General features: G+C 40.8%; 5 protein-coding genes, 1 long non-coding RNA gene and 2 other non-coding genes across 24 annotated transcripts; 4 read left to right on the forward strand and 4 right to left on the reverse strand.

Annotated features, from left to right (window-relative positions):
* Positions 1-32688: 32688 nt before the first annotated feature.
* Positions 32689-408551, reverse strand: SAMD12 (sterile alpha motif domain containing 12). 3 transcript variants are annotated; one of them, XM_045508474.2, is made up of 5 exons: positions 408376-408547; positions 372299-372477; positions 262224-262353; positions 212464-212604; positions 32689-32941 (listed from the first exon to the last, which is right to left on the reverse strand). In XM_045508474.2, exons 1-5 carry the CDS (start codon positions 408386-408388, stop codon positions 32937-32939), a joined length of 468 nt encoding a protein of 155 aa, XP_045364430.1. In that variant the 5' UTR covers positions 408389-408547; the 3' UTR covers positions 32689-32936. The 3 variants fall into 3 exon arrangements, with proteins under 3 accessions (XP_045364430.1, XP_010970884.1, XP_045364429.1); XM_010972582.3 differs by lacking the exon at positions 32689-32941 and adding an exon at positions 62823-65420 and having other exon boundaries at positions 408376-408546; XM_045508473.2 differs by lacking the exons at positions 32689-32941; positions 212464-212604 and adding an exon at positions 253531-256257 and having other exon boundaries at positions 408376-408551.
* A 285-nt stretch (positions 408552-408836) lies between these two features.
* COLEC10 (collectin subfamily member 10) lies at positions 408837-810609 on the forward strand. 15 transcript variants are annotated; one of them, XM_045508463.2, is made up of 17 exons: positions 408837-408990; positions 420313-420414; positions 472970-473169; positions 538370-538508; positions 603055-603155; positions 645217-645294; positions 656258-656379; positions 657670-657808; positions 664945-665031; positions 670252-670415; positions 742890-742966; positions 770054-770135; positions 792404-792475; positions 793847-793918; positions 800979-801032; positions 802393-802488; positions 804385-810609. In XM_045508463.2, exons 11-17 carry the CDS (start codon positions 742964-742966, stop codon positions 804774-804776), a joined length of 771 nt encoding a protein of 256 aa, XP_045364419.1. In that variant the 5' UTR covers positions 408837-408990; positions 420313-420414; positions 472970-473169; positions 538370-538508; positions 603055-603155; positions 645217-645294; positions 656258-656379; positions 657670-657808; positions 664945-665031; positions 670252-670415; positions 742890-742963; the 3' UTR covers positions 804777-810609. The 15 variants fall into 15 exon arrangements, with proteins under 15 accessions (XP_045364419.1, XP_045364421.1, XP_074209058.1 ...); XM_045508465.2 differs by lacking the exon at positions 645217-645294; XM_074352957.1 differs by lacking the exon at positions 603055-603155.
* On the reverse strand, positions 642287-669730 carry TNFRSF11B (TNF receptor superfamily member 11b). Its single transcript, XM_010972588.3, has 5 exons — positions 668849-669730; positions 651034-651403; positions 647053-647244; positions 645227-645451; positions 642287-643503 (listed from the first exon to the last, which is right to left on the reverse strand). Exons 1-5 carry the CDS (start codon positions 668876-668878, stop codon positions 643115-643117), a joined length of 1206 nt encoding a protein of 401 aa, XP_010970890.2. The 5' UTR covers positions 668879-669730; the 3' UTR covers positions 642287-643114.
* Positions 741955-742061, reverse strand: LOC123613576 (U6 spliceosomal RNA). The gene has a single exon (XR_006720945.1). It is a non-coding gene; the product is annotated as a U6 spliceosomal RNA (small nuclear RNA).
* Positions 810610-834385: 23776 nt separating the features above from the next.
* Positions 834386-846043, reverse strand: LOC123613556 (uncharacterized). The gene is made up of 4 exons (XR_006720923.2): positions 845882-846043; positions 845355-845453; positions 835246-835297; positions 834386-835132 (listed from the first exon to the last, which is right to left on the reverse strand). It is a non-coding gene; the product is annotated as an uncharacterized LOC123613556 (long non-coding RNA).
* An 8485-nt stretch (positions 846044-854528) lies between these two features.
* TRNAS-GGA (transfer RNA serine (anticodon GGA)) lies at positions 854529-854602 on the forward strand. Its single transcript has one exon. It is a non-coding gene; the product is annotated as a tRNA-Ser (tRNA).
* Positions 854603-864502: 9900 nt separating this feature from the next.
* MAL2 (mal, T cell differentiation protein 2) lies at positions 864503-886242 on the forward strand. Its single transcript, XM_074352964.1, has 4 exons — positions 864503-864754; positions 877424-877594; positions 882357-882512; positions 883885-886242. Exons 1-4 carry the CDS (start codon positions 864623-864625, stop codon positions 883954-883956), a joined length of 531 nt encoding a protein of 176 aa, XP_074209065.1. The 5' UTR covers positions 864503-864622; the 3' UTR covers positions 883957-886242.
* An 85269-nt stretch (positions 886243-971511) lies between these two features.
* On the forward strand, positions 971512-979084 carry CCN3 (cellular communication network factor 3). Its single transcript, XM_010972589.3, has 5 exons — positions 971512-971734; positions 971870-972095; positions 973181-973435; positions 974577-974791; positions 977584-979084. Exons 1-5 carry the CDS (start codon positions 971651-971653, stop codon positions 977878-977880), a joined length of 1077 nt encoding a protein of 358 aa, XP_010970891.1. The 5' UTR covers positions 971512-971650; the 3' UTR covers positions 977881-979084.
* Positions 979085-1000883: the final 21799 nt, after the last annotated feature.

Below are 1000883 nucleotides of genomic sequence, written 5' to 3' on the forward strand. Positions count from 1 at the left end.
AGGCAAATCAGGCCATCATAAATCCTTTAACAACAACTGTCAGATCATGTAGTTCTCTGGAATTACAAAGCCCTCAAGGGATCCCTGTCTTAGAATATGAGCCAAAGCCCTTACAAGGACCTATAAGGTCCTGCAGGATCTTCCCTAACTGCCCCCACCTCTCCTGGCCAGGCCCTTTTCCCCTCATTCTCTGCCAATAACTCTCTTGCTGCATCCTAGTCTACTCAATCTTCTCTAGCTAGGCTGGTTTCCTTGCTGTTTCTCGTACATGCCAAACATGGCCCTGCCTCAGGGCCTTTGCACATGCTTGGCTAGTCTGCCTTTGGTATTCACACCACACACTCCCTCACTTCCTTCAAGCCTCTTCTCAAATGCCACCTTACTATTGAGGCTACCTTTGTCCTCCCTAAATAAAATAGCAGCCCCTCCCCAGTTTTCCTATCCCTTCAACTGCTTTATTTTTCCTTAACACTGATTGACGTCTGCATAGTAAATATTGATTTGTCAGTTTATCATTTATCTGTTGCATCTAAAACGTGATCTCCATGAGGCAAGGACACGGTCTTTTAGTTCACTGCTGTATCACCAGCACCTGCAACAGTGCCCATCACTAAATAAGTATTTTTTGAGCTAATTGATTAATTTGATCCCATTGTCTGTAGGGCAAATAGAGAACATTCAAGGCTAGAGTTCTAGTATCACATACAGACACAAAGCTAAAGCTATCCCAGTAACTCAAGCCTTGCTTAATTTCCTCTTTTGGGAGTAACTTTCCCCCGGGCTGACTAAAGTCCTGAAAACAGCATGGCACCCATGGAACCCAGAAGCTGTGGATTCTCATCTTGGCTCTGCCACTTACTTTATAACCCTGAGCAAGTCACTTCTCCCTAAGCTTCAGATTCTCAATGGGAATCAGGAGTAACTGTAATATATGTTGTGCTCAGCCCACTGGGTTACTGTGAGAATCAAATAAGAACAAACGGAGAATATATGAGAAAGTGTTTCACAGTCCAGAATGCATGTGGCAAATGTAAGATTTGATCATCACACTCTTGGAGAAATAGGGACACCGTGCAAGAGCTCGTGTTTGCAAGTCGACAGCACTGCACACATGCAGTATCAGCCACCAAAGACACAACAGTTTCCAGATGCTTTACAGGAATAGTTATTGACTATTGTGAGCAAACAGGAGAAGGGAAGAGGGAAAACTCACCGAGGGGCAAAAGGCAAAGAAGACTGTTTTGTAATGTATAAAGCACCAAAGGTACAAATGCCTTTCAAGGGTCTGTAATTATATTTGCTGTAGGAGAATAATGATTGAGTCCAAAATGTGAATACAAACTCAAATATTGAAATTAATAGATGCTTAAATTCTCTAAAATGTACCTTTAGATTGACTGTCAAGGCAATCCAATCTTCGTAAAGTCATCCATAATTTTTATTTGATGTGGGCACATTTTAATGTTTTCATGACATGTGATGGGCTGTCTAACAGTAAGCATTCTGGGCTCCCAGAAAGGTTGGGAAACTCTGCTGAGGGTGCGCTGATTGGTTGTAGAAGGTGGGACAAGAGAAGGGAAAGAAAACTGGAGTGGAAGAGAGAGGCTCTCCCAGGCTCCTCCCAGCAGGGCAACCAACCAGGAAACCTGACTACAGGCAACTGTGGCACAGATGTGCCCTGTCCTGAGCCAGCTGCTTTCTGCACATCGTCTCTATGAGCCTCCCAAGGTTCCTAGGACTTCAGTACCACCCTTATTCCCCGTGTCAAATGAGGAAACAGAAACTCAGTCCTGGGAAGGGGCTTCCTGCAACTCATTCATTCATTCCTTGAACAAATATTTACTGAGAAGCTACTCTGCATAAGGCCTGGTGCCAGACACCAAGGGTATTTGTCTGTAGTCCTTTGTCATTTACAAAATGCTTTCATGAGAAGAATTTTGCTTGAGCATCATCAAACCCTGAGTTCAGAGGAGAACATTATCCCTGTTTTACTAGTGAGAATTTAAGACTAGCTCAGGCGTTCTTAGCCGGCTACAGCTGAGATCTCGCTCAGCGTGATTCTTTATTGCAGGGGGCTGGCCTGTGCACTGTAGGATGTTTGGCCACATCCCAATAGTGCCTATACTGCTCCTCACTCCCGCCTGCATCCCCCATCAACACCTAAAATATCTTCAGATATTGCTAAGTGCCTCTATGAGACAACATCACCCCTTGTCATAATCCATTAATCCAGTTAAATGACTTACCCAAGGTCAGCTGATTTCCAAGTGGGGAATTTAGAATTTGACCCTCATCTTCTGACTCCATGCCAGGGCTTTGCCACAACCCTGCAGCTTCCTTTAGAGAATCTAGCTGATCTCCCTTCTGCAAGACAGACTGATCAAAAAATCTCATAGACATTAATTTAAGAAACTTTCACTAAGAACTTTGTATGTTCAAGGCCCTATTCTAGGCACTGGGGACACACAGTGTTAAAAATAGACAGGGTGTCTGCTCTCATTCTAATAGGGGAGACATCAAACAGCAATGAATAAGTAAGCAAGGTAATTTGAGATAGTTCCATGGAGGAAGTAAAAGGATAATGGCATAGACTGAGATGAGGAAGAGCAAAGAGGCTCCCTTTAAAAAGGATGACCAGTGAGGAGGTAACCTTTCAGCTGATATCCAGTTGTGACAAGAGAGTCCTTCGGAAGATTGTACCAGGCAAAGGGTCTGGCCAGAACAAAGGTCCTGAGGCAGAAGTGAATCCAAAGAATTAGACCAGTGGTTTTCAAAGTTCGGCAGGCATGGGGATCACTAGATGGGTTGGTTCAAAGGCAAACCATTGGGGCCCAACTCCAGAGTTTCAGATTCAGTAGATCTAGGGTGTGACCCAAGAATTTGCATTTCTAGCAACTTCTTGGGTGATGCTGATGTTGCAGATCCAGGGACCACACTTTGAGAACCACCGAGTTAGAGCATCAACAGAAAGGCTTTCTGGAGTGTGCTGAGGGCAGGGAAGGGGAGCAGGAGGGAGATCAGAGAAGTTGCAGGCACTTTAGCATGTCCTGGCACTGCAGGCGGGGCTAAGTGTTGGGATGTTATTTTCCGTGGGGTGGATAAGCCTTGGAGGATTTTAAGCAGGGTAATGGTATGATCTGATTTCCATTTTTAACAGCTCCCTCTAGCTGATGGTAGGGCAAAAGTAGAAGCAAGGAGTCAAGTTTATGTATCTACTATATATTTCAAAAGTCTTTATTCCTTACAGTAACAATGGTTGTAAGCCAGGAGAGCAAGCCAGGAGAGAAGGGAAACTTTTAAGTCCTGTTTTTGTGATACAGAAACAATGACACTCAAAGTCAAGCCAATGAACCACTGGACAATTAGCCGGTGACTTCTAATCAGGTAAGATAGCTTGCCTTAGTATTTATTAAAACTGCACATTTAAATGGAGAAGTTTCTCTACGGTCTTAACTTTAATGTTTGATATAGTCCAAGTCATATATATTTATATTTAGTTGCGTCTTCCACGTGTGTTTCGCGGGAACTAGCTGCTATTTTCAGTGACAGGACATCCTCTTGTTAGTGAGTGTTTTCTGAGAGACAAAGGGTGACAAAGAAGTTGCCCTTATCTCAGTCTGGATGCCATCCTAGGAGCCTTATAAAAGTTTTACTGACCCCTGGTGGAAGACACAGACGCTCTACCCTGCTTGCTTGTCTTGGTAGCTTCTGTTCTCTCCAGAGACTTCCATCTCTATAACCATGCATGCGCCACACAGCCTAAGCTCCACATGGAAAGAAATGATCACCAGAAAACTGGCTCCATGGTGTAATTTACTAGGGGAGGAAGAAGCTAAATGTGTGCGGGTCCCTGTTAACATTTGTACATCCATTTATGGATAAGCAACAGAGAGAAGATGAGAAATGCAAATGTCAACTATTGAAGGTAATGAAATCAGGAAAACACCCACAATTCAAGCCAATTTTCCCCATTAGATTGTAACATTTTTTTGTTACACAATAGTCTGTCAATGCTCCCTTCACTTAAAAAAAAACTAACTTCTGATGCCTGGTAGAATCAAGTTTGTCTTATATTCTATCCACTGAAAATTTTGTATCACCCGGCACTTCTGTGCTACTGTGGTACCGTCTTTATTGACGTCCACCCTGATAAACAAGAAACCCTGCAAGATCCTGCGATACCTACCAGCTCGCTCGCGGGAGGTTAAATCATGTCCAGCCCTATCTATTTCAGTGATATAAGTGTGCTTCATGATTGTCAAAATCATTTCAGGTTGGTGACCCATGTCTCGTATATGGGGTAACTTGTTATTAGCAAGGTGATAATATGGTCCGTAGCGCTAGTTATTTGAATGATGCTCCAAGGTTGTTCTTTGGTCAAATTTCCTCTATATCTAGGAATCCTGGATTCCTGAAGTCTTAAGAGGAAGTCTCCAAGTCAGTTTCCGGGAGCCGGTAGACTTTCTAAGTCGGTAAAAATGAACACATAAATCTACCAGAGTCTGCATAACTGGGATTGCCCTCTGGCCGAGATAAACCTTCATTCTGAAAACTTGCAATAGAAACAAACAAAACCATTGCTTGAATTATAAACTCCACATAACTGTAGGTGTACTGCAGTACATTAACCTCCCAGCAAGTCTAGCTCTACCTCTGTCTCTTCAGACACATTTATTCTTCATTTCCCACAGACTGATCCTGTTATGGAAGTGTAGACAGCTCAGGAACTCCAAGAAACAAGGTATGAAGAAGGCTCATATTTAAATATATTTCAATATATTTATATGTAAATTTCAGCATAGGCTTTGTCTCTTTGAAAATCTGAATATTTAAATGTCACAAAAGCAAAAAGCAGACTAAAAATACACGTTCTGGCTTTCATGGAGCCTTGAGAAGGGAATTGCCCACAGAGATATATTCTCATTTTCCCTAATTGTTCTCTTCTGCCAGGAAGGAACCTACCCTTGCTACTGGCCCAATAATTCTTCATCACAGGGGAAAAATGCAGACTTTAGTGCTGTTTAAGACTGGATAAGCCTGGTTCCTTTCTTGTTCTTTTAGGCCTGTGGAGGCTTGTTGTTAATGGGAGCCCCCAGTCAAAGATCGCTCCAGGCACAAAGCAGACGGCTCCTCCTTCCTACTTCTTGTACCGTTACCCTCCTCCCACAAGTCAACAACTTCTCCATCTAAGCTCAGATCTGACCTGTCACCTCCCCTTGGCTTGTCTGATCTTGGAATCCCTTGCAACAGGAACTGCGATTGCTGTAAATTACAAGCTGCCTTGACGAGAAGAATGCTAGTCCTTTGGGGGTTTAGGAAGAGACCACCAAACCTGTTTCCGAGGGTGAGAACACTCACATCACTTGGAGGTGGTGGGACGTTCTACTGCACAACGTGGGGTCCCTGGGTGGGGGGCGGGGCCACGGTGAATGACCCACCGCTTGTCCATAGCCCAGCTCCTATTTGGTGGATATCGTCTCCCGAGAAACCTTTCTAACATTTCCCTGTCTGGTCTGGTGTTCTAATGTCATATAGCTGTTCAGCTGTGTACACTTCTATTTGTGCAGAATATTTGCTCAATGAGCTGCATTCCACTGGGGGCAGGAGAGTAGCGTGGTTAAACCTAAGAGCTTTGGGGCCCAACCTCCCCTGGGTTCAGTCATGATTCTGCACCAACCTGGCAGGTTAATTAAGGGCTCTCAGCCTCAGTTTCCCCATCTTCTCTCCCAGATGATAATTACTTTGGCTGTGTGTGAAATAACGCATATAAAACACTTAATACAGCGCCCAGCACCTAGGAGGAGGTACTTTGTAAATGTTAAATACTGTAATGGCCTCCCACTCTCCATCCCTTCCCAGCTCTCTCACAGTCCCTTGGAATTAAAGCGACTTGGTTTCACGTTCTGTTTTTCATTGGTTCCATCTTCCAGAATTTGAATCCTGATTAAGTTTGGCATTTCAGCAAATCATGCTGAAGCGCTATGGTGGCTGTGAAGGGACATATCCATTCATTCATTTATCCATCCATGACAAATACTTATTGCATGCCTACTATGTCCCAGGGAGGGCACTGGGCACTGGGCATGTTCCAGGTGAGAACAGCAGACCGAGTGTTAGCCCGGAAAGGCTGCAAAGTCTACCCAGGGAGACATACGGGTAAGTAAACCAGTTAAGTAAGTGCCAGATTCCAGTGCTGTGGGGGACGTGACAAGTGGACTGAAAGGGAGGCATTATTTAAACAGAGTGGCCAGGAAGACTTCCCTGGGGAAGCAGGTAAACAGAGATGTAAAGGGTGAGAAGGATCCTGTGTTGCAAAGGGGGAAATGGGGAGGGAAATTTCAGAGAGAAGGCAGAGCAGATGCCGACAACCGACGGCCGGACGGACTACGGGCTGCCCAAGTAGGAGCAGAAAACAGGACCAAGGGGCCGGAGCCTTGTGAATAAGACACCAAGCCCCGCATGCTGTCTAAGGAGGCTGTCTGTGATGACAGGTCTGCCGGTTTTCTATATAAAAAGGAAGCTGCAGAGACTCAGAAAAACTGAGGTGAAGCTTTGGGGACAACTTCCAATTCCCCCATTTACTATGGCTCACCCTAATGCCTTCATCCACCATAGAACTGACATCTTCTGGGCTCCAGAAGTCATCCCCAGCATTTTAACCTTTGCTTGTGTTTATTCTTTTACATGCCCATCTCCTAGGACAAGAGTCCCAGGAGAAGTGAACTATGTCTTACTAATCTTCGTAACTCCAACAGCCAGTACAATGCCTCACCCTCAGTTGGTACCTTACAAATGTTTGTTGAATGAATGAATCATCACTAAGTTACCACACTCATTGTGGCCGGGCAATACACTCAGTGTTTTAAGTATATTAATTAATTCAACTAATCTTGACATACCTAAAGGTATGTACTCTTGTTACTAACATTTTATAGAAGAAATGACAGCCCAGAGAGGTTAAGAGCCTCAAGCTGTTACAGCTGGGACACGGCTGAGCTAGGATTTGAACTCAGACATTCTGGCTCCAAAGCCCCCACTCTTAATTTAGTCACAAGCAGTGCTTCTCAAACCACCTTGTATGACCGTCGCCTAGGAAACATGTTAAAATACGCATTCCAGGGCCCCATGTGCAGAGTTTCCCATTCAGTAGTTCTGTTAGTTATCTACCACTGCACAACGAATTCACCAAAAATTAGAGGCTGAAAACAATGAACATTTCTCATCTCCCAGTTTCTGGGAGTCAGTAATCTGGGCACAGCTTAGTCAGGTTCTCTGGCTCAGAGTCTTTCCAGTCAAATGTCAGGGGCGGGTGTTATTTCAGGGCTTGACTAGTGGGGTATGGGATCCAGTTCCCTGCTCACTCAAGGGGCTGTGGGTGGACCTCGGGTCTTTGTGGCCTCTGGACCTGAGACATCAGTTTCCTGGCACAGAGGCCTCCCGCAAAGGGTGTTCACAACATGGCAGCAGGCTTCCTTCACAGCAAGTGAGTGAGTGACAGAGAACATCCAAGCCTCTAGCCAAGTCTTTGAGTGACCTCAGCTAGGACGTGACGTCACGTTGCCTAGTCCTAGCGACTGCCCATCCCAGGGTGCGACGTGAGAACTTGTATTCCTACCAAATTCTCAAGTGGTGATGGTGCTGCCCCTAGAAGACCAGACCGTGAGCAGCACCAGGACACTGCAGTGGGGGAAGGGAGGGACGCAAGGAGGGAGGAAGGAAGGAAGAAGGAAACAAAGGAACCAGTGAACGCCATCCCTGACTGGATCATGTATTTCATTTACTTAGGGCCTTTCTCTACCCTGGCCAGGCCTCACTGCCACCTGTACATCCTAGGCACCTGTCAAAAATTGTCAGGAAGGTGACTGTGAACCTAGGAAACCAGATGTCCACCCTATCACTCCTTGGAAAAGGGTGGCTGGACTCAAAGTGGGTACATCCTGTTTTTCACTTCCCATAAGTCTCACCTCCAGGGGACAGAAAACATTTCCCTGACAGCCCCAATCCCTGCCTGGGGAGTTACAGTCTCACAAAGCAAAGAGGGAGACTTCTGGGAGATGCTCTTTCCTGCTCCCTGCTTTTAAGAAGGCGTAGTCAGAGGACAGCACTTCAGGTGCTCTGCCTGTCTAAATTAGACAGGACTCTCCAGTAGGGCTTCCCCTGGAGTGATTTCCCTGCCTTTGCTTCCCGACCACTGGCTGTGTCCGACACCCTGCTGCCTGGCCAGGGAGCAGCGGAGGGACGGTTCTGGAGTCCTGGCCCCAGGGCTCACTCTCACTGGCGACTGGAGAAACTTCGTGCAGCACACTTCCCCTTCCCTGCCTGGAAGGAGGAGTGCTTGCTGCAGCTGAACAGCTGCTCAGGGTGCAGGGAGGCGAACGTTACCAAATATATGTTCTTCTTGTACATTGGTGTGTCAAGAAAAATTCTATCTCCGTGCTCTCCGCTTGGGTGCTCTTTAAAAAACAAAAACAAAAAGAGTCCTTACAGGAGCCCAGTGCACCCCTCAACTCCTGCCCCACCACCCCCGCTCCAAATGAAGAATCCAGTTGCAGCCTAATTCATTTTTCTCCCCACACCCTTAAGATAAATGCCCCCTTATCACATTCTGACAGCTTCTGGTGCATTCTACTGGTCCCACTACACCCACCACTTGGGTCTCTGGGTCTCTTAGCCTTCCAGGCTTGTTTCCAAGACCGGCTTTCCTCAGTGTGGAACTCAGGGTAACATGCTTGAGACAGCCAGGGCAGAAGGTTGCCTCTTTAAAATGCAGGCAAGTTATTACCATGGCGTTCCTGCCGTCTGTCCTTTCTGTCTGAATCATAAATCAACTTCCAGAAAACTATAAGCATATTGTATGTGTTCTATGCATGTGTGTGTAGCCTATGTATGGCCTTAAATCAGATCATTCCTATTATGGTGATCGACGTGTTTCTATGAGGAAGCTCAGTTGCTGATTTGGGAGCACTGAGATCCTTCCCTTAATTGAAAAGTAAGTGATGTGCACCAGTTGGTCTTTTAACGTAAGGTGGGAAATTGATTTTTAAATATATGAAGCCCAGCCTCCTAAATGTTCTCTTAGCTGCCAACACGGGATTAACCTGGCCCCACAATTATTCCCATTATTCCCTGCAAACCAATCCTTACCTCTTCTTTCCTTTACTCACTTTGGAAGCCAGAATTCCCTACCTATCCCAGCACATAATTGTGTGCAATAAATGTTTGTTGAGAGAGTGGCTAAATGGAGAAATCCATATCTCAGCAAAGCTAATTAAAATGAAATGTCTCTAAAAACTCAATAAAAATGTTTATTAAAAAAATAATAATAAAATAAAATAAAATGAAGTTGATAGATGGTTTAAGACAAGTCTTGCTTTAAGACCAACTGGTTTACTGAAATGTGACCCAAAATGGATCACTTGAGCAATGTTGACTAATGCTGAAGAAGAAATCTGTATCCAGTGAAAGTCTCCCATCATTGAATCCTCTCCATGTGAAGTTGATCATTACGTCTGGTATCACTCACTCCTTGTCCATGCCTCTGTAGTAATGCTGCTCCCGTCTTATTTCTACTGTTGACTTGGACACTAGGAGACTCAGGTGGACAGTTAACTTCATAAGGACAAGGATGATCTATTTTTCACCTCTGTTTCCTGGTCACCTAGCACGGTGCCTGACACATTGATAAGTGTTCACTAAACTCCTGTTGAATGAATGGATAAAGGAATGAGTGAATCCCTAACTTAATGTCATGTACATTTGCCAAGAGGTTTGGGAAGAGAAAGGAAAATTTTTAAGTTAAAGTGTTGGGGAAAAAAAACCATCTTGAAAATCTGTCAGCCTGTTAAATCATCTTCGAAATGCTACAGGCCAACAGGAGAATGGAATTTTCTTTACAATCAGTTGATTTTGATTTACTTTTTAATGCTGCTTATGATCAATAAAAAGAGGGATACATTTAGAATTGCTATCTTATTTCTGTAAGCCCATTTGTCTTATTCTCAATAGGTTTACTGCTTTCTAGGTCTCTTTTTCAAGACTAAATCCTTCAACCAAGTATTCAATTTATTTGGCTCTGGGGAGAGTTCTTTAACTGTCCCTGAATGAGTGTCCCTGCAGTAATGAGGTGGCCCTATGGCCAAGCAGCCAACATGAAGTTCTGCAACCTGGCCATCTTCTTGGCTCTTTCCCAAGTCTCCTGATGGGGTAGGGCTCGGAGGCAAGCTGCCAAGGCCTAAGGCTGTGGGTATGTGTGTGCCTCTTCTGGCTTCATGGCCAGTATCACCAATAAACTGTTTCCCACTTTAACCCTTTTAAAATAAAGGTTTCTCTTGTTGGAGAAGTGAAGAGATGACATTCACTATAAAACTATACTGCCAGAGAACACTAGTTTTACCCTTTAGAACGCAGAATGATTGTTTCCTCCAACAACTCTGAAGTCTGAGAGAAATTCAGCAGCACTGACATCAACCAGGGTCAACAGAGAAGAGGAGTCTTGTCCTCTCTTCCTCTTTCTCTTCCAACTACGGGTATGTGTCTAGCCACCCACAATGTGACCACAACTTCACTGGCAGAAGGGATCTACAATTCTATATATTCCTTATCCTCCTTCAGGGACTACTGTCAGTGTCCTACAGGCAAACAACAGACTACATATATTTTTAAAGTTTCTAATTTTGTATGCAAATAAGCAGAAAAAGCTTTAGACAAAATTCAACATCCATGTATGATAAAAAACTTTCAACAAAATGGGCATAGCAGGAAAATACCTCAACAAAATAAAGGCCACATATGACAACCCCACAGCTAACATCGTACTCAATGGTGAAAAGGTGGAAGCTTTTCCTCCAAGATCAGGAACAAGACAAGGATACCCACTCTCGTCACTTCTATCCAACATAATATTGGAAGTCCTGGGCACAGCAATTAGGCAAGAAAAGGAAATAAAAGACATCCAGATTGGAAAGAAAGAAGTAAAATTTGTAGATTGTATGATCCTATTACAGAAAACCTCAAAGACTCCACCAAAAAACTATTAGAACTAATAAATTAATTCAGTAAAGTAACAGAGTACAAAATTAATATCTAGAAGTCTGTTGCATTTCCATGCACTAACAACAATCTATTAGAGAGAGAAATTAAGAAAACTAGAAAACCATCTCATTTACAATTTCATCAAAAAGAATAAAATATCTAGGAATGAATTTAAGCAAGGAAGTGAAAGACGTGTACTCTGAAAACAGTAAGACATTGAGGAAAGTAATTGGAAGTGACACAAATAAATGGAAAGATATACTGTGCTCAGGGATTGGAAGAACTGATACTGTTAAAATGTCCATAGTACCGAAATCAATCTACATATTCAGTGCAATCCCTATCAAAATGCCAATGGCATTTTTTTCACAGAACTAGAAAAAAGAATCATAAAATTTGTATGGAACCACAAAAGGCGTCACATAGCCAAAGCAATCTTGTGAAAGAAGAACAAAGCTGGAAGTATCACACTACCAGACTTGAAACTATACTACAAAGCTGTAGTAATCAAAACAGTATGATATGGGCACAAAAACAGACACATAGATCAATGGAACAGAATAGAGAGCCCATAAATAAAGCCATACACCTATGCTCAATTAATGTATGACAGAAGAGGCAAAAATATACAATGAGGAAAAGACAGTCTCTTCAACAAATAGTGTTTGGAAAACTGGACAACTGCATGCAAAAGAATGAAACTGGACCACTTTCTTACATCATATACAAAAATCTCAAAATGAGTTAAAGACATAAATGTAAGACCTGAAACCATAAAACCCCTAGAAGAAAACAAAGGTAGTACGCTCTTTGACATCAGTGTTAACATTTTTTCTTGGATATGTCTCCTCAGACAAATGCTACAAAAGCAAAAATAAACAAATGAGATTACATCAGAGTAAAAAGCTTTTGCATAATGAAAGAAACTATCAACAAAATGAAAAAGCAACATACTGAATGGAAGAGAATATTTGCAAACAGTATATCTGATGAGGAGTTGATATCCAAAATATACATAGAACTCATATAATGCAGTACCATAAATAAACAAACAACCTGATTTAAAAATGGGCAGAGGATCTGAAGAGATATTTTCCCAAGAAGACAAATGCATAGCCAAGAGGCCCTTGAGGATGTACTCAGCATTACTAGTCACCAAGGAAATGCAAATCAAAACCACAATGAGATATCTCCTCACACCTGTCAGAATGACTATCATCAAAAAGACACAAAACAATGAGTGTTGGTGAGGATGTGGAGGAATAGGGAACCCTTGTGCACTGTTGATGGAAATGTAAATTGGTGCAGCCACTATGGAAAATACTATGGAGGTTCCTAAAAAACCTGAAGATAGAACTAACATTATGACCCAGCAATTTCACATCTTAAGTATTTATTCAAAGAAAAAGAAAGCACTAACTTGGAAAGATATATGCACCACTATGTTCATTGCAGCCCTGTTTACAATAGCTCATACATGGAAGCAACCTAAGTGTCCATTAAAAGATGAATGGATAAAGAAGATATGTCATATGTATATATATATATATATATATATATATATATAATGGAACATTACTCAGCCATTAAAAAGAATGAAATATTGCCATTTGGGGAAATGTGGATGGACCTGGAGAGTATTATGCCATGTCAAATAAGTCAGAGAAAAGCAAATACTATATGATTTCACTTACATGTGGAGTGTAAAAAAACAACCAAACAAACAAACATAATAGAAACAGACTCATAGATACAGAGGACAAACTGGTAGTTGCCATGGGACAGGAGGGTGGAGGGACAGATGAAATAAGTGAAGGGGATTAAGAGGTACAAACTTCCAGCTACTAAAATAAATAAGTCATGGGGATGTAATGTGCACATATAGAATATATTCAGTATTGTGGTGATCTTTTCATAATGCATAAAAATATTGAATGTTGTACGCCTGAAACTAATATAATACTGTATGTTAACTGTAACTCAATTTAAAAAAAAAAAAGAGGAACCCAGGTTTCTCCAGCTTCCCATTTTGCCATCTTTAATGTGTCAGTAAAATCTGCAGTAATGCTACAACATGGATACACCAGCTCCAGGCATTTTGTCATCACATGACCCAGCCAAAAGCAAGAAGAAAGAGGAGCCATAACAGCTTCTGTCTGTGCCACTCTCTTTCTTATTAATAAGGAAAATTGTCCCAGAACATCCCACACTGCCAGCATTCTCTTTACATTTGACCAGAAGTGGGTTAATGGCTACCAGTCACCAGCAAAAGAGGATACCATGACCATGACTGGCTATTCTCCAGAGAAACAGAATCAACAGAGAAAAGAAAAATATATGTAATTATATATATTTATTTCTAATTTTTACAGATAGAGAGATTTATTATAAGGAGTTGGCTCACATGACTATGGAAGCTGACAAATCCCAAGATCTGCAGTCAGCAACTGGAGACCCAGGAGAGCCAATGGTGTAAGATCCAGTCTGAGTTCTCATCTGAATCTCAGGGTAGAAGGCCAATGTCTCAGCTCTAAAACAGTCAGGCAGAGAGAGAGAACTTCCTCTTACTCTGCCTCTTTGATCTAGGCAGGCCATCAATGGATTGAATGAGGCCCATCCACATTGGGGAGGGCCATCTGCTTAACTAAATCAACTCATTCAAATGCTAAATCATCTCATTCAGAAACACCTTCATAGATACATCCAGTTCAACAAAATATCTGGGCACTCTGTGACCAAGTCAAGTTGACACAGAATTAACCATCACATTGGCTTAGACTAAGAAAAATCCATCAAAGCTGATATTTTCAAAGCCTACTTTTCTTAGCATGTCATTGCTCAATACACAAACAGAATCTGGATTGCGTTAGCAAGAAAGAAAGGTGGGATATTGGGTAGGCCATGCAAAAGGTAGTATCTTTTACAGTTGTTTTTGTGTTTATGAAAATTAAGCTTTTAAAAGTGGGTTAACAAATTTGGATGATAGCCGTATGTTTATCTCTTTGGGTTATCATAAAACAAGAATAAACGGCATTTTGGGGGGATCATTTGGGTATGGACATGCTTGGGTCTCTCGGAAAATCTGTTGGTCTGGGTCTGATTGCTTTTCAGGTCTAGAGGGTATCTAGCTTTTCGAGCACACCCTCCCTCATCCCTCTTTACATATTTAAAATACAATAAAGGTTATTTCTTTAAAAGCGATTTCAGTGTTATCCATGTATCTTCCATTTACCTTCGCTCAGAAAAAGTTTCTTTTTGCCAAGGTAACTTGGACTCTGCAGCAGGCTTGAGTCTATACCTGTATCTGTTTCTAGAATCGTCTCCCTTTCTGTGCCAGTATCCTCCTTTCCAAAGCATCCTCTTCCAATTTTATCGCCTGTTTCCAAAATGAAGGCTGGAGGTAAAAGTCAAGAAGAGCTGAATTTCCAGACCACTTAGGAATAGTAGAAAGAAATAAAATTCTACAATTAACGTTGATTTGTTTGCTTTGTTGGGGTAGCACCTCCTCCCACTGAAGAACAACCTTAAAATTCCATCGTGAGGAGAAAACAAAGGCAAAAACACAGTACAGAGTCGTAACGTCAGTAACTGCTACTTGTTATGTCTTACTATTATCCTGATAATAAGAAAAACACTATTTTTACAAATTATATGTTATTATAGAAAAATACATAACGTAAAATGCATGATAAGGAAAGAAAGAAAATGCAGATAAGGAAAGAGATGATAAAAATAACCCGAAATTCCATTATCAAGTGAAAACCCGTGTTAACATTTCCTTATATACACTTCCAGTATTTTCCCATTCATATGCATACATTTTAAAATAAGAATGAGATCATATTGGACCATTCTATTTTGCAATTGAAATTCTCTCCTACAATATCCTTCACGCATTATTCCGTGTTGAATATACAGTTTTACTGCATGATTTTTTGTTTATAAAGTTGTTTCACATTTTGCTCAAGCAATCCCCTATTGGATGTTTAACTTATAAAGACATTCCTACATAAAGAGGAATCCTCTAGTTCAGAACTTTGCAATATTCAGAGTTTTCCATACGCCGGTGCTCCCCGTTTATAGCCGTATCCCTGGTTCCAGCAACAGGGGAACTCACCATCCCAGAGCATTCTCCTGATTTCTTGGAACCCCTTCTTCCTTAGGGTGATATTATTAGTTGTGTATGAACTGCTCTTATCCTCAACTAAATTTTCCAGAGGGTCAGGAGGATTGAAGACCCATCCCCTGCCAGCTGCTCCATAGTAACTCTGAAGGCAAAGTCAGGGGAGCCTGGCAAAATGCAACACTGTTAGCAGTGTTCATAGAGTTTCTAGAACAAGTGCTTCTAGAAACCTGGATGGCGTCCTCTAAGCCCCAAATTACAAATGGCTAGTCCAAAGCCATAGCAACCCTTGCTACATTCAACAGCTCTTCCAAGCTACCCTCTAGAACCACCCTAAATTCTCCTCTTCCATCATACCATTGGAGCCAAATGCAGTTTTTAATCCTAGGAGCCTTAGTGGATAGATTTACGTAGATATATTTTCACTAACAAAACTGTTGTATGTGTCTGGGTGGTTTCATAATATGGCCGCCTATCAATCAGTACGTATTTATTGTGTATCTGGGGGTGCAAAGGTTACCTGTTATGCATAGTATATATCATGTTAATTAATCAGAATTACACAGTTTTATCTAAATAATTTCCACATTGACAAAACTGGCATTTTCATCACCTATTTATAGCCTCCTCTCCTTTTAATGGTCTTATTTCTCTTTCTAAGATTTCTTATGAGTATTAAAATAGGATAATAGAAGTCAAGCCCCTAGCTCAGTGTCTCATATAGAAGGCACTCAATAAATATTTCCTTTTTCGCTTCTGCTTTTCTATGATGTTATGTCTTACAAAGCATTTTGATGTACCTCATTCATTTGGTCTTTTTGACCCTGAGAGGGAGGTGACATACTCTATGTCCATTCTATATACGAGAACACATTGAAATCTAGCTGTTAGTCCTGCCTCCTATTTTAGATTACAAATGATTTCAAGACCAATACTTTCCCTGTGTTTCTTTCTCTCAAATAGCTCAACGAGTCAGGTTTCAATGAAGGACACGTGGCAACAGTGAGAATGTTTTTTTCTATCAGAATCCACCTTAAAAGGAGGTGGTCGTTGTTTCTCACCTCCAGAAGTCCTGCTGCTGATAGAAAAAGACAAAGTACCCTTTCTAATGTGAACTTATGGAATGATTGTCTGCCCATAAAAAATTATTCACCAGCTTGGAGCAATTAAAGTGGTCTCTCTCCTCTCCAAATTAATGTAATTAATACTACAGTCTTGGTTGTTTATCATGTCTTGATAATATCACAAGGGAATGAAAATATTGGCTCTCTTATCCCTTTAAATAGCTGAGATGAAACTGTTTGAGCTCTAATGTTACAACAGCTGTTTCTCATGTCCCGGAATATAATTGGTTGGTACTGAGGTTTCGAAATTGTAAGAAATTGACTTTTGGTTTTATGCTTGCCTACTTTTGGTGAAGAGAGAGATGGGAAATGTTAGCTTTCCCTTGAAATGAAAAGACAAAACCTTCCCCCAGTGAAATGGCAGCTTCCGGGTCTCATCTGTATAATTTTCCTTCCCAGCCCACTGTCTCTGGGTTTGCAGGATAACACGGCTGGGAAAGCAGGACCATTCGAGCTTTCCTCCTAATTAGCTCCCAACCCAGCACAGCTGGTCAAAATGCATCGGGGCTTTCCCACGAGGGCCTCTTTCTGGAAGTAATTGTGAAGTGGTCTGGTCTCCAATGGCAAATTCAATAGGGATTGGAGACCATAACGATCCCAGATAATTTGTAGAAAGGAGATTCTATTATCTGAATGTGTTTATTGCTTAGGGAAGTTGTTCTCAAAGCGTTGTCCCTGGATCAGCACAGCAGTATCACCGAGGAACTGGTTGTGCGTGCAGATGCCCAGGTCCACCCTAGACCTGAATCAGAAACTCTGGAAGGGGCTCATCCGGAGGTCTGTGGTTTAACAAGCTTTCCATGAGATTCTGATACAGCCTAAACTTTGAGAGCCACTGGCTTAAAGTATAACCAGGCTTTCCTGGTTTGTGACGGCCCACTACCAGCTTATCTACTGTTTAACCTCCGTTAGTGTCTCAAGGAATAAAGCCTCTGGCAAGTGCACACTCCTTTATACCAGCCTCCTGAGAGCAAGCTCACTCCCTCACTCGCTGTCTCTGGCTTTCTCTTGCTCATTTCTGGAGTTGTAGGGCCCTGCCTCTCCGTCTGTAATGGACACACGAATCACATGGAGGTCTGGTTAAAATGTAGATTCTGATTCAACATGTTAAGGGTGGGGCCTGAGAGTCTGCATTTCTAACAAGCTCTCTGGCTGGTGCAGAGATCACAGAGAAATGGCTGGAGAAGTGACTGGAGGAGCTGGCCGTCTATGTGTGAAACCAAGTAAACACAAGATAAAACTACAAGCAATCCTAGAGGACGTGCCAGTTGATCAGCAAGAGGTGAGAGACGTAAAAAATGAATGTTGTGAGAGTTTATCAGGTTGGGCTTTGAAGACGCTTGGACAAGGATCTCTCTTTCCAGTGCACAAAGGTTCTTAGTATCTGCTTTCTTCCTCCTTGTGTCCCCAGGACCCTTGCTCCTCCTTCCCCCTCCCCTCCCACACAACACCCTCCTCTTTCCTTTCTGTCCCCTTCCCCACCCCCACTTTGTTCACCGGCCTGGTCCTTTCAATCTGAAGCTGGCTTCTTTGTTGATGCTTGCATCAATTCTCAATAACTGAAAGGCTGGAACCAGTACCACAGCTATGGAACGGACCCAGTGGGAAGTCACAGGGTGGAATTTAATGGGAAGACCTAACTTCACCACCAAGAGAAGTTTTTCCCATTGCAAATCCAGATGCTCACCAATGAGTTCTGATTTCCCTGGTGTTCTCTAGCCAATGAGCTATAGCTTCTCCATCCTTTAAGAGCTTTCCTTAGGTTGGAAAGAAATCAACTGTGCGTTGGATTTTCCCAGCAGCTTCCAGACTGGCAAGGTTCCTTTAACCTTTGGAAATGGCTTCAAAGTTCCCTTTGGGAAGACCTGGCGGTACGCACAGCTGATCATCTTTGCTCTTGCGTCCGACTCCCCTAGCCCAGCTGCAGGCACGTAAATTGAGGGAGGGACAGTCACACTGATGCCTGTTGTGGAATGATGGCAGGAGACTTCAGGAGACGTGAAAAATAAAGCAAAAGTGTGATCAGTGAGCAGAAAGAAAACCTAGGGCTTCCTGTGTGGCCAAATTCCTAGACAGTTTCTTTGTGTCTCCTCTACCTGCCCCATTTCTTTGGTAACAAGGGTTCTTCCTCCACCAGAATGTGTGTCCCCATCTCCCAGTAGTGCTTGTCACTGCCCTACAGACATTGAGTTATACAGATGGTAGAAGAAATATCAATTTAATGGAAGAACTGAGGTTTTCCTCCTGGGCTGTGTTCTTATGCTCTACAAGTTCACACAACAGATATTAAGAATACACATGAGGGGTGGTTGCAGAAGCAGCAGAAAGCATTTCTCTTGCCCTTAAGAGCTAACTTCTTTCCTTCTTGTGGAGCAAAGATTCGAGAGGAAAATTAAGTATCAATATTAGGCAGGACGGGTCAACAAGAAGAGGTGTGGGACAGACACCTGCTTGGAATGGAGGAATCAGGAACAGGGTGAGAATGGCATCATGATGAGAGCATGGGCCTTAGGATGTGTGTCCCGTGTACCCAACAGTGAATGAGTGACTTGGGCCAGCCGCAGTGTGTAGCAGCACCGCACAGGTCAGGAAATACAGGCAAAAATAGAAACCACTCAAGGTATTTCAAGCAGAATAGGATTTGAAGTAGGGAAATAAGTGGCTACAAAATTGGAGGAATGTCAGCAGGAACTGAAGACGGGGCCACCCCCTAGGCTTCAAGGCTTCTCTGGCACCTGCCACCTCCAGTCAAGGAGATGTAGGAGAGGACTTCCCCCACCACAGCTGCTCTGCAGCCTCACATACATCTCATCCCAGACCAGCTTCCCTGGTCACTGCTCCAGTTTGATGAGAGTGTGCGTCAGCCAACGCCAGCCCTGAAGAGGATAGTCCCCCTCCCTTCCACTTTCTAATCGCACGAGAGTACATCCCACTGGCAGATCCTACATTGCACCTAGATTTAACAGCAAGGAGAGACTGGGGAATGCAGTTTTTAGCTTTCTGCCCATGTGATAGAAGGCAAACTGGAGGTAGAGGTTGTAGAAATGGATGCTAACAGATCTAGTGTAAGCATCAAGTGCAGTGCAGAAAATGAAGAAATGCGTCTGTGGCTGAGGAACAAGTCACATTGGGCGGGTGAAGTCAGTCCAGAGATTGGTGTCAGGGTTTTGGCAGATAATAAAAAAGTGTTTCCTTTAATTTAAAGGGAACTCCAGTGACAGAGGAAGATGACTGTCACATGAAACTAGCAGAGAAGGAAAAGTAACTGCATATTTCTCCCATTCATCCAATGAAAACGAACCACAGTTTTCCTTTCTGCCTGGCTTGGAGAGTGCAAATCATATCACATCTTGTTCATTCCCTGAAAGTGGACCCCCTAGCTTCCTCCTGCTTACCCACCAAAAGGCTGAAGCCCATTTTCTGTTAGCAATCTTTCAGACTCTATCAGCTGGACCTTCCCCTTCCTGCTCAGCCCCCGAGGGTGATAAGCACATTTTCCAGCAGCTCTGGAGTCACGGCTGCTTACAAAGCCTCTGCCAAACTAAACAAGTCCAGCTGGAAGGAGCTGCCTCCGAGCCCTCCTTCCTCCTTCCCTCCTCCCAGCTGAAACCACAGGAGCTTTTGAACCTCATGACCAGCAGACATGAGCTGAAGCAAGAGAAGCAAGTCTCAGTTCCCTAGGGAGGAGCACAGAGCTATCAGAAATGGCCCCAGTTCTCTTCTTTCACAAACCTGGACATCCTTGAAAATGGCCCAAGTGAAGCAGAAGAATAGACGATATGTGACGTGGAAGAATGATACATGATACTGTAAAATGAGAGTGCAGCCAGAAGTTCTCACTCTTAACCTCAGCATACCCTCCAAAAGCCGGGAATTTGTCTGCCTTATGTATGGCCTTTTCCTGGTGGCCAGAACAGTATCTGGAATGTAATAGGCAAGACTCTTGTTGAGATGGAGGGCACTGTGATGCAGAGAAGTTAGCACTCAGCAAACATTGTGGCCCTTAGTATTTGCACCCCCTGCTTTCTGTAGCCTCTTTTGCAGCTTGGTTGATCTGTATGATTAGTTCTGGCCAATAGGCTGTGAGTGGAAATGACATCTGTCATGCCTAGGCCAGAGCAGTGAAAAGCTCTGAGCTTTCTCCATCTTTCTTTTCTTCCCTGCAGCAATGTTGGAAACCGTGTCTGGATTAACAAATTCAGAGAAACGCTCTGAACCTCTGAGTCACTGGAGGCTTCCCACTGCCTCACAGAGCTGCATCAGATTTTATATGAGAGAGAAATAAAGTTTTGTTGGGCTAACTCATTGAGGTTTCAGGGCTTATCTGTTATTGCAGCATATCCTAGACTATCCTGACTAATACACATTGAGTCATTCATACATTAATTCAACAGATATTTATCGAGCACTCCAGAGAGTTAGTCACAGGGGCATGAGTGAATTTAGAGATTGGCATAAAAGATAAGAAGCCATAGAAGCAAATTCTAAGAGATTGTGAAATTCAAGAGACATTGTTAACACTTAACTGACTCAGGTTTTATGAAGAAGGGATTCCAGTAGTTCTTTGTACAGTGGAGCAGAAATCCTGGGCAATTTGACTGCCATGTGCTTAGAGAAGACTCAAAACTGAAAGCAACTCTTTACGTCTTTATGTGCCTTACATTTCACCAAGGCCGCCACATGCATGAGCCCGTTAGAGTCTTCTCCACAGTCCTGTGAGGATAGCAGGTACGACTTGCTATTTTACCATCATGGAAAATAAAGCGTACGCAAGGGAGGGCCAGATAGCATGTTAGTGACAGAATCTGGCCTCACACCAACGTCTTCAGTTTGAAGTCAATCATCTATATAGCAAGCTGCCTCCCAATACACAGTCTGATGTCTAACTTTCCATGATGCAAAAATACAAGTGCAAGCACTGAGATGTAGGTTAAGGAGACAGGAATGAGGTCCAAAGAACTCTGGTGAATAAATTTGACATAAAGAGCAAGAACATTAGTTCTGATTTAGTGAGTAATGGGACCCGTAGGGACCTTAAATAGAACATCATCATACATACTTTATCTTTGCCATGCCACCTGACTCCATGACAACTATTAAAGACGCGAGCAAGAAAAATAAAGACCAGATTTGGACATTCTGATGTAAAGAACCAAGCCCAAGGAGAAGAATGAAGAAGGGCTAGTTCGAGTCATGGTCCTGAACATGGTCCTGGTTATCCTTAATAACTGTTTCTGGAAAATAGCCCCTCCCTGGGGCAACTCTCAGTGGTATATGTCCTTGGATGACAACTCCAGCTCATCACACCATGAAACAATACCTCTTTAGGCTCAGCAGCTGATAGCCACGTAAATGTTGGACCCCCAACTAAAGAGTCTCACTATATGGAAGTTTTAGAAACACATAAAAACTTTGGCACCCGATTAGGAAAGTTCTTGCAAGTCAGCTGCAGAGGCCATGCATCTCTCACAGGTCCTTAAACCTCTTGTTTCCACTGCCAGAGTTAACAAATGTTAGAAGCAGGCTCTGACTAGCCAACGATGCATAAGCCATGACCTGAAATGACATTAACCTTTTAAGAATCAATCTCGGCATTAATTTTGCATCCAAATCCAACTTTTATCTCCATGCAGAGTCTATTTCAGCAACTTTGCTTATATTCCTCTAGAAGTTTCCTCTTGCAGATTCCAGACCAGAGTGTCTGCTTCCTGATCTCTGTTTCTACAACAAATTCAAATACTCCTATATTGGCCCTTACCGCTGACATGAATGCTTGGCTATCTTTGCCAATATTTTCGTAAATTCGTTGAAGACATCAGACCACTGATGTCTTCTATATTTCTGATTCCTGCAGGGCCAGGCAAAGAAGTGGGCTGCCTGATGAATGTATCTATTATGTATATAAGTGACTAATATCCTGTGTCATATAGCTTCTAGGGGAGAGACAGAGAGAGCGAGGAAAGTGAGGGAAGAGGATGCATGTTTCAACTTGGTCCGCCTAGAGCACAGATCCAGAGATTTGACAGAAGGATGAACAATCCATCACAGGCATGGCCCAGCACCTGTTTATTGCCAATCTCTTTAAGGAAGTATGACGGGGAACCTTTTCTGGTTGAATAACTTACCTTATACTACTTGTATAAGCTTTCCTATGAACATGACACCGTGAAACTCATGACATTTTTAAAAAGTGAATTCCCAAAAGTTGACTTGAATTATGTGATTTGGGAGCACAGTCAAGACCTGTGATTACCTGTACACCCGACACTGAAAATTACCTGTGCTGGGCAAAGCCAACAGACACACGGTACCTAAGAGTTCAAATCCTCTTCCTTTTAGATAATGTGCTTTGCAGAACTTCTTATTTACAGAATTAGTTATACAGGATTCCAAATCAATTTACATAAACATTTTGTTCACAAATGTAATAAACACTTGACTGTGGAATGAGGACTATTTTTAAAGCCAAAAGAGTACAAGAGGGTTAAGTGCATGCCAAACTCTTATTTCACATATAAGGAAACAGAAGCAGAAATAACCTAAATGACTCACCAAAGATCACACTGTCTATGGGTATCGGAGGCTGAATTAAAATGTGGAACTTATGATGCTGACTTGCGCCCTTCCTGCCACATCACAGGGTCCTGTGTGAGGGAGGCCCACCTGCTGGTGAATTGCACCATAGCCACCTTCTTCTATCTGTAATTATCAAGACCCGGGCTGAGGAAGGACAGTGGTGTTTTTCTAGAAATGTGGAAGGTAGACCTCAGAGGATCTACAGCAAGGAGGGGTCAAATTGAACCTGTAAGAATTAATCTCCAACTTTCTTGGCAAGGTAAAGGGGCGAGTGGGCCACGCAGAGAGGAAAGGGTGTAGAGTCCAGAAGATGAGACAATATTCTAAAGTGCTGTGGAACACATAAGGCAGGAAAACCTGGGGACGACCGAGGTCTCTGCACAGTCATTTCCTGGATCCTCTGGCCTAGATTACAGCCCCTTGTTTATAGGTCCTCTTGTGTTTCTGTCCTGCGGCTGCTATAAAAAATTATCATAAACATGTTGGCTTAAAACAACAGCAATGCATTCTCACAGTTCTGGAAGCCAGGAATCCCAATCAAACTGTTGGCGGGGTCCATTTAGGGGCCCACCCAGATAACCCAGACTAGTCTCTTCATTTTGAGTTTCTTAGCTTAATTATATCTACAAAGACACTTTTTTTTTCCAAATAAAGTTACATTCATAGACACCAGGGATTTGATGCAGATGACTTTGGGAGAGGGGGCAGTTTTTTGGCTCACCACATCCCTTGACTTCTAACTTTATCGCACGCATTCATTATTTGATTAGTTATTTTTGATAACCTCCACCCGCATTGTGAGGGTCCAGGAGGACAGCGCCTAGCCTGCTTTAGTCATCCCTGCATCCAAAGCCCCTGGGATAATGGACATTTACTAAATGTTTGGGGAATAAAAGGACAGAGGGAAGGAAGGAAACAAGGAGGGGTAGAAGGTGGATCAGAAGAGGAAGGGGTGAGCAACAAAGATAGGGAGGCACGAAGGAAGGTGGGGGGAGGGAAGGAGAGAGTGAGAGTGAGAGCAGAGAGAGAGAGAAAGGAGAGGAGAGGAAATAATCACCAAATCTCACTACTAATTCTCATGAGGTCGAGTTAAAGGTGAGGAAAACAAGGATGAGTTTTAGAAAGTGAAGGTCAAAATTAGTAAGTGATGAAGCTTGCATTTCAATTCAGGTATTTGAAATCCACTGCTTTCCAGCACAAAGCAGCCCTTGTGGATGCTGGGGTTAGGTTAGGGTGGGAGGGACTGGATACAAAGAAGTGCATGGTGTGCGGGCCCACAGCCCTTCCCAGCCTGCTGGGTGAGCTAGGTCCTTCATGCAGGTGGTCGTGTGACAGGTACCAAATCAATGGGAACCAGGTTTTGAAATTTTTTTAATGCCTTTGGATTTCATTTTATAAAGCAACATGTAGATGAGATTTCTAGGCATAAGCAGTAATATTTAAAATTTGCTATTTTGATAGTAAATAATAATTTTATAGCTATTGTGTCATTTCAAGTACAAAAATCTATTATGACTCACATGCAACTGCATTAGCCCATGGGATTATCTTAAGGGGTAAATTATATATTTGGCATATATCCAACCATTGGAAAATACCCACTTCAAAATGCACAATTATGTCGTTCCTACAATGCATTTCATGCATGAATCTGAGTCTTGAAGTCAGAATGTTCTTGAATATTGGCTGGCATCTGTGAATTATGTAAGGGCAATACACCATTCAATGTTAACCGCACTATCTTGTGCATTCATTCCTTGATTCGGTCATTCATTCCATAATTATTCATTGAAACCCTACTGTGAGTTGCTCTGGGAGCTGGAGATACAATTTGAATAAGAATATGGCCCTTACCTTAAAAAAGCTCATAGTCTGGGTTCGTCAGGTTCTCCAGAAAGCAGATGCAGTGGCAAATTTAGGAATGCAGGAGGTTTACCGGAGAGTAATACCATGAAAGTGAAAGGGTGAGGAAGCAGGATTGGGCAGGGGAATCTGTCATACGGAAAGCAGATATGGCAAGTGAGAAAGGAAAGAGGGAAGAAGTTTGATGAGGCAGAGAGCCCCTCAGACCACCATGCAGATCTGACAAAGGGGGCCAACTCAGAGATTTCGCACGAAAGGAGGTGCACGTTGGCCCTTGCACCGCTGTTATGCTCTGTCATTGGCTGGGGCTGCCGGGAAAGATCACAGCCTGAGCTTGAAAGCTGGGGCAGAGCTTGAAGGCATTAACAGCTGGAGGCCGTCAGCTAACTGCACTCCTTGCAGTTAAATAGCAAGTTCTTTCTCGAAGGGAGAGCAAAGTGACGCAACCCCATGGCTGTCACATAATGTGATCTGGGAGAGGGCAAATAAACATGCAATTTAAATCCAGGAAGGGTAATGACAGGGTGCACCAAACACGGACCTGGGGAGAGGAAAACTTCCAGGAAGATGTAGTATTTAAGATGATGCCAGGATTATAGGTGAGAGTCAGCCAAGTAACTGGAGTAGGAATAGGTCCAGAATGGTCAAGGCAGAGACATGAGATGGACAAAGCCTTCCGGGAGAGAACGCATGGCACGTTTCCGGAGTGGCAAGACCTACAGTATGATTTTAGTACCCTGTTGGAGGGAGAGTGTAGTAAGAGATGAAGCTGGAGAAGTGAATAGCAGGGAAACAATGAAGGTCCTTGTACACCATCCTGAGGAATTCAGGCAGCACAACCACCTGCCAAGTGGTCTGTGATTTGAACACGCAATGACCAACAATTTTCCCCATCGACCTTCCTAGAGAATCTTGAAGACCCCAAGTTCCAATCTCTGGATTTAGGTACCAGTGATACTTACGAAAAGGTAACTCTGTTACCTATGAGGAAGAATATAATTCATTATCACCCACGGAAACATATTTTTGTTCAGTATGTTTATCCAAGGCCACCTAGTCCATTCGCCACTGGGGGAGAAATCACAGGACTGATGGGCTGTGGTTGGCAAAAGAAAATGTTTAGACCCATGAAACTATCTGCAGCATCAGAGCAAGAATCCAAGGAACCACTTTGGGTTCCCAGTGTCAGAAAGGGGAACGGAGAAGAGCCAAGAATGTGTCTTGCCTATTTCTAATGTAAACAGTTTAAAAAAAAAAAAAAACAAAACCCTGAGATTTTACTGCTATGATTCTATTCTGAGGAATAATCAGAATAATTAAATTTAAATAAATTTAAAGTTTTTTAATGTTTGCTGATGATGATGGCTGACATCTAGAAGGTTTTTTCATTACCATGCTAAGTGTTTCACACTTGATTTTATATAATGCTCAGAACAGCCATATTGTCCTAAGAAGCAGGAACTGTTCATTATGCCCATTTTCCTATCGGAAAAGTAGAGCTCAGGGAGGTTAACATGTCTGAGGTCACACAGTTAATGTCCACAAAGAGGTTAAACAAAACATTATTTTAAAAACTGATAAACAATCTACAGGAAACTAGTTAATCAATCTTGGGTATGCGTATGTAAACAAATAGTAAAATAGTTATTAGAAAGATGTTTTCAAATTGTCTTTAATGGCATGAACAAATATTTACGGTGTGGTTTTAGTGAAAAAAGTGGAATGCAGAATTATACATGCAATATGATCTTCTTTTGAAAAAACAGCTTCACTTTTAAGTGTGCAATTTAATAATTTTTGGAAGATCTTCAGAGTTGTGCGATCATTACCAAAACTCAGTTTTAGAATATTTCTATCATTCCCTTCAACCCCTCACCAAAAATAAAAATTCTCATGCCCATTTGCAGTTAATCCCCGTTCCTACCCCCAGTCATTGTCAAATCTAATATACTTTCCTTTTCTATAGATTTGCCTTCTTTTTGACGTTTCATATAGATGGAATCATATAATACATGACCATTGCATCTGGCTTCTTTTAATTAGCATAATATTTTTGAGGTTTATCCATGTTGTATCATGAACCAGAATTTCTTACTTTTATGCCCTGAATAGTATCCCATTATATGGTTATAACACATTTCATTTATTCACTCACCCATAGGTGGACACTTAGATTGTTTTCACTCTTTGGCAATTATGAATAATGCTGCTATGAACATTTGTGTGCAATGTTTTTTTGTGTAGACATATGTTTTCTCTCTTTTCTTTGTTTTGTTTTGTTTTCTGAGTAGATATCTCAGCATGAAATTGCTGGGTAGTATGGTAAATACATGTTTAAATTTTCAAGAAAGCACAAACTAGTTTTTGAAGTGGGTGTTCCATTTTACATTCCCCTTGTCAGTTAAAGAGGATTCCAGTTTCTCCGCCTCCTCACCCACACTTGTAATTGTGTGTACTTTTGTTATAGCCTTCCTGGTAGATGGGAAATGATAGCTCCTTGTGGTTTTATTTGCATTTACCGAAAGACTAATGATACTGAACATTGTAACACAAGTATTTGCCATCTACATAGCTTCAAAATTTTTGCTAATTTTTATTGGGTTGTTTGTTTCCTTATAAGTGAATTTTGACTGTTTGGTGTATCTTATGGATAAAAGTCCTTTATCAGATATGTGATTTGCACATATTTTCTCTCAGTTTGTGGCTTGATTTTCCCTTCGTTAGCAGAGTCTTTCAAGGGGCAGAAGTTCTTAATTTTGATGAAGTATAATATAACACTTTTTTCTTCTATGGGTTGTACTTTTTGTGATATGTAAGAAATCTCTGTCAAACCATGGTTCCAAAGATCTTTTTTTCTTATGTTTTCTTTTAGAAGTCTCATAGTTTTAAGTTTTACATTTAGGCCCCTGATCTATTTTAAGTTAATTTATTTTTGTATATAATGTGAGATGTGGACTGAAGTTCATTTTTCACTTACTTTTTTTTTTTTTTTTTTTTTGCATATTGACAGCCAATTGTTCTGGTGTCATTTGTTAAAAAGACTATCACTCTGAATGGAATTGCCTTTCCCCCTTTGGTGCAAATCAATTGACCATACACATATGGGTCTATTTCTGGACTCTCGATTCTGAACCACTGACCTGTGTGTCCATTTTGCCACCAATACACACTGTCTTGATGACTTATCCCAGTAATTCTCAACTGGAAGTGGTTTTGCTCCTCCAGAGGCAAACTGCACACCTGAAATTATACTCTTGCTTCTTCCTTTTCCCGTTCTACTTTCTCCACTCCCTTCCTGGTTTGTCTTGGGAATGCAACTTAATAAATCATTCACGTGAATTCCTTATCTATGAGTCTTCTTGTGGGGCGCCTAACCTAAGACAGGAAAACAGTACAGTGCCTAAAGCATTGTTAGTACTCAGCAAACATTAGCTCCTATGACTATTGTTAGTTTTCCTCACTTCATTTTTTTTGGAAGGGAGACCTTTTACAAAAGTGAGAAATTATGCCAGTTTGCAGCATTCCTTTGGACAGGCTATAACCTTCTAGTAGTATTTAACTATCTTAGTATAATACTTATACTTAGTAACTAGGTATAATACAATCTTTGATTGGTATTACAAGAATGGTGTGTGTTCATTCTAATTACCTAATGTGGCTGTCTTTTCTTTAACTTCTGAAATCTCAAATCTAGATTACACAGATCACAGTGTCAGCAGAAGGACTACAAAAATAAATGAAGAATAGCCATTGACAATCATGGCAAGGACTAAATACAGATTAAGACTTTGAGGTATCAAAAATCAATGCCAAAGATTCAAGATGTGTAGTCCCAGGGGAGGCTGGGAAATCCCAGGAGAGCAGACCCTCTATAGCATGCAATGGAAGCTAATCCAGTCTTGAGGTGTCTGACCTGGCCCCTTTCCAAAGACCCAAGAATAAAGGGATTACATGTAGCACCAGTTCAGATGTAAAGACTATTCCAATTTTGGTCTTTACAACCTAGAAGAGATGTAACAAAGTAGAAAAGGGTACAAAAGAGAGCAGAGAGACAGTCACATAATTGGCAAATTGAACCTCTGAGGAAAGGTTAAATGAGTTTGGTTTGTTTACCCAGGGAAAGAAAGGCCAAAGGTCTACTTAATACTTGTCTTCAAGGATTTAAAGTTGGTATCTGACCAGATAGGCTATGTGTGCAGGAAACAAAATGAACTCCCCAAGCCCGCCGCATAAATAATTGAAGAGTTAGGATGGAATGTGAAATTGAGATTCAAAATAGGAAGAATTTCTTGATTCAGGAGTAATTAAAGTTCGCAAAAGTCCACACCTGGTAGTGAAATTTCTGTTCCCAAGGGTCTGTGAAACATAAACACAGTGCCAACCGTGAGCAGAAGTGGACGTTTGTTGAGTGGTGTCTGAAAATCCAAGAAGGGTCCCATCATTAATGTGCCTAGATCTGTCTGACCTCAGCTGTCGCTGCACCAGCTGCTGTTCAGATCAGCATTTGAGAAGCTGGAGGCTATGCCCGCCTTTCTCAACACTCAGCTGGCTGAAGAGCAGCTGAGAGGATCACCACCCATAACTGTGTTTTTCATTTACTGGATGTATCAGTTAGTTTCCACTCCATAACAAAAAACACCGAAACTCAGTGGCATAAAATAATTATTTTTTTTTCAGGTGAGTTTGGGCATCTCGGCTTCAAGCTGTGGCTGCTGGATTGGCTCTGCTTCGTAAATGTTCGTGGTAGAGCCTGAGTGAAGGGGAAACAGCGACCCAGGGGAACGCACTCCTGATGGTGGTGGGTGAAGTACAAAAGAGAGAGCAAGCAATCCCCACTGCACAGGCGCCTTTCAGGCCCTGGCTTGCATCACTTTACTAACATCTCACTGGTCAAACTCGAAGGCAAGACAAAGGAAAGTACACTCGGTCTTTTGCGGGAGGCACTGCAAAGATACAGGACAAAGGCTGTGGATATAGAAAGGAGGAAAGGATTGGGGACTATAATTCTAGCTACCTCCTGCAGAGAGAGGACAGGTCAATTTATACAGGTGGCTTAGATCTGGAAGACTTGGCATTTAGGTGCCAGTTGTTACCAGAGTGGGACATACTCAGGTGTGTTCTTCCTTGCATTGGCTGAACTAAGCTTCATTCCTCATATTGGCCATAGAAATGACCTTGCCCCTTGACCCTGTTTTAGAAGGGGGAGGACCAGAGGCCAGGCCATGAGCCAAGGATTACTCCAGGCTAGAGTGTCATCTCTACCTTTCCCCATCCTCCAAATCCCTTCAAAGCGGAAGCCTACCTCCTATATTTTAATCTGAATTAATGGTATCACAATGTACCCAGTCATCCAATTCAGAAATCTGCACTTCACCCTGACTTCTTCTTTTTTCTTCGTCCCTTCATACAATTTAAGTCCCTTGAATCTACAACTGAAATGACATACTCTCCCACTCTCTCTGTTACCTTCCTCATTGAGATATTCATTGTCTCTCACTTGGGTAACTGCCATGACCCTAGTTCATCCGCCTGCCACTGTCCTTCACCTCCTTGGTCCACCTGCTACATTGCAGTCCATTTCCTTCGGAAAAAAACAAACTAGATCATGTCAAGACCTGCTTTAGCAAAAGCCAAAAGATAAGTTTTTTTTTTTAAAAGGACAAACTCCATAATCTCTATCATGGCGTTCAGGGACCTCCAAAATCTTGCTTCCTCTCCAGCTTCATCTCATCTCAACCCACCTGGACTCCAGTCACACTGGGGGCCACACATTCTTTAAACATGCCACTCACATCAACAAATTATTGTATTTGTCTCTGCTAGTCCCTATGTTTGGAATACCCTTCCATACATCCTCTGCCAGACAAAAATTTCTAGCCATTATCATCAAACATCGTTGTCGTTTTAGAATTCATCATTCTCTTTTCTGTGTTCCCTGGAGAATAGTGAGTAGCCTACAGTCCAGCACTGCACACATTTGTGCAACAGCAAATTAGGAACAACAATAGCTTGGAGTGTAGTGAAATATAACGAAATAAAGTGAAGAACTTCAGTGAAGAACTAAAGCTTGACCCTTGAGAGCAATGACAGAAAAAGAGAATGATAACTCTCTGTAACAGTGTGTCAGCCTTGGAATAAAACACTAAGCAAATGGCCTAGCATGGGACCAGTCTTGGACACCAAAAGGACTGAGCAGGCAGATACAGAACCAGGACATAAGCCGAGAAGAACTAGACCCCACCAAGATGGCGCCATCCCCTTGGGCAACACTGTTAGCAAGACTGCTCACATTATGATTAAATTTTAGTTAGCTCTGCGTATTAGTTATGGCTTAGTTATTAAACTTTAATACTGAGTACGCATGTATAATCAATATGCATATATGTATTACTATCTATTTAGTATATTACATCTAAACTGTTTTGTGGTGGGTCCAACCTGGCTATTTAATCCTTTTTGTTGTTTTTTATTAAGTCCTGGTCAGAAAACTGTTTAATTTTACCAATGTTAGAATGGACCCAACTCTAAATTAAAATAAGAACCTAATGGTCAGAGCACACAGGCCAGACACATCATTACAGAATGGGATGGCTGAACAACGTGTTTCCTTTTTGGGTGAGCCACATATAATGATAGTTTCTAACACAGTATCTTAAGGTTCCTTACAGTTCTACTTAGTCATGAAAGCTGCAAGACCAGACATCACCTTGCGTCCACTATAGAACCCAGTGCTGTGTCTGGCACACCATAGGTACTTACTCAGCAGATGCCCACTGATCTGAATTGCACTGGTACCAGAAGGATGCCCACTGACACAGCTTGGTCTGGGCTGAAGATGGATGTGCTTCCAGAAGGGTGATGCTAGGCTCCTCCTTGGACCAGAGCCTCAGGGAGTTGCTGTAGCTACAGCTAGTGAATGGAGCAGAGGGTGGGGAGCGTGCGTATGGCAGAGAATTCATTATTTCCCACAACACACCTTAGCACATTTCTAGTCTGTCCAGCTTCTGGGAGGATGAATAATTAAAAGGCAATGGTACATGTCCAAATCAGGTGTACATGTCCAAATCAGGTGTCCATGCCCACAGTGTTGAATAAGGTGAAGCAGCCTGGAATTTTTATTCTGGGTTTTAGATTTTTTTTTTTCTCTTCTCATTCTTTAGTTAATCCACCTAGCTGGGTGCAATTATCTGCCACAAATTGTAGAAGTAAATTCAAGCCTTTCTATCCAGCACCAATACTTTTCATGCCTTAGAGCATACATTTTTTTTTCACAATATGTAGCATTAATACATGATTTTTCTTCTGCCTGATGCAATGAATAATCTCAAAGTCACTATCCTGTGTTAGTTGAAGGTAGGGGGAGCTATAAAATGGGACTAAACTCACATGGAATTAGCCGATGAATCCACTGTATCCATCATTCTAGCTCAAGTAGGGCTGCTCTGCAGCTCAGGAAACATAAAAAGACCCACGAACAGCAATTCCTTTCATGGTAGTGGTACTTTACGTGGCAATAATAATAACATACAATCAGTCACACCACCCCCAAACAACACATTTATGGGGTAAGATAACATCAAACTGGATCAGTGTGAAAATTTGGCCTAATATCACTTGCTTAGACCCAAATGTCTTTCAGACAACATACTTTAAGATGTTAATGCCATTTTCTGTGGGTAGGAGGACAGATGTGAGATGTCCTTTTGTGTTTCAGGGGTTTGTTGGAGGAACGCTGGATAGCAAGACTCCGCGTGGGCCAGAGCACTGGACGTTTTGAAGGGGCTCTAGGTATGAACTAGAAAAGGAAACTCTTGCCCCCCGTATTTTTCAAGTAGCTGAAAGTAAATTAAAAACAAATACTCCTATATTTATCAATTCCTACATTTTCCAAGATATCCAGGTTTTGAGTGGATAATTCAGTTTAATAAGCTTGTAGTTGGAAACCCCTTTTGTATACAAGCACTGTGCTAGGCATTCACGGTAAAGCAGAGATGAAATTACATTTAGAAGAGGGAGATCATGTAGACAAAATGCTGGGGTAAGAGATGAAAAATGCTTTGCTCTAGGGTTCTGAGGAGAGGGGCAGAATACCCAGGTGGAGGGAAGGAGCAGAGACTCACGCAGCCACCGGTCATCTCCTCTTTGCAGGCACCAATGTCTGGCATGAATCAGTGAATGAATCCATGATGTGTTTTGTCTGGGCGAGATCAACCTGGTTTTTAATCTACAGAAAGAGGGAGAAGAGGACATTTCAGATGGAGGAAAAAAATACGGGCAATGACACAGCAGGAAGAAAATTCCCTGTAATACTGGAACAAAGCGTGGTTCTGTATGATTGGAAGAGGTTTCACAGAATAGGAGTGCCCTGAAGTCACGCTTTGTCAGGACTATAAAGTCGAGATGAGGAACTTATATTTAATTCAGGGAGAGCAATCAAAATTGGCAAATGATGTGATTTGAATAGGGCTTCGGGAAGATGGATGTATTCTTGTAGTGAAGCACGTGGCTTTGGGCCGAGAGTCTTGGCCTCCAGTCTTAGTGATCCCATACATGTTACTTAATCTCTCTAAGCCTCAGATTCTTTATTAGTAAAAGGGAGATAGTAAGTCCACCTTGAAAGTACAAACCCATGGACCTGAAAAATACCAACTCCAGAATAAGGTTACCTTCAGGGAGAGAAGGTTGGGAACAGGTCTGGGGAGAAAGACATAAAGAGAATTTTAGCTTTTGCCAAAACAAATACAGCACAAGATGAGCATTATCAATTCTAGATTTTGAGAACATTTATATGACTTTCAACTGTTCTAAATGTTTGAAATATTTTATAAATAAATAAGTCCAACTTATAGCCATGGTTGCTAGACATTCTGTTTATCAAGTGTGTGCCACAGGCCCTGGCATACAGTGAAGGTTTCATAAATTAAAGCTATTTCATTGTTGTTTTTACAATGTTGTTTGTGCAATGAGCTCAGTGGAATAGAAAGCATGGAACGGACGAGAAATGGCAGAATACAATCATGGGGGTTCGGAGGGCTTCCACTTACAGCCAAGATAGAATAATAGGGAATAGATTCGTCTTCCCACCTAAAATAACTGAAAAAATGGACAAACACATGAAACAGTCTTTCAAGACAGTGGACATCAGACAATGAAGGACAGTGCTCTCAGAAAGATGGGAAACAAATGAGGTGAGTCCTATGATTACCCCCCGTTATTTCTTGGAGAAAGTTTCCAGGCCTTGGAGCAGGAAAGGAAAAAGAACTCTGGTGGACCCCAGTGGCCTTCCTGTGTTGAGACAAAAATGGGGGTGTAGGGAGGTCAAGCTCCCAAGCCCCTGGCATCTGCAGGGGAGAATACAAAAGAAGACAGGACTCGGGGGCGGGGGTGCTGTAGAGGATGTCTCTCTCACATTCAGCTGAATAATGAGCAGGGGCTGCATGTAAGGAAACCACTCAAGGCCAAGAAAAGAGTCATCCAAGAGGATTAGAGGGAACAGCCCTTAAGACCTTACACAGGGCCAGGAAGACTGCAAGCTCGCTCCAGCAAGAACAGAAAACGTCGTAATTCACAAGGCATAAGGCAGAGTGCTCGGAAGGGTTTTACTTCACTACTGGAGAAAAATTAATCCTGGACTAAGTACTGCTCTGGTTCTGCCTAACAAAGCTTTATAGCAAGACCCCAAAGAATCAAACCATTTCTAATTTCCAAGTAACTTAACTGTATTCCAGAACAAAGCTCACAGATATTTATAGGAATATAAAAGTACACAGAATCCATACAAGGTAAAACTCAGGATATTCAGGGATTAATCTAACAAAAGATGAATACCACTTGTATATGGAAAACTACAAAACATCGCTGTGGTTAATTTAAGCAGACTTGATAAATGGAGAGACATAGTCTGCCCATGGATCTGAAGGCTTGTTATTCTAATACACCTGTTTTCTCCAAGGTGATCTACAGATACAGTGCAATCCCAGTCAAAATCCACAAAATTTGTATGAAAATGCAACAGACCTAGAATAGCCAGTTCTTTCAAAATGAAGAACAAACCTTACACTTCTTGGTCTCCAGGCTTATTATGAAGATACAGTAATCAATGTTATATTGACACCCTCGTAGACAAACTGATCAATGGTACAAAAGTAGAGGGTAGAGTGACTCACAGATACATGGTTGATTGAGTTCAACAGAGCAGAGAGAGTTTCATTAGAGTTTCCAAGAAATGGTGTAGGACATTGTGCTATCCACGTGAAAAGAGAAAAAAAGGAATTTTGATCTATACCCCAAGCTACATACAAGAATTGACTGAAGATACACCAGAGACCTAAATGTGAAGCCTGTAACTATAAAACGTTGGGAAGGAAACATAGAAGAAAATCTTCATCATCTTGAATTAAGAAAAAATGTATTAGACACAACACCACAAGTGTGATCTATAAAAGAAAAAAAATAAATTGGACTCCATCAGAATTATGAGCTTCTGTTCAAAAGCACCATGATGAGAATCAAAAGATAAGTCATGGGCAGGGAGAAAATATTTGCAGATCATATATCTGGCAAAGAGCTCATATCCAGGATACATACAAAGAGCCCTCAAATGTAGTAGTAATAATAACAATAACAACAACAATAATAGCAATAATAATAATAATAAATTTGTTTAATAAGTAAATTAACATTTTAGCAAAAGAAAACATTTTGCTTCACAAAAGAGCACAATAGCAAATAATCACAGGAAAAGATCAGTATCATTCTAAAATGTGCCAAATAACCTTTGGTAACAGGAAGCAGTTGGTGGTTGACTGGGATGGGGAGGACATCCCAGCTGGGAAGGAGAGCCTGAGGCAGTCTCTCAGGGTTATGGTTATGTTCACTATCTTGCGTGTTTCATGGATATAGTCAAAATTGATCAAATTAAAGAGTTTATTGTATGTCAGTTGTATCTCAATAAAGCTATTGGCACAATTACAGAGAATGTGCTCTTGAGGGCAGGAAAGAAAAGGAAGAAAACAAAGATGACTCCAAGATAATGTCAAGGTTTCAACTCTGAGTGGCTGATGAAGATGGTGAGTCCATCTAAGAGAAGCGAGAGGGGAAGAGACACTGGTAGAAGACGATGATAAGTTCTTTTTGGGACACGCTGACTTTGAGATCTGTTGGGGATATACAGGTAGAATCCGGTCTAGACTTTCTGAGGGTCACGGGCTGCAGATAAGGATGTTGAGACCCCATTACCTACTTTATAATAAAGTGATTATTGGATTCCTGCAAATGGGTGAGATTACTAAGGTGAAATGGAAGTGCATGAAACTTGGAGGAATTCCTACAATACAGGGTAGAGGATGAGGAAAGACTTAAAGTGACATGGAGGCAAAGATTGGTAAGGTAGGAAATGCAGTATTAATTGAAGTCACAAATTCAAGTCTTGAAAGGGGCTCAAAGATTAGTCACTAGCATCAACTGCATCATCATCATTAAAGTTGAGGAGGAGGAGAACTGAGAAAAAGGTCATAGATTATTAGTATCTGAATTGAAAAAAACAAACAAAGAACAAAAGCAGAGAACCCTGCTTTGATAGGATTTTTAGAGACCAAAGCCTGCTTTTGTGGGGTTAGATACAGTGGTCTTAAATAGACAGGCATACATAACCTTTATTATTTTTTAAGAATATAGATGGCAAGTAGTTTGTGGAGATCCAGGGTCAATGAAAGTATTTTCTCCTAGAGTTTGGATAACGTGAGCATGCTTTTAGAGGGGAGAAAGTAGCAGGAGGAGAGATTGTAGATGTAAGCCAACAAGATCCCACACAGTGTTTCTCATACGTGGCGACACATTAGAACCACCTCAAGAGCTTTGAAGAAACACTGATGCCTTGGTGAGTCAAACTGGAATACCTGGTTGGAACAAAACCTGTGGGGCTTCAGTCATCTCAAAGTAGGGAGCAAGAGCCTGGGTAGATATGCTGAGGGGAAAAGGTTTCCCCTTCCAGTGTGACATGGCCACTTGGCTCAGGAAAAAAAGGCTCCTCTCCATGGAAAGAGGAGGCGGAGGAGGGAGACAAGACGCTTTCTATAGCTCTTACCCCTCAGCTTCCACTTACAATTATCCTTGGGGTCACGGTCAACAGGGGAAATTGAGCCCTTCAAAGAGAAGATGTAATTGTAAAGCATCTCCTCTGGTCCTTTCTCTGGATGTTGAAGGTCACGCCAGCCAGTTTCTGCTTCAGCCATAACCAAGTTAGAGCTGTCAGGGAAAGCCCAGCCACCCTCATCACTGCCAAGGGTCACCCCAAGCAATAAAACCGTGCAGCTCAAAGCCAGTCCATTCTCTGCAACCTGCAGAGCGCCAGGCTATGTCATCTTGTCTTAAAGACCCCAGGCTTCTGTGCCTTTTTTTTTTTGTTCTTCTTTCTGGTTTTGGTGGATTTTTAAGCACTTTCAACACCATGAAGCTGGTATTGTTTGCTGTTGGTAGGTGACTGGTACCTTGCAGAGATGCAGAATAGAATCGGGGCGGGTTCCTCCTCTTACATGCTACGGGCAAGTGTTTTAATTTCTCTGAGCCTACTTCTAGGTCTTTATTTATAAAATAGAAATAAATGATGCCTATTTTTGTGTTTGTGCATATGTGAAAAATAGACTTTCTATTGTCCATCTGTCCATCTATCTGTCTGTCTATCTGTCGCCCTGTCACCTATGGGAGGATGGGAGGCATAGTGACACTGTGGGCACACAGTGAATTCTAGCTGTTATTAGTATCCCCTTTCATGCTTTTAAATGTCCTTACAATCTTTGAGACCGGCAGTTCTCAACATGTGCTCCCCAAATCAGCAGCATCACTATCACCTGGGGACACCTTAGAGATACAAATTATCTTACTCAGAACTACTGGCTCAGAAACTCTGTGGGTGGGCCCCCGTGACCTGTGATCTGTCTACCAAGTTCTCCAGGTGACGCTAACGCACGCTGGAGTATGAGCCCCACTGCTCTAGGTTATCGGGCTGGCTAAAGAAAGCGGGGAACGAGGGCAGGCTTTTTCTTGCGCCACGGGGTTCTCAGCCTTGTCTTAGACAGCTGAGGTTCCCACCGTATAGGACCAGCAGCAGGTGCCCCTTGCAGCGCCCACCACACCGCACACTTTGTTATGGTTAACCTGGCATTGACTGAGGGCTTGTTTTAGGCCAGGCATTGGTTCTAACTAATGGTTTTTAATGCCTTTTGTGACTCTCTGATGATTTCATTTGCATTACCTACCTTCCCAAATGAATTTCCATGTTCTCATAGGGCAGGAACACAGGGTCTCACATAGCGTTTGCATACACCATTGAGCGAAATACATTATTGCCACATGTTAACTAGTTGATAGGATTTGCTAGAATTTCCTTTTTTTATCAGAAATGCGAAAGTTCTGAATAATGAATCAATATTTTTTCCTTGTGCCTTTTATGGTTTGAAACAGTAAGGGACACAGTCGAGTCCAGCTTATTTTTAACCTTCATCGTCTCCATCCTCCTCCTCCTAAATCCTTGCTCTCTATTTACCTTTGGGTTTGTCCTTGAAAGATGTCCGCTGGTGTAGCATCTGGGCTTCTGAGTTGGTACACTGGGTTTCTCAACTTCATCCGATTTCAGTTCCGTGCAATAAATAATAGCCATTTTAGCCAGAGTTTTAGCTATGAATAGCTTCTCTCCTCATAACTTCATCTTGTATTTATTGCTTAAAATGATAGATTGAAAGTCATCACCTAGCAACTGGCACATTTTTCTCTTGCGGTCCAGTTACTTGTAATGATTGACTATTGCTATTGCTCCACTGGCTCGTCCTGGTCAAAAACGGATATAATGCGTCTATAAATAGAGGTGCATTTACATACTCTTAGGATTATCAGTGCAACTTACTGAAATGAGTTCATTTGTACAAAATACCTTGTCTATCAATTTACTTCTCACATCTTCCAAAGGAGTAGCCGATTCCAGCCTATCCAGGATTTTATACTTATAGTACTTGATTAGTTCTGTTATCTCAAACCCCAGATCTCCTGTTGGAGACTGGCTTTTGTGTCTCTGTGAAGAAAGCAACCGAAAACCGAAAGCAAGAAAGAACACAAAAATTTTTATATCGCTTCATGCTCGTTTCTCGTATAGTGCTCCGTCACAAAAAATTAATGCTTTGTACTTTTAAAGAGCCCTTCATCCCCAAACCTCAAAGAACCTTATAAATAAGTAAGCATGATTATCTACATTTACAGGTTGGGAATGATGCACAAAGCTGTTAAAAGTGCATTGTGCATCATTGCCAAACTGAGCTCGTTTTAATTAAATGCATATAGAATTAGTTGATTTGGTGTTTTAAATATGTATACTAAGTTCCTCTAAGCCTCAGCAGACCATGGAGATTAACAAAGCTACCATAACGGTAAGCCCAAATTACTCTGGTCCTTTCTTCTTTCTACATAATTCAAGATCTCAGCTTTCTGCAGAGACCCTTATGTGTTTCTGGGGGTCCCCCAGAGGGTATCCCTTCTGTGTTCATGGACAAATGGCCTCTTCTGCTTCACTGAGCATCACTTCCCATTAGGTGCTGGGATGCAGTTTTTCCCCATTACCTTGCCAGACACCTTCCCAGAGTTAACCCGGCCTCCGAGATGCCCAAGGTGCAGTGTCCAGCGACCTTCAGGACCCTTCATGTCTACCCTTAGTGTCTACCCTTCATGTCATGTTCTGTTAGGAGGCAGCCCAAGGCAGGGCATCTGGAGCGCTAGTGCTTTGTAAGTGGCTTTTCTTTTCAAGGAATAAACAGTTGCATCACTTCTTACTCCTCCCCTTGGGGAGCTGGGCTCAGAGATGAGGCCTGATGACAAACATCACATTGGACTCAGATTTTGCATCTTCTGTGGTCTTGCCTGATGTTGAGGCTTGTGAAATATTTATGTTCAACAGGAGAATCCCAAGGCCTGATTGTATCAGGCCAGGTCCTGGGGAGTAGGAACTGCTCATCTCTTGCCCACAGATCAGCCTCCTCGCATGCACAGCAGGGTGTATGTGGAGAGACAGAGCTTGGTATCTGACACACAACCTCAGCATCAGATGGGCCAGCCTCTGACCTACGTGGATCAAGACAGCAAAACCACTCTCCCCTTACGTCGGCATAGACAAAAAGCTGAACACTATCCAAGCCACAAACACAGCTAACCATTTTAGCTAGAGGAGGGGGATGCTGTCAGGAAGCGGGGCAACACTATGGCTGAATATCTGAATAACTCTCATCTGGAATGAGGAAGCAATGGGGGGAGGCTGTAGCTATAACTGGGAAGAGGCTTTTGCCTCACTTCCCTGCAGCATCCAACCTAGAGCAAAGCCTCTCCCTTCTTTACCCCTTCCTCAAATTACGTACCACCAACCCGAAATCCTAGGAATAAATCCTTTGTGACATCTCCTTACTAAGACTGCCCAAGCTTTTCTAGTGTGTACATTCTTGTCCACTGTAATGAACAATAAACTCAACTGATCAACTGCCACCGTGTTCCTGGAAGTCTTTGGCTGGAGGACATTGACACCCAAGTGGGCACAATGGGCTGCCTTGCCCTTTGGGGTTTGGTTGGGTTGGGCCAATGAGGAACATGAGGTCAGGGTATTTCTTCCTCCACACCCTCCTTCTGCAGCCTGTGCCCTCTCTTTCTATATTCCAGGGACCACACAGTCTCGCCCTAAGACATTGTACCAGATCTTGTTGTATATAAATTCTGGTCACGCCTTTGTATATAGATAGAATCTTTATTAAAAGCTCTTCAACTATTCAATTTGAGAGTGCTGTCAATCTTTTGCTGGAACCAAAGCTTTCTTACTGGATTCTCTTCGTTACACTGTGATCCTTTTATCTCAGGACATGTGCTTCCTGAGATACCTCACGGTCCTCTTGCAAATAGACATCTGGCTTGCCTGCCTCCTCAGTTTGCCTGGGACATCCCGGGTAGGGCAGGATCCTGCTCTGACAACTTGTCCCTTTTGCTACTCCCTCAAGATTAATTAATAGGTTTAAGAAAGACCTTCAGATATTATTAAAATTCAAGATCAGCTGACTGGCAGGTCTTTCCTTTCCTTTTCTGACTGCTAAGTCAGAAAACTACACGTCAATTGTGAATATCAAGTCCTAGAAGTAAAAATTAGGATTATGATGACATATGCAGAATAAACCCATTTCCACTATTGAAAAAATACAAAGAATATTAAGCAAAACCAACAATGGGTCTAATCGCGGATTACCTAAGAGAATAATTGACCTCAACTGACACATTCAAAGATGTTAAGCATTTTACCACCTTTTTTTCTTTTAAAACCACTAATAGACTGATTACAAAGCCCAGAGTACACAGCAGACAAATTTCCTTTCCAGTAAGCTACCCAACAAGGAAATGCAGATCCTGGCACAGTATTTAAAGTTTTAGCGTGATATTGACTTGGTTTGGCTTTATTATTGTTTTATCAAAAATGATGCACTTTCTTTTTAAATACCTAATTTTGAAAACCCTTCCTACAGATGCAATTGTTTCAAAATTACATGTTGGAGCTACATTTCTTTGTTCCTGTGGGAATATATCTTCGCTCCTAGAATGTAAGTCAGTATGAAAATAAGATTTGCCTAAAGGAAATTGTTTTATAGCCAAGCTTCAGGAACACGTGGAGTCCATCAGTCAGACACAGCGACGTTATCAGCGGAATCCTGTGACTCCCCTCAGGCTCTTTCAGGGAGACCTTAAGGATGGTTCTGGGTGGCTTTAGAAGAGGAAATATGTACAGTTCCTGAAAAGGCTTAATTGTAATTTAAAAAGGATGAGGAAGACAAAAAAGGAATTCCCTACTTCTGTGCATCACCTTTAGGAACCACCTTCATTTTAACTAAACACATATATTTTCTAGCTAAAACAAATGCATATATCATGGAGATGAAATATTTTGCATGAATTTAAAATGAAACATGGGGCCGTCAAGGAAATTTCAGGTCTGTAATGGGCTGCTTTGGGTCATCAGACCCTGAGGAAACATTGAGGCTTTTATGTCTGCTAATAGGCAATATCTGCAGTTTATACCTGTTTTACAGAGGGGGCTCAGTTCATCTGAGATTTGGAAATGTGCAAGGGACTTACTAGCTGTGTGAGACAATTTACATAAAGTCCTCCAAGCCTCAGTTTCCTCATCTGGAGAAACAAACATACACTGAGCTCATAATCCTCTTGGGGAAATTAAATGCCCTCCATACTGAGAGGGCTTAGCGCAGTTCCGGGCCTCATAGATCCCACTATTGCAGATGCATTAATTTAATATTTTGATTTGAAAACTGATATCCCTTATAAAACGTGGAGGGGGCTTAAAGTCATCTTTAAGATACCATATTTTATGAGTCGATGTATACTTGGCAAATTCTCTTTTTTTTTTAGGAATACATCAGGTATTTCCCAAACAATAAAACCAATCAATTTAATTAGCTGTAACTTTTGGAGAAGTATGTAAGGCATACTAATGTAAAACTAAACCCAACCCTTACATTTCTGGTTAATTGATTTCGACAAGGATGCTGAGACAATTCAATGGGAGAAAGCAGACTTTTTAACAGATGGTTTTGAGGCAACCAAATATCCACATGCAAGACAATGTCGTTCGACTCCTACCTTCACATCACACACAAAAATGACTCAGAATGGATCATGGACCTAAAAGTAAGTGGTAAAACTATTAAAGTCTTTGAAGATAACATAGGAGTAAGTCTTCATGACCTCAGGTTAGGCAACAGTTTCTTGGACAGGACAGCTATGAAATAATTGAAAAAAATATATATTGGTTTCTGCCTCCTGTTTCTGGCACAGAGCTTCTAAAACTCTTGTCATCTCCCAGGTGATAAGAGCACTAGCAGCATCTTTAGTTCTAATGTCTGATCTTTGGCGGTGATTCTGACGTCAGAACACAGCTCCTAAACCCCTTGGAATTTCCTGGGTGGTAGGAGTATCTTTTGTTCTAATGAGACAATGCTTGGTGGATTTCTGGGCGGAAAGTGGTCTCCAAAAGACGAAGCCATGATTACAAGCTTGGAACTTTCAGCCCCACCCCTACCTTCCAGGAAGAGGAGATGGGGCTGAGAACTGAACTAATGATCAATCATGCCTACGTGATGAAACCTTGACAAAAATCCCCAAAGCACGGGGTTTAGAGAGCTTCCCGGTTGGTGAACACCTCTGTATGCAGGGAGGGTCACCCATGCCAGCTCTATGGGGACAGAAGCTCCCTTGCTCAGGGCTCTCCCAGACCTCGCCCTATGTATTTCCTCATCTGGCTATTCATCCATCTCTTTGATCATATCCTTTAATAATAAATCAGCAAATATAAGTAAGTGAGTTTTTTCTGAGTTCTGTGAGCTTCTGTAGCAAATTAATTGAACATAAGGAGGGGATTGTGGGAACCTCCAATTACAGCCAGTTGAGCAGAAGCATAGGTGACCACCTAGACTTGAGACAGACATCTGCAGTGGGGGGAGAGGCCTTGCTTGTGGAATCTGACACTGTCTCCAGGTAGATAATGTCAGAATTGAGTTGACTTGTAGGACACTCAGCTGGTGTTGGAAAATTGGTGCAGAGGGAAAAAAAAACCCCACACATCTGGTGTTAGAAGTTGAGAGTATGGTAGTAGTGTGAAAAACACACAGAAGGAAGAGTGAGTATTTCCAGCTCAACAATGAAGTGCAAGTGACAAAAAAAAAAAAAAAAAAAAAAAGAGCAATTAGACTGTATACCAAAACCGAAAACTTTTGTGCTGCAAATGATACTATCAAGAAAGTGAAAAGGCAACAGGCAGAAAGAGAGAAAATATTTGGAATCATATATCTGACAAGGGACTTGTCAACCAAGATACATAAATAACTCACAGCTCAATGAGAAGACCAATTACCAAATTAAAAATGGCCTAAGGATGCAAGGAGACATTGCTCCTGATAAGATATGCATGAGACCAACAAGCACGTGTGAAGATGCTCAACGTGATTAACCATTATGGAAATGCAAATCAGAACCACAATGCATTACTGCTTCATACCCACTAGGATGACTATCATAAAAAATTCACACAATGTTGGTGAGGACATGGAGAGGTTGCAACTCTCATACACTGCTGATGGGGATGTAAAATGGTTCAGCCACTTTGGAAAACAGTCTGGCAGGTCCTCAAAAAATTAAACATATAGTTACTATATGACCCAGCAATGTCAGTCCTTGGTATATACCCAAGAGAAACAAGAATGCATATCCACGCAAAAACTTGTAGATGAATGTTTATAACAGCGTTATTCATAATAGTCAAAAGTGGGGGAGGGTATAGCTCAATTGGTAGAGTGGGTGCTTAGCATGCACAAGGTCCTGGGTTCAATCTTCCACGGACCTCCATTAAGTAAATAAATTAATAAAAATAAATAAATAAACCTAATTATCTCCCCCCTCAAAAAAATAGAAAGAAAATGTGAAAAGTGGAAACAATCCAAATGTCCATCAGCTGATTCATGGATAAACAAAATGTTGTGTATTCATATAAGGAAATATTATTTGGCAATAAAAATGAATGAAATACTGATACGTGCTACAACACGAACTTTGAAAACATTACGCTATGTGAAAGAAGTCAGTTACAAAAGATCACAATTGCATAATTTCATTCACATGAACTGTCCAGGACAAGCTAATCTATAGAGACAGAAAGTAGATCAGTGGTTGTAAGGGGCTGGGGGAGGAGGAGGGTTGGAGGGAACCGGGAGTGACTGCTAATGAGTACAGAGTTCCTTTTTTGGGTGATGAAAATGTTCTAAAATTAGATTGTGGTAGATGGTTGCACAGCCCTGTGACTATATTTAAAAACATTGAATTGTGTACTTAAATAGGTAAGTTACGGTATATTAACTGTATCTTAATAAGGCTTTTTTAAAAAGAAAGAAAAAACCCCCCACAAAGACTTATATGTAGACTTTCTAGTCAGTTTCCTCAGCATAGGTTTCTAAAATATAAAATGTATATTTGATCATTGCATTGGTTTAACTTAACACTGAATTTATTGTACAGAAAGTCTGTAAGCCCGTTTGAGCAAATTGGAGACCACTGAAAATTTGGATGGGAATGTAATTACCTGAGTTAAGCCTTGATCAAAAGGCATTCTAGTCTAACTAGAGATACTGTTGGATTTTTAAATCAGTGCCAGCTCCTAGGAATTAAGCTTTCTGTTTCTTACATAAGATAGGAATGATGCTTTTCAACCTGCCTCTTCCTATCTGGCAAGTGGTATAGTATTGACTCATGGTATTCCTTGCAACGCTCGAAATTTTTTTTAGTTTTCACTTTCCATTCAAGTATTGATTGAAACAGGCCTCTGTGCAGCTTGCAAGGTGTTAGGCATTGTCAGGGTGCAGCGTCAGAGCTCTGGGGCCACCCGCTGTAATGGGTTTATTCTCTTTCTGGAGGTGGAAGTTCAGAAGGGCAGGCTAGTGGATTACGGAACAGAAGCACTGGCCTTAAAGGCCCTAGAGGCTTAGCTCAAAACCAGCGCCTCTAGAACCTCCATCTCAATGACAAAATAAGTCGCTGTCATTGTACATTACAAGGCTCCATCTTTTCAAGAAGTAAGCTCTGTTTTCTTTTATGTGACTATTTTGGGATGTGATTTTAACATATAGATATGTATATGCATACATATGAATATGGAACTCATTTGGCAATTAAAAATGCTGCCTGTTAGTAATTGTAATATTTTTAGATGGTTTGATGTATAGTGAAAAGGGCAAATTATTCTGAGTCAGGAAAACTGGGTTTAAATCTTAGCTCTGCCAGTTAAATTTGCTGGACTTTGGGGAAGTCACGTGAGCCTTTCTGGGTTTTGGCCCCCTCCTCTGTCAACAGGCTAATCATTTTACCTGTCTTGTGGGAGTCACCCGAAGGTTTCAATGGGGCAACGTTTGCCAAAGTGACTTTACGAAATGGAAAGAGTCTTCACAGTCATCTTCATTGCCTGTGGACTGTCTGATGTCCCCAGTGAGACTGAAATCTCCACGTTTTTGTAGCTCCACAGAGCTGATGGTGGACAGTCAAGTTAGATTTGCTGATTTGCTGGTTGTTTGGGGGGCCCTTTTTTTGTTGGGGGGTTGGAGGTGTTGAAGGCATCTTCCCCTGACTCATCCTTAAGGAGGCTGGGATGTGGTGTGACTTGAGGGCATGTGACGGGTCCTTCATTTAAAAGCTATGAATTGAGCGCTGCTTTGGTCTAGGTGCTTGGGGTAAGGAGGTTTACCAGTCTGCCAAAACTGCTCCAGGAGCTTACGTCCTAATGGAAAAAGAAGGTCCAATAATCTGTTAAATAAATAAGTACATAGTTTCAGAGAATGGGAGGTGCTCGTAGAAAAGAAAGCTAAAAATAAAGATAAAAGGATAGAAAGAAGGAATGAAGACTGTTTGTTCCCTTTTCATTTTGAACAATTTCAGATCTCTAGAAAACCTGACACGGCGGTATTCAATGAGCACCCATTTCTTCATTGCCTAAATGCCCCGTTATTAACCTTTGACCACACGTGCTTTCTGTCCGTCCTCTCCCTGTGCATGTCTTTATGTGCACGTGTATGCACACACGTGGGTTCTTGTTGCTGAACCACTCAGAGTAAGTGATAGATACCATGAAAGCATCCCTCAATCGTCCAGCAAGTATTTCCCAAGAATAGGATCTTTGCCTGTCTAACCACAGCACCGTTACGACTCTCAAAAAATTTAATAGGATACAGTAACATTATTTTATATGGAGTGAAATTCAAAATTTCCTCAACTGTTCCCCCTCACCAAAATCCATTATCACTGTTTTTGTTTTGTTGTTTGTGTGTGTGGGAGAATGGTTACCTGTGTAATGAAAAAAGACTTTCCTACCCATGTGGCATTTGAGGAAAACACAGAATGCTGAGAAAGACACAGTTATGTGATCTGGTACATGAGCCTTCCAGGCATGGGGAAAAGCAAGGTGGGAGGCCCTTTCAGAAGCCCAGGTAGGAGACACGCACGCAGGCTTCTGTGCTCCCATCTGGTGTGACCAAACTGCCATAAACCCATCTCAAAGCCTCTCATCCACCTGTTCCCAAGCTCAACTCAAACTGTCATAAATCTAAAAACTTGAAACCATCACACAGAAGCACTTCCTGCCAACCCGCCATCCAGTTTTGACCATCCAGGTGTGTTCAGGCAATTCCAGGGATCCTTTTCTTTTCTTTTCTTTTCTTTTTCTTTTCTTTTCTTTTCTTTTCTTTTCTTTTCTTTTCTTTTCTTTTCTTGTCTTTTCTTGTCTTTTCTTGTCTTTTCTTGTCTTTTCTTTTCTTCTCTTTTCTTTTCTTTATCTTCTTATTTTGTAAAAATAATTGGGAAATGTAACAATCAATATTTTGAGACTAGAGTGAAGACGTGGAAGTACCCTCAGTATGATGTAGGTATGACTTGAAATGATATTATTAATGTCAAAAGTGGTAACTCTTATTTCAAACTAAACAACTCCATACTCAACTGAGAATGAAAAGAAGAAAATGTAAGCTCATGTACACAATTTTGGAAACATCTCCTGGAAAAGTGAAGGGCGATTAAGAGTTACATACTATGTTTTAGATCTTTTGGAATGAAGCATCATCTAATAAAGCCTACCGTATGATTTTTCAAACATTTAAGGTTTTTTTTTTTTTTATTACACATTTCTCATATTAAATTAAGGTAAATAATGCTCACTGCTGCAGCAGACAAATCCTGAAATCTCAGTTTAGGCAACATGGTTCTATTTCTTGCTCATGTAATGTCTGAGGCAGGCGAGCATCTCTCCTTAGAGCCTCACCATCTGGGATGTGTGGCCTCCAAAGTGGCCTTGGATGCTCAGAAGAGGAGGACAGAAGGAGACATTCTGGCTGCTCATTGCTTCTGCCAGGGATGGGGGAGTGTCATCACTTCTGTTGACAGTTCAGAGGTGCCTGCCAGTCCCATGACTGGGCAACGTAGAGAAGTCCTTGGAATAATTAGTCAAAATCAGCGGTATCTCCATGGATATTATATGCTAAAGCAGGAAGTCTGCAGGGACACCTGATGTGGTGGCCATCGGACTAGGGGCAGTGTCTGGAGTAGGAGAAGAAAAGCATTGTCTTCTCTTTGCTAAGAGAAGCTTCGCCCTTCTAGAAAGCTTCCTTTTTTCCTTCCTCTTGGCCTCAGGTCTCGTCCCCTGCCTGTTGAAGACCAACTCCTTACTACAGAGTGGGGCCCAGGTGAGAGGCCTTCTGCTGATGGCTCAAGTCAAATTCTGGTTTAAGCCAGAAGAGGCAAGAGAGGGTGTGTGTGGGCCACAGTCTGGCTCGTGCAGATATGGGTCAGGTAGGAGTCTGGGATCAAAACGGTGGGTACAAATAAGGTATGGATTGTCCTGGATGATTCCAAGTGCTCTCAGATTCCCGCAACAGCACAAGGCCAGGGGGGCTTTTGGAGAGCCCAGACCGACGTCTACCCTCACCGCCTGCTCTTGTCATCCAAGATGGACTACAACTCATGTGAAGAGCTGACTTTGGAAATACAATTCGGGGCTTCAGAGTACAGTTACTTTTGGAGGGTTTAGCCCAGTGCCTGGCAGCCTGGGGGAGGCTCTGTCCACTGGGCTCCGCTCTGGGCAGCCCCCCATGCCGGGCAGCGGCAATCAGCTTGCACGTCAGCCCCCTTCTCCGCGGCTCCGGTGGGGAAGCTGGTGCTGAAACGGCCCTTTGAACAGGATGCGGGCCAGCTTCGTCAGCCTGCTGTGTCCTGAATCTACTGCTCTGTCCCTCTGTCACTCAGAGCTGGCTGGAAATTCTGACTGCTTTCATTTGATTTTGTGGCACTTGAGAAATCTGTGACTGAGGCCCACGAAGTAAGAGACAAAGGTTTGGAATCATACAGACTTAGTGGCCGAGACTCAGAAATCTTCATGAGCACTTACATCTCCCGGGCACTCCCTGACCACGGGCAGATGGGACTCGCTCTACGAGGGAGCGATGGCTGGGAGCGTTTCTTATTTCTCTTCCTCTGCTCTGTGGGCCTTGCATCCAGGTCTTTCTGGTGCTAGAAACTTCACTGTCAGCCTGGGCCCCTGGGTCCTGTCAGGAGGACTATGGGGAGCCACCACCCCCAAACCTGAGTAAGGCATGTACAGGAAGGAAAAATGAATGTTTTGGTGCGCTAAGCTATCAGCATTTCAGATTTTATGACTAATGTAGGACTTATAATTGCATCTGGGCTCTGCCACTCGCTATTTTGGCCTCCATTTCCTCATCTGGAAAGTGGGGATCGTAACACCTACGGCAGAGACTGGTATTTTGTCTGCTGCGCGTCCATTCCTTCTGGGCAATGCTCCTCATACTCTAACTCCACAGGGTTCTTGTGGTGTCACTTCAGGCCAGCCAATCAGAGGGCTGCCATCTCTTGGACACACGGACTGGGTCAAGGGGTAGGCAAGTGACCCCCAGATGGCTAATGAGCGTCTACGTTCAGGGCAGGCTTGGATGTTGTAAGACAGGGCCTCTTCCTGTGAAGGCCTGGAGCTGTGAGACGTCACCTTTCCCATGCAGAGAAGACAGCAGATGGAAACTGGATACTGAGAGAAACAAGTTCCATCTAGCCCTGGACTTTCCAATACATCATCCAAGAAATCAATTTCTCTCTCACTCTCTCTCCCTTCTTTTTCCTTAAGGGAGTTTAAGTTGCACTTTAATCACTTGCAACTGAGAGTCCTGTTCAATGTCCCTACCTTTGACAGTTGTTATAAGGATGAAATAAAATGATGCATTAAAGCGCCTGCCCTGCAACAGGGATGTACCTGGAGATCGTCATACTAAGTGAAGTAAGCTAGAAAGAGACAGACAAATGCCATAGGATATCACTTATACGTGGAATCTTACAAAATGACACAAATGAACTTATTTACAAAACAGAAACAGACTCACAGACATAGACAACAAGCTTATGGTTACCAGCGGGGAAAGGGGATGGTGGAGGGATAAATTTGGGAGTTCAGGGTTTGCAGATAATAACTACTATATGTAAAACAGATAAACAACAAGGTCCTACTGTATAGCACAGGGGACTCTATTCAGTACGTTGTAATAGCCTATAATGAAAAAGAATAGGAAAAGGAATATATATATGTATATATATGTGTGTGTAACTGAATCACTATGCTGCACACCAGAAACTAATACGATATGGTAAACCAACTATACTTCAATAAAAAAATAAAACAAAACAAAACAAAACAAATAAATAAATAAAGTGCCTGCCGTCTTACAAGCGCTCCCAACATGATTGCTGTCGTGATGGAGGCTGGTTGCTAGGGAGCTCTGGTCGTGAGCACATTATCTTGCTTATTCCTTATTCTCGACCCTCTAGGCAGCCTGAAGATCTGGCTGAGCTCACAAGCTGAGATCACATGGCCGGGGTCCCCTGGAGCCCTTTCCGCCTGGTTGCACACAGTTGCTGCGCCCTTTGCTGCCTCTGGGGGCTGTGCTGAGACGCAGCTCTGTGAAGACTTTTACTGCATATGCTCTAGTGACATTGCCTCTGGCTTCACTCAGGGTCCCACCTAAAAAGATGCCGTAAGAAATTTTTCTCAAACGCATGTAGGAAGGAAAGCTTGACTCCCCTCAAGGTGGCCAGCTTTTTCACTCTTTTCGTCAGAGAAGACTGAATTCACACTCCCAGGGGTTGGAGGCATAGCCCTCAGCACAATGAGCACAGTTTCTTCTGTTTTATGTTAAAAATTCACGTGACTTTTTGTAGTCTTTTCTGCTAGACATCAATGTTTATTTTTATGGATGCTGTAAATCCTGTATCAGATTACTTTGATCGCCTCCGATGCTGACATGAAATTTATGGCTCCTCTTTAAAAACGATGGCCAGAGCAGCTAGGCTACACCCGGCATCCTTGTCTTGATTTTCTAATTGCTGCACAATTTCTCTGGTTCTGATTTTAGTTTATTTATAGCTTTCTACTTTATGGTATATTTTCTTGTGAATTGCCTCAGCTACTTTGTGGAAATAGATGGGTTATGAATAAGTAAAAGCATTCATATAAACATAAAAAAAAGAATTGGCAGGCTTGAAAACGATACCATATGAGTACACAGGATGTGTACTTGGTTTCCTTCGAATAGACATCTTACCCCTCCAACCTCAGCTGAATTGAAGGCGATACATTGAACAACAAAAAAAGGTGTTTAAATTTCAACAGAAACAGCGCCAAAAAAACAATAGCTAATATTCTTGTTATCCACAGAAAATCAAAAGTCCTAATTTGAAGAGCATACCGATTTGGGAGGACAGATGTTGGAATCAGCATTTGAAAGAGTGGGTCTATTTGCTTCCTTTTTTACCAAAGGCAATAAAGAAAAATATTTTTAACAGAAGTACTCATTATATTTTCGACTTCACACGTTGGGACAGAAACTATGTAATAGCAATCTTTACGACGTAGATCTAAAACCAAGTTATCTGGTCCTTCAGACACCCTTAGAAGCACTGAGAAGCTCAAAAATGCAGCCTGAGGCTACAAATCTAACGCCTGTTTATTTACCTGTCTCCCCTCCTGAGCAACATTCTCCAGGAGGACTGGACCTTGTCTGCACGATTTCCTGTTTTACTCCCAGGGCTGGCATGGTCCTCCCCATGGGAGGCACCCAGTAACTACTTGTGCAATGAATCACGACTATCTCCCCTCGTCCTGTGAGAGGAAATTTGCTGTGTACCGAGGGCCAAGCCGTTGCTGGTTGCATTCCTTCTGCTATCGTTTCTTCTTCACCAGTTGGATTCTGTACCATTACTTAAGGCAAGAATTCTTAAAATGGGATGAGATTCAGAAGGTCCTTGGACCCATTGCAAATGTATGGAAAGATTTGTATGTTGGGTACATTTTGTGACAAGAGCATCTGTAGCTTTCAGGAGGGTTTCAAAAGTGCTTGTGACTTTGAAGGTGTTAGTTGTTTAGTATAGTGCCATGTCCAGAGTCCATGCTTGGTTAATATATGTAGTCTGCTGGTTGAGATTTTGTGTTTCCCAGTCAGAAATACCTAAGTCAGCTGGGCGATCTGGCCTAAGAATTTAATCCCTTTAAATTCCCTTAATTTCTTCACCTGTGAAATGGGAATAATAATACCTAACAGAATATTGTGAGGATTAAACGAGATGACATTAAAGAATGCTTGACCCATGGCAAGCACTTAATTAATGGAGCTATTGTTTTTGTTAGAGTCAGTCAATTACATCATATTTCAGAGACCATTATCACATCCTCGTCAGGACCAATTCTCATGATAATAATTTTTGTTCTCCAAAATGAAATGAAATATATAAGAAACTTTAAAAAGACTATTCTATTTTCATGCAGCAGCATGATGGAATGATTTTGGAATGCAACGGAGACAAATACAAGGGGAAACAAAGGCAAAGGTTCATCCATCTTGTTTTGGATCAGAGAGGAAGTCAAGGTGGTCAAAGGGGAATCCGGTCTTTGTTAGAAACTTTTCCAGTCTCTTTCTCCCTCCCTCCAATCTCATCTTTGTCACTGTGCACACACACATGCACACACAACAACACATTTTCAGAAAGATCATCTCCTGGGAGTTAGTGTTCATCTCTATGAATCCTTCTTTAAAATAGATTTACCCTATGATCCAGCAATCCCACTCCTGGGCATATATCCAGAGAGAACTCTAATTCAAAAGATGCATGCATCCCAATGTTCATAGCAGCACTATTTACAATAGCCAAGACTTGAAAGCAACCTAAATGTCCATTGACAGATGACTGCATAAAGAAGTTGTGGTATATTTATACAATGGACTACTACTCAGCCATAAAAAAAGACTAAAATAATGCCATTGGCAGCAACATGGATGGATCTGGAGATTGTCATTCTAAGTGAAATAAGCCAGAAAGAGAAAGAAAAATCCATATGATATCACTCATATGTGAAATCTTAAAAAAACAACAACATACTAATGAACTACAAAACAGAAACAGACTCACAGACATAAGAAACTTATGGTTACTAGGGGGAAAAGGGGGTAGGAAGGGATAAATCAGGAGTTCAATATGTGCAAATACTAGCTACTGTATATAAAATAAATAAAAAACAAATTTCTTCTGTATAGCACAGGGAACTATATTCAATATCTTATAGTAACCTATAATGAAAAAGAATATGAAAACTATTATACGTGTGTGTGTGTATGACTGAAATATTATGCTGTATACCAGAAATGGACTCATTGTAACTGACTATACCTCAATTAAAAAATATGATTCTGGATTCAGCCTCTGACTCCCCTAATTTTTGAACAGGGTGTCATCAAAGGAAGAATACCCAAAGTGTGAAGTTTGATACCCCTTGTGCTTTTTCCCCCCACATTCTTTGAATGACTTTTTTTCCTAGTTCCATTGTGTCTAAGAATAATTTTTTTAGAAGATTTTTGGCTTAACCAATAAAAACCAACACCTGCTTGTGTCAGGGACGTCACCAGCTGTGGTCTGTGTGCTCATGTGATTACTCAGATTGTGGTCCAAGTTCTCCTTTCCTTTGAAAATCTCCTGTAACACTTGTGAGACAAAAACGTGTAATATAAAAAAGTCTTCCTTAGTTTTAAGAAGGAACATAAGGCACAGTGGAGTGATGCTTCTAGATTTTTTAATGTGTGCTTATTTCTCTTTAAAAGCAAAATTGGAGATGAGGTGTTACATGGTTATAATTGGACTTAAAATTTTGTGCTACAAAGGCATATTGGAGCCCATCTATTCCCAATCCCTAATATTTCAAAGGAGAAAATCAGAATCCAGAGATAATGTGAGACTCGGCCAAAGCCGCATGACTGTTTTCCCTTCTCCCATCCCTGGCTAGTGGCAGGGCTAGGCTGTGATAGGCTCATAGGGTTGACTATGTAGCACCAGCTTCATAATTAATTAAATGAAATTAGCAAACTAGTTTTTGGACCATTTTCTGGCCCTTGGGCCTCCATCACCTTCCAGGGGGGCCTGTCTTTTGTACCACTTCTTTCCTGTGGGGCTTTATACTCATCTGGTTGAGATAATATATTGCCACCAAACTAATGATTGGTTTAGAACAGCATTTCCAAAAGTGCTTGTTCTGTGGGCCATTAGTTGGTATTCTCTGGGGGGAAACAGTTGATGCTTGAATGAATTTTGAAAACGCTGTACTTAATAAATATATATAATTATTACCTACAGAGCTTCTCAGAGCCTTTAATGTGTTATTGTGCATCATGTGCACCTAGGAGTGGGGTAAGGACATCATATTTTCAGAGCTTAAGTTGACATGGAACATTCTCTCATCTCTCCTGAATCCCAGCATCTGAGAATGAATGAGGCTTAAGGTATTATCCTTCCAGAGACATTTGCATTTTAATAAGGGATTCTTATTCCTTATTTTTTTTTGTCAAGCTCCTTATTTCTATATCTTAGGATATAAAATCTTTAAGGCAGGGAAACTGTCACTCACCTCTAAGTCACCAACACTTAACCTAATACCATGCACAGTTCCTGGCATACAGAACAAATAGCACAAGATCCACCTGTAATTGTTAAACGAATAAAAGAAAAAGATTTCAAGCCCCATAAGGCTTACTTGCTGGACGTAGAATTTGAGCCATCAGTGGCAACCGCATTAACCTTCTGTTACTCTTCATTTCTGAATCATCTATTCCATAGTTCTGGGGCAAGAGTTATTAAAAACTTGATAAAGAAAATGATTAAGAAAAAATATGGTATGATTACATCCTTTTCTCTCCCTTGCTCACTAAAGGAAAGCTAATTCTTACTAGCTTGTGACGTATACTTAGAGTAATAGGTAGAGAAGAACAGAGCCAGAAAAGCAAAAGTGGGAAAATGACATAGAGAGGGACTGAGATTTAGAAGAATGGAAATGGAAAGAAACAGGGTGGAGAGGGAGACAGGAACCAGAAACATGTGGTAGCTGGGAGAGTTCTTGGTTGGGGGGCAGAGCGGGAAAGATTTGGTCTAAGGAAGGGAAGCAGCTCTCTTTGGATGGGTGGTGAGGATGGCACAGGTGGGAAGAAGGACTTCCAAGGTATTTTCTGTGTAACACATACCCTCACTCACACTTTCTGCTTGGGAAGTTTCATGAATGGTAATCTGGAAATGTTTTTGTATTTTTTTTATTCCCGTCTTGGACTTCCCTCTAGAGATTGGGCAATGGGAGACATAAAATTAGGGTTACACTGCCAGCAGGACAGAGACAGGAGAGAGAAACAGAACCTTATCACGCTTTCTGTTTCCCGTGAGATGGGAGACATTTTCGCTCGTGAAACAACTGTATACAGTTCTCATCATCCACTCCCACCTTGTGTCCCCCCAGTTGCATACCAAAACAGAAGTGAATGGTTGCCTTTATTAAAGCTTATTCTTTTAGTTGATTTGATCAATCTGTAGACAAAATCATGACTGGTAAAGAAAAGCTGTTTTACAATGTGCATATATCTATATGCCATAGAAATAGATTTATGTGAAACCGCCTCACCTGTGGACAGTTTTCTCTGGAACAAAATATCTAGCACTGCAGAGTCCTTTACCAGGTCTCGTGGAGGGTTTATATGATTCTGAATAATCTTACGTCAACCCAAAATTTTGATGGTGAGCTTCTCGTGACATCACTATCCTTGATGCAAATACGACCACCATGTTTACCCAGGCAAGTGTGAGTTCCCCAAACACTGAGATGGCAGGAAAGACTTCCTTGTACTGGCAAGGTGGTATCTGGGGGAACCTGCCTACTTCTGGCTTGGGTTATCTAAAGCTACCTAGGTAACCTGCTACAGAAATCTTCCGTCTACCTCGGAAAACACACATGGCTTTAATAGTATGAGTTCCTTTTCTTAACAAAGTGTTAGTAGCAGTTGCTGGGCTCAGTAGAAAGGAGGGGAATAAATTGGGAAGAATGTGGCACCAAGTTTAACTCAGTTCACCTAACATTTGTTGAGCAAGAATTATGTGCCAAGATACAAATACAAATGGGTATCCTACCCTACAGAGAGGGAAAAGAAGGAAGGAGAAGGGTAAAATGGGTAAGAAAAGAGAGACTGAGAAGGGAAAAGGGAGAGAGAAGGAGGTGAAATAGAGGGAGAGGAAGGTAAGGCAGAGAAAGGTATTAATAGAAGTGCACAGAAAGGGAGCAGTAAGTTAAAGGAGAGAACTGTCAGAGGAAAAGGAAGGAAATGATGAAAGAAAAAAAAGAGAGAGAGGGAGATGGAGTGGTCAGAAACGATCCAAGAAAAGTCAAGACAAAGAGAATGGGCGGTTTGTAGAGCACCAGTTTTACATCTACTAAAGAGGTTAATCGACAAAGACTCGCCCTGCTGTCTGTGTTCTTAATCTGTATGAACAGAAAGTGGAAGAAACTCGCGCTGTTAGAGTTACAGGGTGTGTAAACAGATTTAGAAGGTTTATACGTTGAGTCAGTACACTAAACTAAAAGGTTATCACAGGTTTTGCTTTTGGAAACTTTTTCTGGGGGAAAAAAAAAAACCCAACCCAACCCAAACCACAAAAACTAGATTCACAGTAAACACGTAATAAAAAGGCAGTGGGTGTTTCCTTTCTTTTTCATGTGATTTACACGTGCCTTTTCTTTTCTGGGAAGGAAGTGTTTCTCAACTACAAGTTGAGGCAATTCATCATATTCAGTAAAGTCACAGTGGCTGTAAGTCCTCATTATGACTGAGAAAGGAAAGGGTGAAAATGGTAGTTGAGGGCGGATAAAAGTGGTCTATTGTTTATAGCTGGTACATTGTACTACTCAGTGGATATTTTTGAGAAAAAAATTTGCTGTCTTTTAAATATGTGGTTAAGAGTGGAGTAAATCCAGGTGTTTGCTAAACTAGAGAACTGGTTTCTAATCCCAGATCTCTCGGGCAGGTGTTACTTGAAGGTATCTCAAGTGATAAAATACAGACAGCTGACAATTGGTCATCACCCGAGAGGGATGGCAATGGAGGTGCTGGGAAGTGCCATCAATCATGCTTTTATAAACACTTACGACTCTCTGGGGTGAGAGTAAATTGGTGAGCTGAGATCTGTTGTCCCATCTCTTTCCAGGGTGTTAGCCTATCCGTGGATGCAGAGAACTGTGTCTTTTGTCCAGCTGTGCTCAACACTAAAGCGTTCAACAGTAATAGCAATCATGCTGGTGGGATTTGGTGCTGGGGGAATTCTCTGTGCTGGGAGCTGGAGGGAGGCCACCAATTCATTTCACATATATTATTTCTCCAGGAAACACAGCATAATTGAGGACAATTTTCCACCATGAATTGCATCATTAGCTAACACAGGGAAAGTGAAATGCTGTTAAGTTTCCTTTTTCTTCTGCAAAGCTGATGAGCTGAAGAAAATAGAAATGGAAAGTTTAATGTAATTTTTTCCCAAGGATATATGTTGAAAATCAGAATCAAAACACTTTTACACGGTAATAGAAATCCCACATTTTAATATATTGCCATGCACATAAGGAATCAAGTAATGCCGAATACAAAATAGTCAAGATACACAAAATGATAGAGCAGGTTTTCAAGCTGGAGAGAGAGAGAGATCATGCTCAAATACAAGGGAGCAGAAATCTGTATGGTTTCATTTCTATCAATTGAAAAAAGACTCATGTCCCCTCCCAAACTCTTTTCTGAGGACAACCCAAGACACAAGGAACCATTATAAGAAAATGTAAAGGAGACCCAAAGGGAACTGGCAAGTGGAAAGCTGCTTAAGATACGGAAATCGGTAGTTCAAAATTGTGCTGCAAATCATTCCTATGTTTAGAGAAAAACATTTCTAAACATCGTATGCCCTGGGAACACAGGGAACTAAAACGAACACCCAACAGAAAAGGCACTCTGATTTCACCGCCAAACTGGCTGTGTCCTCCAAAGTCTAGTCTTGGGAATTTTTCTAGGGTGCATAGAGAAAAAAAAAACACCCACAGTTGTGGGCAATGAATAAGGAAAATATTTCATTAACCACTCTTAGGGGACTAAGAGAATTCAGACTGCTGGTTTAACGACTCACTTAAGGAAGCTATAAAAATATCTACCGTCTATGTAGGCTTTTGTGTTATGAAATGTGCTTTTATAGCCATGTTTGCTAGTGCCTGTAAAGCAGCGAACCAGTTTTAAGGTTTTTTTGGTCAGATTTCCCCTCATGTGTGATGGAGAGCACTGATCTTACGTTCAGGCACATTGTGTGAGTTTCCTTCCTCTTTCTTTCCTAGAACAAAGAGTCTTCAAGGAAGTTTGCTGGGGCTCTTCGCTCTCTACCACCCTCGGTCTGTTGGTTTCATTGGTCTTCTTCAGCCCAGGGACTGGCAAGCTTCGCCAGCACGAAGCCCAGCCTGAGGCTTTCCCCGTCGGCTAGGGCTCAGTGCTGGAAACCCTGGGGTGGTGAAGTAGAGATACATGGACACCTTGGCCGTGGGCTCTGCACTCCAGCCCCCATACCCTACGCGTGCATACCAAATGTTGACTGATCATTTCTCATCATTTTCTTTTACTTTTTTAAAATCCCAGAACAGAGTCTCAGTAATAACAGTTAGGAAAGGACAGCATAAACTAAGGAAAAGGGCTCACTGACAAACACCCAGAGCCCGCTCACCATGATAAACACACGGATATTGGTGGTGTAGGGCAGCTTCTCTCCTTAGCTCATTTTGGTCTTCAAACTGCTCTCTCTGCTAAGGTGGGACAGGTGAGCAGAGGCCCAAAGAAATGGACGGTTTCTCTTGAGTTCAATTATTCTTGAATTCAAAACACCTTCTCCCTCTTTATCAGAGCAGTGCCAGTCTCCACAAAGTCCCAAGAATAACTCAAACACAGAAACCACAACAGATCAATATTTTCTTTTCTCAGGTCCTTTTTACTGCTAACCTTTAATTTTGTTACCATATTGATCTTTTCTAAAATTTTGTGTACAGCTATTTCATTTGGTGCCTCATGATATTAAATAGTTGGCTTAATTGGAACTACAGCAAGTAGGGTTTAGTGACACAAGCGTTGTGGTGGAATTTGTTTCAAAACATTTGTGCTGGCTTGGTTTTTCAGCAGACTAGTTGCTTCCGTGCCAGTCACGGCTGGGACTTACAGGGCAAAGCCGAGAACCTGGCATCATTCAGCTCTCTGCAATGTGAACGTGACTAGCTGAACCGCGGTCTCCTGCAACATGGCCTTGTAAGGATAGCATTTTTCCACTGGTGAAGGAAAGGTAGTGGTGGAGAAATCATTCAGAGCCCCCAGAGAGCCTTCCAACAGACTCCTTGTGAGCTGCAGCAAGTGGAACCCCAACAGCCCCCAGTAGAGGCCAACACTCACGGAAGAGGTTACTGCTTCTAGAAAGAGAAGGGGATTTGAGGTGACAGTTGAATTCCAATGACAAAGACAAAGGCTCCAGTGTTCAACTATGAACACTGCCCCCTCCCGATTCTCTTTAAGGTTTCCTCCCGGAAACAGGGGCCTATTGATGTGAAAACCTGGTGATGTGCTTCCAAACCTTTGTAGCTGGTATGTAGGGAACCACTGGTCTTGGTTTTCTCTCCAATGCATTGTATGGGAGCTGGGCGTGGGAACTGCGAGACACTGCCAGAGCTAGCGGCTCCCAATGCAAACACATGAATGCAGTTGATTGTGGTTAAAAAAAAAACAAACCCCAAAACTGGAAATATAAATAAAGAAGGAGAACTGATTTAGGGATCACATAATCAAGAACCAAGGCAGAACGCAATTCAAACCACATTTTTGGAATTACGCTTGAATAGGGAGTCTACTCAGAGCTTCAGAAGTTGTCTTCACAGTGTTGGTGCTATTTTAGAGGGAGCCCAGGAGGACTTCCGGGGAGACAGGAGAAGACCAGTGTCGGTTTGCAGAATGGGACAGGAGCAACCACCAGATCACCAAACACTCAAGGCATTTAATGGCCAGCAATTCTTCCTCAAGGTTATGTCACAAAATCAGTTGGCCCACCCTGAGAGAAGTAATGATCTCATTAATAAGACTTTCGTTTTAGAATTTTTTTAGCATTAAGTATTTGAATACATTTTCATAGGATATGGGGTGGGGGTGGGGTGGGGTGGTAGTGATTAAATACGATCGCGTGAAACAGATCTGTGTGCTCTGACACACCAGCCCAGCTTAGAGTTCCGCAGAGTAGCTGTGTGTGTACTAATGTGACGAGACCACGTGCGAGCAGCCTGTTTATTTCCTTTGATCCAAAAGATTAAAATTTAAAAGGGCATAAACAATGCAGAAGGCAACCAGCAGAGTCTTCAGTGTCAAACGTTTTAGGTGTTAGTATCTCCCCCGTTGGATTCCTTTAACCATCTCCTTGTTCACGTCAGAGGGCTGTTCCCATCACTGCATTTCAGGCAAAGAGGCCTGGCTTTCAGAGCCTTTCTAAGGCTTCTGTAAACGCGTGAGGTTTGGAAAACAACAACAAAACAAGCAATGAAACAATGAAACGCCCAAACCATTGGCTCCAAAATATGAAAAGGGTGTCATGTCATGGGAATTAACATCTGAGTATCCCTAACACCCAACATCACCCAGTCAACCGCAGCTCTAGGCCGGTCATCTGGCTACTTTGAAATTTTATTTGGTGTATGTTGTTGGCGCCTTCCAGCGCCTGATGTAGTTAGGGAAGGGAGGCTCTGAAGTCAGAATGCTGGGGGCTCTGCAAGATTTTAAAATAGCCTTCCGTGGCATGGAAACTCCAGATTTACAAAGCCTTTTACACTCCTTCTCTGCTGTTCTGGGGAAGTTACTCCTCCATCCGTGCTGTTGGGCAGGCGGTCTCCAAAACTGGCCCCCTCCTCAGTGGCACTCCCCCTCCCTGTCATGGGTAAATCTCACTCTACAAATGTCAGATCTTAGTGCTTGTCCCCCTTGCCCAGAACTTCCCCTGCGGAGCCAAAATGATGGCCAGAAGAAAACCAGTCCTGATACCACCCTCCTGGCCCCCTTCCCCAGTGAGGCTCTCCAGGGAAGGGTCTATTTTGTTCTTTCTATTAAGAGGGTGGTGGAACCTCCCTGGGCACTTGGTCAATTTTTCCTCTAGTTTCCCACAGGTGGTTCACTTTCAAAAGAAGCCTCCTTGTCCCCTTACTAGAGTAAGATACCAGAGCAAAATAATGCAAACGCAGCCCTCTTTGACCTTGAAGCTGTACAGTGAAGCCAGGAAGTACTCACACTGATTAAGCAGAATTCATAAGCTAGTTCTCTGGCTCCAGGATAGACGCACATCTAAGGACACTAAGGGGGCAGGACCCACTTGTTTTTGAAACAGGGTCCCCAGCTGTGCCCTGAGCAGATGCATCTCCTGGGCTGTCCCCCGTCATGATCTCACGGGTCTTATTTTGATTAGCGGCACTGACCGAACACCTCTGGGAGAAGAGAACCTCTGTTCCACTGTCCTTTGGGCACCAGGCTTTCCCCAAGGTCAAGCTTAAGAAGGAATTATTAGTCAGTACTGGGGAAATAAAGGCGACGACTATGTTTTTCTGTTTGTGTTCTTTATACAATACTTGAGATCTACCCAAGGAACTGTGTTAGAAGAAAGAGATTAAAAAGGGGGAAAAAAACACCACCACCACCACACACACACACACACACACACACACACACACACACACACACACACACACACCCCCCAAAGCAAAAAACTGAAGAGGGGGCCAGAGGAGAGGTGAATAAAAACAGCCTTTAAGGCAGAAAGGAATTGCTGTCATTTTCAAAGATTAGATTTTTAAAAAGAGACTACGGCAGCTTTAAGTCTAGTTGTCAAGTAACAAAATTACTCTAAAGAATATAGAGGAAAACATCACAAAGAACGAAGCTGCTAATGCACCGGAAGAGGAGGTTTTCGAGAAACGAAAATGCTAAGGGGTCTTCAAAACTTTTCTTCCAGGAGACTTTTATTGTTCCCATCCAAAATCAATTACGTGACATTTGCAGACAAAGAAAGCATTTGCAAGTAACAAGGGGGTACATGCATTAGAGGTTTTAATCCTTCATTTGTATTCTCAGGTAAGGTTGATTTTCCTTTTCCCCTGAAGGTTAAAAACGAGGCAGACTTCCCTTAGAAGGAAGGACTATTAGCCTCTGTCTGGGCAACAGAGAAAGTGACGCTGGAGGGAACCGGGTAATTTCCCTGTGTTCTGGAGGTAGAAGTCAACTGTGCGGTTACACACCTCACAGAGCCCCGGCAGGGATGTGAAGACACGCCATTACCCACAAGAAAGCTGACCGGGTCTCGGTCCCCCTAGGTACGTCTTAAACTACTGAAGCGATTTGCTTTTTACCCTAGCAGAACCACTGATGCTCTGCATATTTAAATTCAGTTCTGGAGCCAGAACAAGCTTATCCCCTTGGCACCCCAGACAGTCTGGTAATTATTCATTCCCAAGAGTGCCTTTCCCACACACGTGTGGGGGCCAGCCTTTTAATCAAAGGTGCAGCACAGGTTTAAGGAAAAGTAAAGCATCAACAGTTTACAGCCCTTAGACATCAAAATACTTATCCCTTACCTCCCCGTCTTCTGCTTCCTACTAAACAAAACTCATCACAGCCATCTCTGAAGTTCTGGGAGATAAAATATCCTACATACATCTTGGGAAGATGTAACAGTGCAGCAGGAAGTAACCACGGGTAACCGTGGGTCAATGCACAACAAAGAACCCCAAGGCTGTCGAAGGAGGTCATTTCTCCATTTTGCTGGTTTAGCACGTGACTGCTCAGATTTTATGTTACCACGTTTCCAAAACTATGGCCTCAAATGATTTCAAACAGAGGTCAACAGCTTGGAAAACGGTAGCAGTTCATATGCAAATATGTGGTATGTGCCAGGAAGTAAGGCAGTTTTAGAGAAGCCATCCTCAACAGGGCTCATTCATTGTCTTCCTCTTTGCCTTCACCCATCTCCATCTTAACCCATCATCTTTTAATAAATGTCCAGCATTCTTTTGACTCAAAAAAAAAAAAAAAAATAACAGCTAGGAAACTCTACTTATTTAATTGTTCAGAATACATTTTGCAAAAGCCAAAGTAAAGAAGGGTGAACCACCATCACGTAAAGAACATTTGTACCACAAAGCAAGTCCCGTTCCCCACAGGCGTAGCAGTAGTCTCTGAATGTCCCCAGCTAAACCAGTTCATTCCAGCTAGAATATCTCAGCATTGGGCAATAGCTCTTTTGACTTTATGTGGCCCAATTCTGTGTCCCCAGGACCAGTTATAGAATTGAGGCTTCAGAGAATCCAGCATCACGATGAATGGCTGTCTCTATATAAAGAATGGGACTATAGGTGACCCGGGTGGATATCAAGGGAAGCAACTGAAAGTTGCTTTGGGAGGCTCTTGCCAGCTAAATCTGGGTGTGGGAGGGCTGGCTGTATGTGACGGGTGCAAATATACAGCCTGTCGCTGTCCACTGCCTCACGGCAAAGGAAGTGCTTGCTGCCATATGCATTTGCCCACGTTACTTCAGCAGGTGATGAATGCTGTCTGAATTCAGTTTTCATTGTGGAAAAGGTGGAGTGGGGATAGCGTTTTGGAGGAGGAGATACCATAAGGGCAGGGAGAATCTGCCTTGTACACTGTTGTCACCGCAGCTCAAAGCTAGGCACATAGTAGATGCTCAATAAAAGCTTGCTGAATAAAGGAAGACATAGAAGCTTGGAGGAAACTCTGCTATTGGGATTGAACCTCAGGAGATGGGCAGTGGAGACTGAGATGGCCAGAGGTGTTGGTAGCCAGGGCTGGGCCTCCTCAATCTGGATTTGTAAAGAATTATGGTCTCTGGGCCCCAAGAGTCCTGATGCTCACCCACCAAAGGGCCAGATCCTGGTGGTGACTGCAGCTCCTCTGAGTTCCCCGGATGAAGCCCCGTTCTCTGGCATTACAGCCTGCCGACTTGTGGTGAGTCGTTCTGCTGGGTGACTCACCCGAAGCACATTTGGATCTCTCTTTCCTTCCCTGTCCAGTTTCCAAATCTCAGGCGGGGGTGTTTTCCAATGGGCTGTGCATTTCCTGATACCCCCAGGGGAGACAAGATGTGGGGAACAGACAATGAGCGTGTGTCTGGCGACCCTTTAAAGTGCCAAGCCTGCTTGCACTGGCCAGGTCCCAGAGCTGTTACACACACTTAAAAAAGTCTCCGATGTCTGCCCGTCACAAGCAGGGACTATGGGCTCCCAGAGCACACTCTGCTGAGTTTTTGATTCAGTCAACTTTATATTTTCAGGAAAAAAAAAAAAAAAAAAAGCTCCAGCATGATGTAGGGTCAGTCAATATGGACATTTCTCTAATTCTTAAGTAATGACTGGGTTGACCAGTTTCCCAGGACTGTGCTTTGTTGTAAGACATAGTAAAAAAAAAAATTAGTTGTGGGTAGAATCCCGGAAAGAATGAAAAGAGACTAGTAGGTCCTCTCCTGAGGAAGAAACCTAGGGTGGGACTGGAATCTTTTCCTTCTCTAGACATGCAGGGGGTCACTTGCTGTTTTTCCTCCTCAGAGAGTTGTGATTGAACTTGACCTAGAAAGTTCTCCAAATTAAAGTCAGACCACACAGGAAAGCTGCATTCTGCTGCCCTTACCATCAACCCATCCTAGTCTAAGATTAAAAGGTGGCCACTCACGTCCCATCGCCCCACTTTATTTTTTAAAGAACTCTTCTGTAGAATGAGAGACTCTATATATTGGCCAAATAGAAGCTCCCTGTGTTTGAGCGCTTTTATGTGCGGTGGTAAGTTGTGCCCAGGTGAGAGGAGACAAGAGCTAAGAGACCACATCACCAGGTCCACCTCGACTTCCCTTTGGGGCTATAAGACATCCCGTTGCTCAGTAAAGTGTCAAGAGGCCGAGGCTAACAGTATCGTGGCCACATTTACCGACTGGGGATGTGCTAGGAGTGGGTTCTTGTCATGGACAGTCTGAGCCAGAAATAGGACGAGATTTATAAAAGAACAAAAAAAAGTAAAGACTTGTTTTCTCACATGTGCTGAACGTGCTGATTGGTTTCAGTGTAGTGTCCTCATGTAAAGTGCTTAAGGGTCGGACAGAATACCTTTAGATGTCATAACTAACACAATAGAGACATGTTTACATTCCGACCAGGGCATAACACTGTGAACACTTCCACTGAGACTGCAAAACTGCTGTAATTTTTTTTTTCCTAACACATCATGCCACCTGCACACATAATAAAATAATCCAGTAGTTGCCATGCTAAAACAGGACTTCTAGTGAAGGGCACAGACAGCTCCCCGAAGGGAGCTCGAGTTATGCACAGTGATGAAAACTGGAAGCAATTTTCCAGCTAACGGTCTGCCAATGACCACTTGGAACAAATTGGCACTCTATATTATGCACCTCATTTTAAAATTCATAGCAAACTAAGATTTTCCAAAGCCCATCATCTTGACTGAATGGCTGTTTTTTCAGTTTATCTGGTTAATCTGTCAATGCTCCAAGGATATCTTCTGGCAGTGCCATGAGTTAGTCTTTCTGTGAGGAACAGGCCATGTTCTTATCAACTGGCAGGACAGCAGCTTGGAAGGCTAACCACGTTTATGGAGAACCCTCGGTTGAGGCTGCAAGAGGAAAAAGAAGAAAACATGATAAGCTATTTCTGTACATTCCCACATACTGGTGTTTAGCAGTGATCCTATTCAAACAAACCTTAGCATCCTCAGGGCAAAGAGAAAGCTCGAGTGGAGATAACGGATACTCAACTCCAGGATGAATTTATGGTGGCTTGTGCTCTTGGAATGTCTTTCCATTTTCATTTTTTGCAGAGCGTGGAAGATATCCATCTCCAAGATCGGTGAAATTGCACGGGAGGAAGGGGACAACCAGATCTCTGGAACTGGCATTCAGCCCTATGACAGGGCTGTGGTTAGGGAAACCATTTCATACGTTATGGGATTTCATGCATTTACTTGATCTGGAGCAAGATCAGATTGGGAATGGCGTGGAAGCATTTTTTTGGGGGGGGTATGGTAGGGGGACGTTCATTCTTCACTGAGACGCTTTCCCAAGATAAAACCTAAAAGGAAATACTGGAAGAAGCATGGAGGTCCTGAGTTTGTTAGTTGTAAAGTCTGACTGGCTGAACAGGCTAGTGACTCGCCGGACAAAGTCATTAAAATCTCACCAACCTGAACTACTTGAATGGCAACCCTGCTTTTGACCTTGGGAATGCTCGTACAAATACATTTGCCTAATTTTCCCAACTTTCTCATTTTATAATTTTTCCATTATTTTATCTGGGTACTCCTTACAGATCCTTATACACAGGTCCTCATTAATTAGTTAATAAGAGAGCACAACTGAATATTTTGCTGAGAAAAATATCAATATTAGCTTTATGTAATATACAAAACTATTGCACATTGGAGAGAAAGCAAAAGCTATTGATGTTAAAAAAAAAAAAAAGACCTAGTTTTAAAATTGGCTTTTCAAAAAAATGAGAGAATGTACAATTTAAAAGCAAATGTTTGATTAAAATTCATGATTTTTGTGACAGTGCAAAACCAAAAGTAAAGTACTATTTAAGTGTATTCAATATAAAATAATAGTACACGCGACTGATAAGGTTGTGATGGAGGTGGAATACCAGTATGTTGCTGATGGCGTTGTAAACCAGAAAACTAATGTCAATTTATTTAAAAACTATTAAACATTGACATTCATTGACTCAGTGTTTCCATTCTAAGAGTGTATCCTAAGGATGTAGTCTAAAAACATGGAAGCAGCTATTTGCACAAATATGCAACCCAGATGTTGTTTATAAGTGGAAAAATCAGAAAACACGCAGTCTCCTACTGAAAATTTAAGTTAAGTAAATTATAGTACATTAACAAGATGGATGATTACATGATCATTAACATAATAATTACGATGATTATGTAGTAACATGGTGAACAGTTACGATATACTACAATATAAAACTTACACATATCTATAGAAAAGAAATGTAAAGGAAGTGATGAAGGGTTTTTACTAATTTTGTTATAGTATTTTACATGAGAACAACAAAAATTAGGTTCACGAGGGTGCAGATTTGACCCAGGAGCACTGATTAACTAAAGCATCCACAGTTATTTTCATTCACTAATACTACTCAGAAAATAAATATTTACAATTTTCTTAAGGGAGAACACTCCAATATTATTGAAAGGGTTAAAAACTGACAAGAGTAGCAATCCTTTGTCCAAGCCAAGGGAGCAGTACAGCTGGAATAACAGATTTCTAGGAATCGGACACTGTACACCATCGCTGAAATGTTTGCTCAAATCAGCTCTGGAAAATGTGTGACCTTGGTAAAGAATGATTAAGAATAACCTAAATTTAAAAAGAAACATTAAAAAGTGAATAAAGATAATAAGGAGGAAACTCCAATTAGTCTACTTTGGATCCTGAGTCAGGAGTTGATAACTAGGTTTAGCACAGTTGCTACTTCTGCAAATAACCGTGTTTTCCACGTGCGCCTCTAATAGCTGGTGCAAAGCAGATGTGTCTGATTTTAGCCTATGATAACACTTACAACCATGGACATTTAAAGGTCTTTCACCTGTGGTTCCCCAATATGGTTCTTAGGATAGACAGAATTATCCCCATTTTATGGATGAAGAAATTGAGGCCCAGGGCTATTATTTGCCCAAGGTCACACTGCTACTGAAGGTCAAATCTGTACTCAGACTTGGGTGTGTCCAATTCTAGTGACATGTAGGAATGACAGGGACAAATATATCAGGTGTAGGTATTCAGAGTCTTTCCATCTTCTAAGTAGGATTCTGTGGTCATCCATAAGCCCAGTCAGCACAACGAGGGACCCAAGTGGGCACAGAAGAATACTGGTGGCTGAATTAATTTATTTTACAAAGATGGAGATATTAGAAAGAACAGAGAGATACTCTTATAAGACATGAATACACACAGAAGTAGAGGCCACAGAGAGACCAACTGGGGGTTTGGGGAGTGGCATAGGAGATGTGGGGTGGTGGCTTCCATATGAGTGGGTCCTCTGGAAGAAGGATGGCCAAAGAGAAGAGTGCGTATGGTAAAACGCCACCTTGACCATCTTTCATTGGAATCAGTCTTTATTGCTCTTTGATGCTTTTGCAGTTAGTTGTGTTTCCTTTGAAGGTGTCAGCATGCTGAGCTGGGCTTCATATGGGAGCCCATGTTTCTTCAGGTTGTATGTGCAAGGGATGTGCCTAGTGCAAGGCCTGAACCATTGTCTTCCTATCACAGAGGTACGGTGATGGGCTCTTTGCTAGAAACTTCTGTCATCTGCAATAGGAATCATGCCTTCAGGTATGTAAAAGCTACATGAGGTCAGAATGCAAAGGTATGTAAAAGCTACATGAGGTCAGAATGCAAAGGTATGTAAAAGGTACATGAGGTCAGAATGGCACTCTGTATTAAGTGAATGGCCCTGGCTCTTTATATTTTTGTTTTTCTGTGTTTATTTATTTATTTATAATATATTTTTATTAAAGTATAGTCAGTTGGCAATGTGTCAATTTCTGGTGTACAGTACAATATTTCAGTCATATAGGAACATACATATATTCATTTTCATATTCTTTTTAACCATAAGTTACCGTAAGATATTAAACATAGTTGCCTGTGCTATACAGTATAAACTTGCTATTTATCTATTTTACATATAGTAGTTAGTATCTGCAAATCTCGAACTCCTAATTTATCCCTTCCCACACACTTCCCCCGCTGGTAACCATAAGTTTGTTTTCTATGTCTGTGAGTCTGTTTCTGTTTTGTAAATAAATTCATCTATTTTTTTAGATTCCACATATAAGTGATATCATATGGTATTTTTCTTTCTCTTTCTGGCTTACTTCACTTAGAATGACATTTTTCTGTTTTTTAACTGAAGTACAGTTGATGTATAATATTGTGTTAGTTTCAGGTATATAGCATAGTGATTTGTTTTTGCAGATTATATTCCATTATAGGTTATTACAAGATATTGGGTAGAGTTCTCTGTGCTATATAGTAAATCCTTGTTGCTTATCTATTTTATGTATAGTAGTTTGTATTTATTAATCTCATATTCCTAATTTGTCCCTCCTCTGCCCTTTGGTTACCATAAGTTTGTTTTGTATGTCTGTGAATCTGCTTCTGTTTTGTTTATACATTCATTTGTATTATTTTTTAGATTCCACACATAAGTAATATCATATAATATTTGTCTTTTTCTGTCTGACCTATTTCACTAAGCATTAGATTCTCTAGGTCCACCCATGTTGCTGCAAATGGCAATATTTCATTCTTTTTTACAGCTAAGTAATATTCCACTGTATATATATATAGACCACATCTTCTTAAGCCAATCATCAGTTGATAGGCACTAGGGTTGCTTCCAAGTCTTCACTATTGCAAACAGTGCTGCTATGAACATGTATCTTTTCAAATTAGAATTTTTGTATTTTTTTCCAGATATATACTGGATCATATAGTAGTTCTATTTTTAGTTTTTTGAGGAAATTCCATACTAATTTCCATAGTAGCTGCACCAATTTACATTCTTACCAACATTGTACAAGTGTTCCCTTTTCTCCAAGTCTTTGTTATTTGTGGTCTTTTTGATAACAGCCTTTCTGACCAGTGTAAGGTGAAATCTCATTGTGGTTTTGACTTGTATTTCTCTGATGATTAGGAATACTGAACATCTTTTCCTGTGCCTGTTGGCCACCTGTATGTCCTCTTTGGAAAAATGTCTATTCAGATCTTCCACCCATTTAAAACATCAAGTTGGTTGTTTTCTTGATATGGAATGGTATGAGCTGTTTATACACTTTGGATATTAACCCCTTATCGGTAATATCATTTGCAAATATTTTCTCCCATTCAGTAGGTTGTCTTTTCATTTTGTAGATGGTTTCCTTTGCTGTCCAAAAGCTTTAAGTTTGATTAGGTCCCATTTGTTTATTTTTGCTTTTATTTCTTTTGCCTGGGCAGGTTGATCTAAGAAAATATTGTTCTGATTTACGTCAAAGAATATTTTGCGTATGTTCTTATCTAGGAGTTTCATGGTATCATGTCTTACATTTAAGTCTTTAACTCATTTTGAGTTTGCTTTTGTATATGCTGTGAGGGAAGGTTCCAATTTCACTGTTTTACATGCCACCGTCCAGTTTTCCCATCATCACTTGTTGAAGTGACTGTCTTTCCTCCAGTGTATATTCTTGCCTTCTTTAATTGACCATAGGTGATGGGTATATCTCTGGGCTGTCTTTTCTATTCCATTGATTTATGTCTGTTTTTGTGCCAAATACTATAGCTTTCTAGTACAGTCTGAAGTCTGGAAGGGTTACACCTCCAGCTTTGTTCTTTTTTAATCAGGATTGCTTTGGCAATTCTGAGTCTTCTGTGGTTCTATATAAAGTTTAGGATTATTTGTTCTAGTTCTGTGAAGTCATGGGTATTTTGATAGGGATTGCATTCAATCTGTAGATTGCTTGGGGTAGTATGACCATTTAACAATATTAATTATTCTAATCCAAAAGCATGAGATGTCTTTCCATTTCTTTGTATCATCTTCAGTTTCCTTCATCAATATTCTATAGTTTTCAATGTATAGGCCTTCACTTCCTTGGTTAAGCTCATACCTAGGTATTTTATTCTTTTTGATGTGATTTTAAATGGGATTTTTTTAAACTTTCTCTTTCTGGTATTTCATTATTAGTGTATAGAAATGCCACAGATTTCTGTGTATTCATCTTGTATCCTGCTACCTGGCGGAAATAATTTATTGGTCCAATTTTCATGCGGAGGCTTTAGGGTTCTCTTCAGAGTATCATGTCATCTGTTCATAGGGATAGTTTTACATCTTCCCTTCCAAGTTGGATGCATTTTCTTTCTTTTTCTTATCTTACTGCTCTGCCTAGGACTTCCAATACTATGTTAAATAGAAGTGGCAAGAGTGGGCATTTTTGTCTTGTCCCTGAGTTTAGTGGGAAGGATTTCAACTTTTCACCATTGAGTACTATGTTGGCTGTGGCTCTGTTGTAAATGGTAGGTGGTTCTGGCTCTTTAAAGGGGGAGAAGTGTGATATTCGAGATGGTACAATTTTGGGCTGCATCCTCTGGGCTTTGCCATCCCGGACTCCCTCCAGCTCCTCACATGTACTAGGTTATTTACAGCCTTTGCTAAACCTTTCCTCCTGCCTAGGATGCTTTCTTGTACACCCTCAAACAGTAGTAAACACCTACTTCTCTATTTTTCAAGAGCACTTCAAGTGTCACATTCCTTATGAAGCCTTCCTTCCCACTAGAAACAGCTGACAACATCCCCCTGGATGCCAGCATGGCATCTTAAATGTTTACCACCCAACCCACCATGAACACTTTATTTTAATGTATCCATCTCTCCTCCTAAATTTTTTGAGGGTGGTACCATGTCTTACTGTTGTGTATCTTTCTAACTGTATAATACGGGTGCAGAGCCAGGTATACAGAAAATGCTTAATAAATAGTCTTGAAATTAATGGAGAAAGGAATGAGGTTGGAGAAGAGGAGTTTTTTCTTTTTCAGGGCTTGATTCAGTACCTAATTTTACTTGAGATTTAATCCTGTAGCTTGGGTCGGCATACAGAGAGGGGGTTGCTCCTGTTTCTTCCTCTGTATCTAAGGACTACTCCAGGGACATGTGCATCGGAGCCGGCCAGGTACGGATTGGCAGCTAACCAACAGTAAAGGGCTTCTTCTCAAATCTTTTATCAGTGGGCCAGCATTCCTAGTTTAGGCATTCTGGGAACCAATCATCTCTTTACTCCAATAGCTTCAGAGTCCAGGGTGAGTAGGGAGATATTAGAGCCCAATGTTTAAAGAGCATGAGTTCTGGAATCAGGCAGATCTGGTTGATATCCCAGGCTCACCTCTTACCAGCTATATGATGTTGAAAACATGAATTTCTCCAGACCTCAATGTCTTCACCTTTAAAATGGTCATGATAATCCCCACCTCACTGGGTTGCTGTAATGATGAAATGGGCTCATAGAAAAAGTACTTTGCATGGTGTTTGGCAAATAGTTGATATCTGCGAAATGATGACTACTAATTATTATTATTATTACTGCCGAAACTTCCCAAAATTCCCTAGAGAAACTTTAGATACAAATAGGTCAATGTATGCCACAATGCCACAGCTAGGGGCCAGGAAACAAACAACATGGACTGGAGGTCAAGCCTTCGCTCCCTCCAGCAACAGATAACCCTCTTCTTGCCTGCCAAGGCCACAGTCAACACATCCTGGCTTCCACTCTCGCCCAGATTAGCACAGTCCCCGTCAGACAATCTCATGATAAGGAGAGTTCACAGCAGACACTTCAAAGGCAGGAAGAAGCTGGCCCAGGAGGCCAAGGCCAGCTTGGCAGAGGATCCAAGAACAGATCTGGGAATGAGAGTGCACAGGGCCACCTCTCCTCACTCCAGCAGCCAGGGTGTGTTGGGGAAAGAGGAAAAAACACTGTGTGCAGGCAGCCCCATCTCTCATGGGCTGAAGAAATAGGACCCCATCTCCTAGAAGGGTTGTTTAATGTCTTCCATTCTAAAAGAAGTGCCCCTAGCTCCCGCCTGAAAGCATCTTTCCCGTGCCTCAAGCCTGAACCATCCTTTGACGTGGAACAATTTATAGCCAGTGTGAGATGCACATTCCAAAGGAGTGAGCTCCACTGTCTTCCTCCACAAAATAGTCAATAATAAGCAGAACTAACATTTACGGAGCAGCTACAATGGCCAACTGACGTTTTAGAGGAAGTCTCCTCATTGACTCCTCACCACCATCTTTGAGGCCTGAATTGCATTATCCTCATAACCCACCTGGGAAAAATGAGGCCAAGTTCATGAACTTGTCACAACCACCCTGCTGGAACATCTACAGCTGAGACTGGAACACAGATCTGTTCTCACCATGATGCTTTCCTGACTCAGTACAAAATGAGGTAGGAAAGCAAGTTCCTAAACTCCAATAGGAGACCAGGAGACAAAGCCAGTAATGTGTTTGTATAAAGGAAAGCTCATCAAAGGTCAACCCAGTGCAATAAAGTGCCCGAAATAAGAGGTGTGACCTACAGAAATGTAGGTGGACCTACACTCCCATCTAACAGTCTGAAAACTGTGCTAAGTTTAGAGTCGTGGTTCTCAACTGGGTGCAGTTTTGCCCCATCTGGCAATGCTAGGAGATATTTTTGAAAGTCACAGCTTGGGGGCAGGGGGTGGTTACCCCTGTTATCTAATGGGTAGAGGCCAGGGACTCTGGTAAACATCCTGGAATGCATAGGACAGACCCGCACTTCAAAGAATTATCCAGCTCAGAATGTCAATAATGCTGAGGTTGGTTTAGAGGATACAGGTCCTTGTTTATCTTCTATTCCTGGTTGTGAGCCAAATATATCTCTCCCAAAATAGGCCACGATAAAAACCGACATAAATGTGCCTCTTGTGTGTACAGGAAATAAGGCTAATTTCAAACCTCACTCCCCTCTTCTCTTCATCACTTGCTTGTGTTACTTGATTTTTACATTCAATGCAGTCAAAACCTCTAGTACTAAATCATTTCTAACTTTTAGAACCCTCACAGGCATGCCATTGTAAGAATCAAGGTGGGATGATTTAAACAGGTGTGCTCAATTAATTAATTAGTATGTATGGAAGACGTTAGGAGATAAAAGGACAATGGAAGATTTATGTGGCAATAAAACTCAACTCCGCTAACCAGCTCTCTGGTGGGGGAAGTCACATGCATACTCAGCTGCACTGGTGTCAACTCTGCCACTACCTGCCCCGCTAAGAGTTTGGGGGTGGTCATTTGCCCCCTGAGAATGTGATTGAGAAGTCAATGCTACCCTGACAGCACGAAGATGGGGGACAGAATTCCTGGGAGGATGGTCTTCAGGACGGTAGAGGACTCCGGTTGAGGGCAGTAAAGCCGATGATGGACACAAACTAGTCTGTGACTTCTCATAGCCCCTAGTAAACTGGGAACTGCAGTGACTCTGTCTGTGATGGTTAAATTATGTGTCCACGTGACTGGGCCATGAGGGGGCCAGATACATGATTAAACATTATTCTGGGTGTGTCTGGGAGGATGTTTCTGAATGAGATGAACATTTGAATCAGTAGCCTGAGTAAAGCAAACTGCTTTCCGTAATGTGAGTGGTCCCCATCCCGTCAACTGAAGGCCTGAGTAGAAACAAAAGGCTGAGTAAGGGAGAGTTCACTCTCTCTGCCTGTCTTTGAGTTGGGACATCAGTCTTCTCCTGCATTTGGACTCAGATTTGTACTGGAACTAAGACCATCAGCTCTCCTGGGGCTCCAGACAGCAGATCTTGGACCTTCTCGGCCTCCTAATTGTGTGAGTCTTGCCTTAAAATTTTCTTTTTTCTTTTCTTTTCTATCTTTTCTTTTCTTTTCTTTTCTTTTCTTTTCTTTTCTTTTCTTTTCCTTCCTTTTCTTCCTTTTCCTTCCCTTCCCTACCCTTCCTTCCTTTCTTTTCTTTCTTTCTTTCTCTTTTTCTTCTTTCTTTCTCTTTTTCTTCCTTTCTTTCTCTTTTCTTTCGTTTCTTTCTTTCTTTCTTTCTTTCTTTCTTTCTTTCTTTCTTTCTTTCTTTCTTTCTTTCTTTCTTTCTTTCTTTCTTTCTTTCTTTCTTTTCTCTTTCTTTCCCTTTCTTTCTCTCTCGCCCCCCTCTCCCCTCCCCCCATTATCTCTCTCTAGATAGATAGGGCTCTATTGGAGACCAGTGGTTCCTATTGGCTCTGTTCCTTTGGGTAACACTAACACAGAGTCTACAGATCACGATGACCATAACAGTAAGTACCATCATTAACCGAGTACTTACTATGCACTAAGCATCACGCTAAGAACCTGCATCCGTTTTGCAGCAACTGAAGGAGGTAGATATCATGACCTGACTCCACAGATGAAGAAAGTCAGGCTCGGGGAGATAAGTGACATAAGACCTTCAGGCCAGGCTGTGACCCTTGATCTGATTATGACATGTCAGGGGCCTGTTGATGCCACAAGTACTAAGGAGACATGGGAGGTCTCAAGGCCCCACAGGAATATTTTCAGGCAGTCGTTTATACCCATGTGGGGTAGGCAGGCTTGGCTTCCATCTCCCACCCTCTCAGCCCCTGATTTTATTCTTTCAATTAGAGAGGGATTGGTTCCTGATATGAAGAGGAGTCTTTCTCCTGCTAGCTTTACTCTCCTCCTTGGCTTGCCGCCCCTCTGCAGGGAGTCTGAGGGTTTGTAGGATGAGCGAAACTGGACCAACACACACACGTGTGTGCACACGCGCGCACACATACACACACAGAGAAAGAGAGACAGAGAAGAGTGCACTTGTGCGCCAGCTGCCTCTCTCCTTTTCCTCAGCCCTAGAGGGGAAAGAAAAAACCCAGCTCACGCTGTATTTGTTCCTCATGGTTCTACTACAAATAAACTGCTAGTCTACGCTAGGAGGCTAAGAAACCTCAGAAATGGACTCTGGTTACAGTGGGTGAGTTTGAATCTCTAGATTCCAGGGTTTTTAGAACTCTGTCCTTTTGGCCTGAGGTTCTGAAACTTGACTGCATCAGACTCACCTCAAGGAGCTTCTTAAAATTTGTACTGTGTCCAGCCTCCCTCTGTCGCCGCCGATTCAGAGTACAGGGGGAGGTCTAGAAATCTGTGTGTTTACCCAGTGGCTCAGTGATTCTCCTGAAGCCAGCTTGGCACTCACCCGCTGGCGGCCTGTGTCTTTTCCCCAGTACTTAAGTAGTAGCTATTTGTCCTTCAGACAGAGAACAGTGTGCAGACCGTGGGGGAAATTTGGTTTATAGTCTGGTTCACTTCATATAATAAAACATGAAGAATCCTGGATATGACAGAATGCGATGATCCAAATACTGGGTTTTAGAGTGAGGCAAGCAGGAGTGGCAAGACTCAAGCAAGCCATCCAACCCATTCGTAGCCCCAGGGAATCAGGTGGTCCCACTATTGTTCAGATTCTACAGGCTGATTCATGGATCAATCAACCAAGCCAGCAAACAACATTTATTCCATTGAGTATTTCCTAAGATGCCCCGCATTGCCCTGGGGGCTGCAGGGCTTGGAGAGCTTCTTATCTGACTCGCCGTACTTATCATACTGTGTTAGCATCACCTGATGATGCCTGTCTCGTGACTAATGCTCCTCCAACTTTACTGTGCCTGGAAATCCCCTGGAAAGGCTGGTAAAACCCAGATTTTGGGGCCCCAAATGGAAAGAATCTGAGGTCTGGAGTGGGTCTGTGACTCTGCATTTCTAACAAGCTTGCTGCAAGTCTGAGGACCACTCTAAGCACCACTGCTCCTAACCACAAGCTTCTTCAGTCCATGAGTATGTCTTATTCTTCTCTTTATGCAGTTTGTGGTAGGATACCTATATTAGCAAAGGGGTTCTCAAAATGTTTGTTTCATGGATGGATGGGTGAATGGATGGTGAAGTACATGTATGAGATTAGCAGTTTCTTAAAGTAAGATTAGAATTTCTTGGGGTTCATAGTATTTTTCTTGAATGAGAATGGATTCACGAATTTTCAGTGTATGCAAGCATATGAGCTCTATATATTCTCTGTGAAAATTCAGGAGGCTTATCACCTTCAGTCTCCGGGCATGATTTCCCCAGGAAAATGGCAAAACCTCACCCAGCTTTAGGGCCATCTTGAGCTAGAAGCCTGCTGACAACAGTGGTTACCATCTTGCACCGCATGAATATGAGATGATGCATTTCTGGGAGGCAGTATCATCAGGCCAGATGCTCTCAGCAGGGACGGGTTCCTACCGCCAATTAGTCAGAGGTAACCCCAATGATTCCATTCTCTGCACTAGACAGAGGCAAGATTCTCAAGTCATTAAATTCCAATAGCCACTCTAAAAGCTCTTAGGACCTTCCAGCAGAAAACTCTGTCCACTGGCACAGACAACAATGAATCTCACGAGGGAACATGGAAACCCTGAAGTTTAATTCAAGTTGCCAGTGAAAGACCCCTCCACCTGCACACTGTCAGACCGGCTGGCAGATTACATTCTGAGGGATGCTTTCCTAATTTCTCTCATGGCTTCTGGACCCCACTTCATTCGGTCACAGAGCCTGGCGCCTTTCATGTTTGTCAACTGAATGAATAAATCAAGTCCTTTTTCATTTTTATCCCCCCTTTAAGTTCATCTATACCCCTCTTTGTCTTTCTCTCTACTTAATCTTATTTTAATCTCAAGAGCCTCTCTGTTGACCAATCCAATAGCTTCTTCATTGGAAAAATGTTCTCTAAGATTCACCTTTTCAGAAAAAGTATGTTCTAAGAAAATTCTCCAGATCCTGCAGCTTTGCCAAGAGAAAAGCACACTTTTTAAGGAGTACACAGGGTATACTCAGTGCTTCTCCTTTTGTGAGCCAAGTCTCAAGGGGCTACAGTGCCTCTTTTTGAAATAATGCTACAAAGCTACATAAATACAAGCAAATAACACTGCGAGCCATGATAGATTTCACCAGCCAGAACCTTAGAGTATAAGGTATTTTAGAATAAGCCTTCCCAAATTTTAACGTGCCTATGGGCCACATACCGTAGGCATGTAGGCAAAGGTATCTTCTTAAAATGCGGGTTTTGAAGGTCTGACAAGCTCTCAGGCACTACCAGTGCTGCTGGTGTGCGGACCACACTTTGAAAAGCAAGGCTGTAGATTTCCCAGAGCGGCGCCGTCCAATGGAGCCTTCCGCAGGGATGGAAATGTTCTATATCTGCTGTCTAATATGGCAGCGGGGAGCCCCTGTGGCGGGGCACTTGACATGTGGCTAGTGTCCTGAAGAAATCAATGTTACATTTTGTTCAGTTTTGAAGCGTTTAAATTTAAATGGTCACATGTACCTAGTGGCTGCCATACTAGACAGCTGCTTTAGAGTGCTGCAGACAGAGCAAGGAGAAGCCACAAATCCTTTCAACCATATTGTCAATTTATTCTGATTCCCACCCTCCTCCTTTTCTTCTTTCTGCAGGGAGAGCTCAAGGCTTCCCCTCTGGTCTCCATCATGTTCCCAGAATTACTCTCTAAACAAAACAGTAATTAGGAAAGACTTTATAAACGTTCTAAAGTGCAGAAGATTATCTCGTTTACAGAAACCCTTTTAAGCTGGGAAAACCAAGCAAGAAGCCTTATGAGAAACAGTTCTTTTGTTATGGGCCCCTTCACCCTGGGGTATGTCTAGCAGGATTTTGAAGACAGGCTCCAGGGTTATTTCTTTGCTGCAGGTTTTGGCCCTTTGGCCTGGAACCAGGAGTGAATGCAGACAGTCCAGGCATCCTAGAATACGTAAGTTCAGAAAAGAAACAGAGCTCAGTTCAAGCTGAGTTCTCCCAAATGAGAAAATGCTGAAGGTGGGGAAAGGGGAGGGTTTAGTTTCATCAAAACGGGACTCAGCTCTCAGCATGTTACAGTCTACATCACAGTTAATGAGGTTTGGGGGTCTTCCCTGGGCTGGTGAGTATTAATTTCCATTGAGGAAAAAGTTATGAGGCTTGGATGTCTTAACGATAACAGATAATTTCTCAGTGTTGGCGGAGCTACAAAGCACGTTGCTATGAAACTGTGTGGATTGGGCTATTTCTTTTGTGTACAGCGTTCCCCCTTAAAGAATCCACTTGGCCTGAGTTGCAAACCTACTTGGGGACCCTTGTGATTAATTGCTTGAACTGGCTGGTGGCCATCAGCAGGGTCCTGCAGTTCACCAAGTGCTACACAGAATTATGAAGCTGAAGATTTAATGGGATTTCAGGTAATAGAGCCCAGATGTCCAAGACTATGATGTTTGAAATTGCGCTGCTCGCAAGGCTGCAGAGCTTAAACCTTATTTATTTCTTGCTTAGTAAATTTCCCTGTTTCCATCTTGATGTCATCTTGGACCAGTCAAATGCTCAGGCCCTCACCTTGACATACGGCATCGAGAGGAGCCATTCACGTACATGCACCTGAAGCCAACAGCCTGGAGATACGTGGGCGCCCTACCTTCCTGCCCAGGCTCTTGGGATTACCTTTCAGCCAAGGACAGGGTAATTAACAGCCCTACCTCCACCTTGCCGCTATGCAGTGCTTAAATTCCAAATTGCTTTCACGTGTTTAATTGCATTTTATTCCATCAGGGTCCAGGAGAAGTGGGCTGGGACAGGTATTATCATTTTCATTTGGATGAAGAAACCAAGGTACAAGGAATAATAATAGTTAACATTTGTGGAACCCTTATGTGCCAAGAAGCACTGTTCCTGTGGGGTTTCTGTGCATTGTTTCCTTTAAGCCGCATAACAGCCTTGAGGTTGATATGATTATTGGCTCCACTTTGAAACCCAGAAAACTAAGGCACAGAGAGGCTGGGTCACATTGCTAATAACCGATGGAGCCGGGATGGAAGCTGGTACTCTGGCTCTTAGTTGCGATGCACTGCCACCTCCCTAAGGAAGTACCATCAGCATCCCAGACAAGATGTGGAGTCTGTTGGTGCTAACGTAGCATTCATTTCACATCCTTTGCAAGATGGAAGACAGTTCCCAGCCACGCTTTCCTAACAAGAAGCCCCCTAGACCCCTATCCCCTATTCTTAGAGCAATGCCACCCCTTGAATGCCCTAAGGAGAGGAGAGGGATTCTGTTTAATGGTACCCTGTTTGAGAAGAACACTTGGCCGAATATTCCAGGCCTTTTTATGATCACATTTCAGCCTCTCCTTCCAGACTTATCCACCCTGTGTTTCAGTCACAGTAACTGATGGAATTTGTCCCCTCCTGCCCTTCCTTGGTTTACACGGTCCCTACTTCCGGCCTCATCCTCCTGCCCCAGCTCTCCCCTTCCTACCTGGCCAGCTCCCCCACCCGCCTCAAGGAGGCTTCACACGTTCCCTTTAAGCATCCCTCTCCCTGTTCAGCACTTCCGCATGGCTTAGTTGAATGAATGACCCAGTGGAATAAACATCACTTTCTGATCGCTCTACCAGGCACTATGCGAGTCCACGGGGACATAAAGATGAACAACAAACAGCCCTTGTCACTGCCCTCAGGAATCTTCTGGTCTACTGAGAGATCCACCCACGAGAAAACCACCATCACATAGTGTCCCGCACGTCACTGCAGAAGGAAGGCTGCTTGCCACTGTTTACAGATATGGCTGGGAACTGTGCCTAAGTCCCAGGCCTCCCCCTGGTGAGGGAGACTTTACGGGCGGAGGGCTTGTATTTTATGTGTCTTTGTTCGGCAGTCTCTAAGCTGCGCAACTATATGCTAACTAATGAAGGGCTGTCTTCCACGTGATGGGGTCTCTCACTCTGGTAGGAGCAGTCTAGAACCTCCCCCTCCTCTCCTGTCTTTTCAGTGGAAATGGTGCGGCCCAGCCAGGGACGGGGAGAGGAAGCTCTGGGGGTTTCCTTGGGTTCAGTGAGCAGCAATGGCCCAAACCATAGCTCTCTGTTCTGTAAGGGGCCAGAGAATGTTTAACGTACTGTCTTAAAATTAAGAGTTTGGGTGAGTCTTCCTAAAACTTACATCTGTCTTCAAGGGTTGGGAAACCGTTTTTTAAAATCACTCTGATTTGAGAGCAGTTACTCTGATTACTTGGGATTAGGTGACCCCTTATAAACCTCTCTGCACAAATACACTTTTTCATTAGTTACTCTTCTCAACAGGATTGGGGAGGAATCCTGGGCAGTGGCCCAGCCCCATGAAAAGCTCTCTCTCTGGAGAGTCTGGGTTTGGTTCGGGGGGCCCGCACCGCAGCACTCCATTCATATTTGGGGAAGTTTGCTGGAGATGGGAGGTGGAACGGCTGTCACCGATCTTCCCAGAGCCACCAACCCGTGTTGCCCTGCAAGTTTAAGGCATCAGCATGGGACAAGGAAAACGCGATTCTTCCGCTTGCTAGTTCTCAGACTGGTCAAGTTATTTAACCTCTCTGAGCCACAGCCTCCTCATCTGTGAGAGGATCCATGTGTGGCTTGCAGATGTTTTTGTGAGAACTACTACATTGAACCCAAGATGTAATTTTTAAAATGTGCTACTGAGAAAGGAAAAAAAAAAAAAAAACAAAACCCACTGCTAATGGAACTATGACGCAATGCTTTTTTGGACCATTCTGCACCAGGCATGATGTTAACCTTTTGTTTCTTTGAGATTCCTTTCATTTGCTCTGAAGAATCTGGTGATTTCTATGCCTTCAGGTACAAGCTTCACATATAATTTAGGCAACTTATTTGCATGCATCCTGGTAATAAAATCAACATATCTTCATCTCCTTATGATATCTTCCTATAGGTAATATAAACATCATGACTGCTGCTTGGCAAAAATATATGAAATTGAGGTCAATCCTCCAATGCCCAACATTTGCCTCGCTAATGGCGCTCTTTCTGTGACTTTTAGCATTCAGAATAAATTTTTGCTTCAATGCCAAATTATAGTGTAATATTTCTGAAGACATTTTGAAACAGCAATTAAACTCTACAGGTGAAGTCCTAATAGTATACATAGCTTGAGTGAAGTGATGAAAATATGAACAGTCACGGCCAAAGTCATGCACCCAAGACTGCCACATGACCTACAGTGGGTATAAGACTGCCTCAATCATAAAATGTATAATTCAGAAATGTTAAAATATGAAAAAAGTACATCTCAGAAGCAATGAAATGCAGTAAACAAAAGAGCAGATATTATGGGTCTTATCCCTAATGCTCAACAAACCTCAAATCCTTCTCCATTTAATAAAGGAGAATGGTAAAACTCAAAAGAGTGCAGGGAGGCTGGATATCATACTGTTGCAAAGAGATAAAATACTGGATTTAAATCTGACTCTTTTTGTATAAAACTTACATTTCAGAAACTACAAAACCATGAACGATCTCCATAGAAATCAAAGTATTTTCCCACGCAGTATTTGAAAGATGGCTGCAAATTTTTGTCACAGCCCCTCTTCCTACCTCCTATAGGGGCCTTTTTTCCTTCTTTCTTGAGTCTAGGCCAAGTGTATGACTGCTTTGTCTAACAGAATATGGCAGAAATGGCACTGGACCAGTTCTGGTCTTAATCTTGAGGAGGACTGAGAACTTCTGCTTCCTTCTCCTTAGAACCCAGTCACCATGCTATGAGTAAGCCCAGCAACTACATGGAGAGACCCACATAGTGGAGAATTGAGGCTCCCAGCTGACACCCCAGCTGAGGAACCAGCCAGCCGCCTCCACTAACTTGCTAGCCATTTGAGTGCGCCATCTTGGATGTGGATCTCCGAGCCTCAGCTGACAACATGTGGGGGAGAAAAGAAGAGGTCCTTGCTGAGCCTTGCCCATATTGCAAAATCACAGTCAAATAATAACTAGTGTTGTTTTGATTCTCTAAAATATGGGGCAGTTTTTTATGCAGCAATAGATAATCGAAACTCAGTACCTTGTTAATTTTCACAGATGCTCTGAGCAACATCTATTCAAGAACCTTGAAGAAGCAGGACCTGGAAGATCTTCTGACTCCAGGACTGAGGCCCTTGCACAATTATTCCACACACTGGAGTTACTGGGGCTAAGCAGGGCTGGCAGGGCTCCTACTGTCTTACTCCTTAGTTCTCACCTGACTCTATGATGAGAGGGGTTTAGAGCTTAAAACTCACTTCAATGTCTTTATTCTTGAAATCTGTAGATCATAAATAAAATTGTTAAGAAAGTCCTTTCTCCACCTCTCAAGGAGTGTTTCTTGCATCACTGGAAATCTTTAAAAGAGTTGAGTTCCAGGGGGTTCAGGAAAGAAATAGTGAAGAATTAAAAAACACTCGAGAGGGGGAAAGTTTCAGTATCTCTCTCACACACACAATCTTAAACCTTACTTGGAATTTGAGAGTGGAGTTCATGAATTAGATGCAAATGTGCCTGTGATACTCCCAAGCTTTTTTAGGTATCTGGGGGTGGCCTCAAGGAATAATATCCTAGTGGAAACAAGCAGGAGTCGCTGGGGACTCATTTATCTCGGTCATGGATTATTCAGAATGGAATCCCAAGAAGATTACTTTGTTGACAGACTGAAACACGCATGAAGTGGAGTCAGTCACGTCCTTGTGACAGAAAGGCTCCACATAGAGACAGAAGCCTGGATGACCACAATGTCACTTTAGACAGCAACCAAGTAAGTTTCACACGGTTGCTCACTTTCCATGCCAGGATGTCAAAATCTTTTGTTTCAACATCTAGCAGCCTGTACGCCGTGGCGACGGTTTCCGTAACATGTTAGAACTGACGGTAGGCGTGTGTGCCCTTGGTGGAGACATTCACATCTCAAGAGGCAACACAGTCAAGCATGTCACCTTGCAGTGCAATGTGCAGCTAAAGAGGCTTAAGGAGGCAGCTCTTCTTTGTCTCAGGGAAATGCCAAATATCACTGAAGCAGGAAGCCTTTTAATAGCTGTCTATGCAGGATGCTGTCTGTGTTGGGTATGGATGTTAGAAACTTGGTATTTATTTTGGAAACCAAGAAGGGGAGGTAAAATAAACTTAGCATTTAATTCAATACAAATAGCTGGTGTTTATCTTTGCTTTAAAGCTATAGCGCTCATGAAATTGTAACGCTTTCCCGTGACTTGCTAGCTGATGACAAAGCCACCATTTCTTAATGAAATCGGTTGTGTGGGAGACAGTGCCTTACAGCATATGGACAGAATAAATCAGAGAGGAGGCGACAGTGCAAGAGGTAAGAGGTGGAGGCGGAGGTTGGGTAGGACCACGACTCAGCTCAGATGAGAGCTCAAACAAGAGGTCAGGCTGTTACTGCAGTTGTTAGATGTAAGGAGAATTTATTTGAAACACTACAAAAAAATCTGACTAAGAATATCCAGCTAGTGAAATATAACTTCTCTACAAGTGAAAAAATCTATTTCTGCTATTTTTTTATATAAACCAAGTTATAGTCAAATTCCTCTATTTCAAAAGTTAGACTCTGGCAATTTCAATAATCTAGAACAGGCGTTGGAAAACTGTAGCACCTCTAAGTCCAGTCCAGCCCACCACCTGTTTTTACAAATCAAGTTTCATTGGAACACAGCCACACCCCTTCATTTATGTGTTGCCCATGTCTGCTTTCAGATTACAATGGAAGAGTGACTTGTTGCTACAGGGATCATGTAGCTCACAAAGCCTAAAACATTTATGATGGGTCTTCACACACACAAGTCTGCTGACTCCTGACGTAGAATACCAAACTAAATTTCGTGTTCGTGAAAAGGCTTTATGAAGACTATACATTGCAAGGAAAATAGCTGTTACCAAGCTCTCTCTGCTCCGTGGATGTAAATGAAGCATCCTTTCATCCTCACTCAGAACAAGTTCCATGAAGCGAGATAGCAGGATAGAAGGCAACAAGGACCCTCAGATGGTACCATTTAGTAATAGTTGGCAGGGGATTGAGGAAACAGAAAAAGTACTGAATTGCAGCAGCCTGGGGCCATTTAGCATCGGGCATATGTACCGTAGTGTAATAAACTTACGTGCAAAACGAGACATTAAAAAAAATCTATAAAGTGCTTCAAAGAGTAAGTTTCAATGATCCCCCAAACTTTTAAGTACTGGAGCTTATTCTGAATGTTCCTTGATAAATAAAATATCAGCCAAGCATGAAGGTGGTGCGAGACTTCAGGAAAGCAGTGATATGACTTTATGTGCGTAACATGTAGTATATATTAATATTCCTTCACTGTACACATCTCCTACACTAGTTTCTCCTTTCCAGTCCCGATCTCAGCATTCATCTCTTAGGTCCTTGCAATAGTTTTATTCTTCTGCTCTACCCTATTCCACATGCTCTTATCACATGAGATCCCTCCCACTCTGCAAAATTCCCTGTCTTGTTCATCAGCACACACTGAATGAGTATCCACTTTGGGAGAGGCATTGTGCTAGGTTCTGAAGGAGACTCAGAGATGAATAGGGGAATTTTTACCCACGAAGTGCTTAAAATATTAGGGAGGAAAGACGATACACTTATACAGTTGACCCTTGAACAACATGGGTTTGAACTTCGTGCATCCACTTATATGTGGCTTTTTTCCAATCAATAACATAGTTGGACCTTCATATCCACGGGTTCTGCATCTGAGAATATGCAGGACCAACTATGGAACTTGAGCATCTGAGGATTTTGGTATCCATGGCAGGTCCTGGAACCAATCCTCTACAGATACCGAGGAATGGCTATGGAAAAATAATTAACAGTAGTATAAGGTATTAGTTGATGCAAAAAAAAAAAAAGTGATCACTGTTGCATAGATTGGTCCTGAATGAGTAGAATTTGAACCAGGCCTTGAAGGAAAAGAGAGAAGAGTTTTGGAAACGGGCATTCTAGAAAGTTAGTGATGGCCAACTGCATTCAAAGGCAGCCTAGGGCTCCAAATTCCACACAAGAAAAATTCCAGGGTACGAGGCTGTATCCGGGGCTTTCTAGAATCACTACATCCTGTCTGTACCTTTTACAACATTTCTCATAAATACATTCTCCTCTGATTGCTCTCAGTGTTCTCCTGGCTCTGATTTTCGGGCACGCTATTCCTAGCGCCTACAGAAGCTTTCTTTCCGCTCATGCTTATCTCAACTCTATTTATAATTTGAGGTCCAGATTCTCCATGGGGCCTCACCATGGGGCTCTATTCCCGGGGACCTGGTTACATGTGGTCCTACTGTGCAAGACTAGCACGCAGCTCAGACCAAAGACAGCTCACAGCCCAAGTTCTGCAACATCAAAGTTGGTCTGTAGTCAACAGGACAAGTGCACCAACTACCGGCTTGGAGGTTAAAGTGCTATGAGAGCCTCAATGCTTATTCTCAAGTTATTTACTGATTCCATCCTGGATCAGTAATAAACAGCTCACAGTCTGGCACTGGTCTGCCGTCCACACTTCAAATAGCTCTGCTCTGGTCTAACTTCATCTCTTCTCATGAATCTTTAAAAGCACTTATTGTCCATTTCAGGGGCTGAAAACTGGTGGTATGTAGAACAAATTTTAATTAATTGCCAACATGTAAAAAAATGGGGAGATTTGTATTTCTCTGAAAAATTGGTAGTCATGGCATCACTGTCCCATAGTCTCAAATGACAATAAGTGGCTGGAGCTGAGCCGAGCTGCCTCTTTAGATTCGGCAGGAACTCCCCAGTTCTCCACAGTCCCCACCATGCTTCCTGCCATCCTCAGGACAGCACAGCTCTCTCTTCTTTGTGCTTGCCTGAGCTCCTTGGGCATCTGTGTTGGCCACGCTGGTCCATGATGTGCATTTTGCCACTTGAATTACAGTATTTCATGCTCTAACCACTTGTTGCGTGTTTGTCTTGTGTTCATATCTAGATGCAAAATCCTGGAAGGAAGAGACTGTGCCCTGTGTTTCTTCTCAGTCTCTCTCTGTAGACAGTGCAGTGCCATGGACACAACAAGCATGAGCTTAATAGTTGTAAAATAACGGAATGAACACACCATCTATTCTGTCTGGGTTATAAATCTAAAGTACAAATCTTAAGTCAAATACACAAGGTCATTTTGTTGACACTCTCTGATGGATGAAAGGCAGCTACATATTCTTTGACACCTCCTTCCAGTAAGAGATGGGCACCTATTTCTCCTTCCCTTGAATCCAGCTTGGCCTCTGACTGCTTTGACCAGTGGAGAATGGGGCAATGATGCTAGGCTAGTTCTAGGACTGGCCCATACAAGACGGGCAGCTTCCACTTGGTCTGTTGGATGTCTGACTACCACGCAGAAGAGATCAGGTGGAAAAGCCTTGAGAGCAGAGGGCTCAGCTGAACCAAGTTTTCCAGCTCTCCCTGCCAAAGTGCCAGGAATGCAAGTAAAGCTATCCTGGACCAGCCCTGCCACCGGCTGAACATCCTGTATGAACCACACTCAATGCCACGTGAAGCTGAAGGGTTTCCTGAGCCCTGTCCCAATTCCCAACCCTCAAAATTGTGAGGTATAACGAAGTGGTTGTTTAAGCCACTAAGTTTTGCGGGTAGCTGGTTACACAGCAAGAGAGAAGTACAACAGAATTATCCGTGTTTCTATGGTTTACCCAAATGGCATCCTTATAATCAGAATTCAAGTCCTTATATTTTTATAGTTACGGCATACTTGAAAAGTGCTAATGCTGCCTAGCGTTCTGGGTAAATGGTTGAGGCTACTCAGGGCTGGAGGGGCGGATATGGGAGTCCTGCCTCTGAATCAGTGTCTCTTGGCGCACACACTCCTTTGAGTGAGCACTTGGTTATGCGTAATTCCGCTGCCACACCCTTCAATAATGGACATGGTGAATAATATTTTCTCTACAGCAATTCTGCTGGCCTATTAATTTTTTATTTGATTTTTTAGAAACATATCTATTATTTTGATTTATATAAATAATCTGGCTATGATTCTCTACTTTATGACTTTGTCTAATAGTCTAAACAGCCTGTGACTCTCTGGTTGTGAAATATGAAATTTGATAGTCCCTAAGAAATGTTTCCTTTCAGTCGCCAAATCCTAGAAATCTTTTAAGTCCTTAAGAAGTGTACATTTTAAATAAAATCTTACCTTCTTCTCAAGAGTCTGTTTTTAGTTAATCACTACATTTTTCTTCTACTATTCTTATCATGTTGTAAAATCAGTTTCTCAAAGAACTGTTCTCAATATTCTCATGTGTTTCTCAATTTCCTGTTGCAAACCCTGGGAACCAATTGGCAATCATGATTCAAGCACAGAGAGAGACAAGATCTAGGCTTGGCCGAGGTTGGAAAGGTAATGGAAACAGAATTGACAGTTACTTCATCCGTTCCTGGTAACTTACCCCATTAAACAAACAGATAAACAGATCAAAGCCTTCCCAAAGAACACCTTTACCCTGTTTGGCTATGGTCACTTTGTCATCATTTAACCAGCGATTATGCAAATATGCAAAACCTGTTCTTGTACCAGAGGTTTAAAAAGCAGGAGGGGAGGGGACATACTGCACACAAGAGATGACAGGCGGTAGAATATGATGATACGAAGATCTTTAGAATTATTTGCACACAATTTCTTTAAAGAAAAAACCCCAAACCAAGAGGGAAAACCTCCTGAGGTTAAATTAAGAAGTGCTCATGAGAAATTAGAGACTCATGGGGAAAAGAAAGAAATGAACAAAATATTTTTGTCTCCCTTAGAATGTGTTTATGGTCTGGCTTATGCAATAACAGAAACATACATTCAAACCTATATTAACTAAAACAATCTCTGCCCGCAAGTGGTTCACAGTCTAGTGGGGAGGGAAGTAGAAAGAGAAAGCAACGAACTATATTCCAGTGAGAGAAGCGCCACACGAGCGGCGTGGAAAACAGGTTAGAAAACATACAGGCTAATGAATTACAGCCAGGGAGAGGAAGGGGCATTTAGGCTGAGTCCGAAGAGTGAGGAGGACATCTCCTTATATAGCTGGAGGAATAGCACTGCTGGAGTTTTGCTCAAGCCAAGACACGGAAGAATGAAGGAACAGAGTTGTTTCTAGAATGGCAAGATGTGAAAGGGTATCAGATGTGGCTTAGTCACAGGATGAGTTAATTGAGTGAGGGGTGGGGTGAAGTGAGGTTGCAGTGACTTGCAGCCTAATCTAATGTTTGGAGGCGGATCACGAAGAGACATGCGTACCAGGCTAATGTGTTTGGATTTTATCACATAGGCAATGTGTAGTTAGGAACTTTTCTAAAGCAGAGGGTGTGCCATGATCATATTTATGGCTTAGAGATAGCACCTTGTACCGGCACTGCCTGTAGGGTGATCCCGTTTTTGCCTTTGTAGCAATTGTCATAGGCGCCCTTTTACATTTGTTGGAGTGATTATTTGCTTCCTACTAATTAGAGAACAAGAGCGCCACGCAAACAAGGTCCATGTTGGCTTTTGCTCAGAACAGTCTCCCAAGCACCAAGCATTGCTCCTGGCACACGGCAGAGGTTCAATGGTGATTCGTTGAATGAATCCAACTCCTGACTGTTAGTGCAGGCCCAGCAAGAGATGCTGAAGGCCTGAATCAGGGCAGTGCTGGTGGCAACAGGGAAGAGAGAAGAGCTTTGATAGACATTCAAAAAACAAAAGTCCCGCGTTAACTCTAAGAAATTGGGCAGGAGAAAAGAAGTGAGATTCCGAAGTATCTAGGATGGGTGACTGAGGTAGAGCAGTTGCTCAGGTTTCTAACTGATAAAGTGGAGGTGATGAGAATCTCTGCCATAACTAACTCAGGGTGATCTTATAATCATCTAAGATTTAAAAATATATGAGAAAGTGAATTTTCAAAAATATATTTGTAGAGTATAGAGAGCTTTATGAGAACTCATAATTATTATCATCATCTCCCCAAAAGACTGTAGTGCTCCCCTTAACAGAGCCTGGTACTAGTCAATCCAAGGTTATAGCTGTACTGTCCACGGGCCACGTGACTTGTTAAAACTACAGATAATCCCCTTTTCCTGCCAACCTCGTGAATGGGTGTGCCAGCAGAGCAGTCCAGGCCCATTGTCAGAAGTGGAAAAGTACCCCTCCCTGTGTCTTCCACTGACAGTGACATATTCCACTCGAAACAGAACGAAGAATGTTACTGTGAAGACTAGGAGGTGTCCTCTGTTGCTGGCGATGAGAAAACAGCTCATGCTCAAATAAATGGATTCTTCTGACAGGCTCCAGAGTCCTTCCTCTTTTTCAGAAAGGCAAACACACATCTCTTATTTTAACACATTCTTACTTCTAAAGTTGCCATCATCGAGAACCTCACCCCTGCATATCAGATCCATGGATTCAATGCCTGATTCAGGTAGGCGTGACCCCTCCCATGCTACTTCCTGGGGCTATTGGATATCCCCTAGAAGAGAAACACCTGCTGAGTATCTGAGAGCTGAAAACATCTCAGCATCCTGACTTTACGTCACCTAAGGTTCTGTAAAGACCTGGTGGAGAGGAACAGAAAAGGGTCTTCAGTTCAGATGATTCCTAAAACCAGACACTCTTGCAACCCTGCCCTGGCATGGAGGCAGATTTGTTGGCAACCGTCTTCTATCAGAGACTGGCTTCTGTCTCCGAAATGAACCTTAAGCGTGGATACCTTGCGGGATGGAAAAGTTGAGTTTCTGAGAAAAATCAATAGGGCTATATCTTTGGCCTGTCTCAAGTTCTTTGATGTGATATAAAAACAATAATGTGCCTGGGAATGAACTCATAAACAGTTCCTCATTTTATAGCATAATAAAAGTACGGTAAGATTGAGTTAGGATTTAAGCGAAGAATTGGGCTGGCAGTCAGGACATCTGGCTTTTCTTGCCCACTTGCTCACTGTGTCATCTTTAGTAAATCACAGGTGGCTCCTGACCTCAGTTTCTCCACCAGTGAAGCCTGACCAGCATTGGCATAGCACAGTAGGTAAACAGGTAGCAATAACAATTGCAGTATATAGTGAAAGATGACTGCGCGCTAGGCTCTCTTCTTGACCTTGGGCTACATCAATGAGCAGAACAGAAAAAAAAAAATAATTTTTGCATTCATGGAACTCATATTGTCATGAGGTAGAAGATAATAAACAATACACAAAATAGGGAAATTATTTTGTACGTCAGAAATTGAGAGGTGCTACATTAATTGGAAAACACAGAGCAGTTAAGGTGGATTTGGAGCAAGAGAATGGGTAGGAGCAGGTACAAGCTCTGGGGAGGTCTGGATTCCAGCTTTGGCTAGTGATTCTTCACATTCATAACATGTAAATAACAATGTACTCAGGTCACAGGTTGCTGTGATGACTCAATGAAGCAAGGGAAGAAAAAGCACTTAGCGTCCAAATGTTACTATGACTGTCTTCATTTTCTAATCTCAAACACTTTAACTCCAGAATCATGATTCTCAGGTCACAAGCGCTGTAGAGACAGGGGGCCATATTTTAAACTCACAAAGAAACCAAGGCTATGGTTTAGTCCAGGTGGTTTGCTTCAAGACATGGCCAATTACAGGAATAAAAGCGACGCTTGCTAAAACTGGAGTGTCTCTTAAGATTCACACAGGACCGACATCTGCAGGCTACGCTTTTAGTTCCAGGCGTAAAAACAAAACAAACCAAAAAGAAAAAAAAAAACATAAAAAGGATTTATCAATTTTAAAACAAAGCTTTTATATTTTATAACAGGCCTAACGAGCCCCCAGAGGCTGGCTCTTCTGCGAATGACACACCTGAACAATAATCAGAAAAGGTAAAATTGCCTCCTCTGGGTACTGACGTTAACAGATCTGACTTTTTCTTTGTCGTGCCAGGAACAGAGCACTTCTGGCAGAGGTGTGAATTGCAGTGCATCACTTGCAGAACTGCTGACCTCTGTGGGAAATGTTTAAATCCTTTGATGTTACTTATTGTTGAGCAAACAGTATCGCTGGCACTAAAACCATTTTGGGTTTATACCTGTTTCCATCAATCTTTATTCAATGGCATTATCATCGCTCACCTATTACAGGTATTTCTCACAGAGGTTTCCCGAAAGGGCAGAGGACTGGAGGGAGTCTACATTGAAATGACCAAAAGATTTTGTTGCTTCTCCCCTGCCCTTTGCTTATAGAGGTCATAAAATCACTCATGGGAAATGACTTTTTTTTATTAGAAAACAGTAAAAGTAGCTCTTCCTGGTCTTCCCTCTGGATTAGGTAAATGCCACACATCTTGAAGCTGGTTACCAAAAAAACCCAGGCCATATTCATTCATTCATTCATTCATTCATTCATCATATGTTGAGTGTTTGTATGTTCCAGGTGCTGTGTGGGTGGGCACAGACATAAAACCTAAGAGCTCACAAATGCAGGGAGAGTCTTCTGCCTCTAAATGTGATGCTGGGTTGTCCAGAACCTAAAAGAAGTTCACTCCATTAACTTGGCAGAGAACTTGGCCCAGCTTCCCAAATGCTGCTGGGAAAGCTGTGCGGCCAGGACTTTCAAAGGCCACCAGCTCCCAGAGAGGATCGGGGAGCAATCTGGGAGGGAGTGGGCTGGGTGCCACGCTGGGCGCAGCAGGATCATTAAGTTCACTGACTGCTCGCAGGGGAACAGGCTTAATGGGCCAGAATCTTCCTGGAGCTCAACTAAGTCCCCCAAAGAGCATGTTAATTGGTTTAGGCAAGTTTATTTCAACTCAGCAAAACTTTCTGAAGGGACTCTGGAGAAGCAAGTTGGGCCCATCTGTGCAAGAATGAGGACTAAATGTTCTCCATCTTCAAGGAGCTTACAGTCCAAGTCATACGAGCCAAGTGCCAAGTTCGGAGCGGGGGCAGTCAGAGCTTGACCTCTAGCTCACTGAAACATTGAAGCAGCTCTGTGAGAATGGACAATGAGACTGAGGGTCAGAGAAAGGAAGTACCTTGGCTAAGGAGGCAGCAAATTATAGCCTGTTTAGTCTCCAGATCACCTCTTCAGGCTCTCTCGGAACTGGGTCTCCAGATACAGGCTTGACTCAGCCTAATTTCTGGGTCACAGGATTCATGCGTATGTAGTAAGAAGACAGAAGAGTTCATGTATAATGAATGCTTACTTTGTGCCCAGCACTGTCCAAAGTGCTGTGTGTACCAAGTATTTTGTATTTATTATTTCATTTAATCCTCACAAACCATCTGTATAGGAGGCACCATTATCACCCTCATTTAACACATGAGGGAACTGAGGAATAAGGAGATTAAGTTTCTAGCCAGATTTCATACACTCAACAACTTGATGAACCAGGGTTCAAATCCTGGCAATCTGAAGACTGCTGTTCTTGCTACACGGCTGCCTGGGAAGAGTTCTTCCAATTTTGGGAATATTGACGATTGATACCAAATAAATAGTTCAGCAATGGAAATTCTAGCAGAATATGGGTAAGTCATTATGGTAGCAGATCTAAACCCAAAGCATCAGACAGACTCTATCCTTACCAGAAACTCAGGAAAGCCTTCTGTTGTCTGCAAGCCGGCTTCTTGCATGTTTCTTTAAATCTCAGCCTTGAAAGGCCTTCTATCCACCCATCTGTCCATCCATTCAACCATTCAACAAATATTTATGGAGGGTCCGTTATATGCTTTGCACTGTAAAAGTTGCTGGGAATATAAAGTTAAGTATGTACATAGTCCTTGCCCTCAAGAAAGTCATCATGGGGGTTGTGGTGGGGAAGAAGTCTGGTAAAAAAGTAATTCCAATCCAGTAGTTTCCATGTTGTAAATGACATAGAAGCAACATTCTAGGGGCACAGAGAGGATGAAGATAGGAGGGCCAGCTTGGGGAAGTCAAGACCATTTAGAGGGGGTGATGTGTAAGCTGAGGATGAGAGCTGCTTAGAGGAACATGGCAGCTTTGGGGCTGTGTGTGTGTGTGGGTGTGTGTGTAAAAACTGAGGAATAGTGAGAGGGTGAATGAGTGGAACATTCCAGAAACCCCTGGCAGCATTAGGAGTGGAGGACACTGGAGTCGAAATTAGAAGAACTTGGGTTTTCCTCCTGGGCCTGGCATACACGGAAGTATGACACTGGGTGAGTCACTCTGCCTTTCCAAGACTTACTTTCCTCTTCTATTAGCCAAGAATATTGATAGGAGGTTTACCTCTCACTCACAGGGATGTGACTGAACGTTTATGAAGCTTTAAGAACATCTTATTAATACAAATTATTATGATTATAAACAAATTTATCCTCTCCATTCCCCAACTGTCCCTCAGCATATAAGTTCAGGTCTCAACCTTAAGGGAAAGAAAGGTGACCCATGACTAAGAAGTAGGACTTAAGAAAAATGTATCTCCTGCACTAGGAGATGTCCAGATTGTTTCCCCCCCTGGCTTCTTTATGTCTTCCCAAAGTCCATTCCACACTTTATCATTAACTGGTGCTCCTTTTGCCTTTTACCTTTCGCCTTTTCTCCCCATCCTAACTTCACACTGGATTTTTAGACCTGCCCTTCCCACTTCCCCAGGCACCATTTTCATTCTTTTTGCTCCTGAGGCATTGACTATGACGACTAAAGGCTGAAAATCTACAGCAAGCTCTGGGAACTTCACGAGTTAACTTGGGGTAGGCTCTGACTCTCCACTAAGCATCTTAGGATGAAAGCATTCAGAAAACAAACTCCTATATCCTCTCTCTGGTTTCCCCCTTCATTACAGACACTAGTACATCCAGGGTTCCCCTACGGGGAGACATCCGTGGGATAAGACACTATGCACAGCTGCCCGACTACGACCAGTAACGACTGCCATCTGAGGTTCAGAGCCGAAGCCCAATTATCTACATTTATGGCATCAGATGCTTCACTCCCTCCTAGTTATGGGTACAGAAACACTGCACCTCCTCCTGGGATGAAATCTGTATGTGAGAGGAGAAATAGAAATCTGCCACATAGGAAAGGGATTTAAAAAAGAAAAAGAAAACAGAGAGTAACTGGCCTGGAAAAGAAGTGTTTTACAATGGCTGCCTCAGCATAGCTGAAAAGCTGCTAGAGAGGTAGAGGAAGACAAGTTAGAGGAATAGGGGGTAACAGTGATAATGACAGCCCACGTTTACTGAGCGTCCACGTGGGCCAGGCGCTACGCTGAGCACTTTACTTGAAATGATCATGCAGTCCTCACAACAGCCCTATGACACAGACACTATTCTTGTCACAGCTTTAGAAATATGGAATAAAGAGGCTAAATGACTTACGTGAGGGACTGCGGCTAGTCAGCGATGGAAGCAGGATTCTGGCCCAGACAGAAATATCAGACACATGGCTGCCTAGACCAACTACCCATCAGGATCATTTTGGGGAGCTATTCAAACTCCTGATTCCTGACCATTCCAGAGAATATGTGGGATCAGAATTTCTGGGCATGCCATTTGGAGCAATGTAGTTTCTTAAAAGCTTCTCCTGTACTTCTGATGTCCAGCCAGGTTTGAGCACCTCAGGAAGACACACGCTCTGTATGACCTGAAGGGACACATCCAGTAGCAATAGCGGGATGGTGCAAGGGGCCAGGCTTCAGCTCAGGGGAAGGCAGGGGCTTCTAACAGTCAGGGATGCCCTGAGATGGCAGGTGCTGCTGTGGGAGTGAGGGTGCTTTCTCAGCAGTGGGGCTGGAAGATCACTTAGTCAGCACAATATAAACATGGTGGTGTTTAAGTCATTTCCAATCTCAATAGTCTATGATTTCCAATCATTCATTCATTCAACTGATATTCACTGAACATAGACTACAATCCTCCCTTGGTATATCCATGGGGAATTGGTTCTAGGACCCCTGCAGATACCAAAGTCCATGGATGCTCAAGTCCCTTATAGGAAATGGTGCAGTATCGTTGGCCCTCCACATCCACAGTTGGTAGAATTCACAGGTGTGGAACCTGTGGCTATGGTGGGCCTACTGCGCATGGCGGGTCCTGTACCAAGCACTGCCATTCTACTAGTGAATATAGAAGATGAGCTCAGTTTTCATCTGCCTCTCTGACTCCTGGTACTTTGTAGTTTTTTTTAATTTGAAGTAGCTGTGAAAAGGTGGTCCTGTACCACAGCTCAGAATACACTAAGGAGATGTTTTTTGTCCTAAGTTTTTTCACTATTGATTCATCCCTCTATTTAGCAACTACTTATTGACTGGCTACTTGCATTATTAGACGATGCTACTTACCCACCCAAACTTGTGCTCTCCGCTCCATATACATCTTACCAGGAGTAGCTGCCCAGCCAGGGACTACATATCGTAGCATCTCTTGCAATTACATGACCATGTGACTGAGTTCTTGCCACCAGACCATGACCAACAATGCTGCACACACCTCTAGACCAGGTCCATAAAAGCCTCCCCTGAGGCACTCCTTCATGCTCTTCTTCCTCTTGGCTGAGTTGAATGGAGAAAACCCCTAGGGAGCCTTTGAAAGCCAGTTATTAATGATGGTGGAACCTCTGCTGGCCTGGGTTGCTGAATGAGTGCGTGGATGAGGGCCATCCTGCCTACCTGACAGACCTGCCTAGGACCACTACCCATGCAAGAATAAGAATCTATAGTGTTAAAGCTTTCATACATTTCTTTGGCTGATGTGTTATAGCAATTAGCCCACATTTATATAGGACTGTTAGCAAGACTGACTTGGTTCTGTGTCTCAGAATTTCTGTGTCTCAGAATTTGCAGCTGCTTTGGGGAGGCAGATTACAATCAAGGTGTGACAGGTGAGCTCCCCAATAGTAGCACATAACAGGGGTATCTAAACCATCTTCCTAGGAGATCAGAGAAATGCCATCCCAGTGGAGACCTAGAGGGTAAACCAGAGTTCATCAGAAGGGGAGAGAGGAAGGTTAGTCCCATCAGAGCAAAGCCTGGGGCAAGAAAGAACATAGGATGTTTGAGGAAATGGAATAGGTTCAGTAGGGCTAGAGAGGGTCAGAGGGCAAAGCTGGGGAGTGGTAAGGGATTGCTGGAGGGTTCAGATCATCTGCCTTTTGGGCAGAGGGAAAGAAGACTTTTTGCGTTCAGAGGATGCAACTTCACGGGAGGAACACCTTCCGAGACAGACTGTGCTGTAGACTTCCCCTTTCTTGTTCCTGCTGACCCTGAAAGCTCGAAGTGTGTGCCTGCGTGAAGGTGTGTACGTGTGTGTGTGAATGCAGGTTGGGGGGTGAAAAGGGGAGGCAAAGGGAAAGAGGAGGAATAAAGTTGATTCAGTCATTTTTGAACTGAGTCATATCAGAGACCCATCAGAGGGGAGGGTGTTGCCTCTCTGGGCGGCGCCCGCCGATGCTGGATGAAGGCCATGGCGCCGGGAGATTTGTGCGGTGGGATCACCAGCTCTGGCAGGCTCAACAGAAATGAAGAGGACCAGCCCAATTCCAGTTGAAACAGACAATACTGAAACCCTGCCAGGAAGAGTTGGAGCAATATTTTGCAAACTTTAATAACGGCTCAGAGAACCGATCAGAGCGTTTGGCTTTGCCATGCATTATTCCCTAGCAGGACCATGCAATAGCAGAGAGGAATAAATCTATTTTTTTCCCTCCATTTGCAGAGCATAATATTTTTCTTCCTTCCAAACAGAGAGGAATTCGGTAGAGTCTAAATGTGTTTGTTTTGTTCCTTATTTCAACTTCTCTATAAATCACCCGTGGGGGTTCTGGCACCCACTGTTAAGGTAGTCGGTTTACTGCCTGCAATATATTCTCTTATTGGAAACTGTATGTTCTAAAAACTGGAACTTTCTCTAGTTGGAACCTTAATCTGTAGCTCTGATGTCCCACTTGCCCGGCACTGACCATGAGAATTAGGTAGAAGTTTTCTGGATTGCCCTGAAGTGGGAGAATTCTGTACATTATTCCCTTCTGGGACGAGAGAGACAGCCTCCTGGATCTATGTGGCAGAAAGAGCATGAGATGGTTTTGGAATCTGAAATGAGGTCAAATCCAGATTTATCATGCAGGACTTTGAAGAAGTGGCTTAAGCACTCTGGGCCTCAGTTTTCTCTCACTTGTAGAATGAAGACGTCCCTAAACTCCCAGGTAAGTTAGAAAGATGATATAAGGCAAAGTGTGCCAAGTGCTTGGGATGGTTTCTGTCTTTTAGGAGAATTCTCTCAAATAGCTAGTCCCATTGTCTTCTTCCTCCTGCAAAAAGCAGAGAGAAGAAGTTGTGAAGCCCTGGACAGCCCCACAAAGACTTGTTTCCAGGTTAGCACAGGGACAGGGGGGGATGTGGGTTTGTTAGATGTTACGGGGCTTCCTGTAGGGAGAGGGGCAGCTAAAGAGTTCAAAGGACAAGGCAGATCCAAGCAAATACGAACCTCCTAGAGACTGCAAGCTCGTTATTAATAGAACCGGGTTCCTCGGCAGTGTTGCTCAAATTTGGCTCAACTTCAGGACAAATTTGGCCTCCCTTTGGGAATAATGTTAAAGACAGACGGACTGAGATCTTTTTATCTTAAATATTTTACAAAGGAAACAGAACTAGGAAAAAGTTGTGGGGGAGAAGAACAGAGAGAATATTTTCCTTGAGGTGGGACTGGTGATTCCCTGGTTGTTTTTGGTGAGGAGTCTGTACATGAAACGGATTGGAACATTCTTTTTTATTCATTAGTCTTTACTAGGATTCTGTTTCCTTAAAAGGCCTTCCGTGGCTTCCCTCTCTCCCCAAAGAAAGCACTGTCTACTTCCTTATTTTGCTTTATGTTTGCCATAATATGTATCATCATCTGAAATTACACATATAGATTTGGTTTTGTGTTCATAACGTGTCTTTTGTGGACCTGTGATGGCAGATTTTGCATCTCTCTTGCTACAGTGCACAATGCCTGATTCAGAAATATTTATTGAATGAAATAATGAATAATATAACACATATTGTATGTACTGGATTGTGGCTTTTATTTTTAGGAGTTAGGAGGATGATTAAGTGAAAACAAAATTTAATTATTGCTATAAAATAAAACATGAAAAATAGATAAATATGGCCATTTTTTTCTTGATTTATAAGAACTTTGGAAGCAGAATGGATTTTTATCCACTTTTTCTTATATAAGTATCCTCAAAAAGTTCAATGTTCAGCCAATGAATTCCAAGTTACGTTTAGATAAATATGCTTACGTTTTCGATTCATCCCATTTCCTAGTAATCAGGAGGTATTATCCAAATAAGCTGTCATTTCTACCATCATTTATCTTAAACCCTGTTCAACTGTCTCAGATGTATAAACCTTACATTTTAAGGTCCATCAGATGTCATTCTCAGCCTATTAACAAATAACGTATATATTATAAACACTCGAAATAAACATGATTACCATAAATCTATTTTTTCACATGTGTCTTAGTGTCTACAGGGTTGAAACCTTTTGATAAAAGAATAGTGATTTCTCGTCAGGCAATCAAACGTGCTCACTACAAAGTGAAAGGGACCTCAGCAGTGGGAACGGTACAGCTTCACAAGATACTTTATACTTCAGAGTGAAATTCATCCCACCCTCAGCTGTTGGGTCATATTTGAAGAGTGGATGGTGGGTGGGGGGGGTGCTGGCACAGCTACAGGGGCAACCCCGACTTCAGTTAGTGCCATGACAGCTCACCTGGGAAACAGACAAATAAACGTCCAGAATTCACAACTCATTTGGGACTTCCTCCATCTCTCGTAAAGTGGGATGTGTTGAGTGCTGTCTACAACGTTCCCTCCTTTATGCTCTGCCAAAAACAAACAAACAAAACAAAACAAAACAAACCCAGAGGAGCCTGTGCTGGGAAGACAAGGTAAAAGGAATCGCAGACCTTTGACTCTGGAGGAGGCATCCTCTGCTGTGGACGATGTGACCACCACAAACAAATCCCTTTGAGCCTCTGCATGCTCAATCAGGGTTGCTGGGACAGGAGCTAAGTTGACGACACAGTTCTGGGCACTTGGTTTAAGTCCTCAATCAAGGAATGCTAGCAATTATGAAGAAAGCTCTATTTGGTGACTACTTCCTACCCTTCACCGATTCCTCCACAAATTCCTCACCGCAATGAAATCTGTTTTATGAAAAAGTTGAAGAAGAAAAGCTCCACTGAGCAGTAGCGTCCCGCTTGCAAGAGAGTCCTGGCAAAGACTGGGGAAGCCGGCAGTCATGCTCCTTCACAGCATTACAGCAATTACACCCTGCGTTATTAAACTCCGTGGTATCCAGTTCAACTGGCGAAATAGTAAGAATTAAATACAGCCCAAATAGTAGCATTTTCCCTCATCCGTGGAAGAGTGGCACTCAACAATGAAGCTCTCCAGCTAAATTGCCAAGTGCGAGACATAAATTTAGGATGGGGCAATTCTGAAACAGCTGATTACTGCATCTAAGATTATGTGTGTTCTTGTGAACTGTTGAAACTGATGAAATAAATATACAATGGTAGATTATTACAGACACAATTATGGGAAAAAAACCTTGCCTGGGCTGTCCTAGAATGGTTCTGCATTGCTATATGAAAAGATTATTGAAAAGTGATTGCAATTCATGCCTACAAAAGGCACCACAAACAATATCCAACATCCACAAAAGATTTGATATAGGAACTGAATGGAACAACTTAGTTCATTATCAAGTTTGATCCTGAAGATGGAAAGACAAGTTTTAGGAGACTGGGAACCTCTCCTCTGTTTCACTTGGTCAAAAAACAAAAACAACAGAAAAATAGCAACAGTGGTTCACAGCACAGAACTAACAGGGAGACCACACAAAGTGATAATGCAACAGTCAGAAATGTGTCGTCTTGGTTTCTCATCAGTTCCTGAGAAGATCAGAAGGCAGAACAGATTAGCATTTGTGTTTTGGCATAAGATGGACCCACAGCTTTGTCACTTTTGAGCTGTGTATATTCAGACAGTCTCTTATCTTCCCTAAGCCATATTTCCCCATCAGTAAATTTAGAAAGGCAGTCACAGAACCTTCTTCATAGGGTTGGGATGAACCTCAGGGTTAAATGCTTATATGAATGATTCCATTCAACCCCTCCACTAACTCCACTGTAAGTGCTCTGTAAATGGTAGCCACTTCCTATAATTCCATTCTGCTTCTGCAACTTAAAAACTTTGTGAATTTTGGGCAAATTACTCAACTTTTAGATAGAGCTGTCTCCTCATATGAAAAAAAAAAAAAAGAATGATGATTAATGATTATATCTTCCGAACTGAATGGTTGGAAGAAATGAATAATTTATGTGCAGTGTGCTTATCAGACGTACAGTAAGCCTTCTGTGTGTTAGATGCTATTATTACTATTACTATGAACACTGCAACTATTTAATGAATCAATCAAGTCCACGAGAGGGGACTGGGGGGAGCAATTCATCCTGGGTTGTGGCCCAAATAGCTGTGTCTTATCAGACTGATGGAATGATGGAAACCGTGGACTAGCTGCTCCCTTCTCCAGCCCCATCCGTGATCTTTGGATGTGCCAAGGGGAGCCAGCTGAAGACTTATCACAAAGCCGCTCAGAGCCTCTTTCCACTGGAGGACCCAGAGGGTGGGAAGGAAGAGGCAGAGGCCAGAATCTCTTAGCTCAGGCCTCCTAGTTTTGTAGGGCCTTGATCGGAACTTTTGATGTTACTGCTCAATATAGTATTATTTTGTAATTATTAAAGTCACACAAATATAACAATTAAATATCAATATTTAAAAAACAGCAAAATATTGGTAATGGTGTCTTGGTTTTTGTTTTTTCTTTGCTCTGCCTGTTTCTCTCTTCCTCCTTTGCCTCCTTCCTTCTCTTCCTCTGTTCCAATACACCGGGAGCTTCAAAGAAAAGAAGTAGCCATGGCCTTTCTCAAACTCTGACATGAGGCTCAAGACAGCCAACTTTTTTTTTTTTAAATCAAAGTTCTCCTTGACCAGCACTGAAGCTGCCCACATCTGTGATTTGGGGATTTGTCAAAAAAAAAAAAAAAATCAGAAAACTAAGCAGTGAACACATGAGCTCTCTTGTGAGACACACACGGGTTCAGATCCCAGCTTTGGAAACACTGGTGTGGGCTGTTTCCTCACTTGTAAAAGGGTGGTAATAATAATACTTCACTCACAGGACCACTGAGAAAGTTACATGAGATCATGCATCTGACACTTTAGCAGCTCCTGGCACATAGTAAGGGATCATACTTGCTGGCCAATATTTTTTGTCTCAGGCTTAAGCATTTCAGTATCAGAGAGTCAGTAACCTAGCCAGCTAGAATTTCCCTTTATTTTCTTTTATTTTTTCATTGTGGTAAAATATGCATCACATAAAATGTATCATTTTAACTATTTTTAAATGTATTGCTCAGCAGCATTAAGGACATTCACATTGTTGTGCGGCCATCATTTCCTCTTATTTTGTGGGTAAGGCCCCTGAGACTCTGAATCACAACTTATGACTTGCCCAAAGTCACACTGAGTCCTGGAACCTGTATCTTTCATCTCTTCAGAGTTCCCTAGATTTTGGAAAGATTTCTTCACGTGGAACCAAGAATGAGCAGCAAAGTTGGGGATAGAATCACAGCACTCATTAAGCCAAAATATTTATTCAAGCATCCATCAATAAAAGGACACAAACAAGACATCTGGCAAGGGAATCTCAGTTATTCCTTATTACAGTCGTATTGGTGTTTGGTTGGTATTAAGTTCTCATTTTATAAATGAGGCCATGGAGGTTTAGAGAGGGTTAGCAATGTACTCAAGGCCACACAGTAAACAGTGAAGAGGAAATTTAGCACCAGGGGAATACGACTCCAAGATATTGAGTGAATCTGGTGACAGGGCTTGCTAAGGTTTTTCAGGGGTAAGAATTTTTTTCCTTGAGCCAAAACAACATACTATCAATATAGTGGAGCACATTTTTTGTTACCATGGGAAGAAGAAAGAGACTCTTCTGTGAAATAAGGGTACCTGAAGTGAAAATGGAATTAAGTCTCATGTTCATAGGCTGAACACATTCTTGATTTATCACAGCAAGGTATTCTTATGCCTTGGGGATGGGACTGTTAATGTTGGTGATGATGATGACGGCATTGGTGATGAGGATGATGACGCTGGGAATCATGACAGTGCTGGTAACTATTAGCCACGGGGAACCTGCTACATACCACTTTAGTATTAGGTATATTCAGTCACGTAATATTTGCTAGGAAGCTTCTCTGTTTTAGGTACTGGAAATACGGGAGTAAGAAAGACAGATACATAAGATTCCCATACTCATGGAACTTACAATTTAATGAGCAATAAGGATATGTTATTTTAATCCTCAAAATAACCACATGAGGTTAGAAATGGTGATAGTACTAACAAAAACTACCACTTCTGTTTGCTGAGCACCTGCTATGTGCCACTCTTCCAGGTACTTTACACACAAAGAATGTCATTCTTCAGATTACAGACCCTCATGAACATTAGTTTCCTCATAACAAATGTGGGCACAGATAGGTTTATTTTACATCAAAGACTTTCTACCATATTCTGCTCTCTGAGGCTAAGCTCAGGCTTCATTTTCTTTCCAGACCATCTGTTACCACCATCCTGGCTTTAGACTCCAATATCTGGGGCTAGACACAAAAGGGTTCATGTGCTCACTTTCTAGCAGACGCCAAGTCTCTGTAGAGGTGCTAACAGCTTTTTTCCCCTTCTATCCAGCATAAGGGGGAGCAGAGAATCCCAGCTGAACCACTCGCTATGAACTGCCTCGTGGGGACTACGTGCAGAAACCAGGTTTCCTCATCTTCTTCCTCTAAGATGTCACCTTTACAGGGGCTGGGCTTTCCTAAGGCATGGAGGTAATCAGGCACGATCTCGGTCATTCTTTTGTAGGAGTCAGAGATACCCGCATTTCCCTGAATATCCTATGCAAGATGGCGATAAACTCATATAACTGTAATATCTAAAATGTGTACAGCTATTTCCCCTTATACAGCACCTTCTCATAGACTGTCTCTGCTGACCCTCATGAAAAGCCCTGTAGGATCTTTATTCTACAGATGAAACTCCAGCAGCCCTTAGAGAGGCCCACAAGGTGAGGAGCTGAGACCTGCCAACGGCCACATGAGTGATGCTGGAAGCGAATCTTCCTGTTCTGGTCAAGCCTTCAGATGACTACAGCCCTGCTCGACACCTTGACTGCAACTTCATGAGCGACTCTGAGTCAGAATCGCCCAACTAAGTCATTCTTGGATTTGTGACCCTCAGAAGAGATAACAACATTTGTTGTTTTCAACAGCTAAACTTTGGGGTAATTTGTTACACAGGAATGGATAACTCATGGAAAATTTGAGAGCACAGAAATTCATCTTTGGAGTCAGGCAGCTCTAGAGTTGCATTCCAGTTTGGCCAGTTAGTTTTGTAGCCTTAAGCAACTGACTCCACATCTCTCAGCTGCCATTTCCTCATCCACAAAATGGAGATAATAACAGTACTTCTGCCCAAGTTTTTCCCCCGAGAGTAAATAAAATGATGCTGGTTAAACCCAGTGCTCGGCACACAGTAAGCAGTCAGTATTTAGGAGTTACAATTATCATTGCTACTATGATTTTTTGGAGCTCATTTGGGCAAATATTTGAAACACTGATTCTCCTTAAAGTGTAGACTATAAGCCTTTGTCAATTGGATGATGCAAGAGGAATCTTTTTATGAGGAAGGCACGCTCAGAGAACACAGGTTTTGCCTGCCATTGCCCGTGGTGCTGAAGGACATGCCAAGATTAAAAAGCCCTAACTAACCAGCAGCCAACTGAGCTTTTCTCTCCTTGTCCACAAAATGCTGATGAACAGCATTTTGTAATGCAATTAAGACTACACTGAAGGATGAGTCCTCCATCACCCCATCATTCAATCACCTTTCCCTGCGCCAGCGGGAGCTGGGAGCTTCACCTTCCCCTACGAACAATCACCTGACCTTCAGCTCATTAGTCCCATCCCTGGGAAGCATTCATTGATTTTAGGGGCCAGAGTCCAATATTTCTCTCAAAGAGGTCTTTTCATGATTTACCCTGCAGTCAACATGAACTACATACTCATTTTCTAAAGGGATATTTTCTGATGTGAGAATGTTTAGAAACTTTTGCCTACTTTCCATTCTTCATATCCAAGTTTCTCTTCTTCTTGGCCCAATGGTTCACTGCACTGCTAACCTGAGGGCACATTTAGATGACTCACCTTGAAGACCATAATTTGTCTGCAGTCACCACCTTCAGAACAAGGCTCATTAAGAAAACATCTCCCACAACAGGGTTCAAAGAGATGAGTGACCCCTTCCCACACTGATGTCTCTGCCTTTTTTTTTTTTTTTTTTTTTGAGAAGGAAACCTTTTTTGGCTCACTTAGACCAAAATGATAGGTCAATCTAGATTTATTAAAATATACATTTTGATGTGACCTTTCATCAGGAGGTGAATGACTTTCTCAGGGAGAAGTTTAAGATGATTGCACTTGGTTGGAAACAACCTTGACTCTTAATAAGCCCCAGGGAGAGACACTGCTAGGGAATAAGAGACTTGACTGTTGACCTGGGCTATGTGAACCCGGGCAGGTCACTACATCTCTTTGATTCAGGTCGGTTTCTTCATTCATAAAACGGGGAAAATAATACCTACTTCCCCTAGATTTCAGGGGTTTTATAAAGATCAAATGAGATGATATCAACCAATGCAGTTTGTGTGCGTGTGCGTGTGTGTGCGTGTGTGTGTTCACGGCAACACAAACATTTCAAAAACAGTGTTAAATGAAAAAAAGAAATTATGGGGTCTATAACAAGATATCATTTGTACGAATTGCAAACATTCACACTCAAAACAACAGTATATATTAAAATAATATGTCAAACACACTACAGTTTTTGCTTAAGTGAGTGGGGATTGAAAAGAAAATTGAAAACAAGAGAAAAGAAAACCCCACAAGAGTCCCTTGAAAGAACTGAAAAAATTCTGTGTCACGAACTAAGTTGTACAGTTAACCCTGTCCTGTGCAGCTGAGGTCCAGAAAGAAAACCTGCAAGCAAAACTCTGATTCGTTTTTTGTAAAAAAAAAAAAAAATGTACATATATGCCTGAAAGATCAAAAGCATTTACAATGAAATATTCACAATGGTTATTTCTGGGTGCTGGAATGGGGTGTGACTTTCTTCTCTTGCTTGTCTGTATATTCTAGATTTCCTAGACAATGGACCTACATTCCTTCTGTACAAAGGAAAACAACTTTACTCGAAAATCCTAAAGGTATGTGTTATGTTTTCCTAGCTTAGCAGCCTGTCCACATGCCCACCGTGTAGAGCTTTGAAGGCTTGTGTCCCTGAAAGATGACTTGAAGTTCTTATTTCTGGTTGTGCTCTCATGAAAACGCAGAGGTGTAAAACTTTAAAGAGCTGAGCAGTTGGCAGTCATGTCTACCAAGAGAAAGAATTCCGTATGAAGAGAGAGAGGAGCACACTGGGGCAATGATCTCTTCTGTTGGCTCCCCCAAAAAACTCAAGAGTACATGGTTAAAAAACACTGTCTCTAAGAGCTACCAGCTCTTTTCCCCCCTGTTAGAAAACCACTGGCAAGGAACACATAAAATATCCTCCCTTCTCCCATTCAGGTATCAAATGAAGCCATTGTCTTTTGCTGGGGTTTCAGAAAATTTGCATGGGGTGGCCCTTTCTGTACCTTTTGCATGGAAAAGAAATTCACTCACACTTATATATAAGATGAATGTGTTATCAGCAATGATTATTAATAGCTGACATCAGTATTCCTCCGAGGGAGGGAGCTATCCTTGCTCGATAAACATTTTTGGTGAGCTCCACAGGGGAGATGGAGACTAGTAGTCAAAACCACAAAAGTTGATGATAAAATGAGAGAAATAAAGGTCTGAAGAAATAGCCAGATAATAGCCTGCTGTGGGGCTTTCTAAACAGGGATGCCCAGTGATAAATCTGCAGTTGTTTGAGGTCTGCGAACATCTTCTCCTCCCTGCCACACATTTTAAGTGAGATTTATTTCTGGAAACTGGAGATGAGGCTGAGTTTTATATCAGGGAGGCAGCATGTGTGAAAGCAAGAGCCCCAAGTTAGAAGAACCCCAAGGACACCTGAAGCTCCTTAGACTCCACAGCAGCCCTGGCTTTCACACCCATCCTATCTGGGTCTCAGAGTGACCACAGATGGCAAGCGGTTTATTTTCTGCTTCACCAGGAAAACAAATCCAGGGCATGCCAAAGTAGGCAGGCAGACAGCTTCCTTTTGGGGGAAATTGGACAAACTACCAAGGATGGCTAAAGAGTCTCAATGTTCCTGTTCTTAGACACCATGAGACTAGAGTAGCATTCAGAAGAGCTTCTCCAGTAGCAGTGAGCTTCTTCAATAGCCTGGACTCCCTGTAGGCTGGAATTATGGAACTTTAAATATTAGTCATCCCAATAGCATCTAAGGGAGAGAGGGGGAAGTGACATCAACTGTCCCCGCCATGTTACAGAGTTCATCTTATTTAACCCTTACTGTGATCCTGGGAGGGGAGCATTATTATCCCTCATTTAACACAGGAGGGAGCTGAGCTCAGAGAGGTTAAATCACTTGCCCAATATATCATAGAGTTAAGAAGTGATGGGACCAGGATTTGACCCAGACCTGTTTGCAAAGTCTAGTCTCTTTCTACTCTGTTATACTCTTCCTTTTGAAGGAATAATCAAAAGATATATAGCAGCTGCCTTTGGGGAATATCTAATAAAAAAGGACTGACTGACAAACCATTCTCTTTTGATGTTTCCATCATTTCTGGTGATACGTTCCTGCATTTATCACAGAATCTTCAACTTGTAAAGGAAGCCTTAGAGAGCCTCTAAACAAAAAGGAAGATCTTTTTGGGATTGGGGTGGGTGTGAGTGGAGTTGAAGCTGAATTTTAACTAAGAAAAAATAACCCAGAATAAGGGAAATGGGAATCCACTTTAGGCAGGGGAATTCACACAGTGGAAGGGTGAGAAGTTGCTGTAGGAGGCAGCCAGCGTGGAGGTGGAATCTGCAGATGGATAAAGGCAGCGTGGATAAAGTGGGCATGGATACAGATGTGCTTTCAGTTCCAGACAGGCTCAGTTCCCTTCAGCTAAGCAAAGGAGTGTTCATTATCTGCATGTATCAGGCAGGCACTGGCTAAATGCTGGGAACCCAAAGATGAATATGGCAGGGGATGAATGAATGACCATTAGAAGCTTGGTCTAATTGAAAAGTAGAGCAGCACCTGTTGGTGGCCTCCAAAGTATCCTTTATCCCTTCCCCCTTCCAACAAGGACCTGAACATTTCAGTCATGGAGTCTCATCCAGTCATCACATTCCCATCTCCTTTGTACTCATGATTGGTTCACAGAAGGGCACCAGTCTTTCAATGACTGAATCAGGGAAAGCTCAGAGCTTTTTTCTCCTCATGAGGGAAGGAGAAGTTCCTTCTTCTAGTCTGGATATCAATGAGGAAAATTGTACTAGGAGCTGCAGCAATCATTCTGATACCATGAGTGACTAGTCTGAGGGTAAAGCCAGGAAGACAGGGTCAAGAGAAAGAGAAAAACAAAGCCCAAGGACCCTGTGAACCCCTGGATCAAACTATACCTGAAGCCTGTGTACCTCTTGGTGATACTATAATACAAATATAACAAAGTAATACGGGAATTTAGAGGAGAGGCACTGACCCCAACTCTGGGATACTGGGAAGGATTTCTAAGGAAATGATAATTTAACTGAGCTTTGCAGGATGAACTAGAGTTAGGTGGGGAAGGAGTTTCAGGTAGAGGGAACATGAGAGCAGGCACAAAGGCATGAACTATATGATGCCTGTGGGGAACTTCAAAGAGTTTGGTATTATTAGATAATGAAGTGCGAAGCTTGGCTGGCTGGCTGGCAGTGTGACTGGGGAGAACTTTGGGTTTCACTCAGTAGGTGAAAAGGAGACAAAGTTTTAGGCAGGGGAGTGATGTGTCCAGACTTACATATGGCTATAGAATGAAGGATACAGTGAAAGGAGGTAAGGAACTCAGTTAGAGGGGATTAATTCATTCATTCTCGCTGACTCTGCCAAATGGTGTTAGGCACTCACATAAAATGAATAATAATTATGGGAAACAGACATGGTCCCTGTCTGCCAGGAGCTTACTGTTGGCTGAAATTATTGCAGAAGTTCAGGTCAGAGATGGTAAGAGGCAGGATGGGACAGTGTCTCTGGGGATAGACATGTCACCAGTGGAAGACATGAAATTTATGTCCAGTAGGAACTGTGCTTTACAACCCTAAATATAACACGGAAAATTCGCATTCCTTCTGCTCATAACACAGGGCTCACATGGTGTGATTTCCACAGTGACTACCATTCCACATGGAATTCTGCTCTCACTCTTGGCTGCTCTTGTATGAACACTGGCTCCGACTACGGAGAACTGTTGGCCCAGGAACAGATTGGTGGCCAGTCCTAATGGATTGGTGGTGCCTGCGGGGAAGGTGGTGTTGAGAAGAATGTTAAGATCACTCAGACTGATTTTTGGTGCCTGCCCTGGGCCTGGGCAGGATCTAACAGCAATCATGCCTGTTTATTTGCTAACTTGGTCCTAGCCTACTCTTTGCTTTGGCCACTCTCTGATAAAATGGTTAGTGAGTAGGATGACTTTTCTTTCAACATCAGAAGGTATGGACACCCTCCTCTGAAAACCTAAGTGCAAAGAATGGAGGCCAATTAAAATAGGATCGGTGCTAAATGACAAAAATCCCTAGAAAGCTTTCGTCTTAAAACACTCATTTAACTTAATACATACTTCTCCTTAAAATCCTCAACTCACTGAAACAAATCTATTTTAAGATAAATACAGCAACAAGCACCTCTTTATTCACGAGACTCTGTTCATCCTCAAGGACCATCTGCTGAATGGAATTGCTCCTATAGTCAAAATACTACTTGAACTGACAATTATTTCATTTTCTTAAATAAAGAGGACTAGACATGCATGAATACACACACACACACATAATTTTCTTCAGCTGCAGTTTCTGTTCTCATAAATCACGTTAGATATCCTATACAATAGTACCTTGTAAAAGATTTTGTATTTTAGAAAGAAAGATAATTCTAACAGCACTCTGGGTAGCTTCTCACTAGCAGAAGACACGCAGCAATCCCAGAATTTCTGTGTATTGTCTGCAAGATACGAGGTTCCCTCTGCTCTTACTTTAAGCAGCAGCTTAGTCCCTTAGAATGATCTGAGATGAAGTGTAAACTTTAAATAGGATTATTTTTCAATGATATCACGAACTTCTGATGGAGCCACAGGTGGAAGGTGTTAGGGGCCCAGCGTGCTGCTGGTCTCATCATTAATTGGGTGACCGGGAGCAGGCAGTGGCCCCTAGGCGACAAGGGTGATTCCACACTCCCGGTTTTGGTGTGGGGGCTTGATGAGAGGCTGGAGGATAAGCTGAGAAACGGCTCCCTCCCCCTGTCTCTTAACTTAGGCTGTTTCTGGCCTTTGGGACCAGAGGGACAGCCAGTGTGTCTGATGAGGAATTTCCTGGATCATGGCGAGGAGGGTGGTCTGTGTGGGTGGACGGAGCACGCCAGAGCGTGTCAGCACACGCCTGAACCGTCCGATCCCTGGTACGTGTAGGAGGCTGAGGGACACGGAGACAGCGTGGAGTTGGCAGGTGCTGTGTTTGGACATACAGCTTTTGTTTTTGTTTTCAGTGGAGGTACTAGGGATTGGACCCAGGACCTTTCTGCATGCTAAGCACGCACTCTACCACTGAGCAATACCCATCCTAGCATGCGCTGTGTTTGAATCCTGGCTCATCAAATACCCACTGAAGCAAGTTATTTAAACTCTCTGAGCCTTACTTTCCTAATATGTAGAATGGGAAAAAAATCAGAGGATTCCGTAAGGATGAGATAGACCATTTTACATCAAGTACCTGAAACAATATTTGCCATATAATGAGCACTCAATCAATGGGAACAACTTAAAACTTACTCAGTTTGGTGGCTGAACCACCCCACCCCCCAAATAGCCCAAGACTTAGAGCATGAAATGCTGAGCAGGTAAAACACAGAGATCAGAAGTCAGTCCACAAACTGTTTTTTCCTTCCTAAGCTAAGCTAGAGAGTCAAAGACAGGATCTGTCCTCTTCTGCCCCATAATATTTATCTATAACATTACCATGTACCCAAGTACTGATTTAACACATCTCACTTGATCTTCACAATCTTATTATTACGGTCATCATTTAAAATGCATAAAACAAGATGCACAGAGGGTAAGTTACTTGTCTGAGGTTGCAGAGCTTAACCCCAAGGTAACACTATCTCCTCTTACAGCTGCTGTCACAAATACATGCATGGGGTCTGACTGCGTGAGGTGCAGGATGGTGGTCAGGTGGTGGTGGGTGAGTGGCAGAAATCAGGAAAGGCTTCATGGAGGAAGTGACCTAGGATTATTCTTTAAAGCCTTTGAGTTTGGTTTTAAAATTACACCTTATTCAGGTGCATTTTGTAGTAATGGTTAAGAAGGTGGGCAGCCACGTACAACACAGAGGGGCACCGGGTGTTCTGAATGACAGCTGGGTCCCTGCTGCGGCAATTGGGGCATCAAAGCCAGCCCCACTTTGATTATAAATAAGGAGATTATCTGCCTTGAAATAAGGTGGCAGAAGTAATCTCTCACCTGAAGGCTTCTTGTCTGTCTAGTGTTCGCTAGATCTTTCTACTCTCCTCTCCTCCCCCGCCTCCCACCTTCTCTGTGAGCACTGAAAACCTTTTGCTCTTTGGTTACTCCTGCTTTAGAAGTTCTATCCCCGACTACTTTCTCGGAATGGAAATTTAATCTTCAAAACTGTTCTGCACTGCTGGCCCCAGAATTAAAAGCAAGCACCTTCAATGGGGAAATTAAATTTATTTGATATACCTGTACATGTATAAAATTGGATCCAGCATCCATTTGGTGTGCAGGCTGACACCAAATGCTTTTGGCTATATTCTGAACCTAATACCTAATTCACAGCTGAAAGGGGGCCGACCTCCAAGACCTTGTCTTGTACTGATCCCGAGAGCAAGGCGATCATTAGCCAAGAGCAGGCATCATTTTCTGGGAGAGCTTCTCCCCATGTGCACGGTGTAATCGACAGTGGAGGAGGCTTCCTTAGGGAACTAAATATTCAATTGACTGAATTTTCATTTAAAAAAAAAAAAAAGAAAGTGATACCCAGGGGGAAAGATATTTCAATTATAAATATCTGTATTTCATTTCACACTCTCCTCTCTGAAGATTCCGAGTCAGGCGCTACCTGGGTGCGGGAGAGGGCAGAACCTGAGGTCTGTGCTTGCATGGATCTTGGCTTTAAGAAGAGGCTAAATGAAATAAGGTTTGTCCTCCTCAAATCTTCTCCATGTTCTGTGATTTAGCTGCTCCGGAAACTGTTGCTGTGTTTTCCTCCCTAAGTCCATTTAGGACACTGAGGTACCTACCGAGATGAAGATGGAGGGAAATGAACAGCCAATGGGACGGGGTCAGTGCTGGTGGCTGGGTGGCTTAGGCTGATCCTTAGAGGACCAGAATGGAGACAGGGGCTCTCCCAGATGATCTGGTCTGATTCCCTCCTGTTACAAATGAGGCCTCCCCTCCATGGTCCACAAAGGCTGGGTGGCTTGTGCGAGGTCCCACAGCTTGGTACGGGCAGAGCCAGGAGAAGCCTGTCTTTCCTTTTAGGCCGGGGCAGTGATCCTCTACCTGGACCAGTCAGCATCCAAGCCCGCTGTCCAGTTGCAGGACCCTTCTTGCTGCCTGTTTGCTCTTTCTGTTCCTTCTCTTTTCTTCTCTCTTGATTTTCTCATTTTTCTTTCTCCTTCCCTCCCTTCTTTCTCTCATTTTCTTTTCCTTTCACTTTTTCCTCTTTCTTTTTCTCCATCTTCCTCCTCTTTCTACATCCTCTCTCCACCCCATCTTGCCCTTCCTTCCTTTCTTTTATTGAATTCTGATGAACTGCCCATTCTGGGTTAGAGACTGTACAGGGCACTAGGAACACACTGCTGGCCCAAGCAGCTCCCAGGCCCCCTCACCCCCGGAGCCGGAATCCGAGCCTTCAGAGGCACATGCAAGTTCCGCCTTTGTCCTTGGTGGGGCCCTGGCTGAAGCAGCCTCAGGCCTGTGGGAATTCCTTGAAGGATGTGGCAACGGGGTGAGGCAACTGCGTCAGCACCGATGAGAAGTGAAGGGGGATGCCACGTAGTGAGAAGCTGAGCTGAGCACAGGTGTGTCACGGGCAGCTGTGACGGCGCCGAGCTGGCAGCCTGGAAGGGAGGCAGGAGAGCCCTCTGGCCAAAGCAGCTGCTCTGGTGAGAGATGCGATACTGTCCGGACATTTCTTTGTGAGCCAACTACAGATAACACACATCCAAACACACCCCATCTCCTGGGATTGCCTAAACTAAGTAGAGTTGGGTGTGGCTGGTATTTCGATGAGAAACCTTCTAGAAAGGTGCGATTAGCTCTCCCTCTTCGTGGATGCACAATCTCAGGTAAGTCACAGGTGACAGGTAATCTTGTGTCAGCTTGATTGGGCCGCCCGAGGTATCCAGATATTTGGTTACAGATTACCTCTGGGTGTGTCGCCGAGGGTGTTTCTGGATGAGACGAACATCTAACTCAGCAGGCTGAGGAGAGCAGACCACCCTCCCCAGTGTGAGTGGGCGTCCTCTAGTCCGCTGAAGCCTGAGCAGCACGAAAGGCTGCATAGGAAAGAATTCTCTCTCTTCCTGACTGTCTTTGAGCTGGGACATCAGTTTCCTGCTTTTGGATTAGAGACTTGGACCGAATCAGCTCTCCCGGTTCTTAGGCTTTGGGGCTTGGTCTAGAACCACCCCATAGGCTCTCCTGGGTCTCCAGTTCACAGACAACAGACTGTGAACTTTTCAGCCTCCATAACTGTGTGACTCAGTTCCTTATATAGTTACTATGTATGTATGTTGTATGTTGTATGTATCTATCATTCATGATCTCTGTTGCTGTGCTTCTCCAGAGAACCTAGACTAACAGATCATGTGTCTAAGTTTTGAGATACAAAACTCAGTTTTCTCAATGTCAAAATGGGAATAGTGGCAAGACATATTCTGTACCATTTCTGTGCAATGGTTAAGTCAGTTATCTATAGTAAATTATAAACTATAATGTTCTGTATTATTATTTTTAAATAGAATGTCCTATTTGTTTTTGTATTTATGAGGATATACTATATATTATATACATATATATATATACATACACCTATCTATCTATCTATCTATCTATCTATCTATCTATCTATCTATCTATCTATCTTCGTATCTTATGGCCTAGGCAGTTGCCTTGTAAACAGCTGGTCCCCAATTTGTCCTCGGTGCCACTGCTGGTGACAGCAGGTATCTGGAGAAGTTTATGCTCCTGATACTGCCGCTGCTGAGATGAAGACACGTAGCAGTGATGTATTCTCTGTGCTTCACATAATCTCTGACACTTAGCATGTGTTCAGTTAGTTAATGAACAAATGAATTAACCAACTACCCTATCCCCCAAACAAAGCCAGGTCCCAGAAAAGGAAGATAAGCTGACCAATGCACATAACACTAATAAGCAACAGAGAGATGATTTATATGGAATCAAAACTCACTTATTCTTAATTCCAAAATATTCATCAAGTATCTTCTATGGACTGGGAAGAAAATGCCCAGAATGGGAACTATAACCCTTGAGCTACAGTGTACAACTATCTTTTCTGTTTACAAAGTTCTTACATTGCAATCTTATTGTAAGCTTCTATTGTAGCCAAGAAAATTGTCTCGAACACTTTTTAGAAATAGGTGAATTTTAAATGACAATGACAGCCACCATCATAACAATAATAATGCTTAAACCATAGTCTCCTGCAAATAAAATAGATTCCATCTAGGTGAAAATTGGCCACATCTGTTGTGGATAAAAGATGAAAGATGTAGAGGAGGGTGGTGGGCATGGGGGCCAGAAATTACTCATTTGAGAATATAACTTAAGTTTTGAAAAATCATTCTAGAGTCAACCCCCTGTATGTCAAGTATGAGGTTGCAGTGACTATTTCCACCCTGGGGTCCGTCAGGCCAGCGTTGACAGGAGGGTGAAGAATAGTTGTGAAAATGGCAGTGATGTAACACTCAATCTTCCCAATAGCCTTTATCAGTGCTGCAGCCTCCTTGTTGGAAACAAGAAAGTTCCAGAGATTATGACTCATGCCGCATGGGAAGAGACAGTGAGCTATGCTAGAAAGGATATAAGTTAATACCCTCTACGCCATCATCCATCTTGCCACGCCAAGCCCTTTGGAGACAGTAATTAATAACATGTATCTAAATTGTTTCCCTTCCCTCTGTCCTGGGGGCCTGCTCCTTCCTCCCCACCTCATTTCTTCCCATGACAAATAAGTCACAAGAGTCCCTCTGCTTCCTCCATGATCACACCACATGACAGCCTTTCAAACACAGGGGTGCCCACTGCAGGGCTGTGCTGTTCCTCAGACTTTCCAGCACACGGCTCGGGGTTTGTCTTTTCTTAGTCTCCTTGGCCTGTGTTTTTCTATCTTTCTAGGGCCTGTCTCATGCTCTGAGGTTTTCCTTTGTTCCCCTCCCAAATTGATGTCAGAGGCCGTGATTGACAATGGGTGGTTAGTTTCCCCTGCACCTGCTCATTCCCTCCCCCAAACTGATGTCTCCTGGTGAAGGTCCCAGAGATCAGGTATCTCTGTGCCTTCCCTTTGGTTTCTCCTATTTCTTCCCAATGCCTTCCCTGAATGCTTTCTCAACCCTAAGTATTAAGATGTGGCTCAATTTTGTTGAGCCGATGCCTTTGGAATCTTGACACTCCCCTACAAACCTTACATTAATAAGCTCACAGAATCACCTTCAAATCGATCACTTGAACAACATCACTGTGATGAAACCAATGCAGATGGAGAATGGGCTACAGGAGGAGGAAAAACCAAATACGCCTGAATCTTTAAAGAGCCAGGTGTGTGCCATCTCTTTTATTCTTTTCTTCCTAAGAAATAAAATTTGTGCTCCATTCCCATGGTTAAAAAAAATAGTAAAAAAAAAAAAAAAAAAAAAATGAAGTTACCCTAAATTTTATCTTCCAAAAATAGCTATTGTTAACCATTTGGGATTTACACATTCAGAATTTTTCTCAGCAGAGTGGATATAAGATAAAATATATATATATACACACACACACACACACACACACGTGTATACATATATTTACTTATTATACCCAGAACTTATTCTTCATAATTAGCATACACACATGTGGTTACAAGTTTTAAATGTGTTATATTTGAACAACTTTTCACACTTGCTCTGAGAGGAACAGTGCTATTCCTGATATTCCATTCTCTAGGCTAGACCTCAGAAGTTAATTTAACTTTATCTAGTATAAAATGGGCAAAACAGAAAACCTGTCTTCCTATTTTAGATTCGTCAGTCCCAAATAAAGCCCGGTCACAGGTCAAGTTTCAGTCCAAAGCATGTAAGACTAATAGGCATGAACCCCAATTTCCCCATCTTTAAAATAAAGATAATGATTCAGATCTCAAAAACTTGTAATAATCCTCCTACATCACATGTCTGAAAATGGCCAGGTCCCCATTTTCCCATCTTTAAAATAAAAAGAATAATTCAATATTCCAAAGGCTTGTAAAAATTCTCTTAAATCACATATATAAAAGTGGCCAGCAAGTGCTCAATAAATAATTACAAAACAGGCAGCAGGCTCTCCTGAACTCAATATATTTGCATAGGAGACATGCGTTTTAGCCACAAAACCCACTGCTCAATGAGCCTTTTAGGTTACCTTGGATTCAAGCAGATTGCAAGAATTCAACCCAGAATTCAGCAATGGCACAGTTCCCACCTTTGCCTAAACTACCTCCTCTCTCGTTTCCTAACACGTTATGAATCCTGAGCCCCCTGCCTGAGCTGAACGCATCTCCTACCACCCTCCTGTTTGCTCAGACCCCAGACACACTGGCCTCAAGAAATTGCCGCACGTCCTGTATAATCATCTCATTAGAAAAGGCTCTTTGCTGCTCTTTGTTGTGAATGTCGACAAAACAAAGCTAAGTACCCACCATGTTCCAAAGTCACCCATGTAATTCCTGCTCTGTTCTGGGGAGGCTAAATGCCAGGGAAGCGATATCTTTCACCCGCTGAGGCCCGCGATTTAATCAGGCACCTTCTGCCAGAAATATGGCCGAAAGTCACCATAATAAAAAGAACCATTAACCCAGCCCAATTAACCAGTGACCTATCTGAAATACCAAGACTGCAGAACCCAAGAGACACACAGAGATCTTTTCTGACTAATGCTGCCTTTCTGAAAATACAAATAGGCTGTTACTATGTTCTAAGAATTTCTTTATCTTTTAAGGACTGGCTATGTCTGGTCCCTGGCCAGGTCAGATTGTCTTGACTTCTTCGATGGGACGCCTCAGTGAAATGAGCAGATGAAATCTGCAAGGACAAAACACAGCATCCCTGGGTTCATTCTGTTCAGAGGACACTCAGGGGTTAGCATGGATTCCAGGCAAAGCCCTGAGGCTAATCTTGCTACCAGCATGATCTCAGGTTTCATCGTCCCAGGTGGAAACTGGTCAGTCTTGGCCTCCTTTCTCAAGGGTCTGGCTTGTCCAGAATCACCATCTGGAAACCTGTCTCCCATGGAGACTGTTAAGACCAGTCATGACCTTGAGAGAATTCAGCGAGTCTAATGCCATTTTCCTCCTGGTGTTTAGAGTTCTCTTGAACACCGATCCCCACACCTTTTTTTTCTTAAATGTACAGAGCCATTTTTAAATGAAATGCTTCCCTCTGCCCTTGTACACCACTTAGAGATCCTCTGCAGATTGCTTTATTCTGGAGTAAGGGATTATTCCTTGCGACAGTGGACAGAAACAGCATGATAACCTGGGCCAGCAGCTGTCAGAGATCACTGAGGCCCTACCCACTGGCGTCAGGTGGGCACCGGGAGTCTGAACCTTTCTTCCTGTCCCGTGAAAAACACAAACATTTGCAAGGGAGGAAATGAATGGAGGCGAATTCGCCCCATGAGCTGGAATCTGCGGGGCCGATCCCAGTCTGTGAACTTAAAATTGAGAACTATGGCAGGACAGGACAAGGAATGGTGTCGAGTCATTTTATTTTTCCCTCTCTGGGACTACAGCATTCTCTCTTTCTCTGAGGCGTGAAAGATTAGCCTGTGCGTTCACTGCAAACTGCTCTCCTCATCTGGAGTTTTGAAGTCCTTATCTTTGGCTTGTCACACCTTAACGTGGGTTTTCTTCATACTGACAACTGGGAAGTGAGGGTACGTTCTTGTTATTCATCTGTGTCTCCTTCCACAAACATCTTTTGAGCACCTACTATGTGCCTGGCACCACGTCCTTATATTAGGGGCAAACCCATTAGACTTACTTCATTTAAAATGTTAAAGAACATCTTACTGGCTGATGTTATTCCAGGCTCTGTGCAGCCTCCTGGATGATATAAATGATCTATTACCCCCTCATATAATTTCTACATGGAAGCAAGAGTGAGGAGGGTGGTGAGAAAATAAAAGACTAATTGTCCTCTGCAGTGTTTGTACCCAGTTAGACAGGAAACTCTGAGCTATCATCAGACACCTCATCCCTCTCTTATTTCATCCTAAAATCAGGGTATGTGCAAGCTGATGTGGGCAATACCACAGCCATATTAGTAACAGTCATGATGACACCTTGTTGACCTGGCAGGTGTCCCTAAGAGGAGGAGCATTGAGACATGAGGAACAGGAAGGCCCCCGCATGCCTAAAAATGAACCAAGTTCATCTGCCAGGCTCCTGCACACCCAAACTCAGGGACTGAGTTGATTCTCATCTTAGATGCATTCTACGAAATCTGGCTAGCTGCTTTAAAAACCCTCACCAGATTAGAAATACCAAATTAGTACACTTCAATGCTTATAGAAAAATGACAGCTGTCAGCCTCACAGGGAGAGAGGGAGGGAAAATTAAAAGCCTAAGATGCAGACACAAGGTCTACAAAATTACAGTAGACTAAGGAGGCAGGCATGTAATTCTAACATGTCTTAAAGGTGTTACGATTATTACAGCCGGTACTCCAGCAGAGCAACCAGGAGCTCACGTCTAACAGGCCAGGGCTGTGACCAACGTACTTGAGGAAGATTTCCATCTGGAATGCTTATGATGGAAAAAGAATGTCTAATGCAGTGGTTCTCAACCAGGGGATGATTTAGTCCTCTAGGGGACACCAGGGAAAGTCTAGGGACATTTTTGGTTGTTGCAAATGGTTGTGGGGGTGGTGCAGAGGGGAGTGCCAGGGGCCAACGATAGAGGCCAGAGGACAGGCCACCACCCACCCACTTCCCCTGAACACACGCAGAGAAGTTCTGGCCCCAAATGTACATAGTGCTGAGATTAAGAAACCTGTGTTCAATGGTATAAATTTAATTATCTGGAAAATGCACTTAGGTGGCCCATCTTAGTAATGCAGAAGAAGGCATCACTACATGTTATCTGTCTAGTTCTTTATACCTGTCAAGGCACCTCTGATCTTCACAGTAATCTTATAAGATAGCTGAGGGAACCAGCACAATTTCCACGTTAGAGACGACAGAGCGGAGAGAAAGAAAGCTAAATGATGTTTCCAGTGATGGATAGATGTCCAGACTCCTCATCTTGCACTTGTTCCACAAAAATCACTGTTCTTTAGATCTACTTATTTCTAGAACAGAAAGGAAGGATCCCAATAGTACCTCTTGCTAAAGTATCACATTTAATTAAAAAAAATTAAAACAAAGTCATGGGACTTCGGTTCACATACAACGGTCCTTTTGTTCCCTTGTTCGTTCAATCTCCAAAGAGCTTTTGGGCGTGGAACAGGTGCCAAACCCTGTTCAAGGTGCTGCACACACAGCGGTGAACAAAGTAGACCTTTCTCACGAAGCTGGCAGGTCAGAAGCCTCTTACACGTACTCACGAAACACACTGTGGTGAGTCTGGATAACACTCTCCAACAATCCAAACAAAGCCTCACAAAAGCCAAAACCCCTTCCCTGTGTCCCACGCACCTTGTGCTGGAGTCACACTGATGATTTCCAAACAAGCTTTGCATTTTTGTGTGATTTAGACACTTGCCTTTCCCCCTTCCACCTCCCTCCCCTATCATCCAGCAAACTCATACTCATTCTCAGAGATCCAGAATAAATGCTCCCCAATACCAGAGCTGGTCGCTTTGTCCTCTGGGCTCTCATTATTTTGTAAGTGTCAGCGTCATGTTAATTACTATGGGTACTGAAATTCATCTGCTTGTGTGTCAGCCTTCCACCGTCAGACTGAGGATCTGGAGGGAGGTCACAGCCCTGCTGCACCTTCCCTTTGCCCTTTCTGGCTCCTTCTCCATTCTGCTCCTTGCCCCAGAAGACTGACCTCTGTGAACGGCACCAACGGGCTCCCTTCCCCTCTGGCTTCCAGGAGGGCTCTGCCAAGGGGCAGCAGCACCCGAAGGAGTTTCAGAGGGCAGGAGAGGAGTGACCTTGGAGTTTATCTTCTTCAGTTGCCCCCACAGCAGGCCATTCTGAGTTGGCCATAGCTCACGGCACCTCCCAGAGGCAGCCCTCTCTCCAGGTTCCAGGACTCAGTCCTTCCCCTTGTTCGCTGGGGCCAAGGGGTGGTAATGGCTTCCCACTGTCACGATGCCCCAGGGTACTGCACCATCCCTTGCGACTTCATCTAAACCCAGGCCATACATTTGCAAGTAGCCCCTTTTCAAAACTTTCCTAAAATTATAGAACTTAATTGAGTTATTTCTCTCCTTTTATAATAGTCTTGCTCATCTTAGATCCTAGTGCCTAACAAGTACGTGGCTTAAAGACGATGCTCAATAGATGTTTGCTAGAAGTATAAATGAATGAATACAGATGTTACCAGAAATTTTACTGTCTTAGAATTTTCCATTTATCAAAAAAGCTGCCCTCATCAAAGGCTTCGGCTTCTTCAGAAGTAGCAAATTATTTTTTTGAACTTGACTAGACACAGTAACCCTTTTTAGCACTGTTGTTCCTTGCCATTTTCAACTTTACAGGAAACAGAAATAAGGTGATGTCTATACACGCCCTAGAGCATCCAGCAATTCTTCCCCTGAATTCTTCATTACTACCCTCAAACACACAATAAAATCAAAGCATGACACTTCTATCCTAACCAACAAGCCCTGGTCAGAAAGTTTGTACCTCTGAGGATACACAAAATCACAGGTAGACAAGAGAGGGGGAAAAAAAAATTCAAGGAGCCTCTCACGTTTCAGCAAAAGTTTTTACCCAAAGTGAATACGGCACATTAAATGAGCATCAGCCTCAAAGCCCTTCTCTCGGAGCCTTGTTGGTAGCTGTGTTTTCTAAGTTAGCAAGTGCCTGCTGTTAATGTGAAAACGGGTTTCAACTTAATTTGGCAACTCAGAAAACACATTAATTTTTTTTTGTAGCTATTGCTGTCCAGAGTTAGCACTTCCCCATGCTGTCAGTGACTTGCAGAGTTAATAGTAATTATAGCTTTTGACCATTTATAAAGTTTTTGCAGTAAGTGACAAGTTCCATATGGGAAATTTTTCAAGGTTATCTTCTCAGGTATTATTCTGCCATTGGATGGATGGCAAAGCTGAGTCTGGGGGAGGCTGTTTGCAGAGGTGGGCTTTAAATCTAAGCAGGTGGACTCAGAAGACACAGAGTGGAAACTGCTCTTCTCTGAATAACAGCCACACATCCCTAGTATCAAAGAGAGACATGTAGATATGCAGGTACTTCTGAATTTTCAATCCACCTACCTGTTCAGGGAGACCACATCCCTTAGCTCTGAGAGTGGGTTTGGGATGATGACAAGGAAGAGGTAAGGTGACAAATAATTAATAAAAAACTTTTTAAAAATTGTTTTTACAAATTTTCAAAGTAAAGTGACTTCTCCATGGTAGTAGAACACTGTTTATATTCTGTTAATAGTCTAAGAAACTTTCCCTCTAAGAGAAAGCAAGCCCAGGGCCCACACTAACTTGACTGTCTCTTTAAATGTTACCCAGCACCTAATATATTATAAAGACTACAACGCAGAACAGATGGAAGAGCATAAAGCAGATGCAGATCTGAAGTCTAAACAGAGATGAACAATTCTTCAGTTAACAACAAGGAAATGAGGTGGCTGCACAGACGACAGGGGAAAGGAGCAGGCGACACTGGAGAGAAGTTACTGGGTAACGCACGCATTCTCGCCACCGAACAGAGCAAACAGATGATCTCCTGGCATTTGAAATGACATCCCCTTATGTCTTCCTGGTGTGCAAAACAGGCTTCTGTGGGATATTCAGGAAGAAAGCTAACGGAAATCTGAAGACTTTAAAGCCACGGGTAGGGAAAATGGTTGGAAACAAACTATCCAGGGTTTCAGCAGACTTCTAGAATAGAACTCAGGTATTCTGAGTATTTTCCACACCAGGGTCGAAGCAACCCAAATCATCTTAACCACAGGCTAGATGAAAAAGAGATGTTATTTCTCCTGACCGGTTTTTTATTTAATTAGTTTTATTTTAATAATTGTAAAACGTTTACTTTATGGACATTTCCAAACATAGACAAAAGTAGTGAGAATAGTTAATATAAACCCATATCAACCAGTATCAACGCCTGTCACACGCTTGTTCATCTCTTATTCCTTCTCCACTTATTTCCCTTGGCATTGCAAAGCATTCTTGATAAAGTGCTTTTCTCTTGTTTCCCTATGAAAGGTGCCTACTTCCTGGAGTTGATTCTGGGAAGAAGAGTTGCCCAGTGTTAAGGAAAGAATCCTTCAGAAGGGAAGTTCTATTCAACCAAGGATCATTTTAATTCTCACATACGGACACACAAAAACAATGGCAAAGGGTGTGGAAAGATGAGACTTTCACGTCAAATGTGGAATGGAACAAAACAGGACAGGAAAATTGGTGCTTTTTAGGCCTCTGGTATTGTTTTAAGTTTCAGCTATTGAGAAATGTTAAACCCTTCAGGCACACATTTAACTGAAGTCACAGAATTCTGTTCCAAGACACAGAGACCTGTATTCTAGGGGGAAAAAAAAATTATTAGTGAATCGACACACATGGTTCACGGCTGGCTTTCTATTGCAGTGTTATTCTAAATGCAACGAAAAGATAGGGAGGGGAAAAGACATGGCAGCTAGCTTCTAGCAAGTTCAGACGTCCATGGGGAGGGCAGAGCAACTGCAGGAGAAAAAAATCCCAGCGAGGAAAAAGAGGAGCATATGTGGAAATACAATGGAAGAATTTTACATGTAAATGCTTGGGAGCTGCTGAATAATTGGTCCCGCTCGCTCGCCTCGGCGCGGTGGAGAGTTGCTGGCCTGCCCGTGAGGCGGGGGAGATGGAAATGGAGCTGGTGCTCTCAGTGGAGGTGCTGACAGTGAACGCATAAACAATCCTTAAAAGGCTCGCAGCAAGTGAAAATGCACCGACCACTCCTCCCCTAAGTCCCGAGGAGATGGTTTTCATCATGTAATTTGGGACTTCCTGGACTTTGTGCAAGCTAAAGTCATATCCCCTTGCAATGGAAAGAATGCTGCATTCTGTTGTTTCCTGACACAAGTTTTAGTTTTATTTTCGGTTTAAGTCCAACTTTCCTGTTCCGTTTCTTAAGAACACCTGCAAAAATCAACACAACCTTCCAGTTTGCTCTCTGTCCACAAGCCAAATGGTTCCTGGGTAACCACCCTCGTAGCTTTTGTTCTGTTGGCATCTCTGCCCCCTTTTGAGGTGCCTTTGTAATACAGACACTGCCACGTCCTCCTCTGCCTCCTGTTCCTCCCAAGTTCCACTAAAGGGTACGCTCAAATCCTGGACTCCTGGCCATCTGTTATAAAATTTTCCTTATGTTTCAATTTAATCACATAAATAATCACGTTGGAGTAGTCCTTTGGTTTCAAAAGTCAAAAAGGGAAGACAAAATTGGTTTTAGAGAAAACATTCTGCAAGCCCTGGTGAGCCACCACAAAGTCTTCAAGATACTCCCAGCTGGTGGTTTTCTAAAGCTGGTTAGGATATGCACTAGAGGGAAGACAATACTGTTACCACATGACCAGGAGTGAAACAGGTGAGGGCAGAAGGCCAGGGGAAGACAGAAAATGAAGTAAGTGTCCAAGAGTGAGAACTGGGAAGTCTCGTTCCGTGACCTGGGCGTCTGCATTGCTTTATGTACGTTCCCAGAGTGATTCTGAGACACATCAGTGCTCACTTTCCCCTTAGCTTTTCCTGTCTGGTTGGAGAATTGATGGAGAAGAGGATGATGGCAAACTTTTGTAGACCTGATGGCATCGCAAGGTGAGGACTTAAGTTGAGACATAATTGTCCTTTGTAGAAAGAAAAGGGCCACCACCAGAATAAGGTTAATTCCGAAGGAATTCCTATGACCTCTTCTATACTGCTCTTCCCTTGGCCACTGAAAGTTTTATTATCCTGCAAAGGGCAGGGCTTAGGTAATGTGGCTCAGTTACTTCTAATGGTGATTACCTGAGGGAGTGGAAATGGACTGCAAGGAGGCATTTTCATAATGAGAACATCCTGAATTTAGTTATCCTGGCACTATCATCACCACTAAACTTGCTAAGTGTCCCAACTCTCCTTCAGACTTGTACATCTTCAAATGTCCACAACTGGCTAACTGATTAGGACTTGGCCAGACAGCTCCAGGTGGCTAATTGGTAAAGCAGTATCTCAAAAAAGATTCATCTAAAGATGTCAGATGCCCATAATTAGATAGGCATCTGACATCTTTATGCAGGTTTTAAGAGATATTAAATACATTTTCACTAGACATCCATTGAAGCCATATGGCAGCCTTGAATATGTAGAACAAATTGGGCATAGCAGAGCATCATTTATTTATTTATTTTAGAACAGCAGGACGTACTATTGAGGGCACATTTTACAAGCTGGGGTGAGAAATTCAGGAGTCTAGGTAGTAGAGAAGACATTCTTTAAGGAGGGATGGAAGATAATACAAGGTAGACAGAATCCAAAGAGCAGGGAGAGAAAGAGATCCACAACCAATTCTCCAGATTCCAAGAGGAAAATCAAAGACAGAAGAGAGTGCAATGATTGGGTGCCCTTGTTTTCACCCAGTGAGTCAGCTGGAACCAGAGTCCCTCTCTTTGGGTCCATTCAGTCATTTAATTGAAGACTTATTTAGAATCTATTAGTAGAGCAAGTGATATGGATCAGACTCATAACATGTTCACAGACACTTAAGTGGTCCATGAATGGGCACTGGGGACTCTCTGATTCTCCTAAAGTGTATGTAAAATCTGTACATAGGAAATTTTCTAAAGAGCGAGCCCACAGCTTTAACGAGATTAAAAGCCTTTGTGACTGGAAAAAGGTTAAGAACCATAGAGCTTCCTATCCAAGACTGTAGGACACCATCCAATGCAAGGCACTAAGGTCAGTGAGAGTGACCGCCTCCTCCCCGACCCCAGCCTTTTTAAGTAAAAGGCATACATCCTATTTATTCTGAAGAAGGTGGGTAAGGAAATTCCATAAACCCCAGAGAATTCTTCAAGTCTTGCAAGGCCTTGATTCTCAGAAAACCATTTTTACTATCTGTAAGATCAAAAAATGTCCTAAAGAAATACAACCAAAAGTGGAAAATCCATAAAAGCAGTTAAAAATGAGATGTTCTGAGAAGGCTGAGGCCATCTGGTTCCTGTAATTCCTGAGCTGGGGCACAGCGTTTCATCAGCTTGGTATGGAGGCATCGCTGCTCGTGGACAGAGGGGCTGGCGGGGACACATGCAGACATGGGGAGAGGAACGTTCTCTGTTCCTCCCCACCTCGGGCTGTTGAGACGCACTCTCACTCACGTGGCTTTTCAGCACAAATTTCCATCTTATTTTTGTTAATCAGTTTGAAATCTATATATAATATATAGATTTTAAATCAAAGTTATCTAAGCCTAATTTTAAAGAACTTTAGAGCTCTCCGAGATTGGCTATAAACAAGCATCCTACAATAGCCCTCTTCCCGCTCCCTAACTGCCCCCTCCCCCAACTGATTATTTCAGCATTTACATGGACACCTCTAAATGATATATTTACACTGCTACCTACATTTTTTTTTTCTAACTTCAGAAAAGTCCATTTCCCACTCTGAAGGCAGAGGACTGAACTCTCCTCCCTCCCTCCCCTTCCACCACTCCTGTTATCCTTCCTCCCCACCTCCCCGTGGTCCCTGTATAGTAATTCTCACTCAATCAATATTCAGTGTTTACATTATTAGGCTCTTTAAGTGCTATTCAAAATTGAGGATGGAGTCGACTACTATTTCAGTTCCTTTGTGCACGGCTATTGTCTTCCCAGAAGGTAGTCATTATCTCGCTTTTCAAACTTGTTTGGCTATTTAAATACTTATCACTACCTCAGTCCCAAACTCTTCACCATGATTCTAAATACCCTCTCAAGATGCCTCAGACTTCAGGGGGGTCTATCAGTTTCATCTTCCTGGAGAAGCTGCTCCTGGATCCGTGCTCTCACCTGTGTCGTGTACCCCATTCCCAGGGACTGTTCTACCCTCTTCGGGAATAAAGCCATTGGTCAGGGTGGGGGCACGACAGTCTCCTGCAGAGAAGCCGTGGGAGAAGGGACCTGAGGTTCTGAGTATTTCTCAAACTTTCCAACGATCTTTATTTATCTCAGATATTAATGTCTTGGGTCTGCTAATGTATTTACCACATGCCCTCTGCTTTCCAGCTCCCAGAATTTGTGTCCTGTCATCTTCCCTTTTGTTTTCCACGTCTTGATGGATGTATGCCCTTAATATTTTTCTTCACTATTGTTTTTCTGTTTTTTTTTTTTCAAACCAGGAAAACAAATGGAGAAGTGTGCATCCAATCTGCTTTCCCTGTTTTTGAGAGTGTTTTTGAAATCAGTATTACCGAAAACCCAGGCAAATACTTTAGGCATTTTATCAACAGCTACTTATTAGACAATAACCAACATAGGCTGACCTATAACTTACAGGTGAAGAGAATGAGGCCATTCTGCTTGAGGTGAGTCATTTGCTGGACTGATATAAATATTGAGCACCTTATGCCCCAGTCCCCTTTCACTTAACCTCCCTAATTTTAGGCTTCTGTAGTGCACTGCCTCCTTGATAGTCTGTGGCTGCTGTCAGGTCCCAAATACCTGAGAACTACCTCCAGCAAGCGAAACCTCTGTCATGCTCTATTACAGCTCATCAATATGGATGAGGATGCAGTGAGGTGGAAGCAAGATGTTTTATTCAATCAAGTTTTTGATTTCTTTTATTGACCCCAATACTTTGATAGTGTTTACCAAACTTCTTTACTTCTCTCGCCTACTTTGTTTTATTCCAGCTGGCATAAGTTTGTCCATAAAAACACATGTATATCCCTTCCTTCAAAGTTTTGGATTAAGTTCATCAGCAGGTACAGATCTGGCTCTGAGACTCATCTCGGCCCTTTTGTGTGATTTGGGGTAAATACCGCCATCATAGGCATCTCTTACCTGTGCATCTATTACAGCTCACAAACTGCTATTCCAATGGTCAGCTGGGGTCAGAAGACATATTGAGCATGGTTGGCACAATAAAGGATATTTTCTGGAATGTGATTGCCTTTAGTAATGGGGGGAGGGGAAAGAACTCCACAGTTTTCTGCAGTAAACACTGCTTCCTGCCATGATAACATCACCGGGCTGCTTCACAAATTCCTATGAATTTTCCACTTCCTAAATATATTTGAGGGTTTTTTTGCACAAGATTATTCTCTCATATCCCCTTTAGCACTAATCTCCTTTGAGTTTATGGACACTGCAAATAACATTAGACAAAATATCCCAGAATCCTGGGGTTAGTGGAGGTAGAGCAGTCTTGTAACCACCTAAAATCAGCAGAAGTATGTTCTGAAATACAGTTGACCTTCCTCTCCTTCTATATGTTTGTGGGTTTTTCTTTGATCAATGCCCAAGAACTAGCTGACTCCTCTTTCTGTATATTTCCATTTCCTGAATGGACTTTAGTGTCAGCAATATCATTACCACTCACTTTCTTTTCTCCACTCTCACTCGATGTGTTTGCCATATTTAGATTAAGAATACCCAGAGGGTAGGACTGTCTTGTTTAAGTTTTTTCATATTTCTTTTCCAAATGTTTATTTGGATTACAATTTTTGCATTGTACACACAGCACATTAAATGGAAACATTCCTCATTTTTATTTGGTCTTTTTTTTTTCAAGAGGTTAGGGAGTCACAGAACACACTGTGTACTGAATTTGTACTTTTTGAAGCCTGGCCATTAAGAGGAAAATTAATGACACAGATATGAGACAGTTCTTAACAGTGTCCTCTGCACATCCTTGAACATCTTCTAGATTATACACTTGATCTTATAATCCAAAAGACAACAACAGTGACGTACATCTTGGATTACAGAGAGAAAGAACACGTTGCAAAAGAACAGAGAACAAACAAGGATAAAGAAGAGATAAGATAAATTATTTATACAGTGAGCAGGCCAAAGGGCCATTGCATCAGCTGAATATAATTATTAGGCAAGTAGGGATCACAGGGGTTCAAAGTTTAAATCAAATGGAACAGGGGTAAGCTATCACAACTCTAATTATCAGACTAAGAAACCATGATGCACTGGATGGAATTCTGAGAATTGTCTGAATGCAAGGAACGAGTGTGAAGGGCAGAAGGAGTGCAATAAAAATAATTTTTGAAGATCTCATACGTTATCTTTGTAGTCGCAGCTCTTACACATTACCTCGCTGGACTTTATTTTAGGGGAAGAACTTGCGATGACTGACTGGACAAAGAAGATGGTCAACTAATTAGCCTGAGAGAGGAGGAGGTTTGCAGCTCAGAGTTAAGGAGACCTGGAGGGTGAAGTACTCCAGGAAAGTCCTGTGGTTATTGTGAAACAGATGGCAATACCTGGCCTTTAAAGGAATCCAGGAAGCATTCAGGATTTCCCACCTAGTAGGCAATGCAGATACACAAATGGGAAAATAGAGAACCTGCCTGAAGAGATTTGTTCTATTGAATTAGGGCTGAGCATCATGGAAGTGGGTACAGTCTTGGAAGGAGATAACAATTGTCTCCAGAAAGTCATCACCAAAGTGAAATGAACAAGACCTGGATCTGTTACACTAAGAGTGGCTGTGATGTATTCAGTGCTTACTTTGTGCCTAACATTTTCCTGGTATTTTATACAAGCTATTTTATTTCATAACAACAATCAATAATAGTTAACATTTACTCATTACTTACTAAATTCCAGGCTGGTGTCACTTTGCTTAAATCTTACCCCCATGGTATGGGGCAGGTGTTATATTTTCCGATTTGCAGACGAGGAAGTGCTTTAGGGAAGTTAAAGAATTTGCAAATGACCAAGTGAGCGTGTAGTTCTGAATACTGCATGACACGGATCTATGGTTATAAGGAATGAAAGCGTGGATTTAGAGGAATGTGAAGAAAAATAAAGTAGGAGAATTTGGCCACAGATCAAATAAACACAAAGGACAACAGTTAAATGAGAGGTTTCTTGTGCATGAAGTTGGCCATTTTCCTCAATAGATGACTTTGATGGGGGTACCGGGACAATACAACAAAGAAGTCTGTGTTTTCCATCCACATTCATAATGACTTCTTATTTTGTTTTAGACATTATGAAATATACAGACAATACAAAATGTAGTCTTATAATAATAATAAACACCAATATCTCTCTGAGCAGCTTAAAAGACAGAAAACCGCACAAGCCCTTCCCTGATCTCACATCCTTTGCTCCCCTCGGATGTAACCAAGATTCTGAATTCTGTGTTCTTTCCTTATTTTTCTTTACAGTTTGTATATGTATGTATTTTTAAACACACATGAAACGTCGCCTGTTTATGAACTTTACGTAAACTTCATCTAACTGGAATGATACTATACACACGTTCTTCTGTGATTAGCTTTTTTGTTCGACACTATGCATCCATGTGGACACACACAGATAAGGCCCGTTGGTTTTCCTGCTGTGATAGGAGGCCATTATATGAAGATGCCACGATTGATTTATCTGTTCTAAGTCAAAGGATAATTGGGTAATTTCCAGTTTTATGCTATTAAAATCAAAGCTGCTATAAACATTCTGGTGCATGTCTCCTGGTATACAAATGATTCACTAGGCCATATTTCTCTAGACTAGAACCTACAAAACTATTTTGAATAGATATGGTGATAGTTAGCATCCTCATTCTGTTTCTGATTTTAAAGGGGCTTCCAAAAACATTTCATCACTGGATATGATGTTCGTTATAAGGTTTTTGTATATACACTTTATCAGGTTAAGAAAGCTCCATTCTATTCCTAGTTTGTTGAGAGTTTTTATCATGAATGGTTGTAGAATTTTACTGAATAATTTTTTGCATAAGTCTTGAGATGACATATGATTTCCTCTAATCAATTGATATGATGAATTACACCAAATAATTTTCTAATAATGGACTAACCTTGCTTCCTGGCACATACCAAACTTACAATACATCATTTTAAGATGCATTGCTTAATTTGGTTTGCTAATTTTTTTTTCACTTGCTAGCATCCTAGATATTTGAATTGTGTGTAACTTTATTTTCTTATACTATCTTTGTCATGGTTTGGATCTAAGGTTATTATTAGCCTTGTAGAATAAGTTTGGGATTATTCCTTCTTTTACTGTTGTCTAAAAGAGTTTATGTATTTTGGAACTGAATGTTTGGCATAACTCATAGGCAAAACTTTCTGGTCTAGTGTTTTCCAGTAGAAAAAATTTAACTACTGATTTCATTTCTCTCATGATAGGAACATTCAGATTTTCCAATTTTTCTTAAATTAGTTTTGGTTATTTATAGGGATTTTTAGATTGGCCTTTTTTACCTGAATTTTCAAATTTATCTGCATAAAGTAGTTGACAGTTTTGCCTTATTACCTCATTAACTTCTTGTGCGTTTGTAATTATAGACTTTATATCCTTTATGTTGCCTATTTGTGCATTTTTTTGTGTGTGATCAATCTCATTAATTCACTATTCTTTTCAAAGAATCATGGTGATCTCTATTTGTGTTTTCTATTTCATTCATTTCTGTTATCTTAATTTCTACCAACAGCATCTCTAGGTTTACTCTGCTGTTCTTTAAATTTTTCAGTTGATTTGCTTACTACATTTTTTTCTAATATAAGCATTCAAGATTATACATTTCTCAAGTATTACTTTAGCTTCATGTCACACATTTTGTGAAGTATGACTTATCACTTAATTTACATAGTTTCCATTTTGATTGATTCTTTGGTCTACAGGTAATTTAAATGTGGATTTTAAAATCACCATATGTGTGCATTTATCTTTTTATGACTGATTTGTTTATAGTCTGTGTGATCAAATGGATTCTTTAATGTTTGTTGAGACTTGCCCTAAGCTATAGAACATGATAATTTTTATGAATTTTCTGTGTCTCCCTCAAAGGAATTTCTACTCTTCAACTGTTAGAACACTGATCTGTGTATGTCCTTGAGGTCAAGTTTATTCATTGTGCTGTTCTAGTTTTCTACATTCTACTACAAAACATAAGTGAAACTTCCTCCTATGATGTAGAGCTGTGTATTTCTTATTGTAATTCTGTTGATTTGTCTTTACAATTTGAAGCTATACTGTTCATTACATATAAATTCAACATTATTACAGTTTCCTGAGGAATGTTAACTTTTATGAAAGCTCAGTAACCTCCTTATTTATCTCTAGAATATTATTTTTTGGCTTTAATTCTGTTTTTGTTTGATATTATTACTATACTAGTGAAAGCTTCCTTTAGGTTCATGTTTGCCTAGAATACCTTTTTTTTCTCACCTTTATTTTCAACCTTTCAGTGTGTCTTCTACACAACATACAGCTAGATTTTGTCTGACAGTGTGTATATGTGTGTTAATTTAGTTTGACAATTACTGTCTTTTAACAGGGAAGGATAATACAGTTGAATTTATTTTGGTTACTGAAATGATTGGATTCATTTCCACAATTTTATTTTGTGGTATCTGTTCTTCTATGACCACGTTTCTTTCTTGACTTCTGGAGGACTTTTGAAGTTTTTCTCTCTCTTTGCAGTTTTTCTGCCCCAAGCTTAGAAATTAGACTACAAGTGCTCTCCATCACTTGGAGTCATGAAAAGCAAGTCTTCTAGGGTGTGGGTTTTATTTTTCCTAATTCGCCTCCCGAGAATGTCACCCTTTGGACTCCTGGGTTTTTGGCTTTTTGTGAAGGACATCAGACTCAATCTCCCATCCTGCTCAGAGTCCAGGTTTTAACCCCTGTCCACCTCTCTTCCACACTGTGCATACCTCTAAAACTTAGACCGCACATGCTAGCTCCAGGATTTGTTTACCCCTGTGAAGCAGAGCTTTCGGGATGTTTCTTGACTTTGTATCTTATGTCTGTCTGCCTATCTATCAATCTATTGATCATCTAGCATGCTTAGGTGCAAACTGGGAGCGTTTTCTCTACATATTTGGTCATTCATCTTGCTAGAAATGGAAGAGCATGCTTTGGTTCTGATGCACTCATTTCCTTATGTTGTTTTGACAGGTTTATGCAGGCCTGGGACAAAGGGGAAAAAGTAATATATCTGACTTGTCTGTCTCCTACAAAATTTATAGAATTCTACTCTCAGATGAAATTCTTTAAGGGATCAAGAAAACAAAAGGAACTGACCCTAATAAAATGCTTCTCTTCCGCATGTATATTATTTTCATACACTCACTTTATTTAATCCTTATAATGAACCCTTGGGATAGCTATTATTACTCTCATTTTATAGATGAGGTACCCGAGACCACATTTTGAGATTATTAAATTACTGAATTGGGACTCAAACTCTTGCCTCCTGAATTCCATAGTCCATTCCCTTTATACTGACTTATGCTGCTTTTCTCCAAATAAAGAGCTCTGAGGGATTCTTTCCAGAGCTGGTGAAAAACAATTCTGGTTAGTTTTTTACTAGTAATTTTCATAGCAAACAATGCAGCTATTTGCCCAGCATTGGTTAGAACTCTGCTAATTGCTAGCACTCATTCTGTTAGCAAACACGGTATTTATTGACTCCAGAAAGAGTCCAGATTGTGGGAAAACATAAACAGTGATAACATAAACAAATGCTTTCAAACAAATCTTTGTTTGGGTCCTAATGTCAAGCAATTTTTATTTTTAATTACCATTTTTCCTTTTGACCAAATATCTCATATTTCACACTCTTTAAACCTCTGAGAGTAATTAAGCCGTTCGTCAAAATCTCCTGATGTTGCTTCATATCCTAATTCTCATAAAATAAATGTATCTGTTTATGCAAGAGCCTAGGTTGCCCTCCAGACTGAACCTTAAACTGTTATTGGAGGCTGCCTTGCCAAATCCAATGGATGACTCAAGAGTGCCATAGATAAGCTAATCTTATTTTATCTCTGTGCTTTATCACCTTGGAACTCACCACAGGCAAAGGGCTGAGGAAAAGGCTCTCTCTCCCTGTCTTTCCACATGTGCCTCTTTCCCTAGCTGAACTTGGATGTCTAAAGTGGATCCAAAAGAGCGCCAGCATGTGGGCAGCATAGTAAGCAAATCATAAAGGTGCTACATGGCCCATTTTCATTGGTCATTGGCTGCCTCACCAGTGGAACAGAACCATTTCTGCTCAAAACCAGGGTAAAAGCAACATCCAGAAATAGCTCACTCTCAAGCCATATGGGAAGGGGTTTGAATTTGGATCAGTACTATTCAGAGGTCAGTGATCACAAATACAAAACTAAGTCAGGCAAGCTTTCTACTCTGAGGCTTAAGACATGATCAAATGGACCAATACGGCAGTATAAAGTGAAGGGATGCAAAGATGCACTGTTTGCACTATATGTAGCCACGGGTACATGCAAAGTGGCTCATAAGATGTTGTCATACCCCATGTTATAAAAGGCTCTAAATCTTTCCTTGTGCAAGGTTAGCCCCCAAATACAATTTGGAGAAAAAAGATGTTAGCATGCTCTCCCAGCGGGTGTCTCCAGCTCTCTTATGAAAATGAAATGGGTGTGTTTACATAATCTGGGCATTCAGGAAAAAAAATTATGCAATTCTGTGTAATTTTCCCTGAAGGACTGAAATTGAACAAAAATCAACTGCACATCTGGGTCTGGGGCTGTTTCAGTCTCCAATGTGAAAATAAAGATGAATTCCAAGTGATCAAAAAGCTCAAAAGTACTCACCCCTGACAATTTTTTTCCTCCTTGGAATGGAAAGCATAACAACAATTATTCTGAAATATAAATTACAATCAGCTTGTGTTGTTGGTTTTCTTATTTTTAAGACCTTCTACTGATCAGGCCAGTAGTCTTTTATTACTAATTGAATACACATGAAAAGAAAAATGTCCTAACACCTTCCCATGCTTTTAACTGGAATGGAAATCTAGATCAAACAGGGGTGTGCCCTCGTGTTAGGCAATAATCATAGTTAAGTATCTTCTCATTAATGTTTATGATTAACAGTAATAAGAAATGGTTACACGAGAAATGATGCAAACACTATCTTTTTAAATGATTTTAATCACCCATTTGTGGTTCACGTCTGAATTCTGCTTTGAATCATAGCCAAGACTATGCTGTCACATACAAAACTAAAACAGTTCTTCCTTGTTTTGACATTGTGGGGTGCACTGTCAGTTCTTTACATACGTAAGAGGGAGTAAGTAAAAAGTCTATTTTAACACCATAACCTGGACATGCATCTTTGATGCATTTTGCTGATCTCCACGCAGCACAATCCTGTTCTCCCTGCAGGTCTGAGATTTCTGTTTCTTTTTTGGGGCAGCTAAGGGGAGATGGACAGCTTGGTCCTGTGGGATTCACTTTACCAAAGAGGTGTAATTGGTTAAGCGGACAGCCTGAGCACAGACAACAACACATTTAAACACACAGACACACACGACTTAACCTTGGCAAATTTGTCTGCAAAGGATTCCCTTCTAAATGACACTACTGAGATTCCGAGTTGACCTTGGTACTTTCTACTTGCACATGGGACTGGGCCATCTTGTTGTTCAATGATGGTGATGGGAGTGGGGGAGCACAACGAATGCCTGGAGGCTTTATTCTGGTTCAAGTGCCCAGATCAACCACAAGATCAATAGCCTTAACGTTTTCTTTAGCTAAACAGGGAATTCCAAACGCAAATCCCTGTGTAAGGGATAGCACAGTGTCGTCATTCCTAGTCAAAATACACCTTTCAGTCTACTTGTTGTGGTGTCGCAATAAATACGAAGCATTTTCCCACTGCCATTTTGTAGCCAAGCAACTGAGAGACGAGCACGGGCACTCAGAGTGCATGGAGCTCCTCTCCAGTTAGCTGCACTGTCCACTCTGAGCGACAAACTTGAGTTGGAGATAGAGTCAAGGACAAAGTTATCATCACTGATACCTCCAGCTGACTTTGAATTACAGCCCTTAGTAGAAACATGGTGAAGGGAGCCAGGAGGCTGCTGACAGTATTTAACGACCCGGAGGGGACTATGACTCTAGACTACCCAGTTTAGGAGAAAGAGAAAATTGTAGGTCTGCTTTCAAAAGCCAGCTCCAAGCAGCATCAAAAGGGGAAGGAAAGGCTTAGGCACTCTTCAGAAATGAGAAGAAACCAGCTGGAACCTAGCTCCTAGGGAACACACGTAAATGGTGACAGGAAGTTATTTTCTCATTAGGTAACTGAGACTTATCTCGACTGTATTTCTATATATGTACCGTGCCCCACGTGCTTTGGTGATGGAGGTTCTCTAGAAATCAGAGCTGTCAGTAACTGCAGGCTGTGTCAGCCACCTGCACAGAGGCAGGGGTCCCCGTGCTTTTAGTTTCAGCAGCAGAGGTGTACATTCTGAGTCCCCACGTGGAAACTGCAAGGCTGCCCTCCTTGGTCCTCTGTTAGTGATCACATCCTAAGCGTAGTCTTAGCAGCACCTTATGTTTACCTGGATACCCTATATTGTTAAAACTCAACCTATTACCTACATTCAATTTCAAAAACAGGTGGTGATGGCAGTAGGGCAAATATCATCATTTCAAATACGGAAATGGAGGCACAGGTTTTTTTTAAAGCCACGGAATTAGGTTATTCCAGAATTGAAAGGGTCCCAAGAGAACTCAGTTCAGCCTCTAATTTCACAGATTAGGAAACAGAGAATGAGAATGATCACAGGGTGAGTTAGTAAGAGAAAAAGAACTGAGATTCCAGGAAGACTCGGAATCCAGTGCTCTTTTAAAGTGTAGCATCACATATGCCTACAGGGAGGTCTCCTTCCTTCAAGGGCTCTCCTGTGTGCAGGGGCTGTGGGGCTAGTGATGCAAATGCTGCGTGGCAGTGACTCCATCTTGCTCACCATTTTCTTGTCAATTCCTAGCACAGAACCCACTCTGTGATACATGTGAGGTGAATGAATAAGTGTCTTCTAATAGATATTAGGCATTTTTAGGAAGAGATTGCTGATATTTGGCACAAAGCGACAATCTCTAGACCAGAGAGAAAAGAAGGAATGTCATCTACATGCCAGTCATCTCCGTAAACATAATACATATAGAAAGAGTTTAGAAACCTTCGTTGGGTGGCCAGGGGTTCTGCATCAGGCCCCGAGACAAGCTGGCAGAATTCTGAGTGGCTTCAGTCACGGTAGCCTTAAATACAGACTCCCTCAGTAGGACTCAGTGGACCCCTTACGGAGTATGATTCCAGGGATGGTGAAAAACCCTTCCCCAATTTCTAAACCCACATCTCCCCTACTTTCCCTAAACTCTGCTCATCACCCATTTTTCCACATTAAAAGTGATGGTTCTCACAAGGGGGTCATTTCAAACTCTGTCTCCTCTCACCATCTAGTAGAGAAAGCCACTGTTACATGCAGGAGTTGTATCCTTCGGGTGATTTTGGCAGAAACAAGGTCAATGCCACTGAAGAAGGACTTTAATGACTCCGTTTCAAGGCAAGTTATTTGGAGATGGGGGTAAGAAATTGGAAGCTGAATGACACTGGATGGTAACAGCTTCATTTGCCTTGATTATAGTTCGTCAGGTCCTTTCATGCCCATCTTCTCACCTGACCACTTTGACCCTATGATGTCAGTAAAAACATTTCCTTCTTCCTTTCAGAGAGGAAATCAAGGTTTGGAGCAGCTACATCACAGCTAAGGTCAAACATCTGGGGGAAACTTGAACTCAGCGCCTCTCAGTCCATTGTGCTTCCCACTTCCCTAAGACATGAGGTCTAAGGCAGGAAAAGCTCTTTTTAACCCTTATCTCTCCCATATAGGTTAGTGCAGGTTGTCTGCTGAGCAGAATAAAGGCTGGGCTCCAGCACCTACCTATTTCTTCTATCAGCCTGAGAACTTTCATCCAAAGGAAGGGAAACTTCTGGGTAAACCCAACCTGTCAACCTCCTACAATTTATTTCTCTTGCTTTCGCACATACAATATTTTGCTTGAAGCCTACGGAAATTGCTGAAGTTGAAATTCCAGTTAACCCTGGCAGTAAGTGCTGTAAAGATAGGGGAGACTTTATTCTCTACGAAGTGGGAAGGAACCTCAAATGTCATTGGAATCTGTGGAAACCGGACAGAAAGCAGGATTTGGATGCTTCCGTGGATACCACCCAGCTGTTCGCTCTAGAAATTCAAGGAAGAGGTGCAGTTTTCAAAGCAAATATGACTATTTTTTTTTATCATGCAGGCTATTTTAATTAGCTGTGGTTCATCTTATTTGTACATCAGCCAGATACATATTTTTCTTTTTTTTCTTTTTCCTTTTGGCATATCATTTAAGCCCAAATTAGGCATTAGGCAGAATGAGCTGGACACGTGCTCTCACGGATTAAATATACCAACAATAAAAATTCCAACAGGCCTGGAGTATCACAAAATCTAGTCCTAAGTGTGGTTGCACGTGGAATTTCACTGTATCTTGATACTTGGCTAGGAGTCATGGAGAAAAGCACACAGGACACTTTCTTCTCTGGTGCTTTACTTTCAGAGACAATGTCATCTCTTGGTAAAAGCAAGATAATTGCTTTCCAGACTCATTTAAAACAAATGAACGGCACCTTTTGGGACATGGATCAACTAATATGGTTTGAGCCCCTACCACGAGGTCAGAACGTGCAGAGGTTATAAAATCCAAAGTAAGAGATTCCACTTCTCTAGGTATTTATGAGCTAGTTCATGGGGTAGATACAGAGCCCAAATGTTCTGGCCCCACTTCCATACTCACGAAAGATGCTGCTAATCCTCCCCAGCATTCTCCTCACAGACTCCGTAAGCCGCCTCGTAATCTGTCTCATCAGCCACACCCAATCCGAATTGGCATATGAGATGAAGCCCACTGAACTAACTGGTGAGACAAAGCTCAAGACAAAAGTAAGAGCAACTAAGAACCGAACTCTTGGGAAGACTCCAGTGATGAGCATTCTGGAAAGAGAAAGGGTTTCCACCGGGTCTTGTTAGTATGGCTAGAATTTGGAGAGATGGGGGGAAACGGAATGAATAATGACTTCAAGTGGCAAATGTACAGAGGAGATGAATACAGAATATGAACATAAATACGGAACAGGGCTTGCCCTGCGGTTGGAGAGTAGGGTTCTAGTCTCATTACCTGGGTGTTTCATTCAGGAACTTCCCCTATTACAGAATGTTTCCATTCATCAATCTAAGCATGGAGACATAGTGGTTTCTGGTCTGCAGATGCCCGCAGGCACCCTAAAGTAAAATGGATCACATTCTGGAAGGTGTGTGAGCTCATTTTCAAAGAACAAAGATGACTATGAGTCATAGCTTTCATGTCAAGAAAATGGGTGAAAGAAAGGAGATTTTAAAAGACAGCCAAGTCTTCTATCCACCACACTTATTACATGAAGCCTTTTCAAATACTCCTTCCAAATATATTCATTCTGGGCAACCTGATGGTCACTCTTTGCCCCCCTTTATGATACAATGAACAAAGCTCTAGGTTTCTTGCACATCTTAAAGACAAAGGAAACTGTAAGCTGATCTCTGTGTTTTACAGTTGGGGTGTGTACCTGGCTTGAGGCAGAACCAGATAGGACGACCTCATAACTTCCCTCTCCGCGATATGATTCTACAAAACTTCATTCTGAATTGGACAAGAATCAGCATATCCTTCTTTGAACATCTGCACAATTAGATTGACAAGTGAGTGATTCTGATTCCCTGATGTATCCCTGTCCCCTCCAATCTTTATCCAGAAGGAGTCTGAAATAGCCCCTCTGCCTCTTTCTATCCAGACAAAAATGGAATACAAAGACTGACTGGACATGATGATGTAAAATTCATATTAAATTCTCCTACAATTGCCAGAGGTGACATACGTATACTCACATCATTGTTTTCTAGAAAATGGGCTATAGGAGAATCTCGGAAAAGCAGTGGCTAAAAAACTACATGATGCCGGACAGGGAGAAATGATCTGGCCAGAGTTGCCTCTGACTGCAGTATGAGTGCAGAAGTCTGTGTTAAGTGGTACCATAGCTTGCTACATTCAGGCTGGCTCCTCCTAATTTCCTATTCAATTTCTCTGCACTTAGCCATGTTTGCTCAGGAATGGTCACAAGAAAGAGCCTGGAATGTCAGTCGCATGGGTGGACTTCTGGTCTGGATCTCTTAACTCTAAGTGGTTTGTAAATAAAACCATTTTGCCCAAATTGCGCTGTGGGCACTTATAAGTCTTCAATCAACCTTCCATGAGAGATTTGACAGTCCCCATGTTACTGGGATCATACAAACTTTGGGGAGGACACAGAATTTTTTAAAAAAGAAGCAGGTAAGGAGAAAAACCCAAATAATCCATAGAGCAGCATGAAGGTTTGCTGTATTTCATGAACTCTGAATGCTGCCATTAAAAATGTAAGAAACCAATGCTATTTTCTCAGGCCACTATGGCATCAACGGATTTTCCTAAAACCCTTTTTCTCTATTCTGTGGCCATCCTTCTAAAAAGGACCCATTAATTTGGAATGGCATGCTTGAAAAGGATAGAAATGGCCAGTCTTGGGAGACAACAGGGCTTAGTTTCTGTAGCAGATCTGCCTCTTTCTAACTACGTGACAGTAGACAGTTTGCTTAAACTTGTTGCTTAAAAAGCCTGGGCTTTCTTATACGCTGGGCATAATAATGTACCAATTTCACAGAGTTACTGCAGAGACTGAATGGGACCCAGTCCCATATATGGCACAGGATGGGCGTACAATAACTGATAGCTATTACTCTTATAAAAATCTGATCCTGTGAGAACCCTTGTTTGATATTTGGAGGAAGACCCAGCATGGCTGGTTGTATAACTGTGGGGCTCATGTTCAGTGGGTGGGGGAAGCATATGTTAGAAAGCTGTGTTGGGCTCTTTGAATGAATGCAGTTAGGGAGGGCAATTTTCTTCTTTTTGGGGGACTGTTCATCTCTGAATGTGGTCTGTCTCCTGTTTCTCATCAATCCTTCTCCCTCCCCTCTTCTGAAAACCATCTAACATTCTTTTTCATTCTAGTTATCTTCAAGAAAAGTAACAAAGGCTACCATGCCCTTATCCCATTGAGATGAGAGTATTTTCTTCCATTATCCCTGAGGTGATGTGTCATAAGTTGGCAGGGTTCTCCTGCTCCTTTTAACTGATGGGAACAGAAAGCTGTGACTAAGAAGGGGATGGATCCATGGAGGAAGGAGAAAGCATGAGAGTCAGCTGCCTTTGTGGCTCTTTATCAATATCTCTGCCCTGAAAGAATTGGGTAGATTACACTGAAAGGTAAGGGAGGTTTGAGATCAAGTCCGATTAAGGATCCATAGTCTAGGTGCCCATCATAGCATCTGTATTTAGAATCAAAATTTGGTTTCTTTGGTGGATATTCCATCTGGAATTACCAATCTGTATCCACCATGATGAATGCTCCTAGGAAGGTAGCCTGGTCTCATTTATCTTCAGATACCTGAGCTCACTCAAGCCCTTGCTCCAGCATTTACTATCTATGATCCAACACATTCCCCACCCCTCAGCTAGAATATTGAGTTGTTTTTATAAAATTTTTAATTTGTATGTTTTTAATTGAAGTATAGTCAGTTTACAATGTTGTATCAATTTCTGGCATACAGCATGTTTCATACATGTACATACATATATTCCTTTTCAAATTCTTTTTCATTATAGGTTACTACAAGATACTGAATACAGTTCCCTATGCTATACAGTAGAAATTATAGTTTATTTATTTTATATGTAGTAGTTAGTATCTGCAAATCTCGAACTCCCTATTTATCCCTTCCCACCCCCTTTCCCTCCTGGTGACCATAAGTTTGTTTTCGATGTCTCAGTCTGTTTCTGTTTTATAAATAAGTTCATTTGTGTCATTTTCCTTTGATTCCACATATAAGCGATATCATATGGTATTTTTCTTTCTCTTTCTGGCTTACTTCACTTAGAATGACAATCTCCAGGTCCATCCATCTTGCTGCAAATGGCATTATTTTGTTATTTTTATGGCTGAGTAGTATTCCATCATATATACCACAACTTCTTTATCCAGTCATCAGTCGATGGACATTTAGGTTGTTTCCATGTCTTGGCTATTGTAAATAGTGCTGCTATGAACATTGGGGTGCATGTATCTTTTCGAATTAGAGCTCCCTCTGGATATATGCCCAGGATTGGGATTGCTAGATCATATGATAAATCTATTTTTAGTTTTTTGAGGAATCTCCATACTGTTTTTCATAGTGGCTGCACCAAACTGCATTCCCACCAGCAGTGTAGGAGGGTTCCCTTTTCTCCACACCTTCTCCAGCATTTATTATTTGTGGACTTTTTAATGATGGCCATTCTGACTGACGTGAGGTGATACTTCACTGCAGTTTTGATTTGCATTACATATTGAGTTGTTTTGAGGATTAATTAGGATAATACATGTAAAGCATTTCAGTGCCTAGAATACAAGGAACAACCAGCAAACTTAGACCTGGTGCCAAGAAACTAGGAAGAACGTTCTCCAAACCAACAACCAAATGAAAAATGAGAAGTCAGAGCAAAGAGCTAAGGTCAGTAAAAGAAAAGAGCTTACTGATGAAGACAGGATAGAGTTGGAAGTTAGAGGGAAACCCCAAAGGTGACATCCATCACCTCTACTTCCTGACCGAGACACCAGGTATCCTGGTACCCAGGTTTTATCAGCCTGTTTAACTTAAGATATTCATTTGTAATAAAGAATAAAGGAATAAAGACTGGGGAAAAGGGACACTTCGAGGCACATCTGTAGGGGTTTTTCTTGTTTGATGGCTTGGTTTTTGGTTCTTGTTGTTTACTTTTTGTTTGTGTTCCTTGTTGTCCTAGGGAGATATTAAGGAAGTGTGGATTTTCATGAAAAATTATCAAAGGGTGGGCTTTCAAAAACTTGCTAGTTCATGGGGAAGCCCTGAATAAATCCTATGTCTGGTACAGTTACTCTTTCTACCCATGCTTAATCTGGCTTTGGGCCATAAGAGTAGAAGAATAACATGGAAAATTGGCGCTTTTCTAGATTGTGTAACTTAAACACAGTGTTCTTGGTAGAAACAAGTTTGCCATTGAAAACAACATTGTCACAAGAAGCCATGGACTGACTGTCCTGAAGACTAAGTCTGGGCCTCTGAGCAGCAGTAAAATTTTCTATCATGAAAATAATGGTAAGTGATGCTAATAATGATCGCTGTGAATTATGATGCCAGCTCCTGGGCTAACAATTTTATAGGTGTTATCTTTAGTCCTCAAAATAATGCTACAAGGTGGATGTTATTATCTTCATTTAAAAAAATGCAAAAATTAAGGCTTAGAGACATTAATTAACATGCAAAGTTCACAGTTAGCTTCTAGTAGCACTGGAATGGAACTTAGGTCTACAAAACAATAAAGTTTTTTTATGCCATCTGTCTGTGATGACCTTCAGAAAAACAGATATTTTCAAAGTTATGAAAATTCAGATTTTGATTCCTTTGGACCTTCTTTCCTATCAATTTTTTTTTCCTTCTGAGATTGAAACTTGCAACCACTGGGGACTAGGGTTCTAACACAGTGATTTAAGATTTCTTGAAGACCATCATAAACTACAATTAGTTCACAGTAATTAGCAAGAAACAAATGCCTCTTAAAAAGGCATCCATTCACTTAAAATGATTTTTAATTTTATAATGACTAGTATATAATTAGAGCAGAACAGTTATTTAGTTAGAAAAAATAACTTCAAAGATAAGAGCCCATTTAGTGTTTATTTGCTCTGGGGTTCTAATTACTTTGAAAACTACCAAAACTTTTTATATGATTGCTAACAGCATTCAATAGCAGCTTTGAGGGAAGCCGAACCAATCTCTCTCTTTTTTTTAAGCACCATTAACATGGGGGAAATAAGTAATAAATGACAAATACCAGAGGCACGTATATAATACGTCATTATTATTTTCCTGCTCTGTTGCCAGTTCAGGTCTCTCACGCTGGAAAAATGAAACCTAACACCAAACATGTCTTCCTGGTCATTTCTGAAATGAAGCCAACAAAACAGGGCCAGTGAGGAACACTAAACATGGTATTGTTTTTCTGTACTATATTAGCAAATCCTGGTAGCTTCAATTTGGTCTCATTACATTTCCAATCTAGGCATGCATCAATTCATCTTCCTTTTTTCCCATAGTTAAGATTTATGCACTTTATTAATCACTTGGCGACAGTCATCTCAGCAGTTTCATTTAGCAGAGTAAACCAGTCAAACCCGGTCAGACTTCTGCGGATGTCACATGGCAAACTTTGGATTCCTGGCAACTTGAATTACTCTTGCCAATATGAGATTTTTTTTGGAGTGATCCATCTTAGGGCCATCTAATATATCACATCTGCCTCTGCTCTTTGCCTAATTGATAGGTTGAAAGAGGGAGACACCCGCTAGATCCTGCAAATGTCTCCCTGAAGCAGCCTCGGGATAGTGGTTCCTCGGCAGCGACAGCTTTAAGTGGCAGGCAGTTAAATGTTCTGTTTTGCAAATGTAATTTGGACACTATGAGGGGACCTGTGTGGCATTCAGGGAGCCTACATTTTCCCAAGAGCTTCGACAGGCAGCAACAACCTCTCATCCAACCACTGCATGCCCAGGTGGTCAAAATGATGCTGCTGCCAGGGGTGACGGACCAGTCAGTCACCATGGCTCCTTAGCTGACAGCGGCGCTAACCAGATCGAGGGGTTACTGATGTTTTGTAAGCTGCTGTCACCGATTCTAATTCTTGGTCATGCTGTATTTTTTATGTGTTACCAGTTTTCTGATGCCAACTCCACTCTCCCTAAAGTTCTGAAAGGACACAGTTCTAAACATACTTAGTACGGACTCAAATAATATTCACATACTCTTTACGAAGTCCCTAACAACACATGTGAGTTACTGGCCGCTTGCTCTGAGATACAGAGAGGATAGAGGTGGATTCCAAATGTAGCGATAATGAGACAGAAGTAATTGTAACACAACTATTCACTGAAGAGAGATGTCATCTGAGCTTTTCGAGGTCTTGCCTGTTCATCTGATCAAACAGAAGTGTTTGTAGGGGGCACTTTTTTATACTAAAGGACTCAAATAAGGGAGATTCAATGACTTGAAAGCTCTTCCAATGGATCAGCTAAGTAGAAATTATGGCCCTTATATAAAAGCATGCCCCATGAGACCCAAAATAAAAAGCAACCAATTTTGAGAAGGCAAGATGAAAAATTGAGAGACCTGTATTTTAGCCTTGACCATACAGTAAACTATACAGTCTTAGGCTGAGCCATTAAACCTGCCATACAGCGGAGGGGCTGGAACAGACAGAAGGTTCCAATCAGTGGCCCTCAAAAGTGGCAGTGGCTTCCTTATTCTGTTTTTGCTTTTTAGAAAAAAGTCTAACAGAGATCATACATTACCCATGAAAAGAGTACGTGGGAAAATCAAAACGTCACATTTATTTGCTTTTTGTTCAAAGTATATTAACTGAAAGAGGCAATACTCGTCATTCCATGCTAACATAATACTCTAATTGGAAGTTGGTTTTTACTCCGTGGGAAATCAAGTTAGTTGCTCCTTAAGAAGTGCAAATGGTAAAGGGAATCTTTCAAAACATAAAATGCAGAGGGGAAAATTAGTTTTAAATGGGAACTTGGTGGTGGCCAGTTTAGAAATGGTTTCACAAAAATCCCTTCCCGCTCAGGATTTCTATTGCTACAAATCTGCAGCAAATTAAAAAAAAAAATTTTTTTTTTTTTTTTTTTTTTTTTAGTTCTTTCCTGGTGTCTTTCAAGTTTCAGCACAGAAGAATTTTTATTTACTAACTCTGTGGCTTTATAACTCCTTTCCCCTTCCATTCTGTGTATACCTGCGGTGGGAGCCTTTTAACCAAACCTCACAATTTTCTTGGCTTACACACTCCTCGCTTCACTGGCCTAATTATTTTAATAAGCAGCTTAACTGAAATGCTAGCTTACATTTATATTTCAATTTAATTGCATACAGCTCCTAGTACCATGAAAACCTTGGAAGTCTTTTCTATTCATGACTATTTCACTGTATCTAGCTGTTAGGGACACTAACACATAAACTTTATGCGTACATATTTTCTTTCTTTTCTCTCTCTCTCTCTCTCTCTTTTTCAGATTAACAATGCAAAGAAAAGACCCCAAAGTTCTCTCATTCTGGCTGTCTAGATGAAGAGAGAGTTCCCATCCAGGCCGGCAGGAGAGCCTAGAGCTGGCCGGTGGAAATAAACAGCCAGCAGCATTCCTTGGGTCAGCCACGCAGCTCGGGGCGCTTGGGTTTTCCCACTCTATTTATTCCAGTCAGTTAGCAGTTTTCTTAAACACGGACAAAACAGGAAGTGGAAAAAAGAATGACATGGAAAGTCACTTACTAATCATAGCCCCTGGGGGATGGAAAACAGAATCCCTGTCATGGTCGAATTATTCTTTGGTATCTTTAATGAAACCAAATCAGGAGAGTTTCCAGAGTCTAGCTGATTTTTCAGAGGCCTGATTTCCACGTGTCTTTGGCTCTGAAAGGAAATATTCGCTAACTTCCTGAAGTCTCCTGATTATTATCCATTATCATTTAGTTCCCGGAAAAATTTTTTGTCATTTTTCTAACGTGGTAGGACAAATCTAGAGGAAAACAAAATCTATATAAACTGTCATGCGTTTTGCTTGTTTGAAACCACAATGGCGTGACTTGAGAATTTGGTTTCGGGAGAACACAGAGCAGCTGGTTCTTTGGTGACAACTTGGTGGGCACATAGCAACAGATTCTAAGCATGATCCTCCTTTAGCGGGCAAACGTGAACAGACGCATCTCTTTGCATCCGTGCTCCTGCATGTGGGTCCATAAAAGAAGAAAAATGCTACGGAGTGATGCTTCAGAAACCGAATTCTATTGCCTACTATAAACTGCAGCCAACCAGAATCGGGAGATTTTGGTAATGCTAATAAAACACATTCTGGAATCCTTGGCTCAAAAGCTGTATTTACAGATTCACAGAAAAAAAAAAAAAACCAGCAAGAAAACAATAATTGCTAATTCTGTTCTGTACTACGAGGAGGCCAGGCTAGACTTTAATCTTCACTCCAGTAAGAAAACACAAACAACAAACCCTTGCAAATTTGGCATTATTTCACTTTAATTCTGCAGGGTTTGAAACTCAGAAACGTTATGCAGTTTCCCAGCTGAATGTTTTCCAGGTACTTTACGGGTTTTTCCAGACCCGTTCCCCTCACTTTACACAGGAGATGCTGCAATTCAGCCACAAGGTATTTAGACAAGGTGAAATAGTGAGTCTGCAATGTTAAGGCTAAGGATTTGTATACAGTCAACTCTGATGACTCATGGTAACCGAAGAGGATGTTACTTGGACGGTTAGCTTCTTGTGGGCCAGAAAAATGTCTGCGTCGCTCACCTTAGTGGTGGCACAGACTAGGCATTTAATCAATGCTTGTGAATGAAAGGGCAATATATAAAACTGAAAACAGAAAATATATAAGTCAATTTTATATTTGGTTTTGAAATATGTGTTCTCCTTAGCAGATTTATCTTCTTCTTTAGGATTGCCATAGCCTGTTTGCTTTTTTCCTTTCCTTTCCTTTCTTTTTTTTTTATTATTTATTTTATCACTTTGGTGAAAATCAGAGCCAGATGTGTGCTGCTAGAAGCCAGATGAAGATGTGAAATGCAAAACACCCCCAATGTGTAGTCAGATCATAGGTCCCAACTCTGTGTGTGTGTGTGTGTGTGTGTGTGTGTGTGTGTGTGTGTGTAATTAGGTTTATTTATGTATTTATGTATATTATTTATTTATGTTAATGGCAGTACTGGGGATTGAACCTAGGACCCTGTGCATGCTAAGCACGCGTTATACCAACTGAGCTATATCCTCCCCCTCCAGCTGTGATATTTTCTACCTATGGGGCTCAAAGCCTGTTCCTCCAAGCAATCCCAGCCCCCTTCACACCCACTTTGAGCACACTCGGGTTTCCACGCTGGGTGGGATGCGGGAGAGGGGAAGGGGCATGGGATGCCAGTGGGAGAAATGATGTGCCCCTCGCTCCATCTTCAGACACAAGCCAGCACTATGGACTATTCTCTCAGTCGATCTCCTTGGCGTTGAAGGCGCATCTCAAAGCTGGTAATAAACCACACCGAAGCAAGAGCCGGCACAGCCGACGCTGCTGAACAGAACTGGCCCCCACTGTGGGGCATCCGTGCTGCTCAGTCTGCTGTCGTGTCAGACACGTCTGCCTGCCAGGTTTAGGTGGGGGAGACGCTCGCTCGGCAACGAGGCGTGAGCTGACTCTCGGGGACACGAGCAGAGCCTGCTGTGCAACGTCGGAGAGAAAAGCTCTTCCTTCCAGACTGACAGCCAGCAATGCCATTTTCTTGTTCGATGAGTGCAAATCTTTTCATTTCTACCCCAAAGCGCGGGAGCCTGGCTATACATTTTGACTCTCCCCTGAGCTGAGCAGGCTGAAAAGACTGACACGGGTTTAAACAGTCACCATCAACTTCGGCAGGCGCTGTCGTCGGCAAATGGAACATAAAGTTAATTATTTCCCTAGCGGAAAAAGAGATTCAGGGGCTTTCTTTGCTGGTAGAGCTGGGCATGCTTCAGGCACCCTGAAGCTTGGCTGAAATTACCAGTAGTTACATGTCAGGAGGGCCTGTTTCTGAAAGGTTTTTTTCCAATGTGACATTAATAATTTATGACTAGGCCAGTACACAAAACCGCATTTGTAAGAGGGACCAAGAGGTAAGATAAACAGGAACTTAAACTCTTAATAAAAGCAGGATAAAAAAAAGCCCCCCTCCAAATCACTTGTGGGTAATATGTGGAGTATAAATATCATCTTGTATCTAGCAGCAATAATCAGAAAAAAAAGAATCATTTAGGATCATGAAATAAAAGGGGACATTTTGTCTTTCTCCTCTGATCTGCTCTACGAGCATCTGGTTGGGCCTGAGTACATTAAATCTCATTAAAGATCGCTGTTATAATTGTTGACACTCATCTAGATAAGGAAGGCTGGGATGCATTCTACTCTATCTTGTGTGTTGTCAACAGAACTGTCAGTAAAGTCTGGAATGCAGGAACTTTGTTATATAATTACGAGAGAGAGAAAGAAGGAGAACCCAGTTTTAGTTTGTAGTTTTGGCAGCTGGAGGAGAGAAAACAGACTTTTCCCTCCTTTACTTGAAAATTGGGAAAACTGGGCATACAAGTCATCTAGACCCAAAAGAAATGGAGTTTGTCTAGGTCAATTTTTGGCATATTGATTCACTTCAACTTCACCATCATTTACATACAACATAACATGAAATAAAAAGAGAACTGGATTCCTCTGATCAGGTGAATTACAAGGTTAGAGATCTAAATGATTGCTTTATTGTTGGAGCGCAAATTACTAGTGAAAGGGTATTTTTATTTTTGCATTCATTTAATCTCTGTATACACTTTTCTAATAGCTATCAGAAAAAATGCTGTGATGTAAATATATGTTGTAATTCATTATATACAGATTACATTTTTCATCACGCTAAATCTTAGAGATGCTCTGAAGCTCTGAAATAACCAACACTCCACTTGTTGGAGAATAAAACCATGTCCGAACTGCACAATTAAATCCCAAATATCAATGGCTAACAAAGATAGCATAATCCCATATATGGAAATATCAGATGCTAGAAACTCAATTTAATATTGTAAATCCACGGCAATTTTTATTAAGTAAAAACCTAAGTAAGAAAATATCTGTAGAATCTTAGCATTCAAAGGACTGCTTACTACTAATAATGGTAACCCCAGCTGTCATTTATGGAGCATTTACCAAGAAGTTCACACTGGAATGGGCACCAAGGGGGTCCTATCGAAATGGAAGACCAAGTCCTGGCTCTTATTGAATTCAAAATACAGGTAATAAAAGGAAAGAAAAGGGAAAAAAATGACCATAACTGAGCATTTCTTATGAGCCAGAAATTAAGCAAACAGTTTACACATGTACGTTTTATACACACAATAAACCGACCAGGTAGGTGCTACCAAGCCCTTATTGCTGGTAAGGGTCAGTGTGTCTCTTCCTCATCACACAGCAAAGAGCTGCAAAGAGCTTATCTCCAGCTTCATCTCTCAACACTGCCCCCTCCCCCAACAGTCTGGCACTCGTTTTTTTCTCTGTTTTTCCAATGCACGGCGCTCTTATTTTCTGTCTTTGAACTTGTGTTCAAAATGTTCTCTCAGCCTTCATACATAGTTGAAATACTCCTTCCTCAGAGAAGGAAGCCACCCTTGAACACTCAGGCCACATAAGCCTGTTACATGGCTGGCACTTAACAAAAATCTCTAATTCCCTATTTACTTGTAGGCACAGCCTTCGTGTTACACTTCTCTTGTATCTCCAGCATTCATCCAAGTGCAAAGCAGGACTGATATCAGCAAGATGGCAGGCATGGAGGTCCCAATGCTCCTCTCCCCAACAAAAACAATACATAAACAACCAGAAACTGATGAAAACAGTCCTGGGAAATATAAGGACAATAACAAAGAAGAAGAAAAGCCCCTGCAGAGCTCAAAAACCAAGGAAGGCTGCAGAGAAAAGCACACAACATCTTTTACCTGCATCATCCCATTCCCCAGTTCAGAGCAGCCTGGCACTAGGAGGGATCCTCTTGGAGAGATTTCACGCAACAAGGAAAAGAACAGGAGAACCACAGGAATTCTACCACCACAGTGGACATCTGAAGTCTTTGTGACCGAGGACCACCACAGTCTTCACCAATGCTGACACAGCTAATGGAGCTGCCCGGGGTCCCTGCTGCCACATCTCCTCCCCAGGGCTGGAGCTATCACTGAGGGAAGATCTGCCCTAAGGGCTTGAGTCACTGTTGTCCCTGTCCTATCCATGATTGGGATACTTGAGTACCTCACCATCTATGAGGACCAGAGCTTCTGCTGCACGGTGCCTTGCCCCTGGGATCTGGCACTGGGGCTTTGACCTGCTGTCACCTGGCTGTGCTGCTGTGGCTCCAAGTCCCATTTCCTGGGGCCTGAGTCAGGACTTTGACCTGCCATCCCTGAGGGGCTTAGGCTACCACTGTGTCCTGTCATCTCCGGGTTTGTGCTGCTGCTGTGTACCATGCCACCTGTCCTGGGCCCAAGTCACTGTATGAGCCCCAAAACTCAGACCTCAGTTCTGTGGGTAACATGCACATGCCCACAACGCAGACACCAACATCGCCACTGCAGCAAGGACACCTGTGCTTCAGGCCCCAGGAACCATGGTAGTTCCACGTGCCCCTGAACTCAGGACCCCAGCTATGCTGCCATTCTGAGTGCCAGACTTATGCCAAGGGGGATTTCCTCAGTTAGAACTTCCTCCCATGGGGAAAAAGGAGAACAGGAGGACCCTAGCAGCCTTTGACACTGAGGGCCTCAGGAGCCACACCTCCCACTGCAAACACATATACCTGAAGGGTGCCTACAGCCTCAGACACAAAGGACCCCCATAGTCTTTGCCAAAATTAACTTCAGTTGACGAAGCTTCATGGAGACTATACCTCTGCATCTTCCCTGGAAGCAGAGACACCATACCCTACCTGGCCAGTGCCCTCATGGCCACCTTCAGTTGAAATCTTCCTGTACTGAAGACAGTCTAAACAGTCTGGAAGAGGTGATGGCTTCTTCAAATGGCCAGTCATCAATGAAAAGCCACAGGAGACATGAAACAGCAGGGAAACATAACACCACCAGAGGAACACAACAATTATCTAGAAACTGACCTCAAAGAAATGGAGATTTGTGAGTTACCTCAAAAAGAATTTAAAATGATTATTTAAAGGAAGCTCAATTAGATTCAAGAGAACCCAGACGATTCAATGAACTCAGGAAAACAATGCACGAACAAAATGAGAAACTCAACAAAGAGAAAGAAATCATAAAAAAGAGCCAAACAAATTCTGACGCTGAAAAACATGATGAATGAATTTTTTAAAAATTCAATAGAGAGCTTCAAGAATAGGCTGTGTCACTCAGAAGAAAGAATGTGTGAACTTCAAGACAGATCTCTGAAAATTATCCAATTAGAAGAAAAGAAAGAAATAAAAATGATAAAGAATGAAGGAAGCCTGCATGAATTATGTGACACCATCAAGTACAACAGTATTCATATTATGGGAGTCTCAGAAAGAGAAGATAGAGAGAAAGGGGCAGAAAGCTTATTTTTAAAAAAATAATGCCTTAACATTTCCTAAATCTGGGAAGAGATATGAACATACAGGTACATAAAGTTCAAAGTTCCCCAAACAGATTCATCACAAAGAAATTTTCACCAAAACACACTATCATCAAACTTCCAAAAAAAGACAAAGGTAATTTTGAAAGCAGCAAAAAAATGAAAAAGACTCATCATATAAGGGAAAAGCAATATTTTCAGCAGATTTTTCAGTAGAAACTGCAGATCAGAAGAGAGTGGGATAATATATTCAAAGTACTCAAAGAAAAAAAAAAAGCAACTAAGTTTACATGGCCTGGAAAAGTCCTTCAGAAACAAATGAGAGATTAAAAAAAAAAAAAAAAGGAAAAGATAAAGAAAAGCTGAGAGAAGTCAACACTAGACCTGCCTTACAAAAAATGCTTAAGGGAGCTTCTCAAGCTGAAAGGATGCTAATTAGTAATAAGAAAACATGTGAAAAAAGTATACGATTCATCAGTAAAGGGAAATAGTCAAATTCAAAACACTTTAGTACCATAAGGGTGGTGTATAAGTCACTTTGGACTTTAATATAAAGGTTAAAAGGCAAATGGTGTTGGGAAAACTGGCTATCCACATGCAAAACATGAAATTGGACCCCTATCTTACACCACTCACAAAAATGCATGTGAAATAGATAAAGCACTTAAACATAAGATCAAAAATCATAAACTCCTAAAAGAAAACATAGGGAAAAAGTTCCTTCATATTGGTCTTGTCGATGATTTTTTGGGATAAGACTCAAAAGGCAAAAACAACAAAAGCTAAAATAAAAAAGTAGGACTACATCAAACTACAAAGTTTCTGCACAACACAGAAAACAATCAATGAATTGAAAAGAAAACCTATGGAATGGTAGAAAATATCTGCTAATTATATATCTGATAAGGGGTTAATATCCAAAATATATAAAGAACTCATACAATTCAACAGCAAAAAACAAAGAGGCTAATTAAAAAATGCACAATGGACCTGAATAGATATTTTTTGCAAAGAAGACATATAAATGGTCAAAAGTACATTAAAATTGTGCTTGATATCACTAATAATCAGGGAAATGCAAATCAAAACCACAATGAGGTATCATCTTCCACCTGTCAGAATAGCTATTATCAAAAAGACAAGAGATCCCAAGTGTTGGCAAGAATATGCGGGAAAGGGAACCCAGGGCACTGTTGGTGAGAATGTAAATTAGGACACCTGTTATGCAAAACAGTCTGGAGAGGGGTTCCTCAAAAAATTTCAAATAGAACTAGCAAATGATCCAGCAATCCCACTCTTGGGAATACATCTGAAAGAAATAAAATCAGTATTTTGAAGAGATATCTGTACTCCATGTTCATTTCAGCATAATTCACAACAGCCAAGACACAGACGCAACCCAAGTGTCTGCTAATGGATGCATGGATAAAGAAAACATTTTATATATATATGTTAAGCAGACAAATGAATTAAACATCAGATCAAAAATCATAAGTTCCTAAAAGAAAACATAAGGAAAAAGTTCCTTCACGTTGTATACACACACACACACAGACACAAATACAAAGGGATATTATTCAACCGTAAGAAAGAAGGAAATCTTGCTAGTTGTGACAACATGGGTAAACCTGAAGGGCATAATACTAAGAGAAATAAGATAGACAGAGAAAAATAAGTACTACATGGTATCACTTATGTGGAATCTAAAACAAAGTCGAACTCATACAAACAGGGAGTAGACAAGTGGTTGCCAGGGGTTGGGACATGGGGAGATGTAGATCAAAGGGTACAAACTTTCAGCTGTAACTTGAATAATTTCTGAGGATCACAGCATGGTGATTATAGTTAATAATACTGTACTATATAGTTGAAATTTGCTGAGACTAGATCTTAAGCATTCTCACCACACACACAAACACACACACAGTTAACCATGAGAGATGGAATGGATGTGCTAATTATCTTGATCTTGGTAATCACTTCACAATGTATATCAAATCATCAGGTACACTTTAAATATATACAACTATATTTATAATTATTTCTCAAGTAAGCTGGAGGAAAAAAGTGCAGAGTACATAGTAGGTACTTAATAAAAACTGATGGAGTGAATGACATAACAGTGACTCCCTGTCAGAGCCAAGGTTAGAACTGAAGCTTGTCCTTTTTGTCAATGCCATTTGACCTCTACGGTGTATCTGTCACCTGTATTATTCAAAAGCATTTGCCGTGTTGTGTTATTTTACAAAACAAAGCTTGGGTCTTGATGCCCAATTGTGAAGTGTTGGTTTGTTCATTCATTCATTTATATTTTCATCATGTATTCATGTACTCAATGTTTGTTGACTGCCTAGTCTGTGTAAGGAACTCTTCTAGGTGTCTGCAATACAACAGTGAATAAAACAGACAAAAATCCTTTGGATGAATGACATTCCAGTAAAAAATTATGCTTCGTCCACAATCTTGATCCAATTTCTAAGTGTCTGCTACGTATAAGGCTGTGTGTAGAGGGCTGCATGACAGATTGACATGCAGGCTAATGGACAACTTATAATTTATATAAATATATTGAATATGAAGTCTATGAAATAATGAGGTGGATGCAGTGAGGAGCCTTCCACAACAGATACAGTCAAATGACTGGTGCTTTTCAACTACCACGTATTTATTCTGCTCACGTTCTCATGGCTTCTCAGGTAACTGGAACGCCTTTTGACAGTTCCTGTCATGGATGGTTTAGGAACCACAAAAGAAAACTGAGGTTATCACCATGCAGTTGCTCTGAAATTTGTCCCTAACTTGATATAACTGATCCTAAGAATATCTAAAAAAAATGTAACTTGGACTCTGATGGTCATTTTAAAAAGAAGAGCTACCCAAACGTCTAAGCCATGGCCATGTCACTGGTGTAAGGAAATCATCTTCTGAAGCTACAGAACAGCATCCGTTGAAAGTACAGGCTTTGGCACGTTCATTTAAAAAGCCAAAAGAAGAAATATAAATGACCAGTAAATCAGATAGGAAAGCAATTCAACCTTATCAGTAAAATAAATGCAACTTAAAACTGCATGTCATTTTCAAGCTAATTTGAAAATATTTAAAAGGAAAAAGAAGTACCTAGTTTGTAGAGGCATTTACAGGAAGGGAAATGTGTTAAATTCTTGATGGGAGGGTAAATTTTCATAAATTTTCAGAAGGGATGTTCAATCTGTTAGTATTTATAACAACAAAAACATCAGAAGCAACATTTGTTTGGATTGTTTGAATAAATGATGACCTAAAGGTACAATAGAATATTAAGTAGCCAGGTATATTTAAATGACACAGCAATAAGTAAATAACTTAGGGGGGAGGGTAGAGCTCAGTGGTAGAGTGTGTGCCTAGCATGCACAAGATCCTGGGTTCAATCCCCAGTACCTCTGTTAAAAAAATACATAAGTAAGCCTAATTTTCTCCCCCTCCCCCTAAAAAAAGTAAGTAACTTATACATTACATAAATACAGAAGAAGTTATCTTTGGATAGAGGCTGGTATCAAAGATAAATTTTTCTTTGTGTATGCTTTTGAATTTCAAAATTCTCTTCAATAAATGTATGTTTACTTATCATCAGAAAAATGAACACCATTTTAAAATGTGAATCTTTTATATACTATAATCTTGATGTTTTGATTTCAGGTGAGGTAGCGTGGGGTAGTATGTGAAAAAAATGTTGAGGGAAGTGCATGATTTCATAAGGTCTATTTGGGGAAAACGTTTGCTTTTGGTTCAGTTCTGTGTGTGAGAGACATTAATAAGGGCAGTGACACAAAATGTGCAACAAAAAGGAAGAGAGTTTGACTACAGTCTATTTTAGTCACGGAGTGCACTGTGTGTGGAGGTCTGGGCAGGAGAACCGACCAATAAATGGGGTATCAGAGCCTAGCAGACACCCGAGTAGGCAAGTGGTCAAATTCTTCAAGGTTGGTGGGGCAGGAAGGCGGGCGTGCACATCCAAGCAGAGTACAAGGAACAGGGTGGGTCAGATTACAGAAAAAGTAGTACCAGCAGCAGAGTGAAGGAACGGTGATCTTCTGGGAGGCTCTCGAGACTTATGACTGTGATGAAGGATGTGGGTCAGTCTGGGCCAATTGGCTTTAACTCTGAAGACACCTAAGGGGAAATTCTGCTCTAATCAAGGCAGGGTCAGAAATTCTAGGATGACCTCACTGGGAGAACCAGGTAGAGGAGGAACAGAGGTGAGCAAGGAAGAGCTGTCCAGTAATGGGCTTTGAATGAGAGAAAAAGGGCCTTGGTCTTACTCAACATGGAGCAGAGAATGTGGGTTGAACCATTCTCAGAGTATAAGAATATTAGGAGTCCAAGGAGCAGGCAGTTAGAAAAGTTCAGATGAAAGATCATCACCCCAGAACATACCAAGGTGGCTTAAGGAGATGTTCTGAAGGATTGGCAACAATCTCTTTGTGGCTACAGACATGCGGCTCTAGGCCAAGTACATGTAAATCAGTTTAAATAGACTGTTTTTTGGATGGGCAGAGTGGACGGTAGATTGATTGAATCTCTCAAATTTACATAGTAAAAGTTGCCTCAGAGCTGGGCACCTGGTCCACCGCATGATCACAAGAAGCTCACGTGAATCAGGGTGAGTTAGGCAATGCTGCCCCCAACCTCAGTGACTGGATATAACAAAGGCTAATTCCTCTTTCCAAAGGACAGTTTTACGTGAGTAAGGCAGCCTTCCTCCAGGCACAAGCTCACGGATCTAGGTACCTTCCACCTTGCCAGGACACCTTCTTCAATGCACGGTCTCCACTGTTGCCCAGGAAAGGGGAGGGAGAGTGGAGGATCCTTCAAGGAATTATGTGGCCAGATCCGAAAGTGGCACACACGTACACGTGCCCAGGGCCCAGACCCAGCCATTTGGGAAACGCAGTGTTTTTGTGTGCTCAGGAGGAGAGATGGGGTGGCCATGGTTCTCAACATGTGGTCCCAGGTCAGTGGACTCAGAATCAGCTGGGATGCTGTTAGAAAAGCAAATTCACAGGCCCCACTGCAGACCCACTGAATGAGGAGCTCAGCCATCAGGGCTTCAAGCAGCTCTTCAGCTGATTCTGATCCACATGGAAGACGAGGGCCTCTGCGGGAGGGGATTCTAGCCAGTCTACTTCACATCTTTTTTTTTTTTTTGGTAATTTTTAAATGTTACAGATTACAGATAGACAGTGCATCTTCATAAAATAGTATATGCCTCTGGGCATTTATACACTCACTCTGCTGGGAGTTACAGTTCCCACAATGCAAATTGAGACGTATCTTACCAATTGCGAACTTCATACAATACATTAAGATGTTAATTAAGAACTGCATGTGATTTTGAGCATTCATTTAGGAAGCCAAATAATTTAATGCACTTTGTAAGTATTTATTTACTTAAAGGTTTAAAGATGTCTAACAATGGTCGAACCATTTGCAGGAACTCACACCCAACAAGCCAGAGCAGAAATGCTAATGACAAATCAGACACAGGATCGAACAGACTGACATGGGAATGAAACCCTGGCGCAAAAATGACATAAGAACCCTAAAGAGACAGAGAAATTTCGGCAAAGCAAAAAGTAAAACGTGGTAGGGCCATGGGATACGAAGAATTAGCAAGCTGTAACCAAGGTGGAGGACCCTTAGCATGTGAAATGTGTAATAAGTGTGGACACTGCCAAGAGTGAAAACATGAATAAAAATATGAAAAAGCTGTGATGGACGTGGTTCTCCTGACCCACTGACTGAAACGCTTTCTATATTATTAAAATGCTCACAGGGGTGTGTGTGATTCAAAGCTGAAAACTACAGGCACAAAAGCAGCTCAGCCACCTTGTGCCTGTAAATGGACCCGAACATGAATCACTGACCAGTATTTCATCTTGGACACCTGCAAGATGCTTCAGAAGGTGGAACACTCGATTCATTAAGTGCTGTTTCCTAAAACAAGGAGACTGTTCAGCTGTTTATAATACACATATGCAGAAACAAACTGCATTCATATTCCATTAAAATTTTTAAGACCTGCTAGAATTGCCATGATAAGTATATTTTACTTTTTAAACCAGTTTTTGAATTATAAAAGCAATGCAGGCTCATGGACAGAAATGACCCATACAGACGGTTATGGAATGAAAAGAAGCCTTCTCCTGTCTCCACGTTTCTGCACTTCCTAGACGTAACCACTGTCAGTTCCTGACGCTATTCATAGAGAATTTTTCTACAGGCAGAGAGTCCTTGACCTGTATTTTAGGAACATCTCACTTAAAACAGGTACCTTAGCTGTCAGAAAGAAGGCAAAGACAATACACGTAGAAAATGACAGCGGAAACTGAGAAAATTAAAAAAAAAAAAAAAAAAACTTAAGTGAAGGCAAGAAGAAAATAAGTAGAAATACCTAAATGCTGGAATATGGTAAAGCTCTTCACAGTATTTTCTAGTGCCATAGAGGTGAGCGTTTTTGCTGGGGTGGATTAAAAGGGCAAAGGACCAGAGGGAGAAAAATTGAACCCATATATTATTCATAGAAGTCAGAGGAGGAGAAAATGAACGCCTTCCAGGGAAGGAAGGCAAACCTCCTCGGTTGTTCTTAAATTTCTCAGGTCACATCTTGTAATGTAAGTGGTGGTATCTTGAATCTGTAGCCACGTTCACCTAGTCCTTCACTCCTTAATTTATTTCTAATGGTATTTATTGAGTATCTACTGTGTGACGTTAGTTCTGATCTCAAAGAGCTTACAACAGAACTGGAGAAAACACGACAAGCACAGAGAAAACATTTGGAGAATAAGAGATGGTCTATGAAAGGAGATAAACTGAATATAATTAAGTGGCAGCCTGCATGGTGCCATGAGCAATGCTTAATTAAATTCAAGCCATAATCCGCATTCTGATTCTAAAAGTCTCCTACAATTTCTCACTTTCTACTGTAACTATACCTGGCGTTGAGTCCAGTAATTTAGCAGTGACTGTATTTCCATTCTCAAAGAGAACTCAGTTGTTTTTGAAATGTGTGTATGTGTATATGGTTGTGTATTTAAAAATACCTACTTGGTTTTGGGGGAAGGAGGGTGGATTTGATTGCATTTAGTGATTGAGTCTTCAAATTCAATGCCTCTGGGAAACTACGCCACAGGATCATAAAATCCAGAGAGAGAAGCCTGAGAAATCAGCAAGGTCAGTCCCTTGCCTCCACGTGGGATGAAGCTTCTGACCGATTTGCCTGGCCAAAATGTCATGGTGACATTCTTAAACTTCTTTTTTTTTTTTCCTGTATATATTGAATCAAAGAACAACCAGGCATCTGGTATTGAAGCATTATAAAGCCATATGTGATGCTCACTAATTCAAAATGCCTGGAAGGAAACGAATACATATGGCACTAAACTGACAAACAAAGACTCATCCATCATGAAGACCCGGAATTCTCACTGCCATGACATAAAAAAGAATTCAGGAGGGAGGTCTGTTTTCATTTGTCTCTCATCCCCCTCAACGCAAGCACCTGACAGAAAGACACGTGTGCATTTCCCGTACTTGATCTGGCGCATGCAGTGCGTTCTACGCAGGGATTAAAGGGCTCGAGGTGTTTCAGACAAGACTATGTGATGCCAGTTTCACATCAGACAACGTACATCGTGGAGTCTTCAAAAGAATAATACTTATGCACTATGCCAAAGCCATAAACATTATTGGAGGTTCTCTTAAAAAATAATTACATTTAAGAGACAAAAGAGAAGAGAGCTCTGGAATGGAATCTTGTGGCTCTGCTCCAAACACTGTACAGGTCCCTTTTCCAGGACAAAGAACATGCAGCTCATACTCCGTCACCTCACATATCTGATGAGAGGAGACACTAACAAGAGAGTTTTCACAAGAGTTCTACGATTAACAAACGTGAAGAAACAGAATCTCCCCATATCTTCAACGTTGGCAGTACCTTCTTAGGATCTCAAAAAGAAAGTTTCTTTTCCCTTCCAACTTTCACCTTTTCTGTTTGGCAGATGTTGATTTTTACTTCCTGCCTGTGTTTCTAATGGAGCTTGAAATTAACATGGCTTTTTGTCTACCTCCTAATTTGTGGGCCGCCATCATCAGTGTTGTCAGCATAGTTCTGGGAATAGGGTTTGTTTACTGCTTCTGTTGAGCCAGCAAATGGAGAAATGCAGAGAAGACAGTTCTGCTCATCACATTGCAGTGTAGAGTCCCCTTCCATTCACAGAAACAGCCTTCGCTAAGCAGCCAATTGCCTTCCTGGGTGCAAAAGCCAACAACCACCTTCAGGGCTCGTCCTCGATGGCGTTTCTGAGCGGCTTTAGACATAGCTGAGTATATCCTGACCCCTGCCACTCCTTGTTAACAGGTGACCCAGAAACAAACTTTCCCCCATTATCTCCCTTCTAAGGATCCCTTGAAGGCTTTCTGGGTTCTCGCCTCTTCTCCTGCTCCTTTGTAAGATGATCTATTTCCAGGTCTTCAGATGCTCCCTACACATACAGAGGTGACATCCATTTCTACCTGTAAACCTCTGATTTTGCTTTTGCCTTTTCATTCGCACTTATGCTTATGCTTCATGACCATTTCAAGTTCAGTTTGGGCAAGGGGGGAATAACATTTCTCCTTCCAAGAAAGTGTCATGGCAACCTCACCACGAATCTTTGAAACACAGTTTTGGTTTTGGTTTTGAAGTCTTCTTGGTGTTTTGATTCTGCTATTCTGTCCATCAGTCAGCTTCTACCGCTTCATTACTAACATTTACCCTCCACATAAAGAGTTCTGCAATCAGTAAGTGCACTTGGTATATTTTCAAGGTTCAAGCAAGTGATAGCATGTGTCAGAATTTCATATTATGGCTAAGTAATACTCAGTTATATGTATACACCACATTCTGTTCATGCATTCATCTATTGATGCACATTTGGGTTGTTTCCACCTTTTGGCTATTGTGAACACTGATGTACAAAGATCTGTTTGAGTCCCTGCTTTCAACAGAAGGACACTCTTTTGCTTTGCAAAATTTTCATCCAGAAATAAATGTCAAGCAAGGTCCCAACTATTAGTAATTAGTAATTATTAATTAATTTATTCTGGTCCACAACCTGGGTTTGGTGCTGCTCCAGTTGCCTCTTGGCTTTCAGAACTGTACTCACTCTTCTCTGCCTGTTCTGTTTGCATGAAACTACATTTCCCAGATGTCCCTGCCCTCTGGCTTCCAGGTAGTTTTAGGCAACGTGAGGCACCAGAAGGAGACTGAGGGACAGAAGAGGAGGGTGGCCAGCAATCTTCTTCCTGGATCACTTTGCTTCTGGTGGCATCTTGAGCAGGAACTGCATCTCCTGGCTCCGGCTCCCACTGGAATGGCCCACTGGAGTTCTGAGTTCTGCCAGGCATCCCTGACTTGTAAACGCTGCCTCCGCCTTTGTCCCTCCAGCCCCAGGGAACGTAGAAGCTTCTACTGTGGATGACCTCTGGGTTGCCTCATTTCTGGACTTGTGCCGCCAGTGCTCTTCATTAGGTTCCCTCTTCCAAATATACCTGGAGTGGTTTCCAGGTTCCTAACTGACTGACAACCATTCCACTGGGAAAAGAAGGTCCAAAGTTTCTCAGGATGCTGAACTGAAGGCAGTGACTCCTAGCTGTCCTCACTGTACGACCCATTTAATAGAATACTTAGCTGTGATGCTGTTTCCAAGCCGGCCATGTGCAGCCATGTGAATGAGTTCTGGCCAAAGAGATGTAATCGGAGGTGTGGTGTGGCAGATTCTAAGCCTCCTTGAAGAGTTAGCTGTTCTGTACTCTCTGCACATTTTCCCCCTCTTCTTCCCGTGGTTGGAGCATGGATGTGGGAACAGGAGTTCCATCCTGGAACACGAGCCTGAGGCCATATTCAGAGGAGAGCAGGACCAAAAGCCATAGGAGCCTGAGTCCTTGAAACTTCGTGGCGTAAAACTGCCATCTCAGCCCTGCTCTGCCTACCTCTGCAGTTTTACATGAGAAGCAAATAAAATTCTCTTCTGTCTCTTCTCTTGCTATTTCCAGTCTCCTTATTGCAGCCAATCTGAGTTCTAACAAATACAGGACTCAAATCATGAGCTAAGTGTCTGTCCCAGACTGCCGATTAACTTCCTTATACCTCTCCTCATTAAATTAAAGCAAGGTCCTTCATCGTCTGCTCTAATTCTAAGTTTTGGCTTCCTCCTGTTTATACTCAGAATTGACCTATTCTCGTCTACAAAGCTTTTAAAAGGCTTTATTCCCTTTAACAGCTTCTGCTTTGCTTATGAAGTTTTCTCTGGATGGTGGGGGGGGGGAGGGCTCAAATTCAACTACTCACCAAGCCTTTATCCAACCTAGAAAATGATTAGAATCTGGATGTTAGAGAATTTTTAATTAAAATCTTGGGAACATTGTTCCTCAGGTATTAATAAAGCCAACAAAATGGAGACTCAGCATGGCCTGACACCACAAGACAGACGTTAGTGTCCTGGTCTCATATTCCCCTCTTCACAGGACTGATGGGCTGGAACTCAGTACCTAACGTCTGCCAAGTACAGATAAATCACACCGATACTCTACCCAAGTGGGCGTCAATTAGAAATATGGACTTCTAGGATGGCGGTTCCCAAACTTTATTGTGCATGAAAATCACTTGGGAGAACTTGTCCGAAATGAAGATTTGTGCCCTTCTGCTCATGATTTAGTTGGACTAGGGTGGGGGCCACGCACCTGCCTGTTGAAAAGGATCCCAGGTGTCTGTCTCTAAAGCACATGGTCTACGGAGCACACTAGGAGAGGGCCCTCCTGGGGAACTCAGGAAGGCTGTAAAAGAGCCACAAGTGCAGAGAAGTGTCATCACTGGGGGGTGGGGCTGGAGCGCATTAAATGCTGCTGACCACAGGGGCTCGGCTGGGTGGCTTCCAGACATCACCTATGCTTTTGACAACCTGCATGACTCTCATTATTACACTTGTTCTGCAGTGAGCAACCTGAGGTGCAGAGAAATTAAGCAACTTGCCTGGAGTTCAAGGTGGCTTCAAAGCTCTGTGTGTGTGTGTGTGTGTGTGTGTGTGTGTGTGTGTCTGTGTGTGCTTGATAAAGTCTATTTAATCCTCTAGGCTTGTTCGGCACCCATCTCCATCATGCTCCGTACTCCTAGACACTGACCTGTTCCACACCGCCTAGCCCCATCCCCAGGTGATGATGATGATGATGATGGTGCTGGTGATGGAGACGTCAGTAACGACAACTGCGATGACACTGGCTGAGCACTTGTTACATGCAAGGTATTGTGTGCAGGGCTCTACCCAGGCATTCTTACTTAACTTCCACCACTACCATGTTCAGACACTGTTTAGTATCTGTTAGACACTGTTTCACCTCCATTTTACAGAGGACAAAACATGAGGCTCGGTGGCATGAAGTAACTGAACCCAGCAGAGCCAGCAGAGGGTGGTGCCAAGATATACAAGCAGTACTCACTTCTATCAGGTGTCAGTGTCATCACACATTCATTCCCCAGCTAAATGTGTGTGAATAAAATTCGTAAAAATAAAGATGTTGAAAAGTCTATGCCACTTATTCTTCAGAATAGAATTTGAAGAAACGCATTTCATTTCCACAGGGAATATGTCACCAGGTGATGGTGTTCTTTCCACTTTCTCCAGCACAACTCAGTTCAGAGCCTTCCACTGCACGTGCATTGAGCTGCAAACGCTGCCCAACACACCACTAGCCTTTTCTGGTTTTCCTCTGCATCCTGCTTATCACAGCGTCAGATTAATGCTCCTAAAATTCATTCTGCTTATGGTCACCTTTCTGGAAATTATCAGTATAATTCAAGGATTACTGCTAGAATAAACCAACATTCTAGGTGATGCTAAGACTTCAAGGATAAGATCTTTCCTGATACCCCAATTATTTTTCTAGCCTTGAATGCAACTGCTCCCTGATATAATCAGAAGCCTATAAAATCAAACTGTATTCATGACTAAGCCATAATCTTTGAATACGTCTTACACTTATGACCTACAGGCCTTTGCTTATGGAATTCTCTTTGCTTAGAACTCTATTCTCTCAAAAAATTCCATAAAGGCATATCTTATCATCAACACTTTGCTCCTGGGTCTCTGATGAGATTACTTCCATATTTAATTATCTTGCTTTATTACAATTTATGTTCATGCTTAAGGAAATTAATTCTACTCTTATTGAATCCCAGCTATAGTCCTGATGCTCAGAATAGCCCTGCATCCATGGAACAGAACAGACCTGTTCCCTGCACTCATGGAATTTAGTTGCTGGTGGCAGGGACCATTGAAGGTACTTATAAAATAATTACTGAAGGAAAAAAAGGTCTGTGAAAGAAAACCTTTGAAAGGTGTTTCTCCTACTTTCCTTAAAGAAAAGCGAACCTTCACACCCAAGGTGTTTCTTGTCACTTTTAGGAAAGAGAGTGGGAAGAGGCACTCTTTCCCCTTCCTGTTTCTTCTGCTCAGAATGTTTTTCTTCCAACTAAATGCCTTGTTAGCTTCTTCTCATCCTTCAACCCCAGCCACTTCCTCTTGGGTTAGGAAAAAATCATGCTCTCCTCTGTGCTTTCTGGTCACTTTGTCTAGGCTCCTTCTGTTCCACGTATGCCTCAGTCCTAACATTCTTGGTTTATCTGCTCATCTCTCTATAGTGATGGATACATGATGTTCAATATCTATTCCACTCTGCTTCTAGTATGCTTCACTGTCCTACTGAGGCTGCAAAGCTTTACTCTGTTTTCCAGACTCCCTTGCAGCTAGATTGTAAGTTTGGCAAATTACTCTTTGGGTGGAAGACATGATCTGGAGGCTGCACGTCCCAGGCTGTGGAGGCACTGGGGTTTCTGTGCCAGCCATCACTCCAAGGGTGGCCAGAGGCAGCTGCAATGATGGGGCTCCCGAATCCCCAGATGACAGCTAAAACTGATGTGCTCCTGACTTCAATGACTTCCCTGGTATTCTCCTGAGTCTCCACCTTCCACACTGAGGCAGAGAGTACAACTGTCCTCAGAAGGTCAGATGGGTGGTTTTGTCTGAGAGTCATTTCTGGAATTCCACCAGAGAACTTGGACTCCTTCTAGCCCTTTCCACTATTTTGTAAGAATCTAATTCCCCACATTAAATACTTCCTACTTAAAATAGCTAGAGTGGTTTCTACTTCCCTTATTTGAACCCTGATTGATATCCCCTACCAGAGAGTGAATTTGTTGAGGGCAGGGTCTGTATCTTTTTATCTTTGGACCCTCTGTGTCCAGAATAGTGCCTGTTAACAGAGCAGAAAAATTTCAGCGCATGCTGATGTGAATAAGCACTTTACGAGTCCAACAATGTGCTGAATATTCTCTAACTATTAACTCATTTAATTCTCACAATAAAGTGGGAACGATTTGCCTCATTTTACAAACAGGTTCAGGGAGGTCTAGCAAATTGTTCAAAGAATCTGGTGAAGGACCTGGCATCTATTCAACCAGCCAGATTCAAACCCAGCTTTTTAGTCTTCAAAATTCTTGCTCTTTCTACTATTCCATTGCCTCCTTATAAGATAAAGGTATTTTGGAAGAAAGGACAAAATATATGATTGTCTTATTGATTTCATTGAAAACATCATAGAACTGAAAAGGTTGACTCTTGAAGGCAAGTGAGGATTATATCCTTAAAATTGTCTGCTTCCTACTGTGTGTAAAATATTGTAGTAAGTGGTCTCGAGTGTTCCTTGGAATATTAACACACCCTCATGCCTTTGCAATTACAGTCACAAAGTAGTCAACAGAATGTGGACAAACTAAGATGTCACTGAAGCTCTTGTGTTAGCAACTGCTTATAGTACAAACTAAAGGAATTCAAGGCCTTTCAGCGTCTCCCAGTTCCCAGCAGAAGGATAACTGATATGGACCAACACAGAGATTTCTTAAGGCACTGAATGGGAGGGCCCAAAGTGACATGCTTAAAGTAATAAAAAGTCTTCTGAATTTGGACTATTTCTTAACTTTCATTGCAGTAATTGTTAAGTAAGCAGACTGAGCACATTTGTCTGTTCTCAGTTAAGGTTTTGCCACCAGACTGATGTGTCAGAATTTTAATACCACGTAACTGTATATTCTATAAATTAAATCAGCATGGCACTCTGGTTAGGAATAGATGCATTTGCTTCCATCAAAAGAAATGCAGGTGAGCCATCTCCAGCAATGGGGATGGTGGTGTCACCTGAGATCTTAGGTTAAGAACCTTTTACTAAGGGCAGAGAAAAATTGTTTATGGGTAGAGTGGAGGGTTCTGAGACTTGCTCTGCCATGACGACAGTATAATGCAGTGAAGTAGGGGCAGACCCTGGAACTAGACTCCCTGAGTTTAAATCTTGGCCCCCCTGTTAATTAGCTGTGTGACATTAAGCTAGTTATTTAACCACTTAATTTCTTTTTTCTTTTTGGCAGGGGGAGGTAATTAAGGTTACTTATTTATTTTTTGGAGGACGTGCCAGGGATTGAACCCAGGACCTCGTGCATGCTAAGCACGTGCTCTACTGCTTGAGCTACACCCTCCCCCACAAACATTTAACTTCTTGATACCTCAGCCTCCTTATCTGTAAAATGGGGCTGATAAATAGTAACCCACCTCCCAGGTGGTTGTGGGGCTTACCTGAGAACACTTTAGCCAGTATCATCTTGGCCACTTTCCACCCACTCAACATCCCTAGGCACAAGGGTCACCTTCTTCCTTGCTCAGAACCACTGTGTGTCTGTCTGGAAGACTCTCCCCACTGTTCTCAGCCTGATCGACTCCTTCTCATCCTTTGGGACCCAGCTTAAGTATTACCTCCTTAGAAGTGCTTTCCCGGAAGCCATCTCTGAAATAGGTCTCCCACTGTTATTCTCTGTCCCTCAGCATCCTCTGTCCCCATCTGTGATCGGCTGGTCAGTTGCTGTCTGTGATGAGCTCCATAATGGCTGGGGTTGTGTCTCTCGTGATTTTTTCTGTAGCCCTGTGCTGACCACAAAACAAGCTTCCCATAAATAGTCATTAAGTGAGCCACGAGATAGGGAGCAACTGAAGACACAAGGGAGATCGCCGGCTATATTCATGCCTGTGGACAGGCCTTCAATTTTCTGTGTGGGTATGAACTTTATTAGTCTGTTCTCAGTCTTGTCCTGGAGCTGGTGGAAAGCCAAACATACTGCTCAGATTAAAATGTGTATAAAGCATCATTCAGCTTCTCTTCAAGCACTAGGAGGATCACCTCTCTGATCTAGGTTGAACCAAGTAGAGCAAGACAAGAACATCACATTGTGGGCTGGGTGCTGACAGTGCACGCTGGTGCAGCCAGCGCACAGGACGGACACGGGGGATGCTTCCACCAAGCCAGCCTTCCGCTGTCACTTCATTTCTAAGCTATGAGACGTGATGAAAGAGACACTGGCCTGGCATTCAGGAGCCAGACTTCTAGTTCTGAGACTTCATGTTTAACTGGGTGATCTTAAGCACTTGAACCTCTTTTGAGCCTTAGTTTTTTCATCTAACAAATGGTAATTCAAAAATATCTGCCGCGGCAGAGACTGCTAGCTATGCTCCCGAATCCATTCTTCCCTTCACCCTTGGTACGAAGCGAGACCACATTTCCACACTCTCCTTGAGGCTGGTGTGGTTATGTGATTAAGCTCTTGCCTACAGCTCTTCCCAGTTGGAATGGCAAGGACCGGAGCTGTATCACACACGGTACATTAAAGATGGTGGAGCTGCTGCCAGCCTCGACCCCCTCAATGACCATGTGAAACAGTCACCCCTGACCTGCAACCTTCAGTGAGACTGCCAAATAAGAGAGAACTAAGCCACTAACTATTTGGGATATATTTGTTATAGCAGCTACTATTTCTCTAATACACACGTCCTATCTCCTGTACAGAATTGTGAGAGAAAGCACTTCTCACGTATAACAAAGAGCTCTGGCAGGTAGAAAGTGCTATAAAAATTTGTCATCATTATTTTTTGCCAGCTTTTTATTTGTCTTTTTTTTTTTTTTTTTTAGATTCCACATATAAGTGATATTATATAGTATTTTTCTTTCTCTTTCTGGAGCTTTTAAAAAAATATAGATGACATATAATATTGTGTAGGTTCAAGGTGTTCAATGTGATGATCTGATACATGCATATACTGGGAGTCATTTTATGAATACAGAGAAAACAAGAGCATATTAGAGTGCCTGACACATAGTAGATATTTAATATTTATCTGTTGAACGAGTGAATGAACATCTTGCTGATAAAAAGCCCACGATTAAAAAAAAAATCTATACAACACAAAAGCAAGATATTTGTTTGCCCAGGGAAAACTTTAAAATTGATTCACTTGAGTTCATACAAGTAAAGCTAAAACCTCCTGGATATTAGCTTTTTTCAAGAAGACTATTTTTCTTTTTAATATTTTTCCATCAAAAATAAATTATAAAATATTAAAGGACATTTTGAAACAAGGAAAATATACCCCTAATCACACCACCCAAACACACTGTTTCATTTTCACCTGTTGCCTTAGAACTTTTATCTACATGCATGTCTATTTTTCATAGTTGTAAATCTGTTTCTTCTTCTTCTTCTTTTTAAAATAAATTTTAATTTGTACCCAGTAAGGAAAGTGCGGGCTTGGTAATTCTCCAGAAGTGATTCCAACAAAGAACCACCTAATATTTCTAACAATTTCAATTTAATTTTGCCGAGGGGCTCCATTCTTATTAAAAAGCATACCAGGGAGCGGAGGTGATTTTCAGAAGAAAGTAGATAGGGGGTGTTAATTCTCACTACAGTTAGTGTGATAAGGTTACAAATGTCACAATCTCTCTACTTTCAATTTAAGAGCTGATCTTGTGGGTCTTACAAAAATTACATGAAGGGCAAATGAGTACATATGGAACTTACTTAAGGATAGCAATGAATTCAATGATTAATTCTGCAAGTATTTTTTGAGTGCCCACTATGTGTCAGGCAGAATGGGGACCATACCGAGTAAGACACCGTCTCTACCCTTGAAAAGGGTGAAGCAGGGATGCAAGACAAGAAGACATATTTCGGTGAGCTCAGAGGAAGGGTGAGGCCATTACCGGGAGGAAATGAGACCTGATGTTTGGCCAGAAGGTCGGCAGCACATGGGTAGAAGGGGGTCCAGGCTTGCTAGCCACGTAGACCAGAATGAATGACTCTCATCAGACTGCAAGTTATTCTACCTGACTGGATGTTAATAGAGCGCCCAGGGGTGAATGGATGAGAAAAGACAAGTAAGCAGAGGTCAGATCACGAAGAGGAGATGAGCTTGGCCACAGCAGCGATGGGGTTTGTTCAGCACTGCCTAGGACAGCACCCAGCCCACACATACACTCACACTTTCCATCTGTATTTGTGGAATGAATTAAGCTACACCATGCCATGCAGTTAACCGTTACTGGCCACGGTGATTGGACTCCGGCTGCAAACGAAGAGCACACACGGCTGGCAAGGGACAACTACTCCCCTTTCTCCAAGACTGTATCTGTGATGCCCTTATTGCCAAGGCGGGTCTGCCACATGGCCACCGCTTGCTTCCCAGTGCAGGGACACTGCTTTACTTCTGTTGGTCCTGAACTCCTTGATGCTAAACAGAAGGCGTCAGGCACAGTGAACCCTAACCTGAGAAATGCCCCCTTATTTCATCATTTTCAGTGGCATCATTTTCAATGGCATTCATTTTCAACTACATACAAATGCAGCTTCTTAGGACATCCTTGCAAAACAAATGTATAAATGCAAATTCTAACTCCTATTCTTAGAAGCAGAGAATCAAGGTGGGTGGGGAGAGATACCGGGAAGTTTAGGAAGAAACGAGGGAAGGTGGAGGGGAAAGGCTGTGAAAACATCTCCTAATTGTTTCTCTGTCCTTGACTCTAGTCTTTATTTCTTGAAACTACTTATAGTTGAAACTGAGCATGAATGATGTACATTTACCAGAAGCCTTACTCTCTAGGGAGATGAATGGATTAATAAACCAGATCTAGCAATACCGAATTATTTGGAGGCAAAAGTGGATTTGACTCCCAAGAGCCCAGCAGGGTGGCTTACTGTGGTAACATTCTGCTACTGCTCTGCTGGGCCTGCTAAGAATGCATGGCGTTGGCTGACTCTATGGGGGGGTGGGGGTGGACGAAGCGCAAGAATTCAGCTGCAGAAGAGTGATGTGAAATTAAAGACAGAATGAAATGTGTGATCTTATTTAATCACATCTGGTGCTTCAATTTCTCAATAACAGCACCCTGCTCCACTGTGTCAAATTGGAGAATGAAAAAAAATATATATATATAAGAATTATAGCTAGAGGATGGATTAACTCTCTAATGCCTGCCAATCCATTTCAGGGATCTAAAATGCAAATGATAAGGGAGTTTTTCCTATCAAGAATTTGGGAGCAATTATCCCTGGACCTGGATCAGCATAAAATTACCATCAACTGAGGAGTAAGCAGTGAAATGTCACCTCCTAAAAGAGACCAAAATCTCAGGGTTCTAGGTTAGGGCGTGGCTTGGGGAAGATGCCATATTTTCATACCCAAAGTATATTCCGGGTCATCCTCTACTTCTATTCTGATCACTGAATGCATGCTTTGTGCTGCTTCAGATTTCTAGGACGGTGACAGCCACCAAGAGAAAGTAAAAGAACCATTTCAGCCTCTTTAGGAATGAATGTCTGTGAGTAGTTTAAAAGTTACAAATCTGTACTGGAACTGGTATTTAGCGGAAATCATCTCCCCATCCCTGTCTTGCCCCCTTGCAGAGGAGCTGCTACTTCACAGCATCTGAGGGTTTCTACTGGGTGTCAAACACGACACATAATGTAATTCTGCAGGACCTGCATGTTTCCCTGGCTAGTCAGATACTTTATGGCAGCGAGGTCCAAAAGGACGGTAAGGTGATTCATCTAACGTAAAAATGGTTACTGTGGGGAAACGCTCCATTCTTCTGGGGTTGGGGGCAGGCATGGGGGACGCCTTCTACGTCATTCCATTTAGCAGCAGAAAATAAAAGCTTATGTATAATTAGCTTAACATAGCCAGCTTTACCTCCCATTTACCGTGAAGCAAATCCAAGATGAAAACAAGTAGACAATGGCTATTTTGGTCCCTTCCATAGAGTAACCATGCAGTGGTCTGCAAATACGTGCACAAGTAGTCCCCAAAGATGCACAGCTGATTCAGGGACTTGTTTCAAGAGACTGACTCGGTGAAGGGCATCATGCAGGGAATACATGAATGGACTGTCTGGAAGTCTGATGTAATCAATTTCTCAGGAACACAGTCTGTCTGTCTGTCTGTCTTTCTATCTATTATACATACACACACAATATAAGCAATAACATTAAAAAATATATATAAACAACCTCCTAAAAATAATTTCTACTCCCTGAGATCTGAGTAACCGAAAGTGTTCCAGATTCTTCTCTTGCTTCTGAAAATCCAGAGTATGTTAGCCACCTCGGTAGCACCTACATCACAGTCCACTGTAACCCCCTGATCTCTTAAGGCTGGAGGCCTCTTGAGGGCAGAGAACCTGGCTTGTTCATCTTTGCTGTCCATTTCCAAAGCACATGACATAGTTCCTCCATGCCACAGGTACTTAACAGACAGGTGTGAACTGAGCCATCCATCACTCCAGGTAGCATTACTCCTGAGAGCAATCAGTTATTTCCCAATTTAGGGAAGAACAACGGATAAATGCCACTGGAAAGTGGGGGGTGGGGGGGGAGGTTGGCAAGCAATCAAGTGAAGATATATTAAAATTAATATTCTGATATTAAAAAAGATCTACAGAATGGGTCCTTTTAGTCAGTGAATGAGAGTTTATGAAAATAAAATGTTGCTTTAAAACAAAGGCCCATTCACTTTTGCCATGTGGTACATTTCTTTAGCTCCTTGAAGAGCTTAAGTGGTCTTTGGAATTCCTGGCGCCACCCTTGTGTTGGTGAGTCTGGCTGGCGAGGGTGGGCTGTGGCAGGACCCGTGGGGGCTGCATCAGATCCTGGCAGCTCCTGTTCAGAAAAAGAATCCTCACCTTGAAAAGTTGTGAAAGCCAGACATGTCTTTGAAGATTTCCCAGATCTATTTCCAATGTCCAATGTGCAGAGTGAGAGCGACATATTTCCCCCCATTTAAAGAGTCTTGTTCATACTATATATGTATAAACATACTGATAATAATGTAGGAGGAAATTAGTATATATATATAATCATTCCTCACTATATTTTGGCTGAAAATAAGCTGCTCTGCCCTCTTTACTGTCTTTTTAGTAGACAAAGCAATGGATGTGACCACGTCTTACCTCTACTTTAAACCCTGGGGAGACTTGCCCTTACTTTTAGGATAAAACCAGAATCCTGACCACGACTTACACGGCCCTGCAAAGTGTGTTGCTCCCCATCTTGGGGCACTATCCACCTGCCTCACTGGCCCTTCTGCTAACTTCTTCAGTTTACAAGTTCTTCCCAGCCTCTGGGCTCTTCACGCAGGCTCTTCCTCTGTGGTATTGCTATCCTCCCTGCTTCTTTGCTTGAATAACATACTTGTCAATTGGGGTTCAGATTACTGGCCACTCCCTTAAGAACTTCGTTCCTGACCCTAAAGTCTAGGTCCCCCCTTGTACACAATCACACGGTAACTTCTCCACAACTGTCACTTAATAAGTTATTTATGCAATTCTTTCTTTAATGCCTATGCTTCATCCTATATTTTAAGCATCATGGAAGCATTGAAAAGGTATGCCTTGTTCAGTGCTGTGTCCTTAGCACCTGGTCCAGCACAGAATAGGCACTCAATAAATATTTACAGAATGACTGAAAGTATCTCGCAACTAGAGTTGACTAGAGACTTGAGGCATCAGGTATTGGGATGTAATGGACAGTGGGTGGACTTTGGACTCTGAATTCAGCTTCAGCAAGAGGGACAAGTCACTTCAACATCCTGAGCCTCGCTGTCCTCATCTGTAAGCATAAAGGTGTGAACCCTACCTCTGCAGAAGATGGATACATGGAGTGCTGCTTTGCTGCTTGAAAATGATGCTCTGCATTGTTCGTAGTCATACTACCGGTAATACCGCCCTGTGTATGACTCTAGGCGTTCTTCCTGGGTTTCTGGGGAAAAGTCTCACATGAAAGAAAGCTGCCCACCTTCCTCTTTTCAGAAATCCAAAGAAAAGCAAGAATCAGGAAAAGCCTCATCTCAGTGCTGAACCAGGTTGCCAATCAAAGAAAGCCATTTATCAGCATTTAGAACCTGCATCAGACATCATACAGGTGGCCTCAAACTGAGGGAAGACATACAAATTCTCATTCTGAGAGTGGAGCACAGTTCTTTGGTGACAACTAAGTGGAAGATATTTTGAGAAAGTCAAATAATGTCACTAACTTAGGAAGCCTGGCAACACAGGTAGGCAGGTTGGTGGCAGGAACATGGCACCGCACTGAGCCCCCGTCCCGACAGCGCCCTCTAGGACCACAAGGGAGGGAAAGCAGGGACAGCTGAATAATCATCCTTAGCAATTTTTTTTTCTTACATGGCTTAATTTTACTTTTAATCTTTTTTTAATTGTGAAATGTCTCATATAAAAAGGACGTATGGAAACTATGGTGATTCGATTTAAAATATTATTTTTGAAGTTATTAAGTTACATCAAAACTTTAAATGCACAATTATTTAAAATCTTTGCCATTAAAAATGAGTATTACTATTAAAAACAACAGTAAAACAAATGCCTACGCATTAGCTACTATCCTTAGCAAGTAGACTGTCAGCAGTACCTTGAATGCCTGGCAGGCCTTTTCCTGGTCCCCCCCACCCCAACCGCCCCGTGATAATCACAATCCTGTACTGGAGTTCATCATTTACTTGCTTAAAAAAAAATCCCTCTACCACCCACGTACACCTCTCTAGTGTAAGCAGTGTATTGCTTAGCTTTGCCTGTTTGGAAATACATGTGAAAAGATCATACTGAATGACTTCCATCTGAGTTTTGCTCAATTTTGTCTCCAGCATTTGTCTATATTGATGCATGTGGCTAATTAAGAGTTACCTTCCATTGTACAAACATACCACCATTTATTAACCGCAACTGTAGATGGATATTGGGCTTATTTCCAGTTCGGGGCTATGACTTGCCTTTTATGCAGACTGACTCCCACATTCTAGAGGGGGAGGCTCTGGAGTCAGGGAAGCCAGTGGGAAGTAGAGAGACTCACCATTATGGTACGATGTGGAAAGGGCAGTGTGGGAAGACAACGCACGTGGCCCATCTGCACAGAACTATGAAGGCAGGATTTTCTCTAACTCAACTGTCACCAGATGTGGTCGTTTCTAAAGAAATAGGGTGAACATTCTGGAACTAGACAGGATACTGCCCAACTCATGTGAGTTTTATCCAGCTTACATGGAGAGACAATTCATGAGATGCCAGATGTAGGCACACCAGGTACGCAGGATCAATACTCTGTGTGTGCGGCGTGAAGTGTTCCCAAGACATGGAGAGCTGGCTCTTGATTTAAGACGTCCCAGATACGTAGAAAGTGCTCAGTAAGGCAAAGATCTACTGCTGGGGCTACTCATGAAACTGGCTCCTCTCCACCCTCCTCAGGCTGCTGAAGGACAAAACTTACTGCGTAAATGCATATCGTGCAGCCCTTGAATGAAGAGTGCCTGGGAATGCAGGAAGTCACTCAAGGCACCAAAGAAGAGAAAGTTATCAAACAGGCTTCCAAAAAGGAATAAAAGAACGTTCCACAACAAAGACCAAAAACATCATATAAACTCAAGGACATAAACATAACATATAAGAGAATAGTGTACCTTGGAAAAGATCTGCCGCAAAAGAAAGATAAAAGTTTAAGAGAGTAGCTACTCCTGTATTCTCAAGGTAATTACTCAAAATACAAACTTGCTAAAAGAGAGGTGATGGGGCAACAAACAGAGGTAAAGAAATCAATCTGGTTTAGAAACTATCAAAGTGAGTACAAACTTGAGAGACTCATTCAGAACTCAGAGAGGGGGAAATAAAAAAGCAGGTGAAAATGATTAAAGAGAAAAAGATGGACTGCAATCATGGACATAGTACATATAGCATATGCATAAAGGGAGTGAATGAGGAAGCAATTGGAACCAATGCAACAGAACCAATTTCAAAAACGTATATTGCTGTAAAGAAAGTAAAAAAACACAACTTATGGAATGGGAAAAATATTTGCAAACCATATACCTGATAAGCTTTAATATCCAAAACATAAAGATACTATACAATTCAATAGCAGAAAGGCAATAACCCAATTAAAAATGGACAAAGGACCCGAATAGATATTTCTCCAAGGAAGATATATGAATGACCAACAGGTACATGAGAAGACGCTCAACATCACTAGGCATCACGGAAATGCAAATGCAAACCACAATGAGACACCACCTCACACCTGTCAGAGTGGCCATCATCAAAAAGGCAAGAGGTAAAAATGTTGGCAGGGAGATGAAGAAAAGGGAACTCTGCACACTACGAGTGGGACTGTAATTTGGTACAGGTGCTATGGAAAACAGTATTGAGGATCCTCAAAAAGTTAAAAAATACAACTGCCATATAATCCAGAAATTCTCTGACCTAAAACTATGGAAAAATTAAATATTTACAGACCTTTTCTAAAAAAAAAAAAAAAATCCTGAAATTCTACTTCTGAGAAAATATCCAAAAGTAACAAAAATACTAAATCAAAAAGATATTTGCAACTCCATGATAGCAGTATTATTTATAATAGCCAAGACATGGAAACAACATAAGTATCCATCAATGGATGAATGGATCAAGAAGTTGTGGTATATATAAACAATGGAACATTATTCAGCCATAAAATGAGGAAATCTTACCATCTGGGACAACACAGATGACTTTGAAGGCATTATGCTACGTGAACTAGTCAGAGAAAGATAAATACTGTATGATCTTGCTTATATGTAGAATCAAAAGAAGATCAAAGAAAAAGAGATCAGACTTATGGTTGTCAGAGGTGGAGAGTTGGGGGAAGGGGAATTGGAGGATGGCAGTAAGACGTACAAACTTCCAGTTATAAGATAAATAAATACTAGGGATGGAATGTACACCATGGTGATTATAGCTGACACCGCTGTATGATATACAAGCAAGTTGTTCAGAGAATAAATCCTAAGCGTGCGCATCACAATGAGAATTTTTTCCCTTTCTTCTCTCTTTTCTTTTTATTGTATCTTTATGAGAAGATGGATGTTTGCTGAACTTATTGTGGTAATCATGTATGATATATATAAATCAAACCATTATGTTATGTGCCTTAAACTTACACAGTGATGCATGTCGATTATTTCTCAACAAAACGAGGAAAAAATGATAAACCAAGAAAAAAAAGGCTAATAAAAGAGACAAATGCAAACAAACAAACAAAAAGTATACTAAAGAAAAATCTCTGAAATGAAAAAAAAAATCTCAAAGTTTTACTGTGGACTTTCTGCAAATTGATAAACAATTAGATCCACTGAATATTAAGTCTAAAAAAAGGAAACTTCCCCAAATCCAGGAAAAAGAAATAGATCTTGTATAAAAAAGATGTCAGTCCAATCAGTCTATGTGGTTTTCAGGGAGGATGGTTATGCTATGCTTCCCAAATTCTGTTATCAGTCGTGAGTGAAGGCAATGAGAAGACATTTTCAGCTGGAAACGGGCTCCAGAATGCTGGTGTGTCCTGTATGGTAACTGAGATTAACCAGCCACGGGAAATTGAGGAATGCAAACATTGTTCAACGGCATTGTTTCTTAGGAGAAGGTAGACGCTATCTCATTCTTGAAACAAGAGATCCGATTACACGGGAATCAACAATTTAACTATTACAAGCTGGGACAAAAATCTTAAGGTAGAATAGCAAAATCTGGCAGGAAAGGGTGGTGTGCGGGGGGAGCAGGAGGAAGGAAAGCGTGGGCATTTTTCACTTGGACACAGGGGTGAGTCAATTGACAGTACTTTATTCTTGACATTAATGGTTTCAGAAATAGAATTAATGGTTTAGAATGCAGGTTTAAATATGTATCAATATTATTTAAAAATCTGATAGCAATGATCAGAAGAACTTTAAACAAGTACCATAGTTTCCAAATTGCTGGAGTGGGATGCGGGGAGGGGAAGGAATTAAAAAAAAACTCGTATCGTAAAGCAAAACTAGTTCCCCATCTCCACTTAAAAAAATAAAAGAGGAACAAAAGAAACCTCCAAATTTGAAATGTCAGATGCAAGCTAAGAGAACAGAAGAAATAACAAAATAATCAGCTTTCATAAATATACATATTTATGAAAGTCTGCAAGTATATGCACCCAAATGTTACCAGTTGTCCCTGCATGCTGGGTTTAGTGGGTTTAGCGTACCTTAACTTTTTGATTTTTGACTAAATTAAAAAAAAAAATTTTCTGGCAGCGATTACATATTATGTATGTGACTAAAAATCAAACATACACCGAAAATGCCTCTTCACTCATCTGAATGAACGCTGATCAGGAAGCCACTCATTAAAACTAGAGGTGACCAGCCTGGCTGCGGCGGCTGAGATTGGCATTTGCTGTGATTATGCAACTTGTTTCGCTAATTTGACTCATTTCCCCAAACAGGATGCACAGGTGGCGTTCATTTATGCAGTCACAACGCTAATTACTCTTTACAATTGTGCTCTTCTCTGGTTTTCTCCACGTAACCGTTGCCACGGTAGGAAAGCACCCTTGGGTGCTGGCTCGTGTGCCTGTGTATGCGCAGAAGGTGCGGGACCTTTGCTTATAGCCAAACGAGTCTGGGTCCTCAGCGGTGGGCTCAGTTCCTGAAAGAAAATGAGGGCTCACTGGCCACCCTGCAGCCCCTCAGCACCACACGCTTTTATCTACACTCCAGTCTCAGCCCTCATAACTGCCCCCACCACAAGCCTCAAACTCCAGCCACACTGAGCAAGTCATTTCTTGAACCTTACTGCCATGCCTGGAATGCTTTGTCACATTAGGGGAACACTCAGGGCCACTCCTAGGGTCTGCGGCATCCTCTGCCTGTCCTCTTATTTATCACGTGTATTATGACTGCTTAATAACCTGTCTGGCTGAGGACATGTCTGTCTCACCAAATGGCATGCTTGCTGGTAGGGAGCGTCTGGTATTTGCCTTCCAGCATTTGCACAGAGCCTAAAAGGCAGAAGGTGCTCAACAGACATTATGCCTGGAGAGCCTCTCTGAGCCAGCTCCCTTCAGCTCCCGGCCCCCTTCCCCTGCTCACATGTCTTGTCTCAGTTCCCTTCCCCAAACCGAGTTCCCCTACCAAGTTCCCCTACCGAGTTTATGATTAACCTCACTGCCTAAAACTTTATTCCCTTTCTTGTCCCGGCCCTGGCCTCCTCAGGACTGAGGAGTATCAAAGAAAAGGGGGGGCACTGGAACCAAGCAGGACCCTGTGGGGCCTTCCTGGGTACAAGGCCCTCCATGTGCCCGGCTTCCTGTTCGGCATTCTTCGAGTTCCAAAGAGCAGACTCAAGCAGTTAATGATTAGGACAGAGGAGTCACCTCCTGAAGGGGTACTGATAACAATCTGACACGTATCTATGAGTTGTTCTACAGAAACTAAGACCCCCGCCCACCCACGCAGTGGAGGATGCTGACTCCACAAACACGCAGACCCCAGACTGGCTGGAACTAGAGGGTGAATGTCTGAGATTCCAGAAACATGACCGTGTTACCACCAACCACTCAGAAGAACATCCACGAGCTAAGCATGCACCTGCATCCCTCACCTCTAACGTGGCCTTAAAACACCCGTGCCTGAAAGTCGCTGGGGAACCGGGGCTTTTGAGCACAGGCTGCCTGCTTTCCTTGCTTGGCAAATAAACACTGTACTTTCCTTCACCACAACCCGGTGTCAGGAGGTTGGCGAGGGGACCCAAGTTTGGTTTGATAACTGTTTTAGTGTCTAAGAGGCAGCGTTTGGCAAAGCTTGTTCCCTGAGCTTCTGAGCTCCACAGAGCCATTCTCTCCCCTGTGTACAGATGAGATTTTTATGCAACAAAGCAAGCTGGAAAGAGTTCGATGGCATGGCCGCTGGGTTCCGTGGGCTGGCTCCACCCTCACTGAAGAGCCTAGCCGTCTTGTGCTTTCTTCGCATCTCTCTCCTACATGAAGTCCCACCGCCCTCTGGAAAGAAGCTGATACCATGCTTGTTCAGCTTTCTGTATCCTGATCTCAAGTGGGTCTCCCTCCTGAAAGAGGAGGGGTGTTCAAGGAGGCCTGATGTTGAACTTGAATGTTCCCAAGTTGAAGAATTATCTCACCCACACCTCTCTTTTAGGATATGAACAAGCAGTAAATTCTCTTGCTTTACAAAGTTACAAATGAGGGACAAAAAGGAGTGTCTTATTTTCAGGATGGGTCAGGAGAGTATTGAATACAATAGGACCTCACTTATTGTTTTTTAAAAATAGCCTTTAGGTATTGAAAGCACTACATATGCGTGGGAGAAAATTAGAAAATACAGAAAAGCAAAAATAAAATATAAAAGCCATACATTCTTACTACTCCAAGGACATCATTTTAACATCTCAATTCTTACAGTAGGACCTCACTTATAAAGCATTAGACTCACCAGGAGCTCCAGGAACTCTCAGGTACTGGGGTTAACATATTTTACTTCCCCTCCATCTCTTCTCTGACCACTGGCCCCCTCAGCCGTTACTTCATCCCTTCTACCCCAGCCACACTTTACTCAGTGTCAAAGTACCCGTCCCCAAGTACCTGTCCCCTTGCCTCTTGTATGTGTGCGCCCCATCCCTTCGTGTCCACCCTGCAAACCAATAATCATCTTCCAAGATGCTGCCCAAACCCACCTCTTCTGCAAGGCACTCTTGAATTACTTTGCCCATAGTTAGACAAATACACACAGGTCCCGGTAGCTGTACTATGTCATTGTATTCAGATTTATCTGTTTCTTTATCTCCATTGATGTTTTTATTCAACAACTAGATACTGAGTAAGCAGGCACAAGTGGAGTGAGCTCCTTGAGGGTGGGGACTGTGTCTGTCATCCCTGTGACCTCAGCTCGGCTTTTGCATAAGTTAGAAACACAGTATCTCTTCGGTGCTTAAAGAATGATGGAATGATAAAGCCCAGCTCTTTGATATTCAGGAATGACTTTGCTCATTTTATAGCAGAGAGGCCCTTACCTTTGTATCTAAGACACGTAAGGAAGATACCACAGTTCCTTCTTTTTTTTTTTTTTTTACAGCTTACTCTTACTGTCAGGAATTTCTTCTCAAGTCTAATCTGAACCGCACCTCCCACAAGGCAAGCCTCCCCTTGATTCTCCCTTGCTTGGAAAATTACAAATGTTGCTCTTCATTGCAATTCTGACATTTGAAAATTATTCTAACAATTTCTCAGCTAGTCCCAACTTCCAAAAAATGTGCTGCTGAGAGTCTCAATTAACTTTATTCTCACAGAGGCCAGTTTCCAAGGCTAGATATCTTTTAACACATATTTTCTCCTGGGGACTGTTGAAGGCCTTTGCATCACACATCACAGTCGTGGGGCCAGAAGCTTCCCAGCTTTGGCTCAAGGAAGAGAGCCTTCCCAGATGTAAGAAGAGTGTACCTACGTCCACTGTCCACCCACTGTGAGATACTCTTGATGTGGCTCGGCTAGGACCCCTGCTGTTGTCTCATCCATTTCCATCCAAGATTTCTGGTCCCTTCCATTTGTGCATGTGACTCTGGGGTCCTCCACTGTGACCATGTCCCCCATTCGCTCTCCTAATACCAACGAGTCTGAGGTTGGTTTTCCAAGAGATTGTCTTTCTGTGCTATCTGGGGGGGCTGGCCACAAATTACTTTCCTCCTGAATCTCAAGTATAATGTCAAATAGTGCCTGGCCAAAGATTTTCAGGATCTGCTAACGATCCCACAACTGAGTGTATTAATGGGTTGAAAAGGTCTCCCCCCCACCCCCAGATTCACATATAGAAGTCCTAACGCCCATCAAGTCAGAGTGTGACCTGATTCAGTGTGGATGTCATGATGTAAGATGAGGTCAAACTCGAGTAGCGTGGTCCCCTAATTCAATATGACTGGTGTCCTTATAAAGGGGGATATTTGGGCACAGAGACATACACAAAGGGAGAGTATCATGCGAAGACAGGAGTTACGCTGCCACGCGGAAACTGCTAGGAGGTAGAAGAGGGGCCCGGAACAGACCTTCCCCTAATGCCTTCCCATGGAAATTTCTGTTGTTCTAAGCTACCCAGTTTTTGGCCCTTTGTAACTTCAGCCCTAGTAAACCAACACATAAAGTGACACTCGGATCACTTTTTTTTTTACTGTATCTTGCTATTCTGAAGGTGGCAAGCAAGTTTCCCTTCAAAGTTTATACCTAGTCTTCAAGTGACATCATGCTGTCTCCCGCCGCAGGGGATGGTTAGACAGCCGGCATTGTCCTCGGCACTGAGGCGGAGAACACTAAGAACGCGGGGGAGGGTATTGGGCGAGGGAGAAAAGGAAGAGGGAAGGAATGAGTCTTTCTGTGCCAGGCACACATGTATCTCTACTCCCCAAAACCACCTCCTGATGCAAGCAGACTGCGGTTTATTCGCATATTACACATCAGGTAAGGTTTGGCAAGATCAGTCATCTGATTATCACACAACCAGAGAGTAACAGCACGGATACTGGAATCCAGCTCTGTCCGGCTCCAAAGCCAAACCGGGATTTTCCTCCTGGGGAGAGTAATGAGGCAACAGGACAGGTTACCAAAGAATGCTGGCAACTACCGTTTTCTTGAAGGCTTAAAAAAAGGGCACACAGTTATCTTTTAAGGATAGGCTACGCATCATTTTAGCTGAAGTCAGGTGCATGGGCATATGATCTTTCAAAGTTTCTTTTGGGTCTATGATCTTTATGACTATAGAACAGTCCTCATGAATGGAGGAAGGAACAGCCTTACACTTCAGGGATTTCAGCCATGTGGTCCCCATTTCAGAGTCGGCTCTCTAGATTAAGGGACAAGACTATGCAACCAAGTGGGTCCCAAGTCCCAGTAACCCATGTCCCACGCCAGTTCTGCTTCAACACACCAGTGTCTCTTCCATGCTTTGAGTCCCAAGATATTGAGTGATTTCAGATCCCTCAGAAGCAGGGAGACCAAGCATGCTATCTTGACATGCCTTCTTTACCCCTATTTCACCTTCTAGTCGCCTCCTACAGATGAAGCAATACCACTTTTTATTCACTTAATAACACACTGCCTGTTTGAAGACAGGGATCTGGAGCCATGAGAATCTAACTTTAAAGGTACGGAAATCACCAGGAAGAGCGGATCACACAGGAAACACTCATAACTGTTCGGAGCAATGCACACTAAATTATAGCACGAAGGAAGGTGGCGAAACTTAACAGAAACAAAAATAAGCAAGCGGGTTCTACTTTCAGGAAGATATGAAATTCTTCCTCTGAACGTGGATCCCATCAACCAGAATTGGATGAGACGCACAGTCATGGACACCGTGTGCATAAACTAATCACCGCTTACTATCAACAGCCTCTGTAGTGGCTGTTTAATTACAAACAAACCTTTATTTTTATAATTGTGCCTAATTATCAAGACGGGAGGGGGATGTTTACTTTGGATTACAATGTTGAAACGATGAAAAAGCTACTTTTTGAGAAAGAAAATGACCCTTGATACAGACATTTTCTTCTCCAAGCGGTAAGACACTGACAGTTGTAAACTGAGGACGGGGAGAGAAGTTGGGTTGTCACTGTTGCTGCTTTTCCCTTTTCTGATAGGGTTTCTACTTGAAGGAGCTCAGTCTATTGAAAGCAGTAAATTAACTCCTGGTTGGGCATTTCACCGGGTTCTCCTTCACCAACAGAAGGTCATTTCCACTTGTGGGGCTCCGCCTCCCTGGGCAGGAACACCGCACTCCTGCTCGGAAATTGACAAGACCCCAGTACTGCTCACTAACAATTCCCCAACATCCTCGTGGTATTGCTACTTAACACAAACGAAAGGAAATCTTTCAAAACCCCAAAGCATGGGAATCAACACCCTGTACCACGTGGATCGTATCAGTCTGCTGGCGCTGATACTCCCATCTCACCGGGAGAATAAAGAACCAGAAACCACTATCTTTAAGATGAAACAAAAGTCTTCGCTTCCTCCCTGCCCGGATTCACAAAGTCCTCAACTATAAAGAAAGAAAGGGGAAAAAATGCACAAGCTGATACTTGGCCAAAGTTACTTGGGGCAGGAAAAAAAAAAACAACATAATTCCTTAAAGCCCCTATGGACCAGGCTGATGAAAATCGGGGGCTACCTCACTTCTCTTAAAAAAAAAAAAAAACTAACACAGAACTCTGGGGTTTGCTTTGATTCTTTCCGCTCTGGCTGCAGCTCTGAGGAGTGGTGCTGATGGAGCAGCTTGCCGCCTTTTCTGCAGACTGTGCAGGCACAGCCTGATGGAACGATGCGTCAGGGATCCCGTTCCTGCTCCTCTGATGGGTCCCTGAGGGGGCTTCTGAGTAACGGTGCCTCACTTCCCACAGCTCTGATGGGACGTACCTCCCAACCTCATGTGGGGAGGCTGCCTCTTCAGGGCGGGCGGTTTGCACCCCTCCTGCCCCACTCTGGGCCCCTCTGAGGCGTGTTTTTACGAGGTTTATCGTTCCACCCGGGTCTGGGTGTGAACGGCGGCTCGACACAGACAAAATGATGTTTCCAAATAAAAGAATGTGCTACCCAGGAGGCATGACCAGTATTTAATTTGCTGCCTGTGTTCGATAGACTGTGAGCTCCTCGAGGGCAGGGACCACGTCTCATCTGTCTTGTAGTCTCGGTGACTAACACACGCTCGTTCGTTCGTTCATTTATTCAGCAGATGCTTACTGAGAGCCAGAGGCACGAGACGAGCAAGGCACAGCCTTCAACAAGGAATCAGACATTTCTTTTGCCCCACAGGCTGGCTGGCCATGGAGTAAACATACTTTCTAATATGTGATGAGACAGACACATGCACTCACATAAATGATACAAAAGCTGCACTATCTTACTCCCAGGCTCATCGAATGTCAAAGATGAATGGGACCCTCTCTTACAGAAAAGAAAGGCAATTCTCAGAAAGAGCTGACCAGCCCTTGATCATGTGCTCTCTTCACCTTGAGCAAGGTGGTCCATGGCAGATAAAGCACCTCAAGTAGAAATTTCCATTGCTTTCTGCAGCGCTCCTGCCCTCAGAACCTAATTCTGCCACATATATATATATTTATTTTTAATATATTAATTTCCAAAAGTGCACATAATTCAAGGGTCTGCAGGCCATGGTTTAAATAAGGATTGTGAATCCAAATTCCTACAGGAGCCAAAATGTAAAACAATTTCAGAAAGTAAAGCAGGGGAAAGAACGGAGGTCAGCATAGAGCAAACTGGAAACACACACTCTTGTCTCAGCTATCTACGGCGAATTTACAGCTTCAAGCAACGGTTTTCATTTTCTTATGCTTTTGTTGGTTAGGAATTCATGAAGGGCTGAGCTGGGTGGTCCATCTTTGATCCATGTGATGTCCCCTCAACGGGACGGGGGATCTATTTCCAAAGTGGCTTCCTCAGTCAAGTAACCTGCACCTTGGTGCTGCTTGACCTTCTGTCTTTCTGCACATGATGTGTCTTCTTCTAGGGTGTCTTCTCTGGCTTGGGCTTCTCACACATGGTGACCTCAGGGTTGTCACCTTGTTACATGGTTGAGCACTTCCATGAACAAGTGTCTCGAGACCGGAAGTAGATGCGGCCAGTTTCTGCCATATTGGGCTGGTCAGAGCAGTCACTGAGCCTTCACGGGGAGGATACTCACACATCGCCGCTCAATAGGAAGAATGTTAAAAGAACTTACCAACATCTTTAATATGCCTTAGCCTGTTTCAAAGAGCAGCAACGAGGCACCAGGTTGCTGTACTGTGGGACTGTGGTCCAGTATAAAATATTAAGAAAATTTTAAATAGGAAGTGGAAATTTGTATTTAAAAATATACATATTTTAAAATGTTGTCAACCAATTCAAATTTTCTGAAAAGCTCTGTATGTCAAACATGCACATTTGCAGATTCTGCCATGCCCACCAATATATACCCTGGGCTTCATGCACCAAACAAAAGTCTTAAAGAGGAGTTTTAAAAAAATACTGACATGTGTTTGAATATATTTTGCCCACAACGGAAATGTGAAGATCTTAAGAGTGTTCTATCATTTCTGACAATAGATTTTTACTAAAAACACACCAGTAGGTAAGTGAGGGATCTTTCTAGAGAACCCTGTCATGACCCACAAGAGAAAACTAAATGTCTGCTCTTCTGAGAATTCCCTTCTCCCATTTCTATCTTGTCCAAATCACAGTTTGATGAAACGAAGAGTGATTTTCGCTTCTTGTTGAATTTGACTGAGTACTAGAAATACAAGATGATTACTTAATGCCCCAAAGGAAGGAAAAACAGACACGCCCAGAAACTAGATAAGAGATCGCTGATATACACAGCCTAAATTCCACATCAGTACTTTTTAAACTTTAGGGACTGAATCACCTTCTGAGTCAGGAGAATTAGGAGATGTCCCAAGACTCAGCATTCTGAATCAAAACTCCAGATGATTCTGACGTGGGTGGTCCCTCAGCCACATGGCTGATAATTAAAGGGGCAGGTTTTTGAGAGAGAGCAAGACTGGGCCCCGTTAAAGTAGGAAGCATGCCTTTTGTGAGTTGGTGGCCATGGTGGTAACGGAGCCAAGAGAAGACTGTGTCCAGTGGCTCCATTTCCCTGACTCAGTGAAGAAAATGTGCCAGGGTAGGAGACAGGGTTTCTAACCCTGGTTTTGCATTAACTAGCTAGTTGAGCTCAGAGAAGTCATTTCCCATCTCATGGCCTCAGTTTTCTCTTCCGTACTACGAGGAGGGCTGGCCTGAGTTGTAACAATGGCACAACGGACCATATCCCGTGCTGAGGTGGAGCCTGCTCACCCAGACGCCCCTGCTCTCCGCTAAGCCCTGGCCTGGCCTCACGGTCCTCCTCTACCCGGCTACGTCCAGCAGACCGGAGGTAGCACCTGGTTGAGACCAATTCTGTAGCCCTGACAGAGGATCTCTGTGGTCTCATCCTGCTTGCGTGGCACATGATGGTTTTGGAGGGAAAGTCTGGTGGAAAGAAATCACAATAGGTAGCTTAGGGGGAGGATGACAGTTTCAGGGCAGGAGTTGTCCAGGAATAGAAAAGTGCCATCTGAGAGGGGTGGGGGTGCCAAACAGCCTGCCAGCCAATCTCAGGCCCACCCCGACGACCACCGTGATGACGTCTTTAGTGAATCCCAGATGCTCTACTCTACTGCAGGACAGTCAGCTTCAGGAAGGGCAGGACTGGGACTGGGGTGAGCAAAATCATGGGTCCACACATACATGAACCTGGGAGCGAGTGCCTCCCCTACACTTTGCACCAGGCACCTCCTTTGTCCTACCCCAGTCCCAGCCTTGAAGAGGCGATATTAGGATGATGGAGTTGCAAGTTTGCTGAGAAGTGTCATCTCTACCACGGACCCTCTAGGACACAGTGGGAGTGGGTCTTTTAAAAGTGGAAGTGAGGACAGGCCAGCTTAGACTAGGCCAGGAGTTCCATGGATCTGATTTACTGAAGGCTGTTGGCATTCAGGGAAAAGGCTCCGGATGAATGTTGGGTTAGCTGTGCAACTCCGGTCAACTTACTTAACTCTTTAAAGTCTCAGTTTTAAAATATTCAAGATGAGAGTAAGGTCACCTTCTCAGCAAGGATGCTGTGGATGGACAATGGCGCCAGACACACAGCATTCCATCATCACACGGAAAGTCTTTCTTTCTTTCCAGCCCCTATTCCGCCTTGAGTGATTGTCAGGAAATGAAGCAAACGAGGGAGAGCACCTTTATGCCAAAAATGGATGTGGAAATCCACGTCCTTGGGCAAAGGAAGGCTGGCAGGTCTTTACCCGCATTGTTGACTTTCTGACTCACAACTGCTTTCTCTTTTAACTTCTCCCTTCCCGCTCAGTTTGGACCGAATGTGGGAGGTGGACAGTACAATGCCAGGATCTCACCCACCAGGAAAAATCTCCTAGTGCTGCTCTGAGGCCAAAGTTCCAGGAAAAACATTACAAACTGTTGTGTCATAGGCCTGCTTGAATGATAGCTACCATTTACTTAGGTGGGTGGCATGTGCTTGGCCCACTGTTAAACACCTATGAATATTACCCACATCAGCCCTTGCCACACCATCAGAGGTAGATGGAAATATTCTCCGTTTACAGATGAGGACACCGAGGCTCAGATGGCTCATACCTGTAGAAGTGGGATAGAAACCGAGTCTTTTCCTGAGTTCCTCACCACTGTTTACTGTTGAAGAGTCATCACTCTGGAAATGCAAAAAACCCAAGAAGAGTTCATTGCTTTAAGAGAGTTCAGTAACACGGAGAGGCATCAGCACTAGTATGTAAAACAGAGAACAGCAGTGCGAGGCAGCTCAACCCTTCAGGAAGCAGCTCGGGGCAGGGACGCTGCGTTATTCCTTTACGCCTCTATGTTCTAGTGCAACGCATGGCTCTTTGTAGGTCACCAGTCGCTGTGACTCTGGATGTATGAGCCAACAAAACAACAAAACAGTAAGTGCTAAGGTACATGCTACAGACAGAGGTAACTGGTGGGAATTCAAGGTCCAGGGAGGTCCACAGGGGTACGACGGAGAAGGCCAGCTTCAGGGAGGACAGAGTGGGACCCGAGCTGGGATTGGAGAGGTCACAAAGAGCAGAGAGAAGAAACACATAAATGGAGGCGAGATCGAGCGTAAGCACGGGGCGCTGAGACAATGAGGAGGATGACCTGCTTAGTCCGCCAGGCAGGCAGCCAGCTAAACCAACTAATAACTGGCGGGTTCTTGGTGTCAAACTTCATGTTATTTGGGAACAGGGCAACCTCTGAGAACAAGGTCAGAAGAAAACTGTGGGCTGGTCTAGACATACAATGCAGGGAAGTGAGCTGGAGCAGACTGGACTGCAGGAAGGGCAGTTCCCCACCCATGGCGGGGGAGATGCAGAGAATTCTGGCAGCTGTGAAAAACATAAGAGGAGGACGAGTCAGCCACGAAGAATGTGGAGGAGGAGGGGACCAGGGAAGGTGCTTGGAGGAACACACGCTGGAGCCTATCACCCTCTTCATCTGGTTTTCCAAGGAGCATAGCGCCTGTCTGCTCTCAGGAGACCCTTGGCACATGTGTCTATTCTGTAAAATGAACTTGAGGAGATCATATTTACTAAGGGCTAAGCCACAGGCTCAGCCATGAGGCTCCAAAAGCCACAAAGTCCCTTTAGTAGGGTTGTCTAACCAGATATATATAATATTTCCTACACACATATATGATTTTATATAAGCATTTTATACAAATGCTAATACCATATAAATTTACATAATTTTGTCCTGGGCTTAAAAACTAAGTCTAAAAATGGAAGAACATGAAAGATGGTTCTATTGAGGCTACTGGTTCCATCCTCACCCTTCCCACCCAATTGTACCAAAAGTACTATGAAATCGTACCAGCCAGTTCCGCTCTGTCACTGTTCAGTTAGTCTGTGTGTCCCAGCCAGGAAGAAAATCATTACATGGTCATGACCTCCTCATGGGCCTCAGGAACCCTCACACTTCCCACCAAGCAGCCCAGAGTAGGGATGGGGGTGATCTCTGCCTCTGCCTTGGGGGACGATCAGTGCATCCTTGCCCACCCTGTATGCCATGGACCCCAGTGAGCTGCGGGATGCTGAAAGGCCTCATGAAGAAAAGGACTTTCTGGTTGGGACAGGGTAGGCCTTAAAACATCCCAGGTTTGGTGGTGACTCACTAGGGGGATCAGCAGGACTCAGCACATAATTATGCTCATGGCTAAGGTTTATTTCAGCAAAAGGATGCAGAGCAAGATCTGCAAAGGGCACGGCCCCTGGGGCGAAGTCCGGGCGAAGTCTGGACGAAGCCAGGCACGAGCTCCCAGGCACCCATCCTCTCCCTGTGGAGTCACACAGGATGCATGTCATCCCTCCAGCCACGAGCTGTGACACACTGTGAAGCGCTGTCCACCAGGGAAGTGTGTGAGAGATTCACTGCGCAGGGGCTTTACTGGGGGCTGGTCACATAGGCAGACTGGGCCTGGCAAGTACCCAAATTCCAGACTCAGACTCCCAGAAGGGAAGCAGTGTTCAGCATAAACGACGCTGTTTGGACAGTCTGGGCACGTGGCCCTTCTGATCAGGGGTGGAGGGACCCCTCCTGAAATCTGGTAGGGGCCAACCTTGCAAGCAGGACAGCAGTCTCAGCCCTGCTATGTTAACTTTTTGTCATACGATAGTCTATTAAGTCCAGAAAACTGTGTCTGGCACGGCCACCTTGGGGAGCCTAATAATACACATTAGCACATGAAAGGCTTTGAGAAGTACTACAGTATAGAAGCCTGCTTTAAAATTTTAACCAACATTTCCCAAACCTTTTTGATCATTACCCTTGAAAAAAAACACAAGACTTATTACACCCTTTTGGACAGCAGCATTCTAGGGAATACAGTTTAGGAAATTCTGGACTAAGCGGACGAACCTGCATCCTTCTCTGCCTCAGCTTTTACTGCTCAGTCAACACACTAGTAACAACAGCCGACACCTAGACTGTTCTTACTGTGTGTTAAGAGCTTTTTATACAAGAAGTCATGTAATCAAACAAGAGGTTGGCCGAGGTGACCTCTACGCCTGGGAGAGCAGCCCAGGAGGGGACAGCAGCTGCACGACAACTTTCCTAACCCTGGTCCGCCTTGGTTTCCTGACCTGTAGAATGAGAACACTGCCATACACAGTAAGTGCCACACATGTGCTTGCTGATTTTCTTCAGGGTAAATAAAATTCTTCCCCGCTTAAGCAGTTTTGATCCCTTGCTCTATGCCATGAACCAAGGAGGGACACAGACATGGACTCCTGTGGCTTCAGGGACTGAGGGATGGGGTGGTCCAATGAGGGTGGCCCAAGGGAACCAGAACGGCCCCGGGTGGAGCTGGTTCTAGGTCCCAGGATGCTGTGACACCCGAGGCCGGGCAGCCAGGCCGATACCAGGGAGTAAACGCAGATCGTCACCGGCCAAGAGGCGCTGTTAATTCCCTGGCAGTCTAGGACTGAGGCCAACCACATAAGTGATCTGTTTTTGATTGCAAATAGGGCAAGACTCTAAACAGCCTTCAGTTAAACCTGGCGATTTTATCCATACGGCTGAAGAAAGGCACCTCGCGAGAAAATCCCCTCTGAATCAAGACTCATACACATCTACGTGGTGGGAAAACGAACAGGGAAAGATGCCAAATTGAAAAATGACAAACTGCCATCAAGCAAAGAGCCAATTTTTAATATGCCTTAGCACTTTTTCTTTATCCCCTTTCAAGCTACCTCCAGGTGAGGAATGTTCTACATAGCCGAATAATCCTTCATCGAGATATATGAAGAGTCAGCAGTGTCATTCTGGAATGTGAAGGACAGTGATATATTTTGTAGGGGTCGATAGACACAGGTAGGTGTAAAGACCGTGTGTGGGGGAGGCCCCTCTGTGCTCGGGTGTGCTCACACCATTGCCCGAACAGGGAATTTTGCTGGGGCTTTGTGAAGAAGTGAGTGTGTTCTCTCCTTGAGGCAATCCTAGGTTTCTGACATCCCTAATTGTTCTCACCGATAATTCTTTGTCACTACTTTCTAAGCAGTCATCTCTTTTTTGAAGTCACGATCCAGAGCATTCCGTATACTTTCCCAGGGCCATCCATGCCTATCCATCCCTAACACTGAGCTGTGTGCTTGGCTTACCGTATAGGCTCCAAAAAAAACATGTATTGAATAAATGCAGTCATTCGTTCACAGATCCTCCTGTTTTAAATATCCAACACCTGCCTCCTTACCGAGCAACATCTGACGCATCAAAGCCTGTTTCCTCTCTGCATCCTGCCTGCCTCCCTCGGGTGGTACCGTTCTCACAGAACACTGCACTTTGTCGATAAGAAGAGTGGCCACAGGAGGAGCCTTTACTTTGTTTCAGTGCGGCAGTGCTCCGGCACCTTGACACGTATCAGCTCTTCTTTCTACACAATCACCTACAAGGTAGGTCCTTTTGCTCTGACATTTTCAGGCGCAGGGCAATGAAGCCCAGAGAAGAAAGGATTTGCCCAGACTTCCATAGCCTCAGTCACAGACCCACAGTCTTCCTCCTCATGTTGTGGCTATGGTCTAACCACTCACGGGCCTACGTCAGTGCTGGTCTGGGAGATGTCTGTGATGGGGCAGGGCTGTTCCTCGAGGAAGTCCTTCGACAATCAACAGAACAGGTTGGATAACCCACAACCACGCAACTCAAAACACGGAAAAAATAAAGCCAGGGGTTTTGCGGTCAGACAGATCTGGGTCAAGTTCCAGCCTCTCCAAATTTTAACCTTGTCCCCTTGGCCATGTCATTTCCATCTCTCAGGGCATCAGTTTTCTCCCTAGAAAATGGGAATTAGGGGACCTACGTCATGGTGCTTGTTGTGAGAATGAAACGAGTTAAAGATCGTGACGTGTTCACTCGAGTGCCTAGTGCAGAGCTTAGTTAACACTAACACCCATTTAAAGGTGCATTTGATAACCACACTGCCTGAGATCTGCCTGAGGACTAGCAGGTGTTCTATAAACGTCCATTAGATGAGTGAATACATACACATCTCAATTTGCAGAGCCAGTGCAATGAGACCCACACAGAAAGGTTCATTGTATTCTGGTTGCCTCACAATGGATCTTCTTATTTCCAGGATTGCAAGCTTTGTAAAATATGCATAGGTTGGTGTCTAGATTTTTAGACATGGTACCAAAATAGCCAAATTCACGATGGGAAACCTGCCTGCCTCTCACGAGCTAGTCCTTCCCCGTTTTACTTTTCTTGGTGTCATTCCTGGCTCTGCTATTGGACTTCAGTTTCTTTAATCGCATCCCATCATCTCCCTGACATAACTCAGTGACAACTTCTTGTGTTAAAGCCACAAACTGTTCTTTCTTGCCATGTAGAAGTCTTCAAAGCTCACTTTTTCCATGGCTCCATCTTTATGAGCTATATGCTTCTGCCTCTAAATACTAATGCAAAAAATGATGTTAATTTGGTAAATGTATATCCCTATCATTGATCAAGTGCAATGAGGGCACCAACCCCATAACAACTATGCTCAACGCCTTTTAGGGTGTCTGCCTGACTCACAAGGACCACAGGGGATGCCTCTGGACAGTGAAGAAGATACATTACAACCCTATGCTGGGCTGCTGTTGACTGGATCAAAACTGGGCCAATCAGAGATCCTGTCCAGGGAATAGAGAATTGAGTTGGGGGAGGGGCAGAAAATAATTGGGAGCAGAAAGATGAGAAACGAGAGAGCACCTGGGAGAGTTCTGAGGGCTGTGGCCAGAGTCAGTGACCTCAGAAGGGGTGAGATGTCATCTGCCATCTTATGACTTGTGTTGCAGAGATCCCATGCAGAGAGAATGAAGTAGATGGAAAAGGAGAAACAAAGGAGAGAGAGAGAGAAGACTGTGGTCTGGATTCTTGCTGGCTTTCCAGTTCACAGTTGAACCTCTTCCTGAGGTCCTGCTGCCTCTTTGCTCTGAAGCCCCGTCAAAGACCTTCTCTCTGTGTGTCTCAGGACCACCCCACCAAGCTTCGCTGTCTTGCTGAAGCCACCTCCAGCTTTCTGTTCTTCACAACCACAAGAATTCTAACTCTCCTAATGGCAAAACTACGATTACAATTAGTGTTATCAGCCATAATCCTTATGTGCACTTAACGCTGTGCACATTTACAAACTGCTTATTATTATTAATATCTACTACAAGCAAGTACTGGAGCAGAGCTGCTGAAGCAGCCAGCCAGAGAACTAATAATTGGGTGGCAGCTGGAGGTTAAAAAGCAAGCCAGGCAGAGGGGGTGGATTCGCTGAAATGATAACTAATGCAAGAACTCATCAAATCACTGGTGATGATTCCGTTCACAAGAGTCCATCAAGGTCGGGTGATCACAGATTGAGAGGACAGGAGGGAGAAGTGTTTTCTTATCAGGAGAGAATAAAACAATGAAACAGATGGATTGCTGTTTCTAAGATGAAAATTACAAGAGCACAGAATACTGGCTATGCTCAGGTGGTTCCGGAAAAAGAAACGACTGCTGTTTCCGTGGTTCTTAAGAAATATGCTTCACTCTTACAGATGCCAATAAAGCATTAGGCAACTGTCCATTTAATCATGGAAGTGCCAGTGGAGATTCATATTTAACAGAGACCAAACATAAACAGACAATGGGGAAAGGTGTATCTGAATTAACTAACCATGTTCGAGGAAATAATTGAGGCAATAAAAAGATCAATAGGGAATCAGGCCACTCTCCAGGATCTAAGGGTTTCTCAGTGGGATATTTTAAAAGAAGAGCGTTTTATGAACTCATACCATTTTTAATGCACTAAGAAATGTCACTCAGGTGCCTATCATCTCTGCAGAAATGGGTACACAAAGAGACTCAAGTTAACTGCAGAGCTAGTGGGTGACTGATAAAAGGGAACTTGGCAACACGCCTCTCTCTACTCAATGCAGTCCCACAGATATATCAAGAAAAACAGAAACATTCTTCCAGATCAGGAAAATCACAGTAATCATGTTGCTTTAGAAAATCTGGAAAACCCAGGAGAGTGCAAAGAAGAAAATAAAAAGCACCCTGAAGCCACCACCCAGAGAAACCACTGTTAAAATTCTGGTGCATTTCTTTCCAGTTTTCTTTTCTTCTGTGAATGTGAATAAGATACACATATATTGACCGTACAAACACTGAAAAGAACATTTTAATCTTTCCTGTATATGTTATTTTCATATTCTTCTTTTCACTTAGTATCTAGTGAGGATTTTCTCTTGTCATTGCATATAATTTCAATGCTGCACCACATTCAATTGTATTGTTTTGTCATAATTTAACCAACATACTAGATATTTATACAGTTTCCACTTGACCATTTTCTATAGACTAAATGTTTGCATTGTCTTAAAATTCATATGAAGCTCTAATTCAGTGTGAAGCTATTAGGAAGTGGGGCTTTTTGGAAGGAAATTTGGTCCTGAGGGTGGAGCCCTCAGAAATGGGGTTAGTGCCCTTATAAACATGAGACACGAGAGAGCTTGCCTTCTTCGTCTTCCTCTTCTGTCTACCCTCCCATCATGTCAGGACGCAGCAAGGAGGCAACTGTCTGCAAATCAGGAAGAGAGTTCTCACTAGGAACCCAATCAGCACCTTGGTCTTGGATTTCCCAGTCTCCAGGATTATGAGAAACACATTTCTCTTGTTTAAGTCACCCAGCCTATGATATTTTTGTTATAGAAGCCCAAACTAAGATGCTATTTTTTTAAACATTGAAAAAAAGAGAGTTGTTTATTTTCACTTCCTTTCTCTACCCCTTCCTTGTGATCCATTCTCACTTTTTCTGTCCAGCTCTGCTATGGGACGCTGCCCCCTGAAGACTGCATTATCTGTGATCTTGTGCCATCTTTCTTCCAGCTGTGTTCATCTAGTGAGAGGCACCAGCAGGGGGCAGTAGGCAAGAGGTTTGGCTATTCTCTCATTCCCTCCCTGCTTGGGCCCGATGGTTCTGCACTGGCTACACCTCTCTGCTATGGTCCCTCGGGTCAGCTTTCCCCTCTCCCATGGCACCAGCTCTCTGCAGACTCTGTTGACCCAGTCCCTCCCTTTGTTTCCCTCTGGCTTCTGCTGCTAATAGTCCCTGGGTGACTCAACAATCTTTAAACTCTGCTAACTAACTGCTTCTTCATTATCTTTAGCTTCTCATCTGATTTGTATTGAAAGTTTCAATGAACACCTTGCACCTTACGTGGTATGACTTGTGGAATTCATTTATTTATAAAAAGTGTGGTGAAATCAACACCATGTAACCTCTACTCCAAATCATGAGAGGCTTTAATGCAGGTAAAATGCTCATGACCAAACTTGTGAAACAAGGGGGTAGTCTAGACTCTAGAAACTTCTTCCCTGACATTTTCAGAAAGGCTCACTCATCTAGTTTCCCTCAATTCCTCTCCCTCTGTAATGTTCGCAAAGCACATACTTTCCCCTTCCTCACAGCCTTTGCTCATGCTGTTACCCTGGACGGAGGGGTCCTCCAGTTTCCTCCCTACTTCTAAGCACAGGCTGGAATCCTACTTCCTTCCTGAATTCTTAGAGCCCACGACCATCTCTCCTTAGAACTGCTGGAGCTGTGATGTTCAATATAGTAGCCAGTAGCCACCTATGGCTGCTTCAATGCAAATTAAAATTATAAATTCTCTCTCAGCACTTTAGTCACACTAAACATATTTCGGTTGCTCAATAGCCAAGGTAGTCAGTGGCCACTATACTGAACAGTGCAGATCTAGAATATTTCCATCATTTCAGAAAGTTCTGTTGGACAGTGCTGTTCTAGAACACTATGACTAGACTCCAATGAGTATTATGTATGACTCCAATGAGTATTAAATCATAAATACTCCTGTATTATTATTCTCCCATTTTGGAGTCAAGGAATAACAGAGAAGAGTCTGCTTTTTGTTCTGAGTCCAAACAGTGCTGAGCACACAGGAGATACTTAGTAGATGCACTTGCTGACTTGGGTAATGACCATGACTGTTTCTCAGTAGAACACTAAAATGCACGGAACTATAAATCATGGAAGCAAGGGGATAGCAATGGTAAGAACGGACAGTTTGGTGGTAGTTGTGGTAGGGATCCATGTAGTCCCCCAGTAACAAAGGCAAAAACTCCGTGTCCTAGAAAATGTCTTCCTTACGTACTCATAAAGAACCTCTAAACATTAGGAATGATTCTTTAACAGGTTATAGATCCTCATCAAAAGAAATCATTCAAGGGACCCAAATGCACAACTATCTATAGAAGCTTCTATACAACCCTCCAGACTTTCTCACAGACAATGAAAACCTGTCTTTAAGTATTGGTACATTTATGACTGTGATTCTGGTTGACAAAGAAACTGGCCTATGTCAGAAGCAATTTAATGGACATGATAAAGCTATGTATCCCATACAATGCCCTCTCTTTCATCTCGCTGGCTTGAGATGATTGCAGAATTTGAACAAAAAAATTCAGTGAACAAAAAATTATAAAATACTGCATCCTTTTCCTAATCTTGGGAAAGAATGTGTCCTTAGATGTGGATCCACTTCCTGTCTACCATTTATTCATATCTGTGATAAATCTTTGCAAAAATCTCTCTTTTAATCCTCATAGCAACTCTGTGAACTAGGTATTTTGGTTCTCATTTGACAGTGGAGAAAACTTACTTTCAGAAAAGACATAACGTTTGCCTAAGGTTCAGTAAGTGGTGAGAGGACAGAGCTAGGGTGACCACTTAGATACTTTGACTCTTAGGATCACACTTTGGGTCACTTGGTGATAATTTATCCCAATATCCACAGAAGCAAGGCTGGTAATGGGGAGAAGGCAGGGGACAGGGCATGGTGCATGGCCTCACCATGTGGTTTTGTGACCTCTCTCTCAGTATAGCTCTTGTTCCTCTCTAAGTCTTTTCTCATACTCATTTGAACAAGCCTGCTTCAGGAGAGACTCGGGATGTGCACAAATGCTGACGGGCGACCCTGGAGGAGAGCACGCACAGGACGCTTGGAGCCTGTCCCTGTAGCTCTCTTATCTGACATAAAACAAGACCTAAAGTAAGTCAAGGTCAGGAATGCTCATGGGTCAAGTGACCGCACCACCCCCCTCAGCACACTTGACACATATGTTCTGGTGATTCCTAAGTTTACACGTCCTGTGCTAACCCTTCCCTGGCACTTCACAGTCAGACATCCAGTGGCTTTCCTACACGTTTCAAAGCACCTCCAACTTAACATGTTACAAACCGACCTCTTCGTTTTCCAGTCCAGCCTGTGCCTCACACCCCCCCTTCCAGACTCCTCAGCACAGCCTCCTCGAGCTGTGCAGCAGCTCAGGCCCGGAACCCACACTCACTCTGGATTCTCCCTCTCCCAGCCACATGCAATCCATCACCAGGCCCTGCTGGTCCTGCCTGCAAACGCATCCAGCCCCGCTGTCCCTGTTCAGCTCTGTGGCCACCACCCCAGTAGCAACCATCGCGCGTTCTCACCTGGATTTCCACACAAGTCACTGACCCTCCCAGTTTCATCCCTGCCCTCGTCCAGTCCATTTTCCACACAGCTGCCAGTGTGATCTTTTGAAAATGAAAATGAGATCTCATCGCTCCTCTGCTTAAAATCTTTTTGTGCTTCACATGACACTTACTGAGACCCTATTCCAAATCCTTACTGTGGCTTCGAGGCCCGGCAGATCTGGCCGCATGACTGTGCTATGTTCAGGCCACGTGACTTTCCCTTGAGCTCTGTGGTCCAACCTGAGGTCTGTGAGCAGCAGTTCCTGGGTAACATTAACCTCTTTCTGTCCTGGAGTCCCTAGAGTTTAGCACATGCTTTTCTGTCTGCCTGCTAGCTGCTCTTCCCCTACGCTTTACCTAGCATCCCTCATTTGTCCTTCTTGTCACCACTTAAATGTCACTGTTATTCCCCACTCTAAAACAGAACTCTGGGCATTTTATATTTTTCCTTCATTACTTTTGACACTATTTTATGGTATACACAGACTCCCCTCACCTTTGGTGGGTAGGACCCCAGAGAGGGACATGTTAACTGAACAAAGCCATAGGGGGCAGTGCAGTACAGCTCCTTTGGAGAGACCTCCCTGGCACTGGATAATGGTGGCCACTCTTCCAAATCTCACCAAGTCTCACATACCTCTCACCATAGATTTTTTTTCCAACAACCAGTGGCCAATTTTGTGATATTCATGTTGGCTTTCCTTAGGTCCAGATAATTCCTCATTTCCTACTTATCTTTATCCTTTGCTTCCATTAAAGTAAATTTGAATCTATACAGAAAGCAAATTTGAAATCTTGAGAGCAAATTTCATCTCTGTAGAGCTTGAATTTTACACCTGTATGTACTTTTTTTGGTTCCTTGTGGCATTTCCAAAACTCTGCCTTCCATGCCTTTTCTTTCTGCCATTAGAGTCAAGACTGGTCACCGGATGACATAATAAATGGCAGGAATAGAGGCAGAAACAGAATAAATATAAACAATAGAGCACAAAGATTGCTGCTTGTTGGAGTGCTCCAGAGCAGTGTCCTGATGCTCAGGTACTGCGCGTGTACGCTGAGGTGTGCTCTACCAGCCCACTGGACGACAGGGTAGGGAAGTGTTCAGAGAATGGGTATAAAATACAGGTTAGCAATACTCGTTGGATAGTTAAAGGTCTAAGTAATTTTTTTAAGGAAAAATTAAGAAATAAGTAGGTATAATGAATCAGTACTATAGGGGGTGACCTTAAATGAGATGGGACTATATGTAGATGCAGGCTTCTTTCTTTCTTAATGCCCACCTCCCCTCTAGGTTCTAAAATCACCTAGGACAGGGACCATCTCTACTCTGTTCCCAGCTGTAACTCTAGCACCTGGCATGGAACTCAGCACAAAGGAATAAGGAAATAAATTCACAGGGTAGCCAGAGTTATAGCGTGTGTGATGAGCCCGAGACCCTGCTAAGGAATTCCAGCCCGGAGAACTAGATAAATAAGTATAATTGAATTCATCTGACTGAGTGACATGTTCACTTAATTAAAGCAGAGAATCAGCTCTAAAACACATGATTATCCCTGACAAAGAAGCAGAAACTGGTTGGGAGAAAGGGAGAGTGAAAGAGAGAGAGGAAGCAGAAAAGATAATGCATATTTAAACTTTCAGAAAGAGGAAGAAAATTAGAGACCATTAATTTATACCTAAATACATGTCAAATCCTAGACCAAGATTATTCTAGTAAAACTTCTTGTGTAACAAAACAAATATCCATGCCTCAGGAGAGGATCGATTAATTAAAAAAAATACAAAATAATTTTAGGCCAATGAAATTAATTCTGCTATTATCTCTTCCTCCCTTCCATGGTGTGGTCTGAGTTTCAGGGACACAATGACAAAAATCAAATTTCCCAATACTTAAAGGAGTAAATACGCACATAGGTAGTTTATAGTAAACATAAATCATGACAACCAGCCAACGTGATAGAAATGAGATGAACTGAAAAGTAGAGTCACATGCTTCTTATATATTTTCAGACTCTCGTATACTGTCCTCGTCAATGTTCAATGGTTTTTAGTGCTGAACATCCGTTTCCCTTCTCTTATATAACTTGGAAAGAGTGAGCCTCCAGATGCATAAATCAAAGTCACATCACCTCTTTCATAGCAGACACTTGAAACCTTTGAGGTCACTGCTAATAATTTTCTGTGCACTCATTTATGCCGAATCAATTTCAATTAAATCAATTAAAATAGCAACTAGTATAATTTCATGTCATTGATCTGACAAGATTAAGATTACTCAGGATATTTGGGGGCATCAGGAACTGCTGGGCTGGCATCTCTGCTTCATTATGATGTCAAGTTGGGAGATAAACAAATTTGATTTCATAGTGCCCCCAAATCTCCGGTATGCAGAATGCGACTCAGCAAAGTCACACACCTCCCATTCCTGGTGGCCCCAGAAAATGGAAAATGGGGGACGGAGGGTCATCAAGCTATTAAGAGAAATCTTTTATTTGAACAGACTCAAGCATTAACATTTAAAAGTGCATCAGCATCAAGAATTTTTTTATAAAAGCAAAAAACTGCATCTTTGAAAGAAGAGCTACTTCACAGCAGACAGGTAGCCTAGAAGGAAAGTGCACTGGTTTTGGAGACAACTAGTTATCTTACCTACTGTGATGATTAATTTTATGTGTCAACTTGACTGAGCCACAGGGTGCTCTGATATTTCTCAAATGTTATTTTGAATGTGCCTGTGAGGGTGTTTTTGGATGAGATTAACATTTGAATAGGCAGACGAGTAAAGCAGATTGCTCTCTCCCACGTGGGTGGGCCTCAACTAATCAGTCAAAGGCTTGAACAGAACAAAAAGGCTGATCCTCCCTCAGGTAAAAGGGAACCCCTCCTGTCCGACTGTCTTAAGCTGGGACATTGGTTTTTCTCCTGCCTTTGGACTTGAACTGAAACACTGGCTCTTCTTGGGTTTTCAGACTGCCAGTCTTTGTACTGGAACTACACGGTCAGTTCTCCTGGCTCTCCAGCTTGCTGATCTTGGGATTTCTTAGCTCCCATAATCATGTGAGCAAATTCCTTATCATCCATCCATCCATCTCTCTTAGTATCCTTCCATCCCTCTCTCCTTTCTCCTGCCTACATATATCTCCTATATAATATTATGTATCTATCTCCTATTGGTTCTGTTTCTCTGAAGAACCCTGTACACCCACTTTTTAATTGTGTGACTTTGAGCGGGCACTGCAGGTCTCTGGGTCTCAGTTCCTTCATCTGTAGAAGGGAGTTCATGATATCTATCCTGCAAAATTATTGTATGGACTAATTTTGGAAATTAGAATGTCAGATGTGCAAACGAGCACAATCAATATTAGCTCCAGACTTCCCCTTTGTGATAAATTGGAGAAGATCTGGCAACCTGTGCTTCTGCACAGAAATAAAAACAGTATCTAACGCTAATGTTAGGTATGAATGATTTTGAAAATGGCAGCCAAACTTCATGACTCCTCCATGGTTTCAAATATGAACCATAACTGTTCCTTGTGGAGATGAAGGAACTATTTTTCTTTCTCTCTTCCCTTCTTCTATCTTTACAGGAGGTCCTGCCACAGCAACTTTGCCATGATGCCTGGGACACGGGAAATGGTGGAGACTCTGTGTAAAGTACCTTCTTTATTGCCCTGTGGGACTGCCTAAGAGAACGTCTTTCATTTTGCCTCGGGAAACAGGAGTGGTGGGATTTCAGTGGCATTGCCTTCTGAGAGCTGTGGAGGGAGGGCCACGTTTTTAGATCTTGGGTGAATCACCTGCAAGATTAGGTGAGAGTCTTAGGCTCCAATCCATTTGGGCTTTAAGATGAGATAGCCTTGAGCACTCGAAGGGCTGAAGCTTCCCTCTGAGTTCAACTGGTTGTGACAAGCAAACTCATGAAGCCCAAGGGGAGTTTTCCTCTGATGCTACAAAAGAGTGGAGTGCCTGGTGTACTGTGTGTGCTGAATCTACACAGGGCTGGGTGGTGGCCCTTAAGCTTTCATAAGCATAAGAGTCATTAGGGGATGAAGCTATGAAAAATACGATGCCTGGGCTGGAGAGCCTACCATGACATTTCCAGAGTAAGGTCCAGAAAGCTACACTTTGAAGAAGCATGCCCAGAGAATTCTGCTGCAGGGAGGTCACAGATCTGGGGGAGGAGAATGTGGTGCAGAGGAGGGAAGGATGGTACTCGACAATTCTCTCACTTGCTGTTTCTCAAGCTACCACTCCAGGTGGCCTCGTCTCTTGAGTTGACTCCTCTCCATCCCCACTTGCCACTGCCCTCCTTCAGACTGTCACCCTCTCCTGCACAGATTAATGCCACAGCTTCCTGACTGGATGTCTGGTCCCCTGTCTTGTCCTTCACCAGTGCATCTTCTCATATTTCAATATACAAATCTGATCAGGATGGTCTCTGGTTCAAAACCCTTCAGTGGCTCCCCACTGCCTCTAAATTCCTTAAGGAGACCAAACAAATGAGGCATTCACATCACCACTGGGTCCCTTTCCAGTCTCACTTCCCACTGTCTTGCCTCCTTTCTTACTCACTCTCCACCCTCTAACCATACTAGCCGTCCTCGTGTTCCTAGATGCATCACACTTCCTCTTTAACCTTGACCTCAGAACAGCCTGCTCCTCCCACTGGGACATCCTCCCCAGCCCCACTTGCCCTAGTTAATGTCTCTTCCTCTTTTAGATCTCAGCTTCCTGAGGGAGGTTTTCCTGATCCCTCGGGGTCAGGAAATTTCCTCTGCTCACTCACCCTCCAAAGCATAATTAACGTCCCCTCTCACGTCACCCACTGCATTGCTGTAAGTTTTTCTTTGATGAGTGCCTTCCCCATTAAAACATGAAACCCATGTATGTGAGAATCATGTCTGTCTTGCTTACTGAATATCACTAACACCCAGTAAAGGCTGACACATAGCAGGCACTCAGTAGTAAATGTATGATATTTTAATAAATATACTTTTATGCCATGGTGAAACTCTCCAAGGTTCTTATCACCTTGGCAATTTTATATTTGCTTGATGATTAAAGAGAAACTTAACACACCCTGCTAACTGTAACAGCTGGCTCACTTACTCTTAGAAACTTCCCTAATACATTCCTTTTAAATTGGCTGCCCTTCCTACATGGTCCTAGAATTCTACATTTGCCTCTGTAACTCCTCATGTCTCTTTCAGCTGACTTCAAAGCCAGGAACTGTCATATTCATCCCCGTGCCCCTAACACACAGCATGTAGTGCTAGGCACATGGTAGGATCTCAGTGAACTTTTTTTTTAGATGAATTACTGAATGATTGTGTAATTCCTATCTTAAAGGGCTAAACAAACAAAAGGGGTACTAAGAATGCAGAGGTTATGTCAGAGAAGGACAGATTTTAATTCTTGGCTGGGGTACAAGTCTGGCCATTCACAGTACAGTATATACATGTGGTGCCTTCTAGAATTGGTATGTAGAAACTTAAATGGAAGGAGAACCTTGAATATCTCCACTGTGTAGAACTTTACTTCAGGCCCTGAGAATTGGTGGCCCCAAAGAAAAAGGCCATGGAGAAAGTGTATCATATACAATACTAGGGACTGAAATTCTAAAGCACATAATGGCATATTTCTCTATTTCTTCTTAGAAAAGCCAAAATAGCTCAGCGCACTGTTGAAAATAGCTTTGATTTTCTTTCATCGGGTCCATATGCCACTGTCTTACTACAATTGTCTTCCTAAAAGTCTGCAGGAGATTTGAATACCATAGAGCGCAGATGGCAGGGTCTAGACTTACCTTGAAGAAATGAACCCATGTCAGTTGTGAAAAACCCACATATCATTTTTTTTCAATGCAATAACAGTCATTCAAGATTCTCCAAATCCAGAGTCAACACACAAGGTGACATAATGATGCAATTTCATGGGCATCTTGAATTGTTCAAGGCACATCTAATATATTTTAAAATTTCACTTAGAACATTTAATGAAAAGGGGGTCAATGGTAAGGAATTTTGAGGTTGGTGATTTCTGCAGAGGCTGGTAGGAAGCATTTGGAGTCTTTGGGCTTTAGGAGGAAAGGTTCATTCTACAGTTACTTGACGGTCTCACTCAGGAGAACACTGAAGAGCTACAAATATTAGGGAAAAGGCAGGTGGGTGGCTCATGTATCGAAGAGCTCTTGCTACAGGTATTGGTATTTAAGAGCTGCTGCCATGGTCTTTACTAGTCAAGCCAGGACAAAAAGACCACAAAGGAATAAAAGATTCTGGGCAATTTTGCTCATGGGTGATGTAAAATGGCTCTGTAGCTACTCTTATTATTATTTTTTTAAATTACAAATCCATAAAAAATTGATATTGCATTCATTGTTTTGAGATTATGCTGAAGATGAAATAGAGTTGGTAAATAAGAGAAAAGGGCAACAATTACATTTAAAGCAGCCAAAATAAACTGAAGATCCATTCTCTAGTGGACACTGTACTAGGAGGTGGGAGAGCTCAGCAAAATCAGAGGACAACTGAGGCTGCCCATGACCTGCAGGGGAGACAGAGACACCATGCACAAGCTCCTTTCCCTGCCTCCTGCCAGTCCGTGTCCATCTGCCAAAACTTCAACCTTCAAGATCGAGTTCAAGTATTACACCTTTGGCAAGTTTTCCCTTAACCCTCCTCTATTCCTGGATGAGGTTAAGTTCTAGTTCTGGGCCGACACTGTGCACCCAGGCATCTCCATAATACTGTACGTATCCTATCCTCAGTGCCAGACTGGGTGCTTCATTTCATCCCTAGTACCTACCACAGAGCCTGTTGCTCACTGGATGCAAGAACAAATAGGTATTAGATGGTCACTGTGTAATGAGTAGATTATTAGTATGACCTAAGTGCTTAGTGATGCAGAAGAGGGAATGCTTCGTTCTGCCTGAGAGACAGGTAAGGCTTCTCAGAAGGGGTGGTCTCTCTGGAAATAGACTCACAGAGATAGAAAAACCATGGTTACCAAAGGGGAAAGGGATAGAGGGGGAAAGGATAAATTAGGAGTCTGGGACTAACATATACACACTTTTATATATAAAACAGATAAACAACAAGGACCTACTGTATAGCACAGGGAACTATATTCAATATCTTGTAATAACCTATAATGGAAAAGACTCTGAAAAAGAATACACACACACACACACGTATATGTATAACTGAATCACTCTGCTGTACACCTGAAACTAACACAACATTGTAAATCAACTATGCTTCAAGAAAAGAAGAGGTGATGATACCTCATCACGGCTCGGTCATTTCACGAGTTTTATTACACCACACTCATAACAAGTCTCTGAAATAGATCCTATCCCCATTTTTACAACTAAAGAATCTTAATCTCTGACAAGTAACTTGTCCAAAGTTAATACATCTATGAAATGTCTTAGAATGGCTTTCTATGGAATGCTAAAGAGCTTGGATTTTATTCTGTAGGCAATTGGGAGCCATCAAATGTTTTAAGGAGGGAAAAAAATGTTGTCAGAAATATATTTAAATTAACTCTGGCAATAGAAGTAGGAAGTTAATTACAGGAGAATGAATGGGGCAGGGCAGAGACTAGAGATCAAATAATAACTAGTGGATTATTCTAATGGCCTGGGAAGGTGCTAAAGAGAGATGATTTAACACAGTGGCAAGGGTAGGGAAGAGGCAGGGAAAGACTGAAAGGCCATTTTAAAGCAGAATTCAGAGGATTTGGTCACTGACTGCATGTGAGTGGGGAGAGGAAAGGACTCTAAACCTTCGTCATCAGGTGATGGAGTGAGAAAGCATTAATAACCTTAAGAATAAATACAGGGAGAACAGGCTGGGGAGATGGTGAGTAAGACAACGGGGTGGACTTTGGATGTTTTTTAATTGGAGATATCAGTGCAATCTTCAGAGAGTCACATCTTTGACGGATATTAAAGTAAGGACCCGAAGCTTCATATAGGTCTAAGATGTATTTGAAAATAGCTTTGAAGTAGGGGATGGTTAAAGCAATGGGAGTAGGCGAGATTTTCCCGAGAGCACGCAAAACAAGATGAGGTAAGAGGGCCCGTCCCCAGGAGGAATCAACATCTGGGGAGTGGTGGGGGAAGCAGCATGCCACCAGCCTGAGAAGGAGCCACCAGAAAGAGGGGAGGAGAACCAGGAGCATCATTATCATGCTCATGAAACAGAGGAGCAGTAAGGCGGGAAAGCTTCACACTATCCAATGATAAAGCAGAAGAGCCGAGAAGGATGAGAACCGATATGTGAGAATCAGATTTGCAACCCCAGTGGCACAACTGCATAAAAGATATGGAAGAGCCTGGACTTTTAAATACTGTGATTTGAGAGATACCAGAAAAGGCCAGCAGACAAACCTCACGTATGCATCAAAGGGGATCTGACTGGCTCATGTTTTCTCTCCCAGGAGCTGGAAATATTTTTAGATTTTTTTCTTCCCGAGAAAAGAGACAAAGGAAGCATTTCTCAATGACATCTGGGGAAAACCATATCATATTGCCTGCGCCTAGATGCTAAAAACATTTTTTTTATTGACTCAGCGAGTGAACTATAAACACGTTTGACCTGAACTTACTTTGCGGCAGTTTACTAGAAACTTCCAGGAAAGCAGGGCCCTCTGAAAATAATGGTGGCTCCAAGGAGTGCTAGGAAGGACATCTCCAAAGATGCAGTGATTTTCAGAAAACCTCCAATATTTTTATACGTATTAAAGCCAGTTTCTAACGCTGTTATTCTGTTTCTACTATCATAAGAATAACGGCCTGGCAGTTTCTTATGAAGCTAAATGTATACTTAACGATACAACCCAGCAATTTCACTGCTAGGTACTTATCTAATGAATGAAAACTGATGTTTCTCTAAAAACCTGTATGTGAATGCTTTTAGTAGCTTTATTAGCATTTGCCAAAATTGGAAACCACCCAGATGTCCCTCAACTGGGGAATGGATACACAAACTGTGGTATATCCATCCAATTCAACACTAAACAGTGAGGATGAATGAACCAGTGACAGACACCCTCAGCTTCGATAAGTCTCAATGCATTATACAGTAAGTGAAAGAAGCCAGACTTCATGATTCCCTCTCTGTGACATTCTGGAAAGGGCAAAACTAAAGGGACAGAAAACACATCAGTAGCTTCCAGCGGCTTGGAGGTAATGAGAGGGGTTGACAACAAAGGGGTACCAGGGAGAATATTTTCTGAAGTTACGGAACTTTATTATAGTTTGACTATGGGGGTGGTTCTACAACTGTCTGCATTTGGTACACTTTGCAGTTGTACATTAAAAATGATGAATTTTACTGTACATAAATTATACCTTAATAAAAACAATGAGGGAAGAGAATACCAGCCTCGGAATTAAGAGAACTGGGGTCTAGTTTTAGTTATGCCACTGACTCACTGCGTAACCATGGACTGTCCTCTGATCCTCTTTGGGTCTTAGTGTCCAAATCTGTAAATGAGATTGCAAGTGTGCTCACCGAGTCTATTGCTGTGTTCTACAAAGACTTCCTTCTCCAAGCAAGGTGGTGGACCAGATGGCCTATTCCAATTCAGATGGCCTACTTCAGCTGCTGAAGTATCATTGTGGGGGTGACAGGACTAAAATATTCAGTCTGTACACATGGTTCTGAAAACTTCTTGGATTAGAAAGTAGTGTTTCTAATTTGTGTTGTTTCAAAAGATGGAGCTTTGGGAGAGTCCATCTGGTCATGCAATTCTCAAGTAAAATTTAACACCTATCTTTGGACAATGTGGAAAAAGTCCTTTGGGAAACACGAATGTTTAATGAGCTATAACTGGCCTTGGTAAACAATCACACTCTTCTTTTTTCACTTTGTAGGCACTAAATAGAAAGGCTTTGAAGATGGTGACATTTACTATCTTCATGTGCCTCATCCTCCAGTTGGAACATTGCTTTCTACTGCGTGCATTTACCCAACCCTCATAGATGCTGTTACATTTTTACATTATCCATGGATTTGTAGCCAAGACAGACATTGAAAAGGACACCCCAGGAGTAGCTCCATACTACAGAGTCCCTTGGGTTGAGGGAAGCATTTGCAGCTCAAAAAGGAAGATATTAAGAATAAAACAATAATCTTGATGATGATGTCAAAAGTCTACATTTTTGACCTTGTGAACCACAGGTCTACAAACTATGGCCAAGAAATTGCATTTGTAAATAAAGTTTTATTGCTACACTGCTACACCCAATTCAATGAAGATTGTCTGTGGTTGCTCTCCCATGATGGAGTGGTTACAACAGACACCACGTGGCCTGCAGAGATTAAAATACTTACTATTTAGCCCTTCATGGATTAAGTTGGCCAGCCCACTTTCACAGAATATGCCTTGAACTGTCCTACATAGTTTCCACGTAAAATCTCCTGAAATCACATCACTGCCCTGAAGAGGGAATTACTATCCCTACTGACAGATCAGAGGTCCTGTGCTTTTTACTAGGTGTCTGATGTTGGGTCTGTTACTTAAATTCTTCATCCTCAGTTTCCCCATATGTAAATTGAGGCTAACACAGTAATGATTATTGTGAAGCAAATGTCAGGAGTTGATATGGTAATTAGTGTATTGCTTTGCATATAGTAAACATTTAATACTCATTAGCTATACAAAAAAATAGTCAGTTTTCAGTATCCCTGAGTTGTTTTTCTTCCTAGAAATATCATACATTATTAAAAAGCTAAGGGTGCCCTTCATATGCTTGATTACGGATAAATTTGATGGATCCCAAAATAAGTTGTACTGCTTCTGTGTGTTACATAAGGCTCCTTTTCCCCCCACCTCTCATGAACCAAGCAGAAGGAAAGTATAATAATGGTGTTCCCAGCTGTGCACTGCACTTCCCGAAAGACAGCTGGACGTGCCCTGACATGGCTGAGTTTCTTGCAGGAACATGCAAGCAAGCAAGAGCGCAGATCGACATCCTCGCCATTCCACAGACATCACACAGAAGACCAGAGGGCTGCAGGGAGGAAGAAACTACCACAAAGGCACCAGAGGGGACAATAGTAAAGCAGGGCCAAACACTGGATGGATCTAATTTGGAGGTCTGATCACAAACTGATGTCACTGATCTGATGTGTGTATAATTTCTACATCCAAAAGAATGTTATTTCCTTGAGAGAAAAATCTGCAGAGTCCCTTCATTTGTTTCATTTTGGAGTTGATTTCCAAGTTTGTGGCAGGTTTTGTTGAATGTCTCCAGTGGGGAAAAGACCTCATCCTTTGATGAGGATGAGGTTCATCTTTGGAAATGGCAGCTCAATATTTAGCTTTAGATCTTGTAAATAAAGTGGGTAATCAAGCATGGTGAAACACAGTGGGTCCAAGATAAAGCTTGGAAAAAAACAACCCAATTAAAAAATGAGTAAAGGCTCTGAATAAATATTTACCCAGAGGAAATGCACAAATGGCCAAGAAGCACTTGACATAGTGTTCAACACCATTAGCCATCGAGGAAATGCAAATCAAAATCACAGTGACATACCACTTTACACGTATCAGAATTGTTATAATCAAAAAGATAGACAATAATAAGTGTTGACAAGGATGTGGAGAAATTAAGACCCTCATACACCGCTTGTGGGAATGTAAAATGGTACGGCTGCTTTGGAAAACAGTCTGGCAGCTTACACATGGAGTTACCCTATATGACTCAGAAATGCCATGCCCATATATACACTCAAGAGAAATGAAAATAGGTCTGCACAAAAACTTGTACAAGAATGTCCAAATCAGCATTATTAATGGTAATCAAGATTCAGAAACAATCCAAATGGCCATCCACTAATGAATGGATAAATAAAATGTGGTACATTCATACAATGAAATATTACTTGGCAATAAAAATGAATGAAATACTGATACATGCTTACAACATGAGTGAATCTTAGAAACATTATTCTAAGTGAAAGTAGTCAACCACAAAAGACCACATATTGAGTGATTCCACTCACAGGAATTGTCTAGAGCAGGCAAAAAGACAGAAAGTAGATAAGTGGTTTCCAAGGGCTGGTGGCTGGGGTGGAGGGGGGCATTGGGAGGAAATGGAGAATGACTGTCAATGGACACCAGATTTCTCTTTGGGGTGATGAAAATGTTTTAAAATGAATTGTGGTGATGGTTGCCTAACTCTGAAACTATACTAATTATCATTGAATTTACACTTTAATTGGGTGAAGTGTATGTCATGTGAATTTATAAAAATAAGGTTTTGTTATAAATTAATGAGGTTGATTTAATTTTGTGGCTTCTGTTACTGATAACCAACTATGTTCTGTACTTACTGTCACACTGCACTGAGTGATTTATAAATTTTAGCTTATTTAATTTTGATAATGTCCCTATGAAGTAAGTAGATTTATTGATCTCACTTTTCAGAGATTATGAAATTGGAACACAGAGAGATTAAGTAACTTCCCTGAAACAGCACAGCAGTAAGTGCTGGGGCCAAGAATTAAAATTCAGGCCAGCCTGATGCTAAAATTCACTCTTTATCCTTGTTTTTTCTAAAAAGTTTTTATTCTTTTAAATGGTTAATACATATTTCAAGACACAAAGTGACATAAAAAGTGTACATCCTCTCTCCATTCGCCTTCTTCCCTGTCCCATAGGTACAGCTTGTGTTAGCTCCTGGTGCATCATTCACTATTTCCTTATATAAACAAAGCACATACGGATATACCTTAATATTTTTCTTTCATTTGCAAATGCAGCATACTCTATCCCTTGTTCTGCACCTTGCTTTTTTCACTTTACCTGGCATCTCAGGAGATAATTACTATTTCTCACTCTTGCATTTATAATATCTTCAGAGTATACACCAGTGCCTGGATGTACTATCATTTATTTAGCTGATCTCTTAAAGATCGATACTGAGGTTCTTCCTGAACTTTTGCTATTTAAACAATTAAAGCTTCTATTTTGAAATTCCCTCCAAAAGCAAGAAGGAAACACATAAGAAATTTAATCATTTGTGAAATAAATCCTTTTCCTCAAAAATTGGCTACTACTTTGAAGGCAACAACCCCCACTGAAATGTGTTAGTTGGAAAATATTTCTTAAAAACAAACAAAAATTAATTGCATTATACCAGAGGCACAGTCTCATGTGGGCTGGGAAAGATATTGTATCTCTAAGAGACCAGAGATGTGAGTTATGCTCTTTAAGAGGAAAGCTCAGGGATTTCCAAATCTAAGTAATGTTCTAAGACACTTGTTTGTGCTTATTTGGCATATTATTTCCACTAATTAATATTTTCAGAGATGAGAAATCAAATATTCAATACTGAATCACATATCACCCCCCATGCGCATTTCCATATAATACATATGATAAGCCATTCAGTACACTTGGGTGGAATGGAGTTACAATTCTTATTACAGCCAACCTAGATTCAAAATATTTTAAGGTGACTTGAGCTGTCTTTAGAACTTCTACTGCCAGTCGTAAAACCGACTTGTCAATTTTTGTTTCACTTTTTGAAAAAAAAGAAACCATCACTTCAATAGGGCTATGGATTTTCAAAGCCTACCTGACATGAAATGAGTTTGAACATTAACATGGAAAGGACAAGCAATAAAAAAAGGTAATATGAGTGCAGACAAAATATCTAAGAGCTAGAGAACGTGATCTCTTCTAAAGGGAATGGAATGAAAGAATTCAAAAGGCACAGCTTTTCAAAGCTAAAGAAAATGACAACAACTGAATTGAAAAGGCTGAACTTAGCATTACCTTCCCAGAACACAAACATATATTTAGCTTAATAGACTTGAGTACTATCTCAGGAAAAATCTTATATATTATGCATCTAGGGCAATGAAAGCTGTAGAAAATGATTTTGCAAAGCAAACACACTGCAGGCTGACAGTAGCGGAAGAAAAAAAAAAGTCAAAGGCACACGTGATGAGTTCAGGTCTCATTCTATATATCATCACAGGAGGAAGACAGAAGAGCAGAGGAAACTCCAGACGCTGAACAGAACTGGGCAGAACGATGCTTGATTGAAGCTTAAAAAATGTGCATGTATTTTCTGATTAAGACTGTAATATGACTTTATACTGGATTTAGAAAATTTAGAAAAATACAAAGAAAACAATTAAAATCACCCACAATCTTACCACCCAAGGAGAATCATTATCAAAATACTGGCAAAATTCATTTACATCCCTTTTTCTATGTACATATAAAACTATATTCTTTTTACAAAATTGGGCTCATAAATAAAATTTCATACATGGCCTTCTCCCTACTTCCTATTATTTACTGAGTACTTGCCAATACTGTCATATATTCCTTGAAGATACAATTTCAATGACTGCATTATATTGTATCTTCTGAATTTAAACAGAATTATCTGATTCTTTCCATATTGCTGAACCTCTAGGTTGTTTCTAATTTTTTAGTTTTATAAATAGCACTGCAGTGGACTTTTTTGGTGATAAATCTTTGAAACTATTTTTACTTCTTAAAAGACACATAAAACTTTATCAGTAGGTCAGATTCACATTTAAGTCACTCGGTGTACCTGTGCCTGTAAATGTCCCATTGGAAGTCTCTGGGGAGCAATGCAAATAATGCATGTCCAATAAACAAAACTATTTTCATATCGCTTGAAGTCTATATTTATCCATGTAGAGCAGTCATCTTTCAGGCAGTACATTACTTCCTCTAGGCAAATAGACTATTACTGGGTTAATCTAAACTCAGTAACATGAAACTTGACTGACCCAGATTTCTCCAATATCAGTATGCATGCAATTACAATATTTTGCAGATTGAAAAATACCCAAGGCTTTCAAAAATAGATATTTTATCATCCTTTCATTTAAAACAGTATGCAATGGGCATTAAAATTAAGCAAATGAAGGGTTATACCCAATGGAGTTTGATAGCAACCAAATCTTACCTGGACTTATAACTTACGTACAGTATTACTTAAGGTTTTCCTCAAATTCCACTTTTATTCTGTCACTTCCAATTACAGTGATTTCAAGTGCTCTCAACATATTGAAATTATTAATGATTCTTGTTTAGAACTATATGGTTGGAATATTCCAGTTTAAAATTCCCTATAGTCTATTTTAAAAAATGATTCTATTTTGTTTTCAAGATGCTAAATAGGGTTCTCAGTTTCTAGAGAGAGAGAGAAAGAGAGTGCGTGTATATAGACACAGAGAGAGACACAGACAGACACATACCTCTAGAATGTTTTTCTCCCTTTAGTTAGTGAAAAGCAAAGTAAAGCAAAACACAACAAAAATCCCGCTCATATCATGGTCATATGAACTATGGAATCATTCGAATTCCAAAGCCCTCTCTGAATTGGTAGTCAGACTAAAACAGCTTGGGCTGCACTGTATGGTTGTGCAGGCTGCACACTGTACAATCTAGAGGGTACAACCATGTAATGATCTCTGTAACTGGTACCCTCTGGGACAGTACGATGCACAAGCTACAAGCTGTATGTAATGACCTTGAAATTAGCTCAGATAATTCTGTCTGCTTGTCCATGACTTCTCTGTGCATCCTTCCCCCTAGTGAGTGATGCAAAAGAGAAGTTTTAGGAGGGAAGTGGCCTTTGTATCTCTACATCTTCTTTTTAAGGAAGAAAATTGTGCAAATAAACAAACCAGTAACAATTCTTCCCTGGCTCCCATCTGTCATGATGGTAAGGGTATCTCTTCTCCCGTCTCCCCTTCCATCCACCCACTAGGTAGCAGCAGGATACCTTGTGTGAGTAACTGTAGGTTTCTGACTTCTTCCCGCACCTTCAGCTGGAGCACCTGTTGTAGGATGTGCTGCCGGAGGTTCTCCTGGGCAATTCCCATTCGCTCAAGCTTTTTGTCAGTAAGTCTCAGCAGGGCTCGCCCTGTAGGGTTTCAAGAAATAAAAGGAAAAGCAAATGAACAATGGCTGGAAAAGGATTTCCATCTTCCTCTTGGCTGATCCTGCCAAAACAGAAGTTTCCGTCTAAACACAGACACTTTAAAATAGAGGGTCCTCCATTATGCCTGCTGACAGGAATGGATAAGCAGGATGAAAAAAGTCCACAAATTTAAAAAAAAGAAAAAAAAAGAAAAAAAGAAAAAAAAGATGAAAAAGAAAAAAAAAAGAACATCCATTTTATCTAATAATATTGGCAATTCCCAGTTGACCCACACATTGAGTTAAATAAAACAGCAAAATTTTAACCTGGGTATTTGGGTCACAGATTGCAGGTTTCCATAGAAACGATGCTCTTTGCTGGATGATGGGTTCTGAGGCTCGCCCGTAGAAGTCCATGTCACTGACAAACCAGCTGAAAACCTAGATGCTCTAACTGTGGTTACAGAGAAACTCCGGCAATGTTTAACCCAGGTTACAATAATGTTTCTGTGAAACATGCATTTAAAGTTTCAGTTTTAATCAGTAGGCATCCACCTTCCCTGCTGGATCCCTGGTGCCTGGTTGGAGTTCCATCTCCAGCTGGTGGGATGTGTTAATATCAATCACTGGCCTAAGGTAAGAGTTCCAGCAGGGCTGAGTGTGAGAGGAGCAGGGTGAGCGAGGGCATCTAAAGACTGCAAAACAAGGAGCCTCAAGGGTGAGTGCCCCCAGAACAGGACACCCTGGGCTCTGGGCAGCCTCGCATAGTTTCCTTTCAATCCTTTATTTCCTTGTAGGGGGCGGTGTCCCGTGTGCTTCCCTTGCTACTATGGTTTCCATCCAGTTCCCCAGTTCATCCCACTCTGTGCTTGGCCTGAAAGAAGCATACTTCTGCTGTGAGAGTTTAGCACAGAAATGAAAAGAATGCTTGTTGTCAAATGCCCAGAGCACCACCCTGTACTCTCTCCCCCAGCACCCCCAGGCATCACACTTGCAGGGCTTTTCTCATTTTCACTGATGAAGAATAGACAGTGTCCACTCCGTGTGATCAACGATCTTTGGGTATACAATTATACATGCCTCAGAAACTAAATTCTCTACCTCCTCCAAAAAGAAACCCAACAGCCAGAAGGTGGGGTTAATGGGCATTTTCCTCTGAGGAAGAGGGACACCTATGTGACCCGTGAGTAGAGACAGGTGAATGGGGAGAACCAGTTAGGAGCAACTCATACTGTTCACACCTCCCTTTTACCTCCTTTGAACCTTTGCTAAATGCATCGGTCAGGATAAATTAGGTTACATGCTGCAGTAACAAGCACCCCCAAAATATCAGCCACTACAAAGAGTTTATTTCCTGCTTAATCTATATGGCTTTTATATTCCTGCCTTTTCCCACCAGTGTCTTGACCACCTTGCTCTGTAGTCAGCTGCCTACACGTGGAGGGATCAAGGAGAGAAAAGTCAACTCAATCTCAAAAAAAGAAGCACTAACTAAATTTCCTGATACTCCAAATTGGTTCTATATGGCATTTCAGTGACCCAGGCTACTGGGCCCTTCACATACTCATAGATTTTTGAAGTTGGAAGAAGCTAAAAGTCCTTCATGTTGATCATACTCCAGTCTTTTACTTCTTTCCTTTACTTTGTATTTCCTGAGCACCATTCTATGCCTGGCCCTATTCTGGGTACTGGAGCTACTGAGATCTTCTGTATCTTCTGCCTCTGTGGAGCTTACCATTAGTGTGAGAGGCAGATCACATAACAAATAAATGGATATATTGGGGTAGACAGGGACTCCTACTGGAAGGATGGTGCTAGTGTAGTTTGGGTGGTGAGAAGAGGCCTCTCTGAAGAGGTGACACCAGAACACCTAGAAGCGTCAAAGCAATTAGAGTGGCAGGAAGGCCAGCGTCACTAGGACAGAGTAGGCAAGATAAGTGAATGCAGCAAAGGAGGTCTGAAGGAAGGCAGGGGCCAGACCACAGGGCCTCCTAGGCCTTGGTGAGGACTTTGGATTTTATTCCAAATATGGAAGGCTTAAGCAAGGGATGAACTGGGCATCATCTCATGTCACTATGTGGGGAACGAACTGGGGGTGGGGAGTATGTGCAGGAGCAATGGGAGAAGTCAGCACGTGGCCATGGCAGTCAGAACAGAAGTGGGGGCGCCTTGTACCAGGGTGCAGGGGAAGACAGCAAAAAGAAAGATGTAGTTGAATTTCAGTTAGGGCACCTAGAAGTGAGGAATGAGAGAAAGGCAGACATCAGAGATAACTCAGGTTTTCAACCTGAGCCACCATTTCAGGCACTGCCTCCAAGAGAAGATGTACTGGAGGGACGAAATCATGGAAGCATTAGTGCTATTCTTCCCCCCTTTTGAGAGCACTTGGGGTACAGAGAGATAGTGAGAACTAAGGAAATAAACAAAGGAGGACAGTTAAAATAGTCTTCTTCCCCAGAAGGCTTTCACTCATTCAATACTCTCCTCAAATCCCAAAGCTCTGAGCTGACCGGAGCAAGCTGAGCACGGGCACATCCTGGTGGAAATTAGAGAAACAAGGGGGCCCTCTCATGACCCGAGGTCTGTGCCGCTCACTCCAACAGTTGCCTTGGGTGCTAAAACTGCTTCCCAGGACCCCTTGTAGAAGTTCAAGCCAGGGAATATTCCGAGGGGATGTTCACACAACAGAAATAAGGATCTCATGCTCTGCTAACGATTTTGGAAAATTAGAATTTTGCCTCAATTGACGCTTGCGCACGTCTGTACAAGCTTTACTGTGTGTGACCTAATACAATGCTGGCTCCATGGGAATAAGTGTCTTCTCTGTCATATGTGCCCTGTGGTTGCCCAGCTGCTGCTCAAGAAATATTTATTGAATGAATGTACTTAAGAGCCACTAAACAAATGTTGTCTTCTTGCATACTGATAATCTCAAGGCTGTTAAATTATTGTCTTCTCTGGTGCAAGAGACTTGGCTGGACACTGACTCTCAGGTAAGAGAGCATCAACACTGAGAAACTGAATGTTGCAGAGGGAGGAGGTAGCATGCTGGTGGTGGTGACCACTGAAACACCTGCAAAGAGGAGAGCAACAGACAGCTTGAGACTAAATGACCACCTCTCCCTCCAGCAGGCTTAAAGAAAGACAAGCATCTCGTTCTGCTTTCGAACAAGCACCGAGTGAGACTACGAGCTTTGCTGGGCAGCAAGAACGGGTAACTGACAGTAGAGTGAGTGGTGGATTCGTTTCCTGCAGTTGCCTTTAGCACACTACAAATATAGGGGCTCCAAACAACAGAAAGGTATTCCTCATGGTTCCGGAAGCCAGAGTTCAACATTAGTGTCACTGGGCTGAAATCAAGTTATGGGCAGGACCACACCCACTCTGGAGGCTGTAGGGGAGAATTTGTTCTTTGATACTTCTAGCTTCTGTTGGCTGCCAGCAATCCTTTGCTTGTGGCCACATAACTCTCATCTCTGCCTCTGTTTCCACGTCACCTTCTCCTCTCCTGTGCATGTAATCTCATCCTGCCTCTCTCTTGTAAGGACATGAGATCTGATTTAGGGCCCATTTAAATAATCCTGGAAAATCTCCTCCTGTGAACATCCTTAATTAAGGACATCTGCAAAGATCCTTTTTCCTTATAAGGTAACATTTATAGGTTCCAGGGATGAGGACCTGGTATCTCTGAATGGCCATTATTCAGTCTGCTATAAATTGGAAGGAAAACCTTTCAGATTTCTGAGTATGGCACGGGGCTCATGTTCCATGTGGAGAGGTGACGCTCAGAGAAAGTATTTGACTAAAACCACACAGGAAATGGTGGGAAGATGTGGGTCTAGACTCATGTCTCTGACCTTCAGGCCTAGTCTGGTCTTTGGTCTCTACTTCAGGTGGCCCCCATCTTCTGCTTGGAGACTGGTAACAGGAGCCCTGTCACAGCTTTCCAAGATAAGTGACCACACACCATAGGGCCCAACGGGAAATTTCAGACAGAGCTGGAGGAGGGCAAAGGATGTGGCCTCGGCTCCCACCCTACTGGAAAGTCTCGGTGTCACTGTAAGTGGTTGGGGGAATGCCACTTTTCCCAAAGAATCTGAATTGCAGGGCCTCTTTTCTTCTAGAAATAGAGGTCGCTGAACAGTTCCCCAAACAAATGGCCACCAGTGTACTGGGTTAGCTCTAAACCTGCTCCCAGGTAAAGGCCTGTGTCACACACCAGGGAGATGTCCCTGGCTCTACCCCAGTCCCGGCTGGGCCAGAGCAACAGCATGAACAGAGTGACAGGTGCTGGACATACAACCAGGGTGCCACAGCCCAAACCCCTGTTTCTTCAATGTCATCATTACTCCAAAATTAGAATTTCTGGAACAGAGATACAAGCAGAGGAGCATAATCACAAAAGCATGGGCTCTTCAGCTAAAGGGTATAAAGGCCCAGGGAAGTCCATCTGAGTCTTACTTTCCTCACCTCTACAGCTGGGAGAAAAATGACACTATTTCACAGGGTGACTGTGATGGTCAAATGACATCATACAAATACACGCCCTTTGCAAACTGGAACCACTACGATGATGCAGTTCGGGTACCACAGTCGTCTGGCTGGCTGAGGATGCTTCCCCCTCCTCCCTCCTCTCCCCCTCCTGTTCCTCATCATCACCACAATAATAATCGCAAACATGTATTGAGCCGTTACTAAGTGTTAAACACTGTTCTAAGAGCTTTACATGGATTACCTCATTTTCAACAATTCTCTGAAGATACTATTATTATCTGTAATCGATTGAGAGCTACTAAACATAGCTAAAGGTCATGTACTCACTAAGCAGCAGATCCAGGAGACAAATACACCTAGAGGCCATGCTCTTCACCACCTCCCTAAATTGCCGCCCAGGAATTCTTCACACAGACCCCACGTGCTCCCCAGCCAGGCTTCTGCCAGGTCTCGGGTAGGGAGCACGAGGGTCAGGAAAAGTCACGGTCTCTGAGGACCTAAAGGCACGCAACGCAGACATGAGAATGACTTCACGATGGACCGGCTGTAATGGCCTTCACCTTTCGGTCTTCCCACAGCGAGGGGTGACAGGGGACTGAGGGCTCTCTGAGAGGAGCCGTGAAACAGATTCACCCCTCCTTTATCACAGAGTGTCCACATCTGTACCACGGACCGAACACCTCTCATGGCAAAGAACCAGGAGGAGAAAAGATAATTTCCCAGCCAATGGGACAAGCGCAGATTCTTCCAGAGCCCGGAGGAGGGGCACCTCACTTAGCTCAGGTCCTTGAACAAGGGACAGAAGTCAGGAAGGTGAATAGGAGGGGGAAGGGCGTTGGAGGCACAGGGAACAGCTTAGGCAGAGGACGGCTACGATTACATGGTACACTCCAAGAAGCGTGGTATCGCCGGGGGCGGAGCAGGGCAGGAGGGGTCTCAGGTGCCATTTCCGGAGGCCTATCTCACAGGGAAGCCAGTTTTTGTCTGTTTTTCCTTCCTCTGCCCAACCTGAAGCAGCACAAATGAGGCAGAGATGATGTTCATGGTCATAAAACACTCGCACTTGTAAGAGACCTCATTTTTGCCTGCACTCCATCCCCGCCCTTCTCTGGTAGAAGGATCTCTCTTTTGTCTTTATTTTTTTGTTGCTGGGGGGGCTGCTGCTTGTCACCTAGTGGGCTTTGACTCAGTAAAAACGCCCCTGTGCACTTTCATTTCTCAAGTCCTATATAATTTTCTTGATTATTTTCCTTTTTATTTGCTGATTCCCTCCCATCTCCGATAATGTAGTGATTATTTCCAACTAGAGTCTGACTCAATGGAGGCACTGAATAAATATTTCTTAAATTAACGCTGGGTGTGTGACCCAGGCAGGGCAAATCATATTTACTTGACTTGCTATGGCTTGTTAAGAGGGAAGTTCTCTTTCTTTCTTAGATCATGTCCCAAGGGACACAAGCAGCTTAGACTTGCCATTAGTGGCTGTCTTTGCCACTTTATGGAGAGAATTTGCTAGAGAATTAAGCCACCAGGGAGAGCAGAGCTGAGAAAGAGAAGGGCAGGGGGCAGTGACAGGAAGAGGCAGGGAGGCAGGGAGGCAGGGAGGCAGGGAGGCAGGGAGGGAGGGAGGGAGGCAGGGAGGTAGATAAGATAACATTATTTGATTTCCTGAATGCAGCCTTGCCTGAGCCAGATACCCCTGGGCTTCTCATTTATGTAAGTCAATATTGAGGGCGAGGGGGCGGGGAGCCAGGTGAGCTCATTGGTACCACGTGCACCCAAGAGAATCTTGACTTTCAGACCCAAGCTGATCTGGGATTCTCAGCGGAGCTGCTGTACTGTCCTGCTTATCGCCATTTCAAGAAAGCCCATCACGGTGCTGGTGAGGAAGCGTAACAAGAACCTATTGTAACTTATTTTCAAAAAGTTAACCAGTGGCAAATTTTGCTGTTTTAATTACCATTCTTTACAAATTATTTGGAATACATCGTAAACCCAGCTGCACACTTCTGTGTTTGATGCACCTGGGGCAACCTCCTTATCCAATTACACCGGAGGTTACAAACTCAAGTGCTGTCGGGATAACGTAACTGTGTGAAGAGGACCGCTCTAAGGGATAAATGAGATTAGGTGGATGACAGTGGACAGGATAGTTTGGCTTTTTTTTCCCCTAAAATGTACAATTCCAACCCATTTTTGCTATGTGAGAATATAGGCTGACTGTTGCTCCATCTCCTATTTTTAAGTTAAGAACAACTGAAAATCCAGAAGTTTTATGAAATCTCCTAATTTAAAACATGCTCATTTCCCCCCAGATTATGAGAGCCAAACAAAGCATGGATGCAGGTCATATTTGTCTCACAAGGTGCTACATTCAACACCTGACTTTTAACCTTTCCTCCCCTACGACCCTCCCCCTTGCCATGGGAAGGGATTTAGGCAGCCTTGCCTTCAGAATTTCAACTGACTTTATGGATGGACTCCAAGTTCTGAGATTCCATTCTGTGCTGCCTGTTCTGGATTAACAGCTAATGGGACCGAGGGTGGGTGATGACTAGTTGGAAATGGCCCTTTGGTTTTTACAACCTAACGTGCAGTGCAAACCCATTGTCTTAAGTGACCCCAACCCAGTCCCCCAACTTGGTGCCTGATTTCCTAAAGGTGACTGCAAATCACTGACACCAGGGCTCACAGCACTCTGAGGTTGGCCAACCCATTGCCTCATTTTCTGGCAAGAATGTGCACAAAATCTTCCAAGACCAATAAGTCTCCTCACATTTCTACCCGCAGCCCAGCCTGGTCACTTGCTTGGCTACATTCAGAATGATTAGCAGTAAATTAAAAGCCCCCTCTCCGTGTTGAGAAAGGGAAGGGTTAATGGACATTTGCAATGCGGTCACTGTAAGTCATTTACCACACCGATGGGAACTGTATATTAATTTTTTTCACCAGTCTTACATAAAAAGACTGTTTTAGACAATCTAGTTTTTTGGTTGGATATATTCAGGTGCTAATGATGTTAATAGGAAAAAACTGGAATAATGCTAATTCCCACCTGAAATATAAAGTCAGAAAGACATTATATTACAGTGCTTTCAAACAGAGGGAAATGTAGCCATGCGCCATTTTCCAGCCCTCCAAGAAGGAGTACACAGCTTCCAAGCAGTACATTAAAGGTAAATTCCTTGTACGTTGCTGGCAGCACACAGAGTTACCAAATCCCTCCAAAAATTAATTTAAGGAAACTTTAAAACGTTCTGTTTGGGGATTCTGTGTTGGTCCCTGGGAAGACTCAGTAATTACTTCCCTTGTACCTCAGAGCAGATTTTTCAAGCAAATAAGTGTAGTATCAACATAACGGAGACTATGGTTGAAGATTTATGACACCATAAACAACCTTCAAGGTCTCTCCTGTTTTTGATAGGTAGACCAGTCCTCTTGGTCTGTGTGCTTTTGTTGGTCAGCATTTCTATGCATTGTTTTGGGATTTCCTCTTAATCGAGTGTCACTAGGCAAGCAACTCACCGTGCATCAGGCGTCTTTTAAAATTAATTACCAAGAAGCACGTGAGATGTTTGTTGGAGGCCTCCTCCTCCCCCTTGATATTCCACTCATGGCAACAGCCAAACACATACACTGCTCATATGTTGAAGAGGCAGGCGCTGGGCTTGCTGGCCTCTGTGCATGAGCTAATCTGAACCAGTGACCCACTGCCAAAGTAATGTTTAGAAAAGTTTCAAAGCTACTTTGACTTTCTCTTCCTGATACCCAGTGACCTGGTTTCTTCTTGAACTTTTAAGTGTTGAATTTTATTAATACCAGGGGTTTCTGTGGTAGAAAAATTAACAAGTGGGTACTGTCCCAGGTCCAGAAACATTCAATGGAAGAGATGGAAACTGTGTTCCTGCCTTCGGGGAGCTGAAAAATTACCCACAGATGTTAAGATCCGCGGGCATTAAACAGCCTAGAAGCAATTATGTGATAAAACCTGCAGCAATGACCAGGAGGACCATGAGATCTATTAGGAAAGCTTTGGGGAAAAAGGGAGAGGTCTCGGGTTTGGAGTGGAACATCAGGACTGGATGAAGCAGCTGTTTGCTCCACGGTTACTGGTGTGATGATTCACCCCTCCAGGCTTCAGTACCTTCACTTGTAAATTGGGGATGAAATGAGACCCTCTCTCCCATGTTGTGCCGATTAAGTACTCAGTGATGGAGGCAGAACAGAAAGGGTCACGGCCATTTTTAGAAAACACAGCTAGGGAAAGGTAAGGGGCCCACCCAAGATCCTACAGGGGGCGGGGTAGTTCACTCCTAAACGACAATGGGGGCACCTGAAAGGACGGCGCCCCGATGTGGACAGTGGGAATCCTGTCTCAGGAGGCAGGGGTAAAAAGGAAAAGAAAATTTGATTTAGTATAGCCCAAATTTCATCAACATGATATGCAAGTAGAGTGGACCTTATCTGCTTGACTTTGTCCATTCGGGTGTTACTGACATTTGGGCTGGGTATCTCCTTGTCGTGGGGGGCTGTCCTGCGCACTGTAGGGTGCTTTGCAGCATCCCTGGCCTCTCCCCACTAGATTTCAGTTGCAGCTACTCCCAGTTGTGCCAGTTAAAAATGTCTTTGGATTTTTGCCAAATGTCCACTGGAGGGCAAAGTTGCCCCTGGCTGAGAACCGGTGATGTAGATGTTTGCTTTCGACTGATTCTCAGAATGCTGATCCAAGAGACAAACTCATCCTCAGCACTGATAGTTCATGGGACTCAGGTGGGTGAGGGGGCAACCCAACATGACACATACTTTTGGGAAAAGCACCTACTATGTGCCAGGCCCTTTCCCATCCATTGTCCCATTTAATCCACAAATCACCTTGGGAAGCATTTTTTCTCCCCATTTTAAGCATGAGGAAACTGCTGTTCATGGAGCTAAAACACCAAGGCACACAAGCAGAAGAACAGGGATCTTAATTCTGCAAGTAAAACTTTCCATGCGTTGGGTCTTGAAATGCCTCAAAGCCCATAACCACAACACTTCAACCGAGGTTTTACTTAAGGGTCCTCATGAATAAAAGAGAATGAAAGTGAAATAAGGTTCCCCTGTTTAATCAGTGACAAAAAATGTGAGGAAACCAAGACCATAAAAATTGATGGTATTTGGCATTGCTTCCATGCTGAAGAGACAGTAGAAACCCACACCTGCAATATGTTCCCTTCTGTCCTCCAAGAGGGGGTTAAAAATAAGCTTGTCAAGCTTAAGGTCCAAAATCTGATGTCAATAGGTTACATCACTAAAATTTCTGTTGGAATAAGATCAGCAATCTGAATAGATTCTCCTTAGCGCACTCTTTACCCGTGCCTCCCTACGCGTTCTGCCTTCGCCTGTCTTCCCTCCCTGCTTACCTGATGGGATTCCAGGGTTGGCTCTGGTCTTACTTTCTCCCAACTCTCTGTGGAATCTCCTGGTAAACTATAAGGTGCTAAGTGTTACAGTGAAGACATCTATCCCTCACTTAGATTAAAGGTCCTTACGGCAAGAGTGTATCTTTTCATTTTTATGCTGCCAATGCTCATAATACTGCTTAATATACCAAATGAACTTTGTCAAGGGAAACGCAAGCTAGAGAATGTGGCAGACGCTAAGGGTAACAGCCCCGCATTGCATTTTCATGTACATGTGAACCGACTAGCTTTATCATGTCTGGAGTGCCAATACCTTGACTTTGCAAAAAGACTTGCAGGCTTGCAACAGCCGCCTGGTTGTCCAAGCTAGCGATGGTGCTAATGACTGTGGAACTTGAGACGTGGACGGATGACAGCTTCAGTCTTTTCCTTCCCTCACCCCAGGGATTATAATGCTGGAGCAGGAGGAAGGTGGGAAGAACAGAATGAGAGAAGGGAGGGAGCTCATGCTGTGATGAGTTAGATCCCCCCTGAAGATTGGCGGCACAGGGGAAGAGGGGACTGGATGGCCCTGATGGCATGGACGAACAGCTTTATGATGGTTGAGGGCACGCCCTTGGAGTCAGATGCTTGGGTGCGAAACATATCTCCACCAATTACACGTCATGCTGCCTTAAACAAGTTACTCAACCTGATTTTAAGTCTTCATTTACCCACCTTACTAATAGGTGTGATAACATTATCTCTGTCATAGGAATATTTATGAAGATTAAATGAGATAATACACAGAAAGCACAGTGCCTGGCATGTAATAAGTTTTCAATAGAAGTTAGCAATGGATGATGATGATGCCAGTCCTAAGACTGAGGATTTACAACCGGTGAGTCTCTGATGAGCAACGTGGTGCCTTTGTTCCCACAGGTGAAACGTACCACACCCGCTTTACACAGCGCAGCCAAGTTGTAATTACCTCCACCAACTCCTATGTCCTACACGCCTTCACTCGCTGTTACTCTCAACCACAGCTTGAGGGCTCAGGTCACTTAGATGCCCTTCTGTTTTTTAGAATTCCATCATGGCAGGATGGGTATCTCATATATTTAAACTGATCTCACATTGAGATCTTTCTAAAGAACTTTAAGTTGCAATGAGACATTTCAAGAATTACTTGGAAAGAAAGCAGAGCAACGTCCACTTGGGTTTTCTCCAACAAGCACACCCTAGGGCCAGTGTTTTGGGACCAAAATGCGACGTACAAGGGTTCTCTAACCACAAAACATTTCAAATCACTGTTGTAGGAAACACTTTGTTCACTATGGGTTCAATTAAAGACACATTAAAATCAAAAATAGACTCTTTCTATAATCAATTATAAATGATAATAAAAATGGACCCAGGAAAGCTGGGGAAAAAAGAGGAAGTTGAAGGAAAAAGTGAGATTTTTGCTACGATGCTCTCTTCTGACTTAGATTTGGCTATAAAATACTTCAGTTCAACATCAGTTAATTCATACTTCTAGTAATAATGTAATAACAGCTTAGTTTAATTATATACATATATTTGGAAAGCAACCTGAACTTGGAATAGAAAGCTTGGGCTAGAAGCTTGGTGCTTCCACTTACTAGCACTATAAGCTGAAGCAGCTTACTTAAGGCCACTGGGTCACAGTTTTCTCATCTGCAAAATGGGAATCCTGATTTTAGTCACTTTGAACTTCTTATGTGAAAGTTAAATTAGGCAGTGCATTTGAAAGTGCCTAGCACGGTACCCAACTCAATACATTTCTTTCTGATTAAAATAGAGATTACATAACAGTGTGCCCTGTTTCTATCATTACACTTACTGTACTAGAGTATAATCATGAATTTGTTCACATGCCTGTCCTCCCTTCCAAATTCTGGCCTCTTTATAAAGAGAACGTGGATTTCATTTAACTGGGTAACTCAAACACTGGATTGCTGTTCATTGCAGTTTTGCTGAAGGAGTGGCCCTGCGAGAAAGGGAGAAGAGATGGTATGGTCCTCATTCTGAAGGTAAGAAAACAGGCCCAGGAAAGTGGAGGGACCTGCCTAAAGTCACATGGCTAGGACACAGCAGGGGCTAGGACCAGGACACCTGACTCTAATTCACGCTGCATCTGGCCACTTTGGTTCAGCCTTCATCTAATCAGCAGTGATCTTCTAATGCGGCCATTAGGCTCGGTGCTGGGTATCAGCCGTGTGGTCTGTGCACTCACAGAGCTGCAGTGTAGTGAGGGAAGTACTCACAAAAAGGAAACACCCAAATAAATGATTCCAACCCCCAAATAAACCAGTTCAAGAAAGGAGAAGAACAAAAGCCTCTTCATGAGAAAAACAGGGGAAGCCCAGGTTAGATGGAGGTGCGGGGAGAGCAAATTTGAAAGATCCTTCCGGCTGAGATCTGAATGGTGAGAAAGACTGGTGAAGGGTAAAGGGAAGGAGGTTTGAGGCCGAAGAAAAATAAGATGTGCAAATGTTCTGTGTGGAATATTACTTTTCAGTGAAGGCAAGGGGGCCAGGGAGGGGGTGCTTGTGGGGAGGGTGGAGGCCATTGGCTTGAGATAAGGATGGAAGGGCAGACAAGGGCAAGGTCATTCTTGGTCTTGGATGCAAGATCAAGGATCCCATTACTCCAAGTGTGATTGTGAAGTCAAAACAGTTTCAAGCAGGGCGGTGCCATGCTGCAATTTATATTTAAACACTCTCTCTCTGGCTGTAAGAAGAAGAAATGTCTCAGCTGAGGGTTTATCTGAAAGTAGAGAAATTAGTGGGGACACCAGAGCTTTTGCTGAGCCCATGGATGATGGTGGCTTCTACTACAAGGTGGTGATAGAAGGATGTGAAGAGAGAAGATATTTTGAATGTAGAATTAAAGGGATTTAGTGGTAAATTAGGTATCTGAAGCAAGAGAGAAACAGATGACAAAGATGATCTGTGTGTTTCTGGCTTGAGCAATGAAAGAAAAGAAATGGCCATTGCTGACATGGAGAATACTGAGTGAGCAGGTTTGAAGGAAAAGATCAACACTTCTGGTTAGAACATGGGATAAACCTGAACTGTATGCCTGTGAGATATTCAATAGAATTGGAAAGTAGGCAAGGAGGTATATAAGCTGGAGCTCCAAACAGAAGTCAGGTTTGGAGTCCAGCTTGGGAGCCACCATCACGGAGCTGACATATAAACCCATGGTCAAAGAGAAAGACATGAACAGAGGAGAGGACCTAGGGCTGATGCTCTGAGGACCTGTAGCATTGAATGGATACATCAGTGAGACAGGCCAAAGGGGACACATTGCTAGTTGATGGCTGGAGACATGGAAAGAAATCTGGGAGAATGAGGTGCCAGAAGGAGTGTGGTTCAAGAAAGAGACTATTTGTGAGGAACACTGAGAAGCCCAGAAAGGTGTAGTCACTAGGGCACACCTTGCAGTGGAAGGCCCTTGAGGCACAGACTGTGTGAAGGGTAGAGTCTAACACATCAGGTCATCCCATCACTGAGCTCTTCTCCTAGGTTAAATTATCTTTTGATTGACCTAATACATAAAGGGGTCACATGGAAATGGATCCCTAAAACTTTGACATCATTAGTACCAACAGTAAAGACATCGTCAACAATTTTACTGGACAACTACGATGAGCTAGGCATGAATGAAAACTTCTCTTTAATTTATTCTTTGGGACAGTCCTCTCAGTAGGTTTAATTGGTAACCCTATTTTAAAAGGGAGGAAAATGGGGCTCGAGAATTTTAGGGACTATGATCACATAGATGGTAAGGGACAACAGAATTGTCAATTACTATTTTTCCAACCCCTAGTCCATCTTCTCTGCCCGTTTTTCTGCCTGGCTTCTCTCTGCATTTGAACAGAAGCTTTGGAAAAGAATCTTTCTTTAAAAAAGGTATTTTAATTTCTAGCCCTCATTAGAGCACCTGCTATGTAGTGAGCCATCAATAAATGGTTGACAGAGGGTGGGAGAGAAGGAAAAGAATAGAGGGAGAAAGACTAGAGAAAAGTAGAGACCAGATAACTTAGGCCAAACCAATTTCCAACAATAATTGATTCTACTGAACCATTGTAGACTGCGCCATGCCACTTAGATCCCCCTTGAAGACTAGAGAACGCCCCAGTTGCTGTGAGTGAGACAACTTTCAGCTGTCAGCCCTTCTGGGCAATGCCGTGGGGTGAAAAGAGCCACTTTGCCCAAAGTCCTGCCCCTCTTCCTGAGAGCAGCCGATATCCAATGACTGGTGGATGGGTGGGAGGGAGAAGGCATAAAAACCCAGCTCCAGGTAGCCCAGCCCCAGTTTGGATCAACTCCCCAGGTCAACCCCAGCTCCAGAGCCTCGTCATGACTGAATCACAGCCCATCTGGCTTCTCTCACTTTCCCAGCAGGTATGGACCATGAGGACACCACCCAACAAACTCCCAACACCCAGATCTCTTTCTCGGAGCCTGCTTCCTGGGGAACCCAAACTTCGACAGGGATTCACTGGGCAAAGGGGTTCCCAATCGATTCTCTGTCGTGAACAGGGGCATGTTGCCTGTGGTGATTTTAAAACAGCCCAGGTGACTTCATTGTACCATCTGGCACACCTCTAGGTTGCCTGCCTCTATGGTTAGTAAGTGTGTTTGTGCAGGGAATGAAAATGTTTAATAGTGGCCTCCACGATACATCACTAGCAAGATAAATCTGCTGCTAAAAATTGTACGTGTACATCATCTATTGATTTTATCAGGGTGTCTCATTCTCCATAAAGCACTGTGAGCACTGTGTAATAATAGCACACTGTATCTGAGCCCTATGTAGATCATAAATACATATGTACATACATACATATATTTTCATCCACACACAAATATCTATGTATAATCTATCTCACTGTTATATGCTTGACATGAATTATCTCATCAGATTCTCACATATAAGCACAATTACTTCTCTCATTCTTCAGATGAGAAAATTAAGCCCAGAGGGATTAAAGATCCTGACAAAGACTTCCCAGTAAGAAGAGCTGATGTTTTGGGTCAAATCAGGCACTACCAGACTTCAAGCCCTTTATATTAATTTGAGCAAATTTCTCACAAAAAGCTGTGAATTTAATAAGAGAATAGTAAGAACAAACAGAGTCTTATGGAGCCCTCATTTTGCAAATTTAGATTTTGTTTACTGGGTTTCCTTAAATCAGGAGATACCTGGATACACAAGTACATCAAATTCCCAAACAACAAAGCCACAGGGAAATGTAGCATTGTCCTTTGCCCCTTGCAGAAGCTACATCTTCTCAACCATTCAAGTCAGCTTGCTTTTGCAGTCGAAATTGTTTCCTTTGTATGCAAAGTAATGGAGCATAGCAGAATACAAGCCTTCAGCTACAAATATCTGTAAATCAACACACACACTCCACCATGTTGCGATCATGAGAACACACACCCTCACAAGCCAGGAGACAGCCTGTGTCAAAGGAAGAGCTGATTCCAATGAATACTGATCAGCCACTAAAAACAGAACTGAGATTGGAAAAAAAAACATAACTGATAAATGCATTGCTGTCATAACACCAACAGCTTGGATTCAACAAAAACTATATTGGTTAAATTAAGTCTTCTACATAAAGATGTCAAATGTTACAACTTCACTATTACGGTGAAGAATAGCTTCAAAATGTGCCTAAACTGAAGAACTGGATGATGCCTTCCTAGAAATGACTTTACAGACTTGTCAGTTCTAAAATCATAAATCTCTACTCAAGCATCAAATTTCTACTGGTTCGAGTTGCATCTTCCCAGTCCCGGCCATCTGAACCATTTCTGTATCTTGCTTCTAACCTTATAAAGAACACACGTGTTTGTAGCGAATGTCCCTAGATTTATCCCTTAATTATAAAGTGCTATGAAAACTGGACAGAGCTCAAAATTTGAATTTATAACCTTTCCTTCAGATTTTCCTTGATAGAAGAACAACAGTCTTCCAGGCTTCTTTTTTGCCTCGAGTCCTGTATATTTTCTGGATTGGGTTATTACAGCTCTAGGCTTTCTCTAAAACATGGAAATGTTAAAAACTCATGAGGACACTGAAAGCAGACCTTATGAGAATTCACCTTTTAAATGAATGAAGTCATGAGATGCATCGCTGAGATCACACACAACCCCACCCCAAAACTTTTGAAGATGCTGGGATTGCTCAAATACCTATTAAATGTGCTTCTACATTTAACCTTGAGATTTTATTTTCAGAATGTCCTTTCATCACTTACAAATGTAGCCACATGATTTTCAATCCAACTTGTAAGATGAAAGTAAGCCTTTCTTGAGCATGATTTACATTTCCTGTATTTGTTCCTTATAAATTACATTTTAAGCCCAATAGTCTGATTTATGAAGCTCCACTTCCTTGTCTTTCCATAAGAAAAAAGGCACATGTGTCCAAGATTAGATTCTAAACAATCCACTGCATTTAATTAGGAAAGCCTACTCAACACAGGGAAGTTTGGGGAGAAGGAGAAAATCATATGCCTAAGAGAGGAAATAATTCAGTTTTACAAAATCACTGAAATTAGACATGGGAGAGGCTTATCAGGTCATCTATCAAAGCATGCATTTGACACCCAGATTTAATATGCCAGAGATGTTGGGTCACCAGAGGTACCTCCAATCTTTTGATAAAGTGGAGAAACTGAAAAAGAACATTTAAGGAGCAGAGCCCTTAATCAAAGGCAAGTCCTCATAGATCAAAATATCAGACAGAAATATGTAAGATGCAGAGGAAAGGCAAATGGAGAAACGACACAGGAACATCAAAGAGATAAAACTTTATTTGAAAGCTTTCTAGATAGAGATGCAAGTCCTGTATGATGTCCACGCTGACAGCGTCCAGAGATTGGGGTTTATAAGGGAACTGTGACAGCTAGAAAAGCCAGAGGGGTCAAAGGCTGAAGGATATTATTGTGTGTAAAATCCCAACCTTTCATCTATGGAATGTAACCTAATCCTCAGAAATCTGCCCTGTTTTCCTTCTAGTAAAGAGCAATGGCTTGTAGTAAACATTCTTCTTAGTGTGTGCGCGTGTGCGTGTGCTGGGGAGAGAGGAGATAGGAAAGTACGGGCCCTGGGCTGATAAAGTAAGGCCAGAAGGGAGCAGATGCTGCCATTTACTCAGATAATCAGAGCAGAATTATCTAAAAATTTTAAGCATCTGTAGATTTCACCATATGACCTTTGATAAGACAAATCTTTTGTAAAGCCTGGTCTTGTTTGTCTTTTATTGTTTTCCTCTGTTTAAAAAAAAAAATCTGATACTAGTACCTAGTTGCTACAAGCCATTTGAAAAGGAGAAGCCTGCCAGAAAACAGTGAAGTGGGGTAAAAAGAACTAGCTGGTGAGCAATCTCTAGAATTTATCAGAATCCCTGTTGAGAGTCCACCCACACAGCATGCACTGTCAATGGGGTACACAGCCTCTTAACTGATTTATTGCATCTCTCCACACAAACACTGTGCGTAGCATCTGCTGCGAAGCACGCTGCGTCTTCACGCCAGCCTGCCAGTTGCTTTAACACAACTCTAAGGATTCAAGAGGATTTGTTCATTTCGACTAGGTCGCTGTTACAACGGGACTAATGAGAACAAAGTTTAAGAGATAAAGTGTACCCTGAACTGTTAAGACAATCGGGCTGTAACTCTTGGTGGAAACGGGGAATAAAGTCTACTATACCTTTATGTTATATATAATATATAATCTGTTGTGTGTCTGTATGTGTGTGGTACTGTGTTTTTTTGTTTGTTTATTTGAGTTGCAGTATAGCAGAATGGTTAAAAGTAGAAGTCAAACCCTCCCATAATACATACCCATATATATCAAGACATCAAGTCATACATTTTAAATACATAAAACTTTTATTTGCCAATTATACCTCAAAAAAGGTGAAAAGAAAAGGAGTTCTGGAGTCAGACTGCCTGGGCTTAAATCCTAGCTGTTTCACTTATTTGCCTGGTCAATTTGAACAATATTTTAAAGTTCCTTTATCCTCAGTTTCTAAACGTATTTTTAAAAAAGGATAATAATAGTATTTATTTAATAAGGTTGCCATGAAAATGAGGATTAGATGAAATGATATCACATACACTTAGTACCTGAGACACAGGTAGGGCCTAGTAAGAGCTGCTGTTATTAAATTAAAAACAACAACAACAAAATAGTTAAAAAAAAATAAGTTGTAAATACTTGAAGGAAATGACCTTAATGGGTCAACTTCAAATACCGGCACTGACAGGCCTATCATGACATAATATACGAGAGTGAAGAAATGAATCAGAGGGAACGGAGGCTCTGAGGAGGAAGGTGAACCACAGTGTCATTCTCTCACAAGACGAAACTAGAACTTGAATTCAGAAGGTGATCAATGACAAAAATGTTTTCATGCTTTTAGAATACAGATAACATACTACATTTGTTCTTCAGCAATATGATAGGCCTTGGCATGGTATTTTGTGTTTGGTTGATTGATTTTTGGTATCTGTTCTGTTTGGTGTTCTCTGAGCTTCCTCGATCTATGGTTTGGTGCCTGCATTAACTTTGGAAAATTCTCAGCCTTTTGAAGAAAATTCATATATCTCCTTGGCCTCCTCTTTCTTCTCGTTCTAGAAGTCCAATTACCCATATGCTAGGCCATCCAATATCAAGAGTGACTAAGATTTTTCTGAGGCTGTCTTGATTTCAGAGTCCTTCAATTGTTGGCCTCAAAATATAGTCAACACAGATTTAATCTAATTTCTACACTTGGTATCTCTGTTATTCATATATATGTAGTGGTGTACACACAATCTTTAATGTCCATTAAGAGTTAAGGGAGTTTGGTATATACAAAGAATTTGAAAACAGGAATTCTGGCTCAGTGGATCAGGGGTGAAGCCAGGAGTATATGCACTTATCAAGCATACCTGAATGAGGCTGAAGCAGGTGATCTGGAGGTTTATTAAGAGAAACATCAGTTCAACAAATTCCCTACTATTTTCTACTTGTGGCACTCTGATAAACTCTGTAAGATTAATGGCCTTCTGCTTGAACCTACGCTTTCATTCATTCATCTCAAAATTGTCTGGGGTTAGTTCAAGAATAAACATTTCTTATATCTCTCCCAGAGTGGCTAAAATTAAAAGCACTGACAATACCAAGTGTAGACAAGGACAGGATACGGAAAAACTTGAATTACCATAAACTACTATTCAAAGTGTGAACGAGAATAATCACTTTTGAAACGTCTGAAGTATTCATTCAGGTTAAGTGACCCAGGAACTCCATTCTTTGGTGTGGAATGAGTGCTTACTTATATTAAAAGACATGTACAAGAATGTTCACAGTAGCTTTATACAAAACAGCCCCAAATTGGGAATTATCTAATATCCCTTAGCAATGGAACAGAGAAATTCGAAGATATTCATACAAGTAGATATCATTAAACAGTGAAAAACCATAGATTACAGTTATATTCAACAATGTGGAGGAATCTCACAGAGAAAATATTAAGTAAAAAAAATGGACACAAAATAATTAAAAAAAATTAACAGATCTAATCTATGATGGTAGAGGTTAGAACAATGGTTCACTCTGAAGATAGTCAGCTGGGAGGAGGCAGAAGGGATTCTACTGGAATGATAGAAACATTGCATGTTGTGAGCGGAGTGAGGTTTACACGAGGATATGCACAGTGTAAAAACTTATTGTGCCATACATTTAAGATTTGTGTGCTTTGCTATATTTAAGTTATACCAGAAAAACAGAAAGAAAGAAAGGGAGGGGAGAGTGAGAGGAAGGGAAAGAAGAAGGAAAAGATAAACTACATTGTCCTAGAATTTGAAAATCTGGAAAACAAATCTGAAAGCCCTTTGGTCCTTGCCATTAATGATTTCACAGATTTTATTATGTTCTTTCTCAGCCATCATGTTCCCGACTATAAAGAAAGCTAGATGGGGTTCCCGTTAATAAATATTAACAATCGATGGAAGTCATATGTGCAAAGAGATAAGTCTTACTGACTTATTTTGCTTTTGTCTCTATGGTCAGTCACGAAAAATATTTTCCATGGATAAATACAAGGCTCAATGACTTCAGCCGGCTGGGGAATGTTGGTTTAACTAGGTTATATAAGCTGGATTGAGCCAGATTTAAGTATTTCCCTTCGACCGGAAAAGAGTCTTAAGGAAGAAAAATATACAAGGCTTTCCCTGAAATGCCTGGCTCCAATATTTCTTATGAAGCAATTAGGCTAAAATAAACATAAAGCATTCCTAAAGGAAAATAAATCACAAAATGATAAAATAAACTCAGAGGGGAAAATGTTGACGGTAGAGGAGGGAGGTCAGCCTTGTATTTTTTGCATCCATTAAATGAGGAAGGACAACGCATGGACAAAAACCTCAACTTTATTTAAAAATTTTTATTATGTTTAAAATAACCAACGAGGAATTTCCTCCTGGCCTCCCTGACAAACGTCACTGGAGGGACAGACAGTGAGGTGAGTCTGGGTGATGGCTGGCAACAGCTTCCTATTGCTGCTTCCAGATTATTACTCTGTTCTCATAAACGAGATCACTTCCTTTGATGTTTACACCATCCTCCATTTTCATCTTTACCTCTTGTCATTATCCACCTTCTCCATTACCCACATCCCTTGAGGAATATGGCACCTGGATTTGAGACCCATTTTTACATCAACTCCTACCCTCCACTACATAAATGAATCTATTATCCCACTATCACCCTACTTCAACCACCCACCCTTATAGCTACACGCTGGACTCTCTTATCATTGTGAATTAGTCATGCTCTTAAAGCTCAAGCTTCATCACCGACCTCCTCCCTGCCCAGCTGTTCTCTCACTCTGGCCACTCTGTTCTTCAACCTTATGCACACTCAAGTGCCTCCTACTTCCCTTTTCCCCACATTGATAAATTCCCATGAGAACACACTCTTACTCCAATTCTATACTCAATTGCATATAGACTCCCTTGACAATATCCTCAAATTCAGTATCCCTTGTACTTTTGCTGCAAAAGACCAGCTAAACATCAGTTAAAGACCATACCAACCATCTGCCTTCTCAGCCTACACATTACTGGAGAGAAGTTGCACCAGTGTGGACCCCTGCCACTACAAGCTAGGTCACGGTCTCCATCCTCACCTGGAACCTCACACTGGCACAACAGTTCTGTGAATCTATTCCACTGCGATTCCACATTCTCCAGTATCCTAACCCTCCCTATCCAACCACTACTTATCATCACTGTTAGAAGTTGGGTTTTTGTTTTTGTTTTTGTTTTTATTTTTATTTCACAGAGAAATCTGGGGGACAGCAGAAGAGAACTTCAATTTTGTAGTCTAACACCAACCAACAGACTCTGCTTTAGGATGGAGATAGACAGAGAGTCAGATTTGCACCTTCCATCTTCCTAAAAAGGATTCTAGAAGAACCACAGTCATCTGCTGTCTTTTTTCCAACTTAATAGACTGTTTTGTAGCAACTCTTTTCCATAAAATAGTATTCTTATTGAATTTTCTATGCTAACTGCTTTTAGTTTTGAAAGCTCCATTATTTGCTGATTTAAAAGAAAGTCTACTTATTTAATCATCAAGAATTCTTTTATTTCAAGTAAAGATCAAAAGGCCATAGTGGCTCAAAGGAACACAGGTAAAGTCTGTGAGTAAGAATTTTTAAAATTTAATCCCAGCATGGTTACTGATGCTCCAGCTGGCCTTAAGCAAGAAATTTCAACTCAATATGCCTTAGTTCTTTCATTTAAAGGAACAAAAAAGATATTAATACCATCAACTCAACCCTACTAATTGTTGAAGAGAATTAAATGATTTATGAGGCTGCCATGAAATGTAAAACCCAAGACATCAAGAAGATATAAATGGGAAGGGTGTGGAAAAGAGGAAAAATTGTTAATCTCCACTGATACAGAAAGTTAATTTTTCAGATCAGCCTCCAGAGGGAATGCATTTCATAGGAAAATAAGTTCTAATCTCCCACAATGTTTTGACTACATCATTGAGGAGCTGAGTTGCTGAGAGCAACAGAGCTTTCTGCAATTTACTTTTTGTTGCAGATACAGCAATTGCATTTTCGTTCAACTAAGTGACTACTTTGTGACAGACTTGTTCTTTCATTAATGCAACATATTTATTAAATGTCCTCTGTATCAATTGCTTTCATTATGGTGTGTTTGCATCCCAGGGGGGTGTGCCAGGTGACTCATTAGAGGGTGATAAGAAAAAAGCTACATATTCCTAAAAAAAAAAAATAGGACTCCGTTATTTGGAAGGTTATGGTGTATTTCAAGTATTCCCAAGAGAAAAATGAGAATTCCATAGGCTTGGGGGATAGGAGTGTTGCCTACATTCACCAGTTCCTGATCTAGGACACATCCTATGTACATGTGTCCGTATATGGCTTTGTAGCTTATAACATCGAGTTTTAACTAAACAGACATATAAAATAGACAAGAAAGTTAGAACAGTTCTTGAAATCCAAGGACATGATGAAACTTGGACTTTTTACTCCAATAAAAATTGCTTTATTAGCTGCACTATGAGGTAAAAGCAGCAGGAATATGCCATTGTGATAAGAAAATGAACTAAAAGCTATCAAGAATGACTAATTCTAGTATGTACTGGTAGTCAGTATCGTTACCTATGAATGTCATCTTAAGTATATCTTTTTGCCTTGAAATGTAAGCTAGTGATAATATAATATGAAGTCATCATAATCAGCAAGATATTTAAGAAGAGTTTATATTTGTCTTTACCAGATCCATTTTATCTTCTATTTTGTAATGAGCATAATCATGAGATTATTTTTAAAGTGTATATATAAGAGAATTTACACATATTGGGCATACATGTTAAAAAAGTGGTCTACTCATTGGGATGTGTGGTAAAATGAGATTATTTATAAAGTCTCTATATAGGGTACTTACACGTATTGGGATACATGTTCTAAAGTATTTTACATTGGGGTATGTGATCAGGAAATTGGAAATACATGAACGTCAGTATTGGGAAGTGAAGGTTAAAAGAGAGTGTTGTGCTGTATCTGAATACAAAGAAGTACGGACAGTCTAAGTATTTTCACAAGAGCTACGAAAAATTTCTCAGAGGGACTATTACTTGCATTAGTGATCCATACGGTAGTTTAAAAATACGGACTTGACTACTTCAATACTCCTCTCATTGACAGGTAGGAACCATGTCCTGTCCCCTTGGATCTAAGTAGGCTTGTATCTGTTTTGACCAATAGACTTTGTTGTCAAGAAAAATCACACATCATTTCTTGTGGCATCTGGCTTGTCTCCTATTCTATGGAGAGAGCTACCTGTCATATAAGATGTACAACTACCCTAAGACAGCCATGTGCAGAGGCCACATGGAAGTGAATGATTCAGGCTGAGCCAAATCTTCTGGGCCACCCATGTAGATGATGCCATTTTGGACCTTTTGAAACCTGTCTGTCCACCAGGTGAAGACAGAGAATGGCCTCAACTGATGCTGAGAGGTGCAGAGAATCAGCCAGCAGAGTCTTGCCTAGATTCCTTAAACATAAAATCAGATATGATAAACTGGCTCTTCTTTAAGGCCATAAAATTTGGGGCTCTTATGCAGTGATAGATAACTGTCACAGAACTGGCTACCAGCAGTGAGATGCTAACATAACAACAAAAAAAATCTAAACAGGTGGTAGTGATTTTGAAACTAGGTGGTGGACAAGACACCGACCTTGAGGAAGCTTTCAGTGAGGCAAGTGAAAAAAATGTTACGGTAAAAGTGAAGAAAACACTGTTCGAAGCTGGAAGAAAGGAGACCCTTTTTACATGGTGAGCCGTGGAAATTTTAGAAAAACTGTGGCCTGCAGTATTTGGTAAAATCTAAAATATACTAATGAACTGAAGAACCTGGCTAAGGAAATCTCCAGCAGTATATCAAGTTTCAGTTGGTTTCTCTGAACTGTATTTCTTAAGTGACAGACAAAGGGATATGAGAGAAAAAAGGAAATGTGCTGTTTCGGGCAGAATTTAGAGAAAGCGTGAAGGAGGCGGGAGTTGCTTAGTTCAAAAGTAATTTCTCTTTGTAGACACTGACAGGCATATGTAGAACAGAGAAACAAGGTTATACTGTACAGCACAGGGAAAGGTGTACAAGATCTTGTGGTGGCTCACAGTAAAAAAGAAATGTGACAATGAATGTATGTATGTTCATGTATAACTCAAAAATTGTGCTCTACATTGGAATTTGACACAACATTGTAAAATGACTATAACTCGATAAAAGAGTGTTAAAAAAAAAAGTAATTTCTCAACTCCAGCGTCTCTCAGCAGAACGTTATTTAAGTAAGAATGGGTATAAGGGCAAAGATCAAATTCAGGATGTTGTCAGGAAGACATGTCTCACAATGGTAAATATGAATCCAAGATATGTCTGCAAAACCATTTAACACCTCAGAAGATCTGAGCTGGAGTATCATAGATCATCTGAGCAAAAAAAAGCAACAACAAAGAAATCCCCAGCGTCCGAAGAATCTTAAGAATGTGCCTTACTGACTCTCTTGTGAAACAACTAGGCTTCGAAAAAGTCCCAAGGTCCCTGTCGCTTAGTGGTCTCACAGGGTACTCAGAATAGTGAAGGATGTATTTCAAAGACCTTTATGCATGAGACTTTGTTCTAACAGAGTAAATTCCAATAACATTTCTAGAAAACCCACAAAGTTTTTAAGAGAACTGTATGGACAGAACGCACTGCCAGCTTGGACTAAAACATTCAGGTCAAAAGAGAGCTTTGCACTCCCCCAAATTCTACGACCTGGAAACTGAGATAACTACTCAGCTTTAAACATCTGCTATTTCTATGGGAAGGGAAAAAATGCTCAAAGGGCAGATCACAAGTACACAGCAGGGGTTAGCAAATTATGGCTTATGGGCCAAATTCCGGTGGTGGCCTGATTTTATATGTCCAGTGAGCTAAAAATGTTTTTGCATTTTTAATAGGATTGGTTGAAAAAAAAAAAAGAATAAAATTCAACAGAGATTATGTGTGACAAGCAAAGACTGAATATTGACTATCTGGCCCTTTACAGAAAGAAGTTTACTGACTTTTACCTACAGGATGAGGCCAAGAAACACGGAGAATCATTTCCAGGGAGCAATAATGGGCCCTTCATCATGGAATTGGTAGGATGGTCCAAGCTGTATTTCAGAACTGATACTGACTTGTGTCTACTGAGGTTAACCTGGGCCTGTTTCACCATGTTATGTCAGAGGGCACATACGAATCTCTTTTGTTTAATAATCTAGCTCGAAAGGAACCACACTTAAGGAATGGCACCTGAGGTGGGAGTTTCACCTGCGCCTGATTTAGATAAGATGCTGGATCTCCCGCCCATGCTTAATACCATAATGGAATACTTTGGACGGGGTGGGGTGGGGGTGGGGTCGTAAGAGGGGGTTGGGTATAGTTCACACATGGGAAAAGGGAAATAATTTGTTGTTTGTGGAATGACCATGGTGGTTTCAAAACATGTCTGCAAATTCTTCTATACTCCTCCCATAGAGTGTGTGTCCTCACTCCCGGAATCTGGGAGGGCTTGTGTCTGCTCTGACCGATCCAGTACAGCAGAGCTTACTGCAGATCAGAAAAGACCATGCAGTTTCTGCCTAGTTCTTTCGGGAGGCTGACTCTGGGAAAAGCCTATGCCTCGTAGGAATTTTGATTATCCCTAAGACCTCAGCAAGCTGGAGTGGAAAACAGCCACAAGTCCAGCTGAGCCCAGACTTCCAGCCAAGACACCAGACGTGTGAGTGAAGTTGTCCTGGACCACCCAGACCAGTCTATCTACCAGATGAGTAGCACTGATGTCATGAGGATCAGAAGACTAGGTCAGCCCTTCCTGAGTTCTTGACCCACAGAACCTGTGTGGTGTAATAAATGGTCAGTGTTCCAAGCGACTAAATTTTGGACTAGTTCATTAAAACAAACCGGAACAGTTCACTGTGTATATGTAGGGAATATTCCATGGTGGGGTGGGGTGGTGCTGGGAACCCAGCCACGTGACTGACTGGCTTTGGTCAATGCAATGTCAGCAAATGTGACAAGCAGAAGATCGGACAGGACTTGGAAGATTGGGGTTCTCTTCTCTTGCACCTCTGTCACTGACATAAGATAATATTCCTGGGCAGGTGAGAGACATAGCAGCAGACAGAAGTCCCAGACCTTCCCATCACCCTGGTCAAGTCTGTTCTACAAATGAACAGCCAACTGGCTCACAGACAAGTGGGTAAGCTCAGCCAAGACCGGAAGGACCACCCATCAAATCTAGCCTAAATCACCAGGCTGTGAACTTGTGAACTAAATATTGTCTTAAGCCACTCATTTGTAGGGTATCTGTGTGTGTCATGAACCTTTAGTAGCAATAGAGAATCAGTAAAATGAGGATTTTTATTTCAAGGCACTTCCCTAATAAAACCCACTTCATTTCTAATCACACAGTTTTGTGCACTGTCCCTAAAAGGCTTGGCGTATTCAAACTAATTTTTTTTTTTTTTATAATTTTCCCTCTTTCTGCTTCTCCTAATGGTACTACTCTTCACAGTCTGGCTTAAATTCTGTAACCCTAGAATCAACTTGGATCACTCCATCCCACAAGAGCTCTATCTTTGGATTCCTATAGAATTCACCTTTTGCACTATCTTCTTAACAATGAACTGTATATTGCTTTGAGATGCTACTTAGCTTACAGGTAGGGAGAATGAAACACGAAAGTATTTTAGTATCTCTGAAGGGTGGCATCTTCTGTCATACCACTTCTCGCCCTTCTCGCCAGCCCTTCCAGCACACAGCCTGGTTTCATGCACATGATAGGTGTTAAATGACTACAGGGAGAAAGCACAGAATACACCAGAGCTTCTGAAAGGGTCTTAGACAGGTAGAGACAGCATAATACCCATTTTATGATGTTGCTTACAGTCGTTTCCTATTACTTCAAATTTGAGAGAATAATAGAACTCTTTATGGAAGATAATTGAGCAATTTGGTGCAGGGTCAGGGGGTGGGAGGGAAATCTGCTGAAATCTTGAATGTTTTCAGTGATTCAGAGTCTTTATGGGTAAAAAGGCATTAAACAATTGCTGTCAGGTTTGACGATCTGCCAAATGACTGATCATAACGGCATAGCTGTATTTCCCAACTTGGAGGTTTTGCATGTCATTAATAAACTGTGCAACATTTACCAGGTGTTTGGTTAAAGCAGGCTTACATAAAGAGTTTGCAAATATTTATATTCTGCATAAATCCTCCCACTGTATTTAGAGTTAAAACAGAAGAATCATTTCCCTCTGAAAGACGGTATTTCTCATGAAAGGGTGTTCTATTTCCAAGAATCATGAAGAAAAGTGTTACTCTGCACCTTCTCTTCGTCTAAACTTTCTCCCCAGAGAAATGACCTCTGAAGAAAATGGGGAGGCTGAATTAGAGCAAATAATCACCTGCCAAAAATCACATCTTAGTGACAATATATCATATCCAAATTTTTTCTTAAAAAAAAAAAGCAACAGGAAATAACCTTTCTGCATCCATTTAAAAAAAATCAATATTCTACATACCCCATCTATTTCCATTTCAACTCCAAGTAGAGGTTAAAAACACAGTTATTAAATTTATCTTTCCTCTGATTTTTGAAATAGGAGTCTAGGTAGGATTTAATCAGTCCTTACATCAGACATTAAAAATGAGGATAAATATGTATTCCACACTGAAACAGATTTGTGCTAAAGGGACAGGGTTTGGAGGTGGGGTGAGGAAATATCTCCTGAGGTCTGTTAAAGGATGAGGGTAATCCGTTTCATATTAACTGTGAAAAAAAATGGCATCGCTTATATGGCAGTATGAAATGGTAGGTCTGAGCAACCCTACAGAGAACATTCTAATTAAAAGTACACGTCTAAGGGCCAAATGCCATTGCTTTCTTGACCCGGTGGGGGACACTGCCCAGGCTGACGGCATCTGTAATGTATGTATGTTCTACATACAGAAGGACACCTAACAGTGAAGCTGATTAATCTATAACCGAGTACAATTTAACAGAATGTTTTTAAAGACTGCAACTGGCTGTCACTCCCTTCACGTCAATTAAAATAGGAAAACTTGCACATCAAAGGGAGACTCTTACCAGGACTAAGGAGGCACCCACCAAAAGTCCAAGTGGAGCCTCAGAGGTGCGTTTACTACATTAGCTTGTGTGAAAGCTCCCCCTTGAGGAGCTCCAAACAACTGCACAATTTAACTGAAAAATTACGTGGCCAACTGCAAAGTTCAATGGAAAAATTACATCACCAGCTTTCGTCCTTCAGAAGAAAAGGCTAAGCACTCCTTTAGGACAAAAGAAAAAAAGTCCTGGGATTTCAAAATTGTAGAATAGACTACACTGTATAGCACAGGGAAATATACACAAAATGTTATGATAACTCACAGAGAAAAAAATGTGACAATGAGTGTGTATATGTCCATGAATAACTGAAAAATTGTGCTGAACACTGGAATTTGACACAACATTGTAAAATGATTATAAATAAATAAAAAATGTTAAAAAAAAAAAAAAGAAAAAAAGTCCTTTCTGAAAAAGACTGTTTTACGAAAGGCTTTTTTTTTTGGAGGTGAGGGGACTCCATTCCAGGGTATTTTTATTATTTAACTGGTATCTCTAACGTGAAATAAAACACATATAACAACTGTGCCTCCGTGGGTGCCCTGTCATCAGCCAAGATCCATCTCCTTCAACAAACTTGAAGAAAAACCACTATAAGAAAAGAGAGCCCTGTTCTAAGATATTACTTTTTTATGTGTAGATTGTTACCAATAATTACTCGCTTTGTGTTCTGAGAATGACATGAGGGGAAAAAAAGGCTTCTTGACAAAAGGTTGTCATTAACTGGAAAACATTTTACTTGGCTGGATGAGAATTTGGAGATTCTGCTTTTTGTTTGAGAAGAGCATACCACGAAGCTGACTCTTATTGAGGTTTTGAAAAAAACTCAGAAAAACGAGGAGATTTCGTTGTGGTCTAGGGGCTTCAGTAACCATTCTCCTCCAGGATCAAAGGTTCCTTTTCCCAGCAAGTTTTAAGAACGTGCTAACCAGTCAACCAGTCGGCCCACAGAAGTCAAATAAGCAAACCTCCGGGGCACATTCCACATGCAGAAGTGGCAACTCACAAGTCAGGATCTGCTGGTTTTGTGCTGGAACTGAAGAGAGGGCTTCATCCGCCTCGCGGGTGCCTGAGGCCTCAGATGACTCAAAGGCATCTTCCATTAATGTGGGCCCAGTATTCTTGTTTATCTAGTGCGGCTTTCCCTTCTTTAAAGTTTTTGGAGACACCTCCCTCAGTACAATGAAACCCAGATCAACCTCAGTGTTTGTTTATAAAAGGAGACTAGGGTTTTCTTTCTATCAGATCAGGGAAGCTTGGATCCAGTAACAGTTTAATAGTTCCTACCAACGTGGAATCAGGGAGGCAGTTAGCAATACACACTGCCCATCTAAGTCACAGTAGCATGGCATTAAATGCTGGATGTAGGGAAAGACAGAGAGATGTTGTATGAAGTGATGGATTCTGTAATTATACTATTACTAACTGCATTAACTGTTCTCATTAACCATAATTATATTAATCAGATCAGGGAAAGAACTTGGGCCAAGAGGCATTCATATTTTATTCAGGGCATGCTACTCAAATTTTGGCAAAGGATACTCAATGATGCTACACTTTTACTTAGTCTGTCTCTAACATGCCCTTGGGAGTCAGCTAGAATCAGGGAAATCTTTAAACTTGGGCAGAATCAAGTAACAAAGACTTGGTTTCATCTAAAATAACATTTAGCTTTTTGAACTGAATGTTGCAGCTGCCAAAATTCCAGATCGAAGGCATTGTCCTAGGTGAAAAATCGATCCATCGCCTGGTTTACAGTTTCATTCTTTTGGGCTTGACTACCTGATTACCGGCCACCTGGGAAAATCAGCACAATGGATATTACAGGATAATCCTCAAACTTCATTTAACCCCATTAACTTTTCCACATTTGTTTTTCCCCTCAGTATCTCTGTCCAGCAATCTTCTTTCATCCCTCAAACACACTTAACATATATATTTATTTGAAGAGTAATAAATGCAAATTACTTGGGATTACACAATACACAAATCTAACTTTGATGATTCCATTAACTTCATGCATTTTCCTTTTTCAAAGTCTTCCCAGATTATCAAAAGCTGTTTTCCTCGGACTACTCTTAGAAAAAACTGCAGCAGATAAGTTTCTAAATATCATTCTTTGGGAGATTTTTTTCAATGGAGCTAAATGGAATTAGGCTAACAAAGAGATGTGAACTACTCGTTTGCACTAAAGAAGATGCAGTTTCCCGACAGTGAATTCCTTTTTAAAGGAGCCCAGCATCCTTCCCACACAGGCTTGTGTCTCCATTCTGCTAACACTAGCCATCTAGTAATTGCTCAGCAAATGTTTATTGAGTAAATTAATGAGCACTAATTTAAAGATACTTAAACAATTAGCAGGTAATGAATGATTTGTAAATTAGCAATTCATAATAAATTACAAATTATTTAGTTAATCAGTAAATAATTAAACTTCAATAGAGATAACAAAAAAATATTCAGTAAGTAAACAAACTGCCAGGAATAAAAAAGGAAGATTCCCTTAAGAATTAAAGGTTCAAACTACAGAATATTTGCGATGGAAAGAAATGTTATTATTTTCAAACACTATAAGATAGAAATGGGGACTGAAATAGAATTAGATAAATTAGTGAGCAGTGAAATTCACTACGCCATCTTGCATAATAACATGTTATTAACAAAGATTTCTTTAATATTCAACTGCTAAATGCCCAATTTATAATCTCATGGTTAAAACACACTTGAGGGGTTTTCTACTCACACTCCATTGTTTTGCAGATGAGGAATTCAAGCCCCGTTTCAGATGCATGACCTACCCAGGTTTAGTTGGCTAGTGCATAGCTGGGTTCCTTTCTAGTCAGTTCTTTTTTTCGTTTTCCTCTATCCTCCTGCCTCAATCCCTATTTCTTCAATGCCTACTATGTGTCATTTCCAGGCACAAGACCAGTTCTTGTGAATTAAGAGGTGATGGGTCTCAAATAAATGAGGGTGCACTTGTAACGGTTATCTTTTTAAACAACGAGGTTTCAAAGGCAGGCCCTACGCTATCCATTACCTTCTGAAGCTGACCTGCTTTTACCCTTAGTGGTTCACGCCACAACCGTTTCTACTGATAACTGCTTCCAAGCAGCAGAGGAGGCCTGTTTGTGGATTCAGTTCATCTCCTAGCCTTTCTTTTTCAATGTACTAAGGGAATCCAACTTAAATGTGAACAGACAGAGGTGATAAAGAGGAAAGGATACAGACTACAGAAACGTCCAAAAGAAAGCCAGCCAGTTTCTTACAAAGAAAGTAGGAAAAAATAATAAGTACAGTTTTCCAACCAGGAAACAGGCCTCGGCCACTATAGCATCCAGTATACATCAAAGAGAAACCTTAGCCAAAACACTCCTCTACAGATTTGAGTCCATCTGTCCCTGACATTATGCTAATTATCTCAAAATAGAGTTTCAGTGTAATTTTCCTTTTTTTTTCTAGTTCTAGTTAAAGGTAAGAGTATCTCCTGGTGAATAATGCCTTCAGTATTAAATGATCTTGAACAGTCATGCTTCGGAAATACAGATCATTCTAGAGCTCCAATGGGCTAAGACAGTCTTCTTCTTGGTTTCAAAAATCCTTCACTATAGTTGGCATGTTCTATGGTGCAGAATAGCATAGAATGTTCTATAGCCACCAAATATGACTATGCTCAGCTTTTAATTAACAAGGGTAAAATGAGGAGAGTAAGGATGGCGGAAGTGCCCCAGACCGGAGCCAAATAATTAGTTGTAGGTGTCAGAGGAGCCAAGTATTGCCATCTACTGGCTGTGTGGTCTGCGTCAATTTTCTTTTCTGAGTTTTAGATTCCTCATCTGAAGAGAGATTCACACTAATATATCAACAGTGTCCCAGGGTTAGATTATGTGTGTCAAATATCACTTTATAAGTTTCAAGTGTGATGTGAGTATCAGTGGGAAATTTCTTATGAGTAACAAAATCTGTAAGATTCTGGGGACATCCTCAGAATAGTTAACTGTGCACATCTAGGAAATTAGACAAACGCAGTGACCTTTTATAGTCTACAAGGGTGCTTTCCGTCTGTACCCAGCTACAACTGCATCCTTTACTCTGCAGCCTTTTCCCTTTGTTGGGAGAGAGGCTAAACTTTGACCTGAAGTTAGCAGAAGTGTATTTTGCAAAAACAGAAGTAATTATATCTTATCCCTCCTTTTCTATGTGCTCACCTGAACATCACTGTGAATTTACCATCCAATGACAGGTTTGGAGTTAAGATCCTTCCAGAATCTACAAAATGCTGTCCCAACATTTCCTCTTCTAGAAACACCTCAGCATCCCCTGAAAGATTTATAAAGGAGGACACTGTGGCAACATGTGACCTTTTGAAACTGCTCATGGTATGTCCTCTCCCTGGAAGGAATTCTAATGTCCTTCTGTCTTGTGTTACCTGCTGCATATGAACCACTGGGGAAAGGCACTAAAAAATTAATGAATTTAAGAAGAGCTGTGCAAGTTTCCCTCTTGGAGGAGCCCTCAGGAAGGGAGAAGCCGAAAGAAAGAAAACATTCGAAGAAATTATGCTGTTCCCCCAAGGGCGGCATCTACAGAGGACAATGGCAAGGATTTGGAGATGGACTGTTTTTCTGGTGCCCACTTCCCTCCAGGACAGGTTTCACTACTGTGCTGGCCACAACTGGGAGAAAGATGAAGGAATCTGATCAATATCTGAGGTACCAATGCTACAGAAAGAAAATTCTAACTCTCATGACTGTACAACTGAGGGCTGTGGAGATGGAGATGAAGGGGTTTGAGAGTGCTATGTTTGGCACGTGCCTGTGTGTGTGTGTATAAGAGTGCAAGGTAGAATTCAGAATACCACTAAGAAAATAGGACAGACATAGTCAGGGAAGGGAAGATGGGGTGTTGAAGGAGAAACATATGGGACCAGATATACAAATTATCCAGAAAGTAGAAACATATACAACATCCAGAGAGTAACTACTAACAGCCAAAGAAAATATTTTGCATTCAACAACTGACACAGAAATACATTTGCCATGTATTTTTAAGTGGAAAAGAGAAGGCTCTTCCACTCTCTGAGGTATAATGCCATTTCTTACACACGTGTGTGCAGAGACAACAGCCCAAAAGGATGCACATCAAAATGTTTGGACCAGTGATGATTTCTGGATGTTGGAATTAGAGGGAGATTTTACATATTTTTCCTTTCTGTGTTTGTGTGTATTCTCTAAATTTTCTGTATTGTATTACAAAAAGGAAAAGAGTAATAGTTATTTTTTTTAAAACCATGACTTCTAAATTTCTTTTATAACCATTACTGAGAAAATATAATTGGGCAAAGGGGGGAAGAGGGGTCTGCAGGCTACAGCCTGTGGGCCAAATCCTGCCTGCTGCTTGTTTTTGTAAATAAAGTTTTATTTTATTTAAAAAAAATTATTGTAGTAATAGTCAGTTTACAATGTGTCCACTTCTGGTTTACAACATAATGTTTCAGTTGTACATATATATATATACATGTGTTTGTTTTCACATTCTTTTTCATTATAGGTTACTACAAGATATTGAATATAGTTCCCTGTGATATATAGTAGAAACTTGTTTATCTATTTTTATATATACTAGTTAATATCTGCAAATCTCAAACTCCCAACTTATCCCTTCCTACTCCCTTTCCCCCTGGTAACCATAAGTTTGTTTACTATGTCTGTGACTCTGTTTCTGTTTTGTAGATAAGTTCATTAGTGTCTTCTTTTTTCTTTTTTTAGGTTCTACAAATGAGTGATATCATATGGTATTTTTCATTCTTTTTCTGGCTCACTCCATTTAGAATGACAGTCTCCAGGCCCATCCATGTTGCTGCAAATGGCATTACTTTATTCTTTTTCATGGCCGAATAGTATTCCATTGTAGAAATACACCACAGCTTCTTTAACCAGTCATCTGTTGATGGACATTTAGGTTGTTTCCATGCCTTGGCTATTGTAAATAGTGCTGTTATGAACATTGAGGCACATGTATCTTTTCAAATTAGAGTTCCCTCCAGATATATGCCCAGGAGTGGGATAGTAGGCTCATATGGTAAGTCTATTTTTAGTTTTTTGAGGAATCTCCATATTGTCTTCCATAATGGCTGCACCAAACTACATTCTCATCAGCAGTACAGAAGGGTTCCCTTTTCTCCACACCCTCTCCAGCAATGATTGTTTGTGGACTTTTTAATGATGACCATTCTGACTAGTGTGAGGAATAGCCAATAGGCATATGAATATATGCTCAATATTGTTATTATCAGAGAAATGTAAGTAAAATTTTATCAGAACACAGCCATCTCATTTTTTTCATTTACATATATATACACAGGCAGAGTTCAATACTTGTGACAAAGACCATATGGCCTGAAAAACCAAATGACCCTATATGGCCCTTTACAAAACAAGTTTGCCAACCCCTAGGTCAGAAGAACCCTTCCCTTGATATTGGATTACCCATTACAGCTTATGAGCTGTGTGAGCTGAGGAAGTCAGACTTCCCTGTCTCACTTTCCACATATATGAAGAGAAAGATAACTCCCCTTACAGTTGTTAACATATAAGAATTGTTTAAACACTGTTCCCTGCACATTAGGGAACTCTCAAAAACATTACCCTATTATCTACTTTCTTTACAGAAGATACACCAGTCCACCAGTCCACTAGGATGTGAAACCTAATGCAACTGCCATTTTTGTTGGTCAGAATTGCTCAATATTAGCAGCTCTGAACTTTAGCCACTCACTATTCTCATTTCTTCTGCATAAATTATAATCTCTGAGACTGTCATTAAGGTAACTTTCGGTTAGCCAACTTGCCATGAAGGGCTGGAACCTGAAATCTAGCATCGGTTGCACCCAAGTCTAGACATTTAGATGACTGAAACCATATGGCTGTATTTGTATTACAATCTGTTACTTGTGAGACACAGGCTAGTGAGCATTAAGTGTAGCTATGGGGTGACAGATTCTGTATTCCTGCCCTGCCGTCCTGAACAGAAGCTTTTCAGATAAAGGATATTCTTTCCCACCCTCCAAAATAACACCTGCCTCTTGAATTTCAGTGGGCCCACCAAGCTGCCACAACACGGTGACAATCCCTCTTGGCCCTGAGCAGAGGTCCGGACATAGCCTGCCAAAACCCACCTGAACAAAATATGGGACTCCAGACCCTGCAAAATTTCAAGTCTGTCATTCAAGTATACTTAAAGATGACATTCTGTGGGCTTGGTACAGATTCAAAATCAGAATGCTTCAAAAAAGTAAAACGGGGCTTCTCCAAGAATGAGACGGGAAGAGAGACTTGATTATCAATGGAACGTAATTATAAGAAGTTGCAGACAGGAGAGGACAGGATGAGCCTCATGAAGAGGAGGCAAATCAAGAGACTGAAGGACTAATAAGAGTATTCTTATCAACAGAAATAAAGAAAGGTTTAAGTTCAAGACTAAGCCTATTGAAGGAAGAACAAACTCAATTTAATCCAATCACCACTTATTAAATGTCTCTTTTATGCCAGGCACTGGGTTAACACAGCTAGAGATGGTGCAATACATCGGATGCTTTTGCTACCCAAGAGGAGTTTCTGGGCTGGTGGACGGGAGATAAACATGTAACCAAACAGTACGTGTTAGAATATTGATGATAGCACCTGTCACTAATTTGCTGTAAAAAATGTAAAGAAAATACAGAATGGAAAAATTAATGCAGCTTGGAAAGCCCCAGGGAAGGTAGGAAAGAGGAATAATTTGAGTCAAGCCTTGAAAATGACTAAATGTCCACCAGGTGACTATTGGGACAAGAGTGAGAGTGGTCTGCTGCAGTCTTGGGATATGATGGACACAAAGAATGGCTAAAATGAAGATGAGGAATGTTTATGCCAAGCTTAAGAATTTGGACTTTAGCCAGTGAATTTTATTTATACATATGTACACACACATATATATATATATATACACACAATTTTATTTTAAATGCAGAAAGTGACCTGGTCAAATGTGGTTTAAAATGACAAAAAAAAAAAAAAAAAAAAGGTTTCCTAGAAAACCATAAAGGAGGATATCACAGGAGATTGCTCAGGAGAAAGACTGGAAACCTAGACCACAGAGATGACAGTAAGACTCACGAGGAGGGAATGCAGACAGGATACAGCATGTTTTCAAACTGAAATGCAAAAGTGGAGACAGAAAGTCTCCAGAAGACCCAGAAGAGAGGGGAGAACAGACGAACCAAACTCTGGGGGGAGGAGGACATGTGAGCAGGAAGAAGGGCCAGGGTTAGGGTACTGGTCCTGGGAAAGAGATTTTCTCCTCAGAGACAAAGGAAACAGCTAAGGAGCGGTAAAAACACAGATAATATTGCAGGTAGGGATGTTAAAGAAATTGATCACTGCTAATCTCTACTTTTAGAGTAACAAGAGGGATGGGGGCTTTGTGGAAAGGGAGCTAGGTGTGGAACCACCTGTGGGGACCAGGAAAGGGGAAAAGCTGGAGACTGGTGAAGGAATTATCCAATAGCTTTAGGATCCACCTGGGCCAACAGCTCACGCATTGGTGATATCTCTCATCTGCACATTCGATTTTTTTCCAAAAGTGCTTTGAGCTGGTCACTTCACTCATCATTAAAGATGCTCTACCATTAATGGCTGTTGAATGACACTCAAGAGTGGAAACTCTGATTTCCTTAGCCTGAGACTCATGCCTTCTCTCATGTAGCTCTCAATCTACTCTTCTATCTCCACCTCCATTACTGTTCCCTCCTCAGGATTCAGAAACCCGAATGCTTTCAGGCTTAGGTGGGTGTTAACATGAACATAAGAAGAGGCAGGGTCTGAGGCAATAGGGAGTGGTGAGGTCTGTGGCTCAAAAGCCATTATATTTTCTTCTAAAATTCTCGCAGGGGCAAACAAAATAGATAAATACAACTTGATATTTCAGGTAACATCCCTTCTAAAATTTTACATGAAATAAATTTAGCCTCCTCCAAGCAGACTTCCTAATAAACCAGACTCACAGATACGAGTTCCTCCTCAAGTTCTCCTTGGTACTAACCCTCATATTTATTTTCTGTATCACTCACTTGTAGGATGCTATCTTTCACAGCAGAGAGGTCAAAACATGAGCTTTGGATTCAGATGACTATGAGTTAAAACCTTGACTTTGTCTCTTTTAGGCTTGAATGACATAAGACAAAGTATCTAAGTTTTCTGAGCCTTATTTTCCTCATTTGTAAAATGGAAATAATAATACTACCTTATGGGGTTATTGTGAAGTAAAATTAATATATGCAAAATATTTACTGGAGTGCCTGGCATGCAAACACTCAATAAAAAATTTTAATAATATATAGTTTTCCCCACATGATGATAATTTTCTTAATTGCAAGAATCAAATCTTCTGAATTCTTTATACTCTGAGTTACTAGAGAAATGTCTTGGGAGTATTTGATGCTAAGTGTTTGGGAGAAAAGTTGATGTTTATTTACAACAATTAGCACTACTCACAAATGCATGGGGCAAAGCAAAATTTTAGTGGGCTGGGGAAACTGAAGTTGGTAAGTTTTTAGGGCCCTAATTACAGAACTAAGATACTTTTACAAACAATGAAACAAAAATTACAAAAAATACACATTTGTATATATATCGATACACACACACACACACACACACACATATATATATACACTTTTATAATAACAACTAACACCAAGTTTGTAAGCTACATATCACTGTAATTATATTTTAGGGAAAGGGAAACTGAGGCTTAGAGAAGTTAAACAGACTTGGCCAAGGTCACCCACAGTGAATCATCAGTGGAGGGGACCCCATCACATGTCTCCACAGTCCATGCTTTCTCTAATCTTTCATAACTATCCAAGGCATACAGTTTGTCAGGAGCACTTAGCGGCCACATTACCCTAAAGTTAATATGGGAATCGAAAAATGTATCTAATGAGACTCTGAATGAGGAACATGAGAGTCCAAACACAGGTGGCTTGCAATGATGTTGGCCAAGACCTCTTGAGGACAGTGGCATTTCATCCAACGGTGCTAGAAGTTCTTAAATAAAATCAAAGCCGAGTGTGGGCTTCGGTTCCCCCCATAAATGACCTATGGCATCACGCTCATCACCATGAATAGTGCCATCTGAAGGAAGAGAGTCATCGGTCCACTAAGCAGATGGCGTCTACAAAGGCGTAGATTCTAAGCCCCTAGCAGAGCACAGCGATGAGGTCCTGCCCGTACAGCCTGGGCTTGGTGAGGATAGCAAACCTACCTTGGCAGGGAGAGAGTACACAGTATGTTAATTTTCAAACAGGGATTGGGAGCAAAACGAAGGAGAGGGGATCTCCAACTCTGTAATCTGACTTTTGCACATCCCCTAAACGCAAAAAGCAAAACAAAGACAAACTGACAGAGTTATTAACAAAGCCATCAGCCGAAAAGGAATCAAATGGATACAGAAGCTGAAGAGCAAACGGGGACTTTTCAAGACAGAACGTGCTTCATTGATTTAATTTCTCTGAAAGAGTAAAAAGCTCAGTGTTCAAACTAAAGGAGCAAAGAAAGTTAGACCTTCGATCATATTTGATTTAGCATAATGTGACCTTCTCATAGGGAACTGGGAAGGTGGAATAAAGAGGGGGAAGGGAAGGAAAAGCTGGGTCTGGCTGAAAGTAAGGAAGTATGAGACTGAGACTGAGATCGCGTTGGTGGCTGTAAAACGTTCCCTGTTCCTGGAGTTGGAGTGGAAAAACACGCTCACTGAAAGGGAGCCCGTTTCAGGTATCCACTCTGATTACTTCTAAGTGAGACACCCTGCTGGACTTTTCCTAAGAATCAGTCTCCTGTTCTGCCATATCAATGTGACCCAGCTTTGAACATTTCCTGGTAATCCAAGAAGCTGTGTGCCCTCACACAACTCAGTTCAGCTCTGGGCCTCTGTGTACTCACGTGAACAACAGGAGGCGGGAGGAGGTCCCTCCCAGTCTGACATGTCACGGAACCAATGGTCCCAGCCTCTCCCTCTCACTGTGGTTAGCACAGTGCATGGCCCGTGGTGGTGCTCATTACATGCTTCTAGCTCACTAAACACAGACAAATGGTGAGGATGACACATGACAGTATTGAGCCCCTACAAAGTGCCAGCACTGTTCTAAGTGTGCTCCACCTCCTCCCACCTCCCAGCAAGCCTGGGGGGTAGGTCCTGCTGCTGTTAAGCAGCTGAGTCACCCACTCAGCTCTGGGCTTCCTCCCCTGGAGCAGCTTGCAAGATTACCGAGGGCTACTAACCCGTTAGCACTGAACGGCTCCAGACACAGTTCCAGGGACTTGACGGGGAACAGATCTCAGCAGAGCTTCTGGCACAGAGAAGGCCTCCAAGAAATGATAGGCGTTATGCAAGATTTCAGAGGTTTTCTAAAAGCAGGACTGCTCCAGGGTTACAACTTTGGTAAGAATGTTCCTTCTGGCGGGGCACTGCCATTTCTCAGGTTCCAGAAGCCTTTGGTGTGGGTCTGGCTACCTGGTGCTGGCCGGGAAAAGGGTACCTTGCGTGTGAGAGATGCACTGGGATATGGGTTTAGGAAGCTAGCTCCTGACTCCAGCTCTCCATTTCCTGGCCTTGGGACCTAGACACACCTTTCCCTTCAGTCTCAGCTTCCCAAACTATGAAACCTATAGTGGGGAGGGTAATAGCTCAGTGGTAGAGCGCATGCTTAGCAGGCATGAGGTCCTGGGTTCAATCCCCAGTGCCTCCATTAAACCAAACCAACCAAACAAAAAACAAACCTATAAAAGTGGTGAGCTGAGGGGAGGGGCAGACCATTCAAGAGACAACAGAATCAGGTCACCATAATAATCCTCCCACCTGTGAGAGGAGTCGACTGTAATAATTCTGCAGTGGGCAGTCAGTGGGTGATAGAAGAATGGTGGGGGGTGGTATATTTAAGTCTATCCTACTAGTTAAAAAAAGGGAATATTCCTTCTGTTCTAGTTCTGATCTCTGCAACAACGAATAGTTCACTTGGTGACAACTTCTGCTCTTATCCTGCCAAATACCATCTCTAATATTAAATAAATGATGTATTTAGAATATCACTATATGTTCCCTATGAGCAGTGCTTTCCTTATGCTAGCTTACAAAGCGGCATTGCTCTGTGATGAAAATGGGAGAAATACAAACAATGTATGTTTTTCTTAAAGTAAAGCATATTCCATTTTTAAATCATGAGTTTTTTCTGTTGTTTTTTTTTTTTTTTTTGGTTAAAATTCCTTTGGTTTATAAAGTGGTGGTGAGGGTAGTTTTTAATTTAAAAAAAACTATTAGTGAGTGAAATACAGAAGTGGCAGCTACATGCTACTGCAATAATTATTTCCTGAAATTTAACTTACCTGTGCAATCCAAGTCTTGGATTGCACAGGTAAGGCGCAGACACGCAGAATCTCAATAAGACAACAGAACTGCTCTCCTTTCATCAGCAGTAAATCTTCCAGCAACTGACAAAACTACACCTTTCGTTATAAGAATGTTCTGATAACTTCAGATTATTCTTACAGCAAAGAATGCATAAAGTGGATATTCAAACCCAATCTCTTTATATATAACCATACACTATAGATAAATTCATATGAAACCATATCTATCTATTTATCCATCTATCATCTTTAATCTAAATGATCCTATAGCCATTATGGAAAGACGTGGGATGACAGTTTCATTTTTTCCCTTTAAAAAATATTATCCCCATTTTAGAAAACCTGGGAAGCACACAAGCTTTTAAAAACCAACTTTATTGAGATATAATTTACTTACTATAAATTTCACACATATGAGGTGCCAAGTAGATAACTTTGACAAAGATACAAAGCATTTTCATCACCACGGAAAGTTCCTTTGCTCCTGTTTATAATCAATCTCCCTCCTACCCACTCCCAACTCCAAGCAACCACTGATCTGACTGCGATCACTGCAGTCACTGTCGGTTAATTGTGTTTTAGAATTTCATATGATTGGGATCACACCGTGTGTATTCTTTTGTACTTCTTTCACTGAGTGCAACGTGAGGTTCATTCGTGTCGTCACATGCATCGGTAGTTGGTTCCTTTCCACTGTCCTGTATTGTTTTCAGTGTGAATATAGCACAGTTTGTTTATCCATTCTACTCTTGATGGGCCTAAAGGTTGTTCAGAATTTTTGTCTGAGTAAAGCTCTTTGAGGTATTAGCGGACGGGAATTTTTATGAACATATGTTTCCAATTCTCTTGGGTAAATACCTCAGAGTGGAACTGCAGGATCGTCTAACAAGAGTGTGATTAACTGTGTAAGAAATGTAGTTTTTGAATCAGGTGGCACTGTATTTACAAGAACGATGTAAAAGAGACCCAGTTGCTCTACCGTTAACAGTACTTGGTGTATTGCCAATCCTTTGAATTTTAGCCATTCTACTGTGTATAAACTCACTGGGGTTTTATTTGCACTTTCCTGATGATGTAATATTGCTGAGCATGATTTCATGTGCTTATTGGCCATTCTTCTGTCTTCTTTGTGACGTGTCCAAATCTTGTGTCCATTATTATTGGGTTGGTCCCTGCTCCGGCTAAGCAGGTCTTCAGGGCTGTATCTCCTGAACGTGCCCTACTCTCCAGGTTTCAGGGTGGTGACTTGCATTGTGACATCAGTTCTCTGATGGGTCCAAAACAAAACAAAACAAAACCCCACAACTCTGATTTTCAGTTTGTCCAGCTTTTTCTTGTGAGAATCAGAGTGATGACATCCATGCTCTTTACATATCAGAGCTGAAATCAGAAGCCTTCTGCATCTAGTGAGATGATGTGACGGTCTTCATTTACTCTGTTAAAGGGATCGACCACATTGACTGATTTTGAAAATGGAAACAACCTTGCATTTCTATGATGCAACACCCTTTTGTCTCCTGCTAGAGTCAACCTGCTTGTACTTTCTCAAACTTTTTTAGGTGTATGTTCATGAAGGATATTGATCTATACTGTATCATTCTTGTAATACCTTTGTCAGGTTTTGATACCAGGGTTACTCTGGTCTCATAAAATGCGTTTGGAAGTACTCTCCCCTTTCTCTATTCTCTGAAAATATTTGCGTAAGTTTGATTACTAATTCTCGACTGCTTTAGTTCACTGGAAAAAGTCTTTGGTGAAGTTTTCTTCATGGGAAGTTCTGATCAAAAGTTTAATTTATTAAGAGACACGTGGTTATTTAGGTTTTCCAGCTTTCTTAAATGAGTTTTGTTACGGTTTTTAAGGAATTAGTCCATTTCATCTAAGTATATGGGCATACACCTTCTCATAATATTTTCTTACCTTTCAATGCATGTAGAAAACTTAGTGATGTACCCAATTTCTCACTTGAACTTGTCTTTTTTTCTCTTGTTCAGTCTGGCTAGATGTTTATCAGCTTTGTTGATCTTTTCAAAGAATTAACTTTACCTTTGTTGATTTTCTTTATTGTATGTTTCCTGTCTCATTGATTCCAGCTCTTTGAGATTAGTATTCTTCCTTTTCTACTTCTTAAGGTAAAAATTTAATCCATTGATTTCAAGTCTTTCTTCTTTCTTCTCTAATACTGGCCTTTAATGCTATAATTTTCCTCTAAGTTCTACTGTAGCTGTACTGCACAAATGTCTGAAATATTAATGTTTCTATTATCATCCAGTTCAAAATATTTTCTAATTTCTCTTGAGATTTTCCCCTTTTAAGCATGTGGTTAACATGAATGTGTGTTAAGTTTCTAAATATTTGGGATTTTCTTGTTATCTTAGTAATGACTTTTTTCGGTTATTCATAGATCATTTTTTTTTTTAATGACTTCTAATTTAATTCTGTTTTGGTCAGAGGATGCACCCTGGGCTACTTCAGTTTTTTGAAATTTACAGAGGTTGACTTGTGCCCTGGCGTATAGTACATCATGGTGAATAATCCTCCTGAATTGGAAAGTGTGCATATTCTGAACTTCTTGGGTGTAGTTTTCTGCCTGGCATATGGTAGTGACTACATACATTTTAAAAAAATAAATGAATTAACTGATTTAACAAATAAATAATATAAATAGAAAGGGAGCAGTTAGAGGCTAGAATGAAACTACGGTTGACCCCTGAACAATCCGACGGGGGGCTGGGGGAGGTTAATTGGCATATAGTACATAATTAGCCTTCTACATCCATGGTTCCTCTGAATCTGCAGATTCAATGGACTGTGTAGCACTGTTGTGTTTACTACTGTTAAATACCTGCATCTAAGTGGACCTGTGCAGTTCAAATCCACTTTGTTCAAGGGTCAACTGTATTTAGAGAGAAAGGAGGGAGTCGGTGCAGCGAGACTGAAGATGAGAGGACGGCTGTAACCGAGGAAGCCAATATCCAGAAGATATACGGGTTGTCTGGTTAAAGCAGAGGCGGAAAAGGCTGTCTGCAGAAGGAAATGCGGGCATGCTTTCTGAAACAAGAAGAAGGAGAAGGCAGCTGTGACGGATGGTAAACAACTGGAGGGAAGTCCCATCGGACAGGCTGTAACGTCTCAGTGTAGCAGAAACCAGAGAGGAAGGAAGGACTTGGGAGGAGGCATTTGGGACATCAGCTCATCAGGCCACTGGCATGAAGGAAAGGATGGAGGATGCACCCTGTCTCCCTGAGGCCTGGCACCAGAATCTGGACTTGGGGACAGTCATCGAGGGTTTCCTTCAGTAAAGGCTTCTAACCCAGGAACCTAAACAAGATCTGGGTGGGGGGTTCAGCTAAACCTCAGCAGAACTTTCTAATAATTCTTTCAACTGTCGACTTAATGTGACAGGCCGTACCGTAGGGCTTTATCCTGGGAGCTACAGGCTGGGATACTCACTCCAGGTGAGGAGGAGTAAGAAAGGCTTTTGCAGGAGGTGGTATCTGAACTAAAGCCTGAAAGGAAGTTGGGATTAACCAGGTAAACGGGTGGGTCTGAGGACTGTAGGAAAGGGCATGGTGTTTGAGAGCACAGTAGCTAAGGGCAGGAGGGAGTAAGAAAAACCACAACTGTCGTCCAAAACAGACCCCCCAAAAAGCAGTTTGCTTTTAAAATTATGAATGCTCATCCCTGGGGGTGTCTGAGCAAAGGCTGGCTGGGCACCTAGCAGAGGCTTCAGAAAGGACACACGGGGAGACATCTGAGGAACTGGCAGTGGGGCACTCACCCCCCACGCTCTTTCCTCCTGGAAGAACTTCCCTGACCAGTGCTCCTGGCCTCTCTCCTCCCCTCTATACGGTGCCCTTGGAAGCAGGAAGTGGGTTTGCTCAGCCCAGACTCCTGTTCTGTCCTGCCTTGTGACCTGTGTGCCTGAGGCAGTCTGCTTTCTTTCATGAGGTTAGAGGGGCAGCTCCCAGCTGTGTCAGCGACCAGAAAGCCTAGTTTAGAAGGAGAATATTCTCAGCAAACCAATTCGTCTGAAGACCTAAATGACAATCTCCAGAAGAGCTTTATCAGGAATGAAGCTGGTGTTGTGATCTGCACTCATACTTCTCACTGAAAGGTATGTTTTTAAACTGACCCCACAAAGCCTGGGATGACTCCTGAAGTCCCTTGCAACGTTCAGAAGTCTATTACCATGAATCATTAAGACAGCCAAAGCCAGCCACCTTGGTTTAAGAACGCCGAGGAGCACAAAAGTGATGTTAGTAAGCTTTCTATCAAACGGGGTTAAAAATGAAGAATAAACGCTGCTATTGGAAAATTAACTTATGAGAAACAACTTGGGCCCAAATGATGTCAGAACTTTACTATGTAGATATAAAATGCTTGAGATTCAATTAAAGCCATAGAGCAGTTCTTGAGGAAGAGAAACATAACAAAATACAAAGGGATACAAAAGAAGAACACACTGTTCAGAGGGAAAACCAGTGAAGACCAGCAAATGCATGGACGAGGCACCGTGGTAGTTCAGTAAGCACACAGTTACTGGGCTGCACTGGACCCCACAAAGCAGTGTTCCCACAGGTGCAGCCCATAAAACAACCACGCCACTTCTTTTGACACTTGTGAACCACATGCCCCATTGGTCTCAATGGGTAACTCCAACCACAATAAAAAGACTAGGAAGACAAAAGCAGAAGGATACATGTTAGCAAATGCACAGAACCTACAATCCAGAGGTTTGGAAAAGGTAAAGAGGTTCCCCCTTTACTCAGTAGCATAAGAAGAACTGCCAAATTTCAGGGTGCTACATCTAAACAGAACATTTTGAAAAGGGGAAAGGGGTACAAATGGGCAGTGGTTGATGCACAAAAGGAACCAGACGTGGGGTGGGGGGAATAGCTCAGAATAGCTCAGTGGTAGAGCATGTGCTTAGCACGCACAAGGTCCTTGGATCAATCCACAGTATCTTCGTTAAAAAAAAAAGAAAAGAAAGAAAGAAAGGAAAAGAAAGAGAAAGAACCAGAAGTATTCAGCTACTCTGTAGACCACTGACAATCAGTACTAACCACGTGCAGGGACACTCACACGATAACTGCTTACTCCTACAGACACCTAAAAGAGCCCCACTGCTGTTCCACGATGCAGGCCACGTGGAGCCCTTTTACACATTAAAAATAGCTTTTAAAAATCCACTTTGTATTCTGGGGAGCTCTGAGTGCTTCACCCATGAAAATAAGTCTTTAAAGTTGGCCGGGAAAAGAACCTTTTGCAGACGGAGGGCAGGATGCTGAAGGAAATGAGTTGACTTTAGCAACCACCACAGGAAGAATCCCAGGCACAGCCAGGGGCTGCTAACGCCTCCAACCTGAAAGGATTCTTAACTGTGCATAAAAGAGACTCGGAGAGTTGCCTGTGAGCTTACACCTGGCCCCGGCAGAGCTACTTCATCAGCATGCCAAGTCTGGCCTCAGAAAGCTAGGGAAAGACTCCTGCAAGCACAGGAAAATAGACACATTTCTTTCCTTCAAGCCTAATCTGATGATTTAAATCTGTCTATCCTAATGCCTCTCAGGTGCTCAAGCCATCTTCCGCCTGCTAAGAGCGTGTCTGTAGGGAGTTACCACTAGTAGCTTCTCTTCTGATTAAACACATCTGCCACAAAAATAGCAGGTGCCTTCCGGACACAATGAAATTCTCGGGAATTCGAATAGGAAATCTGCAGAAGGTGCCTTTGAATGCTGGTGCCTTAAGTTTTCTTAGACTTTGGGGAAACTGGGGTGGTGGGGGGCAGTTTGTTTAGAATTTAATGTCTTTCAAACAAAAGCAGCAGAAAAATATTAATATAGTGGAATCGCTGCCTAGAGCAAATTTTAGAAAAATCGAACAACTACCGAGGTCACAGGGACATTTTCAAAAAATTTAAAAATCATGACTCTTATCGAATACAAAAACAAACACCTATTTAAGATTTTGTGAAAACCAGTAAGGTTAGTTACAACCAACTCAAAGGAGAATCCAAACAGCAGACACATTTTTAGACCAGGAAGGGTGAAAGGAAAACGTAAATGGGAGGCAAAGCGCACCTTTTCCACAGTGGCTAGGGAACTCGACTGCATCTCTGTGGGACAGAATTTACACATCGACAACAGGAATTATTTTATACTGCTATCAGTTACCTACAACTTACAGGGTTGTACGACAGCTTCGTAGAATCAGAATTAGATAACCCAAAAGTATGTGCTATTGAGGATGCACAGTTTTCTCCAGAAGCACAATTTTTTCCCCACACAGGGCACTGACCATTTTATTTATTGCTGTATTCCCCAAACCTGGTGCAGGGTAGACTCTCCATAAATACTTGCTAAAGGGATAAACGTCCACTATGTGTCAGGCATTAAGCTAAACCCTTCACATGCATCATCCCCTTTAATCTTCCCCAAAACCCTTTAAGATAAATATTATCCTGGTATCGCTAACTTGAAACCAGCTGATGCGATGTTGCACAGTTATTACCTGTCAGAGGCTGGGGGTGGAGGACAGGGATGGGGGAGGATTTACCTCAGGTTTATGATCAGAAAGCTCATTTAAAAAAAATTAATTCTTATTTTTTATTGAAGTGTAGCCAATCTTTTTTTCCCTTATCCTTCTTTCCATTCAATATACATCTTTTTTATTTATCATCACAGTACCATGTGCTTCTAAATTAAGGGACTGTTTATCTGTTACAGAGATAATATGCTTCCTCGATGAGCATGACACTGGAGATGCTTGCTTTAAGACAAATAAATGAGAGCCGTACTACAGAGAACCTAAGCATACATAAGCGAACCAGGAACATCTTTACTGCAGCCTTGCAGAAAGCACAGGCTACTTACTAGCCCAGACTTCCGCCCCTCCCCCACAACCCTTAGGTGCTTAGGTCTCAATTGTTAGGATAATAAAGGTGGATGAATTCAATACTGTTTACGTGTGTGGCTTGTTTTCGCAGAAAGAAGAGCAGCACTTAGGAAAAGAGCAGCAGCTAACACTCACGCACGCTTACTAAGACCGTGAACCCCAGCCGCACAGTGAGGCGGCTGCTATTATCATCTCCTATTTACAGGTGGAGAATGCTCAAGTGCACCAAGTCCCAGAATCCCACAGCTGAGCTCCAGGCCTGGGCTTTGACCCGGCGCTTGTAAACACCGCCCCGCCCGCACCCTGAGTCACGCTACTGTCCCCATCAGCTGTCGAGGTTGGCTCTGCCACCACGTGACACGATTTTCCACAATCCTCTTTGCCCAGTTTATCAGAGCCTACAGGGGTACTAGGATTCCCGCAGGGGCCGGCATCCCAGGGCTGGTAGTGGTGGGCTGGCTGAAGTCCTGAAAGCTGTTTGCTGGCTATCTGGCATCTGTGACCACTTGGGTAGTTTACACTGACCCTTGGAGAGGCAGAGGCCAGAGAACAGGGGACCAGGGTGGTCTTCTGAGTCCTCAAACAGATGAATGTCAGAAAGATGGGGGCCAAATCTTAATCTGAAATCACTCTCTCTGTTCTTTAAGCCCCCAAAGAATCCCGTGCTTTCTTTTCTAGACTGAAAACAGGCTGCCCTCAGAATGGAGTCAGATATTAGACACCCTCCAGGTGAGTTCTGGCATGAAGCACAGCACAATGTCGGCATGCAGAAGGCGTCAATAAATGGTTGACTTGGTGGTTTACTGACATTATTTCATTTAATCCTCATAATGCCTTCCTGAGACAGGTATTATTATTATTATTATTATCTCTATTTTGGAGATGAGGAAGTGAGGTTCAATAACTTGCCTAGGTTAAGCAGCTTACCCAAGATCCTAAAAAGGTGGTGATTCACCAACAGCAAGGAGTTTCATGGAGACCAAGGTGCCATCAGAAGCAACATGACAGCCGTCTGAAACATGTCATTTAGCAGAAAGCCTTAGGAAGTGGTGCCATTTACTACAGAAGCACTGAAGCACGAGACCTTCGTTTCTGAGGGGCGTACAGCTCATCCTCTCCAAACCATTATAAATTCTTACCCTGCTCTCAAGAGTATCGCAGAATTCCCACCCCTAATAAGAGATAAACGCTGCTTTCAAATAAGATCATGAAAAAGGTTTTGCCATTACTCTCACACAGACATTCAGAAACATTAGGCAGAAATAATCTGATGAAGGTTACCACAATCAGCCAAATGGTTGGTAACTGGTTGATAACTTTTAGAGGTGGAATAACTTACCCTGTATAGGATTTTGCTTTTGACTTAAGGGACTAAGAAAAAAAATCTAGACATTTGGAATCTAAGAGAAGTTGCGACACTGGCTTCAGGATTTCATTCAAATGGGCCATTACCTCTAGTTGGGAGGAGGAAAGAAGTGCATTAAGGACCATTTCTATGCTTAAATTAGGAGGATTTCACTCTCTGTTAACTCAGTTTGAGCTACACCTGTGTGTTTCTCACATATTTAAATATGACTAACTTGGTCGCTCTGATTCTCTACCTCAGCGTTTTTTTAAATGTTATTTGATATTAGAAACCTTTTTTCCAAATTGAGTTTTCTGTACAATTTGAGTATGTAAAACGGACACACCCATCTCAACCCAAAGCACACCCCTTGTCCCTCCGGTAGCCTCTAGTACCCCCAAGGATTCATATGTACAAGTCTTCTCTGCTTAGAACATCTACGTATGAATCCTGTAAGCAAGTCAGTTTGAAAGACTCCCTTTCTTTTCTCTAGGACTGCCGAGCTCTTAGTTTCTCTAGAACCACCCCCCTCCAACGCCTTCCCCTGAATACCACACACGTTCATGCTGGACACTCGTTGGTTCTCTGAAACAATCACCCATGCTTGTTAAGCAGCATGGCTTGCATGGATCCGGAATTTATCACCCCTTTCAAAGCAAGCCCATGCCGGAAAATTTTAGCAGGAAGATGCCTCTTTGTGTTAAGGGTATGGGAAAGGCCACTGAGACGGGGAGAGGCAGAGGGAGCAAAGTGTTCTGGATACTGCATACTTTACCAGTTATGTCATGCTGTTTGAATGACTCGCTGTAGATCTGATACTGATTCGGACAATGTTTCTTCAGCCACTTGCAGACATCCTGCTGAGTCCACAGAGCCACTGGTTTTGACAGCTTCACCGCGGCCGACTATAAACACAGAAGGAAAAGAAGGTCTGTTAACAGCAGCCCCATTCCTAGAAAGGCACCACTGGTGGAAGTCCTGTGATGCGGGAAAGGCTACAGGCTGGATTCCCTGGAGATAAATATCTGGCTCTTGTCCTCCGAACTTCAGCAGACCTCCATACCCCTGAAAACCAGAAAGAAAGGGTCCAGGTGGAGAAGGGCCTGACAATCACATTTATTCTCGAGTTGTCTCTACTGAAAAAAGTCCCTAGGAAGAAGTGTTTTCTGATGAATATTCTAACCACGAGGCAATGGGGTTGCTAAGAAACTGATTAGATTTTAGGGATGAATAGCTGCCCCCAAGTGGCCTTTCTCTGTATCCCAAGAAAGTGTCTATTTTTCATTATCCCCTGATATCCCTAGTACCTAGTATAACTGGCTTCAGCAGGTGCTAACAATTACTTTAGAAATGAATGTTACAGGGTTTTGACACCTGCATGCTGAAAACCACACGTTGGCCTGGGAGCTCTGGATTTAGGGCCGTCCTGTAAAGTCTAGGAATTAGCTACGCACAGGAGGAAAGGAAAAAGTCAATTCCACCAGCATGTGGGGAATGGTAATAACGTAATGAGGGTGGGTAGACTTCATGGAGAAGCCAGCTAGCCCAGGTCTTTTACTGCCCACTGGACCTTTCAGGGAGGTGGATGAAATAAATCCAAGGTGCAAAAGACTCAGCCTTTGGCCAATGGCAGGTTACAGATACATTCCTGAACTAACACGCACCAATTGTGCTACATGCTGGTCTTCCTCATAGACCCCAGGAGCTTGGATGAAGCTAGAGGAAAGCCTAACTAGCTAGAATTTTTATCATTCTGGATCCATTTTTACATTCTGGGTCAGGATTTTCATACAGCTAGGTCTCTAAAGGGTGCTGGGTGGTACACAGATCTGGCCTTGAGCATCACTGATCTCCCCAGGGTCATTCTCTTTCACTTCTCTTTCAATGTTTCAGATTATGCAAAGGGAGAGTCTCAATTCGTATGAGTGAGATTTAACATCTTTCTAACACGTGCTAACATGATTTCTGACAAAAAGAGGGCTTGCTTCAGCCTCAGAATTGTCATCAGAAAGTGGAACCTTCGTCTAGTATATAACTATTTTGTTTTTACTTTTTTTGTATTTAAGGTTACCTTTGTGACAAATAAATTATGACCAAAAATATATTTTATTTTCTGCAGTAATATGTAGTTTGCTTTTTAAAACTTGAGTTAAAAAAAAAAACTGGGTCATTATTTACAATTGCCCAGATATGGAAGCAACCTAAGTGTCCATCAACAGATGAATGGAGAAAGACGATGCGGTGTATATGTATATATAATGGAATACTCCAGCCATAACAAGGATGAAATTTTGCCATTTGTAGCAACATTGGTGGACTTGGAGGGCATTATGCTAAGTGAAATAAGTCAGAGAAAGACAAATACTATATGATATCACTTATAATGTGGAATCTAAAAAATACAACTAGGGAATATTAAAAAAAAAAAGCCGACTCATAGATACAGACAACTAGCGGTTGCCAGGCGGATGGGGGAATCTGGGAGGGTCAACCTAGGGGTGGGAGAATAAGAGTATAAACTATTAGGTATAAAATAAGCTAAAAGGATATATTATACAACACAGGGATTACAGCCAACACTTTATAATAACTATAAATGGAGTATAACCTTCAAAAATTGTGAATCATTATATTGCATACCTGTAACTTATATGATATTGTACACCAACTATACTTCAATAAAAAAGTCAACTTTAAGAAAAAATTAAGGAAACAGTAATGCAGATGTTAACAATAGTAAACAGTGGATGTGATATGCAGGTGATTCAAATTTAGGAAATAGTGCTCAGGTGTTATTTTTTATTAGTATATTTCCAGTGGTACGATTTTTGGGGCCATCACTTATAAAATAATCACAAACCATCCACAACACTTTTTACTTTGTGCTGTGGTAATTCTCTTTTACTCTTTTTTTTTTTGAATGTATATATATATATATATATATATATATATATATTTCTTAAGTGTGGCAGACTGCATTTCCCAAAGATGATTATTTTAAGATGATTTTATATATGCAAATATACATAGACACACACATGCAGGTATATATCTGCCTTTCATTCACTGTGGTTGTCATTCCTCCACTGCTATTTGGGGTTGATATTCCCTCCCCTTGAGTTTTGGCAGGATCCATGGTGGTCCTGGCCAACGGAGTACAGAGGCATAGATGCTATCCATGTGACTTCTGAGGTTATGTCATAAGACAGATACAGCTTCTGCCTCGCTCATCCCCTCCAGCACTCACCCTGGGAACCCAGCCATCATATTGTGAGGAAGCCCAGTTCCCATGAAGAGACCAGGTATAGGAATTTTGGCCAATCCCTCAGCTGACAGCCACCACCAACCCTATCAACCATCAGACAAACAAGCTGCAGATGCCTCCAGCCACCAGGCTTCAATTCTTTCAGCTGAGACCCCCGGATACCATGATGCAAAGACAAACCAGCCCTGCTGTGCCCTGAGTGAAGTCCTCATCCACATAATCCACAGCATCATCAACAGCTGTCTTCTGCCACTAAGTGCTGGGGTCATCTGTCTCGCAACCCCAGTGACTGGAACACTCAGTGAGGACAGAACAGTTATAACTACGCTCCCCTGAGTGCCTCGCACTCGACACATGTTCTCTACAGCCACAGTGAGTAAGGAAATGAACTAATGACGTGAAACCAATCTTGCTGAGCCTGTGCTCACATGCCTGCTCTGCGATTTAATCAGCAGGGAATTTTAAATCTAGCCTTTGCTTTTCTATGCCCACTGTGTGTTGTGCTCATGTGACTCCTATTCAAACCTGTCTGCCTCTTCCTTCAGCGCTACATCCTCTAGTCCCAGGCCCCCAGCCATGTTCCCTCTAACCACTGCGTGCAACCCTATCAATTGCTTTCCTAATTTCGATGAGCGAGAAGGGCCCCGGGCATGGATGGGGCAAATCGGGGCATGTTTTGTTATTGTTTAGTTTTATCCTTTTCTCCCGTTGTCACCTCTTTTCCTCTGCATGATTAGGAAAACAGAGTTTTGGCTCCTTTAGCTAGAAATGCACTTACCACCATGTTTCACAAGTCAGCACCTCTGAATCCAGCTCCTTCCTGCTCTAAAAATTCTCCTTCAGATTAGCTGAATGAGTTCATAGCTGACACATCATTGCCCGGAAACCCCTTGCAAGTTTCTTGCAAGTAAAGCTAATCACATCTTTTGAAAAATCCTACAAACCAGTCACGGAAGGCTGTAAATTAGGAAGGGAAAGGCGAGAGGATGAAGTCGCTTATACATCAATACACACAGCTTCTGGGAGGTCATTCTTCCACTTGCTCATTTCCTAGGAAAGAGGGCACCCTCAGCCCCAAGACAAGTCCCATCAACTGGGGATTCAGGTGGTGATTAATCCGAACACATCAAGTCAACTCAGAATACATCTGCACCCGCCCACCACGTACGCCTGTGTTGCGCATTTCCTTCTCTAATAAATCCGGGTGTTCTGAGGCTAACACTCCAGGAGCTGCTTTGCTTTTCCTTCACAATCTACTCTTACTCAGCAGAAATTTGGTGTTACTTGTCTGGATAGCAATAAACTCAAAGCTTCAGGCATAGATTTTTTAAGACCATATGAACCTATGGGGATATGTCTCCATGGAAAAAGGCATAACAAATAAAACAGGGAGGGATAAACAGTCCTGCCATTAATAAGCACTGTTTGTTTCTTCTTAATCAGATAGCGATACAAGTACTGGCCCCATTTATCAGCTGGTTCTTAGCCTTGGCTTCATTAAGAAACTGTTGTTAGTTTGTGACACTTGTGAAGGGCTGTCGGTGGTGACTCCCGTTGCCCCAGTCTGCAGCCGTTCTCACAGCAGACTTTCACAGGTTCTGCCTCACCTTCTCTTTGTGTAGCAGCCCAGGTCGACTTCTGTTAATCCTCCATCTCTCATCACGCCCCTGTCCCCGACAACAAATGAGTTTGCGGAGTGAATGCCATAACCTGATATCTTCCAAGAGCTTAAAATAATTTGGAACAACCAGCCTGTGTTAAACAGACATCAGTCTACTTATCACACTGTCCCACTGGGAGGTGCAGAGCTGTCCAATCGTAACAGCTGTTGAGTGTTCCTTCTACCGCCCTCCCTTCTTCGGCCACCCAACACGCAGGCCTCTCTTTTCACCCAACTTTAGATAATTTTCTCTAATATGCGGTGCTCCCTCCACCCACAGTAGGAGCCTAAACCAAAATAACAGTTCATAAAACAAAGAATATTTCATATTTATGAGAAACAATAAACTAATTAAAAAAAAACCCATCTTGCGCAAGGCAAACATAAAAAACCAAACCATTTGCCCCGTTTCTTTCTCCAGGCTCAGGTCTGCTACATCAGACTCTGGATTTCCAACCCTGGAGACAGTTTTGGTTTGTTCTGCTGCCCTGAAAGAGGCCAGAGGCAGTGTGTTATCTTAACCCCTGTGCAGCATGACGCCAAGCAGAACTCGAGGCATTTTCTTTCTGAATCAGTCCTGGCCCTTCCGTAGACCATCGGAAAGTGCATTTCAGATGCCTTCACTTTCTGCTTTACAGAGACCTCGCTTACTGCAAAAGACACTTTCTGGGGAGAAAAGTTGTTGACAAATAATCCCTATTTTAATTTACCCTCATACAATTGCTTCAGCTATGTTTTATAGTAATTTCTGATTTGTCTTTCATTGGAAAGAATTCTTAAGTTTTAAGTTGTTTAAGGTAAACTTGAAGCATTTCTGCCCAGCAATAAAATCAATACTTTAAGTTAGTTTAATACTGAAAGAACATATTACAAGATGCTTTTAAAGTTAAATTTTATCTTGTAATTCAATTATCCCTTGGCTTATCTGTTTTGCAATACAAATTCTTTTAATTTACTGGGGTTTGATTTACAAGAGAATGCTGAAGTTTTAGGCCCCTCATGTCTGCACAAGCTCTTAACGAGCTGAGCTTATATGAAGCCCAACGGTTTGATTGCGAAAAAGTAGAGAAAACATAAATTGTTTACTTCCACTGGCAGGACAAAGCAAGCTTTAGGCCAAGTATCGGAAAGTGGTAAACACACTTACAGCATCTCGTTAGAAGCAAGTATTCGCAAGCTCTAAAACTGCTTCTTCTCTTACCATCTTGCAATTTTTTTTTTTTTTTAAAGTTCTTGGTCTTCTCTTTGTGTAATCGTCCATCGTGTAATCTTATTAGTCAAGATTGGCGAAAGGAAGGGGAAGAGGGAGGAAGACATACACAACCAGCCAGTCTAGTTCAGCAGTTTTTATGCTCATTTACCAAAAAAGAGCCTCTAAGTATCAGGAAGGATGGGCTCGTTCACAGAATACTTGGCACCTGAATCAGACCTTCGGTACCAGTAATGCCCTCCTTCTGCCACCTTCACTCTTTCATGGGAAAACGTGGCCGGACAAAGTTTAAAACGTATCTCTTCTATTGTAGTCTGTTCCCTGTGTAGTTTGAGATCCACTTGGTCATTCTTGGGTTCAAAACGGAACATTTTATGACGAATGAAGCTCTTAAACTTCAGGCCTCCCCAAGAGAAGACGTTTCACTGCCAGAAAGCTTCCAGGTAAAAGCTGGACACCACTCCTCTTGAATGAATGAAAGATGTGTTTCATTTCCACTTCATTCACGTTTTAGTGTCACCTGGGTCACTTGATGCTTCCTGATTTGTGACACTCACCTCTTCTGAGCAGCATAGCACCTCTAAGAGGCAGCAGCGGCTACGCAAGCTCAGGAATTTTTCCAACACACAGTGTGGCTTTGATTAGTTCCTCCAGCTGTTCTTCCTGTGGCATCTGTTTGAGATCTTCTACTTTCCAGACTCCTCCACAGGGCACTGTAGCTTGCTAACATTTTCTTCAAAAGGTAGTGTCTTCAGTAATGACAACACAAATGAAACATGTTCTTGAAGCTGAAACCTTCACCATTACTGAGGGACATCACTGGCTCTTAGAGGAAAGCTCTGAAACTCTGTGTCTTCTTCAAGTGAGTTTCTTTCAAACTAGGGCTCTCGTATCCTGAGGGTAGAAATTTTAAGATGCCCACTCCTTCTTTGACCTTGAATGGTCTTCTCCCAGATACCTACATGGTATCCCTCACTTCCTTCAAGCTAATTCCCTCACTTCCTTCAAGCCTTTGCTCAAATACTACCCTTTTCAAAATAATTCCTATTTTAATCTCCCTAATTAAAAAGGTAACTCTCTTCCCTTCTGGCTTCCAATACTCATTGCCTTTGTTCCATTGTCTCCTTTTCCGTAATATACTACATAGTTAACTTATTTTGTCTGTTGTTTTATTATTGTCTTCACTGCCTTGCGGTCTCCACAAGGGCAGGGATCTTTTTTTATTTCATGAAGAATCCCAAACGTTAGAACAGGGCCTGGCACATGGCAGTAGTAATTTGTTGAAGGAATGAAAGAACTGTCTGGTCTACCATATATCACAGCTCCTGTCTCCTTGCGAGTCAGAAAACTGGTTCAAGTCCCAGCTGTGCTCTTGACGTTCCCAGGTTGGGACTAAAACAGGCTTTGCTCCGATTACATTTCTCTCCTGTTGAGCCCCAAATGCAGAGGCATTCCAGCACTGTAATTCTTAGCAAGAGAGCTCACATTTCTGATCCCCAATTTTTTTCTTTTCAAATGACTCAAAGAGTGATGTAATGAAAGAACTTGGCACTTGGAATTATGCAGACCCGGACTGAAGGCCAGCTCTGGCATTCACTAGCACTGTCACCTTGGGCGGGTCACTGAAACTTTCTAAACGTGCTCCTGCATATGGTGGAAATAACTCCGATTTTGTCTTTGGTGGAAGGATTAGAAATGGTTTATCTAAACACTTAGTGTGTGCCACAAACAATGTGTTCAGGAAGGTCTATATTTACATCACTTGAATGGCATTACTACTTTCTCCTGCTGGACTTCCAAGCCTGATTTGGGGAAGCAACAGTGCAGGGGACACAGACAGTCCTCGGAGTCCTGCTGACTTGAGCTGAGTTGCAGGCATTGTGAGACTGTGTTCAGTGTAGTGAGCTGAGACCCGAGGGACCACAGCTGATGGGAAAGGAGGAGGGTGCAAAGGCACTAAGGGAAAAGGGAGGTGTAGGAACAAGAAGAATATGCAGAAAAAGAGAAGAAAGATGGCAAAACAAAGATAACCAAATTAGGAGAGGCAAGGGGATGGTCCTCCTTAGGCTGGCTTAGCTCCAAGTACACAAACAGCACCTCATGTCTTCCAATGACAGGTTGTGCTGCTGGCTTCCCTGAGACTCAGAGTCAGCTCTTCCTTTCTCCAGGGACACTCAGTAACAAAGTGTCCTAATCCCATGGCAAAGATACAGCCCTGATTCCCCCAGCATCTGGTGAAGCCTTATAAAGGCACCCCATCCAGATGGGTAGACTCTACATCTCACCAGCTGTAAAGCGGACGCTTGCATGCAATGCTGGTTAAGATCTGCTGCGTCCCAAATGTGCACTGCTCCTATCAGGGTTTCTAACGATAAAACCTCATAGAGGGGATAAACAGACACGTGCAGGCAGTCAACAGGAAACAAGATGTCTCAGGCATCCCAGATGGCTCTGGTTATCAAGGCCTGCTCTTCCTACCAGCCCAGATTGTTGCGCCTGTCAAGAGGAATATGAAGGGAGAGGATCATGCTGTACTTGGTGTCTGCTCCATCTTAGCAGGAAAAGCCATCGCTCATCTGCCCAGATGAGCGCATCCCACGAGGGGGATGCTGTGCCTGCAAGGTGCAAAGGCACTCGTACACTCAGCATGTACCTTATGGGCAAACCCCTGTGCGAATGTTGGATGAACAAAAGCAGAAACTGAAAAAAAGAATATGGACCATAAAAAAACAGTTACTGATCATCATCATTTCATATTTATAAAAAAGTTCCTATGGAATAATGATACGGTGGACTGATAACAAAATTGGCCTCAGTGTTTAAAAAAAAATGACCCTTTGCATGATGACCTGAGGTCCTTAGGTCACAAGGTGGCACCTACTTCTCCGTCTCTTGAGTCTGAGTGTGGGGGGGGGGGGAGGGGAGGGAAGCCCTGTGGCTTACTTTGATCAACAGAACAAGGTAAAGGTGACGATGGGTCAGGTCCAGGGGCCTTTCATGCTTGTGCATTCTTTCTTGCTCCTCTGAATTTGCTATCGAACAAACGCCTGGTTATGCTGGACCACGCTGGGCTTGGGAATGTGGCAGAAGAGCTTATTAATTCCATGACAGACATAATATTAGTTACAGTTTTGTAACAGCATATGGGAAGACTTGTTTTAAGTTCTTCAGATAAATCATCTTTAGTCTTGCCAACAATCTACAGTCTTCCCAACGATCTACAAAGTTGTTATTATTTTCAGTTTACAGAGAAACAGGCTTAGAGGACATGAAGTAAGTCATCCAAGTCACACTGCTAATGAATTCAAATGCCATGCTGACTCTATGATGTCACTCTGGCCTGGTGGACATAGAGGGGGAAAAAGATGTGACTTATCTTACCGAGGTTCCCAGTGCTAGACTGCTTCCTTAATTGAATCAATTAAGATAAATCTGATCAAAACCAAACCCGCCTTTGTCCTAACCTGGGTATGCCAAGCTTAGGGCTGAGCTTGGCACCAGTCATCTGATCCCTAGTCCTTCTGCTCTCCTTATTATGGAAGGAGGCACATTTTTTTTTTTTTTTTTGCAGTGTGCAGTAGGGCAATGCTGATCTCTGTCTCTCAATTACATCACCAGTAAAATGTGAATAAAAACGCCTTCTCTGCCCATATTATGAAGTTAAGATCAAATGAAATAAACAAAAGGCTGAATGTTCACTTTGGATGATTTAAAGAAAAAGAGATGGCAGATGGGTCTTAGGCAAGTTGGGGCCATCATGCTGTTGGCATCAAGGAGAAAAGAAAAGCACCAAGAAAATGTTGCTGCAGTTGTATTTAGCAGGGGCAGGATGGAGACTTGGGTTTGGAGAGCCTAAAATCTCTAGAATCTGTTAGGGTAGGAGTCACTCTATGTAAAGCTTCTAATGCTAGTGTTATTGGGTTATTAATAGTATTTATAAATTTACAAATATGAAGAGTAGTTGATCTGTAAGCCACAAAATTAAGCTTGTATCCCAAAATCTCCTAAGCAAAGACCACAGATTCTGAGTTCTGTCTTTAATCCCATCAGCAGATTTTCATCATGTCCAGTAACTTATAGATTAAAATAAAATGGCATAAATTCTGAAAAAAAAAGAAAAGAAAAGAAAAGAAAAAAAAAGTCAAGCCTACATAAAGGTTAGCCATTTTCCAATTCCATGAGTTTTGGGGGCAAAAAAATTTGTCCACATGCTCAACTGAACCATATCGACAGCTTAATTCAATGGAGGCTCTTATGGATTAAGAGTTCAAGTCCCTCAAAAAACCTATGTTGAAGCCATAACGCTCTCTGTGACTGTATTCGGAGAAAGGGAATTTATGGAAATGATTAAGATTAAATGAAGTCCTAAGGTGGAGTTCTTTACCCCCTAGGATTACTGTCCTTATTTAAGAAGAGATACCAGAGAACTGTCTCTGTCTCTGTCTCTCTCTCCAGCGTGTGGACATAGCAAGAAGGCTGCTGTCTCCAAGCCAGAAAGACAGCTCTCACCAGAATCCACATGCTGGTACCTGGATCTTGGACTTCTTGCCTCCAGAACTGTGAGAAAATAAATTTCTGTTGTTTAAGCTACTCAGTTGGATGGTGTTTTGTTACGGAAGCCCAAGCTGACTAATATAGAGGCAAACTCTAGTTCAGATAAACTGGCCAGTTGGACAAAAGAGCCTCACAATCTAAGATTGACAGAGGTTGGGAAATTTTACTAAATACAAATAATAGGAAAGAGAATAAAATGGACGGGACATGAGTTATATGACAAAAGCAAAAACACATTTTTCTTATATATTTGTATTTACTTTTAAAATACTTTCATACAATTAAAGAAAGATTTTCCCAGGATTTAACTCATTAACACAACTGCCTGTATTTTTACAAACTATTTTTCCAGAATCCATGTCCATGCACATGTTTTTAAGGCCACATTTCCCTTTGAACAAGAATTATGCACCTTTAGTTGCTTAATAATTTAGGTAATTTTTATGCTTCTATAGTTATCCTGTCTATTTTTAATCTTCTAGCTATCAAAGAAAGCATGCATGTGGTTTTTTAAAAAGTCACACAAAAGAGCTTACAGTGAAAAACACAAGCTCCATTTCTTCTCACTGGAAAATTTGTTTCTTCGAAGCTGAACACACACAGTCTAACTCAAAAATCTCCCTTCTCCAACCCAGTTGCAATTTCCAAGGGCAACCTCTTAATGGTTTCTCTTTTCAGTCTCTTTAATTTATCGAACTTAGAGAATTATCTGTGGATCCCCTGATGAGAATGCAGAAGAATTAGCACACATGATGCTCACTTCCTCTTTCTCCTTGGTTTGCTCTTGGTATTATTACTTTTAGCTCTTAACTGGCTGTATTTGTAGCCTTACTATATTTAAATATACATGATTTTCCAAATAAACGCCTTTTAATTTTTTCTGTGGTTGTCAATTTCCCTTCTTTTGTTTTTGATACTTATCTCCTTCCAAGTCCCAGTTTCTGTCATCTACAGTATTATTTTTATATTGTCAAGGTTAATACCGTATATTTTGCCTGACACCCTCTATCTGATCTGCTGTTACGACTGCGGACTGATTCAAAGTTAAAAAAAGTCAATAAGCATCATTTACCTTATTATGGCTATGTAAGTACTGTTCAAATGTTGAGCTGATTCGTCTGGTTTGGAGTATTTTTTTTTGTATTGTATTCTCAACAGTCCAATGTCATATCTGCTGAGACTCTCAAAAGAAGTTTCCCAACATGAAAACCAAATAGACTTTTTCTTACACACCAGCAGTTGTTTAAATTCATGCCACAATTTAGTTTGCTGTTCCTACGTAACATCTATATTCAACATTAGGGGTCAATAAACTATGGCCCCGTGGACCAAATACAGCTCACTACCTATTTCTGTATGATTCATAATCTAATTAATCATGGTTTTTATATTTAAATGGTTTAAAAATCAAAAGAAAAATAACATTTTATGATGGGTAAAAATCATGTGCAACTAACTCACACTTCAGTGTTCATAAAGTTTTACTGGAATGTGGCCAAGCCCATCTGCCTTTGTGCTACAAAACTAGAGTGAATGATTTTGACAGAGACCAAATGGCTTGCAAAGCTGAAAATATTTACTATCTGGTTCTTTATAGCAAAAGTTTTCCAACCCATTTTACGTGGTGAGAGGTTTTTCTCAATTTCATCTGCCAAATCATCTATTAAATTTTAAAATTTATTTTAAAAATTGCATTTTAGTTTCCATGGGCTGCCTTATTCTCTGATGTGTTCTTTTTTCAAAGCGTCAAGGATTTTTTTTTTAATAAATGCACTTTTATATGGATGCAATATGTTTTTTGAGTATCTTTGAAGACACTAAAAGAATTTTTAAAAGGAGAATTTTTATTATTCAAAAGTTCTTTTTGTGCATATTTGACTTTATCATAGCTTTCCTGCAAATACCTGGTTTATATATTTCTCTCTTAATTTAAAAGAAAAAATGAGGCAATAGAGACCAGACAGGGATTTTTTTGTGCATTTGTACTGGGCTGGATGCCTGAGTGGCCTATTACTCAGAATGCTTCCCAAATGTCAAAATAAAGATGACATCACTCTGGATTGCTAATACCCACACAATATGCTCCAATTCATCCTAGACACTTAAAAATTAATTCTTAAGAGACAAACTATTTTTTTTTTATTGAAGCATAAACATCTGGCCATTGGGCTTTCTTTCTGCAAGCAGAAATGGGTAAGGAAATGACTGATGAACATTTCTTCACTTACTCCCCATTTTCTGTCCTGTTTCTTGTTCCTGTTCCCAAGTCTAGAACCTCTCTGGGATTTTACAGTGAAACTCATAGGTGTCTCTCCTCCCTTCCATTCTCACTGTTACTGCCATCTAATGTTTATATTCCCTTACTATTGCCTTTAAATGGTATTCAGTGGAAAAGGACGCAGACATCTGGACTCAGTCTGCCATCCTGCATGTATGATCGCCACATTCACATATTTTAAAAAACTGTTACCATGATAATTTTTTATGCATACAACAGAACATATGTCCACACAGACACACACACACACACATCATTGTATTCCACTGAAAAGCTAATAATCTCACAATTTCTCCATTAATAGACAATTTTTATTGATTTTTTGCCACAATGTATTTTGAAAACCCAACCTCTTCCTCCCCACTTCTACCTCCAGCTACTGCCCCATTTTTTTCGTCTTCACAGAAACACATCTTGAAAACTGTCTGAGGTAACAATCTGTTTCAGCACCACATGCTGTCATTCTAGTCACAGCTCTTGTCATGGCCACTGAGGCAATCAGGAGGCTAATTCCAGTACCACTTCTTCCAATATCACACTTCCCTGCACGTGGCTTCTTGGTAGCATCTGACACAATGAGATGACACTCTTTGACCTTAAAACACTTCTCCTGGTTTCTACACATCTCACTCTGATGGTTTTCCCCCCTACTTTTCTAGACTTCTCCTTTTGCTAGCTGTTTCCCCTCTGATCCACCCCCAAATGGGACTTGATCCTGGAACCCCTTCTACTCTTGATTCTCACCTGTGGTTATTTCAATTCCAATTGGCTTTAAATATTGTCAATAAGTCAGCAATGCTGAAGCTTTATACTTCTTCCATCTCTGTAACTTTAGACAAACTTTCCACTTGGTATCTCATTTGGATGTCCAATAGGACTTTCAAACTTAACATGTCCAAAATACAATTCATGATTCCCCTCAAATCTGTTCTCCTACAAGTTGTTTCTACAACTTGGGAGATACTGACCTAAAGCCCAGTAATCGCCATTTCGTTCCTTAGGGATAAGGTAAGGGAAAGCTAATACACAAATAAATAGGATCCAGGACTGTTGAAACTGCATGGAGAATATGCTTAGGATTCATACACTCACTTCTCTTTTTACTCACTCCAACCCAATTCAAAACCCATTTCTCACCTAGACACTCAGAATAATGTCCCATCTCCCCAGCTTCCACACTTGCCATCTATAATCTATTCCCCACAGCTCGAACAGGATAAACCCTTAACTGTGTAAATCTGATTGAGCCCTTCACTGCCTTCTCTTTCCACTTATCATAAAATCCAAACTCTGTCCTCCAGCCTGCAAGGCCCTTTCCCAGTGCATCTCCTGTTCTTCTTTGCCTTGGTCTTGATGCCTCGAGACCAAGACATTCTCACCTCCTTTCTGTTCCTCCAGCACATGGAGCCCATCCCTGTTTTAGGGCAGGGACTAATGCTATCTCTTCTCTCCACTGTTCTCATGACGGGCGTTGGCTTGTCATTCCAGATCTGTTTCAATGTCACTTCCTTGGGGCTGTCTTCCTTGGCCAGCAGATCATAACTAATCCCCAAGACATCTTCAATGCATTAGAGCCCTTCTTGCCATCTGATAGTTTCCCATTTACCTGTTTACTACTATATTCCCTGTACTTAGCACCTAGGCACAAAGCAAATATTCTTCAGATGAATGAACCAAACAGTAACTACAGAGCTATTCCCAGCATCCGGACTGATTCTTGATAATATGATGATGAATAAATTCTAGAGGTGAGATTACAGAATTATGCTTTATCTCCCGTGTCTTCCCATAGCTTTTAGAAAATAGACTATCTTTTAGTACAGTTTTAAGGTCACAGCAAAACTGAGTGGAAGGTGTACAGATTTCTAATATACTTCCACCCACATGTGCACAGTCTCCCCCATTATCAATATTCTCCACTAGAGAGGAACATTTGTTACATTTTATGAACCTATACTGATACATTAATATCACCCAAAGTCCATAGTCTACTTAGGGTTCACTCTAGGTGTTATACATCTGTCCAAACCCATAGAATGTGCAATGAAAGGAATTCACCATTATAGTACCATAAAGTGTAGTTTCACTGCCTTAAAAATCCTCTGTGCTTTTAGCCTGTTCATCCCTGCCTCTTCCCTAACCCCTGGCAATCACTGATCTTTTATATTATTTCCTGAATGTTGGCTTTTCCATAATGTCATATAGGTGAAATAATACAGTATGTAGCCTTTTAAATTAGCTTCTTTCACTAAGTAACATGCATTTAAGTGTCCTCTATGGCTTTTCATTGCTTGATAATTCATTTCTTTTTAGAGCTGAATGCTATTCCATTCCTTGAATGTTATTCCATTGCTTGTATATACCACAATTTTTGTTTGTTTGTTTGTTTTAGAATCTATTTGCCTACTGAAGGACACCTTGGTTCCTTCCAAGTTTTTGGCTTCCATGTTTTGGCAATTACTGCTGCTATAAACACTTGTGTGCAGGTTTTTTGTATGGACGTGTTTTCAATTCCTTTCAAAAAATACCAAGGATAGCAATTGCTGGATCATATGGTAGAAGTATCTTTAGTTTCGTAAGAAACCACCAGACGATCTTCCAAAGTGGCTGTACTATTTGGCATCTCCACCAGCAATGAATGATAGACCCTGCTGCTTCACATCCTTGTCAGAATTTGGTGTCAGTGCTCAGGATTCTGGCCATTCTAACAGGTATACAGTTTAATCTCGTTGTTGCTTTCATTTTAATTCCTCTGATAACATATGATACAGAGCACCTTTCCATGTGCTTATTTGCCGTACGTTTATCTCCTTTACTGAGCTGTCCTATAAAAGTCCTTGGCCCATTGTTTAATTGGGCTGTGTTTTCCTACTGTTGAGTCTTCAGGGTCTTTGTATATTTTGAGTAGCAGTCCTTAATTAGACGTCTTCCACAAATATTTTCTCCCAGATGGTAGCTTATCTTTTCATTCTACCAATAGTATCTTTAACAGAGGAGAAATGTTTAATTTTAATGAAACTGGCCTATGGAGTATTTTTTATGTGGATCGTACCTTTGGTGTAGTATCTCAGAAGTCACTGGCAAACCCAAGACCATCTAGATTTTCTATTGTATCTTCCGGGAGTGTCACACTTTTGCACTTACGTTCAAGTCTGTGACTCATTTTGAGTTAATTTTTGTGAACAGTGTTAAGTCTGAGTCTATGAGTTCATTTTTTTTGCATGCGGATAGCCAGTTGTTCCAGCACCATTTATTGAAAAACCTCTTTCAGCTCCACTGTATTGCCTTTGCTTCTTTTGTCAATAATCAGTTCACCATATTTACGTGTGTTTATTTCTGGGCTCACTATTCTGTCCCACTGATAGACACGTCTGTTCTTTCACCAATACCATTCTGTCTCGATTACTGTAGCTTTACAGTAAGTCTTAAAATGGGGTAGGGTCAATCCTCCAACTTTGTTCTCCTCCTTCAACACTGCATTGGCTATTCTGAATCTTCTGCCCCTCTCTATAAACTTTAGATTCTGTTCGTCAATATCCACTAAGTAACAGGCTGGGATTTTGACTGGAAATACACCGAACCTACATATCAAACTGGAAAGAACTGGTGTCTTACCAATATTGAGTTTCCCTCCGTGAACATGGAACCTCTCTCCATTTACTTAGCAGGTGACAGTTTCTCACCATAAAAGAAAGGAGGATAATATGTTTATCCCACTGGTGAGAATGATGATGATTTGAATAGAAAATAAACTCGAAGCTTGTCATTTATTCTTTGGTACTTCTGATAACTAGTAACAATTAATAAATGGCAGCCTCACCATTATTGTTACTTTCTTATTACTTCTACTGCTGCTGTAGCTGCAACCCTCACTATTGCTACTACTGATCATTACTGAAGTGTGGGTCAGGTTGAAATCAGGTTTAAAGCATGGTTTTAGAAACATTTATTAACAGCTGCATACTAAGCCAGGTTTGTTGTTTGCCAGCGGCATAATTTAGCCAGATCCACAGGAAGGCAAAAATGCAAATGATTTGATGGTTGCCACTTCATAACTCTCGTCCAGAAAACAGCATGAAAAGATAAGAAACATGGCATTATATTCTGTTGATTTCTTAGGTCCAGGCATGAAGCTGGCACTGATCATCCACAAGAGAAACCTTAGCCTTCTCTCTGATTGGCCGCAAATACCCAGTTAAACATGACTCCAAGCTCCCAATCAGTACACACACACCGTGGCTGAGAGAAGCATTTTCATTCGCTAAGTCTTTCTTCCAATATGTCTTGTCTTTTTGGTCCATGTGGTTGACAGACCTTCTTTAGGGAGGATCACTTGTGGCCATAAATAGAAATCTGGACTCTCACTGAGCAAAGCTCACTTAGCACGAGAATGTTATTTGTGGAAATGAAATCTGGGATCCGATGGGAGAGCTTAACAAATCCAAAACAAGAAAAACCCTCCCACTCGACAAGCATCACCCAGAGCCTGTAGGAGTAATGATGCTACAAAATACACCAAAAATGCAGTTTCCATTCTTAACTAAAATTGCATGTCCCCACAAATCATCAAAACTCCTCATTCACATTTTCACTTTTTCTATTGCCTGTTTATTCCCTTTTAATAAGCTCCCCTTTTCATTTTTTACTCCATTTCCTTTTTTCCCTTGAATTTATACAGGTTATTAAATTAAAAAAAAAAAACTTTCATTCTCTGCCTTTGTATGCTCATCATTTTCCATTTCTTTTTTGGGGCCTAATTCTGATCTTTTAGCCAGTTGGCATTCTGAGCAGGTGCAAAAAGAGGCTGGCAGTTCAAAGGTATCATCTGCATTTCTTGACCTCTTTGATTTGAAAGCACATTACCTTAATAATAAAAATATCTGGGCTACACGTTTGATATACAGACCAGAGAGAATTGAGTGCAGCACATTTTTTCTGATCCTTTAAAGAAAAGCCAGAAAAGGATTCCAAACTAATTTTCCACTGATTCTCTGTTCCTCCATTACATTATTTTTCTGTACCTTTTATACATCAGTGGAGCCCTTCAGAGTCATTTGGGATTATTGATTATGAAGCAGCAAAAATCCTTCATACTGCAAGCCGTGTGATTCCGGCCTCTCTCTCTGCTGCCCTTTCAATCATATTATTTCTACTCATCAGATGTATCTTACTCCGTAATTCTTTTTAGAGTCAAACTAGTTTTCAAGTTACTATTACTCATTGAAAAGTGACCATAGAAAAGTTTAAAATCTGTAGATTTAATGTGCCAGACACTTAATTTCATGCTCTGTTTGCCCCATTGTTCAAAGCAAACAGTAGTTAAGTTTTCAGCTGTGTGTGTGTGTGTGTTCAGTTCATGGCTCCAGGTTTTTACATTATTAATATATTGCTTTTAAAAAATGTGCCACACAGGAAAGGTGTCAAATAATAATTTATAATCTATCACATTGGCTTTGCAGTTCCTATTTGCAAAGAGTTCTGATTTCCATGGTTAACATATTCAGTCGCACTTCTACACTTTTCTTTACCTTCTACTTTAAACGAGTCAACTGTGCATCCAGATGACAGAGGACTGAACAGAAGGGCAGCAATGAAAGCAGGGGAAATGCCTCTGCATGGTACAGTTCAAATTATTTAAAAGCCACTTAAAACAAGCAAATGATTATTAATAACTTTGGATGACTATTTTGTGTCAGATGCATACAAAGGTTTTTAAATCTGCTGCTAAGTGGCCCCTGGTAACCCTCGAAGGCATAAAAGAAGAAAACTTCAACATGATGAATTTTTAATGTCAGGCAGAAGGCAAATGGCTAGGTAGCTTTTCTATAGAACACTTAGAAGATTCATTCATTCAAGGACTATTTAATCAAGTATCCACTACATGCAAGGCCCTTTGGGATGCGCTGGTGAGAAAGACCGAAAAGACCCCTGCCCCTTCAAGGTTTATGTTCTAGCACAAAAGACACGCTCAACAAGCCAGCAGTGAAACAGTGATGAGCGCCAGAAGGACAATCGAGCTGGGTGAGGGGAGGGTGTGGGATCAGGGCAGATCACCGAGAGATGTCTGTTTCAGACGGGAGGCCGGGGCAGGCTTATTTCCTATCACGAGTAGTCGCTAAAGTAAAAACTGACACAGGTTGGAGGTATTTGAAAAAAAAAGTTAACACATATAAACCTCAGCACGAGAACACGAAAATTAAGAATGGTGTCACAGCACTGATTTTACTGAAAAGCTTTTACTTTCCAATAGAAACGCGTTTTCTACTCATTAACATGGCTTCCAATCTGCTCTGAATTCTCATACGATATTGATCTGCACAAATGCTCCATCCCCATGAATTATGATGATTTATAGTGTCCTATAACCACATAATTACACTGTCTAGTAGGCAAACATGACAATGTACTGTTTGGTGGGCCAGGTATACAAACAGAAACTAACAATCAAGGGGAGGGAAGATTCCCTTATTCAACATTTATTAAGCACTTACTATATGCCAGGCACTGTGCTATCTTCTGGGGACACAAAGATGAAGACTAAGGGCGGGAAGCCAAGGGTTTCAAATGAGAAAGATGCATACTTGGGTGAGAGTAGTATTCAGCAGATGTACAAGGAGGGACAAGCACAGCGGATGACATGGGCACCCACACAGGTACACACACAGCCTGCCACATCTGTGAATGAAGGTGACATGGAGTCAGAGAGGAGGAAGGGTCAGCACAGGGTATTTTTAGGACAGAGGCACGTGGGGATATCAACGTGATGAAAAGAAACCAGAAGATGGAGAAAGCTGGAAGATTTTGGGAAAGGAACACTAATGATGAAGAAGTGCACGGGAGGATGGGAGAAGAACGGGGGCTGACCAGGAACGATGAAGCCACAAACAGTGATGCAGGGTGGTTCCCACATATAGTAGGGAGGCCTGTGTGCACACACTCATGTGTTCTCTCAAATGGTGCTGGGTGCTGGGTGCTGGTGAAGCCAGAGTGAATGAGACCCATCTCCATGGTCCCATCTGGCAAATCTGACATGACTGGTACCCAACATAATGTCCCAGGGTCATCACCCACCACTTCCCCAGAACTATTGCTCTAGCCACATACGCCCCTGCCCCTTTTCTGCTTTGGCACCCTTGCACATGATGTTTTACCTTGCTAAGATATCACTTCCACTTTCTTCACCTGAAAAATCCCTGCACCATTTTCAAAATCCCAGATCAAATGAAATCTCACTTGGAGGATTTCCCCAACTCCCCACCTGCCTTGTTCCTGCAGTCATTGGTAACATTCTCCCATTAGAGTCCCTTTTCCAACAGGGTTTAATTTTCTGCCTTTATGTCTGATTCCACATGCAATCATGAGCATTTCAAGGGTACTGACGGTTCTGTGCATCATTTCTACCCTTCAGAGCTCCAACACAAGGTCTGCCATAGAGTGGATGCTGATTATATAAATGTTTGCTTTTATATAATTTGTTATTCCAGTGGCCATTTAACAAAGGCTCAGATACCTGAGACAGGTGACATCAAACTACAGATGTTGCAATTAATTTTTAAAAATCATACATGTTAATTCTTGAATGCATCTTCACTGTAACAATTCAAACAATACAGAAGTATAGAGCCACACATTCTTTTCATACTGTTTTCTCAATTCCATTCTTCTAGGCAGAGTTAGCAACTACCATCACTCTGAGGGATAGCTTTGTATGGTATTTTACACCTGTATACATGCAAAATAGGAATATACAGTTTTCTGCGAGCCCTGCTCACCCTGCAGATAGGACAGTACCATATGCATTGCTTTTCACTTGCTTTTACTAAGCAATAAATCTTAGAAGTTATTTTCCACTCTAAAATATATAGACTCACATCATTATTTTCAACTAGTAAACAGAGACACATAAAGGAAAACCACAATTGAGTTCTCATCCCAGAAATATCCAAGTATTGAGAAGACTAATCATCTCCAGTGAGGAAGTGTGCTCTCCCTCTCAGACTAGTTTTGTCTTTTTCAAGTGCAAAGGAGTGTGTTCCTAAAAGTTTACAAGGTGCAATTCCACTTCAAGGTCTCTATCTTGAAGAAGCAGAGATACATATGTACAGAAGAACACACGTAAGTAGGCATATGCGTTGCTGGCATTTGTAATAGTGAAAACTTGGAAGCATCTTAAGTGCCCACAAGGGTTTCATAACTTGTGGAACACCTGCACTTTGTTTTGTCAGTCTGGGGTACGTGGCATTAAATGAATCTAACTCTGGTCTCGTGTCTGTCCCTTTCTCGGGCTGCTTTATTTCAAATTTCTCTCATTTCTAATATTCTCAAATACTGCTGGTCAGGACTCTGTGGGCATCTGACAATGGGACTTCTTTGAAGACATCATTTATTTCCAGAGCTTTTAATAGCCTTGTCTTGCTGCTTTTCTTACACAAAGTGAAGGATCTGGTTATTCTGGTAAACTTGTCTCTTCTTCATTCTGACACCAAACCTGAATTTGACAACGTAATAGTTTTTGCCTTATTACTGATAAAAGGCATGTGTTGAATGTTAACTACATTTAAGGTGTTGTGCTGGGGACAGCGATAAAAAAACACAAAGAGACACCACCCAGTTCCACACACACCAGATACTCTAACTCTGGGAATGATGGATCACTAGGAAGCAGTCTGTATTTTTTGGTCTGCCTGCCTGTCCTTTTCTTCCATTCATCCCTCTGCTGGCTGGAATGATGCAGTGAAAGACCTAAGAAACAGAATCCTCCACGAAAATCAAATAAGAAAGAAGGAAAGAGAAAACAAAAACACCAAACTTGACTCCATGGCTGGAAATGAGGACAGTGAGAACTGAAAACAAAAGCAGAGAGGCCAAACACCATGTGGAAGTACAAAAGGCGACTGCTGGCTACCCCCACGTGGCAGGATAAAAGGCTAAGGCCTATAAGAAATGAATGAAGAGTGGAGGACAGCGCTGAGTCCAAACAGAATCTTCGGCTGGTATAGGGGATGGACGGCTCCTGCCCAGACCACGAGGCTGGAACTTCGCAGGTGGTGGGACAGGACTAGGACTCTGGGAGGGAAGGCCAGGCACCAAGACTGGGCCCCCTCGTCTTGCAAGAACCGAAGGACAAATGGGAGAATCCGACCCAGGAGAAGAGAATCATGATCCTATTTATTATCAGTGCCAGGTTACACTCTGGGGCAGTGTCACAGCCATAGAGGTCAGGCCCGGAGGAGCCCCAGGGCCAGCACCACCTGACTGCTGAGGAGGATTCCTTAAATTCCCCCCTGATTAAGGATCACTCATCATCCCACGCCCTTGGCCGGGGGTAGAGCCCTTAAGTGTGGTCAAATGGCTTCAGCTGTTGGCATCAGAGGGCTTCCAGGGCAAGGGGCCAGGCGAATCATCGCACTCATTTACTGGGTTTGGTGGGAGGAGGAGGGAAAAATGTGGTTTTGGCTACATTGCTGGAATTATAAGGCTTTAATTAGATTACTGGATCAACCTCTGACTAGCAATAAATGTCCTTGGGGAGGACGTTTAATCTCTCTGTGAGACTAGGTCTGAGTTTCCACATCTAAAAAAAAGGAAAATAATATTTCAGAGGCAGCTTACAAGAGAAGCTTTAAAGAGGAGCAGTGTTACTGAAATGATTAGGATTTCAGCTGATCATACAACTGCCCTTTACCCTCTGGCCCTGCAAAAAAAAAAATAAAGGAGGGCTGGGAGGAGTCCATTACCCAAATCCGAATAACCACTGCAGAGGAATGCATTTGCATTATGTTTACCATAAAGAAGTTACCTTTGCTGACCTAAATTGGTTGTGTTGTAAAACAGTTTAATATGAGCTGTTTACCTCGAAGAAACCTGCAAATAAGAAACAGCAGGGACAAAGGGGCTTTGTATTTTCATTGGCCCGTGACAGCTGAATCAGAACCACTACAGAGAACACTTCAGAGAAAAGATGGCTCTGGAAGAAAAGGGTATCAAAGGCTGACAACAGTCAGAGCCAGGGAAATAATCAGATTTAGCAAAGAAAGCTGTTCATATTTGGTAAAGTGGTATTAATTTGGAGTCTAACCAGTGGAATGTTGACTATTAAGCTAAGAATAAAATCTTCTCCCTTAAGTTTCCAAAGGCAAGTCAAGAAGGAACAAAGAAAGCCTTGAAAGTGGAGTAAAGGATACAAGAAACAATTCTATTTGGTATTATCTGGTTTCTGTATTTTGAGCTAATACAGTGCCTGTTAAAGGCTCCCAGTGGGCTGCCCTTCTAAGCTTTGGGGGCAAGATCTGCAAATGGCATTATCTAAAAGTGGAGCTAATTCGAATCAACTGCAAATGGAGGTTGCAGCAATCCGGATGGACCTAGAGAGTGTCACACTAAGTGAAGTTAGACAGACAGAGCAAATGTATCATTTATATGTAAAATCTGAATGCAAAATACAAACGAATCTATTTACAAAACAGAGACAGACTCAGACATAGAAACAAACTTACGGTTACCAAAGGGGAAAGGGGAAAGGTGGAGGGGTAGATTAGGAGTATGGGATTAACAGATATACAGATATACACTACTATATATAAAAAATAGATAAGCAACAAGGATTTACTGTAAAACACAGGGAACTACATTCAATATCTTGTAATAACCTGTAATCGAAAATAATCTGAAAAAATAGACATATACCTGAATCACTTTACTGTACACCTGAAACTAACACAACAGTGTAAGTCAACTATATTTCAATAAAAAATAAAATTAGCAAGCAAAATAAATGGAGGATATTAGACACTCAAAGATTTATCCCACCATAAAAAATAGTTTGGAAACACTCCCCAAGTCCTGTTAAGATAACCTGGAGTTTCCTGGAGAAATTACAAACAGGAAGTAATGCATGTTATGCTTTGCTGTGTTATCTTAACAGAATGGTTTAGTCTTTATGGAGCTGAACCCAAGTGCATGGTTTCAGTGTGTCTGCTTACCACCCTGCGGAGAGGATGCTCAACATCCTTAGCTGCAACCTGGATGAAAATTAGAATAACTTGGAGAGTTTTATTTATTTATTTTTAAAAGAACAGTGTCTGAAATCCACCCCAATCAAACTTAATTGGAACCTCTGTGGGGCAGACATAGGAAGCAACGATTACACTTCACAGCCAGAGCTGAGAGTTGATATACAGTTGACCCTTGAACAACACGGGTTTGAACTGTGTGGATCCACTTACAGGTATTTTTCAGTACATACTACATGATCAGCAGCTGGTTGAATCCACAGATGTGGATCCACTGTAAAGTTTCTCCTGATTTCTGACTGTGCAGAGGGTTGCATCCCTAACTCCCATGTTGTTCAATGGTCAACTATATACTTTCAGGTGGGCAAGTGAACTCATCTCAACCTTCTTTGCTTTTAGCACCATGATTAACAAGCAAACTTCTTATGGTTATCTGATGTTCTATGTTGACTCTCTTTATAGGGGCTAAAATAAGGTAATCAGCTGACCCAAGGCATCGTCCAATTACAGTTACTTTCAATCAGTAAAAGGGACTTATCTGCCAATTATCTTGTTAGTCTGAAAAGTCCAACAGAGCCTCCAGAATCTGTTTAACTAGAAAGGAACATAGCTTCAGATACATACAAAATAGAGAGGACCTGGATCACCGAGGACTGCCAGGTGCTGCCCTCAGGAGAGCTATGTAATAGCCTTGTCAGTGTAAAGAACTTCAAAGGCAGTTACTGTATTTCAAAGGGAATAATTTTTTTATTATGGCAAAATAATCACATACAAGCAAGATGTGAGATATGCATTCCTGACTGCCTTGGTCTCCTGAATCTACCATGACCAATATCCCTGTTTGTCTGGGACCAGGGAGGTTCCTAAAAGCTGAGCTTTTCAGTTATAAAACTGAGACAGTCTTGGGAAAACTCTTGGGGGGTCCTCAGAACTTAAGACTTTCAATGTTAAATCCGGGATGAGATGGTATCCATGCACACCCCTAGTTTTCTTAGATGGATCTACTTTGCAAAAGAGGTGTCACTGACACTGAGTGGTAACTAAAGGGCAACAAGAAGATTTGAGGAGGAATTACAGATGCTCTCAATCTCACATCTCAATGCTTCACACCAACAATGAGAAACCAGCAAACACTACATTGCACAGCCTGGAGTTAACACCTAGCACAGTGTGTCTACAGATGAAACCTGGATACATGACTGAAAACAGTCATAAACAGGAGTCTTAACACAGGTCTGGGAGTTCAGAGAGCATGAGGAGGTCTCAGACCAGGGCAGCCAACTGGTTCTGTGTCATAGAATCGGAAGCCAAGACAACCTTGAGCCATGTGACCACACCAACATTTGTTGAGTACTCAGACTAAGACATTTACAAAGATTATATAATTTAATCACAACTCTCTGAAAAAAATTCAACTACCATCTTCATTTTAAATGTGAGAAAACTGAAGCTGCAGGCATGAGTTTTATTCATCCTTGTGTTTCTTCCATACCCAGCCTGTAGTAGGCACACAATAAATCCTACCAAAATATTAACCACACACACACAAATTTCAGTGTGAGAAGTATTTTTAAAAGACAATAAAAATCTTTTCCTTTTCCAAGTATTCTGCAAAATGGCTGACATCTACTTAAGCGGGTCTGTAACTGACCATCCTTTATAAATTACTTAAAATAAAGATAAGAAGGAAGAAGGTTCAGATTAATATTATTAACCCAACACTCAAGTAAAGTTTAACTACAGATGATGTATTCTGGCGAACAGTAATAGGGGGAGAGAGAGAAAGAAAAAAAACGGAGTGTCTGTGTCGGGAAGGAAAATTAAACTGAAAATTAGGTTCCCTGCCCACAATTTTTGACAAAACTTAAAGGAAATTAATCAGCCACTTTTCACTTGCTTTGCTGATCACAGAAGGTCTCTGACTCCACTTGACATAAGCAAATAAAGATGGTAACACTTGACATGTAATTCTTGGCTCACGTAATTGGATTGCTTCACAAACCATTTTCAGTAATCAATGGTTCCTAGTAGGAATCACAAAAGATACCAGGCTGTTGGGAAGAGAAAATGACAGGGCAGCATTTTCTTGAGTTATGTGTTGTTCAGAGACAATGGGCCAGTCATCAAACACTCCGGACCCCTGTCTGCAGTTCCTCGTCCCTTTGGCTACTTCTGGGCCCCTCTGGACCTTGGTAGCCAATGATAGCCTGGGGAATCCTAAAGTCGGACTGCCCAGCTCAAATCAGCACTCAACAGCCATATGGCCCGTGCTGTCATCCAAGCATGCCTCTGTCCCCTTGTCCGTAAAGTGGGAGTCACTGTATCCACCTCACAGGGTTCTTGGAGGATTAAGTGGTATAATCCATTTAGAGTCCTTGGAGTAATGTCTACTACATGGAAACATTGATATGAAGGTTTATTATTATTTTTGCCAAGGGTGTCTGAAAGCCAACCCTTCTTCACCACTTTTGCTGCTATTTTATCCCTCCAAAGCTGTACTATCTCTAAAGTTAGCATCTCTGATCCAGGCTTAGTTAGAAAAGTGGCAAAGCCATCTTGCCTGCCCCCCCCCCCCCCCCCCCCGCAGCAGGACATGTGGCCATGACCTTTGTTGCAACCTCAACTCGGTAAAAAGTAGGAAAAATTAGGCAATATCAAGACATCTAGACTGGAGCCCCTTACCTTACAGGCTTGGTGGACACCCAGTCTAGGAGGGCCTTGGGCCCAGCAGCTCCTGGTGGCTGCAAACCAGTTTGCAGCTTGGCCCAGGCCAAGTAAGCTACTTGGTGAGGATCTTGCTTGAATGCAGCACCATCAATTATGGTCTGAGGCGAAAATGCTGAGTAGATGGTTCTCTGTTTATGACCCAGGATCAATCTGTTTACGACTCCCGGTTGCTAATTAGATTACACATTCAGATCACCCAGAAGCTCTTCTACATCAAAAGCCCGAAAGGCCACGGGGAGATGACCAGACTTGCGGCTTTCTAGCCCCAGCTGGTGCACAAGGATGCAGGCCGGTATGGCACCACACTGCAGACCAGCGTATCTGGTGAGGGGGAGAATGAGACTTGCTTCAAGCCACTATCTCTTTCCCTAACCATCCCACTCCTGTAAGCCACCACAACGCTGACTTTGTGGCACGTGGTATGGCAGTGTGTCAACAGTACAGATGTGGAAACTGGTGAACAACAAACAGCAGAGACCCTCCTGCAGGAAGCGTGTATACATAGACACAGACACACACCCGCCCAGGCCAGACTCCGGACAACGTGAAGTAGTTGTGGACGGTGGGCAAAGAGCTGCAGCAATCAGACCAAAACACGTATCACCATGAGCTTTGGCAGATTCACCGGGCGGTAACAGGAACCAGCAAAGAGGGCTGGGTCTTTGCCAAGGGTCTCTGAAAACCAACCTGTCCTCACCTGCTCACAAAAAGCCCACCCCTCTTGGAGGCAGCAGCCTCTTTAAAAGCACTAGAATGTCTTTTAACGACCCAGCTATTATTTCCATTGGCTCAGAAATGCCTTTGGAAAATAGCTCACTGCAAAGGGAGATCCTATGCGGCACGTGGGGCTTCACGGGGCTTTGCGGATGTGAAACAATAGTCTATTTCTAATCTGAAAGCTTTCAGTGAGTCCAGAGTTGGTTTTATAACCTTCACTCTCCTCTCCTCACCTCCGAAGTGCCTGGCAGAACGCTGGGCGTAGACAGAGCAGGGCGTAGAAAAGAGCAGGGCAGGTGAGTTGAACCGAGATGTAGCTTCACTGCAGCAACAGACTAGATGTTTTTACTTCACTTCCAGCTGTCACTGAACGTTTCATGGGCACTCTTCCCTCGCTAGAGGGATGTGCAAGACTCTTGGTAGCCTATCCCTGAGTGTTTAATTCTTGTCACTATGCAGAGAAGTGAGGTACAAAAAGCAATGGGCAGGGGGAGGGGGGGAGGGATAAACTGGGAGTTTGGGATTTGCAGATACTAACTACTATATATAAAATCAATAAATAACAAGGTCCTAATGTATAGCACAGGGAACTATAGTCAGCACATTGTAATAACATATAATAAAAATATTAAAAGGAATATATATATATGTGTAACAATCACTATGCTGTACACCAGAAATTAACATTGTAAACTGACTATATTCAATAAAATTTTTTAAAAAAAGCAATGGGCAAGCTGAGATAAAGCAAAGAGGCTTATCTTGCTGCACGACTAATGAGACGCAAAGTGAAAATTTTCATCCAGTGAGAGGCTGCACCTCCATCGTACCATATAGGATCCTGCTGGATTTCAAGAGTTTCCCATCACACTCGTCTCCTCTCTGCCTCTGTCCACACTCTTCTGTCTGGAATGTCACAGCCTAATGGGTTTCTGCCCAACCCCTGGGCAGCCAGACTCGCTCTTCTGCCCTCCCACCCACCCCTCAGCAGCCAGAAGTCCTCGTCTTCTTCTGACCTTTTAAAACTACCCGTGTCATCCAGACGCCCTTAGAATTTACTGCCTTGATGTGTACGTTTTTGTGGCTCTATCTGATCCATGAGAGAGGGTGCAGTCCCACAGGGGGGCTACCATTACTTTGCTCTACCTCCTACTCCGCAGGACTGGCAGTAGAACCCTATGAGGTTTGTTACTTCCTCCCTTTTATGATTGAAAAAAAAAAAAAGTTGGTGGAGATTCGGTTTGTTCACAGCCACACTGCTAGTTTGGCTTCCTTTGTAGACAGTCAGACAAAAACAACTAAAAATTTAAGTGTTCCCATCCTTAACCCTCCACGTAGGGAACCAGCCCACAAGTGTGTACACCTGCACCGACAGGCATGTGCTACGATTTTTATATTTTTGTTATAGCATGAGCTGTAACTGACATTACATTTGGAAACAAGCCCAATGTCTAGTGGCAGGGAAGTGTTTTAATAAATTATGGTAAAGGCATAGAATGGACTATTCATTGGTTAAGAGAGATAGAACTACATATACTGACATGAGGATTTTCTCAGTGCTGAGAACAGTAAATATTTGTTAAATGAAAGAGAACACCTCTAAGGTATACTAGAAGTGAGAGGAGCAAATCACAGAACACTATCTATAGCATGATTTCATTTCTGCTGAAGAGCTATTTACGCATACGTAAATACTGGAAGAGAAACAGGGCGTGGAGATGTATCACTTTTTACTCCATATTTTACTCTTTTTCCCCCTTAAAATAGTGGGTTTATGTTCATGTATTACTTATGCAATTAAAAAACTAACATGGGAGAAGAGGTTGCCTAGATGTTAGAAGATAAGAAAAAAAAAGGTTTCCCAGGTGTTGGATTGCTAAGCGGGAGTTGGACTTAGACATGAGAAGCTCCTGAGAGTGGACCTGGAGGTGGGAGACCCGGGTCCTGCCTCTGGCTCTGTCAGCACTGACCTGATAATCTCAGCAGAGTCACCCAACCTTTAGAAGATTTGTATCTGACTCCTTGGCCAGAAAGTAGGAAACTGATGGCTATCTTTCAAGGTAACTCTGAGAACAAATAAGGTGACGTGTGTAATAGCCCCTTTAAGACTATAAAACACTACCCCGATGCAGAAAATACTATCTGTCATTGTGATTATTACTCCCATAAAGTACTTACAGTGTCTCACACAGATAAGGCACATAATATAAATTAGAAAAATGAATGACTGTTAGAATATGTGAATTTAATCTCCTCCATTAGTTCCCTTTGAAGAGTTCTTTTAGTCTTTCAGGGATAACTCATTGAGAAAAAATAAACAAAAAGGTCTGAATCCCTATTTCAACTGATCTAAGGTGCCACTGATTTTAAGACATCCATTTATTCTGGGTACCACTAAGACAGAAACAGAAAGAAGCTAAATGAACTATGTCACACAAAGATGCCTGCTTCTGGAAATGTGAAAATGTGAAAGAAAACGTGAAATACGGTATTGATATGAAAGGCTTTGGGCAAATTAGCTGATCAATTGTACATTGTGTCTCTCAAACGAAATTACTAATTTAATAATAAAGCACGGTTCTCGCATACCAGTGATGTGTTGCGGTGCCTTTTCCCCTTTGGATGTGCTGGCCACAGCATTTTTTTTTCATGTTTTAAAAATTATAGAGAATAGATAATTACTAGTGAATGCTGACCTTTTCTTATTATGAGTAATTATGCTATTAAAAGCACCATTTGGACCTTAATTCAGTATACAAATTATTCAATTACCTAGTCTGCAGTTGTAAGGACTTTAAGCAGTCACCATTTTGGGTGGGAGCAGAGGGACAGTCCTGGGCAATTTCATCTTGCACTATGTTGCAAAAATTTTAGTTCCATCCAAATAGCATTAAAGTAGTGGCTGAGCTGATGCTTCCATTAAAATGTTTCACGGCACCAAATTATAACCAATATGTTAACACTGAAAGCACCTGCAAGAAGAAACCTGATAAAAAATCCCTTTACAATGCCAAAACTGAAACTTGTCATTAAAAAATAAAACCAAAGGTTCAACAAAAATAAGACTTCCTTAAAGATGTTTAGGCTTAGTGTCCATATAATGTGCCTCTGGTCCTATGTATCTTGTTGCTTTTGTTGTTGGTGGTGGTGGTGATGGCAGTGATGGTGGTAGAGACAATGGTGGTGGAGGTAATGGCGGTGACAGTGGTAGGGACAATGGTGGTGGTGATGGTGGTGGTGGTGATGGTGGTGATGTTGGCAGGGACAATGGTGGTGGTGATGGTGGTGATGGTGACAGTGGTAGAGACAATGGTGGTGGAGGTGATGGCGGTGGCAGTGGTAGAGACAATGGTTGTGGTGATGGCAGTGGAGATCCAGGTACCCAGTATCTTTCCCAAACTAGAGTGGAAGACCTACCTAAAGGCCCTTTATTGCCTAAAACTGCAGGGTATAGACCAAAACCCAAAACTGATTTTGAGCCCTAGTGTCAAACCCAAAACCCTAGTGTCATTACAGCTGTAGGGTCATTGGAAAACCATTGCCTCAATTTCCTTGTGCATAAATTGCAAATAATATAAAACATTTTTCAGATTGTTGTAAGGATTGGTGATAAGTCTCAAGAGCCTGTCACACAGGTGAGTTTCATAAACAGGAAGAGGAGGGGGAAATTATTGTACTTATTCTGTGGTTTTCCATTAGAATGCCCGGACAAAAGAAAGTAGCTGATTGTAGTAAAACAGTCTTGTATACCTTTCTGACTCAGAATAGGAAGGTGATTTGAAAAGTTTCACAAATTCCAATCTTAGCTGTAGCTATTACCTTACTGTGGATTTTGACAGGTGTGAAAAAAGAAAAAAAAATCTTAAAATAGGCTCAGAATAATTGGTCCCAAGAGGAGTGGTTATTTCCCATTTTCCATCTGACTATGCTTAGTCTGGGCTCCAAGGAGGCTGACCTCCACACATTGATCTCTTGCTTCCAGTCAGGGTCAGTGGTGGGAGGTGCTGGCAGAAGATGAGAGCCTGGGGACACAGGACAGGGTCTCCTGCTCCCTGCATCTGAGCAGCCCCAGCAGGGGCTTGTCCTCTCTCAGATGGCCCCTTGTCCATGGTTTGTCCCTTGTCTTTGGCTCTAAACTAGGCTCTGTCAGTTTCCTCCACATGGTCCCTCAGTCCCTTCTGTGCTAAGCCCAGGGTCCATCACTGTGCACTGCTGGTTTCCTAAGCCCTGCCCATACCTCTGAAGAGTCTCTGAACATTTATTTTCAAAAATCGAGTATGCCATCTGTTTCCTGCCTTATTGATAGAAAATCCAAGAAGAGAATGTTCTGTCCATTTGTTCTGTACTTACAAGCACAGCAGAAATCTTAATATCCTAAAGACCAAGAGGCCCTGATTTTATAGATGAGGAAACTCAAAATGCTTTAAGAGTTACTGATGTTTTCAAGCCTTTGATTTGCTGCCTCCCTGGCTCCATCATTCTCTTACTTCAGACCTTCCAGATAAAACCCCTGTTTCTGATTAAGGCATAGGAAGCCCCTCATGATACGGCTCCCACTTCTTTCTCCAGCTTAACCCCTCATCCCTTCCTCACCTGCACCCTCCATGTTACTCACCTTGCCAAACTAACTGTGATACTCAAACTGCTCCCACCCCTTCACACACACAGGTGTTCATTCACACTGGTTCTGCTACCCAGAAGGCATTGCTCCCACCTCTCTTCCTAGCAAACCCCGGCTCATTGCTTGAGTCTCAGCTGGCATATCACACTCTCTGGAGTTTTTCCCCCACCCCCCACCAGGACTCCACTATATGCACACCCTGCTGCACACTTCTGTCCAAACACATCACAGTCTGGTGAAACTGTTGACTGCCTTGGCTGTATCCCCATCCAAGATTACTAGCCACTTGATAGTGGAACTATATTTTTTTATTGTCAGCCTAACAACAAAATCATTGTCATCACCAACATTGCTGTCATCATCATTGTCATCATCACCATTGGCCAACAGGCTCCTAAACAGTGCTTATTATGTGTCACACACTGCTCTTTGTGCTTCCAAGATATCAGTTCCTTTACTGTTTCCATCAACCCGATGACACAGATGCTAATTTCACCCCCATTTTACAAATGTGGTGGCTGAGGCATAGGATGATTACATAAACAGACCACACCGTATGACTGACTAGTAAGTTGTAGAGTCAGGGTCGAGATCGAGGCAGCCTATGTCTTAAGTCTCTACTCTTAATCTCCATCCTCTACTACCTCTCAGGAGCACTTAATGAAGGTTTGTTGGATTATTTAATAAATGCTAGTGGGCTTACTAGATGTCAAACTGGATATGAGGAAGACAGGGCTAAGCCTGGTTAGATAAGACTTTTGGGAAAATCCCATTTGAGGCCTGAGATCCACTAACACCAGCAGGTGGATTTTTCTCCCTTCTCCCGAGAAGCAGATGGGACTGTAAATTAACAAGTTATTCAGTGTTCTCCAGCAAAGGACTACTAGGATCTTCCCTTCCTAGCAGTACTTTCCCAGAAGGCTGACTTGATCTGTAACAAGGTGAGTAGAGTCAGTGTAATGCCTGAAATTTCCTGTGAAAAGTCCTTCCCTTTTGTAGAAATCATTCCTTTAAGTATAAAACATCTGCCACTCAGGACCCCAAATGGTACCAAGGCTGTGCCTGGTGCCACTATGAAAACTGACTTATCACCAGCGGTCCACCATTCTTGACCGGAGGGAGAATGAAAAGAAGAGTCAAAACACATTCCCACCAAGGGGAATGACCACCACCGGGGAAGGCAGAGTCTCAGCTGCATGTCTCAGGTGTGCCCTCTGCTATCTGCCCTGGACCAGGCAAATAAGGGAAGAATCTCGCCTTGACGCAGAGGGCAGGAGCAGTGTGGGAAATTGCTGGGCACTCTACTTTTCTAGGGAATAAAGGGAGAATACATAGGTTTGGGACGTTTTCTGTCCTTTGTTGTCTGAAATTTTCATCTTATGGTGATAAAGAATCCACGTAGAGTCTAGCCCAGAAAGTCAAGGCATCTTGAATTCTACCAAACCCTCCAACAGTTTGAAAGCCCCCAGACTGCAGTTCAGTCCTCTAGATGGCTGATCTGAGCATCATGTGAGTATGTAAGAGACAGATGGGAATCAAGTGGAGGACCTTCAACGGTAGGGAAGGCGACTGAAGATGCCTGGCATTGCTCCCATCCCAATTCAACAAAACCGAACAAGTGGCTCTAGGAACGAGAGAATACTAGGCATGTTCTTAAAATTTCTCAAAATAAATACTAAAATCATTTCATGCCTTTATTTGCATCCTGGCAGCTCCAAATATCACAGATTTCTGCTGAGAAAACTTAGTGCTCAGAAAGTGCCATTTGTGCCTCTGGCTCAGCAGTTCTCCGCCAGCTCTTGAGTGATGCTCGAAGCTTCTTCCCAACTGCTGGCAAGAGTCCTCGAGGGAACACAAGTCTTCCAGGGAACCTGCCATCATTGGTTCCCACCCAGACACATCACCTCCTGTACCTGCACACCTCAGCAGCCCTCTCACCATTTGGATGAGTTGCAGCCCCGAGGTGGAACACCGTCGGAAGCGGTGGTCCGTTTGATGCCCAATTCATGATGGCTGCTTCATAAACCTCAAGCAGCAACACCTGCTTCTCCTCTGAGACAGCCACACAGTTTGCAGCTGATGCAAGAGCCTTTGCTGTAACCCAGCCCAGAGATATGTAACTCAAATTGCTTACTTTCCTCATTTCCCTATTTTGAGCTAATGTCTCTCATTTTTCTATTCTTTCCATTTTACACGAATAAGATGATCTTTTGGTTTGAATAACAGCTGAAATTCTGTTAAGTCCCAATGAACACTGGGAACAGGATAAACACAGGGATTTGTTCCCAGGCCATCCCTACCATACTCGTTCTAGGGATCCAAAATTCTGACGGGGAAGCATTAATATTAGCTACTAGGATAGAAGAGGTCAAGTTCTTTGACTCATAATGCCCAGCAGTGACCTCCCAAAGGAGATGAGAAAGTGGAAAAAATGGAGTCTTGGGAAGCAGAAAGTTCAGAACATTGGCTGCACCACTTGTAGCTGTGTGGCCTCTTAGCTTCAGTTTCCTCAAATCATGAGTTAGAGATGAAACTGTACACCATACCGAGTGAGGATTAACGGAGACAGTTTTTATCAAGCACCTGCTATAGGATAGTACTCAGCACTTGGTTGAACTCTCTTCTCAATAATTATCCAATTCAAGAGTAAAAAAAAAAAAAAAATAAGAAAAAGACACTGTTGTAAGCATAGCATTACACAGATGCCAATTCCTCAAAAACCTAAGAACCTGTGAAGAATTAATATATTATGTTCAATAATATTGCCTGCCTGACCCTGTACCTCTAGTTCTTAGTATGCCTTCATTTTTATTCTAGTCATCATCCAATTAAATATAAATCCTTTTCTAGCACATTAATTTAATAAACTATTATTTTTTTAAAAGACAGTAAGATCAATGACTACCAGGTAATTAATTCCTTTGAGCCTGAGATAATTAGCACGATGGCCAACATACTTTCTCCTAACAGGGTGTTCCCAGTAAAGGAAGGCTGCTGTTCCATTTTCAGTCAGGACTGGAGGAGAGCCCTGAACTGTCAGGCTTACCTGCAGAGCCATCAACCAACCAAAGACAGAGAGGAAAGCACATGGACCCAGGAAAGAGCCAACGGGGTTCTGTGGAGAGCACCCTCATTTCCTTGAGCCACAAAGTAACGAATCTGGTGCGGAAACCCCAGAAGGCAGGGAGTACACGTGGACTTGGTTTAAAACATTTATAAAGCACTTTACAAGTAGTTACATCCTCCTCCAACTCTAACTGGTACCACAATTATCCCACTTCATGGTTGTGGCAACCGAGGCACAGTGAAGTTAACTAACACCACGTGCAGCTCACAAATGGCAGAACTAGATTCCAACCCAGGGCGTGTGGCCCACGAATTTCTGCTGTTGACCATCATGGTGGGCTGCCTCTCCATGGTAGTCATGAGTGAATGTCTTCTTAACAACCAGTGGCTTGGGATGGTTTCTGTCATCCTCGGTCCCTACTACACAGATCTACTTTTTATGATCCTGTCTCCAGGACCTCATTAGGGAAGAGCTGACACTCCATTATTTGATATCGAGCTAGCCAAGCAATGACAATATGTCATAGTTACTCAAGGCCAGCGTCAGTCATTTCCCATGCTACACCTGGGACACAAGTTTCAAGACAGATGGATTTGGTAGATTGAAATTCTCATTAAGTGACAGTGGGAAAACAGAGTCGATACACCTGTAATTCCTGTGGTCAACACCGTGCACTGGCTCCCTATTTCCCTCCAGTAAAAGCCAAGTCCGCACAGTGGACCATAGACTGTCCTCACTGGTTACTCCCTGCCCTTCCTCTTACTTGCCAGGCACACAGTGCCCCAGAGTTTGCACTAGCCGCTCTGCCCCAGTATCCTCAGAGCTCACTCTTCAAGTAGTTGCTCAAATGTTGCCCTCTCAGTGACGCCTTCTCTGACCATGACCTCACCCACCAGAAATCCTTCCTTCACTCTTTTCTGATCCTATGATACTCATCATCTTCTTATACAGTTGTTCCCAGAGATTAAGTTCTTGCAAAGGAAGATATTTTTATCATTTCTGTTCACTGCTGCATCCCTACACAGGATCACAGCATCTCTTACTCTGTGGTTGTGCAAAGCATCTCCTGAAAACAGTATAAAAGAGAAGGAAGGCAGAAGAGAGAAAAGTATAAACCCCATATCAGAATCCTGTTTGGATTCAACAGCAAAGTCCCTGAAGAACATAAATAATAGCAAACACACAATTCTTTTTTTTATTACATAAAATTTTTATTTTCATTATTAAACTAGTTTAGAAAACATTCAGTATATAAAATTAAATTGGGGAAAAAAACGTGTAATCTTGCCACCCAGTAATAACCACTGTAAATTTGGAATGGGGGGTATTTCTTCTTCTAATAAGTGATTATACCACATTCTGCTTTTTCCTTCCATAGTTATTAAAAGCACAGATGTTTTATGTAACTCTAATGGTTGCTAATAGTCTTTTGGGTGGATATACTGTAATACATCCCTGACTTAGAGATTTAGTTTTTTTTCACTGTTGTAGTAATGCAGTGGTTGTCTTTCCTTGACCATATTGAAGATTGTTTGTGTCAAATAGACTCCTTGAAGTAGAATTGCAGGATTAAAAGCTACTCACAAACATACAATTCTTAAAAAGAAAAAATTCAGTGTACACTTTTGGAAACTTCAGCATCAGGAAATTTAATGATTCTCTAGGCAAGGAGAAGCAAGCTTTCTCCTTCAGGCCCACTTCAGCAGGAGGGGACACTGAGCTTGACTACTGGTGCTGTGGGGCCGGGCAGCAGGCAGCCACGTGTCCTCAGTAGGGGGCAGTGGCAGGCAATCTTCATCGCGAGCAAATAAGAAGGTCACAGACAAGAGAAACAAGTCCCCCAGAGTGAAGTCAGGGTGGATTTTAATTCCGGCATCCAGTCCCCTGGCACTCTCTGACACATCTTCCTGCACATCAGGCAGTATGTTAGGACTCAGGGATGCCAGCCAATAGCCAAGGCAATCAATCATTAAATAACTCAATGGGTTAACAATAACAGAGGTGTGGACCGCTGCAGTAGCCCTCAGGTTCCCTCACACTGGCTTGGGCCTCCTCTAAAGCAGTACCCACAGAAGCAGTCGGTAATTTAAAAATGAAAATAAAAAATGTAACCCTCAGCCATCTCACGGCCTTCCATTACACTTCAGATCTAGACCCCTGACCTGGCCTGCAACCCCCCTAGGTACCACTTCGGTTCCACTCTCAGTGCTCTCCTCCCAGCTCCCAGGGCTCAGTGCCATGCAGGCCTCGACGCCTCCCTGCGTACAGCTCCCTCTACCTGTCCTTCCCTCACCTTCTTCCTCCCCTACCCATCTTGGCACAATGGTTTCTTCTCATCTTTCAAGTTCCAGTTTGAACATCGCTTCCTCAGAGCAGCCTCAACTATACAACTTAGAGTGGGTTCCGATTGCTATTCCTTCAGAGCACTCTGCTCTTTCAAGCCTTCAAGTAATCTGTAATTAAGTATTAAATTATCTGCTGACAACACACTGTAAGCTCCATGAAAACATGGGCTATCTCTAGGTTGACTGCTTCAATACTTAACACCTAGCACTGTTTTTGGCACAAAGCAAGAAGTTAAAAAACAAAAAAACTGTTGAAGAACTGGCTAGGTGGTTGACTTGACTAGAAGGAAGGAAAGAAGGAAAGGGTGGATGGAGGAAAGAGGGGAAGGAGGAAACAAATTAGTTTTAGGGGATAAAGGAATGCTCAGGAAAAAAAAAAAAACAACAAAACTGACATTCTCCTTAGGAGGACAATTAAAACCCTAACAAGTCTTGCAGAGAAGGGTTAACTTGATCTCTTTTTACTAAAGAGCTGACGTCAAAAACTTAGCTAGCCCTGTGCTCTAGGGGGCACAGGAAGGATTTATAAAAGTTGATACAAAGGGGATTAGAGGTACAAACTACTATGTATAAAATAAGCTACAGGGACACATTGTACAGCACAAGGAATATAGCCATTATTTTACAATAACCTTAAATGGAATAAAATCTATAAACATTTTGAATCACTATGTTGTACATCTGAATCAAATATTATATTGTAAATCCACTATACCTCAATGTAAAAAGCAGTTGATTATAATCTCTGCCCCTCATGATCTTACGCACGTGTGGATGAGACTACCTTACATAATGGGGGGAAACAGTTGTAGGGTTACACCAAACATAAATAAAGCTCCGCAATATACAGCTCAGACAATAAATCAAATAGGCAGTTGAAAGGAGAGAGATCCGAGAAGGCTCCATCGACAAAGCAGGATCTGCAGTGCGCCCTGGAAGACACTTGGAGGTGCGCTTACATGGAGCCAGGCAACGTTCCAAGAGTCACATACATGAACTCATTTAATTCCTCCGAAGACCCCATGAGGTGGATTACAGTTATTGTCTCCACTACAAATGAGGCAAGACCACAGAGCTAATTACTGCAAGGGCAGGGATGTCCGCCCAGGCAGTTGTGCCCCTTCTAAGAAGGATGCCCAATGACATGTGTTAAATGACCACCCATTGTTTTTGTTCCCCAAAGCGATCGTGAGCAGAGTGTCCTCTTAACTCGGTAGGTGCAGGACCCCATGGCTTCAAAGACATGAAATGAGCACTTCATGCAACAAGTCAGACCCTTGATACAAAATGATACCCATCCTCCACCAACGAGCACTGCCAGTCACTTCACTCCTCTCCCTGGAATAATGAAGACTTCCTGAGGCAAAGGTTGTTTTAACTTGTCACAACTCACTTCACTTCATACACATTCGACTGTCACTTTTCCTGAATGGCTACCCAATGAAAGATAAGGAAAACAGGCATGCTTTTTAATCGCTTGCTTTAAAGCCGGCCAAGCAGTAATTCAGGACACCCACCGAGGTCACCTTATCCTCTAATAAAAGCATTCTGATACTTTTGCAACAAAACGCTCCTAGAAAGGGTCTAGGCAGGACCCACCCGAAAGCCTGCTTTGTAGTGAACAGGGTTTTCATTGGCTTTTTGCGTATTAGTCCCAGAGAAGCCACAATGAAGAGAAAGTAAATACATTTTACATTCGGTAAAAGTGCCAATTAGAGGGCAGTGCGGCAAAGTAATTTTAAAATATCTGATCTTTGCCATCCATCTCAATCTAAAAAAAAATTTCAGGTGCAAATATAATCATGCTGGCTTTATGCAGAATATTATGAGCCTCATGAATAAATTATTACAGAGACATGGAAGAGATATAAGGGTATTAAACAAAATTATTTAATAAAGTAATAATCATGCCAGAAGGCACATCTGCTATTTGTAACAATCGAGACAATAACTGGGAGTGTCTGAGGTTAAAACACAAACCATCAGCAACATCTTAGTAATTCACTGTACTTGACATTTTAAGGAGACACTATTTTGCATTAACATGTACTTTTTATGGAGAAACATACCACTTAGATTTGTAAATCAAAAAAGACTGACGTTATAAGAACCTCGTCTTAAATCACTTTCTACACTTATTGCTCTGCTTATGTCATCTAATGTGTTCATTTACAATTTGCTTTAACAAATAAGAACTTCTGTCAATCACTCCACTCTTGCCATATTGAGATCAAGATTGCCATCTAGTGAATTTCATTATATTTTATTTAATGGTCAGTGGTCAACTCTGATTTTCTGTCTTAATGATGAGATTTGACTACTGCAACTCGTATCTAGGTCATTAACATTAACACGTTTCCTAAATACTTCATAATAAAATCTATCCTTAACAAAGAAAAATTACTTACACTCCTGAAGAACACACACAACTAAAATAGTCAACATTAAAGAAACTCGTATTTTTGAGAGACTTTGAAGGCCCACATGCTCTGCCAGGATCTTCTGCCTAATTTTTAAAACAACTCCATGTTGTAATTCTTACCCCCATTTCATAGATGAGAAAGCCGAGGCTCAAAGACATAGACCTGCAGGAGGTCACCAGATAGATTCAAAGCCAGATTCATCCATCCAGCAAATGTATGCTGAGTGCCAACTCTGTGTCAAAGATTATTCTCAGTACTGTGGACACAACAGGAAGTGAAGGAGAGCGAGTGCCTAGCTGCCTGGAAGTTCACTCTGGTGGGGATCAACAGTTCCCACGTAACATAACACCACAGCACGTGCTATGAATGTAAGGGAAGAGGGCGCTAGGGGGGTGGGGACACCAACTCTAGAAAGAAACGCGTGCAGAATCCTTAGTGACGTAAGTCATGAGGATGAAGTGGTCATGCGAACACCAAAAGAATGTTTAGGTATGTTAGCCAAGTTGACTTCCCAACTGACCTATATTTCTTTTTGTTATCATGATAAAATTGACATATAATATTCTCTAAGTTTAAGATGTGCAATGTGTTGATTTGACACATTTACATACTGATCTAACATATTTTATTACAAGTAAACTACACGTGTATTACTGGTATAGCTTTATCATTCAAATACCCCTGCCCCCTTAAAAAGGGAAACACATTAGTTGAGACAGTAGTTGAGACTCCCTCAGAAAATCAACAGCTAATCTCTCCTGGGGAGCTCTGCCTCTTTCTGGCTGTCAAGACACGTCTGTCAACCCTTGAGTGCTCTACTCTCAGAGGGACAAGAGATGGCCAGAGAAAAGCAGTCAGCCTTTGTCTTCCGAGAGGTGGTTACATACCCTGAAATGTCACTTCTTTCTCTCCTTCCCCTCGAGTCCTTCACCTCACAAATATCTATAGACCGTTTGCTCTGGGCACTGGGAATATGGAGACCAAAGAAACCAGACAACGATCCCATAGGATTTTCATGCTAATGGATCTACTCCGTGATTTTACAGTGGCCCTGCCTCCCTGCTTGGAATCTGCTCCTGGTTTGTCTGCAGTTGCATCAGCACAATCTGTAGACCCAAGCCCTGGCTTCTCATTTGGACTGTTCCTCCGCCAAGAGCTCCTGCACCAGCATGATTTCTCTGTAACGCTGGTTAACCTAGCATACAGGATCAGCAGGAAGGAGATGGAAGCAGTGGCCTCCTATCAGGTAGGACTGAATGACCCATGCGCCCAAGATATCTACTAATATTAAGTAAATGAGATGGCCTGGTTTGCAAACACCTCCTCTCTCACTGCATCAATACTCCTGGGAGAGAAAAATACATTATACTAATACACCAAAGCTGCAATGACTTATTAGATATACAGAGGGAGAGGGAGGGTTAGGGTGGAGAAGGAAGAAAAAAAACTAACGTGACTGATTGGATGAAGAACAGAGAGGACAAGGAACAGAATAAAGCTTAACCTACCTTATTCCATAGTTTTCTTAAGTTAAAAGTTCTTGATATAGATTCTCTTCCTTTCCTTCTAATCCTTTTCATTTTTTAAACTTTATTCTGGGTTACAATCTTTGTGCTGTAGAAGTCAGTAGGCAGTACACATATGTGCATATATACTTGATATATACATATTACAAACCAAATAATTTTGCCTTGAGCTAGCCAATGTTTATGGCATTTTATGGGCAGTTCCAGCAGGCATAAATAACTTTGGGTTTTCTATTTTTTTTAAACTAGTCAATATCATTAAAATGAACTAGTACTGGTATGGAAAAATCAAACTTAGTTGACTGTTTCTGTCCTCAATCTCCTTATCTATGAAATAATACCTATATTACAGTCATTAGAGGATGGAATTAACTGATCATGTATCAGTAAGTGTCCTGCCAGCAAGCAGATGACACAAAAGGATAAATGAAGAGAATTTAAGGTAGTTTCAGCAGGCAGAATAAAGACCAGCAAAGATGCTACCATTCTAACACTGGTACTCTGGAACCTGTGAATATGTCACCTTACTAGGCAAAAGGGGCTTTGCTGGTTTGATTAATGTTAAGGGCCTTGAGAGGAAGAAATTATCCTAAATCAATGAGTGGGCCCAATCTTACAAGTGGAAACAATGGCAGAAGAGGGGGTCAGACAGATGTGACAGGAGGATTCAACCTGCTGTTGCTAGCTTTGAAGATGGAGGAAGGGGCCACAAGCCAAGGAATGCAGGTAGTCTCTAGAAGCCAGAGAAGACAAGGAAACCTTCTTTCCTAGAGCCCCCAGAAAGGAATGAAGCTCTGCCAACACCTTGATGTTAGCCTGGTGATTCCTGAGACAGACTTCTAACACACATGTACATTGTTTTAAGACACAGAATCTGTGGTCATTTGTTATGGAAGCAACAGAAAATTAACACAGTAAAGCAGTATTGACAAAGGTATGGGAGGGTTTCATGGAACCCACAGGAGAGGTGAAGCCCCTCCCTGTGCCAGCAATGGTGGGAGGCAGATACCACCTCCAGGCCTGAAGGGGGAGAGAGCTGCTGCTGGAGCCTGAAGAGAGCTGTAGCCAAAGGAGAGCTGCTCCCAACAGGAGCCGTGGCCTCAGGTAGCAGAATGGAGCCACTGTCAAATCGCAGCCCAGTATGGGGAGAGGGGAGGAGTAAACATGTCAGTCTCACTTCCCCATTGCACAACTCCTCACCCTCTGCTCTCCTGCTGCTGTTTCCCAATAGGAAGTCAGAGGTCAAGGGAGCCTGGGGGATGTGGTCTTACCGGGGTCTGAGTTGGCAAAGATGGGTGAGAGTGGATCTAAAAGGGCAAAAGGAATACGCAGCACGAATGTGCCTAAAGGACCTAACACGTGGTAGGCTTTCCCACCTAGGCAACCCATTCCACCACTCTGGGGTATTCCTGGCTCTGGATTTTTGTTGTTGTTGTTTTCTAGCTATTTTATACAACTGTGCTGCAGCACAAAATATGAGACTTGAGTGCTAATATCCTCTGGGAAATATATCCAACTCAGAAGACTACAAGTTTTGTTAAAGGGAGTTTAGGGAAAGGTACACTAGGTTTAATGAATAAGCCGAGAGAAAGGTCTAGACAGGGCTGGAAACAATCCAGGCCATGTCCCAGCATGCATCAAGGATACCTTCATCTATTTCAGAGTTCACTTAGGTGCATGTGGTTTAAAGCAGTTGGGCTTCTGCTATGCAGGCTGGGAGTGGCCAGCAATGTGGTGGTTTAGTAAAAGGAAGGACTCCAAGTCTAGATGCTTCATGTGGTTTCTCGGAGAATGGAAAGGAAGAAATAAAGCTTTACTGTACTTTAATATGTATTAAGCAAAGAATTTTCACAAATATTATTTCATTCTACTTTCCCAAATGACCTTTTGAAGTAGGTATTATTGGTCCCCTTTTAGACAAGAGGAAAATGAAACTCAAAAGTGAAAAATAACTTGGTCAGAGGTAGTGTGTGATAGAACTGGGTTCTGACACCAATCTTTCCTATTCCATTCTTTTCTAAGTCCATTTTTCTGTCCATTATAACATGGTCCAGCATTGCTCCAACTCATGTTGACTATGAAGTGCAACAATGCAGCTGGTGAATTAAAATCCAAGTATGTTTACTCTTGTAAGTAACCATAGTAAAAAGGGGTTTGTGGTATCAAAGGCATCAGGTCAGTACAGAAATAAATATCAAGAAGACTAATGTGGGCTCACAAGTACTATCAGTAAAGATGATCCTTATCCAAGCACATTTTGTTCCAGAGGACACAGTTAATAAGGGATGTATTGTGTACATACTCCATTCATTCACTTTACTATCATTTTTAAGTGACAAAATACATGATTTAAAATGCTTAAAATTAAAAATAGTAAACACTTAGAAACAAATTTAATCAAGGAGGTGAAAGACCTCTATACTGAAAACTATAAGATATTAATGAAAGAAATTGAAGACAACACAAATAAATGAAAAAGTATCCAATGCTCATGGATAGGAAGAATTAATATTGTTAAGGTGTCCATACTACACAAAGCAATCTATAGATACAATGCAATCTCTATCAAGATTCCAATGATATTTTTAAAAGAAATAGAAAAAATAATTCTAAAATTTATATGGAACCACAGAAGACCCCCAAATAGTAAAAGCAATACTGAGAAAGCAGAACAAAGAGGGAGGCATCACATTTCCTGATTTCAAGCTTTATTATAAAGCTATAGTAAACAAAACAGTATGCTACTAACATAAAAAACAGACACATAGAACAATGAATAGAATCTATAGACCAGAAATAAATGCATGTATGTATAGTCAACTAATATTTGATAAGTGAGCCAAAAATCCTCAGTGGAGAAAAGATGGTCCCTTCCATAAATGGTGCTGGGAAAACTGGATATTCATAGGTAAAAAAATGTAACTAGATCCTTATCTTACACCACTAATAAAAATTTAAAATGAATTAAATACTTAAACACAAGACAAAAAACCATGAAACTCCTCGAAAAAAAAAACATAAGAAAAATGCTTCTTGACATGGGTCTTGGAAATTACTTTTTGGATATGACACCTAAAGCACAAGCAACAAAATAAAAGACAAACACGTGAAACTGCATCAAACTAAAAAGCTTCTGTACAGCAAACAAAATGAAAAGACAACCTACCAAGTGGGAAAAAGATCTGAAAATTATGTATCTGATAAGGGGTTAATATCCAAAATATATGAAGAACTCATACAACATAATATCAAAATGATCATCATCAGACTAAAAAATGGGCAAGGAACCAAACAGACATTTTTTCCCAAAGAAGATATATTAATAGCCAAAAGGTACTTGAAAAGATGCTCAACATCACTAATCTTTAGAGAAAGCAAATCAGAACTACAATGAGATATCACCTCATACCTGTTAGGATGTCTATTATCAATACAACAAGAGATAACAAATGCTGGTGAGGATGTGAAGAAAAGAGAACCCTTTTGCACTGTTGGTGGGATTGTAAAGTAGTACAGCCACTTTGTAAAAGAGTATGGAAGTTCCTCAAAAATTAAAAATGGAACTACCATATGACCCAGCAAGTCCACTACTGGGAACATACCCAAAGGAAATGAGAACATTACATAGAAGAGATGTCTGCACTTCCATTTTCACAGCAGCATCATTTACAACAGCCAAGAAATGGAAACAACCTAAGTGCCCATCAACAGATGACTGGATAAAGAAAATATGGTATACACAGACATCGAATATTACTCAACCACAAAAAAGGAGGAAATCCTGCCATTTGTGACAATGATGGATCTTGAGGGCATTATGCTAATTTAAGTCACTTCTAGTGAGGATGTCATAACATCCCATTTTTTTTAAACTTTTTTTATTGAGTTATAGTCATTTTACAATGCTGTGTCAAATTCCAGTGTAGAGCAAAATTTTTCAGTTATACATGAGCAGCCATATATTAATTGTCACATTTTTTTTTCGCTGTGAGCTACCACATCATTTTGTTTTTAATATGCATTTCTCTGATTAATAATGATGCTGAGCTTTCTCACGTGTTTAACACAATTTCAACATCCCCTTTTGTGAAGTGCCTGTTCAAAACTTTTGACCATTTTAAACTGGGGTATATCTTTTTGTTTTCTAATTTATAGAACTGTTTTATAAACTTGGGATAAAAATCCTCTTTTGATTTATGTATTGCAAACATCTTCACCAAATCTGTGGCTTACCTTTTCACTCTACTCACTATGTCTTCTGATGATCACTTCTTAATTTTAATATCATCCACTTTATTGTTTTTTTTTTTCCTTAGGGTTAGTGCTTTTTGTGTCTTGTTTCAGAAATCTTCCACTCCAGGATTATGAAGACATTCCCTTTGCACAGAATTTTTAAATACTCTAGTAGAAAGAGACAGACCCTTAAATGCCAGCAATTTCAGCCGCTTGCCTCCTACCAAGTTTCCTCTAAGCCAGTCAAGACAGATGAACTGCTTCCCTTTTCTCTGGTTTTCTCCAGAGAAACCACCTTGACAAATCTTCTTCAGCAGTCTGTTCCGGTGCTTTAAAACCCTTCCTACCAGGATGTTCTTTTCTTTATACTGACTGGAAATTACAATCCTGTTCATGTGATGGATTTATAATGACTTTAATTTTCACATTAAAAACTAATTTAAAACATTTTTAGTTCATAATGTCCTTCTGCTCTAAGTACAGTTGCAATGGCTTTTGTTTTATTGTGTTTTTTTTAATATTAGCTTCTTCTTTTGTTTGACACATTGAAAGGAAGTAACATGATTTAATTGTTCAAAACAACACACAAATTGTTAGTTATTATTAGGATACTGAGGTCCTGGTGAACACTGGGGTAGGGAGATGGGAGGGAAAGGAGGCAGCTCTATTCTCCAGAAACATCCTAGAGAAATCAGATTAATATAGGGGAAGAAAAGTCCTTTTGACTACCACCATTATGCACAGACTCTGTCTATGTTTCTTTCTTACAGATATAAAAAGGTTAGTTTTTTTTTTTTTTGAGTAAAATATTTTAAGTCCTTACTATGTGGGCATTTTAAAAATAAGGGGTCTGATATTGTTGATGTAGTAAATGACTATCATTTGATAACATTTTGCAGCTACTCAGATAGGAGAGTCATGTAACTTTCCTATTTAAGATGCTAATCACCTCTGTTCAATATGAACTGGAGTCGGGGGGGGGAACCCATTTATTGAGATTTGGTTTCCGTGTTCTTGGTAATTAGTTTATATAGTTCATGTCCATCATTTTCCTCTACCTTAAACCAGCCACTTGCAGAAACTGAAAGTAAAAACCACAAAATGTTATTTGCGTTGATAAAGGATTGCTTCATTTTCATCATCTAACTCCCCAGGGGCAGGGAAACAAAAGAGAAAGCAAAATATCAAAGGAAAGTAGATGAAACTTTGTGTCCAGGAATCCCAATGAAGCCAGGATGATCTTTTAAAAATGTAAATCTGACTGTGTTAGGATTAGGTTCACTTAGCATTAATATAAAAATTCCAAAGCTGCTTTCCTCTTTCTCTTCCCTCTCTCCCTTTTCCACTCATAAAAGTCTGGAGGTTTGCCTCTCAGGACTGCCACATAAGCTTTTCTCCTGAATGTCCTCAGGATCTGACTCGAGGGCATGGCCAGCATCCTCAAATATCCTCCAAGGCCAAAGCCAAGTTCCTGGAAGCAGCCAAGTTCCTATTTGTGTGCCCACTGACTACAAGTCCATGAGGGCGAAAACCATCTCCTTCCTTTGAGTGCTCAGCAGGTGCACATCTCACACAAAGCAGGTGCAACAGATGTCTGATGAATGAATGCCCTGCATACACCCCAAATCACCTATGGTGAGAACTGGGGTTACCCAGTTCTGCGACCTCCCATCTGTGTCATCATAAGCAAGTTACAGAAACTTCGCCGGACTGTTCCCCTGTCTCTAGGTCGGGGATATGACAGTACGTATGCTATGGAGTTGCTGTATGAATCACATGAGAAAATGTCCAGAACGTACCTGGCCCAAGTGCCTGACAGCCAGTGTTGGTTGTCATCACTCTGGTCACTAGCAGAAGACATGAAAGGATGCGGGGTGAACTTAGGCAATAAGCTACCAAACAGGAAAAGAACCAAACGTGTCAACAGATTGTCAAGGGTTATACGTGCCCCTGCAGATACTGGACCAGACTGGCTCTCGGGCATCAAGCAAAGCTGTGCAGCACAGGAGTCTCAGGACCCCAGATTCCGAAGCTCCAGGGGCAGTGTCACAGTGTGACCTTCCTGTTCTCTCCTGGTCTGAAAAGTGGTCCCAAATAAACAGACTCTGTGAAATGCATCTTTTCTTCCAACTTCAGCTGCGTGTGATTTTTCACATGACACTTCAGTTAAGAAACAAGTATGTCCATGATGACCAGTGGAAAAATGGTTAATAATTTCTGACACTGATCGAAAATGAGTAATCTTCAAAGACCAGCAGGCATTTCTGGCCAGTTATTTACCTAGTCCCTTTCTCTTTACAATGTTTAAGAGACGGGAACCTGGCGCGGCTGCCTGGTTGAACTCCACGGTTACTTATACTTATACTTATACTTATACTTATACTTATACTTATACTTATACTTATACTTATACTTTTATACTTATACTTATACTTATACTTATACTTATACTTATACTTATACTTAAAATTCTGCATCAAGTTCCTCCTGTGTAAAACGGGGCTCACAATCAGCACCAGCCTCTCAGGGTTTTAGTCAAGATTAAGCGAGGCAATGAATACTCAGGAAAATGCCTGCCACATTAGGCGCTCATTAAACATTAACTGTTATCATTATTAATTATTATGTTTTGAGATAATACGAGGTGTGAGATCAAGGGTATCCTGCAGGCCATTGACTGGAAACTTAAGAGACTAGAAACATGTTTATACGCATCACAAGCATTCGGGAATATTTATTTCCTCAAAAATAAAAGGTGACTTTTCGAGGCTCACTATACTTGAGAGTTTAAAAGTTCTCAGATGTGTGAAAATGGCTGAACGAATGTAAGAAATCTGGCAAGAAATGCTAATGAACTACGAAATGTTAGAGGAGACATCAATTATGCTGAAAAGACCAAAATGGAATTTTCAAAGACAGAAACAGATGGAGACGATGAAAGAAAGGAAGGAAGTCAGGAAGCAGGAAGAGTGAAACACGGGACTAATTAGATGGAAGAAGTGGCAGCAAATAATTAATGAGCTGCATGAAGGCGGGGCGTGCGGTGTGGCGGAGGCCAGTGCAGGGAACACGGACCCTGGCCTCCGGCCCGGCAGCTCCTGACTCGAGCCGAGATGAAGGCTCTGCAGGCACGCAGTGTTCCAAGGAGCAGCCGGTCAAAGAAACCATCTCTGCTTAAGGACCCCGTTTACACAGCTCCATGCTAGTCCCTGGAATACGGGCTCATTAGCACGGTACATCAAAGGTGGAGAAGACAGCGTCCTCAATGAAATAGGAAAAAACCGAATAACTAACCTATTTTATTCAACATCTGCTGGGCAGGCATGTTATTCCTGCATCATGTTACCTCACAACTCTGCTAGAGGCACGTTAATACCTGCAGGGGCATCACCAGCTCAAACTGGGGGAGCCCCGCTCTGAATTTCTAGTAACATCACAACTTCATCCCTTTCTTTCCTCCTCGAAAACCTATAATGCTAGCTGTTTAGTGGTAATACAGATACCCCATCCAAACTGAATTCCTGGGGAAAGGTCAGTGTGAACACCTAGGATTCCCATGACTTAACGGTGTATAACAGATAGAAATATTTCCAAAATGTAGCTTGATAGAAAGGACATACCCAAAGGGCTCTACTTGAAAATAGAAGTATGTTTACTCATTCATTCAACAGACATAGACAGAGCACCAAAGGGGTGTGAGGTGTAAGGCAGACATGGCCAATAAAACTAGGAAAGTGGTAGACACAGCACCCTACCTCTGAGAGAACAGCCCTGAGCTATGAAGTGTTTTAGGCACGTGCTCTGTCACCCTGCCAAGCTCGTTTTACACCCCTTCACTCTCCAGTGAGTATGTGCTGGCTTGTATACAGAAGGATTTGATGGAGGCTGTACCCACCAAGAGAGGTTCGGCTATACTGCAATGACTCCCAAATCTGAGTGACTTGACAATGAAAGTTTATTTCCTGACCACACCATGCAAGTCAAATACAGCAGCTAAGCTCATCACAGTGGCTCACGAACCCAAGCTGACAGAGGCCTCATCCTGACATGGTTTCCAGGATGACCACACAGAGGAAGGGACCACTTGGTCTAAAACTCGTCATTAAATGCTCCAGCCTCAAAGTGACACTTATCACTTGTATCTCCTGGGCCAGAACCACTGAACCGGGGGGAAGCTAGAGTTCACTCTTCCCCATGCCCAGAAAAAAGAGGAAGATCAAATATTGTTAACTAGAACTACTGGTTACCACAGTGGTTTACCATGAGGAATGAGAGGGAGTGTGGAAATGGAGTGGACAATTAACTTGATCCATTCCCAGCCCCAAGGTTTATTAGCCACATGCCCACAACGTCACTTAACTTCCCTAAGCTGAAGTTAGATGGCAATAATCTCTCTCTTGCCTACCTTGGACGGTAGACCTACAGCTTCAGTGAAGCAAGGGGATATAAAAACAGCTCTGAAAGCCTACAGATGCTCTAGAGACGTAAAATAGTGTTGAATGTGAGCTTCACGTGTCCAAGGAGGACATGGTCGGCCAGTTCTAGGGAAAGCTGGAGACTGCCAAAAGACCAGTGTGGATAAAAGTATAAACTACTTATGAATTTTGGCCATAGACTCCAATAGCTTTAGTAACTTTTCCTATGGGGTAATAAACAAACAAACAAAAGGATGCTGACCTCCTTGACCTCTGAGTCTCCTTAAAGCAAACAACAAGGCTGTAGCCAATGTCTAGAGAAGACTGCCCTTAACGTGGCTTCATGGTCCTCCATGATGGCACCACCAAGGACCCTTTTATGCTGTCTCACCATATGCCTCCTCCTCCACCCACAGAGCAGATGCCGATCTGGGCCCTAGGACACCACTCATGCCTCTGAATTCTGCTCTGTCCTCCAACTCCTTCCTCCAGGTTTTCCTTCCGTATCAATCTCTCTCACCTGTGATGAGAACAATGCCTAGAACCCAGGGCTGGGCTCCTTTTGGGGAAGTCATTCCTGAGTCTTTCAGCGAAGATCAGTCACTCTGTCCTTTATGGTGCAGATACAATTATTTTACCTTGTTTTCATATTTATTTTGTTCTTATTTGGATTAGAGTTACTGATACTGCTGTTTGCCCCACTCTATTAGGCAGTGCTAGAGGGCAGAGAGAGTCTGATTACTTACCTCGGTGCCCCTCGCTGTCTAGCAATGGTGACCTGTGTAAAACAGACGTGGGGTGGAACACCTCTCTAACCACTTTTCCTGTCATTTCCATTTTCTCCTGTTCTTCTCACGTGGTCCCTGACTGATTAGAATTTGGTACCTTCCAGCCAATCTTGCATGAGCATTTTTTCTTGATGTGAACTGCCCCTTTTCCCATCTTCTCTTCATCCAAACTTTAAACACTGTCAGTTTTCTACAACATTCTCCGATGTCTGAAGTTTTACAAAACCAGCTGTTCATCACAACTGCCTGGGAAGCTTTCTAAAATATACAGATTCCCCATCCCCACAGGACCTATTAAAGCATCACTGCATGGATGGGACCTGGGAAGCTGTCCAGCCTGGACACTGGCCCTCTGCGTGACATCTGCAAAGTGCCTTTACAGTACGTATTCATGGTTGATGATGGGTTACTCCTGTAGACTGCAAGTTTGTTAGCAGAAACGTATGCTGTGGAGTCCAGACTAACATGCGTATTAGTCACCTGGGGATTCCGTTAAAATGCAGATTCTGATTCAGCAGGTCTGCAGTGGGGTCCAAGCTTATGCGTTTCTAACCAGCCTCCAGGTGCGGGTGTACAGACCACACTTTGAACTATTTTGTTAGTTTGCGTCTTGGGAGGTCACTTTAAAACAGTATCTGCCAGCGACTCGTGTAACGGACAAAAGCAGTCTTTTATTAGCTTGAATATGTAAGTTCAAACGTATAACATCCCTCATTATCATGCCAGTCAATTCCAAAGGCTAGTGAGACTGTTTTGATGAATGCAAAATTTGAACTCACGGGTTATGTAAGTGCATATTAACATTCACACTTAGTTTACTTTTGCACGCTTCCTGATGAACACCTTGATTCAGAGATCATAATAATCATAATAATAATTTACAACTATTTAGTAGCGTGACTTACCATCTTAGGTGAGATGTCAGTGAAACAGATGACAGGAAAATCTTTTCTCTCCAATATCTGCCTAAAAGTCAGGGCAAGGTAAAGCACCAGTGGCCTTCAGTGCATTCAAATCTGGAATCCACTGAAGGGCATATTTTCATTACAGTTTTCAGTAAGTAAAAAAATATATGTAAAACCTAAACTAAAGCAATTATCCTTTGAACTCCTGAGCCACCTCTGCAATTTTGAGGGAGACATCTTAAAAGCCACACCTTGATCCCAGCAAGTGGATTCTGCAGGCTTTTCCAGCATTGCGTTATGGCCTATGCGGAGGAAGATTTTGAAAACAGGGGAAGGGCTAGGAATAGTGTCGTGTAAAAGTCTCTCCGATGATAAAGTGAGAGCAGCATCTTTGTCCAGTTCCCTATGGCAGGCCCAGTACATAGGTTTGGTTTCCGGGAAGTTTCACGATAAGGATCCCCCCCCACCCCCACTCAATGAAGTTTAAGCCAAAACAACACATTTGTCAGAATAAACCACGAACGTGACAAGCACTATAAACAACCATGAAGAGCAGAGAAAGCCTGTGTGTGAAGCAAAGATATTAAAAGCATCAAGGTGAAGTTTTTTGTGTACAGTGGATGATTTTGCCTCAATATTAAAGAGTTTGGTGGCTTTTAATGATGAAAAAATTATGCAAACATTAAAAAACAATTTTATATAATTATTTGGAATTTGCTTTCATCTTACAAACAACAATTTAAAATAAATCCATTAATGCTGTCTGTGGGGATTTCTCCCAAGTAAAAGGAAAGCTGTCGTGTGCTGTAGTTTGGTTAAATGCTGGAAAATAAGCTTTCCTTCCAGTAGTGCTTTATGAAAGGAAATTAAGAAACTTAAGTGATTATTTCTGTGGCCAACACTGGGTCTTCAGTGAGGAAGGTTTTTTCAAGGAAAGAGTTTAGAGTTATTAGAGTTATCTATTTACTTAACAAACATTTATGAAGAGGAGAGCTGTGCTGAGGGCACATCCTGCCAAGACCTCCTTATGACCCTCTAGAAAAATCCTCAGGGTGTAGAGTCCACAGAGAGTTGGCTATTTGTTTCAAGACGATGTTGCTTTTCACCATTTGAGAAAGTTGAGGAAGACAATGTCCTAAGGTGAAAACATTCGGTGAGATATCAAGCGCCACCTGGTGGTGGTCGTGGGAATTACAACACTGCCACCATCTCCCTCCATCTCTCATTCAAAGTCAATTCCACCTCTATAACCACCTCTTTTTCTGCCCCAGGTAAAATCAAATTAAAGTAATTGCCCAGAGCAGGACTACAAGATGAAATATAATCACAAAATGGTTGACTGAGGTGATTTTGTAGAGTCTGACACTCAGTTTGCAAGTTGGCCATACTGAGTGGAGGTCACACCTCAAACCTCCTTAATTTAACTGTATTTTGAAGGTGCCTCAAAGCCTAGGTCCTCAAAAACAGTTTCATAGATTACCCATCCCCTAGAAATAGGCTTTGCCACATGATTTCCTTGGCTTACCTCCATCCTCTGCCACTGCTGAATCATTCTCCTGTCCTTTTCTGTGCTGGCATATTTTGGAGTTCATATTTACCATGCCTTCACCTACATTCTGAGGCCACGGGTGAGTGGGAAGGAAAGGTCACTACCTACAATACAGTTCTGCACCAGCCTCTGTAACCTGCAACAAAACAATACAGTCCTGTCTGTGATCTGCCTTTCCTAGACCAAGCATTATAAAGAAACCCAGACAAGGGCAACACGGCAATAATGGATAGATTCTCTTTACTGAATACATACTGAGTGCCAGGTCCATCTAATCCTCGAAACACTATAAGGTCCACCCATAAGTGAAAGGTGACCTGTCAACCATTCTCTCTAATCTCTCCAAACATACACAGCTGCTGACACCACATGGTGGGTGTGCCTTTGACTTGCTATTTATAAAGTTTGGACTGGCCTGGGAAAACTCAGCATCTATCAAAGGGTGTAGTGGTTTGAACAGTGCTTCCTCCACCCCCAAAGCTACGCCCATGTCCCAATCCCTAGAACCTGTGAATGTGACCTTTCTTGGAGGTCTAATTAAGTTAAGGATCTTGAGATGAGGAGAGCATCCTGGATCATTCAGGTGAGTTCTAAATCCAGTGTTAGGTTCCCTTACAGGAGGAAAACACAGGGAGACATGAGACAGACAGAAACAAGAAGACACAGACACAGAGAAGAGAAGGCAACGTGACCAGGGAGCAGAGAGACACACGGCCACACGTCAAGGAATGCTAGCAGGTGCCAGAAGAAGGAGGAACAGATTCCTCCCTAAAGACTACAGAGGAAGTGCAGCCTTCTGCCAGTTCCTCTCAGATTTAGGACTTCTGGTCTCCAGAAATGTGAGTAAATTAATTTGTTCTTTTAAGCTCCCCCAAATTGTGGCAATTTGTTCCAGTAGGCACAGGACACTAATACAGAAGGTACACATGAGCTTCCTCTTTGTGAATGACTATTTCCAGGTCCAACTCCTGCCCTACCCAGCACTAGTAGGATATGCTGGCAGAGAGCTTGGGTTTTGCTGAGCAGTAACAGAGGCTGGGTAAGTCTCAGGGCCCATTTTATTCTGAAGTTATTCAGAATATTGGTCATTCAATCTCTACTCTACTCTTATGAACAGAACTAATTTTTTCAAGGCATCAATGTGGCAACTACACTTCCCAGGATTCTTTGCACCTAGCCATGTGACTGAGCTCTATTTTGAGAGAGATACATAGGTTGATCTTCAGGAAAAGATTTTTAAAGGGGCAGGGAGGTTCTTCTGGCACTCCCGTCTGGCCCTTGGGTCTTACCCTTCTTCTTACTGGCATGAAAATATGTCAAGAAGAATAAAAACTATGGAAACGGAAACTCCTTAAGTTCAGAAAGGCAGAAGAGAAAGACAGAAGGTGCCTGTGACATTGAAAATATTGTCCATCTGTATGTCAGTCATGCACTGCATACTCTGAACTTCATATCATATGAGAAAAGTCAACCACATATTTGAGTCACCGTTTAACTGAGTTTTCTGTAACTTACACTCAGATCCTACTATGTCCACCAGCTTAGAAAGACAACGTTGTTTTGGAACTCACCCAATGACTAAAGCTCTCTACATCAAGATTTGAGGTGAAACCACAGCCAAACATGAGGCATTACTGCACCTTCCATTTTGCAACTAGTGGGCTATCTTCCTGGGGCCTCTGGACAGGATAGGAGCATTCCTTGGTGGTTTGGCTGTAATATCATCCATTAGCATCCCAATCTCATTATAATCCCTGAAAAGAACTTTTCAGTAAAAGTTAGCTCTCTCCTTACTGCTCCAGTCACTAACAGAACTAGTACTATACCCTTGGTCACACCTGAAGTCTCGGTACAGAGCACTGTCGAGCAGAACACTGGTCCCTACATACTAGCAGAGGGGATCGGAGGAGACAGCAACATGAGGAGACAAAGCTCGAGCTTTGAAGGCTGTTATCTGTCTTTCCTAGAGACTCCCCGAACTTCTGCCTCTTCATCTACGCCTGACCACATCTACTCACTAATCAATGGCTTTTCTTTGTTATCTTCACTGTTTTTGTATCTCGATTACTCATGAAACTTCCTAACTTAACCATTTTTCTATGGCCCTGAGTACTTGAGAGCTTTGAATTCCGACTTTAGCTTTGGTCTCTAGCCAGTAGAGCATCTCCTGAACCTCAATTCAGGTAAGACGACAGACCTTGCTGGAGAGGGCGACTCCCCCCTGACAGTCTCTGGCTTGCCTGCCATTGTGGGTCTTCCCCATGTCAGTGTCACTGCCCAATTTTCCATGGGGAAAAAGGAAACTGGGGTAGACCAACCCTGCCACTATGTCAACGATGTTTACAAGAGCTAGAAAAAGCAACACACTCTCTTCATCTAGATTTCTTCCAACCATACATGGATGAAGAAAGTAGTTGGTAGCGACTTGGTGCATGAAGTCATGGGTACTTGACACTGTCAACAGTGTTGGCTGGAAAGCACTAGGGTCACATTCCTCTTGTGTCTGCCCAGGAAGCTATTTACAAGAAAATCAGTCACAGTCAATTTAGAAAATGTTAGCTTTAAGTTAACCAATCTCAAAAGAAGGCTTCTGTTAGTCAGTGAGCACACAGGTATGGTGGAAGGTGTGACCAGCTGGGTAATACAGAAATCCAGAGCGGTTCAGGGTGCTTCAGCCACTGGACTGTAGCCATACATCCTCTGCCCTCCATGAAGCTGTATGGGGGCAGGTGTGGTGCTTACAAATGGGCTGGCCGCGCACTCCTCCAAATGTTTAGAATAAGAATCCATTTTCTGCGACTCAGACACCAAACTGTGGAACACAAAGCATTCCTGGTCCTATATTGTCAGTCCAGCTACAACCTACCTCATTTTCCCCGTCTTCACTTGCACTGGCTGCCTTTCACAAATTCTGCGATGCAGTCACAATGAATACCTCATTGGTACCTTGTACTTTCCCACCTCCCCAGGTCTGCTTGTGGAACTCCTCCCACTAGGAAGGCTTTCCCACCTATTCAAATGTCACCCCTTTTACCCAAGGCTCAGGTCAAGTGACACATTCTCCTCTGTCTTCTGGGTTGCAGATGATCTCTCCCGCTTCTGAACTCTGCCTTGTGTTAAATTATAACCACACGAATACATCTCCCATCTTAACTACTGAAAACTCCTTACAGGTGCATGTAAAACACTGACCACATCTGCTGAAGAGCATGTATTCCTACACTGCACCAAGCGTGATGCCAAGCGTGGCACAAGCATCATCTCATTTACTCCCTAGTATTGCTACTTTGTAGATGAAAAAACCAAGGCTTAGAAAGGCTAAGTGATTTGCTCAAAGTCCCAGAGCTAATCAGAGTTTGGACTACAACACCAATAGTAAGAGGTAATTATATATTAGCTGTTGACATAGAGACCTAGACCCCCCAGAGTGGAAAACCATCTAAACTTCTAATTTCTGAGAGAAGTTCTCTCTAAGGCCAGATCTTCTTTCCTCTCAAAAGTAACTGGAAGCCTACTTGGTTAAACTAACAACCAGATTATATATAATCTTCCTCTTTTAAGAATTAATGACTAACACAGGCTTTTCCCAAAGGTGAGGGTTGTTTGTTTTGGTTTGGGTTTTTTTTTTTTTTTTGCCATCTATAAAGTCCTCATCTTCACAATAATAAACTTTGACTTGTTAATGACATTTCAATTTATCTAATTTTTCCACACACCTAAAAAGAGAAAGCATAGAAGATATCTTCATGTCATCATAAATTCTTGCTTCAACATCGCTTGTATCGTCACCACTTTTTTGTATTTTCTTTTCTTTTTTTAGGCAGAAACTACTTCTTCTCACTATTGTTAAATATGGGGCACTTTGGGGCACACAGCAAGTGCCCAATCCACACGTATCATTTTCAAACCCAGTTTCTAAATCAAAAAGGTAGGGCAGAGCATGACAGACGTGGAGACACGAAAGAGATAAATGCATTTTCTCCAAACTCATTTTCAACTTTGAACACAGTTCCAGGCTCAGGCAACATTCAAAATGGAACTTTAACGGTACCACGTGATTGAAAGTTTGGTATCATACTGTGGTGACAGATCAAATTTCTCAGGAAATCTGCTCTGTAATAACATTTCCTATTCTTAATAATGCTTTGGTCTAAATGTTGACAGTGAGTTGCCACTTGGGAAGCAACTGGATGATAAAAAACAATACCAAGAATATTAGCCTTCTTCCTTTAAGGTTCAATAATTGTCTGGTAAGAGAAAAGCCTTACTTTCTTGGGCAATTCTGAACTGATCTCCACTGAAGGTGGGAAGAGATCACAAATCTAGTGAAATGTGCACCTGTGTGTGTTTGTATTTTACGAAGGCCAAATAGTTACTTATAACTTTAAAAGTTCTCATGTGAATGGATTTGGCCAACTATCCAAAGCTTAATAATGTTGAACCCTCAGGGACTGACTCATAGCCAAAAGACTCGCCTTGTCTATTGTGATTAAACCCACAGACTAGACCAGGTAGTGGCTGAGGCAACAGGTGGGAGTGGGCCTGATTAACTGGCACCTGAACTTGAGAAAAATAGCTTGAGGGTTTCAGAAACCACTTCCCCAAGGAACAGAAACCGTATTGTGTCCTCATGAAACTAGCTTTGACTCTTGGAGGCCAAGAATGAATACATGGTCTGTTTTTGAAAAGGTTCTATTTCTGAAATGTAGAAATGTATGATTTGGCAAAAATCCTAAACGTAACTGCCCCCAAACACAAAACTGCATATTTTACACACACACACACACACACACACACACACATCCCTTCTGATACTTTTTATATCAATAAAGTCTAGATTATGCTTATTATTTTAAAACGTAACATCATGAATAGCTTTACATTAATTTATATGTAATTTAAATATTTAATTTCTCTGATTTCCTTCCTTACCATATGTCCTAAGTACCCAACAGTGACTACTGTGTATCTTAGATTGCAAATCTTGATGGAAAAGTGATGCTGGTATAGTAATGCATTATTGTACCTTAAAGTAATATCATATGTAATTAATGTGTAACAAATTACTTCAATAGTGGTGAATAATATTGATAGCTAAAGATAAAATTAAGGGAGAAAGTTACCTGTGCAAACAAAAGTAGTTATACACACGCACATGCACACACAAATATACCCTTGAACAACATGGGTCTGAATGATGCGGGTCTACTTGTGTGTGAATATTTTTCAACAGTAAATACTATAGTACTATATGGTTGGTTGAATCCATGGCTGTGGATGACCAACTATAAGTTATAGACAGATTAACCCCTGAGTTGTTCAAGGGTCAACTGTGTAAGATTCTTTCCTTTTCATACCCTGCTTATTTTAGTGGGAAAGCTACTCTCTCATACATGTGTTGGGCCAGAACTTTACAGTCACTAATTTTTATAACAGTGGTTCTCAATTTTTACTCTATGTAAGGATCTCCTGGGAGGCTTGGCCATCAGCACTCTTCCCACCAAAAAAATTCTGCTCACGTAGGTTTAGGGTGGGGCCCAGGAACCTTTGCTAACAAGAATGCCATGTGATTCTGGTGCAGATCACTCTCTAGTAAGAAAGTAGGTCACTCAATTGTTTAGTATCACAATCATTTTTTTTAAATGAGAAGGGGAACTATATACATATTTCTGGACCTTTCTTTTATAATATTCCACTACTGCCTATGAAGCATGTAATTCAGTCTTGCACTTTGAAGAAAAGGTTACACAAGAAAATTGCAGTAAGAGTCATCTGTATGATTAAATAAAGGGAAAGCATCCATTCTCTCCATTATGCAGTATACACCTTGCTTGGCCATAGTTAGTGGATAAGGGGACATATATGTTGGAGAGTGGCACCTACTGGTCAAGTTTAGATATTACAGCCTAGCTTTAGGAGGCACTCAAAGCCCCAAATCTCTCTAACCACTCACCCAAAAACAAACAAAAAACAGCAGTTGGGGCCAGGGAACACTATTTCTTCATTTAACAATTCTTCACAAAGTTCCTATCAAATGCTTGGGTCAACAGTTAAAAATGCTAATGAGTCAAAATATTCAGTAGGTAGAACACATTTCCTCCATGCAAAAAAAATGTGAATGTGATTACTTTCTGATTGTAAAACTATCAAAGGTTGAAGTTCCTCTTGAAATTCAAGTTAAAAGGTATTAACAGCACTGCTGTCATTTAAAAAATAAAGCTGACTGTGACAGTCTGGGATGTTTTTCTTCACAAAGGACCTACTGGAATTCAAACATTATCAGTGACAACTCATGTAGAATGGCAGAAGGAAACTGAACTGTTAACAAAAGGGATGTCTTAGTGCAACAGATTGACCAAATTAGGAAAGAATAAATAAATAAACACAAAAACTCAAAGCTACAGAGATTAATTTAATTTGGTTGCTTCCCTGGAAAGCACTCAGAATGATGGAAATAGGAAGGGGGAAAAAGATCGATTCTTATTTAGAGGAACTGACAGCAATTGAAATTGAAATGTTCGTATGAAAGAGAAAACCATTAAAAACTGTAGGTGATTTGACAGTTCCACTGCCCCCCACCTCCAAAGTTTACGGTGTTATTTTAAGCAATATAATATGCAGTGTCTAGCAGGTCAATTGACAAATATAGCAATCTCTCAATGGTTAAAAAAAAAAAGTGCCTGAATAGGCGCTTTGTGGATTGGAAAATCTGGGTAGATTTGATAATGCAAACTTCAGAGCAATGTTTGCTGAACCTCTGCTCTGTCAATCATCATGGCGGGGCCCTAGCAGCTCAATGGTTCTGGTTGAAGAGGCACTTTCTTTCTTAAAGCCCTACATTCAAGCTTCAATAGCAAGCTCTGAAGTAAAGGGAATAAAAGACAACTTAAAATATTTCTCAACACAAGGCAACACAAAATCCACAACAGAATGAAGGTTTGCACTGGCCTTTACAGTGTCATGAAGATCAGTCAGTAGGAAATTAAACAGAGTTTGGTTGTAGTTAAGTCATTTGCCATTGTGATGACTTTAGAAGTAACCATTTATTTTATAAAAGCACACAACAGGGACAAATCTACATCTGTACTGAACAAAGCTTTGTCCTTTTTGCAAACACTTGTTGCTACTTTTAGGACAGACAGACACATAAGTCAAACGTGCCCTTTCTGTTTTATCAATGATACCTCAGCCTCCGATCCTAATAACAAGTGAATAAATAAATCAGTAGTTGAACCTAAGAAAAGAATAGAGCATTGCAGAGGACATTTTCGCCTTCCAACTCTGCATCTATTCCCTTCATCTGGAAAGAAGATCTTTATTTTCCTTGGAGGCACCTCTTTAACACCCCCAGGTCCACATCTCAACCGGACAAGTGAATACAATCAGAATGTTTCCTTAACTTTGAAGACATTGGCAAGAACTTCCAGGAAAGAGACATTTGTCTATTGGACTTGACCTGGGGATTGCTGCATACAGAGATCTTGCTGTGGAGCCAAACAAGACAAAATAGACCTAAGAGACGGGATTCATGACAGTATAAGCCCTGGACCCACCATGCCCTAGCTATAATCAGCTTTTCAGTGTTGTGAGCCCATGAATATTTACCCCATTATTTTATTAAATAATTGCATAAACAAATCCAAGAGAATTCAAACATCTATCAGGTTGCATTGATACAGGACCATATCAGATACTCGATAATATTTTTATGAGACTACAATAAAGGGAGATAAAACCACCAGAGTGCTGGCAAAAACACTGAATTTTTCATTTCAGTGTTGAAATACTTAGCCTGGCATTGAGTTCCTTATGACCCAATCTAGATACTTTTTCCAAAGAAATAGCCCAGAACACTGTTCCTTCCTTCCTAAGATCTATCTATACTGATCTACTAACTGTATCCAAACATATCTTACCCTTTCGTGCCCCTTCGATATTGCTTATGTCATTTTCTTGGCTGGGAATATCCCCCTGTAACCTCTTCCCCATTTGTTCAGGTACAGACTATCCTTCACAGCCAAGTTCAAGTGTCACCTCCTCCATGAAGCTTCTCCCAAGTCTTCCACATAGCTACAATTATTCTTTTCTCTACAAAGCTCTTGCTTATATCAAGTAATATATGTGAAAAACATTTGGTGCACTTTTGGGAGTTATATAAAGTCAGTTATTTTTAATGGGATTGAGCATCTGTATCACTTTTTTCTTGCAATTACATTGTATATGTATATCTCCTTCACTAGACTGTAAACACCTTGAAGGCAGGAACCAGCTTAATTTCTCTGCCTTGTCAACTGTCTTGTCATAATAACTACTAAGTAAATAGCACTCACGTGGTTCAGACATGCACTAGTCATTCGATTTTTCTCTCGCAAAACTAGAGCCCACACAGTTTTAAAATCTGCCAATCCCAAATGCAGCTAGCCCAAGGAGAAGAAAATTTAAGTAACATTTTACAAGTAAAGTATAAAAATAATCTGGTAAGGATGGATAGAATTGAAAAATCTTAAAGGACTTGGAGTCCATCTATTAAGAAATATTACAAGTCAGAAGATGAAGGAAAGGCAGTGGGGATTGTAAGTGGCCCACGGAGCTCACAGAGTACATGTTAAGCTATAAAATGTTATCTTCCCTGTTAAAGAGGATACTTCCCCCAACAGCTCCCCCACCACACACACACAATGTATATGTGTATATATATACACACACATACATATTCCTATATATATTTTAGGATAAAGACCAGGTCATACTCAGCAGAACCAACTATAAAGACAGAAATCGACTACTCCAGAAAGAAAAGAAAGTGCTCCTGGGCAAATGGTTCCGGTACAGACAGCTGGGAGTTGCCAAACTTCGAAGTTTGTAGACTCCATCTTTTATAAAGTGACTGAGGCTGCTGGCTGTCATCAGTCACACTGCATTTAAAGCCAGTTTTTAAGCCCCATGTCACTTTCTAACTTTTGACCACGCAGAGCCCTAAAACGCGTGCTGTGCTGTATGTTTGCCACGTGCACAAAAGCATTTTGTGTGCATTTTTTCAATTCCTCCTCAGAGCACGTGTGGAGAGAGGCCTTGTGATGCCCGTTTTCTTTACAGGAGGCTCTGGAGAAGGCAGAAGGGAGTCCCACGAGTCCTTCACTGACATCCATTCACAGACAGGATTTATTGAGCACCACCTGTGAGCCAGGCATTCTCACAACCATCTCTCTCTTCAAGACTTCAGGACAAGGAAGGCTCACAAGTCATCAAAGATGTCTTCATACTCTTTCCATCTATAACATATTTAAAGCGGATCACAAGTTGTTCAGGCTGAGCATCTGAACCACTGTCTTCTTTTTGCACCTGAAATGCTGACTTATTCAATGTAAGATAATAAATAGGCAATTGTGGGTTATGAGAACCTCTGCTAACCACCACTCCATTACTATGAGCTTGACTTTTTTTAAAAAAGAAGTCCATATGTAAGTGAGATTGTGTGATATTCCTCTTTCTGTGGTGATTTATTTCACTTAACATCATGTTGTCCAGGTTCATTCATATGGCAGGATTTCCTCCTTTTTAAGGCTGAATACTATTCCACTTTATGTATATTTTGCCACTGACTTTTCCAGCTTTTCCTTATCCTCATCACATAGTTATTGGTTCTTGCCCTCTGTCTGATGGGTATTACTTAGACACTTTATCCTAGTATTATTTATTGGTTTAAACACCACTTTACAATTGCTTTTGGGTTGTTTCATTTATATTGGTTTGGGCTGTGGTTATGACATTTCAATTCTGTACAAATGTTTTGGACAAAAGCTTTATGTTGTTTATAACATGCTGCTCACATGAAACACGTGTAGTTGCTCAGTGCAGGGAATCCTAAGAGTTCTGGGAGTATGGAGAGCTATCCTTGGTACAGACGGACAGCTTAGTTCTTAAGTTCCCCAAAGTTTCCATTTCTCCTTCACTGGACTATAAATGTTCTGGTTCCAATTATATTTTCATGTTGACTCATTTTTCCTTAAATTTAATCCATGGCTTTTTACTATCATTGACATTTCTCTTCATTTCCTACAAGCTATCACTATTTTATCAGGATTTGTGGACAGGCTGTATTTCTACAAATTCCATATTCTAAGACAGTTCCAAGAAAATCTAGAACCTCCTTCTAAGGCTGACTTTTATTTTCTTTATATGGGTGAATATTCCTCCCCATAAATAATCAGTGGGGAAGGAACCATTCTCACTTCTGAACAGCTCCCAGCTTGGGGGACTAGACACAGCAGTCACCCAGGGGAACAAAGGAGCTGGGAAGAAAAAGGCAAGATTGTCTGATGTGAGTCCAAACAGGTATCAACCAAAACCACTTCCGGTGCACAGACAGATGCCATCACACAGTGGCTTTATCAGTGCTCAAGTCAGGTTCAAGGGTCAGTCACAGCTCTAGCAGTTACTTACCTGCTTAACTGGGAAAATTACTTAACTGCTCTACATCTCAATTTCCTCACTTATAAAATGGGGATAATAACAGTACCATCCCCTTAGGGCTAACGAGTGGATTAAAGGTTACGATAATGTCTAACAATAGTTTCTGGTCCATTGTAAGTTACTGAAAAATGTTTAAAACAACATGGAAGGGAGGTATATCACACCCATGAGTGCATCCAATAGGAATGCCAGATGATGTATCATCCAGGTGCTTACGAGCGCAAGATTATTAAACCACCAGGGGCCATCGTGTCTGCCGGTGCCTGCCCATCGGGAGGATATGCCTTCCTACGATATGTGTCATAGGAAGCATCAGAATCCGTCACACACACGTTAGGTGGTTTCCAAAGGGAATACGGCTCAGACATGTGTAGACTGTTGCAAAACCGACCAGTATTTATTGGTAACTCCTTAGCTTCTGAATGGATGAGTCTGTAAGAATTATTTTAGCTGCAACTCAATCAACTGTAAATTAGCTTATGTCCACCCACTCATCCTCAGAACAGGTCCCAGGAGGGAGGAGATTAACTCACACACAGGACTGGGAAATACCTTCATTTATGATTGAACCTCGGGCCTTGGACAATGCCATTTAGGTTTGTTTCCCTTCTTCCCCCAGGCAAAGATGGTGGTGAAGAGTAGCCCCAGTCTCACTCCCTGCCAGCTTAAGACCCCAAAGAAAAAGAGGCAGCTGTCTCCAATAGCTTTGGCAGAAAGGTCTCATATGGACTTCTGATTGACCTAGTTTGGGTCACATGCCTTTTCTGAACTAATCACTGTGGCCAAAGAGATGAGGAACTACCGTCATGGGTAGGGGACAGCAGCTCCACCAAAACACAGGGATGGGTGCCCTACAGGATTAAGGGCATGTGTTACTACAGACAGATATGCCAAGAGAAATCCTTTTCCATGGGAAAGTCTTGTTAGCTAGGGGTTAATACTTGGATCTTGATAAGGTTCAAAATAGCCCCTTCTACCCCACCCCTTTCTCCAACATGTCCCCTGTGCCTAACAGGTTATATAATGACCAAACTCATTCAGCACTGTATTGCGAGCATTTAACACAGTGCTTGCTTGACACTTCCTGTTATAAATAATCTTTTGTTGTGCTAAACTGGGGATAAGGGAAATCAGTGACACAGGAGCCTCAGTCACCCTTCTCAGCCTTTACTATGTAACACATATAGAACATTCCTTAGAATGAAGTTTTCTCATATCCCACATGGCACCGCCATCATGCTGAGCGCCTCTGACCTCTTGAAGAAAGGCTTCAGGCAGCGTGTTCCGAGCATCGTTAAGTACCCCCAGGTCTTCATCAGGCTTCCGAGCTGCGCTGTGTGCTCCCAGAATGCACAGCGTTCTCTTTTTAGCTCAGTATCCCCAGTGTCAGGCACAAGGGCCTGGTACACAGCATGTGTTCAATAATGGTTTGTGAAAGTAAAGTATGAGCTCCTGAAGGGAAACACAGAAATCAAGGGCTTAAAACGGTGGCCCCATACAACAGAGCGAGACTTCAGAGGCAGGAGAGCTGGGAATGCAGACAACTACCAGCAGAAAGGGATGAAAGCCAACAGTTGTTGGGACTGAGTTCCAGCCTCTTGGTACCAACAGACAAGCAAGCCCATCCCATGGGAGTGAAAAACCCAAGTACAGGAAGGCACTGCTCCATCTCCTCCTCGATCAGACTCCAGTAGATGAAATACCTCTTCAGGTCTGAGCATCAGGCGATCTGTGGTGCTCTGCACACCCCTAAGTTAATCTCCTCACCCCTACACCAAACCTCAGGGAACTCCTCCAGCAACACTCTGCACATAACACGAGCCACCCCTTACTGAGCACCTACTGTGTACCAGGCATTTTGCCAAGCACTTGACGACCTTAGTGATACTGGTCATTAATAAAGAAGAGCCTAAATAGCTTAAGGGTGAGCCTAAGTGATATCAGGATTTTAATTCAAATCTGGTTGACATTCTTACATTCTTTCTCCTGTATAAAAATCTAAAGCCCTCTGGGTTGTTTTCCTATCAGTGTAGTACAACATACTTAGGTCCATCCTAAAGTACATGGAGCACAGTTTTATTCTTTTTGATGCTTTATAGACATTCAGTGTCTGTACCTTTGCTTTCAAGAGTCATACACTGTTTGACGATGGTATGTGACTTGAGAGAGGCTGATGCGATTTGGGTAGGGTACACAACCTTACCATAATACGGTTCTCCCTAAAGATGATCTGCTTTACCGTATGGCCTTAATGAACATGCTGCAGTTACAAAAAAGAGAAACAGGTCCACAGACTGTCTAAAGCTATGTACTTTTAAAGTTAAGACTTGCTTTCTCTAGTCACAACCAATAAAGTGACTTAACTCGTAAGCTGTGTATTCAGGATAATCTGAACCGTTTGTGATCCAGTTATCAGTATATTTGAGTTCACAGCACCAAAAAAAGGTGCAATGATTATGTTGGTACTTCTGTGAGTTATAATTGCCTCTTGTATGATTACTGATAATTTCAGGTAGTTGTCAGCAATATGGAAAAGTCTTTCTGGGTCCACACTAGATATTCTTCTAGAGAAGACGTTAGAGAGCTGAGAGGGGAGCTGAGGAAGGGGAGGGTGAGTATTCTTAGCATGATTTGCTTGGTTTATTCTCTGAAATAAACGCACTGCCAGAATCTAATGATTTAATCACTTCATATGACAACGAGATGCTGAAACAATACCAGTTTTCAGCAAAGAAAAAGTACACATAAAAAGAATAACCTTTTCGTGTTCAGGCTCCTGACTTCTCAGAAAACGCAGTCAATTTAAATCATTTGGACGCCTACCTGAACATTTTTACATCTGACATATCTGAACAGGCAGGCGTGGTGAGAGATCCCATTGCACAGGTGTGAGATACTTCAAAACATGGCTGTTACTACTGTCAGGGAAAGAGAATGCACCGTAACACGACGCAAGCCAACTTTTCTGCATACTATTAGGATGAGAATAGAGGTGGCAAAAAAAAAAAAAAAAAGATCATTTCAAAATATAAACGCTCAGTGGAATCTATATACTGACACACTTAGTCCAGGGAACTTATATGAATTAGCTGTTTCTGAAAGCATATAACCTATTTGTGAAGATACAGGCTCTCAATGGTAAAATGTTAAGAGAGAAAGGACTAGATACCAAGGAAAAGCAAGCAGGAAGCCAGGTGGCTTATGTCTCTCTTCTGGAAGACTCGTCAATAAGATGTCTAAAGACAAATCACTTACATTTTTGCTTTATCCAAATATCAAAAGGTCAGAGTGGCTCAATTTGCTGTTTCTTAGACAAACTTTTTTTCATTGATTTAGAAAGGAGAAGAACAAAAAGATAGTAAAACTCCAATCAGCCCGAGAGAAAGGTTAAAGCCATTCTTTTTTATATCCATTCTGGGTAGTGATCCATAAAAAATCATTAGGACAAGGGTAAACCTATTAGGTGGCACAGATTCACCATTGGTCTCGTCAATCTGTATTTGCTCAGGCACTAAAGATTTGTTGGACTCCATGTATGTGTGTAATTAAAATGTATATTGAGTGTAGATGTATAAATTTCTCTTCCTTTATGTCCTCTAGTCCGTGCCTACGAGAATGCTTGCCTGATTCTTCCCCTTTTAGTGTGGACCAGTGTCGCTGTACACGCTGATCTAAAAATTGTAGTGTTTCCCCCTTCTCCGTTTTGTTTGTTTGCATTGTCCAATTTTTCACACGTTTCTAAACATCCATCATGCAGCTCTTATCTCTACGCAGCCCTCACTGCCTGTCACATTTCCCCTGATCCTTCCTTTGAGCTAAGCTCCTTTCACACTGGCTGCCATGTCTCTTTCCTTCATCCCAGTGCTGAGCAGAGGGGGCTGAGCACGGGTCCCTCATTCTCAGATGCCGGTGACGTTAGGTGAAAGATTCATATTAGAGACCTGTCAAAGCCGGCCTGAAGCAGGGCACATTTGAAATCGTTTCTCTTATTGAGAGATAAGTGTTCACTGTCATTTACTCTTCCATTCCCGCTTTTACCTTTCACACTACTTCCGTATTTATCCTCCAGCCGCCTGCATATTTGACAACGTGATTGCTGATAGTGTTATATGACCAGATATGCACACGTGTGTCTGGAGTGACTGATACGTGACCTTCAGCACTTTTTAGGTTTAATATATACATCCAGCTTCATCCAAGACCGGGCTGCACCGATGATCTCTATCCAGGGTCCTTACTTTCCTTAAGGGTACCAATAATGCTAAGTGATAAAGCCAAGAATTTATTAGCCTTCTTTCTTCCCAGGTAATTAAATTCATATCCTTGTGGCCGCCTCATTTTGTTGGCATTCAGCCAGACTCAGAAGCTACGGAGCAAATGAAGAGAAGCTTCCCACTTCACTGTGTGCCTTGGGGCAGGGGGAAGGGAGTGTTTTTGCTGAGTTTTTCAAACTCACTTTGGATTACTCAGTAGGGAATCTTGTAGTGACCTACATTACGTACTTGTCAACAGAAAATGCATTGTCCCAAGGAAGTACTGGTTAACTTACAAGCTTTATAACCTATAAGGTAACCAACATAGCACAACTGGCCCAGTATTCCCCGAATTGTGACTCTCAGGGGTGAGAATTTTCTCTTCCCCTAAGTCTGCCATATTTACAGTGTCCAGCACAGTGTAAACAGTTATTGATCTTCTGAGTGAAAGAGGCAGGAAGGTGGGGAGGGAGTGTGGGGGGGGGAGGAAGAGACAGAGAGAAAGGGGTAGTTTGGAAGAACTAGAGATGACCCAGGCACACCACCCAAATAATTGCCACTATAAAGGCCACTCCTAACAGCTTGACAGGCAGAGGGAGTTTTCCAGTAGTCTTAGGGGAGACTTGGGCGTATCAATGTTAACTTTACAGTAACTTAAAAACTCACTCACCAAGCTAAATTACAAACGATTGCCCACACCAAAAGACTGATACGAAGTTCAGCACTAAATAATCATCTTCCGTCAGCAAACCTGAGCTTTAATGGTTTCCATCGAAGAGGAACAGAAAGGAATCATTTCAAGAGACATTTTTCCACAAAATTGTTGAGAACTTTTAATCCATTTGTGGCAACCACAGATTAAGGAATTTCATATCCGGCTTAACTGTAAGCCTTTCTCGATTTGTTACATTAAGAAACAAATGTATCATTAGATAGGAAATGAATCTGAACAAAATCGACACAGCTTAATGGAATAAATGATTTTTAAAGTTTCTTTATTCATGTAAAGATTTTTCTTTACATGAATTAAAAAAAAAAAACAGTGAGTTCATCTTGAGGGTGTGTGTGTGTGTATTTATATGAGAAAGCCATCCCAAGGCAGATTTAGGTGTAAACACATTTTATACATACCCACACAATGGATTTTGCCTAGCTCTCTCTACTTAATAAAATACACAGTGTTCCTGGATGTTTTGGTCCTTAGAGGTCACTCTGATATTTGATATTTCTCTAGCTGAAAATGCAATTTTATCTGGCTTAACAAAATGTACTCTTTAGATAGATATCTAACTCATAAAATATATTTTGTACCTTAAAATAGTTGGGCCAGTTGAACCAAAAGAGTGGCACAACATGTGTGCTCTGTGCTGCACTGAAGTTTTAAAATTAGCTTTGGGAACCACAACCCTTTCAGAGACTGCTGACTCGGCGCATGGTTTATTGAAGACTTGGGGGGGGGGAGGGGGAGTGCTCCCTCACCCTCCTGTGGAAATGGAAGTTATTATTTGCCTGTGGACAAAAGATACAAGTTTACTGATAGGTCCAGACTTCGAACAGTCCATCAAACTGAAAGCAAACGTCAAGGTCAGGGTGGCTGAAATGGCAGTGATTAAGATCAGCTTTCATCATGCACTGTAACAGTGTGCAGGTTTCCCTCTGTTCATGGCCATCAGATTTATCCTCATAAAACACAAGTGTAATCAGAGACCACCCCCAGTGCTCAGGGAATAAAGCTAAACTTACTATGTGGCATATTTTGCCCCTCTCTCATTTGGTTGCTTTATCTGCCTGGCAAAACCCCAACCTTAGATAAATTCAACTCTATGCAATACTTTCAGCTGCTCAGTTGAATAAGGCTGGAGAATAAAACATGACCCTGGTGACTAGTCTCCCTCGAAATCCAAGGCCAGTCACTTAAGAGGACCTGTGAGTACCTGGGCACCTGCATCACGTGTCCCTAATCCCATCACCCATTCACTCCCTTCCAACATTCGCTGTCCATCCTCACTGTTGGACACAGCTAATTCTTATTTGTGAGAACAGAGCAGCCAGCAGAACAGAGCTCCCAAATCCTTCCCCATCACCCTTCCACCTACCTGTCTTCTCTCTGGGTCCATTTGCCTTGCCTTCTCTCCTGTAACTCTGGGAGCGCCTATTTGAAGGCAAGCCTTCTTTTTAAATACTAGGCCCTGCACTGTTGTGCCTACTTCAACATATCCACCCCTTGGCTACTCTTTTCCCACTTCAGTTCCCCATCCCCACCCACCACTAGATCATTCCCATCAGCATGTAAGAATCTTTTGATTTCTCTACCCTAAGTCCCCATATTCATCCCCTGCTCCCACTCCATTTCTCTTTCCCTCCTTCAGAGTGAAATGCCTCAAACTTGTCTGTTCCCTTGTTCTCCAAACCCTCAGGGCCCATTCTCTCCTGAGCCCACTCCCATCGGGCTTTTTACCCCCCCCCCCCGCCTCACTGAGACATCTCTTCTGGGTCACCAGTGACTGACTCCACGCTGCCAAATGCTACAGTCAATTCTCAGTCATCATACTCAACATATCAGGAACATCTGAGTCCACCGTCCCTCCTTCTAGAAGCACTTTGTTTTCACATCCCAGCCATGACTCACCTCCTCTCCTTCCTATTTCACTGCTTGCTCCTTCTGACTCCTTACCATTTCCTTCTAGTCTCCTGGTTTCTAAATACTGGATGCCCCAGCGTCCAGTCCCTGCAGCTCTTTTCTCTCTTCCTAAGAACGCTCACCCAGCCTCAAGGCTTCAAATGCCATTTACACAGTAATGACCCCTACATTTATACCTGCAGCCTGGACTTCTGCCCTGAACTTCAGACTCACCCGTCTAAGCTGCCTGCTCACCCTCTCCAACTAAACAAGTCGAGAGGAGAATTCCTGATTTCCATTCTCACCTGATATCCCTATTCCTCCTGCAGGTCTGATTCAGTTAACTGTGACCTTTCTAATTGCTCAGCTCAAAAAATCTGAAGTGCTCCTTATTGCTCGTACATACGCTCAGGTGCAATCCATCATCAAAACACGTGGCTCAATTTTCAAAACATACTAAGTTTCTGACCACTTGCCACTGCCACTGCCCCCACGCTGAGCATGGAACCGGCACATCCTCCTGTGTCCCTGCTCCAGAAACGGCAGCCCCTGCCCCCAGGCTCCTGGCCAGAACCTAGGGATTCATCTGTCACCCTTCCCTTTCCCTTCCAATCAGCTGACAGCGAATGCTTCTTTATTCCCTGAGATCGCAGATGGCTCCCTTTTCTTTCCCACCGTCACTGCCACTGCTTGAGGCCATGTTGTCTCTGCCTGGATCATTGCAGGGGCCTCATAATTGGTCTCCCTGCTTCAAACTAGTCCCTTCAAAGCTGCTGAAGCCTTCTTTTCAGAATGCAAACCTGATCCTATATCTCCCAGGCTTCAAATCCAACAGGAGCATACAGGTAAACAGCAAAATATGAAAATGAATATACATATGTATATGCAAGACTGGGACATTGTGCTGTACACCAGAAACTGACACATTGTAATTCACTGCACTTCAAAAAAAAAAATACAAAAAAAGTAAATGTCAGACTCCAACTATGAACACACTGTTTCCTGATTTCCTATTTCTTGCTCATTTTTGTTAATTGGGAGGAAAAACTATTGATTTTTGTAAATTTATTGTGGGCCAAGCCTTTGTTAGTTCCAGTACCTTATCTGTCTATCGTGGATTTTCTAAGGCATACAATTTTATAATAAGCAAAAAGAAATGATATAATTGTATTTTTTTCTACTATTTATGCCAATTTTTACATTTTCATTCCTTACCGTATTAGAATCTCCAAAACAGTGCCAAATCCTAATGGTGACAATAGCCATCCTGGTCTAGTTCCTGATTTTAACTGAAATGACTTGAGTTTTTTGTCATTTAAGACAATATTAGCACTGATTTTTTTGTAAACAGCCTGTATTACTTTAATGAAATTTCCACATATTACGACTTAAACTTAAGTTCATTTAATTAGGAATATCTGAAGTTTAGGACCTGCCTTCAGAAGCATTTTGATAATTTCTTTAGTTTGTTACAGAAATGTATTACACTGACAGATTCCTGACACAGTATCTTTCTGTTCTGGGAAAAAGCCTACTTAGTCACAGCATATTATTCAATGACACGATGCTAGATTATTTGATATTTGAAATCACCTGATACTGGTCTGCTGTTTTTGTTCCTATACTATTTCTTATCATGCTATATTATTAGTGTTAGGCTGTCTTTCCTTATAGCCTGGAATAGTGAAGTAACGTCACGATCAACTGCTTTCTGATGTGGCGAGAACTCAGCTGGACAATGGCTTGATTCTTGTGCCTTTTAAATAGGAGACCTTTCAGTCACATCTCTAGTATCTTCTAGGATACTTACGTTATGCAAACTTTCTTCTTCCCAAATGAATGAATATATAATTTTTCTGGTTTAAATTTACTTGACTTTTAATTTCTATCCAGTAAAATTCCTTCCTGCGTTTTGAAGAACGCACAGCATCATGTACTCACCATGACAGGGGTCTGTCTTCTTGTTTCCTCTGGACAGAAAGGTGGGGCTGAGTCTTAGACATCCCACCGTGCACACGTCCATGTAACTGGGGCTGCCCTTGCCAAAGTGGCGAGAGACCAGAGAGAACTAGTAACGAGGTTACCTCCCCCATCATTCTTTGAACCATTAGGTTCCGTTTTGCTGATTCTTCTGAGCAGAGACCAGCTTCTCAAGGTTTTAAGTGCCTGTGCCTCTGCTAAGGCCACCACTTGGTGCCACGATAAGGCCACCCTTGGGGTGAGGATGGGGCTGAGAGAGAAAAGGAAAAACAAGGAAACAGGGAGATTTCTCCCACACTCTGCTGTTTGCAGGGGGTCCCTTTACCTGGTCCTGTGGCCAGGAAGCGGAGGTTTCTCTCTTAACTTGTGGCCATGGACATTCTCTGCACGGTTCAGGTTCCAGCCGGAGGTGAAAGAGGGAAAACCAGACTCTTACCACTGTAGCAGCAAAGCAGCTCAAGTTCTCACCCCTCCCCGTCTGTCTGTACCGCTTACTTTTCAGAGACCTCTGGCAGTTAGTTGCTTCTGGTATCCTGTCCAGAACTTGTAGCTGTAACCACTGGGAGAAATAAGCTTGGTGGGGCTTCTGACTTGGCCAGCACCAGAAACGACCTACACTTGCATCCTAAACACTTCCTTTGCACTTTCAAATTTATTGTCACAAGGGTTTTACACGGAATCCTCTCACAGGTCTTCTCATTTATTCTCTCTGTGGTTTTGTCTCCTTTCTTGTCCCTAATTATACACATTTTGGCCATCTTTTTCTCGACCACAATCAAGAAGAAGTTATGAATTTTATTCAAAGACATTCAAAGAACCAGATTTTGGACTCATTTGACTTTTCTACAAGCTATTATTTTCTGCTGCAACAATTTCAGCCCTTATCTTTAATAATTCTTTCTCTCGGTGTTTTATTTTTCCTTCCAGTTTTTTTTTTTTAAATGGAGATATAACTGACTTACAGTGCTGTACACTTTTTGGAGGAGGGGAGAAGATTAGGTTGTATTTATTTTTTTAAATGGAGGCACTGGGAGAAAATTGGGTTGTATCTATTATTTTTAATGGAGGCACTGGGGATTGAACCCAGGACCTCGTGCTTGCTAGCCACACACTCTTCCACAGAGCTATACCTGCCCCCACAACATGTTTTATTTTTATGTTCTTTTTCTAAATCCTTAAGCTACATTTGAAGTTCCTTTATTTTACTTGGTAAATATTGATGTTTAAGGCAATATAGTTCCCTGAACTCAGTTTTTCCAATGTCCCATATGATTTTGGTATAAAATTTTTCTCCTTTTAACTGCTTTTCAGCCAGTTTGCAATCCAAGTTTGGACTTCTATTTCGATCCAAGGACAATTTAGAATTTTATTAACATAATTAAGATAGTTTTTGTCATCATTTTTGTATTTTTAAAAAATTGTTTTTAATTATTATGATTAGAGAACATGGCCTATGAACAATTCAGGCTAAGGACATAAACAATTCTTGAAAGTATTCCACAGATATACAAATATACAGTAACTTTTCCCCTTCATAGAATTCAAACTTAATATATTCACTTTTATTTATTATAACACAGAGTTTGCCTTGTCTGGGTAATGCTGAAAGATACACAGCAAGATTATACACTAAAATTACTAAGATCAAGTTCCTTTTGCATTTTAATAAATTCTTTTAATTTTTCAGTCTCATTTGATGCATTTATGCTTATGACTAATGTATCTTCTTTTATATTGTGCCTATAATTAAGTAATGTCCTTATTTGTCCTGTTCAGTGCTTTTAACCTTAAATTCCTATAAGTTTGATATTAAATTATAACCTCTATTTTTCTTGGTATCTTTTTGCACATTCCTGTAATTTAAACCATTTTTCAGCTCTAATTTAAAAGTGCCTCATGTTGCTGGATTTTATTAACTGAATCTGTATAAAACAAGGGAAGTTTTCATGTTCATCATAAGCAACTGATATACTTAATTTTATTCTTTGTATCTTCATTGTTTTCCATTTTACTTTGTTTCCTTTTTTCCCCCCCGTTTTTCTTGGTTTGATCAAGTTACCACTTCTTGCCTCCCCTCCATGCACCCCACTTCATTTGTAAGTTCTGCTTTTCTTGACACAATTAGAAAAAGTTGAACATGGACTTGTTGTTATATAACCTGAAGGCATTTTTACTAATTTTATTAGTCATAATAATGATATTGTGGCTATGTCTTTAAAAAAAAAACAAAAACAGATGTCCTCATTTATTACAGAACCACCCTAGAATATTTTCCAGTAAAATGATAGGATGTCTTTGCTTATAATACCCCAATGTCTGGGGATGGAACAGCTGGAGCAATATATAAAACTAGGTCTTTGTTGAAACTAGGTGTTGGGTACCTGGGATCCATTTTACCATTCTTTTACTATTTTGAGTATGTTTGAGAATTTCATATTTAAAAAGCAAATAATGTGTGTTTTATTTACACAAAGGCTTTTATGCTATTACCGAACCTCCTAAACGTTTGTATCACTGTTTTCATTAATGTCACTGGCATTCTTGTCATCAGCTTCCATAGGACCCGCTCAGGGGTCAGCAAACTTTCCCTGTGAAGGGCCTCAGGCTTTGTGGGCCGAGAGGAAAAATGAGGACACTGTGTAGGTACATTTGGAACAAAAGAGTAAGTCAGCTTCCATCAATTCTTCATTATTTGGCTAAATTCAAAATATAATAGTATAATTTTTGTCACACAGGTCTAAAGTCTAAACAGAATTATTTGAGGGGCGTGGGTAACATTTTGCTTAATGGGGGTTCAAAGTTAGCACCTCCTATTATCACAGTAGAAGCAGGGCCTCCCACTCCTGGGGAGCCTCTTTGCTTCCCTGAAACACAGGGACCTTCTTTCCTGGGACTCTCACCACAATAGGCTGCCTGCCGCTTCCCTCTGTCACTGGAATATCGCACTAACACTGCTGAGAACTCTTCACTTAGGGAAGCGGATGAAGAGCCTAGGCTGCAGGGGACAACTTGCTGGGTTTGAATTCCAGCCTAATGACTCATGAGCTCTGCCCATCTACTTAGCCCGTCTAGAAGGTTCAGTGGCCTCTTCTACAAAATACCTACTAGTCCCTCCTCTACAGGGTTGTCATAAAGATTAACTGAGCTGATAAAAGCAAAGACTTAGAAAAATGTATGACTCACTCTAAAGCAATTGATGTGTTATTTTTCTTTCAATTTTTTTCAGCCACTGAAAACTGAGATCATTCTCTGCTTATGGGCCACACGAAAACCAGTGTTTGGGCCGGATTTGGTCCATGAGTGTATTTTGCCGACTCCTGCAGGAGTTGCTGCCTATTTCTGCCTGTCTTTCCTGTCTGGGATCTGGGCCCCCATTAGGTTACTTTCCTTTGCCCCTTCATGGATCTCTTCACCCCCCGAGGCTCAGGTCCAGCTGCTGAGGCCCTTTAAAGAGCAATCTGGTAAGAGGTCAGAGGCACGTGGACCTGTGGACCAGCAGTGGCCAGGCTGACAGGTGTCATTCCCAAATGTGGTCGGCATTTCCACCAGTTGCCAACATATAGTTCCATCTCTGGCACTGAAAGGATTACACTTCCTTCAACCTCTGAAGTTACTTGTGCCCACGTGGCTGGTTCTGTCCAGTGAATATGAAAAAAAATGATGTGCATCACTTCTGGGTGAAAACATTTAAGGGTCAGGGCCCAATTACTCATCTCCCCCTCCTGCTGCAGTGACTACTGAGTTTCCAGACGGAGTTGCTTCAGCCAGCCCAAGTCCCTGATGCAGAGACCTCCGATGACACATGGATGACATGTGATACGAAAAAGAAATGCTCGCTGTATTTTTGTCACTGACATCTGGGGGATTTTTGATTCCACAGATTAAACTGAGCTGACAGGGACTAATGCAAATCCCGCAGTACAGTTTACAAAGTCGTTCTAACTTGGCTCCTGTCCTCCGACGCCATCTCTCTCAGCCTTCCATTCACTTCACTCTGGGCTTTCAACATCCGGCCTGCTATGCACTGTCTTCCTCACTACAGTGGCGCTACTTTCTTACTCTTTCTACCTACTCACCGCCAGTCCCTCCCACACGTCTGTCTGCATTATCCTCAGTTCCATGGTTCTTCCTAAAGGCTCCCACACAGCTGTATGTCTCCAACGTGTGAATGCTCATGCTATGCTGTAATCAACCATTTATTTCATAGCCCTGTACTTGGCATGGTGTCTAGCCTGTGCACGAACAGACATCATTGCTTTGGATCCCTTTGGAACGCCAAAATCTAATCATGAAGACATAGGTAAATAAGATTCCTAAAGCAGATATGCAGAATGCAAGAAAGGACATGGATGAAAGGGTAGATGTGTTCTGCTTGGGGAGGGCAGGGACAAAAAATGATCAGATGATGTAGCTAGCTAAAGAAAATTAACTTAATTGTAAGTGAAATAAACCACAAAGAGAAAGAAAAATACCATATGATATCACTTATATGTGAATCTAAAAAAAAAGGTAAATGAACTTATTTATAAAACAGAAACAGACTCACAGACATAGAAAACATACTTATGGTTACCAGGGGGAAGGGGGTGTGAAGGAATAAATTGGGAGTTTGAGATTTGCAGATACTAACTACTATATACAAAATAGATAAAAAACAAATTTCTTCTGTATAGCACAGGGAAATATATTCAATATCTTGTAGTAACCTATAATGAAAAAGAATATGAAAAGGCATATATGTATGTGTGTGTATATATATATATATATATATATACACACACATATATATATATAAAACTGAATTATTATGCTGTACACCAGAAATTGACACACTGTAAACTGACTATACTTCAATAAAAAAAACACCCAACAATTTAATTGTAACATACCCAACATGAAGTGATGCAGTAAAGACAGACATTTGTAGGCAAGCATAGGTAATATACATTTATTTATTGTATGCCTGTATTCTAAAAAAAAAAATCAAGGCAACTTAAACAGAAGGCACAGGTATAATAAAACTTTAAAATAGGAGTAAAAATACAAGAACCGACTCATAAAAGAGAGTGGGGAGACAAAGGACTAACTGAACCAGAAACCCCTGGTTAAGGTATGAAATAGAATCACTGAAGTAGGACAGATGATAAAGAATATTAGTCTGCATCAAGCTCCAATAGGACAATGGGAAAAGGATGCTCTGATTTAAGAAATGGTACATGGTATGGAGTCTAGGCATAAGCATTACTGGAGTGGCTAAACCAATCCAATGGCTGTTGTAAATCTCTCCTAAGATTGCCAGCAACTGTAGCCCTGAATCTGAACTCGTCATTGAATGTTTCTTAATTCATACAATACTTATCCATTCTAGCATAGGGTTGAAAGAAAAAAAAACAGTAAGAATGTATCAAGAACCTATTCTGTGCTGAGCAAGTGGTGTCAAACAATGAGCCCTTCATACACTGTTAATAGAACTATTCTTTAGTACAGCTTCTGTTTAAGGTATTTTGGCATTAGTTCCAAGATATAAAATGTGTGTGCCCTTTAAACCAGCCATTCCACTTCCAGGAGCCCATCATGAATTTGACTGTGCACAATATAAGGATTCTTATTTTAGAATATTTTATTGTAAGGGGAAAAAAATCAACCTTTATCAGTAGAGGAGTAGTTAAATTACGGTAGATCCATCAGAGCTAAAAATTGGAAATGCTTCATCTAAAATACTTAAGAAATACAGTAATAAATGAAAGTGACTATCATCCATCATTTGTAAATCTAAACATTCCACAAAGGCCCCTACTGTCAAGTTTGGTGTGGTCTTTTCTGTCCCTTTTCCATATATTTCCATATATGTTCACAAATATAAGTACCTTTTAAATAAACTGACCATACTGAATTTGTGATTCGATGATTAATTTTTTTTCATTTAACAATAGGTCTTAGAGAAGCATTTCCATAATATTTGTGGATCTACCTTATTCTTTTAAATCTCTGTCTGAGATTCCATAAGATTACTGAATGTACCATGCTCGATCTGGCTCCTCCCTTACTGATGGGCATTAGTTCCTTTCTAATTTTTCTTTATAATTTAACTATAAAGGTTTTTAATTTTTTCTGTACAGCAAAACATTCTGAAGAATGCCTTGTACCCAGCTCTATGATGCACAACTGAATTCTTGATGAATTCCTAGAAGTAGAATTGCTGAGTCAAAGGGCACACACATTTTACATCTTGGAATTAATGTCAAAATAACCAGAGGCTTCACTAAAAATACTTCCACTGACAGTGTAGGAAAGTGGTCACTCTTCCACATCGCTTGCTTTTTTAGTGTTTGCTAATCCAATGCAAAGAAATCTCATTTATAAAAAAAAGCGTTTTGATTAACGAAGTTGAGTCTTCCTGTAAGTTTACTGTGACATAAAAATTCTTCTCAGAATTGCCTATTTGTTCCTTTAGCCTATTTATTTGACTTGTTTTACTGGTTTGCTGTGGATTCTTGTTTTGCTGAACATGTTATGTGTATTAATTCAATGTCTGCTATATGTGTTACACATCTCTTCCCTACACTGTCACCTATGTTTGCTTGTATATGTAGTGACTTTTTAATTTGGAAATATTTAATTTTATGATGCTTATGAAAGCCTTTCTTCTCTACTGTCTTCTGAAGGTTTTAAAGCTTTAGCGTATTAGCTCTTTAACCCATCTGGAATTTATTTCTGTGTATACTATAAGGGAAGGTATCTATTTCTGCTTCCTTTCTTTCTCCTGAGATGTCATTGTCTCCATTTTGCAAATGACCAAACCAACTCACAGAGGTTAAGAGACTTGCCTGATATTTCGGAGGTAGCTCGTGGCCTAACTGGGATGCAAACCTACTTGAGCCTTTCTATCAAACCATCTCCCAAGAGTAAAGCATGATACAACCCACATGAAAACATTATTACACTCAGTACCAACAGCCTAAAAATGTCACTCACATCTGCTGGCTGCTTTCACAGCAAGACATGCCTTGGCACTGCTGATCATATATAGATATACCTGCCAAGATCTGCTTTGCATCTGCTCAGAGACGGGATCACGAAGTCCAGGAATAGAATTCTATTATTATTCAGCACCAAGCTAGCTGCTATCACGAAAACGAGGGTGGCTCAAGTTGATACTTTCTCAGAAGACAACTCTCTGTTCTGTTGGCTGGCATGGAACCCAAGTGGGAGTCAACATAGAAGAAGAGTGGGGTTGGCATTCTACTGAACACCAGGGAGGCTAACACTGTTCTGACTCTAGCTATAACCACCCGTCCGCAGCGAACCCTGTCCTGCTGTAGGCGACGTGGAGAGTCAGCTTGAGCGCATTTCATCTCATCTATCTAGCTGGGCCAATAGTAGACACCCCGGACCGACTTCTCAGTTTATAATAAATCCCTTTATGTCTGGGAACACTCCCCATACTGCCCAACCCAGAGCCACAGGAGCCTAGGGAAGAAGCTGATGGCCACCAAGGCTGCATCACAGCTGGTTTACCAGAGAAACCAGCTGCAGGGGGAAAAATGGCGAATGGAGTTACGTACAGAGAAGCAGAGACGAGATAGAAGGCTGCCTGGGTTTCTAATGATTTTCTGGCTGGGATCGTTCATTCAACAAATATTGACAGGGCACCTCATAGGTGCCAGCTGTCATTTTGGATGACTGTGGACTAGAAGATATACTTCATTGACACAAACGGTTTTTTTTTTTTTTTTTTACTTACACTGACTGGTAGGGATTTCTGTTTCTTGTAACCAGAGACCTTATAACTAATACAGGCCCATGAACACAAGCATCCTCTATCTGTGGGATGTTCAATACTCTCAACTGTTCCAGATGCCAGTTCCATTTATTGGGCACTCAAACGCTCTACCTTGTATCATGACTGATTTTATAAGCCTCCTCCATCACCCTGAGGTGACTCCAAGTTCTTCCAGGACAGTGCCACGTACTAGGGACACAGGTCCCTAGTGTACTGTGATCAGTAATGAGGTGTGTCGTTACCAATTTTAAAATTATAATGAAGTGCTAAAGTTGGCTAGTGCTTTATGATCGGCCCTGCCCCCTGAGCAGATTCAAGGTCATCTGTAATAATGCCAGCTCCATGTGCCTTCCCATATGCTTTCTTAGTGGAAGAGAAATTTGATAAAGCCAGCATGCAGGGAGTTGTGCATAGCCCTGGGTGTGCGCACAGAGGTATGTTAGTTATGCGAAAATCATCCCTACTGTTTGTCAAGGTAGATGGAAAGTTAAGAACCCCAGGGACCGTGTCATTCACAGAATTCCAAATGTATCACAGGTTCTCTATAAGCCGCTGTGGTCACTGCTGCTGCTGCTGCAGAAGGAACCTTTCTGATCCTCGAGCCTGCACCACCACAACTTGGTGATACAGTAGGTGTCCACGTGGGCTCTGGGCCTTAGCTATTGAAAATATTTATCTCAAGCCAGGATACATGCAAAGCTTCGGTAAAGCCAAAGAACGAGGGCAAACAACGTGCTAACACGTTACTTTTTGCTTGCATCCCTTTCTCGTGGGAAATGCTTCTCCCTCAAGCCATAGCATCCTGGTAGGACAGGGGTTGGTCCAGAGGTGGGCATGTGACTGGAGAGGTTGAAATGATAGAACAGAGGTCTTCTTAAATCTCAACTAACAGAATCCTGTAAGCCTGGAGTTATGAGGACCCGTCTTTCCCAGAGAAGGAAACCAACCCAGAGAAACTTCCACATAGTGGCATGTGAAGTGCTGTGTGTATGTGTGTGATTTCATTAAATCCTATGACCCAGGAAAGTTAAGCCCACTTTGCTGATGAACAAACTAGGACTCTAAGTAATTGTCCAAAGTCATCTCAGTTTATGTCTTTCTGGTTTGCCCTCTTCCATATAGGTGTATATAATGATTTATATGAGTTTGTAGCCAATCCGAAAACGCCTCTCCATTGACACCCTGTTTGGGCAAATTTTGGGGCATCACTGACTTATACTTAAGTGTATTTTAGCTTGAGGTCACGCAAACCCATCTGTATAGGACCTGATAGTAAGTATTTTAGATTTTGTAGGCCACACTATCTGTCAAAACTACTCAGATCTGCTAGTGTAGTGTGAAAGTAATCATAGACAATATGCAAATGAACAGGTGTGGCTGTGTTCCAATAAAACGTTACTTACAAAGCAGGCAGTGGGAGAAGGCAGGATTTGGCTTGCAGGTAAACAGTTTGCTGTTTTAAGCTCTAACTCACCAAGCAACTAGACTATCAATTGCTCATAGACAAATTCCATCCGTTAAACATTTTGTTTTTTAATTTCCCCGTGACTAAACACGCACACACATTTCAGTAACTGAAACTACCAAAAACATACAAAGAATACAAATGTACCAGTTGATTAAGTTGAAGATGAGTGTGCCAAATGTCTCATTTGCAATAAACTAAGTAAGTTAAGGTGAGCAGGCGATGCCAGAGGGTGGGTATGTGTCCTTCGAAAAGGAGCAGTCCATCTTACTCCTCGTAAGGATGAAAGAACCATTAAGCTAGTGAGACACAGGCTACTCTGGTTCCATGGATATTAAGTGTTAGGGACCTCCAGATAACAGCAAGAAAATACTATGCCGAAAAGATACTCTCTTTGAGATCTGTAAAGAAAATGAAATAATCTAATCATCAGTAGGAAAACAGGTATTTATTTCCATTAATTTTCCAAACACCATTTGTTTTAAAATTAAATTGCTTTATGAACAATTAAATGTTTTAAATATAAATTAAAATATCCCTGAGATGATAGTATTTGCTACTAATATGAATTAGTACTTAGAATATTGTACTAAAAAAAAAGTACAATCTTAGATATATCGTTTAAAGTCTGGTTTCTAGGGGAGTATGGTTCTGAGGGCATTAGGAGAAAGGCAGCACTCTGATTTCAACTTCCAACATCACTATACAGAAATACAAGGGAGTGGCCCCTAGTCTTCCACAATTAGGAAACCAGAGAACAAGGAAAGGCAATTTTAAGAAAATCACTTTTAAGAGGTTACTTATAACTAGATCCAAGTGAAAGTTAATTTCCAAGCCTATACACATTTAGGTATGTAGGTTGCCTGGACTTCCATTTAACCAAACATATTTTATTGCTATTTAACCAAACATTTTATTTCTATTGTGAGGAATAATTTGCCCTTGAAGTAGTCTTGTGTGTAATATATAAAACAGAACTGTGGACTTCAAGATTGTCTATATTTTCCTTTCTGCCTATATTCCTCTCTTGCGTCTAAGATTGTCCCTAGCCTATGTCTAAACACCCAGCCATCTAAACGCAAGATTAGGGAAGAGGAAGACAAAGTAAGAGAAAAAAGGAATGGAAGATGTGTTTGTGGGGGTGGGGGGATACATAAAAAGAGAAAGGAAAGAAAAGAGGGAAGATGATGTAATATACAGCATGGTGCCTATAGTCAGAAGATGAGTAAGTTCTGGGGAATCTATCGCATGGCATGGTGATTACAGTGAACAATACTGTATTATATACTATATACTTGAAAGCTGCTATGAGAGTAGCTTTTTAATGTTCTCAACACAGAAAAGAAATGGTAATTATGGGCTGTAACCAAGGGTGTTAGCTAACCCTAAGGTGATAATCATTTTACAATAGATCAATGTATCAAATGAATACATTGTACACCTTAAACTTACACAATGTTACATGCCAATTACATCTCAATAAGTCTACGCAAAGATACTATATGACATACCTAAAAGATTTTGAATAGATCTTAAATGTTCCCACCACACATCCAAAAAAAGAAAGGTAACTATGCCAGGTGATCGATGTGTTAACTAATCTTAGCATAGTAATGATTTGACAATGTATCACACTGTACACCTTAAACATACACAATTTATTATATGAAATATTTTCTTTAAAAGAGGGAAGGAACTTGAAAGGAAAAAGAGGAGAACAATGGAGAATTAAATCATAAAATGGGCTTATTTTGGTGGTGAGAATGCTGTAGCACATAAAAAAGTAGAAATACAATGTTACACAAATGAAACCTAAATAGTGTTATAAATCATTGTTACCTCAATTAAAAAAAAACAAACAGCCTAAGAATAAAGGAAAAAAGGCTATCTTTGTAGGCCTAGGACACACACACACAAAAGTGCATCCCTGCTTTGGGCATTCCCAGTGTCTATGCATTTAGTCCTAAGCCCACCACCTTTCCACACTCATGACACCAACTACACCTCTACATGTACGACTTCCAAATCTCTCATTTCTGTCACCCATCCATCTCCTGGTCTCTCATGCTGAGTCTCTAATTGTCAGCTGAACATCTCCCTTTAGAAGAGCAACTTTCATGTCAAATCCTAATGAGAGCAAACAACAACTCATCTTCTCCGTTAGCCATGCCCCTCTTTTAGCTCATGGTGGCAACCTCAGGGGTCTTGACTCCATGTCCCTCAACAATACTCTTCGTTCATAAGATATTTTTGCATCCACTCCTGATTTTCCATCCCTTCTGACAACATTCAAAATCTTAGTCAATTTCTAGGATAGCCTTCATACTCCTCTTTCATCACTTCACCTCCAGCATCTTTCCATTTCAAACCACTGGGGCCAAATGAATCTTCTCAAAATACCATTTCATTCCATCAGTCTCCTACTCAGAAGAATCTTTTGAGTTCCCCTCTACACACAGAACAGTCTAGGCTCTTGGGTCTGGTGTCTTAGATCTTTCACCAACATTCCCACCTCCCCAAGACAGAAACCCTCCACGACCCAAGCTAATCCACTAGTTATCCTCCAAACGGCAATGTTCCTCCCTCCCTTGCCCCAGGCCTGTATTCACATTTGTCATCAGTTACGTGCTCGACATGTTGGGGCACAAAGAAAGGGCACACTTCACTTTCATCACTAGACAGTATTTTAGGTGGAAGCTGTTAGCTATACAAAGTTTAAAGGTATGTTTGACCAGAGGTGGATTAGTTTTAAGGGTGAGGAGACCTAAGGGAAGCCAAAAATAAAGAGGAATCCTTTCCTCTCTTTGCGACGTTGGTTATGGAAGGCAGTCCTTCACAAAAACCTTCAGGAAAGGGTGGTGAAGGATGCACTGTAGGGCCAAAAGCAGCAGTAGCCTGGGCGTGGAGGGGAGCACACCAGACTTGTCTGTCTGCAGGGTTTCTGGGTAAGAGTCACACTTACTTATGCCCGAGAACAGGCAAGTTACAAGGGCTTCCTCTGCTTTGGGTTTTCCAAGCATATGATGGTTTGATTGGTCAGGACTAAAAGTCAGTCAAAGAGGGTAGTTACTCTGGAGATTTCACCCCAGGCCACATGCCATGAGCAATCACACTGAAACTAAAGTAGTTGATGTCTACTACCGAGTACCAGGGAGATGAGAACAGTGTGACAGACAGACAGCAAAAACACACAGCAGGGCTACCTGCCTCCCTCCCTCCTCCCCACTCCTCATCCCTGGCCAACAACACAGACCAGGGTCAGCCAGCCATTTCCCCCTCACGGCTCCACTGCTTCCTCAACACGTCCCGCGATGCCAACCCCCTCATTTTCCAGTCACCCGCCCCTTTTGGAAATATTAAGGAGAAAGGATGGGGAAAGAAAGAAAGCAGAAAAAGGCAGAGCAGTGACCAGAAGTAGGATGCAAGCCAACAGTAAGTAGGTGAATGAGGGTCTTGGTTCTCAAATCGTTTGATACTAGCCACAACAGAACTGCCTAGGGCAGCTGATAAAATGCAGATGCCCAAGCTCTGGATATATAGATATAAATCACTAGACTGGGATGACGCTCCAAACCACACAAATACACACACACACACAGATATGCACACATGCACAGAGATACACACGTGCACATTTTAAAGTAAGCAGCCCAGGCAATTCTAAATAACACACAGGCATCTGCTCTGTCCTCTAGATCCCAGGCTCTCTGTCCTATGAATCTTGACGCACAGTTCTTCATGTGCCACTGCCAATGAAAACGTCATATGCAAGCAACTGTAAGACGCTTCTCAATGTCAAAAATGTTAGAAGGTTTAAAAAGTGTGCATCTTAGAATTGATGAACTAAGGTTAATGTGGGTCAAGCATCCACCATGGTCAGGGTTCATCTGTGGTCATATGCCTGGCAACCAAGATTAAGTTCCCTGAGTGGCACAGCTAGTAAGGGATGGAGCTAAGATCACTCCTAACTCCAAAGCCAGGCCCTTCACTATGCCGTGTCCCTCCTCAGCCCACGTACTGCCTTCTTTGAACCCAAAAGAGTTTACACGAGCAGTCTAGCTCCAGGACTGGATCTTAACCTTCACCGTGCACCTCCCCAGGGATCACAGGGAAAGCACCTAGAACAGAGGTCAGCACGAGGCCAGCTCTTGACAAACGCCATCACCCCTGCCTCCCTGTAGCTTGAGTGCGGTGGGGGAACTGAGAAGTGGCTGCTACCAAGTGTGATGAGACAGGGAGCACAGGTTGCTGTCCGAGACAATAGCAAGGGGACCTGCTCATGCCTTAGATGGTCGGGGCAGCTCCTGGGCAAGTAATATTTAAGGTGAGACATTAACAGTGATGAGTAGGTTGCACTATTAAAGCCAGGGATGGCATGGGGGGAGGCTTCTATCAACCCCAGCCTGGACAGGAAAATTTCTCAACCAGGATAACACCGTTATCAAACAATTCTTCCTGGCAGCCCACATCTACTTTGTCCAGATGATTCCCACTGGCTCCCAAGGTGTCCAGAAGAGGCCCGCTGGGAGGGAAAGCAAACTTAAATCTGCAGGCTGTCAAGGGAACAGATGAACAGATCTGCTGATGGGAAGGCGGCAATGGAGCAATAAATCAGCCCTATAAAAGATTTCCAACTTAAATGCGTCATTTCTCTTATTTCTATAGAGAACTTTTTTTTTTAAAGGAAGGCAAATGGAATGACAATGTTGGATTAAGTGGCAGGTCCCTCTGTGCCCCTGCCCCCATCCCTCCGTTCAGGCAGCTTAACTTGTAACACATTGGGACTGGCTTCATCATCCAGGGCTATGACGTCAGCCTCCGCAGCTCTGCGATGTGGGGTGGGCCAGAAGGAATGCATCACACAGGCTCAGTGGGGACCCTGCCCAGCGGGCTCTTGGCACCAGGAACACAACAGAAGGCCTCCTCAGTTTGCTTTACTGTAGGCCCCCAGCAAACACAAAATCAAACTCAGGCATTTAATTAGGGATAAAAAAATTTCCCTCATCCGAGATCATTGAAAATCATTTTTCTTCTCTTTGCTCTTTTTAAAACGGAAAAAGCCCTATTGAATTTTTTTACTTCAGACTCGTTCAGAAGATAAAAAGAAGAAGAAGCCCTGAGCCAGGTAACGGGAAGGCACAGACGTGGCAAATATTCCAGAATCGAATCCACGAGTACTGCAAGATTAGCTCGGGCTTGCCTCCTGGAACTGTGGAGAGAGCTGGAAACCAGCATCCTCTCCTGTCACTTCCTATACGGAAAAATGTATCAGAAAACACCCAAGAATCTGCTGGAAGCCTCTGGATATCCTACTCCCTGTACCTCGAACGTCCACCCCTCATCTGCAAGCAGGTCAGGAATGTCTGCAGTGAGGCTCTCCCTTCTGTTCCCATGACAGAGGTGGTCTCCTTCCTCTGCATTATCCCAAACCTGGTCTCGAGTACATACTTTCACTATTGCAGATATGACACTGGCTTACAATTACTCATTTACACTCCTGGCGTCTCACCAGAATATAAGCTACCAAGGGCCAAAGCCACATCCATTCACCCAAGGATTGTTGCACCTGTCACAGGACTTGGCAGGTTGTCCTCTTTCAAATGGAGCAAAACATTGAACAATTCTGCACACTGCTCTCTGCTAAGAGGACTGTGGTCTTTATGGGTCTCAGGAAAAGCATCATGAGAGCACATCAAGTCAGGTTCACAGAGTAAGACAGCATACTTTATGTGGCCCAAGCTTGGGGCATCTCTAATGCCCCATCTAAGTCTGAAACATGTATTTTTAAAAATATTTGTCACTAAAATGATTCCCCTTTGTGAGTTTTCACCTTGTCCTAAGCAACAATAATCAGGAAACCATGATTGTGCAAAGCCCGTATTGTTCAAACACACAATAAAATGCTGAATTATTAAACTAAACACCGTTCATCTGTATACCACCTCCAACCCTCCAGCAGGCAGTAACAGAATGGTGCATGTGCCCATCCCCCTTAAGAAATCCTGGATTAATAAAAGACTCAAACTGAAAAGGTCATTAGAGAATGCCAAGCCCAAACAATGCATAAACAGATAAGGAACCTGAGGCTCAGGGGGGTTCTCTGTTTTCCTCATCTGATGAAGTGAGTGAGTGGCAGAGACTGAACAAACAACCAGGGCCCCAGAATGCTTCGCCTCTTTGCTCTATGACTGGGACAAATATGAGAAAGAGACAACAACTTTCCAACATCCAAAACATTTTTGCAAATATTTTCAAGATACTTAAAAATATACCCTTTAAAGACTGAGAAGAAAATGGGTTCTGATGGGATAATGGATAAGTATTTTTTTTCTTCTTCCTAGAATCCTAATACCTTATGATGCAGTCCCAGCACTTTAACAATGAAAAATTGTTAAAGTGGTGGTTAATTTTTTTATGTCTATTTGACTGAGCCGTGGGTGCCCAGATATTTGCTCAAACGTTATTCCAGGTGTTTCTGTGAGGGTGTTCTGGATGAGATTAACATTCGAATCAGTAGACTCTGAATAGCAGGTTGTCCTCCCTACTGTAAGCAATCAGTTGCATTAACCAGTCAGTTAGAGGCCTACGTAGAACAAAGCTGGCCCTCCCAGCAGTAAGAGGGATCCTTTCCACTTGACTTCTTTGAGCTGGGACATCAGTCTTTTCCTGCCTTCAGACTCAGACAGAAACACTGGCTTTTCTTGGGTGCTGAGCTTGCCAGTTTCTGCACTGGAACTATACCGTCAGCTCTCCTGGGTCTCCAGTGTGCCAACTACAGGTATTTGGAGACTTCTCAGCCTCCATAATTAGGTGAGCCAATTCCTTATGTTAATCATACACACACACACAACCTATTGGTTCTGTTTCTCTGTAGAACCCTAATACACTCCCCTTAATATAGGTGGGCCACACCGAATCAGTTGAAGGCCCCAAAAGCAAAGACGGAGGTTTCCTGAGGAAGAGTAAATTCTGCCTCAAAACTGCAATATACAAACTCTGCCAGTTTCCAGCCTGACACCTGCCCTGTGGATTCTGAACTTGCCAGACCCCACAGTCATGAGTCATTTCCTTAACTAATCAGTTTCTAGATGTGTAGGTAGGTAGGCAGGCAGGTGCCTAAGTATGTAGGTAGGTAGACAGATCTATATATGGATAGATCTATACCTATATAATCTACTGGTTCTCTGCAGACAACTCTGATGCATCATGTTCTTCCATGTTGGTGCATTTGCAAGTGGGAGAGTCAGACCTAAAGATGACTCATTAGGGATTTTGGGGGGAATCACTAATTCAACAACTACAAAAGAGTTGACATTCATCTGTTGTTTGCTAACACAGCAAATGTGAGAATAAAGCAAACTAAGCAACACATTAAATACACAAATCAAGTATAAATTAGTTTCAACTGCAACTTTCTCAGGGCACATACTGAAGAATTCCTTTCCTGATGTTGTTTATCTTTACACTTGATTTCCATTCTTAGCTCTGTTTAAACCACTAATAAAACAAAGACATTCTTACCCAAGTTTCACAGTTTGTTTACAGTACTTTTCTTTCTTTGAATGGGTGCCAGAAAAAAATATAATCAATTCACTAAAACATTTCCCTAAAACAGTATTCCTCCTCTTCATTCCCCCCACCCCAGCCCAATTTCTTTTAATGCATCACTTGTATTATTGACATACAACAAACTTGTATTCCTCCACTAAACATAAAGCCTTTTCTTAATGAATCAAACAATAATTCTATAGCCCATACTGACAACCAATGTTCAGAAACATTAACACCATGAAATGTAAATAAGATCTCTTCAGCACATTATGCATCTCCCCAGTCCGATTAAATAACATATTGTGCCAATGAAGCACAGACCAGCTCTGTTACGTGTTTCCCATTACATCTCCAGAACAGAGAAATAAACTACAAGAAAATGTTCACGCTACTGTAATTAGCTCGACCACGACCAATGCAGCCCCTCTCTGACCACCGCAAGGAACTGGGCAATCGCTCATGACCGGATCCTTGAGCACTGTGTCAACCACTACTCAGTCAAGTGGTTTTTAAATGATTTTGGGGGCACAATGACTAATTCTTGATACTTGGTGATTTCCAGTGAGTACCTTGTTATTAGTTATGTTTACTAATCTGGCTTAGAAAAACAAACGAAGAAATCACACTCTGAGAATGGGGAACTGGAGAATTCTGAGAGTAAAATAGTCCTGGACAGAGCGCTGAGCCGAAGGCAAAGAACTTACACTTGGAGTCCTCATTCCTGTGCCTCATCGGTGGGTGTCCTTATCTTTAAAATGGAGGGAACAGAAATCTGCCTCTCTCATCTTATAGGGAAATGTTAAAAGATTTAAATGGAAAACAATCCCATTTAGAGTATAATTTTTTAGTCTTAAAGATCCAACATTCATACCTTTACATTCTAGAGTTGAAAATGTCATTCGCATGCACCCAAGCAGTCTTCCAGAAATCCTTTTAACAACAAACAAAAAATTCCAAAGTCAAAAGCACCTTTGTAAAACCTGTTTTCCTCCTTTGCTCCCTCCAGTATATATACCTGTCATTTACCAGTTGGCAATGATTCATGTACCCATAATAATATATTTTTTACATTTTTGAACTTAACATTAATGTCATCATGCTGCATGAATTACTGTACACTTTGATTGTCACTCACCTTTGAGACCTAACCATTTTGAGTCAGATGACTCTAGTCCAATCATTTTAACTAACATTCAGTATTCCTTGTATGAACACAACACAGTTCATTTATTTCATCTTCTACTTCTGGATATTTAGGTTCTTATTTTTTGTATTATAAACAACCCTATAATTAACATTTATGTAAATGTCTTCCTTCACAAATCAGAGTCGCTATGCCAGGCTGTAAGAAGCAATCTCTAGGTACAGCATTACGTTATGTGCACCTTTAATTTTGTCACCTGTAGCTTCCTGGCGTCTACGTACAGATTGAATGTGTCTTTTTTGTTAGTCCAAGGTTCTAATTTTGTCTACTACATCAAGAATCTTCATTGTGTTGTTTATATTTTCTACACCCTTTCTAATACTGGTCCACCTAGGGTCTCAAGTACTAAGAAAAGGAAGTTAAAACTTTCTTTTGTGATTGTGAGTTTGTTGATTTCTCCATTCAATTTATTTATATTTTGTGAGGCTGTTTTATTAGGTACATGCTACTTTAGAATTGTTCTGTATTACCAATGAATTGTTGCTTCTATCATTATGTAGTGACAGGATGGCTGCTAGACCCCAGACCGTCTTTCGGGGATGGCTGCAGATGGCCTGCCCCACGCAGGTGATCGGCTTTCGCAAAGTGGAGCTAAGACTCCGTGAAGAAGCTGATCAGGTTTGAGAGTGAAGTGCTACAGGCTCATACTGCACGTTGTCCAACCAGACGTGTCAGGGACAGAGGTGACACTCCCATTGTCATCTGCCTGACTCTGATTTCGTTGGAGCCCAAATCAGGAGAAGGAGAGTTATTGATTCCCTAATACCTCAAAAAGACTCCCTTCAGAGTGCATTTTGGTTCTGGGACTTATCCCAAGGTTATTACTGGCACAAAACTAATCTGGGAATTCATTTCTCAGCTTCCGGCTCCTGGAACACATGGGAATTACAAATGCAAATTCCAGACTCACAGGAAGTCGAGTACATACACTCAGGTTGTTCTCGGAGGACCTTTCTTCTCCCACCCAGCACCCAGGTGAAGCCACGTGTATTTCCTTTTGCTTTCCTGTACCAGTCGGGGGGCTCTTTAGATCATTGCTGCTCAGAGAATACAGCCTCTTCAGAGGTCCTTTTAGGCAGGGGTCCCACTCCCTAACTCCACTTGAGTTTTAAAAGCCAAGTGTCCACCTTCTCCCATGGGCATCACAGTGCCCTTCCACACCCTCACTTCCTGGCTTTTAGCCCCCTGCTTGTTTCTAGCACCTGGTGATTTCCTTTACCTTCCCTATAAGCTCCGCCAGGCATTTACTGGGATTTGTCATATTTCATCCAGCATTTCTTGGTATGTGTAGTGGGAGGGCTCTCAGTTTATCTACTGTGCAATTCTGCCAGAACTCGCAGTGGTGACACGTGAAATGCACTTGAAGCAGCACGTGGCAAATGAGGACTGCTAGCCAAGTGTTTGCTGTAATTCAAAACATTCTCTCCTCTCACTTTCTTTGCCTCCAAGTTACGTAACACACATAGCCAAGTCTAGTGTGTCGTCCTCACGGAAGGATTACACAAAACTATGGCTTTCAACATGGAGTAAATTTCTGTAAAGGAAATCTAGTGGGTTTTTTAATTTTCACTCTAAATTGATTATGTGCTCTTTTTTGAGAGGAACTCCAAGAAACAATACACTTTACTTTAAAATACAAGTTGAATAAAATCTCAAAGTGGTAACAGAAGGAAATACCACACCATCAACTGTGAATTAAGGTAGATGCTATTCAGGAAGCTAGCGATTTTGAAGAATCATCCTATATATTTAAGGCAAGATAGGGGTAAACATACTATAACTTTAGCTGGGAAAGCATCCCTTAATTTGCTCAGTGTCTCACCTGTGGCATCACTTGATCATACTTTCTGTTAAAATTTGTGAAATGTGCTAAGGTCAAGTATTTCAGCCAGTCACTTAAGATAATGCTTCTTTCTACTCTCACCCCCTCTGTCACACCTTCCTCATGTTGGGCAGTGTTAGAAAGTCCACAGACATTTTGGGGACCCAGCTAAGGAGAAGCTGAGGTAGAACCAATTTCAGTTTGGGTTTAGTAAGAGGCATGTACATAGTCTTATTGTCTTATACAGTCAACTTGCTTCCGTGTAGAGTTATTACTAGCTGCCTCAGTGTGGACCGACTTCCAGGAATACTTCCATGACCCTCTCACCTGCGTGGACTCAGTCATTTAGCACCAGCAGTTCCTGTGGGGTGGAAGAAGCCAGCTTTGAAGTGTAATGAAGCAGGGGCGCTAGTCTTTGGAAAATTCTTCCAGTATTTAGACATGGAAATTTGAAAGCTGAGAACACAGTTCTCATAGACACCAAGTCAAAAGAGACCTATGTAACAGACTTGAAAGTATGAGCGATCATAAACAGAGCTTATTTCTTTTCCTTTTCATAGGAATCTTAATTTATCATGATTCCCATCTTAGGGCTCAAACCTATAGTGTTACAACCAGTAAGTATGTTTGTATGAGGGGTCACATGATAACAACTCCAGTGTCAAAAACACCAAGAAATTTTGGTCAAACATACTAAAGGCAAGATTGAATTATCTTTCTATTTTTGTTGTGGAAAATATTATAAAGTCAATGTTTTAGGGAGAGGCAGTCAATGAACAAGCAGTCAAAATATAAAAGGGAAGTAAGTAAAATATAATCAGTCACTAAAATCTTATTTTTCTGGGTTTTGTGATGTTTGTGTTGTCAGCCCCTTCAGGTTTGTAGTTTTTGTGATTATTCTAAAATGATAATCATACTGTATTAATTTGTGTTTGAAATTTTGTAGCAAAAGTTCCAAAACTATCAAAGCATCAGACCCCATAAAATCTACCTTAGAGACAAACACAAAAGCAGAAGCAACCAGAGTAAAAGTGAAATTTTAAGAACACATTAGATGAAACGATGAGGTTTGAGGCCCAATATTAAGACAATTTAAACTTTTGATAATGCATAGCAAATAAATTATTTTCTTTATTCACTAGTTAAGAACAAATTTTTAAGAAAAGCAAATTTCTACATTTTAAGTTATATTGGCATTGTTCCTCTGTAGGGTTAATTTAAAATAGAAATTAAAACCATTTATAAATATCTCATATTGTAACTTGGGTTACAATCATTGTCTTAAAACTGCCTTCTTCAATAAAAGAAGCCAAACGTTAAATTACAACCCTCAACCTGACTTGAAGGAAAAGAAATTAGTGTATTAAAGTTTATGGTTCATGGGACTATCAGATTAATAATATTTTATAGCTTTCTGAATAAAATGTAAGAATTCTTACTCAGTCTTCAAATATAGAAATTGATACTCAGTAATCGAGTAGAAAAGGCGATTTAGAAAAGTAATGTTAATCAAATCATGTGGATGTACAGCATTCCTAAAAAGAAGTACCTTTCTTAAAAATTACAAGAAGGATGAGAAACGCATTGCCATCTAATATAAAAGACATGAAATTACAAGATGGATGAGAAATGGGTTTGACTGCTGTCTAATATAAAAGACATGAGATTTTTTTTTCCTCCTTGATTTTTATGTCAAAGGCTTATAAGCTGCAAAAGAAGGGATGCAGCCTTCCCTCCACGTTCCTTTTGATGTAATTGCGGTAGGTCCCCGGGGAACTGTCCAGCAGGCAGCCGAAAATGAAGGAAGCTGCCTCAGGAGAGGAGTCAGGCCTGAGATCAGGGTCTGACTGTCATCTGCAGACACTGCCGAGGGGGACATGATAAGAAAGACCAGAAAAGGGCTGATGACAGTTTTGGAAATCACTATATTTGAGGAATAAAGTTAAAAAGTAAAAATTAAGAAAGACTGTTTCAATTGTGGCTGTTTTTTAAATATAGAAGATACTGGTACATGTGTTTAGTCAGTAACATTTAATAGAAAGACAAAATCCACCCCTCGCCAAAAAAAAAAAAAAAAAGATAATAGCGAAGGAGCCAGCCATATCCAGAGAACTCAAGAGAGGATGAGTTTAAAACTGAGCAGACTTTCCTAAGTTTGGTGGTGGATTCGCCAGGGTTAAATTTTACTATTAGTCATACATACATATTTTATATGTTACTGTATATTTATCAAATATCATTTTTTAAAAAGAGTGGAAATACATGCAGGAGTCTGGGAATCACTTTAATAGCAACAAGAGCTGCTATTCCTTTTTTAAAAAATATTTTATTAAAAAATTTTTGGGGGTCTAGTTGATTTACAATACTATATAAGTTTCAGGTATACAGCATGATTCATAATTTTTTCAAGATTATATTTCATTTGTGGTCATTATGAAATATTGGCTATATTCTCTGTGCTGTACAGTCTATCCTTTGTAGCTTACTTGATTTATACATGTTAGTTTTTATCTCTTAATCCCCTACTCCTATTGTGCCCCTCCCCACTGGTAACCACTAGTTTGTTCTCTGTGTCTGTGAGTCTGCTTTTTTGTTACAGTCACTATTTTATTTTTTAGATTCCATGTATAAGTAAGTGATAACATACTGTATTTATCTTTCTCTGTCTGACTTATTTCACTCAGTATAAGACCCTCCAAGTACATCCATGTTGTTGAAAATTTTCATTCCATTCTCATCAGTAGCCATCACCATTCATGCCCAGAGTATAAAGCTGAAGGCAATTTCCTGCCCTGCTCCGCCTAACATCTCCTAGGAGTTGATCTTCTCCACAAAGAAGGTGGAGAAACCCTTAAAATGCTGAAAGTAACCAACCACAATACAACCTGAATTTTCTCACACTTTTCTTCCCTGAGCAAAAATCTAAGAAATGCTCTGTGAACAGAGAAAGCTTCTTCCCCATAAACAGTTGGATTAAGTACTGAATAAAGTCCCAGGAAAGAAAAGCCATGATGGAGTGATAAACCGAGTGCAAAAAATCCAACTCCTACTTGCATCTCTGTAACTAACTTCTTGCAGGCTTCTGCCAAGTCACCCCTTTATCTTTGCCCATCAATTTTCTCACCATTAAAACGAGAAGGCTGGACGAGAGGATTCCTCACGCCCATGCTGATTATAACCACTCCTTCCCCCTATATTGTCTGGATTTTCCATCAGGGCACACACACCTTCTGCTTCCTGAGAAGAAGCTGCAAATCTTAGGGTTCCACTGGGGACCATCCTCCAAAAAGTGGCAGAGCTGGCTAGAAACTGCCATGACTCACAGAAGAGCAATAATAAGCACTGCTGTAAATAACTTCATGGCCCTAAACCCCAGGTGTTGCCGGTAGATATTAGCCAAGTGAGCCCAAGAGGGGAAGGGGTCATTCAAGGAGAAGCACTTGTGTCTCAGGGTCATGTGTAAATGGTAAGAGACAGAGCCCATATTTGCATTCTGGAGGGAAAAAGAGGTTGGCGTCTCCGAAACAGAATAATTGTTTAAGGGGATTAAACCACACACACTGCACTGAAAAAAAACATTCATCTCTAAGTTAAGCCCAACAATTCAGACCGGTAGCAAGTGCTGAGCATTTAGTGATACTTTCTAGGAAAGCATGATAGAAAGGAAATCACAGCACCGAGATGAGATGAAAACAGTGGCTAACTGCTGTCAGTTATTTACAAACACACACCAGGGCACTGGGGAGACGTGCCCCATATGTCCTGATACTGGTAACAATCCCTGAGACCCAAGGAAAAGCTTTAACGTCTTCCAACAGCAGTTTAATTTTAGCTCAGAATGAAAGGGGCGCTGAGAGTCTTCTGTTAAGAGGAAAGTCATGATGATCCTGACTTTAGAGTATTAACAAGGCACCCCTGCCTGTGTCAAGGGATGCACTTGGCTTGAAGTTTAACAAGATGCCTGCCCATGAAAAGCTTAGGTTTCGAGCGAACATTACTGCATCGTTTCCAGATGTCACCTGGGTTAAACTGGTTAGGCTAAGCTTATGCTGGCTGCAGTGACATTCCTGAAACTCTGGGGACACAGTGAAAGTTTATCTCTTGCTTATACAAAGTCAGCTCCAAGTCAGCTCCTGGGCAGTTGTCCCCTACATGGTGACTTGGTGATCACAGTTCCTTTGGCTGTGTGCTCTGCCATCTGAACATGCTGCACCACACTCCCCAAAAGGGAAGAGGGAGTTGCAAGTCTGTACCAGGGTGTTTGCTGCCCTAGCCCGTTAGGGAAGCTGTCTCTTTCCCTCACCGGCCATTGTCTAGAAGATGGTCCTCAGGGAGACTGGGAAGTACCAGGAGAAGTGGATGTTGGTGAACACAGGCAGTACTAATAAAAAGCAGACCCACTCTCACATCCCTACGGAAAGTTAATCAGCCTTAAAAGGTTAAAAACCATCCGCTGCTTATCCCCAACAACCCTGCTCCTCCCCTCTTCCAACTGGCCATGCAGCACTGGTCTCTTTGCACCCGATGTGTGAAACAGGAAACAGGAGGTAAGCATGATTGTGGGTGGGGGAGGTACAAAAAATTAAGCGGAAAAGAAAAATGTTAGGATGAGCTATTTCTAGTGCTTTCATGCTCTGCCATCACCCTTCAAACTGAACAGTCTAGCCTTTCCGCCTGAAGCTCAGTGATAACAAGGCAAAGATAACAGAGCAGCAGCAGAGGCAGGAGAACCAAAGAGATTTCAACTCCTGGAGGTAAGGACCATTGAAAAATCTCTTGGTTTCTACATACTTTGTCCCCACCTCCCAAAACAGACATATACGCAGTGTGTCAGATGGGATTCCCTCGTCTATAGCTGTAGCTGAAACCTCCCTTTGAAACCTGGATTTGCAAGTTTAATGGCTTACTTGACACTTCCTCTTGGATGTAACCCAGAAACCATAAAATATGGTCCTAATGAAACTTCTGATTTCACCCCAAAGCTTCTCCTATTAACATCCCTGCCTTGCCATCTTCTCCCGTCTTACTAAATAACATCAATGTCCAGTTAGCCGCTCAAACCGGAAACTTAGGAGTCATCCCTGATTCTTCCTTTTGCTTCATAGGTTACACCTGGTCACACCTTACCACTACTAACTTCAAAATCAACTTCAAGTTGGCCCACTTCTCTCCATTTCTGTTGGCATCACCCTGGTCCAAGACCCCATCTCTCAACTACAACTCCAGTAGCCACTGCCTAGTCTGCTTCTTTCTCCTCTTGCTAGCTTCTAACCAACCCTCGGAGGAGCAGCTAGCGTCTTCTTTGTCAGCCTCTCCGCATCTCAAGCTCTTCATTGGTTTCTCCGTTGCACTGGGTGTAAAGTTCAGGCAAAACCCACAGGATCTCTCCAACATCTTCCTGAGGCACTTGAGCACCTGCCACACTGGTCTGTTTCTCCTCCTCAGCACCAGACGCTCTTCCCCACTTCGGCGTCCTTGTACATGCCGACCCAGGTCCAGCAAGTGTTCTTGGTGCCATCTTTTGGCAAGGCTGCTCCTAACATTTCAGTTTTCATTTCAGAAAACACCCTTCCTCCCGTTTCCCTTCCCTCCACCTACCCCGTGTCTTTATCTTCCATCTCAGTTTCTCAGACCTCAGTTGGTTTCCTTCCAAACATGTATGAGAATATGCATCCTCGTACTTTGAGATCCAGTTCCCACTTGTGTCTTTTTCAATTTAGTGTCACCAGAGAAGGGGTCTAACAGATACTTTGAATGTAGACTATGTGCATTTTAAGGAGATAAAATGTCATCCTCACTAAACAAGAGAGGGTTAACTATACATTTCATACTAGGTCAGTGTCCTGTACACTGAGGGTCACCAACTCAACTCCCAGCAGGAGACACCGTGAGTGAAGAGGGCCGGGCCCAGACAGGACCAGAGTGGAGAGACAGCTCGACTAAACGGGGCGGCTGCTGGTAACTCCAGCTGGTATAAATTGAGGCTTATCATTTCCAGATTTTTTTTTTCCATTTTTCAAGAGAAGTGGGAAATCTGGAGCATTTAAATAAAGAACTTCAGGGTTTTTCCACCGCTGAAGATTAATTTCGACTTTAACTTCGTGTGGGCAAACAAAACTTGTTGGTAGACCCAATATGGCTTCAGACAGCCAATTTGAAACCTCTGCTGGAAAAAAAAAAAGGTGTTTTCTCTATCTTGCCAAAATATTTTCTGAGGATAATGATGATATTAAGAACAACAATAAAGGGAAACTTAACACTGTGCTGACTTTAAGCCAGGAGCAGTTTTAAGCACTTGATTCCAATGATACCAACAACCATTCAGTGAAGCAGGTACTATGAGTATCCTTACTGGACAGATACAGGCATGGAGGCAGAGAGAGGACAAGAAACCAGCCCCAGGTGATGCAGACAGTAAGAAGAAGGGTAGGAGAGGGATTCGACCCCAGGTCCCAGAGCCTGGGCTCTTCACTACACCATGTCAAAGCCATCAAAATAGTGAGATCACACATCTTCTATCAAAACGTTCTGCCCGATGACAAATTCAAGCTTTGTGCCTTTCTCTCTTCTGTTTGTTACAGTTCTGGCCACCTCTAAGAAGTTACTACTATCCCAGGCATGCATAGGGTTAACCCTTCTTGCTCTACTTAGTACAATATGAGAAAAGGTTGGTATCAGATTTCTTCCAAAAAAAAAACCAAAAACAGATTTACACAACGTGCGTTAGACATGAGAACACTTAGGAGCTAAACTGCTTAATTATATAAACAACAGGTAGGCAGTGAAGTTCAGCTCTGGTTGTGGTGTTTGGTCAAAATTCTGTTAGGATTTGGCTTCAGCCTTGGTTTGTTGGCAGGCCGAGCAGCTGAGGGCCATTTCCACTCTATTTTTGGCAATCTTGACCTTGTGAGCAATCAGTGATCGTTTGATCCTGTAGGTTACTTACCTATCTGATCATCGCTGCACTGTTGGTAACAAATGGAGATGCTCTTTGGATTTTCTATTGCTGTGTGAAAATTCCCTTTCAATAAAAGTAGGCATTTTACTTCTAACTTCGAAAATGATGTTCTCCTGGTTTATTTTTATATGAAAAGTTTATCAGCCAGGTGAAAATTAAATGCACGCTGATTACAAGAATTCATTTAAATGACAAGTAAGTGTGCCCCTATGACATCCCATGCATGGATACGAGTCCAGGAATGTATCACAAAACAAAACAGGCCCCTGCCCTCACAGAACTTACACTCTGGTAGGTGACATAAAATAATACACATAATAAATAAGGAGATGATAGACTGTTTCAGAAAGTGATGAGTACCTTGGGTGGGGGGGGGTGGGAATCACGGAAAAGAGCCAGGGCATCAGAGGCAGACGGAAAGGGGCCGTTACTTAAATAGAACAGCCCAGTATGCCTCACTGAGGAGGTTATGCTGGAGCAAAGATTTGAAGGAGATGAAGGAGTGAATCCTGTGCATCCTGAGGAAAAGAAATTGCAGGCAGGGGGAACAGCTGGTACAAGGGCTCTGAGGTGGGAAGGTAGCTGGTTTAAACCAGGAGCAGCCTGAGTGTGGAAGAGAGCAGATGACATGAGTGACTTGCCAAAGAGCAGATCGTGGTTGGGCCCCGAGAGGACTCTGGCTTTTAACTTGAGGACAATGGGGAGTGATCAGAGGAGTTTGAGCAGAGAAACAATATGATCTGACTCACACGTTAGCAAGATCATTCTGGCGGCTGAATTGAAAAATCACGTTTTACAATGAATATTGGGAAAACATCTTTACAGAAAGAAAACCACATGGACAGCAACAAAATTAAGCTTGATCTGGAGAATTTTTAAAGAGCATCTTCTTTATATATAGCCCAAAGCTTGAGTTTATGGGATTATTTCAACAAAATTGCCTCAGGAGTTTCAACCAAGATGGTGAGCCTACGAACTGACGTCTTTATTTCGGTCAGTTATCACTGGAGAGGATGAAAGCTTAATGACTCGGGAGTATCACCATCAGCACGGCCCTGCAGTGGGGGGGGGGGGGGCTTGTCAAAAACGTGTGTTACTCCTCCACTGGCCTCAGTTGAAAGAGTGTATTTTCAGTATCATAAACGTGCAATATATAAACCACAGGAGCTGACAGCTCAGAAATTACTGTACCACTGCACTATAAATGCCAATTGTAAAAAAAAAAAAATCTCCTTGGTATAATTTTAATTAAGTTGTAATAAATAGGTATTCTTAGTAATATTTCAGGTTTATTCTTGTATGCCAGACACTCATTCCACAATGATGATATTCAACTTCAGCCAAGTAGTAATTTAACACTCAGCCATTTGGCCAAAATGCGTATTTGGTATGTATTCTAGACTGAACGTTTGTGGCCCCTCCCGAAGTCATAGGCTGAAGCACTAACCCCAGCCCTCCCCCCCCACCCCCACCAATGTGATGGTATTTGGAAATAGGGCCTTTGGGAAGAAATTAGGTTTAGATGAGGTCGTGAGGGTAGGGCCCCAGGATGGGATCAGTGTCCTTTTAAGAAGGGGAAGAGATCCAGAGCTCACTTTTTCTCCCACATGTGAGGACACAGCCAGAAGGCTTCCATCGGCAAGTCAGGAAGAGGACCCTCACCAGGAACCAGACTGGCTGGCACCTTGATCTCGGACGGCAGCCTCCAGGACTGTGAGAAACACGTGTCTATCACTGAGGTTCCCTGGTCTACGGTATTTTGTTGTTAACAGCCCAAGCAGATCATACCAGTAGACGTGTAAGGTCACATGTAAAAGCAACATTGGAAAACTATTTCTAATTCATAAGCCCCTGGCCATGACGTTTTAGGTGTTACTTGGTACCTGGTGGTCTGGTTTTGAACTCAAGTCAGGAGTTCCTAATCATTTAAGGAGAAGCTTCTGCTTTCTATTTCCCTTAAGTCTTGACTTCAAGGAAATGGGGTAGAAATGAGGGGAGCTGGCTGATGCCTACACTGAGGACCCTGAAGAGAGCTGTGGGCGGGGGTGAAGGCACCTCGCTGTCTGAAATCTTGGCCAACCCTGGAGGTAGCAGAGAGATAACTAGTCCTGATCTGGAGGCTGAAGACCCTTGAACTAGGTGAAGTTCTGAATGCCTACCCCAGACTGCAGACAGGTACTTGCCTAGGCTTAGGGAAGACCTAGACTTTGAGGATGAAGGGCAACAGAGCAGCTATGGAAGTATCCCTTGCTCATCCTGTGGACAATGTCTACGTGCACCCACCATCCAGAAAAGCACTCCCTGACGCTGACAACTGTTGCAGGATCCAGAAAGATTTATCCCCCTGCTCACTGGTAGAGAGGCTAAAGAAAATGAGGTAACTATGATGCAAAAGACAGGAAGACCCAGGGGCAAGGGGATTCCAGGTTACATCAACTCAAATTTATTTCATTTACCAAAAGTATTCTTTATGATGCACTGGACACTGACTGCAGCCAGCAGGCATTGATGTCATGGCACTGAATGAGACAGACAAGATCCCTGCTCTCGAGGAGTTTAAGTTTTACTGGAGAGACAGGAAATAAACAGGACGATTTCAGTTAGGAAGAAGCTCTGTGAAGGACACAGTGATGTCAGAGAGAGTGACTGAGGGGCTAATTCAGTTAGAGTGGGCAGGCCTCTCTGCAAAGGGACATTTGAGCTGAGACCTAAGTGACAAGGAACCAGTGGTACAACGATCAAGGGGGCAAACATCATAGGCAGACAGGATGGCAAGTACCAACGCTCTCAGGAGTGACCTTGAAGTATTCAAGAAACAGAAAGACAAGGACGTCTGGAGCCCAGACAACCAGAGGAAAGCCTGATAGGAGGTAAGACTGGAGAGGCCACGCACAGCCCAAATGTCTTAGGTTCTTACCATGGGAATGAGTCTGGATTTTTACTTTAAGTGCTCGGAGAAGCCATCAAGGAAGCTACGCAGGTGTGTGGTGTCCCCTGATTCAAGACTGCTGTGTGGAGCACAGGCCACAGGAGGACAGGGGTGAAGTGGAGGCCAGTTAAGAGACGGTGAGGAAGATGCATGTGGTGGCAGTGCAGGTGGCACATGCATGGACTTCAGCGCCGGTCAGAGGGACAGAATGAGCCAACATGATGTGCTGACGACTAATCCATCTCTGAACAACAGAACTGCCTGTGCCATTTGCTTTTTTTTTTTTAATATAACGGGATACTCTATTTTTTCAAGTTAATCATTATTACAAAATCTCTTTCACAATGTATGAGTGGTATCAGGGCAGTTTTAAATGATTTATTACTTATTACAATGTTTTTTCCCTTCACAACTATTTACTTCTGGCAGCTTCTATCCAAATAGAACATAAGCTGCCGCCATTTGTGTATTTATAGAGAAGAAAGAAGAAAACACAGGATGTTTTTAAAAAATGATTAAAAGTACCCATTCCACCTCCCACCCTCTCCCAACAGCTCTCTGTAATCCCGGGTGTGCAGTATCTAAAGCTGAGCTGTCCAGCGCCTCCCATTGCCTTGGGCACACCGAGACGATGTGGAGCTGTGAAGACATACATCTAAATCACAGATGTACCAAGTAACCATCTCAATGAAACACCTGGAATTCCTCAAAGTCATGTGAGACAGCAAAACCCACCATGTAGAGCCATTGGCCATCTGGCCCTTTACAGGAGAAGTCTGTAAACCCCTGTTCTAAACCACCACCTGAGTCCAAGTAGTCCAATAGCAACTATGATATAGAATATCAGGGAAAGCCAAGATATACTTGAAAGTCTTATTAAATAATGTGCATTTTGTAAAGATGTCTCAGCATCTATGTGTGTAGGCAGTGGGAAAGAGGGTAACACTGTATCTGCTTAGAGATGATGTGTGTCTGTTGAACCACCGTGGCCCTCACCAGGCATGAGCTTCAGGCCTCTAGCTATGGGTGCAGGCAGAGGCCAAGCCCTGCTTCCTTCCACCACCTTCTGCTGTGCACCTTACTGGGCCTCAAGCTTCTCTCTCGAAGTCCTACTTTATCTGCTTCTTGAGTGCTTCACTCGGTTGAGTTGATCAGGGCTCTTAGATGCCTCTAGGCTTTTCCAACGTCACTAATCAAAAACTGGGTGTCTTCTCAACCCAACTACAGAACACGGTCACTGTTGTCATGTGTGCCACCTCTGTCTCTCACTCAGGTACGAATTATGCATTTGCCCTTATATAGATGCATAGAATTCTGCAATAGCTCAATCAATTCTGACTGTTATGACCCTTTCACTGCCGCCACAGTCAATAGGCTTACATATTGATCTCCAGAGTTTCAGGCTGGAGAAGAAAAGCATTTGGGCAGCATGCTACCAGACAAGCCATCCCTACAACTCAAATGCCCTTTTCTCGCAGAGGCCTGTCTTTGCTGCATGAAAACTGTCCATGAACTATAACTGGGCTCTGATCCACCCACTGGTAGGAGCTCCAGCTCCCCTGAATGCCAACTGCCCATTCTGAATCCTCAAATGGCAAACACTACTGTCCTGGACACAAGAAAAGTAACATTAACCAAATGGCTGCAAGCACTTGTTGTTCTGTATAGATTTGTCAGCACAACAGAATGGAAAATACTGGCCATGCGTCAGAATGACTGGGTTTCAGGATTGACCATGCCATTACCAGCCTCAAGACTTTTGGGGCTGCCATTGAATCTCATCCTGACCTATAAATTAGGTGGTCAGGTGCTCCTTAAGGTTCCTTTTTTGCTGACTATACTACAGAACTATGACTCAAATACACATTCTATTGTCACACTTTGCAGAGCTCAACGCTTTAGTAATAAAAGCTTACCCTTTCAAATATGGGCTAACTGTAGCTTCTCCTGAGCCCTTGCCAAGTGCCCAGTGTATATGTGGTGGCGCCCTGGAACTCACATAACACAGTCATTCTGGCTTGTTTCTCTTGGTCTGACTCCTGACAATGCTTAAGTAAGCACGTGCTCATTATGTTTCCCATGCATTATGTCCTTTCGTATCACTGGTGACATTATATCAGGCTGGCAGCTTCTTTTGGAGACACTCTTGCTCCCCGAGCCAAGAAATAAAGATAGCCAAGAATTAGATCATTCTCTTCCCAAATTGCTACAGACCTTCTCAGAGGCAGCTGAGCAACGAAATTTGATCAAGGTTAAGAACAATCCACCCTTCATCCTTAACCCAAGTCAACATTCTCTGAGCTTTCTGTTTCAATCCCAGATTACTGCTTCCTGCTCACTGTTAACGAATGTCCACCACACGCCCTCTAAGTCAACTCTCATTTATCCACCTGCGGCTTATCCAAAGCATCAGGATTTCTCCTCCTCCTGCCTCCAGCACCAAATTCCAGGCCAGCTCCTTTAACTCTGCCAGAGAAAGACAAACTAAATCTAATATTAGCCTAATGAGAAAAGGCTATCTGCTGCCAAAGACTCACATAACGCATCCCAAAGCCAAATGTAGGCAATTACCCACTGTTTCAGATGCTGGCACTGCTTCCCCTTTATATAATACAGCAGTCAAGATCTGCCGTGCTTCTATCCAAGGACTAAAAACTACGTGCAGCGTTTTAGCCTCTTCTTTTGCCTGGCTGGCCAGGTTCTCAGTATACCAGATTATATTTTCTTTTCAAATAAATAAATCATTCGTGCACTTAAGGGAATAAAAAAAATCCTGGTTTTAGAGTCATTACACTTAGATTTGAATTTCATCTTCCTCCAACTGTGAGCCAGAAACTAGGTTTTGGCAAGTCATTCAGATTCTTCGTTTTCTCAGCTGCAAAACAGAGGATTTTATAAATAAAAAAGATGGGGGGTGGGCAGTCATGCATATACGAGGGATACACGAGAAGAAGCCACCAAGACTCTTGATTGTTACTCTGATTCACCACTTTACAGGCTCTGGTGAATTAGCACTGTTGGCAGGAAAGAAAAATAGATATTAACCTTACGAAATCCTGATTTTATAGGCATGAAAATACAGGGTTAGTTTCCTTGTAGCACCTAGAAAAATCAAGTCTAGAACAAGTTTCCAACTTCCCAAAGCTGTGTTCAGGCCACTTGTGAGGACACATTCCAGAATTCCAAGATGCGGAGCAGCCAGGATACTGCCTGTGGATGGGCTGCTCTCAGTCCACAGCCCGAGTTGCCATGGAAACTCAAATTCCAACCATCAGAGCATTCAGGATTATCACTTTCAAAACCGACTCCTCTTTCTACATTTTTCTTATGATTGAAGCACATGTCCCCCCCAGGCCCAGGGACAAAGGTCAGAGAGAACGTTCACACAATTCCATTTTTTTCATCTTACTCCTATACCCAGAGAACTTCAATGGCTTCCACAGATCAGAGCAGCACCGCCCAACAGAACTTTTTGTGATGTTCTATGTCTGTGCTATCCAAAACAGTAGTCCCTGGACACAAGCAGACCACCTGAAATTAAGCCAATATGACCAAGGAAATGATTTTTTTTCATTTTATTCATTTTTAATAGATTTAAATCACCACATATGACTAGTGGCTACCATATTGGATGGCACAAACAGAAAATAAATCCATACTTCTAGCATTCAAGTCCCACAGGACTTGGCCCCAACCTGCTGTTTCAACCTGTTTCTACCATGCAAACTCTGACTCAAAGAGACTGTTGCTGAGGGCACCTGAGGATGTCTGCTGCTACACCTTGCCAAGACAGCCAAGACGTCATTGCTGAGGGCACCTTCCATTCTCACTGCTGAGTATTTGAATGTTACCCATATCTCACAACACAGGGGAATGTCTTCCTCTACTAGCGCACCACAGCCTCTCTGGCAGCCCATCCTTCTGTCCCGGGAAGAAAGTATTCATTAACCTCAGGTCTGTCTGCGAAGGACCTCAGTCGCTCACAGGGCTGCTTCCTTGAGGCAGGACCTGTGAGTTGGCCTTGGGCCCACATGTCTAGAATGGTGAAAAGAGTGGTGAGGCAAAGAGGCTGTGCCTTCTCTGTGTCAAGGAGACTCATCCCCACCTTGGCTCTCACCTGCGGCAGCGGTATGTGCCCCTGTGTGGCGGAGGGAGCAAAAGAAGCTGTGTACCTTCCTAACTTCCGGACCTCATGATGAGATGAAACGCTACACCTACTAGCTCTCTTGCCTAACATCCACCCGTAAAGCTAAGTCAACATGGTTTTCGCCTTCTGAACTTGTAACTGCAGCTGTGCTGTGGCATGCACGCTCTCTGGATTCCCAAGTCCTCACTGGCATTGAGGACTCATGGTGGTAAACATCTTCTGCGGATCCACAGTTCAACTGTATCTTTTTTTTTTTTTTCAACTAGACTCTATGGTACCTAATAAGGCTTAAAAGTGAGCTTCATTCTCTATTGATGTCTCTTTGATCTAAAAGAGCTGAAGGCAACTTTGGCACAGATAACCTCTTCTGGAATTAGGGCCCTAGTCTTTTGAGTAATGGTGCCAAGGGTGCCCAACTCACATTTAAGATAAAGAAGCTAAAAGGACGATTCTCTTTCCCCTAGAATATGTAGAGATAGAGATAGGTCTTAATCATGAAAGCAATATAAATGTCAGGGTCAAGATGGTAGATTAAGCTTATGCTATACAATCATCTCTCAGGCTCTAGTAACTTAAAGACACTAGAAACTTAAAGATATATTTTTAGATTTATATAAGGCCTACCTTGAAATCAAGGAAGAGAAATGTCTAGGTGCCAGAAACCCACAGCAGTGAGGAGGCATGAAGCTCACCGCGCCTGCTGGGGATCTGCAACAGGGATTGGTTTCCAAGCCCAACATGGCCAGACCCCAAAGCAGCAGAGCCCACAGGTGTGACAGCGAACTGGAACCACGTTCCTGTGTGAAGCCTGCAGACAGCCAGGTGCTCATGGGCGGGTATGATTTGCACAGTCAATCAGTAGCGAAGGGAACATCAAATTAAAACATAATTTAACACCTGGTCAAAGCCGTTACAGCCCCAAAAGTTCAGGAAGAGACCAACACAAAAGCACCTCATCAGTGCTCGATTCAGCAGCACACAGACTGAAAAAGCACCTCATCAGACAGCCTCCACAACCCAGCGCACACACAGTCCCCAAGATAACTCTCTCCTTTGGCAAATAACCAGCAAGAGTAAGAAGCCTCGGGAGGAAGGACAGCACCCTCAAAGGCAGAGTACTGACTCAACAAACAGGAAACGTCATGGCTGAGTTGCTAAAGTTAATGGGGCAATCTGAAAAGGGCTTTAAAATAAATACGCTTAAAAAAACCCAAAAAACCTCAAACAAGACAGAAGTGGAGAAAGAGAAAGTTTTCCCCATAGTCTCAACTCCATGTATAAACTGCTGCTCGGAGGGTGGAATGACCTCTTCCAGACTCGATAATGTCCTTTTTATAGAGAAAAGACATTTTTTATGAAAATGGGAACATGCTATACACACTGTGCAGGAACCTGCCCTTCTCCTCATCCTCCCTCCTCTAAAACAGCATCACACTCCTTTTCCCACATAAGGACTACTATAGACTGAATGTCTGTGTGCCCCTAAATTAGTGTCTAATTCCTAGACTTTGGAGTCTCAAGGCGATGAGGGTGGAGCCCTCATGAGTGGGATTCGTGCCCTTGTGAAAGAGACTCCAGGGAGCTCCCTGGTCCCTTTCCACCAGGGGAGGACAGTGAGATGATGACCATCTATGAACCAGGAAGCAGGTGCTCAGACACTCATCCTGGTGGCACCTTGATCTGGAACTTCCCAGCCTCCAGAACCGTGAGAAATAAATTTCTATTGTTTATAAACCACCTAGTTTCTGGTATCTTGTTTTAGCAGCCCTAACAGACTAAGACAAATACACACTGGTCTCAGTCTCCTTCACCCTTGTAAAGGGAGAATTCTATTCCGTTGCATGAATACAGTTTCTTTAGCCAGTGTCCTGTGAACGGACACTGTTTCATATTACGAACATCGCTGGAGTGACCATTCTCCTGCAGCCATCTTTGCACATCTGGAGGATTATTTCCTGAGGACTGGTTCCTAGAGAGGGAATTACTGGCTCAAAAATTATACACATTTAGAATTTTGCTAACTACTATCAGACTGTCCTCTAGAAAATCTGTACCAATTTATACTACTGAGTGGCTCTAAACGCATGTGTTTCTAGCCAGAGTTTTTTTTTTTTGTTTTTTTTTTTTTAAAAGCTAAGTTTAGAGAAAGTCAAGTTTAGAGAAAGTCAAGTTACCGGAGATTTAATTATTTACCCAAGGAAAGTGATGACTCACAACTCCGATAACCCTCTAAGTGCAGCAGAAGAGCACGTCTGAAGGTGTTTGTACACACACAGAACACGTTCACAATGTCTGTGATGCACACTCTGTGGGGCATGTGATACTGCAAGTCTGCAGTCATCACTCTGTGGTACTTATTTTTACTTTGTCCCCCCAGTAACCACCACTGTCATCCATGAAAAAACAAGTACTTTGAGTGTAACTAAAGTTTCAAGTCTCTCCACTCCTCAACATGATGTCAATGTGAAAACACTCAGAATCCCCTCCCAGCTCCATTTGTTGGCGGGTTTCAAGGTAGATGATCTGGATAAACTCAGATGAATCTGGTTTCCAACTGCCATCTATTCCCGAGGAAAGGTTCCTTCTGGACCACTACATTCCCAGTGAAGCAGGTTCTCGGCAAAGCAAATATGAAGTGATCTAGAGGCAAACGCAAGTGCTACTGATGTGAAAATTCAGGATTTACTACAATGTCACACAGTCCAAGTAACTCAGCAGTCATCAAATCATATCAGATTTGAATCAAACTTCTTATATTACCAATCTGTTTTGCAAATAAGAGAATCTGGACATATTTAAAGTTGAATTAAAATCAGGCAGATGTTAATTGTTTTCTGTTTCTCCACTCTAGTTTTGTATCTTTAAGCATCTCTCGAAAAGATTCTACCCAGACAAGCCATTTATCTTCCCAGTTAAAGAAGACCCTTAAGGCATTCTTTTCCTCACTCTTTCAAGATGCCTGTGTGGCACAACGAGCTGATGGGATTTAGGTATCATCATAGGGACCACTTATTTCCAACTCCTCTCACAAACCGAACGCCAGTGATCAACCAATTTCCTAGGAAGTGCAATTACTCTCAGCTAAAATGTCTAGCACAAGATACCTGTAATAGTTTCTCTGCTGATCATTCCCCATTCCCTACAGTGCACATGTGCGCATGTGCACGCACGCCCAAGCACACACACACTGTCTTAATGTCATCAGTTTTTAATTACCCACAGTAAAGAAGGGAAACAACCATGGTAATTATTCAAAACTGGAGATAAAGCAGAAAAATTCACATTTGATTTTGGAAGGCATTTTTTTTTTTCAGGAGTGGGAGGTGGTTATTGTATGACAGCCAAGTGACCTTTCTACTTAAGGCTTTTCTTGGGTGATGATACAGGTTTGCTTTCTAAGGCACGTATGTATCTATTCAGTTAACAAACGTTTGAAAGGGAATTCCTTTGCAAGAAACGCATGAGAGAGAAACCAAATACCACATGAAAATCAGTTTGCTCAGTTTCCAAGGGGCAAAGTAATATGAGCATCTTCGATACCGAGCCCCTGCAACATGAGCACCTACACCGATTCCAGACAAAACCCCAGGTAGTGCCAGTTCCGTTGTGGGAAACCTTTGGAAGAGGTTGCCCTTACTGAAGGATCATCTATCCTCTTAGTTTATCAGTGAATGCTTTATAACCTACATCTAGGCTAAAGACTAAAAGAACAAAGTATCCTACAACAAAATCAAGCAATTATATCTTGTATTAATTAGGGCCCTGTTTACTACTGTCTACCTCATAGAACTGTTACAGGGACACAATGAGTCAGTGTATCCAGAGTCTTTCAGGCAGTACCTGGAATGTAGGTATATAGTTAATAAAAAGTCAGTTATTATTAATTATCAGCAAAAGTTCCTCATACTCATGCAGACAACTGGGCCTTTTGGAAAATACTTCCCAATACACAGTCTTATTTCATCTGTTCAACCTGATGGGGGAGGTAGGTTTCATGATACCCATTCTACAGATGAAAAATCTGAGGCTTAGAAAGTCCCATCACTTGCCCAACATCAAAATGATAAATCTGAGACTGGCAAACACATCTTCCAGCTTTAAGACCAAGGCACTCTTCTGTGGAGCTCCTTCCACACCACCCTCAGAGCCCCACACTATGAAACTAACTACAAATGTGTCTCAGCTTCACTCTGAAGGGGATGTCGTCAATATTTTCATTTGTTACTACCCGCGATCAAGCAGCAGTGTTCCTTGAACTGAAGATACAACAGTAACTGACGAAAGCACCGTCAGTTCTTTTCTGGGGCTGGACCACAAAATATCAAAGCTGCGGCTTCAGAAGCTCCTCAGCGGACTGGATTATTACCTACCTTAGCCGTCTCAGTTTCTGCCTGCAGTCGCTTGGGGGTTCCCTTTTGGTCAAGCACCTTCTGGAAATTTTTGTTTTTAATGGATTGGGATTCAACACCTTCACCTTCAATCTGCAGTTTGATACCTTCAGCACAGGCAGGATGATCAATGCCCCGTGGATTCAAACCGCAGTGGAGAGCTAGGAAAGAGGAAAAAATATAACTCAGAAAACACATCTTATAAATAAGGCATCCATGAAAGACATCTGACCCAAGTAGGACAAAACAAGGCATCTCCAAGTTGAGAGGTGAGGGTCACAATTACGAGAAATGATTTGGTGAAAAGGGAGCATGGTATGGTGGGAAAGCCTGAGCTTTGAAGTCAGGAAGACTCAGGTACAAACCCAGGAACCATCAGTTCCAAGTTGACTGACTTTGAGCAAATGAAGAATCCCCATGTTACAGATCAGAATACCAAGTCAGGCAACGTGGTTACTGCCTCCCACATATGCAGTCATTTCAACCCTGCAGTTTAGTTTATAATCTCTGCTTCCATTTGGGAAAGTGCTCATTCCTTCCTGCTTCTGAGTCATCTCTATTCTTCAATCATCCACTTAAGTCTACCCTCTTGCAGTCAATCAGCAAGCATTTACTGAGCACTTACTATGTGCTGTTCCTGTGTCAGATCCTGGAAACATGGATTTACATACAACAGACATTAGCTTCAAAGAACTCACAGTCCAACAGAAGAGGCAGAGAAGAGACAAAAGAACTAGTAATTTTAAAACAGTTATAGCTACATGGAAGAGGGGGAAAGATCAGAGGGGAGGGTTTAAGGGAGCCAAGTTTAGTAGCTTCCTATTTTCATTTTACCCTCTACATCCTTTAATGGGGGTACCCCTCACAAATTAAATATCCTCAGAATGGGCTTCAGATTTTGTTTTTCAACATCCCATATACCCATTATCAAAGAAATAGCAGTGAATGTTGTAGGAAACATGGATTCTACCTAGATGACCTCCATGAACCACCAGGTGTATGTGTGCACACGTGCTTATGCACATGCAGCTGGTATGTGTGTTCCGAGGTCTCTGGTGGAGAATTCTCTCATCTCCCTGTGACCCCCAATCCTACTGATGTAGCTAAATTTCCATCCTTATCCCCTTCCCTTTGGCCTCAGAGGATTACTGCCAGAATCTTCAATCCCAGCTCCCTCAAGACCCCACTTCATTGATAACCTCCTTTCACTCAACATCTTCAGTTTCCCCCTTTCTTAGCATTTTTCCCGTTTGACCAACGTCTGTGATTCTAAAATTCTTTCCTTTACTGAGACCCCTTCGAGGGCAGGGTTTCCTTTCCTCTTGACCAGGCTTCTGAAAGAGTGTTTTACACCTGAGAGATGAGGGAAGGCTTCCAGAAGAAGTGAGGTAAGGTGTTTTCCCTCCAGAACAGGCACATCCATTCCCACCACTTCTGATACAATCAACCTGCTGGTGACAAACTTTAAACCCAGCCTAGGAAGGCCTCTTTACTCAACATCCCAATTTTGATGTATCACAGATCTCAAACTTAACATGTTCATACCAAACCTTGGTTGTTCTAATAAAATATTTTCACCTTTTCCAGCCTTCTCCAGACACTCACACACAAACTGAAGAGTCATGCTTGACATCGTCTCTCACTAATTCACAACGTCCCTTCCATCTGTCACCAGAGCCAACAAGCTCTACGTTCAAAATGCTGCTTAAATCCATTGACTTCACTCCATCTCCGCCACTATCACCTTGGTCCACGGTACCTACATCTTTCCCCTAGAATACTGACTTGCCCCACTGCTCTTCTGCACTGGATCCCTGCGATCCTGTTAAAAAATATTTAGGTCGGTTCATGAGACTTTTTCTAGAACTTTCTAATGGCTTCATTGTATACCTAGATCATTCAGAAATCTTTAACATGGCCAATGAGGCCATGCATTATCTGTCCCCTTTCTACCTCTGACTTCAAATCCCACTGCATCATCCCTCATTTACGCCACTTTGACCACACACCTCCCTTTCACCTCCTTGAACACTCCAAGTTCTCTCATGCCTTCTGGATTTTGTATATCATGTTTCTTTGATATATCATTTTCTGAAATTTTCTTTCCCATTCTTCACCTAATTCCTACCCGTCTTTCAGGTTTCAGTTTAAATACCAACTTCTCAGATATGCCTTCCCTCAATCCCCTTCCTCATTCTCCCCACCACCCACCCCTGCCCTCACCGCACAGCAAATCATGTGCCTGGAACTACGGGTAAGTATTAAACAAACGTTGTGCGAATGATCTTAAAAAAACTCACTGTACAAAGGTTCATATGCATGTGACCTTACTATTTATACCACTGGACATAAAAATTATCTGAATTTCTCTTACTCTTTAAGCTTCCTAAAGCAAGGACCAGCCTATTTCATGGTGCATAGGAGGCACTCAACAAGGATTAGTTCCTGCCTCCTCTCTCAGGCTTTGTGGTGGAATTCAGATAATCTTCCTGGAAAACTCTGAGACATACATTCATTTCACAGATATGGGAAATGAGGCTCAAAGGGTTATAGTCATAAGAAGTCATATGGGTGTCTGCTGAAGGTCACAAAGATCACGATTCACTTAGGCTGCAGATGATTTCAAGTTTCAGGTGGACAAGCCCAATACAGATTAAGCAGTAAGGAAAATCAGCTTTCAGGAGAGGAAGCCCACTAATCGTTTAAAAAAAAAAAAAAGAGTCAGCTTAACGGTGCCATCAAAGACCCTTTTTTCTTTTTTTCATCTCTCCATTCTGTTCTCCATAACAACACCTTTATCCTAAACCTGGGTCCCTCATGGCACTAGGGTGATAAGCTTCTGGTTCTCATCTAGCAACAAGACAGCTCATTTAAGCACGGTTCTTTTCCCCCAATCCTCCTCCAAACTGTCATCTTTTCTCCATAGCCTAAAGTGAATCACACACAACCATTGGTGAACTAAAATCCTGTCAGTGGAGAGGGGATGACCCTTAAATCAGCTGACCTCCTGCTAAGGTCAAGTCCCCAAACCACATCGCTGCTATTCAACAAGGCAGGGGCAGAACAGATGCTGGAGAGCCAGCCACAAGCCCCACTCTGGCAGTGGTAGAAAAAGACCACCACCTCTGAGAGCGTGAGACTGCTAACTACTGCTAACATCAGCTCCCTATCTCCAAAGATGAGCCTATTTACAATGAATCTCCAATGAAATATGCAATTGTGATTATTCTAAAAAGCAGTGCTTGTGTAGGGAGATGGGGGATTGGAATGGGATGGATTTAGACACTGAGGAAAAGAAAAATGTATAATTTTGATCTTGCTCCAGCATGATCCCCGGCTGCTTCCGGCCTTGAAATTCACGGCCCCTGCTGTCCTCCACCATCACCTCTCCACCCATCAGACTCTTCCACTTCCTCACCTTTGCTCAGGTTGGTCCATCCTAGAAAGAGGTTCTACTCCACCTGAATCCACCTCCTTCTTGGGGAAGTGAACTACTCAGCCCACCTGTTAGATCAGACCTCTTCTTCAGAAAGCCTACAAGGAGCCTCTGGCTCCCAGAGCAAGAACCCCTTGGCTCCCCTCCCTCCATGCACTTGGTGTCCTGGTGCTTCACCTCCTCGCTGTCTGAGGACGTCTGTCTAATAGATCCGTCTGCCTCGCCGACCACAACTGCAAACTCCGTCTCCACGCCCCAGTCCAGATTCTGGCGCATAATGGACACTCAAGAAACATTTGTTCAGCTGCTGAATGAATCAGCGATCTCTCTTTATACAATCATGCTTTACATCAAAAGGCAACTTTTCTCTGCTAGTAAATACCCGGCATTCAAACTCTTAAGATCCCTCTAAACATGAGGCTGAATATGGCATCAACTTTTATGCATGTTGACTTCCTCATACGAATATTTTAATGCTGCATAGCTGTTCCCTCCCCGCCTGCAAAGCCAGTCATTGATTTTGGTTTTTGTGCTTGGGTTTATTTACTTAAAACTGTTTCTGACAGGCTTTGCTTTGTTTTCCCTGAAATTTCATGTCCCTAATGTTTACAAATCAAGCTGCTTTCAAATGGCCTCTTACAAGCTGTGACCTCCATTTCTTTGTTCGTCGTGTAAAAGGTGCCCCTGTGAGCTTTCTCTTTTCTGTCCTCATCACTACCCTTTCTTGTTTTCACTAGTTATTTACTCAGTTTAATGGGCTCAGCAGCTCACAGGTCAGCTTTGAGACCCTCTTCTTGTTTCCTTGATCTTCACGACCAGTTATGTGCCTTGTGGATTTCCACTTACTGAACTCACACTGCAGGCTGCCTGTGGGCTTTACCTGGAGGGCTGCCACGGCCACTCGAACACTGAAGTTGCTAATATGAGGTTTTAAAATGAGGAGCTGAAGACCAGAGCAGACTTTACAAATGCTGCGCTTTTAAAAAGTCAGAGAAAACTCCTCATACAAATGCACATGGTTTAGCATTGTTTTGAGATGCCAATTCAAAGGCACCCTCTCTTTTTCATGGGCAAAAACCCACTCCCTTAGAAACTAGAATCCCTGTGCACAGCTGGTGGGAGTGTAAAACGGGACAGCTTCTGTAGAAAACGGTATGGCGAGTCCTCCTGAGAATTAAAATTGAATTACCATTTGAGCCAGCTGAAGTAGGGGTTTGGACACATATTTGTCTGTCCATGTTCATAGCAGCATTATTCACAATAGCTAGAAGGTGGAAAGAACCTAAATGTCCTTTGATGGACGAATGGATAAACACAATGTGGTATATACATACTGTAAAATATTATTCTGTCTTAAAAAAGAATGCAATTCTGATACATCCATCCTGCAATAGGCATGAACCTTGAAGACATTATGCAAAGTGAAATAGGCCAGTCCCCAAAGGACAAAAACTGTATGATTCCACTTCTGAGATACTTAAAGTAGTCAGATTCAGAGAGATAGAGAGTGGACCAGTGCTTACCGGGGGCTGGAGGAGAGGGGATGGGGTGCTATTGCCCAGTGTGGCGTTTCATTCTAGGATGATGATGGCGTGCTGGAGGTGGGTAGTGCTGATGGTTGCACAACAGTATGAATACATTTAATGCCACTGAATCACACTCTCAAAAATGGTTCAAGTGATAAATTTTGTTACATATATTGCACAATAAAATTTTAAAACAAGTAACAAAAACAAACCTCTCATTTCAACCCCCTACTGCCTCAAAGTGCAAAGTTCTAAAAATATTTTTATGCAGAGGTTTGAGAGGTCCCCCCTACCCAATAATCTTATTGTGATTTTCAGGCATAACATGTTTTTTGTTTTCTTTTTTAAAAGAGATAATGTAGCTCCATAGTATCAGATTACTTTAAAATTCTCCTGGAAAGGGCATGCTCTCCAAAAAGGGGCCCCAGCCTGACCGGCAGACGAGATGCTTCACTTGCTGGAAGTGAGCCTGGGCCCGCCTGGACCTGACCTCTGAGGGATGCCATTCTGATGGGACTGAGGTCATGGTAACAGACTATGCATCAGTGCCAGGCTTCAATTCATCTCAGAATGATGCGAGCAGAGCCAAGGGATGTGCTGGCATCACAACATTCACTTGTGAGAACAAGTGGATCTTATTTGCCAAGAAGTCACCCAGCTTCCCAGTCCTTTCAATCCCCACCCACGCCACACTCTTCCTGTAGTGAAACAAGGGATGCGGCCTCATTCAAGTTGAATGTCCCTTTATTCTGAACATTGCTGTGAACTGAGATGCTGTAAAAACACTCCCAATGGCATTGCTCTGGCTCCTGCACCAATGGTTTCTAGCATCATGCAGACGCTGCTGGCAGCTCCTGAGATGGTTTGTGCTTCTCTGCTTTGTCAGAATTTACCTTTTCCCATAATATACTCTTCCCTTCCCTTATCTGCATGGATAACCCTTCAGGAAATATTAAATGCTCTTTCTTCTTTCCAGTATGAAGCTATAACTGACTTTGCAGCCATTATATCCTTCTAAACAAAGCTCACAATTCATCTCTTTTTCTTATTAGATTTGTTGTGCGTACAGCATGCACTGTGAGTACCGACCAATGTGTCTGCCTACCCTACAACTAGGAGCCCCACAGAGCGAGTGACTTCTTAATGAGCTGTATCAGCCCAGGGCCCAGCCAAAGGACTCACCTACAGAGCTGCTGAGGCCCTGCTCACAGGATGAGCACAGGTAAGCGGACAGTGATGCAATCCGACTGACTGCCATTCCCTTCTTATGAGGAACTTACATCTTTAATTTCCAAAAGAGCAAATAAAAATAGTATAATTCAAAGATAAGTGAAATCACAGAACCATAGAGCTGTCCTGGAACGGCCGTTTCAGTCGGCTGCTTTCTGCAGAACAGAAACAGTATTCCTCTTCCGTGTAGTTACAAAGACTAAACAGTTGTACGCATGTGGCACCTAATAAATGCTGCTCAATAAGCACATGGCCTTAGCCACACATGTTCTCTAATCCCCATCATCAGCAATCAGAAGGCATTAAAAGATGACATGTCCATTCACAGCCAGTCTGGAAGGGACCAGTAACAGACGGATCCCTTATTCCAAAGGAGAGAGGGCTGGAGAGAAGGCAGGCACTCTGCCGAAGAGGAGAGAGGGGAGGAGAGAACTAAGAACGAGAAGGGCTGGACCTCCCCCATCCCCCCACCCCCGCCCAGAAAAACCAACACACACACACACACACACACACACACTCTTTGTCTGCATAAGTCTGCCTGACAACTACTGTGTGGCCTCCAGAGCTGGGCCTGGAGGACTGCCTGCCCCAGCCAGGTGTTCAGACCACGTGCGGCTGCGTCAGGTCACTGCCCTCCCTGAGCCACATGACGATCTCATTCTGGCTCACTTGTCTACTGAGACCACGTCATCTTTGTGAGATAGTTTAAGGGAACCTCATTCTCTAAAGACTACTTAAGTGTAACAACCACAGCCAAGATTCACCCTTCCTATGCATGATAGCTGGACTAGACAATCTAAACACAGCAGAAATTTAAATAATGCATGACTTACATATTTCAACAACAGGGGAGTGGGGAGAGGCTTTGGACAACCTGTAAGGCACACAAACATTAACTCTTTTTTTCCTTGAAGAGAATACAAAGGTAGACATACTCAGGAGTTCTATGAAGCTTTAGACAGAGGATCCAGGTATCAGACTGAGAAAAGGTGGCCTACAACAGTGACTAGAGTATTTTTTATCCATGAGACTATAAGAAACAGATTTCACACTATGAACCAGTGTCCAAATACATCTTTATCTACATATATGAATTGAACCAAGTTTTCATAAAACAGTATTTTCCTTTCCTGATTTACTCTGTTTTTCTCAAGTCTTTAAGTAGTACCTCGTGGAAGCGTCCAAGAAAATGGAATAGACACATTTTTCTCATTTTGTCTAAGGAAAAATAAAAACCCTGGACACTACATACAAGGCAAACATAAGACGACTTTGAAAGGTAGAAAGCAGACCATTGAGGGACCTTGGAACTCAAGGAAAGACATGAAGGGAGTTCCCAGGGCTCGCCCTCTTCCTCACAGAGTCCAGACTTGGAGCTGAAGAAGCCTGCAACCTCGAAATCCGAAGGGCACAGGCAAAAAATAAGACAAGGGCCCGCTCTTTCTAGCCAAAGGCCCACAATGGGGCAGCCTCCTAGGACAGTAACTGCTCCACTCAACCCTCACAGTGAGAGTGCAGCCCAACCACTCATCCCAGCAAAGGCTGAGTGAAGAGCCTAGACTTCTACCCTCACCCCCAGGCTGTAAGTTTCTCCAAAACCCCCAGTGGTGTGGTGTCACAGAAGCCCAAGTAGGGAGCCCAGACTTCCATCTCTGTCAGCTGGTAAGGAAGCCCCCTCCCCACCCAGCAGTGACCGCAGAGACGACGTGGGGAGGCTGGACTTCTACCCCCAGCAGCCCCTCCTCTCTGGGGTGGTGTCAGGGGAAGCCTGGTGCAGAGTCAGGACTTCCGTCACCTCCCAGGGATAAATAACAAAGAGGTCCCACTTTCCAGGTGTCATCTTAGGCAGAGTGGGGAACCTGGATTTCTAATTCCACTTGGCCAGAATGGTGTTAAAGAAAGGCAGCTAAAACAGAAGGCTTAATTAAATAAGATCCCGATTCTCATAACATAAAAATGAAAATGTCCAAGTTTTGATTTAAAAAAAAAAATCACTCATAGCCAAGAACCAGGAGGATCTCATACTGAATGAGAAAAGACAAATCAGTAGATGCCAACACCAAGATGACAGACCTCAGAATTACGTGGCAAAGATTTTAAAGCAGGCCATGTTAAAAATGCTTCAACAAGCAATCACCCCCCCACCCCACAAAACCCAGAAATCTTCAGCCAAGAAATAGAAAGTCTCAAGGGAAAAAAAAAAAAAACCAAGACAGAAGAAAAATAGAAATGTTTAAAAAATAACCAGTGGAAAGGCTCAAGAGCCAAATGGAGGAGAGAAAAGAAGATTTAATTGGAAGGGCAGAGGGAACTCCCTTGGAAACGGACGTGTTCTACATCTTGCTTTGGTTACACAAGATGATACAGGTATCAAAACTCAGTGAGCTGAACACTAAAGATATGTGCTTTCTACTGGATCATCTTTAAAATGTAACAAAATACAAGTCCTAGATATACTTCAAGGATTTACACGTGGTTTTTGAATCATGTGTTTTTATTCATATTCCTCTCCCCTACTGAACACACAGCTACACACTGATTCAAGTCCAAGCTCTACAACTTACTTGCTATATATATATATATATATATATATATATATATATATATATATATATATATATATATATATATATATATATATATATATATTTACCCATGGGCAAGTTGTATCACCTCTTTTCCATAAAATTGAAATACTAATATTACCTTACAACTTATCTACACATTGTCATTGTGTTGATAAAGTGAGATAACACAGAATACCTGACACCTACCACATGTTCAATGAACATCAATTTCCCATTCATAGCCTTCTGCCCTCCTCCATCACAATGGAGGAATATCTGGCATTAATAATTGTAACAGTTGTTATAAGAAGCAAAATGGTAGTGATGTAACTTAAAAGGGCAGATGTGATACAGACTTGAAAAGTAGCTGTCCTAAGTGGAAAGGGAAAACTAAAGGTTAAAAAAAAAAAAGTGAAGCAAAGACAGAAGGAAAAATAGATTTTCAAACATATAAACAACCTTGGTGAGGGCTGAGAAATGAGGTTAGAAATAAAGATAGAAGCAAATAGCTGCACCCTGTAATATACTCTACCGGTGAGCTGACGGCATTCTCTGTCAAACCAAACTTATGAGAAAAGTGGCTCTAAGAGGTCTTTACGTAGCACAGTCTGGTGTTTCAGGAAGGGAGGAAGAAGTAGGACAGAATGAACATACATGGAGGACTTTGCATTTTCTATCACTAAGGTATCAATTAGTAGAAGGAGGGAACTGGAAATTAGGAGGGAAAGAAGAGATACTAGGCCACTTGTTTCAGGCCACTATGAAAATGGCCAAGGGGAAAAGAAAACAAGAACTCTTTCACATCACATACAAGGTTGTTGCCACCACACCATGACACTCTGGGAAATAGGAGTTTTTTTTCTTCTTCTTCTTTCTCCATCTTGACTATTCCTTAATTGGTAAAATCATAGGCTTTGGAGTCAAATCTGCCTCTGCCATTGACTAGCTATGTGGCTTTGGGTAAGTTACTTAGCTTTAAGGTAGGGTTGTGTTACCTATAACATTGGAATGATCATGACTTCTTTACAATGCTTTAGAAGAATTAAATGAAAATATAATAAAGTGCTTAGTCAATGCGTGGCACCTTAGTGCCCCACAAATGGTAACCATTGCAACAGTTATTACTGCCATCACTCTTGTTAATATCATCTTAATGACACTGATATCCTTAAAAGCAAATACCTTAACCCTTGGATGACACATCTGCTTGGACAAGCACACAAAGCTCCCCTAAAAAGAAAGAGGTGAGTGGCCAGTGTGCTTAGGGAAGGAAGAAGAGGACAAAAGGTCAGACTAAAACAGGCTTCAAGAAGAAAATGTAGATTTAAAATTCTTTTAAAATGGTTATCCTGGTAACTAAGGGGGGGAAAAGTATTTCAGCAGAAATGGAAGTATCTATCAAATCACAGAAACACAAAAAAGGCATGATAGGTTCCGGTTTGACCTGATGAATGTGAGCATTCTCCTCCCTGGAGGGAGTGGAGAGAGAACATCTTAGCAGGCAACTTTGTTTGCTCATTCTCCCTATTCATAGTAACACTCAGCCTAAAGGAACATTCAAGTTTAACAAGCCCCCTCCCTCATCTCACCTGATCTTCACAAATGTATATATGATACTATGTGTGTGTCAATGTTTGGATTTGTGAATGAGTGTGTATATCATATACATCCAACATCATATTATCTAGATCAAAGAAGAGCCAGAACAATGGAGGAAATGGACAGATTTTAGTTTATGGATTAAGAATAGGCATTTAAAAAACTTACAGTGATCTGAGGACTACAAGCAGCTCAAGTGTCAATAGACCCTTTAACAGGTATATAATTTGCTAGTGACTAATAAAAAAATGCTCCTTTTAAAGTTTCTCAATTTTACTAAGAAAACTGATAAGATCCAATTCAAACTGGCATCATAAATTGCAGCTCAGTACCCCTCAGTCAATCCTTTGAAGCCACACTGTCCAGTAGGGGACCCAATGGCTTCATGTGGCTATTTTAATCTAATTATGTTTAAATCCAACCTGAAATTTAGTTCCTCAGTCACACCAGCCACATTTCAATTGCTCAACTATCACATGTAGCTATGGCTACCATATTGGACAGTGCAGATTACTGAACATTTCCACCATTACAGAAAGCTCTATTGGATAGCACAACTTTGAAAAATCAGTATCTTTCTTCCCAATGTTAAGTTTGTTCTGTTCTGTAAATGTTACTTGAAAAAGAACTAAGAAAACAAGAATTTGAAAATGATTTCTGGCTTTTCTATATTTGTTTTAGTGATTTAAATAACCACATCTACATTTTAGGGATAAGGAAAAGTTTAAAGATAATACCATAATTAGAGATTTTATAAAATTTTGCTTTGAGAATGAAGATTCCTTGTAACCTGTCTATTGCTCCGACTTCGATGCACATTTCACATATGGTTTTATACAAGTGATGTTCCTGTTTGGTTATTTTAGACAACTGTCAGATCTTTAATCCATCCCCCAGATTGGTTGCCTCTGTTGCTACAAATCAGGTTTGTTTGTTTGTTTGTTTCTGTTGTTGTTATAAGCTTTTAGAGACCCAGGATTATCTCCGAAAAAGACAGAGATAAATTAGGAATCAGAGATAAATAAGCTCTGGCAAAGCTCACAGTCTACTGAGATAGTGGCTCCCAAATGTCAATGCTAGAGGAGAGAGATGTGATGAAAATTTTATTGGTCCTCAATGAAATGACAACAGCTTTCTGTGAGTTTCCCACCGGCCACATGTTTTCAGTATAAAGGCCTGTCCTTCATTTTAATACTGTCTTCCCTTCCTTTCCCGGTGTCTTTTATAAAATTAATGATGGGGAGTACTTGTGTATCTGTGCATGTAAGTTCTGTCAGCCAAGAGAGTTATTGAAACTGAGTGTCTCTATTTAAAAAAAAAATTGCTTGCCTATGAAAGCTAGAGGTTTGAGTATTTCAATGCTAATGACCAGAAATAAGCAGCCAATAGTTACCAGCAGATGATATGAGGATAAGACAAGGTGGGAATAAACGCTGCTGAAAAAGCAATGAGAGGCTTCAAAAATGAGAAAGGAAATGATTACCAAAAAAAAAAAAAAAAAAAAAAATCAGGCAAGACTTCATAGGAACTTGGTATTCCACATAGGTTTTGAAGAAGAGGTGGGGTTTGCACTCATGGATCAGGGAAAAGTGTCCAAGCAGAAGAACCAATTTAAAAAGAAAGTACAGATTAGGAAAGTTTGGAACATTTACAAGGAGGAACAAGCCTTTTAAAATCCAAAGCACATGAAAAAAATCATGGAGATGAGACAGGATAATCTGGGGACAGATTATAATGAGAGTGTGGGGTCTTGGGTATCAGGGTAAGAAGTCTGTAATACTTTTTCACTAAACAATTGGAAAGTCAATGTTTTGAGCAGGAGAATGTCAGCTAATGTTGTGTTTCAGTGACATAGATTGACAATGATGAGAATATTCACAAGTTGACATGCAAGTGTCTTTTAAGATGCAGTTTAAATCTCATTAAGACTTTCTCCCTTAGTCCAACATATACCTGTATTCCTTATTCTGAACTCCCAAAGCTTTCGTTCTTACTACCCAGGGCAGTATGTTACCAGTTCTTCAAGTCACTACCAAAAAGTCAGGCATCAAATAAATCATGTTCTTGTTACTTAACATCATGACCTGTGTCCCTTTAAATACTGGGTCCATCATAAAAGCTAAATAATGCCTGCTGGTGCAAGTCAGCACATCACCCCATAGCTGTTATGTTCCCACCCATGAGTCCTACAGCTGAGTGCTGGTGGGCGGGCATGCTGTGGACATCTTAATCACATACATGCACATTGTCTTAAGGGACAACTACAGAAACAAAACCACAAGCAAAAGGCAGACAGAGTGACTGCGTATTTGAGAAAGGATTTATATCCCTATTTAGCTTTACAAATCAGATGATGCTTCTAAAATATTTTAGCAGTTTCTTCATTGGTCTAGATCTTCTTGGCTGGTATTCAAAAACAAACAAAAACAATTCTATACAATATACTCTGAAAGATTAGCAATTCACTTTATGGTGCTGTAAATTATTTCTAAAGATGCTTCTAGTCAGTTCTCAACATGACAGCCATTAAAACATTGTAAACACCAACTGTTACCATCTAAATCTCTCCTTAAGATTAGAGAGAAAGCAGGGGGGATCAAGTACATAAAGCTCAGATCAGAGAAAGTTATCAGTCCAACCATTTGCCTCCTTGGCTGCTGAGATCAAAAGCCTTGAGAAAGATGGCACTACTCTAATTTCATGTTTTCAAATTTCAGCTTAATCCTCAAGCTTTGCCCCGTCTTCCATCTTAACCAGCCTATTCACTCCTCCATATGTCTATCAACATGCTCAAATCTCACCCTATATAATAATCCTTCCCTAACTGTTCACTTATTAACTAACTTCCCCCTTTCCCCCCTCCCCTACAGTAAGACTGTTAAAAAGTACACTACTGTTTCCAGTTTAGGCAGAACTAGGGGCACTGTTCTAAGCGCTTAACATGCTAGGGTAGATCAGATTACTGTCTGTAAATATTCACTCCCATACCCTTGGAGCAGAATATGTCCTGATACGATGACTTTGGCCTTGGCCATGTTAATTTGGCCAGTGAATGTCAGTGAAGATGTGAGCAGCAGAGTTGGTTTGGTCTCTTATGCACTTGTTTTAAACAGGAAAAGAGCGTGCCCAAGGGTTACTGCCCTTTCAACCTGGACCCCAGAATGAGACACAGAGCAGAACCGACCCCAACCTGAAGTCTGGAAACAAGCTAGCCTCTCCTGGCAGAGCGGTAGTAAGGACTAGAGAGTGTGGCAGGTGCTGGACACACAGAAGTCTGCAAGCCACAGTAGGATCCTGCTCTTTATCCTAAGGCCATTGGGGGACCTATGAGGATGCAGCTTCTAGGGGAAGTCTTCTCCATCTCATCGAGATGCTGTCTGGGGTCCCTTTAGATCCTTCGGCACCCTAGCATTCTGTCACAGAAGCATGTCCTGCAATACAATGATTGTTTATGCATTCACCACACCACCAGTGCCAACTTCTCCCCCCACAATGGTTATTTTCATTCAAGCCAAAGACAATAGTGACTAAGCTCTGGTAATGTCAGTGAGAGTTTAGACAAACAGATATTTGAATTGATGGGTCTTAGCTCTTTGAACACATGACCTCAACATTTCTGAGACAGAAGAGAAAGACAACCAAAGCCAGGGGAGCAAGCCGCAGTAGCCATGCCTGTCTCAGAGCAGGGCCTGATTTCTCGCTCTGCAGGCGGCAGGACAGAATCTGGGAAGCAGCTGGTACTAGAGGCGGCGGCTCTGCCAGCTGATACTAAAATAAACCCGAGAGTAGCAGGCATTTCATCAGCCAGCAACCCTCTGCCCCCGTTTGCATGGCTGACTCCTTGTTATTCCAGCCTCCACTTAAACATCACCTCCTGGTGAAGACATTCCTGACCACATGATCCATATAGCTTCCCAGGCCAACAACACCCCATCCTTCTGTTCTGACTCTCTTACAGGGAACTTGGTGCCCTGGGATACCGAATGGCATACATGGTTACTGTCTGCCTCCTCCAACAAAAAACTGTGAGTAGTGAGACAAAGTGGCCTTGCCTGTGTTGTTGTTAAACCAGAGCCTGGAGCCTGGTACACGGGGCAGCACTGGGCAAGTCATTGTTAAACGATCTGTGAATGAGAAAACGGTGTCCGCTTTTACACACATCCTTCTTTCTGATGCTTGTTTTCCTCTGCAAGGCTGCTTCCAATGTTCCTATTTAACCGGCATCTTCAAAGCCCATCAGCATATGCAAGGTTTAATGTGTATGTGTGTGTCTGCATTTTTCTGAGTAGACAAACCATAGCTTTCAGAGAATCAAAGGATCCAAATCTGTTATGGACTGAATTATGCACCCCCCCCCATTCATATGTTGATCTTTTAAGCCCTGATGTAACTATATTTGGAGACAGGGCCTTTAAAAGGTGATTAAGGTAAAAAGAGGCCATGAGGGTGGGTCCTAATCCAATATAACTGGCGACTTTATAAAAAGAGAAGGAGACTGCAGGGATGTGTCTGCACACATGAAAGGCAATCTGCCAGCCCAGAAGAGGTCTCTCGAGAAATCAAATCTGCCTTCTAGCCTCCAGGAACTAAAAGAAAACAAACTTCCGTTGTTTAAGACACCGAGTCTGCGGTATTTTGCGATGACAGCCCTAAGAATCGAACACAATATCCCTATTATGGTAAGTACCACTGATAAGGAGCTGCCATTTATTTGAGCAACTAAGTGCCTGTGTTCCTCACATACGTATCTCATTTATTAGTCCCCTAAATACAGCTGGATGAGGAGAACAGTTCTCATTCCACAGACCAATAAATGAAGTCAGGACCTAAATCCAGGCAATAGCTCATCTTAGCTGCACATTAGAATCACCTGGAGAACTCATAAAGTCACTCCTACTTGGTTAACAAGGAGAGATCCCAAGTTAATGGGACCTCAAAGGGCCCAGGCAGCAGGTACTTCTAATGATTGGCCAGAATGAAGAACCACCAAGCAAGGTAATCATAATCCCCAAACCTCCTGATGCTCTGGTTACTAGACTCCCCAGGTACTGACGCCAACGACCAGTGCTTCTGACTGTCAAACGGCACCTGCTTTCTTGTAGTATGCTCAGTGAATCTTGGTTATTTTGTCCCAATCCGTTTCCATTCATCCTGTATCCACAATAGCCCAAGTATCTGCTTGTGGATAATGCCCTCCGTACCACCTTCCCAGTCCTTATGGCTGAGGTGGGATTTTGCCAATTCCTGGACTTAAGCATGCCAACGGGTCCTAAACCCAACAGCACAGGCCAGATCCCTGATCATATGACCTATGCTGTCCAATCAATGACTTCTGCGATAAAAGGATACGTACACAGAAGGATATGAGGTTGCACTCCTGACTTCTCAAAGGTGGAAGCCTGCCTGTGAACAGGGCTAAAACAGCAGGAGAGGAGATGACAGTAAGATGGAAAGAAATGGAATCCAGCAACACAACTAGAAACGTGGATCAAGCCACACACCCAGCCTTCTCAGTTGGGTAAGCCAACACAGAGCCTCCTTGTCCTTAAGCTTGGGTGAGATGGGGAGGGTTTTCTGAGACTGCGATTCACATCCCACGTGTCATGTCAAGCAAACGCCAAGTCTCAGAATCTTCAGATGTCAGTCAAGTAGGGTGGTCTTCTAACCTTGTGTGTTAGGTAAGGGACTTGGATTTTATCCTAAGTTCAGCAGGGTGCCCCTACAGGGTTTTAAGCAAGCAAACTGGTGTTTCAAGACTTTTCTAAAAACCATACTGTTACTCAACACATTTGGGAGGTTTAAAAGTGGAGCCAGAAAAACTAAAAGTTGAGACTCCTGGGTCCTCCAGGAAGGAGAGACGAAGACCTAAGTTAGGGAAAGGGTAGTGAAAAATGAGAGGATATGGGTTTGCAGATCATTTCAATCAGTGGTTGATGAGCTTTTTCTATAAAGGGCCCTGGTGGTCAATATTTAAAAGCTTTGCAAACCACAGTGTCACAAATGCTCAACTCTGCCACTGTAGTAAAAAAAAACAAAACAAAACAAACAAACAAAAAAAAAGCAATAAAAATGTAACCTAATGAGCAAAACTAGGTTCTAATAAAACTTTAAGAAAACAGGTGATCATTTGCCAAACCCTGACTTACACAGTAAAATGGGTCAAACTCAATAACTGACTGGATATGAGGGAGGATGGAAATGAAGAGTCAAGGTAGCTGCTGGGTTTTTAGATTTTTATGTTCTCCCTGTTTGGTCCCAGAATCATAAATTCATTGAATCACTGAATGTCAGAGGAGGATAAAAACATTAAAATTATATAGTTCAAACACCTCATTTTATTGGTTATGATACGGAGGGCAGGTGCCTCTGAGGTAGCTCCTAGTTAGCAGTGCAGGCAGGACCCAAATTTGTAACTCTGGTTGCAGTGGTGTCTCTGTGTCACTCCATCCCTCCCCTCTGTGCTTCTAGATAAAAAGATTTCCCTCTCTGCCTTGAGACCACCATGTTAGATGTAATAACAACTATGGTCTGTTTAATCACTGACACTAGACGTCTGTGATGTGTCCTAGGTCCATTGAGAGGCTGTCTCCCATCTAGAAACCCTGGAGTCTTTGTTGTACACATTTTCCCCAAGCCATTTTTGTGCTTTTTTTTTTTTTTAAAGATCTGATTTTTTTTAAGTGGTTGTGAAACATACATCATACTTCTTGGCTCTAAGGATTATTCACTTTCTAATCTGAACAATTTTTTATGTTAAAAGCATATAAAGAATTTATTCAAGCCAAGAACTAAAGCACTGCTTATTCAGCCTCATGACAAGAAAAGAATAAATCACAGACATGCATTATCAGACTATAACCACAGTCAACTCCAATTGAAGACCAAAAAGAAAAAAAAAACCCCACTAAAATGCCTTATGCCTGCTATGCAAAACTGAAAACCATACAAAGGAAAAAGGGCTAGAAGAAAATATGCCAAGTACTAACAGTGGCTGTCTTCTGAAGTTGGATCCATGGATAATTTCCTTTTTCCTACTTTCCAAACGGTATATATAATAAGTGTGTAATTGTAATTATTTTAAAAGGTTAATTTAAAAGGTAGGGAAATGTTGCTATGTTGCAATTTTTTTTAAAATTCTTGAATTTCTAGTGGTATCTTGCTCTAGGATATTAATAGAATATAGTAAATTATGTAAAAAATTAAAAAAAAACCTTTAGGTTTGCAACAAACTATGCTTTCAGGTCTAAAGAGCTGACGTTGCTTCATACCTGGGTGTATATGTTTTTTCATGCCTAGTGAATGATTCTTTAAGCATTTCTGGACATTTTACTCATCTCACTATTATCCTATTTTCCTGGACAGTTCCTTTTTATTTGTCTCATTTTCTGACAAACCCAACATGGCTGGTCGATTGACTATCATAAGTTCACGTTTTTCTGAACAATTATCCTTAAACATGGTTGCCTCGTTCTCCTCAGGAGAGAGGTCTTGCTCTCTTCTTGTTTCTTTTGGGGAATCTTGACCCTACTGATGGCTCCCTGAGACTGACCCAGATATCAAAACAGAGGACAGAAGCATTATCATAGAGCAAGTGGCCAACAGAGGAGTCCTTTTGGTTCGACAGTTGGCTCTTCCATGAAGAGCAGCTCAGTATCATCAAGATGCCCTCCAGTCCCAATCTAATGACGAGGAACGGGTGGGAGGACTTGGGGAAAAGAGGGAGAAAGCTATTCAGGATGGAAAGAGGCAGTTGTGGGTGACCCGGGGGGCATCTCTCCATTCTAAGTTCAAAAAGACCCAGTCAGCAGAAAGGAGCAGATGGGAAAGTCTCCAAGAAACAGTCAGCAGAATGTATGCCTAAATCGAGTTCCAAGATGCCACCATCTGAACGTACAAGTACCTGCAGGTTCCGAAGAGGGGCAGCTCTGAACCCCTGCCAGTACTTTTCCACTTGCCCTTTGCAGGCTGACTTACGGTTGGTGCCACTTCAGTAACAACCCCCAATCTCAATACAAAATATACTCTCACCCCAACGAACAGGATGAACCCCAAGAACAGGAAACCCTCTCTTTTGGGGCTGAACCTATGTTGGTTTGCATGACTGCCTTTGTCAAATCTGAGCACCTACACCGGCACTACAGCACCAGAACGGAAGTTGGGAAATAAGCTTTCTCCTACGCCCTATCACATACTGTTCCAAAAGCCTGATGCACTGAGTGAAAATGAGTTTATTCAACAACTGTTTTCTGAGCACTGACTATACACCAGGTATTCGTCCAGGTGCTAAACTATATCCATGAAAAAAACAAAGACTGAGTGCAGTGGAGGGAAATTTCTGGTTAAAAGAATCATCTTCAGAAATGGGAATTCCTAGAAAATCTATATTTATACTGCTAACTTTCTTGAAAATAAAATATCCAGACATTGAACCTTATCTGGAAGTTAATGAGTGACAGAGCATTACTCTGCACTTAGATTTTGGAGTTCGAATATCGAGTCTTCTGAGTAATTAAACAGCCCAATTAATAAAAAGCCCTAAACATCCTAACGGAAGATGATCCACTTCTTTGTACTGAAAAATATCCAGGCAGTTCATCTTACAATGAAAACCACAATTGACAGGCCCAGTTCATACATTGAGAACTTGCTAATTTTTAAGTGGGCCACTTGAATATGATCAGAGAGTCTAATATCTACAAACATTAGAAAATATCTAATAAAAAAGACCAAAAGGCATAGAAGAAAAGCAACTTGAGAAAACTATGGAGGATGAGGTAAACTTCAATTGAAAAAACAGACATGTTAGCATTAATATCCTCAATAAAATATGAAAAGATATTACATCCACAAAATAAAATTAGGATGCTATAAAAACTTCAGAAAGCCAAAAAAAAAAAAAAACACACACTTGAAAAGTTATAAATGCCACAGAAGCTTGAAAGATAAAATTAATCTACCAGAAAACAGAACAAAAAGAACAGAGATGAGAAATAGAAGACAGACTTCAAAAATAAAAACCAGTCCAGGAAATTTATCATCTCAAAAATAGCAGCTAGAGAAATAAAGAATAGAATGAATTGGATAAAAGGAAATCAAACAAATAATTCAAAAAATTTCCCAGAAATGAATGACATGAGTTTCCACTTTGAAAAAACCACTAAATACACAATACAATGGATAAAAATAGACTCACACCAAAGCGTATTCCATGAAATCTCTCAACACTGGGGATAGAAAGAAGATTAAATGCTTTCAAGAAAAATGTGTACTTCATACAATGACCAAGAATCAGAAGGCTTCAGATTTCTCAAAGCCAAGACTAAGAATTAGAAGATATCAGAGGCTTCAAAATTGTGAGGAAAGGTAACTTCCAACTTACTTTTTAAAAATCTAATTAAGTTATTAATTAAATACAAGGGTGGAATAAACACTTTCAGATATGCAAGTTCTCAAAAGTGTGTTTCCTGTGTACCTCTTCTCAGGAGGCTACTAGAGGATGTGCCCCCTCAGAACCATGATGAACGCAAAGTAAGAGAATCTAGGATCCTAGAGGAGGGAATGTAACACAAAGACACCAAGAAACGCAGCCCAAGAACAGTGGTGAAAGGAATTCCAAACGACAGCTCTAAAGCCAGTCTAGAGAACAGCTAGATTTATTTAAAACAAGTCAGAATTCTTTGGGGGAAACGTTCTTCAGTGAGACCGATAGACTAATACATGAATGTATTGGGAGGAGATTCAACAAACAGATTTTTGGTAAGTTTATAGGACACTAAGCAAGCGACATTATTTTAAGCATTTTTTAAAAAAGATAATGACTCATTTTAAAATTATGTTCACAAAACTGGTAAAAATAAAATCTTAAGTTTTAAGTTTGTAAAGTGCTTATGCTTCCTTGCATATAGTAAGTACTCAAAGAATTTAGACACCATTATGATGATTTTTTAACTATACATACATACATAGGTTTCATTCTCAGCTTTTATTAAGTGGCCTCAGACAAATTACTTACTCAACACCTGTTTCCTCATATGTAAAATGGGAATAAGTACACTGTAGTAGGCATTAGCGAAAATGGCTATAAGCCACATCCTGGGTATACAGTAAACATTTAATAAATGGTAAAGAATATCTACCTGTCAATACTGGTATATAAAAAATTGGGGTATGTCTTACCACTTGAAAATGGAATCTTAATTTATAAATATTTAACACCTAGAGGACATAGATACATAGCAGCTGAAGACAGGAACTGCAGTGATTCTGAATGTTTACTTAATCAAAGATTTTTTAGAACATTAAGAATAAAACGGCGGAACAGCCTCCACAGTTTAACAGTTAAAGATCAATGAGACTTAGGGAATAACCAGAGAGACTAGGAGGCTGAAATGAAACTCCAGGAGAACCGGATAGGTAGAAAACCTTGTTAAAAGAACACACTGAAATAAAGAATAAAATGCCTTGGCAATCAAATAAAAGCAGTGCACACGGATCAATAAGCTGTAACAGAAGTTGATGGGCGTGACTAAACTTGTTACAACTAACTCGGATCCTATCCTCATCTTTCACAGACCTCTCACTCCACTTAACACACACGTACAACTTCTGTCATAAAAAGTTATGTATTTCCTCTGGCTCTGACCTTGACGATGACCACCACCAAGTTACAGGACTAGAGCCGCTGGGATGTGAGAGACATGGGCACACTTATTTGTTGCCCTCTCAAGATCCCCCAACATCGCCCTCATTTGCTGTGTCTAAAGAGGATGACAAGTACATGTATGTATATGCAGTGACTGGAACATTGTGCAGAACGCCAGAAACTGACATATTGTAACTGACTGTACTTCAATAAAAAAAAAAAATTGAAAAAAATAAAGAGAATGAGATTCACCATCATGCTTACAAATATTTTTTAAAAGGGGAAGGGAGAATAAAAGGCATTAATACTTCATAAGAACTAAGCAGCTGTGAAGATTTGCTAGCATGACTTATGTTACAGCAGGCACACTGGGCTACCTACAGAAAGCCTGGGAAGAGATATGAACTTCCCCTGGGGCGATCTACTGGGTGTATCAGAATGGCCTGCTTCTTCAGTGGCAGCAGAATGGGCACTAGTTAATCAGACATCATCTGAACTCAGGTTTGAATTTCTGCTCCATCATTTAATTTACCAGCTGATGATTTGGAGGAAATTATTTAAATCTCTCTGGGCCTTAATTTTGTCATGTAGGAAATGAATATGAACAACAATCTCATAAGATTGTGAACAGGCAGGATATTCAAAACAAACGACCAGTATGGCCTGGACTCCAACCCATCAGAACAGTCGTTGGCTGTCAATAACCAGATAGCGGTACCAGGGTATGCTGGCTGAGCAGCAACCCCAGCCGCTAATATCAGCAAGTGCCAAGTTGATGTTAGCTATTGTTATTCTTAGTATTTTATCTGTTTTTATAATTTTTTCTATGGTAAATAGGAAGTTTTTTTCATATCCGAAAATATTTTTTTTAAATATCACTTTGATGTAACTATTTAGGAGATACAGTTGCAGAGAATCAACAAAATACTGGGAGAGAAAAAGAGGAACTTATCACTTGAGCCAGAGATGAGGTGCCTCCAGAGAACATGACCCCAGGCCCCATTCTGGCTGCTTCCATCCATCACTGAAGACAAATTCTTGACTCCTTTTAGAACATCCCACTCGCAAACCCCTTCAAAGCAGGCACTGGGCCATCCCTTCCAAAACAGGGCAGCAGTGACAGAAGCCATAACAAAAAGACTTGAGACACCAAGTTCTAAAAATCTCAGCTCTGCCACTAATGAGTTATGTGACCTTGGGCAAGAGAGTCTTCACATCCTTATTTATGAAATGGGAACAAGAGCACCTGTTCCAGCTGCCAATGGACCAGCTGTGGTTCAGATGAGAAGCTGTCCTTCGGAAGGCATGGAGTGCTGTGCAGAGCCAGGCCAGTATGACAGCAATGCTGATGGCCTTGGGGTGAACCCCAGCAAACAGGCGGGGGCCAACGCTATCAGCTGTTGAGTTTCAATTAAGAAACCCTGGCCAGGCAAAGCAGGTCAGAGGGAGGCAGGAGCTTCATGGGCACTCGGCAAGCAATAGACTGAACATTGGCCAGGGAAAGATCACTCTCCCTTACCATTAGGATCAGGGACAATGGCCTCCACACCCTAGAAATCTAAATCTTAGGGCCTTTAAAAGTAGAAAGGGGGCAGGAGATAGAAGGAAATGGAGATCATGTATCTGACACGGCAAAACTGTGAAGCTGGCCAAGTTTCTTTTTAGCATCATTTCACCTATCCTTTTTTTTTTTTTTTTTAATATTTTTATTGAGGTATAGTCAGTTAACAATGTTGTGTCAATTTCTGGTGTACAGCACAATGCTTCAGTCATATAGGAACATACATATATTCGTTTTTATATTCTTTTTCACCATAAGTTACTACAAGATATTGAATATGGTCCCCTGTGCAATACAGTATAAACTTGTTGTTTTCACCTTTCCTTTCTGACATCACCCCTATTTGCTGTTATTTTCCTGAAACCCCAAACCCAGGCTGTAGGATCCAAGGGCCTTTGTGGTACCTGCTGGTTGGCCTGTGCACCCAACCCCTGCTCCACAGGTAAGCACCCACCAAGGCCTAACTTCTCCAGAAGATGACTCATTATACCCTCCCCCAACATTTGAGAATTAGAAGTCCTCCGACTGCACACCTGTCCTACCTGGAGTTATTACAAAATAAACTCATATGCAAGAAATCATCAATGACCCACATGTTCTTACAGATCATCCTTTACGAAAATGTACTGAGATATAATTGACATATAACAGTGTATCAGTAGGTCATCATTTAATAGTCTCATTTTAAAAGAAAATTCTGAAGATGATAATGTTTTAATCCAGTATTCTTCAAAGTGTCCTCGAACTAGGAAACTGGATGAACATCTTTTGTTTTTACCAAATTCCGGCTCTACCAGCAGAATGACCATGAGCGAATTACTTAACATCTCTGTGCCCTGTCTGTTATTTATAAATAGGGATGATAATGGTACCTACCTGGCAAGACTGATATGAAGATTGACTTAATATATAAGTAGTTAGAACAGTGCTTATCACACAGTACAGGTATTAATATTTTTTAATAGTGATGTTTTTATCTTACAGTTACAATGCTCCTTATCTGCACCACCTACCCCTTCTAGAAAAAACTCCTTCTCCAACAGATAATACATCGAAACATCTAAACTCCTGATGGCCCTTGCTCTAACAGTTATCCCTCTGTCCTTTGTACTTTCAGAATTTCCCTCTCCACTGGGTCAATTCAAACATATAGTCAATAAACTCTCTAAAATACTTCATAGCTTACAAAAAGCTTCCTTTGAACCATTTCCCATCCAGATTATGCCCTCTGTCATCTTCTTCCAACTTCTCACCACATTTACAACTCCTTTGACCTTGATCTCTCTCTTGCCATTATGATTTCTCCCTTCTTTCCACTTCGATACATTTCCTGCTTTCCATTTCTATACATTTGAAGCAAGAATAGCTTCCTCAACACCTGTTTAATCCTCGGACTATTATAATGTGGATTTGCCTCCCTGTTTCACCAAAATGTCTTTAAATTCTTGCCAAACCCATGGGCACTTCCCAGCACATACCTTGCTTGCTGTCTGCCCATCAAATGATGTTGACCCTCCATTCTGAAATGGTCCCCCTACCTCCACTGGTGGCTTCTTCCTTTCTCCTCCCATCTCAGCCCTTCCTTTTCCCATCCCTTAAGCACTGCAGGTGCCTGGGGGTCATGCTCTTCCCACATGAGGAGATCTCCCTCTTTTGCCCACCTATTCTCTTGCCTTAGGTACGTACATAGAAGGATGTGACAAGTGCAACATGTGAACTTAGGGGAGAAAGGCATCCGATGCAGGAAGAACAGTGTATGACGGGAGAGATTCAAGGTACGTGGTGAGCCAGCACACAGCTGATGGCTGGGCTCCCCAAATTATCAGGGAAGATTCCTAAGGGGAAAAGGGTGCTCAATCAGCCTGGAGCACGAAGGCAGTGACATTCTGCTGCAGGTCCCTGACTGCTAAAGAATTTGTATTTGATTTTACTGACAGTGGAAAGCCTATGAAGAGCTGGCAGCAATTCTGTGTCTGCCACACCCTGTAACTAAATCTCAAATCCTATCTCTATATTTCCTTTTCCCTCTACTGTTTCTCCCATCTGCTCCTCTGATCCTTTCTTTTCCCTTATCTTATTATTAACATTACTTCAGCGTCCTTGTTTTTTCAGTTTTTCCAGGCTATGATCAAACTTTCCATAGCAGTTAAATCAGTCTTTAAAGAAAACCCAAAAAACAACCTACAAAACAAGGTCCTACTGTGTAGCACAGTGAATTATATTCAATATCTTGTAATACCCTATGATGAAAAATATTAAAAGCATATATAAATGTATGCTGTACACTGGAAATTGATACAACATTGTAATTCAACAATACTTTAATTAAGAAAAAAAAAAAAACCTGCAAGAACTTTTCATGTGGAGTCCAGGGCAGTGAGATGGCCACTGCTGTGGGCGTGGTGCTCCCCAGCCTGAGAGAAAGTACAACCCTCTGCACAGCCTAGCCTGCCCATGTCCATACATTTTTTTTTTTTAACTGGGATATATTTACAACCCAAGGCTTGGATCTGATGCAACTGGAAGTCCCATGAGGCAAGTTTTGTAGCCTTAGATTCTTTTATATCTTCCAGCGAATGCCGTTCACAGAGCTGAGCTTATCACAGATGCACGATGAATCTTTATTATCCAAATAGAATAGAAATGCACACTAGCTTGTGCTGGACGCACACGTGAGTTTGGAAGGCAGCATGAAGGCGACAACAACAAAACCCCAAAGGCTTGGGGCTCCTTGCAAAGAGAGAAGTGAAACTGTGGAGAGCCCAGATCTCGATAAATGCCTGATCAGAGATTTGATCCAAAAACTTGAATTCTCACTATTGTAGAACTCAAATAAGCAATGTTCTGTTTATCATAGTTCCCCAACTCCTCCCTGCCTTAAATTACAATGTTTCCAACAGATATCTAGGAAACCAGAACCAAACTACCAAATTGAAGTAAAACCAGAAAGCAACACATGACAGTGAAAAAGCATGGACTCTGGAATATGGCAAATTTGGCAACAAAGCCCGGTTCTACCATGAATTAGCTGTGTGGCCTTGGACAAACTACTTCTCTTCTCTGGATGGAAAGTCTCTCGGTTATTGACTGTGCAAACCACCTATCCCACTGCATTATGAAAACAACTGTTTGCAGAATGGACATCAAGATGCTGGCTCAGAGCAGGCACAGAAAGAGTCAGTTCTCTTGTTTACTCAACAAACGGTTGTGTGCTTTCTATGTGCCAGACATGGTTGCAGGCACTGGAGATGTATCAGAATTAAAAAGTCAAATGTGTGTCCTCACGGGGCTCATCTAACTCATCCTTAGCCCCGGGGGAACAGAATGAAAGCCCCAGTTCCCTGCCCCACGAAAAACAAACATTACGCCCACACACGTTATGTATGTAGTTGTAAGGGGGTTCAGGATCCCATGAAATCTTTAGTCCCCTTTTGTGACCTCAGATTAAGAATCCTGCCCCTATAGCAGCATCTCGGAATATATTCATTAAGAATGACTCACGGCTTGCATTAGATTCAAAGGGCCACTTCTGATTTATTAGAAAATACCATCCAAGGGAGGGGAGTAGGAATGTGGTTGTTATCAGCTGCCCCAGAAGAATCTCATTGTTAAGGAAAAACCACCTCAGCAGATCTCAGTCTTCAGAACATCTGTTTTCCTAAGCATATCTACCACATTGCAGGACTACAAATCAAACTCTGCTAAAGCCTGGCACGCATTAGGTGCTCAATAAATCTGTGAGTGTAAAATGAAGAATAAGCCACTTCTAAGCTACAGGAAATAAATGCTACACCCACCTAAATTTCCTACGTGACTTTTAAGACCTAACGTCAATCCAGGCAGAAATATTTATTAAACAATCACAATATAAAAAAGTTTGGTTTTCTAAGAGCAGAAAAGAAACAGAAAGCAAGAGGTCAGGCATCAGGAAGTACTGACACACATCTGGTGTTCATTTGGGATGGAAAAAAGGTGATGACTCAGCCAAGGCTAGAAGATGGATGTCTATTTCTTGGCTACTGTTTGCTCTCCTTGACCTATAAACCACTAGTCATCATGGGGGCAATAAAACACCAAAAAAATCAAATGCAGAGTACATCTACTAAAGCCTGGTTAATGACACATTTTCACCTTCATGTAAGGCACAGCAGGCACCTTCTCCAAAACAAACAAACAAAGCAATAAGTCCTACACTGACATTTTACAACCTCAAACAGAGTAGCATTGAGTTAAGGCAACCCTTATCACAGGAGTTCTGTAGCAAACCCAAATTCAAATATCCCATTCCACAGTCCATAGACCAGTGGGAAATCCTGATGTGTTCACACCCAAATTGTATCTCCAAGACTGTCTTTGGCATTTGGAAGCAATTCTGTTGTCAGACCCTATGTCCAACTTTTGGTTGAGCAAAATGTGGTCTTCAGGGGAACCAAGCACTGTAGCAAGGGAGAACTGATGAGACCCAATTCTAAATCAGAATGACAAAGGGCTGTAAAACAAGCCTGGCCCCTGCCATACTCAAAATTTAAATCACACTAGAAACAGAGTGAGCCAATCTTTTCTTAGGCTTCCCAAAATCGAGTCCTTGGCTCCACTGGCAACTCCTCTCAACAGGCAAGACCAATTCCTTTCACAGACAGGTACGTCTTTTCCTGTTCCAGTTAAACTCACCTTCTGTGGCCTCTCAAACATGGTTTTCCCTTTGTCTTCATGCTCTTACCCAATTTTCCTCCAAAAGTAAACCCTCCCTCCCTCCTCTGGGATGCTTTCCTTATCTGTTTTTCCACAATAACAAAAATCAGTAACTGGAAGTTGATGACAAATTATTATTTTTAAAAGTTTTCTTTCAGATGCAAAACGAGTGGCATTTCTAGGTAATATCCATCCTTGAAGTCTGGACTAGTCTGGAAACCAGGGTGTATATTTGTCACAGCTATACTGTATGCTCTTCTATAATACAGCTCAAGGAATCCACTTCTGGAAAAGTGTTTCCTTCTAATCCCATCCATTAGTCTCCATTAACATAATTCTTTTATGCTTGTGAGGTCCTTATTATCAGCATATGATGATTAATACAGAGAGAAAAAAATCCAAAATGAAAAAATATATAAAGTACAGTAACTCTAGAAAGCATTTTGGCAGTTTCCTTTAAAGTTAAAACACACTATGATTCAAAATTTCCACTCTGAGCTATTTATTTATTTATTTTAAATTGTATTATTTAATTATTTTATTTTGGCAGTGGGGAAGGTAATTAGGTTTATTTATTTTTAGAGGAGGTACTGGGGATTGAACCCAGGACCTTGAGCTATACCACTTGAGCTATATCCTCCCCCCTCCAAGCTATTTAATATGAGAAATAAACGTGTTCACACAACAACTTGAATGCAGCTGTTTACAGTGGTTACCAAGAACTGGGAACAATCCAAATGTACAACTGGTAAATAAACTGTGGCATATCCATTCAATGGAACACTACTCACCAATTAAAATGACTGAATGATTGATTCATGTAGCAACACGGATGAACCTCAAATGCATCCCACTAAGTGAAAGAATTCAGACTCAAATGGCAACATAGTATATATCATTTATTTGACCTTCTGGAAAAGGCAAAAGTATAAAGACCTAATTCAGAGCAGGGGGTGTCAGGTGCTGTGATTAAAGGGCAAGTAAAGGGCACAGGAAAACTTGTCAGAGTACAGGAATTGAACTTGATTCTCTTGGTGGTTATAAGACTGAATAATAATAAAAAAGAATGAATATATTGTATATGTTTGCCAAAACTCAACTGCAAGAGGTAAATGTTACTACATATACATTATACCTAAATAATTTGAGTTTTAATTCTTTAAAAATACTAACATAGAACAGAGAAAAAACTTGAATTAGGGACTATTCAGTTTCAAAATTAATAGTGAAATAGTTGGATACTTTATCTTGAAAAGAGAAGCTGAGAAGTTTATCTCCTATTTAATCAAACTTAGATAACTGTAAATATGTTAATTCTCAGAACAACAACAACAAAAATCAAATTTGTTATATAACTCCTGCAACAAGACTTATGTCAGCAAAACAAAACATTTTTCATTTCATTTTGGATTTTCATAGCCCATTTATAAAGGAGATCGTTTTTTCCCCAATATTTTTTAGGGCAAAAAGTCTTTTCACCAAAGACTTCTTTTAATCCTTAGATGTCCTCAATATTTTTCTTTGGTTCCTACCAAATCAGTCTTAGGCCAATTTTCTCTCTAATGGTTACCGGGCCTAACTCAGCCAAATCCTGATTGGGTCATAGCTGTGTGACTCCTTCAGTTTTCCAAAGTCACTTTCATGGAGGCCATGAAATTTTTTCCTCTTTTGCAAGATCTGACATTTCTCCTTGCCATCGATTTACATACATACTGTATGACTGGGCAATTATCAAACTACAAAAGTGTTGGTGTTAAGGGGCAAGTAAATGGTGGGAAAAAATTATTTAAGTGATAAATCTTTAGTGAATACATAAACTCCTATTACAATCACTCTTACTTCCTTCTGTTACCTAGTAACCTCAGGGAATCCTATAACAAATAAATTAAATAATCAAAAAATGTAAAAGTGATGATGGCTTTTGATGACAGCCTGTTACATTTTGCTGGTCTTATCTTAACTCCTGAGAACCTACTTTCTGTCATTAGCAACTACTGTTATACATTACACGGGGCCATAAAAGTGGCTTAGAGGCTTTCTCAAATGTGGCAGGAAGGAGGGACAGCACTGTCAACATCAACTTGTTCAACATTTACTTAGTGTTTATTTAGCAACTGCCGAACCGGGTCCAAAGAGCTTTAATGATACTGACTGAACCTCTCAACATGCCTATCATTACTGTCATTACTGCTAACATTCCCATTTGACAGGTGAGCAGAGCCATCTCAGAGCTGCTCAGTGAATGCTTCAGGCCCACACAGCAGGTCCCCAGCAGGGCTGGGGTTCACACCCAAACTGCCTGCAGAGCTTGCGTGTTTAAAGGCAGCACTGTGCGTGCTACAGTCCCCATAGTGAGGCACCAGTCGGCCTGAGCCCGTTTTGTACCCATGGCCAGTCCACAAGCATCCAATCACCGAAGACTTGGTATTTGCTGGACACACCAAACACCTTCTAAGGCAGCAAGGGCAGCTGAGGAGCAAACGAACTGAACTTGCCAGGGGGCTCCTCCCAGCCCCAGATGGCCTTGGAGAAAGGCTGGGAGAAAGAGGCAGTGAGGCGGCTGCCCCTGTCACCCGGCAACTCCACCCGTCTCCACTTGGGAGGCAAGCTATACGAGCAGCTTCTTGCACCCACACTTTAGAAAAACCTGACTAAATATAGCCAAGTTTGCTCTCAAGAGCCAGCTCTGAGCTGGGAGTGCTGCTACATCCACGTCAGGAAACTGGGGAGGAATCAGCTTGATTTACAGGAGAGCAGCTTTCCCTGCTTGCTCTTGTGGTTGCAAAAGGACCAGAGGCAAGATCCAACTGGGCAGCCGGGCGTGCTCAAGGTCTGGCCAAGCAGATAACAGAGCAGTGGGAGAGCGGATGTAGCAGACACGGCAGAGCATCTTCACTCACTCCCCTACCCGTAAAAGGTTACACAACCACAGTACCACGACTTGGGGGGAAAAGTCCATCAGGAGGCACGTTCTACATACAGCCTCTGTTTTATGCCTTTTTCCCCCACTGCCCACCCATCAGTATGGTACTCAAAAGCTCACTCAAATGCTATTCCCTTGGTTAGGCCATTGCCGTCCAGTCCAGCTCAGAACTAAATGCTCCATTTGTTCTCAGACCTCCCACGTTATGTTGCTTGTACTTTTATTTGGCGCTTACATCACGCGGCCTAATCTGGATCTCTGTCTCCAGCAAAGCGGAGGCAGTGGGGAGGCCAAGCTTCTTTACTGACTTCACCCCAGTCTAGCAGAGCACCTTGCACACAGTCAGTGCTCTCCTGCTATCAACAGCAAAGGCCAAGCCTGCCTGAATGCCAGTGAAAGAGTCTGCAATCTTCTCCTCTTTCTCCTAATTCATTCTGCCCCTCCTGCAACGTGCCACCACAGCACCTCCTGTGAGTCAGCATTACAGACACAGCGACGCCGGTAAAGGGGTAAAGGGTCTCCACCATCTCCCCCTTGCTGGCCCCAGCTCTGGTTTCTTCGGGCCTAAGAGAACAGCAAGATGGATGAGGAGGGAAGGTGGGCTGAAAGGACCTAGCAAGGGCTGGGCCAACCAAGGCAACAGTAGGCTGAGACTGAGGCCACGTCTGAATCAGCTAGAGGTCCCAAGGGAGAGCTGGGAGGGGCAGGAACCACTGCAGCCACAAGTCTAGAAGAAGGGTTTGGGGGCCTACTTATCTCATGCACGGTCACTGGACAGGAATTTTCCATGATGGGTTTCTGGTCACCACTCTGGTGTTCCACAGAGTGATGAATAGAAGCTGCTGGTGCAGGAAAGTCAGATTTCATGAGCTAGAGAACAAACCAAAAGTAAGAAAAAAGAAAAAAAGACCCTTGGTGATAAGTGACGTGGAAAAGAATCAAGTAGTCGTTAGTTGAACTCTAACACAGCGATGCTGCTTGGAGCCGGGAGGGACCCGTGTAGATGGTCCCACTGCTTTTACAGCATCCACTCTGCAGATGCACACAGCTGGGAGTTCTCCTCAGGGCTGGCTGGGGGATACCATGGAAATCAGATACACTCATAATCCTACCCATTAATTCATTCGGTCTTCCATCCATCGAGTTGTTCATTCAATAAACTTCACGCAGAGTCTGCCATGGGCCAGGCGTAAGACACAGTGCCTGCCCTCAGGAAGCACCACCAAGCAGAGGTGCACATAAAGCATGTTCTCAACCAGGAAACGCGGTTCAAAAATACTGGAGGTGGGCTAGCACCAAGAGACACCTTCCTCCTTGCTTCACGTGTCACAGAGGGAAGCGCAAGAGAACGGCACTGCTGGTCCCTCTCCACTCTCTCGGGGCTCTCCTTGGGCGAGGAGGAGACAAATATCCACATGCAAGTCTGTGAAAGGGAACCATGCACGTGGATCCCGCGGGGTCCCGCGTTCCTGCAGCAGGAGCCCATCTTCTCTCTGCTGTCCAGGCTGTCAGGGTTGCAGAGGTAGGTGCTCTATCAGTTCACTGCTGGGGTGCCACGTTAGCCAGTCCACTTTACCATCCAGCCCAGAGTCAGAAAAAATAGCCCCTGAACCCTTGCACTCAAGATGACGTCTTTATCTTCCGTTGTGACTGTGACTCAGCTCTCATTGCTAGCAGGGTTCAGTGTCATCATTTACGACCGCTGCCCTTTGCCACAAGGATCCCACTAGCTTGTTTCCCCCCTTTTCTTTCCCAGCCACTGTTGGGATTACTTACAGTACTTTGGTGATGGGCAGTTTTGTCACTCTTTCACAGGAGAAAAACTATAGAACTTGAGCACTGAATGACTAATCAGAGGGCATTTGATAAGCTAATTTGTTCATTTTGGATGGAAAATTCAGACCCCCCCTGGCACAGATGTCATTTAGAGCACATGGCCTTCTGTTTGAAATCTTTTGGAGGAGTGGTGAATACTGGAACTCATTTTTCTGCCATGGAAGAGGAGCTATTATTCTCTTAGGTCCAGGAGAGAAACACTATGCACAGTAATTATCCACTCCACTTTTCTTACACAGCTCTGAGGATGAAGCATAAAGGAGGGGAATCGGGACCACGAGTAGAGAAACCCTTCTCTTGTCCTGGGGCATTTGTATTTCATTCATAGAATAATTACTGACGTCTGCCTGGATGCCAGGCACCAATCTTGGAATACAGAGACGAGCACAATATTATGCCTGATGAATCCACTTTTCCCCTCTCCCAGCAACCATCTCTGTTAGAAAACAGCGCCTTACTGGACACCACCATCTACATAGTCTGTCTGCAGAGACCGGACTGCGCTTGGTTTCTGCAGCTGTCTGCCTCGTTCTCCAGCTATTTGGAGTAATTTCTTACAATACAATATTTTGTTTTGTTTTTTTAAAGACAATGGCTGCCAAAAGAACCCCAATATGAACGCAGACCATAATGTGTGGCTGGAGACCACAACTCTAAGCTGCTCATCTGCCCACGGCTGCAAGGCTTGGGTCACGACCAGGTTGTGGATTAGACGTCGGATGTTGTAATTCAGAGAAGAAAACCTAAACCAGGATTACCGTAAAATGAACAAAGAGCACCTCTTTTTCATCTTATACTCAAGGCTACAGGTTTAGCAAAATGAATGAGCCCCTTACTTGCTCTTAACACTTTTACAAGTTCAGGTTTACTTAAGAAAACACGTTACCCATGTAATACAAAACAAACCTTCTAATTTGGTGCTAATTACAACGACTGGCGTGAATAAGTGAAAATTCAGGATGTAAACAGGTTCCAAACAGCATAGCTTTTTTCAAGGAGAAGGATGGGAGGGAGCACAAATAACATTTAGTGAGAATTCATGTTCTAGGCACCCTTTATGAGCCCTTTCCTTTATTTAATCCTCACAACTTCAGTGGGAAGAAAACAGTGTGCCCATTTTTTTTCCAGATGCAGAAACTAAAACTCAGATGTTAAGTAACATGAATTATATTTCCTATTCCATTTCCTTTGGCAAAATTCCTTACTCTCTGAATCAGTGTTTCTCAATGAGCTTGGGGAATCAGGTCATTCCTTGGTCGTGGGTTGGGAACTTTGTATGGGTTGTCCCTGCACTGCAGGACATTCAGCATCTCTGGTCCATGGGCACAAAATGCCAACAGCAGTCCCTCCATGTCTCAAACATGCCTTAGGAAGACAATGACCCCCTCAGATGAGAGCCTCTGCTCTAGAAGAGTCTTAGAGCATCAGAAGACTGAAGAGAGGGGCACTACCTTTAAAAGTCTCCCCTACCTTCAAATGTCTCAGAAGGCCCTTACCTTACGGCATTTGGGCTTCTGTGAAAGCCCCATGTACCTTTGTGGAGTCAGTTTAAAAGCTCCATGGGTGTGTTTCCCATGCATTCCGTGAGCATTTATTGAGTAACTGTACTGGTCTGGTAATGTGCGATTGGTTGGGAGTGTAAAGTCAAAGAGTGCATGGTCCCCACTCCCAAGGGGTTGCAGTCTTAGAGTCCAGTGAGAGGCATTAAGTACGTAAGTGTCAGGACAGATGGAAGCCCAAGTGGTAAGGAGATGTCCGGCTGGAGGCAGCTCCCACAGATGGGCCAGAGCACTCAGGAGGCAGAGGGAAGGGAGGGCTGGGGCAGGTTCCCAGAGGAGGTGAAGTTTTCCCTGAGCCTAGAAAGACCCATTGAGAGTAGCCAGTGTGGACCAAGTTCAAACCGAAAAAACTAGTCAAGGCAGGGAATTGAATTAGGTAGGGGTTTAAAAGGAAAGGAAAATATATGAGACAAGTGAGAAAGAGTATTGACATTTATCGTTCTAGGTAGCGGTTTCATGGGTGTTTGTTGTATCTTTCTAATTTTCTTTGCTTTAAAGTTTTTATCATACAAAATTAGATTAAATTATAACTTAAAAAAAAAAACAAAAATGAAAAAGCTGCCTTTGCAAAGACCAGAGGTAGGAATTCTACTTTCAGCCAAAGTTTAAAATATTCCCTGCATTCAAGTTGAGACCTCATTGTGATTCAAACTCAGCATCTCCTGCTCACAAGATAGGCACTTTAACCAAAGAAGTCACTAGAAAAGAAAATAAGCTTTTCGCAGTCCATGCATACTTCCTTCCCCAGTCTTTGTTGTTGTAAGGTCTGGCTTTGCTGGTATAATAACCCATCAGACAAGAATTGTGACTAATTCTACACTTCTCCCAGTGAGTAGGAAATTGTTTAAGTACCCCATAGACTGGCAACCAGTGGGAATGCCCTTCATTGAGGACACAGAAGAGTGGGGAAGAGAAGAGATAATGTCATCTGAAGGAAGAGGTAGGGGGCATCAGTAGGTTAACTTACCACTTGGCCTCAAGTGCAAAATGAACTTCATCTTTTTCTTTTCTTTCATCTAAACTCTTGTCTCAGTTACCATCAACAGTAACGATGTGAGAAGCCAGATTCTCACCCTATTATTACATTTGCACAGAAAAGAGAGCTTTGGTTGTTTTTTTAAAGCCACATATATGAAATTTTATATACACACAAACACATAAATTAAAAGCCAAATATATTTAAGTGTATTAACAGTAAGTAGGTAAATAGACATGTCCAGCTAGGGAGCTCTGAACCTGAGATTGCCCCAAAAGCAAGTTTCCTGAGTTAATGGACACTGAGCACACGAGCGGGGTTGTTGCTTCTTCAAGTTGCTAAGGAATTATAAAGAGAGCAAGAGTCAGATTATTTCAGTTTCTCTCACCTGGGGTGGGAAGGGGAGAAGGAAACCAGTAAGCCCTTGTGGTTCCTTCTTGTCTTCAGCCTCCAAGGAGCAGGCTCATTTCCCCCTTGGCAAGGAGCCCCGCGCAGCTGGCAGGCACGCCCTTTTTTTCCAACCCCTGCTTCCCCACTGACCTGAGCCACACTCAGGAACCATAATTCTGCAGGTGAACTCAGGCTCTCCTTTAGTTCCACGGTCATTTCATTTTATCATTCAGGCACAGTTGGACTGCTTGTTTGACATCACAAATGCGTCTGGCCCACATATTTTCCCCCAGAAACTACTCTCAACAAGAAAGCCTGTGTTTCAAGGTGAGAGAATCTGAAATGAAACCTGGCGATCCCTCACAAACCGCCTGTCCCTGCTTTCAACCAGGAAGTTCAAAGGAAGCAGTCTCGTCTGTGATCCAGCCCAAACTTCAAAGCCAAAGGCCAAAACTATAGGAAGAAAGAGGAGGGTGGGTTTCAAAGAAAGGGATTCACCCCAATCTAAGGGGCTGGTTGTCCTTATCCCCAGCTGATTCCACTTCGCTTCTGCAAACTTTGCTAACCTTAGGAGGGGGGTATAAAGGTAAAGGGAGACAGGTGTAGGGACACCTCCACCCTCTCGGTACATCTGCTGCTGTCACTGCCGGGTACACACGACAAGGGGCCCTCCACTCAATAGCAGTCCATGCGTCCCGATGACGCACCTGGCGAGGGTCCTCTCCCATGTGTGGGGGGCGGGGAGCAAAGCAAGCATCCCCAGCCTCGAAGTCACCCGGCTGGCCTCGGCAGGCGGGGGCAGCGAAAAGGGCACCTCGGGGCTGAGACCTCACGCCGATCTCTCGGGTTTTCCCCCCATTTCCAGCACATTGTTTCTCATTAGGGACACTCTTCGCCTCCAACCCTAGAGTCCTGCGCATTAACGTGTCTTTCCAAAGCAAGTGAATAAAGCGCTTACTGGCCTTCCGTGGCTCAGGTGAGTGCCAAGAGGTGTAAGAGGAAAGGGCCCGCTCGCCACCACCCTCTTTCCTCTCCTCCCCACGTTCCCCAAGCCTCATCAGGGATGTGTGTGTTGGGGTGCGCGGGTTAAGAGGGAACTTAAAATGCCCAAGCGTCCCTTACCTTCCACAGCCATTCTCTCAGAGCTTCCCTAACGCATGCATAATTTTCTTGGCCGAGATACTCCTCCTGCCCCGCGCTCCCCCCTCCTCGCGCTTTCGCCTAAATATTCTGCGCTCATCTGCTCCAGGACCAACCTGCCGCGGTCACGCAAAGCGAGGCTGCCGGCTCCCGGCTCGGCGCAGGGTATCCTGGGAAATGTAGTTCCCTCTCTTCACTCCGACTAGGGAGAGCACCCCGAATCCTCAGAGGGGAGCGGCCTCCCCTCCACACTGGGATGAAAGCTTCGGCTGCAGCAGACCTAGGCAGAGCAATCCCTCTTGGGGGATCTTGTGAGCGTACCGGGGAACCCCAGGTGGTGGCGTGGACTACATTTCCCAAGATTCCCTGCGCTGGCGTTCGTTCCGCGCCAGGAGTAGCGACCCGTGATTGAGATCTTCCCTGTCGATTAGAAGAGGGTAAGCACCTGGCAGGGCTCGTGCGGGAGGCAGGAGGCGGCGGGGTGTCTGGTGTGATCTTCCGGGCTTGTCACTGGTCTCCTTGGCCACTCGTTTAGTGAGGAAGCAGAGCCACCGGCCGACTGTGTTTTTCCGCCTGGGCCAGAGAGCCGCTGCACCGGTGAGGTTGAAACTTGTTCCTCTGAGACCTGGGCTGTGGGTGAGGGAGAATCTCGCCAGGTGATAACAACTGTGTTCTGTTCCTCCAGGTGGTTCAGGTGGCTAAACACTTAGCCTAATAGGGGTGGGGGAAAGCTTAAAAAAAAAAAAAAATCACTAACCGTATCACCCCTAAGCGGTTATTAGGAACAAAATCTTGGACTCAGGATTCCACCTGAGGATGTCAGATTATGGAAACCTGTATGGCTTCCAAGGTAGGAGGCTCTCAGCTTGCCTGGCCTGGGAGCCCCTTGGCGTTCTGCTACGGGGCCTAACAGTTAACACCGCCTAAGAGTGTTTTTTCAACTTATGAACATGCGTACAAACTCCAGGTTCTGGGAGTGCTATAAGCAGACAAGAAAAAGAATCACAGGGAGGGCAGTAGAATTCGAGAGCTGGTAAATACTGATAAAACACAAATTTCCAAACTTTTTTTTTTCCTCCCTGCATGTGGAAATACAGATACACTTATCGCTGGTGGAGGTAAGGGAATGGTCTTGGGAACAAATCTCAGGACTCCAGGAAGATTTTTAAAGGCTTTGAGCTCAGAATTGCATATGGTGCCACTTCCACCCAGCCCCCAGCTCTTCTGCCCCACATTTATTATTGTTATTTTTTTCAGTTACTCTGGAAAATAACTCTTAAGGAAATACAAGGATTCAATTCTTCCCATCATCTTAGATTGACTTAGTCTCTCTTGGTCTTAGTTTTTTTTCTTTTTTTAACACTGAACAATTTTGCTTCTGAGTGTGTATGTGCACACCTGCTTTTCTAGTGGCTAAGTATGTGCTTAGTCCTCTTATTGGGTAATATGGCTATGTCTGGGTACTTAAAAAAAAAATACCAGTGTATAACCAGTAAAAGCCCTTGGTGATACTTTAACTCTGAGTTCATAGAGCTGTATGCAGTTCAAACTCACGCCTTCCATTCTTGGTACAGTAGAGAGTGTCCTATTCAGTGAGACAAAATTGCCATTTGGGTAAAATAGCTTTTCCAATGCAGATATGCAGGCCAGCATTTCAAATCTGGAAGGAACTAAAGTCCAGATGCTTCTAAGTATATAAAATCACCAAAGTGTTAAGTCTTTCCTTAGGTTGAATGAGTGGTAAAGAAAGCTGTGGGACAGGTAATATCAGCAGTTCTTAGCCTTGTCTATGCATCAGCCTTTTACAAACACACATTCCTAAGCCCCACCTTAGTCTCACAGACTCAGGATTTCTAAAGGTTTGGTAGAGACACTTAAGGTTAAAAACGCCACAGGTGATTCTAATCTGCAGCAAGGGTGAAAACCATTGGTCTGTTTTCAAGCTTTGAAGGATCTGACTTTCAGCAAGTCATTGAAATCCATTTTCAACTTGAAAACTTCATTTCAGCTCAAACCTTTAAGGTGTTTCCCAACTGATGTGCATTTCAGTTTGAGTTTCATTTTTTAGCATAAATGTAAATAAGATGTGAAGGAAATATTAGTTTAACCACAAGAAATAGCCAATTTTAACTTTAAAAAAAACCCTATAAATAGAGCATTATCATGTGGTTCAACCTGATAAAGGATAAGCAGCAGTTAAACAAGGGTTTTCAGTTCTGGCTGAATATTAGTATTATCTGGGAACTTTAAAACAATTCCCACTAGAATGACCAAAAGAAAAAGACAGAAAATACCAACTCCAGTTCAAGATTGTGGAGCAGTAAAGACCCATGTGTACTGCTGGGATTGTGCAAATTGATACACCCACTTTGGAAAAACCACTTGGCATATTAAACTGAATATATCCTTATCCAGTGACCCAGCAGTTCCCCTCCCAGGTATACACCAAACAGGTGTGCATACGTGTCATCTCCGAAAGACATTTAGGAATGTTTATGGCTGCATTGTTTGTAGTAGTTACAGACTAGAAACAATCTAAATGTTCATCAACAATAGATTGGATAAATGAATTATAACCAAACTATCCTATAAAGCAGGGACCAGCAAACTGTGGCCCATGGGCCAAACATGACCCACTGCTGGTCTTTCTATGGCTCATAACCTTTGAGTTGTTACATTTTTAAATGGTTGGGGGAAAAAAATCAAAAGAATAATATTCTGCAACATATGAAAATTGTATAGAAGTACCTACATAGTATCTTCAGTTTTGCTTTTTGGCCTACAAAGTCTAAAATATTTCCTGTCTGGCCCTTTACAGGAAAAAAAAATGTTTGCCAAATCCTACTATAAAGTAATGAGAATGAATGAATTACAGCTGCATAGAACACGATGGAGGAACTGTATGTATTAGTTATCTATTGCTGGTGACAAATCACCCCAAAATGTAGTGGGTTCAAGTAAACAGTGATTTATTATCTCAGTTTCTGTGGGACAGAAATTTGGGCACAGCTCAGCTGGGACCTCTGCTTCAGGGCCTTTTACAGGCTGCAATCAAGGTGTTGGCTGGGCTGAAGTCATCTGAAGGCCTCACTGGGGAAAGGTCAGCTTCCAAGCGCACATGGTTGTTGGGAGATTTCAGTTCCCCACAGGCTGTTGGCCAGAGGACCTCAGTTCCTTGCTGGCTGTTGGCCAGAGGCCATCCTCAGTGCTTTGCCAGAAGGGCCTCTTCAACATGGCAGTCTGCTTCATCAAAGCATGCCAGCTGCGAAGGCAGTTGAGTCTGCTAGGCAGCTGGAAGTCACAGGCTTTTGTAACCAATTGTGAGAATGCTCCCCCCTCAGTGCTGCTGCATTCTATTAGTCAGATGCCAGTTATGCAGGGAGAGGAAATTAGACAGGGCCATGAACACCCCGCCCCAAGGTGGTGGGGATCATTGGGGGTCATCTTAAGAGGCTGCTTACCACAACACACAGACAGAATATTGAACAAAAATAAGCCAGATAAAAAGAAGAACATATTGTGTGATTCCACTTATAGGAAGTTCAAAAAACAGACAAAACTAATCTACGGCATTAGGGCCCTACCCCTGAGGGCATCTGGGGTGCTGGAAGTATTCTGATTCTTGAGCTGTGTGCTGTTCACATGTGTATAATGTTTGTGAAAATGTATAGAATTGTAATCGTATGCTTTGTGGAAGAGAGAGAGAGAGAGAGAGAGAGAGAGAGTGTGTGTGTGTGTGTTTTACACTTCAATTAAAAGTTTTAAAAAGGAATATATGCTTAGATGCAATTAAATGATGTGATCAATTTATCAGTCACTCTGGTTATTTGCCTTCTGTTTCTTTGCCAGAGCAAAGTGACAGTTCCATTCCATTTAACAAGTATGTCTTGAGGACCTACTGTGTGTCAGGCACTTGTCTAGATGATGGAAGGCTGAATTTCTAGAAATAGTCCTTGAGAGTCCGTGCCATAAACCCTTGAACTGTGAAAAGACATTCCTCCTGTGACTGTGTTGATAAGGCCCAGTTGCCCTTGAAAATGGAGCATTATCCAGGAGGACTAATCTAATCATAAAAGAATTTTCCCCAGCTGGTAGCAAAGAGAAGGACAGAGGAGGAACTTAGAGAGACTCTAGGTGTGAAAAAGACTCAATATTCCGGTTACCCGTTTGAAGATAGAGAGGGCCCTGGTACACAGCCAGCAAGGAAACGTGGACCTCAGTCCTACAGTGATGAGAAACCAGATTCTGCCAAGAACCTGGATGAGCTTGGAAATGGATTCTTCCCCCAGAGACTTCAGAGCAGAATCCAGCCCACGTGACACCTTGATTTAGGTGATAAATCCTGAGCAGAGAACACAGGTGAGGCCACCCAACCTTCTGCACTTCAGAACTATGAGCTAATAAACCAGTATTGTTTTTTAAGCTGCTGAATTGGTCTATTTTTATTTGTTAATGATTCTGTTTAGTTTGTTGTGCAGCCATAGAAACTAATACAGGGCACATCCTGTTCAAAGCAGACGGTTATCCTGGCCCTACTTTTGTGGGTGGAGACAGTTTTAAAATATGATATTCATAACACCAGTGCTGACAAAGTCATCAGAATCTCTGGAGGCAGGACTCCCACCCCCAGCATGTTTTTTTCCCTCTTTTTTCAAGTCCTTCAGGAGATTCTAATCTGTAGTTTCTATTGGGTGATCTTGTTAAAGGAACAGAGACCAAAATGCTTGGGTAAGAAGTAAAGAGGAAATATATTCGGCATTCCTCTCTGCTACGGGCTCTGGTGACCCGTCACCGAGTGTTGCTGCGTTGTCCTCAACCTACCTCTTGAATGTGGGCTTCCTCTCCACTCCCTCTGCTGCTGTGCTGGAGGGGGCTAACCAGGGTTTCATTTAAATAATGTGCGTGCCTCCACTGGTTCCATGGGGACAGGGCTGGGTCCTGGTTCTGCTCCCTTTTGATGTTCCAGCCACCGGCACTGTCTGGCACATAATAAATACTTAATACATACATTCTGTGTTGATAAATAATGCCTGACTGAAGGAGTGTGTGAATAAACGACCTTATCATGATGAGGGCTCCATTTTCCCCAATGAAAGTGCAAGGTAGTATTTTGTTTTTGTTTGTTTTAATGCTTCATACTCTTAGAAGTAGAAATTTTAGTTAAAAAAAATTCAAAAGTGACTTAGAAACATGTTGATTTAAGCCCCCTCACTTTACAGTTATGGCGGAAGAGCTAAAAGACTTGCCCAGATCACAGCATGGCCAAACAGCGTCGGGAACCCAGGTCCAGGCCAAGGCATGTTTGCCAAGGATGAGGGAGGGGATGGGAGGATTTCTGTGGCTCTAGTCTTGGCTTGGTGTGGTCTGATGGCTTAGCTTTAAGTCAGAGAGGCTGGGACAGCTCTGCTCATTGCAGGTTTGGGGGTGGGTTGAGGGAGCTCTCCCAGAGCTGAAGGGGCAGCCATTCTCAGAGTAATGGCAGAGGAGCCAGTGGGCAAAAGGAAATGTTCAAGACTTTTTAAGGCCTGGCTCAGAACTGGGGCACTGTCACTTCTCCTACTGTGACGTGTCAAAGCAAGTCACGTGGCCAATCTCAAAGTCAAGGTGTGAGGATATATACTCTGGCCATGATGAAGCCCTGGCGAGGGTGTGAGTGCAGGGAAGGATGAAGAATTGGGCTGACTCCTCAATCTCCACAATGACTGTGTATTAGCCTCCTGTCGCTGCATCACGGAGTTCCTTAAGGTGGCTTAAAACAATGGAAATTTACTCTTTCACAGTCTTGGAGGCTAGAATCTGAAATCAAGGTGTTGGCAGGGCCATACCTCCTCTGTAGGCTCCAGGGGAGCATCCTCTTTTGCCTCTTCCTGGCTCCCCGTCCAGGTTGTGAGCAAGCGTTGGGGTTCCTCGACTTGTAGCTACATCCCTGCAATCCCCGCCCCATCATCACATGGTCTTCTTCCTCCTGAGTTTGTCTCTGTCTCTAAATATCTCCCGTAAGGACATCCATCATTGAACTTAAGGGCCCACTCTAGTGCACTATGATTTCATCTTAATTAGATTACATCTACAAAGACCCATTTCCAAGTAAGTTCACATTCATAGGTACCTGGGATTAGCAATCCAGCGTATCTCTTTGAGGGACACAATTCAACCCACAACAGACTGGAATCTTGTACCATCTTTTATAAACTAGAGCAGTTGTTCTTAAGGTCTGGGTCTTGGACCCATAGATGAGCATCACCTGGGAGCTGGTTAGTTAAAGTTCTTGGGCTTCAACCCAGACCTACTGAATCAGAAACTTAGAGGGATAGGACCCAGCAGTCTGTGGTGTAACAAGTCTGCCAACTGATTTTAATTTACACTAAAGTTTGAGAACTACTTCCAAAGAAGATGTTAGAACCCAGACGTAAATTTAGCATTGTTCTTAAGAGGGAGTGAGAAGTGGGACCCAGTCTCAATTGGTTGCCACTGTGTGCCTGCATGTGTGTGTTTCTGATACATGTAGGGATGTTGGGACAAGCAGTGGGGGCATCTCGTTGGTGACAGAAAGACAGGGAAAGGGAATTACTCACAAGAGGGCAGGTGCTAGAAATAGAACAAGTTTAACCAATTCACTGAGTAATAAGGGTGTAATTCTAAGAAATCCAGGTCCTACTTGCCTCGTGGAATAGCAGAGTTGATGAGGCACCGTTCTTATACCCCAAAGTCATTGTAATGAATCTTGATTTTCTGTGGGTATGAGAAAGATGGGAGGGGTCATCAGGGCTGGCTCCTGAGTCTGGCATGAGCAAAGCTGGGAAGAAAATGAGAAAATGTAGGCAAGGGGCTTTGAACAGTGTTCTGTACATTTGTGGAAATGATTATCACCAAAAACCTACCGCTGACTCCACAGTTCTGTCTTCAGCCAGTTCTGGGAAAAAAATGACCCTGGGACCCTATGGCTGTATGTACAGAGCTAAGGAAGAAACATGCCACGATTGAATCCAGCCTTTCGGGCCTGGGGCATTGGAAGTTAATTTACCACAGAAGCCATGTAATGTACAACTAAATATAACAAAGGAGAGTCAGCTTAAATGGGGTTAGATTCTCAAGTAAAAAGTGCACAGTAAAACTTTAAAAAATGAACAAATTTGTCCTTGAAGATGTCTTATGTTGCCTTTGAAGAGTAGGACATGTGATTTTATATATTACGGTCCTACAGAATGATTTCCTAGCACATCAAAATTGGAAAACATAAATAAAAGACTGGGAAAGTCTTTAAGCTAATAGCTGTATATTCAACACATTCTTCCTTTAAAATAACACGTTCTGAGTTCTGAATAGGGGGATGGGTAGACAGATCTGGACTCTTAATATCTTAATATATTGTTTGGTTTTGTGGGGATTAAATGAGAGAATTAAAGCTCCATCTTAGAGTAGAGGTAGCTCTCTAAAGACATGGGAGTTTGTTCAATAGATTTAACCTGCCTGTATGAATCAACTACTAATGGAGTGGTTATGATTTGCCAGAAATTCTCCTAAGTGCTTTAAAAACACCCTGGCATTCTGGCTTTGCAGGCCACATGCTTAACCACCATGCAATCTCACCTTTCTAATTTTTCACATACTGCGTTTCCACCATACGCAGTTTGGCAGAGTGCAGACCAAAGTCAAAATCTGGAGCTGGATACATTGATATCAGGTGTGGGGCCCAAAGGAGCTACTCCATGTGCCTCTCTTCTTGAAGGGTAGGCAAGAACATGGATAATAAACCTCTGCAGCCTTTTCTTTTTTGGAAGCTGTAGGCTTTTTTTTTTTTTTTTTTTTTTTTTTTTAATTTTCCCAGGGGCAGAAAATACAGCATATTGTGTTGTCGCAAAAGGAAAGAATGGGGTCAAAGCTTCGTGGTTAGAGATGAGAAAAGTCTATCAGTTGTCAGAAAGTAGGAGTCGGGGGAGTTCATGCAATTGGAGCTCGATAAAGGCACTGCAGGTGCTGATGACAGATTACTGTCCTCATAAACCTGAAGGCATGATCTAGGGCTCAGTCCTAATGTCTGCCAAACTCAAAGAAGTTAAAGAAAAATGGGACATAGGAGATGATTTAGATTGCACCTGGGAGAGAAAGAATGCCGTGCACCCAAGATGTGCCTTGTGAGGTAAGGCAGCAGTGAGCATAGTGCAGACCCAGGCTCTGCCTTCTGCTTGCTTTTTTCTAGCCCCTGGTTAGAGGAGAATTTGGCATTTGAAAGGTATTTCTGAGAAGTCTGGTTTCATTCAAGAATCCCTAAAGCTGGAAATGTAAATTTTATGGGGGCGGGGAAAACTGCTAATCTTTGCCCCACAGTTTTAAATGCCAACGGGTACTGTGCCTTAATTGACACAGACTATACTTAAGATGATCTTTGCCTTCCTTGTGCAACTTTTCTGTGGACGTTTGGGGGTCCTTCATTCTCATCCCCTGGGCTGGTCTCAGGCAAAAGAACAGACCTAACTCCAAATCCTCCCCAAAGCTGTTTCCTTATAGTGCTCCCCTGTGTGTGCTGTATGTGTCGTTGACTCTACCTTTGGAGGGACAGTGATGGAGTAGAAATACCCTGGACCCTGGGAACATACAGATCTGAGGGTGAACTCTGCCTCTCACTACATACCAGTTGGGTGAACTGGACAGAATGATTAACATCTCCACTTTGCTTTTCTCATCTATTAAATAGATAACAGTATATCCTTTTCAGGGCTTTTTGAGGATAAGTCATCTGTCTCTCTAACAAATTAACCCAAAAGTTAGTGGCTTAAAATAATAAACATTCATCATCTCACCCCATCTCTGTGGTTCAAGGAATCTGAAAGCAGCTTAGCTGGGTGATACTGGCTCAGGGCCTCTCATGAGGTTGCACTGAAGGTGTTGGTCAGGGCTGCAGTCATCTGAAGGCTTGACTGGGGCTAGAGGATCCACTCCTATAGTGGCTCACTCACACACTTGGCAAGTTAGTGCTGGCTGTTGGCGGGAGGCCTCTGTACCTTGCATCATTGACCTCTTCATGGGACTACAGAATTGTCCTCACAGAGTGACAGCTGGCTTCCCTCAGAGAGTGATCTGAGAGAGTGATCCAAGGAGGAGAACACATGTCTTTGGTGACCTCATCTTGGAAATCATACATCATCTCTTCTGTCTGTTCTGCTTGCTAGAAATGAGCCCCTTAGTCTAGCTAACACTCAAGGGCAGGAGAATTAGGCTCTGCTTTTTGAAGGGAGCATCTCAGAATTTGTGAACATATTTTAAATCACCTCAAGAGGTAGCGTAAGTAGAATTTCTTGGGATAAAATAAGTGTTTAGTAAATGCATGCAACTATTGTTTGAAGGTTTACAGAGTATGTTGTTCTGCTCCATCTCCCCAGGAGCTACCACAGTTTTTGGCACGTAGCAAACATTCTAAATAATGAGATGACATTTATTAAATAATGAGCTAAAGATGTTTCTTGCTTTGTGTCAGGTTTTGTGCTAAGCGTGTTCGACAGAATAACTCATTTCATCTTCACAATAACCCTGGGAAATAGATGCTGCTTTATTATTATCCCAGCTTTACAGATGGGAAAACTGAAGTGTGCACAGCAAAGTTAAGCAATTTCTTGGATGTTAACATTTGGAGGGGTGTGATAGAGCCAGGAATCAGTCTCAGACAGTCAACTCTGGGATGGAGCTTTTAGCCACATGGGTCTTCCTACAATTCAGGGTCTCTAAAACTATTCATGTGAAATATTCCCACCTTTGAAACTTACTTGTCGTGGACTATTTTGAGAGTGGGAGAAAATGATTCTTGAGTTATGAAGGCACTTCTCTCAGATCTAGAATGTCCTAAAAATTCCCAGCCAAAATGTCAGAATGTGAACAGGAATTCCTCCCCCCCTCCCCCCCGCCCCACATTCCTTTCTCCACTACTAGATAAAACACTCCTACACCTTTGCTTTCTTCTGCCCTGAACTTTAGGTTTCTCCTTGAAACTTTGATGTTTGAAGGTCCTAAGGCTAAATATAAGTTTGAAAACTACCAAACTGGATGATCTTAAAGGTCACTTCCTGCTCTCAAGTTTTATGATGTCATGAGTTCCCCTTCTTCCTGTTCCTTATTTTTATAGAAATTAGCCACCAAGGCTGGTCAGTTTGTCCTCCACAACGACCCTCTTGACTCTCCTTTCCTCATCCCTTAGCCACCGTCTTCATTCTCCACCTGATGAGGACTGGGATAGAAACGTCCCTTAATAGAATTCATATCTCCAGTCATTCTTACCTCCACACCATCTTGTGTCTAATGACCACATAAATCTCCAAGAATATCCTCCTTGGTTGTGATAACCTGTTGTGAAATAAATCCCTTCAGCTGGCTGTGTAGCGGTCCCCGTACAGAGTACCACAGATTTTAGTACGTATCAATAATTTTGGGAGAATATAGTCTGAAAAGAAATTTAAGTAGTTTTCTTTACCAGTAGAATTTCCTGAAGGCTGATATGCTAATGTGCAGTGTGAGTCTCCCCAAGGGAGAGAGAATGTAACCCAAGAGGTTTATTCTCTTGGGCTTGTTGTGAACTCAGTTCAGGAAACTCTCTTGGACTGTCTACTTGAAAGCTGTTTATTATCATAGTGCCTCTTCCTTGACACTTCTTACTTGGTGATGTACCGCACCTTCACACATGGGAGTCCAGAAAGCCATTCCTCAAGAGCTGTTGCTGTATTTCTCCTTGACTGTCCCACCTTCAGCCTCCCCAGAGTCACCACTTCAGAATATCAAGATGTGCGTGTGCTTGTGCACATATACGTAACTTTCTTTGCTGAAGGATGGGATAATCTTACGAGGGAATTGCCCTGCAATCCTGCAGAGGATTTTTAGAGTGGAGGAACGCCTCTGTATGGTGCTATAATGATGGATACATGTCATTATACAGTTGTCCAAACCCACAGAATATACAACATCAAGAGCAAACCCTCATGTAAATTACGGACTTTGGTGATAATGATGTGTCAGTATTGTTTCATCAATTATAACAAATGTACCGTTCTGATAGGGGATGTTGATAATGCGGGAGGCAGTGCATGTGGTGGGGGGGCATGGAGTATATGGAAAATCTCTGTGCTTTCTGCTAAATTTTGCTACAGCCCAAAGAATTACTGTGCTTCATCATATGAAATTTTTAGCTAGGAATTTGTGGAGTCTAACACTGCTCTAAAAATAAAGTTTATTTTTAAAAGAAAAAAAAAGCTAAGTTGTAACTTCCTCAAGGTCCAGAAGTGTGTGTGTGTGTGTGTGTGTGTGTGTGTTTGTGTTGACTAAGAAGTCAACCTCTACTAGCTGGGTCTTCTTTGAACACATCTGACTTCCCTATCCCTGGTTTTGTTCCTTCGTGCAAGAGAGCCTTATCTTCTAGACTTCTCCATTGAAATTCCATTCATGTTCTGGAAAACCCCAGTTCCTATCATCAGAAGACCCCAATTCCTGGAAGGACCCCTTGTGATTCCCTCATTAAGACATCCCCTCCACGTTCTTGAGTCTAAAGTGGCATCCTTGGGTTTTTATTTGGTCAGTCAGTGATTTCTCCCGACAACCCAAAAAGGTGCAGGACAGTGCAGGAGAAAAAGTCTTGGTGCTTCAAGTTCTATAGCATCATTCAGGTGGGAGTTGATCCTCCAAGGCATATCTCTTTGGGAGTTTTCCTAAAGATACACCTTTAAAAAAAAAAATCCTCTCAGATATATTAGAACAGCAGGTAGCTCACCCTAAATTTATTTTAATTCTCAGGGAGCGGCGCACAGTCCCTTTAAACCCTAATGAAAAGCGAAGTATTTTCTAACTGCTTTGTGGTTTGTAACATGACGTTTTCTTCCTTTGAAGGCTATCAATTTCATTATTATGCAGAGTAATAGGACATTCCTTTTATGCTTTTAGCTTGTATCCCTTTGGGCCTGGTCGATAAAGAAGTCGTATACTGCCGGAAGACCTCTCTCAGTCACACAAGGAGAACATTTGAAGGACCCACCATTCAAGCCAGTGAGTAGTCAGGCACTGTGCTGGACACCGGAAATGGAAACATGAATAATGCAAGTTTCCTGCTCTGAGTGTTGGCCTTAAAATGCATTTATCCATTCATTTATCGAATGTCAAGTATGTTCTGAGCGCCTACTATGTGCCAGGTATGATGTTGGGTAGCTGGGCGCTGTTTTAGACTGGGTTCCCTGGAAACAGATTGAGAATTGTGAATTGTGTGCAGAAGGTTTATAGGGGAATATTCTTGGGAGGTACATGTGAAAGAAAGTGCAGATGGCAGGATTGGGCAGTGCAAAAAATGGATACTCAGGGAAGTTGCAGCTGAGGCCTAGTCCAGTCCTTTCAGGAGCCCTGGAGCTGAGATAAGCCTTTAGAGTTGTCCCAAAGTGGCAAGGAGGCCAGGCCTCTGTATGCCCATGTCAGCCAGTCACTGGTGGCTCAGTGCTTGTAAGAGGGTCTGTAACTATGGGCGAGCCAGTTTTTTGCAGCCTAGGGCAATGGTCAGCAGGGGACATGGCTTTGTGCCATCAGTAATCAACAGCCCCAGGAGCTGGGAGGTGGAAGAACTCTAAGCACAGAACATCCTCTACTGGGATATAAGCAGGAACTTCGATCCATTCCTACCCTGAGGGAGTTGACAGTCTAGCTGATGAGCCAGAGAGGAAAGTAGGTGAATGCCAGCGCAAATAGGTTTGTACAAGACGAGAGTGCTCTGAAGACCTAGAGCAAGAGCATCTAGCCCCGTCTTAGCAGTCCTGAGAAGGATTCCCAAAGGAAGTGATGGCAATGATGTGATAAGGAGTTAGGCAGGAAGGCAGTGGGTGTAGAAACTCTTAAAGAGAAAGCATCTTCCCAGTAAAGGGAACAGTGTGTACAAAGTGTGAGACTGTGACTTGTGGGGGGTACCTTACCTCGTTAGCAATGGCTGGAGTGGAAGGTGCTTTAGAAGAAGAGGTGCAACGTGAGGCAAAGGGGCTGCACAAGGACGTGAACCTGAAGGTTGGACCTGAAGGAGCAGGAATGCCGGGTCCAGCGGTTGGGGATTTTGTCCTGATTATCCTGACAATCACGGTTTCCAGCTGGGAGTTCCATGGTAAAATGTGCAGTGCAGGAAGTCCATTCGGGCTGCAGTGTGGAGAAAGGAATCAAGATAAAAGAGCAACATGGGGGCTCCTATGAGTGACTGTGTAGATGGCTAATTCATTAATATCTGGTGAAAAATGATAGTGACTTAAAATAGAGGCATGTCAGTTGCAATGGAGAGAAATGGACGGATTTGAGAGATATTAAGAAGGCAGAATCCGTAAGACTTGACTGATTGGATATGGGTCTTTAGGGAAAAAGAGGAGTCAACCTCAGATTTGTCTCCGAGCCAGAGCTGGCAGCAGTGGTGTGAAGGATGCATCTAAGAGGATGTTGGACTGAAACAAGGGAGCCAGTTAGAGGCATGATAAACAATGTTTTTTTGTACAGGGACCCATTCAGGGGGGAAAAAAAAAGAAATTGTTTATAACCATACTCACTTCGTTCAAATGAAAGTAACATAATATAATTCTATGAAAATAATGTTGTATATTCTTATAATTTAAATTACCTTTGTTAGGAGAATATCAGTGGGAAAACTGGCCTTGTTTTTAGCCATTTAAATATTAATATCTGACCCAAGTTTAGGTGTAGCATCATGGAGGCAGCTTGTCATTTTTTTTTTGGTTCCTTTTTGTGTGGTGCTTTGGACCTCACAGAGAACATTCTAGAGTATATTCTTTTTCTCTCTTTGATGCCACCCTGCAGGTTGGAATTACTACATTTCTAATGTATAGAGCAGAAATGGAGGCTCAGGGAAGTGAAGCGGTTTTACTTCCCCCATGGCAAAGCTGAGTCTAGAACATTCATTCCATTCAGTGCAGGGTTTCCTGAGGGTGCAGTCATTGCTTGCCAAGCATCACACAGAGATAAAATCAACGTGCCCGCTTCCTGCTTCTTTCAGCAACCTGGGTCTCTGTCTGCTGGCTGTAGGACTGTGGATCTGCTCATGAGCAGAGAGACTGAGCAGGGCGGAGACTGCCTCATTACCAGGGGCCCCTGCCTGTACTCTTACTCCTGAAGGTGCTGGCCACCTGAGCATCCTTGCTGTCTGACTGCATTCAGGCCACTTCTAGGGGCCCTACTCTGGGTCCTCCTATCAGACAAGCTTAGACTTTTGGCTACTTGGAGCATAGAATCTAGTCAAGACAGAAGTGGTTTCTGCAGACATAGATCCCTGTGCTGTTTTGGATCCAAAACCCTTCCAACCAAGTAGAACTTGGTTTCTAGGTTGTATTTTGTAGCCAAAAGAACTAAATGTAGCCCAAAGAGCCCCACTCCTCAAATTAGTGATACTATAACCTCCAGGGTCAGACGACTCAGCCCTTAACTGGAGCAGGGATGAGGAGAGGAGGGAGGACAGGGGAGGGGTCTGTTCTGAAACAGCCCCTTCAGGCTGCACTCCCTGGCCACACCATGGCCTCCTTTTTGACAATCACTTGCAGCCTTAGGTTTTCAAATGCAATGAGAAGAGAGCTTGTTTCTTAATCTGGCAATTTAGAAATTAAAGATGTAATTAAATATAATTACAGATAAGCTTGAAATAGATTTTCTGAATATAAACACTTGTACAGATGCATGTGTTTCAAGTTTATTCATTAGTCTCTTCAGAAGCACTTTGTAGCCTTATTTTTCAGCTTCATTGAGATATAATTGACATATTGTGTAAGTTTAAGGTGTACAAAGTACAGCTTTGATACACTAACATATTGCAAAATGATTACCACCAGCGTGTTAGCTAACACCTCCATCACATCACATAATTACCATTTCGTTTTTGTGGTGAGAACATTTAAGATCTATTCTCTTTGCAACTTATAAGTATATAAATACATTATTATTAACTGTGAGCACCATGTTATGCATTAGATCCCCAAAATTTATTTGTCTTATAGCTACAAGTTTATATCCTTTGACCAACATCCCAATTTCCTCCAGCCCCCAGACTCTGGTAATCACAGGGGCTCTATTCTCTGTTTCTATGAGTTTGGCTCTTTTAGATTCCATGTATAAGTGATGTCATACAGTATTTGTTTTTCTTGGGTTTATTTTGTTTAGACAAATGCCTTCAGGGTCCATCCATGCTAAGGATGTATGGCAGTATTTCCTTCTTTCTCACAGCTGAATAGTATTATACATATATATAATATAACATATAATATAATGTGTAATATTATATTATATATATATGGAATGAGAGAGAGAAATCATATCCTCTTTATCCATTTATCCGCTGTTGGATACTTAGGTTGTTTGTTTCTTTATTTTGGCTATTGCGAATAATGGTGGCAAGGGCATGGGAAGAGCACTTTGTGGTCTTGGCTGCCATGGGTGGTTAGTGCAAAGTTTTTGTTTTGTCATCTTCCTTGTCACCATCTCTGAAGTCCACCTCTAGCCTTAATTTGCTTCCAGAGTCCCATGATGTCATTGCTGAAATGCCCATCAGACTGGGCAGGGAGGTACCTTTAGCATTATAAATACTGGTTGTAGAGCGTTGCAGAATGCCTCTAATATTAGTTGCAAAAGTAATAGTAATAATATAAACAGCTACCATTTACTGAGTATTGACTATTTTTCAGACTCTGAGCTAGGCGCTTTACACACACTAACTCAGTGATGTGCTGGGATTCAGTCATATTACTGTGCACAGATTTTGTGACCTCTATAGCAACAACTGTTACTGCAAAACCTTCTCTTTTTTCACTGCCTTTATCTAGTTTTTTGCATTGTACGCTCCATACAAGACTCAAAATGCTGATCTTGCACCATAATCTATATACTCTTTGAAGTAGGGAAGATGCTTCTTTTTACGCTTTCACACTTTTCACAGAGGGGCATCAAAGTGCTTTGCCTTCTTGTTTGTTTTTGTCCTGTGCCGCTCATGCTCTTGAAGATCCCATCTCTCTGCCTGACTCTTCCTTAAGGACATATCTAAGGTCGAGCAATCTTCCAGAGGCAGGAATTCTCAGTAATTCCCCCTCATCCCTGCCCCAGTGCATCTTATAGGTATAGGCACGTTTTGACAAAACCCTCAACCCAAAAGCTGTCTCACGTGGTTGTAGAAGAGGTGAGACGGGCTGCAGATGCCGCGTGATTCCCAGCACAGCCCACGGAATCCTCTCCCACTCTGTTCTTCAGGGATATGTGGCACTATAATTGGAATAATTCTGAGTGCATTCTCATTCACTCAATTTAAAATGAAGTTGCTGTGAATCTTATTCCACAAAAACATATGTGCAAAAAATGTCACACTTGTGTGTAGAAAATCCTAAGGAAGCCACCAGAAGCAGTTCCAGAAAAAGCAACTGGAAATAATAAATGAGTTCATCAAGGTCACAGGATACAAGATCGATTTACAAAAATCAATTGTAATTTTATGCACTGACAATGAGCTATCTGAAAATGAAATTTAGAAAGCAAGTCCATCCACAGTAACACCAAAAACAGTAAAACACTTAGAAATAAATTTAGCAAAAGGAGTGTAAGACTTGGACACTGAAAACTGCAGAACACTGTGACAGAAATTAAAGAAGATCTAAATAAATGGAGAGACATTCCGTATTCATGAATTGGAAGATGCCAGTTCTCTACAATCACCATCAAAATCCCAGCAGGTGTCCTCGCTGGGACCTCTGTTCTGCCCTCACCAGAGACCTTCTGCTGCTCCTCTCCTGGGCCACCCCAGTAGCTAGAAGCTGGGCCACCATTGGTTTTCTCCAGATGCAGATCTTTATGCTTTGAAAGGGCTGAAAAGTTTCAGATGAAATTGGCTCCCCAATCATATGTTATGACCAATGAACTAAATGTAGCTAAGTGAGGTCTCTGTACATCCTAAGTGAGAAGGTATTAAAACCATTCAAGGTCGGAGGGGCTCGAAAAACATCATTAGTCAAGTGAGAGGACAAGCCACAGGTTGGCTTGAAAAAAAATTTGCAGATCACATACCTCACAAAGAATTTATGTCTAGGGTATATTAAAAAAAAAATCCTCTTGCATCTCATTAAGACAAACAACCTGCGTGTACATGGGCACAGCACTTGAATAGGCTTTTCACTGAAGAAGATACATGAAGAGCTAATGAGTACATGAAGAGCTAATGAGTACATGAAAAGCGTTCTACACCATTAGCCATTAGGGCTATGCACATTAAAACCACTAAAACCATTAAAACCATGAGATACCGCTTTCCATGCAGAAGGTTGGCAATAATAAAATAAGGACAAAAATAAGTGTTGGGGAGGATGTGGAGAAACTGGTCCTCTTACACATTGCTGGTAAAGATGTAAAATGGTGCAACCACTTCGGAACACAGGTTTTCAGTTTCTTAAAAACAAACTACCACACCTGTGTATCCACCCAAGAAAAAATGAAAATATGTACGCAAAAAGGCTTTTAAATGAATGCTCATAGGATTTTTATAACGTAAAAGCCCCAACCTACATTCAAATATTCATCAATTTGTGAATGCATAAACAAAATATAGTCTATCCTTGCACTGAAAGACTCTTCAGTAATAAAAATAATTGAGGTACTTAAATATACTACAACACAGATGAACCTCAAAAATATTATGCTAAGTGGAAGAATCCAGAAACAAAAGATTACATATTGTATAAAGCTTTATGAAATATCCAGAGGAGGCAAATCTGTAGAACCATAGAGCAGATCAGTGATGGCCTGGAGCTCAGATTGGGAGCAGGAATTGACTATAAACAGCCATGGAAGTGGGGAAGGGGGGGTGTCCACGGGGACTTTTTGGGGTGACAAGAATATTTTAAAGCCAGATTGTGGTGATGTTTGCACATCTGTATACATTTACTAAAATAGTTGGCTTATGCTCTTACAATGAGTGAATTCTATGAACTTTACCTCAGCAAAGCTGTTAGATAAAAAAAAAAACCAGCCCAGAATGGAGAGTGGGAGGGATAGATGAAACAAGTTTGGCAACATATTGATAATTTTTTGAGGCTGGATGCTGGGTAATGAGGGCTCATTGTACTTTGCCTTTTCACTCCTTGTGTATATTTGAAACTTTCAAATAAAAAAATTAGAAAGAAATAGTTAAAAAAGGACTATCACACTTCTTGGTTTCTGTGAATGGAATGAAGTCTGACTCACAGGCTTGATATCCCAAGGCTGGAGGGGAATCCGGTCTGTCACCATAGAGGCCCTGGCCAGGGCCCCTTGTCAGGCTGGGCGGCTCGTGTGGAGCTCCAGAAGTCCTCAGGCCAGCAGGGGCATGGTGGTATGACCGCTGCCTGGTGCGAATGATCTTTACACAAGGTCAGCAATGTTGCATTTATGCCGCAGCTGGAGCAGGCATCTTTTCTGAGGTCTGTGGCATCCAGGTTGAGGGCTAGCCTCCCTGGGTCCCCTCTAGACATTGGATCCTGGTCATTCCTTTCTGAGTCCTGGGTGCATTTATTCCCAAGGAGGGTTGTGACTTTCTGACACACCTGGGAGAACCACAGACCTACATCTTCTGGGTTGTGGGAGTAACCTCTCCAGGCTCACCCCAGCTTTCTCATCATCACCTCTTCCCTGGATTTAGTCTTCCACAATGACCAGGAAAGGAGTTCATCTTGCAATCACATATTTAAAAGTTGGGCTAGTGCATCTGAAGGACGGACTAAAAAAATATTCTTTGATTAAAATGTGTGTGTGTGCCTGTGTGTGTAAAATACGGAGAATAATACACAAGTAACTCTCATCTTTTCAGAGGCATCTTCATCATGCAAGCCTTCGTGCATCCACTCGTTGAATCGTTCATGAGGCAAATGTCTACTGAGCTCCTGCAGCTCACACCAGCACTATTTGTGGCGCTGGAAGTACAATGCAGAACAAAACCGGCAAAGGCTCTGCTTTTTTGCAGCTTAGATTCCAGGGCTTCTGTCTTCAAACTTTAATGTGCATAAGAGTCACGTGCCCATCCTGTTAAAATGTAGATCCTGATTCCAAAAGTCTGGGTGCTCCTTGGGATCTGCATTTCTAACAAACTCCCAGGCGAGGTGAGTGCTGCTGGGGCACAAAACACACTCTGAGTTGGAGCGTTCTAGGGGGGTAAGCAGGAAAGCATTGGAAATACTGGAAAACATTAAGTTAATCGTTCATAGTTTCTGTACGGAGTTATTTGCAACATGTCTATGCTGAGGGATGGTCTTTGCCATGCTCTGCCTTGAGGGACCCCACACTTGTCACTTGGCCCCTAAGTGGATTATTTCTCTCTTTTGTCATGAAGGCCACCCTGGCCCAGCAGCCTGCCTGGACCGCACTCTCTAACTGTCCTGTCCTCACTATTCACCCCCAGTGGTGATTAATTAATTAATCTCTGATGAATTCCCAGTCAGGACTTGTGTGTCAAAATTCCCTTAAGGATCTGACTCTGTTTTGCACTTCAAAGGCCTGTCTGGCCAGTATCAGAGGTGTGTCTAGATCTTTGGAGCTGAACTTGAGCCTTTTCTGGACTTCTATTTTAACTCTTTCCCGCTTACCACTTTCAGCTTATGGTGTTAATAAGGAGAGAATGGGGAAAAAAAGGAAAAAAGTACCCTTGTGTTCTGCTTATATTTTCTCTCTTTGTGTTTATATGATTGTTGCACAAAATGGGTTAATTCTCTGCAGGCCCCATGGCTGAAGCTCAAAATAGCTGACTTCTAAACAGCCAGGTTGGCCAGGCGTGCTGGAAGGCGGAGCCAGCTCACAGGAGTTCTGTTTCTAAGAATACAGTCAAACGAAATCACAGGAAAGGCAGACAAAACTGTCTGTAAGAGGAAGTTCATTGCAGCATCATTGTAATAGCAAGTGCTTAGGGAAAAAACCCCTAGGTATCTTTGTTAGTTTCTGTTGTTGCTGTAACAAATTACAGTTGACCCCTGAACCACTCAGGGGTTAATCTGTGTGTAATTTATGGTTGGCCCTCTGCATCTACTATTCCTCTGCATCCGTGGATTCAGCCAGCCGGGGACCCTGTAGGACTGCATTATTTACTGTTGAAAAATATCCATGTATAATTGGACCCACACAGTTCAAACCCGTGTTGTTCAAGGGTCAACTAGGCTTACAATCTAGTGACTTTAAATAACAGAAAATGTCTTCAGTTACAGTTCTGGAGGGCAGAAGTCAGAAACCAGTTTTGCTGGACGAACATCAAGGTGTCAGGGCTGCTTTCTTCTGAGATCTCCGAGGGGATAATCATTCCTTTGCCTTTTTCAACCCTGTCGGCTGCCCACATTCTTTAGATGTGGCCCCCTTTCTCTATCTTCAAAGCCCATCACCACTTCAACCTCTGCTTCTGTCATCACGTCGCCTTCTCCTCTCACTGTGACTTCTCCACAATCCTTTTATAAGGACTTTTGTGACTGCATCTGGTCCATGTAAAAAATCCAGAATAATATCCCCATTTTTAATCTTAATCTCTTACATTTAAGATCCTTAGTCACATCTGCTGAGTCCCGTTTGCAGATACAAGGTAACATTTTGCCACATAAGGTGATGTTCACAGGGTCCTGGGATGAGGGTAGGGACGTAATTAGAGGACCATTATGCAGTTTACCACAATATCAAACCAGAGGAAATAGTCGATGGTGTCGTATTTATTCAGTGGAGTATTATGTGGCCATTAAATCTCTTGAATGACATTTAATGAAACAAAAAAGTATTGTAACTCATTCGGTGTTTGTTTGCCAAATCCAGCACTCTGTTCTAGACCTTGTTCTGAGCACTGGAGATGTGGTCAGGAGCCAAGGCCCAGCTCTTTTGCATCTTGTGTCCTAATCAAGGAGACAGAGAGTAAACAAGTGAACAAATTAATAAACAGGATAATTTCAACTGGTGACCCTGCATAAGGAATCCAAGACTCCCCGAAGAGGCTACATTTTTACTAAGACCTGAGGAAGCGAAGGAGGCAGCTTGTGTGGACCAGAGGGCAGAACCTTCCAGGAAGAAGGGAAAACACGGGCAATGGCCTTTTTTTTTGAGGCAGGCAGGAGATAGGTGTGTTTGAAGGGCTAAGGCCAGCGTGGCTAGGCACAGTGAACAAGGAGAGAGGTAGAGCAGGTGGGCACCAGGAAGGATGCTGTCTGCCAGCAGGTAGCAGCAGATACAAGTTGCTTGTCCTAACATTGCATCTCTCTTTTTTCTTATAGAGGCAGCCAGTTTAGTGTGGAGCACCTATGTGAATAATTAAAATACTGGTTTTCCTGGTGTCTCTTGCAGCTGCAGTCTGGGTTAGGCAGAGAGACTGTGAGACTGTCCAGGCCAATGACGATGTGCCATGAAGTCGAGGTGTAGCAGGGGGCTTCCTGGGACACTCTTGCAAAGAGGACAGACTCTGCGGCTTATCTCCTTGGACTTTGGACTTTGACTTGTGCTCTTTTATCCCTCTCTCCTCTTCTCTTCTCTCTGAAACATGGACAAAATCTTGGAGATGAGGTAGTGCCTTGCAATCATAAAATTGAGAGTTTTAGGCTAAGAATTTTGGAGCAGGCAGATGAAAGGCACCTGGGACCTGGGGACATCATGCAGCTGTTAAACTCATTCTGGAATTCCTACCTTCAGATTCCTGTTTGGTCTGGCTTCTCTAACCAGGATTCCACGACGTAAATTGGGATTCAATCCCTAAATGTTAAATATAGTAAGAAATGTATATTTTGTTATGTGTGTAATTAAAAATCATCAGAGGGTTTGAAATAGGAGAGCTGTATGGTCTGATTTGTATTTATAACGAATGACCCCACGTACTATATAGAAACTAGCCTGTAGGTCCTGCTGGGAACACCAGGTAGATGATCATTGCAGTCGTTCAGGAGAGACATGAAGCTACCCTAGACTAGGGTTATGAAGGTGGAGAGACAGAGTTTGGATCTATTTTATAAAGTTTTTTTTAAAAAAGGAAATAAAACAGAATATATAGTAAGACAATAGTGGCCAACATTTGTTGAGTATTGTTATGTGCAAGACAAGATTCTAAGCATATCGTATAATTCACTCATTTAATCTTTACCCTAGTCATATGAAACAGGCATTGTTTTGACCTGCGTTGTACAGATAAGGAAATTAAGGAGTAAAAATTTTAAGTAATTTTCTAGTAAGTACTGGAGGGTGCCTTCCTCCATGTGTCTTTATTGTGGGGCGGGTTCTGTGTGGATGTGGGGCTGTAGATTGGGGGATATAGGTGAAGATATCCTCGAAAAGGCTAAAAAATATATACCAAATATTTTAAACGTTTTATGTCTGAGCAATAGGATTGCATACAACTTCTTTATACTTTTTGTATCTTGTGGTATTTCCACAGTGAAATGCTTATGCTACTTTTATTACAGGAGACTAATCAGTGTACAAAACAGATTGTGGTTTGGAATTGTGGTGCTTAGCAGTCGATTTAATATCATGTCAGCTGTTTTTAAGCAAAGAGAAAAAAGTCCTTGTACAGTTATCACAGCCAAGACAGAAATCACACCAAGCTGAGCTGTGCAAATTAAGTCGGGGAGCAGTGTAAGTTCCTAGTCCTCTAGGGCATGACTGTGGCGTCTTCATCCTCGCCAATCATCTGACCACTAATTGATGGTGTCTTCTAGGAATAGTCCTATTCAAATAACCAAACTTTTCCAAACTCTGGCGTTGTAGAGAAGCAAACTTCAGCACACAGTCTGCCTATTTGTTCAAATGTGGTCCCCATGACTGGCTTCTGTATGCCAACTTGTCTGTCTTTGAAGAATTTCCCTTGTCTGACATGACACCATTTAGTTTATTTATGTTGGAGAACCCTCAGGGAAATACTACACCTGTGTTATATATGTGTGTGTGTGGATATAAATTGTGGAACAACAAATCACTAGAAGGTGCATTCACTTATCAATTTCTTAGTCCTCAGGCTGTTCAAAGGTACACTACGCACCCTGTGCCAGAGTCAGCAAATGAGGAGAGGGCAGTCAAAATTCAAATGAGGCGTGGAGGACCCCTAAACAACCTTTTAGACTCCAATCCTTAAAGTGTCAGGAATTATTTTTAAAAAATCTGTATATTAACCTCTCTGCAGGCAGTGAACATTTATTTCATTTCTTAGAAGTAGCCTAATCTCTGTCTCCTTAATTGCCTCTGTGTGTCTATTATTTGCCCTGTTTTTAGCACTAAACCTTGCACTTGAATACCATGAATATATTAGAAGGAAATAAAAAACAACTTAAATGTATCAAAAAAAGAAAATAAGAGATAGTAAAAAAAAAAATGGACTCAAAACTCAGAGTGAACAATTGCTAATTGAACATTCATATAACTATATTTTTTCTTAAGGATTTGAGAATATTGGAGTATTTGCTCCTTGTATTTACATGAAAAACTTGAAGGACATAAACCCATGATATATTAAAGAGCTTATTTTAAAAATTGAGGGTAAAAGTCTGAAAAAGCCACACTTAAAAAAAAATTTTTTTTCTGCCATCTCTAAGATTTGACCAATTGATAAGTGAAGGTTGCCATCAGATTATGTAGTCAAATTACATGGAATGTCAGTGGGGTAGAAAATGATGTTGAAGAAAAAGTATTCATTATACAATCAGGAAGCATAAAAAGGATTAGAATAAAGAGACTATGATAAAAATTGACTGAGGATCAGAGAGGGTTTTTTTTTTTTTAACTTTAAAATAGATATGGAGCTCAGCTTAAGCTCTGTGACAATACAGTGTTTGGATAAAACAAAGAGCACAGATTTCAGTTGAGCAAGGCACTCCTTCCTAAATGGACTAATTCTGATAAGTCACCAAGGCATGGGGCTGCTGGATTCTAGACAATGAATTTATACAAAGGGAAACAAAGCCGCATAGACGTTTCTATTGTAGATGTTCTCACTATGTCAGTACCAAGCTATGAAACAAGCAAAGAATTGAGCATAATTACAGCCTCTCTCAACAGAGCGAGGAGAATTGGTTTGAGAAAAGCCCCACTGTAACTCATTGACTGGGGGGGTTCTCTCATCAGGACCATAAATCAGGTTCAAGGGTAGGAACCTCATCATGCTATACAAAGCCTTGGGTCTGATTGGTAGCTAGAGGTTGGGTTATCTCATATAGGCAATTGAAGAATGATCCTAAGTCCTGAGGCCACTAGTTTGCGATTTGCTCTTAGCTCTCAGGTGATGCATGGCTGCCTTAGGGAAGGCCACCAGCTTCTCTGAGTTGGTTTTTCTTATTCATAAAATATGGTGATGTAACCATGTAAACTATAGGGATCTTTCCAACTTGAGCATTCTGATTCTTTCTCTTTCCTTTAAAACATTAACTTGTATTCTTTATTCTAAATATAAGGCAGAATTGTAAAGCTTAATTGCTGACAAATGAAAAGGAAAAATCCAAATATTAGAAAAGAGGCTTGCAGTCTGCTGATCCCTGGTGTGATGGATCACTGTCAAACTTTCCCTTCTTTGAGTGAGGTTTATGTGTCTCTGCCCTGTTGAACTCAGGAATGTCTATGTAAACTTGCTTTATTTAAAGGAATACAGGTGGAAGCAATGTACGTCACTTTCAAGATGAACATTTTAGATTTGTCATGTTTCTTCTCTCTGTTATGATGTCCCATCGGTATATTGGAGATAGAAGATGTTCTGTCAGCCTAAGTCTGGAGTGACCAATAGTTGGAGCAGTAATGATTGTGAGCAAGAAATCAACCTCTGTTTTAAGCCACTGTAATGTTGGGGATCATTTGTTACTGCATGGAAACCTAGCCTCTCCTGACCAATATACTTACATTCTAGGAATGGCCAACTATAAAAAGCAGTTCTGATTTCTTGACTATGATTCCAACAGAAAATCAAAATTCCGTACTTTTAAGAAGTATCTCTTTTCTCTGATCTTCATCTGAGTACTGTCATTCATGTAATATAATAATACATGAATTCTCTGCCAAGTCCCACGTGAGGTCCCCAAGCAGAGGCACTCGGCTCTGGAAGACTTGAACAAGTTTGTTTCCATTTAGTCTGTGATGCCTTTAATTTTCTTCCATGGACAAGGGTTGCCTCTGTGCCTTTTACCTATTTATCCAACACATACTTTTTTGAGCACCTACTAAGTTACTGGTGAGCACTGGAGATGGAAGTGTGAAAAGACAGGCCTGGTCCCTTAATTTGGCTTCCTGTATCTTCCACTAGCCTCAAGGAGACAGGTACAAGATACTGTGATAAATACCCTGCTGAGGAATGCATAGCTCTGGAAGGGGCAACCAGGGCGGCATAGGTAGTGGTGCTGGTGGGAACAAGGCAATGAAGGAGGCAATTAATCCATTTGGAGGATACCAGGTAGTCTGCATATATTATCTCCTTTGATTTCAACAACTTGCCGTGAGCATTTTAACGGATTACTTGCCGTGAGCATTTTAGGGGGTCACTTGCCGTGAGCATTTTAAATCAGAGCTTTGGCACTGAAGAAGGATTTCCTAAGGTAGTGATGTCTAAACAAAGACCTAAAGATTAATAGTAATTAAACAAGAAAATTACCTCTGTGTGTTAGTGTGTTTGTGTGTGTTGAGGGGGGTTGTGAAAAGATAAATTGGGGGATTAAGTGTGGTAGGAGTATACTGGTAAAGAATGTCCTAGGAGAGGAAACCATGCATATAGAAGACCAGTGGTGAGTCCAGATAGCAAATATTAAGGTGGGATGGGGCATTGTCTGGAAAGGAAGGAGAAGTCAGGTCACATAGGAACTTTTAAGTCATATTCAAGACTCTGGATTTTGTCGTAAGAGTCAGTGGGGAATCACAGAGGGGATTTAAGAAAGAAGTTTCCTCTCCGTCTGATAACCTCCTCACCCAACCCTCATACTCCCCATCGTATCCACTCAACAACCTCTTCCTCTTTAAAGTCAGATTGAACTCTGTGGAACCTTCCCAGACAGATCTAGCTCCTTCTTCTAATTTATAACATATGCATACACATATCACTGAGCACACTGATTTATGTTTATTCACTTTCATGCCTTTCCCAAAACTTAAGACCTAAAAATCTTAAGGGCAGAGTCTTGCCTTTTACTGACTCCGTATGGTAGGCAGAATTCCAAGATGACCCTCAGTACCCACACTTGTATAATCTCTCCACCCTGCTGCCACCTGAGTGTGGGTGGAACCTGAGAATACGACTGGCTATCGCTCCTGCAGTTAGGTTGCTGACTGTTTGACTTTGGTTAACCAAAGGGGAGATTATCTTGGTTGGGCCTGACTGGCCTGGGAGCAAATAGCTAAGTTGTGAACTGCCTGCTAGAATCTTGTGTTAAGGAAGTGTGTGACCTCTAACTAGCTGAAATGAGTTCTGCCAGTAACCAGTGAGCTTGGACGAGGACCCCAAACCCCAGATGAGAATCACAGTCCTGGGTAATACTTTGATTTAAGCTTGGTGAGACCTGAGTAAGGAATCCAGCTAACTCATACCCGGACTCCTGACCAGTAGAAACTCTGAGACAATACAACTGTGTTTTTTAAACTGCCAAGATTGGGGTAATTTTTTATATAGCATGAACACAGCAGTGGAAAATTAATACACTGTGATTGTATGATTGTATGACTTAAGGAGAGTTACCTACCTTCTCTGAACCTCATTTTTGTCATCTGTGATATGAACGTGGCAATTTATCCCCTCTGGAGCTGTTGCTGAAATCAAATGAGATAATATATGCAGACTACTTGTTATCCTCCAAATGGGTTAATTGCCTCCTTCATTGCCTTGTTCCCACCAGCACCACTACCTATGCCAATGGCTTTTCTGGAATATTCTGCCCTGGTTGCCCCTTCCAGAGCCAGCACAGGCATTCAGGCTGCCAGAAGTGTTGTTTTTCCAGGCAGCCTGTCCTAAGGGCCAGGGTTCTGATGAAAATTCCTATTGTAATGCATAACCATGAGGAGTCCAGAGTGAAATTGCTTTGGGAGCCTTTGTGTGATTAACATTTTGGCTGTTTATGGAGTCTTTGCCCTATCATTTCCTGTTTTAAAAAATTAATGTGCTGGTTTCTTTATTATTAAAAAACCAAGAAGGGGAAGTTCAGCTGGAGCACAAAGAAATGGCTCTATATAATTCAAACAAACGTTTCTGAGTAGGAAGAATATTTGGAAGACCCTTTTTTAATTCAGATATTCTTTTCAGCCCTACAGCTTTTTCTTTTGATGTTACTTCTCCCAAGTTCCTTGCCCATTGCCCATCCTGCCCCTGAATTTGGGGTAAAAGACACGAGTCAAGAGCATTGCGACTTCATAATAATGCCAGTGGAATTGTGTAGGACAATACTGTGAAACCCACTGAATCACAGTTTTTGAGTCCAAAGGGACTTTGCAGGCCATGTAGCTTGACTCTCTCCTTTTACAGATGAGGAAACTGAGATTTGGGGGTTTAACTGCCCAAGAAGACACAGCTAATTAGTGACTAAGTTTTCTCGAAGGAAACCCGATCTCCTGCACACTTCCCTCAAGCAGTCTGAATCGATCTCTTATTTTGCATATATAGACGTTTCAACCCTGTTTCTTCAATATAGGAATCAAGTGCTTGCTTCTTCATACACAGTCATCATCCTGGACCCTGACCGTCTCTAATGCTGCTCCAAACTGAGCTTCCACAGGGAACAGAAGGCTTTTTTCAACTGGATGGAAAGAGTCAGTTCAATAAGAAGGAAAGATTAGGTTAAATTTAAGGGGCAGAAATATCTCAGCTGCAGGAACTAACTCTCAAGTGGGACTGAGAAACAATGTTCTTCAGGGATCATCAATGAGACTACAGATGTATGTATCCATCGGAAGGGTTTAATCATTAGCTCCTTGGTCTCACCCTTTTTTTTTTCTCTATCTGCTATTCCCATGTATTTCTGATGACTGGAATTTATAGATTGAAACAGTCTGGGTTCCCTTTTTCCAAGATGAAAAAAGAAATTTTATTCCAGAGCCTAATCAGCCTGAGATGGTAGTAAAGCTTTCATCTGGATGAAGCATTTCCTGTGTGTGCAGAGAAGTTAACAAAGCAGACGGGAGGCTGTTACCCTTAGGAAGTCCTGCCTGCACTATTGGCCTTGGCTGGCATCTGGGAACTTGATGGCAAGCAGTTCCTTACCCTGATGTTAAATGGCCCATAACTCAGAAGAGTGGCTTGCTGTACCTAAACTGTTCGGACAAACAATTATCGCTCAGGCTGAGCACTTGCTTTCTTCCGGGATTCTGTAATTTCGATACATGCCAAGCAGGGTACCTGTGTGCCCAGCTCCCAATAAAAACGTTGGTCATTGAGTCTTCAGTGAACATCTGTGGTAGACAGTGCTTCACATGTGTTGTCGTAACCCACTGCTGGAAGAATTAAGCATGTCCTGTGTGAGTGCATTGGGATAGGCCCCTTAGGAGGTCGCATTTGGTTTCCTCCAGACTTTGCCCTGTGCACACTTACCTTTGTTGATTTTGCTTTATATTCCTTTCACTATAATAAATCTTAGCTGTGAGTATGACTATGTACCTATATATGTGTAATTCCTCCCAGCAAATCTCCTAACCTGGGCCTGGTCTGGAGACCTCTTCTCTTCCTTAGGGGGGATATATTTACAGTCGCCCCTCAGTATCCATGGGGGATTGGTTCCAGGACCCCCATGGATACCAAAATCCACATATGCTCAAATTCTTTTTATAAAGTGTTGTAGTACAGTCAGCTGTCCCTATCCCTGGGTTCCTAATTCACAGATTCAACCAAAATTCAGACAAAATTCGATCCTCAGTTTGTTAAATCCATGGTTGCTGAACCTGTGGATATGGAGAGTCAACTGCATTTCATTTTATTTTCTGAGAGGCCCTCCCTAGCACAACTAGAGCAGTAGGCTCTGACTTCAGGTTGTTCAACTTAAAAAGCCAGTATGAAAAATGACAATTCAGTCTAAAATATTCAAATGTAATATCATACCTCTTTTATACCTGTCCTTTTTCTCTGGTTTGCCCATCAGCCCCTTTGCAGATCCCATATTTTTTTCTTTCAATTTTCTACTTTACTTTTCCCTTCCTTTTCTCCATTTTATGTGGTTCTGTCTATATTATCTTATATCTTGGGCTGTGAATTTTATGATATCAGCAACTATAAAAGTGACAGGTTTAGCAGAAAAAAACAGAATAGTAGTGTGTGGAGACTCCATTTTTTTTTTTTTGGCTCAGAAATTTATTATTAGTCTTCTAGTTAAAGGAAGTCACTTAACATTTTTATTTTTCAGTTCTATAATTTAATAAATATTAGGTCTAATATTACTTGTTCACCTTGTGAAATTACACAGGGGATCAAATGAGATCATTTTTTTATGTAAGAGTTTAAAAAATTTGAGCCATATAGAAGTGTTAAGACTTGATATTCTCCTGAAGCTCTGCAGAAGTGGATTGAATGAGAAATATGTGCTCTTGAGACATGGGCATCCTCTCTCTTTATTCATAAAATGACAGAGAAGAGAATATAAAGATTCTCAATCAGGAAAGGCCATAGAAATAGCTAGCCCTGGAAAAAAGAAGATTAGAAGAAGGTTTGATTATTGACTTCAACTTTGTGAAGGATAGACGTGAAAAAGAAACCATAGAATAATTCTGTATGAATAGAATCAGGACTAATGGGGAAATAAACAGAGGAAGAAGAGGAAGGACCTGGCAGAGACACAGGGAAAGGGTTAGCCGGAGACAGTGGTCATTGGGGCTGTTAAAGATCAGGCTGAACCACAACATCTTGCATGTTGCACACAGAATTAAACATTGGATTCATGGATGAACTTTTTGTGTGAACCACTCCCACAATTTTTCCTCTAGTGTTCTCTGTACTGTTATACTTTTTCTTTACATGATTCACTCAGTTTTTAAGATGAATTTATTTTAAAACTGTATTTTGCATGTGGTATTAGAGAATGTTCTACTTTCATTGCTTTACACTGTCCAGTTTTCCCAGCACCACCTATTGAAGAGACTGTCTTTTCTCCATTGCATAATCTTGACTCCTTTGTCATAGATTAATTGACCATAAGTATGTGGGTTTCTTTCTGGGCTCTCTGTCCTGTTTTATTGATCTATCTCTGGTTTTGTGCCAATACCATACTGCTTTGATTACTGTAGCTTTGTAATAGTCTAGAGTCAGGGAGCATGATTCCTCCAGCTTCATTCTTCTTTATCAAGATTGTCTTGACTGTTCAGAGTCTTTTGTCTTTTCATGCACATTTTAGAGTTATTTGTTCCAGTTCTGTGAAAAATGCCACTGGTATTTTGATAGACATTGCATTGAATCTATAGATTGCCTTTGGTAGTATGAACATTTTAACAATGTTGATTCTTTCAATTCAAGAGCACGGTGTATGTTTCCATCTGTTTGTGTCATCTTCAATTTCTTTTATCAGTCTTATAGTTTTTGGAGTATGGGTCTTTTGCAACCTTAGATAGATTTATTCCTAGGTATCTTATTCTTTTTGATGGATGGTAGATGGAATTGTTTTCTTCATTTCTCTTTTTGATAGTTCATTATAGTGTATACAAGTGCAACAAATTTCTACATATTAACTCTGTATCCTACAACTTAACAAATTCATTGATGAGCTCTAGTAGTTTTCTGGTGGCATCTTTAGGATTTTCTATATATACAATATCATGTCATCTGCAAATAGTAACAGTTTTACTTCCTCCTTTACAATTTGGATTCCTTTTATTTCTTTTTCTCCTTTGATTGCAGAGTCTAGGACTTCCAAACCATGAATAAACGTGGCAAGAGTAGACATCTTTGTCTTGTTCCTGACCTTAGAAGAAATACTTTCAGCTTTTCGCCATTGAGTGTGATGTTAGCTGTGGGTTTATCATATATGGCCTTTACTATGTTGAGGTATGTTCCCTCTGTGCCCACTTTCTGGACAGTTTTTTCTTCATCATAAATGGATATTGAGTTTTATCAGAATTTTTTTCTGCGTCTATTGAGGTGATTGTATGGTTTTTATTCTTCAATTTGTTAATGTGGCATATCACATTGATTTGTGGATGTTGGAAAATCCATGCCTCCCTGGGATAAATCCCACTCAATTATAGTGTGTGATCCTTTTAATATATTGTTGGATTTGGTTTGCTAGTATTTTGTTGAGGATTTTTGCATCTATGTTCGTCAGTGATCTTGGCATGTAATTTTCTTTTTTTGTAATATCTTTGTCTGGTTTTGGTATCAGGAAGATGCTGACCTCATAGAATGAGTTTGGAAGTGATCCTTCTGCAATTTTTGTTGGACGAGTTTGAGAAGGTTAGGTATTAGCTCTTCTCTAAGTGTTTGGTAGAATTCACCTGTGAAGCCATCTGGTCCTGGACTTTTGTTTGTGGAGAATTTTTTTAATTACTGATTAAATTTCATTACTGGTAATTGGTCTGTTCATATTTTTCTATGAATAAACTCAAAATGGATTAAAGATCAAAATGTAACACCAGATACTATGAAACTCCTAGAGGAAAACATAGGCAGAACACTCTGACATAAATTGCAGCATAAATTTTTTTGGATCCATCTCCTAAAGCAAAGGAAGTAAAAGCAAAAATAAACAAATGATACCTAATTAAACTTCAAAGCTTTTGCACAGCAAAGGAAATCATCAACAAAGCGAAAAGAAAACCTACTGAATGGGAGAAGATATTTGCAAACGATGTGCCTGATAAGGGATTAAATCCATCATATATAAATAGCTCATACAACTCAACACCAAAAAACAAGCAAACAACCCAATAAAAAAATGGGCAGAAGACCTGAATAGACATTTTTTTCCAAAGAGGAAATTGCAGATGGCCAACAGGCACATGAAAAGATGCTCAACGTTGCCAATCACCAGGGAAAGGCAAATAAAAACCACAGTGAGATACCACTTCACACTGTCAGGATGACATCAAAAAGACACATATAACAAATGTTGGCAAAGATGTGGAGAAAAGGGAACCCTTGTACACTTTGGGTGGGAATGTAAATTGGTGCAGCCACTGTGGAAAACAGTATTGAAGTTTCTCAAAAAACTAAAAACAGAACTACCATATGACCCAAAGTTCCACCACTGGATATATCTCCAACCACCCCCCTCAAAGAAAACACCAGAAAACAAAAACACATAAACACTAATTCAAAAAGGTACACACCCCTCAATGTTCATAGCAGGTTATTTCAATTGCCAGGATGTAGGATATATATATATATATGTGTGTGCGCGCGTGTGTGTATGCATGTGTATGTGTGTGTGTACATGATACAATACTACTCAGCCACAAAAAAGAATGGAATTCTGCCATTTGCAGCAACATGGATGGACTTGGAGGGCATTATGCTAAATGAAATCAGAGGAAGATAAATACTGTATGATATCACTTATATATGTAGTGTAAAATATATAACAAGCCAGTGAATATAACAAAAAAGAAGATACAGAGAACAAACTAGTAGTTACCATTGGGGAGAGTGGAGGGGCAGGGGCAACGTAGAGGTTCAAGAGGTATTAGGTATAAAGTAAGCTGCAAGGGTCTATTGTACAATATGGGGAACATAGCCAATATTTTATAACAGCCATAAATGGAGTATAAACTTTTAAAAATTGTGAATCACTATATTGTATACCTGTAACTTATATAATATTGTACAGCAACCATACTTCAATTAAAAAGTTTTAAGTTTTTAAAAATTAAAAAATCACTTTTCAGGAAAAAAACTATTTGACACATTTAACGTCATAGACATTTTATTTAATGGACGGGGAAAGAAAAAAATTACTATAAAAAACTTACATCTGTCAGTAAACCCAAACCTAGATGCCTTCCAATACTGCTAGTTCATGAAAATTCTTAACCCAAATGAAAGGCAAGAACAAAAACAAAACTACAGCCCTGGAGTCCTGATTTTTATTCCTGTAAACCCTTTGGTCATTTGGCATCACACAGTCTTTCTGGAAAAGGACAGTGCTTGATTTGTGGAGCTGAAAGTATCACTATGCTTCTCCTCAAGGAGAAGCATTTGTGCATTTGCTTGTCACTTATCACTTGTCACTTATCACTCTCTTGCAACCCACAAGGACAACAGATACAAATCAGGACTAAAGCAAACTAGGATATATGATAGTCCCTGGTTGGGAACCTCCCAAATAAGGCACCAGAACTTAACTCTCAACTCCTGCTCTATTTCCTAGTGATGTCCCTTTGTCTCAAATGCACACTTGGTCTGCAGGAGTTATAATCCTGCCTTCATGATCACAGTTGATTAGAGCAGAGGCTGATGCCTGCCCCAAGATGAATCAATTTTCTTCTTGCTGGAATTTGGAGTTTCAACCTAGAGATAGTGTATAGTTGTTAGGGCTTTTGTAACAAAATACCACAAACTGGGTGGCCTCTGAGGAGGAGCAGTGAGTAATTCGTTTCAGGGTCTGAGCAAAAAGCAAGTTGAAACTATATACTCAGGGAAGAATAAACAGTGGCTAAAATAGAGGAAATCATACTGCAAACATCTCAGATATTATAGTCAGCAGAAACAGGTGCCTGAGGCTGCTGACCTTTATTAATTGAGGCTGTAGACAGATGTAGACATTTTATAGTACCTTTTGATATCTTAAGTGTACCTTAGGTATGCTATATAATTTATCAGAGAAATGAAGACTTTTTTAGAAATTGAAATGTAGTTGATTTACAATGTCATGTTAGTTTCTAGTCTATAGCATCATGATTCAGATATATGTATATATATATACATGCACATACATATACATATATATTCTTTTCATATTCTTTATCAGACATAGAAAGACAGATGTCATGTGATATCACTTATATGTAGAATCTGAAAAAATGGCCCAAATGAAAGCCATGTTTAATGAGCAATGCTTCAAAACAGCTTGATCAGACAGAAGCACTTCCCTAAACCCAGGGCCAATTTAAGATCTTTGCCGAACTTAGGTTCTCTTATTTTTAGAGGCCCATATCATATCAAATATATTTTAACAAGGGAAGTGGCACATTTTAACTTATATAAAATTGTCTTAGGTTTTAATTGTCATTGAATAGTTAATAAAATGATGCCTTCTGTAGATATAATAATGTCACATTAATTTCTACTTTGCAATTTTCTTTTTCTATTTTAGAGCCAATACGTTTTTGTTGCTTTTCTTTTCTTTTTTTTTTTTTTTTTTTTTGATGAGTTTTGAAACTTTTATAGGCTGGAGGCAAGGTGCTTTTGGTGCCTAGTGAAAAAAATAGATGTCTTTGTATCTTAATCTTTTATAAAAATTTAACCATTCTATAATTACGTTTTCCTTAACAATTGCAAAGCATAATTAAGAAGTAGTGTAGTATTTAAACTGCTACAGTATTTGCTCTCAAGAAGAGAAGTATCTAGAAATAAGTCTGTTTCCACAAACATGAGTGGCTCTGTATGTTTAAAAGCTACTGTTAATAGCTTCTGAAATACAAACTAACCTCTCATTTTAAAGAACATTTAATTGAAAAGTGCATCTAGACAAACCACACTTCACAATTAGCCGACTTACATGAGCATCCACGTATCTTATTCAAACTTGACACGTGTTCAGAAGCACAGTGTCCAGTCAGTCTGCTTATGTAGTTTCTACATTTTGACATAAACTAAACTGAAATGAACCACTTCCATAATCGTGAAATAAGAAGAAAATAACAGTTGTAGATATTGTTACATTTCCTGCTTAAAAATAAAAGGCAATATTTGCAAACGTTTCTACTTTTCCTAAATTAGGTTTCATCGAAAGAGTAGGCTCACCATTGCCCAGAAGGACATGCTTCACCAATTCAATAGACATTAGACATTACATTAGACAAATCTCATAGCATCTCCAGGGGTCCAGCCCAGAGCCTAGCCTTGGGGGCTCTTCTCCCCTCTCAGACCTACTGTAACGTTTGTGTCTAATGACTGGGTACCATCCTGTATTGTTATACAGCTGCTTTCTGTTGGAAAATACCTCCCATACCTTCAGGAACAGTAAGCTTCCTGAAGGAGCATCTGTTGGCCTGTGTCTCAGTTCAGAAAGGAGCCCCACGGGTCAGAAGCATTAATGCTGTGAATTTTCCTATAGACACTGTCAGATATTTGACTTGTGTTTAATAGCTCAGGTGGCCACATTGCTCTTTCAAGCCTGCTAGTCTATGTTCAAGTAAGTTGAATCAGTGCTTATTGATCTGATTTGAATTAATTATCCTCTTTCCTAAAGTCATCTATTACAAATAATATAAAGAGTGAAAACATCTGTATAGTTTAGAATAAAGGGGCTGAATTGAATAAACGCAAATTTAAAATGTAAAATTTGGGGACAGAAATTAAATACAATAATATCCTGTAGTGGTGAGTGTAAGATGATGGAAGGTGAGGTACATACTCGGCCATGTAGATATTCTATGATCTTTATAAAAACTGACAGTATTTATCGAAAGCCTTACAACTTTTCTCAGGAGGCAGCTGGGAACAGTAGTTAGGAGGATTCCCGATTCAAAGCTTGGTTCTTCCACATACTCACAGTGACTTTGGGAAATTATTTAACATTGCTGCCCGTTTTCTCATCTATAAAATAAGGACAAAAATAGTACCTACCCCTCATAAGGATAAAATAAATAAGGCAATGTTATGATTAAGTATTACACAATCACTAAAAATTAGATTTTCAAAGAATGTGGAAATGGAAAAATTCTCAGATATAATGTTATACTTTAAAAGCAGTATGAAAAAAATAATAACGGTATGTAAAGCAGCTTATACACATTATGGTCCTGATTCTGTTTGAAGGCACACAGGAAACGTGCTGGAAAGAAATATCAAAATATCAGTGGTGATGATCTCAGGGTACTGAAATTGGGAATGATTTTTAAAATTTTTTAAAATTTTGTTCTCTATGTTTTCTACAGTTTCAAAATTTTCCAAAAATATGTACTTTATTCTTGTGTTTAAAAATAACATGAAAAATGTATTTAAAAAGTAACACAGAGAAAGGATAAGTCCAAAGACACTTTTTTCCCCCTGAGCTGCTGGATAAATGTACAGAATGAGAATCTTGAATACTTTCAAAGAATAGCAACTTTTAAAGCAAAAAATAGCTTTAAGTTCTAATTAACTAGAGTGTGTGTGTGTGTGTGTGTGTATATATATATATATGTATGTATGTGTGTGTGTATATATATTTACTCCCTTCCTCCCAAAGAAAGAAGCTTAAGTGGTGATATTCCCGGTCAGGAAGAAGCAAAAGCTGATGAGTTTTGGATCAACTCAGCAATAACTCAAGTCAGTAGCCCAGTAGGAACCAAAGCCAAGTTTTAGAGAAAAAAAAAAACAAAACACAAAAACAGACAAAAAAAACTCAGACTGATGATCTTGGAAGTTGGTAAAGTAATTTGCAAAGGATGAATATTATTGCAAATCTGACAGCTGGAGGTACCAAAACTCACTCCATCACTTGCCAGCTAAGCGGCAGAATTCCCTTGCAGGCCTGAGGAGTCACTTCCTCCACCCAACAAACTTCCTTTCCTGGACGTGTGAGTTATGAGCTCAAATCCCCAAGTTTCTTAATGAAAATGTACCTTCAAATGCTTTGAAAATTTTTCTCCTTTCATTTCCTGGCTTGGAGGAAGACATATGCCTTCATGATGGGTGTCCAAGGAATATTTACTACCTAGGCAATTCCTACCTGGATTTTCTTAAAATAATAAGAAAGGAAAAGGGTGCTCTGAACACTTGTAAACCTGCGCGCCGAATCACGTATGTAGAAACAACTCAGTAGCAAACATAGTAATTACTGATGGTAATGGCTGAGAGGTAATTCTCTCATTTTTTTACAGTAGCTTTGTGCCTGTAATCCAGGGACCCTGGGGAAAGTTACACAGGAAAATGTTACCGTTAAGGACATATCCTTTATATAGGAGATAGGCACATGGTGCATGCTCAGCCACTTTTGAAAAGAAAGTGATAATTGATAATTCCTTTCATTTGAAAGGAAGCATTCTTAATTTATAACCTTTAAAAGAAACTGTCTTTATTATACTGCAGAGTATTCTAAGTGTGTATCATGGCTAATATTTTATGCATACATTTTTTCAGTTGAAGGCATTTGCCATAATTCAGCTTTAACAAACTCCGTTCTCAGCTGTAACTCAGAGCATGACATATATCTGTTGTCCAGCTATAAATCTGTGGTTGTTATTATACTTTGATGAATCTGATTCATGCAGAAAGCATTATCCCTGCAACTTTAATTAAGGAGTTAGGAATTTCCCCATTTGAATTCCTAGCACTCTGTACACTTATTGCATCTTCCCCCCAGAGCCCCAAATGAGATATTTGGATTACAGATCCTTAGAAGAATAAAATCCATAAGCTCTAAATCAGGGATGGATAAGTGGATTTGATCCAGCTTTAGAACTGACTTTGATGGTTCAAATTGCATTGGGTCTCTTAGGATTGGATCAATCATTAATATCTAACTTTTTAAAGCTGTAAGTTTTGGTATTTGCTGGTTAGGATATTAAGATGCAGTCTCTTGTTTGGTTTCTTATTTCTGGGGAGCTCTCCAGTCTGTTACTTGGGTTCTACTAAAGCCAAGATTCTGTATGACTCTAAATTAATAGGCCAAATTCAGGTATGAAGCAGAGAGAAATCTACTTATGACATTTGATGGTATTACTCTTAATATAATGAGGTTGTGAATATTTATTTGCACATATGTGCAGATGATTGTACACAGATACATAGAAATTACACATCTCTAAGTGGCATCGTGTCTTTAGTTTGGCTGCCTATTTAGACTTATTGCATTCCCACCTCAGTCCCACTTTTCCATTCTAATGCTACATACACACACAGCATAATAATGACAATACCAGCTCTTAAATACCAGCCCTGATCTTGGTTTTACATAGGGTCACCCACTGAATGCTCGTAACTAACCAGTGAGGTCATTGCTATGATCATCCCCATTTACAGATGAGAAAACTGAGGCTATGAGAGGTTATGCAACTTGCCCAAGATCACAGAGTCAGAAAATGGAAGCGCTGTGAGTATGAGCCCAGACAGATCTGGCTCTGGGATTCATGATCTTACATGTTCTGCTATGTTGTCTGAACTGCTGTAACTCTGTCAGCACACATTTGTTAAGCATTTTAAACCAGTACTGCTCTGTCCTATCAGGGAAGAGAAAATGTTTAAGACTGTGTCCTTGACCCCAAAGAGCTTGTAGTTGTGTCGTGAAACAAGTGCACATGAGGAAAACTTAGGGAGGAGTACGTGTCGTGTTCATGATAGTTATTGGATGATTGCTCTGTTTAAGCTGCCATATTGGTAACTAAATCTGTATTATCACAGAAGGGACTATTTTTATCTCTGTTTTACAAGAGAGGAAACTGGAGGTAAGTCACTGAAGTCCCACAGTCAGTAAATAGCAGAGTTGAGATTTGAACCTGGACAGCCTACATCCAGAGCCCCTGCTCTTAATGCCCCTGTCGTCTGCTGGATGGGACCGCATCCTCAAATGTATGAAATGGAGAGCAGAGAAGTGCTGTGAGAGCTTAGTGAGGGTAGGAAGGGTAGAAAGTCCAGTTAATCAGTTACTTAGCTAATTAATTCAGTACTTACTGGTTACCTTCATTATGTCAAGCCATACTGAAATGCTTTTGGCTCTCTGAACCCAGTGGGCTCTCTTTTGTTTCCAGATCCCTGCACACTCCCCGCCAAAAATGCCCTTCATGCCCTGCCCCCCTTAGGACCCACCTACATACCAACTTTATCACTGCTACTGCCTCTACCACCACCATCGTGTAGCTGATTCCTGTCCACCCTTTGAGTCTCTCAGCTTAAATCCCAAAGCCCCTGGGAAGCCCTTCTTCCCCGCTAGGACTTGGGTGGATGCAGTCACATCATCCCACCCCATCATAGCATCTACCACACTAGTGTGACCCCAGCTTTCTTTGTCTATCCATCACTTTCATACCTGGCTCTGCTGCACCTTCCCCCACCCAACCCTCCCTCTCCCATCCCCATAATAGTCTCTCAGCTTGTTGAATCCCGGAACTGGGTCTTACTTCCTCTGTTGAATTGCAAGCTCCTACCACAATGCCTGACACATCATAAATGCCTTATAAAATGTTTTTGGATGAATGGCTGGGTTCCATGTGCCAGACACTGTCCACATAAAACACGTATTATGTGACAGCTTTGACTGAACATTTATTTCCACAATCTCACTGAATTCTTGTAATAATCCTCTCAGATAAATATTATGATTTCTGTTTTACAGACAAGGGTTCTGAGGCTCAAGGACAGTAAATAGCATCCCCAAAGTCACATAGTAAATGAGTAGTTGCAATTAGAAATTAGGTCTGTCTATCCCTAATTCTGTGTTACAGATGAACCAGTAGTTGCAGTAGAGGTTCTAAAAGGTATAATGTGGTTCTGAGACACACAGAGGATGCAAAGGAGTCAGAAATCATCTCTCCTGGTGGTTGGTGGGGAAGACAGCACTGTCTTCATAGGGAGGTGATGCATGGGCTTGATCTTGAAGGATAAGTGACCTGGTTTGGATGAGAACAAAGAGAGGGATCAGCAGGTGCAAACATGAGTTGTGAGAGCTGAGTCTCTTTCTTCAGGGAGTGGTGAGGATTCTTCTATAACAAGAGCAGAAGGAGTAGGAGGGAAATAGCCAAGGGTACTTGGATCGGCGTGTAAGGCGTAGAGCCAACCCAGCGCAAAAGAAGAACTGGCAAGATTGGAAGAGTGACTGAAGAAGGTACCCACCTAATTCTAAGAGGTTGAGCATGAGTTCCTAGGGAAAGAGTGGTGCTACGATCAAACTCTGGAAGGGATGTTAAGTTTAGTGTGAAGTCAGGTGGGAAATCAGTAGGCAAATTGAGGGATATAATTCCCCCGCTCTACTGCGCGAGAAACAAGAGTCCAAAGCCTTTCACCCTGTTAGCACCTCTTCAGATCACATGCCATAGACAGTTGCGTGGAGACCTGAAAGTGTGGAAGAGTAATCACGGGCAGTTCAGACACGCCTCCTCTTCCTTTCCATTCTCTTCCTGCATTGCCTGCTGTGTTATCTATTGTTTGTGTTGTGTTTGTTACTATTTTTATGCTACACACTGCACTACCTGCGTTCTTGTGTTTGTTTATTTTGTTTAGTCCTTCCCCCATGAAAGGTATTATTATCTCCACTCTCTAGATAAGAGAATGAAAAATCAGAGAGGCTAGGTGGCTGGTCCAATGCCACAGCTAGTAAGTAGCAGCTAAGAATTAACCCTTGTGTATCTGACATCAAAATCTATGACCTTAAACAATATCACAGAGGTTAAAAACATAGGTACCAAATATTCACTGCCTCCTCTGAGCCAAGCGCTTTATGTAGATAATACATAACATATGTGATAAGATATTTGCTTTTTCTAATCACTTAGTCCATTAATTCTGAAAGAGTAAAAGGTTTGTCTAAAATTCACTCGCTGTGTTCTCTGCAGCAGTTCCTTCCCTCTGTTGTCCAATACCTCATTTCCTAATTCCACATTTAGAAGGCATGGGATATTTTAATGATTCTTCTCAGTTATTAAAAATTCTCTTTTGAAATCTTCAAGTCCACAGTTAGAGTCTATGAGAACAACCTCATGCAAGAGCTTTAAAAATAAATGTGTGGTGTCAGCCGTGCTCTCAGTCTCCTTTTAATGAGAAATGGACAGGTTATTATGCTATTACATGGTACAGCCTATTCCTGGAAGCCATCTTAAGCTGTTCAGGATAATGTATCTCTACACTGCATCGGCCTCTTTGTTCCAGAGATGCTATTTTTTAGAGTTTTATGAACAGCAAATGGCTCCTTAGGAGAACATTGTAATCGTTCAATCTGGATTTTCCAGCAGTCTTGGTATAAGAATGATAAAATGCCCATGGGCCAGTGCCAATTTGAAAAGGATGATTAACTCCAGATTTCCCATCCTTGGGACATTTTGAATGCCCGGATCAAGGTCTGATGTGTTCCAGATGATGTGCAAGGATGTACAAACATGTGGGCTTTCGTTGTGAGAAAGACTGAGAACAGAGTACATTATTCATTTGTTTAATCAACCAACAAATGTATAGTGAGTGCCTGTGTTGTATCAGGCACTGTTCAAGGTGCTGAGAATACTAAGTCCCTATCTTCAAGGTGTTGATATCTTCTGAGGGAAGGCAGGCAGCAAGTAAATAATATATTGCATTCTAATCAGGGAAGATATAGCAAGATAAGGGAATACGGAGTGATATGGGTGAGACATGCTATTTTATGTCAAATGGGCAGGAACAGGACTCCCTGAGCTCACATCTCAGCAGAGACCTTGAGGAAGTGATGGAGTGAGGCTTGCAGATGTCAGGGAAAGAGTGTTTCAGGCAATCACGGCAAAGTCCCTGGGATGGGAGTTTGTTTAAGGTGTAGCAGCATGGATGCCCCTGTGGCTGGAACAGAGTGAGTAAGGGAGAGGGTGATAGGAGATATCCTAAGAGTGTTTCAGGCAATCACGGCAAAGTCCCTGGGATGGGAGTTTGTTTAAGGTGTAGCAGCATGGATGCCCCTGTGGCTGGAACAGAGTGAGTAAGGGAGAGGGTGATAGGAGATATCATCAGGAAGATGCAAGGTTCTCACTTGCAAAGGAAGGTTGGGCTTCAGACCATCAAGCCTCACGTAAGCCTTGGTAAAGAATTTATATTTCTTGCTGTGTGAATTGAGAAACCACTGCAAGGGTTTGAGCAGAGGAGTGACATGATCTGACTCACCTTTTTAAAGGATACTTTTGCCTGTTAAGTAGATGTAGGCAGCAAAAGTAGAAGGAGGGAAGCCAGAGGTAGGAGGCTGTGCTAGTCCAGGCAAGAGATGCTGCTGCTTGGACCAAGATTGTCATGGTAGAGATGGCGAGTGGGGAGGAAATTCCAAATATTTAGAAAGAAGGGTTGACAGAACGTGCTCATAAGGTTGAATGTGAGAGAAAGAGAGGAATCAAGATTTTTGTTGCTGCATACCTAGAGGAGTGGAGGTGTTATTTAGTGAAACAGGAAAGATTTCAGGAGAAACAGACAGGAGTGGGTGCATTATCTCTGGGACACGTTCACTGTGAACTGCTTGGCTGACATCCATGTGGAGTTTAGGTAGCAATTCTGGAGATTAAGGAACATATTTGGGTTGAAAGTTTAAATTTGGGAGTCATGAGCTTGTAGGTAATCCATGAGACTAGATAAAATCATTTAGGCAAGTGTTGGCAAGAAAATAAATTCTTGATTGTTCTCTTCAAGGAGTTCAGTTATGTTATCAACTTAGTATAAAATCTCCTACATGTATTGCTTTCATCCCATCCCTTCAGAGGGCACAATGCTTCCAGGCTCTTCCTAAATGATTTAAGGTTAAGTGCCACTTAAACTAAATCCAAATTTTGTTTCTAAAGTTCTTTGAGACTTAACAGAGAACAGCAAAGCAGACAGTGTACCTTGTACAGCAGTGGGGAGTGGTTACCATCTCTAGATCTGAAGGAGTGAAGGGAGAGTTGTAAGCAAAACTTGAAGACCGAGAGGCTGTGTGGAGCAGACAACTTGGAATTAGCAATGATCATAGGTTGAGGGAGGCAGCCAGCCCATGGCACCCTAGCAGGATGGGAGCTGAGGAAATATATTTCTGACCTCATGTCATTATTCCTCCAAAGGCTGCTCCTTCTCATTGGCAAACCCAACAGGAAGCCAAGGGCAAGGGAGAGTTTTGAAAGTTGTCCATACAAGCCAGCTCAGCACAGATTAGGGTAGTGGGATGAAGATGAGATCTTCAGGGACTAAGGAACGTCATCTGACATCATCTCTGATGAGGACACACGCGGGTGCTTTGACCAGACTGTAGAGTCACATGTTATATCATTTTATCTGAGTCCTATTCCTGCTGCATTTCTTATAATGTGTTTTGAGTTAATTTTAGATATTAATTCTGTAATTTTCTTGTGACTAACACAACACTATTGTGTTGGGCTTTTTGCATGTTGAAAGCATTGGTTTGTTCAAAGTGTTTAAAGAATAGCACACTTTTAAAACTCTTTTATACAATGTTGTGTGTATGCACATACCTGCAAGTATGTTGGCATGTCTGTATTACTTTTTAAATATGTAGGAGATTCCATCTTTCTTAAGCACAAGGACAGTGTTGGGTCCCAGCCTTCAAGAGACTGGCTTCCTGACCTGGTTTCCAAGCAGATGATCAGGTGCAGAAGAACAAGGCAGGAGTTATTTTTCAGGCAGAGATGATACATAGGGGTCTTGGTCGAAAGGCCATGTATCAGAACTGCAGCAAAGGATGAAAGGCAGGCTAGATTGGCTGACTCAGTTTGTAACTGAGTCCTGAAATGGGACTCTTTAAATGCTCTCTGATGAAGGATCAGATTGGTCATAGGGGCTAGAGAATAGAGCTGAGTCTGCGGGAGGAAACTAAGTGGCTCCAAGTACTGGTGAGAGAAAGGGTGAGGACTCAGAGGAGGAAGCAATTGCTTACAGAAGCAATTGTTGTCACTGCCCTTTTCCTAAGGGTAGCTGCTTCTAACTGATGCTCACCTGTGCGTATGGTGCTACCCAACAGGAGGAGAATTAGATTTTTCTTAAACGTACACTAATTTACTTGGCCTGACTCCAAAATTACAACTTTCTAGAACAATGAAATAAATTACACACTGAGTAAGGCTGGTAGAAACTTTTTTATTTAAAAGCTGGATTATCCAATACAGTGATTTCCAGAAATTTCAAATAATTTTGAAAGTATGAAGCCTAGATTCCTTTGAAAGGCCTTCTGTGCCGTCTTTAACTTTCATAGCACTTAAATGAAGGCAGCTGTGATTTAAAAATGAAGTACACAAAGGTAGGTACACAGAAATAATATGAATTTTTTCATAAGTTCTCTTGCATGGTATTAGCAGGGAGCAGCAGAATAAATCATATTTTTCCCTTGAACTTATACCATGTGGTTATTGCCTTAATTTTGACTATTACGCTATAGCTTGGTAAAATGCTTAATCTTACCAGAATTAAATCTTGCTACTTTTTCTGCCCCCATAACCAGTATAGCTGTTGAGATTATAACTCTTAAGTAATTATTGACAATGATATAATTTTAAACTAAAATATTGTAAGATTTAAAATATTCCTTAGTACACAATCATATTGTGAAAGATACTCAGCCAATGTTCTCTCACTTTAAGTAAAAAATGTCCAGAATGCTAGTTTTATTAATTTGTATGAGCTTTCTTTCAGATGATGGAATACGTAGGCTGTTTCTGCACTATAATTAAAGTACTTAATTTTTTTTACCATATCTAGACAATTGAAGTTAAAGGGAGGCTTTGATGAAAAATTATCTAAGTATCTCAGGTTTAAACTTTATTCTGTAAATGTAGACAAAACATGCCTCTAATATTTTACTAAAATGTATTTCTCAGTTAACCATCTCCTTTTTAAGAAAACATATATTAACATAAGCAATAGGAAGAAAGTAAAAATCATCTATGACCTCAGACTCTACGGATGGCAACCAAAATCATGTGGGTGTGTAATAGTTTATAGTTTTTTGTTTTTTTTTTTCTTAACATTTTTTATTGATTTATAATCATTTTACAATGTTGTGTCAAATTCCAGTGTAGAGCACAATTTTTCAGTTATACATGAACATATATATATTCATTGTCACATTTTTTTTCTCTGTGAGCTACCATAAGATTTTGTATATATTTCCCTGTGCTATACAGTATAATCTTATTTATTTATTCTACAATTTTGAAATCCTGGTCTGTCCCTTCCCACCCCCTTCCCCCTTGGCAACCGCAAGTTTGTATTCTATGTCTATGAGTCTATTTCTGTTTTTAATGTGAAATATAAAAAGGCCACTCTTATACAGTTTTTCAAAAAATATGTTATATAGAAAAATATGACTATAGTTCTCAGATCTTTAATAAAGAATGATTTAATTACAATAATTTGTGTGTTTCTCTGTGGCTATACCTTGGGTTAAAAGTTTTATTTTAGATCAATTCTGATTTCTGATATTTCAAATGATTTATCTAAACTAAATTCCTTGATTTTTCATAATCTCTAATTAACTAATTAATTTCAGAAAATTCTAGGCTCTCAGGGTAGAAGAAGACTTTAAAATTTGACTCCTGGTTCTGATGCCAGACCTCTTCTTTCTTTCTTTTTTTTTTTTTTTTTTAATTTTTGATTGAAGTGTAATTGATTTAAAATGTTCAGGTATACAGCAAAGTGATTCCGGTATACATATACATACACATTTTTTTTTTCAGATTCTTTTCGATTATATGCTATTACAAGAAATTGAATATAGGTCCCTGTGTTTTACAGTAGGTCCTTGTTGTTTATCTATTTTATATACAGTAGTGTGTGTCTATTAATCCTCAACCTCCAATTTATCCATCCCCTCCCTTTCCCCTTTGAAAACAATAGCAGACCTCTTCTTCAATATCTCTGCTTGTATTTCATCAAGCCTAGACTTGATTGCTTTTATTAATGAAAGACTCACTTCCTTTTGGGGATTTTCCATCTTGAAATAATTTTGACTGCTTGAAAATATTTCCTTATGTTGTTTTACAACCTAACTCTATTTGGTCCCTAGCCCTCAGCAGCATCAGAGAAAGTCTAATTCCTCTTCTGTATGACAGCAGCCCAACCACAAAATTAAACATAGACATAAATTCCCAGATCCTCTCAGCTTCTTTCCCTGCATTTCCTCTTCTTTAGCATAAGCGCTACACATTCCCTTAGGCCCTCTTTTCATTTCAGTTTCAAAACACCTAACAAACTGTATTGGAAATAGCAGATAACTTTACTTCATTATTACAGAAACTTTCAGGTTCATGAAGGAGTATCATTTAAGTTGGATACAAAATTGTCATGAAAAAGAATTATAATATTTATTTTTTCCTAGAGAGATAAAATTCAGTGAATTAACTGAGCAATATAACTTGCAATGTTTATCTTTCAGGGATGTTTTATTGGGGTATTAAAACTTATACTTAATTCAATAAATTGGACTTTTCAAAGGCCTACTTAGATTCATTTGGTATGTTTATGGACCACTATCCATTGGACATGGGATAATCCTGAATTTCTTAGCTCCTTTACTATCCCAGCACATTATCGATGCAATATATAATTTCACAGATTATCTAGTACCAAGATCTGGCTCTTTGAATACACTGCATTTAAAAGCAAAAAAGCTCCAAATCTACATATCTAATTATACAGCATGATCATCTCTTCATTTCTATCCCTAATTCTTTAATCAAAACAGGCATTAGCAATACAAATAAAGGAAACTGGATTATGAAGGAAATAAAGATTAGTGACTCTAAGATCAGATAGCTGGTTTTAGCAAGTCAGGTTAAAATTGAGCTCTATTTTATTATTCAAATAAATAATGAAACTACCTTGTCATAAGCCTTTTCGATTTTAAAGATAAAGCACTGGGCATTTGTTTTCTTTGATGCAAGTTTTCATGTGTTAAAAAACAAAATCTAGTTGAGTAAATTTTAAAGATCTTGGCTTTATTCAAGTGATTCATGAGTCAGGTGGCATCTAGTCTAACAGATAAAAAGGATCTCCAAAGAGCTGTACAAAATGAAAGACCTTTATAGTCAAAAGGAAGTGGGAACAAGAAAGTTACAGTACACAAAAAAGTGAGTTTGTTATTGTCAGGTCACTTTTTTGGAGGGTCTGGCAGGTGTCTATCAGACAGGTTACCTAATGCAGATCAGGTGATTCCTGATTGACTGGTTTAAGATTCCATTTCTGGGGGAGCCAAAAGTATAATTAAGTTGTGATTTGGTGATGTAGGTCTTAGCATGAATGACTCCATTTTGGGCCTGTTGTCTTGTTTTTAAAACATGAGCTCCTTGAGTAGCTAAGGGATTAAACTGTTATACATTTCAAAAGAATGACCTGTTGACTCGCCCCAAAGCAGGGAAGGTGCTTTTGGGGATGGCATTTGTGGATTGTTTTTTTGGTAGATTCAATCCGAGGTCTTTCTTTTTCAAGGTTGTTTATGTGGCCCCAGTCCCTGGAGTTCAAGTCTTTTAATTTTAACTATTCAACTGAAAGCAGTGCTTTATGACCTCCTACGGGTTCCAAGTAACTCATTGAGAAGAAGCAAAGCAGTACTTGGGAGAACTAGAGATAAAACTAATTAAGGTTCCTACCAATGCAAAGAGTGGCAAAGAAGACTATGTCAGCTCTTTCCTCCAAGACAGTCTCACTCTGTGCTGTGGAGACTGGTTAGATTCACTGGGCCTATGTCTACATAATGCAAAAAACACCTCTGCTATTTAGCTTTTTAGATTGTACATATTAGGTATATAAATATTAATAAAAAATTTCTGCCCTTAAATATTACATGTCACAGTTAATATTCTGCACTCTCTGTCTACATATCTGCTTTTCAATATTTGCTGTTAGGACTTTATTAATAAATATGAAGCTGTGTTTTCCTTGTGTGCGAGTTTTATCTGGAACACTACGTTCAAACTAATAAGGGAAGAACATGGGCCGCTCACTTACTGATGGAAGATAGGAACGTAGCACAACCCTACAGTTTTAGCAACGTAAGATATTACTGAGATAAATGTTATCTTGGACACAATATGCTTCATCTTCTGTTTAACATAGCAAAGGAGTGTTTGTTTCACTATCTCTTGGGGGTACAGAGTTTCCCTGTTATTATGCTAGCTAGCACAACAAGATATCAAGGATGCTAAAGAAGACCTTCCTTCATTGGTGGGAGACTTACTGGCAGTGGCTGTCAACTTGGCTGCCAGTTGCAGCCCCCTCAGGAACTTTACAAACTACTGATGCCTGGGTCCTAGCTCCAGGGATTATGAATTGACTGATCTTGGGTAAGGCTTGGGCATTGGGACTTATAAATTTTTCTCAGGTGATTTTAATGTGCAGACACAATTGAGAACAGCAGTTCTAAAATTACTTCTGAGATTAGAGATCACCTTTAACATGATTCTGTATGGGAAGAGATAGACTGGGACTTCAAAATTGTAGAATAGATAAACAAGATTATACTGTAAAGCACAGGGAAATATATACAAGATCTTATGGTAGCTCACAGAGAAAAAAATGTGACAATGAATATATATATATATGTTCATGTATAACTGAAAAATTGTGCTCTACACTGGAATTTGACACAACATTGTAAAATGATTATAAATCAATAAAAAATGTTAAAAAAAACATGATTCTGTAATTGAAAATTTTAATCCAGTTCTATGGGTTTTAAGATATCCTCCCTAAGAAAGCTCTAGACTTGCAAAATAATCTACACAAAGAGATTCTGTGGTCTAATAAACTTGGGAAATGTTACATATCTCATCATACTCTAGGAGAACTTCAATTGACCTTGACACGTTAAAGGCAACGGTAGAGACACTTGTCTTACCTAGTGTTTCCCAGTATTTTTAACCAGGATCCTCATTTTTTATAACAGCTATTACCCCCTGAAACTAAGATTCTCTGGTCTACACATTGGTTATGGTGCTTTGTGTTTTGTTGATTTGTTTCTGAACTCTTGTGTTTAAAAAAGAAATTCCCACCCTAGCTGCTCATCTATACATTACACAGCAAAATTCACTAAGTTTTTTTGGTCTTTTATTGGTAATTATTATGTCTGTGTGGCTGTTGAATAAAGAACACGTTGGTATGAACCTCACTGGAGATACTTTTCCCTGGAGCTATTTCCTTTGTTAACACAAGGGGTCTCCTATTAAGGCTCTCCATCTTCCGTGCCAAGCGGGGGGGTGGGGGGGGGGCGGCTACTGGTCTTGTTTGAAAGTTACCATCTTACCAGTGACTTAAATCTCCTTTAAATGGACTCCCTCTGCTACTTAAGTCATTGATTCCTTGTCTTAAAATGCTTTTCTCTGTCTTAAAATCTTGAAAGCATTATAGAATGTATTTCTTTGGCGGGGAGGAGGGCTGGGGGATTTGGGATGTGAAAAGGGTGGGGAATGGAGTGATCCAGGTTGTGGAGCTATAGGCAAGAAAGGGGAGTTTTATTCACAAATGAGAATTAGATGGAGGGGCTGGAAAATTGGCCTTGAGGCTGGAGGAGGCAGTAGATGTGTCATTTATCATTTCTCCCTGGGTGGAAATGAAGATGTGACTAGAATACACACCAAAAAGCAAAGCTACTCGTGCTGTTCATGCCACATCTCAGGTGGTGTCCTATTTGGTTTCTTGGCAGCAAGCCAGTGTGGCCTACTCCTACCCTCCTGTTCTTTTCTTGGCGGCTGTAACTGTGTATTCTCATTGCATTTCCCCTATGACTTTAACTCCTCCTTCTCATCACCCCCAAAGAGGTTAGTGAAGACACTCTTGCTCTCTGCTTCCCTGGTGGCCAAGCTCACTTACTTCCATTATGATACTAGCTCTAGATGAAAGGTTTCATTAGTTTTCTCTTAACCGCATTATCTTTACATTAAACACCTAACTAAATGATATAGCTTTATATTTCCTGTAATACCCTCGAGAGTGGGAAATGTACTGTTCATTCCTGTCTCCCCAGATCCATGGCAGACACTTAACAGGGTGTCCACAAATGTTTGTTCCACTAAGTTGATTGCTTAATCCCATAAACCCTCAGGAGCTCCAACTGGGAAAAGAAGACAAGACCAGCAGGAAACACCACCACAAGGAACAGTGACTTATGTTTCTAATGTACACATACCTTTTGTCACTTAAAAAGTTCACTGTTTTTGATTACAGAACTGATTGATATTTATTGCAGATTTTTAAAGTAAAGGAAGAAGTAAAGAGCATAAAAACAATGCACAAACCCACCACCCAAAAGTAATTGTAAATAATTCTGAATGTTTCCTTTCAGATCTTTTTCTATGCATAGGTAAGGAAGGGTCTATCCATCTGTCTAAATTATACTTACAAGAGAATTTGGATCATGCTAAAAAAATGATTTGTATCCTCTTTCATTCAATTGTATATTCTTTCATTTGACAAATAATTAGAGGGCTTAGTATCATGTTCCAGGTAATTATTTTAAGTTCTAGGGATACACTAGTGAACGGTATCTTGAAAGTTTTCCTGAAAACTTGGTTTTTAATGACTTATTAATATTTCATATTTTAGGTTAACTATAATTCGTTTAACAAATTCCTGTTTTACCATTTAACGCTATTATTTTAATCCTGCAACAAGAATCTTTACTCATACATCTTTGTGTTTTTCTCTAATCACTCACTAAAGATAGAGGGTAGTTATCAGATCATAAGGCACGAACTTTTTAAAAAGTTGTTTGGAGGTACTTCTGTGAAAGGTTGTAATGATTTATAAAACTCTGCTCCCCTAATAGCTCATGAGAGTCCCCATCCTGCCACCCTCACTGGTGTTAACTTGTACTTTCATTGTTAAATATATTTGTCTGCCTATACATTGCATCATATTACAATGTTACTTATTCTAGTATGTCTAATTTCACATTCTTAAATGAAGACGTAATCTTTGTTTTTCGATTAATTATTGTTGATTTTCACAATACATACAAAAATACAGTGTGACCATACAAAAATACAGACTTTAAGGGAAACTCCTAAAAACCTATTTTAAAAGATTTTCTTTTGGGTATCGAAGCTGTACCTCCCTTGGTACCCCCTAGGGATTTGTTCTAGGACCCGCAACAGAGAGCAAAATGCCAGAATACTTAAATCTTATAGTGGACCCTCTGTTCTTTGTATCCAGGGTTCCACATCCCTGGATTCAACCAGCTGCAGTACAGCTGTGTTGTACTATATGTATTCAATGGAAAAAAAAAAATTGCGATTAAGTGGACCCTCGCAGTTCGAAACCATGTTGTTCAAGGGTCAACTGTATTTAGCCTCCTGGAAGAGGTACTGGGGTTTTCCAAATGGGCTCTTGCTGGCTGCCTTCCTTAGTTAACATATTCAGTTCAGGTGCTCACATTTAGTAGAGGTACATTAAGCAGAGCAGATGTTCAGTGAAAGTCAAGTGTCCTTCAAAGAGTAGTAACAGCATCCCACGGGCTCCCTTTGAGTGTGAAACCTTCTTTGAGACTCAGCTTAATAATTTTTGGGGAGAATCCCGTTGCGTCAATCTCGGCATGAAAAAGGAAAAGCCGCCTTAACCTAGATCAGCATGTCTGACAGTGCTGTCCGTTGTGGAATGCTGTCTCTGTTTTTAGAATATTAATGGAAAAGGTCCAGGTGTTGTCAGGGAAAAAAATTTTAATCTCCATCATTAATTAATAAAATGCTCAAATTTCTGAAGGCAAATTGTCAACTTATTGAAAAGAAGACACATCCGAGGACAAGGAATGTCATTCACCAAGGACTTCTAAGTGTTAATACAATGCAATGTTAAATGGAGTGCTATTTAGTTTAATTAAAGGAAAATAAAAAATGCACAGTCATTTTTTATTAATAAGGTCACCATGTCAAGGGTGCAGTAAGAAATTAAAGGGAGTTCAGCTGGTCTCAAGAGCAAAGCGTCTTTGCTTTTGGGACAAAAGGTGACTCCATGTTTGGAGTGACTAAGTCTAGCCTTACAGCTTCTTTTCATTTGTTCTTTTCTTTCCATAGTTTGCTTCTTTGCTTCTCATGAACACACACCCCTTAGAATTTGTAGAACTTGTTTTTTTCCGTTTCTTCTATCAGGCAGTCCAGAAGTCAAAGAGCAGATCTGCATGGAGTAAATCAGGGTTTCTCAACCTTGGCATCAATGGATGAGTAACTCTTTGTTGAGAAGGGCTGTCCTGTGTGTTGTAGGACTTTTAGCAGCATCCATGGCCTCTGTTCACCCGATGCCAGAAGCACCCCTCTCCCCTAGTTACAATAACCAAAAAATGTTTCTAGATATTGCCAAGTGTCTTAGGGAGGCAAAACTGCCCCTGAATGAGAACCATTAGACTAAACGTAGCCCAGTCTTCCTAAAGGATTCCCTTGGCAGGCCACATTCCGTTGTCTACCCAACAGCCATAGTGGTCTTTCCTAAAAATAAGATCTTATCACTTCCCTCCTTCTAACATCCCAGTTGTTTCTCATGGCACTGTCATAAAATCTGAATTCCTTGCAGCATCCATTAAGGCCCTGAATGATCTCACCCCAGCCCACTCTCTGACCTCATATCTCTGACCATATCCTTTACTCACTCTTCCACACTTACCCTTGTCAAAGTTACCGCCCCAAAGAAGCCTTTCCTACCCACCTACGAACATAGCCCCTCTCTCCTTCCAGTCACTCTATTACGTCATCTGGTTTATTTCCTCTGGAAGCACTTATTGTGACCTGAGATTGCCTGGTATCTTTATTCATTTACTAATTTATTGTCTCTCCGCAAGCACTGTAGAATGTAAGTTCCGTGAATGTAAAGGATGTTTCTCTTTTGTTCATGGCTCCTTGTCCAGGGCCTACAACAAACCTAGTACTTTCTAGGTGCACAAAAAATATGCTATGAATGAATGAATAGATAAATGGGTATGAATACGCAGAGCTAGTGACTACGTATATAAAATCTTTTTCCATATTCAGATTTAGCAATTCAGCAACATTTCAAATAGTCAAACAGATACAGAGAAGAAAGTAAGCACCCTCATGTGTCTGCTATCCAGACAATGTGATCCAGAGTAGCAAACGATGGAGTGTGCCATTGTGTATGTGACAGGCTCCGTGTGCTTATGGGTAAGGATATTTTGCAAAGAGTCAGAGACTTTTTCCATCTATAGAAATCAACACTTGCGGTTAAATATTCATTGAGGGTGGAATGCTGAGGAGAGTAAGATTCATTTCCCACTATCAAGGGACTCACAGTCTGGTGGATGGGCAGTCACGGACAAGGAGATCATTAAAGATAGTCTGATAAGTGTTTCAGTGTGAAATGAAGCGTTAGGGGCTGGGGGAGCCCTTAAGAGAAACTCTGGAACAGACAGGAGTTGGACTTGTTGGAAATCAGGGAAGCCTGACTGGAGTCCTTACCCTCCAGGAGCCCTCTCGTGTATTTTGGTAGAGAATCACTCCATGTGGTTAGTGAACAGAGTGTGCTTATATACCCTGCCTCAGCCAGTGAAGAGGAGTTGTTGACAATTGGCTTTGCTGCATGGCCCCAGGAGCCTCCAGATTGGGAAGACCTTCAGTTTCCTCACTTTCTTTGCTTTCCCTGTTTGCTTTGATATGTGTGGAACTCCTAGAGTTCCCTACTTTCAAAAAAACCTTCTGAGCCAGTAGGAAAAAAAAAGTATGTTTTGGAGAACTTCCAAATGTTTGTAAATTGCCATCGATTGCTTTTTCACTACGATGGCTAGGCAAATCTGTACCATCTGATAGTAAAATAATATTGATATTCTGCCCTCAGTGATGGGTTCCATTCAAATATTGTGACTGAGCATTTGCTTTCATTTTTGAGTATGGTGCTGGGAATTGGTATTTTCAGGTATTTTCCATAATTCCAAAAAATGAGACTAGGGTGTTAAGGTGTGGTTAAGTGATGGGAATTCTATAAAAATTCTTTTTTTTTTAAGTTTAGGAGAGAGAGTTTATGACTTAGTGAGTCGAACTCATTAGTTCTTCAGTTGAATAGTTGCTCAGTGTGGTTTAATCTATTGAGTATTTCATAGAACAGCAACCAGGACAGTCAAGAATCTTATAATTCTTACATCACAATTATCCAAGAACTCAAAAGGCAAATATCTCTCAGATTAATTTAATATATGAACGGCAATTCATGCTCTTCAGGATTTGGCAGAAGCTATGCACACTTTCCCCCGTTGTTTTCCATGTGATTTCAAATACGTCAAAACCATTGAGATACTGGTAATTTGGGAGGACAACCCAGAGAGGAGCTCAGGCAGAAGCAGTTGAGAGTTTTCTATTCCTCATCTGAAGATGTCTGGGTAATCATCCTGAGAATAAGATCCCTTCCTCTCCTCCTCTCCTGCTTCAAATTTTAACTATCCAAAGTGGAAAACGAGAGTGATTTGGTTTATTACTCTTTGTTTCCCTCTCCCCTGCCCCCAATTTTTTTTTCAATTTCTGTGCCTCTAGTGGTCCACTAAGGTGGTTTTGTGGTCTCTGTTTTTGTTGTTGTTAGTTAAATTTATGCAGGGTTTTCTTAAACTGTGTTTATGATACCATGCCTCCCTGGCAGGTAAAACAGTCATACACTCTGCAAGGCTGGGGTAGGGAGTCAGCAATCAGGAATTTCTTCCCCAAGGATTAAAGATACCCACTTTCTAGTCTGTTCCTACCCCTGTAGACACAAATGTTAAAATCCTTATTGCTGTTGGCATTTGAAATGGTATGTGCACAGTTCAGGAAGCATAACTGTTTACCCATTAATCATTCTGGGCCACCAGTCAAAATATTTTTCTCTGCAAAAATGCCTTTCCTATTTTGTACCAATTAATATTGGATGGAACTCAAAAGTCACAGTTAATCTGTGGCAAAGCTTTTATTTGCTGTCAGGCATGCAGACATGAAAAATGCTCAATGCAATATTTTAATTAATAAAAATATGCTGAGAAGTGTATTTTTCTGAAGTAGATTTTTATTACACTTCATTACGTTTCCAAATTTAATGGACACATATATTATGTCCTGTCACCATGGGAACCGCATCAAGACAGGCTTTTTATAGGCTGTTGGATGTAGTTATAAAACTCTCACAAAGACAAAATTGTTTCTTGTAAGTTTAAAAGAGGCTGTGCTCATTTACAGTATGTATAATTTACTGCAGTGCTTGAGGCAATAGAGAAGGTCTTTATTTGATTTAGAGACTAACACTTCTTTTTATGAAGCTCTTAAGTTTTAATTATTTCAAGTCTATGTTCATGAAGCTAGAACTCGGCTTATTATGAAAGTAAATAGAAAAACATGCAAACTTTGTAGCACATGAAAAGATGAAATTCTTTTTAAATAACTGTTTAAAAAGGAAAACACTTTTGAAAGCAAAAATTTCCAAACATACATAAAGGGGGAACTACGATGACCCCCAATATCCAGCTTCAGTAACCATCAGCATTGTCTGTACTTATTATCCATCCTCCCGCCACCATCATTTTTGTGACTGAAGTACTTTAAAGAAAATCTCAGACATTATATCATTTTACTATCAAATACTTTAGTATGCATCTCAAAAAAGGAAAGGGGCAAGAAAACTGTCCACATAGTGATCAACTTTCTATATTCAATAAAAATACCATAAAACAGTAAGACAGAACAGAGATCAAGCATATATATCATACCAACAACCATAATAGGCTTACTTCACTTATTACAAAAAAAAAAAAAAAAAGAATTTTCAGTTTGTCCCCAAAAGCAAAATCTAGCTCTCCACTGTTTAAAAGGGACATAGCTAAAATTAAATGATGTCAAAGGTTAAAAATAAAAGGCTAGGCAGTTGCAATTTAAAAAGGGGAGGTCTTGATATAGGCAAGAAAGAAGACTAAAAATATTAAAATAAATTTAAAAGGGTATTTTATAATATTAATGGCTGAAAACCACAAAAAAAAAAAAGATGCAGAAGTTATTATTACCTAGTCCTCCAATAACACAACAACTTTCAAAAAGCGGAAACTGCTGAAGATGAGAAATAGAGACCCACTAATACAGGAGGTTTTTAACACACATTTCAATCCTGGGAAAATCAGAGGACAAAACACCAAGGACAGAGAGACCTCAACTGACACAATCAATAAGGCGGAGCTCATAACTATTGAAATCTGAACCCTGATAACAGAAGTTGCGCCTTCCTTTCCTGGGAGAGTCTTTAGAACTGAAATTAGGTAAGACTGATGGGGAAAAAAAAGTCATAATAGAGTTTGTCACTTGGCTTAACATTCTGTTGCACTTTCAAAGTTAGAAAATGTGGTCACTTTTTCAACTCAATATTATTTATGCATTTTCCATCTTCCATTCACATGGCCCATCCATCCCAAACGGATTTATTCTAGGGATTTATGTTTTTCCATATTAAAAGTCAGCATTGGTGCTGACTTTTACATCAGGAAGAGTTTGAAATATTTTCCTCGAAGTTTTCCAACTTTAACCTGCAAGGGAGTATCCAGTGTAGCCTCCGATGAGCTTTCTGCCTTTCTTAAATGCTGGGAGAGCGCTGTGAGATTTCACAAACAGGTTGATTACTATCCCGTCAGTCACAGCCCTTGCCTGACAAGTGCAGGAGGCTTCTTCTTTAAGCAGAGAGGTAAATGCATGACTTTTTAAACAAAATGAAGGATTAACTGGCTTCTTAGGGGCATTACTTCCCTTCTTTGTTCAGACTCTTCCTCCCCTTAAGGGAAAAGATATCTAGGATGGAGCTTTTGTAAGCTAATTTTCCTAGGAATGCAGCATTTGTTTAAATTCACAGTTGACCCTTGATCAACGCTGGGGTTAGGCTCGCCGACCCTCGGAGCAGTCGACAATTCTTGTATAATTTGTAGTCTGCCCTTGAATCCAGGACTGTTTCCTGTCCGTGGTTCCTCCATACCTGGGGTTCCTCTGCATTGGAGGTTTCTTTCTACCTGCAGTTCCTCCGAATCTGCAGTTTCGAATCTGCGGATTTAGCCAACCCCGATCGTGTTGTAGGCAGTATTCACTCGAGAGGAGCTGGGCAGTTCAAGCCTCGTTCAAGGGTCAGCTGAACTACCTTTAGGATTTCTTCGATCTCTAAGGTACAGTAGCATCCCCTCCCTCCTCTCAGTTTTTATAAGATGAATGGAATATGAGCGAGTGGTAGGGAGCATGGTTGACATCACAGAAGTCTTGTAATGGGATCACAGTAGGGGCCAGCAGTCTATACAATGGTAAAAAGCTGGTGGGTGCATTTGGAGAAATGCATGGGAATTCAAGGTCACTTAACTCAACTGGCTGGCTGCTCTGCTGGCTTGGCATTTATTCATTTGTTTACTCTTGTGGGTGTTTTGTTTTGTTGTGTGTTAATACCTGGAGGTTGTAAGCTGCCGCAGGTGACATTTGCAAATACAGAAAAGTGCTATGAATGTTGATTTCTGGAGTCAAACGTTTTGGAAGTTAGAACCACTTACTCGCAATATGACCACAGCAATTTACTTAAGGCTTCACATTTGCTGCCAGTAACGTGGGAAGCATAGTACAGTGGACCCTTGAACAACAAGGGTTTGAACTGGGCAGGTCCACTTATATGTGGATTTTTTTCACTAAATACAGACTACAGTACTACATGGTCTGTGGTTGGTTGAATCCCAGTATGTGGATCCACGCATACTGAAGGCGGGCTGTCAAGTTACAGGCTGATTTCCACCTGTGTGGATGGTCCACGCCCCACCCCCATGTTGTTCAAAAGTCAGCTGTAATAATACCCACCTAATGGAGTTGTTGTGAGGATTCAACTGAAGTGCTTGTTTTGAAATGCTTAGCATAGCCCTTAACATCCATTAAGCATTCTATTGACACTAGAAGAGACACTAATAATAGCTATAATATTGTAATAATCAATATTTAATCAATTAAAGAGAATGAGAAACTCCTCACCACATTGCTAGATTTTGGTTTGCTCTTTTCTAGAAGCTTTATAGTTTTGCATTTTACATGTAAGGTTACAGTCCATTTTGAGTTAACTTTTTGAAAGATGTAAGATCTGTGTATATAGGGTTTTTTGTTTTGTTTTATTTTATTTGCATGTGGACATTAAATCTTTCCAGCATCACTTTTGAAAAGACTATCTTTTCTCCATTGCATTGCCTTTGCTCTTTAGTTGTGCTCATTGAGTTCAAAATACTTTTTCATTTCTCTTGTAACTTCTTCTTTGATCCATGTGTCATTTGTAAGTGTGTTGTTTAATCTTCAAATATTTTGGGAATTTTTCAGGTCCCTTTCTGTTCTTGGACTTGTATTTTAATTCCAGTGTAGGACGAGAACATACTTTATTTGATTTCTAGTCTTTTAAATTTGTTAAGACATATTTTGTGGTCCAGAATGTGATATATCTTGATGAAAATGAAAAATTTTAAAATATTTTATTTAATCACTTTATTATTTTTATCTCCCAATAGAAAAATAGACATATAGAGTACTTACTATTAAAAGTCTTGTTGGAAAATAATTTTTATCACCCTGAAACCCTCTGGTCAGTGTCTCCTTTTTTCGATTGGAACAATGGGTTTTATAATTTCTATAGTTGTGTTAGTAATTTTAGTAGAGGATGCCACTGCATTCATTGAGCACCTTCTGTGTTCCAAGTCCTGTGCTTCCCATATATAATCTCAGTTCTCATGATAGTCCTCAAGGATGGCTGTCACTAATACCTTCATGCTGCAGAGATGAGGAAGTCGAGACTTAGAGAGCCATGCAACTTGCCTGGTCACCTTTCAGATAAATGGCAGAAGCGCAATGTGACCCCTGATCAGTCTGACATCTGGGTGCACTTGTTCCACTGTTGTCCTGGCAATTTCTGTGACATTATCACTGCTTAAAATACTCTATTCAAGATTGTAAAGTCTTTTTTTTTTCAACATCATCTCTTGAAATGTCCTTTATTAACTTACTAAATAATATTTGGTAACTTAACATCTGCCAGACCCTAGAGCAAACCAGACGTGGTCCTGCTGTAAAGAAGCTTACAGTCCAATAAGGCAAGAGGCATTCATCAAAGTCCATGAAAACAAATGTGCAATTATGTGATGCTGTAGCAGTATATGAAACTGGTTAGACCTGAAGTGATGTCAACAGGAAATGACTCAGCTTTTTCTGTTTCTGCCTTTAAATACTCTTTGATAGATTTCCTTCCTTATGCAAAGAAGGTCTCCTTGGCATGTCCCAGAAGTTTTTAATTGAAATTTTTATAGAGATAACCTTAGATTTAAAGAGTTATAAGAAATAATAAAGAAATCACATGTACTCTTTCCTTAGTTTCCCCAATAGCGACATCATATAAAACTATAGCTCAATGTCACAAATAAGACATTGACACTGATGAAATCCACTGACCTCATTCATAATTCTCCATTCTTACTTGTGCTCATTTCTGTGTGTGTATTTAATTCTGTATCATTTTATCACGTGTATAGGTTCATGTATCTACCACCACAGTCAAGATACTGAACACGTTTATCACTACAGAGATCCCTTATGCCACCCTTTCATAATAAAATCCGCCTGCCTCCTGCCCTCCCGTTCTGTCTCCAACTCCTGGAAACCATTCATCTGTTTTCCATTTCTAAAATTTTTATCATTTAAAAATGTTTTATAAGAGGACTCATACAATATGTATATAACCTTTTGGGATTGGTTCTTTTTCACTTATAATTTTTTTGAGATTCCTCCAAGTCATGGCATATAACAATAGTTCATTCCTTTTTAGAACTGAGTAGTATTTCATGGTATGGATATCCCCCAATTTTATTAACCATTCCCCTAATGAAGACATGTAGCCTGTTTCCAGTTTTGGGATATCATGAATAAAACTGGTATATACATTCGTGTACTGGTTTTCGTGAGAAAATAGTTTTCATTTCTCCGGCCTAAATGCTCAAGAGTGGAATGCATGACTTATACAGTAATTACATGTTTAGGTTTTGAAGAAACAGGTTTACTGTTTCTAGAGTGACTGTATGACTTTATATTCCTATCTTCAAAGGTGGAATGATTTGGTGTCTCCTCATTCTTGCAGCATTTGGTGCAGTCATTGTTTCTTACTTTAGCCATTCTGATAGGTATGCAGTGATAGCTCTTTGTGGGCTTCATTTGCATTTTTTTCTGATGTCTAATGATGCTGAATGTGACTAGAGTTCAGAAAGTGAGGGTGTGTCAAAATGTTGATGGGTCTGAGATTTTACTCCAGACTTATCCAAACAAGTTAGCCTGCCACCAATTTATGGAGATCGACAGGAGATGAAAGATTCCATGTTCAGAGACCAAAGATTCTATTACTACTGACACAACAAATAGCAGGAGCTTCCTGTTTGCATCAGTTCACACCCACCACCAAAGTCTCATGCAGGCAATGTGGAGAGGCCCAGATGGAGCTGAACACATAGTGAGTTTGTGTCACCATTGAGGAATCCAGAGCTTTGGGAACCCAAATATTTTAAAACAGGGAATAGACCTGTCTGACCTTTGATCTGGAGGGAGATAACTGTCTTTATTACACTGGACAGTAACCTGCCTACTGCCCCCGAGGGAGACAACTTCCAGGACAGTCCCCGATACCATCACCCTTGACAAGAGAGACTGGAACAGTGGGTAGTTAATACCTCTGCTTGCAAGAAGTGCAGGAATTCTAGTGACCTATGATTATCTCCCAACAGGATACAGCAGGGAAGCAGCAGAATTAGAAATGGGCCAGACCGTGCAGGTCTTGTGGGCCCTAATAGGGACCCTCACCATTAGCCTTTGCATGATGGAGCGCTACTCAAAGTGGGAAGCTGTTGTGGCGGGGCAAGTGTTGGGTGTATAGTCAGTCAAATACCAGATTCCTGGCAGCTGCTCTGAATCTCAGGATGCACTTACTTCTGTGCCTTTACATGTCAGGGTCTCCCCGCCTGAGACAGTCTTTCCCTGCCTTCTTTCCTAAATCCCACATGACCTCCTGCTTATCCTTTAAGACCCAGTTCAAGCCTTCCTCTCTGCCTCTTTGCCCCCTTGCTTATCCATTTTCATGGTTTCTCCTACCATCTGTATCAGATTAGGTGACCTAGTTTTTAGACGTCTTACAGAATCCTACTATTTGCTCATTACTTTTGTGTCCCAGTGAGCAAATGTCCCATTCACACCCTGTAATACTGCCAGATCAAGTTTGTCCCTCACCAGCTCCTACCTGCCCTGTGAGAGAGAACTCCTAGGCTCTAATTTTCACCTGGTTTGTGTGAGCATGGCTCTTACCTTAATTGTTGCACAATTAAGGTTTAGGTAGCTTCTTAACAACTCTTTTTCTGTTGACAAGGGGGATGTTCAAGTGAGAGAGTGGGAAGGGTAGCTAGGCAGTATAAAAAGGGGTGGGGGAGGAAGTTATTCAACAATCAAGGTCTTAGATTCCAGTTATTTTAAATCCAGAAGATGTACAGATGATAACTCAACCAAGTAAAGAAAAAAAAAAAAGCCCTGTCTCTATTTGTTTACACAGATACCATCAGAAATGGCCAGCATTTTGTATTTAATGCCTTTATTAGAAATATTTCATTTCACTCTATTCCTTCATTTCCCTCTACTTCTGCATTTGTCAAATGGATGCACTACTGCTTAGTTGTCTAAAAATGTAAAGTTTAACATCTGTATATGGCTAGTGCCTGAATCTGTAACTTTACCCTCATTTCCATCAAGGTCTTGAAAAGAAGAAGGAAAATCTAGGAGTATTAAAACATACAAATACTCACCCTTGTCCGAGCCTTCTAGGCATATTCCTTCAACGAGGCAACCAATTTTCAGTCCAGGTTTGACTATTCATTTCTAAGCCAATTCAAACCAATTTAACAAGTAGAATTTTATAAGATTTTGCCACAAGCTTTACCAAAGGCCAGTTATGAAACGTCTATTTCATTTCCTTCGGTCATTGATTTTCTAATTTGTTGGCAAAAATCTATGACTTCAGCCTAATGTGATATTTTCTTTGTAAGCCCATCTTATCTTTTGCTTATGATCCCATTGTGTTCTGTTTAAAGATTTTTCATCTTATTATATTTGTTTCATTATATTGCTGAGGTAGAGTTTCTGAATTACAATAGCTAGCTCAGCCGGTCCCACCTGCTCTGTGAAACGTTACCACATCTGTTTTCCTCTAATCTTGTGGTGCGTCTTGAGTGCTTTGTTTAAAGACAATTATAAACAATTCAATAGATGTTTGCTAATTTTGTTATTATGTTAGGATGCATATCATCCAGACCAAATGTTTATGTTCGCATTTGCTCTAAGTACTCCCCACCTGCATTTTGCCAATTCTTATTTTGCAGTGTCTCCATTATTCTTATTGTGCAAGTTTATTTTTCTAATTTGACTTGGTAAACAGGAGTTGAAAAATGACTACAATCATTCAGCTAAGTTTAGAGTCATATTAATTTAGGATTCTGTCTTTTTATCAGCAGGCCTGTCTTCTGTAGAGTTTATATTTCTCCCCTGGTATATTTGTTTAATGGTTTTTTTTTTATTCCATTTTCTTTTCTTTGCATCTTGGTAGCATTAATTATTCTGGGTTTTTACTCACATGATCAATTCTGGCCATACCCCCTAACAGAGCAGGTATTTTTCCTCTCTCTTTGGCTGCCCCTCTCTGTGGGACCGTAAAGCAAATTATAGACATTAATTTTTATGATGTGGAGACCGAAGTTAAAGAAAACTGTCAACAGAAATTACACAAACGACTATAATCATTTGCCTTGATAAGAACTTATGCTGTTAAATTCTGGCACTTTTAAATTCTGTCTGCAAGGATGAAAAATCTTCACTTGGCACAAATTGGAGGTTGTAGGAAAATACTATGGCATTTACTGTGCTAAGTAATGGGAGTCAGAGAAGAGTGAAAGGGAGGAAATTAATCCACATGGAGACGGCATGACTGACACAGTTAGACGCAGATCTGAAAGTTAGAAAGTACACTGATGCAGGCCTTGAGAACTGGTTTCTAATAAAAATATGTAATAATTAAGGCACTCTCGGTGTATAGAGTCTTTGAAAAGAAAAAAATCTCACCAGTTGTACACATGGTCTCTTGCTTCTCAAAATGAGGCTGATAAAGGTGGAGGATTGCCCCACAGGACCACACAGGCTACCATACAAATAAGGTCACCATGGTTAACGGCGTACGATTGGCCGGAGTCTTTCGTCTGGTGATTGGGGCTTGGCCTTCTTCCCAGACTGTTGCATTTTGGGTATGTGACTATGGCTCTCTGGTCAGAGAGCTGCCAGCAGTTCAGCTGGGCTACAGTACAGAGTATACATGTAGGTCCAGGGGCCTTAAACACCTGGGTACTTATTGGGGCCCCATTGAGAATCATTAAACATACTGAACAGGAGTATCACATGGTCAGAGAAGCCAAACCTTTCTTGATTTATGTTCCCATCTCCCAGATAAGTGGGGTTTTCAGTTTCTGTATCCGTCAGAGTTCAGAGAAGCAGAATCACTAGTGTGTATGCACATACACACACACATACACATACCTGCTTATGTATTTATTTTAGGGACTTGGCCATTGGCATTGGGGAGAACTAGTTAAGTATTCTTTTTTTTTTTTTATTGGATATTCTTGTTTTATTGAGTTATAGTCATTTTACAATGTTGTGTCAAATTCCAGTGTAGAGCACAATTTTTCATTTATACATGAATGTACATATATTCATTGTTACATTTTGTTTTTTTGCTGTGAGCTACCACAAGATCTTGTATATATTTCCCTGTGCTATACAGCATAATCTTCTAAGATTGTTGTGTTTGTACCTGCTGCTGGAGCTTGAAGTCCACAGGTTTGGAAATCCAGAAGGGAAGATGAATATAAAGTAGGGTCAAGCAAGGTGAAACTGGAACCCACAAGCCTGAGCTGGAGTCCATGAGGAAGGAATGGAGTTGGTGTCCATTCTTGTTACCTCTGATCCTGGTGGTGTGAACACTCTATAGAAGCCAAGGCCATTTGTCATGGGGCAAAACACATATCCCTGATCCATTAGTCAATGATGCTTCTAAGAGATTGATTCTATTTTTGTTGTTACTGCTGACAGCTTCTAAGGCTCACCACTCTTCCTTCCCCTCTGCCCCACATCTGGGCAGGCCGATAAGAAAGCCTGGATACTGCGTTCTTTGGCACTTGCAGGAAGTTCAAACCACATAAGTTTCAGCCTACATATGGGAGCTATCACTCCAGCGCTACCCTCTAAGCACCATAAAACCCCAAGCAAATGTCTTTACTCCCTTAAGCCATTTTCCAGCCTTCTTGAGAGAGAGCCTTGTTCTCCCCAGAAAACGTCATTCTGTGAATAACAGACCTTTTCACACTCTGATGGTGCGTGTGTAGTCTTAATGTCTGAACCAGATGTATGTGTGGGAGGCTCCGGCCCACCTCTGAGCGATGACCACAACAAAGTTGGAGGATTCAGGGAAAGGTGGAGCAGTTTCTCATGCCAACAAGAAGATCAGCCATGATGCGCATGAGCTGTGAAGGGACTGCCCTGCAGATCACTCACAGAATCTCCCTTGTGATCTGACCTAGCCCGAAACATACAGGAAAAGGCATTTAGGGCAGTGTTCATCCCAGACACCTTAACACGTTAGCTCCCCTTTGATGTCTTCCTTTTTCTGATACCCATAACCCAATATATGATTTGTAGTTCTCAGCATCACCTATTTTCTGTCCTTAAATGAAATATTATTACAGCATTTAGCACAATGCCTTACACATGCATAACACTTAAAAGCTAGCTATTACTACTCTGTTATCACAGAAAATGATACACTTTTATTATCATTTGGCAGGTCTGACCTTTCCCGTCAATCACTAAAGAAGGCCCTTGACTTCGCTGCCCATGACGACCTCCAAAGGTAGAATTCAGAAAGCGTGGAAGGAATCTGCACCCATGACGAATCCGGCGTGCTGCTGTGGTGCTGCCCCAGAGGAAAAGGATTCTGATTGCTAACAGAAGCAGATTTCCAGTGCGAGAAGTCCAGGAGACCAGGTATCCATTTTAAGTGTGTTTTTCATTGCACGTGTAAATCTGTGTTTGTCACATTCTTCTTCATCCCTTTTGTTAGAGTTAAAACGGGTTTTATTATATGTATAGCTCTTCTGCTTGTTTTTTTTTTTTTTTAAAGTCCTTCATTGGTTTTTGCCTTGGCCCCTGGTTCTCCTTTCTGCCCTCTATTCTGGTTTCCTGGTATAAGACTTAGTGTGCTTTGGGTTTTGCTTGAAAAGATCCAGGTCTATTAATTTTCTCAAGTACATTTCAAGAGCAAAACTAGAAACTTGGAAAAGGGAAACCAATGTGCAGAGAGTCTAATGAAATACCGGCCCCAGAAGAATCCCTTTGTTTAGCTGTTTTACCGCAGACGGCACGTTGAACAATACGGAGAAATGTACTTGTTGTATTTGAGGGGCTCTCTGTGATGTGGGTTGGGTTTTAGGGAAGGAGAGTCCAAGGTGGAGATTAGAATTTAGGACTCTTCTTAGAGAGTGCTCTTGGAAGGGAAAAAAAAAGAAGCAGGATTACATAGAGAGGGAGATCAAGCTAAGATGTCATCTCACTGGGAGCCTGAGCCACTTCTAAGGGGCGGTCTGGACGTGGCCCTTCAGGACTGCCCCTATTTGGAGTGAGAGGGCTGGCCCTTTGTAGGCCTGTGTTAATTAGTCATTGGATGTGGGCTGTTCTGGGACTGAAAAGAGGTCACTGACCTTGGATGAGCATCTCTCTTCAAGCTAAGGCAATCCCTGGAGGACACTAACAGTTGAGAACTGTCTGTCAACACCATTCCCAGCAACCAGGAGACTAAGACCTTTCTTCCTAATGAGAAATCTGAACAGTGCATCACCGTGTCCTGTGTGCTCTAAAAGGGGTACTTATGGAGGGGCAATTTTCTACAAATGCCTTTTTGCTGTCCTATGATGGAATATTCTCCACTAACCCCATATCCAGTACCTATACCATTAGTGGTTAAGGGAATAAAACCATAATAAAAGGTGCCTTTAATATTTTTTATGAGTCTCATGGTCAGTATCATATTTTTCTTGTAATGTCTTTATATCATAGTCATAGAGCCATGTTATCCTTGAAAATTACTGGAAAAAAACCTGACTTTTTTAGACTGCCCAGAGGGAGAGACCATTCACCGCTCTCTCTTAGCCATACTTCTGATCCCAGTCAGGTTCCGATGAGTTGAGTGGATCTCCAGAGCCTGAATAGAGGCGATAAAAAAAACTGAAATAATCTTCCCTCTGCCCATCTGCCTGCATCTTGCCCTGCTTTCTGCTCTGTGTCCTGCAAGGCTGAGCCTTGGGGGCTCCATTTCCCCACCACCCTATCTGGCTGGCTTCTCACTGAGTTTAGCCAGTGGGAGACCAGAATAAGGAAATGAGCCTGTGAAAGGGCAGAGATGTTGGGGAATTTCTTCCTTGTTGCCTCCACGTGTCACGGCCACCTCTTCGGCTCTAAACCTGGGCCACAGCAGTGCATGGCCAAAGTGGCAATTACTTTCTTCAGTTTTTTAAAAAAACCATCACTAGCTTTGTTACATATTTCCCAGGAGGTCTGCCCCGCAGAAAGCTGGTCAATTAGATGTTGGCGTCACTCAGGATCAAAACAACACCTGTGAGTTCATACACTCTACCAGATACTCATATTTTCTAATTACGATCTGTTGTTCAAGAGTGACGGCGGTAAACCCATATGCAGTGTAGAGGGTTGGCCTTGGATCCTGAGGCAACAGTTTATCATCATTAGCAGAGTTGGAAAGGCAGGTACCAAGAGAACTTGGACGGTCTCCTGCAAAATTAGCGAGGATGCCTGCCAAGCTCAGACACTCTGACTTCTGCACACCTTTCTCCAGGCTGCCTGTGGCCAATTCTCTCCTAGTCTGTGCTGGTCATACCCTTCTTCCCCCAGCTGGCCACTTTCTTCACCACTGCTTGTCCCCTGATAACAGCTGTTACCATTTAGTGACAGGGTGAATGGCTGGGAAAGCGCACACAACAGGTGATGTTGTGACAATAGGTGATGTTGGACTCCTTTCTCCCCTCCTGACTGGCAGCAGAGGAGCCGCACTATGTTGTTGAATTTCTGAATTCTCTTGAACTGGAAGAGTTAGGAGTTATCGATTGACTGAAGTAGAGTTGATTTACAATATTGTGTTTCTTTCAGGTATATAGCATAGTGATTCAGTTTTTTTGCAGATTGTATTCCATTATAGGTTGTTACCAGACATTTGGTGTAATTCCCTGTGCTGTACAGTAAACCCTTGCTGCTTACCTACTTTATGTATAGAACGACTAGTTTGTATTTGTTAATCCCATACTCCTAATTTGTCACTCCCCTTCTCCCTCTCCCCTTTGGTCGTTTTAACTTTGTTTTCTATGTCTGCGAGTCTGTTTCTGTTTTGCATATGGATTCATTTGTATTATTTTTTAGATTCTCCATATAAGCGATATCATATAGTATTTGTCTTTCTCTGTCGGATGTATTTCACTGAGCATAATATTCTCTAGGGGCTTTTATGGTTTGGATCCGTTCAGGAAGCTTATCAGTGGGTTTCTCAGTGGAGGAGGGCGGGGCCAGGGCTTGGTTGGGCAGAGTTAGAGTGACCTCTGAGACTAAGAACACAGTCAAGGCCCTGCTCTGTCCCCATGGGGAGAGGGAGGATGTGGAATCAGAGTCTGGGGGGATAGCTCCTGGGAGATGCATCCCTGAGCTTGCCCAGGGCAGCTGTGCTTGGGAAGACAGACTGAAATATCGAGCAAGCCCAAAGCACCCCAACAGTGGTAACAGCGCTGGAGGATTTTAGAGAGCAGATGTTTATTTATTTATTTATTTTAATGCATAGAGGAAAAAATTGAATATTAAAACCATGGTTTTATTGCCATTAATTTGTAAATATTAAATAGGTTGGTTTTAAGACCAGGTCAAGAAAATAATAATATGGTTAGTCCCTAGATGTGTAAATCCCTCAATGAGGGAAATATTGAGTAGTTCAGGGGCACAATTATAGATGACAACCACCATCCAGTCCTGGACCCTCTCCCAGTATTTCTGCCACAGATTCCTAGGATTCTTCTATAATGCCAGGAGGTGAGGGGGGCCAGACATTTACTGAAATTGAATTTCTCTCCAACCAGGTAGACGGAGACTTAGAGCAGATGTTACCTGGTTTAGAAAAATAAAGCAGGTGTGCCAGGTATACTACGTGTTCTTCTGTTAATTTGCTCTGCCCAGCTGTAATCGGGTCCATCCAGGGCCAGATTTAGGGTAAAAGGAGCAAGATGGCCTCCTTAAATTTTGTGCCCAATCTGGGCCCTGTGTTTCCCAACTGGAGTCGGGAGGGAGGAGAGTGAGGCTGGGGTAGTTACTCCCTGGGCCTCCCCATGGGGTGGCTAAGGGCTGGTTGTACTCCTCCATGGAGGCAGTGGTGCCTGTCAGGCAGACCTCTCCATACAGTTCTTCTTCAGATTTCTCTAAGCATGGCCCTCTTACTCCTTTGAGTGTGTGTGTGGGGTCGGACAAGGACCTGGGGGGTGGTCTCCGGCTCTCTGCTGTGGCCGGACCCTAGCTCCTGTACCATTTGTTGTTGCTACTCTAGAGGGCTCCCCTTTCCCTCGTGGCAGCCCTGTGGTACTGCATGATTCCTGTTAAGGGACTAAACCCTTCCAACCTTATAGATTGTCCCTTTATGAAAGTCACCCATTTGTGTATGTGCCTGTTTCTTGCAAGGATGCAATATGCTACAGCATGAAACTTGTCTTGATCCCTAATGCTGTGATCCCAAATTCAGCTCTTTCACATTCAGTAAAGGAAATAATTCCCTTTGTATTCGTCTTCCCCACTAGTTTTCTGGCTCCCTTCGTAGACAGGGCCTCTATCTGGGTTGTCACCAGTGTGTCTACAGAGCCCAGCAACGTGCTCAGCATATAATAGGTGCTCAGTAAATACTTTCTGACTGATCTACCGTCTCAGCAAAATCTAGGTCACAATTTTCCCCTATAAGAAGAAAGTCAAGGATTATTGGATACCTGTCTGTTAGAATAAAAATCTTGCCATAGGGGAATAGACTGAGAACGGAGTGGTGAATTTGTCCTCTGTCCCTGCCTCTGCCATATATCATAGATTTCCCTGAGCCCTTTAATTTGTCCTCTGTCATTTCATGGCTGTAAACACCCCTGTCTGGTGGATATGGCAAAATAGCTTCCAGTAAGCAAACTTTAGGAAAAAAAATTAAAAAAGCATGATAAGTGTAGCACATGCTTATTTCTCCTTAATTGCTTGATCTTCCATCTGTTGGTCTGGGATAATATTGATAAAGGAATTAAAGACACCACACCATCTCCCCAATCAAATGAGGACAGTCATTTGCAAATCACGGTGTTTGTCATTTTTATGTTTTGCAACATGAAGAGGAAAGAGCATTTAATTTATTTTAATGCGGTTAATTTGAAGCTAGATTAGATCATCTAGTTAACTCATAGGTTCTTGACTTTTAAGACCAGACATTGTGTCGCATCTCATTTTCACAGTGGCAGCTACTGCTGTTCATCTTGGCTTACATCTAATCAACAGGGAAGTTAACCTGGAACGCCAAACACAAAATCTATAAACTAAAAACTAGAACTAACTTGATTTCGGGAAGAGAGTCACTCTTCAATAAGAGGCAGCTTTATGTTGCTTCAAAATAAACACTGCTTTGATGCTTGAATATTTTGATTCCCTTTTTTTTTGGTGCTTTTTAAAAATTATGGTCAGTTTACAGTGTTGTGTCAATTTCTGGTGTACAGTGCGATGTTTGTCATACATGTACATACATATATTCCTTTTCATATTCTTTTTCATTGTAAGTTACTACAAGATACTGAATATAATTCCCTGTGCTATACAATAGAAATTTGTTGTTTATTTTATATATAGTAGTTAGTACCTGCAAATCTTGAACTCCAAATTTATCCCCTCCCACCTCCTTCCCCTCTGGTAACCATAAGTTAGTTCTCTATGTCTGAGAGTCTGTTTCTGTTTGTAAATAAGTTCATTTGTGTCATTTTTTAATATTCCACATGTAAGTGATATCATACGGTATTTTTGTTTCTCTTCCTGGCTTCTTTACCTAGTATGGCATCAATTCATTTTTATGTGTGGAAAATGTACTTTTAAAACTTAGTTCCTTTCTCAAGGCAAAGACTAGATAGACTGGTGGAAAAGTTCAAAGATAAATAAAAGCAACCCTGGTGGCCAGTACTTGAGGCCAGGTCTGTGGTTCCCAGGGAAATGGAATAGCTATTCTCGATCTCAGAGATAAGACAAGATGATTTTTTCGGCTGGGCTTGGATGAGTTCTCAAGAGGAAGTTCTTGCTTCTCTAGGGAGGGGATTTGTTGCATGGCTGAACCAGATTTGGAGTTGATAATAAGTCATAGCAAACAATTGCAGTTTCCTCCATAGTCTAGACTGCACGATCAGAAATGAAATTGGGCAAATAAAATTTTCCATGAGCTTAGGCTTTTGACACTCCTGAAAACTTCAGTATTTGAAGACCAGGGTAGTAAGATGTGAAATCCGGTTTTCTTTTTAAGTGATTTGGGACCTCTTAAAAAATACTTTAGCCACTTACTGAGTAGACGTTGATCTTACATTTGCACACAACCACAGTTCTGTTGACCAAACTCAAATTTCACATGAAGCTCAAATATTGGCAGATAGTTTTCAGAAGTTCACCAGGTCCCTCAGACGTATGAAGTCTACATTCTCCCCCTGGTTAATTTTCACCCCCTCGATCCTTCTGCTCCCATTATTTCCATTGATCTTATTTCTCTGACTAAATTGTAAAGAGTAGCATTTAAGTGAGTTCAGACAGATTGTGGAATGAACATATAATGCATTTTAGTTCACCTTGCCTAACCTTTACGTATCTTTGGATGACTTCTCTAGATTGTGTTTCCTGCAGGCTACTTTCATGGTATTTTGATTATTGTTGATTATTCTTGTATGCTTAAAAAATGCACTGAAATGTGCCTTATTTAATTAGCTCATCTCTAAGTCTTTATTTTTTTTAAAGAAATTATTTTATTTAACTGACTTTTTATTTTCTAGCCCAATCATATGAAGTTTTTTTTTTGTCCACTTTTTATAGTTGGAAAAAAATGAGATTTTTAAGTTAGCTAGGTTGTTCATCCATACTAGGATAGGAAATACTTAAAAGAATTTAAGTATGGAAAGCCTTTTTCATCTCAACAGCAGAAATCTTAATGTGAGCATCAGTATTTGTGTTTTAAATATGGCAGGTTGTATTGGTTATATGTTTTTGAAAGTAGAGGAAAGGTCTTAAAAAGATGAACAAGATGAGATTATCCAGGAAGGCTTTTATTCTGTAGAAGTATGTGTGTATTATACTTTGCTCCTCATTTTTTGCTAAAGCCCATGGAATCAAAATCAGTTGCCCCTCCCAGAATGTTCATAGAAGACACTAGCATGTCAGGGACATCTTAAGATAAGGCTAGACCAAAGCCATTTCTGAGTCCCAAGAGTCACAATATATTGTGATAAAATGGTGATCAGGCCCACAGTATACGGTATTGAATGATATCTGTAAGTCAGCATGCTGCATCAAAGATCCCCACAATGGATGGACAAGCCCACTGAGAAGAGGGAAACTGAGCTTCCTGGATGGTGGTTATATAGTCCAGAGCACAGTTCCCTGGAGAAAAATGAAGCCTAAAACCTATTCCCAAGGAAAAATGGCCAAGGAGAAAGATTAGACTTAATAAGTAGAAGGGAATGCATTGATACAAAAGGATACTCACATTAAAATAGAATGAAAGGGATGGACCTGGAGACTGTCATCCTAAAGTGATGTAATCCAGAAAGAGAAAAAAAAATACCATGTATTACTTAAAAACTTAGTTTCTTTCTCACGACAATGACTAGATAGACACAAATGAACTTATTTACAAAACATAGACTCACAGACATAGAGAACAAACTTACGGTTACTGGGGGGAAAGGGGGTGGGAAGGGATAAATTGGGAGTTCAAGATTTGCAGATACTGACTACTAGATAAATAAAATAGATAAACAAATTTCTTCTGTATAGCACAGGGAACTGTATTTATTATCTATGTAGTAACCTATAATGAAAGAGAATGTGAGAAGGAATATGTGTATGTATATGTATGACTGAAATACTACATTGTACAGCAGAAATTGATGCAACATTGAAAACTAACTATATGCCTATAAAAAAAAATAGAATGAAAGAAACTCAGCCTAGCCGAGATTGATATATTTCAAAGTTTAGATAAAAAGGTTTGCAGTGGTTTGGATTACAAAGAGAAAAGGTAGCCTTCACTTGGCAAACACACTTAGAAAGGTAAGAGCAACAGGTAAGGGGCTGGGGGTGGAAACTGTGTTTATTTTAAGAAGAGTCAAGAAAATTGGAGGAAATCAGACAACCAGCAGGAAATCCAGTCTTTAAGACAATCATTCCAGCAAGAGAAAGAGACAGAAACAGCGAAGACAAGGATAGAGGTTTACTGGCTGAAGGGCGTTACTCATCCCTGGCAGGGATTAAACAAGAGAGTTGCGTCAGGGAAGGGTGTGGTGGTTTGTACACCTAAGGCAGGTGGCGGCCTGTGGTCTGTCCCTGGCCCACGGGCGGCTTCTACTCATCCTGCTCCGTATGTAAAAATTTATTAGTTGGTAATATTTTAAAACCAAAATATTTCACTTGACTAGAAGTAGTCAAGATTTCTAGCCTCTGGAAAATGGGAAGATCTGGCAATTGTGTGTACAAATTCCTGCAGAGCAACAGTTGCACGGAGCTGAGTAGCAGCTGTCCTCTGTAGATAAAGCCTGCCTTCACCAGTTCACCAGAATATCCCACCCCAGGCCCCGTTTACTCACCTACCTTAGCTGCTCAGCCTCTGTAGACATTTGATTTGGTGAAGGAAACCCCGGCTTAGGGTGGGTCTGACAAAGGCTGTTTGTCACTTGTCTAAGCTGATTAGTGCCCATCTTCACTTTTATACAGTGTGATCACTTACCAAGCAGCCTTTATGCACTGAGCTAAATACATCAGGAGGCCTGAAGACAGCAGACCTACACTTCAGAGTGTGTGTTCTAGTCAAACCTTACCACACACACACACACACACACACACACACACACACACACACACACACATCATGTATGTGTGAGCTGTGAGTGTGATGTAAGCTAGGGCGTATATAAATAAAGGGTCATGGGAGCTCAGAGCATGACAAGAGCACTTCAATCTGAGCAAACATCAAGGAAAGCTTTATTAAAGGGAAGACACTTTTCTAAATTAGTAGCTTTATTTTTATATACCCCAGGGATTGAAGAACTTCGTACAGGTGGTGGTGAATATAGAAGCTCCCAGTCCTGGGTAAACTCCCTTAATGTAATTATGGTAGCTAGGCAAGACCATTCTTGATTGAGTGGGTCAGAATCCTGGTTGCAGAGTGGCTCAGTTGATCCTGACTTTGGGCTACACATCTTCATACCCAAAGTGCATGTATTTAGGGTTGCTTTTACTTCACTGTATTGTTTTAAAGAATTGCCTTTAAATTTTTGTTTAGGGTCTATTTGCAACCCAGTGATACATTCTACCTTTGAGTACAGGAATTTGCTTCCTTTCCTGATCAAGTGTGAGGCCATGTTCTTTAACAATAGTAACAGTAGTCAATAAAATGTTCAACTGTTTTGCTTTGTCAGTAATTGGGAAAACAATCATGGGACTCACACTGTAGGTTTGATTCAAAGCATGCTGAAGTCACTTCCTGTATCCCCATTTCAGCTCATCTCCTAACGCAGTATTTTCTTTTGCTCTTCTCCTTTTTCATAACCAGGTGTGGGTTTGAGAAATATGTGTGGAATAGCGGGAGAGGTGATGTCTAGAATCCATAGTCGCAGATAATCTTACATCCTGTCACTGCATTTTAAAATCGTTTCGTAGTAACCGAACTGTTTTCCTGTTTTTATGTGCCCTGGGGCACTTTTAAAATAAGCTGACACTTTTGAAGATATCCGGGTTTAGGGAGAGCAAGTACCTCTTCCACTCCCTTCTCCTCTGCCCGCGGTAGAGTTTAGTCACACATAGCCCTCTGAACACTCACTTCAGCAATAATCAGAGGGACCACTCGGGTTCAGATAAAGCTGTTTGTCTTCCCTGCCCAGCTGATGGAAGGAAAGCAGATAGAGAAGAGAAGGTACTCTGGGTGGGGTCATTCCTTGACCACGCCATGACTCACCCCCTTGCTGGGCGTTCCATCCAGATTTTCCCTTAATCCTTACCCATCATCATTCTTATGTTAGAGGTTACAAACTGGTACCTAAAGCGAGCTAGATTTCTGGAGTCTGGGAGCAGGGAAAAGCATTGATCTCATTCCCAGAAGGCATTAACAGAAAACCACTGAGCTGAAGAGAACTTCAGAACCCCTCCTCCCCTTTCAGCCTTCTCACTAGGCCTGGCCCTGTTCCCCCAACCTCTCCCTGCCCCCCAGCCCCACCCCGCTCCGTGGCAGCAGCAGCAGCAGCAGCAGCACAGGTCAGCTTTGTTATTTACTGGGAGCTGCTCTGCTTTAGTAAAGTGGTGCTTCTCCAGCTTACATAGTAAGGGGATGTTTACAAGGAATCACCCTCTCCCTCTTTCTAATGCAAGTAAACTCCTTTCTTTAAAAATATGTTTATACATTTTTCTGATCCTACAATATATGGTCAGTGTAGAAGATTATAGAAAACATTATAGAAAAAATAAAATTATAAAAGAATAAAGAGATACAAAATTAAGTAAAGAATGTTAGCTTCCTGTTAAAAAAAATAACCAAAAATATCTATATGCACATTCATGGAAGATGTCCATGATACATTTTTGAGTAATAAAAAGTGAGTTTTAGAACACTGACTATGTTTTGAAAGTGACTCTAATGTGACTCTGTTTTCCTAAAATGCAGTAAAGGTGAATCTGCTGAGACAGAAAATACCTGAAAGGACGTACAGGAATACAGTCTTGGGTTGACAGTAAGTGCTGAAGAGTCGACTGTGTGAGGGGCCTTTCCTTGTTGCTCCTGGACTTTTAAAATCTGAACTATCATGCTATACTTTTATAGTTACAAAATAGTTTTTTAAATTATAATTTTATAATTAAACAAAGCAGCACTAATCTCTTATATCAGAGATAACCAGTGGTAACATTTTGTTGTCTTTTCTTTCGGACTTTTTGAAAAAATTGGATCAAACTATAAAAAATTATCGTTTCAACTTTTTTCACTTAATCTAGCTTATGTGTAATTACATATTCCTTAAAAACACTATTTTAAATTGTTTAGTGTTTCCTCATTTGAGTTTTTCATCATTTAGCTATTCCTTGGGTATAGAACTTGTTAGATTTTTTTCCAGGTTTTCTCAGTAATAAAAAGTGCTTCCATCGACATCCTTGGACAGTCTTCTTTGTTTGCATCTCTGTTTCATTAGGTCAGATTTCTAGAAATGGGATTACTGGTCAAAAAATAGGGAGACTTTTGCTAGGTGGTGCTGTGGACCTTCATGGCTGGACATACCAAGCTTAGTGGCCCAGATTTTGGATCATAGAAGACACATGAGACAGCATGTCTGCAAACTGGCCATCATTACATACTTCCTATAGGATTGGGTGTGTGAGGTCCAAACATTGCTCCATGATCTGGCCTCAGGCAGCAAAGCCCTGCTGGGCGTGGAGGAAAAATTCACATGAATGACCTGGAAGTATGTCCTTCGAGCAGTGTGGTCATGATGCTAGAATTTTTGGAGGGTTGGTAGAGCGCACAGAAACAGAAAGTCTCTACTTTGACCTTCCCCTGACCTGGCAGGACCTGCCTTTCTCAAACCCCTAACTAGTCTTCCATTAGACTGCAAATTCTTCAATTTATTTTAAAAAGTTTCTGTAACCATTTGCATATTGTCCTGCCTGTTTTTCAAAAGCTTTATCAGTATAGAACTTGTCATTTTAAAAACAAATTTGCCATTTGGTGAGAATATTATATATTATTTCAGTACTTCTTGGATTATACAAGAGGTTGAAGTTTTGTTCATATGCTTATTGCTTATTGATAACTTGTATTTGTGAGATTTGAGTATTTAGGATCTTTGTCTATTTTTTTTTCCACTGGAGGTTTTTTGTATTGATTTATAAGAATTAATTATATAGCATAAATACTTACTTTTTATCTATCTTAAACATTATAAATATTTTCTGTTAGTTATTTGTCTGTTTGTTTTATTTACAATGTTTCATGATACATGGACATTTAAATTTTTATGTAACAAATCTTACTAAAATGTTCTTTTGTGCTTTCTGCTCTTATGCTTCTAAAATCTTCCTCTACCAATATCTGCTACATAATCTGTTTTCTCTGGGTCTTGCTTAGTTTTTACATTTCATTCTTTAATCCACTTGGATTTCATTTTGATGTATGTGTGAGATAAGTCTCTAATTTGATATATGTTCTCCCAAATAATTCATCTTCTCACTTCCAGCCCACTATCACCTTTGCCCAGGGAGCTGGATCACAGGGTAGATAATCCATTGAAAATGATGAAGTAATCAAAGAAGACCCCCTCTTTTAGTGCCCACCATGCCAGAGAAGGGGTGTCTACTTTGCTTTTGTCATTCAGAGGTTCCCTGAATATACCACTGAGTTTTCTAAAATGAAAGCTTTTCAGGTGCCCTGAGTCCTCTTTAATTCTAGACCATAAGTAGTGATTCTTGTCTCCTTTATGATGCTGAATATGATTTTTCCTTGTGTAAGATGTGAGCTTTTTCTTTTGTTTTAATTTCCATCATCACCCATGATACTCTTTTCAAAAGAGTTGGATAAAATTGACTTCCAGCCTCCCCTGTGCCCTGAAATAGAAGCCATGCTTTTATGATAAATTGCACAGAAAAAAAAAAAAAAAAAAGGCAGCAGGAGTTTCTTGTACCGAAATGAGAGTTGCTTCTGACTTTGCTTCTGTGGCTTTGTTCCGCATTTCCTTCTGAACTCTCAGATGAGAGTTTAATCTCTAGACTTGTGCCATCCTCTGTTTACTTTCCTTAGACTATTTTAATTCCTACAGGGCCTCAATTTCAGCCACTAGAAACAGCACTTTCACGGTAGTTCTTCCCTGGGGTGGAAATAATCAGAGAGGGAAAAAAATCTAAGGTTTGCCGTATTGTCCAGCTGTGATCCAGTGTACTTTCACCGTTTTGAAAAGACTGAGGGTGCAAGGAAAGCTTAGTAGGAGTGAAATGAAGGATGGAAGGAAGGTATTCTTCAGTTCACTGGGACTCAGCTGCCCGTGGGTTGTAGTATTGAATATCCAGTAGCTGCTGCTCCTCTGATCTTTCCATTTCTCTGGATAGAGTCCTGCCAGGTGCATGCTGTTAGACTTAAGCAAAGTTGTGTATGTGTTGCTTACAGGTATGGAACCCATAAGATGCAGGTAAAGATTTGTGTGGCTGTAGGAAGTGGTGAGGTCCAACAATAGTGCTTTTCTAACTTTTCTTAAGCATTAAAACCATTTTTCCAAAAGTCTTATGAAAATAAAACTTTAAATTACTACCTGATGCTTGGGATATGGATCATGCCATATTTACGTTATTTGTTTAGACCAAATCAAATCTGACTCCTGGCCTCTTTTTGCCAATATTGACAGAAGGTCTACCCTTCCCTCTTCTTTCTCTGGCTCTCTTCTATTTGACAAAAATTCTAATATGATTTGGGTCATCCCTCCACAACGACCACTGATGCCTTGGCTCCCTGCCGTGGCCCCACGGTCCATTGGGGAGGGTGGCATCTGTCTCTTCTACTTCCTTTTGTTCCATCTCAGACACAAAGCATTTTTGCCAGGGTTTCCAAGACCATGTGCTTAATGTCAAGTCCTGTTAAGCATCTGCATTGCCAGCCCCTGATGGGGAATGGTTTACCTCAGAGGGACTGTGCTTTGAGAAGGGCATCTACCATCATGATTTTATTCAAGTCTAACCTGCTTTTATTCCTTCATTCCTTCAGTCAAGGTATTTGTGGAAAGCCTAATGTTTATAAAGCAGTACACTTAAAACAACATGTTATCTGCATTTCCATTGCAATGAACAGGAAGAGTACCCTTTTTATGAGTAATACATTGCATTAATCAGGATAGGCAAGTTTGTTTTGCAGGAGCAAACTAACCCCTACAACCCAGTGGCTTAACAAAACGAAGGTTACTTGCTCACACAGTTGGCTGTGGGCTCAGTGCCCTAAACAGTGACTCAGGTATCATGTCCCTTCCACCTTGTGGGCCTCATCTCAAGGTGGGACCTCTCGGTCACTACAGCAAGGGAAGGGAGTGCTTTTTGTGGCTTCAATTTAGAAGTTAAAACACTTTGTTCTTGGTACCCCGACCAGAACTAGCCATCTGGTGCCACCTAACTTCAGGAAGACTGGACATGTAGTCTCTGTGTACCTGGGGAAGATGAGAACCAGAACTTAGTGAGCTCTAGTCACATCCCCCAGGAGGACTCCACTGTGTGGATGTACTATTGTGAATGTAATGAATCCTCTCTAGATGGATATTTAGATAGTTACCTTTGTTTCTCTGTTATAAACCATGCTGGGATGAGCATACCTGCATATGCATCGTGCACTTGGACCCATTAAGTTCTCAATTGAAACTCCTAGAGGAGGAATCACTCAGTCAGTGATAGAAACATTCAAAATATTAATATGTAACAATAAATACTAGGTATTCCTCATGTAACACAGGAGCATAAAGCCCAGAAAGTATGTTTCCCAGACTCTCTTGACATAGGGATCTGTTTAGAATCCACCAATGAGAACTGCTCACATAAGAGAGAGAAGGAGAAGCCATTATTATCTGGACCTGCTGGAGTTTTGCCCGTGACCTTCGGACATCTGATGACAGCAAGGTCATCAGAGTCTCCAGGCATCCTCCTGAGAATCCCCTACTTCAGCATGGCGGAGGACTGGGATATCAGTGCTGACTTCTTTATGATCCTGCACTTCCAGGTTTCCTGAAAAGGGCCTTTCGCATCTACACTCCTCCAGACTCCCAGCCGCATTGTGAGCCTCAGTACAAGTGGCTGCTGTTCTCCTGAACACACCTGGATTGATGCCACGCCTATTGCCAAATTGCTTTTCAAGAAATATGTACCAAGGAAACTCCCAACAGCAGCAGTACATCAGAGTGGCATGTCTTCACACTTGTGCGCTAGCTACCGTCAATATTTTTCACCTTCTGCAAAGTAATAGGCAAAACAAAGAAAATTAATGGTGTTTTATATTTGCATTTCTTGGGCTGAAAATATGATATTTTGTTAGCCATTTTTTCCTTCCTTTGTGAGTCGTGTGTTAATGTCTTTGGTTGTTAGGGCTCCTCTTTTTGATTAGCACACTTTCTTAAAAGCTCTCCTCTTTAACGTAATGCTTCTGTTTGGCACTGCTTCTTTTGGACTCTAAGGAGGAATCACTTGTTTCAGTATTTTAGATTTGAAGAGGAAAAATCTAATGCATGTGAGCAGATTACTACGTCTCCAAGTTGGAGAGCAGCTGGGGTGTTTATCAGGACAAAGGTGGGGAACAAGGGTGATTCCTTCTCTGTGCCCAGGAAGCCGAGCACCTTTAAATAAGAAGAGCATATGACAGTTGGAAGTACTTTATTTTATTTATTTTTATGTGTTTTTTTTGGGGGGGGGGTTAAATAGAATTGTTTGTTTGTTTATTTAATGGAGGTACTGGGGATTGAACCCAGGACCTCCTGCACGCTAAACATGCTATACCCGCCCCCGGAAGCATTTTAAATTAAAACAACTTTTAGAGCTCTCTTAATTGCATTTGGTTATCATTGTCCTATTTGGTGTCTCCTTTCACTAGCTGTCCTATTTTGGTCCAGTTCTGTGGCACATCACATCTCTGGGAAGGAAGAAAGAAATGTTCTGTAAATGAAGGAAGTTAGAGGGAGCAGGTTGATGCTCTAATGCTTCTGACCAAAAGAAGGATCACCAAAGGATCTTTGCTGTTGACTTTATCTCAAAATCTGTCTCAATTCTGCAGGAACCATTGCCAATCCAATAGATTTATCATATAAGATATAACCTCATTTCTATTCTAGGTCTAAGCCACCCTCAGACTGTTTATCTTCACTTACAGGTTTTTAATTCTCAGCAAATTATAACCATTTGGCCATAGTTACCTGATATTTTTGCCTCATTTCCTTTGCTTAAATTCTACTTGTATATGCTCCTCTTTCCCCGGTCTCTCAGGATCAAAAGGAAAATATAACCCTTTCTGAGGGTGATCTTTCTTTCGATCACTGTGAGGGAGGTGAAAAAGATGCCACAAACTCACCATTTTCTGGTTTAGAATGTGGCTCTATTTATAGGAGCAAAGAAAGGACCTTTTCTGAGATAAATCTGAATAATATTACAGTGCCCCAGGGAAGAACAAGACTTCTAACGCAGGCTCTCCCGACCCAAGATTCCTGACATCGGCTTGGTTGGATGAAGAATAGTTGAAGATGGGGATAAAATTATTTTCATTTATCTAACATGGGAACTTACTTAGGAGCATTCTTTTCAGTCCTATAAAGACCATAGGCTGAGATCCTGTGAGTTCACACACAAAACCAGAAACACAAGCTCTTCTTCGAGGATACTTGTTTATTGATGAAAGACATTCTTGAGTAATGGATGGAGGTTTCATGGTACATAAATTACTCCCTCTTCATAAACTAAGTCCTTGGGGAATTTCACTAATCCTTTCACTTCAGTCCTATACTCTTTATTATTTCCAGATATCTCAGTAAAAGATAAACTAAGACATTAATTGTTTCATTTATTTCATACATGTTTTAGTTCCTACTGTGTGCAAACAACTGTTAATTAGCATACACCAAAAGCCATAAGACATGGTTTACATATAAGAGGAGCTTACACTCTAGTCTGGGAACAAGGGTGATACAAATGGAAACCTGCAAAATAAGCAACAATTTAGAAAAAACTACCACTTAAGTAGCACTGATAGTAAAACCTGTAGGAGTCCGTAGGGACTTGGGAGTCCAGGAGACGCTTCGCATGTTGTGTGTCTGCCGAGGTGGAGAGGAGGGTTTTAGGTGGGGAAACGGGGAGAGTTGGAAAGGTTCAGTGGTACCTTCTAGCTATTTTTAGATGCATCCAGGGCTGAGTAGACTTCACAGCTCTGTGGGACATCCTCATTCATCTGCGGCCTGAGAACTAACTCTGGCGATGTCAGTTTCACTGAAGCACATCCCTGAAGTTTGTCCTGATGGAAATTCATGTTCCAGGATTTCCCCACATCAGCATTTCTTAAACTGCTCCAAAGTACATTATTACTTTGGATGTTAGATATTCTGTTTCAAGAAATCAATCCTAGCTGTATTTTCTTTTTAACATTTGTTATAAATAAGTCAGAAAGAAAAAAAATATGTAGAGGTTTTATGTAACAATATGTATTCATGTGAAGAATGTCATTGTGTTGCAGAAGAGACCACCTAATGTGTGAATGCATGGTGTGCACTATTTTTATGGGTTGCATTTACCAATTTGAGGATCATGTTGATGTATGTTGTCTGTCCAATGCTTGCTGGACTGTGATATATCTTGTTTTAGAATGAAAATATATACTTTTGATAGTTAATATTTATTGACCATTAAACATTTATACTGCAAAAACTTGTTCCCATGCATCTGCTGCTAATAGAAGTTCTTTTTATAGGAAAATCAGAATATAATCATTCTCAAACTGTTTTAAAATGGACCAGCCAAAAGGCAGCATACATCAAGGTGAGGATAGCAATTAATATCTTCAGTGTCTTTAAAAATAGGAACGGGACTCTGAACCTAGTTAACCATTTTTGAAACAGTCTTATTCAAGAATATCAAAATATTTTAGAACATATTATTCTTCCCTTTGAAAAGGTATCTGATAGGACAAAATTTTCATACTATGTGCAAATTTAAGCAAAATATAAGAATAGACTTGGTGCTACTCCTGATGTGAGAATCTGACCTATCTATAGTTTTCTTCATATTAAAAAAAAATACATCAGCTGTAGTGTGTTGAATTGTAGCTCCCCATGTAAATTTGGAAACTGATATGAACTTCTTTTGATAAAGGATCCTTGCAGATATAATTAATCTAAGGGTCTTGCAATAAGATCACGCTGGATTTAGGACAGGCCCTAAATCCAATGACATGTGTCCTTATAAGAAGAAAGGGTGACACAGAGAAACATGTCTTATGTATGAAGGCAGAGACAGAGGCTGAAGTTATGCAAACACAAGCCAATGGACACCAAGGGTTGCCAACAGCCACCAAAAGCTAGGAGAGAGGTATGGATTCTTCATTAGAGCCTCCAGAGGGAACCAGTCCTACCAACATCTTGATTTTGGACTTCTGGTCCCAAGAGCTGTCAGAGAATAAATTTCTGTTGTCTTAGGACACCAAGTTGTGGTAACTTGTTATGCAGCCTTAGGAAACCAATGTCACTTATTCCTTCCTTTCTTCCCACCTCCCTTCTTTTCTGCCTTCTTTCTTTCCTCATCTCATTTAGTCAGTCAACAAACCTTTGAGTACCTACTGTGTGATAGGATAGACCTACTATGGAATCTGGAGAAACCAGGAATATAGCAATAATTAAAAGACATAGTGACCTTTTTTAAAAGTCTGTTTTATTATATCATTTTGACAATATACAAAAGATCTTTCTTAATTTTCTCTCATTGTGATTCCTCGTGGCGTCTTTTGCATTCACATCAGCATCTGAATACGTTCCTGCCAAATGTCAGCTAAAATGTGAATGCTACCTTATTTGCCTTGGCCTGTGCCAAGTGTTGTTCTGGAACAGTTGTTCTCAGTACTGGTCCTGCTCCTCACTGAAGGCGGCACGGCTAGTCTTGGGGGTGGGTGTCTTTGTCTGTACCTGCCCGGGTGCTCTCCAAGGGCTCTGGTGTTCCAGTACCGCTCACTGTGGCCCCATGTCAGGGTTTCCCTTCCCCCACTCTGCCCGTGTGCAGATTCCTTCCATCTCCCTTCCCCATCCTCACCAGACTTCTCCTCTTCAAGTCTCTCAGCTCTTTGTGTCTTCCACCTTACCCAGACTTCCTCTTATGGCTTACAAGTGCTCTAGGGTCTGGGTTCCATCTCCTATGACCCCTGGCTTGTTCACTAGACTTCAGAGGCACCAGTTTCCTTCATGTTCCTTTTCCAAGTTTCCCATTATGCTCCTACCTCGATGCACAATACTTGTCTGTTCTCTGCCGGAAAGGTCTTTCCTGAGATAGTCATGTGGCTCATTCTCTCACTTCATTCAAATCTGCTTGAATGTTACCTCTTCAGAGAGAACTCTGACCACCCTGCTCCCTAGGCTACTTTATTTGTCCTCATTGCACTACCGTTAATGGGGATGAGACCATTACTAACCTCGTTATTCCTGGTCTAGAATGTGGGTTTCAGGAAGAGACAGGCTTCATCCACTGCATTTCCAGTCCCGAGAGCTGCACCTGGCACATAGTAGGCATACATATTTTCCAAATCACAGTAACAAAGCAGTCTGACGTTATTTAAGGATGGATTCCTAACCATTGTTAGACTTTCAATCCCTTAGAAATAGACAGTACTGGTCACTGTAAATGCTGGCACAATATGAGTAGTCATACCAAGAGCCTCTGACAACTACAACTTCATGTTCAGTGGAAAAAATTTCCACAGCACATACCTGGACATGCATACTTCATGCTTAAATATTCATATTTCTTAAAGTTCTTACAATTGTCATTTGGGAAGCTGGACTGCAAAAAGGTAAAGCATATATCAGTTTGTAGATTAAAACTCTTATAATTTTTATCCCCATTACAAAAAAAAAAAAAGAGTCCTGTTGAGGCTGTGTGGGTTTCAGAGAACAAATTTATTTTGGCCAAAAATATATCATGGTTCAATAAGATTTGTCCAGAACAATGTTTTGATTTTAACTGTTTCTCAGACTCTGTCTGCTCAAATCAGATAAGGGACCTAAGCCATTTATAATTAGATCCCCAGTCCTGTTACTGGATCTCTTGGCAAATTTTGATGAAACAGAGAAAAATAAGTTTTTGGAGGGGAGAGGGGATGTAACAGGCTTTGCATCAGTGGGAAGAGGAGCCTGAATAAACAGAAGCTGAGAGCATCACAGTGGGTTTGACAATGAGAAGTTGGGGGTACAGCAATATACATCTTGTTTATTTGGCAATTTTTGTGTATTCCATTCCAAAAACAAAGCAACAGGAATTGAAGCTTGGCCAGCTGCCAAGTTATGTGTTCAGGGCCTACAGTCATCATTTTGGTTGCCAACCATAACCATTCTTGAGGAGCGATGCACAGATTATATGAATATCGTACCTGAGGAAGAGCAGGATTTCTTCCTCTTCCGTCATCTCTTTGTCCTCACAACCCAAGCTGGTCCACCTCTTCCCTTCTTTTTATTGAGTGGTATAAATGTTCTTAATTTTATGGAAACATTTGACTGAGTTACAGAGACTCCAAGTAAATTACCATATATTACTTGTGACTCCTGACTTAGACTTTCTATAATATTTTCACACTAAAAAATATAGCTACCCTTACAGCAATTTCTCTTTAGGCTAAATTTCATCCTGGAGCTGTGAAGTACAGGGTTCGTAGAAATGCGATACGTTCTACATGATTTCTGATGTTCTGCTTTGCTTTTTCTAGCTTGAATAACCTTGAATTTGAATCATTTTTTTGGTGTATGTTAATGTAGGTACCTTCTGCAGCTGGGACGAAAGGCATATCAAATCAACGTGACCAGAGAAGTCCAGCTCTTTGTGTTCCAGCCCCAGAGATGAACTAAGTTATGGTAGTCTGGGCTTTCTAGTTTGTTCTTTAAGATCTTGGAAATCAGGTTATTCTTCTGAAAGTATGGCTTTAGGAAATGGGTAACATTCGACTCTTTCCAGATCCAAAAGTGAAATATTTAGACCAGACCTGTCTAATAAAACTTTCTGCAGTGATGGGAATGTTCGATGTCTGTGCGCTTCCTGTATAATAGCCACTAATTGCACGTGCTTATTGAGCACTTGAAATGTGGCTGGTGTGACTGAGGAACTGACTTTTTAATTTAATGTAATTTAATTCAAATTCATTTAAGTTTAAATAGCGACATCTGTGGCTAGTAGCTACTCTTAGTGCAGATTTAGATTGTTATCACTTCCATGAGCATGTAGGCTCCAAGGCCAGTAATTGGAACTCTCCTGCCTAAATTGAGTAAAATGGTCAAACCATGAAGATTTGCAAATGAAAATACATCATGGAGGCAGTTTGTTGAAAACTCTAGGTCAAGTTCTCTGCAGGACTCGTGGATAGGTCTGTTAGTCCAGGTTGTCATCATTTTCATCTCAACTGGAGGGGAGGGGTGGTTGTGTAAGTCTCCAAGTGAGTGTGATTTCTGTGGCATTTTGCTGTTAGAAAGACTCCTAGCCTGAAATTTACTTGCACCTGAGCTTTTTAATCAATATGCTATACACTTATCTGATTTTGGAATCCTTTCACGTAACGATTATATCCTGTGACTTACCACTAAAAGTTTCCCAAAAGAAATAAGTAAACAACCTTCTCAAGGTTAACAGTTTTTCAAATAAAATAAAGATATTGCTGTTTGGAATCAAGTAGAAATTTTATGTGTTTGTTTTTAAGGTTTCCCCAGATATTTCCGCTTCACTCTGTTCTGGCTAGGTGAGGACTTCCAAGCCCCGGAATGGTTAGATGGGGCCATGTGATCCTTCTGGCCAATGAGTTATGGGAAGAAACAGTGCATGCCACTTTGGGGTCAGGTATTTAATTGCTGATGCAAGACCCTGCAGAGCTCTTTTTCCTTTGACACATCAACTGGCAATGTTCAGGATGGTGCCTGTTCCATCAATTTGGAACCCTGAGTGACTGAGATGAGCAGACTTCTTGGAAACTTCCAATGGATAGATAATATGGAAAAGAAATAAATTTTTGACATTTCCAGTCAGCAGACTGATGCATGTCTAAGTAAAGACTGAAGAGAAGATGGGAGTGGGTCAAAATAGCAATGGAATTCGGAGACAGATGATCTGTTAGAAGTTGAAATCAAATGATCTCCGGTTTGTCAAAACCTGCATGACACTGGATGAGGACATTAAGAAAGCTTGGAAACCTTTGGGAATCAGGCAATTTGTAGAGCCCTGGATAAAATGCTTAAGTGCTTTCTGAACAAGTGTCAGTGCAGTTTTTATTTGGAGAGTGAAAAAGGTGCTGACTGTCAATGATGGGGCCCAACAGCTTTGGAATAAATTATTCCCACGTTAAAGGGCCAGGCAGAAAACCCCTTGATCTGTGGCCCAGATCAGTTGAAGAGAGGAGGCTGAGCAGGTGGAGTTATGCTTTGATATCCATTTCTTAATTTCAAAGAAGAAACTGAGTGATAGAAAGAAGATAAACAGCTAGAGGTAGGATGTTGGCAAAGATATATACTTAATTGTATTCAATTACCATTTCTCATCCTGAAGCCTAGGCTTGAAATGTGTATAACGCTTCTCATACTGGGAAATCTAATGGATTCTAAGGCATATGTTGATAATATCATGTTCTTTTTATATTAAACCCTAGTTTCATTAATATGACCTCTTAAAGGAATCACACAAATTATTCTTTTCAACAGGAAAACTCATAAAAATCGTTTTGCACCACATTCAGTTCTTCAGGTCCAACATACTCTTAGTGACTAATTATGATCAACAATGCTAATTAATAAGAATTAGTTATTAATATTAATTATTATAATGCCATTACTAATAATGCCAGTTATAACAACAACAATCATAATGATAGTAATTAATGGCTTCTATGTTAATGCTCTTTCTATTCCCTAGCACTGTAGTAAATATTATATATGAATTATCTCATTTAATCCTAACAACACTCTGACTTATATTTTACAGAAAAGGAAACAGTCCCTGAAGTTTGGGGAACTTGGTGTCGGCCCAATAGCTGGCCAGTGGTAGAACTCCTATTGGAGGCTGAAGTTTTTATGAATCTAAAGACTGTTTTCTTAATGTTATATAATATACCACATTTTTGGGGATAAGGTTTAGAAAATCAGTTTTAATATAACCTGTACTTTGATTATATTTAATCAAACCTTTTACACAAGGACATCACAAATTAAAAATAATTGAGAAAGTGATCTTAAAGAAAAATTTAAATTTCTGCACCTTGTCAGATGAATTCTCTGATGGCCCGTTATCATAAAAAGAGATAATGCTTAAAGAAAATGTGAAAGCCAAAATAAAAATTATTACTAACACAGGTTATGCAATGCTTTTGTTTAATGAGAAGCCATGCCAAGGCCATAGCGTCTTGCATGTTACCACAAGCAGCCTTCAAAGGAGGCCTGGGTGTGTCAGACCAGGGAGTGGCTTTTCTGGGAATTACTGCTGCTTGATGTGCCATTCTCGGTTCACCTGTAATGGATTAGCAGACAGGTAACTTGCTTTCTTGCACTGCCTCTGGGCAATTATGAGAGCTGGGTAAGTTCATTTGACTCATTTATAAAGTGCAGGTGTTATCTGAGATGAGTCTAAGCTCATTCCAGTGCTAATGGTCTTTTATATCCCAACATCCCAGAACTTCTGTTGAACTGCTAGGTTCATGGATGGGGCAGCCAAGAGTTTTCCTGGGGTACCAATTTATAAGGGGTATGCGGTGGATTCATATTGTGTTAATTTAGCTAATCCGGAACTAGGGTTCCCAGAATTCCCTTCGTGCATAGTTGTGGGCTGGGGGTGAGCCACAAAAGGCATTTTGCACAGCATTCAGAAGGTGGAGGTGAGGCAACAGTGATACTCATTTTGTGCTCAGGCAGTCAGTGCTCGGTCTGAAGTGCTGTTGCAGCCCATGCACGTTGTCACCCATCTGCTGACAACACCTTGCTGGCATGTGGCAGCTCTAGCCTGACTCCCACTTTCAAGTTTTTTGACTCCTGGGTCAGGTATAGATTTAATGCCATGAAAATAGGGCATCAGCTTCTCCTTCAAATCATTCCCATCATCTGGGCTGGAGCTCAGTGCTGGTGACAGTCTGATGCAGATTCTTGTGCATCCTCCTGGGTCCCATTTCTGCAGGGTCTCCGTGCCTGCAGGGGTCTTTTCACGCTTGCTTCCTCCACTGCACATGTTTTTCATTCCCGAATGCCAGCCTCCCTCACTGCAGAAGCCAATCGCTCAATAGATTCTTCAACCCGCGTTTGTCTGAGGTCAAATCCCTTCTGTAAGTCTCTTATTATATAAATCTGCTATTGGTTCTGCGTCTCTGATCTAACCTGACTAACCCAGGTTGCAAACACAGCTCAGGGAAGATAATTAGATGGAGAAAAGAGAATCAAGCAGAATTCTTATTGGAGAAATAATTTACATGATTGGAAGGAATTTTTGTTTAGCCATTTGGGGGACTTGAATGGAAAAACTGGGGTAACCATCAGGATTTGCTAAGTTGTCTGTTAGGAAGAGGGGGATCTGGGTCAGTTTGGGGCTTTTGTTTGTCTTTGGGGATGCCTGTTGGGAGGGGGCAGGACTAAACTGCTTGGAAGGCAACAGAGAGTGTGGATGGTATTCCTGGTGTTCCCACCACCCCCTTTCCCCATGCACAGCTCAGAATCATCCCTAGACACATATTAAACCCTATTTTAGGCATATCGACTTGAAGAGTTTCCAAATTATTAAGCTACCTGAGGCAACTTCATGTCTTGATGTGGCTCTGAAAACCACAAGCTATTTCTGCTCCACCAATGCCCTAAGGTACGCGATGACTTTTCAAAACCAATTGGCACCTTCTGCAGCCATCAACAAAAAGAATTTCCCTCTTTTTTTTAAAATTCTTTTTGAGTGTTAGAATGAACAATTAACTAGCTCTACTCTCTAACCCAAATCAAGTTCTGTCATTTCAGACAAATTCTACACGTTTTTCTGCTAGCTCACAAAGGCACATCTGGGGCCTCACGCACAAGCAACATTTTGCTTCTTGCTTTGAGCAACCGTCATAAGTTTCAAATTCCCAGAAAATAATGTAGGAGTTGTGAGTTCAGGCATCCCTAATTGCATGGTGCTGTCTAATTCAATTTATCCTTTTGTTCTGTCACGGATAGAGTAGAAAAGAAGCTTTGAAAGATTGTGGAGGAGGAAAATTCACAAATGTCATCTCAGTAACATACATTGAAAATAAACAGAATGATGGTGAATCAGGGTAGGAATGTGGGCACTCATTTTTTTGTGTGGTTGAAGGAGCGTTGATGCTCAAGGTGCATTGAAATCCAAGACGCATAGGCTAACCTTGCAACACTTGCCAAGCGTTATGCACCAGCAGAAATTGTTTTGCCTATAAACATTGCGGGGCCCCTCTTTTCTCGTTCTCTGCGTTTCTAGTGTACCCCTTGAAACGGTCTAAGCAGCTCCCTCAGCCTGTTCATCAAATGTGGACGGAAACATAAAGGAATTGAAAAGCAAGGCAGCGTGCTGGCATTCATTGAGTGTATTGTTTAGTAATAATAAAATTCTCTCTCTCTTTTTTTTTCTAGCACTTGGCACTTTTTCACATCCCTTTGTATCTGGTATCTCATGTGGTGGTGAATCGTTACGTGTCACCTTGGATAGGCTATGGTGCCCGGCTGTTTGGCCAAACATCAGTCTAGATTGCTCTATAGGATTTTATTTTTTATTTTTTTATGTGATTAACATTTAAACCTTTAGAATGTAAGCAAAGCAAACTATACTCAGAAGGCAGGTGGGCTTCATCCAATTCGTTGAAGGCCGTAAGAGCAAAGATTGAGTTTCTGTGAAAGAAGGAACTCTGTACCCAGACTGCCTTCAGACTCAAGACTGCAGCATCAGCTCTTGTCAGGATTTTCAGCCTGTCAGCTTGCCCTGCAGATTTTGGGCTTGCCAGCCCCTGCATTTTTTTGAGCCAGTTCCTTAAAATGAATCTTTGTCTCTCTCCTCTCTCTGTCTTTCTCACTCTCTCTGTCTCTGTCTCTCTTTATATATATGTATAAATAGTATCTGGACCTGTACATTCTGTTGGCTCTCTTTCTCTGGAAACCCTGAATAATACAGCTCATTTAAACCACCCTATCAGAAAGATGGGTGAGAACATGAGTTTTTGAGTCAAAAAAGTTCTAGGCATTGAATTCTAGCTTGCAATTTATTAACATTCTTAACCTTTGGGAATTTTTTAAAGCTTTTCTAATCCTCACTTTATAACAGCCATCAAATCAGAATAACAAAAATAATAACATATTGTACTTCTACTATATGCCAGACACTCCGTTAGATGCCTCACACACGCTGTTTGTTATTCACAACAACCCTAATAAGCAGGGTGGTGATATGGCCACATTTGCATCTAATCAGGTTACTCTCTTCAGGAAAGAACAGATGTGGGGCCGGCGTGTGCACATGTGTAAAGAGAAGGTACGAGGCTCTGTGGTGGGAGAAGCAGGCCCCCTGCCTGACCGTGTGCTCTCTCCGCTGCAGCAGTTTTGGGCTTTGGTAGTTTCTTCTGATTGATCCCAGATCCAAACTCTAGCATTTATTAAAAGATGTACCCAGATTTGTTAAACAGATCTCACCATCATCAATGCAAAAATGGCAAAGGAACCTCACTCGCTTTCCTCTGAAGCTGGCAGATTGCAGAATCCCCTTAAATTAGCCAGTCGACGGGCTCTGATCACATCTGGGATTGAAGATGCTCCAGCTGCTTTTCTTTCTAAGATCAATGATATTTTTTTGACAATGCATGCTGATGAATCCAGAATGATGCCAATAACCCTTTGTAGTTTCTCTGAATGCAAGCATCAACATTTTAGATGACTGAGCCCATTTCTTGTCACTGTGGTGGTACCTGTCTCTCTTACTCTCAGCAAGCTGAAAATTGTTGGACCGTTCACCTCCTATAGGTCCGTGCATTTGTGCTTTCTTTCTGCCAATATTCCAAGATTCGAACGAATCTCAACAGAAATTTTAAACGGATAGTCTGAAGTGAAAAGTGAACACTGTGTATTCATAGAGGTGCTCTGATGCTTGCTTTTTTCTCTTAAATCTGCTGTCTAGTATTCCTCACTTCTATTTTCAATTTTTAATACATTGGGTTGGATGATATGCTGGAGGTATTGTCTAGTGTCTATTATTAAGGAAGAACGTAACTTCCTGGATATCTCTTCCAAATTTCAAATTGCCTTAAAAACCAAATCTTAAATAATAGATATTTTCCAGGTTCTCTCTGTATTTCAGGTATTGGGCTAAATGCATCATAATCTCAATCAATTCCAAAAAGAATTTCTGATGAGAAAGTTACCCATATTGGAGCTCATTTAAATTCATGCTTGGAAGTAGTACCCCATGCCCCCAGGTGAGATGCCATGGAGTGGTGGAGCTGGGTGCCCCTAGAGTTGCATTGCCCAGGAGCCGGAGAGCCCGTTGGGCCTTGGAGTTTGGCGGCCCTTAGCCAGTGGCTGCTCAGGATGGTTATGAAAGCGCAGCCCCCTTGCCTCAGGATGAGGATGACTCCAAGGCCTAGCCTCCACCCAGAGCGCCGCTTTGGAACCGGACTAAATCTCTCCTCCACAGGTCTTTTGCCTAAAGCCATACCCATTCTTGGCTTCCTTCCCTTCCCTGTCCTGCTTCTTTTCATCCCTTGTGAGTCTTTCCTGAGACCCCATCCTTAAATGACCGCTTGCACCTGCATCCTTCCTCAGGGCCTGATCCTGGGTACCCCTCACCTATGGCACTAACCAAGGGTTGTTGATAGAAGAACTCAAGCTCTGCTCCATACTCAACTATTCAGTCTGAAAAGCACCAGTTATTCTTTATAAGAGCACATTCTGATTGTGAGCAAGGACAATCAGACACAGAGTGTGGACACACATTCATTCATTTGCCACATATTTATTAAGTTCTTCATATGGGCCAGGTCTGATCTGGGTACTGAGGATACCATGGCAAACAAGACAGCAAGATCCCTGATCCCATGGGTTTACATTCTAATAGTAGAATAGCGGTAGTAAATTTAAAAAGAAGAACAACAACAAGAAAAAAGAAACAAGATAATTGTCAATAGTGGTAAGTGTCATGAAGGGGCATTGGGGTGAGGAGGTGATGTTCTCCATGAATGAACAGAAGTTGCTGATGCTGTGAAAATGTGACACCCTGCAGAAGAATAAGCAAACTGAAACTCTTAAGTGGGAGCAAGCTTTGGAGAATTGGAAAAACAGAGAGAAAGCCAGAGGGGCTGGAGTATAAAGAGTGAGGGAAAGAGAGAAAGATGAGAATGAAGACTAGGTGGAAGCCAGGTGATGGAAGGGCTTGGAAGCCGTGGTACAGAGTTCAGGTTTTGTTCTCTGGGTCATCACTTGGTGCTTTGTGTTTTAGAGGGGTCACTCCACCACACTGCTGAGAATTGAGGATGGAGGGGCAAGAGTGGAAACAAGAGCCGTTTAGCATGTGCTGGCTGTGCTTCACAAGGAAGATAATAGTGGGCTGGACTAAGATGGTTGTGGATATGGAGAGAGGTAAACAGACCTGACTTCTGAGATCAGGCTACCAAGACATGGAGATGGATGGGATGTTGTGACTGAGGGCACGGAAGTTGTAGGAGGGCTCCGTGCATCTGGGGGTGACCGACTGAGACGATGTGTAGCCATTTAGTAAGATGGGGCAGCTGGGGGAGAAACAGGCTTTGGAGGTGGGGTAAATCATGTAAGTATAAAAATACAGTATTTAGTGTATACCTTTAGTTTTATAAAATTTGAAATTTGTTTTGGTTCCCATGGCCTTTAATGAAGAAATGTATGTTGATTCATAGCAGACAGTGCTTTCAGTCTTGAATGTGTTGCTTCTATGATGAATAAGGTCCTTTCAAGAAGTTTACTTTTATTCCACCATTGGGGTGTTCTCTATGGGAAAGTCCTCCCTGTGGTTGTGGGTTCTAGTCCCCTTTCTTTGACATGGAAATAAGTGGCAACACCCACTGAAGTCAGCAGCAGGAATGTGGCTTTCTTTGCCATGAATCATGCAGTTCCACGAATCCTGATGATAAGAGTCGGAAAGAAGGAGTCAGAACTCGGCGGAAGTGTCTGACTCTGACTTCAAGGGTGAGCTTGTGTCAACATTTCTGAAGCATGATTCTTCTTCTTAAACACTGGAGAATGGCTTTTATAATGAGAAAAAAATTCCCTCATCCCCCAAACATCAACGCTTATGTTTCAGTTATTTGAGTTCTAAGAAACACATTTTTTTCCTTTAAAGGGATAGAGTTTCTAGTAATTGCCAGTATCTTAGGGAAGATTCAGCCTGTTAGTTTTTTTTTAAGTGCCTCATTTAAAAAAAAGTTATCTCATTTTGGCTGGAGGTGGTGGAGAGGTGACTGGGCTTGTTTACGTTTGGAGGAGGTACTGGGGATTGAACCCAGGACCTCATGCATGCTAAGCGTGTGCTCTACTACTTGCTCCTCCACTACCCTCCCCCTGGTAACCTGTTACTGGTCTCAATGTCAGCCCATAACAGGCTTCATGAGGTGGGATCTCATTGCCTGAGTTGATGAGGTTTGGCCTTTAGGTTTATGGGGATGGATTCTTCCTGAGTGAGGAGGTTAGCAGCCTATAATAACCCCATTTCCTCAGTCTGTCCTCCACTTGGAAGTTTGCCATAAACAAATTTTCTCTTCTTCAGCTTTTCCAATGTAAAGATTTTATTTTGGTGTTGAAGATAGACAAGGTTTATGGAAAAAAAAAAACCCCTATTTTTCATTTGTTCAGAGAAAGCTTTTGTTTTCAAACAAGTGTCACCTGATTATTTAGCCTCAGAGCACAGGGTGGTCCATCCTGAAATGTCAGCACCACGCCAGCAGATGGCAGTCACACCACGCTGCGCTTTGGCATCAGCCGAAGCTTTAGAACATCCTGAGTTTGTCCTGTTCACAGAGCGAGGGTCTGATCTTGGCGGGAGGGGTAACTTGTATGGGGACTAATTCCAGGGAATCCACTACATAAATCTATAAATGTGGCCTTGAATCTGAAGATATACTTAGTTGGAAAAGGGAACACAACTGAGTAAAAAAAAAAAAAATTCTCCTTCGATAAATCTGTCAAAATGAGCTATGAGGTTGAACATCCCAAGGTCCTGGACTTATTCTGGGCCTTGTTTTACTGTTACTTGGATCAATATCATCATAGTCGAGGAGCTGGCATGAAAACATAATGGCTAAGAGAATAAGGCTGGAAATAACTGCAAGAATATTTTATTTTCAGGAGGATTAACAGAGCTCTGGGTGGCTGGACAGGGTAAGGAAAACAGAATAAACTTGGAAATGAAATTAGAAACCTTAGAACTTTTAGAACTTTCTTCCATAGAGAAGGTATTTCCAGAAGAATTCTTTATTGGAAGAATACTGTTTTTTCTCCAGCTAGAAGGGAGACGTTACACATATAGCTATCATACAGGCTTCAAATTCATCATGCTTTCCTGAATTCCTGCCACCACAACCCAGTTGGTTTGGGTCACTCTTCCATTCCTGTTGGTTAAGTGGTTGCTTTGCTTTTTGTAGAAGGTGTGCCGGCTTTGGGATAGAGGTTACACAGCGTTAAGAGGACGTTCCTGTTTCTCTGCCCACAATATGGTTTCTGTGTCTGAGCAGAAGGCACTTTTTATCTGTGTTTATGTTTGGTTTGGTTTTTTGGGGGTGGAGGGGGGTGCTGTCTCATCAGGAATAGCGTAGGAACAGAGCTCTGTTTAAGGGAAGTGGCCACACCCATTGTGAGGGAGAAGCCTTGAATCTCTTGAAAATGGACCACATAGGTCTACATACTCCAGAATTTCTGCAAATGTTTCTTTTCCCAGAGAGCTATTGAAGCCAAGACTCTTGTTTTTCTGATACAACTTTTTAAGGAGATGCTAGGATACCCAGTAACAGAACTATTGACAAATGGTGATTGAAGTTCAACCTCAGACATCAGTAGAGGCATCAGCAGCCTCCTGGCTCTGTTGCCCTTCCTAAGTTTGTTGAGGGTTTGCTAATTTTCCATTTCAGTAAGTGGATAGTTCCATGATCATCTGCCTGTATTTGAGCAGGGATCTAGATGGCTGTCCACTTGAGCTACCGACTGTCAGCGTCATATCACCTGTAAAGAGTTTAGAAACATGGCCACGCTGACTAAAACTGATTGACTTTTAAATCACCACCAGGCCCAGCAATTCTTAAGCGCTGTCAATGGAAAAAGAATCTTTTTCTGGTTTACTTTTCAAGCATTTGCCATGATTGCTGCTGAGTTTCAATAACACATATTTATGCTTCAAATTAGCACATTCAGATCACCTCTTTAATAAAAATTGGGTTGCATATGAAAGTTAATTCGGAGAATTCCCAGCTATGCAGTTGCCTTCTGATACATGTGGACTCAGCTACCAAGTTCATTTCTAGAAGAAGTTCCTAATGGTCCATAATCCTTGAAGCTTGCTTCCGGTGCAGTTTGCATTCCCAGCTCCCATGATGCTATATATTCCTGCATTTAGACAGTACATTTGAAATAAAAAAACGTAGCTGTGTGTGATTTTTCTTTCCTGAATTGTGTATTTTCTGGTGTGAAGAAACCAGACATAAAAATATTTGCAAACAGCCAGAATCAATTTAATGATCCAGTGAAAACAGCAAGCTTCAAACTTGTTCCCTGAAGATTGGTGTGCAAAAATGGTGGGAAAGCTACTTACCATGCAAAATGTAAGGAATTTGGACATTTACATAGAAAATGAATCAAATTCGATGAAAAGTACCCAGAGAAGTAACAGAAGGTACTTATTTTACATTGTCGGGGAAATAAAAAGGCAGTATTTAAATGTCCTGATCATTTTTACCAAGACCTAGACATTAGCTCTAAAGCAGAAGAAAAGCTTAGATGTTTTTTCACTAAATGTAATAGGAAAGTAAGATGAGAGCGCGATGGAAGTATTTTAGTGGAACTTTTACGACTATGAAAAAATTTGGAATAATTTGAATTGATACCAAAGAAATCAAGACATAGACAGTATGCATTTTCTGAAATTTATTTTGAAATGGGATTTTTATGAAATGCTGCCCAGTTTTAGATTGTTTTCTTAGCTGTTTGTATGTCTCTTCCTTCATGTGAAAGAAACTTTATGACATTGAAATTGATAAAAAAAAAAGTGTTCTTCCATCAACTGTCAATGAACACAGATTGACCAAAAAAAGGCCTATATTGTCTGTTGAACACAAATATGTGAAAAAAATAATTTTGACAAAATCATTGACAGATTTCCAAGCATTAAATCTAGAAAAGTAGGAATTTTATTACTACAGTAGAAAAAGAACTATGGTTTTTTCCCTTTAAAAAATATAGCAATGCAATGATTGATCCGTTGTTTATTTTCTTAATGGTGTCATATTTATTTCATTTTTTTCTGAAGAAGATTTGAGATGCAATATAACTGTAGTATAAGCCCTGACGGTTGGCTTGTTTTCTTGTGATGCAAGTGCCTGGCTTAAGCTTTCAGTGGTGAGGCATCCACTTCAAAGGGGCATGTGCTTCAAAGCTGGCTGTCCCAAATAAACACATGGACAGCAGCCACACAACTGGACAGAGAGCCAGGCCTCCGCCCCAAACTGAGGCTCCTTTGTTTAGACATCCTGGTTGATTTCAGTAATGGACCATTGGGGCCACTTGTTTCTTCTTTTCTTGTGCTTAAATTTTCAGCTTTTATGTTTCAAATTCACCCATAGAGAGTTGCGCCCATGAAACCCTAGCCCCACCCCCCCCAGGACCTCCAATAAAAGCCGACTCCCAGACCGCATTTGCTCTCACCCTCTTCTTCTCCCTCTCCCCTCTCCCCTCCCTCCTCATTCTGTTTCTCTCTCTCTGTCTCCCCACGACCTCACTCTGTGGCCCCAGGTGTGCCATGTGGTCCAGGACCTCTGAGTAATAAACCCCCCCCTTTTTTTTTCCAGTTTCCTTATGGTTATTACTGAGGGCGTCTTGCAGTCTTAATAAGAACCGTAAGAGCTAGTCCAACCACTATATTGGTTATGGATAGGCTGAAACCGTCCCAAAACAATATAAAAAGTTCTATAAAATTAAAAAAAATTCATTCTGCTTCTATTTTTCTAATCATTACTGTTTTTATTTCATTTTGTGTTGTGTCACTCAAAATAATTTTCTTCTATCAAGGAAGAGGGTGTTAAAAATTATGCCCTCTGGATGTCAAATACGCTAGGTGGAACATGCTGGCCTTTCACCATGTTTATTGGTCACAGTGGGCTGTGCTGTAGGAACAAAGAAACTCTGAAATCTCAGTGGCTTAAGCCAATTAAAATTTGTGGCTTCCCAGCACAAAGTCAAATATGCAAGTTCCCAATGGGATGACAATTCTTAGTGGTTTTCTGCAGGCGGAGACTTAGGGATGCACCATCCTGAGCCTCTCCCATGTTGTTGCTTCAGAGTTGCTCTGGTCCCGTCCAGCTAGCTGATGGGGAAGGGGATAAGGGGCATGAGAAAATGCTGAAGATTAGTCAAGCTATTTTATGGGCAGGACTGGAAATAGCACACATCACTCCCACCCACATTCAGTTGGCCAAATCCAGCCATCTGGTACCAACCTGACTACAAAGAAGCCTGGGAAATATAGCCTTCCTGTGTGACTTGGAAGAGGGGTCAGAATTGGCGAGCCTCTAGTCAGTTCTGTCACTCCATCTGTGTTCAAGCTGGTATTTCTGCATCTTTCAGCCATTGCCATAGCTTGTTAAATGGTGTCTTTGCAATCTCTCCCCGTTCCCAACCACGCAGTAGATTACTGCTAACAATCAAGGGTTTTCAAACCAAACACGTGAACTGCTCTTTTTTCAAATAATGTGTTCTATGCAAACCAAGATATTAAAAATAGATACATAGCTGTTCCAGTTGAAGTAGGAGTAAGCAGTTAGAAACATTATTTAATTGATCTTTTTATTGGCTGACACATGCTTCCCCTCCACCCTACCCCAGCCATTCCTGGGACCCTAAGTCACCTCTGTGAAGTTCTAGGCTTGATGAAGAGAAGTGGAAAACCACTGCAACAGGCAAAGTGGGACCATTGACGTTTCAGAACTGGGAGTGTTGTTTAAAGAGGTTACAGTTCAGATTCTGGCATGTCAGGTTGCCACAGCCTACCAGATATTTGGAACTTTATCCTACTCAACTCGATTAGTGTTCCTACAAAGTTTCCTATTCATTTCAACCTTTACATCCATATGTGCAACCTTTTAACATGGTTTTTAATGTTGAACTTTCATGTATTCAACACTGAGTGCCAGGCACCGCTAAACTATGGTAGAGACTCTGATATCAAGGGAAAGAGGTCTTCTATTATAAAAGCAAATGAAAAACTCTAAATACAAAGTTGAATATATGATGTGATACTAATAATATAGAAAGAAGTTCTTTCTCTATAGGTAAAGATATATGTTGAGTCACTTGTTTATTTATTTAACCCCTGGGGTGGGCTCACGTCTTGTTAAGAGCAGTCAAGCCGAAAGGATGCCTTACTTTCCTGGAACCCAAGCCAATCTGCAAAAGCCACTGTACCAGGGGAAGGAGCTTTGTCTTAGTTCTGGAATTTCCTCCTCTGCGAGGAAGGCCACTGAATACAGCAGGCATGACCCCTGGGATGTTAGAATATGTAGTTTATTTGGGCTGGCTGACCAAGGCAGACCTCTGTACTGCACATGCAGGCTGGAAGTCTGTCTTATTTATAAGCCAAGATTAAACCTCTGTGATCTTACATTTGTGTGCCCTTCAACATCTCTCCCAAACCTCCCTCCAATACCACTGGGCAGGATCAGCTAAAGCATGGTCTGTTCCACTCAATTTACTTTCCGCTTCACGGGCATGGGGCTTTTCTCCTGACGATGCCATTGACCTCGGCAGAGGTTTGTAACCAGGCTGCTAGTTGTGGAGCAAACAGTTTCACCTTTTCAGAGACCTTCGTTCGCTCCATTTGGCCTGGACCCAAAACATTCCTATCTTATCTCATGCTTAGGATTCCAGGAATGTAAACATAGCTCCCCAAAGCATTTACAGACATCACAGTGAAAGTATTTCCAATCTTGCACTTTTATGTACTTGAAATTATTCTGCCCTGGAACGAGTCTGAACTTGCTAATTCAATTATTACATATATTTTTGATCACTTTATATACATTAAGTGCCAGCTCTCCACAGTTTTCAGAATAAGGTATGGGCAGAGCATCCTTGTGTAAACATAACTTTTATCACAAGCTTTTTTCCTACATATGATAGCATCATATAATTTTTTTCCTTTAGTCTATTAATGTGGAAAATAACATTGATTTTCAACACATTAAAGTAAGCTTACATTCCTGGAATAAACTCAACTTTTTTGTATCATCTTTATAGATATGTCATTTGAACTACTTAAATAAGTGAAATGACCAAATTTATTTATTTTTACTGTAATGTTCTGTTTGTTATCAAGTTTATGCTGTTGCATGAAATGAATTGGGAAGTGTTTTCTTGCTTTCCTGTCCTCTGCAAGATTTTTGTGTCAGATTGGTCTAATTCCCTGCTTAAATGTTTGATGTAATTCTCGATGATTCCACTCATACCTGCAGTCTTTTTGGTTTGGTGTGGAAAGATTTTAATTATGGTTTCAATTTCTTTAACAGATATAAAATTATTCTGATCTTTGTCAGATAGAAAATATTTGGGACATACTAAAAAATTATCTGTTGTTTATCTGAAATTCAGATTTAATCACATCCTGAATTTTGCTGGCAAACCTATAATGTCCTCATTATATTTTCAATGTCTGAACGAGTAATGATTGTTCGCTTTCATCCCTATTAGCAATTATTCGTTCCTTTTCTCTCTCTTTTTTCTTGGTTAGTCTCACTAGGGGTTTATCAATTTAATTTGTCTTTCCAAAGAACTAACCTTTTGGTTGTTTATTGTCTTTACTGTATGTTTTCATTTCCATTAATTTCTACTCCCATTTATTTTTTCCTTTCTCTTGTTTCGAATTTAGTTTGCACCTCTAACTTCTGGAGATGATAGTTTGATCTTTGATTTTAAGCTTTTTTTCCCCCCTTTTCTATTATAGGAATATAAATTTCCCTCTGTGTATGATTTTAAATTAGTTCCCAGAGAGTCAGTCTCAGAAGCTTGATTTTATTTTGCAGGTGATAAGGAACCACTAGCTTTATGCACAGGAATGACAATTTTATATTTGCTTTTTTGGTGCATGCCATCTGCTGTGTTCTGAAAGATGTAATTGAGGGAGACAGAAGACTAGAAGTGGAAGGGTATTGGCTGAGGATAGAATATTTAGGGGTGGCCTTCAGGAAAGGGGCAGTCAGAGGACACAGAGTCATCATCATTAGAGGGAGGGGACAGTCAGAGACACAAAGCCCCTGGTTCATCCTGGGTTACAGTGTTGAGGCCACAGAGACTAGGTAGAAGAAATTTCTCCCAAGTTCCTCATTTTACAGTCATTTCTACTTAAGATTTTCCACTAGATTTTGCATATATGCATATATGTATATATATGTGTGTGTGTGTGTATACATATATAGCGTATTAGAATATAACAAAATCTCTAAAACAAAGAACACATTTAGGAACTGTTACACAAGGTTATACAGCACGCCAGCACATTGGCTTCCCAGACATAGCTAAGCTTCACCTACAACCCTTCTGTTGACCCAGACTCTCCAGGATAGAGCTTCAACATTGGCCATTCTGCAGTTTTCCTAGGTTGGCCCTCCCCTGGCCTATCATTTTGTCTTTGCTTTCTGATTTAATCAGGCATGTGCTATGCAAAATGCTTTTAGCAACTTGGTGAAAGATAGCTTATAAGTATGTAACAGTTTTTACTTTAGTTGTAGAAGTCTGAAGATAAAGTGTCTTACCTAATTTAAAAGAGAATAGTTGCATTGAACTTAAAGCAAGTCAGATTCTGTATTGATCTTTGTCACTGGAAGAGAAAAAGATTGACTAGGAGTAAAACTTTAATGGCTTGTTTGGGGGTAAAACATTCCATTTTTACCTGGGACAGACTAACTTGTTTTTTCTCACAAAGTGCATAATGGCTAGATGTATCTTTTTTGAATAGCTGTCTTTAGAAACCAGCAGAGTTTGAGATATTAAGAGGAGTAGGACCTACTGAATCTCCAAGAATGACCTGAGATTTATAAATAAGCTGTTGTCCTACCAAATTCCACTGTCTAAAGTTCTTGCCACTGTCTCCCTTTTGGCACGTTGGAAAGAAGCCCATGATTCATTTCCTTTTTCCAGTTGGTTCTTGAGACTCGCCATGTGCAGGGTTGCTCAGCTGACATGTCTGTGGGAAGGGGGAAAGTGTCTTTTTCAAAGGAATCAATTTTTGTGGTTACAGATTTGGGGTTTGGGCAGGACATTGGCCAGTTCCTTCTGAAATGTGAAACTTCCTTGAAGTTCTCACCATCATGTTAATTCATAAGAAGTTGAGATCTTTAAAAAGCTGTGCTCCCCCCAAAATAAATAAATAACTTTTCAAGCCACATAACACCATGCTGTGTACACACACTATATGACACATAATGGTTCAAGTTTTAATGACAGGGAGTAGCTTCCTTAGATTTAACGCTAAGATGTGGGTTTGGTTGTGGTTACAGGGTAAAGAAATAGATGCTTTCCTTGTCCATAATCAGTTGCAGCTCTTTATTATGTTTAGAAACAAACCTGCGACTACCTATGTATCTCATCCAGAAACACCCCCATAGATACACCTAGAGTAATGTTCAAACAAATGCCTGGTCACCCCATGGCCCAGTCAAACTCACATATAGAATTAATCATCACAGCTGTTATAATCACTGTAATACTGGAGCTGGGTGAGAAGTCACCTTGTGTAGTTGAACTTGTGTGAGGTTTTAAGCCAATAGTCTTCCATTTAAATCCCATTACTGTCCTGTACTATCTGCAAAACCTTGGTCAAGTTGTTTAAAATCTCTGTTAACCTGTATACATCAAATCGGAACAGTTTTCTTCAAGGCTGCTTGGCAATAATGCCATCCTGCCTCTTTCAAACCCTTCTTTAAAGCCATATCCATGTTTTGTAAAATGTCCACCTCTGTCTTCACCCTCCAAGAAAGGTCATTGGTGGTATTGTCAACACACTTTAACCTGTGTAAAAATGCTACGATACGTCTTGAAAGATGGCCCTTTTCCTTCCACCCAGACCCTTTGTTTTAGATGTTTCACTATAGTAGACACAAGACCACATAGACCTACTGTAGGCTTATCACTCATCTAATATTTTTACTAGAAAAATTTTTCATATTGTAGGTCTGCTAAGGAGACGGACACTCTCAGATGTCATTAATGAGGGTGGGAATGGTGCTAACCAATATTTTCCAGAAAAATAATGTAACTATTCTTTGACCTAGGCAGTCTCACTTTGGGAAATATATCCTACAGATAGAAATAGCTACTAAAATGCAAAGCTAGTTAATGATGTTTCCTGTATTGTTATTTGTAGTGGCAACAGAACTGGAAACAGACTGAATATCAATCAATAAGAGGGAAGTTGACTAAATTGTAATACTTCATGATATAGAATATAATGACCAGAGGAATATCCATGACATAGTATTAAGAACAAAAGCAAGCAAGGAATCCATATGCATAAGATGATCCCATGTTTGGAACATAATGAAAATATTTTATTTTAATACCTGTGTGAACATATATATTTATTTTGAATATGTATTTTTTTGGATGATAGAGAAAGGGATGGAAGGATTCCTACCAAACTGGTGACATTGGTTACTTCAGGGTTGGTGGAGTAGCAATGAGGTAGAGTGAAAATTGTTAATTTCTTCCCTATATATTTGCGTTCTTAGGTTTGATGATTAGAACAAGTTTGCATTCCTTTTTCAGTTAAAAAAATAAACCCCATAAATGAAAAGAAAAATAAAGCTTTCACTATTATCTCATGAAATTATAAACCATCTACTTGGGAAAAAGCTATTATGGACACAATGAGGAATGAAACGGTAATTAGCAAGACTTGGATGAATAATCTTAACTTTGGAGTCAAAGGATGCCGACAGTGATTGGGCTCCATGACGGAAGCTGGTATTGCTCCCTGCCTTTAAATGTAGTCACTCCTAGAGGGTCTTCTGGACCCTCACCTGTGCTTTTGATCTTGGTTACCATGCAGGGTGACATATCAGAAGCTTCACACGTTGGCGGAGATTAATTTTTTAATTTTATTTAATCAACATTTATTCAGTGAAATTAATAATAATTAATATTATTAACCAGCTTAAAGAGAAGGACATGAAGGAAGGGTATTCAGACATCTAAGTTATTATAGGTTATACTAGGTGGTAGTCAAGGAGAAAAGTATTGGAAAGATCCCACAATTACAGGAACGCCCCATCCTGGTGGAATTCTTCTCTAGGGAGTGTGTTGGAGGAGGTATTGGAAGGATACAGGTGCTCTTAGAACAGAGGTAAAGGGGCAGGAGAGGCATGGAGAAGGATGATAGAGGTCCCCTAATCCTTGAGGGAGATCATCCACCTTAGGGAATGAGAACTTGAAGAGGGAAGAAGGGAAAGGGTAACAGAGGTGAGAGAGAAGTTGGTACAGGGGGTGCTTGGGCAGCCAAAAGACTGAGATGCTTTTTGGCAGGTGACAGATGAGCAAGAGCAAGATGAATGCTGGAAGGTGAGGAAAGGACAGAAGAGACATGAGTGGGGGTGTCATCCAAAACAAACAGACCGCATGTGAAGTTTGCCTGGCATTGGCCTTGCTTGTATTTAGTCTCATCCACCAGCCAAATGAATTCCTATGGGTAATTTATAAAGTGAGAAAGTATGAATTAACATCTTCATTTACATAGTCATTTTCCATAACCAAGATGTCTTCAGCATCCAAAAATTTTAATGTGTCTCCGGGTTCATAATAGCTTCAAATGATCTATTTGGACTTTTCCTTCTGCGATGTTTCATTCTCCTTTGGCAGAACAGAGCTTTTGAATGAAGGAAAAGACATACTGCTCATCAGAAAATCATAGTGAAAATATGGGGGACACAAGAAGTCTGTGTTGTAACAAGGATAAGAGACCAACAGGAGGACAAGAAAACCTAGTTGTGATTTGAGAAGTAGCTTTGGCATCTTATGTTAGCCATATAAATTCTTTAGATCTTTGTTATATCATATGTAAGATGAGGAAATCTATGATTTCTGTGGTCTTGTGATGCACAATTCTATTTAGGCAAAGGATTCTTTTGAAACTGATGAACATGGACAGAATTGTAGGGAGCCATGGGAAATGAAGTCATAGAAGGTCAGTAGCTAAGAGTTCAACTTTGGAGTCTCACTGACCTGGGTTCCAATTCTGTGTTTACCATACATTAGCAGGTGGACTTCGGAAAGTTTCTCTGTGCTTCTTCCCCCACAAATAAAACTAAGGGTAAGAACAGATCTCTAGCTATCAGCGTAGTCAGTGTTAAATGAGGTTATGTATGTTACATTGTTCACGATACCTGATAGCCTGAAAGTGCCAAGAATGTGGTAGAAAATAAAGTGAAACATTTCAGTTCATGTAAGAGCCATGCTTTCTTTTCTTTCCTTTTTTTAAGTAATGGTTTTTCCCTCAAGATGGAAAAAAAAAGAGTTGTGAGCATCTTGGCAATAAAAACATAAGTAAATATGGTAGTGATTTAGCAATACACAGTAAACAAACCATTTCGCAGCAGGAAGGAAGGAAGGAAGGAAGGAAGAATCAAGAGTTGAACAAACAGAAGAGGAATATTATTCAGACAGGGAAGTAGCCAGCTCAATGGCTAAAAATACCATGAGATTGTCAAAGAAAGTGAGTTGTTCCTTGGATCAGGAACCCTGTGATTTATAAAACCCAACACATTTCCCTTCATGTCTGTTCTGCAGTGACCTATGGTCTCTCCACTTGGTCTCAGTCCTTCCAGGACTATGCTGCTTTCCAAGTCCCATTGGGGCTACTGATTAAACTCTGTGTGAGTTTTTCTATGAGTATCATGAGTGAGAGAAATGATCTAGACCGTCATCATCACACCATCACACGAAGCCTGAAGTGCTAGCAACACCCACACCTTCATCGCCCTCTTGACCACAAGAAATTATTAAATCCTTCCATCTGCCATATTTAACTCACTGTGAGTGAAAGAAGTTTTCAGAAAGGGCAACAAACTTTGGGCATGGCAGTATGGGACCAACCACCCCATGTTTTGATCGAATCAGACAGGCAACCATTACTTACTCATTGTCTTCTCACTGTCTAATGTGCTGAAATAAGCCATGTTCCCTGCCTGAGATGAGCTTACAGTCCAGCAGTGACACACGGGAAATGGTGTTTGGAAGGAAAGAGTAACCTGTTAGTGACAAGTTGAGATTATTGGTATAAATTCCTATCTTCCAGAACTTCACAAGCTGATGAGAGGGACAGAAGTGGAAGGAGAATGATGCTATGATATACGGGTATTAAGCACTGATATAACTGGGCAGAATGGAGGAAATGGATATACAGAAGAAACCCACTGGAAAGTTACACTGCGTGTCTGTGGGAAGGTGGTTGAGGATGTCCCTCCGAGCTTGGAAATCTTATTGGAATATTGGGCAAAAAGATTGGGTACCAAGGTGCAGTTGGGGTTCTTTCTGCCTTTTCAACAATGGATTTTTATTTGCAATTAGTATGATAGGCCATGTGTTTGGTTTTTTTTTTCCTGCTTTTGCCTACTCCTGATAAAGTTTTTGGTTAAAATTAGCATGGGTGAAATTATGAAGGCATAGGACATAGCACAAAAGCATCCAAAAAATTGTCTGAGCTCAAAATATATCTCAGAGAAATCCTATTCAGACTGGTGGTTTTTATTGTGGCATTATTCTGTCATCATTAATGCAGTCTTAGAGTAGCCAGTCTGGTCTTCTACCTTGACCTGGTGTCCCCTCAATCGTCACAAAGGATCATAGGCACAGAGTGGAGGCAGCTCCATGTCAGGGGCCCCAGGAGTGGTCACGTCTGGGCCATCACGTGTGGGAACACATGAGGAGCAGGGAGGAGAGGAAGCCCTGCCTTTTCGGGGAAGGGCACATTTGATCTTTCCCAACCACAGCAGAAGACAAGGCAGGTTTCCTGGAAGAAGCTCAGGGGAGGGAAAAGGAAAATTAGAAGTCTCATCTGAAAAGTTGGGGCTAACCTTGAATTCCTAATTGCCGCAGGTCTTTTCCAAGAAGCCTGTCTGTCTGTGGTGTACCAGCCTTCAGCTGGGTGGCTCCTGGATCACGTCTCCTTAGTCAACCCAGCTGATGGCACCAACACCATCAGTTTCCTTCCAGGAAAGTAGTACCCATCCTCTCTGGTTTTCTGTTGAGTTGGCCTGGCCCTACTTAAGAGGAAAATAATTGGTATTCTTTACTCCTGAGTCGGGCAGTAATTTCCCTTTGAGCCACCCTTCACATCAGGGCCAGCCCTCTGTGAAATTACGCACTAGACAGTTTGTTTTAAGCATTTCTTTTTTTTTTTTCTCTCCTGGTGCCCATCACTCACCCTATCCATCTCCCCTTGGCCCAAATTTTTGGGACTCTCATGTTTTCCTGTGACTGTCAGGGATAACTGTGCCCTCATCACTGTGGTACCTGCACTCAGTCTGCAGACACTCCTTCCTTTTGGAATTAAGTTGCTTTGGAAGTTACCAGCCCTTTGTCTCATTCTACCGTGTGGCAGACACTATGTCAGGTGCCATGGCTACCACAATGAACAAGACATGGTTCCTGTGCTTAGAGATCACACGGTTTCATTGGATATGCAGGAATATCCAGTATCTCACTAAGATGCAAAAGCATGAGACAGCAGAAAACACTGGAAGAAATGTCACTGCGGCAGAACACAGAGGGCCCTGAATACATTCTGGGATTTGTTCTGGACGTGCCACTAAGCACGTGTACTAGCAAGACAGGGATGACAGCTTTATCCTGAGGGCCGTGGGAAACCCAAAGGAAAGTTATGCAAGAATGTGTCAAGATCAGATTGGCAATTTAGAAAAGTCTCTTTTTTAGGTGAGTCAGGGAACAGGACTACCTAGTTTATGTCAGCAACCCAGATGAGAGATGGCGCAGCCTAGATGGAAGTAGTGCAAGTGTGGGTAGAGAAGAGGGGACAGACTTGAGAGATATTTAGGAAATGAAAATTGCACATTTTGGTGATTGCTTATGCCACTGTATGGGGAGATGGTGAGGGAGATGGAGGTCTCTAGGATGGCTCTAAGGATTCTGACAAAGGCTGGGGTGACTTCCCAGAGATGTTGGCAGAGACACGTACCAAGTGGCGTTGATGGAAGACCCTTATTTTGATGGTAGTGGGTGTAAATGAGGCTTAACCGAAGCTCAGAAATTCCATAATCAGCTCATGAGTTATTTTCGTACCCAAATGGCATCAAATTGGTTTTATTAAGTTAAAATAAATATCTCTTTTATTACAGTCTTAAAGGGTTTTGTTAATGCTGGCAGTTTTAGAGACCATGGTAAAGCCATTGAAGAACTATGCTTCTTTTTGGTTGGAGGGTGTGGTGGAGCAGGGTCTGGAGCTGCCTGGAATCAATTTGTATAATCTGGGCCTCTGCTCGCTGTGTTTCCATGTGCTCTTGTCCTCCCTGCACACTTAATTTTTCTCTCACTTAAAAAAAACCCACTAATTTCTCCCCCTTCTAGCCTTTAATTCCTTCTTTTATCCCTTCCTGTTCCAGCACGGCCAAAACCCTCTCCTTTGTACAAAAAGGGTGCACTGGCTACAGCATGAGAGACCTCCCGGTTCTGTGTCTTTGCAATATAAAAGGGAGAGAATGGAGATTTATTTCCCATAGACTCAGGATTCAGAAACTCTCTAATGCTGCGACAGAAGACCTTTTGGGAGAGAGGTGATTACTGAAATAAGTAAGCATTCCCAGGTCCTTGCTAGTTCCCAGACACATAAGCTTCATGGTGTTGATAGAGCTTAAGGAAGCAAGATACTTAGGAAAGAAGAAAAATGTTTTAGTGTGTAAAAGCTCCATGTCCTCTGATTCCTTTGTTTCTATCAATGCAGCTCTTTTTTTTTTTTTTTAATGCAAATCCTTTTTTTCTCCCCTTTTTTTTTCTTAAGAGGGGAGGTAATTTTTTAAGGTTTATTTATTTGTTTATTTTTTTAAACAGGGGTACTGGGAATTGAACTCAGGACCTTGTGCTGAGCTATGCCCTCCCGCCCATCAATGCAGCTCTTAAAAATATTCTTTCCTTTTCTCTCCTTGATCTCTGAGTATCAAGTGAAAGGCTTAAATTCCCCATTCCCCTACTCCTACAGTAGTCATGTTTTGTTAGGATGTGAGGGGAGAGAAAGAGCAATAGAATCTTCCCAGGAATCAAAAAAGGAATAGCAATGGGTATGTCTAGAAAAACGCTTAATAAATAACACGGAACCAAAAGTCTTGCCATTTCTGTAGCTCAAACGTAATAGACAAATACTTTCACCATTTGTGTGGTCAGGCATCTAGCTCCCCGGTGCCCCTCCCCCTGTGGCGGGAAAGAGCACATCCCCTTGTTATGCAATATGGACCTAGGAAGTGGTTTTAGATTGGTTTTGGCTTCTTTGAGATGGTTTTGGATAAGATTTTGTTATGAAAGCTAAACACAAGTTGTGATTGCATGCTCTAAGAATGTCCCCCATTCATTGGCTGTTCAGTCTCCTAAACCCACGCTGAAATCCTGTAGTGCAATTGATGTCAGAGGCAATTTAGAAAGAAAAGAATAAGAGCTAGCTACTGAAAAATAAGAAAATGGCTTTGGGATTTGATTCTGTGGATGAGCAATGCAATTGCTATGATCATGGACAGTGCTCAGTTCTGCTTGGCAGAGGCACGTACCTCGGATGACTGTATCCAAGTGGCATGCCAGGACCCCTACAAGTTTAAGTGACATAATAGGGGGTAAGCATATAGGATTGGGAGGTCTCAAGACATTCCAACAGAGTTAAATGTAGGGGAGAGATGTCACATTTGCTAACTCCCATTTTCCATCCTAAATAGAGAAACAGTGAATCACTAGACTGTTATATAGAAATATGAAATTCATTAATGAATAATAGCTGAAAATTGAATGGAAGGAGGAGGAGGGTATATAGAGTTGAAAGAGAGATTTGTAGAAACTTTTTGTTCATCTTATATTCTACCAGAATTACCACAACAGTAAAATAATAAGACTGTGATTTTCCAGAGAACAATGACCGTATATTTTCAACTTTGTATCCTCAGCAACCAGCACAGTTCCTGGTATATAGTAGGTGCTCAATAAATGTCCGTTCACTGAATGGATATGCGATCAAATGCTTGTGTTCATGGAGAGAAGTCACATATCACATTCATAATATTCACATTATGATATGCACAGTAATATAATTTTCGTCAACTCATTATCTGTGACAAAAGATCAGTGAAGTTTTTCTCTAAAGGGCTAGATAGCCAAGCTTTTAACTTTTTCAGGCCAAGAGGTGAAATTGAGAATATTACATAGGTACTTCTATAACATGAGGGAGAACAAATTTTCACTACATTTACTAATGAAATGTAAAATGTAATAATAACTGAGTATACTTTTTTGTAATGGAGTGAGAAAAAAGGAATTCTTTGGGGGGATAAGATTTTATTTAATTGGATTTGATGTCCCCTATCATCAGAATATTTTGCAAATGTTCATCTGTTACTGATGTGTAATGAGATTTTAATTATTTCATTTAGGATTTGAATTTTACATAATTTTTGCCCATCACTAAATATTATTTGTCTTTGATTTTTTTTTCTGCTATTGAAAAGGGTAAAGGGCATTCTTAGCAATCCAGCCAGAGAAACACAAGTGGCCCGTGGGCTGCACTTTGCTGACCCCGGATCTTTACCTACTTGCTTTGAAAAGCGTACAATGTGTGTATTTATTTGTTTTCAAACCTGTCATTGAAAGTTGAATTTGAAATTGTGCATCTAATTACATTATTTGCATTCTCTCATAGAGTAGAAAAGTACCTCCATGTGAGAGTTTTTCTTTGTTTTTTAGAAAAATACTTTCATGTGAGTACTGGTCTGAGAACCATACCAGAAACATTCACTTTGATATCCTTTTGGTTAACCTGAGAGCTTCCCTCCTAAACTGAGCACAATTCTTAACTAGACTGGGCTAGAGGACAAGGACTTCGCAAGAACTTCCTCTTCTGGGATAAAAATACAGTGACAAGGACAGAACCCTAAGGAACTGCCAAGTCCTCTGAATGCCCAAATTTGAAGCTATTTTTTCATGTTGTCATTTTGGTCGGAAATGTTTGAAATGCTTCTGTGCCTTGTCCGCCTTGCTCCCCACTGTCACTTCCAGGCTGTCTGTCCTCCTTCCTCTCTCAAAACCCCAGATTCTTTGAAGTGCACATCATTGACTTCATTATCCATCACCGTTCCTTGTCACTCTCATGTCTGTATGTTCAAATGTCTTCTTCTCCTTCACTGTGTCCTCACCTCCTGGCCTCGTCTGTTTCCCTGTAAATCACCACCTAGGATGGTGGTGAAGGGCAGAGAATCTAGAATCAGACTGATTTGGTTCAAAGCCTGGCTCTATCACTTACTAGCTCTTCTCTGTCTCTTAAACTATGAAATGGGTGTGAAAATCGTACCTACCTTGTAAGGACATTATGAGGATTAAATGAGATTTTTAAAAATGATAAATACTAAGAACAGTGCTTGTCATATAGTGAACACTCAATATATTCAGAAGCTTTACCATCACTGGAAGGTATCTGGTGCTTGTTAGTATCGTTGACCCTCTGAATTAAGGACCTTTGGAGCAGCCCAGGGTCTAGACCTATTGATATCTGAGATAACTAGTCCCAAACTGTTTGAAGTAATCTCAGTTGGGTCTCCGTGGCTTGCAGCAGGAAGAATAATGATCCAGACTTCTCTGTCCTTATTTATTTGATCTCTTGTATTTGGTGGCATTTATCATTGTCGACCTCTTTCTCCTTCCTGAAACACATTTTTCTTTAGGATTCTGTGACTCACAATCCTTCTGTTTTCCTGCTACCTAACACACTATACTTTGAGTGACTCACCGCCTACTCTTTCTTCACCATCATTCTAAATTTCAGTGTGACACAGGGCCCTACCTTTATCTTTCTTGGTGTCATGATCTACACTGTCTCCCTAGAGAATATACTCAATGCAATGGTGTCTATAAACTAAAGACTCTCACTTTTATATCTCCAGTCCCAATCCCCTTTCTGACTTGCAAATTCATATACCTAACTTCCTACATGACCTCTCCATTTGGGTGTCTAATAGACATACTGCTCATAACATGGACAAAACAGAAACATCTCCCCATCCACCTGCTATATCTGCTCTCCCGAAAGATTTTGCTGTTTCAGTAAATGTCATTACAGTGTAACTTGCCATACAGGCCCAAACTCTAGAATTTGGGAGTTGGATTATTTTATTTTCTTCACACTTTACATAAAAACATGTATGCTTTCTTGCCAAAACATGTCCTGAGTTCAGCCACTATTCACAAATCTTGCTGCTAAAACTTGAGTCTGAGCCTCCATTCCCTCTGGTCTGTTCTTCTACAGTGGTGTCCAGCCTCATGGGTCTCCAGGCCTTCACGTGGGCCCTTCCCTCCCATAATCCTTCCTCTAGAGTCATCATTCTAAAATGCAAACAAGATTGCATCACTTCCCAGGAAAAGCTATCCAATGAATTCCCATTAAAAATGCCAAACTCCTGGCTTTGCCTGCTAAGCCCTACAGGATCCAGATGGCACTCACCTCTCCAACCTCTTCTCCTAGTTCTCAGCTACTGAGATCCAGCTACCCTTGCTTTCCTTCTGCCCTGTGAACAGGTCAGCCTTGTTCCCTTCTCAGAGTCTTTGCACTTGATCTTCTTCTCTTTGGAACAATCTTCCCATCCTTTTTCCCACTTCTCAACTCCTGCCGCACCCAGATTTCTGCATGGCTGCCTTTGACTTGTAGTTCAAGACCAAGTACACACATCTCCTCCTAAGAGAGATCTCCGATGACATTAAATAACCCAGCATCCACATTCAATCCCTGCTACCATTTTCCTATTTTAACTCCTCCATGGTATATAATAAAACATAAATTAACTGTCTATTTGTGTTACATAACATTTTGGCCTATTTTCCCAATGAAGATGAAGCTCTTCAGGTGGGGGACTCGCTTGTTTAACTGTATCCCTGGTGCCAGTTAATATCTGGAGTCTTGATGTCAGATTCAAGCCCTCACTCTTAGTTGCCAGGGCTCCAGCTCTACTGAGACCATGAGTGTCCCTTGTTCCCTTTGCTTCCAGAGATCACTCATCCTGTTGAGATCAAGGTAGATATAGGTGCCAGTGTTCTCTACCATTTTTATTTTGGAGAATCTTTATACATCCTTTCCCACCTTCTTCTTTTGGAAGTAGAAGACACTTGGAAATCACACAGATGTTGAAGCTGCTTAGATACAGGTTTGACTGTCAACCCCAGTGTTAGGCAAATATCTTCACCTCTCCTAGTTTCAGTTTCCTCTTACATGAAATGGTGATAATCTTTCCTACTTTTCAAAGTTTTGTTTTATGTGATAAATAAGCATATTTCACTGCATAAAGAGAGTGATCAATCAACATCATTGCTATTATTCTTTTTTTTAATTTTTACAATTTTTATTTATTTATTTTTTGGAGGGGGGTAATTATATTTATTTACTTATTTTAATGGAGGTACTGGGGATTGAACCCAGGACCTCACACATACTAAGTGCACATTCTACCACTGAGCTATACCCTCCCCATTGCTATTATTCATTATTGACTTGTGTATCTCTTATTATCTTAAGAGTGTGGCTGCCAGAAGGATTTAGCTTTGATCCAGTCTGTGAACTTCAGCTTCCTTTGGCATCAGCGTGGTCCTGTGAAACGCTGTACGTCACTGTTCCCTCTAGCGATAGCTTCCTCTGAGCCACCTTCTTTTCTCACGGCTGGAAACAGCTGCAGACAAACACCAGTGAATCAGAGAGAACTGAGTGCCATCCCAGCTACTTGTTTACTGGGTTGTGTTGAGCAACTTAACACTTTAATTTCTTTTAGTTACTTAACTCTTGTTCTCCTCATCCGCATAATGAGAATAATCCTTGCAAGCCTTACATCACGGTTTGCACAGTGAACATCTCTGAGTTTGCCCTATGAGAATTGTCTCCGGTCTTCCTGGATCTTCCTCCCAATCCCACTCCCATTTCTGGGCATCCGCATGGTTTCTTTAGGAATAGAGAGAGTTCATTAGCCCAAAGGGGTAGGCAGGATGAACAGAACTTTTTTTTTTTGCCAGGAATTTTTGAATTGATAAGTGCACAGAGAGTATCTCTCTAGTGACAGACCCTTTACGATATAACCACTTTGAGCTGCTGGTAGCCCAGTTCCCTTCCAGAGAGAGAAAACTTGTCTGCAACAAGAGGGAATAAGCAACGTGCAGAGAGGACCAGAGGGGAGAGATCCAGAAAAGGACTTAGTAGCCTTTGAGTTGTTGATTCTAAGTATTCCTAAAGCTGCGCTGCACCCGTGACCTTTACTCAGTCTTCCTGTTTAAACTTCTTTGGAATTTTTTAGTCAAACTTTTCCCTTTTTTGCCTAAATGACTTGGAGTCCTATTGCTGATACTTACCAACAAAGGATCCAGAAATCAATCCAGGCTTGTGTCCTTTTGTAAGTTATGTGTCTTCTCGGAGCCTTGGTTTCTTTAACTTACTTCCATTTGAATGACATGGTTGGCGGTTCCTGTTAGGTAGCTGTTATTATTATGATTAACAATGTGATGTTGTTGGCAGTAGAATCTCTCTGACCCACTCATCATTTCTCTCCCATTCTGACTTGTGAACAGGGCTTCTGAGGAAAAGTAGACTGAACAGTATGTAAGAAGTACCGTGAAGCAGGAAGTGTTTCCTGGGGAGACTTCTGGGAAGCTCTTAGCGTATTCAGGCTAGGGAATTAATGGAGTTTGGAAACGATGAGCAAAGAGAAGAGAGATTAGCAAGGCTGATGTGGTCAGAATTTCTTAAAGAGTTCTAACCACAGCAGCCTCCAGGGTGCCAACTTAAATGATCATGGTCACTTTTGAAGTAAAATTTTTGATTGCTGCCCCAAAAGCATATTTCTTTTCTTATTTAACAGATGACATTAACAAAACTAGTAGGAGACAGAAAATGAGAGAGATGATAGAAAATAGCCAGCTGTTCTGGAGGTGAGGAATAGAAACATTGAACCACTTCCTCCTCCCCCGTAGATAAGAAGAAAGCAAGTCATGATAAAATATTAGTTTCAACGTAACATACGCAATCAGTCCATGCTTTTTAACAATTTAATTAATTTTATTTTTAGAGCAGTTTTAGGTTCATAGCAAAATGGAACAGGAAGTATAGAGAGTTCCCATATCGCTTCTGTCACCTTCCCCCACATCCGCCCTCCCCCATTATCTACCTCTGACACCAGAATGGTATATTGAATACAGTCTTCTGTCACTTGGTTGCATGCATTCAAGTTTCCTCCATGTCTCTTTGTGGCTTGATAGCTTATTTCTCTTTAGCACTAGATAACAGTCCTTTGTCTTGATATAGTACAGTTTATCCATGTGCCTACCAAAGGGCATCTTGGTTTCTTCCAAATGTTAGCAATATGAATAAAGCTACTCAGGTTTGTGTGGACATAAATTTTAGATTCATCTGAGTAAATATCAAGAAGCATGATTGCTGGATAATACGGTAATAGTATGTTTAGTTTTGTTTGAAAACCTGCCAGACTTTCCCAGGGTGATTATATAATTTTTCACTCCCATCAGCAGTGAATGAGAGTTTCTGTTGCTCCACATCCTCGCCCGCATTTGTTGCTGTCACTGTCAGTGTTCTGGAGTTTGGCCATTCTAATAGGCAGGCAGTGGTGTCTCATCGTTGATTTTAATTTGCGTTTCCCTGATGATATATGATGCGGAGCATCCTTTCATACGCTTACTTGCCATCCGTGTATCTTCTCTGATAAAGTGTCTGTTCAGGTCTTTGGGCCACTTTTTTAATCAGGTTGTTTGTTTTCTTATTGTTGAGTTTTAGGAGTTCTTTGTATATTTTGGATAACTGTCCTTTATCAGCTGTGTCTTTTGCAAATGTTTTCTCCTAGTCTGTGGCTTATCTTCTCATTTTCTTGAGGTTGTCTTTTTAACCCATGTTTTGAAATCAAAAATATAACTATTTCAGTACTCCTGCATTGATGTGCCTTGGGTTTAAGAACATCTCAAGGCCATGTGTAATCATCACTGCTCTGTCATCCATTTCTGATTTGATGGGCAATGACTATTTATGGACCAACTCGTGCAATCCAGTCAGTCACCTTGGCTATTGTGTCTTTTACTTAACATATTTGCCAAAAATTAGAATAGGCAGAAATATCCTCCTGATGAAGTACAATACAGCCTTAACTGATATCAAACAGGACTAAGTTATAGCACCTATTTTAAAATCTTCATCAACGTAGTACAAGTGTGAAATGGATTGACTTCATCTCCTCCTGCTGCAACAAAGAGAAATACGAGTGTGTTCCTTTATGCTGATAACCTTGTAATTATTCTCTGAGTGAACTTAAACAGCAGTGTGGGTCTGTTGGCATCTTACTTCCATAAGGAGCAACTCAGCATAAAATTTTGCAAAACAAAAAAATTTTGTAATTGGTAGACATTGAATTTTAAGTATCCTCAGGCAAGAAGTCAGTTTATTATGTCTTTTGTAGGAATGTAGTCTCAGCCTGTGAGTGGATTTATTTTCTTATTCAGGCATGCATTTTGCTCCTAATTCATCCTGATGGCTCCTGAGAATCTAGTTCTTAAAATGAGATGTTTGCTGTTTTATGTTCTGATGTTCTTTTATAAATGAGGCCAACAGCTGGTCACACGCATACACACACACACACACACCAAACACACATAAACACACACAGATACACACTGCTATGAGCTAAAACATGAGCAAGACTAAATCTTTTAATTTCATGTTGCCTGGTGCTGAGCTGTGGGGTTTCAGACAGATACACATGCTTGAAAAGATCAAACCTCTGCTCTGGAAAAAAAAATTAACTTTATCTTTAGACCTCCCTGCAGCTCTCTCTGCACTATTATAATTAAATTTTAATGTATGGCTTATTTCCATTTTTGCCTCAGCTGCCAGGAAACAATACCATCCACTGCCTGTGATAGGAATTGATTATTTTACTTGAGCATAGCCTGTTGACAAGCCCCAATTGCCTCCATGTCCTTTGGATAATTTTTTAAATTGCTATTTATTATTAGCAGTGTGCTTAATTTTTAATCTGTTTAAATGGTTTTTGAAGACATTCCAATACATTCAATAGCTTCTTTCAACAGAAATATATTGAGTGCTGTGCAAGTTATTGAGTTGTCTCTCAGTTTTGAATCCACCCTTTTACACTCAGCTTTTGTGATGCTGGGGCTGGGACTGGGTCTGTGTGAACCGCATTTTGGCTTGGTCAGCTGGCTCCGTGTTAGACTCCACCAGTAGGGGGCGACAGAGGGAGGCTGATTGCTTAAAGAGGAAGAAGGGACATCTTCCTCCTAGCTTCCCAGGAGCTTCCTTTCTGCTCTGTGTTCCCAGTGATGTCACCCAGGCAATACTTCTTTACCCCATAGTAGCAACTGCTCCTTTCCAAAGCAACAGCTGGATCCAACGTGCAGTTAGTCCTTTCCAGTGTGAACAGAGTCCATTTCATCACACTTGCCATCTTGCCAGCATCAGCCTTCCGCAGCCCTTCTTCAAAGATCTGGACCCCAAGCCCACCAGGTCACTCCTCAGAGACACCATCCAGGGAGACCTCCCTTCTCAGAGCCCTGAGTTTCAGCTTGTCAAGGACCCCCGTCTAGGTTACTAAATTTTAATATTTCCAACATCTTCCTTGTTCCTCCTGCCCGAGAGGTGGTAGTTGCTTCCTGCTCTTGTTACTTCTGAGACACTTGAGAGTAACTTCTTATCACTTCAGGTACCTACTTAACAACTTTATGGTAGTAACACTTCTTTATATTAAATTTCTTCTCATCAAATAACGATGTGATTTCTGATTCCCAGTTGGCTCCTCTAATGTAGGTACTTAGCACAGATCAAGCATAGCTCTATGTGCCAAGGAGCAGTCATGACCCAGATAAATACACTGTCTTCATAGAATTGATCTTCTTGTAGGGCTAGACAGGCAACACACATAAATAGTTACTAAGATAAGTACTTTTTCACTACTAGGAAAACAAATAAAGCCAAGGAAAGGGGAAGAGAGTGACCAAGGTGGTAGGAAGAGGCTAGTAATGTATGGGGATGATGGAGAAAAGGCGTCTCTGGGCAGGTGACATTTGAGCAGATCTGAAGGAAGTGTAGGATCAAATTATACAGCTATGTGGAGCAGGAGTGTTTCAGACAGAGAGACTAGGAAGTGCAAAGGCCCTGGGGGTGACACATGCTTGCTATAGTTAGGGAAGGGAAAGGCCAGTGTGTTTCTAGCAAAGGGAGCAAGTGGGAAAGTGGTAGAAGATGAAAGCAGAGGGGAGGCTGGAAGACCAAGTCCTGCAGGGCCCTGGGAGTCAGAGTAAGGATTCTGACTTTTCATCATAGTGTAATCGTAGGCCACTGGAGGAGTTCAGATACAGGAAGCACAAGATAGTCCTCAATGATCAAAGTTTGTTGAGCATCTACTTTGTGCCAGGCATTTTTCTAAAAGCAAGTAATATAGCAATAAACAAAACTGGTCTATTCCTGCCCTTCTGGTGGCAGAGACAGACAGGGAGCTTCTCAGTCAATATAGAATACATCTGATCACGTGTGCCTGTGGAGAAAAGAAGAGCAGGATCAAGGTGTAGGGAGAACCTGGAGGAGAAGAGCCTGAAGGGAGCAGAGGGAGGTAGGAAGGCCAGTTAGGGGGCAATTGCAATACTCTGAGCAGGAGTGACTTTGACCATGATGGGGATAATGTTTAAAAAGTGTGGTCAAATTCTGTATATATTTTGTATGTAGGGGATGACAGAATTTTCCAATGATTTAAGTGGCTCCACATTGCTCTTAAAGTACAGGTCTTGATCATGGCCTACAAGATTTAGCATGGTCTTGTCTCTGCTTACATTTGTAATTCCCTCTCTCCCCTGACTTCCCCGTTATACACTGTTCTTTCACTCTACAGAACGCATACCAGTTCCTCCAAAGAGCCCTGCTCCCACTGGCTGTTGGTCACTTGCACATGCCAGTCCCCCTCAAGAACTTATTTACCTGAATAGCACCTTCCCCTCCTCCTTCAAGCCATGGCTTATCTTTCCCCTATTCACAGAAGTCTTCCTGTTTTCTGGAGATGAGGTTAGCTGATTCTCCTATGAGCAAGACGCCAAGGCTGTCTTGATCTTCTACAGCTAATCAGACATCTAGAAAGCTGTGCATATTCTTACTGTAATCAAAACTCTTTGTTTAGCCATATCATTAACTCTGTTTTGGCTTCAAAGTTCTTGGTTGGAGGAAGAGTTGAGGGAGGATCTCTTTAGACCACAAACACAAAGTTATAGGACCCAAAGCGATAGAGGTGCTTGGCAGGCAGCATACCATCCACTGAATACTTGGCATAGACACTTCTCAATGTATTCATATTTAGAAACAACTTCATACTAATAAAGAATAATTGTAATTGAATTTTTAAAATTTTGGAACCTAATGCTTTGCCATCATGACCTTAAAATGTCCTTATTGTCTCAAGACTTTAATTTATTATATTCACTTTTTTCAGTGCCTTGTTTTTTACGCCTTGATTCTGAACACACAGCAGATTTTAGTCCACAGCTCACAGCACCTTGGAGAGAGAACTATTGCTTCTATTAAAACAACATGCAAAATACATCACACGCTCTCTTCCCGAAATACGGAGTGAATTTCTTTAAACCTTGGAAACACTCCATTTCCATGAAATAAATCATCCCAGACTGGTAAATTCCCTGAGATTATTGTAACAGACTTGTTAAGTCAAACTGAGAAGGGATTTCTATTTTGAGAGAACAGTGCTTTTGGCAGTCAGGAAAGCCTTCTGTAGACATCTTTTTGAGAATGGGATAACTCATCTGAATTCATCACAGCCAGAAATAAAGATTCTTGGTGCCTGATGTAGGTGCGTTACCGGAAACATGGTAAGTCTGGCTTAGTATTACTTGCAAAAATTATTTATGGCTGGCACTCTCAATGTGTTTAAAAAGAAAAAGAAACACTTCACTTTTGGTTAAATGTTTCTGTCTTGCTTTTCATCATTTATTTGAAATCTACCTTCAAAATGCCCAAAATAAGGTTGTTGTTGGACAGACCTCTATCTGAAATCCAGGAAATAGTTTTCATTTTGGCCCCAGTTAGAACCCACATCATGTATATTAATGCAATTTTCTCATTCTAAAGTACTTTTTGTTTCTCTGTTGCAGCCAGGCTTTTATTAACATGCTTAAACCAATAAATCCTCGTCTGTACAGGAGTGAGCTAATTGTGTCCTATAATGAAGAGGTCTGAATTTCATTCGTCAAATTTATGTTTACACACAGCTGCCTCATTGAATGCAGACCAGCTTAAGAAGAAGTATCTTTCCAAAGAACTATGTTGAATGAGTACATTCAAAAAACTCTTTTCTTGCTAATGACATTTTAAACAACTTAATTATGTAAATTTTATTTTTGCTGAAGGTATGCAAACTCTTCCTACTAAAATATTTACAAGTTTTCTTCATGATATGCCATTTTCTATTGGTTAGCATGCTCATCTTACCCATAAAATTCTTTCTTACATGAAAAATATATAGTCATTAACCTGTTTTGTTACTTCCCCTTAGAATGACCTCTCTGCCCTTCTTTGCTTGGCTAAATCCTCTGCCCCTTTCAATCTAGCTAAAATCTCACCTTGCAGTCTTACCTAATTTGGGCAGAATATCATGCAGATGATGGTGATTCCACTACTAAGTGTGTTCTACTCTCTTAGTGGGGTCAATACAAGCAAATATTTCCTGGATGTCAAAGATTTGTCCACCTATGAGAATGACCTTAATTTATTGTTGACTTAATGGAAATTATCGGCACTGGAATGAATGTTATTTGTTTGCTTTTACAACAACTCTGAGATGCATTGCATAGAACATTGGTTGCTTTGGCCTTTCTGGAAGACATTTACCTTCATCCAAGTAGTAGCACTCTGATGTACCTTGGGATTCCTTCCAGTGATGCCTCCAGGTGTGAACATATAACTGATCAGAATAAATGAGGTTCAATTCCTAAACTCTTGGTAGACCTGTTGGCCAAGAGAAGTCTTCATCACATTAGACTTGGGCTATGAGGTGATTACCCTTGAGTTCTAGGGGCCATCAAGATAGGAAAGTGTATTTGAAAATTAGGCCATTTCAGAAGAAAGAAGGCATATGGGAGAGATCACTTCCTGACAGTGTTGAGTACCCGAATCCAAGTGCACCAGAATCTAGAGACTCCTAGGTTTTTTAGTTATGTAGTCAATAAATTTCTCTTATTTCAGTATGTTTTTGCTTATACAAGTTTGGGTTGTTTTGATATTTGCAATTGAAAGAGCTCTGAATAAATATTTTAGTTCCAGAATCTATAGATGAGGAAATTAAGCTGAGAGAGAGTTAGAAAACTGGAGAGCTAGTAACAAATAAAACTGGAATTGTTAGTCAGGTGTATCTGCCTCCAGGGACCATTCTGTCTCTGCTCTACCATATTGCATTACAGTTTTCTAGTATGTTTCGGGTCCTTTGCTGGTATGTTTTGGTTCCTCCAAATTTTTTTTAAAATTTTTTGGTGGATAAAGGCTATAACTTCAGTTGTATCATTTTCTACTATTATTTTGGAGGAAGATAATATGAGGGACACAAAAGCTTTTGTGTTCTGAATACTTAACAATAGAAGCTCCATCAATACCCATTGGGTTTTCCAGTGTTTGACATTCATCCTGTGTGGTCTTACTCTGGGTTCAAGAACCTTGCTTGAAGTCAAAGCCATTCTTGTTCATAGAGTGATCTCCTAGTCTGTGTTACTCTGCTATCTGTTGTCCACAATCCCCATCTCCATCAATTTGCGTTATTTTCAGAAACACAGACAAGCTGAGTCGGACCATCACAAGGACACTTAAAGTGGAAATACTGGGGAAATTATGACTGTTCCTAGGCTGGATAACAGACAGCGTTGAAAGAAACATTTAAATTTCATTTCTAGAATTGTCATTGCATGTCACCTTGGCCTCGGACAAAATCATTTTTCTAGATTTCTCCAAAGGGAAGAGAATAGGGGCAGGAGAGGGCTAACCAAACAACCCCAGGTAAATACGTTTATTCTTTGCAGTGTTGAACTGCGTTCCCATTTTCCTGAAATTGCTGTGAACTCATGGGTCAGATCTCAGAAAGAGCCTTTTGATATTTCAAAAATAGTTCTTTTCATTTATAGCTAGAAGAACGAAAACAAAAACGAAGCAAATAGAAAACAGATCTGGTGCACACACAGAGCTGCAGGCAGGTGGGCCATTTGGATTGGTCAGTGTCGTTTACTGAGACCTAATTAGCTAGGCTGCCTTGGTGGCATTTTCAGAAAGGAGACTGGAATCCTCCGCTTGTAAATGTCCCCATTAGCTCAGTGTGTGTGTTTTCATTGGCCTTTGGGGAAGACTCGAGGTCTATTATGGTTTTGTTGATGGCTAACAGTGTTCTTGGCGCCGAGCGAGATAGAGAAGAAGGTACCGGATCCACCCAAAGGCGCTTGCAACCTAAGTTAGTAAAACAAATAACTCACTATTAGTCTTGACCTTGCTGGAAATTGGGCTTAAATATCAGTGGTGCTAAATTCCAGAATATTTCTATTTATGCCCCTCCGGGATGGGCAGGAATGACATTGTGGAGCAACTGTATTGCCTGGTATGTTTCCTTTCTTCCATTTTTAGCATGTCCATCTTTCTTCCATACTCCAGGGCTTTTTCCATGGCTGAGTCAACCACATATGTGGTCTCTCGGCATCCATTCTTTGGATTTAATATTCACCCTCACTTTAGTTCATTGTAGTCAAATTTCATTTATCTCCTTCTACTGTGGGTGGTAGGAAAAAAGCATTGGCCTAGACAAACCCTACAAATTATTTTATGTGGGAACAACTTTTTTTCTTATATATACTTGTGTGGACATCCATGGCACTTCAAATAAAATAGCGAATTGAGTGTGAAGACCCAGTTTAGACAGCGACTGACAATTGGCCAACATCCTCTGCCAGTGTAGTTGTTTTTCACATTGGTAGGGAAGGAAAATATTGCACCTCAGACTCCCTGACATTCATACCTTTGGGAAGGATGAGTGAAACAGGAGAGGTAGTGGAGGGAAGTGGAGAATGACTGGTGGGGCAGAGCCTGGAAAAGGGAGGCCAGAAATTCACAATTGGAAAGCTAATTTTTGTGGCAGTCTCAGGTTATTGCCAAGTAGAAGTCTTTATGAGAAAGAATGAATAGAGCTGTTTAAGAGTTAAGCAAAGTGTTGATCTTGCTTCTAGCCCATACATAACTCCTGCTTATAAGCAATCAGAAGTGTGCTAGGTTTGGAACATAAAGCTAGTTGACATCTGCTGGTGAGAACTAGTCTACATCAATGAGATGAATGGACTGTGACCACATGCAATAGGATGGGTGAATCCTATAACCATATGTTGAGCAGAAGAAGCCAGACACAAGAGACCAAAGACTGATTAATTCTATTTAAGGAAGGTTCAAGAACAGGGAAATTAGTCTATGATGTTAGAACTCTGCCTAGTGTGACTGTTGGAGAAGTGGTGACTGAAGGAAGGGATACTCTGGGATGTTTGAAACATTTCATTTCTTGGTCAGGGTGATGGTTGTATGAGTGTGCTCCCTTTGTGAAAATGTACCAAGCTGTATACTTGTAATGTGTGTATTTTCTCTGTATATTTTTCATACTTTAAAAAGATTGCTTAAAATTGTTTCTGTCTATTAGAGAGATGTTTGCATGCACATGTGCTGCTTGGAGCCATTGAAAGCTTCTGCTAAACAATTGAATTGGCTTGTTTTTCAAATTAGTAGCTGACTGACATTTGATTTCTGGGAAATATTTGTTAAGTAAATAATTTCCGGTTTAAAAAATGGAGCCAGTATGTCTTGGACAGTAGCCTGATGGATACTTAAGGATTATGGGTCGGTATGCACCCTTATCACAGCTAGAGGCAGTTAAGCCAAGAACCGAGTGCTCTTGGTGCCCTGTCCCTGAGTTCAGGAGGAGAGCAGGGAGGCTAGATTGTGGCAGCTTCATGGCAGATGCAAACTGGTTTTACTCCATTTTTCCTCAGATCCTGAGATGTGTGGCGGCCACTGTAACCAGAGCTGGTCCCCCTCCTTCACTCAGCCCACTTCTGTCTGCCCATTCCTTTCCCCAGCGGAATATTGTGTTCTCTCTCTCTCGCTCTCAGGAGGGGAGCTGGCATTTGAAAGACTGTGAAGACTGTGGTTGACCAGGTATATAAGAGACCAGAGAGAGGAGAAATAAGAGAGAGGAAGGAAAGAAAAGGGAAAAGGAGAGTAAGTCAAGAGAGGTGTGTCGAGGTAATCTGGAGGTCTTTCTTTAAAGACCAACTAATAGTGACAAAATAGTAAGATCTTCACACTATCCTATTTTTTTAAATGTTCAATATATACTTACCATATGCTAGGAGCTGCCTCCATGCTATATGCCCTGTACAACTCCACTTAATTTTAACCTTATAGACGATAAAGTTGAGGTATCAGGAGGATTTTGAGCACAGTATGTCAGACTCCAGTCTACATCCTCTTACTAAGCTAAACCCTCTTATTCAGAGCCCACTAAGTCAGAATAATAATGCAGTGTTCTTAAGTGCCTACAGCATCTCAAGGACCTTTATTTCATCTTTTATTTTTTAAAATCTTACTGTGGTAAGAACACATAACTTGAGATCTACCCTCTCAACAAATGTTTAAGTGTGGAATACACTATTGTTGACTGTAAGGACAATGTTGTACAGCAGGTTTCTAGAACTTAATCCTCTTGCTTAACCGAAGCTTTGTGCCCAGTGATTAGTAATTCCCCATTTCTCTCTTCCACCGGCCGCTGGTAACCGCCTTTCTGCTCTTTGAGTCTATGAATTTGACTATTTTAGATACCTCATATAAATGGAATGATGCAGTATTTATCTTTCTGTAACTGGCTTACGTCATTTACCCTAATGTCCTCAAGGTTCATCCATGGATCACATATTGAAGAATTTCATTTTTAAAGGCTGAATAATATTCCACTGTGTGTAAATACTACTTGTTCCTTAGCCATTCATCTGTCAGTGGACATTTAGGTTGCTTCTGTATATTAGCCTTTGTGAACAGTGCTGTGAATATTGTGTTATTATCCCTTTCAAATCTTGATTTCAGTTCTTTGGAATAAACACCCAGAAGTGAGGTTGCTGGATCATATGGTAGATCCTATTTTTAATTTTTTGAAGAACCCTCATACTGTTTTCCATAATGGCTGCACCATTTTGTGTTCCTACAACAGTGTACAAGGGTTACAGTTTCTTCTCCTCCCCACCAACATATCTCATCTGAAATAATTTGTTTTTGTTCCTTCTGATTGATATGTGCAGATGGCTAACTGTGGTTCCCTGTGCCCATTTGTATCTGCTACTTGTTACTGGCTGTGACCTTATCATTTGGGGCTGTAACCAGTGTTGGCCTGGAGTTGGGCAGAACTACGTGGAACCACTCCAGGCCTCATGGACCCTCTGGCCACTCCGGTCTGGACTCATTCCTCCTCACCATCCCTCCTCCCCACCAGGGCTTATCTGGAACTTTACCAGCTCCTCAGGGTAAAGATAGGTCACTGGGCAGATGACCATGTGCCTTTAACTGCTGACCCTGATTTGTGTGTACTGGCTTTGGGGGAGGATTCTTGTGGCTTCTTTTTACTCTGGGTTTATATTTAAGTAAAGATTAGATTAGCTACACTCTTCTTGCCCACACATGAAAGGTTGGGTGTGCACTGCTGGATATTACCCCACAGAACCAATGGGCTATAGAATGTAGAAGTCTTTTGGGCCAAGTGTCAGGGATTAACTTGAGAATTCACATTTGAATGACTAAAATGACTAAGGAAATTTGTAAAGGTCAGTTTCAGGATTATCACAAGTATTTGAGTATCAGTGAGCTGTAAGTATTATGCCAGGTAATTTGGAGGATGTAGAAGTGTGATATCAAAGGCTGGAATGAGGAAACAGCTGAGATCAGGCTGTCAAAAAATACACTGAAAAACAAACCGAGCTGAATGAAGGTAATCAGGAAAAGGGGCTACTGATGGACACATGCTGAAATGGGAGACATGGTCACTTCACCGTGTAGGTAAGATGATCTTTCCAAGGTCTGTGTGAGTGATCACTTCTATATCTCTACAAATCTGATGCAGGGATAACTGATGTTTTGTGCATTGGCCAAATAAGTTAGGACATGCTACTTTAAGAAAATGTGTACATATTTCTCTACAGTAGGATCTTTCTGAGCTTTTTGTAAAATTATAATTTCAAAGCTCCGAGACAGATGAAGTTTCTGGTTTCCCACATGTTTTGCACCTTGAAAACATTTTCATAAGCGATATCTTCTGGAACTAGTTTTTAGAAAGTTTGGAGACAATGTTTTCCAAGTCATCTGCCTGTCATTGCATGTTCTTCTTTCTTTTAAGTTTGAAGAAGAAAATCTTGGCAGCATAATGTGGTGGAAAAGTGAGCAGAGAGCAGCCCGAGATCTGGGCTCATCACTCAAGGCTGTTTTGGTTTCACCTACTGGGAAGATGAATCCACCCCAACTGTCCTCAAAAAAGTGAGCCTACTGGAGGCTCATTGACCCAGAGACTGCCCCAGCCAAAGGATTTCAGGTTTCCTAAACTTGGGAACAAATCCAGCTGTAAACCCTTTAGGTGCATCCCCAGCATGCATTTTTCTTCTCCTTTCTCAAAATCCTCAGCTCTGACTCTTCTCAGACCTGATAATACTTGACTTAAATGTAGTTGCTCTTATCTCTTGGGGAAAAAATTATTCAGTACAAGCAATTAGGGTTCGAGAACTCCATCGGTCTCTTAGGAATTTACCTAACTGTCCCAGAACTACAAACTCCCCTCCCAAACAAAAACCCTAAAACCTGTTAACAGATCTTAGATTCTATCATATCAAAGGTCCCAGGAAATGATTGAGTTTAACACATGAGGGTTTCTGAATAAGCGCTGGGGAAAATGCACGGTGTCTGTAAACCTCAAGCAATTTAACTGTGGCTGCCAAGGCATCCACAGAGAGAGTTTTTCAATTGGTATATTTATACTTTCTTTACTTAGTATTGATTCTAAATAAGGATAAAACCCATCCTTGATGGGAAGCCTATGAGTAAGAACAGATGAATTAAAGTTTGTTTTATCTTCCCACTTTCCTTTTGCTGTAGCCAAAAAAAGCCTTCCTTTTAGAGGCAAACGAGGTGTCTCCTAGAGGCGGCAGACGCTGCCTTCAGAACAACTAAAGGATGATGGGGTAGGACAGTCCAGGGCAGCAGAGGGGCTGGGTTCCAGTGCAGGCCCAGGACTTCCGAAACCTTCCGTCTGTAAAACTGGGAGAAGCAGACCATCTGGAGGGTTCGCAGTTCTCTGAACTTCCTCCTCTGTATGCCGTTTATTGATGCCCAAGCCTGTCATTTTCTAAACCCTGTATTCCTCTTAAAACACCTGCTTTGGGGCCACCGATAAAGCAAGTGCGCTCTCTCTCTCACTTAGGTCTTGCAACAGATTGATTTCACCTTATATATTTGCTCACCAATTATTTGTAGCATTGAAAATTATCTCTGGGTAATTTGCCTTTTGGCAGAAAATGAGTAGAGAGAGTGAATGCCCAAGGTATGGTTGTTTAGATATGGGCCACTCATAGTTGTGTGTGTGTGTGTGTGTGTGTGTGTGTGAGATGTACAAACATCATTAAGTCAGACCTGCTTCAGATAGGAATTGTGATGATTCTCCACAACTAAGGTAGGGTTCAGGTTCGTCCTTGCTTCTGGTATCCAACAAGTTCTTGAGCGCGCAGCGAGATTGTGTCCATGCTTTGAAGAACAGTCTTTTCCAACACAGTTCTGCCCCTACCTAGACATAATTTGTGCCTGCTTGTGACCTGTTTTCTAAGTCCGGGCACACAGCTACTCTCTCCTGCGAGGTGACACTGCTGGGGCTTTGCTGATGTGTTCTCACCTCCTGGAGTCCCCTTCCTCTTCCTCCTCTTGCCCCTCCTGATCTTAGATGGTTCATTTTAAATACCCTGAGTGAAGTCAGCCCACATTCTCCACCACCTGAATGCACTGTTTCCCTTCCCAGAGTCCCAGAGTTCAGCAGTTCCACATAGCTTACCCATACCTCCAGCAGGGTACTTACCTCATTCTGCCTGACATTGTCCTAAGATGTTAAAAGAGGGATAGTCAGAGAGTCAAAAAAGAATAGGCTTTTGGAAATGCAGAGGTGGTTTCAGCTCTGGAAAACTCCAGTTGAAAAATGTCAGGTAAGTGTTTGAGTCTGTTTGACTCTTACTTTTCTTCTCTCTAAAATGAACACGATAATCACCTTGCTGTTTTTGTGAGCATAAAATGAGCTAATATAAGTAAAGAGCCTAACACCGTGCTGACTGTGTGGTGGGTAAGAAATGTAAGCTGTTATTATCAATAAAAATAATAGAAGAACTTCATCTTTTTGTCACCTTTTTAGTGTTCTCAGTGTCTGGAAAACTGTCTGTTTCCAAGGCGTTTGTTGAATAAAGAAAGAGCTCCTTTGACATATTTAAGTTCCTGTTATCCCCGTAGAGCTGCTACAACATTTCATTTAATCCTGCTAAATTAATAAAGAATAGAATTGTTTGATAAAGGAAGCAGAGGTGTGATGATATGATGATATAGTTGTTCTAGACTATTTAATTTGTTCACCAAAGCAGCAGCTCTATGGAACAACACTTGGGATTTATTTATTAAATCGTGTCTGTCTCGAGAATTTTCTGTGCATTGGGCTCTGTACTTGGTAGACCGCAGTGTTCAGCAGTAGCAATGGATAATTATTGATCATCAGTAATTATGCCTGGGCCTGGGCTTTAGGTTTTAGATGGATGAGTTAATGGAAGCAGGACCGACAATAATTTTATGAGGCAGACAATAATACTGTCTTAACAATAATAAAAATGGAGCCCAAAAAGATGGAATAACTAGTCTGCATTTATAGAGGTACGTGTGGCAGGCATTGTACTCAAACCCCGACACCCTGACTCACCAAATCCACTGTTCCTACTGTGCCATGTGAGATTTTGTCCTCAGGCAGCTTCCACCCTAATCGAATAAAGCCCGTCAATGCAGTGGAATACATTCTCCAATCCATGAAACTCTTAGGTGATTTGGAGCACATAAGGGATGAGGTCGGAAAAGCAACGGGTTTGCTAGGCACGCCTTTTTTCCCCAGTTACTTCCTCACTTAGACTTGAAAGTTTTCTTGGTGGGTTTTTCCCTCACTTTCTCATAGAACTACTATGATTCATTTAGCTGGAGGTTTCAACTGTGAGGGAAAGTACCAGCCTTTGGTCATGTTTACCCATTGGCTGTGAATAGGAGTTACATGTGGTCATTCAAAGAAATCAAACATTTGATTGTATTCAGAACAGTGCTGCTAACTGACCTTTAAACCAGAGGCCCCTTCTGCTATCTCTGGTTCCTCTGAAACATTCTGTAAACAGTGCAGCAGCTAGTCCCACAATACTTTGTGCACGAACTTTGATTCTTTCAAGTGTAGCTTGGGAAAAACCAAAGAGAGAAGATAGAATTAGTACGGCAGCAGCAGTCTGGCCAGGCTTACTCAGATCCTACGTGTACAGCAGCATTTCCCAGAGCCACATAAAGAAACCGTTAGGGTTCCAAGGAGCAAGGATGATCAAATAGAGCTGTCTTTCTCTCACCTGTCTGAGACAGAACCTGACATTGCCCCCATCATAGTGACCCACGTTAAGTTCTTTGTAGATGAGTTTTCCTTGAATTAAGGTTTTTGATTTTCTATGACATTGATTTGTTTGTACCTAATCTTAGGGGATGCTTACCTGATTAATGAGTGCATTCACACATGATTGCCACCTGGGCAGACAGAGGGAGAGAGGAGTTAGTTCTAATACAGAGAGTTGAAGGGAAGAAGGCCAAAGCCTGGATGGAGACAAGCAAAGACATGCAGGGAGGCGTTGACAACCAAGGGAGAAGTATCTTTACAGTTGGGAAAAAAAAGGGAGTTGGGAAATAATGAGGCAAATTCCCTTTTGTCTTGGGCTGGTTCAGTTGTCTTGTTTACAAATATGACTACCATTCATTCATTCTTCCTTTAGCCTCAACCCTCCTCCACACGCAGGACAAGGCAACCGGCAAAGGAAACACAAAGAGGGAGGGAACTTGGTTCCTCCATCAAGTTTACAACCTAGCAATGGACACGTGTGTGCACAGCTAGGACTGCAGAAGGTCTGGTTTTAGAAAGTCAGTGTACACACAGTGGCAAAGAGCCCTGGGGCTGATGTCCTTTTTATCTGCATCTCCATAAAGTGAGATAGAAAATGGAGACGCAGGCATGCTTGGGACTCTGGGTGGAACTTTTCCAGTTCATCTCTCGGTTGGCGGAATTGCCTTCAGTACTGCGGTCTTGCCTACAGCCTGGGGAAACCTGCAGACAGTCCCTTGGCCATGTAGGAATTCGTGTGACCTGCTTTGCTGGCTAAATCTGGCCAAGGCAGAAGTGTGCAGTAGATAATGAGAATCTAGCAATTAGAGCTAACTTTTTAAATACCCTTTATGTGCCAGACACCATACTAATCTCTTTAAAGATCTTAGCAACCCTGTAAGTGCTTTTATTATTCCCATTTTACAGATAAAGAAACTGGTGCTGCGGGAGGTTAAATAATAAGCTCAAGGACTTAGAAGTTACGTGGCGTAGCTGGGGTTCCCTTCCGCAGTCCGGCTTTTAGTCCGAAGCCTTAATCATGATGTTCCTGTACTTCATAACAGAGGTAAGTGGACTCCCCATTGGCAACTAGTTCTAAGAGCATACCATGCCAGGGATCTGGAAAGATCAGTGGGAGTGCTGTTTGAAAGTGAAGTGTGTACCATCCTGGGATAGACGTGGTCCTTTGGTTTGGAGGGGAAACAAAATGAGACAGACCTCAGCCTAAGTAGTGGTTGGGATCAGGTGTGTGGTTAGAAGGACTGGAAATGGTGTCTTCCCAGTGATTCAGAACCTGAGTTTCTCATCCTCCTGATGAACCCGTTTTGAAGAAAGGGTGTGGTGATGTTCCCTGAGCCTAAAATTTCTTGCTCTCTGCTCAGCCGCACCAGTGTCGTTCATCATTTTAGTCTTCAACTGCAATATTGGTATCAATTGAATAGGAAAACAGCAGTCATTTTTTGCTCAATGGAAGAGTTTAAACAAATATTTTTGTTTTGTTTCTGTGGGAAACTATAAGGAAACGGAACTGGCCTTCCAAATGCAGGCTGTGCTATATAATTAGGTAGATAAACAAGGCTGTAGAAGTTAGAACTGCAGGAACCTGTAACAAGAAGCAGAGAAAAAGGATATTCTCGTTATCTATTAGTGAGGGCATAATTCTGACCATGGCAAAGGGAACAGTGTTTCCTTGATGATGGCTTTCCCTCTAGCTTTAGTAAACATGTGACTTTGTGTACTTCCCTAAAAGAGTGCATTTTTAGTGGAAGCGCATCATTATTCATTGTAACTTTTGACATCAGCACTAGAAGGCACTGATGCAGAACTGCTCACTTATTTAAGTTTTCTTAAGTAGTGCCTTGATTTCAGATGGAAAGGAGGCACAAGTTAGGGTACAAAACAGAAGCCAGGCTCTAGTGTTTTGTACACAAGGTCTGGGTCTTTCATTGAACTGAGGGGAAGTTTGAAAAAATGTCCTCCCTTTCCACGTTGCATCTCCTCCAGCTGTGGCAGTGAGCTGAGCTGTAGAGTGTTCGCTGTAGCTGGGTTTCTCCTGGGTATTTTTGCCCTATTGAGCCCTCTAGTCACCCTGTCAATCATTTTGTGTGTTTCAGTGGGTTTTATGTAGGTGGCATGTGCTTCACAGGTAACAATGATGCGATAACACCCTTGTACAAATATCTTTAAGCACTAGTGAGTAGGCCTACCAGAGGCTAAGTGCCTTAGAATGTGATGAGCCACGGAATTACACTACAGAAAGGCTCTGTCTGTTCGCTGTCTTACATGGAGTGCGTGAGAGTGTCCATTTTCCTGCACTTTTGCCATCATCAGATACTATTTTTTAATTTTCATACCTCTGATGAGTGAAAAAATGTCGTCTTGGTGTTGTTTTAATTATTTCCAGTTCCTCAGTAACCACAAGATTGAATATCTTTTAATATTTATTGGTAATTTGCTTTCTTCTTTTTTTGAGCTATCTGTTCAAGTCCTTTGTGCATTTTCCTCATGGTTTCAATGTGTTATTCCTAGACTTGTCAGAGTTATTAATATTAGGAGTATTGATTTTTTGGTGAATATTTTCCCCCACTGCTCCTTATTTTTTGAAGATCTTTATGATGTCTTTCAAAGTATCTAAGTTGAAAGATTTAGAAAAATCTACTAATGTTTGTATATATGGCCTTTGAGTTTTGTGTGTTACTTAAAAGGACTTTCATATATATTTTTCTAGTGCTTTATGCTCATAACTCAAGCCATAATTTATTAATAGTCTTATTAGCATTTGTTTCCTTCTAATACTTTTTGAAGCTTCTTTTATGCATTTAAGTCTTTCATTTGTGTATATAATGAAATATATAGCTCATTTTTTTCCAAATAGATATCTAATTTTTCCAACTGTATTTTAAGTAGCACATAATTTTACCTCTAATTTGAAGTGTTACCTTTATCACATAATAAATTCTTTTTTTTTTCAATTGAAGTACAGTCATTTTATAATGTTGTGTCAATTTCTGGCGTACAGCATAATGTGTCACTCATACATATACATACATAAATTCCTTTTCATATTCTTTTTCATTATAGGTCACTACAAGATATTGAATATAATTCCCTGTGCTATGCAATATAAATTTGTTATTTGATACAGACTCACAGACATAGAAAATAAATTCTTATCTATGTTCATTTCCAGGCTTTTATATTCTGTTCTAATTTTCTTGTCTATTCCTGACAGTTGCCACAAGATTTTAATTACTGTAACTTTATATTTTGATTCGGTGCATTGAGCTTTGTTTTTTTTGATGTAGAATTTTTTTGGCAATTCTTGGAAGGTACTCTTTTTGTGAACTGTAGAAACAGCTAGTAAATACCCTTTTGAAAAATCTCAGCGGAGGTTTGATTGAAACCACAGAGTACATGTAGTCCCACTGGAGAAAAAAGGGTCATCTTTCCAAGCAAGGGAGTCTCCTTGCACAGGATGCCTGCCAGCACATTATCGCAGACTAGTGCCTCTAAAATGTTTAAGCTCCTCAACACACTCCGAAAGTTTTAACACTGAAGACAAATGTTTCTCTTCTCTCCCTTAATGCATGTTAAGTAGAAACCCTGCCTCATTTCATCTGCAAAATGAAACTAAGATCCTAGGATGCCTGCCTGGGTGGGTTCTGGGCATATCGTTTGGGAAGCTTTGCCATCTGGCTTTAGAGGTGATTCACAGTGGGATACCTATGCCATGTCAAAGTGTGGGAAAAATTATGGAGACCCGGGGCTGGGTCATTTTGATTAGATTCATCACATTTTCAATGAAGACCAATTTTATTGGGTTGTGTAGCTTTTATCTAAGGCTGTGCCCACGTGGTTCTGAGACTGCCACCCAATTCAGTTAATTCTCACCCAGGAAGATTATCAGTAAAATTCAACAGAGCAGCTTACAAATACGTTATTTGACATCATATATACCAAATTACTAGATAAATTAATAAGCTTTTAACTTTTACTTTTCTTTCTTTCCTTCTGGCCAACAAGGCTTCATTTTATTTCTGGAAGATTGGAGAAAATAGATCCATTCTCCAAAGTGTAGTTTTTCTTTATTGTAGCATTGTGAATTTTACAAATTACAAGCGAATCTGAATGTTCAAACAGCTTGGTAACTACATTTTTGTATGTCCATATAGTAATGTTATCATACAGCGTTTTGAAACAATGAGAGTTTGTTTGTAATATATAATGGCATGAAAGGTTGAAGATATGTTATTGAACAGAACTGAGTCAATGTATAGAACAGCATATATAATATGATCCATTTTTATTTAAAATAATTTGCTTATGAAATGCACACAGATATACCTAAAGAAATATGAAAAATAAGCACTGAATCTTGGAGTTGGGAAGTATAAAATTATAATTCTACCTTATACATATTTATATCCTTTTAAAATTTTACAATGAGCATATCTAAGTTCTATAATGAAAAACAATAAAAACTTTAATTTGGAGAAATGCAATTTTTAGATTATTTATGAATGGTCCTACTTCCTACAGTAATCTTTTCTCATAATCATAGGTTGTTGAGAGTTGACTATGCCCCAGAAATTATGCTTTCTTCTATTACAACACTATCTGTAGTGTTCAAGAGTATTAGCATTGTTATAATTTTGTGAAAGGTTGTAAGTGGCAGCTACAGAACTGGATGTGGAGCATTGCTTCATTTCATCCTCAACAGAACATTCTTCTGGGCCAGGTATTATCCCAATTTTACACATAATCAAAACTGATTTTTAGAGAGTTTAAGTCACTTGCTAAAGTCTTTTAGCTAATTAATTAGCATAGTAGGGAATCAACCTTTACTTTCTGATTCTAATTATGCCTTCTCCCAATGTTCTACAAAACAATTTCCACATGGAAATTAGTAAACATGAACTAGAGAGACTTTTCAGAATTCAGGGCCACAATATTCTCATATTTCTTTTGTAGATTAATTTACTAGGGCTGCCAAACCATCAGAATGGATAAGATGCTTAGTTGACACCATGGAAAACCACTGTTTTCTTAGGTCTGTAGCCTTCAGGTCTGTCTTCTTGGTGAAAAAAGCTAAAGCCACGCATCGTCATCTTTCTTCAGGGAGTGTGTTAGTTGGCTAGGACCATAGTCACAAAGTACCACAAACTGGGCACCTTAAATAGTAGAAATGTAGGATTTGTCTCACGTTCTGGAGGCAAGAAGTCCAAGATGAAGGTCTCAGCAGGGTTGCTTCCTTCTGATAATGGTGACGGACATTCAGCTTCATGCCTCTCTCCTAGCTTTTGGTGGTTTGCTGACATTCTTTGGGATTCCTTGGCTTGTATAAGCAATACCCCTATCTCAGCCCTCATCTTCACTTGCCTCACTCCCTGTGTGCCTGTCTGTGTCCCGATCTCCTCTTTTTATAAGGAGACCAGCTACATTGCTTTAGGGCCCCACCCTACCCCAGCATGGCCTCACCTTAACTAATTACATCTGCAATGACACGATTTCCAAGTAATGTCACATTCTGAAATATGGGGATTAGGACTTCAACATACATATTTCAGGGGACACAATTAAGCCTATGGCAGAGAGTAACTTCCTTCTCCCCGGGGCCGAGGAACATGCTGCAGGACTGTCTTCAGAAGTCCCTCTACATCCGACTGTGGATGACAGCACCACAGTTCTGTGCCAGAGTCCTTCAGTGTTCTTCTCTGTTCTTCGCTGTTTAGACACTTTGGAGAAGACTTGATTTGAGCTTCTTGTTCAGATGGCAGTCTTCTCTTAGGCAACCTGATGCTGGCTTTACATGATTGCTTGAGAAGTGCTGTCCGTTTTAGATTAGTTTGCCAGGCTGTGGAGGTGAAAATAACTTCATTTTTCAGAACCATCCCATTCATACTTTAGAAGAAACGGAGACCTCTGTATGCAAAGTGTTGTACTTACATAATAAGTAAATATACTTATTTCTAAGGCAGGAGCCTCATCTTAAAAACTTACAATGTCAAACATATGTATATATTTATATATATATATATTTTTTTTTTTTTCCTGTGTTGCAACCTCCTAGAGTAACATAGAAAAGAACTAGAAGCTTTGAGTTAGAATTAGCACTAGTCAGTAATTTCTTGTGCCTAAACCAAACCCCCATGAGATTGGGATCAGGTTTTGTTCTCAGATGTAGCTCTGGGGATGTTAAAAAAAAAGTCCATGGTGGCAGACACTGCTAGTTTCCTGCATGTTTCTTTCTTACTGCTTCCAACTAATACAACCTGGTTTTTATTACAGAAGCAACACTCTCTGTTTTCCTCCATAGAATTCCTTGGAGCCAAGCCTTTCCTGGCCATATGACCCAGTTTTGGCTAATAAAGTGTAAGCAGAATCTACTGGACAGAACTTTTGGAGGAGCTACAGTTTTGTTTTGTTTTGTTTTGTCTCAAACTGTGGCGCTGTCATTCTCACGGTTGTGAGATGGCTGCTCTACCTCATCTGAGTTGTAGGTAGAAAGATGAAGGAAACATAAAGGCAACATAATATAATATGCTATATTATATATGTTTTATATATATTATATATACTTATATAATATTTTTTATATATACATATATATACATATATATATATATATATATATATATTCACAGTTAAGTTGTTATTTGAAAAACAAAGTCAAGAGTATCAACAGAACCACTGAATGGGAACTTTATAGTATGACACGGATTCCTTATATGATTCTGATTCAAATCCCAGGTTAAGAACCACCACATGTCACACCACGCTAGCCATGAGGGATGGGGCTACATACATGTACACAGATATGCACACACATATGCCAGTATAACACACAAACTGCTATGTCAGGGTTCTTTTAAATTCCTTTGCTTTCTTATCTGTTCAACTTGTAGCCTCATGTCCTTCAAATAGAATATTATAGAACATGGTCTAGGCATCATCGAATGTGGCCCATCAAAGCTTTATTTCTACTTTCCCACCATTCAGCTTCTTGATCCACTGATCATGAGAAGGTACTTTGCTTCATCAGAATTTGCCCTGAAATTAAAAATATATATATGCAGACAATGCCCAAAGGGTAAGGTTTTATTACTGTCAGGAGCTCTGTAAATTATGGGGCATTCAGAGAAAGTGCAATAACCTTGTGAGATTGACTATTAGACTACATTTTATTCATCACTGAATTCCAAATACTGCCTGACATGAGCTTGATGATCAGTAACTCTTTTGAAATGGACGATTTCTGTTTGTCATAAGGGGAAACTTCCGACACTCTCTTAACTAACCTCCCTCCATCCTCCTCCATCTCCCCAAATTAAGTGACTTGTGCAGGGTTTCTTGCCTTGTTAATTGGAAAGTTGAAGCCAGAACCAAGGTCTTGTGTCTCCAGAACTAGTGCCATCCTTTCATCTTCATTCCAATCATCAATATTTTATTTAATGGCAAAAAAGTGCTGCGGGCTTATGGCCATCCCTGGTGACAAACCAGATCTTAAGTTTGGAAGATGCTGGGAGTAAACGTTCAAGAATGGGATTATATTTTAGTAGTTTGTGGTTTAGAATTTAGTATTTTTATGTTGACTTCTTTATATTAACTGAATTTCCATGACTCTGTCCCCTTGGATTGCAGTTGTAATTATGTAGCAGTTAACATCTTCTCTGGGCCCAGCATATCCCATAATTAGCTGTGTTCTCTCCACAGCATATGACTCAACCCTATGTGGTTCTTCTGTATCAAAGGCAGGGTGACCAGATTTTTTTTAACCACAATACTTGAGCATGTAGTGGCAGATGGTTGGACAACCCAAGTGCATCGGGTCCTTTTGAAGAACAACCTCACCAAAAACAAGCAAACAAACAAACAAAACCAAACCCTGAGATTTATTTTTTAAAAAAGGAAAGAACCTTCCTGGAGATGTTTTCAAACACTCCATCATTTAAAAGGAAAAGCATGTCTCTTTCTCTCTATTTCTTTTTTTTTTTTTTTTGGAAGAACTAAAATAGAAATAAATGAGTTAGAACTTTGAGGTCAGCCTTGATCAGGAAGGAGAGTACTTCCTGGTCTCTAATCAGAAGTCTGCAGAGGTTTACTCGGTTGAGCTAGGGCATTGGGTGTAATGTAGTATGTAGTGGGAAGGGCACAGGACTAGGGTTCAAGAGACCCAATTTATTCTTTTTTCTGCCACTAATTAGATATCTGAAGCTTTCCAAGCTTTGGTGACTCCATCCTTCTACCTGAGATCACTTATGTAAAACCACTGTTGTACGTGGAAGATCTTATATTATTAGACCGGTTGAAAAACAGAGTGTCTCAATCTCCCTTCTGCGCATAGACATTAATCTGTATCTCCTTGTGAAGGACCCTAGAGAAGGAAGACTCAGGAGCTGCCCTGGTCAACTTATTACAGGCTTAGTGAAACTTACCATCAGGGAATTCTTATTATATTAGTAATAACATATCAGAACGTAGAATGTTTTATTCACCAGAATTCCATAAGGAGAAATAACTGTATTTGTTGGGAAAAGCACTTAGGATGGAAGGCTGGACCCAATAGGAATAAATATGAGCTTTCCTCCGCTGTAGTACTTCTAGGAATGGATTTTCTTACCACTCCTCAGAGAGGCGGGTATAGGAAAAGGGAAGAGGAGAATGGGGCTAGTATGATGATAGGAGTCCTATGTGATTTACAAGGTAGCACTGTTTCCAAACCCTCAAATACTGAATTTTCTCCAAAGTGCATAAATGCTGGTATATGTGTATGCAGATGGGAAGAGGTAGTTGGAGGGAGAAGTTGTGAAGGTGCTATATTTTTCACTCACATTAATTCTGAATAATGTCAAGCTTGGGTATAGGAAGGAAGCGAAAGAAGATAAGAGAAAACCAGACTTGAGGACTGGCAGGAATATTATGAGAGCTCTAGATTTCTAGTCTATGGAATGAGGCTTCAGATCGAAGTCAACAGATCTTCAAAAAGCATTTATAATTTAAACACACTAGTTAACACATAGGGTTTGTGCACTTTCCACATTCTAGGTCTTCTGCTAAATGCTTTATGTGCATTTCATATTTAATACATACATGCATGCAAAGATTAGTCCTTTTTCTCTTTACATGAACCCTGTGAGGTGTGTATTATTACCTCAATTTCACACTTGGAGAAACTAAGACTCAGAAGTTACATAGATTGTCCAAGGACACATCGGTGTGAAGTACAATTTAGATTCCAAATATGCTTGACCATTCATTTATTAATTATTCCTTACTATAAAAATGTATAAAGCAGCTTATTTACTAGACATCAAAGGGCATACAAAGATAATTCTAAAGTGAAACTTGCCACAGTGTATTTATTTTTATCCTCTAACAGGAGCTATAGAATGAGGTCAGGGCCATGCTATCAAGACAAAATAAGGCATGGGCCATGTGAGAGGTTTAAATGCTGGCAATTCCAGAGCAGTCAAAGACCTAATGCCCCCTCTCCTTGGTGCAGTCTGAGTCCTTTTCTCTGGTGGTGCTGAAGGATGGCTAACGTATTCTAGATGTGACCCTAAGTCAGACATTCTCTTGTCCAGCGTCATCGGCCGTGACAAGGATTCCAGCCCTTCATTAGTTTCAGTACTTCTAGCGGTCTCTATTGAAGATCCTTGCAATCCTGGGTGGCAGTCGCCTCAGAAAGCCTACTGTATTTCACCCTGTACGTCCCCATCCAACAGTTTTCCTCTCTTGCATCCCCTGCCCTGGGTTCTTTTCCTGTCTCTGCCACATTCTTCCTCCTTATCTCTTGCATGGCATCTCTTCCTTCTCCTCCAGAAACCACCTCCACACACTCCCTTCCCAATCCTGCCCTGAAGAGATCTCAAAGAACTATTTCCCGAGCAAAGTTGATCTCTTTAAGAGAGAGAGAGGTTCCTTGTTTTGGATGTTTTGTTTTATTGCTAATAAAACAAACTTTTCTTCATGTAGGAATTTCTTTTATGAATTTCTAGACCCACTTGAGCCTTCCTTTCCTCATTTGTCCCCTGCTTTCTGAGGCTTCTCTTGAGATTTCCATTCCCTAGCCCTCTGCCTTGATCTCAACCATCTTGATGTTCTGTTGCTCATTAGCTCAGGATTTCCCTAAACCTTGGTGTATGGATAGTATGGTAAACCCAAGTCAGCCGCATAGTTCATGTGCAACTTTCATAAAAAATTTAGAGGGAAAAGCTGGAGGTGGCCTGTGGGCAGTCTTTTATTTGATTTTTTCTATTTCATCAATTCTAAAGCGAAGTTCACTTTCCAGAGTAAAAGGGGACCCTTTCTTAATATATTGTTGTGATGTTATGAAAACAATTTTGTATGTTGGAGCTGGTACTGGCCCAGCAGTCAGAGAGGCTGTATAAATCTCAACTCCACCACTTCATAGTTCTCTGGCAAAATTATACTCAACCACTCTGAGTCTAGTCTCCTCATCTATAGATTGGGATGATAAAACTATAGATACTTCATAAAGTTATTGTAATTAAGTAAGATAAGTATGTATTTAGAATACAGTAAGTGCTCAATAAATGGAGGCAGTTGGTTAGACTGGGAATCTCAAGCATGTTTACTAAGGAAAGCAACTTGCAAAAAACATAAAAATTCTCAAATTCCCACATTCCCATTGACCTTTTCACACCAGTATTAGAAGGTAGTGCATGGGTTGGTTATCCTTTGTTTAATCCAGTTAAAATTCCATAAATATGTAATAGGAGTGTTTATAATTGAATTACAAACTTAGAGAAGCCTAGGGTTGGCCTTCATAGCTGAAAAAAAAATCCCACCCCTCAGTCTAGATTTCGTATCTCTGCAGTTCATTTCCTGAGAGGCCTTCCAGCTATGTGATTTCCCATAGCTTTAGGCTTTGTTGTTATTAGTTAAGGATCCTGTTGGGCTTATCATCAGTTCTGGCAGCTGCTGGCACAGGTGACTGTACATGGTGAGAGGTGGGTTCACTGTGTAGGTGGGGGCTTTCCGATTCCAGGGGAGAAGATTCTTTGTAACATCAAAGTAGCTGTGTATCTTATCTGGGCTATAATATCTCTGTGAGGAAGTAAGTAGGAGTTTACAAAGAGAGTGTGCTCACAGGCTGAAGAGTAATGACTGAATTTAATAAAAAAACCTTCCCTGTACAGGAAAGCTCCACATTCATCTTTGTGTTTTCATGAGAAGCTACAAGGTAAAGCCCTTTGAACCAATTTTCTAACTTTTACTGACTTGAGACACCTGGTGTCTTACATGAAAATGGTAAGAGCAAATGATCAAAGAATAACAAGTGACTGCCATCATTTGTTGAGCACTTATTATGTTCCTCCTAATTATGTAAAGTAGATATTTTAAATTTCCATTTTACAAATAAGAGTTGTGAGGTTCAGTGATTAAATGATCTGCCCAAGGTGCTTCAGGAACTAAGTTACTTCCAAGAATCCATCAGTTCAGCAATTTCCTTCCATCCAAAAATATGCACTAAGAATTGTTCAGTGATATCATTTGCCTTTATTTTGTCCCTTTTGTTTCAAAAGACTTTTTCCAGAGACGTATTTAGAAATGCTTAAACATGGAAGAATCCAGTTTTAAAGGCATGAAGATTTCTTAACATTTTCTATACAACAGGGTGGCTGGTCAAGATAGCATCTAAAATCCCTTTCTATGAAAAAAAAAAATTTTTTTTTGATTTTGTGAAACCCAATTCCTCTTAAAAGCACAAGGACAATGCTGATGAAAGATGTATATTCAATCCCAGTTCAGCAGATTCGAGAGGAGATAACATCATCCAGACAAAATGCAACCTTTCTAGAATTGAGCTTTTCTCAGGGTGTGAATTCTTGTCTCTGTATATGAGCGCCTCAAAGCACTCATCACAGTTTTAGCAAAGACTGTGCCCTCCGATGAAATTTCATTGGATGAACAGGACCGAAACATCTCAGACATCTCAGAAAGTCTTGTTTCCATGTCTCTTTATGATTAAAGCATTTTATCACAAAATAAATACATGAACAAACATGAAACAGAACATGAATAAACTCCTCTCCAAACATACAACATTGGCCAGTTAGTTAAAGAAAGTGAGATTATGATTATTTGGCATTTACTGTATTAAAAAATGGAAACTCTCGTTATTGACTGATGACCATTTAGCAAGATTTTCTATAGGTTAATTCCTTTCCCATGATGGTTATTCCCATTTTATTGGCAAAGAAATGGAGGCTGATATGTCACAGAGTGACTTAAAACACCGCAAGTGGAGTGGATGGGCAAGATTTAAATCCTTCTACTTAACCAACTAGATTGACTCGACTTCATTCCTTCTGCTGCACTGTGCTCTCTCCTAGTACTGGAACTCAGTCCTGAAGTACAGGATAACTTCATTGTATGGAAATTGCTTCTGGGTAAAGAAAATCCCCTAGAGGGTTCTGGAGCAGCAGCAACAGTCCACACGGGAGCTTTTTAGAAATTCAGAATCTTGGAACCCACTCCCTCCCTACTACATCAGAGCCTACTTTTAACATCATCTCCCAAGGACTTGCATGTAGATTCCTGTTTTAGAAGCAATGCCCCACCCACAAGCATCAAGTAAGGTGTTTCTTAAGAGGATGAAACAAGATTGTGCATTTTCAAATAAACCTCTTTCCATCCTTGGTAGTGAAAAATATTTGGACTGTTTTGATTTCTGTCAGGAATATGACAGAAGATAAAAAATGTACGCTTTAGAATCATCCACTAATTTATTCTAGTAGATTGCTTTTATGTTATCAGTGCTGAGGAAATTAAGCCTCGCCGGGACAGTTTCTCACTGGAGGCGCCGACATTCAGTCTTTCCTGTAGAAGGGGAAGCAGATGGGCCTGGGCGTAGATATTATGCATTCTGATAGCGCAACAGCAATCTTTCATGAGCTGCCCTGGAGCAAAGTGAGAAGAGTTCTGTGTTAATTTTTTAATGTCTTTTTAATTATAAGTGTCAAGCCGTAGTCCCTGAGTTTCACTGAGAGAACTGGATTTCTTCTCTGTTATCTTTGAAATGAAAGCCAATTCAAGGAGCCATTTATTATTATTTTTTTATTCATTTTTTTTTCCTGGTTGCCTTGTTCCTAGTTTTCCAATTGTGGTGCATTTCAAGATGAAAACTAGTCATCATGTGTTCACTTTGTTAACTTTGCATTTAAAGTCATCTTGGAATAGAAAACAGATACCCACCTCTATCAGTCAGCTGTGGCCACAGGAATGCAGCGTGATAGCACAAAACATTCATGGCATTTAACAATAAGTATTTATTTCTCACATCATGTCTGCAGAGATGGAGGCTTGGCTCATCTAGAAGGAACTTGGTTAGGGTGGCTGCCTGGCTCTGATCCACGGGTCTCTCATCTTCCTCCTGGGACTGGCAGGCTGGGCATGCTCTTCTCTTGGAGATGGCAGAGGACAAGAGAGCAAGCAGAACCCTACAAAGTTTCTCTTGCCTAGCATCAAGGCTGAACACTATTGTCACTAATGCTTTGTTCTGTTGACCAAAGCAAGCCACAGGGCCAAACACAAAGTCAGAGGGCAGGGAGATTTATTCTGCTTCATTTATGGGAAGAACTACACAATCACACAGTAATGGGTGTGGATGGAGGAAGGGGTGAAGGACCGCGACTGTTGCTCCAGTTTTACCATCTGCCACACTGCTTGTCTTGTTTTCCTGAAATTTCTGAAATTCAGAGATTCCTAGCCTCAGATTGCTGATATATTGTGTTCTGATCTATGTAATGTGATGCATGATGCATGGTTTCTTTCACAAATGCTGAAAGGGAATACACTCAACACTGAGCTCGAGTTAGTCCCAGCCTTTTTTATGCTCCTAGTTAATGTGATGCTATAGAAAACCATGTCATGCTAATTACAAAATCATTTCAGTTGCCCAATATTATGGATTTTTCCTTGCCTGATAATATAGCCTTTCAGAGGTAGTCAGATCACATTGGGGAGAATTGCTGAATGTAAATAGTGGTGATTAATTCAAACACTAGTCATGAATCTATAGAGAAATAAGTTCAAGATAGGGAATTCAAGGATTTCTTGTATGTATTAACAGTATTAATATTCCTACTTTTCAATAACTCTTTCAGATCATAAAACAATCTTCTTTAATTTTCTGCTTGAACTACCATATGGGGAAAATGTTTTCTATAGTTTAGGGGAAAGATTAGTTTAAAAGTAGAGCAGGACAACTGTCTTAGGTGCTATGATTTGAAGGTCTCTTATCTTAATATCAACCTCCCTGCCCCCAGTGTTTAAAATTTCACCCTTTGAAAGTTTCTCTTTGGGCTGAGATTTTATTGATTTTTAAGACATTTACCATCAATCAGTTTTTTCTCTCAAATTCAAGTGGAAAATGAAAAAGAAAATCAGTGATCAAAACATCAACATCCAAGGAGGCCATTTCTTTACATTGTTCTTCGCTCTAGCTATCTTCGTCAGTAGCTAAGTCCCAGACTTGGCTATGGTCTTCCTTTTATAACCAAGAGTCTCATGAAAAATTATGGCCACACAAAAAAGCAGTTTTTCGTCAGGATGAATTCTGTTCCTTTCCTAGAATCATACCTCATGCGATAACTGTGAAGATTAAGTGAATTAACACATGCAAACCGCTTAGGAGAGTGTTAGACACAAAGCATATGATTATTAGTAATATTTTGCCATAGTATCTGCATCACTTTATTGTATTTATTTTTGATGTTATCTGTCTTGTCTTCTTGCATGGAAGATTTTTGAGATACCCAGAAAAATCCATGGCAAATCATGTGTGCTGCATATTTATTAATGGAATGAATTTGTTGGGCATTCACTCTATGTTAGAACCATGCAAAGCATTGAGTATGCAAAAATAACAATTATCTAATACGTTGAACGAGGGCTTGGTCTATGATAAAAGACACACTTCTAGACAAAATCATAAAATCTAATATAAAGATGGGTAGAATAGAGGACTGTAGAGTAGTATGGGCGACCAGAAGTAAGAGAGACACTCAGATGACCCCACAGCTTTGTCCTGGATGGGGGAGTGTTGTCTAGGTGATTAGAAAATGAGTTGGAGCAGTGTTTGTCAAATTTAGCATGAATCACAGTCACCCGGAAGGGTTGTTGAAACACAGAGTACTGGGCCCTGTGCCCAGACTTTCTCATTTAATTGGTCTGGGGTGAGCCTGAGAATTTGCATTTCTGACAAGTTCCCGGATGATGCTGTTGCTGCTGTTCTAGGGAACACATTTGGAGAACCACGAAGAAGGAGGTGGAAATGCCCCTATCACATGAGGTGTTTCGTGTTTATTTTCGTGTATTCATCTCCTTCAGTGTGATAGGTTTACTAGTCAGGGTAGCCTAGGCTATGCTGTTAGTAACAAATTAACCATGAAGTCTCAGGGTTTCTCCCTGTCCCCCGCATGCACAAATGGTTTGTTGTCATGTATGCATGTGTCCTGTGCAGGTAGATGGGGCTCTACTCTACACAGTCACTCAGGACCTCAGTGGATGCTGTGGACCACACCCACCCACAGGGCTTAGATGCGCCATCCCCGCAGCTGCTGGGACTTCGTGCCAGCTGAAGAGAGCTGTCATGTCCCAGGGCACGTGCACCCCCATGCAGTGATAGGCCATGTGGTCCACTTGTGGGGAATGAGACAACTCTGAAGAGTCATTTCAGCTCTAGAATTTGATTGGACTGAACTTATTTAAACCTGGGGGCCCCAGTTGTAGGCTAGATTCCCCAAGAAACAGACTCTGACATTTTTGGTTCAGGAAGTTTATGGAACAGTGCTCGCAGTGTCCATATGCAGAGGGAGTGAAGAAGTTAGGATGGGGCAGAGGATATGATTGGTTTAGTATCTGGAGCTAAGGTGGGTGCCTCCAGGTGGCAGGCCTGCTTAGCTCAGAAGCGGTGGCATGGCCTCAGCAGGGGAGGCTCGTCACCATCATGGGGGAAGAACAGCATCAGTGGATGGGAATGGTGGGCTCTGCTTTGGCTGGCCGCATCTTTGGAGAGCCACACTGACATTCTTCATGGACTTCTCTGTTCTCTTCACTGATAAAAATTAACTAGAGCATGGATATCATCTGGGGGAAGGTTTTTTTTTTTTTTTGGAGTATGCAACCCAGACTCTGCTCCATAAATCAATCTGTGTCTCAGAATCACCAGATTTAAGGATTGTGCTTGAATTGAACAACATGTTGTTCCGATGACCACCGAGCAACAGAATTCCACGAAGACCACCCCTGACTGAGATGGTGAAGGGGTCTGCAAAACACTTCAAATGAAGATAAATAGCCTCTAGAAGAGAGGCTTGAGGGAACCTGGCCGTCATCTCTAATGTGGAGGCTGTCCTGTGAGAGAGGGTATTGGCTCACCCTGGCCCACTTCAAGAACAATCCTAAACAAGATGTATAGTCCCCAGGAGGTGAGGGTTAGTGTGTGTCACAGTCATCACTGTATCCCCAGGTTCTGGTGTAGTACCCGGCACAGAGTAGTTGCTCAAGAAATATTTAGTTAAATAAAAGAAACTGGATGAATGTTACCTGGGTTCATAGTTTAACTCGACAGCAGAAAGTCTGTGAAGCACACTAGGATTATCTCTAAAACTGGGATAGGCTGCCCTGCAAGCTAAGTCAAGACTTCATCTTTGAAAGGACCCAGACCTGGGTGGGATGACTTTCCCTCAGCAAGGGCTACTGTAAGATGAAATTCCTGCTCTGGAAAGGAAATTGGATTTCTAAGGTTTCTTACAATTTTAAGATTCTTAGTATTTTAAGGATAGATGGTAACTGTTCCTTGTGGAAAGAGCCGTCAGAAGGCATGGTAGCTACTGTACACAGGAGGTTTTGAATTTTTTGCTTTTACTGAATTCTCTCAAGATTCCACAAACACTTTGAAGGAAAAGGTATTTTCTCTGCGACATCCAAATTAAAATATTAATTATTAATATACCAATTATTTTCCTGCAGTCAGAGATGGTTTCTTTGTGAAGACCATGGGATCCCCAGAACCTCTGGACTTGTAGTTAGAGAGGGTTGTAGATCCAAGGATGCTTTTTGTTCTCATGCACCCTGTATCCTAAGCTTATATTAAGGAGTTAAATCCTTTATACTGTAATTCAGGATAATGGAGTAGGAGCAAAAATTATAGTGCAAGCTCTTTAGGGTAGGAGAGTATGATTTCTAAATTCAGGAACTATAGTTACCTTTGAGGATTTTAAGAAAGCTCGTATAAATTATGTGGGAAAAATGCGTACTTGTATGAAATTTTGCATACAGGACCTCTTAAAACCCATTCATGAATTAAGAACCTATGGAATAAAGATGAAGATTTTTAGAGGCCTTAGGCCTCCTGGGTATTTCTCTTTGAGCACAGAAAGCTACTCTCATTCCTGATGCCCTGTAAGGAAATAATTTGTAGAGATATAACTTATTACATTTATGAAGTCCAAGGCGATCAAGGGTCCGACAAGATGGGTAGAGAGCTGGTGTTTCAGTTATGCTGATGGATATATTAAAATAAGTCAGGCTTCAGCTTATAATCACAATGCTTCATCGTAAATGATACTGACTGGCACTTGGCCTTTGGAATACTTGTCTGCTTGAGTTGTATTTCACAGTTCTCCTGGTTGTGACACTTTGAATAAGTGGTTGAACATCATACCTACTTGACTGGGTTAATGGGCAATGATGGACCTGCTCATTGGAAGCTATGTCAAGACAAAGTGAATGTATGTCTGTAATTACTACCAGTGTGGTGAACCCATAGGAATTTCTGGATGCAGGTACTTGTTGATAGAGACAAAGCAAAATGTGACCTAGGAAGCTATATGATAAAGTGAAAAGGCCATGGCTTTGGGGACAGAAAGATCTGGGTTTGAATTCAGCTTCACCAGTTGTTAACTATATGATTTCAGGTTGGTTCTTTAGTTACCCTGAGTCTCAGCTCCTTCGTCCTTAGAATGGGGCTGAGAGTACCTGTTTCAAAGTCCTGCTGTGATAGTGTCTGTAAAGCATGTAGCTTCAGGTTTGGTACAAAGAAAATGCTGCACCTTAGTTCTCGCCCTCCTTAAAAGTCAGACATATTCTAGGTAAGTGCTGTCCAGTAATAGATTAGTTTCTTTGACTTAAAGAGCATCGGGAGGATCATATTGGACAGCCTCTGTAAAGGGAGCATCCTATCGGGAACACTGAGAGTATGAAATGCCAGGAGGAGGAAGCAACAGTATTAAAGGAACTTGGGGTCAGCCCTAGGGGACCTCCCTAGTGACTTTTTTCTCCAGCGCCAGACCTGAGTTCTTCCCGTATCTCTTCAAGATGTACCTATTCTGAACCTTTAACTATCCCAACTGGATGCTTCACATTGGTCCAGAAGGAATGCAGTTGAAACATGACTGATTTTCTCCCTGCCTTCTGAATGTCATCTGCAGTAATCCCTGCCTTAACCAGAGAATGCAAGGTTGGTTGCCTGCAAAGGATAGCTGTCTAACCCTCTCCTTGGAGGAGTTTTAGAGACTTGGGAATACAGCTGCAGGAAGGAAATCTATATTTTTCTAGGCTAGGACTTCTCAGCATCAGCAGTATTGACAACACGGGCTGGGTAATGCTTTGAGATTGTCCGGTGCATCCTATGGGAGCGTGTTCAGCCGCATCACTGTCCTCCACCCACTAGATGCCAGTAGTGACCCCTGCTCCTGATCTGTGACAACCAAAAATGTCTCCAGACATTGCCAAATGTCCCTTAGAGAGAAAAATTGCCCCCAGTTGAGAACCACTGTTATAACCCAACCTTTTATCCAATGAATGGCTATTCCTCTTCTGGTTTTTCACTCTTAAATTGACCTGTAGCTCCATTTCCAGTTATTTTCATCTTCATTTGTATTGCGTAGATAACTAGAAACACAAGCATGAGAAAACCTACATTTAAATTGTGGTCATCTGACATTTTAGTAAAGCAAGACTTTGAGCTAGAAAATGGAGGAGAACCCAGGATTTTCTCTTTATGGTGGATTTTAGAGTTAAAATCTGAATAATTAAGGACATTTTTGATGCTCTATTTGCTAAAATTTTAAGAGATTAGACAATGACTTTTAGATTCTCCTGTCCTCTTTAATATGACCTTGGACAAGCTAACTTTCAGCTTCCAGGAATGAAGATAGGCTCTGCAGAAGGATTAATGGCCTCTGAAAGGTACCTCAATGCTATTCCACAGATATTGAGAATAAAACTTTTCTTTTTTTTCTTTTTTATTGAAGTATAATTGATATACAATATTACATAAGCTACAAGTATACAGCATAATGATTCACAATTTTAAAGTTTATATTCCATTAATAGTTACTATAAAATACTGGCTGTATTTCCTGTGTTTCACAATATATCTTTGTAGCTTATTTATTTTATACATAATAGTTTGTACCTTTTGATCTCCTCCCCCTTTCCCCTTCTCTCTCTCCACGGATGACCATTAGTTTGTTCTCTATATTTGTAAGTTTGTTTTTCTTTTTATATTCTCTAGTTTGTTTTATGTTTTAGATTCCACATATAAGTGATATTGTACAGTATTTATCTTTCTCTGTTTGACTTACTTCACTTAGAATGATACCCTCCAAGGCCATCCATGTTGTTGCACATGGCAAAATTTCATTCTTTTTTATGGCTAGTATTGCACTGTATATAGATATACCACATCCTCCTTATCTGTTTTCCTGTTGATGGACACTTAGGTTGCTTCCGTATATTGACAATTGTAAATAATGCTGCTATGCACATCGGGGCGCATGTATCTTTTTGAATTTATGTTTTCATTTTTTTCAAGTATGTACCCAGGAGTGGAATTGCTGGGTCATATAGTAAATATAGTTTTCTGAATCATGCTTGCAGGAGCATTTCAGGCAGGCATGAAATGAGACAACGTGTGTAGAGCATCTTGAACTATATCTAGCATGGTACTTGCTAATGAATATTGATTCTTTTACCATTATCATTATTTTTATCAGCATCACTGCCCTGGTTAAACTCTAATCCACTTACACTTAAACTGCAAGTCTTTGTTTGCTTGTTTATTTTAGTTTTTTTTTTAAATCTCTTTGAATGATAAATTCACACCTTACATTAGGTTATAATGGTGAATTTATTTTGAGTAATTCAATGAGTAATGCAAATGTAGAAGCTTTATGTGGTTCCATCCAGTTCACAAACATTATAATACACTGAAGAAACACTTGGAAATTGAATAGTCTAGACCCAGAAGGTATTTCTTATGTCTTTTCAGTGGCCTCCAAGGACAAGTAGCAGATTTTAGCAGGAACAAAGAGATAAAAAATATAAAGTCCCTGTTGCTAATTGCTAGAATAATCCCAGGTGTCTCTGTGAACATCAAGGCAGAAATAGTTTCTTTTAAAGCAGCCCCGAGGGAAGCTAATGGGCTCTGATAGCTGGAATCTCCTCCAAACCCATGTTTTGCTTCTTAAAAAGGGCTCTATTCTCTTTGAATCCCTGGATTACTCGGTTCAGTGCTGAGGCATTGTACTGGAGAATTAGGGTGTCTGCTCAGCGGAAGAGGAACCAGGTGCTAAGAGATTGTTATAATTGGTTCTTAAATGGGGTAGAGACTATGAGCCCCCAGGCATCATTGCTGACTGGAGGGACCTGTGAGGAAATCTGGATGCTTAAGTCCTTTCCTTTGGACTTAAACAAGGGAGGAAGTAACTTGGGGTTAGGGTAACAGGGGAAGGGGGAGAAAACCACACAGAACTGGTTACATATACTTCACCAGGACACAAAGAGGGTTTACCTGAAGCCTTAGCTGTTGGTGGATTAGCAGTCCAGCCACGGCAATGTTGGGGATAAAAGTAATGTTAATGATAAAAGAGTCAATATTTCTTAGCAAACACTGTGCTACGCACAGTACCAAGGGCTCTACATCCATTCTGTCATTTCAACCCCGCAGGAGTCCTTTGAGGACTATTACTAACTTTCATTGTGCAGATGAAGAAACAGCAAGACGGGAGCGTGAAGAACCTTGTTCAGGTGGTAGAACTGAGTTTCAAATTCAAGAGTAAGCCCTGTGCTTTTAACCACTTCTCTGCTGCATGTCTCAAGATGTAGAGCATTGTTCAAGTTGATCTAGACTCAGGTCGGGGGTCGAAGGACCAGGACAGCCAGGATCAATGCCAACAAACAAGTGTCATGGAAACCCTCACCAGAGATGTGGGGGCAAGTCATTCTGAGGAAACCCAAGGCTGCCCTGTGAAATAATGTGGGGCCTCTGTATTTTCAAGAGTGGCAGAATGGAAAAAAGTATATCCTGTTTCCCACGGAGACATGTCTAGTGGACTGATATTGTAAAATTTAGCCAGTCTGGTTTGTATGGGGTAATTTAGGTTCAAACCCACTTCTTACTGAAATGCTCTGTGCTGACTTTCCTCCGTGGCTAAACATACCTCCTTTCCCTCACGTCTTCTGTCTGGAGGCGTGAGAATCGTTAGTGGGATCATGTTTGTGAGGAATTCTTTGATTCACTTTGGGAAAATTATGCAAATACAAAATGTAATAATCTGATTTCTATTACCTAGAGAGAACTCACTGAAGAGGAAAATTAAATGATTATGGGCCCAAGTAGATGATTTATGAGTAACGGCTATAAAATGTAAAGATTCTAACAACAAAAATCTCTGTAAAAGCTGATATGGGAGAAAAATGATGTGGGCTGGGACAAAGGCTTCTGGGTAAGATGAGCAGGCTGAAATTGAAAAGAAAACGGTTTTGTCCCTTATGACAAGTATCAAAACATGCAGGTTAATGATATACTGAATACTTTTATAGAGAACCTTCTACCCTCCAATCCTGGAGGGCCTGAAAACAAAATATGGCAACATACGACGCATTTGGAAGTTAGGAGGGTGGAAGTGGTGGGATATAATGATTAATGCTTGAGGAACCTTCCGAGACGAGGTCATTGACGGCTAAGGTTAATGGCAAATACCGTTTCTGTGACTTTACTGCTCAGACTACACTGAAACGTACGTTAAGAGTTTGAATGCTGCTTTCAGACCACCTGTGATTTATGGACCCTCATGTTAGCCATATATAACTTTAGACAGACGAGGTAAAATATTTCCATAATACAGGCTCTCCTGAGTGTTGAGTGACTCTGTACCAATGTCCAGAGAAAGCATAAACTGTGAAACTCTCTTCAGAGAAGTAGTAAAGCAATACTAGATAGGACCGTGTGAGCTGGGTCATGTTACAGCCAGTAGACAAGGTGCCCTATGTCTTAAATAGTATTTCAGCCATGCAAATGATTTGATGCTAAAACTTACAGGGAATTATGACTTTAGAAAAAAGGTGAGCATTGGATATGGAAGCAGTAGGTTGTCATTGTGGCAAGGTGAAAGAATGCTCATAAAATAAAAACCAGTCTCCGGACAGTCATTTCATTGCAACAACTCCCTTTTGAGAAGTTGCCCTGTGCACAGCACTATTCCAGGAACACAGAGGGAAGCAAAATAAATACCAGTGTTCACGGTCTAGTGAAAAAGATATAAAATCAAATTTTAAAATGATTCTTGAATTAAAAGCAGACTAGAACAGTGGTATAAAGGGGAGGTATAAACGGAAGGAGGAGATAAGAAAAAAATTCATCCAAAATGAGATAATTTAGGATTAGTCTTCAAATCCCTCAGGAGATGAGGAATAGCAAGCAAAAAGAGATTTACGATGAAAATTATTCCAAATTAATTTGCAAGATAAATAAAGCTGCTTTATTTTAGCAATTACCACAAAAGAATACTTTTTCTAACTTATTTTTGGCTGTGTGTCAGCATGGGTATTAAGATATGAGCCCACAAGTTTATATAAACATAAGCAATATTTTTTGTGCTAGGATAGTGACTGGTTTTAAGAATGCATCCACATATATGTGTAGACTTTGGAGTCAAAAAGACCTGGGTTTGAGCTCCAAATCTGCTGCTTTCTAGCTGTGTAACTTTGGACATTTAATATTCCTAAACATCACATTTCTTCTCCGTGAAATGAAGGCAGTCATGAAATGGATGTGAAATGTGTGTGTGTGAAATACTTAGGCAGAAGGCTAGATAAAGCATTGTATAAAAGGAATAATTTGGTAAGATTTAATGTGATGCAACCAGGACTGGAGTGTCAGCAGTCTTGTGCTGGTAAAGGTTTAACAATTAGCTCTTTGGGAGAAAACGTCCTGATACGTAATGTTTGCCAGTTCCTCTGGTGTAAATACTCCCACCATGGTCCATTTCAAACTAACAACATGATGTCACTGAATGTAGAGTTGGAAATTGATGTGCATAATTGGCTTTTATTCACTGGTGGAACCCAGGTTCAACAAACCGTTGGATGTCAGAATTTCAGTGTGATGGAATTTAAAACTAAATAAGACTGATGGGAAAATAAATTGTCGACAATTGAGACGTCTTACCTGGATCATGGTGCCGGAATATACCCTGAAGGAGCTATCAACTCTCCTGGGAAGAGAGTTATTATTATTATTGTCGTTATTAATGCAGTGATAGAAAATAAGTCAGATCAGGCACTGTGGAAAGGAAGAACTTCCTTTTCTCTGGGGCTGGCGAGTAGGTAGACTCGGCTCTAAACTGGGAAGCTGGATGGAGCATTCCAGATGGTGTGGGCAAACTAGTGTTTGCATTATGGGGGCAGGCTGGCCCAAGGTAGGGAATTGTGCCAGTTAATCACAGGTCTCTGAGACTGTTTTGTGCCCATGGACTTTTAAGAGTAGAGATTTCCTGGAAACACTTTTAAGTTATGCTATTGTAGTTCTGTTTTCTGCTCTACTAAATTGTAGTGTAAAATAATAGTTGGGTTACAATTGTGAACTGAGGAGTCAGAGAGACTAGGGTCCCCTTTCCATAGCAGGAGTAGCTTTGGCCCCTGGAAACTTCCAAATCAAATATAACTCTTAATTACTGAGTCCATCTTATCCTGTATTCAAGATATAAGGGTCATCCCTTCTTGAATATTATACTCTCTTAAACGAGATCCATGTCTTTCATTTGCTTCTCTAAGGGGCGCATGGCCCCAAAAGATTAAGAATCAATTATGTGTAGGCTGCATATCTTGTGCTTTTTTTTTTTTACTGTATTAATTTTTAAAAATAACTATTATATTGAACTTATTTTTGCTGTGAATTGTCTCAGATTCTCTTTGGCAAGAGGGTTATAAATGATGCATGAAGGTGGACAGATAGTGCTGAATGATGATTATTTAATTGACTTAAAATTGCATGCTGATTTCTCAAAAGTTAAACATAGGAATAATTAGGTGACCCAGAAATTTCACTCCTACATATATACCCAAGAGAATTGAAAGCGTATGTTCAAACAAAAATCTGCACAAAAATGTTCATAACAGCATTATTCATACTACCTTAAAGGTGAAGACAACATGAATGTTCATCAGGGCCTGAGTGGATAAACAAAGTGTGATATATATGTACCATAAAATATTATTCAGCCTTAAAAAGGGACCAAGTACCGATACATGCTATAATATGGATGAACCTAGAAAACATTACATTAAGTAAAAAAAAATCAGGCACAAAAGGCCACTTAGTATCTGCTTCCATTTATATGAAATGTCCAGAGTAGGCAAATCCATAGACAAAAAGTCGGTTAGCGGTTGCTAGGGGCTGGGGCAATCCTGAGGATAATTGTCCTCTTACTAGATATGGGATTTCTTTTGGGGTGTGATGGAAATGTTCCAGAATTAGAAGAGGTGATGGTTGCACAATAAAAACTACTCAGTTGTACATTTTGAAATGGTAAATGTTTGTTATGTAAATTATATCTCAATAAAAATGAATGTGCTAACTCAAAAAATAGAAAATTAAAAAACCCTGAAAACACACATCTTTGGTCGTATTCCGAAGCACAGTGTCTCCCAATTTCTCCCTGGAAGGGGCATGACTATGTGCTTTCCCAGTTGCTGCCTGAGGGTCTGACTTCCAATCAGCCTGCCTCTCAGCTACTGGGAGCCACCAAGACCAAGAAGACAGCTTGGACAATCACAGAGGTTTAAGAGACAGCCAGGGGCTTGGGCTGGGCTGATTGGTGAAGTTCGTCTCCTCCAGGAGACCAGTCTGTTCAGACTGGGAGAGATGGCTGTTTTATCTAACACACAGAAACAAGCACGTTCAGTCCTAAGTTTCTTTCAGCTTAATCCCCCAGGAATTTAACCAGCCTGCTAAGACCACGGGAGTTGGAAACAGATACCTTTTCATGCTGTCAGTATCATCTGGGGATGCATCCTCAGTACTGATTTATGCAGACCTGAGCAATGGACACCAATAAATTCATAATATTTCCACATGCTCTCATTGGGGTGCAGCCATAAACCAAGCCAACCAAACTCCTGGACCAGACCCTGAACTCTAATAACATAGGAACCATGTCTCTTTTGTTCAGTGATAACACTCTATCATGCATTTCATTGCTGGCTGCATAAGAGATGATCAATAATATTGGTCAAATGAATGCATGAACCAAATAAAGGAGGAGAAAGGGGGTCTATAATTCATGATTCATTGCAGTTTTTGAAAGCTGCAGTGCCAAATTAATCATCACCTTAGTCTCTAATCAAAGCTTTTTAAAATTTATTTATTTTTTTTTAGTTTTCTTCAGTAATGTGATAAAAGGAAAACGGTGCAAAAACAGAACCGAAGGACATAAATGTGAATTTCTCTCCCTTCTAACACAGACTGGTACTCCTCTTGTATTCCTAAAAGATTAAAGTCTTCTTTGAGGAAATGAGGAAAGCCAAGATAATTTAACTTTAATTTGGTCAGTGGGAACTTTGCCAGATGAAGACTCACACAGTTGGTCCCCTAACCAATTGTTGAGCAGCTGGTGACATATATGTTAATTCATTCTTATTTCAAACAGGTGTTTGTATTTTATTTTATTTTATTTTTTTAGAGAAAATCTCAGTAAGAGATGCAGATAAGAAACAAACAAATAAAATGTTTATCTTGCTGACTGAAGTATGGTCTTTGAACACTGAAACTGAAGTTTTTCTGTATCTGGAATGTTCTTCATAAATGCTCTATTTTGTTAAACTCCCACTTAGTTTGCTGTTTCCAAGGAAAAAGATTGTCAGTTTTCATCATGTCTGTCTTCTTGATCCACCTAACTGTATGAAATTTGTATTTTCCACTACTCATCTGAATGTTTCTTTTTAAGATCTAATTTCAGTTTTTTGAAACAATATGTTTACAATTCTACTTCTTGACTTTAACTCCAGACACTATCTGTTCATTCCCCAGTGTGAAAGATGAGAATGTAAATGCACGTTGTATTTGGATTTAAATTGTAGATAAGTACAGCATTTTTAAAACATAGCTGAGTGTAAAATCTTACTATTAGCTTTATGGCTATTTTTCTGGTTATAGAAGTCATTCACACTCAAGTAAGTGTTTTGGTTTCCTGCCCAGATCTCTTTTATTGGATCATTGCACCTATCCTCCAGCTGCTATGAGTGCCACTGCTAATGGCCGATGCCCTGATCACGTGGTTATCCCCACCCCCAACATTCTGGGTGTCTTCCGTGCAATGACTGATGTTGCCTCAGACCAAGGGACCAGCTGTACAGGGAAGCAGGTGTGGATACATAACCATGGGATCCCTGGTCCTACCCCGTGACTCACGAGCCGTTTGCTGCTCATCTGGTTGAGGGGTGAAACAGACAATGGAAGCAGCAGCTAAGCTGCCGGGGTGGAGCTGACACCATCCCTCTGGTGTATACATTAAAATAATGGATATTGCAAGGTTTTGATAGGTAATAACATGGAAGCAGAACTATAAGGTAGAAATAGGAATGCTCTCACTGATTCTCATTCTCAGTGTCCCTGTAGGGCAGTCTGAGCTTCTGTCCTAGCAACTTTAAGTTCTGTGGGCCTCAGGGAGCAGACACTTGCACCAGGGGCACAGGAAGGGGCCCACTAGACATACAGCTGTGCCTGCCACTTGGCACAGTGGCATTTTTATGCCAGCAGGAGTCAGCAAAAGCCAGGCTATTGACCCTGATCATTTTGGGGCTGTAGGGCTGCTGCTTGATAATAATAAGGGGCAGGAAGGAATAGTTTGGTGGTCAGATGACCCACTGAGACAACAATAAGTACTCTCATGGAAGTTTTAACTGTGAGGAAGAGGAGTGACTTTGGCCTGATAAAGACATTCCAAGAAGGGGATCACACTCTTTGGGACCAGGTCAGACCAGCGGGCGAGACACCTGTGCCACCGGAAGTACTGTCAGAGGAAGAGGATGAAGGAGATGATGGGTGTCACTTACGGTCTTGGGATCAACTACAGCGCGGGGCATGTAGTTCCCACTCTTGTGACCAGTCAGGATTCTGGAGAAACTGTGCTGGATAGAGTGAATTTTGTATGAGAAAGCAAAAGGTTCTGAGCAGTGCCAGGTACAGATTGCAGAAGATATTGCTGGTAACCCATTCAGATCTCCTTTCCAGGCTGGTACATTTGCCCCCCAGCTGCCCTGATTGTTGGCTCCTCATGGCTCCCAGCTGCTCCCCTCTTCAGTGAAATGTCTTCAGCTCATGGGAGCTACCTCACCCAGGAAGTCATACCCACTCCTAGAAGTGGTGTTCATACAGCCACGGGCTGACTCCCTGAGTACACAAAGGGCTGGGCCCTCACATCAAGATAGGATTTACTCTTTGCTGCTCTTCGTGCTTCAGAGCTCCCGTGGGATGGGGATGAGGGCATTCTGGCTTGGCTTCTTCCTTCTGAGTTCTTCCTGGGAGCTCTCGCTCAACGAGAAAGAATCCCTGTGACAAGCCATGTATCAAAAGAAGATACATGCTCACTGCAAAACTTCAAAGAAATGGAAAAATATTTTTAATATAATATTTTAATATAATATTATGCCATATAATGTTTAGCACTGATGACAGTATATATGATGATATCATGTGTCTGTATGTATTGAAACATTTACATTAAATGGAATCATACATGTGTGTGCATGCCTACACATATGTGCGTACCGTGTGTTTTTGCATGTTCATATACAGACATAGTGTATATGGTGGATGTCTTTTTAAGTAGATAAATAGAACCACATCATCCTTCCATACATATTCTCTGTATGTATGTACAGTTATTGAACCAATTCCCTGTTTGTCCTAATAGTTAGCTGTGTCAGATAAAAAGTATTTATCCATGTGTCTTTGTGCAGACATCCAGTTATTTTCCTGGGATACATTTTAGGAAATGTAGCTATTAGGTTAAAGTGTACATAATTTAAGGATTTTATTTCCTTCTCATAAATGCCTTTTAATGAGATTTGTGTGAGACTGACAGTTTCCCACAGCTTTGCCAACACCTGGGCCATGACGATTTAGTGCTCAATAAACCTATAGATTAGAATTGACAATTCAGAGCGGAAGTTTTAAAATGATTAATTAAATAGACTATTACAACTATTAATTAATATTTCAAATTAATGCTTAAAATACAAAAAAGAAAAAAGAAAAAACCCTCACAGAACTGTTAAATGCCTACATGCTTAGGACTTAAAAATAACTTCATTGAATTTTCATAACCTTAAGAGGTACGTTCTGTTATTATCCAGTATAACAGTGAACAAAACATCTGTGAGATGGACTAACTGGCTAATGTTTTCACAACTAGTTAAAGACAGTTTGGTCAGCCTGACCCCTAAGCTCTGATTTTCTACATAGCCCACCATCTCCCACAGGCTGGTTATCTTAAACCTCAAAATAGTGTAGTGTGAAAATAAAGTCAACCAAGAAGAAAGTTTGATGAATGTTGATCTGAAATATTAGGAGAACACATCCCTATGCCGTTCCCATGTGACCTGTTAAACCTTTCCGTGTATTACCTGTTACCCTTTCCCCAAAGGCCATCATTGCTTTAGCAGATGCTCACAGCCAAAAATGAAAATGCAGACCCGAAACAGATAAGGTCCAAAGAACATCACTCCCAAGGGGACATTAGGCTAGCGGGGGGGGGAGGGGGGGGGGAAGGAGATTTCTCTTTCTCTTTCTTACTTCCCTCCTTCTTCCTTTTTTTTTTTTTTTTTTTTTTCCTTTTCTTGCCCCACCCCAGTGGAGATTAAAAGGAACTTGTTGCACTTCCTTGACAGGTCTTTCCACGAAGGGAGTTTTGAAAAGTAGGAGACCATCCCATTTTTTGCTGGAGTCTGCTGAGCCGCGGTCCTCATGGCTGTGTCTGCTGAGACCTGGGTGAACAGCAGCAGAGTAGTGACACAGTGGCATGACACCTCCAGGCAGGAGATGGCAGAGATTGCCCTTTGTTCCTGTGGCCTGCATGTGCCATGGAAGAAACCCAGATGAGGCAGCTAAAAGTTGATAATAAGGCTGACCCCAGGGTGTCAACAAAGAACAGAGTTTGGGGACTGTGAGGACAGTGGGGTGGGCAGCCAAGAAGGGGGTCTACTCTCTTAGGGGAAGGAATCAATCTACCTGAAATCCAAAGAATCAGTATCAATATTTCCACGACGCTCACCTAAATTGCCTTTTTTAATCTCGTCCTGCTCCTGTCAGTCAAGGGGAGGACTTAGAGACGTGTGACTTTTCTAAATTGATGGATAAATCACTTGATAGCATTAAATTTACTGAAAGCCATGCAGATGTAGTTGCAGTAATAAGCAATACGTGCGAGTGGGCGCAGCAAAGTGAAACAGGCCCAAGAACGAATTTATTTCATTTATAGAAATAGTTTCACTGCCAAACATTAGGTCTTGTCTACCACCCTACCTGTAAAAGATCTAATCAGTTCCAGGTGCAACAGTAACTTCTCAATACTAAATTTAGTAAAAGTGAAGCAATCCCGCTTTATTTTATGCAAGACGTCGAAGTGGATGATGTGGCGAGTAATTGAAGAAACGGGTCAAATCTTGGTTATGCCATACGAATTTTCTTCAAGAATTGGCTTTATGATTCAAATGCTAGCTTGGAGGTATTCTTGTTGCAGCAGTTCAGTCAGTGTAACAATTCCTCTATTGCAGTAGACGCTTTGGAGGGAGTAACAGGGGCCCCAGATCTTACAGCTGTGATTGAGATGGCATTTTATTGAACCGTCACCTAAAACCATAGCTTTACTCACAATCCAATATTTGAAGAAAGACAGGAAGTCTCATAATCTTCTACTCCACAGCACACACAAGATTTGATTCTATTCCTAGATGAGGTAGAAAAATAGAGAGGAAGAGGTGCTATTTATGGACTCCTAACCAGGAGAGAATTCCGGCCTGAAGAGGGGCAGTTTGGTTTAGCAAATTCACAGACAAGTTTGCACATGTAATATTCGGGGTCACCTAAAGCCTCTGTGACTCGTCCCACTCACGTGGTAAGTTATGAGAACGTGTACTTATTTCCCTGCATTTTTACAGGTGTGAATTCACTGTAACATTTGCATGTGAGAGATAGCCATTTCTTTAAACATCAGGATTAAATCTAGGCCCAAATTCTTACTCATCAGGGCAGAAAGAAATTGCATCTCATTATTTTGGAAGAGAGGAGGAACAGGTGAGAGATGGATGGAGGGTATTTTCTGTCTCTGGATGATATAATCATCCGAAAACAGAACAGCTAGCTCAGAAATGGGTTAAAGGCCTGGTCTTTATTTCATGTTGCCTGGTGTGAGGGGAAGTGGTCATCGCTGGGCTCCTACAGAGCAGGCAGAATGAAGCAAACACTCTGCTATTCGTACTGTAGGGGCTTAATATTCCAGGGAGGAGAAGGAGACTCACATACTAGATAATATAAAGGTAATTAACTGAGTAACCAGAGCATAAGGCTTTCGGGGTGCCAAAGGTAACCGCCTTCTGGATGGACTGGTTAGACTGGCCTGAGCAAGACAGGTCTGTGGCGTGGGGAGAAGGTTCCTGTTGGCTTTTAAGGCAGGATGGTGTGATCTACTGTTTGTTCTCCTGAAGTGAATGAGGGGCACTTTTCCGCTTCCCTATCTCAAGAATGCAGGCTTTCCTATTCTAACAGAGGCTGGGCTTCCTTATCTCGAAAGTTTTTTTGTACCTTTGGCCCCAGGCCAGGAAAACAGTTTTCCAGACCTCCAGGAGCAATTAGCCCCCACTTCTCAGTCTTGCATTCTTTTATGAGGGGTGTGGAGGGTCACTGAAAGAGAGAGAAGGGAGGCTGGTCTTGGAGGGCCTTATGCTTAGTGAAACAAGTCAGACAGAGAAAGACGAATACTATATGATATCACTTACCTGTGGAATCTAAAAAATACAACAAACCAGTGAATATAACAAAAAAGACGCAGGCTCACAGGTATAGAGAACACACTAGTGGCTGCCGGTTGGGAGAGTGAAGGGGAGACGAACAATATAAGAAGAGGGGATTTAAGAGGTACAAACTATTAGATCTAAAACAAGCTACAAGGATATATTGTACAACACAGGAAATATAGCCAATATTTTATAATAACTTTAAATGGAAGATAACCTTTGAAAATTGTGAATCACTGTATTGTACACATGTAACTTATATAATATTGTATGTCAACTATACCTTTAAAAAAAGAAAGAAAGAAAAAAAAAAAAGAAAAGGCCCAAGGATGAAGTTAGCTTCTGAAGATCAGAAAGTTATTGGGGTTTTGAATTGAAGGCCTGAGCCTTGCTGCATTGTGTGCAGTGTGCTAGGTGACGGAGGCCTACAGATGCTGCATAGATGGCTCTGAGTCCTTTAAGGCAACAGTGAGGGTTGCTGAGGACAACGGTTAGGAAGGGCACCTCTGATCTTGGGGCAGGTTTCAGAAACAGCACACCTGAACTTATGTCCACACACATTTGGGGTAGGGCTGGAAGATGGGAAGCCCAGAGCCTGTCATCTCACACGCCTTTCCTGACAGAGTCTAGGACGGGGAGTGGACTGCTATTGCTGACAAAGAAGCAAGGAAAAAGCCCTGTGCACATCCCATTTAATCACCAATTTCAGAGAGACCCAAAAGTGGTGGGGCTGAGATCCATGACTCCTATCTGCCAACAGCTACATGGGCAGAGCCAAATGAGGTAGAGATGGATTTAAAAAGGGGAGAGAGGGAAGGTGTGAAAGTTCTCAGAACAATAAAATAAAGAGTCCATTTTATCTTGCTGAATTTTTTTTAATGGAGGTGTTTGGGAAGAGTCCATTTTAAATGGTGCCTTTGGGAATTATTCATAAAAGGCTTCAGAAATCCAGAGGACTGTAGACATAAATGGAGATTTTAGAAGGCATCGGTACTGTCCTCTTTCCATTTTCTTCAAAGCTGCCTCCATTTATAAATAGAAAACCATGAAAAGGCAGATGTCAGTGAGATGATCAGGCAATAACTAGTTTATTCACAATTGCAAGGCTCCAAAGAGAATTGCTACAACCTAAGCCATCCTTTCATTCAGGTAAAACGTTTTCAGAATGAAATGGAAAATCAAAACTCTATTTGAAAAATTAAGCTTTGAAGACTGAAAGTAAAACTGGACTAGCTATTTCTCAGAGCTAAAAGGGTGGCTTCAGTTAGAAGGCTGCGACCGAGGCCAGGGCAATAGGGAGGAATTGATCTGATATCCACAGCCCCAGGGGTGGGGACTGGCTGGTACCTCAGTTGTCACTTTTATACATCCTAACCTCAGTGGGCTCTGTGCTAAAAGAAAAACCGCAGTCTGGATGAAAGAAGCCCCTTTAACTGTATCTAATCTTCCCCACTTTGGTTGAACATGGCTCTGTCTCCTTGGTCTTAAATCTTGACATACTTCGGAGCGTCTGGATTCCTTTTAATTCTGCATTCTAGGTCTTTTAATCTCTGGCATTGGACTCAGGTATCAAAGCTGGGTAACTCCAAAGTGAGGCTACAGTTGAGACTAAATACTAACTTACCCCATCTTTCTGCAACATCATCACTCATACTTTCTAGAATCCCAGCCCAGAATGAATACCACTTATTCAAATGATAACTTTTGGCAGTATTTTTTTTTAATGAGAGAAAAAAGATAGATAAAAAGATACAACAAATTGGGAGTGATTAAAGGCAAACTTTGTACTTTCTGCTCATTTTTGCTATGGAACTAAAACTCCTCTAAAAAATAAAGTCTTTTAAATACATTCCTTAAAATCTTGAAAACTGGTTGTCAGTTTGGGCTGCTAGAACATAAATTACCACGGACTAGGTGGCTTATAGACAACAGAATGTATTTCTCACAATTCTGGAGGCTGGGAAGAACAAAATCAAGGCACTAGTATTACCAAACTCAGGTTCAGTTCTTTGCCTCTTGAAAGCCAATAATCAAGAGACAAGTGCTGATAGAAATGGAAAGGCTGCTTTATTCAGGAAGCCAGCAATCCAGGGAGTTGTCAGACGCATGTCCAAAAACCAACTTCAAGGATTATGCTGGACGATGAAAGTTTTTAAAGGAAGAATTATTTGGGGAGAGGGTCAGAGCCTTCCTTATCTTCTACTGTGTGCAGACTTCCTTCTGGCTGGTTGGTGGTGAGGTGACAGGGTGATGTTCCAGGAATCTTGTTCTCAGCCTCAAGTTACCATCTTCCACCTGCGTGGGGGCCTTAGTTCCTTCAGAAAAACTCAGAGGCATTGTTATGTATATTCCTTGAGGAGGAGCCAGGACCCTGAGCACAATTCCTCCTTTGTTTCTGTATCCCCTCCCTTCCCTGAGAAGCAGCTGTTTGAATCTGCCCTTCGGAACTCAGTGAAGGTCAAGGAGGCTGAATCAAGCCTATTTCCTACAAATAAGAAATGGGGGACATGGAAGTGACTTGCATCCGGGAAGGCCCCACAGGGTCTTGCTCCATTTCACTGGCAGATCTGGTGCCTGGTGAGGACCTGCTTCGAGACGGCCTTTTTGTTCATGTAACCCGTCACGGCAGAAGGAGCGAGGCATCTCTCTGGAGTCTCTTTCATAAGGGCGTTAGTCCCATTCCTGAGGGCTCTGCCCTCACGACCTAATCAAAGGCCTCACCTCCCAACACCATCACCTGGGGGAGTAGGATGTCAGCATATACATTGTGAGGGGACATTCAGCTCATTGATTCCACCTCCTATCTCCCCTAAATTCATATCCTTCCCACATGCAAAATACCTTCCATAGCTCCAGAAGTCTTAACTCCTTCCAGCATCCACTCTAAAGTCCAAAGTCTCATCCTGACATCATCTCAGTCAGGTACGGGTGAGACTTCAGGTGGATTCCTCCTGAAGCAATTCCCCTCCAGCTGCAAGCCTGTGAAATCAAGTTATGGGCTTCCAAAGCACAATGGTGAGACAGGTGCAGGATAGACATTCCCAGTCCTAAAGGGACAGAATAGGGAAGAAGAGAGGAGTGACAGATTCCAGAGCAAGTCTTAAAACAACAACAACAACAACAACAACAAAAGATAAGAAATAGCAATAGACAGGTTAACTAGTACTAATTTAGGCTCGATGTGTGTTAGTGGTGCAGCTCAAGAGAAAGCAGTCACTGTCTGCTAACTCACCTCAGTGACATCTCTCTGTCCTTATCATTTTTCCTGTAGTTTATTTACCAGCTCAGACTAGTTCTATGTACAGGACAAATTCAGTTTCCCTGGAGCTTGACTGATTGTAGCCTGTACCTTCTAACATCTCAAAACAGGGTCCTTTTCCCTTTTCAACATCAGTAACCCTGTCGTGGGTCACCCATTTAGTCTCCCTCTCTCGTGTCTAAATCCGCTGCCAGCCTTCATTTGCTGAGGCCGGATGACTTGCTTTGTCCTAGGCCAAAGAACCAGATCACCTTCTCTGGACCAGGTTAAGAGCTCGACTCAGTTTGAGGTAAATAGGTGCTCCAGAAGAATCCATTTCTGTCACCTATCCATGACAGTTATGAAGTGTGACGGTGATGGTGGCTGAGAAAGTTAAGAAACATGGCCCTTTTTTTGGAAATTGTTGGAAGCCATTTATGGCATATACTTTGCATAATCTCTATCTCTACACCTGAAGCTGAGAATCTTTCATCGTGGAAAGTTGCTTTTTATTTGCCTCCTTTGCTGCATTAGCAGGATGGAAACATTTACCTCCACTTTCAGAAAATTTCAACCCTAAACTCTTCTTGCCTTCAAGGCAAAGAGGATGCCAGATTTTTCAGTTGCTAATGATTCTGGCATTGGATTTAATGAGCCATAAAGGTTTAATGTGGAAAAAATAACCACAGAAGAGAATGGGTGGGGCAGGAAGAGGGGAGAGAAAGAGCCTCTAGAGAAACTGGAAAAGAGAAAAGGCTTTTCCCCAGATTAAAATATGGCTGAGTGCTGAAGGCAAGGAGACAGGGAATGGGCCAGGTTAGCCGAGGGGCCTGTCCCTGGAGCTTCATGGCACCCAGGAGCCCCTGTCCCCACAATGAAGAGGGCCCTGTTCCTTGGGTGAGGTGGTGGCGTTGATGAGTTAACCCCTGCATTCTCTACCTTGCCAGGTGGTAATACAGCTGAACTGACCCCTGAGCTGGGCCCGTGGTTGGTGACACACAATTTGGCATTTCATCAGTTCTTTTGGTGATAGGGAGTAAGGGGAACCCCAAACCTTCCCCTTTCCCACCTCCCCACCTCCCACACCTGACACTGGAACCGTTTCTCTTGGGCCTTGAGTCCAGCCGTCATCTGGACCCCTTTGGCTTTCTCATCACATCCATCAGGGCTGGAATGCTCAAGATTTTCACTGACGTTTCTTGGGCTGGGCTGGGCTGGCTAGCTGGGCGTCTCCGCCTCTCCACGTGGACACTCTGCAGGGTCAGCTGGGCTTCCTCAGGAGTCTCAGAGTGGTGAATTTCTTACATCGCGGCTGGCTTTTCCCAGAGTGAGGGTTCTAAGAGACCAAAGTGGAAATGGCAAGGCTGCTTCTGACCTAGTGTTGAAGGTGACACAGCATCCCTTCTGATGTAGTCGGTTGGTTACAGGTGAGTCACAGAGCCAGCCAAGCTTTCACAGGTAAGGGATGGTTACATGAGTTAATTCCAGGAGGTGGTAGGAGAGAGGGGTGTCTTTTTCAGAAATTAGCTACCGCAGTGCTTAAGCCATGTTCTTAAATCAGTAATTAAGGTATTCCTGGCATCTCCATCTGTCTTATTCTTTTGTTATACTTTCCATTTGATTCAAAAGGGAGGCCAGGAAAAGTGAAATGTTTTTTTGTTGATCTCCCCATACATCAGCAACAGCGATCATCTGTCCTTGCAATACGGCTTGTATCAGAAATATCCTAATTATAGGCAACATTCAAAAATGCTCTGCGGGCATTTCAAATAAGAGGATGTGAATAGATGCTTGGGGGCTGGGGTATTGTCTAACACCATGTGTCAGACACATTAGCATCACATCTTAGGTAAGGAATAAATTCTAAAGACAAAGGAATTCTGAAAATATCATTGCTAAAACATCCTTATCAAATCCGAGTTCAACTTGAATCCTTCCTCCTCATGAGCCAAATGAGCAAAATGGCTGTCAGGGCTCCAAGGCTGCCAGAGCCTGGGGGGTGTGACTGAGAGGACTCTTGCAGGGCTTTCCACGCTTTGGACATGATGAGAGCCGGGGACCAGCGCAGACAAGCCCTGGGGTAAAGATTTGAACCAGGCCCGGATCCTGGGAGGATGGGTCACTGTTGGTCTGTCATTTATGATCATCTGATGAAAAACTGAGCAGATAAGCTGAGTCCTCTCCGCTCCTGAGACTGAAAAGCTTGAAGAGACTAAGGAACAGATAGTTTTCTTCATGTAATCAGACAAGAGTCAGAAATTCTGCTGGCTACATCTCCTCCCACGGGAGCAGAGTCCACCATACCACTTAGGATAGTCCAGCAGCTGGTCCCAATTGAACAGACAAAGAAAAACTACACACTAGAAGGCTCCCCCTGCTTAAAGAGGGAACAAACAGATCAGGAGAGGGAGCCCCTGCCCATTGCAAGAGCTGGTGGGTGATGTGAATACAACTTTAATGGTGACAACTAAGAGCAGATAAGAAGATTCATGGCTGCAGACAAGAGATTCTGGCAACTCAGTGACATTATTTTTGAATTAAAATATCAGTGGATAAATTGAAGGAGAACTAGTCCTTACCGAGATTTGAATTAGAGGTTGGGAAGATCAAGTGCAGGAAACCTTCAGAGACAACCTAGTCAGACTACAAAGAGACAGAATTCAAGAGGAAAAGATGAGACTTTAGTCACCGGAGACTTAACATGTGAATTGTAAGAATTCCAGAGGGAAAGCAAGAAGATAGGGCACAAAGGCAATAATTAAACAAATAATAGAAGAAAAATCTCCTAAACTGATTAAAGGCCTGAGTGGGCAGTGAAGTATATTGAGGCAAGTCCTGATAACATTCCTAAAGCCCAAGGATAAAGGAAAAAACATGTGTGCTTCCAGGTAGAAAGAACAACTTATTCTGAAGATTAATTTAAAAAATCAGGTTGGTGTTAGACTTCTTATCTGCAGAACCATGGGTTGCCCACCAAAGAATGACATCTACAGGCAACTTAGAAAAAACAAGTGCAGCCACAGATCCAATGAGCAGCCCAAATGCTATTCCACTGGCATGATGAATTAAAAATATTTGTAGGTATGAAAGGACTCAATACATTGTCCATGTATTCTATAGGAGGAACATTCTGGAGGATGGACCACAACTAACAACAGATAAATCATAACGTAGATTAGAATGAGGTATTTGAGACTCAGCAAGGGAGAGACTGACTCTGTGAAAGAATGGGAAATCTAAAAGTCTCATCCTAAGAGGTGCAAGGGAGATGGCGGGATAAAGCACGTGGTGAGGGTTTTTTCACCTAAATTAGTATTAACAGAGAAATGATGGTCTTAATTGTAAGTGCCGGGAAAGGGAAGGGAACCAGTACATTATCAAAGTACAGTAGAGATCCCAAATTAATAAGCAGTTCTACTTGTAAATAAGTTGCAAATATAAAAAGAAAAAGAGAAAAACGTCAAAATAAATTAAAAACATAGAGTGAGATGAAAAATATAAAAAAGTATATTATATACTTTTTTATTATCTACAGCTGCATAAAAAATTAATCCAAAACTTGGATTAAATGGACTAATGCAACAAATGTGTATTATCTCATAGTTTATTTGGGGTAGGAATTTAGGGGCAGCTTAAGCTGGATGGTTATGGGTCTCTCATGAGATAAGGATATTGGCAGGAGCTGAGGCCATCTGAAGGCTTAAATGGGGCCACTTTCAAGATGGTTCATTCACATGGCTGTTGGCTGGAGCCTCAGTTTTCACCTAACATCTTCAGGGCAGCCCTCTTTCTACCTCTAGAATGTCATTTGAGCCTCTGTTCCCTACCTGATCTGATTAGACGATTAGGGGAGCCTACCATCAGAATATTTGCTTTATTTGTGAAGGGATGAGCTTTCCAGGCAAGGTGCTGTTTGGAGTTCTTAAAACTTAAAGAGAAATTGGAGCTTCATTGAACTTAGAAATAGATTATGTAACTATTTAGGTTCCTTATTGCTAATAAATGGTTGTATGATTATTTTCGTCTTAACATATAATGTGATATGAATGTGGAGAAGTAGACATTTAGTTCTTATTCACATTTAATTGTTGGAGATTATTAATATTAATTTTTAAAAACCCAGATAATTATAAATGGTAAAAATAGCTTAGTGAATGTGAAATAATTGTTTACTATCAAGCATCCCTAAAATTACAAATATCATTCTTTATGTTCAATTAAAACTTTAAATTAAAAGCAAAAACTTTGGAAAAGATTTATGAAAATATTTCTTTTCACCGATGAAAAGTTATACAGCTAAAAAATCTACAATACATTACATATAGAACATTAATAAGAATTAATAGGAAAATTAGGTAAAATGACTGGATATAAGATAAATGTTTAAAAAGCAGTGGGTTTTCTCTATAATAATGGTAACCAGAAACAAAAGTAGAAAAATATTCCATTCATAATGGTAACAAAAGTGAGAGTATTTAGGGATGGATTTAAGAAGAAAAGCATCAGAACTTAATAGGAAACTTTAATTAAAAAAAACTTATAGGAAAAAATTAATTCTTACTGAAAGACATAAGAGGATATTCATTCAGTTAGAAAGTCACACCATATTTTTAAATGGTAACATTTAATAAATAAAAGTATCAATTGTTCCAAAGTAATACAAATTCCAAATATAACTGTAAGAAGAGTTTTGGTAATTCCATAAAGGATGTTCTTATGGAAGAATAAATAACAAACACAGCAAGGAAAAGTATGAGAAAGAAATATTATGATAAGGATATTGCCTTGCCAGACATAAGAAGGTGCTATAGAATTTTGGCATTTAAATAAATGGATCATTGGAACAAAATATAGAATTAAAAAGAACAAACTAATATTTATGAATTTTGAATAATAACGTTGACATTCCTGTTCATGGGGGGAAAACATAGTTTATTTAATACAGTTGACATTCAGTTCATCTGGAAGAAAAGGAAGTGGGAGCTTCATCCCATAACCATAAATGAAAATAAATTTCAGCTGGATTAGAGCCAAATATTTTTTGTTTTAAAGAAATAAATAAGAATCTTAGAAGAAAATCTAGGAAGTTACACATACTGACTTTGTGTGAGAGAAAAATTTTTAACCAAGACAGGAAATCCAGATAGTATAAAAGACAGGCATATTTAAATATTTATAATAATGGCAGAAGATACCAAAATCAATGGATAGATGATAGATTTGTAAAATGTATTTGCAACACAAGTGCAGATAATAGTTTAAAATCTATAAACCCCAAAGGATATACAGGATTCAAACTGACATGAAAACGTAACAACAGAATTTTAAACAAAGGCTGTCAATAGGAAATTCTTAGAAACACAAAACCATATGATAAAATCCTCATGCTCACAATTAATAGAATGAATCTGAAGATAGAGAGGAAAGATGTAAAAGAATAAAAAAATGAAATTAAGAGAAATAGTAAGTACTAAACAAAACAACTTCTCAGAGTGTTTGCTATGAAACTGTGTGTGTGAAATTTTCAATGTATGTGCATATATGTATAAAATCCTTAGAAAATAGATTAAGTTAGATCTATATCTACTGGTATTGGGTATTTTACAAATATATAAATGAGTGAAAAAATCTCACGTTGCATAGTTATATGTATAGTGTAATTCTATTTTGTTAAAAACAGTAACAATAGAAGTCCCATGAGTGTGTATATATTCATAAATCAATTTGATGGCGAGAATGGTTTGAAAGGACACACAGGAAGTTAGTTACTTTGTGCATGCGTGCATGTGTGTGTGTGTGTGTGTGTGCATGCACGCACGGCAGGGGAATGTTATTAAGAGTGGTGGCAGCCAGCAGATTGGCTCATCTGTTCTTTTATAGTGTTGTTTTCACACGTTATAAGAATATATTCCTCTGGATATTTGAAAAACATCAAATACGAAAAATGTTTATATATTTATATTTAAGTTCCCTGCACTGTGTTGAAAAAACAGATAAACTTTTTATTTTATTTGAAGAATTTAATTCTAAATCATTATATAAGGTAAAAATTGGATATGGGCAGTATTATTCTAAAAATTTCTTGTATCACTCATGAAATACATAATACTTGATTTTCAGCATACAAACAAGATACTTGCAAGTTAAAGTTTACAAATGAAGCATCTAAGGAGGAACAAAGGAAAATCTGTATGCATGTGTCTGAGCAAGTTAGGACTCTTGTACTGAATAAGCATCAGAACCCTAGGGGTGAGGAGAGATGAATGTGGAATTCTCAAGTGTTCCTTGTTGCCTGTGGAGTTTACTCCATTCAGGCTTAATGTTAAGTTTCTAAACCATAACGCGTACATTTCTTGTGAGAGTAAAAATAGTCAAATTACATTTTTAGAATCTTTTAGTTTCTAAGATGACTCCAAAAGTTACGTGATCTTAATGGTTTTATATGCTTATATTAAGTGATAGCTCCAACCTAGCTAACAGTCAAATTAAATCTGACTACATATCAGGTTGTTGGAGTAAAAATCTCCATTGTACATAAAGGAAACTAGTTCAGAGGTTTTAAGTGACTTATACAAAGACGCATAGGTAATAAGGAGCAAGAGGAATTTGGATCCATACCTGCCTGGAACCTGGGCCCAGCCTGTGTGGTTGTCCACCTGCGCCAGCCTGCAGCAGAAAGTCGAGAGAAAACTGGTGAAGCAACTCACAAATCCACCAGTCAAAGAACAGATTGAGAGGCAGGGAAGGCAGAAGACTCACAGCATGTTTCTGGGGGGTGCGTGTGGATTGGAGGCGGGGTGTGGATGGGGGATAAGTATATGGAAGAGGTGAGAGGAAATTGACTTGGCCCAGGGAAATCTAATTGGCTTGGGAGAACTGTGGGTGACTTAAAAACTGCAGTGGCCTCCAACTAGTAATTTGCACTTCATCCTACCTTTATTTCTTGTCCAAAGGGAGGAAGAACGCCTTGAAGAACAGGAGTAGGAGGGAGAAGAAAGGAAGAGCTGGTGGGAGGTTAAGCCAAGGTTGGTTTCCTTCCTGACCTCACCCACGTTCTCCCACTCTTCCTGTCTGCACTCAGCCACTACCTGGGCAGAGGCTGCTAGGAAGAGCTGGGTTTCAGGGAGGCTTTGTAGGAAACTGGAGGCTTCAGACAGAAGCACAGGCTCCAGGATGACTCCTAGGGAATCTGTGGCTGGGATTCCTGGGAAGCAGTTGTCTCCTCCTTGCTATCCCACTGAGTTATAGGGAGCCAGAGCCTCCTAAGTGTTGGGTGTCCCTTAAATGGTGAGTGAATGGGTGAGTAACAATATGACCATAATCTTATTTGCCTTGAGAATATGAATGTTTGTGACTCTGCAATTCTTTGATTCTCTGAACACCACTGAGTGTCTGACAATTCAGTTCTATTCTTACACATTACCTGGCATTAACATCAGACCTCACAGATCTAAGGGCTCAGTCCCAAAGACAGTTCCCACTCCAGATGCCAGTTGCAAGTATCAGATTCCAGGGTGCCCACGCTTCTGTCTGCCTTGGCTACAAATTCTCGGCTTCCTGCAAGCCCCCTCCTCAGGTTCAACAACTCCCTCCCTAGGACAACTCACAGAACTCAGGGGGGCTCTTCACTCACTATTACCAGTTTATTATAAAGGATACAGTTGAGGAAGAGCCAGATGCACAGAGCAGGATATCAGGGAAGGGGCATGGAGATTCCTTCCCTTCCTGGGCGTGCCACACTCCCAGCACCTTGATGTGTTGGTTCATCAACCTGGACACTCTCTGAATCCCATTGTTTAGGGGTTTTTACAGAGGTTTCATCATGTAAGACATGATTGATTGAATAATCGGTCATGTGTGACTGAACTCAATCTCTAGCCCCTCTTTTTCCTTGGAGGTCAGGGGGCGGAGCTGAAAGTTCCAACCCTCTAATTATGCCTTGGTCTTTTGGGGGAGCAGTCCCCATTGTGGAGCTGTCTGGGAGCTGACAGGAGCCACCTTATTAACATAAACTCAGCTTTGGTTGAAAGAGCCTTGTTATGAATATCAAAGGAAGCTCCTATCACTGAGGAAATTCCAAGGGTTTTAGGTGCTCTGTGCCTGGAACTGGAGACAAAAGACCAAATAAATACTTCCCATTATACCACATTGACATATTTTGATATTAAAAATTGAACTTTGCAGGGAGGGTGGTATCTTGTTTTTGTTACATTGCTCAGTGAAGAACCCACCTCCAAGCACATTTACATTCTGATATACTGGGTGTTGGAACTTTAATGTATGAATCGGGGGCGGGGGGCACACAATCCAGCCCATTAATACTTCTTTGCTAGTGGTTTGGCTGTTAATGTGAGACGCACACTTTTTGGAACAGTCACTAAGGTCTATTTTATGGGGGATTTTGTGGAGGCATAAATGTAACTTGATAAGGATTAAATATTTGTGTGCACAGAGTGTGGACACTCTTAGAAGAGAACACCATAAATTATCTTTTTCGCTGGAAGTCCCTACTTGGACCCACCATTCCGCCCAGCCTTGTTATCCTATTCTTGGCTCTGTGCCCCTTTCACCAGTCTGCACAGTTTGAGATTTCATCCTCCCACGTTCCCTGTTATTCGCAGACATTGATTTGGCCCTAGTATTTTTCATCAATCCCTCCCACGTTTCCAGGCAGTGTATTTCTCAAATGCTAATATCTTCCCGTCTGGAACATGGATTGTTCTGTTCTATTTCTCTGTTGTGTTTAAAAACAATGGTCTATTTCTATCCAGTGCCCAGGCCACATTCCAGCCCAGACAGTTCAGGATTTCAGAGGTTTGGGATCCTGAATTTTTAAGCTCCCTAGATGATCCTACAAGACAAAGTTAAGAATCACTGATTGAATAAAGCAACATGAGGAATAGCAGGAGGAGGGCTAAGTTCAAGTACAAGATGTGTATACGTTTCCCAAAAGCAGATATTAAGTCTCAGAGACAGTGTAGTCTAAATGCATGTTATGACAAAGAAATATTTTCCTAATTGCAAAATAGTTTACACAATTGTTCCTGCCCACGGTGGATGTAACATCTTACCTCATTATGAAAAGTAGTTCTAATTTCTATTTGTAATTGAATTCCTGATTACAGACTGTACTTTGATAGTTTTTGGTACATGAGAAGAAAACGAAGTTCAGAAGTAGTTACCCTTCTGAACACAAAATGTTTACTGGGGTTTTAAAATTAAAATCCTTTCATCACTTTTTTTTTTTTTTTTTTGGCTGTTTGAAGTTTACTTTTGACTCAAACTGTATATTTACATAATTTAAAGGGCTAAATTATTCTAGAAATATTTAAGAAAACAGCACCTTTGTTTTGTTTTTTAGATTCTGCATATAAGTTAAAATATTTTCCTATTTTTTCCTAGTTTCTCTGTTTAGATCTTGGGCACTTCCTTTTAAAAAATAGTATTGAGGTAAAATTCACAGAACATAAAATTAACCACTTTGAAGTTTACATTTCAGTGGCATTTAGTACATTCACAGTGTTTTGTAGCCATTACCACTATCCAGTTCCAAAACATTTCATTGTCCCAAAAGGAAACTCTTTACCCACTGGGCAGTCTCATTACTTTCTGGTAAGACCAAATACTTACTGTATCTATTGCTGTGTAACAAATGACTTTGAAACTAGCAGTTTAAATCAGTCATCATTTATTACTGTACTTAAAGGAGAATGAATGCCATGGTGAGGTTTAAAAGCGTATTATTTAAGCAACAGGAGTCAGACGATATTTAACATGAAGAAGAGAAATTTTTGTGCATTTTGATAGTCATTTCAAGACCTGCCAGAAGAGGACTCTGATGAATTTGTGTTTCCCTGAGGGCAGAAGTACACCTTTAGGGTAGAAAGAACTTCTTGAAGCTCTAGCTTTTCTATCCTGGATCCTCAACTCTAACTAGCTGTGTAACTTACATCAAGTTACTTAATATTTTTAGGTCTCTACTTCCCTGTCTGTAAACTGAGAAAATAAAAGTATATATTCTGAAGAGCTGATAGAATGGTAAGCTAAATGGTTCAAAGATAGATTCTATTGTATTTGTTTTTATTTAACTAAGGCTAAGGGATGGAAACATTGAGAGAGTAGGTTTGGCTTAACACTGGAAATAATTATTACAGTTTAGAGCAGGAGCTGGCAAACTGGCAGGTGGAATTTCATCCATGGCCTGTTTTGGTATGGATTGTGTCTTACTCAGTTCAGGTTGTTAGAACAGAATACCATAGCCTGGCTTAAACGGTAACATTCATTTGTCACAATTGTGGAGTCTGGGAAGTCCAAGATCAAGGTGCCTGTAGATCGTGTGTCTGATGAGGGCCCACGTCCTGGTCTGTAGATGATGGCCCTTTTATCCTTGTATCCTCACATGGCTGAGAGTCAGACAGAAGAAACAAACTTTCTTCTGTCTCTTCTTATAAGGGCACTAACACTATTCATGAGGGCTCCACCCTCATGACCTAATCAACTCTCAAAGACCCCTTCTCCAAATACCATTCCATTGGAGGATAGGATTTCAACATATGTATTTTGGGGGGGACACAAACATTCAGTCCCTAGCAGATTGTGAGTGACGAATGGTTTTTATGCTTTCAAAAAGTTGTTGAAGAAGCAGCAGCAATGGGGACTGTATGTGGCCTACAAAGTTAAAAGTATTTACTCTCTGGCCCTTTCCCCCCCACCTCACCCCCACCAAAATTTGCCAACTCCTGGAAATCTTTCTCAAAATGGAATATCATCCTAGGGGAGTGAGTGAGTTTTCTGTGTTTAAGAGTTTCTTGGAGGCACTTAAGAAGGGAATAGTGTATCTTCCCAATGATGGTGTAGAAAGAATTCAAACCCTAAAGAACAGCTGAAGAAATAACCTCTAAAGTCCCTTCAACCATAAAGTTCTACAAATTTGGGGCTGCTCATTCCATATTTTGACAGCTCTGGTTGTTAGAAAATTCTTCCTTATGTTGAACAAACTGTTTCTCTGTAAATTCTACCATGACTGCTCTCTTTCTTGCCTTTCGTTCTTTGTTGTTCTGTGTCTTGGAGCCATGGTCAGAGGGTGTTTGGAGACTTGAGGCCATTTCTAATGTCTTCATACGAGATTAGTCTGTAGTTTACAGCAGAGCGTTGTGGAGTCATAGCATTGACAAGAGTGAAGGGGCAAAGGAAGATAAGAAGCCAGTCTTCCTATTAATAGTAAGAGAAATAAGAAAGGAAATAGTGGCTTGGACTTACTTAGATTTTCAGCCTGACAGATGGCACCAAGATATATTGTAATCATAGCAACAAACATGTGCTGACCATTGATGTGCACAACACATACATATATATACATATATGCGTGTACGTGTGTGTGTATATATATATACATAAAGTTTCATTTAATCCTCACAAAAACACTTACGATACCAATTATTATCACTACAGCAATTGAATACAGGAAATAATCCATATACAATAAGATAATCACTATTATTATCCCTAGTTTAAAAATAGGAAAGTGAAGCTTAGAAACTTCAGTGTCTGAATCAAGTGAGAAGGTGAGTAGCTGGTTCTGGATTCAAGCCTAGGTGTGCCTAGCTCCGACGTGTGTTCTCTTACCTGCCATAGCATCCAATATGTGGTACCTTGGGTTAGTTGTAAGTAGTTTGAATACCATTGGTCCAAAAATTTTCCCTTCCCTCCCCCTAACAATAATATAAAATCCAATTGTCCCATTTTACATATTCCCTCCTTTTAAGTTTTAAGAAAGAGCAGTGTCTCTTAAACTTTACCTTCTCTGGGTGCCTAAAACATGATGAGTACTTTTTAAGTATTTATTTTGGTTTTCTAGCACTATGTGCATGGGTTGGTATGCCGTCCAACATTCTTCCTCTGCTTTGTTTGGCCAAAAAGCAATGGTTTCCAGGTCTTCTGGTAAGTGTAATGAATATTTTTTAAAGAAATAGTATCCTGGAGCTACCTGAATCTGTTATGTGTGGTAAAATTCCACATTCCTTCCTGCTTGTTTTTCCACGTCTCCAAGAACTTGGCTTTTCTGCATATCTTTGTTACTCAGAAGAAAATCTGTGTCTCTCTGCTTTTGTTTCTCTCATCTTAAAACCCATCAAGATGTAAAGAAGTTGGATACCATATGCACTGGGAACAACCATTAATTCTTCTAAAAAGATGACTCTTATAGCATCATCATGTGTACAACACTGAAAATTACCCCAATGCAAGGTGTGCTTATAACGATGACTTTTCCTTTTTTTTCATTTTTTTATGGCCAGGAGATGTGAATTTGCCTAAAGAACAGTGAAATTCCTAGTTGGGGGTTAGGGCTGTGAATGGAGGTTGAGATGGAAGTGATTTCTAATTTTTGCAAGGACTGGTGGTGAAAGTAAAGCGGGCAGAAGGCTGATGCCTCAGTAGGAACTTTTCTTCAGCAGTAAATACAATCCTAGGTGTTCTCCACTGGCTTGGACTAAACTAGGATCTGAGCAGTCAAGGTGGGTTACTTGTGATCCCAAGTCAGCTGGTTACACTCACTCTCCCCATAGCTTGAATCCCGGGAAGAGGCTGTCCTTTAGTTCCTGAGGAGCTCTGGGCTCTGGATGGCAGAAACAACTGGGTTCATGTTTGCGTGCTTTGACTTGAGGATGGGAAAAGCCTTGATTGACAGAACAAGCAAAACTATAGGAAATAAAGGAAGTATGAGCAGACTGAATTTACCAAAGGAAAATGGTGTACCACACAGGCAAGAAGCCATGCAAGTCCTGAAGCGAGCATTGGTCACAATTGCTGAGTTTTGTTACTAATTCTCATCCTAGCCTAGGCTAGGGTGTATTTATTTATTTGTTGGTTGGTCGGTTGGTTGGTTGGTTGGTTGGTTGGTTTTACGTCACTTGTAATAGATGGTGACACTCCTTTACAATTCAATGTAATGTCTTCTCTGTGTCTCTGCCTTGAAGGAGATAATATCAGCTTGTGGCAACTAGAAATAAAATGTGAATAAAGAAGATAATGAGCCAGTGTATCCTCAGGTATTACAATGTGTGTGAATTAATTAAGTTGACTGAAGATTATGAGATGAGATCTGATCTGAGTGAAAGCTCTGTCCCAGCAAGAATGGGGATGAGATGCAGATTTGCTACAGCAGATTTTTCCATTTCTCTGTCTTTGCTTCTCATCCCACCTGTTCCATGGCCTGGCCTCTGAGTTACAATCCATTTAGCAGACTGTTGAGCTGTCAATTTGCTGAAAGCGCCTCCAGGTGTCTTTTTCAAGACATTTTCTCCATCTAGGGTAGCCTTCCTTTCTTTTCCCAAGATCACTTTGCTTTATTAACATTGCTTAATCCATTAATACAAAAACCTGGTATCGCCTCTATTGAATTCCTCTCAGGCTGCTCAGTTTGGGATAATTGCATTCCTCCCAAACACTGCATGCAAATATCATTGCATTTACCGTATGTTGTTATAATTCCCTTTCTATGTGTTTACCACTTCCAACTACTCTGTGGCCTAGTCTTCTTTGTGTAGAGAGGAATACATTACGTTGAAAGGCTACAGACTGAAATAAAGCCCCTCTTCTGAATGGGACTGCTTTCAGAGAAATGAGCACAGGATCACACAACTGGCTCATGTTAAACCATCTAAGAAGCCAGACACAAAGGACCACACATTGTGTGACTGCATTTATGCACAATATCCAGAATAGGAAAATCCATAGAGACAGAAAGCAGATTAGTGGTTACGGAAGACTGGGAGAAGGAAATGGGCAGTGATTGCTTAATGAGTGTGGAGTTTCCATCTGGGGTGATGAAAAACTCTGTAGCTACACAATATTGCGTATGTTCTTAATCCCACTGAATTTTCCACTTTGAAATGGTCACAATGATTATGTATATTTTCCTATGATTAAAAGATAAATAAAATGACAAAAGTAAACAAAAATACAAGTTGCCTCCCCCCCAACATAGTAAGGCCAATTCCCTTATGTCCCTGTGCATCCCTAAGACTTCTAATCAGAATGTCCTTACTTTGCTTGCTCCCCAGATTCTGAATCCTTGACCTGTGAGGATGCTATGAGGTGAAGTGAATTCATAACCTACAGGCTCTTCACTATAATTTTCTTCCACATTGAGGCCCCCATGTTGGAGGAAAAAAAGAGAGAGGATTTTCATACAAAGAAAATGGGATTAAATATTATCAGAACTGGGAAAAGTACTTACCAGGCATGGCCAGGTACTACTAGTCTCCCTTTATATACGTAACTGTTTTAATTTACAAAGTAGTAACAATTGCTTGCCAAAATAATAATAATAATAATAATAATAATAATAATAATAATAATAATAATAATAATAATAATAATAATAATAATAATAAATAATAGGACAAGTACATAAAATAAAACATAAAAATCATTTTAAAAATGCCCTCTGATGGAAACAGAACTATATATAACCAAATGGGATTTTGTTTTCCTTCTCTGGACACACAAGTCACATTCCCTAGTCTCTTCTCAGTTGGGGAAGGACTGTGTAAGTGTGTTCTGGCCAGTAGGATGTTAGTGGAATGGGTACTGTATTAGTGGCTAATGTAACCCATTTCCAGGGCTGGCTAGAAAATCCCCTTGCAGTCATCATTCTCTCTTTCCCTTCTGCAATGATTTTGGACATAATATATTTGAGATTAAGCAGAATGACACCTGTACCCCTGTGTCGCTGCTTGGAGACGCCAAGGGGATCTAGGCACCTCGTATAAGATGGTGTCATAGATGAAAGGAAACCTTTATTGCTGTATAAGTCTATGTAATTTTACTAATCTGATAAGCAAAATAACAGCTCATTATTTTACTTTGCATTTCTTTTGTCATTAATTGAGTTCAACATGTTTTATGGGCTTTGTGACTATTGTAAGTTGTCTGTTCAAATCTTTTGACCATTTTCCAGTTGACATTTGTATTTTTCTTATTAATAGGAGTTCAAAATAAAAATAGGACTATTAACCCTTGCATTGCAAATATATTCTTCTAGTCTGTGGCTATCTTTGTGCTTAGAACATCTGTTTCCACATAGGAATTTAACATCTTTATCTCATCACTTTCATCACTTTTAAATTGAACGCCTTCCAGTTTTTTTATATCTTAAAATCCCAGGTGTTGTTCTTCTCAGTGGTATTTTAAAAGACCAAGAAGTCTTTAAAGTGCAAATAACCCAAATTTTAAATGATTGAGAAGATATTTAGAGGGCTAGGTTATATGGACAAATACTTTTTAAAGTTATTTTATATAGATAATTGATTTTCCTGTGAGTACACCTGAAGCACAAGGAATATATTTTTGTCGAGTGCTTACTGTGTGCAAGGCATTTTGCTAGGGGCTTTACATGTGATTTTTTTTTTTAATTTTAGTCCTCATGACAATCCTAAATTGCTTTTAATTATTATTTTAAGAGGAGCAAGGTTAATAGCTTGCCCATGGTCACATGACCAATCAAGAGTAACTCTGTATTATGAGTCCACGTCTTATTAGCTTCTTGAAACTTCCTTTAACCAATGTGCTGTACTGTCGCTGAGAGAGACTGGATAAATACGTTAAGCAAAATTTGTATTTCCCCCTTCATACTTCTCCTTATGATAACTCTTTCTTTAATCTAGAGCCAAGAATGAAGAGAACAGACCTATGTGACTAAAAAAAGTGGGATTTTTTTTTTTTTAGTTTGTTTAGTTCAAGCACTATTTGTCTATAAAACTGAACCAGTCACCAACACAACCAGGAAGAACTTTCATGCTGTTTGTGGGTTAGATCCATATGTTTTTGGAGACGTTGATAAACTTGGAGACGGCTTTGTTTCATTTATCACCAGGCCTTATTTTTTAGGGACTTACCTTGCTGAAACCCTCCCTGTTTGAACAAGTCACTTCCTCCTGTCTCAGCTGGCAGTCTTTGAAGTCTAGTGCTGTCTGGTATTATTTTTAAGATGGGAGTGTGGGAAGAAAAGAGGAAATGTGTCTGCATATTGCACCCACCTCTGATCCAGGAGAGCTTTTCTCCTTCTAATTTTGAGATGTACTCTGCCAAGGGTTTAAGCTTCTTTGCATACCAGTTCCAATCTGAGCCCCATCTAATAGCCTTTCCTTGAGTAAACATTCACAACAGCCAAAATAAAGGAACCTTTAATTCTAAGACTAAAAGCCTTGAAAATAGGATCTGGAAAAACCCTGACCAAAATCCTAATCTTGAGAGCACCACTCTTATTTATTTATTTTTTTAAAATTTATCAAAGCAGAGGGGGTATCAGAACACCAGATGTCTAATCTTTATTCTGTCACTTACTTGCTGAATGGACTTGAGCAAGTCACTTAAATGCCCCAGGTAATGTTTTCTCTATGCAAAAAGTGAAGGGATTGAAGCAGGGTATCCCCAACGTCGCTTGTGTTGTTCAGTCTCATTCTAGAACACCAGAGCAGCCCTAGATGAAATTAGGAAGTTGCCAGAGTTGGCCTTACGAGCCTTATCTTCTCTTTCATGTTCCGTTTTCTCCTCTGAGCACTCTACCTACTAGACATATGTTTTTATCTTGCCCCATGAAGGTTTGAGAGTCTCTGATTCCGGGTTCCTTTGTCTGAGTTCTCACAAACATCTCTTGTTCTCAAACCTTTCATATTTACTTCCCTGGGGCCTTTCTCCTTGGTATGAGAATGATGCATTAATCCATGCTGAGCAGTTAATGGATTACTGCTTCTTAGTAACTTGCTTGAATTCTAACAAGGACCGTCAATAAACAAAATATATTTATTCCAAAGATGTGGCACTGAAATGGAAATTATAGGCGCTTTGGTTTGGCCAGTGGGAAAGGTGGAGCGTGAGGGTGGATCCCAGGGGTCTTCTCAGAAATCACCAGAAGACAGCCACTTGGTCTGTCTTGATGAGCAGAACATAAATGCTGTACATTCCTGCTGTCCTTGAAAAGACTAGATGACCTTGACATCCTTTTTCTCTTTGTAAAGCACAATATGATTTTTTTTTTAAATAAAGGGTTTATATACCTTTAAGGGGGAAATGAGGACCAGAGCTTCCTATTAATTCACAGAAGCCTGGAGCTCAGTCAGGTCGTCAGCTGGATCTCGGGGCCCCATTGGGAAGAAGGGAAGAAGGCACCTGGCAAAATCACTGTGACCTCTCTCCCGATTTTTAGATTCGTAAGTTTTAGTCATCGCTTAGGGAGACATATTCTTTTCCCGAAGAGAATTTTGAGTTTTCTGTGGTCAGAGCTGGGGCATTTTACTTCTTTTTATGCTCCATGGAGCCCAGCGCAGGCTGGGAACACAGAATTGCTTAATGAATGCTTGCTGACATATCATCTTTCTAGAGAAGAGACCGAAATAGCTATGTAGTTATTACCTCATTTTTCTAGGGTAAAGCAGCCTTTGAACATGTCAGTAGCATCAGTATCTCTGTTTTGCAGAGGGAGGAAAACAAAAGTTTAAATGACTTTGTCTTACGTCACAACTAGGGAATGTGACACAGTTCAGATTAGAACTAAATTTTGACAAGTAGCTAAACAGAAAGTACCAGATCTTCTGTGATTGCTCTGCTGGCCCTCGTGCTCTCACCAGCAGGTTTTGAGCAAAAGGAAAGAACAGAGGAATGCCCGAGCATGTGGACTGGTTTCATAGGAGAGTTGGAACCAGGCAGGTTCTAGATATGCTGGATGCTGGTGTGGTGGAGGAGGTAACACGGTGGGCTTTAGCGTGGTACTTCACAGTGCCACTCGGCATCTTATCTGCTTACTTAGGAAGCCCTTTGTCATGTGTCACCATGTCAGATTTTGACCTGAAAGAGGCAGAGTCATGTCCAGATTTGCCATTGCTTGTTCAGAGCTCTTTGAAAGGGTACAGGGTAAAGATTCCAGGGCTATTCCTGTTGCCTACACAGCCCTAAGTTTTGGGGCTCCTGGCCACCTCTGTTCCAGCCCCATGGTCCACTTGCCATTTCCTCATCACTCCAAGCATGTTTCTGCCTCAGGGCCTTTACGCATGCTGCTCCCTCTCCCTGGAATGCTCTTCCTTCAGAGAGCTGCAAGACTGGTCCCTTACTTCACTTGGATTTGTGCACGTTAGCAGCAGCACAGCACTGGGCTCTCCTGACAGTCCAGTCTAAAGTACTGTCTCTGTGTTATCATACGTGAAACGAGAATAATAATCCCACTTTCCTGTCCTGAGAGAGTTAATATAAGTGAAAGGTCACCGTAAACTTTAAAGTACTATATAAATATAAAGAGTTTTGGTTGTTTTTATAACTCTGAGAGACCTGCAAGGAATTTACACAGGGCTTTCAATTTAAATATGGATCAATTTGTTTTTCTAAATTGGATTGGCCTTTTGAAAATCTTTTAATTGATTGTTTTCTTCACATTTTAAAGATTACAGTCATGATATATACAGTCAGCCTTCTGTATCTGTGGGTTCCACATCCACAGATTCAATAGAGCTCAGATCAAAACCATAAAAAATAAATAAATCCAGAAATTTCCAAAAACCAAAACTTGAATTTGTGGCATGTTGGCAACTATTTACATAACATTTACATTGTAGTAGGTATTATATGTAATCTAGAGATGATTTAAAGTGTATGGGAAGATGTGTGTAGGTTGTACGCAAATGCTACAAAACACCATATTATATAAGAGACTTGAGCATTTGTGAGTTTTGGTGATTGCAGGGATCCTGGAACCAGTCCCCCATGGATACAAAGGATGACTGTAGTGATGATCAGATTTTATATTGTTGTGCTTCTCCAGGTAAATATAGACCATTACTTCTCTTTTCCAATTTCATTAGTTTTGGAACTCAAATTTATGACCCCAGCTATCTTTGAGAACAAGGGAATTTTTCCACTTTAACACAGCCGGTAAATCAGGAGGAAGAACTCTTTTTAGGTGGACGATGGTAAGCTTCACTCCAGACAAACAGCAACTATGATGTGCTGGTGTAACTTCCACTTACAAATCCCTAATGGGTTGTTCAATATTAGCAACTAGTGGAGTAGGAAGAATTGAGCAAGAGTTATTTATTGGGTGTCATCTGAACAGAGATACTAGGGTTAAATGTGAAAGCTGGCCGTTCCCCAGTGCAAGTTCAGTGCTTAAAACAGCAACTCGGAATGAAACAGTAGTGCCAAGGGCTTACTCTATCCTGCTATCTTGCTTTGTAGTTTTCATGTATTATTTCATGTAATTCTTATAACTGTGTGAATAGGTGTTGACCTTATCCTCATTTTTAATTGCAGTAACCAAAGTTTCATGAAGTAAATTAGTTTGCAAAAGCCCACAGAGCTAGTGAGAATAGGAGCTGGAATTCAAATCCAGGTTTGTCGGACTTGAAAACCAAAGCTTTTAATCGCTATATTTGATTGCATAGTGTGTAATCTATGCAGTAAAAATTACAAACATATTCTCAGCAGGAAGGCTGTCCTCTTGCAGTGCATTACACGAGGAGCCAGTTAAAGCCCCTGAAATGACACCAGTGTTTCAGTGGCAGGCCTACCTCATCTTACCGAGCTTTGCTTTACTGCGCTTTGCAGATACTGCGTTTTTCACAGTTGAGTCTAGCAAGTCTAAGGGTGCTGTTTTTCTAACAACATTTGCCTACTTTGTGTCTTTGTGTCACATTTTGGTAATTCTTGACATATTTCAAATGTTATTATTATTATATGTTATGGTGATCTGTGATCCGTGATCTTTGATGTTACCACTACGACTAGCCGAGGGCACAGACGATAGTTAGCATATTTTAGCAATAAAGTGTTCTTTAATTAAGGTGTATACATTGTTCTTTTAGACAGGGCAATTGCACACAACAGACTACAGTATAGTGTAAACATAATTTTTATATGCCCTGGCAAACCAAAAAATCTGTGTGACTCCCTTTATTGCAGTCTTTGCTTTATTGCGATGGTCTGGACTGACATAGCAGTAGCTCCAACGTAGGCCTGTACTTGGCTCTCTCAGAGTCGAGCCCAACATGACATCCAGGGGAAGATTTTTGTATTTCCTACATATACACTGGGGATTCATAACATGTTCTTTAGGAAGATGCCATCCCCGTTTCTTTAAAGTGCTGGGGCAATTGCATATGACACAGGCTTTTGTGTCGAGTTTCCTTTTATCTCTAAGTATTGGGATATATATTCTATGAGTTTTTGTATCTCCTTGAAAAGATATAATGTGCATATTATAACCAAACTGAAATAGTTCCTGGCATGACAGCAAAGAATGGTGAGTGAAATCTTGTGTGATTTGCCTGTAATTGTGCTCCTCTGTGTCTGTCTTATGTCCTTTTCTTCATTTCATTCCGCACAGGTCTAACACAGAACAAATGGCATGCTAAATCACACTGAATAATTCGGTGCCGCATCTGTGAATGTCTGGGAGGGAAGTGTATTAAAGATGACGGCATCTTCGTAGAGAGGAGAAAGATCAGAGAGCTTCTACACATTCACAAAATGTGTTTAGACATCCATTTATATTCTTTGCTTTCTTTCATTTAAAGATTTAGTTTCTTTCAAGCTTTTGTGCCTATAATGTAGGAGGAGTCAGCATACGACCTCTCTTTCAGTTTCTGTTAGATATTTAGGGGACAGATATACTGAAGAGTTTAGCAGGAAGGGAGGTAGTGTGGTTAGACAGTGGCACTGGGGGTTCAAAACACACACACACACACATACACGCATGCATCAGGAGGTAGCTGGAGGAGAGAGATTCAAGGAGTGGGGTTAGAATTCCCCCAGGCCACAGGCCAGCAGTAATAGGCAAGACAGTCATCTGGTAGCCACCTTTGTACCTGGCTAGGATTTATGGTCAAGCCTCCAATTCTTGGAAGCCAGGACTGCCAAGAATAAAGCAATTTTGAGTCACTAGGTAGATTATCATGATGGGGATGAGTCCCAGAGAGAAGCAGAAAGAGGGGTAGTTTTCAAAACCAGGACAGGAAGACAAGGTTAAATTCTCAGTATTTCGATGCAGTGGTTTAAGTGTCTCCTGTCTTCTGTCAACACTGGTGCAAAAGATCAAGCTGACCACTTCTGTAGACGGGGTGTTGAAGAGGTCCAGGCACAAAGCACCATCTTTTACTCTGGTTTGCATTCATTGCCTCTTCAGTGAACAGATCATCCCAGTGATGTTGACCCCAACTAGCAAGGCAGATGATTAATACTAGACAACAGAGCAATTCTGTGAGAGTTGCTGAGTTTAAAAAGATGTACAAATGAACAGATGTGTATCTAGTCACAATTATTTTTATCAGTTAGGGTTTTGGTAAGAAACAGATGGCACATTCAAATGGAGTAATTGAAGCAAGTCTGATAGATTATCGACAAGGATGTGGCTAGGGAAGGAAAACCAACCGCAGGATGATTGAAGCATTGGGACTGGGCTGGGCTAGGAGCAGTGGGGAGTCACTACCATCTATATATAGGCTTGAAAGGATGGCAGCTGAAAACAGAAGCCACCTCACCTATACAGCTTACAGTCTACATTAACGTGACTTGGCTATTTCAGGCGACTCTCCAGGAAGATGAAGTTTCAGATAACTTTACTGCTTGTTTTAGGAACTTCCTGAAAGTCCATTCGTCTCAATACCGTACTACTTAATGTATCCTCACTCGAGTAAATATTCCCCTTCTCAGGATCACGGCTCAACCAAGCTTATCAAGCAGTTGCTTTTCATTTAACTCACCTGAAGACCCTCATCTTACTGGATCCACCCACCCCAAACTACTGTATCATGGGTTTTGTCCAGTGCTAACCAAGTCCTCACACTGGAAAATCCACCTTAAACCAGACCTTCAAAGCCTCATGTATATTGGACTTTGTTCTCTCTCTTGCAAGTTGCTGAGACTCTGTCAAAGTGATCTGTCTTCCTGTGATAAGCAAAACACTCTGCTTTGTCAACAAATTATTTTTAGTAGTATTTTTTGGGAGCCAGGATTTGACAGAGCAATTACTAGAAACTGGGACAAATGCTGTCGATCCAGGAGACTGGCCACCCAGTAGGAGCTGTGACCTCTATGGTAGAGAAATGCAGGCTTTGTTGGCCAGGTTGGGGTAAGCCCAGGAATAAATAGTCAATGTCACTGGGCTCTGACCTTCCAGCCTCCTGCTGGTGTCTCCCCCGGTTCACATCCAACTGGGAACCCCAGGGCACAGAAAGTCTGGACACAGCTCCTAGATTCAGAAGAGGGCAGTTAGCAAAGGGTGAAACACAGATCTGGGGAGAAAAAGAATATTCAGCACACTGTGACCAGAAATGAAAATCAATGCAAACCCCAGGGTGGTGCAGACTGTATCCTTAAAAACTTAGATCTGTAAAGGTCGACCTAGAAAAACTGGACTTTCTAGAAATATGCTGAAGTAACATTTTGAAAACTGGTTTTAAGTTCTAAAATAAGTTGAAAATCACGTTTAGTGAAATTTACCCTGGAAAATCCCTAAATTGCCCATAAATACAGAGTACAGAGACTTGGTACAGTGCAGTAATACATATGTTTTACTGGGTAATATATGTAACGTGCAATTCCATAGAAGGACCCTAAACTAAACGGCCAGTGAATACTTCGTGTTTTGCAACACTTTTACAATTTTGTGAAAATTTCAAATTACTGGCTTTAGCATTATCATTGTTTTCTACATTAGATTTTAACAATTTTCCTCTAAAGTCTTTAAGTAGTTCTTAAAAAAAAAAAAGAGGACTTTATTTTGAAATAATTTCCAATTTAAGGAAAAATTTAATGAAATTACCGAGAACAAGTATATGCCCTTTACACAGATTTAGTAACTTTGAATGTTTTGCCACCGTGGCTTTTTTATTCTCTCTGCTACCCCCCTACCCACCCATCTCCACACACACAGCGTTTTGCTGAACCATTTGAGAGAGGATTGCATCCATCCTGATTTATTTTTTATTACTCAGTACTTCAGTGGCCAAGAACAAGGGTGTTTTCTTACATAACCACAGTCTAGTTATCAAATTCAGGAAACTTATTATCGTTACACTGATTTTCTATAATGTACTGTCCATTTCCAGTTTCATCAAGTATCTCAATAATATCATTCAGAGCAGTTTTTCTTCCAGCACAGAGTCTAGTCCAGGATTGCATATTATACTTTGTTATCATGTTTCTTTGTCTTATTTAATTTGGAATGGTTCCTTAGCCTTTTTTTTTTTTTTTTTTGATTCCCATTGCTGACCTTGACAGGCTTGAAGATTACAGGCCAGTAATTTTACAGACAGTCGTTCAGTTTGATTCATCTAGTGCCTCCTTATCATACGACTCTGGGTTTGTGCTTTTTTGGTGTGATTGCTAAGTAAGCAATGTCACGTGCTCCGTAGGCTTTCATACCTGTAGGCACATCGTGTCTGTCCTCTATCCCGATGTTAACTTTTATCACTTGGTTAAGGTATTGTTTTGTTTGTCCACTGCATAGTCAACTGTACTTTTGTAAATTATAGTTCGTAGGGAGATGTTTTGAGATCATGTTAATAACTGTTTCTCATTTACACCCCTTCCCCGTCACCCCAAGTTAATTCCTTAATTTCTTCTTTGAAGGATCACTACTCAATTCTATCCTCGCCATGTATAAAAATCTTTAATGTTTGGAAATCCCTTGGGGGTGGATTTGGGAAATCACTGAAACTCTTAGATTTATTTTAATTGTTGGCCAAGCTGATTGAATTCATGTAAATGAAATGTGGGCCTGTTGAAGCCTTATTATAATAACCATAAAAGAAAAGTCTACGGGTAGAGGCAATAATCCGTCACACTCGATATGGACAAAATGACTGACCAATAAATCAGATGTTCAGGGTACGGTTTGCAGAGAAGTGATTGTGATGCTCACTACCATAATTTCAGTAAAGTAAACATAAAAATGGTTTAACTGTGCTGAATAGAAAATCCAATAATAAATTAAACTGTAATAGTAAATTAAACTGGCCTAATGATATTTAGTCTGCAAAGTGCTTGCTTGACAAAATTTTTTCAGTGGTGTTATAATTCTGAATAAAAAGTTTGTAGTTATGAAGATGGAACCCAGAGGTCCATAGCAGAAAGAAATAAAACAAAACAAAATTTTAAAAAATGAGTAAAAACGGCAGAGTGAGGCAGTAGAGCTGGGTGTTTTAGCACATGGGTATTGGAGCCTGGAATCCAGGGTTTAAATTCTCCTGCCCATTACTAGGTACGACCATGGACAAGTCACATAATGCCCCATCCTCTCTCTCCTTTCATTTTCCCGTCTCATGTTGGTGCTTGCTTCCTACTGGCCAGACCCAACCAGAAGCCAGGGGGCCAGGGAGCCCCAGTGACACCGTTGGTGGAGGTCATTCTCCCTGAGCCCAGGTCAAGGCTGAAATGGGTGGAAAACAAACCTGGAGAACATGGAGACTTTCTGCCTCACTAAGCATACCTGGTGTATTTTTCCAAATTATGATTCCTGAATATAATATCAGCAAAGAAAACTGAGTGGTTCAAGAAAACGTAAAACACAAATACAGCTAACCCCTGCTTCTCAAAAATTCACTTTACGCCGCTTTGCTTTTCCAAAAGAACTACATTGGTACCTGTTTTTGCTAAATGAAAGAAATCCAAACAGGATTTTTGCTTTTACTTAAAGCGAAAAGTGAAAATAGTGTTCTGTGTCTGCGAGGCGGCGTTCGCCCAGAGCAGTGAGCGGCACCCCCAAGCTCCTTCCCTGGGGAGCTACGCTCAGCAGCTCTGCTTCCAGCCGCCATAGCTTTTAACTGTGTCTGTGAGCATCTGGGCTTTATCTCTATTTATATCGTGCATCTGTTAGCAAGATATGTCCTGAGGAAATTGCTTCTTTATACCATTTAAGTGTAGGAAGGGTTTCAGAGGAACACTTTACCTTCAGATAGTGGAGGAAACCTATTTATGTAAATGATAACGTACTCTTCTAAGTGTGTGTTGGGGGAGACTGTTTATTTAAAAAGGGCATTGAAAGTAATGCTGTTGTGTAGGTGGGTAGAATGTAAGATGTCCATATGTGATCAGGAGTCTTCTCCAAGTTTCTTGTATGTTAGACCTGTCCTTTGATCAGTAGCTATAATTGCATTTTAGAGAGTTTGGCAAACCTTGCAGGTTTGCCCTTTGGCCTTCAGATTGGCTCCCCATGTTGGTACCAATAGCGTTTACCAGGCTGAGGAGAGCTTAACTCTGGTTTCTGAGTGGTTCACAGCCCTGGGGAACCCTCGTGATGTTTCTTTGGAGACGCCATTTACTGTCATCCTTCTGCAGATCATCAGCTGAGGAATCACATTGCCATTTATTCTTCTCATGTGTCCTGTCTTGTGCTTCTGTGTAAGGACCCCCATTCCCCGAGGCTGCTTGGTAGGATTTGACTTATGTGATGGAAATTGAATATGAGTATTAACAGATTTTCTTGTGCCTTCACTGTTCTGTGGTATCTGCAACCCTTTGTTTTATTTTCGGACCTTTGTACTCCCAAAGTCCACTTCTGAATTGGGACTTTTTTTTGTTCTTGAATAATGAAACAAATGCAGCCTCGGTCATACCCTAGCAGGCCTTGAGGCTGAGCCTGATCCTGAGAAAGCCTTGCTGATAAGAGAGCTGGAAATTGAAATCCATGAATTATTTGCCAATCTCCATCTTTTCTCATTTCAAGCAAAGTGGTCTAGTTTAGGCACTATGTAAGTCCTTTACAGCAGTGCCTTCAACTTATGTCATATATCCAAGTAGGGAGGAATTCCCAGAACTAATCAACTTATGAGTTTAAGAATTGAAATAAAATGAAAAGATATTGTTAAAGCTGAGTTGTGGGAGGAAAAAATAAAAAAGGCCTGGGGCTTTCTTTCTATTATGATGTATTTTGTCAAAATTCCCCATTTTCAATTCCTCTCATTTTAATTTTTCCAACGATCGAAGTACTTTGTTTCAGGCAAAGAAATATAAAATCAATAGAGAATAACTTCACTAGGAAGTGCAAATCAATAACAGCTTCCTTATACAGGAACTTTTTGGCCTGAAATGTTTGGCAAGATGTTATTTGTTCTAAAAATGTGGCTTTAATAAGTGATTGCTTATAGTGGTGCTCTTTTCATTTCAAAGCATTGTGCAATAATAATTTTGTTTATCCCAGGGCACCACCAACTAGCACTTTTTCATGCATTCTACATCTGTGATGAAGAAGCAATAGGAAAGTCAACAAATCAAATCAGAATAGCAGTTTTAAAAAAAAAAGACAGTTTCTAGTATTGTTGATACATAATACATGGCTAACCCAAATGTCCTATATTTTCCGTTAATAAATCTTTAATCAGAATTGATGCAAATAAGGATCATTCACTTTCAGTGGCTTTTGAGTGAAAAACTAAGGTTATTTTTGTATTTGGTCTTGTTTTGGTAATTCTGGTAATTTTCTGACAATAAAACAAAAATTCTGAGCCAGGAAAATTAAATTTTTTTTTTTTTTTTTAGTTTCTGCAATAACTAATCAGAGAGAAAAATATTGTACTGGAAAAGGACCTTTAGATTAAGATCCCAAATATAGCACTTACTAGCTGTTCAGCACTGAGGACATCATTTTATGGAGAGCTTGTTTTGTCTTTCCATATTCTTCCTGGCAGAGATCCTTTCTGGTGCTGACCATGTGCCAGTGGTTACCCCCATGTTTTTATGACTCTTCTCCTCTAACAGCACTTGATTTGGACTCAACTGTACCAATTAAGATCCTTCCCTAGGATTTGGGTTGGCCCAGAGAGAGCCATCTCAGTAGTGGCTGAAGCTCTATGATAAATAACTTAAGTATCAGGAGCCATGTTTTCCTGCTTGTGAAGAGCGCCAGTCTACAGTGAGAGGAAGTCAAACCAATGTGCAAAGAGAAGACAGTGGCAGAGACGATCCTGGTGATGTTCAGGTGTCTGGTTTCCGTTGTCCCTGACATCTCTCTGCTTCTCTGCACCTCCAGAGACTGGGTTCTTCAGCCCTTCCTTGGCTTTTGCTTTTTCAAGCTGGATTTTATTTCATTCAGTTCTAATTAGATTATTAATCCCCCACTTTCGTGAGCCACATCCAAAGTCCTGTATGTAATTTTGTATTTGTAATGTCATTTTTTTTAAATGACTCTCCAAATTGTATACATTTAATGCCCGCATAAACCTAGACTCACCCATGATCCTAATTAACTTCTCTAATTTTCAGTTAACTCATTTGTAAAAGATGGGAAATCAATCTTAAATGTCACTAAAACTCTGTCCCTCTACTGCTGTCTAACGTATAACTTCCCTTCTTGTTTCATCGTTTTTACAACCATTGGGAAATGGCTCCTTTTGTTCAGACTTACACTGAGACTCTGGTGAAGTACCATTGATTAGTAACAGGAAGAGTTTTGAGGAGGAAGTGACCAGGAGTACTGGAAACTTGAGGGGATTTCAGGTAAAATCCTACCTGTCATTACCCCTCTGGAACAGACAAAAGGTCTCAATACTGAAGGGACAATTGCTGAAATGAAAATTCTAGGTTATTACACGTTGGGGATTTTTTTTTTTTCATTAAAACATCATACTTCCTTCCTGGTGATTAGATGGTACTTGGATGTTTTGTGGTCTAGTGTTTCATTCTTGCTTTTTACATTTTCCCCATTTTATTCATTTTAACATATTAAAAATGTAACACCTTTCAGATGGATTGAATATACTGTAATTAGTTTACTATGAGAAAAGTTTTATTATCAAGAGATGAACAGTTTTAAATCATTGCTTTTGCTCCTGCTCTCCAGCTGTCAGATACTGAATTTTTGTCATATGATTCTGGTGGCCGCTTACTTTTCTTTTATATAATGAATATTTTCTGGTTCTAAAGGTTATTGTAGTTTTTCCATTTTTAAGGGAGAAGTGAGAGTCATAAGGTAGAAGTCAGCAAGAAGTTTTTTTTTTTAATTTTAAAGAATCAACTATAGTTGATGTATGGGAAAATAAAATGCACCTTTCATTGGATATAATTTATTATTCTCGTTGTCATGCCCAGTATCCAAGTCACAAAATGAGTACTATATTCAGAACAAGGAGTTACTAGGGCCAATTTTAGGTACGTATGGAGTTAGCCAAGGTGAAGAGTAACCGGTAGAACTGATTACTAAGAATCCAAAGCCAGAGGAGGAAACTGCCTGCCTACCTCCAGATGCCATGGTTTGGACTCGGAGCGGTTAGATGGGGAATGGTTGGTATTCAGAAATGGAAAAGACCCCCCGGTAGCACAGGCAATAATGGAGGCCCAAGCAGTAGCATATGTGACATGTTGAGGGGGTGGGGGGAGACTTGCTGTGACTCAGATATCCAGCGGTGCATATGAGATAGAGAACCTAGTAGACAGTAGAACAAAATATCCCTTTGATGTAGGGTTCAATATATGGGGGGCCAAGAGTAGGGTCCTGACTTCCAGGAAGGTAGGAGCAGATAGGGAGGGTGGCGACCCCAGTACTAGAAGACTAAGGTTGAGTAGTCAGAAGCCACTCCACTCCTTCTAAGTCACTCCACACACTGGTGTCAGACCTGCAAGTTTGATCATGCTCTTTCCCACTTGAAACATCTTAATGACTTCCATTGCCCAAACACATGAGCATGACCCCCAAAGCCTCTTGAACTGAGTTATGCCTTTGTTGCCAGCTTCATTGCCCATTCTCTATATGCCAATCCACCAAGCTGCTATAATTCCCAAAGAGTAACTCCACCTCATGCATATACTGTCTACATATGCTATTACCTCTGACTGTAAGACTTTCACCTTGAAAAACTTTCCTTGTTCTTCAAGTCCTAACTCAAGCAGCGCTTCCTTTACGAAGCCTACTCTACTCACTCTCCCAGTGGAGCTGACGCTTACTATCCTTGTCCGTTCTCAAATTACAGTAGTGCTGTACCATGCTGAAATTGTATGGTACGCGGTTGTCTCTTGTACTAGAAATATCCCCTCATTTTGGATAGATTCCGTGTATTATTCATTAACCCTAATCTCTAATGTTGTGTCTGGCCCTTACTCCTTATTGAATAACAAGATAGGTTTTCAATCAATAAATCTGGGGCATCAGGTAGAGGTTGGAGACAAAATAAATAAAGATCTGATTATAGAATGAGGTTTGTTCTCTCCTTATATACCAAACCCTAACTACTTACTGGCTCTTTTCTGACCTCTCAGAATTATTTTGACAAAAAAATCAGTATCTAGATTAAAATATACAAAAATATATATATATATACAACAAAAGTGGTACACAAAGCAAAATCTGAAGTATTGAACACCAGTTACTAAGAATAGCAATGTCACTTAGATAATGTAAAACACTGACTATATTTGAAATATTACCCATAAATATAAATAAATATATATAAAACTCATATGTAAATATATAGTTATTGTGTATGATTTAAAAATGTGTGACTTCAATAACATGGATAAGCTTGCATGAAGATATTGAACATCAAGAACATAGTTTGTTAGTAAATTATTTTTTCCTCACCACATAACTGGAGGTCTTACCTAGAAAAGGTTTGACCTCTGTTGGACTTTCCAGAGAACTTTGCGGTGGTAATAGCTTAGTCAAAGGCATTATCTTTCTTCTGAGAAATGAAAGATGCTTCATCTAATTATCTTCCCCAATTTTTCCCCGCTCAAATAACCTTACCCTGCATTTCATCAGGGTTTGATCAGAGAAACACAGCCCTTCTGAAATATACATTAATATTTCAATGAGAGATTTATGATGGCAGCTTGGCCTTACTCAGTTGTGGGACTTGGTTAAACTGTTATGTGAGGCGATTTCTTCTGGGTCTGATGGTGGGGACAGAAATCCTCAGGATGGGCAGTTAAAAAGGAAGAGGGATGTGAATTGAGAAGAGTGAGTGCAAGTGGAAACCTGGGAAGCTGTCCGGGGCCCATGAGGACAGACTGAAATCTGTGATGCTCTGCGGTGTGATCAACATGGCCGCCTTTACACCGGTGATGAGGATGACAGGGTATCCTGCCGGGGAAGCAAGGGGCCTTCCTCGTGGAGCTAACTCTGCACTGAGCACAGGAGCCTGAGAAGCCAAATGAGGATCTGCATGAGCTGTAGGAACTGTCAGAGGGGCTTTTACCCCAAGGTGCTGAGCCAGCAACAAGCAACAGTGCGTGCAGGAGCCTCATTGCTTCCTGTGACCTTCTGAAGACAAAAAGAATGTGGCGGATACTTCATGCTAACCAGGAACTATGCAGAGAAGGCAATTATGAGAAACTTCATTCCACTTTAGCTAAATTGTCATAATATAAGTCCACCACATTCTGAATGATTGTGTAAAATTCCATCTCTATACCTTTTCTTTTTCTTAACCTAAATTGTTCTTGCCCACATCCTTGGGATAAAATCCTCTCCCCAGATATCCTGACTCTCCTTGCCAAAACTGAGCTTTATTTGCTGTTCAATAGATAAATGAATTCAACTCACTGTATCAACTTTCCAATGCAATGTTTAACTTTTATTTGTTTCATAATGGGTTCCCAGAACTAGTAATCACACTCAACCCACACTGTCTAGCAGAAACTTGTTTAAAATGAATTCTGGTTTAATATTTTTTTCCATGTTATTCTGAAATGCGATCTTTGCTTTTTCCCTCATTTTCTTGCAGCTAAGTCTTTTGTTTTACAGATGTGTACAGATCTGCACTATAGCGAAAACCTGAAATGGACTAGTGAGGTGTCTCAGATATTGGAAAAGTGAATTTATTGTTTAAGATGAAAATAATTTTTCCTGGTTCAGCTTTGGAAAGGAATATGGAAAGTCATGCCATTAGCAATCATTTACTCATTTGTATATTTTGTACAGATTAAATAAGTCTTTGCTTTAAACTTGAGTTTTATATGGAGGTTATAAAGCGCTTTGTCAGGTTTGCAAGTATAGTTTAAAAGCTTAAACTTGACTAATACACCAGCCTGCTGTTCCCCGCTTCTTTCTGTTTCCACATGATAGAAGCAAGAGCTGATGCACTAAGGGAGCAGAGGCCATGGGGGACCAAGGAGGATGTAGATCTCAAGCCCTGAAATCATCACGATGCCACTTTTCTACACCAAGTGAGTACTGTAGCTTCCTCCAGAGTTAAGAACCTCCTACAAAATAGAGCACCAAAATTGATGGCTAGCTGATGGTCGGAGGATGGGCCAGTCCTCTATAGTCTTGGCAGAAGCTCCTCTTGGAGGAGGAGAAAAGATGGAGCACCTGGAAGCTCTGGAACAAGGGGAAATGCAGTTCCGAGGCAGCTTCTGGGAAACTGGTGCTCAGAGATGGAAAGTAAGGGGCAGGCCAGCACCTGTAGAGGGGAGACGTAAGGAAGCAGCCATGGTCAGAAGTGTTCCCAAAGGACCTTTGACTCATCTACCTTCAGTCATCTTACAACACTCTCAAATCACTTCACCATCACCAAGGCACAACCTGGATCCACCATATGTACGTAATCTTCAGGCTTATCTTTATACCTCTAATTCGCCCTTGACAGGCGTTTTGTCCAGATCTCGAATGCACAAAGACCCTTCGGTTGGCCTCATGAGAAATGCAAGAGGTAGATGATATGGTGTGAGATGCTAGCAATTTCACTGAAATACTGTTAATAGAGTTTATTTCCAAAATTGTATTGTGGATATTGCCATTTATGAAATGAATACAAGAATTTCTTCTGAGGTTGCTCCTTCCACAGATATTTACTTGAGCATCTATTGTGTGTAAATGCTCAGGAGACACAAGGGAGAAAAAATTCCTTGACCTCATGGACCTGGCATTATAGTAACGTTGTCACCTGTCAGTATTCTCTCTTATTCCCCAAGATAGTGAATCCAAACACATTTAGGCTTTACAGCTCTAAGTCTCCCCATCATTGTATCACATCCTTCTCTCTTAGTAGATTACTCTGTGCACCACTTCACGAAGAAAACAGAAGACAGCAGTGCATTTTCCCCCCACCTCCCTTTAGGGTAGAACCAACCTCCTTCCCTTTCTTCCTGACTCAGAAGACTGGGCAGTGACTTGTGAGCTTCCCCCAGGGACTTGGAGGCCATGGAGCCTTGAACAGGTCTAAGTCTGCCGTGGACATCTGCTCACAACATTGAGGGTACCCAGTATTTTGCTTAATCCAAGACTGTCTTCATTTGCTGCCATACTCCAAAGCTTTAGCATGCCCTCAGTGCATCCACTGCCTTGGACTAACTCATTTTGATAAAGAGTCATTTCTTAAAGAAGACTGTACCCACTCTTGTTCAGCATACAAATGGCTTCTTACAACAGATCTTTTATTAGTTGTCAGTTAGCAAGTATGTAGCAGAAGAGTGAAGGGATTATAAATACTAGTGTCTTTAAGAAAAGGAGTGTCCATAAAAACTTCCCTTTTAGGTCCTGTGTCACAGATACCAAGATTTAAGAGCTTAGCGTAACAAAAAATAGACCCTTAGTGGAGACTAGCTCACCTGACGTAGAGCGATGAAGTCGAAAGATGACGGGCTTTGGAGCAGAAAGTCCTTGATTTAAATTCCAGCTCTACTACTTTGTAGCTGCGTGACTTTTGTAAAAGCTGCTCAATATCTGTAAAACCAAGTTTTATCACTATTAAAATGAAGATAAAGATACAGTCCTCTCATGGTTATCATAAAGAGTGGATAAGATAGCATACCTAACCTATCTAGCACCTTCCTTGGGTTTCATGGCAACTGATTCAATAGCAAAGGCCAGCTTTCTTTCGAATTCCCATCCGCCTCTCCCTGTGCCACCTTATCTCGTGTATTTGGGTCATAACTCTGTAACTGAGATGCAGCTGATGTCTGGTGGTTCCCAGAGGAGCTGACCGAATACAGATGTTCCCAAACATTTAATCCATTTCGAGACAGTATTTGAGTAATTTTGGGTTGTTGTGTTGAGAGGTGAATCTTGCCTATTGGACACAAGTTTAAGTAATAGAAACCTAATGAGCCTTTTCTCAGCAGGAGGCTCTTGCTACCTCCAAATGAGATGTATTTGTGAAGAGTCGATTATTTTTATGTTTTCTTGACCACACTTTGAGATGATCAGTTAGTAACGGGAATTCAGAGTAAGATATTGAGAGTATCATTCCATTTTCTCTCCATGGAAATCCTGCTGCTTTGTTAGTAAGACTTAGGATGGAGCAGAAACACTCATCAAGAAACATGTGCCTTCACATTCATTTAGATATATTCACATGCTTTTGATTAAGGTAGGAGTTCTTGTCCTTCTCAATATGCTTGTTAATTCATTCAGTGGAATCCTGTCTGTCTTCCTTAATGAAGAGAAATAGGATCATTTGCAAGGGATACAGTAGCGACCAGAGCCCCACGTGTGTTTTCACCTCTGGTGATAACACTGTGCTACAGTGGAAAAATGCCCCGTCTTTAGTGTCTAGAATCGGCTTGATATTTACCAGCCTAATGCTGATTTAATGTGGGAGGAGGATGCAGGTGAGGAATGGAAGGCGGTCTCAGACAAAGCTGAAAAAGAAAACAAGAAAATTTTGTTTTGATATGTGGCTATTAGCTACCATCAAGGAATCTATTCAGTTGGTGAGGTACCACTGTCTGCATTACTGTAGGGGTAGAATTTGGGGGAGGGGCTTCTTCATCCACCCGCCCCGACCCTTACTTCAGAGTTTACTGTTTACACCAACAACTCATATTCATCTGGTCTTAGAGAAACATTGGTGTTAAATGATAATGGCAACAATAATCCTTAGGCCCACCGCCGTCTTTTCCTAGGATTTATCTTTTTGGTACAAGATGAGAATAAGCAATGAGCTAAATGTACTTGCATGTTCATTTATCTTACAAACTTTTCTTTTCATCAGGCACTGAATTAAGTACTGGATATGAATGTCATCATTTCTGTTCCAATGTGATCAGAGTTTAATAGGAGAAAACATTTAATTTGTCACAGAAATCAGTGCACTTAGAGCTATGTCTTAGGTCACATTTCCTAAAGGCACAGCCTGAGATGGGGTTCTTGTGCAAGTGATTTACCAGGGCTGAAGAAAGTAAGCAGAGATGTGGGCTCAGCTAAGGCTAGCCTCAGCCTGATCCCCAGGGGAGCTCTGGGGTGTGAAGAACACCAAGACTTGTCCCACCTTCTTGTCCCATCTTGTCCCATTGAAGAGACTGGGCCTATGTACCTTCAAATCATCCAGTCATTTGATGAGATGCTCTCGTAGGTATTTCTGGGTTCCTATTGGCCAAAGACAATTCTCTGGAGAAAGGTAACAGTGGACCATTAGCAGCCAGGACTCACAGCTGGAAGACAAGTGCACTGGCTCAGTAAAGGCAGCCAGCATAAGGCAGCATCTGCTACTGGGTACAAAAACGAATACAACAAGACTTTAGACTCAGGTAAGTCGGTCTCACTGCGTAGACTGACATTAAACAAACAATTATAGTGTGTGACAGGTATAATCATAAGGGTTTGTACAGCATGACATGTATGAGAGTGATTACCCGATTATGTGTTCATTGGCACTTTATCTCATTGCACAAATTATTGGAGGGTTTTTTTTTTAAAAAAAAGCTCCGTCTTTCTGGTGGTAAAGAGTATGGTCATGGAAGTCTCTTCGGAGAAGGTGATTATCGAGGTAGATTTACAAGGAATAGGCTTTGTGAATGTGATACTGGTGAATGGGGGATTCTTAAGAGTGCAATATCTAATCCATGACCCTAAATTCAATCTCAGTGGGAACTGTTTTTCAACCTCTTGTCATTCTATTCCATAATGGTATAGTTAAGCATTTATATATAGATAATACTACAATATTATATACATTATATTAAATGAGAGCCTAAGAAAGGATAAAATGGGGTTTTCAGAAAGCTGGCCACTTGCAGTACAATGAGAAAAGCTTTTAGAATCCTCTTTTAGAACTAGGAAGAAAGCTGTCATCCTGAGTCTAACACTACCAATATTGGTCAAGATTTGTTGAAAGATATTGATACATTTTTGTTTAATAATGGGCTTGGCCAAGTTAAATAGTTAAGGTGTGTTTTCATAAAACATTTTTCCAGAAGTAGTCTACAATATCCAGTGATGTTTTCATTTAATGATACATTGTTTGATCTGATACATTTTGGAATTCATGTTGACTGTAGGCTTGTAGACCCTCCAGGGAAAACAGGCCTGACCCAGGACTGGGAACATCTCTAATTGGATCCAGGTTTTTGCTTCTTGTCTTGTACTCCTCCAGAGCTTATTTAGTTCTAGTGGTCATAAATAAAAGCTATGTTTCAGTGTATGTATCTGATGCACTGCCCACTCAAAAATTAAGTGAGATTTCTTTGCATGTGTGGCTAAGTGTCAGTTTCTGTGATTTTTTTTTTTTTTTGTATTCATTTTAAATCCTGGAATACAGTGCTTGGCTTAGAGATTGGGAAACTGGCAGACCATTTATTTAATTGTGTTCACTATTTATTACTGGAGATGTTCATGTTTCATATCCTTTTTAATGGTCTTCCCAAGATTTGCACAGAATGTTCTTTTAATCCCTAACCTAAAAATATATGTTTCATTTAAAAACAAAAGGAGAAAAGAAAAAAGTATTTTCTGTGACCTCCATAGTTACCTTCTGCTTGCTTGTTTTTCTTTTGTGTGAATATTTTGAAAAATTGCTGGTATAGCTGACATTCTATTTAAGAAACAAAGTTCCATCATCAAGTGTTGTGTTCATTCTGCCACATTCAATAGCTTGTGTGGTAGATGACCTTAGAGAGAGGAAATTTCTTATGAAGAAAAGCGTGAGGGGAGAGAAAAAGGGAAACACAAATACATACACACCCAAACACACACACACACACACACACACACACACACACACACACACACACACACACTCAATGGGTAAATGACTTCAGGATAGCATGGCCTGATTTAAGTAATATTTAAAGCTTGCCATGGATAGGAATTTTACTTTTACAAAGATTTCTGGAACAGAACTACGTTAGGAATTATTGGCAATTTATGTCTTTCTGAATTCTGTTATTCTTGCTTATTCTTTCCTGAGACAAGAGAATACATGAGGTCTTTTTCAAATGTAACAAGGACAGACAGACATAAGAAAATTTATCTTTTTATTTGCATAACTTTTGTCTTTTATTTCATTCTTCCCCTAGGGGTAAGTGAATAGTTTAAATCGGGGAGCTATGGCTTTCCAGGCTGTGCCTCTGTAGGCAAAATGGAACGTTTAAAGTAAGCATCCAAATAATTTATGAGAGAGAGTAGAAAGAATCTTTACCGAGAAATCCTCTTAGCCAAACTGGCTATTGAAGAAAACGTATTAATATCTACTGATATCCATTCCACTTAACAATGCTTAGACCCAACTTTGTGGCCTCTTGAGCAAGAAATTCCTTTGTGGTTCCAATTAAATTAAATCAGAGTTGGCCTTGAATTCACCCGTTTCTCTTTTGTATCTCCATATTTTAATTTAGGAGAAAGCAGGCATTTGGAAGTACTTTCATTTCTCTTGGTTAGTAATGTCATTCTACTTTGGTCATCCATGGTTGGTTTAGTTCTTCAGGGATGCACAGTGTAGCTTTTAAAGTTCTTCCTGGCAGCAGCACCCTGATTTTCCTTTTGTGAATATCTCCTCTTTCACTCTCAGCCTGTGTGGTTTGGGTAAAGCAGTACTCCCTTTTTTACCCCTTCACCCATCCCAGTCCCTTGAGGAGGTCATGTGATCCAGATCAATGACCAAAACACCTCATCCTCATTGCCAGGATGGGCACAATATCTCAGCTGGGCCGAACCACAGGTATGTTTGTCCCTGCAGCCAGACTATTCAGTTAATACAGTTGACCCTTGAACAATGCAGGTTTGAACTGCATGGGTCCACTGATATATAGATTTTTTTCAGTAGCAAATACTATAGTATTTCATGATCTACAGTTGGTTGAATTTGTGGGTGCAGAACTGTGGGTATGGAGGAAACGTGGATATGAAGGACAGACTGTAAGTTGTATGTCTATTTGCGACTATGTGGAGGGTCAGCGCCCCAACTCCCTTGCTGTTCAAGGGGAATAAAGAGGATTTCTCTTTTCTCTTGGTTTTAATCCCCAAGTCATTATAAACCGAATAACCAAGCGAAAAGACATTTTCTCACTCTCATTTTATTATTTAAAAGAAAAAGTCAGGAACTGTGATCACTACAGTTGGTTCTTCATCTAATATAATTCCATAAGTTGGTTCTTCATCTAATATAATTCCATAATAACTGTCTGAGGTAAGTAGTTCTGTTATCCTCATTTACCCATGAGAAGCTGACACTTAGACACATTAAGCAGGTTTTTGAAGATCACATGCCAGTAAATAAATGATAGTCTGGCTTGAACCTACTTAGTCTGACCTGAAACTCATATTCTTAGCCACTACACATTATCCCTGTGTATTCTAGGGAGCAGAAGGAAAGCTTACATTTAATATCTTTGCAACATCAAACTAAAATGTATGTTTGGAACAGGGGGATGAAGGAAAAGTCTGGGAAATACATGATAGTGAATCAGAGGGATCTTTGTCAGCTACTGAAGATCGAGATCTGAGCATCTTGAATGGTGGTGGGACAGAGGTGGTAAGACTCGGTTAACCTGAATCCTGGCTGAGTACCTGCCAGGCTGAATCTATGACTGGAGGCAACCTGAGAGCTTCACATCACCTTCAGTGTGAGGGCCATCGTCTAGAGTATTCTGAAGTTTGCTGGAGCAGAGTTTGAGTCTGGCTTGGTACCCTGCTGTTTTGTGTTTGTTGATTAATTTCTTTCTATTTAGTCAATCATGCTTTCAGTTTTTATGGAGCACCTGCTAAGTGCCAGATATTAGACGCCTAGAATATATCAAGGTCTCTGCTTTTAAGGAACTTCTAGTCTAGGGCAGGAAATAGATGAGCTGAAAAGAAATGATAATAAAGCAATAGGTGTTCAACAATTTTAGGAAAGAAAAGAAAGAAAAGGAGGAAGGAAGGAAAGGAAAAGAAAGTATAACAGAGTAGATTTGGTGACTGGTTCTATATTGGAAATATAGTTAAGCCAAGGAAGATACCTCTAGTGTTTACTCTTAATAATTAATATATTTAATTATGGATGAATTTAATTCTGGACATGTTCCCAGATGCCTTTCTCTGCTGGGGAACACTGCAGTTTTATAAATAGCAACCTCCCCTTCCTAAGGTGGCAGAGAACCATCTAAATCCTTCAGTACCTCTGCTGGAAGCTACATTTAAAGGATTTTATGCTAAAGTACTGTGATATTCTTGGGTACAACAAATCAGATGCACATGGGTTCTACTTCAGCTCAGTCGCTTACCAAGTGTATGATATTGTGCAGATTTTTAAACATTGCTCAGTCTTCGTTTCTTTAACTGTAGCGTGGTGATGAATATGCAAAGTTTAAATGAATTGATAAATATGAAGTGTGCCTCATTAGTAGTCATTGCTCAACAAACGTTAGTTTTCTTCCCACGGTTCCACAGTTGCCCTTTTCTTATTTATCAAATTGGGATAATAATGAAAGAGTGTATGGCAAAAAATGGTTGGCACATAGTAGATTCTAAGTGTCAAGTTCTCCTGTTTTCTCCCTCTTACATCCTTAAAAATATAAATGGCTTCCTGCTTTCATTGGCAAAAGTATTTCTCTGATACATTCGAAGAAGAAAATACCTGAATAATTATATTCTTGACTCAGAGTCAATTATAGCTTTTCATTTTGCCTGGAAAGATACAAGAGAAACTTGCAGACAAAGCAGGAGGCAGGCCATAAAGACATATAATGTATAATGAAACTAGTCAAGACTTCAAGTAAGATGATCTCTATGTATATCCTCAATGGCTTGATTAATACTAACCTAATCTTACCAAAAATAAGCAATGCTTTGGAACCATAGACATTTCAAGGAAAACCACTGCCTTGTTTGTATATAGAAGTAGTAATTTAGAAATAAATTTTTGATTCATTTGTCATATGTATTTTTGTAATACTGGATCCAACCTTGTGGCTAACAGTCTGGTTATGTAGAAGCCCTCTCCCTGCTGAAAGCAGTTTCTCTAAGTCCATTCTGTTTTCATTTATGGTGGAATGATGAGTAATGCAGTGTGGAATTACAATTTTTTTAACTTCATACCAGCATAGGAACTCCTCTCTGGAGTAATACCTAATTAAAATTCACTGTGGCAGATGTGGGTTGTGGACCTGGTCAAAAGGCAGAAACTGCCAGCCCACCTTGTGATTGTTTTAGTGGAGGATTTCCAGGCATTACTTCGAATGATCTCAGCCATGCATTGCATATAATGAGGAAGGCATAATTTCATACCCAGCTTCTTAACTCCTTGGCTGCTGTTGAATTTAGCTTTATTTTCCATTTGATGGGCTGGAACATCCCCTCAGGTTAGAGAGAAGGCAGCCCTCTGCAGTTTGTAAGCACAGCTCTGTTAGGAGTGAGCAATAATAGCATGGAGTCTGATTTTTTATAGTCAATTTTATTTCTACTTTAAGGAGCAAATTCCTTTTTTATTACATTTGTAAGCAGAGGCAGAATGGCTCTTGGTAAAAGTTAAACTATGAACAGTACCAGCAAGGATAATTGAAATCTACACGTTTAAATCTATTCTATTTGATTTTTTCCCCCAAATAGGTATTAGTCCCTCCTATATGCAGAAGAGTATGCTCAATGCATATGTGTTGAATTAATTTTGTCGATATCTATTATTCAGATTGACCACCAACATTAAATAGAATCTCCCAGTTTTATGCAGTTACACCATTCAACTTGTCATAGATAACTGTGATTTCCTTCTTGGCTTCTTATTGTTACCCATAAAGTTTTAGAGCCCTATTACGTTCTCAGAATATATTTGCCTAAGTAAAAGCTAATTTTATGAGGAAAATCTCCTGTTAAAATTCTAAGAGTAGATCAAAGAACCAAACAGGAATGTTTTCTGTTTATCTAGGCTCTTCCTTTCCTATCAGGAGGATTTAAAATTGACTAGTGTGGCAGGTAGATTCTAAGCTGTCGCCCAGTGGTCCCTGCCTCCTGTCATTCCCAGCCCCTTGCAGTCCCTACCTATTGAATGTGAGCTTGCCCAGCAACTTGCTTCCGACCCTTAGAATGGGAAAGACATGATGGGATGTCACCTCTATAATTGGGTTACATAAAATTATAACTTCCATCTTCCTAGCAGAATCTCTCTATTGCCTTCTCAGTTTGTATCCCACCTTGTTAGGAAAGGCACACGGCAAAGAACTGAGGTACACATCTAGCCAATAGTCAGCTGGGAGCAGAGGCCTTCCGTCTAACTTCCCTTGACAAACTAGATTTTGCCAACGAGCCTGTGACTTGGAAGTGAATCTTTTTTTAATTCAAGCCGTTAGATGAGACCACAGCCCTAGACAATGCCTTGATTGAAATTCTGAAATACTCTGAAACAGGTAACCCAGCCAAGCTGTGCCTGAACTCCTGACCTGAGAAACTGTGAGAGACACGTGTGCTATTTTAAGCTGCTGAATTTCTGATAATTTGTGATGCAGTAATAGATAACTAATGCCATGAGATAATCCTCAAACCTTTGTTTGAATTCTCATCAGCCCCACCAATAATTTAAATGATAAACTACTTAATTTGTACTTTACCTTATCTTTATTTTGCTCTTATGGGAATACTAATAAATAGTAAAATGGTCACAAGACTATAGGAACGTAAACATGACACCTAGGGTCTCTGTTGTCTTTTGTCCCAGGTCAGCTATTGGAGAAGTTTGATTGTCCAATACTATCCGTGAGTGACGTAGTAAGGGAAGACATTGCAGCTTATTTAGCACTTGACCCCTTTGAGCCTCAGTCCTTTTATTTACAAAATGAAAACAGTGAGAGTAAAAATGGTTAGCCTGTGTTGAAGTCTATACTTCATTGAGTGCTTTATAATCCCAGCACCAACTTTCATCATCAAATAAGTCTTGACTTTTTGTACTGAGAATCTCGTAAGACAAAGGAAAAAACAATAAAAAGTATATTATTGAGTGATGTCAGTAACATGACAGGATAGAAAGCTCTGGACTCTATATTTACCCACAAACATACTAATTCAACAATGAAATGTGAACAGATTCCCTTTGTGAGACATCCAGAAAGTAGTTCAAAGGCTCGCGTAACCTTGGCAAACATGAAACCAGTGACACTGAAGTCAGCAGGGAAATCTGAGACACCATCTCACTATAAGCCCTGCCCCCAGCACAGCTCTGTGTGATCAGGAGGAAATCCCCAAGGTCCCAGCCTCTCCCAGGGAAGGGAAAGAGCCGAACCAGACATCTAATCACCCAGCTTTTCTGGGGGCTTCCCAGAAGACTGGCTTCTGTCTTGCTTATCTCAGAGTGCTCTTGGGACCTAGAATACCCCAGTCAACTCCAGACCATTGAGATCAGAGATGATGGTTTAAGCTGACAATTGTCATAGCCTTCCCCACAGATCAGCACAGAGTAAGCAGAGGGAAAACACCAGCTTCCAGTTTCTCCTTGTAGAAAGGAAGAGTTGGATCACACATCCACTGCCCCAGCTTTTCTGGAGATAGCGCAAAGGACTGACTTCTCTCTTGCCTGTCTTAGAGCACTAAAAGAATCTGGCATACTCCTTCTGTCTGGGAGCAAGTGAGAACAAAGATGGCGATTTGAACTAGCAGCTGCCATAGCCCTCCACCCAGCTCAGCACAGAGCAAATGGGCAAAGAACCCCAGATCCCTGCCTCTCCTTGGGGAGGGAAAGAATTGTACAAAGCATCCAATGATACAGCTGTTCTTGAGGCTGCTTGAAGGACTGGCTTCAGTCTTTCTTGTCTTGGAGCGCTGGTGGGATTTGGCATATTCTTGATGTTTGGGGACCACTAAGGACAAAGAAAGGACATTTGACTGATGTGAAGGTTAGAAAGGCCATCAAAATTTCTAGCCAGCCTGAGAGTCAATAGATCCCAAATAAAATGAACCCAAAGAAATCCACACTGAGACACATTATAATCAAAATATCAAACGTCTAAGACAGAGAATTTTGAAAGCAGCAAGAGAAAAATAACTTACCACATAAAAAGGGACCCCCATAAGATCCTCAAGTGGCTCTCTCATCAGAAACCTTGTAGGCCAGAAGGGAGTGGGGCAATATAGTCAAAGTGCTAAAAGGAAAAACAAAAAACAAAAACCCTGCCAACCAAGAATACTGTATCCCTTTAAAAGTAAAAGAAAGATCAAGTCTTTCCCAGACAAACAAAGCTGAGAGAGTTCACCGCCACAAATGTGCCTTACAGGAACTGTTAAAGGAAATTCTTCAAGTGGAAAGAAAAGTTCACAAAAGAGTAATATAAGAGTGTTTGAAAGCATACCTACTGGTAATAGTAAATATATGGACAGGTACAAAATAATGAAATACTATGAAGGTGATGAGTAAATAATTTTTAATTTCAGCATAAAAATTAAAAGGCAAAAATAATTTTAAAAAATATAAAACTAAGTTAATGGATGCATAATTAACACACAACATATGTTAATTGTGGCATTAGTGAAGAGGAGAGGTAAAAGTATAAATGTTTGTATGTGATTGAAGTTGAGTTGTTATCAGCTAAAGACAGTATTATAAGATATTTTATATAAGCTCCAAGGTAACCACAGAGAAAATACCTATGGAAGATGCACAAAAGAAAAAGAAAAAGGAATCAAAGTCTATGAATACAAAAATCAATGAAACACAAAGAAAGACAGCAAGAGAGGAAAAGAGAGACAAAAGACTGTGAAACAATTTTAAAAATGACAGTAGTACGTCCTTCCCTATCAATAATTACTTTCATGTAAATGGGGGAAACTCCCCATCAAAAGACGCAGAGGGGGGGAATGGATAAAAACAAGGTGGGACTGGACACCTTTAGGGCATGACAAACCTAAAGACTTAATAAAAGTCTATTAGAACTAATTAGCAAGTTCTGTTACGTTGTAGGATACAAAATCAACATGCAAACATCAGTTGCATTTCTAAACACTAACAACAAGCTATCTGAAAAAGCAGTTGAGAAAACAGTCCTATTTATAATAGCATCAAAAAGAAGAAAATACTTTGGAATAAACTTAACTAAGGTAGTAAAAGACTTGTGTAATGAACACTATGAAATATTGATGAAAGAAAGTAAAGGAGACAAAAACAAATGGAAAGACATCCAGTGTTCATAGATTGAAAAACTTAATGTTGTTAAAATGTCCATACTACCCCAAACAATCTAAAGATCAATACAATCCCAATCAAAATCCCAATGGTAGTTTTTTTTTTTTACAAAAATTAAAAAGTAACTCTAAAACTCATGTAGAAACACAGAGATCCTCAAATAGCCACAATAATCTTGAGAAGAAAAAAAAAAAAACCAGACTGAAGCCATCATACTTGATTTCAAAATCTATTAAAAAGTTATAGTAATTAAAACAATATGGTACTAGCATAAAAACGACGTCTAGACCAATGAAATAAAATAGAGAGCCCAGAAATAAACACACAAATATATAGTCAGCTAATCTTTGACAGGGTTCTAAGAATACACAATGTGGAAAGAATTGTCTTTTCTACAAACGGTGTTGGGAAAACTGGATATTCATATGCAAAAGAATGACATTGGACTCCTGTCTTACACCATTCACAAGAATTAACTCGAAATGGATTAAAGATTTAAAGACTTGAAGCCATAAATTTCCCAGAAGAAAAGAAAGGGGAAAACTCCTTGACTTTAGTCTTGGCAATGACTTTTTAGATGTGATATCAAAAGGGCAAGTAACCAAAGCAAAAACAAATGGGACTACGTCAAACTGAAAAGCTTCTGCACAGCCAAAGAAACAATCAACAAGATGAAAAAGCAGCCTACAGAATGGGAGAAAGCATGTTCAAACTAAATTTCTGATAAGGAGTTAATATTCAAAATACACAAGGAACTCATACAATTCAATACCAAAAAAACTGATTTTAAAAAATGGACAGAGAATCTGAATAGACATTTCACAAGGGAGACAAGCAAATGGCCAACAGATGCTCAACACCACTAATCATAAGGGAAATGTAAATCAAAACCATAATGACACAGCACCTCATATGTGTTGGGATGGCTTTTATCAAAAAGACAAGAGATAACAAGTGTTGGCCTGGATGTAGAGAAAAGGGAACCCTAGTGTACTGTTGATGGGAAAGTAAATTAGTGCAGCCCGTGTGGAAAGACGTATGGAAGTTCCTCAAAAATTTGAAAATAGAACTATCACATGATCCAGCAATCGACACTTCCAGTTATCAGAATCTCAGAAGTGTTTGCATTCCCGTGTTCATTGCCGTTACTAGTCACAATAGGCAAGATATGGAAACAACCTAAATGTCCATTATCAGATGAATGGGTAAAGCGTATGTGGTATATACATACAATGGAATATTATTCAGCTTTAAAAAAGAAAAAATCCTGCAATATGCAACAACATAGATAAATGTGGTAGATATTATGCTAAGTGAAATAAGACAATCACAGAAGGACAAATACTTAATGGTTCTGCTTATATTGAGTATCAAAATAGCCAAGCTCATAGAAGCAGAGAGGAGAATGTTGGTTGCCAGGGGCTTAAGAAAGGGAGAAACTGGGGGTTGTGGTTCAATGGGCATCAAGTTTCAAGCATATAAGGTGAACATGTTCTCGAGATCTGCTTTACATTTTGCTGCAGTTAACAATACTGTATTGTACACTTGAAATTTTGTAAAAAGGTTAGATCTCATGTTAAATATGCTTACAAAAAACAAAGGAAAAAAAAAAAAAAAGAAAGAGAGAGAGAGTCTTTTGTCAAGGGAGTTATTCCTGAGGGTAAATGGAAGTTAATCCTGCTAGGAAAGAATGGAAGGTTGTGTAGAACAAATACTTCAGTTATTTTGCTGAGGGGATGACGTAGCTCAATGATGATCCATGCATTTCCCAGGTTTTCATCAATTGAGTGCTCTTGGAGGAAGATGGGGGACTTCCATCCTTTCCCGCCTGTGAAGAGAAGAGGGTCCTTGTCAGGGGAAACCTCAGGCAACAAGTCAAAGGTGGTAGTGGTCGGAAGTTGGGCTCAGCAGGCATGGGTGTAGTTAAGTGCTGAAGGGATGGAGGCAGGATATCGAGGGCAGCCAACATATTTTAGTTACGGCTCTTACTGCATTTTGCAAAAGAGGAAACTGAGCAAGGAGAGGTGATGTCCTTGCCAGTTCTCTCAGTTTGTCTGGAGCAGAGCTGGGATTAAAAACAATCCTGTAGGATTGTTGTAAGGATTAACTTTAAATGTACCTAACAAGCAGGGAACACTCAGTAGAAAACGGGGATTCCATGATCGTCATGCTTTCATATGCCTGGAATTTTCCAACAAGAAACTTGACAGCATGGTACATAAATGACCAGGTGTTGGGGACCTGTGTCCTCATCTCAACAATACTAGCAAATAACAATGGCTTGGAGCACTGCAGTAAATCTACCCATTTCTTTGTGCTATGACAAGAGAAAAGAGGTAGAAAATATTACTGTTCCTCTTTAAATATGATTTTGATGATGTAAGACAATAGTAACCTCACTTAAAAATTTCAAAATTAATGAAAAATTGCATTATTGTACCTTCCCTTCGAATCTCTTTCACATACACATATTTTTACCTGGTTATTGTTATAGTTCAGATACACTGCTGTAGGCAACATTTTAATTTAAGTTTGAGTAAGGTAGAAAATACACCCTTGACAATCCAGTGAGGTACCAAATTTTTAAAACCTTTTCTGACAGATGAAAACGGTACTTTAGTGTAATTTCTCTTACAAGTAAGGTTGAATATCTTTCCATTTGTTTAAGGGCCATTGTTACTGGCTTTCTCTGATAATATGCATTTCCCATTGAGTTAGGCAGAATTCTAAGATGAGAATTTAGCCCAGTTGACAACTTGATTTCAGCCTTGTGAGACCTTGAACAGAGAACCCAGCTATACCATGGACTTCTGATCTCCAGAACTATGAGGGAATAAATGATGTTTTAAACTTCCAAGTTTGCATAAATTTATCATGCAGTAATAGGAAAGTAGTACATCCATCTTTCTACATGACTTTCCTATTTGTTTCTAACATCATCGCAGAATATGTCATCATTTGCATCTGATGTAATTCACCATGTTTTCACAGGCAAACATTTTGATTGCTTTTAATTGCTATTATAAATGCTGCGGTGGTAAACATGTTCATGTACATAGCTTTATCCATTTTTATTATTTGTTGATTACTTTATTTGCTTTTGTATTGAACACATAATTTGTTTCAAAATTCAAATGTACAAAATGATGAACAGTAAAGAATTTTTTTTCTCACTTCTATGCCTTGGCTACACAGTTTCCCAATCCCTAAACAATCCAAGTATTAAGTTATTTTAAAACCTTCCAGAGATATTTTATGCCTGAATATAACATACTATATCCATTATTCTGTACCTTGCTTTTTCACTAAACAATATATTTTAAAGATTGTTCTGTATCAACACCTAAAGAATATCGTCTCTAATAATGTTCTTTGTATAAATGTACCATGATTTATTGATTGATGGGAATATTGAGTTTTTTGGAATTTTGCTCCTAATCATGATAGACAAGACAATATGGAATAAATTCCCATTAAGACAACCGGGAAGCTGTATAAATATTAAGGGAATGAAAGATGCCTGCCTGGAGACAGTAGAGGGCTAAAATGAGAGTGAGGAATTACTTGGTCAGAAGCTGAGAGGAGTGAAAACCCAGGACTATGAGCCTAGTATGCTTGAGAAGGAGGTTTTTATAGCATCGTGGAGCCAAGAGGAGTCACGGGACATCCAAAGAAGGGGACCACTGGTGACCTCCTTGGCTTTGGGCTGGGACTCCAAAGGGATGAACCCTTGGAGTAAGAATTAATCCCAAGTGATATGCCCTCAATAGGGACTGGACATATTTTCTTAATTTTGGAAATTGCATTGAGATGACTCAAGATTGCTAATAGCTCTTGGTGGAAGCAAAAGTGAATCTTCTTTGGAGAAGATAACAGCATACTTGGCTCCACATTATTTTTAGAAAGAATTTTGCAAATAAAAAGTTCCAACCACCAAACCAACCAAAACAAACAACAGGCACGTAAGGAGACATGACAACCTAAAGAAAAGTTAATAAAATAGTAGAAAATAGACACATATTCGCAGGGGTCCCAGAAATTCAGAGACCAGCATGAAAGTAAGCATGGTTACAATGCGCAAGCCGGTAATGGAAGAGAAACAAAATTACCGGAGAATTGGAAGCATTATTGTCTTCAGTCATTTGCTCTTATTTGTATTTGTAGAGGGAATATGTAGACATGGTATTTCTGTGTCAAAAATATATGCAATTGTATTTCTGCTAGTTACTGATAAACTGTCTTCCCTAGAGGCATTAAAATTTACTTTCCCACCAGCTATGTAGGAAGGTGGCTGTTTCCCTATACTTTTGATAACTCATATATTAATTGTTTTTAAAAGTATTTTCTAATATAATGGGTGAAAACAGTATCTCACGGGAATTTTATTTGCATTTATCTCCTAGTAAGGATGAACGTAATTATGTATGTTTAAGGGCTATTTTTTCCATAAATCCCCTTTAATTTTTTTATTGATTGTTAATCTTTTAATGATTTATGGGAACTCTTTATGTATTAGGGAGATTGGCCTTTGTTTTCTCAGATATAAATTGCAAATACTTTTTTCATTTTGCCCTTGAGAATTCTGACTTTTGTTATTGTGGGTTTTGCCATGCCCCAATTTTCTATTGTCATATTTCCACATTTTTTGTTTCATTACTTCAGTTTTTATGTGATGTTTAGGAAGACATTTGCCACTTAGACATTATATATCAAAAATTATTAACATGGTTTCTTATTGTACTTTTTATGGTTTCAGTTTTAAATTATATTGTTAATCTACCTAGACTTTTCTTTCAGATGGCTATCCAGTTATTCTGATACCATCAATTGAATAATCTTTTTGTTCTTCACTGATTTCAAATGTTACCTTTATTACATAATCCCCACGTGCATTTGGGAATATTTTTTGATTTTTTTTTGTTGTTGTTGTTCTTTGGGTCTGTCTATTCATGTATCTATAATATATTTTGTGAATTATTTTGCCTTATATAACATTTTAACATCTTTTGAGAATTGTCCCCTGGATATCCTTATTGATTCTATTACATCAACTTTGAAATAAGCATTTTGTTTTCCAAATAAACCAGTTGCTATTTTTAGTAAGATTACACTAAACTTATAGGTCGATTTGGAAAGAGCTGACATCTTTACACAATGTCAGTCCTTTCCATCCAAGTCACTGTATGCCTTGCCATTGTTCAAGTCTTCTTTTTGTCTCTTGGAAGTATTTACAGTTTTGTTTATCTAAACAGTAAAGAATATTGATAAGTGGCCTAAAGTTTTTTTCCATTTTGGATAGAGTCATTTTCTTTATATTAAAAAACTAGTTTGGATTCTATCTACGAAGTTATTAATTTTTAGATATAAAATTTGTGTCCAACCTTCTTGGTAAATTATTTATTTATAGTAGGAAAATTACAAAACAATTTTAAGATATTGAAAAAATTCTTTTTAAATTGATTGTCTTCAGTTTTTCATATATACAAGAAAATAATGAATGTTCCTTCTTTCTGACTTTTATACCTTTAATTTCTTTCTTTGCTTAACTATATTGGATTATACTTCCAGAATTAAAATTAAATAGCAGTGCTAACCATATTTATTTAATCCTAAATAAATGACAAAAATGGGGCCACTGGCTCAAGTAAAATAAATCTTTTATTATTTTGGTAAGTGAGGAAGTGACCTATGGGTTTAATTTACATTAATTTCATGAGCATAAAGTTTTAACATTGTTTTATTTCATTTTTTTCTTTTGTACTTCCAATATAGTGTTTTAAGTTGATCAGGTGAATCAGTTCATGAAACATTATTATCTATGGTCCATGCACACTCCCTCTTATTTTAAAAAGTTATTTATTCCCATTTATCACTATACTCCATATGCCTCTCCCCTTTCCACCGTAGGTTACCATCATCGTGTATTTAATGTGGGTTGCTTTGTTTTTGGTCTTATACATTATTGCAGAGTATGTATTGTTTTGTGGACATGTGTTATTAATTTACATAAATGGTTTTGTATCATGTGTCTCATTAAGTACTAGGTTTCTAAGGCCCATCGTATTGCTATATGAAAATCTGATCAGTAGCTCCTACTGCCATACTAAATTTCCTGGGGTTCACAAATCATTTTTTACCCAGTTATACTCTAGGTGATGGGCACTCAGGTTGCCTCTGACTACCTGCCATATTCTCTTACTTGCTTCTACGAAGACTGTGTGAGAATCTCTTTGGATTATTCACTTGGGCTCTTGGGTTCTATGGTATATTCCTCTGCAGCCAGTAATGCCAGATGGCTCCTCGGAGTGGCATCACCAGTCTGCACTCCTATCAACAGAGCTTGAGAGCTGCTTGTATGAAAGATTTTCTGTATTTCTCTTGTGTATGTTTGGTCATATATTTTTTCAAGTCTTCATTTTTAAAAATATATCTTACATATCCCTTATAAAAAGGTAACATACCAATTCCATGTTATTGCTTGGTACGATTCTTAGTATATTATTTACATTTGAAAGATCAGTAAGTTTCCTTCAAACGTTTCAATTTTGCGATTTAAAAAAATTTTTTTAAATAATTATATCAGTCGTCTCTATTTTTTGTACAATGGATTTACTTTTAAATTTTCCACAAGCCTCGTGTCTAAATACAACAGACAAGTATCTAAAAATTCTTAAAAAAAACCCCAAAACTGGCAGAGAGTTGAGCGTGAGTGGGAAGTCAGAGTAGACACAGCTATCATTTCAGAAATATATTTACTCAGTCATTTAATAAACATCTACTAAACTTATTATGTGCTGGACACAATAATGAATGTTGATGATACAGAGATGAGTAAGACAGTCACCTCCCTTAAAAAACACATGTCCAGTGGAGAAGAGAGGCATGTAAAAACCAATGAATTGCAAATATAACTACAGAAACATTAGCAGAGGACAGAGGTTTCTTCCATTTTATGACTCAGATTTTCCGCCGTTAAATTAATGTGTTTATTATAACGATGACACATTTTCAGAGTCATATTAGGGGCGAAAGAGAGAAAAAAATAGAGGTGAATCCATTGATTGTTGGATTCAGTCAACAAATATTTACTGAATGACTCATTTTGTTATTGTGCCAGGTGTCAGGGATACAAAAGTGAGCAAATGTTAAATGATAATCTTCAAAGGACAAAATGTTATTGTCTGATTTTAAAACTCCCAGGAGCGGTAGTTCACTGTGATTCTTAATCCAGAATGTTTAACACATTACTTAATCATCTATGTTGAATGTCAGAGATCATAATACGTGCATATGTATGGGAGTAAGCCCTTTAGTTTTGTAGTTGTGGTTATGTAATGCTAATTCCATCTTGTTGTACTAAGACTGAACGAAGATGCATCAAAAAGAATAAATGTTTCCATAAGGAGGTGGTTCTGCTTGTATGGATAGTGGCCTGGACCGCCTTAGGCTGTCCTCCGGCAGAGATGTGATGAATACGGCTGGTCCTCTTCAGTAATCTTCCACTGCCATTCAAGGCTGAGGGACTTCTTACATGTGAAGGAGTTGGGTGCGTGCAGATTTAATGCTATGTGACAGCAGAGCAGAGATTGGTTATGAAAAGTATGACATCATAAAAACTAAGGTGATGTAGGTTTTTGAATTAGATATAGTCACTTTATTTCTAAGGCAATAATGCAGTCCTTTGAAGCCCAGAGTTTCTAAGGAAGAGCAATTCTAGGGCATTCTTCCTTTAAATCCCCATGAAGAAATATATTGGACACTGAGGTTGCCTCCCATCCTCCATTCTACTCTTCCTTCATTATGTAGCAGCCCAAGGTTTAGATGGGACTGACTCCATCCCTAAATCAGCCAGAATAATCCCATGTTCCTTACCATGGGGCTTGGTTCATTGGCAACCAGAGAAGCCTGCCTAGAGGAGCTGAACTTTGAAAGCAGTAGACTTTAATAAGTGGAGAAGGCAATAGCGAAGAAACAGGAATATGCAAGGTGGGTTCGGGAACTGTGAGTAAACCTAGTTAACTAGAACACCATGTCATACTGTCTTTATCTCCCAGGGCCGCCTAGGTGATGAAACTCAGTTCTTCCACTCAGTGAGCGATTACCGCCTGGTGCATAGTACTGCACTAACAGACAGGCGCCAGAGGAAGTTGCCTTAAGATTGAGAAACTCCACTGTCCTGGTAAACTCATTGAGGTTAGAACTAAAAAAGACCAAGGACATAATCGAGCACAATCCGTTCATGTTCCAGTTCAGAAACTGAGCCCCGGATAGCTTAAGTGAAAGGAAGCAGCAAAACATGCAGGGAAAAGTACAAGTTGGAAGCGCCATTGAAACACGCTTTAATTTCCATCACTGGAGGAGCTGCAGGAATAGTACAAGAGGCTGTTGCTGGGATTGGGGGAGTGAACATCCACAAAGCACCAGACACAAAATAAATACTAAATAAACATTCCCTTCCGTTCTCTGTCTTCCCGTTATTGATAGTCATATAGTAGTTCTCAGGCAGAATTAGAAATAGCTCTACCTCGATTCCCAAGAGAGCTTCTCCCCACACAGTCCGGCAGTCTCTTGTTAGACACCCCATGAGAAGGAACCACAAAGGCCTCTACCTTTCTTCAGAAAGGAGCAGCTATCTTCACAAACCCTTTGTCTTCAGGTGATTCCTGAGAGAAGCCTGAGTGCAAAGGATTAGGGCACTGAGAACCTGGGACAGAGCTCACTGGTGTGTCTCAGGTGGAGGCTGTGATGCTGACCGATCGCATCACTGATTTGTAGCTGTTTGCTATGCCGTTTTAATTTCTTCCAACCACTTACTGGGTGCCTCGTGTCTATGAGACAGCCGTAAACAGAATTTGCAATGGAAATGCCCTAGAGGGGCCACACAGTCCCTCAAATTTGAAGCCAAAGAAAAGCTTCCTGAGAAAGAAGACAAGAAATTCTAAAGAGTTAAACAAAGTTGTCATAAAAAGAGGGAAGGGCAGAAAGAGGCAGAGACATTCTGCAAGCGCAAGGCATGGAAATGAGGGCCAGCTGTGCACAGTCAAGGACTGTCGAGTTCAGTGTGACTGGAACGAAGCACTGGGGAGAGATGGTGGCCATGGATCAAGCTGGGGAGGAAGGTGTACGCCAAGCTGTTAAAAGGCTTCTTCTGCTCTGCTGGAGACTAGACTTGGTCTAGTTGGCATCTGGGAGCCCTGGTCATTTCATACAGGGTCTGACTTACTTTTCTGAAAGGTCATCTGAGCATATGCATATTTGCTTTCTCCAGCGGAATCCTAAAGATGCACTTCACAGGATTCATAACTTGACTTTTTTTTTTTTTTTTTTTTTTGGTATCTCCATCAGTGCTTAGCAGAGTCGGAGATGCATGTTGAGAGGTCAATAGTTAATGGATTCCCCAACTGATTAAGAGGCACAAACTCATACTCGGGTTACTGCTGGAATGTGGACACTATCCTGTGGGGTGTCTGATATTTAAAGATCTCTAGCAATCTTAAGCTGTGCTTCTTAATTTTAACCCACATGCATATCGCCTGGGGATCTTGTTAAAATGGAGAATCTGATTCATTTTGTCTTGGGTGGGACCTGAGACGCTGCATTTCTAACAGGCTTCCAGACGCTGCCTCTGCTGATAATTTGCATGTCCACGTTTTGAGTGGCGGGGAGCTTAACGAACATTCGGTTGCCTTATTAGGAGAAGTTCTGATGGTGGCGCCATCTATGAACAGTGGAGCTTTCTCTAAAGATTGTGGAAATGGAGAGGTTTCACCATGAGAGAGTGAGACACCGTGGCTGAGACCCCCTACAGCTCCGTTGGGACTGGTTTTGAAGGCAGTGGCCTTGTTCATGAGACCCCCAGGTAGACATTGATGTGATCTGCCTTTAAGGGAATTTCTGATGCTGCCGCCAGCTTCTTCCATGCACTGCCAAGTATTGGTTTCACAAGAAAATCCATTAGTAACAGCAGAGTTGATAATGGAACAGCAGATAAAGCCAGAGGGCTCTAAAAACAGCATGCTGTCAGCGTGTAATTTGTTTGGGCCTATGTAGAATAGAGTCTTTGCTCGGGAATTTTCAAGTCTGAAATTTGATTAGGGGCCATTTTGTAATTTCTTGATATTTTCCTCTTTATTCTCTTTCACATACTCATTGTCATGTAATGGCAATCTGGATGTTGCTCAGGCCTCACCAGCTTGTGGACATAACAGACAGCCACACAGGTTAGGCTGAAGTTTGCTGCCTTGATGCCACTCATTACTATGGACAGGAGCTTGGTCTTCATTTTAAGGTCCCCTGACCTTTCTGCTGGCTCTCAGAGGAGCCCCAAGCCTCATCCACCATCAACCCCAGTGTGGATGTGGGTGGTTGCCTGCACTTCTGCCATTCAGCAATGGGTCCAAAATGATGGCTCCACCTCAAACAGCTCCCATGACACTGTCAGTATCCTTCACATCCGCTCCGTGCTGGGTGTGGCCATCGCTACCTCAGACCGAAGCTTCCACCCCATTGCGAGCCTCAGCTGGGAGGTATCCAGGGTAGCAGCAAAGGCAGGTGTCTCTGGAGACAGAAGCCCACATCTCAGCTGTGTGATTTGGGCAAGTTATTTAACCTTCGCTTTCTTATCTGTAAACTGAGACTAACTAGAATTCTGTGATCTCAAGATTGTTGACAAAATAAGGTGATCCACTTAAGCTCCTAACACTTCATTCCTGGCACATAGAGAACGTTCAGTAAATATGAACCATTATTCCCGCTGCTTCTCTCTGTCACTATGGTCCTAGCCTGGACAAGCTTCATATTTATTTCACCACAGAACAGCTGGGACACAGTTGATAAGGTTTCATGACATGGCTGATGTCTCAGGGATAATAGAAGGAATTAAAATCAGGGAGAAGCACACTGCTGTTTAGCACAAAGACTCAGCCATCATACGCCCAAGTGTATTCTGGAGTCCCTTCCAGGGGCCTCCCTGCATCCCTACAGAAATGCCTTCCTGTATCAGAAGACATCTTTCTTGCACATCCAAAGAGTGTTATTGAACTTACTGAGTCTCCTTTGAATCCAGACTTAGAGATGTTTTGCCATTCTGGGGTTCATTCCCCTTACCAGCATCTGCTCCTTCTCAGAATTAATGTAAGAATCTCCACTCCCTCGAACGGAAACCTTTATCCTGCTCAGGGATGTCACCTTACCTTGGAATGAAGACCAATGTCTCTTTCCCCTTCCCAGCCTTTCTCCAGGATTCACTCTCCTCTGTGCAGAGGATAACTGAATCCTTGGCTCAATCATCACTCAGTCTCTATTCCGGCTCCAGTGGGAGATAACCTCTCATAATAACAGTAACAACAATAACAACTAATTTTTCTCATGTTTTCCTTTCCCCACTGCCTCTAAAATGATTTTTTTCTAACAGACTTCTTATTTCACTTCCTGCTTCAGAGTAGCTGTTGTCTTCCTGGCACTTAGGAGACAAAATTCACATTAGTGTAAGAGGCTCTTTGTATATGCTGGTCTTACTTCTGAGATGCCCTTTGCTCCTTTGTTTTCTCAGAAAATGCCTGTTCCTCCTTCACGGAATTCCTCTCTGGATTCTCCCTGGAGCCTGGCTAGCCTCCCCATGTCCCCAGACATCAGCCGGGCTCCCTTCTCCAAGCCCCCATGACTCTGTACGTTTCTCCACCACATTGCGACATACAGTAATCGACTTCCAACTCTGCCTCCCCCTTTTAAAGGGAGCTCTCTGAAAGCATAGGCTCTCGTCATGTGAGTGGCTGGTGAGTAAATTAATATTTACCTTTAATTTACTGAGTTCTTTGTCATCTACTTTCCCCTGATCCTTACTGAAGCTTTGTAAGTAGGGCAAGCATTACATGATCTCTCATTTATAGATGAGAAAAGAGGGCTTCAGCTGCTGGATGACTAGTCCATAGTCAACCCCATCAGCTGAGTGAGGGAAAAGGGAAGCAAACATGGACTGAGTCCTTTGGACTTTAATTCCATTGCCCCTTTTCACTACTTTTCTATTGCTTCCTTTTAACAGAAGCTAAATCCTTGTAGGAAAGGGAAAAGATCTCAAGGAAGACTGAGGGGAGATGGCAACACATAGAGAAACCACAGCTTCAGGGTTCCGAGAACTCGAAGGTCAAGTTGTTGAGTGTGAGGAGAACGTGGGGCAGGGTTCTGTTAACTGACTTTCAGACTTGAGGGAAGATGCTCTTTGACTAAAATAAGGTAGATGGGGATGGCAGTGGGGAGAAACCAACCATCCAGATTATACCTAAAATCTGGTCTCAAGCACCCCGTCACAGAGCATCATTTCTTTTTAGCCACCCTCTGGATTGTTCTAAGTGATGACGAATAATTTTATAAAAGTCTTGAACTGCTACTTGGAGTCCTTTTTAGAGCTAAGAGCAAAACAAACAAACATGAAGTCCTACAGAGCTGAGAATAAGCTCTGGAGAGAGTGAGAGTAGTGGAAATAGTTACTGGGGTGAGGAAGGAGATCGCAGTGTATTTTGTTTCAAACCCCACGACCTTGTCTTCTCAGCCACTTGCAAGGGCAGTGGGCAGTCTAAGCTTGGTGGGAGTCGGGGGTGCAGGGGAGACGCCAGGACGGGAGGGCTCAGAACTATTTCAGACTCAAGGCCAACATCCACGGAGACCTTGACTTATGTCATCAAAACTGTCTGGACTTGAGGCCCCTGAAGCCAAATGCGGTTTCCAGAAAAAGGATCCGCCGCATATTTGGAAGCCGATCAACCAAATGTTGTCTCGTCACTTTTGTGCATGAGATCTTTTCATTTGTGAAGAGCATATTATTTTGCTTAATTATGGGCTTGGAGGAGATGGCGTAGAGCAGTGGAAAAAGCATGAGCTCGGAGTCGGAGAGACCTGGGTCTGAATCATGGCCCTGCCGTCCACCAGAGAACCGGGTGCACCTCAGTCTCCTCGTATGTGAACTGAGAACAGTCTTGTAATAATGACCGATCTTGCGGGGCAGTTGTTAGGATCAGACGGCTAATGTGTGTCAAGAATCTTGTATTGTTCTGCTAGTCAGACATTTAACAATCAGCAGCTATGATTAAGAAAGTGCCTGGTTTTTAACACAATAACATTTGGCAAATAAGATTTCATTTTCATTCCAAAAGCATGTTTTCTATATATATGACTTCCTTCTGCTTGCAAATACTGTTTACATTAAACTCCATTTCCCATTGGAAATGGCTGTTATTCAGTCTCGAAGTACTTCCCCGAACTCAAATTTCCTAGGAAGGATGAAGTCTTACTGGTGCTCTACTGATGCTCATTTTTCAGCACCTTGATAATTTGTTTTTAAATACTTGTGCTCTACTGATGCTCATTTTTCAGCACCTTGATAATTTGTTTTTAAATACTTGTAGTTTATTTTGTAATTGTCTATGCCACAGCTGATTATCCTTTTCTTTAAAAAGAGGTGCATCCAGAAAGAGCTAAGATCAGAAGCCTTTATCTCCATCACCCACTCACTCACTGCCTCAGACTTGGCTTTTCATCTCAAGAATGGGGATGATATTTGACCTATGTATCTTACAAAGTTTTTTTTTCCCCTGAAAAAATAAAAAACCAGGTGAGATCGTAAATGGGAAGGGATTTTATAAATTATAAAAGGTATGAAAATGTAAGTTATGGCGTGATTTTTGCTATAGATCCCTTTGCAGCAGATAGGAAAGTTCTCTGTGCTGCGGCCACCTGCCTGCTGCTGCTGGCTGTTCCGTGCCTGGGAGTCACCTTGAGGTTACTTAGAGCCTCTGTCCACCACCGGATGTTAGGAGATTGGGCAACTTTCTTGAGTAATTGTCTCCTGTGACTCATGTCCCTTGCAGTCCCCATAGTGACCCGTGGCCCCCCAGGGTGAGCAACGAATTTCCTCTCTAGGGTTGTTTACGGACTAGCCCCAAACTTTCAATTTAGGCTGTTTTCACACCTCTTCCAGTACTACCTACCTGAGTAGCCACAGAATAAAATCTGTACAGTGGCTGGATTCAGATTTTCTGTAATGTATTTTGAGTACCTACTCTGGGGAGGGTGAAGAATTTCCATTCCTTTAATGAGATTCTCCTTAAAGAGAGATGCCCGTCCCTTCTTAAAGACCTAATTGGGATGGAAGAGCACAGTTAATACAGGGCTCGAATGCCAATATGTGGTCAGGAGATAACCTCCTAGGTGAATTTGACCATCTTCTTTTTCTTACTTTCTCTATTTCTGGTTTCTCCTTTTTTTTTTCTCTCTTCTCTTTCCTCACTTTTTCCTTTACTACAGTCTCTCCCAGTCAATAGACCCCTCATGGCATTTCCAGGCATATCTCACTAGCTTCATTAGAAGTACAGTCAGCCTCTGCATGGAGGGTTCTGCATCCACAGGTTCAAGCAACTACAGTTTCAATTCGTAGTTGGCTGAATCCACTGTTGGTTGAATCGGGGATGCAGAACCTGCAAATGTGGAAGCCAACTCTACTGTGCCATTTTATGTAATAGACTTGAGCATCCTTCAACTTTGATATCAGTAGGAGTCCTGGAACAAGTCCCCCATGGACTCCAAGGGACAGCTGTACCCAGATTACAAGAGTTGTAGACATTTAGTCCAGGTCAGAAATTCTCATTCCTTGCTGTGTATTACAGTTACCTGGAGAATTAAAAAAAAAACAACTGATACCTGGGCCCCAATTAAGTTAATATCTCTGGGGGGTGGGCCCTGGGCCTGATATTTTTAAAAAAGCTTCCAAAATTATTCTAATGTGTATCCAGGTTACACTGGTTAAAGATACTTGGAAAGCAAAGATATGGCAAAACTATACTAAAAAGAAAATAAGATTTATGACTTAATGTTGCAATCATGTGGTTTGGCCACTCTTGCTTGTTTCCTATCCATCAAATAACAAGTGTTTTTTGAGAACCGCAGAAAGAGGGGCTGGTTATGCCTAGGTGAAGCCTGTAGGTGAATTTCAAAGATAAGGTGACCGGTCACAAAACACTCTTAGAGCTAGTATTGGTTGGGAGCACACTCTGCGCCATGTATTACACTAGATGCTTTTCTTGTATTATATCATTTAATCTTCTTAACAACTCTGTGAGGCATTATTATTCTCCCCAGTTTACAAATGAAGAAACATAGGCACCAAGTAATTGCATAAAAGGCTCAAGATCTGACCACTAGTTGGAAGTGGGACCAAAAAGTTTCAAAACAGGCAATTTGACTATCCTCTTTTAAATCATCCTGCGATACCACCTTTCTCCATTGACAGATAAGATGAAAATACAAAAATTCACTGGAGCAGTGGTTACTAATCTTGCCTGCATTTTAGAATCATTGTGGGAGTTTTATAAAAAGTCTTTTGTTCAGGTCACACCTTGGACCAGTTAATCCACATCTCTTAAGAAGGGGGCCAGGACGGCAATCTTTTTAAAATTGCCGCAGGTAACTCCAATGTGCAGACGAGATTGAAAACTACTAGATCAGAGAGAACAATACAGGTGAGAGTCATCAGGGAAAGCTTCATAGGTCGTGAACCTGAATTCAGCATGAGATGGAATAATGCCCCCCCATCCAAATATGTCCGTATCCTAATCTCTGGTGCCTCTGCATATGTTACCTTATATAACAAAAGGGAAGTAAGGATGCAGATGGAATTAAGGTTGTTAGTCAGCTGACTTTAAAATGGAGACTTAGCTTGGTTATCCAGGTGAACCCTCTGTAGTCATGTGGGTCCTTAACTGTGGACAAAGGAGGCAGAATAAAGAGAACCAGAGAGGTGGCAACTAAAAGGACTCAGTTCAATGCTGCTAGCTTTGGAGATGGAGAACAGACTCAAGGAATTAGAAGCTGGAAAAGACAAGGAAACAGATTCTACACCAGAGCATCCAGAATGAACGCACCCTTGCCAACACCTTAATTTTAGCCCAGTGAGACTCATTTTGGTTTGGACTTCTGACCTCCAGAACTATAAGAAGAAAATTAATTCGCATTGTTTAAAACCACCGTTCATGGGAATTTGTTTCAGCGGCAATAGGAAGCCTTAAAAGGAAGGGTTTAGACAAATGTGTGGTGAGAGTGAACAATATCCCTTTAACTGCAGATTAGGTTTTCTAGGTTTAATAACCTGTGTTCCACCTCTGCCCTGTGCAATGCCTCTGCAGTGGAGGTAGGTGTGGCTTGCAGTTGAGCCAGGATTCAAACCTAAGCCTTCTGAATCCTTGAATCAGTGTTCATTCCAGATACCACAGTGTGTGCTTTTCCTCAAGACTATTTAGAACTCCAGTGGCTTTTCTGTTCTTTCTTGAGCAAAAGGCAAATAAGCATGACATCACAGGGTGCCTTATGTCTGCAGTAAAGGATTCCCACACAAACTGCTTAGAGGATTCGATTACTGCTGATTACTGAGATATTTAACAAAGATTGATCTGAGAGTTATGTACAAGAAGAAATGAAGTAAATGAAACTGGGGGCCAGGCAGATCAGCCAGGAAGTTGGACGACAACTTAGGCTCCTGTGGGTTTGAATTCTGAACAGCAGTGGTAATGATGGTAGTAGAAAGTGGAAAGGAGAGGTTGAAACTACGAAACCTGGAGAAGAAAATCAACCAAGGGGAATCATCCTACCTGAGAAGGGCAAAGGAAAAGCAGAGCCAAAGACAGCTTCAGGTTTTAAGGTGGAGGCTTAAAAGGTGGTTGGTGGTGCCTCTGATGGAGTGGAGGATGCTAGGAAAGAGAAGTCTGGGAAGTGGGGTGGGGTAGGTGGTGGTATATGATAAAGACTTTTACTGACCTGTGTTCATGGGAAACTCTTAAATCCTTGAACTATTCCAACTGGTGAAGAGTGTCTTTTTTATGCTTATAAAATTACAAATGTCGGCCCCCTAGATACTTTCTAGCATGGGGGCTGGTCTTAAGAAAGACAAACCATGTTGATTAGTGTTGGGATGCTCACCTGTCTTGACTTCTGGGCTGTGGAAGAGGGCTAGATATTGAGTTCAATCAATCATGCTCATGTAATGAAACCCCAATAAAAACTCGACAGTGGAGCTTCCTGATTGGTAAACACATTATTGACATGCTAGGAGGGTTGATGCATCTGATTCCACAAGGAAAGGGCATAGATCCTCTCAGGACCCTCTAGATCTTGCTCCCAGGAGTATCATAAGTGTAGTGAATTTTGTGAGTCATTCTGGAAAATTATCAGACCTGAGGGGGTTGTAGGAACCCCTTTTTTGTAGCCAGTGTGGGTGGCCTGGGGACCCCCTGGAATTTGTGGCCGGCCTTTGAAGTCAGGGCAGTCTTATGAAGGACTTTGCCCTTGACCTATGAGATCTGTGCTAACCCTGGCTAATAGTATCAGAATTACATTTGTTCACCCACTTGGGGTGGAAACAGAATAGGTGGACACTAACATGACATAACTCAGAGTTGTGTTAAACCAGTTCCCCCTCAACACTAGGGCAAAAAGAAAATGCAGAGAACATTAAATGCAACTTGTAAATGCCCACCTCTTGATTCTTGATCGATCACTCTCTGACTTCCCCAGTGCCTTTGGGCCCATGTGATACAGTGAAATAACAAGGATTTTAAAGACAAAATAGAGTTCAAAGTCTATCCTGTTACTTACTTGCTATGAAATAGCAGGCATAGAACTTATTCTGCTTGGGCCATAGCGCTTTATCTTTAAGATGGTAATATTAAGGCTTAATTTGTAAAGCTGTTAAGAGAATGAACATAAAAAGGGAAGATCTTGGCGCATGACAGATGCTCAGTGATTGCTGTTTTCTCCTGTCCTTTAAGATTATCTCCAGTTGGAATGATTCTTTGAGAGCGTTTCTTTTATCCAGATTCATCAAAAGGAGGTCAAAGTGATTGATGTGGCTTCACTGAACACTCAGAGAACTGTCTGACTTTGAAGGGGTTGGGGTATGCTAACTCAGCCTCTCAAATGTCAGTGACTGTTAGAGTTCTGTCTTAAAGAGTGTCTTCTCATAATTGAAAAACTCACCATCTCTGGCGTGCGCGTGCACGGAGACCGTCTCTGCAATGTCTGCATCTGCTGTCTCTATGACACCTGCAGGTTCTTGGTGCCACATTTATCACAAGCCACCTGAGCTGCAGGTGCCCAGTGTCTGTACTCTGCATGACCCCACTGCCATGGGCACTCTATAAGCTTCAGTGACTTGCCCAGGGTGGCCCAGAATGTCTGGGGCCCAGAATGAAAGCCAGGCCTGCGGATCCCTCCTCATCTCCTTAACTGCCTTCTCCTGACTTGCCGCTCTTCCATTTTGTGGTGAAGTGGTTACAACTCTCAACCAAATAACCGGCATAGTTTTCTGGAGGAATGCTCCTTTCTCATGTCCCTCAAAATGATCACACAGAATGGCTGGGAGCCATCCTTCTTGTGAATTTCTCTCTTGTGAAGGAAGAGGTTTTTGAAGGCACTTGTTAACTATGCTGTGTACTATGTTAGCAACTTACATGGGATGTCCAAATGAGCTTCTGAGGTTTTAGTCTATTGATTATATGGACAGAGGGGCTGAGCCCCAAAGCAATCACACTGCTTAGGATAAGAGACAGGATTTTAAATCAGGTGTGTCTCACTTTAAAACCCTTTTCCTTTACCGAAGGTTTATTCACTCACATGGGCCTGCTTCTGAGAAAGATGGCTACTTATTTCTAAGTGGGATCTGCTCTTATTTTTTTATTCCCAGATCCCAACAAATTTTATTTTTTTCTAGAAACCTACTCTTTAAATGTGCCTTAGTCAGCAGAGGCTATTTTCAAATAATTAGGAAAAGTGCCAGCTACACCTAAGTGCAAGTCTGCTGGCTTTAAGCGTTTTTTAATACCCAGTTTCAACTTCACGGTTTGGGTTTAAACAGAAGTTTATTCTGGAGGCTTTAGCAAAGCTGCTTCTTTTGCAGCTCTTCTTTTTCTCCTCTTAGTAAGCAAATCCTTGATGCTTTCCTTGCCACGAGTGCTTAATAGCAGAATACATCTTGTCGCCATCCAAGGCAGATTCTTTGAGTGGCATAGTCTCCTGGCTGGAGGGAAAAATCTGATCCAGACACCACAAAAAAGCAGATGGAATTTTCCATCCAAAACCATTACTTTTGGAATCCTGGCTAGTGGATTCTGTTTTTCAAAAGTGTGACTTTTTCCTCTCTAGACTCTTACTGTCATCCTATTTCAGGGGTGATGTTTGGCATCTCAAGCTAAAATCCAAAGGTGTCAATCAGGATAGATCATTGGGAGGATGGCTGTGACTAGATCAGGCAAGTGTTACACCCAGTCCATGTGGTAGATAATAATAGAGGTCTCAATTTTTTTTTTTTTTTTAAGATGATGGATGTCAGCTGCTAGGGCTGTGAGGGTTTAGTAAAATGGTGATGTAGTAAGTGGGTTAGGGAGAGTCAACTAATGGGGTTGTTGAGATATAATGAGATGATGTTTATTATGGGCTTAAGTGGAGGGTTGTGTTCCTAGCAAGTTCTCAAAGGGTGTTTACTGTGAGTTCCAAGATCAGTGTAGAAGCAATGGAAAGTTGGAAGATGAATCAGGGACTTCCTGGCTTTTGGCTTTACAGAACATTGTTTTCTAAGAAACTAAATAGACCCAAATCTGGGGATAACAGGAAAGCATGTAATAAATGATAGTGATTATTATTATTGCTATTTTATTATTCCCATTACCATGAGCAACAAGAGAGACAGTTAAACTGTCATTTGATAAATGCAATGATAGATACAGGCACAGTGTGATGAAATGCACCCGAAGAGGGAGAGCTAGTTGTTCCCCATCTTCATTAAAAGAAGCACAAAGTTAAACAAGAGTCTTAGTAAGACTGAGGAGCTCTTGGGTTCTTTTATCTGCTGTGCAATTTAATTTCTCACAGCCTCATTTGGATTCTCAAGGATTAGAAACAATCATTTCCAAAACTGCTGAATAAGAATTTCTAGCATCCCATTTCTGACCCATGGAATCAAAATCATCCTGGAAGTGTTCTGGGAATGTGCATTTTGAGTAAACATCCCAAGTGATGCTTATGGCTAGGTTATGTATGTCTGATCAACACTGGGTTGGAACAATCTAGAAAGGCCCAGCTGCTCTCAGATTCCAAGTAGGGATTTTTGTTAAATCATTTTTGCCCAGTGTCAATTTCAGAGTGAGAGCTGGTTAGTCCTAGAATTGGGTTCCATTAGCTGTGTGTGTCTGTGTGTATATGTCGTGAGAGAATCACTGTAGCAACAGGACGCTTTTACAATGCTTAAATCCAAGGTCATCACTCTCCAGAATGGTTTAGGGATGACTGGATTAGGGCAGGAGAGATGAACAGATGACTTCATGTTGTCTCCCAGAAACCTGTGATTCCATGAGAATGACACGGGTTTGTGCATGATCTGCTCTGGTTACATCCCCTCGGCTGAAGTCAGTGAGTCATGAAAAACCAACGTTGTTATAGATGTGTCAACTTGGAAGATGTCTTTATTTAAGTTAGAAGGATTTTTGTGAAAATATGACTTAAGCTTCTGTGTCTCAAAAGATGAGGTGGATTTCCCTGGGAAAAGACTCAAGAAAACCCAAGGAAATGGGAAATTTATTTTGTATTAAATAGTTGGAAAAAGACAGGAATCTCAATCCATTAGTCATAACCCAATGCCAGTGATGGTGCTTCTCCTCTGATGACTCTTCTGGAAAGATTAATGCTTCTCTAATGTGACCTTTCTCTTCCACTCTGGGCTCCCATCCCCAGTCTGAGTTGTCTGTTTACTTCATGGCTGAGCTGTTCTAATAGTCAGCTCTTCTGGTTTAATTGTCTCTAGCCTATTTCTGCTCCAACCCATTCTATACTCTCCTGCCAGAATCATCTTGAAATGCTGCCTTGCAAATATCAATACCTTTCTTAAGCCCTCAGTGGTGCCTATTGTGTTTATCTGTAAATATTATTAAAATGAAAGATTCTCAGGTAGATAGGACCTCACAGTCACCACAGTTAGCTCTTCAAATCCAAACATCTTTATCTGGCATTTAGGGACCTCTTATTTATTGCACGTATTAGTCAGGATTCCTGTTTATGAACGACAGAAACTGGCTTGACTGAGTGAGAAGGGAAAGTCAGTGGTTCACAAAACTAAATACCAGGAAGAAAAGATGTGGCTTGAACTTCGTTAGGATCCTCTGCCTGTCTCTTAGTTCTCTCTACTTGCCCCCTTTCTCTGTGGCCTCTGGTAGCTTTAGGTTCACATTTTTATAGTTTTTCATTGGGCAGGAAAGTATCTTCAAGTCATTCCACATGCACAAATCCTAAAGAAGGTATCTTATTGAATGCCTTTGGGATAGCAATGGGAAAGGGCTGGGGTCAGCAGGAAGAGAGCCTGTTCCCACTGGAACTACATGTTGAGTTTGAGAGAGAGCAGTTCCCTGAAAGAAGAAGGTGCTTAGCAGACTAAAATGAAGAGCTTTGGGTAAATGAAGCAGTTTTATCTATCACTAACATGGAATGGGTTGAAATAAACTTCTAGGAGCTTGCTATATACTACTCTTTGAATTTTTATATAAACTACATGAGTCTAGACAGTATTTCTACAACATGTTATATACACTTTAGCCTCTATGGCTTTTCCAGTACAATTTCTCATATCTAAAACATCCTACTATTTCTCTCTGCCTGTATGTATCTACGAGAGCTAGCTAAAGTTACTGCCACTTGGCCTTCCCTGGGCTTCAAAGATGACATTTGATGACTGCACCATGATTATACAATTCAGTTGGCACTAAGGATATCCTGTCTCGTATTAGCAATGACTGTTCCATGGGTATATCCAGTCTTCCCAAATAGAGTAGAACCATCTTCAGAACAGATGTATTTCAACTCAGTTACAGAGATAATTGCTGCTGGATATTATTCCTATTAAATTCCTAATTTATGGTTTCCTAGAGTTGAGGAGAGAGGAAATTTGGAAAATAACAGCAAAGAAGTCAAAGAATTAGAATATAGTTGTATTCAATGTCAACAATCATAATTACACTAGTGGAACTGACAACTGCCATGGTTATGAACTTTGATCAAGGGAAGAGAACAGTAAAAGTTTAACCAGGAGTGAGTTTGGGTATCAGTTTAGGAAATATCTCCAAAGGCGGTAAGTATTTTGAAAGGCGCTACTTCCAGGGCTACCCATCTCTACATTGGTAAAGAAGAATGTAGAGTTCTCTGTTCTTAGAGTCATTTCTTTCACACTCATCTCTACACCTGAGCATAAGTACCTTTGTGTTTGACAAGGACGGTTTCACAATTAGCAAATTAAAACAACCTAAGACTACATTCTTAAGAGTAGTGATGGTTTGCCACTGTCTCTTGTTTAAAATTGGATATAAGATGCATTGTATTCAGTAGTCTAATTTAACACTAATAATACTGAATTAACAAGTTAGATTTTCATCTTATGAATAAAATACTGAAAATAGTCTATTGAATAAGATGCTTAATAAAAGTAGATAGAATAGAGAATCATAGTTATATAAATTGAAACTTCATAGAATAGTTTTCATGATAGGTCTAGAATGTGGACCAGACCCAGGGGATACAAGAGGGGACAGACAGGGGCACGGCCAGTACAGTTTACACTGTAGGGGACAGCGACCCTCCCTTGTCTTCCATCCTCACCTCCACCTGTCAAGACAGCTGAATTGGGGGGGGGGGGAGGCGGGCACCACGCAGGTGACTGGAGCGAAGGTGTGCTCATTTCTGAATTAGGGACCACAGAGCCGCAGGAGGACAAGGCGGCATGTGAAAATGGAGATGCCCAGAATTCCCACCTAGTCTTTTACATCAAGTCTTTAAACAGGGAAGGGAATATATGGGATATTTCTGCACCTTTTTCAATTTTCTGTGAACTGAAAACTGCTCTTGTAAAATAATCTTAGTTTAAAACAAGCAAACGCTCGTTGGAGACCTGAGGTCACAGAACAAATAACTGACCCCAAATCTAAGAAGAGAGAGTGATTTCAGGGAGAGTGGACATGCAAATAGCTGTTTTCCTGGGGTAGATGGAACTGGACACTAGTAATAAGAGCTCTTGCTAGTTGGAAAACATGAAGGCTGTGTGTGGGCTGGTGAAACAGTGTGACACTCCTAGGTGCTATAGAAACTGGGGGAGTCACACCCTTTTTGTTGGTTTGCAACCTCAGGGGCTTCTCTGGTTGAAATCTGAAGTTGACCCCCATTCACGGAGGGCAAGGGGAGACAGAAGGAAGAGGCAGACCACTCCTGGTTGGTGGGTGGCAGATTTAAGAAGCAAGGGAACTTGCATCGAATCTTGTCTTGGGCAATTGGAAGATGAGTAGCTCTCTCTCCCCACCCCCAAGAGTCTTAAAAGTTTGTGCAGAGGCCTTAACAGGATTCAGTCACATATTTAGTCCAAAAGGGCTCAATAATACATTCCTCTTTCAAGTCTGAGTCATTGAAAACAGGTCCCGCTCTGGGAATGGTGGGCAGAATGTATGTTCCAAGGACAGGTAGGGGTGAGGAGCCTCTGATTCCCAGGTCAAGCTTTGGGTCAACTGGTAGTCACATCCTCCAGATGACCTCCTCTCACTTTTGCAAGCTCACAAGACTCCATGAACCCCACTGAGGATTCACAGAATAGATCAGAAAGAACCATATGATCTTGGAGGGGCAGTAGCCCTGTAGGGAAGGCCAGACACCTCACCCAGAATGACAAAGGCATTCATCGGGGTTGGGGTGGAGGAGGATAAAGCTTCTGGCTTTAGGATATCAGGGAACACTCCTTGCAGCTGAGGAAAAGGAACAGGAGGAAGAAAAGGTCTATTCTTGGGACAAAGGGCAGGACTAAGTGTTGAACCCACAACTGCAGCCAGGAGAGAGGCAGGAAAACTGAGAATGCCCCACACCTCAGGGACACTGGCAGGTGTTAAGAGCCTTAATCAGAGCAACAGAGGCTGCAACTCCCACCTCCTACCAAGAAGATAAGAAACTTCAAATGACAACAGCAAAATATCACAAGGTAAGGGTTGGGAGAGGAACAAGATTGTGCAAAGAGAACTAATCGGAGTTGCAAGTCAAAGGGAACACCTAAAACTCAGAATCAAATAGCCATTGCTCTGATGCACATAAAGTGAGGCAGGAAGGAAGGGAGCAGGGCACAACCATTAAAAGAATGACACCGCCATTGAGGATACAACAAAAACTAGCTAAAAACAGTTGGCCCAAGATGGCGGAAGATTAGACTTCCAGTGGACTCGAGTCTCATTATACGCTCACTGTAATACATCAGCATGCTAAATGACACACCTGCAGGTGCCATGACAGTTCCCAGGCTGACTATCAAAGGCCTGGAAATCCCTGCCCCTTCCCCTAAAGAGTTAGAATAATCTCCCACATGTTAGCCTATGAAATGACCTAGCCCATAAAAACTAACCACCCCCTGACCTCAGGGCCACTGTTGCCTTCTGAGACCGCCACATTCTGCCTACATCAACTAATGCAGTGTTGTAGATCAACCATACTTTAAAAAGAAACACAGAAATTCTTAAAAAAGAGATCTGATTTGTGGCCACCAGGGATGGGGGTAGGTGGTGGGGGTGGAGGGAAGGGTAATTAGATAAAGGTGGTCAAAAGGTATAAACTTCCAGCTATAATATAAATATTAGAGATGTAATGTACAACATGATTAATATAATTAACACTGCTGTGTGTTACATGTGAAAGTTATTAAGATCGTAAATCCTAAGAGTTCTCATCAAGGGAAAAATATTTTATGTTTATCTATATGAGGTGATGGATGTTCACTAAACTTATTGTGATAACCATTTCATGATGTGTATAAGTCAAATCATTATACTGTACACCTTAAAATTATTCAGTGTTGATTATGTCAAAATAAAACTAGAAGAAAAAAAAAGGCAGTGTGGTATTGGTGAAAAGATAGACCTACAGATAAATGGAATAGAATAGAGAGTCCAGAAATACACCCATAGAAATATAATCAACTGAATTTGACAAAGATGCAAAGGCATTTAAATGAGAAAATGCTAGTCTTTCCAACAAATCATATGGGAACAAATAGTTGACCATATGTGAAAAAAAAAAAAGACTTTAATACATATCTCATACCTTATGTAAAAATCCACTCAATTATCAAGGTGAATAGCAACAGAGATCAGTCACATGACAACCTTTGCCCCTGATATGATGTGAGAAGGGCCATTACTTGTGTGACATTCTTTACCCAGATCCATAGCACCATCTGTTCAGGAGAAAACATCAGATAGTGCAATTGAGGCATATTTTACAAAATAGCTCACTAGGGCTATTTTATACTACCTTTTCAGTGATTCTGTAAGTCTGAAATTATTTCAAAATTAAAAGTTTAAAAAAAGAGAAAGTGACATGAATTTATATCTCCCTTGGAGGAGAAGCTTGAGGCAGACTGAACCCAAAGGAGCAGCCAGGGAGGCCAATCAAATTAGCTTTGAATGATTTATACTCGATGCTATTAATATTCAGACTTTCCTTAAACTTAGCCAATGTATGTGAGGCCATCTCATTTTCTGTGCACAGGAAGTTTGGTGGAAGAACCGGAGCTTCTGAAGGGAACGTGAAGGCTGTTAATTAACCCCTGTCCTCCTGCTCATGCCTCCAGCGCTTAATTTCCACAATATTTTCCGCTCCCCATATTGCACCACTGGGACTCTGATTCTCTAGGTTTGAGCCTCCTGACTTCGCTTCTGCTTTTTATTTCCCTAGCTTGATGAGTTCGTGTGACATTACCTGAATCCACCCTTCTGTCAAAGTGACCATAACGATCTCATTTCACATCGGTAAGGTTGATCTGTGCCAACATTCCATTCTAAGTCAAAGTAAAGTGAGAGAAACATAGATTCTGAAAGTTTGAGATATAATGTACCCTGTTCACAATGATATTCCCTTCTTGGCAAGTGCAGCTGATGAAGACAGACTCTCACTTACCATGCATTTACACCAGTCCCCTCCTAGGACAACCAGACTCTCTCTCCTAGGAATTTGAAATTTTGAACTGAAAGATACAGAAATATAAGACCAGGAGAAAGTGTAGGAACTCCTGCCACCAAGGGGCCCAGAGTTATCTTAATTCTGCTGTTTCTGAGGCATGGATGCAACCTGTATGAGTACCAGTAGCTGTTGTGGCAAATTACCACAAAGTGGGTGGATTAAAACAACAGATATTAATTCCCTCATAGTTCTGGTGGCAGAAGCAAAATCCAAACTCCAGTTGTCAGCAGGGCTGTACTCCCTCCCGCTCTAGGGAACATGCTGTTCCTTGTCCTCCAGCTATGGCTATGGCTTATTGGCTTATAGCTACATCACTCCCGTCTCTGCCTCTGCCTGCACATTGTCTTCTCGTCTGTCTTTCCCCTCTGTATGTCTCTTATAAAGATACTTGCTCTTGGACTTAGGGCCCACCTAGATAACCCAGGATGATTTTCTCATCTCAAGATTCTTAACTTAATTATCTGTACAAAAAAAAAAAAAAAAGAAGATCCTTTTTCTAAATAAAGTAATGTTCACAGGTTCTGGAGATTATGATGTAAACATATTTTGGGCAGGGGGCATCATTCAACCAAATACCCCACCCCTCCAATTAATTTTTTCTTCAATAAAGTAGTGCCAGTTTCTATTACTTGTAACAGAAAGAACTTAGGTAGTTTGATCTCTTGATGCTAGTGGCAGCAGTTATACATTGTTTGCACCATCTGTATTGTAAGCTTGACTTCAGAAGTTCTCCAACTTTAATGTAATAAAAATTACTTTGGAACTGTTAAAAATGTAAGTTTCTGCCTTTCTCCCCAGCATTTCTCAATAAATTGGTCCAGGAATCTTTATTTTTAACAATTCCCAGGTGGTCTTTATGATAAAAGGAAGGGAAAATTGTGAAAGCTCAGACCCATGAATGTCCCATTCAAATAAAAGCAAGAGGAAAAGCAATGAAAAATAATTTGAAAACTTTAATGATGTTGTTTATATAGTAAAAACATAAAATCTTTTAAATAAGGTACATTCAATTTCTCAGAGCATCTAATATTCAGATAATTTATATTTCATACACTTTCCAACATTAAACAATTGACTAAATAATGCATTTTCTACAAAATGATATTACAGCTTATACAGGTAAAAGTATATTACAAAAATACTCTACACAGGAAAAATGGCAGTACCTATTAGGAAATGCTACAAATGTTCTGTTAAAAAATATATTTTATCTCTTTCATTTGTCATAATAATAAACAGAATATATATTTTTCTTTCTAAAATTAAGTCTTACAATTTTCCTTCAGGATGGTAATATGTACAAACCTTATATATGAGTGAATATAAATAGCAAATACTATAATAGTGTTACAGATATTAGTAACTTTTACAGAAAAAAATGGCTTTCTAATAAAAGCCTCTAGTATAGCTGAAATCTCAATGCTATTTAAATTAGACATTCCCATATTTAGTAAGGCACAATGGAATCTAGTTTCTTATTTCCAGTTGAATTACTGCAAGCAGTAACAAAGGAAAATATAGTCAGTAGATTCTGGACCAGATTTGTCAGTTGGATAAACTATTTGGGTTTTATTAAACTTTTGGGGGAGATGTTAGTTAGTTCTTTCTCCACACCATAGTTTCTTTTCAGGCCCTGTGGCCAAATCTAGTCCTTGGTGATGAGAAAGAAGTCATTGTACCCCCCTCAAGTGCCTGAGAAACAGTTTACTCATTCATTCAATCTGGTCCATGGTGAGGAAACAGCCCAATGACCATTTCCGGTTATAAGCAGCTTATCTTTACTGATTGGACCTGATTCCCTATCATTTCTAAAAATAGCTTCTGATATAATCTGTACATGGTGAAGCTGTGAAGGAACCTGATGGTCTTCTTCAGACTCTGAATGACAGTTTTGGGGAAGTGGTGCGTCTTCAAGTGCTTCAGGGCGTGCATCAGGCCCTTGCGGGTGTCTTGGTCGCCATTTTTACTTCTCCACAGGCTGAGCAGCTTCAGGATCTGCTTGCTTGATTTGCACGTCTTCATTGTTTTCTCAATGTCTTCTATCGAGACTTTCTTCCCCGGCAAGCTTTCCATCAAGCTTCGAAGCTGCTCGAAGGTGAGGTTCATGTGCCCAAGGTGCTTCTGCACACTGTTTTCACAGAGGTTGATGTCTGCGTAAAGCAAAAGCCCAAAGAGACATTCACATAATCTATCTAAAGTCACCATGAAACGAACCTGAGGCAAAAGTGGTTTCTCCAGAATGTCATACATTTATTTTAAGGACCTTCTCCTTTCTTTTTTTTGGGGGGGGGGGGAGGGGGAGCTTAAGTAATGCTACTTATTTCTAATAACTAAGTTAAATATTTTGTGTTATAATAGGTAACATGCTTTCTATAGTCTAGGCATCCAACACAACTTTGTAAAAAGCCCAAATTTGGAAAATGACAGTAGAAAATTATAGACACATTGCTCTCAGTTTTCTAAGAAAATTTGGAGTAATTAAAAGCATAACCTTTCAGAAAAAAACACAAAGTCAGCTACTTTGTAATATAAGCTTTCATTACTTGATACCTGATATATGTGCCATTTGAAGAATTAGGTGCTTCAAATGGTCTTTAATAAATAGCACCAAAGGATTACCACCAAAGGAAAAGATCTGAAAACCCAATAATATGAGGCCAAAGAACAGTAGGATACCCACGGCCTAGAGAATAGTTCAGGAATGAGCTAGGACATAAACCTAAGAGGGAGTAAATAACGTTTCTCTTGATGACATGAGTCATTTAGTGTCTGTGCGCCCTAAGGCAAGTCAGTTCATCTTTCTTGGCTGAAATGTCCTCATTTATAAAATAGGGAATTCTGCCCCTTCCAATTCCAAGTCTCTGATTCGCTACTTCCCTTTCTTTTTTGCTTCGGGGCTAATTATACTTTCAAAGAATACATTTTGTTTGCCAAAAACAGAAGAAAAGTTTACTCTTTAGCACAAGTGAAAGCATTCAGCTGTCAAAGATGTTAGTCTCCTAAAATCTGTTGCCAAGTTTCAGATATTTGACGTTTCAGGACCGTGTAGGACGCCTCACTCATTTAACTGCACAAAAAGAGCAGGATGGATTTCTCGTTGACATTGTCTGCATTATGAAAACTCTCCCTTGTTTTTTCCAGGATGTCCTCCCAAAGCTAATTGAAGTCAGTACTTTTTCTCCTGTGTATCCTAAAGCTTATAGCCCACACTGGATGAAACTTACTTTTCCCCTATGGATTCTCTCCCATCATAATACACACACACACACACACACACACACACACACAGTTCCTAAAGGAGATTCTTTATAACACTCTAAAACATGAGAGTGCTTGCTTTTTACTAGCTTTAAGCTCACTTTGTAGACTATATCTCATTTATTCTCACAACACATGCTATTAAAATGGTAATTTTAAAATAGGCTGCATTGTGAAGATTAATGAGAGGATATCTGTAAGACACTTAGAGGCTCTCTGGAGAGAATTACCAAATAAATACAACACAGTTTCTTGGTGGAAATGAAATGTTAAAGCCAAAGTGGTTAAAGAACTTCTAGACAGGCCAGAGGGGACTCTGAAAAAACTGCCAAGGGGTCCGGAGTCAGATTTCCTGAGGTCCAGTCCTGCATTTGAAATGCATTGTCTCTCCTTTTAGAGGGGCCCTTTAATAAGAAATTGGGGTGTTGAGGAGGTGAGAATAAAACCTTGTATAGCTGCTCAAGGAATAACGTCTCCAATGTCACTTAGTGAAAACTTTTTCAGTCCAACAACACTTCCCAAAGGGAGGCATCCACACAACTGAACAGACAGTCTTGTTTCTGTTTTATGAGAAACACGTATTTTCATTTCTTTGTTTATTTCAGGGCACCATACCTTGGATGATCTTCTTGACCACATCTTGGTCTTTGTTTTGGTGCTTCCATAACTTCAGCAGCTGGAAGGTTTGTTCTTGGGAGCTGTGTCTTCGTTTTATCCTCTCCACGCTCTCTGCATTTACTTTGGTGCCAGGCAAATTGTCTACCAGGACACTGAGCCAGTTAGGGGTAAGCTTTGTAGGGACGGCAAACCTGAAGAATGCCTCCTCACACAGGGTCACATCTAAAGGAAGGTGGGAAGATCAAGATTTACTCAACAGCTGGATTCTTGGAAGTCTAATGGATAATAATAATGATAATAATAATCATCACCAATACAGTTGAGTTTTCCAACATACAGCATGCTAAGATGCGAAGTCTGAGTAAAGTCAACCTTCTGTTGCCTGGCCTTAGTGACAGCTTGCCAGTCCAACTGGGTTTATGTCCTTTCTAGTGTTCTTTTAGAGCACTTTGTAGGGGAGAGTTTAACAAATGTCTAATAAGAATATAATATTGCTATAAATAACTTACAGCAAAAATTCTCTGATTTAATGTATATATTAACATATTTTAATATAACTACTAAATACTTATTAAAGGTTAAACTAGTGTCTGCAGGTTACTTCAAGATGAGTGTTTTTAAGGGAGCTTGAAAAGTAATCTGAAATGGGATATTATTTTCTGCACACACACAGACACATAGTTAACTTTGGGAGCAAGGATGTTTACAGATGTGTAAGCATACATTAAGTTGGAAAACAAACACAAGAACATGTCATTTAGAAAAGAGGTACAATGACCTGAGCGTCTGGGTGAGGTCGGTATATCAGGTCTGGGTTTGAATCCTGGCTCTGCCATTCAAGTTCACATGTTAACTTGAACAACTTTCACAATGTTTTTGTAAAGATTAAAAGCCCATATAGCGAAAGTACCTGGCCTATAGTAAGTGCTCAGTGAATGACAGAAATAAAATTTAAAATGAATTAAAGTAGAGAGAATGCCAAAGTTAGAGGTCACTCCTCTTACTCTTGCTTCCCTCATTCCATTGTTTAATAAGAAAGCAGAAAGGCTGAATGACTTAGTCTAAGATTTTGACTACACAAGTGAAAAAATGTTGGAACTGGGTTTGAATCTTAAATCTCTAAGCCCACATTCTTATCTTTCAGATACTTCTGTGTTGCACAAAAAGATATTTGGGGTCAAGCTGGTAAAATGCTAAAAGGCCTGTCTTCCTTGGTGTGATGAGTCCTTGGCAGAAGGTCTGAGATTAGACTGGTAGTAGGTGAGGACGCCAATCTGATTAGTGCCATCACCTACACGGAGCGCATTCAGATAGCTCCCTGACCTGGAGCTAGTGACCTTTCCTGAGTAAAGAGGTTAAGACGAGCACAGGAACTTAGAACTTAGTAGTATGATAGGAACAAAGCCAGTTTTGTATTTCTGATTGTCATCAGTTTATGTCACTGTGCTTCTTATTTGCCAGTTTTTACTTTGGCTAATAATACAGATACTCTTAAAAGGGATAAAAATGCTTAACTTGAAATATTCTGCAATTTGGACACTGATGATTTGGCATTAAACATAATTACTACTCCACCCCTTTCTCCATAGGTAAGATTCGATTCAAGTGTGGAAGGGACAAAGTGTCAGAGATTGGAGCATGACTGAGAAGCTGGGGACTTTTTGAAAGATTTTGAGTTGTGGCTTTAGCAGTGATGTACAGAGAACAGTCTTAGTTGGTTAAAATCCAAGAAAGGGAAAATACAAGTTTGACTAAGAAGGGCTGGAGAGTCTTGTATTCAACTTAGAAGTGGTACAAAGACTGATATTTTGAAATATAATTACCTATTCCGCATTTGTGAGTCGATTCACTGTTTCCAGAACATATATTATCAAGCATTGCATTTCCTTTCTGAATTAGAAGGAGCCCCAATGCACTGCAATTTGTGTGTTTTCTACAGGGTGCTTTAGATGATGTCTCATTCGAGAAGAACCCATCTGGACATCTTTTGCAAACTGTATCTCGCTCCGGGGTTCCTAAAGAAAATACCAAGCCATTTAGCGAATTCCTTTCAAATACTTTCGCAGCCAATACCATCTTAACAGAGTTTTGGAAAGACTTTTCACTTGGTTTTTACTGCTCCTATTATGTTGCAGAAAACTTCAGGCATTTTCATTTTTCACTTCATTAGATAGAACAAAACTTCTACAGTCAGCCCCTTGGGCAGTCTCCCCTCCTTGTAATCCAACCACAAATTTATTTTGCTGTTACCTACAAAGCACACAATGTGAGAGAAAAGGAATGAAGAGAAGGCTATTCAATTAGTCCTGCCTGTGCTGAAGTGTCAGTGGGATCTTGTTGTCAACCGTGTTCTCCACACACTTACTTCTGGGAAATCCTCACAATAACAGCCGTGTAACTGCTATAATATTCTTCGAAATCAGTACCCATTGAATGCTGCATCGTTAAATTCCAATCACCTGCTGAAGTTCTTTCTTTCCTGAATCCTAATTGTGCAGCAACTCATAAGCATGCTAACCTCGAGAAGTAAAAATTTACAACATTATAATAAACTTTTGAAGGTGGCAATAAAGTTGGCTGTGGACTCAAAAGTGTAAGCCTGCAGTTCCCTGGTAAATGGAAGATAATATACCGTTTGCTTAAATGGTTGCATTTTAAAAGAACACAGTCGTTAAAATTTCAGGGAAGGGTGACTGTGAGGGCATTTTATTTCATGGTGGAAAGATACTTGGTAAATGTGGAGAAATCTTTGGCAGGAAAACTTGAACTAGTCAACAACTAAAAATGCTATTAAAAATAAACATCTTCAGACCCTTGACTCTATGCTTGGATGGCTCATATGTTACAGTGTATTTGCATATGAAAATGCCTCCATCTAGTGTAAGCTAGTTGAACAGATGTAGCCTCCACAGGCCGATTCTGGCTTATGCCAGATGCCAAACACGAAAGGGACAAATGAAAGCTACAGAAAGTTAATGAACCTCATTTATTAAAACTTTCAACCTGCCATCTTATTGTCTCCTTTACCAAAACCAGAAGGGAAAAAAAAAAAAAAGCACGACGGGTTGATTTTAGTTTCTTCTCTGACTCCCTTTCTTTTCTAAAGGGATTGATGATGCACTGACCAGTAAAAATGACAGTGTTGGCAGAAAAAAAAGAGAAGAGGGGACCACGCTTGGAACCTTCACACATTAAATGCCATCTGCAGGGATGCAGTGACATCATCTTAGGAACCACTTTACATCCCTCTCCTTAAATGGGATCCAACTCCACGCCAAATTCTACAGTATCAGAAGCAGAGATATTTAGACAGAGATTCCATGCTATTCTTTCATTGCTGCTATTCTGGAAATAAATGGTCTTGGACATCTGGATCCAAGGCTTCCTTTGCCAATTGCATTAAGAAGACTCTTATCATTCTTCACATACACATTGACGGCTTGGGTCTCCTGCGTCCCAGTGAGAAAGTCATACGTACAAGATATTCTTTCAGGTATTTGAGACTTTAAAGCTCTTTAACAAGAGGAATCCAAGAATTATAGAAGGAAAGTTTCTTAATATATTTGGAGGCTTTACATAATGACCTCTCTGAACAGGACTTCCGTCTTTTATGATTGATAGGATTTCTTATAAGAAAAGATGTATCCATCTAAGTAAATGATTTTGCCTCATTAATATCAGCAGAAACATAAAAGGTATAATCTGGCAGGTAAAGTGTGAAGTGCAGCAGCCAGAGGAGTTCTGCTTTTCAGTTGAGAATTTACCATGCTGGCCATAAGCAATTACAAAAAATTACAGGATTAACAGAATGAAGTAAGTGCAGTTGATCCGTGAACGGTGGTGGGTTAGAGGCACCAACACTTGTGCAGAGGAAAATCGCACTATTAACTTTACAGCCAGCCCTCTGTATCCAGGGTTCCATATTCACAGATTTAGTCAACCGGGACTGTGTAATACTGCAGTATTTGCTACTGAAAAAACTTTGCATATGAGAGGACCAGCGCAGTTCAAACCCGTGTTGTTCAAAGGCCCCTGTGAAATAGGGAGAGGAGACAACCTAACTTCAAAACAACAAAGAGGAATGATTACTAAATACTTCATAGAATAACACTGCAGAATCTTGCCTTCTCTTTAGACTGGAAGCCTCTTCTTTTCCATGAGGAACTACTCTGTAGGTTTTTCAGGACAGAGAGGTAAGTAAATCAGTAACTGTGTCCCTTTGTCCCAAGTCTTCAGTCTACCTGCTGACTTCATTGTACAAACAGAGTTTCATGCTTATGTGAGAAAAATCCTTACTATTTCCATTATTTTTTCAAAACTTTGTAGTTTCTGAGCAGCATAGTTCCTGCTTAATTAATTTGTGTGTATATACAACTTACTGAATTGAATTAAGTGGATTTGCTTTTGTTGGATGGGCTTTCCTCCCCTACAACTTGGCTTAGCTTTTGAGTCCCAAAGTATCATCCAATAAAAGCTAGGAAGTGTCACTGATTTGTCCCTCAAATACTCATACTAGAGGCATTTTAAGAGACTGTCATGCAATTTGCACCTTCTGTGATTAAATTTATAAAATTCTCAACTTAGTAGGTTTTAATTTTTGAATATGTTTCCTTTGTATGCCCTTAAACCTAAAATTTCTTATAGTAATTTAGGTTCTATATCACAACTGCTGAAAGTTTAAAAAGTTACAAATAATTAGCACCCTCCAAGCCAGTGGTTGTCAACCAAGGGTGACTGTGCTGTCCAGGGGACATTTGACAATGTCTAGAGACATTTTTGGTTGTCACAGCTGGGGGAAGACTGCTCTTAGTATCTAGCGGCTGAAGACCACGAATGCTACTAACCACTCTGCAATGCACAGGACAGCTGCCCACAGAAAGAATTATCCAGCCCAAAAATGTTAGTAATGCTGAGGCTGAGAAACATGGCTTCACACTGGGTAATTGGAACCTATACTGACTGCTGCTTCCTCCAGAAAAGTGAGTGAATACTCTTAATTTTCCCCAGGCCAGGAGAAGGTGCAGACCACACTGAAGCTTCGTGAATGTAGTTATAAAAAAAAAAAAAAAAAAGTGTGGGTTGCAGCAGCTTTAAAAGATTCAGTGCACACTGGCCTTAACCTATGCTGTTCAAAATGCAAAAAGGGAAAGTATTTTTTTTTGTAGACAAGTACTTACTCTTGGCTTGACAATCTGTTTTGTCTAAGATAAAGAGTAAGTTCGTTAAGAGAGGCTGCTTTGTCGTCTTTATCCTCCCAGTCACTCAAGTCCCTTGCCAAAGGAAAAACTAGCTTCATTTTTAATCATGAACTGCATTTCCCCTAGCCATTCTCATTTTTTACATAATTAATTATAAACTACTCATTGTTAGCACTCCAGAGCCTCATTAATATCAGCATAATTACTCTCTTGGTATCAATTAACATTTCTGATGTTTGTCAAAAAGCACTGCAGTTTGAAGCTGTCCACGCCGAAGCGAAACTCCGAGGTGTAGATCAACTATAAACAGTGCAACTCAGAGTGTGTCCCTTTAAAAAAGAGCAATCCATCATGCGTCTCATTAGAGAGCGATCTGCTGCATTTGAGATTTGTCACTAAATTGCCCCGTGGGGCAAAGTGTTCCTCTGAGGAATGGTTCTTTGGCAGCAATCCAGACACATAGTACATACCCAGCAGGTTCCATTACCTTTGCAGTTTTCTGTCCTGTAATGTCATCAAGACAAACGTGTTCCCTTAGACTTCCCCTACTACCTGACTTTATAGGATGCTAATTAATTTGGCTGCATGTTGGAAGCTGATACGTACCAACTTGTAGCACTCCAAACCCAGGGGGACAGCTCCTGTGCTTCAGGCAGAACTCTAGCTCCAGGTAGCGCCCCTCCACGCATTCGCACACGCGGTTATGGGTACGATTGCATTCCTGCTTGACGTACTGCAATTCCTTGCACACTGGGCTGCAGTACAGACACTCGTCGCTGGTGTGCCATCTGTCTGTGTAGTGGTGGTCAGGACAAGGGGCACACACAGTCTTCCGCCTTGCTGTGCAGTGCTGTTTTAGGAAGGTGCCGGGAGGACATTTGTCACACATCAGCTGCCGAGAGGTTTCTGGGTCATAATGAAGGTACTTTGGAGGAAAGGTTTCCTGGGTGGTCCATTTAATGGAGAGGTCCAGGAACTAGAAGAAGAAAGGGAAATTGTGGCATGTTAGCATGGAAATGGGGTGATTATTCTGTGCAAAAGCATTAACCTCAAAAAGTCCTTTACCACCTGAAGCCTTATGTCCTTCCTGCCAACTGAGCTACAACCACAGAAAATAAATTCAGAAGCCATCATTCTTCTAAGTAGCTTAATCTCAAAGACAAAGATGGTGATGGCAGCAAGACTTAAATCCAGCTCACAGATGGCTGGAGTGGAAACTCATCAGAACAGAAATGATTACACTTAGATGCACTACTAAATAACCCACGTGCCCTGAGCGACACTTCAGCTCCCTGGGCTTTAGGATTGTTGCTAGATTAGTGAGTTGGGCAGACTGGTGATTCTCAGAACAGCTATACCAGAGTCACCTAGACTCCTTGATGAAAGTGTAGATTCCTGGGATTTACATCCCTAAACATTTCTGATTCCCAGGTGTGGAGTTGTTCATACTCAATAAATATTCCTTCATTGATTCACTTGATGATAGTTGATAGTTATTGAGACCTTATTTTGTGCCAGGCTCTGTTCTAGGCAATTGGGATACAGGAGTGAATCAAATAGTCAATAAACTCTGCTCTTGAGGAGTTTACAATCCAACTGGAGGAGCAAGAAAATAAATAACAAATTACACATAAATTATATATTAGAAGGTAAATGTAGAAAATGAGCAAGTCAAAGAGATTAGAAATACAGAGGGGAAGGTGGAGAGATTACAATCTTTAAATGGGGTGATTACAGGTAGCCATATTTAGGATTAGATAATCTCTCTTTAATGTTCCCATTCTACGATGTAATGTGAATTCTGATCATTCACTTACTCATGCAACAGATATGCACTGAATGCCTACCGGAAATATACCAGGAGTATGCTAGTGAATAAGATACGATCTTTGTCTTTGTGACGTTTATAATCTACTGGAAAATTCCTAGAATTTTAAGACTGACATTTCCTCCAGAACATCATATGGCACAGTCTTGAGTCTCATTAAGGTGAATGATGTCTAGAAAATTAAATGACCACCTCTCTTCAGGTTAACTGGGAAAAACTTCAGGAAGCAGGCAGGGTTTCAGAAGTTCCCTTCTACAATGGCGGAAGAGGTCTGTGCGGAGAGAAAGATTTTGCGGGCAAGAGTGCTACTTGGGAGGGCAGCTCCAGATGGGCATTCTGTCTTGTATTCCAGATCTCAAAAGGTCTTCAAGGGAACGTTGAAGTAGTTCCTCACACTAATTAGAAGAATCAGCGCTGTTTGTGTGTAGGGGTGGTTTGCTTGGTTTTTACTGTTTGTTTTGGGTACAGGGATCAACCCTGACTATTTTCAGGCTTTGGGGAAGTGGCAGGCCAAACACAATTATTTTTTCCAAACCCTGCTTTGCAGAACTCAGGAAATCTCACAGAAACCCTTTGACCCAAGAAAAAATGTGCCAAGCTTGGGAGACAGCACTCCCTTTTGAATTTGGAGAGACAAAGGTGAAGAATGGCCTTTTTCATAAGCATTTGGGCATTTTAATAAGTAACTCCATTCACTTCTATTGGGACATGACAAGCGTCAGGGCTGTCCGGACCTAATATGAACTGATTAACCAGAGGAAAAGAATAAAACATCTCAACAAGGGCCGTGGACCCTTTAACTGAGAACAATTTTCAGAGGGCTGTGATGTCAAGGACTCTTAACCAACAAAAAGTAGACTACAGGGCAAAATCAGGGCTGCTTCTGTGGTCTTTTCAAGACACCCTCATAACCCGAGGGTTTCTGGGGAAAGTATGTTCTTGAATTTCCCTGGGGCTTTTTATTGGCTCAGAGAAAGTGGGTCAACATTAGGAGAAAGAAATGGACCAGTCGTGGGTGAAAGCTGTGGTTTGGTCTGGATCTTTCAGAAAGAGATGGAATCTATTCATTCAACACATAGATACTGAGCAACCACCGTGTACCAAGTGTTATAGAAGAACTTAGCCTACGGTGACACAGAAGACAAAGACCCTCTTTGCTTTCAAGCTGCTCACAGGCTAGTGAGAAGGCAGAGAGCAGAGAAGGGAAGAGATACATAATCACAAATAATGATCAGTGTTTTGAAGGAAATGAAGCAAGATGAAGTGGCTTTGTCGCTTGATCTTGATCACTTGACTATATCCTATTATATCTTTCAAGGCCCCTTGTGTGGGTTCAGCTCCAGTATTTTAAAAATCTTCGATGTTAGGGAATGAAGTTTTCCTGATGTCACTTGCAAAGACACATGAAAGCAATGATAAATGCCTTTTTCTCTTGATGTTCACTTTCGATTTCCTGAAAAGCTACTTTTGAGGGTTCTGTTCTTCCAAGAAGCCTGGCTCAGAGGTCCAGAGTGATGCCTTTGTTTTGCTCCCTACTGCTGAGTGAGCCCCATCCTGGGAGGGCTAGCGGTCCTGGGGCTTCCTCCTGCCTGACTTCCCGTCACGCTCCCCCTCCCCCGCGCCAACACGGCTCATTTACTTACCAGCTGACCCTTTTCTCTCCTACCAAGAAGTGATGAGGATGAGATGGGAAAACCCTACAGATGGGGCTTATGTTCCTCACTAGAAGCAGCCACACAAATAGAAGATCTGACCAAGAATACTGATGCAATTTGTATTTTTCTAGGCAGTTGGACATGACAGTGTTGGTTTCCTGAAACCATGCTTTGGAAATTAGTTGCCATTTCTTCAAAATACAGGGAAGCTGAGGTGAAAGGAATCCACAGAGAAAAAAAAAAAAACAGTAAATCAAGTTGACTTAAGGGTTAGAAAGCAATTATATTAGTGAAGGTCATTTCTCCTAGGCCACCACAAGGAATTATCATATATATTTTTAAAAATTGGAGGGCCTTAAGAAACTGCAGACTTGTTTTCAGCAAGTTCTATTGGGCCTTTGTGTTTTACTTGAAAATCTTCCACTTTGGTAAAAAAACAGAACGCTGTGTGGCCAAAATTGGATGCTTATGTCTCCGTTTCTGGTTAGCCCCAATTCCCTCACAGAATTTCTGGAACCAGTTACTGGACAGAGGATGGGCAAAATTAATACATCTCTTCATCTCTGTCCTGTCACTCATTTGCTTCTGCATTTCCTGGAAAAGCAATGAAAACAGATGCCAAAGGAGGACAGATCATCATAACATTGGCTCTCTCTCTCCTTTGCCAGCCGGTAATATTTAAAGCCTAAGAAGAGTTCAAAAGTATTTTTTGTGTGAAATGCATAACCACTGCTGAGCAGATACTCATGAAAAGCCAGGACGCGTGCGAGGGTTCCTCTGCAGAAGCATAAAGTCCTGCCGATAAAAGAGGCCACTCTGTTTGGGGGTGTTTTATGCTTGACTCTTTCAAAGAAAAAGTAAATGGAATTTTCTCACCATTTTTTCATTTCCTCTTCCCATTCCCTATCTATTGATCCTTCGGTGTAGACCTAATCCTTGAAGGAAATCCCAGAGTTCTCTAACCTAGTATTTCCCACCAGCCCAGAATCCTTGCTGAAGCCACCCTTTCCCACTGCCATGCCTCTTTTCTTGAAAAGACACTTAACTTAAGGCTCCATCTCTAATAGCTTTGTCCTTCTCTTCACCTTCCTTTTTTTTTTTTTTTTTTTTTTTTTTTTTTAATGTTGGGCAGTGTTAAAGAATATTCTATTTCAAACCCATCCATCTTTCCTCACCTATCAAACATCAGCAGGTGATGGTAGCGGGTGAAAGTGGTGAGTGGTTTGAATTAGTTGTTCTCCAAAGCGTTTTCTAGCTCCACTATTTTGATATGCTGCCACTATAATAACATCGCCGGGTTCAGTAACCACTGAACTTGGAAACAAATGGTTTGCTCTAGCCCCCTCCTACTTCTTATTCCACCCTGTTTTATTTGTAAAACACCTTTTTACAAACGTACTTTGTTGTACTCTGCTTCACTTGATTGTGCTTCGCAGAGGTGTGTTTTTTAACAGCTGAAGGTTTGTGGCAACCTGTGTTGAGCATCTGTCAGTGCCATTTTTCCAGCATCATTGCTCACTTCGTGTCTCTGTGTCACATTTAGGTAATTCTTGCAATATTTCAGACTTTTTCATTATTATTCTTTTTGTTGTGGTGATCTGTGACCAATGATCTTTAATTTATTATTGCAAAAAGATTGTGACTTGCTGAAGGCTCTGATGACAGCATTATTTGACAATAAAGTACTTTTTAATTAAGGGATAGACATTGTTTTGTAGACATAATGCTATTGCACACTTAATAGACTATGTTATACTGTAAACACAACTTTTATATACCCTGGGAAACCAAAAAGTTCGTATGATTTGCTCTGTTGTAATGGTCTGGAATAGAACTCAGGATATCTCTGAGGTATGCCTATAGTGTAGAACTCTCTTACCAGTATGCAGTTTTCAGATTCACCCATCCCTTCCATTCTCTCCGTAAAACTGGTGGATGCCCTGGCACCCTAAATTCTCAGCCATGCCTTTTCCTTTAGCATGCTGTCTCCTGTCTGTATTCACCAGTGGAGATGCATGCTTAGCAAAAGTCACTTGTATGTTTGCTGCTGAATTTGTTGATGCTCATTGTATACATGTATCTGTATATGCTGCCCTTGCAATTATAGTTAGGGGACTCAATTAACTATTATGTAAACCAGTAAAGATGGGTGTGAAAAAATTATTTTCCTATGAAAAGTAAATTGAATGGTTAGGGGATGACTTGATAAAAATGAGGCAAGAAAAAATGAAAACAAAACAAAAAATCCTGCCATAGAATCTGGAGTCACTGAAACAACTATGAAAACAAAAAGGAGAGAACATCTGGAAGGATTATGTAGTCAGTTTGTTTCATAAATGTCTTTCAGTTCCAAAACTGAAGTGGACGGCCAGTACGTTATAGATAAGGGTTTTGTAAGAAAGACAGTGTGGGACTCCAGTCCGCTAACACAGATTCCAAGAAGAGCCTTGGATATCTCTCAAAACACAGGTGAATGAATGTTTATTTAAATGTTTTGAGTCAAAATAAAATATTTAAGATATAGGTATTGATAATTTTATTATTAAATGCTTTAACTGATTTTTTCGATTAATCACATAACTCTTAGTCCCAAACATAAAGTTTCTAATGAAAAGTCCTCATATTTAAGAAGTACAGTGATGTGGTGGTATGTACCAGAAGCAAACATGGGCAGTGTGAAGATAGGATGTCTATTCCATTCTAACATGTGCACATTTAATCTCTACTCTGGGCCAGGCAGTGGACTAAAACATAATCTTTATAATATTTTGGTTTGTACCTACTTTAGGATGCATTACCATTATCATCGTTAAGCCTCGACCAGCTACAAAAATGAGCCTTAGAATGACTAACCATCCTAGGTCACGGTAATCAGTGGAGGCAGAATTAAAACCCAGAGCATGTGCCATTGAGTATGATTTTTGGCCAAATCCTTTAACATTTACCAAATGCTCTCACTTACATTACAGCCTCCATGCATAGTCCAAAAGTAAGCCTCCAGAGCATAGAGATAGGAGATCATGTGAGATGAACCAAAGCCTTCCCCAAGTCCAGATGAAGTGACAAGTTTTATTTCTTTGTGCCGACTAGTGTCCAGAGGCACTGAGATGGAAATTTCTCAGATGACAAGTGATTGGACTACAGCAGTCTACCCGTGTATGCTGCTTCTTAAAGGACACAAGAAGAGCACACTTCCTCCAGCGAGGTTATTTTTGAATGATGCAATGCAGCCAATCCCATACTACTGGGCTTACTCTCTGGTATGCAGAACCATGAGTGACCCAGTGGGTTTCCGTTTATGGAAAATTCATTAAAAGGTGCCCACGCAAAGCTTGAAATAACTACTTGGTTTGGGAGTTCCTTTTGTGATCCCTCGTCATGATCTTCGCCGCAGAGAACTATTTGAGGACTATCCAGAGTTAGCTAAACTTCTGGTCAGTTTGGAAACCATGCCATTTTATAGTTCGTCTTAGCCAAGAAAGGAAACATTCAGGATATATATCGTGGTGAATGTCCTAAAGATCTCTTGTAGTGTAAAGTACATACCTTATTTAAAAAAACAAACAAACAAAAAACTCTCTTCCTATGAAGATTAGCTTATTTGATTTTCTATAGTCTTAGAGTGAAGTAACTTCTTCCCTTTTTCCTCCAATAATTTATGTTTTCATTCAATCAGCAAACATTTATTGAAAAAACTACTAGGCTCCGGAAATATTGCTAAGCGATGGTGTTGAGTAAGTTAATGCTCCTGTTTTGTAGGCATATTCATCCAAAGGCCCAGCCTGATGTAAAATACTCCTAAATCACTGCAAAACAGTCGGAGGTAGAAGAGAGGAGAAAGAAGACCAAGAAGAGGCTCGACAGGTCAGAAATGATAAGAGGCCAAAATCAGACAATGGTAAGGAGAAGGGATAGATACGACGTTAGCCGATCGCAGGGGGAGGCTGGTACTAGAAAGAGCAAGTGAAGAACGCGCCCATGAATTCTGATTACTCGGTATGTGGCGTTGCCATTAAGTACTGACAGCAGAAGGAAACATGAAGGGAGGAAGACGGTGAATTTAGTTTGGAACATCTTCCAACTATGGGACACAAGGGGTGATGTCTAGTGGACAAGTAGATACATGTATTGGGTATTCAAGACAGAAATATAGCTGAAGACACAGATTTCACGGTGGCAAGCATGTAAATGGCTCTAGAAGCAGAGAGGTAGGGTGGCATTAACCAAGGGTATTGTATACCAGCAAAAGAGATTAAATGTTAACCTGTAGGACTTACACACATTTGCAAGATGGGATGAAAAGGAGAAGGTTAAAAAAAAAGTAGGACTATCATGGGAAGTTTCGAGAAGAACACTAAGTGGATAATGAATAATAAGTTCTAATAAGTGCACAGCATGGCCATTAGATCTGTGTGAATTAACAGGAGCACGTTCAGCTGGGAACCTGTGTACCAGGGTCCCAGACTCAGTTCGACCAGTAACCCTTGGTCAGTATCTTACCTCTGAAGTGCGAATACCTATTCCTGTCCCATTGCTGTATTTCAAGTAAGTAAAGGGACACAAGTAAACTTGGTAAGGAATACGGTTCCAGACAAGTGTCAGTCCTCACATATGCTAATTGCACAGGAGGTGGAAAATGGGGGGAAAGACTCATTTTTGGAGACACTTCGAAGTTTCTTGTTCAGTAGGAAGTAACCCACCTAAAATGTGCCACAAGTTGATTATCTATACTATTCTTAATCATTTCCCCAAAAAAGCATCTCTGACATGTTTTTAAAATCAGTTTCAGTATCTTTCCAACCTGTATAACTTTCTTGGTCTAAGTGAAATATTTCAGCTCTACAGATTAGCTTAGAGGGCCCTAGAAAAGTATTTGTTTCCATACACCTTAGATGGTGTACGGTGTCTTATACCTAGCAGGTATTCAATATATTTAATTTTATTTTATTCAATTTGATAGATAAATTGAATACCTCCGATGTGTAATTAGGATTACGCGTAATGCTATAGACGCAGATAAATACCCACCAGGTAAAGGATAAATTTTCAAGGACGACCTCAACGTCTGCATTTTTCTCATCTGTAAAATGATAGTGATGACAGAATTTGCCTAAAGGAAGATTTTTTTTTTTAAAGCAGCTTTCATTTTGCTTGGCATTTTGCATGCACGGTTCTGTTTGTATTTAGTTTCCCTTTTAAAAGTAAATGTGTGAAAAAAGCAGACAGATCATCTGAGAGGTTTATCTGCTGCTGCCAGGTTCCCACCTGAGGCTCTGCCACTGCTTAATAATTTCCACAATAGCCAGGATCAGGTCTCCAGGTAAGCAGAGCAAATGCATAAAATCTGTTCATCTATTAGGAACTGGTTTGCTGCCAACAGCTTTCACTAAGTAAACAGGGAAAAGGAAACACAAGCAATTATGATTTATTAGATGAATCCCTGGGCCAGATTTTACACTTTTGCTTCCCTTGGGGCTGAAGAACTGTCTCCAGGTAAAAGTTAATTTTAAATGTGGTTTTTTTAGTTCCTTTCAAGAAGTTTCTTTTAGTTGTTTGGAGGCTTTTAAAAATAATTAGCAGTACCTTGTGTTTAGAATCAACCAAAAACACCAGGACAGGTTTATTTATGATGTTTTTTGCTGCTTCAGAGGAGTTCTACAGACAATTAACATTTGATAGATTAACGCATAAAGGAGAACATTGCTGAGAAAAAAGAACTTGTAATGCAGGTAAACCTTCAAACTTTCCAAAGGAGATACGTAAAAATCTCTTATATTTTGGCTCTCAGAGCTGAGTATTTTTTTCTCTCGGACTTCTGTTCATCACCAGATTTAAGATATAACATCAGTTCTCAAAATTTCAACTCAACAGCAGGGCTGGTTGCAGTTTCTCTTATAATTGTGCCCCTTCAGGCCCACTTCACGAGCACAGGGCCCACATTACTACCTCAAACTTTTCCAGCTACAGTCCCTGGCAGTTTGGGCTCAGAATTGGCAATACATTTTAGTATGTTGCCATTTTTTTAACATCAGTGTTTAAATTCCGTTTTACTTCTATAGTGCCTTTCCTTGAAAATAATACATTGCTCACATTGCCTTATGAATCAATTTAGTTGCTAATGATGTAGACTGAAGCCCAATTAATCCAATATATGGTTAAGGGCAGCTGGTGAGAGAAAGTTAGAAAAGATCAGCCATGGTGGTTGTGAAATGGAATAGAAAGTAGAAATGGAAATGGACTAAAATAGGGTGTGAGTTGAACATGTAGACATTTACTGTGTGCCTACAACATGGGAAACGTCGTACTGGAAGCTCTGGGTGGTATGATAAATAAAAATAGCATATATATTATAATATTATTACATGGTCCATTCTATACTGAGCCCTTTCTTCACTGGCTATTGTTATCCATCCCCTCCAGCCACCACTGAGGTGACAGTAGGATCCCCATTTTATAGATGAAGAAACTGAGTCTCAGAGAAGTTGAGTGACTGGTCAAAAATCACAGAGCTAGTACACATCTGAGCTGGGATTCGAATCTAATCCTTTCTGAATCTAAGCCTTTAACAACTGACTCTTTCCTCTGGGGACCTGTGGAGTTACCAGGGAGACAGGCATATAAATGATCACCTGTGAAACAATGTAAACTTCAGTAAGATCTGTCTTTTGTCCATCGGTCCATCCATCCATCCATCCATGCCACCCTCTGTCTATCTATCTATCTATCAGTCATCTGTCCTGGTGAGTAAATCCTCTTCTCTGTCCTGTCCCTAAAATGCAGCCGCTCTCACACAGCCTCTCTGGAAGACGGCCCTGTGAGACTGAGCAGTCAGTCACACTTTACACGAGCAGCAGCTTCTCAGTAATGCAGCCCCTCGAATTCGCTGTCCTTCCTCTTTGGCTTACTCTTCTTTTGCTCACTCCTGCTTCCCTAGGATTGCACTTCCTAATAAGGAATTAATATATAAAGTGTTTGCCTCGTGGTCTAAATCCTAAGGGATCTGGACTTAGAACTCAAGTCTAGTAAGGAGGCCAGGACCCCCTCCAGCTGAAGGAGGAGCTAAAAAAGGGTGAAAAAATACATTGGAATCACTTTGCCCAAGGATGTGACTCTGAGCTCCATCCTGGGACATCCTTAACCCCCGCAGAGAAGAGAGCTCCAGTTGAGGGAACCCAGAGGCTTTGCTCTGCTTTATGAATGTTTTTCAGTGAACTCAGCTGCTAGATGGAAGCTCCCATAGGGCAGAAAAACCTTCTCAGCTAGGTCACCTTAGAAAAAGTTACTTAACTTCTCTGAACTTCAGTTTCCTCGTCCATAAAATAGATACCAATCTCTGCATCAGAGGATTTTTGTGCAAATGAAGGCTGTTGTCATTGCCCTTTGTCCAGGACTTAGGATGACATAGAAATTAATGTCTGGGACATGGCTGGTTGGCTGTGAAAGAGGGAAAGAGAAACAAATGTTGGGGGTCATATACAGGTTGACTAGATGCTCTAATTTGGAAGTGACTTAGATCATTTCAACTCCCAAGTCATTATCAGAACTATTCACACCCCCCAACCTCACCCCTCCCTCCCTTGCCAAAGGGGGCTGGGAAGTACAGTCTTACCATGTTTCTGGAAGGGAGGAGAATGGAGGACACTTACAAACAGCGCTAACAACTACGTCTTTGTTCAATAGACAGCACTCATACTTTCTAGTTGACCTTTATTTTAGCACAGTCTAGTTAAATTTTCCCCCTTTTTACTGGATATTAAAAGAAAAGACAGGAAACAGAGTGTGGGATCAGAGGGTTCTTTCAGCCCGTGTAGTACCCCAGTGGCGTATTTAATGGTCATGCTAGCCTACACATGGCCATACTTACTCCAGCTGAAGGTTTGACATTTATTCCAAAGAGCAGTGTGCAGTCGTCAAGTACTTCCTTGTGAATGCAAATTCAAAATTCTGCTCAAGGAGTCTAAGAAGATTGCTGGTGACCATAATTATACCTCTTTAGTAAGTCCTGAGGGAATGTCTTGAACTGGCTTCTAACTAAATAGAATATGAAAAATACACGCATTAACGACTTCTGTGAATCCTAGCTAAAGACAAAAAGGGCTTGTTTCAGAATGAAAAAATAGTTTTTCGTTTAAAAGAATAACCTGGGATCCTAAAACACAGAAGTCTTACCACTTAAAAGCAGGTAACAGTTCAAAAGCTGCTTCCTCTTGTGATCTCACTGACTTGAACAGAATTTCCTATCAGTGAAAGTAACTGGGCAGAAGAAACGTTAACAATGGCAACAGAATATGTATTTTTTAATTTCGTTAGTATATTTTTTCATAGATAAATAAGTCCATTTGATTTTTGTATGTTTGGAATATTAAGTGATATATAATCAAAAGGTTTAATTCATTTTAATGACAAAAGCTTAAAACTAAAGCAGACCTGCCACATAGCACCTGGTCCAACACCCCTAATTTAGAAATGAGCAAAGTAGGATCCAGAGAGGTGAAGTCACTGACTGGACCTCAGAGCCTAGAGCAAAACTGAGAAATAAGATCCCTTGTCTCTTGTCTGCTGTTGCAGAGAGAGGTCTTACTGTCACTATGCCCCATAACTGAAATCCTAAATTACTTCTTGTTTGTGGTGGTGGTGGTGCCAGTTGATGGTGGGGCGGGGGAACTTTCTAAAGAATAGGGTCTTGATATCCATATTTTTTCCAAGAATAAAGTAAATAGGGTTTCTTTTTTGAATAAGAAAGTAACATTACATGACAAGGGAGATTTGGGGATCAAAGATCAGAGAAGAAAATTGAATTTACCAAAGGCAGTCAGAAAGCTTAGATGAATTACTGTCTTGTTTTAAATCTAAATTCATCTTGACACCTATTTTTCTATTTTTATAGTTGATTATTTAAGAGGCTCTCACAGAAAATGCTTCCAAGGTGCAGACTAAATTGAAGTGAAAATCCTAAGGCGACTCTTTTTTAGTTTTACAGAAGATGCTTCAAAGAAAATTAAACAATGTTTTCACAGTATTAAACCTATAAGACTAAAGAGATGAATTTTTTAAAATCCCACTAAGAAAGTAATAAATCAGGGCTTTTGGGAGCACATGACTTTTTTTAGAAGGGCTTCAAAAAGAACATTTCCTTTCCTCCTTCATCCTCTGTCCATTTATGGTCCGGCTGATTCAGGTGCTTCTGAGAAATTGGGGTGAAAAAAGAGCTACCCAAGCACCTGGGAAGTTATGTCACCTTGGAGCTGGCAGGAACCATTTTAGTGTGTCTGTAGACTGTTCTGGCCTCGGGAACATTCATTTAGAGAGGCCAGGTAAAAGCGAGAGGGAGCGGGTACCACGCAGCTTCTTACCTAATGTGTTGTAACACTATTCTTATCCCTTACAACTGTCTAAAAGAATTCTTTTTTTAGACTTTCTATGCTAGTTACCCCAAAATAAATATTCTGTGGTAGTGAGTTCCAAAAACTAATTATATGTCACATAAAAATACTGTGTGTATTTCAAGTTGGCTATACCTCACTCTTTCTTCTTGCACAGATAGTTTACAGATGTTGCTAGGATTTCCGATTGACTAGTTCCTGCTCTTGTGGGTTGCTAAGTTTGATTTTGATTTTTGTTTTCTTTTCTAAACATGGCTGCTATTACTGTTTGTATCTGCATTTTGTTTACCTATCAGCATCAGAAATGCACTCTGGGGCTGCTTCCTCCCCTCCTCTCTTGCCCTGTGAAATCATCTGTCCCTATAGCTTTAAAAACCCATTCTTACGCTGATGACCTAGATTTTTTAATCTTCAGTCCAAGTTTCTCCTTCACTCTGAACTTTTTCTAAATCCAGTTGCCTGTTTGACATCTCTCTTGGTATATTTTATGAATGTATCAAATTTATTAAACCAAAAATGGACACTTGATGGGAAGGTCAGGAAGGGGGTTCACCTGACGTTAGGTAGCACCTGCAAGGGTCAGTATTATAAACCTGGCTCATTTTTTCGCCCTCTTAAAAAGGGACCCTTATGAAGGTATTGCTACATACCTTCATAGTAGAAAGGGACAAAGGAATATTTAAAATATTGGTCAGGTGGGTAGGGTGTTATATTTTTAAAAGAGATCAAAGCTCATGTTAGAATGTTAAATCTCTGACAGTGAGCTCAATTCTGTTGGCGTATCCATGGAAACCAATGGTAGATTATACAAACATCCTAGCACATCTCACCGTAGCTCCTTTGACTCAGCAAACACAAATTTAGTGTCAGGCACGGCGGAGACCTGGGGGCTATAAATATGAATCAGATGAAAACCTGTGTTTGCAAAGAGCTCATATTTTGTTGACCACAGGGGTAGTGCTATCCCCTAGAAGTTCTGGAAATTTGTGGGGGATTTCTGTTGTCACAACTGCTAGATGTCCCAAATAATCAAGAATAATCGCATGTCCCACACACTTTTAAATGTCCTATGGACGACTAATATAAGTGCTCTAAGTAAAAAAATAAAAATAAAAAACAAAAAAACCCTGTTTATTATTATATGAACCTGGATTCAAATTCCATTATATATATACATATATACATCTATATATATGTATATATATACATATATACATATATATGTATATATATACATATATATATATAGTATATATATATAAAGTGATTTTTGCATGATTTTTATACATATTGAATTTTCCAGGAATTTACAACATAAAATTTGATAGAGGGTTGTACTTTGTTTTGTGTAAAACTTTAGCGAGATTTGTGTACCATTTCAAAAAATCACAACAACAAAGCCAACACTGATCATGGTTTTGAATACCAGTGTGACACATGTGCTCCTGTCTTTGTTCCTCTTGGTCTGTTCATGGCAATTCTACATAAAGATGCTAACATATCACCACTTCATTAAGTCTTCTAGTGAAGCTTATTTTATTATAAATTACTTTCCTTTTATTTCTCCTTTTTAGTATAGTTATGCTGGTATACTGATTTTTGTTTAATTCTATATGTAGGTAAAATATATGTGCTTTAAATTTCATTTCAGGAGAGCAAGGGACTTGTTGTTGCAAAGCATATGTTTTAAAAGTGGATGGAAGAAGTCTGATCTGATTGAGAACTGCTCGTCTACCAGGTAAGACGCACGCACACACACACACACATACACACACACACACACACACACACACACTCACACACATAAATGCACTGATGATGTAGGCATCTCGGCTCGTAGTAGCAACATCAGGGGCAGCCAGGCATCATCAGGCAAGGCCTGAGTAATGCAAACATAATTTTTTATACAACGACTCTTTCTCTGCAGTATATTTCCCAGTCTTCTGTTTCTGGGCTGCAAAGGAGAAACTCAGGCTAAAGGAAATGCTACTGGCTAATGAGATGCAGAAGGAAATAATGCTTTTCACAGAAAGCTTTTAGGAAAAGGGAACATGCAGGCAGGGGGGCTGAGGGTTGCTTAGAGCAAAACCCAGCTGGCAAGTTAGCGGTTAGGAGAGCAAGAACACTGGAGTGTGTTGGTGCCCCTTTGACAGACACCGCCGCAGCTCTCCTTCTAGAACTAAGTGGATAAAGCATCTGGCACAGAATGCTCTCTTCCCCTACCAGTGGAGTTTGACAACTGTGGTTTTAACCTAAGAAGTAAAATTAAAGACCAGATTGAAATTAGGAATTGTGTGGATGGTTGATGGGTGACAGAAGCCAGCAAGGTTGCTAGGACAAAAGTTCAGGACTCTTTTGGACTGAGTGTATATACGATTCTCCTACAAACTTCAGAGGGATGATTCTCTTAAATTAAACAAACAGGAAGGCTAGACAAATACACTCAACCACTGGGAGAGGGGGAGGAAACCAAAATAAACAACAACAAAATGACAAAAAATCAGGAAGACAGATATATCAGGCAGTTGTCCTGAAAAAAAAAGCCATCTGTGACCTCCCACTCCTTCACCCCTGCCCCCTACCCCAAATCCTAGGAACATAACATTAATTCAGAGCTTAGCTTTGAGAAGGCCAATAAGTGGTTCTGGCACTCCATGACGGGCAGTTTCAGCCACCAGTTAAAAACTCAGTCTAGGCCAGGATGTTCCCAGGGTATCAGGAGGCATCTTGGGCAACATGAAAGAAATGACTAGGAGATGTGACTGCCTCCCCTTGCAGAGTCGGTCTCTAACTGCATTAGTGAGCATTCCAGAAAGCCCAGGACTCCGGCATTAGTCCTAATGACCCCCCCCCCCCACACTGCTTGCCTGCCAGCATACTCTCTGCTTTTACAGAAAGAATCTAAGATTCTACTTGGCCAAACAATTTTACCTTCTTCTACTTCTTAGATTCAGGATGCCTTGATTTTATCTCCAACAGTGAAACATTCTAGTCCTCCTTCAAAGCAGTAGTCAGTGGCCATCTTTCCCTCCTCTGAGCACCATCAACACTTTGTTTATATAATTCACTTGGGTCTAGGTCGTCCTGCAGTTATCTGTAAGCGTGAGGCTATAAGCTGGTGTTACTATGGGACAGGAACTTTATGTGGTTATCTTGCATGTGTGCATCTTATTATCTCTATTTTGTAAAGGAGGAAACTAAAACTCAAGAGAGATGTAACTTGCCCACAATCTTTTATCAAGTAGTGGTCCTGGTGTTTGAATTTTCATCCAAAGAAACCAAACTCATAGCTACTGCACAGCAACTTCCTTTATAAGATCCTGGAAGGCAGGATCTTTTCTATTCCCAAGTCACCTAGTACTTCTTTTTCTATTATTCTCACTATACATCCAATATCTGCCTTCTCCATTAGGCTCTGTGATCCATGGGGACAGAAACGGTGTCTGTGTTTTCCATTCTGTCCCTAGTGCCCAGTGGCATACCTGGTACAAAGGACCAAATACCTGTAGTGCTTCCGTTTCTTAGAACTACATCTTGATGATTACAAAAGGGCATTTGTATGATTCATGTGTCAGTACAAAGTGTCCGTTTCCAATCATTTATAAAATAAAGTCAATCTCAGAAAATATACAAAGGAAAAGGGAAATTTTCCTATTTAAAGTATTCACTGTGTTTAAGACACAATAAAAGTTTTCTCTTTTGATAATGCTGTATCATCTACAATTAGTAGGTGCTATATTACCTACATACATATCTATATCCATATACATGCCACATATCAAAACATTTGTCTGTTTAGGAACACTTATTATTAGGTACATATATAATGGCAATTCCAGAATTTAAAAACCACTGATAATATGTTTATTATTAATTAAATCTCTGACAGAATACAAAAGGCTAGGAAGAATAAAAATGTGCCCATGTTAATAGAAGAATTATTTATTCTGGCCCAAAACTAGAATAAGTAGATCAATTGTGGTGTAGCCACACAGTGGAATACTATACAGCAGTGAAAATGGGTGAGCTTTTGTACATCCAACAGTGGAGGTGATATCACGGTAAAACCATAAGTGAAAGTAGCCAGACACACACAGAAACTACATAAAGTTCATTTATATAAAGTTCAAATACAAGCAAAACTCATCTATGGCATTAGGAGTTAGAATATTGATTTCTCAGGCCTTGGCCATAGTGATGACAGGGAGGAAGCCCAGGAAGCTTCTGGGATGCTGGAAATGCAGTGTTGCTTGATCTGGGTGCTGGCTCACAAGGTTCACTTTGAGAAACTTCAGTAGGCACTTATGATTTGTGTCATTCTCTCTAAGTGTCATGCTTTAATAAAGCTTCACGTTTTAAAATGTTCTCCATTCTCTCCATATTGGTGGAATAATGATATATGAAAACACACAACATATATGTAGTGGTACATAAGATTAGCATACTTCAGTGTGGACTTGTGTTAATCTACCTCTTCTTCAGTGACGTTGCTGTTTACTTATTTCCTTATGTCTGTGTATCCCATAGATACAAGAACTGATTGGGAGACTCCCTAGCCTCCCACCCACTATTTGTGGGTTGGACATTGAAATTCAAGCAGTTACTGCAATACTTTCAAAAACATACATGTGGCTTAAATATGGATTTTCCTATCCTTTCATGAATGTCTGATTCATATCTCAGTGTACTCCACACTCTGGTGACATAAAGGAAGTAAATCATTGATCATAGACTAATCTACATACAAGTCTTTTTAACTTGATTGGTTAGAATTTAAATTTAAAAAAAAAGAGCTAAGTTATAGAAATTCCTTTCTTTTCCAAATAGTATGTTAAAAATAACTTTTAACCTATTTAGTGCTAAACCTTAATTATTTAAATATATTTTAAAATATAATTAACATTATCTCACCATATTCTCCACATTATATTGAAGTTGAGAACTGAAATAACCCATTTTAATAATAAAATGTTATTAAATTTTACATTTCACAGTAAAAAAAGTGTGTGTGTGTGAGAGAGAGAGAGACAGAGATCTTTTCTCTGGTGCCAATTATTAAAAATTCTCCATAATATTTGCTTAAATGGGGAATGAGCCTAATGATGTATCATATCATATTCACTGCATCCAAATTTTATTCTAATTATAATAGTTTTAAGAAGGCTGACATCTCCCACTCTATTCTGATCATAAGGGACCACTTTATTGCTAATAATAATAACGCCCAAGTTAACTAAGTAAAGATGGAGTAAATCATCTGAGATGAAGAAAGACAATAAATAAAATGGATAAAACTCATTCAAATAAAAAAGGTCCAGAGCTCTTCTCTCTTCCCCATAAAACCAGCAGGAACTTTCCAGTGTAAAAGGACACCCTAGGAGAAGCACAACCAGCTTGAAAAGAGATCTGTTCCAACCTGACCCAAATCTCTGCTGGAAGAGGGAGCGAGTTGAGCTTTGTCCCCATCAGTCCCCTGGGAGGTGGGGAGACCGGCAGGCAGGCAGCCTGCCCAGGCACCCGGGCATCAACGCCCGCGTCGCCGGCCAGGGACTTACCACGAGCGCGCAGCACAGCAACTTGTTCATTGTGGTCCCCGGGAAACCTCAGGCGCTCGGAGGCGGCGGCGGGGCGAGCGCTACGGTGCGACTCCGCAGCCGGTGCACTCATCACGTTATATATAGTGTCCGGGCAACAGGAAGTTTCGGCTTGGCTTTTGATCATTCATTCCCTATCTGGACCAAAGTTTACACCTTTCTTTTTTAGGAACCTTGGGCGGGAGCAGGGACGCGGGGGGAGGGTGCGAAAAACTCCGGGGTTAACGCTTTCAGAGCCAGGGCGGAAAGAAGCGGCAGGAGAGGTGGGAGTAGGGGGTGGGGCGGGGATGTCTGGCCCCCGGGAGGGAGAGAAAAAAAAGCCACCCGGCTGCGGAACAAGGCGGCTGCTGTCTCCGCGCGGCTCTGAGGTTTCCTGGCCCCTTCCCGCCAGCGGCCTGCCTCCTGGCAGCCGCGACCAGCGGTGGGAGGGCCGGGCGCACGCTGAGTAGCCGCTGTGCCGGGCTCCTCCACCCTGAGCGTCCGATTCAGCCAAGATCCGGGCGATGCCTGCAGTGTGTTCCAGACACTGTGTCCCACTTTTGTCTGACCCCCTTCCTAGCGGGTTCTGGGGGCTCAAAACACAAGCGTTCTTATTCATGCACTGCATTGTCTCAGAGCGCACAGTTAGGGGAGTTTGCAGTCATTAATCAACAAAGTTGCATAAACCATATACAAGGAACTTCTCTTAACTTACGTGTGTTTAACAGGTCACTGTTTGTTGTCTGGGGTAGACAGTCAGGGCAGGAAAAGCCTTGCAGGCTGGGAAACACCTTGGCCGCTATTTTCTTGGTCAGCACCATCATCATCAAAGGGTTATCGGTACCTTAGTGTCTTACATACTGAAATTCTGGAGTTGCCTCTTCGAGGTCTTCCCACTGCCCCCAAGCTGTTGGTGGTTCTTGCCTTCCCCACGGACTCCCACCACCAGCTTGTCTGGAAGTTGGCTCCAACCACGTCTAAAGTGTGGTCCCATTCTGAGGTCCTGCAATTCACCAGTTTATTCTCAGGTTGCAACTAGAACTCTGTCCTTACAGATGCTGAAAAAGACACTGCAGAGCCAGCCTCCCCATCAGCGCTGAGTGTTCCATTCTGTATCTCCTGAGGAGGGCAACTTCTGCTTTTCACCAGAGTTCAAGTAGAGAAAGGGGAAGAATCGGGGCGGGGTGGGGAGGGGTGACCCCCCAGGGGCCCAGTGTTACCCCCAGGGATCAGAGCATCTGCTCTTTCAAAGCAGCATCTTTCCACCAGGAGGTCAAAGTGGATCCATAGACAGAGTAGAAAGTACTTGGAAAGATTTCAGCTCTTCGGCTCTGACCGTGAATTACAGAAGACAGAGGGGCTTATTCAGCTTTCTCTTTCCCCAGCATTGTGGTTTCTTAAGTGAACTAGTGACTGAATGGAGATCAGTGAGTGGGGACGAAGTGGTATGACTCCAGACCTGCCCCTCAGCTTCTGAACTTCAGCTTTGACACCTACGACCTGAGCTATTGACTTTCAGACTGACCATGGGACTCGAGTAAATTCAAATGTGAGTAGTAAAGCACCATGTAAACGACAGTGTTATTGTCTTTACTAGGGTAATGCTTGTCTAGGGTACCATTTGAAGGCATTTTTCTTGAACTGGCATATAATGCCAGTGTGCAAGAGTCAAATATTGGAGAAAACTGACCAAGGATTGAGTCCTGCTGTGTTAGCCCTGGGACAGCTGTATGACTCTCTAAGCCTCGGTTCCTCGTGTGTAAAATATAGTACTGCTATTACAGAAATGTGGGCAGGAGAAAATAAAAGCATTTTTTAAGTGTTACATAAATTAGATTAATCACTAATTGTGAGCACTACATAAAGCATGCTGAGATAACTTAGCATAGGAAATATTTACTCATTTACAGCTGTGATTATTTTAGGGGAGTACGTAAGATACTGGTCTTTAGAGCCAGACTCCTAGACTTGAACCCCAGATCTACTACATCCTGGCTCTGTGACCTTAGGCAAGTTTTATCTAACCTATTTGTGTTTCTGTTTGATTTCGTTATCTGTACAGTGAGAATAAAAATCATGCCAACCTCAGAGGATTATAAAGGTTACTATGAGGTTTAAATTGGATAAAACATGTAAAGCACTCAACATAGTATTTAGCTCACACTAAGTACTCACTAACTGCTAGCTATTATTATTATTATGTTATTATTATTATTATCTGAGATTCTTGCAGAGACATTTATACAAATACAAGATAAGCCTGGACTGTAAGCTCCTGAGGGCAGGAATCATATATTTTCCTATGATAGTCCTTGAAGTTTTAGTTCAGCCAGCATCTGGCCTCCCTAAAATTATTCAATAAATAATAGTAATGGCAGTGGTGTGTGTATGTGTGTGTGTGCGTGTATGTGGAAAGGGGTGTAGTTAGCTGTCATCTTGAGAAAAGTCAGGCACCATTTATCCAAGAGTCACAAAATAGACTATGTATTGACTGTGCATTTCAGGGCCTGACCGTGGGCTGTTTATTACTCTCCCACTGCCAAGAAATAGACAGACAGTCTGAGTTATCGGTCACATCATTTGTTCTATTCCTGGAGCAATCTGGCCAGTTCCCCTGGGTCTTCCCATGTCATGCACGACAGTGAGCAGCAGGCCCTGAACACTTGGAGGCTGGAGTTCATCTTAAGCCTGGATTGGAATGGACCCAGGGATTCGAGACTGAATCCAAGGGGAGCTGTCGGAACACTCACTTGGCAGACCCCATTCATCTTCCTGTGACAGAGCCTTCACTGGCAGTGGCGATTGGTGACATTAAACCAAGTGTCCTGTAAATGTAACCTTCTGTTTCTGGGCACCAGAGACATGTGATGCTGACTTTCTAGGTGGCCCCTCATCAGATAGTCCTCATCTTCTCTTCCCTGAGCTCAAAATTTGAGTTTGGCCCCAGATCAAACACGTTTTCACTGCCCAGATTTCTGATTGTTCCCGCCTCCATTTCAGCCAATCCTATGTCTTAGAGAAATGGTGCCTGAATACTGGGAAGTCCCACCAGGAAAACATTTCGTCTCTTTAGCACAGCAGCAAAGCACCTGATATGGAAGGCCATTTATAATCATCATCATAATGGAAATGCCTGAAACTCAGGACAGGAGTTGATTTAGGTCATCTAGGAGACAAAGCGTACAGTGGGCTCTGAAGTGACTGATTGAATGTCTAGAACATCTTACACCTGAGCTCCCACTCCTGCCAACTGGAAGTACAGGTTCTGAGGTAATTGTATATGAAAGGTTATTAACTAGAAGAACAAGAAAATATTCCTTGTTATTTCATTGATATTAAAATGAATCTTTTTCTGATTTCATAGAAGAAACAGAAGGAAAAGAAGAGAAATATGCAACTAGCCTATTGATTTTCCTCTCTTTTCTTTTATTAATGTTTGCCAGTTTCTTCGTTAATAAACACAATTTTAACTACTAATATTCTAGACAAAAGCTATTTGACTTTTAAGGTGTTATAGACTCTGTATAAAAATGGGTGTGTGCTTGCTTTAAGAAATAATGTGCAGAAAGGCAAGGTTATATATATAGCTGAAGTGCTTTCTGCTTGAGTAAGTGACCCATCGCTTATGGGTCTGGACGTGTTGGACCAGGGCTCAGTAAGAGCTAGCTAGGGTCCCCACTCAGTGGTAGGATGACTCCAGCATTGTCACTCATTCATTAAAATGGTCCCTTCATCTAAAGCTGGCATTAATCAAACAGTCACACAAATATATAAAAACAGGACTGTGTGCTACATGGAAAGAAATAAGTTACAGTAGGAGTAACTGACCCAGTATGATTTTAAACCACATCTCTCTAAAGTGAGTATGTTAACTAGTGGTGAGAAGATGGTGTGGGAGAGAGAGCCCTTGGGCAGGGACGACAGGCTGTTAGCTGACCTTGAGGTGAGAAAAAGGTGTGATTTCAGGAATTAGGAGAAGCCTAGTATGCCTGTTACATGGAGAGCAAGTCATTGCCTGGACTGGAAGAGGCTGCAGAAGTGAGGGGACAGTGGTCAGGCTGCAAAGTGTAACTGATTCTAGTCTTTCTCCAAAACACCACAGAAAGCACAGGAGGGTTTTAAGCATAGGAATGACATGACTATTATAGCTGCTGTGGGATGGAAATTCTCTGACTTTCACCCTGCCACCCTCAGGGTCGTAGGTCCAAACATAGTCATAAAAGAGAAGACGCTCTTTCACTAAAAACCACAGCGTAACTTGAAAAGTATTTTTCCAAGTTTAAACTTCTTTTTAATACCTGCTTACGGTAAAAATTCAAATCTTAACACGGATACTATGGAGGGTAAACTTCCATTTTTCTTCAGACCTCCACTGCCCATTTACAAAAGCTTCTACTGTTAATGATTCTTGTATGATCATTCAGATCACATACAAACACATGTTTATGGACAGATATCCTGTTGTTTCATGCAAAGAGGAGCATGCTCTATAGTGTCCCAAAGGTTGCTTTGCCACTTCACATTGTTTCTGTCCCATCCCAGCATCAAGTCTGAGGTCTTTAAAAGAGAGAACTGAATACATGGAACTGATTATAGAATCCCTGAGAAGTCAGAGGATGATAATACAGCCAAGAGATGAGGGATGACATAAAGCCGTTACCCCCCTACCCTCGTGGGTCAAAGGGGAGAGATGGGGGCTTTTCTCACCAGAAGGAAGGTGGAACCACAGTGGTTCTGTCCAGTGGGATCTGAGCTCTGAAAAGACAGAGCTGCAGTCAGAAATACTGCCCCTCAAAGTTCCTGTTAGAGATTTCCATTGGCCAAGCCCAGGCAGGAACCAAGAGGCATGGGAACCTGGGAACGCAGCGTGAGCTGGTGGGCTCTCCTGTGATACAGAGAAGAACGGGGGGAACAAAGGATGGTTTGTGGGAGCAAACAGACAGAGGATGGACACAAATATATATAGAAGTATCTTCTTTTTTCACCATAGCACAACATTCTAGTGTATGACTCTGCCATCATTTATTGAACTAGTGCTCTAGTGATGGACAGTTCAGTTGCTTCCAGTATTTTTCTGTTACGAGCAACGTGGCAATGAGTATTCTTATGTGGACATCTTGGCACATTTAGGTGAGTGGACTTTTTTAAGGATAAATTCTTTGAAATCTACCTGGGGCAAAGGTATATGGATTTTGTGTTTGGATAAGTGTTGTCAAGTTGTTTCCCAAACACCTTACTATTAATATTAACCTTACCCCTTTGTTGGGGGCAGGGCGATAACTAAAATAAGTTAATACTACTCCCTGTAGCCCCTGTCACACGGCACTGAAAGGAGCCCTGCATTCTTTAAGTGGGAAGGCTGGTTTTTCACACTCTGTAAAGAAAGCTGCCTCATCGACGATTCAGGGCTGAACATCTTGTATTAGCCCACCAAGCGGAGGCTGCGAAATCTGTCTTAGTCAGCTTGCCCTGCCATATCAAAATACCATCGACTGGGTGGCTGAAACCACATACATTTATTTTCTCACCGTCTTGGAGGCTGAACGTTTGGGATCGGGGTGCAGCTTCTGGTGAGCCCTCTTTTTCTGGCTTGTAGGTGGCCACCCTCTCACTGTGGGCTAGCCTGACCTCTTCCTTGTGTGTATTCAAAGAAAGATAGCTCTCTCTTTTCTTACCAGGCTAGCAATTCTATCGAATTAGAACTCCACTCTGATGATCTCATTCAACCTTATTTACCTCCTAAAAGCTGTATCTCCAAATACAGTCGCATTGAGGGGTAGGAGTTCAACATGTGAATTTGCAGGGAACACAGTTCAATCCATAGCAGTACAGTTCTGGCCCTTCGTTCAGGACTTATCTCATGCTTAATTTTCAAGGGAATTTAGACTTTTGCAATACTTGCTAGAGTGCTCAGATAAATGTGTTGAATATGTAACTGGAAAGCCACGCCTTTTCTCTCCCTCAAATTTCTTTTTTCCTCCTTTTCGGGACTCTCTTTTCCCCTCTTCAAAGCCTCCATAGTGAAGGCAGTTTCACTTTTCATGACTACAGTACCTTCTAAAATGCATCACATGTTTGCAGATTCCAGTTGCTCTAACTGTATGAGGTTGGCAAGCTACTAGCAGCGGGGATATCTTGTACATTCTTTGATAAAGGCTTTTAAGAGAAGAGCTAAGTTACATTAAATAGCATCATATACCCTGCCCACTTGAACAAAGCAAAAAATATGTCAAGCCTTTCTGCACAGGCAACACACAGCACAATTTTCTGTTTGAAATGTCTGGCAAGGGTGGTGCCAAATTCATGATCCCTCTAAGGGGATGGGAGAGAAGTTGGGAGAAAGGAAAACAAATCTCAACAGGCCAAAACACGGTGGCTGTTGTTTTCTGCAACCAGAGGAAAAGACGTAACTCCTTGCTGATAAACACTTTGACCTTGTCTGCCAGTCATTACAGTCACTTCAGCTGGAGTTTCCTGAAATTCAGATACCCATCTGGTGTCTACTCAGTCCCAAGAAATGGCTTCCTTAATTAAACAGAGATGCATATCCCAACAATCACTCACCCAAAGGCTTTGGAACAAATAAATGTTCATATCAGAAGGATGTTAGAAAATATTGCGTGCATACTCAGATTTCCTCTTCAAAAGTCCGTCAGGAAATGCGGTCATCTCTGGTGTCAGTTCCGAGATTCTCTCCCAGATCCATCCCCTGCCATGCAATTTGTCTGCACCTGGCTAAGGAAAATATGATAGATGAGAACCCTTCGAGCTGTTTTCCTAGCAGTCAATCAGGTGCTTCTATCTGGGAAAGGCCCCTCCTTTAACTAACACAAACCTTTAGAAACAAAGATTTTGATGAAATAATTTTCAGAAAAACTACCTGCAAGAGAGAATTGCTTCCTGAAACAGGAGTTTGCCTAGGAAATGGCTTAGCCGCAAGGAGCATCTATAGGTGACTGGTAAGCTAAAGAGGGGAATGAAAGTATTTAATTTTCAGCTGAAGGGTCACTATTAACAAAACTGGGAAAGAAAGTCTGTTTCACCACAAATAAAGTAATTTTCATTCATGTATTGAACAAATACTTACTTAATACCTACTAGGTATTAGGTACTAAATAGGTACCAGACACTCTACCCCCCATAAAGACAGAAATAGTTCCCACACTTCTGAAGCTTTCAGTCAGTGGGGAGAGAGAGTGTAAAGAAATAGGTGGAGAAATAAACTCTTTGGGTGCCGGCAAGCCAGTCGCAGAGAGTGATAGGAGAGTCAAAGTCCACGGTACAAGTTAGTGTCATGGCGCATGCCTAGAAAGGGGTTACTTTTATGAGCTTCTTAGGGAAGAGCTCTCTGAAGAAGCGGCTTCTGATTGGACAAGGGAATGATGAGGACACTGCCTGTTCTAGGAGGTGGGGTCAGAGCCTTCCAGGTAGAGCGAAGAGCAAGTGTGGTAACCCAGGTGAGACGTGGCAGTGGGCTAAAGCCAAGGAAATAAGAGGGAGATTTTAACCACATGCGCCCAGAGTGGTGGGCAGGGCCAGACCAGGCAGTGTCTAGACAGTCAGGGCAAGGATTTGGCATTTGAGTTGAAGGGCAGTGGGAAGCCATCGGCATGCCTGAAGATGTGAGTGAAGTGATCTGGCACACATACAGAAGGACCATTTCGGCAATATGACTAGAGCAGAAGCAAGAGGACCACCGGAAGCAGGAAAGTAATTGTCACCGGGACAAGCATCATCAAATCCTTAAGTCCTGACAAGCAGAAGAGTGAGTCTTAGCGCCACCACTTATATCCAAGTGCTCTTGGTCAAGCCACTTCGTTTCTCTGGGCCTCTGAGTTTCATAGTCTATAAAATGAATATTCTGGTTACCTGATGACGCTATACACACTTCATAAAGATACTCGGAGAATCAGATAATGCACGTGAAAGAGTTTATTAGTCCTATGGTGCCATGTAAATTTCTCTTACTACTAATAAAGGATATTTCCTTGGAGCCTATGTGTGGAATTAGTACCCAACATGTCGAAAGGATGCAAGAGAACTAAATGGTAAAATAGGCAGCTATACAGAAAGAAGCATTTATGCTAAGTGTACGTGAACTTCCACATTTTTTTAGTTTCTGCATTTTTTTCTAGATAAATTGAGTTTTAATTGTTCCCCAGAGTAACAAAGATGATGATGACGATGATATTTTTGAATGCCTACAATTTCTAAGATACTGTTCTTAGTATTTTACATAATATAGATACAGTTACTCTTCCTGTTTTTCTAAAAAGAGGACTGGAGCTGAGGGAGGTAAGTACCTTGCATGAGATCAACAGCTAGTGAATAGATTTGAGTCCAGACAGTCTAATTCCAGAGTCTGCGCTCTTTGCAACTAGCTCTGCTGCTTATAACGAACATGAGGGCTTTCTAAAGCTGGAAGTCAATTTTGTCCTGCAGAGTGATTAGGTATCACGATAGCAACCAACAGTTGAAAGTAAATGAGGGTAATTTCTCTTCTTAGATTAAAATCTGGTATCTATAGATATTTATCAGCATGCAGACCCCAAATGGTCACACAGTTTGAACTTACACTTTGATCAAGCCCCAACTCCCGTCAAATTTTTGGTCTTGTAGAAACAATTTGCATTGTAGGTTGACATGAGGCAAATGTGACAATATGCGGTGGCAGGATGTAGTAACAACGCCTCCATCAGGCAAACGAGTGCTCCTAGGATCAGAGGTAGAATACAGGACAGTTCGGGGATCAAAGCTAGGTCACTGATACTAAAAATACTTTATTTCTGAGTAGTTTCTTCTTTTGATACTATTGTAAAGGGGATTTCTATCTTAATATCTCTTTCAGATGGTTCATTGTTAGTGTATAGAAATGCACCTGATTTTCGTGTGCCGATTTTGTATCCTGCAGCTTTACTGAACTCATTTATTAGTTCTGACAGATATTTGGTGGAGTCTTTAGGGTTTCCTGTATGTAAGATTATATCAAATGCAAACAGAGATCATTTTACTTCTTCCTTTCCAGTGTGGATGGCTTTTACTTATTTTTCTTGCCTAATTGTTGTGGTTAGGACTTCCAGTACTATGTTGAATAGAAGTGATGAGAGTGGGCCTCCTTGTCTTGTTTCTGATCTCAGAGGAAAGGCTTTTAACTTTTCACTCTTGAGTGTGACAACTGATACCAAAGAAATACAAGTGATCATAAGAGGCCACTATGAACAACTATATGCCAGGAAACTGGACAACCTTGAAGAAACGGCAGACTTCTTAGAAACATACAACCTACCAAGACTAAACTCATGAAGAAATAGAAAATCTGAACAGACTAATTACCAGTAAGGAGATGAAAATCAGTAATCAAAAATCTCCCAACAAATAAAAAGCCCGGAACCAGGTGGCTTCACAAGTGAATTCTACCAAAATTTAAAGAAAAATTACTGTCAGTCCTTCTCAAACTCTTCCAAAAAATTGAAGAGAAAGGAATACTTTGAAACTCATTTTATGAGGCCAGCATCACCCTGATATCAGAGCCAGACAAGGACATTACAAGGAAAGAAAATTACAGGCCAATATCCCTGATGAACATAGATGCAAAAATCCTCAACAAAATACTAGCAGACCGAATTCAATAGCACATTAAAAGAACCATATACTATGACTGAGTGGGATTTATCCCTGGGATGCAAGAATGGCTCAGCATATGCAAATTGGTAAGTGTGATACAGGGTGTGAACAGGACGAGGGATAAAAATTACATGATTGTTTTCAATAGCTGCAGAAAAAGCATTTGACAAAATTCAACATCCTTTCACAGTAAGAACTCTCAACAAATTAGATATAGAAGGAATTTACCTCAACATAATAAAGGTTATATATGACAAGCCCACAGCTAATATACTTACTGATCCTAAAAATAAAAAAAAAATTGGCTAAAAAAAAAAAAAAGAAGAATTGGCTACATGCTGTATTCCTCCAAGGGTATAGAGGGTGTTAAATTACTTTAGCCAGATGTTCACATTTTTTTTTTCATTATTCTCCTCAAAGGAGAAATTTTTGAGTCAATTAAACTTAACTTAAGGAGAGAAATTAAATACTAAGGCAGAAGATGTTCTCAGGTAGGGTTGTGCTTTAGAAGAACATGAAACCCCTGCAATATTTCAGGCTTCCTTTTACCTCTTCCCCCTCCAAAGAAATATTGCCCATGTGTGGAATATATCACTGCCATCGAGAAGACATGCTTTAGCCAATCCAGTGCCTTGTATACCCGTAATTTCACCAATGAGAGCCCGTTTTACTACCATTATGCTAAGTAACAAGGTCACTGATGCTGCTGGACAATGGACAGGGCTCAGTGCCTGGACTGTGGATCTTCTGATGAAATGCTCGTTCACCTCCTGGAAAGTGGGTATGCTGGTTAAGTCAACTGCCTATATGCACAGGGTAGACTAACCTGACAAATGTATATATAACATCACACTGTGCTGAAATATTTTAAAATAAATTACAGACATACTAAGAGGAATCCAGAGCAGGGGAGTGGCAGAGGAAGGAGGTGTGTACAGGGAATAGCCGAGACTACGGGAGGAGAGAAAGGATGGGGTTTGGCTCCGGAGGAATGTAAACAGTGCGTATGGGAAAAGCAGCCCAGATTGTCTCTACCATTCCTCCTCAGGTACATGAAATGGCCTTTGAAGGTTCATATTTCTGTAGGCGCCACATGGCAGTCAGTGAGAATTAGGCAGATGGAAGCAGTAGAACCTGAGGACAGCCGAGGTCACCTTTTGGGTCCTGGTACAAAGGATAGTCTCTGTGTTATTATTTCTGCTCTCAAAGACAATTGCTTCTGCGGGTAGAGTTCCAGTAGAGGCAAAGACATACTTGCACCTCTAAACCACACCATTTGGAAGGATTTTGCACAGTGGGACCAGAAGCTGGGTCTAGGCATGATGACTTAGTGGTTCTAACTCCAGCCATTGTGCAGCAGGAACACTTTCTTGGCAAGAGGAAGCCTCGTGGCTGGGCTTTCAAATTCATGAGAGCTGTGGCTCTTCCAGCCAAAAAACATAGGGAAAGTCACACAAATTTTGCATTCAGTTTCAGAAGGTTCATGGCCTGTGGCTTCTGTAGGGAAACTGATTTGGAATATGATGAAACATTTTGCTGCTCAGTTTTAAAGAGGTGTTTGTACCTTGGTTAGTAATAATATTGTTGTATCATCATTTGTCATATTTCAATATTTATGTTTCCTGGGTTCTCGTCTAGGTTACCCATCCTGAATTTTCAGTGTTATATAAACGAGGGTTGTTTTCCCCTCGCTAGTGCATCACTGAACTAACCAAGTCTATAAATGGGCTCGCCCTTTGACACTGTGTACTCGCAGAACAGCTCAGGTCTCAAGGCAGCTGATTCTGCTTGGCAGGTGTGGGATGTGTGATTGAGTCATTCTCGAATCTCAAAGAGATATTTGTTAGAGGGAGCAGCAAACAGTGACTGATTCAGGAGCTCCTTGGGCTCCAAACAGCCTGGTACTTACCACAGTTTACATTTGAAGGAAGCTCTGCTGCCTCTCTTGCGGTTGTTAAATGTTGGGGACATGAAAGGAACACAAAAGCAGAAGTCCCCAGGGGCAGGCGCAGTGGGAAGTGTGGAAGAGGGGTTTTTTGTGGCCTTTCTTTTAAATCCAAGTAAGATAAGGTTTAGGGCAGCATAGAGCAAAGATCTGGCAGTTCAGAAGCCAAAGCAGTCAAGTCCCTTAGGGCTTTTTCAGATGAGAAACAACAGAGCAGAGTGTAGCTCTGGTTCTGAGGCTGGACTCCTTGCATTTGAATCCTTACTCTGTGTCCTTTCATTCCTCTGGGCCTCAGTTTCTCCATCTGTACAATGGAGATGCTAATAACAGTATTCACTTCTTAGGGCTGTTCTGAGTATTAAATGGAAAATATACACAAGGCACTTCCAACAATGCCTGGCAAGCAGTAAGCTCTTCACAGCTGCCCGGGCCTGTCTGTGATCAAATTCACTAATTCACAAATTCACTAAGTATTACTTTAGAATGATTGTACCTTGTGCTGTGCAGGCACAGCTGTCTAGGCCATTGAGTGGAGAGATTTTATAGTTTCAAAGATATTTCATGCTACAGTTACTGCGTATGTAACAGTATAAACTAGATATTTAAAGCAGAAAATCTTCCAGAAACCATGGCAGTCAACTCAGACACAAGTGTTCAGGAATACCTGCAGTGTGTTCAGTCCTGTGCTAAGCACGGCGGAAACCTGCTGAAGGTAGATAGATGTCCACGTGTCTTTCTTGTCTTCTGGGAGTTTATCACCTGGTCACTTAATCAGAGCTTTGCCTATGCTGTTACCTAGGCTTTTAAAAAGTTACAGAAAAGAAGTGGTGGAGAAGATCAAAAGGCATAATGATGTAAGTATGATGTGAGGTCTTTCGGAGTTTAGCAGGTAGGAAGGATACATTTGAAACAGGCTTGATGGGAGTGGAGCTACCTGGACAGGCTTCCTGAAAGAGAGGGGCTTTGAAAAATAAGCAAGGCTTTGCGAAGCAGATATGAGAAAGAAATGGATTCCAGGCAGGAAAAAGAAGGCTACTGGAGGCCCAGAGGTGGGCGGAGGGTGGGATGGGGGTGTGTTGATGGTGGTGGCGGTGGAAGAAGACTTTTGGGTGTGTTGGTTGGTGCGTGACCCCAGCAGAGGGAAGGTGAGCAGCGCAGGTGACAGAGGACCTTGTCATTGTGCTAAAACAGCAGAGAAGGAAGATGCTGAAGGAAAAGTGTGGATGGATTTGAAAGCCAGATGCTACTGTTGTTCTATGGGCAGTGGAGGCTCAAAATTTTTGAGCATGATGAGAACTTTGCTTAAGGCACCATTTGTAAACCACTTTATTCTTTTCTAAGAATTTTCTCATACTTTATTTCATGAAGTCCTTAAAGCAAGGCAGTGCAAAGTGTAAAGGAGCCATTATTTGCCTCATTTTGGCCTTACGTTTGTCTCGCCACACCACACACTTTGCAAATAAAGCAGAAGGATCCAGAGATTGTCCTGTTCACGCCCAGAGGAGGATTAGGAGGAAGGGGATGGGACAGTATGGACCACCTGTGGACCACTCTGCAGAGCTGCTTGTCTGGAAACAAAAATCTGCTTTTGTTCCAAACAGTGTCAAAAGTTTAAATAAGAATGATGTCCTTATTCATAAAATATATCTACATTGTCATGCTATCTTTAACTGTACCCTCTTATTTTATCATATAAACCATAGGACACAATCCAGCATTTGTACAGTGCCTTAAGTCAGCAAAGTACCCTGAGATCTTTTAATCATTTGACCTTTGACTAATAACTGACAGGTAGATCGGTTAAAATATAATTGCTATTTCTATAAGAAAATTAGAAAAATTGGGAAAATAGCACTCAGAGAGGACCAGTGACCAGTCCAGAGTGGCACAGTTAGGAAGAAATAGTCAAAATCAAAACAAGAGCTTGAACTTTCTTTGAGTTTCTTTCAAACCTTCCATGATATTTTGCTAGCCGTTTCTGCTTAACTCAGTTCAAGCTATTATCCATCATTTGACAGTAAGCTTCTGTAGATTGAAGGGTATTTTCAACGGTTACTAGAACTCGTCCTTGTCTGCTTATTTGAGGCTGGTGGACGGGCGCCAAGATGGAAGGTTACAAGTGGCCCATCTGACAGAGGGGCTGGCGCGCTCTGCACGGTGCTGGGACAGGTCAGCAGCATGACGGGACTGCCACAGCTGACCTGGCTATGAGACATGTTGCACGTTGTTGATTTTTTGGTCTGCTGTCCTCTCCACCCATCTTCCACTCCCTTCCCTCCCGGGCTGGAGGAGCAGAGAGAGCGTGACACTGGAGCTCACCTCTCCTGGCTGGGTACCCATCTGCGTCAGCGTGGCGTCGGCTTTGGCGCCCAGGTGGCTGGACTTGAGGCCATCTTTGGGCAGCTGAGATGATTTCTTTCTAATGGTTTCTTGACCTGCAAAGCCAGGAGAAGGTCATTTTTGCTTAAAGAGACCTCAAAATTTCAATGGGGAATTTGGTTTTTAGACATTTTTCTTGCCTGCTCAGTTCTTAACTAATGAAGAAACAAAGTCATTTTCAAAAAAGTGACTTTGCAGGTTGGCATGTCAGCTCGTGGGCCTGCAGCTGAGCTTATGCTTTTCCAAGGCATACTTGTCTAAAGGAGAAAGGGAACCGATCATCCCCGTTTTGGGGGGTTTTGTTTGTTTGTTTGTTTTTTGCATTACTGAAAAGGCAACCCTCCCACAGGGCAGTGATGGATGTAAATTCTGGCACTCACACAAAAGCATTGAGAAATATTTGCGGTCTCTTTAGAACCTTGTAAAGTTAACAGCTTACCACGGGAAGGGACTGCTGGAGCCACACATTCAAATCAAACTGAAGGGAGCAGTGTAGAGATTACTAGTGTCATAGGGAAAGTCCAAAATGAGTACTGACCTACTCACTGCATGGGCTGTTCCTGTGTATTTGTATTTCAAGGAGCAGTAATCGCCTCTGAATCTATGGCCAGTTAACATGCAAACGAGGTTTTATTGAGTGAATGGATGAATGCCCAGTGCATTCATCACCAGAGCTTTTATAAAAACTTTTCCTTTAGCTGGAAGGCCCTTTGCCCAACATATTTGCTCTTACATTAAGTCAACAAATATTATAAGAACCTTCTAGGGCCCAAGCATTATATTCTAGAGAAGAGGGATATGAATAAGTCAGGGCTCACATGTTCAAGGAATTTATACTCTAGTAGGGAAGACAGATGAGGGACAAGTTGAAACAAGTTTCAAAAGATGAACCCAGAGTGCTGTGGGCGTTTATGAAGGGAAAAGAGCCCAGGACTGGAAAGTCAAAGCCAAGGTCCAGCAGTTAGACAAACAAATAGGAAATCAACTAGAATTCAGTTGAGGAGTTACTGAATAAAATGATAAAAGTAATAAAAAAAAAAAACTACCATTTATTGAGTCTTCATTAAGTTCAGGGTCTTTTCACGTATATTATTTCAAATATCACACTTTATAATACCCATTTTCCAAGTTAGGAAACTGCGATTCAAAAACTTGCTCAAGCCCACACAACAAATAAGTGCCAGGACTGGGGTCGGGATATATCTGCCACTAAAGTTACTGCGTCCCATGTAAATACAAGGTCGGTTCTTGATTAATGCATCAATTCTTGATGACTATCCACGTCTCTGATATTCCACTATCCCTCCCTACCTAGTTCCAACCTAATTCATTCATCAATTCAAGGAACTCTCTCTAGGCACATCCTGCATGCTTTTATTTTTCACTATAACACTTGTCATCATCTAACATACAGTGTGTTATATTTCATCATTTCTAAGATGCCCCTTTCTTCATATTTTTACATCTCTGAAGTTATGGCGCATTAAAACACCAGTGACCTAGCAAAGTTTGTGATGTCTTTTTCTTTGTTTACACATAAAAATAACAGTGCATCTTCAAGTTGGTGGCATCTGAAGGTCCTAAAATATGCAGTATTGTGCTTATGTTATATTGCTTATTTTCTGTCTTCCCCAAGTAGGTTATAAGTTCTGAGAGGACAAGACTTTTGTCTGTCTTCCTCATCTTTGTACCCCCATCACCTGGAATGTTGCTGAACAGATTAATGACTGATTAGACACTGAGTGTCTACTAATTATCAGGGGTTCTGTGAAGGGCTGGATAAAGAGTGAGGAATAAGATGGGCATGGCTCTTGCCCTTCTGGAGAAGATGCAAATTAAACAAACAAGCAACCAAATAAACACATAGGTAAATGTGCAGTGGTACATGGGGAGTCGAGAGAATTGAAAACATTGAAGGTGCTGTGGAGAGAATAGATGAGGTGTTTTCCAAATTTAGATGGGGAAGTCAGGGATGCCCTCTCCAAGCTGATATCGGGAGAGTGCAGGCAACAAGTCCAAGACGATTGTGCTACCTGACATGTATAATAGCCAATGTTCACCCTCCATTCTAGTCCAAAATATCTTCTCCCCTTTTGCAACAGTGTGTGATATTTATTGCATCTGCTTGCATTTTTAGTTATATTTTTGAAGATATTCTTTCTGTCCACCTAGACCACAAATGCATTCATTCTTCTGGTGGAACGAAAGACCATTGGATTAGACCTTGCTGGTGGTTCTAGCTCTGCCCCTCCTTTACAAATTGAGGAAGTTATTTAAACTCTCCAGTCCTCAATACCCTTACCTTTAAAATTAGGAGGTTATATTAGAGAATTTCTAAGGTGTCACTGAGTTTTAACACTTAAATTCTATAACTATCAGCCCATTTTAACAAACAGATAGTGAGGAGTTACTATGTGCTGCTAAACTTTCTGCAGGGCACTGGAGGAATTCAGATGAAAGATGAAAGAAACACACAATCCACTCACTTAAGGTGTTTATGATCTTGAGGAGGAGGCTGATATGTTGACAGCTTCAGTATTAAGGCAGGGAAGAATTTCCTCTGTGTCTGAACTTTCAACTACCTGTCTTTCACAGGTGTGAGCAGAGATTCTGCCTCTTAGGAAAGACGTTTAACTCTGCCCGCCACCAGCAGATGGGGCGAATGGTCACATCAACTAGACATGGTTGCATTGAATTTAAGAGAGAGTGGATTAGAGGGAGCTTTGAGAACCTCAATTGTTTATAGGAAAATAAGCATCTGTGTGGCAGGGTAACATGGGAATTGAAAGTAAGGGTCACTTTGTTCTGTTTGAATGGGGATGGGAGTGGGGATGCTGTGGGGTGGGTTAGAGGTGCTATGGAGGGAAGCTCTGTAGGGCATTGATGCCTCAGTGGAATTTTGAAGGAAGTATATTAGTTGGGATGCCTTCAACTTCAGTTGGGGATACCCAACTGAAGAGAGATGTGATAGGAAGGGCAATCATTATTCCATGTGATGTAAGCTACAGAGGCAGGGAAATTCTAGATCTAGTGCAACGGCTCAAGATGCCATTGAGAACTCAAAACTCTTACCTTTCTGCTTGGCCCTCCTCAGAATATTGATTTCTGTTCTTTAGCTTTCCGCCCTCATGATGGCAAGATGGCTGCCTAATCCCGCAGCATTTTTTAAACAAAAGTATTTAAAAGGCTGAAAAGGGGCAACTTTTCTCAAAATTCTTTTTATGAAAGAGAAGAAGCATGTTTCCCCATTTCGTACCCCAGTCTCAGCCCTTCCCTTCAGGTCGCAGTGGCCTTGGCTGGGCCCCATGCCTGGGCTCTAAACGCGCGGGAGCCTGGGAAAGCAGGAGCCTGGAGTTTTCAGCCTCCACATCGGATGGCAGATTCTGTCTGCCGGGCGGAAGTGTGTGTGTGAAGGGGGAGCAGGGAATGATGTGGCTACTGGGTAAGCCTCCAACCCGTCTTCAAAACAGGAAAAGAAGGAGTGGGGAGTTATTAATGGATCTCATGCTCTGGCCTGGCCCTTTCTGAATTGCAGGCATTCAATTGATATTTGTTGATTGAGGGATCATTGTCATAGAAATGGAAAATCAATGTCAGGTCAGGCAACTGAGTAGTAACATCAGTTATTCTTTCCAGGCCATGACTGGATGAAAAAATTTTTAATTTTGTCACTTGCCTGGGTGACTGTTGGTATTTCTACGGGGTGGCTAAACTAAAATACTAATTCAACATCAGGAGAGGCAGTGGTGGTGTTTTTTTAAAAACCATGTCTAATTTGGCAACTGTTACATAATCTAAAAGCAAATCAGGGAAAAATCTGAGTTCAATGGAAAAAGACCAGATCCTAGGAAATGAAAGTTTACTGAAAACACCATGTGTGGGGCTCTAATGACAAAAACAGAGTGTGAGGTGGTCCTCGGGCTATGGAAAAAATTCAGTATGTCCTAACGAAGTACTTAGTGTCTGTTGATTACACATGGAAACTCACAGCAAGGAAGCAGGAGAGGACACCAAATTAGTGCATTTTAAAAAGTCAACTATATATACAAGCAGACATTAACTTTTTAAAAAATTTCCTTTGCCTTTCTCACAAGTACAAACATAACAGAAAGCCAAAAAAGTTATTGTCTGACTACAACAACAGCAACAACAAGAATATTAGTGTCTTCTGAAAGGAGACACAAGTCATTGTGTTGGAGGGGTGTGGATTATTTTATAATTCGTACGAAATAATGCAGAAAGACTGCAAAATTAGTATAAGCACGTCGCTCGCAACACCCGGATCCTTTGAAATGACTCCTCGCCATGTGTTTTTAAGCCTGCTAAACCCTTCTGCAGAATTGTGAAAACTTGTCTGGAGAACAGAAAGCATTAAAGATGAATAAAAGGTATGGGGTTATTTCCCACTGCTTTTTCTTGGAAGAGATTGCTCCATTTTTAAATGACGGGGGCTATTTAACTCCAACCGCAATGTATTTACAGTACTTTTTTTTTTTTCCCATTCATCTAGAGTTTTATTCTTTTCCTCCACTCCACCCTGCCTTTCTTCTTATGAATGCAGAGGCATGTAATAACTCAGGGAAAGGGGCTACAGAGGAACATCAGGTGTTGATTCGTCTTTAAATCTTTTCAGTTTCATGGTGTTTGCTATGATGTGTCAAGCCAGGTACTGCATTTCTGCTGTAATTTTTCTTTCTACCTAGACTAGATTCACAGTCTTTTTGAAGTTGTTATGTGCTTTTGTTGACAAATTGTCTCACACCTCTTGCAGTTCTTAGATTCCTCTACGTCCTTGAAGGTAATGAAGCAATTTCTGCCCTTCTTTCAGTATCTAATAAGGCCTGATGAAGTGGTTCTTCGTAAGGAGTTCAGGTGACAGTTAAATAGGGAGGTTTCACCTGCACACAGGCGTCTACTGACCAGATCAGAGGCTCCGCGACCTTGGGCCTGGCAAATATACCTGGAAGCACTTCTTTGAGTTATTCTGATGTACAAGTCTCACTCAAACCATAAGACTGTTGGAAATCATAAATTTACTCTCAAAAAAGAAAAGGGGAAAAAAAACATGAAGAAAAGAAATGGAAAGAAATAAATAGAAAGAAAAACAAAGGCCACATAGGCAGCCCTTGCATGGGGCTCCTGTGCTAGTCAGACAGTATGGGAATACTGGGAACTGATGGAGTATAACAGTTAAGAGACCAGCTCCCTGGATTCAAATTTCTGCTCTGCTGTGTGACCTGAATCAAATTAAGTAACCACTCTGAGCCTCAGTTTACCCATCTTACAATGAGTATAATAATAATGCCCACAGTGATTTGGGGATTTAATCATCTATTACATATAAAATTAAAAACTTACAGATGTGCTGATAGCCTGGAGTAAAGTAGTTGTTCAAACTGTCAACTTTTGTTATCTCAGGCTGCTCAGAGGCTCCAACGGAAAGTTAAATAATGTTTGATTTTAAAGAAATGAAAACCTGAGTGATAGTAAATAAAGACATTTTATTTAATAAATAGAACAATTAAAAACCTGAGCTCCATAGTAGGATATCATTTTAGGCTGTACTTGTTATAAATTTCTGGTCCGTATTTTAATTTAAATAATTATATTAGCATTGATAATGTCAGAATCCCTTTTCACAGTATTAATAAAAAAAATCTAAGGTATCATAAAATGACATCTAGAAATTACTGGCTTGGATAATTAAGGATGACATTATTTCTAGTCAGCCAAGAATATTTGGGGCTGCATTATCCAGAAGATTAAAAATTCATTTAGTGCATCAACAAGAAGGCATGAGAAGAAAATGCCAATTCTTAAAATGAGATTATTCGATAGAGATATTTCAAAACAAGCATTCAGTGGTCATCAGAGATAAAGTTAGATATTTGTTGTAGTTCTTCATATTTATTTGTGCCTTAGAGTGTTTTTTTTTCCCTTTAATTACAAATAGGAGTAGACACAGTAATCTTTTCTGTGCTTGGGAGTCCCCTACAGTTCTTAGTCTGATCCCGAGTCAGACTCCTTTCTGGGGATGCGTGAATCCCGTAAGAGTGACTTCTTTAGACAGTGTCCTCTCATAGTAATGTTCCATTTGGGGATGAAGTTAGTAGAAACGCTATAACAGAAATCTTTGCTCTTATCCCCAAATGCCTGGCATGGACATTGAGCCATCTGGTTCATCCAGCAGACAGGAATCACTTGATACAGAAATTCTCTCCCAGCAGCTCTGATTTCCTGTTGGACAGCTTGCCCAACTTTGTTTGTCATAGACTGCAAGCTCCACACACAAAAGGACCAGGTGGTCTCCACGATTCCTAACATCAATACCAACAGTGAGAGCATTCCAGAATTTTACAATCCAGAAGGGTCTTGGGGGTGCTGAATAATGGTCCCCCAAAGATGCTCTCATCCTAATACCCAGAACCTGTGAATATGTTAACCTTACATGGTAGAAGAGACCTTGAAATTTCGATTAAATTAAGGAGTCTGAGATGGGGAAATTATCCTGGATTGTCAGGTGGGCTCAATCTAATCATAAGTCTCCTTTTAAAAGGAAGGCAAAAGGCCAAAGTCAGCAGAAGGAATTGTGACAATATAAGCAGAGATTGGAGTGATGGAGCCATGAGCCAAGTATACCAGCAGCTTCTAGAAGCTGGTGGAAGCAGGGAACTGATTCTCCCCTGGAGTACCTGAAAGGAACCAGCCCTGATGATACACAGATTTTAGCCCCATAAGACTCATTTTGAACTTGTGACCTCCAGAACCATATAATAATAAGTCTGTGGGGTTTTTAAGCCACTAATCTTTGGTAATCTGTTACAGCAATCATGGTCAACTAATACAGACTTCACAGATCATCAAATTCAATTTTCTTTTTTTTTTGGATTGAGTGACGAAAGGCCCAGAGAGCATGGCCATTCACTTATTAACTTATTCAGCAGCAAAGTATTGAGCTGCTAACATCTGCCAGGCACTATGAGCAAGGGGCATATGATCCATGCTATGCCTTTCGGAACCTTTCTTCCGGGACCCTGGGCATCAGAATCTGGAGTGGAGGGACCCTCCCCCTGAGAAACAGGATATTTGGAATTGACCAATACTGATGGTGGCAGGCCTGACCCCCAGAGCTGCACTGTTTCCATCCCTTCCAGGGACTCGGTAGTTCACTTTTCTTTTAATTTCTTGTAACTGTCCAGAACTTATAAATTCCTTCATTTACACAAGTTGCCTAGAGTGGGTTTATGTGGCTGTTATACCCACTCTAGTAAATTATCTAAATAAATAATCAGCTGAGAGTGTCCTCTGAGCACATCGGAGGTTTGTGGTGGTATCTTAGAGCAACAGTTTATTTTTAGCAAGCCCACTTTCTTCCACGGAAATAGTCTCCAGGTCATTAGCCAACTGATGTGTCATCACCAATGAGTTAAGTCCACATCCTCAACTCAGCATTTGAGACATATTTTTCTCTGTCTACGTGGAAAGAAAAATGTGACCCGCAGCCTGAATTTGCAATCCTATGATGTCTGAACTGCTAAAATTTGTTGTGGGAAGAATAGTGTTTCTATAAATATGAATTTCATAATAATTCCATGAATATTATCTACCACCAGCAAATGAGAAAGTTGCCTTTGCTGGATAACTTCTAAAAAAATTGCCATGTAAGGGATGATGGCGGATGTATAATGCCTTAGCTCTCATCCTGCTCAGGGAAGAGCAAGTTTTCCCAATAAAGAGAAAAGTCAGAGAGCAGAGGTACTGCCTACATGGGTACACGTCCGTGAGGTTTGGCTTAATTATTTCAAGCACAGACCCTTGATGAATCTGGTCCTAGACAACCCGAGAATTCGCTGTGTCTCCCCTTAGCGCTTGGACTGGACTCCAATGGTAGCAAGATTCAACAGGTTGGTTCAGTGACTGAAGTTGAATCCAGGCTCCACAACTGGATTTTCTTAGTCAATTCAGTTAACCTGGTTAAGCCACCAGACCCTTAACTAAAAAGTGAAACCAGTGATAGCATCTTTGTTATAGCTGAATTATAAGGTTTAAAAGAACTAGTAAGTGGATGAATGTCATAGAGATGTTCACAAATGCTCTGGTTCTTGTCTCTTCTGGGTAAGATTGAACTCTCTCATTCCTTTTAGAGTGAGGGTGGTGGCCAAGTGACCAACTTTGGCCAATGAAATATGAGCAAAGCTGACCCGTGTCACTTCTGGGAGGGGGCCTTTAAGAGCCAGTGTTAGATTCACCTTCTCACTGCTTCAGCAGCATCAGGCATCCACGTGGTGACCTCGTCATGCAGTGGGGTCCTGGAGTGAGGGTGATGTAGTGCTTATCCAGCAGCTGTCCTGAGATAAACCTCTTATTTAAAGCCACTGATCCATTTAAGGGCTATTTATCCCTACCACAAAAACTAGGCTGCTTGGAATCACATGTAAAGCACTTAACACAGGTTGGATGAGAGGTGAGGTCATAAGGGTAATTCATTACTCATTTAATGAAAGTTTGCTGATCACATCTGAACACCATGCAAGGTGATTATCATGGAGAAGGGGGAGCTAGAGTGCTTGACTTCATGGAGTTCACAATTATGCTGAGCCTGCTACCCTTCCAAAACTGAGAAAAAAACAATCAGGAATGTTTCATATTCCTGCAGGAGAGAGGGAAAAGCTTGGGAAGCTGGGCTGGCCAAAACTCCTCTTACAGGGACAGAAGGGCAAAGAACTGTTATCCCTGCTTAAGAACAAGAGCTCTGATGGGTACAATGGATATAACCTGGTTGATGTTGGTTCTAGGCACGCCTGAAGGTGTGATTCCTGCCTGGCGATGGCACCATTATCGATGCTTCTGCTCTGAGTTTCTTGACCCAATATGTTACGACTACACCCAACAAAATGGCCCTCTTTTATGGAACTCATGCCTAGTTCACTCATATGAACTCACATTCTGCCTTGCCTCTGCCATCCTACTAGACCAAAGTAAAACCAAGTGTTTCTCCTTCTGATCCACCATCCGTCTATTCTAGCTGTGTTAGACTTACCTGAGCTCTAGCCTTAGGACAGCTTTCTGAAGAAGCTGAGAAGCAACAAATCAAAAGGCTATTTATGGAGATTCCTTAAAAACCTGAAAATAGACTTGCCAGCAATCCTACTCCTGGGCATATATCCAGAAGAAACTCTTAATTCAACAAGAAAGATGCACCCCAATGTTCATAGCAGCACTATTTACAATAGCCAAGACATGGAAACAACCTAAAAGTCCATCAACAGAAGACTGGATAAAGAAGATATGAGATAGAGAGATAGATAATGGAATACTACTCAGCCACAAAAAACAATGAAGTAATGCCATTTGCAACAACATGAATGGACCTAGAAATCATCATACTGAGTGAAGTAAGCCAGAAAGATAAAGACAAATACCATATGGTATCAATTATATGTGGAATCTAAAAAAAAATGATACAAATGAACTTATTTACAAAATAGAAACAGACTCACAGACATAGAAAACAAACTTCTGGTAAGTGGGGAAAAGAGGAGGGAGGGATAAATTTACAATTCAAGATTTGCAGATACTAACTACTATACATAAAATAGAAGAACAACAAGGGCCTACTGTATAGCACAGGGAGCTATATTCAGTATCATGTAGTAACCTATAATGAAAAGGAATATGTATGCATGTGTGTGTGTGTCTAACTGAATCACTGTGCTGCACACCAGAGACTAATATGACATTGTAAATCGACTATACTTCAATTAAAAAAAAAAAGGCTACTTATTTCACTCCCTTTCTGGAAACAGACGGCACTTGGTGAATCGTGGTGATGATCCTCCCTGGGTTCCCAGCAGCGGACCTGAGCTCTATGATGTGGTGCCTCGTTCCTCTGAGGTGGGAAGGCAGAGGTCCCTGTTGCAGTCTTGCCTGTTCCCACATGAGAAGGGGTGTGGGTGGTTCTGGACTTTGGAAATCAAGAAAGAGCATCCTTTCATATTGGATTCCGCAGTCAGCAACGTGGGCTCGGCAGAGATGCCCCAGCCCAGGTGTTACCTAGCAGAGTGTTCTTGGCACCTCCCAGAAAAGGCGAGGGAAGGATGCTAAGGGAGTTGTTGATGGGCTCCTTCTTTAGACCTGAAATAGTCTGAAATGAAACACGTGGTTTTTCTGCATTCTTGGGGTAGCTTAAGCAGGCTTGATGATGTGGTGAATAAAAACATCATTGTGGGATCCATGCTGCTTCATTATGAATCCTGGCCTTGCCGCTTCCGAGATGTACGATCTCGAGTAAATGGTTTGGTCTCTCTGAGTGCCAGGTTTCTTACCTATAGGATGGTAATGTTCACGTGTTATCGGTGGTGGTCAAAGAATTAAGTGAGATACTATGTGTTAAGCAGTGTTTGGGGCATAGTGGACTCTCACTATGGGTCATGCCTTTTCCTTTTCCTTCTGAAGCAGGTGTGACTACTTCCTTTCGCTATTACATTTCCGGGAGAAAGCATCATGTGTGTTTGCAGGTTACGGGGCCCTTTCACATGCATCACCTGTTGCATCCATCATGTACTTTTTACCCCTCCAGTAATTTTATGAGTAAGTACTGTGATGATGCTCATTTTAAAGATAAAGAAAGTGAAGCTCCAAGAGATTAGGTAACTTGATCAATGATCACAAAGGCAGTACCTGTCACAGGTGTGACTTGCACTCAAGTACTGACTGCAAAGCTCCTCTTTATAGTCCTGATTTTTCTCTGAGATTTGCATGGAGTCTGACTTGGTGGTCGCCAAAGACTAAGCCATGTCAGCATTGTCTCTGTCTACTGGTCTTTCTATTTCCACGTTATTAGAAACAACTTGCTATAAGGGCAGCCCTGGGCGTAGTGAGCGTTTATCAGTGAAGGGGCAGTTGGGTAAGTGTTAGGTTGAGTGGGGCCCCCTTATTCTGTAGGACTGGGATGCCACATTTTTAATCTTGGCAGGATTTCAGGCAGGCAATCAAAATGGAAAAGAAGGTGTACCTTCTGTCTTTTCATCCCTCCCCACAAGCCCCACCCTCATCCCAGGTATGCTGATCTTCCTGGACTGTACCCCTCCTTGCAGGATCACCTGAATCACCCAGGGATGGCTGAGTTCCTCTACCAAAGGTTACAGCTTGTCTCAAGCTATCATTCTCTTCTTCTGAGTTCCACTAATCATGCCATCTCCTCATTTTCGAGGACCTAAGAGTGGTAAGCTGTCAGAGTCCTGCACACCAATATAAATAATGCCTTATTAAACCTTCCTAAATTTAGTCTGGTTTTCTGATGGGCCCCCAAGTGACCCAATAAGTAGTTCCAAATGGAACTAGGAAAATGTACTCTAGGTAGATAATGGCTGTCAAGAATCAGTTTCTTTATCCATCACCTAACCAAAGTCAATTGCACAGTGTCCTTTTGGGACTGCTTTTCTCTTTCAAGGATACCCTGGGTAGTAACTTTAATTTGGTTTCCCCTGTGTATAAAAATGTTGGGATCTGGTGATGTCCATATAGTAAGTAATTTTTTTAATAGATTGTTTTTTAATCTCAAAAAAAATAGCCTAGCTGAACTTGAGTTGTAGTAGAATGTAACTGTCTTAGTGTGTTCTGGCTGCCAGGACACATACCATAGCCTGGGTGGCTTAAACAGCAGGAATTTATTTCCCACGGCTCTGGAGACTGGAAGTCCAAGATCAAGGTGCCATCAGGGTTGGGGTTCTGGTGAGATCGCTCTCCCTGGGCTGCAGATGGTCACTGTCAGTTTCCTTTATTGCTGTCTCATCAAGCAACCCTGTCATTAACTCAGTTTTCCAATTGCCTTGCTCCTGGGACAGACTGTAAATGGAAGGCTACTGGGCATGAGCCTTCCGATCACTGGGGTTGTTCCTTCTCACGGTTCTCAGTATCTCCCTTTGTAATCAGTGAAGTGATATTCCTGTTTATAAGGTAGCATCGGAGCTAAAGTTCAGATAAACTCACAGAATCAAGTTAATGCACCTGGAGAGCCAAGGACTCAGCTCTTCACTGAGATTTTCCTCCAGTGGGTGGCAGCCATGTTGAAACACATCTGGAAAAGTTATCCAGCCTAATCCTTGGCTCTCATCTGCTATCCAGAGAGGCAGATACAGTTTGAGACTGTTTAGATTCAAGTTCCTATTAGTTTAGATGCAGCAACTGTGAATCTGCAAAATTGACCTAAATAAGCTTCAGGTTTATAGTTTGTTACAGGGAGAAAAGGGGGGCATTTCTGTGGCATTGTCCACAAAGTTTACTTTTAATGGGCAGATTTTCATTTAGTGAATTGCAGCAAAACAAAACAAAAATTTTGCAGACATTTTCCTCTCAGTAGCTACCTGATAAAGCTTAAACTGGCCAACTTCCATGCCCTTCAGGGTTCCAGAAATACAAACAGGAAGTTAACATTTCGATGGCAATAACAATTCTGTAGTAAAAGCCGATTAGAAACAATAAAACAGAAGGTCAGGACAAAAGCAATTTATATTCTGTTAACATCCTAACACTACATCAGAATAAATTTTAAATATTAAAATGAAGTCAGAGTAAAATTAGAATAACATTTGTAACCAAATCACTTTTTTTTTTTTTAGGCATGGCTTTGCATTGGTCTTGTAGCAAGGTGCAAATTTATGTAGCATTTCTAAATTCCCTCAGTTTGTAAGTTCTGCTGTGTCATCCTATGGATAATTTTGCCCAAGCAAGTCTCTATTTCAGGTGTAAATGTTCTCTTCAAAGAAAAGATGATTCTCGTGTGATTCATCTTGTTGTTCATTTGTTCATATTCACTTCATTATTGTGAGAAGCCATACATTCTAATGAGTATAATGAGAACAGTGATTTGAAGCAAATCAAATGACTTCTTCAAACATCCCCAGTAAGCCAACAGGGTGACAGGCTGTCCTTCGGGCATGGACATAGCTGGTAACTGGTAGAAGTTCCTCGATTTTTCAGTATTTGACCCTTTCTTTCCCAAATTAGTAGACAGACCTTCCTTCTAACTATGGAAGATGGGCATGGTTTTCTAAGACAGTGAGGAGATACTTCAACCTTGTGTAGAAGTAGGATGAACTGAATGCCAATGAGAACGAAAAGGGGACATGGCCAGGCTGAGATGAGTGATCAGGAGATGATAAACCAGCGTAAAGGACAAAAGAGAGAAAAGAAGGTGTTTAGTTCCATAAACCATGAATTTTAAAAACTGTAACCTTGAGATGTGCAAGTCTCTATGGCCTTCTGTCCTTGTCAGACAAGGGCTTATAAAGCAGGTAAAATTGCTAACAACTGGGATACTGATACAGAAAATCAGAATCCCTTTCATTGTAGAGAGAATCTATCTCTTATCAATTACCTTTTCTTGTTTAAAGAATATATATTCAGTTTCTTTCAATGATGTGAATGCCTTAATAGTAATTTCTAAGCCTTTAAAAATTATTGAGCACCAAATAAGATCCAGGTAAATTCTCATACAAAAATAAATTTTTATCCTCTTTTATTTTACCACTTCACCTTATTACTAAAATGTGATTTTGATGTGGGACATTGACACTAATTTTGAACTAGTTGCAACTATACGCATTGCAGTTTACACAGAATCCATAGAAAAATATGTCTTTATAAACCTACATCACAGCCCTAGAATGTCCCCACTTACTTGGGTTGACAAGTGTGTTTTAATGTGCCACAGCACTGATGAGGTAGAAGAATGATCTCCTCTGTTTAAATAAATGCAAGACTGATAGCCAGAGAAATAGTAACATGACTCTCTTTTGACTCTAGTTGTGATACATTTATGGATTCATGCTTAAACAAATTACTTTTCTTAACATAATTCTAAGGGGTTTAATACCAGCAAATATTATGCTAGTCTCAAAGTCCTGTAATTTTAGTGTACTGAGCACTGACAGGAAATTGTGTAAGAAACTGTTTAAATGGAATGCTGCCCTCTTATGGTTACACAGATCCTTCTAGGGCCAAACATAAGATCCTAGTCTCTAGTTGGGGCCATTAATAGAGGAATTAAATTACTGGAGAGATCCAAAAATCTTAACCCGCACTTTGATTTTACAGTTACAAAACCGAGTTGCATGGAGGCGACTCATTCCAAGTTCGTATCTCTGCGTAGCGCAGAGCCAAGGATATATCCAGTTCATTGCTTTTCCCACTCTAATGCAAATTTGAATATAATCTTAATTTCTGGTTTCATAATTTAGATATCTCAGGGGAAATCACTAAATATCAATTTTATCAAAGGGATGTGTCATAAGATTAATTATGCTATCAATATGATGTCAAAACTTTTCAAAAGTTAGAGGACTTCAGCATTTGATCAAAGCAGAAAATCTGAAGAGTTCTCAAATGTCAAACTAAGAAAATTCCAGTTTTGAGAACATTTTACTTATATTCTCCCAAGATCATTCTTATCCTTGCTTATCATCTGAGGAGTCACAGAACCAAATGAGCATTCACCCAACACGAGGCAGTCTGTCAAACACTGGATAAGAGCTTTTTTTTTTTCCTAAAAACTTCCATGTCTTCCAAGATAACCATTTGCATTTCTACTTGTTCCCATGCTGTTGTTTTATTTGAATGTATATATTTTAGTGTATAGTTGAATGACTCTTGATAAATGTCTGCATTCATGTAACCATCATGAGAATCAAGATACAGAACGTATACATATAGAACATATCCATGTATGTCACCCCAAAAAGTTTCCTTGTACTTGGTCTCAGTCAATCTCTCCACTCGGGCCCCAAGCAACTATTTATCTGTTTTCTGTCTAGTCTGCAAAGATTAGATTTGACGTATACAGACCTTCAGATGTAAGAGATTATAAAGTAGGCACTCTTTCATGCCTGACTTCTTTCATTCAGTAGAATGGTTTGGGATTCGTCCTTGCTGTTTTGTGTATCGATGGTTCGCTCCTGTTACGTCTGAGTTGTGTTCCATAGCAGGGATGTACAACAATACTTATCTTCTCACTAGCTATTGGATTTTTGGGTTGTTTCTAGTGTTGTGATTTTTATAAAAAAAAAAAAAATACTGCCGTGAAAATTCATGTGAAAGTCACCGTGTGGTCAGATGTTTTCAGTTCTCTTAGGTAAATACCTAGAAGTACAGCTGTCAGGATAAGTATGTGTTTAACTTTATAAGACCTGCTGAAGAGTCACCCAAAGTGGCTGTATGATTTTACGTTTCCGCCAGAAATGGACGCGAGTCCCCAGTCGCTTCCAAGTCTTGCCACCACCTGATGTCAGCAGTATTTTTAATTTTAGCTATTCTGGTAGTTGGTAGGGACGTCTCATTTTGGTAGGGGGTTTAGTTTGCATTTATCTGATGGCTAATGATTCTGAAGCTCTTTTCATGTGCCTATATTAACCATTCAAAAATCTTGTTTTAATGACATGGCTGGCCAAATCTTTTAGCCATTTAAAAAAAATTGGATTTGCACCTTGTAATTGAGTTGTAAGTGTTCTTTATATATATTCTAGATGCCAGTCTTCTGTCAGCTGTATTGTATTGTTAGTATTTTATCCAAACCTGTGGTTTGCCTTTTCATTTTCTTAATTTTAGTTAGGAAGTCACATGTGCTATAAATTGAAGGTTTATGCCTTCCCCAGATTCATAGGTTGAAACTGTAATCGTCAAAGTGATGATATGAAGAGGTAGAGCCTTTGGGAGGTGAGGGCAGAGGAACAAGAGATTAGTGCCTTATAATAAAAAAGGTCCAAGAAAGCTCTCTTGCCCCTTCCACGTGGGAGAACACAATGAGAAGATGCCATCTCTGAGGAAGCGGGTCCCCACCTGACACTGAATCTGCCAGCGCCAAGCTCTTGGGCTTCTCAGCCTGCAGGACTGTGAGAAAAAAAGATGTTTGTTGTTTATAAACCATCCAGTTTATAGCATTTTTGTTACAGCATCCCAAATGAAGTAAGACACCATGCCCTCCTGTCACTGATCAGTGTCCTATTTAAAGATACCATGTGGTTATTGAGCCTTTCAAAATATGGCTCTCATAAATGACCACAATTCTAGTAGGTATTCCTTTTTTATAAAAGTGTTGTAAGTGTATTACTTAATTACAGAAATACGTATGTAGAACTCAGTACTGACTGACTACTTAAGGGGTATTGGGTTTTCTTTGGAAGTGATGAGAATGTTTTGGAACTAGATAGAAGGCATAGATGCACAAGACAGTGATTCAGCTAAATTATACTGAATTGCATACTTTAAAATGGTTAATTTTATGTTATATGAATTTCACCTTAATTTAAAAAAAATTAAAAAGGGAGGCGAGTTGTGTACCTCATCCCATCTGTGAAGGACACATGGGACTGCTTGCAGAACTGTGTCTGGAGAGTGGAAAAGAGAAAACCCACACTTAGGTATGTTCTAAGTGGAACTTTAGAACTCCATGTATAAGGAGAAAATTCTAAATGCTTCCAGAGAGAAAAACAGATAACTTAAACAAAGAAACAAGAAAGATTGATAAGAGCCTCCTCATTTTAAAAACTGGCTCAAGAAAACATTAAGCAATATATTCAAAATGCTGAGAAAAAAAAAAGATTATGAGCCTTGAATTTTATGTCCAGACCAATTATCATTCATTTAAATGGCAAAATAAAGACGGATGAAGACATGCCTGGACTTAGGTTATTTATCACCTGAAACTCTATCCAATTAAAGTTATATTTTAATAAACTTAAAAAAAAAACTTAGAAGCTACATTTTATCAGAAACACCAGTAAGCAACAAAACCAGTAAAACTTTCTGTTAAGAATAAGCAGTGCTCTGATTTCAGCTCCAACAAGTAGAGCTTAGAAGTCAGTGTTCTTGCTCTTATAACATGAAGAAGCTGAACAAACTAAAAACCAACCAATTTTCTTGGGCCCACCAAAGAACCAGAGTCACATGGCAAACCGTCACCTCGAAATCCAGGGAGACGGGAGCATCCAGAGAGAGAGAGCTGAGATCCCCTTACCTGGAGCAGAAGCTGCTGGAGCCATAAACTGGTAATTCTGACAAACTGTTGGAGGCTGACGGTGGACTAGCATATGAAGATGAAGCCTGCTGCGTAATAAAGGCCCACCTTTAGGAGAAAGGTCTCAAAGAGAGCAAGCCTGAAACTTTATCCCCGCTGAGAGTAGGGAATTCTTTCCCATTCGAGCCCCCTCCACCTTCTTGTCTCACCTAAGGGAGAAAAACACAGTCAACAGGACCAGGCTTTAAGGAAATCAGAATGAGGCAGCAGGGAAAGGAGTAGAAGATAGGGGAGGGCGAGCAATACGACTGCAGGAACGTTTGTGATGTTTGCTGCCTGGAGACGCCCACTAAAAGACTGACATCGGTTGTCAGGTTATCGAACGCTCCTCCTCCTCCTCCCACACCTTATCACAACGCCAACAGGGCTCCAGTGTAATAGCAGTGGATTCCAGCTGAAACTGACAAGACTCAGACTCTCTCTGGGGAGGAGAACGTAGGAAAACCCCAAGTCAAGAGGGAGCACAACAGTGACACCTGAGGATCATGAAGCCTCTGATACCTGTTGTTACAACAAATATCAAGTGTACCCCAGCTCCTAGCCAGGTTGCTGAAGGCATATTTACCTCTGCTCCTGTTACCCAGTACAGCATGTCTGGCTTTCAAAACTGAATCATAGGCTGTGCCAAAAGGCAATGAAAAAACCAATCTGAAGAGATAAAGAGTCACCAGAACCAAAATCAGACACAGATCCTGAATTATCAGATGGAGAATTTTAATAACTAATATGTGAAAAGCTCTAATGGAAAAAGACAGCATGCAAGAACAGATGGGGATGCAGCAGAGAGATGGCTATTCTAAGAAAGAATCAAACAGAAATGTTAAAAATGAAAAACAAAGTAACAGAAGTGAAGAATGTGTTTGATGGGCTCTTTGGACTGGTCACGGCTGAGGAAAGGATCAGTGAACTTTAAAGTAGGTTAAATTTTCCAAACGGAAATACAAAGAGAAAGAAGAATGAACAAAACAGACCAGAATATCCAAAGCTATGAGATAATATCAAAAAGTGTAACGTACCTGTAATTGGAATATCAGAAGGAGAAGAAAGAAGTGAATGAAGCAGAAGAAGAATTTAAAGTAACAATGCTCAAGAGCTTTCCAAAATGACCTCAAATCACAGATCCAGGAAGCTTAGGACACCAAAAGCAGGATAAACACCAAAAACAAAACAAAACAAAACAAAAAAACCCCGTACATGGGCATAATATATTCAAACTGCAGAACACCAAAGACAAAGAGAGAATCTTACAAGAACATAGAAAATCATAATCTTGAAAATTCTCAGGTTTTATCAATGCGGCACTAACATGTAAGCTATGTATGTATATATTACATCTACGTGGTGGTAAATTTTATATACTGTGTCTATACAGGCATCCCTCAGAGGTATTGCCTCAGGGTTCAGTTCCAGGCCACAGCAGTAAAATGAATATCACAATAAAATAATTCACATGAATTTTTTGGTTTCCCAGTGTGTATGAATGCTATGTTTATTCTACTGTAGTTTATTGAGGATATAATAATAGCATTATGTCTCAAAAACAATGTACATACCTTAATATAAAAATAATGAAATCATGCTGTTGGGAAAATGGTGCCGATAGACGTGGTTGATGCAAGGTTGCCACAAACTTTCAATTTGTAAGATCTGTGTTATCTGTGAAGTGCAATAAAGCAAAATGCCATAAAACAAGGCATGCCTGTACATACTGTGAGACTGTAAGAGCAGCAACTTGGAAATTTGAAAGAGGGTGTATAACTTCCAAAACACTAGAGGGAAAAACAGATTAAAAAATAAAAAATGTATCAGCAAACTTACATTTATACTGAAGAATTTGAGATTATTAAAAAGGACAAGATAGATTTATACTCACTGAGATCAAAATCTTATATTGTTTTAAAAAAAGGCATATATATGTAAAAACACAGAAAAAGGCTGAGAAGAATATACTTCTAGGAAGAGGAAGGGAACTGAAATGGGAAAGGAGAAAAAAGATTTTTTTCTTGCCTATATTGTTTACATTTATATATATAAATATACACTACAGAGCTTATATAATTTGGAAAGTAATCTACTCTCTAAATAGATCCTGTCTTAATATTGAAGAATGGGAGATAGGTCTGAATTTCTCCTTTTTCACTGTAAAGGGAAGGACAAAATTAACATGGAGGAATATGTAAAAATACACATTATTTCTCTCCACAAAAACCTTCAAATGTCATGTTAGAAGATAGAGCTTCAAAGGGAAATAATTTGTTCCTGGAACACAATTTTTCATTTAAACACAATCTTCACTTTGAAGAGAAAACAAATAGACACGTTGTGACCCCACTGGCCTTAGGCCCACTCATGCCCCACAAGTGCCTTATAAAACCATGAAAGGAGCCACATCAAGGCAGATTAGACCACTGAGAACTTCAAGGAAATCACATCAGCCACGCATGGTTTATCTGTGGACCTTTGTTAGAAAAGCAAGCTGAGTGGCCCAGAGCTAATGGGAACAGTCCTCAAGCTAGAAGTCATCTTTTGAAATGACATGAAGAAGCAGGGATCTTAAAAAAAAAAAAGACAAAGTCTGGAAAGATCATCAGTTTCATACACTTGGGGCTTTCTGTCTTTTAGGGAATTCAAAAAGCATCATGCTATTCAGTGTTCTTAAAGGCATAATTTTCTCAAAAATTGGACCACCTTTTATTCTCTTCTTTCAGTCTAAGGAAGAATTGTTTAATTAGTTTCTTTTTATTTTTACACATTAATATAGTAAACAATCTATTTTTTAGCATTTTAGATATTTCTGGAACTTCACATATTTCATTTATAATCTGAAAGTCAGTGTTGTATAGTATGTTAAGAGATTGGGGTGTACAGCCACGCTACCTGGGATAACGTACCGGCAGTTGCACTTACTATCCAGATGCCATTCATTGAACATTTACCTCCCTGTGTCTTTTTTTTTTTAACATTTTTTTATTGAGTTATAGTCATTTTACAATGTTGTGTCAAATTCCAGTGTAGAGCACAATTTTTCAGTTATACATAAACACACATATATTCATTGTTACATTTTTATTCACTGTGAGCTACCACAGGATCCTGTATATATTTCCCTGTGCTATACAGTATAATCTTGTTTATCTATTCTGCATATGCCTGTCAGTATCTACAAATTTTGAAATCCCAGTCTGTTCCTCCCCCCCCCCACCCCCTTGGCAACCACAAGTTTGTATTCTATGTCTAAGAGTCTGTTTCTGTTTTATATTTATGTTCTTTTTTTTTTTTTTTTGATTCCACATATGAGCGATCTCATATGGTGTTTTTCTTTTTCTTTCTGGCTTACTTCACTTAGAATGACATTCTCTTACTTCCCTGTGTCTTGATTACCTCAACTTGAGACTAGTAAACTAGTATACATTTCATTAGGATTGAATGTAAGGATTGAATGAGATACAATAAGCAGATTTCTCACCACCCTCCCTGATACAAATTAACACCAACAAAGAGTAGCTGTTAAAATCCTCATGTCAACCCCATGAGGTAAATCCTCACTCTGTGGACAAGAATGCTGAGACCTTGAGAGGGAAAGTAACTGGCCCAAGATTTTACAAATGGTGGATGGAAATGGTGAACACAGAATGTAAATCCAGTGGAGTCTGGCTGCAAAACCCCTGCTCTAAGGTTTCATTAAAATAGATGATTTTGTAACTTTTTCATATCACAGTCTTTTGCCTTTACACTTAGATATCAACTCTGGGAAAGCAGGAGTAACTGTACCTTCTACCTGTACGTTTCCCTGTGTGTCCCAGATCAGTGCCCTGGAAATACATGGCAAAAACTGAAAAAGAGGAAATTGATTTTTTTATTTCAAAAAGTTTATATTTTTCAAAACAAGATAAATGAGAAGAGATATTATTTGACTCTTTTATAAATATCTTAATGTTCGGCTCAGTATAAGACCAATCTTACATCTGCTTTTACAGTTTATCTGTTTCAATGTGTTTTGTTTGAAGTATATGAAGACAATGTGGCCTCACATTGACATGTAGTTCAAAATGGGAGGAGAATTTTAACAGCTTTTTAAAATAACTGTCTATATTCTTTTTTGATTCAATACCAAAAGTTAACAAACAAGTGGCAGTTTTTCAAAGCTTGGTTGTAATTTGTTAAGTCAGGCTGTATCAACACTTATAAAGCACTTAAGAAATGCCTGCCAAGAACTGTGGCCAGATATTGAGATAAGTTACATTTATACTTAATTTTTACAATAATCTCAAGAGGCAGGTGTTAATATCCCTGTTTTACAGATGTTGCCAGAGGATGAATTTGTCTTTCCTCAGACTGTGCATTCTCCTTGTGGAATACACACAGTGAATGAGAGCAGGATCTTAAGGCCAAGTCAAACTTGGTAGGAAACTTGGTTCTGCTGCTTACCGAAATGTGTGATTTTGAGTTATTAAATTCCCTGAGTTTCATCTGTAAAATGCAAATAGTACCTATAACCTATGCCAATGGATAATTGTATTAAATAAGGCAACACATTTAAAGCCCTGTACTAGAATCACAGTAAGCAGTAAATAAACATTAGTTATTATAATTAGTATTATTATTATCAGTATTACTATGTTTCGATAGAGTCAGCTGAAGTAAAATGACCTTTATTAAACATTAGTCTGACTGTCAGTATCTACTTTAAAATGAGAAATATCCTCTCTAAATGGGAAAGCTTTGGAGGTCAATTATACAGGCAATGGAAGCAGTTTAAACAACTTTGCTGAAAAGTTCCTGTCCAAAATGATCATTGTTTCAGTAAAACAATTGGTAGGACTATTTTAAATAAAACAGTAAAAAATATTACTTCCTGACAAGAGTGTTGCCTGTAAGTTTATAGGAACAGGCAGCCTGTGATGTGCTGATAGAAATCTGAATTCAACGAGCATTTCCTCTCAAGCTAAAGGATCTGGACTCAAAAGGGACTGAAAAGCCAAACCGATTGAGATTTTAATCACCATTTGTTGATTGCACTTCAAAAGTTCAAAATCCCTTGCAGAGGAGAACTTCACACAGAATATTTTTATTTTAGAAACTATGATAAACTACACTTTATCCAGAATGATCAGGAAATTGAGAGTGCTAGCTATAATCAAATAATATCCGTCAAGTGTCCTAAATTAATTTACAGCTAGAATATCATGTCAAACATTATACTGTAAATAGTAGACATAGCGTGAAACATTCAGCAAGTGAAAGGTTTTCTTTGATTACTCTGAAACTGCTTTAGTATCTTAGCATGTCCTAGTGTATCTTTATGAACCTTAATTATTGTGAGAATGTGCATTTCAGCGTAAAGTGAGGAAGATTTTCTCACAGAGAGACCAGTTCCAAGATGGGTTGGGTAATGTTGGAATTCTGTGGATTCCCTCCACAGGGAAATTCAAAGGCTGCAGGATTGCTTGTCTGGAAGGCTGCAAAATAGATGTTAGCATAGGATGAGGAGTCCCAGCAGTGATGCTTCCCCAAACTGATGATATTCGTTTCCTTGGACTGCCGTGACAAAGTACCACCCACTAGGTGGCTTCAACGACAGGAATTTATTTCGTCCAGTTCCAGACAGAAATTGATTTCTTCTGTCTTTGGCTTGTAGATGGCCGTCTTCTCCCCGTGTCTTCACGTGTGTGTCTGTGTCCTCATCCCCTCCTTTCATAAGGACACCAGTCATGCTGGATCAGGGCCCACCCTAATGATTTCATTTAACCTTAAATACCTCTTTAAAGACGCCATCTCCACATACAGTCACATTCTGAAGTACAGAGTATGAGGATTTCAACGTATGAATTTGAGAAATACATCGTTCAGTCTCGAACACTGGTTTTGCAGGAGAATTACTTGGGGCTCTGGTTAAAGATTCCGAATTCCTCAGTTCCACTACTGAAGATTAATTCACCAAGTCAAAGGAACTGCATTTTTAACACACGTCTAATAGTTAGGACTTGTTTTTTGCAGACGATGTAAGATGTATCTCAATCTAGCTCAATCAAAACAGAGAATTTCTTAGCTTACAGAACTGGGCATTTCAAGAATAAGGTTTCAGGACTTCCTTGATCAAGAGTCTAAATGATGCTGTCGTATAAATGGTGCTATACCGGCCTGACTTCTCTTCCTCCATTTCTCCCATCTGTTTTCCCAGTGTTACCTCCATTTCTCTCAGTCCCCTTGTGGTTGGACGATGTCTTGATCCAGCCCTTATATCTTCAGAAGTTCTTATTTAGTAGAGGTGAGGATAAATCTGGTTAACTTTTTACCTAATAAAGTGGCAAAATGATTGTTAATTTACAAAACTGGATCCCAAGAGGCAAAACAGAGAAAGGATAAAAATAGGTGAATTTCTGTGCTTTGGGGTAAAGTTGTCAAGTGACCTAATACAAAAGGTACAAAGTGTACAATTATACAAAGCATAATTCAGAAGTTCACTTTAGTGATAGATTAATAATACTGATAATGTTGCCTTAGTGCTTATTATGTGTTAGCCTCTATGCTGAGTGTGTCCCATGTTTATTTGTATTAGGTGCCATTATGTCACCACTATACAGACAGGGAGACTGAGTTCCAGAGGCTATTGCTTGCCCAAGGTGGCAGAGTGAGTAAAGGAGGCAGAGCTGGGATTCACATCTCAGCACCTTTGACTTTCATGTCCTTGCCTCTAAATGTCACATTTTGATGCCTCATTTAAGGTACTAGCTGTTAGAGTTTGCGCTGTCTCTTTTTCCTGAAATAATTCATTTTAATTAATTTTCTTCCTTTGAGTTTTCCTGAGATGTCACTGACAGACAGGTCTGTACAAGTTTAAGGTATACAGCATAATGGCTTGACGTACTTATACTGTGAAAATGATTGCCACTATAAATTTTATCACCCATCAGCTCATATAGATCCACACACACAAAAAAAGTTTTTTTCTTTGGGACAAGAACTTTTAGGACTGATTCTCTTAGCAGCTTTCCAACATACCATCCAGCCATGTGAACTAGAGTCATCACGTTGTACGTTACGTCCCAGAGTTAGCTCTTTTAGGAGAGCTGCTCTCCCTAAAATTTCAAAAGTTTGGATATGACAGCAATGTTGGGGATAAAAGGAAAACATATTCTTTACCATAATTATCTACATATACTAGAAAAACCACGTGTCTGACTTTTGCTTGCAAAGTTGTCTTCCAGTTTCAATACACGATGGTCATTGTATCTTACAGCACTGGCTGCAGGCATCTTTACAAGGTAATGACTTATTAATTCAATTCAATGTAGGCAACAGGGAAAAAAAAAGTCCAAAAATGCTCCTTTACTCCCTGCTGCAGCTGCGAGTCCCACCTGGTGACTGGGTCACTTGACAACCTCACCAACTTGCAGACTGCAGAGCATGACAAAACCAGCCTCCGGTGTGTCGTCCTTGTTCAGCAAAGTGCCTTGTCTCCTTACTGGACGGCAGCAAAGGCTCGGGAGGTCTTCCCCTGGAATTTGGGCAGGATGCCCTCGTCCTGTTGTTGAGAAAATGCATATAAATGCCCGAGCCGGTTTAGTGGTCTTTACCAAAAATAGCTTGCTTGGCCTTTTGACTCACCCAGGCTGCCGGTAAACTGGGTTTTTTTACCCCCTCTCCACAGATATGCTAAATCTAGTAACATCGCGTCAGTGCATTCTGAATTGGAGGCAACACTGAATTTGTTCTAGTTTGGGAATCCTTATTATTGGTTCATAGGTTGTATCAGAAAACATTGGGACAGGAAGGGTCTGGCAGATACTCAATATTCAGCCCAGCTTCGTCGATTTACAGATAAGGAAACAGAAGCCCAGAAAGGTTAAGTGACCCACACAAGCACACATTGCTGGTAAGTGGCAGACCCAAAATAGCTCTGGGCTGCTGATGCATGAAGCAATCTGTTTTCTGCCAGAGTCTCGGCAGATTTCATGAGTCAGGTATGTCCCATTCCCCCGCAAAAGTAGTTTAGGAGAGTGATGGCAAGGTGTGAGTCTTGACTGCCTCTGTATCTACAGAATTTTCATTTTGCCTTGTGCTGCTTTTGCAAGAAGGAATTTGAGAATCAAATGATTCAAAACCCAGGAAAGCAAATGGATATTTTAATGCTCAAACTTGGCCATAGGTGACTTTCTTAATAGGGCCTTTGGGAGAAGCTAATTCACATTAGCAAGCTGCTCTGAGATCTTTCACTGCACCTGAGTCATTTCTGTGGCTAATGTGTCCAAGCCATCATGCCTTCCTTCGTTGGCTTTCTGCTGTTTTGTGCAAGGAGACGATCTCAGCCCCTCACCCAGCATGTGTGTTTCTCCTCATGCTTTTACAGCTGGGCAATGGTTTCATTTTCATACAGATCTTTTCTTTTCTCTCTCAGGTCTTTCTATCATCTGCTTGGATTTCAGGATAGATTTTTGTTGCATTTTGTTTTTTAACTGAGAAAGATATACATTATTCTATTTTAATTCAATTTTATAGACTTGTCTGTAATGAGAAGATGGAATTTGCAATTAAAAGATGAAATTTGGTTCCACTAAAGAAGGCAAGTAAGCCTTTGCTGAGCAGCTATTTAGTATCTTTTTAAATGAATATCCAGAATATATTAAAGCTATTTCAGTTTTAAAAAAAAAAAGAGTAAATCAGGGATGGATCACGCAGCAGCATTTATTGTATGTGCCAGTTTTACAGGTGAGGAAACCGAGCCTCAGAAAATAAGGAACTTGGGTAAGTGCAGAGCTAGGAAGTGTTAAGAAGGATTTAGACCTACATTTAGATCTGAGGTCACCAGGGGTCATGCTCTTTCCATTTTGCTGGACAGTCATCAGTTTCTTGACTGTCAAACGTTTGACTTCAGGAATAGGAAAATTAAAATCTGGTACCGAGTATCTTCAAATTCATTATAGCCTTTGCCCTTTCTAAAGCCTTGAAAGAAAACTAAATGTCACTTTCCCCATTAAAAAAAAAAGTGAGTTTTTTTTTCTGCATCAGCAAGGTGGCGTGAAGTAGAAAGACCCTGAGCTCACCTCCTATCACAAGCACCCCAAAAATCACAGCTATCTGTAGACCAGCCATCCCTCAAAAAGATGGAACCTATCAGAAAAGATCTTTTACAACTAAAGACATAAAGAAGGCGCCACAACGGGACAGTCTCCCACTATCCCTATATTGAGGTAAAATTAACAAATAAAATTGTACAATATTAACAAAAAAGTAAAATTTAAAAAAAAAATTTAAAGCTACCTGAGCTTTAGAGAAGTTAGTTGATTTACCCAAAGTTGACTGCCCATAAGTAACTAATGTGAGCCTCAAATCAAGGTGTTGTAAGTCTAAAATGAAGTAGATAGTGAAAAGGATTTCTAATGTGGGGTCAAGAGACCCAGGCTCAAGTTCTATTTATTCATTCCATTTATTTGAAGTGTATTCTAGACAGATTACTTAAATCTGTGATTCAGTTTCTAGCCATCTGCTAAATGGGAGGAAAGATGACACCCTGTGGCTGGGTTGTTTATTAAATGAGGTAAATCGAAAATGTCTTTTAAGACTAAAAAGTAATTTATAAATGCTAAAAGTTATAACTTTTACATCTTAAGAGTTAGAACTTTGAAATTATTTAAGAAGTTTTCCATTGATGATATGAATGTGAAAATTCTCTTTTGCCGATAAAGGTTGTTGACTCTTTTATCAGTTTGAGCCTCACAATAGGATACTCGTGTAAGTATTTCAGCCATCTTCTCCTCTCATGTGATCACATATAAGAGAATAAGAAACACTCAGCCTTTTTTAGGTCCAGGATATCTGTGTAAACTGTAATTATGGAGATGCATCTTAAGCAGATTTCTAGATTCTAAAAGTTAATACAGCTCATTTCTTAGTCCTTTCTCTTCTGTCCTTTCTAATAACGTAGGGGCTATTTGAAGGAGAAAACCCATGATGCGGATGAGTAAATGATGACATTTTTTAAAGGAAAAAAGAGGCAGATTCTTAAAGGAGTCTCTGCATGTGATATATGAGATTATGTTCGTTTATTGGCAAAAATCCCCTTGAAGAAACCAAAGCAATATCTGTCTAAGAGGAAATTCCTTCTTCAAACTCAAATTATTTATTAAGCATTTACTTTTAGAAAGACGCTTTTGGAGAGCTGAGGAATACAAACATTCTAATACCTTCCATACAGTTTCCCCTGCATTGAAATTTACAATTACTTTTCTAAAACAAGATGAATGCATTCAAAATAAAGAACAAAACCAGAGTACACATCTGATTTTGATTACTCTGTAGTGCACTTTTTAATGAAATGCCCCATCGGAACTGGTCTCTCTCCCCTTTCTGCAGAGCGACACCTTTAACCAAAATGAACTATTTATTCTAGTTATTGGGGCGATTGCAATGGGAACAGATCCTCACTAAGTACCAGTAATGTGTAGGCACTTTAATCCTCGTGACGATGCTGTGAATTAGATAGTAGGGTCCCCGTTTTTAGAAGAGAAAACAGATTCAAAGTAGTTACGCTTCAGATGACATAGTGAGGTGATGAGGACCCAGCCTTGTGTAATTCTGAGCCTACCTTATAAAGAACTTGCTTTGTAGGCTGGCCTTTGCCCTCGCCCTTTCTCCTGCATCGGTCGTGCTTTATAACTGGTGAATGTTTGGGTATCTTCTGCCTCATGGAAACTCTCGGCTGTTAATGGGCCACGTTTCATGGTTCGTAAAGTTATATACAGTAGACTAAAGCACACATGGGTGCAGCTTCTCAATCGAGGGATGTGAAGGAAACCTTTCAGATGGCAGTGAAAGACAGGCGTTAGTGTTAACAAGTGAGAAATAACGGGCTTCATTTCATACAAGAAAATCAGTTCAGCATAAATTCTACTAAGGCAGCAGCCTGGAGGGCTAGTACTGGAGTGTTCAGTAGACTGGCAGTCAAGAACTGCATTCCAGGTATGAACTGACCAACTATAAACCAGGTGGCCTTGGATGAGTCAATTAATGTCAGTATTTTCAACTATAAAATAAAAAAAATTGTATTCTTCCTGCTACCTCACAAGGTTGATTTAAAGATAACATGAGACATCATATATAAAAAGTTATTTGTGTCTTTATAAAATAGTATGAATTTAGACGGAATGAATCTGTTTGTCTTTTACTCATATTCCCCAAAGAGAGTAAACATTTCAGTTACATCTAGCGTGGATAGACAAACTCCACATATATATTTAATAAATATCACCTACCCTGAGGTTCTTTTCAATTGGCCCCATTCTTACATGAAATAAAGGGAATGGATTGCTTTTGGACACGTGTGGTGGAGCCATGGAACCATCACCTTGCCCAAATAAAGATGAATTATTCAAATACTGTGCTGAGAAAGCTTCATGAATAGAAGTTCCTGAAATGCCAAGTGATTTTTTTTATAATCTTGTGCATATGATCTTGGGATGAAAATTCAGGAACTTGGATTTGCTTGACTTAATTGTGTTTTTGCAAATAATGGCCCATCCGTAATATAACTAATATTTATTGTTGTGTTCGCATTTATTGAGTGCTTCCTGTTCGCCTGGCACTATGCTAAGTGCTTTGGGTACATTATTATTTAATTTTCATAAGAATTTCAGACATTAAGTAAGGTTATTGATTGAGTCATAAATGCATTAAGTAATTTTCCCAAGATTACACAGTAAAATATATACAAGGTACATACAAGTCTATCAAAATGGTTGCACTTTTGCCATTCATTTATTTATTCAGCAAGATTAATTGAAGCACTCAGAATGAGGAAGATTGGTGTTTAGATGGCATTTGAAGCCATAGGAATGGTTAAAATCGCCTCAGGATGTGTATTGCTAAAGAACAGACAAAGGCGGAGGACAGAGCCCTATGAATTTCTAACAGTTAGAGGTCTGAAAAAGAAGGAGCCAGCAAAGGAAACTGAGGAAGAATGTCCCTCAACAAGGGAGAAAAAAACTGTACTTAAATATGTTCTCAAAACCTAGAAAATGAAATCAAGAGACTGGAGTGGTCAGATTTGTTGAATCCTACTGAGATGTTGAGTGAAGTGAGAACAGAACATTTGCTCTTGACTTTGGGAAGACATAAGATGTTGGTGACCCTAATAAAGATAATTTCAGTTAATGATGCTTCAATTGCATCAAGTTAGGAAAGAATAGAATGTGAGGAAGTAGAAGCAAAGAGTACAGAGAGTTCTTTAAAGTATTCTTTAAAGCAAAAAAAAAAAAAAAGAGCAGATATTGAAATGATAAGTGGAAGGAATTATGGGGTCTTTGAAAAAGATGGATATTAAGGCATATTTGTGGGCAAATAGGAATGATCCTGTGGTGAGGAAGAAAATGATGTTGCAGTGAAGAAAGGAAATAGTGCTGGTCTCCTGAGCACCAATGGAGAGGATGGCCTTACAGGAGAGCAGGGTGCCTTTTCCATTAAAGAGGAAGAAGGGCAGCATGTTCAGAGGCAAATGGAAGGAAGTGCTGGCATCAGAGAGAAGAAGATGAAGTTTTTATTCTGATTATTTTGGGGGGAATTATCCTGAGATATTTTCAGCTGAGAATGAGACAGGAGGAAAAGGTGGCTATCTGAAAAGGGTGGCAGAGTGGAGAATGGGGAAGTAAGTTTCCTAGTGAAGTATGGTAAGATTATCAGGCATTGCAGTGTGCTAATTTAAGACTTGTGGCCGTAAATTTGAAATACAGCCCATCAGCATACTTGTGTGCTTTCTTCCAGCATCCTGTAGCCTCTTAGGTGCAAGCATACAGCAAGTGAATAGCTGAGTTTCACAGGCTTGAGTTTCACCAGGCAAAAATGGCAGAGTGAGAGAGGAGGAGGGGAAAGAGAGTTAAGAGTGTTTGCAAGGAAATGACTGCACTTCTGAACCACGGGGTCTATGCAGGAAAAGGAGCGCAATGAAGAAGAGGGTGATGGATGTTTTAAAAAGAAGTGATAGGGGAAAGTAACGGCGCTCTGGATGAGATGATGGAATTGCTTAATTGGGTACATTAAGGGTAAGTGAACTGGAATAATAGGGCATTTCCAAAATGGCCCAGTCATTAGGCAGAATGGGTGTTCATATGAGTGAGTAGTTGAGATGGAGCAGAGACCAAGGTGATAGATGAAAATGGCGAGTCCATTCAGAATGACTACAGGAAATGTGGTGGAGAGGAAAACAGTGGGTCTGCCAATAAAGTCAACCACCAACGCAGGGGGAGTGATAGAGACCACAAGGCGTTCACGGGAAATTCTCATAGGTGAGTTCACACAGGATACAAGGCGTTAACAAAAGAGTGGACGAGTCATGGCCTGCACATCATTGTGATGGTGAGGAGGACCCTGCTCTTCTTGCAAACCCAATTCATAAATACCAGTACTCAATTATATATTTGATGTGATTCTATGAATGTGCATGTGTATACTTTTTAGAGTATATATAAAATTTTAGTACTTTTTATTAAGTATATGTTATCTAAGTAGATAAATTTCATTAATGGGAAAAAAATCTTTAAAATACATTAGTAAAACATCATTAGCCTGCTATTTCTCGAAACAGTTATATCACAATAATACAATTTATTTTGATTATTTCCTAGTGAAATATCTAAAATCATTTGGTTATTAAAAATATGTTTCATATTACTAGGAGAAAGTTTTTAAATTTTAAATTCTGTGAATAAACAAATTACTCTTCCATTAAGATACTAAATATTATCTGTATGCAAAAGGAATTGAACAACCATGGGCAGGGGCTGATGTTCATGAGTTAAATACATTTGACAAATGACTTAATGGACTAGAATAAATAGGATCATGTAGACAAAATTTTCTGGGTGATGGCATTTTATTTACAATGCTTGAATGTTCTATTCCTATGACCAGATGCCTTCAAGTCTCTCCCTGGTTAATCCCATTGCTTCACAAAGGAATTGCATTAAAAAGGTGGGTGGAGTTTACCCAGGTTAGGTAGAAAACAATAGAATTAAACAGTATTCGGGAAAGCTTTGTTGAAATAGTTGTCTAAAAGGTACTACCTGACTAGTTTAGGAAAGTAAAGCCAGAAATAGATGAATGGACTTAGAGTAAAGACAGTGAGGAGACTGAGGATCTGCAAACTAAGGATATTGAAGAAAATATTTGATTACAATAGACAACAGTACGAAGTTGTAGTTGGAGAGGGAATTCAAAGAAAGGGATTTGAATCAACTCTGAGGAATTAAGTCTCATGAGGACAGGAATCCAGATGAGTGACATAAATCACTGAAGACAGCTGTGAACATCATTTCAAAGCCCTGGGCTTTTGAAATCCTCTAAACCTGACTTTAATTCCTTACTCTTCCACTTAGTAACTGAGTAGCCTTGGACAAGTTAGGGTAAGAAAGCTCTTTACCTAATCGTATTTGATTTCACTTTCTTTTCATGGACTTATTTCCAGTTGAATTTACACTTTGTAAAGAGAAATATCCTGGCTGAATATCATAACTAGTTTTAGGGACTGAAATGGATAAGTAAATATGGAGGGGAAGCTCTTTGTGTGTCCGGGTACAAGACAGAGAAGTCTAAGTCTTTACCAGATTGTGTTTTTCAGCTACTTTTTGTAAATCTTCTAAGTCAGATGATTTTAAAAGTGTGCTTGATAAGAAAGCTGTGTTTCAATGTGACTTGAAGATTCAATGTCAAGAACCATATAAATGGAAATAGTGTGCAGAATAAATTAAACTCTATATCAGGTTCTACTTCACTGGTTTTAAGGCTCCTCAGAAATACTTGGCTGGGCCCCAAATGGCACAGTTGTTTCCAAAAAGTAAGGAGAATTTTTCTTTTTGACAGAGTTTTTAAAGGTGAATACTTTCTGATATTATTGTCACAAAATGATTTCAGCATAAACAGAATGAGTCTGTTATTGCCATCCCTGAGTATAGAATAAGTTAAGTACATGTCCTTTTTTTATAGGAGGATGCTTGAAAAACAATGTGGAATCATTTAGAGAGATCTAGATTTTTATCTTCTCTCTTCCTGTTTGATCTTGGTTGTGACACTTAACCCATATCCTTGTCTCTGAAACTGGGGTAATAATACCAAGCAAGTTGCCCAGATTCTCTACCTTTTTTCACATCTTGGCACGCATAAAAAATTGTAATGTTGCCTAGCACACTAAAACAAACAGATGAGGCCAGAGGATACGAACTTGGGGTTTCCTGAGTATGGTTAGCTGTCCAGCCTCGTTGAAGGGATTAATATCTTAGCATATCTGTAACTAGGAGGACCATATAATTTATCATGTAGCTATGGATACTTCTGAGAGTGAAAGTGGGCACAATTAATAACACTGGAATTGGTACACTAGGCAGAAACTGGAATTTTACTGAGCAAACCATAACATGTATGTGCAACCAAACTGTAACCCATCCACAGCAAGCAGCATACTTTTAGGGAAGTTCTAGACTGAAATGATAGCTGATATATTAAGCACTCAAAGGTGGTTAGCTATGGTTGTTATTTACAGGAGAACTGAGTGTGGAGAACTGTTTTAACCCCTAGGATGTAGTTTCTTCCAAATGAGGTCCTGGTTCAGCAACGATGCCCACCATCTGTTCCAGCTACTCCAACTGTAGGATCAAGAAAACCAGCAACTACAATGATCCCAGGAATCTCATTGCACCTGTTCTTGCATCACAGACTAAAGCTGCTTCGGTTTCCATCTTCTCCTTTTCCCTTTTCAGCTGCTGAGAATTACCCTTGAGGGAATGCCATGAATGAGTAGCAGTCTTTCTGAGGCTGATTTTTTCTCTATGTATATCACCTGTATGCTGTTCATTCCCACTCTACCCAGCCCCGGTCTCACTTTTGAACTCCACGCTGATCTTCCCAATGATCTTTTTTTTAATTGAAGTATAGTCAGTTTACAATGTTGTGTCAGTTTCCAGTGCGCAGCATGGTGTTTCAGTCATACATATGCATACATATGTTCGTGTTCATGTTCACTTTCATTATAGATTACTACAACGTATTGAATATAGTTCCCTGTGCTCTACAGTAGGACCTCGTTGTTTATCTATTTTAGGTATAGTATTTAGTATCCGCAAATCTCAAGCTCTCAATTTATCCCTCCTTCCCCTTTCTTCTCGGTAACCGTAAGTTTGTTTCCTGTCTGTGAGTCTGTTTCTGTTTTATAAATACGTTCATTTGTATCATTTTTTTAGATTCCACATATAAGTGATATCATGTGGTATTTTTTTTTTCTCTTTCTGGCTTACTTCACTTAGAATGTAAGCTCCAGGTCCATCCATGTTGCTGCAAATGGCATTATTTTATTCTTTTTTATGGCTGAGTAGACATCCAAATTTCCAACCCATACTTCAAACTCCACATATCCACAGTGAACCCTGTAAATCCAGTGCTTCACCCACACCAGCCAGCTTTTTCCTACTCTGTTTCTAACTTGTGCGTGGCACCATTAAGTCCCCAGTTGCTCACCATGGAGGAATCCTGGATTCCCCTTTCCTACACACCTCTTGTTCAGCACAAACCCAGCCCATTGACTCTTCCTTCAAAACAGCTTTCAAGTGGACATTCCTGGATTTTAACTATCATCTCTCATCTCTCTACAGCAAATAGTCTTATTTCTTGGTTTTTATGTCACTAGTTCCAGCACCTTTCAGATTGGTTACGAACTTATCTTTATGGTTCTAACATGCAGGTGTGAGCGTATTTTTTTCATGCTCAAAATCCTTCATTTTTATCTGCTAACGAATGAAACCTGAAATAACTTTCATCACACAGAAATTTCCTTGGTCTCTAAGTGTCAAGCCTAATTTTGCTCAATCCTTTTCACATTATACTGCATCAGATACTTCTTGTGAACCGCGTCAAGTCTTCCTCAACCCTCATCTCATATTTCAGTCATGGCCATGTTATCATGACTAGTTCTATATAGAACTTGACTAGCTTCACTCAGGTGCACTTCAAAATGCGTCACTTTGCCCTCAAGCCACATAGTTCTTCCTTGTCTAGGGCATATCTTCCTTCCCTAGAGCATGGGCTCTCTGAGGAAGCCTCTTACTATCCCACTTGAGTAGCTCAGTAGTGGAGGATGTTTACACACATGGAGCCACCTTGATATGTGGGCGATAGAAGCCTGGGCCAATGGTTCAGAGTCATGTTTTATAAATCTCTACATGAAGATTTGAGTACCTGTCACATGCACCAATGGCCACCCAACAATTCATATTTATATGTTTTCTCTTCCTTTTTGCTCTTTTCATTTTTGATCTATGATATTAGGCCCCAAATAAATTACCTTTATGTAAGCCTTTGACTGAAGTTCTGTTTTCAAAGAAATATGAAAAACTGTAGTTACTGGAAGTGTTTATAGAAAACAGACCTCTGAGATGGGATTTTAAAGCTGGATTACTCATAGATCAGAAAGAACTAGAACTAAAACTCCTTTTAATGGATGTACTGGGGATTGAACCCAGGTCCTCATGCATGCTAAGCATTCAGTCTACCACTGAGCTATATTCCACCCCCCCAAAATTCTTAATACTTGTAGGAAGTGGCTGGTGGTAACCTTTGGCATGCAGTAGCAGCATAATTATTAAGGCTATCACATGTGGTGGATTGTTATGAGGAACAGATAGAAGGAAAGTTGTGTTACATGGTTGATTGACATGGGCTTTTGGTCATAAAGATTCCTCTCCATTTCATACTATATTGGATATTTCTGTGTATCTGGACTTTGTAAGCATGAAGTAGTCAGAAATATAAATATCCTTCTGTTTAAACATTTCTATATTTGGTCCAGAGCCAGAGGGTGAGAAATTAACTCTACAAAGATTGAGATTACTGCCTCATTAATGAATATTTTGATGTTGGTTCATTATATTGACAATAGTTTAAAAGGACTACTACCACACCACAGACATAGCCATCAGTATTCCTAAATGAGACTGGTGAGAAAAATCCTCCCAAAGGGCAGAGTTGTGGGTAAAACACTTCGTTTGCTCACTCTTTATGGAGAGAGACGTGGCTTGAGGTATGGTTGTGTATGGACTGATGGCTATTAGAAAATGGCTTACCTATTGGTCAGGAACTTGGAACAAGTAAGATAAGAAGGGCAAAAAGGAAGTCTGCAGAAGATCCACATGGATGGTTCTATGGTCAGAGACATAAACCATGAGGAAAGGGTGAGCCAGCGAGGAAACACTCAATAAGTGGAGAGGATGACAGCCAGCCTCACTTTCTGCAAGCCCAGTGCTGGCACAATGCGCTCGTGAATTAAGTGGCCATGGGGCAGAGACAAAGTCTAGATGCATGGATCAAATAGCATGGGATGCCTCTTTTCAAGGCTGATCTCGGTACTGCTGTGGCTCACTACCCAAACTTCAAACACTGGAGACCAATGCTGAGCCCTTGTAACGGGACCCTCCCTCGATGAAACCAGTTGCTTGGTGGCTACCTTGGAGTGAGGAGATGATGTATCCTTAGTAGGATTATTATGTGTCAGGATATGGGTTTGCCTTTTCTGCCTTCAGTGCTACAACTAGCACCGCAATCGAAGGCTTATAGAATGCTTGGAATACCGTCATGAACTTGGGATCTACTTGACTTATTATATACCTAGTCATCCAGAAGCACCTGACCTAGCAGAACAGTGGAAATGCTTATTAAAAACTCAAGTAATGAGCCAGCTCAATAATACTGCCCTTACTCTTCCAGCACCATCTTCAGAATAGAGTAAATATATTGAACCAATGTTCAGGAGATGCCACTGGGTCCCCAATAGGTAGAACACATGAATCCAGGAAGCAAGAGATTCACATAAAATTAGGCACTCTTATCATCATTATTTGAGACCCATTTGAAATATTTGTGCTCAAGCTCTGCTGGACTTAAGGTTCTATTTTCCTAAAAGGTTTACCTCCAAAGGAAAAAGGGAAGAGTTCCATTCTATGTGAAGCTAGGACTACCATTGATTGATTGATTGATTGATGATTGATTGATGATTGATTGGAGGGGGAGGTGGTAACTAGGCTTGTTTATTTTTTAATTGTTTTTTTTTAATGTAGATATGGGGATTGAGCCCAGGACTTTGTGCATTCTAAGCATACACTCTACCACCAAGCTGTACCCTCCCCCCTAGAACTACCATTTAGTCACTCTGGATTCTTCACACTGGTGAATCAGCATGCAAGGGGATGACTACAGCATGAGTGTGGGTAATTATCATGGTTTCCATGAGGAGCTAGGGTTGCTGCTGCTATACTAAGAAGGAAAGTTGGAATCTATTAACCAGAGAATTTACTTGGAGTGCTGTACCCACTGAAAATGATGTCTGAGCAAGTATAATAACCACGACCTGGCAAGGACATGAGTCTGCAGCCCTCGGGATTGAAGTTGTAGGCCACATCACTAGGCAAGCAACCTTGACCACTAGGAATGACTCCCAGACCAGCCAAAGTGCAAGCTAAGGATGAGGAAAATATTAAATGGATAGTGTATTAGTGTTCTTGGGGCACCATACAAAATACCATAGGCTGGGTCATGTAAACAACAGAAATTTATTTCTCACAGTTCTGGAAGCTGAGAAGTCCACGACTAAGGTGTTGGCCCTTGTGGTTCCCGATGAGAGCTCCCCACCTGGCCTGCAGGTGGCCTCCTCTCACTGTGTGCTCACATGACCTTTCCTTGGTGCAGGTGAGGGGGGAGGGTGAGAGAGCGAGCTACTGGATTAGGAAGCTACCTTGTAACTTAATTTGTAAAGGCCTTAACTCCAAATACAGTCACATTGGGGGTTAGGGTTTCAATGTATAAATTTTGAGGGGACACAAACATTCGGCCCATAACAAATAGTGTAGGGATGAGAGAATGAATTTAAATTATGTGCCTCAGGGCCAGCTACCGCAGCAGGGACTGGAGCTCGTTCCACTAGTCTATTTTTAATAACTGAGTACTCCTTTCAGGAGACTTTGTGATGCACTGGACTAATGGAAGGCCAAAGTGGACCTGAGTAGTGTAAGAGGTGGATGGTCCTGGAAGAAGGTGATACTGGATATCTCTTGTGCACAACTTCAAATCCTCTTAGAGCAGTTATGACACACATTTCATAAGTCTCCAACCTTCAGGCTCAAGCAACAGTTTGCTCGTATCAGTGGCCAGTTACACAACACAACTTTGAACTGGCTTGTCTTCCTTTTCTGTTTCACTTTTCCTTATCCATCACTTTTGCTTTGAGGTGTCACTTTATAAATACAGTATCGTCTCTCAGGAATTTGCCTCAGGCACTGTTTCAGGGGGAACTCTTGCTAAGACGTCTACTTTGAACAGTATTCTCAAGATAATGACCGCACTTAGCATGGGACTGACACATGATATGGACCCAATAAATATTTATGTAATGAATACTAGCCTCTGGACATGACATGCTCTTTCTGGATCTTTGGCTGTAATTGGATCTTTGGTCAGGATTTTTTTCTAACCTAAGCACCTCCATCTAGATTTATCACCTATAAAACTCCTGCTCATTTAAAAAATCTTCACTCATTTGCAGCTCTACAAGATAAACTCCCCGAGTTCCTGTAGGAAACAGAATGCAATTTGGTCACCAAGTAATTTGATTTCTGCAAATACTGGAAGAGTACATTTCCCTGTCAGCATTGCATGTGGCTAGGACCACGTGACTGAGTTCTCACCAGAGAAATGTGAGCAGAAGTGGTAAAAGTGATTTACAACCCTAGCCACAAAGCCTTATGCATGATTTTCCATTCTCTGCTTTCTATGTAGTTGTAAGTGAAGGCTCAAAGATGACAAAGCTATAAGTTAGAAGCAACCTGGTTCCTGGTTTGTCTCTTGGAAGAGAGTTGCCTAGAACTGTCACCAGAACACATTAAACTTTACTTGAGTGTAAAGTAAATTCTGTGTTCAGCCCCTGAGATGTCAGTCTTTATTTCTGCTTCACTACAGACTACCATACTATAACTAATATATTCCAGGCAGACATAAAGGGTTCCTCTGTGTTCCTCTTGGATCCCAGTGTATCTGTGTTAAGTAAGTAAATATCCATTCTAATAGTCATATTTCATTTCCACCTATTTGACTATAACCTTTTTTGATTTCCTAATGCTGATAGTAAATTACATAGTCACTGATTGGATGGATGGATGGATGGATAGAGAAGGGCATATAGAGCTACTGTGTAGGGTTCAAGGAGAAAAATATTTGGAAATTATTCGAGATATATTTAGATTGACTAGGAAAAAGGAAGTTTCTAAAAATTTTAGCCTTGGAATAAAGGGCTAAGAGCACTGCTTTTAGGTGATTAGACTTATTTATTTATTTTCTGAGGAGGTACTAGGAATTGAACCCAGGACCTTGTGCATGCTAAGCATGCACTTTTCCACTTGAGCTACATCCTTCCCCTGAGAGCTGCTTTTAGAGGTGATGAGAAATGTATCACTGAGAGGCTTAGTTGGCCTGGAATTTAAAGACCAATTGTCCAAAGTGTTCAACTTACAGTGAATTAATTAAGTCCAGGGAAGTCAAAGGACTTGCCCAAAGTGTGCTCTCAACAGAGCTGGAAGCAGAATTGAATCTCCTGTCTCTGATGCCAGTGCTCTATTACATCAATATTCGGAGAGTCTGACCAAGCAGAACATCAAATATGCACTAGATCTGAGTTCAGATCCTGACAATTGGCTAACTATGCGTCTTTAGGTGACTTACTTAATCTGCCTTAGAGAAGTTTTCTCATTTATAAAAATGGGATATGATTTCATCATAGATTTTCATGAGATTGTGTTAAATACTGAGCCTGGTACAAAGTTACAATTATTACAATCATATTTATAATAATTTTAGTAATTACAAAAAAACTTCTTATTTAAGTCTATTATTTACATTTTACTGGTGTGGTACTAAGTAAATTTCAGCTATATTAGAGGTCAGAGAGTTTTTGGTAGCTAAACTGACAGCAGGAATCCTATGGAAAAATGCAGTTCAAGACCCAAATAAATGAATTCTCAGTGAATTATAGAACACAATAATTTTTCAAACTGGGAACTGTCTGAAAAGATATTTTTATAATAAATGTAACTCCACTCAGTTACAAGCAGTGAGTGAAAGACATATGGGAAAGAGCTAATCTGGGAACTCACTGTGGAGGCTGGAAAGTCCCAGAATGCCATTCCCCTTCTTAGCTTCCAAGTTCCCATATTACTCTGAATCACTATTTTTCATTCGTGATTCTCATGAAAATGAGTAATTTAGTAAATGAAATACTATAGGGTAGGGGAAGGGCTAACTTGACTGAATCATTATCAAAATCATGCATTTTTTTTGCCATTGAGATTCAGCTTGTGCTCAAGTTCTGGGTCTACGAGAGCCCAAGGGCTTGCATTTGTTCAGGGAGACATTCCTAAGAGAGCAGCTGGGGCGAGCGGTTGGTCACTCCATGATGAACATGATGATGAACACTGGTGCGTTTCTCATGGGAGGCATAAGACAGATGTGTGAGAGATCACCTAGTCTCTGATATACCTAGTTAATGAATGCTGGCTATGTCTCTTAATATCTTTATGATCTTGAGAAAGTTACTTCAACCTTCTGAGACTCAGTGCCTTGTGTGTAAAATAGGGATAATTATACCCACCCCCATCAATCTGTCATAATCAAATAACTGGCACATAATAGGTATTCATACCAATTTCTTCCTTGCTTCCTTCCTTCCTTCCTTCCTTCCTAAATTAGCAAGAGCGAAAAGAGATACCCTTAGTTAGTACATCCAATTAGCAGAATCATTGAGCACTAGCTTGGAATCGCTGAATGCAAACACATACACTATTCCAGTTCCCTCCTTTAGGGCAGTGCCTTTTCATACCCTGATATATGCTTCTGCCAACATTCACCCATAAAATTCACCTTTTAGATTCATTTCAATAAAATGACACACACACAGACAAATGAGGGAGGGAGGAAGGGACCGCTGGCTCAGAACCACCTATGCAAATCCCCTCCCCTTAGGAATAGATTTTGTGGGAAGCTAGAGTGAAGCCTAGAGAAGTCACAGGTTCATGGGGCACAGCACACGTGGAGATCTGGATTCTGTTTCCTGCTCCATTCCTTTGGGAAGCTGGGTAAATCACCTTTGATCTGCTTTTCTGGGGATTAAGGATTAAATTCACTTCAAGAAGACTGCTTTACCTTTTGATGGTTGTAAAGCAGTTTAACAACTTACTCAAAAATGAAGCAAAGAAAGCTTAGCTTTTTAATGCTGTCTTTATTAAAGTTAATAATAAAAATGAACCCTAGGATACAAAGTTTGTGCTAGGGAGTTATCTAATCCTCATAGTTACCTTATGATATAAGCATACCATCATTCCGCCTTTCACAAACGAAGAAACTTGAGACATAAAACATCTGAGTAAGATGTCCAAAAATGCATTTCTAGGAAGTGGTAGAGTTGGAATTTGAATCAGGAAGTAGGTCTGCAGAGACTTTGAGCTTAACCACTGTGCTTTGCTGCCGAGTTTGATAAGTGGGTTTAGCAACTATTAATTAAAAGGCAATGCATCTCAAGAAAATGTGTTGCATTTCTGGAGAAATTCTTGTTGTGTATTTTACCTCTAGTAAAGTCTTCCTTAGCATGGCAGAGGGTAAAAGTTGCCAATTACCTCACAAGATGATGGCCTTATAAAAAAGAAACATTTTTCTTCATTTTGTAGTTTTATGTTTTTCTTCTACCTGTGTAAATCTCATAAAAGAGATGCCTTCTACGTAAGCTGTGAGAACCCCAGGAGTGTGCACAGGGCAATCCACTGAGGTACAAAAGAAATACTAGAGCATTAATTTATTTTATCTCACTTGTTTAAATGTTCCCTTGTTAGTGTCTTTTAATAAATAGTATCTTACTATTATTATAGTGGCTCCTCTATATAATTTATAAATTAATATCGTGCTTATATTGGAGGTGAATCCTCAAAAGTTTTTTTTCTGATAAAGAATATTAGAACAAATTTGGAGACCCCAGAATCTGGGAAGCTAACATTTAATGCTTTGTTGCAATGACTCAATTTAGTACTTTTGCAGGATCATTTAAGCTGCCTTCTAAAGAATCACTGGATTTATGGGCAATATCAAAGCTATCAGTATTTCTGAGGGATTCACCATCATACAAAATTTTGAGATTTCTAGCATAGAATCTAATGCTTAATAAACTGTCGATAAATATTATAGGAAGGAAGGAAGGAAAGAAAAAGATGACTTCTTTTTTATAGTTCATTTTCTCTTTAAGATCACTGATTTTGTAAACAGTCTTGCCCTTTTCCTTACAGCTAGAAAATTCTCTTGGTACGAAACAGAGCCTATCCTTCGGGTCATCCTATTGCAACATTCATCTTAAACTGAACAAATCTGGGCTTTGCTGAGAGTTGAAGGAGGCAGCTTCGCACTGCTGAGGATTTGGCATTTAGCAGACACTCAACACATTTCTATTTAGTGAATAAAAGCACATCTCATATTTATTGTGTGCTAGCTTTTTTAAGGGCACCGTTACGAGCTCTACACACATTATTTCCTTCGAGCCTCACAATATCATTATAAATCAGGTTCTGTTAACCTCATTTTACAGATGAAGAAATGGAAACCACAACAAGTAAATAACTTGCCCAAGGTCACACAGCTAGTGGCCAATGCAAGATTCACACCCACGTAATCTGGCTTCCAAACCTTTGCTCCTAAACTGCTGCATTACTACACAGGAACTCTCCCATCTCTGCCCTCCTTCACATTTTAAAACTTCTTTTCCCCTTTAAGGATACCTTTGATTTTCATTTGAACATACTTATCCTAGATTTTGCAAGGTGGGAAGGAGGGGTAATGCCATGGGAGAATTCCCAGAATACTGTGAAAAAATTAGTCAGAACCAATACCATGAGTAACATGAAGAACATTATCATGATAGCCTGGATCTTGTGTTGGCTTAACACTTCAGTTTTCAAAGTACTGTTATAGTGAATACTTTTACATTTAACATTTAACACTTACAGAATATTTCCCCATTTCTGACAAGGAAAGAAATTTTGATGTTAAGTTTTAGCCAGAGTCACAAAGCGAGGGCATGAATGTGGATCATCTGATATTTGGTCCCCTCACCTTTAAATAATTTATCCAACTGATACCCTTTGACAATGAACAATTTGGGTGGATAATTGCTCTCAAAACTGTACTAAAACAATTCCCTTCATTTGTAAAGAGACAGATTAGCAAGTAGGGTCCATACCCGCTTTTACTTATTGGTGGTGATCAGCCGTGTTGAGAAGGATTCTGAGGGTGAAACTCAGCTCTGTGGGAATGAGTGCAGTGATGGATTAGTCATGTCTGTCACAGGTGCATGTGCAGTGATTCGGGGAACACCTACAGCATATTCATTGAAACTCTTGAAATTTATGTTTCGGAATTTTCTCTATTGCTTCTTCCAGATAGAGTTGTCTCTATGGTGATCCTGCAATACTATAGTCATACTCCTATAATTTTATATTAATATATAATATTTTAGATTAATAACTGTGTAATACCTAATGATATTTTTCTCATTCTCACTCTTGAAATCAGAGACCTCATGTATCTGGGTATTTCTTCAGCCTGACACAAATCCTGGCATATAGTAGGACTTAATGAATAGTTACTGCACAATTTATGGCTAAAAAATAATTTTGTAAGTTGAGCGTCATTAGCTCTATGTTTGAGAAGGCTGAGAATTCCATGAACACCCTCTTGAGTTGACACAGAGTTAAGGAGATTTTCCTCTGGAGTGTCTCTTATTCTTAAAATGTAAATGACTTACCTCAAAACCACTGGGACTTTTCAAAGCCATTAGTATTTTAGGAGAGGACAAAAGATTTCTAAAGTTGCTCCCACTGACCTACCGTACTTTGTTTGGAATTCAACTGCCTGTGTTTCCTGCAAACTTCATCAGTTTTCCTCAGAGATGAAAAGAAGTCGTTTCCACCGAGCCATCTTGCTAGGAGACCTTTACTAAAATTGTCCTGAAGAAGAAATTATTCTTCACCTCTGGGGTTACTTGGTAGCTAAAACAGACTTCCTCTTTTTCTTTTAATCTGTTCTACTTCACTGCCTCCCTTTCTGTGTGTTCTTGAAGGTATTACCTTATTTACTTTGATGGTTTCTCAACTAATTGAATACAGCAGTGAGTTCTTTCTTCTTTGACTCTTTTGGATGTTTCTACTACCCCAAGGGGAAGGGTCCCCACCAGACAGCTTGACTTTGAGATACTTGCTTATTGAAATTACTTTAAAAGTTATTGTTATTTATGAAGCTGTTAAAAGTTTGCACATTTAGCTGAAACAGAGAATGGCTGGAGAGATACCAGCCTTGGTTTGTGGTGGTAGTATTCTTAATTTATGGACAGGGAAATAGTTTCTGAAAACAAAAAGACTGGTATATTTTGTGCCTTGAAATTTAGGTCTGTGTGTATTGTGATCAAAGGATACTAATATGACTTAAAAGAAAATAAAGAATTACCTGCTTATAAAGATAAGGAGTACAAGCTATGAAGTCCAGAGAGGTAGGTATAGCTCAGTGGTGGAACATATGCCTAGCATGCACGAGGTCCTGGGTTCAATCCCCAGTACCTCCATTAAAAAAATTTAAAAAAAATAATAAGTTTAAGAAGTAGATTATTTTTAAAAAAGAAAAAAAAAAAAAAGCTATCAAGTCCAAATCAGGTAGGAACATTACTGAAGAAAAAGAAGTAATTGGCTTTCTTTTGACACAGATAATGATTTGTTTCTGACCCCATAGTTACCAAATGTTTTCTGATTAATACATGTGCACATGGCATATACACACACACCATGGAAAAGAAAAATCTTCCATAATTGCTCACAGTAGTATGTATTTTGTCACTGTTTCCTCCATCCTCATCTTGATCCTCATCTGCCTAATCTGTTTTATGAAATATTCTCCAAACATTTTCATCAAGGTAAGGATTTTATTTGACAAGCTATAAAAAATTCTACCTTGTCCTTCTGCACACTGGCTCATCCACGACTCTCCAGAGCTCAGGATTTTCCAAGCGTCTATGTTTAGTAGGCTCTATGTGTAATGAATCATAGTGTCCACCTGTCAGTGTCATAAACAGATGGTATAAATATGCTTGCATAATGTGACTCAAAACACATCTCCAGTTTTAGCTGGAGTTCAAACAATATTCGCAGTTCCAAGAAACCTGTGGCTTGCAACTTCCGGGTCAGTGGGAGGAGAATACCGGAAAAGTGAAAGCGTGTTCCCCGCGGCCTGTCAGTGCAGCGCGGCGGAGATGGCCAAGTGGGGGAGGAGTGACAGGAAAACCTGCTTTCCATTTGCTCCTGAAGCCGTTCATTTTCAGGACTCCCAAGAAACTGGTCTTCGGATCCTATGGGAATGGGTGACTTCACACTTGCTCCCTCCTCTTCCTGGAAGGTCTTTTCCTCCTCGCCACCCACTCCTGTTTTTTTTTCCCTGTTTATCTCTACTCTCACTCATCAGGTCTCAGCTTCAAAGTGTTTTCCTGCAGGAGGGGAGGTCTTCCCACCTGGAAGATGTGCTCCGATGACACACAGCAGGGGGGTGGGGGGGCCAGGGGGTGGGCAGGACCCTCTAGCCAGGAGTGGTGCTGCTCCTACATCGATGAGTGCCCGACATGGGGCACAGACAGGGCTTGGCATTTAATACACAGTGGGCATTTGAAGTCCTAACCCAAGAAACAAATAATTAACAAAACTAAGCACCCCAATTAAAATTTCAGTAAGATGCTGTCTGACTTCTTAAAGAGTGATAAGAATTGACTTTTGAAAGAAAAAAAAAGGGAAGGAAAGGAAGGGAGGAAGGAAGGAAGGAAAAAGGGAACTGATTCATCATTGATTCCGTGAGGTTTCATTCATTCCTCAATGCGTCTCTCTCACAAACTTGAGATCAAGTTTCCTATCCTCTTTGAAGTTTTGTGTGACCTCCCCTGACAGGCTGTAGCTTTCTTTTCTATGATCACACATTCAGAACCTGGCTTTCTTCTTTATCTCCTCCTTTTGTCCTGCCCTACTAGGTCACTAGCTACTTAAGTTTGTGAGCTCATCTCTGGTTCCTCTACTTCATTCTATCTTTCCTAGGACCTAGCATATTACTTAGCATACGGTAAGCACTCACATTTGCTAAAATGATTCAAATATTGGTGAGAGAAATAGAACATCTATTCATTTAACCAACACTCAGTAAATATTTATTGAGAACCCAACTGTTTACCAGGTACTGTTTTCAGTGCTTAGAATATATCAATAAAAAATTCCCTGTACAAGCAAACATTGTATAAGTTTTTAACTTTTCCAGAAATTAGAGTAATGGCTTCCAGGTTTGTTTTGTAACTGTGTTTACCTAAGAGATGCACACGGATACCTATTACAAGTTGCTAAATTCTAGGTGTTTAATGCCAAGGTTGTGATTAAGAGTTAAGCTGAATAGTATCTCTCGAGTTACAGATGGACCTAGTACCCCGAAGCTGTGTATTCAATAGACAATACAAAAAGTAGCTAAGTTAGTAAATGATTTCTATGTTTACCAGTGTTGCCAAGGACACAAATATTAGTGTAATAATGAAGATTCTTTTCACTTTTTCATTATAAGCATCTTAAAATGGCCTGAAGGTTAAAATGCTAGCAACCTTGAATCAGTTCAAAAATTACACTTAATTGAATTTTATTTTTTTAAAAAGCGCTGAGTCCTCCTTAAGAAAATATCCTCTCTTTATTATGTTTTGGATCAAATTCACCTAGAAATAGACTTTTTGTATATTTGTTTTAAGCTAGAATCGTTAAAAATGTGCAAGAATGTCATGCTATGCAATCTTTACCTTTTCTAATGATGCTACCTCAGTTGAAGAGTGTTTAAACAGCTAAGAGTTGCTCATTGTCAGTCACCTTGACATTGTGGATGATATATGGAATACAGCAAATCACGTCCGTTATCATCCACTGCCGTACTTCATTTCTGAGCCAGTAAGCAAAAATTTTAGGAGCAAACTTTCGATGTTAATTGGAAAATCAGTAAACTTCCGATGGAAGGAATTTTGTGCCTTCTATTCCCCTAATTTTAGAAGCTGCCTCAATTGAAATCCATGGTGTTGAGTCCATTAATATTATTTTGGGGGAAGGCAGATGGTGACTTTTTATTCTTGTTCCTGTAAAGGAGACATGTATCAAATTATTTCCAGATTTATACTAACAGGACTTAACAGTTCTCAAGGAGCTTCGTTAGCACTGCCGACTTCGTAAACAGGCCCTCTCATTCGTCATAGAACTTTAGTCCTTGCAGATGAACTACAGCAGCAATCATATTTAAGATAAGGGCTCTCTAAAGCCATTTAGGGGCAGGGAATGAATGTCCTCTACAATCAAAGCATAGCTGCTGGGAGGAATTAACTCCTGCTAGAGCCAGTGGAGGCTGAAGGCTTTCCTCTGGAGGGAAGTGGAATAAGCAGGGTTTCAACCTGGCTGAGTCTTCTTCTCTAAGGTCAAGGCCTTAGCGCTCCTAGAAACTGGTTGAACACCACCACCTTATGTTCTTGGAAACTCATCCTTAACAAGACTGTGAAATAACAGTGTTCTCTTATGGTCTGCTTTCTCTTTCCAGATCCATTGACTGCAACATAGCAGAAATATGACTAGAATTAATTTCTGAAACCCAATTTTGAGCCCGGCCCTGTCATTTACCAGTGACATGACCTGGGGAAATCAGTACCCTTCCCTGAGACAATACACGCAGCCAACAACACATAATCCACAGGCTTTCCATGAGGATCACATACGCTGATGTATGTATAACAGCTCAGTCAACTGAGAAGCAATCATACACTCGGTAGGTAAGATCATTCTTACCCAGCAAGCTGGATTGGGGACAAAAATTGGCAAGACCAGCTCATGGTTGGTACTGCTCCCTCTGGCAATTATGTTGTTCATATGCCAAGATTCCTCTCGTGTCTCTGCCAGCAACCTCCAAATATAGTATCTTGAAATTTGGAGAAAAATAAAAGCTGTCGTTGTCAGAACTGTGATGGAATTGTCAAAAGTGAATTAGATCAGCTGCATCAATTGTGAACCAAGTAGAGGCTCTGTTTGTTCTGTGACAGTTTAAGCATGGGCTTTTATTTTTTTTTCAAAAAGAGCAAATGGAAAACAAACAAACAATGATCACCCCCTTTCAGGGAGGTGGGCCCCTCCCATAGTCAAACCATTGTGCCCCTTAAACCTTTAATTTCCCTTTTAAGTCTGTGCTGGATGAAACAGCAAGGATACAGCATTACAGAAAAACAGGTTCAGCACCCAGTGGAAGAAACTGCTCAAGGTGGGGAAAATGCAGAACTCATCATGCATGCGGTGTAATGACATTGGGAAAGAACAGCCGTTTTTTTCATACCCCACATTCAGTCTCTCAGGAAATCCTGTTGGCTCTTCAGTCAAAGTAGACCTATAGAAAGTGATCAAGTGAGAACTTCTTACCACCTCCTCTTCTTCTACCCTCGTATAAACTACAGTCACCCATTACCTGGATTGTTGCAGTAGCCTCTAAACTAGTCCTCCCCGATCTATTCTCAACTCAGCAATCAGAGTAATCTTAAAACATAAGAAGGGTTGTGACATTCTTCTGTTAAAACCCCCCCAATGGCTTAGGTCTCCCTCAGAGTAAATGCCGAAATCCTGAAAATGCCAGGAGACCCTCCTTATCCCACTTCCACCTTTTCTGACATTGTCCCCTATTAGCCTTCCCTTGCTCGCTCTGGATTCCTTGATTTTCCTCCCATTATACAGTCCCCTCCTGCTTGAGGACCTTTGCACTGGCCACCTGTTTCGAGTTGTACCGGAGGCAGCTGCAGCCATCCATGCTCTTCCCCCAGACGCCCACCTGGTTGTACTTGCACCTGCTTCCAGCCTTTGCCTACATACTGCTGTCTCAGCAAAGCCCACCCGAGTGCCCTGTTTACAACCACAAGCTGCCCACCCACTTCCTGCTTCCCAGCACTGCTGATCCTGCTGTACTTTTTCTGTAGCACTTATTGCCATGTAGTCTGCCACGTATTTAACTTACTTATTATGTTTATTTTTTATTGGCTGTCTGCCATCCATTTCCCCCAGTATAAATTCCAAGAATGCAAGGGTTTACGTCTCTTTGTTTCCTTTATGTATCCCATTTGTAGAATGAATAAATGGATGGTCTTCCTAACCAGCTAGTTTTGAAGCTGGTGTTTTCAAGGGAAACTTCAGAGAGAAGCAGAGAGCCTGGCATAGAGTACTTTTTAAATGGGAGAGGAAAGCGAGTGAGTTATAGATGGAGAAATGGTATAATAGAATTTAACGTATAGAACTAAAACTGAGTTATACATGTTCCAGAGACTGGTTTTAAACCCCAGTTTCTAAACACATTAACTGTTCAGCTAAGTTCTCCCTTTGTGATGTCTCTGAAAATTGGAAGATATCCTGGATTTAAATATTAATTCTGTTGAAAGAGTGGATAACATTTAGTGAAACAGAACAATGATGCTGTTTCTGTTAGAATGTATATCTCAATCATTAAATCCTGCAGCAAAAGCAGCATCCTGTTCCATCTTTCAGTCAATTTATTTTATGTCAATACATTTGGTGAAAGCTGCAATTATATACACTCATTTGAAGTCAGAGGAGCAGCTTTTTAATAGGCAGAAGAAGGATTTAGGTTGCTGCTTTTGTTTCAGAAGAGGCTGTGACAATCCTGGAATCCAGCTGCTTTTGTCCAGAGCTAGACACTGCAGGTCAAAACCTCACATGGACGCACAGTCCTTCTGGGAAGTCTCATTGTCAGAAACGTGTTCACATGCCAATGTGATAAGGACTGGGAGGTGAAAAATATATAGCATAACATAGATATTAAAGTAGCCTTGTTGTGAGATAACACTGTGAAGTTTTTCAGGCTTCCATTTCAAGTGTTTTGGTTTTTTTTAAATTAAAGTATAGTCAGTTACAATGTGTCAATTTCTGGTGTACAGCATAATGTCCCAGGCATACGTACACATACATATATTCATTTTCATATTCTTTTTCACTAAAGCTTACTGCAAGATATTGAATATAGTTCCCTGTGCTATATACAAGATTTTTTAAGTCTATTTTTATATGCAGTAGTTAATATTTACAAATCTCGAACTCCCAAATTTATCCCTTCCCACCCTGCTTCCCCCGGTAACCATTAGATTGTTTACTATGTCTGCAAGTCCATTTCTGTTTTGTAGATGATTTCATTAGTGTCTTCCTGTTTCTTTTTTTAGATTCCACATATGAGTGATAGCATATGGTATTTTTCTTTCTTCAAGAAAGTCTTTTAAACTTTGTGTTTCCATGCTTCTGGTTGGGCAGATTTGGTAGTGTTAGCTTTTGACAAAAGACCACATTGATGGGTTCCTAGCAGTTGTTTCTCACTTATTCCTAGAATGTTCTTTGGGACCTTTTATGAAGAAAGGCTTCAAGAATTGGGAAAGGTGGAAATGGAACAAATTAAGAAAAAAAATATTTTAAAATTATTTTTAGGGCTTCCTGGAGATTGGGGCTGATGACATTTTACTAGTTTTCCTTAATAGTGGGACCCCTTATAGGGCCTAGATTATGTGTGTGACCTCAAATGGGAATGGCCACATGGACACACACACACATACACAGATGTGCACACGGACACATCTCTAATGATGTGCCGCCACCTGCTTTTAAGAGTAGTGGGCAGAGTGTCCTTCACTGAATGTTCTAGATGGCAGGAGACCTCTGCCCTTCCTGTGTCACACTGAGGAGGAGGTGTCGTACTGAAGCCTGGTTACACTTTCTAGCTTTTTTTCAGAAAGACGGAGGGTCAAAACAGGCTGTCTGATTTACTGAAAGAGAAAAATAGGAAATTTCTTGCTTCCAATTTTTGTAAATTAAAAGTTATACCTGCTAAAATGGTTCAAAAGGGAAACTGAGGGAGGATTTATAATTTATCAATTAAGAGTTCTCGCACTCCTCTTTAAGCCGTGAGAGATCTGGGCAAGACCGTTGACGTGTAATCTCTCAACCCAGATATAGTGAGTTGCAGTGAGCTGGGAATTTACACGGATCATCATAATTAACAAAAAGATCCCAATTTCTATAAGCTGTTCATACAATTGCAGTAACACACGTTCATGTCTACATAGTACCATTTTTCAGAGCTCCGTCTCCAGATCAAAGCTACAGAGTCTCTTCCTTCCAGAATGCTGAAACTGACCGCAAGGTCACACGCTTGATCTTTGCTTTCCAAAGCTAAATGGAGAGAAAGTGATACTGAAGTATCTGGCAGTTCAGTCCACTGAGTGGAAAATCTGAACTGTTCCGGCCTTCAACATTTGCTTTCAAATTTACCACAGAGATTATTTTGTAAAGTTTTAGCTGCTGTTGCCCCTGTTACATAATGCTTGGGACTGCACGCTGCTGAGAATAAACAAGCACAAACACCAGCATTTCAAACACGGGTTCTGTGCTCTGCGGGTTCGTGGGAAACACTTTCTGTGGTTAATTCTGCTGGGCCACCCACCCCTGTGGCCTTAGGTCAGGAACTTCTTACCTGAAACAGTTCCTGGTGTTCTTTGGAGGGTAATGGCAGGGCAAGATGTGAGGGGAAACTTTGGCTTCCAAAAAATCGACAGTGTGGACACCAGGCACAAAGTGACTAAGCACGCGGCTTGACCACATCACAGTGTGGGATTTGAGAATTCGCTTTGGGGAACCTCCAGTCCTTGAGAAAGGAGAAGATGTGATGCAAATGAGTGTTCACAGAAGCGCAGATGTTTGCTTACGATTTATTATAAACCGTGTTACTCCGGGCTTCTTGTGCGTATGCAGTAGACATGGACCCAACTCACCCTTGACAGATGGGCAATGTTAGGGAACACCAAGACTCCAACCTGGCTCCCTTGAAAGCCAAGCTCCTTGACAGCCGGTTTACAACCACTCCCACCCTTACGTTCTCACCTCCCATTCTTCCTGTAACCCAGTCGTATAGTTTATGTCTGCATTGTGTCGCATAAACGGAAGTCACTCAGATTGCTCAACCTTCCTGGTGCCACAGCCACTGGGCCCTCATTGTCCTTACCCCATTTAATCTTCCTTCAATACTTGATGAGGCTAACTAGTTCCTATTTCTCGAGACGTCCTCTTGCCTTGATTTTGACCGTACCTGGTTCAATATCTTCTCAATTCTTTTCATTTCAATGCAATTTTATTAAATGACTGTTCCGCATCATGAACTCATACAAGAAATAGAAGTCATGATGTGTTCATTTATGAGCCATTTTTGTGATACTGGGCATCGCCTGGGGGTCTTTGTGGAAAAGTGTTTAAAACCGTGGGTATTACATCCACTCTACCGGAGTTCAAATGCTAGCCCTGGCGTTTGGTGACTGTTCAGAAGGGAGTCCTCAGAGAGCAGACTGAGACGAAGATAAGTTTGGAGGATGTTTACAAAGGAGTGCTCTTGAGATCAACACTATGGGAGGTAGGGAAGGAGGCAGGAGTGGGCAAAAAGGGAAGCAGAGCCGCGTGCACTCTCATCAAAGCCAAACTCCTGGGGATGTCTGAAGCTGGGTTGGGCTTTCGCCGTTATGTGAAGCTGGGGAGAGGCTTTGTAACCCTGCATCCGCCAATCGCTGGTTGCAGGCTGCCCCGCCAAACGTTGGTTGCTCTCTTCTCTTAATGGGGCTGAGAGCTGAGGGCTGTCAGGTAGCAGCACTGTCAGCCGTTAGGGGAGTATGTCCTGGTCCTAAAGGGAGTCTGGGCAGAGCTTCCCAGTTTGTATTACCATAGCACTATATCCTTGGAGAAATTACTTAAATTTTCTGTACCTCACTTTCTGCGGCTATAAAGTGGGAATAATGATAGTACATACCAGATGGGTTTCTTGTGTTGGCTTAAAATGATACCCGGCACGTAGTAAGTGCCTGGTTAGATCAGTTACTGTGTTAATTCCATAGCCACTCAAGACAGCTACAGAAATAAAGCGTGTGCGACAGGGCTAAATTGAATAGATTGCCAAATTATAAGCACGCACACATTCAATCCATAAATTCTATTGATTCTTTTAATTTTTTTTTTTTACTAGTGACCTCTTCTCTAGCCCCAGGCAATGTTACTTCTTTTGTTCTGATCCTTATTTGCTGTTGCCTAGACGATGTCTTTGCTTCCAATCTTTCTCCCTCCCAAATAATCCTTTATAGATAGCTAATGATCTTTTATACATCAAACCTAACTATCATTTTCCTGCTTAACATCCCAGTAAGACGAAGTCTAAGTTTCTTAGCAGAAGGACAGCCATGTCATCTCTTGCCTCTCCCTTACATGGAACTAGTTTTCCAGCAACACCTAATTACTCTTCTTTTAAACTGAAGTATAGTTGATTTACAGTGTTGTGCTAAGTACTTTTAGCTCATCTTATCAATCTCTTGCATTACTCTAGGACCAAAACCAATTGTTTTGTGAATTTAACTTCTCTCCACAGCTGGAATATCTTCTCTTCTGTGAAGCTTCCTCCAGCTCATATACATGAGCACAGAAATACACAAGACCTTCCTTTCTCTGTCCATGGAAACATTACTTTCTCTTTTCTCTCTGTTATCCTGCCTCCTCTATATAGCCTGGACTAAAGTACGTAACATATCGTATAATAATTTGGTATACTGAGCCCTGAGATTGGACAGCCCTAGGTTTAGATTCTAACTCAGCCCTTATTAGTGGAGTGACCTTGGACCAATTGCACCCTTGATTTTCTCACCTTGGAAGTTCCCTGTCAAAATTAAATGAGGAAAGGTGTACAAAATGCACAAAGCATGTACTCATTATTCATTAGATCAGAGTACTGTTATGTTTACCTGGATATCTCCATTTAGTACAAGCTTCTCAAGAGAAGGAGCCTTGTCTTACACATCTTAGTTTCCTTGACATTGAGGAGAGTGTCTGGTGTATTAAATGAATAATTGCAGGATACATGGCCAAGGAAAGGGTTGATACGTATCATATATCATATTGAAATTGCTCAGTAGTGTAAAGGACAGACTTTTGGAAAAAGTGAAATGTCGAGTGTGTGACACAGAAATGTAAGGAGTTATCTCTATTTTAAAATGAGAAAGCTTCATAAACTTCTTTTTGAGAAAGTGCAAGGCGTTTCAAAGGTTAACTCATAGGTGGTCATGTCATCTCAAGTAGATAAATGTTATTTTCCCCTGCCGGCAGGAATGAAAATCACAATGGCTAGTTAATGGCAGTGTGGTATTTACTCATTCTTTCATTCATTCAAAAGTTATTTGAATGTTAACCGTACTAGTTTCAAGCAATTAAAAGGTGAACAAAGACAAATTCTCTGTGCCTCCATTTCCGTCACTAAGTGGAGGGAATCATTGTAGTCACCTCACCAGGTTTGTTGGGAGAATCAAATGAGTCAATATGTGTAATAAGCTTAGGATAAGTCTTGGCACATAAACAGTACTTATTACTAGATTGTTGTATTGAAAATTTTTGAGAAAATGCAGTCCTATCCATCAATAAATTGCCATTCATTTCTGAACATGTAAAGACATGCCTGTGGAACTAGCCGTATTTCATATGACTGCCCTGTCCCTCACAATTCTGAGTTATTATGTGAATAAGTGTTTGTAATTATTCATCCTGTGTTGTACATGAAGATCTCAAAATTCCACTGATGACTCTGGGATGGAGGCATGGAAGTTGTGAGAAAGCATCACATCATGTTGGGCTCTAATCGCCCCAGCTGGAGACCATATTTAAAGGTCCAGTGTATTCTTTGGAAGGACAGACAGAGGGTGGTGCCAATGTTGCATCATATTCCAGACCAGATTAAAGGTCTCTGGAGTTGTGGTTGTGCACACCCTGTTTTATGGTTATGAGAACCCACTCCGCAACCAAGGGCCCAAGGAGCTTCCCCCGAAATTCCATCTGTGGAACGTGTAAGCCAAATGAAACATCACGTGGCAATAAGTGATTATTAGTCACAAGAGTCTGCAAAAGCCTCATTCTTTAAAACAAATCATTTGAGTATGCACTGTCTGCCAGGTATTAGGGTAGACATGAGGGTACCAATAAGGAGAAAACACTTACTCTCTAGCCAGGAAAGTTCCAATTAGTGGAGGAAAAAGACAAGTAAGAAATTCCAAAACAGTACAATAATAGAGGCATATGAAATTCACAGTTATGAGACCCGGGAAGTGAGAATAGGGTGATGTTAGATACAAAGGAAGCTGCCTTCAGGGAGGTGTAACCTGAGCTGAGCTCTGAAGGACAAATAGAAGTTAATCATCAGACAAGATAGGGTCATGGGAAGAGCATTTTCGTTAGGGAGAGTTAAGGCTAGGAATCTTGGCGTGTCTGAGCAACTGCAAGTATTTCGGTATGTTCTCGACGTACAAGTTGAGGTGGATATTAGTGGGCGCTGAGGCTGAGGAAGGCTTTTTGTCTTGTATGTCCTGGAGAGGAGTGCAAGCTTTTTTCTGTGGGTAGTTGGGGCCCCTGAGTGATTTTCGACAAAACAAAAACACAATTTCATTTTTTGTTTTAGAAAGATACCTCTGTCTGCAGTGTGGCAAATGGGGTGGGGGAAGCTATAGGAGAATCTTGCCTAAGTTAAAGTTATAAATGATGAGGGTCAACATTTATGTCATTATGGTGAAAATGGAGAGAAGGGACAGATTATACACAGGTTACAGTGATGGAACGTATAGGACTAAGTCACTGATCAGCTTGGAGTGTTGGATGAAAAAGTAGAAAAGTAGTAATGAAGATCACAATAGTTCTCACAAAAGCCAATCAATCTGTGAACAGTGATACTGATGCCTGGCGTGGGGCATGCAGGTGAAGGAGATGGTAAATTGGATGAAGGGCAAGACCATCTAATAGTGCCTTCCCATTCCCCTGTGTCATACTGCACTTCTCCTGGTTATCCAGAATTCTTTCTCCTCATTATGTGGAAGTTAACCCAGAAGAAGGGAAAATAGGAGGAAGAATTATGTATTATATACCTGTTATGTTTTACTTGAACAATTCAGCTTACAAATTGAGCAAAGATAAAATCTTAGAGAATAAAATTTTGATTCAAAAAGCATTGCATTAATAATGATGATGATAATAATAGTAACATACCAACTTGGCACTCACTGTGTATCACCTCTTCATAGTCATTGTTTTGTCTGTTAAGCCTCACAGCAAACCTATAAGGCAAGTACCATTATGCTTCTTATTCTACAGATTTGGAAATTTGAGATTTAGAGACGTTTGATCACCCACTGTTAACAATTCGTAGTGAAGTCCTCCGGTGTCGTGGAATGAACAGAGAGTTGGAAATTTGGACATTTGGTTTAGAGGACTAATTTAGCTATTTATTGGCGAGACAAGAGTCATGTTACACTTCACCTGTGAAATGTGAGTTGAGGGATGGGTGCTAGGGCAGGGAGAAATTGGGGAAGCTGAAATTAAAGACCTCTGTAGCCCTTTGAAGCTTTGGCAGTCTATGGTTTTGACTGGATGATGGATTATTCATTCTGATAATGACTCTGAGCTCAAAGGAATATGGTGACTGAGCCATACACTCTGCTAAGAGGACGGGCACATTGCCGACAGGAAGGCATACCGTTGCCCAATCCGTGTGGCCGTTGGTTTAATTCATACCTTTATTAAAGGCCCTCTCCAAGATTCTCATGGCTATGATTTCGTACTTTGCCTAAGAAATTCTTTGGATTGTTGCCCTTTTCTTTCTAGGAAAGGGAGTGAGAACAGTGTCTCTGGAAAAGGAAAACCTTGTTCTTTCAAAAACAAAGGTTTTCTTGGCCATTGTCTGTGTTTTAAAATAATTCAGAAAGGGACTTTTTGTGATGCGTTCTCTTGAGTTTTGTCATCTCTCTTTCACTTTGTAGTTATGCTGCCCAAATATGGTAGAATAAAAGCCCTTCTAACTAGAGATTTGGAGAATATGAATATTTCCAGGAAAACCCACAGAAGGGTCTTTTCAAGCTTCAGTTGGGGACAGAAAAGTATGGGGGGTTGAAAATATCAGCTGTTTCTAACTTCAGTTTTTTACGCTGGTTCATTTTGGCTGCAGGAAAGTTATTGGGGCTTTTTGGTTATTCACTTTATTTAGAGATAAAATAGTGGCCACTTTGATCATTTAAAGCTCTGTGATGTTCGTCCTACTCTTGGGACTTGAAAGACATGTACATTGAAGACAAACACTGGCTCCACCATTTATTAGTTGTGTGACCCCAGATAATGTTCCTGAACCTCCCCTTCTCATCTGTAAAATAGAAATTGAAATCTTTATTTCACAGGCTATCATGAAGTTGAAATGCAACAATACATGTAATGTGCGTAGTCCAGCAACTGCCTGAAGTTCAATAGACAGTAACTAATCACACTGTTCAAAAATAGCAAAGAATAGTGTTTTGAGCTAACAGAAGTAATGCTAAGTAATATTAACAGCATAACATTGCTGGGCAAGACCATCCACACAGACACATGAGTAATAATCACAATAGATGCTGTGTCATCTGTTTGCTTAAAAATAAACAAACAGAATGGAAAATAACTAATGCAATATGCTTGTGTGCATGGAAGTTTTATGAGAATTTACAATGCTTATGATCTGAATTCTTCTAGAAGGAAATTTAAGCCCAGAATGGCTTCATATGTGCATTAGCTATTATTTTGTACTTTCGGGAATATCTGCTGTCTATGGTTGGTGGTGATTATTTGTGGGAAGCAGAAACAGAAAGAAGAGATATGAAACTGTGCTGGATTAATAAGAGTGCCTGAAGCATGGACAGAATATTAATGTACTTTGCACAAAAATGGCTGACCCAGCTGGGCTCAGATATCAAAACTATCTATATATAGGAGAAAGTAAATTTTCAGTGAAAAATCTTGGACAGATGCCAATAAATTCTGGGAAAAGGAAATAATATTATACAGATTCCTTCTCTGAGATCTTTTGCTGTCCACAGAGAAATCCTTTCCGAAAAGACAATCATTTTCTTCTTTGGCTCGTCTTTGAGAACTGCTGGAGCTAGGTCATTCTGTACCCGAAGACCACCACAAAGTTCAGAGAGGGTAGGAGGGGCCTTCCCATTAAATCCTTGGTCAACCATTCACATTTTCCAAAAGTTAGTTGACAATTACAAGGTTTGGAGACTTTCAGTTATAATTGTATTGCAAAAATAATAAGAGAGGAAACAGGCAGAGGTTATGTTAACAGGCCCCTGGTGGCTGTCAAGGACATGTGGTTCAGCCTTTGAAGTCGGTTTCAATAGATTTTCATGTGAAGTAAGTGAAGTAAAATGCTCCCATTTCAGGTTTCACAAGTGATATTGTTTAATGTACTGATGTTTCTTGTAAATTTGTTTAAGGGAGTTATTCTAGTTCCTCTGAATTACTTCGATTTTGGAACTCCTCTATTAGGCTAAGCAAAGTAGGGGGTTGAAATTACATCTCTATTTCTATTTTTATCCTATTTAAAAAATTAATTCAAGCCCATTTTTTAAAAAATTAAACAGACACTGAAAACTAGAAGAATGTGAAGTAACAATCTCTCTTCCCTAGCCTCTCTTTGTATCCCTCTCAAAATTTCTTTTTCTGTATGTCCAGAAAAAAAAAACAAATTTTACATGTAGACCCGCTCATATAGTAGACTCACCATGTTGTATATTTTGCCCAAAAAGGTATATAAAATACTATTGAGTATTTCGATTTCTCACTTAATGCATCTTGGAAACTTTTCAAATATTATTACATACAGAGCTATTGTGTTCTTCTTAACATCTGCACATCATTCTGTTGTTTGGATGTTTCCTATAATGTATCTACCCAGTGATTTCTGTACTTTGTTATTACAAATAATGCTACAATAAACACGGTAAATTCTTTGCACGGTGTTTCTGGGTCAAAGGGTAAGAGCATTCAAAATTTTGACATTTTATCAAGTTCCTACTAAGAGTATGTAAGGGTGCTTATTTTAGGCAGATATTATATAGCGTCTGTCTGTGTGTCCTCCTCATCACGTGGTTGAGGGTGTAGTGTCAATCAATGTTAGCAGAATAAGTAAAGGATAGTAATGGGTGTAGCAAAGGTATTAGTCAAGGTCCCAACAAGGATCAGAAAACGCTCAAATTGGGATAATTTAAGGATGAGTCATTTACAAAGGGACTATTTACAATGATGCAAGCACGTAGAGGGGAAACCCAAGGAATCACGCAATAACTTTCAGATGATAAAGAGTGGCTGAGTTGCTACCACTCCTGAGTCATAACTGACAGAGAGGAGAGCAGATATTGGACCTCAAAGGGAGTCACTAAAATCAGTTCACTTTGAGAGAAGCGGTAGCCTTGCATTGAGGGCCCAGGCCCCATGCGGGTCCTCTCCCCTGCAGTGTGGTCGTGGGGGCCTCCAGTTGGCTTAGCCAAGCAGAAGCCAAAACTCATTCAGTTCTATGGGGTCCATGTTGGTCAACTTCACAAGACAAACAGGAGGGTTGAAATGGGTGAAGAGTAAATCTGAAGGGACAAAAAACTCTAATCACCTCAGCACAAAGATGATTTATATCATTATTGATTTTGAGAATGGCCCATCCCAAACCAGATAGGACCCATACAGTCTTTAGACATATTAGGAGTGAAATCTGTATCGTTTTTGGTAACGTATTATCTTGTCCACTGTCTAATTATTTTACTTCGTGAGTTGTCTGAAGCGGGGGACTGTGTCTAACTTATTCACCACACTTGCAGCAGAACCCAGAACCCAGAATAGTGCCTTACACAGATGAAGTGCTTAATAGTTAGTTGTTGGATAAATAAATGCCATAAAAATGTTTCTTATTTCTTTTTTTTAACATTTTTTATTGATTTATAATCATTTTACAATGTTGTGTCAAATTCCAGTGTAGAGCACAATTTTTCAATTATACATGAACATATATATATTCATTAAAAGTATGGAACGCTTCACGAATTTGCGTGTCATCCTTGTGCGGGGGCCATGCTAATCTTCTCTGTATCGTTCCAATTTTAGTATATGTGCTGCCGAAGCGAGCACAAATGTTTCTTATTTCTGAACTTGACATTTTAGAATGATATTTCAGCCAATTTCTTCATTATTAATGAATTATTCAGTGCTGGTGACAGGAAATTTTCTTCTGGAGAATGGCTGGGCTCTAGTGCTTTCATAAGAGGCCATAGAGCTGAAGTCATACTTAGCTTGGTTCTTCCAGGGGGCTCACGTACATGGTGAGTCCCAGGAGTAAGGGATTCTACTCATACAGAGACCATAGTTAATGGCAATATTTACAGATGTATAAGTGGAATTCGAGGTGATGGGAGGTTCACATGCCTGCTATCTCCAAAGTGCTTTTTTTTCCCCTTCAACTTTACTGAGGATAAATTGACAAATAAAATTGTATATACTTAAAAGAGTGTAGTGTGATGATTTGGTACATGGTTACCAAAGTCAATTTAATTAACACTTAACTCATCACGTCCCATGGTTACCATAGTTACTATGCTGTACATTAGATCCCCAGTCCCCAAGGTTTTCTGAACCCTAAATTGATCTTCTCAAGCATCTACACATAGTATGAACTTCCTTAGTGACAACTTCTCTTCTGTTGCTCGTGTGCGTGTAGATTATTATTCTTGGGAAGTCTTCTCTGGACCTGGTTGACACCCATTCCCTAAAAGCAATGATCACATTGAATTGCATTTTTTCTAGAATGGCTATCTTATAAAATAGTCTAGCTGCCTGAGGGTTTGGACCCTGTCTTTTTCATCATTAAATCTACAGACATGAAACTTGATAGGTAATAGTGGCTCAAGAAATAGAAGTTGAATTTATTCAGAAGTTCAGCATTCTTTTTCCCTTTTCTAGGCTCTTCTGGACACATTCGTAGACTTTGAAGAGGCAGCAAGAAAGTCGCTTCTCACTGTTTTCTGCTGCTCCGCATGGTAAGATAGAATAAAGTTGGGCTTTGATCTGAGACCAACATCACAGTTTTGCTATTTCTAGCTTGATAACCTGGAATGTTACTCAAACTTCTCTGAGGTTGCCGAGAGAATGCAATAGGATTACATACACAGCAAATTCACTGATATGATAAAATATTCGTTTCCCTTCTTCTATCACCTTCCTTCCCATTAAGGATATCAAAAACTGTGCTCTGATTAACGTCAGAGGATGGGGCAGTGGACCTAAAAGGGGGTTGATTTAAGGAGCTTCTTGTAATTTTAGAGAGAGGGCCTGGCATAATGGGAGTCAACATTCTTGCATTAAAATTTCCTTTCCAAGAGATGTAGAAACTTAATCAAGTAAACAACTGAACAAAATACCATAGGAGTTTATGTACGTTCACTCCCCCCTTTTCCATATGAGTCAGCATTGAGACTTGTTTTAGGAGTGTATTTGCTCCTTGGATGTTGGTGTCTGTAAATGGTAACCTTATATATACCTTTACTGTCATTCATTTGTGAATCTTGTGATCTCTCTTTGTGAATCTTTAGGTCAATCATCAATAGTTTGTTCTTGAGCTAACCTGTCCACACAACTTAATAAACACCCCTGGATTGTCCCCAGCCTTATCGGACCCTACCTTGAGTGGCACTGCTGTCTCACCAGCCCCTCTAATGCTGCTGTCTCTCTCTCTTCCTCACCTCCAGCCACATTCGCTTTCTTTGAGTTCTTTGTAATTTTGTTTGACCGTTTAATTAGTATTATACATAAAATTACAATATAAATGATTAAATATGTACTATAGGAACCATTTTACTAATAGTATTAAATTGTATCACCCAAATTCTGTAACTAAAGACTCCCGAGTCACAAATGGCATGTGTAACGCTGTCCCTTTGCCCCTGCTCACATTGACAGCCCCATCTCTCACCATGCTCTCCCTTAAGCCTTTGCTCCAGTCATGCAGAACTTTCTTTCGGGTCACCAAGACCTGCTGTTTTATTCTGGAACATGCTCTTCCTTCTGTTTAGATCTATCATGCCCCAACTCCCAATTCCACTCACATTCCCACGGTCAGCTCACTTCTGCTCACCCTGCAGTTTTCAACTTGAAGTCGCTTCTTCAGAAGCCTTTCCCGACTCCTCCTGTTCACTTGCCCTGCTAGGGATTCCACAGCACACTGCCCTTCCACTGAACAGTGCTTCTCCTGTGTCAGTGTTAATGCTGGTTTAACTTTCTGACTCTTCCTTTTAGACTGTAAGACCTAAGAGGGGAGGACCCATGTCTATCTTATTTCTTGTTATATATCCAGTGTCTGGCCTAGTGCATGATCTGTGGAAAATGCTCAATAAGTAATTACTGATTAAAACTCTAAGCCAGAGACATAAGGATTTTTGGGGTTAGAATGGTATTAGTTTCCTTTTGCTGCTGTAACAAATTGTCATAAATTTAATAGTTTAAGATGATATAAATTTATTATCTCACAGTTTTGGAGGTCAGAAGCCCCAAAATGGGTCTCACCAGGCTAATGTCAAGGTGTTGGTGGAGCTTTTTCATCTTGGAGGCTCTGAGGGAGATTTTGGTTTTTCCAGCTTCTAGAAGCTTTGGCTTGTGGCCCTCTCCTGCATCTTTACATCCAGCAACATTGGGCCAAGTTCTCTCACGCTTCCATCTCCCCACCTCTCTCTTCTTCCTCTCACTTCTACCTTTATTGACCCTTGTGATTACATTTGGTCTATCCAGATAATCCAGGATAATGTCTTTATTTAAACTTAGTTATTTAAACCTAAATTCCATCTGCCACCCTCATTCCCCTTTGCCATATAACGTAACTTATTCACAGGTTCTAAAAGATTAGGGCATGAGCATCCTTGAGGGTCGTCATTCTGCCTATCGTAAGAATGTTACTGTCTTACTAACCTCTATATCTGTAAAATGAGAGGTGGGGTTGGTGGACCTCTAAGGAATCTTCTAACTCTGACATGCAGTACAGATAATATTACATTATTAATAGATGGATTCTACTCCTTTCTTCTTGGTAAATTATATTTGTCTCCAACAACTTCAAATCATGAGGCATAAAATACCAGAAGGAAGAAAGCAGATACCAACCACAAAAGTGGCATCCTTAGTTAGGCTTGGCTCTTAAATTAGCTATTACTTTATTTTTGTTTTGGGGGACTTAGCATGGCTATAGTCTTAGAATCACACATTCTTGAGAGAGAGAAAAAGATGTTCTCAATTCCTTGGTATTTCGTTGGCACATCAAGGTGGGAGGCTGAAAACTGGGCTTTATTCTAAGCCATGAGAAGTGAAATTCAGGGTATGATGGAAGGGATGTATTTATCACAAAGGGAAGAGTAAAAGGCCATTCCTCCTGGTCCAGTGACATGTAGGGAGAGAAGGGACAGTCACATGGAAGCTCGTAGTGAAATAGGTATGCTGTGGCTCTCCACCTTGTTGAAATCCATATTGGGAATACCCATACAGATATGGGATCTATTGGTCCTTAGCAAGAAAATGTACATTCAGGGCTTTGAGCAAAGAAAATTCAATGAAAGGATCATTACAAAGAGAGAGGTATGGGCAGGATTAAAGGAACCAGTAAGAGATGGAGGAGCACCGAGGACTATCAACAGAATGGGAGGACACGGAGGGGGAGCTGGGCGATCGGGATGCCACAAGAGTAAGAGTTTTACCTGGACACAGGAGGGTCATTCAACAGGAGTTGTGGCCATTGATAGAAGAAAGAGTCACTGTCAAACTATGGCCCCGCAGGGGGAGCGTGAAGGGAACACCTCGATTTCTCTCTCTCCTCACCTTCTGATCTCCAGCTGGTGCTGCTCACCGATTTGGCAAGTTCAAATCTGAAAGTCATAGGGCAAGTTTAAAAAGGACAGTCCCCAGGTTAGGGGGAGGGGAAACAAGAGCAGATGGAGAGTAACTAATGCAGATTAAGCCCCAAATATATGGGACTGTAGTTTGTGTGCCTGGACACAATCCAGATGAAACTCCACATTGAGTTTGGCACCATGCCAAAGGGGCACACAGATTCTTGTCTTAGGGGAGACTTCTAGGACCTTGGCCCCAAACAGGGATGGAGCTGGGTCTCAGGCCTACTTGCCTTGCTTCAGGCCCCACGCTATCATCTTCCACAACCTGTTATGGGCTCTTGTCAGATACTCAGCAGAGTATATGCCGAAGCAGCATTTCTTTTTTTCTGATCTGGTCTCAAAAAGATGGAGTACCATTTAATTCTTTTAGAAGGTCTTTTTTCTAATGGTATTTCATCCGGTACATCAATTCAGTAACAAAACACTATTGGAATACATATTCAATATTTTTATGAAACAGATACAAGACTAAAAGAATACCACCTAACAGAATTGCTAAGTGCTGATGAGTTTGAAATCTTGGTTTTTCTAAACTGCATTGAGTTCAAATTCTTACCTTGCCTCTACTATAATATGACTCCAGCAAATGACTTGAACTCTTTGTACTGCATTTTCTGCACCTGTGAGACTGAAGTGAAATAAGACAGTTGTTAGGATTAAATGTTTTGATATTCCTAAAGTGCTTACAAGAGTGGTTGGCATATATCAACGATTAAAGACTCAGTAAATGTTATTATTACATGTGTTAGCCAAAACACCCTCTGCTTTTATTCAGCAAACTTTGTGTGAGCACCCACTCTGTGGGAAGGCCTATAAGAAATATTGTGTGTACATCACATCAGAATTTGGTAGGAGAAGCAGACTAGTCAGTATAAGATGATCCTTGACAAGACAGGGAATCATAGAGGTTTGGGTTATATTGACTACCATCATTATTGGTGTTGTCAGAAATTCAGACTGGCCAGACATTGGTTGGGATGTGAAACAGGCAAGAGGGGGAAATCAAGTTTTGTTCAGTGTTACCTCCAGCATTTGTGATTAATACGGCAATTGTTCCTTTTTTATGATTGATTCATTATGCTTTTGAATTTTTGTTTCTTTAAGGTTTTATGCCACTTTTTTAACTTAAAAGCCGAATTATTTATTTTTATTGAAGTATAGTTGATTTACAATTTTGTGTTAGTTTCTGGTGTACAGCAAAGTGATTCAGTTATGCATGTATACATATTCTTTTTCATATCTTTTCCATTATGGTTTACTGTTTAACTTTTTAAGAAAATTTTCCAGGAAATAACTTTGGTTTTATGGAATTTGCACTAGGGCAGCAGCTCAAAGACACGTGTTCAATTGCTGGCACCATGACTTGCTGTCTTTATGACCCTGGGTCATCCTCTCTGAGCATCAGTCTTTCATCTAACATCGCAGAACACGATGAGGATCAAATATGTTAAATGGATGTGCCAGTAAGAGTTCAAAACATAAGACTTCGTGCAAATGTAAAGAAGAAAGTTGTTACCCCATGATATACCCCGAGATAACACGACAGTTGTTAAGGACACAGGGTTTGGACTTCAGGCATACTTGGGTTTGAATCCTGGCTTTGCCATTTACCGCCTGTGCACACTTGATTGAATAATTGATCTTTCTGAACCTCATTTTATTCATATGTGTAATGATTATTTCAAGGAATGGTTGCAATTGTTATGTAGAAAATGCTTAGCACATTATCAAGTTCACAGTACAATAAGCTCTTTTTTTTTTTTTAACTATTCCTTATACTGCAGCTTGGGCAGGAACATATCACAGTAATCAAATAAAGAAGCAATCTTGCACCTAAAATTTACAACAAAGAGTTACAACAGAAGAGAGAAACCACCCATATTTGTATCCGTCTCCCTGGCTCAGCAAGATGACTTGAGGAAGTTTTGAAATGTTAGAATTCACACAAGCAATATGGAAAAACAAAACACAGCCCCAAACTGTGCCTTTGGCATGTGCAGAAGGTAGATAAGGCTTATCACTTATAATTTAAAAGGGGGAATTTATTAAACTAGATAAGGATCTAGAATTTATGATAAATGCCATTTCTGTTTTTTATCCACTATTTTTATGTTTTTAATAATTCACATCTCTAAAGTTACATGGGCCATGTAACACTCTTTTATCAGCCAGCCTTTCCTTTCAGAAGACACATAAAAAATTGCAAGGACTTGCAGACACTCAGAAACAATAGCAGGAAGCCAGAGAATTTGCCTAAAAATTGAAGGTGAGTCAAATAGGAAAAGTCTTCGTAACCAAGAGCAACCAGACAGCGTCTAATGTGACTTTGCCACATAAAAGACTCTGTTATAACAGAAAAAAACACACCAGGATCCTGAGCTGTAGAGTTGTGCCAAAAACACACATGAAAAAACATTTCCTGTCTGTCACTGAATTATGTGTCTGGGTGTGACTTTCAATATAGATAAACAATTTTGCTTTCTTTTCAAAGATAACATTACCAACAGTATATTCCAGACTCAAATTCTGGTTGTTTTCTTATTTAATATTTATTGAAACTTCGTATTCTTTTCATAATTGACCTCTATTTTTATATATGCGCATGTATGTGTGTCTGTATATATATGTGTATACACACATGTTAAATGGAGATTTGGAGGGCATAGAAATCCTAGACCATTAGGACTAGAAGAAAAGTTAACAGTGACTTAATCCAACTCTGTCTTTTAATAGATGCACTGACTCTAAGAGAGAATGATGATTTGCTGAAGGTCTCACAGTTAGAAGTAGGACTTGGACCACCAGATCTTCTTCTTTCTATTTCTCTTTACCTTTTCACTATATAATGCTGCCTTTCAAAATAAATAAAGTAAAATAAAATAAAATATGAAATAAAATAAAATAAACACAAAAACCTTTTAAAAAATCTACAAAATAGACAGAACAAATACCTGTACAGGGGAATTTTTACTATTATGGATACTGGAAATGCTAAAGCTTGGCAGATCACATGTCCTAGTTTGCCAAGAGTAGTTCCGTTTGCACCTGTTGTCCTGCTGTAATAACCAATAGCACCCCGTTTGCTCTCACAAATGTGTGGTTTGGAAGATAATTTATATGGTCACCTGAATGAAAACACAAGTTTCTTGCTGAATGTAAAGAGGCCCATTTTACATGCAGAGAATCTGAAAGTATTCTAAACCTTGGCCTCCCATAAGGAAATATACAAAAGCTGTCACAAGAGCTTGGGGTTAATAAAAAGGGGGTGGGGGGCAGTATACGCTTGAAAGAGAGCAAGATCACACACAGTGGCCGTGGTAGAGCTAGCTGTTGCCAAAGACCCAAGCACGTACACATGGCTCTGCAAGATGTCTTCAATGAGAAATTTGGTTCTGTTTTTATTTTTGTTTGCTTTTAACAAACAAAAATGAAAGTGCATGAAAGAGTAGCAAGGCTGTGCTGTGACCTAAAAACACAGCTGGGAGCTGAAACCCAGATTCGTGTCTCAGCAAAGTATGACTTGAGGCTTGTTGCTCTCAGTCTCTGGGTCTTATCATTTCTCTTATCTCTAAAATAAAAGGATTGAATGAGACTATCTCTGTTTCTTTCCAGCTCCAATTTTAGACTGGCATGGACTTGTTAATTAATTTCCATAATTTTATCCCTTCCCAGGAAAATGTATTTCCCCTCCACCCCCTACCCTCTCCTCCACCTTCACCAGTTTGTCCAAAGTTCTTGATGCTACAGGCATTTTCTCAGAATTTTCAGAAGGTGGGAGAAATGAGCACCACAAAGTTCTCCCCCCTGGAATTTGCCTTAGGCGTTAATACAGCCCAACAGCATAAGGTTGGAACAATGAGAGTCCATCTCTCCATCCCAGGGCCCTGACTGGACAGATGGCACTTGCATTGTCCCATGTTTTTATTGTATTTGCTCAGTGGCAAACTAAGGCTCTGTCTGTACGTGTGGAATGGACAAAATGTGCCATGGCCAATCGACGCAGCTCCACTTTTTTCCCCAATCGGTTCAGACCACAGCCCGGCAACTCATGATGACAATGGGGAAAGCTGGAACGGTAGGATTAGATATGCTGTAACCTTATCTGATGGCATGAATAGACCCAGCTTCATTTTTTCCAGGCTCCATTGCTGAGTTTTAATGAGAAGTCTAAAGGTCAATTACTTTTTGACCGACAGTATGAAAGAGAAAACTGATAGCTGGGGAAAGTTGATTGTATTATTCAGTCTGCACACACAGCAAATTGGTTTTCTATTTATGGAGAATATTTTTAATTAGAGCTTGAATTGTGCATTAAAATTGGGCAACTATAAATAGTTAACGGCTGTGATATTTTATACCTTAAAATTCAAAACTTTTCCCCCCCTTCATTTGATGAATTCTAACCCATAGCTCTCTGTTTACATGTTTGCTATTTTGGTTCTGTGTAATTCTAGAAATAACTAGTTTCAGACAGTTATGGTTTAGTGAACGCAGGGAATTGCTTTTGCTAAAATTATTGTTGCTTGTTTCTAAAACTCCTACAGAATAAATCTACGGTCTTCGGAAAAGCAGAAGTTATTTCCAATGACACATACTATTTGCTGAAAATTTACGGTAGATTGACTCATGCATCTTTGCATTGTACTTAGATTAAACTGCTATAGCTTTGGTTGAGGGGTAGATGTGTCAGTGGCCTCTCTGTGGCTTAACGGTTTGTTTTGATAGGACAGAGAAAGTTTACCTAATTATAGGAGGCTCATTATTGGTTCTGAAGGAGGAAAAAAAAGTCATCTCAACATTGATTTCTTCTGGAAATGAATCATGCAGTTGTATAACTTTTAGTACCACTGTCTGTCTCCATCTATGATCTTTTTTTTTTCTTTTAGTTAATGTGAAGTTTGTCATTTCAAATAATGTCTGATGTCTGGCCCCAGGCTATTTGTAGATTTATCCTACCAACATGTGTCACTCATCTCTGTTTAGAATCCGCAGCCTTCATCCTAGCAACCTCCTTCTATTTTATCCTGCTTTGGCTTCATTGGTGGCTCTGTACAGATTATAATGGGCTCTCTCAGAAAGAGGATGGTTAATGGTGAGCATCGTTAGGTCCACAGATGTATCGTAAATTGGAATTCTTGACATGAATTTATCATTCAGATAAATATGGGCAGCATCTTATTTCAACGGTTGCTTTACCCACATTTTGTAGTGGCCATCCCATCCTTTTAATGGCACCTCTTAAAGAAACAACAGAAAGTTAAAACAATTCACCCAACACATTCAATCTCTGAGCTGAAGCTGGAGATGTCAGAATTCTTCCCACTGTGAAAAAAAAAAAAAAAAGATGTCTTGATTTTCAAACAATTGTAATGTTTAAATTAGACTTTCATGGTTTTTATGTGGTGTTTGCTTTGTTTACCTTACAAACCACACAAATGAAAAATGGATTTCAGCATGTTCTTGCTTATTTAGGAATCAGTTTCTTTTTATTTAAATTTGTTCCTGGTTTTCTTCCTGTGGTCTTATGGGCTAGTCAGTGGCTTCAACACACATTGAACTATAGAATTTTCTACCTCACCTTTAGCTTCTGTGTGAAGTAACCAGCAAGAACTTGTACATCAAGAATTCAGTTAAAAATGTGATGAGGCCTTGGGAAGAGCATTCCCTTGGGAAACCTCTAAATGCTGATTTCGGTCTCCTAAGTAATCAAGTTCTCCTACCTTGGACTCTATTCTAAAATATATTTTTTGGGGGCAGGGGAGTGTATACTAACAGATGTTAAAAGGTACTATCTCAAAAAAGGTGGTACATCATTATCACAAAAGTCCAGCCACTTGCAAATAAAAGAGTATGTGGATCAGTGTCGAAGGTAAATATTTTGGGTACATCTGAGCCCTGGTGAAACTGGTTTACCACTTTGGCTCTCTTGCCACATGGGGAGTGGATCAGGCAGCCAGAAAAGCATGGACTCATTTCAACTGTGGAAGTTCAGGGCGCGACTCCAAGCCAGAAGCGTGGCCATGGCCAGCTGTCTCAAGCCTCTGTGTGTACTCAGTAACCAATAGTATGTTACAACATATGCTGTGTCAAATCCAGCCTTTAGCCTTCTGGATCAAGTCAGGAGAGGCTTTCTTTTATTTGGTGCACCATCAAGGACGCTCCAATTGAATTATAGGGATCAGGAAGCAGAAAGGTAAGGAGACTAAAGATCAAAATGCAATTTGGACTTTCACTTGCAGGCTCTTACTACTAGAATATCCACTTTTGTCTCCTTAGAGAACTAACATATATGTAATATGTAGATGTAGGTTTTCCAATACTCTCCCCATCAGCTGGAATGGTGAAAATTTTCTTCTCTGAAAAAATGTGCAAAACAGGATATGTTTACTCTTTTAAGCATAAACCCCCAAGAGGTATTGTTTTATTTCTGTACTGAAGCTCTCCAGTTTTTTACATTTTTCTATAGGAATGTGATTGCCTAGTATAAAGAAAAACAAAAATTAATAGGATAAAACAAATGGCTTTGAGAGTCCACTGTCAAAGGTGTCATGCTAATTACAGTAAAAATCCAATTAATAAAAACACAGCTCTCAGCAATAATGCAAAGAAATGGAAAGTCTGAATTGCCTTCTTTTATTTAAAAAGAAAAGAAATGCCAGGAAAACAAGCTTATCTCATAGATGTTAGAATAATATGGTGAAAATCTAGGTATATTCTAGAGTTTGAACAAATTGAATCCATCACTATCCATAAACCCATCAATTATAGAATGAGTCATCATTCTACATGGTAACTCCTAAGCCTTGATGCTCAATCATCAAAAATAGAGATGATTTTTTAACATCCTTCTCTACCGAGGCACAAGAAGAGCATCATAGAATTTTTAAAGTTTGGTTCCTTTTTTTAAAATTGGTTTTCTAACAAAGAGGAATTCTCAAGTTTAAAGACCAAGTCTTACTCATTGTACTGTCTCCCATGTTCAGGCAAGAACATAACACAGAGTCAGTACTCATAAATTCCTGATGAATCAAAGGAATTTTCTTTTAACACCAATTGTAGTAGCAGCTGTATAATTGGCTCTGAAGAAGAAACAAAAAGTCAGATCAGCATTTATTGCACCTGGAAAAGAACCATGCTGTCATTTCTAGCGTGTCTGTCTGTCTCCATCAATGATTGGAAAATTCAATTATCGAAAAATTCCATTTCCCTCATTTTTTTGGGAATACACTGTTGGGGTGGTGGAATTAGGTTTTGCAAGGAGAAGCAGACTGACTTTCAAGGCTAACGTTGAGACTCTGAAGCTGATTGCCTGTTTTTATGGTTCAGATGTTGATTACTAACCATGAAACCTTGGGCAAGCCACTTCTACCTGTTGCCTGATGATAATAGTGCCTGCCTACTCGGCTTCCTGTTAGAATCTACTTCATATACGTAAAACACTTGTAAAAGTGAGTTTTCCCTAGCATGTCACGAGTCTTAGTTATTTTATTTTTGATGAGATTACTAAAAGGAAAGCAGTAGATTTCAAATCTCTTGCCACTTACAATTTCTAAGAATTTCTACAGTAAGCAGAGAATAATTGATTTTCTTTTTAATATATTCCTGAATGTCAAGAAAAAAATTAAGTTTGTTTGGCCTCTAAAGTTTTAGTTTAATTATAAACCCACAGTTACCTCTTGAATTCACTTTATGGAAGCCTTAAAGTGATATGATTTCTTCAGAGGTTGGCCAATAAAGAGATTTTTCTGTCTAAGAGAAGCTTATAAATTATTAGCTCGGGGCTGCAAGAAACAGTATATATACATTTATTGTGTGATGAAATGTCTGGATGACTATTTTTCCTTAGGAAAAAAAAATTTCATCTTTTTTGGCTTGGTAATTTATTTTACTTAAAGAAAGCTGCTAACTTTTAAGACAATGCAAAATTAAATGAAATGACTGATCTAAGACTCATATGAAAGATATATTTTTGGAAGATAAAAAGGCCGATAAATCAGTCCATATTCAAGTCACTGATACGAAGGAATTCTCTGCCACCACGGAAGCATGTCTGGTGGTTCTGTCCTGGGTTTACTGACCTGTTGAAAGAATGGGAACAAGAGGACCAAAGTCATGTTCTTGCTGCCTGTGTTGCTCAGGTAGCTGTGATCTGCCCATCACTCTTACAGTGCTCCTTATTCAGTTAAGCAAATTCATTTTTCATACGTCTAAAATATTCTGAGTCTCGCCACCAACAAGAAAGGCAAAAGCATCAGTAAATACTTGAGCTAAGGATAAAAATAGAGCAAAATAAAACTAATTGCTTTTAAAAAATGAATAAATCCTTTCCTCCATCCTTTCCCCAAAGCTAAGTGCTTCAGTGAAACACATGTGTCTTTCAGAGATATTGCCTGAAATCTGTTTGCAAGTTGGGGGGGTAAGAGCTGAGAAATTCAAAAAACATTCTCATTTACTTATGGATGTTAACAATCTGTAACAAAGTCTAAAAGCTTAATTAATCAGTTGTGAAAATTGAAATAGAAATAAGAGCATTAATTATAAGTAATGTGCCCATTCACTGCTCTTCCCAGATTACTGTGTGAGGTGGTACTTGGATTACTGAAACTTCCAGTGATGCAGTTAAAAAAAAAAAAGCACCAAGGTAGAAAATTGGAAGTTTAGAATTCAGATTCCTTCCATTTCCCATCCAACTGGCTGAAGGCAGGTTGCTTGACCTTCCTGAGCCTTAATTACTATATTTATAAAATTAAGTTTTTATGAAGAAGATAGAGATCATGAACCTAATGAAAATGTTATCAGTATTTTAAAACAGCAACAAAAATATCCTACTCAGGAAGTCTGGAACTTGAGCATGAATGAGTGCCTGGCACACAGATGGAATGAAATAAATGTTCATTTGAATGTGCATCAATGCATGACTAAATAAATGAATGTATAGGAGATAAAAGATAGTGACATTTATCCCAGCCCGCGGGGGGAAAAATAAAAATAATAAAATCTGTGACATCACCCTCTTTTTGGAGGGTGATTACATTATTTAAGTTGTCAGTTTTTCAAATGCATAGCGTGCATATCGTTTACTTAATATGTCGAAGCAATCTGTCAAACTATAACGGTAAAAATTCTGAATCCAGTCACAGAGCATGGAGGTGCTCAAGCTCAGCCTAAGGACAGGTTTTGGACCTTGAATTCCATCTCTGAACCTCAACTACTGTGTGATATCAGGCAAGTCACTTATACACTCTATGCCTCAGTTTTCTCACGTGTAAAATGGGAAAGACAACAGCTGAGATCACAGATGGGATAACCGTGTTATCACAGTGCACTAAGCATCAAAAGAGATGGCTGAAGTACTCGGCACTCCCCCGAATAAAGACCTCCTGGGGTACCTTCATCAGCCCTTGGAGAACTGATAGGAAATACACCAGGATGGAAACATTGGTATAATTATTCCCACCTACAAGATTATCAAAACTACTGAGGTTTCTCATGCTTAGACAAAGTTCATTTGGCTTGGTTTTAGCTAGTGTGGTCCTGGCAACATTCCACAGTTTTAGCTAGAGCTTGCAAAATACATGCATTTTTTTTTTATAGGGGGTCAGATGCTAGACAAATTATGGAGAATAGTAGCAACACCAAGTCTCTGCATATACTGGTTTTGATTATTCAAAAAGATCATGTTAATGAAACTTAGGCATCACTCTGAGAGCTATTTACAAGTCTTCTCTGCCAGGTATTTTAAGATAAAAACAACTTCTTCCGTTATCTGAGGCATTAGTCTCATCTAATTTCTGAATCTCCACAGCTGTCATTACTGACTTTAATTTCTAAGATCTGAACTCAAGTTCTGCTTGTGGCACTTATTAGTTAGACAAATTTATTATGTCCCTTAGAGCCTCTGAATCTCTATTTCCTCCTAGAGTTAATGAGATCCTCAGATTAATAGATTATCTGTGGAAAAAAATTACAAATAGCAAAGCAAGCCCATGCTCCCTCCCAAGGTGAGTGGGTGATGTGGTTTCTGTGCCCATTCCATTTTCAGAGGAGAGGGGGAAAAAAAAGTACTTTCATATTTTAATTTAATTGAAAGAGATGTTGCTGGCAGCGATACGTATCTTAAGGAAAAAAGTTTTATTTTAGAAGTTATTGGGCAAATTTAGTGGAAGGCACACAGGGAGAAAACAAAAATATCTGCAAAATGCAACAAGAAACTATTTTGGAGTTATTTTGGAAACCCAAGAAGGAGGGAAAGTGGGCGTACATGGGATCAAGTAGAGAGGATCAGAGGTAAAGTTCTAGAGAAAATTGACAAGGAAAAGACCCGAGAGAAGACGGCAAAGGGGAATTTCCTGCTGTTACTGGCTAGAGAATTCTGAAGAAGAGGAATGCCTCATACACAGTTTTAAGTTGTTTAATGTGCTCTTGGAATAATCACCCTCTGTTATCCTCAGCACTTGGGTAGAGAGGTAATGCATAGAAATGCCTTGCATTGGTGATGCTTTGGGGAAATCAAGGAAAAGAACAATGTTCTACGTGTGGGTGAAACAGGATGGAGAGCCACGATGAGTGGGAGGAGACAGAAGCAAGATGCTTAAAGAGATGAGCAGTAACAAGTAACTGGAGTGATCAGAGACAGAATAAAAGTTCTGGGGAATTCTCAGCCATTTGAGTGAGGGCAAGGGGCTGGTAACGTTCACAGGATGGAGGCTCAAGACAATTTTATTTAGGTATTAAAGAGCCTTGTGACCCCACAAAGCAGAAAAACTCGAGGACCTTTGGGTGGCTGACTTCTGGTTTAGGTATTCCCTACTACCCGCAGTATGAAGAGTGGTATTTCAGGCTGTGTGCAGTTGTTCTTAGCAGGTGTTCTGCGGTCAACCGTCAGGATTTGAACCCTGACTCCATGACTTTCCCCAGAAACCTTAGGTGAGTTATTAAACCTTTCTAGAGTTAGCTCCCCACTTGTAAAGTGCGCATGTTATCTCCCTCTCAGGACTGCAGGCAATATAACGCGAAGTAAAACTTTCTCGTGTGATGGATTGCACGCAGTTGAACTTACAAAATGGGATCTATTGTTTCTTTCCATCTTAATTCCGTTGATCAACCTGAAATAATTTATTTTGAGGACGCAACCTGTGAATGTGATTATTCATCAGGGAAATTATTTCATATCAACAGGTTTCAAACAGGTCGTGTAACAATGTTCATATTTTAAAATATGTGTACTTAAAATATTCATAGAGGAGACATGTGACAGACAAGCAGCCACTGAACAGAGACACCATGGACCTGGGTTTGAAGAATAGAACACAAAACCAAAATTGAGTTGAGCTCAATGGTATGGCCCCCATATTCTAAAACATTAATCTATGTCCATATCCTCACGGTGCCCAGAAACACACACAGCCTAATTTCTGGGAGTCCCTAAATCTTGACTTCCATTTTCTATGATGTATTCTTGCCTCTGAAATTAACGTGTTTAAAAAATATTTTTAGCACCAAAATGCTCATTTTTAAGCAAAATTGTTCCCCCGTGTTGTATACATAGTGACATGTCCTTGTAAGCTCTTGGATTCATTGGGAGAAAAAGTAATTATAGGAGTAAAAGGCTTCAGTATCTATGCCTGTTATGAAGTAGAAGTTTTGGAGTCATTTATGGGAACTTGGAAAAAGGAAGATATTTGCTTAACTATTAAGTTTAGATCTTCCCAAAAGTATTTCATGAAAATACGTTTTGAAAACTATATATGACATAAGTGACCAAAATTCACGATGTGAAGTCTCTGAAGTATAAACAGACCATTAAAAAAGGAACATATCATTTATTAGGCACATGCTTCCCAGCAGAGCTGAAGTAAATATTTATCTCTATAATGCAGGAAATATTTTCCCAGGAATGGGTTATATTCTGTGTTTCATCAGTTCAGCAAATGCCTGATGGTCTCTCTTAACTTCTCTATGTTGAATGTCAAGCAAATACAGCCGGTCAACCACACACTCTTCAATCTGTGTGGAGACCCTACAGCTGAGGCTTCTCGGAAGCAAGGGGTAAAGGAAGAGCAGTCAGTAACAATTACCGTGAAGGACACTCATCCCTGACCTCTGTGTGCAGCGAGGAGAGAGGCAAGGATGCCCTCTAGTAACTCAGATGGTACCTAGTTAGTGCCTGTCTCCAGGGAACTCAGGTCCCACGAACCTTTGTTTGACTCATCTCCATAAGCAGAGACTGGATCTTGGTCTCCTCATTTGCAAAAGTGGAGAACAAAGATGTAGCACAAGTAAATAATCTTCCTAGAGGCAAAATCTGTGATGGAATTAAAAGTTGGGTCCAAGCCTCTTAAATGCTGAGTCATGACTATTGTTTAACATAGTTTCTATTAAACATATTTAATTTGATCATCTATTTTGTCCTATTTAAGTTGTTTTATGCAATTTGAAAGAGATCATGTATTTGAGCTGGCTGCAAAGAATAAAAATGCTTTGTCAAAAAGGGAAAAAAATGCCATGAAGTATTAATTTCCCTCTCGTGCCATCAAAAGCATCAAAGAATATCCCCGTTATAAAATCTGAACTTTCTCCCTCTATATAGATCTGACAAGTTATCAAACTGTATTGATTCTTCCTTTATGATACATTGACTATCTTTTTTTCAAATTGAAGTATAGTCAATTTACAATGTTGTGTTAATTTCTGGTGTACAGCATAGTGATTCAGTTATACATATACATATACATATATATATAATATATATATATTATATATATATTCCTTTTCATATTCTTTTTCATTATACGCCATTATAAGGTATTCAATATAATTCCCCATGCTATGCAGTAGGACTTTGTTGTTTATTTTATATATAGTAGTTAGTATCTACAAATCCCAAATGTCTTTTCGTCCTACTTTCTATTTTTTCAAGATCTCATCTCTCTGATGGTTTTAATTACAGTCTATATGTTGATGACTTTCTAATCTGTACCTCTGGTTTTGATTTCTTTTGGGCCATCAGATACCTCCCCTTGAATATTCCAGAAGGATGTTGAATTCAACATATCCAACACTTGATCTGTCATCTTTTCTCTGAAATTTGTATTTTGTGTCTCAGTAAATGGCATCACATCTAGTTGTTCAAGCCAGGGGCCTGCAGATTGCCCTGACCCCTTCCTCTCCTTTACCCTCCATTTCCAAGCAATTACTTCCACTTTCTTTTTTTTTTTTTTTAATCCATTTACTTCACTCGATATCCATTCTTGCTTCCAGAGCTGTGATTTACCTAATTAAACTATTTGATCTCTTAGCTTCCCTTGCTGCTAGCATAGGACATAATCCTGGCCAATGAGATGTAACTGGAATTGATCCCAGAAGTTTTCCAAGATGGTTCTTTGAAAAGATGACTAAGTAGCTGTCTTTGTTTCCTCAGGTTGGTCTAAAATCTTTCCCTTCATCCTGCCTAGAATGTAGATGCAATGTTTGGAATTATAGCAGCCCTTTTGTGACTATAAGGAGAGAAGCCACATGTAAAATATGATGAAGCCAAGAAAGTAGAAGTCTTGGTCCCTGGTGATGTATGGTACTACTATGGTAGGATTCTCTGCCTTCAGATTCTTTATTATTTGAAAAAAGCAAACAAATAAACAAACAAAAACACACTTCTTATTTCATTAAGCAAGTGACTGTTGCTGAGTTTCTATTATGTGAAGCTAATGAAGGCCTGTCTCTAACAAACCTCTCATATTCTGATTTTCAGGTCCAACAGCAACATCCCCTTTCTTAAAATTCTTCATCCACTCCTACTGCCCTTGGTATGTTTTCCAAACTCCTAAGTAGCACCTATGATTCCTTTCAAGATCTAATTCTTACCTTTAGCTCCAGCCTCATCTACCCCATCAAGTTCCAAACTCTAGCCTCAGTGAACTGTTTTCAGTTCCCCACACACATCATTCTCTCTCTACCAAGACTTTGCATATGCTCCTCTGTCTGTGTGGAATGTGTTCCTTTCATTCCATCTCAACTTTACTTGGCTAATTCCAATACATCTTCCAAAATCTGCTTATGAAACATCCCCTAAAAGAAACCTTTGCTGATCCACCAAGCCTAGGTCACCTACCTGTCATCTAGGTCTCCGTGACAATGGGATGCCTGGTATTTATCCCTATCAGAATGGGGAAAAGATAAAAAGAGCAATGGCAACTGTTTTCAAAGTTCTCTGTCTCCTCAAAAAGACAATAAATTCCTTAAGAAAGAGACTGTGTCTTATGGACTACTGGAACCCCAGATATTATACTACAGTACCTGATAAATAATACATACTTGCTGAATGAGTAGATGAATGAATACATTTTCATCACACATATCTATCATTCAAACTCAAACTAACATCATTATGTGCCCAAATAATTATCCATTCTAATTCACCCAATATTATTCAGGAAATTGCTAGGTATAATTAATCACAGAACAAAAATAACGAAAATCAAGAACTTGCCTCAAGATCCATTAGGACCAGAAGAGGGTATTGATCCCTTAGTAAGTAAATGTTTGGGGATACTTGTGCTCTACAGTGTAATTAATTTTTGTAATTAAGTTTATACTTAGATATATTTAAATAATACAATTTAGTAATTTATATATATATATATATATATATATACCTTTTTTTCTTTTCTCTGGTTACTTTTTTATTGATTGCTTTGATTGAAAAAGCCTCACATAAAGACACTCTTTAGGGACACTGAATCAGTACATACCAAACTGGAAACAAGATTGATGACTTGCTGAATCTGCAAGAACCGATTCCCAAAGTGGAGGCAAAACCAAATTGGGTCTAATTGATGATTTCCAGGCTTACAAACAGTTCTGAAGAATTGTAACATTCCAAAAGTTTGGAATGTAATTTTAATGTTAGTTTTTTTTGTTGTTATACAGTTTTATGGAGGTATAAATTAACCACTTCAAAGTGAGGTGTTGGAATTTTTAGTATAGTTATATAGTTGCGCAACCATCACTGTCATACACTTTCATAACACAGCTGTTGCTTCCAAAAGTTCCATTGTGCCCACGTGAACTCAATTCCTGCTTCCACCCCCAGCCTCAGGCAACCCTTCACCTGCTTTCTATCTTAAGACTCTTGCCTCTTCCAGCAATTTCATGTAAAAGGAATAATATAATATGTAGTCATTTTGTTCAGGTTTCCTCTACTTAGCATAATTTGGAGAGGAGCCATCATCCATGGTGCTGCATGTATCAGTGGTCTTTTTCTTATATCATTGATCCGTTGTGTGGATACACTACTTGATGGCCAAAATCCATTCACTGCTTGATGGACATGTGTATTGTTTCCAACTTTTGACTCTTATGAGTAATACTGCTATGAACATTCGTGTACATGTACTTGTGTGGACGTGTGTTTTCACTTCTCTTGGGTCGCTATCAAAGAGTTGAGCTGCTGGCTTATATTTTAAGTTTATATTTAACTTTTAAAGAAACTGCCAGTCTGTTTTCCAAAGTGACGGTACCATTTTACTTCCGTCCCTGTAATGAATGAGGATAATAGTATATTACATCCAAGCCAACACTTAATACTATCACTTTTTTATTTTATTGTGGCTAGTCTAATCTGTGTGTAATGATAGCTCATTGGAATTTAAGGAGTAACAACATTGGGCATCTTTTCATACGTATATTAGCTATTTGTCTTCTTTGTAGAAATGTCTATTCAAGTACTTATCTCATGTTTTTTATTTAGATACTTGTACTATTATTATTCAGTTGGTTACAAGTTCTTTATTGAATATATGATTTGCAAATATTTTCCTCCAATCTATGACTTATCTGTTTATTCTTAATGATGTGTGTGTGCTTAAGCACAAATGTTTTAAATTTGGAAGTACTATAATTTATCATTTTTTACGGACCATGGCTTTGGTGTAATATCTAAGAAATTTTTTGCCTAGCCCAATGTCACAAAGGTCTTCTTTTATGTTTTCTTCTGTAAGTTTTATAGTTTTGTCTCATATTTCAGTTGTTGATCCATTTTGAGTTAATTTTTGAGTACAGTGTAAGTTGTGGTTCTACATTCTACGTTCATTTCTTTTCATGTGGCAATCCAATTTTCCATATGGCATCATTTGTTAAGAAGACTATCGTTTTCCCCACTGAATTGCCTTAGTACTTTTGCCAACGATCAATGTGAGGATTTATTTCTGTACTCACTAGTTGGTTACATTAATCTATAAATGTGTTTTCACACACTCTACTCCATATTGAGTCTGTGTGGCAGCAAAGATGCTGGATTTTTTGGCTGTCTTTGTGCTGATAAAACTGCTATTCTCACTACCTGAGATGGGGGAGGAATGCAGTTGGCTCCACGCATGAAGGACTCATACTTTCACTATTCTTACACAAAGCATTGAAATCTTTTCAAAAATAAATGCTTCTAAACTTATTGTCTGCTTTGATCAGTTTTCAGAGCCCTGAAATGTTATTTTTAATAACTTTGTCTAGTCTCATGCACGTGATATGGAAAGGATGCTCTGATCTCTTCCCGTGGCCGTAGGTGGAACTCCTTCCCCAAGACCAATTTTAGGAGGAGGAATATGCTTGCTGAACCACATCTTAAGACACCTGCCCACAGGAGCTGTTTCAAGCTGTATCATTAGGTAATCTTTGGATATTGGAGTCGATATGGCAGATTGAATCTACTTGTTCGTGCTCTGTTCACTCCAGAATGTCACCAAAATTGCAGTGATGGAGTAAAAAATAATAATAAATACAATGACAGAGACTACAGAGAAGACGCAGCAACAGAAAAGTGACTGCAGATAACCCAGTGCAGTAAATGCAAAAAGGGCCACATTAAGGGCATTATTACTGGAATTTCTGAACATGAGATATGAAGAAATGCTCCTAAAAGCTTCTGGAGAAGGGAAAACAGTATTCTGTACAAAGTGTAGATAGCTTGAATGACATCAACCTGCTCAACAGCAACACAGGAAGCTAGAAGAAACTAGCTTGTTCACCTGAGGGTGAACATTGCTTTCAACCTGGGATCCTATACCCAATTAAAATGTCACATAATTGAGAGGTAGTGTTATTATATTTTCAGGAATGCAGTGTCTCAAAAATATATCTGCAGCTTTACTCTTTTTCGGAAAATTACTGAAGGACATTCTACAGAGAATGAGGGATAAAACCAAGGAGGGAAAAAAAAAGATGTGACTACAGGGAAAGGAGTTGTAATACAGATTCCTAGACAGCGGTGAAGACAAGCCTCAAGATAACAGCTCTGCCACAGGCTTAAATAATATTAGATTCAGATGGAACAAGAAACTGGAGGGCTCCAGAAGAGGGATTTCTAAGAAAAATAATGGAAACCAATTGAACATTTTATGGTTTCCATAGAACTGACAAATCTCCAAAAATTAGTAGTTATGGGACTGGTACATAAAAAGCTATGCAAAAGAAAACACAATTATCAAATCTTGTGAACACAAAGTTAGGTCAAGAAACAAAATGTAATCCTAATGCCTTATGTGACTCAGCTGTGAATACCTTTTAGTCATTATAATACGAACATTGAATACTATATCAAAATGATAATATTATTAAATTACAAAGAGAAAGAAATGGAATGTATGTGGAGGAAGATGTAGGGTTAGGTGGATGAAAGGGAAAGGAACTTCCATCTTCCATGTGAAGAAGTCAGTGAGTATCTTAACTGAAAAAAAATTAAAATCAAGAACATCAGTATAAATTTGTTATTGAAAAATATGGAGGGATAAAAGCAGAAGCACTGAAATTATTAAAATAGCATCATTATGGAAGTAAGAATCAGGAATGGGGCTGGAACAGCAGGGGGCTGCTGTTTTATCTCGTAGACTTGTAAAATCCACTTGATTTTTTTTTAAAAAATGCTTTTATAAATTTGAGATTTAAAATGTAAGAAATAATAAAACAATTTTATGAGTGTCTGTTACCATATTGCTTTCTATAAATGTGTCATTTTAAGAGCCATTCTATTCGTTTCCATTTTTACAAACTGCATTCAATTAACTCACAAGAGAGAACTTTAATTAAGATACTTATATGTGAGCAGACAAAGGCAAAACCAGGTCCCAAAGTTAAGTTACATCGCTTTGTCTGGATATTCCTTCAGGAGATGAGGTTGTCACTTTGTGATTATGCTGTTTTAACTAGTAAAGCACTTCAGCCTTGGGATATGCTGGTTTAATATCCTGTTTTTCATTTCCCTCCAGATATCATCTCAGCTGGATGCACAATAATTAAAATGCACAAGAACAGATGTTCCTAGGTCCCTGTCAGGCTCTGAGTAAATGTCTTGATGTGTCATTTCTTCCCAGTAACTGTGGATGAGTATCACCGGAAAGGTGTGTTCGTCTCACAGGGCTGTCCCAAACAAAATGACTGCAAACTGGGTGGCTTAAAACAACAGAAATTTACTATCTCACAGTTCTGAAGGCCAGAAGTACGAAGTCACAGTGTCCACAGGGCTGAGCTCCTTCTGAAGTCTCTAGAGGAGGATCCTTCCCTGCTTCTTCTAGTTTCTGGTGGCTCCAGGTGTTCCTTCATAACTTTGACCTCTGCTGCTGTCTTTACATGGCCTTCTCCTTTTGTCCTCATGTCCCCTTTGATTGTCTCTTTTAAGGAAACTTGTCTTTGGATTTAAGGACCACCCAGATAATCCAGATAATTCATCTTGAGAGCCTTCGCTTAATTATATCTGCAAAAACTCTTTAACTGAATAAGATCATATTCACAGGTTCTGGAGATTAGAACATGGACACATCTTTTATGGGGCCACCATCCAACCCATGAAAAATGGGTAGAAGAATGGGAGGAAAACATCACTTGTTCTTCACTTTAGTGGCATGTCATTTTAAGACAGGCATAAATCTTAAGCCTGGAATTTCAATGCTTTGGGAAATGGAAGATGAAAAATCCAGGGAAATACGGAATTACACAATTTCATAAATGAGCCACTAATTCTGGTCTTTTTAGGTTTCCCATTACCCTCTTCTAACTTTATACTGATTGATGTCTTGCTTATTTCAAAACTATGTTTTAAAGAAAAAGCAGAGTTGACTTGTACTTCTCAATGGCTCCCTTTTCTAGATAACTGAGAGTAACCTCCTAAGTCTCAATAGGAAGCTTTCTGCTGGGCATTAGGAATTTTTCACACACTAAAAAGAATACATTTAACATCATTTGGCAACTTCTTTTCATTTACTCAATCATCCCTCCCATTTAGAAATTTATGTCATTTGCTAATTCCATGTTTACTGGGTTATCAAGGAACCTCTACAAACTTTTTAAACAGGAGCATTGGGCTCATGGCTTTCATCCATTTTCACCACCCCCTTCCAACAGTGCACAGACAGGGGCCCCTTAATACTTCCTTCGCGTTGTTTTTCTTTTCTTCATCAACACATTTCATAGTAAATTGTCCTAGATTCCATCGTCTGACATGTCACACCATTCTGTTTTAATTATACTCTGGTTTAAACACTGTTTAGAACCTTTAAGATGAAATAGAGCATGTTCTTAGATGCCGAGAATAAGGAAGCAAGAGAGACATGGGTCAATGAAGGTAAGTGTTATGGTTAGTTTTCTAAAGATGGTGACTGTTCAGTAGTGAATTTCCCAGGGGTCATTGTCGCTCCTTTCCTCTCATCTTGATGAAATCTCTTCATTGAATGGCCTCTTTCATTCCTAAGATTCTATTTATAAGTTATTAGCTTTTCAATCCCATGGCTTTTTTCTCAGCTTTCATCTTATACATCCATGCATTAATTGGGACCAATTATGTCTTTGGCCTTTCTTATTCTTTGGCGTCCATGACATTTTGCTCCCTTTCTGATCTATTTGCTGACCCTTCTTTGGAGTTCTGGCCCCTGAATATGATCTCTCTTGGCATTCATTACTCTTGAGATTCTTTTCTCACTCAATATTCTACTTCTATCTATAATATGCATACTTAACAACTTTCAGATTGAAATTGCAAATTCTAGATTTTCCCCTAGAATCAGGACCTGCATTCCAAAATGCCTGTCTGTCATCTCCATCCTGTTATTTCCCTGAACCTTAAACTCGCCTAAGCCTCATTATTTTCCCCTCAATTTTTTTTTCCCTTCACCAAGGTTTCTTAGTGGCAATAATGTTTTTCCTGTCATCCAGATTGAAACTGAAAAGTGTTTTTTAAGATCACAGTTCTTGGTAAGTCCCAGCTAAAAGGAGAGCAGTCCTCTCTAGTCCATGAAAGTCCTCTTCTTTGAATATCCACTTTTATTTACAAGCTGAGAAAAGGGAACCGTAATTTATAAGCCAGATGAGAAAAAACATCAACCCTGGAGAACATAGTCTCCACAAGAAAGGAGAGCAGAGTATGATTATAATATCTGAGTTACTTTTTATTTTTTAATCTCTCTCTATATATTTTAAATTGAAGTATACTCAGTTTACGATGTGTCAATTTCTGGTGTACAGTATGATGCTTCAGTCATACATGTACATATATTTGTTTTCATATTCTTTTTCAACATAAGTTATTGTAAGATATTGAATATGGTTCCCTGTGCTATACAGTAGAAACTTGTTTACCTATTTTATATATAGTAGTTAGTATCTCAAATCTCGAACTCCCGGTTTATTCCTTCCCACCCTCATCTCCCCCAATAACCATAAGTTTGTTTTCTATGTCTGTGAGTCTGTTCCTGTTTTGTAAATAAGTAAATTTCTCCTTATCTGTTGATCTCAACAGTCAGTGAGTTCCCAAGTCATATACGTTTGTCTTTTTCAAGGTCAAAAGGAATGGGACCACAGATTGAGCTCTAGAGATGTTCATAACAGTGTTGTAACATGAGAAATTTCAAATTCCCAACAATAGAGCATTGATTGACCAAATCATATTTTACATATAAAGCTTGTGATGAATAATCTGCACTAATTTAAATTTTGGTATAGTCTATTCATTAATATAGAAAGATATTTACATGCATTGTTGAGTTTTGAAACAAAAATGCTGGAAAGAACAGGTATAGGACATCCCAAGGAAAAATACTGAGGACTATTGCTTCAAACTGTTACCAGTGGATTTCTGTACATAAATGTAAAGAATGCGTTTTCATTGTGTGCCGGACAATGCTTGGAAAAGAAATGAAAGACATAACATAGATTTTGAATAGTCTAAATGACTTAAAGAACACCTATTTTCAAAGAATCATAGAAAATTAAGAAAGTACATTAAATATCAAGTCCAAACTCACTTTATATGCCTTGTGGCAACTGAAGCTGGGTGCTTTGCTCAATGTCATATATCTGGTTATGACAGATGTGAAATTTGAGGCTTCTAACACCGTTCTATTAATTCCCACTATTTTCCTATCACTGTTAACATGACAAATGCATCCACTTTGGACATTTTAAGCATGTGTGAAAATGAATGCACCTTCAAAGCTTGAGAACATTCAGCTTTTTAAAGCAGGAATTTTTGGACATAATTTGAATTTCCTTTGTCCCCTTCTCAGTGGGTGGCTATTAGTCAGTGTCCTCCTGAGGAGCAGAACAAACAGGATATATATTTATCTACATCTATATCTATCTATATATATATATCTGTATCTAGAGAGAGAAAGATTTATTATAAGGAACCGGCTTACATGATTATGAAGGGTGAGAAGTCCCACAACCTGCCATCTGCACGCCCAGGCCCAGGAAGGCTGGGGGCATAGTTTTAGTCCAAACCCAGAGGCCTTGAGAATCAGGGGAGCCAATGGTATAAGTCCCAGTCCCAGTCCAAAGGCCCAAGAACCAGGATAAATGATGCTGTAAGCTCCAGTCCAAGTGCAGGAGAAAACTAGTCCCAGCTCAGGCGCGCAGGCAGAGAGCCAATTCTCCCTTCCCGCATCTTTCGGGTGTGCTCAGACCTCAGAGGCTTGGATGAAGCCCACTCACGTTGGGGAGGCCAACCTGCATTACTCCATTTACTGGTTCAAATACTACTCTCATCTGGAAACATCCTGACAGACATGCCCAGAAAGAATGTTTAGCCAAGTGTCTGGCACCCATGAGCCAGTCAAGTTGACACATAGACTCAACCATCACAGTGACCTTGGGCAAACTGCTTAAATCTTCTGAGCCTCAAGTGCTTTGTCTGCAAAATGAGGGGATTACTATCTATTCCACGGGGCTATTTTTATTTTGATTTAAATAAGATAAACAAGTTTAAGAGACCAGCCCTATCCTTGCACATAATAGCTGTTCAAATCATGCCAGTTCCTTGCTCTCCCTTTCGCTGTATTGCTTATGGAGAGATCAGTTTGGTCATGCTGTAAGCCTGCTGTTATGGGTGGAATTGTGTCTCCCCAGACAAAAAAAAAAAAAAAAAAAATCACATGTTGAAGTCCTAACCCCCAGTACCTCAAAATGTAACTGTGTTGAGAGGATTGTTACAGAGGTGATCAAGGTAAAATGAGATCATTAGGGTGAGTCCTAATCCATTAATAACAGCAAGCCTATAAAAAGGGAAACATTTGGACACAGACACACACACACACACACACACAAACACACACACACACACACACACACACACACGGAGAATTCCATGTGAAGATTGGAGTTACGCAGTCACAAGCCAAGACACTTCCAGAGGCTGTGAAAAGGAACTGGAACAGGTCCTTTCCTAGTGGCTTCAGAAGAGGCATGGCCTTGCCGATAATACCTTGAGCTCAGATTTCTAGCGTCTAGAATAGTGAGACAGCAAATCTTTGTTGTTTAAGCCACTCCGTTTGTGGCACTTTGTCGCAGCAGTCCTAGGACACAAATCCACCTGTGTTCCTTAGCTTGACCATGACTTGCAAGGGCATCTCTTTGGGATAATTCTTTATTAGTCCTTATCAGAATATGTAAGATTCTTCTTTTCCAATTTCAAAGAAAGTAGGTCCAAAACCCCTTCTGGCCTTACTTAACCCCTAATTAACCTCCCTCTTCAGGAATGGAGAAGGTAAGATAGCTCCTTGCTCTATGATCTGATTCTAGTTTCTCAGACTCTTACTAAGCCTATGCTATGCATACAGGTCATGGGTTGACAGAACAGCTAGGTAAGCGGATGGACAGATGGACAGATGGCTGGATAGATAGGTAAACGATAGGTAATAGATAAATGCAGAAAGACCTCTCTATTTCTGCCTTTGTATGTACATCTATATTGGCAGCTATAAAATCTCTACCTGGACTGCTTTTTTAATAAATGTGATACCACACACTTCTTTCTCCCCATTTTATCAAAAACTTGCTGCAAACAACATTTAATGAAATTGTCATGTTGAACTCTCTCATACATTTGTACTTTCTATGATTTATCAACCATTAACCATATCCTTAGGCAACAGATGCCCCTTCTTCTTTTGGTCACATCTTTTAAATAAAGCTTTGTCCACGTTTCAGGATATTTCTTTAAGATAGTGTACCAGAAGGGCAATTCCTAGGCCAGAGACTGTAAACAGGTTTAATATTCTTGATACTTATCGCCAAATTGCTCTGCAGTCAAGTTAGTGTTCTTTCCTTTGGGGTTTAATCCCAGGAGAATTCTTTGTAGAGGAAAGGGGATAAGGTCTTGGCGAGCAGTGGGAGGATGTGTTCTGCCGCCACCAGCAGGTAATGAGTATTTCCTTAGGAAAAAGCTCAAAGCCACGCACAGTGATTTCATAAAATGTAGGTAGTTCAAGAAATCTCTGGCTCAAGCTTTCAGGAACCCCAGCATTCAAATGCAATTTGGGTATGAAATTGGCTGTTCATGCACTGAGCCAAAGGCATCTCTGTCTCCTCTCATCTCTGTGGTGTTTCTACTGCCCTGCCCAGTTGAGTGTTTAGTTCAGAGATAATTTTCAATAAACTGTTGTCACTTGAAAATAAACAGACTGGACAATGTACAGCTCATTTGGAATACTGAGAAAATAAACAACCCAGGAGATGCTTCCTTCCTGTCTTCACAGCCCTTTTTGGAATGTGTGCTCCAGATACTTCCCTTGTTCCCCAAAGAAGGTTTTATTTAAAATAAAGCTGTTTGTTTGGCACTTCTGGGCAACCCTTTTCTGAAGAACCACAGCAATGGGTGGCCCTGGAGCCCGGCTTGGAAGAAACCAGTTCATCCTCCTCGTGCTCTTTCTTTTCCAGATTCAGAGTCTGGGCCTGGACCTCGATGGCCGTCCTACCGCCGAAGTCTGTGCCACACACACAATTTCACCAGGCCCCAAAGGTGAGGAGAGAAAAACGAGGTTTTCATAGATAGTAAGTAAGCTCTTCGACTTCATCTCTCAACCCCACTCTAACTCCCAATGGCTTTCTCTGCTCCCCTCCCGAGAGTCCTCCCACTCTCCTTCTATCTTGGAAAATCAATGTCTTGTTACTTATTTAAAAATCTGCCTTGATGTTGGGCGAGAGAACACTGGGAGGCGGGGAGCCCCGGGGCAGGGATGTGGTGGAATCCACCCCAGGCGAGGGAAATTCCCTCTTCCAGGCTGCTCCAGGGGTGAGGGAAGAGCAGGACCTTAATCTCCAGCAGTCTTTTCCTTCAGAGTATCTCTATTCATGGGCTGTTTTTATGGTAACTGCTTTCTCAACCTGATTCTGGTAAAGCTACTAGACAAAAGCCTAGTAAAGTAAAAATGAATTCTTTCATCTATTTCATAAACGAATGGCCTCCTGGGTTCCGATGAAAAGGAAAATTTTCATCAAGGATTGGAGGTAGTATAGAAATGAACATTTCTTTATTTGAAAGTGGAGTCTTTAGGGCCAAGTGCCTTCGGCTGAAGGATGATAGGATATTGCAAACCTTTTTTTTTTTTTTTTCAAGTAGAGCCAAGGTCCAAATGCGCTTCAAGCAACTGGTTGATAAAAACACTGCTGTTTTCCTGGTTTCAGCTCTGACCCTTTTGTTCTGAAAGTGGTCACTGCAATAGAAATTGGTGCTCCCTCATTAGTAATTCATGTTGTGTTTCTCCAGGCTAGAGGGTGGAAGAATTGCAGCTGCTTAAAATTTTAAGTAGAAGAAAAGGGTCTTTAAAAAAAAAACAAACAGAAATGCATTGCCCCATGCTTGTCAGTTATTTAAATGTGTATTGCTTAAAGTGCATTTTTCTTAATCAGTGAATTAATTTCCTCCTAAGATTGCAAGCCAAGTTTTAACCTTTGATACCATAAAACAAATGTGGGGAGGAACAATAAGACCTTGGGGCTTCCAAATACTTTCTTGGGTGAATAAATGAATAATGTGAGGGCAAATGTTCAGAAAAGAAAGTTTCAATTAGAAATAAAGTATTTACTTTAAACCATTACTGGACTTTTCACAGACTATAGGAAACTTTGTATTATTCTTAGAATTTCATGGAAAATACCCCAAATTTAAGTTACCCTTGTCCCTGCAAATGGGAGAATCGATTTGAGAATAGAACTGTTAGTTACATAATTTTCCTTGGGTAGAAACTGCAAGTTTCAAACTGAAAGAAGAATGGACAAAGTGTTGTCGAAATAATGTCCAAAATATAATGTATTTCAATTCAACAATTCTATTCATTCCTATTCAGCCAGCATACATTGAATAGCTGTTAAGTGCTAAGCACCATTTTAGGCGCAGGAGATGAATTAAATACTATATATTAGTGTCAGGAGCAGTGGAGAAATAAATAGTTTAAGAGGGAGAGCAGAGGGCAATTAATATTTGCTGGACACCAGCATGGTATCCACCCTGAGTCCTCCTACCCTCAATTTCTTACTTAACACAAAACTTCTCCCTTCCCATTAGAAACTGTTGAGATTTCAAGTAATGGAAACCTCTAACCCTCTTCCTGAGCCTGTGTGGAAATTAAGAGAGGATAACAAGCCAGAAATGTGACAGAATGAAGAAGTGAGTGCTCTTGGGGTGGGAAGATTTGGGAAGGACCCTCTAGAACCCCGGGTTCCTGAACTAAGTCTGTAACAGACTTGGTGTCATGACTTCTTCCCCTGGAGCCTGGGGAGTTGGCATCAAATGGATTCTAAGTTGCCTTCTTGTTAAAGAGAGTCCAAGATTCTGGAGGGTGCTGAATACCTACTAAGTCTCAGGTATCCTGGGGGATGCTAAAGGTGTCAAGCTAAGGGAGAACTTGCCCTAGAACTTGGACCTACATTTCCAGCGGGTGTTAGACTACACACTCTTGGGGTCAGGGCCCAGTTAACTCAGTTTTTTTCTTTGCAAATTGCCTCTATGTGCACAGCACATGTAACCAGAGCCTCTTCATGACTGCCCTTCCTCTGCCCCATGCGCTGTGCTGGATGCTATAGACACTCACCCAAAACAAGATATGATCTTTTGTCTCCTCTCAACATCTACACTGCCATCTACCTTACCTCATCCCTTCATGAACATGGGGACAGCCCTCCCGAGTCCTGAAGGAGGCAGATTTGTTTATTTATCTCTACAAAAAGAAAAAAAAAAAAGCAAGCTTGAAATTTAAGCAAACATTTTTTTTTAAAAACTCATTTATTGCTTTTGTTCAATATATTTTTCCTAAAAGCAAGCTGATCTATATTTATCTCCATGGCTAATCATCTCAGAAACTTCTAGATGCTCTGAGAAACAGACAATAAATGTTTTCCCTAAATTCATTTGGGAGACTTGGTATTAAATAAAAGTATGTAGAGCTGCAGGTGGGAAACCATTCATGGTAACCTGTCATATAATATGTTGTTTAATTCAAAGACATCATTTTCTATTGCATTATTTCCTAAGCTTGACTTAATGGGAAAAAAGACACTGGATTCAATCTGCTTGACCTTCAGTGTGGTGCTGCATCCGTGTATGCTTTAGTTTCTCTGTTTTTAAAATGAGCTTCATTATAGACCTGTTTTAAGAGTAATATCAGATAATCAATGTGAACTTTAAGCCGTGTAGACATCATAGACACTTAAATTCTGTCCATCCTTCTTCCTATTTGTTGAAGTCTATTGAGTAACACTTTTGAGAATGAGCATGGCTCTAGTTATCAATCTTTGTTGAAAGCCATTTTTATATTTCTTTCTATGCCTTAAATTTATTATTTTGTGCCGGTTAGGAGCAAAATTTTTTTTTCTCCCATGTTGGCGGTTTAGTTAAACAATTTACGTGAAATTCTGACCTCTAGTGGTTTTACTTGAAAACAGCAATGACAAGAAATGTCAAGAAGACATGTTAAAAAGAATTATATATATGTTCATGTATAACTGAAAAATTGTGCTGAACACTGGAATTTGACACAACATTGTAAAATGATTATAAATCAATAAAAATGTTTAAAAAAAACTAAACAAACAAAAAATACAGGCTCTACTAAAAGAATCCAGCTTAAAAAAAAGAATTGAAAAATCAGTAAGAAATATTTGGGTGATGTGTCACAATTCCCAGGAACTTCCAAATACGTGATCTTGTTTAATTTTCACAACCGCCTTACGTGGTAGCAATTACTTTAAACTTAAAGATGAGGAAACAGTCTTAGTGAGGCCAAGTGCAGTTCCCAAGTTCTTCCACGTAGATGGAGCCCAGACCTGCAATTTGAACTTTACTCCTGGCCTCCTGGCTCCAGGTCCACTGTTGTCCCATGGTATCTACCGGTTTCTATTAGAGTCATGTTTGGAAATACAGCCCACTGACCCATTTTTGATAAAATAGGAATAGGACAGTGTCTCAGAACATGGAGTTCGTGCATCCTCACAGCCCAGCCTTGTACTGGACCCTAATATGTGTTGAAAGTGAGGACGTGCTTCCTCTTGGATAATTAACTCCATCATTGTATTTGTCTGTTTGCAAATTAACGATCTTTCACCCCATTACTTAGTTGGGCTTCCTCCAGCTTTTTAGTTTAAGCGTTTGTTTTTTTTCTTTCAGTGGCATTTGTGTGTGTGTCTGTGTATGTGGCCTCAAAGGTCCTTTGTGATCCATTTGGCTTCTCCCAATTTCTCCCGTGTTAACCTGCTTATCCACTTGTAGTTTGCTTCAGGCACCCCTGCTCTGTCTCCCATTCCTGACCCAGGATCTCTGCACTTGACGTTCCCTCTGTCCAGCCCAGCCTTGCCCCAGATCTTCCCAGGGAGAGTTCCTTCTTCCGATTCTGGGTTTAGCTCAAATGCCATTCGCACAGTGGGGCCCTGCCTGACTACCCCTTCATTCTCTGCCATAGTTCCCAAAACATTGTATTATTTTCACAGACATTACTAAAGGAAAATCCCTTCAGTGTTTATATATTTACACTCAGTCCTGGGATGCAAGGTTCATGAAAGTTGCGCCCCCATTCATCGAGCTGAGTGTGTTTCCCTACTGCCTAGAAGAGTTCCTGACACATCGCGATTGCTCAAGAAATATTTTTGATTAAAGAAATGAACCCAAATTTTCCAAGATCCCCAGACAGTTCCTTGAAAATCCTTCCCAAGGATGTCCCACCATTCCCCCAAAGTGTTGCAATGCTTCCAAGAAAACAGCTGCCCTTGGAAGCCTCTGTCATTTCATCACTTCTTCGGTGGCCAAAGAGCTCTGTCACCCCTGGCCTTGGTGCTCCGTGAGCACAGCTGTGCCCCTGCTTCCCGGGTGCCCCGTCTCTGCCTGGCCTGGCTGCTAACTTGGTGACACTTCACTCAGTAGGAAAGGCTTTCCTTTGCTTCTGAGGGCAGTGCAACTCCGACAAGTAACCGTCGTGACTCCTTAGCGCAAGTGGCCTGTGATGAACTCATGGGGCGGAGAAGGGCTTTCTCCCCTTCAGCATGACTGTAATGACAACCTGAGTCGCGGTGCTGGGAGCAGTAATACTAACACACGCTGGATGCATGCCATTGGCCGGGCACTGCCTGAGTGCTGTACCGCCATTTTTAAATTGAACTATCTCAGTAGACTTTGAGAAAGAAAACGTGCTAATTCTCATCTGACAGACGAAGAAACTGAGGCTCAGAACTATTAAGTTACTAGCCTAAGGCCACACAGCTGGACAGTGTCAGGTTGGAACTCAATTCAATTCTAGTTGGACCCCATGCTCCAATCAGAGTGCTAAACCATCGAATCAGCTGGAAAGGCTGTATTTCTGCACCACAGGGTTTTACAGGGAAAGATGAAATAGTAACTTAAAGTTTTGCTTAAAACTCCTTTTGGAGGGGGAAGGTATAGCTCAGTGGTAGAGTGCATGCCTAGCATTTGTGAGGTCCTGGGTTCAAACCCGGTTTTTCTGTTAGAAAAATAAATAAATAAACCTAATTACCTCCCCCACCCCCCAAAAAAAAGTTAAGAAAAAAAAACTTTTGTTCCCTGTGGAACTCATGCTTGAGTAAACCAGGGCACACATCTGAGTGCCAGACACTGGGAGGTACACATGGTTTTGCCATGACATAATCCTTTATCTTCTGGGATAATTTCTTTCTCAGAAAACCCCTTACCTCTAGTAAATGGACGTCTCTCTGGCCACTCAGAATTTTACCGAACATGGCTCTGGGGCCCAGCAATTGTCACATGGGCGTTACTTCCCAAGAATGTTCTCAGCCTCCAAACAGACGGCCACATCGGCCCGACAACATCTGGATTCCTTTCACACTCAAATCTGAAGTGTCACTACCTGGAAAAATAACTGTCAGAGATAACTGAGTTCTATTTTTACCTTTTTGAAACGTTAATTTTTGCGTTTGTGAAAACCCAAGCCCAGAGAGGTGAAATCACTTGTTCTAGGTCACACAGCTGCTAATTGGTGACAGGGCTAAAACTAGACCTCATCCTCCGGATTTCCAAGCCAGTCATTGTTCCCTCCCTCCACGTTACGGCATTGTCCTCACGTTTTACCATTCTCATTAGGTGTGAAATGATCCTTTCTTCGTTTTTATAAATTAACATTAGAAAAGGAGGTCAATGTCTAAACATGGTACAGAATTGTTTTAGCGCGGTCACCTTGATCTAAATTAAGCTCCTGATTTCTTTCTGGTGACTTTATCAGAGAGGTTAAGCAAGTAGGCATTTTCCCCAAACCTTTATATTAATTGTATTAACTCACTGGATTCTTTCATTAAAAGAGTTTTAATATGCATGTTATTCTTAAGGACTGACCAAAATTTTAAGTGGCTAGGTTTTTCAACTTTATATTCCGGTGTGTGGGTGTTCTGAACCATTGTTTCCTCTCCTTTTCTCTTTGAATAGATGCCAAGAAAACATTTCAAGGTCAGGTCAGGAGGGGAAGAGTAAAACTCCAGTCAATCAAAATGTGGGCAAAGATGAGCCAGGCGGTACTGAATGATAATGACAAAAACAAATTAGTTTGTTTCATTTAATAGTTGTTTCCTTTACCCATGCCATTTCCCCCTCCCACCCCCAGCTCTCTTACATAATGCTTTGGCTATATATCAGTCGTTACTAGGGACTGGAGTGATAGGTACTTGCCTGTTGGTAAAGATCGTGAGCTTTGGAGACAAAATACGTAACTGTGAATTTAAGCTCTGACACTTACCTGTCTATGTGATCTTAAGCCTCCTTGTCCTCACTTTTGAAGTGGAGATAATAGTATTGCCTATCTCAAAACATGTTTAGCATATAGCTCAGCTATCATCTTTTTTTTTTTATTAGCTTCCATTGCTACTCCTAGTCACCATAAACCTCCTCTTTCCCCACATCCCTAAACTGCAAAGTCAACTTTTATTCATCAGACGCTCACAAACTTGAGACCGCCCTTTCTCTTCACTAACATCCCTTCTTTCTGTAGTTCCCCAACTGAGCCTGGTGCTTCTTATCAACTAGATAGGATTAATCATAGTGTAAATACCCCTGGGGATGCAATAGGATTAAAGAAATTAAAACACACAACCAAGACTCAGTCTTTTCATCCATAATGTGGGTTCATAATGGTGTGACTGCTTGCTTCATAGGCTTGTGATGAGGAGACATGAGTTAAGCCATAGAAAGCACTTAGCACCATCTTTTACCCATTGTCAAGGGCTCTTTCAATATTAGAAAACCATAGATTAGCAAAACCCAAGGGAAAATAAGAACAATTTTCCTGTTTTTTCTTTTTTTCTTTAAGAAATATTTTCATTTAGCTACTGTCTGTGCCCCAGGCAGGCAGTTTTGTTGGTCTTCGGTCACTGGCCGTATGTGAAGGCCAGACACAACTGAGATCTCTTTTTTTATTTGCATTTATGAAATTCTACTTCTGGAAACTTTCTAATTCTGTCAGAAATGACTTTATTTACATTGGCCTCTCCACATCTATTCAGGATATTCTAATCATGAACCGGTCTGTCGGGTTTTTGTGCTGGGACTATAATTCCCCAAAATTCTTTAAATTTTATTTTATAGCTTTCTCTGCTCTTTTAGTAAAAATAAATTATAAATATATGCAGTTAAAATTTGACACTCAGAGACTCAAGCAAAGTACCATCTAAATAATTTAATTGTTTCCAAATTGTTTATCATGATTGTTCTTGATTTGAAAACTCTGGAAGCATCATTTCAGGTCTCTTGACAATCCTTGTATCTGTGAAGTAAATGATATGAATATGAGCCTGCAGAGTTTACCAAGGGTTCATCCAGTATTTTGCTTTAGCTCCACTGACACTATAGGAATCATTACCCCGATTAAAAGAGAAGGAAACTAAACACAGTGTTCTCGCATGTGACCCCCTTCTGAAGGTCATTTATTTGACATATCACCCTGGGATGTGTGTATGTGCAAAGCATTACAATATTGGTTGCAGTCAAAAGTAGCTTACATGGTGTTGTCCTGCCTGGCCTGAGATGAACAAATATCTCAAAAAAGATTTTGACATGCAGAGCCAACAGCTATGACAAAGTCATCTCTCTCATCAGCCCACATGCTGAGTGGCCAAATGACAGCACGACCGAAAGGAAGAGGCCCATATGTCCACTGGGGAGTTGGGAGATGGAGCGAGGCAGCAAGAGTGACAAGATGCTCTGGACCGAAATGAAAATCCCCAAAGAGACTGGGAGACGTTAATCTACCACAGAGTCTCTGGTATAGATTTGTCAGTGTCGGTCTAGCATTGAAGCGCGAGGCTGGACGAGGCCACCAGTGATCTTGGGGCGAAGCCAGTACTAGACCATAGATGCGGACCCAATATACTGAAATAAAGCTCATATAGAGTTTACAAAGGCAAGGGATGCTTTCCTAGATTACAGTACTCCTAAGGTGACATTATATTTTTATTAAAATGGGCAATTTTTGATGAATTTTTTGTCTCCTGATGATCAAGGGAAGCCATACCTTGTTGGTATTATTCTAATGTCACCCAACCATACTCACATGGAACTTTTTTCTATTCCCTGTTCCTGACTCACATTTTAGCTCCGAACAAACGAGCATGTGCAAAACTAAAATGTCCAGCATCCATGGCTGCACAGGTGTTCCTGCATCTGCCTAAGAAGTTTTTATTCCTGGGCTCTGGGTCTACCAGAATGCATCAGCCCACTGCCTGCTCTCCTCTTCCTGTCTTACTCTTTGGAATTAGAAATGTGGGTGGAGGTGGGAGGTTAGGGCACAGTCCTTTGCCCTGTGAAAAAGCATCATGAGTGTGACCAAGCTGTTGACTCAATTTTCTCATCAGTAGAGACCTAGTTTTGGAGCAGGGGTGTCCAATGGAGGAGGAACTAAATATTATTCTACCTCCTTTTAGGTAAGTAGGATTGCTCATCTAATAAGGTAGAATACAGAATTATTTTCCCTATTCTAGCCCTAAAGGCTTCCATGTAATAAAGATGTCACCCCAAAAGGTAAAGACCCTGGTTCTTGTCCTACCTGAAAGACAAGTTTGCAGTCGGGAGATGGTGCATTGTATAGCGAAAGATTTCAAAGATTTATTTAAAAGAAAGGGTAAGTGCACTCCCAAGAATGGGAGGCTGGCTGATGCAAGGGAGAAAAAGGCGGTTTCTGTCTCCCCTTTCTCTCATACCCTTGCCTAGAGGTGGTCCCTTGATTGATTGACGGCTCTTGTCCCTGGAGTACTTAGTCATGTTTGGCCCCTTTGCACATGTCCTTGCCCATGGTGTACAAAGGAAAAACTCACTGGCGGCGGGGGTGGGGTGGGATACCTAAACCGCAGTGTTAATTATAATGCAATGAAAATTGGTCGTGTCCAGTTAAGTCCTTTCTGCTACCACGCGGTCGTGGCTGTCGGGTTTTAACCAGCGTTTTTGTTTTGTTTTGTTTTTGCTGGCACTCGTTTAGAAGAAGTAAAGCCCCTTTAAGCTGGAGGCGGGCATAACGCCATCTTCCGGACCATCCTCCGTCTCCTCCACCTGCCTGCCCGGTGCCCCAGCTTACCTAACTACCTAACGGAAAGCCATTACGCTTTGTTTCATTGTACCTTGGGTTTTCTTTTTTCTTCTTTTTCTCTCTCTTTCTTTCTTTTTCTCAGTTTTCAGTGCTATTTTGTAGAAGTTGTGATGTTTATCAAGTCTGATCAGCCAAATGATAATTTATGCCAGAGGAGCCAATGGAAGTTTTTGAGTAGGAGGATGATATGATTAAGCTTGTTTTTCAGGCAGATAAGTTTCTTGGAAAGGTTGACGTTAGATTGAAGGATGTGAGAAGCTTCTGGTGGGACATGAATTAAAAACAATACCTAAATTAGGGCTGCTGGGAGAGTGAGAAGGGGGTGTATTAGAGACATATTTCAGAAGCAAAATTGGCAGATTATAGTAAGTTCCAAACTGTGTTTGAGCCACCTGTTGACATCCAGATGGAAGAGTCCAGAAGGCACTTTAAAATAGAGATCATAAATATTTTTTAGGCATTTCTTCTCTATGAAAGCCAATCACATGACCGTTTGTTTTTATATTTCATCTTATTTAGTGATTGCCATCCAAGAGAGCTGCCTTTCTCTTAGATAGTTGGGATATCCAAGGATCAGGATGTTCATTTATATAAAAGCATGGTTATGACTAACATTTAATAACAATACTACTCTTTTTCTTTAAATTTGTCTCTGGTCCACTTTGTACTGAAAGGAATTTTTGACAGAACATTGTATGTTACATCAGTAGAGTGTGGTCAACATTTCAGAGCCAGAGCACAAATCTCTGTGCAGAAGTACATCTCAGCCAGGATGTGTCAAATCCATACAGCCAAGGTGTGAGCTACAAGAGGCATTGCTTCCCCTTGGCCTCTTTGCATCCCTCTCATTTCTAGTGGCTAGAATTTCTGTTGGATGTTACTGTCATCATGTAATATTTCTCGAGCACCCACTGCCTTCCGGGTACCGTTTGCCCTTTATATATATTATCACATTTACTCCTCTCAACAGCACTGGGGGGAAGATATTCCACTATTCTGATTGACTAATGAGGAAACTGAGGCTGAAAGAATTGAAGTGGGTTGCCAAGGGCTCACAGCTAGGGAGTGAGGGAGCCAGGACTTGAACCAAGCACTCAGATCCCAGATGCCCTGTGCTTAACCCCTGCACTGCGCCACTCAGTCCAGATAGATGGGGCTTCCCCGCCTTGCATTTGTTGCTACTGACTTGGCTGTGAACGCATTTTAATAACGAATGATATGTTCAGATAAGAGAAAACCTGCCCCCTAAGTTTAATGGGGTCTTTTTCATCAAGTGCAATGTGAGTTGTTGTTGATTTCCTCCCTGTTATTCAGACATGTGGTGACTGCAGAAGACTTGCAGGTTCCAAACAGGAATTCTTTTTAATCCAAATAGGCCTAAAAACAAAGAGTAGGTGCTTTGTAATTCAGGTAGGAAAGATTGTAGGATTCTTGAAATTCTCACTTTTCTTTGCAAGGTTGCACAGGAATGAGGTGAAGGGGGAATGAGTTTTATGAGCCCCTGGAATTGATGGGACACGATAAAGGGGTTGTTTTGACATCATAGCCATGTGTATCAACAACCTGGCTTGGGCCATAGTAAGCATTAGATGTTATCATTATAACGTGGTATTATTGTGGGGGAGGGTATGGCTCAAATGATAGAGCACATGCTTAGCATGCACGAGGTCCTGGGTTCAATCCCCAGTACTTCCATTAAAAAAGAAAATTAATAATAAATAAATAGACCTAATGACCCCTCCCATGGTATTATTATCAGATGTTAGTCACAGTATATGCATCTCTTTACATATTGTACTTCTTTGCATTTGTTTAGCATATTAATGTTGAAAAAGCACCTCCATTTATTTCCTTATTTGATATGTTATCTTGTCCTCTGAGAAGAGAGCAGTCTAGGTGAGTCAAAGCCCTGTCTTCTTTCCCTTCCATCACTGATCTTTCCAAAGGCTCAGCTTGTTTGACTCCAACAGAACACGCAGTAATTTCCCTTTGTAACACTCATGACATTTACAAGACCTTGACTGGTGCCTCCCGGACTTTCAGGCTTAGATCATGTCCTGTCTGAGATAGTGGTGTATCCCTAGGATCCAACACAGGACTTGGTAGCTGGTAGAAACTCAGTAAATATTTATTCGAGGAATGAATGAGCAAGCAAATGGTGAAGTCTTGAGCAGCTCTTGAGAACAAAGTGTGGAATGTCTGCTCTTATCACAAGGAACTTACACTCTAAAGTTAAATAACAATGCATTTTTAACTAATACTTCAAGGCAGCAATTAGAAAGTAGTAACAAGGAACCAGATGGTGAATTACCAAGGAAATAATTCTGTCAATAAATACAGACAATTAAGAATTTAATTTGAGACAAGACTCATGGGCAGGATTTATAAAAAGAGAAAGGGCCATGGTTCCTTTGTATTAATTACGATTTATTTTTTAAAGTGCATGAGTAATTCAGGTTTGTTGTAACTCATAATATGCATAAATGTGCATAAAATAAAGATGTACAGTGAGAAAGCTAATGATCTTTCTTTTCACTGTGATTCTTCCATTTCCGGATCCAATTCTCTCATGTAACCATCACTAATAACTTGGTATGAACACTTTTCTCTATATTTGCTCAGTTTCTTTGTTGCTTCTTCTAAATGGGATCATATGCAAATAATTCTCCAAGAGACATTCTTTACATAATATAACACAGAGCTCACTCCTTCTTCAGAGATCAGTCTCTAACTCATCAGTTTTAGTAGCTGCATAATATTTCTCATAATTTCATCAGTCTCACTGATGATAAACTTTCAGATTGTTTATGGTTTTTGATTTTGACACTACAAGGAGACATTATAGTGTATACATTTATTCTTAGAGTTATTCCCATAAAATAGGCTCTCTAAGGTAAAATAGAGTGTATGGATTTTTTTATTTTAATCATTATTGACAGATTATCTTCTAGACATGTTGTGGCAATTTATGTTGCCAAAAGCAATGACTGAGTGCTTTCTGTATCTTTGGCAGCTTCAGATGCAATTAACCTTTTTAAATTATTACTAAACCTGATGGCAAAATATGATACAGACATTTACACATATATATGTTTTTCTGACTAACAGTGAATCTGGGCATTTTCATCTATCATTTATTGTTTATATTTTTAGATTATCTTTTGACTTCATGTGTTTTTGTTTTTTTTTTTTTGCAAAGCAATTTGCAAAAGCTTTTTGTATGTTAAAGATATTAATTTTTTTTAGGTCTTAGTGTATGATTTTTTTTCCTTGTCTATTGTGTATTTGTTGATAAACTTCGTATATTTATATGTCATCTTTTATTATATAAACACTTCTAATTTCTCCTATGGTCATTTATGTCTTTTATTTTATAACTTTTTTTCTGAGGAGATGAATTTCAGACAGAGAGAAAACCACATGCGTTTCAATGGAGGCATGAATTGAAAGACATTTTAATAAACAGTGAATAAACCATTTGGGCAGGAATAGATGGTTATGCAGGTCAATGTCAGAAAAGAATGCCAGAAAGTTCCACTGATGCCAGACTGTGGAAGTCCAAACGCTGGACTAATTAGTTTGGACTTGGCCTATAAACACAGAGCTGAAATGTTTTGAATGGGGCAGTTTTGTAATGAGAATGTGATTTTATAAAGATTAGTTTGCAAGATGGTTTGAAAAAGTGAAGTTCAGATCAAAAGAAACCAGTTATTTCAGTAGCTCTTTACTGAAGACGCTACTCGAGGCAGCTGAAGTCACCAGGGAATAAAACACCCTGAAGCCCGTGTAGGGATCAAATACGAGGACCAGGGGCTAGTCTGTGAGGACGGGAAGAGGTCAAATAATGGCAGTAGAGATTGAAGGAAAACCAAAGGATGGACGTGAGGAAAAAATAAGAATCAAGATGGGAATTAGGAGGGAAGAAGAGTCCAAACCACTTAGGGTATTGAGCCTGGGAGACTGGAGCCTGACAGTGACACTGGGAGATGGGCAAATTAGGAGAGGAATCTAAAATATGGGGTGGAGGGAACAGCAGAGACAGAGACTTGTGGGCAGATCTTACTTGACTCCCAAGGGGGTTGCATCCTGATAAACCCTTCGTAAGTTGAAAATGCATTTAATACACCAACACTTACGTTAGCCTACAGTTGGGCAAAACCATCTTCTTAAAAATAGTGGGGAGGGGATAGCTCAGTGGTAGAGTGTGTGCTCAGTGTGCACGAGGTCCTAGGTTGAATCACCCAGTACTTCCATTAAGAAAAAATAATAATAAAGTGTTGAATAGCTCAAGTAACTTATTGAATATTGTACTGAAAGTGAACAGTGTTGTTGTTTGGCTACAGAATGGTTGTCAGTGCGCGATCGCGTGGCTGACTGGGAGCTCGCTGTTGCTGCCCAGCATCTAGAGGGAGTAACGTACTGCATATGTCTAGCCTACCAAAAGACCGAAATTCAAAACTGGAAGTACAGTTTCTGCTGAATGTGTATCACTTTTGCACCATCGTCAAAAAATTGTGAAGTCAACCCATCGTGAACTGGGGACTGTCTGTGTTAGTCCGGGTTGCCTTACTCATTTATAAGCCATCACCGCAGACATCCCAGCAGGCTGAAGTCAATTCATTAATCAGCCATTACTGAGACTGACATTTCAATCAATTCCTAATTAATTTGACCGTATTTTCATTAAGCTCACATTGATCCATCTTGTCTTTAAGGATGTTATTCCTTTTATTTTGAAGCCTTTGTTGAGAAAGTAACTACCACATCTGAGACCCTGTGCCAAAGACTAGGAACACAATGAAAATAGGATAGCTTCCCTGACCTGTCGCATCCCCTGTGACGCAATGTGGTGGATGCTATGAAGTACCATGGGACTTCGCTTCAGAGAATGAGATTAATCCTGACTGCTAAAGAGGGAGATGGGGGCAGGAAAGTCTGTGTGGAGAAGACTCTTGGGTAGAGGAGGTAGCGCAAGAGCTGGACCTATTAGGTGCATGGAGTGGGACAGAGGATAAAAATCCACATGAATTTTATTGATGAGAACATTTTAGCACTGGCCCGCCCTGATATAATGACAAATCTGTATTTTAGCTTATTTTCCTTTGCACTTACCTTGAGATATAAGTTTATTCTGTTGGAGCCCAAGGCAAGTGATCCCATTTACTTCTTCCTGAGAAGGACTAGGGGAGAGTTTCAGGTGTGGGTAGAGTTAGATGTTTTCCCCCTTGTGCTCCCATAACTGCTACTCTTTCACCATTTATTACAGTAATCACATGTTTACGTGCCCCTTCCCTTCTGAAGTCTTGATCTCCTAGTAGGAAGACCCTCCTTCTCCTGATCAGTGTCTAGTGGTTATATTAGTGCGGAAACTTGTGTTTGCAAGAGTAAGAATCCAAAAACAAACCAAACGTAAACTGGCTAATCAAACAAACAGAAAGAAGGGGAATTTATAGACTCATGTAACAGGGAGGGATTCAGGCTGAGCCATATCCAGGCTCAAGTGATGTGTTCAAAATCAAACACACCTTGGTTCTGTTTTCCTCTATAATGACTTCATTTTAAAGAAGCTTCTTCCTTCGTGATGATAAAATAGATTCAAATACTTCAACAATAGTCTGTCCTCTGTGCAACCCCTGCAGAAAGAGCAAATCTTCAATTTCTGAAATTTATAACTGCTTGAGTTATGGAGGAGACATCTACAAGGTGAGATTTACTGGCTCTTACTGGACCACATGTCCATTGCTGACCCCGTTACTGTGCAGAATGTTCAAACCACGGGGACTGAGAATAAGCAAGTGTTGTTTCCTATGAAGAGTCGTGGGGCTGTCACCAGAAGCTCAGGGAGGGGACACCAGGTGGGTGAAAGTAACAGATGCCCACTATACACTCAGTCATGTTTAGTGGATTAATGAGTGCTCACTCAGTGCACGGGGCTCCTCCATACACTTTGCCATCCTTAATATCATTTAATATTCAAGTAACTCCATGAGAACAGTATAACTATCTCAATTTTCCAGGGTAGGAAATTGAAGCAGAGAGGGTAATTATTTAGTATAAGATTAAAGAGCTGTCAGGTAGAGATTAAGGGTTTGAGCCTAGGTCTCTGTGACTATCATTTAGTTGAGGCTGCCATAACAAAATACTACAAACTAGGTGGCTTAAACAACAGAAGTGCATCGTCTTACAGTTCTGGAGACTGGAAGTCCAGGGACAAAGAGTTGGCAGATTTGGTCTCTCTTAGCCAAGACCTCTGTCCTGGGCTTGCTGATGGCTGTCTTCTTGCTGTGTCCTTACGTGGCCTTTTCAGGGATGTGTGCCCGCATCCCTCATCTCCCTTTGTGTGTTTCCAAATTTTCTCTTCTTCTAAGGGCACCAGTCACATTGGATTAAGACCATTCTAAAGGCCACAATTTAACCTAACCACCTTTCTAAAGGCCTTATCTCCAAATACAGTCGCATTCTGAGGTACTGGGGGTAGGGCTTCACCATACGGATTTTGGGGGGAAGATAACAATTCAGCTCGTAACAGACTATAAAACTCCCCTTCTATCCATTGCACCACGCTTCTGGAGGAAACTTGAATGAGGATCCTGTCGGTCATTCAGCTTGAATAGACCTATGGTTCTGAAGGCTGAATCCCTTGGTAAATTTCACCTGGTTTGAGAGCTGCTGTCTTCTGTATAAAATTCTCCCTGGGACCTCTTTTCCCCTTAAAGGCATGCAGTTTCCTGTGGACTAAGATGAATGTGGTTTTTCCGTAACCACGCCCCTACTGCAGGACAGGAATAAACAGTATTTTACGAATGCTTTCAACATGTTAGGAAAGCTCTTGATTGCTTTGCAAGAACGGTCTTCTTGCTTGCACATTCGTCGTATCTAGATGAGGGAGTGTTAGGGAAGAATCTCAGGAAAATCTCTCAGAGGACCTCTGCCCTACTGCCATGCTTTAACTAATCATGGAGAAATATACTCTTGTTTATTATTCTTAAGCAAGGTTGACCAAGGTCTGGGTTTTCTCTGTCCACAGAAACGCTGCCTTAAGGCCATGAAGATGACAAGCGTAATGTTTACAAACCATTTTTCATTTAGAAATCATGCTTGCTCAATTTTCATGCTTTCATTAAATGAAGGATGAAGAAAATTGCCCCTCAGGGTCTCAAACAAAGAAAGAGTGCTGTGATGAAATGTCACCATGGGTCTGTCACCTCTCTACACTGTTCACCCAATGCTACCTTTTGGGGGACCGGTAAGCCATGCCTGGTTTTAAATTAAAGATACTTCTCTGTTGGCACCTATTAACCAAGTGATCGGTGCCAGTTCTAGGGGATCAGACCATTTAGACAGTTAAAAGAGTCCCGCCCTCAGGCAATGGGCAGGAGCTGTGCAAGTAAGACTAGGCACACAGCTTGGCAGTGTATCTGACAAGGAGTAAGGAAGGGAGAAACCGTATTATTGTTTTTCCCCCTTTGCTTGCAATTTTCATCCCAAAGCTATTACAATGATTCAGAGTACCATGTGTCTCAGAGTAAGGAAACAGCCCTCCTCGTGGGGGGCTAAATCTGGAGGTGCTCTAGTTATTTCCAATTACAGATAAAACAGAGACTCTGAAAGGTTAAATATTCCACCGAAGTTCCCAAAGCTGGAATGTGATATAATTAGGACTCGAACGCAGGATATGTAAGAGTGGAGCCTGTGGGCTTCATCAGTATATTACCCCAGCTTCCCAGGAACTGCTGTCTTCTGTGCATGACCAATGGAAATTTGTCTTCTTCCCATCACTCCGGTCATGACAGTTTCTTGATCTATTAGTAGTCCTTTCAGAAGGTAAAATGAAATTACTTGCCGTGAATTGTCTTCAAAGAACCTCAGTTTACTCCTCTGAATTCTTTTCTTTCTAAGTAATCACCTCTTTTTTTTTGTTAGATTATGTACAACACAGCAGTATGGTCTCAAGATAAAAGAGATCAAAAAACCCTATGAAGGGTTTTAGCAAATTTGACGTAAGCAAATCCCTGCAGCCCATTAAAAAGTAAGATTGATATAATGATATTTTATTTACATAGGAGAATGCGCTTACCTTTTAGAGAAACTTGCTAAAGTATTTGAGAAATATATGTTACGATGTCTATAATTTACTTTTTTAAAAAATCAGTTAAAAGTAAGTAGATGAAGCAATGACAACTTGTTAATTGTTAAAACTCAGTAATGAGTGAATATTTACTTATCTATCTTTAATTGTGTGAAAACTTTTGTAGCAAAGAGTAAAAAATGCATAGTCAAGTAAGAAAGTAAGTGATGATGATAGGCTAAGGATTGTAGTGAATACAAAGGAAGGTTCAAAAGAGATAACCTTTCTGGTGGTGATGATGAGGATGATGGCCATCATCATGACCCTTTCTACACCTCCCTTCTACTCTCATTAAAACAAGAATAGATGACTACAAAGCACCAAAAAGGGTGCTGAACACTTCTCAGGCCTGGTCTCCTTTAGTCCACGACAATCCTATGAAGTAAGGATTTTCCCCTCCATGTTATGGATGGAACTGAGACTCAAAGAAATGATATGACTTGCTCCAGAGCTCTTTTCAGCAGTGCAGGGCACTCATTTTGCCTGAGGGAGAGCTGTGTGGATGTGACCGAGGAACGGGGATCGTATGGGGAGGCAGATGAAGGCACAGAAGGGCCATTAAACAGGGTGAACAGAGAAAAGGCAAACAATAGCAGGTCCCAGGAAGGCTCATATGTTCCAGTGAAATAATTGGAATGTGATTGGGGAAGGAAAAGTACTGGGCGGTGGTCCAGTTTATGACCTTGCTAGTGTATCTCGTATAGAGGAGAGGTTTGGGAAATAATTGATATGACTATTAAAATGTCCAATAATGAAGATGCAATCAGAAAGAAGGTGTGACTAGGGCTGGGGGGTACATTTTTAGGCAGGGTCTGGCCTCATTGATAAAGCACACCATACCACCTGTCCCACTCAACTCCAAAGCCGGCCAGGAGAAGGGATATGAACACCTTCCCCAGTCCATAAGATTATTTTGACAGTGGGAAAAGTATGGCTTCTAGTTGAATTTTCTCCAGCATTTCCAAAACCAATTCACTGATTTTTAATAATTACTTCCTTTGAGCAGGGGGTAATGACCTGGGCTCAGCTATTTCATTTCAAACTAGAATTTAATTTTAAAAGATTTTTGCTTGTTGGGGGAAAAAAAAAAAAAAAGTCGTACCTAAGAAAAATTGGTCAACTGTGTGCTCTGCTGGAGTTCTGCTGGAGAGATTATCACAGCAAGCTGGTGGCCTGGGGGGGTCTGAAACAAATCATTTTTGTAAAATTGAAATTAGTTCATTACAGTCGATAGCTTTTCATTTAACTTTGAAATGTAAGTGGCTGTTTTTAAAAGTAGGAAAGTAAGTCTAAATTGGCCTACTAATCCAATGAAAGATTGCCAAGAGGATAAAAGCAGACAACTGTAAGCCATACGGGGGTCCTTTCCAAAGCTTGCTTTTATGCCTCTCTTCTGTTCTCATTAAAGCAAGTCCCAAAGATCAAATGAAACTGGGACCCAAGCTGAAGGCAAGGGTACAAGTTGTTTACTTCATCTCTGCCAGCAGCCCTCTTACCACCAGGCTGGGACTCAGACACACACATCAGAAGAATAATAATCCTATTTTCGCCCTCCCAGGTCTCCATCAGGAGTCACCAGGGAGCAGCAGATGACTAAGTCACTCATCTGGCTGCTTCCAGTTGGATATTTGCTTGAAAATGAATGGGAAAGCTCATGAGAAGGGAGAGAGAAGAAATAATCATGGCACCAGTAACTCCCATTAGTGTGGATTTATGATTCCCTAAGTGCTTCAGATCAAGTGCCTGCATTTGCTCTTGCCTTTTGTTGAGCACGACATGCGTCTTTGGTCCCATCATGCAGAATAGCAATCCCAAAACCCAGAAATGCCCAAACAGAAATTTGTTTCCCGTCACACACCTTGTGGAGAATGTGGGCTGTGGAGGCATTTTCCCTGGCTTGAATTCTGGCTTTATTACTTACAAGCTATGTGACCTTGGGAAATTATTTAACCTCTAGCAGACCCCATGTTCTCGTCTGTTAAATGGAGTTAAGAATGGTATCCATCTCAAAGGTTGTTGTGGGGCTGGAATGGTAAGATGCATGTCAGGTACTAGGAACCCTTTTGGCACTTAGTATTCAATAAACACTATCATTATATTTGTAAAATATTTAATGGCTCATAAAATATACACAGTTCAACCATATATATTAAACACCAGAGCCAAACACTTTGCTCAGTTCCAGGGATGGGAGAATAAATCCCTGATGACCCCAGTTATCCCTCAGGTCACAGATGAGCATAAGGGATGGCCCAGATAAGGAGACTCACTCAGAAGAAAGTGGTATTTTAAACCATGAAGGTAATTAGTGGGAGAATTTAGCCCAGCCTGAGAGTATCAGAGAGCATCCTGAAGGAAATACTTTTCTTCTTTCTTTCTTTTTAAAAAAAACATGTTATCTTTTATTTATTCATTTTTTGTTGAGGGAGGTGATTTTTTTATTTATCTATTTTATTATTATTTTGTTTTTGATGGAGGCCCTGGGGATTGAACCCAGGGCCTCGTGTGTCGTAGGCATGCACTCTACCACTGAGCTCTACCCCCCCCCCCACCATGGGGAATACTTTTTTAATTTTACCTTTTCCAGAATTCTCTGAACAAAGTATTAATTTCATTCATTCTACAAATGAGTGAAACGAGGCCCAAGGTCAAGGACTTCCCAAGGCCCCTCAGCTCATGGGTGGCAAAGCCAGGTCTCAGTTATCCCAATGACCTCAAGGATATATTCCCTAGGAATTAAGTCACTGAGATATTGAGCTGATTTTTTTTTCTTCCCCACTGTCTTTCTTGTTCAAAAAGGAACAAAAACTCATTTTCCCCCTGCATTTTCCCTTTTCTCCCACAAAAATCTGGCACAGCGCCACATTCTAGAAAATCCACAATCTGCTGAGAGTCACAGAATCCTAGACTGGAGGGGACAGTTGTTTGCTGGTAGGGATCTGGAGGCGCAGAGACATACATATTGTTGAGTCCTAGTTAGACTACTCACAAGCTCTATGACAATAGGATAGCAACTTAACCTCGGAGAGTCTCAGTTTTTCCATCCATAAAATGGAGCAGTAAGTTTCCTCCTCTTTAGAGTTGCTATAGTGATGACGTTAGCTCAGTGCTGGTACACGTTACAACTGCTCAATAAACAGTCACTGATCACTCTAGCTGCAGAAATGCCACCTAGTTCATCCACTTTACCCCACTAGTCAGATCACACAAATCATCGGCACACTGTTTTGTTTTGAAAGCCATCCCCAGAGGGAGATTCTGAAGCTTCACATGTGAAGGGTTTCACTGCTTGACTAATGTCACAACCTGGAAATCCAGCTGTTCCATACTTTGCTGTGCTTGCATTTACAACATTAACATTCTGCTCTTAAAAAATAAAAAATAGAGAATGGCTGGTTGTGCTTTTTCTGGATAAATGAATGAACATGTCAGCATTCTGTCTCCCAAACTAAACTAATCCCAGGAATTGCATGTTTGTCTTTAGAAGACCACTGTTACCTACCACTTTCCACCAGTACCGAATAGGACTCCTTCACGTCCTGAGACTGCGGCGGTGATAACGCGGGTAGCTGGTCTTAATAATACTGTGTGTTGTGCTCTTTGTTTTCAAAGCACGTTCGCATACTTACCTTGTTGATCCTAATACAGCTGGGAGAGCTCGGGAGGGCGGGGATCATCTCCACGTTAAGGATGAGGAAACTGCAGTATCAATGAGAGAACAGCAGCCACGGTGGCCAAGCACTGATTACGTTCCAGGTCTTTGATGCCTGTTAATCATATTTAAACTTGTTAAGAGCCTTCTTTAGTAGGTGTTACTAGTTCAATTTACAGGAGAGGAGAATGAGACTCAGAAAGGGAAGTCACATATCCAGCTTTCTCCAGATACTGAACGGTGGAGTGGGGAAGGTCCAGAGCTATCTGACTCCAAAGCCAGTAAGCTCAATCGCTAACTTATGGAAATTTGCTTACCCCATCAGTGATTGACACGACCATAAAATCCAGGATTCCTGATTCACAGTCCAGGATACCTTCCATCAAACCACTCATTCAGTCCATCTTGACTGGGCGAGTTGCTGGAGGTCAACCCACCTATGACTAAAATATTCGCTGCTCACATAGAACTGCTTTGCCGCTGTTCCCCATCCCTAAAAAGCTTCTGGGCTTTTCTTCCAGGTCTATGCCTATGACTTTGGGGCTCCAAAGCATGCAGTCAGAGAGGAATATATATATATATAGTTTACATATTTAGATCATGTAAATTTATGTTTGTATTATATATCTCTACACGTTGTGCATGGATATACTTGTATACGGTTGCATATACATGCACACACTTCCAGAATTTGCCGGATTCTCTGGCCAGGATAAAGATTTATCAGCTCAAACAAACTTCTCAGGGATTTACCAGCAAGGATATTTCTTTAAATATAGAGTTGGATGTGTGTTGGTTCGCAATTTGGGGAATTTCCTGAGTGAAATCTGAAATCAGGCCCCATATGCAGAGGGTAAGGGGAGACTGAAGAAAGAAGCAGACCACTCCAGATTGGTAGGTGGCATGTGTCATAAGCAAGGGGAGTTTACTTACAAGGGTCTGGAGTGCCCGCCTCCAATCAAGGCAAGGAGATCTCTGCACCCGCCCACCAGAATCTTACAGGTTGGTGCAGATGCCTTAACTGAGTTTGGTAATGCACTCAGTCCAGATGGTCTCAACACCGTACTCTTTCAAGGATGCTTGAGGTTTGGGAACGGTGGATGGAACACACATTCCAAAGGCTGGGGAAGAGGTGAGGAGCCTTTAATTGCCAGGGTCTAGCTTGCTGGTCAACTGGTGGTCACATCCTTTTGATGACCTCCTCCAACAATGTGGAGAAAAGTGAAAGAGAAAAGACACTCGGAGTTTCTTCTCTTTCCCTGAGTGTCCGTCCACATAGGCCTAGGTACAGACTCACATCAGAGTTTTAAAGCAAGCATTAAGCTAAGGGGTGGGTTCCAGCCATGTTCAGCTTCTCCTGGGGAGTCTGTGCTTATGTTACTATTTGAGTTGCTCCACTCATTCATTTTCCATTTCAAAAGGAGATGACGGTGAGAAAGGAGATCCAGGAGAGGAGGGAAAGCATGGCAAAGTGGGACGCATGGGGCCCAAAGGTAGGTAACAAGATATGGCTGTGACATTGTAAGTTTCAAAATACTCTTCTGTCTCCCTACCAGACTTGCCCTGGACCTTAGCAGCTTTCGTTACAGCCTCTGTCCCCGAGATCCATGAAATGCATTTCAGTTGTGAATTTACTCACCACCAGAGAGTTCCTGTGAGATTGCCTGTCAGCAAGACTCAGACACAGTTCTCAAGCTGCATCCTTAGGGCTGGTATGAGTGGGACACCCTGGGACCTCTAGGGAACAGCAGTCTCTGGGAATATCAGAGAAACCGTGAGTTTTAGAAACGCAGCTGTGTTCATCGCTGTGTCTCCCCTCTGAAAACATGATAAGCAACTCTGGCTGGCTGACTTCAAGGTGAGGCAGAAAATAAGAAAGAACAAAAAGAGGTGTCTGATCCTTGATTTCCTCACCTTTCTCCAAGTTCTCTCGGCAAATGGTGGAGTTTACACGGGAGGAATGGGAGCAAAGAAATTGAGAATCACTCAAAGGGAATGTTTTTACTCACAAAGCCGAGACTGTGCCTCGCCAAAATATAGCTTCTGGATTACAGTGTGTAAGCATGTGTCTTCCAAGCACTAGAAATATTCCCTGCCAACTGCTACAAGGGGTGGCCTGAGAACACTGATTTTAAAACCTTTAGTAATTAAAGAGAAGAAAAGATCCACAGGCCTTTGAGACCTCAGTTTGAGAAACGCTGATTTAAACTCTTCTTATTCTTTAAATATGAACAATCAATTGCAAAATTATTCTCACAAATATATACCTTCATAACTGGTGAAATTTTTTAGATAATCATAGATTAAAAACCAAAATTTGTAACAAATTTGTGAACTCAGCGATCCCTGATTACATATATATTTTTGTATAAAAACTTGTGGTACAATCTCTGCTGTCCCTTTGATTACTAGATTTTACAATTGTATGTCCCTTCCCTTTTAAAACATGGCTAATATAGGCAAATTTTTTTTTTTTAAATAGAGAGGAAATAGAATCCCAAAGTGAAGCCAAAGTGGATCTCAAGAGGAACACAATTAGAATACAATGCAAGAATTCTTTCACTCAGCCCCTTATCTGACCTTTAGATGGAACGTCCTCTGCTAGAGTTCTTTAGGAAATAGTGCATCTGTAAGCATTTTAATATCATCAGGCCCAGGACTGTCACACTCACCCACATTTTAACTTTAATACATCCATTTAATGCTATTAAAATAGCAAATAAAGCCTAGGATGTATATTACATACCACGGATAGAAGGATGCGCTTTTTGGTATTTCCTTCAAGTGAATATTGTATGTTAGGCACATCATTACAGGGAAGACAAAACCTTAGGATTACAAAGATGATATGCTTTGTTTTTCAGGAATTAAGGGAGATCTGGGTGATATCGGAGACCAGGGCAACATTGGCAAGACTGGGCCCATTGGCAAGAAGGGTAAGCCACACTTTACTGCTCTCCAGTAGCAATTTAAAGCAAGTCGAACCTACCCTTGATTTATTTTGAGATGTTCTGTAGCATGAAAATAACCCCTTTTCCTTCTTTTAAAATACAAGTTTTCTCTTCCTTTATTTCCTGGCTGTTTCTTCCATACGTAAGCAATGTGACTTTTAAAAAAAGACCTTGAGCAAAGTTAAACTGAAATTCAGGGACAGATTCAAACATAAAGTTCAGTTAGTCTCTGTGTAGAACTCTCTCCTGGGATTTACTAGTCATAATCCTTTATACAAGGAAAATGGGTGTCATGACCGTGAAGCATGCTCAGCTGGAGGAAACCATTATTCGTAAAACTCAAGGTAGTAGAGAACAGTATAATATTCTTTTTTATTTTCAGTGGAATAATAATCATTCCGTGTCTGGGATCTATTAGCAAGGTGAGAACTTGAAGTGTATATATGCACATCGTTTTGTTTTCAGTCACATCCTGACCCTGCACATTCCTGCTTTAGTATTATGAAACAGAGGTAGCCGCCTCCATGTCTTCTTCTGTATGGTCTGGCACTGATTCGAAAGCACTCATCTCCATCAAATCATCTTCTGTTAATTCCTCTGGTGTGATATCCACTAGCTCTTTAATTTCTCCAGGATCCATAGCTTGAAACCCTTCGCCCCCTGCCCCATCTTTTTTTTTTTTTTTTTTTTTTTTTTGCCATATTCAGTCTCTTTCCTGATTTCCTTGATTGGCTCTGTTATAAATCCTATGAAGTCGTGTACAACATCTGGACAGTTTTCTCCGGCAGGAGTTTACTGTTTCAGCTTGATGGTTTTCACGGCTTTTTCTATAGCAATGATGGCATCTTCAGTGGTGTACTCCTTCCAGGCTTTCATGGTGTTTTCTCTGTCGGCTTCTCTTCCATAGCACTGACAACCTTTTCCATACAGTACCGTGTATAATGAGCCTTAAAGGTCTGTATGACCCCCGATCTAGAGGCCTAATTAGAGATGCTGTGTTTAGGGGCAAGCAGACCACTTTGATGCCTTTGGTGTTGAACTCATGGGGTTCTGGGTGGCCAGGGGCATTTGTCCAATATCAAAAGAACTTTAAAGGGCAGTCCCTTTCTGGCAAGGTACTTCCTGACTTCAGGGACAAGCATGATGGAACCAGCCCAGAAGAAGGTCTCTCACTGTCCAGGCCTCCTTTCCCTACAACCAAAACACTGATGGCTGGTGTCTACCTTTCCCCTCACGGCTTGGAGTTTAGCAGCTTTATAGGTAAGGTTAGTCCTGACCATAAGCCCGACTGCATTTGCACAAAACGGTAGAGTTGGTCCACCCCTTCCTGCCTTAAACCCTGGTGCTCACTTCTCTTCCTTACTAATCAACATCCTTTGTGGAATTTTCTTCCAGAATAGGGCACTTCTGTCTGCATTAAAATCCTGTTCAAGGGGGGAGGGTATAGCTTAAGTGGTAGAGCACATGCTTAGCGTGCATGAGGTCCTGGGTTCAATCCCCAACACCTGCTCTAAAAATAAATACATACATACATACATACATACATACATACATACATACATACATACATACATACTAAATAAACCTAATTACCTCCCCTCACCAAAAAATAAATAAACTTAAAAAAAAAGTCCTGCTCAGGCAGATACTCTTTCTCCTCAATGGTTTTTTTTAATGGCGTCTGGGAACTCATCTGCTGACTCTCCATCAGCAGAAGCTGCTTCTCTTGTTATTGAGATTTTTAAAGCCAAACCTCTCTCTAAAATTCTCAAACCGTCCTTTGCTGGCATTCAATCCTCCAGCTTTAAATCCTCACTTTTCTTTTGCTTTGTCATATGGTGACTTCACTTTTTCTCAGATCATCTTAGGATCTATGGGTGTGCCTTTCTTATACAAATCCTACACCCACATAAATTCTGCATTTTCAGTATAAGACGAAAAGGTATTCCTCAAAAACTGCAAGGTTTTCTTACCTGCCGGGATAGCTGTAGCAACAGCTTCACAAATTTCCTTTTCTGTCCTTCACTGGATTCTTTTATCTTGAAATGGTGGGCAATCCCAGCTGCAGACTTCAATCTACAGTACCTATCAAGCAATTCACATTTGTCTTGCAGTGTCCTGGCTCTTCTCTGCCTCTTGGGAGCACTGCCAGCATCACTAGTGGCACCTTGTATGGGCCACATGGTGTTTGTTACTCAAGGTTTACAGTATGGCACTAAACACGATGAAAAATATGGGAGAACTGCTAGTGATCATTTTTTACTTGGATACACAGTTTACTTGAACATACGAACTGCTCACTTGATTTATGCAAAGATGACAATTTTTGGAAATGGAAAATGATGCACCTATCAATAAACAGTGCTAGATCAATTGGATGTTCATGAATGCAGCCAGACATATGCAACACATAATATATGAAAAAAAAAAGAATTAGAGAGGCACAAAATTCAATTTTTAATTAAAATATTATCATTTTTAGTGAATTTTGTAATGTGGTACTTGACTACTTTTAAAATTTAATGATTTCGTTTTATTTCTTTTCTTATAATAAGTATTCATGTTTATAAGTACTTCTCCATCTGTTATTTGGTTTTATATTTTTTTTAAAGAAGGCGCCTCAAATTGTATAAGCTTCAGACAAAATGCATCATGGATCTTCCCCTGGCTGTATCAGACTCATTTAACAAATGGTTAAAGGTGTGGCCAGAGTAGGGGATGCTGGACTTCAAAATGTCTGGGATGCAACCATGTCATATAAGGTTAAGATCTCAAGTATTGCCCTAGCAATGAGCAGAAGTGGAAGGGCAGGCTAAGTCACTGCCATGGACACATTCAAAATTCAAGACCTTTATTTTTCAATGAGTTATTCTAGGTGTTACACTTTCCTAGATTTAGATGTGCCAAATCCAGATGAGACTCCAGCCAGGAGAGCCGGAGTTAATGATCTTGAACCAAGTCTTAATCCTTTCTTAGAATAAGACGAGGTAATTTTGGAAGGGAGAGGGGTGGATGACAGAGCCAAGGATTTTAGTGTGATTTTCTGAACCTCAAAACGGATGAACTTTCAAATATTGGAGAAGTAACAGTCTGGAAATGATAGGGTTAACTAACCTTGTCTTCTCCAGGCCAATTCCTTAGTCAAGCTCAGGTGCCTATGCACCTAGAGACACCTCCATCACTTTACTTGTTCTCATGGTTTATTAGCTTGTCTGTTTCGCCCACTAGGCTGTGAATTTCTGGAGGAAACATATGGATGAAAGGTGTATCAGGCCTATTTGTTTAAATAAATATAAGCTTTACGTGAGGACCCTACTTTTTAATCATTTTTTTTCTAATGTCTATTATACTGTGGAAACTTTCTAAACGTTTGTTGCATTAATGATGAAAAAAATAAGAGATAAAATATTTTATTTCCTATGATGTGGCCCCCTTTTCTATTCTTTATTTCTATAAATACCACTTTCTCTTAACATCAGTTTTCACCATTGGCTGAGATATTTTTTTCTGCTCCAGAGATATGCCATCGAAATTTATGAGCAAGTCCTGGAATTTCAAAAAAAAAAAAAAAAATGGAGGTTCAGTGTTCTGGCTCACCTGGATTAATTTCATTTTTAATCTGTACTTTGAAATTTATTGTTCTCATTTTGTCATTGGCCCTTCTAAATTTTTCACTGACTCAGATTAATCTCAACTTTCTGGGCTGACCTTAATGTTGTCACTTGAATGGATAAGGTAGCTTTCTGGATGTCAATATTTCATTTCAGGAATAAGAAAGAATGATTTAGTATAGGTAAATTCAATCTCATAGCAAAATAGATGCTTTTACTTAAGGTCAATAATCCTTTTACAGTGGAAGTATTATGATGTTTTGTTTGTTCGTTTAAATGCAACCTCTAATTCTTCAACCTTAAAACAGTTAATACAGAGGTATTCCCATTTATGGACCAAAAATAAGTTTTTGTGTATGGCTTTAAACCAGAATTCTTTTGGGTCAAGGGGACACCAGGAGCTCACATCCACTATGAATTGGCTGAGTACTTGGCTCTCTTCACTGTAACTCTGATTTAGGGGCAGAAGCTGACATTGGTAGAACATCCTCTAGGGGTCAAGCACAGACTGAATCCCATGATAACACATTATCTAATTTATCCTTCTTAATGATCTTATGACTTTAGGTACCATTATTCCACTTTATAAATGAAGAAATGGAAAAAAACAAAACAAAACAAAAATATGCACACCAAAAAAGTGAAGAAATGGATGCTTAAAAAATTAAGTAACTTGTCCACATTTAGTGGCACAATCAGGATTCAAGCTCTGTTTTTTCAGACTTCCATGGTTTTTCACTTGACTTTCCTAGCTGTTAAAAAAAGGAATTCAAGTTAAATTACTGGAACATAGACACAGTGCTTACATCCTGTTAGAAAAAAAAAATCCATGTATCAATTCAGGAATCTATTTCTCTCATTTGTAAGATCTAGTCAAAGGCTACCGCTTCAGTGAAGCCTTCCCTGCCCTGATCCACAGCCATCTTTCCTTCTCTGAATGCCCACCAGATACCTGCTTTATTTCACTTTTACATTAGAGGATGATAGTGCCTAGTGTCTCATCTCCTTGGTCTCTGATGTGTACTTAGTTTTCCTTAAAAACTTATCATTTTCTAAAGCAAATACACTGTGTATGCTTTTTTAATGTTCATTATTGGGCTTAGACCAGAACCAGGATCATAGTAGACCTAGAATCAATTTTCCATGTTGAATTGGAAGGGATTCACATACAAAGAAGATAAACTATTTTTTAAATTAAAACACTAAGCCATATTCATATGATCTTTCAAGTCCATACTGTTTTTGGTGATGACAGGACTGGTATTCCTTTCAATTTTTTACAACATTTTTTGAAGTCTTTGCTTCTCTTCATTAAATCATTGGTTAAGTTATTCAGAAAGCACCATGAACTGGGGAGTCAGAAATGGCTGGGTTTCAACACCAGCACCTCTTCTGAATTGCTGGATGTCCTGGAGTAATCCACTTTGCCTCTCTGATCCTCAGTTTCTTCACTTGTAGAATAAAGATAATGATAGTGTCTAGTTCATTGGATTTAGTATGATAATATCTATAAAGTATCCAAACAGTACTTGACAAATGATTGTCACTCAGCAAATGTATATTCCCTTTATTCAATCAATATATTCTCAAAATCCAGCCTTATCTTTTCCAATTTACGTATAAGGGAAATGAGGGGTTCACAGGACAGAGCTTAGGTGTGTCCAGATCAATCTTCCTTGTCAGGGTGCTCAGTGTATTTTTATGGTTTTTTCCCAACCTCGCCTCTACTGTAAATCGTCCCTGACCTTCTCCCATCTTCACCTGCGGAAGCTTTTCATAGCCAGGCTCCAATGCTGTCTCTTCAGGAGTGACCTCCTTCATTCTTCCAGCTGGAGCACCATCTCTTCTCGCCCCTTCCTACAATGGACAGAGTGTGTTCATTGCCTCTCTTACAATATTTATCACATTCCATTGTCTTGGATTTCACCATTGTCTCATTTCATCCAAGTGCAAGTTCTGAGACATCCTCCTGCTTACTCAAACTACATTCAGGGTTTCAAGGGCCCCTCCTTTTGTCTGGGGGAGCTCCCAAATGTCTGGCATCATTGTAAAGAAAAGTGTCCACATGGGTCAATTTGGAAAGGCTCAGCAAATCCTTGGGGCCCTGGCAGCCATGCCTTTCTGGATGATCAATGGCCGATAGGTACGAGGCCCTTCATGTAAAGCAGTCAGCAGACAGTGATGAAAGAATAACTACAGGGCAGGTAATATGGGTCTCCTTTTCGGTTTTAAGGTGGCTCCCACCTTTTCCCTTTCGCTGGTAAAGGAAGGGGTTAAGCAGAACCTCAATGCTGACTCCATTCCCCCTCACATTGTCCCCTTGGGTCATATACCCAATTCCAGGCCACACCAAAGTCCTACAGGAGTAAGCTCTGTCCTCTTCTCTAGCCTGGGTGACCTTCATCCTATGTTCATCCCTCCTGAATCCTTTCTTATTCTTTTTCCAGATCACCACTGAAGCATAAACTCTGTTTTACTTCTATCGGGGTCTTCTCTTTTGAGTCCCAGGAACTTCAGCCAAACATTTCCTCTTATAAATCAAAAGCTTTTGCTTTCAATTATTGTGTCTGATGTGGGCTTCAAGGGCTTATTTTGAAGTTGGGAAAAAAACAACATTTTTTTTCTCTCTGCTTTAATAAATCTGATTCTCTGAGAATTATTTTGTGGATGTCTCTGTAAGAAACATGGTCACATACAAAGAAGAACAGCAAGGAAACATCAAGGCTGATATTTCAGGATAATATATTTGACATGACTTTATATTATGGATATTTGCATGTATCACATTTCTTCCAAAAAGCAATAAACTCTTTCAAGCCAGAAGTTTAATCTTGTCTCTCTTTATATCTTTTCAAAGTACCAAGCCTTTTGTCTTGCATAGAGTAAGTAAATAGTAGATATTTGTTGAATTAAATTGAAAAAGCACAATGCATGTTATTGAAAATCCAAGGGGCAAGTCACATGAAAGAACTTAGGGGCATAGTAAATACACAGACACTATGTGTATTTATATATATGCTGATGTAGATATATCAAACAATGGCACTTTTAAAATTAAAAACATGCAAGCAAGAATTGTATTAGCCTTGCTCACTAGTTCACATCATAAAAACATGTTAGTAGGATAAGTGACACAAATTTAAATGTTTCTTATACTTCCAACTGGAATTCTGCATTCCACCTAATTAAATTGTGACTTATTTGATTAGTTGTACCTGTGCAGCCAACTCAAAATCAAATTATTTTTATAAAACCAAGGAAATTTAATTGAAGATATTACAAATGTAATTTAAAATTTTTTCCTCTTATTTTAGGTGTGTAGGACATGTCTGTCTAAAATACTTCTGTTTCATCCTATTCTATGCATTATATTCTGTTCATCAATAATACTGTTTTATTTAGTTTTTCTTTTTGTGGCTGTTGTTTTTCTTCAGGTGACAAAGGGGAAAAGGGTTTACCTGGGATACCTGGAGGAAAAGGCAAAGCAGGTATAATGCACTCATTTTTCCTCTTTCATTGCTAGCATCATTCCAAATGTAATCATTGCAAACATAAATATATTTAATAGAAAAGCAATAGACTTTTCAGTGTGATTCAGCTTATTTTTCTTGGGCTAGGGGAAAGGGAAGACGCAAAATGTCCTCTCAATCAGCTGGTGACTTTCCAACCCTGGGGACGGGGATAACGGTGCACTCCACCCCCATCAGGCTTACTGTGAGGCAGCAAACCCAGCACATCAGGAAGCAGGCTTCATTCTCCCAGACAAGTGGAAAATCCACAAAGTCCACAGCAATAGGGCCAGCAGGCCTTACATTCTACCAGCATCTCAACCAAATACTGGCATGATCCAGGGAGAGCCCATGGTTACAGAACATGCTTCATGGCCAGGGAGCTTCTTGCTGATATGAAAGAGAGCTTTACTTCCAGTGTTAAGATACATGTACAGAAAGTAGCTTGTTCTTGGTGAGCTTCCATGACTTCCACCATAAAAGTGTAGTGAAAACTAATTCTAAGAACTGTTTTAAATTCCTTATATTTAACCATGATACGAATAAATAAAGCCACAGATATTTTTATTTCCCTTTGGCTAATAGAATTCTTTTTGCTTTTCAACCACCAAAGAAAAAAGCAAACGGAGATGTTTACACGAAGCAGCTGTTAAACAGGAAAAGGGAATCATTTGAATTTTATATTGCTTTCCTTAGAATTCCTTCTCTGTCGTATTATCAGTAGATAGTTGCAAAGGTAAATGACTGAAGGGGAATTAATGGCAGAAATTAAGATCATAGTTAATCCACGACAACTGGCTCTTGAAATTGGAAGATGGGTCTATTCACAAGATTTAAACTTAAACATTAAGCTATACTCCAAATGGATGATCAGAATTAACGTTTGATTTCATCATGAAAGGTTTCTACTGTCTTGGGAGAGTCGTGTGAGCCAGTGAACAATGCAGTAAGAAAAGAAGACTAGCTAGAAATATGTTTTTAAAAAGCTGTGAAGATTTTAGTCTGAGACTGGAGAGGTACTTTCTGTGTTCAACAAAAAAGCCAAATGGTTCACAACGTGTGTGCAGTGCTTTGTCATATTTACTGTTCCTTAAAAAAAAAAATCTCACTTAGAGCTGTGTTTTAACTCATTCAAAATAATTAAAAAGACATTTTCTGTAATCCTATAGGCAGTGTATATTGGAAACCCTGTCTTAAATAAAAGATGAAAAGCATAGCCATTCACAGGGAGACACAGCCAGGCTGGAAACAGACAGGAAATACCAGGAAGAGACCAGTTGCTCTTTTCAGCTGGTCTGCAGGTGCTTCAACATGAACTCACAGTTCTGTCGTTTAAAAGGTACCGTCTGTGATTGTGGGAGATACCGGAAAGTTGTTGGACAGCTGGACATCAGTGTGGCTCGCCTTAAGACATCGATGAGATTTGTCAAGAATGGTAAGTCTACTCTTGCTTGCTTTGTGCTATGTATCCATGAATTTATCTCTTTCAACACTGCAGCTCCAATATATTAGCAGGAAGTAACTTGGTCCGGGCAAAGGCCTCCTGAGATAGTGTCACCGGTTTAAAGGTCTCTCGAAATGCTAATTACCCTACTCAGACTCTAGGCCACTTCAGGTCCTCTTCCTGTAGGCATGCGTGTGTGCCTGGCCTGTGGGTAGAAAAAGGTGCTTCAGTGAGAGAGGGGAATGGAGGGAAGGGCAGAGTTCGGCCAGCCAGGCCTTCGGAATAAAGAGGGACAGCAAAAATCAAACAGCTAGCATCTCAGAAGACAGAAGTAACAATATTGCCAATGACTACTTTCTTGAGTACTTGGAATAATAATACTTTTTGTGATTCAGGTACTATGATTAGACTGCAGCTTAGAGAGAGTACCCTGCCCGTAGGTACAGAGCTGTGAACAGTGGAGCAGGGGTTTGAATATGGGTTTCACGGGCTCCTCTACCCTCAGTGCAAATCAATAGGAACATTATGTGTTTCTTTAAATTATGCAGCTTTCTGTATTAGTCATTTCTGTTATCTCTTGTCCATTTCCTCATTCCAGTTAGCAGTAAAGCCCTGAAAGTTGGGGCTTATGTCCTCTCTTCTGAGACAGTATGAAGGAGGGAACTCTTGTAGTTACTGTCACTGTTGGGTTCATTTTGTTGTATTCTCATTTATTATAACCCAGCCATATCTACTGTCCATTCCTGGAGGCACACAGATGCCATCTCGTGTCCATCCTCATCTTGAAATACTACAGGCATAGAAAATGTTTGATATTCACTAGCCCTTAATTATAACTCTAGTTATAACCTGCTTAGAAGATGCTGCCTCTGACATGACTTGGATCCTAATGAATAAACCAGACCGCAGAGGTTCAACAGAGAGTGACAGTTCTTAACATTCAAATGGTCATAGATTTATTTGTAAATCTTAATTTATTTACCCTAAAAATATATGCAGTTTCACCCAAAGCCCAAAACATATATAGTATAGTATGAGCTTGTGATGACTGAGTCCCCCAGTCTGTCCTGAAGCTTTCTCGGTAGCTCTGTCTACTTCATGTACCTGGAGTGAAGTATAGACAATCTCAGTTGACATACACGTCCACAACCTAGGAATCTGGCCCAAAGTGGACAAACTTCCGTATTATTTCTGTATGAGTCCAATAAGCCTGTACGACCTCCTGCACTGTTGTAGGCACTGAGGCTACAGAGTGACCAAGACATAGTCATTGGCCCCAAAAGGTTCACAGGTTAGTAGAAGAGACACAAACAATTAGACTAGAATGTGTTAAGTGCTATGAAGTGAAAGGGGCAACAGAAACACAGGAGAGAACTCACAAGAGTGCCAGTGTCTGCCCTGGGGCACCGGAAAGGCTCTTAGAGGAGGAAACACCTCCACTGAGATCTAAAAGATGAGTAGGAATCTGCCAGGTAAAGCAGTGAAGAGAACTTCCAGGCATGGAAGGCATGGAAGTGGAAGGGGGAAGGGCATGCTCATGGAACTGAACTGAAATTATGGCAGAAGCATAAACGAGGATGGGAAAAATTGTCTGCGATGAGCTGGGTGACAGTTCACATAACACACCTTTCCCTGAGTAGCTCTCTGCTTCATGTTGCTGGGGGAAGTAAAGGAGGAAGGATGAGGGAGGACAAGCGATAGGAGTTTGTCCTCCATCTGAAGCTAGAGAAGTGGAGGAAAATAATAAACCAGTGCCCACCTCGTGATAAAGCTTTGCAAAATAATTGTTCGATGTTGAAGAAAGGAATGGAAATCTAGCAATATAACATACTTAGCTTTTCCCTTTTTGAGATCAGTCATCATACTCTTCTTTCCCTCGCCGCCAAGTCATAGCAGGGATTAGGGAAACCGAAGAGAAATTCTACTACATCGTGCAGGAGGAGAAGAACTACCGGGAATCCCTGACCCACTGCCGGATCCGGGGAGGGATGCTGGCCATGCCCAAGGACGAAGCTGCCAACACGCTCCTCGCTGACTACGTCTCCAAGAGTGGTTTCTTCCGGGTGTTCATCGGGGTGAATGACCTTGAGAGGGAGGGCCAGTACGTGTTCACGGACAACACGCCACTGCAGAACTACAGCAACTGGAAGGAGGGTGAGCCCAGCGACCCCTACGGTCACGAGGACTGTGTGGAAATGCTGAGCTCAGGCAGGTGGAATGACACCGAGTGCCATCTTACCATGTACTTTGTCTGTGAGTTTGTGAAAAAGAAAAGGTAACTTCCCTCCTGCTACACATTTGTCATTGCCCTGTGGCTACCAGCGCAGTTACTTTTATCCATCCTTTTCTTTCTACTGACATGCATTCATTCTGATTCAAGACAAATGAGAACTGCTAGACTGAGGTTGGGAATCTCCATCGCCATGCTCGTCCATGATGATTTTGGACATTTGCATTCATGTTTCATGTGTTACTGAGCCAATAACTCACCAGGTTCTGGGTCCCGAGAGTTCGAATTACAAGTTATGCTGGAGGTGGTCTGTCTCAGATGATACGTTCTTTTGGTATTTTGCTCTGCCACCTCTCCCTAGAGTCCTAAACCAATGTCTATCCAGGCCAGAGGATAACTGGACAGTTGGTGGGTGATGACCAGGCTAACCTGTTCTTGCTCAAGCCAGACAGATGAGAGACCCTTCTGCTTTTATCTGTCTTTGAACCCAAGATCCCCAGTTCTTTGACCAGTCACCAGCCGTAGCCACACTTGCAAGGACCTCTTGTTTGCACAGACATAGAAATACTTCAACTCTAAGCCTCTGTGTGAGGTGCTTCAGCCTAGTGACCTGTCCCAGACCGTATGGAATCATACACACAACTTCTGTGCTTCTGATTGACAGCCTGCACTGACTGAAGTGTACCAAGCCTTGGCCCCACTTCTCTTTACAAGGCCTCAACTTAAATCTCTGGCCCCCAGATGTTAACCCTTTGATCTGGGGAAAAGGGAACTCTAGAAATTGAAAAGAAAAAAGAGAAGGTTAGTTCCCAATGTTATTCATAATCCTCCTACTAAATTGCCCCCTTCTATTAATTTGGCTCCTTTTTTTTCTTTTTTTCCTCATCTTAGATTTATCCATAGCAACTTTCCTCTCCTTGGGCATGGAAAACGAGGGAAGGTGTTAGTGAAGCCTTCAGAAAACTCTAGAAGCAACACCAAGTCTCTAGGACCCTCCCCTGCCTCTAATGTATCACTCGTGGTGACATTTTGTGAGAGGCCCTTTGCTCTCCGTAACTGCATGTTGTAAAAACCCCACGGCCACGATGCTGTCAGGTACTCTGGCGTCACAGGAATGTGTCGGGTGTGGAGTTTGGAACAGGCCCAGGACTCACGTTCACGAAGCTGAGAAAGTTTTACTTTGAAGTGCCGATCCAACCTCAAGGCAGCTTCCATTTGAAATTTAAAACTAAAAGTTCAGCAAAACCCTAGATTCGCCCCTTATAAGCTGCTGCTCCAGTTATAGTTTGTGACATATAATTAGACTGCTTAAAATGCTGGCAAAACAGTTAATGAAGTGGGAGGAACAGATCAACAACATATGTTCCCCTTAAACCATCTGTCCATGATTTCAACCATGACTAACTGGTTATGAGATAGGACTTAATTAGGTTGTTTCTGTGAGTTTATCAAGGGTCACAAGCTCAGGCCCTATGGGGTCCCTACAGACGACAGAAGCAAATGAAGTGGAACAGGTGGGGTTCCTGGGACACTGAACACAGCTTGCGCTCCTAAAGGAACCAGCCGCTTCTCAGTCACTGCTGCTTTTGCCATAGAGGACCCAATGTCGCTCTGTGTACTGATATTTAAGAGAAGTCAGAAAGCTGGAACTTTTTATCTTTACATTTTTAAATGTTGGCAACTAATCAGTTTTAATCCCAATTCTAAGTCATACAAACAGTCCACTAGCCAAGATTGTGACCTTTCCATTTCTCCCTTCGGAAGGTTTTAAAGGATGTCATTAGGGTACAGTGACATCAAAGTCAACGTCTCTCATTTATAGCTCATCCAATTGTGCTCAGTAACAGGAATTTGGTCAATGTTGGCCATTCCTCAGGTTAATAAAGTAGTTACTAGTTCAGACTTTCGAGAATGTGGCATATTTTAAAGGCAGGGAGGCTTAATAAAAATTATCAAGGAAGACGCCATATCAAAGCCAGTATCCTTGTGTAGAATGCCAGCCAAGAGCTTGAGGAACAAGAATCTAGAAACACTCGGAGGAAAAGAAAGCGATAAGAAAAGAGGAGAGAGGAAACAGACAGCAGACATTGCCTGTGGGCAGCTCACGTTGGGATCCATATTCTGATTTGTCCCAAGCGCCCCCAGCACGCATACTAATTGTGTGGACTGTCAGTGCTATTTTTATTTCTATCATGATTTTTATAATAACAATGTTTCTCTCAATGACTCATCTCTGCTGCCAATGATTCCAAGAGAAGATGACAGAGTTTCAAAGAATAGGAATTCATCCTGCGACCTTGCCTGGGAGAAATTTTGAAGACACCACACACTTAGGTTTGCTATGAACCTTGCTTTGTGCTTTACAAAATAAATGCCTTCACGTACCATTTTTCATGTGATCCTGATAAACTCTGTGAAGTAGGAAGGGCAGACATTTTTACTGCCATGTTCCCAGTGGGAAAACTGAAGCCCAAGGAAGCTAAACAATTTACCAAAATTGACTCATCTGAGGGAAAAGCAGGACTCCAGCCTGCTGAGTGGAACTGTCGACCCAGGGTTCTCTCCAGCCTCTCTTTACTGCTCTTACGCTGAGTGAAATTTCATCCATGATTCCCTTGTGGTAACAAGGGCTCAAGTAATCTCTCTTAACCACTTTCCAAAGTTAACGATTAGGGTTAATTAACAGAGATACTGGAGATTCAGAAACTTGCCTGACAAATATGGCACTCACTGGATTCTTTTTTAACTCAGAAATGTCTACACATCAAGATTTACGCAAAATAAAAAATGAACAAGTAATTATTTTCCCCATAAAAGAATTCACTAGAGAATTCCCTTAAGTAATTCGCATTTAAAATCAACTTCATTCTCAAAAGTAAAATTTATACTCAAATTTTCATGGACACACCTGGGCACTTCCCAAGGATAACATAAAGTTTCTGGGGAAAGAACATTAAAAATTTATTCGCGGTTGCAGAACGCTGCCTTTTCAAAGCAACACACTCTATAACCTGGCAAGAAAAAGATAGCTTGTGTCCGGAGTTATTACCCAAACACAGTAGAAAGTTGTACATCCTGTGCTGAGCTTTGGACAGCTCAACCATAAAAGTGCGTTCTGTCCCACTTAGACGTACGTTGCCCAAGTATGAGCTGCTTTGATTATTATTAACCAATTAATTTTTAGCTCTCTGGATTACATATCCAGACATCTGTGAAAGAGGAAAAGTTAACTAAATAGTAGAACCCACTGCATCATAAACAAATTGAGGTGGGGTGTTTGCAGGTATTACCTGTGATAAGAATATCATGGTGGGATTCCATGCCTTGTAGCAGAGAATTGAGGGTATTGCTTTGAAATTAAAAAATCTAGATCTGCTGTGAAGACTGCCTTGAATTCCAGTGCCAAGTATGCCAGTTTCCTGGTCCCTGGGGAGTATTTTCCAGGCCCTTGTTTTCCCAATCTATGTAGTTCCTCCTCAGAGAGTTTGGTGACAATTAAAGGAGGTAATGAGGTATAATGTATCCCTGTATAATGAGGAAGGAAGCAGGGAAGCAGCCGCACACGTTATATGGATACAATTAAACAGCCATCACCACCAGCTACATGTTGAAAAGAAACAAACCGTATTTTAACGTATGTAAAAATTACCTAAGTTAAAAATAGATGCTATATGTGTGCATGTGCCTGTGTGTGTGTATACACAGAATTTTTTCACCCTCATTTCTAGATAAAATGTTCATCTTCAGGGCAATGAATAAATCTGCCCAAAGTTGTGCTGCTATTGGAATTAGAGCTGAGGTTCATAACGGGATATTATTGATTCTAAAATCGTGTATACCTTTTTTTAAGATGCAGTTCATCTGAACTTATGTTTATCATATAAAAAGTAACTACTTTTTTAAACTTAAAAATGAAATCATAGACCTGTATGACCTTGAGGTTGTAAAGCCCTCATCATCTAGCTTGCTTCCTGAAAATTTGAGGGTGAAAAAGTCATGACCTTTTGAATGGAGTTTAAAGGAAAAGAACCATTTGCCACAGATATTGTATGCATACATTTTTATGAATATAGGGCTCTGTTTCACTGCACCCCTAACAGATGGTCACACAGTCCGTATTTGAAGGTTTAGGGTAATTTGCTAACCCCTTTAAGAAGTTTTTCCTTACAATGAACTAAAATGCGCTTCTCTCTGATTTCCATCTGTGTCCTTGTTCTGCCTTCTACTGTTTACAGCTCTGAGAGGTCTGGCCCTGAAACAAGCCGGGGCAGGCTCTTAATGAAAGTACAAACCAAGGCAGGGAGAACTATCCTCACTGTGGCCCTGGTCACTAAGGTGGATGCCCAGTTTTAGAAATTTCTCTAAACCTGGATGGTATGGCCCACACCCAGTGAATTCACATTTTGTTGGTGAGGCATTTGAGGCACAGATAAAGAGTAGAAATGAGATTCAAAGTCACGTGGGGCATCTCAGTCATAAATAGTCTCCTTATTAGGAGAGGGTATATGGTGGACAGGGTTCAACCCCAAGGAAGGAGGCCGTTGAGAGGTGGGTGGTTTGGTAAAACCTCATGGAGAGGGTTCAGGGCAGATGTCCAGTGCCAGCAGGAGAATGAAGTCCAAATCAGAGTCCAGGTGCTTGGTGAAAAATTGGTGCAGATGGATATTAATTCATCACCTATATTTACAGAGCATTTAACATGTGCTAAGGACTGGAGACACAATGGAGAAGACAGATCAGATTTCTAGCCTCATGGATAGAATTCTCCTCAGGCTCATTGAACATCAGGCCCACCACACTGAAGCCCAAGAGTTAATCCTTTGTCAGGGATGGACTATATAAACCTGTTCCATTTTTACTCCTGCTTCCTCTTCAACATAACACCTCTTCAAAGATAGACTGAAATAAGTTGGACAAGAGAATTTTTTTGGTATAAGTACCACATTACCATTTCTTGAAGAGCAACATTGACACATCTCTTCAAACACATTTAAACATTCATGTAGGCCGACTAATTTTGATGTGAACAAAAAGTTCTCATATCAGTGTGTATACTCACCCACACCGCTTCCTCACAAGACAGAAGATATCTTGGTGGTTGTGCATGGATGAGCATTGACACCTGGTAAATGCTCCTTCACCTAATTTTTTTCTGGTGACCTACACCTGACATTCAGTGAAACCCAGATTTGCCACGAATGGTCACTTTCATAATAAAATAAAGACAGGTAGGAGGAAGGGAGGAGAAGTGAGTCGGACATTTTATAATTTATTAAAATGTGAGTACAGCAGCTTCGAATTAATCACCATGCTGGCATCTGCAGTTGGGAAATAATACAGATCGATGTGTGTCCACAGAATTTTAAAGCAATGTAACACTTTGGCACATGTGTTTTTCACTTTAGAACCCTTAAACGGACAAATCTATCAAGAGTTAAGTCTTATCAAACCTGGCAGGTGGGTTTTGCTGTCTACAATCCACCCCTCGATACGTTGTTGGAATGTCAGTCGGGAAGAGCACTCAGAAGCTCTGTCATGATATGTGAAAAGCCAGGGCAGCCACAGAAACATTTCCTAAGCCTTGATCAAATGAGGGCAGTGGAGACATGATTGCAAAACACATTCAATTTAAGTTCCATAAAATCCCATAAAATCTAGGTGAAGATTTTTACTAAGAAGTACAGGGGACATAACAGAGCCAACGTAATAGGCTTTTTCCTAGCAGGTCACAATTTCACATGGATATTTCCTGAATCAACTCGGAGCAGGTGATTCTGGAGAAGGCTTCTCGGGAGAAGCATATGTGCTTTGTTACGTGCTTTCTGGAAAGGTTTATGTTTAAAACAATAATATGTTTAAAAATAGATTTCCCCCGAATTCCCTGTTTTGTGTGATCTTATCGTCTTATCTTTGGTTCTGCTGACCTTGGTTCTTTTCAGGGACTCAACCTCCAGGAAGGATGAAGGATTTTGGTTTTTGTACTGGCACTTACAAGCACCACAGTTCCCTTTTCCACAGACTCGGGGCGTTATCTTTGCCCTAAAGGACCTGAAGACTTAAAGAATAGAGTGAACAAACACAGGAAGCTATTTCCAATAGAGCTCAAAATGTTGTTCTCCGCATTTGAGAAAAAGGAGATCCAAAATACATTTTGAGACACTGGAATGAAATATCAAAAAGCGCAGTTTTTAAAAAATCTTGAAAATATTGTTTCTGAGTTTTTAACCCTAAACACTGTTGGGTAGAGAGATTTGATAAGAAAAATAGGGCAGGTGGTAAATATGTGTGTTTGTGTCTCCGTCTTTGAAAGTGCAAAAAAACCCAAATAGCTAAACTCTTCTTTCCTCAGATAATCTATCTGAGGACAAGATGGGGCATTACACCATGGCTCCTTTGAAATTTTTATGTTATTTTTCCTCATTCTTACATTTTCAAAAATTCAGTAGTTCAATATGTATTGTATACTAATGTCCAGGCCTCACCGATTCATGCCTCTATGAATTATTGAGATAACATTTGCAGGATGAAATTATACATGAAAAAAGGATGTGTTCCTTTGATCACCACAAACCCACCCTTAGTTCCATATGGGCAGAAATAACATGATATCTGGATCCTGGTATGTAAACTCCTTACTCTGGAAATTTTTACTGTCAAATTGTCTGCACTTACTACTAAATAATTTGCATGCTTGGGATTCTGAACCATCCTTGCACTGAATGTAACCATGATGGCTCATTAATTCCTGGGAATTCCTAGCCACAGTTGTTGGAATATACCCTCCCCCTTTGCAGAAGTATAGTTATCACATAGTTCTCAGGATTATAGTTCCTTCGTTCCTTTACTCTGAACATGGCTTCTAGCATTGACACCCAATGATGAAGCGTAAAAGGCAGTTCTACCTTACTTTGTGCAAAGATCACCAGAGGCAACTCCACCCTCATTTAGGTCTATGTGTTCAATACCCATAAGGGATCTTTGATTAAGCCTTTGATCTAGAGAATCTCCTTTCCATCAAGTTCAGTGAAGTCCACTACAACTCACCAAAACCAGACAAACTGACACCCTAACTGGTATTCCAGCTTCTGGAAATACTTGTCCTAGAACACCATTTTTACAGATATACTGTAATGGTTCTCCAACACTTATCATACTCCTGCTGGACGGCCTCGGCTGGAGCTGCTGGTCGTGGTAAAGGATAATATGGAAAGCACTCAACTCAGTGGCAAGCAGCAGAGGAACCTGGGACACCCACTGGATTTTGAAATCCCAGGGGATGAATCCTTTTAGAGTTTATCATATTCGAACATTTTCTACATCCCAGCTCTTCCAGGGCTTTCCTCAGAAATCTCATATTTAATCAACTACCTCCTCCTTAAGGATGCCTGGTGGGCATTTCGCTTTCTGGCCGTGGCCCCGTCACCTGCATGGTCAGCAACATGGACCGCCTTGTTGATTTACCACGTGCTCCAGGGAGATGTAGGTTTTTCCTTTGTACTTCCATGTTCACTTTCTTACCACCCTGCCCCTCTGCTAACCTTGATCTCTCAACTTTTCTAGGGCAATAAAGAAGAGTTAGTCCTAATCAGCCTTCTTTTGAATCCATCAGCCTATATTCCCCCCCCCCCCTTTTTTTCCTCATTAATAGAATGTGCCCAATGAGAGTCTGATTCTTTTCCCACCGGGGACTAGGTTTGGCATTAGCCCACTCTGACATGAGAAGAATGCTGTGTTATCCTTGTTTCCTTTCATTTTTACCATCTACTTATGCTAAACGTCTTAGACCTGGATCAGAGAAATCAGGGTGAACTCAAAGACTGAAGAAATAAAACTCATGCATACATCATTAATTACCAAGAGTGATATCTATCAAATTATACATCTGAGCAAGTTTCCTTTCTGTTTCTCACTAAGAGTCACTCAAACAGTGGTAATACTCAGCACCGCACATGCAGTGAATGATACACTATGGCTGAGAAGTCCTAAGCAGTCAACCTTCCTTCTCTTCAAAAGAGCTTGTCAGTAACGACTTATGCTATCATATAAGACAATAATCCTGCAACTCAGCCAGCCATGTCCTATATGGCTAAAGACCAGGTTCCAGAACTTGAAATTCTGTGCTAGCAAGTTTATAATTTTTCACTTGAGTCTGTGTCATAACATATAGACATTTCCCACTCATGTTATTTTAGAGACTTTCCATGGGCAGTCCTGGCCATAAAGTCTCACAGCAGTCCTGGCCATTGAGATGGGATTTGAAGGTACAGAAATGGGCGAGTTTGCTTAGTGTAAGAATGTTGAGTGAGGAGAGCAGATATCCTGAGCCTGAGATCTGAGTTATTCTAATATTTAAAAGCTGGGAAGAAGGATAGGGGTGGGTTTCTTAAGGTACATTGATACAGAGTGGGCAGAAAATAGTAGTAGAATCAGGAAAGTTTCAACAAGGGAGCATCAACTTTATTGAATGTCCCTGAGATTTCAAGTACAAATGATTAAAAAGTATTTATTGGCTTTGTCAGCATGAATTCATAAGGAAGCTTAGCAAAGGAAGTCTCAATGGTATGAGGGAGGCAGAAGAACAGGAGAGTTGGGTTTATGGGCAAATGTGCTGCAAAGAAGCAGAGATGGGATATACATAGATAATCTTTTCAAGAAGCTTTCCTGTAGAGGAGAGTTGAAGAAATACGATCACGAATGGAGGTTGGACATTGTCAGTCAGAATAATAGTAAAGCCAGTATAATTTGAGTGCTATGTTAAGCACTTTATGAGAGGTTTCAATTTAGTCCACAGACCAGCCCCATGTGGCACATACTATTACTCTCTCCATTTTACCTGTGAGTAAATTGAGGCTGAGAGATTAAGTAGCATTCCTAAAGTCACCCTGCTGGGATTTCAGTGCAGACCGTTCAGTGCGGTGTTTTCACGGTTAAACCACTGCACTGTTCTGTCTCACCGTATGGTAATGGGCATATTTGGAAAGTCCATAGATTCTGCCCTGGATTTGCTGCTTAGGTTCTACAGGACTTCTCACAACTCAGCTTAACTTTTCTGGACATGTTATCTGTGTGTACCACACACGTATTGATGGATGCCTGGAAAAGAGGAAGAACTGTACAAAAACACTTCTGTTTCACAACACCTCCACAGTCGTGAAGAGGTTTGAAACAGGAACGCATCGTCCATGCCTCAAAAGGAACAAATAGCTATTTCAGGAATCCTGACGACTACTCTTTTCTCTGTCCCTCAGAAGGCAAGGAAAATTACTGCCTCACATAAAGGAAGTGACTTTAATAGAGATAGAGTGTTCCAGGGGGATCTGGTGGAAAACACTTGACGTCAAACATGATGAAGTTTCTGAAAAGAACCTTGAGAAGCAACTGCTCTGACTGAGAGAAGGAAAAATGACATAACCGGGGTCCCCTGGGCTGGTGTGACGTGATCTGGGTGGAGTGTGACGGGAGGATGGAGAGCACGGGGATCCTCTGGAAGGACACTGGGAGTGCCGCGGAGGGAAGCATGGCCTCATGGGTCCTCTGTAGTGAGGATGTCGAGTCCTCTGTTTGCAATTCCAAAAGCATTCAGGTCCCTCTGCTGTAGAAATATGACCTGGAAGAATGACTCTCTATCTTCCTCTTTTATTACTATGATTAATATAACAGGATATGCTGTTTTTATTTAATTTGAAGAATGAAATATCACTTATTCCCTGATGACAATAATGTTCTAGCCTTTGCAGTGATACATCACCAAAATCTTGCCTCGAATCCTGCCTCCTACTCTTATAATCCTATGGAATAAAACTAAAAATTAATGATATAACATACTGTGAAACTTAGATGCTTGATGAATGAATCTGCACTCTTTGTAATATGGCTTCTGCCCACATTTGCAGCCCCTCCTTTTTCCACCCCCTTCTAGGTACACCAAATCTACACATGTGTACCAGACGTTTCCACAGCTTGTTTCATCTCTCTGATTTGGGTGTGTTGCCTTTGTGTATTTCCCCCTGTTGTCTGCTTAGCAAACTCACTCATCCAGTGAAACTCAGCTCACACATCTCAGCTTCCTCAGACCCTCAGGGGTTACTTCCACTGCTCTCTCCCTGCACAATCCTACACGTTCCTGCCGGGACCTTTTCTGTTGAGATCAGCGATTAAACCGCATTCATCTTTGTAGCATGACAGCCAAGGAAAGTGTCCAGGATATAATAAGTAACCAGGACATGTTTGCTCAATAACTACCCTATAAATGGCGAGTTGGGGGTACAGTTCTAGGTCTCTTGGTGTCCCTTGGTCCTACCATGTTCAGAACAGCATTTTAGGAACTAGGGGGTGTTTTAATCAGGGTCCTTATGAGAAAGAGATGCACGTGTAGATGAGGTAATTGAGAAGACTGGAAAAGGGAAACTTTTCACAAAGGTGTAGGCAGAGTTAAGGGAGACCACTAAGAGGTGATGAAACATGTAGGGCCGATGTGAGGGACAGGTTTCCAGACCTGGAGAGAGCTACAGCTGAGCTACCGTGTAGGACAGGAGCTATGGCCTTGGAGGTAAGAAAGCAACCTGCTGCCAGGCAGGGAGGGAAACCAAGAGATCCTTAGCCAACTAGCTTCTCCAGCTGCTCGCTGTTCACCCACAGGTGCTCCCCAGTGGCCCATCCCAACCAGAAACCAGAGGGTAAAAGATCCAGTTGTTGTAGGCTAAAAATTTCAACCTCTTGAGGCTCTATGCTTATAAAATGAATATGTATATATACAGTCATGTTTAAGTTCTTAAGTTACCAGTAAGCTAGTCTCATGAGTCTATTTTCATTCTAATCCAAACTCAACACGTAGGGCATCACTCAGCATTTTATAGTCCATCACCATCAGCTCAATCAAGAAAAAGTCATTGTGTAGGTAATGGTTCCTCTAGAAATGTGTTTCCCCGTTCCCCCTGCACCTCCACTTCTGGGCTTGTAGCTTTCCCTTTGTACTGCATCAGGCCAGACTATTTTAATGGCAAGGAAGAGAAACTCAACAGAGACTAACAGAAGCAGGAGAGAAAAGTAGGGAACGTAGGGCTGCAGCTGGACTGTGGCTCATCGGGATCCAGAGCTCTGCCTTCCCTGGGTTCTCCTTGTCTCCTTACAGACTCTCGTCTCACCATGGAGTGATGGTCACTTGTAAGCCTCATGTAGATTCTCATTTGTCCACTTTACCAACTTCAGGGAAAATACATTGTGCCCTGCTGGCTGCGACGCATGTCCTGTTGTCCCCAAGGAGCTTGGTCTGGGCCTTACGCACACCACTGTGCCAGGAGAACAGGGGAGATGGCGGAGGAGTAAAACTCCATTAACTCTTGGAATCTCTCTTTCTCTGTGTCTGTTTTTCTTTCTGTTTTTTGATCTGTCATCTATCCTTCTATCTAGAAATTCATCTATCTTTGTATGAGGTAATAGTGCTTTGAATTACGTTGATTTGAATTAAACTGCAGGGATGAATGGGAAGAAGGGAAGGATATGAAAAGGGATAAAGGATGTAGGTGTGCCGTTGCTCCACCTTCATTTTGCCCAGGAGACACCATACAATAAGCCCCAATTACTTCCAAGGAACGCTCATCCTTAAAAGCCCTAAGCCTGACTGCTGTTCTTCTACCCCGTGACTTAAGACCAGTGGGATTTTAGACATGAATATCTAAAGGAGGCACCAGTATCCACCCCGCTAAACTGTAAAGTGCCTCCTACACCCCTTCTTTCCTTCTGTTCTCTCTCACCTCCCAGTTCCTCGGTTAACTTAGGCAGGCAGGCTGGTCCCTGCCAAGTGACTCAGCCCAGGGAAGCTGAAGTTTGCCAGTGCTGCAAAAATAAATGTATCTGCAGTTCTGTTATCTCATCTCAAAAACTCATCTAAATGTCACCATCTCATCTACAATACAGTGTGTTTATTTTAATAGAAAACGATGTGCCCACCCGGTGTTTCAGGAAAACTGGTGGCAGAGCTTTCTGCTTTGCCCTGTACTTCCTGGCACACTGCTCGGAATACCTCAGTCCAACAGGCAGGGCTGCGTTACTGCCTCACACAGGCTCCCACCTTGGGTAGGACCCTGGCGGTACAACTGCCGGCTGGAAATCCATCCTACTGTTCACAGTGTTAGTTTCCCTGAGTGTTTTGACAATTACTAAAAGTCCCCAAATGAGGAATCAGCAGTCATGCCAACACCCATGAGGTATTTCAGATTGTTATCATGTTCCTGGTGATCTCAGTATCTATTTTTTTAATCAAGTTAGCATTTTTGAAGAGAAAAAGCCTTTCCTATGATTCTGAGCAGGAGATGGCTGTTAAATGGACACACTATATCTGGCAATTTGACAGGGCCATAGGCCACTTTAAGAATCTAAAGTTGATCAGGCTGCAAGAACGAATGCACGTGGGCTCTTTTCCTCTGCTGACCTACCCCTCTTGTTTTACTCCCAGGGGGAGTGCATTGGACCACTGTTCTTTGCCACCCCTGGTTCTATCCGCAGGGAAGCTCCTCCTTGTTCATCGTTCTCCTTGGCCATATCTGATGTGGATGTTAGAATAGGTGCTGAAACTTGACTCTTTTCCTCAAAAGTTGGGGACCTAAAGATTGGTTTTGGTCTCATACAGTAGGAGGATTTTTTTTTAAGCCAGCGTGTGGTTTCTTTCGCAGTGCAATCCCTTCAAAAATTAGCAGTCTTCTGATCTTCTCACTTTAGGTTCCAAGGGCCAGCAACCACACACAACATTCTTTGCTAGGAAGAATTTTCAAACCTGATGTATTTCTCTGCTTCCTTGCTCTGTGTGTGTGCCCCAATCCCCTCTCTCAAGTCAATGGCCATCTCTTTGGGCTCTGTGGAACTGTGCATGGGACATCTACAGTCTTCATATGATCTTTGCCCAGAATACTTTACTCAGCTGAGAAGTTTTATTAGACCTGTTCCTTGAATGTCTTCTAACATCTCGTCTTTCACTGTCTGGCATCTTTGGACATAGCAAGATCCCAATCTCTGAACTCTATTTTCTTTAAAACCAATAATAGCCAATAGACACTAGTGCTCTCATCTAATTCATCCATTTCTCTTAAAACTACAAGTTAAAGGCACCTATTCTGTCTCCTGAGTTACTGGAGGCAACAGTTTTCCCAGTTACTCTTCCACAATTTAAAATGGGAAGCTAATTTCTCATATATCCTCTCCTCTCCTCTGACATGGACTGTCTTGATGCCTAACAGTGAAGCCAATGCCATGTATTGTAGCTTATTTTAAAGCAATCTGATTCAACATACCAACTTCTTTATTAGTCAGGTTACACCAAGGTATACGTAAGTGAATGTACTCTCAAATCATAGTGATTTAATGCAATTAAAGTTTATTTCTCATTCATATCTCCATTGAAAACAGGCTGGGCAGCCCTTTTCCCTCTCATATGGTCCCATGTGGAACCCCTGGCTTCCTAGGTTGCCACAGAAGAGAAAGAGAGGAGGACTGCACAATGACTGTAAAAGCCAAGCCTGGAAGGAGGTTCACATCGTTATTGCCTGCACTTCTCCAGCCAAGGACTCAGGCACTGGGCCCTATCTAGCTGCAGTGCAACCTAGGACATGTAGCCTTGCTGTGTGATCTGGAGGAGGGGATGTTGTAATAAGCACATAACATTTTCTCCACTATCTGCAACTACAAGCTAGCAGTTAAGTGTACCGATTCTGACTTGACCATGTATTGGTCATGGGACATTAAGCAAGTTACTTAACCTCCATGTGCTTCAGTTTCTTTCTCCCAGTAAAATGGGGACCATGAAATGGTAACTGCATCAGAGGGTCACAGGTTTATATGAAACACTCAGACAAGCCTGGCCCACAGAAAGTGCTGTAGAAGGTTATGTAAGTGTTACCTGGCAAATTGTTGAAATGTCAGTACAGAGCACACTGGGATCATTAGCAAATGTGCCAGTTTATATTGTCTATTTGACTAGGATGATAGATTATTTTAAAATCCTAGCCCAAGTGGCTCCAAGACTGAAATAATGTGTCCCTCTCATTCTGTGTTCCATTATTTTAACTCATTTCAATTTTGCATGATTTATTGTAGGTTGCGTGTTAAACCAAAGGGAGGAGACCCTAGTGAAAGTTCTTCAGATGGGGCTCATTCGGTACTCACTCAGGGAGTGTTCTTAATAAAGCCTGTGGAGGAATTCTCTGGTTTATGAAGGCCAAATTCACCAGGAAGTGAATCTGTATCAGAAAATCTTATCTTTCATTCATAAAACAATTTATTTGTTTACCAAAACTTTATAAGTGTTTCATGTGTGCCAGACACTGAGTTAAACAGGAAAGCTAGACATACTTTTAAAATAAATAAATAATTTTAAAAATAATTGATTTTCCCTCTGATGGCAGAAGCCTACTGTGTTCCTATGGAGTAGAATTTGTTATTATCTACATTTTTACAAATGAGAAATTAGAATTTTAAAAGCTACCATAGATGCTTCCTTCTTTCTTGTTTCCTTTCTGGTCATCCACATTTATTCCTCTTTTTTTTTTCCCCTTTACTTTCTCCAGCATAGGCAACACATAGTCACCGCAAGAAGTCAGTGATCAATGGAACAGGTGACTGTGATTTATCAGGTGATGAAGCACGTCAGTGAAACCAGCCAATGAGATTTAAAAGGCAGAGAAGAGAGCTTCTAGGGAAGTTCCATGCCGAGCATCTGATCATTTCTCCTGGTACCTTAAATGGAGAAACACTTGTCTGGCTCGAATATTTCAAGTCATTTATCCTAATCTTTTCTTATGGTATCAACTGTCTTCAGTTTCTTGTCAAAGGTGTCATTGGTTGATTTCTGTGCAGTCCTCATGTCTGAAAAGTCAGCATCTCACCCACTGCATGCTTGGTCCACTTTAACAGACCGGTTTCACAGGCAACATCAGTGATGAATGAATCCTGTGTGGCGACGGCTTGCTTGGTGCTTCTGACCTAGGTGCTTTAAAACTCATTACTGGTACCTACTGGGGCTTTTCTAATGGGTTTAAGATAGATAGCGCTACCATTAACATGATTCTGCCCTTATGTGATCTTGATTTTCATGTTCCCTGTTTGTGTGTCATTACTTGTCATTGTTAGTCACTAATAATAAACTTACTTTTTTAAAAAAAGTCAATTTACAATTTGGGAAACTATATACTATGTACCATTGAGAAAAGAAAGACATTTACTACAAAGTTACGTCTAAACAACGGACATTTGACCCAAGATAGCACTACTTTAATGTAGAATTTGTGCATTTAATATTATAAGTAAAACCAAGTCTGTACTAAAATAGTGCCCTGCAGTACTCCCTGTAGTGGGTGTCGGTTATCTGCTCAAGATTTCGTCTTCCATGTGATTCTGATGGGGCTGGCACACATGTTAGTCTGTCTCTCTCCTTCCTCAGGTGGGAACATGCTCCAGGCTAGGCAAGCAAATAAACTTCCTTCTTGTGATCAGTTCTAGAATGTGACTCAAGCTCAAGGCCAATCACTTTTTGTCAAGGTTTAATATATGGGTGATGGGAGATATGATGTACCTCTCCTCCTTGGGGATTACAAACAATAAAGGCGATGGAAACTGGAGCCGTCACAGACATCTTTCCTTCTCGAACGGAGGAAACCATCTGCACTAAGAGAGAGTGGGAATCACTCATAAAGATAATCATCTAATTTAGCACATGAAAATACTTTATTACCAATTCTTTCTCTGGTGCACAGTATAAAATCTGGACTCTCCCTGCATTCCTGTATGAATCATTTATGCTAATTTAGACTTCAGTCTTGGAGGCTTTAGATACCTCTTGGCTTAGGAAGGTCAGAGAACCCTGGTGGACAGCCCACAAAGACTGGGGCTTCAGTAAGGGACAAAAATTGGGGTTAACAGGGAAAAAAAAAGAGGAATAAATGTGGATGACCAGAAAGGAAACAAAAAAGAAGGAAAAAAGGAAATTTATAAACCATGAGCAATAAGCCACCAAATCTGGCTTGAAAACCACATTGGGATCAAACTTGGTGATTGCTTAGAGGATTAAAATAGATGAAACAGACAGTAGATTTTATGTATATAAATCTGTTTTTTGATACATAGAGCATTGAATTTGTGGGAGGAAATCTCATTATCAGAGGGAAGCAATTAAATGGAGGAGATCCAGAAAGAAAAGCATAGGATTAAACCCTCAGAAAAGTAAGTGACTGTCTTATTTACACAATTATTGGGGAATAAATTATTTCACAGAAGAATGTCTAGATTGAAGGAACTTGCCCTAGTGGGTAATCAAACTCTTAAAAAATGTTAACTCTTTTGAAGAAAAACTTTATACATCAGTGTATTTCTATATTTATGTTATGATTGCATTCCTTCTTCAAAAGAACATATGAAATGTAAAAAATAAATTTTTGATAATTGAGGTGTTATTATAAATATGAATTATGATGCTGTATTATAAAATAAGAATGCCTGGATGACTTACAAGGTGTTTGGGACTTTTTATTAAGCCAGATGTCTGTGCTTTCAGAATTTTGGTGTCTAGATTTTAATTATTATTATTATGACTATTATCACTTAGTGATAGAAAGGTTCCACTTATCTCTTTCTATTATTGCTTGAATGCCTTTGTGATGTCAGTGGCTGGTCACTACATTTTGGTGCCCTCACTTGCTACAGAAAAGGAATCGTGTGTTAAGCCAGAGACAGTAAGTATAAACTTAAAACCATTCTAAGCTGCGCTATTTGCCAGCTACTTCAGATTCTGAGCAAATCTAATTGTACCCCCTTTCTTTTGTGTGCACTCACTCATTTGTTCTTAATCATTCTTGTGCATCTCACGGTGCCCTACATATAAAGGTAGCCTCATGTTTGATGTTAAAGTAATACTCATATGTGTGATATGCACACACACACACACACACACACACACAAACACACACAGAATAAGGTATAAAGTGCCTAGTATAAAGAAGGAAAGGAGTTGTTAGTTAATGATTTAATAATAGAAAATTATAGCTATATTTATATACTTGAAGAGTAAGAAAGAAATTAAGGCAAAGACTTTGGCACAGAAATTTCAGACAGATGGCAGTCCTAAAATTCAAATTCTGAAATTCCAACTAAAAAAAGAATTTCAATGTAAAGATTGAAAATTATTTCAAGAAATATTTGGCCCACATTATATTCTATAGTACTTCCAAATCACATGAACCAAACTGTTTCAGCCAAGAACATTTAGTGCCTTTGAGCAAACAATGACCAACATAATTTATGATACTTACAGAATGACCTTTAGATAACAGTCATGACATGTTTGAAGCCAAGGACAAGTCTTGTTCATTTTTGTCTTTCCTCAATTTCTAGCCTAGAATTGTACATAGCAAATGCTTAAAAAAGGCTTACAATAAAGAAGATGTGATACACACACACGCGCACACACACATATATACAGTGAAATACTACTCAGCCATAAAAAGAATGGAATAATGCCATTTGCAGCAACGTGGATGGACCTAGAGATGATCATACTAAGTGAAGTATGTCAGACAGAGAAAGACAAACATCATATGATATCACATATATAGAATCTAAAATATGATTCAAATGAACTAATTTACAAAACAGAAACAGACTCTTAGACCTAGAAAGCAAACTTAGGGTTACCCAAGGTGAAAGGAGGGAGGGATAAATTAGGAGTTTGGAATTAGCAGATACAAACTACTACATATAAAACAGATAAACAGCAAGGTTCTACTGTACAACACAGGGAACTATATTCAGTGTCTTGTAATAACCTATAATGGAAAAGAACATGCAAGCTGACTGAGTCACTTTGCTGTACACCGGAAACTAGAGCTTTGGTGGAGCTTCATCTGACTGGAGGTGGGGTAACTCTCTCTCCCACTGTTCTATAGCCTCTTTGGAAGCCAAGCTGCATTTGATAAGGACATACCAGCAACTGGTCCAAGTGCAGTTGCTGTAAAAGTTGAGGTGGAAGCAGAGAAATAAGTGGGCGGGTTACTATTGACCTTGGCCAGACTTGAGCTACTAAGAGATCTGACTGTGGCTGTGTGTGATGGTGGGGCTGATAGGAAGAGGCAGACAGAAGAGCTGTTTATGATTGGCCAAAGCTTAGAATTAGGTGTACTGCGGCGGTAAAGGGGGAAAGAGGGGAATACTGAGGTTCCTGCCAGGTGATGAGAAAGCGTGCCCCCAAATGCATAAAGATTCAGGAAGTAGTTTGTTCGTTATTTCCAGTAGGAAAATATTGAAGTTGAGGTAACTGCCATTCAGTTGGAGATACCCAGAAGGCAGATAAACATGGAGTGAAACCCAGAGAGATTAACACTATAGAAAAAGATATTGAGAACTGTTAGCTTGAGGGGTGAGGTGGTTATTAAACGTGATTAAAGTCACTCAAAAGTGTTCATAGAGTAGAAAAAAAGATAGAGAATCAAGGAGAGGAATCCTAGAAATAAGCAGAATTTAAAGAACTCTGCTGTGCTTCCCAAGACCAAGGCTTGATTCCTTCAAGACATTCTTCAACATTTGTGCTTAATTGTTAAACAACTTTTATACTAATAAATTATGTTTGGATTCCAATAAACATTATTTGAAAAATAATAAATAACTGAATACAATAAAAAGAATAATTAAAATAATATAAACATATAAATATAAAATAAAATATAAACAAATATAACAAAATAAATAAAATTAAAATATAATGTATTATAGATATAAAAAGATAATGTAAATAAATTTACTACACATACTATCAATAAATAACACAAAAATTAAGTAAGTATAAAATCTGATATCAAAAATTACAGATATGATAACCATTAACTTGCTATTTGTGTAATTGCTCTATTTATTAAGTGATCTACTATAAAATATGAGTGGTAGAAGCCATAAAAAGTGTAAAGAAATAAAAATATCAATGATTTTATCACTTGAAGACAATTTTCACTTATAAATAGGTTTATTTACTTCCAGAAACTTGTCTATGGAAAACATGAAGTATGCTTACATTATTTAAAATAAAATTAGAATAATGCTGTATATTTATTTTGTGTTATTTTTATTTACTTATTAAGGTAAAATTAGCATACACTAAAATTCACATATTTTAAAAAAACAGTTCTGTGAATTTGGGGCCATGGATATACCCACATACCCGACACTCTCATCAAAATATGGAATGTTTCCATCACCCTTTCCTTATGTTCTTTTCCAATCAATCCCTTCAACCCCTGGAAAACCCCTGTTTTGATTTCTATGGCCGTGAATTCATTTTGCCTATTCTAGAACTTTATTAAAATGGAAGCACCCAGAATATATTCTTTATTCATCCTGCTGCTTTTGATAGCAGAATGTTTTAGAGAGCCGTCCATGTACTTACCGTGTGTCAGTGGTTTGCGTTGCTAGGGAGCATCACAGTTTGTTTGTCCACTCACCTGCTGCTGGACATTTGGGGTTTTTCAGTTTGGGCTTATTAGGAAAAAACCTCCGATCGTGTTTTTACAAATTTCATGAACATGTTTTCACTTCTGACTTTCAAAACTCTAAGATAATAAATTTATTATTATTTTTTTTATTCATGCCACTGAATTTAATTTGTTACAGCAGCATTAGCAAACATTTTCTTTTATTATTTTCAGGACTGGCTTATTCTAATAGCCTATGAGAAGACATAGCACATCAAAACCTCTCTAAGTTCTTTCCAAATTGCTCCAGAAAGTCATGTTACTTTAACTATGATTCCGAAATACAAGACACCTTAAGTCAGACATCCTTTCTAAATGCAGAGTTCTTAAATGAAAGGGAAAAAAGATGTGTATGTGCATGTATGCTGGGAGGTGGGCATGAAAAAGTACTTGGAATTATATTTTTGCCTTAAAAAGAAGCACTTGTTATTGATACCATGATTTCCAATAATCTGAGAATATCTGCCGTTATGAAATGCGTTCAATTTTGTAAAAGTTAGGATACAATTGACATGTGAGAAAATTGTCTTCTTATTCCACTGCTCTTCTGACAAATTAAACAGCACGAAAAGCTTCCCTTTCCACTGGCACCGAACACCACACCTGGCACTTGGCATCCCGCACCTAATTCTCCTGTGTGACAGATTTCATCCAGTCTCCCTCTTAATCGACGTGAAGGGGTGACCCGCAGACATTTCTGCACTGCTCCTTTTCCCATTTACACTATAACTTTACCTGTGTGCATAGGTGTAATTAGCATTTCCACTGAACCAACAGCATGGCTGATAAAAGAATGCAAGTGAGATGAAAGAGGGCGTTTTTGATCTTTGATCTCAAATGCCAACATAAGCAGTAAGGTACATGGCCTTGATCCAAGACTTCTTTACATGTATTATGTATTTTAACTTCCTGTGTCAAGAAACAGGTAATGCTTTACCAAGAATGTAGACTAACTGGTTTGATTAGCTTTATTTATTTTAAAAACATTTAATGAAAAGGAACAGAAAGCATATGATTTCTTTAATTTGGGGTTTCATGAAGACCTATGTATCTAATGCTTCAGTTAATCTTTGAAAACTACATTCAAGAACGGTTAATTCATTAAAAAGGGGGAATAAAGGGAAAAGCTGAACTTAAAATTTGACTTCATTATAGCAACACAGCAAACTAACTCTGATTAAGAATTTAATTTTCTTACCAAGCAGTTACTTTCTGGTTCATAAAACTTTGTGTTAGTCTTCTCATATTTTTCCCCCAAGATAAATTTTATAAACAATAGATTGTAGTCATTTTTCCATTTTCATGTAAATCTGAGAGTTAGAGGCCTGGAGGTAGGAAAAACAGCTCTTACATGTGGTAACACCCTCCTTTTTTATTTTCTTGACAAATCACCATCCTGTTAAATCAATGTGTACAAAGTGCCTATTGTAGGCATTATTCTGAAATGCCAAGCATATAAAGAAAGTGAGACACATTCTCAGCTTGAAACATGCCTAAAAAGAACAAATAAAATCTATCCACTATTTTTAAAGATCTATTTTTTAATCTCAAAAGCAACAGATTCAATTTTTAATTATTCTTAATGACTTTTTTTGCTGGTGAATTACAAGTTCTAAAAATATACATATGTAAAGACAACACTTCCCCCACTTGAGGGCCATAATTAAACAGACTCCTTAAAGGGCGAACAACTTGCCCAGGTTTGCCCAAGGAAGTCTCAGTTTTAAAATTGGAATCCTATATGCTGAAAACCCTCTACATCCCAAGCAAGCTGGGACAGGTGGTCACCCTACTTACGCATGACCCCATTCAAGTTAGTCAAATTTTAAAAGCATTCATGGTTTTCTCATGTATGCCTAGCCCTCTGCTAGGAATAGTATATGACCTAATTATTGCTCAAACCAAAAGTCTGATCTTTTGACAAGGCAACACATAGAGTTAAATAGAATGCTTTAGTGTTATTTATCTCTTTATTCAAAAAAGCAACAAGAAAATTCAATGCCTTCTATTATTTAAACAATGAATAAAAGCAAACGTTCAGATCATCCAGCTCTCAGTTACATCCCCTCTAACAATCACTTCACTCTCATAGTATCACATTCTGGCCTAATTGTACTGGGATTAATCAGCTGAACAGAAGCAATTTATAATTGCTGAAGGAACAATAAATTTGAGTTATTTCACTTTGGGGCCTTGTATCTATATTTTTAAGAGACAGTGTGAATAAACATCTGTTTTTTAAACTGATTTAGATTAAATGTTTCAGGACCTGAGGGAAAGGTATTACATACCATTAGCTTTTTCAAAAATGTTACTGTTAAGGTAATTTGGAACCTAAAACAAACACACTAACTGAATCCAAGAATGGTATATTTTCCTTTCATATAACTAAGATGAAGCCCCGGAAGCTATCCTTTGGCTTCAAAATTGTACAAGTTTATGGACTGATATTATTAACTGAGTGAACTGAGGTTTCCATTTCGATTTGGCCATGCAAATATTTCGTGTTCAAATTTTTTTCTACTTGTATTTTTTTAAATCATGGTTTTCCAAAGTTAACAGGTTTGACGTTATTTAGTACATTGAATTTAATCATGATGAAATTATATTAACCAAAATAGAATCTCCGAATCTTTGAACTGTCACTTATGATTATCGTAGGTTCTCAATTAAGAATTGCTAAGGAAACACTCCTTGCAAAACAATTTTATTCACTGAAGATATTAAGGTTATTATTAAAAATAAAAAGTGACACTCATTTGTTCCCACGCTGGGGTAGAGGGTATCTATATGCTTGGTCGTTTCATAGACATCTCAGATTTAACATGTCCTAAAAGGAACTGCTGACTTGATTTAGTTGTTTCCCAAATCAGTCCCCCTTCCTCCTCCTAATCTCGCCTCAGCTCTGGAAATGGCGTGACAACCCCGCCCAGTGAATTAGCCAGAATCCTAGGCTGTAATCAGGATTCCCACTTTCTCCTCTCCATTCTCTCACACCAGCTGACTCCAGGTCCTCTTTATTCTGTCATAAATATATGTGGAGTCCAAATCCTTCTCTCCATCTTCGCCTTCATCTTCAGCCGCCTTGGACCAGACCACCATTGTTTCTCACCCGGATCACTCAGCAGCCTCCTGGCCATGCACTCGCACTCTTACCGCCCCCCCCCCAACTCCATACAACATTACAAGTATGCTTTATTAAAACACACCTTGGCATCACTTAACTTACCCGTTTCAAAGCCCTGCAATAGTTTCCTGTTTCACTCGGAACAGAATCCAGATGTCTAACCTGGATGATCTGGCTTTGCCTATCATTTCAGGCTCATTTTCTGCTGCTCATTGACACACTGCTGGCTTTATCTCCGCAGATTCTGTCTTGGTCTATTTGGGCTGCTGTCACAAAAACACCATGTACTGGGTTGCATCTGAACGGCAGAAATTTGTTTCTCACAATTCTGGAGGCTGGGAAATCCAAGATCAAGTCTCCAGCAGATTTTGTGTCTGGTGAGAGCCCACTTCCTTGTTCAGATACGGCTGTCTTCTCACCTTGTCCTCACACGGCAGAAGGGGTGGGCAAGCGCTCTGGAGTCTCTTTTATTGGGGTCCAATTCCATTCACGAGGGCTCCACCCTCATGACCGGATCACCTCCAAAGGCCCCACCTCTTAATACCATCACAGTGAGGGTTAGGATTGAACACAGGAACGTGGGGAAGGACAGATTCAGTCTATAGCAGATTCCACAACGAAGACAAAACTCTTTCTGGCTTTGGGATCCTCACACAAACTTCCCCCCTCCCACCAAAGATTCCCCCTCTAAATGTCACCTCCTCAGAAGTGCCTTTCCTGACCACTCTGCCCAGAATGGGAGAGACTTACCTTCTGGCATTTACTATGACTTGTAATCATTTGTTTATTTGCTCTGCACTGTGTTGGGGTCTTCCCACCACAAAAATGTAAGCTCCCTGGAGCCAGAGGCTGGGTGTCTTGTCTACTTCCTATTTCTAGCACCTAGACCAATGTCTGTAACGAAGTGAATGTTAGATTACAAGGTAGGTAATTAGTGACTTTTGGTTAATGAAGGTTAAACACTTTAGGTCTTACATCATTTCATCCTATGAGAGAGAAATACTATTCATAGCAACATTTTACAGATAAGAAAATTGAAACTTAAAACCTTCTAGCTCTGTTTCTTCCCTGTGTGGCCACACAGCTGGAGAGTGGTGACGGAACTGAACCGCATCAGTCTGCTCAGTTGCAGACTGGCTCTGGGACTCCGGGAGAACTGCTGGCTCTGAGGGGCTGGGGCAGGTCAAACACGAGCCCCGAAGGTCCTTCTTCTGCTGAATTAGGAATTATAAAATTCTAATTCCTCTAATTTTACCAGCCTTTCTACATTTCCTAGCTGGAATCTTCTGTTACAAAGGGGGCTTAATACTGAATATGCTTCATACACATTAGACTATGAGTAATTGAAATTACTACATAACTTGGGTTCCAAAACTCAGGTAGGAATTTTGAATATACTTAACAAAAACCGTTCTGAGAGTAACAGAGGGGAAAAATGCGTACTTCTTCCGGCTTCCCTCCCTGTCATTATTGGTCAGGATTCTTGCTCTTGTCTAGTCAATAGAGCAATTAATATCATCTCACAAAGCTCAGTAACCAGAGAGATCATGCATTTTCTATTAGAACAAATCATAGTTATTAGAAATATTCCTGCAGAAGTATCATGCTGAAATATCACACATGTTCACGCGGTGGGTTTCAGGTGATTTGAGCAATCATTAGTAGAATCACCATAAGCTAAAACTTCCCAAAACACCAAAAGTGATTTCACTCACTCACCCACACAACTTTCCACTCTCTTCTTCATATCCTTTCTGGATGGTCTCAAAAAAGAAATTTGGGAACAATATTGTGGAGAAAGAAATAAGGGAGAAATTTCTTTCCTCCCTAAATCCTACCATCATATCCATAAATTAACCATAAAAAGAAACAGTGATGGCAAATGAACATAAAGACAGCTCCACCAGAGATCCAGATGAGCTGCTGGGCATCAAGCCGTGGATCAGGGAGAGTCAGTGAAAACCAGAGATCACTCAGCATAGAGAGCAAGAGGAATGATGGCCAGGAAAAAAAAAAAGGCTAAAGATTTGGAAAGAAATACATAAACATGGCTGCCACTATCGCATTGGTTTGTGATTGGTGTCTGCTTAAAGGGGATCTTCAGCAGATTTGGCTGGAAAGGACTGGACATATAAGGCAAGTGCTGACTCTCCTTGTTGCTGGGGAAATAGGAAGAGAGAATATGTAGGGGAATCCTAGATTTTTCATCATGTTATTTTTAGCATGGGGACCAATTCATTCATAAGCCTACAATGGTAGATGTCCCCAACAGGAATTTACTTGTATAATAAGGAACAGCCTGCTAGGAAACAAGTTATTCTAAGAGGAAAAGAGAATTGAGCCACAGGGGAAGCAGAGAGTGTTAACTTGGTATATCTCTAGAGCGGAGAGTTTCTCAGCATGGAACACAGAGTGAACTTTCCCATCGTGGACTATAGAGAATCCAATGAAGTTTCATTACTCTTGGAGTCGCCGCCCCTTCAGTGTCATCAGTAAGTCTGGTACCCGGAGGGGAGTCCTTGTAGTATTCAGAAACAAAGGCTATAAAGTCTGAAGGAGATAGGACTAAGGAGAAAAGGTAACATTACTTTATTGAAGAAACAGGAAGTAGCATAGTAGTATCTGCGCTTTTGTCCTTAATGGATGGCACCTGCAGCCAAAGTGCCTAAACACCCTCAGGGACTCCCAGAAATAATGGGAGAGCTCAAGGTCCTGAAAAGAGAGGAGGGCAAAAGGGAAAATCTGGTTTTTTTTTTAACAGTTAATGAGACCACATTAGCACCTCACAGACGGGTATGTTCTAGGTAAATAATAATGGACCACAGTAGTGCACATGCATATAAAATATTTAAATCCCCTGCCGTAAAGAATATTATGTTTCCATAGGAGGATGTGAAATAAGAAAAATAAAAGGAACTTGGACATTATGTCAATGTTTCATTTCACACAGAAGTACATATTGAAAGCGAACATGAAAGGAGAATAAATAACATAAAGGAGTGTGTGTGTGTGTGTGCGTTTTCTGATGGGAAATAAATCAAGTACTCCACATTCCCTAGTGTTATCTTCTTTCTTTACTTTTATTCCCATTCGTTTTGATTTTATAGTATGCCATGCTACGCTCTTAAACTCCCTTGCTCTTTTGCCCTTTATTTCTCCTCCATGACAAGTAACCAGCCAAGAGCCAAGAATCCAGCTATCCATTTCTTTTGTGACTACATCTAGTGTGATGAGTCCTGCTGGGGAAGGTCTCGTTATCCAGCCAATGGGCATCACTAGGACCGTGAGCTCAGCGTTCTCAGCTGAACCCTTAGTGCAGATCAAAAGGACTACCCTATTATGGTGGTCATTGTGCACATCTCCTTACAATAGTTCTTTTTCTACCCTTCTCGAACATTTCATTTCTCCTTATCCACACTCCCCTCAGCAGACAACCTCAAGTAATCCTCCAAATTCTCAGAAAAAATAGATTTAATAAAGGGATCTCTTGAAAATCATAATTATGATTCATGAAGTTCCTCTGTGAAACCCCTTTATTGGCTTTCTATTGTCTTTAGGATAAAGCCCCCGAACCTTAATATTCTTCTAAGACCTTGTAAGAATTGGCCTAAACTTACTTCTGGCCCCTCTCATGCAGTTGTCTTCTTTTCAGCCCACGTAAGCTTTCTTGAGACCGTCGGACACACCAAGCTCTTTACCTTGAGTCATCACCCACACAGCTGTTTCTGCCTGCCAGTGTTTCTGCTTTTTTCTGTATCAACACTCTCTTCCCATTCCAGACTAATGATCCCCTCCTCAGGACAGTTTTTTTCCCACTATCCCCACTCCCTCAGATCAGGTCTTATGTACCCCTGTACCATATCCTGGTGCTTATTCAGGGCTCAAAAATATTTGTTCCCTGACTTTTTAATCCTCTCCCAGTTCACAAAGACCTGAAAGCCATCAAAACTTGATGTGATTCAGGAGCAATGGAGGACTATTCACCTTAGCACCTGCCCACAGTCAGTCTTATTTAAAGGAGATATAGTAGGTGAAAATGAAAAACTCCCTACCGCCCAGCTGTCAGGAAAGGCTCCAGTAATTTGCTTCACGGCCAATTGCTGTCAAAATTTTCAGTTTCTCCTTCTACTGAGATGTGGTAGCTAGGCAACTTCAATAACATTTGGAATCCAACCCACAAATCTCTCATTCCAAGACAGGATAAAGTGTCAAAACTGATTGGTTTCCCTTGAGAGACACTTTCCCAACGGCCACGAATATCGGCCAAATGTCGGAGAAGAAATCTTTATAAATACGTATAGTTAAAGCATGCACAGGTATGATGTTTTATTGACTTAATTATGTGACATAGAGTGTCTGGCACAATGTGGGGAAGACTTGGATTTTCCTACTGTAAGGAGTCCATATGTAAATAATTATCCATGTTAATACGACACATTTGAAAAAAAAGGACTGCATATTGCAACACTGTAAATTAAGCAAAACAAGCAGTTATTTCAAGAGGATTTTTCCAAGCATGAAATCCTTGCTGTAACATCTGTCCTGTAAATGACAAATTTAAGTGAAGTAATAAATCAAGTGTCTTGTGCATACATACTTGGACTGAAGAAAAAGGACTTAGCAGAAAACCCTACCAGATAATGATTTTAAGGTGGAAGCTACTATTGCAGGATTAGTCAGACAAAACTTTATCTTCTCACAGATCCAAGTTAGCTGTAGATTGAACATATCCACTAAAGGACTCTCTGAATGTCACCAGTATTAATACGACTGAGTTATCACAAATTTCAAAGATGAATAATGGCTACTTAATGCTCTGCCCGCCTCAAAATTCTCTAGTGTGAAGCGACCAAGTGCTTCCTTTTATTTTTTTTAACTTGTGAATGTATATGTAAAACAGTAATAAGAAAATGTTAAGCCTAATGATATTCATTCCCTGGCACAAACAGTGTTTTAATACATAATTAAAACTTCCCATTCGGAGAGGAGAAATGATATGGTGGAACTGGAGAACTACTTTTTCTAATTGTTTATTAAGCAACGTAGCTAATCAACTATTTTTCTATTTCCCAATTTTTTTATTGCCTGAAATTAGAAGCACACTTTAACTTTCCTTAATACTTTTGATCAATCCAGAAAAGCCTTTGAGTTTTACCAAGAGTGTAGTATTTTGTTCTTTCCCACATCTATCCACCAATTAAAACAAAGCTATCCTATGGGATTATTCTTTCCCTCTAATGAGTTTTTAGCCGGGGATGTGCTCCATAAAGCAAATGCATTGCTATAAAAATAATGACTATATGTTTCTCAGATTCGCAAAAATATATGTTCATGGTGAATACATAAACCTCTAAAATGTAATAAAACTTCTTTACAATGTAATAAAATATCCAAATATTTAAATACAGATTGAATTTTTAAACATTCCTCTTCAACTTATTTATGCAAAATTACAACCAAAAATTCTACTCCACTTTAGTACACTTCAGCTGGTTGTGGGACAAGCATATTTTGCTAAACCAGTTTAACAAAGAAAAATAGTAGGAGTTAATTTGATTTACCAGTTAGAAACTGGGGCATGTCTGTCAGTTATCTGACAGCAGAATCAGAACCAAGAAAAGTTTGGTGCCAGGTAATTGAGAAACTGCTTGAATGCATTTTGGCTTTTGATTTCTGAACAATTTTCAAGAAGGCCAGTCCTGGGCCAATTATGCAATGTCACGCTCGGAAAACAGGAAACTGCCTTACGAGGAAGTTGTTACTGTCATTTATAAGCCATCTCAGACCGCTCATTCAAGGACAGTTAAGGCATTTTGCTGTGAAGCAGCTGTGTTGTACGGGAAAGCAAATCAGTCACAAGAAACAAGACACACGAACAAACAAAACAAAGTGAAAACAGACTCTAAGACAGAGAAAACAAACTGGTGGTTGCCAGAGGGGAGGGGTTCTGGGGGTTGGGTGAAATAGATAAAGGGGATCAAGAGGTACAAACTTCTAGTTATAAACTTAATAAGTCACAAGATGTAATATACAGCATGAAGCATGTGGTCGATAATACTGTAATAACTTTGTATGGGGACAAATGATTACAAGACTTACCACGGTATCATTTTTTGATGTATTTAAACATCAAATCATTACGTTGTACACCTGAAACTAACGTAATATTGTAAGTCCACTGTACTTTAATTTAAAAATAAAGAAGAGTGGATGTGTATCCTGGCTCTTCCATGTACTGCTTCCATGAATAATCTTGGGCAAGTCATTTAATGTTCTAGTTGCAATTTTATCATCCTTACAAAGGCTATAATACCCGCTTCAAAGAATTGTAATAAGGCTCCTGTAAGAATATAAATGATGAAATGCTTTCTGTTCTAAAGGACACTCACCTAAGAGATGGTGATTATTATTTTTCACAGAAAATCCTTGCCATAGTATTAATGAATCTGTGACCTTGGATCTCAAGTGCTAAAGACCCATCTAAAGATGCTACAACTTTTTCCTTTTGCTTGTAGGTATGACTCCGAGAACTGTTAAAATAGTAAAGTGCATATAATTCATTTGCAAGGAGACTGGTTCTTGTCCAGCTTTTGAACTCATAGATCATCTACAGCAAGCAAAACCTCACAAGAGTAAATACACTGGAGAATTTATTGTGCTTATGGGTTTGCCCTTCTTCATGTAAGGGATGTATCCTGAAATGTTACTTACAAGTTGACTCATATTTAACCATATTGAAAAGAGATTGTTTTTTAGATTAAAGAAATGCTGTGGTAAGTCTTTTGCAGACTAAAGAATTCCTTCAGTGTAGGAAAACGGTGGTGTTGTAAATATAAATTTTTACATGCCTAATATTCTACAAGCAGGAATATAACTTCACTGGGATTTTTCTTGACTCAGGAACTTCACTTATGATGTAGAGGTACCTATACTGAACCAAGAGAAAATACCAATGAAGAATTAAAATTCTGTCATCTGAATATTCTCTTAGAGAAATTGTTGTCTTACGTGAGATAACATTCTGTCTACATCCATATCATCCATTCAGCAGAACTCTTTCTTCTGCAGATGGAGTCACAGTCACCCTTTAATTCGAGTACTGGCCTCTCTGTATCAGTACCTGAACATCAGTGTTTGAATGACAGATATTGCCTCTCCGTTATCCATCTCAAATCTCCATTTGCTTATGTCCCATCACAGACTCTGGCTTTTGACTCTCTTTGTTTGTTGTTTATGTTTGTTATTTTTGTTGTTTCTCTGTGATTGGACTCATAGGATCAGAAGAGTCATCTGGATGGTCTTTTAGTTCCCATCTTCTCCTTTGCCCCAAACAATCCCTTGCAATTTAGTTCTTCTTAGAGCCAGGAAAGGGCAACAGCTACTCCTCAATCAGCCCCAACCTCAGGATCTCCTGTCTGGGCACATTCTCAGACCTCTTATGGGCCCTGTTGTCTTGATTTTTTTAAAAAAATTTCCTAAGGCAGATTTATTTCTAGTTGAAAGTAACAGCAAGCCAACAAAAAAACTAGTTGAGTCAAAAAAGGAAAATTTATTGGAAGACTTATAACCACAAAAAAAGCAAATATGGCCCAGGGACCAACTGGGAATAGAAACTCCAATGTCTCCAGAATGTACTACACATCATTTATTCACACATTGGCTTCATTTTCTTAGGAAAGGTTTTCCCACCATCAGGAAACAGAATCTGGCAGCAACTCCATCTTCAGTCTTCAATTAGCATCACCAAAAAATGACTGACTCCAGCTGTCTCTTGGCCTAAATCCAAAAATCAGGCGAAGACCTCTAGTTTGTCTGGTGAACGGTTCATTCCCAGACTGATCAGCTAAGGTCAGGTAGAGAGTGATGTCACTCGCGATTTGTTGACTCACCTCTGGTCTTTCTGTGTGGCTGGGAGTGGCAGCTCTCATTCCAACCGGATGGCTAAAGTGAGAGAAATATCATTTCCCAGGAGGGGATAAGGATGGAGAAACACTTTCTAGAAGAAAGAAAGACTGACTGGACAGACAAAGCAATGATTGTTCATTAGGGTAGATCTCCAGGTGGCATATTATCTAGAGATCTTTTGGTTTTCATTTATTCCACATTCCTACTCATCCACAAAGTAACTCCTGGCTTTTGTTTATATCAAAATTTTCTTAAGGTCAAGTTGACTGATGGATAGGAAAGGGAATTAATCTGAAAAGGTTTTATAGGTGAATTAACACTTTGAGTACTGGTTAAATTCCAAAAATGTCTTCTATATTCTTTCATTTTCTTACCCACCGCCCCCCAAAAAAAACCTGAAGTGAGATATCTCTATTCCCAGATAAACAAATTAATACTCAGGAAAAATATAACTGCTTCAAGATGATAAAACTAGTAAGGACTAAGCAGGACCTGAAGTCCTGTATATATTCAGTTGGAAAAGGGACAATGCAGAGGGGCTGGTGCAGACTGAATTCACGATGACAATTGTGAGGAAGTAAATTTGGTGTTCAGGGTTTATCTTTACACATCTACCCCACAAAAGTTTTGTTGCTTTACAGGGATCAAGTCCAAGAACAACTCAGGCCATATTCCTGGATTATTAGTATAAGAAACAGAAACAAATAATTGCTCTCCTTTCTTTTCTTTGGGATCTGTTTTATTCATCATCACAGTATTAAGATGGAAAGTTGAGATTAGGGTGTAGACCTAGAGAAATGAGGCCAAGGAGACCAGCTGTCCTGCTGACTATAACTCATGTTAAAGTCTTTCTCACAGCATTGTATGTTAAGAAGACTCTATTGGGATTTGGTGGAAAGCCTTTCAAAAGTAAACAATAATTTTTTTCCTAGAATATCCCTTTGTCATAATGCCTTCTTGAATCTGTGGAGGTGTTAGCCAGCTCTTGGAGGATTCCTGGATCTTTGGTTCTTGTCAAATGTCATTGCATCCAAAATAAGACTTGGTAAGAGATGACTATACATACAGAGCATGAAAGATGATAGAACTTTCACTCTATATCCACAGAATACAGCTTAAATCCTTTTCACTTGATTACATTTAACACTCACCACTATGTATAGGTCTTGTGCTTGATACCAGGCATGCAAAGATATATCCCTTCCCTCAAACTCACGGGACTGTGGATGTACTTTGGTGCATTTCTGAGTTCAAAGCTTTCAATTAACTATCAAGATAATTCTGTGATGTGAGTACCAAGTATGGTGTGTACTTGGCATAGATCACAGGCCACTCAGACAACAGATTCATAAAGTAGCTAACATCACTTCGATGTTGTAGATGGAAGTATCTGAAAGCTTGAAAGGTACATACAGTAAATAACTGATAAAGGCAGGACTTGAGTGCATCTGCCTGGCTCTGGAGCTCAAATACGTATCCCATTCCTCCATGCTCCTATGCTAAAATTTAAGTTAAAGTCTTAGCGTTTTTCTTTCCTCTCTTACACATTTGGCAGAAATGCAGGCAATGTAGGCGATAAATCTGGGAGTGTGCTCGCTGATCTGAGCACTGACACCCGGTGGAAAAAATTTGCTCTTGACGCTGCACTCCGTGTTTGTTTAAGCATATGTTTAATTTATGATAACAGTGTAAAATGGTACGGTCTGGAAAGCTGAGATGAAATTAAAGTCTTTCCCTACCTAATTTCCAAGGCTAGAATTTCAACAAAGTCCAACCAAATCTAAAGAGTCAATTTGGCTATTAAACGAGCTCTCAGATGGAAAAATACTGCTCAATTAACAGTAACATTTGAAGAAATGGCTCTGATGCGAGAACAATTTTCTAATTTTATTCTTGAACTCGGGTACATTCTATTTTAACAAAAGAACTTCTCAAATTACATTTACTAAGTTTTCATTTTACCTTCCAATGTTTTTTTATTATATATTTCCCATCTCTGACTCTCACTTAGTTAGGCAAAATGCCATCTACAACCAATATCATTTTAATTATTATCTAAACCCACATGAAGACCCTAATGAAAATAATACTTACCTAACAAACACACAGTCAAGGTATGGACTTTGAAGAAATTCTTTGATTTTATGCTAAAATTACTAAATTATCTTTTTCAATTCTAACTGAGACCACTTTAGTGGATGATATTAATATCACTATTATACAAATGAGGAAATAACGATGAAAGTGGTTGAGCTATCTGGGCCAGGATGACAGCCTTCTGAATGGTACAACAAGGATGCGAACTGAGAAGGTCTGTCCCGGCTTTCCCAGCCTTCATTGATTTTATCGTCACCCATCCTTGGTCCATTGTAATATGAAGCAATTTCTACCTTATCCTCTGTGCAGCATTTTTGAACATTCGTTGATCTCCTGGACATTCATTTAATATTCAGAAATTATTACTTGAACATCTATTTTATGAAAAGCACTATGCCAGGCATCGTTGGAGACTGAGATCAGCAAGACCCAAGCTGTGCCCTGATGGAGTTTAAACTCTAGTCTGTGAACAAAGGCAAAAGCCCCAGTCTGCAGAATTTCAGGAAATAGATCATTTAAAAACTGGCATGTGAGAGTCATGTTTTAAATGCCATGGGATTTAACAGAAAAGGGAGGTCACATCTAGGTATGGAGGGGAGAAGGCATCATAAGGAAGTGGTACCTGGGCAGCTTTCTGAGCCTTCAAGAATAGGGAGGATTCTTCAACAAATGGTGTTGGGAAAACTGGACAGCAGCATGTAAATCAGTGAAGCTAGAACACTCCCTTACACCATACACAAAGATAAACTCAAAATGGATCAAAGACTTAAACATAAGACAAGATACAATAAACCTCTTAGAAGAAAACATAGGCAAAACATTATCTGACATACATCTCAAAAATGTTCTCCTAGGGCAGTCTACCCAAGCAATAGAAATAAAAGCAAGAATAAACAAATGGGACCTAATTAAACTTACAAGCTTCTGCACAGCAAAGGAAACCATAAGCAAAACAAAACAACAACCTACGTCTGGGAGAAAAGTTTTGCAAAAGATGAAACTGACAAAAAGTCTTGATCTCCAGAATAAATAAGCAGCTCATATGACTTAATAAGAAAAAAAAGACAACCCAATCCAAAAATGGGCAGAAGACCTAAACAAGCAATTCTCTAAGGAAGAAATACAAATGCTCAATAGGCACATGAAAAAATGCTCAATATCACTAATTATCAGAGCAATGCAAATCAAAACTACAATGAGGTATCACCTCACATCAGTCAGAATGGCCATCATTCAAAAGTCCACAAATGACAAATGCTGGAGAGGCTGTGGAGAAAAGGGAAACCTCCTACACTGCTGGTGGGAATGCAGTTTGGTACAGCCACTGTGGAAAACAGTATGGAGATTCCTCAAAAGACTAGGAATAGACTTACCATATGACCCAGGAATCCCACTCCTGGGCATATATCCAAAAGGAATCCTACTTCAAAAAGACACCTGCACCCCAATGTTCATAGCAGCACTATTTACAATAGCCAAGACAAGGAAATAGCCTAAATGTCCATCAACACATGACTGGATAAAGAGGAAGTAGTATATTTATACAATGGAATACTATTCAGCCATAAAAACAACAGCATAATGCCATTTGCAGCAACATGGATGTCCCTGGAGAATGTCATTCTAAGTGAAGTAAGCCAGAAAGAGAAAGAAAAATATCATATGAGATTGCTTACATGTGGAATCTAAAAAAATAAAATAAAATAAAAAATAAAATAAAATACATACAAAATAGAAACAGACTCAGAGACATAGAATACAAACTTGTGGTTGCCAAGGGGGCAGGGGGTGGGAAGGGACAGACTGGGATTTCAAAATTTGTAGATACTGACAGGCATATGCAGAATAGATAAACAAGATTATACTATATAGCACAGGGAACTGTATACAAGATCTTGTGGTAGCTCATAGTGAAAAAAAAACGTGACAATGAATATATGTATGTTCATGCATAAGTGAAAAATTGTGCTCTACACTGGAATTTGACACAACATTGTAAAATGACTGTAACTCAATAAAAAATGTTAAAAAAAAAGAAGATGTGTCATATTTATACAATGGAATACTATTCAGCCATAAAAACAACAGCATAATGCCATTTGCAGCAACATGGATGTCCCTGGAGAATGTCATTCTAAGTGAAGTAAGCCAGAAAGAGAAAGAAAAATACCACATGAGATTGCTCATATGTGGACTCCAAAAAAAGAAAGAAAGAGACAAATGAACATGAATACAAAACAGAAATAGACTCATAGACATAGAATACAAACTTGAGGTTGCCAGGGGGAGGGAGATGGGAAGAGACTGACTGGGAGTTCGAAATTTGTAGATACTGACAGGCATATGTAGAATAGATAAACAAGATTATACTGTATAGCACGGGGAAATATATACAAGATCTTGTGGTAGCTCACAGTGAAAAAGAATGTCACAATGGATATATATATATGTTCATGTATAACTGAAAAATTGTGCTCTACACTGGAAATTGATACAACATTGTAAGCTGACTATAACTAAAAAAAAAAAAGAAAGAATTAGCTATAAAGAAAAAAAAATAAAGAATAGGGAAGATTGCAGCAGGAAGAGGGGGAAGAGGGGTGGGAGATGCCAGAAGAAGATGTCACAGGGTCGAGAGCATAAAAGTAAGAATGCCCCCAAACATTCAGGGAATTGTGAGAGGTCCCGTTCAATGGGGAATGTCTAAGAAGGTTGTGAAAGATGAAACCTAAAGACAGAATCAGAAGCCAGGTGAAAACGGGCTGAAATTTCAGTCTAAGAAACCCACTGTTATGTCCACATATTTTCTGTGTCTTCATGAACATCGTTATGTGCAACCAAGGTTACTGAATTTAGAGCAATCTGTTGGTTGTTTTTAAAAAATCGATGTAAGGAGCTGCTGCTACCCAGATGCTTACTCTTCATGGGGTTGTCTCATCATTACTCATCTAAGGAAGATCTAGGTGTTTGGTCACAATCAGGTTAATCTTTCATTCTCAGTCTACCCAGCAGATAAGGACAATGTGCCCTTGGAAGAAATTTCTTTTTGCATTGCCAGTTCTCTTAGATGTAACCTTATTTTGAAATAAAATGCAAAGTTTCTAGTGTATGGTGCTAAGGAAAAAAAATGTATGTGAACAGGCAGAATAATCTAAACAAAAAACACTTTTGCTTTAGATATTGTGATTTCTTTGGCATCTTAACCTTTAGTCTTTAGGACTGAAGGATTCATCTCCTAGCCAGTCCTAAGTTCATTAGTAGCTTTGATGAGATTCTTAGTCGGAAAACAGAAGTCAGCGAGGAATAGATCAGAAAGAAGTCTGCTTTGATGGCAGAAGTTCCCTACAGAATAGCCTGATGGGGGAAAAATATTAAAAGAGATGAGAATATGGCCTTGATTCCTTAAAACTCTTTTGATATACTGTTAAATGGCTTCATTCATCTCAAATAAGCCAAATGGTCTAGAAAAGAAAGGAAGGTCACAGAATATGAATTACTTAGAAAAGAATAAACGTGGATCCAGATGATCATTTTTTAAAAACTTAGAATGTATATGGAACTCTGGAAAATCAACAGGATGACAGGCATGGAACGAAGCAGGGGGGAAAAGGCAAAAGTAGGAATAGGCCATGTTCAGAAGAGGATCCCCAAAAGGACCATAAGCATCTGAAGAGATACTTCAGTCCACTAGCAGTATGAGTAATGCAACTTAAAACAATAATGGGAACTACTTTTTATCCACTGGGTTGGTGAAGACGAAAAAGTTGGCTAATTCCAAATGAAGCTATAGACCTGGAGAAAAGAAACAGGAACTCTTAGGCACTATTTGTTGAAGTACATTATAGTATAGCTTCTCTGAAGAGGACCCTGACAACATAGCGGAATTAAATTTGCAGTCTCTTTTGTTGGTACCCTCCCCAGAGACAAAAGCCAGCCATAGTTCCATACAGGAACATGGCAAAGATATTAATTGCAGCAGGGAGTTGCAAGTGACCTGAGTATCCATCACCAGATGCAACAGTATGTTGTGCAACAGGTAAAAGCAATGCCCTGGAGACACATCCAGCAAAGTGAAAATATGATAAAAACAATGTTGAGTGAAAAGCAGGAAAAAAATGTATCTCACCAAACAACACTATGCATTTTTATAGACACATATATATCGTAAACATAAGCCAATGCAGTGGAAAGGGTGCCAAACAGGGCAGGAAGGAAACAGTAGTGGAGGTCAGAAATGATGGGGAAATGTTACCATAATATTTTTTAAAGTAGGATCTTCCGTACACCAATAATGAAAAGGTGCCATGAGTTGTGCAAAATGCACAGAGAGAGAAGGAAGGAGGGAAAGAAGGAAGGAAGGAAGGAAGGAAGGAAGGAAGAGAGGGAGGGAGGAAGGGAAAGCGGAAGTATAATTATAAAGAAATGATACTTTCATTTCATTCAACTACTTTGTATTGGATGCTTACCAATGATCAGACCCTGTACAGTACCACTTATTCAACAAACAGGGTAGAAACTAAACATTCAAAGATTGTTATTCTTCAGAGTAATCACCTTGGGAAACTAGGTGTTCAGTTTTTCAAGCAGTCATTGCTCAGAATATTTGTGGGCTTGCCATACTTTGAAATCTGATGATTTCCAGCATATTTAAGTGTCATCAGGAAAAAGAAGAAAGTTATCTCATTACTTTGTAAATCACACCTTGCTTGCATATATATGTGGTGTGTGTATTTATGAGCACATACATATAGACATATTAAAAACATATACTACCTACTTTGATCATTCGCCTTACTTATGAAAGATTACTCTGTATAACTTTTACCAGTTTCAAAAAATTAAATCCTTTCCCAAAAGTATTAAGATTTGCCACTCTCTTAGAAAATATGTGGCTGACTCTAAAAGGGTTTTATAAGCAGCAGTAGCATTCTTGACATGTCTTCGCCTACTAGTCACCCCGACCCCAAGGTGATTACTTTAAGGGACAACACTCATTTGCCTGGATGCATTCTTGTACATTTACTTAAAAATAAAAGTGTGCAGAAGTTCAAAGAAAGCTACTCCAATTTACTTTTGTTTGTATTCCTATTCTTTCAGTCATGGATTTGCTTATTCATGAAATAAATGTTTATTGAGTCTTTATGTTAGGGTCTGAGCTCTGCTGAAGACGGAATGAAAAATAAATAACAGCTCATGCCTAAGGTAATTCAAAGCCTGATGATTTTACTTTCATAGTTTGTGGATTTGTGTAAATATCCATGTGGATTAAAGTGACTTAAGCCAAATTTCTGGCCAAAGTTTAACTCCTCTGTTTGAATGAAACTGCTTTATATTCTAGTGAGATTCAACTCTCCACTGAAGGCAAACAGTAGAACAGAAAGATAAGCAATGTTTCCCACACAGTTTTGTATTCAAATTTGGGAGTATATCAGGACCAGGGCCCCTCGGTGTATCTGGCAGAAACCCTCTGAGAGGAGTTGAAAGAAGAAATTTCTCAATATCTAGTGCCTAACTGAGCCCAACCCACCAGAGGGTTCTGGAAGAGGGGCATCTTGCTGCAAATTATTTCTTCAGCCACCATGTATGTCAAATTCCGATTATCCTCCAAGCCCACTTGGGATGGTCTCATCTAATCCCAGAGATAAGGATGATATTTAAGACCTTCACACACTGCCTCAGCCACGTCGGTGGCTGCACTAAGCACAGCTATGGTGCAAATTAATCTCCAAAATTCAGAGGCTTAACCCAACAGTGAAGCATTGTCGGTCAGCAGAGGCTCCACTTCACCTGATAATTTAAGGCTGTCCAGTGTGGGTGTCAGCAGCGTACAGGAGACGTTTAAGAACAGATAAAGGAAAGAACTGTTTACAAGATGTCGGTAGGGTGAGGGGAACCACAAAGATACCACAGTATCCCACGGCTCTTAACAGTTGACTGAACCCTAAGGCGTAAAAAAGCTCAACCAGGGAGCAGTTACTGGAATTTAAAAAGCTGTTTCAAGAGTGCCACCTGATAGGAAACTTGTTCAAGAGCAGCTCAGCCAGCCAGCAGCAACCGCCCAGGGAAGAGGCTGGGGATAAGCATCTTAACCTCTCTGTGTTCCTTTCTTCAACCTGCTACTGGCGCCCTCCCAGCCCAGCATGAAGCCAGAGGGAAAGGCAGGCCATTGAGCAGCCATCACAGCAGCCTCCTGGGTGCCGAGCAAAGCAGAGAAGAGAGAAAGGGAGCTTGGAGGAGCCGATGAAAATCACCAGTGCTGCACACCAAGCTGACCAAGGCTCTGTCTGTCTGTGGCTTCATTTTGTTGTCACCATTTCGCTACACTTGTTGCCATGGGCATTCTTCAAGGCAGACTCTGTTGCTGTCTATGGAATCCCCTGCACTCAACAGTGCCTGGTATATGATAGGAGCTCTCCAAATTCGCTCTGTGTGTCTGCTGAATTAATGATCCGGCGCTTGTGTTTCGAGATGGGCACAGAATAGTTACACAATAAATGTTTACCAAACGCACTCATTCAAGGGAATTCCTGAATGTGGACTCAGGCCCAGAGAAGCATGCCTCTAACTGAGCTCCACTCACAATCCCAACCTTCAGGTATCAATGTTCACAGCTAGCGCTTTCTACATTTGATGGCTCTAGGGGAAGAGGTTGAATAATAGCAATCCATCAACAGCTGCGACAATATCTAAATATATATATTTATATATGTAGATACATTTGTCATCAGGCCTTAAAAGGCTTTCTTTGGCATCTGCACAACTTTAAATTAGTTTTAATCACAGTTACTGATGCTCCAGTATGTGCTTTATTCTCACCAAAATTATTTGGGGTAATTTTTGTTGTTATTGGGAAATTGTTTTGTTCAAGATCAGGTTATACTTGTCATTCTAAGTGAAGTAAGCCAGAAACAGAAAGAAAAATACCATATGAGATCGCTCATATGTAGAATCTAAAAAAGAAAAAGAACATAAATACAAAACAGAAACAGACTCATAGACATAGAATACAAACTTGTAGTTGCCGGGGGGAGGGGGGTGGGAAGGGACAGACTGGGAGTTCAAAATTTGTAGATACTGGCAGGCATATGTAGAATAGATAAGATTATATTGTACAGCACAGAGAAATATATACAAGATCTTGTGGTAGCTCACAGCGGAAAAAAAATGTGACAATGAATATATGCATGTTCATGTATAACTGAAAAATTGTGCTTTACACTGGAATTTGACACAACATGTAAAATGACTATAACTCAATAAAAAATGTTAAAAAATTAAAAAAAATAAATTACAGAAAAAGATCAGGTTATTCTTTCATTTATTTAACAAATGTTTACTGAGTAGCTACTATCTTTCTGGTGCTTATGCTACAGGGTTGACCAGACAGTTCTTGTCCCTTAAACATCCACAGTTTTGTGGGAAAGATTAGTATGCAGGTAATTACTACACAGCGTGATTTTTTGCTGCAATAGGAATAAGCACTGGGCACCATAGATGCACATGGTGAAAAGGACAGTTGATCTAGTTTTAGGAGATTCAGGGAAGACTTCCTGGAAGAAGTGACTTCCAAACTAGGAGGCAAAGCACAAGCAGGAATCTGAACATAAGCAGGGTAGAAAGAGAACAATATTGCAAGCAGAATGAATACCATCCATAATGATGCAGAGACAACAGAATATTGTTGGAACTTTACATAGTTCAGTTTGGCTTCAAGCTAGCATGTGAAGGATGGAGAAGTGACCAGTGAGGCCCCAGAACATGACAGGGACAGATCACAGAGGTTTGTCTGTCATATTAAGGAGCTGGGATTTTTCCCCTGGGGCACTAGTGTATAGAGGTGGAATGCTGGATCACTGAGTGTTATAACCACGGGAATGACATCATCAGAAATTAATTTTAGAACTGCTTTTGTAGTGGAAAGTTATCTTCATCAACCCCCCTGCTTTGAAGCCCCACCCGAAATAACACACTGTATAAGTAAAAACAGTATACCTACTTTGCAGACACATCTTAAGGAAGATCCTGCTGTCCCTTCATAGCTACCACTGCAAGTGTAAACACTTCCCGCCAGACTGTCATCTCCTCCTGAAAGAAACTTCATTGACAACCAAAATAAAGTCAAGGAACCATAAACAGAAACCGACCAGGATTGTGTAAAGCAGGAAGTTATTTTAGTTCCAAATAGAAAATGCCCCACAATCCTGTCCTAACAAGAATTTCCAGCGAGAAGTTGCTTCTCAAAAGAACCAACAATTTAAATCAACCATGTCTCCCAGTGAATTCCCAGCCCTGGATCAGTATTAGGCATTTGCTCCTGCCTCTCACTTCCCTTTCAAGCTGTGTGAACCACTGGCCTTTACCTGTTCTCATCATTCCTTGTCACCTGCTTCGGCTGGAAATAAACATGAAAGATCATTACTGAAAAGAAGAAAGAGGAACTGGTATTTATGGAGCCCCTGTTCAAGTCACGTTAGATATTTCCTGATACCTTCAGTATGTTCATTTTGTCCTTATAGCATTTACCTGTGAGGCTGGTAAAATCCCTGTTCTGCACGTAGGAAACTGGACCTCGTGGTGATTCATTCCTCCTGTCCCTGTGCCAGGCGCTGGGGCACTGGGCTAGAAGTTCAGAGCCACTGGGCGTGGTCCAGGAAGGATTTGAGGTCAGATTCCTTCATCTCATGCCTTTTCAACTACATCATAAACAGGGCTTGGCCCCTCTTATCAAGATCTTTAGTTACTGGTGCCAGTGCTCACACAGCTGGCCAAGGTTCTGGTTCCCCGGCTTTCCCTCCCTGTGGCATTCTCAGCTTATGCCTACCTGCCCGTGCAGACTTTGGAGTTCTCATATGACTTTGCCCTTGGGTGTCGGTAGCCTCCTGGTTCCTGATTGCTCACCCTACACCCTGTTTCCTCTTTGCTTTGTGCCCAATTCTGAGCAACTTGTGCTCCAGTGTCCCAGCTCCACTCTGTCCCCTCAAACCCCCATCTGCCCAGCACCCCCCCAGGCAGAGCCCAGTTTCCTCCCAGTTGCCAAGCACCTGTCGCAGTCTCCAGCCCAAGGCCCGCCAGTCCTTTGGATCATACCCATAATCAAAAGAGATCTTTAGAAACTGCTCATTTCCTCCAGTTCCTACTATTGATTATTGAAAAAAAAATTTTTTCCTTATTTTTCCAAATTAATTCATAAAGAGCTTCATGATGAGACACTAAAGCTTTGTTTTGATTAAAGACTTAGGATCCAGTTAGACCCAATTATTTCTTACAAACTGAATACAGACAGTAAAATCAGGCTTAGGAGTAGATTTGGTCCAAGAATATAAAGAATCGCAAGGCTGTGAGGGCTCTGGACGGCCATTCGGCTCGCCTTTGCCTTCAGGTTGGAACGTGGCTAAGTTCATGAGGGAGAGAGACGGGGGGAGGGGAGAGAGAGGATGAGGATCACATTTTCACAAAAAACTTCAAGGGATCGTCTGTTTAGGACATCCTTCACCAAGGGCCATTCACACTGGAGATCACCAGATTTAAGAGTCTTAGCTTCAAAGAAAACAGGGTTTGAATACTTTTTATAAAGGGAGAGAGTCTTTTCAGTGGCAGTTACCCAACTTGTAAAAGTCAGTGTGTAATGGCAAGAAATACAGGACATAGTTCTGGTTCTCTCTATTTTTTTTTTAATATGGGTAACTTTTTAACTAATAATAATTTGTTTTCTGATCCAAGGTAAGATACTAATGATAAATCTCATGCTTCAGGCCACAGAATAATTACTGCAGAGAACAGAGTTCCCTGGCCTGTGTTTGAAACAAGACAGACAGAGAGACAGACAGACAGACAGAGCCACAATGCACACTGTATCAACCCATCTTTCCTCCTTGCAACCCTCCCTGAGCCACTTCAATGTCCCAGCCATGATGCATTGACTTTGAAACAAGTGATACAGCTTTAGCCACAGTATATAAATCTCCGATTTTTGCCAATCCTTACAAAAAAGTCTTCCTTTATTTGCCAAGCTTAACCTCCTCCCTCTAAGTAAAATGAAAATTATTGTCCTGCTAGTTAATAGAAAGAAAATAACACAGTACCTGTGTTAATACATGACTCTCTCAGGCAGTGGAAGCCTGGTATAGAGGCTCTTGTTTAGGACAGGTTGTAGTGAACTCACAGCAGGGCAGTGCCCGTCGGGTAGCACTACTTAGAACCCATGTTTGACTCAGATTTGTTATATCCAATACATAATAAGTTTGTTTTTTTCCTTAATATTTTAAGATATTAAATAAAACAATAAACATAAACACCATAGTATTAGGATTAGAACTGGACAAATATGGATTTAAGTAGAGACTTTGCCAATTATTAGCTGGATGGCATCCAGCAAGTAATTTAATCTGAGCTGTTGAAGAGATTAAAGTAAGAACTATGGAAAAGTAAAAATGATGACACTGACCTCCTAGGATTAATGTTAGGATTTAAAGTAATAGGCAGTGTCCAGCCTATAAAAAATTTCAGCAAATGACATTTTATCCTTATTACTTAGTTCTAATGTTTGCCTCATACTTGCTCTTGGATTTAGATATTAAAAGAAATTCCCACATTGTTTCCACCTAAGATACACATTTTTGTAGGTAACATATCCAGTAATTAGGAGCCTCAATTTAGAAATTCCAGAATGGGTCTGCTTACCAGGATGCATTTACTTAAAAAAGAAACACTCTTATGCTGGTGAAATCAGACTTCTTGGTTGAAAGTAAGATTTCTAGGCCCTTGGTGTTCAGACTGAAGCCAGAGGATCAGCAGCAGAAGCAGTAGCAGGAGCTTGTCAAAGGCTATATTGCCTTTCTTTAAAGAGATACAAACAGCGAAATGGGGTGAGCCTCTGGTGACAAGGCACAGGGCCACACCGAAAGGCACAGTTACTCCTTAGGTCAAACCCATTCCTAATAGGCAAAAATGTGGGCTCAGTGTTCCCAGATCATAAGAGTTTTCCTTTTTTTTTTTGAAGGGGAAGCTGAAATCTGAACTTGTAAATGAAATCTCACAATATTTAAGCATTGGTGATTTACTTTTAAAGGTTTAAATATTTTGTGGCAAACACATCTACGGGACAGCTATGGCTCATGATGCGCTAGAGTGTGACCTCTGCTCTAAAGAAACCTACAGGCGTCTACGGTACCCCAGAGAAAGAGGGAGGGAGATACATAATGTAAAATATGAAGTTTGATAAGTTCAGACAACAGTGCGACTACAAATGGCAAGATTAAGTGGACAGAAGGGGGAATGCACGCACATTAAGAAACAAGCAGTCAAACAAACATGCATCAAGAAGAAAACCGAGTGATGCAGCCAAAATGCAAAGAAGAGAAGAGGGAAGACATTTTACAGTAACGAACAACAGCAACAAAGTTGCTGGACTACTGTCAGTGACAAGGACACCTGGGGCGAGATACACCACTCTCCAGCAAAGATAAATGTGACCTGGGAGAATAAATCCCTTGCTGTAAAAATCCTGTCCCACTTACATCAGGTGTGCTGTGTTCAGTGAGATATTAACAAGTAAGGGGCAAATCCTCACAAGGTCACTAGAAGAAGGAAAAATGAAGAGCAGATAGGTGTGGGTCTGCTGCACCTGGTACCCATAGGTGTGGGCCTCAATACATCCTTTCCTTAGCTTAAATAATCACTTAAAAACTGTATCACATTGTCTCTTAGGCAGATGCAGCCATGAAATGTAACTGTTTCTAAAAACCTTTACCTCAACATAGTTTAAATCAGCGTAATTTTAATCCTTGTTACTAATCAGGTTGAATATTTTTCATCCATTTATGACACCTTTTTGGCCTTATTTTATGAATTGTCTCTTCTTACCCTTGGCCATTCATCTATTTAAAATACCATGTTGACTATCAAGTTTGCAATTTTAAAAACTGGAGTTATGTAATGCTAGTTAACACAGAGTGAAACTGGCACTCTCATCCAAGACTGGTGAGAGTGTACAGCCCTTTGGGAAGCAATCTGATTTCTGATTTCAAGACAGTTTTACGTCCTTTTAATTAATAATATCACATTTAGGAATATACGCTAAGAAATCCACCTGAAACATATAAAAAAATACTTTATGAGCAGAGATATCCAGAATATGAAGTGTTTACAATAGTGCAATCCTGAAAACAGCCTACAAACCCACAATAGGCGAAGTAACCTCCTGTGAGGTTTTTTTTTTAATATTATGGAAAATGTTTGTATTTCATAAAAGAAGAAAGAAGTTGTTTAAATGCTATTATCACAAATAAGCATAGAAAAGTGACTGAAAAGGAAAAAATCTAAGTGTTGGCTGATAGGATTTTGGATGTTTTTTTCCTGAGCTAATATTTTTCCATATTGTCTCCAGATGAATGTGTATCATTTTTAATCAAACACATGCTCTGTCATGAAACCTGATATACCCTCATATAATTGCATTTCTTTAGGTCTTGAAGAATTTGAATTGGAGCCCATTTAAAGATGGTTGATAACCTATGGATGAATGCCTGAATAACATAGATGGTGAGTGGAAAGTGGTAGTTGGTATGTAGGTGATAGAAATGCTGTGTTAGAGGGTGTACCAATTAGGGATCCTATCTGCAGCTGAGAGAAACACATCGTGACTATTTTAAACATAAAATGGTTTTCTTAAAGGTTATTGAGTAGTTCACTGAATCTCCAGGAGAGCCCTGGATAGAATAAAGGCTGGAGCACCCAAAAAACCCCACTGAAAATCATTCTGAATCCCTGATGAAGATAATTCTGCTGCCTCCACTGGGCTGGGCCACTGCACTTTGCTTCACAGATAATGAAGGCTACCACTGCAGCCACTAGGGGTTCAGTATTAATGCCACAGAGATGATCACTTTCATTGGGATCGATTAGTGTGGCCTCAGCTTCATTTCAACACTAACTTCTGTGTCTAAGTTGGAAGTGAGCACATGTGTATCCTAAGTAATGTGCTCGATCCAAGCTGCAAGGGAGACAGGAAAGCATCTAGCACCTTAAGCTTTTGTAATGGGAGGTGGGCTCCTTCTCAAGATGGGAAGAAGTCCTGAAACTTAGGAAGGAGGTTCCTGTACTGCTGACAAAAATAAGGACAAATGTCCACAGCAGAAGATGTATCACTCAGGACTTATGAAGGAACAGTTCCATCATGATGCCCTGGAGACCCAGCTGGCATCTGTATAGGTAAAGGCTTGAACCACAGCTTCTCTGAGTCTTGGCAGAAGAATTTGTGATTCCCCAGGAACACGAGGGGATAAAAGGTCTCTAAGAAACAGCTATGAAACCATTTACCACTTGCCTTTCTATCTCCCCTCCTTGCCTCCTGGGTTTCAGATGAAGTGTAGGATTTTTGTTCCACCCTCTTCAGAGCTGAGATGCAGGATATTAAACTTCTTAGCTGCCATCTAGAACTGGCTTCTCAGCAACAGTGTATTTCACAACGTGGGTTTCATTCATCTGGCTCCTTTTGTTTTGATGTCATCCTTTTTGGTGCACAGAACAGAGACCTGGGGACGGATTACTCTCTGGGTATGTAGTAAACTGTCCAAGTCGATAAGTGGCTCATTATATCTTCACGGGTCAAATCAACTAGGCACCAGCCTTGGCTTCGCCTTGTGTTATATATGTGTCCAACCAAACCTGCTCAAAGAGAAAGAAATGAATTGACCTATTTAACTGAAAACTGGACCCAGGAGCTCTGAGGAAATTATGATGCAGTCTCTCTCATCATTATAGACTGTTAGCTTCTATGTTTAGTTTTGCTTTCAGAACAAGCTAGCTCCACAAGATGGCTCCTGGAATATCTGGGTTCATAAAATCCTTAGAGATAACAATCCGGTGGAAACAGTTTCTCTTTTCTAAACATTGCAATAGTATCCACGAGATTGAATCTCACTGAACCGATCTGGATTATGAATGGACTATGAAAACTGGCTAGGCCTCTGCTACGGTCTTACTTTTGGAGGCAAGAATGGTACTATCCCCACCTAAGCTACACGTAGTGAGAGTGGGGGAGTTCAGCTCATTAAAGGAAATGTAAATGCCTGTTACCAGAAGGGGAAAAAGTGATGCTGAACAATCAAAACATAGGTCTTGGCTAAATGCAGAGTCTGGCTCAGTCAGCCTGAGATGACCAGAGATTCCGCATTGCTAACTAGCTCCCAGGCAGTTCTGATTTAATGTTGGCTTAACTACCATAATTTATTGCCATAGCACAATATTTATAGAGAGAGGTATTATATAATTTCCAAAATAGTTTATATATAGATAGTTATTATGTATATCTAGTATACAGCATATTAACATATAAAATACAATATATATAATATGACATATATAGCATGCATTACAAACGTTATATACCATATGTAACCATAGGTATACAAACTATGTAATTGATTAGATATAGATCTGGATATTTAGCTTATATGTATAATGTAGCTCCAAAACTTCATAGAAACTGATTTTTCAAATGTTTTCAATGGTGGATATCAAAATGCCACCTGTGTGTAATTGAACACACACATACACACATATGTATCCTCAACTATATACATTTGGTATTTTGATATCCATCAGTGACAACAGTTGAAAAATCAGTTTCTATAAAATGATAGAAGGAAATTTTCATTTAAACAAAAAGGAGTGGGTGAAACTGCTTCTTTGGGTAATACTGGTGACTCCAAAAAGAAAAGAAAAAGACTGAGCTCATTAATGTTCAAATGAGGGTGCATTTGAATTGAGGTTAAGAAGTACTTGGCGTGGGAGGATCCCTGAGACAGTTTAAGGCTGTGAAACAAATTCGGTGTTTCAGAAGAAAATGATAGAAAATTCTACTTAATGAGTACACAGCAGACTAATTATTGTAAAGAAATATGTTTAATTGAAACGAAGTCTGCTTTCTAATGATTATACTGACCATAAACCAGTTTGGAAAGCCCCAAGGATTGCTAAAGACAATATACATAAGGGCTGCAGGGGAAGTTGCACGAGGAGGGTAGGCGTGTGCTTGTGGTTTAAAGTCAGCATTCTAGCACTCCTAGGCTCTTTTAATAGAATATTCCCTGATTCCTTGAGGAAATGCTTAGTTGAACAGAGTACTTAGAAACAAAAGAAAGTCATAGAAAAATCATTTTAACACATTTCAGTATGAATTTGGAGAAACAAATTTGTAAAAAAAGAAAAAAAATGTGAAATCCTAAAGTTTCATTCAGAATATCAGGGCTAAAATCCATTCATGGAATCAAAAGATCAACCAAGCCCAGACATCTCCAAGTTGTGGTGGGCCTTAGGAGTGACCCATAAAGCACACTTTCCTGCCTGCTTCATTCCCACCACTACTGGTGGCTTGGTGGACGGGGGGGAGTGCTTAAAGCAACTGGAAGAGAGTAGGACTGGGAGTTTTAATCCAGGACAACCTAAATTTCCATTGACATATGATTGGATAAAGAAGATTGTGTGTATACATATATATAATATATATGTACACACACACACACACACACACAATGAAATACTACTCAGCCATAAAAAGAATAAAACAATGCCATGTGCAGCAACATCGGTGGACCTGGAGATCTTCATTCTAAGTGAAGTAAGCCAGAAAGAGAAAAGAAAAATACCATATATCACTTATATGAGAAATCTAAAAAAAAAAAAAAAGGACACAAATGAACTGATTTACAAAACAGAAACAGATTCATAGACATAGAAAACAAATTTGTGGTTACTGGGGGGAAAGGAGTGGAGGGATAAATTGGGAGTTTAGGATTTGCAGACACTAACTACTATATATAAAATAGATAAACAACAAGGTCCTACTGTATAGCACAGGGAATTATATTCAGTATCTTGTTATAACCTATGATAAAAAAGAATATGAAAAGGAAAATATATATGTTTAACTGAATCACTATGCTGTACACCAGAAATTAACACATTATAAGCCGACTCTATGTCAACAAAAAATAAATGAGTAAATAATAATTTTTAAAAAGCTGAAATAAAGATATATTATGGAAAAAAATAAAAACACAAAACAAAACAAAGACAAGTGACCCTGTCCACCTCTGATTCCTACGAGTATATAGTGATGTGCATGTGAGTATTGGAGTATGAATAGTGTAATGAGACATAGCTTCAAGAAAATTTCAGTCTGGGAGACAATCGATCACAATTCATTCTCTGCCCCTGAACAACCCACTTCTTCCTGAATGGTGGGATAGAAGCAGTAGTGTACTGGGGCCAGCCTGTACCTGCTCACCACACCTGTCAAATTTGTAAGAAACTTGCCAGCTGCTAATTACACACAGCTACTATTAAAATTTAAATTATACAAAGTTACAGCAGATAAATTATACTAGACATACAGATAACACGTGCTTAACAACTCCTAATTATTTTGCTATTTTTTGTTATCTATGTTCTTGAGGTTATCTCCACCTGTTATACCTGTATGATGGATAGACTGTCTACTGCTGTGTGCCTCTTTATAACTCCACTTTCAGTTTTGTCATCTTGGTAGCTTGAAACTGACCACAGCAGAAACATCCGCACCATGGAAATCAGCATGTGCTATAAATCAGAGTTCTCCTCTGCTCTGGGTAGGTGTTAAACATTTACCAGCACACCACTGAATAGAGGCCATTATGGGAACTGCGTCATACTGCAAAGTACCCAAATTTGTGCAGAGCACTTGAGCTCTGGCTGCTGTGTGGAGTAAAGGAAAATGATAATAGGTGCATCTGCAGAAGAAACCAGATGTGGTCTAAGTACGTTGTCATCGTGCGGAAGCTAAGCAGAGAGAACTCGAGATTCCGGCTAGGAGCAGCTGTGATGATAACTTAGAAAAGCAAATAAAAGCATAGAGGTCTAAAGAATTGGATGGGTGGTTGAAACCACAGGAAAATGATTGAACTAAGTAGATTAGCAGGTTTTATAAGGTGGCTCCAAGGCACGGACAGGGAAAAAGCAGTGAAGGTCAGGGACACTGATTTCCACATTCACCTCACATCTTCACTTCAAACAAAAGCCAGTTTTTCTGAAATTTTCTCTTTTTTCTTTATTCAAAACTCTTAAACCTTCAATGTTTGATCTCACATTAAAAAGGAAAGAAACCAGATTAAAACAATTTACATGAAGGTGGGGAGGGTATAGCTCAGTGGTAGAGCGCATGCCTGGAAATGCACGGGGTCCTGGGTTCAATCCCCAGTACCTCCATTAAAAAAAAAAAATACAAAAAAATCCTAATTACCTCCCCCCTCCTCCACCAAAAAAAAATTTACATGAAGGTATGATTAACATTCTTTAATACTAGAGCAGAAGTTACACACACACACACCCCTACACACACAGGTTGGCTAGAAACCATTGAGAAAAATGATTGGAGATAAAATTAGTAGCAGATTTATAGGTTCCTAGTTGCTCATTCATTGCAACAAAGCCAGATATAAGACACAAGACCCTAAACCTTGAGCTGTGAACTTGTAAGATGCATAACTAGCACTGGCTTTTATACATTTAACACATTTTTAACTTTAAGTACTGTCTCCTCCCTGGAATGATTCCCTGCTGTAATGTGGCAGAAACTTGGCTTCAGCTGTATCCTGCCAGTTTAGCATTCATGGGTGGTGGGAAACAGCCTCTGCCCTGGCTTCAGCCCTTATAGTTCCAGGTATATGATACACCAAACTGGCAGTAAGAATTGCAACATCAGGGTTTATGGCTGGGAAAGCAACAGTCCTTCATCAGAGGTTGGAGCCCTAGGATTGCTCACCCTAAGACCTGGGCCATAGCCAGCTGCCATGGAGTTTGCAGAGGGCCTGCTCCTTTCCCTGGAGGCTAGTCTGCAGGGTATTGTTCTCAGACTGGTTTATTCTCGTTTCTCATTGACATATAGCCTGGATCCTCCAAGAGATTCTGGGAATGTGAAAGATGATTTCACCAACACATTAATTAGTTTCTATTAGATGGAAAGTTCAAAGAATATTTTTAAAAAGCAGAAAAGTCTCCTGCTGCGTATTTCCTAGTCTTTTTAGAATATCTCATCCTCCTACCAACAGAACAATTATTAGCAAATTAATACCCCTTCTATGAACACCTAGGACAAGAATAAATTTTTTTTTCCCTCAAGTGTCAGCTGCTCGGAGGGTAAGAGTGATGATTTATCACTGATGTCTGTCATGAGCACAGGGTAATAAGTAGTAAACTAAATTTTCTGTCAATTATTTTTCTTCCTTCAAAGAATGTATTTTTGTAGGCATCTGTTTGCCTCCTTAAAAACCACAGGCTGCTGATTTCGAAGGGCTATGTCTTCTTCTGTGTGATAATTAGAGGAAAATTATCTTAATAGGCTATGTCTGTCCTTGGGTAATTTTCTAGTAAGGTCAGATCTGATTATGTCTAAGATTTGAAGAACATTGATGGTACAAATTCCCTGGGGAAAGATTCCTTTCTCACTTCTGGTGTGATGAGGTGCTCAATGCAAAATTGGTCATCCATGATGTTTGGGGTTTTGGCTTTTTTTTTTTTTTCCTGTAAAATATTGGCATCTGCTCTCTCTTGCCTTTGTAAACATCAACCTAATTCTCTACTTTATGGATTGTAAAGCCATTTTCTATTGGATAAATTTAAATAATTACCAAGATGAAGAACGAACATTATATATATTTCAGGAATAATTTCTATGAGGCATGCATTACTACTAATGATGTTCATTATTTATCCGGGGCTTACTATGTGTTACATACTGTGATCAGTCAATCTGCAGAATGATACTGCCTCTCTACAGAGGTATAGTTAAAAATATACAGACAGAGACTCACGAGAATAAATGACATTCTGCGAAACGTAAAACTAAAATATTTTCCCAGAAGTTTAACAAACTTGTATACCCTCCACCATGCTTAGCAAAACAATTGAGCACTCACTAAATATTTGTTACAACATCGTATCTGTGAACATTCTACAATTAGAAGTCACATCTACTTCATTTCACCTCATAGTATCCTCAAAGGTGGATAAAGACAGGAAAATAACCCCATTTTATGAATGAGGAATGAGCCTCAGGAAAGCTAAGTGATTTGTTCAAGATAAGCAAATCTCTTTACTCCAAAGTTTCTAATTTTATGCCCTCACCACACAGCTTTCCCGTTCATTGTTGGATAGTCTCAACATTTGAGCGTCATTTTTTCTTGACCTAGAGCCCTGAGTTATTTCCTTATAGCTTGTGCTTCGTAAGCTTACTCCTGTGCTCTAAACTTGCACTGTCCTTAGAGTCATTCGGATAAAGTTTATAGACTTAAGCATGACCTAAAAGGCCCTGGAAAGAAAGTAAAACTTTACCTAACTCCTTGGCTTCATCTCAAAGTCCATGGATTCATTCAGCTTCTGAACACCAAGCTCCTTCTTGATAAGGGCTTTCACATATGCTCTTCCCTTTGTTTATAACAGCCTTTCCTCCTCCACCCTTAAGTCACCCAGCTTTTTATTCATCTTTCAGGTTTATGAGTAAGTCACTTACTCATTAAAGGTTTCCCCAACTTCCCACATTAGGTTAAGACTCTCTGTTATTTACTTGCATACATTCCATATATAAAGAAAATGTCAAAAATATACAAAGAACACTTAAAATTCAACAACAAAGAACACGAAATTCGATCAAAAACTGGGCCAAATACCTTAACAGATGCCTCACCAAAGAAAATATGCAGATGGTAAATAACCATATGAAAAGAGGCCCCAACATCCTATGTCATTGTGGAAATGCAAATTAAAACAACGAGATACCATTACACACCTATTAGAATGGCCAAAATCTGGAACATTGGCAAAAACAAATGCTGATGAGGAGGTGGAGCAAGAGAAACTCTCATCCATTGCTGGTGGGCATTCACGATGGTACTGCCACTTTGGTGGTTTTTTTAACCAAACTAAGTATACTCTAACCATACAATCCAACAGTCATGCTCCCTGATATTTACTCAAAGACTTGAAAACTTGTATCCACAAAAAAACCTGCACATGGACGTTTATAGCAGCTTTATTCATAATTGCCCAAATTCGAAAGTAACCAAGATGTCCTTAAATAGGTGAATGAATAAACTGTGGTATATCCAGACAATGGAGTATTATTCAGTGCTAAAAAGAAATGAGCTATCAAGCCATGAAAAGCCTTGGAGGACATTAATTGCATATTATTAAGGGAAAGAAGCAATCTGAACCAACTTTATAGCACTTTGGAAAACTGGAGACAATAAAATGATCAGTGGTTTCTAGGCGGTAGGAAGGAGGACTGAATAGGGAGAACAGAGAGGATTTTCAGGGCAGTGGAACTCCTTTGTATGATATTATAATGATGGATATATGTCATCATGTCCAAACCCATGGAATGTACACCACCAAGAGTGAACCGTAATGTAAACTATGAACTTTGGGTAACAGTGACGTGCCAATGTAGTTTCATCCTTGGTGTCAAATGTACTATTTTGGTGAGTGATGCAGAAATGGGGGCTGCTATGTACGTGCATGCCATTGGTCTTTTACGCCAGTTACTTTGAAGGTTTTTCTCTTTATTATTGCTTTTAAGAAATCTAATCGTGATGTATTTTGTTATGTATTTCTTCATATTTCCAATTCCTGAGGTTCATTGAATTTATTAGATCTGTGCATATAATTTAGATAAGACTTGGAAATGTTTCAGCCATTGTTTCTTCAAAAATGTTTTTTCTATCTCTGTCTCCTTTCTGAAGCTCTAATTATAAGTATATTAAAACACTTGAGAATATTCCACTGCTCACTATGCTGTACATTCTTTTGGTCTTTTTTTTCCTCTATGTGTTTCATCTTAGTTTTTATTACTAGGTCATATTTGATTTTTTTCTTCTGTGTCTAGCCTACTATTAATCCTCTGCAAAGTATTTTTCATCTCAGACACTGTAGTTACCATATTTGGAAGTTCAATTTGAGTCCTTTTGACATGATATGCTGAATTTCACTCTCTTTTTAAAAATATGGAATACATTTATAATAACTGTCTTAATGTTCTTTCTACTGATATCATTTCTTGGTCTGTTTATAGTGGTTGATCATTATCTTCAATATGATTCATATTTCCTGCTTTTCGCATGCCTGGTAATTTTTAACTGGATGCCAGATATCATGAACCTTATCTTATTGGGCACTGGACATTTTGTATCCCTTAGTACTCTTGAGCATTGGTCTGTGATTCAGTTGAGGTAACTGGAAATGGTTTGAGTCTTTTGAAGCTTTTTAAAAAGCCTTGTGAGGCAGGACCAGAACAGTCTTTTGTCTCAGGCTGACTTTGTCCCAGTACTGAGACAATACTTTTCTGAGTACTCTATCCAGTGCTCATTAATTAGGTGATCTTACAATCTGGATTGTGGAAGCATGAACTATTCCTGTCCCTGCTTGATTCCTGGGATTGTTCCTCTGCTCATTTGGAACGCTTCTTCCCTCAATTCAGATTAGTTACCTCCATGTGCTGATAAGCACTTACCTGAAGATTTAAGGGACCCTCTCCTGAACCCTAAGCTTTCTCTGCATGCAACTCTCCTCTCCCGTATGCTGAGAACTCTCGATCCCTTTGCCCCCCTCAAATTCCCAGCTTCAGCACCTCAACTCATGGAGATAGCTGCCCTTCACAAGCGTCTCCCTTCTCCTGTGCTCTGAAAACTCTCTGAGCTGAGAAAATCAGAGGGCTCATGTCATTTCTTTCCCATCTCCATGGGCTCACTGTCCTTTGCATGGCCTGATATGCACTATCTGAAAACCAGTGTCTCACATATTTTGTCTGGGATTTAGCTGTTTCAGCCACGAAGGGAAATCCAGTCCTGGTTATTCTATTTGGGGCGGAAGTCAAGTGGTGTTGTTTTTGATGATAAAGGAAACTTGCATATATTCACAGAGGAAGATAGATCGAGTATAAAGTGTAAATTGAAAATGGAAGACAGAGAAGGAAAAATTAATGGGTTAATTTCCTAAAGGAAGTACAAAGTGGGGATAATGAAAAGCTGAGATGGGGCTCAACTTTGGATAGAGGAAAAAAATCACTCCTCACAAAACAGGAAGACAGGAGAAGAATGATGGTGATGAAGCTGAGAAATTGAGATGCAGGGTTCACTTGGTCAGCTGGTATTTCTTGAGCTCCTATTATGTAATGTGAATAAATGTCAGCTATTTCCTGCAATGTGGGAGAGACGATGGAGGAGGGAGAGAGTGAAGTGTGAGTCCCAGCCCCACTCGCCCAAATCACTCTCTTGTCAAATCTTCATTCCTGAGCTTTCCATATGCTTGATAGAAGTGAGGAGTGGGGGCCTCATTACTTGGTGCCTCCACTGGACTTTTCAGTATAATATCCTGTTACATGACAAGGGATCTGAGACAAGTGAAAATACAATATCAATTTAGTGAAGCGAGTGTTCTGTGTGGAATGAGCAATCAGGTAGGGGAAACACACTGGGTGGCAGTGGACCCTACAGAATCTTCAATAGCCAGAAAACTGCTGCCATAAAAAACCGCCCTTATGGAACCCTCCTACACTGCTGGTGGGAATGTAATTTGGTGCAACCACTATGGAAAACAGTATGGAGATTCCTTAAAAAACTAAAAATAGACTTAGCAAATGATCCTGCAATCCCACCCCTGTGCATATATTCAGAGAAAACTCTAATTCAAAAAGAAACATGGTGCCCAGTGTTCACAGCAGCACTACTTACAGTAGCCAAGATTTGGAAGCAACCTAAATGTCCATTGACAGATGAGTGGATAAAGAAGATGTAGTGTGTACACACACACACACACACACACACACACACACACACACACACACACACACTGGAATACTACTCAGCCATAAAAAAGAATTAAAATAATACCATTTGCAGCAACATGGATGGACTCAGAGATTATCATATTAAGTGAATAAGTCAGAAAGAGAAAGACAAATATGTCACTTATACACTTATACATGGAATCTAAAAAAATGACACAAATGAACTGATTTACAAAACAGAAGCAGATTCACAGACATAGAAAACAAGCTAACAGTTACTGGGAGAAAAGGATGGGAGGGATAAATTGGGAGTTTGGGGACTTGAAGATACTAACTACTACGTGTAAAAAAGATAACAAAGTCCTACTGTATAGCATAGGGAACTATACTAAATACCCTGCAATAACCTATCATGAAAAAAATGAAAAGGAACATACACACACACACACACACACACATATATATATATCTGAATCACTATGCTGTACACCAGAAATTAACACAACATTGCAAGTTGACAATACTTCAATTTAAAAAAAAAAGAAAAAATGAATTACCCTTATGGCCTAAAGGAATTATCCAGAAAATAGCTATGGGTTAGAGGAGTGGTTAAAAAAAGAAAAAAAGTATGTTCCATTAGAGGGAAAATAATGTATAAAAATTTGGAGGCAGGAGAGTTATTGGAACTGTAGATGGATTCACAGGACTAGTGGAGGTCAGAAAGCTCATCAGAAGCTACACCCCAGAAACACCTTGAATGCATTATGGAGTGACTGAAATGGATCCTGACAACAGTAGATAATTCTAGAGGAGTTTTAAGTAAAGGTGTGACTGCAATCAATTTTGTATTTAGAAATCATTCTAATAGCAGTGTAGAAAATATGAGAGAGGGGAAACAAGACTGTTAGAGTACTCATTGTGAGAAGGGAAGCATCCTGAGCTAGAGTGAGAACATGGGGATGGAGAGAAGTGGGTGTACCCTGGAGAATAAGATGGGAGAGCGAGCTGCCAGAATTATAACTGGGTAAACATGTGACTACCAAGGGAAACACCCAGATGTTTATCTTGGATAACTGGATTGATGGTCTTGTTTTTGGTGAAGCAAGTCTTACTGGTTAGATATCCTAAAATCCCTTGTAAAGTAAGATAAAGTAGGGAAGGTTGGCATGGTTTAGATTTGCTTTCATACACCGAACATATTGTCTACTTGTGCCAAGCACAAAGATGGGGAAAGTGAAAGAAGCTATGGGATAATAAGTGAGAGAAATAGTGGGGAGGGGTGGTGGAAGACATTGACACCTCCAAATCCCTAAGGCCCTGTCTAGGTTAGATACCATGAATTAGTAATGGAAATAAAGGTCTTGATTATGACATTTTTCAGCACCCCTAGGCAGTATGAGAGTGGAATCAGAGAGCAGATGCAGGTGGTGGGTTGAACCCACACTGCAGAATATGAGACAGTGTGGATACATTTGTAGTAAAGTCCAAAATGTGAGGCAATATCTGGGACTGATACAAACATCTGTAAAATGCCTGGCCATGAGCACAGGCTGGATGGGGAAGCCAGAAAAGGCAGAATGGAGTCAGTGAGAGAATTAGGAGGGAGTGAAAGGCTGGAGGCCAATGGACTGAGAAATGAAGAAGAGTTAGATGGATAGGAGATGTTAGTACTCAAGGGAATAGCAGTGATGAAATTCCAAGTAATGAGGTGGGTCCAGATGTGATCAACTCACTGTAGGTAGCAAGTGGTCATAAGGCAAAACTGTCGAAAGTGTCATGAGTATGAATGATGCCATTCTAAAAAGTGGGAGGAAGTCTGTGAGCAAGGTAAAAGTCAAGCTGAAGGTCAGGAAACCATGGAAACAGGATGGGGAAAGAGCAGAAAAGTGAAACTGTGAAGAGCTCATGGTCCATAGTGTGGAGACAGAAATATGGGGCAGGGTTGGGATTTTTTTCTTTCTTTGACTCCAGAGCTGTTGCCTTCATTAGAAGGAAACTGGTATTATCAAGAGTAAACAGGTTTTGGTAGTGACCACAAGAGGGAAAACCCATTCTAGGGAGGAATTCACTTTCAAACAAATAATATGTTACAGTAATAGAAGACGCCTCAATGACGAGTTCCTTTCATCCCGCTGGTCATTGCAGAAGCATGCAGAAGAGGGAAAGAGGTGCAGTTAGGGTTGGTTGGGGACACATGGTACAGCAAGGACGGTGCTGGAAGGGCTACAGTGGAAAGCTCTCCCCTTGGTGGCAATTTTTTAAACAAGCACAACTGAGGCTCTTCTGACTATTAACACTTCTGGAAACTTCAGTCATTTTAAGCACATTCACCGAAATTTGGGGGGGTCCATTCCTGTGGCTGAGCATCTTCACAATGAACACTTCACGATGAGTTCTTCCATTTGAATGTTAAGTATTTATTGAGAACTATCCCTGACAATCGGGGTCTGAGCACAGAGAGAGTTTTCAATGATCAAACAAATAAAATTTCCTATTAAATAAATACCACACATTAGATAGCAGGAAGTTACTGCCAAGACATGGAAACAACCTAATGTCCATTATCCAGATGCCTGGGTAAAGAAGTTGTGGTATATTTATACAATGGAATACTACTCAGCCAAAAAAAAGAATAAAATAATGCCATGGGCAGCAACATGGATGGACCGGAAGATTGTCATTTTTAGTGAAGTATGCCAGAAAAAGAAAGAAAAATGCCATATGATATCACTTATATGTGCAATCTAAAAAAAGACAAATGAGCTTATTTGAAAAACAGAAACAGGCTCACAGACATAGAAAACAAACTTATGGTTACCTGGGGGAGAAGGGAGTGGGAAGGGATAAACCGGGAATTCGAGATTTGCAGATACTAACTACTGTACATAAAATAGGTAAACAAGGTCCTACAGTATAGCACAGGGAATTATATTCAATATAATATGAAAAGGAAGATACAGACATGTATAACTGAATCACTATGCTGTACACTAGAAATTAACACATTGTAAACTGACTATACTTCAATAAAAATAAATATTAAAAAATGTCAGGAAGTGATGACTTTAAGAGGTGGAGAAGATAGGAGATATATTCAAAAGGTTTCACCCACACCCTGTTTTGTGGTTTCTACCCTGATGCTGCCACCACACCTCTGAGTTTCACTTATTAAAATAATAAAGAGGTAGAATGACTAAAATCTGCTGACCAATGCAAGGGCTAAACCTGACAGACAAGATCAGTGTTCAATTTGGAGAATGTCTGATGATGTTACCTAATAGTTATTCCAACCTGATCTACATGTGTATGCTGCTGTGTGTGGTTTCATTTATCTTCAGCTGAGTGTGTGGTTTCATTTATCTTCAGCTGATCTTTGAGAAAATTAATCTCATCTTCTTTCACTTATAAAATATTGACATTAAAAATAAATATAAAATGGGACTTATTGGGGGCAGGGAATCCAAACCATACACAGCACCTTTTCTAAAAAAGAATCTTTTTAAGTGTTTCAAAGACAACAATTTATAGGTTTCAGACAGGTGTAATCAAAAAGCGAAATTTTGTGTGGAAAATATAACCTATGTAACACCATGTGCATGATGTGTGCGTGTGTGAAAATTAGAAAAATAGCAGTCATCATATCAGCTACCATTTAGGGAGCGCTTATTACATGCTAAACTCCTTCCATGTTCTATCTTGTTATTCGCACACCCACTCCGGGTAGATAACCTCAGCCCCGTTTCACAGACGAGCACGCCACTGGCGCGCAAAGCAGCTGGTTACCTGCCCGGCATTCACTGCCCATAGTTGTTGGAGCTGAGCCATCTGCCTCCAACACGCGACACTGTCCTTAGTGGTGTTTTAAAAATCCCACGAGAGTCTCATCTAAAGCTGATCCACTCCACTTTTTAGGTGTGACTGATGACCTTAATTCTACTTTCTGAGTCACAGCTCCAAGACCTGTCTTGCAGTTAAATTGAGGAAAGTGGGGTAGGGGAGCTGCGACAGTTGGGGGTGGACAGGTGGAAGAGAACAGGTGAAAAGTAAGAGGAGGGATAAAAGGAACAAAGGAACAAATAAAGAGCAGGGCAGGGAGGGCCCGGGCGTCGAGACGCTCCAGGAGCGCTGGGCGCTGACAGGTAAAGGGGGTCAGGTGAGCGGAGCAGGAAAGACCCGACCAGGTGGCAGCGGCACCTGTGCACGTGACCCGCGCTGGCGCAGGGGTGGAGGCGCACTCACCTGGGCCCACGTGACGGGGCGGGGCTCCGCCAAGCCGAGCGCAGCTCGGCCACGCCCCCCTCCCGCGCCGCGCGCCCGGACCCGGTGGACCCGAGCGGCGGCTGCGGCGGCGGCGGCGGCGGCGGGAACCCGGGCGGCGGAGGCGGGCGGAGGGAGGCGGCGGCGGCGGCGGCGCGCGGAGACGCAGCAGCGGCAGCGGCAGCGGCAGCATGTCGGCCGGCGGAGGGCCAGTCCCGCCGCCCCCGAATCCCGCCGTGTCCTTCCAGTCGCCGCGAGTCACCCTGCCGGCCGGCCCCGACATCCTGCGGACCTACTCGGGCGCCTTCGTCTGCCTGGAGATTGTAAGTGGGGCCGCCTGGACGAGGTCGCGCCCCAGGTAGCATCCTGGCCCCTCGGGCTGTCTCCCACAGCGCGGACCCCCGGCTCTTTGGCCCCCCCCCCGCGACGTGGCCTTCTGGTCGCCCCTCCCGGGGTCCTCTCGATGCCCAGCGCAGCCGGAACCCGGGCGGCGGGACCGCCGCCGCGGCCCTCTCCCTGGCACCTGTTACGCTGGCACCTGCTCCTCCGCTCGGGACAGAAATGGCCCCGGAAGAGCGAGCAGGCGGCCCCGCGGGGCCGAGGATTGGGGACTTTGAGAAGAGACGGGTGTTTGAACTTGGGGGTGCCGTCAGAGACCCCCGGCGGCTTGGCCAGGGCCCGCGCTGGGCTGGAGCCAGAGCCGGCGCTCTCGGCCTCGCCTGTTGCTACCTGCCATTTTGTTGGGTGGTGCAAGGTGTAGGGGACGCCTGGGTGCACGGGAGGCCGCCAGGATGTGGAGAGCGGGGGCTGGAGGTACCAGGAAGAAGAGGAGGACGGCTAAATACTTGGGCGGTGTTTTTTCCCCCCATTGCTGTTATGAGCGCCCTTTGGATTGGGGAGAGGAGCAGGGCTCAGGGGCAGGACAGGGAAAAGGTGAAGCACGAACGGTGCCCTTGGCAGTTTCTAATCGAGTGGGCGTGAGAATGCTAGGGGAAAGGTACACACGTAGCTGTCAAGTTCCTGGGTGCATGGCCTTCTGCCTTCCCCGTCTACCTTTGCTACTGCAAACCTCCGCTCACTTTTTGGGCCTAGGTGACCGCTGGGTCACCTGGCCTGTCGTGCAACCTTTTGGGGCTATACAGACTTGAACTTTTTAAAAAGGAGTTTTATGGCGTTGGAAGGTTTTGAAGTTCGCTGGGGAAAATGTGCAAATATAAATTGGGCAACCTGAGGTTGCATCATGCCCTGAGAATGGCAAATACAGAGTGAAACGTTCGCGAGTCAGTGCCTTTCCTGCAGGCTGGTTTTGTTTGCTCGGCTTGGAATTGTCGTATTGTTCCCCTCACCCACCTCCTTTGAGTTTGCATAACCTGGATTTGGGTCGCTTCGGTTTCACATTTGTGCTTGTGGGGCTGGAACGCCTTGTGAGCGTTGGTTTTCTTCCCTATTATGCTAAGGCACTCGAAGTTAAGTTTAGCTCAGATTTGAATCTGAGAAAGGAGACAAGTGAGTTTACAGGCTATGACATCAGTAATTGGATCAGGACTGCGAGGCTAGAAGAGGCTGGTTGGAGTGTGAGCCCAGCTCAGAAGCATCTGAATGCTTCGGATGAGGCACAAGCATCTGTGTGAGGAAAGGAGAGGGTGGCCTTTTGGGCGGGTGCCCTGCTCACAGAGGGAGAAACGTTGAGAGCAGTAAAGGCTGGGAAGAAGTGTTTTCTGGGTTCCGGGCAACTTTAGTTCCGTATTCCTCAAACTCCAATTGTTTGCATACCTCTGTCAGAAGTTTTTACCATATCCACCTGTTCTAAGATTTACAGATTGTGCACTTAAATGCATTCAGTTTCTAAACTTCAGTACCTTACCTTAGTCTTCTCCTAAGCAGTAAAAACATGAATTCTCAAATTTGATATGCTGGTTATACTTTTCTAATATTTATTCAAATAGATACATATGTATTTATGTATGTATGTATATATGAAGATATGTGACATACATCTATGTATCTATATGTGAAGAAGGCTTATCAACGTGCCATCAGGTCAAATACCATCTCAGGGACCACCTGTGGTCATGTGACAGTTTTGGAAGCTCTACCTAAATCTGAGGGGAAAAAGTGGAAGGTGATTTTTTTCTATTTCCTCCCTCCCACCCCCATATCTCTATTTATCTATCCCAGGGGTCACTTCTCAACTCTTGCTATACTTAATTATTTGGGCAGCTTTTAAAAATACTGTCTCGATCCCAGACTAATTAAATCAGGATCTCTGGGGGTGCACCCAGAGTTTGTTAGGTTTTTTTTTAAAGCATCCCAGGAGGTTCTAAGGTACAGTCGTGACTGGGAACCACCGAGGGAGGCCTTCCTGGGCTCTGTGGACAAGTCAGCTCTCTCTCTCTTCTAGGAGTTCTGCCACTCCCCGTTCTAGGGGAGACCCCAGTCTCACAGATGTATCCAGTCCGTTCCTCTTGTCTTTGCATTTCTTCTGGCCTCTTAGCCCCCAAACACGCCTAGCACCCTTATCTGGATAGAACAGCATCATTTCCAAAAGCCATTTCAGTTTACTTTTCACATTTTATGGCCACAATTCCTGGCAGGTTTAAATCTTAGGCCTCCATTACCTCTATTGAGTGGCAACTTTCCTCTTCCCCAACCCACTCCCCCAAAATAAAAGGACCAAAATATTCCAATGAAACCAGTGACCTTAGAGAAGCAAGAAACCACACAGGAGCCAAACTAGAGCTCCTGTCCCTGAGAAGGCCCTCATCCTTCTGCACCACTTAGAGCTGTTGGATCATATGCTTTAAGAGAGCAGAGACGGAGGCCACCTTGTACCCTTGTCTCTACCCAGAACGTCCACACTGAGCAGATGCGGAGACACGAGCGAAGCAAACACTTTTGAAGCACGTTTGGTCCCTGCTTTCTTAATTGCCGTCTAATTTTCTGAACTCTTTACATTATTCAGTCTCCCATGGTTCTTCTTCAGAAATTTCTCACCCTATAAACATGAGAATTCACCAGAAGCAGTTCTAAACTCAAGGTGATCTCCTTCCTGGGGACCCCTTATTTTGGCCTCTGCCAGCGTTTCTGAATATGTCCAGACTCCTTAATTTTGACTTTCTCCTGGGTCCACTTGTCTTTGTGATTTCTTTGTGTATATCCTATTGCCATTTAAAACTGAACGCATTAAAACTGCATCTGATGAAGATGGACTGGGCTGTCAATAGTTGACTAAGCTAATGAAGCCACGATCTCAAGAGTTCTTCTCTCACACTGATCAGCAGCTTTGCTCAAAGATTTAAATCTCGGTTCTCCTTACTGTACCACGTTCATAATCTCTCAAGTGTAGGACATTTGTTAGGGAGACAATTCAAAAGGTACAAATAGTGCCAGCCTCAAAGCACCAGGTATGAACCGATTTATAGCACTGGCTTCCTAGGTAGAGACTATTGCAACTTCACACTCGTGGTGTGGTTTTTTGAGATTCCTACATACCTAAGTTGTCTGCCCTTTGGTTTTTGCATTCAGCTATACTTACCAAGGTGTGCTGGCCACGAAGAATTTAATACTAAGTTAGATTTGCAAAGTGGAGCCTTTTAGTGTAAGATGGAAAACATCACCGTCAAAAGTTATCACTTTCAGAATCTTTCAGTATGTCCTGAATTAATGTTTTCTAAATCATTCATCAGGTGTTTATGGAATAGCTATTGTGTGCAAGACACCCACCTGGGAAGAAAGATGTTTAGACCCTGCCTCACCTGAAAGAGTTTATAACCTCGTTGAGGGGATATGCACAAAAGTTACTGCCATTCAGGGAAGAAAGACGCAACTATGGAAAGTGAACTACAGCTAAAGCATTTTCCAGGCAGGTCTATCTATAAGAAAATGACATTGGAGCATCTGTGCTATTGGGCTGAACAAGCTATTTCAGGTCCTTGTCCTCAATGGGCTTGTTATGTATAATGCACAAGAAGATCAGAACTAACAGTAATAGACATGGGAAAGAATCAAGGTCATTATTGAATTCAGTGTGTTTCATGGTTTCAGGGTTTAGGAAACCGTCTACATTCCCCAAGATATTCCTTCACATTTCTCTTTATGGGAGTTAGTCTAGGACTCTCATTCACATGCTTCTAACTACAGTATTTTGGATGCCACAGTAATTTTCATTGATTCAGCAAATAGTTAAGAACTTGCTATGCATCAGGCCTTATTTTATGCCCTGGGAATAGGGTAATTAATGTAGCGCCTGCCCTTAAAATAAATTCCTGTACAGTGAAGTATAAAGCCAAGAAAGAATTACAGTGCTGCTTTTGAAGTGATAAAATTAGCTTATGAAAAGTATTACTGAAAAACAGGGTAGTGTCCATCTGGCCACTAGGGAGGCGGGACAGGCAGCTCTAAGGGGTTGATGACACTTGAGTTTAGCTTGAAATGATGAGTAGGGGTTCAATAAACAGGAAACGTGGGAAAGAGAATTCCAGGTAGAAACAAGGGCACGTGCAAACGCCAGGGACAAGAAAGACCAGGGCATGAATGTTCTGGCAGTCATTGGCCTATGTATGTGTGTGTTTTATATGACTCATGGGAAGGTGGCAAGAGGAGGAAAAAGGACTTCGAGGTGTGTTTGCTGAGAAATGATAGGCCGGGGCGTAGCATTTATTCTGTCTGAGATAGGGAACTGCTGAGGGACAAGGATAAACTTGATCAGACTGGTGGTTTAGACGTCTTGGAGTAGTGAAGTCGGGTTATAAAGCAGAGGGGTGGGAGGCAGGGAGGTCAGCTATAGGGCTGCTTGCAGGAGTTTGGCTGAGGGGTGATGAGGACCAGAAGCAGGACAAAGGGCAGAAGCAGAAAAGACGAGACCCAGACAGGATTTTAGAAGGTCGGCCGAGTATGTAAGCTTGACATGGCCTGAAATGCCCTTAGACCAAACTTAAATAGAAGATGTAACACGGAAGAATTATGCCAGAAAAACAAAATGTTGATGAAAGGATGATGGGGAGGGAGGGGCTGTGGAGCAGACATGTGCAGTCATGCAGATAAATCAATGGAAAGGATTTCAGGTTATTTTCAACCCACAGCTTTGACGGTAGATGGACTAACACGTAAACATTCAGCTGTATAGAGTTTTCTCTTCTTGCCCAGAAAATAGATTTTGGTCACAGAGGGGCGTTGTGCGTCTGTAGTAGTGAACAAGGGCTGTCCTTGGGTATGTTTCCCTGCTTTAAAGGGGTTTTCATTCTATAAGTAAGATTTTTTTTCCCTTAGCTCCTGGGTTAAAAATCTCCATCCATGTGCAAAGAGTCTTTAAAACTTCATAAGGGGAAAAAACCAAAATGATACCCCTGCCAAAGATTATTTTCAGCAGTCGTTTGCCCTGACCGGCAGCCCCGTAAGAGATATGAAGAACTGAAATATGGAAAACTTTAAACCAAGTTGCTGAAAACCTTGACCTCAAACCCCAAAGGAAAAGGTTAAGGAGAGGAGATTTGTCTTGTGGAGCCCGATAGAAATGTTGTACCTGGTGGCAGGAGCCGTGGACGGGGCATATCTGTGTTGATACCACCAAGTAGGAAAGACTGTGTGATGACGGGGACGGGAACCAGGCTGGCGGACCCAATCTCACGCACGTGCAATGCTTAACAGATGCTGTGTGATTGTTCTGTAGGTCAGAGGGAACAGTGTGTGAAAATATTCTAGAGAAACTGACTGGAGTGGAGAAGGGCAGCTTTGGAGTGTCCCTCGTAAGTCCTGCCCAACTCTTAACATGCCGGGATGCTTCTCCAGGCGTTTATAGTTTGACCTGAATTTCCTGTGTCCTGTTTTACATGAAAAGGGCCATGCCCTTTCATAGTCACCATAGATGACATTCCTAACTTTTGTATAATAGCTTTCAGAAGGAGGGAGGTGAAAAAAAAGAAAAGAGGTGATGACTTGTACAGTCCTTGCTGATGAAGCACTGGCATGCATGCACTTTTTTAACCCAACTGGTTACCTACAAACATGAAAAGAGGATTTTAAGAATCAAGGGACATTATGAATAAAAATAAAAAGGGGCCGGAACACACTCCTTTCCTGTAATAAGTGCTTTCCACTTTAGGGTTAGTATCCGCTATTGAAGAAGCTGAAGTGGAAGTTTGGGTCAGATGGGCAAGGAAAAAGTATAATTCTTTATAGCATCCTCAAACATATTTTGAAAGCTTTCATATGTAAATCTAAACAGCAAAACTTCATTTGCATCAGTATATTTTGTATATGGGCCTTTTCTGTACATGTCATTTCTCCTTATGTCCTAGAATTTGTCTTGTTTTCTTTTGCTGATTAAAACCAAACCAAAAAAACCAAAAAAACAAAAAAACAAAAAACAAAAAAACCACCTTGACAGCATGTGCCCCTAATTCAGAAATGTACCAGGGCTAGTCCAGAGCCGTTTGGCTGGAAATCAGCGTGGTGAGAAGGCAGATGGGACTGATGGAGGAGAGCCGGGGGGGTGGGGGGGGGGCAGGCACAAGATGAGCACTACCCTGATCACAGGTTCCAGAGGCAACTGTGGTCGAGTAGGTAGAGTGAACAAGTTTGGGGCCCAACGGAAGAAGAATTGAAAAGAAGATGGACAAAGGTGTCGTGAACTAGCTTTCAAAAGGTGCCAGCTTCCCCATAACTTTCCACTCTAGTCTCCTAAGATCTTGTACTAGGTGGTGGGTGTTGTCAGTAATAACTTGGAAAATGAGAAGTACGTGTTCCTGCTTCTCTAGTCTTCATGCCTATTTTTGAACACCCACCATGTACCAAGGATGAGCCAGGCTCCAGACAGCCGTGTGTCCCTAGCATCTCAAGCTGCACTTCTGAAGTATTTTCTTCTAGAGCCACTGATCACACACACTGGTGAGTTTAATTTCAAGGAGAAGGCAATTGAGCATCTTCTGTACAGAATGCTGACCTGGGTTCTGAGCATACAGAGATTTTAAGGCAGTGTTGCCAACTCTGACCTCATAATCCCGTGGGCAAAACAGGCATGTGAACCCATGATTTCAAGCCAGTTGTTGTAAGCACTACAGAGGATACATGAACCAGTAACCATGGAAGCACCAAGAGATAGCACCTAGCCAGAAACATCTTTCTGGAAGACATGGTACTGGAGTTTAGTTATCTGGCAAAAATTCTGATGACAGCATGCTAGGCAGAAGCATGGACCAGTGTAATGGACTCCGTGCAGGGGATGAGGGACAGAGGCTGGCATGCAGAGAGAGAGAAAGGAGCATCACAGGGGGGATGGTGAGCCTGGAGAGGCAGGCAGCAGTGTTCACCAGTGCTGTACCCACTGGACTGCAGTCACGTTATAAATGAGCTTACAGTTTTATGGACCACCCTGTAAACACATCAGTCACCTATTGTATCTGTTGACTGAAGTATGTTCTCACTTAAAAACATCCTTTGGAATACAAGTTGTATATAAAATGGAGTTGTAAGTAGGTAATCTATTCACTAGGAGATAAATAGTCTGAACATATGAAACAATCTTTAACCATATTCTTTCATTTGCAGGTGCCCAGTAAGTCAGCATCCATTAAAATAGGAGAGATTATCAAGAAGTTAAGGTATTCTGAACTTTTGAAGAACCACAAACCCCTTTGTGATTCTGATGGACATGGTAGATTGTGCCCTCAGAAAATATATGCATTTATATATCAATTTGATATAATTTTGGAGAATCAACCCCATCTCCGCCCCAAGCCAATCCATGGCGAAATGATAGAAACCCCATTCTAGAATTAACTGTAAACTTTGATGAAGACAAAGTAGCACCCTGTTAAGGGCCTAAGCTCTGGAAGTCAATTGCCAGGTTCAAATCCCTAGTCTAACATTTATCAACTGTATAACTTAGAGCAAGTTATTAGTGGCTCTCTACCTCAGTCAACTTATCTGTAGAATGGGAATAATAATAGTAATTATCTCTCAGTGTTTGTGAGGATTAAATTGGTACAAATAAAACCCTTAGAACAGTGCCTGGAACACAAGGGCTTGATAAATGCTGGCTAATATTTCTGTTATCCTGATTGGCTTCAACCTTTTGCTCAAACTAACTCTAGAAGGCAGACTGGGAGACTCTTCTCTTCCTCTAGGCTTACTGGTTCGTTCATCCTCACTGATATAAAGTGATGAAACGCGCAACATGTAAATAGTAGGAGAACCGGAAAGAGAGGATTGTATCATATACAGAAAGTTCTAAATAGTGAACTATTCTCCTTAGAGCCAATCTCACCAGCCCTTTATATCTCCAGCTTTCCCTGTTCTCACTCCAAACATTGGCTGAAAACAGGTCAGAGTAGGAACTGGCCTGTTTACTTGGTGAATTGTAAGAGTATACTAAGATGAGGTGTCAAATTGGCTTGGAAATTACTTGCTATGATGTCGGAGGGCACATTTAAAAGCAGGCTATTAGGAAATAGGTGACATTTGAAAAGAAAAAGGGTGTTTGCAAAAGGGATTCTTTGGGGACACAGGAAGACCATCCAAGTAGGAGACAGGTGGAGGAGTCTGTGATCCACGCGTGCAGCCAGCCCTGCTTACCGGCTGCCATGGTTTCCCGCGGGGTTCTGGGTCTTGGCCAGTCCACAGTTTCTAGTGAAAACATGCCTTAGCTCCAACTCTGACGGTTCAGTTTGGTGTGCTGTGTGGACCACTGCTCCCATGGTTTTCTTATGGGAAGGCTTCAGCCAAGTCACACCCTCCTGGCCTGCAGGAGTCAGACTGCAGTGGTGAGTGGACGGTCAGCCACCAAGGAGACCCGTGGGCTCAGGAATGGGTAGCAACGTGATCACTGCAACTCAGGGTATATTTGAGCCCTGGAGGTGTGTGCCAGGCACAACGGTGTTTGAGCTCCGTTACTGAGGGTCCCTGAGTCGCAGGGGAAGCCTGAAGTCTCCTGGAAGAAATGTGTGCCTTTGCGTTACCTGCAAGTCGGATTGTCTTTTTGTCAGAGCTCGTAACTCAAAGTCGTGAGCCTTGTCTTAGTTCCTGAAAAAAATTTCAAGAGGTGGAGCATTTGGGAGTTTTGTGTGTAATCATCAGACTTTTAAGGACACCAGAGAGCTGTGGAAGGCCATGACAGACAAGGGGTCAGAATGGGGGTTCAGATCTGCGTTGCAAACACCCCGGGTGAGCAGGCATTCCACCTTCTGCAGAGGAGTTGCTACAAAACTTTATCAACTGTTCTCCCTCGGATTTTAACTATTTTTGTGCTCAGCTTTTCACCTCTAAAAACAAGGCTCCCTCCACAGTCACTTCTACTGAACAGGGGTGCGGGTCATTACAACATGTCTGGTAAATACTCTGAGCTTACTCGCATCCAGAATTAGGTGAAGGGTGTATGCTAAGCATTGATAATGTTATTAAAAGCTCAATTTTTAAAGTTGGAGCCAGATAGGAAACCTCAGGAGAAAAGGTAGCTTATCATGGAGTAAGGAGAAGTAACTGTTTCTCCCTTGGGACCCATTCATCGACGGGACAGTCCTGCAGTGAGGAGGGCAGGTCTCCAGAGTGGGCTGAATTCTGTTCCCTGGCCCGTCCTCTATCTCCAAAGCTACTGTGGTGAGCAGGGCTTGTATCTGGACTTCACAGAATCTCTTATCTAATTATGTAGTGTGTGTGTGTGTGTGTTTATGTAAAGGGGAAGCATTCACACACCTTCCTGCCTCCCCTACCCCATATCCAGCGACACATACACCACAGATGGGGAGATGAATCTGTCTTATTACCGTACACACATTTAGTTCCCTTTCCAAGCCTTTGAGGTCTGGGAAGGGCTGTAGTTTTGATAAGACAAGAACAGTTCCTCTCTCCCGTTTCATACTAGCATCGGCTGTCATATCCCTCGTCTGCCTTGAAAGCCTGCTTCAAAGTCTGCGTCCCCTGCCCACCTTCTAGATCCTCCCCTTCCACTTCTTCTCCCCGCTCCCAGGCTCCCCGAGCACACTGTGCTGAGCTCTTTTTATAGCGCTCACCACAATCTGCTCCTGAGTCAGATTTGATGGTGTCTGTTTCTCCCTTATTTAGAGCTCCTGGAAACAGAACCTTGCTCCACTCCCCCCACCCACCTTGGTGTCCTTCTGCAGTGCCTGGCAGCAGATTTGAGGCTGGCCAGTTTGAAGTCCAGTCCAGGTTTATTACATGTTATGTTTAATTCCAAGGGATCTTATAGCCTCTTCTTCTGAGGCATCAAATTATCCCAATCTCTATGTCATATAATTACGCTTCTCCATCTGAGTCTACCTGTCCCTAATAAACAGTGGTCAGTTGTTCATACTGGCCCCGACAGCCTCAGTGAATGATTCTTGAATATTATTAACAGATATTTAATAATGATGTATATTTCTTAAGCAGTATTTAAAGTAACTTTTAAGATTATTCAAAGGTTATTTGTGGTGAGAGAGTAAGAAAAGTCTACCAAGAAGAAAAGGCTGAGAAAAAAAGGAAAAAAAAACAGATAATCTTATCACCTTCAAGTATGTATTAAACTGTATGAAAGAGTAGAGAATCTTTTACCAGGAACATCGATTCTTTTGTAGCTACTAATAAAGTTGCGGTTAAATTTTGTAATATGCATTAATATTCATGATTTAGATTTACTCATACAGCTTTCTCAGTTGATTGTTAATTTTTGATTTGGAATTAAGACTTGAGATATACCACCACTGTTATCAATTTACTAGACTGGTATTTTCATTATTATTGGTCAGCTGATAATTTATTACGCTTTCTAAAATATTTTTCAAATGAATTTATGACTGGGCTTTTTCTTAGAAACTGAAATTAATACTTGTATTTTTAACTTTTAGGGACTTGTGCAATTTGGATATTATCCAGATACTTAAGAAGCAAGATGCATCTGATTATTGGTTTTTAATATTTGGCGCTCCAACTGTTCTCATATGGGAACTAAGAGTTCATTTGTTCACTAAGCAAATATATGAGAGCCTTCTACATGCCAGATGTACCTGCTTCTATGATATTACCTGGGGAGGGGATTGATTCCCACTTGCCTGGAGGTGTCTCCAGGACAAGTGTGTAACCGAGGCTTTTGTGTTGCCCAGTGTAGCACAGTGCCTGAGTGAGAGCTTGGAGAGAATGATTATGTGGATGAATAAATGAGAAGGGATACAGAGAGTATAAGGCAGTGTGCAGGGGCTTTCAGTAACAATGTTTCTCATCAGTGTAATGCATCCACAGTAGGAAGCTTGCTCAGAGGGCTGAGCGGGGCCTGAGCATGGGGTGGAACTCAGGAAGGACCTTTTGGACGGTGTACTACTATTCAGGATGATCTATCCGTGGGAGTTCCTCAGATACACATGGGGAGGGAATGAAATTCTGGGCCAGTGTGTATCAGGCCACTCAGGTGTGAAAGAGCTTGATCTTTGGAGTCTTAATGTTTTTCCATATAATGTAAGATGTGAGGGGCTTTGTGGCAAGAGACAAGTCTGGAAAAGAGAGATTAGTTTATAAAGGACCAGGAATGTGGCTGTTGGTAGATTCATAAAACTAACTGTCTTCACCCCCTGACCACTTCTGTGTTTTCCCACTCTCTTCTGGTTGCCCCAGCCATTTCCCTAATCTGCTTTTTCACTGTCTTGTCCCACATCTGATCAGTCACCAACCGCTATCACATCTACTTGGAAATCTCTCTGATGCACTCACTTCTCTGTGTCCTCAGCGCCCGGAGTCCAGTTTGCGCTCTGTTATTGTAATAGTCTCCTGTGTGGTCCCCCAGCCTCCCATCCTCTCCCCTCCAGCCCATTGTCATGTGCTAGCTGGAAGGAAACTTCTAAATATAAATCTGATCGGGTTCGTTCCTGCTCGGGGTGATCTGTGGCCTCTCATTGCCCTTGGGTGATGTTCATCTCCTTGACCTGCCCTTCAGGACCCTCAGCTCAGTCTCTGCTCGGACCTCTGACCTTTCTCCATGTGGCACCTGTCACGCGAGCTCTGCTCTTCAGCTCTGCCAGGCTGTCTGTTGGCCCCACCGCCTCAGATCATCTCAAGACTGCCCCCTCTGCCCTGGAACAGCCTTCTTGCCCTCCGCCACTCCCCCTAGCCCTGTCCCTTGGGTTGTTGCTTGTAGGGAGTATTTCCTGACTTTTCAGACCTGGATTTAGAGCACTCACTGTGTGGGCTTCCAGTGTCCAGTATCTGCCCAGTCGTGACATGTGTGAAGCAGCATTTCAGTCACTCGCTTAATTTTCTCTTTCCTATAAGAGACTGAATTCTGTGACGGCCGAGACCACTGTTCACCATTTTATTCCTAGCAGCCAGCACAGTGCCTGACGGTAGGTATTTACTGAAAATTAGATCCGAAGCACCTAGCCCCACGCCCAGCACATAGGAGTATCAGTAAAAGATGGAAGGTTTTGTTGTCTGCTATCACGCACAACAGTTACAGCTATTCTGTATATAGGTGCTAATCTCACCTGTGCAAGTGGGTCATGATGGGGACAGAAACATGGCCATGAAGCGTGACAACTTAGCAAGTTATGGCCGATCTTTGCTGCTAACCTGTCTGTGACGCGGTGAGAGCAGGAGCAGTGTATGGTGGATTGCAGAGTGACAATGAGAGGAAGTGGAGAGCCAGCAGAGCTCAATTTGTACAGGTGGTTGGCTGAGAAGGAAAATCCTTAGGGCAGCAGTTAGAGAGGCAGGGGGAAGTCTTTTTAGCTAGTGAAAGAAGGCAGGGCCTGCTCATGGACTAAGGACGAGAGTCCAGCAGGAAGGCAGGTGCAGAAGCGGGTGTGGAGTCAGCCCAGGAGGGGACCGAGAGTGGCCGCACTGGCTTACCCCTGCGAGAAGGCGCCGGAGTCACGACGGAGAAGACGGGACGGCGGGATGGCGGGAACCCGGGCCGGGCCTGGCTGGGGAGGAGCAGAGGCGGCGGTGGGGCTCATCCAGGCATGTTCAGTTCTGCTGCCCAAACCTATGGCCGTCTTTCTTTCTGCCTTCAGGTGTTCGGGGGGCTCGTGTGGATCTTGGTCGCCTCCTCCAACGTCCCTCTACCTCTCCTGCAAGGATGGGTCATGTTCGTGTCCGTGACAGCTTTCGTCTGTTCCCTCCTCTTCCTGGGCGTGTTCCTGTCTGGCGTGGTGACTCAGATCAATGCCAACTGGAACTTCCTGGTAGGAGATTTTTAAGTCTCTTTCAGGAAAATGTGAGAAACAGAAATCTCTCATTCTGTGCCGAAATGCCCGACCCCCTGTTCTGTCCGCTGCCGCCGGCGGGAGAGAAGAGGTCCGCGCGCAGGTGCCAGTACGCGGCCGCGTGGCCGGCCTCGCCGGGCAGCCGGGGCCCAGGGCGGGCAGCCCCTGTGTGGACGGAGCGGAGCAGCCTCTCCGTCGTCCTTCACGAGTCAGACGACCTTTCCACAAAGACTGTTTTATTCCATAAGACAAATGAATGGCATTACAGTTATTGAACTATCGAACAGATGCCTTTGGGAGATGGATGCTGTGACATAGATCCTGAAGTTTTCCATCAATTCCTGCTTCAGATATTAAGTGTTTTTATGCTTTTCAGAAAACAAGGAGCTCTATATTCTCGCTCTCTAAATACTTAGTAAAGAAAAGGGGACATTCTGCACTCATTTTCAATGCCTGTGTTAGATTAGCAAGAACTGATAAGTTTTAAGAAATGAATTTGCCATCAACACAGATTTTATAATTGTGACGCCATGAAATTGGGTCAACTTACTTTCCCTTTTACCTGTATAATATAGGGAGCATCTTTCATGCTGGTGGTTAGTCCTCCTCTGGGACTGTCTCAGAGAGGCCTGTGGAGCACGTGTGCCAGTCTGTGGTGGACAGCCGTCATTAGGTTTCCTTCACACGTTGGTGGTTAGAAACTTAAATCAGACCTTTTTCAGTCAGGCTTTATGTATGTTCCTTTCAAGTGTGGTAGCATTCTATTCAGCCGCAAGGAAAATATTTGTTCTTGTCTGATTTACAGAGCATATCAGGAACCATCATCCCAAATGTGATAGGCAGTGACACCTAGTGAGTGTGGCTGCCCATTCGATCAGCCCGGGGCAAATGGCATGGGTCAGTGTGATGCTCGGGAGGAGGTGCGGTGCAGTGGCTATAACCGTGCACAGGCCTTGAGAATAGTCAGGTGTGCTTGGTAACCATGTAGCCTTGGGCAGAATATTGACCCTCCTTTCCTTTCTTTCTCTGCCCAAGGGTAATAGTAATGCCAACCTCACTGGATGCTGTTAAGGAATAATGGAGTCCATGTATTATAACGTGCTTAACTTTGTGCCTGATTTGTAGAAAGGGATCAGTAATCATCATAATACCTTAAACATGCTGAGGCTTGCAGTTTGAAACTTTGAAACTCTTTCCATTTCTTAGGTTGCTGATACAGTGTGTTTCTACATTTTTGCCTTGATTTCTCATTAACAGTGAGAAAATATTTCTAATAGTTGAAGTGATGAAGATGAAAGATTCCCTGCTTAAGTTATATATAGATACTTAATCTCTTCTTGCTAAATGCCTGACTTTCTCATAATAAAGTGTGAATGAATCAGTCCATCCCTAATGTTGGTAAAGTGCACCAGATTCTCTTAGTACCAGGCTTGAAGATGGTATCCGGCCAGTATGTACCAGTAGTGCAGCCCTCCTGGTGCTTTGGTCCCCGTTAATACATAATCGTGTCCCCAGCCTCCTGCCTCTTCCTAAGAGCTGTGCTCCCCATCACCCTGGCTCTTTCTTTGGGACCTTCCTGGACCACCTAACAGCCCAGTACCTAAAGAGTCAATATGTATAGCAGTGCGTCTCCAGGATCCTGCCATGCTCGGCATTCTTTCTGATTGGTTGATGTGCATGCCTTACCGATGTTTAAATGTTTTTCCAGTGTCACTCCTGCGTTCATTAGACATAGGTCCATATCATCCTTTTTCCTTTTGCTTACCTTGAGTCTTATCTTTGGTACTGAGGAGAAAACCTTATTAATTTATTAGGTTTTCTAAATTTGTGTTTCCTCCCAGCTTGTAGCATCATACCTGATGTTCAGACATGAAAACGTAAGAGATTTGGGGGTTTCTTTGGGGGCGAGGGGAAGGTTAACGTAAACCACTTCATGAAAAGGACAATTGAAATTGGAAAGTCCTACTGGGGTGTTCTATAGGTCACCTGCAAAGTTTATCTTATGGTTTTCTGGCTGGAGCAGTCCACTTTTCCTGAGGGAAAAAATGGTGATAGCAAAACACAGGACACAGTCCAGTGGTTGTTACTGCATGGTCTCCTCATATGGAGGACATACTTTCGAAGAGCCGTCTCCTGCCTTCAAGGAATTTCCTTTATGCTTACTGTAGTATTTAGAAAGGGCTCCTTATTTTTTGCCTCTTCTTTTGTGATTTTCTACACACTGAGTCATTTTTTGACCACGTGGTTGCTTCTGATAGGTTTTGTAATATATCTTGCACACTCTCAGCCAGGATGATTTTTGAGCCATGAATATCATGGAGTTGTCACCAGATGGTAGCAATTCTTAATTGCTGCATTCTGGAATTGTTAGACATTAATTGCCCAAAAAAATCATCGTTTCTCCCACGATAACAGTTTAATGTCTTCTGTATGTCATGCATGAAAGGAAGGAAGAGTACATTTTGATAAAGAATTTATTTTCTAGATGTATTTGTTGTGGGATATTAACTACAATATGTATAACTTCTAGTTTTATTGATCATGAGATTAAATTAACATTCATGTCTGATGTCTTCAGTATTTTTTCCCAAGCTTTTTTTTTTTGTCTTTTCTTTTTACTTCCCTCTCTCCCCCCAGGATTTCTAGCTTTGGTGTGAGTGGTGAAATAAAAATATAATATGTAATAACATGTACTAAAAACTTGCCCTCTTTGAATTTGAGGAAAGAAGCAGATTCTGATTTTGAGATGGTTTTTCTTTATTGTTTTTGTATGGAGAGGCAATAATACCATTTCACCTAACTTTAAACAAGAGATGCCATGTTTTTTTTTGTTTTTTTGAGAGGTGGAGTATTAAGGAAAGATATATGTTAGAAAAATAAAAGATACAAAAAAAAAAAAAAGAGTCATGTCCAGTTAAATATGATGCTCTTCATTCCCCCAAAAGTGTAGCTGGCACATGTGTGATCATTTGCAAAGTATGGACATCACTTAACATTGTTAACATCCTGCGCTATGTTTTCTGTCCACACGTTGATTCACTTATTGGACCTTATGGAAAATTATTGTTGTCCCCATTTTTACAAATGAGAAAACTAAAGCCCAAAGTAGCTATTATCCCTTTTTCATGCTGCCATTGTATAAAGCAGGATTCCCCCTATATACAGAGTAGCTTTAAAAAAAAAAAAAAACTTGTTAGTGAAAGTCTGACCTTGAACTGGGAAGCAAAACATGGGCTCAAGATAATGTGGGAGATAGCCACTTGTGGCAGAAAAAAATTCAAGCTATTCTTGAGCTGAGTTTACTAGAGGTCAAGATGAGTGAGCCACATTCTGGGCTGTCTGGGTGTTGGGAAGACTGACAGAAAAGCAGGAGTATGTGAAGGAGACTCAGAAATGGATGGGGTCATCTGCTAATGGGGAGGTGCCAAGGGCTTTGGGCAGGTGGTTCCAAAGTGTGGTCCCTGCCCGGCAGCACCAGCAGCACCTGGGAACTTGTTAGGAATGCAGATTCTCAGGCTCCACCCAGACATACAGTCAGAAACGCTGGGGTTGGGGCTGAGCAGTCTGTGTATTAACAAGCTTTCCAGGTGCTTTTGATACATGCCAGCCCTTGAGAACCTCTGGCTTAGAATAAATAACTCACATTGTCTAAAACAATGAGTAAAATTGGTGGAAGACCTTTGTGCACACACCCTTAATTCTAGGCATAATAACAATTCCTCTGGACAGTTTTACTTGCTGAATGGGCATTTATGAAGGCCATGCAGTGTTCTTTTTTTTATGTAAATTACTGTATCAATAACAGACAGTTCGAGAGAGAGGAAGGAACGTGGACTTTGGAAGCAGATAGACCTCTGTGGGTTTGAGTTCTCCCTTCAAAAGTTCATCTTTTTGTGGCTTTGAGACAATCACTTAACTTTAAAAAAAAAAAAGAGAGAGAGAAAGAAGAAATCACTTGTTTGCAAAATGGAGGTAATGGGTGGCAGTTGTAAGGGTGAATAACGATGAATGTCAAGTACCTGGTATAGGAGCTGTTAGCAAAATACACAGCAGTGTGTTGTTGGTATATTAACTCAGGTAAGATGATGTGAATTCTCTGTGTGTCATGTTAGTGCCAGCAACAGATGAAATAACTTAATAACAATTGAGATTTGTATGAAAAGTCCCTCTACTTTTTGTAGAAGTATATGATACATTATTTGTTCTGTTCTTTAGCATACGGGAGATATGGTATTGGATTCAGTGATTTCGTAGGTCTTCTGTATCCTTCAGTGTAAGGGATGACAGTCTAATGGATGAAAATAATAATTGCTCAAAAACAAAATACTCAATTATAAAATGTGTATATTATTATATAACTACATAATATACAACGATAGTACAGTTATTATATAATAACTCTAACAAGATGTAGTTTAAATGCTATTTTACTTGGATTTTAAGGACAGGAAGTCTATGGAGCCTTAATCTAAACCGAAATCATATGTTTTATTAGAAAATTCAGTGTATCAGGAGGTTTGCCACTGTGCCAATTACAACAGGTCGGTTGATTTTCATTGGGATTCTAACAGCCCAGCGTTACTAAGGGAGCCAAAATAAATGGCAAATGTAGTTAAAGACTGTCTCATTAAATGTTCTCATTTTCCTGAACTTAAACTTCACTTCAAATAAGAAACAGAAAAAAAAAAAAAAAGCTTACTGTTTTTAATTGTGGATGTCTCTCTTTCTCATCCTCTTCCAGGATTTTGCTTACCACTTTACAGTGTTTGTCTTCTACTTTGGAGCCTTTTTACTGGAAGCAGCAGCCACGTCCCTGCACGACCTGCATTGTAATACGACCGTGGCTGTGCAGCCGCTCTTGAGTGATAACCAGTACAACATAAACGTAGCAGCCACAGTAAGCGTCTGATGAGTTTCCCCGCACTCCCTGCCCCCACATTGAGGTCGCCAAGAAACTCCTCGGGCAACAGTACTTTTCTTTAATAATAGCCATTAGCCTGAAACATATAATGGCTATTTGTCTGTACAATAACCTTATGAGCAAAGTACTATTATTACCCCTAGGGCTATGGATGATGAAAATAACCAGGATGAGATTGACATTCATGTAAGATTATAGCCAGCCAGTGGAAGTGGTTAGCCTTGCACAACCAAGCTTACTACAAGTGAAAAGAATTACTTGTGCTTTTTACCTCTTGTAACTTCAGCCATGGTTAGGAAGATTTGTTCTTCCCTTCCTCTGTAAGTGAAGCCGCCTTAGTGAAGCGTTACGTGCTTCAAGCTCTGCCTTTCATCCAAACACTCCAATAGAAGTAAATCTTTAGTTTCTGAGTTTTAGTGACACTTAAATGTACAACCCATTCATTTGTGCCATTATATTGTGTCCCTCACTTTTCTTTTTATTTCAACATGACTTAGAGAGAGGGGAAAATTCCTCTGCACTAATAAGAGGTATCAAAAGTGGTCTTTCTCATTCAGCGAACAGTGTCTAGATCAGAGATGTATCAGAGAGACAGCCAGCAGAAGAAGGGTGGGGAAAATAGCAGAATGGTAATTACGCTGTGAAAGTGTTCTGTAGGTGAATGCAGTATTCCTTCTCAGAGCTATTGCTTCCTGCTAAAGGATCCCTGCACTACATCATAATATTTAATTGCTTTTGTAGTTTTCTATGGATTATAAACCCCAAAAGACTGAGGACAGTACCTGTCATTTGCCTGTGTGTGCCAAATCTGCAGATGTACACACAGGTAGTGCTAAAGAAACCCTTGTTGAATACAAAGAACAGTAATTCAGAGCTAAGTGCAGACTTGAGGACTATCTCCCACACCAACCTGATGACACATTTCTGTGGGTTTTCTCTGTTCAACTCTAGAGTCACTTTCCATTGTCGCAGAAATGACTTGACACATCGTCAAGTCCTGAGAGTTGCACTTTGCTTGGCTGTGAAATCACTGTCTGAACAGACATCTCATCATAAGGTTTTGAATACGTTAGGGGATTCACTGATACTTAACAAGTGAGTCCAGTATGTGAACAAATGTTCAACCAAAGATGGGTCTACAGATGAGAAAATTATTAGGGGCTAGAATGTTTAAGAGAAGGGTTAATGATCTGAGGAGATAAAATCATCAGAAAAGAGATGAATATAAACCATTTTCAATAGCTGATGAAGTATCTTTAGGTAGGTTGGTCAGTCTTCAGACAGCTGTTTCTTAGGACAACTGTTTTCTTATAAATCTAATGTGAATTTTTGTCTCTTTTTTTCTTAGATTTTTGCCTTTGTGACGACAGCTTGTTATGGTTGCAGTTTGGGTCTGGCTTTACGAAGATGGCGACCATAACACTCCTGAGACACTGAAAATTCTGTGTGTTAGTTTCATTTGTGTGCTTTTTATGTCTGATCAACTTGGATACCATTTTGTCCAGATGGGACAACGTTCCAAAAGTAATTTGTTTAGTCTATGTAGAGGATCTAAGTATAAGTTTTGGTTCATCTCATGGGTGGAATTTTTTTATGATGATGTTAAACCGAGAAACGGCCTTTAGTTTTATATCTCTCTCTTTCTCTCTCTCTCTTTTTTTTTCTTCTTATTTTAAAGAAAATTTCCCTTTACCTCCATCAAATACACAGCTATTGTTCATGGAAAAAAGGGTATCTCTTGTGTTTAGTGGCTCAGTCACCTGAACCTTATTGTTAATAGGTAACTCAAACTCCCTAAGAAAAACTCATTTCGAGTAGGCTTCCCACTGAACTCTGTTTTAGTGTGAAACAGAGATTAGCACTCTTTTTATCTAAAGGTCCAGATGGGAAATATTTTAGGTTTTGTGGGCCAGGCAGTCTTCGTCACAACTACTCAGCTCTGCTGTTACTACATGAAAACAGCCACAGACAGTACAGAAATGGGTGAGGACAGCTGTGTTCCAATAAAGCTTTATTTACAGAAACAGGCAGTAGGCTGGATTTGGCCCATGGGCTGCAGGCTATAGTTTGCTGACCTCTGGTGTAAAACCTCAGCTATGTGTTCTCTATTTTATTGAACTGATCCTGAAAGGTATAAAGCCAATTAGACAAGCCACATAATATTTAGCCTCGTTATGCAATAATCACATTGTCTTTGGGATAATGGTCAAACACTTACCCTGGAAAGGTCATATAGCTTTTGAAGCTAATTCAAGCAGCATCTTGGGTACGGGAAAAAGTAATTTATGACGTGAACCCTAGATGCTTAATCAACCCTAAGGGTTTTCTAACAACTGAGCAGAATTCTCATCTGGCATTCTTAAAGCGAGAGCCCCAGAGACCACTAACCACTCCTGGAATCAGTGTCTAGTGCCTGATGTCTTGCTTCGGGTTCATTTATGCTTCAGAATGCAGCTCCTTGTCCTGTGCATGAATATACGAATACTTGTGTGTAGATATGTGAGGCTTTACCAAATAGGAGCTCTCTGAAGAGTGCACTTTTTCCTTCTAATCCTTTTACATGACTTCCTGAGTTAAATTTGAATGGAGTATATGAAATATAACTTAAAGGTGTAGGTCTTCACATGTTTCCAGAATAGTCTATGTTGTTTTGCATTGGTGACAAATAACACGGAATCGGTTTTAAAATAACAGCCATCACAAAAGCTGTCTCTGGCTGAATAGCACAGAAAAGTATTTTAACCCCCTGCCCCGAGACCCTGGTTGTGAAAAGGTGCCAAAATGGCTTGAAGAGGAGAACCAGTTAGAGTTAGTTCCCACCACCTCCCCCCACACTATACAAACAAGATACTTATCTCTTGCCCCGAAAGGGCTACCTCTGGGGAAAGTGGGCTTTGGGTTATTTTATACTTTCAACCCTTTGCTTTTTGGCTGAATCATCCCCTACAAGTGCCATGTGTAAACTGGACCGTTAGATTTCATGCAGCATAGAACAATCCTGAATGAGTGGCATGATCAATGCTCAGTGAACAAATGATGTTTATGTACTAATCCCCTAGAAAGAAGAATCTTATTAGGGTGTGGTTTGTGATGTTATTATAAAGATAAAAGACATGTTTAATATGTGGAGAAGACGTGTTTAATACGCGGCAGGAGGAAACCAGTCTTAGGACGGGACACTGATGTTGTAGCTTTTCTATGATATCCAACTTCCTTGGTTTTTCTAGCTCCACCCCACACACTTACACCTGTGTTATGAATTGTATTTTACAACGTCATAAATGTGCCATAGGGGTACGTAGTTCATCCTGGCTGGAATTGTTAGTCAGTCTGCTAGATTTAGTTGTGAGATTTTATTTTTGTTTCTGAGGTGTAACAGGTCTATGCTTCGTGGCTTTAAATGAAATGATTTCACGAAACTGCTTTGGTGGCACTTTTGTAAATGGATTGCTTCTAGATCATTAAGAACCAAGCCCCAAACTCATCTAACTGTGAATACTTAGAATTGTAGATGAATTGCGATCTAGATTTGTGAGCTGACTGACAAAACACTTGAACAAAAATGATGGCATTGGAGAATTTCTGGGTATACCTTAGCCATAAAAGTGAGAAAGTGTTGGCTGGTTTTAAAATCTGGTAACTCCGTGATGAAAAGAAATTTATTTTATAAGTGTTATGACTCTAATAAAGTATTCATTTGATAATCTTTTGGGGTCATCTGTTTTTTTTAATGCAATTCACTTGGAAATTCAGTTAAAGGTTTGATATAATCTTGACAGATTTGGAGCTTCTAGACTCATAATATATAAAAGAACTCTGTTTTAAACATTTCTGTGTAAAAGATGGTTTCTCAGTAAATGCCAATAAATCTTTTTTCTTTGATGAGGTCCAAGAGGTAAGTCTTTGGAAGTAATATTATAAAAGAAGTTTAAATTATACTCTATTTTATTTTTTAAAAACATTTATATAGGCTTAATATATGCCAAGCAGTGTTTTAAGCATTTTTTCAAATATTGGCTCATTTAATCTCCTTTGTGACAGCTCTGTGGGGTAGATATTATGGTCACATTTTAAAGATGAGGGAACTAAAACACAGACCTTAAGAAACACCCAGAATCATGTACCCTGCAAGTGGGAAAGCTGGGATTTAAACCCTAGCAGTCTGGCTGCAAAGTCCAGGCCTTTCATGATTGTGTACCCGCCCCCCCCAGTTCTCCCATTTTACATACTTTATATATCCAAAAATGTGACCCTTTCCCCCCTTCATTTCTTTTCTTTTTTTTTTCCCCCCTTCAGTTCTTTTAGAAGAATGTTTAATAATATAAAACTGTTTATGATAGATGTCATCTTTTGGAACTTTTTTTGTCATGAGGTCAGCTTTAAGAACTTAGGCCAAACTTGCATGATAGGGAACAGTTAGGCAGCTCTGGTGTGCACAGGTCCCCAGTGCTTGGCTGCCTGAATATTTCTCTGGACCTTAATTCTGGTTATGGACTATGGGTTTTCGGTCTGCTGTTGCCTTATGTCAAGACAGCCCTTTCCTGAACTGGCTTGGCTCTCTGATCAGCCCTGAAACTAACACCAGAAGGGTTCTCCAGTCTGAGATACATCATTTGACCTTTACACACGGAGTATGAATTTCCACTTCTGTGTATGTTGGAATCTAGAATTCTAAGTCATCATCACAAAGGTTCTATCCTGAACATCACGCTTCAAGTTTATTGCTAAGTGTGCCAGCGTCTCGGGTGGCAACTTAATGTATTCATGTGGGAGGAGTCCAGGGTTTTCGGGGGAGGTGATCATCTTTAGAATATAAATATATATATATTTTAACTTTTTGAAAATTCTTATTTTTAGAGAGAGCATGTATTAGGCAGTGCCCTGCGCAATGGGTCAGTGCTGGTTCCTCTCTACTTATGTGGCTTGCTTCCACTCCCTCTTTGTGTCTCCTTTCAGCTGCCACCTTTGCAGGGGGGCCCTCCCTGAGAACCGAGTTTAAACCTGAATTTCACACCAGCACTCCCTGTTCTCCTTTCCTGCATTTTCTCCATGGCATGGATGGCACATATTTTAAGAACAGCATACAGAGCATATATCTAATTTATTTAGTTAGCTTGTCCTCTTCTCCACTAGAGCGTAAAGCCTGTAGAGAGGAATCATCTGCTTTGTTTGCAGCTCTTATCCCCAGTGCCCAGAACAGAGCATAGCAAACAGCAGGTACTCAGTAACTACATACTGAATTCACGAATGAATGCATACCAATGACAGTACCTCATTCTTGTGTTCTAATCAATGCACTCTGTAAACACGGATGTTGTTGACACCTGAACGTTTCTGGTGTAAACTGGCTAGGTGTTTTTCGCCCAGCTCTGCTTATGTTCAGAGTGAATCCAAACCTTACAGACTCTCTGGTAATTAAATATATGTGCATTGTAAAAATGTCATATGATAAGTCTTCCGTAGCAGAGAAGTTGTACATATAAAAACTAGGCGTTCCATATAAACTCATCATTTTACTCAGACTTTTTTCATGGCGAAAGGTGTCACCGTACACGCGACTGACTAGATAATCCTGAAAGCATCACCAGAACTGAGAGCTACTTGTCAAGGACTGTCGTTTTTCTATAATTACGATGGGAGTGGAGGGCTATGGCTAGCAGCTTTTTTAATGGTAGTAATTCTAATTTACAGTGTTGTGTTAGTTTCTGGTGTACAGCAAAGTGGTTCAGTTATATATGTGTGTGTGTATATATTCTTTTTCAGATTTCTTTTCCATTATGGTTTATTACAGGATATTGAATATCGTTCCCTGTGCTACCCAGTAGGACCTTGTTAATCTATTTTATATATATATGTATGTAAAATAGTTTGTATCTGTTAATCTCAAACTTCAATTTATCCCTCCCCCTACTCCCCCGCTTCCTCTTTGGTAACCATTAGTTTGTTTTCTATGGCCAGTAGTTTGGGTCAGAAATTGTGATAGTTACTATTGTAAATCTAACAAGAGATGGGAAATGGATGTATCTAGATATATAATGTGGCATTTTGATTTTTCATGTCTCCCAGCTCCAAGCTTTATCCTTGGATATGTATGAGAGGCATTCTAGATGAAGGATGTTGTTGCGTTCCCTGTATGTAGCTTAATGTATCATTCTGAGTGTGCCTGATGTCCTGAGTCAGTGTACAGCTGAGTTGAAGCAATGACGTTCTGATGCATCAGACTGCATTGACTTTTCACGAAATTATGCATGTTACTGATTGTTAACTATTCCGTCTTAGTGAATACACTAAAACTTCCGTGTGGAAATTGTTTGAAATCTGAGTAAACTCATTTGTTTATATACATAAATACATAAAATATTTAACAGTGATTGAATAAAAGATTTTTTACTTCTAGGCAGTTCAACAGTTGTCTCAATTTTTGAACATAACATACTCTATTGATGAAATGTTTGAACTAGTGCAAACTGATTTTAAGTATCGGTAAAGCATTTTAATTTTAAATCATAAAATATCATTAAAGTATTTTGACATTCTGTGTCATAAATCATCTTCATTATTTCTTAAGGTTGCATATGCTCATTTTAGAGGCCACAGGAATGGATCATTGATTTGGAGGTCAGGAAACTGGATTTAGCTCCTTTCCTGGTTGGATGGATGTGTTAAAGAAGACAAATGTCTTATTTAGATAAGAAGTGTCTGTTTTAGGGTCTGGCAGCCACAGGGCATTGACTTTTATCAACACCTTTGCTTTAGTTTTTTGGTGAGATGAAAGCTACACCATTTCTTTAGAATGGAAAAGTTGTCTAAATCTCAAAAATTAACTCTTAACCAAACTTTTATAGAACAAGTAAATTCTCTGCACATGTATGTGCTATTACACTCTTTCCCAATGTGAGATGAGTAAGAGTTGACTCAGACTTTTTTTTTTAATAGTTACACTTTCAGTGTGCATTAGCAAAGTGTAATTTGCACGTCAAAGGCATGGTTTCGTGGATATTATTCAGCATGAAACTAAATAAACATTTAAATAGGAAAAGTATTCCACTATGAGCTGTAGGACTTGAGGTGAGCCAGTTTATTTGAAGCCTGTATCCTCGTCTATCGATGGGAATCATATTTACAAACCTGTGGCAGTGGGTCCTTTAGAAAGAAGAACTCAAGACAGAGTTAAAAGTACAAGCAATTTATTGGAAGTAATGCCTGTGAAGGATAAAGAGGAAAGGGAAAAGTAAGTGATGATAGGCAGGAAGAGTTTCAGACTGTGTTTTAGCTCTGAGAAAGTCTCAGCCACTTCACCAGGGAGCTCCAGCACCAGGACTGCCCCTGAGCAGAGTCCCACACGAGCTACAAGAGCTGAGCCCTGTACCCACATCATGCTCAGTCATTGGCTGTGAACTGCCCAGAAAGGCTGTGACCTCAGCTCATTGGCTTAAAAGCTAAAGGAACAGCAAAGGCACCTGCACCTGGAGGCTGTCAGATACCTGCACTCCCTGCGGATGGTTCTTTGTTGGGAGTTCTGAACTGCTCCCTTGGCGACTGCCATTTTCTGCGATTTGTGCCAAATAAATCTGCTTCTCCATGCATGTCCTGAGAGCCACTTCTCAGGGTTCCCATGGAACCTTGTCCTCAGGGAAAAATTAGAACAAGGAAGTTAAACTTACTAGTCCCATCACAGCAGCTGGTCTTGGAGCCATAACCGATACTCATAATCTCCCTGTGATCATTCATCCTGAATTCCTCCAGCAGCGATCACCTTCCTCTCCAGGTCTTAGTCATCTATCTGGTGTTGTGAACCAAACCCTCATCCCTGAAGGGTCTGAATTCCTGGCAACAACACATTTTTCAGGTGAAGGTCACTGCACATGTCCATTCACAATCACAGCTGGGCAAGGAAGTACCAAAAGGTGCCCAAGTGGCTCACCTGAGCTCTATCCTTCCTTGTCTCTATGCTGTAATAACAACCCCACTCCTTCCTGTCCAGGATCAATTACCCCAACCAAGATGGCAAATCCTTCTTGCCTGCCGACTTCTAAATGGTCCAAAATGCTCAGCAAAAGCCACAACTTGTAGTTCAACAGAACCCTTTTCCTGTCCCCTGGTAACAATGAGCCTCCTTTGAAGATCAGAATGTTAACCATGAAGAACCCAAAGCTGCAGGGACAGGAAGCAACAATTCTACAGTGAGTCATGGGGAGTGATGGTAAATGAGTCTTCTCTCGCTTTCATCTCTTTTTTCCCAGCCCTGTGAGTTCTTCTTTTGAGGGCACAGTGCCCTACGGAAGTCTCAGGTTTAGTGTGTACCTGACACCTAGGAAGATGGCTCCCCACCTTCGAAGAATATTGCCTTCAACTGGCCATTTGAACACTCTGTCAGGCCGGCTGCTTCTGGATGGTGCATTATATGATATGATCAATGACCACAGTCAAAGGGCTATCTTCCTGGTTAGATGCTGTGTTGAATAGAATTCCATGCTTGTGGCTCAGGCACTCAGTAATAACATTGTTCATGAGTCTGTAAATACTCTCACCTCAAGACACTTTTCCTTCCACAAAAGATGCATGAGATACAACTCATAAGAAAACGTAGGGGTAAATCCTCACGACCCTAGACTCAACAATGAATTCGCAGATATGACACCCAAAGTGCAGCAACAATAGATAAATTGAACTTCATCAAAATTCAAAACTCTTGTGTATCAAAAGACACTGTCAAGAAGGTTAAAAGACAACTTACAGAATAGGGAAAACACGTGCAAATCCTGTATCTAATAAGGGTCTAGTATCCGGAATATATAAAGAGCTCTTTCAACAACAAAAAGACAAACAACCCAATTTTAAAATGGGCAAAGGACTTGAATGGACGTTTCTCCAAAGAAGACACACAAATAGGCAGAAAGTTCATGAAAAGATGCTAACCGTCGTTAGCCACGCCCTCAGACTCCAGCCTGCGGGGGCTGCAGCGGCAGTAGGGGCCGAGGCGGCGGGAGGGCCCACAGGCCCGGCATTTCTGGAGACAGTGGGCTGGCCGGTGATCCCCGGCTGCAAATAGCTGCCATTTAGTCCGCGTGGGGGTTCGAGCCACGGCGGAGGTGGGAGGATGGAACATAGTCACCACCCCCGCCCCCCACGTAGGAAGGGAAGTTCTCACCCGGATTTGCCGCTTCTTCCCGAGAGCCTCTAGGTGGCGCAGCACTGTGTACACTGGTAGGAGCTGGCGTTCCCTGGGGGTTTCTGCCCCTTTCCAGAGCTGAGACCCAAATCCTAGGGGTGCCTCTCTTTCTGTTGTCTCTGCCACGCTGCCCGACCCAGACCTTCCGGAGTCACCGACCACAGACACGTCTAACTCAAATGCTAGCCCTGCTGGGGAGATGCACAGTAGTTCTTGGAGAGGGTCTCCCGTTTCCTTATGCCCCAGGCAGTTTATTGTTTGACATTTACCACTCTCCGAGGGGGCAGTAGATTTACCGGTTCCCAGCTGCCAAATGCCCCCAGCACTGGTGTGATTACTGTAACCCAGCAGGGGGATTCACTGATACAGGCTTTCAGAGCTTGACCTCGTAGGATATTAATGCCAATATGCTCCCTGGGACTGGAGGGATGAGCACCTCGTACTCTCATGGAGAACATCCACTTTGCAGTGTCAAAGGGACCTTCCAGACCATGACTGCTTGCCTTCTGTAACCATCAATGGCGCTGAGGGGCCAGAAAGTCTCTGAGGGTGACCATGTAACAGAGTACATTCAGATCTGGTATCAACCAGGACTGTCATCTTTGGTTTATTTCTGGGGAACCAGTGAAGAGTGAGTCCACATGAGGCCTCTGATTGCCTCCAGTGGTCCTTACCTGAAGATGACCTCGGCCTGCATCCTGTACCCAGGGCGTGGGAGGTGCCCACCCCAAATAGGACTGTATCCCCCTCTGCTGGAGCAGGCTGAGGACCACGGATGATAGGGGCAAGTGGGGGCAGATCTGAATTCTTGTTCAAGTTTTAAGGCTTTCCACAGACCTTACGTTGCCATTTTATCTGTCCAGGTGGGGTCCCAGCAGCGATGAGGTCAAGCCACATTTGCTTCCAGGTTACTTTTACCAGATACATTACAGTTCATTGGGAAGCCCTTTGGCTTTTCGAGCTCTCTCTCTGTTTGGGGGCTTTGCCACAGCTGGTACCCATTCCTGGGATGTGCCAGTTCCCCCACATCAGCAGTGGATTGTCCAAGATCGTGAAAGGCTTGTCCCAGGACTGGACTCAGCTTGGATACCAGCATCCCAGACTAGGTGCTGGGGGGCTGGAGTGTCTGCGCTTTCATTCCTGCAGTGAATGTGGCCCAGTCAGGGCCGGCAGAGACAGGGTTACAGATTGCCTGTCCCATTCCCAACTCCCTAACAACTTGTACCTCCTCTATCGATTGCCAGGGTCCCGAATGCCCAGGGAGAGCCACCTCATTGGACCAAGCCTTCCTGAAGGCTAGAATAATCCAGACTATAAGGGAGTGAGGACCCTGAACCCCGGAGCTCCGGGTAGGACTGATGGAGGGTGATTCTGCTCATTTTCTCTGCCTCCCCCCCCCCCCAGTCACAGAAATGCCATCATCCCCAGTATCCATAACACGTTTTGACATGTAATTTTACTCTCTGAATATCAGACACTCTAACGTCAAGGAATGGTTTTAACGACTCCCCTGTGAATGACGCTTTTAACAAAATCTCCCCCTCTTTTGACTGCAGAATAACACTAGCAGCTAATGTTTGTTGACCATTCACTATGTACTAGTCGCTGACCTGAGTATTAGATGCATCGTACTAATCCTCCCAACCACCCAGGACATACCCTTATGTTCACCGTTTTCCAGATGTGGAAACTGAGGTCACTGAAATCTGGAGACTTGTGGCAAGTCCTGCCATTAGAAACACAGCCACATTTCAGACCCAAGCAACAGGGTCCTAGAGGCCGGAAGTATCTAAAACATTTTTGGGATTACAATTTTTAACCAAGTACAAGGAGCTGAGTAAATTTACAATTTTTAGGTTTTACCACGGCCATGAATTCGGTCGATTGAACCGAACAAATGCTAGAGTGTTTTACAATGAAGCATAGAACACTTTCCACGGATCTTCAGCCACCTCTGTTTCTGCACCCCAGTCTGATATCAGCCTTTGCCTTTGCTGCTGGGCTTCAAGCAAAGGACACCAGGCTGTGATGTGCATGAAGGAATGAAAACAAATGCAAAGCTGGTGTCCTCAGGCTCCACTGCATCCTGTCCTGCAGTTTAGGGGACCTGAGACAAATCTACCCAGAACTCGGATGAGCTCTGGTCACTCAAAATCAATAGCTGTGAGACATCCCTATCGATCAAATGACCCCAAAGCAAGACTTCAGACCAACATCGGGAAGCTTTTTTGTAGAATTTAGTTTAGTTTGATATTTACACTGCAAAGTCACAAGTGAGAATCCTTTTTCTGCCCCATTGTTTTTCCGTATTGATCACTTGGTAATTTCCATGTCTATTAAAGTCAGATTAATCAAAGAGCATCCAATGCTAAAAACCAGTGTTCATCACTTTTCTTCTAGCTGTTCTCCCATCCAACCAGCAGAGGGCACTCTGAGTACATTTTAGAGACGAGAGGCGGCTGCTCAAGGGTGGGAAACTTTAGAAAGATTTTCCATTTTAACACGATGTACTCTTAAGTCCCTTGCCTCGGGGTAACGTGTAAACCCACAGTTTAAGACCGTATGTTACATGCTGTTCTAAGTAAGAGCTGAGAGTTACGGTTCCTTTTATGTTACGAAGCCAAAACTTGATCGTTAAAAACATAGATAGCAATAAATGTAATCATAATGCCTGTTTCCACTTGGCAGAGAGACAGGGAGACACTAAAAGCGTCGGCATTCTTTCATATCCTGGACACATTCACTGAATTAAAATTTAAAGTCATCCTTTGGGGTTGGGGACCGACGGTATAGTTCAAATGGTAGAGCACATGCCTAGCATGCACAAGGTCCTGGGTTCAATTCCCAGTGCCTCCTCTAAAAATAGATAAATAAATTAATTACCTACGCCCCACCAAAGTCATCTTTTCAACATCTTTCAATATCCTTCACTGGTAATCAAAATACAATATATAAAAGTAGATTTAAATTTTTAAAAACTTTCTTCTGTATAGCACAGGGAACTATGTTCAATATCTTATAATAACCTTTAATGGAAAAAATATGAATACAAATATATTTATGTATATGCATGACTGGGACATAGTGCTGTGCACCAGAGATTGACACATTGTCATTGACCGTACTTCAGTTGAAAAAAAAAAAGAAATTAAAAAAAAGATACAATTTGGAAACGTATTGACTGGGATCCCTGTTTGCAGAACTTGGCCATTCCTTCTGCTGAGGTTGGGCACCGCTCTCTCAGCCTTCAGTTAATAACCTTAGCGGTGATTGAATTACTAATAACAACACACATTTAAGGCCATCAGACGTGTCATGCAATAATCAAAGTAAAAAAGAAACAATGCTGCCTCTTGTAATAACCTTTTTTTTTGGTCTTTGCCCTCTTGCTTAAAGTCACAGTTATTTTCACAACCAGCTTGGCTGGGTGGGACCATGAAAGGAACACAGAGTTGGGAGCCAGGTAGAACTTGTTTCATATTTTGGCTTGGTTGTGAGATTTGGGGCGCCAGTCTCTTAATTTCTGGGTCAGTTTTTTCTTCAGTCTGGACGATGCTCAATGCTCTGAGCTTACTGAGGAGTCAGAATTGAAGCAGGAGTTGCTGGTGCTACTGCTTTTTTGTCGCTGTTATTTGACCAGACTAGCCCAGTACAGACCCGGGACTTCCCTCCAAGGGGCAGTGGAGACTTTTTGCGCTGTTCTGGTATTACAGACACTAGCTCAAATAAATCTGCTTTTTATCAAACAACTCAGTTTTCAATATTAAGGGGAAAAATTTCAAATTCTATTTTCATTCACCCCCAAATAGTCATATTTCTCAAATTTCCTCTTCTATATAAAAATCCCTTTCTTCTATATGCCTTCTTTCCCTTCAGGAATACCAACACCAACCGTAATAAGAAACAATAATAAGAAACCTTCTCAGTACTCGCTTGCAGTTGACTCTGACTGTCATAGTTACTTACCCCTTAGAAAGGAACCTAATTTGATCTCAAAGAAACAGCGCTTTCAGCAAATATCACAAATATAATGAAAATCCTTTTTACATGCTTTGCATATCACACTGTTTTATATGTGTAAATCACAGACAGAAGTCAAACTATCAGTTTAAGCAAGACGTTTTCACATGTGTAACTTGTTATTTATGACAGTCTTCTAAGAAGATAGATACTATTCACATTCTACTGAGAAATAAACGGATACTAATGGATCACATCACTAGCTCTAAATAGGTCCCAGAAGACAGATTTTTCAGATTCCACGTCCAGTACTCTTGCTTCAGCATAGCCTTGTTTTTACAGCCTGATTTCAGGCAATTTAAATAAGGGGACATGCATCAACCATCGACAGCTGTACCACTCATGTTCTCAGCAAGTGCCCCAGTGGCTGGCGTGCTGTCTTTTGACCACCTTAATACTACACAGCATAGCAGATTCAGACTCCAGCTTTGACAGCACCCCACCCCCCAAAAAAGGCAAACTCTTTGCTCTTCAAAATAGTAACACTTTTGAGTGGCTGTTTAACTGTTAGAAATCACAGTGAAACTCCAGACGGAGGACTCTAAAGTGTGTTTCATCATCTGAAAAGAGCTGGAATTATTTATTGCAAAGAACTAAGTTATAACTATCCAGGTTCTCAATGTGAATGATTGGCATTTGGGTGTTGGTTAGAATTAGTTTTGACTCTTTATTCTCAGGGAATCCTAATGAGCGAAGGATGACTAAAAATTAAGAAGGAATTGCTCCTGGGAGTGCCAGAAAGGGGTAATGTGTATTTTTTTAACCATGGGCCATAATAATATCAAGAGCCAATAACATGTCAGGGCAGTGTGCTGGGAGCTTTTCATGTATTGTTTCATTCAATCTTCATGACAATCCTGTGAGATAAGGACTGTCATTATTAAAGCAGGACAGATAAGAAACAGAAGACTCAAGGAGGGCCCTTTCGCATGAGCCACAGGCATTCATAGGGAGATAATGAGAAAATGAGGTCAGAGCGCAGGTCAGGCCTGGATAATCAGCTATAGGTTTAATGTGTTCTCCTGTAAACACTGGAGAAACACTGACACGCAAAGGAGCCCTTGGAAAGGATTATTCTAGCTGCAACGCATGGAGACAGATGGGAGGAGGAGCGACAGGAGAGCCAGCAAGCTGGTGCTGTGGTCCAGACGTGCGGGGCTGATGGTCAGGGTAGCAGGAGTAGGAAGAGGAAGGGAGGAAGGATTTCTTTGATGATGGAGTATGAGGTGGTCCAGGAACTTTTTCAAGATTTAAAGGCTGAGATAATCCTGGCTTCACATCCCAACATAGAAGAAGATGAAGGAAATAAATTCATATTGATCTAGAAGTTGCTTTTTTCCCCCCCAAATCAACCTGTAATATTAAATTGTGTGCTTTTACCCATAAATCTGAAGTTCTGATTGGGGAAAACAAACTAAATGTCTTCATATCTAAAATTCTGCTGCTCTCCCCGTATTCCAGAAGGTCCGTGATTCTAGGCACCTGGTGGGCTTGTACAGCTGAGGGGCCACGTGGCCTCCAAGATCCGGGCTTGCTTGTCCCGCCTACCCTGAACTACGTACTCGTCGTGTGAGTCATGAAAGATCCAAAATCACTTCCTAGGCCAATATTTAACATTTTAGGAAAGTAAAAGAACATATGGCTTGTTTTATAGGAGCCTCAATATGCGGGGTGTGTGAGTGTGTGAATGCATGTGTGTGTGTGTGAATGCATGTGTGTGTATTCGTTCATTCCTTCATTCAATGGAAATATACTGAGGGGTATTGTGGGTCAGGTATTTTTCTAGGTAGTAGGTTATGAATTCTTTGACCTCTGCTCACAGAAAGAGAGCAATCCCATGAAAGAATATGGACATTATGAAGTATGCTGTAATAGGATTATGAACAGAGTGCTGGAGGTGAGCAGAGGAGGCCCCTGACCCCAGCTGGGCATGATGCAAACGACTTCCTGGCGGAGCAGTTGTCTGAACTGAGCCTGAATCACAAATGTAAATTAATTAGGTCATTTGAGGGGATGAGCGGTTTTAGAAAGTGAGGATGTCATGGGCAAGGGAACAAAGCAAGTGGCTCGAGCATGTTGGGAGAACTGCAAATAGTTCCCCTAGGATGGGGGACAATGGAGGAGCCAGAAGTGAGTCTAGAAATTAGAGGCTAGGTCATCTGGAGAATTATTTGTATGGAGAAGTTTGGGCTTACTCTTAAGAGTGAGGGAAGCCACAAGATTTGAAACAGAATCATGGCTTGATCAGATTTTTGCTTGAGAAGGGTTTCTCTGATATGGATGGAAGTGGTACCTAGAAACAGAAGCGAGTTAAGAGACCACTGAGTCATCCAGGCAAGAGATGAAGTTCAGAGTTAGGACAGTGGCAAAGTAAATGATGGAGAAAAAGAAATAAACAGGGAAGAGATGAACTATGTATGCTTAATAGAAAATAGCTCTCAGGATTCTGTCCTGAGTGCCTGTGTGGATGGTGGTACCTTCCACTAAAGCAAGTTGCGTGTGTGGGAGGCCGAGCTTCTGGTGAAACTCATTAGCACATCTGAATCTGCAAATGCCTTCTCAGCTACAGGTTCTGATCCCAGAGGAACCATATGAGCTAGAGACAGCACTCTGGAGACGTGAGCATCCAAGCAGTAGGCGATGTCTCAGGTGCGTGATCCATTGGCTCACCACTGAGAAATTGGCAGAAGAAAAAAGGAAGAGAAACACCAACATGTAGTAAGGGTGGGTGGAAGAAAAACAGCCCAAGAAAGAAATCAAGGAAGACTAACTAAGAGATTTAGACACAGTGTGGCTTGACGAAAGTCAGTGAAAAACTGACCCAGGGAGAGTGATCAGGCTGACAAATGTCGTAAAGGCAGGAACTTGATGTGGGCCGTTTGGTAGAGAGGTTGGGGCAATGGTGAGGACACAGCCAATGAGCTAAAAATGGAAAGTATTCATCTAATAGTTACTGAACACCTACTAGAGACCAAGCCCTGAGGAAAAAGAAAAGGATGTAAGTGTCATGTCCTTTGACATTAATAAAGAAAAGCAATTCAATTTGCTCATTAATAGTCTAGATTCCATCGCTTTTCTTTGTCTTATCCAACATGACCTCAGTCAGCTCTGGTACTCACAGAGCCATAGTTCTTCACACATAACTCCAAAATATTGATACAGATACATACAGTCCGATACACTAGATCCCACTGTATGCTGGTAATAGAATATATGGTACATGTTCTGTATTTGTTTTTTAAAAATTAAAAAAATGGATGCCAAAACACATATGACTTCAAGGATTTTATATGAGAAATTATGAACATCTAGAATTATAGCACTTTATTAAAACACCTCTGAAAATATACATTTTTTTTCCCTTTCCAGATTAGGCACTGCTGATGGGAGCCATATATAATATTTATTTTGAGTGTGAAACTTTCTGGCAGAAACCAAGTTATTGCACCAAACAACAGTCTATTTATCCCTCTCTATGGCAACTATCACCGCTGCTCCAGTGCACTCACTCCCAGAGCACTCGGTGGAGACTGGAGGGTGCCCTCGGCTTGCAGAGAGATGTCCTGTCCCGGAGTTGACCCCGCTCCCCCGAGCATTCTCTTTGCTTCCTTCGCTCTGTGGCCCAGGGTCTGCTGGCTCCCTTCTCTGCCCTGCACCTGGGCCTGCTTCTGTTTTCTTTTCCATGAAATCTTAGGCCAGAAGAGTCTTCCCATTCTCATTTGGCAAGCTTGGGATCATTACCGTTTCAGAGCTGGAAGAAAACTCGGAGACAGCATCAAGTTCAATCCCTTCCTGTTAAAATCCAGGACACTGAGGTGCAGAGAAGCGAGAGGACTTGGCCCCGTCACCCATGTAATTTATGGAAACGCTAGGACTTTGATCCAGGCTGTGACTCCACCTTCTCAATTCAAGGGATTCAAACATGAGATGCAGTAGGGCGTGGGAGGTTCTGTGGTGGACATTTTTGTTAGGCTTTGTTGCATTATTTGTCTTACTATCCAGTTGTCCTCTGGAATGTCACCTCCTCATCCCTACACCTATGGCTTAAGCAAAATTCACTCAATCCCTAGTTCCATGGGCAACACATCACTGGAGCCGGGCCAATCAGAGAATCACACCCATCAGGCACAGTGATTGTCTTGGAAAAGAACTCCTGGCCCAGTCAAAGATCTGCGGAGTTTTGAAGCAATTGCTGAGAAAGGGCCATGTGTGTGTCTCTTTAATCCCCCCCGGGACTTCAATGGGACCTAGGAGCACACGGCTTCGTTAAGGTCACCTTGCTGTCAAATGCAGCCAAGAGAGGAAACCAAAGCTTAGACGTTGAAAGACACAGCATTCTGATAACATTGTTTTGGTCTCTAAATTCTCCCATGGCTGAAACTCCCTTTACCCTTGACTTTTTCGGTCACATAAACCAATTCGTTTTTTCTTTTGTTTACACCTAGTCTGGGGGGATCATCTGTCACTCATAACCCAAAGTGCCTTAACTAATAATGACCTTTTATAAAATCTCTTCAAACACTGCCCATTTATGATTTGATCATTTTTCTAAAGTTCTGGTATTTCTGGAATCTCTGAAATTCAATAACTCACTAAACTGAGGTGCAGTGAGGAAATATTCAGAGTGAAATTCTTGCATCTCGATAATATGCTGTAATTTTCTATTCTAGGTAAAAGACACCATTGCTCATTTCACCGAAGTCTAATTTTCTCACTAAATCACGGATGTGTGCATGAATCTGTTTGCCTAATTTGAAACGTCCACAAGCACCATGACTTTTTATGTTGCATTTTATGTAAAACGAACTTTAGTATCAGGCTTTTCTGTCTATTTATGTTTATAAAAATCATAATTTCCTGTTTGGAAGAACAAGAAGAGCTAAAAGGGTTTTTAAAAATTAAATAATTGTTTTTTAATCAGTAAGTCTCAGGAGGTTTCTTAAACTTCAAACCACTGTAAAAGAATGCCATGGTAATGAGCTAAATGTCAGTGAATCAGAGCCTTCCAGATTACATTTGCCTTCAAATCCGTATGCGTTTATAAACCAAAGGGAAACATTTTGATTTCTAAGAAATCCCATGGGAGAATGGATAATATTTAATATGTTTATCTACGCTAAATTAGACCATCTTATTGAATCATGATCTTATTTGCATATGGAAAGTGTCTTCCCGTGGCCTCTCAAACAGGAGGTTTTCCTGAGTAAAATCAACAGAGGAAGCTCTGAATTAGAGAAGACAGCTCATACACCACTGTTTAGATGAGGTGAGCCAAAGTTTTCCACGGCAGTTTCAGGTTTAGGAGAAAGGGACGTGGCTTTGCTTAAAGATATCAACAGTAATTGAACAAAAGAGACATCACTCCTTTCATTCATTTTCTCATTCCTGATTTTGGCCACCTGCTTCTCCAACTTAACTCCATGCCACTCTTGTTTTCTTACTCCTCTTTAGCTATGGATTATCCCCTTTTCTCTATCTTGAACTTGTCAAGCTCTTTCGCACCTCAGGGCCTTTGCACTAGCCATTTCCTCTGCCTGAAAGACTCTTTCTGTGGCTCTTTGAAAATTGGTCCATATGCTATTCCCAGAATGACCTTCTCTGCTCATCCCACCTCACGTGGCCCACACCCCATTATTCTCTCTCATATCATCCTGTTCACTTCCTACAGAGCCGTTGTAGCAATTGCACCTATCTTATTTATTTACTTTTTAAAAATTGTCCCTATTTTTAGAGTACAATTTTGTACAGAGACAATTTCCTTTTTGGTTCACTTCTGCATCTCCAAAGCCTTGCCTGCCACTTAATGTACAAAAGAAAATATTTGTGGAATGAATAACAAGGTAAAGGAATGAAGGATGAAACTGAACAAATGTGCTCCTTTTCCATCTTTTTTCAACAAATTTTCCCTTTCACCCAAAGGATTTTTTTTATAAATGGGGACAGTTAATGTGCTTAAATATTAGCTAACATAGATAGGGTGGAAGGAAGAAGGCTTTTCTTGACTTGTTTAGCTTCCATTAAGTTCCATTAAGAAACAGCAGGTACCATGAATTCAGGTCCCACAGCCTAATCTAAAAAGATGAGCACATGATAGTGAATTGTCCCACTAATGACCATGTACTGCTTAATTACCTCTACAGATTAGGAAGAAGCAAATATCTAGAATTCTAAGCTACTAGAATGAGCTCTATGATATCCTCCCTGGACTTTCACTTAGAGATGAACCAGTTGTACAAGTTACCTCTGGGTTTAAGAACAAATACCAGGTTCCCAGAGGAAAAGTGACTCAGGGGCAATGGAAAAAAGAAAGACATCAGGCTGGCTTTTGTCCACAGTGAGGTCAATTATCTTACAAATATATTAACAGACCTTCCCTCTATGCGCACTCACAAAATAAGTTCAGCATAAACCATGATACGTTGCTTCGTTTGACTTTGTGACAACTTGGAGGAAAGGCATAATGGTTTCTCATAACCCCATTCTCTATGCAAGAAACTCACCTCTCCCAAGGTCCCAAGTCAGGAAGTCTGATGACAAGACCATAAGACTGCTACTCAGAGACTGGAGTGGTATCTGCAAGCCAGGTGAAAATAAAAGCCCAAAAGAAAGAGACAATAAGGAGCTTTTCTATTTCTCAAATAATTAAAAATCTGTAACTTATTGTGTGTGAAATTTATGCCAGATTTGATGAGTGATATAAGAGCATGTTAAGATAAAAATCTCCCAACCAGGAGATGTCAGCTTAGTTGTTAAGATCAGACATGCATGCATAAAAAAGTTTTATATCAGGACAGAGCATAACTGCATACTGTAGAAAGAGAGTCAGATCACTGCTGTTAAAGGAACTGGGACGGAGTGGAAAAGGAGGGCAGCGACTCCAGGCTGGAGTAGAAAATGAAAACGCTTCATGGAGAAGATGGATACTCAGTTCAGCAGAGTCAGTGAAGACAAAGCTCTGATGGGTAGAGTCTCAGCATGAACAAACACAGTGACAAGGAGAAGTCACGTTGTTCTCCAGGAAAGGAACTGACTTGGACAAAGGTCTGCCTTGGTGGGAAGGAACCAGATTCTGAAAGACCTTGAAGCCCAGCTACAAAGGTTAAGTTCTCCAGAGGTAAGCTTAGAGGCAAATGTGTATACAGCAGAGGAAGGGAAAAGTGAGAAAAAAGAAAAGACACTGAAGAAATGAAGGAAGGAAAGAGGAAGGGGTGGAGAAAATGAGAAGAGAAAAGGAAAAGGTATTTATGGTGGAGGGTGAAGCAAAAATGGCCGTCTTTCTTCAGACACCATATTTTCTAAACCCAAAACATCAAGACAGGTGATTGAACTGTTTTAGGAAGTCCTCAGTGCACAGCGACCATGCCCATAGGTCACATGGCTTAACCCTGTAGCCTTCAAGGTGTATGTCATTAGGTTAGAGTCTGGTGGACATCCTTCAAGCAACTATAAATCTTAAGCATATCTTCCAGTAAGTTAGGCTACTCTTAGAGACATCCACTTGGTATCTGGGCATTAAGGAAATGTCAAATGGCGGTCCAGGACCAGGAAATTGGGGCTAGGATTAAGGCCACCTAATCTGGGAATGTAGAGAACTGACTGTGGGAGGTGGACATGGAAAGTGTGCTATGGAGATGAGGGGCTTGGTTGGCAGCGAAGGAGAAATCAGTCACTGAGGGCCACGTTGGATGGATTCTGGGTGAACTTGTTCAAGATCACATGTTAAGTGGTAAGTCCAGTCGGGGTCTTAGTATTTGAGGCATCTCTTCCTTTCTGCTCACTCCCACTATCAGCTCTTGCCAGGATTTCTACAACTTTCTACCAAACAATATTTCTGACTCCAGTCCTATATACTGCAGCCAGGGTGAGATTGTCAAATCAGAAATCAAATCAATTCATTCTCTTTCTGAAACCCTTTTAAGGGCAATGTTTTCCTCTGACCAAAAGGCTAGACCCCTTAGCATTGCCTATAAGTGGGCCAGTCATGCAATGTATCATCCACCCATAGAATTTATTGTTTTTGAGAGTGAAAGGAGAGTCTATTAAAATGAATCTGGGACACCAGGAATGAACCAAGACTGCCCCAGGTAAGTAGTCACCCATGATCACTCTACTATGGAGCCTTTCAGGACCTATTCTTAACTCTCCAACCTTACCCTTCACCGGTCTCCTCATGGCTTTCTTGTACTCTTGCTGTATTTATGCTGCTGGAAATCTTCTCTCCATCATGTTCTGTTCACTTCTGGGGTCTTGGCACATACTTTTTCATCATCTCAATCCCTCTTTACCAATTTTTCTTCACCCACTTAATTCCTACTGTCCTATATTTATTTTTTATTTTATTTTTATTTTTTTAATTGGAGTATAGTCAGTTACAATGTGTCAGTTTCTGGTGAACAGCATAATGGAATTCCTACTCTCCTTTAAAATCCGGGTCAGAATTTACTTCCTCTGAGTGATTTTCCCCAAACTCCTCAAGGCTGGATTCAGAGCAGTTTTTCATGAGTTCCATTTCACTGTGTGCATGCCCCTAGCATTACACTTCATAGACTACACCATAATTGCCTGTTTTTTGTACATCTTCTCGAATTGAGTGCCCTTTTAGGCTGTGATTATATATTACTGTAATTATACACCTAGCACATGGTTCTAGTCCTGTGTTTATGCAGGTATACTATGTGTACACACTCAGGCAGGTGTTTATACAGGGAGATTTAATACACATGCATTGAATGGACAGATAGGTGGATGGATAAATGAAAGGATGAATAGATAAACGGTAATTTCCAAATGTATGGAATCTAGTATGATTCAATCTTTGTATCCTTCAGAGTAAGATTTCCTAGCCTGGTTAGGCATCACTGATTTGGGAAATCAAATATTGGGGCTAAAGAATCTGTACTTTTAGCAAGATTGCTGGGTGATTCTTATGCAACCCTAGTCCAGTTAACCTGGATTTAAGAAACTACATCTCTGCCATAACCGTTCTATAGATTTCATTAATTCTTTTACATTTTGTTTTGGTGGAAAGAAGTATTATTAATCTTTTCTTTGAACTTTAGAAGGAATTTGCCTTAGAGCTATTAGTTGGAATATCTCTAGTCTCTGAATCCTTGGGACACTAATGTAGTCTTCTTAGAAGAGTTCAGTGTACCCCATTGATACAAAAAGAACAAAGGGAGATCTACTTAGATGCATGACCTAGGGTTCCCACTCTGGATATTTCATCTCTTCAGTCTGGAGCTAGGTCCTATTGGCTCCCTCCTAAGGTCAACATTTTAAAGATAAGAAAGATTCCTGGGAATAAGCCAGCAGCTAGGAGTGGGAGGGAGGCAAGGGTTCTCCTTGGGGAATACACTTGCTGAATTTTTTTAAATTGCCACATTTCCTATCTTTAGCATTTGAAAAGTATTGACTGTACTAAAAAGTTTTAAATTTATGGCAGGTTACTAGGGATTTCTCGGTATAGCCTGATCCAACTCTTCCCTTTGAAGTAGTGCCTATGATATAGTGCACTTCACCGGAGAAAAGAAGAGAAAAATAGCCTGTCTCCTTGAGAACAAGAACAAACAGCTTTAAACACGAATTGAAAGCCTACTTTCTGAGTAGAGGAACTGAACTGTATGGAGCAAAGTTACCAGCTAATCTGTAACCTACCTCCATATCTCATTCAAATGCTGCTGGGAGGCAAGGCGGGGGCAAAGACCTCTCTGCTGACTTCTCAGAATCATTAGTCTCTGGTCTATCAACCTGCAGATAAGAAATCTCAAAAAGGGGAGGGTGGTTGAAACTCTTAACGAAGGCAGGAAAATGAAGGTCAGAGGACCGACTACACTGGCTGCCAGTTTGTTGTAAGTGTTGGAAGAAACATTCAAGTTCTGGGCTCAGTATTTTATCCCTTCATAAAAATAAGCTTTCTAGCCTTGCCCAGCCTGCCAGGCCTAATTACCAGAATTCAGTGTCATAAAATGCTTTGCATTCTTTGCTGAAATTTGCCATATAAAAGGTCAGGATACCAACCTGGGCTTGTTTTGTTCCTGGGATTAAATTTTTGAGATTAAAATTTTGGCATTATTATTTTTAAAAACCTCTCATACAAGGCTAGAGATAGACAAATAACCATCTAAGGCTTTGGTGATTTCACCCACAGGCACTTGAGTCCATCGTGAGTAAGGACAATAACAAGTTTCGTGTCTCTGTGCAGCTGGAAATTGGTTATATAAACCAGGAGGGCCTCTCTGTAGAGTATAAATCAGAGGGTAATTGAAAAATGAGTAGCTATAAATCTGTGGAAGAAGCTTGGGTGGAAGTTAGAGAAAGAAAATGAGTGTATTTGGGTGGAAAATCTAGGCTAGGAAAGGGGAAAACTCTGTGAAGAGAATCTGAAAGAGATTATGGGGATTAAAGGCATCAGGCAAAAAGTTCTTCATCAGTCTAATTTAAAAGATTGATTAAGGGGAGGGTATGGCTCAGTGGTAGAGCTCGTGCTTAGCATGAACCAGATCCTGGGTTCAGTCCCCGGTACCTCCATTAAAAAAATTATTAAGAATGTATTTTTTGAACTTTTTATTTGGAAATAATTTTAGATTACAGAATAGTTGCAAAAATAGTAGGGCAAGTTCCTATATAGCTTTCACCCAGCTTCCCCTAATGTTAGCACCTTACATAACAATAGTACAGTTATTGAAGCCAGGAAATTAGCATTGATACCACACTATTCACTAACCCACAGACTTTATTTAAATTTCCCTGGTTTTCCCACTGCATCCTTTTTCTGCTGCAGGATTCAATTTAGGATCCTGTGTTGAATTTCATTGTCACATCTCCGTCTCTAATCTATGAACTTTCTGGAGTCTTTCTTTCATCACCTTGTCACCTTCAAAGAGTACTGGTCATTTATTGTGTAGAATCACCTTCAATTTGAGTTTGTCTGATATTTCCTAATATTAGACATAGGAGACTGAGAGTATTTGTTTTGGGCAAGGATGTCACAGAAATGATGCTGTATTTCTCTCGGTGCATCAGATCAGGGTACATGATACTGATATGTCTAATTACTGGTGATATATGAACTTTGATAAATTGGTTACCAAGGGGTCCATCAGGTCTATAAAATGACTCTTTTGCCCACTGTAATTAAAGAACAGATTATGAAAAAAGACTGTGGGATAATGCAAAAATCCTTTTCTTTAAAAAAAATTGTTTTTAGAACAGTTTTAGATTCACAGCAAAATTGAGGAGAAGGTACAGAGATTTCCCATACACCTCCTACTCCCACACATGCATAGTCTCCCCCGCTGTCGTCACCCCCCCCCCCACCAGAGTGGTACATTTGTTACGGTGAGCCTACACTGACACATCATAAGCACCCAAAACCCATAGGTCTCACTTCTGGTGTGGTACATTCTAAGGGTTGGACAAATATATATTGACATATATCTAACATTATGGGATTATTCAGACTATTTTCACCGCCCTAAAAATCCACTGTGCTCCACCTAGTCATCCCCTCCACCTAACCCCAGGCAACCACTGATCTTTTTACTGTCTCCGTAGTTTTTATTTGCAGAATGTCTTGTCGTTGGAATCATATTGTAGGTAGCCTTTTCAGATGGGCTTCTTTCACACAGTAATATGCATTTAATGTTCCTCCATGTCTTTCTGTGGCTTGATAGCTCATTTCTTCTTTGTACTGAATAATATTACGTTGTCTTGATGGACCACAGTTGATTTATCCATTCACCTAGCAAAGGACAGTTTGACCTCTTTCAAGTTTTGGCAATTATGAATAAAGCTACTGTAAACCTCAGCATGTAGGTTTTTGTGTGGATATAAGTTTTCAACATCTTTGGGTAAATACCAAGGAGGGTGATTATGGGATCGTATGGTAAGAGTGGGGATTTTTTTTGTAAGAAACTACAGGACTGTCTTCCAAAGTGGCTAGACTACTTTGTGTTCCTACCAGCCATGAATGAGAGGGTTTCTGTTACTCCACATCCTCACCAGCATTTGATGTGGCCAGTGTTCTAGATTTGGGGCATTCTAATAGGTGTGTAGTGATCTCTCATTGTTGTCTTAATTTGCACTTTCCAGATGATCTATATAGGGGAGCATCTTTTCATACAAATATCTTTTTCATTATACACTTTTGCACACTAATTTCAGCATTTATCAAAAGTTCTTACCTGCAAAACTATTGCTGTTATTTGTCTAGTGATAATTTTTCTATTTCCCTCACTTTTTCTACTTTTAATTAATTGGTGTCATACTCTGAAGAAAAGTATGTTATTATTTCAGTGAATCTCAGTGAAATGACTTATACTTTACAGCAAGAGCCTTCTTCTAGCCTCATGGTAAGAAGCTTCATATTTTTGTTTGAGTTCTTTTCACCAAAAATGGAATTTTTCAAACTCTCCTAATGCTTGCTATAAATAGAATTCATTACGCCCACTGAGAAGTTAAATGGAATTTGCATTTAAATGGGTACATGACACATGCCTGAAATAGCAAATTGATGAGAAAATTTAAATTCTTATAATTTTAGGCCCTTATTTATTTAAAAATTCAGCAATTAATCTTGAATCATATTCAGTGCTAGGTACTGTACAAGCACTGGAGATACAGTGGAAGCTGATACTCTGAAACTTCATGGAGTTTTCAGTCTGGCAGAAAAGGCAAATCATATAATTAACTGAAATTGCAACGAGTCCCTAAATGGAGAAGAGCAGAATGCTGTGTGGATCAATAAAAGTACCTAACCTAGTCTGGACTGGGTAGCCAGTCTGATCTACAAGGGTGTCTCAGGCCAAAAAAAAAGCTGAAAGAATGCTAATGCATAAAGAACAGGGTGTCAGGAACTGAGAAATCACGAGGCTAAAGAGATCAAGGAGGGGAAAATCTTGCAGGCCACTTGGAACATATTAGAACTGTCCAGAGAAGCAATGGAAAGTCACGTCAGGGCTCTTAGCAGGATGTAACACATTCATATTTGTAATTGCTCGAGACTACAATGGCAGGATGTGCGCAGACTGGATCACAACTGGGGCAATAGGGAATATGAAAGGAGCATTTGGGGAATTTTTAAATATATTTTTATTGACGTATAATCAGTTTACAATGTTGTGTTAATTTCTGGTGATTGAAGTAGGACAGGCAAAAGATAAAAGTAGTTTAGATCTGGATAACTGCCGTAAAAAAGGAGAAGAGAAGAGATTTGGGAGATACTGAAAGGTGAAATCAATCTGGCCTTGGTAATTGATTGGATGCGAAACCTGAGAGAGGCGGATTGTAAAAGATGGTTCTCAGGCTTCTGGCTTGGACAACTGAGTACACGACGGAATCTTTAACGACAGAGACTTCACTGAAGACAGAGCAAGTAGAGGAGGGGGTTTGTGAAGGAAGCTCATGACTTTAATTTTAGACATAAACAATGTGGGGAAAACAAGCATAAATGTTCAGTGGGGAGCTGGGTATATGTGTCTGCAGATCAGGAAAAAGTTGATGCTGAAGATGTGAATTTTGAGGTTATAAATATATAGGTTTTGTTTCAAAGCATGGAAGAAGTGAGGTTGTCTCTCAAGAGAGGAGAAGAAGCCAGTGATCTGTGCCTGGGGGAGTGTCTCCTGGAAACGTTAAGATAGTCAGTCAACCAACATCAGAGTGTAACAAGGAAAATCCAATTTTATTGAATTCCCAGTAAAAAAACAAATAGCAGGGCCTAAATCTGGAGGGGAAAGTGTCCATCTTGCTTATATTGCTAAGGTTCTTTGATAAGTCTCTCTAATGTAAACTTTGAGCATTAACCAAAGGGGTTCTGGTTGGCAGAGAACCATCCATGTGAAGAGACTGACGTTCTGTTAGCATTCTGACATCATCTATTCTGCTTCTAACATATAAGATACTGGTGATGTTTACTTGTTTTCTTTAGTCATTCTTCCTGTAGATTCATGTAGGTGTCTCCATCTGGAGCTTTAGTTCAGATTTGCTTTGAATGGCAGCCAGAACTGATAGAATGCTCCAAATCTCTTTTGTAACAGGCTCTCAGGGAGTTGGTAGCTGGGTTGGGGAAGAACAGCCACCCAGGCTTCCGTGCAGGTTGAAACCAAACCCACTGAAGTCTCCAGAGGATAAATGAGAAATTCAGTAAGAGTGGACACAGCACGAGCACAACACAACCTGGGGCCATATATGAAATAGCAACTCACATCTTGTTTAACCAGATGGAAAGACAGAGTTTCTCTCTTTTTTTAAGCCATTCACCACAAATTACCTGTTTATAGAGTTGATCTATATAAAGAATTCTACCTAAAAAAGATTAAAAAGTTACACTGTGTCACACTGAACCTTTGAATCTTAGAATCATTGCACCACAGAGCTTCATGGATGGAACATATCCAAAAATCAAAAGCATGAATTCCCTACTGAACATCCCTGCCAGAGCTGTCTTCTAGATCATGTTACATACCTGTAGGGCCAAAACACTCATTGCTTTTTCATCTAAAGACACTTCAGACTGTTAAAAAAAACTCTTACTTGTGCAATTCAACTGTCTCTAAGTCTCTAATATAAAACTTTCTGTGTATCAATTTTCTCTAATGCAAAAGCAAAATTACTCAAGCCTCCATATTGTTGTATACTTGGAAAGTTTAGATTTCCTCCAATATTCCAGGGGATGCTCTGTGGACCCAGTGGTCTCCTAGACCCCTCTCATTCTGCATTTCTGCTCACATAGAATGTGCCATTCAGGTTCTTTATCTTATTTTCAGAGGCAGTGTCCCCTTGTCAGCTATGATCGTGCCCCCGGTTCTGATGACCTTGCCCATATTTTATTCCCCAAAGTACCAACAACTAAAAGCTGTTTATGAAACTTTTTATTGCAAATTGGTGAGATCACAGAAGGAGAGCAATTATTAGATACCATAATTGTGAAACTACTTGGTCATCTTCAACACAGGGATTTAATTTCTCACTGGTCATTCTTCTCTTTGGTCTCTGGTCTACCACCGTCTCTCTCACCCATTCTATTAGACCCTTTTCCCTCTCTCTCTCTCTCTCTCTCTTTCTTCCAACCTAGAACATCCAGGGCTGCCATCTGAAATGCTCAATTCTGTCTTACTTTGTGATGGGGAGCAATTCACTATTGAGCTTCTCCCACACAGTCTAGTTTGGGGTGGGAGATTATATTTGCCTAATAAGATGGTATTATAGGATTTTTTTGTATGCAAAAAAACCCCACCAATTTTCTCACCTAGATTAACACTCTATGTTCCTAAGGCAACCATCTCAAATTGTAACTTAAAATAACACAAATTCTTCCCTAAATCCTTATGTTGGCCTGAAATGTATCTTCTCAATGTTTGTAGCTATTGATTTGAATCCTTTTATTCAATGGCAGTTATTGATTTTTCACTATGTGGCAAGCACCATGCTAAACATTGAGCAAGCCCCTGGGTCAAGCTGAAATACCAGTCCATTCTGCTCAGAGAAGCACTTTTGTAACATCCAACGACAAGAAAAATATCCCTCTGAATTTATGGCATGGAGCATGCCGAAGGAAGAAAGAAAACTGATATGAAAAAGCCATGTACTGTGACTACAGGTGCAGGAAGGAGAGTGAGTACAACTGACGGAGATGGATGCGGTCAGGGGATGACTAACAGAGCATCCTGGAGGAGGGACTGGCCTTGGATTAGAGCGAGGTCACTGCTTTCCAGTTACTGATAGGACAGAGAGATGAAACAACTCTGTCATTTATCTTGTATTGTTTGGTTGCCATTTTGAGACTGAATGCATTTGAAGCAGAGTTTCTGTCTTTTGAGGACTGGTCTGCTTCCAGTTGACCCTCATATCTAGGGTGTGGCCTTGTAAGGCTCCAAATTCCAATCATTGTCCTTCCAGCCGTATGTTTAGCCAAAATCTCTGCTCAGCTCTTCAACCTTTCTGCTGCTGTCAAATGTACAAATGCCTTGAAACAAAAGAGGGGCCCAGTGTGTGCTCTCTGCTCTTGCTTCCTCTCTTGGTTCTGGGGTCCACACAACCTGGCTGCCTTAAAAGCTTCAGATACCTTCAATTTTTTTTCCTTTATTCAGCTCTTCTCAGAGAAAGGTTTGCTCTGATATAACTCATCAGTTTGTAGAAGTCTAACCATATTTTGTTCCCAATATTACATGAGATTCTTCTCTCCATATACACATATCCATATACACAGAATCCAAAGATGCTGATCTGGGATCAAGTATAATGTTTTTTTAAAAGCCCATGGGAGATTCTGAATGGAATCACTTCCATCTTCATCCTCTTCTGTTGATACTTTGGCAGAGGCTTAACAAACAGCCTTCTCAGCAGCTGAACTTCCCCCAATCACAATCCCTTTCTCTTTGGACCCCAAAAGTCTGCGGGTCACATTTGCCATCTGAGAATAATTATTTCCAGGTAAAGCCAGGTTTTAAAAGAGCCTCGAAAAGGGAGGAGAATTTTCTACATTAAATTATTTTTTTCTTTCTGTTTCCAAAAAATCTACAAGAGAAGTTTTATATTTCCCTGTGTAGTTTACACATTGACTCACTTGCCTCATGATTTTTAAAATTTTTTTGCTAGAGGGAAAAATAGATATTCTTGGGTTTGAAAAAACACATGCCTCTGGCATCACCAAATCTGAAAACACTCTGTTCTCCTGTGGCACCTGACAGGTGGCTGGAACACATCTCACAGTTGTTCTGATGCGTTCAGAAATGAAGGGGTGGCCTCAGAGAGTCCAAAGAACCAGTTACCAAATAGGAAAATAAACCTTTTATCTGCAAGATGAAGATTACAATTTCTGCCTTCCCAGATTTTTTTCTGAGCAGCTACAAAATCAGAATTATTGGAAAATATAATTTTCTTATACATAGACTTTGAGAAAATCCCCTAAAACCTTATCAAAAATGAACACTTGTACTATCTTGAACTCCACACCTGGAGATTTCTTGCCTTAATGCAAGAAGCTAAGGACAAATCACAGCAGAGCAACCATTCCTCCGAAGAGCTGTGGTTTTTAGGGGAGAGAAGGGGCTTCATTTGGCTCATATTTGATGCTGGTGTGTGAAAGGCCACCGCCTGGAATGACACCTCAGGTGAAAGGTGATCATCATAAACCCTTTCTTCGAAGTTTAAATTGGCCGACTACTGAACCCAAAGATTTGAGCCTGCTTTTCTAAGACCAAAAAAGAAAAAAAAAGTACATCATGTTGACTTAAATTCATAGCATGACACAGAAAGAAGCTTTTTCAACTGGAAGTCTGAGATATACAGCATCCATGAAAAATATATGTGAAATTGTCTTTCAAATTATTCCATATTTTTTCATGAAACTGCACATTTCAAAGAACACCTAGAAGAGGGCATGCATGTAACTAGGACCATCTGTTGCTGGAAAATATCCTTACTTTTATAATTCTTATGGAAAAATCTCTATTTCCCAATTTTCTGCAATAGAACTTATTTTACATTTACAGTAAGAAAAGTTGTGTTTGAAAGCCTTTCAATGTTTTGAGCTGTTCCTTGTGGTTCTGCGCTAACTGTTCCTATTGGGTCCAAGTGAGCTTGGCAAGCTTGACTGAAGGAAGCATTTATCACCAAGTTATCATTTGAGGCTGCTGCACCGTGTCCTGCTCAGCACTGACAGGACATCCACTGTGAGTTAATTGCTTGTCCAAACCTTAAAAATATGTGATAACCTCATCCATCAGCAAGGCTACTCTTCCTGTTGTCTCGAAGTAGAAAAGAACTTGGACTGTAGCCTCCTGGACCCTGAACAAGAGGAAGAAGTCCAAGAACTCAGTCTCTGCTTTGTCATTATTGTAGAAAAGAGCTCATTCCAAAGTGATCCACATGCATATTATCTATAGTGTGGATTAACCTAGATCCAGTCTATTCATAAGAGCCAACTGGATGATGTAACCCCAAGGGTATCCGGCAAAAACGTCTTTCCAATAGCTTATCATTCATATTAGTCATTCCTTCGTATTATCCTGAAGTATCTTCTAGCTAACATTCAACCATATTTGTGCATAGAAGGCGGGCTTTACCTTCGTCATCTCATTTCTTTTCAAAAAAAACCCTATAAAATTAGACACTTCTTATAATTGCCATTTCTAGTGAGAAAATTGAGAATTAGAGAGATTAGATAACTGCTCAAGGCCACAGCATTATTGAATGGAAAAGTCAAACTCAAACTCAGGTCTGGCCTGACTCTTGCAGTCCAAACGCATAACTATCTTGCCACATTGCCTCTTACCATGGCCTCCGGGAAATTTCACATAAGTAAGTGTGTGAGTTACTGAATGACCTTGTCAAGTTACTTATCCCTTCTGAGTCTGAGTTCCCTTAGTTGTGAAATTGGCATAGTAACAATACTTATTTCAAAGGGCTGTTGTGATTATTAAAATGTGATAACGGACACAAAGTGTTTATGACACAGCCTAGCACCCAGAGTGCACTAAATGTTAGACACTATTCTTTTGTTGCAAAGATTAACTCATTAACCCCTTCTTACCACTTGCAATGTAACAGCGCTCACAAAATCCATTTTAAGTGTTAGAGACATCATTCCTGTTTAGTATTAACATATTCAGGGCCAAACTATAACTAACTGGACCTCCCATTTAGTCCACGTTTCCGCACCAGATCTTTAAGGAACAAGGGAAACTTCATTACACTCTTTATCAAAGTCTAGACATCCTCTGTCAAGGCCATACATTTTCAAGATGTGCCTAGCCAGTCTAGAAAACTCTTTAAAAAATAAAGATAAAGGAAAAGAAAGACATGAGAATAGCTTGTTCTGCATGGGGTGGAAATACACTTCAAGCTTCTCTGAATGGATATATCCCTGCTTAATCCCTTGTCCTTGCTTAGAAATCAGCTTCTCCTCTTTCCTCCTGTCACATTGAATGATATCACTGCTGTCCAAGCACTCAGACTAGGATCAGGAAAGTCACAAAGGGTGCTTTTTGTTCTTCATTTTAAAATATAGATAATGAAAATTTTCAAGCATATTTATAATGCAAGAATAACGAAGAAACACTGGGTACCAACCACCTCCCAAATTTGTCAAATATTAATATTCTGCAATATTCACTTCAGATAGTTATTCTAATTTTTTCAAAAAATACATTATAGATTCAATAAAGTTTTCGGTATAAAATTCCTGATCTCATTCTCTTCTAGCCTTTCCCTAAGATAATTACTATCTTGAAATGTTGTTTATCATTCTATGCTTTATAAATTTTGCTACATATGTTGATATCTATAATACACATCACCTTTGCAGATTATACAAAAGACATCATACCATACATATATTTCAACTTTTTTGCCCTTCATATTACATTTTCTCTATTTTCTGAAATTTCTGAAAATCTTTTATATGTGTATGTATACTTGATGTTTTTCCTTTACCAGTTTTCAGAATAATAAGTTTGTTTTCCTGCAACCTCCAAGGATGACCAATGGGATTTTAAAATATATTGTTATAAACTCATGAATTGTATCATATTTGATGCTTTCATCAATTGCAGGTATTATTTACTTTGATACTCAGATTGGCAACAGACTTTGGACACCATAGTTGGAAGAAAAAACAAAATAATGGGCTCAAGTCAGCCAATTAATAACTTAAAGCATGGTGTGAAAGTCAGAAGATCTCTTTAACAGCATTTAAGAGAAACAAAACTTCAAAGATGCCTGAATTAGCAACCTCCACAAGCTCCTAACCAAAGTCAGAGGGCTGATCAGCAGTCAGACCCAAAGACTTAGGAGAGGGCAACAGAGTAGATGCACTGGAGAGTATTCCTCGAACCCTCTGTGGCTATTCCCTTTTGCTAGAAGATGCCACTTGGCTCCCCTAACCCCCTGCAACCTTTCTGCCTGAAGGCTGTGCAAAGACCTCAACTAATGTGCGTGCATTTCAAGACCTGCCTCCACCTCCCCTACCAGACACAAGGACAATAGCTAAGCTCAAGTATTGCATAGCTGGGGGTAGTGCTGTCTTGCTAAGGTGGGGAAGAGATTATTCACCAAAAGAGGCTACAGAACTTGGCTAATATGAACCAGCAAGCAATGAGAACTCATGTCTGGGAGAGAACCTTGAGGATACTGGACAGCGGTGACGAGAGAGAAGGTGTGTAGGATAATATGACAGCGGATAAGGTATTCTGTCAGCCCATGATGGCAGTTTTGGCAGAAGCATTACGTACAGGAAAGGCAAATCCAACTCCAGAGTGACTTTTCCAGTAAAAACAAGGAGCAGCCTCTTCTCTAAAGGGAGTGGCCCAGTATAACCAACCTGCTGCCAGGCAGCTGGGAGATCAGTCCGGAGAATGATGTCTCTGACGACTCTCTCCTGCTTAATCTGGGCTTCTACTCATTTCAGGTCTTTTCCCTGGAAGGAGGTGTATCCTGATTAACTTCAGGTCTTCATAAGGCCCAGTCTGCCCCAGCATCTTCTGACCTTTCTGTGGTCCTCACTGCCCCATGAATCGGAAATATGTAACCTCTTCCCGGTTTTAGCCACTTTTTTCTAACAGGGTCTCCCAAGAAGACCCTGCCTTTGGGGATGAGTCCTTGTTAGTGATTTCTGGGAGCTTCAGTTTAAGGGGCTTCAGATGTTCTTTATTTTTTCTTTGTTTTATACCCCACTTTTTTATATCACATGGGGGTATTTTGGGTATTGCTAGTTTGGTCCCACTTATATTTTGAAATCCACGAGAATATTGTGTTATCTAACTTGGCTGAAGATATTTTCTGTGGTTTTCTGGCAGTTGCTTTGTTTTATTTTGATTTAATTTAAGGAGATTTAAAATCTGCTCCCCTGACACCACCACCTTTCTCCTTTTATATTACATTTACTCATATTAAATACAGTTCTGACTAGTTACTTTCTGTCTTCATTTTTATTTGTTTGTTTGTTTTCCAACTGACAGACAACTGGTTTCCAAATAGTCACATTGTAAACAATATTGCAATAAAAATTCTTAAATATATATTTTCTTTGCACAAATGAGAGAGTTTTAAACTAAACATGTTTAAACTAAATGTTTAAACACTTACACTAAACTGGAATTTAGGCTAGGCACACTTTCAGCTTTCTAAATATCCCAGATTGCCTACAAAGGCGTTCTATATCAGTTTGCATCCTATGCTGTATCTGTCAGAACTCAACAAGAGACATAAACCAGTAGGAGATATAATATTAAGGGATTTGTTGAAAGGAATCGGCTTATGCTATTATGAGGGCTTAGCTAGATAAATTCAAAATCCATAGGGTAGACCATCAGGAAGGAAAAAACTGAAGTCTTGGACACAAGCTAAAGCTGCAAGAGACAGGCAGAATTTTTTCTTTTTCCAGGGAAACTTCAGTTCTACTCTTAAGGACTTTCAATGGATAGAATCAAGCACACCCAGATTATCTGCAACAACCTCCTTAGAGTCAACGGATTATAACTGTTAATCACACCTACAAAGTATCTTGACAGCAACACCTAGATTAGTGTTTGAATGAATAACTGGGGACTATAACCTAGACAAGTTGACATATAACGCAGGCCATCCCAGCAGTGTATGAAGTTTCTGCTGTTCCATGTTTCCATTAACACTGGAAGTTGTCAGACCAAGGGGATATGTATGGGAATGAGCTTAACGGTGTTGAATCAGAGTGAAAGGAGTATGTTGCTATCACTCATTGATACGGACGTGGTGAGTAGAGTCCGGAGTCAGTGCACCATTTCACGGGTCATGGAGTGCCTTTATCACTTTGCTGGGTAGGTTGACTCAAACCTGGACCCAAGGATAGCATTACACTAAGTAGAATTTAAATGCTAGATTATTCTTGTACATTGTAGAATAAGGTGTCCCAAGATTTAGAATGCCTTTGGAATGCTAGAGTGGATTTTTCAAGTAAAATCTGCTCATTCAACTCCTAACCACCTTCCTCCAGTGGGTTTGAAGAATGCTCCCTTTTCCTGAGGGTCTGGAGCCCTGAAGAGCTACCTGATAGCTTTTCTCTGCAGCATAGAGAGGATGGTGGGAACTGTTACCATTCAATACTGCTCCCTGACTTCAATCAATTTAACCCTATCTGATAGGCTTATACTGTATTCTTTTTACTATATTTTCTGTAGTACTGGTCTGCGTGGGATTAGAAATTTTTAAAATAAGTGGGCCTTTCTCCCCAGCTGGATTTAGAAGCACTGTTACGAATATCTGTCCAATAATCTTTCAAGAATTCCTACGTGAGACAAAGCATACAGAACACCAATGATCTAATTATCTAACATTTAATGGGCACAGGGGATGTGTTTATCTACAGTACACAATGAAATGACAAGAATTTTATACAAATTATGTTTTCCTTTTATACTTCAATAAATATGAACTATAATAGAAATAAGCAGTGCAACATGGTAATAGGCTTAGGGTACATAATGAAAGCAAATAACGCTTAACAAATTTTAGGAGAAAAAAAGACAATTTAAACTGTTTAGTACTGATTAAAGAGTTGCTTGAGCGAGGTTTGGTGTTAAGAAGAGGGAGGTGGAGTCATCAGAGCCATTTGGTGGTGACAAAGATTGGCTCCCATGAGCTGGTGGAAAAAAATTTAGCGGAAAAGTTAATGTCTAAGATGTACAGACTTCACTTATTGGCATCCATTTCTTCAAAAATAGATGACCATCTAAAACCATAGACAAAGCATGGGGTGTAAGTCTCATCAGCAACCATTTTGAAGTTTTTAGGTTGCAAGTACACAGCTCCTCTTAGTAGGAGATGGTGCACGTCATCACTTTATAAAACCTGATGCTCCTGTTCAGGTCAGGATCACATTCACAAACAACAGCAATAATTGTGTCTGCATCATCTACAGCTTCTTTTACAGGCTTGTCATCTGCTATTCGTGGCTCTTCCTCTTTTTCATCAATGGTTTCTCTATTTCACTGAGAAAGATTGATGTACCTTCACTGTTAGTAGAAACTGTTTCCCCCATAACAGTATTGCCCTTAGATCTCAGCAGACCTACCCTGGGCTTACCTCTGGCCCTCCTTCTTCCAGACCCCTCTTCACAGACCAAACAGTCCTAGAGATCAAGAAGTTGTGACCATCTAGTGTCTCAGCCCCTCCTTTAAGATCAAAATCAGGGTATCTAAGACCCTGGACTTCTCCACCCAAATGGACACAAGCCCACTTCCAGGGCCTGCACAAGCTTTTCTCTAAACTGAGCCTACACAAGGATGCCACATGCATAGCTTTTTGCTGAGCCCAGGCTTAGGAGAAAGTCAACGGATGGAGCTTTGAAGTATGGGCTGGGCTGTCCACCCTCAGGTGGGCGAGACCCCTCACAGGGTGCGATGTTTGGGTGGGCTGTGGGCTGGACCCTCCTTTACCCCAGGCTCTGCAAGTGTTTGGAGTGGGTCTGCCAATAATCCTCAAATTATAAAATCTCACAGTTTCTCAGATTTCTCAGACCATTCCTGATTTGCTTTGAAACTCAACTCCTCTGCCTAATCGTTCCCTTTCTCCATTGCCTTCTTCAGATCTTTAGAGACCTCTCGTGCCTTCTGCTGTCTCAGCATGGTGCTGAATGACATCCCATGCTGAGTGTGGCTCTCAACCCATTACATAAGGTATTTCTCTAGTTATTAAAAAATATTATGCCGTACTCAAGTAATACCATTGTGCTTTCCAGCATCAACAGCACTTCCCCAAGATTTATTTTCTTAGATGAGCAGTAGATATGTGTGCATGGCCAAGCTTTATATATTCATGTATTCACTTTTCTCAATATACTGCACACCTCCAGCATTTCTTTTAAGGGTATGAGCTTTTCTAGATAATTCCTTCCTTCATAGTTTTTTCCCCCCGATTCTCTTTAAAAACATTTTTACTTAATAATTTCGGGCATATGAGAGCAAGGATACACAAAATGACTTTAAAACAGGAGCATGAGACACCATCTTGTCAGAACAGAGACAAGGTGGGAGCAATTCCCTCTGACTCCTCTTGTCCAGATTCCAACCTAAACCATTTTGCTAGTCCATGTCTGCAGCTTTGTTAGCATGGACTTCAACTAAGGTAACAAGTTAGGGTTAAATAGTTTACAAGTAGTTATAGTCAACATTTGGATAGTGAGCATTCACATAGTGAGGGATACCTGTACTTCCCTCCGCAGTTTGCTTTCTCTGCTACCAAAAGACTTGTTTCCAACAGAAACACTATTCTAATTAATGTTCCCTTCTTTCAAACCACTAATAGTTCCCCATAATTGATGAAAAAAAAATTCTAAATTGTTAGCTTTCCACTCAAGGCCACTCGTAACCTGATCTCAACCTACCTTTCAGCAGCATCTTAACCTCCAGTTATGCTCTAAACCACACAAAGCCACTTGCTTGGACAACCCATACACATACACCAGTTCCTTCGGAATGTCCTTCTCCATTTGGTACCACGCCTACTTTCTCTTTCCTCATCCCCTTCTGCCTCCTCTCCCATCCTCATCGCAGCAGATGACTTTGCTTTCTACTTCACTGAGAAAATTAAAGCCATCAGAAGAAAATGTACATAAACTCTCACCACCACAACTATATACACACACCTATAGCACCTGGACCTGTAAACCTTGCCTTCCGTCGTGTTACTATTAACAGTCCATGCTTCTATTCAAGGCCAGCCCCTGTATGTTTGTGTTAGATCTTTACAATTACTCCACTGAGATTTCAAGAAAAACCTTGCCATTCATCTGCAAAGGGGGAAGTTGGATGACAGCCTTCAACTTCAGTGCATTTGGATCTATCTTAACTTTCCAGGTGGGATCCTGGCTTCCTGCATAGCCCTCAGCTAACGATGATTCATTGAGAAGCTGCTAGGATCTGTCCTCAATTCTCCTTGACATGGGAAATCTTTTCTCCTGCTCTGTATGCAGCTCTCCCTACTCAATCCTGCTTCCATTCCCTTTCGTCTCACAGATGTCAGATCTGAATCAAGGTCTGAAAGTTTCCCCTACCTAATCTTTTTTCCTTCCCCTTTATCTTTCAGACATAATTCTTACTCTCCTGACTTCATCTCAGTATATGCTTTTGAAAGGACCAGAGCTACCAGAGATGATATGTACTCAGAACGGTTTGAGAATTGGACTTGAGGACTGAATTCCTCACTACCTAGCTGCCAATAAGGACACCAGTGGTCAGAGCTTTTCCAGGATATCTTCTGTGAAATAAAAGACAAAATGTTGCAATGCACATCTCCTGCAACAAAGAAGGAACCTCTCTGGGTTCTGTACCTAGGAATAATTCTCTCACCTACATACTGGCTGACATGAATAGGAGCCAGCTTTGAGTGGGATCCAGAACATGAAAGGGCTGTGCAGCAGGTCCAGACCGTGGTACAAGCAGCCACATCCCTCGGGCCGTACATTCTAGCAGTCCCTACGTTACCGGCGGTGTCAGTGGTGGGAAAAGATGTGGCGTGCAGTTTATGCCAAGGACCACTGGCAGTATTCCCAAGCAGTCTTCTGAGGTTTAACAGCAAGGATATGCCATATGCCAAGGAGAGCAATTTGCCTTTTAAGGACAGCTCCTAGGGAGTTACTAGGTTCTGGTAGAGATGGAATATTTGACCACGGGGCAGCAAGTAACTATGCCAGAACTCCTGATCAAGAGATGAGTTATACTGGAATCATCAGGTCATAAAATCAAAGAGGCCCAGCACCAATCCATGCTAAGGTAAAAAGTGGTAAGTTCATCAAGGATTAAGCACTAGCAAGACCGGAGGACACCAGTAAGCTGTAATGACCAAGCATCCCAGACCCTCCCACGTCACCATGATGGTTGCACGCCCCTCCATCAGCTCACACTAAGGGACCTAGGGGAAGGTGGTGTCTACAAAACCATTAGAAGGAAGAAGAAGCAGCCTGAACTTAGTCTGTGAATAGTTCAGTGTAGAAGTATAAACTGAAGTTAAATGGTCACTGCACTACCATCACACTCAGAAATGACCTTGAAAGATGGTGGAGAGGAAAAACCTTCCTAATGGGTAGAATCTTACACTAGACAACTGGTTTAGCCATGCTTAACAGAAATCCATGTATAAGTGAGATTTCCGCTGTGAGCATGTGTACGGAATCAATGGCCGTGGCTTGTGGCCTTGCAAACTGATCAGGAGACTGAAGGAAAATGGACTAGAAGACTGGAGACAAAGATTTCAGTGCAGAAGCATAAGACTGCATTTGTGGGAGTGAGCACCATGTCTAAAGATATTTGAGTCACATGTTAACCCCTTTGAGAAAGCATCCACCATTGAAGAGACACTGAATAACCAAGCAGAAAAATTGGCCCAGCTGGTTGACCTTGGCCAGTATTTTGCATCAGCCACCTCTGTACTGGCATAATGGTTCCATGAATAGAGTGGCTACAGTAAGAGAGATAAAGACTGTACCTGTACCCCTCTTTACCAATGTCTCTGGGTTTCTAACCTTGAGCAACACAGCCTGAAGGTGCATCCCCAATACGGCACTATTCCTTGAGGAGACTGACCACTTGCTGGTAAGATGACTATATTGGACCACCATGAACCCCATGCTTGCTGTGCATTTGGCTACACCTGCCTCATGAGAAACGTGGCCTCTTTTTCTCTTTCTATTTCCAAATTTCCTATGAATGCCTTTCACTGGAAAACTCTAACCAGGAACTGATTAGAGGAAGGGAATGCAGGAACTATAGTTCCCACCTTCTCTTCTGTGATGGACAACTTACAAGGATGTGGCAATGAGGCTAAGTCAGCAAAGAGACTTGAGCACAGTCCCTTGTCAATCTGGCATTTATATGCACCCCCATTGTCCATAATTAAATGCCTAAGTGGAGACAATAACAATACTTACAGATGAAAATGCTAATTTTCCAACAATTTTCAGTATGGTATGAGTATCATTGAGGAAAAAGAAAAAAGAATTTGACAAGGCAAAATAAACAATTTGTCTATTGTTGAGGGAATTGTAGATGTTTACTCTTTGTCATGTTGAAATAAATTGGACATCTTTAGGAGAGGCAGGAGAGCACAGGAGTTAAATGCGTGGATTCAGAAGCTGGGTTGTTTGAGATTAATCACTTCTCTCCTCCTTACCACCTTATGACACTGGGCAAGTTACTTAGCCTCTTGATACCTCACTCTCCTTCATTATAAGATGGAGATTCTAACAGTACTTATTTCAAAGAGTCATTGTGATCATGGACATGCTCAAACTATGGTAAAACACCTAGATCAGTACCAGTCATACAGTGAAGACTCTAAGTTTGGTTGTGATTATTTCCATCTTGAGGACAGTTTGTGGTTGTAATTGTAGGCAAGAGAAAGGCCAAATGACCTTCCATATAACCCCTTTTAATGCAGAATTTCTGTTCTATTGCTGAACTAACCCAGCCCTAAAAGTTTCCCCACCCCTCCCACCTCATCCTCATCTTCACTCTCCTCTCCATGGACAGAATGCCTTTAGAAGTGGATGGGCAACATCACAGACCCATGCCCTCCTCTGCTGTCATCACTCTAACCTCTTCCACCATCAATCAATCCAATCAATTGTGATCCATTTTTGTACAACAAGTCACCTTCTAACCAACCTATCTTATCCTCTTCTCTTTCTTCCATTTCAGAAATAAAATTTCATGCGTCTTCTCATTTTTAAGGTTCCTCCTTAAGTCTTCTTCCTGGACAGTAGCTCTGGTCTGGTCCAGGAGAGAATAACGTCAAGCGTACTCCTGGGATGGAAATTTCAAAGGCTCGAGTGTGATGCCAGCATTCCAATTTGGAACCCAGAGGGTCAGGAGTTCCATAGTTGGTGCTCACTCAGCACTTTACTCCCTTGCATTACTGGTGCATATCGGATTATAAACTCTTTTAAGGACATGACTTGTGTTTTATTCATCTTTGTATCTTTCCTAGTGTCTGGCACAATGTTTTGCTCAATAAATGATTGGTAAATGGAATTAAATAGGATAAAATGGAACTTAATGTTCCTGGAAACTCACGAGTAATTTAATTGCCTAGCCATGAGGTTATTTTCTTTTTATTTGACCAACAATGATTATTTTTATACAGAAAAATTGTAAATATAATAAAATCATAATACCACAATCCAGAGATAGCCACTGTTGTTATTTCTTTTGGATTTCATTCTAATATTTTTACACATTTTTATTTAGATATTAATATCCTTTTTGTATGCCATAAAGACTTCTTTAACTGAATTTATTTTCTATTATTTACCTTAAGAAATAATATTGGGTACATCAGATCTAACTTCTTTAATTTGACAAAGGTTAACTGTCAAAAACCTACAACGAACCTCCTATTATTGGACAAATGTCAGATGAATTCTATTTTTTTATCTAGAACAAGACAAGAACATAAATAGTATTCATTCACTTACTCACTTACTTTTTGACAAATAATTATAGGGTTTCCCCTATATACCAGACACAGCTATATGCACTGAGGATATAGCAGTAAGCAAAGTGGACAAAAATACCTGCCCTTAATAGACATTATATTCTAGTGGGAAGAGAGAGAAGTAAAACAATAAAAATAAAAATATTAATAATATCAGTTATAAATGATGCATAAAAAAAGCAATAAATAAGTCTTCATTTTAAAATTGAACATTTTAGATTCATATATCTTTATATTTTCATCCAAGCTTTTGAATGAGTTTGTGTGGAATTTTGACTGGAAAAGCATTAAATTTATAAATTAATTTGGGAAAAAAGTAGCATGTTTATTATGCTAATTAGTGTCATTAATAATCATAATATGTTCCTGTAAGTGGTAAATTTTCTTTTACATAATTTAATAGAGTTCAAAATGGTTCTTCATGAAGTCTTGATCGATTTTTGTACAACATTGGCTCTGGTTGGGGAAATGTCTATGGGGACAGCCACAGTGCGGGGCCTGGGTGAGTGTCTCCAGGCATTCCTGCTCTATAGCATCATTCTAGTCAGGCTGAGACCCACACAAAACAATGGTAACAACGCTTTTGACATGAATATGGCTGGAAGGAAACACACCTGCAGATGGAATGGTAGGCTAATGCAGTTACCTGGAGAGCAATTTGAAGTATTTAACGAAATTAAATATTAGTAAACCCTAGTAACCCCTCCTTAATATATATCCCAGAGAGAATCATCCTTAGGTCCATAAAGAGGCACCTCTAAGAAGGCATATCTCAGAAATGGGTATGGAAATAGGGAATTGATGACAACCGAGCTATGCATCTATGCATGGAAAGATATGTAGAGAGTGGTGTGTTCAGTGTTTACTGGGTAGCTGTCAGAAGCAACCCAAAAGGCAATCATAGGAAACAAATGCTGATAGAAAAAGGACTAAGAACCATAAGATATAAAAGTATCTTGTATTTACGTAAACTTGAAACATATATATACATAAAATAATGTTTGTTTTTCAAAGAACCATGCATCTTTAAGGACATTAGAGTGAGTGCCCGTGCTGGGAATGGTGAGACGGTAAAGGAGAAAATACTAAAAAGAAATAAAGTAACAGTAGGGCATTGCAATTAATGATGACGTTGAACTGCTTAGAAAGTGTGATTAACTCAGTGCTTTATACCTGAGGTCTAGAAGGAAGAAAAAAATTTAAACAAAAAAGCAGACAAAATTAGAGGGAGACTAGATCATCTATAAAGTTACTTCTCTCTCTAACATTCTGGTTTTCTATAATACATGAGATCCTTCTGCACCGAGTAAGCCTTGAGAGACCATTTGTATCATTTTCCTTTAATGGGATGAAGCCAAACACCTGCAAATCCAGTAACTTCAGACAAAGTAGGCTCGGGGGAGCTAATTGCACATTATCCGTCCACAAGGACATCAAAGAGAAGGTGGGAAATCAAGATCATCTGTCTCCAGGCTGCAAGCCTTGGCTAAGAGTCCCCAAACACCAATCATAGCGATTCTCAATGTTCCTATAACCCTCAGGATCTGTTCATTGTTTGGGACTCCATATTCTACCCTGGAGGCTGACGGATGTTTTCAGTGTATTTAAGGAGAGCACAAAGAAGACAGCCAGGTAAGTTTAAATTAAGGCATCCCTGAGCAAACAAATGTTCTGTCCCAAGAATGTTTTGCGGTAGATAGTCACAAAACCTGTGTTTCTGCAGATGACTTTAATCCAATAAGGTTTAATTAAGACCCCAGAGAGTTGTTGGTGGGAAGATGAAATCCTGCTCAATATGATAAAAACAAAATATCCTTAACAACTGGAACTGGCAAGAGTGAAATTGGCCGCCACAGGTCTTAGTTAGGTTTCTCTTCTTATTGTGTGCTTTCTGCTAGAATAAAATATTATGAAAGATTAGAAATGGTATGAACAAAATCTATTACGGAGGGAGGCTTTCTGGACCACAAGTCTGTTTAGAGTCCCTTCTAACATGGAGGTTCCATGAGTTCATGACGTGTGTTGTGTGTGTGTGTGTGTGTGTGCACACTCAGAGACCATGGACCCTTGGTAATGAGGTGATTAAACAGTAAGATGATGCTTCAGGGTTCTTTCCAGCTCTGTAAAGCTCTGAAGGTTTTTGTGTTTGTTTGTTTTTATAATTTTTGTAGAAAATTTTATCCACTGTACAACATTTTCCAGAAAAAAAAGCAATAAACAGAGTGTACGCTGCTGCTACAGAAACAAACAGGAAAATACTGGAAAAGGATAAAAAGTTGGTGTGATTTGAAGATTCTTTTTTACGGCACTCAAAACTAAACACACAGCTGCCCTAAGCTCCAGAATAAAAGGAAACGAGCCTGGGACTGAAATAAAATCGCACACAATGAATATCGACATCAGCGGAATTCATCCAACAAAAAAAATCACCCCCTCCCAGTGGTGTGGGATCCACCAGAGAAGCCTCAGGACACGAAAGTTAAAGAACACAATGGGGCGCGGATACAGCTCAGTGGTAGAGCTTACGCTTGGCACGCGTGGGGTCCTGGGTTCAATCCCTACTACCTCCATCAAAATTAAAATTAAAACAAAAAACAACAACAACAAAATGAAAGCTTAAGAATGCAGACCAGAACAGAAACCATTCCCTTGCTGGAATTATAAACGTAATTGATGTCTCTGGAGGAGATCGCCTACAGGTCCGTGTGTGCCTTAGCCTCTAAGTAGGAATGTGAGACTAAATGTGTTACTTTGTATGTGTCCTTTATAGCTCATTGTGTATACATGTGAAACAGTGTACGGCTCTCTTAATGAGTATAGGGTTAAGCATGTCAACAAATTTGTACGCTGTCTTTATAAAATCCTTAGTATTGTTATGTATACAATTCTAAACTTCCCTGATGTTTCGAATCAGTACTCTGGGGTCCAAAGAGAGACAAGCAACACCCATTAGGTCCAAGATCCTGTTTGGAAAAGATAACAATTTCTCTCCAGATGTGCTATGCCCTCTACGAATACCTCCATCATCCTTGAGCCCAGAGAGTAGATCTGCCCTTGGATTCTTAACTTTCTTCTCTGAGTTTCCTTAGCACCTCTCTGAACCAGCGAACTATAGTCAACCTGCAGGCCCACGAATATGAAAATTACTAACTTTAAAATTGTTTCTTATACAGCCAGACAATTCATACCTTAGATAGTTGGCAATGTCTACATATTCAAACCCTCCCGAAGCACAACATCTCTTTGAGACCTGGGCGCTGAGGGTTCTGTATTGTTGCTGCAGCTGCCTGTTATACAGAGAATCCTCCTACTCTTCAAAATCTCCTTCAAAAGTCAAGCTACTCCATTCCTTCCTGTATTCCTATGAGGATAAAAGGGAAAAGAGAGGAGAATTCAGCTGCTTCATTAAAGGTTGAATGAGCAGGAGGGAGGGTAGAGCTCAGTGGTAGAGCTCATGCATGGCATGCATGAGGTCCTGCGTTCAATCCCCAGTATGTCCTCTAAAAATAAATGAACCTAATTGCCCCCTCCAATAAAATAATTAAATAATACAACAACAGATTTTTTTTTTTTTTAAGTAAAATGAGCATGCTAGCCCTGGGGAGTGTGTCCTATTCTGTGATTATTGTTCCTTGACAGTTTTGTATAGTCATAAGAATTGGAACTCTGTAGGCATTCACTTTCTGCATGTCGCCATTCATGGGGAGAAAGTACCCTCTCCCCTTCATAAATGAGACCTATTGCAAGATCTAGTCTAAATAAAATGAGATAAATTCTTCATAATTTCATCACCAATAGTCAACATAAAAACGTGACGGCAGGGGGCCCATTGTCAAAAGGAAATTGAAATGTCGATCTTTAGGGTTAAGTCTGATGACAGCGTGGAGATTACAGTGAGGCTGGAGTCTTGGTGAGAGAACATAGCTCACCATAGATTAAAATCTCCGCTCCAGCACCAAAACCGTATATGTCTTCTTACTACCACCACAATCCAGTCAGCCAAGAAATTAGATCCAGAAGAAAGCAGTTATGTTGCTTTTCAATAGATGGATTAAGTGAATCTCTTCACTTCTCTGAGTTACAGTATCTTCTGCTGTAATTTAGGAATTGTAACTTTATGAATCTCACACTGACAATTGAAGCAAATGAGACTTTAGAAGACAGATTTGAAAGCTGCAAGGAACTCCACAAATTCAATGAAACAGGATAGTCATGATTGGGGAATTTTATATTGTATCCCAACACAGTTCTATACTTAAACTCATTGTGATATATTTAAATGCCAACTTAGGTTAGCATTTTGAGGGAAAAAAGATCTGATTGGAAAAATAAATAAATAAAAAAGAAACACATACATTAAAAACAGGAATCAACCTACGTTATCAAATACTGGAAGTGTATGTGGTGGGATTGGCTGACTTGGTCTTCTCCACCTTATTTGTGTCAACCTGTAGATGGTGTAAGACAGTGCCTTATAAACCAGTGCTGTAAAATTCAACTTTGTTTCACTTCCATTTCAAATGTAATTCAAGTGCCTTTCAACAAAGATTTAACTTGAAGCCAGCTCTTTCCCATTCCATTAAGTTAGTGGGTTTTATTTGCATGAAAATCCAAATTGAATAGATGTTGATGTCCAGCCACTCTATGAGTAGGAGACAGAAAAGATCTATTAAAGATAAAAATTGCCAAAGGGGAAACGGACAGAAGTTTTGAGATTTAGCTATAAATGGCATTCTTTTTCCATTATCGATTTTCAGTAGAGTTTCCAAAGAGCTGCTGAAAGACCGGCCTGGGTCCAGCTTAGATTCCAAACCCTCACCCTGCGTGACATCATCCTTAGAGTATATGCTCTGCCCCCCAAGAAAAGAAAACATTCCATCAGCTGCCACCAGTGAGGGAAACATACTAATAACAGCGCATGGAATGTCTCCACACAATCACATCATTTAGAGGCTCTGGGGTCCTCCCAAGCAAATTCTGTCAGTGGTTATCCTGCTTCCTGCTTTGTTGGAAACTAGTTCCCCAACTCATTGTTCGAGTTCACTAATAACATACAATTTGGGTTTTAGAATGTATTTTTAAAAAAAGCTAGAATTTGTCTATAAACCATACTTGTCTTTTCATCTATGTCCACTTGTTCAAAAGCACAAATATTCCTCAAGATTCCAAACTATAGATCTGAAGATATTGAGAAAAAGATGAAAAGAACAGAAACGGAAACCAAAATATAGAAATATACATTTATTGAGAGACTAGCAAATATCAAGTACTTAATTAGATGATATGCTATGTGTGCTCAAATAATCCTCACAATTATTCTCTAAGGTGGAAGTCATCCTCATTTTATGAGGACAAAAGGGGCTCAGAGAGGCTGTGTCTATTGTCCAAGGTCACACAGCTATTAAATGGCAAAGAAGGTATTCAAAACAGGATTTTTTCCTTCAAATCTCACATTTCTTCCACCTAACTCTCTACCCTCAGTGATCAGTAGTCCAGAGTCAATGATATAGCAATCAGAGACCCCATCAGACAACCAAAAAGAGAAATTGGTGGAAAAAAATTATTTTAAAAATTGACAGTTTGAATACCTGGGAAAAGAATTTTCTTTGTTAGAAAGTCACTATGACTGGCCACTTCAGCGAGGGAAAGTGAGAACGTGATGGTTTGAAAGTGAGAGAAGAGAGGCTTAACAGCTTTGCGTAAGAAGAACACAAGAATTCAGATCTGGAATAAACAACAGCAATGGAAGGGGAGGAACAAAGAGAGGGAGCTGGACAGCACTGCAGGGTCTGTAGCCTGTCAAGAAATGCTGTCCACAAGAAATCGCCAGGGGCAAGTTGTCCAGATTTTTCATAACAAGGGATTGCTTAAATGCAGTGTTCACCTTACTTGCTACGTGTCTCTATGAAAGCATCCCTTATCTCCCAGTAAAATCTACTCCATACTCCGCTCACGTCACTTATATGAGAAGCATCCGAAAAGAAAAAGAGATGCTATTCCACAACTGCATCAGAAAAGGGTGGTGAGAGATGACTAAGACATAGAGTTCAGAAAGCACAAGAAATAGGAAGCAGAGACATCCGTGTGACTGTAGGGAGGTCACTGTTCATCCCATGGATATAGAAGAGGGAGTAAATTTATGTAAATACATAAATGTCAAGGAAATTACACACTGGAATTCTATTTGATCAGCTAGATCCTACATCTTGATATCAGTTTCCTCAGCCATTAGCAATGTATTAGTAAATGCCTGGAAAGTTAATGACATCAACCCCTTTCAGTAGCTTCTGACACATGGTTGGGATTGGAAAATGGCAGCAAAATTCCTTTCTTGCACCCCTACTATTCCTGTTGACATCTCCATCTGTTCTCCAATATCCTTTTACTCCCAAAGAGCCATAAGAAATTAAAAGAATCTCCTTACATAAGGAGCTAGGGAGCCACGGTCTAGGAAATCTGGAGTTTAGTCAAGTGCTGTGTTGTTTCCCATCACTGGACCTTCATTGCATAAGCTACAACCCCTTTGCAAAAGGCCATCCAAATCACTCCCTCTGCCAGATCGCCTTATAGTATTCTCTTCTTATAGGTCTCTGAACACTGCAAGGTTCTGGCCACCAAGCTTACTTATAGAACCCCTCTCATAACAATAATAATAGATTTGAAGGAAAAAGAAATATCTGGTTTGCTCCTTGAACAATGTAAAGAATTCTTTTTCCAATAGCCCCAGTGGGATTGTCATCCATCCTCTTGAACACATTCAATGACAACAATATTTCAGAAGGCAATTCTTTCTATTTTTGAATAATATGAACCATTAGAAAATATTTCCTTATATTGAGCCTAAATTATACTTCTGATCCTTGATTGGTCCAGGAATCTGGAACAGGATAGCGAGTATTCCCCTCCCACCTGTCTGTTCTTCAGTTATTTGATGACAACCCTCATGTCACTACCTAAGTAATACTAAATGTACTCAGTTCTTTCAGTCATTTCCAGATGGTGTGTCACACGAGGAACCACTTCTGAGCACATGCCGTTGGCCAATGTTGCTCATAAATGTGTGGTGTGCAGGAGGGAAACCTATGCTCCAGGTGTGTTCTTAACAGAGCAAAATTCACTGGGACCTCTCCACAAATGGGTCCTTTAATAAAGCAAACTAGGATGACTTTAGCTTTCCATGATATTACATCAAACTCAAATCATACGGGGGTGGCCAATGCCTTGTTATTCAAAATGATTTTTTTCTCATATCTTTGACCCTGTGTTGCCTTAGATACATTTTTCACCCATCTGAAAACTTTAACATAACTCATTTGATAAAACGTCCCATTTGATCATATTATGGGTACCGGGACCTACGTCATAACACTTTGTATTCCTGGGATAATGTAAAAGGGTCAATAATTATGTAAGTAGTAGAGTTTCGCTAGTTGTATACAATATTATTTTTAGGCTCATGGCTTCAACCATGTCATAGAGGTCACAGGGCTCAAGCACAATGTGGAGAGAAATTTTAATAGAGATTTTATATGACTTTTGAGTATAACATATTGCTGGTTCTATGCTCAATTTTGTTTATGATTACTCACTTAATGAAAGGACAGAGAGAGAGAACGTAGCACTAACTTTCCCAGGAACTTTACCTCTTCCTTGTAGATTCTTGCCTAATACCTTAAGTCTGGTGGTACGTTTGGACGATCCCAAGGTAACTGAATTTTCTGTATAAGAAATACATCCTTATCAGAGGGATATTAGGGGTAAAAAGCCATAGTGATGTTAAGAAAATAACTAGGAAAAACAGAAAAGACTATTATTCAAAAACATTATAATACATGAACTAGCAGAACGTCGTAGGTAGTGGGAGAAGACAGGAGTATGAGGGTCTGTGAACTTGCTTCTAATACTGCTTTAATATTAAACCTCTGTATACACACTGACGCCAGGCCTCTGAGTCACTACGCCTCTTTTCTCAACACTATGCTTCTTTTTATATCATCTCGAAACAAGCCCCACCTCTGTCGTAAGTGCTAGGATAACTTCCACAGTCTCTCTTCCAAGTCATCATCTAGATTCTGTTTAAAAGGCCTTACGGTAGGAAACTCACAGATGTTAAGTCAGCCCGGCCCATCCCTGAAAAGCTCATACCTCATACGCTTAGAAAGCCGTTGGTTTCTTGTTAAATTCAGACAGTAAATTACAGAACTGGGTCTGGCCCTTATAACCGCCATACAGAGTACGTGTCCACACGAACAAAGGCTAAGAGAGGACAGGGACCAATGAAAGGAGCAGTGAAACCACATATGAAATGATTTTCAAGAATTCTATTTCAAATTAATAATGCTGGTTATGAAAGAGGAAGAATGGTATTCTTTACATGAAACCCAAACTCTGTCCTCACTGCATTTCTAGTGCCTAAAACTCTACCTCCCACGTGGCACTTAGTAAACATTTTATGCAGTAAATGAATGTAAGAACTTCCTCGTACTGTTACACTAAACCACTGAGACTTTACCCAACAAGTATATTATTTCCTCTTCCACATAACAGGTACCACTTCCCTTGCCCAGAAGGAACTTTTCTGATTCCTCCAATAGTTCCTAAAATAACATATTTTGTTGACTTCTTTTACTGATTGCCCCTTTCCCCTGTGTGTCACTCAGAAAGGAGTATTTCAGGTGGGGTCTGGCCAAGGCAGGTGTTGGCGAGGGGAGGGTAATGGTAGTTGCTATAAAGTGAAGCCAAAATTTTCCAGAACCTTCTGATAGTCTTTTATGGTACCATTCTTCCAGATAAATTCTCCACATTCTCCTTCCACCCCCAAAAGCGGTCACATGAAGACCTTGTACCCCTTCCCTCTCCCCCGCCACATTGTTGGATGCTTTTTCTGGATCCTCACAGGATCACAGCTTTCCTCAATCCCTGAATTCTTTACTGCGGTCCCTGCTCTGAGCTCTCTGTGCTGCAAAAACACAGGAGCAAATGCGGACTGCCCTTTCAAACACAGACTTTCATAGTTTGACCTTTCATTTTTAACATCTTTTTGACACTTGCAGAAGAGGATAATGTGAGGCCTCTTATGTATCCCCAAGATGAATTTAGCAAATTAATCCTTTGGAGACCCACCCTTTTTCTTCCCATTAGAATGAAACACAGCTTCACGCTTGAGTTATGTATCTAAGAATGTGGTTTAGCAAGACAAAAACTAAAAGAAAAACACTTTCAACTCAGTCTCAAACTACAAAAGTGTAAGCACCCTCAGTATCTGTGGGTAAACTTTATAATGACAGCTTTAATTAATTTGGAATTTCACTAAAGCATAAGTTTATTCATACCTATTTTTAAAGACAAGAATATTGATTTTGGATCAGCAATAAATTCCTGTAATATCTGTCTTCAGTAAAAAGCCAAGACAATTCTAGTCCATTTCTTTTTGCCTTGGAAACGTTATGCCAAAACCATCACTTTGTTGGCTGCATACATTCTGATTTATATTCAATGAGAGTTGTAAAAGGTTTTTATAGAGGAGACAGCCGAATGACATTTTCCTATAAATCACGACCATTTTTACTGCCACAAAGTTCTAGGGTTGAACTTCAAATGTAACCGTGCCGTAAACTCTGTGGATGGAACCACATTCTTGCTGAATGAGAAACACGTTTCCCCTCCACTGTGAGTGACTGCACATTCCGATCAGTCCCTGGCAGACGAAAGCATCACAGAAACTCAGGGAACCATGCTTGGATCTGATGCAGCAGCCCATGAAATGCAAGTCACCCAGGCCACCTTTGGACACAGCCCTGCTTTCAGCTTCGTGAGTCACTCAGATTGGTACAGAGCCTGGGTGTTGAGCTGAAATAGACTAGGCATTATAGGTAACAAGAGTGAGAGGAAGCTAATTCTGGCAAACAGCAGTATTGGGGATCAGAAATACAACCCTAGAGGAAGGAATCATGTTTAATTCAATATGAATCCTCATGAGAATTTTTTCTGGCCCTGGAAATTCATCTTCGTGCTTAACTCCCTTAAACTTCCAGGGACCACACCTGTTCAAGTCAAAGGTAACTCACTTTCATAAGAAAGCAGCGCAGAGCTGGGGAGAGGGAGGGGTCCTTCAACCTGTCTTAGTGAGAAGAACCTGGGGTTAGAAGACAGAAGCAGGGCTGTGTGATGTTGGAAATGTTACTGAATCTCTTGGTGCCTAGATCTTTTCCCTATATGTAACATATGTTCCAACAAAAACATAGGTGGAAAAAACATCATCACTGTATTTTCCCCCACTAAGTCAAATTAAATCCAACTTGAGTAGCCACTCACTAAGATTAGCAAAAGCTTCAGTATCATTTTTGGAAGTTCTCTACCCCTCTCTTTGTCCGTAGCAGAATCCAGACTTTGAAATACAGGATGAATGAAGCCTTTGGTCTTCAGTCCAAAGTCGTAATTCCTGTGACTGCTTCTTTCCTAAGACTGTCATCCATCCAAACATATGTAGGTTTGCTGGCAAGGTCCTGTCCTTCATGCCACCTTCAGACACAGAAGTCTCCACCTAGGCTCCCAAGGGCTTGCAGCTTGGTGCCTGATCTCTCCTGGCACCAGCACAGTCCCCTCCCCCCACCAATGATGTTCCTACCTTCATGGCATTATTATAAGCAAGAATCCTTCCAATCCTTTCCCCTTTGTCCACATTTGTCGTCTGACAAATCTACCGACCTGGCTTTCAGCAGACTCTGTTTCAAACCCGAACACAACATCCTGCATCCCCATTCTCCCTCTGACAACACAGCCTCATCCTATGGAAAACTTTGTGCATGCACAAGCCCAGGTTTGCGTGCACGCGTGCACACACACACGCACAGAATTCACTAACCATTGGGAATAAGGAGAGCTCAGATCTGCTGAATTTTCCTGAAAGGAATGATAGAGAGGAAGATGCTTTCATTTTAGTTTTTGGTGAATCCATAGAAAGAATGTGTGTGGTGGGGGGAGGGGGACAATTACAACATTTTATTCATTATGCAAAATATGGGAAAATCTCATCTACTCCTTTGGTATTAACCACCAATTAAACACTGATTGATTCTGTAGCTAGACCTCCAAGCTGTTTTTCTCTCCTGAGCTTCAGATCTGTGCGTGCCAGCCCTCCCCAAGCTCCTTTTGGCCACACAGCAAACTCACCATCTCCACTCCTCCCCACCAACCTGCCCCTTCTCCTGTGTTACATACATCTGTGACGGCACCACTGTCGTCCAGCCAGAAACACAGGCACCATCCCTGCGTCCTCCCCCTTCCTCAGTCCACACAACACCAACCACAAGTCCTTTTGACTTTACAATTTTAAATTAGCTTAAATCAGTTCACTCCTCTACCATTCCTGGTCAGCCCACCATGATTTATTTCATAGGCTGCTACTTTTCCAGCTTCTTTATGTATATATTCTTTTTAATATTCTTTTTAATTATAGGTTACTACAAGATACTAAATATAGATTCCTGTGCTATACAGTAGGACCTTGTGTATCTATTTTATCCCAAACTCCCTATTTATCCCTCCTTCCCCTTCCCCCACCTCCCCTGGTAACCATAAGTTTACTTTCTATGTCTGTGAGTCTGTTTCTGTTTTGTAAATAAGTTTATTTGTGTCCTTTTTTTTTTTCCCCAGATTCCACATATAGCTTCTTAATTGATATTCCTACTTTCCACGTTGCTCTGGGCTTGCCCCCATCCAAACCGCATTATAGCCAAAATGCTCTCTCTCCAAAATGTAAATAGTTGCTGAGTGCCCTTTGTAATCTCCCCAATTCCTTTTTATTCAATTTGCATATAGCTCCTCTACCGTCTCTGGTTACCTTTTCCCCCTCTTATGTCTTTTTCCATCTGTACATCTTAGAACAAGCTAAGATATTGTAGCAAATATTAAATAGACCAAAATATAATAGTTCAATACAATAAAAGCTCGTCCTCCACCCTCCCCAATAGTCCTGAGTAGTATCAGTTCTCTGGGGATGATTCTGCTCCAAACTGTTACCCTGGGACCCCAGCTGCTTCCATCCATGGCGCCACCATATCCTAGGGTCGGATCCAAACCTGAATCCAGCCAGATCAAGGGGAAAGAGCACGGTGGGCAGCACGGAAGGATTGATGCGCCCAGCCCGCGGACGGCAGGAATCGCTTCCACTCACGTTGTGCATGGCCACGCCCAGCTGCAGAGGAGGCTCGCTGAGTGTCCGCGAAAAGGGCTGCTGGCCAGTCTATGTCCTTTAAGTTAACAGACAAAGAAAAGGATTCTTCAGCACTCCTGCAGTTTTTTTTTTTTTTTTTTTTTTTTTAATGGTTTCCTAAGAGCAATAGACTCTCAGGTGTCCAAGCGGTAAAGGGCGACGGTATAATTAAAAACATGGACTTTTGAGGCAGATTTAAGTTTAAATCCTGGCTCTGGTGGTCACTAGTCAGGTGATTTAGAATGAACTACTTAACATCCCTGAGCTTCAGTTTGTTCATCTGTGAAATGGAAATAATAGTAAGAAATGAACTCTTTGTAAGGAGTAAGGGAAGTTAAATATTTAAAGCAATTAGCTCAGTACCTGTCAAAAAATCGTCTTAACTAAATGGAAGTTATTACCATTCGTCTTCGACTCAGGGAAATGGAAACTGGAAAGAGAGATTAGAAAGAAAGACTTTGAAATCAAGTGGACTCTACTCTGTGACATTTGGCAAGTTATTTAACATTATTTAAATGATTTTTTGAGGTGTGTTTTTCCTCTATAAAATGATCATAATTCTTTATACCTCGTATAATAATGTGAGAATTGAATGAGAAATACCCACGAAGTGTTTTAGATCATGCTCCACACAGAATAAGCCCTTACACATGATAATCATGATTAAAGAGGTAAACTTTGCGTATCCAGAAGAAATCATTTCCATGGGGAAAATATTTTTCCCTTTCTACAGAGATTAACTGACAATTTCAAACTGCCCGCCTCTCTCTTTCAACTCCTGTTAAGATTTTTAAAATTTTCAAACCACAAAACTCAAGTATGCAAAAAATGTAAGTATTTTTCCTAGTTTCTGTCCAAAACCCCTATGGTACCTAGAGCAGACTGGATTTTGCAATTTCAAGGGCAATTCAGCTGCTTGAGGGTTTTCTCAGTCAGTTCTAAATAAACTCAACCACCGTATGGTTCCACACCTGCCCCACTTTGTGATGGCCCCCAAGAATCAAAAGTAACTTAGCATCAAGAGTAAGACACCTGGTTCTCGGGTACCAGCTGCCCCTGCTGGCATCCACTGAGGATGTCACAAAGCCCGATTTTCTCCGAGGTTTTCCTTAGACTTCCTTGTATGTCTGTTGTCCCTTTTGCTGTCACTCATGTCTGGTCCCTGTCTTCCAGCCAGCTCTTCCATGTACTTCCATGTTTCTCATCCACTGCTGTTAGGACTGCACGACCCCATGTCACAGCTGGGTTTTCTACCCCAGTATTCTGTAGCTACAGACAACTCAGTGGGACTGCCCCATCTCTCTCTGCCCTACTTCTCTTACAGGCACATCTTCTCTGCTGTTTCCATGTCATAATCACTTGGAAAAATATCTGCAAGACTGCTGGTTCCCAGGGTTCAAAGGGCAAAATCAAGGCAAAGTCCCCTTTGTTTGAAGATGACCCACATTACATGGAGGGCAGAGATCTACCTTCTCCTTCTTGGGGGCTGATGACGTGTCCCAGCCCTTCCAATAACCTTCGGCATCAAGCTAATCGGCTTCCACTCAAAGTCTCTTTCCTTCTCCGGCTCAAAGAATTGTTTCAGGTTTAAAGATATTCCATTGTACTTCACTTTTGAAACATGGAAGTCATGAATTTTACACCTGGGTCTCTGCTTCACTGTGATACTTTCTTCTTGAGGAAAAGAATTCTTACGTCCACCTTCCAGGGTAACTCCATTCCATGCCTGCATCAGGTCACCTCCTTGTCAGTGAGAAAGCAGAGGCATCAGAGGATGATATTGTCCCACAGTCACCAAACTCAGGACACTTGGTATATCTGCACTCATGCTTATTATCTTTCTTCTGACTCTACCGATTAAGTGCCCTGATCCTAGAGAGGCTTCATCTTCTGGGACCCAGCCACGTTCCCTTCTCAAGGTCTTCTCACCAAGTAAATTTGTTTTAATTCTACATCAGGGGTCAACAAAGTTTTCTTTCTAAAGACCCAGAGAATAAGTACTTTAGATCTGGGAGGCCATACCTTCAAGGTTGTGACCTCAGAACTGTACCCTCTCAGCACAAAAGCAGCAACAGACAGTACGCAAACTAACAGGTGTAGCGTCTTCCAATGAAAGTTCATTCATGGACAATGACGTTTGAATTTTGTATAATTTCCACATGTCACTAAATAGAATCCTTTTAAAATTTTTTCAACTGTTTACAAGTGAAAAAATTACTTTAAGCTCATGGACCATCAAGAGTCTATCAAAATAGGCAACAGGCCAGATCTGGCCCATGGGCCATCGTTTGCCAATCTCTGCTCTACATGACTGATCTCTCATTGCTTAGCAGACTATTCACAAGCAGCTATTTTATATTCTCTGCTGTCTTACATCTTTAAAAAAATGAATCTTCTCTTGATTCTTCAGGTCTTTCTAGTGACTATATTATTTCTCTGTGGATCTTGACGGCAAAACTTCTTAAAACTTTTTCTATGCATTTATGCCACGTTTTCATCTCTTAGTTTTCCTATTATTCTAACATAGTTGTCACCCCACCACTATCCCCAAAAAAATCTTCTCTTGTAAAAGTGACCAGTTATCTCTGTGTTTCCAAACCTAAGGGCACTTTCCCATCCTCATTTTATTCAGCTTCTCAGTCATTTTCAACAAAGCTGACACTTCCCTCCTTGAAACATTGTCTTCCTGCTTATGGGACTTTCAGTCCCTCTACCTCACTGGTTGTTTCTTCTCAGCCTTTGCAGCAGACTCCTCTGCATACGTCACAGTCCTGGGCATTCTCTCCCATTTTCATTCTCTCTCTAGGTATCCTCATAGCCTTAGCTATAAGCTATACTCTGACATTACAGCAAAGCGTGCGTCTTCTGCCCAGACCATTCCTCTGATATCCAGATTCATGTAACCACTTATCTACCTGGCATGTCCTTGTACATGTCTAAGAGGCAACTCAAAGTTGACAAAGTTAAACAGAACTACTGACTTCTATCCCCATCTGAATCTTCCTTTTTCTCCAGCTCGCCCCAGTCAAACCATCTACTTAGACACTCAAATCATCTTTGACCTTGATTTTTCTTTCCCTGTCACCTACCACATGTTAATAATTAGTAAGTCCTGTCAACATAGCCTCTAAAATATGTCTTATATCTACTCCCTCTTTTTTATTTCCACTGTGTAATTCTCATCCAAGCCACCTCTTTGCTTAACCAAATTCCTGCAGTTACCTCCTCCCAATCTCCCTTCTGCACCCCTGCCCCCTACAGTCTCTTTACACAGAATTGAAAGTCATCTTTCTGATACATGAATTAAGTCATGTCTCTCATCTGATTTAAGTCCTCCTATGACCTGCCATTGCCATTGGGATAAAATCCAAAGTGCCTCCCACAGTCTGCAAGATCTTGCAAGATCTGCTTGGTCCTCATTTCATGCCTTCTTTTCCCCTTGATCACCATCTCCCAGCCACAGTCACCTTCTGTCAGGTCCTCAATCATAGCAAGCTCTTTCTGACCTCAGGGCCTTTACATATGTAGGTTTCTCTGCTAGGAACATTCTTTCCATGGCAATTAAATGTTCAACTTGAACTTGATGTAATTATTTTGTGGACCAGACCCAAAGGAGCCTTCCACCCCTGACATTTACTTTCTAACCCAGCTTATCTCCTATTACTAGCTATACAACCTACTTGTCCTAAATAAAGCTTAATAAATTATCTACTTATTGTTTCTTATTTATTTCTTGTCTCTGTAAGTTTCATGAGATCAAGGGTCACACCTGTCTCATTCAGCCTGGTATGCACGTCTTGTGCAATACCTGATGCATTGTGGGCGGTTAATAAATTAATGTCTATTCATTTTTTAAAAAAAAATACAGTAAGTCTTAGAATGTTAAATTTGACAAAGACTATTAGAGATACTGTATCTCATCAAATCCTTTCATTTGGCAGATAAATACACTGAACCCCAAAGTGTTGTTGGTGAAGTGAATTAAGTCATTGCCTAAAAAGGACGAGAGCCCAGTTCTTTCATTTCCAGCCCAGGGCTGTTTGTTCTACATTACAGAGGGCAAGGCCAAGAGGTCAGGGGAGCAATCTTTATTCTATATTTCATTCCTTTTTCTTCATTAAAGTTAATGTTTTCAACCTTTAAACAAGTTCCTAGAGGGTGGGGTACAGTCTTTTTAATTTGCCTAATGTAGCCAAAAAAAAAAAAAAAAAAGAAAGAGAGAGAGAGAAAGTGAGAGATAGAAAGATAGCCACATAAACTTTTCCAGACATTTTGTTTATAGCCCTTAAGTTGGTCTCCAATAGAATTTAAATTGAATTTAACCTATTTTTAATATTGCAAACCATAGCCGGTTCATGTTTTCCATATAAAATCTCAGTTCCATCTTCGCATTTTGCATTTCCATCCTCTTTTTCCACCATCTAGCGGTCTGGCTCTCCCATGAGTGTAGCAGCCAGGTGACAAACGCTCTTCCAAATAACCCCAGGAGGCTTTCTCTTCCTGAAGCAGGCTTGGGCAGCCAGCTCAGAGAGTGGAAAGAGCCGGGATTAGAAACCGGGAATCCCACTTGACAATCCTGGCTCTGCCACTAACTCCCTGTGTCACTCTGGACAATTAGCTTAAGCAGTCTGGGCACAGTCCCCTGATTTGCAGAATGAGGAATTCAAAATCAAATCTTCTCAAAGTTTCTAGCCAACTCTAACCTCCTCTGTGTATTTCTACACATAAAATAAAACTTTGCACCATAAGATTAATTCATCTCATCTGCCCACATCTCTTCCGTTTATATTTCATTTATTTTCTTCCTCTATGATGTGACTTCCTTAAGGAATCTTAGGATTCTTAAAAATCTCAGGAATCCTTAGAATCTTAGTATCCTAAGATTCTAATCTTAAAGAATCTTCTCAAAATCCAAATCACTCAAAAGAATGTTCCATTTCTTTTCACTGTCTTGCTTCAACCTCCTTAAGTTGATGCCTTGAGCAAGGAAATCCTTGATGCGTCACTGGGATTGATCACCCAAAAGGCGGCCTCAGTCCACACCCCTGGTGCCACTGAGATCAGCCTTTCTCCCCAGGAATTGCGATTTCTGAATATTTCTGGAAAATGCCTAAGAAACTTTCCAGACCCCTGAAATCTGTTTTTTCACTGCTGAGGGCAATCAGACATATATTCCAACAACTAAGAAGAATGAACTCTTTTCCCTAGTGTATTCTCCTCCCTGCTTAAATTGATACTAAAATTACATAATCATCCTTCTTATCTATGCCAGGGGCCACTCTCTAGACAAGCTGCCATAAAATTAAGTCATTCTTTCATTTATTTACATATTTAATAATTTTTATTCAGTAATTGCCATATGCCAAACAGGCATTGTGTTAGGTACTGGGGACCTAGAAATGGATAAAGCATTAATTGTTGCCCTCAGAAAACTTGGTCTCCTGGCAATGCTGGACAAGTAAATATGCAAGTTCAAGGTAATAACGGCTACAATTTCCTTTTACGGACTTCATGGCTGTTTTGAATGATGGATAGGGCGGTCAATGGGTCTGGAGAGCATCATGGTGTTTTCATTACCCGCAGCCTATAAGACTTAATTCAGCCATGAGCTTTGTGAGGATTGCAAGAAGGGTCTAAGTTGGGAAGGTGAGGGCGTGGTGATTTCTTCCTTATGATACTAGGGAGTTTTTGAAGAAGCTAGCCATGTTTGCATGGAGCCCAAGACCTCACAGTCTTATTTTAAATTGTGAGGTCGATGGCCAAATTCTATCCAGTGGAGCTTTGCTGAAAAGCTAGTGCCTGCTCTTCTTATCCCAACCCTTGAAGTCCTGCTGGAGTAGATGCATGCTTTTCCAGGGTGGAAATTCTCATCAAATCCAGAATCCCTTAGGTTGGTGGTCTGTCTCCCAGCGGGAGTCAGAGAGATGGGGAACCACACCAGGTCTTCCTTTGCGCCAGTTGACACAGTGTTCCATGGCACCACTGAGACTTCGGGTGAAGTTGTCATCTCAGTTGGTGATTTGGAAAAGGAGCTTGTTTTTGCCCTGGTATGGTGGAGTTTATATTTCAGTCTCTAATCCTTTCCAGTTGCCTTCATTATTTCACTCTAGTACAGAGCTAAAAGTTATGCTAAACCTTGATATAATACTAATGGCAACATAATTAACATTTGATGGACATTTACTAGGTGCGAAAAATGGTTTTCTGTTCAAGGGCCTCTTCTCCTTTAATCCTCCCAACACCCCTATGAGGAAGGTACTAACATAATCATCCTCAATTTACAGATAAGGAATAAAATGAGGTTAAATAATCTGCTTTATGCCACACAGCTAGAAAGTGCTAATATTAAGATTTTAACTGGAAATCCATCTGGTCAGAGCCTGTATGTTTACCTGTTAAGTAAGACGGCTTCAAAAAAATTTTTTTTAATGTATATTCCTGAGATATTAATTACTATAGATGCTAAGTAATTTGATACATTATGGTTATGCTAATAAAATAAGATTTTAAAAAATGAACAGTACAGAAACCAGATGACATCGAATTCAATAAGAGAGTTCAAATATGTTTGTGTCTTAGCTGTTAGTCACTGAGTTTTTCCTATCCCAGCCCTCTGCAGCCCACTCCTCTCGGTATGAATTTATTCTCCCTTGCTCTTAGGAAAAAAAAAAAGGTTTAGATGAGACAGAATAAATGAATCAAATCTAAATGCCTCATTCAGTTTTTCCCTCTCAAACTTCATTTCTTGCTCTTTTCCAATGAGCCGGCTTTTTGTAGGGGGCAGTTCTATTGAACTTATCTCAGCTCTAGGATTTCCATCCCACTTTTCCAACTGCCGAGAATGCCCTCCATAGAGTGTATGACTAGTAAATTCCACTGCTGGCAGCAACATCTTCTCTGAACCAACAGGTGAGGGTCGCTTAATTTACAGATTGATAGAATGGGGTAGTTAGATGGGTGCGGGTATCAGAGTCAACATGTACACTAATCCTGTCTAGATCTACACAGGAGTTTAGCTATCTTGCATGCAGGCTCTTTTAGGAAAGAAATGAACAGCAACAGCCTTAGGGCAACTAATCACAGAAACTGAGTTTTCCATGATCAAAGATAAGAACCCTAAGCTCTCATACTCAATGGCACCCACTCCCACTGCAGTGGTCCATGCTCTCCTTATATTCTCCCAACATTTGAAGGCTTAGTGTTAACTCTGGGCTGGAACCTCTGGACCTCAAAGCAACTACATCTCTTGTTCTTGGTTCTGTCCAGACTATCAACCTATCCAGCCCCTGGAGAGAGAAGTGGAGTACATTTACACCTACAAGACTGCTAATGAACCATCACAGGCATCCATCTAGAGCTTTAGGCACTGAGGCACCTTACTTCTACTCAGTTATATGTGTGTGATAGGGGTATTGTTAGAAAAATTTGGCTTCAATGGACTGAATTAATTTTATATTGAATTTTGTTGTCTGTCTGAATATAAATATCATATAAATAATTTGGAATGGCTACCTATGTTTGGTTTTTACTTATTGTATCAAAGACGGTGGAGTCAATACAAAATGATTCACTGAAGGTCTTAGACTCCTTGTGGCTTTTCCATTCTTCCATCTCCTTTCTGCCAATCCATTTACACTACTTTTTCCAAGCCCACTCTTCAGCATTTAAGCTTACAGTTGTTCCACATTTAAGGTTTTATGCACCTGTCTAAATTTTATAATTATGTTGCATGAGAATTTCTAGTCTGCCCTTTTGGAGCACAAGGCAGACATCTTTTTTAAAATATTTGTTGAAGGAATAGATACTTGTCAGACAGTCAGGGAGTTGAGTGAGAGATTGATCAAATGCTTAGAATGAAAAGAGCATGACCACAAAACTTTGATGAGTGTCCGTAAACCTGAACTCAACCTTCAGCACATGAAAAACAAATACATGAATGCAACCTAATGTTATAAAAAGCCCGTTAGCCTGCCCATTTCAAATTTTAAAATTACATGGTAAGATAAGCGGGGTTAGGGCTCTTCCCAACTTGCAGATGGGAAACACGAGGCAAAATGAAATGACTTGACTGAGCTTTTTTCCACTTAATTTCATTGCCTCTTAAAAGTGACGGAAACATTTGCGGAACAACTTTGTGCTGATTCACTCAAAAACTCAACATCAAGCCACTGTGATTTCTCATTTCAGTTTTGGATCAAGTATTTCTGTGTCTGCAAGTGAAGCAGAAGTGTAAAATCGATTAAGAAGGATGGAGACTATTGCAAGTCTGGATCGGAGAGAATTTTTCACCCTGACTGCAAGGTAAACTCATTACTCCTTGATGAGGTGCTTTCCTTTGTTTCAACCTTCAAATTTAATACTTAGGGGGAAAAAAAGAAAACTATTTTGGGTATAAAATAATATTTAACACACTATTAAAACTGAGGGATGAGAAAGGAGGAGACAAAAAAATTAATATTTATGGTTACTTAATAGAAGTTTTTAAACGTTCAGAACCAACATCTTGAAAGATTGACTTCTGTTTAAGTTACAGAAAATAAATGGAAAAATCTGGGGTGGCGTGGTCAGGCCCAAGCTACTCAAATTCTAGGCAAACTGACTTCAAGTTGCTGTCTAGTATGGGTTTTGACTGGTCTGGGTTTTGGCGTTCTCACCCATTGCACAAGAGGGTGAGAAATCTAGATAATAGTCCATGATTTTTAACCTACCATGGTAGGCTCAATAATGAACCCCAAAGGTGTCTATGCCACAACCCCAAGAAGCTGCAAACATGTTATCTTATATAACAAAAGGGAGTTTGGAGGTATTTTTAAAAACCTTGAGGTGGGGAGATGATTTGGAATTATCCCATAAGCCCAATATAATCACTATGATCCTTACAAGAAAAAGGCAAGAGGTTCAAAGCCAGTAGAAGATGATATGATAACAGAAGCAGAGATGGAGTGATGTGGCCACGAGCCAACGAAATCTGGCAGCCTCTGGATGCTGGAAGATGCAAGGAATGGATTCTCCTCAGATCCTTTAAAACCAAGAAGCCCAGGTGACACCTTGATTTTTAACCCCATTAGACTCCTTTCAAACTTCTGGCCTCCAGGACTGAAGAGAATAAATGTGGTTGTTCTAAACCACTCAGTTGATGGTAATTTGTTACAGCAGAAATAGAAAACTGGTAGATCTAAGGACAAAAATCTTCACTGAAAATCAATACACTTGTCTTTTAGTCCCAGCTTTGCTACCAATTAGCTTTATGACCTTGGATATGTGATCTAATATCTTTGTATTTGGGTTTCTCAGAAATATAAAGGATGGAGTGGGAGGGGGAGAGATCAAAGCAGAACTTGAAAACTGGTGGTCCATAATTTTGATTTGGCCATTTGGGTGCATTTTCTTGCAAAGTGTTTAAAAGCATAGACTAGTCCAAAAATTGCTTAAACCAAGCAATTTTTTGTATTTAAAAAGCCAACACTATTTGGAAATGTGAACAGCTGGCAAAACTAAACCATATCCCTTCATGGTGGTAACGCCAGTGTTGAATCTCAGCACTTCCCCTAAAATGGGGAGTGCACTTTCAGATTTGCCACAATCTCCATCTACCCAGCCTCACACAATTGTACTACCTGTTCTGACTCTATGATTCTGCATTGTAAGAATTTGATTAATTTCTACATTCTATATTTTATCTGAATTTTGAATCAGCAGAGACTCAGAGATCATAAAGCAATTCATATGAGGAAGACTATATTGTAGTGGGCAGGATTCCAAATGGCCCCCCAAGATTTTCCACTCTAGTTTTCAGGACCATGCATATGACAAGATATGATGTCTATGATTCTGTGGCAAAAGGGATTTTCAGATGTGGTTACCAATCAGTTGACTTTGAGTTAGTCAAAAAGGAAATTATCCCAGCAGGCCCAATATAATCACATGAGTCTTTTTAAAAAAAACAGAGTTTCTCTCTGGTTAGTGGAAGAAGGGAAAATGAAAAGACTAAAGCAGGAAAAATATTTGATGTGCTGCTGTCAGCTTTGAAGATGGAGAAGGGCACATGCAAGAACCAGAGAGCAGCCTTGAGGAACTCAGGGTGACCTCAGCAGAGAGTTAGCAAAGAACAAGCACCTCAGTCCTACAGCTTCAAGGAACTGGATTCTGCCAATGATCTGATGACTGCATTAATGGGGTCCTTCCCCCAGAGCCTCCAGATAAGAATCCAACCCAATGGATATACTGATTTCTGTCTTACGAGATCCTAAGCAGAAAACTCAGTTGAGCTCCCCTGTGTTTCTAACCTACAGAAATGTGAGCTAATAAGTGAGAGTTGTTTTAAGCTGCTAAATTTGTGGTGATGTGTTATGGCAAGAACAGAAAATTAATATGTATTTCAGATGTTCCAGGAAAGGAAAATTTTATCCCTGCTGCCTAGAGGCAAAAGACTCTATCATCTGGGTGAGTCTGGCTGTCTTCCAAGAGGCCTCTCTGGGTGGAATCTATTACCCTGGAAAATTTGTCATAGTCCAGCATCAGAATTCTCAAATATGTAGGCTAAGGAACATGTTCTCCTTTACATACCTAAATAGATCTCAAGGGAAGACTCACATTGAATCACATTAAGCTCATGATACTGATGTATACAACCAAATATCCCATAATGGTTCATAGCGACCTATGTAACACCCAAGAGAAATAAAACGCAAACGTCAGCAAGGCCATCATAGTCATTTGGGAAATAGAATTGCAATTCCACTTACAAACAGCACTTTGATAAAGTTCTTACAGTTAAAGATTTGGATATAATATTATAAATTTCTTGAATTGAAGTTCCTGGGATGATGTGTAAGATATTAAAGCTTTTGATGCATGCTGAATAATTCTTCCCAGAAAGAGGGTGCCCATGTATCTGGGCAGTGCACAGAAGTGCCTCTTTTCCCCAACTTTTGTCAGTGTTATTTGATTATTTATTATTTTTGAGCATTTGCCGACTTAAAAAGTAAATAATTGTATTTCTTTGTTTTAACTGACAGTTTTTAACTATTAAGAGTGACTATTTTTTTTTCATATTCTTATTGGCTTCTTGTCTTCTTTTGTGAAATGGCTGTTCAGGGTCTTTGTACATTTTTCTCTTGATTTGTCTATATTTTCACTCTAGTTTATTGGCATTTCTCACAGGTGAAGCATATTAATATTTAGTCATATATTTTGCAAATATCAGGACAATGTGTTCTTTTCCTCCTTAGTTCATTAAGATTTTTAAATAGAAAAAAACTTTCTTATTTTAATAAGATTAAACTGTTATTAAATCCTTCTTTGCTGACATGCTTAGAAAATGTTGATCCGAGGTCACATATTTATCTCTACCAATCTTCCTCCCAAATTTGATGGCTTTCTTTATTTTTCCACTTAAATGTTTAATCTATCTGGAATTCATTTTACCATATGATATTACACAGAGAGACAAATCAAATTTTTCTAAATTGTTAACCAGTTGTACCAACACTGTTTACAGAAAAAGCCAAGAACACCTTGAGCTCCAAATTCATGCAAACAGTATGACTGACATTTAAGTATTTTCCCCCAGTGGTGGTACTCCCTTCATTCTCATGTGCTAAGTATCTTCGTAAGTTCTCCCTCCTCCTACTAGAAACTGCTCCCAGGAAAGGGTCTTCTAAACTCATTTTCAATATAATCTCCAAGTATTGAACACCATCTCAAAGGTCAGGCTCTGAGCTAGGCTTCTGAGGCTACAGGACTGAATGGCCATAGATCCCATTTCAAGAAGTCTCTAGTTTAATTACAGACACACAAAATTAGCAACAGTTTTTAGGTGCAATAATAATGTTAATAGTTACAACTATTCATTGAGCACTTACTGTATGCCTCTCGCTAAATTGCGTAATCATCTCATTTCACCCTCAGGACACACTGTAGGCACTACATTGATCCTCATTTTTCACCCTCCACTTTCTCTTTGCAAGTGAGTAAAGGAGCAAATGTTTCAGAGGTTGAGATTAACAGGCATGATACCATCTTTAGTCCAAGCCAGTAGTCGTGCAGAAAATGTAAAACTGAGAAATTTGTTGGAGAAAACCGGGTGAGGATGTAGGTCATCTCTGCCGATGAGCCCCAGCTTTGGAGGACCTGCAGGGGTTACCTGCACACCCCAGACAACTATGCAGCATTATGGATTCTGTAGCGACCAGCAGCCACGACAGACCCCACACGTTGTGTCTGACTGTCGCCTTGCTGGCCTGGAGGAGCAAGCAGGCCTGCAGCAACTTTTTCAGCTGCTCTGAGTCCAAAGCCAGGCATGTGTGCAGCTCCATGGCAAAGGGCACCGCCTCCTATTTCATCAGTGTTGCCAAGGTTGGCAGAGAGGGACTGATTTATGTTCCCGTTTGTCACTCTGCCCCACTTCGGGTCTAGCTTTGTTCCTGGCGGCCAGTCCTGCTAACCTACGATGACTTCAGGTCCAGATGCAGAGGAAATAGGCTTCCCCTTCCTCAACAACACCTACAACCGTGAAAAATCACGTCCCCATCGTAAATCCTTTATTCCATCTCACCCAGCGTGGTTCTCTTTCTCTGCTTGGACACTAACTGATACAATACGCTTGAGTGTTAAGTAACAGATAAGGGTTAGTGGTGGCCTCTGGGGAGAGAGGGAGGGAGGAAAGAGAACGACTTGGCTGTAGTTCACCAAGGTCTTCAGTGTTATTTATGTAATAAAATATAAATTTGTTCAAAATGTATCTGTTATAGTAAATTATAAAATGGTCTTATACTCAGTTATAAAATTATATATAATAAATTACAAACTGTACATTCATCAAGCTGGTGGCTGAGTACACAATGATTGAATGAACAAATGTGTGTCACTGGGCAAGTGATTCAACATCTCTTCTTTTCAATTTCTTCATCTGCAAAATAATAGGATTAAATTATATTTATGTGCCTTCTAGGTCTCAAAATCCTCGAGCTTCATCAGTACAACATGTTGATTGACAACATATCAGGAAATAAAATACCAGTTCTCAAATATTTGAGGACCATCCTGGAAGATGGTGATCTGTTTTAACCTATGTTACTTTGGGGTTATATTCAATATGAGAAATAATTTCCCACCAGTTGAAGCTGAGCACCAAAAGAAGAAGATGACTTTGGAGGTAATGTGTTTGTTCTTCCAGGAACAATGCAGGCAAAAGAGAGACCATTATTTATTGTGGGGGCTACTGAAGAACTTACCATCTTGGGAGAATGACCAAGCTGGATGGCCTCTAACAACTCCCTGAACTTGAACTGGCTATGTTTTTTGTATAAATATTTTTCATTTAAACCATTAGCTTAGGTGGTTACAAGAGAATAGTCCTGGCCCAATTACTTTTTTTTCAACTATACAGATACAGCATTACAGTTCGTAATAGTTGATCAGGGCATAATTTCTTGCTTGTTAATTTGAACATGTAGCCAGGAATAAATAGCACACAGTATGTGTAATGCAATCTTAAAAGCATTTTACTGGAACAATTCTTAGACCTCATACAAGGAAATGAAAAAATAAGAAATGTAAATGAATGTGATGTCAGACTGATGAGGCAAGTCTCTAGAGATCCTGGGGAGTTAGAATGGATTTTAAAATTCATTATGATTGAATTATAAAATAAATGAAAACCAGCAGGGTTAAATATGAGGTTGATGGAAGCAGGAAAAGAAAGCATTTTGGATACCCATGACAGGGAGCAAGTTCATCCTCACCTCTGGGGCAAGGAGATGTTGTCTTCCAGGCTCTTCTCTTTCAGTGTTTGCTCTCCGCCAGGCACTGTTCTGGTCACTTGAAATATAAAGATCAAGAAAACACTGTATCAACCACTTAGAAGCTCATGCTTTCAAGGGAGGGGCGGATATATACGACTGAGCCCGTGTAATGACAGTAACTCTGTAATAGCTAAAACCACCTGAGCACTAACCACGTGCCAGATATTTTTCTAAACACTTTACATAGATTAACTCACGCCAACCCCATGAGGTAGATACTGTTACAGGGTCCATTTTACACCTACTGAAAGTGAGGCACAGATGGGTTAAGTAGCTTCCTCAGGTCACACAGCTTCCTAGTGTCAGAGCCAAGATTCAGACCCCAGGAGCTCCAGATCAGAGTCTGTGCTTCTGATGGTATACCTTATTGCCTCTCTCAGTATGATGATATTTCAGGGCTAAGAAGTCTAGAGATTGTTACTTTAAAGATCTGTATATTAAAACATGCACATAATTGAAAATAGACAGTCATCATAGCATTTGATTTTTCACTTAATAACTCTTGACTAGAGGAAGCTACGTACCCACTGGATCAGAAGATCTGGGGATTCTGAGACATCTAAACCCAAATCCATGCCTTCCAGGTGCTCACAAGAAGGAGTTATTAAAATACCCAAAGGTATAACAGACAGGGTCATGAGGGTTGTGAGGATGTTGGAGAAAAGGGTAGCTGCCTGGGTGAATGGGAGCATGGGAGAAAACTGCTGGGTGGAAAAGGGAGATGGGCTTCCTTGTAAAGGAACCATCACAGGCAACAACACATGAAGGAAGGACTAGCTTATTTGAGGAGTAACAAGAAGTAACAGGGGCATAGGATGCAGAAAGGGAAGTGGCAAGGAATGCAGTTGTGATGGGAAAATGCAACCAGCTTGGAAAAGGTCTGGATGACAGGCAGAGGCTATTGAGCTTTGTGCTTGGGACCACTGAAAGCCAGCAGAAGGAAGAACTGACAGACTTAATTCAGTTTTTAGGTAGGTAACTGCTGGCGACATGGAGGAGAAGTTTGAACTGGGAAAAAAAAAATGCTAGTGATAGAAAGTCAAGTTAGAAAGTTATTGGAATAGTCCAGATCATAGGTGACAGTGTCTATAATTTTGAAATGTGAATCAACAACATTTATTTAAAAATGATAAATGTCCAGTAGATTGTGAAAGATCCAATATTAACTACACCTCTCAAGAAAGTGAATGGTGAGCTTTGAATGAAGCTGTGGGCAGTAAGGAATCAAGGTGAACATTCTGGGATGGGAGAACGGGGACATTTTTGAGGTTTCTAGAGTGGGAGAATGGCCATCTTTGGGTACCACTTACCAGGAGAGAGGAAACATAGTCCCACTTTACATTAAAGGTTCCACTTCTGTAGGTTTCTTTCTCTGAGATTCCAGTGCTTTTCAGCTGCCTTTAAGGTCTTTTCTGGCCCTACAATGTAGGGGCTGTAATAACATAAGCAAAAAATTTAAAAAAAAAATGCAAAACTAAGTAGGACTGTTGATGTAAAGAAAAGGATATGGTTAAGTAATTTAAAAGTCAGATTCAACTGACCTTGGGCACCAATGGGAAATAATGGAAAATGTACAGGAAACAATCCAGTGTACTTTCAAGGTTTCTGACTTAGACGAGCATGAAGATGGTAGAATCATTCATCTAAATAAGAATTAGTTGAAAGCAGCTTTGGAGTGGGGAGACAAATACTGAGTGTTCACTGAGGTCACAGTGACCTTGAGATATTTATGGAGCACCATGGTATCTAAGAGACAGAAATACAAACAACAGAGACATAAATTGAGAAATATAAATTGGGAGAATTTAGGTGGTTCCTGAAATTATCGGCTTGGATCAAGTCAACCAAGGAGAGTCTAACAGTGAGATGTTGGAGATACAAATCCTAAGGAATATGGTAATTGACAAAATTGCTACAAAAAGCAGAATCTGCGAAGATTAAGAAGTGCGCAGTGATGTAGGGAAAAAATAGGAATAAGGAAGCCAAGGGAAGAGAAGAGTTTCAAGGAAGAAGGAAAAGCAAGCACTGCAGGATGCTTTGAAGCATCCAGCAGGAACGACAGAACGGGCTTGTTGGGTGTCAGTTGTCCTGGGTTTTCCGATGCCTTCTACAGGCACAGTTGCAGAGGAGCAGTGAAAAGGGAAACACTGAGATACTAGCTTGGGTCTGGAAGAAAACTGCCCATGATAAATTGTAACCTCAAGGGGAGATGATTCTTTCAACAATTTCAGTTAAGGAAGGAGTTAAGGGGAGAACTGGAATGGTTCAAGCTGGGTATGGGATTCAGTTTACAGGAGAATAATAGACGCACTGCTTGGAAGTCAAAATGACTTTGTCCCTTTTCTCCTTGAGGCTCTGTTTGTAAAGCGCTCTTTCTTCTGTGCTTAAGGAAGAAATTCCTGAAGTAAAGCTTTCTGGAGAAATTTACGTGAAACCCAACAATCATCATTTCAATAAATGTAAATTAATATAAAATATCTTCTCACTGATTTCTATGTGATTAAATTTGCTGGAATCCTAAAATTATGTTTACTTGTATTTAGTCAGCATATTTTGAACTGCTTTATCGATATGAAATTATGTTCATATATTGTTAAATTAAATACCCAGGAACACAATAATAATAACCAAACCTAATTTTTTTGAGCATTTCCAGTAGTCTGGACCCTATTCTAATGGCATTTATTTCATTCACCTTTACCTCTCTGCCCAAGAATCTGTGAGGTAGGTCCTGTTTTTATCTCCATTTCACAGACACACGTAGGAAGGCTCCCGTCCCAACACCACGCACTCACTAAGTGGTGGATCTGGGCTCCAACGCAGGCAGCACAGAGCCCACGCTTCTAACCATCACGCCATCTTGACTCGCAAATTGTACCTGTCATTACGTATAAAGACACATCTCAGGCAGTAGTGTCTTGTTCTCTGATTTCTGTCTTCACTAACTTGCAGGAGCTTATTTCTCCCTCCAGAACTCCAGTTAAATAATAAGAAAGGATAGCTAAGTCATTCATGTAATTACATCAGCATTCAGACAAATTCAAACTTGGATATGTTTACCCCTCTGTTTAAGACGGTTCCTTAGCTCCTCCAGCTCACTCTCCAGCTGGGAACAGAGGAGGGATCCTGGCACGAAGAGGTCATGACCATCAGGCCACTGGGCAGAGTAGGTAATTGGGAGATTTTTAAAATAATTTCTGGTTGTCAAAGTTAGAGCTGAGATCCAGGGGAAAGCAAAATTTATTTCCCGTGAAAACCACTCAAGACACTGATACAAAAACTACTGTGCAGAACAAAACTCTTCAGACTTGGGATCCAAGTGTTGAGAATGTTTCAACAATAAGAATGAAACAAAGGGGCAGCTACTTCCCTCTCAGATCTTGTTAATGGTCACCGTTAGCAGCATGATTGCACAGATTTTTTTTTTCCTTAGCAACACAAAATAACGTAAAGTTTTAAAATAAATGAAAAAACACAAAGCTGAAATTTTCCAGTGGAACTGGAAGACTATACAGAAAAAAACTGATGTATGGGTATTACAATAGGCGAGGGGTTCCATGGCTTTCTGAGCTCCCCATAATTCTACATGGATAGTGTGCTAAGAATATGGGTGTCCCTAACATCACCCATAGATATGCTACTTCAAGTAATTCATAAACCTGACATCAAACTAGCCTTGAACAAGATCTAATGTAAATACCCATTAGAGCCTTCTCTCACTGAGCGTTTAGAAATTAGTACACAGAGAAAAACATTTAATATTTTACAATATACCTGCTAGGTGTGCCTTCTCAAGAAAACATGTGGAGACAAAGCTAAAGGCAGTCATTGAGAAAAGGAAAATAGTACTTTTTATAAGCCTTTAGATGTCTGAATGTGCACTAAGGTTTTACATATTCTGTCTCAGTATTCCTCACTACATTGCTCTCTCTCTGGAAGTTTCTAATCATCTCCAATTTGGAAAGAAATTAAGGTTCAGAGTTAAATGACTAATCCAAGTTCACTGAGCAAGCAAGTAGCAGAAATGAGATTGGAACCCAATTCTGATTTCAAAATTCCTTCCACTTCAAATGTTCCCTCTGAGAATAATAAAAACCATAATCTTTCAAAATTTGGATATAATAGAAAGGTAGAAATTAAATAATAGATATTAAATAGCAAAAGTTGAACTCAGATTTATAATAAGTGGATAATAATAGATTTCACTAATGCTCTTGGTTTACATTAAAAAGTGAAACAAGCCAAAGAATAAAAACTAATTTGTATTTAGAAATATCATTTACCCAGTAATAGCCCACGCGAACCACAGCATAATTGTTAAAAGTGTCACTAATTTCCAAAAGGCCATCTTATCCCAGAGTTTGATTTACACTGGAAAAAATTTTAATATAAGTCCTACCTAATGACATAGCATTCACTGATTATTACACCGGTGGGATTTCTAGGTAAAATTATTGTGAAACTAATTCTATTTCTGTCAGTATATATTTAACATAAGGTGGACAAACTGCATTTTCAATGAAAATTGTGTATAAGCTAAGATTGTATAATCCAAGTAACAAAATCCTAACTTAAATTAGTTTAAACCAAAAAGTGAAATGTGTTAGCTCACATAATACAAAAGATAAGAAATCATTTAAAGCAGGATAGGTCCAGGGGCTCAAAAAATATCACCCAGAACTTTATTCTTAAGCCTTTCTCCATTCTGCCCTGCTTGATCCTCAGTATCCCCTTGAAACCCTCCTGATAGCATTACTGGTTTCTATAGATATAGACTTCACAACCTCATCTCCTGTTATTGTGGTGAAAAGTGATGGTCTCTAATAGTTTCCATAGAGAAGAGACAAAAGCCCCAAATTATTGTACATTTCATTAGCTCTCGCGGGACTTGCGGACTCCTGATGATCAGGGGGATGAAATACAAGTATTGACATAAGCCTCCAGGCTTGCTACTCTGTAACTAGGAGTAGACATCCCGCTCAAAATGCATGGGCTCAGAATTAATAAGGGCTGGTACCTCAAAGGAGAGCTCAGGATACAACTAAAATGGGAAAAGGGTATTTGGAGTCCTCCAAATTATAGATGTCCAGTACAGACTGAAAGATTTCTGGGAAGGACAATAACAGGAATACAGATAATCTCACAAGTTGCAATAATACCCATAACAACAATAAAATGAATAATTATATTGGGTAACAGGCATTGATTGACTACTAAGTCAAACCTGAGGGCTTTACATGTTTTGTTCGATTGAAACCTCATAACTACCTATGGAGTATATCTATATTTTACAGATGGGGACATTGCAGCCCAGAATATTTAAGTAATTTTTCCAATTAAAAAAAAGAAAAGGATGAAAGCCTGAATCACTTCTGTAAACTATGGAAGGGTGCCATCTAGAGGACAGAAAATTTGGAGGGAAATTGCTAGACAGAACACAGATAAGGCTAGATTCATTCAACAAATATTTATTGAGCATTTACTATAAGTAACTATTGGGGTGAGCACTGGAGACACTGTGTTGTAAGGAAGAAAAGCCAACTGTGGCTCCAGCCTGCAAACAGTGTGCTCAATCTAAACTTCTCATGGCACCTTAACCCACCAAAGCTCTCCTGCCTCAGGGCCTTTATACATGCTGTTCTTGCTACTTTTCCTCTACCCGTAAGTCTTCTCTCTTCACATACCCTCTCATCCTTAATATGCGTAGTCCATCATTGTATCATCTAACACCTAAACTCACTGTTCCTCTGTCAACTTGCAGATTAGTAGCACCATAAATTGAAGGTTAAAAATCCCAGCTGGGCTCTCAATGGGAGAGCCATTCAGGTCATACCAAGTCTTTCTAGAGCTCAGTTTCTCTTTCGGCCATTGTAATTTCAAACCTTAGCAGTCTCCTCAAATCTTTGACTCTACTACCTTCCCTTCCTCTCAGCAATCAACCTCATCTACCTCTTTACAAGAAAATAAAAATTATTAGACAGGAACTTTCTCACATATACTCCTAAGCCTAACCCTTGCCCCATCTAAAGTGGTGGGTCCTCAGAATCTTACTTTTACCATAAAACTTCCCCTTGAGTCCGCTTGAAAAGACTCGAATTGGACCAATCTGGTTCATGATCTTGAGAAATTAGAATTGAAACTAAAGAATTGAATATTCAGTTTTGCATGCCTTCATCTGAATGGAGGAGATGCAGAAATGTGAATGAGGTGCTGTGGCCACTTTCTGCCCAAAGTACATGGGATAGATTGAGCCAGTATGCATGGACAGAGAAGAAGGTGGTGAAAATTTAGAAACAGAGATGAGAAAGAAAAACAAGTTACTGAATGTGTTTCCTAAGATTTTTCACTTCTCGGTTTGAGGCTCTTTCTAAATTTCAGCTATATGCCTTCATTTCCTTGGAGGCATCCCTGTAATCTTATAGTTAGGCTTGTCATGCTAGTTTGGGTTGCTTTCTGCCACTTCTACTAAAAATCACAAATACAAAGAATTTACTTTGTAACTGTTTCTGAAACTTTTTCCTTTCTCCCCATCTCCACTGCCAGATTCTGGTCCAAGCCATCACCATCTCTTAGCTGGACAACTCCAATGGCCTTCTGACTGTCTCCCTGCATGCTCTCTTGTTCCATCCAGTCAACTTTCTAGTTGGATCATTTGTAGATCATTTCATTTTTTAAGCTTTTAATGGCTTCCCTTTGTTAAAAAGCAAAAGCTTAACACAGACTGAACAGACACACGTTATCTAGTTCCTAACTATACGGACAGCCTCGTTTTACAATAGCTTTCCCATTGTTCATCATCCATTAGCAGACCCTAGAACTCACCAAGTGTGCCCTGCCTGGAGCCTTTATCATTCTACTCCCTCTGCCTGACACACCTTTTCACTTTTCCAACTGGCTAAGTCTACTCATCTTTCAGATCTTGCATTAAATAACACAATTATAATCGTTTTTATTTTTTAAAAATCTGACTCCCCCTAATTAGACTGTAAGATTAATAGGCTAGTGGCCATGTTTTCATCATCACTGTATTCACAGTATCTGGAACATGGTAAGAAAAAAAAATTGATAGATGTTTGTTAAATAAAGGCGTGAATCAAGTACAGATCAATACACTACTTACATGCATAGGAATCTCATAAGGAGACAATACTGAAGAAACAATAAATAAATGAAAGAGTAGAAGAAAAGTTTACAGAGATGAAGTAAGTCTGAACAGACAGAAAAGTTGTTTAAAAATATAAAGCATAGAGACCAATAGTTTGATATTGCATCCAGGCCGACTGAAGAAAAAATAATTTACCTTCCAGTGAAGAAAAATATGACTTGTCTCAGTAGTATCTGCTTTGAAAGCCAAGAGACAATGAATTAACGTCTCTAAATATCTAAGAGAGAATAATCTACAAATGACCTTCTAGTCAACTCTGGCAGCGTAGTGGCTATGAGTATAGACTCTGAAACAAAATTGTTCGGGTTCAAATCCTGACTCCACCACTTACCAGATGTTTCACCTTCAGCAAGTTACTTAAGCTTTCTGTCCTTCAGTTATACCCTCTTCAGAAGAGGGACAATGGTAAGAGTTCTCTCACAGAAGAATGACACGGGTCAATTTACAGTTAGCACCTGCAACAGCTCTACCTTAAATATAAGTTATTATCGAAACTGAAAATTTTGTTATGCAGGAATTCTGTGTCCAGTCAAGTTGCTCTTCAGCTGTAAAGGACATCGTCATGTGCAAAGTTTCTTAGCAAGTAGACAACTCACTTATCCCTCCTGGAAAACTAAGACATCAATAGAAGTGAAAAATGCAAAAAGAGGGAAATCAAGGCATAAAAGAGTTAAAAGTCACGTTAAACATATCATCAAAGACAATGTGTAATGATCATAGCTTAATGCAAATGTCATAATTTACTCTTATAATAAAAGTGTGTAATATAAAAATGTCAATAAACAAAACTTATAACTAGAAAAAAGATATATTCCCAATCTCATTAGGGGAAAATAAATAATATTCACTTTTTAGCTACATAATTAATATAAAATAGGCATTTTCATTTCAAGATAATGACTAATAAAAATGAGTTATCTACCCCCTAAATCACTTGAGGAAAAAGCTGAGGTTATAACAAACAAACAAAGAGAAACAAGAAAAAGAAGAATAAAGCAAGATAGCACAAATATTATAGAACACAAAACAAGATAAGAGACACAAGAAAAAAATCTTGTCAGTTTTGACAATAAACATAAATGTATGAATCTCACCTATTAAAATATTGAATCATTGAAAATAATTAACTCTAATATCATTACTCTGTGCTATTTTAAATACAAAAGAACACAGGAAATTTCATTGTTAATCATTTATATTACAGTTTTAAAAAATGAAAAAAAACAACAGAAGTTTAAAATTCAATGAATCATCAAAGATACATCAGAAAAACAAGAAGAAAAATTAAGTGGGAGTTGAAATATTTATATCAGACAAAATAGAAAGAAAGGGAAAATTACATAAGGATACAGTAGGAAATATGTTATATAGAAATATATAGATATGAATTTATAATTGATCTGAAAGAGTTTAATAATATAAGTACAATGTTAATTATCATTTTAATAATGTTGATTAAATACATATACATATGTACTATATTATAATCATGGAAAATAAACTTTCTTGAATTCCAGAAAACATTTACAAAAATTACAGTGTTCCCTTTCAAACTTTGGAGAAACAGATGATTCCCAGGCAAAATCAACTCTTCCAACATGGAAGCAACCTAAGTGACCATCAACAGATGACTAGATAAAGATGTGGTGTGTGTGTATATATATATGTACACACACACACACACACACAAACACACACACACACACACACACACACACACACAATGGAATATTATTCAGCCATTAAAAAGAGAGTGAAATAATGCCATTTGCAGCAACATGGATGGACTTAGGGATTATCATACAGTAAGTGAAGTAAGTCAGACAAAGGAAAACAAATAACATATGATACCATTTATATGTGGCATCTCAAATATGATACAAAGGAACTTATTTACAAAACAGAAGCAGACTCACAGACATAGAAAACAAACTTACGGTTACCTGTGGGGAAAGGGGATGGTGGGAGGGATAAATTAGGAGTTTGGGATTAACAAATACACACTACTACATATAAAATAGCTATAGCATGGGACTTACGTTCAATAGCTTATAATAACCTATAATGGAAAAGAATCTGAAAAAGAATATATATATATGTGTGTGTAACTGAGTCACTTTGCTGTACACCTGTAACACTATAAATCAACTATACCTCAATAAAAAAAGGAAAAAAGAGATAAACTTTTCCAATACAAGGGAGGAGAGTTTTTAACTCATTTTTATAAACTAACATCAAATCCTAACAAAGATTAAAAAGAAAAAAACCATAAACTCATTTTATTTATGTATATAAACACACAAATCATAAATAAAACTAACAAATTAACCCAGCAATTTACACCATAACCAAATCAGCCTTTTCTGAAAACACCAGGATGATTTCATATTAAGAAATTTATTCGTATAAAATACAATATAAATAATTTAATAAAAACTCTGCATAATAAAATGTCAAAAATGCATTCAGTGAAACTTAATAAACATTATTGATTTTAAAAGTTTTCTTCAAACTGATAGCTAACAGGACCTTTATTGGTAAAATGCTAGAGGAATTACCAAGAAAGTCAGGAAGGAGACAAGGACATCTGCTGTTATCCCAATAATTAACATTATTTTAGAAGTTTGGAGCAATGCAATAAAACAAGAAAGAGAAATGACAAATGAAATGTCCAAAAAATATCAGATACAATTAATTAGTATTTGCAGCTAGTCTAATTATCTGACTAAAACTACAATATACTTAAATGTATGAAAGAAATTAGAACTAATGATACATTTTAGTAAAATCATGTCAAATATGCAACAAATAATGTGTTAGAAATATTGTCAAAATAGTAGCCACAACAAAATACTTTAAACAAATTTAACAAGCCAAAAGTGGTTTTTATGAGGAAAATGTTGACCTTGCAAAAGGGATTAAAAAAAGAAATTAAATAATATTGTGTTCTTGGGTGGAGAATAAAACAAATACAACAATAAAAGTAGTTAACTTTATTTTTTTGAGTGCTTTCCACAAGCCAGACTCTCCTAAACACTTGTAAGTATTACCTCATTTAATCCTCATAAAACTCCCTTGAGGCAGTTCAATAATTATTTCCATTTTTAAAACAAGTAAACACTTCTTTTTCTCCCAGTGAACACAAAACATTCACCAAAATAGCTCATATTCTGAGGGATAAAACTCAAACCTTACCAATTTTGTGACCAAAACAGAACTGAACTACAAAGAAATAACAGAAAGCTCTCTGGAAAAACCCCAAACATTTCAAAATTAAACAGTATATTTCTCAATAACTCATAGGTCAAAGTAGGAGTCAAAAGAAAAACTTTAAAGATATTTTGAATTGAATAAAAATAAAAACACAATCAATCAAAATGTATGGGATTCATCGAAACCAGTGCTTAGAGGAGAACACATAGCATTAAATGCTTATTTTAGAAAACAAGAAAGGTCTCAGATAAAAACCTTAAGATACTAGAAATTGAAGAGCAAGTTAAACCCAAAGCAAGCAGTTGGAAAGAATAAAGAACAGAAATGAATAGAATTGAAAACAGAAAAAAAAAAAAAAAAATGAGAGAGAGAAACTCAGTGAATCCAAAAACTACTTTTTGAAAACACCAATAAAATTGATAAACTTCTAGTTAGAGTGATCAATAAAGAGGGCAGAAACAACTTACCTATAACAGAAATGAAAGAGGAGACAGTTCTACAAATTCTGGAGAAGTTAGAAGGATAGTAAGAGAATTTATGAACAACTTCGTGTCCCCAAATTCAACAACTTAGATGAAATAGGTAAGTTCCTTGAAAGAAACAAACTACCAAAGCTCACTGAAGGAGAAATAAATAACCCAAGTATCCCCACATCTAATTTTAAAAATTGAATTTGTAGTTCAAAATCTTCCCACAAAGAAAACTCCAAACCCCAGATGGCGTTACTGGTGAGTGCTACTGAACATTTACGGAAGAAATAATAACAATTCGACACAAACAAATTCTTCCCAACCCATTTTCTGAGGTCAGGTTATCCTGATACCAAAATCATAAAAATAATTAAACTAGAAATAAGAAAAATACAGTCCAATATTTCTCATGAATACAATTGTGAAAATCCCCAACAAAAACAGGCAAATTGAATCCAAAAAAGTAAAATATATCATGACCAGATGACCTGTATCTCCAAATGCAAGGCTGATTCAACATTTGAAAATCAGTCAATATAAGTCACCATGTCAACAGATTAAAGAAGAAAAATTATATGATCATTTCAATAAATGAAGAAAGGAAAAAAAACAAAAAAAAAAAAACCAGCCAACATGGAGAAAGTCAATCAGCCTATCTCCCCCACTGAGTGCGACTAAAAGTTTTGTACAAAATACAAGAGGCAGCTACCTGAAGATTCTGAAGAGGAAACTGTTTCTATGATTTTTTGGAAAAAAATAAGACTATAGGGACAAAAAACAGATGAGAGTTCAAGAGTTCAGAGTTTGGTTTTCAGAGGCTGACTATAAAGGAGCATGAAAGACTTTTTTAAGTGTGTTAAAACTGTTCTGTATCTTGATTGCAGCAATGATTACATAACTTTTGTCAAAAGGTGTGGAACTATTCACTAAAAAGGGCAACTTTTACTTTATAGAAATGATACCTCAATAAACCTGACTTTTAAAAAATTTAATAAAAGATTTAGTATATGAAGTCAAGGTACAGACTTTCTGGAAAGTAGAACAAAAATACTGAGATGAAAAAATAGGCTGGAAAGTATTTTTAAAATTGGATCACTAGTCTAGGAGATTTTATGCTTAGCTTAAAAGATTCCAGAAGAAGAGAACAGAGAAGATGAGGGAAAGAAACGATCAAATAATAACCCCCAAAATTCCTAAATTGAAGGTGTACCAATTGCCCAAGGTACATCAAAAGGAGCAAGGTAGTTAGATGATAGACAGATAGATAGATAGATTGATAGATAGATAGATAATAGATAGATAAGGTTAGGTAAGCAAGAAATTCATGGTGAAATTTTAGCAACTTGAGGTTAAAGACAATTTTCAAAAAACTTTCAGAGAAAGAAGGTAAACTATATCACATACGAAAGTTAGGAATCAAAATGTCAGTAAATTTCTCAAGATCAACACTGGAAGCTGGAAGACAAATGAGAAATGGCTTCAAAGTACAGATGTAGCCTCATATGCCTAGTGAAATTACCAATCAAGAATAAAAAATAAAATAAGGACATTTTAATATATGAGTGATCACACACTTTGTGTGCATCTTTATAAGAAATGCATACTGGAAGAGATGGTCTGGAAAAGGCAGAACTATAAGGGGTAAACTAAAATAAGGGAATAAACTAAGAAAAAGTAAAGCCTGATGTTAACAAAATAGAAGATCTAACACAGCAATGCAGCAAAAGGAGTTCCCAGATGCAGGGAGGTCTCAGTACAACCGATAGGTAGATTAGCAAAGTAACCCTCCGATTTAGAGTAAGAGGATGCAGGCCCCAGGTAAGATGTAGCCAAGAGGGAAGAAAAGGAGACTGGGAAGTTTTGGCCATTTTTTTTAAGGAATATTATAATTTGATCATAAAATTTGAAGCTTAATCACTAAAGAGTATTAAAAAAAAAATAAAAGAGGAAGCAGTTAGCAACACCAGAAAAAACTAACAGTTATATAAGAAAGGAAATGTAGTTTTAGTACCTTGTCAACTGTAACTCAGTTGACATAGCCAAACAATATAAACAGTATTTATTTAAACATAAATTGTGATAAAAATTGGAAAAATGGGGGCAAAGAAAATCTATGGGGGGAGAAAAGCATAGGAATATGTGTGGTTGTGATGTGAGAAAGCCAAACCCTCATCTTCCAGAGAAGAAAGTCAATGGATAATATGAAAATGTGAAAAAGCAGGAAATAGCATTTTAAGCTACATATTTAAGCATATTACTGAAAGCACTTGCTGACATTTTCAGACTAAGTACAATTTTACTTCATAAAAATTAGCTTTGAAAAGCCATAAGATTTTCAGTTGAAAGTTTTAAATTTTTTTAAGTAATTAAAATAACTACCTGAATGAAAAACCACAAAGGGAATATCTATGCATTTGTTGACTTAAGTTTTAAAAATTCTGTCCACCAAAAATCACCAAAATTAAATTTCAAGGTAAATGGCAAACTAGAAAAATTGTCACGGTATATAGATAAAAGGTATTTGTCAGTTTCAATATTGAACCTTCCTATTCACTGGGGGTGCAAAGTTCCCACTTTGTGTAGCATTGTAGGGGTAACAGAGGATAAAAGGGGCAACCTCTTAATAGAGCTAAATCTCACCATTTTTAGCTACAAGACTGAGATAACCAAAATGAAGTCCAATTTTTTTGTCAGTGGCATCAATATTGGAGGCTTGGCAGTATCCTGGAGAAAAGGAAAGGGCTGGATGCCTGTAAGTGGAATTGGAAATGGGAAGACCCAGGAGCTTAGGAGCTACAGGCTCCTCTGAAAACCACCTTAGCAACTGAAGGAACTCCTCCTTCCTCGTCTGATTAAGATTTTTTTTTCTCTCTCTTACATAAAGGCAGGCCTCCTCTCTGACCTGAGATTCTAACCTTGCCCAGGGTGTCCATTTCTCCTCCTGCTCTAACCTCCCATTCCTCAGAAAAAGTCAAATGTAGAAGAGTAAGGTATTGATTTACAATCAGTAAAATAATTGCCAAGCTTTGGGCAAAAATATGGGACCATATTTACGAGAATAAATGCTGATGGTACTCAATCAAGGAGGAAGAAAATATCATCTTAGATCAAGCTGAATTTATGGCTATGGCTGAATTTATCACAGATTCTGAATTTAATGCTTTCACTTAGGCATCTGGAGGTGAGCAATGAATACTTGGACTCAGGGCTGAGTTGTGCCAAACAAGTTGAAATTTCTTGGGACAAGAAAAAGTAAGAAATTCTAAGATGGAGAAAATGGAAGACAGGAGTGGACTTACTACATGTCACCACTCACCAACCACTAATCATGGAGACACTCACTCTATTACTAAGAAGCTAAATCATTAATTTAGGGGGTTATGACAAGCATTTTTTTTTAATGAAAGAGACGAGAAGAGCAAATATCCAACCACAAGGCATGTGGTAAAGATACTTACTTTGTGAAACTTCTGTTTCAGTCATACAATTATATGTGTGTGATATGTATTTATATAAATGTGGGGGCTGGCAGGTACATATAGATGTATAAATATGAACATGCATTTATGCATATTTGCTCATGATGTAACATTTCAGTATTTCTTACTGAGTGTCATGGTCAAAAATATTTGTGAGCCACTGTTCTAGTTGGTTACAGATGACCTGGCACACACAGGCTGGCAGCAGCAAGAAGGGATTCTTTTGAAAGTTCAGATCCACATTGGAGAGTCCTAAATGACGATGGAAAAGAGAAGAAGTTTGATTACTGACATCTTGTTGTCCATTTAACCTGGGGAAAGATGACTTACAGGAAAGAACTATCACAAGTCATAATCAGTGACATGAGGAGGACAAAATGGCCAGGAATGGGTGACAAGAAAAAAAGTGAGCCCCGATGTTGGTGGGAATGATTGAACCCAAGCAACAAGAGGAAAAGAGGTCTGCTACTGGGGGAAGAAGGGAAGGGGGTGTGGGAAGGGAGAAATATGAATGACCCCTCCTTGTGTGACCAGCCAATTCAGCAGTAAAACCAAATGACAGAGAGCTAGGTAGGTGGAACCACTCAAAGCACTGAAGGTTTAGGTCACTCTCTAACAAATCACCCGAGTCACTCAAGGTACTGATTTTCTGGAAATCGTCCAATATTTATCCCATTACCATACACCACTAGCAGAAGAGCAAACTGATACACTCCCAGAAAGCAAACTGGAAATTTGTATCCAAAATCATAAATCATGCAAACCATTGCTTTGGTAATTCTCCTTCTACTAATCTCAAAGAAAAAAATCAAAGCTACTCACAGGATACAATTGAAAACAAAAACAAAACCAGCCATGACTACTGACAACTGTTGCTACCGACTAGGTTGTGAGTTTCCTCTGCGGTGAATTTCACAGAGTATCTGCATTTGATGAAAACTCTCCATGACTAGTTTCTAATCATGTGTGATGGAAATAAAAATAAAGACACTGTGCAACCTTCAAATGACCAATCTTCACCAACCCCGCTAACATGAGAAGCTATTATTTCTTCTCCAAAAACAATTCTGTCTGGGCTTTGTTCATTCTGCCTCCGCAATAAAGATTATTAAGATAACCAATCACAGAATTACCTTTGCTTCCCATCAGCACCCAGTCCAGGACAGAACCCAGTTTCCTTGAATTGTTCTTAAAATCAACTAACTTAAACCCAAACCTTATAATAAGCCTCCCCCAACTTCTTTCTGAGATGCCCATGGTTCCCCCATACTCTGTGTTACATGCTAACACCATTCAAGATGCAGAAAAGAAAAGTTAATTCACTGAAATGGATGCCTTGGGGTGTTAGGGCTTAATTTTCTCACAGAATCCTGTTGAGAAGGGCTGCAGGGCTTTCCATATATCATCTTATGTAGCCTAGCAATAATCCTAGAAAGAAAGAACAATTATTATCACTCCTACCTTACAGACAGAGAAAGACACTGAGCCACAGATTGGCTAGGTAGTCAAAGATGTAAGGATCTGAACCCAGGTAGTCTGTTGGGAGAGGTGTTTCATCACAGAAATTATCTGGCTCCCACCACAATGCTATCATAAGCTCCTTAGTTATCTTGGTTCAAAACCTGGTATCATACATATACCATCACTATCCGGACCTTCCACAGACAGCCAGAGCTCCACTGCAGGCAGATTATTTCTTACCTCCAAACTCCTCTTTCCATTCCCGTTGCCACTCTGCTAGTTCAAGTCCTCATTATCTGTCCTTGAACTGCTACAAAAAGGTCTTAACTGCATTGATATTCAGTCATCTCCTCCTGTAATCAAGTGTAAATTCTTAAAGAATAACGTTCCTACATATAGCCCCATCCATGCAGTTCCTTGCTGATAGGTAGATAAATGATAGAGATAGATGGATGGATAGATAGATAGATGATAGATAGATAGATAGATAGATAGATAGATAGATAGATAGATAGATAGATAATAGATAAAAAGAAACCATTTTTGACATTTGTATTCTTCCAAGAGTTGGCAGCTGTGGTCCACTTTTCCAAACTTATTTCCCATTACCTTCCTCTGTTTCAGATCGATTCCTGAACAAGTCCTGAATTTTCCCATCCTTATGCCTTTGTTCCACTGTCTCTGTTCGAATCATATATCCAGGATTCAAAATTTTATCCATGCTTTATCCAACTTGATGTCATTTAGTCTTCAAAGCAACATGGTTTAGTAAAAAGACAAACACTGAACATGGAATTAAAATTTTTCCAACACTCCCTCTCCAGCCTCCACTACACCCACGTTGTCACTGCAAAGACATTAATTGCCTCCTCCTTTATGCTGCTATGTGACTTTGCCTATGTTTATGTACAGGATTACCACATTCTGCCCTCCGTGGTAGTTATGTTTTACTTCATTTTTCCCTCTTGGTTAAAAAATCCTTAAAAAGGCAGAACATCTCATTCATCTTTGATTCATGCCTTGAAGTATGAAATAATTATCAACTAGTGAATGGGATATTATGAGCATTCACATTGTCAAACGCAACACAGCTCTGTGGTCATGTCTCTCCTAAAAGTTTTGTTGCTAAGATTTCAGAGATTGGGTGGGAAAGGCTGTGTACATTTTTTTTTTCATACCCTGAGATAGCATTTGGGAATAGCGACTCACCCAAAAAAGAATCTAAATATTTTCCTTTCTCCAGGGACAATCATTTGAAGTTACTGAGAGTTTTACCTGTTCAGATGACACTACTTCGCTTTTCCTTGTTCACTTGGCCACCAGCATTTACGTGTTTGGTCCACCGTGAAACAGTACGGACTACTCTTGGGAGGCTAGGCTAATCTGTTATCCAGTCCTATGTACGTGCCTTTGTTTCTGACACTAATTCCTGATCTAAAGGACGTGAGTCCATGAAGCAGAACTGGTTCCATCCCACCCAGCTGTCACAAGCCACATACAAAGACAAGACACATACAAAGAATTGCTGTGGCCACTTTCCTCAGCTGGGTGCATGGAAGGGTGCTGCTGGCACCTCAGGGCGGGGCCGGGGGGAGGCGGGGAGCTGGGAATGTGGTATGTATATAAACTTGATAGATTCCATTCCTGTTCAAAAATCTTTTAAAATAATTATTTGATTCCCCAAAAGACCATTTCTCTAGAAAGAGGTCATTTAGCAGTGGGAGAAATGAACTTATTTCTCACATTTCTAGAGAATTTTGAGCTTGAAATTAAGCTTTTTTACTTAACCTCCTAGATTTTTTTTTTAAGAAATGCACTAAAAACCAAATTTTTAAAATGTGGGCAATAAGATGTTTCCAAAGGGGATAACACTAAACATTAAATATTTAACGTTTCACCACCCATCACTGCTTCGTCTCTGCCCCTCATTTTTTTTTTTTTCTGGAAAATCAAGAAGTCAAGAGATCTGTCAGAAAAGCAAGAGGGTATGTTTGAAATTAGCCATATAACTGGACACCATGTAGGGCTGGCCTGACTAACATACAATCAGAATTACCTTGTGTTCTACCAACTCCCTGGGCCCCAGGAAAGGGACAGATGAAGGAAGTTCAGAAAAGAGCAACGAAATTATTAAGGAGCTGCGAGGCTGATTTATGAGGCACATTATGAGACCTAAGTATGTGTGGCTTGGCTGAACTGTGGCTGAATGAAGACATGGTGAACGTCTGAGCTTACAGAGAAGGTACTCACTGGGGAAAGGAGAGAGATGGAGTTGTCCTGGAGGTGATAACATCACCGTCACTGCTTTTTACTGGTTTCATGTTTAAGGTGGGGTTCTGTGCTTTATATTTCTCTTGCCTGCTATAGAAGTCAGTGCCAATATATTTTACATCTTTCATAATAATGAAAAAGATAAAATGACAACAATGGAAACCTTTGTAAAAAGTTTACCTTTATAACATATAGGAAGTTCTCTAATGTATTCTCTAAATGTAGTAGCATTCACTGATAAGGAATAAGAATATAAATCAATTGTCTGACACAGAAAGGGAGAAGTGAGGCTCTGGTGCCACATCTGGAGTAAGGGAAAGGAAGGAGAGAAAGAAAGAATAAAAGAAAGTCAGTCAGTCAGTACTTCCACCTTATAACCCGGTGAGGTCACCATCTCGGTTGGCAGCAGAGACCAAGCAACTCATGGAGAGTCTCTATGACAGTGTCCCCTGACGTCCCCAGAGACCCCAACTGACACATGGCGTATTTCAAACAGGAGACGATCACCAGCCTGTATGCCACCCTTAGACGCCTAGTGCCGGGAAAGACTAAGAGAAAGAAGGTGCCTGTCGGAGGCAGACAGGTGATGGCTGATGGGACCAACTTAGCCTCTCCTGCTGCAGAGGAACAAACAGCCTCCAGCTCTTTCTTACCTCATCTTATGCAAAGCAGAGACAAGTGACAAGACTTCAAGTGAGGTCTGCAGTGTCTCAAAAGTTCCAAGAACAACTGATCACTTGTCCCTCCCTGAAGTAGGTGCTGAGGGTATTTTGGGGACTATGATGTGCTCCTGTCCTCAAGGGCTCCCAGGCAGGAGAGGGAGACACAGAAATAGGCACGTTATTATTATTCAATGAATTGAGAGAAACAGGAGAAAAGCAAGGGATGCCAGGCCTGCAGAGAGGATGAACTCTGTCCCAGCATGGCAGGTTCTTGCCTCCTGGTTAACTGGGCTCCTGATTGTTTCATGACAAGGTTTCCATGGTGGAAAGATCGTGTCCTAGAGGTGGCAAAGCATGACCTGACAAGGTTGTCGTCAGATGGCTTCACTTTCTTTGTCCAATTGTTTCAATGTGGCTATCCTTATCTAGGAGCATCTATAGTAGATGACAGACTGGACATTCCTTCCATGGTGACAAGGTTGTCAAGTAAGCTGTTAGGGAGACCTTAAGGATGACATCTCTCTTATATGGAAGAAGCTGGCCGGTGGTGGGACAGACTGAAAAGCTGATACACAGAGAAGCAACAAGATAGAGAGGGGGAGCCCTGCGAGCCCGAGGCCCTGATCCTATTTGCCTCTGGGGTGTAGTAGCACCATTCCCACACCATTATTATGTGAAACACCCCAGCATCCATCCATTAAAGTCCTCTTTCTGAAACTAGCTCCAGTTTAGTTTCTATCACTTGCAACAATCAAGAGACCCGAGTGGCTGCTCACATTAGCCGTAACGTGACATTTTCTTCCTTGTCTTGAAGTTAGTTACATGTCTCCTCTCATCCTCCACCTTTCCAAGAAGAATCAGCCCAACCTCAATGCTGCCGGTTTCTCCTGGTCTTATCAACTCACACTCTGAACACTTGGCCAATATTCTTGCCTCCCCAATAGTTGTGCTCCTGGCAGTTCCATAACAAGGTTTCCCAAAGCTAGGTCCCACTTCCAAGGGCCTCGATATGCTGTCTACCAAGAATCTTCCCCAGAAAAATCTGACCAAATGCGTTGAGGGTGGGGGCCAAGAATCTATATTTTTCAAAAATACATCCTGGTTGATTCTGAGGTGCAGCCAGGGAGAAGAACCCGTAGGCCAGAGGGCCCACGAAGCCCGTCAGCCTGAAGAGTGTGTTGAGTGTCCTAGACGTGCCACGAATTAATCGTTCAATCTCTCAGCTAGCTTTACTGCTTAGTCTGCTTTATTTCAAAGAAAGCAGAATTAATAGGGGCTTGGAATGACTTCATCTTGGGGAGGGAGGTGTTGCAGGGGCAGACCTGGCCCCTTACACAGGCTGCCTTTGAGTTCCTTCATGCTGGAGACGGATGACGTAGAGGAAATGTGTTTCCTCTTAAAACCTAGAGTTACATCACAGGCCTGGATAATTTTTTGGAAAAGTGTCTTTCTGACACAGCTACCCTTGAAGGAGGGGTAGCTACCCCAGAGGCAGCAGCAAAGCTGAAATACAGGGAAGACATTAAAAAAAAAAAAAAAACCATCAAGCAGTGTTACCTTTGGAGCAGTCAAACTGCTCTCCTTCTCATGAGAGATGAAGTGTGTCACAGCAGCCATTTTTTGAAAGTAGATGCCAAATGGGAGAATGTCGCCTAAGTAAAGCAAGTGCCTCCCTTAATTCGCTGAGGTTTTGACAATGTCTGAGCTGAACCTGCTTATAAGCTCTCAAAGGCTCTTGCATTCTGTGCTGTTTTACACGAGACAGGACACAACAGGTGTTGCAAGGTTTCTCTCTACCAGGAAGAAAGTTTTTATTTACTTCAGGCTCTTATGTTTGCATTTCACTATGTTTTACTTGTATTTCTACCAAACCTGCAGAACTGGGGGTTTAAGAACCAGCAAGGCTTGGAATGATGAGAATCAAAAGAATTTTGCCATTTGGCCAATAGCATCCCCCATCCTGACATGAAGACTTCTTACATTTTCTATGCCACCGCCCTCCTGCCCCCCACCCCCGCCCCACTACCTTCTCCCTCCTCGGTTTCTTCTTTCCTCCCTCCCCTCTCCTCCCCCTACTCTCAACACATTCAAAGAGTGCCCTAAACCGTGACAAACTTGCATGTGCTTCCTTTATGACTAAACCCCTGGGCCTCTCGCCAGCCCCCTCACAGATGGTCCCAAACATCAGGCACCCCTTTCGGGGAGCCCCACGTTTGCAACCCGGCTTGGAACGGTCAGGGGGGAGAAGCGTGCTGGGGCTGGGGAGTGGCGGTGTCTTGGTCCTGCGGGAAGACGCAACAGCTTCCAGGAGGAAACGGGCGTTTCCTTCCCACGCGCTCAGCAAGCCCTGGGTCCTGGCCTCGGGCCTCCACCCAGCCCCTCCCGGCGCTCTGGGAAAAGCCAGTCGCCACACACAGGCACACGCAGGCCCCGGGGCCGCGCCCTAAGGAGAGCAGCACCCGCGGCCAATTGCCATGGCAACCCCGGGTTCGTTCCATTCCCCACCCCGCCGATCCCCCGCCTCCCGCCTGAGCTGCAGCCAACCGGCTTGTGCGCGTCCCAGGAGCGCGCTATAAAACCTGCGCGGTGGCGCTGGCGGAGAGGCCAGCCCGACCTGGAGCCAGGCAAGCGGAGCCAATCTCCCTCCTGGAAAGTCTCTCTCTCTCTCTCTCTCTCTCTTTTTTTTTTTATTTTGCGAAAGCGGCTGGAAAAAGCCTGAACATGCAGAGTGCGCAGAGCGTGAGTCTCGGTCTGCCCAAGCAGTGCCTCTGCCTGGCTTTCCTGCTCCTGCATCTCGTGGGACAGGTGAGTAGCGCACCCGTAAGGTGTCGCTGGTTACTCGGCCTTTCCGGGCGGCCCCAGCTGGATCCCGTGTCTCTCTGCCTTCGATGGTCCCTGCTAAGAGGTTTCTTCTTCTGGTCCCGCTCCCTCCCCCCTCAGGTGGCTGCGACTCAGCGCTGCCCTTCCACGTGCCCGGCCCCGTGCCCCAAGAAGCCGCCGGCCTGCGCCCCCGGGGTGAGAGCGGTGCTGGACGACTGCTCCTGCTGCCTGGTGTGCGCCCGCCAGCGCGGCGAGAGCTGCTCGGTGATGCTGCCCTGCGAGGAGAGCCGCGGCCTCTTCTGCGACCGCAGAGCGGACCCCAGCGCCCAAACTGGCATCTGCATGGGTAATCCTGCCCCCTCCGCCGCTTGACCTCTTGTCCCTCGGCTAGGGAGCTGCCTGCTCTTTTCCTTCCCCTCTTCACCCCTAAAGGGTGATGCGCAAATACTAACAGCGACGCAGTGGGTGTTACGTTTATCGTGCTCTGTGTGCCAGGCATGGTCTGGGGACTCGTGGGCTCTGGGGAGTGCCAGCAGCCAGAAGGGAAGCCTGCCCTCGGAGGTGAGAAGCATTCATCACTTGCGTCCCTGGAGAAGAAGCTAGATAGACGGGGAGCAGAACAGTTAAGGGCCAGTGAAATCATTTCCTTTGGACGTTTCCAGGGGCTGCCTGGGGGTAATGGAAGTCTGAGCTTACTCACACGGTCACAGTTCCCTTGACTGGGGCCGGCCAGGTTTGTTTTCACACCTGCAATTGTCCTGTTTGAGCCAAAGCATCCCCTACTCTCCTGAGACGACTCTGTCACTCCTGTCTGGGTTGTGAGGGAAATAAAAATGCAGGCAACCGGCCAGTCCAGGCTGGTGAAACGTAATCAATTGGGGATCAGTTTTCCACGTGGTGCCCCATTTAGTTGGAGGCTGTCCCAGCCTCCCTGGATAAGAGGGCTTGGAATAGTCTTTTAGTTTCTCATCTAAACTAGTGATAATTTATTGTGCTGGGATGCCAAGGAATCTTAATGCTCTTCCCAGTTTGACCAGTTAACCTACTTGGAGACTGTGAGGTGCACTGTTTTTCTTTCTAATTCTGAGCTACTGGAGTAGGAGAATCAAAGTTTCTTGCAAAATGACTTTATCGTTGGGAACAACAGCTGGGGGCCTTGGGAGTGTCACTTCATGGCTGTGCCCCTCTTTCCACATCCATAAAATGAGTGGCAGGACTGGGTGCTCGTGAGGGTTTCTTCTTGCTCTGGGAGGCCTCCATGAGGACATCTCTCTCCTGGAGATGAACCAGCATCCAGATGCCCTCAACTAGAAAAGGATGATCTGGGGCTTGGAACACTGTGCAGTGAATCTTACACAGCTTCACCAATGCATCGTGTTCTTGTTTTTCTCTCTCCCCTTCCCTGTCTGCCTGGCTTCCCCAATATCCTAGCGGTAGAAGGAGACAACTGTGTGTTTGATGGAGTCATCTACCAAAGTGGAGAGACCTTCCAGCCAAGCTGCAAATACCAGTGCGCCTGCCAAGATGGGCAGGTTGGCTGTGTGCCCCGCTGTGAAGAGGATCTGCTACTGCCCCAGCCTGACTGCCCAGCTCCAAGAAAAGTTAAAGTGCCCGGGGAGTGCTGTGAAAAGTGGATCTGTGATTCAAATGAGACAGGGACCTTGGGAGACCTCCAGACCCTTCCAGGTGAGAAACTCAGGATACCTGAAAATGATCACAGCCCACGATAAATGCAGGCAGGAGGCATGTGTGCTCTTTTGGATTTGCACTGAGAACCGGCTTCAGTTTCTGGGCAGTCAGTTGTGGAGTCCAGCTTGCCCACTGAGATCAAACAGCCATAAGGCTGATTTTGTCTTATTACACGGCTACTATTTATATTTTAGTCGATCCTACAAGACCCCTATTAACATTGCAAAAATAAAAGTGAAAAAAAAATCACTCTTTTCTGGATTCTGTACACAATGCACGCACTCCCAAGATCAGCCTCCCTGAAGAATGCCACTTATCCCTGGACACGTGTCACAGAGAAATGGTACCTTTCCAGGTGCTGCAGGAAGGATCAAGTGACACTTCAGGATCTTTGTTTTGCTTTTCCTTTGTTTTATCTTGTAAAAGAAATTGTTTTTTTGAAAAACAAAGACTCAAGGTCCAGTAGAGATTATTTTAGAAGCCATTAATCACCCAGATTATTTATGCTGGCAGTATGCAGAACTTTACAGGTCTTCTGAGGTCAGAAATGATCAGCTCTGACTTACAGATAGGAAAACTGCCAGGTAGGAGAGGAGATGTGCCCCAAGCCATGCGTGTTAAGTGTTGAGACAGAACTTTTTGTCATCAAGTCTCAGTGACTATATCCTAGAACCCAAACAACTAGTCCCACCTCCCTAAGGCAGAGTCTTGCTTTCAGCACGATTTTGAGTTGGTTGGTTCTACTTACTCATCCAGTTAAAATTTTCCCATGACCCTTCTCCTGTACAGAATCGCATATTGAAAACATTACAGTTTACAGAATGGTTGTTGATGCTATTCTGTGCTATAGTCTTAAAACCACTAAGCTTCTGAAAAGCAAGTTCTCCTAAGCTTCTTAAGAACAAGTTGGACAGTCATTCCACAAAGACTTCTTGGAGGCCAGCCATGTGCCAGGCATCGAGCTACCTGTTATGGGGTTTATAAATAAATACAGAGATCCAGTTCTGTCCCCTGAGGGCACCTGAATTTAGTAGGTACCGAACTGGATGAGACCCTCGTTCTAAGGATGGTTGAAAGGACCACTTTCGCATCACCACGTTTTACTCAACAGTGCTGTCTTTATTTATATATCCTGTAGCCTACAGGACAGAAGCCACTCTAGGAGTGGCAGTCTCCGACTCCAGTATCAACTGCATTGAACAGACCACAGAGTGGAGCGCGTGTTCCAAGAGCTGCGGCATGGGTTTTTCCACCCGGGTCACCAACAGGAATCTGCACTGCGAGATGGTGAAGCAGACTCGGCTCTGCATGGTGCGGCCCTGTGACCAAGAGCCCAAGCCACCGACAGATAAGGTACGAGCCTGGGGGAAGCCTCCCATCACAGAGGAGTTGGCCATGTCTCATTGGGGCCTGGGCTTTAGAAAGTCACTGCGATGCTAGTTGAGGTCAGCTCTTGTAAAGGGGTTTACTTTCTTGTCTCTTTAATATACTGAAATATCCCCAAGCAACTCACAGCAGGTAATGAGGGAGGGGCCAGACAACTATAACACTGTCCCGATTGAGAAGTCTGGCAAATATCATTTCATCCTGGAAAAAAATTGGCTACTCAAAGAAAAAAAAAATTGGCTACTCGCTGTTCAAGCATAGTTGATTTTAGAGAGGCCATTTCTGAGCTCAGCTTTCTACATCCCTTACGGTCAGTCTGTTTGAAGCAACAGAGTAGGTACCACATCTGCCTTACCCATCCCAACAGCCTACCTGGGACATACTGTGTGCTTGATAAACAACCACTGATGAATAAACGAATGGGTGTCTGGGAGTGATCTTCAGTATTTCAAAATGCCTAGTGCGACGAGTACATTTGCCAGCATAAGGTAACGTGCCAAATAAAATAGCACATTGCTTTCCTTTTTTGCTGGAATTGTATCAACTCAGTGTGTTAAGGCTGAGTATAAGGTATGCAGATCAGAAGCTCTGATTGGTTCTTGATGACATCACAGGCCTTGTGAGCAGAGCCCTAGATCAGATAAATGCAGTACCCAAATTGAACTAGTATATTGAGCTTTGAACAAACATAGGGCCAAAATAAAACCTAGTGATGAAAAATTTGCATCTCTCTCCACTGAGGCAACATCTTCATCTCATGCTTACGGGTGCAACTCTGGAGCCAGACAGCCTGGCTTTAAATCTGGGTTCCCACATGAACTAGCTGTGGGATCTTGGGTGATTTTCTTAACCTTTAAGCCTCAATTTCTTCTCTCGTATATAATGGGGACATTAACAGAACCTACCTCAGAGTTGTCGTGAGGATTAAATAGAATGAATTTGCAAAGTTTGGGCATAGATTACTCTGTTAACATGAGATATAGTTACTTAATATTAAACATCATTTGTGTTTGTTGGTAAAATGAGTCTCCAGTGGTTGCATTAATTATATGACTACTTAGCTATGTGACTTTTTGAGATCTGTTCTAACTTTATGCTTCTCCCACCAAGTTAGAATGAAAACCTAGAGACACTTCCCTCTGATTCTGTCCTTCTCTCTTTCTTTCTCTCTCTCTCTGTTTCTCTATCTCTGTCTCTGTGTCTCTCTCTCCTCTCTCTTACACACACACACACATACATATATATCTATATATATACACAGAGAGAGATGTTGCAGACTTTGTACCTTTTTCTGGATGTTGGCAAAAACATATGCTAAATATTAAATATTAAAAAGGAAGAAACAAGAAGCCTTTAAATATTGTCAAGGACACAGTAAGTAGTTTATTAAATGAGGCTCTTCTATGTCATGACTCTAAACTTTTGCTTTTTCTATTGTTTCTTTTACCCAAATGTTTATTTTTCTTCTAACGTGCACCCAGTTTGATATTGGGAGAGATTATATTTAAGCCATTCATTTATAATACATATATATTTCATAAAAGTCCCAGAAATTTGTTTGTAATCTAGGGAAATACTAGCATAATAATCATGACTTCCTTATCACTGAAAGACGCTTAAATGCTTAAGTGCTTCTCAAAGTGTGGCCCCAGACTAGAAGCATGGTCTAAGAATTTGTTAGAAATGCAAATTATGGGGGCTGGCATGGAACCTACTGAATCAGAGACTCTGGGTGTGAGACCCAAAAGTGTGTGTTTTGGTAAATTCTCTAGATGATTCTGGATGCCCCCTGAAAGCTTGCAAGCCACTTATTTAGAGATTCCAAGTCTCATCACTCCACAAGCTGTGGGCTTGTGTCTAGGAAAGTGAGAAGCAGTGGAGAATCGTGACAAATTAGGTGAAGAAATCTAGGTGGGAAATTAACATACAATCAGTGTCTTACCAAATGATCCATTTTGGGGTTCTCCATCAACTGTACTAATGGAACATTGAGTAAGCTCTCCACTTACCACGCCTTCATGGAAAATGACCTTCAATCCCACTGTCCCAGTCTTCCCTGAGGGCACAGTCTCATAGAAGGAATGGGCTCTGTGTCAGACAAATTCAGTTACTGGGTGTTTTCTGAGCACTTCAGCCCTCGGAGACTCATCTATAAAAGTTGTTACTTATGTGAAAGATTGCTCCTTGGATGAGTGATTGTTGTTAGTAAGGTGAAACGAGTTAACGTTTAAAAACTATTTGAAACATAAATAGACTTGCGGTGATACCAGATTGATTTCCTTTTTCTTTTTTAATACCTAAGAATATATTTGGCTAAAAACAATGCCAAAGCCTGTTGACGGCGGCTTGAAAAAAGCAGGTTTCTTTAACATGCGTATGCTTCCACCCTCATGCATATGCTACATGGTCAAAAGATGGTTAGACATAATTAGACATGGTTTCCACATTCTAGGCAGGAAGCAAAAGGAATGCAGGATGTAATTAAGAACTGCACCTGCCTGCAGGGCAGGCGATTTCCCAGAATCCTTTGGTTTACATATCATTGGCCAGAACTTTGTCACAATGCCATCTCAAGCTCCCAGAAAGTCTGTGGAAGCAAAGATCTATAGCAGACCACATTGCTCAAACAAAATTAACGTTCTATTAGCAAAGGAGAAAGAGCAATGGATATTGGGTAGCAAGTTACTCCAGATGCCTAAAAACGATCCCTCGGAGGAACGGTGGCCATTTCACGCCTCACTCCTTTTCTTCTTTCTCAGAAAGGGAAAAAGTGTCTCCGCACAACCAAGTCACTCAAAGCCATCCACCTGCAGTTCGAGAACTGCACGAGCCTGCACACCTACAAGCCCAGGTTCTGCGGGGTCTGCAGCGATGGCCGGTGCTGCACCCCCCACAACACCAAAACCATCCAGATGGAGTTCCAGTGCTCCCCAGGGCAGATCATCAAGAAACCAGTGATGGTCATTGGGACCTGCACCTGTCACAACAACTGTCCTCATAACAATGAGTCTTTCCTCCAAGACTTAAAGCCAAACACCAGCAGAGGGGAAATGTAATATGTCCCTTGAGACACACACCTACAGAGGCAAACTGTAGCTACCCACCATCAAATGAATATAGGAAAAATTACAAAGAATCAATAACCACCTCTGAGTCTCATATATTTTCTGTGGTCCTGTGAGGTCAGTTATATCTGTCTGTTTTTCATTGAAAGATATGATTAACTGTAAACTTGGAACCAGGGTAAGCTCAGGATAGTGCTTAGGGATAACTTACCTTTTTGTGGTGTTTTACTATACATGAAACTTAAGTAAATATTAGAAATCAGATATATGTTTTACTGTGTAGATTGTATCCCATTACACTCATGTTGTTATACACATGTTGCAATTTCAAGACAAGGTCACTGTCATGAATGACACAGTGAAGTCCAAGGTCATACTGAGAGTGTTATCATACAAGTATCTCACCATAGGTTAAAGTTTGACCCAAGGGTTCTCTGTTGAGCACTCTTTTTTGCGTAGCTCAACTCTGAACTTCAAATTCCAAGATCCGAAGGAACGTAGAGCTCTTCAACTTGAAATCCAGAGATGATTCGTTTTCTGTGTACGTAGAAAACAAGCTGTATTTACAGTAATGGAATGATTGTTCATTAAGTGCCCTGGTGTCATAAACTGGCTCCATTTCAGACAAATTGACTCCTTTCCTAATCAGAAACAGAAAACTCCCCCTAATACAGAGATGACCAGGCTCCATGTTTATATATGCTGGAGGCGCCTGGGTGGGGCTCATTAGTTTCTTAATTCAGAAGAAGCAGCGCATGTCAGAAGAGATTTTTCTCATCTTACTGATTATAAACTGAGGCCCAAAGCACCTGATCACAACCTTTGATGACTTTCAAATATGCTGGTAGTGGAATTTTGAAAAAGAAGAATGAAATCAATACGACTGCGGTGGCAAGATACCACAAACTCTGTGGGTGTTCAGAATGATTGCAGACATGCCCCAAACTTATCCTTAATTATGCAAACTCATGAGCAAGATATATGTGTCTACCTACCTGTATCTAATTTGTCAGGCTTTAAGATAGGCGGCAAACATAAATGTATACATCCTTCTAATGTCACCATATGTGTTCAGCTTTTCTCCTTTAAAGTATTTATATAAATATAAATTATACAGTTTTTTTATACTCTTTTTACTTTCTCTTATTTGTCAGATATTACTAAATAAATATGATCCTATAAACGTGTGACTCTATTACTTTTGGGCTTCTGAGTTGCTTATTGAAAATATAAAGATAAGTTAAATTAAAATTTGCTCATTAAATCAGACACCAAGCGACAGCATCTATTAACAGCAAAGTGGATATTTTTAGATGAGCTTACATCTTTGTATCAGAAGGAAAACAAAAGACAGCTCTTACTTAGTTCAGTGATCTTCATCGCCAAGGTCTCAGATATTCTCCACTCTTTTTACTCAATCTAATATCTGGAGCCTGACTTTTTTTCTCTGGACAACCTGCTAGACACCTCCATATATTAAAAATGGAACTTGTGATTGGACCAAGCAAAACTCACCTCCCTGGTTCTTTATCTAGTTAAAGTGCTCTCCATCCTCCCAACTACCAAGCTTAAATGGCCAGCATTTTTTTTTAATTGAAGTATAGTTGATTTACAATATTATATTAGTTTCAAGTGTACAACATAGTGATTCAATAGTTTTATAGATTATACTCCATTTAAAGTTATTATAAAATATTGGCTATATTTCCTGTGCTATACAGTATATCCTTGTATCTTATACTTATTTTACCCATAGTAGTTTGTACCTCTTAATCCCTTACCCCTTGCCCCTCCCGACTTCCCTCTCCCCACTGGTAACCACTAGTTTGTTCTCTGTATCTATGAGTCTGTTTCTGTTTTGTTATATTCATTCATTTATTTTAGTTTTTAGATTCCACTTATATGTGATAATATAGTGTTTGTCTTTCTCTGATTTATTTCACTTAGCATAATATCCTCTAGGTCCATCCACATTGTTTCAAATGGCAGAATTTCATTCTTTTTAATGGCTGAGTAATATTCCATTGTGTATTTATATATACACACACCTATACTGCATCTTATTTATCCATTCATCTGTTTATGGGCACTTAGGATACTTCTGTACCTTGGCTATTATAAACAATACTGCTATGAACATTGGGGTACATGTATGCCAGCATTAGCTTGATCAGCCTGCTCTTGCTCTCTGCCCAGAAAAGCACATTTCCAGTCGTGATACAGAGACAACAGTAAGCAGGGCTGCCATCTGGGCAGTGAGAGGGTCAGTGTTTTAAAGTTTCTGGTTGGTGCAGTGGGTCTCTAGTTCTTTCATAATGAAAAAAAGAAAAAATTTTCTTTTTCCCAACTTCACTCATCCAAGCTGCCACCTCCTTCCCAACCATCTCATTAGCTAGTTTCTAGCTGTCTTTTAAGATAGAGTGGAAGGCCAATTTGACTTCTAGGGGCTTCTTCAAAGGAAATTGTCACAGGAAACTAACACGGATTTCATAATTCTATGAAATTAAATTGTTTAATTTGCATAATAGTCCCATGAAATCGGCACTCTTCCCCATTTTACAGTTGAGGGAACTTTTAAAAACTTCAAAGTAAACAGTTAAAAGAAAACGGTGGGTCTAGAACTCAAATCAAAGTCCTCTTGCTTTTACTTTAAGCTATCACATGGATCCGTACAAAGATTATCTGTCTGCGAGGCTGTTCAACCCAATGTCGTTCCTAATGGCAAAATGGAAACACTCCAAGGTCCAACAATATAGATTTGGCTAGATTAGTCCTGGGGCATCCATTATGATGAAGAACAAAGCAATATTGAAAGTGAAAAATGTAAGAAAATATTTACCCCAAACAAGGCATAGAACTATGAAAAGAGTGATTTGTTTTTGTTCACAAGTGAGTACGAATGAAGAGAGAACTAGGAGTGAATGGACAACAAAATATTATTAGTAATTATGTCAAGTTGGTCTCATTTTTTGTTCCCTTTTTTGGATTTCCTTACTTTTTTAAAACTGAGAGCATACTAGCTGTATAACCAGAACCAAAAAAAAAAAAAAAAAAATCAGTCTGAATTCAGGTATCCCTTTGAGCATAACTCCCTTTCACACGTCTACTCATTCATGCTGAGTTGGCTGCCCCCTCTGGCATCCAAAATATTTATCAATTCATTCATTTTGTTCATTCAAAAAACACTTATTGACTGCTTCTGTGTGCTTAGCATTGTTTTAAGCCCCCAGAACATAGCCATGAATAAAACAAACAATAAGATAAACGAGTTACTTTTCTCCTTGGAAATTACTCGCTATTGGCAAAAGTAGGCAAAAAGCAGTAAATAAAAAGTCAAAGAAGATAAATAATAAATGGTGATAAATAAACCCTAAGATCATTAAAATAGAGTGACATAATAGAGAATTTCTGGGTGGCTAGTTTAGCTGGAGGTAGTCAAGGAGCTTCTTTCTGAAGAGGTAATATTTCATCTTAAATCTGAATCACCAAGATTAGGAGAGAGGACCTTCCAGGCAGACATAAGAGCTAGAGCAAGAAGCCCAGTGCCTGGAATAAGCTGGAAGCTTCATTTAAAAAAGATCTGAGAAGGGGGAGGGTATAGCTCAAGTGGTAGAGCGCATGCTTAGCGTGCACAAGGTCCTGGGTTCAATCCCCAGTACCTCCTCTAAAAGTAAATAAACTTAATTACCGCCCCCACCAAAATAAGATAATTAAATAATACAATAATAAATAAGTTAAATATTTTAACAATATAAGGACAAAAAAAGATCTGTGAGGGGAGGCAGGAGATGATGCCACTGCAGGGGCTGGAACATGTAGGGCTTGCCTCTGTCATCCTAGTTCTCACACTGTTTTACAGCTGATGCTTTAAATCCTATTACACTGAGCATCTTGAGTCTTCTTTGTATCTGCCCTGGTACCTGGCACCCAGCAGGACCTCACTGTATATCCACTGAATGAATTAATGGAGGGGTGAATAAATGAATGAATCAATGAACTAAGCATTGACAAAAGCCAGAATGTTCTTTGAAATACATGTTAGGCTTTTAAACTATCATTTTCAGCATCACTATCACTATGATTTGCTTTATCACTCTCACTTGGAGATCATTCCGCCCCACCCCCAACATCCACATGCCTTCCTGAAATTATAATCTCAGACACTTGAAAAGATGTGATCTGATCTACAAATATTTGCTAAATCCAGAACGTTCTAGTAATACAGCAAGGGAAGCAATACTTACAAAGCAAAGGTTAGGGCTGCAGAAGGAAGGCAGGCCTGGGAGTTGTTCAAGCCTGGGTTTGAACTCTGGAGCTTTTCTTTCCCAGCTGTTGATATATTAGACAGTTGGACACCCTCTGAGTCTCAGCTTCCACACCTGTTAAGATGAAACCATAATAGTGAGAATTTGTCACCCTAGTTTGTTCTGGGCTGAGATAGTCCCTGGGACTCAGGACTTTCAGCGGTAAGATCAGGATAGTCCCAGGCAAACTGGGATGAGCTGGTTGTCCTAAGTATCGACCACATGTTTTTGTAACATAATACGTGTTCATAAGCACTGACCATGCCAGGCACTTAGTAGGCCTGCAAATGACAGCTGTTAATATAAGTATCCAGTAGAACATGCATGTCATGTTCAGAGGTAGACATTACTGACCTCATTTTTACAGGAAAAGACAAAGAGACTAAAAGAAGTTAATGACCTATTAAGGACACAGTAAATGAAGGAGCTGGGATTCAAACTCAGAGTCTGCCTGAGCTCAGAGCCAAAGCCCTTTCCTTTCTACAGTGCCACAGCGACTGAGGCCAAGTATATTTTCAGCAACCAAAACAATTCCAACAGTTTTCATTTTTGTGCTATTTTCCCAAACTATAAATGTTCCCTTTTAGAAATAGCATTGCAAAGTAGTGAGATTATTGGGATCATTCTGTGAATGTGAAAGTTTGAAAGCACTTAATTGCTGTTTAATGATAAAGTACACTTCATTGAAAATTATTTGGGCATTTTTCCTTTACCCCACAAGGATCCAGCTCAACAATGCAGCAAGGACATCTTTACGCCGACAAATCATTTGCCGTATGCATATCTGTGCTTGATGGAATTATCAATAAAGCTTTTGATGGAGATTTCTGGACAGTGTTAGATTTCTCTCCCAGCATCTTCCTTGTAGGTTCACGTTGACTTGCTTCTGAACGGGTTTCATTCCAAAATGCTCAACATCACAAGTCAAATCATCAAAACAGTGTGTCCTTTTGGCCGTGTGCTCTCAAGCTTAGTTTGAAGATTCATTTTTGTTGGAAATACATTCATCTTAACCACACCACATGGTTCTTGCAGGCAGTGCTCTGCTGTCTTGACCACAGAGGGTTCACCAAATTCAGTTACCACTTCAATAACACTGCTGGCACTGCTGAACTCTGAATAATGAAGAATTCTCTGCAGCCATCCAGCTGAGGACTGTGAATTGCTGTTACATTAAGCCAGCTGTTCCGAGGATAATCAGGAAGTGCAAAGGGTGAGGATGGCAATGTTGTACAATTCTTCCTAAAGCGTACATATCTTTCTCTTTAGGACAAGAAAATGAAGGTCTGAATTTCAACCCAGGAAGCTCTACAAAAGAATATACAGTTCCTTTCAAATGGCAGAGTTTCACTGAATGAACAGACCACCAGCTCCACTGGAAGGAGCTTGGAAATAAATGTTTTATAATCCAAGAAGAGGATGTTGCTTGGACTTATATTTTATTAGCAAAATATGAGAAGCCAGCTCTGTAGCATAGATTCAGAAGTCTGGAAGAGGTTCCAAGGTTCTTAGCCTGGGTTAAATAAGGGTCAGTATGCTCCAAGCTGACCCAGATTTGTCCTGCCACCCACAAAATCCTTGGAGGACCTTGGCAGAGGAGATCCCAGTAAATGTGTGTTCTAGTTCCTCTGAAAGTTCAGTGGTGAGAATGATTCTTTGCTAGTAATTCACAGAGCATCTCAGAGCCCATGAGAAAGGATAAAAACGACAAGGATCCTGTTGAATGTGCCTTGTCATCTCTCCAAACTCCATATCCTCATTGAAGAATATACTCTAAAGCCACCTTCTCTTAGAAATCCTCTCGATTGCACCTGTAAGTCCCCAACAGAACTGACCACCCCTACCTTTGTGCCTAATGGCTCCTTATTGCAATTCTATCCTAGCCACTAAAACACCCTACCTCTGCTATTTATTTTCATGTCTGTCTCACATTGCACACATTAGACCGCATGAGGGTAGGAACCACGTTTGGTTTTCTTGCCAGTGCTTCACACCAAGCTTCTCAAACATCTCCCTCACCTGACTCCACACAGCTCAGCATAATGAATGCCCACAACAGAAATCCAGCATTTCAAGCTGAAGTCCCTGTGGCATCATACCACTGCCACAGTTTTCCCTTAAAAAGTCAGATAAATCTTGACTTCTCTTTAATAGGTCCATGTTTGTTTAAATATAAAAACAATATTCAAAATGTCTATTTGGCTATCTTATTCAGTTTTTCCCACCTGAATCTTCAAGTAAAACTGATGCTTCAGAAGGATGTTTATACTGAAGCCTCTCATATTTGCTTGCATCCTTCACCTGGCCAGATTATCAGTAATAATAATAATTCCAAATTCTATCTCATTTTAGGAGCCATAAATCGTAAGAGGTATTATTAATTTACATATTAAAAAGATACAAAAAAATTCTTTCAATTGACCTAGGACACACTCATAAATATTTAATAACTTTATTCTCCCTCACAACAACCCTAAAATGAGCACTGTTATCCTGTTTTACAGATGAGATTGGAAAGGAGTCAAACCCAGGGGTGCCTGGCTGTAGAGACCAGACTCCTTGTAGCATGACTTACCATCAGTTCCCAAGAGCCTGCCTCTTCCTCCTTTTCTCTTTTATTATAATAATCTTCTAAAGGCTGAACTCATTGCAACACAAGCACTTCCAATTTTTTTTGTGGGGGGGGGTTGTTTTGTTTTGGGGTTAGAAAGTAACCAGCAGAGCCTTTGGATTTATTCTGTTCTCTCTGGACACTGTGGTGATGAAATCCACAATGAAGATATTAATTAAAACTGCATCTCTACAACATCCCCCAATCTGGTAAATATATTAAAAAATCACACAGGAAACCAGCTATTAAAACAATATCCTGCCAAAGAATTTGACATTTTTTTAACAGGACAGCTTGAATTGTTGGGCTGAAATAAGATGCCAAGGTGCCTCTATAAATCCCAAGCTTTATAGACAGAGTCATTGAATTGGTCAGACCGTGCTTTGAAATGGGACATTTCATTCAAACAACTTGTTTATAACCCAAGTTACTAACTAGTTGATGACCATTCAATATATTAAAAACAAGTCATTCGTTTGGAGGAATGGTTAATGCAATATAGATCACTCAACCTCGGGACAAAAGTAAAGTCCAAGAATTATTTATATGACCTTCCTTAAAAACACATAGCCCTGCCTTTCCACGGGCATCTTTGTCCTCCAACACTTTGTGTTGATTGACACATCTCTTCAATCCTGTATAATTGGACTGTGGGTTTACAAGACACTTAAATCTCATGAGTTGGACGAAACGTTTTTCCCCACCAATTTTCTACTCCTCTTTCAGTCCTGTGTCCTTCTCTTCTTTGATGAATAGCTTTGAAAATGTCCGGAGAAGGTACTTTGTTGTTTTCTGAGCGGGGAAAAAATGGCAGTATTTGATTTGAGTGTTCCCTGAGTTGTACAGTCTCACTCTGAAAAATAAAGTACCAGCCAAGCCCTTACCCCCACCCTGGCTAGCTAGGTGCATGTAGCACGTTTCACGTGGGCAGTAAGCCCGAGGCAAATGTGCTTTTATTGGTTATCCAGAGCTTTCATAGGCATTTGGCCAAATTTTAAATTATTCAAGATTGGTGTCTTCTACAGAATAAAAGCCTATTTACATGTTCTTGGCTATCTCAGATTCCCCATCTAGGTGCATGATTCAGTTTTAAAGGGTGGTTGATGCATCACAGCTCACGAGGAACCACTGAAGTCGTATTAAAGGGTGTTGCTTTGTTTCCAAGCTTTCATGTTTGACTTCCTCTCTTCTCTCTCTCCGACTTACCAATTTCTTGCCTCTTTTCTTCAAAAGCTTTTGGAAAGTGCAGGCATTTCTTAATCCATTGGTCCGCCAGGATGACATTAAGTTGTGACATCTGCTCTGCCTGCCCACTGATGGCTTCTTTCCTAGGTGAAACCATTGAACTTCCCCTTACCAAGTATAGTAAACCATCTTTGGGATCACCCCTAAACTTGAAGAGTGGAAAGAAAACACAGGAGAAATCTCTATAAAAGCACAATTAAGAAAGAGTCTTTATCTATCAATAGTAGAGTCCACTGAGCAGACTCACGCTCAATCTGAAATCATTATAAGTTCTAGGTAACACCTTATGGATTGCATTCAACTCCCTTCACTCCTCCACAAAATGTTAAACAATCATTCTGCACAAAATGGGTATTCAGTAAATGTATAAAAATAAAAGGATAAATGGATGGAAGAATGGCAGGATCATTAGATGGAGGGGTGAGATGTTAGATAAAGGTACTAACTGATGAACAGATGAACAAACAAATGAAAACTGGCACTTTATGACTGTCATGCCCTGACCCTTTAAATAAAAGTTACACCTTTGCAAAATGGATGCTAAAAGTCTGGAGAGTTTTGTTAATTATTATCTCGGGGATTGGTCCAGACCTCACACCTTGTCCACATCAACTGCTCTATGCTTCCTTTCCTGGTCCTCAGCAACCCTCCTATTAGTTCTGTGCCTCAGTTTGCATTGTTTCTATTGATTCTTGTTCCTAGCCTTAACGCCTTAACCTGGCCCGATTTTTGATGCATGATCTCCTGCCACACTCTGTCTAAATTTGCCCCTTTCATCTTTGTGAGCCTGGCCAGCTTGATCGGCCCCCTCCCTCCCAAGCTGTGCATCAAAAGTCTAGGAACTGGATAGTTCACTCAAACTGTTAGACTTAAAACCGGCACAATGTTCATTGACATTGTCCATTCATTCCCTTTGCCCTGGTCTGAATAACAAACAACTCTAGTACCATTGTATATTAGAGATCTTCCTTTGCCACCAGACCTCCAATTTTGTTCAGGAATAAGTCCACAGTGGCTTATGGAAGGTAGTACTCTTCAACTCTTGGGGGGAAATGTGTATAAAAGTTGTTTATAAACTCTAAATCTCCATTTGAAATAAGTTACTATTAGGGACAATTAGCTGTCTACGTTTCAAGACATTTGAATATGAATTCAAATTTTTCATCATCCTGATGCTGGGTATTTGAGAAAGCCCATTTGGCAGACAGGTCTCAGTCCTCTGCATGACTGAGGGAGAAATAAGCAGGAAAAGTCAATGTTTGTCATCTTGTAGACATTTTCCTATGAAGCTTAAGTACCCTAACTGTCTGCAAGCTGAGAAGAGATTTTTATAAATTGGATCATAGGCGAAAATGATCAAGCAATGTGAATCATTTAGCTGAAAGAATAAATGACCACTGGCAGACAAGACAATTACCTTGGGTTTGGGTATGTTTCTGTGTTTTGAGGAAGATGGTATCAAATTTCTGTTACAAGTTTACAACCCGTTATAAGTTTTGTTTTGTTTTTGGGGTGAGGGGAGGTAATTAGGTTTATTTATTTAGTTATTTTTAATAGAGGTACTAGGGATTGAACCCAGGACCTCATGCATGTTAAGCACGTGCTCTACCACTGAGCTATACCCTCCCGCCACCAGTATCCCGTATGGTGATAAGAAGGTAAGGATTCCGTGGACAAAATGCTTCTCTATTCTGATTCAACTTAACAAGACAATATTTACTAAGCAACCAATGTATGTAAGGGTATTCTCATGAAGGTGATATGCAAAATGCCCCACAACTTTGATGTTTGGCATCCCCAAATTTAATTCCATGAAGACATGGTATTTCATTATGTGAGAATGAATTAATCTGACATTTCCTGAGCACTTACAAAGCTGAAATACTGCAAAATCCTCCTTTTCTATCACAGAAGATATTCATTGTAGCCTATGGAGGGTACCCAATCCAACTGTATTTTGTCTCCAGCCTGGGAGGAACTGTTCTGCCACTAGATTCTGGGTCTCTGACCTGCTGCCATCATCCCAATACTTGTAACAGCTTCATTTGGTCATCTGCAGTGGGGTGAAGGGTAAGAGCGGGGAAATCCTTTCCTCCAATTGCATCACCACTAGAGTCCACAAGATGAGTGGGAGACTGAGACTTTCTCTTCCCTGGGAACCACCTCACCTTTCTTCCTCATGCCAAATATCCCGGACCATCACGGGAGCACACAAAGGGGTAGGAAGGGTAGGGCTCAGAACAACATTACAGAGTAACTGGAGGAGGGAGTAACTTTACCCACCTTATGAATTCCTCCATGCCTCACTAGCAAAAGAAATCCTTGAAATAAGGGTGCTTCAAATGAATTCTCTATATTTCCTTAACATTCTCTTATCTTTTTTTTTTTAAACAACCCTCTTTCAAATCCTCCACTCCAATGTCCGTTTGGTCTCTCAGACAGTTCCACCTTCTCCCAACAAAGTCTCTACTTAACTTTTATAAACTCAGTGCCTGAGATATTAGCCTGCAACTAATGGAGGTTCTTCTCTACTTGTTCCTGTGTGACTTTGAGGACAGAGCTAGGTCAGAGTCCCATGAATAAGGCAAAAAGTGAGTGTTCCAAGTTTTATCTTCTGCCACCAAGGGGCTCAGCTGGCATCCTCATGAGTTTACCTTACAAAGGGGAGCACCTCAGGGCAAGGACTGATTTTGCCTCAGAAACAAAACAAACAAGATAAATCAAAACCAAAAAACAGGGTCTATCCTGGTATCATGAAAAATGGTATGTCTCCTTTCGGCATGACTTTAACCTCACCCTTTGTAGAAACAAGAACCCTAGAATTATTGAGAGAGGAGCCTTCAACTCTGTCTTAGGTCTGATTTATGCTCCACCATCCTAAAGGGATAGCTTCAGTTCTAATTAGATTGATTTCCATTCCAAATATCCTTACACACTTTATCTCATTCAGTGCTCATAACTGCCCACTGAGGTACTGGTTTTTCGGCCCATTTCACTTGTTATGATCCCCTAGAGTGCCAGCACTCTCACATTGGAGTTAATGGTTCTGGCCCTTGAGAGAAAAAATACGCAACCTATAAACTCAAAAGAAGTAACTTATAATAATTTCATTTGAACCATCAGTCATGTTTCCCACAAATGACGTAAGCCTTTAATTGCCTAACTTTTCCAAAGGCATAGTAGAGCACCCCCCTGGTTTCGTGGCTTCCAGTCTTCTCTAGAAAGCTCTGCAGCAATATCCATGAGAGAACTTGGAGAAGACAATCTGCATCGAATGGACGTCACCCCATCATCCTAGACTGGGCGTTCACCCATTTCTCTGTATTGCAAGGTATAGCAAAATATGTCATACAACACACTCTTAGGGGACTTTCTAGATCATAACCCATTTCGCAGAGGACAGAACTACCCAAGAAAAATGAAGAAATGAGAGTGTGCTTTCTCTTCTTCATAAACCATGCTTCACTCCAATATATTCAATATCAGAGAAGGATAACTGATTCTCTTTGGATGAGCTCATTTAAACATGTCAAACTCTTTTCATAAAGATTAATTAAAATATGTCAGCTATGCTGGTGGCAAAGCCATCTTGTTTTAAATCTTCGAGAAATAATATATAAAGCAGGACTACAACCGTTCAGTCTTTAGCATGACATGCATAAAATCAATATTTCAAGCTCCTCTGGGAGCTACAGCCCAGCATGTTGCTTGTGAATTGCCATAATGACCTCACCCAGCCCCTCCTGTCCGGCGGGGAAATGGGATTACTCAGCCTTCAAGGAGGGAATCAAAGACCAGGCAGTTCCCAGGAGCTGCAGACAGGCTGATGGTTTTCTAGAAGACAAATGTCAGATGTACAAGTTTCCTAGATGCCATGCCGTAATCAGTCCCAGCTGCGCCGAACCCAGAGAGCCAAGCTCAGTCACTGGAAAGGCTTTGGGAAGAGCACAGCATGGGCACGATCAGAGACCATCCTGAAGGGCTGCTTACTGTCCAGGAGACCACAACCGCAGGACTTCTATAAACTCCACAAAGAAAGGGACCTCAAAGTGTCCTCTGGGAGATCTTGGCTTGTATCTCGCTGAATGAAAACAGTCCCATTGACTGACCACTCTGGGCTTCTCATCAATGTTTTAATTTCTGAATTTCTTAACTTTGGTTTTTTTTTTTATGTTTAAAAAAGTGTTTTATTGTTTTTTCTCTATTTTTTAAAACTTTTTTTTATTGAGTTATAGTCATTTTACAATGTTGTGTCAAATTCCAGTGTAGAGCACAATTTTTCAGTTACACATGAACATATATATTCATTGTCACATTTTTTTCTCTGTGAGCTACCATAAGATCTTGTATATATTTCCCTGTGCTATATAGTATAATCTTGTTTATCTGTTCTACATTTTGAAATCCCAGTCTGTCCCTTCCCACCCGCTGTCCCCTTGGCAACCACAAGTTTGTATTCTATGTCTGTGTGTCTGTTTCTGTTTTGTATTTATGTTTTTCCTTTTTTTTTTTTTTTTTTTTTTTTTTAGATTCTGCATATGAGCAATCTCATATGGTATTTTTCTTTCTCTTTCTGGCTTACTTCACTTAGAATGACATTCTCCAGGGACATCCATGCTGCTGCAAACGGCGTTATGTTGTCGGTTTTTATGGCTGAATAGTATTCCATTGTATAAATATACCACATCTTCTTTATCGAGTCATCTGTTGATGGACATTTAGGCTGTTTCCTGAATTTCTTAACTTTGTGAAAACCTCAGGTTCTCCTTTGCAGTTTGGGCGAGCTAAGATTGACATCATTTCTCACCCTGGTGTTTTGAAACTCTAGCTCTACTTGAGGATGCTGTAAAGGCTAATCTGAGGAAGAGGTGGTTAGGATTTACCAGCACAGTGTTTTCAGCTGGGATGATTCTGCTCCCCAGAGGATGTTGGGTAATATCTGGACATTTTTTTATCTTTTAACAACTGGGGAGCTGCTACTGGCATCTAATGGATAGAGGCCAGGGATGCTTCTAAATATCCTACAATGCAAAACACAGCCCTCCCAACAAGGAATTATCCAGCCTACACTGCAAACAGTGCCACTGTGAAGAAGACTTGCACTAGCATAATGGCAGAAGCTTAAGTTTAATTAATGGAGAAAGCTCAAGTTCAACCACAGATTAGACACTCTCTCATACTGTGTTGCAAGAGGCAAGGAAAATTGCAAGCTAATTACTCCAATGCTGGCTAATAAGAAATCTCTGAAAAGAGGTGTTGCAGAAACCACTTCTGTGGCAAGAGAGGCAAGCCAAAACACACAGGTAGCCTAACAGTTGGCTAGTAGAGCACAGTTTGGAATAGTAAGCTTCAGGGATGACTGGAAAAAAAGAATTAGTAACCAGATATCTGCCTGTGGCATATTTTAGCTGACCTCAGGACCCTCAAGTCCTCAAAGTGTTAATTTCCAGAGAAACTGAAAGAGGAATCAAGATAAACATCAGCTGAGAGCTGTTCTCAAACCACAGTGGAAGAGAGATAGTGAAATGTATTTTTCATTCATTTTCTCTGTCCCTCCCCTATGTGAGAAACATGGCGCGCGCAATTGGCGCCTATATTATCCTTTGGCCAATACTTTATCCCAGTTGCCTTAGCAACTGTCAATATTTGTCTGGTGTGTCACAGCCCCAGTTGGCTGATGTCTGATTCAACGTTTTCTTGTAAAGTTTAGGGAAGAGAGACACCCAGTGGTCTAAATTAACTGAACTGCTGAAAAACCATCTCCTGCTTCATTTCCTTTTCACTTGAGAATGGATATTAATTTTTAAATCTGATCCTCTTTTAAGGATCAACAATCCCCACAGTTAAAAGTTAGGGGAACACAGAAGAACAGAGGTTGGAACATTTGCTTTCCCTGTAAAGGAGCATACAGCATATATTTTCAGCTCTGTGGGCCATTTGGTCTCTGTTGCCACTGCTCAGCTCTGCCATCACAGCATGAAAGCAGCATTAGACAACAGCTAAACAGATGAGCATATCTGCATCGTAATAAAATTGTATTTACAAAAGGCAACAGCAGACCAGATGTGTCCCACAGGCAATAGCTTGCCAACCTCTGCAAAAGAAAATTGAACCTATACACTCTTCCAATCTACACAGGCAAATGCCCCATCATTCCCCCAAATTTCGAGATTTCAAGAAACAATCACTGCCAAAAGAAATAAAACCAACACTCAGTCAATAACGTTCACACAACAACTGTGTATTGTGTGTGTACTATGATCCAGGCACTGTTCTAAATACCAGGGTAACCGCAAGGTACAAGACAGTTAAAAATCCCTGCCGTTTGGCACTTACATTTACAGTTAGTAATATAATATATAAATAAAATGTCCTGTGAGCCAAACAGTAAGTGCTATGTGAAAATTTCAAATGGGGTAATCAATACAGGAAATATTGAGTCAAGGGAATGTTACAGGTTAAATTAAGCCCCACCCCCCCAAAAAAAATTTATGTTGAAGTCCTAACCCTCAGTACTTGTAAATGTGATCTTATTTGGAAATACGGTCCTTGTACATACAACTGAGTTAAGATAAAATCACTAAGACAGGCCCCCATCCAATATGACTGGTGTCCTTTTAAGACAGAAACACATCAGGAGGCCCCCAGGTAAGAGGAAGAGACTGGAAAGATGCAGCTGCAAACCAAGGAATGCTAAGGGTTGCTGGTCACAAACAGCTGAGAAGAAGCAAGAAAGGACTCTACCCAGAGCTTCAGAGGGAGCATGGCCCTAAAGGCAACTTGATTTCAGACACCTAGGCTCCAGAACTGTGATAAAGTAAACTTCTGTTGTTTTAAGCCACACAATTTGTGGTACTTTTTACAGCAGCCCTAAGAAACAATACAAGAAGGAAGGGAATTGCCATTGGAGAAAAGATGGTAAGGAAAGTTTCAGTGAGAAGGTGAAGGAGTGACTTGCAGGGACAGTGAGAGTAATCCAAGCAGAGGAAGCAGCTAGTGTTAACAGCACGGGGCAGGAGAGATCAGAAGGATGCTGTGTGCCACGTGGACAAGGGGAAGGAAAGGAGGTGAGAACGTCAGAGAGCAAGAAGAGCAGATGACAACAGGTCTGCAGTCACTGCATAGAATTTGGATTTTATATTGAGTGAGGCTTTTTTTTTAACTTAAAAGATTGCCCAATTTATTATTACCATTATAAAGCAGCAGAATTAGGCGATCTTTCACGTTCAAAAGACCTCACTGGAAACAGTGTTTGATGTTTTAATAACATCAACATGTGATTACTTCATAATCAAATTATGAAATTCTTATTATAACTAGTATTATTTTATTATTATTATTATGCTTCCAAAATATTAGGCCACTGTCAATAGGCTGAATCTTTGACCTCAAATTCTAGTTAATGTCAGAGAAATACATGAAAAATGTTCATAAAACATTTTCATTCTATGCCAAAGCTGAAATTTTAAGTAAATGTAGAATATAATGTATCATTCTGAGGCCAGTATGAGAGAAATAATTGCCATTTCTACCGAGTTGTGTTCACATTTAAGCCAGAGGGCTAAAGTCTATGACCTCTAAGAGTCTTTCCAACTCTAAGCTTCTGCATTCAAGTCTACTCAGGTTTATTCAGATCAATGCCTTATCAATTCTGCACAAGTTACTCCCTAGATCCAGCACTACTGTAACACGTAGTCACCAGCTCCTTCTTGTCTGCAGATACAAATGCAGTGACCTTTACGTCTATAAGCAAAGCTTTTGTTCTTCACCTTGACACCTGCAGAATCCCGCACTGTCCCTTGAAATCCCTCCCCTAAGCATTTTGAGAATCCTATGAAGTGAAAGTTCACCTGTCCTCGTGGTCTGTTAGCTACTGACATCATGCAAAAACTTCTATATTCTCTTCTTTGTGTCTGGTTCATTTTTCTAAGTCTATATTTGTCTTGAGATAGGTTTTCCATTGTCACTGTCAACACCCATCCAGAAAAGGCCAACATAACATCCAGGAGAGATGTCTCCTCGAGTTCCCAAAGCTGGCCAGGTTGGAAGTGTCACAGAGGTGCCGGGTTCTGAGCAGAGGTGGGGAGAAGGGCCAGAAGTGTAACCCCTCGACTCATTCATTCATTCATTCATTCAATGTTTATTGAGCACCTGCTTTATACAGCCATGGAGCTTAGGGGTTTAAGAGTGAGGACTTAGACATGCCCGAGTTCAAATCCTACTTTGCCGCTTGTAAGCTTTGTGATCTTGCTCAAGTCCCTGATTCTCTCCAAGCCTCAGTTTACTTCTCTGTGAAATGAGACTTGTAACAGACCTCTCCCATGAGGTTGCAATGAGAACTATATGAGATAATATATGTAATGTTGGAGCTTGGATCAAACTAGAGCAGCTTTCATCCTCACTTTGGTCCCAGACTTCGGTCTGGCTTTGGGGATGCAAGCTTGCATCGCATCTGCTTCAGCTGGTTGCTTCAAGCACACCCAGCACCCCTACTCAGCAACCAGATCAAAAGCAAAATCACACAGGTCAGTGGGTAGATTTGAGAAAGACTCTGGGCCAGTGTCTTGCCCACTCACCTCATTTTGCACACTGCTTCAGAAGTTCTTTGTCTTGTTTGGGTTCATCCTTTGGCCTCCTCTCTTTGCCTAGACACTTTCTGAGAATGATGAGAAATTTTAATCCTTTCTTCCTCTCTCTCATCCATGCAGTTTGAGTGTTCCCACATCTGTCTCCCAATCGCCTTCACCCTGGTTCCCAGCACAAGCAGCTCTTGCCTGACCGACTTCAAAAGCTTTCTAATTAATCTGCCCATTTCCTCCCTAACCCTGCTCTATCTTCATAACAAAGCCATTGAATAGTCCGTTCCTCTGTCCATGCAGCAGCTTCCCACTGTATTTTCAATACAATCCAAATTAATTATCATAGGGTGGAGAAGCTAACTCGTTATCTACAGAGATCCATTCTCTTCTTCCTAGCAATAGAGTTACAGCCAGGGGTGCCATCCACCTTGTACCTGCAGGTGGCCTTGTGTGTTGGTTATGTATTGCAGCATAACACATTATCCCCAAACCTAGCAGCTTAACACAATGTGTATTTATTATCGCACAGTATGTGTGGATCAGAAGTTAAGGGGCAGTTTGGCTGGGGGTTCTGTCTTGGGGTCGTTCACAAGTTTGCAGCCAAGATGTTGATCAGGGCTGCAGTCGTCTCACAGTTTGACTGAAGCCAAAGATCCTCTTCCAAACTCACTTGGGTGGCTGTTGGCCAAAGGCCTCAGTTCCCTGCTGCCCGATTGCCAGGGGATTAATTCTTTTCCATGTGGATCTCTTTACAGCGTCCTGCTAACATGGCAACTGGCTTCTCCCAGAACAAGTGAACCAAGAGTGTGAATGAAAACTATTGCCAACCGTATCAGTAAGCCAAGAATTCTGTGGCCAGTAAGTCATCAGTCCTTACCCCTCCACCACCCCAGTGAGCGGACGGAACTCAGGATATGGACAAGCAGGCAGCCCGTCCTCTGTAGCCACCCCTATCCATGCACCCTGAGGGAACACAGGGTGTGAAAGAACAGGAGACTGGCCCTAGATGGCTAGGTGCAGACCACAGGAATGATTTCAATGAGCTCAGACCTTTGCACCTTCCCACGCATAGAAAAGCACTAACTTCCTTAACTTGAGATGTCTGGTTTTGTTTAATTAACAGTAATCTTTTAACATTCCGACTACCTGGTCTTTGTTGCAAAAACTCCAATATATCCTGGCTCCTCCCTTGCCACTTTGGAACAGCCTCTTAGAGGAACCTGAGAGGCTGCCTCCTGGGCTGCGTCCTCAGGAAATCCACCGAGGGAAACAGGACTCTCAGCTTTTAGGCTGTGCATTTTATTTCAGTCACAAGAGAAAGAAGCAGGAATCCAAGTGCTTTTTATAATCTAGTCTCTGAAATTATCACTGTCATTTCCATCCTTTTCTATTCATCAGTGATTAGAATCAGTAAGTCAAGAACATTCACAGGGTAGAGAAATCCCCCATGTTCTCCCATAAGTAGCATCACTCTAGACCTCTCTTTCTCTCTCCCTGTCTCTCTTTCTCTCTCTCTCTCTCCAGACTCATATTTCCAAGTGTCTAGTAAAATCTCTCAACACGTGTTATAGACATTTCATATTGAACTTACTCTCCAATGAACTCACTATCTTTATCTTCATCACCCCCTGCCCCAGTCTGCTCCTCCCCTGTATATATTTTTTATTGGTTAATTGTATTTTATCTAGGCAGACAGACAATATTTCTCACCCTCCCATTCCTCCCACCTCCTACATTCAGTTGGTCACCAATTCTGTTCAAGGGCATCACAAAGTCTTTCTGTAATTTTCCTCCCACTCTCCATCTCCACGGCAACATTCTGGATAGGCACCTCCTGGAGTATTACAATAGACTTGCACTGTTAATGCCTCCTCCAGTCTCTCCTCCCCAGTAATACCAGAGAGCTCGCATTTAAAACAAAATCTAATCACTCTCCAGGTTAAAATCTATCTGTGATCTCTCGTTTCCAACACACAAACCCAAATTCCTTATATTATGTTGGGGGACACAGTGGCCCGGTGTGTGGGTGAATTTACCGAAGACAAAGGGTGAAAATAGGAAAGGCGTTTATTAGGTACATTGTCATAGACAACAGTGAACTACACAGACCAGAGGTGTCTGTGTGAGCGTGCAGGGTCTTTTACTGGGCGGAAGGGGCTGTGAACACAAGGCGGGGGGGGGGGGGGGGGGCTGCATGATCTGTTTATCACAGGTACCTGACTGGTTGTAAGATCTGTCAGTGGCTACCCTGAATAATAGAATTTACACTCTGATAAGGTCAGGATGTGCCCTAAGACCTGCCTGCCTGGGGTATTGTGAGATGGGCTATTTCCTGGGGCAGTTAGTTTTGTTAGGGCAAACACACATCAAAGGAAGATGTTTTGATCTTGCAGAAATGCAGGTATGCGAGGGTCCTGCAGTGGGGAGTGGGGTTTAAGCTGTCAGTCGGCTCCAGGCACAGAGAGCCCAGGAGTGTGGGTTCACTCATGCCTCTGCCTTATCTGTGCTCATCTCCTTTCAGTTTTTTTCTGCCAAAGCCCCACAGGTAGCCTGTGATCAAGCCCTTACCAGAAAGTACCCAAGGAGGCTGTGTTCTTTGCCCTTCCAAGCTGTTGTACCATGTTCTTCATCTGCCTGGAATGCCCTTCTCCTGCTCCCACACCTAGCACATACATATCCACCCTTCAAGGCATAAATCAAAGGTCACTTCCTCTTGACACTGTCTTTGGTTTATCTTCTCTTCTCCTTTTGGATTTTGTTCAAACCCATATTATTAATTGTATCTCAGGGAGAAATCGGTTTTTGATTTTATGTCTGTATCCCCATAATATTCTAAGCTCTTTAGGGGCAAGGGTTATGTGTAAGTCACTTTTCTGACTGTCATACAGCAAATGTCAATATTTTGGTTGGAAAAATCACATTTTAGTATTTATAAATTTTTTTAAAGGGAATGGGTTTTATTTCTTCAACCAATATTATGTTCTTTTATGAGTGGAATGTTTTCTGGAGAAAGGGAAACTTTCTTTGGATTTCTGTGTGGACAGCTTAAAAAATACAGTATCTGCAAATCTGAGTACCTAGCGAATCTACCTACCACCTCAGTTCTCTTCTTTGCTCTGGCAGAAAATGGACACTAGAGGGCATCATGGTTACATATACTTTGTACCGCTTGAAGTCATTACTTCAGGGCAAAAGCCAGTTCTGAGAACAAAAAAGCTATTTATGCCTCACGTTTGTTTAGCTATGCATGAATTCTCAAAGAAAATTAGCATGCAAACTTCCTACCCCTTTTCTCCATTCTTCATACCACCCAGAAATCCTTCCACAAAAAATCATATTTGGAGTATTTGCTAAGAAAACTCAACTCCCCATTTTCCCTCTACCGCCAGCAAATTCTCCATTAAACACACATTATCTCCAAATCTCCAACTATGCACAAACTGTTTTGACAGAAAATGTGGAAGATAGAAGATTTTCAACTGACCTGTATTAGGAGCCAGGCATTGTACTGCAGTGTACACACAGGAATGGAAAAAGTAAGAGGTGGTACCCATCTTCTGTTAGTCTATTTATGACCTAAGGTGAAAAAGATAAATAACTTCTTACATTTTAAAGAGGTAACACCACAGAAGAATAAATATGCAAATAAATCAGCGAAGAAGGAATTTGGTAACAACTGGGTTGAATCCCCAGAGTTAGCTAGGCTTCAGGGAAGAGAAAGCCAACTTAGGTAGAGCATTTACAAAGACATTTAAAAGGACAAGGCATGAATTTCCACTACTAATGGCCTATTTTCTAAAAAACAATCAATCCCTTGTAAAAGTGTGCTTTTTAAATGAAAAAAGAAAAGGAAATCCCCAAGCTCTCCTTTAAAAAAATTGTTTTGAAATTGAAGCACCATCAGTTACATTGTGTCAATTTCTGGTGCACAGCACAATGTCCCAGTCACTCGACTACATACATATATTCATTTTCATATTCTTTTTCACTAAAGGGTGTTGCAAGTTATTAAACATAGCTCCCTGTGCTATACAGGAGAAACTTTTTTTAAATCTACTTTTATATATAGTGGCTAATATTTGTAAATCTCAAATCCCAAATTTATCCCTTCTCACTCTAAAAATATTTTAAAAAGAGAAATGATGGATAACCTCAAACTGGTTGAGGGACAAGCAAGTAAAAGCAAAAGCTGAGGTTGCTTTATGAATATGTCTTCAATGTAAATCAGAAGACTAGCTTGGAACAGAAGGAGGGTAGAGAAGATGAATCTTAGAATCTACATTTACCAAGGACCATGGAAGATGGATCAGGTGGTCCCAAGTTGGAAGCCTTCAAGCAAGAGGCTACAGAAATCTTCCCTGGAGGAAAGCATTCTTAATTTAGATCTTGGGAATGCCCACAAATTAAAATCAGCCATTTATGAGCTTATAATCAAAGGTCTGTTCACTGCAGACATATCTATAAGAGCCAAACCTGGAAACAAGCCTAATATCTAGCAATAAGCAAATGAATAAATAAATTATGGTATATGTTTCCAATGGAATACTCCTAAAACATAGTGAACTACTAGGGTGATGTAACTAATAAGTTGATGTTACTGTGGTGGTAGACACATGACTCTATGCACTTTTTAAAACTCATAAGACATACCTGCAGGAAAAAATGTTTTGACTATATACTGTATGGTTAAAGATAAAAACTGTGTGCAAACACTGTACTTTAGTTGGAAAATTTGTTTTTCACGTGGATATGGAAAATTATTCTGAAACTACCTTACGTGTGTACTAAGACTGAACAGTTGATTAAATAAACTGCAGATAATGAGAGCCAGGTTTCCCACTGTCAGAGAAAGAAGTTGCAAATTAACAAAGAGGAGATGTTAGAAGGAACCCTGTAATATTGTTGGAGTGGAGTCAGAGACATGAATGTGACCTCATGTTTCCTCTAATGTGTGTGTATATTAGAATCTATATATCTACCCATATTTATGCATATACAGATTGATAGATACAGAAATAAATATAGATATCTGTGTATACAGGGATTAGAAGAAATACATATATTTCCTAGATGTTAACATAAAGAGAAGCTGGATGTAATATTTTTGCCAATTTTCAGTAAGTCGAAATTATTTCAAAATAAAAAAAAAACTTAATAAATCATGTAAGGTTAAAATTAAGGAAGTTATATTAAAGATAGGAGAAGAATAACAATGAGCTACCAACAGATGCATAAATGTGGCTGGATCTCAAAAAAAATTATGCTAAGTAAAAGAAACTAGACATGAGTGCATAATGCACAATTCTATTTATAACCACTCTGAGAACAGTAAAAGTAATCAGTGAGCGCCCCTGGAGAGGGAGAGAATGACCGTGAAAGGATTTGCAGGCACTTTCTGGGCTAGTGGAAATGTCCTGTATCTTAACTGAAGTGATGGTTACATGTGTGTTTACGTCTGTAAAATCTCATCCAACGTCATTTTTAAGGTATATTTATTGTATGTAAATTACACTTCAATTAAGTTGCTCTAAATAAAAAAAAGATTGTAGAGTAGGAAAATGAATGAAAAGAAGTATTTATAAAACACATGGGACATCATAAATAAAATAACACTAACCTGATCAAGGAGAAGACCCAAGAACAAGCTCAGGTCTGTTTAAAGCTTTGAAAATAACCATCACCTCCAGATTGACCCTAAACTTTTGAACACTAAAACTGGGAAAAGTTCTCAATTTCCAGGAAACCAGGGTGAAGGCAGCCTGTTCCCACACCTCTGGCTAGTTCTGGCCTCCAAGTATGTTTGAGATTAATTTACAACTATTAAAGTACTAATAAATGATCAGTACTCATGGCACCCGCACCGAGCAAGAGTTCACTTTGAAGTTCACGCCATTTCCTTCCTTTGCTCGGAAGCACCGAGGCCAAATACTGCTGTGTTATCCAAAGAGCCTCTTAAACTGACCTGGGCAGTACATCCAAAGAGTTAATCCAAGCACACCCTGGTGTCGCCATCACCCACACCTCCAGCCCCAGACAAGGATCTCCAGACAACTGCCAAGTCCAGTAAGCCATTCACAGAGAAAAATCTAGCTGAGAGGAAAATGGAGAAAAGACACAGAAAAAGTTGACTTTGAACCTTTTTCTCAGGTCATTATCATCATAGGAGTAGAGGGATGAGGAAGAGATGACTCTGACAGGGAGAAAGGAGCCTGGATGTAGGGGTCAGAGGGACCAGAAATCTGGAAAATGCATTCT

Source organism: Camelus bactrianus, chromosome 25 (genome assembly GCF_048773025.1).
Source record: "Camelus bactrianus isolate YW-2024 breed Bactrian camel chromosome 25, ASM4877302v1, whole genome shotgun sequence".
Classification (NCBI taxonomy): domain Eukaryota; kingdom Metazoa; phylum Chordata; class Mammalia; order Artiodactyla; family Camelidae; genus Camelus; species Camelus bactrianus.

What these genes read in the sequence shown, in the direction of transcription:
- CCN3 (XM_010972589.3), top strand. Translation starts at nt 971,651, where the DNA reads ATGCAGAGTGCGCAGAGCGTGAGTCTCGGTCTGCCCAAGCAGTGCCTC. An exon ending in TCCTGCATCTCGTGGGACAG is followed by an intron (nt 971,735 to 971,869) that starts GTGAGTAGCGCA and finishes CTCCCCCCTCAG; the next exon opens with GTGGCTGCGACTCAGCGCTG. An exon ending in CCAAACTGGCATCTGCATGG is followed by an intron (nt 972,096 to 973,180) that starts GTAATCCTGCCC and finishes CCAATATCCTAG; the next exon opens with CGGTAGAAGGAGACAACTGT.
- TNFRSF11B (XM_010972588.3), bottom strand. Translation starts at nt 668,878, where the DNA reads ATGAACAAGTTGCTGTGCTGCGCGCTCGTG. An exon ending in GTTTGGAGTGCTACAAGTTG is followed by an intron (nt 647,245 to 651,033) that starts GTACGTATCAGC and finishes TATTTTCTTTAG; the next exon opens with GAACCCCGGAGCGAGATACA. An exon ending in GACTCACAAATGCGGAATAG is followed by an intron (nt 645,452 to 647,052) that starts GTAATTATATTT and finishes ACCTTCCTTTAG; the next exon opens with ATGTGACCCTGTGTGAGGAG.
- SAMD12 (XM_010972582.3), bottom strand. An exon ending in CAGAAACTGAGACGGCTAAG is followed by an intron (nt 262,354 to 372,298) that starts GTAGGTAATAAT and finishes CTGTGTTTATAG; the next exon opens with TCGGCCGCGGTGAAGCTGTC. An exon ending in CCTACAGTTACTCACACAAG is followed by an intron (nt 65,421 to 212,463) that starts GTATCCTGCTGC and finishes TTCCTCTTGCAG; the next exon opens with CCTCAACCGAGGGTTCTCCA.
- MAL2 (XM_074352964.1), top strand. Translation starts at nt 864,623, where the DNA reads ATGTCGGCCGGCGGAGGGCCAGTCCCGCCGCCCCCGAATCCCGCCGTG. An exon ending in ATGCCAACTGGAACTTCCTG is followed by an intron (nt 877,595 to 882,356) that starts GTAGGAGATTTT and finishes ATCCTCTTCCAG; the next exon opens with GATTTTGCTTACCACTTTAC. An exon ending in ACATAAACGTAGCAGCCACA is followed by an intron (nt 882,513 to 883,884) that starts GTAAGCGTCTGA and finishes TTTTTTTCTTAG; the next exon opens with ATTTTTGCCTTTGTGACGAC.
- COLEC10 (XM_010972583.3), top strand. Translation starts at nt 769,988, where the DNA reads ATGGGTGGCCCTGGAGCCCGGCTTGGAAGAAACCAGTTCATCCTCCTC. An exon ending in AATTTCACCAGGCCCCAAAG is followed by an intron (nt 770,136 to 792,403) that starts GTGAGGAGAGAA and finishes CCATTTCAAAAG; the next exon opens with GAGATGACGGTGAGAAAGGA. An exon ending in GATGAGATTTGTCAAGAATG is followed by an intron (nt 802,489 to 804,384) that starts GTAAGTCTACTC and finishes CTCGCCGCCAAG; the next exon opens with TCATAGCAGGGATTAGGGAA.